Source organism: Apteryx mantelli, chromosome 8 (genome assembly GCF_036417845.1).
Source record: "Apteryx mantelli isolate bAptMan1 chromosome 8, bAptMan1.hap1, whole genome shotgun sequence".
Taxonomy (NCBI): domain Eukaryota; kingdom Metazoa; phylum Chordata; class Aves; order Apterygiformes; family Apterygidae; genus Apteryx; species Apteryx mantelli.
Window position 1 is genome coordinate 8880462 of NC_089985.1, and position 1106220 is coordinate 9986681.

Genomic DNA, 1106220 nt, shown 5'->3' on the forward strand with positions numbered 1-1106220 from the left:
TTTGATCAGCCTCGAGCACTGTGTTCAAGCCTGGAAGAGTTTTCAGATCCTGACCTTTAACATGGTGTGCATTCAGCTACATGGGTGACACCACCCTGGATCAATTAACCCCGGAAGTGTTGACCCAGTCATACCTACCTCCACTTGAACCTACTAGCAGAGGCTGGTCCTTCCTCATGAAGATGCAAGGACTTCAAGATCCTCTTACTAGTCTAGGATTTGTTCTAGTAGCCTCTGGTATTGCGGCAGTCAGTTTTCTCGCTGCAGAAAAAAAAAGTTTACAATAGGATGTTTTTGTGGAAAAACCTCTTCTCAAAAACTGGGGGCAAGAAGATAAGTATTCAGCAAAGGAAACTGGTAGGTAGCATGAGCCTTTCTACAGTATTAAAACAAAGGGACTCTGTAAACTACAAAGCCTTTAACTCGGTATCAGTATTCCTGCCAGAAACCCTTAAGATTTACCTTTAATAAATATTTATAATATGGGTAATGATGAGTTTATTCTGTTATGTAACTGAAGAGATATAAAGGAGAGACTAGCTTTGGAAACTTCTCAGAAGTGTATTTATTAGTCAGGAGCAATCTGTCTCAAAAGTGTGACCCATGTAATACTTTAAATGGCATTTTATTTCTGTGCATCTGCACAAACCTCCATTCTCCTCTGTGAACAGATGCTTGATATGCAGAAGTGAGACTTTATCGCACTACTTATTTACATGCATAAGTTCCTGGATTTGTTTAAGTTTGAGGACAGCAGTTCAAGAAAAGTCTATTTGTCTTAATCATTTGAAAAGCTTCTTTCTTTTCTTTCTCCACTGTTTATTGTCTATGTCTTCAGTATCGTCAGGAGGATCTGGCATTACAAAGCCATCAGTCATTTTATAGTAGACTACTGTGGAATCCGACTCAACTATGGCCAGCGTAACTGACTGTGGGGTGTCAGGTTTGTCTTGTGGGAGAGATGCTTTCTGCATGATTTCTCTTATCCTAGAAGAGAAAAATAAAATTAGTTAGAAATCAGTCCATAATCATGTACTCATGGCACAAAGCTAGAAGCACCATTGCTTATTTTTTGTAGATTTTGATACTGATAACATGCAAAACAGAAAACTGACTTTTTCTTACTGTCAGGTAGATTCTCTAATTTCAGAGATGTTTCTACAAAGTAGAAACAGGTTGGTTTTATTTTCTGATCTTTAATACTGTCCCTGTAGAAGAATACTTTTGCCCTAGAAAGCAAAAGGCAATTTCTGAAAAGCTTGGGAGGATGGAGGAATAGTAGAAGCTCATGTTTGAGCCTTTTAACTGGGCTTTAACACAACTGCTATTTAAAAAGCTGGAGGAGGGAAAGATTACCCAATAAAAAGTCAATTTTTATTCTGCAAATTTGTCTTCACTGAAGAATGGATAACTGTTCTGGTAAGAATCAAAAGCCCCATAAACCAGTTTCAACATGATGCTGAATAACTTCTGGAGCAACAAATACAATTTCTTAAATAACAAAGGACCTTGCTTTTACTTTAAAATATACTCAGTTGCATAAATCTCTGCTGGAAATGGCTCAGTGCGTGCTTCCAAGCTTTCCTTAGGCATACTAGTGTACGTGCCTCAACCACCCTTCCACTACCATAATCATAGTATGGTAATCTCCAACACCCTTGTTTTCATTAGATTAAAAAAGAAATTATCTTATGCGTATATGGTGTTTACTTAGACAATACAACAACTAAGACTTACTCTGTTTGTAGAGATGAGTCTTTCAGTCTCTGCATGACAGTTCTACTTAGCTAAGGTCACTCTGCAAATTTGTGGAGGACCCAAGAACTAGATCCAGCTTTCTCTACCTCCCTATCCAGACTAGAAGCCAAAAGACTAGTGACTTGACGGAAGTAAGCACAAATTATGTCTCTCCTAAAAATTCAAGACAAAGTTACGCCATTTTTTCCCCACTCTTTTTTTTTTTTTTTTTTAAGAATAATATGCCAGTTACTTTCTAGATCAGAGCTGAGGACAGCATTGTTTCCTGGAGTCCTTGTATTACAGTTCCGACGGGGGGACAAGTACTGAAGGAGTGTCATAGGTGCACAGCCTAGGGACAGAGCAGTAACACTCCCTATAGCAGGCGTTACCACAGAGAGCTTTCTCCTTCACCAAAAGGTCTGCTGCAATAGGGTTCATTTGGGATAGCTGGGACAGGTTACACCCTGGGGAGAGGTCAGCTCTGCAGTGGGAAAAATCTCCCCCTCACTTCATGTGCCCATTTCTCATGCACTAGAAAATGTGTATTTTTCAAGCTGGTCATTGTAGCTGAAAATTAGGCTCTTTCTAAACGCATCAGTTTTCAGACTTCAAACATCATCTTCCCTTCCAAACCTCTTTGATCCCTTAATAAAAGCCAAATAGGAAGTGGCAAAGAATAAGCGGCAGCCTGGAAAGCCTATGCTGTTAAACCCATGACTCTCTTAAGTATCCATCTGTGTTCCGAACTGTTCATAATTCAACTTGGCTAAATTCAGGAGTGTCTTCTCGCTTGCTTTCACTACTGGCCCACACATAATGCAATGCAAAACAATACAGTGCAGTGTTAGTCATTTCATGTAACAGAGATATTAAGGCTTTACGTAAAGAGCACAAAGATATGTCTTTGCTTCAGGATGATCTGCTAACACTTCCATCCTTGGGGCCCAACACTGTCCACCACAATTGGAGTATCAGCTGCTATCGCCTTAAAAAAATTAAAATCATAAATGCAAGATTCTCCTCTTTGCCCTTTTCTTAACACAGGCAGCACCAAAAGAAGAGTTCTCATACGTGTGTGCCACAGCTAGCCATAATGCAATGCAGCACATCTGCAGATTAGTGGGAGGGTATCTTTTAAAAGAATAAGCTTTGGAATTCAGGAAGTCTGTATCAGATGCCTGCATTTCCTCTCTTCTCCCTCAAGGCATCATTGTTAGCCTCTACATACAGCACGTTCCCAAAGTTTCTTTACAGCAATGGACATTTCAAAAAAGGAGTCAGAAGAACATCTGGCTTTGTGCTGATTTCACTACACTTGCTATCTGCCATGAATAGAAAAATGAAATGTTTCTGGAAAGGTGTGGGGTATTTTTAATCCTTTTGATGCATCTAACACATTCTATATGAAAAAAAGGAAGAACTATTCTTGGCCTTCTGAAGGAATGCATTTGTTTGACCTCCTAAACAAGGCCAAAAGCCTTTATCTCAACAGATACAGCCCTCTACACTACCCAGCTCACACAACAGCCTCAGTGATTGAAATGAAGTCTTAAACAAAAGCCTATATGTAACACTTCCCCCCTAGAGAACTAACTGACCAATTAAGAGGATTAATTGACTAAGTTCACGCTATCAGGCAAATGACTCTAATGACTGGTGAATCTGCTAGTACATACACATGATTTCAGTTATAAAAGATGGCTTTTGCTTAAGTGTATTTAATACTTCTGAAACTGTCAAATATTAGAAATATTTGGAAAAGAGGAGCTCAGTACATCCAGTGCTCTGGCATACTCCATCAATAGTCCCAGTATCTTCTGTTCATCAGCATCCTAACTAGCCTTGTCTTCTTCACCAGTCCCAACTTTGTTAGACACACTCTGCAAACCTCATTCCCAGTGATACCAAAGGGGCTGCAATCACTCCGTCCTTGGTGCACAAGCCTTTACAGGCCATGTTCTAACAGCCTGCACTCCATGTAAGTCCTGGTGTCAAGCAGTTGGCATGGACTGGCTCCAGCTGGCTCTTCCTTTTCAACAAGCATTCAAGTACGATGTTGTAATTCCACTCCACTGACTAGACATCAAGTCTTAAGCAGAATTTAGAGACTCACCATGGGAAAAAGGTGCAGCTGAGAAACTGTTACAACTGTGTCTGAAACAGTTAATACTATTCTCTAGTGTCCGAATAAAATCTTAGCATGTCTTGAAAACAGTCTCAAGTAAAGCCCATGCTTGAAGAATGCAACATTTTACCTTGTCATATCCAGAGGGACACTGTACAACAAAATACTCCATCACCTGTGTACTTGGGTCCCAGAATAGCCTTGTTCATCCACAGGTTCAGCCTGACTAGGAAGAACCTACACATGCTACCTTCATAGGATTTATGTCAATGACTGTCCAGTGAAAACTAAAAAGCAGCTAGAGCTCCAAGAGAGCTCACAGAACAATCAAGCATGTGTGCTGCTGCATGCACAGTGGAAGTCTACAGAGCTAAAATATCCTGCAACCACCCCTCTCCCTTCTCTCCCCTCCCTCTCCCCATGAAGAAAAGCCACTGAATGTTAAAAGAGACAATCCTGAGGTTTTAGGTTTCACAGAAAGTATGTCTTGAACAAAGGTGCTGTGAAAGGAAAATAACATAGGTAAGCTGAGGGAATGCAGGCACCACAAGGAGCACTGGAAAGTTTGCCTTTCACCAGCACGATAAAAAATGAAGTCCCACAAATAGAGTAAGACTAAATATATTCCGAAAATAATAATTTTCCTCTGTTGTAGATCCTACAGTGCAGTTTTCAAAATAGCTTAGAAATCCATTTAAAACTGGTGGATTTTGTATGTTCACTGTTATAAACCTGCATACTGTTATATCAAATTAAAGAGCTGGCATTTCTAAAGCCCTCTGCATCAGAGAACCTTAGAAGGGCTTTCCAAGCACCTGCAAACTACATCCAACAGGAGTTGCTTCTTTTCTACCAGTCAGTCATACAAGCAAATTTAACTTAACATTGTGCAAAGACAACTGCAGCTCAGGTAGTAGCACCATGAGTCTTATTCTGCATCTGCCCTTACTGCTGCATTCAAACTAAAAGGCCACTGGGAACTTATCTGTTCTTCAATTATTGTTGCAAGTAATAGCTTAAAAAAAACAAAATCCAACAAGAACAAAATCAACCTGCCCCCCCAAAAAAGTTTTTTTTTTTAAACCTTTCCCCCATTTTAATTTTTATGAACAAGAGTCTTTTGTATCAGGTTTTTTTTTAACCTTTCCCTCATTTTAATTTTTATGAACAAGAGTCTTTTTTATCAGGTAGGCCTTCAATGTACATCAGAAATTCATAACACATATAATGATTTGCTCCTAACAAAGTGATGCTGTTCTTTTCTGTCGGGGGCGGGGGGGGGGGAAGGGAAGGTATAAGACCGGTGAACTTTAGGTTTTAGACAGTAACTTGAGGTTTCAAATGACTGTCCAAAAACTAAAGAGAACAGAATAATCATAAAGGAAAGCTATCATAAGCAGCAAACTATGTGACAAACAAAAGTGTATTTCAATGGTATAAGCCATACAAGTACCTCTGAGAAGCAAAGGAAACACTGAAAGCTCAGAGTAGTTTTATGGAAGTCGTATAGTGCTCCATTTAGCTTAAATGGAACTACTGCCTTCCTTACCATAAAACCCAAAAGGGTTTCAATCTGCCCTTTATACCTGGATGAATAATTCATTGCAGGCTTTGCCAGCCTGAACAGCCTCCTTCCCCTTCATGCAAGGCAGGGCTGGAGAACTGATACAAGTTGGTCTCTGTACCGCTATATCAGAAACCATTACTTTATGCATTGGAGTGTACCATTGCACCAGATTTGTTCAGATAGGTTCCATAATGGAGAGGACCAAAGCAGAGGCAACCTCCTATAGCACAATACCTTGAATTTAGCCAGCATTTCAAAAACAGCACAGCATATCCTCTAGGCTCACCATCAGGAAAACAAATACTGCTCCAGGCATTGCTGCCTGCCCCAAAGTTTGGATTGTGCCTTGAAATATATGGGAAGAAGCAGAGCTGGGGGTGGGGGAAGGGAAATGGACACACCCTGTTGCTTGGGATTTGTTTCTAAACTACAGCAACATGGGATGCTAGAAGAAACTCAAGATTTTGTTATTAACAAAAAACAAAACAAAACACGCACAACGAAGAAAATACCACATGCCTCACTGGTCAGGAAAAGGAAAGTCACTTCTAAATGACTGCTAAACAGTTTGTATTTAGAAACCATTAATTATATTTTCCTTGAGTGATTTACTATACGACTAAATTCAAATAATGCTAACAGCAGAAAGAGCTACTGACAAAACTGTGAAGGGGAGGCAAGATAAGAGCATGTCACACTTCCAGTGCATTTAAGTACTACCTACAAGTAAAACCACTTCAGATTAGAGGAAGATTCATTTCACAAACTACGTATTTAGAAGAGGATAAATCACTTCCAACCCTCAGACTTGTTTCTAAGGATGCTTATTAGCTTTAAAATGAAACATTTACGTATTTTTTTCCAAAATTAAGTTACTATTTTAACAAAAAAACCCTTTTCCTCCTAGGCTGAAACAAACCTTACAGTCTTCATAACCTGGCATCACTAACTTCACCAACCTTCAGCTCCCACACTAACATACAAGAAATAAACGGAACTGTGAAATATCAATTAACCTGAGGGTTTATTAGCAATGGACATTTTGCTTAGACAATGTTATTTGTCTAGAACAGGCACTGCCTAATTCCATTAGGACTGAAAAAAACCAAGGCTTTTAACACTATCTAGAAAATTCAGATGTCAACATTACAAACTCTCATATACTTGCCGAGTTTGGTTTATGCAAATAATTTCTGCCAGCTTTGAAACAGGACCACCTGTATTTAACTGCTTTATCCCATGCAGGGAACTGCAGTTCTGGGATGTACTGACCATTAGCTACTCAGCGCGCACTGAGGCTCTGTCTGCAGTAATGAACAGCAAACAGCTCACAGTCAGTGGACCCATGGATTGCTCTTGCAGATTCACAAACAAGTATGAATTACTGTTCAATACAACAGAGTACAAAAAATAGGTTCTCTGAACCTTAACCAGCTATGTATGTTTGAGAGAGTGGTCCAAGACAGAAAGAAGCTGCATTTTATTTTCCAGGTCTTTACTGACAGAAGATTCAGCAACCTTCACTTTAAGTGCACATACGCACAGCATGAAATCACTTTTCAGACTGTGTAAGACTATTATTTGCATTGGCAGTCACTTGCTCCAGACCCCGTAATTTTAGGATTCACCGAAAGGAGTGCTGAATTACTGCGCATTACACTGGCAGGGCAGGATGATTAGTTTCCATCTAGTTGTTTGTAGAAGTGGGCACTGTGCTTGTAAGCAGAACAGCTTTTGCCTTAAACAGTTAATTGTCATACATGAATTGGAAAAGATGAAATCTTCGAACAGGCTAAAAAACCCCCCAAAAAACCCAACAACAATGTTGAGCAGCTATGGGTTTTGGTTTTGCTATTTTAAAGGACACTCACATTTACCATTTGCTTAGGTATCTTGCTGGTGATTTCCACAGCAACTTTACTATGGTCTTTAAGGACACATTCCTCTGCTGTCTGAGTGTCAGCCAAAGAGAAATCTTCATGAGACACCTGGGAAGGCAGAGTTTGGCAGGTCCTTGCTGAAGCAGCTCAGAGAAGAAAAGCACCCCAGCATCCCCTACCCAGGCCTTATTGGTTAAGCAGGGAAACGCTGCCAATAAACGCTGCCAATTGCTAGCTGCTTTTGCAGTTAGCACAGAATTTCCAGATCCAGCAGTGGGGACAGAACATTTCCAGCTTCCCGACCCCTTCTGATGGCTTAAGTTTCGATGTTAAAAGTGAGCTGCATTTATTTGTACTCATACCTTTTCCTCTACCTTATAGAAGAAAGTAACACAAAAACCAAAACATTGTTTTCAACAAAACAGCAAAGTGGCTAAGTACAAAAGCCTTCCTGACCACCTATAACTTGGGAAATTAAGTGAGAAATTTGACTTTTAGATGTTTAAGACATCAGATACCTCCAAGACTCCTGCTATCAACAATCACAACAACAAAACATCCATCACTGTCAGAGTAAAGAGGCAGCAATATTGTAATGTACTGTGCTTCCAACTCCCTCTGTAGGATGCATTTTTAATGTCGTTACTCTGAGCTGCAGTTACTCTGAGCTGCAGTTACTCTGAGCTGCAGTTACTGTCCGTAGCCCCTTTTTTGTCCCCTGTTCCAACAAAGGAGCTGAGGAGTTGGTGCTGTCCAGTCTCTATGATGACAGACCAAGCCTGGTCGGATCAGCAGTGGCCTGCTAATGAAATTCCAAGTGTGTGTATGCATGTGCATACACACGGTTCAAAATGGACTCCTAGAGTTACACAGGACTCCAGTCAAAGTCATTGTATTATTTTACTACTGACGCTTAAAACACCAGTTCCTGAGCCCTGAAGAACACCACGTTCAATAACACAGATACAAGCATATATTACCTTCCTGCCTGACAACAGTCAAGGGTATCGAGCACATACAAGGCTCTAAAGCACCCATCTGGCAATATAGCACTGTATTCAGTTCATTTTAGTGACAACATACTCTATGTATTTGCTCTATAGCAAAACCTAGTCACAAACTGTACTTTTAATCAATGTGACGCATTCACTCTTTGCTTCTCTAACACACATCCTTCCAGTAATGGATTCCATCCACACTGGTGCCAGAAACAGAGCAAACAGTATCACCGCAGTACAAACAAGTTCAGAGGCTCCAAATGAAAAGCCCCAATGAAACAGTAAAAGATAGGACGTACATGCAGCGCAATATCTCCCTGTCATTAAAAACCAATTAGAACATACTTGCTGGCATTAACTCAATGCCAGGAATCAAAGTTTCCAACCAAGGTGGAAATTTACTACATTAAACAAGCACAACAACTTAGCACACAGGAGTAATTTCTCAAAAACCCCGTACCCTACCTTGCTGCCTTCTTTCCCCACCCAAAACCCAGTTCAAATCCCAACACTGTGAATTATGTATGGATGTATGTTCCTTTCACACATATGCAGTGGTCTACTTCTTACAGGGAGGCTGAATGACACTCAGTATTTCACCCTGCAGGTCCTCTCTCAGCAGCTTTGCTCCTGTTGCAGAGATCATGCCATATTTCTCTGTAAAACCAAGCCCACAAGAATGATTGACCACTATTTGCAAATGAAAGATTTTTCAGTAACTAACAGTACTTGAATCCATCAGTATCTAGTAAGGTATTTTTTTCCTCCCTCAAAAATGAATCGCTTCTGAAGATAAACTTTCAGGAGAACACATGGCAGAATTAAGATGGAAACCTATTTGTAAGAGACAAACCTGTCATTTCTAAAACCTAAGAAAAAGCAAAAAAGCCATAGCATGTCTAAAATATCATTCCCAGAGCGCGCGCACACACACAAAAGTCTGCTAAGTGCAATTAATTAGCTATCTACCACTGTTCCAGGCTGCTGCCAACAGAGAAAGAGGATACAGCAAACGCGAGCAAGATGTTCTCAAGGCTGGCTTTACACATGTTCTGAGTGAGAGTAAGAACACAAGAAATCAAAAAATTCACTACCACATGATGTAGCTGAAATAGTTCAAATCTTTAGAGGTATCATAGGAAGGAATGGCAGATACCAGTAACAGAGAAGGCAGATGTAGTCAGAGAATAAATCATACTGCATATTTGAGGCTACTCCAACAGCCAGATAAAATATTCTGTAAAAACACTGGAACAGAATTTCTCTAAGCCGAAAATATTTACAACATCAGAAAGCCATAGCTATGTTTCTCTCCACTTGAGAATTATTTGGTCTTGCATGTGCCACCAGGAAAGTAAGTACCTAAAAGGCATTTTTGAACAGATACAAGTCAAAATCATAGCTCGGGAGACAGTTACACATTAGATTCTGGGTAAATAAGAGGAATTTCCGGTTGAAAGTAGCCAGATTATACTTCAAAAGCAAAAAGCAAAACAGACCAAACACACCAGGCTTATTCTTGAGATTCAACAATAAGAAAAAAAAATGTTTATTCTTAGACAAGTCTGAGGGGACTTTTTTTGTTTTCTTTTTCCTTTTAGGTACTTTAAAGCCCACAGACATAAGTATTACCAGATTTCCCAGACAACAAAAATTCAGCACAAGAACGTTCAAAGCATAAGCTGTGAAGGTCTTGTATTCTAACCTTGTCTCTCAAACACCTACTTTGATATCCATTGTTATCTCTGAGAGCACATGCTACTTTTAAACAATATGAAGTGTTTATCAACAAAAAGAGGCAGTTGCTGTGGGAAACTTACTTCAAAGGATTACCACTTCCAGGGAGGAGGCAAAGAAACTGATGCAGCTCAGAAAATTAAAGAAACATCAACTTCACATATATGTTCACAATACCCAGAATAACTCTGCTCACAGGTTGAAATACAGCTTCTCTCTGATATTTCTTCCTTGTTTCCCTCCCCAGCTCCCAACCAAGTTATCAGCAGCCTGTTAAATATGTCTATTCTTTGTTTTATCTTACTGGTAATTCAGTCCAAACACTGATCACATCCTCACCTCTCATGACTTAATGATATGTGCACAGGTACTGGCACCACCACTTGTTGACTGTCCACTTCTCTTTCACGTGCATGTAAACATATGAGCTGCAGGTCTGCTAATCCCACGTATTTGACTTCATGCCAGTTTCTTCCTAGATGGACCAGAACACAAAACACAAGTTTTATCATTCATACACCAAGCTTGGAATTTAATTTAACATTTTAGGTTCTGTTTTCCCTCCATGAGAGACAATTACCCCAATCAATTCCTGAGTTCTCCTTCGGAGACACAATCCTGTTAAGGAAACCTAAGGGATCAGTAGTAGTCTGACTCCAAAGCTACAGACTGATGATAGATGGGGATCTGACCCACAAATCTTTGTTTCACATAGGGAAAAAAGATGACAGACAGTGTTTATCTTGTTTTGAAGTCTGTACCATAAAACTGTAATCCAATTTTGAAATTTATCATTATCTAAGCTGTGAAGGAACAGGTGCTAAAAGCATGATAACTAATGCTACATAATTTTTCCCTTCTGCTTGAAGGGAGGAGGCTAAAAAATTTTTCCGTCCAACTACAGGAGTCTTCTCTTAAGGCTTATTAAACCATTTTCTGCGGAGGTGTAACAATAATGATAATAGATACAGTGCTTTCTGGTCTGCAAAATTCCTCCTTTCCTGACCTTGAGGAGCACCAGCCTCCGAGAGAAACTGCAGTTGTTTTATTATGCTGGCTGCCTGCCTATGTACAGTCGCTTCTCAATAAAGCCCATTTGGGAGAATTGCAGACAGAGATTTAGGCATCACATAACTCTCTTTATTCCACTATTGTAAGACACCAGAATACTACACTAAGTTTGTGATAATTGTTGCCACCAAATTTCAAAATTGTCTTCTTTCCTACAGGAATACTTCCCCTTTCAAGAAAATGGCATCCTAATTAGGCTGGCACACATCAGCCATTTGCTAAGTGGGAATCCTAGTAACTTAAACATTAATCTAGAAACAAGGATTCTATTACCAGCACAACTACGGATTTAATAAATTCCCCTTTCCGCATCCTCCTTCCTTCCCTTACTCCTCTTTTGCTGGAACACTTACATCTCTAACTGTGATTGCTGGCTGAAATGGGCCCCAATCTTCGTAAAGGCTCTAGGCAGGCACATGATGGAAGTCTTCAGTGACAAAATACCACCCATTTCTTAGGTAACCATCACTACGTTAAGTTTCAAAAAGAATGCCAAAGTCTCTTCTAGGATAGATCTTGCTGGTACACAAACTTTAATACCCTAACACCTAAGATTACCAATACATTTCCTGAGATGTCTATTCAGTCACTTCATTGAATTACCTTCTAAGAGGTCCAGGTAAACTAGGAATGCAGCATAGATTTGAGCACTGTCAGATATATCAAGGGACATCATCTCTGTGAACTGAAACCCAAAACATAGCAGTCAAAGAAAGCTTAAGTTGTATTAAAAGTCCACAGACCAAGCCAAGAAACCAGTTTAAAGGGCTAACAGGTGATTTTGTTTTCTAACAATATCTTAAAAGGTCTCTTTTCAACATTCCCCTTATCTTGGTCTACAGAAAGAAAGCTAAAAAAAAAAAGGAATCACAACAGTTTCCGGAACAGAGCTGGCTTTGTGGAGGTCTACCTATTTTTGCTGCAGTACATCAACATAAGAGGACAGCCAAATTAAATAGCTCCATGTTTTCAGCATACTAAAAATTAATACGAATTGAAAGTTTAAGATATTCGCCCTTTTCCCGCTGCAATTTCAGCATTTACAACCTCCCCCCCCCCCCCAATAAAGCCGGTATTCCCCGGCAACCCCACCAGCCTCACCGGCTGTAAGACGAGCCCCCTCAGCAGGCCCAAACTCCAAGCGGCACGTTATATTAACATGGTTGTATTAGCACGGCCGCCCCCCTCCTGCCCCCCCCCGGCAGCGCGCGCCGGCCCCTAACGGCCGCCCCCCCCCCACCGTCAGCGCGCGCCGGCCCCTAACGGCCGCCCCCCCCCCCACCGTCAGCGCGCGCCGGCCCCTAACGGCCGCCCCCCCCCCGTCAGCGCGCGCCGGCCCCTAACCGCCGCCCCCTCCCCTCAGCGCGCGCCGGCCCCTAACGGCCGCCGCCGCCCCTCCGCTGCGAGCCGGCCATTACCGGCCGCAGAGCTCCGCCGCCCCCGAGGCGCGCACAGGCCTACCGTGGGGTGAGCCACCATCCAGTTGCCGCCAGCGCCCCCCGCCCAGCCCCCTTCTCCTCTCGCATCCTGCCCGCCCGCGGAGGCGCCACCCTCCGGGCCGCTGCCCCCGGCCACCGGGGCGGCCTCCGGCTCCATGCGCTCCCCGGTGCAACACGACTTCGCTCCGGGCAGCGCCTGGCGGCTCAGCGGTCCCCCTCCGACTGCCGCGCCGCTCCAGTTCCGCCTCCACCCCGTTCCCCTCGGAGCCGAAACTCTGCCCCCGCGGCCAGAAGCGCTGTGTTAAACACTGTTTGCTGCCAGGAAGATATATCTGATCACGGTCGGTCCTTTTGTAGCCCGTTTTCTACTGCAAGATCTTATTTCACAAGGAAACTAGAGGATTTAAAATAAATACCACGAGCAGCAGGAGGAGCAGCCTAGAAACCGGGACTAGACGCTGCCCTGTCTGGTGTCCTGACCCAGCAGGAGAGGAGGCTGCAGAGGAGACCTGGTGCTGGCAGAAGGGAAGTTTTAGGGACACAAGGCACAGATTTCAGCCTGTCTCGATTTGTGAAACCCAAAGGATTTCCTACTGAAGACAGGGAGTGCCTCAGAAGTACCTCCTCTGTGGGTTTCTGTAGGGCACCTCCACACTTGCTTTCCTTCTCTACGCCTCACAGATGCCGTGTAGACACCGAGGGACTGTCAGGAGTCCCCTCCCGCCACAGCTGGATGCATGTGGCTCTGCCACCCGTGTGGGGCCATAGCCAGCAAGGCCATCCTGAGAAAGGCAGGTGCTGCAGAGCTGTGAGACGGGACGGAAACACGTCGAAGCTGGGGTAAATGGGTGAGACGGAGGGAATGAGGGGAAAACAGCGATGTCCACATCACTCAAAGGCATCCATGTTAAAGAACGAATACTTTAATCCCCGGGGAAGAGAAGGAAAAATAATCATGGGGAGAATAAGTTGCAGATGCACATAACAAAATCTAGTCTGACTGAAAGTCCCTCTGGAATTGTTTGGAGAAAAAGTATAAAGGGAGAAAAAGAGTAAAAACAGAAACAAAAGCAAAGAACATATATTCTTGATGTATGGTATTCAGAGTACGAGTATGATGTGCCTAATGCAAAGTGTCTCAGGTCTGTCTTTCCGGAGTTCACCAGCTCCATCTGTCTTGGCACCTCTTTTGACTCATTTCAAACACTGGCTTAAATCAAGTCAGGCCTGTCTCTGATGGCATTTTGAATAGTTTCAAGCTGGTGTTCATGCACAAAAAAGCTACATGCTGTTTTTAACAGAACTAAAGAGCAAACTGTAACATCAAATGAAAGACTGTAAAGCCCTGGCTAGTGCACTGTGCTTGTTCTTGATCAGGCTACACCAAGAAAAATCTGGCAGAGATTGAAAACAGCCAGACAGCTACACTGATGAGAAGAAACAAAACTCTGATCTTGAGATGATCAAACTGGCACAGGGCATAGTGAAAAATGAACAATGTTGTCTTTAATCCATCTTATTATATAATAGTCATATAATAGTCATCAGCCTATAAACAAAGCATAAATGAAAATTAATCTGTACTTACTGAGTATGCAAATTGGTGTGTGGTTCACACCAGCTGCAGGAAGTCATCATATTAGGACCAATCTTCTTGTTCTCATTCAAGCAATTTTGAGGAGGCTGGCCTGTTTAAAAAGCATGGTTTTAGCAGACACTTTGATTGCCTCTGCACAAAAGCAAGTCCTGATTTAGGAAAAAAAAACTTTCCAGTCTCTGAGACTTGCAGGGAAGAGTTGGCATTGGTGGTTTACTTGGCTGGGAAAAGGACTGGACAGATTTGGGCCCTCAGAGAAGAAGAAACAAATGAAAGAAAATAGATGCTTCTAGGTCCATGTATATGATATACTTTATCAGAAAGATGGATCCTCTGTATTTTCTGCTGATGCAGAAAGCAGAAATTCTAATTAGAAGAGAGCTGCCTCTGAGAGAATTTGTTACCTGCCTAACCTAGGGAGTATGTTCCTGCCAGAGAGATAGTTCTCACAGTTGGAATGTTTCTGTTTGGTTTGGATGTTTAGCATAAGATAAAACAAGTGGCCTAAATTTATTTCTGTGTGACTTAATCTACAAAAAAGCTGTTTCTTCCCCAGAGCCAGAATATTTCTACTGCAGGCAATTAATTGTCCCATCACAGCAGAACTGGGGTCTGGTTAAAAAAAAAAAAGCGGAATATTATTTTGGCCACTAATAAAGAAGATAAGAATTGATATAGATGTGTGTGTATAGGGGTGTGTGTGTGTGTATGTATAGATATGTATACATGTGCATATATATTCATTGATGCATATGTGTATGCATATATATATATATGCATATACACACTTGCATCTGTAAGAATTATATAAATTGTAACTGTTGACTCCTTCTTTTAATAGAAGTCAGACATTTCCAAACTTTCAACTGTGCTACATGGCTCTGGGATTAAGAAATAAAGCTGAGTTGATTCCTTTCTCTTATGCATGGAGAAACACATCTCATGTTTCTGTCATCTACTGATCCTTCTCCAGGTAAGGACAAATTTTCTTTTGTATACCAACATGATGCAGCCAGCAAAGCAAATTGTGTGTGTAAGAAGAAAGTCACTTTGAAGAGGAAATTACTGGTTGTTGGATACTGCTGGGGGCATTGCAGTTGAAGAGATTGTTATGATTCTGATGCTGCTCACAGAACAAAAAGAAGCAGCCTGAAAACTGTGGAAGCCCCTTTAGATTTCATTGAAGACAGCAGGAGTTAGGCAGGCCAAAGTGCATGCTTAACCTTCAGCAAACATACTGACCACAATAATGCCTAACTGGATTGTCTCTTTACACTTTGCTTTGCATGTAGGATAAAGCCATAGCTTTGCAGGCTCTTCCTCCTCCATCTTCCCTTGTTCCTTGGAGGAAATAATCTGTGCTTGGCCCTGACCTTGAACTAACGCAGCCAGGCTGGCGCTGGGTTATGGGGGCATGGCTGACCTTGCATTCCCTCACCTGAGTAAGGGAGCACTTGCTGTGCAGCCTGTGTTGTTCCACCTGCAACTACAGAGGAGGTATAGCAGAGTGGAGTTACAGGAGGTTCATATTCCCCTGAAGCTGCTGCATAGCCTCTCAAAAGCTGGGTTGTGACTCAGCTTGAACATACGTGAGTCAGTAGACTGAAAAAAGCTGGCTGCCAGCCCTCCATGTCAAGCATAGTTTAGTAGCATTAGTCCCCATCCTCCAAGTGTGAGTGGTCCCGTGGGCTACAGTGGTATTATTTGTGTGTGGAGTAGGCTGGCTCCTGTGAAACCCTAATCATTTCATACAGACTACAAAGCTGTTCCTTCTATTTGGTTAATGAATCCAAGCATAAAAGCAACATGTGGCAAACTAACCATGAAAGAAAAGCCTCATTAATGTATTGTTCTAGAAGGACAATTATAAAGGTGTCATAAGGGCAAACAGGAGGAATATATCCTCATTAATTGTTTAGGAAGATGCTTGCAAATTACAGAACTTTCTTGAATTTCAGTGCAGCTGATTTGACTCTGGAGATTCTTTATTGAAGTTTAATGTTTTCTTAGGATGTTCTTTTTCATTTTATTTTTTGAGGGAGTCATCTGATCAGGAAATTGAGACAATATAATTTGGTGTTGGTGATAAATTATGTTCTCTAAACAAAGAACAGCAAACAATTCACAGAGTATGAATGTTTACAGATTATTTGGTTGCTAAATGTTTACTTTTATTTGAATCTTGCAAGCACATGGGCAGCAACTCCAGCAACTAGCATGACTCGCTTTAAGTGGATCTGTTCAGTTCGGAGGGACTACCTACCCACAGTAAAAAACAGATACACAGTGATAGGATCCTTAGAGTTAATTAGGAATTTGATCTTGAAAAGGGTTTAACATACCCAAATCCTATTAACTTCTAAGGGAGTTGTGATTGCTATGCCCTCTTTAAGATCATGACCCAATAATTTTAATTGCTATAACATGGTTTAATTTATTTCGTTGTTAAACTGTCATCTGTTCCTTAATGTCAATATTTCATGTCCATTCATGGGAACGTTGCTGGACAGGGTGACTCAATGAAACACACAGATTATTTCCATCCTCCAGCCAAATTCAAGCTTGGATAATTGTACGCTGCTTATCCTTCCTGCAGTTTCAGCTGGGTGCTGTGTATGAGTCTGCTTCACATGGGCATCCCAAGGATGTTTGCAAAACATTTTTTGATATAAAAGCACTAAATCAGTTTCATTCCCTAATGGATGGGATGGATGAGTGTGAAATCTTCATGTAAGTAGCAAACCAAAAGATCTCTTTGTGTTTGTTTCAGTATTCGAAGAGAAGCCTATAACAGGATTTGCAAAAGGTCTCTTTCCAAAATGCAAACGTTAAATGCATTTTTTTTTTATTGTTACTTTTGCGTTTACGGGGTCCAAACCCTGCAAAGTGCTTACGCAGGTGCGTAAAGGCTGCGCTAAACAGGGCCTTGCATAGGATGCGCTAACCCTCGCCTGCCTGCCCGCCCACCTGGCCGGGCCCGGTTAGCGCCGCGCACCCCCCGCCACACTCGGCCCCGGGGTCGCGTCCTCGCCCGGCAGCCTGCTGGGGGGAGGGCCGCGCCGCGCCGCGCCGCGCCGTGCCGGGGGAGGTGCAGCGAGCCGCGCTGCCCACGAAGGCCGGGTTTGGGGGCGCTGGGCCGGGCGGGCGGCGGCGCTGCTGCTCCTCCTCCCCGCGGCGCCGGGCGCGCTGCAGCGGCCGCCCCGCACTGCCGGCGCGGCTCCCCGCGGCCGCCGGGCGCCCATCATGGCTGCGTGCGCCGGGCCCCGCGCCCCCCGTCCCCTCCTCCTCCTCCTCCTCCTGCTGCTGCTGGGCGGCTGCGGGGCCAGCTTGCCCCCGGAGCCGCCGCCGCCACCGCCGCCGCCGCCGAGCCCCCAGCCCCTGCCCGAGTCGGCTCTGCAGAAGCCCACCGTGTTCCTGGCCATCATCGCCCGCAACGCGGCGCACACGCTGCCCCACTTCCTCGGCTGCATCGAGAGGCTGCACTACCCCAAGAGCAGGATCGCCCTCTGGTAAGGGCGGCGGGGAGCCCCGCGGCGGCGGCGGCTCGCAGCTCCCTCCGCCCCCGGGGCGCAAGCGGCGCCGCGGCTGCCCGCGCTTCTCGCGTTGCCGGGCTGCTCGTGCGCGGGGGGCTCGCGGTCCCGGCGGGAGCGGGGGTTTGGAGGGAGCCGACAGCGTGGCCGTGCCCGGGACGGCGGAGAGGGGATGCCCGCGCTCCTCTAGCCCTCCGGCCGCCCCTTCCTCCTCCCCGCTTCCCTGCGGCAGCACAGGTAGCCGCGGCTCGGCGCCTGCCCGGGCCGGGCGAGGGCAGCGGCGCGCAGGGAAAGAAGCCGCCAAACCAGGGCGCAGCTCCCACCGCCGGAGCCGGCGAGCGGGAGTCGGGCTTTTGCCGCGTTGCTGGAAAGCCACGAAAGCGGCGAAGGAGCTCGCCCACCTGGCCGTGGGGCCCCGGGGAGGCGGCCCCCGACCCGCGTGGCCGGGGAAGCCGGCCCGGCGGCGCCCGGAGCAGCGAGACGGCTCCGCGGTGGGGAGCGCGGCAGCTGCTGCGCGCGTTGCGGTACGGAGGCGAGTTTTCGAGCGAAGCTGGCCTGAAGCCTGCGAGTATTCGCCCTCCTAGCATTTGTGCGAATGCACAGACGTGAAGTGGTTGTAGCTCAGTAAGGAGAGCTGTGTTGGGAGAGTGGTGTTTTGCTTCCTGGCTTGTAAATACGAGGCTTTGTGGGGAGATTGTCAGGGTTTGCCAGGGCTGAAGAGTAGACGTGCTGAGTAGGTGCTGATGGACATTGAAAAGGAGCATTGTTGCAGGGCTGTAGTCTGAAAGATGCATTCAGAAATCACAGCATGTGGGCAGCTGTGGCAATCAAGTGCGTGTCGGCTGGAGGAATTAGACCAGTTTGGGGGTTGGTCACTCTGCCCTTATCTGTAAGGGGGGAAAAAATCTTTTCTTCTCAACTTGACATAAATGTTTGGAGCAACAGGAACTGCCTGAAACGATTCAAAAATAATGTGTGGGAGTGGTGTAAAATAAGAAATGGTGATGTAGGACCTGATCCAAAATTCACTAAAGTCAATGGGAAGTTTTCTGTTGACTGCAGAAGTCGATAAAGTCAAGTCCTTTGGTTGAAGGGATTTGAGGACCTTCCCCCCCCCATCATATCACTGATACTAAAACATCATTAAACAAACAGGGTTAGATATTTCTGTAAATACTTCAGGAATGTGTTTGTCACTTGTCTTGAAGTACTCTACAGGTCTTAATAGAAAACTAGTGGCTTGGTTTAATCGGTTTGTAGCCTTTTCTTTTTTAAATTTAGAGTGCACAAAACAAATTATGATATTAGCAAAAATGTGGTGTTCTTCACAAATGAACTGGTTATGGAATTACAATCTGATGTATAACAGTGGATCAGTGTCAAACACATTTGTGTGTGTAGGTACCTGGTCCTGCTTTCATTTGCATCAGTAAGAATTTTGCTGTTTTAGCTAAAAAGCAAGATTATAGAAAAGTTTTTGGGTTTTGTTTCATCAAATGTATATAACAGTAGATATTATCAGACCCTAGATATTGACTGTGATTCAGCAAAGTGTGTTTGCATGGTGTTTACAAAATTTATTGTAATGGAAGTTGTAAGTGCAGATCTGATTGCAAAAGCAGGGCAGATCCTCAAATACATCTTGTAGAAGTACAAAATAAGCTTGTTTTGAAGCCCTGTTAGTCACTGACTGTATCTAAAATTTCTTTTGTGGATTCTCTGCACTATGTGTACTTTTACTTAAAGTCTTTGCAGTGTTGTGTAAACGTATTTGTGGCAACTGTTCATGAAATTAGAGTGCAAAATAATTAAAAAGTATGCCGAGATGGTTATAAAAGTGAAGTGGTATTCTCAGAAGGACTGTGCACAGATACAAACCTTGGTTAAATAGTAAAAGTTTAACCATTTCCCATGGTTAAACCGGAAAATGCCTCACTCGAAATTTTAAAAAGAAAAGGACTAAAAAGTCACTGAAAATGAAGTTTTGTAGACTCTGAGTTGCCACAGAGAGCAAGCAGTACCTGTAGTGTGGCAGTGATTCCTTGGAGGGGTTTAGTCCTGTTACTTGAGCACCCCAATAGCTTGAGCTTTTTCAGAGGTGGGGATGTTCAGGACACAATTTACTCACTAAGAAGAGGCTAACAGATAATATCTGTCAAGTCTTTTGGAAACAAATAGAACAATGAAATCCATTTCTGGAAGTAGATTGCATTTCAGATTCTTTGTGCCTGACAGTGTTCTTTCAAGAGAGAAATTCCAGGACTTACCTTTTTCCCTGTGTTGTTGTGTTACTGGAATTGTTGGTTTTAATGGCAGTGAAGTGGTGGTTGAAGTTGGTGAGTTGCATTCTTTCACCACCACTTGTGTTCTACTTCAAAATTTCTTGAGTAAGTCAGTGTTTTAAAATGTCTAAATGTAGGTCTTGAGAATGAAAATTAAAAACATATATCATCTTTTAAACTTTTACATGTTCTTTGTATTGCCCAGGGCTTAAATTCAATGATGGATTCCTCAGACAAATTTCTAGGGTGGAAGATGTGTGACTGACACCAAAGAAGGATTAAAAGACAATGAATGAGTTTGAACAGATGTTGATAATTTTCCATTCTTATCCTATGTTACTTAATAGTGGTGCTCCATCTTTGTTAGCCTAATACAGAACAAATGATGTGCTCTGGACAGTCTTATACTTTCTTCTTCCCTTTGCCCTGAATTCTTCGGTTTCTGTGATTGTGAGCACCCTTGGAAGGACTTGCTGACTACGTGCATCCTAATGAATCAAGCGGACTCTTCGGTCTGAGGCCAGCTGGCATGATGTGACCTGTGTCCTTTCAGTTAAATGCTTCCTTCCTTCTCCCTCCAAAAACAGGAAGCTGCATCCAAGCTGCCTATTGGGATTGGTCCCTGGCCCATATTAACCCCAGTCATTGTTGTCTGGGAGAGCACTAGTTGGCACAGGCTGGATCATTCCAGGATTGTATTAATGACTTAATAGTGGGGATTTCTGTGCAACGGTGCTCAGGCTTTTGTCCTGGTCCCGTTTAGTTTACTAGGGTAGACTTGGCCATAGGCGATCTGTCTGAGAGCCACAAGGCAGTGGCCAGCATCGATGGTAGCTCCTGCTTGACAACAGAAAATGATTACTTCTTGCAGGGTTGGTTTCGTTGACTAAATGCAAGCCCGTACTGCAGGGGTGGCATGCTAAGCCAGCATGCCTCCATCGCTGTCCCTCGGAGAAGGCCGTTGTGTCCCAGAGTTCCCGAGGAAAAGAGTCCCATGTCCTCTGGAGGTGGGAACAGCAAAGATTTCACACCTTGGCGGCAGACCCCAACCTCCCACCTTACCTTTCTGACAAGCTGGTGCCTGTGGAGTTGTCAAAGAATAATGCCGAAGATGGCAGTTGCGGCTTCTTGCAAAGGAGGAGTGATGGGAGTAAGGGGCTGGAGCCCTCCCCTTGGATGCCTGTAGAAAGACTAGACAACCTTTGGGTTAAAAACCACGTAGTGCTGTGAGAAACTAGCTAGTGCCCAGCAACAGCAGAGAGGCTTGAGAAAACAAGGGTATTGGATTCCCGATCCTGACTGGATCTACATGTTGAAGAATATTAATGGCCATTCTCTTTTAATGCTGTTTTTCTTTTCTAGCTAGGGAGTGTTCTTCTAATAGACTCCTTGTGTATTGGCAAGTCTACTGGGGTGGGCTGAGCTTCTCAGGGCTGTGAATCCAGCCTAGCTGAGTTAGAAAATTTGGGTGTGTTAAGAAGACTTTTTGCATTTTTTTTGCATTAGTGTCAGAAGAGACTCCAGAAAAGGTGGAAAATTGGTTGTCTTTATCTTTGACAAAAATGACCCAGAAGTTATGTAGTTAGTGTGTCCCAACCCCTCTTTGGGGTGGTTTGGAGTTGTTTTTCTTGTTTTGAACAGTAACAATGCTGAGTTTTGGCTTTCCTAGCTAATTCCGGAACCTCTCTGGTAACCAACACCCTGAGAAGGGTGTTGTAGCTCTCCCAAATGCTGAAGTGTTCCATTTAAAAGTAGTTTCCAGATTGTGTTAATTAGCTGCATAATAGACATTTGCTTAAACTTCAAATTAGAAAAAGTGGGCTTGATTCAAATCTCACTGTTTTTGCATCAGCAGCATTTCAGTAGCATTAGTTGCCACTGAAGTCTGAGAGGAGATGAAGATTCTTTTGAGATCCACTCAGTTATAGATATAGAGCATTAATTTGTCAGACAGGTTCATCTTGGTTGCAGTAAACACTTGCAAAGTGGAGGTGCGTGTGTTCATCAGAATTAGAATGAGAATTGAGTCAGTGCTGGTTGGACCCTGCATTCAGGGGAAGTCTTTCATTCCTTTCCAAAGTGTTTTTCAGTTGTTTATCACACTGGCTCACACATTTCCTGTCCTTGTATTAGGTGATGGTACAGCCAAGAAAGTTGTCCATAATTTCATTTTTAAATATCTGTTCTTAGCTGCAGGCTGTGCCTTATTGCTTTCTCATCTTTTACTAACCTGGGGAATTAAGTATCTGCATAAATGAGTTGAAGCTTTGGAGGTAATAATTAGGCTCTCTTGTGCTTGAAAATGTATACCTGTGGCGTATATTAGTGCATGTGTATACTTTGGAAATGATAACATGTACCGTATGTGAGATTGTTAGAAAGTTGGAATAAATCCCAGATGATAGCTTACTGTAACGCTGGCTCTAGTGACTGAATGGTTAAACTTAAATGAACTAGTTGTAGCTGAAAATATTAGCTGATGAGAGCAGTGTAATAATGATAACCTCCATAATGATATATTTTTAGCCTACAACTAGCTAATGATAGTATATCTGAGTATTTTCTTTTTCTGCAACAGTTTACTTTCAAATGTGAAAAGTCTTACGTAGATGGCAATTTCCACTAAGATGCAGAGAATATTTGAAACCTTAATGGGTATTATTACTCACTGGGAAGTGTTGGCTTTCTAGTGTGCTGTGTTTTCTGTGCTGGTTTCCATTAGTGAAACAAGGTCGCTTTAATCTTCGTGGTCAATATTAATCACTTAGGAATGCTGAAGTTCCATTCTGCTGCTTTTGTGTGTGTTGCTTCTGTCCACTGGTGTTTTATATCTATTTAAAAATTGCTCACCTGCTATGGTTTGCATATCAAATATTAAAACTGAAGTTTTAAAAATTAAATTGACTTTTCACTTGCTTGTCTTTTAAAACTAACCTTGTTGAGTTTAGTTCCCTTTCATATTTGTAGATGGATTTTCATGTTCTTTTTTTTAGTCTACAACTATGTTATTAAAGCTATCTAAATAGGGCTAAGAGTAAGACAGGACCTGTAGCACCTTGGAGTTACAATTAAGGTGATGATCCTGTTGTGCAAGGTGTGGCATAGAGTCTTTCTTTCAAAGAGCTTGCATCTAGATAACAGCACCAAAGGAAAGAACGGGTCTGAAATACTTCCGTTTTCTAGCAGGGGAAGTTGGGGCAGAAAGGTTAATTAACCAACATTATATTTGAATTTATTAGGGTCAGAGATAGTAGTCATAATTGATGTTTCTTGATTCTTCTTTCTTATTGAGGTAACTTTTAAATTTCCTGTGCTGTAAGCTATTTATATTTGAAATGGAAAACCAGGGAAGACAAGCTATTAAAAAAACAAAAATGAAACTTTATGCTGAAGAAATGACCCCATGCTCAAAGAGTATCTTGCCCTACCTTTTATGTTAGGGTCTATTAGATATGAGTATGAATATTGGGACCTTTCAAGAAATGAATAATGAAGCTCCCCGGGGCAGGAGGTTATACCACCAAAAATGAGATGCTGAAATGTGCAACAATTCTATGAGACACTTGCTAGTGAATATAATACGCTATGTCTTTTTGGTCTGAATCCCTCATGCTTTGTATCTTTGGAAATGCACCCATTTATTTAGGCTGCTATCTTTTGGCAATCATATTTTGAGACAGATAAATGTAAAACGGGGTAGACCTATCTTTGTGTAATTGTCTACCAAGTCTTTTGTAATGCATGTGTTGTGTTTGGAGGCTAGACACCAATAAAATACTGTGTTGTGACAGTGAAACCGTGGGGGAGAGAGTTCCATATCAGAGGTTGTTGTTCATTATAAGCCTTTGTATGCTTTCAAAGGTCAGAGAGAATTAAGGGTCATCTTGTTCGTTCCTGCCCAAGGCAGGATCCCACACCTCCCTGAGATGTTTGTCTAGCTGGCTCTGAAATTCCTTGGGGCCGGGATTCCACACATAGTCAAGGCTGCAAACGGTCAAGGTTGTGTGGTGTCATGTCTTCTGAAGCCTGTTCAAGTGTGGGGGAAGAGGTAGGCAGATGTGTCAGTGTCTTGAAGAACCAGCTGCAACCAAAGTTGGCTGTGAAGTGCCAGGATTAATTGCTCCTTTAAAAATGGCAATTCCACTTGTACGTTCTTGGTATACAGGCTATTTCAGCTCCTTAACTTCTTGTGGCTCTGGAAGCAGGGTCAGTTAGATATGATCTAGATAAGGCCTGCACAATTCCTGCTGCCATTCTCCTACCTGCAAACACTCTTTCCCTCCTGTAATGCTCTTCCAACTGGGATATCCCTACGCTAATGCATGGATCTCGCAGAGCAGTTAAGGTTGGAAGGTGTCTCTGGAGAGAGGTTCTGGCCTGGCCTCCATAATCCCAAAGTATTTCTCCTTTTATTCTCTGAGTCCATTTTCCTTTTGTTCTTTTTGACTGCTCCTGCCAGTACTTACTAATTTCCTGGTCTGCTGCCTTGGATTTATGTCTTTCTACCACCAAGCTTTCTGTGTGTCCTTGAGTATCTCCCAACTTAACTCCCTCTAAAGATCTGAAAGGTTGGTGTCATCCTATATGCTTATTGTTGTTCTCAGAGAATTTTCTTCTTCCTATATTATATAGGGAGATGGGAGCAAGGGGATTCTCTTTAACTTCTCCCATCACTTCATGATGGATGTTTCTAGTTGAGTGAGTTATTAAATTTCAGTGAGCCAACATTGTCTCTGCTGTGGGTGAAAACACAGCCCTTCTTTATGACACACAAAAGCTTCTTTTTGTAATGTGTCTCCTGCAGACACCAGATTAGTGTTAAAAAAAAAAAAAAAAAAAGGCATGCCTCAGACAACATGCTTGTTTTTTTCCAAGTTTGTATCTGTGGATTCACAGAAGTTCTGCCATCCATATAAACCTTCTCAGTCCCTCCTAAGTTATGAAGTGGATGGTTTGACTCAGTGTGAGGCACACTGTTCCTGATAAGTCTTGGTGTTGTTGGCTTGTGTTTCTTGAGCCTCACCTCAGTCCCTGGAAAGGTTATGGAGAAAATCCTTCAAGGCCATTTCCAGCCACATGATGGACAGACTGTGAACAGGCAGTGTGGATTTGCAAAGGGCATATTGTGCTTTATTAATCTGGTAACCTTCTAAGATGAGATGGCTGGCTCAGCAGATGAGGGGAGAGGACTGGATGTTTTATGCCTTGGCTTTAGCAAGGTCTTTGATGTGGATTCCTATAGTATCTTATAGTCGAATTGGTGAGATGTGGACTATAGAGTGGGTGGGAAATTGGGGTGACCGCAAGAGCTCAAGAGAGTGATCAGCAGTATATAGTCCAGTGATGTTGATACTGGGACCGATACCATTTAGTGTCTTTACTAACGACTTAGATGATGGAAAGCAGCCTCAGCAAGCTTGAGGTGATACCAAACTGGGCGGTGGGGAAGTGTTTGATAGCAGGGGTCAGGACTGTCATTGCCCTTTTATCGTACCAATCGTTGACGTTGGAGTAGAGCAATTAAATGATTACGTTGGCTAGCGAAGCACAACCTTAAGGACGATCCTGAGAAACTGAATTGCTGCTGAAGTTGTTGGGAGGTGAAAGTTCTTTTTGAGTCTGTCTTTATTCTAGATAAAAAATTTTAATACATATAAGCTTTAGGCTGCTTAGCAAAAGAGAAAATTAAATAATATGGCTAGAAAGTTAAAGATATAAAGTAGGGAGGAAAATTAGTATGTTAATTTTATAACTAAGCAAGGATTTGAACACAAATTAACATCAGGTCTGTGACCTCACTAAACTTGCTCTAACTTGCATTGACAGAAGATCACTCTGTGTGAGTGACAAATTTGGAGTTACTGTGATAATTCAAATACTGTATACCAGTCTAGTTACTTGAATGGTTAGTGCATGAATACATTAGGTTAAATTGATAGAGGACTGTCTGCATCAGCTAGCAGGAAGGAAAAGAATGGCTTTGTGCAAACTCTCAAGAGCTGTTAATGCGCAGCACGGGAGCTATTAGGTGTGACATTTTGCCTCTTCTATAGCCAAACAAAGCTGTATTTAATGTATGTATGTATTTAATGCTGTTGCTACATTTGTAATTTTCTTAGAATTCTGTTTAAAAAAAAAAAAAAGGGGCAGCCAAAAGATAGACTTAATCCTTTGTACAGAAGAGAGCAGGTAGATATTCTTTGGCCTTGATTGATTCAGACAAGCTAGATCCCTTGAACGTAGAAGGAACAGTTGCAGTGTAGGTTGTTATTAAAAATGTGAGAAACTGTTTGGGGAATCAGGCTGAGATAGCTTCTGCTAAAAGGAGTTTCTTGGAAGTTTGTATCAGCTGATGGTGAGTCTAGCAGGATGATAAACCTTTTGGCGAAAGACAAACTTGCATGCAGACTGTTGTTCTAAAAGCCCTCTTCCCCTCCCCCCCTCCTTTTTTCATTCACTTTTGCTTGTTTTACTCTTAAATTAAGCATGTGTTCTTTTCAGAAAATTGCCTGATCACTGCTAGTCAGTCTCTTGAAGAAGAGACCCCAGGTGTCTGAGCACAGCTGGAGCTGTGGGTACGAATGGTTGGTTCCTGGGAGGTACGGGCCAGGGCCTGCCTTAGGAGAGGGAAACATGGAGAGAGGGAGCTTTGGCCTGAGGGACCAGAGAGGCCATAGCAGGGCAGCTAGCTCTGCTGCAGGATAGGCAGAGTATGGTCAGGATAGGCACTGAACCATAGATTGAAGGGCATTTTTGATGCCTTACATAAAGTATTACAACAACTGCAATTATTTATCCAAGCCCCCTGAGACTGAATGTCTTCACGTACTGGGTCAGGATTCTCTAAAAAATAGGTCACGGATGCACATGGTGTGCAGAACGTTGGGAGCTGTCTATCTCTAATGTGGTCTGGCATTTTTGGTGCTGTGGGACTCCCTGAAAGACCATATGGGCTACAGGGTAGAGAGAGGACCAAGATGAGTGCAGGGTGCTGTGCCTGGCTGAACTTGGAATTTCCTTCCTGTGGGATGATGTCTGAGACCTAATGTTATTTCAACCTATTTATGTGCTTTTCATTTCCTTTAATTTAATGAAGTATAGCTTACACCAATGACATTTTTATCCTCATCTTCAGAGGTAGATTACAGCTAAATGGGGCCCACATGCATCGAAGTTTCAGGCTAAACAAGGCAGGAATAAGAAACTTGTTAGTGTTCTCTCCAAGATGAATTTTTGACTATATTCTGCCAAGATGCCCAGCTCCTTCTAACAGGCACATGGCACTCACTGCTAATAAGCTTGTCAGTAAAGAAAAAGGATAGATTTTTTTTTTCTAATGAAAGTGCACAGAGATTTCCCTTACTCAGATAAACAACTTCATTCAGTGCCTGAGTTCAGTTTTTAACAGTGAAATGATTGTTTTCTGTGTGCGTGTATGTATGTGTGTATGTGTATATGTGTGTGTATATATATATTTAAAGTTCTCAAGCTTCAAGTAATGTGGTGTTCTTGGACCAGAGCACCTTTTATTACTGTAGAATTCCTCCAGTTTTCTTCCTGGAAAGTTAACAGGAGGCCTAATATGTGGTGATTTAAACTTCTGCCAGCTAACTGTGAAACTGATATACGCTTTCAAATGTGGTAGAGTTCAATCACCAAAGCCTTCTGAGAATCAGTTTGGTTGTCATATGTTTTGTAACATAATATATTGATGCTGTTCTGGACAGATGTGATTTTGCTAAATAAGTGGTTTAATGTTGTATCAGATACTGAATAAGGAGTTTCACTGTAGAGGGCTTAAATGATGTTCATGCAGTATATCTTATGTTTCTTTGAGAGGTGTTTTGTTTAAAAAATGATCACCTCTTCCAAATTGCCCTAAGGCATGCAGGGAAAGAAGAGACATCCTTATTCAGGAATGAAGGCTGGTATATCTTCTGCTTTAATTCTGACCAGTGATTTATAAAGTCAATACGTCTTCCTCGCTCACTAATGTACAACTATAACATCAGGTAAAACAGCATGAAAAGCTAGAATGTTGTTTTGGGAAGGGAGTATGTTTTTGCCAAAGTCTGTCCGTGTTTCTTTTCCAGGGCAGCTTCAAAAACTGGCACTGCTGAAGATGTCAGCTTCTATGTTATCCCTGATGCCCGTGTGGTTGTCATAAAGTAAACACTCCTCTAACTCTTTTTCATTGTCACTATACACTGATAGAAATAACACATCTCTTTCTAGATGTAAATAATCTTTATCTGGACCAGAAAATGAATTAAATTTGAGGCTGTTGCACCTGGCTGTGGGGCTGATAAGAATCCCAATTCATGCTAAAGCAGAAAGTAGGGGGAACACACATACACTAAAATGCCACGGTAGGCCTCTCATAAGACCTTCCACATTAGTTTTGAAATGATCTGGCTTCAACAGGGCTAGATATGTCTTTTTTTTTTTTTTTTTTTTTTTTTTTTTTTTTTGGAGACAGGGTACAGGCTTTTCATTCTAAAAAGATTGTTTGCTTATTTTTGCTCTTTGATCCCTCTGAAGAGGAAGGTTATGCGTGGCTGCAATCTAGTTTGAATCTTGCCCAGTGGCAAAAACTAAGTTGTATTAACTGTTAAGTGTTAGCTTGCATCTTGAAGCTGATAGCAGGTGGTTATCTCTTCTGTTAGCAGATCAGAATCTTGTTTTTGCTGCTTGCTCAACAGCTGCTCTTAAAACAGATACTGCATTGTACTTTGGGGAGTGAATTTTTTTTAAGGCTGTAGTTTGAGTTATTTCCTTAGCACTTTGAATCATTCGTGTCCTTAGAAGCACTTAGTAAATTAGTGGAAAAGGCTATGTTTTCTAGCACTTACACTTTGAATGGCTAATTCTGACATGAAAGTTAAATTTTAAACTCTGCCAAATGCAAACACTTTGATTTCCTCCCCCCCACACACTGGTTGGTTTGAATCAATGAGTTATTTCCCACTAGACTTCAGCCAAGTAAGCTTGAGCAAATTCCCATAATCAGCTGATAAACATGCTTTGTCATTAAATAATCAAAAGCTGTCTTGCAGCAAGTCTCAGAAGGAGGACAGCTAGGAAGCATGAGCTTTAGACATCTAGAAGAAGGTGTGAGAAACTTTTCTTTTTTTTCCCTATTGTTTATGCCTAGGAGGCAAAGAGGAACACTGAATATTAGCCTTTGCTGATAATGTTACTGACTTGTGAGCAAGGCTTTTATCTCTCCTTTAATCACCTTTCCCTGCATCCTCACGTAACTTGATATTTTGTCATCCTTGCATCAAAAAAAGTAAGATTAAAAAGTCATTGGAGAGGAGCCACTGTGGTTCCTGACTGCTGCAGAGGGGAGCACAGGTGCAGAGTGTTGGCCTCAGCTGCCCTGACTCAGGCTGTCATGGATAGTTGAACATTTTCCCTGATGAGTACTGAGTGTGGTCCCTGGCTTCTTCATCTTGCAGCTTGCCAACAGGGAAGTGACTTTTTGGGGTTGTTATGTCTCCCAGCTGCAGCTCTGGGCAAGAAGATAAATAAATGCTGCAACAGTAACATTAACAGCCCTTGGAGGGGAAAGCTAAGGGCACAGTCTGGCATACTGATCTTGTAATCTCCCAGGGTACTTGTCTTCAAGGACCTTCCTGTCCTAGGTGTGAATCTCCAGGATCCTGAGACTGAGCTTCGGATTTGCTACTCAGGGGAGTTTCGGTGTTGGGGTACATATTAGTGCTATCAATGCCCCTTGACCTTTATTGAGAGATGTGATTTTTTTTTTCTTTTGGAAATTCCCCTTAAAGGAATAATTTCAGTTCTTCTAGACTGACCAGAATTGGTAATTAACACTAGAACCCATAATGACAATGAAAAAAAAAATCTAAAGATAAGTGAAAAGCATAGCAATTACATATCCAAGTCACTGTATTAGGATAGCAAGAATGCTAACAAAAGGAGCATACTGAAGGATGAGAAATAAATGTGGGAAGTGTATGGCTAGGGGTAAGGCTTATGTTTTTGTTTCAGAAGACAACAGAACCCATGTTATTTCTCATTTCTGGGAACTGAGGGGTTAAAAAGAGTGCTGGTGTCTTAAGGAGTTGATGGCCTGTGCTCTATTTTTCCTTAATTGTCTAGAATTAAGGCTAGACTTAGTGATTGGGAAAAGGAGGATTGACATGCCTGGTTTATTACTGGATACTCCAAGATTTTGTTTTAGGATTGTTGTAGCAATAGTGTAGTATTACATTGGCGGTGGCCTCACTTGTGGGAGGTGTGCTGTTTTTGAGGTGCTGAGTAGCCAGGAGAGAGCTGTGGGAGGAGATGAGCAGACTGCACCATTGGGGGGGATGAATGGAAGGGAAACACGGTCTTCACAGAGACCCTTCAGGGCAAAGAACCCAAACCTCATGTTGCAAGGAGGGAGGAACGTAGACTAGCAAAAAGGGGGAGGCTGGAAACTTGGCACTTCTGGCAACACAGCAAAGGCTTCTTTGTCTGTGGTTCTGCAATTACAGAACAGGTATAGGCCTCTGCAAACAGGTGAGGAAGAGGTTGTCCCATTAGAAGCACTATCAAAGCCAGCTGAGTCTCAGACAAGTGTTTGCATGAAGGAAAAAAGGTGGGTAATAGTTATCAGAGGCTATCTGCTATGGGGAATGTCAGTATCCATCTGCCAGCCTGCCTTACGTTTTGGGAGGTTTGCTGCTTGGATTTGGGATGTTGCAGAGAGATTGCCAAAGCTTCTTTGGTTTTCTGCCTATGCTGCTCATCCATGTGGTCATCAGTGCTCCTGCCAGGAGTGACCCTGAGCATAACAGGAGTAAGTACTGCACTCTGGGGCTCAAGTGGTATTTTCCTCAGTAAGGAAAGAGGCAATGAGGGGGAGAGGCTCTTTTTATTTATTTTTTTTATTACCCCAGCCCCCTCGCCCCAACCTATGATTCTATGATGTTGACTAGAATCAAGGTTAGATCACTGGTCAGGGCTAAAGTTTGGGGATTTAAGTAACCCACTTTATTTCCAGATTCTGTGGGACCTGTGGGATTATGAAGAGGGTTGGTGCAGGAAAAGAACCATTATTTTTGATTTTAGTGTTGGGTTCAGTCAGCTCAGTACCATTAGGATCTGGGGCAAGATGGCTTGAAGAATCATGCTTGTTATGATTCTGGATCAACCACAATGATCAGGAGATATTAGAACTGGGATTGCAGTTAGTGTTTGGAAGAAAGATTTGACAAACCATACTTATTACAGGTTTTTAAGTAGCTTGAGGTTAGATGAGAAATGCTCTTGTTGGTAAGAACCAATGTATTTGTCTTAATGTAATATTGGTTTCCTGGGCACAGTTTTGATCAGAGTTAAGGTTTGGGCTGGGGGCAAGGTGTAAAGTGTCTGCATTACTGTTGTGGTTTGTACTAGCTGTAGGAATAGGAAAGGTGTTGGTGTCCACAGAGGTCAATGCTGTACTGGTTCGTCCCCAGCTATGACTAAGATCAGTCCCTAGGAATAGGTTAGGTTTAAGGTTTAGGGAAAAAAGGATTGGAAAGCCAAACATAATCAGTTTGCCTTGCTGGGGAACTAACAGTTTAGGGCCATTAACTGTGGTAAGGTTAGGGTTTATGTTTGGGGGAAATGTCATTCTGGATCAATGTATTCTGTTTGCTTTTATTGTGGAAGTCATCTTGTGGGAATTCACTGAATTTGGGGTTGGCTTCAGGGGTTAGAAAAAGAAGACTTGAAAAGCCACAAAAAGTAGAAGGGGTGAAGTTCAGATTTTCTGTAGAAATTTCTGTTGCTAGAGGCTGGAGCCTTGAGTTCTGGGTTACTGTAAAAAGTGCAGGTGTAATTGGAAATGTGGCTAGTGTTTGAAAATCTAACGCCTCAGACGCTGTGTTTATTGCTGAACTGTGCAGAGTCCACAGGTTTAGGAAGGAGACTTACTGTTTGTGGGTGATGCCTTATGTTCTATTTTACTTTAGGGATTGATCTCCTGGGTTGCAAGTAGGATTATGGATAGGTCTAGGGATTAGGTTTATGACTGGAGAATGTAGTATTTCAAGACTGTTGAATTCAATAAGGCCTGCAAGCTTGCAGAGAAGTCTATGGTCAGTAGGAGGGCAACACCTTATATTCTGTTTTATGGTACAGTTTATCCATTACTTGTAATCATGGCTAGGAAATCTAAAGGTTCAGGAGCTTGGGTCACTGCTGGTTTCTGCAGCTCCTGCAGACTTCAGAGGTCTGTGGTCAAGGGGAGACCAAGGCCTTATGCTTTCTTTTACAGTTTGGAGAGGTCTTCCAGTATCTAGAACTAGGATTTGTTCATAGCTTGTAGTAAAAGTCTTGCTGCTGGATTCTACAAGCAATAGTTTGCTTTCTACTTTTTTAGCTCTATATTTGTCAGCACCATATGGTTTTTTTTTTGTGTGTTTTGAAAGGGTCTACTAGTTGTAATTGGGGTTAGCACTGAGATTAGTGTTTGAGACAATTACAGATCCCACAAAACCCAGCAATAAGAGATAGGAAGAGGGCTGGTGTCAGTGGGTAGCAGTATATTCTGGTCTGATGTAGACAGGGGACCGCTGTGTACCACAGTTGAAATAGCTTGGAGGTTAGCATGCAGGTTTGGGAAACTAAATATTCAAGAGCCTGTTTTACTGATGGATTGTGCAGGCTCAAAAGGTCAGGAGAAGGACATATAACAGCAGGAGCCAATGTCCGATGATCTCTTTTATTGTGCGAAATAATCCCTCAGTTGGTTAATGTTAGAGTTAAGTTTATTTCTTGGGAATAGAAGAATTTGAGAGTTCTGTTTACTTCTGGCCTGTGCAGAACCTACAAATGTAGAGAGGGGGCTTATGTTGATGGAGGATGTGTGCTGCATTCATATGTTATAGATTGATCCCCCTGATTCAGCTAGGGTTTATTTTGGGTTTGTTGTTAGGGTTAAGACTTGGATCTGAATTTACCCCTGGATTCTGTGTGGCCAGCGAAATTAAGAGGGTTGGTGTCAACTGGGTGCATTCCCTCTTCTCTGTTACTGAACATATGGAGTCTTTAGTAATACTTTTACTTGGGTTAAGGTCTGGAATTTTATAGCTTCTATGATTTGACTTATTTCTCTGTTCTTCAATGCCTTCAGACTGAAGGTGGGACGTTGGTAGAGGTGAATTCTTTGTTCTCTTTTGCTTTATGGAAAGACATGCATCCACTGCTGTATGGATATTCTAGTTACGGTTTGGGTTAGACTTAGGCTTTGGGGATTTCAAGGTCCTGTAATCTGAGATGCGAGCAGGTTGTTCAGGTCCCACAGGTTTAGAAAGAGGCCTGTTGCTGATAGGCAGTAATTGCTGCATGTTCTTTTGGGCTGGGTATGGGTCTCCTGTTTGCAGTCTGCATTAGGGTCAAGGCTGGGGCATTTAAAGGTTCCAGGCCCCAAAGTGTTCTGTAGAGCTGATGAAACTAGGAAAAGGCCAGGGGCTGGTACGGGTTTATGCCTGATGTCGTCTTCACAAGTAAAAGGCTTGGAATTTCCTTGGGCCTGAAATGAAACAAGCAGTCCTAGTAGCTGTTGGGAAGAGGCACCAGCACAACCAGTTCTTGTAACTAAGCAAGGAACAGTGGAGGAGTAGACAAGCACTATGCTCATTTTTCCCAGTCTTATGCCATTAAACTTGCTTGACTCACTCACATAAATCAGTTTCTGGACACTGTGAGTGTTTGCACCAAATGATACATGCTTTTTCAGTAGGAAGTTCTGGATGAAGTTTTCACTCAATTTTCTCCTAGATGATTGTCTTCAGGGTTCTGGAGGAGCCTAGTCGGATTCTTTTGAGTAGGTTGGTAGAGAATAATAATTGCTTTGGGGTCTTTTGCCTCCTCAAATATTTTTTTCCTCCTACTCTGGCTGTTTATGAGGCTTTGGTTACACTCATTTTTCAAAATACTAATCTGAAATGAATTCAGAGTGTGTGACTGAAATATGAAAATGTTGCTGCTGCTAAATACCTCCTCTTGGTTTATAATTTCTTACTTAAAGCAGGACTTATATGCAAACTGTCATTGTTAAGCTGTGGAGTGGGCTCCTGATATGTTTATTCCATTTCGCACTCTCGTTCACTCTCTCTCATTTCTCATACAAACAAGTTAGTTGCTGCTTCCACAAAAAGTCTTGTCAACGAGTTGTTATTTCAGGCTAGTGAGCTCATAACTGTCTGCTGGCAGAACTCCGCTCTGACTTCTTCATACAAAATAATACTGTTGCCAGGATTTTTTGCCTAATACCTGAACCTTGGAGGAAGTTCTGTTTCACAGAAGAAGAGTGAAACTGTTATCAGGGGCATTTCCTGCTCTTTTGACTACAAAGTTCACACTTGTCTTTTTTGGCCAGACTGTCTTTATATATGATACAGGTTTTAAGTGTCAGAAATGTGTTCAGAGCTAGACCAGGGCTAAGAAAAGCAGTCATTTCTTTAGTACACACAACAAATTGCAAAGCCAGTGCAGTTGTGTTGGTTCAGTTGTGCTGGCTGAGATGGTATTTGATCCTACTGCCTATGGCAAGCTTTGAACGCCTTCAGGTTTGCCATGTTGTCAGCAACAAGGTGTGTGCTGTGTGGAATATCATCCTTTGTTGCACTCGCATTATAAACTGCATCTTTTTTTGAATGCAGGCTGCCCAACCACTGCAGAGCAGTTGTATCTAAACGGCAAATGATAGCAAGTGTAAACTCAGTGTACCACAGAGGAGACTTGCTGAGAGGAAATGTTTCAAGTCTCAATTATGTTTCCCTCTATCAGAGTGAGAACTCTAAGGGAAAGGAAGCATGTATGACATCTACCATCAGTAATCACCTGCCTGACAAAACTGACCAGCTTCTGTTGCAGCTGCAGAGTGTGTGGGCCAAGCTGCTTACTACACATACACTTTTGGAACAGCCCACCGATTAAAAACATCTGATTATAACAATTTGGGCTCAGAACTGGACCAAAGCTCAAGCCTTTTCTGCTCTGGAAGATGTATTTCTTCCAGATCTACTGAACTGACGAGATGCATTTCTTCCAAGGTCTCCTGAACCAACAACACAGTTGGAGCTATAAAACAGTGTTAACTCTGGCGTGGAAGTATGCATATACTTGGAAGAAACTAGTTAAGGAGCCAAACAAACTGAGATCTAAGCTCATTAGATTCTTTATCAGTGATCTGAATGGCTTAATCAAATATTTCAAAACAAAAGACCTGCCCAGCTGACTGTTACAGGGCAGAAGTAGTTTATGCTGAAATGGACTTGTAAGGTGTGTGCTATCTCCCTTTGGTGGTAAGTTTGGAGCCTGAAAAACAAGCACCGCTAACAAAACATCCTCAGCAGACCTGATTGCTGGGAAACCCTTTGTTATCTGCTCTTCCAGTTCTCCCAGGCAGTGACTGAGAGAAGCTGGCACATATTTAGGGGAGAGCAAAATGATTTTTCAACTGAGGCAAAGTTTTCCCCTTGCAGTCAGCTAGTCTCCTCACAGAAAAAGCATCTATTTCATTTATTTAGCAAATCCCTCTAGTGGCTAGTTGTTTATATGACACATTGATTGCAGCTGATAAGACACATTAGTTGTGCTTATTGTATGGATTTCAAATGAAACTCTTGCTGGTTTATTTGAAAAGTGCTGCTTCAGAAAAAGAGCCTCTACCAGTTTCAGATGAAACCAGTAAAAATGACATGACTTCTGAGTGGTGAGCAGGTGATGCTAAAATCCTTATATTACTTATGGAGGCATTAAGCAATGCTTTGTTGCCTGTGGTATGTAGTAGGTCACACTAAATGATCTGTTGGACACCTCTGAACATTGCTTTGCTGAAGCGATCAAGTTTCTTAGAAGTTAAGTGAAATAAGGAATTAGGTTTCAGTTTATCTCACAACTGTGTTGCTATGTAAAAACCCAAAGTCTCTGAAGAAGAATCTATGTCATTTTATACATAAAAGTTGTCACGTATCATCTGCCATTTTGCGCTGGAGCACTAGAATCACAGTTAGGATGGCGTTTATCACTGCATTCTCAAAGGGAGAGCTTGAGATCAGGTTCCTCCAAGCTCAATAGGATCAATTTTCTCAGCCTTTGAAACTCCTGCCTTGGAGCCCAGGGGAACCCCAATGTCCAGGCAGTGGGGACACTGCTGGACAAGTAGTATGATGCATGCAAGGGCTATTTGGGTCAGAGCATGTCCCTGTTGGAACAATCAGATCTAAGGCCTGCAGATATACATGAGAGTCTTTCCACTGATGTTAGAAAGCTTTGGCCCAGGCCTTGTCTTTCAGCACTTTATCCCTTGGCAGTGGCTATATCTAGGCTGTGAATTCCTCCCATTGGAGATAGCATGGATGGAAACCATGTTCTGCAGAATAAAGGCAAATAAATATTTTATTGGGCTTGCTTTATCCAGTAATTTTAGAAGGAAGTAGCTACTGAGATTTAGTAAGTGTCCAGTTCCATTCTCTGTTTACATCCGTGCAGTGAAGGGAAAAAATCAGCTATCCTCAAACTTTATTTGTGGTCAGGATTAAACCTTAAGAAGTTAAAATGAATCAGGCATTTGCATTCTTTTCCACATGCGTTTACCACATTGCTGATGCAATCTTCAGTGCTCTGCTCTCCCTGAAATTTCACATCTCTGATGATGTTTCCTAGAAACTTGCACAAAAAGAACAAACTGTCGGAGTAGGGTCCTGTAGTATAATTGGAACAAATCCCATCCAAATCCTTACTTTGTTTAAATGTTGCTTCACTGGATCCTTTTTCCTTAGTTGGGGATAAGGAATGCACAGCACTTCCTAATTGCTTTGCACTCAGTTTACAAGGTTAGGGAACTGTTGAGAAGTTGACATTTGTGTTTTTCTCTCTTCCCTCTGGAGTTAAGTTAGTTGTCAGCATAGCACCAGTTTTTGATGATTTTGAGTGTGAAGGCAGTCCTTTCCTGGAGAAAATATATTCTAAATCAGGAATTCATAGTATGTCACACACATTGACTGAACAGTAGCCATGTGTCATGCACGTGTGTACCCATGCCTCCCTCCGTAGGGAGGCCATGTGGATTCCTGTATGTGTGAGTGCAACATGAGATCACAGATGAAAGGGATTCAGACTCAGAAATTTTAGCTAGTATTTGTAATTTAAAAGTGGAAATGCTTTGCTTATACATAGCTCTGGTGAATTATGAGATGGTTATTTTTATGGTATCAATCTGGAGAACCTACACTTACTGCATGTTATTCTGTGCTGCTTTCTCTTTCTGAAGAAAGAAAAAATCTGTTTCACCACCTGAGTGCTGAGAAAAATGGAATTGAGCTGCCCAGTTTGACAGCTTGCTTTAGAAGCAAGACCTTCAAAGTGCAAAAAGATGAAAGGCAGTTAATAAACCAACTCAGAATCTCAGCCCTCTGTTATCCCCACCCCTTCTGAATTTGTGGCTGGAGCTAGGGACAGATCTTGAGGTCAGCAAAGGGAGCACATACTCAGTAAGCTCAGCAGATCTGGGCTAAATTTGGGGACCTTAAAACAGCAGTAAGCTGTGGTTAGCATTGTGGAGGCTGGGGTCTGGGACTGAGCTCTTGAGTAGAATTCATCTACTTTTAATTCTTGCAAATGTGTGCAAAGTATGCCTAATCCTGGAGATGTGTCTTTTCTCAAGTACAAGTGCTTTACTGCTTTAAAAAATAAATCTAGAACCACATCTCCTGAAACCCAGGGCTCTTTTCAGTGACAGAGGCAAAATATTTGGATAGGAAGAAAAATTTTACTTCAGAGTTTCTTAAAAGCAACATGGAGAAAATGTTGTTCTGAAGTTTGCCTTGGCCATAAATTTACCACTAGACTGACAAATACTCTATGAATGTGTTAAGTAAATAGCTCTACAAAAGCTGAATGTTCATAATTTATTTTGAGGGAGATTCTGTTCTGCCATGTCTAATGAGAGGAGTATAGGACTAGCATGTTATTTGCAGCCCTGACACTCGCTCCTCTTCTGCGATTTGTGAAAAATCCATTAATCTCTTTGCTTTTATTTCCCTCCCTGCAAAGTAGAGGCTGTAATGCTGCCTCAATGCCATGCTCAGGGACCTTAATGAGACCTTTGCCATGGATTTCAGGGGCCTCTGGGCATTCCCTCTAACCTGTCTGATTCGTACAGCCTAATTCCCAGAGACAGCTTGAAGATCGAAGCAAGAACACTGTGTAAAGTCAGTCTCCCGCTGAAAGTCAGAAGACTTTGACTTGATAGGTTGACTATTTCATGCTTGCAAAGTGTCTTTTTTCCATATTCAGAACTATCTTGGCGTATGAAATGTTGTCACCTTTCCAGCTGTTTCTACATCTGTGGAACGTGATGGACAAAATTACAAGTGACATCCAGCAAAACACTCCACTTCATAAATGAAGGCTGAATACTTCTTTTTCCTGCTTGACTGAGCTGTGTGTGTGGTGTGGTTTTTTTGGTGTTGTGTGTCATCCCCCCCCACCCCCAGCCTTACCTGATTTGCATATAAAACATTTTCAGTTGTTTGCCAGCAAATATGACATAATCCATTTATCTTGAAGCACTGTACCATGCCATGCAGTTCAAGTAACCTCCATTTTACGGTGTAAGTGGCTACTTGGGAAAGGTTAGGCCGAAACTGAAGTCTCAAGTTCCTAACTGGCTTCAGCAAAGTACAACTCTGTAATAACTTACTCATGACTGTGAGCTTTAGCTTGATGTCAATGGAAAGCAGAACTTGGCGCAAAGAAGTTTATACCAAATGAAACCTGTGTCAGTGAGAGGGTAATGAAACCCACTATGTTTTAGTTTGCTGAGAATTTGCAATAGAGCAAGAAATGCGTAGTCTGGTGCCATTACATGCTGTGTACAATTAACTTCATGTTGTGGATTCACAGGGATTGTACATTGCTTGTGCTATTAAACTGTTAAGTATTTTTTTTTTTGGCAGGGAGGGGGGTAATATCTCCAGCATTAACACTTTGGTTGCTGATTCCTTGACCTTGGAATACAGGCAATTAAATGACTTGATTTTTGGCTGTGTTTCTTTTCAAGGGTTCTTTCTGAAGCTCTGATAATCCCTTGAAAGGTGTAACCTTCAATTCCAGACCCTGTGACTAACTTAGGTGGTTTGGCCTCTGGTTGTTCTGAATTGCCTTGGCTACGCCAGTCTGAGGAGTATTAATGGAACAAACCGTGTTGTGATCATAGCCCTGGCTGGTATAACCTCCATGTTGTTGGGTAGTAGTGGAGACAGAAGTTTAGGGCAGGTGATGAAGAGGAGGGCTGCTAACCATCTGGGAAATGAACACAGAGGGAAGAGTTGGGCTCTGAATGTCCAACTTACCTTAACAGCACAATGAAGGCATGATATAGCAAAAGCTTCCTGGAGCCAGCAAGTCTTTGGAAATGGACAGACTGAATTAATAAAGTCCATGATGATGTCATGACTAAGTCTCTAAAGTCTGGATGGTGAGTACAGTATGATGTAAGATGTAGGTTTACCCGCATTAGTTGTAGGTACTGAAGAGCAGCTAAAGAGAGAACCTGACATCCCAACCTTCTCCTCCTGTAGTTAACCTTGCTGATTGGGTAAACCTTTTCCCTGCCACACAGATGAAAACTCTATAGCTGTTTACCATTTTAACATTTGGAGACAGTATCTAGCTAGTTAGAGCTATGTCAAAGGTTTGACATTTTTAATTTTCTTCAGTTACCTTTTCTGCATGATTTTTCATAATTGGCCTTATAGTACATTATAAATACATGTACATGCCCTGCTTTGAAGACAGATTGCCCTGGCCTGCACCTATCGTGTCCTTTCATTTCCTTACCATATGGCAGGCAGCAACATCTTATGAACAGCTGCCCAAAAGCAGCTGTACATTCTGTGATCATCCTCTTAGCTGTTTTCAGCCTCCTGCATGTGGCTCCAATCATCAGCAGCTGTTGTGGACACTTTGCGTATCTTTGGAAGAAACCAGAGAGATTGCTGGGTGGATTTCATGCCTAATTCCTCAGTTTCCCCTGCCAAGGGGCATCCAGTACACAGCTGTGGTTTTATTTATTTGAGGTTGTATTTTTGAAATTTGTTTGCTTTTTTTTGATGCTGTAGGTCCGATTTGTACCTTTGGTAAAAAGTGGAATTTTTTTTTTTCTCAAGACAGACAGACTAGTGCCGTGAGTTCTTGGATGTGTGTGAGATTTCCCATCAGACCTGCACCTGAGTGGCTTAGAACATGCCTCAGCCCGTGGTGACATTAAATGCTTCTCTATGATGGGAAAAATAACACAAAGCCCACGAGATGGCATTCAAAGCTCTTGTCTTGGCTTTGGAGCTGTACTGTCTCCAGTATTAATCAAGTAATGTGGGCTCTTGGGTCTCTGTGCCAGACTTTCTCCTGGCAGTTTCCACCTATGCTTTCTTGTTTGTGCTCTTGGTTTACAGGCTGGCTTAGATGTGCCCAGCGCTTGCTGGGGTTTGTTGTGAGAAGGTGAGCTGGTGATCTGCCAGGCACAGGCTGACGATGAGGCAGTCGTCATCCCATTCCTCACCCTGCCTCATCCTGTGCTGTCTAGTTCTGGACAAGGCCTTTAACTGATGTCTTCTGTCTGTAAAAATGATGATAACATTTCCCTGCCCCAAAGGCTGAAAAGCATCAGAATTTTTTGCTCTCTAGTTGCTCTCAGGTCCAAGACTCAAAGTGCTTTGTGGTCTGTGGAGGAGGAAGTGCTTTGGCAGCAGAGAGAGACCTGCTTGCTTGCTTGCTTGCTGTTTTATCTGTGATCGTCCCTGGTTGGGACAATGCATAGAGAAGTTTTGCTAAGCCTGTGCCTGGTCCTTTTTGAAGTACAAGACAAAACACCTGGCAACTCTTCTCTCCAAGTTGTTTGTTGTAGGTCCCTGGTTGATTTTTACTTGCTGCATCTCCTGGCATTACTTTAAAAGCAAATTTTCTATTAACACTTTCCATCCCAAAGGATGCTGACCTGTTCAGTACAGGGGCTATGAAAGGACAAGGTAAGAAACTCATTTCTGTCTTTATTCATCCATGTCTGTACTAAATGTTATAAGCACCTGGGGTTTTATTTTCCTTATGCTTGTCCAATTTGCTAGTAGGCACCCAGTAATCCACAGCCCTCCCAGGAAAGCAAGTGTTTATTATGCACCCATGCCAATCTTGATCCCATCAACTTGCACTGTAAGGATAATTTGAAGTTATTGTTACGGTGTTGAAAGTTATAAGAGTTTCTACATGCCCAGATTGCCTGTCTAATATACTGCTTGCTAATACTGTATCAGGAGAACATCTGATAAAGTTTTAGATGAGGGTATTAACGCTGATGAGGGTATTGATATTGATTCTGTTACAAGTGAAAGGGGAATGGTATTTTGTGGGCTGAGTGCAAGTCCAATACATTTTACCTGTGGGATTGGAGACTCTTGCATAACAAATTTTGACTTGTTTACACTAGGCTTACTTTCCTTAATTACCTTTCACAAACTTATTAGAAATAGTCCACGGATGGCTGACCACAACTTGAAAACCACTGCTCTGAAAACCAACTGAAGTTGCATTCCTTTGAAAAAAATCTTGGTAACTTTGACTGCTTCTGTAAGTCAGATACCTGGTACCATTCAACCCATATACTTCAGATTGATCAGCTCTAGGAATTGGGAAGGAATTAGCCTTCCTGACTGAATTTAGGTTTGTCTCTATATTCCGTATCATCCATTCTTGGTGGCAACATTGTTGATTGAGAGCGGACAGAAATTACCGTGCTACGATTCCTCAAACAGGTTCATAAACAATGAAGGAAAACGTGTCTTAATTATACTGTTGCCTGTGCAGGGCAAGTCTGGAGCTCTATCTCATTCTCTAAACCTTTAAATTTGGCAAAATTCTCCATGTGAGAATGTGGCAGAGGGGGCTTTGCATTGGACAGCAATATTTCCTGCGTTTTGACAATAGTGCTAGGATTTCTCAACGTGTCTCTGATCTGTTCAGCTTGTACATACTCTTGTCACAGCTTTCTCCATCCTAAACAGTGAGTCCTTTCACAAAGGAGAAATGCAGAGTCATATTTCTGAGAGCAAATAGGCCAGGGGATTTATTTATAGTGTAGGTTCTGCCAGGCTCACTTCTCTTAACTGCTGCACCACAAGTTATTTGCACAGGCCTTGGAAAGGTGAGGAGTAAGCAGGCACCAGTGTGCACATTGCCAGCAGACAGAGGAACCGAGGGCTGGTCCTCATCTGTTGAAGGGCAGGTTGTGCAAAGGGCCAAGTGTTTTCCTGCCAGATGCTGAGCACTCGCCACTTTGTCCCTCTGTCTTTCAAGAACAGGCCATTCCATAGGATGCTGCAACAGAAATATAATACTTTGCTTTGGGTTCGTCAGCCCACATGCCCCAGGGGTGTTAAGAAGAATCCCAGTCTTCTAGGACTTGGCAGGATGCTTTTTACGATTGCTAGCGCACCCAGGCACTCCTTAACTTGGGCTGGTGACTGAGTCCAAACTTTCTTCTTGCCTTTAACATCCCCTTTCCAAGCCTTTGTGGACAAAGCCAATCTGTTGCTTCTGGTGGAATGGATATGTATCTGTGGGGCATGTATATGTCTCAGCTTTTTCTAACTCTGTGCAGCTGTTAGTCGAGGAAGCCTTCTCTAGAGGTAGGGACTAGGGTTGCAGGACAGCATGAGCTCCATTAAGTGGTGTAAGTATAGTACAGAGCACTGTAATACGACTGCTCTCCAAAAGTCTAAAGATGTGATATTCTGCTAGCTATTGCACAAGTGAGTAGCTGAACCCTTAAACTCCTTCAGACCTACTGAACTGGAAGATTTCTCCTGACATTTGTGCCATGCTTTTCAGAAATCGCTGCACATGCACAGAATGGTTTACTGTTGAGGTCTCCGTGCACCTGAGTATGCAGGCAGGTAGCAACCTGTTGGAGGGTAGGTCTGGAGGGCTCCGTGCTGTTTTCCTATTGATAGTCCTCTTCAGCCTGCAGCAACATCAAAGATTTCCTCAGCCTGTCAGAAGGGTAAAGGATCTGGCTGGAAATCTGCTTTGATTCCAGAGCTAACTTCAAATAGATAGTTTGGTTGATGGTTGCTGTTGCCTGCTTGCCGCAGGGATTTTGTTGCAAGACAACTAACACAAAGTAATTGCTTTGCTGTAAAGCAGGCCTTGTTTGTTTTTAAACCAGCTGGAGGTGACCAAGGTGGCAGGTGAGGTATGTCCCTTCAGTTCAGGAACATTAGGGACTTTCGTTATGGTGTTTGCTTAACAACTGTTGGTTTGTTTCATTCACTTTTGCTTGTTCCTTGCCCTCCCAACTGACTGCAGTTTTCTTTTGAAAGAAGCCTGCACATCACTCGCATCTGCAGGGTGCTGAGGGCACTGAGGACCCGTTACAGCTGCACAACTTGCCTTGGTCAAACGTGCAAGTCCTGATTCAATGGCTGATGGAAGTCCCAGTGGTTTGATTACATTGTGACTGTACCTGTGCTCTCAATAGGAGAAAGTCTGATTTGAAAATGAACATAGGCCAGGGTCTTTGTGTAAGAGTGACTTGTCTTTATTACTGATGCTCCATGTGCATAGCTGCTTCAAGGGAAAGCTTTCAGTTTGAAAAGACAGATAAAAATCATAAATTGCTGAACAGAATGAACGAGATCCGTCTTTCCTCAAATATCAGAAGGCTGGTGAGCTGTGGTCTGAAGCTCAGTGGAGATGAAAGAAATCTTCTGTGCATTTGTGAGCTTTGCATCAGGCTACGTATAGAGTTTGGAAGTTCAGGGGGACTCCTGCTGTTGTGAAAATATTAAATGCCATTGCTTTTCAGTGATTATTAACTTTGAGCATCTCTTGCCCTTCGAAACATGTTTTACTTTCTTTTTCCAGAGGCAAAATCTTTCTCAATAGCTAAGCTTCCTTTGCCACTTTGCCGGTAGGAAGAACAGTTTATAGCCTGCTCTTACACTACTTACAATTCTTTCCTACTTTGAAGCAGATTTCTCCTTCAAGTGCTAAATTTGAGGTTGTCTCTGAGAACACTGTTACTATCTGTCTTGTTCTGGTTTGAGATGGAAATCATTTTGCTCCATGTTGCCATAAGGCTATGGGAAGTGTAAAACTGGGCTGAAAACCTTTGGGAAGAATGTCTTTATTGTTATGTATCAACAGAGTTTCCACGTGAAAGCATCAATTATTGTGTAAACCCCACTGTAGTGTTACCAAGTATCCTGCCAGTTTCCAGGTCACAGAGCAGATCCTTGGTTGGTAAAAACTAAATTTGCCCCTGCTCCAGAACTGGCCTGGTATGTTTTAAAACAAATAACTTTCTTATTGTTGTTCTAACTCCTTCCAATTAGTAAATCAGACTTACAATATTCTGTTTCAGTTTCCTGTTTTCTTGCATCATTTCTGTCAGCCTATGATTAACAAATGACTAAAAATCACTTTTATAGCCATTTAATTCTACAGTATTTGCATTACATGAAAAAGTACTTCTGTGTGTTAAAGTGACTTTAATTGATTAAGTCTTGTAGGGTATGATTAGAATTAAAATGCAGTCATAATGGAAAGAAAGTCATATTTTATATCTTAAGTTAAGAGTTCCTAAGAATGTCTTGTCTGAAAGGGTACATTCTTAAAAACTCTTCAGTGGAAGAGCTGAGTGTACCTGTCTCAACCATATAACTTAATTATGTTCAGCTAATACTGTTCTCTTCAGACTGGCATAATTCTGAAATAGATATTCAGTTATTCTTTGCCTGTCTCGAAGAAGAAATGCCTGTTGATTAGGATTAGTACAGCATGGACAAAGGCTTTATCCTGGTGTGAGGAACAGGAAAAGGTTCTGGTTTGCAGTAATAACAGAAAGCTTTTGGCCCTTAGTGTAAGCTTGGAAGGAAGGTGAGGTTCAGGGAAAGCAGGAAGATAAAGGAAGATGGAGAGGGGTATTTGATTGTGTGTGTGCTTGTTTTTTTCCTGCTGTGTTGTAAAACCTACCTTTATATTCTGAACACGTAAATATTGCATATATAGAGCTGTAAAGAGTAACGTGTACCTCCAGAGGAAAGCTCTCATGTGGGGTTGGGGAGGCGGACATTGTGTGCTTGCTGATATTTGTAGGGCAAGGTTACAGCTCTGGGGAAGAGAAATGAAATGAAAAAAAGTAAACCACTGAGCAGAATAACTTGGATCTACCCTTCCCTCCAATACTAGTTGCCTGGTGATCCATAGTCTTAGGCTTACTGGAGTCAAGGCAGTCTGTGGGAGCCTTGCACTCATTCCTCATCAAGCTTAGTACATAAAGACTGAAAGCTTTTTCAGATGTTTCTGTTTTGGAGGAACCTTGGTAATGTGTTATGGGAAGTTTCTGTTGAAAATCGGTGGTATGGGGCACCTGAATACGAGCATATTCTGCCCTTTCAAACCTATCTGTCTTTTGCTACTGGAGCCAAAAATCGTTCTAAATATTCATATTCCTTCTCAGTGGCTTGCACGCTTTAATTTGAACAGCTGCATTAGCTGGTGTCTCAATTAGTATTGGTGGGAACAAGCTTTCCTTTCAGCTAACCCTTCAGAAATTAGGGAACTGTTGCAATTAATTCCTTGGATGAGCAAATTGATTTTGGAGGCCAGCAAAAGCCCTAATCATGTGCACGAGAGATTTGCCGTGCTTTGTGGGAATTGTTCCAGTGAAGCCAAGTGTGCTTGGAAGTATTTGCAAGGCCAGATGCTGATGTTTTTTCCTGTTTGTTTTAAAGATCTGTTGGGGGGGGGGGGTACAGGGGAGGAGCAACATAAGGGGGCCATGGGCAGAACTAGAGCAAGAAGAGCAGGGAGCTGGAGTTGAAGTGGCATGAGCCTCCTGCATGCTGCGTGGGAATTCCTCTTACCTGTAGGAAGCCAGAGAAGCCATGAAATGCTGGTTTCTGACTATCAGTGTGAGGCTGCCACAGGTAGCCCTAGTCTGATGGCTTTTCTGGTGAGATGCTGATGCCCTTGTGTTTACTAGAGGCTGTTGTCTGCACCCACTGGGCTTAAGCGCATATCTGTCCTGGTGCTGTACTATTAGAGACAGCCTGAGGCTCCTGAGGAGTGAGGCACTGCTACTATATCCAGCAGTGCCTTTACTGTGAAAGGGAAGCTGCCCTAGATCAGTCTCTAGGTACTTAATCTCTTCTTTCTATATGTGCTAAACCCAGCCGTAGAGCTGTGTTCTGCTTCCTCACAGTTGCATTACTCTTTGAGTTGAGAGCCAAGAATGGCTGAGAGATTCCTTGTGGCAGTGTGAAAAGAGCAAGGGTCCTGGTGCCTTGCTGTATGTATGCATTTATACATGCCTGTGAATCATTCTCACTTGTGCTTGGAAGACCATCGAAGGTTCTTAAATTGCTGCTGCCGCCGGCAAAATCCATTATCCACAAGCTGCTGAAGGGTACAGAGAATGAGGAAGAGACGTACTCGTTGCATTCCTGTACTGTGAGGTCCTGTTCTTGTACAGCTGCCCAGCCTGGAGGGTGTCGCTCTTGTCACTCGCTCCACACTCCCACACAATTCCCTGCCACTGGTCTGAGCTCAGACTGCCTCTCCCCTGGGAAGTGACACCTTAGGGACTTAACAAAAATAAAAAGCAAGCTACTCCCAAGTGTGCCCTTAATTAAGGAAAACTCTGGAACAATTGGCAAGTCCTTGTGAAGCCAAAAGGTCGTAAGCACAAGGCCTACATTTTAGCAACTTGCTTAAATGCTTAAAAAAAGTTTTCTGAATTTGGTCCTGGGTGTTGAGGCCTTACTAATGAAGTCTGTGAACATAATTGAGCTAAAATAAGTGGCAGCAGGAAAAGCTTATCTGTTCCTAGACACTGAACTGCAAGTGCTAGCTTGGTTGAGTCCCACAATGTGTTATCCTCTGATCCCATTGATATCCGTGGGACTTGGGGTGTCTGATGTTGCAGGCCAATGGATTCAAGCTAGGGCTGGCAGTCCAGGGAGCAGCGCACGTTTCTACAAAGCAACAGAGTGTTTCTAAAGAAAATAAAATTGTTTAGTAGCTGAGTCACCTCAGTGCTGGGTGGACAAGAGTCACATCTGCCTGTTGGTGGAGCAGTGCTTGGAAGGTATGGTGCATCCTGTTTGGTTTGCTGTGTTGCCGTGAAGATCCTGAACAGGAGAATGTAGAATAGTCAGTAACAACTCCATTTACTCTTTTGTGATAAGGATGTCTTCGCAGTTGAATGAAACATTAGAATTTGGGAAGGTGGGGTATACTGCTGTAACTGGGTAGATGTTGAACACCACTTTCCCTTCACAGCAAGCCATACAGGAGGGAGTGGAAGTCAGTTGTTTTGGAGTAGTGTGCTGTGGTCCTCAGTGGAAGGCGATACAGCTGCACCTACCAAAAGTTTTGTCTCAGGCTGTTGTAATAGTGCAGCTGCTTCCTGTTAGTTCTCTACTCTCTTGGAAGACTCCTTCTCACTGGGTTTCAGAAGTGTTTTGCCTCAGTCTTGTTTTGGTTTCCCCGCCCCTTTGGGATCCGCACCTTCTCTTCCAGTCTCCTCCTGCCGCACTGTTTCCTAGTCAAGCTAATTCATTTCTGGTTCACAGTGGAAACTGCCAGTTTGGTGGTTTTTGTATTTTCGAGTTGGTTTTCTAAGTCTGGCAGCATTCAAACAAAAAGGCAGGGAGAAATGACTCGTCTGTTACTTTATTTACCACTTGTTTTGGGAAATCTAAACCCAAATTTGTATTTAACTTATATTAGGACTCCATTGCTGGATTTTATTTTTTCAGTTATTTTTGACAAGGCTGAACTCACACCAGAAATAAATACAATCATCAATCAGCATAGCCTGTTTGCCACTGAGCTTAATTCTCGACTCAGACTGGGGAGCTCTTTCTGAGCTGCCCAAAGTGATCGAAAGCCAAAGTGGCTTCTGGTACAGGATCCAAACACTTTTGCAGGCCTTTAACAAGTTTTATAAAGCTGGAAGTACCTTGCTGTCTTCCTTACATCTGCTCTCTCTTTAGTTTAACCTCAGCTGTTAAAATTCATATACCACAGACCAATAAACGATTATCTTCTAGATGACTAAATAAAACAATATTCTCCTTTCTGCCTTCTTGCCATCTGTGCTCTTCAGAGTATTGGACACTTTATTCTGGCTCTTCAGAAAGGTCAGGCCAGTTGGTTTGTGTAATTCATGAGTCCAGCCTTGTGTGACCTAATGGTCTTAAGTGGACTTCAGCTGTGTAAACCTCTGGGCTCTGCTAGATCTGAAGTCCATGGCTGGTTTTGGTGCAGTGGGTTTTGGAGTGGGCACGTCACCGACTCTGTGCTGTTCTTGCATGTAATTACTGCTATGGTAAGCAACGTTGGACTGTGTAGCAACTTGTTAGGAATGACCAGCGCTGAATGAAGTAGCGTGATCTTTCTAGTGCTCCAGGGTGTGAAATCCCTGCTGTTTCCCCAGAGCAGCAGGGGAACATCCTGTACAGTGCACCGCTCTTCTCTAGCTCGGGCACAGAAGGTTGTCACAGACATGCTGAGTTCTGCTTTAAGGGCTGAGCTCTCTCTAAGCCTCATGGGGCCACTTCACCTCTAGTCTCTTTATAGAGGATGCAGCTCTGTTGGCTCTAAGGCTGAGCCTTTTGGTGAAAGCACTTTTCTGTCTCCATGGCTTCCCCAGAGTCCAGACTAGCTAGATTCCTGATGAGGGCTTATACTTGTGGAAGTAATTCTGTTACTCCTAACTGTGGAATTCAGCGTTTCTTAATAGGCTGTAAGGTGGCAGGTTAAGTGGCCATGCCAAACTTGAGTCCAAACCAATAAGAGGACAAGCCTGATTTGCAATGTTTCCCATGAGTCTATATAGTCTCTGAGCAATAAAACTGAGGAGGAAGGGAGACCACAGCTGAACAGCTCCTCATTCTGCCTTATTATCTCAGGTGTGTGAGGATATGGAGGAATTCCAGGTCCAACCTGAATGACTTGGGCACTTCTGCTAGCACAAGTTGGGGAACACAATATACAAAAATATACTTTAGATAGATGGATATGCAATTGTCTGCGGCTAACAGAAAGAAACCTCCATCACTGTTTTGAGAGGTAAACTTCCTTTTGAATGCTTTATCACTAGCTCTCTTCTGTGCAAGATGGCTGAGGTGAGCTACTGGTATTTTGTCACCAGTTTCTATGCTACAGTTGGTAGAGGTGACCTACTAACAAGCTTTCCACTGACTTTGGATGAGGCCCTGTGGGTTTAGGGTGTTCAGCCAACCTACGACTCTTGATTCAGTGAAACTCTATGTTGGGCTAAATCCTGTAGCAGGCCCTGTAAACTGAGTCACTGGCTGCAAGAGGAAAGGAACCAAGAGAGGCAGCTGAAACAGGTGTCTCGGGGTTTTCCTGGGATTCGGTTACATGTCCAACTCAGTCCTGTTTCACACAGAAGCAGCAGGAGCCCTGGAAAGCAATGGCCGCCCCCTTCATGTGAGTCATTCTCAGTGCAGCCCCAACCATCTGTTCCCTGACCGTCGTCGTCCAAGGTATGTGCTTGGTGTAGGGTGACGAGAATGGGCCACCTTAACCTGGGTGTCTCGGTTCGACTCCCGTTGGAGTAAATGATTTGGGACCCATTGACTTAAATGATGGAGATCCAATCTCCATGTAAGTCTTTCTGCTCTATTTCTTTGCAGTGGTAGAGAAAAGAAAACCAATACCCTCCTCAAGTCTTAGTTTTCAAAGCACTGCTAGGAAGGAAAAGGATATTCCTCATAGGTTCAGTTTTTGAAGACCAGCTACCTTCAGTTCTGACCCTGCTTTGCAGAATATGGTTTTTGAACATGAAGTACTTACCACTGTCAGAAGCCCTGTCTCCCTACCTATCTGCCAAAGTGAAGAGTTGGTAAGTGCTAAGCTCCATAGGAAAATTACTGCCAGCCCCTGGCTGTAGAAATTCCCACAACATGTTGCAATGTGAGGCATACTCTGACAAGCCAGAGGCACACAGCGTTCTTGTCCTGCAGTACTTTTCCTGTAGAGACGGTGAAGATGAATATTTTCTCCTCTGACCCAGTGCCTGAGGTAAATAAACTGTAAATAGCTCGGGAGGGCAGGCTGGGATGTGAAGAAGTAAAAGGTGGTGTGTGGTGAATTTTGTTGTTGTTGTTGTTTGTTTGTTTTTGAGGGGGGGAGAAGAGGAGGATTGTCAAAGCCTGAATTAGCTCCCTCTTGCAAATACAGAGTTTGAGGAGACGTTATCAAGCTAAAAATATGAGCAGTCTGTAAAAGAAGCAGTTTTCCTAGTCTGTTGCTACTCACATGTTACTTAATTAAAATGGTAGGCACTTACTGTTGCGCTTACTTTTCCACCATTCATGGTAGTCGAGTTTTTTGGGGAAGAATACTTTGCTGAGCCTGGACAATGAGGGCTTGTATCTATGGTAAGACTACTGATAAATGCCAAAGTAAATATTGAAGTGGTTATAGTTATGCAGACATAAGCCCCTATATGAACACCCCTACTCAAAATTTTTTTAAATTTAACTTCTGTTCATTGGAAATGGGCCTAAATCTGAGCAGAAAAAGCTGCCATTTTATTGGAATAGGTGTGTCTGTTTGGAGGTCTGTTTCAGTTTAATCAATTAAACTTTCTTGCCTTGAACAAGCCTGAAGAGCGTGGCAGGAGTTTGATTCTTTTCCTTGCTATGTCACACAGGCTTTGGGTTGTAAATCCTGCAGGAGACTTTTTTTCTTTAATCAAATTCTAGACATTGTTAATCAGCTCTTGAATGTGAAGTTGCCTCCTTTTTTTATTTTTTTATTTTTTTTAATGCAAAGGTCATCAGTGTAACCTGCCCCTTTTGAAAGAAACTCACTGTTTAAATCTTCTACCCCAATTAATAGTTGCAGGCAGTGTGTGTTGGCTTTGAATGGGAAGAGTTGTCCACAGAGAATCTCTTGAAATTCAGCAAGGACAGACGTGCAGTCCTGCGCATGGGAAGGAAGAACCTTTTGTAATGATACAGGCTGGGGAGCAGCTCTGCTGAAAAGGCCTCGGGGATCCTGGAGGCCCGGGTGGACAGCAAGCTGAACTCTAGCCAGCGGTGTTTCCCAGTCATGATTGCATCAAATAGTTTTAAAACACTAGGGTCTGACGCAAAGCCCAGAGGCATCCGTAAGGGAAGAGGAAAATATGGTAGTTGTTGTGTCCCCCCACCCCCCTGTTTGTTCTAGATCTGCTCTTTTTATCCTGAATCTTGTTGTATTTCATGTTTGATTTCAGTTTCTGACTTTGGACTCAATTAATTATGTGAAGGTGATGTTTGCAATTTTGATGGCTAGAAACTAATCAACTTACTATGTCAGATATCCAAGGGGAGGACAGAAATACCTTTAAAATATGAACTCATAGTTTCATGAAGGTACTCTTTGGGATGTAGGTGTGGGATGTAGCCTGCAGCAGCTTTCCTGGCCAGCACAGTATAGGCTGTATAGGTAAAGGGGACAGCTTGTCCTGGGAAGTGTAGGTCTGTCTGACCCCCAACTTTGCTCTATGGGTGATGGTGGCCAGGGATAACACTGGTGAACTTACTTAGGTTCTTTAGTCATCCCTATGCTCTATTTTATTTATCAGTTTTCTCAAATTGACGCAACTTAGGTGCAGTCCTCTGGCTTCTGTAACTTGCTTCAACATGGTGTGAAGGCAGCTGGATGCTGTCTGCTGTGGAGTCAGGATTTTGGGGACAAGAGTACTTCAGCCTGTTTGCACTCCTCCTTGCCAGCCAGCAAGCCACCTCACCGGTCTTCCTGTAACCTTGCACTTAATGCATCTGCTCATAGTTCCTGCTTGGTCCCCAATGCACTGATGTTTCAAACTGATCTATCATTCAAGAAACTACTGGAACCTGAGGTCAGGCCAAGAATAACACTGATAGATGATAGTACTACGTTCACCTGCTCTTTTCAAAAGTGTAACAAATTTCTGGGTACTAGCTTAGTCTAAGGGCCATGTGGACTGCTAAGCTGTGTTCTTGGTGAGCTAAGTGGAGCCCGGGTTAAAGTAGCCCACTATCCTCACCCTACCAAGCACATGCAGTGGACCGGTAAGGATCAAATGACAGAGCAAAGACTCCTCTTTGAGTGAGTAAGTGAGGAGGGGTGATAACACCTCTTATGTGGTGTGTTCTTACCATCAAACTCGCTCATGCGACTCTGAGAAGTGTTGGCCTGTGCTGCCCCTGTCCACTAGCGCTGTCGCAGGAGGAGTTCAGGCAGACTAAAGCAGCTTTTTTGCAAGTATTTGACAGGCAGCTTTACCGCCCCTGCTGTGTAGGTCTTTTCCAAGAAAATTCAGCCCAGGACACTTCCTTTCTTGTATGTGATACTTTCTAATCCTCAGTTTATAACTTGTGAACAGTCTCATTCCATTGCCCAGCGTCACTGTACCAGGCACAGAACATGCGAGGGCTGTTCTGTCTGTGCAGCTCAAACCTTCCTGACTGGTGTCATCACCCAGAGAAAGGAGTTAGTTTTCCAGGCCTGGGGAGGGGTGTACCACTGGCAGCAGATTAGTGGTGGTGGTTTGATTTGCAGCGGGGATGGTCATGCTATCTTGAAACTGGATTAAAAACCAACAGGGTCCTGTTGGTCCAACTGTCTGAGTTAGCACTGAAGTTTTAACTGTAATACTCAGCCTCTTCAAATCCTACAGATTGTCCATGAGAGAGAAACGTGGTTTATAGTGGAATATCTTGGTGTGCCTCTCATGGCTTGAGGAGCTGTTGCTGCCAGTAGGAACTCAACTCATATTTTCATTTGCCTGTTTTCCTTAGCAGTGGTAGTCACTTAAAATGACAGTACTAGCCTGTTTTTCCATACAGTGGTATTACAAGCATCATAGTTGCTACTTTTTCCTGGGGGAATAAATGGACTGCAATGGTTCAGATATTACAATAGGAGCAAGCATTGATTTCCTCTGATGTGGTTAAAAGTGAATTGTTTTGAAACTAAGAGTGATAATTGCTTTTGAGAATGGCTTGATTGTTGAAACTTAGCTGGAATTTTTTTTTTTTGCCAAATTGCTAGTCATAGGGCAGATTTCATCCAAGGCATGACGAACTTTATTGCCTTTGAGAAATTTGGGCTTGGAAATGCCGCTGAGTGGATAGTCCTGGAGACAGCAGCCCTTTATTTATGCCAGAGCTTTGTCTCATCAATGTCTTCATAAAATTCCATGGGGGTGTGAATTTACCTACTACATGACAATACTGTTGCAGCTTGGGCAGCAAAATGCCATTTTTCTTCTAGCAGCTTCCTCAGGGGTAGATTTGGAGATTTATCCAGGTTCCTATTCATGTGTCTCACTTCTGTCTGGAGGCTGTTAGCTGTCAGGGTCTTTTGGGATGAGGCTTTTTGAGGGAGCACCACTCTATGAGGAACAGGATGTTGAACCCCTGCTATGTTTAGCATAAACTGCTCTTCATGCAGCTTACATGTGTTAGGAAAGGCCCTCCCTAGGCAGCCCCTAATGCAGGGCAAGATCAGTTAGTAGCAACCTTGGTTAGAGCTTTCAGTGTGCTGTGCCCCTCTCTCAGGATGCTGGCGGGCCTGTGCAGCAAAATTTCATGGATCTGGGTCATCTGGCCCCACAGGAATTGGAGGCCACAGCATGCTTCAGTCACCTTGCCTTGCCTGGGGAAGTAATGAAAGGCTAGCTATTGAGGGGAGCTAGCTTTTGAGGGCAGACCTGTGGTATAAATGTCACCCACTGTCCTTCAACCTTAAGGTTTCTTCTGCTAGTCAATGTTTTGGGCTCGGTGAAGCAAAACTCTGAGTCACTGGGAAACAGCTCTGTCTTGTTAATCATTTTCTCTGAGGCTGCGTGACCCGAGATTTTTTGCTTTCTTTGTCAATGAAACTACCTTTCAGTCGTGAACTCAGGGGTTCTCCTGCTCTTCTTCCCTGCAAATAGCTCCCTTGCTAATACAATTTGGGCGCATGTGTGTGCGCACGTGTGTGTGCACGTGCGCGCAAAGCTGAGTGGAGAAAAATCTCCTGCCTGAGGTAAGGGAGGAGCTAGCGTAACACTGGGCCTAACTTGACAACAGAGCTGAGGCTTCCCCTCTCCCTCCCCAGACTGTAGCAAACCCTGACACATCCCGCCATCGATCTCCTGTGAAGTAGAAGCATCGGGACGGGATTTGCCAAGGGAAGTGGGCATGTGCCTGTCCTAGCTCTGTGGGAGTTGCGTGCTTACTTTGGAGGCTGCAGTATTCTCAAGACTAGCCTGGCCCAGGCAAGCAGTATGGTAAGATGGACTCCGATGGTGGATACTGTCATCTGTGCTTGGTTTGTGTGATGCCTAATTGCAGTGCGGTCCCCCTGTATGTTGTATAACAAGAACATGCAGCTCCAGTGATGACCAGAAACACGGAGCCACTTTCACAACTCTCTGTGATATTTTAAGAACTTTAAGGTTGTCGCTCATTGACTGTGCAGCCCAGGTGTAGGAAGAAAGGAGACCATGACTACTGAAATGGCCTATAGACCTAGCTGTGGAAGGCCCACGCAAGTGCCCTGAAACAGGGATTTGGGTGGATGATCTGAAATCCATAAAATGCATGGAGCAAACTTGACTTGGCACAGTCTATTATACCAAGTCAGCAACAGAGCAGTTACTAGCTGCAAGAAGACAACCTCCATTCACTTGCTAAATGGTCACTTTTTCATTTTTTATTTTAATAAACAGAAATGTTTCACAAATAAATATCCTGTCCTTAAGTGATCCCATTCTTCTAATTATAAATAAACTTAAAATCTGATTTCTCGGTTCTCTTTTGATTTAAAGCAGGTTAAACCCCATGGGATTGATACCTTCCAGTTGCAGGAACTGGAAGGGGTTCATTCATGCGCTAATTCTGAATTGTAGGAGCATATACTGATTTGGGGCTGAGGTTTTTTTTCTGAAATAGCTTGAGCTGTGGGAAGTGCCTTTGGGTCTTTGGAGCTGGAGGGCAGCAGTGAAGAAAGCCACAGTGAATGGGGGCACCCTTCCTTTTGGGATATGTTAAGTGGATTCGCATTTCACACAGTCCTTACTGTGTTTCTGCCAGGCCTCCTGGTGATATTTAATAAAGGGAGTGTAAGTTCTCACTGGAACTTGCTGAGGGGTGGTTACACAGGCTGTGTCCCATGATGGGGCTGTCCCCACGGGTCTCAGTACCCTGCCTTCCTGGCAGGAGAAATGAGCAGCCCTTTAGATCAAGGGCATTTGCCATGGGATTTGCCATGACCTTATGAGCTGCCAGGTCTTTAGTGTGCAAACACCTAGTCCCAGGGAACTGGAGGCTGGAAAGGAGCAGCTGGGAAGTGACTCAGTTTGCTTGCTCTATAACCTGTACGTCTGAGGCTCCCAGGCAGAGATGAGCTTGTGGCCCCTTCGGGAGCATTTTCCACACGACTACTGCCAGAGACATGTGTCTATGCATTGTGTGTGAGTTTGCAAAACTCTACTGCCCAACTCCTAGAAAAAAACGCTCTTGAGATGCTGCTGCCTGGGATCATGGCAGAGACTATAGCTGAAGTGGGTAGCTTTCTTCTTCCCCAAGGTCTGAGCCTAAGTGTTGGCTGTTTTAGTAGAATACAGCATCTGCACATGGCTCCTCAGTAGCCTTTGTGTCAAGAAACAGCAAGAAAGCAAGTTGCCTCCCTCCGAGTTTCGGGCTTGCTGGCTAAAGCAGGGGTGTGAAGGAGGCACCAGTCCTGGCACATGTTATGCATTCCTGCCTTCCCCTGCCACCTCTGCGCTTGACTAGCCCATACAGAGAGCAGTTGTGAGGGTCCACGCTAATTGCAGGTTGCAAATTGGAGGTGAGCGGCTCCCTAGACCCTGGCTATAATTATCCATGCTGTAGAGCGAGCTGCCAGTGCAGTGTTCCTGCCCTCCCCCTAGCTGTGCGTTAGCGGGGGCTCCTTTCAGTGTCGCTGTGGAGCCCCCCATCCTGGCGTGTGTGATTCCCAGGCCATAGGGTATGGTATGAGCGCTCGGAGGCGGGCTGTGCAGCACTAGCAGTGGACTTGCAGAACAGAACATCAAACAGAACAAACTCCTCATGCTTCTAGATATACAGCCTTTGTGGCTAACTTACCCTGGGCTGCTCATCCCATGTGATGCTCCATCCCATTCTTTCTACAGGATGAACTGATCATATTTGAAGGGATGCGATTCTGAGAGTCAGCAAGGAGAATTTACCATGAGAGCATCAAGAGCAGGATTCAGTCTCGTGTCCGCTTCAGGTCCATGACAAAGCTGCCATGATTCCTATGTGGCAGGATCAGGTTGCTAAAGCAGGGAGTGGTGTGCAGCGTTGCCTAAGCTCAGGGAGTAGTTTGTCTTTGTGAAGTAGTGGGGCTCTGCTGGACACCTGAACAAGGACTTGCATATCTGTGGAGTTGCACTGAGTTCTGCCAAAAGTTGGATGTGCTTTCAAGAAACAGGTTCTGCCTGTTTGAGTCATTTACCAGCTGGAAAAAGGCAAAGAAAGTCAGGAACACAACTTCTCCAGTACCATCAGAGGTCTTGTAGGTGAGGGCAAATGGGCAAACCCTGAGGGAGTTAATGTGTTCATCTCATGCTTGCTCCTTGCATCTAAATCTTGTGTTAATAGGGTTCTTTGTGCTCTCATTTTTCCAGGGCAGCCACTGACCACAATGTTGATAACACCACAGCAATCCTTAGAGAGTGGCTGAAGAACGTGCAGAACCTCTATCACTATGTGGAGTGGAGGCCGATGGAGGACCCCCAGTGAGTACTGCAGTGGGGGCAGACTGAAGCTATTAGGAGTGTATGTCAAACTTTCTAGGTTTTCTGGTTTCAAACCAGGGCATGTATTAAACGTCCAACCATTAAAACACAGTTTTTGCAGGGTCTGTCCCATTAGGACTCTGGTAGAGCATGTAGAAGGGTCTCTGACTTCCATGAAACAACTCGCGCAGAACTTCAGAGCAGAAAGTTTCCATTCATTTGTTTAGCATCTGCAGCTGCTCTGTTTGCATAGTAAACAGATCACATCAAAAGCTTCAGGGGATAAAAATTGTCATTCTTTATTTGCAAGGGAGCAGAGAATCATAGCCCATTCCCATAGTTTATATGAAAACTATGTCCCTGGCATCAAATATTCAATAAGTTCTGAGCCAGAGAACCAGATTTAATTCAGCATAGCCTTATGCCCTTGCATGACTTGCAGGATCATTACTTTGAAACATGCTGTTAGATTTAAAGAGAATCCTCTGTTAAGGAATGAAGGATGACTCCTATTTATGTGCAGAATTTCAAAGTGGAAGAATGGTGTTTGCTGTTTTTTTTAATCATCATTGCTATTTAAGATCAGCTGTTCCTTCTTTTGTTCTGTTTTCTGTTTCTCTGATCAGGGAAAAGTATATCAGTTTCCCCTTTGTTTGGGCTTGCTTGCACTTTCAAGGTCCTTAGTGCAGTGGTGGGGTATTTGTGCTGCAAACCGACAGGAAATGCTTGCTTAACTGAATTGTTTTTTAAATCCTTCCATTGGAATTCTGTTTTCTTAATGTTGTTGAACTTGGCTTTTTTACTTTTTGTAAAAAGTTTTTGAAATTTTTAGCTCCTTTGCTGACTTATGCTGGCACTGTTTCAAAGCCCTGAACGTTTATCTCATGTAAGGATCTGTCCCTAAATTTTCTTCCATCTCTTGTTATGAAAATTTTGCTTTTAGACTTGATTCTGAAAACAGTGATATGCATGTAACTTTGCTTACGTGATTGGGCCCCTGGGGTTGGGTGTTGGGTGTTTTGTAGATTTAAAAGCTGATATCAGGATATCTTAACAGTTATTAATAATGCCCAAATCCTGAGGGAATCCAAACTGCTGTTCATTCTTCACATCCCCAGCTGTGTTGATTCTGCTGGGCTTAAAGAAGCCTTATTTGTAATCCTAAACTTAAAGCCTACCAGAAGACGGCGGGTCAGATGAGGTAAATCAGCTTCAGTTCATTCCAGTGGGGTAACCCCTGCTTACGTCTTGTGGGGGCCTGGCCTGCTGCAGAAGAAGCTGCTGTTTTTTTAGTGCTATTTTGCATGTGGCCACTTGGCAGGAAATGCTGCTGTGTTGCTTCTTCTCCAGTGCCCTGTGTACATCAGTGCCCTGTGTACATATGCCAGCACGAAGGTTGGAATCTGTTTCTCTCAGAACCTGCCTTTCATTTTTTGCTCTCCTGGGTTGCCTGAGGTGACTCTAACTCTGTTTTGCTTTTGCCCTGAGGGCAGCAAGGGAACATGATGACTCTTTTTGACTACATTAATAGGAACCAGACATGGGTGTAGTCACTGGTTCCTTTTTTTTCTTTGCTAGGTCTTACCCAGAAGAAATTGGACCAAAACATTGGCCAAGCACCCGATTTACCCATGTCATGAAACTCCGACAGGCTGCCCTTCGTGCTGCACAAGAGAAGTGGTCAGACTATGTCTTGGTAGGTTTGAGGGAAATAAATCAAGGTTTGATTTATTAACTCTCCCCAGGCAAAAGCTTCTTAGGTAGTCACTCTGGTACTGGGGCTGTTTCCTCTCCATCTATAGAAAAAGCACTCTGTTTGCAGTGAGCTGCAATGGCCTTGTGCCATTTCTTGGTCTGATGAGCGAGATTCTTCTTGGAGCTGTGGGTAAGTCCCTGAGTTTCTCCACAGGCTTTCTCCTTAGAGTTTGGGGCTCAGGCTTGGGATCTGTGTTTGTCAGGACTGAATATAGTCCTGGTGGTGGGTAAGTGCCCTGCAAAGAGTCCCACAGACTGAAACCCAACCTGTTATTGATAAAACTTGAGGGAAGTATTCAGCAGATGTGGGAAGATGTGTGCCTTTGGTCACTACAGCAGCAGTTAATGGTGGTGTTCTCAGCTTCTGAACAAGATGGGGCTGTGAGGCCTGTTTTTTTAATAGCTCCTCTTAATTGTCTTCCCAGAATGAACCTGTCCTAAATTTTGGGCAACGTAATTTTCCCTTACAACTCCCTTGCCCCAGTTTTGGAGTAACATTCTGTGGAGTCAGAGGGAAGCTCTGCATCTTTTCCAGTCTTACAGCTGTGCTGCTGGGGCTGCCACTCCTGGGTTTACCTGTAAGAGGCATTTGCCCTGTGATAACAAAACCCCCAGCTCAGTGGGTTTTGCCAACATCTCATGTCTCTGGCCACCTTGTTCCCAAGAAAGCGTATTGTTTTGTCTAATGACGAATTTCTTTTTCTCTTTCCCTCTTCCTTCTCTAGTTCATTGATGCAGATAATTTACTGACCAACCCACAAACCCTGAACCTGATGATAGCAGAAAACAAAACGTTGGTAGCGCCGATGCTTGAGTCTCGCTCTCTCTATTCTAACTTCTGGTGTGGCATCACCCCCCAGGCAAGTGACCTTGTGAACGGTGCTGGGCAGCTGCACGAGCTGTATGTTTTCAAAGGCCTTCTTGCCTGCGTCTGTGAAGTGGTGGACGTGTGTTCTGTTTTGTGGTCTCTCCCAGCTGCTTTTGTAGTATGGTCTGCTCCCTTTTCTGAAACGAAGCTGCTCTACTTCTGAGGCATGCAGAGGTAGTATCACGTAGCAATGATAGTGGTGTCACGCACTTGCCTAAGCTTGTGCCTCCCTCAGAAGCGGGATCCCGCATCTTGTGCAAGCATGTTTGGGAAAGAACCATATGTTTTTAGGGAATCTGGGAATAAGGGACAAGAGAAAAGTGCTGTCTGTGAATGTTTGTTTTTCAGGCTTTGTGTTCTAATGGTATGGTTCTAGGTATGAGCAAAGCTGTACATGTTCTGCATTGGGTTTGCAGGCACGTTACTGAAATTTGCTTCCTCATCTAAGATTCTTCACTTGAAAAACCTGAATCTGGAGGAAGCTGAGCTTGCTTGAGTGATGCTGTTCCTAACCAGAAGTCCTGAAAAATGATACAATCCCACTAAATACTTAAGAAAATACCAATATGCCCACAGTCACATCAGTATTTATTTGAGGTGGTTCCATATGCTTGTGTAATCTGAATGGGGTTAAAGCGCCTGGTACATATTTTTAGACTGACTTTCTTGTATACTGACTCTAATCTGTGAAGAATTTGCTTTTCCTTGTGCAGGTCTCCACACACAAACCAGGTTTATTGTAGTGGGGTAACACCCTTTGCCTGGAAGAGCATGTGTGTGTGCTGGGGTACTTGTGTGAAGGGTACTGGTGTAAAGGACAGAAGAGCTGAGCTTAGAAAGTAGAATTGCATATTGTCTTTTCAAACCCCAATACCATGGGAAGTATAAGCTACGAAAATGTTGTGCATAGTAGAAACAGCATTATTTTTAGAGCCAGAGTGATGCTGAGCTATCACTTTACAAGCTAATCTACATCATCTTGTCTATAAAAGGATTTTAATATGAGAATCAGTTATATAGATTGGCATGTCTTTTTCCACAAGTCATTTTTTGCCTTTTTTCACTGTTTTTCTTTGAAATGTCATTGACTAAGCCCTAGATGGCCTTTCCAAGACCTTCTAGCTGGGACAGGGACTCTAGATAATGCTTTTTTCTCCCAGCCCACAGGTAAACCTCAGTAAGAGATCAGTAATTTTTTGATCTGTTCTTCGATCTGCTGCCATCATATATTTTGTTGTCCTTTGGGAGGCAAGATCCTAAACTATACATCTCCTAGGATAGCAAGAGTGTTTTATTCTCTTGGAAATTCACCCTTTGCTGCCCACGTTTGCCTTAGAAAGCTTCAGGATCTCCATTTTCCTTCCTTCCCAGATTGTTGTCTTTCCTTCTTCTTAAAGACAAGCATGCTCTACTGCGTACGCAAATGTGTTTAAGCCTGAGCTGCACATACAGCTATGAGCTTCCCTGGGGCGTGCACATATGAGTACTTTAGAGTGGTTCAACAGTCCTGCCCTTCCCTACACTCAAGCTGTATTCCAGAGACCTAACCACATTACTAATTGTTCATTTTGTAATTAATCCGGGAGTGAAACAAGGAGCAAACTCTGCTCCTCCCTTCTTCTATTTACCTGCTTTAAAATGTCACTCTCCTCAGTATTGCGAAGGGCATAAGTAGGACTGCAGGTGGAGTAAAAATGTAACGACTGTACCGAGTCAGGCCAAAGGTCTGTCTGATAGCAGTGATTTCTAGCAGATGCATAGGGAATAGTAGAAAAACACAGCAAACGTAAGCGAATGATACTTCCCCAAAATATTTTTCCATCATCCAGCAATCTCCTTCTCTGGAACTTCTTGAGGTAGATCTTTATGTTTAAAGCTCTAAGTGAAGTTTTCTTTCATAGAAACCACTATTTGGGCTCTTTTTTGGCACCCACACCATCTTGTGGCATGAAGTTCCTTAGCTCAGACTAATTACCTGAGTAAAAATAGCAGGAAAATATCTAGAACTTTCCAAACTCTTGGGAGTTAAATATATAGAAAAGAAAAGGTGGTAGTGGTGGGTGAGGATTGTTTGCTTGTTTCAGTTTTTGTTTTAGAATGGAGACATAAACTTCATAGTGAAGGCATTTTTCTTTGTGTTTTTAAGGTTAAATACTGAAACAGCCAGGTTCTCCACTGATATAAATCAGGATTGCTCCACAGACTGTGGTGGATCTCTGCCTGTGTGCACCAGCCTCAGCCCTGGCCCCTAGGATTAACTTCTCCAGTAATAGGTTTCCATCATTACCAATATTAGCTGAGTAAAGGAAAAAAAAAAAACTAGGAGCAAATGCATCTTGCAGACTTTTGGGGCTGCTCAAACGAAAAAAAAAAAGTTCCTGCTTTGTTTTTATTTTTTCTTTTCTTTTAGTTGCTGGAGCTTCTTTCCATGCTCTCACTCTCACAGTTTCAAGCTGCTTCCAGCCTTGCTCTCCCTGGGGGTTTGGGGAGGGAATAACAGCTGGAGCATGCCCTGAAACAAAGTCTCCGGTGCTGAGCAACAACAAGCCAAACCCAGCTCCAGACAGCTTGACATTTAGATGTCACGAAGCTAACCTTAGCAAAGCATGGCAGCAGTGTTGACAAGTTGGCATCTTTCCTGATTACACATGATTATGTACAGCAAAAAGCCCAAAACTCCAGTAGTGAGCGGCTGGAGGAGGAAAGTCAAGTTTCCAGCATCGTTCACCTTTGGGCATTCTTGGATGTTTATTAAAGGTTGAATGTCTTAACCCTTCTGTCAGTTGGAAACCTAATATGATGTCTGTCTGCTCGCTTCTTTTCATTAAAGTCAGACTGGCTGTGTTTGAGACATCTAGTCCTCACAGTATGTTCAGAAGGTATTTGAAGGCGAGAGGGAGGATCAGCAGATGCACAGACAGATGCGCTGTATGTTTGCATGCACCACACTTGAAGAGAACCAAGCAAAAGTGGTTCTGCAGAGATTAGCTCAGCTATTGTTGCTAGGATACTCATGGGAAATGTATAATTTATTATTTTAACTTATTTTAGTGACTCATCATTTCTGTAAAGACCAGAATTTGCTCTGGATTCAACCGTCAGCCGTGTTCAGGTGTCTAATTGGTGCATTAGGACTTCATATCTGGAGTAATTCAGTGTCTTTATTTCCCAAATGGATAACTTTAGATGCATTGCACCTGCAAAACCAGCTGTGAGCAGCACAACGTGGGTGATGCACCCACAGTGCTGGGAGGCTAAAAAGCCTGTGGTTACAGTGAAATAAGCTGACTGAAGTGCCTCCCTCAGACACACTCTGTGGGGAGAGCTCAGGAGTGGGTATTAAAGCTGCCTGCCCATGGGACGAAACTTCCAGCTAGTCCCTGGGGTGAAGGAAGCAGCAACTCTCACACTGTTGATGAAGGCTGGCATGTTGCCTTCACTGCAGTGAAGCAAATGCTTTCTAAAATGATGGTCAGCCTTAATTTACAGGTCCTATTCTGTGAGACACTGTGTCCGTCGTGCCTGTTGAACATGGCGGATGTCACTTGTGCTCAGCGCCTTCCAGCATCAGACCTGAGAGTCTGTGTGCAGAGAAAGGTTTTTCATGAGTCAGGAGAAATTAGTCCCAGGTTTGAAGCTTTATTGCAAGGGATTTTTGCAGAGGAAAGATTTGGGTTTCTAAGGGCTGCTAAAAAGACAGAGGGTCAAGCTGTAACTTCTGGGACAGTGATTTTTTTCTAAGCACTTGCTTCAGTCCTTTCCAAACACTTCAAAATCTGAGAACTGGGCACTGACCCCTCTTTGCTCTGGAGGGCTGAGGACAAGAGCTTTTGCTAGGGAAAACCTGTGGAACAGAAATCTCTTGTAACAAGCGACCCCCCATTGTGTTTGCAGGGCTATTACAAAAGGACCCTGGATTATCCCCTGGTTCGGGAATGGAAGAGGACAGGCTGTTTTGCTGTCCCGATGGTTCATTCCACATTCCTCATTGACCTGAGGAAAGAGGCCTCCACCAAACTGATGTTCTACCCACCCCACCAGGACTACACCTGGAGCTTTGATGATATCATTGTCTTTGCCTTCTCCAGTCGCCAAGCAGGTATGTCCGTTGCCTTCCCCAGGGAGGATTCACCAACAGAGACATGCAGATCTTCATTTCGAGTTCACAGGTCAAAGGCCACGTGTGGACTTCAGCCCTGAGTTTATACGCTGTTCCCTTTCCTTTTTCTAGTCCCATCAGGGATAACCAGCAGCAAGCAAACGATTGGCCATGTAGTTTTGAATTGCAGCTAGCTTTAAAGGACTTGGGGACTATTCTTGGGATGGGGGCAGTGTTTCAGAGAGAAAATATCTGGTTCTGTTCATCCACCCTTAATTTGTACCTAGACAAGAAAATTGTGAGCGCAGGTGAACGCTGTGAGATTGAAAGGCATTCTGAAGACTGTAGGGAATGCATCTAAAATTGCCGCTTCCAGGAGACTCCATTAAGAGGTGGGGAAGAGCAAGAAACTCTTTTCAGGTGTGGTAGCCCTCATGGAGAACAAAAAACAAGTTGCTTACATAGCACTGATGAGGCCTTGGTCACGGTATCTCAGCAAAAAATGTCTGCAAGTTTTTTTTTTTGCAAGCAAAATCAGTGTAACTTTCAGATGAATGATGTGAAGTCAGGCTGGACGGGCTGTGCTGAGAGGAAGTCTCTGCGAGGCCAGGGTGCATTAGAGCTGGTGCGTGAGGGGTAAAATCGCTGCATACTTGACATTGCATCATGTGTGCTTTTGGAGAGCTGGTCAAGCATGACCCTTGGGGCACAGCAGAGGGGAAATGTGTACTGCTCTGGCTGATAGTAGGATCACTGCTGTGTGGTGGGAGGATTTCAGTTAGATCTGAAATATGGAAGTCAGGGTCTTTTGGGGCTAAGTCACAAACTCGGTGTCCTCTTTCCTTGTCTGGAAAGGTTGTTTGTGGGTCCTGTGAGTGATGTACAGCTCATGCTATCCATCTTCATTTTGCAAAAGAGGCAAAGTTAAGGTGGGAAGGAAGGGGGACAGACAGGTGGAGAGAAACTGAGGCAAAATGGTGTAGCTCGTCACTGGCAGTCGCTTCTGGAGAAGAGACAGGCTGAGCAGACTGCCTTTCCCGTTTCCAGACCAACACAGCAGCCACCAGCTGTTTGCAGCTTTGCTTTTAGTGATCTTTCTGGTTTAAAGCTCCTGGCAACACTGCAAAAGACAGTGTTGCCTTGGCAGACTAAGCAGGTCTTTTTAAAACTCAACTAAAACAGGGTGAGGGGACATAAAGTGAGAAAGGCAAATCATAGTCAGAGGAGAGGCAGCAAGAGCTGAAATTATAGCCCCCAGGAGGCAGAGGAAGGTAGAGGAGGTGAGATATGAACTTGCAAGGCCTTTAGGGTCTGAGTGACTTTCAGAGTCAGGACGTTGGTATGTTGGCTCCAGACGAGAACAGAGGTGGAAGTTTGGATAGCACAGCAAGTTCCTTCAACTCCATCTGCCATGCTTGTTCCTTCTGACAGCTCTCCCAGAAACATAGCACCCAACAAGTGCTGTAGCTGCATTGCATTAACTCCAGCTGCTTAAGAAATATTTCAGGGATTCGAATCCATCTTTTTTTCCTTGTATCCTAGCATTCTAGCTTTCCCTGATGCTGACCCATGGCATGAACAGCTTTGTTTCAGCAGTCCAGCCCATTGGTCTCAGTTTGCTGACTTGTGTCCTGGGCTTGGTTTTGTCACTCTGGATAAAAGGATGACATACAAGTTCAGAAATGTGAAAAATGGTTGGATTTAGAGGTAAACTTCTCTTTAGAGTAATTTCACTTACTTCCCTGAAGTCACAATAGTGTTGGCTTTTGTCCAGGCCAAATACCACACTTACCGTCTCAGATCAAACCATCAGTCTTCAACAGTGAATCCTGCTGCTTGAACCAACTGTTAGAGGATGCTCCAGAGAGACTGTCCCGCAGCTGCTCGGAGGACACAGACGCTCCCTTAGTGGGAGTACTGACTTTGAGTGAAACTCGATGCGTTTTGTTGAGTAAAGGGCCTAGATACTGAAGTGAGCTTTCTCCTTGTCTTCCTTCCGTCTCCCTGAGAAGGTGTTAGAGGCACAGCTGAGAGCAGAGGAAGGTGTACAAGCCCCTTGCGCTTGCAAGGTAGCATTCAGCTCCTGAGCTTCCTATTGACCTGAGACTGAAGACCTAGAGCCAGCCAGCAGGAAGCTGCAATCATGGGAATGTGGGGGACATTTATGTTACCTAAGTGTGGCTGTGGGGTTCTGGTATATGGTTGTCAATCCTGACCTTACAAAGACTGGTAATAATACAAATATCTATAGTTTTTCTGTCCCTTCTTCTGGCAGTAGTTGTTTTTATTGTAAAAACTGCGAGCTGGAGAGCGAATCCCTTTCCCCACAAAACTTTACCATTTTAAGGTAGCTTTTATTCCAGAAGGAACAGAAGTATTGGCATGAATCTGCACAGATTAAGTGTGTTTAAGCCAGCGGAAGATAAGAGAGATCAGTGAGCCAGATAAGATTAGTTGATTAGATCAGTGCCAAATCCATTAATGTCAGCAGGTAGTATTTTTTATTCTGTCATTTACCTTAATTACTGCTGACAGCTGAATGTGGTTTGGCAAGTAGTGTAGCCAACAATTTACTTGCAGAACTTAAAATGGCAGAAACAACAGGGTCATTAACACAGACAATTCTGCCCTGCTAAAAATACCAGGGATTAGGGGAACTAATGCATGAAAGCACTGACACGCCAGGTAGTGTCTGCTTTTCATTTATTTTCTGAGAGGAGGGAGGTGGTTGAGCTTGTTTCTTTAAAACAAACAAACGAACAAAAAAACCTTCCAGGTTTTGGAGTTGTTTGGTTTTGTTTGGTTTTGTTTTTTAATTGGCACTGTGAGTTTTATGGGTTCTAGTAGCTTTCAGATTGTGGCTAATGAACCAAGGACCTTACCAGAGCTCAATGAAAACAACTTTTCTCCCTTGGCTTCCCTGGAAGTAGTTTCTGAGCCTGTTACGTGATGTGACACCAGGTCCAGTGCTGATCCTGTTTTCGCTGATAACAAAAGCAAACTCTTGGCCAGTCCAGCAGTTGCTGACCACAGGTTGCTGGGATGTCCCCAATGAATGACCTGAGCAGTGAGCTGGCCTCCCCCTGGCACAGGGACCTGCTCCGAGAAGAGGCTTTGTGTTTTCTCTTCATGCCATTGCACTCTTCTCTTTTGAGCCTTCAGATTCAGCTCCTTGAGCAAACAGTTTGCAAAAGCCTTTGAGCAGAAGGAAGTCATGTTATCACTTCTACCTGAAAGCAGCTTTTCTCATTGCTGGTATCTCTCTAGGATTTTCCTCTTATCTCCAGGACACTGTAAAAACTAGTCCTGGAGAGGAAAGGACCCCATTTGGTAGTAGACATAGCACTTCCGAAGTGGTTATCATACATGTTCCTCAAAACTCTTTGCTAACACAGGTGAAAATATCTTGTCTTTATTTTCCAGCCTAAGTGAATAGAAGCAGGAAGATGCTTGACTGTAAAAGTTGGAGTGTATCCCTTGCTAGGCTAGTAACAGAGCTTGTAGCTATATTGATGCCCTGGGCTTTGCGACAACCTCCTGCATGATCCCAGGAGAGCTGAACTGCCTGGGCCCACGTTTGGCCAACCATGTGCTATTGAAAACAGGCGATCAGACTTGGCTCTTCCAACGTGGTAGAGTCATTCCATATTTATCCTCAGGTGACAGAGAAGCCCTGGCAGGGCTTGGACAAAAGCCTCCATCACCTCTAGCCGCACTGGGTTTGTTTGAATTTCTTCCTCTCTGAGGTTGCCTGTTCTGATAGATGTCTGCACCCCTCTTTGTCCAGCATACAGGACCCAGTCCGGGCCTCCTCTTCCTGCAGAGGAACAGGGTATCTGGTAGGACTGCTTCCCTTTCACCTGAACCGCTTCACCCCTTGCAGGTTCATAACAAATGCAGCCTTCCTGTGTTGTGAGGGAGAGTGCTGCCCACTCATGAGCGGAAATGCCTGCACCCTTCTCCCTGAGCTCTGAAACCTGCATGTTTCTCCCACCTTTGGGTCCCATTTCCCTCCACCCTCTGGTTTGGAGGCTGTTGCTGAGCCCTGGGTCTGTGCGGGGAGAGAGGCTCCAGGCCACAGGATCGCTGCTGTCTCTCCTTCAGCACAGCTGCAGATGGAAGCCCTTTTTGCTCCTGTGCCTGCTGTTTCATTGCTTGAGGCTGGCTCACTCAGAGAAAACCTGTAAGGATCATTCCCTACTTTTGGCTCTGGATTTGTGGGGGGATCATGTCAGGTGAGGTGCCAGGTCTGAGCAGTGCAGGTGGGATTTTGGGGGTTGGGGATTTCTGTGGTTCTCTAGTTATCTGCACCAGTCCTACTGTGTGTGCCAGATGCTGCTTTTGGTAAAGGCTAGTTCTGCCCTCTGCTGTAGGATTGTTTTTATAGCGTGAGATTTCAGAAGGTGGAAAGCAAAGGCTGAAAAAGACCTTTCTCTGGACTAAGAGATGTGCCTTTCCTAGGAAAAAAACGATTGCAGTTAGAAAATACCTGCTGTTAGGGAGCAAGTAGAAACTGGTTTCATAGGAGAGGCCAGGTGCTGCCAGCCAGATAAAACAGAAAATGGCACTGTGACGTTTCTGAAGTGCTTGCTTATGAAGCAGTACCTCCTGGGAGTGAGGTCCTGGTACAAGTTTGATTGTGACTGTGTAACAGCAAAGCAGTAAAACCCCCTGCTAAGAGACCTCACTTCTGTTTTTACTTGATCCCCAGGAATTCAGATGTTCATCTGCAACCGTGAACACTATGGTTTCCTTCCCATGCCTCTGAAATCGCACCAGACCCTGCAAGAAGAGACTGAGAACTTTGTGCACACACTAATTGAGGCCATGAGTAAGTCGCTGTGCCCTGCTGCAATGGAACCCCCTTACTAATGTTTGTAGAGCTCTCTTCTGCCAGCAGCACAGCCTGTTCCCAGTGGGAGTCCGGGATAGTTTATAACCTGATCTGACTGGTGTCGTACTGTTTTGATATGCAGGTTTTTTATTTTCCACCACTTTTCTCCCTAGGGGTGTAATCACGTCAAGAACAGATCAACCCCATTCAGAAAGCCCCTCAACTTCTCCAAATCAAATTCAAAAAAGCATCTGTAGTGTGTAAAGGATGCTGCAGAACCTTGTCTTTATCATGAGGTCTCTCTTGTGCGTATGGCTGCTGGCTTCTGCTTCGCTGTGTTGATGCTTTCTGGTACCTCCACTACTGCACTGACATCACATCCCAGCTCCCTGTCACTTCAGGCCCAGTGATGAAAACATGAATGGATGTGTTACTGTAATGCAAGATGTGTTCGTGAAGGTGATGCTTGGGATCTCTCATCTCTTTCAGTTGATCGTCCTCCCATTGAACCCTCTCAGTATGTCTCTGTTCCCCCGAAGCACCCTGACAAGATGGGATTTGATGAAGTAAGAAACTGCTTTTGCTGTTATTGTCTTCCATCACTTAGAGGACCTGGGTTCCCCCTGCAGTATAGTATAGTATCTTTTCATGTAGTTAGCTGTTTCCCAACCATGCATCATTTGGACTGGAACTTTTTGCAGGGAGAAAATAGCCGTCTTTATTTGGGGAGAACTTCTGCTGAGCTCAGGGGAGTGGGAGGGGAAGGGCTCAGGGCACACTCTTTCCCCTCAGGCATTTGCTTCTGGGACCTGAGGCCAGTCAAGTCTGTGAGTGCTTAGCACTCTTTCCTGGTGCAAGAGCTCTGATTAGAAGTGTTGGTTTGTGTGCAAGGGCAGTGTCCAGCAAAACTTTGGTTTTTTTGTCTGTTGGTGGTGCGGATGGTTTAATCCAGCCTGGAGGGGATGGCAGAGCTGAGATTGTTTAACTTGTGCTGTTTCCCCTAAATCTGACTCTATAGGGCAACTTTGCAGTCCTTCTGTTCTGCAACAAGAGCCGAGACAGCCACTGGAGAGCCAGGGGCAGCTGGGGTAGCCAGGACCTGAGCTGAGCTCTAGCCCAAGCTGCCTGTGTCCATGTGTGCTGTCTCCTTGCTGTGGCAGCTCTCCCCTCCTCCTGTTTGGTTGCCATGTTTTTCTGTTATGGCTTTAAGTGAAAATGAACTAGGAAGATGGTTGTTGACACTGGTAGTGCTCCAAGACACTGAAGAAATTCCTCTCTCAAATTCTGCCTTATGTTGTGGAGAGCAGGCATTGAGAGGAGAAGATTGGAGCGGGATGTGCTGTGCTTTAATGTTTTGCTCACAGCCAGAAACCCCTGTGTGTGCAGCTGCCAGGGTGGCCGTGGCACAATGACTGAGGGAATTTTGGTGACTAGGGAACTTTGTTTTTTTGGCATATTCTGCTGTATCTGTTATATGGCTTGTATAGTAAAGTCTGAACCTGTTTTGGCTATGGGTGTCCGTGTTTAGAACACAGCTGGTGTGGGTTTTTTCCATGTTGTCCTTTGTGGCTGCACTTTATTTATCCAATTTATTATTTTTGCATTTGTATTGAGCTGGAATTTTATCCACTTCTTACTGGGATGAGGTTTTGCTCCACGGGTTACAAGGCTGCACTTGTCTTTCTGGGACTGAAAGCAGATCCCTGACCCTCTGCGCTTTACCTGCAACTGAGAGCTTCATTCCTCTGCCCTCCAGCCAAGGAGTCTGTCTTCTCAAGGCTGGACTGAGCCCTGCCCAAACCTGTCTGTTCCAGGCCTTGGCTCTGTACTAGGCCTTTTACTCTGGCAGGGGTAGCAGTAGATTTTCAGCGCCTGCAGTAATTACAAAAATTCTCTTTACTGTGTCCTTATAGTTAGATGATGGCCCCACTGATAATCCTAAATAACAGGCAGTTGCAGCCCTGTGAAGAGACAGGTGCTGGTCAGTGCCCCTCTGGGACCGGAGATGGAGATGGCCATTTACCCTGTTTGGTAAAAGTCAAAACTTCCTAAATCTTTGGAAAATGTGGACTCGGCTGTAACTGGTTCCCTCTCAGCTTTCTCCATCCTTGAAGAGCAACTTTCCCCCATGAGCATCCATAAAATAGAGTTGTTAGACTGAGAATAAGCCTGCAACCTTTCAACTCAAAGCCAATCCCAATTTTTTTGACAAATTCTAAGCAATCTGGAATGAAAACACACCTGATATTTTAATAAAATCTGCACTTCTTATGGGGCTGCTGGAGAAGAATGGATCAAGACCCCTTTTTCTCCCTCCCTCCCAGATCAGAAGGCTGATATCTTTTTCTTCAACCCAGATTTTCATGATCAACTTGAAGCGGCGGAAAGACAGGCGGGATCGGATGCTGCGGACTCTCTATGAACAGGAGATTGCAGTCAAGATAGTGGAGGCTGTGGATGGAAAGTGAGTTTCAGCTGGGATTGCTAATATTTCCAAAGAGTGGGTTGTGCTTAGCTGCACCGTTTCCTAGGACACCTTGACCTCCTTTCTGGTGGGGAAAGGTGGGCTGAGGGGAAAGGTGAATATCGCTTTTATTTTCCCATGTAATGCTCTGTTTGGGGCAGTTTTGTTCCATTTTTTTTCTACTTTTGAAATTGTGAGAGATCCATGGGCATCGCAGTTCAGGTTAAGACGAAAGTCTGGTTAAAATCATACCGATTTCCGTGAACAGTAACACTTGCACACAGTTAAAAGGGGTCAGCAGTGAAAGCATTTGAGAACAATTATCTCCTGGCAAGATCTTCCATCCAAGTGCTATAATGCTGTTGATTTACAGTGTTAATCCTGATACAGACCCTTCTCAAGCATACCCTACTCTGAGGTGTGTTAAGACTCTTCTATAATGAGAAATCAAGGCACAAAAATTTAGGCCTGGGAGTTGCAAAGAGGCCTGAGGGAGTTAGAAACCCAAATACCATCTGATGGTCTGTAGAACTTGGGTACCCGTCAAGACCTCTTAGAAAAAAGTTTTAGGCCAAGCAGCTGACCAGCTGATGGTCCCACAAGAAGTTGTTAGCAGAGTTAAAGATATGATTTGTCTGTGTTCATATCGTGCTCTGCCTTGTAGGTTTCTCTAATGCAGTGTATTAGAAACAGTCTGCAAGCAGCAGTGGTAGTGACTGATGTGATTTCTGCTTCAACGCTAGTTGTTCCAAAGCAGTCAGAATCTCAAGTGACAGAAAGCACGGGTGACACCGTTTCACTGGGGTGAACATCTTGGTGGTGTTAAGCGTGCATGGAGGTGAATGATGCTGGAAGGCTGCAGCCTTCTGTAGGTGTTAATCCTCAGTCATCTCCAGTGTTCAGCTTGATTTAGAAATGTAGATCAAGAAATTAAATTTTCTCCAGGTTTTTGAGCAAAACAAGTGCAAGAATTTCTTGAGATGTGTCTTTTCTCTGAAAGTCAGCAGCATTTCCCTTTTTGCTTCTGTGTCTGACTTGAAATTTGCCTTTTCTTTTTTAATGGTGAGAGTTATTCTCTGTTTCTCAGAGCACTGAACACGAGTCAGCTCAAAGCTCTCAGCATTGATATGCTTCCTGGTTACCGGGACCCATATTCCTCCAGGCCACTAACCAGGGGAGAGATCGGCTGCTTCCTTAGTCACTATTACATCTGGAAGGAGGTAAGGAGTTTGTGGGTGCTCAGGGGTTCCTGAAAGAGGGTGCTGTGGGCAAATGCATCAAACAGGTATACAGTCAGTCTTAGGGCAGAGCATCAAATACAATACAGGTTTTCAAAAGTGTTTTATATAACTGTTTTCCTCAGTTTGTAGGGGATCCACACGTAGGTTTTTTTCTTGAACACAGTGTTCAGCTTTTTCTTTGCTTTTCATTTGAAAACAGCTTTGAATGATCTCATCAAAATATCTTATGACTGCTTTTATTGCAAACCATCTGATAGCCTGCTTAGGACAAGTTTGCTTAGAAAAAAGGCAGGAAGGTTTTGAAGAACAAATGGTGTTACAGACTCCTGATCTCTCCCCCCTCCCCCCCCCGGCATCTACATCTATGATGATGCAAGTTCCAGTGACTCTACTGATCAGCTTTTTAAAGTTGGCATATTGTAAATATTCTTGTTAAGAGCAGGGGCCACCATTACTTGAGCTAAGAGATCTTGGTTGGGTGGTCAAAATCCATAGTTTCTGTGTGTCCCTGGTCACCGCTGGAGAGTGATACTTGAGAGGATCTGGGCTGTGCTGGTCAGAGATGGTGGAGTTGTACAGCCCTACGTCAACAGGAGGGGCTGTTTCAAGCGAGGTGTGGTGTAGGCAAGGAGTAAGACTTGGTACTAAAAGAAGACTGGGTAGTGGCAGTGGTTGCCTAGATGTGACAGTGAGGATTGAAGCCACCCTGTATAGATGTGTAAGGAGACAGCCTCTCCCTGTGGAGGTTTTAGTTTTAGCACCTCTCAGCAGAGCAGGGCATTAATACAAACAGCCCAAAGCCAGCAGGAGTGACTTCAGTCATGAGAAGTCAGACTAGGCTTTTGGGCTTGAAATTTTTAAGCACCAAAAGTCAGGTGCTAACATGGGAACTTGTATGCAGGGTGTGTTGTGCATGTACATTCTTTAAGTAGTCAGGGCCAGACTTCAGATACAATGGCTTGTCCTCCTTCCCAGACTCCAGGGACACACTTTCTTCCAACAAAGAGGCTTTTCTGGATAGCAGCCTTGGTATCAAAGGCTGCTGCACGCTCCTTGGAGGAGGTGGCTGCAGTGGTCATGCTGAATGGCAGCTCATGGGTTCTAGATGGTGCAACATCAGGTGGAGGGCTTCTCTAGGTGACACGACACCGTATTGCGGATGCTCAACCCTCAGGGTATTTTCATGTCTGTTCTCACTGGCTCTTGCAGTCTGTCCCAGCTGAGATGTGAATTGGGGAGTGATTCTCCTGCTGCACTATCTGTGTGGTTCAGAAGGCAGTGCCAGATCAGGGTGACCTGCAGGCTACGCTACAGGCTGGCAAAGGGAGTCCGTGTGCTTCGTGGTCAGTGGATCACAAAAGATCAGCTGCAGTTACCAGACAAGAAGTTCCCCAGAGGTTGATTCTCTGCCCACCTAGTTATGGATGGTCCACAGTAGATGGCATTGTGTTGAATGCCTCGCTGCCCCAGCAGTTTCTGGGTGCAGAGAGTGGCCCAGGTGGGCCACTGTTATCACTTTTGAACACTCTTGTTTCAGGTGGTGAATAGAGAACTGGAGAAGACACTTGTTATTGAGGACGATGTTCGCTTTGAACACCAGTTTAAAAGGAAGCTCATGAAGCTGATGGATGACATTGAGCAAGCCCAGCTAGACTGGGAGCTTATGTAAGTAACTGTGGCCCCTTGGCCACCTGGGAACTCCTGGGCCTGCAGGGGAGTTCAACAGTACTTATTGTGTCAGGATAGAGATGCAGGGTTAGTGTTGGAGTGCAAGGAAAGGTGGCAGAGACGTCTCGGTGGGCTTGACCTCTCGGGACAAATCTGCCTTTGACACTGGAATGACCAAGCTGTAAGTGGTACCCACTGGATTTGGGAGGAGAGCCTTTGTGGGCAGCTTTGCTTGATTTTGATAGTGTCCAGAGATGCTGCTGTGACCGAGGAACTGACACAGCCCAGTGCTGAGGTTTGGGCTGTGGCATCTTAGCTCCCTTATGAAGTATTTCGCAGCTGTACACCACCCACAGAGTTAAGACATGGGTGTCTCAGAGTGGTGCAGGACAGAAATCCGTGAGCTGGGTCATGGATTACTTCTTGGATTGCACCCTTTGCCCTTCCTCTGGTCAAAACTGTTTTGTGGTCCTAATCACTGCAGATTCGCTTTGGTTCCAATTTCCATGGTCTTTTCACCCTTTCAGCTACATTGGCCGGAAAAGGATGCAGGTGCAGCAACCTGAGAAAGCAGTTCCCAATGTCATGAACCTGGTGGAAGCTGATTACTCCTACTGGACCCTGGGGTATGCGATCTCTTTTCAAGGGGCTCAGAAACTCATTGGAGCTGAGCCTTTCAGCAAGATGCTGCCTGTAGATGAATTTCTGCCAGTCATGTACAACAAGCACCCTGTGTAAGTAGAATGCCTTCGTTGCTCAGGTTGGCACAAGCTAGGTCTTGCTGAATGATCTTCAATCAGATGATGTTGGTGTGTCTCACTTCCGTAGCCCAGCTGGAGGGGGAAACAGAGCTGCTCCTTGGTTGTCTGCAGCAGAGCTCCTGATACAGGTCAAGTGAGGTGACAGGCCTACTGCTGAGGGGTTGTCCTGCCTACCTGATACAGGGCTTGTGAGCTGATTTTGAGACACTTGGCTATTTCTGGATAACAGAGGCTATGGTTGTGTAGGTTGCGTATGGTTGTATGGTTGTAAGGCACATGGTTATGGTTGTATAGGGTCAGATCTGCTTTAGAGCCACCTCCTCACTTAGGTCACATCTCAACCTACCTGTATTTTCTCAATGGACTGGCTCATAACCCAGAGCAAAACCGGTGGCACAGATGCGCAGTCACTCTGTTACTGACGGTTTTTCTCCTCTCTTTAGAGCGAAGTACATGGAGTACTACGAGTCCAGAGACTTGAAAGCCTTTTCAGCAGAACCCTTGCTTGTTTATCCCACCCACTACACAGGGCAGCCAGGCTACCTCAGTGACACAGAGACCTCTACAATCTGGGATAATGAGACTGTGTCAACTGACTGGGACAGAACACACTCGTGGAAATCCCGGCAGCAGGGCAAGATCCACAGCGATGCCCAGAACAAGGATGCCCTGCCTCCCCAGTCATCTCTCAATGCACCGTCCTCCAGGGATGAACTATGACTGCCCACTTCCCTTGGGACTCTGTCAACAGCTGAACCTGCCTCACACTTTAGCTTTTCACCCTAGAAGCTTGTAGAGTTGTTCATGTGGTCTCCTTCCCGCTACTTGAAAGGCAAAGCAGGGTGGTTGGACCCGTTTGTGTTGCAACTAACCAGGTGCTTTTCCAGGACTGGGGAGAGGTGAAGGAGGAAGAACAAGTGTTCCAGTCTGGCAGAAAAAAGGGGAGCGATCTGAACAAAAGCTCTTGCAAGTTTTTGTTTAAAAAAAACAAAACAGAAAAACCCGAGTGACGTCTTTCTACAGTTCCTTGTGTAGAATACTGTATTTATAAAGATTAATATATAGAGGAACTCTGAGGTGTACAAGTATTGATACCTTTCTGGATAGCTGTCAGTGAGCTGCTGTGTAACCGTTACTCATTGTAGATTTGTAGGGTCTTATAATCCCGTTTACTGAGAGAAACTGCAGGCAAGTGTTTGGGTTATTTGGTTTTGTTTTTTGAAAGGATCCCTGTCAAAATGGTTTCCAGAAACGTTCAATGCACTGGAGCAGTGCTCCTCTCCTTTATTGCAGTGCTGTAGAAAACTATTTCTGGCATCCCCTCCATGAATTTCAAAACCTCCTAGAGCCTGTCTAAACAGGTCTGCCAATCCAGAACTGATGTCTTGGCATATCTAAGATTTTGAAAACTAACAAGAGAAAATGGTGGTCACTGTTTTGTTTTGTGTGTTCCCTTCTGACAGTGCAGGGAGGCAGAGTTAGTCCATGTCTGTCCTGCTTCACTCTGCCTCAAATTATTCCCCAGAAAAACAAAGCAAGCCAGTCTTTTCCCAGGCCTGTTTAATTAAGCCACAAAAATCAGGTGTAGGACTTCTAGGAACTTTCATTTCTACAAGCCTGGTTATGAACTGCTTGACATTATTCCTATAAAAACAAAACAACCTACAGAAACATTAGTGGTGTCAACTGTACTCAGCAGCCTCAGAATTGTGTGTTTTAGGACGGAAAGGCAACTTGTCTTTTGATATTTTTTCGTGTGAGGAACAAACTCGTCTTTTTTTCATGAGTTCTCATGTATTTGTTATTGGGTAACATGTCAGCAGAATATGCTGTTTATTTGTTTGAAATGGTTTCCCGGAGGCCAATGGACTCCACTGCTTCGGTTTAGCTGACACAGATCTCAAGCTGCAGGCTGTTGTGCCGAGGGGGAGGATGCCCTCCTGGACTAGCAGCCTAAAGAGACTGTTGCCTGCTGGCTGATCTGTATAGTTGGGTATGCGTGGTGGTTTTTTTACACATTTGGTTTTGTTTGTTTTTAATAATTGCTGATCAGTGTTGTGCTTTCTGCTAAAGAAGTCATGTTATTATCTGTCAGCGGGTCTGATAATACATAGAACCTGGTGCAAGATAAGCAGCTGCGTGTCCTTTTTCTTGGGTGGGAGCAGGTCGTGGTGGGGAAGGCCAGCTCTCTGCTTCTGGCAGCTCGGCCCTGTTGCTGGCTCAGGCTCAGCACTGCTGAAAAAAAAATGGCATTTTTGAAAAAGAAGTACACATCCAAGGATTGGAGCCTGCCCTGGCCCTGGGATGACAGTGAAGTCCAAACTAAGGAAGTTGAGAGCTTTGTCAGCCATATCACCCCACCACAGAGCTGCTGCCCATAAATGTGTCTGTTCTGCAGCTACTGCCTGGAAGCCACGCTGCTTCCGCTCTCGAGGACGGAGCGGGCGCCTGTGAGACACAGGGAGTACAGAGAGCAGGTCGGCAAGGGCCGCCAGGCACGGCCTGAGGCGTTCCTCTTTGCAAACTCTCCCGCCTCCTCCCGGTCAGGTCTCACCTTACCAGCAGCAAGTGTGACGCCTGTCTCAAGCACTGTTGGCCATGGGGATCCCACAGACATTGGTAAGAAGCTTGACGTGGCCTTTGGAAGCAGGAGATTTGGGGCCTGCTGAGTGTCCAGCATATTGTATTCTTGTTCTTTAATTTTTATTATTTTATGTGGTTGAGTGTAAAATGTTATGGTAGATAAACAAAAGATAAGTCACAGTGAGGGATTACTTGCTGTCACACTCACAGTGGGAATGAGTACTGTGTTATGAAGTTCTTTCATGTCTTGCTTCCCGTGGGACTAGGACTGATTTTGCAGCATAGTGTGCAGACATGCTGTTTCTGCAGGTCTTTGGCAATGCTGTGTAACGGCTGGTCAGCTGCCGGAGCCATGGTGGGAAGGGTGCATCGGAAGAACAGACCACTGGCCTGGCACAGCACCAGCGCGGCCTTCCAGCTCCGCTGCCGTGCGTGCACATCGGAGTCTCACAGAGTAGCAGGGATGAACCAGCACAGATGGGTGAGTGCCTTTGGCCTGGTGCAGTTTCTGTAATCTAATCTTGTGGTTCTGTAATCAAATATTGTCTCTATGCAAAGACTTGTTATGGTTACACTGTGTTCATATACAGGCATACCTCGTTTTATTGCGCGTTGCTTTATTGCGCTTTGCAGATACTGCCTTTTTTACAAATTGAAGGTTTGTGGCAACCCTGTGTCGAGCAAGTCTATCAGCACCATTTTTCCAACAGCATGTGCTCACTTCGTGTCTCTTGTCACATTTTGGAAGTTCTTGCAATATTTCTAATTTTTTCAGTATTATTGTATCTGTTATGATGGTCTGTGATCAGTGATCTTTGACGTTACTCTTGTAATTGTTTTGGGGTGCCACAAACTGCGCCCATATAAGATGATAAATGTGATAAATTAATCGATAAATGTGTGTGTTCTGACTGCTCCACCGACTGGCTGTTCTCCCGTCTCTCTCCCTCTCCTCGGGCCTCCCTATTCCCTGAGACACAACAGTATTGAAATTAGGGCAATTAATAACCCTACAATGGCCTCTCAGTGTTCAAGTGAAAGGAAGATTCGCACGTCACTCACTTTAAATCACAAGCTAGAAATGACGAAGCTTAGTGAGGAAGGCATGTCGAAAGCCGAGAGAGGCCGAAAGCTTGGCCTCTTGCGCCAAGCAGTTAGCCAAGCTGTGAAGGCAAAAGAAAAGGTCTTGAAGGAAATTCAAAGTGCTACTCCAGTGAACACACGAATGAGAAGAAAGTGGAACAGCCTTGTTGCTGATGTGCAGAAAGTTTTCGTGGTCTGGATAGAAGCTCAAACCAGCCACAACAGTCCCTTAAGACAAAGCCTAATCCAGAGCAAGGCCCTAACTCTCTTCAATTCTGTGAAGGCTGAGAAAGGTGAGGAAGCTGCAGAAAAAAAGCTTGAAGCTAGCAGAGGTTGGTTCATGAGGTTTAAGGAAAGAAGCCGTCTCCATAACATAAAAGCGCAAGGTGAAGCAGCAAGTGCTGAGGTAGAAGCTGCAGCAAGTTATCCAAAAGATCTAGCTAAAATCACTGATGAAGGTGGCTACACTCAACAACAGATTGTCAATGTAGATGAAACAGCCTTCTATTGGAAGAAGATGCCATCTAGGACTTTCATAGCTAGAGGAGAAGTCAATGCCTGGCTTCAAAGCTTCAAAGGACAGGCTGACAGCAAGAGAACTAGACTTAGAAGTGGAGCCTGAAGATGCGACTGACTTGCTGCAATCTCATGATACAACTTTAACGGATGAGGAGGTGCTTCTTATGGGTGAGCAAAGAAAGTGGTTTCTTGAGATGGACTCCACTCCTGGTGAAGATGCTGTGAACATTGTTGAAATGACAACAAAGCATTTAGAATATGACATAAACTTAGTTGGTAAAGCAGCAGCAGTGTTTGGGAGGATTGACTCCACTTTGGAAAGAAGATCTATTGTGGGTAAAATGCTATTAAACAGCATCACATGCTACAGAGAAATCCTTCGTGAAAGGAAGAGTCAGTCGATGCAGCAAACTTCACTGCTGTCTTATTTTAAGAAATTGCCACAGCCACCCCAACCTTCAGCAACCACCACCCTGATCAGTCAGCAGCCATCAACATCGAGGCAAGACTCTCCATCAGCAAAAAGATTACGACTCGCTGAAGGCTCAGATGATGGTTAGCATTTTTTAGCAGTAAAGTATTTTTTAATTAAGGTATTTACATTTTTTTTAGACATAATGCTATTGCACACTTAATAGACTACAGTATAGTGTAAACATAATTTATATGCACTGAGAAACCAAAAAATTCATGTGACTCACTTTATTGCGATATTCACTTTATTGCAGTGGTCTGGAACCGAACCCGCAGTATCTCCGAGGTATGCCTGTCCATTGCTTATCACTTCCACCCTCATGCACTTTTTGTTTTGTGGTAACTCCACGTCTGTGTCCAGGAGAGAGGCTCCTCTTCCCCTAACATGGAGTGGTTTACCTCTGTCAGCCTGAGCTGTGTTTTTTCTGCTCCCCCTTCCTCCTCTGGCTTCATGATCTCATTGAAGCAGTTCTTGCACAAACATCTCCTTGGCTAAAATCGCCACGTGGTGCTCTCCATTTAGCGGTGGGGGCTAGAGAGAGCGGGGACTGACATGTTGGCGGTGAGCGTGGCACCCCACTTCCGAACCTGCTCGCGCTCTGGCTGTGCTGGGGGTCTGCCCGGCTCGAGGATGTGGTTGAGGGCAGAGCCTCGCGGCTGCCCCTCCCCGGGAGGAGGCAGCTGGGGCTTGATCCTCTAGCTCTTAATGAGGGGGAGTTTGTCTGAGTAAGGTCTGTGTGATCGGGCTGTTAATAAAGCCATCACTGTGTCGGCCATGCAGGAAATAAGTTGTGGATTAAAAAAAAAGGTGTTTGGGGTCCCCTCTTTTTTTTTTTTTTTTTTTCCCCCCCCTCACCTTACTGTAACTCATTCAAATGTTAAAAAGAAAAAAAACTCTCTGCATCACCTGTCCAGCCCTTCACACTGGAGCAACTGGGCTACCTCTGCTTCACAGCAAACCCAGCAGACCTGCCAAGAGACGGAGCATAAGCCTGGATGAGGCTGGCGCTGACCAGCAGGTAAAGTTGTTGTACGGGTGTGTGAGCCAGTCCGTGTCTCACGGCACTGAGCTGGCTAACATGTTGCTGTCTGAAAATTATGCTGTGTCAGCTGGGCTGGTTTGCATGCTCAGGGAGGCTTATTTTTAATTTCTCTTTGACTTCCTTAAGTAAGTAGAGCAGTAGCAGTTCATGAAAACTGTTCTGTTTTTTTTGTTTGTTTCTTTCTTTTTATAATTGACTTTGGAAGTGAAGGGTGCAAAGAGTTTGATCGCAGTTTTGGGGCGGAGGAAAATAAGGATAAAAATTTAATAAATAAATGAATGCCTCCATTTCAGAGCAGACAGGGTCTCAATAATTAGATCTAGCTGATTTCTATTTTATCTATATGTATGTATACACACACACACACACACACACATATATGCAGATAGATAGATACACACACATGCAGTATTCTATCTATCTGTTTATATATGAAAGAGTTGGTAGATGGCCAGTGGTTCTACCTGCCATGACAAATGCTGTTTTTTTTCCCCTTCTCTGTTTTCAGTTCTTTGGCAGATGTTTCTCAGGCTTTGCCCTACTCTGAATTAATTATGTTTTGGAAAAGTAGATGCCAGTTAGTTAGAAAACTTCTGATATTTTTCCGCTTTCCATGTACTTATTTTTCTTGACTCAGCTGATGATGATGGGCTTCGGAACAGAGTGCAGGAAGGGACTCCAGCTTGACCTGGCCTTCGGACCCTTGCTGAGACCGCTGTTCGTTCGCCCCATGAGTGCAGGTGCTGCTGCCTGCGGGGTGTTTGTTTGTACCGCGCGGAGGAGGCAGGTGCTGGCCCTGTGCTTGGCCACCCTGCCTCAGTAGGGGCAGCGCCGGCGAGCAAGGGTGGCCCTACCAGATGGCTTGCGGGATTAGCACCTGCAGCCCAAACGTGGAGGTGCCTTGAAGGGTGTGCATGCAGCTGGAAAAGGGGACTGTGAGGGATTGGGGGGGGGGGGGCACGTTTGCTGCTTTTGGTGTTTTTGTTTGGTTCATTTGGTTTGGTAGTCAGAGATGGTCTGATGCGAAGCTGCAGGGTGAGAAAGGAGCAGCCCAGACCTGCCCGTACGCCCAGTTTTTACAGCACCGGGGTAGCCCTGGGGTCCTGCACCATGTCCACAGCTCCCCAAAAAATGGGGGTCCCTGGGCCTGGGGAGGGGGCAGCTGTCTTGGTGAGAGCAGGGGCTGAGGCAGCATGCGCACATGTGGGTGGTTCACACCACCTACATGTCGGGGGGGGGCAAAAAACCCACAGAGACATGCAGCTTGAAAGTGAGTTTGTTAGCAGGTAATTAATTGTAAGAATTTGCCAGACAGCTTAATGAACCAAGGAGTGCTTTGGGGGTTTTTTTGGTGGTGGTGGTGGTGGGTTTTTTTGTTGTTTTTTTTTTTTTTGCTTTGCCGTAGCCCATCTGTGCTAAGCTCCAGGGTGCTCCTGTGTATCCCAGGCCCCGGTGGATGAAAACACACCAGTCAGTGCCAATCATGGCGAGTCTGGGGACAGATTTATGGAATCTAGAAGCAAGTTTGACACAGAATAAGCAGCAAGATAGTTGAAGAAAAAAAATCTTTTTCACAAGAAATGTCATGAAGACAGTCCCTAAAAATGATTAACTAACTGCAATAAGACTGTTTGTTTATAATCATCAAATGACTTTGCTTTTAAGAAAGGAGAAATGCTATTTAGTATAAATAAATATGGCAATATGAATTCATATCTCACAAACATATTGTATTTATCCTAAAGAGCTTTTTTTTCTTCCCTAAGTAAGTACTTTTTAACTAACAAAAGGGAGGTGGAGGGGAGAGGTTTTGTCTAATTCAGAGTCCTCTTGTAACATGTGAGGCCCCTTAGTGACAAAGGAAACTCCTGCGGTAGTTCAGACAATCCCAGTGTGACTTCTGGCAGTTTTATTCTCCCCAGATGTTCAAGTGAATTGTGAAATGGCAGGTCCTCTGCATGGCAGGGGAGGGGGAGACAAGGGGCAAGTGGAAAAGAGAATGTACCAAACAGGTAAGGAGCAGCTATCATGCAAACTTCAAACTTTTGGTACTTTGTGCAGGAAAAAAAGCTTAGCAGTTGGGAGGCCAGGAGGAACCATAACATGATGGAGGCAAAGGGGTGTAGATGGAAACACTCAAAACGGAAGCTTTTGTGTGTTAACTCACTGAAGAAATCATTTAGTGACCCAAAGGAGACTGCTTTCACGAAGAACAACGAGTTGTAGAATTTGTACATAATCCAAGTTACCCAGTTACACAGGAACTCAATTAAGAAATAGCACAAAATATTGCACAGCAAGTAAGTAACAGGTTGGTGGGTATGAATGCTGCAATGGGATGGTTTTTTGCTCTGCCAGCATTTACCTTCAGCCCTCACCAGTGAGCTCACCGCATTCCAGCAGCGTGTGACTGGACTGCCCAAGGAGCATGATTACCTGCTGCCACTAGATGGGTAAAGTAGATGAGACACCAGTTTACTTTGACAGGCCTTCGAGCTACGCTGCTGAAGAAACAGACACAGAATCTGTCAGCCTAAAAACTTTGACAAATGAAGACATGCATTACGGTAATGTTGGCACTATTAACAACCAGTGTAAAATTGCTACTGTATGTGATGCTGAAGGGTTAAACAATGCTGAAGGAAGAGTACGGTGTAGCTGAAGGGTTTAAGAAATGCTGTATTTCAGGTTCTGTGAATGTGAGTTATGGGAGCTGGAAGACACTAAAAGTGCTGAATTTGAAAAGCGTAACAGAGCTCAAAATGAAGAGGTATGAGGTGTAAAAACCAAAAGGTAGTAGTAATAAGGCCTAAGAGAAGAAAATAGACTAACTTCAGGCAAACGTTTGTGAAAAAGTTTGTATTATACTGATTGATTTTATAATGATTACAGGTAAGCAATAAGAAAACCTTTTTGTATATAACCTTTTCTGAGGGTGGGTCATCTTAAAAAATCAAGATTGTCTTCCTTTTGGGTTAATACAGTATTGCACGCTGACAGGTTGCATATCTGTACTTTACAAATGACTGTATAGACATCAATGCATGCTTTCACTGAAATACAAAGAGAACTGAACTTCTACTGTAATCTTGTCCTAACTAAGGGCAGATTTTAAGGCTCAGTTATAAACTCAACATCTTTACCCTCTCACCAAAAGTCCACTTTGTGTTTTTAAACATTCAGAGTATAGTATGCATGGTGCTATTTGTAAATGGCGATGATAAATCTTTAAATAATAATGTAAAACATCATATGACCCAACATTGTTTTTGCATCATGAGTTTATCACTGACTGTTAACATAATCTGAGCCCAGCTTTGAAATTTACTGCTATAGACCTGATTTAAAAAAAAAAAGTCCCAGACATGGATAAAATTCAGTATTTAAGTTTATTTTAACTAATACTAATGTATCCCAAAGACAGTCTGTTCAGTAAGGGTTGTTTACAATCCATTGTCTCATTTATGGCTTTTTAAAATAAAACCCCTGTGTCCTTTCAAGGAAGCCTGTATTCTGGCAAGAGACATAGAAATATGTTATTTAAAGTTTCATAGAGAACATATGATTAAATTCTTTATTCCAGGTGAAAGGATGTACCATGTCTGGAAATTCATTTAATAGATGTATATAAAGAGCAAGGGAGGTGGTTGGAAGTTATGCATAATAATGCTACAAGTATATAAAAATCTCTGGTTGTTTTGGGCAATACAGTAAACCTGGCTGTCTCCTCTCAATACCCACTTTTAAAACAAAAGGTGATGTAGTTGCTTCTCATGGAATGAAAATGTATATTAATGCAGGCAAAAGTTTTGCTCCTGAAGAGTGATTGCACATTACAAAGAGGTACATCAGTCATTTTGGAGTACATGCAAAAGGCATCGACTTCTGTTCAATAGGTTAGCAAAGCGTAAGGAAAACCACAATGTAGTGGCATTAAGACAAGAACAAAATCCAGATAAGTAGTGTTTGAGTTTGCCTTGTTCATTAACAAATCATGACATTCATCCAAAAGCAAGTGCAGTCCATTCTTTTAATGTTCTTTGGAAAAAAAATCCAAAATATGCATTTTTCTGGCTTTGAACAAGTGCAAAAAAAAAAAAATTGCCAGCTGTGTGAAAGCAATACACACAACTGTAGTTTCTTCTTTTGTCTCCAGAGAGAGTGTTTTGGGGACATACATACCCACCCTGCCTTTTCATGAATGCAAATGCCTCCTGGAGGCAGCAACTGTTAGTAGCTCTCAGCTCACCCACACCTTCTGCAGCCCAGTGCTCTCAGTCAGCTGGAGGCTGGCTGCGACCTCCTCCTTGGTTCAGGCAGAATTTTATTGTGACTTTTCTTCTCCAGTTTTATAAAAATAAATTTAGATGTTCTGTGTAATACTGGCACAAAGGAAAATGTGGTGTTCTTAAGACAACCAGTCCCGTTTTCCCCTGTAAATGGGGCCCTAACCTTCCTAGGCTAATGTGCAAAAGAAAAAATTCCTAGTCCAGGCTGTCCCATAAATCCATGTCTGTCTGTCTATCTCCAGATGCAGAGGAGGAGAGAGACACCTCTGGCTGTAGGTCTAGCAAATGCTTGTTTTGCATTTCAGTCTCAAATATTTTCAAAGTCAAATACTGACACATTCATCCGCTGTGACTCTGTAATACTGGATGGTAGCAAAGATACTTTTCTCAACCAGTTCACCTGTATGTGGACTTCTCCCCTTCAAAGTGTAATTTTGCTGTGCCTGTTACTCCAGCACCCCCTTTTGGCAGTTCTGGGGAGTGTCAAACTCGATCGGCTCCTCATTTTCACCTGCCCATCAACCGAAGCTTTTTTCCGCAGGATGAAATCGAAGTTCACCTGGCTGTTCATGGCGTAGAACACATTAGCGCTGTCTGGGATCACCAGCTCTGCAAAGAGGGAACAGAAGAAGAGTTAACAGTAAGAGTTTACAGGATTGTGTATAGCAGAATTAAAGCAAGGAAAAAAAACAGGAAACTGATGAACAGACTGAGAATAAACAGCCAGGCAGGGCTCCCACTAGGCCAGTTTGATGTTTGTCACGGATTATATACAGTGGTTTCTTATCCCTTCCTTAGTGAAAAGAAACGCTGTTAGACCTAAAGGATCACTGTACAGGTTACAAAGATAAGCACTAAAAAGCAAAGTCTTGCCCTTGTCACAGTTGGCTGCGTAGCCAGGCTTCGGCTTTGCTGTGCGTTTATCCAGGACAAGAGAGCAGCTTCTGTGCCAAACCAGCCCAGGATCATGTCCTTCAAGGCAGCAGTAAGTTCCCAACAGCTTCATTAATGCCACAGCGTCACTTACTGACCAGATTCTTCAACACACCGCCGCGCTTGTTGCAAGGTTGTTAAACTTCAGTAAGAACACAGAGACATCTGTGTTGCGTAGCACTGTGCTGGCCCTTTTCCTTTTTCTGTTGTGCCTCTAATGCTACAGCTGCAGCAGCTGGCAACCATGGGAAGTTGTTCCACAAAAGCAAGGGTTGTGGAGGCCAAGAGACGGAGACCAAACCCAGCCCAAGCCCAGCCTGGCATAGGCTCAGAAAGCCACTCCAAGACAAGGCTGTTACACGTGCTGAAAGCTCTGCTTTTGCACAGCTGAAGAATTGGGGGCCTGCTGTAATCTTTGGGTGGGCACTAGACCCCTTTCATAAACTACTTTTCAGGGAAATCAAGCAGCTGCTCTTCAGAAGACAGCTCTACAGTCGCAGTGTACCTATGGAGGTCTACCTGAAAACCCACGTGTGAACTGTACTCCTATGAAGCAATATGCTGACAGGCCACGGTAAGTCAGCGGTTTATTCTCACTAGCACATACAATAACAAGACCTGTGGCAGTTCTAAAGTTGCTTCATATTTTACTCCTTCCTTCAAACTCTAGCAGAAGTTTTTAAGCAGCAGAAAAGCTCTGCATCCTTACCTTTGTCCTCAGAGATGACCTGTACAAGCTCATAATTCTCAGCAGCGTCAGATTCAAGGTTGTGCTTTGACATAGCTCTCTGGATGACAGCAGGAGTTTTGTCTTGGCTAGTTAGCTGAAAAGACAAATGTGCAATGAGAGATTCTGCTTATTCACGTTATATAATAATTATGATTTAATAACTGGTAAAGGTCTACTTTCAGTTCACCGCTGGGTCTTGGAAAAGATTTCAGAAAACTGAGAAATTACGCTGGGTCAGTAATGAAATAATAGATACTGCTAGATACTAAATCATGGTATTTGTAACATTTGCTGTTTTTTAATTCAAGACGACAGAGACTCTACTACCAGAGACAGCAGTAAATCACACAGTGTCTACTCCTCTGAGCAAACACTTCTGAGAGATGAGATGTTGCTCTCACTAGCCATAAGCTTCCACATAAATAACTGCCCCATCTGTTGTTTGCTGACATCAATTAATCTGGAGTCTCACGTGCTGAATACTGTCTTTGACATCTTGCAAAGACTTCTGGCCTTGGAACCTAGTTTACTGTCTGCCACGGAAGTGCTGCCCGTCTGGAGCAGACACAGAGATCTCTCCAGAGCCTAATGAAATCAAAAGGAAGATCTGTCTCACCGGTGGCAGAATTTATCAGATCCTGAGGGAACTGCTCTTTGCAACTGGGGGGGGGGTCAGTTCCTTTAAAATCATAAAATTACTGAATGTGCTAAGACCTACCCATGTTTGTTTGTCCCCTGCCCTCCAGCACGAGCGCTGCCCACACAGCCCTGCGTGCCCTGGGCTATCGACCCAGCACTCTCCAAATCCCTCGCTGGAACCGGCGTCAAGGGTAAAACCTGAGAGTCGGTTTATTTCCTACCTACAAGCTGCAGCCTTTCAGCCAGCTCTCAGCAGCTAGACCCAGCACTGCCTCCCCTTCGCAACGGGCGGGAACGAGAGCGTTAGCGGGAGCACGCTGAGCAGCCTGGGCCCCAAAGGGCTGCGCTGTGGGCGGCAGCACAGCAGCGGCTGTGCCGCTGGACCCTCTCCCATTAAACAGAGCTCAAACCCTGATGCTGATCTCGGAGCAGTGGGAGCACGGAGGACTCCACAAAGCAGGCGGCAGAGTCCGCTGCTAACGAATGGCAACCTTCACCACCGAGAGAAGCTGCGTAATTAAAGAGCTCGCCGGCCTCCTGGGGTACCGCTCCTTGTTTGCAGGGCCTAACTCCTGGGGAAGGCTTCTCCAGGCAGAACCTCGTGCAGCATCTTGGGGCAAAACTAACACTTAAATTCCAAACTGGAGAAGAAGCAACCAGCCCTAGAGCAGAGGGATGGGAGCAGCAAATACTTGACTTGATGAGAATGTTTCATTTAGAAGTTTTGATAAAATACAAACTTCAGTTTCAAGACTAGAAACATTCACAAAGATACTCTGCTATTTTCATACTTGTCATTCATATCACGCTCCACATATTTTGAATTTTAAGGGTGTACTTGTCATTTTCACTTTCAAGACAGTTTTAATTAATTGGCTTAATAAATCAGTATTTTCAAAACTAAAATCATTTTGCAAACAGTCTTTAAAACAGAAAATGATTTTGTTTCCCCAAAAACAGTAATTTCACATGTATTCTAATGTGTAAGGTCTGAGGCAAATATTAAAATAAAAACAGGTCAGTGTCATAAACTCCTGAAGTCATCTTTTAAAACTGTCTCACAGCTAACCAGTGTGAATAAACATAAATAAAAAATCTACAAAGAACAAACAGTGGTTGTGTCCTGGGCCCTCCAGGTGTTTGGCAAAGCCTGCAGAACGCAACATGCTTCCAGCTGCATTGCCCAGCAATTCAGGATGAGTGATGAACAGCGTGTAGCTGAAATACCAGGGGGTATTTCAGAAGTTGGAACATACTGTAAATACTAGATTGTCAATGCAAGTTGCATGAAAGAATCAAGGGCACAACCTATCTGTAGTTATTCCAAATCTAAGCTACTCTTACGCCAAGGCTGAGACCTTGGGTTTTAGCAGTCACCCCGAATGAAAACATATCACCAATGATAAGAGTGTTTTGCTGTTCCACGCCACTTACCATGATGCTCTTGTACATATTGCCGTTGTTGTCTTCTACGCTGATTCGAATGATGCACGTATCTTCATTCTGCTGGTTGTAAACAGGAGGCAGTACTGTTGAGGTAATGGATGTCACGGAGATAGAGCGCTTGTGGATCTTGGGATTGGAGGACAAGAAGGGAGGGGATGAGATTACGTTGGTTAAGGATGACACCCCTGAGGAAGACGTGTCCATGGAATGGATGGATGAACAGGAGGAGGAGGATTCAGAGAGCTACATAACAGAAAGAAAAAAAAAAAAAAAGCAGTCATAAACTTGACACTGTTTTTTTTGGTCTTTCTGGAGGAGGAACCTGAGGAAGCATAAGGCACATATAAAACCTCAGTTATCTGTACTTTGTCCAGGGGGCTGGCAGTGGTGTTCTTTGCCTCTGCAAAAAGTGAACTTGACTTGGTAATTTCATCATCTTAATGAAAACTTACTTTCAATTCTCTGTGCTAGACACTGTGCTGCTTGCTCTTGCCCATCTCCTGCCACTCTTAAAAAGAACAGGCCAGGAGGTGGCAGCAGATACAACGAACAAAATGAAGTTGTGGGCTTCCAGCTGAGGACTGAGACTATTTTGGAAAGAAAGCAGAGCGCCCAGCAGGCCCCTCCTGGCCTGCGTCAAGTTGGAGCCTTTACACAGGGTGCTGGACTTGTAACAGATGTGAAAAAACACACACGTGCCTCCCTGTCTCCCACATCTCCTTGAATGTTCTTTCCCCTCACTGGAAACTGCCTCCTTCCCTTCCCCTACTGCTCAGGGTCTTGTCTTTCTCTTCATCTGCCCGTTCAAAAACTGCTGGGAGAGTGTCCCTCTCCAACTTGCTCGCTCAAAGCACTGTAACAACTGTTCTACCTAAACAATTTAAACAATGCAGTTACATAGGTGCCAGCATCTGGGACCACACACTTCATCTGGGCTTAAGAACATTTAGTGCAACTTAATTTAAAATACCCATAAGCTAAACCCCAATATATCACTCTTCAGCAAAACATCCCTAAAAAGCTCTTCACAGCACAATTAATACAACTTTTGTCAAAAGGGAAGAGTCTGCCTATACAAAAGACCTCCCTGTGGATCCCCCTATCAGATCCCTTCTGCTGGTCTCCTGTCTTACTAGCTTGTCTCCCGAAGGTCACAGAACATGCCTGGCACTTCCACTGTCGGCATGAACACCCACAGCTTTATCTTTATGCTCATTTTGCTGCGAGACATCCCAGCTGCCAGTGTGCAGGCTTTGCCTTCATAGCCAAAAACAGGATTTACTGGCATGCTGTTAAAAGTGTCTTTGTGCAGGACCCTTGCTGCGCATGCTAAGAGTGCCCACAGAAAGCTGGTGGTGACCAAGGAGGCGTGGCAGCTGCCTTCGTACCACACACTAGCTTTCCCCAGTGGGATTAAGCCTGAACACCTGAGTCAAGGCAAGACACTCATCTACGCATGAGGGAGCTACAGCGAGGTCATACCTGTGAGGCTGGCAAGCACTCACCTACCTACCTACCTATCATGTGGTCAACTACAGCTGCGCTGCCTTCCCCAGGAGTTCACAGTGGTGTCACCAATATACACCAGCTTTCATGCCTAGAAAAAAGACCTTTGCTGGAGTGAAGTCACAGCTTAATGCAGCTGGGCTGTCCTTAGCGAGCATATGGTTGCTGAAGCAAGGCTTCCTTTTTCCAGCTACAGCTGCTTCCAGTGATTCAGCATGATGAACATGGCAGCAGACTGCTAACAGCAAATTAACTCATGGAACCTGAGATATTCTAAGAGGAAATGACTAGCTTTTGATCTTTCACATCTTCAAATGACTCTTCTCCCATTTCATTTGTTTTTGTTTACAGGAGCATATAAATCCTCTTGTCCATGTCACTACCGTGTGCTGGGGAGAAGCACCAATATCTGCAGGCGAGCTGCTCAGACTGCTCACCCCACTTCCCACAGTCTCTAAGGGGAAAGTGCCATTAGTCTGCCCCATCCCTCTCAAAAAAGGATGATCAGGGACTGAAAGAAAAATGAGCCTTATGCTCATACAGAGCCTCATCTGAAACCAAAAACCCTGGCAGATACCACAAGAAAATCTGGTTTCAGGGAAGGAAAACTAATCTGCCTTGTATCTTGGCAACACAAAAGGGATCATGCAGAAAGAAAGCCTAACTGGATTGCTTCCATTTTTGTACATTTATTTTTAGAGACTCTCCATTCCACTAAAAGCAATGCTCCAGTCAAGACTAACAATGGGCTTGAGCAAACATCTAGATCCTGCCTGCAAGTATCGACAGTCTCTCATAGGGTGTTTGTGCTGGCAACGAGTCCCCGACTGTACCTTTTTCTGAGGCTCATCAGGAGTGTCTATGGGAGTGATGCAGACTTCTTCAGATTCAGAATGATTAGACTCGCACGACGAAACACTGACAGAGTCCATGCTTTCACCAGAGCTCCCACCTGGAGTAGATTTGGGTTGCTCTTTGGTGGGTGTGCTATTGGTGATCACCTCTGATCCGAGGAACAGTCTAGTATAGAAAACAAACCATAACAGCCAGTAAGTGAAAGCAGAATAGTGCTGGGTTGAGCAAAGCTGTCACTTGGTTCAAAAATCTTACTTTTTTTTCTGCTTTGTTTTCCTATCTTGAGTGGCCTATTGTTTTCATTTCCTCTATAGTGTTTATATGATTTGTCAAGAGAATTTGTTAAACACTAACAAACACTAACAAATACAATACCTTCTTGACCTAGTATACATACCAGCTGCAAGGCCAAAATCAGAGCTAATACATAAGTGGTATATACTAGACTCCCTTTCCGTCTTTTAAATTCTCTTAGACTTGCTTGCCAGGGAATGATTGACTTGATGTGTTTACAAACCAAGGGAAGAGGTGCAAGTTAGAGGCTTGGCAGCTGGCTCCACCTTATGCACTCCTACACACTGCTGTCACGTCCTGGTCCCACCGAAACGGCATCTCAATCACCAAGAGTAAGTGGAATAGTGCATGAAAGGTAATGCATGACCATCTACCGGGCAAAGGCCTGGTAGCAAACTCACCCCTGCTGCAAATTCTTTCACTCAGTAAAGTTGCCCCAGATACCAGTTTTTCTCTAAGAGTTTAAATGTGCATGTACGCAATGAGGAGATCACAAGAAAGCGTAAATTATAGGCGCGCTCTCGCTCTCTCTCCGAGACTCATTTTTAATGCAGGTCAAGTAAATTTAAAGGAGTGTCAAAGGAAACAAACTTGTATAATACATAAGGTAGAGAAACAAGGTGAATTAGATGTTATGTCAGTATCCAGTTAATGATTTAAAACAACTTGAGAGAGGTGTCACTCACCGTTTCCAGGAAGAATTATGACAGTCTCTTCTACACTATTAATTTGCAACATGTATTCAGAGTGTGCATAAAACAATTCTTTAGACAAATACAGCACAGTGCAAACAAAGATGATGCTATGGTAAATTACAATACCACAGCGCTGAAAGGTAGTCAGAAAGGAGAGAATAAAGCCAGTGCTCAGCAGTGACGATCCTTACGCACGGCTTAGGCACGAGCAAGGAGATGCAAAGGAGAGGCAACTGAGTTCAGACACCTTCATCTTCAAAGTGCAGGTCCTTCTAACTTTTCACAACCAACTCAGACGGACTAATCAAAACACTTTCCAAACAGCTACCCTGATTTTTTGCATATCAGATCTCAGATCCCTTGACTGAAAAGTCCCTTCTTAGACCCTAACCTGAAATACTGCTGATGTGAAATGAATGTCTACCAGCTGTTCTGAAGAAACTAGGTGAAAGAACCAAGCAGGAAAGAACAGTTAAGAGCTGACAGTGCTATTAAATTCACTAATTTTCCCCTCGTCTTGATCACGCCACTGGTATTTGAGAGTCCCTTCCTACCTCCTACCTTCTCACATCAGGTTCAAATTCCTCACCTTTAAGATACTTTTACTTTGGCCCCTTGATCTCTGCTTTCGTTCCCTGCTGCTTTCCCTGGATTCCTGCTAGTCTATTGTTTCCCTTGTCTCCTTAGCTACATGCCATTGTTCTTCATCCACCTCCTGACTGAATCTTTAAGGTATTAGACTAAATTAGACCATGACCTATGATTATTTTACTTCTCTAACTTGAAGGCTGTTAGGAAGATTATTTCTATTACCTGATGCCATTTTACTAGCCTTTTCATATTAAAATCCTGCAAGAAATTTTTGCGTGTGTATAGTAAATTAGACTAATAATAGGCCAGACTTTATCTTCATTGACTCTGTTTTGCATTCAGGAAAGTTATTACACAATACCATACTGAATTTATAATTCAGCACTAAAATTGTTCCTTTTTCCGACACCTTAAGAAGGCTTGTTGTTTCTAATCTCTTTCATCATTAGTAATCTTCATGATTACTTATAACAATAGAAAGGGGCCGTTTCAGACAGAAGTATGAACTTCTAGCTGACAGTGTCTCTTTAAAGTAATACAATGGTCTGGATTCCCAGCCAAGTTTCTCAGCTGGTGAAATGAGTATTTCTTGTTTGATTTATTCAGGCTCATATTAACACACCAAATGCCACCAGCCCCTCTGTCGTACTCACAGGCTGAGCCTCTTCACCATGCTTTTCCGAGGTTTCGGTGATGTGGTGCTAGTGTCAGCAGCTGCTTCAATCTCGCATGAAAGGCTGTAACTGCATAACAGAAACAACTGGCATAAATTTTAAAGACAACGCTCTTAGCTAGATATCTCTAAGTCACAATATTCCAGAGAGACAGAGAAATCTTCAGTTATTCCCACTTCAATAGAAGATTGTAACTGTATGAAGAGGAACTGTCCACATTTCACCAAGGTGAAGGGGACATTTCGTTCCTTTAAAATAATTTTAAAGACTAAAACTGTCCAGTATCTAGTAGATACTAAAACGTGCCTTAAACAAGTTGTTTTGGGTTGGGCTAGCAGTGTGTGCAGCAGCGTAGAACTCAGCAAGGGCTGCAAAAACCCACCGCAAACGCCAGGGATGTATTTATCTGGTCAGCACTCAGTGAGCTCTGCGTTGCTTTGGCTATGCTGCTGGCAGCATCCGCCAGCCAATCGCTCAGTGACTGCATCTTGATGTGCCTTGGGGTTGTCTTCTGAGCACGCGTGGCCGGGTGCACGGACAGGCGAGACACAGCAGACTATCATATTTCAGTCAGAAACCTCTTTTCCAGTCTCAAAACTAAATCTTGCTAAGTGTTAAACAGTTTTTTTTACAGCTGTTTAGTAGAAGGCATATGTATTTTCATTCTCCTTGACCAGCAGTATATGTAAGTTCCTGTAAGAAGTTATCTAAAGCTCACAGAGCTCATTCAGATGGGTGCGGGATGAGAAAAGTCTGCTTCACCAACTGGATCGATAGCCTTACCTCTCCTCCTCAGTTAAAAGCTGCTGTCTCCTGAACCACTGGATGAATTTTTGGTCTGGTGTCATGCAATAGCTGTTACATGCAGATTGCAAGAGCTTAATTTGGGCAATTACTTCAAATTCCTAAGAAAATAAATAATCAAATAGGAATTTTAATTAGAAAACAAGATGAAGTCTAACAGAGACTCATTCATGTACTAAACACATTCAACGACAGAGCCAGACAAACTTAGTGGGACCTTAGGTTCAGTTTCAACTGAGTAACGGGCTGTTTCAAGAGCCACAAAGCAGTTTTTCAAACAACAAAATCTGTCCTTTTTTGGACAATCCTTAATGTGCATTGAAACGTGCACATTTTATCAAAGATACACAAATTAGAAGATAAACATCTTTGAGCACCAGGAACTGTACCACACCACAGAGCTTTCCCCAGGTTCTAATCAAAGAGCGATGCCAGTGCAAAATGACTGAACGGCAGCATTGCAGGTTGAAATCCTCTAGGAACAAGGGTGGCAAAGGGTCACGAGTTCTTCAGATTGTCCTACCCGCTCGCCTCATCCCTGAGCGGGACAGACCAGCTCTGAGCAATGCTCTGTACTCTGCACTCTCATGCTCTGTACTTAGGTGGTTCTCAGACAGCGAATGAGGAATAATTAGGGCTGCCTGTGCTGAAAGCAGAGTCTGATTCTCTACTGTACTTTGTGCCCTCACACTTGCACAAAATGAGGATAAAATGATACCCTTGGTTTGAGTGAATGGAATGTGCTACTCTTATATAACTCCACTTATGTACACACTTTGCCAAAATAATTTTTTAAACCCCCTAGTGTTAGAAGAGTTTATAGAATCAGGATGCAGGAACTGATCTGAGTACTCAGCACGGTTCAGAGGGCAGCTTTGCTGCTGCTTTGTATGAAGCTGGACTGATGACCAAGGAGGAGAAGCTTGTGTTTCTCATTATTAATACCCTGAGCCATGCAGCTGTAAATAAAAGGCAAGTTCAAGAAGTGGTTTATAGAACTGGGAATCAGTTAAAGGAAGGAAATGGCTCCGTCACAACCAAATCAAAGTCTGCTTTGAGACTCCACAACAGAGATTTGGCATGATTTTCTTCAGACAGATGTGACCTTAGTACTTTGCCTCCTGCATAGCATTACTTCTCTCTTTAACCAACAAGGATCAGGCTCAAAGGAAAGATTCACAGCATTTATTTCTCAGTCGCAGGTACCTAGCTCCCTCTTCTCTGCAGCCTTTTATCTACACAGCAGTTTATTGCAGCAGAAGGAAGCAGCTCACAAACTGTATTTTCTGAAAAGCAAAGTTCACATGCCCCCAGGTCTGATCCACCCTTGACCCACAGGACATAGACGTGTAACTCTCCCATGAACATCCAATCGAGGAGATGACGCGTATGTGCCGCAGATGTACATTTCATGGAACTAAGTGGCCTGCGGTTCCTCTTCCCCTATTGTACCCAGCTGAAAACGCGGCGCTCTTCCTGTGCCACGCTTTGCAGTTCAGCATGGGCTCACAGCCTTTCAGAGGTCTGTTCTTCTTTCCTCGTGTACAAATAACTTGCATTAAAATTAGCAGCTGTTGTAATGCCTGGGGAAAGTCAAAAACCTCTCCAACCTCTCTAGAAGTCTCAGTAAATTAAACATCGCAGAACATTCAACTTACCCTTCGCCTCTTCTCAAAATTTATCAGGCCACCCTGTTGAAAGCAAAGAAAAAGGATCAGAGTAGAAGACCACATGTTTAGTTGGATTTAATCACAAACAGGATGATGAACTAGCAATGCTAACGTAAAGCACAGTCCTGCCTTGAGCAAGGACCTTCTAAAAATATCTGTTTTCAGATCTGGTAAAAACCATAGTGCTCCTATACAAGTCTCCAAAGAATATCTGTCCTCATGGCCTAAATAGCAATCTGCCCAAGAAGAAAAGCCCAATACAGGAATGTTCCTAAAAGGTGCGCAGAGATCAAGTTTGAAGAATGCTAGCACAATTTTTCATGCAAGAAACCAATTAGGCTTTTGCCTACACTGTGCCTCCAGCAGTGTTCCCTCTGAGTTTTATAAACACCAACTGAACCAACAGCACAGACAAATGGGAAACTGCAAAAAAGAAAATGGATATGTATCAACCTTAGGCATGCTCACTTCAGTGCAGTTTCACAGAAGTACCAGCAACTGTTACCAGCCCAGACAGAAGTGGTTTTGCACTTTCTCATCATAAACATCAGCACCAGCATAATTGAGCTTGAGTGCCTGAAGCATGGCTCCTGAAGCATCTGCATTAATGGGGCCAATTTTCAAAGGTATCGAGTACCTACAATTCACAACAGCTTCAGTATGAACAGAAGGTGGTTTAAGATGTCTGAAAATCTAGTCATTTTTTATTTAACTGCTTAAATACAGATTTAAGTGCCTAACTTCAGATGTCCAGGTTTGTACCTGCTGATCTAATACAGAACCCATTTCCGCCCAAAACTGTACATTCTCCCATCCTATATATTTCTTGTTTCTCCCTAATCACACATTTCGCTATAATCCCTCAAATTCACTTAGTTCTCCTCATTGTTCTTCGCACTGTTCAGACTCTTTAACCTTTGGGGAAGCTCTTTTCCCATCCTTGGTCTCTGTTAAATGGCCAGGCTCTCTCGCCTTCTCTTCCTTCCCTTCCTATGCTAGACTGGTTTCCCCTGCTTGTTCAGCTGAAGAGAAAAGGGAAATAAAGCCTATCCATTTGAGGGCTCAAATGCTTCTGAGTTGAGATAATACAGAAGAACTTTAGTGATCTGTCTGATGAGCTGAATTTGTGATTCTGTGTACTCTCCCAATTATTCACAGCATCTTTACACCTAAATGCTGTTCTCAGACAAATAGAAATAAAACAGAATAATGGGAAGCCTTCTACTTTCATCAAGTTTCTAACTAAAAATAATGACCAAATACAATGCTGAGCATGTCCTTTTAAACAAACTACATTCTTAAATTCACACAAGATTCTTGTTACTAATAAAACTGCATGTTCCCTCCGTTTATTGAAACCAAATTCCTCCATTTGTCAGAACAGCATGAGAACCCAGTGAAAGATAGAGGAACGCATGTACCCCATGCTGGGCAGGCAGACAGAATGTGCAAGATTCCAAAATTGCCCCAAATTACCTCGATATAGTCCTGAAGAGCTGTGTCAAGCATGGTCAGATCAGTGAGGAAGGTACCAAGATACGGTACTGTGCCCTGCATTACTCCCTGCAAATGATCACAGCAATGTTGGATTAATTGGCTGAGAAACAGTAATAATGCGCCAGCTACAATATTGCTGCATAAAATATGATACAAAAGTAGTCTGCTCAGCAAAATAGTGATCTTATAAATGACATGGTTTCTCTCATCAGTGTTCCATCACATTATCCTCAGTATCTAATCTAGTACTTAAATCAAATTCTAATGAGAGCAGGATGCTATCACAGATATTAAGGAGTAGTTATATATTTCAACACTGGTTCCATATACTGATTTCTAACAGCAGGTCCCTAGGGAACTCCGCCTTTGGAAGGAGCATATGAGCACCAGTGAAAGGGTCCCACAGATACCTGCTACAACAGAAAGACCTGGGGAATGGTCCTGGCTAGCTTGTGTAAACAGTTTCTCTCTCTGGCTCATTCTTGCGGATTTTTACTTAATGATGTTATCAGATCATGCAATTGCAGTCACAATTTTTTTCCTTCAAGAAGTGCACATCTTCCCCAGCCAGTTACTGCGTTTTAATTAATTTAGGATTCAAATTTTAAACTTTTGGACTGTCTATACATTTGTGAAGGAAATCCTTGTGTTTCTGCCATATACACCAAAGGATTTGTATTTTTTCCAGTCAAACTAAAAGACAAACAAAACCCATATTCATCAGTTTTGCCTCCCTATCCCAGCTTTCTCTTCCCCTGTTCTTTTTTGTTTGCCAACTTTGAGACAAAAGCTATTTTCACCAGCAAATTGGAAAGCAGAGACATTTTACAAAGCAATCTCCATAAAACTCTGTGCAATTTTCATGCTAATGTGTCAGAAGCTTTATGAGCTTGTTTAAAAGTAAATGAGATTCCTGCTGTGGCCAGAGCTGATTTTCTGTATCACAAGAATTCTAGTATTTACATTACATATTTCACTAACTGAAAGCTGTGTGGTTTCCCCCTGTATTTCAGTCTAAAGCGTTACAGTAGTTAATAGAGTTCTTTCCTGTAGGACAGAATACAGGACAGTTGAAAGCAATGAATTATGTGTTTATATTCATCAGTCAGTCATTACTCTTTCATATGACAGGTTTACTAAATTTCTGTAAGACGTGAAACTAAGGCCAAACTCTTGGCTCAGCGTCCATGCCGAACAGCTGCTTTGGATGTGAAGCAAATGCAAGGGGGGACAGGAGCAGCAGTCCCATGCGCCCATTTATCCCCTCGCAGGGAACAAGGGGAGACGGCACCAGGGAACGCTGTGGAGCCCCTGCTTATGTCCACCGAATCCCGAAGTCTCTGACCGTTCTCAGCACGAGCTCCCTGAACGCACTGGATGTGCTGATGTTTTGTATAACCATTTTCCCTAGCACCTTGGTGAACAGAGGGGCATTACTGGAGGAAAAGGACAGTTGCCTTGTCCTAAAAACTGTGATAGCTGTTGCAGCTTGACAGCTCAGCATAGCTCATACAGCATGTGCTGGTTGCAACAGTATAGCACAAATCCCATTTTGTAACTGCTTATATATACAGATATATACTCACACACCATATACGCATAGTCTTAACTGCTTATCATCAACCACAGCATAAAGGAAATACAGCCTGAGGCAGATATTTACAGGGACAAGCATTTTGGCTTCATGCACAATCTAAACTTTTCGGTTCACTTGCTTTGTATTGGATAATCAATAGCACTGATGTATCAGTGATATTTTTGTATGACAAAAGCCATATTTAAGTGCCCTGCCTACTGCACACTCACTTTGTTAAATACCTTTCTAGATTTTGCTTCACATATAATTCACTAATGATGGGGTTAATCACATTATCTGTTCAGAAAGGGGAGGAAAGGGAGACAAGACATACCATATCCTTCTGGAGTTGAAGACGCCTCTGTGTTCTTTTCTGGTTTTCTTTCACGCTACTGTCCAGATTTGCAAATTTGGATGTGCCTTCCTGTGAGGGAATGAAAGAATGAAAAGGCAATTAATGGAGGAGATAAGGGTAAGCTGGCAACTACATTTGTGTAAAATAATTGGAAATACACCTAATGAGTCAAGCTAGGTCAGCAAAAATATTTGCTGCACAGGTACACGTGTGCATATGTGCACATGCTAATTTTCTGAGGCTTCTGCACTGCCTGTGAATTTTGGCAAAATGCCACAAAATGACTATTAAGGGAATTTGTCTGCAAAATAGTTCTAGTCCAGCCAAAGCTAAGTGGTATTTCAAATCTCCTGAGATTTTAAATCAGAGAAACTTAAATATACTTCATGCGTCCAGATGCTTCTCTTAACTCTATCCTGATGCTCTTGACCTTAAGATCTCTGTTTAATTTCCTAACCAGGACTGCTACAAGTAAACATCTCCCTCTTATGTAATGCTTTGTTGTTTTTCTTATGCCGCAAAATAGAGATCCAGCAACTAACCTCTGTGGCTTATTAACTAATCCAAAAACATGCAGTAAATGGAAGTAATAGGTTTTGATCTCCACAGTTCAAGCTTTCCTGTGAATGGATGCTCTATTTCACAATAGATCTCTGGCCTTTTTTACCCTGGATCCATAAGGGATGCTGGGAGTTACTGTTATTTTTCCAGTGACCAGATAGATGTGGCATGAATCATTATCAGTGTCTTTTTAAGAGGCACAGAACAACAGCCTGCGCTTGTAAAGATCCTCTTGTTACGACTTTTACTTCTCTCAGTCACAGTGAAATGAGCAGGTCACTCAAACTCGTTGTATTTCTTTCCCTGGTTGTAAAATAGGAGCAAATAAAAAAGGAGTGCTGTAGTCTCAATTTCTTCAAGATAGTGAAAGGTAAACTTCAGATTCTCTAACAGCAGCTGTCAGGCAGAAAGAGAAGCTAAAACTGCAGCCTCGCAACACAGCCGCTGTTGGGGGAGGAGAGAACACGGTGCTCCCTCTCCTCGCCGCCAGCCTGTTTTATACAGCGTTTTGTCTACTCTACACGTAGAAGTTTCACAGGATGGATAGGCAAGGTCAAACACAGCTTCCCTGGAGTTTAGTGAAGGAAAACAAAGACTTTAACAAGGATTCAGTGGACACTAATCCTCCAATCCAAACTGGTCCAAGATGAACACTAGAAGAGAAGATCTAGCTATTCTGCAGAACTTTTTTCCACTCACTGCTTTCAAAATGTTTTGCAAATCTACTTGCAGCAGCTGGAGAGAGCCAAAAGGTCTGGGGTCAGATTGGGTTGTTGTTTTGTCTTTTTAATATTTCATTAACCAAGTTGTTCTAAACACACACTCATAGTTTTCCTCTATATTTATTATTGTCTCACCTGCTTTAAAATTAAACTATATGTGTTGATAAATGGATGATAAGCAACAACAGGCTGACAGGTTTGAATGTGCTCACCCATCATTCCTGAGCAAAATATGATGTTTAGAGATCAAGGCAATGTGATAAGATAACAAATGCCAGACAGACCGGATAGAAACTGCCAAAAAGTAAACTGGTTAGACAATTTATAGCAAATTTTTATGTAAACAGAAAAATTTACCATCGAAACTTCTTTTAGTTTCTGTATGATATAACCTTTCCCTGCTGTTCTTTCTCAACTCCTTTCAAGTTCCTGAGTTTGTTGGGGTTCACCCAGGAGAGCGTAAAAGTCAAACTATGTCGAACAGAGCCTGCTTTGTTGTCCATCTGGCCACACACACGGCAGGAAGCCTGTTCCATCAAAACTCCCAGCCCTGTTTTCTAGTTCCAAGAAAGGTACGGGATAGTTGGAACATATTGGTCTAATCCCTCAGCTGAAGCTAAATGGCGCTGTTCCAGGGAAGTCAAAGGCGCTGCAGTGGCACAGTGTGCAGTAGTTCAAGGAAAGATGAGTTTTGGCAACTGGTTAGAAAAAAGGCTAACCTCAGCACTGATCAAGGTTACAAGCCTTGCACTCAGGCTAACTCTCACCTTCATTAGCAGCTCTCTACTTGTCAAATAATTGTCATGATCCGAGAAGATATCAGACAGCTCTTCGAACATCAGCATTCTGTCCCTGTACAGGAAAAGATTTGAATAATTTCGGTTATTAGTAAGCAGTCTAAATTAGATTACATTCCTATTCAGCTTTTTTTCTGATGAATGGATAACGGTCAAGCATATAAAAAGATAACAGGATGCATCTGATGGGATTCTGCACATCTTCTAGGAACCCTCCTGAGACTCTCTGATACTCCCGGGACAGCCAGGCCTTATTTTACAGCATCACAAAGAAATGCTGCTATCAGTACTCGGACTTGAGCAGAGTTTTCAATCACACCGCGGCATGACATTCTTCCAGGAAAGGGGATAGATAAGAAGGAACAGAATGATAACAGTGAGAGGTGTCATAAGGACTTCATTTTTGCTCTGTTCCAAGCCCTCTGAAAAGCTGTAAGCATTTGACCGGACGAGTGCTTTTCTATTGCCCAACACTGTAAATAGAGATGGCAGTATTTTGAACAGGAATACAGGTGACTGGAAGGGGAAATGCAGAATTATACTGCATGGCAGGATTGCGTTTTTAGGTTAGCAGAAACATTTTTCTTTGCTTATCAAAGGCAAAGGAGATAAATCTATTCCTCCTAAAACAAATGAGCAAAACACCATCTTTCCTGCGCAGAAACTTCTGGTGTCTGCTGCATGCAGTAAACATGCCTGGTGCACAAAAAGCTATTGCCCTGTAAGAAACTGTCTTCAATGCAAATCTGAGTTTTGTAGTTTAGGGAAGTTTTCTAAGGAAATCTCAGAAATAAGAGAGGATTGGTGAGGATCTGTAGGATCCTACACCTCCTTCAATCTCACATGAGAGAAGACAGCAGTCAACCATTTTGATGCCATTTTGTGGACCTTCTGAGAGTGGTGTGCACAAGCTGGGTAACTATTTCTGTATTCTTCCAAAATAGGGGGCGGAAGATCTGATATGCTAGAAAGGACAGAAGAATCTCAAGGTCACTAAGGGCAGGCCTTCCCCTCAATATCAAAGAGAAGCTCACAGCAGTCAGACCCTAACGAAGGTTTTGAGCCTCACTGCAATGAGAGGTTCCTCCGAGAACAGGAACACAAGTCCACGGAGGAGCTGAATGGAAGGCCCCAAAGGACACGATGAACAACACTGAGTTTTTCATTTTTGTTTGGAGCTAGCTGCAGGGGCAGAGAGCAAGGGGAGAGGGGGAGGCTTACTTTGGAACAGAAGCCCAGGTCTTCTTTAGTCGATAGATGGAGTTGGACTGCAGTGCTGAAACGATGGCCCTCAAGGAGGAAAAATTCTTCAGGATCCGACATTCCTGTGAAAGGAGCGGTTAGAAATGGAGGAGTATTAAATGTCAGCATTACAAGCAGGTTAGCGCTCTTCTGTTTGACTGGTGTCATGCCTGCTGCACATTTGCACTGCTAAACAGGCAGCTGTACAAATATTGAGCATCAAAAAAAAATCATTCCCCTCTCCCTCTCCAGCCACCAAAACACTTCGTGGGCTTTGGCACTTATATCTTGTTTTCCTCACTTTCACGTATTTGTGGTGATGTTGCAGTGTTACAGCTTCCAGTTCTCCTAGTACAAATAAAAGTGGAACTGAGGCCATGAAGCCAGGCTAAAGAGCACGAATGTTTCACTTCTAAAAAAGCCCTTTATAGTTACCAATCCCTTTTTCCCCTTTAGGGGAAAAAATCAGGCTTTGCCTCTTTGTATGTGGTATTTAAAATGTTAACCCTCAAACATCTAAGTGTCAATTAAAAATAAAAAGACATGCAAAGGAATAACCTGTTATACAAGTACGTGCACTGTTTAAGAGAAAACCTTTCAAACTTCTCCAGAGCTGGGATCAAATCCTAACAGAGAGATTGGTTCATAGACGTTTCTCATGCAACTTCTCTGTGACAAAAGCTTCTGTGGAAAAAGTATACTGAAAAATGCTATCTTGCAAAGAACAGCTTAGATTCCTGCTAAAGCAGATGAAAGCAAGGAGGGGGAAAAACATGGCCTGTGATCAATTGCCTCTGCAGGGAACTCCTGTAAATCTGTTGGTGGCTCATGAATCAAGCACGGGATTTAAGCCAGATTTAAGACAACTCTTGCCTATACAAGCCCTCACAAACAGGTATGTGTACATGCAAATTAAGCAGACAAAACACACCAATTTGACCGTTGCATATAAATGAGAACATATTCAAACTACAATTCTGATCCTGCAAATTTTTATGGGCCCGATTATTATACTAAGGTAACTCTGCATAATGCTGATTATGCAGAGGATCCTTACAGTGAAAATAAATACAATTTATTTCCTTTGTAGCATCTCTGCATAGGACTGAAGAAATGTAAAGTGAGCTTAGTATAAATAAACATCAGCCCTTAATATACTAGTAATTCTGCTCATATGAGTTGCATTAGAATTGATTGAACAACTCAAGGAAGTACATTTACTCCCATATATTTATCTCAAATATCTTTGTGCAACGTAGGAGGCTTCGTTTAACAAAATGTGGCTTAAAAGACTGACAAGGCAGAGAGCTCTTAGAGTAGGTTGGCAGTTAGGGTGGATCAAGACCATTGCTTGAGTTCAAGGTCATGGGGTAGGACACCCAAGACCTGTAAGCTCTTCTGGCATGATTTGGGGCCAAGGAAGTCGCACAACAGCTCTCCTTAAGAGACTGACACAGCAACATTTGAGAACAAAACCCTTATGTTCAACTTGGAACTCAGGCTGGGGAGAATATGAATTTAGAGACACAAGTCCTTAACATCTTGTTTTCTCGGAGTTTGGACTGGAAGCTCCAGTCTGGAACCATTTTGACTTAATTGCGCGTTGTATAATTATTAACATGTTAGGAGTTAAATATTGAATTTTGTGTTCCCAAAGATTTAACTGACTACAGACAAAATTTTAGCAAACTCATCTGTATGTAGGAAAAAATTAACTGCTTTGAACAGCTTTGTTTCATGTTGTGTCCTTCAGAAGGGGGAAACCAGAAAGAATCATGGGCATATTGCTCAGAAACAACTTTGATTAAAAAAATTAAGCATAACAGGATATTAATGATTTCATTTCTACTTTTTATTTTTTAAGAAAATATTCTGTGCATAAAATTGGCTGCTCTTGCTCAGGAACTTTAGATCTAGGTGGAGCTGAAAGGGCTGGCAGTTAGAAAAAGTATTCAGTTTATCTTGTAATCTAAGAGACTGGATCAGAAAGTCATGAACAGATAACAGATGTGGAACTTCATGCTGCTAAGTTACAGAGTTAGTTGTCAGTGAATAACTGCACTTTAATGAGTGGATTATTTTCTAATTCAGGCCTCTAACTATTCAGACACTCATTTGCATGCACAAAGCAAGCAACTTCCTTCAGAAGTGGGCAGCTAAGTATATATGCAACTAGCTGTTCTACATGTGCAATTATTTTGTAGAGCGTGCACATGCATTTTTCATGTGCTTAGCTAAGACTGGAGTATTTAATTATGTGTATGAATTAAGTAAAGGGAGAAGTACTGGATGAACAGAGGTGGAGAACAAAGTTCTCCATCCAAAAAACAAGATTATGAGAGTGGTGACTGTCCCAGCTTCCCCAGACCTTCCTGCTGCCCCCCATGATGGGCAGGCAGCTGCACAGATCTTGTTCTCAGATTTGAGCCAAGGGTGCCCTGTAAAGGCCCATTTAGCTGGTACCCTCCGTGACCCGGAGGCCTGCACACAGAAAATAGGAATGAAACTTCCTAATCCATTCACATGGGCTATAAAGCAGCCATCAGATGATAACAAAAGCGAGTCGACGTAAGTGCCAAAATAGAGGCGAAAGACTATTTCCCCATACCAGTTTCCTGAACCATGCAGTTGCATGAGTTTAGGAGCCAGGACTAACAATACCGTCTCTGGAAGCATAGAAGTGCATTGTCAAGGTTGGAAGGCCCTGTTTGCCTTGAGCTTTTTATGACTGCTTATTTTGTACAGCTTTGAAAGAATCCGTGTGATTCTTAAAACAAAGTCAACACACATCCATACTAAAGTGCTTTAATGTTCTTTTAAAAAAGAGATCTAGTTTAGTGCCAACAGCCCAGTGCTCTGAAGGAGAGCTGAGGAAGGTTACAGTAAAATAAAAGAGAAAATCTAAGAAATTAGCAAACTACAGTTACATAAAGAAGCTAAGCAAAACCATTTCATGCAAAGATGAAGAAACACATAGAATCTGCTTCAATTCCTTTGTCCTGTAGCAAAGAGTAAAAATGTGTTAAATGGAAATGTAAGATGACAAAGCAAAAAGGTAAGAGGAAGATAAAACAACAGACAAGGTTCTTGAGCCAGGTACCATATTGTAACCCTACTTTTTTTTTACCTTTTTTTTTCCCCCCCAATAGTATCAGCTGGTTTGTATACCCAATGCAAACAGTAAATAATTCAGTAAGCAAACACCCTTGAGCTTCAAGGATTTTTCAAAACAAAAGACTATGAACAATAATTTCATTTTTTCCATGTTAGAAAGGCTACACTACTTCTTAGAAGTAAATGAGCTTTGTCTGTAATCACTTACCTAAGACTTAGTACTTACTTTACCTTCATATATATATAAACACAAACAGTTTGCGCTATGTCTTCCACCATATCTGACTTCAAGTCTTAACGGTGTTCATAGATGCAGGAGAGGGCATGTGACAGTCACTGACTGAACAGTAACACCCAAAGGCTGGCAAGCGCAAAGCTTACTCTGACAGTGCCCACTCTGCCTACACAAGTGCCAGTTCTGCTCCGCTCCTGTTAGCCCTTCGCCTGAAATCAAGACTACCCTTAGGGTGACAGCAGCGTACATTCACTACCTTCACTGTGATGAGCAGTATTTTCTTCTTAGGGAACTGGACTGGTTGAATTTATTCTTATCTTACCACAAATGTTACGTTACCAAGTACTGTGCTCTTCCTGTCTGCAAGGCAGAGCATCTCCCTCATCCATTAATTAGCGCTCCGACCCTGCGAAGAGGCAAGCATTAACCGCATTTCCACAGTGGGGAACTAGGGAGAGGAGAGGCAGTGCCTGACCTGATACCACCAAGAAAGTTAGTGCCAATAAAAATAACTAAGATGGCCAGGGACCAAAGCTTACAACTCCTTCCTCCCCTCCCACCAGCTCCGTCACTCAAAGGCCCCTGCACAAGGAACGTTAAACAGTCGAGAATAAATGCTTTACGTGTGCAATATGAATCCACTTCTCAATGATCTTGGCTCTCTGCTGTGTTTTGAGTTCCTTGCTCTTCAGGATAGTGCTGACAACACATTTGGTAACTGCATTGAATTGAGAGATGGTGGCTCTGATGGTAGGTGCCAGGTGCTTGTTCTCTTTCTTATCCCTTCGAGACCAGATGCATCCCAAACAGTGGTGGGGTACAACTTTCTTAAAGAGCTTCTAGAGTGAAACAGAGATGCAAGTCAGTCAGCAGGACTCTTCTAGATCTCTGCTCTCCATAAAAGAAATGTACATTTACAGTCCAATGGATTTAGTCCAAGATGGTATTAAAAGATAAATATTTATTTTCTCTTAGATTAAAATATACTTTAGCATATTCTTTATAGGCTTGATGGCAGAAAAGAACTGTCAGCTAAATAGCCCTGGAAAATAAGATACATCTGTGTACCAATTGCTTAACCAAGGGGAAAATTTTTATATAATGGTATTTTGAAAGAGACTGATACATACAAACCAAATCAGAGAAGGACGATTAGAGCACCTATGCCTCTTTAGGCCACGTAATGATACAATCAAACAGGGATATTTCTCAGGTGTCAAATGTTAAATTTGACCTCTGTAAAAAAGGCTATACAGTATACATACCCACTTTTTAAAAGACTTCAGAATACCTGAAGGAAACAGCTCAATGAATGAAGTAGGTTTGGATAACCAAGCAGAATTGTGCTCTGCAGCCCAAGAACAGGCCTGTTTTGGAATGCTATACTTTGAGCTTTTAAAAATCTTTTAAAAGGATTTTAGAAGCCCATCACTATTACCCCTGGCATTTCAAGTAGTATATATGCTCTACATACTGCATCCATGTAGGTCAACTGCTCCGCCACGAGGTCTTCTCGGAAAAAAGAGAATTCTTCTGGACCACTAATCTCCATTTCCTCTTCATCATCTAGATTACACGGGGAAGTGCTATGGAACCCATCTGTCCAGGATGGAAAATATGACTCAGTAAATTCTCACAACAAACAGTGATTCAAAGGAATTTTTTTTTTTTTAATCGTACTATATGTATCATAGCAGAGTCCCCAAAGGGTCCTATCTCAGGTAACGGCCCCACTGTGCTACAAATTTTAGTGGGAAAAAACTATGAGCAGAAAATAATTTGGACAAACAAAAGGTGGAAGAAAAAAATAGTTATAACTGATCTATTCAGGGTCTCTCAGCTGAAGAGTGGCTCAACCCATCCACTCACCATTCCTCTGAAAGAACAGCTTTTTTTTCCCCCAAGAACAAAAATTTCTTATTAGTATTACAACTTTGTTAATCTACTTTTCAGTATTTACGTATTTTATAATCTGAAAAAAATCAAACTGCAAAAGGACTAGACCGCAGTTATACCCCAAATTATTGCATTAGAAATACTCTTATATTCAGATTTTCTCTCTCCTGTGTGGAAAGAAAAGGAGATACTAGATTCTCTTGGCATCATTCTCACCTTCACAGGGCTACACAGACTATATTGAAGAGAGGCCATTCCAATACTGCTCACCTTCCTCCTCCGGGAAGTCTTCCCAGAAAAGGGAATATAGTGAGCGTCTACAGTATTCAGCTGAATGCTTCTTCTAAATTTGCACTGAGCGGCAGTAGGGAGGTGAGAGGAGAGCGCTCCTCACCGAGGGACCAGAACCAGTGCAGAAGAGAAGGGATTTCACAGATGCTCTGTGCCACCTTTGGGCTCTCAAAGGTTTGGAGCAAAGCCACATTAAAAGACAAAGAAATATGTCCTTATTTTCCATAGTAAAGGAGAAAGTCAAACAGAAAATCCCTGAAAATAAATTCTCTCCTTAATCCCTTTTACTGTAGGAAAACCAAAAGAATGAAAAAAGAAATAGATTGTTTTTTCCCACTTGTTGAAGACTAACAGCAAAAGTACTGGGTTTACTACTAGTGAGATTTCATTAATAAAAACAAGCAGTACATTTCAGAGTATGTTGTGAAATACTTCATATCCGATTAAAGCAGAACAAACATTCAAGTTACAAGAGTAGATAATGTGATACTTCATGGTTGTTTTTCGAAATACTTGTTTTTCCTTTCTTCAGTAATTTGCAAAACCTAGTTATCAACGTAAACTGCTACAGTTTTGATGTAACAAATTATAGCTATTGGCTGTATCTAGATTTCCATCTGTACATTCCAATTGCACAATTTATTGACAGAGCTAAATGAGATAAATGGAGACCTCCACTCCAGCCGTATTCTTCTGTGGCGCATTTATAATAATTGTAATCAAATGGACTTTTATTGAACTGTTACAAGAGTCAAACTTTTTTCTCTCTCTTTCTGGCCGTATAACTCCTCGTTTTCCTTTCAGCGCATTAAATTCAGCTCAAAATCCTCATCACTGAGTTGCAATCCTACTTGAAAACTCACAGTTCCCTTTAAATCACCTCCTTGAGTGTTATGCAAGCTTTTCCTTTCCCCTGCCCCTTTTTCTCTCTTCTCTCTCATCTTCATAATGTGTAACCAGCGTGCCCTCTACTCCCCAAAAAGCTGGAATCCTCTTATACTAAGAGTACCTCATCGTCTTCAAATAACCCTGCTCCACCAAGCCCTCTAAAAGCCCCATCGCCCTCCTGACTCCACTGATAGCAACCACATGCCCCTCTGAATTGCAGCCTCTTGCTCGCCTTGACCCGTATTCTCCGCGCTGCAGCCTCTTTGAGGCAGGGAGCACGTCTTATCTACGCACCTGATACTGCAATCTAATCTGTGCTGGCCTGCACAATGGCAGCATTGTATGGAGCTCTCACTACACAAATCAGACTGGAGGATTGGGACCTAAATTTGCAAATTTACAGCACAATATAAATGCTTTAGAAGAACAATCATCAGCAAGTCTTCAAATCTAATTGTAAACAACACATTAGGAGTTTTGAACGAAATCTCTGAAACAGCATAGATGAAGTTAGGATAAAAAATAAGTGACTACCCTAAAACTCTTCTCCGTAGACCCTTCATATTAATTGCATTCTCCTCCTCGTATTTTATTTTAACTAACAACCTCTACTCTGCCACAATTTGGGAAATGTTATAATTCAAATGACCTGTCTGTAACTCAGAAAAGAACCTTTTCAAATGTTACTTCAGGAAACAAATGCAGAAGCAGAGCTGCTGGGAACTTCTGCTCACTTTGAGCAACAGCTGGATCTAAATATAGCCCTTCCGAACCTTCTTTGCTTGACCTGTGAGAACCAAAGCCAGGGAAGAAGATCAACAGGCACGTATTAGCAACGCTGTTCACTTACCTGTGTTCAGAAAGGAAAGCATTTGGGCTTTGTACAGTACTCCTTTTTACGTACATGTCAATAACGGAGTTAATTTGGCACTTCACCACATTATGCATTGACATGGTATTTCTGGAACATCCGGCAGGTATGATTTTATGGGATGAAATGTTTCTTTTCTGTCATTTCCTTTCTCCTTTATTTCATGAATTACTCCCCCTTGCCCCTCTGCCAAAGCTGGAAGTTGATTCTAGTTCTCATTCACACACCGCGTGTGCTCCAACAGCTTTTCAGCTTATGCCACAGGAAACTTTCTAACCAGGGTAAGGGCTATGTGTCAGGCTTGACGCTGCACACAGCAGATTTGTGTTACTACAGTTCACTATTGTTTCAGTGGATTGTGACCCCCAATAACGTAAGTTTTTCCTCTGTCCTTGGATACTAGCAGCCAGCCGCTCAAATAGGAAAAAACAGCCACAGACACTTCCTTTGACATGATGGTAACTAGGAAGAAAAGCTTCATGACAACACGGCCTGTGACTCAAGCTGCATTTTGTCACAGCCCAGCAAGATGAGCTTTTTATTTGGGGTTTGGGGTTTTTTTGGTTTTTCATTTTTGAAATGAGAAAACCAACTGAAGAGCAGCTGTGAGTTTTAACTCAATGACACGAGGATTCAATTAACCACTTAGCTGCTGCAGCGATCTCAAGGCTTTGGCTGAATATCAGAAGTGCTAGAGCTCCCAATTCTCCCTCAAATGAACAGGCAAAGGAGCCTATGCTCCACGACCACCCCCCCACCCCCAACCTGCATCCTCGTTCACAAGCCTCTGGTGAACCTGACTGCATTAGAGGTATCCAGATATTGTCAGTCAGCAGGAGAGTCAATGGAACAAACTCCAGACAGTCCCCTGGGGTGCCATACAGGCTGGGAGGGCAGAGAGGAAGAAGGAAGCTGCGAGCGAGCTTACTGTCATTTTCCACTTCTTGCTTCTGGAACTGCTCCAGGAGGTTCTGCGCCCTCCTCTCCGGGTCAGAGCCGGGCATGCTCCTCTTAAGGTAATCCAGCAATTTCAGCAAACATGGGTAGTTGGGCGGCTCTCTGAAATCCTCAGAACACTGGTCAAGCCAGGCTCTTAAGATCGATGCTATCGCACTGAAATCAAATACACGGACAACACACTGTTTGTATACAATATATAACTGTACAATAGTATGTATGTGTACCTAATACAATAATAAAACAACACTCAGACATTCATACCCTATGAAGACACTATGAAGACATTTCTGAGCAAAGAATTTTGGTTGTTCTTTATACGCACGAGGTCTTATTAAAATCTCACTCAGATTTTGCCAGGGACTTCAGTGAAGTTGCTCCTGATTTGCACTACTGCAAGTGGATCCAATTATAGCTCAAAATGCAAAGTAATGAAGAATCAAATCCATTTTTTAAGCTATACTGAGACCATAAATTCAGGATATCAAATAATGATTGATAAAACAATTCATATAATAATAATATAAATAACCCTTTCCCAAGCATACAAAGCTACCATCTCAAATGAAACCGGATCATTTTACATTACTGGCATTCCTTATATCTTGCTTCCCTGTATTGCACTGTCAAGTTAGCAAAACCAGACTTGCAAATTACCTCAGAGTTAAGTTTTGTTTAAGCAGATGAAGATTTTTGCTTAGCTGTACCGTGACCATGTTTGAATAACTACCAGATGTTATGCACACCATCAAAAGCATAACATAATTCCTTAATAACTCTAGGTTCAATTCACTCCTGTGCCAGCAGGAAAAGCTGTGCCCCAGAGAAGCTGCAGTGTTTGCACAGCCACCGTTCCCCGGGATGTTGCGGAAAAATACAGGGGAGGAAACAAGGTTTTCATGGCTCCTTCAGGGTTCCTCTGGCAGCAGCTGCCCAGTGGAAGCGCTAAGGCAAACGCTTCCTTTGGTGCCCTTCCTCTCATCAATCACCACTGCCCAGTTTCGTGATTTATCTTATGATAAAATGCATAATGTAAAAATGTCTGGGCAGAATTTGGATTTCAAGGGCAACATTTAGCCTCAGCCTGAAGGCAAGGAGGGGCAGTCAAACAACACCATCCAAGGAGGTCTCTCAATCATGCTGTTGGTGCAGGAAAAGGATGCTTAAGAGTTACGGGGGCTGTGGTTCTCATTCAGGAAGGTTATCTGGGACCTTCTTACACACGCAGGGATTAGGAAGCTAAAATAAGGCACCAACTACAGGGAACCGTCCACAGCCAATGTTTCTGCTGACAGAGAGATGGGGACAAACCAGTGCCACTGAACCAACAGGGCTTCCACTCTACCTGAAATGGAAGAAAAGTTTCAGTGATCTATTCATCTGCTTTTCCTGGCTTATGTAGGTTTTCATCCACACCCACCTACTACTGTAGTATTTGAAAACTACACAAACGTATGTATAGGTGAATTTCTTTCAATCCCGCCTTTGCAAGGGTTTTCATTTTTTCAACCTGATGTTATCCTATGGTTTTCCAGGAATAACTTACAATGTTGTTGACAATTTTCAAACAAGCTTGAAAAACTGGAAAAAGTCTGAAAAAATAACTGAGTTCTTCTAAGTTTTAAGAAAATTTATGTCTGGATAGAGAAAAACAAACAACTTTTTTTTCTGCCGAAGGAAAGACTGGGAGATCTCAGATTAAGAGCAATCTGCTGGTATATCAGCATGTGTATTTTAGTGTAGCAGTCAGCACTGGCCATAGCACATTTTACAGGTGTCACAGATGACACACCCAAATACTGCTTAAAGAGAATTTTGTTTACCTGAGCTAACAGGGGGATTGGAGAAAATGACCTTTGTGTACAGTCACATAATACAACGTACGGGCCAGGGCCACTGTCTCCTGATCACCTACCACAGTGCTGAGAACAGGACATAATATGATAGGGGAAAAGCCCTCTGTTCCAGAAGAAAATAAAACACCAAAACTTCCTGAGAAGAGAAAGTCCTGAAGATTTCCTCTGGGACACTGAAGCCACCCCTATATTGCCAAGTAGTCATAAAGACTGTGGCAAGGCAGGGAGGTGAGCTGGAGTTATTGTTTTAAAGGAAAGGAGGGGAGGCGTTCAGGAGAGAAAAAACACAATTCCACAGGGAAGCGGATCTCATGAGCTCCACCACCGCCAGAACAGCCAAGGTGATCTAAGGGACGACAGTCCTGGCGTGCAGCAGGTCATATGTGATTATGCGAATGCCTAGGGTTGTGCTTGTGCTGTGTGGTTAGATCCAGAACTTAGTCCCTCAGCAATGACATTTTTCACATCTCCAGAAAACGTCCCACCAGTGGCACCTATTGAACTTTCTAAAAATCCTGTTTCACAATTCCCTCATGTGATAAGAGGGTACCGTGTTCCCAGTTACGCTACATGAAAGGGAGAAGGGCTATGTTTTCAATAAAAGCCTCTAATCACAGGCATCCAGTTTGAGACACTGATGCATCAGTTCAATGAGCATGAGCGCTCTGTGCTCAGGACAGTCAGGCACTGAGCTTTCAAAGCACGAACACTCAAAAACATAGTACGCATAAGGAGAGGCTCTGGGTCTATCATATTAATGCCTGCAAAATGGAAAGGGATAGGGCAAGCCTGCCACAGGAGACATCTCTCACCTCAATTTATGAGGCTATAAGAAGAGTTCAAGTAGGAATGCAGCTTTCCCTTTTAGATCTCCGTACAACAAAGAACCCGAAAAACAACCCAGTAAGCTTTCAGAGCAAAGCTGCAAACAGCTACTGGCAGATTTGTTCTACAAGTGGGAAACCACAGCAACAGTTAGTTAACTCAGCTGCCCAAAATAAATCAACAGTTAAGAACAGGTAAAGACAGCATCTCCCACTTTTCTAGTCACACCTTTACCACACACTATTTTTCCTCAAATAACCCAACTAACTTTTGATCCCATACAGATGTGATATTTCACAAGTTGCATCCATTTTAGTCTATTGTTTCTTCTGCTTACTTCTCTGATATCGTGGCAACGTCAAACCTCTAACTAGCAAGTCTACTTGGAAAGCTGACAGTAATACTATTTGGTTAGGCTTGCTGACAGGAGAAACTCCAAATTACAATTCTAGAGCTACAAAAAGTATTCACAACCAAAAACGAAGACATGTAAACACCTTCTGGGTTTCAGGTTTCATTAAGAACATGAGACGCAGATCTTGCAGCTCTGGAGACGTCTTCAAGCATGAAAACTGTTTTGGACCAAAATTTCATAATCCTACTCAGACAAGTTTCCACTGCACATGCAACAAGTCAGGTTTCAAGCCAACAGTGGCAAAACATTTTGTCTGGAGCTCCAAGGCTGCTTTTCTCACTCAGTGCAGGTATCACACCTCAGCCACCGCTACGCTACCATGGTGAAGCCAACGGTGCCCAGCCTAGCTCCACATCCCAGGGCGCGAGCAAGGCCATGACAGGCACACTTTTAATGCTCCCCTGCTGCCCTGCGTACACCCAGAACACAGCACCACAGCAACACTTATCTTCACAAACCCCACCGTCCTATGACCACAGCCTTTTCCTTTCTTTTCCACCCTGGGCAGGGGAGCACCACACTTAGTCCCATCCCCATATCACCTCTTTTCCCCAGGCCTTTGCCCACCGACATGAACTCACCACCCTCCCCACTGGCTCCGCTGCCAGCTTTCTCCACAGCCTTTCCTTTGCATCCCACCTGAGGTCACCTTCTGTGACTCACTCTAAGCAGAGGGTAGGTCAAAAGATACTTCTTGTTATTAATACAGGTGTTCTGGCTTCTGCATCTGCATCCTAACAGTGTTTTCATATTAATGGTACCAAAAGGCTGAATCCAGTTTCACAACAACAATCGAGTCAAATTTCAGGCAAAAAAAGGAGGTTAGGCATTCTATTCTTATGAGCATTTACCACTTCAGCAACGATTTGGAAAAAGGAGCTGCTCCATGGGATGCTTTTTTGTACCGATATTATTCATACACTCCTTATACTAAGCTCAGTTTCCAGAGGCTTGGTTGATAGCCACTTTCATAAACTGAAAAATAAACACACTTTAACACAGACCCAGTCTCCCAGAGCAGGGTGAAAAGTTCACAGCAGTTACACAGACACTGATTTTGCCAGCAAAATAATTTCAGTCAAGAGCAGATAAAGGAAAGGAAAAAGGTACACTGTGGCCTACTGACCTCCTATCGCCTGACTTTAAGTGGTATGTCAGGAAGGGAAGCTTTCTGAAAATGGCCTGGAGAAGAGTCTGTATCTTGCAGTAGCTTTACGTTTGATGCCCTTGAAAAGAAACTGCCTGTACTTGATAGACCCAGAGTCTGATAGGAACGGGAGCCTTCCAAGAGCTTGGACAGGAAAGAAACATCACAGGCTACATTTTTCAGGGGATGATTATGAGCTATAAATTTTTCCTTTCCTACGTTTGTAGGCTGTAAGAAAACACTTTTTAATGTCCCTGTCCTGACAACAGCAAATTCTAGGCTCTGTTCAAGTTCATGCTTTCAAGTTTTGCAGCTATTAGAAAGTCTTCTGATTTTTCTTAGCAAAATTTGCTCGAAACCCATCTCTGGATGTGCCAGACATTAAAATCTTCTACCTACTGATTAGTGGAAGAAGCATATCTGATTCTGTCACTTGACAAGCTGGGTAAATAGAAATGACTCATCCCCGCACGCTTGCCCACAAGCTGCCATGGAACATGGGGAGACTGTGGCAGCTCCAAGTCTCACGTGTCTACTGAGCCGACCTGGTAGGGCACAGGGGGAATGGGAAACTTCACATGCCATAGCTACGAGTGATTCAACAGGCTACATGGAAATGCTGCATAGTTGTCCTTAACTGGGAAGACAGCTTAACACTGGTCCTGAAGAGACCACTTCTTGCCAAAAAGGCAAAACCAGTGTTTTCTTTCCTGCCACAACTATTTCTAAAGAATGAGTACAAGGGAATCTCAATGACTAAGGAGAATAATCTCAGGAGAGGTCATGTTTGCAAGAGATGATCAGCTTCTTACAAAGTTGGTTAGATAGGGACACAGACACAACTTTCTGAGCTTCCCCAAACCCATGATTAAGATCATCAATGGAATCATCTTTATAGAAGGCTATTTTCTCTCCTTCACTTTCCATGCAATGACTTTCAATCTTGCTCACGTAAATTAAATTAAGCCAGCTGTATTTTCTCAGTTTTGCTTGTTACATAACATGGGGAGCTTTGCTGTTTGTGTTCTTCAAACCTAACTCTTAGCTTTATATCAGGGCAAAATGAATGTAAACTGCAAGCGCAGGTTGATGGAATGGTAGCTCCTGACCCCCAGCCCCTTTCTAAGTAACACGTTGGTGATTTGTAGCATATGCTCTGCTCCTCTCTTGACTTGGGAAAGACTGTTGGAATAGGGTGTGGGGATGTCTTTCTCCAGGACATGTGAAGTCACCAGGGGAACATGCTCTTCCAATTACTCTTTTTGCTTGATTCTAGTTGTTTTCTTAACTCTCCCTCTTCTATTGCTTATACTGCCCTGTATTCGACTCTGCTTCTAATGTAACCACACTGGTTTTTGCTGTTCTTTTAGCTTAATTGGCTTTACCGGAATAAATGCTGATTGCTGCTTTCCCAAATGAATCTTAAATGCTTCCCGCCATGGATTTCCCAGGCACCAGAAAATTCCAGCCTGTTTGCTTTCATTTGTCTCACATTCCTTTGGTGTCTGTTCTCCTGAAGTACAATGTTTTGGGCCTATTATTATTTATGCAGTATTGCAACTACAGACATTGCTTTCCAACAGGAATATTAACCTCAACAGGAAACAAAAGGCAAGTTCTCCATCAGGAAGGTCTAAATGCATGCAAATGTCTGGGACAACGTTTGAAAGTACCACAGGATTTAGAGTTTGTTACGGTGACAAACATTGTCCCAGACATTTGCATGCATTTAGACCTTCCTGATGGAGAACCAAAGTGGTACATTGAAAGTTTCGGTGTTTTTTTTTTATTTTAATGCAGAAGAGGAGGAGTAAGCAGGCAAAACGTGTCACGTGGTAACTAAGTAGTTCCTTAATTGTCTTTATTTGAACAGTTTTACCCAATTGCTGTGGAATGAAACAAGGAGATTGCAGTTCAGCTCTGAGTTGCTTTGTCTGCGGTTTCCAGTCATGCGCCACACTCCAAGTTTCAACAACAAATAAATTCCACATTTTGATAATAAAGCAGATGCAACTAGGGCCTGACATGCAAGGCAACAAAAAACCCAAGCCTTCTGCTTCATTTCCGTGACCTGTCATTTAGCTGAACCCACTCCAAATCTGCAAGCTGAAGGCAGTAGCAGAAGAAAACCAGAGCCTCATACTCCAAGAGGAGGCCCAAAAGGACTTTTAGCTGCTGCTCTAGCTCATTTGGGACGTAAAGCTCAGGACTCTGCTGTGTTGGTGCCTGGGACTGTGGAAGAGGAGAGTTTGAGGGCGTAAAGCTCTTTTACTCTTTGCTCTACATAAACTATTTCTGTTTCCTAGTCAGTTGACTGGACTCCGGTAAGAATCCTCCTTTTTACAGCACTGGGGATGAGTGTACAAGGTAGCAAGGGGAAAAAAAGTTAAAATAAAGAAAATTAAAATCCCATTTACACACTACAACCAGCATACCGTTTTCCAGCTCTACCATTTTCTCTTTAGTATTCTTGAGAAATGTAACCTTAACTGGGATTTATAAAAGCTCTTAAACATTATTTTGTTTCATAAAAAGCAGGACTGTAAAAAAAATGCATCAAAACCTGGCTCATTCCATTTACTGCACAACGTTTCCCTGTTATCTCCTCTGTACCCTCTCTGTGGAGTTTCTTACCGAAGTAACCTGCCTGGCTATAGATGCAAGAGGTATTTCTATGCATAGGTGAAGACATAAGATTGAACGCTCCGAACACATTCTTTTTACCTCTCCACACCAGATTTAGTGAAATGCCTAACGGGTATCTTTAAAAAATATGGAATAATATTAGACCTCTGAAAAAAATGGTCCAGGTCACGACCAATGCTGCAACATTATCTACCTCTTTTAAAAACCCCTCTCCAGCAGGTAGTTTCCTCAGGTACCTACCACCAGCTCTAAAAGTGAGGTGCTGAAGTAATTAGACTCTGTTAACATTAAACTACTTTCCCTGGATGCAACCACTGCAGGCAAACCCGGGCTGCTGGACTAGCCATTTTTGAGCTGCACTACACAGGACCGAATCACCTCTTCCGAGAGCTTTACTGGCAGAAATCTTTCCATCTCATGGCAACACGTTCAGTGCATTTCACCCATGAAGCGCTCTCCTGGTCTCGTAGCCTAAACAGCATCATGGGGACATGGCCTCAGCACTGGCTTGGACCCCCGCAACTAGTCAGAGGCTTCCCAATATCCAGGTAAGCTACTGACTTGCAACAGGTACGAGCAGATAGGGTATTTTATCCTTCAAATGCTGCACAGTTCTCTCTCTCTCCTCAGCAAGCTCCAGCCAGGTCGTTAGTGCTTATCTTACAGGAAAGAAGAGTTGAGGTCCTTTAATACATTGCCTCTTTAAAAGCACGAGCCTGTGCTTTTGGTACAGCTGTCTGCCAGCGCCGCATCTGCCCAGAAAGCAAACTTGAAACCATCTTAAAGGAGCAGGGGCGAAACGGGGCACAAGTTGTATCACAGATCATTTTGCATAGAAAATTCAACCTTTTAACAGGGAGTTAAAAGTTAACTGAGAAATTCTACTCTGTGAACGGAGATCACAGTGATCAAGTCATATTACTAAAAGCATTGTTTCTACCTTATATGCGATACACAATTTCCCAAAACAGCAATAGCTGCCTGGCTAGTTGATCCCCTTCCCAGAATATGTAAGAGACTTGAGATCTCTTTTTCATTACTATCTCATTCAAATTTCCCATGACTACTGCCCATGAGGCGCAGAGTGTCCTTGCATCAGACATGAGCTGGAAAAGTACTTTGTTTCTTCTTGCTCTACTTTCTTTCTTCAATTACTTTTTTATTGGGTGACATGTACCAAACCACACATTTGAACTATACAACCTCTCTCTCTCAAAAAAAACCCCCAAAAAACAACAAAAAAAAAACAAAACCAAAACACACAAAACACAAAAAAAACAAAACCCAACTGAATTACAGTATTACAGTACAAGCATCTCTACAGTTTCTATAACATATACTATCATACAGACCCATCTTTAACTAGTAAGTTTTTCTTAAAGCTACTCATCATGCTGATAATTTTCATTTATATTCGCACAAGGTATGGTTTTATTTTGGACCGTCACGTGTTTTGTTGTGGTGTATCTGTTATTTACTTTCTGAAAGTCAACAGATTTCCAGTAAAAGATGTCTAATGAGCATAAAGAAGTCCAAAGACTAGGACCATATCACTAAGATGAGGAGGGAACTCTGTCGCACCTCGATGCAAACGCATGCAGAACCGAGAATCTGTTTATATGATGCAAGGAAGAAGAGTGAAAAGCATCACTTAAAACAAGGGTCAAATAAGTTACTCCTTACAACGCTCTTATCAGACAATTAAGAGAGGCACGGCATCAGACTTCTGGGAACACGGGCTAAAGTCCGTGAAACTCAGACATTTGACCAGTATATCTGACCCTTTCTGGACTTCGTGCTCCTGCTACTAGCTTTCGCATTGCAATCATGAAAGACGTTGTGTATTAGACACAAGTCAGTCAGATCCCCATCAAAAAATCAACCCCCCTAACTTTTTGACCACGCCAGTGGTCCAAAAGGATAAGGATGACACTTAAACAAACAGCAGAAAACCCCCTTGGCAGAAAGGATCCTTAGAAGGCATGTTTCCGAACAGAGCTGAAATCATCTTGGGTCAGTAACAACTATATGTCACTGCAGCAAGTGTGAGAAGCAGCTACTGGCTCAACCCCAGAGTCTGGAAACTCAAGGACAGGTTTATAGCTCCCACCAGGCTCTTGAACAATACTTCACCACGAGTGCGCTCAAGCGCTAGGATATGACCTCCAAGTTCAGAGCTAGGTGAACACTGGGTGGAATGCTAAAATTATGTTAGAAGATTACATGCACCTGACATTTTCCTTTTCAAAATACATCACAGCTCCATACCACAAGCACAAAAAGCGCAGACACCTGCAACACAGAACCAGTGGGCTTACAGGGCAACACACAGGACATAATATTCCTCCCACGCACAAGATTTTGCAGAAAACCCTGTTTTCTGAAAAGTTCCAAGAGATGTTTAAAAAGCCATAAATTCTTCTCCTGAAGTTGTTTCTAACTACCTAACGTTTCTGGGTTTTTTTTCTTTTTTTTTCTTTTTTCTTTTTAAATAAAACCAGTGGAAATGCTTTAAATTTCATGGCTGTTTCTAACACCCCAAGTGAAATTTTAAACTTCAGAATTGTCACAACAGGAGTCTGATAAAACAAACACAGAATATCGCTGCTCTCAGACTAGGCAATTCCCAGTGGGGTATCCTTCCTCTGAGAAATAGAGTTAATGACAAGAAGTAACATGGCTCTAGCACTACTTCCTCTTATTTCTCCAAGTCGTATAAAATAGAGCACAACTGCATCACATTTCTATTCTATGAGAGAAGAGGGTAAATGCAATTATACTGGAATTATCCCCAGACAAGAGAAAACCTGAACTACTAGAACTACATGTTTCACAACAGGCCTACAAAGTCAACCTCTTTTCCAGATTCCATTAATCATATCTAAGAGACAAGTAGCAAGAGCAACTGAGAGGTAATGGAAATTTTTAGGGCAGGAAAGTGAATTTACATTTATACCTAATCTGTTAAAACACACGTACATGACATGTGCATTACTTTGTCAACTTCATTATTGAACTTTCTGCAAATAAATAGTTGGGTAACAGGTTTCAAATTCAGATGGAAAAGGTATCATCTCACGAAGGCCAAAGGATCAAACTCGGCTGTGCTGAATACATTCATGACAGTTATATATTAGACAGACTCATCCAAAGTAGGGCTGCCCCAGGAACACAGACTCCATCAGTTTGTCATTCACTGCCTGTGCAAAGGACTTGCAGGCCAGTTACATGCCGAGAGGGAAGACAGCGTGGATGCAGTAGGAAGCAACTGGGCAGAGGGTATATTATAAACTGTGTATGTTAGTAGAAAAACAACTCTGCCTTAAAAAAGAACAAATATGCTCCTACTAAATGCTATTTTCTCTTGCACCCTTACCTCCAGATATAACACAAAATTCATACGTTTTGCCCACACCTTGAGTGACACATAACATCAAGATTACTTTCAGCCCTTTTCTCTCCAGCTCACAGTGAAGCTGGAACTCGATTCCTGTCTTTGAGTGTAAGAAAAAGGCAGGGAAGGGATCAGTCTCAACATGACATTATCCTGGTGAAAGTATCTTCCACATCCTCCATACAAATCCTTTATCTATTTTGCAGGAGGGTTACTGCTTTTGTTCAAATTTTATGCCTGGGCTGACTGAGATTTGGGGAGGTCAAATGGTTGCCTGAAGTTGCTCGTTTTGGATGGGAGCCTAGGATTCTGCTGGTTCCCTGTTGTTGTCTCTACTCACTACATAATATTGCCTTCTTGGTGCTTGTGACCAAGTTCAAACCATCATCTGTTCTTCAATGAGTCCTTCACGGCAAAATGAGAGGAAAATGCAGGTAGTTCTCCTTTATGCCAACCAGTAAAGAATCAGAGAATTGAGCTCTCACATGGAATCTCAAGCGGCAAGAAGAACATCCCAAACCACTAGAGCTTGTAGCTTTCTGTCCTTGCTAAGCATTAAAAAAAATTAACAAGGAATAATGTTTTGTTTCTAAATAGAGCCTTTTTTGAGAATCCTATAACATTTACAGACCTTAATTAAGCTCTACATTTCTTCTGCAATCAAGCAAGCATAATTATTTCTGTTTTCACAGAAAGCTATTGAAATTCCCGTTGACAAGGAGCCTTTACCAATTGATCTGCGGTGGTTAAACAAAACAATGTCAGAATGGATGACATAAGGCAAAGCAACTGTCTAACCATTCAGTTCACACGATGAAGGGCAGGAAGACATCCGGTATATTAATGGCACACTTCTGGATCAGGGATATTTGGACCATTTTAAGCCAGATTCAAATCCCCCTATGCCAGCACATCCGCCATCATACAGGTGAGCGGTGTGAAGAACAGGCCCAATATTGTAGAACACAATATGATTTGAATAAACATGCAATGTTCTTATCACATTAATCTGCCTGAAACCTAGGAATGAAAAATACGCTGCAGTAGTTTTCTCATATTTCCTGGTTGGACTGTATATTTTATGTGATGGAAGAAAAAAGTTGGATTTTTTTTTCTATTTTAAAACAAATGGAAGCTAAGTTGCAAGGCCTCTTCCATCACACCTTTGACAAATCAGTGCATTGGTAACAGATTTTATTTAAGGTTTTCTTAACTAATGGAAGCTGTGACAGAATTACAGGAAAACTCACAATCCTGAGTGATGCTGACAAGAATCAGGCATCTCCACACACTGTAATCAGATATAACCACTCAGCTACTTTTTATTGCCACAGTGCATGCAAACCACAGATCATACAGACGTCAAAGTACAAATGCTGACTACCTAAGGTTCCTTTTACACCCGATGTCCAAAGATAAAACACGATACTAATGATGCATGATACTAATAAGATAACTAAACAACTTTTTTCATTTAAGCAACATTTTTAAACAGCTTTGCAATTTTTCTTGCAACACAGGATGGCATCAGAATTTAAACTTCACTTTAAAAGCAACATTGTAAATCACGTGGGACACTGAGGGAGCACATACATGTATAGGCACAACGCCTGAAACAGCCTTAGCTTTGGTCTGCAGACACTGTTGTAATACACAATAAAATCAGTCAAAAGCAATAACCATTTACTGCTGCAGATAAGTAAAGCAAGGGAAACAAACACTCCTTGCATGTTTAACCAACAAAACATTGACCTAGCCGAGTTCATCACATTCACCTCTGACAATTTCCCTGCCTGAAGGATTCGTGGGTTGTATTACAGATACGTTACAGATGGTTGATACTGGACCTTTTAAACAGCAAGCAAAGAGCGACATGTATTTTCCAAGGGAAACAACAGCTACTCTCCCCACATCCTCCTCCAACACCGAGTCTGACTGGGGCTCGCAGCACAGTGAAAAGCCACACTTACTTCCTGAGTACTGTTTTGGACCCGGAGGAATTCTGGCTCCCGTCATCTTCACAGCTTGAGCTCTCCAGGTTTCCATACCTAAGGAATGAGATGGGTGTTTAGAGCAACCTCTACTGAATAAGAATAAAGCCCAAATAACCTAAGTCTTATGCAATTATCACAAACAATTAAAAAGTGGTTTTGGCTCAAACTACAAATGTGTAATCTCACAGTTAGGCAAGGAACTTGAAGATTTCATTTAGGAGGAAAAAAATTACTAAAGAGAGAGGCAGCATCTTCAAACCTAACCTGTTTATTTATATGAAACACGCAGAGTCCTCTTCGCCTGCACACAGGAAGAACCAGGAGAGTTTCTCTGCTCATAGCTCCAAGACACTGTCAGTTTTCACTCCATCCTTTCCCAGAGCGATTTTCCAGTATGCAATGAGGCTGAACAAATTCCCTTTCTCCTCCTTAGTTTGTTTTGCTGGAATTTGTCATTCCTTCTGACTCCAGGTGTTATTTCAGACAAACCTATGTAGGTGGCAAACGCCTACTTTTGCCAACACTACTGACACAGTTGACATGAGTGGGAATGGTCCGCGGCAGTGTGAAAATGCCATTGGGAAAGAGGCAACCATAGGCACAACTCCAACAACACAGAGAAAACTCTCTTACCTACGTATGCAACGCATGTGCCTCGAAGGCAGGTTTATGCACTCGTGTTTTGGATGGGGGCGCCCATTGTTTCACCCACAGCTCCATAAAGAATCAATGGTTCTTTACAGCCAGCTTTAGTGAAGGAGGACAACTACTCCCAGTCCCGAATAAGACAAGCTGATGTAACGCATTTCTCTGTGCTTGACTAATTTTGTTCGTCAGGCACCTGCAGTTAATTAGAATGCAGTGAACATGGCAAGTGCATATACTGGGTCTTTAAGTGTTTGTGCTACGTTTGAGCAGGATAAGAAAGAAAATAATCATGGGCTGTTGGTTTGTATACAGAAGTTTCATGGCAGAACCATAACAAATTCATCCAAAACATTTCAAAGGACAGAAGTAAGAGGTGGTAGTTTTATGCTCCTCTAAGGTATCAGCCTACAACTTTATATAAGAATCACAGATCTGTAAAGAAAGTTAACTAGTGTAATTGAATTCAATCTCACTCTCCCCAGAAGATCTGCCAGATAAGTAACATGTTTTAGCATTGCAATCCACAACCTTCATATTAACATTTTGCCCTATCACAACTCACTTCATCTCACAACTTCACAGTACTTCAAAAAAATAACTTTTATGTTTCGACAACCTTCCAACAGGGGTTTAAAGGTGGACTATTCCTCTATGGATGGAGAAATGGAGGCACAGAGAGATGAGTGGTTTGCATTACCGTGGAGTCAGCGGTGTATACAAAGCAAACCCAAACGAAGCTAGCAATCCACCCGACAGAAGTAGCGTAGCCACAGTTGTAAGGAGTCAGTTCGGGCTTATTTAACCTTGAGAATACTATGGTAAGACCACTTGCATTATCTGAGACAGCTCATCGAAAACTAGGTCTGGCACCTCTATGTTGCACAGAGACATAACAAAAATGATAGCTTGTTACCACAAGTCTGTCGCCAAGCTGAGAACAAAATCACGCCTGCCTGACCAGCACACTGCTGCAACTCAGTGAGAGTTCCTGTGTCAGGGGTGAAGATTTCCAAAATCTCAGCATTTTCTCAGTATTCTCAGTCCAGAAAAAAGAGAGGCACAAGACATGGATAAAATCCTGCAGACTCTTACATTTTTAAAGGGATGAAATTTTTCTCAGTTAGACTAAAATGATACTGCTGGCACTAGAGGACTACAGAAGTATGAGAACAGAAATTAAGGAGTCCTTAAAATTGAAAGGCTCTTTAGATATTGAGGTACAAACAGGATAACCAATTTCACAGAGCTAATGCAAATATATAAAGAAAAACATGTCTACTTAAACTGACAATGGGGTAAAAATCTAGTTCTAAACACATTGAATAACACCTTAATCTCTCAGTGGTCGCCCTGAATCAGCAGGAGTGTTCACAGAGTGAGTTGTTACTTGGTACAAGAATGGCTGTCAATCTTGCTCTGAAATTTTTTAGTGCAATGGCATCCGTGCTTTCTCCTATATTCTCCCAAGCAGTTTCACACCCTACCCAAGCTCCTTTCATTGAGATCAGCATTACTGAAGCTGCAAAACTGAATAGATACCTGCTTTCCAACTCTCTGCTATGCCTGAATCCACCACTTATTCCTATCTGGCCTCTCTCAGCTCAGCCATACCCTCAACACTTATTTCTGGTATTTGCAATTCAAAATGAATACAATTAACTATTTGAGGTCATTCCTACTGCTTTATTACAAGGATAAAATAAATTGGTGAAGCCTTAAGAACAGGCATACTTCCAAACACCTCAGGGAACTCCATCATGTTGCTAAGCTGATGTGCAAAATTCAACCTGTTTTCATTTATTTTAAATGTATTGGTTTCAATAGCTGCACTTGCTTTTACGAGGCCTATATATTGTCCTGAATCTCCCAGATAGGGTAATGCTTGGTAACATATAACATCATCTTAACAAAAGATACAAAAAGAGCAAAGAGAAAGTTTTACGTAGTATGCTGACACCTTCCCCGTGGTGATCTCCCAGGACAGAATTAAGACATGCTGCCGATAAAATGTACACCGTGCACACGATGATGGCTGCTCCTCTCCTCTGGCTAAAGGGAGAGGATTTCGCTCTCCACCGCCATCTGCTAGGTAACCCGACCAAAATACATTTTAATCAATATGAAAGACATTTTTCCCCCTACTGAGAGAGATATGCAAGGAAAGCTTCCATTTTGAATAATAATTAATTTTTATATTCCTTTTTCATAGCTTGCCATTAGTTCTTACAGCAAGATTTATTGAGATGACTCATGGTATCATTGTTCCAGTATTCTGTGAAACAGAAGATAGATATTTGCAGAATGCTAGGTATTTGCATTTAAATCCCACTAGAGATATACATGCTCATTTTTGTGATATAAATCAATAAAACAGCAATAAAAGCAGGCAGCTTTCTGTACCAAAGCTGAGGAGTATGCAACACTTCACTATATTGCCAAACCTCAGCCCATCTCTCTCCAAGCGAGCCTCGCATGAGCAACAGGACATTAAATACGGGTTGGGAGGAGTTAACGATACATCTGATGTAAAGAACAGCATTACTGCAGGCTTCCACTGTTCTGTTCTCAGCAGAGCCCGGACAAAGAGCCATTCACCCAGCGGCCTGGTATGAACGAACGCTTTGCATACAAAAAGAGACAGGCGAAACAAAAGGATCCTGTAGCCCACAGGACTTTTCAGTCCTGCTTGGCGTTTGGGAAGTTACGGTCTCCAATCAAAGGAACTCACTAAGCAAATGAGAGCAGAATGTAATGGGCAGCCCTGAATATTTAAATACTGGAAAACAGAGTAGAAAATGCACCCCTGCATTTCTGCCAAGGGAAGGGAAGAAGAGGGAAGAAAGTGCCCTTTAAATTAGTAGGAAATAATAAGGAAAGGTGGTTCCCTGCCTAAGTCCCAAACAAAACCCTTATTTAGGGTTTGACAGCCTGCAAGTGTCAAAACAAGCAGTAAATAACTGGAAGAACAGAAAACCAGTAAGAACCATAAGGTGTTTTGAATTATAAACACATAGCCTCACCGAAATGAAATCACGACTGAGGCCGAGACAACAAATTAGCTCGTATACAGGAAAACAACAGAGGAAAGAAGAGATGCTACAGCAACAGAAGTGGGCAAAATGCCATACAAAGTTATGGTCCTAAAATCTGTGACTCTGCTGCTGAGGACCCATTCTTGAGTGCCTCCTAAAACCTGAAGATTCCTGCCCAGGGAAGAAGCTCTAGAAATCACCAGAGACTGCTGAACTGGGGAAAGGGATAAAATGGAGAGCTGCTCGGAGCATTCCTCATGCGAATGGTGCAGGAGAAACGGCACATACACTCTGGAGAACACTGGATACAGTGGACCTCCTCACCCTAACTTTCACCATGGGTTGGCTGAGTACAAACTGTGGAAAGAAACCACAGACTTCAGACCAAGTAAAAACAGAAATAGCAAAAGCAGATGCTTTGGGACATGGAGATTTTTCTTCATTCTTTTTCACAGACTTGACTGATCTTTTCCCCCCCCTCGCACAAAACGGCACAAATATTATAAGACTCTTTCCAGCTTTTGCAGAGCCTTCAGCTTCTGCTTGCCCCCTTATTCTTTCCTACCCTGCCCATTTCCCACTCAGGCCCATCCCTTAGATATTCCCTTTCCTTTTACTTTTCTCTTCATTTACCCTCTATCGAGCAATCCTCCAGCAATAGAAAATAACTGAAAATGTAGAACTAACTTCTTTTCTGTCATCATACTGTTTCAGCTTTTCCAGCTGTAGCTCTTCCTTCAAACGGTATCAATTCCCTTCTCTGCGGCCTCCTTGAGATAGGGACTGGTTGCTACTTCATGTGCTACTGTGCCAAGCACAGTGCGGCCCCCCTCTTGATTTGCCTTTAGGCACTATTGTAAGAAACATGACTACTACAACTAAATATAATATACAAGAGAGGAAACTGGTTTGTTTCTGCTCTCATCCGGAGAGCTAAATATCTTTAGCTTCCCTTAAACTTGTGAGCATTTAATTCCACAGCACACCCAGTAACGCTGGGGATACCAAAGGATCTCTAAGGAGGCTTCATGCAAGGGCAACTGTCTGCCCTGCTATATTCATAAATTCAGGGCAAGGAAGTGCTCGCCTCCTTCTAGCTTTGCCTCTCAGGCCCCATTTCCTCTCTCCAAGAGCTTCTATCTAACATTTCTACATCAAAATGCTGAAATAAACTTTTTTTCTTTTGATTTCCCTATGCACTTCTCCCAAACAAACAGAAAATATCAGAATTTATAGTGTTAAACACTTGGCAGATTTTCAAAGCTGTCTAGTGCATTTAAATGCCAAACTTCCATGAATACTAAAGGGATGTGAATGTCCAATTACCCTTAAATAGCTTTGAAAATACAAGCTTTTTTCTTCTCTTCACTTTTCAACTTACTAGCCTAAGCCCAAGACCGCGTTTATTTTGACTTCTAAGCCTTAGCCCAAGATTGTGTTTAGTTTCACTTCTACTCTATGTTAAAAGAAAATCTGTATACAACCAAAATAATAAATAGGGCTCCAGGCTCAGATTTAATAGAGAGCAAAACCTTAATTTGAATTCACTAAAAAAAAAAAAAAAAAAACCGAACAGATCTATTTGCAATCTCCAAGAAATGTTAAAAGTTGCTCTGAGAGCAAGTAACACAATCTCAGTATATTAAAGACAGAAATATTAAAGACAGTATAGTAAAGAAATTTACCTTAACAATTTACACCTTTTCATCTGCCTTGACACATTCTGCAACTCCACGCACTGCAGCGGATGTAATGCAGGGCACAATCCGCCTTTAGAGGTTCTTCTCCTTGCCCAGCTGCTTTGTGCATTTCTGTGATGACAGTACCAGCACAGGATGTGGGAGTTAAAAACACCGCAAGTACCAGCACCATGCAACTGTGTGATTCCTGCTGGGAAATAACTGAATCCATGTGTGTTTAGCTTTGGGAGGACGTCCTCCTGCTCTCCTATGTAATGTGAAGAGGATTAAAGGCAGCACAAGGAACACGCATGTCCCCTTAGCCCTACCAGATGGGGGGGGGGGGGGGGGGGAGAAAACCACCAACTCCGCTACAGCCTCACAAGAAATGAGAATCACAGCGTACAGCCTCAAAAGGCCTCCCCTGAACTGCCGACGGCTGTGAAACCTCACACAGTGCAGGGTACAACATCACTGCTTATTTTATCGGAGTAAAGGCCCAAGCTAGGGAAATGGTTTCCCCGCAGAAGATTTCACAAAACCTTACCACAATGCAGACTCATTTAATGAAAGTACACATTATTCCGAATTATTCACATCTATAAAAAGTTTCTTTTTTTTTCCCCTGACCTAATAAGTCAGTCTCTCTTAAGCATGGCATCTGCTTTTTCATTTGTCTCTGCCACTCAGGCAAAAGCATCTCACCTTTCTTGGCCAGAAAGAATGTTTCATGCTCAAAATGCAGCTGATGCTCGCACTACATGGCACAGGATACTACGCAGACCACACTTAACAACAAGCGTGCCCCCATGCTTAGGGCACAAAGCATCCCGATTTCCCAGGATATGCTCTTTTTGCGTGATCAGAATTTGCGTGCATCTAACGCATATACGTAGACAATTCGGCGGTGCTCCACAGCGAGGGGCATATCCACAGCAAATCCAACACATCCAGAATGCACCAGACTCGAGGGCTACCCAGCTTGCACTTACGCATTTCTGTCTGGAAAATTCTGACAACACGCACATTCCCACAAGTAAAACTAATAGCAAAATCTTGTTTGCTGTTTTAAGATGTAGCCCTTTACATCACTTTTTACTTCACTGGAAAACAAAATACAAGTCTTTATAAGACAGAGATTATGCACTGACACCCTCTTTAGTCCCTGCAGTATTACTATTAGTAAGTCTTATTAAGAAGGAAGTTGCAAAAACGTAGACTTTTCCCTAGTTATTGTACTCTAATGTAGAGATGTAAACTGAGCAGGTCAAAACTCAGTTACTGGCCTTTTCTCTATCTGTTTTTTCATTATAGTGCCCACTTTTCTTCTCAAGTCCATATTCCACAGCTGCACATAAATCATTCCAACTTCTTAAGTTTAAGTTTCATCTATACTTTGTCCCAAGCCATAAAATTCTGGATTATCCATGATACTTGAAAAGCCAAGAGAAACATCCATGAATTCTTAAATGTTACACTCCCAAGATTTGTGAGGGAGGAAGGAAGTAGTGACGTCCTAGGATTTCCTGGGTATTCTATCATTTATTATAAAAAGCTGGGGATAATGTTGACAAGGTCAGGCCGCCTACATGCCCTTCTTCTAAAGGATACAGTATAACGTGCTCCGAGAGGTACATAAGCCAGAGAGATCAGAACTGAGCTCAGAAAAGTAAACTGTCTTCTAGGAGACTTTCCCTTACATTACCTTGCCCTTTTTGGCTATTTCCATCTCTTCAAAGCAGTATGTGAGGAGGAGGGCAGGGCCAATTCCCTTACAGTTGGGCACACTCCTGACTTGCTGCTACTCTGAACGACCTGACAACCTGAACTTCCCCGAGACATCGCTATAAGATCATTTAGCGCATTCGTTTGGATCAAAATTCCAGCATCTGAATTTCCCTTATTCTCCTTTCCTTCCCCCTCAAAGCCCATCACGAGAGGACCTCCACTCTTAAAGCAGAGCTTCTATAGTGCTAGTGTGCTACAAAAACCCCCAATGGGGCAGGAACTCAATCTTTTCAGGCCCGGAAGACTGCAAGAACACACAGCAGTGCACAAGGCTGGGTCTTTCCTGGATCCTGCCCCTCAACCAACAACCAACACAGCTGTGAGTAACAAGGGCCTCCTTTTTCAGAAGAGGATATCAATTTTCCTGTTATCTGTCTGACCACTCAAACAAGATCCATCACAAAACACCTGTGCACAAATTTCAAAGGCAACTGAGAAGCAAGTCCTGTCTGCTCAGTTTTTCCAGTTAATGCCTTCTCCTGTTTTTATTCCTCTGATGCACGCCTGGGAAAATTTAGGGAAGATTGGATCAGACTCAGAAATTAGACTTGCCATTTCTTTTGTGCTGCAATCTAAATTATGACGTTACAGATCTAATTCCTAGATATGAAAATATTAAAAACTTAATTGCAGAGTTAACTGAGCTAAATTGCACCAAGTGTACAGTTTACAGCTACCTTTACTGCATTAAGCTGGGATTTTCGCAGGAGCCCAAAGAGCTTAGGTGTCTCGTGATCAATGATTCTCAGAGTCTGAATAATTACTTTCTTCGGGCAGTTTTAAAAATCCCATTGTTAATGCCTACATTTAAAAAGCAATATACAAGTAGAAACTGCAGCATATGATGTGTAAACTTCACAATGATCTTGAGGTTCTTCCCCTCCCGATTTCCTCATCTTTAAGTATCTGATTTTATAACCTCAGTGTTCTACTGATCTTGCAGGTTTCAATTTTCAGTTTTCTATTATACTTTTTCCTAGGGGAAGGTACAGGAAGGAAACAGAACCATCATCAGAACTTTAGTGAAGAAGCAAGATTCCCAAAACACTTTTTCATCATCCTTGTAGCAGTGCAGCCTGTTTGAACATTTTAATGGCTAGCGAGGAAACACAACAAAACCACCAAAACTATTAGTAGGCTAAACGGCTGTAGGATGGACTGCTGTTACAAGAGATTACCCCTTTGACCCCAACCGTGAGTTTAAAATTCTTCAATCCTCAATTGCATGGAAATTATTTAATTATTTCAGTATTCATTAAAGAGCTGAACTGACAGTTCTGGAGACTGATCCTCCCTATTAAATGACAAAGCAGGAAAAGCACGAGCGGTTAGAGCCCAGCTCTGGAGCCGACAGCCACCCAGCGTGCCGCGGTTCAGTCAGACCTCCGGCAGTGTTCAGCGCTCAGCTGCTTGGCCACTACTGCCCGGGGTGCCCATCAAACCCAGTCGCATGATGTGACTGAGACAGGGCCACACGCCTGCGCGTGAAATAATCATCTGGCCTGTACAAGGGTTAAACACACCGTCAGAGTCCCCTGCACAGGAGCACACAGGAGGACAAAACCGGGCCAGCAGATCAGTAGCTGTGAGAGCCCTTTCCTAACCCTTTCCAGGAGCTCGGCACTGACCAAAGAGGCCTTCCATTAAGGACCTGCGGTAGCCTCCTAGGACCAGGATTTCTTTTTCCCCCCAAACCATTACATGCTCAGCCTGCAACCCAGGTTAATAGATTTGATAAGAGATTCGAGACTTGCCTGTCAGATATATGGGAACTTCTACAATTATGTAAATTACATAAGTGCAGTATATAAATTGCTCTTTTATCTCCCGAGGACAGCAAAAAACACATGTAAAACCCAGATCAAACTCCAAGTCACTGTGAGCCAAGACCCTTATTCTCTCTTTGCCTCGGTACACTCCTGAAATTCTGCACAATAGTCTATTCCTCTCATGCTTTGTCCATATTACCTCTTAACAGTAGAGGGTCTTCAGGGTGGGGGCTCTTGCAAACACTTTTAAACATGTCTGTAACATGACTTGCAAAATGAGGTCACAGTCTCAGTTGTGGCATTCAAATTGAAGTACCTCAGTAACAACAAGAGAAATAAGAATGGACACTCCTAAAACCAGAACTCTGCTGGACAGTGCAGGAAACGCACATAAAAGACACCTTCTGAAACAAAATAAAAGGTCACCTGAGACTTACACAAGAGCCTTTAATTGAAAGGATGGGTCTGCGTCATCAAGTTTAGAGCCATCTTTGACCAATTTGGATTATCTGAGCCACTCTCAAGCTCGTTGACTACGGAAAGAAAATTCAGGAGAATCAAAAAGACATGGAAGAGTAGTCTGGGAACCCACAGACACAAAGCAACAAAACTGCTTTGTTAGGAAAATAATAGTTAAAATACCCATTCTGGCCAAAAGCATCATTGGAAAGACTATTATTGCTTTTATTTATGCAAACCTTTTTTGTAAAGTTCCTTCTGCAAAATATCTATCTTTACAGGAAGTAATTAAAATACATCATACAGAATCATTAGTGGCTGAAAGTGACAATGTACATGCAAACTGCTGATTTCTGTGAATTTGCAGCTCTTTGGCAATTCGCATGCTTATGGAGCAAAAGTTTCTCGAGAAATGCTGTCACTTTGAGAGTCATCTTGGCTTTAAGTTGCTGTAATCAACATCAACTTGGTGCCCTTTCTTATTTTCTCTAGAAAGATACATATGTTGAAAACAAAGAATCAAAATAAAATAAAATAAAATAAATCGGGCTTTCAGAAAGAATTACTCGTTCAAAAAATAATTCCTCAGCATTTTTAGTTCTCTGTAAATACGCATTGTCAATCAGAGTTGGCATGGAGTGAGAGGTAATGTTCACAGGGGTAAATCTAACTGTACAGTCTGCTCCCCAGGACGGCTTCTCTTTCCTCATCTGACATCTTACCTGGCTGTGAAGTTCTCACAGTTACTCCACTTGAGCAACCACAGCTGTTATTACAATCACAGCAGGCCCGGCAGCCAAGCATTTCAACATCGTTATTAATTGAGCCGCATAACATTCCTATGAGGCCAGTAGTATTATACTCCTTTTCAGATATGAAAGAGAAGCACAGACAGCTTAAACATGCCTTGTTCCATATCTACCTAGCGGGAGAGCCAAAATTAAAACTAGGATTTCTAATGCTAGCCCTCTACTTTAAGTACTATACACCAGAGTAACTATTTCTGTACATCACTTCATTTTGAAAATGCAATAGATAGTAGTAAGATCACCAAATAAGATCACCTTGGACCTAGCTATGTCTCAGTTAGAATTCAAGGTCAGCAAACTACCATTGCATCTTCTAAGCATTTATGCAGATAGAGCAGATGCAATTTAATAGTCTTACCATAAAAGCTGTTCTTACAACATTAAGCAGTTCTTATGCCGTCTGTAAAAATTTATGACTGCATATTCATGTGAAGTAATAGTAGGAGATGGTGTGGTTTTGCTTAGGTTTGTGCAGTCCCTAGTCAAATCAGCAGATCCCAAATAGGAGAATTAGGTCCAAAAATACTAGTACCCAGCAACATATAGGAATACTGGTAGCCTGAAAACTACGTTAGGTATGACTTTGCAGCACATGCATTCCATTTTGGGGGGGAAACAGCTACATTAATTTCCTTGTGCTGGTCCCAGTTTGGTTTCTCAGCAGGCAGATGCAACCCACTTTTCCAGTCTGGCAACCATGTTTTAATAAGAGTTGAGATGTGAGCAGAAGGCATCTATTGACTTTATACTTATGCTGAAACCACATTTTCCAGAATTCTTGATATCTGTCTGTTGGGTTATTAAGGCCATGTCCATTGAAACTAATGGAAGAAATTCCTGATAATCCCCTGCCCCATCAAGTAAAAAAGGCTCAGTTTCCACTATCTACTGACTCTTACCTGTCAAGGAGAAGTTCCAGTACTTCCTTAGTGGAAGCAAAGCCCCTGTATGTTGACAGAAAGATGCTGATGTAGGTAAAATCGTTATCTCCAAAAGCTGTCAGAAGGTTCTCCACAAGTTTCTCCAAAGTTCCAGCTTTTATCGTCCTGATCTTACATGTTTCATATTGGCTGACAGTATGTCCTGGAGGTAACTGGTCCCCTTCAACCTACAAAGTTAAAACAGAAACACAAAATCATGAGGAAGCCAGACCCCTCATGCAGCTGTCACACTGAAACATAGATTAAATTCTGTCTTTTCACAGGGTTCTTTTCTAGTTCACAGTCCCTCTTTACTTACTAAACTATTTTGTTGATTTTGTCTCTCCAAAAGCAAATGCTGTATCAAACAATGGAGGTTTTTTAGTAAGTTTACCTTTCTTTAAAATATTTCTCTGACATGCTCCATAAAATATTTTAGATTCTGACTGCTATCAAGTCATCATATAATCCCACAATATGTTATTATCTAAAAGAAAGTTCATTATCCCACAAAGAATTAGGTTGCTAGAGGAAACAATATTGGTGATTCACTGTCTCATTTAATTTCTGAATAAATACTAAGATTGATTATAGCTTTAGTGTCAGAACACTTGCGATTCCTGTGGTGAAGATGCCAACCTTGGGTTGACGTACAAAATCTAACGACATGAGCACCTCTGGTCATGAAACATTTCATAATGTTTTTTTGCAAGGAAGCTGTCACAGATAGATTGCAAACCTGCCATTGTAACCTTTCAGTTTCCCTTTAGCCCTCTCTCAATTTCCATGTGGGCATAATATTTGCTGACAGATCTCAGGTTTGGTAGGGAAGGGAGGGAAGATGGTGTTTTTTTCCTCCCCAGCATTTGGTTTTACTGCTTACAGGCTGTTTCAAGTCAACTGAAATAACTAGAAACATTATCTTAAATTACATCACTGTTTAGAGCACAATTCAGAAAATAATGTTTGTGACTACTTTAAATACCTGATTTCCTAAGTGCGCGTGATAAAAAGCCTTAAAAAAGTGAATATAAAGAAAAACATCAACAGCAATCTAACAGGAAAATTCTCTTTACCTTTTCAGTTGCCTATCTGTGGGGAAAAAAAAATGGTCAAGACCACTAGTGTAAAAATGGCCGGTATTGTGGTTAGCAGGGACCAAACTGACTGATGTATCGCACCTTCAGCTTGAGGAAAATAGGCTTGATCACTGTTTAACACATGCAACACTAACACTAATAAACTTCCAAGAACAGAAAAAGAAGCCATTTTCCTTAAGAGAAAGAGAAGGTTTGAGCCTGCCTGAGTGTGTGCACCCACAAGAGGAAAGAAAAAGCCTGTTAAAAATCCCCAGCAGGCATCACTATGCGAGTTATGTACGTAAACCCTCGGAAGATTATCTGAATGAATGAAATAGCTTTTCAAAGTATAAAGTTACTTTTATTCACACGCATTGGGTTCAGAAAGTGCTTTAAGGCAGGCCTTGTATATATCTAGAATTAACAGGATTATGCAAAGGAAAAGTTAGGCCATCATGAAATATTCCTCAAGAGTTTTCCTAAAACTTTTCCTAAAGCTTTTAAAGCTAGACTGAATATATCAGTAGAAAAATACTGCAGGAAATAAACTTGTCCTGGCCAAGAACAGACAACACAGTCTAGTCTAGTCTTTGCATCATCAATTCTCCTGCAATCTCGAAATAAAACTGGAGTTCATCCCATTTCCATTGCAGCATTATTCCACAGCAGAGTTCCTCCTGCACACACGTGCTCACAGCAAACTTTCAACTGTGTTGATGCTCTTTCTGAATCACAACCTTCCCTTCCTGGGGAAGAGCTTCTGGTGTCTCATGATAATAGTAATGGGATATCATTAGGTCAGATTTCCCACATAAGCCTCACAGTAATAATTTACGATTTAACAACTCTTCTGGCTTTTGAATTTTGAGTCAGTATTCACAGAGGTGCTGGACTATCAACACTAGATTCAGACACTCCTTAAGCAAGTAACAATACAGTCCATATTTTGGGTTTCTCCATGGTTTCTTGACCACATGTCTCAAACTCATCTGAAGAAATACCTCCAGGAGTGAATGTTGAGTTCAGTCACAAGGCCCATCTGATCAAAGGTTTACTCCAGAAATTGCCTAATAATGTACGAGTTAGAAATAACAAGGCTAATAATATTCCAAATGTTAACATCTTGGTACTAGACTGAGGTCATGAAGAAAAAATATTAATGACTTTTTTTTAGTCACTACACTGGCTATACTGGCAATACACAAAGAAAAAAAAAATCTAATTCATGAATTAAGAACTGATAACCCATCCACTTCACACTTGTATCACTACCTTCTATTGTTTTAAAATCATTTATAATAGAAATCCTTTCTTCCCTTAGAGAATGTAAACATCTTTAACATTAGTCTAAAGCTCTGTAATTCTTGCACAAGGACACTTTGTTTCCTAATTTAACAATGTCCAACAAACTCAGGTGTAACATTAAAATACCACTTGCTGTTTGCATAAAAAACAGACCAGGCAGGGAAAGAAAGAGTGTCAAGTAATAGTTTCAACATCTCTAAAGATCATGGCAAATTATTATTTATTTCTAGCAGTGCCCCACAATGGTCTGGACTTTCCAGCTAGAAATGAGGCCAGGCACTGTTTTTTTTTGGTAGAAAAGTAGCCTTTGTGTCTGTAGGAAGCCCTGGAACAGCCAGGAGCATCTCGAAGGATCAAGATGCAGGGAACCCTCAACAGATCGTAAAGAATATAGACCCAGTAGGCAAGCAGAGGCACAAGGAAACCTATAGCCAAATCTCAACTGTAAAATGACACCATTTCATACTGAGTTTAACGAGGCACTGAAAGGCGCTTTCATGCGGCTACACAATGTCCTGGACTGGAAAAGCAGCGTGGCTGAAACTGAGCCCTTCGCTTCGCTTGCGGAGGTCTGGTTGAAGCCAGGTGGGTTCCCCGGTCTAGCTCACCACCCGGCCAGCACAGTGAGGGGAGAAGAGAAGCTGGGGCACGAGCAGGAAGGCGATTGCTGGAAGCACTGCAACTTGATGTCAGTTCAAACCGACTGTGAAGTTACAGACTGGGTAACTTTATCTCGTGCCATGAACCGATTAGTGTATTTTTATAAATAGACCAGGCAATGCACATATATTGCACCAAAACCTGCTGTTACAAACACCAGTACAATCCCACTGGAATTAACGATGTTACACTAAAGTAACTTGCAAAGTTTTGTCCTGCAGACATTATGGCTGTTTTAAAGGTATATAATTTGTTACATACCCAATTTAAAGATGTACCTACAATAATATATAATAAAACCACTATAGAAATCTCCATACAAACTTTTTACTAGGCAAAACTTGGAAAAAACAGAGAAAATTGTATTGAAAGGGGTTATGTTATATAACTGGTTATTTTCAAAAGTTTATTTTAATCATAAACATGAAAAGTCAGCAATAAAATTCAGAGAAGAAAAATCTGCATCACTGTATTTAACAATATGATTTTCTGCACAGCCAATTCCCTCCCCTCCTCCTGTCCCGACACACTAAATTAAGGCCATATTCTATTTTCACTGTGTGTAAAAACTCTCATTCTCTGATATGATGTGCCAGACAAGGGAAGAATATGCTTCTGAGATTAATACATGCACAAAATTTTCCTTTAATTGCAATTTCATCAAGACATCACATTGGGAGAATGTTTAAAAATAATTAAAACAAAACAAAAAAAAAATCCAAAACCCAGAAAAACTAAAACTGAGTTTGTCAGCAAAACATTAAACTGCTAGAAATCATTTTAAGAGACTTTTAGAGACTGTTTGTATTTGTATTATTTTTGCAATTCTGCCTGTAAGTTTAAAAGGAAAAGGATTTGGCAGACAAGTTCAATAACAGACTTTCAGAATAAAGACATTGTGGGCCGAGCCTGCATGCTAACAGGAAACTGCTCAATCTGGATTTAATCAAGAGGCCATCTCTTCACTGACACAACCAGGCTAACCAAAGGCAAACGTTTTCATGTGTGCTTTTGTGTCGACTGTCTGCTAACAGGAATACTGCATGCACTGCTATTAAAAGATGCTCCTAAAGCTCTTTGGCAAGTTTTGACAGCGCTACACAGTGATCACTTATGTGGTGCCAATTAAAGCCACCACAAGTTACGCACTGTTTTGTGCACTAGTAATAATAAAGTCTATAAAATGCCAGTCTCTCCTTGACTTATTTCAGGCAAAGAATTGTGTCCTTGATATCCGTGAGCACAACCGGCGAGCAAATAGCTTCCTACAAGATAGACAGCGTCTTTCAAAAGCAAAAGTGGAAAGAATAGACTGAGGTATATTCTTTCAGCTCATTTTTTAGGCTGTGCAGGTACTGATCCAGTGTAATTTTGACATCTTTACTAATCCCCTGAAATGCGGTACATTCAGAGGAGCCCACTCTTTTTTAAGGCTATCGTCTTACAGCACAAAGCTGTACTCAGGTAAAAAGTTCTTGCTGAACCAGGAGAACTCCATATAGAGTAAAAGCCATTAAGTTAAAAATGTCCTTCAAACACAAACTGACTCCAAAACCAGCTGCAAATGCCCTCAAAGATGCCTGGTACTGAAGGATCTATAATTTGGTTCCAAGATGGTTACAGTTAAGGGCCTGACCTTGTAATCACCATCGCAGAGGCTGGCTCATGAACCCGCAGAGAACCTCACTGACTCACCAAGGCTTTGTGAAAGTAAAAAATATCCATGTGCACAATTGCAGGATGAGGAAAAGATACAAGTAACAGCATAACATCCAATAGACGTCTTCTTTCTGCAATAGCCACTAATACAGGGCTTGAGTAAGCAGATCTTAAGTTATAAGCATCGTGCTACTGGTGCAGTTTGTTGCTAGGTGTGTAAAAAGCAACAGCCCTTTATGAATCTGGTGACGCACCACATGCAACCTTTGATACCACAATCCCATCTCCCTACCTACCCTTCTTTGCAAGGGCTAGCCAAGGTGTACCGATTCCTTGCTATTTTGTCTACCGATGGATGGAAAAAAAAAGCAGCTCCTCCCCGTGCCCCAAAGTTGCCAGGTATTTCACTCAGTTAAACAGCCAAAAGGCACCTCTTGATTCCACAGGCTCGTGAGCCAAAGGCACTAGTGCTATCTGTTAACCTGTAATGGCATTAGAGATGACGCTCTTCCACCACTTCCTTAGTTAATAATACATCTTAGCAAGACAGACCATCAAGACTCTGAGACACAAATTAGTTCAAAATCTGAACAGACTGCTACCCCAAAAAAAGACACAGAACGGTAGTCATTATTTCAGAAATATCACCGGAAACAATCTCGTTGAATCAAAAAGCACTGATCTGCAGTTTTTTTCCAACCTAAATACTACTGTTCAGTGTCTGGAAGTGAAAATCATGCAATGACATTGATTAAACTACTTTTCATTAGGCAGACTGAGAAAAATATTGAAAGAAAACAAATGGGATGAGCAATGATAAGTAAATCAGATTTCAAATATTCTTCAGGCTTAGTCATTTAAAACATTACTGATTTAGTAAAGACTTATTCAGAAATTCTGCAAAATGATTTTCAAGAGCACCTAAATAACTACTGTCTCTTAAATCCCATTTTAGCTACCTTGACAGTTATATTTTTTAATGCTTTTGACTTTCATTGACACGTTTTCCACTCTTGCTATTCCTAACTTACTGGACAGATCCTTTTATGCTCAAATAAAATTGCCTACGTTTGGAATAACTGTTAAGTAAAAGTAACTAAAAATAAGGCACTCTTTAACCAAGAATGACTGTTCCATTTCACTCTTTGCCTAAATATCAATCCCTACCAATACCATGCTCACCTTTAAAAGAAAAAAAAAAAAAAAGGTAAGAATAACAAATCATGGAATGGTTAAGCCTCAAAAGCCCCACATTGAGACATGCAAATAGCCACAACACTTGTCTGAGAGAAGAAAAAACTAAGATATCCTTCATTTTAACAAGCAGTCGTACATCACTTAAGGAAGCCTACATGGATACAGTCCGTTTCGTAAAGAAAGCATCAAGAGAGATGAGACACGAGAATGTGTGAAGACGAAACAAATTCCATGGCAAAAAGCAAACTTAAGCAGTAACAAGACTTTACGATGCTGTATAAAACTCCTACTCGCTTTGGTCAAGCACTTTTGTGAAGAATCACTTCAAAGATATTAACAACTAATTTGACATAACATTGTCTTCCAACAACCATCTTAATGAATAATTTGCATATTGAGTCTGCTCCCCTGAAAGGAAGAGAACAAGATTGTCCCATATGTAGATGAACAGATAAAATGCCAGTCTGCAGCAGCTGACAATCACGCTGGACTGACTTAAACTCGCACAGATTACGATGACTCCTGCCCTCCACACACACACACAGAGCCACTAAAAACAGCCCTCTGAAAAGCTGCAGTTTTGCACTAACAGTACCACACAACAGCATACATTGGGAAGAGCAGTGAAGGTACTAAGCCGATCAGGTCAAGTCACAAGTATTTCAAGTGTTGTTAGGACAGGCCCCTTGGTGTACGCATCCACTCTTCCTCTTGCAATCAGTTCTGCAACAATGGCAGTATTTAAGAGCCTCGCATTTCCCACTCTCCTCTCTGTCCTCGTCCCCTACGCTGAAAAGCTGACAGCCCGCAGAACAGCTCCCATGAGACTCTGAATTTGAAGCAGACTGTGGGAAACTGTGGCTTGGAAGCAGGATTTTGGGGACCAGAGGTAGCATCTTGGGCAGCCTGCAGGCTCCAAGCAGCACAGACGCTTTCCTTTGCAAGGGCAGCTGTTTCTACCATATAATGCATTTGGAAACAGAGCGAAGGCAGACTTCTCTGTAGCGCTTTCTCCACTTCACTAACTCCCATCTCTTCAATTGGGATGCAGCTGAAAATCAGAATTCTGTGTGTTGACTGAATGAAAATTACAGCCAAAATAACTTTATGAGCCCTTTCCTATGATCCGACAGCTAGGGGTATTCCTGGATTTCCAAAGCTCCACCCTTCTCCTTTCCTCTCTTACCACATAAACAACCTTTCTTGGCAGCAACCCAGAGTTTCCAGGACCAATTAATCCCATGATCGTTATACAAAAGGCATTCTCGTTTTCTTGCATCCTTAGAGCTCACAGGCTGCCTCATATCTGTCTGAAGAGCTGGCAAATGGTAACAAAAGCTGTGGGTCTGATTCAGAAGTAAAAAAAAAAGCCTCTTACACAAGTGCTGTTGCTCAGTTAGAACCCTTTCACTCAGGCACCTTGCAGCTACTTAAACCCACTCAAGGGAAAATCAGAAACAACATGCATACTGGGGCCCTGAGCAGTGCATTCTCGCACCTTCTGAAGTTATGCAAATTTAGACTCATTTGGGTATCAGTGAAATATGTGGAATGAAGCAAAACACCAGTAAAGAAGCCTAATTTACACATCACCTCTTGCTGCACGCATCTGAAGGAGTTTAACCAAGTGCATAAAGCAGTTGAATCTTCAAAGAGGTCTACATGAAAATGGCATTGTCAAACTCTTAAAAATGGTGTAGAAAATCTCAGCCAAGAGAGCACATAAATTCCTCCTCTCAATTTGGCCCACTTCTTAGAAGCGTCCGTGCAGCAAAGGAATGTAGGCTGTATTATTCAGTAAGAATGAAGTCCTCTGAGAGCAGAGAGGTTAACTTATGCAGTATACAAGCTTTTTCAAGAGACCAACAACTGCACCGACAGCTTAGCCCCAAGCTTCATCTCTAGCTATGTCGTATGCTTTACACACTTACCTTCTCTTTGCTTCCTACCTACAAAAATACCTTCTTATTCTGAACTCTCCCCTGCCTTGCTAGAAGAACCTCTAAGAAAAATCAGGAAAAGCCTTCTCGCCCTTCTCCCTTATCTGACTGCCTCCTTTGAGTTAACTGAACCTGAAACATCAGAATAGTTTAACTCTCTTCATTTTTGTTTTACACGTTTCACAACTCTACTGTTCACCACAATTTTGTTCTTGCACAAGCATGCCAGGGACATATTATTTTCATAAATGACATACAGATATTCCTTGTGGTGGTTTTGATCAGGGACTGAAGTTTAGCAAATTCCTAATCTGAAAAAGACCACCAAGAAAATGAAACCAGTAAGTCAGGTAAGACTCTTAGTCATGTCTACTTTACATTGTTTGAGGAACAGCTGCCATCAAACAACATTTACTAGAAATATTCTTCTACGCCAGCAAACCAACCTGGTTCATATTAAGTATCTTTCCAAAGCCCTTCCGTACTAGAGAAGAATTATTTCTACAGAACTCCACATCCTCCTCTCTTCAGTGCATAGGAACACCAAAATGAGCAATTGATAGTAAATAAATCCTCAAAATAATAGGTAGCTAAATGAGTAGGGCACCAGAACAAGAGCTAGGAGAGGGTTTTTACTGGCCGTTTTGCCAGTAATAATCAGCCCAATCTGTAAAATATTTCGACTCCTGTAGATGAAAGAAGTTTTATATAGTATGAGGTAAGAGCTCCATAGAGAGTCTTTGGACTTGCATAAAACTGTCAGTGATTAACTGTCAAAACTAACAGAAGCGTTCACAGGTATGGATTATAGAGGGTTCCTATGAGATGCGCATACAGTACCCTTCACCTGACGACTATTCAGCAGTTAAAGCTCACAATACAGCAAATATAATATTGACATACAAAATGCAAGCCTCTGATATGACTGTCTGAAAACACAGCCTAATCAAACAGGAAGTTCCCCACTCTAGAAGTTAATATCATCTGTGTCTATAAAATGTTAACTTAATCAGATTACACAGCCAAATAAGTGTCTGATGGCCATCACTGAGCTTAGCCAAAACTACTATAGGGAGTGCAACTATTTTCTCGGCTCACCGATTTTAACTCTTTTCAAAAACACCAGCTCTACAAAGCAGAATGTCTGCTAGTTGCAGATGGTGGGAAGTCTGGCTCTTCAGATCACTCTTGCAAGACGAACAGTTCCTCCTAGGAGGTATTAAAAAGTATGTCAGGAAAGTCTTAGCACTCTGGAAATTCACCTCTGCGCGCCTCAGCTTCTCCAGCTATGGAAGGGCCAGATTAATATTGACCTCCTCGATAAAGTACTTCAGAGTCTATAATGACAAGCACTCTGCAGAACCACGTACTGTTATTTCTACATTGAGTTAGTGCAACAGATACAGAAAATCATCAATATGATCTCTACATTGCATTTTATTTCAATAAGCAGAGGACAGAAGTCAGGAATGGCAACTGAATTGCAGAATACCATCACAGGCCAGTAGCTAAGGACACAAGAAGTACAGAACAATACAAACTCAGTTATGAACACACACTTTGAGAAAATAACACTTAAAGAGATTGTGGTATTCTTGTAAAACTATATGACACACTGATATGCATCATAAGCTGCCAGGCTGAATACACACTCTATCATGTGCTAATGGAATTCAATTATTAGTGGCTAAATCTCCCACAGAACAGTTAATAAACTCTGAAAATGTTGCATAAATGGCTAAGGCCATGTCAGTTGCCCAACTTTAAAAGCATTTCTAATGAACATGCATAGGTAATAACCTACCTTCCTTACTTTAATGAGTTAAGCAGCTTAGGCTAAATTACTGACCTAAAAGCACCTGTTAGCCTCTGTTAGTCCTTCTGGGACTTCCTTTGTATGCAAATGTTAAGAACTTTATACATGGCAGACTGTATAAACTAGTACCAATTAGGTTACTTGATCCAAGGATATGTCACAACAGCACTGCCTCTATAGAAAATATTTTCTGGTATTTTAAACTAATCTAGATTTAAAAGGCCTATGCATTGGACCTTCCTTCCTGTCTGAGACACCTACATCAGCATCACCCTAGATATAAGAAAAAAAAAAAAATACAGCTGCTAAATCATCTTCCAAGCCCATAAGCAGTTCATACGCCAGCTTGAAATGGAAAGCTTAGTCCTTCAAGTCTTTGCATGCAACCCTGTCCCTACCAGGCTTAAGTCCTAGTCTCCTCATCCAGGGATGAGTAACAGAGGTACCGCAAAGCCAAGGTAGTATAGGGTAGACAAGACGAAACAATACTGTGGTGTCTAAAGTACAAGTGAATAACTGACACCACTCGCTACAGCTATAGTACCAGCACGACTACAATCACTACCGCGTGCAAGTTGAAAAGTCTACATTATCCCCATATTTCTAAGCTGCCGTGATGTTAAAGATGACAAAGATTCTACGTCTACACAAAGAAATATGAGAAAACTGTCATATAAATTTTGTTTGTGAAACATTGGTCTGTGAAACTATTTGCAATGATCCTTCCATGAAAAATACTAAAGCAAAATATGTTGCATTTTGTATTTTATGCTGTAAAGACAAGGATTGTTTAATATTACCACTAACGCACAGATTTAATATGGCAAGAGCCATGCCATTTTATGAAAATACAAGGTCAACATGAAAAAATTGGATTTTGACCATTAAAAAAACCTGTAAAGATCATTTTTCACCAGTGCTTATACTGTTGGTAGTCAAAAACAGTAAATTTTTTCTGTGAGAAGTCACAGTATTTTTTCTCCCCTTCCAAGAATGTAATTTAATTTAATTGTGAAGCTTATCATCACTTTCTGCTCAGTCAGTAGAAACAAAGAAAGTCCTGTATGAGACAGCAGGCAACACTGCTGAACTCAAAATGGATTTAAAGATGCCACAAGTAATAATTCCGTTGCATAATAGCAACATGAATACACGTTACATAAGCCAATATGGCTTTATTCATCCCGACTGGATCATTGGCTTTCCTCACAAATTATAAAGCTTACTCAAATAGTACACAGAAATTAAAATTATAGAGACTCAGGGAAATTAATGTAAACTGCTTCTGCATTCAATGCAAACAACAAGGCAGGAGTGATAGGTTTTAACTGTATGGAGAGCTGTGAAATAGAACTGTAGTTGCAGGGAGATGAAATGCATTCTGACAGAGAAGAAAATATTTAGCAAAAGGTTCTGATTCCGATTTTAAAATAAACTGAACTGGAATTGTAAGGTATTTAATGGGAAAAAAAAAATCAAGGAAATGTTGTTACATGTTTCATAGTAATTACTGTGAGCAATGAGCAATCTCTATTGCCAAGAGCTTTTTTAGCCTTTAAGAAAAGAAATAGGTCAGCATTAAACAATTTTTACGACCATAGCATGAACACATACCTAAACTCTTCATTTCAATGGCTGTGCTTTTTACTATCCTTTATTTTGAAACTAAGGGCTCTCTCTAGGGCGAGGCTTGAGTGGAGAAAGCAGTAATAGTAAGATAATGTTACTTAATATTAAAAGTTTCCAGCTTGAACATTTATTTAAGCACTAGAAGAGTCCAAAAATATTAGTTCAATCATTCCTTTAGGCCAAACTGCATTTTTACTACGTTATCTAGAAGTCACAGGGGATCTGATTATGGAGACTCCTAGGATTCTTCTCCCTCGTGCACACACACACATACACACATTCTTTCTCTCTAAATATATGCTGAATACATGCATGTGTGTATGTACCATATGTGCGATGGTAACATCCTTGGGCCAATTCTATAGGTATATTCTCTATGACAAATTCTGTATTTTGTATGAAAAACTGCATAAGCATATGACAAATAAATATATTACATACCTATACAAACTACCGCATTCGTATAACTACAGCACCTGGCCATTAATCCATCTCTTCTAACATAACAGAAAGTAGCACCGATTACCTGAGCTAGTGCTGAATCCTCTGTGGACGTTTGCATTTCAGTTTAAGAATGCAATGTTTGAGATAAATCCCTCAGGCAAAACACACAAACCAAAACACACACTTAATTACATGAAAGTATTGAGTCAGATATGCAAAAGAAGTATAGCTTGCAAGTCAAGGGGGAAAGAAATAAAGAGCAAAAAACCTTTAGGTTATGAGATAAAACAGAAGTCCTCCACGTTATTGTTCTTTCCTCCTTTTTTGAGGGTGTGTGTGGGGGGGGAGGGGTGTTGTAGTTTAATTACACAGCAGGGTTTAACATACCTCTGTTCTTCTCTGTCCTGCTCCAACTCTTTGGCCACCCGATGTTTTCCTAACAAGAAGATTGTTTTTTTGCACTAAGAAGACTGCAAGCCTCACGGTTCAAGTAAGCGTGCAAGAGTTCGTTCACATGTTGTACACGAAACGGAGCCAGCAAATTGAAAGCACAGCCAGCATCAATCTGAAGCACTCAATGGGAGCAATGTAAAAGTGTAAGATCTGACTTCCAAGTGAAGTACGTTATTGTTATGTATGAAACATTTCCAACAGCAGCACAATGGCTGCCATGTCAAATATAAGATACCATCCCTACCCTGAAGGGTTTCTACTCTAAAAAGACAAACTGCACAGCAGGCAGGGCCAGAGTTTACTATAAACCAAGCAAGCAGACAAATGGATGCGTAGGCATATCTTCATAATCATTTTCTTGTTGTATGTGCATGTAATATTTAAACTGACTTCCAAATGCACCTCAGGAGCATTTAGTTAACTAATTTCTTTTGCACTGAGGAAAACGGTTAATCCTGAAAGGTGTACCGAGCTGTCATTTGCATCCCAACACAAAGGGAAGCTCTGAAGTGTTACCACCTCCTCTAGCAAGTTCCATCCACATGAATACTACAAACACTTGATTTGAGTCAAAACAGTAATTCAATACGATTCAGTAGAAATGTGGCGCATAAACTATATCCCCCAAAATCTAGAGGGAAATAAAACTCTAGAGAGCTCTTTAACACGGGATGGTCTATTTCCACGTCAGGCTATACTGATACTCACCAGTTTTTAAGGTCAGAAGGAACCACTGAGATCACAAAGTCTAAGCTGCAGTACAAGATATATCACAAGCCTCCAGTCCGAAGCCCAGCAGCTGTGATAATTATAACATATCTCAAATCATTCAGCTGTTTCACATTGTTTAACCATTCTGAGATCTTTGAATAGAGAACACCACTTTATTATAAAAATATGTTGTTACACTTGCACAAAGAACTCATGAATTTCCAAGAAAGGAAGAAACAGCTATTGACTGGAAAAAAGTCTGAAACTTTATAAGGCAGCTGTAAAAAGCAACTGAGGTGGTAGGAGGGGAAAAGAAAATAATCTTTTAGAGTTAAACTGCTTCCAGAATTAAAAGGTGGGAAGAATGTAAGAGGAAAATAGAAAGAACAGAATCTAATAACAGGATCACTCAGAGAAAGCAGTTTAAATGCCTACACCTTATTAGTGTCACTGTGGCTCAGTGGTTGCATTGCTAGGTGTAGTCCATAGGCTGCGGCTTCAAGAACCAAGCCAGCACTTGGAGTCACCCCAAGTGCTGAGACAGCAGCTCACTGCCCGGGAGAGACACTCCTCTGCATGGTGCTCGGCGCACTGTGGGGCTATAGCTGGAAGGTTTTAGAAAGAGGGAAAAACTGGTGTCTCGGTCAATAATCTTGCTCTTCACAAAAGAGACTGGAAGAGTCAAGCTTGCACCTGTATGAGGCAGAGTGTATTTCTCTCCAAAATTTCAAAAGAAAAGAATGTACAACAGAGTCCAGGGCATATCAGGAGGATCGTTGCTCTGGTGCAGAACTTTTCTCAAGTCTCCAGCACAGTATAACAGCTTTCTCTCTCATAGGTTTGAATACTATACAGTGATAATAAAGCACAGTAGTTTGCCTCTGCACTAGACAGGATCATCAGATCTGAAAATGAATAAGTATATTACAGGGGAGAAAATTAAAACCCCAAGAGATAAATTAGTCAGTTCAAATTACAGTGAGAGTCATTAGCAAATGAAAACTGAGCGCAGGACTCCTGACTTGCAGTAGCTTTCTAAATACAGTATCAGGATTGTCCTTAAATTGATACGACAGGGCTTACATATATAATACATAACTAATTCATGTGCTCAGTATAATATGCAGCAATCAGTTTATCCTTAGTGAAGATTTCACTTTAAGTCATGGGAGGGAAGTGGAGAAGTGGCAGTTATGGGTACACAACTGTAAACTGCACTTGTGTCTGAAGCATGCAATGACTTCTGCACTGGTGTAGGGCTGAGCTACACAGAGATGATGGCAAACACCTGGATATAAATTGATATTGGTGCAAACAAACAAGCAAAAACACCCAAAACTCCATCAGACTGTAACCCTGTAGCCTGATAGAGCAAGAGGTGGATGACTGCTACCATACAAAATGGCAGAAAGCTTCACACCTAAGGTGGAGGCTGCCAAAGTTTCATTTTGGTTGCCAAAGCTGTCAAAGGCAAAGGGCACCTATGTTCCGATGGGCAACAGATGGCTTATGCAACCAAACGGAGAGAAATGTAAGAGGCTAGCAAAAAAGTCTGTTGAAAGTACTACCCTCAAAGGTCACACTGTGGCACACAGATCAGAGAAAAGATCTGAAGGGATAGAGTAGGCAGAACATTAAATCTTTCAGCACAACGCTTAGAAGCGGCAACAAAAAGCAAACAATTCTGCAAAGTATAAATAAAGGGTACTGAACAGAGTCAAAGGACATTATTCTTTCACTGCATAAAAGCTCTGATGAGACCACATGTAGAGTACTATATTCTGTTCTGGCTGCCTTATTTTTAAGAAGGCTATTATGAAGTTGAATGGGGTAAAGCAAAGGGCAACCCACACGATTCCTATATTCAGAGTCTAAAACAGCATGGACGCAGACTTTTGTTTAACACACACACACACACAAAAAAGCAGTATCTGAGCACCCAAAATTCTCCTTGACCAGAATGAAGTTGCAGAACAGCCAAAAAACAGGCCCACAACAAACCCCTAGATTATGTCGCAATATGGCCCTGACATCTTCTGGACATTATAGCTCTCATGATCCTTTTCATGACTGCCTGGATCCAATTTTATTCTGCTTCATTAAATATTTGTTGCAAACAAACTGAAAACAGAACTTCCTAAGAAGCAACCCATAATAATAGTCATTTTAGACTAAACTAGAGGTTTTTCCCTCTGACAACAGCCAGATGCTACACAGGAAGGTGAAGACATTTCCAGAACAGACAGAATAACCAGTCTACAGGAAAAGACTCTTAACTGCAGGAAGTCTGTGTTGCACCTAAATCACAAATGTTACATGCCATGTATTTTAAATCTCACATAGTATTAATGTGGTTATTCTCATTATTTATATAAATGTCTAATCTTTTCTATATTCTTCTAAGCTCAACTACCCAACTACTTGTAGCAGTGAGTCCTTTAGGTTAATTACGTGCAATATAAAACACATTTCTTTTTTCCCCTCACTAAGTGCACTGCTTTTCAGTACCACTGAACACTCCCTGGAGACAAAGCATCTCTACTCCACTCACTGCTTTAAATACCACTGCTATTCCCTCCCATTCATTGCCAGTATCAAGCCGCAATCCTTTAAAGATTTAACAAATGTGCTTATCGTTAAAGCTGCATCAGCCCTCGCTGCATCAAGACCTAGATTTCACAATCATCATCTTTTCAGCGTCTCCTAACGCCTGCAAATCCTTCCCATTCATGGAGCCCTTTTCTAGTCCCCCCCCCCCTTTTTTTTTTTTTTTTTTGAGATGAGGGAACAAGAATCAAGAAGTGAGGTGCTACTGCAACCTCTTCAATAGTATTTTCTAAGCTTCGCTCCATTCCTCCCATGACCACTATAACAGTCGAGATCGTCTTCACAACTGCTGTTGCACAGAGAGCAAGTATTTCCACAGGAGACTGAACTCGCACAAGTCCAGAACTTCTCCCCAGGTGGTTCCAGTTAATTCACTTCCTGTCCTGAACTGTTTCAGTGTGTTGCCGTGCCTTGTTAACCAGCTGCTCCTTTCTGCATATATGCCACATGTGGAGAAGATATCCATGTGATAACACTACGAAGCCACAAAATAAATACCATCATGCACCTTTCACAGCTAATCCATCTTCTCCACAACTTTTTCCAACACTTTAAACTCTCCAGCAACCTCAAAAAAATAACTGTTTTAAAGTCTTATTGTCCTAGAAATATTTGTCTCCTCTTTTTCCCACCTCCCAAAGTGGAACTATTCCAAACCCCAGGTTATAACACTGCTGCCAAGTTATGAGCCCCACCCAAATGCATGCTTATAAAACATTTGTACTACCTTACACTACAACATACTTCACACAGCCTGTCTGGTGAAAACCTGTGGCCATGCTTCGAAAGCCATTTGGATGAAAGATGCTGGTCAGAATGCAAGATCACTATCATTTCAATTGGACATGTTTTTACTTTCCTTCAGTCCCTAAATTATTGGTGGCAGAGTGCTGAACCGAGCTACAAAGCAGCTGTATTCAGTCACTAATGTGAATTCATTCTGGTCCAAAGTAGAGTGATTTCCATAAACAGTAAATTGTCTTCTTTGTCCAAAACAGAATTTCTCACTGAATGTCTTCTAAAACTTTACAGACTTTACTAAACTCTCACACACTGCAGTAAAAGTCTTATTCCAAAAGGTGTAAAAATGGACCACAGACTTTATAGTTCGACCCTAAATATAATCCTACATGCAGGTACAGCACCTACGAAAATCTGTTAAGTCACCTCTCAAGAGCTTGTATGGTTACTGAACATGAAAAGAGACTGCATTTTTTGAGAGCCAGGGGCAAAAGAAGTTCTGGGAGACTGCAGGGGCAAACGATGGCAACAAGTCCCTGGAGGTAACTACTGCTCAACTGCTCAGCCCTTTAGGAGCTCGAGATGTATATGTGCTAAAATACTATGAGATATAGAAAAGTCTGCAAATAAAACCTATCCAAATACTATTCCAGTGTTTTAAAAATGGTCTATCAGCCTGGTCTACTTTCACCAGACAAGAGGAGCAGTGCTGCTGACTGAACGATCCCCAAAGGATACAGTGTTTCAAACGCAAGTGGGACATTCCGTTTTTCTGGTATTAAAAAAAATAAATAAATAAAGTATGTCTTGTGCATAAAGACAATGTTCTACAAACTCTGATACTATCTTACCAGGGGTGATAAGACATCAGGCATAATTTTTCTCTGGTTTGCAAGATACTACATACTGGCCACAAAAAGAAAAGTGAGAATGTGATTTACACCGAGTTAGCATTCATTTACTCCTTCCACGCAAGGCAGCTTACCCCGTTTTCTTCAAGGGGCTAGGCCACCAGCTGCTTGTTCTGTGACAATTTCTTCACCCAGCTGTACCCTTACAATGCTGTTACAGGAAGCTATATATTTAGAAAATAGATTTCCACAGGAATAGTAAAAGATACAAGTTCAAAGCGTGCATTTACACACTGTCACTAAACATATTTTTAATTAGCTTTACCAAGGCTAAATTTAAATTAAAGCGTGACTAACACGCTTGCAATGCTTCAGCCTGTTTCTTAAATGAAAACATCAAAACCAAAACTGTAAAACTAATGGTTTCTCCAGTGCTATTCTCTTTACAGCATCTCAGTCCAGCTCGTACGCTGTTTCTCCCAGGCTTTCCGATGACACATAGCCACATTCCTTGCCAACACTTCTTTAACCCAACAAGTGACCTAGATCTTATAGCATTTAGAAAGAAAATGCCACTTTCTTTTATAGTAAGCCAATTTATTGTTACTCCTGTCATTCCTTCTTGAAAAAACAAGCAAGATAAAATTCTATGATGTCAGCAACAAGACAGTTAATATAATTAAGGGAGAAGCATCATTTAGATAGACTGGCACACTGGCTATCAGACAAATTCCCAGTGGAGATCAATTATAGTACAGGGTGTTGTTATATTCCTACAGGTCACAGGTTAACTGAAAGTATGCCAAAATAAGTTTTCCTAAGTAGTCTGGCTGTAAGATTTCCAAACTGCAGTCACATGCAATCAGTGCAAAAACTGGATAATTTAAAAGCATACTAACAGCGCAGTCCAGAGCAACATTTTCTATTCTGAGGCCTCCCTTCCTTCTTGCTATTCTACACAACACAATGATCATTAGCAGGAGATGCCTCTGCACAGTCCTACAGGAAGGGAGGCTTCCTACATCTCTCTCCCGAGTTCTGCGTGGCCTCACAGGAGTATCCTATGGCCTCACTCAGCGTTAATAACACTGCAAGATTAAAGCACTGCAATCCTGCCAGGCTTTGACAGTTTGGAATGCAAGATTTTAAGCTCAAATGAGGCATGATACTGTGCTATAAAGCTAGCTACCCTTCTAATTATGCACTTTGTAGCTGGGACTGGGAAAGTAAAGACAGTAATTTTTGAGGCTTCCATTTTAAAACTCATACCAAACTCAGGTTTCATTTTTAAGTGTCTATCCCATACACAGCCTGTATTACCAAGCTTATAACTGCATGTAGGAGTGCTACTTGGAAGACCCCTGGAGCAGAGATGTGTGCCTGAACTGGAAAGAAGAAAAATATACCCCAAAAAGTTATTACTAAGGGCCATGGTACAATGATGGCCACAACTGAAGGAAAAGGCAAGGAGAAAGAGCCTACCCACAACAGCAATTCAAGCTCAATGATATTCCAAGACTTTCTTTTGATCACTATATACCTGTCCATAGGAAAAACTGTTCAGTTTTCTCTGAAATGTCCTATATAACTTTTCCGTGGGTCTTCAATGGTTAAGAGGCATCTTCCACTACGCAAAATCAATGGCAGCACAGTCTTCCCCATCTTCTTTTCTTCTCCAAGATAGTTCCTCAGAGAAGAGTACATAGGGGAAATATTTTCCTTAGTAGACAGTGGTGCAACCAGGTTGCTGTAAGGATATTGCCTATCAGTTCCTTGGGATCCATTTTTCTGCCTTTGCCAAACATACACCCTGCCTTGGTCTGGGCAGCAAGGACAAGCTGCAGAAATCTGATTTCAGAGGGTCTTATTTAGCCAAAAGGGATGAACATACAGTATAAATCAGAGACAAAACAGCAAGCTGCAACAAGGACAAAGATCAGCAAAGTCCTTGCCTCCTGACTGCATGGGAAGCTACACCTGACAAGAACATCCGAATAAGAAAAACACAGAGCTGGCTCAGAAAGGCACATGGGAGAACAGGAGCACAGTTCAGAGAAAATCTGAGACTCTGGACGTTCCTGTTGATGGTTCCAGGCACCATTTAAATCTCAACCCATATTTAGCAGGCCACTGCTGGAAAGAAAAAATTTAACTAAAAAGAAAAACTTACTTTCTGAGATTTCTGAGATTTTTTTCAAGTCACCAAAGAAGTTATACCCTAAAACGGGACATGGATTAGTTAGACTGAAGTTTCTATAGTGCTTTTTCTGACTGAACTCTCCAGCACAAGCTTTCTGCCAATGTATGTGACTGCACAAGCGTTTAGAAGCCAAACATGTGGTCATACTCATCTTGTAGTGCAAGACAATTATTCCCAATTCAGTTTTGAAACAACACACAGGATTCTCAGAAAATGTAATCAAATACTATCAGTGTTTAAAAAAAAAATCTGAAAGGGGCAAAACTGAAAGGCACCATATCTATCATTAAAGTATCTTTTACAGCAACTCATTAACATGTTACAGTTTCCAAGGAGCGTGTTCAGCTATATGCCCAATGTCATAGCATCAAAGATACCTTGAGACAAATAATATTTTGAACCAACCTCTGACAGAGCAAATGCAAGGGCCAAAAGTTTAGCTGGGGCCAAAAACAAAGCAAAAAAAAAAACAAACATGTGTTTAAAATTTGCTCTACAAATGTAACAATGGCTAACTGAGTCAGACAGCACTGGCCATGAGGGAGCAGATTATTTCACTGTTATCTGGATATCTAAGACACAAAGAGCAACCATCCATCTGTAGAGCAAGAAACTTGAGACTTGATGACTCTCCCAAAGCTTAGCTATCATTTAAGATGTGGAGATACAGGCTTTATATGGCTATTCCACTGTATAGAGGCTTAGGAGCACTCCCATTCCTGGCTGCACTTCCTATAACCTGCCCTGATAAAAGCTTTCCGTTCGGAGGCAGAGCGCGGGTCTCTTCCTCACTCCTCGCAGGGTAAGGCCAAGTATTCTGTTAGGAGAGGTATTTGCAAGCCCTAGGGAGCCTCTCCAGTCTCAAAGACTCATTCCTTCCTGCTTCCCCTCAGATTCCTCGAGTGCTGGACACCACTCACCCACCCCTCCCTAACCCCTGGAAGGGTGAGATAAAGCACTCTGGCTGGCTAAGGGGGAGGTCCACAAAGCAACTTCACAGCGTTTCGAAAACTCTGCTTGCTTTTCACTCTGTAATCTTCTTGTGCATCTGCCCAAACCTCACCCATGCCTTTCACCACTTTTTTTGCAGCAGTATATCTTTTCTTTTTACATCATTGTTCCCCCTTCTCCAAGTCCACACTATTATAGTCTAACACCTCTCTCTACTACTCTTCTGCATCCACTTCTCCACATTGCTCTTACCAATGCAAAGTCAAACATTCAACCAAACAAGGTACACACTCCATCCACCCTCTGTCCTCACTGCTGTCACCTCCTACCCTCCCCACCATGTCAATAAGAAGCCCCTCACTCCCACCTGCCCATCTTTCACTGGCTCTAGAAGATCTACTTTAAACCTAAATTCACATGAGTCATCAGCAACCTTCTCTTCACATTGCTGTCTCTCCAGCACCAGGCTCTGAGACCTGTCCACCTTTAATTAAGCCCTGTGGCTACACCTCTTCTTCACCAGCCTGGATAAGACCAAGAGCAACTTTTAACACAAAGCTGCTTCTTCCAAATTTTCCCACTCGGCACTCTCTCTTCTCTGAGTGGACTCCCCTCTCGTCTTCATCTCTATCTTTACATATCTAACACACAACCAGCTCTTCACAATCAGCTTGCCTCTCTAACTATACAGCTGGTTCTTTTTCCCTTGTCACAAACTCCCACACTTTTCCCTCCAAAAATGCAATTTCCATATTGATGACCTACCCCAACCTTCTCCTTAGCTGAGCACTTTCCTGCTCTTACATTTCCATTTGACTTAGAAACATACAACTGGAAGATGCTGCAGTCTGCTACCAAAGGAAATTACTTTACAATCCTTTTCACCAACTGAAGCACCTCCACTGTTGATGCTGTCAGGTTCTTTGCTTCCTTCACTCTTGCTGAAGTGCCACTCCACTATCTCATTGCTCTGATCATTTGACACTTTCTTCTAATTTATGACGATTTATACCCGTTCTTTTAGCATGAACGGTTCTTTCGCCTTCCTTGTGCTTACTTCATGATTTTTTTTTATAGGAATTAATCATATACTCCCTAAGTCTTCATTTTGCTAAGCTAATCAAGCTATAGTCTTCAGACTATTATCAGGCATGTTCATCATTTTCTTGACGATCCTAGAAGTCCTCTTCTGACACCCTTCCAGTTTAAATCAACCTTCTTGAAATGACTGACCAGAACTACACACTGTAATCCACTGTATGGTGGGATTCATGCTTCCCATCTGTACCAGCAATAATCTAAAACATTTGAGCATCACATTTGCCTTTTTCACTTCACATCATGCTGGTGGCTCACATATCCTATGATTGATTAACACACCCAAAGCTGGAAGGGACAAGAAAGGTCAAAAATATCAGCCAACAGCAGAAATTATTTTCATTAATTTACAAACGTGTCTTTGCATTCTGTGCTACTTAATTTCATCCCATTTCTGTTATACCAATTCTGAATGTTGACCGTAGGATATGTCCATCCTCCAGATACTCCCTTCCTCCACCAGATCATCAGATTTTGTCAGCAAACTCCTGTTTTTATGTTAATGACCTTAATAACATATGACAGCAGTTTAGCCTCAGGAGCAACCCATGTAGAATTACAGCAGGCACCTGTCTTTAGCCCAGCAGTTTCTCTTTCAGCTTGAGTGGCAACAGCTCTTCTTCAACAGGTCCTTTACCTACCTTTTAAGTCCTCAGTCTCTCCAGAGACTGATTTTTTTCAAGAGACTTCAATAGTAAATTTTAAAAGAAACCTAAAGAGGTGAAACCCACCGCCTTTTTAGAATCCAGAAAAATCAGTTATCTTATTAGTGAGACTAATACCTTCAACCTACCTGGATCACACCTCCCTATCACAACACCTCCCTCTCCTCCCCTAAAACAGGGACCATATTTGCCATCCTCCAGTCATACGTCATTTCTGACTTGGCAGATGTACTAGAACTCCTTGCCACTGGACTGTCATTTCATACACCAGCTCTTCGGTAGCTCAGGGGTGGAAACTATCCAGCTCCCAGTCTGGGCACATCAAGCTATTAAGCAAAGATAAAACTCAAAGATGTGTCAAAGCCTCATGTGTCATCATTACCATCAACCTCCACATGAACCTTTGTCATCCTTACAGAAAACAAAATTTACAGAAAAAAAATAATTTTTTGCTTATATCTGGACTAACTTTAATCCCTATCTCACTCTGTGAAGCTGCCCTTTCTATTTTGCTGTTGTTCTTATATGGCTGACAAACCTTTGACTGTTTGCTTTCATTTGCTTTGCAAGGCTTGACTTCTGGCAACTCTTATTTTAACCCTTAAGATAAAGCTTTCTCTACTCACAACAGCTTTTCTCTATTTCTCAAAATCTAATTCCTAAACAGAAAGAAAAGAAAAGAAAATTCCCCCCTCCTTCTCCAAAAGTTTTCTCCCCTCCCAGCTTAAACTAAAAGTCAAGGTAGTGCTTGCAATTTTGAGACTCAAACTTCCAAACTCTCATATTCAACTGCTTGAACTTCCTACTTTACATGACTTCAACTATTTCCCTTAGTTTCTAAGTGCACCATTGTAAAAAATAATCAACTTGCAGCCCTACTTTATTTACCTTTCTGTTCAATTGAATCATCTTCCGAAAACTCATTTAAGGTAAACCTCACTAGACAGCATCTCTTATCTGGATATTGGAACTGAATGATCCAATCTCTCATTGGATCAGTCAGTTACTTGATGAAGGAATCATCTGGCAATAATACCTACCACCTAGGTTCAATTCTGCCAGCTGCCAAAAACGTTCATCAGTCAAGGTGGTCGTAAACTACTCTGTCTCTTCTTTCTTTGCTATTTATGTAGTCATTCATTTTATTTCTGGCATACTGCCCTACACCCTTAATTTTTTTTTCCTCTTTCAGTCACTACAAGTTCCATTCTGTTAACCCCTAGCCCTGGTGCATCTTCACTACATGCATGCACTTGATCCATGGGGAATCTGGCAGAAACCCAACAACCAAGCCAATTTACCTTTATGAGAAATGTTGGGGGGGGGGGGGTTCCTTCCCCTCTTCCTTCAATTTTACCCACTCCACAGTTAAACAATTCCAGTGTTTTAATTAATCTTATTCCACAACTTCAAACCCAGCTCCTCAAAATCTCCATTTTTCCAGGCTTCATTCCTCTCTCTGCAAAGGACCTCTTGTACAATTCTCTTGTTCCTATCTTATGACAATCACAGAAGTTTCTTGCCTTTGCTCTTCTTCTTGATCCCTTCACTTGCTTAATAGATTCCATTCCACTTCCTAACATCTCTCTTATCTCTTTCTCTTACACCTTTTATATTTCCACTCTCCCCTCCCAGTAAAAATACCTTTTGGTCTCTCCTCTTTTAAAAATTCCACCTATCTCACCACTTACCTCTCCACCTGCTTCATTTTCTTTCCTCTTTCAGTTTACTGAACGATCAGTCGCCAACTGGAGTTCATCTCTTCCAATTCCATTCATACACAGTTGGCATAATGCTGACAGAAATTCAGGCACTCAGTGGCTAATCTACTTTCACAGACACTGTTTGATGGTTCTTATCTACCTCTGGCTACAGTAAGGCTCAGCCTGTTTCTCAGCCTCATTTCATGGATAGCCAGCTGTCAGTTCAAGAAGAAAAAACACCACAGAACTTTTAAACTTTTCACCGGCTTCTTCTACTTTGTTGCCTTTTCTTCATGGACAATCACACCATCCTATTTGGCACATGGGGTGCCAGCTTCCCTACAGGTTCTCCTTACATCCTCAGAGGTAAGCTGCATCGCATTTTTCAGGTTCTTTCTGTATAATAGTTTCAAAATACAACCTTCCCTTTCTAGCCACATCATTAAAATTCTTTGCTGCATTCTCACAACTTCTACTCCACCTACTGATGTGTCTTTTACTCTAGCCTGATGCAACCCTATTCAAAATGCTGCTGCAGAAAGTATCTCTTATCCTCTGCTTTGACCATGCCATCCATCTGTTCAAGTCTCTCCTTCCCATCCTTCTCTATCACAACAGAGATCGGCCACATAGCTCAGTTTCCATGGCCTTCACAGCTTGTTCTCAGGCTCCTTGCCATCTCTCTCAAGATCCTGCCTCCCACCATTGAATGGTCTATCCTAGAGATGTCAATGCCCACTCACGTTTTCAAACGTGAAGGCGTTGTCAAATAAACAGCTTCATGTTTTCTCTTGTTGAACCTGTCACGCTTGGGAGGGATTCTCTCCAATTATCTCCAGAAGTAACATTTGGCTTTGAAAATTTTCCTAAAACTCTCCATTTCCTTGATGCTTACAAATAGCTTGAGAAAAGTCAACTTGAGAGTTAGCTTCTGCTAAACTGATACCACTGCCTCCAATGTCAGCCCTCAGAAGAGGCAACACATGCATATAGACAAGTCTCATTTGATGTTCAGTCTGTAAGTACTTTCTGGTCAGGACAGTGCTTTTGTGCAGCATCTATCACAGCAACAGGCTGCTACTAAGGCTTTTAATCTTCTGTAACACTGTAGGGCCTAAAGTCTTAAGCTTCACTATATATTTAAAACCAAGTTTAACAGACAAAAACAGTCACTAGGCATCCTTTCACGTCTAATGTTAAATTTAAAGCAGAGAAATTTGGTGCTTATACACAACCTTCACACTTTTGAAAGGTCTGAAACTCCTGATGATTGCTTAAGTCATAGCCTGTTTGTTTGTTTTTTTAATTATAGAAGTTTGAAACACAACAACTATATTTCCATATTTAAATAGGCCAGTTTTTACAGTGCTTAAACTGTAATCCTATGATTGGCTTTTAAACAGACCACTCTCTCATAACACAGCCTATCCTTCAGGAACCCTCACTGCTTTGTTAGGGTGGAGAACTTTCTTTAAAAAAAAGTTTATGAGACTTCTTGAAACATAGAAAATCTAAGTTCATTTACTTACAGGTACCCTCACCACACAAGAATTTAATTTTGCAAGACTTCAAACTTTTCAGTAGTTAAATGAATTTGTAATAAATCCCAACATACTTGAAATAAATAAATATATTCCCTTTAACACAAGTTGTAGGAAATTTTCAGTTAAATCTGCAGCTCTCAGACACATCAAATTTACAATCTAATGCTTTTTAACTGAAAAGTTTGCAAAGTAATTTACACATGCAGCACCACTAAAAACTATCCATTCTGAGATCACCAGATCAAACCACCACTGCTGAAAAATGCCACACAATATTTAATATCCACACACAACATCAAGGCTTTTTGTTTTAAAAGGACTTCAGCTTTTCAAGTCACAAGGAACTTGACCTGCTGCAATAAACCATGAGAAACTCAACTCCTCTAAGAAGGTCATACTGCTAACTGCACCTTTATAGGATACAAACTGACAGTTCTCAAACATCCAGATATTGAAAGCCTTTTTTTTTTTTTTTTAAGAGAGTAAATTACAAATGTAATCAGTAACAGAGTTACTATATTTGTTTAAATTAAGGCTCAATATCTGCTGGTATAAATGCATTATTCTCATACTCTTAATTTGATCTTGAATCTTCAATCCAAGCATGACTTAGAGCAGCATCAAGAAAAAAAGCAAGACCAACACTGATTAAATCCAACATTTTTTTAATGCAGCACTATGAATTTCAAAGCATTCAAAAACATTAACACCATAAAACCCTATCAGTTCCAGACTTAAAAAAAAAAAAAGAAGAAGAAGAAGAAGAAAAAAAAAAGAACAGAAGTCACCTGAGGACAATTATGAGACACACAATTCTGCTTTTCAGGGCAAAACTGCTGGTGGGGTGCCTATTCATAAATAATGTTCTGGATTACAGGCTATTTATTGACTTTAGAACCACAGTAAAGCCATTAATAAAACAAGACCACAAAAAGAGCTTAAAATATTTTATGTTCTGAAGTGCTTAAGAGGACCAAAAAGCCTATAGGTTTACAAATATTTTTAAGTAACATGCATGAGATTATTGCTCATGAAAGACGCCAGCCTGGAAGCTGAAGCCACCAATTTATGCACAGAACAGGTGCACACTTCTGACACACAGACTCCTTCCCCACAAATACAGCTTGATTCTGACCTGGAAAAGCTACTGCTAGCCATAAAAAAAGCCAAAAGTCATGTCCAGGACCTCACAATCCTTTATCCTTGTTAAGATCAGCACTATCAGCTGTGGTGATGATCTCAGGAACACACACAAACTCTTCCCTTCAGAACATGATCAAGACCTAGCAAACTCATTCTACAAACAAGGAACAACCACAGCTGAAACAGGAAAAAATTCCACTTTTTCTAAACTATATTTATAGGAAACAGGCTCATTCAAAATGATCTCCACCTCTTACAAAAACCACCATCTGGGAAATTTACAGGAGCTCAAAAATACATTCTAATATTTTTCCCCCAATCCTGCTATAAACAGGAGGCAGAGATGGGAAATCTGCCACTCATCAAAGGAAGCAGATTTGAAATTATCTGTTCTGATTAGAACTCTGTGTACTTCTTGGAAATATGGAAAGGGGAAATTCTAAGCACTATCTGTAAGCAGGACAAAATTTGCTTATCTTTCTTGACTGTGGTTTCAGCACTGCTGTACCGCTTTATGTCATGGAACTTAACAAGAAATCTATTTGATATAAATCTCAGGGTAGTTCTAAGGGTCTTTAAAATACTGACCTGGATACTGCATTAAACCAAGCTCTCCTATTGTTGCCTTTGATCCTGAAGAAAATTTATAAACATAACAAAATAACACCAAAGCTATAGCCACCTCCTGAAGATATGGCTCAAACTGCCACAGCTCCACTGATTTCAGTGAAGTGAGGACTTTTTATATCAGCTGCGGACCTAGCCTGACAAAGGTGAAGGCACTTAGCAGCATGCCAAATTAAGTGCATGTGTGTTAAAGCTTACTGCATTCACCACTAAAGCATTCATGCTTTGAAAAACAGCATTCAGCAACACTTCTTGCAGAAGTGCAGGCAATTAAAAGGGAAGACAAACGCCACATCTGGCTGAGAAAGCAATAAGGAGATAAGGCCCAAATCTATATTTGCTTAAGTTTTGAGGAATTTTCCACTAACTTTGGAGAAATCCTCATTAGGCAAAATACCATGACTGTTTTTTTGAGCCGCCTGAGACAGATTCCTAGCAGCAGAGATGAGCCGCAGCCCGATCTGAAATAACTGGTAAATACTCAACTTTTGGATCAGGTCACAAATCTAAGATCCTTATTTCTGCATTAAGTATCACCACAATCAGTCAAATCCTTGCTATGCCTATCAGCAAAAGAGGAAGAGTTAACACAAGAAGAGAGTTCTTTCACATGACACAGGCAAATTCAGTTTTTTTCTTTTTAATGGTGAAACCAGTCAGTGCTAAAAGTTAATATCATAACTATTCCTGTGGAATTCAGCTCCCCAGAGCAGGCTCCAAAGTCCAGGAGCAGTCTTCCAAAATGCCGCTGTGCCAGCTTTACTTACCCCTAGCCATCTTGCTCCTTTGTTGGCAGCCTGCTGAATCTGCACTCTTTTAAGGGTGACATGGTAAACAGCTCCCTCTTCTACCTCTTCACCCCAGTCCTGAATTGAGCTCTGCCAGGGAATGAAGAAAAAAAAAAAAGAGAGAAAAAGGAACTTTTTCCCCTCTTCTGCTAACCACAATCTATACCAGGTGCACTACTGCTTCATGCAGAGCACAGCGCAGAAGATGGGCTGCACAAAGTAAACACAACAATCAAAGCGATACTTTTAGATTGAGGGAACTCTGGAGATACTCTTGGCAAGCCAGCCTTTCCTGTGGTATCAAGATACCCTGACTTTCCATTTAGCTATTTTTCCTAGACAAGCACATATTTTAAATAGTTGTATAAAGTCTTTTCTAAGGAAATAGTTTGGTTTTGATTAGCAGTCTGTCTTCCCTCTCCCTCCCCCTCCCCTTTTTTCTAAAGCAATTAATCTCTTTGGCCTTTCATTTATGGAAGGAATTGCACTTTTAAAACTGTTGAATTACTTAGGCAGACAGTCTTTCAACTTTGAAGGTAGCAAGCGTTTAAAATACAGCAACTCTTCGTTTCTTTTGACAGGAGGGATCTAAAGAACTTGTGGTTTGCTTTTTCAAAGTCTATTATTTCTAGCTACAAAAACTTTGCACAGAGTCGAGGCTATAAAACTTGCAAATATTAAACAGGGGAGGAAAAAAGCGCAGCATCTTCCAAACTATAACTGAACATGTGCCGAAATGACTCCTCGCTCCCCAAGTTATTATTCTTAACCGTACAAAAGCAGGCAAGCCGCTGCAACCGAGTCAGAAAACATAAATCGGAATTTATCCGGAGGGACTCGGCTAACTTCCTCCTCCGAAGCGCCTTCTTCATCTTCCCCACGCCGCTCGCTCGCACCCTGCCCCAGGCACACTCCCACGCGCAACTCGGGCATCGTTCAGAAGCAAAGAAGAGCGCGGGGCCGGCAGCCCGCAACCGCTTCCAGAGAGGCGCCCGGCGCGCAGCCCCGCCTGACCCCGGCGCCCCGGCGGGAAGGGGGCCCCGTTACCATTTTAGCTTTCCACAGCAATTTCATTCTCAGCTCCGTGCCGGGCGCCTCGACGGGGCATGCCGCTGCCGCTGGGCGCCACCGCCGGCCGCGCCGCGCCGCGCTGCTCCGCTCCGCCCTGTCAGCGGCCGCCGCCGCCGCGGGCCGGGCCGAGGCGAGGCGAGCCGTGCGGCCCCTCGGCTCCGCGGCGCGGGAGGGCGGGCGGCCGCGCCAGGCCCCGCCTCAGCCCGGCCCCGGCCCCGCCGAGGGGCTTCCTGTTTATCGCTGCCCGCCCCGGCCCGCAAAGTTATCGCGGAGGAAGGGCGGCGTGTCCGCGCCCGCTGCAGCGGCCCGCGGCGCGGCGCGGCCCCGAGAGGCGGCGGGCAGCCCGGGAAGGGGGCTCGCGCCCAGCGGGCGGGGGAGCGGCGCGCTCGGCAGTTAAGGGCTGCGGACTGCAGAAGCCTCCTCGCGCGCCTCCTCCCCGGGAAGCCCCCGGCTCGGGAAGCACGCAGCGCCTTCGCACAACGCGCGGAGAAGTGAAGCGCCTCTCAGAACATCCGCGCTCCCTCTCAGAGCCGCGGCAGGCACCGAAAGCCCCAGGGACGACAGCGCAGTAAAAGCCACCTCTCAGGCTGCCTGGCCGCTGCTGTCACCTGCGAAGGGGCAACTTGTGCCCAGGACCCAGTAAAGATTTCTACCACATTAGTGTCGGGCAAAATAGGTATAAACATAATACAGCTTTCAAATCAAAACGTTACAAAATGATTCACAAATAGAGGTTAAAAAGGAGGATTTGGATTTTAAACTGCAAAACAGCACAGTAATAGTTATAAATGTATAACAGTCAAATAACCAGAACTGTTGAGCTGTGCTAGTTAAAACAAATACAAGGCAGGAATTTCAAGCCAAGCTTAATTTTAAACCCTATCTCTACAAGTTTGAAAGTAAAGAAATTCGACATTATAGCAATCCACACTACCGTTACTAGAGGCAGTACGTTACGCTGTAGCACTGCTGCTCTGCAGACACTGCAGCAAGCCTGCCCGAGCAACTCATAGAGCTCACCAAAGCACAAAACAGCACGCGAATGGCGCCAGGAGCGTGCCGAGGGCCTTCCTCCTCCTCCTCCTCCCCATGCCAACCTGCCTGCGCCAGGGCAGCCGCAGGTCCACACGGTCCTCAGCGAGCCCATCCTCTGACTCACACCCTGTCCCGTGAGATACGTATGTTGGTACGTTTGTCATCCTACTGCACGTAACAGACTTTTACCCAAAAACAGTTCTTGCAATTCATCTCCTATGAGCCACCTGGCAGCTATCCAACAAAAAACCAAAGTTTTTTACACTGATTCTGTAACTGATATAGTCCATCACATTTCCCACTACCCTCTTTATACAGGCTGAGGCACAATATCCTTATTTTTCATTTCTGTGGGAGTCCCTTGCTCACATACAAGCCTACATGTACCACGAGCATCTTTGCTGCACAAACACTAACTGCAGACATCAGCATGCTCATACAAGGATCTCAAAACACCTTACAAACACTAATTAAGTTGCCTCGAGTTGGCCTTACAGTTACCTGACTTTTTGGACTTAAAAATGAAAGTTGAGTGCACAGATTATTGTACAAGTCAGTGAAAGAGCTAAGAATTGAAGCAAATGGTTCAGATTTCCCATATCTCAGCTCTAACACCGAGAATATTTACACATTTATACACAAGTGTTACTATCAACTATCTCAGGAGCAGTACTAGTTTGGAGAGACTATTATCACTTGCAGGTGTTGACATGAGGAAGTATACAATAGCAAGGAACATTATTTTAAGCTGTGATTGAGCTGTGTTGTCATGGATCAACTGATCTGATTATTTTCCAGGCTGCATGTTTAGTTTATCTGTGTAATATAGAAATGACCCAGACTAAACTGTAGCAGATAGAGTCTTCAATAATCTGACTAAAAATTACTGTAGCATACAAATCAAGATCTAGATTTTCCAAGGGCCCTTGGCTTCTCCTTTAAAACTACACACAGGGTTTTGAAAACTTTAGATTTTGCAAACAGTTTTTTCCCATCATAACTTTTAGGTGCAAAGAACTACATTTGCATGGAATTCATGCAGCTAGCCCAGCAGGCTTGCAAGCAGTTGCACATCAAATTGCTGTTGAATAGGACAAATGTATGTTAGCATATGAAAATGGATACTCAGCTACAGGGAATAAAACACCAAATCCAAATAATTATTCTGTATTGAAATAAAAGCTTTATAAAGGTAAGATGTTCTAGTGCCACAATGAGTGCATTAGTGCCACTACCATTATTTTGGATGGCAGTCACAAAAAAGACAGCTATTTCTAACTATTTCTTTAACAGTTAGAAAATGGCAGTGAGTTAGTACAGGGGGAAGAAAGAGCCCATATTTGACCCAGTTTTGCTTCTACTGAATTGCAAATTTCAGTTTAGGTCTTTAGTGAATACCTGATTATTGACAGACAAGCTCAGCACTTTTCACTCAAGGTAGGGCTTAAGCCCTTTTATGGATGATGTTTATGACTCCTCTTGGCCCACCTCTCCTGGTGAGAGGTTTTTTTCAGGAAGGAGTGCCAGACAAACCCTTCCAGTTTGGCGAGCAGCAAAAAGCCACCCTTTTTATTGACTACATTTGTCACTAGCTACAGTTTTCTACGGTCCAAAACGCTCCTGAAAATGGTGGACTGTTGTTATCCTGGTCTTTCCAGTATCATCCATCTTTTGCTGTCATAGGCACTAAATTCACTCATAAAGATAGATATATTTAAGAGGCAGGTATTCACAACTCACATTTGTAAGCGAGCCTTGAAGATGATAAGTTTGCAGTTAAAATGTGGTATGCAATAGGATATTTGGTATACTTGCTCTATAGTGTCCTCAGTCAGCTAATCTGGGGGAAAGTATCAGGATTAGCCTGAAGGAAGAATTCATATTCTGTGCTGAGAATTATTGCTCTATAAGGAAGAGGCAGGGAAAAAACAAACAAACAAACAAACAACCCCTCCAATACTAAAACAGTATGTCCTTCGTGGAAAACATCAGTATTTACTTGATTGAAATCTGAATCTAGTTTACTTAGCCCCTTAAATCAGTTTACATGAGAAAGCTTCTAAAAACTGTTTCCTTTAACTAGTATAGTTGTCAAGGGAAAACTGCAAACAAGATGGCCAGGACAACCCACAGCACAACGTAGTCTGGCTAATTTGTTTAATCTTATTTTTGTCCCTACTTGGCATGCCAGTTCAGAAAAGCATGTAAACACTAGCTTTACTTTAGCATAAGCTTAGAACACATTCACATCAAAAGGATTTATATTTGTAAGATCTTTGATGAATTGGAGCTTAGATCCTGAAATTGAAGAGAACTGCGGGTTCAGCCCTCCATGGGACTGAGTCATCTTCTAACAATTCCATCAAATGCTGTACTGAAAAGAGCCCAGCACAGTCACATTTTCAACAGATTTTTAGTGAAAATTTGATTATCCGAATCCTCTGTCAGCTCTAATATTTGCAGTTTTCTGGTTTCTTGGAAGTCTGGATTCTACCGATAACTCTCACACTCAGTACAAAGGATATTTGTAGGTCCGGGTGGTATCTTCATTAAACCAGCTGACAGGGGAGGGGACAGTGTCTTCCAACACAGTGAGCCTTTCTTAGGCCACAATATTTGCTTGCTTTCCAGCTAGACGAGGAGGTCAATTTAAATACATTGCCTCCTTCTGCTAACCTGACCATATTTATATCATCAGACCCCACAGCTACAACAATGCCATTACAGGAAACACAAGAAACTTCTCTCAGACTCGTAGAATCTTTCCCAGTGGATAAAACAATATACTATGCTGACTTCAGATTTAACAGAAGAGCCCATCTTAACTTCATACTCTAGGAAGTTCTTACTAGCGTCTACCAGAATATACATGTGTGTCTGTGTATGTATGTATATATTTGTGTGTGTACATGTACACACACACACACATATTTTGGACTCGTAGAAACTAAGGAATATGTTCAGTATAGGGCCCTAAAAAATCTACCTTGTATCCAAACACTGGTTATTTAATGCTGGAAAGGCATATGTAATATTTTACTTCCATTTAGTTACCTTCTAAGACTATCACTGTAGTATTTGAGACCAGAAGACAGGATCAGAATGCACAGACATAATGTGAAGACAAAGCAGGTTCTGAATAATCTAGAAGATGTTCCATAAAGATTGCAAGGACAGAAGGAAGCATTAAAAAGAATAAGTGCAGTCTGCAACTCGTTTTACTAGAATTGCTGTTTTGAAGTTTCAACACACTTTAATCATGAAATTGATATATACCAATGAACCACACTCATGGTCAATGTTGTGTTAAATATTTGATTCTTTCCAAATCATGTGACATGCAACTAACTACATTCCTGTCATAATCAAGCCCTGCTTCTGCTCTTTCTACTGAATCAGAATCATTTCTCTATTACATCAGAGCGTGCACTCCCTCCTCCTTGCAACAAGAAAGAAATACAAATCCACTTGTGGATGCAATCTTACACTTCTCATAGTGAAATGTTATATACAAAAATACTTCTGGGTGTGGAAAGTTCTCAAACCGCAGATCACTGACCACTTACAGCCCGGCAAGAACTTGCTGACTGTCCACAGAGAAGCTAGCTAGACACAGAGTGACGATTTTTCCTTTTATAGCTGTTGCTACAGCTGGCTCCCAGGCATTTCCATTAAAAGACAAAGCAAAAGACCTATAAACCAGTTGGAACTAAAGAGCAGCTGGTCCTACTGCCTCAGCTAAGGGGCTAACAGAAAGAGAAAAGGAAACAGAAGTCAGAAACACCCAAATACGGAAAATATTCAGGGAAGCAAAGGAAAAGGACAAAGTGACCAGGTGATGCAAGAACTGTCCTAGACACCTTCTCCATGAGGGAAAGGCATCACACAGCCTAAAAGGAAAGAAGGCAGGTAACAGAAATCCACAGGCAAATGAGCTTCAGTGGGAAATGATCATCAGTGGGAGATGGTTAAGGAAAAACACCCCACAACTCTGTTGTTATTTTTTTCCAAAAAAGGAAAAATACTTCTTGCATTACGAAAACAGAAGTTAGGCCATGGTTTCAAGACATTCCTTTCGATGGCAGTGCCCACTCAAGCAGTTCCCGCTCCCTGGTGCCTGATTGTGCCAGGGGCTAGAGCTGTTTACATGTTAGACATGCTAGACATTTCCTAATAACCATGTCTTTGCATTGAACCTTGTTCTAATATTACCGCCCTCCCTCGATTTTTTATTTTTTATTTTTTTTAAGAAGCAGTGGCTACTGCCTCAAAGATGCTAACAAACATATACAATTGCTAATTGGAAGAGAAAATTCCACAAGACAATCTTTCTGTTCATCCTACCACAGAAAATACGAGAGTTTATGATCTAGAATAAAGCACGTACAAGAGACACCCCTGAGACGGATGGTGTATTAGAAGTGCATATCTACAAAAGGAAACAAATACTGTTTCTATTAAGCTTCTCTATCAGTATCTCATTAATTATTATTGTTTTGGTTTCCTTGTAACCGCATTTAATACTTGCTTTCCCTTTATGGCATATGCCCTCAATCTGATAACTAACATATGCTGCATAGTACAGTCCTTGAGGTTGAAACTACTTAAAAAGTTAAGAAAATTCACACCCAGGTGAGACAATGCAGCTACAGAATGCACAGACTATAGAAATGCAAACACAAACAAGTTTTATATTGCGTTTTAATGACTATGGACTCTGACCTGTAGCTTGGTTACACAGAGCCCTTTGCTACAGTTATCATATGAAAATCTTCTACTAATATTCCTTTACACTGCACACACTTGAGATGGTGCTTTTCAGTTAATTACACAGCTAGTTAGTCAGGTAGCGCTTAACGTTCAGTGCACTACAGTCTCCCCTACGCTAAAGGTCCTTTACATCACAAAGCACCTCACCACCATGTGCCTAATGCAGTCGTTTCCACCAGCACATTAGCAGTGCTTTGCACATACTGCGCGCTGATGTAGAGGATGACAGAGGTGAGTTAGGTCCTAAGTCCTCCTCATTTGAAAATAAACTAACTTGGATATGTTTATTCTTTAAATGAATGAGATGCACTGTCACTATGTGTCAGCCAGGAAGAAGAACTGTTGTGATGAAAAATTAAATTTAAATTTCAAACCACTAACTAATCAAAGCAAGTTTTGGTGAGAAAGGACAGATCTCAGCATCTTTGTCCCTGAAAGGAAAATTATACCACACACAGTATGTCTGATCTACTGCCCGTAACCTTTGCAATCTTTATCCCTGTGCAGAAAGGGAAAAACAATGTTCCACATTCACTCTGGGCTCAGTGTTGAAAGATGTGACAATACAGTAGCAACTCAGTAAAGAACCAGATATACAAGTTCATCATACTCTGTCTTTGTTGACACTAGGAATTAAATATAGGCCTTCAAGTAATTTGAAAAAGTAACCAGCCTCACTGTAAAATGCCAGAGGAAATGCAGCAGAGCTCCCATACATAAAACTAAATTAATGATTCATAAGGTTGCATAATTAACCTAATGGAAGTCAGAAAAAATACGTAGTTAAGGACACACATCCAGCCTTCCCTTGACCTCTCATTTCACATGTGATTGCAATTAGATAAGCACGCACTGTTTCACAGACCATGCTGTCCAATAGGATGTGGTTGGTTTTTTTTTGTATAATCTTAAAACAGATCTAGGCAGCCTATCTATTTCATTCAAGAACAGCAAGTGCATACAGAGTTTCACTTGTTAAGACTTCAAAGCAATGCTGCTTGCAAAACCATGGTCACATCACTGGTAAACTGCACCATCTGCACCATCATATGGAGAATAACAGCACATTTTATTTCAAATCCCCTGAACCTTTTGATCCAGAAGGACTGTCAGAGTGTAAGTACTGAAAATGTATCTCAAAGTCTTGTTCTAAAACCTGCCCTTCACTAAGTCTGCAGAAATCTCTCTCTGATTCTCTCTCTGCTCTTTAGGAGCAGAGACAGCAGATCCTAGGCACTTTAGTCTCAATCATGAATTCTACAAAACACACAGAAACTTTTCTTCAGGCCATAAGCACTTTACAAGGTTTTCTATTCCTTCCCCAGTCTCACATTTCCCTTCTGTTTCAAAGCAGTACATTTCATTATTTTTTACTATATAGCTACTCAGGTGTTCATTCACAGCAAATCCTCTCTTGACTGCACCCTTTACAAGCTTTGCAGGAAAAAAAAAAAAAACAAAATAAATCTTGAACTGCATGCTCAGTATGTGATTTTCTAAGGCTCATAATTCAGTCAAATCAAAGCCAAAACTCTAAAACACTTCACAGTTAGGACTATTTCAATGCCAAATTTTAGTATACAGGCCTCAGCCAGTCACGCTGCAGAGCTGTTCAAAAGAAGGCAGCGACAAGTCTTATGGAGGGGGAAAATAGTTTTCCACTCTCCTCATACTCACACATGGATGAAATGTTTTTTGCTCAAACTTTCCAAAAAATTCACCTTTGAGCAGAGTCCAAGGGCCTCATTTGAACAATTTTAAAACTTTCTGCAAAGAATAAACACTTAAATCATATAAAAAGGCATTGCTCAATTACAAATTTGACTCTGGGTAATTCTCCTGACGTCAATTCCATTTCTCCCAATTTACACCCTTGTGAGACCAGAACCAACCCCAGTGCCTACAAAGAACTCTAATAGAGATTATTAGTCTCTCCTCCAAAAAAAAGTTACGGAAGACTGAAAACAGGAAGCCAATATATCCCCAAAACATTATATACCTGTAAATACAGTGACCAAAGTAACAGCATCATAAAAGAGCAGACCAAATTTCCAACTGTATAAGCTTCACACCAAAATCTTTCTTTACTCAAGTGTCACAAGTTATGTGAGGAAGGGGGAAAAGGAAGAAGCCCAGAAGTGTTTGAGGTTGAAAAGGGCAGTGGCTCCACATTAGTCCTCCCTGGCCATGGCAGGAATGGGCTGGCCTTGGCACACAGCTGAGCTCCAAGACAACCTTGTCAGCCGATAGTTTAGGCACAGGAATTATATGTGAACTGTATGTGAGCTGCATGAGTTGACTATCCTTTCAAAATGATACAATTTATATATTTTTATTTATTTTTGTATATATATGATTTGATCATTTCATGAAATGATTATAAAATACAAGATTACATATATATATATACACACATATACATATATACACACACACACTCACAAAATATTGTCACATGGTAAGATGTTTCACTCAGTAATTTCTTTCCAAAGAAGATAGTACAAAGCAGGCAGAAGAGGTCATGGGTTTAGCCCTGAAGAGGTCGTAAGCAGAGAATTTTGATACTGCACAATGCTCAAAACACAAGGCTATTTGGAGGGATAGGAAAGATATTAATGAACTGGAAGTTGCCTATGCTGTTGAGAGTGCTCTGTTTGTGAGCAATGGGACCACATTCCTTTATTTTATTATCGGTTCAAACAGGAATAGGCAAGTGTATATATAAAGGAGAAGACAAGGAGAGGGAGCTCATTGATTTCTTTTCTTCATTTTTCAGGGAAAGGACTGGTTCTCTGGTCTTTTACACACACACACACATGCACACACACTCACTCTTCCATCACCAGTATCGTAAATTCTGAGTTTTCTGCCACCGCTCTGAGAAAGTGTCATAAATCGAGTACATCAAATATGAGCAAAAATCTTACCAAAATTGTGATACAAATGGGCCATTTTGCTTGCATCCACTGAATTAAGAAAAAAGAACCTTTTCTGATTTATGAATCAAACAGGTCTCTCACAAAAGTGTCACTCAGAAGACAACATTCTCTGGGTCTCGGTTCTTTTTTCACACCCTAATAAGGTTTAAAAATTCAATTGGTCAAGGCACAAACAAATACATGATTGATTTTGCAAAATTCTTATTTTCCTTAATTGCTCTCTCATCACCATAAATGGTCTGATTCTCCAAAAGAAGCTTCTTATTTTCAATACATGTACGAATTTGTTATTTACCACCATTGGCTACTTGGTACTCAATCTTCCTCCCCATTCCCAAATTACATGCCACACTTCATGCTCTTTTCTAACAGGCTTCAGTTTCCAGAACCAGAAATTTAACTATTTGATTAAATGATCTCTCAGAAGTTCCCATTTACAATCATAACTTTTTTTCTCCTTGCCTTCTGCTTCTGTTTCATTTTGCTTTGGTTAGAGATACACTGCACGTATGCCTTTTACGGCCCTGTTACAGTATACCTAAACAGTATAAACCTATGCTTACTATGAGGATTTCCAACTCCTTAATTTTTAGTCTCGTGTCTTTTTCACTTTTCCTCTTAAAAGGAAATATTTCCTCCTCTGAAAGTCAGCATCACTGTGGTATCCTTTAATCCAAGCACTCCCCAGAGGACAGTGGACTTAATTATTATATTTTAATGTCTATATTTAGGATGCTGGGAGTACTTCCTGCTCTGTCTGGGGCCTCCCATTCCTCCAAACGGAGCTTTGCCAGTTAGCTCTGCATTTATATCTAACTAGTTCAAAGTGCAAGGACTTTGTCCCTCCCAGCCACTCAGTTATAATCAGATAGCATGTCTTAAATTTGACTCATTCACGTTATACATACGTAGTTTCCAGAAAGAGTAAATGAAGAGTTTCACTTTAAATTCTCTTCCTACAGCAATTACTGTCCTAATAATCATGTTTTAAAAGGCATTATATATGTTAGAGATCACAGTTTAAACCTCCAAAAGCAACTCCTTACCTTAGGCTTAAAATATGAGGAAAACCAGAATAAAACATCTTGTGAATTGTGAACCCCAAAGCAAAGCTCAGCATTTCTGAAAGTTATACACAAACACAACACTCATCCTCTAACAGGTCATTAAAATAATAGGGATAAATTAATCATAAATCTCTGTATTACTATCATAGCTAATTTATCTTATTTTGATTGAAATAACCCATATTAAACTTTAAAAACTTTGTTGTGGGACATATTTTAAAATACTCAGATTCCCAGACACCACTTTAAGAAGCCTGCTGAATAACAGACACATAAGAGCGGTTTCTGCATGTTGAAGACTATTGAATTGAACATCATGGACAGATTTCTCAACTAGATCCAAAACAAATTCTTGCAGGCTTTCACTTAAGATGGGCACTCTGCAATTCTCTGATCTCAGATCACAGTGGTGTTAATTCAAGGCGGCAAAGGATTCCCATTAGCATAACAGAAAGCAGAATATAAGCTTTGATTCAACTCAAAGTGCAGACATGAAAAAGAATCTCATTTTCAGTTGGCCTGGGCTACTAAACCTAACTTCTTCCCAGTGCTCAAATAACAGTAAGTTATCTTACTGTTACGGAGTTGTCATCTTTTTTCTTCTTTTCATTGGATTAGAGGAAATAATTGAAGTGAAGCAAGAATTCAGCTCATTTGTGGGTCCCTTGTTTTCTTTTATGCTATATTCATTCTACCTGATTTCAAAAATTTTATGAGGATTTTATTGCCCTCTTATAGCTCTGCTGCAGAGTCAAGTAGGCACCATTAAATCCGCCTCCTACTCCATACAGTTTTCTTTTCAGCACCCTTTAGATTTTCAGGGAGGAGCAAAGAACAAGAATTATAAGTAAATATGTAACAATTAACTTTTGAAATATGCATACTGCTCCCTCTGCAACCTGGTAATGTTTTCTCATCATACATACCACTTCTGAACAATTCAATTTTCAGAGCTTTATCAACTGCCATAGTCCTCAACACAGAAATCGCTAAATAAGAAAGCAAATCTGTAGTGCAGCACAATAAAATCCAGGCTTTGGAGAGTTGGGGTTTGTTTTGTTTTTTTTACCTCCTCCATCTCTAAAATATCGCATAGTCAGGTGCTACAGCCCATACACCAGTGACTTGCCCTCAGCAGACTCTGTGGACCCCAGATCTTGCTCAAATGGTTGCTGTTATACTGTCTTCTACTAACGCTGTGAAGAACCAGGTACTCGAAGGAGGAATTCTGTGCCTATTTGAAAAGAATAACGGAAAGGCAGTTTTGAAATGCAGCTAGTAATACATTTGCTTTAATGTTCACATCACTGCACACATAAGGAGGATGCTCAGTCATGTTATTAGATGCAATGCCAGTCACTCAGAATGAACAGCATCATTACATACACCCAAATCTCTGCTTTCTCTACGTTAAAGAGCAAGCACCGCTATTGTAGTGGCCTAATCGAGCAACCTACATGGCACGTCTACTTCTCCCTCTTCATTGTCCTACACGTGTAAAGTGCAGTGCTAAGACTTTGTTGATCAGGATATATCTAGATTAAGAAAATGGGTACTAAAGATATTTCTCAAAGTGACCTATTTTGCTAGGGGAGACAAAATTGCTTTTACCAGCAGGTCTCAGCTCCAACCTTTTTCCTTTTGTGTTATGACTTGTCTTCCACCTATTGCAAATTCTGAACTTTCCAAAGACCATATTCCTCTCTACCAGACCATTCAAAATGCAAGTTTCTTCCCCACTGTTTCAGACATTTAATTCCTTGGAATCCCTGTGGCAGCTCCCACTTTCTACTGCACCAAATGCAGTTATTTAATATTTACTTTTAAGATCCCTCGGAAACTCCGCTGTCTTTCTGACTCTCCCTTTGTCTCTCACCTCCGCTGATGATTTTTCTCACAGATCAATGCCTGCCACAAGCTCCCAATGGAAAAGCTCCCTTCCAGGATTCTTCTTTTGTATGCTACCAATATACACCCAAGTAACACTTTCAAAATGATAAAATCACCTTTGAGATTAACCTTTATTTTGATGTCAAAAATGCATATCGATAGTGGTCTATAAATACTTGCTCTTGTTGGTATTTACCTTTGTACCTTGTCCTATATCCTTCCTATTGTGGGCTGCCTTTTGCTTTTCATTACATTCTTGAGACAGATTCTACCCACTTCCAAAGTTTCCAGGACAAGAGTATTTAAATCCTAGCTGAGACCTTTAGGCACAACTATAATGCATAAATAGATGATAACGTGGATCCACAAGGTCAAATATCCAGCATAGTTGATGCAATTTGATGCCATTCTGATGTAGATTAATAGAATACTACCCCTTCAATGCATTTAGACCAGTTTGATGTAACTTTAAAACCATCAAGCACGCCTAGCTAAAGAATTCTGTGAACTTTTGGGAAGAGTATGCTCCAGCATCCTCACTAAAGAGAAATTCCTCTTATTACTTGTGCTCTTGCTACTTGGCTGCTGCCGCAGCGAAGTGTATATATCACTTCCTTGAAGAACTGCTCCTAGCGACTTCAGTGGCTTTACTTGCAAGGGAAAAGTGACAGGATTAGAACTATAGACTGTACACAGTCTAGTATCCTCTGGGATTAAGTTGTTTTATTATTATTGGCACATTGTGCTCAGACAGTAAAGACATTCACTTAAGGATACTAGTTTCTATTTCCAGCTCTATTACATCTATTTTTATTTGAACTTATTTAAAGACAATATTATCATCCCAGAAACAAAAGACAGGAAGGAGATCGAAGTCCACAATGCTTGAGGCGCTAGACAATGTCAGGAAATGGCTCGTATTTTGAAAGTTCCCCCAATTCTCTAACAGCTGATCTTTACTGAAGAATTAGACAAAGTCCAAAAAGCAAAACAAAAACATAAACAAAATTCTGTGAAGGGAAATCCTCCTGTATTCAGATACCAGCAGAGTGGAAAATTTTAGAGAGAATCCAAGTTTAGAAGAATACATGAGATAAATTTTATCTATATAAAAGCACAAATGAAACAGCGTGCATGACAGTAAAAAGACATGCAATGAAAACAAACAATTCAATGGTCTGCTTAAAGAAGTAATCCCATTGTCTGCCTCCAAGTAAAATTATAGACCAAAAAAGCCCCGTTTAGTGTGTATTACGATGTGTATAATAAAAGGATACTTTCAAAGTACCCACGGCAGTGACAGCTGAACATAGTACCTGAACATTTTAGGTATATAAAGCCTCAAATCCAGTTTGTTTCCAAGTTCTTCAAAAGATCTGACAAATCAGACAAATAAAAGTCCTTCAGATTATATATGCCTACCTAAAAATCAATACATGAACATAAAAAAACAGTTATATTAGAGAAAAGTTAAGAAAACCTACCAACCAGCAATAGAGACTGTAGATTGCTGTTTTGTATTTCTGAACAAGCATTCAGCCTGCTTGCATCAAGGCATTACTTGGCAAACTCAAACCCTATCCTTTGCATCGGAATGACATCCTAACCAGACAAGACGACGTTCTGAAGTTTTTACATAGACAAGGCTCTAGCTGAAGTCAAACTCACTTTTTCCTCAGTAAGAACTGAGTAGGAATTTAAAACCTGGCCAAGGCTGAATACTATAGCACAAAAGTTCAAGCAGAAGCCTGCTGTTTTTTTCCCCCAAGCATCAGTTGCAAACACACCACTAAACAGGATGGAAGATATTCATTTAAAGAGAGTATTATAAACAACAAATTAATTGTGCAATATGTTACTGTGCTCAGAGAGATGAACTGGACAGGAAAATAAAAACCTAGAACCGACAATTAATAACTCTGCAGTTATATTAGAGAACACTAAAACTAAAAAACGTCAAAGGAATATTAAACACTTCCACCTCGGGTTACAAACTGAACAGAGACAGGATTCACAGAGGAACTTTTCCTGTAAAAAGTTACTGCATAGTTGTCCACAACTGACCTGTCAGGAGCCACGCTAGCCCTAGAAGGGTGATCTATCAGTCTTGGTATAGGCACAGCTGCCTTCCACATTAAAGAATTCTGCAAGAGGGATTCTGTAGCATCCTCCAAGTATGACCTAAAACATACAGTCTTTGATCCACAAGGACATTCTTACCTGAACCTGCCTTGCTAGAGGGAACTATTCTAACTGCAAGGCAATTCTCTAGTAATACTGCCAACAAGAATACCAGAAAGTGTCAAATACAATGGAGGAGTTTGTAAAGTGGTCACCAGTGCACTGAGGACTGGGAGAAACCACCAGAGGCATTTCCCATCCAACACCAGGCAGCATCAAGTGGCACTGTTTCAGTCATTACAGATTTATCTTGGATTAAACCTAGCAAGCAGGGGGTGAAATGGCTCTGTAACTTCCTCTTCCCCCCAAAACGTGTCAGGTATTCTTTATGGCTTGTTTTCTTAACCTTTCTTTCGCACAGCAAATGGAAAGCAAAGAAGTTATTGCTCTTTTTTGTTTATTTATTTATTTAAAGAGAACTTAAGCTCACTGCGAGCCATGACCAGACATGCATTTGTCACCATTATGTGGCATGATGTGTCAGTTGATAATTTGGCGCCCACTTAAGAGAAGGAATTCTGCTTATTTTTTGTTCCACTAGCTAGTCCAAAACCAAGTGCAAAGTTGCACAATCCCTCCAACTTAGTTGGAGAAGCAATAGTCAGAACCAAGATTCACAGGAGACAAAAAAAAAAAAAACAGTTCTCTTTTCTGGCTATGTGGTTATATGTTAAAAAGCAAGACTTCAGCAGAGAAAAACATTGCTCCTTTGCTTTCTCAGGCAGGTTTCTCGTTCTTTCAAGTAGACTCCAGACTTCATGTATTTCCTTCACTCCCTCCCTCCCCTTGCCCTTGATGATAGTATTTGGCAGGAACTTTTAATTAAAAAAAAATCCAGGCTGCCTTTGTGCTACCCCAGCAAACCCCTCTTGGGAAACGATGTTCTTTGCTCAGCAATTCCTGTTCAGCACTGAGTGCCAACGCAAGGAAAACAGCTGGAATGACTTCCTATTCTCCATTCAGGCCTAGCGGCCTAGGAACAAATCTTTACAAAAAGAAACAGAGGCAAAACCAAAAGAATCATTGACAAAAACACATGATGACTTTCGTAAGACATTATTTTCAGCTCATTTTTTAAATAAACACATTCAATCTCTCATGATAAAACGCATCTGATGAACAATCTGATCCAATTACCACCAAAGCTGTGGAAAAGCTTCGTATCAAGTAGCAACCAGACCAGCAACTTTAATAAGGAAAGCTGATCTATTATAAAGACTGTGCAAGAACGGCCTGCGTAATGTGATTTAGCAGCACTTGCTACAACAGCCTGAACGCTCTAGCACTAACAAACAGCAATAGCAATGCAAAGCAACAGATATACACTCTATATTATCATCAGATTGTTAATGTGCTGAGGCTTGAGTATAAATTTTCTAGATCAGTCATGTGTCCTAATACAGGCAGCAATTCTGACATATGTCGTGATTTTACCCCATCCACTGTTTCCCCTGGAAAACCTCCTGTTAATCCCTGAAAACTCTTGCCTTTCATTTACAAACAAACAAGATTCTCTTTTCCAACAACTGAATATGCTCCCCCAATAAATCCTTTGCCACCTAAGAAATTAAGATAATGCAAACATTATTAATTTTTAAATGTTTATGTCACCCTTATTTTAGGGGGTAGGGGAAAGCCTGCCAGATGGGATTGATAATTCTGTGGCTATAATCCCAACAGCTGTTGTTCAGACACATAAGGATAAAGTCCAGTTTAATCCAAACACCAAGAGATTTACTTTAAATCCCTTTCTACTCTGGGGGAGAGCCATACTGGCTATGCAACTATCACCACCTGAATTTTAGGACATCTCCCCAAGCTTCTAGATTATTTTGATAGTTTGTTCCCCCCCCCCCCCGAGAACTACAATTTCCATTTATGTAGTGGGTTAGTCTAACACAAACTGGCTAACATGACTCAAAAAATCCTTCCTTCCATAAAGGACAGGGAAAACATGCAAGAACTCAGTTAGCAACATCTGTGTTTAAACACGTTTGTACCATACATATTGATGTGTTGTTTTCATCCCAATGCAGAGAAAGCCAACATTTAATCCACAGATTACAGCCTTGATGTACTGCTATTCTAAATCAGACTGCTCCTCAGGCTTTAATTTGAAAATCTGTATATTACTTGTTAACTTCCTTACATTTAAATCTCGAAATGCAAAGCACCTGAGATCATAGCTGAGTTCTGGAAGAGACCCAACAGTTAAATCTCTGGGGAAGTCAAGCAAGGCTGAAAATTGGGTTCAGACAAGGATATATATTTGTTTTTTACTACACTGATACTGGATAACACTCCAGCCTTCCATTTTCCCCATTTTTCCAGCTTTGACCCTTTCTTCCTTTCAAGGAAAGGTGACCTTTTTAATTGCCTCTCATCACTAATCACATCTAGATAATACTAACTAATCCTTTTTACAATAGTGTAGGCAAGTAATGGTTTGGTGAGGGGGGAAGAGAAGAGAGATAGCAGTGCCATACCTCTAAGGCAATCGACTTTGTATTTTGAAGGCTTGTCCTTTTCCCAAGGCTGTATCATCACAACACTCCCACTGCTTGCCTCTGAATGACAGGATGGGTCCATTTCCTTCACTCCCCACCTCCTTCTCTTAAATTACACATGGATTTCCCTCACTGTAACCTTGTTGCCAGCTCTCAGCCCACTCAGTGCACAAATCGCAAATTCCGGTTCAGGCCGCAGATGGGGGTAAGGACAGCAGTTCCTCTGACAGTATTTAGAGGAGGAGAATGGAAACAAATACTCCAAAGTAATATTCAACTGACTATGTAAAATGTAGATTAATGTAAAACATTAAAACAAACTGCACACATATAACACATGGGACATATAACTTGCCTGTTCCTGCATTTTTAATCAGAAAGCTTAAGGAAAAAAGCCATGACACATATTGCATTCAAATGATGTCTAGTTTCAGGATCAAAATACACCGCTATCCATCTCCCATAACAGCCACATGGCAACAGATCTTTCACCTGCGCTAACAGGTCTGTCCTCCATAAGGTTTATTGGTCTCCAGTGCTTGTACAAGAATGGAGTACAACACCTAGATCAAATGCAGATATTAAACAGGCATGTTAAAAAAGAGAATCCACAGCAAAACTTAACTGGTCTCTCTGGGAGACAGTCACCAGGGTGGGACTATGGAGTCCCCCTTCACAACTATAATATGGTTATTGTGCTTGTTAGAAAGTTTCTTATCTAGGTCACTGTTTTACCTTTTCTGCTCAATTATTTGAAGAATCCCTTTACAGCCTCCTTTGATTTAGGCATTCAGGTCAGCAACAATACAGTGTAGAGGGGGGTAAATGGCATATTAAACAATATTAATCAAAGACCATAGAGGAATTTTTTCAGTTTATCACACTTCCACTGCAAAGAAGGGTACCATTAAAACAGAGAGAGCATCTACAGAGCAGTAGCTCAAGAAGGCCCCCAACGTGTGCAGATACTGACCTGCCTGAGCCTTCCCTGAGATGTAGCAATCAGTGTTTGTTGTCACAGATAATTTGCCCCAAAACCTTAAGTTTACTGAACAAGGAATTAAGAGGGTGCGACAACTGCAGACTGATTATTCATTAGACCTGAAGCTACAGAGGTATTATGTACATGCTGAAGAAGAAACTAAGTCCAGAATATTTTCGCAGGTTTGTAAGTTAATAGGGAGACATAAAACTCATAACCACAGTGGCTAGAACCTGATGAGATGGTGGGAAGATCAACCTTTCTCTGAGGGCTCAGCTGGCTAACTCTGCAATACAGCACTGAAGGAATGAGATCAGTTTACTCTTTTTCTTTCTAGCCTGATTTCCCTTGTGTTCCGGCAATCATACTGACTGCCACCCTCCCCCTTAACTAGTGGATTCAAGCCAGATTTAACAGAAATTTAAACTGCAATATGGTTCATGGCAATCTACAGCTGGAAAGAAGAGAAAGACCCTTTTAGCACCCCACTGATATAAAGTGCCCCAAACCTTGTGAAACACTTCCTTCTGAGCACACATCTTTTGTAGAATCCAGAATCAATCACAGAACGCAAATTAGTAAAAAAAACAGGTTTCATTAGTACTGGTGTCCATGGGTGAGTGTAAAAACGCATACTAGGGCATAATCTACAGACCTCAGCAAATCTCATATGTGGAGTTTTGGAAGAGACACACAGAGACCTGGAGACTTGGATTATCTTGAAACCCCATAATCCAGAGCTGAAACAAACTGGTTTTGTGAGCAGAAGAATAAATGAAGCCTAGCTTCCCCTCGATTTGTGTCCCAAGTCCTTGCATCCATTCCTCTACATAACCAAATTGCCTTACATACACCCTAATGCTACCCTCCTTCCCACACAGCCCAGGCAAAAGAAAACATATGTTGTGGTGGGTCCCTGCCACTGGCAGTTACTGTGCAACCAGTGTGTCCACGCTGACTGGCCTGCTGGAGGAAAGCAGAAGAGAAAACTTTTGGAGCTCCAGCTGCAAGGCTTTCTCACAGTGGGGGGCACTGAAGTAATTCTCTTATCTATCCAAATGCTGATCTTTATGATACCTCTTAGGTGTGAAAGGGATTTTATACAGTATTGACCAAAATAAACAAAGGCAATATACAGCTGATTCTGAAGACAACCAAAAGTTGAAATAAAGATCTTCGCAAAGCTTTTACAGAACTGAAAAACAGGCTTCCCTGAAAGAACAGGGCTGCAGACTTTGGGATGGGAGGATCTGTAGCCATTTACAGCCCCATATTAACACGCACCCTGTTGGTGATTTCCATTTAAACTAACATAGTGGACTGTAAGTTTTGATAGCTCAAAAATGGATACATATCCTGTTCACTTATTTTTACTACAGGGGCAATAAGCTTCAACAGAAGAGCATGCAAGACAGCTAAGCATCGGGCATCTCAGATAAATTTACTTGCCACTCTAAGTGGAAATTCTGTCTTTTAACTTGGGTTTTAATACAAAGGGCATTACATATCCCTTGATTGATTTATATGAGGACAAGAACAATAAGAAACATGGTAGCAGACAGATACCATGTAAGCTGCGCAATGACTGAGAGGAAACTGTCAGAGGGTGGGAAAAGTGTTACCTGGAAAGAAGCTGGAAACTGAAGGAAAAAAACCTCCCCTGCAGTTTGAATCCTCTTGTATAAAAAGTTGTTTCTTTGAATACATATTTTATAAACAAGCAGAATTGAGTTTAGAAAATTGTCTGACTCCAATGAATATTTCTTCCTAATGAGAAAAATCTGTAAGAACCCAAGGTAAAGGCTAGCTGGTTAGGTCAAAAGGGGGTCAGTACAACAGAAAGGTAATACAATCAATTACTGAAGACTGGGAGCCAGGGCTTTGGCACTGCCTGGCATAATTTTCAGAAACTTGAATGATTTTAGGAAGTTTCCTGGGTTTACCTATATTTAAAACATGGATAACACTTAGAACAGGTCCAAAATTTTTCAGATGCAAAAGCTTTTAATCAGAAAATGGGTCATCTGTTAAGCCCACTGTAGTTCATTAGAAATATCTTGGGTTCAAAACATCTTTCACCAAAACAGAGACAGCTTCCAGGAGCATTCCTCCTAGAGTCCCACCATGTCTGCCCCCAGCCAGAGGCTCACTGCTAGTGCTGGGGGCTCCGGAAGCCGTAAACTGCTGGAATACATTTGTGTTAATAGAATTAACAAGAACGTGAATGGCAGTTTCAAAAACAAAAACAAAAATACCTGCAGGATCCAGAGGACTTCTCATTTGCATGAAGTCAAACACAAAAAACAAGTTTGTTTGAATCAAAATCAAATTTTGAATAAAAACTAAATCTTTCTGATTTTCAGACACCTCGTTCTTACCTCACACAGGAAAGTATGAAACTTCAGTTACTTCACAACAGAGTATGGTCCTTCATCCACCATCTCTTCCTTCTTCCAAACCAAACAAAATAAATACGTTATCCCAAAGATCCTTTTGTCTACAGATGGTAACTGTTCAAGTTGTGGCCATCTCCCCACAAAGGAAGGAATCTCTTTAAGGGTTTCCCATTCTTGCCCACCAAGATTGAAAAATATTCTCATTTCTCACACATATTATGATGGAATCCTCTGAGTCAGACACTTTACAAATAAATACAGCTACACTCTTCCTGCCCCAAAGAGTTTAGTTCTACTTCTGTAGAGTACTTTGAAGTCATCGGACTGAAGGTTCTACAGAGATATTCAATTATTATTACAAAAAGCAACTAAAACAGCAGATCTTCTTCCATGTAAAGGAATTATGCTTTATAAAGAATAACACTATTGCTATCAGAACACAACCACACGTTGGGTGGAAATCTAGCTTTTCCATGACTCAGAATATGATACCTGATCCAAAAGAGAAGAGAGCTGCAAGTCTCCCATGCTGAGTTCTATTTATTTTCTATTCACATTTTGAAAAAAACTTTATTGTCATGTATTTTTACTTTCATCAGACATTTTGTTTAACCAGGCCATTTTAATTTGCATTATGTCTTTGTAGTAAAAAAAAAAAAAATAGAGATATTCAGAGTGCCCAATCCCCTTTCAAATTCAGATGAGGATGGGGGAGAATCACCCTAGGGAAGAGGAAATTGCCACCTGTTCAGTCTTGCAAAGCATGTGAGTTAAAAAAAAAGCCTCTCTCAAAGAGCTTAGAGATGGATTGGAAAACAGACGAACTAAGCAAAAATTTTTAATGGCTCTAATCTGTATTCTAGGCACTAGTAGGAACTATGATCATAGAAACTGAAACAATGAGGTACAGTACTACAGAGCAAAAAAACCCCTGTGTCCTGTGCATTGCAAGTGATATAACAAATTGCCCAGGCTGGGAAACTCAGAGGCGGCAAAATATTTCATCTAGTGCATTCCAGAGTGGTATCAAAATGGAGACACCACATTGTATAAATTCAATTATCAAGTATTTGCATATTAAAAAATTGGGAGTTAGGAGAGGTCAATTAAATAGCAGCCATAGCTGTCAAAACTTTAACTCTTAACTCTTAACCTCAAAAAAATATATAATCAAGAATCAAAACACCAACACCTAAACACACAAACGCCATTCTGCATTGCCTTTGAAAGTGCTATTATGAATTACCCAAGGTATTCTTAAGAACTGATGAGAAATCCAGACACAGTCCTGTTAAAGCATTTGAAATCCTAAAGAAAAAGAAAATTCCAGTTCTTTAAGCGTTTCCTATATCACAGTAAGATTCTTCTCCCACTCTGGGATGTAAAAGCCTGAGTTCCTTTGCAAAAGACATGACTATACCAGATGTACATCTTTCTCAATCAAATCTGCTTTAATTTTTCTTTTAGAAGGATATGGTTTTACACTACATCCTTCATACTGAATGCATCAAAGGATCGTAGAAAACAATGAATTACCTTCAATTATGTTCTGACTTTGCAGGCAAACCATATGAGCACAAAGGACCCTCTGTTAACTCCAGCATAGTTTGGGACATTACAACTTGTTTTTCTAATGTTTAGCACTTTTGTTACATCCTTTATCAGGTCTCCTCACATTTCGCAAACTTTTACTGAATTAAATATCCCACAATCCTCTAAGAAGCAAGGATGAAATGTTACAAGGTTGACTGTTACAGAGCAGGAACTGAAACACTAGTAATTAAAATCCTAGGAGGGTCTCAGTGGAAGACCAGGAGTAAATCCTGAAAATGTTGACTCTCAGTTCTTTGCTCTAGCCAGTAGGTTCACTTGACACTCCTCTCCTCCTGCAAGATAATTATACTACCACCTGAACAGCAATTAGGAGCTAAATGTTGAAGAAAAGTTAATTTGAAAATTTATTTTTAAGGTTCCTGCTCCATGTACATTATGCAGTGCAGTGTCGGGGGAGGTCTAAACCCAAATGCTAACTTGGGACCTGAATTTATGCCTTCTAAAGAAGAGGCCAGAGTGCTCCACCCTGAGAATTTTAAAACCACTTTGCTAATATAGCGGCCAAATGCAGCAAGGAAGGAAGGAAAGACCAGAGCATTCTTTGCAACAGAGCATGAATCCCAAAAGCAGAGTGCAGATACAATCAGGAGAGCACTCTGGTGTCCCTTAAAAAGGAAAAAGCATGCAGACCTTCCCCTCAGCTAGCATTTGCAGAAAACGATCACACACGAAGAAATGGGGTCCTAGGGCACATTCCCAAAAGACCATGTCCTTTGAGACTGTGGTGAATGGACTAAGAAATCAGCAACCCTCCTCTCCAAGCTCGCTCAGTATCATACTGAGATCCAGCCCTCCTGTTTACGCTGGGTGAGGGGTAGGGTATTCTACACCACATTGACTGCTCTTGCACTACACATTCAGCAACCAACCATACACAGCTCTTTTTAACAACAAAGACAGCAATTTCTCTGCATCATCATGCAGGGCACTGTAAACATGCTCTCAAAAGTCAGCAGAGCAGTATCTGGAAGGCATTAGGCTGTTATTTTGCACACAAGTAGCAAAACAAAACAGAAAAACCAAAGCATACAAATATAAATCAAGTGTGTGAAGAAACATACTCATTAAATGCAAATACACAAAGAAGCATATATAGAAAAAAAATCTTGCTTTTGTCATGAGGTCCCTGGTAACACTTTCACCTGTACAGTCTGATTCCATTCAAAGCCAAAGCTGCAGCAAGCAGGACCACTAAGCTTCAAACAAGAATTAGACATTGATATAAACAGGAATCACATCTGCAGTACACTGATAGAACAAAAGTTAGACGGGCTATCAAACCCTCAGCTTCTGGGCAGGACCTGCCCACCTGAAGAAATGGTGCTGTGTAATTCAACGAATTACAGGAGAGTCTGGGATTCTCCAAAGCATCTGACATTGGTCTTTTTTTGCAGATGTGATGCTGATCTAGACAGAGTTCTTTGGTCTGTTGTGGTATACCTGTACCTAAAAGGCCATAGCTGGGGTATGCAGGAAGTCTACCAAGAAGGTTTACCTCTGGCTCATGTTATACCACATCTGGCCTGTAACGGTAACAGCTGGCACACACAAGCACAAGCAGCACTGGAAGAAACTGCTGTCTGAGGAGGTTAGTCTTGCTGCTGACATAAAGCTGGAAGTCAGAAAAATCTGCATTCCCATCCTGGCTCATTCAATAACTCACCTGAAAAATACTTAAATCTATCTGTACCTCAGTTTCTCCTTCTGTACAATGAACATAAAGGGCTCTCAGTTACACTAAATACTACTGGCACTACTGCTTCATAGTCATAGCTGGCTCAGAATAATGCGTAATCTAATTCATCAGTATTTATAAAAGTATTTTAGAAGTCCTGAAACAAAAGTCGTATAGCAGAACAGAACATTGATAAAGAATCTTTACTCACGTTCAGATAAGAAAAATAACAAAGATAACAAAAAACAACAAGATATTCCTCACCCACAACTTTGTCCATCTAAAATACTAGCAAGCACTAAACCTCCTGGAGCGTCTGAAATATTTGGACAGAAATATCAAAACAGAGGTGTTAAGGTATTTTCACCACAACCAGAAGCAGGAAGGACCAGACTGCAGACCCATGAGGTTTAATTTGAATAGATAACTTCACTGCTTATCTGATCTGCATCCGCAATCTGAACCTTTTGAGGTTCGCCCACCAACACTAAACATGACACGAAGCTGAGAAAACAGGAAGCCTCGACAGATTTAGTCAAGAAATCACGCAGGCAACAAAATGAGGTCATGCAATTCTTGCAGTTTAACACTGGCAAAAGGGAGAAGCGGGTATAAGAAGGAGAGAAAGGAAGTCTATTATTCCATAAATGCAAGTTATTCCACAGCCACTGATGTTCCCACTTTTCTGTTTGTGTTCATCTACTTTACTCTTCTACCTTTTTCCCCAAACACAAGCTAATCAACAGTGTAAATAACATGAAACCCAACCTTCTCATCGTCTTAATACCATCAGTTATACCAGGAAATGCCTAGTTCTCTCCTAAATGATTCTGATAAAAAACAACTTACTTAAATTGCACAATGCACACATCTAGAAACAGGATATTGAGTTTATTTCTTGTTGGAATTTTTACTGGGCCTTCAAGTGACTAACAGAATTTAGGTAGTTTACACGAGTTTTAATGAGCCCAAATAAGAGATTCCAGTGTTGTACATAAAAATAGCTTCCCCTGTTCAGTCTGTGGACATGTAGAGCTGCCCTGCACATATCAAAGGAGACTGAGCGGCTTCACATCATCCATACCGAAGGCAACACTTTATCCAACCATGACAAGAAAGAAGAAAAAAGCTAGCTTTGTCCTCATCAAAAAGAAAATAGCAATGCCCTGAAATCACATGTCTTCTGGGCAGCTTCCCAAGCACACTTTGTTTTCATTGACTAAAATAATGCTTAACAATAGATATTGAAAGCAGATTTTCCTACACTTTAAAAAGTCTCATTCTATTAGAGACCAGCAGATCTTGAATTGTGTTATTTAGCTAACACTCATCCTTGCATAGTGAAAGAACATAGGTCATCTAAATAGAGAAAAATTAATCACTCTTTCTTCACTCTTTTCTTCTTCCACTGTTATAATGAATAGATTAGAGATGGAACTGGCCTGAAACAACATGCTGAGCCCACCAAACCATCTGAAATGTGTGCTGCATAGTCCTATTTATTGGTTCTCTGATGACCACTCTTGAAAATAATGGCAAAAGTCACAGGAGCAGCAGTGGCTGATTGCCCAGGCTCAAATGCTATGGTTAAAACGCCCCTGGGCATCTCTCTGGGTATTCCCAAAGAACACCTAATTCTAGCCTCTTTCTTCTTGATGAAATACCACCAGCATTTATCACTGTCACAGTGCCTGTTTGTTCTGAATAGCTAGGGATTGGAAGGGGGATTCAGGGGGATTTCTGGTTTGGAAGGGGGAGCTGCTAGGTGTAATCATCTTTCATGGCTTTAGTGCATTTTGATTTGCCTGACTTATGTCATTAACAGAGCAGAGTCAGATCTCAAACTGGTTTTATGCCAGTGCAACACTACTTATTTCACAGGAAGAGGTCCTAATGTAGACAAGTGGAAGCAAAATCATAATTGGGTTGAATACTGGTGCAATTTATAAACATACACAGAGCCCGCTTAAGAGTTTACATAAAACTACATATGAACATTTCTGCCTGTCTTACGACACTTATGCAAGTAGCTGGTAAGACTTTCTCTGGCCCTATGATTCTGGAAACTGGCCTAGATCTACTGATTTTCACTGAAGCAAATCTGTATACATGTTAATCATTTGACCTTAAATCTCAAATTATTTTCTGAACTGATTTTTTTTCTAAGAATGAAATATGGCTCATTGAGTTTTTGAGTCCAAAGACCATCTCCATTGTAAAGGAAAAGAAAAAGGAAATGAAGTGCCATAGTACTAGCAGTCACATCACACAGTAGCTGTTTTCAGATAGTTTTTGTTAGTTCTTTTCCCTTCTTGTTCCATGTGAATGGCAGCCAGGTCTGCATATTTACTTCATTTTCACTCCTGTTAAAAACATAGCAAAAAGAACCAACATGAGAACTATCATTCTACCTTAAATAAAGACAACGACCCTTTTCTTTCCATCCTGAAACTTACATTTTGGTCTTTCATATTTTCTGTCTACAGACACAGGCTCTCACCTAGTTCACTGGCTTTTTCATAAGTTAAGAGGAAATCTGTCCAATTCATTGATGAACAAAGAGTACTAATAACAGTTTATAAAGAATTATGGAACAATTTCTCAAAGTAGCATCCATACTGTGACCACACTCAACAGAATAGGAACTTCCTTCCTCGCCTTTTTTTTTTTTTTTAAATAATCAAAAAGCAAGCAAAATCCTAGGTTACTTCATCTGTACTTTTTCCTTGTACTTCCTACTGCCCTCAGGTTTAAACTGGTTACCCTGCCTATGACACTTAAGCATCTCTCATTCGTCATTAATCTTACTGATTGCTTGCTGCTACAGGACAAGTCTGCATTTCAGCGCAGGAGGTTGAGGCATGAGGGACATACTGCAAATATGACTTAGGAGGAGACTGCCCAATTTTACAGCATAATGGGAACAATACCCAGTCTACAAGCCCTCAGGAAGAGACACTCAGATTTCTGGAAGAAGTGATTAGAGTATAGGAAGATTGCTGAAACAAGTCTTGCAGACACAGGTGTCTGGAAGAGGAAGAACATGATTCAGTAATTTACCCAAATGGATGCAACGGTGTTTCTCTCAAAGATCATGAAATACGAAGGAAGACTACTGGCCTTTTGCTGCTCTATGGCACTTACAGCTTGACTCAACAGTTTCCTGCTTTATCCAAGATGAACTGTATTCTGAAGTCAGCAGGCATTTGTCTCTCGTTTTCTCTGGTTTTACCTCTGCCCAATCCAGACAATTATGATCTTTTTAAAAAATAACATTCTTGCCATTCTTCAATACTGATTGGAAACAATCTGTCAGATGGAGTTTCTGCTAACAATGGAGTCTATTTTTGTCATTTGTATGATGTACTTCACTACACTTTTTAAGCCTGTGAATAAACCAGAACAGGGCCAAATTTTTCCCATGTGTAAGCACAGAAGTAACCTACTATAACACAAAGATTTTATATGAAAAATGGCAAACCACTAAGTGAACTTTTAACAGTTCATCCTTAAGCAACAGCCAGGGCGGGGACCACCAATCTCTGTCCACTGAAATTTGTAATTTCATACTCTTTTCATAATACTGACTGCAAGGCCAGAAATCAGGACACTGATAACATTTCAAATTTCCACTCTGCCTTCTGTGCCAATAGCACATATTATTCAGCAACCTCCAGTTAAAGAACCATGCACAAATTCACAAAAACCACTGCATGGTTTCAACTGCCATGATTTCATTTTATTTTGCCTAGAAGAATGTATACTTAAGGACAGTATTTTTCTAGTGCAAAACAAAAAGACATACATATGTTCTGAGCTTCACAAACCAAAGGCATGACAGCCTCTATGGAGATTATTATACATGAAAAGAAACCACATCATTCTGATTTACTGTACCACATAGTTCACTGAAACATGAATGTGTGATTCTGGTCATTCACCTGTGTCACAGTATGTAAACCATACACCAGCCAGGAAAGGAGGAGCACAATTGAGGAAATTTGTATCACTATTACTTGCTTCCAGGCAGAGTCAAGAGAATAAAAATCAGCCAACATATAGGTATGGATGACGACTCCTTTCCAGTGAGTTGGAAGAAGTCATGAGCAAGAAAAGCTTGACTGAATCCTGAAGAAGGGGACAAGAAAGGCCCCAGGCCTTGCAGACCTGGCAAAAGGAGCAGAAGGTCAAGGAGAAACTAGCTCAGCCTCTGAATGGAAGAGAGCCACTAACATTTCATACGAGGTTTTGAGCACTGCTGCCAGATTCCAAGAAGAAACTGCAAGTATAATTTCTCTGAAAAGAGGAATAATGAAAGACAAGTCAGGAGACAACGACAGGATATTGTGAGTCAGTGTATTTTGGAAAATGGCTTGTTTCTTTTGAGAGTTAAAGGACTCTGAGAGCCTGGGAGAGGTGGAAATGAGCATAATCTGGCCAGGAACACAAAGTTATAAGAGAAAGGGACGACTCGAAAACCCAGAGCAGCAGGTGGCACATGAAAAGCCTGTAATAACGAGCTTCACACTGCATGATCTACACGCAAATCTTCTGACAGTGACAACATCTCTCTTCCCGATTTATGTCAGCATGAACATAAGAAACAGCAGGTTCAGCATCCTCAGTGTTATGAAATAAACTGTTCCTTTTTTCCAACAGGAAACTGATACCAACAGTTACTTTCATGAGCTAGGCTTCAACCAAATCCATTCAAAATTGCATATTTCTTAGAGGCAATGCTGTGTAGCAAATTATGCCTAGTGCTGTAGAGTAGCAGATTCTTTGCACTGCTACAGATGAAGCCATAATAAAAGGGAAAAAGTGGTGGCAAAATGCCATCAGTGCTGTGGAAGAGGAAATGTATATGCCACCCAAGCAAAGAACAACTGTTGCAAAATTACCTTGAACACCTTAATGTTCTCACATCATGGATAAGGTGCAAAAAACTTTGCCCTATCTGAAAGAGAGATACATGAACATATACAAAGTATTGACAGCTCTCACTTTTGGATAGCAAAGTTTGGATTTAGCCCTTCAGATAAGCATCCAGCTGACAGAATCAGATTACCATCAAAGAACATCAGCGCTTTACTTTTTCAGATTTCCATCCCATAATGCTGCAAAGGCAAGTTCGAAAGATTTTCATATAGGAAGGCAGATAAGCCCTTTAAAAAAAAAATGATTCAACTTTCAAGCTAGTCTCATGGAGTGCTTAGGGTTGGTAATGGTGCCAGTGCAAATCTTGGATCTTAATTTATCTGGTGAGTATAAAAAGAAATATGGTATTTGGAGCTGCCACTTAACATATCTTTTTTTCTAGCCTCTATTTACATTTTTTCATCCAACCACAAATTGACCCAAATTCATATCTGTGAGAATAACAGCAGGTATCAATTTGACTAGTTTCCTACGTTAACAACTATCATTCTCAGCAGCCAATGTTCTCCCTCATACAATAAATAAATCATCTTTGGCAGCTGTTACTGTTTTAGTTCCATACCCTGCCAAGATTTATACATCTGCTTAACTTTATGCATGTAAACAGTCCCGGTAACTTTAGCAGGAGCCCTTGCATTTGTTAAGTTACACATGTGTAGAATTAATAGGATCAGGACATTGCCTAGAATTCTCACAAGCAAAGAAAATCTGAGTTTCAAATAAATACGATTATCATTTCCTCACTTCATGTTTTCAGGTTCCCATTTTTCATTATGCCTTTGCAAGTGGTCTTAGATTCAAATATGTCTCCAAGTCCAGAAAGTCTTTCAAGGGCTCTTTCAAACATCTGCTCTTTTAACAAGGAGTGAAAACCAGCAGAAAGAACAGCATGATTCTTTGAAAAGAAAACACTTAAATATCAGTTACAGCCATTTGTCCCAATGGTTTTATAAGCATGCTGAATAGTAATCTACACAGACTATTTTGAGTAAACTAAATGAACCAGAAGGTAAGTGCCTCATGGGTCAATCTAGTATACTGCAAACCCGGTTTTGCTAATCTTGGCATAAATTAACAGCAAAATTCTGTTAAAGGACCGCATCCAGGTCACCAGCATCTACCTCATGAAAAAACAGTAATGAACCAACATTATTAGCACAATGGACTCTGGAGAGAACAAACACTGAAGTACATGAAGGGCTAGAGATGTCTTCCTGATTCAAGATCATGCAGTCTCTACTCATAACTCTTCTCTCTGGCCATTTTTGCTACTGCCTATTGTAGCTGCTACTACTAATAGAATATGAGCTCAAAGATCACCCTCCCTTTGTTGCAGTCTGCAGGATTCAACAACATGCAAAGGACCTTCCCCTGCTGAATGCCAAGGTGAAGTGGCCTAATTCTCATTTCACTTAATACAGTAAAAATAGGAGTAACATAGCTAAGATGAGTAAAGTGCCATTTAATGGCACTTTATAGTCCCAGCCCATTACACCTACATGCATATGCTATATAGTTCTCACACTGGCTTACATTTTCAAATGCTTTCAATTTATCCACAGCATAAAGCTTATCTTGTCTAATGTCCATGTATACAGCAGGTGACTTTCTGCTATAACGAACAATTTTGTAGTGAATGGATATGTGCAGTGCTATACTACCCAAACAATCAACACCACCTTCAACAAGAAGCAGGAAAAAAAGTTACCATTATGTTTATGTTATCAACCTTCTTAAGTGCTTCAAGCAATTTTTGCTGAGGCTGTCTGACTAAACTGACATAAAATAAACATTTCTCTCTCCTCTTTTTTTGCTGCCTCTGTGGGGTCATTAACCTAATATCCTACAGAAATGAGGCTTATGCAATTAGGCTGTCTTTCTGACCTATTCCCACCCCATCCGGTGTGATTTCTGAACTTACTGGCTCACCTGAACCCACTGAACACAGCTGACAAATGAGCAGAGGTCACTGACATGCTCCTACTAATTCCTACTAGCTAACAGAAAATCAGCAGACAAATAGATACCAAAGAAAGTACCTCCACTAAAGAAAACTTTTCGGTATAGTTCATCTGCTACCTGCTTGGCTAGCTGGCCATCAGGTGATCAGGACCTGCGTGGTTTGAAACTAGCTGCAGCCAGCACCTTTCCGTGACGGGCTCCTGGAGCTGAGAGATCACTACAGGGAGGAATGGTTCATGGAAGGTACTAGGGGTGAGATTATAAGCGATGCAGGATAAATCAAAAGTAATTTGGGGGCAAGAAGGTGGGGATAAACATGACAAGCCTAAGACATAAGTCCCTAAAGTACCTTACAGACTTCATGAGGCTTGGAGCCCATCAAACAACTTGCTTTTCATATTGAGTCCTCCAGGATTACTGACAAATTTGGATATTGCAGAATGCTCCATTTGTCCAGTAAGTTCTTAGTTTTCATGGTCACCCTTAGCTGATTTACATATCAATGTAGTGAAAATGAGAGGCGAGCTGCTGTTCATTATCAGCAACATCATTAAGTTCATCAGTGGATGACAGATTTTAGAAGCAGCAAAACTTTGCGTTTTTAAATTCCACTCAATACATAGACAAGGGAAAAATACTTATTTTTAGATGTAAAGACAGAGATAGGAAAACCAAAAAAAAGAAAAAAGAAAAAGAAAAAGAAATGGGGCTCTGGAAAAATCTACAGAAGTGAGCTGACAATTTAAATCATTTTGAGGTTGGATGAGACAGGTGAGGAAAGGCTGGTGGAACAGTTTTGTAAAGCTAAGCTTTGGGTCCGACTTTCACATAAACTCAAGTAGGAAACATTCCAAACTCAGGACCTGAATCCTCGCTAATCTTTATAGCCTTATGGCAATATGTAAAATACCAGGACTCCACTCTGGAGCTGTAAGCCAGCATTCCTGCAATGCTAGATTTCAGTCCCTGAAACTCAAGTGCTAAATGAACTTGATATTGTTGAGCGTGAAGGCAAATTACCCTACAGTATTCTTTACAGCTCAGGTTTAAACTGTCCATGTAGACGTGTTTAATAGCAGGTTTGGACAGCATTCTATTTCTTCCCTCACTTCCTTTGCTTCGTATTTTTAAAATCCTACGACTGCACAAGAACGTCAAGTCTCTGGCTGTTTAAGGACCATGTGACTCTTCTGTACTTTGAACTCAGATAAACTTCTTACTGAATGAAGTCATGTGTAAAATGCTTTCCAACAGAGATTATTTTGAACCAGGCCATACTAAGAAATGCAACAGAATTTCAACACTCATATTTCAGCAGTGAAAAAAAAGAACCATTCCTGTACAGAGTGCAGTACTTTGTGGGGCCGGGGCGGGGGGGGGGGAACCACCAGATCCCCTCACATAAACCAAACTACGCTTGTACTAGATTGTGAAAGTAGATAATTTTCAGTTAATTAATGGAAGAAAAAAAAATTTTCATCCTATTTCTTTATAATCAAACATCAGAAGAAAAACAAGTCTTGCCTAATACTACATCGGTCTTTAATGCATGCATGCATCTTTGCTCACAAAAGACATCTTCATAAATCACAGAATCCCAAGTTTAAATCAGCAGAACCAGAATCGGGTCATGGAATTCCACCTTGAGATGGATCAGAATCTCTGTATGTTTTTTTGCCTGAAGAGATACCAGGTTTAGCTAATATTTGGATAAAAAAAATGCATGACCCTGATCATTTTGCTTTTTTTCCCCAGGAGCAGAACATATGGCCTATATCCTGGCTAACTTCCAACAGGAGTAATTACATTCTGACCACATAAGTTTCCCCTGTGGTTTAGCTGGGTACAGCATTTCTCTTCAGTTCCTCCTGTGAACATTTATACCTTGTTGTGGAGCACTATTAAATGGCTACTGCCCTCTGCCCCAAAGATGACTGCATTTCAGTAATAAGTGAAACAATTTTTATGAATGTAAAATTATATCCTGGGGTTTTGCGGGGGGAGGGAGGGGAGGAGAACAGTGTCTGTGTCGTTTCTTAAACATGTGTTTTGAGTTCCTAATCATATTCAATAGACACGATCTTTTGTATCAGGAAGATGCTTTCACGCAGTGAAATTGATAGATGAAGATGAACAAGGTATTTTCCCTTAACAACTTTTAACGTTGACAATGCCTGTTAAAGGATCTTCTACCCTTAGGTCCATGCAGCACCTCTAAAATCATGCATTTCTTCTGAGGATGGGGAGCAGCCTACAGACTCATGGAGGGCTGTGTGTTGAGAACAAAGATTAATATCGGAGAAGACACTGGACACGCTCTCAGCTGAAAAAAGGGGGGAAAACCAGGCAAAGCAAAAGAAGAATTTCGCTATCTTTTATTTTTATGCTGGGACATTGACTGTTCATATTGTTGTGTTTTGTTTAAAGGATAGAGAGAATGCAACGTAACAGATATACAACACCATACAATGCCAGAGTCCACCATGTAGTCGGAAGATCTCAAAGCACTTTATAAGTAAATAGTGCCTATGCAAGGTTCTGGAGACAAACATTACAAGAGCTATCTTAGAAAGAACTACAGGACAAAATTCTATGTACCTGATCAGGTAAAATTCTTTTTTCCCCTAAAAATAAGGATTGTAAACACTGAAATCAAGACCAAAATTACCAAAAGGGAGAAGTCATTCTGAGTACTTCCACTTTTGATTTTCCAACCTGAAGCCATCTGAAATCCAAATTTCAGACATATATCTATTAACTTTTGCTAAAGTCTGCAGTATTTATTACCTCTACAAAAGCATCAGAATCACTGTGACAAATTAGGCACCCTGAAATTCAGAAGCCAGTTTAACAATTTCCCCTGCATAGGATCCAAGTGTCATTAAGCAGCAGAAATACCAGAAAGAGAATCATTTAGACCAGTCCATGTTTTAACCATGTGGCAAGATTTATGAACTACTTTGAAGATGACAAATGTTACAGAGCTGTTCAGTGTTACTAAACAAAATTGTGCATGGGAACAGGATTCTTTCTGCAAGAAACCTGAATGAAGAGCTCCTATTACCTGCTTAATCCATGTGTTTGTATACATACACACAAATCCATACCTATGTGTACATATACATCAGTTAAAAATAACTTATATAATACATTTGCACTTGATTTTGTTTTGTTTTCTACTTTAAAAGAAATCAGGCACAAAAAAGACAAAACAACTTTGCGCCTTCTCATAAACCAGAAGTGGGAACTGCTCTGAGAATGTGATGAGTGGTCAGCTTTCTTCCATTTTGCTCGACTTATATTTTTTTTTAAACATCCTTCCTCTTCAGAGCCACAGTGATCTGTTACGGGACTGGTGTACGTGGCAAATGAGAAGCCTCTCCTGTTGTATTCACAAAGTCATTGGGATTCTGCTCCCCTGCCACCTCTGTTCTTCAGAGCTGGCACAGGATTCAAACTGATGAGGAGGCTCCAGCCTGAAGAAGCAGAGCGAGGAACCCTGTCAATGTACGCCCAGCAGGCTCACAGCGACAGGGCTGGCAAATGAGCCAAAGGCTGCTGCAGCTCACACAGAAGTGCACTCCCAGGTTGTGTGAACGCTGTTCCAATTAACCCAGAAAACTGGGTAGCTTCCCGATTTGACTGCCAGCTCTTCTGTTAGGATGCAGCACTGTTAGTTGAAAAGACCAGGAAGTTTGGGATCAGGCCAAACCACAAGAAAAAAAAAGCACCCAAGTTTTAGAGGGAGATGTAAAATTTAAGGTCTGTGTGGTGGCATCCCTTTAAATATACTGAAACGGAGTGCAAGCCGTTGCCCCAACCCACAAGCATAAAATGTGATACGTCTCTGGTGTGCAACATTGCCATCATGTGGCCATTCCAGCTGTGCAAAAATATCAGCAGGGACAGAATATATCAGAACATTGCCCCAGATTTGTAGCTTTTTAAATTGTCTTTAATATTATTAGCAAACCACAGGAGAACTGGAGAGGTGGTGATAACTCCCTCCACAAAGAAAAACATTACTATCTTCAAACCTGCTCCTTTTTTGTTAGGTACCAAATGCATTTCTCATTTTCTAAGACACACTCATCAAGTCCATGCCATAATTATACTGCAATGCACAGTGCAGAATAAAACTGAACATCAAAAATGTAAAGAAACAGCAAAATGACAAATGCAGAGTTCCTGATGTCAAGAAACCAATCTTTAGATGTCATCTGAACAAGAACAGCACAATGGCCTCAATTAGGGAAGAGTTCCAACACAGGAAAATACACGGAAGTTGGCATAGAGTCAGGAGAGGAAAACAAAGCAAATGAATCAAGTTAGTAATTTAAACAGAAAATGAAGTACTGACAGGCATAGGACAAAACAACATGGAATGCAGAAGAAAGCTGTAATAAATAAAATACGCACATAGGAGAGGAAAAGTTGTACATAGTCAGAAAAGTAGTAACAGAATTGAACCTAATCCAGGGAAGAAGAGTGATTCAGTTCAAGTGACAGTGAAGAAAAATAATCACCTACCTCAGCACTTGAGTCAGAAGTTGTTCACCTATGCAGAACTTTTATATGCAGTAATCTGGAACCCTGCCCAAGCAAAGCAAGCACGATTTAGCACAATCGCTAAACGGCCCACTGCTTGCTTGTTTTACAGCTTCAATGAGAGATGCACATAAACTTATTAAGAAGGGACAACTTTGTTGCCTGTGCATGAGACCAAGTACAACAGGAGTTTTCTGCCCAGCTGGCACTACAAGAAATAACAATGACCTGAAATCAAATTTAGTAACATATCCATTAGAATAGTATGTACAAAAATCTTCTATCAAAACACCAGTAAAGAAGCAACAAAAGCTTAGTAACTTAAGACAGGAAACAGAAATATTGGCAGGCAGAGTACAGAAGCTTAAACTCCGCAGACAGTTTGAGATACAAAACAAAGAGTCCTATTTATATTCGCGTCTCCTAGCATTTGGCACCTGTAAACATCAAAACGTGCCTGCCCACCATCGCCATTAGAACTGGAGTAAAGTAACCACACTTGAGAAAGATTCTTCTACAGCTGCACTTCTAAAATCAGGGCAAGAAATAGCAATTTTCTTCTTCACCAAGCAAGTAATTTTGAAAACAAAGCTTGCAATATTCACTTAAGTGGGAACTCAGAACCAATCTTAAAAAGCTAAAAAGGAAATCAGCTGCATATTTACTATTACCCTGACCTGGAGCTGCTGAGATGGTAATTATACCTTTTTTGTTGGTTTTATTTGATTGTTTTGCCAGATTGCATAAAGCTTATCTACTAACCAATTTGTGAAAAGTTTAGTGTTTTTATAATACAGTTTCCCCCATTCAGGGTAAGAGGGCAAAAGCCAGAGAAATATTTTTTACTAATGTTTCAAACAAAAAGGTTAGTCTGCAGAAACTGAAAAAACTCCTAGGCTGCAAGAGGATCTTGATCCCTCTGTGTCATCAATCAAGTTTCTGTACCCTGGTATAGGATTCAATGTATTTTTGAAGAGACTATCCACTGTTATTTTTGCAGTGTAAGTGCAGAACAAACTGAAGGGTTAAATTAAGATACTGTTTTCCTGTTTTCTTCCCCAGGACTGCCAGCCAAATAGCACATGAACAGGGAGATTTTTCAACAGACTATGAGCCCAGAAGAGAAAACAATTTTCCAAGAATATTTGACAAAGCAGGGGACTGTAGTAAAGCCCTATTACTGGCAGACACCGAACCCAAACTGTGCTAAGTGCCCCTATCACATACGGACAGGTGAAGAAGCTAGAGTCCCTTATGCAGAATTTCACAGGGCCTTTGGATTCCCACACAGGTCAACAAGCCTCCAAAACAAACATCTTCTGTTCTATGAATTGAAGCTTTTCTCTGGCACATTAGTCCAAAAAGGCCATGCCACCAACTGTACTGACCAAGACAACCATCCAGAATCTATGTTATTTGAGGCGGGCGGTTATCTGGACTCGGTTACTCATACCTATGAAAACATTGGCTACATAATCCTCTATTCAAACCACTCTCCTTGTAATGAGGCTGAGCACTGCTGCATAAGTAAAATCTACAATTTCTTGATAAAGTATCCAGAAGTCACCCTCTGCATCTATTTCTCTCAGCTTTATCACACAGAGGACAGTTTCCCCACAGCTACGTGGAACCGAGAAGCTTTACGAAGCCTTTCCAGCTTATGGCCTCATGTGACTCTATACCCACTGTCTGGGGGAATGTGGCATTACCTCCTCTGCAATTTTGTGTATGGTATCCCAGCGTCAACCCTTTATCATCCAGCTTTGTCATCAAGAACCTTACCAGATCAACCAAATCCACATCAAATTAACAACTTAATAGGAATGAAACCATATTTTAAGAAAGCATTTCCACAAGCAATGCAGGGAAAGCCTGCTCTGCAGCAAAATTTAAAGACCTTTTCTTCTTTTTCTAAACTGGCCTCCCAACAGCCGTTACAACTGATGAAAGGCAGTCTGCCATCTCTGATGCCTCAAAGCCACTTGGTGCTTTTCCCAGGCATGTTTCTACCCTTTCGGAAGGAACATCTGTACTCCAAACCTAAAAATATTGTAAGACATTTAAAAATGCCAAAGGAATTACTAAATGAAACTCATAATTCTGAAATGTTTCCAAAAGGTAGACACCTATTTTGAAAATGATACAAATCAAACAACTTTCAAGCTGTAAAACTGAGATTGCAAATGGCAAAAAAACACTGAAGTCACCACAGAGGAACTGTGGAACTCAGATGACTGATTATGAAGATAATAAACTTTTACTTTAGTCCTGTACCTTTCAAATATAAACCTATATCAGCAGTAACAAAAACTCAGTATCTTATTTCCTGTGATAAATGAATTTGTTGTTGTCAAGCCAATTTTTACCGGAAAAACACAAGCAGTATACAAGCTAAAAGCACAACTACAACCTCTGACTGTAGCTTCAAATGAAGCAACTTTGGTGAAATGCATGAAGCAGCCCAAATTCCTCCTCCATCAATGTGGTTCTACAGGAAAGCAGGTAAAATGCAATATGCATATATTTAGGTATAAACATAATAAAGATGGAAATGCTCTAGAATATACCAGATACCTTGCTTTTATAGTATTTAAAAGCTTTTTTAAGAAAAACTTTCCTGAAATAGGTTATATTAATCCTGCATAGGTTATTAGTACCTTCGAGTTAACACTCTTGAATCGCAGGGAGCAGTCTGCACTGTAATGCTGGGCAATTCATTTCTCATTGGGTATATAAAGTCAATCTTATTTTCTTATCTAGTAGTAGCACAGTGCTGTTTGGCCTTCCAGTATCAAGTTCAGAGCCTAAAACCGTATTTTAGGCGTGACAGAAACGGGGTATTTGCATTACGCTGCCTAAACCCCTCTTTGTACCCTCCACCCTCGTACCCGCCTGCAAAGAGGCAGAAGGCTGGTCTTGCCGGGCTTCAAGTACCACCTCCGGGCGTCTCCGGGGCCGGCAGAGGGCTGGCTGGCTGCCGGCGCTCGCCCTTCTCCTCAGGGGCGCCGAGCCCGCCTGGCTGCGGGGTAACGGTCGCCGCGCGAGCGCCCCCGGCCGGGAGGGAGGGGGGCTAACGGCCGCGCCGCGAGAGGGCAGCCCGCGCGCCCCGTTACCATGGTGACCAGCCAGCGCCCGCCCCTCCGCTCCCCCTCGCAGCGCGCGGCCGCACGTGACTCCCAACCGGCCAATGGCAGCAGCTCACCTGCCGCTCCGCTCCGCGGCCGCGGCGCTCCCTCGGCACGCGTGCGCAGAGTGCGCCCCGGCCGGCGCGTGCGCCTCCGCGCCGGCGGGCGGGGGCTCGGCGGCGGGCGTGGTGCGCGTGCGCGGGCGGGGCGGCGGCGCCGGGTGGGGGCCGGGGCGGCGGCGAGCGAGGCGAGGGGAGGCGGTGGTGGCCCCGTGGCCATGGCGAAGCACACGGTGTCGTCGGCGCGCTTCCGCCGGGTGGACGTGGACGAGTACGACGAGAACAAGTTCGTGGACGAGGAGGACGGAGGCGACGGCCAAGCGGGGCCCGACGAGGGCGAGGTGGATTCCTGCCTGCGGCAATATCCTTCCGCCACCGGCAGCGAAGAAGTCCCGGCACCAACGGTCGTTGGGGGGGGGGAGGGGGGCGGCGCGCGCGCGGGCGGCGGGAGGCGGGAGCGGCCGGGCCGGGGCGGCGGCGGCGGCGCGGCCGTTTGTGGCCCCGTCGGTTTGGCCGGGGCGGCGGTGCCTCCGTCCCCGCCTTTGCTGTCTGGCCCTTGACTGCCTCTCACAGGGAACATGATGGCTGCGCTGCAGGCAGCCCTGAAGAACCCCCCGATCAACACAAAGAACCAGGCGGTGAAGGTGAAGTCCCAAATAACTTACTCCTTGGGCTGCTCCTTAGAAATCCCTTTCCCTTCCTGTAACCCCCACCCCTAGGTGTGCTTTGGGGAAGGCGGGAGGTCTGTCTTAGGGTATTCACTGGTGTTGAAACATCATGGTCTCTGTTGTCTTGGTCGCGATCAAAAAATTGTGGCACCCGTGCGCACGCCTCTGACTTGGTGCTTGCTCCGCGCTGGTGCAGGTTTCTCAGCCTGTGTGAATTCTGGGCCGTTTGCCCCAGCTAACTCAACACGATATCGCGCGCCCCGTCTGATCCAGGCCAAGCCCGTATCTGCTGGAGCTGGCAGCACGGAGGTGCAGTGCTTCGCGATTCAGGAACCACGGCTTTGGTAGTCATCGCTGACAAATGCTACCACGGCCAGGCTGTACACCTACAAAAAAGGAAGAAACGATAGCTATTGCATCCAATCAAAATTAAGCCGTCAAAAGCGTAGAAAACGCAGGCACTCCCCCTGTGACAGAACTGGGCGCGTACTGTATGCGTGTACTTCCGAATAGCCCCCAAATGAACCTCGAATAGATTGTGGTTCAGCAGCGAGAGGAACAGGCGGATAACAGTAGGAACTGCCCAGCTCGTGAGCAGCTGCAGAGGCCTGTTCTTGCTGCTGGAAGAGAATCCCACAGGCACGTTTCTGTGCTTCTCTGGTACCACGCTATCCTCACAAGGCTGCCCGTGAAGACTTTTCACTGAGCCCTGTGCTATTATACAGGGCTCTGAGAACCAGCTGGTATTTATACAATACTGGTATACAGATATCACCATTTAAAGGACTGAACAGTTTTGTCTTTGCGTTAATGACTTTTCCCCATTAGATCTGTATTGTTGTAATTGAGAATAGAGTGTGGGGTTGCTAAGGGTATAGCAATGGATTTTTAATGTGTTTGGCTTCAGTTTTAGTTGATCTTGTAGAGATTATTTTGTGTTTTCGTTTACACTTCTTCATATGAGAAGTCTCATTAACCCAAGTGGCTAGGGGATATTAAATCAAACAAGAAAACTACCGTTCATAATTTTTGTAGGAGGGAGTTGCGTGAAATATTTGGGATAATGGGATTGTTCAAAAGTCTAACAAACCTGAGATCTTTTTTCTTTTATTTTCCCTCAAATAGTGATGAATGAGAAAGAGGAGATCTTTTTTTGCTGATTACATGGCTAATCTGCAGCTGTAATCATGCCACACAAATTCCTGGGCCTGAAAAGACATCCACATGAACTTGCAAATGGTTATCAATGCAAAACATTGTTAATGCTGCCTCCTGTTTGCCTCCTATGTGGATGGGATGGAAGTTGACTGTTTTTGAAATGCATGGCTTTCAGGAGTCACCTTATCTAGGTTGACCAATACTATTTCCATGGAATAGAGTAATTTTATCTCATTAAACAGTACAAAAAGCATGGAAAAGGCTTTGGTGACGAGGCAGGCCAGCAGCCAGGTACTTAATTCTCACAACTTCTCTGGAGCTTCCCAGACACTGAGTTTTGCTAAGAAAATTGAGTAGTATTTAGCCCTGACTTCGTATAATGGGTGGAAACCTACAAACAGAAGCAGAGAGGCAGAAAACCTAGAAGAGAACAAACTTGTTAAACTCTTTTTTCACTGTTTGTGTTGGGACTGGCTTTCTGATTAAGTATTAGCTTTCCTTATAGCTAATTTGTAGGCTGAACTTAAATAACTTGAATTAAATAAAAAATTCCAATTACTTATCTCCAGATCTAGAATTGTAGGTATCTGGCAAAGTTAATTAGACCATACTCCTGTTGGGAGAAGGTCTCTCTTATACATTGCAAGTACAAGCTTGGTGTACAAACTACATTTTTTCCAAAAAGTGTTTTAGAACTGTTAAAGAGAAAAAATAAGTTCTACTTCCTCAAGAGATGACTAATATTTGGATGCACCGTATATGAGAATGAATGGGTCCCTGCCTTTCTTGCTTCTTCACAGGATCGTGCAGAAAGCATTGTCCTGAAGGTCCTCATCTCTTTCAAAGCCAATGATATTGAGAAAGCAGTGCAGTCACTGGATAAGAATGGCGTTGACCTGCTAATGAAGTACATCTACAAGGGCTTTGAGAGCCCTTCTGACAACAGCAGTGCTGTGTTGCTGCAGTGGCATGAGAAGGTGTGTTTATAGGACATGCATTCTCTCGACTGGGTTATTCTTAGTAGCAGATTCTTGGGAGCAGGACACACTCATCGAGCCTGGTTAGAATGATCTTTCTGTTTGGTAAAGCTGAAATGCTGTATTTCACACAGTGGGAAGGGTATGGTCCTGCAGGCTCACTGTTGAATTATATCATATCCCTTATTCTTTTGATTCCTTGGGTAAAGATTGTACACTTAAATTTTGTTTTTTTATTAAACTGAGATAAATGAAGTAGCTTGCTCTAGTGATTAAAGCGGATGGAAGTAGAACTTCCTTCCTAGAGGGAACCAAAATTTGCAACTTAGTTACGCAGGGAAATAGAAGCCTGTTAAACAGTTATCTTTAAAGTGAATGTGGTTATACTTCCCTAGCACCCTGGGTGCTGGTTTTGCACTTTATGTAAAGTGCTGGGAGATGCTAATTTGAAATATAGTCTGGAATCTGGAAGTCCCTACTGTCAAGCAGTTGTTTCAGCCTGTAGTTACCTTGACTTTGTGTTAATTGCCATGTTTCTCTTCTCAGGCCCTGGCTGCTGGAGGAGTAGGGTCCATTGTCCGTGTTTTGACTGCCAGAAAAACGGTTTAAGTCCAGCAACAAATGGTTGTCTGCCACCCATGGCTGTGGGAAACGCTGGTACAAAAACCAAACAACCAAATGCCATTGCTGCCCTGTGGGCAGCTTCTGTCTCTCAGCTTGCCTTCTCGCTGCTTCTTTCATATCTGACAAATAATGCATATCTTGATCTCTTTTTGTTGAACTCTGGAAAATTATGAAGGTGCAATTTTATTTCTAACAGGAATATTTGGTACTCAAGAGCATTTCAGTGACATGTATAGCTACATATACAACTTCATGTTTAGGACGATTTGCATTTGTGTATAATTATGGCAGATTTGGACCTGAGTTTCCAAGCAAATGCTGAGGGACGTAGGGCAATGTCTTAATTCTTTTTGCTAGCCAAGCAGTGTTCTGATGTAAGATATATATTTGAGAAGTGGGGCAGCTATTAATATAGGTAACTGGACCATGTTTCTCTTGGTCAGCCTCTGAACCTACAGCAGTGAATAGGCCAGAAGGCAAAAGCTCCCCTCCAAACCTGATTATCATTCCAGAAAGCTGAGTATTTTTTTTTCTTAATCTCGCATCTCATGGCCTAGTCTGGTTTCTTGTGATCAGTCAAATGCTGAGTCCACTGTTGGAAAGTCACAACAGGATGAAATTGTCTGTTGTGCAAATTGGATGGCAGAATTTAAAAGGCTGACGGGCCGTTTACACTAGAGCCTGGTCCAGTGAACTCTTTGTTTTGGGGAGCAAAGATCCTGATGAGGAGAAGAAAAAGGAGCTTTCACACAGCAAATCACCTTTCAGCAACTTGAAAGTGATTTGATTTTGTCAAGCACAACATAATGGCTGCCTGTGGTAATCTAAGAAATTCATACTGGTATCTGCACCATCCTTTGCAAAGCTCCCCTATTTTATTTTCCAGATATACAGGGTCTTAAAGGATCCCAAAAAGTTTACATTCCTGTTGTATTTTACCACAGTGTGTTAGCTAGTGGGCAAATTAAGTCCCAGCATAGAGAGGAGTATTTTAAAAAGAATTAAGCAAGCCTAGGGCATCCCAGACCACAGATCGCCTTTGAATGTTTAGGGCCAGGGCTTAAATACACTTGTTTTACATTCACCATTTTACAGCAATTCAGTTGTGTAAAACTGTTGGGAAACTTGTGAAATCTTTGCTGTTTTTTGATATCTGCTTTTTTTGTAATAATAATAAAGACCAGACAATAAATCGTCACTGAATATTTACTTGGTGTCTGAAATGCCTGAATGGTTGGAATAACCATTATTTCTTTAGTCCAGCATGGTGCTTTGCAAGGACTGAGAAAAGTAAAAAAGCAGTCCCTAAAATCCTGTTTTCCCCTCAGCTATTTTTCTTGATAACTGCTCCGAAGAAGGCTTATTTGTACCTATAAGTAATGGTGATACTTGCGCAGCTAAATCCAGCTAGAAAATTTGAGATTATTTCAGTAAAATATTTAAACAACAGATTCCTCTGCTTACACTAAAATTTTAGCGAGAGGGTGAGATCCCAACAGACATCTATGTTACATGCTTTGTCAAAACAGGGACAAAAAGGACAATGGTAATGGGGCTAGCAGGGCTGTCATGTGGAGCTAAGCTCCTGATTTTGTGGCTGGGATTTTGTTTGCATCTTTGCCTGCCCCAACTCCAAGTGATGAAACATTTAATTGTTGTTTGTACTGTAATTTAAGTGCTGATACAGCCCTGGGCTTGGCCTGTAGGTAGGATGACTGTGTGTGTACGTCACTAACGATGACACGTACTCAGCTTGAGCTTCTGAAGGGACTGAGCATACAGAAACCTGGTGCTGAGCACTCTGACGTCTGAAGGCTGTTTCATAGTAGTAACTTAAATCATCACTTTAAAAAACAAGAGCTAGTGCCTTCAGAAGGTTCAAGCCAAAGTTTTCCCCATGTGTGCCACGTTCACTTAGGGACGAGTGAGAAGCCAGCTTTAGTAATCGTAGCAAGTCGGATAATTTGCAGGCAGTTTTCCTCATTGACAAGTTTTTCTTCTTCCATCCTACCTCTCTCTTGCTCTCTGTGTTCCTGTCGCAGTCTGAGACCAAGGCCCTAGCGGCCGTGTAGGCAGGCAGAGGCAAGCAGGCACGGGCGGCGCAGCACTGCCTTGCTGCTGAGCAGCCAGCTGTGCATCACTGCTGGAGCAGCCCTTGCTTTTCCAGGAGGTCCAAAGACCACAGAAAATGTCCAGGTTTCAAACATAGATATAGGAGCAGCCTTGGCCCGGCCCTGCGCAGCAACGGCTCTGTCCTTACAGCTCTGCCAGAGAATGTCAAGTGTTCACTCTTACTTTGTATGCTTCAATTGGTCCAAATTTGGTTAAGACACCAATCAATTCTCATTTTTAAAAAAGAAATGGTGCAATCCCCGCTGCTCGAAAAACATTTTCTGAATCATCCGATTTCAAAGCAGGTCAGCTACCTCTAGGTGGCATTAGATAAACAAAAGCTAGGAGCAGACTGTCTCCAGCTTCCCCTCAGAGTAGGATATAAAGTATTTAGAGACATTTATAGCAAATGTGTGTCCTCTGCATGTAAGTTCAGGGATGTGTTAAAAGACAGGATAGCTCTGGACATGCAACAACGTGGGGGTAATAAATAGTGCAAGATTTGCAGGAAGGCATGTCTTATTTTATTAAACTGATTGATAGGGTGGTAAAATTAAATCTAATAAAAAGATGACCTCTTTCCTACAAATCCTGCCTTGCTAATATTCTTGGGCACATAAATACCACAACATGAAGCAAGCAATGAATGATCCTAACAGCAATCTGTGCTTGAACACTACATTTTCCTTACGTAGGGTTCAGAAAGCCCACATATATTCAGTATTTTGTAGTAAGATATTCCTGGCCCCAAAAACACACTGCAAGCCCAGCAGAATAGATTCAACTTTGGGAAAGGAAGAGCCTGGCAGAAGCCAATGGCAAAAATAAAGTTTTCATCCTTTGAGAAACTCAAGATTAATGCCACCTGCAACAAAAAAGTTCCCACTGCGAAAGCAGCAGGAATGGCTTATTAATAAGCATGTTCTGTCCATCACGCTTACATCACTTGTGAAGTGATTCACACTTACTTGCTTCATCCACCGCCATCGGACAGCGGCCAGAAGAGTCAAGAGCAGTGTTACTATACTTAGTCACAAACTGAAGCACAAGGCACGCGTTCCCACCGCCCTGCTGCTAACTCCAGTGTAGTACCTGTGAAACCAGGGCAGCTTCCTCCTGCTCCACAGGCTGCTGCTTTGGTGGGGATGGTGCTACTGTCAGTTTTGCTGTTTCTCTCGTAGCGTGAAAGACGAACCTTACCGGGACATCTCTGAACTGCTTTGGACTGTCAGGCCCTCAGCAGGCTCGAACCCTCTTTCAGATTCGGCAACGAGGATTTCTCAGCTTGAAGAGTCCCGAGCTGCTTTATGCCCACGCATCCCTGGAGACGGAGGGTGCAGGACAGGTGAAGGAACATTTAGTTGCAGACAGCCCCGTAGCAGCTGTCCTGGGGAACCAGAGGGCACAAGCCTCAGGCTGCAGAAATGGGGAAGATGGAGGAGCCAATATACACTTGGCCGAGAGCATCAAGTGCTTCCAGTACGGCCAAAATCTACCATCATCACATTAACACAACCTCGAGCAGTGCAGTCCGTGGACAGGTCCAGCCCGTGCTATGGAAGGAGTTCGCCTAGGAAGTCACCACCAACTATCGACCGTCTCCGGGCAGCTGGGGCTGGAGGAGGCCATCGTCGGCCTGTGGAGCCAGACTGCGCTCCTGCTGCGCTCGCTCCCGCAGAGCGGGAGTTCGCAGCACCCAGGCAGGAGGGATGCCCAGCGCCCCTTGCGCCCTGCCTCCTATGGACACAGGGGATGGGGGCTCCCTGCTGGGCGCCTTTGAAAAGCACCGACGTCCCTGAACCACAGCAAGACGCACGCTTGGCAAGTGTCACACGCCGCACACACCGCACAGCGTTTGCCTACCACAGGCGTGCGCGAGGGCTCCAGGGCTGTCCCTGGTCCTGAGCCGAGCGCGCACGGCTCGGCTACGTCAGCCACAGCGCTCGCAGCACAGGGTGCTCACGGCAAGGGAAACTGATACCAAGAGAAAGCAACAGGACAGGGAGGGAGGGAGGGAGAGAGAGCGAGCGAAAGAGCAAGCAGAGGGCAAGAGCAAGCGAAAGAGTGAAACCCAAACCAGAGTAGACGAGCACAAGGACCATCCCTATGCAGCTGACTGAGGGCACCCAGGAGAGAGGCAGCGGCAGCAGCAGAAAGAGGTGACACATTTCTAAGAGGAGTAACATAAAGAGTAAGTAATGCAGAAAGATGGGCAGGGAAGAAAAGAAAACAAACATTTTTCATTTTGCAAAAGACATTTCCCTTCCTCTTACTAAAAGGAAACCTTCAAGGAAAAATACTCTATAGACAGTTCAGACCTACTCCAGGGCAGATGGCATTTGTAGGTCTCTTCTAGGAAGGCTCAGTGCTTCTGAACCTAATTTGCAAAGCTTCTCACTGCTGCTTTTAGGTTTGGCCTAAGCGTGTCGTAACAGCAACCTTATTAGTCACTTCCCAGTTTCATAATAGCTAAACACATTACAAGAGAAACTGCTGTCCTCCCACCACTAAGAGATAACGTCCGGCCTCTCCAGCCCCCTCCAAGTCCCGGGCTTTGACTCATCCATCATTTGGCCAGATGGTTACTGTGGTCTTGCCCTCTGCCACCGTTTAGGGAGTGACACAGCAAATAAGGTCCTGCGCACACAGAGAGCTTAGCTGCAGCCCCGGCGGAGACCTGCCTCCCAGGGAAGGAGCTGCGCGCAGATCGGCTCCTCTGTTCCTCCTGCGTTAAAACTCCATGAGCTCATTTCCCTCAGTCTTTCCTCAGAAGTAACGTTTTCGAGTGCCCTGATCATTCTTTTTTTGGTCTCCTTTCCGGACTCTCTCCAGAAATTATGATAAATTCTTGCACATTGTTACTGTACAAACTTAAAAGCAACTTGTGCATTCTGGCTGGATCTCTATGCATTTCTTATCTCTGAGATCTCTCTTTGTGCAAGATTCCAAGAATCTCACATGGGAAGTGTTACCATCTATATTACTTACTTCCTCTTGGAAATGAACATAGAAGAAAAAACTTTGCCTAATGAATAAAGTTGGTAAGAGAAAGGGGAACAGAGACTCACTTGTTACTAGAAGAGATGTGTTTATCACAACTTTGAGATTGTTTGAACATTGTTTGTATGTTATGTTAAAAAAAAACCTAGCAGAAGGATGACTGTCATTATGTGCGTTTGCTGTGCCTGCGTCTTTCAGAGGCCATCTCCTTTCTGTGCAATGCAAGAAAAACACGCTCATTTGGTTAAAGTTACAGAATTAGAATGTCAGTGTCTGCAGCTTCCCTTCTCATTTGAATAATGGTTATTAGTCATATATATTATAAGGCAGAGCATTTAGGGGCTCTGATTGAGACGGAGCCCAGGGAGGTAGAGTTACTTTTTATGTTATCTGTGTGCCAATCTAACGGTCAGCTGTTGCCAACAGGGTGATCTCGCATCCTCCTCCTTGCACCAGTGTTGGGATCTACCAGTGAGATGATTTGGATAATTAAATCAGCACAAAATCATCCCTAGAATAAAGTGAATATTTTTCTGCTAGATGAGCTCTCCATGGGACTAATGGGATGGCAGAAAGACTGACCCGCACAGCAGCCGTGAGATCAGCTTAACGAGACCCCAGAAGCTCACCCCTAGCTGGGGCCAGTCTCTGCCCTGAAGAGCTTAACAGCTGACTAGATGCAACAGGCCAGCATTACATTGGGAAATGGAGATGGAGGAGGGAGAAGTGACATGCAGCAGGTCATACGGCCAGGAAAAGAGTCCCAGTGCGGTACCCTTTGGGTGCTGTAATTCAATGCAAACCCTTCGGCTACAGAAGTAATCATCTGCCTGGCACCTAAAGCCTGGAGGGTGAACAGTTTGCTGCTTCTGAGCATTGAAATATCCCTTTGGAACAAGAAATGTCCTTGGCTTCTAAGTGAGTCTCAGTCAAAGGAGTAAGAAAAGGCTTCTCAGAGGGGTGTTTTCACACTCACAGATTTGGCATTCCCATCCCTCTCCTTCAGTGTCACTCAGGCAGGTTGCATTTCCCTTGGCTTTTCTGGAGTCGCAGCAGCCGCGTCTCCTCCGTGTTGCCCACCGTTGCTGCAGAAAGCCGGCTGGGCACAGAGGGAGCTGAGGGGCATGCTCAGCTCGCAACCTGGGAACCAAAGAGAGAGCCCAAGGTTCAGGGATGTGCCCCATCATACTGCTAATTAAAAGTGAGCCCCTGTTGTTGGGCACCTCTGGTTTCTTCCCGCTCTCCGAGCAGAAGGCAAACAAAAGTCTCCTCCAGGATCTCCCTCCTGTTGTTGGTGTTATCTAATTTGATGGGGAAGTTAAGGTAACCATGCAAGGGCTAAGTCTTGCTGACATATTTCAAGTTTTTGCAAAATATGTTGCACATCACTGTTAGATGAGAAGGAGGGAAGGCACTTCCAGAGAAGTGCCAGAAATAGGAACTGGGAGTAGGGCACCTGACTGCAAAAACCGACACAAAAGACATAAGTTGGAAGATGCATCTGGATTTTCTAGGCCAGCCCGTGGGCTGTTTCACAGGCTGGACTTCACCTTCTCCCTTGGGAAGGCAGGATCACACCTGCCAGGCTGCAGGCAGCCGTGCCAGCAGAGAGATGCCTTCAGAAACTGTTTAAGCCATTTACCGACTTCCTTCATTACAGGCCACGCTTCGAGGAGCCCAGCTGGGCCTGGCCTCCTCTCCCCAGCCCAGGCACAGCCCTCGGGCAGGAGCAGCCCGGCAAGCCCAAATCAGACCCGAAAAACCACCCAGCCGACAAACTCCCTGGCTTTCCATCAAAAGCCCTGAGAAGCAAAACCTGAAGCGCATGACCGCCAGCGTTTGCTCCACTTCCCCATCGCGGGGGCCGCGTTTCACCGCCCCCGAGTGAGGCCACTTCCTGCAGGGTTTGCGACATGGGCGCCAGCACCCGCGGCGAATGCAGAAGTGCCGCCAGAAGGCAGCAGGGCAGAAGCCAAGCAGCAGCGCAAGGGAGCCGGGGCGCCGCGGGGAAGGACAGGCGGAGGGGCGAGACCCCCGAGGCGGCCGGCCATCCCGCGTCCCGCTCCCATCATGTCGCTGGTGGAGACGATCCGGCTCTGGAATGAGGGGGTGTGCGCCGCCGACCAGAGGGAGTGGAGGGCAGCCCTGGCCGCCTTCACGTCCGTCCACAACCCCCCTTCCAAACTCTGCTTTAACATTGGCTGCATCCACCTCATTTTGGGGAACCTGGCCGAGGCAGAGGAGGTAGGTAACGGCTCTTGGGCACCTGCAGTCGCTAGTGCCTTTTGCAGGCGAGTCAGAGCGATGCAACACGGAGTTTACGTGCAGACCTGCTAGGCAGACTGATGGGTGGAAATGGGAGGAATAAAGGACAACAGTCCAAGGTAAGGATCTGGGGCTTTTTAAAGCTCGGCTGAAGCGTGACACCCCTGGGGCATTCCTGCTGAACTCTTTCCATCAGTGAAGCACAGATGAGAAGCAGGAGATGCGCGGCTTTCTGTTCACGCTCGCTCCTCCCTCCTGCAGAGGAATGCAGAGGCACAAAGTTGCCAAGTTGACTGGTGACACCTGGTTGTGGCTCCAGGAAGTCAGGAGCCTGGTCCCAGGATGGGCAGAGTGCAGATAAAGCAGAAGGGCAGACAGGACAGGTATTTCTGTTCTACATCCTCACCTTTTCTTAAAGCACTTGCCTTCTTACCCCTTTTTCTCCATTCCTTCCACCTCCTTTCAGGCATTCACGCAGAGCATCAGCTGTGACAAGCACCTGGCGGTGGCCTATTTTCAACGGGGGACAGTGTTTTACAAGCGAAAGAAGTGAGTGGTGGGCGCTGGATGGGTTGAAGGTTTCATTTTCTGCCACTTACAGAGACACTAGCCTGAAACCTGGAAAGCCAGGGAATACCTCTAGTCCCAGTGGGAGGTCTGAAAACACGCCAAAGAAATTGGAGAGGCCCAGATAAATTTAACTGATTTTTGTAAAGACTCAATGGCGAGGAGGTCTACACCTCACACCAAGACACCCTCTGAAGTGATTCACACTTGCTTCTGGATTGGAACTTCTCAGAACAACCGTAGGTAGATACCACAAGCAGTAATATAAGGCGCGCTGACTCCAGCTTTAACAGGAGAGGGGAGGTAGGTACCAGGACCAGAGGTGCCAGGGCTAGGTAGGCCTGGTGAACACAGGTTCCCACTACAGAGAAGAAACGCTGGAAGAGCCAGGGGTCTTCAAGGCAAGGACACCTGTGATTAAAAACCCCAGAAAGACAAGGCCTTAGGTAAAAGGCCTCTGGTGTCCTCCAGACAGGCAATGACTCAGTGCTCGGTGAGGTGCCCTTGAGGGGCACCAGGCAGCCCGAGTGCCACTGCGTGGTGGTGAAGCCCTCCTAAGTTACTGTTTTCCTTTGCTTCACAGTCATGAAATGGCCATCAAGGATTTTAAAGAGGCGTTGGCCCAACTGCGAGGCAACCAGCTCATAGACTACAAGATCCTGGGGCTGCGGTACAGGCTGTTTGCTTGCGAGGTGAGAAAAAGACTGGTATTTTGGTCCTAATGGGTACAGACCTTACCATGGGTGGCCGGGGCACTCTCTGCTGCCAGTGCAGCGTGAGGAAGTACGAACTCCCGAGCCATTATGGGGATGCTGACGTTGTACAGTGGGCCCAGAAATGCCCAAACGACAGGCACGCAGAGACCTGAACAAACCATGCCAGAGGACATCGCAGGCAGGAGCCTTCTGCACCCATGCTGCTGGGTGCTGCACAAAGCACCCCACCAAGCACGTTCCCATGCCGCTCTGTGAACTCTCTGGCAGGCCCAGACCAAGAAGAGCCTGAGCCCGCCTTGCACTAAATGGATCCCTCAGTGAGACCCACCCCACGGATAAGCAGCTGCTATTTCTTCACCGTAGACCCTTTTCTCTCTTCGGTGACCAAAAGTGGACCTCCCACATAGGGAGCAAGGTTGCTTGTCCTATGGCACTTAGGCTTTGGGAGGACAGATCCACTTAAAAAAAAAAAAAAAAAAGTAGTCTTCCTTCAGCCTCCACACCTTGGCAAGTTCAACCTCACCTACCCATATGGAAACAGCATTTGGCCTATATAGAAAGAGCTATTCACTAGCTCAGAAAAAAATCCAGGGGAAAAAAAAAGTGTCTGTTTGTGTCCAAACCCTAACAAAAAAGTAAGCACGTTGGCACAGGGATGGGGAGCTAGTATTACCACGGAAAGTTATTAGTGTGGCAAAGAGTCTCAGCAGCATGTGAGAAGCTTTGCAAAGGGAAGTGAGATGATGATCTCAAATTACCTTGCTTTATAGTCTCTAAAAGGGACTTTGCTAGTCACTCTGCTTCGGCCAGGGAGGACAGACAAATCCTGTCGCAGCAGTCAGAAGCACACGCTCTGTGCAGTGCCATCCGCTCTGCTCTTGCGGTGGCTTCTCCCCTACGGTGCTCCTGGCAAGGGTCCAGCTTTTCAAATAACTGGTTTCCTTGTTCCCACCCCTCCTGCAGATACTTTATAACATAGCACTTGTGCACGCCACGATGCAGGACTGGAAGAAAGCTGAGGAGCATCTGACACTGGCAATGAGCATGAAAAGCGAGCCCCAGCACAACAAGATTGACAAGGCAATGGAAGCTATCCTGGTAAGACATAGGAGGTCTTGGCATGGTGTTTGTCCATGGCAGTCCCACAGGAGGGAGAAAGGAAATCCCAGGGACAGAGAAACCATCCCTTAGCAAGGGCTTTAGCAGAGCAGCAGAGAACTGAAGATGGCTATACAAAACATGGGTGTCAAACTGAGGGTAGGATTTGCGGGAAGAGTTTTCAGGGCACTCTGGAGGCAGTGATGGAAAGACTGGACTAAGCAGACCATGTCAGGGCTGGGATCAGATTGCCAAGGTGGTGGGTTGACTTTACAGAGTGAGACCTTAACCAGAGAGGTAGAAGGAAGGTAAAAACCCACCTCTGCTATCACCTCTGATGAGCACTATGGTTTGTGTGTGCTACAGAAGCAGAAGCTCTATGAGCTGGTGGCAATTCCCATGGGAAAGCTGTTTCGGCCAAATGAAAAGCAAGTTGCTCAGCTGGAGAAGAAGGACTACCTGGGAAAGGCTACGGTAAGACAGAAATACCTTGTCTATTCAAGCCAAGCCTGTGGGCTGAAGAGAGCCACTGACCTCCCTTTGCCTAAGAGCCACCACTCGCTGATCCGTTACCTGCTGCCTGGTGAGCAGGGCAGAGATATGGGGGATCCCCGCAGGGATGGAGGGAGGGATGACGTGTGGGAATCTCACAGGGAGTTGGGACTCTGCAGGAACAGAAGAGCTAAAAGTGTTTTTCTGCAGAACCTTATCTGCACAGCTCAGCATGGCCTATTTCAGTTTCTCTCCTTGGTCAAACATGAGGCACAGTCATTCAGCAATGAGCTGGAAAGGTCTCACTGGAGCTTGAACTTGAGCCAAGACTCTGTTCAGGGGCAGGGGAAGAGGGGGAATTCAAGTTATTTAAAATTTGATACCCACAAATGACTTCCAGTTTTCCCCCTGCTCAGTTTGAAACAGGCTTTTCAGCTTAAATAATCAAGCAAGTGCATCCAAAATCCAAGCCCTGGGACACCATCCTTGGATGCAGGTCCTAGGAGGCAGAATGACCACCCCTGTTGTCAGTGTTCCCACAGAAAGCAAACCACAGGCCTACGGGTACTGGGCCACCAGACGAGCGACAGCTAAATAGCTCCCCTGAAGTCAAGGGTTCCCCTGTAACACATGCACAAACATTTATGGACTTTGTTAACAGTGTTTGAAATGGCCTACAGGAGGCAAGGGCTCCCTTAACTCCCTTGCACATTCCCAATTAAAAAATAAAGGGAAATCTCTAGTTTATAACAACTCTAAATGCAGCAGTGGTGAGGCTAAGAGCTTACCGCAGCTGTGAGGCAAGCTTTGGAGCCCTGAAGCACCAAGCCTATAGTCAAAGACGTTTAGCTGAAATCATAGCCTGCCTTGAACCTGGAGCATCCATACCTGAGGAGCTGGGCTTGCACAACACCAAAGGAAGGGCGGACATCAGACAACTGGAGGTCTAAGAGAGGCTACGAGCACCAAGTCACTACATGTCTTTCTTTGGCTCTAGGTGGTGGCATCTGTGGTAGACAAGGACAGCTTTTCAGGATTTGCTCCACTTCAGCCCCAGGTAAAGCACCACTGATTGACAATGTCCTCAGCGCTGCAGCCAGCGCAGCATGAGCGTTTAGGTGTACGCAGGGACTGGTATCGTCCAGCATCTTGCTGAGGGCTCTGGCTCGTGTTGGTGAGCAGGCAGCAGCATCGCTGCCGTGAACTTTCTGCTCCTGCCCCAGGGGTAGAGGGAGGCATGCGCCCACAGCTCGGCTGCTCTGCTCATCATCCGGCACTGCAGCCCAAACCCACCTACGTTTGTGGTTCAAGCTAAACTGGCCCCTGACCGGGAAGCAGAGGCCCGGTCACGCATCCTGTTCCTCTGCCTCTGCTGCAGGGTTGCAGCTTGCAGCGCAGGGGAGGAGATCTTAAACTCTCCCTGTAAGATCTGTTCGGATTCCTCTGCCTACGTTTGAATCACTAGAGGAGCAAGAGGGCTTCTGCTTTCGTTCACCACCTTTCTGTTTTTTCTGCCTGCCCCAGTTCATAGACCTCAGTTCATTTTCATCGATGTTTTATTGATGAAGTATAAACATCTGTTCCAGTCCTAAAGGCACCGGAGAGTTTTTATTAGTCTTTTGAGAGGGTACAGGGAACTGGGGCTGCTGCAGGCCTATAATTCTGTTATGCAAGATTAAATACACACTTCTCAACGCAGTAAAGCGTAACACCTTGCTCTAGGAGTCAGGACTGCCATCCCACTTCAGTACAAAAGTAACTTATTTAGAGAGGTGATAAAATCCACCAGAGACCTCAGATTACTTAGGCAGGAGAGAATGTGAAGCACCATGATGGCAGCTGGAGTTTTATAAGCATAATAACAGGAACATGCATAGAAATACAAAACTACTACTGTTTAAAGCAGGTGTTCCCAAATTCACGATCTCAACCCTTTGTGAATGCATGAAACCAAAAGCGCAGGTGCAAATGGCATTGTGACTCCGAAAATCGCAAGCGAAAGTGTTTAGAAACTGCTTCTTTGGAGGAACAGAACCAGTGATATTCTTAACGGCACAAAAGACAGCTGCTGCACGCATCCGAGCGGCAGCGAGCCAAACACATACACTGACAGTCTGTAAAGCAGCAAAGGGCCCTCCCTTAGGTTTGAATCGACTGACCTGAAAAACAGCACGGGAGGAAGGAACCATGTAGAGATGATGTCAGGCACAGTAGAAGGCTGCAGGACTTCTCTGCAAAGCAACTGAAATCCTCCAGATTACAGACAATTTTCTTTGCCTTTTTGCTCACAGACCCCTGGTCCTCCACCCAGGCCCAAGACACCAGAAATCCTCAGGTAAGCCGGGTGAAACGTGGATACATGCAGCCAGGTCCAGCCTTGTCCTGCCCAGTCACAGGCTGAGTCCAGCCAGCACTCAGGACTAAGGGGGGAAAGGGAACGGATCAGGGAAACAACAAAACAAAGGTCTGAGTTCCCAGTGGAAAGTGAAGAAAAGGCACCACCTCCCTTCCTGAAACAACCACTGCTTCCACACCTAGGGCCCTTGAAGGGCAACCGCACCGTGTCCTGTACGAGTTCATCCCCGAGACCTCGGAGGAGCTGCAGGTCCTGCCAGGAAACATTGTCTTTGTCCTGAAGAAAGAGAAGGACAACTGGGCTACTGTGATATTCAATGGAAAGGTACCAGGGACATGTCTGGTACAAGGGGGTGGATGACATGGCTGACACTTCGTCAGAGCTGTGAGGTTCTGCAGATGACTAGCAGGGCACAGCCACGCTATCGCTAACTAAACGAGCTTCTGCCTTAGCTCCACTGTGTCCCCTGTTCAAATGTGAAGGCAGATGTCTTTGGGCTTGTTAGAGGCAATCCCTACTCCTTGGGAGAACTGGCACAGTAACGGACCAGGAAAGCCCAGCTCCTCGCGTCCTGCTCCTGGCATTTCTACCAGACAGAGGACTCAGGTGCCATTCTCAAAAGATGCTGTCTTGTTTCTCACAATCTGCCCCAAATTGCCCTTCCTGTCGCAGGAGCTTCTTACGCAGTGAGATCCACTGTATTCCTGACAGACTGGAGAAGGGGAAACTGAGACCATACAAAAAAATAAGCAACTCACCCAAGGGCACCATAGGCAAGGGGCTGAGTCAGGAAAGAGGGCAGCAGATGGCAGGCCCCCAATCTTGACCCTGCTTCTCAGAGAGCTGGTTATTCACCACTCATCCCGCAGTGATCAATAAGGGGCAGCTAAGACAGCCAGGTGTCCTCCTGCCAAGCAATCCCCACTCATCTCTGTTTCCCCACAGAAAGGGATTGTCCCCTGCAACTACCTCGAGCCTGTGGAGCTCCAGAACAGGCTGCAGGTCCAGGTAAGGTGACGCAGGAGGAGGAGATGGCGTCCTGGGGAGGGCAGATCCCCACGCAAATCACCCACCACCTATTCTGTGCCTTCCAACATGACCGGCACGCAGGGGTTTCTTTACCAGCACCTGCAACTCCCTCTCCCTTGAAACTCCAGAGGCATCTCTCCTGGTTTGTAGTCATCTTAACTGGAGTTCACAAACCTGCCAAAACTGGGCAGATGTAGTGCTGATGGCCCCTTGGGTGGTAGTTGGTAACGTTGGGGAGAGGAAGGGGTAGTGAATTCTCCCTCCCCAGTTCAAGACCCCAAACGGACTTTGGGGAAACAGCCAGGAACACGCTCAGCACACACTGACCCCCACAAGGTAAGGGTCTCCCTTGCTGGGGCTAAAACTACGCGGTGCCACCCCTGAACGATGGGTCACAGGGATGCCATGCTCAGTCCCCCCACCTCACCGAGATCCTGCCTCGGTGGGCTGGAAGGGAAGCTCGCAGGGCAGCAGTGCCCCACTCCCTCGGCAGGGACCGATTGACAACGCTACTCTCTTCCCATCCTGCCCAGGAAGAAATCCCTCCCGAACCCGAGATCCCAAAGCCGCCCAGCTCCAGCGCTCCAGAAAAACCTCGGCGGCCAGCACCAGGTCAGTGATGGGGAACTGAGGAGACAGAAGTACCTTGTGGGCAACACCCCCAGGGGCAGCTTCGAGACAGTCTCCTCACTGCTGCATCCTTATGCTTTTCTCCTTCTGCCGAGATGAGGGCTGGGATCCATCTCCCTCTAGCTTCTGGCCCCTCTGGACCCATTTGCTGTCAAAGATGGAGAGGCATTAAAGCAGGAGGCACAACCTGCAACTGCAGCGCTGAGGACGGAGTAAAATAGAGGGCCGGGATCCCAGGGGAAAGCAGGCTCCTTTGCGCTTTTAACTAGCACAGCAGCTAATGGGAAAAAAGGGCCCGGGGACAGGAATAGGGCAAGCGACCCAGCTCGTGCAAGTCCCAGAGCAGAAAGTTCATTACGAGCTTCTCCTCAAAGCAGGGCACCTGGGATTATTTTAGTGCCGCTGTGTGTTGTGCCAGTTTTGAAGGAGCTGCGATTGCCTGGGGAAGGGGGTTCCTGGCTGGTTTCTCTAAGAGCTGCTGAGTGTCCCGAGGTCTGGGCCGTTCCCGCAGGCCTGGCCAGCACCAGGGACACCAGCACCAAAGCCACCAAACTGCCCAAAGTGCAGGCAGGTATGGAGCAGCTATGGGAACCTTTAATCCTGTCCAAAGCCACAAACTTCTCCCCTGCTTGCAGGGAAGCTACAATTCCTATAATATAACTGCAGAGGATGGAAAATATCACCATGCACAGAGCTTGCTGCACAGACATTACCCAGCTGCAGTGTGCTGCAGCTATTGAAAGCCAACCTGCCAATAAAAATAGGATTATGTGAACAACCTAACCCCCCACCACCACCACCACCCTGAGCCAGTCTGCGACGGTGAAAAGTGATGGACTGATGGCTCAAAGACCAAGAGACTAATAAGGCCAGGCAGTTTCAGACAAGCTTACCTGGAGGGCAGGGACTGGACTTGTGTCACCAGCAGAGCAGTCTCATATGGAGTCTAGTAATAAAGTTGATACAGAAGGTGGCTGTGGCTCAAGGTGATTGGAAATAACTAAATTTCCACTTTCTTTAGTGGCAGACAGAGCACTCGCTGTAACTCGCCATGAGGCGGAGCCCTGGCCAGACAAACTTCCTAACACCTCCCAAACTGGGGGGCCAAAGCACTTGCAGCAAAGAGGAAATGGAAGAACTGACAAAAATTTCATTAAGGGAGAGGAAAAAAGGATAAGAAAAGGCCTTGCCTTCCCCACAAGTAAAAATTTAGTTTTAAGAGAGATTTGTTTTTTCAACAGATTTTTCAGCTAATAGAATACCTAAAAAATTTCAATCCAAACAGTGACTCTTCAAAAGTTTGAATGTCTAATTCCCACCTCGCTCTCCTCTAAGTGTAAGCAACCATAATAACCCTGCGGACTAAGCTGCCAATTGCTAAAATTTAGCCTTTAAGAGCAAACATCTCAGGGACCCAGCAATCTCAAAAAGCATCTTTATGGCACCAAAAGCCATCATAGATCTAGCAGTGGGACTGTATTAAACAGCAGAGCTCTGTCTCTTCCCTTAACAAGCACTGTAATGTCAAACCATTGACAAACCTTAGAGCAGATCCTTGTCAACTGACTGCAACGAACCTGTATTGATTTGCCTTAGCTGAAGGCCTGAATTTGTAACCACTGTGAAAGACAAGGGCTGCCTCCAGTTTTCGGTATGGACCTGGAGGGATCAGAATAGCAAAGGTACTGAAAACTACAGCTTTGCCTTCAATGGTAAAGCACTTTCAGAACAAGCTGAATTCACGCAGGGTTACTGACGTTCAGCACCTCAAAAGTCACCTTCCTTTCTCAAGGCCATATAATAAGCTTAAGGAGCATGGGATTCCTGGTCCAAACCCAGCTACTTATCTCCTGGCCCCAAGCTCAGGACCGAGAGGGTAAGCAGCACATGAGACCTCAGCCTGCTCTCATCGCAGGGAGCGGGGCTCGTCTTTCACCCCAAACACCCGTCCCCAAGTCCCCAGACAACTGACCACTGGCTCTCGACTGCCATCAGTGCTGGGATTTACACTAGTCTTTGCAGACTCCCAGCACTTCAGAGAGACAATTCGGAGAGTTACAGCACAAAAAGCTCCTATTTTGTCCACATGGTCCAACATTTAAGGTTATTCATCTGCAAAAATCACGTATGGCAGAGCATAAGATACTTAGTTATTTATGCCTGCAAATATTTTTATATTTAAAAAAGTTCACCCGGGAACAACCCAACCCTAAAGCTCCTGTCTCTATAGATGCAAAACAGGCTTTACAATTTGAAAACCAGCATAGTAAAGTTCTGAAACAAGGCAGCTCCCAAGAGGGAAGGCACAGGGCCCAAACCTCCTCTTGGTGGTTACCCCTAAACCCTACAGATGAATCTCACTGCAGCTGATGCCGCATCCATTTGAGCAACCAGAGCTGGCTCCAGTGTTGGTTGTTGTTGCTGCAGATAACGATGGGTGTCAAAAAGGAGGGTTGCAGGACTTCTGAGCATATATTCATGTACCAAGTGGTAATGCTTACCCCATTCCACTCACTGAGCCACCTATTTCTTCTTCCTCAGACTTTGTTCCAGTTACTGCAACGCAGCCAAGAGAAGAAGGGAAGGTAACCACCTTGCATTGCTGTGGGAATCACAGGGAGGCAGATGCCTACAGTCCGTATTACAAACCAGCATTTATTACATATCGAAAGGGAGTTGTCGTGCCTTACAAGCACCATAGCCTGGGAGCATTTCAATTTTTTGTTATTCATCAGCTTCTCCAAAGCCTAACACCAGAGCTAGGGGCCAGCAGGCATCAGGCCCAAGATGGGCAACACAGGCCCGGCAGTCTGCCCTGGCCACTAGGGCTGTTTTTTGGGAGGTCTCCCAAAAAGGTCCAGGTCCCCACCCCGCTGCATCTAGGACTGTTGGCAGAGCCCCCATACTAGTTGTCTCAGCACATCTTGACTGACCTGCACACTCAGAATGGGAGAAGCAGGAGAGAGCTCAGCCATAACTCTCATGCTTCTGATCAAGGTTGGCACATCAGCAGGACGCACGGGGGAGAGAGATGGGGAGAATACAACAATCCCAACTGGAAACAAGAGAGAATGGGGTGGGAGAGGGACACCTTGAATTTGGTCACCTAGAAAGCTGCAATATAGCCCAACCCATTGCTGCATTCTCTCCTGGGACAAACCCAGGACAGTTAACCAGCCACACGTGCAACGATAGCTTGGTGGCATCAACACTGACCTGCCTAGAAGAAAGTATTATCGACTACCAACAGAGATGGCTAACAGAGATGGCTCCTGACCAGCAGGCAGCTGTTTTCGCTTCCTGATGCCCCACAGATGAGATTTTACTCAGATGACAACAGCTTCCATGTTGCAGTCACACAGGCCCCCTCTACCTGTCCTTGACAAGCCGCCCTTGCCCAGGGGGCTGTAAGCATGGCCAGCCTAGCAGGAGAGCCTCTCACATCCCATTTACTACCCGCAGGAGGCCAAAGCTGCTGGCTCTGGACCCTACATTCTCAAGGCACATTACAAATTCACAGTTGCTATGCCAGTCAAGCCAGACCTCTCCTACAATGAACTCCTGAACTTGGTCTGCGAGAAACTGGAGCTCCAGCCAGAGCACACAGAGCTGAGGTGAGCCACTGCCTGCTGCCAGCAGCAGGAACCTTATTTTCAGAAGGTCCTATTCTTACTCTGTGTCCTCTGTGTGCCCAGGTACAAGCCTGCAGATAGCGAGGTGCTGGAGACTTTGAGCGCCGAGAACGTGGAGGCGGCTTGGAGTCATACCAAGGACAAGTGTCTGACAGTGTGGTGTGACAGCACAGAGGTCAGTGACAGTGGTTGCAGCCACCTCTTCCGCTCGTTTCCAGCAAGGATCTTCCTGGTAAAGGCTGAAGCCTAAGCAGGAGTTACCCTTGCTCTCCTGGCCACAGGGAAAAAGCCTTAGGGCTTTCAAACAAAACTGGCAGCTCCTTGAAAGGGCAGATGAGTGAAGGGGGGTGAAGAAGAGAAGCAGAGCTTGTCTTTCATATTGAGGTATAAAAGGAAAAAGCGAAGAGGCGTCATAACAACTTACTTCCTGCCCTAGGGCAAGGGATCTCTACCAGAAAGCAAACCAGAGGAGGAGGCCCAGAAGGCAACGCCAGAAGAGATGGGACCAACCCAAGTTGTAGCACAGTACAATTATGAAGCCACCCAGCCTGAAGACCTGGAGTTTCAGGCAGGAGATGTCATACTCATTTTATCCAAAGGTAACTGTGCTCCTGTGGTGAAAGGGGAAGGACCTTCCAGCTCTGGAGAAAGCATGGGCATGAGATGCCAAGCACCTTCAGCACACCCTATTAAGTTCAACAGCAGCTGTAGGTCCCTAGCATCTGTCAGTCAGGCCAAAAACTCTCAGGTATTTGGTCAGACAACCGACACATACCAGTAGCACTTTAGCCAGTTTTTCAGTGGAGCCTACCAGCTTCAATAGGGGCTTTGATCTCCTCCCCCCAAATCTCTGCTTCTCCACAGCAAGGATAACCTAACATATACAGGAGTCGCTTTCCTTCACATCTTTCTGGTTTCCAGATTCAGAGGTACCAATCTGCTCCATCCCCATGAAAGCTTAGAGTCCAACATACTGAGGTGGAAACAGTTTCAGCTTTGCATACTACTGTACGAACAGGGTTTTCAGCTTACCAGCTCATTCTCTGGAGCCACAAGACAAGCAAGGCTTAAAGCCTGTAGGACTGCTTTCTAGAAGTGCTTTCTTCCACCCATTGCTCTTTGCGCTTTAATGCATGCATAGCTCTTCCAGCTCTGCCAGCGTTCCCATTCAAATCTCAATGTCATGCATGCCTCTTCCAACACACTTTCATCACACCCCTACTTTTGCTGCCCCCTTCCCCAAACAATTTCAAGATTGGAGGATTTTGCTTGAGCCATTTTAAGTTTACTGATCAGTGCGTTTATTTTTAAAGGAGGTGCCTCATTTTGGCCACCCCAGCATGCCTCACGTTAGAAACAAAGGGATAGTTATATTCCAGAACACTATTACTCAAATTCCTGTCAACTCACACCTTTTTCTGGCTTTTCTTCTTTTTGAGGGTACACTCTTGCATTAGTCTCAATCCTCCTGAATATTAGATATTAGTGCTTTTGTGAGATTTCAAGCTTAAATACAGGCTAGGACTCACAGTAAGATGTAGCACATGACTTTGGCTCGATCCTTTCAAGTCTGCACAGAACTTGGTGAAGAATTAGGTAGCAACCCTGCACAGGTTGCTGTTTCCCTCCTTGCTCAAGCCCGAGTGGAACCAAGATATCAGAAGTGGTTTTAAATGCAAAAAGTCAACTATGATACTTTGCTATATTCAGCATTACACCTAACTTGTGTGTACAGCATTAGGTAGCTGTACACAAGCCATCTTAATTCCTCCTCTACCGCTGTACGGATGAGTTTTTGCACCGTACAGCATTCTTGACACCTCCCTCCAAGATCCTACTCTCCCCTTCGTCGCTGAGCTACATATCTTGCATTAAAAAGCTGGTTCTCTTTTCATTTGGTAAAAGCTTTCAGAGCTCAGTGCTTTACTCATCCTACAGTAGCAGGGATTTTTTTTTGGGGGGGTGGGGGGGTGGATAACAAGGAACAGCAGATGAAACTGCACCTTAGTTCATCTCCATACCTTGGAGATGGTAGTCCAGAATCTCTAATCCTCTAATCACTTTTTGCTTTCCCCATTCACTGGTTTATATTCAAGGCAGCTACTGGGCCCAGAATTGGGCCTGGGCAAGTAACTGCTGTAAGACCCCAATTCTCAAACTCTCAGCAGAAATAAGACTGCCTGCTACTGATGACAATTTTAGATTAAAGGCTGGACTTTGTGGAGTATTTTAGGAAATAAAACCAATGCACACTTTATTGTGGCCTTGATTTACATGAAAGCAGTCAGACACTGAGGAAAGACAGTGGTATGAAGCCCTTAATACTTATAGGTTCATTTGCCTGTATAAATTACATTGTGTTTCTAACCAAACCTTTGTTCCTTTTGCCCCCCCCCCTTTTTTTTTTTTAAGTTGCTTTCTGTAAAACAAGAAAACTTATGTGAAGTTTTCAGGCATAGTTTGTTCTTTTAACAAACTCGCCTGATATATCTAAAAAACGACAGCCCTGGTCTCTACTTTGATCTTCCCTTCCCTTAGTTTGGCAGCGTAGTCTTTCTTACCTTAACAACTTTGCTGTCTACCTCATTCCTCCTTGGTCTTTCTGACTCCCATCTCCTCAGTCACCTCTCTACCAGGCTTTAGCATAGCTATTTAGGTACCGGAATATCTTAAAATGGTAATCGCAGGCACATCTGTAGCATATGAAGGTCTGAAGGCACATCTGATGCATGCTCCTGTATGTCCCTAGGGTAACAAAAATTGTGTAAATTTTATCTTTCAGTGAATGAAGACTGGTTAGAAGGCCAGTGCAACGGGAAGATAGGCATCTTCCCATCTGCTTTCGTTCAGAAATGCAACACTAAAGACCCAGAAATCTAATTTCAGAAGAGCTTAAGAAGTCTTGGACATGGAAAGAAGTTAAGGATTTCAACTGTCGCGATTAAGATATTTCTATATTAATCACTGCATCTGAAAAGGGACCTAAAATATTATTGCTACGTGTATTAAAAGCTTTATCTTTTGTTTTACCTTTTGCATCATTCTTTAAAACAGGTACTCATTCATAAAAGAGTTGCCAAGTATCTTCCTATTGGGAAAACATTCAGTCCTAAAAACCATACTTACCAAGAGACTTCCTAGCAAGAGCTCTGTCCCACCTACCTCATCCTTAACAAAACTTTTACACAGACAAGTCAGTCACGGGGAGAACTCACAGGAAAGGTAACACAACTTGCATTTATGGCGCTGCCAACAGATACAGAAGAGGAACAGGCATTCAGGAGGCTCAAGACCAGGAAAGGCTGAACTTCCAACAGAATTTACTTTCTCAAAATTTTGCTGCTGACCCCAAGAATTTAAACAAAAGGCCTAGAGCAGCCTCCCCCTGCTCCAACTGACAAGTAATTTCAAAACCACCATGACTTTAAACCCCTCCCCTGCAATAAATTCCCCGGGGCCATACCTCAAAACGTTTTCCCAGCAGTCACAAGAGGCAGTAAGTTAAAGAGACTGCCTCAAATCACGGCTAGGTATAGTTACAGTAGCTGAGTCCAAGGAGAGCACCAAACACAAGGGAAATTGTTCCTATGCAAGAGCCTACATAACCTTAATTCCCTTGTTCTCTTCCATATCCAATGGTTTTTTCCCCTCTGCCACTGAGGGCAGTGGCACTTTTCCCATGGTATTTCACCTTCACTGACTGCTGACAGCTGGTCCTTCTGGTCTTTTAAGAATACCTACACCGTCCCTTCCTCAACATGAGTGCTGTAAACAGCCACTATGCCTGTGCTAGATACCTGTACCATCGGGAGCTCTATGCTTTGAAGAGGCTAAGGGCAGTGTTTTCCCCACTTCTGGTCATAGCATGCAGGTTCTGGAGAACCCCACCTTCCCCAGTAGCCTAAATACTAACATATATTTTAAAAGGCGCTTCCTTTGAAGAGTTGTCTGGATAAAATAAACCGACATTTCAAAAGCAGGATATCTCTATAGTTTCCTTAACGTGCCTTTGACAAAATGTGGAGTATGCTGTTTGGGAACTGGCTGTGAAGAGCCAACAAGTGGAAGGGCCATCCTGATTTACATGCAAGTCAACAGCAGAAGGATCTGCAGCCTCCAGCCCCCAAAGACTGCGCTCTACCAGTTTCAAGTAATCCACCCTGCAGCTGAAAAACAGCTTTGCAAGCTACTCTTATCCCAGATTTTTGGTTCAGTACATAAGCCACATACGCAGGCAGCAGAAAACCACAGTCCAATTATCTGCACTGAATCTCTGCAATTTATTTAGTTCTATTTCAAACAGAAATCAGTTTCAAACCTTGTTCTGACTTCTCCAGAAAAATAATGTGTTTTTTAAAAACGTGAAGTTGAGTTACACAGGAAATAAAGGCTACACAGACCTGGATGGAGAGAACATGGTTTAATTAAAGGCAAAGCTGATTTCAGCAGCTGCAGTTCTTGCACAGACAGACAAAAAACACAAAAAAAGCTTACGACACAAACCAGTTTCTGTTGGGGGCCCCCTGCCTCGCTACCCCAGGCGTCGGAGGGCGGGAGGGGAGTCCCGGCCGGGAGTCAGACGCATTCCTAACACCGGATGCTCATGCACAAGTGGGACGGTGCGGCTGGGACCCTGGCACTGCCGGGAGTGAGATGGCTGAACCTGGTTAGCTCGTGTAGGGTGCAAGAGTCAGTGACAGTTCAAACACTGGAATGTCGCAGCTGCCTGGGTGCACAGCTCAAATACACAAACTGGGAGGGCTGGAGAGAAGTACAGAGGGGCTTGGTTCATATTACCACTGGGTGGGAACTTCACTGTTTGGACTTTTTAAAAGGAAATACGTCTTAGAAATGCAACAAAGAACAGTGATGTTGCTAGGGTGGAGAACGTGGGGGAGTTGCTCATATCCTAGAAAGGGTATTAAGTCTCAGTCTTCCCTTTTTAGATTCTTTGGGGGTGCCCCGACTCCAGTGTCACTTAGGCTCCTGCATGTGCTTTGCTCTGCAGCCGATTTCCAGCTCAGAGCTCCTGAATCATCACACAAACCCCTACTGCTAAACACAGCAAATGGACATTGAGATTGTTTCCATAACTTCCCTGGGAAACCTAACAGAAATGCTGTCCTTTTAATGAAGCTTCCAGTCTTCCTTCCCCCTAATAAATAGCAAATAAAATGTTTCATTTTCCCTTCTGCACCTTTTCATGTACGAACAGCACTATGCTTTCTTCCGTGCGTGGGTTACACACGTGTGTCCATGGTGCTCTGAGTTTCGTTCTGGAACTGAAAGTTGGGGGCTGCAGCTGCGTGTGTGTTGGGGGGGGGGTCTGCAGAGCTGACGCGTGCCTTTGGGGGGTTGTATGCTCCACACTGTCCAGGCTGACTGTCGTCTTTACCCAGTCCTGCTGGACCCCTGATTACTTTCTGCGAGGTGTTGCACATAAAACTACTAGCGCCCAGCAAAGATGGGAGGATGGGGAGAGAAAGAAAAAAACAAAAACCATTGAAAGCTTTCTACCTACCTATTAAAATGAGTCAGGCTGTGAATGCACAGACTAGCCTGCCCTTTGTGGGGCTAGCCACTATGCTACAGTAAAATGTACAGGAATCAAACATTAATTTAAAACCCCATAGCAGTTAACTTGCTTGTCCAGCAGAGTGCTGCAATGCCCCATGTCACCAATTATAGCTCAAACACCTACTGAGAGGAGGGCATTTCACGCTGGAGTCTCTAACCCACGCAGGGGCTGGCCAAAGCCTTTGAGTGAAAGGTGAAGTGGTGTCAGGTGCCAGATTCTCCTTCATGAAGCTCCTTCACTAGCCCAGGAGATAGAGCCCCACCTTGCCACCACCTACCTCTGACCAGAGCAGCAACTGGGGCTTTCATTGCTACACACTGACTACAAAGCACGTCTGTGTACGGAAGAATTCAGTGTGATCTTACTACTGAGATAGTAATAATAAAGATGTTTAGGAGTAATTTCAACTACATTCTCAGTCAGCAAAGCAATCATTAATGGATTCCTATTTTATCTCCCCAAAGAGAGGAAAAGGATTGAGAAGTTCTCATTGGCTTCTCCCATCTGCCCTTCATTCTCAGCTTTTACTTCCCATGTGGCTGGGGACATGCACGATGGAGAAGGTGAGAGGCGGTGATATCGGGTTACTGAGTGAGACAAACAGCAGTTCCTCTCTCCCTCCAGAGGGCCCAGGGGTGGGAGAGTTCCTGATGTTGCTTTCTCGCGCTGCAGACATTTTGTGCACACTCAGTGGGTTGGTGGAGCACTTACGCCCTCCTGACAGCAAGGAACAGAAGAGAGGGCTGCCACCTGCACAGGACTGTGTGGGCCAGTCCTGCAAACCCAACATGCCATGGTTTATGGAGCCTTCGTTTGCAAGGGTTGCCACCTCATTCTCAATGCGGCGGGTTCATGGTGCCTTGTCCACGCTGCTGCTTCTGCTTCTGCTGCATTAACAGCTGCTCCAGGGCTGAAGGGCCAGGATGCATCATGGAACTGGACCAGATGGACTAAAAACAAACAGTCAACACTAGCACCTTCTTGCTCAAGACAGCTACCTTCTTACAGATGAGAAAGTAGAGACTGTTTTTTCCCCTCTTCCCTTCAATACTCACACCTTGCTTATCATAAAAGCTATCCAGACATCAAAGGCCTTCTAAAGAAAGGCTCCCCTTTAAGAAATTCATTCTCCTCCAAAATCCTCATTACCATAAAAATGCATCCCACATTAGCAATAACTAATTTTAGAACAGTCAAAGCAAAGGTTTAATTTCTTCCAGTTCTGCCAACCTAATCCTGTTCCACAAAACATTCAAGAGCAGCAAGAACAGAAAAACTGACGTCTTCCAGCGCTGATCACACCTCCCACATTGCCTACGTAAGTGTATCTACAGGAAAAACCTTCAATTTCTGACACTGAACTTTCATGCGTGGAACACAGTGACGAACTCTGCCTAAAGCCCATCACTCCATCTTCCAGCCCCACAGATCAGCACCCATTTCCGAGCACAGCTTCCAGTTAAATATACCTTCAGGCTCTCCATAAGCACAGCTGAGGAGTCCTCCATAGGGGGACCCTGGGCTGCCCAGGTGCCACTGGGAGTGCTGGACTGGTGCCAGCTGCTCTCTGAAGATGACGATGTTGCTGGGAGATAGTCCAGACCAAATCCTCCCATTGCTAAAACAGGAAAGAGAGATAAGTTAAAGTGAACTTAGCAAAACCTTTGCAAAACAAATGCCAACAGCTGGCTTCATGCAAACCTGGAATCCAGCACTTGCCTGGCTTATCTGTTTTCCAGCGGTCTGCGATTCTCCTGTCTCTGTTGTCTGGAGTCCCAATAGGTCCGAAGTTGGAGAAGGGAACAGAATTGTGGTTATGGGTTGGAGGGGAGCTTGGCAAGCTGCTGGGGTTGGAGGAGTGAGGAGACTGGCTGGCTGGTGTCGAATGATCTAGTGGTTACAAGGCAAGAGCAAAAAGGTCAAGAGAAACGGTAGAACCCTCTTCATTTTGCATTTTTTTGTGCTGCTGCAAATTCTGCCATCACCCAGTTTTGAGTTTTCTCAGTACTCAAGGTCAGTTTTTACGCCCTCCATTACATGAGCATAATGTAAACTCCTAAATTCTGAGTGAAAAGTATTTTGTATCTACAAGAACAGAATGACTGTGTGTAATGCATACATGTGTTTACCAGAACAAAATGCCTCCAGGAAACCCCAAGGCTGGCTAGCCAACAAAGTGAGCTTTCCCCACATTTCGGCCCTGAATGGCTTTTCTCAAACTAAAAAAATAAAGTAAAAAATTTGTCTCCCAGCTTGACAAGCCTATAAAAATGACTTCAGTCATCAAGGAGTTTGCAAGTTTAAAACATGTGTTCACAGGCTGAACAGTCTGAGTTGTAGACTTCAAAGTCTGAAAGCAGTTCAGACCGGTACCAAATATTGAGCAAAGGAGGGGAGCAAGCATGGAAAAGCTTATCCACAGGCAGGACAGAACAACGCCTAAAGAAAATACAGCGTGGCAGGACGCTACATGGTCTTAAACAAGGAGCTGAAGTGAAAGAAAGCTGAAAGCATTTAGTGCCATATATTCTACCAGAACAGAAGTACTTTGCAGCACCTTCCATTTCACCCACCATGATTACCTCTGGTTGGTGGCACAAATCTCACTATGGCCAAGAAACTCACCATAGCAGATGTTATTTTAAACACACTCATTTCTTAGTTTCAGCTAATTCTTTCCCTCCCCTCACTCTTCTGTACTTACGGTTAGCATAAAAGCATGACATAACTACAATATGCTTTATATCTTTAAAGAAAATTAGTAACGGAAAAGCTGTTTTGCTTTGTGACCTGCCTTAGAGGAAAAAGGCTTTGAGATTTTCCTCAACACACTCTAGTCATCCAGTTTTTTTCCTCTTTGAAAAAGCCACATCATGAAATCCAGCCTTTCCTGCTTTGACTGAGCAAGACTGAAAGTGTAGGGATTTGAGTGATCAAAGCTCTACTCCCAAATGCTTGTCGGGAATCCAAGCTAAAGAGATTTCAGGATTTAACACCTCCTAAAACTTTTATCCTGCTCAGCTACTTAAATCACTATTTAGATTCTTACCCTATAATAATTACAGAAGCCCCTCATATTTTTGAGGATAGATAAAGAAAAACAGAGTCCTTTATACTTTGTTAAGCAGATATTTTTTAATTTCCAATTACATTTAACTTGCAGTATGTTCAGAATTAACTCAAATCCTCTTAAGTCACTGCACACAAGAGAAATCATACCAAGATTACCTGAGCTGGCTGGAAGGGATGGAGACCACGGAGTCCCTTCAAAGAGAGAATAGAGTGAAGTCTCCTGATGGGCGACTGAAGGGGTGACTTCTGTTTTTGTGCTGGTATTCATGTTTTTCCCATATACCTCATTGAACATGCTGTTATTTGGGTATCTTTCCTGCCAAAAATGAATTTAAGAGAGTTTAAGTATCAGATTTATTTGAAACACTAACACTGTACAGAGGAAAAAGAAGTATGAATCAAAATGCCTCACTGACTCCCTTTTTACTCCCCAGCTGCTCCTCCTTCTTTGAAGATTTTATTTCATCTAAAGTCCGTCACATTCTGCATCAGGACAAACTTCTCCTAGCTGGACTGCAAAGCCTTCACAAGACCTTCAAATTCACAATGCCCACAAGAGCTGGGTCAAGACTGTGCTCAGCTCTTTGGAAGAGAATGAGTATTCCATTGCTCAGGAAAAAAAAAATTAAAATAAAATAGAGAACCTACACCAAACATAACTTTGAGAAGTACCTAAGAGAAAGCAGCCCATGAACTCAACAAGATTCAACAGTATTTCTGTAGAATTATAGCATGGGATGAAATTGGGGAAAAGAAAAAAAAGAACTAATTTTCAGAAAAGGTAAGAGGCAAAGACACATCCTGCTGATATGAATTGAAATTAGGAGCATGGATTTCTTTCAAGTTTACCATTAATTTGAACTAAAGGATATGCCCAGATCTCTAACACTCAACCTAGTTTAATGGCAAGAGCAAAAGGCTGCAGATTTTGGTCCTTACGTACCTGATTAAGGGAAAAGCCACTGAGGGACAGGAAAGAAGATGACTGAGACATCAATTCTGATGGTTTTTCCAGCAAGGACTTCTTCAAAAACCCAAAAGGTAAAAAGAGCAGTTAGCATTCAGCGTAATGAACAGGAAAAAAGCATGCTACGAAAAACTGCCTGGTTGTTCTTTGTAACATTAACAACAAGATGGGGAGGGAGAAAAAAAACAACACCCCCCAACCACCACCAAAAAACAAGCTTTCCCGTATTTTTAGCTCAAGTATCTTGAAAGATTGGGGAACAAGCTAACAAGTGAAGAAAATCATTAATCTCCCTACTAACTGTAATTAATATCTTTAAAAAAAGAAATACAGCTGTCTCCAAACTGCACTGACAGAACAGCATTTCAGCTCTTAAGTGCGATACTCTGCCTTTGACTGCTGCCACTGTCCGATACACTTAGAGGAGACGTGCTTACCAACAAAAAGCAAAACAAGATAAAAACCCGCCCAGCCCTATGGCTGTGCAAAACCTTCTACCAACAAGGCAGGAGCCTTCCCTGGGCTCAGAGGAACCTCACACCTGATCAGATCCTGGTAACAGAGGGTCCAAAACTCTCCCCAGCTGCCACAGTGAAAGAGATTATAGAGCACGACCATTTCAATCCGCTAAACCTCCTCTCATACGGCTGCTATTTCCAGCATAATATTTCTCAATTCTCTCTTCAGTTCTCAGCAGGATTAAGGAGTGAGAAATACCGTATCTGAAACAAGTCTACTTAGGGAAGAAATAAGCTCAGCTGCCGTTGAAACAAACCACAACAAAATAAAAAAGCTGGGCTGGTGGACCACAAATACCAAGGAATTTAGTCACAGAATTAGTGACACCCAAGTAAAATTGCATGACCCAAAATTAAGGCTGTAGTCTTGTTCCAAAAAAAGCCCTTCTTACATTCGTACCAGCTCAGCAAGTCAGATCTTTCTAAATTTGTTGATCAAATAACAAAAGCCTGAACTAGAGTCCTTTTCTTTAGCACGGTCTTAATGCCGAGCATATCTCTGCTTTGATGCTGCAGGCCTAAGACAAATAGCCTCGTTTGCTCGGTAAGTAGCTCCCAGCTCATTAGCTCTGCACCGAAGGGACAACGCTCTACTCTGAGAGCACGTTTTAAAAGACACACAAAGTTCACACTGCATATCCGCACGGCTTGCGCAGAGCAGTATTTCCTTCCATCTGCGGCTGCAAGAGCGCCAAAGGAAGCTGCTGGGAAGCAGATACTAGTTTCCTAGCACAGGTCCCTAGTGAGGCAGGACTGGGTGTCCGTAATGCCACTGGCCACCTGGAATTACATGCAAAATAACTGAAGAATAGACTTATTAACCAGAGATCAAGTACAGTCACAAGTAACTCTGCCTTTTTACTGCTACAAATCTGAAATACTAATATTTAATGAACATGCTTGTAGCCATACTAGAAAGGTACACTGCATTTTTAGAAGTAATTTATAAATTCAGCAGCTCAAAGGCCCTCTGGTTAGTGAGCTAGGAAGGTTTTAATCCATAAAAAGAAATATTTCTCAGCCTGTCAAAATTCACTGTATTTCTACAAAAGCTGCTGATTATTTGGGCAATCACTTGCAATCTTCTAAGAATCATTCCGTTTTTTTGCAACCTCTTCTTCATTCAGAAGGGTAGTTTCCTGCCACCTTTATACAATTCTTCTGGGCAGATTAAAAAAAAAGCGCACTGTTCTAGTCTGATACCTGCCACACCTGAATCTTCCACCACGCACACCCTCACCCTTGTTCCCAAGCCCATACAACTGCAGAAGACCAAGTCCGGTGAATGAAGCAGCACTGGCTTCCCTGGGGACTGTATGTGCAAAACAACTGTTCTGATTTCTGAACACACAGGCCTGGATTCGGCCCAAAAGCCAAACGCTTTTGCACGCCAGAGGCAAAGTCACCTCTCCAGCTGCCCCAAGCCTTCGGCTTGTCTGACCTCACTCTCCCACGGAGACTAGCTCAACGGTGGCGAGCGAGAAGTGGAGAGGAGGGATGGGGAGGAGAAAGGAATGTCACATTTCTTACAAATTTCACAGACAAAAGATGCCGGTTAGAGTGAGAAGCAGCAGTATTAAGTCAAATACATACAAAGAGGCTTCGTCCAGGAAGAGAGGCGAGAGGCCCCAGCAGAGCTGGGTAAAGATCAGGAGGATTAGAGAAAATCAGCTCTTCCTCCTCCTCCAAGGCAGCCAGACTCTTTAACAGGTCCGGAGGAAGCAGAGGGGAGCTCTTGGGGTCCTAGTGACAGAAATGAGCACCGTGAGACAACAGAAGGCAGAGAGGGGAAGAGCAAGAACAGGCGGGAGCGAGACCAAGCCCAAGCAGGGCAGGAGAAGACAGCAGGAGAAAGGCAGGCTATTGCAGCAACGTAAGAGGGCAGCATGCAAAAGCGGGAGGTGAGAAAGCAGAGCAACGGAAATGAGGGGAGGTACATGGAGAGAAAACGCTGAGCGGAAAAGCAATCTAGCCACACAGCCTAACGCGTTTTGGGAGGAACGCTGCATCCTTCTGTCAAGTAAATGGTACTGTCAAAATGACTGGCAACTAGCTGTAATTAATGGAGCACGTTTCCCATTGCACCAATGCCAAAAGCTGGATCTGTTTTCACGTTAAAGGTAAGGACAACAAACGTGAATTTATCTGACAAAAAAAAAAAAAGCTTAAATTATTCTCCCATAGCTGAATTGTGAGTGATTTACCTTACAACTGAAACCACGTTTGCATTTTCCCTCCTCTTCTGTGGAGTTTAAAATCTATAAGATTCATTTCTACTGCTAGGGGCCCCTAGGTCTATGGTCCAACTGACCAGACCACTGGGCAAAAAAAAGCCCTGCCATACCTTGGTACAGGCTGGTCAAGCTTGCCGACTTGTGCGCTGCGGGAAATGCCTAGGACAGAAGTGTCGTGGGCACAGCCTCCGTCTGTGCTTGCCACAAGGTAAGACTTCCATTTTAGGCATGAGAACAGGATTGTGACCCCGTCCCCATCTAAAAACCACAGCTTGACATCAGGGTAGAGGCAGTCTCCTGTATATTGGCTGGCTTTTCTCCCTGAAGGATAAGCTGAGTGAGCTCAGCTGACCTTTAAAAAATCCTGAGTGCATACACAGAGGCATAGCTGACCAAGGATTTTAAAAGGCCTCGGTTTAACTTTCCTTATAAATATCACCAAAAGCACTCCCAGGCAACTCCAGGACCGTTAATAAATAACAGCTTGCAGGTTTTGTAAACAGCAACATGAAGCATAACTGCATGAACAGAAGCAAAGAGCACCATTAGTGCAGCCAAGAGCTAAGGAAGCAAGTCAGGCAGGTTCTGCGGCTGCTCGGGGGGATTTGCAAGAAAGAAAATGAAGAAAAGAGGACAAGGCTCTTCCTACCATCCTCGATTTCTAGCTTCAGTCTGACTATTGCAGCCTCAGTCATTCAACACACAAGATATTATACAGGCACTAAGAGTTTAAAAGGGTAAAGGCTAACGGGTAATAACTAAATTGCAGTTATTTAGATAGCTTTTTTGGTTTTCACCAGTTGCTAGATAAGAATTTTCACTAACGCTGTCAACTGCCATGCTGTTCCACCTGCCAGGGTATCTTCCACTAGAGGAGAGAGACTTGCTACACACTGATGTGAATTTTCGGACTTTCACAAGGTTCTTCACAGTAGACCAGTGTCACATCTATGCTGCATAAGACTTACACCTACTTGAAACCAAGTTTTCTGGAGCCCAATCACACAAATAAATCAACTGAAGTAGCAAGTCCAGTACTGGAGTTGCTGGAATCTCATTTACTGGTTTCCAGAGAGCAGTCTAATACCCAATTCCCTAGTAAATAAAATGCCAGAAGGTGGCTCGCATTGACCCACTTCAAGCTACAGGGCATTCCTGAACTGGGGAAACTACTAAGCTGTCAGAAATATTGGAGCCTCACTGATTTCCATCATTTGTAACATGGATCTTTACCTCAAAGGTCATCCTGGAGACAGCATCCTGTTCTGGGCGGAAGACTCCTTGCCGTTTTCCCCTGCGGTCCATGCTAGACTGCTGTGCCATCACTCTGTTATCAGCCATGCCATAGGAAGAGTCCCAGTAATATTCTGGCACCTTGACTTCTGAGGGGTTCTGGTTATATGGCTCCATTGGAAAAGGCTTCATTTTTTTCTCCAGAGGCTGCTGTTGCATCACAGGAGGCTGTAATGACTGTTCAAATAATTTTAGAGGGTCCTGGGCCTGAAGGTAATAGGACTGCTTTACAGGCATGATCTTCCCCAGCGAGCCTTGGACTTGAGGAGGGTTCCAGAGCTGCTTTGATGAGTCTGTCTGGGGGTACTGAAGCAGAGATGCATGCTTTCATCAGGAGGTAGGAACAATTAACGTTAACTGAATGCCGAACTTCATTCAAACTGGTATTCTGGCTGACCAGTTATAGATGCTCTGATTTGCTAGGTTATTTATTAAAATTCACAGTCTTGATGGGCACATAATACTCCCTACTCAAGTTCTATGCCAATGCTTGAGCATTGTCCTCACCCTAATCTACCTTTACTAAGGTACTGAACCAATATTTGCTATGCCAAACAGGTGGGTCTCACCATCTCCCTTCTGATCATTCTCAGAAGGGAGATTTTCTCAAGCATGAAACTAAGAGGTGTGAGGGTGAGGGAACCAATAGAGTAACCCAAAGAGTTAGCCAAAAAGAAAGGAGAAGTGTGGGTGAAGATTCAGACTCAATCCTCATTACTCAAACAGGAAATCATACCTAGAAAGCCGTAAGACAGAAATACCTGATCAGAAACATCATCTTCATACCTTGCCTACAAACGGAAACATGCAGAAAGCAGAAACCACCTCCCGTTCTAGTAGGTACCTTCCTCCTAGTTACAGAATCATAAGTTCATACCCACCAAACTCCAGCTCTTTTTCAAATCTGCCCTAAAGTTCACAGATCAAAATTCCATAGTAAGATATATAATGAGAGGGGTTTTTTAAAAGGTAATTTCAGGAACATAAGTCTCGAATGTTGTGATGCATTTTTAATAAACTTCAGCACACCACGTTCTTCAAGCTTACCTGCTGGAATCCAGAGTGGTGCGGTGGGCTCTTCCCCAGGCCCTGCACAGCTTTTGTAGGGGACTGTTGCTGCTGCTGCTGGGCCAGCGCTTGCACCTGTAACTGGCTCGCAGACTGTGCTGTTGCCTGAGCTGGTAACGATGAGAGGGGTTGCTGGGAGGGAGGTGGTGTTTGCTGAGGTCCCTGGGTCATGGGCCCTGGTCCAGAGGGCCGTTGCTGGCTATAAGGAATGTGGGACTGCTTCCCAGCTTGCACCTGGTTTCCTGCAGGCGAGTGAGCTGTGGGCTGGAGGAAGGTTCCTGGGACGGAAACGCCGCCTGGGAAGGTGTACCCCGTGCTCATGGAGAAAGCCACAGGTGGGGGGACAACGTACGTCGGAGGTGGGAATCCTTGAAAAGATAAAAACATACCTTTAACCACAATTTATGCCTCAAACGGCTCCTTAGACAAAACATTCAGTGTTTTTTCCCCTCCATTTTTCACTTTTAAAACACGAGGACAGAAAATACTAAGTACAGTTTGAATACATGCAAGATGTTGTTTTTCACCTTTGCAAGTACATGGCTGTGATCACAGGGGTATTCAGAGTTTGGTCATGAGTTTTCTTGCAATATTCCAGTCACTGATAACAGTGAGCCAGATCAGTATCTCAGAAATTCTCCCCTCCCTACTTTATCACCACCTTTCCCCTTCATCATTCCGGGATTTTTGATGCAGTACCCCCAAAGTTCCCACCCCCTCAAACATACATTTTCAGACACTAAATTTCTGCAGTGCTGGACAGAGAAGCAATCAATAAGTCTACTGCCTCTTCCCGGAGGATCACCAGTCTTAGGATTAATTTAAATAAAGAGACAGATGGCAAGCAAACAAATCCTCATATCTGCAAGATCAATTCCGTTCCTGTAGTTCACATTGTAAAGCCAGGTGTGGAAGGCAAGCTCTAATACTTTTTCCGCAGGCCAGATTTTATTTTGAGCTTGGGACAGGGAAGAGGTCCTCTCTCTTATATTGAGGGTTCATACATAGCAGCTGCAGTGACTCTTAGGGAAGATCCAGCTTCCAGCTATTCAGTGCGCAAAGACGGCGAGCGAGGTATGACAGGAACACTTCATAACAAAGTGGGAACACTCAGTGGAACAACAACAGCCAACACCACCACACAAATTACAGCTTAAAACATGAGCACCGCTACAAAAGAAACTGAGCTTTAAAGAAGAAAGCGGCATGACTGATCTTTTATTATAGAGTACCACATAGAGAGAATGCTTACTCCTGAGCTAGCAGAAGAGTTTGTCATGTTTGGAAGAGCTACAAAAGCAGCCTACTGGGAAGCTCCTTGATCTTGTACCCACCGTTTGAGAAGCACAGTGGCAGACTTCATGACAAACCTTGATTCCAAAGTACTAGGAATCTTACTTGTCTTGTTTCAGTTCAGCTATGCCCCTTCTTTACTCCACGGCAAGATACTTAACATGGGAACGCGTGTTCATTAAAACAGCTACTGCCTTGAGAGAGCGCAATAACTTCCATCACAGAATTTTCTTTGCAGTCAACAGGAAAGTCACACTTCAGAAGAACTCAACAAAATACCTGGCCGGCTTGGCAGGGGAGGGAAGGCTCCTGGGTGATGAATGGGGATGAACTGGGAACTGCTGGCCTGACTTGGAGTCTGAGTTACAGGTGTTTTCCTGGCTTCAGACACTGGAGTCTTCCTCATCTCGGTCTGGGATTTCACCTAATCCAAAAGAAAGCGACATGAACTCAGATAATTTTTTCTGCAATTATCCACAGCACATCTCAAGCCAAAAAATGAACTTTCAAAGTGCTTGAGAGATTGTTTTCTTCGCCCTAAGTAGCTGGAGGAGGTCTGGAACACACAAATTCAGTTCCTTACTCTCTAACCTCAGGCAAGTTACTCTGCGTTGGCTCAGGTGTGCTTTGTCTCACAAAAGCACTATAAGGATAGCTACTGAGAAGACTGCAAGAGACTCCTCTTCTAGCAAGAGAGAGAAAAGCAGACATATGAATTTCCTCAGACCATATGAAGAACTTTTGCTACTTACCATGCTGCTCGCCTGCAGTGCTTTAAAAACAAAACAAAAATCCAAATGCTATTACACCTTTCCTAGGGCACTGCTTCAACCTAATTCATGCTACTTACCTGCAGCACCTTAAAAAAAAACAACCAAGTTCTTCCCAGGGAACTTTTTCAACCTAATCTCAGTGGTGCGGTATAGGCACAACCCTCTGCACATTATGAAATTCTTTCAACCAAGAACACATACGACAAAAAGCAGAAGTGCTTAACCTGTTGCAGTTTACCGTGTAACTCCTGTACGTTCTATTAAAGGAGCTGCACCAGTTAAAGGCAGAGAGAAGAATGTAATGTAATGTTTACCTGATTCTGCTGCAGTCTGGGTCTTCCTGGAGAGGAAGACAGAGGGGAAGACTACTTTCCCTTTCTGTTCAGCTCGGCAGAACTGCCTGGAACGCAAGATGAAGCAGGCAGGAAAAAGACAGCAAGCAAGGAACCTGGGCAATACAGAAAGGACCCAGGGAGCAGACCTGAAGCCAAGCCTCAAAGGTGATTGAAAGAAAGGGATTTTATCAGGGATCAAAAAACATTTAAAAAGACTGTGCAGGGTTTATTTCAACATTTAAAGCTACTGGATTGAAAGGACTTAGAGGGCAGGTCCTTTCTTGCAAAGCACAGTGGTAAAGGGGTAGATGCATTCAAACTTTTTCTTTAGTCTTTCTCGAATAATTCTGAATTCCCCCATTTAGAAATTACGGAAGTGTCATTTACTTTTTGTGTTTCATTAAAAAAGTAGGTTGTCAGACTGGGAGTTTTGGGTGTATTTTTGATCTCCCGCTAGGAAAAGGCGAGAGGAAATTCCATCTGCAGGCTCTGGCTGATGCCAGGTACCATGAACGATGCAGCAGCCCCTGCTTCCCCTCTCGTGCCAGTTCTCTTCTATTCACTGTCCACCTTTCCCCTCCATCACATTCTGTATAGTCAACTTGTGTCATCCCTTTTTACTCCACAACGAGCCAAACATTTTTTATAACACATACTGAGAGAGTTACGCATTGTTTTACAGAAGTGTCATTGAATTCAAAGACACTCTTCTCACAAGGGGACTTTGAAACATGGAGAGTCTAGTCCATTATAAACTTAAAGTTGCAATAAAACATTTCCAAAGGACGCTTCCAAAAGACCTTCTACATGATTCACAGTTAATTTTTAAAAACTAAATAATTAAAATTGATTAATCCAAGCTAACCTAATTTAAATTGCTTGCCCTGTCTCTGCTTGACCTCACCTCAAAAGTATCAGTATCACCAAAGCCCTACTTTCTCCAGTCTTTGTTAGAGAGCTTGGAAAATAAGTTAACTGGAACTATTAGCCCTCCTCTATCCATCATCAGGCAGCATAAGCTGAAAAGGAAGAAGTGGTCTGAGACTAAGTTTCAGAATACCACTGGCCTTTACTATATTGTAAATGTGTTATCAGGACATGAAGTTACCAATCAAAACGTTGCCATCTCGTCATTACATCTGCACTGCAAAAACATTCTGTGAAACACAGTCAGAACATCTGAACGACAAAGTCTGGAGGAAATTTCAAATGTTACAGTTGCACAGACCCTTTAACCTGCACCCCCAGTTGAGGAATCAGCTGCCTGAAAGGATTGTGATCTTGAGGGTTCCCATCCGGCACCGGGGAAGAACAGCATTTCACCACGGTGGCCTCTTAAAGGTACTTTATCTTAAGCAACTTTGCATTTCACCTTTCGTTGCACCTAAGATATTGCGCCTAGAGAGCAGAGAATCAATTTATGCCAAACTTTTATGATCCTGTCCGAGTGGGCAAGTATTCCACTTATCTGTGAAAAAGGACTAATCATTTTTGTCTAACATTCTTAACATTTTTGTTTTAAACAAGTAGGAGCTGTAACATTTTTAGTGTTTAGAACATTCAAGGTGATGAGCTATGGAGTAGATAAAGTTTGAAATGTCTAGGAAGGCCAAAGCAGAGCACTAACAGACTAGCTGTACAAAACATACACTGGCTTCTCCTAACAGGGTGGGAAGCAGGATCTGGAGCAGGTCTGGGGAAATAAGTCCCGTGAACTATGTAAAACAAAAGGAATTTCTTTGTGCCAGTTACCATGACAAAAAACAGCTGATGGAACTAAAAAGTCAGAATTAGTTTCTATTCAACAAGAGAAGAGTGACCAACCAAGTCAGAACAGGATATGCTGCAGTCAGGTTTGAAATAAGACCTACAAACCCAGGAAAAACTTAAGACTAAGATAAGCAAATTTCTGATAAATCAGTTGTGTTAAAGTTAAAATATTTTTCCTATTAAAAAAAAAAAAACCCCACACACTCAAACATACACTTCTCAGAAGATTCACTGTTTTTTTTTCAAGCCCAGGTCCGTAGGCAATTTTGCAAGATAGGGGCTCTAACGCTGAAATCAGGAATTATGCTCAGGCTTGTAACCGCACGCCAGATGTAAATAAAGAACCTACTATCTTAACTCACCTAAGAGAGGGGTATCTGAAAACCAGCTTGTTCTGTGACTCATGAATGATCACCACATGGCTTCTGTTGGCTACTTCTCTTCCCCTTGGTAACACCCATGCAAAACCACAGTCGCCTATCAGTCAGATCACACAGTCAGTTCAGACCTTCCATTTCATAATGATGATGTTTAACAGGAAATAATCAGGAGCAGAACAATAAGAAAGATCCAAGGGTCTAAACAACACAAGCCAGAAAGACTGACAGAGCTGGTTTGTCCAGCCTGGCGTAAACAAGATCACAACACCACAGGCCTTCAAAGCAGTGACGAAGAGGAAGAGTTAAGTTATTCAGCCGACCTGCTGTGGGAAGTAGCAATAGGCTTATATGGTGGCAAGGGAGAGGAAGAGCATTAGGAAGCAATTTCTACTTGCAAGAATGGTGAAGAACTGAGTTTCTCTAGGGAAATACTAGCATTTCCATCACTATAATTAGAAGTCTCCAGATGTTACCTGGGAATGGTTGAGATATAGCTAAATTAGCTGGGTACAGATCAGAGGAACTCTGAAGTTCTCTACCCTTATTTACTGTGACTCTGTGGAAGCCAGAACAGTAAATTCACTTTCTATGTAATGCTCATGGAAGGGGGGGGGAGGGGGGGAAAGCAAGTCTCTAAAGAGATGACAAAAACAGTTGATCTGAACCATAATTTTGAACAAGTGTCAATACAGAATTATGGTTTAATAACAGCAGTCAGCTTTCCTTACTTCCTCAGAGGGCCACCTGACTGCACGCGCAGTACAGAGGATCCTACTCCCTGCATACAATTGATGCTTTGAGACACATTCAACTTATTGAATACACACAAGTCCGCTGAACCGAGAATGCAAAGTACCTAGTTCCTTCACAACAGACCCCAGCATGGGTAAGAACACGACTAAGAACTGACCACGTGAGCTGTGTTAGTAGCCTGGATTATCTCTGGAACAAAAGCTGGAAGTCTTTGCTTTAAAATGTTGAAATAGCAACAAAGTCACCTTCATGACTCCCTACCTGTTCTCTCCCAAATAACCTGAGATAACATCAAGGAAAAGGGCAGAGACCACAAGATCACTAATACTTGGTCTTTGGGATAGACGTGCTTCCATTTTTTCCTGTATGTTACATGTACTGCAGGAATACCCAAGGGCCCACAGTGAGAACTCAGCTGGCCCTGACACAGACATCATAGTGCCTAGGATGCAGTATCCCTTCGATCTAATGGCTTACCTGAACTGCCACGTTCTGCTTTCCTGCTTCCTGCATCTTATCCAAGCTGCACTTCTTGGTCTCGTTCTTTCTTTTATTGTTATCCTTCTTTCCATCATTCTTATTGGCTACTATTCCTTTGCTATAGTCCCTTCTTTCCCTACCCACATCTTTAGGTGGATAGATTCGTCCTTGCTCTCTGTTTACTTCCCGGGGCTTAATGTTCTCTTTGAATGTGACCATTGGTTTTTCTCCTGCATCACAGTTGTTGTTTAGACTTCTGCCAGTGGACAGAACCGATTTGAGTCCAGGGCTCCCATCTGTGGATAGTGGCTCTGCAATTGATGTTTCCTGCAAGGCGAGACTCTCTTTGGCTTCACTAGGGTCCTCTAGTAATAATTCCGGGATTTCCGTCAAAAACAACAGCTTTCCTACCTCATTTTCACACTGAATCAACCTGAAAAAGACAAAAAGGAATTGAACAGCAAATAGGAATAGTTTTTCAGAGTGACCCATCTCCCCAAGTTACAAAAGCAGAAAGTCAACATATTTAACATGCATCTCAACCCTGGTGATAACAAGATGTTACATTTCTGAGCTGAGGGCATTCTCTAGCATGGTATAAACACCCATGATAGCACCCTTGCTAGCCCTTCAACTTCTGCTTCCACTTATCTCATTTGTGCTGCAGTATCACTAAAAGGGCCTTATTAAATACAATGCTTTACTCCAAATATAGTCCCTGCTGTAATTAGATTGCAAAACAACTGCGTGCTGACCACAGAATGTGTTATATTAGCACCATCAGCATCTTGCATTCACATCGTATCTAAATGTTTTGTAAACTAATGAGAAAGAGTTTGTCTCTGGCACCTGCAATACCCAAACTTACAGCTGCAACTAAAACACACAAAAGCTAGTACTACAGATGTGCAATTACCTTGGCTGGTTATCAGCAATCCATTTGCCTGTGAAGATCAGACGCTGTTGCCGTATCCTACGTTGTTGCCCTTCCTTATCTCCTGTAATTGCCTGGTGGCCTTTTGAAAAATCCAAGTTCCTAGTATTGACACATGAGAGAATAATGTTAATTATACAGTTACCATCTCCAAAAATCAGGTAAAGAAACACAATTGGTCACCATTACTCCATTGTAAGTTGTGCATTTTCAACAGATTCTACTCAAAACATGACAGTTATGGATGTCCAAATTACAGACTCACTTCTCTTCCGGTAAGATATGTCTATACTAGAGAGGCTCTTTTTTCCCCTCTCTTCCCCTTCGTGGTTTTTGTTTGTTTGTTTTTTTAAAGAAAAAGCAAAAAGCTTTTATATACACTGCATGCTGACCAAAAGCAAAAAATTGAGTGAACACATCTAGTATTTAGTCAACATCTGTGCATATGCATCTTCTAGTTACTCCTATGGTTAATGGGCAATAACATTGGTACTCCATTAACACGGAAACAATGGAACTTACTAACTGATGTTAGGCACAAAGAGGGACACAGATAAAAATAGTAGAAAGCAAAGTAAACACACTTATCAAGCAGTTTTCATCTAAAAATACTCATTTCTTAAATTTTTCTCTTTCAGTTTACTAGCCTGAAGACTACAGAAGAAGTAAAAAGAGTCATAAGCAATGTTACAAGCTTTAGTTTAGTCCTCTTTTCTTCAGAATTTTATTGGACTGGCGTAGTCTCCATTTTGAAGAGGAAAATAGGTTCTGAAGTCCTACACTGTTCATTAGAGCTGTTTTGCAGAGATACCTACATCAATTCATACAGCAGTAAGTATTCGTAAATAAGATACTGTAGGGAACAGGTCGAGGTCTATCAAAGTAGTCACAACAGCAAGAGTACAGCTTCCTTCACCCACCTGAACGAGGGTCTCAGAGCCAAGAATCCTTGCAACTCAAATTCTTCTGGAAGGGGGGTTGCTGGTGAATAGATAGCAAACAGCATAAGGAAAGCATCAAGCACAGTATCATAAGTAGATACCTGAGTAAAGTCATCAAACATAGCAAAGCCTTCTATTAACATGGTCTGCTGTACTGGCCCACACTGAAATCTGAGGAGCTCAAGAGCAACAAAATAGAGCAAAGTCCGCTCAGCGCTAGAAAGCATCATTTGCAAAGTGTTCATATGCATTAATATTAGAAGATGATATGTTTCATTTTTGCTCTTCAACTGCAATTCCCCACATCAGCTAAAAACATCATTCCCACCTCTTTACAGCACAGACTAGAGGTCCTTACCGTTACTATTGGAGAGATCTTCTTCATGGGGCTGGAAGCTGTTTAGAAGAGAAATCAGCCAGGGCCATATGCTACAAATCACAAGACAAAAGTACTGTAAGTGAAAACTATGAAACATGAGATGTACTCACCTTACCAAGTAAACACTGAACTCCTATTACACAGTCACAGCTTCCATTAATCCTCTGATTCCCAATAAAGGTAATGCTTCTCTCAAGTGTCAGGGAAAAGATCACTTTCTTGAAGAATTTAATATTTTTAAAAAGTCAGCCTAAGTTACCATGGAAGCCAGATTTTTGCAGCATAGTGTTCAGTATCCAGCAAGTCAGAAAGCATGCTACAAATTTAACTAGACAAAAATATTACATGAGAAGTTCAGAGCACCTGCTTGCAATTCATGTTTTCCAATCCAAAGCTGACTGTTCTCAAAGACAGAAAAAATGAATCTGTTTGGAAGCAAAACAATTTAATCGAGATACAGCTGTGCTAAAGTACTTTTGTTCTGCTAAAATTAACAGAGTATCATAATACAAAAACGGCTGCCAGAGAGGTAAGAAGGTCTAAGTAATAGTTGCAGTCAGCAAGATGATTAAACTAGAGATTAACTGGCAGTCACGCTGTTTGGCACTGGTAATACCAGTGCAAGAAATGACTGGAAATTCTTTCCAAAGGCCCTGAAGCAATTAATTAAAATAAATAAAAAGACTGCTGCATAGTTGGTTAACATTTAACCACCACCAACAGGCTTCACAGTCACTTCAAAAAGAAGCCCCAAACGAAAATCCTAGGCATCTTGCTGCAGCTTTGGTGATGGGCAACAAGTCTGTGAAAGCAACAGAAACTATTTTAAGAAGGTGCCCGCTGTGCTCAGTGCTAGTGAAATGAATCTTTGTCCTTCCTCAGCAAGCCCGTCAGCCATCAGCTAGCACGTGGACCGAAGTACATATCACGCATCCAAAGGTCCAAGGGCAGCCGCTTTCCTGCATGGCTGTGGGGACTGGAAACACTATATTTATATGTTGATTCTGTAAGCTAAACCAAGCGATAACTCCTTCCTGTGACTGGCAAGGAACAAAAGAGGGGGGGAAAAAATGAATGTATTTGTTGCAATCTACACCAACTTCCCATCTTTCTGTATAACACCTGAAATAATGAGATTCCACAATAAGAGATCTCTAAAATAGAGTTATGCAGTACCCATGTAAAAATCTAGACCTGATGTGGCTTCCACAGGGCAGTTTGGGAAAACTCATTTCCAAAGAGCACACACTAATACTGATATAGTTATATCCATTTCTACCCTCGGGTCTTGCCTTCAGGTCCATCTGCTTTTCTGGGTAAACAAATTTGTTTCCTGTTTCAGATACTTGTTCAGTTTGGGTTATGATTCATTCTCCACAAGAAAAGGCTAAACCTAGATAGCTTCTGTATCTTCCAGGATTGGGACAACTAAAAATTTAAAAAAGAATAAGGATTCTCTCTCCAACTTGGAGCACAATTAAGTTTGAATTCAGAATAAGAAGGACTTTCCAAGTGATATTAAACAGGGATTATTTTATTCATTAATAAAGGTGTGTGGGTGTGTAGCCCAGAGTCAAAGAATGCCTTTCATTAGAATCTTCCAATATGAATAAAAAAACAAAACTCAACTTTGATTTTTACCAGTAATGTGCAATACAGTCATTTTGACTTTTTAAAACCAACGAACGTAATATGACTAGCAACTATGACCCATTTTGACAGATCTTAGCAGTATTTGACTTTCTTTTCAATTTCAGCTGTGCACTTTCAGCTGCTTGCTGCCGGCTTCACCATTCCTTGCTATGATCAGTACCTAACATCGTGTTCTCTAGCAGTGCTACCACACTACAGATTTAAAAAACAAGAATATTCTTCAAACAGGGCCCAATCACTTTAGGGGCATAAGGATCAACTCTGGCTAACCCGTAATACCCATCTACAACTAGAGATTCAATTTAATACTCCATAAAAATACTACCTGCATCTTCTCTCTGAAAGTACTACTTTATATCAAATGTTCTTGATTAAAATTCCCTATCAAAATACCAGGATAAAGCCTGGAGTTGAAGTTCCCGAAGCTCTGGGGCTTTATACGAGTGAGCCTTTCCCCTCAATCAGCACTTTGGCAAACTGAGGTTATAGGGACTCCTGCCCTCCCCAAGTCACAGAGTAAGTGCATGGGGAAGCCATGGCTAGAATCACATTTTTGCAGCGCATGCTGCTTTGGGAGAGTTGAAACCACCGCGGCACAAGCACCAGATAAGCTAAGCAAGCTGGTTTCCCACCCTACTTTCCAACTGTGACAGTAAAAGTCACTCCAGTCTGAAGAAATGTCTAACAGGTCAGAATCACTTTATTTAGTTGCCACTATTCAAGAAAAGTTAATGGGCTATTAAAAAAGTTAGCTAGGTTTAGATTGTTTAGTCTAAACTTACGACGTTACAGACAGAGGTGAAGAGTCAGAGCAATACACCAGAACAGCAACGCCTGCGATGAAATTTCAAGACCTTTTCTACCAAAATTCAAATCGCTTCCTGGATCATGAGCGACAAAAACTCTGGATTTTAGCGTTGCCCAAGCTGCTGACTTACTGAATGAACCTAAGACAAGCATTTTCTTGCCTCCTACCTCAATAAAACTGAGAAACCAATTACAAAAGGCTAGAATAAGGGGACCTTCAATAGTAATGTTGAAGTCAGACCCCCTGAAAATGGATCCCTCTGATCTTAAAAATAATAAATAAAAATTACAAGTGAACCTAAAGCCAATTAAGACAGTGAACTGGCTCACATAGCACCCAAAAGGCTCATGTTTTGTTTCATAAACTTTTTAGCGCATTACATTCCCTACCATTTTGATGTCTAATGAAGAGCTAAAGGATCAGTTTTCCCATTACTATTTGCATATCAGTCATTTTTACCTTATGCAATTAAATGTATCAAAAGAAAGATTAACACTCACTACCGTCTTTCATCAACTACTGCCTCCTGGAAAACACTGGGTCTAAGTTTCAGCCAGTCCATTGAAACCTTCACAGCTGGAAGAGGATATGCAGCCCCAGAGTCCTCCTGGTAGTCGTTTTGTAAAGGACACTTGCACAGAACTCCAAGAAAGGACACTAGAAACAGACAGAAGAGGGGAGAGGGAAAAAATATATATATATTTTATAAATAAATAAATATATAAATCGATGGGGAAATGGCATGTTAAAACTGACCAAATAACCTAATAAAATACATTCCACCCATAAAACATTATTTTTAAGAGCTAGTTGTTTAGAACAAAGCAGCACAATAACTTTATCCTAGAGACTCCACTGGAAGATCAGAACATCTTTTCTCCCCCCCCCCCCCCCCCAATACATAGTTTGCTACCATGAAGCAGTTGGTGGGGGGGGGGGGGGGTTGGCTCTTCAGTTTTTTTTTTGAAGACAAACAAAAATAGAGTCTTGGCAAATCATTTTGAAAAGTTAAGGCAACAAAACCAGACCAAAGAGATATTTATTTATCCATGTTTTAGAAATAGTCAGCTCAACTCTCTATCTGCACGTTATCCATTTTCCCAGGTTGTCAGGCAGGCTCTGCAGGAGGGCACCCAGCTCAGATCCGTTAGGGCACACAAGCTGAGCAACAGCGCCAAGTACAAGTGTGACTTTGGTGCTTTCAGAACAAACTCCCCGCTGGCATCTGGAGAAACTCAGTTATTCAGAAATTTAGGTATTTATGAATATGGCCAAGCTGCTTATGGACAGGATTAGGTTAAGCAATTCAGCATTATGCCACTAGAGACTAAAATGCTCTGCGCTCCTACTTATCTCCTAGTTGAGATCAGCAAGACCACAGAAGCAGCTGAGGTCCAGAGTCTACCAGCACTCGCTCAACTTCAGCCCTGTTAAATCAGAAGCGGCTCCCTCCAGAGCAACTCGGACCTCATTGCATCTAACTGTAGAGCAGTAACTCTGAGCCTGGTCTCATCCACAGCCAAGTCAGGTCCAACTTGGCACCCAAGTTGAAAAGTTCCTTCAGAACCAGGAAAAAGATTGAGTTCTGTGAGGCTTCAAATGGGATAGTCCAGGGCACGTAAATCCAGCATTACGTAGCACTGCTAAACCTGCGCTGATGCTGCACAGCCGTCTTTCCTCGCTTTCCCCCGTAGTGCCCACTCTCATCAGTTCTCACATGTCCATTACGCTAGATGCTGACAGCACATTACTAATGTATTTAATGGACTGTGTATAAAAAAAGAGAGAAATACAAAAACCAATTAGATTTTATACGTACTGAAGAGCGCCAGTAACTGCGTCCAGCAGAGCTGCTCATCCTGGCTGTAACTGTGCTGCTCCGTTTCGTTGCTGAAGTCTCGCAGGTGATGCAGTTGGAACAGGTTGATAACAGTAATATGTACTAACTGCTGAGAATTGAAGGCCTTTTGGAATAACAACCTCTGTAACAAAGACATGGGTAGTACAAAGCATGTGCTTTTATACGACAAAGCACACTTGAAAAGATTAGTAGTTATTACTGCACTGCTTGTTCCAGTCCTTAAGGCAGCACTCAATCTAGATTTTTTTCAGACCATCCCTAATAACACAGCACTGGGCTTCCCGGGAGGACACACGAGGTTACCCACTGCTAAGCCCAAGGATTTTGTTTGCATACCAGCTCGTACACACAGCGGAACGATACCCTTTGGAACAGCGCTTCTTCAGGCAAAGCGCAACTCGAATGTCCAACTACAGCATTCCAGCATGACTACGAGAACTGCACGGACATGGTTCCCCACTAGTTTTCAGTCTTTCCCAGAAATGGCAGATACAGGGTGACTGGTTTAACAAAAAAGATTCCAGGAAAATTTAGCTACTGTATGGCTATGCATTAAAGAAATTCCACATCCAATTTCATGGGTCACAGAATGCCACGGTTGATAAAAATAGCACAGGCTGTTTACAAATGCATTTCACTAACAGTGCTGTGAAAGACAGCTGATCTTTTAGAATGGAAAAGAAACTTTAATACTTATTTTGGAGCACTATGAAAAAAAAAGAACTTAAGTCACAATCAGCTTATTATTCAGACACAATAGGCAGGCAGGCAAGTGGATTAACCACTCTAAGCATCAGAAAAAGGTTTGATTTTTTTGTTAAAGGCATAAAGCACTCTAAATCCAACAACTTGAACTGCCAGGGCCGTTAACAGCAGAATTGAGGACCTGGCTGAACACTCCTAACTCTACGACTGTTCTCCTTATTCAAAGTTAAAATCAGCCATAACGCTGTTAAAGTGATTATCCACCATACAGTCAACTTCACATCGACATTCAATCCATCTAAGTCAGAAGAACTGCTATCTAATAAATCGAGCCTTATGTTTCGTAATATATACAAAAAAGTAATCTAAGCAACAAAACAGGGTGTAATTAGCTCAATTTTAACAACCAGTATCACTCCAAAGATAAGGCTGTTTCCCACATGCCTGAGCAAGCATATCATTACTGATTATAAGCGTTCTGGAAAAAGCAGCACTTACTCAACAGCAAATATCAGGGAAAAAAAAACCCCAACAACCCATCAGTGATACAATCACTTAATTTTGAAAAATTCACTTTAACTCCCCATGTTCAAGCAGCTCGCATCCAAAGCTCTTACAAAAGCAGAGCTACTTGTGAATTGTATTTCCAGGACTGTTTGGACCTACTTTTAGCAGACCAATTCAATGCAAAAATGTAAACAAATTCTGTAAAGGACATTTCTAATTCTTTACATTGCTAAGATCCCCTTCCCTTTCTCAATTTGGAAAAGCATCTACTAAAAGCTAAATTTGCTCTGCTGAACCTATCTATTGTACCTGCTCATTTTCCACAAACAAGCTTGCTGAAGCAGAGCAGTTTTCAAAAGACATGTAACAGTTAATATAGTGCTCACTCTGAAACCATACACCTTGTATAAACATCTTTAAAAATCCTCTCTGTTTAAATCCTTGCTACATTGTCTAACTTAATGAGCTGGCTACATAATTAATAGGTAGTCCTGGATTTTCCAGAGGAAACATTTGTTCTGAATAGTTCCAGTCCACACACAAATTAAGGCTATACTAGAACACTGCTTTTAAAAGCAGACCACACACAGGAGAGGCAAGCTGTCTGAGGAAAATTAAAAGCAGCCTTAATAACCAGTGGGAGTGAATGAAAACCATCCAAAAGTGAAGCTCTCAAAATTCTTCAGGCAACTTAGCCAAGACTTCTCCCAGATGAAGCAAGCGTTTTTCCATGGGTATCCAAGAATCATCCAGGTTAAAGAGCAGAGAACCAAGTGTGGTTACAGAGTCCTCCTACATCTCCCGCAACACTAAATCACATGTCAAATGGAAAAAATCCTATCATCTGCAGAAGTCAACAGAAACCCATTATTAGTTGCCATGCAAACCTCCCAGAGCTGGCTACTTGAGCTAGCTCACTACATTTTAGCATGCGAGAAAGTTGTTATCGGTCTGCAATTTCAGAACTGTGCTGCTAAAAATATTCTCTGCAGCATATTAATTAATACATCATTAGAACTAACCTTGAACTGTTCTTCCAGCTTTTCTCGAAGAGGGCTCAGCTTCTCCAAGCTCTTACTCAGGTACACATGACCATGGAATTTAATAAATGCCTTGATGAAGTCAGACACACTCCATCGAGTCTTCACCTCATCACGACTACATTCAGAACAGAAATACCAGACTTCGGTCTTTGGAACTAGACACAGCTGCACATAACATTACAAATGTTTTCCACGAAGTTCAAGGAGGGAGGAATGTCCACTCCAGGCTGCTTTTCATGTTGGCACGATATGCTTATTGCTAATATACACTATTCACGCTCAAGAGTGTCACAGACACAAACCATTCTTTGTTCCATACATGCATAAGGATGCTGTGACTGGAAGGGGGTCAAGGAACTTCTACTTTGTTCCCAATACCAAACGTGAATGCTTCTGGCAAGGGAGGTAAATTTGGAGGAAGTCTGTTCCATCTTATCTGAACAAAAATAAATCATACTTAGTCTTACCTCTCCAGTGCTTTAGAAAGTGCTTTTTGTAGGTTAGTGGAGGCAGCTGGGAAAGGAAACTTCACAGCAATGCTTCTGCAGTAGTAGAAAATTGTGGTCAAGTGGTCTCCTTTGGAGGAAGCTAGAATAGCCAACTGATTATAAGGCTGACCTAGGGGAGAAAAAAAAGACAACTTGCTATGGAGTGAAGCATGTTAGATTTCTGCCTGAGTCTGGGCATTTTAAAAGGGAGCAAAAACTCCTAAGATCTTTAACAGACAGGATTCCAATTCATTTGCTGACTCCTTTACTTGAGTCTCATTTCAGTACCACTCAAATTCAGAAGCTTCCAGGTTTTTTTTTTCTTTTTAATTCACAAATCCTTTAAAATTAGAAAACAAATATGGCTTAAAATTTTGTCTAAATAAGATGACAGTCAAAACCAAGCCTTTGCCACCAACACATTTATCAGTATCTATCTGGACAAAATCTAACTAACCCAGTTTTGCCTCATGATCTGCCATAACACAGAAAAGACTAAACAGCATCCATTTATCTTTTTTTGCCTATAGAAAATAAATTTTGCTATCTAGAATGTGGAAAAATTCTTATTTAAAATGTAGCTACCTAAAGCTGAATTACTGATTTCATCAGCCTGGCTTGTAAGCGATTTATCCTCGTCACCACCCCTACTATTTGGGCCACTGTAGCCCAATAGCTAAAAGCTAGGTACCTGAACAAAACAAGGTCTAAAACTGCATGAGCAACTTGAAAAGCCCAGTACTAGCTACTGAACTTTAGAAATTGGCACACGAACAAACAACAAAAGAAAAAAAGGCAACTTGCCCACCAGCTGCAATTAACTGTACTTAAGAATGCATAACGTAGCATATTGTAGCACTAGTAAAGCCTTAGACTAAAGTTGCACTTTAACTTTTTTTTTTTTAAGCCTTTACAAAATGAGACAAGTGATATAGATCAGGCAAGCAGCTACTATCCAAATAATTGACTAATGGATTAGACTTTGTTGCAAGGTTGTTTTTATTTTTTTATTTTTTTTTAAGGGTTGGGGGAGGCTGAAAGAAAATCCCAAGTTTCCAACTGTCACACAAGAAAAGCAAATACCTCAAGTCTTCCTTTGTAATTATGAACTGAAAAGGTATCCCAGACTCACCATTGGAAGGGACAAGCTGAGCTGCATGTCTGTAGTAAGACTCTGCCTGGCTGGTCTGATTCCTGTAGCGAGCTAAGAGAACACAAAAAAAAGTTTAGACAAAAATAAATAAATAAATCAGTTTTCCTGCACCTATTTTTAATACAACTCAGCTTACCTGAAGAGCATTTTACTATTATTTTAGAAATAAGCATTAGAAGAACATATAATTATATCAAGCACTATGAGTTTTAAGGTGGTTGTTTTCTGTTCAGGTCCTATTGTCACAGCTTACCACTTCTCACTTAAAGACACTTTTCCAATAGCATTGCATCCAAAGAGCTACAAATTCTTTTCAGACCTCTCTGCACAATCAGCAACTAGATCTACTTTTAAGTTATTACAATAGCAGCTGCAGATTCCTGTAAAAAAATAGAACTTTTGACAAGACGTACCTCTAATCTAATCAAGATGCAAAGAAATAAACCTATTGAGCTTAATGTAAAATAGAAACCTCACTTATGAAAGGCTGATTTCTAACCTTCTCTTTTGTATATAACAGATTTAAAAGTAACATTCTTAAAGGGGGAAGTATGCTAGCCTGCTGCAACAAGTCCTTGTAAGAGTCTCCAGTTTCAACATTTTGCTATGCCTTCTAGCTATAACATGACTACGTGAGAAGTATGCTAGAAGAAAGCAATTCTAGCAAATCACTAGAAAGTTATCCTTAACTGCCTCTCTGCTTTAATATGCAACACACCAGAAGAGCCTAACAGCATTGCTTTCCAGGCCTTTCCACCTGCAACAACCGCAAAACATGCAGTCAGCCACTAATCGTGGGAGACCACTTGGTCTAGCAGTTGCCCGTATACAGATTTCTGTTAGTGAAGGTGGAATACAGAGGGAGAACTCAACGTCCCACCTCTTTTTGCTTCAAAAACTCACCGATATCTCCAAGGTGGACAAGGCAGTGCTGGCAGATGTAAGAGCAGGAGCTAGATTGCGGCTTCACAATGGCGCTGGTGTGCGTCTGTTTATTGCTAATGATTCCCAGCTGGGAAGACTTCACACGACATGGCAAGTCTACATTAAAAACTGTGCACAATTCCTGTAATAACTAGAAAAATAGGTCTAGTTTAATAGCAGTTAGGAACAACAATCAGAAAAGCAATGAAACAACATACAACAGTAACACACGCCATCACCCAAAGAGGCATGGATTGACACTGATTAGCTAAACAAATTTTAATCTAACAAGCGTAGGTTCCTGAAAGTGTGAATCTGAGTTACATTCTTCATACAGAAGTCATGTAGCTTCACACTGCATTATTTTTCCCAGAATTATAAAGAGAAGTTTTACTGGAGCTGTGCATCCCAATCCAGTGAGCATTTCAATTCCCACAGTATTCAAGTTACCAAGCATGCAACAGTGGAGATGGATAATCAGGGGTCTAAACGTTTTTTGGGAAAAAAAATTAAATAGGTCATTTTTAAATGGAAAAAACAGTGCTTTTTATACCTAAATGAAGTGACACCATGGGGGGGGGGGGGGGGAGAAAGGAACACCATTCATCCCCCAAGGAAGTTTGTTCCGTCATGAGGAAAAGCACTACTCTGACTTATGGTTCAGAGAGAAGCTCGAACCAAACCAAGTTCGCAGGCAACGCGAGGCAAAAGCAGCCAGCAGTTCAGCGGCTGAGCTGTCCCACTGCACGGGTTGCCCAGCCAGCAAATATTTGTGCTAAGCTCAGTCAGGCTCGTTCAAGGAACGAGACAGCAGCTACTTAATCAAATATTTCAAAAGCTGATCCAAGGAAAGTCTGGACTTTACCATTCTAATTAGTGCTGTTGAAGTTTTTCCCTGTGGACTCCAGCAAATAGCCTGGAACCAGAATTACTTTGTATGACCAGTTAACAAAAGTAACTGTCACTATATGACAATAAAAAAAATACACATATAAATAATTCAGCTGTGTTCCAAGGTTAAAAACTTAAGACAAAATTGACAGACTTCCCCCAGCTGTGAACATACTCAGTCTCCAAATAAAAGAGACCTAGGGTAGAGCTCCCCTTCCAGATAAAGGCACACGGAAAGCCCCGGGCTGATGGAGAGATTGGTGCACTCTTCATGTGCTTGGTTGTAACAACTTGAAGATCACAGCAAGATCTAGCAGGTAAAAAGTAAAGTTCCCTAAACTCTGCTGAGCTGGAGGTGTCACAGGTCACCCAAGAGCTTTCTGCCAACTGCTTAAAGGGCAACGCGGCACTCTTGCTCGCTGCAGGGAAAGGCTTGCTACGCTTCTTCCCTCTCTTGCTCTGTCTTTTATCCAGGGGAGGGAAGATAAAATCCCCAAAGTAGAAGACATCTCACAGATGAAAGCTGGATAAAAGAGAGAAACTTGACATCTTCCAACATGCCGAAATGTAAAAATTCGTGCTCTCCTTCAGAGACGTCATTTACACAGGCCTAGCCGTTGGATGGCAGGCATCCAGCCCGAGCTAAAAATGCAACCATTAACGTCACAGCAAGCACAGAAAGACACCCCAGGCTCTGGCGTTGTACACAGGAATAGCAAAGCTTCTGGATACGCTGCAGAGAAGAAAAATGCCTACACGAGACAGAAGGTGCAAATGCTAGAAAACCCTCAGCAGCCATGCCGTGGCCTGCCAAGGCGGCTCCTCCAGCAAGGAGCATTCCCAAAAAACCTAACGCCCAAGGAAAAGACACTTGTCAGCCCATATCTAAAGTGGGTAACGCGGTGCAGCCTGAAACAAGACTCCTCTCCCTTGAGCTTAAACTTCACACCGATTTTGGAAAAACCTGCGGCTGCCTTGCATGTGTTCAGAGTCAAACCCCGAACTGACGCAAGGACTGGGAGCTGCTGGGCGTGTTGTAGCCTGAAGCGACTGCAAGCCGAGACAGAAAGCTCGGTCAGAGAACTGCTTAGGAAGTAGGTTTCAGCAGCGGCAACAGTTATGGAAGCACATATCCAACAGGAGGAAAAATAAATAAAAATAAAAAATAAAAAGGAAGTCAACTTTAAAGCCATTAGCATACAGAGGCTCTTATACTCCACAATCCACCAACTGAGATCTAACATACAAATGACAGCACAGGCAAGGATCTGGCAGTATGAATACATACACGAACTGGAATCGCACCCCTACAAGTAGCCCTATAGTATCATGCATTCACAGTTCCACATTACCTATTAAAAACAATTAAAACCCAACAACAGCAAAACAAAAGCACCCCACAATAAAACCTCTTAAATGAAAATCTGACGCTATAGCCAAGTTGGAAGTTAAAAATCACTTTTTCCTGCACAGGTCTTTCACAATTAACCAAAAACTCGCAGTATACTTAACTCAAAACTCATCAATACAGCTTTGTTCAAGCAGAAGAAAAGTTCATGCAACTGAAGTTTGCAATTTCAAACAAATTTTGACAAATATGTAGTATTAAGACTGAAGATATGCTTGTAAGCCTGGGAGACCTGATCACAAAACAGCCAGTGAATTACGTTATTAAACGCATAACAATACTTTGGGGGACAACCCCCCACCTTACTTGTAAGTGCAACTGTGGTGGGCAGTAAGGTATTACCATATAGAAAAAAAAAGCTGTGCTTATTGTAGACAGCGCTTGGAAAAATATTAGCTCAACACTCAGCAACAGCATTAGGAATTATGAGGAAGAAACACAGAACAAAGCACAAAATGTTATGCCACTGTGTACCCACAGCTTGAATTCTGCACATAGCTCCAGTCATTCCAGAGCAGAATTAAGAACAATACTGAATATCTTTGTTTATCTTTGCTAACAGGAGAAATGGCTTCATATAGCGAAAGCCTCACATTTTCCAAAATGAAAAGGAATTATGGCAATGGCCCAGAAAATCATGAATAGTAATGAGAAGTAATGAGAAGGGAATTTTTAGAGAAACAGCAAACAGAAGAACCAAGAAGAATACAGAAGTCATTAGTTAACCTTTTTTTTTTAGATGACATAATGGAAACAGAATTTTTCACAGAATTCTTGTTGCAGAGACCAGGGTAGATGGATTCAAGTCAAATGGACTAGACAGTCAATGAAGCAGAGGTCTCCTGGTAGCTAGAAAGCATGATGATCCAGGTACAAACTAGCTCAAGAAGCTCCCAAGCAACCTTACAGACAGAATGCAAAAGACCATAGCAGGAAAGTATCATTCTGCATTTTCCTGTTTCTTCTGCTCTCTCCTTGAGCGGTCACATCAGACTACTGTCAAGAGACAGAATATAAGGCTAAACGGACCCAAAGTGGTAGTTTCTTTGGCTTTGAAGCAGGTGCTACAGAAGGGAACTTAAATGGTTTCCATGTTTCTATGGAGTACCAAGACAACTACCAGATTCACAGAAGTCTAAGATCAAGTAGAGGCTTCAGCTGATCAAAAGCACATCACCAGCTTCTTAGATGCATTCTACTGAGAGTGCCTGTGTTATCAAGATACACTGGTTGAGCCATAGCAGTAATAGCTTCACATGCTAAGAGAAAAGATCAGATTTTATCTGCCTAGTAAATTGATTCTCCTGTCCTTCCCCAGATTAGTACTACAGTTCTTCATGTCCACACAGCACAGGAGCTCACCTCTCATGAAGCATTAAACATAACCAGTTGCTGGAGCAGCACAGAAGATCTGACAGAGGACAGCAGAAGCTTTATAAAGCGCCTGCACCCATGCAGTACAAGGCAGGAGCACGTTCCCTTCCAGACTATGCAAATATACTACAAGCAATGCACATTTTGAGACTCACCTGTGTGTAGAAGCCACTAGCTGCCTCTAAGAACAGAGAAAGGTTCGCCTGAACTTCACTCCGATTTGGATTTGCTCTATTTTTCGCTTGACCCTGTAGTGTAGTGATCTGATTTTTAAAGGCATGATTCCAACTGAAAACAAAAGAAGTGTTTTCCTTTTATTTTGGAAATGTCTCATCATGCAGATAGCAATCCCTGCCCCGGCAACAGGAAAGAACTGCTTAATTACAAAGCATTAGATATTAAGATGAAGTGTATTCAAATTCAGACAACATTCAGATTAAAAGTATAATGTTAAATAAGGAAGAACCACCTTTCCCCATCTCTCAGAGCCAGACAAATTGATCCTGATACTGGACAGCTAATACTATAACAGCATAGATATTTGCTCTGTTAACTGCTTAGATCTAGGCATCATAGCTCTCTCCTCTCAAAATGGGGCACAGAGTATGGAAATCAGAGTTAGAAGTCATTCAGCTTCTGGAGGCAGAGAGAGGGCAACTCCGACAGCCTGCTGATCCCGCTTCCCTCACAGTGCTGAAAGAATCACACGCTCCTCTTGACTAAGCCTGTTACAACACACGTCCGCATCTTCAGTAACAAGGGCTGGACTCACCGCATGGAGAAACTCTGTACGAGCTTCCCCCGACTCTGAAGGCGCCTGTCACGAGTGCCCTGGTACAGCGCTCTCTTGCTCTTCCTCCCTCTGCCCAACCCGAGCTCAGAGAGTTTTACGCCAAGGTCTTGACAGCTGCTCTTCTCTACCCTGACACCTTGCTCAAAGCTCCAGGCTGGTGCGTTAGGCAAACCTCCTCCTTTCTGCTCCCACCCTTCTCTGAGGGCAAAGACGACAGCTGTTTCTTTCCTCTCTCCTTTCTATCTTGCTCACCAAAAACCACTCCTGCATGAAACGGCTGCTGCTAGCTGCCAGAGGTAAAAAACTAACCTACTGAATTCTCTTAATCTGTTCTCTAGTTACATTCTCGTGTTTCACCCACAACACAGCTTTCATTTTAAAGGAAACAAGACCACCATTTCATGGGATACAATCACTATTCTGTAAGTGTTGAGGGTTTCCAGCTAATCAGCACATATTATACACACATATGTTTACCAAAGTACTTACAGGTCTTGCTCCACCTTTTTATCTAAAGCATATTCCAAATCAGTCACTAGCATTTTCTGATACAAGTCCTGCAGAGCCTGTCTGGACGTCCAGACTTCTGCTGGACCCAGCTTCGAATCTGGGCAAAAAAAAAAGCAAAAACAAAAGACAACTGTTTTTGTAGTGTACAAATTTACAGAGTTATTCCAGTTGATTTTTCACTCACCTACAAAGTGAAAGAATATAGCACAGTATAAGGTGCCCAATGCCAAACACAGATTCATTAAAACTTTGAAGTACAACTACAGAGCCTGCACACCATCTTGAGCAGAAATGAGAGAGTTTAGGTCAGCCCAGATGGCTCAGGGAACAGGGTGCCAGGTTTGGAATTCCAAGTTCATAGTTCTAGTACTTGGGGAAACATGGGAATTTTCTGACTTCTGCTTTTGAGATGCTGCAGACACCCTGTCAAGGCTATCTGAGATCTTTAAAACTGGAAACAGCAGGGTAGGAAAGAGCAGGGATTAACAGATCACTGTCTCCTACAATACTAAAAGTGGAGGTTAGCAAAGTCAGCAGCTGGCAAGCTCAAAACAGACAAAAGAGGGGTCGTTGTCCACACATTAAGCTGCAGAACTTTTTGCTATTGGATGAATTTTAGGAAGATTCCAGTTGAAACTGAAAAAGTCGATGGAAAAGAAATCCATCAAGGATTTCTACTACTACTACTAAATAGGGCAGACCCTGAGGCAAAGCTGCTGGCGTCGAGGAGAACGCTCTGGGGCAGTTCTGCTGCACGCTTGCCACTTTCTAACTCTTCGCTAGCCACCTGCTTTTCATCGCTGAGGGTGAGGGCAAACCCTGTTCCCCTGCTGCCACAAGCTGCACAGCCAAGCTTCCCACGCCTTGTGGGGTCACCTACGTAGGTGCTGCTGGAGCGCAAGGCATGAGCCCCATCCCAGGGAAACCCTTCTGCTGATGGTGTAGCCACTCGTGCCGGGCCAGGTGGGTCGAGCCAGTTAAAAGTCCCTACATGTACTAGCCAAGCTGCTACACGCCCTATACCAACCCGCTACAACGTAGACGGCTGAGCATATGTTCCTTATGCAAGCTGCTTGTATCGCGTGGTTTATACATCAATACAGACTATTTTCAATTTACAGAAATACACGCAGTTTAAAACAGTTTGTAGCGTTTTGTAGCGTCTGCAGGCTGCATTTTCATAACACACATGGTAGTGTTCAGATCAACATTTCCATCACCCAGACTTCTTAAAACCAGCAAGATCCTTTTCCCACTGCTTATCTCAGATAAACTAGCTCCTGTGACAGTCTGGATACGGGTCTCTCTCATTCCAAGAGGGAGAGCACAGTGGGAGAGGAGTAGGGGCATAACCTATATCTCCACATGCTTTAATACATCCAAATTCAAAAGCAAATTCAAAAATTTAAAAGCATGTATTTTGGATCCAGAAAAGAGGGCCACAGTAGTCATAATTCTATTTATTCACATATGGAGGACAAGCCTTTAACATAATGCACACGCTTTTCATAGGATTCTTCGGAATGGCAAGCCTAAGAAACACACAGAAGAAACAACGGGAATCGATATTAGCAGCTCCACCAGTCATGCAATAGAGGCGGTTACCTGTCATGTCAGCCTTCAGGACTTCAGCCTGCCTGTAAGAAAGCAATAAAACAAGGAATTAGAAACTGATCAAAGTAATCATTCACGCTACAGCAAATTCATGCAACAGGGAGTACAGAAAGCGGGGCCAGCTCCTTACAGGCTGCCTACAGCCTAACCTGGTACTTCTCCCCCCCGCCATGAAGCGTGAATCTGAGCTACTGTTGTTTAACAGTATGCCTTCCTCGGCTATCATATCACGATAAAAGTCAATAGCTCCCCTGTCTGAATTAGCTCTGAGCAGTCGCACGTGGAAGGTCCTAGCCAGCACAGCCCCGAGGGGAGCAAACGCCCAACGGCACCGGCCAGCACGGTCCTGCAGACCTGCTCCTGCGCGCTGCCCTCGCTTTCCCTAAGGAGAGGCGACGAAAAGACCACGGCTTCCGCAGCTACCTCTCTTCCTTGCACTGCCTCCCTGAAGTCACAACTTGATTACGTTTTCAAGAAAAAGAGGTGGCAAGGAGCATACAGAAAGCAGCTGCCGTCCCTTCGCTGAGCAGCCTCTGCAAAGCCCCACCGGCGGCACAGGCCGGCAAAGAGCTCCTCAAGCAGAGCGACACTGGAGGAGAGGCCTGATTAAATAAACATTTACGAATGGTCTATATGGAGCAGGCAAGCGAGATGCTACTTTGCGCTGAAAATCTAACGAAGCAATTTTGTGATACTACGATTTCAAAGCCCGAACGCGATTGCTCAGAAGAAAGTTTACTCTGCCAGGTACTTTAAACACCTGCCAGTTTTGCCATCTTTTCTTTGAGCTGAGAAGGCAACCTGTGCTGCCAAAGCCACGATTCCTAGGGAGCTGCTTCGTTTGGGTAGGACAGCGTGCTGCTGCAAACAGCACATGAGTAACATGAGTCAGTAATCATGTAAACAGCAAACGTGAGTCAGAAATCCTCCTCCGGGCAAAAGGCCTTTGCCCTTTGAAAGCCAAGAACTGCTCCTCTGAAAACCGCGTGTGTAGAAGTACCCTCTACTGTTTTAAGTCCTAAACTTTTGAAAGGGGACCACAAATAACACTATTACAAAGGATTTCTTTTTGTGAAGTTTTGACCAGCTGCCACCTAGAGAATTTAGATAAAAATAGTCTCAGGCCTTAAAGCAGCGCTGCTGTAGACAGATGCTCTGTAAATGCCCAGAGCTAACATTATGGCTCGAGGTGGTCCTGGTCAAACTGTGAATGAAGGTACTTATAGCTGCACCTGTATTTTCTTCAATATTTCTGCTCTACTCCTGAACGACTCAGTCTCAGAATTACTAGTTCACATCTAGTTACTCTATAGCATCTTGACAGAAAAGATGCATTGCTTATGCCTTCAAGGCACTTCACTGAAGAGTCGTTGCTGGTGTTGAGAGACTCCTAGTGGACAGAAACTGGAGCTCGCTGGAAGGGCATCCTTCATTTCTTACAAACACTGTCAGGCAACCATTAGCAAGTCTTTTGTCCGTACATCTTCTTGAAGCGTCATATTGAATTTGCACTACACTGACTCACGCCGATGTTCTGGCTGCCAGCAAACTTGGTGCAACTTGCTTACACACTTTATCATTTCAAGAAAGTTTTCTCAAATAACTCACTGGCCAGTTTGCCTCAGCAGTTCAGAGTCTTGAGGTCAAGTTTCCTAAAGACCTGTTTGGTGGTCCAAAGCCAAAGAGCACAAACAGTAGTTTATTCAAATTAACATTCCCAGCATCTTCATTAAAATGTACAGTATGGTATATCACGATAGCTATTCTTTAACATAAATCCAGCCTAGGGCTTTAGCTTAACTTGAAGTGCAATTATAAAACCCTTCAATTCAGTTCATTAAAATAGTTCAACAGCTAAAGGAATTCTCATTTTATTCAAATACTTGAAAAGCTGCAAAACTTTCAAACAGAACGCTCAGAACTAAAACAAAAGGTCTAAAGGCTTAATATGTATTAAAATTTACATACCCACAGAGGGCAAAAGCAGCTTTCCTGCCCCTAGCAGGTTGGCAGTATACGAAGTCCTGTTTTCCCGTAACTCAGTGCAACACAGACCTGAAGTTTAGCCTGGAACCAACCACCTGAGTTAGCACAGAAAAACAGGACAGACGCATTCTGCTTTTCCATTTTCAAGGTTCACCATTCTCGATCAATCAAATTTTCCATAAGCAGAAAGGGAAAACAAGTTGTTCCCCTCAACCTGATAAACGCTACAGAAACCCAACGCCACCAATAGAGGGATGTCTTTCCCACGCACATTTTAGGCTGAAGGGTACATTTAAAAAAAAATAAATCACCTATTCCTACTTGTACCTTTACACTAGGGACAAAGTTTCCTTCACTCACTTTTAAAATCCCCCCCAAAAGACGACCATGCAACCTCCCTATGTAACTATTTTATTGCTTAGTGACGGTTAGGAAGCTTTCTCTGAATCACCAGCCCACGGCATCCCTGCTGCAAACAGAGCCGTCCTTGCAGCACATCCTAGTGACACAGGGACTCCCGACTGCTGCCTTCCTTCGTAGAACGGCCACTTAAACACCAAAACCCTAAAGCCGTACTCTGAACCACCAGGTCCCTCTCGCACACTGAACTGTCAATCTGCATAAATTCAGTTTTCTAATCCTCTTACTGCCACTCTGCCTTGGACTCCAGTATATCTGGACTTCGAGTGTCGCTAAATGAATGAATCTGCTCTACTGTTGCCACAAAAAGGGCTCATTCAAAGCATGCAAAATAAAGAATATCAGTGATTGATATTATATATATAGACACACATATGCACACACATATATACATAAAAAAGTTACATCCCTAAGAGGAGTGTATCAATTGTACAGAAGTATTCCTCTGTTAACAAGTGCACGAAAGCAAAAAATAAAAAAAAAAGTAAGACCAAATTTTCAAAGCAGCAGCCTCCGCGTTACCCCGCTAACCAAGACAGGACTTCTGCACGTCCGACGGGACAAAGTCAAGCTCGCTCACTCCACGCTCCTCTCAGTTACCCGCAGAGCACGAGCCGTGCGAGATCTGCTAGGGCACGACAAGCCCTGCGAAGGCTTCTCAGTAGGAAAATGGGAGATTAGTCCAGGCAGCTAGCCATATAAAAGCAGTTGGAGCCCAATCGCTTGTTTGGTGAATACTGTACACGCTATATTAAATGGTCAGGGTAGTTTCACTCCAAGCATGAGTCTGTATTTCTGCACTTCTCTTCCCCAGAGGTGCCTGCAGAAATTGTACGGTAATGAAAAGTGACCCTAGTCTACCAAGCCTTAACAGGAGCTAAGTGACCAGTCTGAAGTCCTGTTGAAGGAGAGGATCACAGAGAACAACTGGCCAAATTCAGGCATTGCCAGAAGTATCTCCTTCTTCCAAAAGGGAAGAAGGAAGTAAAGGTAGGGAATCCTTTCTTTGGAGGAGAAAAGGTAATTTTTCCATGATAACATACTATTTTTTAAAATCATTCCAATCGGTGATAAGGCTGACACCCAAAAGGAACTCCAAAGTAATACCCAGCAACTACTATTCTAGATTACTTTCATAAAAAATATGAATAGCTCTTAAAAAAAAAAAGTCAGGGATTAAGTTTTATTCCTGCTGATTCAGAGCAAGGAAAAGCAGTAGGAAACATTAACAGCACAGGCAGTGAACAACGTTATAAAGCAGAATTACAGGAGAATGGGGTTGTTCATGAACACCTAAACATTTTACCTAAGACAGCATTCGCACCTGGAGTTCAGCACTGAGCAAAAATTACTGTCCGGTATAAACGGCTGACAGCTTTATGCGAAACAAGTGCACTCTCTTCAATTCCTAAGAGTAAGCACTAATATTTGACAAAACATAAAGCCTTATTAGCAATTTTTAGAAACTGCCTGGGCACTAATCCGTAACAGCTGGTGAGCTTTGCTCAGGGTTGGATTTTGAAAGATGATACAGGAAGAACCGAGACTTTCCTGGACTATTTTGTAGACAGTGTGTGTCGACCACAATTTGTCAAAGACAAGGTTTGTGTGGGTTTGTTTTTTTTCCCCCTCCACAATTTTAGGATTGGGTACAAATCCAGGACTGGTACAGCTGAAGAACAGCACCAGGGTACTTAAGAAAAACAAACAAACAGAAAACACCTCCCCACACCACAAACAACTTTCTGGGAAGTTTTCTTTACCCATTCACTCAACTTCACCTACCTAAACACAGGCCGTCAGAGCGCAGCTCCACTTAGCAGCTCACCAAGCCTTTGCCTGGCAGGGTAACTGGATGGAGCCAGGATTTCACCATGATACCGGGAGTCTGAAGCAAGTCTAGACTCTGCTTATTTATTTGTGCATCACATACGCACTGTTCAACAACTCTTTTTAGGCAGCTTTAATTGAACAAGTTCTTAATGCTACAAACTTGCAAGTGTTGCCATTTAATTTAAACGACCATCGTTTTCACAAGGCACTGAAACCACTTGCTCCGCGCACAGGGAGGTTTTACTGCTGCCAGCTATTACTGACACAGCAAGAGACGCTCAGGCTGTGAGTCACCAAGCTAAATGCTCCGCACGGCTAACCTTTTACACTCAAAGGACAGTCTTCACACATTTGGCAGTGATTTTCCTTGGAAAAACATCTTCAACAGTAGCCAGCTTATTATTTTTACATGCAATAAATTTAACACTTTTTACTGTTACAAGCAGCTGAAGTCAGGGCAGAACCAATTCTAGGCTAAGGGCCTAAGTGTCCTCACAGCCTGCTTTATTCAAACCCATTTTTTCCCCTCCGGTTGTCCGAAGATGGGAAATAGAGGTGTTCCCAATAGGTAAACCCACCCCAACCAAAGTTTATATATGCTTGCTCTCCTGTTTAGTCTATGGGGAAGGAACGGAGCGTCCTGCCCTGCTCGAGTTTCTAGCGCTCGACCGTCTCCACCGAACACCGCGGTCTCTGCTCTCTCATTCCAGCCTAGAGACGACGTCAATCACAGGAGCCAGTGTGATCCTCGGCCGCAAACGTGAGTTAAATGCCTTAGAAACGGTACCCGGGCTACAGAGAGCTGTTCAGCAACAGCAGTACGCCCGGGGCTGTTCTGCAGAGCTTTTAAAGCCAAAGTCAGGAGAGCAATCTGCAAACTAGACACACAACAACCTGGGCTTGTGGATTCAAACAAGAATAGGGATATCGGGCCAGTACTAAGACTAGCTCGAAAAAGCTCAGCTGAGTCTTCCACAAATTCTAGCCATTGGTTTGTAAAAATATTCTTAAAATATTGAGTAATACACTGTTCTTTAACTTTCCATCTTGACCTATTAGTTGTCTGGAATACTATTTTCCTGGAGCCATCGGGGAGAAATCTAATCTCTCGAAAGATGCTGCCCAGGGTTAAGGCAGAGAAAGTCAGTCACAAAAACTCTATTCACGTTTTCCTTCCCTTCCATAGGAGCTGACCGTGTAGCTCCTCATGTAACCCTGACAATGTTTTAGGTATAGAAAAATTAAGAGCAAATTACTGAAGGAATAAAAACAGTTTAATAACCATAAGAAAAGGTATGTTCATAACTAATGAAAGAACAGAGCTTTTAATGTTTGTGACCCTTGAAGACAAGGGTAATTTTTCTTAAGGAACACCTTCAAATGAAAGTTTTTAATAGAGAACAGTCTCCAAAAATGAATACCTTTATGGAATTATCCTATCTATTTATCAGCATCCACAGAGTAATACTACACTATACATACAGTGATACCGACTTGAGCGGGAGGTCAACAGCTTGTCTGCACTGGCTGAAAGCAGGTCAGTTTTGCTGTTTACTTGAGAACAAGTCAACAGCAAAACAATTAACCTTAGAACATATAATCTGTCTCCTTAAACTTGCTAGTTTTCATTGGAAAAGCTTGCTTTTGTTCTGAAGAGCTATCTTAAATGTGTGATGGCATAAATAAAAAAAACCTTGAAGAGTGCCTTGTAATCCACTCTGCTATTTACAGCCTGCTTCCCAAAAACGTGTGGATTTCGGAAAGAAAATCAAGCAGCTCTGCTTGCTCACGTACCCACATTAAGGAGCTTTCTCTCAGCACACAGCAGTACTGGCAGTTCTTACTACCAGGGTAGTGAGGGAGATGCGAGAGGTTTACACCTGAACTAGTTACTTTCCAGGATAATTTTGCAAGGTTTAGAACCGCACAAGGAATCACTTTCTGAACAGAAAGCAGATTATGCCCTCCGACACCCCTATCTCTGGCTCTCTCAAATCCATCCTGATCAGACTGCATACAGCTTCAGGTTTTGCTTGTGATAAATACATAGATACATAGATGGATAACAAGAAACTTTGCAAGGCCAGTACTCATCTGTTACATTACAATTACTGACTTGGTAGTATCTTCACATCTGCATTAAGGGCTGGAAAATGCTGACAAAACTAAAAAAAAGTCTAATAATTGAACATTAGCTTTAATTTCTTTAATAGCTTTTGCATTATGAAAATCATGTCCAGAATTAATCCAGAAAGAACACAGAAATCAGACAGCATCAGGCATCTATCAGCTACGCTTAGGCTGACAGGATCAAACCATTTCCAAAAACCACGCTCTTTCTGCGAGCCGCGCGGAGGGCTAGAGCAGGTTCAGTTAGAGAGCAGATCGCCAGCCTCCTTGAGCATTTTAAGAAATCTCACGGGCAAGCATTACAGGGCATTCGATTCAATGGCTGGTAATTACATAGTCAATTTAATGCTGTTTTCTGGCTACCCAGATGAAATACGCCGTCTCATCAGCCCGTGGAGCTGCAGAGCAGAGCACCTGCTACGAGGCACTAGCCACACGAATGAAACAGGCTTCCCAGGGGGAAACCTACCTCGCTTGGCATGAACAGGGCAACAGGTGGCATTTTCTCTAAATCCTGACTTTCAGCTGTGGCGGTTCTACCACCGTCTGTAGCCTCCACTAATACCTCCAGAGATAAAACTGAGAAATCTTGCCTCTCTTCGGTGTCGGTCGTTATTCTCCTTGCTCTCAGTCCACCCTCAAACTACCCCTTGCCCAGCAGCCCAAGTTGATTCGGCTGCAGCTCGGTAAAGCTGCGAACAACTTGCACAGACACAAGGGGGAACCGCTAAAGGGGACTCCAAACCACGGGCAGTCGAGATACTAAGAATAACTTCCTTGCTAAGCAGCAGGTGGAGAAAGCGCAAATATATTAGATATCTAGGTATCACCACCAGAGTTGGAGGAGGGAAAAAAAAAAGGGGGGGAGTAATCCCATAATCCCTAGTCCCGTGCTTGCAATGAATTGACTAGAATAGATACGGTGGAGAAAGCTATCCTGCAGTTGCTCTGTACATGGAGACTGTTCTGAAATAAGTCATTTTAGAAGTATAAAAACCTGGAATAAAGTAAAATAAACATTCAATAAATCAGTACCACTCATTCAGGTGAGAAGGATAAAAGACCAAGTAGGCCCCAAAAGCAAATAAAACAGAAAATGTTCTTATTAAACACTGAGATTTAGTTGGGGCTTGGAAAGTCTTCAGCATTTTGAACACGTGCTTTCTACGCACTGATACTGAGACGTATGCCCAGACAACTAGTCGAGACCTTCAAAAAACCACAAAGCCTAAACCAAAATTATCGATGTTTCGATTATTCACTGTAGTGATTTGACAACAGTACGGAGCAGGTTTTTGCCCAACCATGCTCATTTTAATTCACAACTAGGTAAATATCATACAAATAAAACATATATCCAGAATTTGACAAATGACACAACCAGAAGTTTTTAAATGGCTTTTCGTAAGAATTAAGAGACTTTTCAATGTGAAAGGACACTGCATAGTTTACACAAGCTATTACAATTAATGTTCAGATTACATCTGAGCATGATTCTAATTGTAAATTAAATCTTAGAAATTATTTTCAATTCTCCATTTTGAGACAAAATGCAACCCTCAAAGCACAGAAATGGAATTAAGACTGACCACCAGTCAGGGAGAATTTTATCATCCATTTATATTAATTAAATGGGTACTAACTGTATTAGTGTCCAGAGTTTATAGGGGCCTCACAAGCAGCTCCCCATTCTCATTCGGAAACACACAGGCAACACTGTTTTGAAACACACTTTTAAGCTAGAGACATCTGCAAAATGATTTTTCCAAAAAAGGAACTATGGAAAAAGAAGAGGCCGAGTCCTCTACCATCACAGGATTAATGCAGCCCTATCCCATAGGGTAAGTTCAGATGAAAGACGAGGATGCATGGCCACTACGCTCTCAGACCACACAACCAGCAACGTTTGCTACGTATTTCAACAGAAGCACAAACGCGACACACAGTATCAAGGATATGTGTTTGAGCTGCAAGGAGCTAAGGAAAGCGCCGTTACCGGATCCCAAATTCATCTTCCGGTTAGCAGCATCCGGCTGTGCCTGGATTCCTCTGCTGCTGTTTTTCCCACGTTCAGGAGAGGGGCAGCATATCATTTCGCTCGCTAAGGACACGGCACGTACCAGTAATGGAGCACACCTCTGAAGTTTTTCCAAAGGATATAGAATAACTTGTCTAGAGAGCAACCTGTCATCATCTAATATTCACAGGTGCATGTCTTTAACACTAAACTCCATCCCCATACTATATTTTCACATTCAAGACTATTCTCCCCATCCCGATGGGCTGTCCGCTACGAAACCTGAAAGTCTACCAGCAAAACACACACATTCCTAGAATGCATAAAAGCTGCTCTCTTGCCTGTATTCAGCTGAGACCTACGCCCAATCCAGCCAGCTCAGATCCAGCAAACGTCATTAGCTCAGACACAGCGAAGCAGCATGGGCACGCTACTAGGAAGAGGGCAGCGTAAAGCTTTCAAGCCCTCTAAAACACAAAGGGGTTCTAGGGAAAACCAATTTGGGTATCGCTCGCCCATTCCCCTCCGCTCTTGCCATAACAGGTCCCAGCCGCCCCCGAACGGAGCTGCTGCCTCTGCAGTCATTCCCCAGCAGAGCTCTCTTAGTTATTCGCCGGTTAACCGATAACTTAACCTTCCCTGTTTTAAGAATTAATGAATTGGTTAGGAATGCTCCTGAGCAAATTTATAACTTCCAAGCTTAACCAGGTTTTTGGGGATTAAGCATTTTTTAAGAAGATCATTTTAGTTCAAGTTTAAACTCAACACTTTAGATATAAAACTAGCAAGGACTTTGTCTCAAAGAAATTAGCGCTATGTTCAGTCAACTGCTATCAGTGCCTGCTTTGGGAATAAAGTATGGAAAAGTTTTTGGTTTTAGCTGATGTTCACCAAATATAAGCTCTGCAGAAAAACAAAATAGAATCCAGTTCTCAGCACTCCCAGGACTGCAGACTCCCTTTCAACAGTTAGGCCAGACCTGTTCGCTATATTCATTTTACACTCTGCACCAGTTAAGGAAAAGGCTCTGCAGCATTGGATTATCACATCCAGCCTGAGGCACAAACAAATCTTATGCCTGGAAAGGACCTTGAAAGGTTACATGGTCCATTCCCTTGCCCTGATGCTATTCCTGACAAACATTTGTCTAACTTATTTTTGAAGTTCCCCAGGGGCAGAGACCTCAAGATCCCACAGCAGCCGGTTCCGGTGATCTTGCTAGCTCATTCCCGCAAGGCATTAGGTCTTGCCTTCAAGAAGCCCGGCACACCTCAGGTTCCCCTGCAGTCCAGCTGCACCACAAGGGCCCCAGGCTCCCTCCTTCCACCAAAGTCCCTCAGCAAGTGCCACTGGCCTCCCTCAACCTATTGCCACTTTAATAAAGTGGTGAAAAAGGCAGTGACTTGTCCTTATTCGGTTAGGCTGAGAACACATTTTGTGAATCTTTGCCGCAAATGAAGCAAGAAGGGACCACGTGGGGAAAAGATTCAGCACGTGACTACACATGTAATGGTTATTAACTCAACCTGTGTGTATATCCAAGTTGCACAGGCAAACTCAACTCTGCCACTTCACTTTGCAACCACAATAAGCTGGAGCTGTTTTGTACAGTATTCTAGCATACTCAAAACAAGTTTAAAACCAGAATAATTTTGGCAGCATATTTCAGCATTTGACAATAAAGCACAGGAACTACATGAATCATGCCGGTCTAACCTCAAAATCTGAAATTTGTATGTTCAATGGCATTTTCAAGCAAACAGATAAGATTTTCTGCACCTTTGTCTTTAAAGGCTCAAAAATCTTCATGACTTTCCTACCTGTCGCTCCTAAAGACAAGATACTCTGGGACCACATCTGAAAACTTAACACTCCAGCACAGCAGTTCCTATGTTTTGCAGTCCTCAAAGGATTATTTCACGAATTAAAGGAAATATAACATAATATATATATATAAAATATATTATATAGTTTATATTACATATATATTTAAAAAAATCAATGTAAAGTGTACAGAATTTTACCTGTCTGATTTTGAGAGAGTATCCCAAAAGTCTGAGAACAACACAATGTTGCTATAGGCATTCCTCACTTTCTTTCATGCTCACTTCTGCCTAGCAATCTACAATAGGAGCTGCCAAAATAGTCATTAGTTGCCTGAACAACATCAGCAAGCATTTGATATCTTCATTAGGAACATATTGAAAAATCTTTCAGGTTAGTTTCAAGCTTTACATGTTATTTCAGTCTTTGATATCAAAAATAGGAAGATGAGCATTTTAGCTAAGGTTTGACTACAAACACTGCAAGCCAACCACCTCTTATTACTGTCTTCATCCCAAGCCCTGTAACTCCTACAGTTTACTTCAAAAAAAGAAAAAAACTCCGAAATCTCTAAAATGAAACAGTATGGGTACGTATAAATGGAGAAAAAAACTGCTAGAAGTTCATGACCTAACATACACATGACATGCTCCTAAATTAAGGTCTTCTGTATTAATTCAAATTAACGTCGTCAAAATACGTTAGGCAGTTTATCACTTTTCTGGTTAAAGATTTTACATATATACTCATCTTTACACATATCGATGAAACTAAGACAAACTAAAAAACCTTTTAGAGCTTTATTACAAGCTTACTTTGAATCTTTTGGTCATTTTATTAATGATCAGCCTTCCTTGAACCACACAGAGATTTTTCTCCACATTGAAATAACATTTCCTCGAGTTTACAGTAGCATCTGCTGCTAGTTATTAAAGCTTTAGGAGCTGCTACAGTTTTAAGTTTTTCTATACTTTTTTTTTTTTTTTAAAAGTGATTTAAATTCTTCAGAGATCATTCTTATTGCTAATCATAAGGACCTGCCAAAAAAAATGGCTTTTTCCGAGGCAGAGCTGGCTAGATCAAGCCGCTCTGCTCAGAAGTTTTGTCACCACATTGCCCTCTACAAGGAAATACACTACTTGAAGACTGACAACTAGCATCTATTCAATAGCCAAAAGAAGTCTCGCCCATCCTACTTTCTCCCCCTCTTCACAGGTATAAGTAGTTAGCATTTCTATTTTTAGTTATGAAACTACCCCAGAGACCCTTCAACTGTTACTACCATTTCAAGCGTATCTCAAATAAAGAGCACAAATACTCAAAGATACTGTCAAAACCAAAAGAAGAACTGAAGCTGGAGTCTGCCAAAGGTTCCTCGCAGGCTGCAGGAAATCCTGGTTTAATCACAACTGTTTGAGACATAGCAATATCCACATGCTTTCTTCCAAACCATGGTGAGACCAAGACAGGACACAGCAAAGCAAGTATCAGGAGCTTTAATGCCAACAGAAAACACAGTAACAGAATATATAGGCTTATCAGGAAAGGAAGGAAAAAGATACCGTCTTTCCAACTGATTTATCACCAATTCATTCCCTTCTATTCCTGACACATTACCTAAGAAGTCAAACTGTTGTCGATAACAGTACAGATCATACTGGAGTTCAGAGGACCCTAGAACCAGCTGGCCCAGAACAAACCGCCCTTTGCTGTATCCTGATTGAATAGGAACAACTAACAAGGCCTCATTAAATCAAGGCACCAAGAAACACCAGAGCAGGTCTTGAATAAAATCTCTTGATGCCCCAAAGGTATATTTTGTTGGGCCAAAGAGAGTCTAACCTCTTTAAGGTTCTGTAAAGTAACATGAGAAACTTTTCCCCAAGTTCATTTGAGAGAATCAATCAGGTGACACCGGAAATGCATTCAGAGTGAATTTCTCACTTCCTAAAAGCTAGACAGCAGCTTTCTGAGATACTTTAGTGGGGGCAGCAGACTGGAAACAGAGAACACATCAGAAGGGAGGGGGAAGGGAGGGGAAAAAAAAGGGAGAAAGAAAATCAACTTATGCATACCAATTAGATGAAGCAAAAAATTGTCCAAAAGAGCTGAGCACTAGAAGATACTTTCAACAACACAGACAATGAAATTAAAATATGAAAAATTGACTGCTGATGTATTAGAGACAAGTATTTTCAGAAAATGACATGATACTTTTTGCCCTAAAGGTGGAAGAGAGAATTAACTCTAGCAGGACTCCTAAGTACCTCAAGGGTATCTCTGATTTGAGTCCCATCAGTGAAATTCAGTCTGTCGCCCACGGCAGTGTAACAATCCCAAGAGACTCCTCAGCCTTCTGGTTCCTTATGACAATCCCTTGAGTGCAGAAGCCAGTGTGAATAATCCGAGAAAAGTCCTACTGGAATACAGAAAGAAAAGAAAGCAGGCCTAAGGTTACTCAAAAAGTTCTTATTCCATCTCAGCTCACAGCATTATATCGATCTGAAGAGGCAACTGCTGAGGTAACTCAGCACGATTGAAATGCACAATATCAAAACACTGCTTAAATCATTTCCCCCTCATTTGGTTGTCTCGCAAGTCCCCAAGCTCATGATCAGAACCACCTCTCCAGCTCTTCTTAAATTCAAATGGGAAGAAAAGCTGTGGTCAGACGAGTCTAGAAACATGGCCTCAGGACAATACTCAGAGCGCAGCTGACAACGTGGAACCCGGTGACGAAACCCGTACAACTGTAAAACTACAGTCAACGAGGTACGGCAGGCAACACCACGAGTATCCGAGAGGCACATACGATACAGCCACCAATCCTGCCATACACAACAGTGAGAAACTACAGCCCAGGAGTCACATTCACGATTCCTTATTTCCTTCCACAACGAAAGTTAAGCCAGTCTTCCCTTCTTTTCACTGGGATAAAACGGAGATCTAAAATTAAGATGCTACTCTCCTGACCCCTCCCCACACAAAGGAAAGCCCATGTTTTACTGAACACCGCAAAACCTACCATCTACATTAAAAAAAATACAGCACCAAAGTATGCAATTCTAGTAAAGATTTTGAGATAACAAATCTGTGTTTTTATCCCCCCCGCTTGACAGCAGCTGTGAAGTTTTCAAGTGAGATGAGGACAGATCTCAAGTTCAAAGAAACAACAGCAAAGATAAATAACCAATGTCCTCTCACACATCCTCCTTAGACATTATAGATATATTCCTAAACTGCTCTTCCACCATTCCTCATCCTGAGGACTGTGCTCCTAACTAGGGAAATCTCTGCCGCTGTTGAGAGGCTCTAACAGCAGTAACGAAAGGTCCTTAAAAGCCTACAACGCCCAGCAGCGCCTCACCCAGTGAAACCAGGCAAATGACAGCTCACGCTGTGCTACAGCGAGGGGTCCCCTCCGCCCTCCCAGCCACACGCACGCGAGCTGCAGCGACGGCCTCCTCCACTACTGACTTTTGCCCGTCTGCAGTTACTCCCTCTTCCACTACTGCTTTTGCTGGCTGAGCCAAGCAGCAAAGCAGCCAAGGCGTCTTCCCATCAAGTCACTGTCTTCTGCCATCGACCTAAGTGATCCTGAGCAGCGACTGCAGCTTGCCTCTGCTTCTCGAGCGGGGAGCACCGCAAAATCTGAAAATGCGTGCAGGAACCAAGATAGCAAATTGAAAAGCAGGGCAGCTTCCCATTCCATATAGAATGATTAAAAGAAAGCTTTAAGTTGCTTGAGGTAAGTTAGTGATACAATTCAATGCCTAGACCAGCTTATTCAGAGGCAAAAAAAAAATCATTTGAGCAGGCTATTTGTTGTATGGAAGATACTCTGGACAGAGGGAATAGATTTTTCAAGTAGCTTGAATATCGTGCTATACTTCATACTGAATGCTTAAATAAAATAGCTTGGCATCCAGCAAGCAAACAGTAACCAGCAAATGTACCTTCTACCATGCACTGAAATGAAGAAGCTTCAAGAAAAACTCCAAAACCCTGTATTCAAGGAAGGAGGCCGTCTTCTGAAAATGGTTTGCTGCTGTTGAAGTGCCCCATCAAAGTTTCAAATGGGCATCACCTGGTTTCACTGCCACTACAGAACTTTCTCTTCTTCAGCAAAGACCAAATTACACAGGAATATGCAGGTTAGAACAAGAACTAATTACTACAAGAAGCATCCCTAAAAAAAAAAAGCTGTAGCTTCACTTACACTAACTGGCACTTCTAGGTCACTGGAACATTGTTTTGCAAGTAGCCTCAAGCCTAACAGAAAAAAGTGCAGTAGCAGCATCCATGATAAGCTGCATCTGCAGCAAGAAGAAAAAAAAGGGCTCCTTCCTCTTTCCCAGCCCAAACTGAACACAGGGACGCTATCTGTGTGTGATAGCGATACAGCTATGTGAGGGCATTCAAGGGCTTGTATATTCTAGGAAACAAGGCATTATCTGTTTACTAGTGTTAAGGTTCAGTGAGCGCTTTAATGGTAATGAGCACTATCATTAGAAGGAGCAGTCCAGCCCTTCCCTCACCATTAGGGCTTCATTCCTGTTCCACACAACCTCAATCCTTTTGTCAGCACGCGTGTCTGGTTACATGATGAGTGGAACCAGGCAACAAACTCATGCCAAACAGTGTGGGTAAAAAAAAAAAAAAAAAAAAAAAAAAAACAGTTTTAACCTAGACTAGTTCCCCAGTCCAGTTTACTGAAGACCTAGCCAAAAGTTTATGCTGTCAAGTCAGGGCTGAGGTAAGTGAACGGAAGAGTGCGATGGGGTTCAAGAGGTAAAGCAGGAGCAGTTCAAGCGTAAAGCATGCTCTTCCATCCATACGGCCAAACTCTTGCCAAGCACTAACCAAAAAGGGTCAAGTTCTCTGATTACCGCAGCCCTCTTCCCTCCAGCACGCATTTATATATAGATAAAGAAAGTCACCCTCTTGACAGACACTCTAGCCGAAACGTGCTCGCCACTTGCTCCCATTGCTCTGCCAAACCGCACACACGCATTCGAACCTTCGCTAGTCAGCCCTCATGTGATTTAGGCCCAGTTTCCCTGGTCTGTCAAGAGCGGATACTCCTAACGTGCTGCACCGACCATACTCGCACTCTGTACACAAAACATTACAGCTAATCTGAAGCTACAGGTGCTAATTTACAACAGCTGGCCAGCCAAAACGTGTATGGCTGAGTTCTGCCTGCTCTTCTCTCAAGGACAGCACTAATCTGGATTTCTCTTCTAACCAGGTAAGAACTTTCACAGTCAATAGCAATAATGAACTTGGAAACTTCTTTCCCTCTGTATGGTTAAAATTTGTCAAAATCATTCAAGAAAGGGAAGCAACAACTTAAGCTGTACATTCACACAAGGAATGCTCAGCCTTGTTGCCTCAGGTGTTAAAAAAGAAAAAAAAGTGCAAGAGCTATGATGAAGCACACCTGGCCAACTTGCGACTCTACACATCAAGGGCAGCTCTCCCTCGTACTGCTGTTAGCCCAGAGCGGCAGAAGGGCGCTAAACAACCCAGCTCCCCCCTGTAGGACAAGGGGAGCAAGTAAGAGCTGCTGAGGCTGCCAATGCCTGACTGACCCTGATACAAAGAGTATCATTAGCTGGAACTCAAGGGGAACTGCCCTAAGTATGACACACGTCCTAGGGCTCTCGGCAAGATGAAATTTTTCTTGGACATTGCTCAGAGAGAAGCCACTTAACTGCTGAATACTTTTTTTTCCCCCCCTGCTTTTCTTCACAGGTAAAAAGCACAGGAACAAAAGCTTGTACATCAGTAGTAAGCAGTAGTCACCATTAATCTTATTTGCCTTTTCAACCCACTGCCCTCACCCTCCAGAAGGTATCAGAAGTGTTGTTCATACTAAATACTGGCAGCAATTCTAGTTATCAAATGCTAGAAGCACCTTGTAGGAAGAGTCCTGGGCATGACAGGAGAAAAAAGGAGACAAAGTAAGACAGGACACTTTCCCCTCTCCTCTCCCAAAGAGCACCATGCTAAGAGAGGCCTCCTGAAGAGTCAAAACAGGTTTTTTGACCTATCCACTATTTCTCCTCTGTTTAAAATCCAAGAGTAAATAGTGTATTAAAGTACCATAAATGATTTTAGTACTTAAAAAAGCTGGAGGGAATAATTTCTGTCATTGATTGGTCTTGTTCAGATATCAAGAGAAATCAAGAAAGACGTGGATCAAGTGGAACGAGTTGAGCGGCAGCCCCCGAGGTGGTCGGGGCTGGAGCACGTTCCCTGCGAGGAGAGGCCGAGGAGCAGGGCTCGCTCAGCCCGGGGCAGGGAAGGCTTCGGGGGGGGGGGGGGGGGGACGGCTGCCAGCCCCTGCCCGCAGGGAGGGCGGCAAGAAGACGGAGCTGATTCTACCCATCTCATGGGGATTCATTCTGGATTTCGTATAGTATTCTTGTTCGTGTCTTTCAGGCATTGACTGAAGTCAACTCCACATCATCTTCATCAGGGACCCATACCAGAATATGCTCACACACAAAAGATCGCAGCACTGAATTACCTCAGCTCTACCCTCCTCCATCAAAAATGGAGAAATATTGCAAGAGGTGTGTCACAGACTGGCAGACAGCAAAGGAGCAACCACAAGGAGAACTTCTGCATCTGCTGTGTAATGGAGCTACTGATGAGTCTTTGAAAAGAGAGCCACAATTTAAATTATTAAACAAGTCAAACCTTTAATGAAGTTGGTTATAGCCTCATCATAAGACTACAGGAAACTACCTACTGGTTTGTCAGCACTAGAATTTCTAAGCAGTATTCAAGCCCTGTAATTCAAGTGCTTTTTATTCTGTATTTAGCCACAATCTACCAGGGTAATGCTAGATTTAACTAGTAACTAGAGTTCACATCTTTTTAAAATACTGTTGAGACAGTTGCATCTCAATCTGCCAAACTTCTGAAGCAATATTAGCCGTATATTTAACATGAGTATATAAAATCACCAGTGAAGAACATTTCCTTAAAGGAAACACAAGTGGACTTAAGCTCAACCATGTCTTAAAAGGGATGTGTTTGAAAGTTTCTGTGGCATTACATTAGAAATCCTACTGGTAGTTGATATTTCGCTTCTAAGTGTCTCCTTCTGTACCCAGAGGATGTGTGAAATATTACTGTAAGAAGACTGTCCCACAAGACTAATTTCATGTGTGGAGAGTACCTAAAGATTCCCAAAGCAGAACAAAAGATACAAAAATTTTTTTAGCCAAGTCAGACTCAGCAGGCCTAGAACACATTTGCCTGAGCAGAGAAACCTGTGAACTGCGCCTTTTTCCTAAGAGCTCTTTGAGAGAACTTTCCGAAACCTCCATTACAACCAGGCATTTACCTCTCAAATTTCTACTCACCTGACCAGATCTAATGCAAATCCTTGAGAAGTGACTCAAACCAGGACCAGAGAGACGTACCTAGGAGACCTACCTCAGACAGGACAGAATGCAATTCACTACTCTTAAAAGGTGACCTTGGAAAAGATATTAAGAGTGAGAAAGCCAAAACCCCAATGCTACCTTACGACATATGAAGATGACCTAAAATAGGTCACCTCTCTCCTCCTGCCACTTTAGAAGTACTTGGGGCATTAAGTCTGACCTTTGTTTCTCCTGGAAGACTTCTGCAGGAGCCCCAGGTGTTTGTCAGTTCTTGCATTTTCATCGAAGAGGCACAGTCTTCTAAGGACCAGATTTCAAGTTTAAATTAACTCACTCATATATTCATATAGCAAGAAAGAGACTGGTAGTGGAAGAGTTAAGGCAGTCTGGCTAAAAATCCCTCTCTTTCCTGGTAGCTCTTTCAGTCTCTCTTGATTCTTGCAGAGTCATTATTTCACTATTCAACCACTAAGTGGTTACACCTAAGAAATTCAGGTCTCTTTTATCTTAACTTCAAATATGCAGAGCAACATTTTTCACAGAAACTTTTCTGCCCCTCCTTAGCTATAAAAAGACAAAAACCAGCAGAGACTAATCACCCAACGTCTTCATTTGGTAGAATGTTTTGTTTAGCTACCCTTTTCTATCATTATACTTTTGTCTCCATATTCCTTCATCGTTACATTCTGATTGAACTTTTAGTGCTACTGGAAGACGGATATCCTCCTCCATAAAGCAAAGGACCAAGAGGACTGGCTCCGAGAGTCTGAGGCTCTGTTCCCTGTTCTCTTTCCTTATGAACTTGCACCCTGGTACATCTCAGTACCTCATTTTCTACCATACGCAAGTTAAACAATTAAATATACATAGTATTACAGCTGCGGATGTAAAAATCATTTCATGGCTTTTAGGGACATTCTCTCTCCCCAAACTTACCCTCTAACACAGAGGAACAAAAACGAATGTTGTTTAGAGGGGGGAATGTGAAGATTCCTGATTACAAACTGCTTGAAGAGTTTGAGGCGCTGCTTTTTTTTTTTTTTTTTAAAGGAGGAGATAAGATTCTTGGTGACAAAGATAAGAATCATTATTTGTAACACATTAGTGCCTAGGTGCTTCAGCCCTGTTGTATTAAGAACTATATAAACATAAAGCAATCAGAAAAAGCGATAAGGTTTCAGATGAACGAAGTTAGCAAAAAGAGGTGCTTATTGCCTACATGCTCGCAGGCAAGGCGAATCCTGAGGTTGGCGCAGAAGGATACAAAACGATAGCAAGAAGCCTGGCAGTGAGGGATGGTGACTTGGGCAGGACAAGCGTGACTTCAGAAGTACTGCCTGGCAGAGGCTGGAGGGCAGCAAAAGAGTTCCTAAACACTGGGGGCCAAAAAGCAAGAGACTGTTGTGTTAGTAACAAAAAAACCCACGAGCAATACAAAAGACAAACCTTTTACTGGTAGAGAAGAACTGAGAAGAAGACACATTTTTGAGCTATTATTCACAAAGTGAGAAGAAAGAAACAGAGATTCTAAGGCAGCATAGGTTAGAGGCCTAGAAGAGAGTAAGATTTGTAGACTGTTGCTATTAGAGAAAAGATAATATTAATTTTATTTTATTTTTTTGAAAGATGAGCTTGAGACAAGATCTGGACTACCAGAAGGAGGCAGAGGCAGACAGAGATACAAGAGAGGATGGGGAGGAAGAGGAGGATCGGGCGAACCGGTAAGAGGAGAGAGCCGAAGTGTTTTCAGAACCCTGGAGAGAAAGCGTTTCGGATGTGCAGGACGCACCTTGACCCCACTCTTCAGAAACCCTTCCCCAGGCCCTTGCCCGTCAGAAAGAAGGGGCATGCCCTTTTGGGGTGCTCAGGGATACAAACTCCCCCTCTTCGCGAGGTGCTCTAGAAGGGCTGGGGGGGGGGGAGGTGCTATTTAGCATTTTTAAGCCCTGAAAAGCCACTCACACCTTGCAGGGCGCTGTTCAAAGCCCCCAGGAGGACACCGCTTCACAGCCCGAGCTCACCCGACGCCTGCCAAAGCTCAGCTCGCGTCAACGCGCGGCACCGGCGCCCCGGGCTGCGGGGGGCCCAGAGCGTCTCCGTTCCGCGAACGGTCTCGTGGGAGCCCCGAGCTCCCGGACGGGCTTCTCCCGCCGGCGCTCGGCCGGCCGGGCCCAAAGGCGACCCGCCGCGCGGGGCTTCGCGCAGGCCCGAGGGAGCACGGCGAGACCCCGAGCGCCACCCGCCTCCCTCCCCTCCCGAGAGCCGCCCGGGCACCGACTTCGCCCCGCCACCGGGGACGGACCCGCCGCGGCTCAGGGGCCCGGCGGGCACCCGCAGCACCCACGCGGGAGCCCGGTAACCCCCGCCCACCCCCGGCGGCGGCTTGACCTTGCTGCTGCCGCCGCCGCTCAGCCGCGCCGGGGCCGGCGGGGCCCCGAGGCGGCCGCGGGCACCCCCGGGCGGCCCCCAGCCTCCCGCCGCCGCCGGCCTCGCCTCGCCTCAGCGCAGGCGGCCGCCCGCCCCGCCGCCGCCGCCGCCGCCGCTCACCGGAGGTACTGCGCGCACAGCAGGCTCATCCTCCGCCGCTCGCTGCCCCGGCCCGCCGCTCCCTCCGCGGGCCTCACAGCCCCGGCCGGCCCGCCGCCGCCGAGCCGCCGCCGCCGCCTCCGGCCGCCGCCGCCATCTTCCCGTGCTGGGCCCCGCCGCCGCCGCGGGGGAGGGGCGCGCAGGAAGGAAGGGGCGGGGGTGTCCCCGCTCTAGGGCTCCGGCCGGGCAGAGGGCGCCCGCCGCTCCCGCCGCCGCCGCCGCGCGCTCCCGCCGGCCCCGGGCCGCCGCCGCCGCCGCTCGCGCCGCTGCCGCCACGCGTCGCCGCCGCCTCCCCGCCGCGCCGCGCCGCCGGGCGCCCTCCCCCTCCCGCCGCGCCGGCCGCGCTTCCGGGCGCGGCCCCGCCCCCTCACCCGCACTTCCTGCCGGCGCCACCGCCAAACGCTTCCGCCGCGCCGCGCCGCGCGACTCCCCCTCCCGCCACCGCCTTCCCCCGCGGCGGCGGCCGCCCATTGGCCCGCCCGCTGCCGTGGCAACCGAGGGGGCCGCGGGGTGTCGCCATGGCAACCGCGGCGCTTTCCCGCCGCGGCGGCAGCGGCGGCAGCGGCGGCGGCAGCTGAGGGCCCGGCGCCTGCCGGTGACCCCGGCCCTGCGCGGCCGCGAGCGCGTGGCGCCGCCTGGCCACGGCGCAGGCTGCCGGGAGGAGGCCGGCCACGAAGCCCTGGGCCCTAGGCCGCGCTGGGGAGGCCTCGGCCTCGGCCTTGCCCTGAGCCGCTGCACTGCCGGAGCCGCCCCTCCCCTGGGGACCCCTCCGCCAGGCTCCCCTCTCCCACCGCACCGCACCGCACCGCACCGCACGGCGGTGACCGCGCTCTGCCGTTTTGTCGGCCGCGGGGCTTCGGAAGGGGCAAGGCAGGGCAGCGGCCTCCCGAGCCCCGCCAACGCCAGCGTGCTCCGGCTCTGCCGGCGACGCACGGCACCGCGTCGGGCATGACGCCACCGAGCGTGGCCGCTCCGCTCTCCGGAGGGACAGTCCCATAATCCCGGAGGCGAACCTGCGCGGCATCCTTCCGCAGCCACCGTTACGTAGGAGCTCAGCATTTCGCAGACCTTTGACGCATTCATCCTTGGAGCACTGCTGCGAGATGAGGGAAGAGCCGTCATCCCCATTTAACGGAGTCAGAGGGACAGAGCAGATTTCCTCAAGGTTGTCCAGGTCTTCAAATCGGAGTCCAATCCCATCCTTCTTCATTAATGCCAACGCCGTTAATTTTCCAGGAACGTCCTGTGAACATCGTGGGGTCCAAAGTCTCCCTTCGGCGTGCGTAAACTCTCCCCCTGCTGTCATGTCTAGACGTAGCCACCATCCATCCCTCGTGTCAGTGGGAAACATTGACTTTTCGATCTTTGAGACATCACACCTTTCTGCTGTTCTGGGCAAAACCCTAGGACTAAGGAAGGTTGAGAGTATAGATCAATAACTGAATGGCAAAACCCCAGATCCTCTGCACGTTCCATCGTTATTTCCATATAAAGCGCTACAAATGCAGGAAACTAGCACTTGAAAACAACTGAAGATCCTGAAGGAAGAAACAAAGTATTACGGCACCTAAATAATCTTAATTTTGCTCTGCATTGGTCCCACTCAGTAATTATGTTGCTGTGATTAAAATGTATTTGTTGTCATCCCAGATTAGATTACATGGATTTTTAACTGTTAGTGGCAAAAGCCTAATCTTATCCTAATTATAACCTCATTTCTCCAAATATAACCTATGCACAAAACTTCAGGGAATTTTAACTGTAGGAAAGTTTGTAAAGTCACCATTATTTCCTTGCAAACATCCTTCAAGACAAGGAATGAATTGTAAAAGATGCTGCTTTTCTGAAAGAAATCCCCTTTAATTCCTTATAATACATAGGGAGTAACTAAGGGATTTACTTTTAATCCTCAGAGAGTAAATGCTGCGCATTTTGGAAAGGGGTGCTCTTTCTCACTAAATGAAAGTGAAATCCCTCTTTGAAGAGCAAGAGAAACCCGCCGTTCCTGCAGAGCCGCACCGCGTGCCTCCATGCTATTGCCTCTCGCACCCCTGTCCTGCCTAACCCTGCTCAGACGGTGACTGCGGAGCTCCATCTCCCTCGTACGGCTGAGCTGCAACCTCGGGCAGAATTAGAGACGTTAAAATGCCTGAAGAGATGACTGCATCTGTGGCCAGCACTGAGCTGCTGGACACAGGCGAGAGAGAAAGCTGTTACCGAGTTGACCTTCCGGAGGAGATATCCTGAAAAGTCAGTCGGATGTCCTACAAGTGCTGCACCTGGGGACAATTCACAGGGATCACCACACCAGGCTGGGCACAGTCCTGACGTGTCCCCTCGATCCCAAGCACTGTAGGCCTTTGGCAGTGCTTTCCAGGACAGGACAAACCACGCTGTGAGCAAAAGCTCTTGAAGGGGAAGAGATGGTCACTGGTTGATCCCTGGCCATGTTCTCTGAGCTACTCATGAATTTTCAGACCTCTGTTGTAAATCACCTCTTTCACTGGCTGAAGAGCCCCAGCCTGCTCACTTCTTCCTGGTTTGGATGTCTTCTCATAGCTTGGGTCATCAGAAATGGAAGATTTCTCCCTTTAGGCCAGGCTGTCCCATTGCCCTTGGCCTCAGACCCTGGTCATGTCCGATCCGGGGGCTCCCTGCGGCTGTACCGGGCTCACGTGGTGGCAGCTGCCGCCCGAGCCCTGCCCTGGTGTGATCCCAAGCTGTTATGCCATGGCATTTGTCCAACCTCAACTGGTTCAGCTGGCACAATCTGCCAGTCTGCTCTGGCCTCCTTATACTTGCCAAACCCTTTCCTTCCCAGAGGCTGGTTTGCAGGCCTTAGTTTTGTTTAGGTACATTCAGATTGTATCTCTGCATGCAGATTATATCTCAAAAATTGTGAAAAACATGCTTTTGTTGGAGCCACGGGATTTATTCCAACTGTGTCATAGAGTGACTCCTTAATTCGAGGAGATCTTTTGCTCCTTTATTCTCAGGGAAATAGCATTTTTTTAAAACGTGGGTTGTTGCATTACCAAAATTCCTAGGGTTACAGGGCTGCCTTTCAGGGACGAGAGCTTCACGGAAAATCCCTTGTTCAGCTCCAGACAGCAAGACTCTGAAAGGTGCAGGGGGTGATTCTTCACGACTAGTTTAAGCCCCTCTAACTCCTTGGGCTGGACCTAGCAATCACGCGGCAGTGGGGTAACCAGGCAAAAGGACTAGATCACCGTTTTCTGGTTGTTAGCGCCAGCAGCAGCGAGAGGGAAGGGAAGGAAGGAGGGGGGTCAGCGAGCAGATGCCAGTGCTCAGGGCTGGCTGCTGGGATCAGTTGGGATCAGCCTGAGGGAAAGGAGCCGGGAGAGAGACGTGAGGAGCCTCCTCAGAGGCCTCCACCCTTCACCCTGGAGACAGGTTTCAGCTGGGCTCCCTGCTCGCCTGCCCTCGCGGAGAAGCCTGCTCTCCCGGCCCCAACAGGAATCGCCCTTTTCTGCAACCATCTGAATTTGGGTTCCTTTAAAGAGACCACAGAGCTGTCAGGTCAAAAGCTTTAAGCCAGAAGGTTTCCCTTGCTCCTCCTGAGCCCAACGGGAGCAACAACGAGGAGGAACAAGGAGGTCCCATCCCTCGCTGCGGCGCGCACCAGCCCAGACCGTGGCCTGCCGCTGCAGCCCCACGCACTCACCAGGCCTGGCTTTGGGGACGAGGAAGGGCAGGACAGAGCCGCATGCGGAAATGCCCTCGCTGTGAATCACAGGTGCTGTTTCAGGCCTAACTTCACGCCCAACTGGAAGTCTGAGGGTAGCAATTTGGCAGTGCTGCTACAAACCCCAAATCATCTGGGAGTCTCTGGGCCCTCTCGCAGCACAAAAGATCACAGCTCGGGCCGGCAGGGAGCGAGGATGGTGCTTTGGTGAGTGTTTGCTCATCGGACCTGCACAGCTGGGGCTGTCCCTCCTTCATTGCAGCCCTGCGGTTTTGTTCACAGGTGTGAAATCTGCACCTACGAGCTTTTCGGTGCCTGTCCCTGCGGGTCATGCCTGGGCCTCGCTGATCCATCATGCTGATCCGCCTCGCTGATCCTCACACGTGTCGTTCCAGCGCCAAAACTTGCTTCACCTCGCTCAGCACCACTCGGGTCTCTCCATCTCTACTTTGTTCTGCAGTGGTGGCACCTGATGCTCCTATGGCTGCAGGTAGCCCAACCTACGGAAAGCAAAAGGAAAAACACCCTCCCCTGCATGAGTGTTTTCCATGCAAAATTAGTGGGGAACGGGATTAGGTCAAAAAGTATTTTTCAAGTGTCTGGCCTGAACTTCGGTCTCTTTTCTTTAAAAGGAGTCAGTGAAGGAGTCTCTTAGTAAAGGGCAAAATCCCACATTTCATATCAGATCTCTTAACACAAAGCAGCATTGCTACATGTCTCCAGCCTTCATATCAGCATCTGCCTTTCCTGCCAGCGTGGAAGAGTCAGTCAAAGCCAGCTGCAGGTAAAACAGGGCTTTAGCTCAGCTGTGGGAACTCTTGCTGTCATCATGCCAGTGAGCCTTGAAACTGTAACACAAGCTCTTTGCACTGGGACCCTCTGCAACAGCAACACTTTCTGAGACAGTGTCCAAAATGTAGGTAGCTGAAAAACAAATGTAGCGTTCAAGAAAATTGGCAATATCCCACGCTTCACTAGCTCCAGCTTCTCCTTTCGTTGCCGTCTCTGCTCACTTGTGCTCCTCCTGCCTCCTTGCCCTTCACGCAGCCAGCACGCGGCTCTGCTCAGGCTCCCTGCCTTGCCTGTGATGAGCTGAGCTGCACCTCTGCAGGGTCCAGGCTCTGTGGTTAGAAGACGCACAGCTATGTTCTCATATGACAAGGGCTGCAGTGGTTGGAAGGACAACGGTTGCTACCTCAGCTAGAGACACTAGAGTGTTCCTGTTAAAGGAAGAAAACATTGATGTGTTATTAAATCAGTCTGGGGGGAGAAAACACTAAAACAAGCCCCCAACCTTTCATCAGTGCTCCAGTGCAGAAAAGATTATCAGCACTGCATTTTTTTAAGCGCAGGGAGGTCTACATGCCATTTCTTAGCCTGATTTCCTACAGAAAAGAGGTTAATGCAGTCATGCGTTCTGTCCCGCAGGCTGTGTATTAGTCTTCACAGGCAGCTTTCGAACTTGTTGGCCAATTTTTAGCAAAATTGGTGAACAAGTTTTGTGAAAATAGAGAGAAGAGACACACACACAGAGGACCAGCCAGCACACACGTGTGATCAAGGCAAGGCATGTGCTGCCCCTTGCCGCAGCATATGTAGGGCACATGGGAGGGCCCCAGTGACCTGCAGCGTTTTGGGGGGAAGGAGAACAAGCCAAGGAGGAGTGAGGTCCTGGGGTACCCAGTGAGAAACAGCAGCCATCGCCGTGGGGCTGCGTGGACACGGGACGCGGCGCCAGAAAGAAGCAGCCCCAGGAGAGTCTCTGCTCACTCTGCAGCACCACCGAAGCTTCCCAGCCCTGCAGCGCCGCGGCCAGGGCTACCACCAAAGAGACAAATTGTCTGATTATTCACATTTTTCCGGCTGTGCCAATTTATGGCAGACCAGACTTTAAGCTCTTCAGCTCTGCCACAGCAAGAGCAGGAGGCAGAGCCCGGCCCCTGATTTCCCAAGGAGCGCAGTGCCTGCACGCACAGCGTACCCATCTCATCAGCCAGGCACTGCACAAGCCCTGGGTGATACCCTCACGTATCTCTGGGCGATGCCCTCACATGTCTCTGGGTGATGGCCTCATGTATCTCTGGGCGATGCCCTCACATGTCTCTGGGTGATGCCCTCACATATCTTCAGATGATGCCTTCATGGATGTCTTGGTGTATGGTTTCTGAGAAAGCAGAAGGGATCAGTGAGGGAAGGAGTGCTGTATCCCTGCAAACCTGGTGTGTAATCTTTTGGGAACCTTGTGCTCCCTGTGTTTTAGAGGGTTTTTCATGAAGGCATTTTAGAGAGTGCACAGCTCTCCCCCGTTGGGAGAGTTAGAGACCTGGACCTCGGCTGAGTGTGTCCATCGCTATAGTCTGGGGGCCCTGACCCAGCTCCCAGCACCCTCCTCTCTGCTGCCCATATTCCCGCTCCTCCTACACACTCCCAATGTTATTCCCATGATCCCGTACAAGAGATACGTAGACCTCAGTCTCACAAGCTGCTCCTCACAAGTGGGCCGCTCACTCACAGGCCCCAGCTTGTGGGATCAGGGCAGATGTGGCAAACACGACATGTGCTATTAATGCGTGAGCAGCTCCAGGGACTGAGCCTAGCTTCTGCCTAGCTGACACACGGTGACCGATCCAAGCTGGACGCATGGCCGCGACACCCAGGGCTGCCCGCGCCTCCCTACTTCCCGCACACAGCAAATGGCCTCGGCCGAGATGCTTTGCTGGCCCTGGGAGCGGGGGAAGCAGCAGACTTTAATAATCACAGCCTCTACGTGCTACTTCAGGTAATATAGAGAGGCTTAAAGAACGTCCTCCTTTCCTGATGTCATCCTGAGGCTTCTAAAAGATAATTAAAGTCTGTGGATTTAAAGGCAGGGTTAGACCGAACGCCGCGCTAGTATCAAACTGCAGAGCCGCAACTCCTCCTACAGCAGCAAATCTCTACCCTGGGGCGTTAGCTGGGAGGAACAGCACAAAACCCCCTCACAGAAAACCCCAGATCCCATCCCGTATTTTGAGACATCGAGTGTCCTTACATAGCCAGTAAGAAGGTGTAGGGAGAAAACACAAAAACGTGTCATACCTTTCCCGACTTGGCCGTGTTTGTTTATTTATTACCACCCTCCTCGCACGGACAACGGAAACGGGCCCCTGCGGCGCTGGCGCACGTACCCACCGCGGCAGGGCTGCGAGCGGGGCTCCCCAGCAGGGACCCTGGCACAGCCGTAGCGTCTACGCGCCTGTTGTCATGGGTTTCGCTCGGCTTTGAGAAAAATGCTGAGAGCGAACCTCTAAGAATCCGGAGAGTTTTGTGTTTGCAGCAGCAAGCTCCCCCTCCAGGCTCCCACCAGTGATCAAATAGGATCCTTTTAAGGGTTTTTGCTGGTGGTAACGGACATTTACACCCTTAACATCATTTTTTTCCTCCTTCCTGAGGATATTTTTTCCTGTCTGTAAGAACTTCTGGCTAAGCCATGCAAGCTGCCGTCTCCTCCCCGCGCTGCGCGTAGAGCAGGGCTGGCTGCTAACGCTTTGTTCCGTTCCGGGCAGCTCAGCCGGCCGCCCTCGCCACCCCGCCGCCTCTCCGCAGCCCGCGGCCTGCACAGCCCCTCCGAGGGGGCCGCGCGCCAGGCCGCGCCGGCGGGTGCGGGACGGACGCGTGGAGCGCCCGGACGCCCCGCAGGGCCCGGCTGGGCCGCGGAGCCGTAGGGAGGGCGGATGGGAGGGCGACGAGGGGCAGCGCGACGCGGGACGGCGAACGTTCGCCCCGGCGGGAAGGCGGCTACGCGATGGCGCCCGGCCGGCTCCCGGGGGAAGAGGGGGCCGCGCGGGGCCTTCAGCGGGGGGAATCGCGAAGGGGGCGGCGGCGGCGGGAGGACGGGGCTCCCCGCCGGCAAGGAAGGGCTCAGCTCGGGGCCGGCGGGAAGCGGCGGGCGGGCGGGCGGGCGGGGGGGGGGGACGCGCAAAGCGGGCGGCCCCCGCGCGTGTGCGCGCTGCGCCGCCTCTCCCAGCCCTGCGGCGCCCCGGCGCGCGGGCACGTGCAGGCGCGCGCCCGGCGGGGCGGGGCGGGGCGGGGCGGGGCGGCCGGGGCCGCGCTCCCGCAGCCGCGGCGCCGCCTCCCTCCCTCCCTCCCTCCCTCCCTCCCTCCTTCCTTCCCTCCCTCGCTCGCTCGTTCGCTCGCTCCCGCCGCAGCCGCACCGAGACACAAAAAGCGGCCGGGCCGGGCCGGGGCCGGGGCTGGGACCGGGGCCGGGGCCGGGGCCGGAGCCGGAGCCGGGGCTGGGGCCGAGCGGGGGCCGGGGCAGGGCCATGACGGAGACCACCAAGACGCACGTTATCCTGCTGGCCTGCGGCAGCTTCAACCCCATCACCAAGGGCCACATCCAGATGTTCGGTGAGTGCCGCGGCCCCGGGGCGGAGCGGCACCGGGCGCGGGGGGGGGGGGGGGGGGGACGCGCGGCGGTCCCGGCTCCGGCTGCCGCAGCGCCGCCGCTGTCCGCGGTGCTGAAGCGCGGAGGGCGGCGGCGCGGCGCGGCGCGGCGGGGGGAGCCGCGGCCTCCGCAGCCCCCGCGCGGCGGCGGCGGCAGGGCCGAGGGCAGGGCAGCTCCCCGCCGCCTTTCCGGCAACGCCAGGGGGGCGGCAAGCGCTCACCGGGGGAGACCGGGGTCGCTGGGCGCCCGCGCGGCGATCGGGGCCGCTGCGGCGCTGCCCGCAGGCAGCTCGGGCGGGACGAGAGGGGCGGCCGGCGGGGAGGGCACGCCGCCGGCATGTCGTCAACGCTGGTGGCTCGTCGCAGGCCTAGAGACCCGCGTGCCAACAACAGCTTACCTGGCGGGGCCTGCGGGGGCAAAGCGTCGCTACTGACGGCCAAACAGCATGGCAGGAGAAGGGCCAGCTCCCGTAGCATCTCTTCCAAAGCACAGCGCGAGGAACCATCCGCGAGCCCGATGGGAAACGTCAGTCTGGGGAGCGGATGCCGAAGGTCTCGTGCTACAGCTGGAGAAGCATCCCTGGGATTTCTAGAAGTTGTAGATAAGTTCCTAAATGAAAAAAAAAAAAAATTGCTATCAGTGTGAGGTATTTCTGTGTCAGACCGTATTTTCGTAGCTCGTAATGAGTTGGTCACCCGGCTGAAAAATGATGGTTTTCTAGATGCAGATGATTGCATTGCAATTTCATTTCATGAGAGCAAGCAAAATGTGGTTCTGGACAACAATATACCTGCAACTTCAAAAAAGCCCTATTCCCTAAGCTAAAAACAGCTGTGAGCAAAAAAGAATGAGAGGAATTATTTAAAAATTAAAAAGTAATTAAATGAAATTACAGGCTTGGTTGATGGAGGTAACTATTGATAAAACAGATTCCTATAATTCACATTATTTAGAGTCATTCTGATTAAGAAAAGTAGCACTCTAAAAAAATCAATGCAGCCCATATTCAATGGACTAAACCCCAGTAACAACACATATTTTAGAAAATAATGATCAGTGAGGTATTGGTATGCAGCGGGTGTTTTGGGTAGACTCTCGATGAGGCTTGGTTTTGGCTCGGTGCTGTTCAGTACCTTTATCAATGACCTGGAAGAAAATACAGAATCACTGCTGGTAAAACGTGCCAGTGACCCCAAAGCAGGTAGAACAGCAGTTAATGATGGCAACCAGTCAGTTGTACCGGCCGTCTTGGCTTGTTTGATTGAAAAGGTCTTGTTCAAACAGTCAGGTGAGAAATCACGTCCAGCAGCAGAGCAGGCATGTCACACAGAGCAGACAGGCAAATGCCTTCTGCAGAGCAGCGACTGTGGAAAGGGCCGAAGAGCAATGGTGCGTGGCCCACCGAATACAACCCCCGGTGCGACGCTGTAAATAAAGCGGCAAACGCAATCCTTTGTGTGCGAGCAGGGAGTGTCAAGCGGAAGAAGAAAGGCTGCATTATTTTTATACCTAGCATTAGCAAAACCCTTCCTGGAATAACAGGAACAAGAATTACATTAGCGCCGGAAACCAGGCTTTTACAGCGAGAGGTGAAGGGAGCTTAGTCTGGATCCACAAAAGACGTTCAGTAGCGACTTGGTCCTGGCCTACGAGTATCTGCGTGGGGGAGGGACGTGTGAGAGAAGGGGGCTCTTTTACCCCCTAGAGGAAGGGAGAAGGAGGTCGCACGAGCAGATCGGGATCCCACGCAGCTTCAGGCTAGGAAGGGGCTGTGTTTCTGAGTGAAGCTAATCAACTAGGAAAACAAGGTACTTCGGTACCTGCTGGATTCCCCATCACCTGAAGACTTTAAATCAAGACTCAGACATCAGAAAATCATGTTTTAACTTAAAGAGGACAGCCTGATGCAGAAATTATCCACCCATATATCCTGCAGAGATCCTGGAATACATAAGTCTTGAGATATCTGATAGGGACAAATGATTTTTCTGCAAGGAAAGGATACAGAATTTAGCTTTTAAATCCCTGTTCATTTCTATTTAAGGAAGCCCCCCCTCACCCCACCCCAAAGGCTAAAAGCCTAACCGCATGAGGACAGGAGAATTCGGACCAAAACGTGCGATGTTGCTTCAGCTCTGTGCTGTGTGAGTCCAGTCAAAACAGGGCTCTTTCCTGTAAACACAGTATTTCAAAGAGCGGAACGTGTGCAGAGGTACTGCCTTTATCTCTCCGACAAATACGTGGGCTTCATAAGCCTGAGAGGAGGAATTTTTGCTTTAATATAAAGAGATGCCATTCACCGATTTAACCCATGACCCTAGTTAAGCAGAAGAGGAGGTACAGGGCAGTAGCACTAGGACGCCATCGCCGCCGTAGCGCTGTACGCCCCTGGTGGGTTTTCTCAGTGTGGATCTCGGCATATTTTATTCAGGCCAAATCCCAACCTACACCCACAGGAGCTTTGCGTGACACGAACTAGATTATGACTTGGAAGTCTTTTCTAATGGACGGAAGGTTTCTGCTGGGTTATTTTTTTCACCAGTCATGTGAATTTAAGACTCGGTATCAGGATTACTCTTGGGTTTCCAGAAAGCTGGGGTTTGTCGCAAGCCCAGACCCCAGATTCCCCCTGCGCCCTTGCATCCATGTGCAGTCCCACCTGCTCCATCCATCGCTCACGACAAGCCCGGGGCACTAATGCTCGCCAAAGGAGTCCAATTCATGTCTCTGTGTATAGATAATACATATAAAATATTAATTAATATATAAAAATACATAATAGAAAGGCAGGTGGGATAATGTGCTATACAGCCATCCACACTAAGAGGTGGAGACAACATCTGCACAGCCCTGAAAACACCATCCTAGTTAGCTGTAGTGTCAGACGGGCTCCAAGATGCACGCTTGTTTCGAGTCAAAACATTGTGTTTTCTATATTTATATGGCTACCAGGAACTCCAGTTTAGCATGTTGATGCGGGGGGAAGAAGGGAGGAGGAAAAAAGAGGGTAGAGATGGTTTTACAGAACTCGGATGAATTCGCTCTAATTTCACGCTGATGCTGGGGCGAGCACGGGGGATAGGCTGGAAACCAGGGGGACGGAGCCAAACGGGGCTCACCCCGGTGCTGGTGTCAAGGGTCCCGGCGAGGGGGGACGGCCGCGGGGCAAAGCCCAGCGCCCCGACCGGCCCATCACCGCTGGGATTTGCTGGCCAAAAGGTCTTCACCTCTGTCCTGGCCTCCCTGCGCTTCGCCCGCTGCCTCCTCCTCATTCAAGCAATGCCACCCAAGGGACAAAACCCAATGTCAAAAGCAAAATCCTATCCGCACGGCTCTGCTAACGCGGCGCAGCCCGTGCTGGCGCTCTTCCAGCCCGCGTTTCCTTGGGCAATTCGATCCTTTCCCCGCCTTGCCCCGGCCCCGGGAGCCCAGCACAACGGCGGCCTCCTGCTGCAGGGCGACCAAGCAAAGGGCAGCCCTGCCGCTAAGGCGTAAAGCGCGTTTTAAACCAGAGAGAACGTGAAAACACGGCTCGCTTTGACGGCCGTTTTGGGCATGACGCCGGGCTTGAAGGTGTCGCTGTGCAAGGTCAGAGGCTCCACGGTTTGCGTGGTCGCCTCGCCCGGGGTTTCGTTATCCGAGAGCGAGGGAACGAACTGCCGGAGCTCGGGAAGGAGGTTTTGCTGAGCGAGCTTCTCCGTAGCTCTGCCCGGGGAAGGCTCTGTCCCGTCCCACAAATACGCGCGCTTCGGAGCGTTGTTCTGACGGTTTCTGCAAACTGAAACGTGAGGCATTCGGTGGCGGAGGGGGGATGGTGTCAGGTCAGTCTGAATGCGGTGTTTCAATATTGATCTTTTTTCTGTTTTCTTTTTGGTTATTTATTCTTCTTAACTCACAGAACGAAAGGTCGTTCTGCAACTGCCAATGGTCCCTGTTTCGGCAATTTAGACATTTTTCCCCTGGCTTTTTTAAAATGGTGAAATTTGTCCCAACCAGCCCTTTCCCATGCAAAGTTCTGGCCTCCAGAAAACGGCGTTTCCCACCCACCGCAGTTTTGCTGCTGTGTTTCCGTGCAGCCCTCACGGCAGCCTGGCCGTGGCTTCGACTTTAGGGTCTTGGCTCGCCTCTCGGGCCTGACCCCTGCGCTGCAGCTGCCGGGAAGCTGGGGGCGCCTGGATGTTCGGGGCTGGTGGCAGCCCCGGTCTTGCAGGACCTGGCAGGTATCCAGAGGGAGCAATTGGGGCAAAACTCAGGGAAAGGACGGGGATGCTCTTACCTCACTCTCGGAGGCATCTGGCTTTTTTTAATGACTTTTTTTGTGTGTGTGTGTGCTGTTGAGCTTTTAATAACCAGCAGGTGATTTTAATCAAGTCTGTAATGTCTATATGCCCCCAGACTTTCTCCTCTCTTGCGTGTTGGTGCATTGAGCGACGGGTTGCTTCGGTCCTGTTCATGCAGACGGATCGAGTGTGTGTAATGCTGTTCAGGTGTGGCCTTTGCTTAAGGAGCCTCAGAAAGTTAGATGCTTAAAACCACAGATGCTCCCATCTACTTCGTTTTAAACAAATGCTGATTCTTGGACAATGAGCAGGACAACACAGTTTATAGACAGGGTGAACCCAATTCCTGAAATTCAGCAAACCACCGCCATCTTCCCTGCCTGCCCCTGACTTTCTGCCTGATTCGAATTGAATTTTGCCTGTATCCTACATGCGTCCCTTATTGAGGAGGATTTCTATCCCAGCTGATGGATGGGAGAAAAATATTTCCAATCCAAAGCGATGCAAAAGACTGTGCCACCAAAAGCAAACTCTCCGTCGCATTGCTTCTTCAGACAACCCGAGCAGTTAAAGCCCCGGCAGGCCGCTCGTTCATTAGTCAAAGCAGCCCTTCTAAAAGACGGCCCCGAAGCCCCGGACGCGGTGCGAATGAACAGCCTTTCGCCCAGCGGCGCGGAGTCTTGCAAGCACAGAGGGAGCCAGAGGCAGCAGCTGAGGCTTTTGTTTCTATTGTGCTGTTTTAATATCCTGAATTTCCCCAATCGGGTTTTCTTAGTTGCCGAGATGACCGGACTGCGGAACAGCTCGATGAGACACTTGCTTGCTGGCACGCGGTTGGGGGACGTGCGTGAGCAGAACGACGGGGCGACATTCCCCATTTCGCTTCAAGACGAGCACATCTGCGAAGGCGCAGAAGCGAAGTCCCCGGCCCAGCAAGGCTGGCTGCAGCAGGGAGAGCTGAGGCCCCGCTAAGGCCGGCTCCTCTCGCCGTTCCGTCTCCGCTCCGCAATCCGGATGCGCGAGCAGCTCGAGCGCCCGAGGGGCAAAGGCAGGCGGGGAGCGGGGAGCGCAGGGCAGGAGCCGGGGCCGGACGCCCCGCGGGGTCCGAGGGCAGCGGCATGGCAAGGATCACGCCCCGGGCAGCGGCAGGACAGACTGTGGTTATCGTACGCGTGTTTTAGACATCCGCGGTTGCGGCAGACCCTTCTCCCTCCTGGGTTTTTGTCGCGTTTCCCCCGCCGTCTCTGTTTTCCCAGGCCTTTAGGGCTGGCTGCAGCTCCTCGCATCTCCTTTACGACCTGCGGGGAGGAGGAGTTTTCCCAAGCACCAGCTTCTACTCCATCAATAACGGCTCAAAGAGCCTTTTAAAGTATTTATAAGCGCTCCAATATTTAGCAGGGCTCACGACGGGCTGGGGGACGCTACGTTGTCCCTACAGCAGCGCAACCTCGTGAAACACGGCGCGTCCCTTCGCCGGCTTCGACCAAGCGCACAGCAACGGAGCGCGGTGAAGGGCGGCCTGCCGGCGCAGCCTGCGCCCGGGGCAGCTCCGCGGGCCTCCACCTCGCTCCGCGCGCCGCCAGCGCAGGCGAGCAGGGAAACCCGGAGGCGTCGGCGGGATCTCGCAAGCCGGGGCGGCGCTGGGTCTTGGAGGAGCAGCTTCGCTCCCAGCCGCTTTGCTCTGCGCGAGGACGTCGCCGCTGCCCCTTTGGGAGGGGGCTTGGGGACGGATCTGCAGAGAAAGAGGTTTTTCACCGAAACGCACGGTCCAAAGAGACGGGGCTGCGCAGTTTGCTCTGCCAGCAAAGCCCACTTGGGTGGCAGGGTCGCAACGCGGCCAACGCGCCGGCTCCGAAAGGAAACAAACGGAGCGCTTGCAAAGGGAAACCAGGGCAGCAGAAAGCAAGCGAGGGAATTTGTTCTTTTTTCCATGTTTTTTTTTTTAAAAGAACGAACTTAGCGACACCGATTCGCGAGGCTGCGCCCAGCTGAGGCGGGGACGGGACCTCCCCGGGGACGAGCAGCGAGGTGCCCGGCCTATTTCCGCCGTGCCTTTGCAGTCCTGGTGCAAGCAAGATAGGAGCATTTGCGAGGCAGGATGACGAAAATATTTGCCCTGAGCCTTTGGCTGCTAAGCCTGTCCTATTTGACGATATCGGTGGGCCCAAGGCAATAAACACCACTTCGAAAGCGAGCAGTTGGGAATAGCGGGAACACAGTCGTCTTTGTTTGCCAAACAGTTTATTTTTGTCGCTGATATTTAGAGCATAATTGAAGCGGAATACAGACATATAATATAAACTCCGGGCCGGATTCTCAGCGCGCCTGGGTGTAGCTCTATTGCAGGCAGCACGTTTGCATCGGTTTACGCCAGCTGGGGATCTGTTAATCTCTAAAAACTGTATAGAGACATACCGCAACCCATAGGCGACAGGACTGGCTCCACGCGACTCATCGCGGCTTCTGTTTCCGCGCGCCGGACGCGGCTGCTCTCGCAGCCCGTGCGAACGGGAGCGTTTCGATGCGGCATCACAGATTTTTCATCCCAGAAACAGCCCAGCTGCTGCCGCCTCCCAAAACTCCCCTTGGGAGCAGGGGTCGGAGGTGGATTTCTGCCATCTCGGCAAAACGAGACCGCTCTCTCCAGGCGACACCTTTCTTTCTCCCCCCTTCCTGCCTGGAAATTGCCAGCGCTATTCCCTGCTCCGGATCAGCTCCCCCGTGGTGTTTTTGACCACCTCGGGCTGCTGAGAACTGCAGCGATTTTCAGTCTTTTTTTTTTTTCAAACATCTAATTTTGCTTCTCTGTGGCGGAGCCATCGGTGGTCAACAGATGGTGAGAGCGCGGCTCCCGTTAGTCATCACTCCGGCAAGTCTCCCAGCTGGGGCTGGGCTCTGGCGGGGGCCGGGGGCTGCTCGCAGCCGGGAAATTCAGGGCCTCTAACAGCCTTTCCCTGGAGCTTTCCGTAGCCTCATCCCCTGCCACCAGTTTCAGGGTGTTTGTTGGCCGTTTCTTCTTTGCGGCCACGAAAAGCCATTAAAACGAATTTGCAGGAACGACTCGAGCCACTTAGCGCGAAAGTCCCTTCCAAGTTTCTTCTTTGCACGACGGCTGGCTGCGCCTGTGGGCGAACAGGGGAAGAAAAAGCGCAGCAGAGCAATCAGCTCGGAGAGGAGAATCATTACGCCTTAGGGGGAGGTTTCATGGCCTGGTTCTTCCGACCAGGATTCCTCGGGAACCTGGACGAGATCCCCCAGCGACGCCGAAGCAGCCGGGCCTCCCGGCGACCAGCAGCGTGGCCGGGGCCGCCTCCGCACGCGGGTGAGACGGGGGGTCTCCACGCCGGGCTGACGAGCCCGCGACGGCGCCCTGAACCACCGGGCAGGGGGGCTTGGGCCTTCCAGCCCCCCAAAACCTGCAAACCGCCAAGAGGTCCTGCAAACCACCGCTCCGGGTAATTTCGCTGCACATCAGGCCAGCCTGAAGACCCAGCCGGAGTCAATGCGCTAGCAGCACCGTGGCCACGGACACGTCTCTGATTTGGCATTCGGAGATCTATATCTATATATCTATATCTATCTGCCACTCGGTTAGGCTGAGAATAACTCCTGGCTCTTCGCCCAGGTCAGGCCCGAGGTAGGAAGCAACATCTAGGCCCTGAAAGAGCTGCTAGCTAGAGACTAAACCAGAGGGTGCTCCGCATCCGGGTCGCCCTTCTCCGCAGGAGAACGTATCCCAAGGAGTGGGAAAGCGCCCGGCTTGCCCTCGGCACCATCCTGCCTCACACGGGAGGAAAGCAGAGGCCAAATTGCTTGAAACGCAAACGAGGCACCTGGGAAACGTGTTTGCTCGTGGATACGGAGCAAACGGAGACGTGTCCTAGAAAGGGCCGGCATTCCTCTTAGCTGCCTCTAACGGCCCCTGCCCTTGCTCTGAGGGCAGAGCAGCTGAGACCGGGCAAAACTTCCCGCGTGCTGCAATCCAACAGCAATGCGAAATATCCGTGCGGAGATATACATCTCCCTGTCCGGCTCACGACAAAATTGGGAGAGAATTTGGCTTGGGAGGTGGCTAGTTCTCAAAGCTCGGAGCAACGTGACCCGAGAGCCAGGGAAAACTCAGCTAAGAGCTAATCACGAAGCCGAGAGCTTGGTTAAAAAAAGAAAAGAAAAGAAAAGAAAAGAAAAGAAAAGAAAAGAAAAGAAAAGGAAGTGTTAGGGGTGCAGGTGGATCAGGTACAAAGGCAAAGCAAATATTTGAAATCACACCTTGAAAAATTAAACACAAGACATGCTTGATTTCATTAATGGCAATTTAGGCAATGGAGCAGTGCCAGAGGAGCTGAAGTGTTGCCGATTAAATATACTCAGCGAGAACTGCCAAAACGAAACGTCTTTTAAACAAGCAGTGATTCCCCACTGGGGTGGGGAGCAGCACGCTCATTTTGCTGCAACCTGGGTAAAATAATCATTTCTAATTTTCGCAGCCCTGGAGCACACCCTGTGATTAGCCTTTCCTCACCACGATCTTGCAGGAAATCCGGAGATGCCAAAAATATATCAAGCGTCCCTTTGCAGCGGAGGAAAGGAAAGCTGAGCGGGAGCAATACGGTCGTGGGCGAGATTTTCCTTGCAAGTCAAGAAGACGGAGCGCGAGCCGTACCTGGGGCCTCCTCCTTCCTCGGGGGATCTCCACGGCTCCAGCCACCACCCGCCAGGCACCGGTTTGGGTTAAAACCTCCGGATTGCCTAACCGGCCACCGACCCGCGAGCTTTGCCGAAGGGCAACTCATCCTTTCGGGGGGGATCGGCCGCTAGTCTCCCTACGGGATGCCCCCAAGGCCTTGCTCGCCTCCCGAAGGCACCGGGGCTAAATCTGGCCGGCGGCCGCGGCGAGCGGGGCCACGCGGGAGCCGTGGGCGGCCGCGGCGGGAAGCTCCTGCCACCAGGCTAATGCACGTCTTGGCAGGGGCTGTGGCTGGTGGTTTATTTATGTCAGCGCCGTTTAAAAATGATGCAAGACCGTCTGGAGCATTAAGAACAATTTACGCTGGGAAAAAGAAGAAAAGGAAGGGAGCGCGGGGACTTGGGAGGGCCATGGCGCTGGCAGCACGGGGCTGGAGCTGCAGCTTCAGCTGCGCCTGGTTTCCTCAGTGAAAAACCACCTCGTTTTGGGCCAGTCTAGTTGGGGCAAGCCAGCCCGAAGCAAGCGAAGCCCCGCAAGAACAGCTTGGCAAACCCACGGCCAGGCTGAGACTACGACAACAGGCAAGAAAAGGGACAAACCGGCAGAGAAGTGGGACCTGGCCTACCGAGACCAAGGGCTTTCCGGTCAAAATCTGTTGTTTTTTTTCCCCCAGGCAAAAATCTTTTTGCAAGCAGGGAAGTAAGGTTGGGATGTGAACAGGCAGCTGACCATAAGGAACAAAGATGAGAAGAGGAAAGCAAAGCTATTCCACTACCTTCGATGAAGGGCTAAGGAGAGGGTGAGACATATAAGTGACCCAACTCCAGGCAATGGCGGAAAGCACCGAAATGGATGAGCTGCCACCAGGAAAGGAGTCGAACTTCAGATGGCAAAGCCGAATCAGCCTGGGAGGTGTTTTCCTACCTCCGGTGCAGGATTTCGAGCCGTTGAGTCCTCTTGCGTTACTGCCGCGTCGGGAGGCCCCCGCTGGAGGGAAGCCAGCCGCTGACAGCCCCGGCGTCTCTTAAAAAGCAATTTTGTCTCGCCATACGCACAGGGCGATACTCAAAGCTCGATAAACTAATGTGTTTGGACAGGCTTGGCCAAGGCTGCCTGTAACCTTGTTTATTTATACGTGGAGGAGCAGCTCATCCCGGGCAAACTCAGCCTGGAAGAAAGGAAGCCTTAAATACAGCAAAGTAGAGCGGATGCACCTGGGCGCCCCAGCCTAGGACCGCCGCTTGCCGCGGTAGGCAGGCGCACCGTGCGCACCCCGGCTTCAGTGAGGTCGCTTTGAAGGTCTGGCTTAGACGGTGGCTGGGAATCTTGCCTAGATTTACTAGCCAATAAATATATGTTTTCCCATGTATATTTATGTTCTCCGTTTGGTGTTTCGGAGGCAGCCTGCAAGCTCTTGGAAGTGCAGACCCCGACTTTTACATCTCGGTGTTAAGAGCAACATAATTTTTATCGGTTTCTCTAAAGAGTAATGTGCAGTTTAGGAAGCAAATGAACAATTTTTACGGTGACGCATAAAGCAACAGCGCAGAGGCCTGCGCAACGGCACGCCGCTCCACGAGCGCTGCAAGGGCAGCTGCACATTAGCAGCTGATTGGATTTGTCCTCCTGAAGCTATTAGACTCGCTGTATAAATAGGCCAGCACTTTCTCTGGCTGCGGTTAAAAGAACCATAAGGGTTTTCTTGGGTTTCTATACATTGCTGATGCTTCGCTTGTATATATTCATAAGCGAGGCAGAGGTGTTTTGTGAAGAAGAGGATTTTTTTCAAGCAGGCTGGGGTTGTGGGTGGGGACTCAGCTCCGAACTGTCTTGAGATCTGAAATTCAGAAAATTTGGCGCAGTTGGGAAACAAATCCCTTGAGGGTACAGACTCGGTTCTGGGCTATTTAAAGCTCAGACAGACATCAAGACATTGATAGCCTTGAGAAATGACTGGCTTTTGCTGTCAAAAACTCAAGGCAAACTAAACCATTAGGCACCTTCGCAAGCATGAAGCACAGCTTGTGTATAAGCAGTTCAGCTTTCCTTAACAGTTAATGATATATTAGTGCATTTATAAACACGCTATATGTGAACAAGGAGGCTTAGAGATAAGAGATTAATATTTCTAATCTTTTGGCAATGAAAATGAAGATGGGGCAAAGCAGGAAATAACAAGAGGATGCATTAATTTAAAACTTGACATTTTTGTTAAGGAATTTCCTTTTTTCTTTTTTTGGTACTTTAAAAACTGCATTGCAATATAAGCGTAGATGCTGCCTCACCTACCTCAGCTCCCCAGCACACGTAAAGCATCTACATCTCCCACTTTCCAACCGAGGCGCCGTTTTGGCCTCTCTCAAAATCAGAGCCTGTATTTTGCCCTTATTTGGTGGCAACTGGGTCTAAAAATGGCAGTTTTCTTTTTGGATATGCTTTCAGCTCTGTTGACTGGGCGGAGGGAGCCGAGCGCAGCCAGCCGCGCTCGCCTGCCGGCATCGGCAAGGAGCCGAGCCTGCCGCCTCTGCGGCTTGCAAGGCGCCGATGGGCAAGTCGTTAACGCCAATAACGGCAAATCCGGAGCATTTGGGAGGGAAAAGCAGCCGTGGGTTCCCTATGGTTCCTCTTTATAAAATAAAAAAGCAGAATGAAAACAAACAAACAAACAAACAGGACGATTTTTTCAAGCGTACCTTTGGCTTTCTGGGTGAGCAGTTATTGGTGGCCCGTTACGGCGGCCCTGTAAAGGGAATCCAGCAGCTGAAGGAGGTCCCCTTTAAAAGAAAAAGCATCAAAAATACAGAGTTTATCATGAAAAAGGCTTGAATCTCAAAACTCCCTATTAAGCAGAAGTTTTGCACTTTAATTTCTGTTTCTCTCTGCTCCACCACCCAGGGCTTAAGTGGAGAGACAGGGATGACTGGAAACGCTGCCAATTAGGCTGACTTTCTGCTCACATGCAGGCTGCATAAGGATGCACGAAAACAAGCAGCATTGCGTGCAGCTGCTTAGACCGAGCACCTCACCGCACACGCGTGAACACAGACAATATTGCTTCTTCCCATTGCATTCCCAACGCCTTTTGGCAAATGCATTGAACAGGGTTTCTAGGACCTTTACTGGTCCCTGGTAAGGACAGGCAGTGTGATCGCTGGGAAGCCACCACATCCCTCCTGTCGCCCCAGCTGCTGAGCCGTAAAACGGGGCCAAAGCACCTTTTCTCCAAGGCTTTGCCCACTGGAAATCGCTGCAGCGGGTTCAGAGCAGGTTTTTAGGCTTTCTGGCTTAGGGACTGCCCCAGCGCGTCCTGAGCGCACCAAGGGGATCGCAAGCTTTTGCAGGTGCTCCTCCATAGGTTTTTCCATATCCAATTTATACCGTACATTCGGGCAACCAACTTTTACTCGCTGTTCTGCTATGCAGATCCAACTATTTACCTCCATTTTTGTGTCTCCAGAAGCCGGCTCGCGTAGGGCAGAAGCGCTGGGCAGAAAGCCAGGGGAAGGACTTAGCGGGAGTCCAAAGAAGAGGTGTATCAAGGCTGACAAATCTCCCAGAGGCTATCGCAGAGCACTGGAGCGGCTCAGAGCGCTAGGGGAAAAAGGAAAAAAAAAAATACAAGGCAATTATATTTCTTTTCCTGACTCCTACCTGGCGCAATAGCTGTTTCTGTGCACAACATCGGGAGCGCCCATCCTCGGTCGTCATAAATCAGCGCAGCAGCTCTAGTGCCAAAAGAGACACGTCAAAATGCCCCCGCGTGCTCTCTTCCCTCTCTGTGCCCATCGCCGCTGATTTTCTCCACCTGCGTTTGGCAAACGCGGGCCCGCGCAGCGGTGCCCCGGCGCTGCCGTCCCTCCTCCGCAGCCGCTGCCGCCCCGCGCCGCTCGCGGGCACGCAGCCTTGGTACGGGGCAAAACCCGCTTGGAAGCGGCTCCTGCGCTTCCTCTGGCCGCAGCTGTGTTTTATATATAGGCACAGCGGTCCCTGGGGACGAGGCAGCATGATTGCAAACGTGCGCAGCGGGGGAGCCCGCGTGAAGGATTTGTGTGCAATACAAGCGTCAAGGCTTTGGCATCCTTGGGGACGGGAGCAGCGCTCACAGAAGGCATTACTGCTGCCTTATTAAAAAATGAGATTCTCAGCCTGCATGTGGAGAAAGCATAGAAAAGTGCTATTTCACCAGAATCAGCGATAGCACATGAGCCCCCTTTATTTCTCTGGGTGTGTCCTCAGGAAAGCAGAAAGCAATAGATTTGTGTCTCTTTTTTGTTCTGGAGAAATACAAGTTAGACTTCCCAAAGGAGCCCACGGGAACCGAATGAATTTTCACTAGTGTTTTTACTCTTAAATGTTGCCTCTCAAATAACCCAGCTAGCCTGCAGCAAAGCAGCCGATACGGTGCAGCACGGGCAATACGTTACGGTTGGGGAGCGGTGCAGGAGCTGGGAGGCTGGCGAGGACCCGAGTATGAGGGGAGGCTGCTGCCGGCGGGGACCCGTCGCGGGGGGCTGCCGGCCGGATCCCTCCAGGACGAGTTTCGGAACGAGCCTAGGGGAAACAGGAATAAATAACGTCGGGCCTAAAAGGAGGAATATGCTAATGCAATTTGCTGATGAGGCAACGTTGAAAGGCACTGTCACTACGGATGAGCATCCGACCGCCGCCAAGCTGGGTGACCTTGAGGGTGGAAGCAATAGAAATGGGATGAAATCTAATAGCGGGTGTCAGGATTAGCGGAAAGACTTGGAGAGAGAAATGAGTGACGGAGAAGGATGCAGGTGCATTAGCCGATAAGGGCATCGCTGCAGACCGCTTGCACGGCGCCGACGTGCCCTCGGGTAAATATTCCCTCCCGTGCACCCGGGCTCTGACCCGGCTGCCGTCGGTGCTGGGGCAGCACCAGCTGGTTTGCTAACAGACCCGCAGCAGATGCAGCTTATGGCAGTCGCAGGAGCCTTATTTAGGGAGAGAAGGGGGAAAAAAAAGGGATCTCGACCATTCAGGTGGTGCCGCCGCTGGGAGCGGGGGACCCTGCTCACCTCCGCGGCGCCGCGGCGTTTTTCGGGGGCCACGAGCAGCGGAGACGAGGGCGGTGCTCCTCGCGGGACCCCGCCGGCACTTCCGCAGCAAGAAGGCAGGCGGCCCGGCTCTCGCTCGGGGAGTAGGGGGGCACCCACCCCGCGTGGCGGCCGCGCGCCCGGCCGCAGGCTGGTCGGAGTGAGGGCAGGGGCTGGGTCCCTGCGGCAGCTCGAGCACTGTGGTATTTTCTCCCCCAAGAGCTGGGTAGCAGAGGCCCGTTGGAGCTGGAAAACCTTACTTCCACCCCAAAACCGGTGCAGGTAACGTAAAAGGGGTCCTTGAACGCTTCCATGTCTAAGAAGTAGCAGGCACAAACTGCTGTCTTCAAAAATCCCAAAACTGGTAATCCAAACCCTCCGATGGATGGTCTTCTCCAGGGAAAGCAAGGCTGTGCTGGAGACATGAGATACCGTCCCATAAAAATGGCTCCTGAAATCCCAGTTGACTCTCAAAATTGCCTCCAGCAGGCACGGCTTCCCGCCGGCGCTGCATCCCTCCTGGCACCCCGCTCAGCCTTTGCTCGGCGCGCCCGGCCAGGCTGGAGGACCTGGCCATGGCATTGCATCCCCCAGCCCCTCACCTCCACCCCAAACCCGGCTGCTAGGCTTTTGGCAGGCTCCAAATGCAAAGCAATAGGTAATTCATCCCTGTCATCCCTTATCTGAGCTTCTTTGCAGTAAGGGTGGGGGTCAGGACCCCAAAGAGGCCTGTCCCCACACCACGGCAGTTTGCTCAGCACCTGGTGGCCTCTTCTGGGCCTCTTCCTGGTGGCACCACCAAGCCGGTGGTGGTGAAAGCATGGAAGAGCAAAATCCAGCTCGTCACATCCCCTCCATGGCAGGAGCAGCCTGGAGCAAACTGCATTCGCCTGCTGGGCCCAACAGGAGAAGCAGAAGGGCTGAAGGATCTCCCACCAGTGTCTACCTGTAGCTTGCTCCCCCCTCCATACCCTACGGCCATCACTCAACCACGGTGCAGGGCTAAAAGCCACTTGGGATCAGACCTAGAGCCTAAAGAGGCCCAGGGGCAAGCAAGGAGAGGCAGTGGAGACCAATGGTTGTGGTGGACAGCCATAGGGATACAGATGCCCAAAGGAAAGCTCACGTCAGCCTCAAGCAGGAGACCCGACGGGATTTACTGCTGCTCGCTTGAGCAGAATAAGGCCCCAGCGAGCGAGGGATGAAGTTGGCCTTTTCCTTCCCAGGATGCTAGAAAGCAAAGCAGGGCTCTGGCTCCCAGCTCTCCTGGATTTGGCTGCGTGGTCGGAGAGGTTAAAGCAGCGGGGCAATCCTCAGGCTGTGCTTCCTTCTGGGCAGCCCCGATCCCTGGCAGGGTGACGCGCTCGCCCCCATCCAGCACAGCCAGCTCGCCCCGGGGCTGCTATCGTTTAACCAGGGAAGCAAAGCAAGGCCGAAAGACCAAGCGACTTGCCGAAGGTCAGGCAGCGGCTGGGATGAGGCCAGCGCGGTCCGAGTCCTTGCTTTCTATGCTCAACGCATCAGGGATGAACACCGCTGCTGAGAAACGGGACGGAAAACGCAGAAAGAGGGGCTTTTTCTTGGTCTTGCCCTCTCTCGACGAGCAATTCCTAGCTGTCCCGGAGGCCCAGCAAAACCTGTCCCCCGCCGTGAAGCAGAGACAAATCCCTGACAAGGAGAGACAGGGACACGGACCTGGATGCTATCCATGTGCGGGTGATCCCGCAGGCCCCGAGGCTCTCCCCTGCGCTCACACACGCCGGGCAGGTCTGAACCCCAAATCCACGCTCGCGTGAGATGACCCCAGAGCAGTCTGCTCTGCTCTGCTCCGCCTGCTCCGCGGACACGGGCCGGAAGCAGCGCGCAGCCGAGGCTGGGGGATGAAAGAGCTCTCGCGGGGCACCCAGCTTTGTCGGCTTCATTTGCCGTGTAATCGCACATTCACGCATGCCCAAAACGTTTACCTGAAACGTTGTTCCAAACCCGCCGCTTGCGCAGAGTTTCAGGTTTTACTAGGGATAATAAACTCTTCAAAATCGCAGCTTGTAAAAAAAACGCCGAGATCGCCTTCATTTGCAGCGTGCTCTGCTATAACCCGACGCCGTCCCTGCAGCTTGCACAGCGGCACGACGTGTTCCAACGCTTCGCTACAGGCTCCTGAAATCCCAGTGATCGTCGTGACCTGCCCCATGCGTTTGAACGGCTCCAAATCTGGCAGCTGCTCTTCCCGTCGCGTTTGTTTTGGGGACGGTAGTTCTGACCGAAGCTGTCGCAGGGTAGCACGTCTCCCTGCAGGGAGTCAGAGGCAGAAAACTTCCTGCGCAAGGGCGACGCACACCTCCGCCGACGGCCGCGGCGACGCGAGCTGCAAACGGCTCCTCCGCCCGTACCGATGCCGAGCTCTCTCTGCAGCCTGGCAGCGACGGAAAGCACCGATTTGGGGTATTTTCTCTTTCTTCATCTTGCCCACCTCCACGGGCCCCTTGTCAGAAGTGACACTTGAGGCCTGCAGAGACATCAGTCGTTTTCCAGCTGCTAAGAAAGCTCCCGCCTGGCAGTCAGCGGCCACCCGGACCAGCCGGAAAGGGAGAAGTAACGGGGAGAAAACCAAGCGAGTGCCCGCAGCCTTGCTCTTCCTCACCCGAGGCCGGTGCCTTCCTTTGGAGGTGACCGTGCTGGGCCGGCCTCAGGCGCACTCGCAGGCATTTTGGCACTGCTTGCGTCCCGAAAGGCGCTGGGTTTTGGTCCCCTCGCAGGTCCCCACGTCCTCCAAGAGCAGGGCATTGCTCTGCTGTTGAGGCGAGCCGTTTTCATCTAGGGCATCAAGGCCAGGCCTTGGCACGGGACGAGCGGGCAGCTGTCCGAGGCGGCAGGCTGAGGCAGGGGATGTCCGAGGCGGACAGCAAAATCACCGGAGCCTGGCAAAGCCAAGCTGCTCAGGGAAGGGGTGACCACCTCAGCCATGCACTGCCACCTTCATCTCTTCCTCTTCCCCACCCAGCGCTGCCTCTTGTCCCCCCAAATGCTCTTTCCCCCTTCTCTTTGGCAAGAGGGCTTCACCCCAGTCCTGCCCCCTCACCATTTGGGATGGAGACGCATGCACGTTTGCCCTGCAGAGCTACACTTCAGCCATTGGGGCTGAGGTTTTTTGTTTTCAAAATATTTTTATAGGCCTGTTTTTTGACCAGTGAATCGGCCCTTGGCACCGCACGCAGAGGTCCTCTGCTGAGCGGAGCTGTGCCTGCGCCGGTGGGGATGGCTGGTTGGTCTCCCGAAACAGCCCCAGGGGAATTTGGCGCTTCGCAACGCAGAGCCGAGGGTGAACTGCTCAGAGGGAGTTTGGCCAAGCTGGTCTGAGGCAGCCGGTGTCTGGGGGCCTTCGTAACTCCGATTTAGGTACTGATTCCCTTTGCGCTCTTTTCTATGTGCTTCCTCCTTCAGAGAGAGCCCGGGACTACCTGCACAAGACCGGGCGGTTCATCGTCATCGGTGGGATTGTCTCGCCCGTACATGACTCCTACGGCAAGACGGTGCGTTGTCCCCTTTTCCCGTTCTCACGTACACACGTGATGTTGTTTGAGACCCGAGGTGAGCCGAGGTGAATGCTGCGCGGCTCTGCTCATCTCTGTGATCTTGTCGCAACCCTTGCAGCGAGCCCTCCTCTCCACGGCACAGCTCCGGGGGCCCTTGACTGTGGGAAAATCTCCAAGACGAAGGAGAGCATAAAAACACTTGTACTCCCATTTCTTATCCTGCAGTGAGACCCTATAAGCAGCCAAATTACTAGAAAGCAAAGAGAAATGATCTCCAAAGTGATGGTGCTTAGTTTTGTGGGTTTTTTGGTTAAATCCCATGATTTTAAAGCCAGATTTGATTCTAGGGATGGCCACAATACAGACGCAGACCTTTAAAAGCACATTTTAGAGAATGAAATGCGAAGCTGGAGAGAGATTCCTCATCTTCTGAGAAATGCATCAAGAAATGACCATCTCTGGCCTGGTTTTGTAACCAAAATCCAGGCAAGGCAGGGACCCCTCTCCCCCTCCCAGGCAAGGGGAGCCCTCTCCCCTTGGATACCTTAAATAGCCCTTTGCAGGCAGGAACGAATTCCCAGAGCCCGTCTCATTTTATTGAGCCCAATCCTCTGCCTCAAGAAAGCTGCGATAGCTTTTTGCGCGGGGGATCGGCTCAGACGGGGAAGGGGACCGGGCAGGGTACAAGGCTCGCCTCCGCGCTACCGTCCCGTCTCTGCTCTCTCGCAGGGCCTCGTCTCGAGCCGCCACCGCCTGACCATGTGCCAGCTGGCCGTGCAGGCCTCTGACTGGATCAGGTGAGCGCCAGCCCGCGCGCCGCCGGCGGGTCGGGGAGCCGCGCGGGGCCCACGGGCCGGGGGGGACCCCTGCGCCAAGCAGCAGCTGGGGCACAACGCCTCCGCCCAAGCAAAATGCCCTTCAGGCTCCCCGGTCAGCTAAGCAGGCAGGGTGCAATTAAAGCAAGCCCCTAGCAATTACGTTAATTATGCATCGGCAGAGTTATAATTTGCATGGGGAGGAGGAGCCGGAGTCACAGCTCTGTTGCTGGGGAGGAGGGAGCGGGCGCATCTGGGCAAAAGCAAAAGTCCTTGCAGGCTTTGCAGGTCACGGCAAAACGCTCCTCCGCTCAGGAGAGGGTAACGCCGAAAGGGCGGAAACAAGCTCACGCCGGCAGCGGAGGAGCGAAGGGGGCGCGGAGGAGAGCAGAGCCGAGGACAAGGCGCAGGGAGGGACTGCCAGAGCGTCGGAGGGAGAGGGAAGGAAGGACGGAGGAGGAAGGACAGGAGGAGAAGGGAGAGCCCCATCCCGAGCCTGCGGGGTTCGGCAGCACCGCTTTCCGCACGCACGCTGCCCCACCGCCAGCAAGGCCGCTCGGCCGAGGGCGTAGGACACGCCAAGTTGGGCCACCGCAGCGGACAGGCAGCACCTTGCCAGTCACCGTGCTGTGACCGGCTGCCTGAGCTCTTGGATGAGCTTTATCCTCTGCAAGCCAAAGAGTAATTAAAAAACCAGTGCGTTCCTCTTCTAGTTGAGCAGAAAATCAATGATGGGCATCAGATCGTCCTTTAATGCAGTCCTGCTCCCTTCCAGAGGAAGCACGAGATCCTGTCTCCTGCTTCTCTGCTTGATCCCATCTGACTTGCTTCTCGGCTCCCTGTTTTCTCCTGCTCTTTTTGAGAGTGCAGATGGCAGCGGGGCCCTGAGCTGCTTCCCAGCCTTGGCGTTTGCCAGATCCACTCTCGGAGTGCCGGTCAGGCCTAAGAGCACAAGTGGGGCTGGTGACAAGCAGGGCTGTCTCCAAAAAGCTCCTGCTCCACCAGACCTGGCAGAGACCTTTGCCAAAGAGGCCTAGTGGAAGAGCCATGGTGTTTTAAAGATCATCGGTCGGAATAGCCAACACTTGGCTGCATTCGCTTTCTCTTTGGAGGGTTTTGCAAGCCCTCCCGCAGCCCTGCTGAGCTGGGGGTATTCTGGTGAACACCAAATTTGCTCAGCCAGCTCCAGGCTCACGCTGTGAGACCTTTCCTTTATACGTGTGCAGCACCAGGCCACAGGCTGTCCCCTTCCAGAGCTGCCACGCAGTATTTGACTTTGAGGAGGGACCAGAAACGCATCTAGACTGCGTTCGGGAAGCAGGTTCATACCAAGCATAGAGACGCCCAAGCCAAACGCGCTGGGAAGTGCATCTCCGACAGACCCAGTCGTTGCCTGCGCAGGGACGAAGCCATTGGGAAGAGCTGGGGGGATGGTTGGAGGGAGGACATGGCACCTGGTAGAGTCAGCGTGGCTGCTCCGAGCAGCGGGGGAGATCGCGAGGCGAGGAGGTCGGAGCCATAGCCGCCAGCCGACGCTGTTGCCTTGCTGTGCTCCTCCGCAGGGTGGACCCCTGGGAGTGCTACCAGGACACCTGGCAGACCACCTGCAGCGTGCTGGAGCACCACCGCGACCTGATGAAAGTGAGTCAGATGCCGCCGGTGTCCCCCGGGGAGGGCGGCCGCAGAGGGGAACGTGGGTGGCATGGGCAAACAGCCTCCCAGACCAAGGGATCACGTTTCGGAGCCAGCACTGGTCAGCACAAATATCATCCAACACCACTGAGCTGGTGTTCTTGCACTGACACGTGGACATGCAAAGACCGGTCTATGGCTGGGGTGGACCGACACAAAAGTTGCAGAATCACACCTGAAATTCCCAGCTGGAAGGAGTGCACAAAATACCTTATGCCACCTGTTTTGTGCTCCTCCTTCCCTCATGGGAAAAGCAAAACAGGCCTTTTGCATTAGGTCCTCATGTCATCCCCAGTAAGCAGGAAAGAATCAAGTTTTTGCTCCATATAAAGGAGCAGCAGACTGCCAGGGACTAGGCAAATACATCATTTAAAGCAGAACTTCATTGCTTTCCAAAAACTGCTTGAAGAGAGGATCACCAAAACATTCACCTATGCTAACGAGGCAAAGAGGGAGGTATGGCTCTGATCCCACAGCAACTCAAACGAGTATCACCTCCAGCCAGAGATAGCAAATGTCTGAGTCCCCTGCAGAGCACAAGCAAAAACAGGGTGTCAGGGGTTAGCTGTAAGCTAAATCATTAATCTTGACAACTCGCTCAATCCCAAGGGGAAAGAGGAGATAGAAAAGAGTCCCTACTTATCAGCTGAACAGCTCAGCAGATCCAAAATTGTTGCATTAACCAGTAGGAGTGACTCAGCAAGCCAGCAAATTCAAGGGCTGGAAAATCCCCAGAGAGCACAGATCTCAGGAGAAGTCCCTCGAAATGCCCAGGCAGCCCCGAGAGCCAGGAGGCAGCAAGACTCCTTTTGGGGTAACCACCGGGGCAGGGAGAGGTGCGAAGAGTGCTGCCAATGTTTAGATAAAGTGAACAAACCAAGGGTGAGTGAAAAAAACAATAAATTATAGCGCAATACAAACTCACAGGCAGCCTACCCAGAGCCAAAGAGAAGGGACTGGAAAAAGCAGAAGGTGGCAGCTTGCAGGGATGGGAGGCGACGCAGCAGGCAAGCACCACAGGCTTGAAGAAGACAGCAAGTAGGCAGCTGGGCAAGGCAGAGCGTAGGTGTGTGTGCAGTAAGCGGCTGGAGGCGATGCACGGCAGAGCGGCTGCTCCCTGTCGTAGGATCGGGGATGCTGGCTGCGCTGAGCAGCACTGAGGGATCTTCCCACAAGGAGCTGCCAAGCTGTGCACGTAGGCGTGGGACTCCTCGCTGCAGCATGCTGGAAGTTCACACGGCTTCAAGAAGCAACGGGACAACTTCAGGGGGAAAAATATCCAAAGACACCGTGCCTCCATGCAGCTATGGGCAAACGCAGAGCGACTCACAGTTCTCATTTGAGTTTTATTTCTAAATAACATCAGCTGACCTAGCAGGATGCCTGTGACCGCTGGAGAACTTGGTGTAGGAGCCAGGGGGCCTCTGAACTGCGTGCTGCCTGGGACACCTGCGGTTCCTTGTGCAACCCCAGGGACCGCAGAGGAGTCGGGAGAAAAGGCCAGATTTACTCCTGGGGTAACATGTAAACCAATGGATTTACACTTCTCTCCCTCGTTGCAGAGAGTGACGGGCTGCATCCTCTCCAATGTGAACACCCCCTCCATGACCCCGGTGATCGGACAGCCCCAGAACGAGTCTCCACAGCCCATCTACCAGAACAACAACACCGTTTCCAACAAGCCCACCGCAGGTAGGTCTCGCAGGCTAAGGGAGAGGAGGCGACAGCTGCCTACTCCTGCCCTTCCCATCTGAAACTGCCAAACTCACGCTCATTTGGGTTGAGTCCTCTTGTTAGCTCCTGCGAGGTCTTCCTTCTATTCCCCTTCTCACTGCCGATGGTGAAGCACGTCTTCCCCTTTTGCCAAACACACCGGTTTCCCTCATCCTTTTTTTCAGTCTTTCAGAGCATCTGCACCACTGGAAATGGAGAAGAGTGAGGCACTTTCATGCTTCACAAGCCCAGGGTCTCTGAGCTCAACCAGAGACACTTCCCCACCCCTCACAACTCACGTTTAGTTTTGGATGAGGCTAAATATTCCCACATTATAAATAAAAGATTTCTATGCCTCTAGAATTATGTTAAGTTGACCTGTGCCCATGATCCTAGTGAAAACTAGTCTAGTTCCTTCTGCTCTCCCGACTACGTGTTTCTGCTCTTCCCCTCTGCATTCGTGTGGCCACACAGCGAGTCAGAGCAGGCAACTGCTCCAGCTGAAAAATAATCATTTTAATTTTGAGGTTACCTGGGCCAGGTCTCTTATCAGACTCATTGCATGAGTCCCGGGGCAGGGCACACGAGGCCAGGAGGGAGCAGGAATTACCATCTAGGACAGCAACGGGAACTCAGAATGGCTTTAAATGGTTGTGAAGTTGCACCTGACTTTAATTTGATGAAGTCTAATCAGCTAGAGCAATGAAGAGAAAGGATATTTGGTTCTTATGGTGTGCCTGCAGAGGGAATGGTTAGCAGGAGAGGTGACAAAGTTGTATCCACAGTGAGAGAGAGGGATGTGGGACATGGAAGTATTAGCTAGAGAGAAGGGGTGGGAAAGGACATTACTTAAATCCCATAAGAACTAAACATCTGGGGATTTTTAGTGATTTTAGCTGTCTAGCATGTCCCTTAAAGGCATGGTGAAGCTCTCCCATGAGAATTAAGACTAAGCTGCAAAGGGGATGGGAGTGGTGAGAGAGGTTCCCGTGCATGGGAGTATCTCGCAGGATTAGTATGGCCAGCAGCACTTTGGGCTGGTAGGTCAGCCACGGAGCAGTCTTTCTCCAATTTAATTTTCTTCTTTGTCTCTAGCAAAGATCTTAGGGAAGGTGGGAGAAAGCCTGAGTCGGATTTGCTGCGTTCGCCCGCCAATGGAGCGCTTCACCTTTGTGGGTAGGTATGGGAAACACCCAGCATCATCCCTGCTTCTGCTTCAGACCCTAGTCTTCCTCCCCCGTCCCACCTTGCAGCGAGGACCTGGATCCCACGCGCTCCCTTGAGGCCCAGAGTTGCACCAAAGTCTTGCAGTGCTGAAATTCAGCTGTGGTCAGGCGACGTGAGCCTTCCTGCGGCTCGCCAGCGCCGGGGCCCAATCCAGCCCTTGGCTCAGCCACCATCGCCCAGCGAGCCTGATGCTCAGCGCAGCCACGCGGTGCCCGGCCGTACAGACACGGGGTGGTCGCTGTACTTCTTTGATACAGTTCGAGCAGAACCAGGCGCAGGCAGGACAGGGGTGCACGTAAGAGGGGTTCGGTCCCTTTTTTGACTGCTCCAAGGGGCTGACCCGACACCCCATGTGACAGCTAACGAGCCATCCCGGCGCCCCGACAGACTTTGGACACTAGCACCTCTTTTTCTTTCTTCCCAGATGAAAACGCGAACTTGGGGACAGTGATGAGATACGAGGAGATTGGTGAGTACCCACCCCTTCCACATTTGGTGTGTCGCTCCAGCTCCTCGGGCCCAAAGCCACATACGAAATTAGGTGGCGAATGAAGGATGCTGGACCGTCACCTCCCCCTGGTGCCGGCCATCTGGGCTCAGGGCTGGAGCAGGAGCAGCGCAAAACTGTCCTGAGCCAATTCCTGCCTCAGAGAAGCTGCATAAAATCAGGGACCAAGTAGCAGGGGACCCAATTCCCAGCTCCAGCACTGATTTGCCATGATGCCAATCTCATTAAGGCCGAGAGCCCTAAAAGTCAACTCGAGCACTGTGAAACCTACTTTCAAGCTTCCAGTACAAGACATGACACGTTCCTCAAAAGGTTTATTTCACCCCCTTTACGGCATGCACCCGGGCCCATGATGAGGGAACCCAGCACCCTGCCAGACCCCAACGAGGCTGCGACACTAGCAGAGAGACAGACGCAGACCCCCAAGAGGTCCCAAAGAAGACCTGGGCCAGCGCTGCTGGGCACCGGTGCCGAATGACCAACATCCTCACGTTTCTCACTGCCCTGCAGAGCTTTGCCTGCAGCAGCTGGAGCGGTTTTCCCTGCCTTCAGCCCAGCAGAGGCTGTCTGGCCCCAAGGAGCCCCAGGGCCTCTTTCATCTGGCCTTTTAAAACCGATTCATTGTGCTGCAATATCCTTTGCACCTCTGTCAATCACGCTGGGCTCTGCGAGCAGAGACTGGCCCACCGGCAGCTTGCTAGCATTTCTAAGACCCGTTTCATCGGTTAGCGCTTTTCCCTTCAAATAAGCAGCCGGGAAGCTTTCAGAACACAGATACCTCTTAATGATGGCACCATAGGAAGCCCAAAGGCTTTGGCTGCTTAGAAGTGCTAAACCAGGGAAGGCATCTTCATGTGCAGGGTGGGCAGTCCATGCTAGCAGTGACCTCTTCTCACTTCTCCTTACCTGAGCGGTTTTGTGGCTTTCCACTGGTGGTTGGTCAAATAAATCGATCGTAGCACATGTGCTGGGTCCCTCCAGAGCTGAAGAGTCCTTCGGGGTGTCTGCTCAGCCCTGCATGCGAGGGAGCAAATCGGCTCCCACCTCTGAGCTTTTCTGTTTCTTTTCTTCAGAGCTTCGCATCTTACTGCTGTGCGGCAGCGACCTGCTGGAGTCCTTCTGCATCCCCGGTCTCTGGAACGAGGCTGACGTGAGTGGCTGCTGGGCGCCCCTCTCTGCTCCCCTTCTCCCAGCCTTCGTTCCTCCTTCTCTGCTTTCACCTGTCATGACCTTCCTTAAAACACAGCTTTCCTGGGCGCCTGCTCAGCTCCTTTGGAAACCAGGAGCTGGGCACTGCCATCCCCACAGCTCCCTGAACCCTACCCTAACCTGAACCGAAACCCTTCCCTCCCCTGACACACGGGCCAGCCTGAGTGACAGGGGGTTTCCATGTCCAGTGCACACAACCTGCTCGATCTCCTGTGTCACTTTAGATCTAAATCCTGTTTCCATTCACACCTGCTTCTCTCACCACCTTCACCCAGAGGACGGACAGAGTTCCCTGGGGTTGCAGCTGCCGCAGGGTAAACCTCTCCCAAGGGATTTTGAAAGGATGTGCTCCCACACATTTTCTCTTGTGAGCAGACGGCATTAAATAGATTTAAGTCTTAAGAGTGGAGTGTGGAGGTAGGAAATTAGAGGTTTACAAAAGTCATCGTAAGAGGGGTTATCCTGACATTAGAAGTTAAAGACATTTAAAACCAACTTGAAATAATGTTCACTTAATCAGAGACCTTTCCTGCAGTGCTAGGTACCCAAATACCCATCTTTATGGAGACCAAAAAGTGAAAAAACCTGACTTATTTCACAAGCGCAAGCTGAGTGATGTACTATTTTTGCAGCATCTATAGGGAGCAAATTAATATAATAATTAATACCTTTGGAGCAGAAAGCAGAATCAATGCTGGGAACTTTGAATAAGGAATTTGAAACCAGTACAGATGGCATTAAAAAAATTGTGTGGTCGCTAGAAAGAGGGTGTTAGGATCACAGCAGCTACTGCAGAAGATGATGGTCTCACTGAGCACATTTGACTGACCATCAGAAGAGACTGGTAGAGAGGAGAAATAAAAACTTACAGGAAAGGGGCAGCCACTGCCAGGGGCAAGGCTGGTGCACACACACACACCAGCATCCATGGGAAGGCAAATCTTTTCAGCTTTGTCTCAAACCCTCATCCGGATGATCCCCAACATCAGCCATTCCATAGGTGAGCCCCAAGGAAACCAACTACACTTGCAGCTACAGTGAGATCAACAGGGAGAACCTGCAACCGCATCCAAATCTCAGGAATGAGCTCCCTATTCTCCTGCTGTCTCAGGATAAACAACAGCAAAGGCACTGCAAAACCGCCCCCTCTGGAAGGTATCTTCCCCCTCCCTTGCAAAGGGGGATCAACCTGCAGGCAACAAAGCAACCACCTCTGGCAACGCAAACACCTCCATGAAGGTGCCTAGCTCTATGTTTTGTTGCTCAGGTTGGCACTTACACTCCCAAAACATTAGGATTTAGGCATAATTAAACGCCCTGAGACACCACCAAACTTGGCCACTGAGATCCCATCTCAAGATGTTCACTGCCACAACTTATACAGAGTAAAAACGCTGCCTACCACTCCGTACTCCCACCCTGGCAATTCCCGTCAAGTGTGTGGATGACTAAGGCAGTAACAGGGTCAGCTCACTCCAGATACTGCTGTCCCTGTTTAAAAGAGTAGTATTTTCACAGGAGGAAACTAGTCTTAAAGAGAAGGGTTGGTTTACTGACTCATTCATTCCCTACAGTGCTCTAGAATTATAGCAGGGAACTGCTGGAAATGAAAAATGCTTCAGCCAGCTGGACAAGATGCTTCTTCCACATGCCAGTGGAAGCATATTGCTCACAGCAGTCAAAATGGTGCTGAGCTGTGGGATCTGATCTGGCTCTTCACTAAAATTAGACAGTCATAGGAGTGTCTGTTACCAGGGGGGAAAAAGAAAACAAAAAAGCCCCATCTCGAGGTGCGGAGAGCTGTCCTCCTTTCTTCTCAGCTAAGGACTTGGCCAGACCAATCCATATGGCTCCAGGTTGCTAGGAAACACCATCCTCCCCGTTCTGGTGAGGACCTCATCGTAGGGATCCATACATCACCTCCAGGTTGCTAAGAAACCTCTTTCCTTCCAGCCTGATGAAAACCTGGTCCACAGAGCATCATCTCAGGGATAGTAATAAATACATAAATAAAAAAATGCATAAATAAATAAATCTAGGGCTGAGTGGATGTCAAGACAACATGCCTGGCTCAGCTGTACAGCTGCCTGCCTCCTCCATGGCTCAGAAAGCTCCCTAACCTTAGCATCCTTAACCTAAGCATCCTTAAACTTCTCTACCATTTCTAACATCAGCTGCCATTGCCTTAATCCTAATTGCTTAAACAATTCGCTGGCAGATACCTCCTCTGAAAGGCTGCAAAATCTGAGACAAAACAGGACTTGAAGCCCAGGGCAAAGGATGCAAAAGTTGGATGTCGAAGCGTGTGTAGAGACAGCATCCAACTCCAGGGCTACCTCATGGGCTCCTGTTGTCTGAATTTGCTGAACCAGAGCTATTTTGGATGAGTCTGTTTTGTCCAAAGACTGGTGAGAGCAGCGGTAGTTGCCTGCGCACAGGGGGAACATGGGCAGATCAGGGCCCATCACCTCCCCGGAAACCCCTTCCTCAGCAGCCTTGATGCAAAACCAAAGCAGGAACAGCTCTCCTAAACCTGTCAGGAACAACATGTCCATCCTGTTCCTTAATCCTTCCAGTGGGGCAGATTTTATGCCCTCCTCAGGCAACCTCTTCTAGTGCTACACTGCTTTTATCATGACAAATTCTTCCTAAAGTCTAGTCCTAAAGTCTAAACCTGAATTTCCAGTGGTAGGACTTAATTCCGTTCCTTTTTATTCTGCCTACCACAAGCCATTGAGAACGTGTCACCAATATCACCCCTTAATAAATCCATGTTTCTGCCAGAGGCTGTCCAGAAAGAAGGTAAATTAGAGACTAGCTCCATTCAAATCACTGCTAACATTTCACTGAGTCCACAGCTTGGTTCAGGGGTGTTTCGGCAGACAGTTGCTGTGTATGCCTTGCTTTGCACTGGGAGGTTATGAAAAAAGTCTCCTCTGTTTGCATCGGTCCTAGATGGAGGTGATTGTTGGGGAGTTCGGGATCGTGGTGGTGCCGCGGGACGGAGCAGACCCTGACCGGATCATGAACCATTCCTCAATACTCCGCAAGTACAAAGTAAGTGGATTTGCGCAAGCCGGGACCCTGCCCGTAGCTGGGGAAGGCCACAAGGGGATCCTTGGCCTCTCCGTACCCGGGCAGGCGGTTTGGCTGTGGGGTAGCCCTTTGCTGCCCCACTTTCACACGGCAAAACCTTCTTGAGACAGAACGGGAGCACCTAAGTGCCACCCAGCCCAGCAGCTGGGGACACGGCACACGGGGCATCAGACCAGGCTGCTCTCAAAGCCTGCTGGCTTCACCCCAGTCTTCAACTGGGATTAGCACTGGGGCTACCAAGTTGCAGCCCCTGCCTGGCTGCCCGAGGCCAGCCCGGGGCACCAGGCTGTCCCTTGGGCAGAGCTGTGCCTGGTGGGGCACGCACCTGCTACGAGGAGTTTCCCTTTGCTCCTCTTTCTTCTTCTTCCACAGAACAATATCCTGGTGGTGAAAGATGACTCCAACCACCCCATGTCGGTCGTCAGCTCGACCAAAAGCAGGTGAGTGACGCAGAGGGGCTCCTGCTTTGGGGGGAGAGGGGTGCCACCAGCCCAGCCCAGCCTCCCCGCAACTCCCAGTCAGCAACACCTAATGCCGGGAGGGCCACCCCATGGGCAAATGAAGGTCTGGAGCACTGAGCGCCCCACATCCTACACCTGTGCCCCAAATGGTCACTTCTGGTACCTGCTTGCTTTCCCCGCAGGGTCATCCAGCCCAACAGCTCCCCAGCGAAACATTAAGTGCATTTACGTGAACATGCACAGCCAGGGCAGCAAAGTGCTTGCAGAACCGCTGGACATGGGGTAACGGGCTCCCCCGGAGCCCGCCAGGGTAGCTGGGGGGCTGTGTGGTGCCAGACCTGCCTCCCACATGGGTCCCCACCCCGGCGAGCTCTGACTCCTTCTCCTCTCTTGCCTCCCCTACTTCCCCAGACTGGCCCTGCAGCACGGGGACGGACACGTCGTGGATTACCTATGTCAGCCCGTCATCGACTACATCCTCAAGAGCCAGCTCTACATCAACGCCTCCGGTTAAGAGCCAGGGGCCTCGCAGCGAGACAGCCCTGTTGTCCCACTTCCCTACAGCTCTCCATCACATTTCTCTCTCTCTCTTTCTCTCTGTGTCTCTCTCTCTTTCTCACGGCCTCCTGCCCGTGTCTGCCTCTCACTCCCAGCGCCAACGCTCCATAGTGCAGGAATGTCCAGGGAACCGCGGCACAGCCTGAACGGGAACGGTTTGGTCTCTTCTTTGGGGTACTGCCCTCCCCCTCGTACATGGGGAGGGAGGGGACCAGTAAGATAGGGATGTACTCAGCATGCCTCAGGGGAGGCAGCTCCAGCATCCACCCTCCCAGCGTGCCACTGGGAAATGGTCCCCTGCTCCATCCTCCCAGCATGCTCGAGCGCAGAGGCTTCCTCTTTTGCATCATCTTATGGCACATCAGCTCAGTAAGTCTAGGTGGACCTTTTTACTAATAGTTTTAGCGTGAGCCCCTTTGGCCTCTCTCGATTTGATGACCCACCTCTCAACGAACTGCGTTTGATAGTGGGCAGGTCTAACCCGATTCACTCAGTGCCCCCACGGCAGGCAGGTCTTCTCAGGCCAGCAGCGGGACAACCTTGCTACTGAAATCCTTCTCCTGGCCCCAAAAAAATCACTGAGATTGTGTTTCTGGAGGGGAACAGAGACCTTAGAAAGTTTTTCTGCCAAAGACAGGTATTTTGTGGGGCAGAAACATCATGTCTCATCTTTCTTTGGCTGCAGATAAACCCACCTCACCCCAAGATGTCCCCTAGGCAAGCAGAGCTGGGGTGATGCTCTAATTCCAGCTCTCCCATCAGAGGGGCAGCCCACAACACCTAGAAAGGGACCTGCCATTAACTAGGCCAAGAAGCGAGAGAGGAAGAAAAGGGAGTAAGCAACCGGTGACCCAAAGCCACTGCCCAGAATTGCCTCTGAGCCTGACTATAAGTTTTGTAGGGGCTGGGTCCATCCTGTAGGATCGCCCCGCGGCAAGGGATGCTGCAGGGACAGGAGATGCTGATGGCTCTGGCACATCTGTGCTGAACTTCAGTAAGTCAGCGCATTTTGCTTCTGCACTGCAGGCTGTTCCAGCCTGGGATGTGGACACCTATCCCTAGGATGTGACTGGGGGAAAGGGAGGCAGATTACAGTGACAGCTCAGTTGTGACTGAGGAAGTCACGGGGCTATGGATGCAGCTGGAGCTTACTGAACATGCTGCCCTCTGAGCACTGGCCAGGTAGAGTACGGAGCTCAGGAGAAGACCAGGCAGTTCAGGGATCTCATCAGCTGCTCCAAAAGACACAAGATGCTCCTCTCTAATCCCATCCCAGGAAAGATCCCCTAGCACCTTCCTTCTTCTAGTTTCCAGTTCTTCATTTTATCTGTAAACTTCCCCCTTTTCCCTTCATTCCTCCCATCTTCCTGTCCTTGAAGAATTTATTAAATTCATGATATTTTCCTCCTCCCAAATTGGCTTTGGATACTTCGGACCTCCCTTAGGACAAACCAATCTCCTGCTTTCCTGTCTCTAACCCACGGGGCAAAATGCCAGGAAAGGAGCCTAGTGGAGAAGTTTGCATGAAAACCAGGGCAGGTAATATGGAGCAGTAAAAAAGTGTTCAAGTCCTGCACAGACAAGCGTTACTGAAGTGGGCTGTTGTCCTTGCTGCCTATCTCTAGAGCGCAAGGACCTACAGTCCCTGCTTATCCTGACAACACAGCCTCTTGGAAAGATCACGGCTGAAAGGAGGAAGGTACAGTCCTGCTTTACTCTTCACCTTTTCCTATCCCTTTGCTCCTTCTAACCTTTCATCACTTTGGAATTAGCCCCGGTGTCTATAGCTCCTTGATATCTGCCCATTCCCCATAAACTTGGACTAACTAGGCTTAGGGTAGCCCCATCACAGCCCCGTCCCAAAGCATGATTGCTGTCTGTGTTGGCTTTGTGGCTTTCCCAGTGAAACGCTGCCACTGGCCAGTGGGCCCCAGCAAGAGACAGTGCTGCGCTCGCACACCTGAAGGCCGAGTGTCCTCCAAGGTGTTTCAGGAGAAGACTTGAAATTATGTTAGATTTTTTTCTTTTTTCCCCTAAAGTCTAGAAAGGGTCACGAACTGCTCTAACGGAAGCTTCAAAGACAAGACATTGCACTATACTTGATGACCTGCTGAATGCAGCAGCCCTGTGCGCTGTGAATTTGTTACAGCCCACTCCAGCAAAGGCAGCTAGCATCTCTAACGGCAAGCACGACTTCAGGCAAGACAACCTAGCCTGCACACATAAACTCCTTGCAGTGCACAGGGCTTTACAAGCAGTAGCTAACGGCTCCTCAGAGGAGGGTACTGCCACTTCCCAGAAGGGAAAGTGCAAGACACAGCACAGAGTGGATTTGCCCAAAGCAAAGCATTTGACTTGCTGCAAAGCAGAGCATTCACCCATTGCTGCCCAATAGGGAAAGGCCAGGGCTTTTCCCGGCTACTGCCCACAGCCTTTCCTTGCCAGGGATTTCCCTCCACATGGAGAGGCTAGTTCAGAAACTGTTGTGGTCATTTCACAAATGGCAAATTTGGTAGCTTGCCCAAACCAAGCTGAATCCTGCAGCTCCTGCTCTGGTATCTCCCAGCAGTTGCGTATATATATCCAGAGGGGCGAGGAAATACAGAGACACCAAACCAGTCAGGGTGGGGAGAGTGTGCAGGAATCTGTGTGCAAGGACGCCTCTTCTCCAGCGATGTCTTCAGTGAGTTCAAGCTGCTAACTAACACCCCACTGAGCTCCCTTAGCTAACACAGTGGGCAGGTGCCCACAGCAGGACAGCATCTCTCATCTGTACGACACTCAACATATATAAGCCAGTAGCTAGACTCCTCTAAATCAGTTGTTCTTACTGTCCTGTGTGTTCAGTTTTTCGGTCTTTCCTCTCCATCTCAACACAGAAGTTATCTCAGACAACAGCCTCATCTCCTTGCCAGAAGTCACCCATGTTTCTTAGCTCCAAGCTGGAGGAGAGAAAGCAATGTTAGAAACCAACCTCCAACACACACAAAGGGATTTTAACCTCACGGAGGAGTGAATCATCTTTGAAGAGGGAGGAAGGAGAGTGGATTTTAACTGAGAAAAAGACAAAAAAGAAAAAAGATACTAAAAAGGAATGAAGGCAGCATGTCTAAGAATTTGAAAGAGCTCAGACCCCCCTCTCCCTCCCTGCCTCCCTCAGGTAAACGAGATGGGACATATGGGAAGCCAGCTGGCTTTCAATCTCATCATGTTTAGGACGGCATGCCTTAGAGACATAGCGTTGTGATATGGATGATGAATATATTCTGTCTTATTAGTCTTATCTACACCTTCATATATCTGCTCAGTAAAACTCACCGTACAGGGCGAGGATGGGGAGGGAGGGGGGTTTGTAACAGACTGGTGAACTCTGGGGCTGGTTTGGAAAGGGTCTTTGGGTGGGTATGAAAAATCATCCCTCAAGATCCATGCAACCTATGGGTAGATGAGGAATGGGGTTTCCAGTGTATGGGTGGGGGTGGGAAGAAGCTCTTGGGTTTTGGTTTCTGAACTTGTGATTTTAAACAGTGCAATTTGCTGAAAGAGAAATGAACTTCAAACACCTTTTGAAAAAAAGGGGGGAGGGAAAAGGGTTGAAGTTGTCATGTCACCGATTCCACTTTTGTGAAAGGTTTTGGAGCCTGATTTTTTTTTCTTCTGTTGCTGTATAAAAAATGGTCATTGACAAAAAAAACTTTATCAGCAAAATGTTTAAATTATGTAATAAACAAAACAAAAAAAGAGATATGTTACTGGTGTTGCCTTTTGCTGCTGCTGTGTCAGGCAGGGAAGCCTCCCAGCTCCTCTTCATGGCAGCTCCCTGCTCCTCTCTTCCACCGGGTGGGATGAGGACAACCCACTGCACTCGCTTTACAGCCTCCTCATGAAATGCAACTCTGAGCTCCTCTCGGGGCTTTGCGACCACATCAAACTGGCTCCTCCTGGTACTGAACTCTTGTCTGCTACAAAAAGGAGCCAAGCAAAAGCTCCTGGAAGAAGGCTGGACTAAGCTACCCCACTCGCTGTTGTTACCTAAGGAAGAAGAAAGTTAAGAGTGCTTCTTTCTCGACGTGAACAGCAAGAATTTGCATGGGAGAGCTGGACAGCGATGCTGAGAGGAGAGGTGTCTGGGCTCACGCGCTCCGCTTAGGCGCCGTCCGCCCCACAACAGCTTGAGGTCTGCGACGCAGACATTGCAATGCAGGACACAGAATCAATTCCCTGGAGGGTTCGTTTGTTTGACCTCAGATCTCCCCAAATAGATCCCTTAATGTGTGGAGCATTTCCAAACAGTCCCAAGATTGAGCCAGCACAGAGGACGTGAACTGCTGTATTGCTGGAATAATTGACAGCTGCACGCACCCATGCTGCCTTCCTTGTCTCATTCTGCTTCCCTCCAGACCACTCCAAAACACACAGCTAGAGAAAACAGACGAGCAAGCAAGATCCAGCCAAAAATATTCATTATTTATTGACTTCCTCCCCTTGAAAAAACCCAACTCAAGGGAAAATAAAGTCACATCCACAATACCTATCCTATACTGCACAATGGGAGAAGGAAAACACGCCAAAGGCAAAAATATATATCACTTAAATAAAAGCACGACACAGGCAATTACTCAGTATATCCTTATCAAGCGAAAGCATTGGCACTGCTTTGTCAGAGAACCAGAGCTAACAAGGGATAAGTTCATCCCCCCAGAATGTCCTCCTCCTTTAGTCTCAGAGTCCTCCTTTAGTCCGGTCCTCTTTCATCACCACCCAGGTCAGGGCTCTTCAGCAGAGTTCAGTCTCAGCATCTGCTAAGTCCAGGCTCTAACCCCTGAAGTTGTGTCAAAAGGAAGCCTTGAAATGGTGTCAAAATGGAGCCGAACTCACAAGAAAACAGAAGATGGGTGAAAGGAACGTCATAGTGTCTCCAAGCTCTCATCAGGAGAGATTTACAATAGAAAACAAACAAATAAAAAGCCGCATACAATTAACTTTAGCGCTAGAGTTTTCTCTGTGAAACATCCAACACCACACATGAGGGAGGGGAAGGAATGGGCAGCACCAAACCAGAGGTGGAGACACATTTAAGACATTTTTCAAATTTTTTAAACACATCAAATTAGGTTGCTGGCAATCCACCAGGCTGGGCCCAAACTCTCAAACACCAGTACTTTTGGCTGTGATCCCTGGAAGAAAGCCCCTGCTCTTGTGACAAGTGCTAATGGATCTCTGGTGCTTGTGCGGAAGAGACAGGAACTTGCTTTTCATGGGCTCAGGGACACCCAGGAGGCTGCCTGGTACCAAACTGACTGGCCTGGGAGGGAAGGGTTGCGCCTGTGTGCACACGTGTGAGCGTGTATAAGGGGATGCTAGGGAGATTTGCTGTTGCAAAAAAGTAGCTTTGACAAGAAAGCCATCCTTCAAGGGCTGTCAGTCAACATGCGCAAAAAGAAACGCAGGAGAAAGAAGAAGGGGTGCCCTTTCTTGCAGGGTAAAGGAAGCGGGTGGAGCAGGAAGAACTTCCCATTTGAGGAACCTTAGCAATTCTCTACCCCTCCAGTAACCTGCTAGTGTCAGATCCCCCTCTTTCCTCCATCTAGCACATCACCCTGAGCGCAAAACCAACCAGCATCATCATCTTCCTCTAGCAAAACAGTAACCACCTTACTGAGAAGCACTGTGGAAGACCTGCAGCTTTATGAAAAGGGTCACAGTGGCATCTGACGCTGACTAGTCTAAGCCACAAAAAAACCTGCTCCAGCACCACTGGCACTGAGGTCAGAACTGGACCTGCTGGGAAACCACATGAATTATCACCAGCTCCATGGCTCAAAACTCACCTGAACTCCCACTTCACACTCTGCTCATTCCCTACCTACTGAGTTACAAAAGGCAAGAAAGACCCTGTGGGAGAACATGAGGAGGAATAGGTCATGCAAGTACGAACAGCAAGGAAAGAGACTCAGTCCCTCTCTCTGTGCTAGACCAGGAGAGGGAATCCACAGGGGGTGGAGAGCCTGCAAACTCAAGATTGGCACCAAGCAGCCCCCATCTACGCCCTGGAGGAGCTGTTGTAGGAATGGGCTATTCTTCAGTCAGTAGCACCTTTATGCAACCAGGCATCTCCTTCCTCCTGTAACCAAGTTTTGAAAATCAGGGACTCTCTGGGACCAGTGTGATGATGTGAACTTCAGCTGTCATGTTGAACTCAAGTGTAAGGTTAAATTCAACAGAATCAAATGCAGCTGGTCCTGCCAGGTTTGGGCGACTGGGTCGAGTGACTGGGTCAGGTTCTCCTGTCTTCAGCCTGTCACACGCTGCAGTCTTTCCAGAGCTCACTCAAGGTAGCTCGATGGCTTTTGTATTGTAACAGCCAGGAGGAAGACTTCTCTGAATATCCTCCAGGTTCTTAATATCTGCCAGGATGTTCTCAATGCTCCTCTCCAGTGTCTGCATCCGGAGCTTCTGCAGTGCGGCTGTTTGCTCCAGCCCCAACATCTGTTCCTTCAACTGGTTCCTCTTGGTCTTTGCTTTACCAAGAGTCAATTCGAGGTGGTTCAGGTCTTTGTCATCCACAGCATCAGGCTGGTCTGTTGCACAGGAGGAAAACAAGGAAGAGGGAACCATGGATGGAAGCCGAGAACTAGATCTTTCTAGATACTTCAACTCCATCCTGCTGCCCAGCCCTCAGTCTCCAAGTTACTGCTATTGAGGCAACCTCCTGCAAAATACTTGGGATTTGGCTGCTTGGCTCGTGTTAGATACCTGACTACCTTTATAACAGGACACAGCATTTCTGGGGAGTGGAACTGACCTTACACTGTGAAGTTCCACCAAGCTAATGGTGCAGGTAAGAGGGAGTGGGCATCTGCATTCAACATCAACCTCTTGCCATGAGGCCCAGTCAGGCAGGGAAAAGAGGGTTGGCCTGGAGGTAAGGCCCTGAGACTCCAGCAGTCGGAGCTTAATCCTCAGCCTCTGTGAGAGGCCAGGTACATAGGCCTCTCTGCCTAAAAGGGAGGTACAGGACTCCCTGCACATCTCAGCAGTCTCACCTGGTCAGACTCACACAAAGCAGAAAGGATCTCTCAGCAGCCCCTGCCTAGAGCCCAATAGCGGCCCAACTTCAGCTACACGCTATGGCAATGCAGCAAAACTTACCCATCAGACGCAGCAGCTCTTCCAGGGCGCTCAGCGTCTCCTGCACAGCCACCCCTGCCTGGCCAGACTCGGCGTGGGTGCTCTGAGCCTCTTGAGCTGTCTGAAAAAAGCAAGGCGGCAGCTGTAAGGTGGGGTGTCATCCAAACATCAACAGGGAAGGGGCAGGAGTGGGAGACAGGGACCCACCTCCTGTATCATAGTGGCATCCGCTTCAACCTCTGACGCCTTCCTTTCAAATTCACCATCCACCTCTTTGGCCTCACGCTGCAAGGTGGCCACTGCCTTCTCCAGGGCTAGGACTCCATCAGCCGTCCTGTTGGTTTCCACCTTCAGCCGTGCAATCTCCTAGGGAAGGCAAGGCATTTTCAGAGGGGCCAAACGCTGCTGAAATCAAGGCTGGGTGCACTGGGGCACAGAGCTGGTGAAAACTGGTTCCTTTGACAGGCCCCTGGGACCAGAATATCCCAGACTTGCTCATGTCCTTCATGTGCTTCCCCTCGCTACTGGTGCTGAGAATTGCCTCTATGATCATGGCCACCTCTCCAGCACGCATCAGTGAGTCCTTGCAGAATTACAACATGCAGTTTGGGAGTTGGACTCCACCAGCACCAGATCAGGGCTCTCGTTAACCTGCCAGCTACCTCTGGTACCCAAACTGTGGAAACGACAGGCAGAGGCACTTATGTGAAACCCCCCTGGATAACAGAGAGATGGCTGCAGTGAGATGCCACAGAGATTCCTAAAGGACAATTTTGCCTGCAGAGATTCCCGTGCTCCCATGGCCTAGGCTAACTCATTTACAGGTAACTCAGGTATCTCTGCAGGAACCATTACAGACAAACTCAACAAAAAGTCAAGGGATCAGGCCCACCACAACTTCTGGAGTCTCCAGCCATGTCCTCTTTTTCTTTGTGTTTTTTCTTTCCAAACCCTTTTCTGCCAGCAACAGCACCAGGGCCTGCCCTTACCTGCTGAATCCCACTGGTGATTTCCTTTGCTTCTGCTGCAATGCTGCTGGCTGTCTTTGATTCGGAAGCAGCATTGCCCAGGACTGCTTCAGCTCGGTCAGTCTTGTCCTTGGCACTTGCGACCATGTTGCTGATAATTGGTAGCCTCTTCATAGCATCTTCAGCTTCCCTTCTCTTGTCATCTGCTTGCACATTAAACCCTGAAAGCAATGCATGCAAAAACAAAGCATTTGTAAGCTTCGTAAGATACCACACAGCAGGGAAAAAAGTTTTTCCTCAGTCATGGCTTGGGTTAGACATACCTATTCTCCCTCCCACATGAAAGTCTGGCTATCATGAGAACAGCACAGGGAAAAAAAGGGGGAGATGGGCAATTGCCAGAGAGAGAAATTCCTACAGGTGTTTGCTCCTGCTCATAAGAGCTGTTGAACTGGTTGGGGTGTGCCTGAAATGACCACTGGGCCCTGTGGAAGTCTTCCTGATCACAGACACAATTCAAAGAAACGTGCTGCCCACTACCCTGGCACTCGAGCATGACTCCGGAAAAGGCAATTTGGAGCCTGTTGAGTGAGTTTAGTTTTAACATAAAACTTTGACATAAGCAATAGATCAGAACCAAGAAAATTACCTCTGAGGCTCTTCAGAATCTGTTCAACTTCATAAAAAGTGGCGTTGCCAGCACTCACGGCTTCCTGGGCTATGCTCCTGGCAAGGTTGGCTCGGGACAGCAGCTGAGTCAGTGTCTGCGACGGGCCAGAGGGGATGCAAAGAAAGAGCAGCTCAAGTTTACAGTACAAGAGCATCCGACTGGTCCTCGAGCTCACAGGGACTGTGTCACTAGCACACACGCAGTGTGTAGGAGGCCATGCTTTGTGAGAAGAATGATGTCCATCAGTCTGTTCCCAAAGCCTGCTTTTGTCCCCCCCCACTCAAGGTTACCAAAGCCCCTGGTTTGTCAGCACAGGCTTGTGTGCATGTCCCTTAACTAATTCCAGACATCAGGAGTCATCTTAGCTCAAACTTTTTCAGGAGAAGCTCTTTAACCTGCCTCTCACAGAGGGAACATGTTAGTGAGAACCTGCACAAGCAGCTCTGAGCACATGGGGACATCTTCAACTGGCTCCAGTGGAGCCAGAAGAGGATGGGACCACCCGAACTGGCTCCACTTCTGAGGAAAGGTGCCATTCTGCAGCAGAGCGAGCGAGCTACATCCCCTTTGAAGAACAGGCTGGGACAGCACATAACAACTGCAGTCCGAGGAGACTGACCTGCCTGTGGCTTCAGCTCAAGCTAAAGATGACTCAAGTTGCAGACCACAGCACAAGAATAATTGCAGCAACACAGTCAATGTCTTACCGCTCTCTCGCCTTCTCCTCTCTGCAACAGCTGCTTGATTTCTTCTTCCCAGCGGCCTGTACGGCTTTGCAGCTGCCTGTACTCTGCCATATATGTGTCCACCATGCTCATGAGAGTGTTTGCTTCTTGCTTCAGCTGGGTTGCCTCCCCCTGAAATGCAAAGACATGATTGCTGTCTTGGAGGCCCAGCATCTCCCTGTTGCTCCCTGGGGAGCAATGGATGTTTGCATGTGGTACCTATGCCACAGTGAGCTGCAAAGGTAAAAGGGTGAGAACATGCATAACCAACGCCTCTCCAACCAGGACGAAGAGATGTAGCACTGGAAAGGGCTGAGCTACTTTATCCTGCTAAGTGGATGGAAAGGGGGGCAGGAGTAGTAACGAGGGCTTGGGGGAGGATGAAAGGGGATTTCTTGGTCCCACATGCACAGGCACAAGGTTCTCACCTCAAAGGACCCAGCGTCAGTCTTCATCAAGCGGGACAGGGAGTTGAGGAGCATCAGGCTGCCCTGATAAGCCTTGTCTGCCTCAGAGGCCGTTCTGTCAGCTTCAGCCTCCAGGCCTCCCGCCAGTGATTTCATCTCCTCGTATCTGCACAGATAGAGGATAACAGCCAAACGGCCAAACTCTTGCCACAGCATTAACGCAGTCTCCTACATTTACTTATTTGATGGGCATGTGAGTGCTTCCTGAGCTCTTTCCAAGGCCCAACAGACAGAAGCACCCCCCTGCTTTTAACCCCTCAGCCAAGAGGTGCTCACACTTCAGAAACCAAAGGTATTTCAGATCAGGGCTCACCTCACCAGCTTTCAAGTTACCTGTGATCTGTTTTGCTAACACATCAGACCTTAAAGGGGGCTGGTTTCTCAGCCTTTGGGTAGGGCAGCTTTGTATAACCAAACACTCAGGCTCTGCAGCAGCTTTGCTAATCCCTGATGTACTGCTGCAGTTTTTTTTCTTGTACATCCCCATTCAGGTCCTTAACTTTGTACAAAGTATCACATTAGTGCCACAAAGGCCCAGCACTATGGTGGGCTCTGGACAGGCACAGGGCAAAGCCGTCAGTCCTTCCCAGAGAGCTTACACCCACTTTCCCTCTTCTGCCCAGCTCAGTTGCTGCCACCAGGCTAATCTGCCCAGATAACATGGGGCCAAGTCCACCCTTGGGATAAATCCAGCGCAGATCTGCAACAGGGCTGTGCTGGCCCTCAAAGTCAGCCTGCACTGTGCTTAGAAGTCATCTCCCAGGAGCCTGCTCAGCCTGTTCACACACATATGGTGTTAAATCACTTCCCACAGCTGTGGTCAGGTCAACAGGGGCCATTGTGGTCTGCGGGGTGGGAAGCAGATGTTCTGCAGAGCTGCTTACACTAAATCTTGGCTGCTGAGGCATGCAAACAAGTCCTCAAACCAAGCAGTCCCCTTCTGTCCTAGTGTCCTTCTCCATCTGCATTTTTCTGATACTTAACAGGGGAGACATGGAACAGGTCATGGACACTTTGCTACCCCTCTCCTCACCCCCACATCCTCCTTTTCCCCCCCGAGACACGCATGTGAGTACGTTGTGAACTTACTTCCTGAGCAGCCCTTGCAGGGAGCTTGACATGACTGCCCCTCCATTCGCAGCTGAGCGCACCAGTTCCAGCGCCTGCTGCGAGTCATCCTGTGCCGCCTTTGCTGCTTGCTCAATCGTGTTGGCTGCTTGCATGTGGCTGAAAAGCAATAAATACTTGCTTTGTAATAAAAAGCTTCCCACAGCCACCTGAGTTTCTTCCACCAAGTTTCTTTGCCATTTTGTTCAGCAATGCTGGAACAGATCTTCCCAGGAAATGCAATGTGTTTGAGAAGGGGACCCGCATCTGTGGTCATGTACGCTGCCTGTCCTTCCTGCCTTTCTCAAGGGTAGAGGAGCACTAGGGGAAGAGACAGCAGCCTGTTCCAATTAGATGCCCATAGGTCAAACTCTGGCCAGAAAGATGCTTCCAAAATATGCCACCCAACACCACTCTCAAAGGAAACAGGGAACAGCTTTTTAGGTCAGCAAAGGCGACCCAGCAGATGCATGTTCCCCTGCACCAGGATTAGCACAGAGTTCATGGAAGCTGCAGCCTCAGGGCTAGGTAAGGCCCCTAAACAGGGACCCTCTGGGTCCCCAGAAGGGTCTGGTCTCAGTCCCCTTGGCCTTTTCTCTTGGTTTGGCCAATACAAAGACTAACTCACCTGTTGGCTAATCTCAGAGCCTCCTGGGCCAGGATCAGGAACTTATTTGAGCCTCCAGGAAAGTCTGAAACTGGAATAGTCTGAAGAGAGAGGAAGAGAGGTGTGAATGCTCTTCCTTGTCCTCACTTCTGATTTAGCAAAGAAAAAAGTGACTGCAGCGTGTTAAACCTCTAAAGCTCTCCAAAGACCCTTGCCAGCAGCTCCTCATAAAAACAGAGGTTCCCAGTCCTACAGCAAGGGGCCAGTAACATTCACCAGAATTGCTCCTCTCCTTCCAAATGAATGTTATAATCGGAATAAGTTAAATTCTGACATCTCCACAGGCTTTTTCAACCTGGCTGGGCTGGACTAAGGTGTATCACATGAGGATGCTCTTACCACTCTACTCAGAGTGACTCCATTTCGGTCTAGGTCCACCCTGGCCCTTTCCAGCAGCCGCCGGGTATCCTGCACCTGCTTCTCATACTGGTTCCCAAGAAACTTCAGTCTCTCCACTGTTGCCCTGATGTCATCCAAGCGGCTCTGGTAACTGGACTCTTGCCCCTTCATCCTGGTTATGCGACTTTCCAGAGATTTGTCAGAGGCTGGCAAGATGGTGAAAGAGAGGCAGTGATTGGATAAACACCCATTTCTTAGCAAAAAGGCACAGGCAGCTCACTGAAGCAAAAACCCACTCTGGTATGACAGATTCCCCCCTCCCTGCCACATGAACACACGCGTGCTTGTCAGTCCCTTGCTGTGCATGTGCTCAGGGAAGGACACACAACGGCCCCAGCAGGTCATCTCTTTGAACACATCTCTCAGGAGTCCAATCTCTTCCCCTCCTCTCTACTGAAGCACCCCAAGAAGTTGCCCGTCTCCCCTCCTGTTCCTCCAGCCCCATCCAAGGAGAGCAGTTGGGTGGTACCTTGTAGGCTCAAGGCTTCTCTGAGGATGGCTCGCAGCGTCTCCTCAGCCAGCTGCATCTTTGCCTCCAGCTCCTCGCTCCCAACCCCACCACCAGCCTGCACCTCTGAGAAAAGCAGCTCCAGCTCCTGCAGCTGCTGCAAGTACAGGTCCACCTATGACCAAAGCAGATCAAGCCATCAGTGAACAGGACACTGAACCCAAGGTGTAAAGGCCAGGGCATGAGCCAAATCTATAGTCTAGCAGGGGACAGGGAACGGAGAACAGAGTGAGGCCTCGTATTTGGGGTGAATAGGGCTTGCTATGGGGCACATCAGGCCAGCAGCCCTAGAAGGCCATTGTTCTGCCAGCTGAATCAACGGTACAAACACAAACTTCACGCACAGCCTGCAAGATCCGTTTTCACTCTCACAGGGACAGGATGCTAGAAGGTAACTGTGTTTCTGCTCCCCTTTCTGTGCAGTCACTGCCTTGTTGCTCACAGCCACCGATCAAGCTACCACTTAAGAGCCGGCAGGAGCACAGCATCAGAGACTTGCCTACTGGCAGCCAGACGTCAGAGACTAACCATTTCTGGGCTCTGCAGATCTGGGCTGGCTGCGATTGCAGTGCCTAACTTTTCAGTATACAGCAAGAAAGATTTAGCTCTAACAGAAGCAAGCTAAGCACTTCTGAATAAATTTCCACATTGTGCTTTGGAGGAAGAAAGAGGAAAACCCAGGAAGGAAGAAGAATCTCCCCTCCTGTTTTTTAGCCCAGTGCTGAGTTCAAACACTGAATGAACATCTCCCAGGTTGAAAGATCTCTGTCCAGAGCGGAGCCGACAGGCAGACAACAGCTACAAACACAGAGCCCACATCTGCCCCACACTGTTTGTGAGCAACATGCCAGGTCTTGTCTGAGCTCTCCTGGGGAGGGCAGCTAATCTGCCTCATTTCTGAAAGAGAGAATTTGCTGGGTCCCGTTTCTATGTAACCTCTTTGCAACCTCTAGGTTTGATCAAAAGCACCAGCAGAGCTCTCTCTAGAGACCTAGAATTTGTAGCGCAGATGCTGAGGCTGACAAACACACGTACTCACCTGTGCTTTCACCTGGCTGTAGCAGGCCGGACACTCAGTGTGTTCGCAGTTGGGGCCCTCAAAGCCAGGCTTGCAAATGCAGCTCCCGTCGCTTCGGCACTTCAGGGGCTCGGCACCAACGGAGTTGCAGTTGCAGGCTGCAAGGCACAACAGCAGGCTGAAGGCAGCATAGACTCAGAGGAGAATTCTTCCACTTCAGTCCTGGCGCATCTCTCCACCCATTACCCTCCTCTGATTTCCTCCAGTCGTGTTTCCCCACCTTTTATCCACAGGTACAGCTTCCACCCCTCCAGCCGTACCCACCTCCAATGTGCTCCTGTCACCTCTGGCACCTTCAGTGCTTCTCTCCTCCAAATCTTTTGGCTGTTTGCTTTTAGAAGAAGTTTTAGCCTGCCCAGTGCCTTACCAGGATGCACTGGCAGAAGCTAACAGAGCTGCTATGGGCACCTTACAGTGCTCCTGCCTCTGGCTGGAACCAACACCACGCAGGGTGACTGTGGCAGGGGCACAGCGCTGCTGTAGATGCTGTGCTTAGGTAAGCTGAGACTGTAATCATTAAAATCCTGTGACTGCTTTTTAGAGTCCTTTTTCAGCCTAGGAACCCCCTCTGTAAACGAATCCTTCCCATGCTCTGGTTCCTGCCTTCGATTTCCACCTTCCATCATCACTAGCAGCTTTTGTAGCAGCCACCTTCCCTAGGCCTTTGCGAGGCTGACGTACACATAGCGCTCAAATCCTACTTAATCTTCCTCCCCTCAGGAATGTACACCTCCTTCCCACACTGCTGGCGCTTAACAGAAACATTAGCTGGCTTGGAAAACACTGGAAGCATTCAGTGTCCCTTGGCTCCGCTCTAGTAAGCGCTCCGAGTACAAACACCAGCCGGCACCTCTGCGAAGGGCCCAAGCCTTTGTTCAAAGCACAGAGCAAACAAGAAAAGCCGCAAGGCCAAAGTGCAAACGCACAGTCCCTTTGCAGTCAACCTTCCTGCGTGCTAGCAAGGATTTCCCTCCCGCCCCCGGTTCCTTTAGTCACAGAGGCACCTCCTCGAGCACAGGTTTGTTCCTATAGGGCAAGAGGGGGCTCCAGGACGCTTCCGTATGTCCCTCAGGTTTTGCAGTGCCTCAGGAGCCATGCATGGGACCACACGGCTTTGGGCTTCAGCTGGTGGGAAGAAACCTCCTGTACCGAGTACAGCCCCACAACACAACACACCCGCCCCAAGCCCACACGCACGCTCTGCACAGGGCATTTGTACCTCTGCACTTGTCTGCGGGGTTGGGGGCCAAGGCGTTCCCAAAGAAGCCATCTTTGCAGCGGTCACAGTAGAAGCCAGCCGTGTTGTAGATGCATTTCAGGCATTCGCCGGTCTGGCGGTTACAGTTGCCCACGGCATTGAGCTCAATGTTATTGTTACACTGGCAAGGCTGGCACGGCCTGGAAGCTGAGGGGTCTCCGAAATAGCCATCGGCACAGTACTCGCAGTTGGCACCTGAGAAAGGAGAGACAAAGCAACGGTCACGCTCTAGAATGAAACTGAAAGGCCAAACAACTCCCTCTGCCCCGTGGAGGCGCAGGCATTCGGCCTTGCCGTGCCCTGCGATGCCAGGGCCCACACGAGTATCTTCACTCTCTTTGAGAGGAACCTGCTCTTCCCGTGCAGTGAAGGGCAGATTCATGGCTTCCAGAAATCCAAGGAGCCAACCTCTCCCAAGAGACCCCTCGCCTCCTACCTCTGCTGAGGAGAGAGAAGGGAACAAGGGCTGGGGAACAGAATTTCGGCAGGAGTGTGTTTGCAGGCTGCCAGGTCTGATACACAAAGCACCGGACAGACTCTGGAAAGCTGGGTGTAATGACTTACCTTGGGCAAGTCACTTCCTATTTTTTGTATCTCCATTTCTCCCTCTCCTCCTTCCCCTCCCCACCGATCCTCTTCTCCCTCCATGTTCAGACTACAACTTCTTCAGGGCTCACATATTTACACATGATGGATCCTGGTGCCTTGCTGAAACACTGAGATACAGACCAAATGGTGCTCAAGTGGGGAAGCCAGGCTGAGAAGACACGACGACCCACCTGACACAGAGCAACAGTGGACCACAAACACCTGTATCTCACCCTGAGGCAGAGTAAAGCTCAGCCCTGCTCTGGGGACAGGCTAACATCAGGGCCAGCTGAAGGAACATCGTCTTTCATCCTGCCCCTTTGCAGCACCACCAGGCTCTGGAGAAAGGCTGATCAGAAACAAGCTAAACAAGGACATTACCAGTGGCTCCGAGAGGGCAGCGATCACAGACAACTTCTTCTCTGCCTGGTGTCACAGAGCAGCTCTGGCCATTTTCGCACGGGCATGGCCTACAGCTGTGAGGATAGCGCGGGTCTCTGTAGGAGCCAAAGGGGCAGCTGACACTATGGCCCACGTTTTCATCTCCAGAGTAACATTCACCTGAGGGAGGAAGGGAAGGGCTTGTGACAGTCAGCTTGCTCTCACCCCTTCTGCTCCTCAGTAGGACACCTTCGACAACTCCCCTCCTTGTGATCCCTCACTGGCAGTCACGCTGCAGGACTTGCTGCTGTCTCCTGCCACCCAATGCACCACAAGCGCCTGTGGCTCCCCTGGAGCGCTGCAATCTCCCTGGCCTGTCCACATACCCAGACACACTCCTCTTCTCCATTGCTCAGTCCTTCACGCTGTGGGAGCGCTCACCGCTCCCGCGGCAGGACAGGCTCGGAGCAGCATAGTGAATCTCCACTTTTCTGCCAGTGACTGGGGCGAGCAGCTGAGCTGTGACTGCTTAGAGATGTGGCTGCAGCGGCTGGGACCACACAAGGCCTTGAGGTCACAACACTCATGATAAGGATGGGTGGATCTTTCGTGGTTGGTACAACTCCTTAGGAACTGCAAATTCCCTTCTTTACCTCCTGTTCAGTAGTTTTACACTTGACACTCCCAGCAAGAAAACAGGACTTGCTATCTCGTGGAAAATGCTAACAGTTTAACTTCAACGTTTCACTTTGAATCAGAACAGAGGAGGGGACATGTAGCATCCACAGAGGGAGATTTTGAAGGGGGGGATGATTTAGGAGACACCAAATCATGTCATTTTTACCTGGTAAAAAGTGCATTACTTTGACTTTACATTGCAATACTGTGGGCTATTCTGAGAAGACAGGTAGTAAAACTTTTTCACATTACTTACTCATGATATCTATTTGCCCAATGCTTATTTTTAGGTCAGAAAAAAAGATTTTAATGCTATTCAGAGAGTGGGAGATGTTTCTCTCTTTGCAACCAGCACAGTCTAAACGAGCTTTGATTCCAGTGCTGTATATTTGGCAGCAGCTTTTCTAGGTTTTGGGGAGTTTTATTCACGACATTTCCTGCACTCCAGCCCACATCCCCAGAGCCAAGTATCTGTCCCCGCTCAGCGCTACCCCATGCTCCCCTCTGTACTCTCAGGACACAGCACTTGTCCTGCAGTCCCATATGCCCTAATACAGTATGGCTGTGGCTCTCCTTACCAGTGTCTGGATCACAAATTCCTCCCCCCTGGCAGTTGCACAGCACACAGATGCCAAAAGGTCCCACGTTGGAAGCATCTCTCTTGTACCCAGGAGCACAGCGCTCGCAGAACTGCCCCTGGTACCCTGCAGGACAGTTGCAGCGCTCCACCCAGGGAGCGGGGACTCCGGGCGCGGGTTGCGCTGACACCAAGGTGATGTTATCGATGTAGCCTGTGCCTGAAGGGAGATGCAGCAGGTTACCCGCAGCACCAGCGGCTCCAGTCCAAACTCGTAGCTTGGTCTGCCACTTCCCCACGCCTACACCTGTGATCCGTACAGGTTACACATTTAACTACAACACATATGGGCAGACTGACTGGAGCCAAGGCTCTTCTATTCCCGCTCCTTGGCTGTAGGCATCTTTTTTAATCTCTTCACAATTCAACTTTGCCCAGTTTAGGACAAACTTTTTTCTTTTTTTAAGCTTTCTTCCAAAGCTAAATACTTGGTGTCTCCAGCAATGAAGAGACCTAAGCCTTGCGCTATCCCCTTACAGCTCTCTCCCCACTTACTGTACTCTCCAAACGTGGCTCGGATCCAGAGTGCTGTCAGGTTTCCCAGCAGCCTGCGATATTCAAAGAAATTCAGCCTTGGGCTCCACTTGCTGCTCGGGTGCTCATCCAACCTGCACATGGGAACAGACAGAAACAGAAACGTTCAAGAAAATGAAAACGAGATTTCCTGGCTGTTCTTTCCCATCTCCCTCCTGGACCCGACGCTTTGGGGGACAACCTCTATTTGCACGTGACTGATGCTGAGCAAAGCATCCACCCCAGCCTCAAGACAGATCATCTACCACCCTACTCACAACATAATCTTGCCATTCCAGAAGAGAAGTACATGAACTGCATCCAACCCAAGCTAGGCAACTATTTAAGCCCCCTCCTTCCCACCCCAAACACCAGGAGTGAGAATCCCAAAGCTTCAGCCTTTTACCTGAATGTATATGTCTCGCTGACACCGCAGGGCAGGATCTTCCCTTGAGGCAAGAAGGGGGCAGTGACTCTCAGGCCATCTCCTTCCAGGACCACATCATGCGGAGAAGGTTGACGTCCCCCTCGATCCAGACGATAATCAAAGGAGAGGGTCTGGCCATAGCTCAGCTGCTGGTTCCCAAGGAATTTTGCTGGCAAGGGAGAGAGCAAGCAAGAGATCAGAGGGAAGAAATTAAAGGCTTAAGATCTTGCCCTCCTCCTGAAGACTCGGTTAATGGGGTCAAACCAAGCAAAGGGGACAGGCAATGCCACCTCTGCCATCTGCCACCATCCTCACCTGTTTCAGGAGATGAACGCAGACACTTTGCTTCCCCAGGGCAAGCCTTTTGGTCTGTCCGTTCCCATACTAGGGCCCCCAGGCCCAGGAAAGCACATCCACAACTCCTTTTTCCCTGGACAGCAGCCAGCACCATGCCAGCTTCCCCTGACCACTAGAGAGAGCTGTCTGTCCAGAACCCCATGTTCTCCCTTTGAAATCAGGCTCTACCACAGCCCCAAACTCCCTTCTCCCACCCCACCCCCAAAACTGACTCTAGCGGTACCACTACAAAAAGGGCAATTCCTTCCTGCCAGCTGGTATATGCCAAGGGCCGGCCAGCAGAGCCAGGCTGAACAGCTCTTTGGACCTTATTGGGTGAATCTTTGGTTGAGCTTCTCGAGACCTTGCAGGGTAGCAGTGCATTAGCCTAGAGAAGCAGGTCTGGGCTCAAGCCGATTTCCCTGTATGATGCTCTCCCCTTCACCTGTTCCCCTGCACACACCCAACACACCCACACCTACCAGGTGCCATGAAGTATATAGGTTCTGACGTCCTCGCTGCGATAAACACGTCCTGATGGCGTGGAGACCACTGGAGCTGGGCTGGGGACCCACTTTCACGGACACCTCTCCAGCCTTCAGGGCCTAGAAGCAAACAAGGAGAAACCCACTTGTGATCAGCAGAGATAGGCAAGGGCACTGCCAGGATTGCAAGGGCAGTGGCTTTCTCAAGCTGCATCTAACCAAAACTCGTGGCCCCCTATCCCTTGTCCACTGAGAGGGCAGCACTACTCCCTCTCCCTGGTTGTACAGACATATCTAACCATGATCAGTTATGGTCTTCACAGTCAACTAGCCTCTTATTCTAGATATCCCAGGATGGGCGCAGGGCTATCCCGCCAAAAAGCGGAAAAGACATAACGAAGCAAGCCTGCACTCTCCCTGCCCTCGCACCCTGTTTCTGCCTATGATCAGCAAATCGTCCCACAAACAACTACTGTCAAAGAACAGGGACTCCTCTGAACAGGGCTACCAACCAGATGGTTCTCTAAGTCAAAGACAACGTACAACTGGATTAAAACCCCCTTCAGCTCTGTTTCGCCTGTGGTCTCGTAAATGCTCTCACTGAGCCCAACACAGAGCTGGCAGAACACAGCAGCAAGCCCACTGACCGCATGCTCTCACTCGCTAGTCCACATCTCCCACAGCGCGCATATCTGAAAGGTGGCAATGGCAAGTGCATGGAAAAGCTGAATATTTGGCAGTGTCTTAAGCACCAAGGGAAGTGTTCCCCAAATATTTCCAAAAAATGCACACAGTGCAAGGAGGAAAAGTATGTCAAGTGCCTCATGAGGCAGAGCACACTCCAGCTGCAGTGGAGGGATCATTTGCAACAGAGACACTACGCAACGGCTGGCTCTGTTACGCTCTTGCATGACAGTTTTCAATATCTCTGTCCCTTTCTCAGGGGAATTTGAAGGGATTGCAAACAGCTCCTGGTTTTGTGCATGAAGAGGTATGTGGATGTTCTGCTTGGCCTTTACCTTGCTGGAAGGTGGAGGTGATTTTATAGACGCTGTAATTCTCAGAACTGACGCACGCAGCTGAGTGCCCATAGCAAAAGCACGGGGAACATCCGGTGGGATTTCTTGCATCCAAGTTATAGAAGTTTTGCTTGCACCTGAAGAAAAGATTGCTATGTTTAGTGCTCGTTTTCTCCTCTTCTTCCAGTGCTCAGTGCCACACAAACCTATGTACAACACACCAAACCCAGACAGCTGTGCACACAGCTGTTGCCACATTTTGGGTTACTACTGGACTGGGGTAGCAAGACAGGCCCGCAGGCACTGAGCTGTGGTGAGGGGGGGTTTCGTCTCCCAGCAACTACCTGCGAAAGGTGCAGATGCCCCAGCGGGTGCTGGGCCCTCTAGCTCTCCTCTAGGAGAGCCAGTCTGCTTCATGTCATGCAGCTCTGCTCCCAGAAAGGATTAATAGTAGCTTTCTGCTAGGTGTACGTGGGGTGCTAGGGCTAAATTGCAGAAACAAGTCCTGGAGACCCTTCCTTCACGTCAGTAGCAAGCCAGGGGAATGTTTCTTAGTCTCTTCCCTGTGTAGGCAAGCCCCATAGTCCGTGTGTGGCAGAAGGTAACTGTCAGGCACGAGGAGGCTCCCTGGGGCCAGAGCTGGCAGCCACTGAAGGGAAAGACAGAGCTGAGGTGGGAATGGTGGAAAGCCTTGGGGTTGCTGGCAGCCCTTGAAAGCAAAGAGTCTGGCACACTGCACTTCAGACACGTAGGGGAGACGCATCTGGGGCCTCTGGGGAACAGAATGGGCTAACAGGCCACGTGAAATGCTTTGGGGCCAACTGCCAGGGAGAGGGAGGACAAACCACGGAGTAATCAGACTCCTACCTGTCGCATCGCTCTCCAGTCACGCTTGCCTTGCAGACGCAGCGACCCGAGATGCAATCCCCGGTGCTCCCAGCCGGGTCACACTCACATTGCAGACTCCTGCAACAGGGACAGCAGGAAGCTCCAGGTGATTTCTGGTTGGGCCTGGGAGCTCAACACACCCCACACACTGATGGTACAAGACATAGGAGAACCCCAGTGGAGTGGCCAGCTACCAGTCCCGTACTACAGGGGGGAAAATCATCTGAGATATCTCCTTTAGTAATATACTTGCAGTAGTACGGGTGCCAGGTTGAGATGGTGCCCAACATCTGATGCTACGGCCCCAGGACACCCCAGAGCACTAGTTCGCAACCATCAGTGCATTTCTTTAGCAAGACCCACCTACAAGAGCACAATGAAGCTCTGCTGAGCTTATTAAACCTTGGCTGTGCTCCAAAGCCAGCTGTGCCCTGGGGAAGAGGCAGAAGGCTCGGGAGAAGGCAAGGCACAACAGCACAGCTTCTGGAAGACGCCCTTTGCCTGCAGTCATCCTGCGCCTGCTACCCAGCAGCACCGTGGGTTCCCCAGGTGGGGGTGGGGAGGGCAAGGGGCACCCAGGAGCAGAGGGACGTCAGGGTCTGAAAAAGCTAGGGCGGGGTGAAGCGAGGAGAAAGAGGACATGGCTCCCGGGAGGCTGAACTAAAAACGGTTTTAAAGGTAAAAGAAGCTCCATTTAAACAAAGAAAGAGGTTCTGGTACGGACTCTTCTTAATACCTGCATCCAAGAACACAATTTTTATACGCATGTGTTTGCACCAGGACAGTACTTACAAATGACGCTAATGCTGCGCAGGCACGCATGTGCAGCCAGGTTTTATTTTACATGGTCTAGCCCATCTGTTGCCTGTTTGTATTATCCAGCTAATAAACCAGCCACTCTGGCGCACTGTTAAGCTCTTATTTTGATGATCTCCTGTGGCAGGGAGCTCTGCAGGCTGCAAAGGAGGTCCAGTTTCTGCCTCAGCCTCATCACTCCCAGAATGGCAATGCGGTTAGGCTCACGGTTATCAGTGGATTTGACAAGCGAAGCTGGAAAATCAGCTGCCTCTGCACCGCTCTTTATAGCCCCTGGGAGAGGTCTGGAGATCAGCCCCAGAGAACTGGCTTTCCACGCTGCAGCAGGACGACGCGGACGGTCGCCAGCACTTACTGCCCGTTTCTCCGGCACCCGGCCTCGGAGAGGGAGTGGAAGCCCGGCTGGCACTGGTCACACTTCTTGCCCATCACTCCGGGTTTGCAGCTGCATCGGCCGTCGCTGTCGCACCGCGGGCTCAGGGCACCTACGGGGACAGGGCAAGGAAGACTCAGAGAGGCCCCGTCCTGGCCACCCTGCGCCAGTGGCAATCCCTGCAGGACACGGGAGCAAACGCAGCGCTCCACCACGGCCCTCTGGGCAACCGATGAAAAACTCAACGCTAGTTTTCGCACAGCTGATCTACTCAGTTTGGGCGCTGACCTACGCATAACGAGGCGGCTCTGGGTGGCTGTCAGCTGGGAAGGGTTAACGCGCCGAGCGCCACCCTGCTCGGACAGCAAACACCTCCGTTTCAAGGGCTTCTCAGCCCCAGCTTCTAGTCCTCCCCCCTCCGCCCCGCGGTCACAGCGTGGCTCTAAGACACCAGGTCTTCCTGCTAAAACTCACTCGGCCTCCCAGGCAGCCGCCGGAGCCTTTGAGGTGATAAACGCAGCAGGAATTGACTGCGTGCCCAGGGCAGGGATCCTCTGCCCTGCTATAAAGCCAGGGTCTCTCCAAAGGACAAGGCAGACCCCAGGGAATGTAAAGCAAGCGGGAAGTTATCTTTTCATTGCCAGATCTACTGCTGGCGTACGCTGTATGACTTGATTTCAGTGCCGCTACAAGGATTTAAACATTATGTGGCTGAGGGCCGTGGCATTAAACAGTGTTTTCCCACGTGACGCCAGTGTTATACCCTTCTCCTGACCTGGCAGGCTCCTTCTCTTCCGACCTACTGCTGCGCAGACACAGGCACCAAGGGAGGAGGATGCCAATGCCAAGGGCGCTGTCCCCACCCCTTCTGCACCCAAGCACGGGGGACATTCAAAGCGATATTCTCCCTCCAAGAACTCAAAGCAACAGGAGCCTATTGCTCTGCGTTTCTTGTCGCCCACTTCTTGTGTTGGCAGGTGGTTCCAGCGATCTGCTTTCTGCAGTGACAGAGAAACTTGAACATCTACAGCGTCTCGGTGCAGGAGTTACGAGCTATCTACTTGCACAGCAAGCTGAGATCTGACGAGCGTGAAGCAGCTCCCTCTACGGCAGTCACGTCTCACCACAAGAACCAGGGAAAACACCTCAAAGCTATGAATCCCGCCTCTTATCACTGCAGCCTGTTGCGTACACTCCAGGCATTATTTCCTCTTAAAATGGCAGCAAAGCAGGCAGCAGCCAGCAGAGCTCGGGAGGCTGAAGCTTTTTCGTCTATCCCAGAGCGTAGCAGCACTCTGCATTACCTTGTGCCCTGCGGCGTGACACTAAACTCAGGAATTACCCTTTCACTTTTATGATGCAATTAATAGCCTTCGAGGAGCCCGCCGAGCACTGCAGCACGGAAGCCGTGGGCCTGACTCATGAAGCCGGGTGAAAGCCTTAGCTCCCTTCATCAGGGTTTGGCTATCATCCGCTGAGATAAGGATACAAGCAGGGAGACTAGTAACGCCCTGCAGGGCAGCTCTCGGCTCGTGTCAGCTCCGATCATGGCAACGCACTGCACCAGGCCTTGGACAGAGAGGAGCAGGTCCGTCCTGGAAAGGCAGGTGGCACGGGGTAGAGGCATAGCGAACAGTTTGGGGGCAGGTGGATTTGAAACCCTGGTTACAGTCTGCAGCTGCTCAGAGGTCTGAAATGCTCAGCACCATGGACCAGGAAAGATGGAGAGAGGGCAGAGCACCAAGGTGCAGCGGACCACCGCTAGAAGTCACCTCCGCGCCCACGTGGCCCTCGAGCTCCGAGCAGCTCCAAGGGCAGCTGGCTTCAGCACACGCAGCAGCTGAGATGGGATGGCAGCAGGCACCGGGACGTGCGGTACATCACACCAGCGCATGTCAAACCGGCCAACGCAAATACAAGTCAGACAGGGATTTCTCGATTGCTGTAATTCAGTTTCAGACTTGGCCTCTTTAGCGCGGTGCTGCTTAAAAATAATCTGCTGCCCCTTGAAAAGAAGCAGGAATGGCAAAACGCAGTGCGTCTGCCCCAAACCACCAGAGAGACTTGTCAAACGCCACGCTGGTCCCTAAACTGCGCCCAAAGCCTCGTCCGGGCTCTGAGCTCTTCAGGAAGCACCCAGGGGGTGACGAATGCCTATGACTATGGCAGCAACACAATTCGGGGCCTCCATAAGTAATCCCTCCTGGGGCTGAGCTGGTCTCAGCACACGATGCTGTGCAGAACCGGGGGTGACAGACCACCGCAGCCAGTACGTGAAGGCCACAGCACAGCTCCCCTAGGCCATCCTTCCTCTCTTGAATCCCACCTGCATGCCCCCTCTCCGGAGAAGAATAGCAATGGAGGGGTTACACCAGCGCAGCCCCGCATAGCTGAGCCCCTCACAGCACTGCCGGGCCGGCACCCGGCAGAGCGACTGTCCCAGACGCGCCTGGGGATCACACACCATAGCCGGTGGCGTGAGGAGTACGGCTCGGGGGCCCTTTGCTTGGAGGTACCAGAGTTAAGCAGGAACCCCAGCACGCACATGTTTTTACACTGACCCAATCCCTCGCCTTCCCCACGGCCCACGTACCTTGGGGGTGGCAGTGGCAGGGCAGGCAGCAATCCTCCTGCCGCTGGCGGAAGTAGCCCTCCTTGCACCTCTCGCAGCGGGCGCCCTCCGTGTGGCCCAGGCAGTTGAGGCAGCGGTACCCGTTGCCCGTTTCCCTCAGAAGGTGCCAGTCAAAGACGCACTGCCTGGACATCCCGTTGCAGTCGCACACCGCGAGGACGGACGGCGACTGCCCTGGTTAAACACAGGCAACGTTTAGACAGAAAGGTACCTGCCCGAGAAGCCAAAGCCCTCCAGTTATCCAGGGAACAAGCACAGGCAACGCAAACCTCCCCTTCTCGCTCTGCTGTAATGAGCCCCGTCCCGTACCTGAATTCACCACCTTCCCCTCCAGGCCCCAGAGCACCTCCACGCTTGCCAAGCAGTCAGCTGCGCTGGCTCCTCCAAGCACGCACGTTGCTGAGGACGGCACCGAGACTGCCCCAGAGAGATTTTTTCCAAGCCAAACGCTGAGGCTAGAGCTCGGCCAAGATGCACCAGATGGTTATTCCTAGCACTTTGCTCCCAATTATTTCCAGGACAAATGTGAGAGGGAAGGGCAGGGTAAACGCAGGTCTTAAGCATGCTTTATGTTTGTTCTGTACTTTAAAGATGAGACTGAAATAAGGGAGCAGATGGAAGAGAAACCAGGTTAGAGGAAAGCTGCCACATGGAGCACAACCTGCTGGATTGCTCGAAATGCTGCGCGGAGCCAGGAAACACAGCTGGGCCATCAGGCTGGAAGGGCTGCCCAGCCCTCCGAGCTGGGGATGCTCCCGCGGGAGCCGGATGGCACTGAGGACCAGCCGTGTGCATGTATCAGCGAGGGCTGGATAGCAAGGAGGAAAAGCCGCAGGAGAGGCACATCCCACCTTGCAATCCAAGCCGCGAGCGGCGCGCTCAGAGATCACTGCCCCTTCCGCCCGCCCTCGGCGAGCTCAGCCAGCTTTGCCCTTCGAGCACCTCTGCCGTCAGCTAAGAGCTGCGGAGATCTCGGGAGCCCTCGGCAGGGAAAGGCGCTGCGGGTAGGCACGGGCTGGCTGCCAGGCGGTATGTCAGGTTCGGGCACGATGCTTTGCATTCCAAGCCTGGAAAACAGCCCCGCGGATGAGGAGGATGCTTACGCTGCCGAGCCAACCCGCGCCGGGCTGATCTCGCCCTCTCCGCTGGGCCCAGCGGCACCGGGGGTTGAATCACGGCTCCGCACAGGTCTGGCGGCCCGGAGGCAGCCTGGGAGCGCTCCTGTCCCCCCCCCGATCCCCAGCGCCTCGCCGGCAGCAGCTTTCGCCCTAGCCGCAGCTCAGGGCCCGCGGCGGTGGCGGCTTGCGGCGGCTCCTGAGAAAGCAGGGCCCACCCGCGCGCGACAAGAAAGGTGGGGAGAGGCCGGCCTCCCCCAAAAGTCAGCCCCGCATGCCCTTCTGCTGAGCGCGACTTATCGGGGACAAGCCTGCCGAGAAGCCGAGCCGGGCCGTCTCCCCGGGCCGCTGCGCCCCTGCCCGGGGGGGCCTCCCCGGGGCACGTTCACGAGACACAAGCCCTCTCCTTACGACCGGGCAGAGGGGACTGCGTGAGTGCAATGAGCACGCGCACCCAGGAGAAACTCCCGCACGTTAGCGAGAACAAATTTCTCTGCCATTACTGCGGTTTTACCCCTTTGCAGACCGCAAGTTCATGCCAGCCACCTCCTTGCAGCCCTCCCTCGCGCCCTTGCACTCGTCTCTGCAGGCGTTTGCTCCCAGTGGGGTCCCTGCCCTTCCTGAACCACTGACACGCCAGCTGCGCCCGCCTACCTGCAGGCACACGCTACAGCTGGACATTGCGTCCCACATACGCGCACTGCACGTTACTTCCACGCACTTTGGAACAACGTCTCCTTTTGTTATTTACGCATCTCAAGACAGACACACACTCTGAGCTAAGCTGCCTTGCTCCAGAGCACGGTACAGTCATGGATTGGGAAGCCCTTCTCCTGCCTTTTCATTTCAGAGGCCTTTAAACACAACGCGATCTTTGAATAAGCAGAGAGGGTAAAGCCTTGGTCTGATAAGGCACCAGGAACTTTACTGTTGACTTTAGGGAAAATGGGAAGATGCCCACTGCTCTGTACCCCGCTCACTGGTACACGCACACCTCCGGAGCGTCACAGGGATCCTCATCCTGAGCATCAAGCAAGGCAGCAGTCAGGAAATGCTTTATATCATTAATGTAATGCTGCAAATGTAGCTCCTCAGCAATTTTGCAGACTAAAGCCCTTAAGAAATCTCCTCCTAGTTCAAATACGGAAACCCCTTCCGCTGGAGGCAGAGGGCAAACATCCTATCACCATGCGGAGCAGCTCCCCTCGCCCGATCAGTCACGAGCTCCCTTAAAGAAGGGGTGACAGACATCTGCAGCCCTACCTGATTTCTTACATGATTTTATATTTTGTATCCCACTGCTCCTGACTGTCTCCTTGCCCCAAGACACTTCCACAGTATGATTCCAGACCTTAAGAAGCTGTGCACTTTTTTAAAATGACCATCTCCTCAGAACCTGGCTGGGACACACAGGCTGCCCAGGCTGCGCAACCCCTTTGCACACTGCTACAACACAGCAACCGCCCAGAGTAACTTGTACCCTCTCCTAGACACCCGGACCTGGAGCCATCCAGGCTGTATGGCTCTACCGGCAGCCTCTGAGCAGAGCTGAATTCTCTCCTGACCGCTCCTGGTCGCTTGCTGGCTCTAAAACTTTCACCACCGTCTATGACCAGAAGTGAACTAAGAAGCAAAACCTCAATAAACATTCACCAGGTGTTTTCATCCAGGTCTACAGTGCAGCCTTCCATCCCGTCGAGCTAGGAGCTTGGGGGGGATGAGGAGTGACCTGCGATCAACAGAGCTCTACCTATGTATACTGATTAACAGGTAGGTAAAAAGTTTTGCTAGTATTTAACGGATAATTCCCTCCCCAGAAGAAAGGCTACGTCTGCAACATCAGTCATGTCTTTGTCTTTGCTGGCAGCAGACACGGATACTTTGCACCCCATTAAGGCCAGGACGGACCAGACCTTTGGAGAGCAGCGGGGCAAAGATCTCACCAGGGATGCTGCTCTAAGCCCTTCTCTCTGCTGCACTGCCCAGGTCTTCTCTCAAAGCCACCCTGGCAACTCTCATCTACTTGCCAAGCCCGCAGTTTGCAGGGCTATGCTGTTCAAGAACAAAGAGCTTTGTTTTCAGACAAGACTTGCGGTTCTTCAGCTTCACTGGGGAAAGCAGACGTGGTCAAGGGAACAGTTGGGAAAGACAGGCAGGAGGAAGAAACAAGCTGAGGAGAAAAGCAGGATCTTCAAGTTTAGGAGGGAGCAGAGCTTGCTGAAGAACAAACCACTCTGAAGCTGTTTGGAAAGGACCGTCTCAAACCAGCTTCTAGCATGCGTGAGCCTCCATCTCAGAGAACCTCTGTTCACCGTCAGCCTTCTCAGGCCCCCAAGGACAGGCCTGAGCTGCCTAGCCCCTGGCTGAGGTCCTCTCCAACAGCAGGGGGAGGTGGATGACACTCAAGAGCAAGCAGATATCTGTAGCACGGATGTGGATGGCGACTTATACCTCATATGTGAGAAGACTCCTCCTTCCCAGCACTCCTGGGGCACAGCTCAGCTCTGGGAAAAAAGCCCCGTCCTCTCCATTTGTGATCCTCGGGACCATGCTAAGCCTTCTGCTCTCACTTCTCAAATATGCAACACCCTGCGCTCACACGTGTGCACAGATACCCTCACACACACCCATTAACAAACACATACCAGACGAACACATTCAGCAAGCAACAGCCAAGAGAAAAGATGACCTCATATGCCAGCAAACAGGGATGGAGATCTTCCAGCTTCAGCAAACATATTTCCCTGCAGCCTTGCTACCAGGAGACTGATCCAACTGCAGAAGTTGTTCTTCCATCCCAGCCTGCTGGAAAGAGGAGATCTGCAGGTGCAGAAATCCTGCCTCTTATGAAAAAAAGGGGGGGGGGGAAAGGAAAAGGAGACAAAAGCCTAGAACCTCAGTGAACAGCACTATTGACTGAAGTGCAGAGAGAATAAAACAATTGCCCAGAAGAAGCAGCACAGAACTCTCCCAAGGTATTTCAACTCGCCTTTAAGTTTGACATTCCCCCAACCCCCCCCTTAACGCTCTTTAATTCCACCCACGCATCATCTGATGGCTCTGCATAATCTGGAGGGTTTTACTGGGTTACTAAATTACAGGCATGATTATAACCCCCCAGGGTTATAATCATGCCTGTCTTTTTTCGGGTGTTGCTTTAAGGCTGAAGCATGTTAAGAGCCAACTCTCCAGCCTTGGCGTGGATTCAGGTCTCGCTAATATGTAGCCATTTAAGATGCTATTGCAGATTAGTGCTACAGCCTCACCTACACAAGTCGCTCCTGTAGCTGGTCTTCTCTTGGAAACCTGAGAGCTAAAGCAGCCTAATCTTAAAAAGGGTTAAGTGCTAGAGTTACTAATGAGATGGAGCATTTGGGAGCTGCAGGGAGAGGAAGGCTGATTGAGGAAAGGATCCTTTTTCCAGGCAGGTACCCTGAGGCCCTACCTTGGGATAATTCAGTTCTCCAGCTGTCATGAAGAACAGACTCCAGAGGGGAAACTTTGCAGCTGGAATCCTTCAGTGCTAGGTCAGGATGAAGGAGGTCCAAGGCTCACATCCAGCAAGACATCATTCTCCAAATTTCCACCCAACAAAATAAAGCGTGAAAAACATTTGCTCGCTGTGCCGATACAAACTCTAGCAACAGGAAGACAGCGAGAAGGGGACCGGCAGCTCCTGACCTCGATTACGATCTTCTGAAATTCTCAAAAATAGGAAACGAGGCTGGCCCTAGGTCTGAGAGGAACAGATTTGACAGCCCTACGCACATAAGCCAGTCTGCAACGACCCCTTCTTTCAACAAGAAATCAACACCAGTTTGCACGCAGCGAAGGCTCCGTGACAGCGCAAGCTGTGCCCCGCTCTGAAAGTCTCCAGCCAGTCTCCTCCCGCAAGATGAACAAAGCCGACGGGCAGGCAGCCCTGCTGACTTTGCACCGGACGGCACTTTCGGGGCAGTGACCCGAAAGGCTGTTTATCATCTGCTGGTGCAAATCTTGGGTTTTCCCATCGCAGGACTCCGCAGGTTTCTTGCTCCACAAAGGCCTGCCTGGGTCTCCTGAGGCCCCAGCAGTATCATTTGCTCACTCGGCAGGGAGAGACCATCTTGTTTGCTCCCGTGATGAATGGGCTATGTCTGGCCCTAGCCATTAACAGCACCACAATTTCTCTCCCCCACATTGGGAGCTGAAAACCACTGCTTTTTGTCTTATTCTTTCCTTTTTCTTGTACAGTGCAGCCAACAGCAGCCCTGGGAGAGCGTGGCAGGGACAGCAGTTCGCTGGGGATCTGGCCGTCTTCTAAGCAGCTCTGCTGTCTGGTAGATTTTCCCCAGATTGGTACATGCCAAGGATTTCAGCTTGGTGCCTCAAAGCTTTTCTGGAAAGCTCATTCCTTTCCCCTGTGTCCAGGAGCCATTTCCTACGTCCCCAGTGAGTGTAGGCAGACATCGCTATCAAGGGGACAAGAGCAGAATGAGGAAGAAAGGGGAGTTTTTGGCAGGCTCTGACTTCCATTTCTATACCCACAGTGTGTCCCTGCAGATAGGGCCATTAGACGCGTGCTTCTTGGGACCCTGTTTTTGCACATATTTGTCACCACAGCCATTTTCAGCTCAGCATGGACAGTTAGTCATAGGCTTAGCCTTCAAAACCAACCGTTCCCATCCAAACGCACCGCTCAGCTTCAGGAACATCTCCCCCAGCCCCACTTACCGCAGCCCATTTCTTTTCAGGCAAGCAAACACCTCTTTTCCTTCTATTCTTTCCCACTTATGAGGGTTTGGAAAGCTGGGAGCCCCCCCCCAACATCCCAATTCGTATCAGAATCCCCTAAGCCAAGTCACCTAGACCCACCAGGAGACCCCAGCACCAGAGCCAAGCGCCCCCGACAACCCCCCCGCGTTATGCCGCACAGCTCGACACGCCCAGGGCACGTATGCCGTGGCCAAGCCGGCGAGCACACGAGCAATCACCAGCAAACATGCACATTTACTAGGAAGAGGCTTTCTGAGCAGTTCACGGTACAAGCGCCCTTCTCTCTGCAACTAAATGAGAGCAAATTGTTAGGTAATTTGATTGAAGCAGTTCAACTGCAAGCAAAGGCGGCTTAAGTGTGTTAATTGCAAGCACACATCTAGTTTGGAGAACTAAGGAATAATAACATTAAAGACTCGCTATTTCCACATAGCCAATGCAGAAAGTTTGCTACAGATTAGAAGCGGGTGCATCAGTATGATTTGTTATTGATTGTCACTTTTATACAATCACAGAAACAGGTTCAAGAGGCTACAGAACAGGAACAGTTGCCTATATACTAGTTTTGTGCTGCCAGGAAGGGGGAAGAATAAACTACATCAGTATGTTAAAACTTCCATGCAATTAAGGCTGCTATGATGATTATCCAATTAGCATGTAAACCAAATCAGATCTGCTTAAAGAAACACATTCATCCAGCACTTATTTTTTCCTATTCTGTTCCACTGCACTTAGATGGAAACTGATGTAAAGGACCTACTTCAAACCCAGCTAACACAGTGAGCGTATTTCAACTTGCAGCACACACAGCCACATACTACAAAGCAGCAATATTACACACCAAACTGAAGTTGCTCAGTACATATGAAATACCCACGAAGATCTGATTTTGGTCAAATATACTCTTTTGCAGACTATCTGCAAATATGACTGGGACACAAAGACTGAATTATCACTCAGCTGAATGTATATATACATATAACTGTACTGTGCTTTCTCCGACAATCTGTCAGCCAAGCACACGTGCGTGGTGTACACTGAAGTATCTTCCCGATTTTAAAAAAATGCCCTTGGCCTATCTACCAAGAGTTAATCGCCATCTCCCACGTACACGCGCGCAGAGGGCTGCAGGAGCTCAGGTGCAAGGCGGGGACGACCCAGCCCGCCAGCCCCACAGATTTTCACAGAACAGGAGCTCCCATACGCGTTGCTAACGACGAACTGAATGCTGGCTGCTTCCAGTTCTTATTCTGGTTTAAGCAAACACTTGGGTTATAAGCAGTGCAAATAAATCTCTCCCAGTGCAATTCTCATGTTCACACCCAAATCCCACCCAAGCAGCAAGGCTTTAAACAGAAAGCAATCAAGCAAATATACTTAAAACAAGTTATTTAAAGGGGATTCCAGTAAAACCTGAACCATAAATGCTTATGAGATATTCAACTCCAGAGAAAATCTGAGGAGAAGCATCGAAAGGTCCCATTTTAATCCCGAACCCAGGAGGGGAGCGAGCTGCCTAGGACAGTGCCGCAGGACCCAGAAGGCTCAGGGTCTCCTGGACTCCCCTGCGCCAGAGCAGAGTTGAAAGAAAGCTGCCTGCAGAATCGGTTTTCCACACTAAAGCAGAAATATTTAAGCTTTTAAAGCCTCACCTTCTCTCCTGTTGGTGCTCAGGGCTGCAGGCAGGAGAAGAGACGCACTGAGGCAGCTCAGAGTTACGAACCAGCACGGAGCCATTTGCGGGGCCCCAGGACCTGCCCGTGCGGCGCTCAAAGGCACGAAGCGCCAGGTCCGGGGTGCGGGAGGCCTGCAGGGGGGCTCGCCACTCGCTTCGCTTTCTTTATTCCGCTGGTTTTATCAGCTCCTCCACCTGAGTCACTCCCAACAGGAAGAGCGCGTGTGCCTTGCTCTGACTCACCTGGTGAATAAGGAGAGCCCAGCCCATAGAAAGCAGACAGGCGCGCGCGCACACACACCACACACCACACACACACCCCCCGCGGCAGCACCCAGCGCCCTCCTGGGCCATCAGAAATCGCTGCTCACCCAAGAGAGGCATCGCCAGCCACGAGACGCAGCACCTGGGATCTCCTCCCGGCACCGGCCTGCGGGTGCTGGCTCAGTAAGCGGCTGCCCCAAAATCCAAAGGAAGCCACCGTGCAAAGCCTTCCTCCCGCCCGCCCGCCCCGGTCGCTGAACTCTAGCTCATCTGATGTCACGTCTTCCAAGGGCAGGGCACGGAGCTGCCGGTGCTCCCTGGGGAAGGCAGCGCTGGGGAACGGCGCTGCCCCGGCACGCAGACAGCTTACCTGGATGAAGTCATGAGCAGGCTGAGGAGGGTGGAGAGGGACCGACTGATCACAGTCTCTTTAGAAACAAAAGTCAGAGGCCATCCAACTAACTTAACAAGCGAGGAGAGGTGCTCTTTATGCAGCTGGACACAAACCAGCGGGACTCTGGGGATGCAAAAAAGCCTTGGAGGACAGACTGAACACGTACTGGGAAGAGAGACCTAACAGGATTTACGAGAGAAATTCACCAGGTTCAGGAAATCCCCAAATCTGAAAATAGGGTGGAGGTTTGCAATTATCAAGGGAGGTATTGCACACATTTGTCTCTTTTTACTTCTCTGAAGGCAATCAAGAGAAAAAAATTGCTTTAGACAGGCCCTTGGCCTGACCTGGTACTACTGTTCCAATGCTAGAAAAAGGATGCGGAATAGAGACAGCGAGGGGAAAGGACTTGCTTGAGGTTGCTGACTGTGCCAGGATTAGGATCCCAGGCTCAGAGCACCAGGTCCCTTAGCATTTGGCCTCAAGGGAGGCAAACGAGACACCTGAGACCAAGAGGGCAATTCCATTTTGCTCCTCACCTTCGCCTTGGAGGAGCTGTGACAACTTCCGCAAGCAAAGAGACAGATCTGGAGACGTGGGTCCTCCTGGCCCTGCGTGCAGCCAAACATACAGAGTTAGTGAGATGCTGGCACTTCCACGCGACCTGCAAAGCAGACCACAGACTGATTGCAGGAAAGGATGGGCCCAGGTGCTACCTCACTTCATCTCCCCTCAATACCGTCAGGAGATGCAGACCGTCAAAAGGGAAACCCAGTGGTCCACAAACCCCAACACCTTCAGATGAAATAAAAAAGTCTAACAAATTTACCCCAAATCGAACACCGGTTACCTTTCGGACAGAACTGTGCTGATGTGCTGCTTGTTTCTGGATTAACAGACTCACCGATCTGGCTGGCTGGGGTAATCAACATTTAGGTCCCCTTCTGAATCTCTTAAGCTGTTGGGTACAACAGTCTCCCCACAGTCCTATACCTTGAGCTGACTCACATGGCTTTACTCTGCAGCTCCTTGCCGGGAGCAGTGCCGTGGTGATTTCATGGGTGAACCAGCCTGAATTCACCACATTTTTGCAACTCCCTTTGCCAAGTTTACCTCCCTCTGCTGATTGATTCGGCTATCTTTTATAAACAGATTCTTTCCTTTTAATTACACACACTGGATCTTAATATAGCTCACAACAAGGAAACCAGCTTCTCTAACGTGCTGATGGCATGTTGATTTTTGGCAGCCAAGATTATCTTATCTGATATTTTTTTTCTTCTCTCAAGTGAGACAAAAAATACAGTGTTCCCACTGGTTTGGCACAGTTCTTATGAGTCTGCTCGTTCCTCTGACAAAACACATTTGATCTACTCTGCTGTACAGAAACTTCTATATATCATTCACATCAAACACCTCTGCTGCTTCCTTCCTACTTGATGACCCACAGGAAACTTTTCTCCTTCCACTTGTCAGCAGTGCTGTCATTACAGCCGTTCTCCAGGACCTTACCCAGCCTTCCTCTGAACAACTCAAGTTCTTCAATGATTTCTTCCTCAGAAGACCAGCTCTCACCGTCAGGAAGGTTTTCCCAAGAGCTGCCATTTTCCCTTCTCTGGCTCCTCCACGTTATTCCTCCTGCCTCGCTACTACCACCCCACTTCTCACTTCACTTCTGCAAACAAGGCACTGACACATCCCTCCCCTCTAGTCATTTCTGCCTATTTACTTTGCTTAGTCTTTCTTCATCATTCTCAAGGTCACCTCTGAAAGCTGCATTTGTGCATGCATGACACTATCCAAATTTATTTTTCCAGGCCCAGACTTTCTAGACAGTCTAGATCCAGAACAAACTGATGCCTGCCACCTCCCACAGAACAAATATTGCCCATCATGACCCATCGTTGTGGTAGCACTGTTCAGAAATGGACTGAAAAATACGAGTGACTGAAATGTTATCTTTCAGACTAAGGGAAAGAGTAGGAAATGGTCGGTACATGAAGGCATAACAGTGGCATTCATCAGATATTATAATGAAACAGCATTATTTCAGTGGAGAACCTGGGTCTGCCCTTCCCCTTTAATCTGCAGCATGAAGGGTGTCCTTCTGAGAGTGTCCTACACTTATTCTTTATAATGGGGCTACAAAAACTAAAATTGCTGCTGCAGGGAGACCACAGCAGAGGCTGAAATGTTTAAAGCTTGTGGACATGGTCATGACTGAATTAAGCATTCCAAAGATAGCCTGAATCCATAAAATAATCTGCATTTAGCTGATGCTTGCCAGCAGCAATTGATAGATGTCTGAAGGTGCCAAGGTGTAGCACTGCCTTCAGCTGATGTGATGAGGATAGAAAACCATTTTAGGTGCTCATGATAGACAAGTGATGCCAGGATAAAGGCAAGAACTATCCAGCAGTAAACAAGGCAAATTCAAGCTTTCTGTCTGTCTGCAGTGGGTCTTCATACCTCAGCTTGCCCCTTGCAGCCCCCCAAGCCTCTCCAAACCTTTTTCCTTGAGGGACTTTCTAAACTGCAACATCCTCTTAAAACGCTGGTCCCTGGGCTACTTCTGTTGGTGGCCTTGTTTCTCCTTCAGTGTTTACTGAGAAGTGGCTTGAGTTATTTTGTTTGCTTGCTTTCCTTCCAGCCACTGTTGCACTACGAGTACATGTTTGTGTGCATGTGTGCGCATAACGAATAAGAAAATAAGGAATTTTCTTCTAGTCTGGCAACAGAACTTTATCCTATCATCTTGGACTTCCTCAATACGGAAAACTAGGGATCCTGTCCTGCTGCTATTGCAGAACAGAGAGCCTAGTGATAAAGCACGGACTTCAGTCTCTGCTTTGCCTTTGCTTCAGATATCTCAAAGCAGGTTTAGGGCCAGCATGTAGAACCATCTTTACCAGGTCAGTTTGGAGATATTACCCCAATAAAGCATTATCCCAAGATGAGTCAGATACTTGCCCTATAAAGAATCTATTTTACAGTACTGTTGCGTGCTTTATTGTAAGTTCATCCTTTAAAATCTCCCTGCTCAGGGACACATGATCTTCCTTCACGAAACATTGTCCTTTAGCACTTGCAGTGCTTTTACATTCATTTTTGATATCCAGTTATATCATGGTTGAACAGCTGCGGGGTAGAGAAAACACGCCCGATTCTCTGAGTGTTTTAATGCTGGACCTTGTTTAGGAGCGGAGAAATCCCTCACCTCGCCCAAGGCCAAACAAAGCAATCAGACACCGAGGTAATTAAGCCACAGACTTTGCGAGGCCCCCAGGACCTCGTTCTCGCTCACCAGAGCAGGCTGCCTCACCGCTCCCATAGGACAGAAACAGTCAGAAGAACAAGCACAGAATAGTACTAAAACTAAGTATTTTGCCAGCAGTGTTTATAACACAGTAAGCAAGGTCCCAGCGCCTCCAGCTTGTTGTATCCAGCAGGCATGAAAATCTTGCTGCTAAGTTAGCAGCTGCAGCAGCTGGGTTCTCCTGCCCTCCCATATCCCTCACCTCAGGAAAGCAGCAACGCAGCCTGCAAGAACCAACCTGTGACCCTTTGCTAAAAATTCCCCGTGAATTACAGGGCAGGGAAATGGGCAGGCTCCGATTAAAACGCCCTCTTAAACGAGCGAGACAGTGACTGCGTCCCTGCTAAGATCAACAGCCGCAGGGCTGCCTCTCTGCAGGCTCAGGATCAAGCTAGATTCCCTCGCCTTGGGGCTGCGGCAGATTGCTGGGAGCGCTGCCCTTCCCGGGTAACTCCGGTGAGCAAGCGAGGCAGGCCTGTCTGACTAGGCTGCGGCTGAGGTGGCAGCAGAGCAAGGAAGTACAGTCATGTCTGGCCTTGCCTCACCTATGCCCTGCCTGGAGGGGCGAGGGAGAGAGAAAAGGAGCCGCACGCACACACACCGCACGGGGAGATAAGGCAGGACCGCGCTTCCTTTCCGCTGCATTCCTCCCTCCGCCGCTGCATCCTGCCGCGGCGGCTGCTGGGCTCTGGGGGGATGTTGATGAGATTTTTGCGCAGCATTCCTGACGTTTCACAGGACAGAGGCATGCTGAGGATGAGCTATCAGTCCAGCAGCTAACTAGAAACACATGGACCCAGCATGCCGCGGCTGCACAGGGGGAGCACAGGACACTGCCAGCTCAGCGCTCTGCAACGTCTCTGCCCTGTCCTCAGGTACACCCAACCATACCAAACCTGTCTCCTTCAGGCAGTCACCTGCATCAATGACAAACTCCTGCTGATACCTTATGCTCCCCAAAAGTCACAGAGAACCCAGCTCGTGAGCCCCAGGAGACCAGGTGCTCTGAACATCAGCCCCTTCAGGCAGCCCTTGAAGCCCCTAAACTCCCTTCCTCAAGCAGCTCTCCCCACTTTGCTGCGATGAGCACCCCAGCATAACCAACCATGTTTACCTCAGCTGCAAAGACCCTGGCCAGTAACTGATGCCTCTCTGTTCACTTCACTTCCTTGCTATTGCCAACTGCTTTCTGGAACCCCCTTTCCTGCTGTGAGTCTCCTCAGCTCTCCAGAGAGCACATGGAAAGTGATGGAGGTTTAACTTGGACAGCAAGAAAAGCCACTAGAAACAAGAGGAGAAAAAAGCCACCTTAAATAAAGCACACTCATAAGCAATTGTAATTGTCACTAATGCATCCCCAGGTCTTAACTGGACCAGGACGTAAAGAAGCGGTGTTACTGTATTGTGGTCTTACAGCCTCACATTGGTGAGGTTTAGTCTTTTAAATGTGAACTGTGTCTACAATTGAAGCTAGACAAACTCTAATTAAAAAAAAACAGAACAAAAATGAGAACAACAATTAAAAAGGGATTAGCTATGATGCAAGTTAGCAAGATACGTGCATTCTCCTCTGCTGAGGAAAATAAATTCAGTCTGCAACTGTAAGACATCAGCTTGATTTCAGAACTACATAGTCTGCCAGCACAATAATCTGTCTTGACATTAAAAACTTGCTCAACTGAGAAACTTGCTCTGGCAGAAGGGACAAAAGGAACAGTCTCCAGAAACATGGAATGTTTTATTAGAAAAAAATTAAGCTTCTTCACTTAGGGTTTTTTTTTTTTTTTTCTTCCCCTTTCAGAAATAGGCAGTCCTTTCACCTCAGGGGCCCCTTGCTTTTCAGTATGTTCAACTGAAAAAGAGACAAGATTTTTACCCTTACAATGTAACAAAACACACCTCCGATCCTCCAGTTCTTTTGAGGACAGCTCAGCTCCAATAGCATCAGTAGTAACAACATATTCTCTTATTTCTTAAGCACTAGAAAAAACAGCAGCATAAAATTAATTGGATTAGCAGCCACGGAAGGATGTGGAGAGAAATCGTAATTACTATGACCGTTTGTAACCAGTTGCATGAATTTGCAAATCACTTTTCTCCTCCCTTCTCCCACTCATCCCTCAGTTTCTTCCAGACAAGGGAAGGAATGATTTGGGCCAGGTGGATACCAAAGCCATGTGGAGGAAGGTCCCCATCCTCCCCCGTCCCTCCCAAACCCCAGCAGGGAACAAAAGTCCAAATTTTGAAGGGTTACCTTGAGCAGAGGGGGCTCCCGCTCCAGTCAGGAAAGTGACAGAGTCATGAGCAAGCATATGATCAGACAAAACGGGGAACACGGCAACTACAGGAACGAGCACTTAGTGCCCAAACAAGGCAATGAGCCATTTGCCATTATCGCTGCTCTCAGAGAGGCCAAAGTTAGCTGCTTCTCTCCGCTTCCAAAACACACAAGGAGATAATTAACTTTAGATTTTCTTCCTAAAAGGTGGCCACTAAAATAGCTCCAGAAGAACAGGAGAGCTGCATCCAAGCCCCTGGGATTAATCGAACAAGAGGCAAATCTTACAACTGAGACAGACCCACAGCAGTTTCGACTTCCACAGAAAACAAGACTCCAAAGAATCCCAAGGTGTAAGGGGTTACAAATATTCAGACTTTATTATAAATAAGAAATACTGTTTTATACATAAAAACTGCAAGTGTTGCATTTTGTTCACCGCCCCAGACAGCAAGACCACAGATTAAGGCAAAAAGCTGAAGTGAAGGCACATACTGAGGGGGCCACAGTCAAGAATAAAGTGATGAAGGAACTGTCACACGTTCTCTGTGACATCCAGCACTCCATCAGCAGCTGTCTCATCATCACATTACGTAAAGAAATAACTGGACTTATACAATGAATAATGGCTGTAATGCAGTAGTGATTAAGAGATTGCTTATAAAGTTTTTTTTTTTATTTAAAAATAAAATTCTGTTAAAAACAGCTTAAGAAGACAAAAAATGGGGGGAAAAAAAGCAGGAAACCTTAGGCCTGAGGTCAGCCAGGGCATGCGTGCATCTTCGCGTCTGCTCTTCCCACAGCCTTGGCAGAGAGGTGACATGGTTAGGAGACAGCCATGTGACCAGAGCAGCCAGCCAGGAAATACTGATGTGAAAGCCCCACGAGCGTGGGTGAGCACAGGTAAACTCTCCTCCAAGGGGGGTACTAAGCGTGGTCACAGGCAGGGGGAAGTCCCAAGTCAGGTTTTGGTAAACTGTAAGAAACTCTAGGAAAACAGGCACAAAAGAGATGCAGGTTTGCTGGAAACGCTCCCCTGCCTCTGTGCAGCAGCACTGTTTCTGAGGCTGCCTTAGGCTCCCACTAAGTTCTCATTCCTTGCACAGTGGTATTAAGAAGATCCCAAATTTGATTCTCAAATCGCCTGAACACTGGGTCTGTCCTCTAAATACGGCTCCTCACAGTCCAGCTGCAAACCTGCAGCCATTCCCCCGCTCCCAATACACCAGCGTAACGGCACTTCCGTACCGGAGACGCAAAGAGCCGGTTCCCACGAGCTCCGGGCTTCAGGGTCCGCCAGGCCTCCGGGGCCGGCTCTGGAAGGAAGGCCACGACGCGTCCCATCGCTCGACTGCGTAAACAGGCAAACTGGTTATTGCTAATACCACACAATACCGATACTGAGAACACGGGGGAGGAAAGGGAGCGGGAGCCCAGGCGGGGGAATACCTGGCTCTAAGGAATAACAGAGAGAAGCAATCTATGCTGCACGTGCTGGGATGCTTTCAGGGGAGAGCACGCAGAGGAGGACAGGCTGTGCCACTCTGGAAATATGGCTGAGTATATTTACACACACATACACGCACACAAAAGAGACTTCCTCACTCTATAATCATGATAAAAAAACAAAACAAAAAAAATCACATTCACACAAAAAATATAAATTTGAAATAATTAATAGCACCAGTGTGTGTCAGATAATAATTTCTTCCCCGCTACGCAAACGTACAAAGTTGCATAGTGTTTAAGTATAGATATATATTGGATCTCAAAGAGGAGAGAGATGGGGATGTCCGGCTGGAACTAATGAGGAAACTGCAGAGGACGCTCCCTTCTCAGATGAGGGTTAAAGGGAGGAGTGAAAGCTTCCCCACCACTCCATCCCAACAAGACAGATTAAGTAGCTGGGAACGGAAGACACTAACTGGAGAGGAACTCTACAGGGGAGGCAGTAGTAGCGAGGTGAAGTACTGTGAGTGCAGAATTGCCCCCAGAGCGAGGCCTGAACTCTCTGTGCTGCAGTATTTTAAGATGACCAAGTGATCTGCAGGTAAAAAGAAAGGAGGGCACTAGTAAACTTTGGCTCTTTCCATCAGGTTAAAAATGGACAAAAGGCAAGATGAATATCAAAATATAAAAATGCTACTATCCTCCTCCAGGAAGAAGATGGGGAGAAAGACCTCTTCATTTACATCTTCAAACCCTCTTTTTCCCACCCAAAGACATTCAACTTAAAGTTCAGACCAGCTGTCAGAGCTCTCTGGGTGGCAGCTTTCTCTTTTTTTTTTTAAGCAAGACTTTTGCTGCTAAAAAAAAAAAAAAAAAAAAGAATTAAAAGGAAAAAAAAATCTGTCAATTAGACATTTCTATCCTAAAAAGATCCTCTGGTAATTCCATAGCAACATCTACAGATGGGAACTCAGCTGATCACTTCCAGACTCCTCAGCCTGGGCTACCTGACAGGTAGCTGCTTACAGACTGGATACAACGCTTCTGCTCCACAGGCCAAGAGTGGTGCTGGCAAGTCCTATCACTCCACTGTTATCCCATCTTCCCAAAACGCTCCTCTCAGAGGCCGTGTTTTTCTCAGAGCAATGCACCATTATAGAAAGCATTTCAGAAAGAGGCTTAGAACAGCTTGCAAAAGGCTACCAATGCTTTTGATTGGCCACTAGTTAACAAAAAAAATTCACAGGGTTAGAAGTTGGGGAAAGGGATCTGAATGAGTGCAGCTATACTGGCCATTACAGTAATACTTTGGTAGCCAACCCCCTTCCTTCACAGAAACAGAGAGCTCTGGGACCAAGGATTTTACAGTTGAGGGGAGAAGAGAGGAGAGAAAGTAGAGTTAGTTTTGCCTTGCTGTATACAGCTCACATGGTTATTTCTGAACTATAGTATAAAGAGTCCAGAAGATCTTTCATCTTTGTGCTAATCAAAGGGAAACTGTGTCTGAGAAAGGGGCAAAGGCGGAGTGCTCAGGAAGACAATTTATATAAAAAAACCCTTTGATGCCCAAAGACGGATATTTAATTTGCTTCTCTTAAAACTTTTCAACTTATCCTGATTTGGAAAGAAAACAGCGACTGCGAGCAGCAAAGAGTTGGGGGTCTGAAGAAGGTAATGTGTGTGTTAAGGCACTCCATAGCCAAACAATTGCTCCACCAGTCACTGGGGGAATCCCCCCCACCCCCAGTGCACCCTTAGGGTTTCTCAATGGACGGGGTGTTAAAACAGCCAGACGGCAAGGTCTTCTTGATGTCTTCCAGGTTGCTAATGTCTTTCAGGATTTCCTCAATGTCCCTGTTGTAGGCCTGTATGGCATCATCTTGCTTCCTGGCTTCTCCCTCAAGGAAAGACACTTTCTGGTCCAGGTCGCTATCTTTCATCTGATCTTTGGCACTGTTCAGGGTACCCTCAATCTCATTCAGTTTGTTCAAGTCCACTGTCTCCAGTTGCCCTGAGAAGACAGAATTAAAAAGCGAAGTCCATTAAAAAGTCTTTGACACACTGTTTTCAGGTGTTTATACAGAGCCCAAATTATGGACAAGTGAGCTGAGATCTTCAATAGACCATCCTTGCATTAAAAACCAGGACCAATTGAATGGGTGATACCTTCAGTACCTCAACAACGGTCTTAAAGCTCGCTGTGCAATGTGCAATCTGATTCCTAGCACAACAACTGCAGGGAAGCAATCATGCTAAGCCAGTTGCAGCCACTTTCATGTCAAGCAGCAAGAAAATACTCCAAGGCATGGGTATTCAGAAACTAAGTAAGGGCAGGAGTGCAGCAGCCTTACCTAGCTGATCCAGAAGGTCGTTAATGACAGCAAGCAAGCTATTTACAGAGTTCTTTGCTTTTCTTGCATTGTCTTCTGCCTCCTGGGCAGCCTGCGAGGCCTAAAAGGTAAAAAATATTGACAGCATGATAAACGCAGTAGGGATTATGAAAGCCTTGCCCCTCCTCTTCACATATCTGCCAAATCAGTGACATCTCATACATCCCTGGTTCCTCTCTATGATAATACTCCTGCGCTGAGATCTCTGTCACAGGTCTGGTGAAGACAGACAACTTGCAAATAATGAGTTTTCTATAAGGAGAAATGTGATTCCATGATAGCTGGGCAGGATTTTGCAGAATATCAAGACAGAATCACTGCAGCTACAATCAAGTTTTGGTTCAGAGAAGAGGAAAGTGTTAAGAAAACTGGCTCTCAAAGGCCAGCAGTGAACCTATGCTAACGCTATTAGAGGAACTCCTTTTCTAGTCTCATGCTTTCCATCCCACTTAAAACCTGGAAGAGACAGAATGGTCACTGGAACCAGTGTTGTCTTTGCAAGAGGGCAGCAGGAAGTAAAAAAACTTCATCTTCAGGATGGTAGGGAGACAGCACCTTCTCACTGCTGCAGTCAGCTGCCAGGATCACGTACCATGCCTGCCATCATCATATCCTGATCAGCATCATCCTGTTTCCTCTTCAGCTCTTTTTCTGCATCTTGCAGTTGCTTCATCATGTCATCCACTTCTCTGGCCAGTCCCGTCACATCAGAGAAAGTCTTGTCGGCTTCAGCTTTGGTAGCAGCAGCATTCTACAGCCAACACAGAGGAGAGGATCAAAGAGGGTGGAGAAGGTGCAGAACATGCTTCAACCCTTTTCATCATAATGCATCAATTTCTTATCACGCCACATTTTGCATTCCCTGATGGGATATAAAGTTCAAACACAATGCAACAACAGTAGGCTTCACAACAGCTCAGCAGGAAGAATGTATATGCGCGCACCAGGAATAGAGGAATTTGCCCAATTAAATGCCAACACCTCAGGAGGGCTGATTCCAGAGCTGCAAGTGACTCACCTTCTGAACAGAGCTGGCGATTTTTTCAGCATCACCTGCTTTAACCTTGGCTTCTCGGGCATCAGCAGCAGCATTGCCCAGTGCCAGCTCTGCCTGGCGTGTCTTATTGTTGGCTTCAGCAATGGTCTGGGTAATGGCAGGAATCTTCTTCAGTGCCTCCTCAGCTGCTGTTTTGTTATCGTTCACACGTTTATCAAAATCTGGAAAAGGGCAAAACAATTTCACCACTTGCTTCAGAAGAGGCTTGGGATGCTTCTCTGACAAAGCTACCCAGGCTATGCTACCCTGAAATTAGAGTGAAGGAAAGCAAACTAGGATATGGGAGTGCTGTTACATTTGTTATCTTAATAATTGTCAAGGTAGGATTAATGTCAGCATATATGGAAAGTTCACCATGCAGTAAAGGCAATGATCACGCATGGCATCCTGCAAAAAACCAGCAGCAGTAGCTGCTGAACAGGAAGGCTTGCAGCTCTCCCTATTACATGTCCTCCAATGCTAAATATGGAAGTTGCACAAAAAGTATATTTCTGGTCACTGAAAGGATTTCTGCTTTTTTCTTAAAAAAATTTATATATATATATATATATATATATATATATATATATATATATAAAAATATAAAAAACCAAAAAACCAAAACCAAACCCACACACATAACCTTCCGCACCCTACCCCCAAAAAAAGACACACAAGAAGAAACCATCCAACACTTAACTATTGGCAATAGCATGAGCCATTAGTCAAAATGCCCTACTGGAAAGTGACCTGTCAAACAAACTCAAGGATTCACTGCAAGCGCTTTCCCTTTACCTTTCAGGTTGCTGAGAATGGTATTGGCCTCCTCTAACGTGCCGTTTCCCTTCCGAGCAGCTTCTTCAGCCAGAGCTTTTGCTGCATCAGCTCGAGCCAGGAGCTGATCTGCAGTCTAGAAAGAAGTGACATACATCAACATATTCTTATCCTCTAAGGAATGACCATCTAGGCATATCAAAATGCATCACCTGAACAGCCTGAAACACCAATGCAATACAGAACAGTGCTCATCCTCAAGTTGGTGGCAATACTTCCTCTGAAACCATGCAAGTTTGGCTCCTTTAGGAACACTGCCCTGAATACAAACAAGACAGCACACCTAGCAAACATCCCCAACTCCATAACACAGCCTCAATGCCACTGTTTTTACCAGCTTTTCGCATCTCCTTTCCAGGACCTACTTTTCAATATTCTCATAAGTAATAAGCGGTGCTAAGACTGGATAAGACCGAATCTTTTGTATCTGATCGGTTACTTGCTTTCCTTTGTTTTTTCCAGGGAACAAAAGCCTGCACACAACACAACTGACCTGCTGTTCTGTCTTCCCTTTCTCCAAGAGGTTCTTTACTTCCAGCTCCTTTCCTTTCATGTCTTCTCTCAAGTCCTCATAATCCTTTAGCTTCCTTGCAATTAGCTGATCCAACTCCTCCGCTTCCTTCTTGATCTTATTTGCTTCATTCTGCATATGGAGATCAGAAACAAAGGCAGATTTTCTGAACATTAAGAACATTAAAGAATTTCTGAACAGGTGGCAAACCACTGTGTAGTTTCTCACATTCAAAACAGGCAGCAGCTATTTTAAGTTCCCTTCTCTTATGCCTAGAATAGCAACCCTGCATCATGGATGCCTTCAAAGCCCTGAATACCACCTGGGTCAGTAAAAGGATGGAGGATGGAAGCATCTTGCCATTACAGAGACATGGTGGGATAGCTCGCATGACTGGAGTGCTGTCATGGATGGCTACGTACTTTTTAGGAAAGACAGGCCAGGAAAGCGAGGTGGTGGAGTTGCTCTTTATGTGAGAGAGCAACTGGAATGTATTGAGCTGTGCCTAGGGGTGGATGAAGAGCGAGTCGAGAGCTTATGGGTAAGGATCAAAGGGCAGGCTAATAGAGGTGACACTGTTGTGGGTGTTTACTACAGGCCACCTGATCAGGATGAGGAAGTGGATGAGGCCTTCTACAGACAGCTGGAAGTAGCCTCACAATCCCAGGCCCTGGTTCTCATGGGGGACTTCAACCACCCCGATATCTGCTGGAAAGACAACACAGCTAGGCACAAACAGTCCTGGAGATTCCTGCAGAGCATTGGTGACAACTTCTTGACCCAGGTGGTGGAGGAGCCAACAAGGAGAGGTGTGCTGCTGGACCTCGTACTAACAAACAAAGAAGGACTGGTGGAAGATGTGAAGGTTGGGGGCTGCCTTGGCTGCAGTGACCATGAGATGGTGGAGTTCAGGATCCTGCGAGGAGGAGGCAGGGCACCAAGTAGGATCGCAACCCTGGACTTCAGGAGAGCAAACTTTGTCCTCTTCAGGGACCTACTTGGAGGAATCCCATGGGTGAGGGCCCTGGAAGGAAGGAGTGTTCAAGAGAGTTGGTTAATATTCAAACATCACTTCCTCCAGGCTCAAGAGCGGTGCATCCCTATGAGTAAGAAGTCAAGCAAAGGAGGCAGGAGACCTGCATGGATGAGCAAGGAGCTCCTGGCAAAACTCAACCAGAAGAAGGAAGTATACAGAAAGTGGAAAGGGGGACAGGCCACTTGGGAGGAATATAGGAATGTTGTCAGAGTATGCAGGGATGCGACGAGGAAGGCTAAGGCCCGTTTGGAATTAAATCTGGCTAGAGATGTCAAGGACAACAAGAAGGGCTTCTTCAAATACATCAGCAGCAAGAGGAAGACTAGGGAAAACGTGGGCCCTTTGCTGAATGGGGTGGGTGCCCTGGTGACGAAGGATGCAGAGAAGGCAGAGTTACTGAATGCCTTCTTTGCTTCAGTCTTTACTGCTCAGGCCAGCCCTCAGGAGCCCCAGACCCTGGAGGCAAGAGAGAAAGTCTGGAGAGAGGAAGACTTTCCCTTGGTGGAGGAGGAGTGGGTTAGAGATCATTTAAGCAAACTTGACACCCACAAATCCATGGGCCCTGATGGGATGCACCCACGAGTGCTGAGGGAGCTGGCGGACGTTATTGCTAAGCCACTCTCCATCATCTTTGAAAGGTCATGGAGAACAGGAGAGGTGCCCGAGGACTGGAAGAAAGCCAATGTCACCCCAGTCTTTAAAAAGGGCAAGAAGGAGGACCCAGGGAACTACAGGCCAGTCAGCCTCACCTCCATCCCTGGAAAGGTGATGGAGCAGCTCATCCTGGAAGCCATCTCCACGCATGTGGAGGAAAAGAAGGTGATCAGGAGTAGTCAGCATGGCTTCACCAAGGGGAAATCATGCCTAACCAATCTGATAGCCTTCTATGATGGAATGACTGGCTGGGTAGATGAGGGGAGAGCAGTGGATGTTGTCTACCTAGACTTCAGCAAGGCTTTTGACACTGTCTCCCATAACATCCTCATAGATAAGCTCAGGAAGTGTGGGTTAGATGAGTGGACAGTGAGGTGGATTGAGAACTGGCTGAATGGCAGAGCTCAGAGAGTTGTGCTCAGTGGCACAGAGTCTAGTTGGAGGCCTGTAGCTAGCGGTGTCCCCCAGGGGTCAGTTCTGGGTCCAGTCTTGTTCAACTTCTTCATCAATGACCTGGATGAAGGCACAGAGTGCACCCTCAGCAAGTTTGCTGACGATACAAAACTGGGAGGAGTGGCTGATACGCCAGAGGGCTGTGCTGCCATTCAAAGAGACTTGGACAGGCTGGAGAGGTGGGCAGAGAGGAACCTCATGAAATTCAACAAAGGGAAGTGCAGGGTCCTGCACCTGGGGAGGAATAACCCCATGCAGCAGTACAGGTTGGGGGCTGACCTGCTGGAAAGCAGCTCTGCTGAGAAGGACCTGGGAGTGCTGGTGGACACCAAGTTAAGTATGAGGCAGCAATGTGCCCTTGTGGCCAAGAAGGCCAATGGTATCCTGGGCTGCATCAGAAAGAGTGTTGCCAGCAGGTCGAGGGAAGTGATTCTCCCCCTCTACTCAGCCCTGGTGAGGCCACATCTGGAGTACTGCGTCCAGTTCTGGGCTCCCCAGTACAAGAGGGATGTGGCACTACTGGAGCAAGTCCAGCGAAGGGCCACAAAGATGATTAGGGGACTGGAGCATCTCTCTTATGAGGAAAGGCTGAGAGAGCTTGGCCTGTTTAGCTTGGAGAAGAGAAGGCTGAGAGGAGATCTTATCAATGTGTATAAGTATCTGAAGGGAGGGTGTCGAGAGGATGGGGCCAGACTCTTTTCAGTGGTGCCGAGCGACAGGACGCGAGGCAATGGGCACAAACTGAAACACAGACACTTCCATCTTAACATGAGGAAAAACTTTTTCACTGTGAGGGTGACAGAGCACTGGAACAGGTTGCCCCGAGAGGTGGTGGAGTCTCCTTCTCTGGAGATATTCAAAAGCCGCCTGGATGCAATCCTGTGCAATGTGCTCTAGGTGACCCTGCTTGAGCAGGGGGGTTGGACTAGATGATCTCCAGAGGTCCCTTCCAACCTCAGTGATTCTGTGATTCTGTGATCTTTGTGCATATGAAAATCTACTCTACTGTTGTGAGTAAAGGAGTGGGAACAAATCTGCAGTCTTTAGACGGAACTGAAATTCTTGCACTTCTCAGTTCCAGCCAAGATGTTTGATAAATAACATCTGACTTTGTTTTCCCTCCTTCAGAGACTGGGGGGTGGGTAGGTAGGTAAAAGCTGAAGGACAAAAGCGTGTGTTGTGTGTATACTGACAAAAGTTCCCCAGATGATTCTTAAGCAGAGAAACATTAGCAAAGTACAGACAACATTGTCAGTGACTTAATGCTTGCCATCACTATCTTTGGGACATGCTATGCATCATGCTTCACTCAATTACCTCTAGCCCTGTGGAATCCACAGTAGGCAGACTGGTGAGATTAGCGTAGATCTGCAAGGCCTTGTTCCCAGCTTCCTCTGCTTCTGCAAGCACTTTGTTTGCCTGTTTCTCTAGATCGCGAGAAATGTTTCTTGCTTGATTATACCTAAAAAAAAGAAAAAAGGGGAAAAAAATAAACAAACCACTGATTCTTTTTCTGTAGAACTAAACATACTAACTAGGTAAAGAGGCTAAAACACTGAAAGACAACTCTCATGAAAACCAAAGCATTAATGTTACAAAAGACATCTCAACTCTCTCCTCTATTCTAAACTCTGGAAATAAAACCTGTTTTCTGTTACTGACTCACTTCTGGTTGAGCTCATCAATGTCATTTGCAGTTTGGTTCTCTCCAGCCAGGGTCTTCAACAGCAGTTGATACGCTTCTGTGGAAGTATCATTTGCTGCCTTGGCTATGCGCACAATCTCATCAGCTTCTTGTTTGTGCCTGGTAAACATCACAAAAGAAAAATAATCCCATTAAAATTATCAACTAGCAGTTTCTATTCTCAATTCCAAGATTTTGTTTTCTCCTACTTTTTCCTTTCTTTACCCAGATTTTTGCAGCTAAAATATTTACAACGAGAGATGTTATTTGAGACAGTCTCTGCAACCAAGGACATCACTACTCCAGCAGTGCCCACAGTATCGGCAAGGCACTGCTATGGTTTTACACATCTCTAGTTCAGAGGTCTAGTGTTTGCCCTAATTCTTACTGATGTACAGCTGCACACCCCAGGCCACTACACCTCCTCTACAGCAATGGAATGTCATTAGAAATAATGCCAAAGTTTCCTATTCATCCAAAGAAAATGTGTTTCATATCAAGCAAATCAAATTGCACTTCCCTTTTCCAGGGAAAAACAGGGCCTTAATGTGGGCTATGAATATCACATCTTGCCACAGCCTACCGTTCAGCCAGTTTACGGGCCTCTTCTGCCAGAAGAGTCATGTTGTTAGGGTCACCACTTGATTCCGGCGGTGTAATGGACTGGACGGAAAACAAACAAAAAACCACACCAAGACATTTCTTAACACTGCTCTTTCATCTTTTATTCATCAACAATTTAAATATTCATTGTCATAATCTAAATGTTTAGAGAGGTATCTAACATACTTTTCACTTCTCCATACAATTTGTCTTAGGCCCATGTAGTTGCCACCAGTTACCCCTTACAACCAAATATTTGCTATCTATTTAGGGTTTTTTAACTAGATTTCTTTGAGCAGTGGCTAAGATTAAAAAAAAAGAAAAAAGAAAAAGACCATGCAACCATCTGTCCTCCTCAAACTAATCCTCCATGATCTTGGGTGGGAGAAAACATATTTCCACAGCAAACTTGTTTCAAGAGAGAGCGCACACACATAAACACAAGGAAGCATATGCAGGGAGCACAGAAAACAGGTTTTCTCCCAGAAAGGGAAGACACTATGCTATTGCGTCAGACGTCCCCACCACACTCACCACGTTGTCAGCTGCCATCTTTGCCTTCTCAAGCAGAGTGGAAGCTAATCCGATCAGGTCCTCCGTGTCCTCCACCCGCTGCCGGGCTTGCTCCGCCAGGCTCTCCGTCTCCCGCACCGTGTTCTGGATGTTCTGCAGCCTGCTGAGCTGACTCACTAGTGTGCTGTTGATGTCTTTGAGACGGTCCATGAGGCCCTGATCTACATCTGAAACATATGACAGAAAATGGAGGAAGCAGAGTTGATTACAGCAGGAAGAGAAGTTACAGCAGCAGCTTACCACTGCAGGCAACATGTTGGTAGGTTAATCCCCTATTGAAAGGGGACTAGCAAAATCATTTAATAAGTTGGTCAGCTAGCTTGAGATCAAAGTCATCATCAGAATGTGCACAAAACATAAGAAATGAAAAGTCATTAACTACTAAGAGGACAATCTTGATGGGTGTTTTAACGGACATCAAGACGCTGATGGGGGATTTTGTGCGCAGAATCATGTTTTGCCTCTATCACTAATTAAAAAAAAAAAAAAAAAAAAAAGGCAGAGCTCTCAAGAGGTGTGAGACATCTCCTTTCCTAATTCTCTTTAGCTCTACTCCTACGGGGTAAGCAGAGATGAGAAACAGCAGGCTGTATGTTACCCTCCCCTTTGGGCTACTCCCTCGAGCCACCCACTGCTTCCACAGGCTGCATATAGAGCAGCTACTAGATCTATATAACAGCGAACTTACCACCAACGCCTCCCCAAACCAAAGGGATGAGAAAAGCTGGCAAAATAGAGGACCCAGCCTTGGTTCTTCAGTCTGTAGGACATCTGAGCTGTCAAACTTCCCAAAATTCTAGACCACCAGGTAACTCCCCATAACATTGCCTTAATAATGGAGCCATAAAGCATGAGTCTTATAACCAGAGCAGAAGTACTATTTTTTTTAAGTGTGAAAATTATTAACAGCTGATATACAAGCAGAAGTCTGCATGCCCCCAAAATTAAGATTTTCACAAGCATGATGTCTTGACTTTGCAGCACATCCTATGTGTTGAATGTGAACATTTAACACATTTAAAAAAAACACATTAAAACTACATATCAACTAGGAAAACAAACAGATGCTCCAGGTGCACACAGCTTCCCATTAGTGTAGTTTTTGCATTTAACTTGCCTTTTATTCAGCAAAAAGGTGAAGATTAAAAAATAAAAATAAAAAACAAAAAACCCACCCACAAAATCTGATCCATTCCCTCACCTTTCTACCAATACTACCCTCCTACCCACTATATAAGATATTCTCTAAGCATGGGTGCCAAGCAGGCAGCATAAAGCTACCCTAGCTAAAACTGAGAATTTCCCGAATCATTCACATCAGCGGAAATCTTCCCAAGCAAGTATCTGATGGGCATGAGACCCGGGTGGATGCTAAACGCATGCTTTGTGCTGGCTCAGCCTGTCACCCCGAACTACTCCATACAGCCCTGGCACTCTGAAGCCCCGAACCCACGCAGGGTGAGAGGTACACAGGAGCATGCACCGGCTCTTCAGACACCAAATCCAATCACCCATGACCGATCTGTTCAGCCTCCACTAGTACATGCGGCTGATGCATTTATCCCGTCTGCTCGCCTAGGAGATGAAGTCCTACTCCGGCACACCTGCTTATATTTACATACAGCTTGATCAGCTCCAGCAGTACAGTATAAGCAGGCATGAAGCCATCTGTCCTTCCAAAATACCTGCTAGCAGCAAACCCTACAGTTCAGCTTCCCTGGAAACATGAGCAGCAAGGGCAGGTCAGACCTGATCTCTCTTCCCTACGCCGACCTCCCACAAAGAAGAGTCAGGCTCTCGTTACCACAGTGCTCCACGAGCGGGGATCAGGTTAGCACTAGGATGTAGACCGTGGCTCTGTTCCTCGGGGGACAGCAGAGCTTTTTCCCCGTTTCCCGCAAAGGGGACGGGTTTTTCCGAAGTGGTGTCAAATCAGTGAACAAACTCCCAGAGGAGCAGTGAGCGACCACCTTTTACTGCAAAACCAAAGGAGTCGTCTTCAACTCGCTCTTCTCCAGAACACTTACACATTGAAAAGAAAAAAAAAAAAACCCAAACCCTAACTACAAAACACTTCACGCTACTTAATGCCCTGTTCAGACATCCTATGGTAAAAGGTGACAGCAGAAGAATCTCTCTGAAGCAGTTTAACAAGAAAAATCACTCGTCTTTGCGCTATGATCAGCGGCTGAAATGGATAGCCACAAGGCACCACAATAGCACTTTTCAGAACATTACAAATTATATGGTGGGATAATTAAGCTTGCCAGCAGGTTTTTGAAGTTTTCATTCTGATCACTGATTATATCCCAACAAGAAACGCTTTATCCCAAGATTTCTGAAAAAGTTCATAAGCAGCTTAAGCTGCATTTGTTACTGGTCAAAGCTGCAAAAGCACACAGAGACACATCTGTCTGTGTACTATAAAAGTCTTCAGCTTGCTTATACAATGGTTATACAGAGAATTAGTAAAAAAAAAAACTCCTTTGCATCTGGAGAAGAGGATAACAAAAACCACTGTCCTCTCCATACAGAGATAGAGGCAGATCTTTAGTTTGCTTATATTAGAGACCACTGAGGAGAACATCAAGGGAAAAACACAACCATCATTGTTTCGATAATAATGTGTAATGTCTCAGTGGTATTTGAGATATCTGTCTGTCCTGATGCACAGTACAGGCTTGAAGTAAAAAGCTCTGCATCCTGAGGGAGCAGGAACATCAAGTAAAGAGCTAATTTCATGTCATTCCACATCTGATCGCTTCAACTTACCTTTGCTCTTTTGTGCTTCTTGGAGCAATTCCATAACATCTCTTTCTGCCTGCTTTAATCTCGCTTCAAAGGCCTCATCAGTTACAGTTTCTTCTCCTGTACCAAGATTTGCTATAAGATTTTCTAGCTCCTGCAGCCTCTCTCGCTGTTCTGCCACCTATGTGAGAAGGATGGAGAACAGATATGGGGCAAAGTGCATTAAAGCTTTCTGCTTGCAGCAGGTGTCACTCAGACACTACGAAAAAGTCCCTGTATGAGCAGGTATAGCGTGGACCCACCTCTTACCAGAGTCTGATATCAACAGCGAGAAGTATCAGAATCACATGCTGCTGTTTTCCATCGACTGCGGTGGTAACAGCAGGAGACAAACAAATGCTCGCATTCATGGTCTTACCTTGTCTTTCACTAGTCTGTAACACGCAGGACATTCTTGACAGCCTGGCCATGACCGATTGTAGAAATAGTTCTCTTCACACTGGTCACAGCGGTTCCCCACAAAGCCTTCCTTACACTCGCAGCGACCGTTCTCCCTGCACTGCAGGGAGTGCGAACCTTCAGGATCACAGTCACACGCTGCAGGAGAGTTAAACTTCAGTCAAACCAGAGGAGCTGCAGAAATACCCTAACCTGCAGGTCATTCTGTGTAAAAGCACTGGGACACCGACACAAAGCTGCAGTCTTACTCCTGATCCGCCTGCTTCCACACACAGCGGCACATGCTTTCTAGTTAGACAGGATATTCGTTTCATGTTAGACAGCATTAGCAGTCTTGCTGTTGCCTTTCTATCCATTTAATTGTAACAAGCTGCAATGAATTTTTCTGCTCTTTGAGGGCAATGATATCAGAAATAAGATTTGGACAACATTGGTTTTGTATCACGTTTACAAGCTATTACTCCTCAAGACTGAGTCTCTAAATTAAGGCCATTTCCAGAGTAAACATATAGAAATTTAAGAGCAGAAAACAGGACTGTTCCGGGACAAGATTCAGAGCAAATATTTACACCAAAGAGAAGCAGATACCTAATAAGTCAACGCAATCAGAGTTCTTCCCATCTCTAATTAAAAAAAAACAGAAACAAAAAACTTGTGAATTAACCAAAAGGATAAGCTATTGCACAGAGACCGTACTTCACTGTTCAGGGTGCGGATACAGAAACGCTAACTTGTGTTGCGATGAACAGAGGGGTAGGGAAGCAAGAAAGTACTTTCTCAGAAACAGAGGAAAGGAAAGGCTGGTTGTGCAAAGTCCCTCTCGGCTGCCTCGTTCCAGCACCTCAGACTTACGTTTACAGCCTTCGTGGCCGAATCCAAAGTGGTTGACCTCGCATCTGTCGCAGCGCTGGCCCGTGATGCCGGGCTGGCACTCGCACTGCCCTGTTCGTATGTCACACTGGCCATCGGTGGAACCCAGCGCGTGGCAGTCGCACCTAGGGAAGGGAGCCACACGTCACAGGGCAACGCACGCAGGAGGCAGGTGTGCAGCACCGCTCAAAGAGCCCTCGTGAGCAAAGCCAAAATTTTCCATGCAAAGCAAGCGTCACTCTCCTTGCTCTACTGATGCAGAAGGCAAGGCACAGAGCCTCTGAACTGCACAAGGTCACTTGGTGTCTGAACTAAAAATGGAATCCAAGAGCCCCTGCTACCAACCATCAAGCAATCACATGATACTTTTCTATTTAAAACCCAGATTTAAAGCTATTTATATATTAGGCTTTTTGTACATCCATCATAGCTGTTCCTTAACTCCTGTTCTTCCCCACCCTGAGCAGCATCCATGAGGAGTACCACTAACTTAAGACAAACACTTGTGCAAAAGCATTAAGAGGAAAACATTTCCTGCATCTGCTGAGGGCAGATCCTCCAAACCACGCTCTTTGCCCCAAGCCGAGGCGGACATTACCTCTCACAGCCCCGTCCGCTCTGGAGGTTATAAAAGCCAGGCTCGCAGGCGCTGCAGTCCCTCTCCGTGACGTGCGAGAGGCACTCACACTGCCCAGTCACTTGATTGCAACTTGTCTGCTGATTCACCGTGCCGTAGGGGTTACAATGGCAAGCTGCGAGAAAAGCGATGGGGAAACGCACATAAAATTAGAAGCCCCTTGTGTTGTTAGCACTTGACTAACCAGAATCCCCTAAACAGGCCTCAGAGTATGTGAATCCAAACCCAACTGCAGCCCAGCCCCTACATCGCAATATTTTCGTTTTGATGGCAATAAGTATGCTACAACCACAAGCATTTTAGCCATCTATAACCGCCAAACCGTAACAAACCATTCGTTGTTCCTGATGCACCTGAACACAGCAACAAAACACGACCTTTTTCCTAACACATCGTCGCAAAAAAGCGGCTCTGTGGGACAAAAACAATTCTTAGACTTGAGAGGAAATGGCTCTTACCTCTGCACTTGTCTGCGGGGTTGGGGGCCAAGGGGTTCCCAAAGAAGCCATCTTTGCAGCGGTCACAGTAGAAGCCAGCTGTGTTGTAGATGCACTTCAGGCATTCACCCGTGTGGCGGTTACAGTTGCCCACGGCATTGGGATCGATGTTATCATTGCACTGGCAGAGACGACAAGGCCTCACAGCACCATTTTCACCCAGCGGGTCTCCGAAATAGGCATCATCGCACAATTCGCATCTTTTACCTGAGATATGACAAAGACACATGTTACAGCATAAAGCCCTTTGCGACAGTCTCTCTTGACTCCCTTTACAGCCCTTTCTGAACAGGGAAACTCTTGGGCATATTTCTGTTTTAGCTTTGTGATGGGAACAGAAAGGTGCACAGGACTACAGACGAATTCCTCCCAATATTTAGAGCTGAGACTGCTTTTGCATCGTCAGACTGTGAACTGGAACTTTGGCCATTATGAAATACTTCAGCTCCTCCTTTCCCTCCCTCCCAAGCCTTCCAACCATCCAGAGCAAATCCTATCTGTTGCAATTTGTTGTTAATTTAAAAGTCAAAGCAGGCAGACAGAACTCCACGAGGCGTTACAGCTACTGAAGCCATATTGCTGACAAGATAGCCAAACAATCCCATATGGGAGCCTGACGACCTGCCAAATCCTCCTTGGGCAGGCACCAAAGCATTTAGTTCAGCAGTTTTCTAACTCTGTGCCTCTCCATAATAACTGGTGACCTTCACCCATTCCACCTCTTAAGAGCCTTTTACGGGAGAAGTACGGAAAGCTTATTGAAGATATGACCTTCGCAGGCAAGTTCCCAGGACTCGGCTTTGGTTCACAAAGCAACTGCACACAAGGAAGTTCCCACAAGCTGCTCTGGGGATGACACGCTTTTGTGCCTGATGCAGGACTTGTCCTAAGCACTTAAAGCATTTACAGGTATTCTGTACTTTGGACTCCTTCATGCCAAGCATAAATCCAGCAGAAAAGCCTGGAAGCTGCCAAGCATTTTAAGTCTTATTTGCTGGTTGCAGGCAAAACAAAAGGCTCTTTTTAACAATTCGGGCATTTGCCCAGACTGCATAGTTTATCATTAAGAAAAAAGATCATTCAGTACCTGTTCACACACTTTTCTATGAAACTGTTGCGAGTATGAATTTGGTCTTGTATTTTCTGATCAGTATTCATGAGGCACCGCAGCCTTCTTCCTTTTTCTAGGGAGGACGTTGGCCCTCCCACAGCAAGCACTCCGCAATGCCTGTCAGCCTGGCAAAGGGGAGGCGCATCTTCTATTTTTATTTCAGTCTGAGCCGCCCTCCTAGCTGTTTCAGATATATCCTATTTTCTGTCCTACCCCACCCAGCACCAGACAATGAACAGAGCTGTATTAGAAGTTATCGTGGTTCACATACATAGCACAGAAATTTTCAGACTATGCAAAGAACAAAAAACTTTGTTACCCTTTCCTCCTTGAGAGCAGAGCATAAAGAACACAAGTAACCCTGAGCCTCACACGTGCTAGAAAAATCAGGCTGGGAAAGGGAGAAGCGAGTGGGACTTGAATCAGAAGACACAGCAGCTTTCAGGACCACTCACAGCAGTTCAGAGAAGCAGAACTGGTAGAAGCAGCATTTCCACAGGCCGGAGGGATGTAGAAAAAAGCCCTTCTGAATAAGGAACGCACCTGTAGTACCGGCCGGGCAGTTGGTGCACACAACCTCCCTTGTGCGGGGCACGATGGCACAGCTCGAGCTGCCTGGACACGGACAGGGCTGGCAATCCGAGGCAGTGCCTGCCGTTGCATCTCCGTAATATCCATCGCTGCACTTCTCGCAGTGAGAGCCTGCTGTGTTATCCCTGCAATTGCATGCACCTAGAATAGAGAGGTACAGTCACTGTCTTCATCCAACACGGAGCGGGAAGCAGCCCTGTCATTCCCCGTTCTGCCAACCCTTCTTACCTGTCTCTGGCTCACAGGTCTCACTGTGGCCATTGCAGGTACAAGGCACGCAGGGACTGTACGGCCCGAGGCCGGGCGTCTCTCTCCGGTAACCAGAGGAGCAGCGCTCACAAAACTGCCCCTCATATCCTGCTGGACAGGTGCAGCTCTCCACCCAGGCTGCAGGCGAGCCGGGCCCCGGGCGCGCGCTCGTGATAGTAACATCGTCCAGGTGGCCAGCACCTGGAAGGGATGGAGGCAGGAAATGCTTTGTAACCACACAGGCCCTCATCGCTGTTTCACCTAACACAGCTGAACTGTGTAAGAGACAAACATGTTTGCAGTTGATATGGAAGATCAAGAAGCAAAATTCTCCAAGAAAGTTTAGACAGATAAGAAAAGATGCAATATAGCTTACAAAGGGTAAGGACAGGGCAAGAAAGAACAACAATTCCTTCGCACAAGGGAAGACAGCAAGCAGAGAGAGCAGCTTACCAAAGATGCTCCATAAAATACAGAGGAGGAGGCTGAGAACAGAACGTGTGAGAGTAAGTATTGTCAGTTAAAATGCATTACATTTTGCATGCATACGTTTTCTATTTCCAAATGAAACGCCAAAAATAATGCATGTTTTTTCTAGGGAAGACAGGCTAACTCTCCTGCAATTTTATTACATTTTCTCTGATATAGCTTCTGTACACCGTGCCTCAAGGCAAACTCTTCAGGCCCTTCCCCCCCCCCCAAATGTCCCTTTCTTTGGCATTGCACAGCTACCCTTCCTCCTCCCAGCCCTTCCCCTCGAGCAGAATTGTGTCTGGATGCAAAATAGCTGGTGTTTACATTACCGGAGGATGTTTGTGTCAGTGCAGTTGCTCTAGAGCACCGAACAGAACCTCAGCTCTGCATATTGGTGGCAGCTGCAACACTCAGGAGACAGCTTGCTCCACACACTTCTTCCCCATTTCCTAACCCTACATTCCTCTCCTATAAACAAACTCCACTTAAAATACTCGTAGCTTCCCCGTCTTCCTTAGGTGCAAATTCATTCTTTTGTGTCTACTTATTTTGTTCAGAAAATCCTTCTTCACACAATGTCCATGGACACAGATACTTCTGCCCCTCTTTAGTGCCCGATTTTCATAAATCCTCATTATAGGACAACTTTCAATGAAGTTCTGCACATGCAGTGCTTTCAGGACCTGGTCCTTCCCAATTGTAATGTCAAGAGGCAACAGAGGGGAGACAGCTGTTCCATGTGCAGCAGAAATAGAGATCAAATGTTTTGAAGATTCCCTACATCTCTCCTACCATTTCCTTCAGAACTCTAGATTCTGCATTTCTACGGATCTGGAAGTGACTGGCTATGGAACACAGCAAAGAATCATATCTGCTCCAAAGAGAATTATCAGTAGGTGATGAAAGCTTAGCTGCAAGATTCTCAAAGGTAGCAAATTTTTCCACTCCTCCTCCCCAAAAGGCCCAGAAGAAGTTGTTAGGCAGGAAGGCCAGGTGAAAAGCAACTGGCATGGACTTGGTCAAACAATTTGCTATAGCTATTTATGACCAGGTCCAACAATAAAACAACTCTGAAGCACTGGACAGACAGGTCTCCTCCTCTCCTCTCTCCATAGGTTTGCGATGCTCTACTCAGCAACTTACTTCTCTCACTGTATGTCCCACGAATCTTGATAGAGGTCAAATTGTGAAGCAGCTTCTGGAACTCAAATGCAGTAAGAGTAGGCCTCCACGGGTAATCTGTGGCCTCATGGAGCCTATGGAGAAGAGCCATGCATTATTTTCAAAGCTTTCACCTGCTAACAGCTGTGCCCATTGAAAACAACGGTATGCTATTACAACATACTTTGCATGTGATTATGCAATGCTACTAAATAGCAAGCTTCAAATTAATCTGATAAGACTGCTCTTTTGAGCTAAAATTAATGCTACTTGTTTTCTTAAGAGCTTGGAGGCCAGGGTGTATCACAGGCTAGATTCCAGCTGCTGCAATTCTTCCCTTTCTATCACAGTGCTTGGAAAGTCCTCTCACCTGAAAGCATACGTCAGCATGTTCTCACTGGGGTAGGAGTTGCCCTGAGCAATGAGAGGCACTGACACTCTCAGCCCAGCTCCTTCCAGCACCAGGTCCTCTGCAGAGAGACGAGTGTCCCGTCTGTCAACCCGAAAGGAAAAGGTCAGGTTTTGACCATAACTCAGAACTTGGTTGCCCAAGAACTTGCCTGAAACAGAAGCAAACCCTTGCAATTAGGAGACAGAACTGAAGGGTTACAAACAACAACATTAAAAATCTCACTTCTTGAATGACCTACGTGGTGCAACAAAATACATGGGGAAATAGCTGTCTGAGATAACAGAGATATCCTGGGTCTCTGCACTCCACTGGAGCAAGACTTCCGAGCCATCGCGTTGCTCAGCATGCCACTCATCGTCTCCTGAAAAATCAAACATGCAAAAATCACCACTCTTGGAACATGCATCTTTGCACAGACTACTCACGTCATACTGCACACTGCTTATATAAAACGAATCTGTTTTATACACTGGCACTGACTTTAGAGAGCTTGTACCGCAACTGTGCAAAAGAGCAAGGACAGCAAACATCAACTGTCCAATTTAAGCACATAACTGGAGTGCTCATTTGAACCCTATAAATTTTAAAGACTGTAACAACTACTCTCTTGGAATTTTGATTTCTGCTCTTCTGGAGTTTTGATTTCTAAAGAGCTTAAAAAGGGATGGTAAAACCAGAAAACACCTAGGACTTGATGAAGTTTCTCAACCCTTAGTCGAGAAGTTTCAGCCTTCATAAAAACTGCTTTCCAGCGGAATTTTATTTAAACAGATTTCTTTTCAAGCTACACAGAATTGAAGCATTCTTACATAAGAAAACATAAAACTGACTGCATGGAAAAGAGAATTTTGCTCAGTTTGCAGATCCAGAAATAACTGATGTTTTTATCCAGAGCCATGTAACTCAAAATCTAAAACAATTATAATCCTTCTCAATCATAAATTCCTGATTTGGTTCTAAAATTGAGGAAATGTCCCCTTCCCAGCACTTTTTTTTTTTTCTTAAAGGGTTTACAGCTGCAATACCCCCTTGCAACTGTACTATGTAGACACAATGTGCAATGGATGCCTGAGGTCAAACCCGTGAACTCAATCTTCCCTAAGTGGATAAATATGCTGAAGACCGGGAAGCTCCTCTTAATTTCAATAACTCCTCAGCACTTCTGAAAAAGACATCCTGTACCTGGCTACTCAAAGTTTGAAGTGCTACACAAGGAGAAAGGAACAGAAGGCTTTTGCTTATAACATGAGTCTACAGCCCAGTTTAAGATACAAAGGAAGGCTCAATTTTACCAAACTGGAAGTTGGAAGTGATGCTGTAGATACTGTAGCCAATGGCATTGGTGCAGACGGAAGAGTGTCCAAAACAGAAGCAGGGAGTACAGCCTCTTGGATTTGACGGATCCAGATTGAAAAATCCAGGTTTGCATCTGGAGATGTAAAGGAAAAAAGTTCATTTCCAGGCTGCTGCCTGCATGTTTCTCAGTCTTCAAACAAAGCCATAGGAAGAGAAACTCACCTCTCACAGTTGAATCCTTCAACATTGTCCTTGCAAGTACATCGTCCTGTTTCAATGTTGCAGTCATCTGTGCTGCCGGCAGGATTGCAAGAACAGGGCCTGAAAAAGACAGGAGAAAAGACAATTCATTAAGAACCACACAGAAAACTTACAGGAAGAAAGTTTCTCCTTTAGAGCCTAGTTTCTTTGTCCCAGAGCAGCAGTCCCTCTTACCTGCACCCGGCCTCAGAGAGGGAGTGAAATCCTGGCTGGCACCGGTCACATTTATCACCCATCACTCCAGGCTTGCAGCTGCATCGGCCGTAGCCATCACACTGCGTGCTGAGGGAGCCTGTGGGGAAAGGAAGAACAGGCACCTTAACAGAGCCACGGGACTCTACTAGCCTGTCATTTTTCAGCTTTATGAAAAGGGCAAGGCACGCAGGAAGAGAAAGTCTGAAATGTAGCTTCAAGGTTACAAATAACCACTTACCTAAAGACTATTCTATTTCACATAAAGCCCTGTAGATATTTTCCCCTAACAGTTCTGGAGAGATGAATCATATCACAGGATGGTTGAGGCTGGAAGGGACCTTTACAGATCACCCAGTCCAACCCCCCTGCTCAAGCAGGGTCACCTGGAGCAGGCTGCCTAGGACCATGTCCAGACAGCTTTTGAATATATCCAAGGATGGAGACTCCACAAGCTCTCTGGGAAGCCTGTTCATGTCTAGTCTTCCACGGTGAAATTATTTAGTTTTAAGTATTCTTACCAACTACCCTTTTTATATATAAATAGAACTTTAACTTTTAATTGCATTCTCTTCCTTATTCCTGTTTTGTTCTATTACCTTTGCATGTCTTCTAGTTCCCCCCCCAACATACCCTTTCTGAGACCATCTTCTGTAGGTCCCTTGTGTTCTCCATACTCACCGTCTCCCATTTGCCAGTGGGTATTCTGATCCCTCCCTTTCATACTCCAATTTTCTCCCTTGATTTCCATGTTGGATTTAAAGACTAAACAGTCTCCTCTGAGGGAGAGGCTGTGTGTTCCGCTATTAATCCTAATAAGCTCTATGGCAAAACTCTAATTTTTGGCAGGGCATTTTCCTCTAAAGTAGTATTCTATTCAAGTGGACTTGCACAAAAAAAAAAAAAAAAGAAAAAAAAGAAAAAAAGAAAAGAAAAGAAAAGAAGCAAGTTTATTTAATCCATGGCAGATAGAATGTTTTCTCCCAGGCACTGATTCAGCTAGCAGCCCAGAAATTGGCAGCACTGCAAGAGTTAATTACCAAGAGAAAAGCATATTAAAATACAGGAATAGGTTTTTTTTTTCCACTTCAGTCCACTTAAAAGATTACAGCAAAGTGAAAAGTTATAAGAGGATTAGGGCAGACAGTATTATTATGACAGAAGAACTCACAAAACCTTTACCATATACAGACAAAGTTCAAATCCCCTTTGCTGTCCAACTTATGATTATTTAGGAAAAAACAGTACTCCGATAAAAATATCAACTTAAACCAACCCATGAGCTTCAAATACACACTGGATACCAGTGTGCCACAGGTTACAAGCTGATGTTTAAGTTATAAAGCCCTTTGAAATTTGCCCCTAAATACCTGAGAAATCTTCTCTCCTCCTTTGCCTCTTCCCACCCACTTTCCTGACCGCCTCAGCTGACACCAACAGTCAGCACAAATGCATCTTAAAATAAGGTCCAACGAGAGAATCCGGGAAAGTGGACAGAGGAAGAAAGAGGCCTTTCTTGGTCAAAAACTTCACAACTGTAGAACTCCCTTCCCAAATTAGATAGGAGATATATTATGCCAGACCTCTCAGTGGCTGCTTTTAGGGCATGCTGCAAGCAATTATTTATTCCAGTTACTCTATTTTGGAAACTCACATCATATCTTACTGTTACCCTTTTGCATGCTTCATTCTTATTTGTTGCGAGACTGATGTAGTTATGGGATCACTCTATACAAGTCAAGTGCTTCCCTTGACTACAAAAGACTTGTTCTAATGCCAGATTTTTTAAAGGAATTTAAGCTACACATTCTGACTTGACTTTGGTTCCCCCCTCCCTTCTCTTTTAAAGTTTCACTGGTTTATATTTATGTTCTTAGATACAAAGTAGGAAAGACTGATGCTGCTGTAGTTCACTACAGTTCTTTAGTACAAACCATTTCCAGAAACATGCACTCATGTCATCTCGTTTACTGAGAGTTTAAATAAGATCTCCAGTGTTGCGTGTGTCTGGGTAACAGATACGCAGGGTGAAAAACCTATTCCAGAACACATCTGAAGTAGTAAATGCTGCAGAGGTAAACTATCTGCCTCATGAACTTCATTTTACTCACCCGCAGCAGACTTTGGGATAACTATAACCAAAATACAATCCAATAAACGTTTCGGGGGGGGGGGGGTCCTACACCGTAGTTTCAAGTCAGTTGCATAACAGAGAAGGGCTATTTTTTGTGCATGGAAGTTTAAAAGCAGAAAATTTTGCTATTACTGCTTACCCACTGGATTGCAATTACACGGCAGACATCCCTCCTCACTTCCAACGCGATAGAAGTTTTCCCTGCACCTTTCACAGTTGGCCCCGTCAGTGTTATGCAGGCAGCCTACGCAGTGACCACCGTGGCCTGTTGAGCGGTACAGCTCAGGGTCGAAGTAACACTCCTGCGACCTCCCATTGCAGTTACAGGCTGTGGGGAGGGAAAAAAACATACACAGCTACTGTCAGTTTACAGCATATGAAGTTCTCCTACCCCTGACAATCACAAAACCTATTAGACAAACTTCAGCCATAAGTTGTACAGGACTTGGCATAAGAACATCTGACTATTCTGAGAGTGACACCCAGAACCCCTTAAGGCATCTGTGCAAGGAGGGAAAAGGGAAAAGACACATGGCTTCACGGTGGTTGGATGTGAAGAGGAGGGAGCACTTCCAATGATGAGATAGGCTCGAACAACGAAGCCAGTCTACATAACCTCCTCCTGCCGTGCCGATCAGCAGCACAGCTTCAAGCGTTTCAACTCCTTTCCTCCACAAGGCAAGGGGAGCAAGCCTGGTGACACCAGTTTTCCTGGAGACCACCGACAGGTACGTCAGGAAGAAAACCAGCATTTTCTGCTCTGCTCCTCTGCCAGTGGGGGTGTGGTTTCCAGCCTTCCCACCGCCCTCCCACACAGTAACGCTCATCTCGGTCATGCAAACACGTATGAGAAGATAACGGTGAGAGGTGCCTCCCTGCCGCATGTTGTGAGAAAAGTCTCTCCTCTGAACACAGACAGACTACAAATTCCTGCTGTCTAGGAAGCAGGAGAGAACAAGACACAGGTTTCACTGGTCTGTCAAGTGAAGCCACGGGCCTTGACCAGACAGCTGGGACCTATCAGTACACATAAAGGTCAGACAGGAAGAAAACTCTGTCTGAAAAAGCTTCCCTGTAAAGTAAACTACCAGGAGTTGTGGTCTGTAACACAAGATCAAGCAAAAAAACCTGGCGTTCAGTTGTAGATATATGCATTCAAAGCCCAGAACTGTTGCAATAGTCTCAAAATTACATGAAATAATTGTAAAAAGCAATAATCTCAAGTGCAAGAGGAAGTCTCTGGATACTGGATCAGCTTTTTAAAAGAACAATCATACCACAGCATATCAAATTCAATTTTTTTTCCTATGGGTCCTATAAAGGACAAGTCCATATATTTCTATTGCACATCTCTTTCCTAAGGCTTGCTCCCTTCCTTCTCTAGGAAGGAGACACCCCTACTTAGAGGTCTATGAAAAAGCTCCATCAGGAGAGGAACGGAATTACTAGCAACCCCATGAAATATCTTTGCTGATAAGCACCAGAACTTGTGCTTCGGTTTTATCTTTTGCCTAGGTCTCCAGTTTGCCACCTTATAACCTGTAGCAAGTTGAGTGCGTGTGCTCTGGACGCCCTATGACATACTTGTATGAAACTGCAGAGGTCTGAGTGCATTACCCACGTGGTATGTTCCAGCCCCACATTTATAGATCTAACGTTACGTTTCCAGGAATCAGGCTACCCTTTGCCTTCAGCAGAAGTCAACAGTCCGTATCATTTATTAAGAATTAAAGGCACCTTTTCCCTGGTCTTCCTAGAAGATAGCGCATAAGTCTGTTAGCACAGACATCATGGTGAACCGTTAAGAGCGTCACACACCTTCCAAGCGTCTACAGACCAGAACCCCCATGACAAACCCAAAACAATACTCCTAGAAATATCTGGATGTGCTCAGAACAGCAAATAATGAAATGGACTTTACTCTCTTTTCACATCAGATTATACTCTGAGGCAAAAACCTGAGTTCATTGAGAGTGCCTTATTTGTGCAGTTCCCTCAGGAGGATCTGTATGCCTCCCATTACGCAGTAACAGAAACAGCCTATCTGCAATCACTAGCTTCATCACCGAACAAGACACACACACTATTCAAATGACAGATAAAATATACCATCTGGTTATTTCAGTTATAGCTCTGCCTCAAAGGAAGACTTTTGTCCTCTTCCTCTGACAGTGTGGACAGATCTTTGATAGAAATTATTACGTTATTCAAACTCATACTTAAGGCATTCCATAACTTGACATGTGTCCAGATGCTGTGAGGGGGTTTAAAGGAGTCTTCGTGACTTGGGAGCACAAATCCTACAGTTGGTCTATTGAATATGTACTCCCAAGTCACTGGGAAAATTGCATTCAACACACTTAACACTTGCTAACTGCAGCTGAGACTTAAAACAATGCAGGGTTGGCTTTTGGATGTCAGAGGCAGGGGAACAAATCCGTGAGAGATTTTCCTGTCAAACGTGGTCACGTACGCAAACACTCATTGGCGCTCTCTGCTGTTGCTCTCCTCCATGGACGATCATTGAAGAAAGGAAGACACTTTTCACAGTCCTCCCCAAACGTGTTGTGTTTGCAGTTGCACGCCAGCTTCCCAAACTCATTCCTCACGCACTCACTTGCGTGACCGTTACATTTGCATCTGTTTAACAGAAGAAAGGAAGAGTCGTTTAAACTCCAGAGATCCAGGTCATTCGCAGAGCAATCCAGAAAAGAAGAAAGCTCAGACCTGAAGATACGACACATGGAAACAAAGCAAATTTGAAGGTAAAAAATGATAATGCAACCGCTATGAAACCAATAGGTTTAACATGATGAAGGCAGGCCTCTGAAAGTGCAAGAAGGTTAATCCCCAACTCCTCTAGAGTTAAGTGTCACTATAACAGCAGAGTAAGCCGAGCACGAGAAGCAAAAATTTTGTTGGCTTTAGACTAGCATATTCTCCACAGCTTATCTCTCATGAGAGTCCAGGAAAAGATACACATGTTGGCTTTGTGCTGCTGTCATAAGAAATTAAATAGCCCAGTTAAATCCTCCCTCCCCTGGCAAAACAGGTAAGGGCCACAACCCATTTCAAAGCACGAGTCACACTGGGAAAACCAAAGGGGTCGAGATAGATAAGTATGGGCACTGGACCACCACAGACTGGTAGTGCACAAAATGCAAAGCCTCAAATTGTCGAATCCCCGTCTCAGGGCCAATCTCTCCAAACAGTCTGAAACACTGCATCGGTCTCAACTTTGTTTATAAAAACAATTTATTGCCAAACAAATTAAGATTAAAAAAATTCTACGAGATACTTTGGCAAAAGGAACGGAGAAGAGAGAACCACAGTATTGCACAATACTTCAGATCTTCATAGGAGATACTTGCCAAAATACAAGTAAAGCAGGGAATCTGAGGTTTTCAACTATTATTCTAGGCTACGGATATAGGTAGGGAACAATTGTTAACAATATGTTAAATGCATACCAAAAAAAAAAAACAACCCACACAAGATGTTGGTTATAAAAAAGTTGGGTTTTTTTGGTTTGCTTTGTATTCTTGTCACTCACCCCCATCTTTTAGTGTTTGATACAATCAAGGAAAAAATATTCAGTCTCTGCCTACCCTACAATTTATAGCCCCAAGAGGTTATACACAATAAAGAGTATTTACAAGCTTCATAAGAAGCAGAACAGTATCTAGGACAATCACTAAGGACCACAGCCTAATAGTACCACATCAGTATAATCAAAATCTTTAAAGCGTCACAGTAATCCTGACTGAAATGTTTAAATACAGAGGTTTATTGTTTACTCACCTACCACCCACAGCAAAATCAGAAATCGCATAGTAGTAGGACTTGAGAACTTTTGGGTCATTGAAAACTTCATCTCCAAATGTGTTCAAACGATTGAGGCTCACTCTAATATCAGTAGCTGTCACCCATTCCTAAAGTAGATAGAAATCCCATCAGATTAAACATCAGAAATACCCCTCAAGTACACATTAGTATTATATGTGAATACAACTGCCAGTTAAGTTATGCCAGTAGCTATTCAATCAACAAGTTCCTAGCTAATAATTTTCACCTCTGTACCCTGATCTCGCACATCCTGCCCCAAGAAGCCTCACATCTTATCCCCTTGGTTCAGCTGTGTCTTCCAGCCTCAACACCTCTCTCTGCACACTCTCACCAATGCCTCTTCAGGCCCTGACTGCTCTCAGCTGAGAAGCAGCGGGTAATGTCTCCAGCAAAGAGCGAGGTACAGGTAATTCCACAAGGTGGCTAATTTCACCTATCTAATTAACTGCAGTTCCCTTGCAAAGCTGTACAACGAGAATGGAAAAAGCTTTAGGGTACACTCAACCTTGGACACACACCTCCAGACACAAAGACCTAGACAGACAGATGGATGAAGGTGGGAGAGGCTGAGGAAGAAAAACAGACAGGCAGACCCGACTCACGACACAAGAGCTTTTCACAATATTTACATAGTATCTTCACCACAGTATCCTATCCTTCTCCAACAACAGCCAACAAATGCAGCCTGTTCCCATCCACTGATTGCCATTAGCATCTCCTTGTTAGCATTACAGTCTTTGCAACACAATTTTCTTTCAAATTCCATAAAGAAGGATATGGGAAAAATGTCCACATATGTACCACTGCACTGCAACTGTGTCACTCCTTCACTTGTGTAATAAGAATATTTGTTCAATTACAGACATTGGCATAAATGTATGGAAATGCTGAGAAAAAAAAAAATGTTTACTTAATTTCTGAAAAGGAATGCCAGATGTTCATACATCTATCAGGCAAACTAGTGGTCAGGTCTTAATTCCTTACACAGGGAAGTTAATCACAAAATTATTCACCATATCACTAACTTAAAATCTTCCCACTCATCTTAATGACCAGATCCTGTTCTCTGCAAGGTCTAGCTACAGGAACAAGGTTGCCAAACTGGTTCTTTTTCATTTCAAGATTCTTCTCTTTCCCATTCCTCTTAATTTTCGTTCGTGTAACCAATCCTCAGATTTTGCTTTTCTGCCTACTGGCTGACAATCACAGAGACAGACAATCCCAAAACCTTTTGGGTGTTCACACCTCAGTGGGCTCTATACTACTTTAAGACAAAAAGGAAGAGAGGCTGATGTGAGGGTATGCTGACTGCAGTTCCCAAAGGAAGGAGGTGAGCTTGACGGAGAAAATTCCACTATTTTAGTTCTTTGTTACAGTAAAATCTGGAGAAGTCATCAAGCAGCATAGAGAAAATGGTGAGCAAACTGGATACACTGCTGCTCCTGCTACGCTCCATACCACCACCCAACTAGCACTGTGAATGTTAACAAACAAAAAACAAACAGAAAAAAAAAAGCCCCAACCCCATCCCCAAACCACTAGTAAAAGAAACTAAATAGATAAAAAAACAAGACCTGCCCCTCATATAAAAGTGCAAGTCAAAGTTTCAAATAACCTTTGATTTGTTTAGAAGAATCTCACATTTCTTAAACTTTTGTGCTAAAAACACACACACAGATACATCAAATATCCATTTGATGTAGGCTTTCTCTTCCCCTGCCCTTATGTCTGAAACAATAATAAAAGGCCCACAGCTCTCTTCTAAGCTGACAGAGGCAGGCATCCATTTTCTAAAGATTTCCACGGTACATACTGACAAGTCATCCTTGCTGCCACTGATTTTGTTTTGTACAGTAAGTTTACTTACAACAGAGTAAAGAGTACAACTCTTCCTTCAAAAGCACTTCTTTGGCTTGCCCATACCGACTTACCTGCACAACGGCCGTTCAGTACGTGTTAAGGGCTACAGAACAGCCCGCAGTGAGCACAAGGCTCCTATCCACAATGACCGAGTACAAAGATTCAACTGGGACCATCTACTTAACTTAGTCCTATTCACATACCTGTAACACAGGGCTGTTGTCAAAGTTATAGGCACTGGGACGTCCCTCCAGCGTCGAGAAAGCCACATTGCCCCCAGTGAGGGGAGAGATGTCACTGAACTCATCCGTGCAGAGGGCCTGCTGCTCATCCTCCCCAGTCCGAATAAAACCCCGATTGACTTTGTGATACGTGTTCTCACAGGACCCGCTGTAATACTGGTAGGGCACCCACGGACCATCTTCCCTGGTGCGTTTGTAGATTGCAAAGCTCTCTGGCCGACTGGTGTGAAACTTCAGACGTACGTACGTGATGTCAAATGCCTTTCCTGCAAGTAAGAGAATAAATCCATAAGAAAAACTCAAACAACTTAAAACAGAAAGAACGGAGAGCTGCAATGTAGCTCATGTCTCTTTTAAGGAGAGAAGTACCTCCTCTAGTCCCATCAGTAGGACTAGAAGCATCTCTTCCAGGCTTACCAGACAGATCAAACACAATGCATGCATTGTATCTTCCAGCAAAGACAGGGCCAAAGAACCAAAGGCAGAACTCAAAGGCAGGTGGAGTAGAATCCAACCCCACCTCCAAAAATCCAGCAGGTTTACTAATAGAGCTGCCTAAAGAAAAAATAGAGCTACTGATTTCTGTACAACTATACGTAAAACCCGCTGGCTCTAATTCTCATACCAACAGGATGACAGCTCAGATCAGACACACCAATAGTTTGGGTGTATCTAAGGCCAGTCCAAGTTAATCACTCTACTGTGAATTGATAATATTTCTTCTAGGTATGGGAGAAACTGTATTAACCAAAGACACAGAAGTCACACTGAAGAGTCTGTTTTGTATCTCTGATTCCTTCATAATTAGACAACAGCCAAAACTCTTTCTACTCATGAAGTCTTTTCCCCAATACAGTCACTGCTGTTACAACTAATGAGTAAATAATCTTCTACTTATTTCCCAGGAAAGACAAAACAAGGTTGAGGTTTCCTGGCTCATATGATTAAAGTTTCCCAGACACTTTTCAGATCAACAAACTGTAAAGATTTACAAGTTAAACACGTTCTCCCTCTCCCATGAGAATTAATGTAAACCCACCTTTCTGCCCTCCATTTATCTCCTAACAGGTTTGTGGCAATCAGCAGATCATCCTCCCTACTGGATTCTCTCCAGCAACTTGAACATCCACCCCCGTACACACAAACTAACCACCCGGGGGATTCACACCCCCCAAGAAAATATTTAACTTCTCCTTTCTGTTACATTCTTTTGGGTCGGTTGACAGCATTCCTGCACCAAAAGCTGAAATGCAGATGTTTCACTGGATGCCATTAGCATGCAATACTCCAGACTGAGAAATACCGCCTGCATTAAGAGCTGTGGCCTGTGGAGGTGGCAGAACAGAACAGCGAGTGCCCAGCCCTGGCTCGCCCCGTGCCAAGACATGGAATTTGGCTGAAACCTCCTACGTGGCCTGGAGCGATGAGAAAACTTTTCCAAAAAAATTAGAAGTGTGTTCAGACCCTGAGCTGTTCAGATACGCAAGTACTTCTGTTGTGGCAGTTTAAGAAATTTCAGCCGAGACTTCTGAAGTGACTGCCGCTGCTGTCCTCTCATGTCATGACAGTCCTTGTTTGGGTTTTTCACAAGTCAGCATGCATTTGGCAGGTGCTGCCCCAGACAAGGTGAAGATAAAGGAGGAGGATCGTTTCCCTGCTCCTCAGTCGCTGAAGAGCTCCCTGCAGCTAGGCTCATTTGCAGCTGCGCCTTGAAGCGTCACCAGGAAGGGCAGTACCATGAACCCGCGTACCACGGACAACAGCTAACACCACACCAACAAAAGGTTACGCTTCACTACTCTGAACAGTTAAAACCATTAAGGGAAAAGGGCCATAAAACGCTTCAGTCACCTTCCTTCACCGGACTAGCTGGCTGCGAGGCAAGTTCCCAGGCTGAGGTGTACAGCTGCATGCCAGCTGTTATTGTTCCACCTCGGCGCCCAGGCTGTGCGCAGACGATCAAGAAATCCCGGAGCTAAGTAACTGCTGGATTTTGAAGTAACTGGAGACAGACAACTGCCATATAGAAAACCTAAAGGTACATCCACTAGCACACAAAGGGAGCTTGCAAAAACGGCATTAGATTTATTTTGAACAAACCCTTGGGGGTGCAGTCTCTGTCGCACTATTTTACTACCACCTCCATGAGAAATACTGTTCTAAGCAGAGGTTGGAGCAGCCACCGATTGCTTCATTTAGAACACCAAAAAAAAAAAACCACTGCTGGAAGTGTTTCAATTGATTGAGAAACAGAGTTTCTCTGTCTGTAGAGGCCACGCAGATTCAACTTCGGTTTTTAAAATGGATTAACTACACTGCGTTAAGTGTTAACACAAGGCTTTGCACCTGCTAAACAGTGGTTTATTCCACAAAGTAAAGCAAACTAGACAGTATAAGTCAACAAGAACAGCACGTCTCTCAAAGCACACAGCCAGAAATGTGATTGCAATGAAAATCCAGCTTCTATTTAAGTCTTTTTCTTAATTATTAAAAGGCACAGATTAGATCAGTTTGACTGTATGCAAACGAGGCTTAGAACTGAAGTTACTCAGTGACTCCACAAACCCTCCTCCCCCCGGGGGAAGTGCTGACTTGGGGGCGCGCGCCCCCCAGCCCCTGCTACTCGCTTCTTGGGGGCTGCTCTGCTGACCGAGGCGGGGGCTCACTCCTCAGCAGGTACCTGCCAGGGCCAGAGTCAGCAGGGGCGGCTCGAATATTTGCTCTGCTGCAGCTCACGTGGAGAGCCAGCCCTGATGGGTGAAGGCTCCCCGAGATGTGTGCTCTACATCTGAAGCGCACCAACAGCCTAAGGAAGCTCTCCAGGGAAGACAACCACCAGGTTACAGATGTGAGCTGAAGCTGGAGAAAAGGGGATGGAGGGCAAAAGACTGCCTTTCCCCGCAACCAAGTATGTTCACTGTAAACACCAGCTGCTTTGGGTTTTGTTCAACAAGGCATCAAACGCAAATAGAAAAACAACACCGTAACAAGATGGTAGCTCATTCAGGGGCAGAGGTTCAAGCCCTGACCCAGACTTAAAGCTGGGTGAAGTGGGCAAGGCCTTCAGAAAGCAGCATGCATGTGGTGGTCAGGCCAGGGGCTCCAAGTGCTTGGGTGCAGGTCAGGAACCGCGTTTCTCCCTTGTGACACCGGTTACACCAAGGCTGGCCCGCGCGAGCCGCACCACCCCCAACGCCTGGCTCCTGTGAGAGGGGAACTGTTATTCTTTTTGACTGCTGAGAACAGAACTAGCAAGAAAAGCATAGTACCGAGTCCAGGATTCAACAGATCAGAAAAAGCCTAGATACAGACACCTGAAAATTTATATTTGCATATTCCAAGGGAAAACAAAGTGTTTAAAGCCAAAGAAATCTACCAATAGTCCATTCTACAACAAGAAATATTTACGTGTGACATACAAGACCATTGGGACATTGTACAGACACAGATCCCCCAGTACTTCCCATAAAATAGCCTTTGCTATTTAGGGAAGACATGAGGTTACAGGCAATCCAAGTGCGAAACTGGAAGCCAGACACTCACAATCTGTGGTTCTTGCTCAATACTAGCTCGCTCTTGGTCTGTGGTCCAGTTCATAACGCGATCTTCTTGCATACAGAAGACAACTGAGAAGCAATCCTGATATTAATGTCAAACTGATCCCACAAAGGCTAGAAACTCCAAAGTATCAACACTTAAGATTTTAATGCAACTTGACTCATTCTCCTCTTGCTGCCAAATACAAGTATAGATAATTAATCCTGTTTCCATTTATTTGATGTTCTATTTAACAGAAAAAACACCCTACTGCAAGGCATTTATCTAACAACACTAAAAGGATTAGCTATAACCACACGGATCGGCTAACCTTTTTCAGAAATAAAAATTGCAGTTATGGATCTCTATCTTAGAAAGCACATAACAGAATACATAATAAATGAGAAAAATCTTTTGTATGAGTCTCTACGCAAAGCAAGGAAGAAGGTGAAGGAAGGAAGAAGCATACATTAGATGCATAAAATCAGTCTCTCCCAGGTTTCCTATTTCTCCTGCTACATGGCCTCTTTTCAAGAAGAGCCCCTCACTGAAGGGAAAGTCTGCTTCAAGAGCGAAGAGTCTGCATATGCGGAAACTCAAGGCAAGTACACCAGACACGAGCCAGTAGGCCAGATGTGCACAGATAGTTTTTCAGACCCAAGGAAACAAATCCAAGGTGCACTCCCCATTCTTCCCAAGTAAAGGCAAAGGAACCACAGAAGCAAATGCTTCCTCACTCTTCTGTAGGAAGACCCTAGGATAACAGTGTCAGCCTGTAACTTGCCGACCTACCTGTGAACTTCACTGACCGCTTGGATGAACGGCAACTGAAAAACAAATCTATTATCATTGTTTCACAGCTAATAAAACTGTAAGCATCAGCTCCATGGGAAAGTGTTTTGGTTTTTTTTTTTTTTTTTTTTTTTTTTTTTAGAGCTCACACTGCAGTAAACAGGAGGCTGAAAGTCACTGGCCTGGTGGGATTTCTCTGGACAATTTTCGCAACAAATGAAAACAGTGAAGAACATCAGACAAGAGCAGCCATCCCATGAGTCATAAGGGAAAAAAAGCCACAGCCAACAAAACGAAGACCATTCCATTAAATTAACTGCCTAAGTGGAACTGTCAACAATACCTCGCTACTTTGACTTGGGGAGGGTTAGTTTTCTTCTACTGCTATTGCATTCCTCTCCCATAAAGGCAAAAAACCCATGTTCAGGCTTCATCAAGATGACTTCAGGGAGGAAATGTTTTGAAAGAATTCTGAGAATGAAGAGGAGAACTGTGTTTGTGCTTATATTCTACACACGTGAAGTGTCAAGCAGTGAGACCGGTTGACAGCCCGCATGTCCCAAAGAAGAAACAGCTTGCAAACAACCCACTATTTTTTCTCTCCACCATTATCTGTTCCCTGAAGGTGTCCTGAAGTTCTTTGCAGAAAGCCCAGCTAAGTTAAGTTACAAAACATGCATATTGCACTCTGGGCATCACTAAGATATTTTCCAGAGAAATCTGTTGTGCTGAATGCAAAGAACTTTCCTTCTCATCTTCACTTTTATACCATCAGCCAAAGAAAATGCATTCAAAACCCTTCTGACTGAACAGACCAGGTGAAAAGCCATTTATTTCAGCAGGCGGTGTAACTACTCGAGAAGTCCTATTAATGGTATTAAATAGGAACGCAGTGGGTGCATACAGAGAGGCTGTGTTCGAACACTGTATCAGCTTGACGGGGTAAATAGTGCTGAAACAACAGAGTTTACCCAAGACCCGCTGACACAGGGTTGAAACACATCTTCTCCCTGTTTATACTGAATGTAAAAGCTGTGCTTAGCAGCTTGGTAGCTAACAGGGCTCTTCAAGGTTACAGTCGTCTTCTAGTAAAGATAAGCCTTCTGGGTTGCTTTCAAGTCTTCCAGGGCTCAGTAAGTTTATAATACACTATTACACTGAGAGATGGCAACAGCAGTAACCAGGTGAAATGCAGTTTTAAATGCTTAACTTAGATGACAAAAAAAAGGTCATTGTTCTTCTGTTCCTATAAATTGATAATTATTTTAATCTTAGTCTGGCCTAAAATCATCTGACAGTGTTAAGTATCAGATGTATTTCCTGCTGTCTCCTTAGAAGCGGCAGTTCTGTCCTGCAGCAAGAACTCCAGGTGTTGGTTACAGAAGTTCATTAGGGGAGAGAAGATGGGTGGTAAGGAGTGATCATGAGCTCAGCACTTTGGGAGTGCAACCTGAAATGCTCTTGACGCATCCGGAGCCCAAAATCATGAGTCCCACCTTTTAAAAGCGCGCCCTTCCTGAAACATGAAGCTGTTCACCAGCAAGTGACACAGTGACAAAATAACCAGCCCTTTTTGATAATTTAGGCTGATGTAGAGAACAGTGTATTAACCTTCCCTAAAGAAAGTAAGCACAAGAATATACGTATTGCAACTACAGATTAAAATCCTCATGCTTATTTGTGCTTAAAAACAGGAGAGGATAGGTAAGAGTGGTATGTGCTGTCTAAAAACTTGAACAGGGCTTATTCTCGCTGCCATCACATGCTAATACCCAAGAACACATTCCGGGTTTTGAAGTCTTCAAGGGTGCTGACGCCAAGCTCAGAACATTTTCCCCTGCTGTGCAGAGATGCTCACCGCTGCCCTGTGAAACAAGCTACACGACTGCACGCATCGCAGGGAGTAAGATTTGGGCCAGGTAAGCTATTCTCAATAACATTAAACTGAAGAGACCAGCCATACTTTAAACCAAATCAAAGGAAAGAAGAAATGACTTATTTTAAAACTCCATCCAAAATAACCTTTCCTCTTTTGGGACATGTGAATGAGGCAAGAAGAAGAGAGGCGGATAAAAAAAAGCAGCATTAATTTCACAAGGAAATCTTTAAAAAAAACTGAAAAACTACTTTAACTAGCAAATAGGAATATTAAATAAAATATGCCCTGAGAAGAGAGCAAGAGAATGCCACAAACCAGAGCCTGGAAACTTTAAATCATCTTAAATAGAACAGGAAAGGACTTATGTCAACTCAGCAAGCGAAGGAGTTCAGGCGCTTGGAAATGAGGCAATGCAATAGAAATATTTAACTATATTCTACGCAGGGGACACTTGCCCCAACCACACGATAGCGTTGTCAAGCCGTCCACTGCAGCGCACCACCAACTGCCAGGTACACTGATGAACATCATCAGCAAGCAAAGCCTTTTTCCCAGCAGGTTCGTCACCTCTGCTGTATCCCAAGGTCTACTGGGAAATGCAACATTAACACCGCTGAATATATAGAATGGAAAAATGTAAGTAGATGCTATTTAGATCTTTAAGAGAAACTCTTCCCTTTCTCCCCAAGTTAGGAATTCATCCATACAGACAAAAGGCCTCCTTGTACTCAAGACTCTTCAGAACGGATGGATAATTTACATCATGAAAACATGCCGCCAGCTGGCACTCTGACTACAAGTACTGAATTGTGAACAGATGCCTCTCTGAGATAAGCAGAGGCTAACACTTCCCTCCTTCATTATCGGTCCACTCACATTCACAACGCTATTTAGGAAAAGTCGCATTTCCTCCTCTTTATTCTGCGATTCATCAGTGCATCCTCCTAAAAAGTAAGCTTTAAGATAGGGGTGCTACGTTTTACTGTGAGAAAAAGTTCATCTGAGAAGCATGTATCAGATTAAAACAAACCAACCTTTGCAGATTTATTTTCAGCAAAATCCTATGACTAGTAATGGAACAGCCAAACTTGTTCTGAATGTTCCTCTGTTGATTAGCAGCTAGAGCTCCTGTTTTAAGGCAGCCTTTTTCATAGAGGTACCTGCTGAAAATGTGTTTCTAAGTGACGATTAGAAGTGTTGAAAACAAAACAGGGAAAAGAATACCAGCTTACTTATTCCTTTGAGTGGTGTAAGTCTATCAGATTTCATATCCTTTTCACAGTGACAAGACCAAGTAAGAAGCAACTACTGCTAGCATTTCCTTTTGCTTTCTTTTGACCTGTTTCTCATTCTCAGGAAAGGGCAATTTTTTCCATTTCTCACTCTTACCTCATTTTTGCCCTTCTTAAACTGTCTTTCTCCACCACTATTAATGAGTGTAATTCCAAGGCAGCTGTAAGAAGGCAGACTATAAATACTTACTCTGCTACTTAAAACAAAGACTTACAGGCAGAGGAACGCCCCTCTGCTCCTCTCTCACAAATTCTTTCTTAGAAGAACTGCAGACAACAGCAGGGAGGCAATACCTTTCACTCATACGCTATCGCGATGTGCAAAGGATAGTTTAGACACTGCAAGCTCAGATGAGCAGAGAACTGCAAGGAATGGAAACGTCAATGGTAGCAGACAGAGGCTAGCAAGTTAGCAACGTCTTGTTCGACACTGATCGCTGCCTCCCGAGACAGTCAAACTCCCAAGTTCTCACCTACCGCAGTAACTCGTTCAGCCTCCCATGGTAGGAAGCCTCATGGGAGCCTTCCCCCTCCTGGATTACAGGAATTGTGGATGAGAGGAGAGTATTTCAGGAGAATGAGTTATCCTGTTCTGTGGCATGTAAAGGGGTTTTCCAGCATACAGATGAGCAGTGAAAACAGAACAGTAATTATAAGGAGCGGAGAACGAGAAACATATCCCGACCAATATGCTCTCTTGGAATAAAAAGGCTGTATTAAACAACAGCGCCTCAAGATACCTAACTGGTGAGTTGTGGCTTGCATCACATTCACATATAATAGCCCAATTTATGACTATAAGCAAGAAATGACTATAGTTCTAGAGCAAATTATAGCTACATCCCAGTTTTGCTGGGAAAAATCTGTGGAGGAGAAAAAAAAGAGAGAACACTGGCATTACAAATACTAATGTACACCAAATGCACCAGTCTTGGGCGGGGGGGGGGGGACATACACGCAGGATTTGCATTTTCTGATGATCTTCACTTCCTTTGGAAAATAACAACATGCAAGAACAAGAATTATAGCACACTCAAATTCTAAGTGGAGGCCTGTATGGGAAAACCCATACCGGGAAAATTGCTAACAATAAAACTTAGGTTTATTGCTCTCACCTAAAGAGCCTAGAGATTCAGCCATATCTGGCATGAACAAGAAATGCTCAAAGGATGCTAACAGCCTCATTACAAACCATGCTTCACCCCAGCAAAGGTCTCGGCACGCAGAGCTCCCCTAGAGACAGGCGACTGCCTTTCAAGTAGAAAGCCCCACAGAGAAAAAGAGCCTGCGCTTTCTGGGCGTTTGTGCTACACCAGGGAAGGAAAGGCACTTCGGACCCTCTGGGAATCAGCGCAGCCTTTAACACGCTGGAACTAAAGCGAACTCCCACCGCCCTGTTAGGTCATGCATTCTTCCAAGCAGCCCCGAACAAAGGCACCATTGACTTGTGCATGTGGGCGGCTCGGGACGGCGAAAGGCTGCATAGTAAATTATTGCCTGATGATCCAACATCGATAAGTCATCAAGGCTGCTTGTTCTAGTCATGGTTCCAGAAGGGCAGGAGGGGAAATTGATTCCCCTTACACAGGCTTAAGACAGCCTAACAGGGAAAGCATTTTCCATCTGATCAATTTTAAGTCGTCAGTGCAGTGTACAAGTCAGAAAACTAGGTCTAATAATTCAGTAAGGCTTGATAACCTGTTTGCACAGCTTTAAAGCAAAGATGTTAAGTCCGTTCCCAAAAAAGCCAGCTGTGTTTATTCACTAGGGACTGGAAAGATGCTATGTACAACACAAGTCCTATCTGCACAGGAAACCTCAACGTCCTTTTTCAGTGTGAAGGATAAATTGCTTATTTTAAAAAGGCACTTTATGCTTGGCAGGCACAGCCAGATCACAGATGATCAAGGACTTTGCATTCCATTTTCCAAAGGGCTCCATTCCATTCACATATCTGGACTGCAAAGCTACCTCCTGCCACCGCCATTATCACCAAGATGGGTGGTACCAGGGTTATAGGGGATCAGGATTCTTACAAAGTTCATCGATTTGGATCAAACGGCCAGGAACTGTCCTGTGGCCCTTCGGCACACTCGAACCTACAAGCATGGGTCAATCCTAGTTACACCCCAAATAAGAAGTGTAGAAAGGTGGGGCTTTGCATCCCTCTTCCCCAAGAGGGGCATCTTTTAACCAAGGCGGGGGGGGACACGATATTGCCCTGAAATTTGACTAGTCCAGAAACAGGGGGGGGGAAAAAATTGTCTTTTGCTCTATATTCTCAGTAGGAGAATGCATGGCAAATGCAAAGAAACGTAAATCATTTCATCACTGGTGTTCTATAAAGACAACACCATCACTTACTTCCATAATAAGAACCCTTTAAACGTAGCAGTTTCCACCCATTCCAAGTCGTAACGGGATCTTGGCCTCAGAGAATGGTTAAGTTCTCCCAAGAGTTTCCTTATATAGGAGATAGCTATCATTAAGCAATAACCGAAGCAAGCACGCACCACCACACCCCACGGAAGATCCCAACTGGTGGCATCAGCAAGCCGGAGGAGAGTCATGAGAGAGAGTTTGGTAATACGGCAAGACAATGCTTAGGAACGTTTCTTGCTCAAAAGAGCATCTCCAAAGGAATCATGACAAAATAACAACTCTTACCAGCTTGCAAGTCTTTCTTATAGCATTCAAGTTAGAATTACATAAAGCGGTGACTAACCAAACAGGGCAAATCACACTACATTTTATTAATCTCCAAGATATTTTAATTTGAGAGTAGGAGCTGTGGGGGAGAACATTCTTGATGCTCAATTCCAGCCGCATCTTTTCAGAGATGGAGAGGTGGAGATGGAATAATGACTGAAAAATAACTAAAAATCACTTTCAAACTCCAAATCAAAGGTTTAAGTAGCTAAAAAAAATGAAGTTGTAGCTTCTTTAAATGCAATATTTGGCTACTTGGCAAATATAAACTTATTAAAAAAAAGTAGTGTATTGGCTTCTGTTGCAAGCAGTAAATTCAAAACATGAGGTAATTTGGTGAGAATTGCAAAACTGTTTACTTAAAGGACGACTAGAATAATTCACTTGGGGGAAAAAGAAAATCAAACAAAAAGCATTTTGCAGCTGGGGAAGATAATGCAGAAGAGTTAACTGGCTTTCCTGATGCCTGTTTTCCTTCTGAACCTGAGACAGCGAGAGCTCTCCCAGCAGCCTCCTACTCTCGACAGCTAGAGGCTGTTCCCCTGCTCCTAATGCGCAGACTTTCAGCTAGCACAACTGCACATGCAGTGCTTCTGTTCAAGTTTCGCAAACCCAAACGACAGGAGCCCAAACCGTGCCAGCCACAAGCAGCATAACAGCTATCTCGGCTTCGGTCTGCGCGGGCAGGGGAGAAGCCGACCGCTCGTCGCCCCTTGCCCCGTGCCCGCTGCCACGAGGGAAGGTACCGCGGCCCCTCCGCGAGGGCCGTCTCTGGACATGGTTCAATGGCTCAGTCGTTCTAACGATCTGCTAGTTTCTATTAAATGATATTTTGGAGCCTTCTCCCTCACCTGTTGAAAGGCACGTTCTCCCCACTTGCCCTCCTCCTCATGCGTTCATAACCCACAACAGCCCTAAAGCCTGGCTTTGCTCCTATCTGAACCGGATATCAAAAAAAGAGAGACAATTAACATTGCTGAGCCTAATTAAGAACAAATTACATCATATGACTATACTCGAGAGCTCCGAGCAGCAGCAAGTCCAGCAGAATTGGCTGCAGCAGGAGCAACATGACCTTCCAAAGGAGCTAGCACCTCGCCGTCTCTACAACCACGAAGAGGCCAGAAATTCTCCTTATGCAAAACATTGAACTAGTTGGAACTTTGATCGTTTATCTCCCTCCCGCCCCTGCCCTGCCACCTCCCACTCAACATACAAAGATTTTTCAGGCACAGCCCACAATTAACATTGAAACTATTCGGAAATAATATTGTTGCTGTTAGCATCTACCACTTGGCTCCGGGCAGAAAAGCAAGCTTACTTTTGTCTAGTCTTTAAGAAGTTTTGCATTCATCAATAAACAGTTAAGAAAACGTATTTCTAGCACGTTTGCTTCTCATCACTTAATATGCTACAGAGTTTCCATGTTTTCTCTCTCTCCATCTCTCCACTGAGAAATCTCTACCTAAAAAATCTACCCAAGCTCCCCTTCCCGACCCAGCTCTGCTGTGGATTTTAAGTAGCAGTTCATGTGCCTTCACACCATCTTTTAATACATTTTGTATCAATTACAGGCTTATGTACAAGCTAGTACTATTTATTAAACACAAAAGACACTAATTACAGCAATATCCATAAGGACCATTTTCAATCAACTACCCACACAATAGTTTTACTTTCTCAGTCTATTAAGCTGAGGAAGAAACTGGGATAAACAGACTTGACAAATCTATTGCTGGAGGGAGGCCATTTCTAAAACAAAGCTTGCCACTGAGTTATGTTTCAAAATATATTTTGGAAAGTCAGAAACAAAGCTTCTTCCAAATTGTTATTTGCTTATTGAAGCAGGGAGAGAATTGCACTTCAGCTCTGAACTCCCAAGTAACAGCTAGCATTTGCCTTCAGCTCTGTGTTTGGAGAATAAAATGTGGAAACTGAAAATATTCTTGGAAGTTAAAGGTGTATTCAAAACACAATCCTGCAAGTTCATGTTCATCTGCACACTATTCTTTCTGGAGACAAATAAAGCACAAATAACTCCCAGATGCAACGAGTGCTTCTAAGAACAGAGAGAAATTTAGCGAAAACAAAAACATACATAAACAAGGAGGAAGCAAGGCTTAGCAAGATCATGCTTCCCACACTCAGGCAACTCAGTAGGATTATTTTGGAACACCAGGAACAAAGAAAATGAAACAGGATGCTCTCTCCTGACACTTCAAAGCGAATGCTAATTCCAGGCTTCTCAAGACATCCAGCTGCAAAATTTAAAGTCCTTCAGTTGAATTCAAAGAAAGACTAGAATGGAACCAAGGCTGCTTTGTATCAGGCTCCAAAGCACCTCAATTTGTCTGTGGCAAACCTACATTTGGAAAGCTATCTGGAGATCACAATTCCTTCCAGGCAGGCCATAGACTGCCCGGCTCAGCACAAGAGAAAAGTCTGAAGAAAGCAAAACGGATCAGGTAGGTACACACTCCGGTACTGCCATTTTGTGCAGGAAGGAGATTCACTGACTGGAAGGGCATTTCTTTGCTCCTTTTTAAGGAAAGAAAGGATCTAAAAGAAGCGACTGACCTAACCATTGCAATGGGACCAAACACCACCTGGACATCTCTGAGGCAGTATAACATCAAACAAGTTTCCAACAAATTCTGCTTTCTTCCAGCTGCCCCAGTGGTAACCAAATGTTAAATGTTAGCACGTTAGAAGATCTTTCACAGGGACGCCTATTTTGTTGGGCCTATCTAATGGTCTTGAGACGCAGGCCGTAGAGCCACTTGATATCAAGCTGGATGTTAGTGACTGGGTCCCAGTGACAGGAGTGCAACTGAACCCTAATATTTCCAGTGTGTAATCAATTCATCTTGTTAATAGTACAGCAGCAAGGCACTTGTGTTGGGAAGAACGGACTGAGCAGTCTGGTAGAAGCCACACAAAGAAATACATTTTATTCCCAAACAGTTAGAGGTCATGGTGCTTAAGGACTCAGACCTGCATTTAAATAAAAAAGTGTGGATTAGGAACAGCTGCAGAAACACTTACAGAACAAACTCCAGACAACATGATATAAAACCCACTCACTTCACACAAGGTAGGTTTGTCAGCCCCTTGGATTATTTTACAGAACATTTCCAGTGAGGTCACTGTAGGAGAGGACCCCTATGATCAGTCTTCCAACAAATGCCTAAGAAGCATCTTATATGTCAAAAGATAAACCTCTCGTCTCTGGGCAGTAAGTTCAGAGGCACGTGTTACAACTTGTTAGATCACTCCACATCCTCCTCATTTTCATAAAGGTCTTCCAGCAGCGTTAAGAATAGTTCAAGATCTCCATAAGTAACAGCACTCCCTAAAAGAGGGTGACTGCACAAAAAACACAGTTTAAACATTTACACTGAATGCCAGGCTGTAAGATTGTATCAGGCACACTACCCTGCTGCGAAGCCTAAGTGAACTCTACCGTAAGATTTTTTCCTTGGGAGAGAGACTATTTTAAATAAATAAATAAATAAAAGAAAAATAGAAACCACACAATTCATTTTCTGATTAGTACTGTTAAAGCAATACATGCAGTTGTAACATTGCTTTAAAACCGTTAAATACTTAATTCACAAGAAAGCCTACTCTGAAGTTCGATAACAATTCTCATTACTTACTGCACATTAAAACTTGAAGTCATTTGTTGACTTCAAGTGGCAGCCCACGAAGTAGCGTGGAGATGCTTCCTCCTCCCTCCAGAATAGGGATCCTTACTATGTATACAGGCTCCTTCGACAGTATTTTTTTTGTTGTTTTTGAAAGAAGAAGAAACTGTCACTTAAACCTATCTGTAAGGCTGCTGCTGCCTTTCCTAAGGTGAAGTCCCAAGACACACAACACCCGACCCTTTGTTTTCACTAAATCCTTACCTTAAAATTGGCTTGGGTTTGATTATCACTAATCTGTGGTTCCTTCCTGAACCACAAGAATCTTTGAACCTTGAATCAAAGGGTTTTCCTTCTCAAAAAAGCTGAGATTTTCAAGACTCTATAGAATCCACATTTCTGTCATCTAGATAAGATCATAAGGTCAAGGGAAACTACCCACCACACTCGACCACAAATGTGGAACCTCACAGATTCTGCCATTACCAAAACATCAGGGTGCCTGTAAAAGATCAAAATTTGCACGAAACACAGACAGCTTAAGGAAAGCCAAAGCTACTTTGGTTGAAAAACAGAATCATTTAAAAAACCCTAGCTAAAATTTCATCTGCGTTTTCCACAAGAGGTATGCATCTTCATCAAAACATTACAAAGCCCTCAAATTCTGTTCAACCTCTCTTAGTCATCCATGCTTGGTGAAACATTTCTATCTGAAGACATGCTTCTCACCTCTGTTCTCTTAAAAACTGTCATAAACAAGGATCTAGATAAGGCAACCCATACATTTATGACTTCAAGATGGTTAGTATAACTCAGTTTGAAAGAAATGAGAAGACAAAAAATTCCAAGTGGCACAAATTCTAGACACTTGCTTCCTTGAGGGACTGATCAGGTAATTATTAAAAAATTAAGTATACTCTTTTTCAATAAGCTTCTAGTATCAAATGAAGGCATTGGTCCTTCTCTTCAAAGCAATTAATAGATCTAGTCACAGGCCAACCCCCACCTCGACCACAAAAAAACCACCACTCTGATTGTAAGCCATCAATAGCAGCACACGTTAGCACTAGTGACAGCAGCTGGCTTCTTCCAGAACAACGCACATATGCTGGATCTCCACTTTAAGAACATAAAATTTAGGGACAAAACATTTTAGTGAAGGAGACTGATCAGTAGAACAGCCTCTGAAAGAAGGAAGTAAGTTAAATCCAGGATCTGTTCATCTTGAAAACACTGCAAAGGCATTTCATGCAGTGGGGAAAGCACTTTCAGTTACCAGAAACACATGCAACACCGACACTCTGTTCTACCTTCAAAACCACTAGTGTTCTCTCTTAAAGATCTTCAGATCAAAAACACCAGAATAAGGGTTTTCACTTTTACTTTAGTGTGAAAATAAGAGTGGCTACGAAATTCAAAGTTTACCAAGGACTTCACTGCTGGTCTTAAATGCAAGGCTTTGTGGTACCAAAGCATAGCAGCTGAGGAACACCAGACAGGCAGAAAGACAACCAACGGCTCTCAAGATGTGCTCAGGTGCAGTGAGACATTCAAAGCAACTTCACCCAAAATCCCCCAGAATTCCTGAAACTCATAAAAAGGAAGGGTGGGCAGGAAGCAGCCTTGTACTAAGAGAGAAGGGCTGGCAGTGCCTTCAACCAAATTTGCCAGAATATGAAACAAGCAGTCACTGATGGTCATTCAAACAGAGAAGTATTTAACCAATATGGCCAAGCTCTCAGAAATAATTTCAGACTCCCCCAAAAACCCAAAACTTGAACTATTTTAAATATGTGGACAAGCTGGCAAGCACAGTTAAATTTCCTTTCACCAAATTCTGACAATCCTATATCTCACTGTTGAAGTAGATTACTTGCACGAATATAACACACTTGTTTTCTTCCAAAAACCCTTTTATTTCAAACACATGTTCTATTTCCTTACCTGCAAGAAAAAGTCATTTCCACACTGTAAATACTCAACATTTCCACTACATCTGCCAACTAGAGATATATACTGAATTTTCTTAAATTGAAACAAAATTCTAAGTGCACACAATACAACTTTTCAGGTCTCCTCACCCAAACCGAGGCAAAGAAAAGCCCTGCTATCAGCCCCGGGTTCTGTGAACCAGATTCTACACAGATGGAAATGGGAGAGCCTTAAATCACTACTGACAAGAACATAACCACTCCCAGACTGCACTTGCTTACCTCTGCACGAAGCTATTTGAACTTATCTGAACTGCTCTTTCCAAAGCTAAGGATAATAGGAAAAAAAGTTCATTTTCAGGTGATAAAGAAGTGGCAATATACATGTGTGGTTTTTTTTCCTTTAATAGGTGTATAAAGAAATCCAGATCTGCGCCACTGACTTCAGAAATGCAGTGACATTGGTCAAGGTGGAAAAGAGGCACAGCCCTGGACAAGAAGCTCACAGCGCTGACAGCTTGTGGGGGGAGAGGGGAGTTTTCCTGGAAAAGCTGAGGATAAGGTAGCAGCTTTCCCTATACTTCAAAGTGCAGTGTTGTTCTACCGGTAAAGTACTTCTAAAGCAAGCAGAGACTTTAACCGCTTGCTCTGGAAAACAACTGGGAATGTTATGGTAAGTGTTCCCCGACTCTGCTTGAAGACCTTCAGGAGGCTTTAAAACGTATTCCTGCTTGAACTTCTACCTCTTACTTCAGGTAGAGCAGGGCAACTTCCTCCCTCCTCCCAATCTTCCTTTATCTAGAAACCCTATGTACTGAAGTTAAGTAAGTATATTTAAGTAGAAAAACAAGTCAATCAATGTTGAGAGTTCAACTAAAAATTAATACCTGCCATAGTAGTTTTTACCCGAATAGAGGTCACTGCTGTAGAACTAAACACAGAAATCAAGTCACTGCACTGAGCACATAGTGAACACATTCATTTTCCCAAGTGCTACTGAGTTAATCACCTAACTAGATCTGGTTACTTTTTATTTGACCTTATGCCTTATCTGAACTTACACTGTAGGAGAAGAGGGCTTTCGGATAAGTTTACTTTTTAGGAGCATTTCAATCTCCCAAGAACATTAAATACACACATTATTCACTGCTTCATTAACAAAGCGACCGGATAGTAACAGCCTTCAAATTTAAACCACACTAACGTAACCTTACCCTCCCCCAGACTCACTGTTTTCACCCAACTCATTTCCCACAACTCATCACATGGGAAAACAGTTCCAGGCTGTTCCCAGCCCCTTCATGGCCACACCAATAAGCCCTGGAAGTAAGATGACCTTCAGAGGGTAAAGCTGTGAACACAAGGAAGATGCCAAAGAAGAAAATGCAGGCTAGTTGCATTCAAATATTACGTTGCAATTCAGAAAACATCTTTTTCGGTTCTTCTCAAGAGTCTGCTGCTTCCCTCAAGGCAGAGCTTTCTGAAATATTTCAAGGTCCCTCTGACACAAAAACACATTTTTAGTCCAGAAAAGAAGGTGGATTTACTCACATATTTGCTAAGCAAAGTTTCCTTAAAGAGCTGTATTTTAACACCAAACAAACACGAAGCTATGCCAACCGTATTTGTATAGGATGGTCTCAACTTGGGGCTTAAAGGAGCACGCAAGTGAAGAACAACAGTACTTGCTGCTCACAAGATCCTCGAGCTTATACTCCAGCCCTAGATGGACACTCACTGCCAACACACAAAGCACTTGCACCTTTCCCTTTTCCCACACCACTTTTAAACACCTTTAAGCAGCTAACTCACCCAATCCTCACCTCCTTGTCTAACAGAGTGATACAACAGCTCCTGGGATAGTATCTTGATGGATAATATCCATCATTTACTGTTAAACCTAAATCATAACTGCCGTCAAGCAAAACATCATTAAAAATAAATACACACACTTTCAACCCTATATAAAACAAAATTATGAAACTCTGAAAGCTCAGTAACAAACTGGTAGGCAAAGAGTTGTTTTAATCCTTGCTCTAATCTGTTTCTTTTTCTAAGCAGAAAAAGAATTAGACATCTCCTTGCTAAAGTCAGATCAACAGATTCTTCAAGGAATCCCCCTCTCTTCAGCAATTTCGGATATGTGTGATCTTCAACAGCACAGCTACTACCTCCTTGTTCAATTCCAACTTGAAATTAAACTCCACATTTGTCTTCCAAAATAAGACATCAACACACCCTCTACAACATGTTTTCTGAGACTTCTCTTCCCTCCCTCACAGGCTGCATGACATACCTGTATCAAAAATACCATGACTGTGGACTTCAGTATCAGCATTATCTCAAATAACTGCCCAAATACTCCAAAAGAGAAAAAAGTACTGCTACTTGCACTAAAACCAAAGTCTTTCAGTACCCTATAAACTGGAAGAAGGCTGATCATCTGTACATTGGTACCTGCACAACTCGAGAAAGCTGGGGTGAATTTTTTGCAACACGCATTTATCCTTACAAAATCCGTTCAGATAACTCACAACTGTTGCTCAAAATAACTATCATTCTTCCTCTCTCAAGAGGAAAGCATTAAGAAAAGAAGAAGATACTAATAAAATTGATGTCTACAGGGAAGTCTAAAGGGGAAAGCATGTAACATCCTGCACCCAGCTGAGCGCACAGACCTAGGGAAGGGCTGTGTTCCATGAAGCCGAGTGCCAAATCCACGAAAACCAGATATGCCCCATCTGTTCCATTGTGCTCGCTTTGTGTCTGGACAGCCCAATCAAGCACAAGCTGTACCATATTTTTGTTTTTCCTCCTGTTTATTATTTAAGCTTGCAGCTGCAGTGAGAAGCCTCTCTTTCTCATCACAGAAACCCCACTGGGCCAGGGGTTGCAGAACACCATGTAAAATAAATCTGCCTCTTCCACCCCCGTGCAGTGCACATCCACATGAACAAGTTCCAAACTGTTAGCTAACCCCACCCCACCGAGCTGCTAAGTCAAAAGCCTAAGATGTAAGGTTCCAGCAATCATTTTGGCAAAACAGAAACAACATTTCACATGCCAACTGTCAACTGTAATCAGAAGCAGATGAATTACCTGTGCTTCAAAAGAGCATATTCCACGAGTAAGTGAAACAGATGTTAACGCAAGCCATGTGCCCCCTCCCTTTCCTGCCATGAAAAGCACCTGCTTTTCTCTTCCTGTTGCTCAAGCTTGCAGATTCTCACCAAACAAGCAGAGAACCACAACCAGTTCAGCCTTGGGAGCAAGGGAAAGAAAACAGCACAGTTGCTTTGGCTACTACCACAGTCCACGAAGCACACTCGGTTCGCAGTTTCACACACTCCCCAGCTCCTCAGCAGGACGGCCAGAGAGAAGCTTCTGTCCTTGCCCATAGCAATTAACGGGCAGCGTACTTGATGGATAAGGGCTTGTCTGGGGTGGTGGGATTAACAAGAAATATAAATTGAACAGAAATTCCTGTGTTCATTTGAGCACTTAATATTTTTAAATTTATTAGGGGCTTTAACCCGTAACAAACTGAAGTCCTGAGTTGCTAGTTGTAATAGTTAGAATTCGTAAGTGTTTTAATTCAAGTTTTGCTCCTCTTACTATCAAGGTTATCCCCACCACCACCGATTTTGGAAAAGTAATATTTTTGTAAGTAATATTTTTGAGAAAGCATAGTCACAAGTTCTCTCAAAAATCAGTCCAAAGAGCTTTAATGGATATTCCAGCTGCAGGGATGCAGTAATATGCAACATCACTACGATATTCCCCAAACAACTCCATGACTACATCCTGTGGTGGCACTATCTATATTATTGTATGGACAGCATAAGATGTCTTAATTATAATCAACTTTTTAATCTTAAGCCTTTCTAGCTCTAAAAAACTTTTCCTCCCCTTCTCCAGTGTTGACTCGGATTCCTAAATTCTTAACATGAAATCCATGCTGCCAGCCCTCCTCATTTCTCTAATACCAGTAGAGAGGAGAAGAAATCGCAAGAATCATTAGGTGCACACAAGTTCTGTGAAGGATGCAGCTAGACAGAAAAGAGGCAAATCAAACACGCGAAGGTTGTACATGGGCAGCACTGCCGCTCAGCGCACGCAAGGCCCAGCAGCAGTCAGAAATACTGCGCCCTGCTCCCAGAAAAGGGCACAGGGAGGCCCTTGGGTGTGTTTTGGGTGTGGCGAGAGGACGGCCTGAGGCACGCTGCAGAGGAGGGAAATGACCTTGGAAATATATTGCAAGGGGTGGAGCAGGGGAGAAGAGAAGAGGTGAGAAACCAGTCTGAGTTTCACTGCTCAAGGAGGAAAATCTTGTTATTTTTTCTCCTCTCAATCTGTCCTTTTTCTACTGAACCCGTAAGAAAATCAAATGTAAAACTTCCTAAGGCAGATACCACTTTAAATTTCAGGTAATTATCACTTTGTAACACCAGCACTGATAAAAACTGAGTATATATTCAGCAAACGTTTTCTTTCACCTGCCTTCAGTGAAGATATCAAAAGAGATTTAGTACCCATTTCTAAAGCCCAGTGGACATTCCAGTTCTTGCTGGGTTATACCTGCTGTTATTTAAACTACAGCCAAGATGCAGTTAATCCTGTCAGCGTAGATGCAGCTAATAATGCATGGCTAAGTGTCTTCTCCAAAGCAGTTACAGTTAATTCCGAGCTCATCACTATAAGTGAACAGCTCAAACATTTCCCTTCAACATGCAATACTCCACACATACGTGGAGCATTTTATCTGCTGCAGCATTACTGAGTAACTTAACCTTGCTACAGTCTTTTGAAATTCCTGAGAAACCACCTAGCCAACTTCATTAGCACTAACTTCAGTAGCTGTGTCACCTGAAAATATTACCTTTTCACATTTTAAAGAGATTAAAAACAACAGATGCTTACAGAGGTTCTTGAGAAATCCTGTTGCTAACCTCTGAGGAAAACTGACTGCACTGTGTTTCTTCTCTCCCCACAAGCAAATCCTGAAGTGTAAAAGCTTTTCAAGCCTACTTCACGTTCTCACAAGTGCCCTTGTCCTTTCTTTTTTAATCCCAGGAATGTACTTTCGACAATTTCTTCTTGGTTTGGTTTACTGAAAAAGAGTATGTTGAGTTTAAGAAACAATCACTACTGTACTAATTTGTCCTATATTCTGCTCCCAGTCCAGTTGCCAGCCACAGGGCATCTTTCCTCCCTTTCTTCCAGAAAATCTACTACATCATCAAAATTCCTTCTCAACGGCAGATGAGGAGTACTAGAATAGTTTTTCTTTCCATTTTAAAAGACCTTAAGACCTCCACAATGACAACTTCAGAGCTTGAAGTATTTACTAGTAGCTCAGACACCTCATGGCTAAGTGCCTGTACTAAACATTACCTTCACCTAACTCAGAGGAAATGCTGATATTTTCTTTGGAACACAGCGGTCCTGGGATGGGTTGCTCCATTCAAACCCTGTCCGCTAAAATCACTACAGGAAATGCAAAGAAAATGACAGCCCTTCCTTGACAACGCTGGGATCTGGCAGAATTTACCAACTTAATCTCAACAATTAGGGCAGAAAACACTTCTGTGTCACCAACACTATGATGTTCAAGCATCCAATGTGGTGGTCATAACAGATGTTTGGCACAGGCACAAATGGAGACAGCCTGGAGTCCGTTTTCCCTGAGCACCACTAATTCTACTCTGAAAACAGACGCAGATGTCACAGAGCTTTTTTATTAAAATAAAAAAAAAATAAAATAAACACAGGAAAAAACACCCAATCAACATCACTGCCATGTCCAGCAGGGCTATTTGAAATGCTGCTAGCGTATCGTAGTGGAGACCAATTTAACTGATAACATCAATCCTTTATGAGTTCAAAATAGCCAGCTATAAACAAAGTATCAGCAGAAATGAGGACACTGCCCTTGAAAGGAAGAGTAGGAAATGGTGAGCCTGTTCCGAGGATATAAGTACCCAGAAGAGATCAGGATTCATCCACATCCCAACATAACAGGCCATGGGTGTCTTGAACCAACCCTGCAAAAATACAGAAACAGCAACAGCAAAGTGTTCAGGGAAAGCAGCAGCAAATTTAGTTCCAAGCTCTGTCCAAAAAAGGCAGACGCACTTTAGACCTCACAGCCAAGCAGCCTTCCAGAAACTCTCCTAAATGTTAGGGTGATCCTGCTCTCTGGAATGAGGAATGTCACAACAGCTCTAAGTTGTGCTCCTACTTTCCCTGCTCTGGAAGATGTTTACTTTACCAAAGATAAAGAGCAATCCTCACTTGAGCTCGTTCTCCCACCCCTCCTCTCTACCCAGAGGCAGGAATCAAGTTTTGTAAATAACTATTCTCAAATACGCAAAACCAAACAGATCAAACGTATGTTTATATATATTTACACATTCTGTTTACAGAAGTCTCTGGAATTAATAAGACAAATCATTTAATCTGACCAGAGGATGGGGGGAGGAGAACATTGTAAATTTAGAAATAAGAACCATCTGTTCCTCCTGTCGACTCTTGCCACCCCTTCAGCTTGGACGAATTCTTTGAACTAGGCTGCAACAGAGCAGAGCAGAGCTGCCTTCTGGAATCGCCCCAATCTTCACACATTTACAGAAAATAATGGCTCATACAGCCAATAACCCATTCATGATGCACAAAGTATGGGAATGAAAGCACCATTCAAATCCAGTCTGCAGATGTAAATGGAAAGATCTGACATATGCATTCAGCTGTCTTATTTCCAGTCCTAAATGCATCTCATTTATGAAGTCGAAGGTGTTGTGATCTTTGCACAGTTCTTCCACATACCACCTGGGCAACTGCTCTTAATGATTACTCCTTGCAACAAAGCCAGTTGGTTTTAAGTTTTCTATATTGCTTAAACTGATACAGAACTGGGTGCACTGAATGGGGAAACAATTATTACTATACTCAGAAATATCAAAGTGCATCATGTTTGTCCATGGCAATATTGCTACCAATCCAACGCTCAGGCTGTTCTGCCACAAGCAAGTCTTGAGCTGCATTTTTCAGACACAACCTGTCACACAAACTGAAGTGCTCATTTTCTTCCCTATCCTCTCTCTCAACATAAACTGACTTGTTCCCTAAACGTGCAACTCTATTCCATCTTCAATTCCCTTCCCTTAAGAATTATTGGCAAATCACGGCAATTTATTTTCCTGCCTCAGCCTCTATCTCTGACCTTTACCTCCTTCTCAACACTAGGCAGAGAAAACAGGCTGAAGACCTCAAAGGGAGCTCAAGCTGTGACTAGTCACCCAGTAACTAGATGTGAATGAATAAACAGTCTCACTCCCCTCTCTCAAAAGCAGGTGAGCACAGCAGAGACGTAAAGCGTAGCCACAAGGAACAAACAGATCAGAAGATGGAAGCGAGGTGCCCCAGGCAGGAGAACCGAGTGATGGACTTTCCTACACTTTTCACTCTGGAGAAGGACAGTGCAAGATCTGAGGAGAGTTGGGTTTGGGTGGTCTTTTTTCCCCCTCTTTAGCGGGTAGGGGAGTGTTGATAATAGACCGTCAGCTGTCATATTTATAAAGACCATATATGAATTCAGTGTGTTTGCCATCTTACCTACAACACTTTGCTCATTCACAAAGAGCTGCTGTAATGCATGGATTTGTATGCATTTTCATCTGGCTAGCCAGCGACAACCTGGTTATATTTTTTGCTGTAGCAGGAGCTGTAACTATATATTTACTAGGCTGGTAAACACAATGCAATTGCAAACTATGGCTCAGCTGTACTATTAGTGGCATTAGATTAGTTTTAGCAGTTTTAGTTGTGTTAAGCAACTGTGCCAAAACAAATACAGAAACACTTTGAATTTACTGTAGTCAAGATGGACTTCCATTGAATAGTGAAAAAAACTAAAAGCTGTCCAAGTATTCCTGCAACGTGTGTTCTTCCCCTAAAAAAAATTTTAAAGCTTCGGTTATAACAGGATTTATAAAAACTTCAGTTGCATGTTAGAACATATTCTTACAGTTTGCAATACGTTGAAAACCTGAAATATGAAAGAGTAAAACAAATCTAGCCATCTTCAGATTATGAATATAATCAAAAACTAGATCAGTAGGGAGACAAGAGACACAGTTATGCCACTTCATATAAGATTCCCCACACACCTGGAACAGACATGTAACCACTCCAGATTACTCTTCTTTAGATGCATTTCTATCACAATTTCTGCTTTACAAAACAGGAGAAAACCCCAACTCAGAGATCATCAGCTTGCTACTCACAGTAGTATAAAAATAAATCTGAATAAGATATGGAGGGAAAAGGGGCTTCACAATTGTCTAAGAGGAAATTCCATTTGAGATTCTTCCTATCTCCTTTTACTTTCAACCACTGTAATTAAAACTTTAAAGCTATAAACAAGCATAACTGGGAAGTAAGACTTTTCAGGCAATACAGGACATCTCAGGACTAGTGCTTTGCCCCAATCAGTCTGAGTTCCTTTAGCAGCAGAAGATAGCCATTTGACCAAATTAACTTACAAGAGGAGCTTATTTTATATATTCTTAATGCTCAGTTATGAGAAACAGTCATCTTGCTAGTTGTTTCTACCACATGTCAGAAATAGTCGCTTGTGCTAGGGCAGAAACATCACTGATAACTCTCAGATTTCAGGTTTAAAAAACAGGCCAATTCACCCCTTTCAGTGATGGCTGCAGTTACCACAGCTGAGGTTTGCAGACCACCTAAATAAATGGATACTGGTCTTATTCCTAAAGTTGCTTTGTAATTTTGTCAGCCAGGTGCTTGCCTTTTGGAAAGCATGAAGTTCTGTGGAATATATAAATTACAAGAAATTCTGTGTGTAGAGAAGCATCAAGTCCATAGACTGTAAACGCAAGCACACCCTACCAAAAGCAACAGTAAAAGCAGCTAGCAATCTCTCAATCCTACACAGCAGTCTTTTATCATAACCATCGAGTCAGATGTTCCCGAGTTGCCAGAGAGCCAGCAGACAGCTTGCCGATTTACGGTGGTGCTTCTTTCTCTTCTTTTCAGTTCCTTTTTTTCTTAAGGCAGTATCTCCACGTTAAATGGATGTAGAGCACCCAAAACAATATACTTTGAGAAGTTACTTTACAAGTGATGCTTAACAACCAGGGACTCAGCATTTCTTTTTGCGATTATAGGGAAAGGGGAAGAAAAAAAAAAAAAAAAAAAAACAGAAAAAGCAATCAAGAACATGAACACTTTCCAAGGGGGAATTTGGATCTCTTCCTCAGAAGTCACCGATTATGGATAATTTGCCATTTATTCAATAGATAAGAGGTTTACCTGCATGTTCCTCCTCCCCCCTTTTAAAGGAAAACCTTGTAAATCAGGGCACAAAATAGTACACAACAGGTATGCCCGGCTCAAAAGAACTACGTGCGGCTAAGCAGCATGACAACACGTTTCTGTGGGAGAAGAAACTACTGCAAAGGCTATTAAACACAAAGGTACAACCTTCAGCACAAGAAGCCCCTGACCCACATATTGGTGGGTGCTGAAAAAGCATCCAAGGGAAGTGTATCACCACAGACCACTGGCATTTTTACATTCTTCCCTAGACATCTGCTGCTGGACACTACCAGGGAGGATACGTGGCTAGATGAAAAACCAGCAAAGCCATTCCTAAATTACACCCTGAGCAGGTACCCCAGCACAGCAGGAAATTACGAAAGGCAGCTTATACATACAAGACAAGAGAATTATCAAGACTATTTGCACTTCGCAATTCAGTGTTTGGATCCACACTTTAGGAACCAGATCTCTCATCACAGCACTCTTCTACTATGCCTGTGCTCCAGATTGCTATCAGGAAAATTAAGATGGCCATGAGCCAAAAAGCATACAAATCCTGACAGGCACAACTGCGCAGGCAGAAGTCCTCAAGAAAAACACAATTATAGCAACAAAACAACATCTTTATTTGGGTAACTGCATCAGCAATGGGAATGCTTTGCCCAAACAGTGCACTAATATTTTTGCTCCCATAAAGCATTTCAAACGCAGAGTTATGAAAGGGGCTAGTTACATCAGGAAATACCCTACACTCTGTAAAGGTATGAAAGTCAGCAAATAAAGCCAGAAGTGTGATTATTTCCTCTTTTCAGCTCCCTCCAACTGGCACGTCCCACCCCAACGCAGTGACTCACTAGAGCACTGCATGAAGTAACACCACAGAAAGGTCTCGGAGGTTTTCAAAACCAGACTGGACAAAGCCCTGAGCCAGCCTGGTCAGAATTCAACACTGATGCCGCTCTCAGCAGGCGTTTGGACTAGCTGACCTCCTGAGGTCCCTTCCAACTTGAATTATTCTATGAGAAGAAACAGAATGGGGTTAAGGTCCAGACTATAAACAACTAAATTTTGACACCTAAATACAGGTGACTGACCCCCCATCATAGTCAAGGAGTCCTAGTGAAAGCAGGGAGGGGAATCTGGAGAGCGATTCAGCTCACGCTGGCAGGTGAAGCGCTCTCCAGAATGCACTGATCAAGATGAGGAGGCTGAGCTCCACAGAGACCTACCATCTGGAGGGGAATCCAACGCCAGTGTAAAATACACAAGGAATACTACAGCTACAGTTAAAACAAAGAACAGGAACAAGCTCTCAACATTTTTTTAAAGTGATTTTGAAACCTTATTTCAAATCCCTTTTACAAACCCCATGTTCTCTGCTGTTTCAACCTTCAGCACAGAAAGCTGACTATCAGTACATACGAGGTCCTAAGCAGCTTAGAAGCACACAAAGAGGTTTTCTCAATTCTACTATTTTCCTTTGTAGCATAGATTTTTTTTCAAGACTGATTTTACACAAATTATCCAAAATGAATAAGACTACTGCCTGGATAACACAGATGGAAACAGATGTTGTAATTCTCTGTGTTGGCATCAAGTGTCTCAGTTAAATCCTTCTGTACAAAAACGCACCTGCAGAAGGATCGCGCATAGCACGCATAGCACAGGCAAAAGTAGCAAGAACTAACCTCAGGCCTTTCAGGGAATCAGCATGGGAATGTCTCTAATACATGTTTATGTCTGCAAAGAGCATCAAGTTTTCCTTAGGAAAGTTACCAAAAAATTAGAAACTCAACTCTTAAGAAAGAAAAGGAAACTGTGGAAGCCACAGAAAAGTGATATATGGAATAGAGTTATTTTCTAAAATACTTATATTTTCTAAAAGCTTTGAAGGATTAAAAAGAAATTAAAAACATTTTCCTCTGCCTGCACAAGACAGGAGCAGAAAACAACTCATTTTGTACAAAGAGAACAGAACAGGCAAACAGTATACATACATATTAGTAATACTTCCTTTGAGTTAACAACACAACAGCTAACTATTCCCTGAAGACCACACTTGAGCATATTCTTGAATTCTGTTTGAAACAGTATCTGTTTAAAAAAACACCAAATGAATCTACAGTCAAAGGAAAGTTTTGTCAAAACAGAAAAGACATACCTATCAAACATACATATCTTTGTATGCCAAAGAGCAGTAGCAAGGGAACTCGGCAAGTACTGTATTTAAACACTTATTAATAGAGCCAACGGGAAGACAGTTCTGTTTCATAGCAACCTCCAAGGTTTTGAAGTTTGTTTCTGTTCTTTCTTGGGAGAGAAACAAAATGTCCCTGACATTTTTCCAGAGCAAAACTGTAACGAGTTATCAAACTTGGAGATCATCATCTTGCCTAGCTGACAGGCTAGCATGCCACCATCGGTATAACCTGGTGACTAGGGCAGGGATACAAAAGATTTCACATTCAATAACAATTTGGCATCTTCTCTACCACTTCGCTTTGGATCAAGGACTTGAAACTCAGTCTCCACAATCCAGGCCTGTGCTTTAAACGTCAAGCTACAGAGTCCAGATCAACTTCTCCTCCCAAAGCTTTGAAGCCAAAAGTGATCCTGGCGACACTGTTTTCAGCAAGAAGGTGTACTTTGGCAAAATACCATTTAGTTGAAAGTATTCTGGCCTGCTCTTCTTGCTAGGTTGGGAAGGAAGCATCTAGCTCCCAACTATGTCTCTGTTCACAAAAGAAAAAAAAAAGAAAAAAAAAGAAAAAACCCATCCACCTTCAGAGCAAACAGTTCTGCAAATGCAACTAGCTTCATACGATGCACCATCTTCAGAGAAGCAGCTTCATTCGAAGCAGGGGCTATCTCAGCACAGAGGAATGTCAACCATACCTAGAGGTAGCACCTTCTGGGACACCCCTAAGGGCATGCTGCTCTACTGCAGAAAGATTGAGGCTCTTTTTTTTTTTGCCTAAGACAAAACTATCTGGCACTCCCAGCTCCACAAGAATACCGTGACTAAATTCCTTTTTCACCAAAACAGACTGAGCATTTCAGAACATAAAATGCCATTTTGATATCAAATTACTACACAGTCCTAAAGGCAATCATTTTGTCAGCTTCTGCCGCAGTCTAAAAGGAAAACCTAGAAAAATTCAATCTCATCCTGAGAAACCTGTAGGGATAGAGAGAATTTTTTCCAACAATTCATACACACAATAATGTCTTCATGTTGTAAAGAGCAACCAAGGAAGGAGGAAAGAAGCAGCCCACTAAGGATCTGAGACACTCTGGAAAGACCAGACAGAAATTACCACCACCTCTGCTTTCCTGTGGAGCCCAGAATCCAAGTGGGATTTCCACTTCCTCAGGTCAGAGGAAAATCTGGTAACTGTCTGCAAGGAAGGGTTCTCCCAGTGCTTTCAAAAATCTAGTTTAAAGGTTAGTGGAAAAAAAGGCCACCAAGAAAAAAATTTTTTAATAGAATTGACTGAAAGCGTTCTATTCCTCTAGCGCCACCCAGTTAACCCATACGTTTTTCCCTCGGTTCTTTCTTCTTGGTTCAAAGACATATAATCAGCACAATCAAAAGCAAGCTCAAAGGCTCTGTTAACCTATATAATACAAGCCCAACAGAATCTCCGCTCCTCCAACAAGGTTCAACTACTTTTGTATTATATATGTATTATAACCTAGGCAACTGCTTTCTCAGTCTCAAGCAATCCCAAGTAAGTACCATCCATTTTCCCCTTGCCCACCCCTGCTGATCTCAGCTAGAAAAGCAAAGTATGACAAATCTCTCAGTACTAGGTCTACGTCACAGACTTGTGCTGGATTAGCTATAACAACCTGTAGCAAGGCTCAACGGCACTGGCGTGTCCTCTGTTGTGGGTACTGCTACGCGTTAATGAGACGGAGCTTGTCTGAAGAGGTGGGAAGGCAAGACCAGCCATTCTATCACATTAATAGGAAAGACGGCTCCTTCTGTACTTTCACCATTACCCACGTAAAACAATCTCCAAATCCTTCTATGCAGGAAGGTTTAATGGAAAGTTTAAATCCAGATGAAGTTAAATGTTAGACATGTGTATAGATAGTTGCTTTCAGACTTAAACATGGTATCCATTTCCAAAAAAAAGTACATTAAACTTGATGAAAACCATTTTAAGTTTGAATGAGAAGGTCTGAAGCAGGGGCTTCAGGCACTTAGACTAGTCTACTTCAAAGGCTAATTCAGGCTAACGCTTCTGAAATATCGAACACCCACTCGCCGAACAGCACTGGCAGCCTCGAACAAAGGCAGGGATTGTTACAGCCGTAGCTGCCGGGCACAGTCACCCTCGTAGAGGCTCCCGTCTGCACTTCCAGGGCTTAGAGTGGGAGCCTGTTACTGCGCAAGGCAGCGAAACCTCGTTCTCCTGTTTAAAGCATTATAAGGGAGGGGTACATAAAAGCACTCCTGCATCCATTCACTTCATCAGATCACAACCAACACATTTATCAATTTAATGGCCCGACAAAAAAGTAGAAGATTAAACTGCTTTATAGCAGCAAGACAGGCAATGAATCTGTAGGTCAATTTCTTTTATATACGTATAAAAATAAGACTGACTTATTTAAATAGTTAGAGTGGTTTGTAGACTATTGCGGATATTCTGTTCACTCTCATGCAGCCTTCAGTTGTGTCACATTAAAACAGCAGGCAGGATTGTCTAGATTGATTACTGCTTATTAATATCATAATTAATAAGCATTAATATCATAGCTTTATAATTTACAGAATTTTGAACCATTTTCACTCATCTGGAAGGCAGCAATTATCAGTCTGAAGGGGGAGACGAACTAATCAGCTTTTGGCAATTTCTATTTCTGAAAGCCCTCATTTCAAGAGGCTGCACTGCACTTCGGATATAAACACTTGGAAAAAAATGAAGAAAAAGGAACCGAAAAAAATTTGTTTTCAGTTTTTACGGGCTGTTGGCCAAGGGAGAAGGAAATTCACCAGTGCTTTATTTTTGCATGCTCAAAGATAGGGGAAGGGAGGTTTTCGTTTGATACTTACAATTTGAGGTGAATATTTTCAAAAACAGGAGACAATTCAAAAACTGCATGGAGAGAGACATGTAAGAATTCTGGAAATCAGTGCAAAATAACTTCATTTGTAAGGAGAGGGACAAATATTTGAAAGCCAGGCCGAGTAAACAGGAAAGTTGGAGTCTCAGAAGACAACAGGTCATCCAGATTACTCTGGTTTTTTACCACCAATTGTTTCCCTGTATTTTTGGAAAGACTGAAGAAATTCAATGTATATATGCTTAAGAAATCTTCTTGAAACAGTACGATAAAGCCAGGTTGAAAAGCAGACCCTTGGACTACCCACCCTACAAGCCAAGCTCGCGAGTTCTCCGTGCCATAATCCACCAGCTAACACAAGCAAGACAAACAGGGACGTTCCACAAAGACTAGCTCAGACACAGGTATACCAGCAAGCACGAGCCACTGCCAGCAGATCTTGCTTCACTACAAGTAAAATAAACTTAGTACAGGGGGTTGAGTGCTTTTGTCACAGCGCTGATGCAGTCGCACAAGAGTACAGCAGAATGGCAGTAGCAGGTAAGAGCAGAGCATCTGCTCCACTGAGCATCATGACGCTGAAAGCGACCAAAGGACGACATGGTGGGAAAGTCCAAGAACAGGCAAAAGGTTCAATGAAATTTTTGCAGCATGATTTCTTAACTTCCAACAACATTTAACTCAACAATTTCCAGAGCCAGAGATGGTAGTTCTCTGCCCATCAGCATACCACTTCTGGCATGGATCTGCCTTGAGATTTGACTATTCAGGTACCATTTCCATCTTTTCTGTGCATCTGTGACAAATTAATGTAAATGTCCTTGAAAAGATCTTGTACTCAAGCACTCCACTCTGCTCAGATGTGTACAGCGCGCTGCCTCCAGTAAGTCTCAGCTGAAACCACTAATCTCTGCTCATTGCCAACTGCTACAAATACTGTATAAACAGTATCTGAAGAAATAACTTAAATTGCTAAAACCTAAGAGACATGCTAACTAAAAAAAGCAAATCTAGTTGATTTTCTAGTTGTAAGCGGCACTTGGAAAACATCTTTTATTCAATCTTTTGTATTATTTAGGCTTCAGAAAACTCATGAGAGGTTTATTTAACAGATGCAGGGAACGGGGAAAAAAGTACTGGAAGTGGTCTGAACTCTCAGCAATCTGTAGCTTCATCATGTTGAGCAACTCCCTCTAATTAGCAGCATTTGATTTTTGGAAAAATCCCATCAGTAAACAAAAAAGGAAGGCATGAAGAATGACTTTTACTTTTCCTACTGTTACTGCAACAGAAGCCACCCCAGTTACGGGTAAGGCGGACTTGTGACAAGGTAGTCAAAACTTCAGAGCATGCGCGCCAGGCACAAGAAGCACATGGGTAATCTGCCACGTTCAAGACTACTAATCTCTGGTCTTTTTTTTACTAAAAAGTTTGACTAGCTATAAAATGATAGGGAAAAAAAATGAAGTCCTTCTATTCTATAAAATAATCATAAGCAAAATGCTTGGGAAAAACACAGAAAAACCTTGGAAATCTTGGACTGACAGATTTTCATCACGTTCTACAATTTTACACCCAGCATAGCTGTGTATATATTGCTCCTCAAATGCAATGAAGACGGTGTAGAGATTCCCATGCTGGTATGATGCTGCATGCTGGAAGCAGCACAGAAATACAGGGATTTGCCAGAAAACAACAAAATAACCACAAAGAGGAAATGAGGTCTCACACACCAGAGGCAACACAAACACGAAATTGAAAACCAAGTTGCTGCCACAGCTCAACCCCGTCCAGGCTCAATTTCTTCCATTACAGTGGAAAAGTCCATGGAGAATACAAAACAAATGGAAGGAAAAAGAACCAAACCAAAGACCTAACCTTTGCAGCAGCTGAGATCTGGAGCTTTCTGTACTAACCTTGCAGGAAAGTTCTCAGTGAAAAAGCGAGCTGCCAACTACATTCCCAAATTTAGCACAGAAATACTGTGACCTATGACAGTGAACATTTCATGAGTTACAATCACAGGCATTAATACAAGCTCTTAAAAAAAGTTTATAGAAGCATGCTATTCATTTGAACTCCAAGAAAAGGGGTATAACAGTCCGTCTGTGTCCCCCCCTGCCCCCCCGGAAAATCTATAGCACCCCCCCATTTTTTTTTTTAAAGGAAGTTTAAAACCATTACTATTCTTCAAGAAAGAATTTAAAACCTCTGAAAAAATTAAAATAATCTGCCAAGATTTATAACTATTTTTGAAGACCTCATGTGTTCAATGATCCAAAATCAGCAACTCCAAATACATTTTAGCTATGCATCTCGTTAAGTTAGGATGCAGCAATTCCCACCATACTCCAGCATCAATAGCACTGCACAGTCATGCACCTATCGAGTCCCAGAAAATCAGAGACCGTCTTCGTACATTTGGAACGCAAGTACACCCTGTAAGTGACATAAACTGGCCCAGTTGTTTAAACTTCTTTTTATGAAGTTTCTCTTTATATACACTTATTACAATCTCTTCACGTTACTATCATCAACTGCTTACAAAGTTTAGAAGGCATCTCTGTTCTCGAGATGCATCTATTTCTTCAAACAATATCCAAAGCTTCACATCTTTTGATTTTTGTTCCTGGTCATTCTAAGCTGAGTATTTGGCCTTAAAAAGACCTCAGTAAGCATGGTGCCCTGTTGAACACCCAGTTCCCCAAAGTGACGATCAGGTTTGCCACATATCTGAAACTTCAACCTTTCCTTGCATCTGTGTTGTGGCTACCACAGCAGTCACCTTCAAATGCCACCCACCCCATCAAAGAGAAGATTTTGCGTTTCCCACATTGGGGTGTGAGCTTCTGGTTCCGTACTGTCTACCTAACTACACGCAAGCTATTGAAAAATCATTTATTACTTCTCTTACACCTTCAAACTACAGTAGACAAGTTAAGATCTAGTTTCTGGAGGAAATAAGAGCCATGCAAGTCACATCTCTAATGCACAGACACCCAGAAAGGGCTTCACTGGGAAAGAGCCAGCCGAGCTCTGCTAGCAGCCCTCTGCGCAGGACTGCGGAGCAAGGGACAGCGGAGGACATGGGGACACCAAGTAACCCAGGAAACAGCAGCTGTGCCTACAGGCAACAGGGCTTTGTTAGTTCTGCCGCTCACGGGCAGACATGTGCTCACTTCCTACAGCCGCGCTCACCTGCGCGGAGGTATTTCCAACCACTGAGACCGGGGGGCTGCATTTTCAAGCTCCTTCACAGCTTTCCACCACAGGAAAGGTGGAATTCCCAGCTGGGTTTTCCCACTGAGAGTGCGGAGGGATTCCCTTGAGGCAGTTTATGGTTTTAGGCACACCAGCGTGTGCCCAGCAAAGCTTAGTTTTAGCCAGCAACACCTTCCTTTTAACCATATAAAATCAGTAGGTCAACCAAGAAATGTTTTACCCTGCTTACCCAGTGGTCAATCCTACCTGATAAGTAAAGTAGGCTTCAGATACTGATTAATCTGTATCAATACAAATAAGTCACACCACTACTGATGAGTCACATGAAAATGAAAATTCTTCTAACACCATATAAATAGATTTTAGATTATTCTAAGTTTGGGATGAGGAAGCAATATTAACTGCTCCTTATTGAAATACGCATTATCCTGCTGGAGTGGGTCTTGAAAGTTAGAAGATCTTATTTAACAAGATTAACCATTTATGGCAAGTTAAAAACTATGTATTTATAGCTTTTTACTTTTTCCTTATATTTGTCCTAAAGAGAGTTCACAATTTCATGCAGAACTATAGTTCCATATGAGTTACAGAAGATTTTCACAGCCATATAAGAGACAGTTGGATACAGAATAATACCTGGCAAGTGTGGTGTAATCTTGAGAAAGCCTTTATATCTGCTAAAATAATCATCAATAATACAGTAAAGTTTGCTGGTCACTGTTAGATTTCAGTGATGACAAAATGCAGATACCAACAACTGACTGCTACTAAAAAGTTCATTTCAGACTGCAAGTTCAGGAAATGTAACTACCTCATTTCATACACTATTTACATTTGGAAGGTCATCTTCGCAATCCTGACAGCTAAAGAGAGGCTAGCTGTGTTTTACATTTATATTTGGGGACACGGTTCCATAGTTACAGAATCCTACCCGAGTAAAGGTCCCTGCATACCTCTTCCTTCTCTTCAGAGAAACCTGCAGTCAGTTTGGGGCAGCCTCTTCAAAGTTAGGGTCCTAAAAGAGCCATTCAGTTTTTAGAGTGGTTAAAAAATAATAATCAAAATATCACAGAAGGGAACTTATCTATTTGCTCCATGGTATAGTTAGGAACTAATCTTACTATCTCTCTTAACTAAATGACATTTTCAAGTCAAATTTTTATTCAGTTCTGTTCTGGAATGGACGCAAGACACGACCCAAACCTCAGTTCAAACCTCTGAAGCTGTTTTTATTAGGAAGACAGAGTAGGTTGGGAGGTCTAGCATCAAGGTTTTGCCACATCCTTGGATAACTAGAAACATATCCACAGTGACACTGTGACTCCAACAGCACCGTTGCATGACAACAGCTCAAAAAGCCTGTTCAAAACTGACAGATTATTAGCTAGAGACAGGAAAGTACAGAGTTTCTCTGGAAATCAGCCAGTGTATAAAACTGACACATGATTTCACAACAGCACCTGCATATTTAATCAGTTTATTTCATCTGTATCACCAAATGTGCTGTATTCCATTTTTATATATACACACGCATATATTTATATACATGCGTGTGCACATATACACACACATATATATATACACATGTAGCTTTTCCACACAGTGATGGAACAAAGAAGAGATTTTCAGTAGCGGAAAAAGCTGGGAAAAGCACCACAAACACTGAACAGTCGGACTATTAGATATTACTTCAAGCTTTCATTGACTAAACTTCCAGTTGACGTGCTCTCAGTTACAAAACACAACAATTCTTCAGAAGCCCTGAACTGAACCTACTATTTGAAGACTTTCACTACATAACGACTGGCAGGACATGAAGGATCTGATTTACCAAAAGGCGGTCTCTTCTTAATTTGAGGTTCCTCAGTTCAGGTTGATGAACAAGTCAGAGAGCAACCTCTTCCCAAACCTGGCACTTCTTAAAATACAAGAAGTGTTTCAACTTCCACTGAACCTGTCAACACCAAAACAATAGCACTGCCTTGAAGACTTCTATTTTTACATTTTCCATCTGTGCAAAGGACAACTATTAAGTAAACCTAAAGGAAGCGTAACTAAAAAGAGAGCTGAATAAAACTTTTTTCATAGCCAGCCAATTAACATGAAGACAAGCCATAATCTTAAGCAGTCCAAATGCACTTCAGGTATTACTAAATTAACAAAGTATAGCAGCCTCAGAGATATGAGATGCTGAAAACTAATGTCTAACCACCTGGCTACACAACAACACATGACAGAGTTGAAACTAATGCAAAGGTCAATGCATAACATTTACTCCTTCACACAAGTGTGTTATCTGCTCTGGTTGCTGCAGAGAACAGGTGATATAAAGGAGAAAGTTAATCTTAAATAGTTTGCTGTTCGTTAGATGCGTCCCCTAGATCTGGGGGGTCGGGGGGAAGGGAGATGCCTAGGATCCCACTGTAAATCTGCACGCTTAAAGTGCACCGTAAAAACCCTGGGGGGTATTTACACATGCACACACTACCTTCAGCTAACAAGCCTTTGCTTGTCTTGCTGGCAGAATTCTGCTCATGTTCAGACTTAAGACACCCTGCTCAAACAGTCACAAACTCGCTGCACTGGAACAAAACCATGTATTTGACATCAAAAATAAAATTATACAGAGATTTTAATCTCTCCCCTCCCCCAGCAGGAAGGAAATGTTGAGAGCACTTCAAAACTCCCAGCAGGAACACAGCATTGACTGTATTGCTTAAATACCCCAAGGACTTAAAGCTCCATTTGAAATCAAGCCCGTTTTGGACAGCTTTCAAGCTTTATTTGGGGGACAAGGGAAAAGGGAGTTGCCAATTCACCACCTCTTCCACAAACGGGAGCAAAAAAAGGATGAAGCTGCACTACAAAATGCTGTCTGAAATTGCAAACATGCTTTCAATGATTTTAAGAAAGAGCATTTGTTCCTGCCCTCTGCTTTCAGGCATCATTATGTATGCATCTCAAAAGGGAAAAAGAAAATCACCTCCACATATACCCTGCCCAGCCACTCCCACCACTCTTCCCCTCCCAAGCTGGAAACTCTACTTAAGGTACATACTGTACCTGTTTCATGCACATTTGAGGCAGCCGCAGTCACGTAACCAATCCCAGGCGGTCAGAAACGCTGCTCAGTGAAGTGCTGGATTCCTTCACAAATAGTCACCAGGGCAGGAATTCCTACCATGCTGCATACTCGCACAAAAACGCATAGCTCTAGGGGTTTTCTTGTTCATCTTTATCTCTATGTGGGTAGGACACGTATTAAAGGGAGAACTCTGAAAGAAAAGCCCTCAGGTATGCTAAACTCATTTTCCATTCCTCCAGGCAGTCATGGATCAAGCAAGTAGGTGAAAGATGCATTAAAAATATTCTCCTTAGGACTAATGAAAAACAGGGTTCCTTTGCTGTATTGAAGAGGAAGCACTCTTCTCCAGAAACAGAGGGCATAAACATTTTTACACCTATAGTTCTACAAAGATGTATTCCTATTTGTTGGTCGCCTTTGTTCGCTGGAAGAGCGGCCCTACTGCTTTGTAAGGTGGCAGACGACTTGCAGGAAAATTTCCTCCTAGAATATGCACACGCCAACTTTTCATCTGTTGGGAAGCTTTTCAATAAAAGAAATGCTGACGCCACACTAGCATGGCCAACCTGACACGTTCAGAACAATAGTTCTGCAGGAGCTGTTCTAGCAGTTAACTGAAAGCGCTGAGACACCAGGCATCCTCAGCCTCCATCTCTCGTTCCTTTGTCCGTATGTTTAACTCTTGCGGAGAGGCAGCAAATGCCTGCCAACAACACAGGATTCTTTTATAAGCTCGAGCTCAGCCGTCACTATGGGAATTCCAAGCTCACAAAAAGAAGAGCTAGTCATTGTGGTATTATTAATTGATTTTTTTAATTATTCTTTATGATGAACAGCTTTAAGAGGTGAACAAGTGAGCTGTTTATCAAGAGATTTTCCACTGTAAATCAATTCACTGTATTTGAATCTGCTTCCAGGCTAAGTCAAACAGCTGCATAAATATCACAGTTTGCCCCCTTAGTTTAATGGATTATTAGTTCTTAAAATATCATTACTACTGCTTATGCAAAGTCAACTAAAACAAGCTCAGACAGCTGGATCTTGATACAAATGAAAATGTTTTGCATAAAGTAAAACTGTACAAGAATTCTGCGTTTAAGTTAAAACAAATAAATGAATATGGCTCATCTTAAAAAAAATAAAAAAATCCCTCCCCCAGAAATGCTGTAATATATTTCCCTTAATCTTTTTCTCAGATTTGTTACTTCAACTAGAAGAGCTACATCCATGTGCGGGGCACAAAAACAGACCTTCAACTTGTTCATCTCCTTTCTTTTACCAAAGTGCTCTGTAGGCTTTAAAAGCTGAGAATAGCTTCACATAATCCAAAGTGCCCGTTTCTGAATATTCTTACTACCAGAGGTCTGAAAACACCACTGAACTTTTCTAGAGTCGGCTGAAACTGATGCAAGATTGCACAGTGGCAGCAAGAAAGAAACTCTTCCACCCTTCCCTGCTGCCAACTGTGCCGTCTCACTACTTCCTTCTCATCAAGCAGCACTTAAATGGCCTCAGGCAAGTTGAATCAATTTGCCAATCTGACTACAACCAAATCCACCAAAAGGTTATCTTTCCATGAAATCAGCTGACATGACTGAATCGCAGGAGCTGATATGGCCAGCCTAGGGCCGCATGATTCCTCATTTCCCAGCTCCAGTGAACCAGGCATGACTGATAGCAGCTAGCCTGGCTTAAGGAGATAGGGAAACTACACCTTCGTTTTTTGCTTCCAAAACATTAAGTATACAGTTTAGCTACAGAATATAGGATAGCTGCTCTGCAAGAACACACATGTGACTCATACACACAAAGCATTTCTGCTTTGCAGTCAAGGTAACTGAACACAAAACACTTAAAGCAAGAGTCAGTACAACAGCCTCGGGGCTGGGGGAAGAAGGAGGAGAAAGGAGGGAGGAAGTAGATGGGTAAGAAGAAAACAGTATAGAGATGGGGCAAATATTTGAGCACCTCGTGCCAAGCCCAGGACTGAAAACCCAAACCTCCTAGAGCTCATTCTTGCTCTACCAGATCGCCGCTTACAGAAATTTTGGAGAAGTTCAATGATGATGTGTTTGTTTTACCTTGGAAACATTCTTCAAAGAAACAAAATGCTATTTGTCCTTTAGGTTTGGCAGATGGACTATTCATCCAGAATTCCTCAGCAGCTTTTTACTAATTGCTTTTTAACTGCTGATTCAGAATGATATGCAACTTTTTCCAGTTGCTTAAGAATCATCCTCCTCTTCAAAATCTAAAACATACCCTTCTCAGGGAGAGAAGGAAAGCGTATTGACCTAGGAGTTGCATGTTCTTTCAACTACAAATACTTGTTTTATATTTTGAAGCAACAATCACTGCTACTAGAACTTAATTGACCATCAACTCTAGGACAGAAAAGTACAACGTCCTACTCTACAATATGCAAAACACGATCGCTCATCCTGGAGGCTCTTGTCTTTCCCATCTCATTTTATCTCACCTCAGAAGGCTAAAGAAGTGGTCTTAATACCTACCTCAAGGAGTAAGATAGTCAGAAAAGCTACCACGGGTGGTTTTGGGCAGAGGTTGTTTTGTTTGTTTTTTAATACATAGCGAGGATGTCATTCTTTCAGACCCAAGACACCTTGTAATATCATTTGAAGCAACTGCCATTACTTTCCCATGGGTAGCCAAACACCATGTCACTTTGTGAGTAACTGCTACATTTGTACCACCCTTCAAAGTCACCATGCCTACTTTCCAACCAAAACCTTTTAGCAACCTTATCTTTTCTGCTGAATTCCCTGTGCTGAAAATTGGCTTTAAAACCTCACCAAGAGAAAAACAAAAGCTGATAAGTTTCAGGGTGTTTTAAGATAAGCTTACCTTGTAGTTCTTTGAGCAGCTAGCTAAAAAGCTATCTTAAAAAAAAAAAAAAAAAAAAAAGCATTTCTGCAGACTACATACTGCTATACAACCACATGCTTAGTTTGCATTTTTGGGACTATTACTCACAAATTTTTTGAGCAAGTCTGGACATGCATCACTGGGGGGAGGGGAAGAGATAAAGAAAGTTTTCTTATGTTACACTAATTACGCACAGAGAATGGGGATGTGAAATGAACAGTCAACTTCCTCCCATGCTCACTTTCACATCCATGTCCTTTACTGGTCCAATGGCAACACGGACTCATTTTCTTGAGGTTTCTTCAAGCCGGTCTCTTGTGGTTTCCCCAAAACCATGAATGGCTTTCTGTGGTGGGAACTGAGGAAGCAATCGGGCTGTTGAACACACAAGGATGCCTGGACAGAACAGCTGTGTGTTTGCAAGAAGGACAAAAGCCAGTGGGGCTGCCAGCACTGCTGTGAATTTCAAAGACTCGTGCTATTTAGTCAGGCACAGTTTAAACTTTCTGGTACACAGTGCTAATGACACAGATTAACAACTCAAAACTCTATTCATTTTGCTGAATAACCTCTCTTCCCACAAACCCTTTCTATACCCTGTATAAGCACTCAATACCACTCCCACCCATGGGATAACCCTTTCAAAACACATTTAATTCCCTCCCACTGTTTTCAAGTTAATGTAGACTTGGGGGGGGGGGGAGGGAGAGGAGGGGGGAACAGAAAAAGCTGGATTTGTGTGACAGAAAAACTGGAAGACAGGGTCCCTCCCATTTGCCAGAGCAGCATGTTAATTTTCTACCACACATTTCACAAAAGAACATACCAAAGGCCTTGCAGTTGCAAAACAGTCCATTTGGATGACATGAAAACAGTGATTAATTTGCAGACAAATTAACGAGGTGACATGTTTGATATGATGTTTTGCAATAGGAGGAATTAAGCTTCCTATAAACATTTTTAGCTCTCCCATCTGATAGCTAGTGACACTGGGGATACAATCAGAGAGCAGTATCAGTAGCCCAGAAGATACAGAGCACCAGAATCCTTTCTGCTACTAAACATTAATTTGGTTAATTGGAAAGCACTAAGAGACCAGAGCCAACTACTTCAAGTGCACCAGAAAACCAGCACCAATTCCTTCCTTGCCATGCGTAAAGAGCTTTATGAGGGCTGTAAACAAAGCTTTCAACCTCTAACGACTGCAGGACCAATGAACAGCTAGTGCTGCAGCTGCATCACAGCTGCTCCAAACACTGTCAGGTACCATTGTGAGGTGCTAGGAATTGGTAGTATTACATGATTTGTCATCAGAAGGCAACGGTTTGAAACACTGCAGCAGGTCTTTAACACAGAAATAATCCCAGACTTCCAACTTTAAAACATCATGGTTTTCCCCCTCTGTTTTTGCTTGAATTGGCAAAAAAAAACACAGCATAGAAACTTAAATTTGATTTTCAGAATCTTCTGATATTCTTTCCCAAAGCTATCTACACACTTGTAGAGTCACAAACGCATTTTCCTAGAGGTTTCTAAATATATCAGTGGATACCAAATTGAAGGTAGTTTAACAGTGCTTCTCAAATAATATTTCATGAAATGTTGTGCTCTATGCCCAGAAAAACAAACCATGGCAGTCTCCCAGAGAATACAGAGAACTAGCTTGGGCTGACAGGGAGGGTATCCTAAGTTTAGGATTTAAAGCCTGCATCAGCAGCTTCAGCACCTTCCAAACTGTTACGAACGTATCCTCGCAAAGCTCCCACATCTTACAAAGAATGAAAGTATGGGGGGGGGGGTCTACTAATAAACCTGTGGCAGAGAAACCAACTGACTAAAATCCACTTGTGCCTTAACCACTATTTATTATTGCTGGCCTTCTGCTGCTGGGGATGGATGAAGAGCATAACTTCATCCTGAAGGCTTGCAGCTAGATGTTCACAGTTGGCACACAGCTCAGAGCAGTGTGAATATGGAGACCTGTGGTGACTTACAGTGACAAGTACTTGTCCATCAATCCATTAAAACGGAAGGTGCAAATAAAATGAAATGCAAGGCCAAAAAACGTTTCTTTGAAACTCATCATCTACTTAGGCCACATCCAGCAACTTTTTCTTCATCCAGTAGCCCGAAATGTCCAATTTATATTAAAAAAAACCCAACAACCTTCTGGGGAAGTAAGAAGGCATTGTTTCTTCCTGCCTTTCTAATCTATCAACAGACAAGAATTAAGGTTGCTTGCAACAGAACTGTAGTTTCAGATCTGTAGTTCTGCAATTCATTTAACTGTTTCCTAAAGGCATTTACATTTGAAACATTAATCCTTCACAAAAACCATAAGCTTCCACTCCTAACCAGGAATCAGGGATCCAGGCACTGCAATAATCTATTTCCAGTGTTTTCAGATAGGCAAATTACCAAAAATAAAAGGAGAGCACTAAATATGAACGCTTTCTGGTAACAGTTACATTTAAAAACAAACAATTCTGTTCCATTTCCCAAAAGTGCTATGAAGCTCTAGAAAAAGCTCATCTCTGTCCGGCTACTTACAAAACAATCTGTACTTTGTTCCCTAAGGAACTCTGGCTTAGTTTCCCCTGTCGTGGAGCTCCAAGGGAACATCTGGCTCACCTCCCATGAGAAGTACCTCCTGCAAATGGGAGCTAAGCACGAGAGGGAGAAAAGCCATTAGGGGTGAGAAAGTGGCAGTGTGTACGTACAAATGTACGTATAATCACTCTGCTTAGAAAGCACAGGAGCAGTGACTCGTGTAATGCCAGTAATTTAATCAGTTAACTCATGCCTGCAGAGCCCTGATGGAGGGGGAAGAGAGAGGGATTGAACAACAATCCCACAGTCCTGAGCTGCTCTTCCCAGCCCAGCCAGAGCTCCTAAGAGAAAAGGAGCTGGGGAGCAGGTGAAGTAGGGAGAAAATCAGATGTCATTAAATAGATACCGCAAGATGATCACAAAACTCAGGGTTTTGTTTTGTTTTAGAATTCACATTTCTTCAAAGAACGTATACCTTCAGGTTTTGTATTGTACAAATAAATATTGAAACAACACCTCCCCCCCACCCACTGTAGCTTTGGGCAGCTTTTTAGCCCTCCAGCTAAACACCGACACAGCGTTTCTTTCTTTTCTATCACGATGGTTATTTTTCAGGGGAGAAGGTGAAGCAGAATACATCGAAGACTGATAACAGGCAGAATCTTACTAAATTGTCTTCTTGCGAGTGAGCCTGGAAAGGGACTAGACAGCACCTTTAGAAAACCTACAGCTCTTACTAACCCAAGAGGTTGCAAGTATTTGAAACTTAAAAGCAAAGGCCAAGAGATACTGTGCATATAGCAGCGTAATATGGAAAAGAGCCCATACAAACACTTGCTTCTTTTCCATCTTGGTCCCAACCTACCAGCTGCAAGGCAGAATTCAGTATCTTCTACCGGTCTTCCCAATTCCCTGCACGAAATAGTTTAGTGAAGTTGAACTGGCTCCTAACCCGTAGGCTCAGGACCTCCTCTACAAGAAAGGACTTTCTAACATTTCAAATTTTAAGGACTTTTTTGGGGTGCAGCCTGATGAGCGCTTGGGCAGCAGCACTGACCTTCACAACAGCCGCTCCATCCCTGGCCTGGCCTGCTGCAGTTCTGCCAAACCAACCTGTATGGTGGTGGCAGCACCGGCTTGGGCAGTTTGCTTCCTGCTGCTCATTCCCCCTTCTGTTCCTTCTCAGTTGTGCCAGTACAGGTGTTTGTGCAACCATGCACTGAACCAGAAGAAATGCTTGCTAGCTCACTGCTCAGTCATTTCACAAGGCTGCCAAGCTGAGCGAGCGCCTGGAATATCCACCAGAACAGCAATAATTAAGTGGGCAAAATTCTTACCCTTCCTGCTGATTTGAAAAAATCTCTGAGAAACTAAAAGCACCAAGTTTGTTTACACCATATTCTTGAACATTTCTTCAAAACCTGACATGTATGCTGGGAATGGGGGGAGGGGGGGAAAGACTTATGACAAGAAATAGCTTCAACTCAGGAAAACTTCTCAGTCCCCCCACACATACACCAACATGTACAAGAAGGGAAACTGCAGAATAATATTATGGCATTTAATAATTCTGGATTTACACTGCACCTTTCATCTGGGAATCTCAGAAGTCTGAACAAAATGAAAGTCACCACCAGAAGTTTGTTTTCCTTCCACCTACAGAACAGCTGAGTACCTTCTGAGTATCTGCAGACTGCTGGCCAATGGCACAGTATGGACTCCTCCTCCTTCTCTTGATTTTCATAGTTTCTACAGACTCTTGACTGAAGACAGATCTACAGAGCAGCTAAAGCAACCACAGCGCAAGAGCAGAAGCAGAGGCGATGCTACCCATGCAGGTTCTGGGACCGAAGCGCCCGGAGATTCGAGCAGAACCAGCACATCCAAGGATATGGCAGGGGAACCACCATGAACTACACAGCCCACAGAAGTCACTACCAGGAAAATGAGAGCAGGGCAGAGGAGAAACCTAGACAGCTTGCAAGAGGTCGAGGAAAGAATCAGAAAGCCAGGGGGAGGTACAGGAAAGGGGCCAGAAAACATGACAGTAAAGCAAATGGGAGGACAGTAAGTAGATTAGAGCAATCACACTTGACTTAAGCATTAGATTCCTAACAAATTCATCAAACAGCTGATTCAGTGTTGAGAAACTTGAAGTACTATATTACTCAAACTAGGATAACAGTATCCAGGAGATCCATAAAGGAACACAGTGAAAGTTCAGAACTACAGAAGCAGCAAAAGCAGCAGCTAGAAGGCGTTATCTGCTGTAACAAAACACAATTATGTACCTGGACCAGATAAAATTAGATAACTGCACACTGATTCTCCCAGCCAGGAGGCAGTACTGGATAAAGTAGATGCAGATAGACAGAATTCCACATAGAAAACACATTCAAATGCTTCAGGGCAAGGAAGAGCACGCAGCTTCTCTACATGAACACTACAGTCCCCATGGACTGGTTCCACAACACAACCCACCTCTTGGGAATTGCTGGGAAGAATATCCCAGAGCAAAATCCCACAGGATGTGAACATTTAACAGATTGCAGATGAAAGAACTATAAATAATCAACATCATCAGAAATGGACCACAGAATTCCTAGGAGGAAAGGAAGGCATTTTCTTTTTAATTAGTCAGGCAATCCTACTTAACACTGAAATGACAAGAGGTATCTAAATGCTCATTTTTCCAGAATGGACTGATTTTTCCTTCCATCAAGCTCAACAAGAGATACTCTGAAAGATGAAGTTTGGTGCAGTTGGGTGTATTTCACATGCGCTTCACAGCCTTTACCCCATTTAAGTATGTCATTAGAAAGTATCAAGAAAAGAGCTTATCCTGAGAGATCCAAAAGAGAGGCTTATCCTTCTTGAAGAAGTTCAGTGAAGCCATCTGCTTAAAGACTCCAGGAGAGACATCTTTTTTTTTTTAATTTGAACAAGTTCAGAAAGATTCACTTTCCAAAAATATGGATGATGCAGGAAAATATATTTTCCCTTTCACAGAGGAGGAAAACAAAATCTCTAAACCCCGATTTCCACCCACCCCAAAATAAACCAATACATGCTCCATGTGCTGTACAAACAGAAGCTCACTGAGGTAGGGATTAAGTCTTGTTCTCATGCTGACTAGGTTGAACTGTAAAGCAGATTTTGAAAAATAAATCACAACATGAAAGCCATTTGCTTAGAACTGGCCCAGCGACAACTCGAAACTTCAGAGTTCACTCGGTCTTGGAGCACGCAAAGAAATGAGCATTTCAGACAATCCACACACAAGCCAAAAACTGTCGGGCACAGACAGTCATTGTCCACTTAAAGACAAACGTGCCAAGGAAGAACAACAACTCACTAAAGAGCTTCCCTGTTAGTGTCAGCCATCAGTCTTCCCTCCCCTAGTAGCTTAATAGGCTTTATACCATTGACAGTTACCAAGCAGTTTTTGTTGTTCTGTGGTTTTTTTCTCCCCCCACCCTTAAGAGTTTTCCCAGATGTAGCTTGACCTTTCAATTACAAAGAGTTTCAAGAGCAAGGAAAGGGCCAAGTCTTCAACATTTCCAATTCACCCCCTTCATTTTAGCCAGCTGCCACACCTAAAGCCATTTACAATTCTGCACCCGGAACTTCTCCCAAGAGCATCTCAAACTCTTGAGGATGAATTCGAGGATTACTTCACTGCTGCAGAGTTAGTTCCCTCACTTCAAACATGGGAGCCACTAACAAAGCAAAGGCAGAGAAGCAAATTGTCCAAACACACAGGAAGTCTGCAACAGAGACGCACCGAAAATGGATCTGAGAATTCACAAATACTGGGTCTTTGCAAGACTTCAGTATACCAACTCTACAAAAACCTTAAAAATACTATTCTTCCCACTCCCCAAAAATATCAATTCCCAAAACTTAATGTACAAATAAAACCTAAAGCTATCTGAAATTCTATAGCTAATTCTATCTATACAAGATAGTACTAGCTTACCCAAAATAAATAAAATAAAATAAAAATCCAATGATAGTTTTTGGATACTCTTTCTAAAGGAAATTTTGAAATTCTTCAGTACTGAACACAGCTGTGTTGTCTCAGAACTGCAGGCATCATTACTACTAGAAACATCTCTTTGATGACTATCACATCGTAATATCTAAAACAAGTAGTAGCATGGAAAAAATAAATGCTTTACCACCCAGTTTCAAAACAAAATGGTGAAAACCCCTGAATAATACAAAAGGAGGTCAGGTTTCCCCCTCCCCCCCCTTTCTTTTTTTATTAATGATCTCTCAGGTAGGCTGGACCAGTAGAAGAGATCAGAGATAGAGGCTGACTATTTATTTATACTGAAACGACAAGGTAATTTTAATTCTGTTTACAATTCATGAGTTTTCACCACTTTCCAAGCTTCTACAGAAACATTCTGGGAAGTCCATTATGTTTTACCTCAAAAATACCTACGGCACCATACAGAGCTTAACTGTGTCATACTAGCTTGCACCTGCAAGATGGCATACTATAAAAAACAACTTCTCATCTCAATATTCCTGTTGTTTTCCTTTGACAGCTGGCCATTTCTGCTAATAGTAGCTCTCTAATCTCACAGCACAATTGTTTAGTTTAGCAGCTGTCCTGTGCCTTTCAGCAAAGCTGATGTGACACCAAACGTCACCACCTTACAAGAACACTGCTAAAAAGAAATCAATATGACTGCAGTAAAATAGGGAAGGAGGTCCCTCTTACCCCCATGAGCCTGAAGTGTGCAAAGAATAGTCTTTTACATTCGAAGACATGACAATTCATCTTTTATAAAAGTCTTTTTTTAAATAGGAATTCCTATTTGAAATATTTGCAATCCAGCATTCAGCTTCAATAAAATCTCTCTTGCACTAGAGTTCCCAAGTAGGTGACCCTGGCTGCAACATGGCCATGAAGTCCCTGCTGCTCACATGGCCACGCAGCGCTACATTTGAAGCTCAGCTTGCAACTGCAGCGGTAGCCAATTCCATAGCAAACTCCGCAGAAGCTTCCAAATCCTCTCATTTTGGCTACCAGCTACCCTACACACCCTCACTTCTTCAAAATGAAAAGTTTCAGAGCATGGTCCTCTTCCTTTCCTCACCAAGGTTTTATTCGTCTTCCTGTAAAAATTCAAAGATAAGAATTCTGACAGTGAAAGTATTCTGATTACACAATAAATAAAATTATCATTTTCTATTTTCACAATCTAATTTTCTTCATATGCTTAAAAAAAAACAACACACAACAAAAAAACCTTTCAAATCTATGTTACTCAAAGGATGCTACAGACCTTCAGAACAATCCTGGGCAAATCCTTTGAAAATGGTTTCATGTTGAAAAGTTGTCCTAATATTACAACGAACTCGTAATTCCACAAGTCCTCAACACAAGCACACAGATTTATCCTGCACTTCAAAGTCTGTAAGCCTTAATTTGACAGACAATTTGCCAGGAAGTCATGAAACTCATTTTCTGAACAGACACTAAAACTTACTGTGATAGCCACTGATAAGAAGCTTTTCACTAATAGGAGAGATGTGTAAAAACAAAACGAAATGATTCTTCTCCCACAGAACCTTATAGTGGGGGGTAGCACAGGCATAACGAACCACAGTCCTGGGTGAAGCTTCTGAAGGCTGTTACAATTCAAAGACAGTGACATTAGACATAACTAGCTCAGTTTAACACGCCAGACTGTGGATTCCAACTAAGCCCCAGGTAGAAAACAGAACCGGACACTGTGCCTGTATAAAATTACTCAGCACAGTGTTATCTGTGACAGCAATTGAAGAATTAGGACCTCAAGGACACAAGTGCTATTAACATCACAGATATTAATCAGACAAGAGTTATATGGTTAAGGACAACATGCATAGTTCTGCAATCTTATGCTGCAATTTAAGAATTATGATGAACTAGGGATCTGAGTTTTCCATCCCATCCATCTGCACTGAAAATTATTTTCTTTAGATGTTGTTTGCAGAACAATCACATTTTTTTTTAACATCTCCACAAAGAGGAAAGAATCTTAACACAGCAGTAAGTTTTAGAAGCAGCAGCCTGAGATTTCTACTTGCAGACTATCAGAGTCTGAGAGAGATTTCAAAAGCTTTGGGCTATAAAAGAAATGCTACTGATCACTCTATTAAATCAGTATTTTTTCAGCAAGCTAGAAATTCTGAACAGCAAACAATAGTTTTCAAGTATTAAAACTACAAAAGCAACTATATGACTGTGTCAAAACTGGTGATTAATCCTTCTAGCAATTCATAGCAAGCACCACAAATAGCAGCTATTTTTGCAGCAAAATACCATACAATCCCAACTCTCTCCATCCCCTAAAATAAATGCTCTGCCATGTATAGTATTCCCAAATGCCTCATGTAGCGGCATCAGCGTCCCAAGAAAGATGCAGGACTAAGGAATCAGAGAAAACTTGAGAATTAAAGGGTATGTGGGAAGTGATAAAGAGCTTTAAAGCTACTTTATATAACTGCACTGAACAACTGCTGGCCATTAAAAAACTGATCTCTTAACTACTCATGTTGAAACCTGCAAATGTAAATCAAGCCTTTGTAAGACTAACTAAAATAGAGTCCCCTCAGGGCTCCACGAATACCACAGTGAAGTCACTCAAGTACTCAGCAAGCCATTCCCAGGCCTCGATTTAACAAAGTCTCCAAAGGATTTCCTCACAAATTGCACAGTCAGAGTCACTGCTCTCAGCTGAGCGAATTCTTCCAGATTAAATAATCCTTACTTCTCAGACAATAAAAAGACTTTATTAAAGAAAGATTACAGACCCAGTATAAGCCTGCTAAAGAAGGAAACTCACATTAAGAAGCTAAAGTTATTCAGACTGCCCCCTCTAAACTCAGCTCTTTGAGAATAACATACAGCTACACAGGAACAACTCGATTATGGAAAAGGAATGAATTACATTTTCTCACTAGGGCAGCAAGAGATTCCCTTAAAAGCATTGATTTGAAAATTAAAGTTATTAACTGAGAAAGAGCATAAATTAAAGACACACTGCAATTACGCACACAATACACACACGCACCCTCCCCTTAACACCAATGTAAGTGCTAGAAATGCTCTCCCAATGTATTAATTATGGTTTCCCAAATTGCAAGTTTTTAAATTGCACTTCTCTATGCAGAATTTCACAAGCATACTAATTGTTTGCATTTAGTTTTGTGGTTATTTCGTAGGAAGACAACGATCAGCAGCCTAGTAGAGTTTTAACAGAGTAACCATCAAACTAACAATTTCATTCTGTGCTATCTTTAGCTGTGCTAAAGCAAAACTGATTACATCATAGTTGCATAAATTAAATATTTGAATTAAGCCACATTATATAGCCCTTCCTTAAAAAAAGCTGCTTTTCTGTATTAAAAAAAAAAAAACTTCTCTGCTGCAAACAACTGGCAAATCAAACTGAGGCTGAACATAAAAACCGGCATCTTGCCCGCGTTTCCTTATAAATGCCTTCAAATGGCAATCATACCCCAAACTGCATTTTGTGGACAGAGTCTATATAACCAAGCATCATCACTCTCCTCAAAGCCAAAGAAAGGACTGAGTAGTTTGGAAAGAGGAAAGTGGGGGAGACATGCAACCTCTTTCTCCTAACAACCAGGCGCTTTTACAAGTTTTTCATTATTTAGCCTGTACAAGACCCCACCTGTCTTGGTGCAACACATCTGTAAGCTAGGCTCTACAGTCTACAGTACGGATTTCAAAAGAATCTGTGAGCAGCAACATTCAGCTCTAGCCACGATCTGTCTACAAACACAGCTGACAAGTTTGTAACTGTGGCAGCCAGCAATTTTGCTTTTTCTTGAAAGGCAGGCTAACAGAGGGCTGCTTTCCAGCACCTTGTGCTGGCTCCTTTTCCAGGGAAAAGGGAAGAGGGGTGGGAGTCGGGCAGAGACTCCTGTAACACCCAGCCGGCAAGGCCAGGCCTCTGCCCCGGATCCTTGGGCTCGGCAGGGCAGCCCTCAGCACACAGCTGAGGCACCGGGGTCATTAGTCAAGCAGGTCTCCTGGGCACCCTCCCTGCCGAGCCACAGAGGGCCAGTTACCTCGATCCCTCCTGAATGCCCTCGGAAACACAGACCAGCTTGTTCTTAGACTGCAAGCGGCTTATAGAAGCTTGCCTGTACTTAATGGAGACGGGGCCACCCTATTGCCATTAACAGCAACCAGTGTGCTGCGGATGCTGCCTCTTTGTCAGAGGAACAACACACTGGGATCATTATAGTTAAAATCGAGATGATCTGGGCAGAGAATAAAAATGTCTGGTGGGAAGAAAGGAAAGAGATGACACTAGTAGGACTAATTGGGAAGGAAACAGGGAGGCACACATAGAAATCCATGGAAAGATGGATAAAAAGCTGTGCAGGAACAGTAGCAGCAGCAACAAGAAGTACACAGAAATTAGAGCTGCAGGAAGGAGAAATGAGCATTTGCTCTGAAAAAAGAGGTATGAAAAAAAGGTATGAAATCTGACAAAATACAAGCCATTGTCCAGCAACGTATATTAAAAAAAAAGGGGCGGGGGAAAAAAAGAGATCCACCTCCATTCTTTTCCTTTCCCCTTCTCTCAATGTTTGAAGGAAGATCTTTAACACATGGCTTTGCTTTGGCATGTTACAGACCTAAGTAGCAAAGCTGTAACTAAAACGTATGCATATGAAATGCTGGTGAGATGCCAGAACTACACCAATGCTCCAAGCATTAGTTTCACAATGAGTGCCGTTCTCTTATGTGACACTCTTGCTTCAAAAAAGCTAAGACAAAAGTAACTACATATTGTAATTTTTTAGCATCCATGTTCTGCTTAAAACTGTCACCACTACACCAAAGTCCTTTATTTTTGGAATACATGTGGGCATTGGGAGGATGAGGGGGGAAATTTGTTGAGTTCTTTCTAATTTAGACTTGACCCCATCTGATGAACTGCAAAAATAGGGGAAATAGAGGGATGCTTTTAAGAAAAGGTGAAGAAAAGAAAAGGATATAGCAGTAGTCTCCCACTACCCTGAGATGTCGGTTCAAATCCCCCTTCCCCAAATTCAAAGGTGCAACTTAAACTCAGGTCTCCTGAATTCTTGGGGGAGGAATCCTACTTAGAGGGTTTTTATACCTTCTCATACAAAGAGAAGCAGCTTTTATAATTCTGGATATTCCTTGTAAAGGGACTGGGAATTTCCCAATTCCCATCTCCTCAGTGATATCCTAACTACTGGACAGAGAGATCTGCTTTTCAAACGTTCCCGGGATCCAAGTCTTTAGCTGTACTTAGTAACAATGATCTGCACTGTATTTTTCAGTAACAAGCTGTTTGCTAGCATCTAGACCCCAAAATAAAGTTTTTCAAACTTGTTTTGAACTGTGAATTCTAAGAAGTTTCAAAGAAGTTACAAATCTCTACAGTCAATTTTCACATACTGACGCCTGACCTGCTTTTCTGATTTACCTTTTGCAGACTCTTCAGAAATGTAACATTGATCTATATGGATTGAATATCATTGCACATTAATCTGAACATCCCAAACTGCCAAAAACTCAGGATCCTTCGATACAGGTCAGCATTTGCATGCTGGAAGCCCAGAGTGGATATTATCACTCCAGAATGGGTTCAAAGTTGTGCTAAATATTCTGGCTACCAGTGCTTTTAAGACTAAAGGCAAATGTGATATCAAACAAGGATACCAGTTTCAACGTACAGTCTAACCCTTAAGGATCATGCAGAACTAACTTCATAAAAGGGCCTTGTATCCTAAAATGCATTTATGTCCTACAGAGCACACAAATACTTGTCAAGCCCTTTGCTTCCTCTGTTATCAGTTTCAGTAATTAAGTGTCTTGCAGACTGTGGTGCTCTGTGGGGAACGCAGCCCGCAGGCACGTAACATCCAAGTGTAGCATGCAATAGCTCATTCAAACAAAGATGTTTGAAGAATCCACGAGAACCGGAACAGAGTAATGCTGCGGAGAAGCTTTGAGCATTCAAGACTGAAAGGGCATTTTTGGTACTCTGTACTTCTTCAGTAAGCAACTCAACAACGCATACAAAAATGTTCAAGAGTATTTACTGCTAGCATAGCACGTGAACAAACTGCTTGACACTTTACTATTACTGTTTTTAAACCTTACTCCACCGCCACCATATCCATAACCAGGATCCTACTCTTGAACGGTTTTACATTACAAACACACCATCTGAAAATCTAACTGGGAAAAAATAAACAAAAGCATGCTCAAACATCTCAAAGTCAGCCAGACAGATTTTTCATAAAAGTAGTATTCTAATCTAAAAATATACAAGTTCATGAAGTTACAATAGTCTGGAAACAAACCTGAAATTAAGACTGTCAACGATCATGTTGTAATGCTATAATATTACTTCATCAGTAATATGTTCTGAAAATGTAATTGTCTTCATTAACAAAATGCACACATTTCTTCAGAGTCCAGGATTATGAACATATTGCTTTTCAAAGAACATGCATTATATAGAGGTGCACAGATTCAAATGTAACAGTAACACCAAAGTAACATGAAGTATTATGAAGTGCCCACAAAATAATTTTTGTACTGATAATAAAGGATTAGTACAATGAACTATAAAAAAGGAGAGAAAAGGTGAAATCAGATCTCAGGTTCCTGCCTTAAAAAACAACACCGTCCTGTATAAAAATCCCCAGGGTACAAAAGATAAAGGAAGAGAGGCCTTAAAAACTACCTCCCCTTATCTGAAGAATTATGTAAGCTTACACATGGCATATTTGTTCTGAAGCTCCTAACATACAGAAACACTTCAGGAAACTGAAATTTTATTGGCTGCTGAGACAGATGAATGCAGTTAGCAGGTGATCCCCAGTAAAGGATTTAGCATAATCATCTCCATCTCCCTGAAAGCCTGAGCTTTGAAACACCACATTCATCACAAGTTCTGGAACCCAAGGCATCTTTGCACATCTTTTTTTCCAAGTTTACCCCCCCCCCCCAAAAAAAAACTGAGAAACACATTATGCATGTTAAAACTACAGCTAGTTTAAGGTTCAACACTGACTGTTAAATATAAGTTTTTTAATTTTGCTTTGTTTAATTACATAAACAGCAATGAGTATCTAAACTCTGGTTTTAATTTTCTGTTGGCTGGTTTGTTTCCCAGTTCTAAACAATTACCTTTCCTCCATATTGAGATAGCTTAAATAGCTGAATGAATAGAGCAGGGGGAAAAAATAATCTTGTTTGCAAGCCAAAGTGAAGGCTAAGATACTTTATTCCTAAGAAAATTCTGAGAATGCTAATTAATTAGAAAACTCATTTTCTCCTTTTACATGACTAAATTCCATGGCTTCTGTTAGAAATACCAACTACTGCACATACTGACAGATCATCCAGTACTCTTCCCAACCATAATACTGTAAAGACTACACCATCTCAGAATAACAGAATACTGATGTGCTCTTGCATATATCTACACACACATCTTTCTACAGTGTTTATCACTTTTCCATTTTTTCAGATCAGCCTTATTCTCCATGAATTCCAAGTTTGTTGTCAGAAAAGTCTACAATCTCAACTTTCCACTGCATTAGATAAGACATGCTTACTGCAGAACACAAGTGCAAACTACACTGCTTAAAGTTTGTGTTTTGTGAATTGACAGCATAACTAGCAAGCACTTAGCTTGCAGGCTTCAATTAAGCAATTCCTTAAAACTTTCAATGTCCCTTTTTCTCCATGGACTACTGTTTCACAAGTATAATCATTCTTCAGGGAAAAAAAAAAAGTCTGCCGCTTAGGAGTGAAAAGGTTATGTCCAATATGGAGCAAACCCTCTAGTAAAAGGATCCCATTCATATCAAGAAACTTTGCAGTAAACATTTGCTTGAAACAAAGCAAAGAAAGCGAGAATTTAGTGAGGTCGGCTTGTTTACATACAGCAAAAATCTGTTTCAGCAATTTATTACCACTTGGAGCAGACACATTTCTCATTGTTTTGTGGGCAACGGGATTAGCTATAGAAGAGCTTTGTGGCCTTTAATTAAGTTTCAACACAACAAAGCAGCAATTTAACCCTTGAGCAGGAAGAAGAATTTCAAAATATAGCTCAGCATTTCCACAAACAATGATATTCAGTCTCTGTTTCCTCTCTCCCCCAGAAGGTTTTTTTCATTTTTGTCTTACATTTATTCTGTTTTATTTTTACTATGATTTTTCCGTATGGTGGAGAATAAGGAAGACCCGCATGACAAATCAGACCCTAAGTCTTCACCTTTGTATTAAGGTAACAACTGGTCTTCACACGTTACTCTCTCACCAAAGATTTTGCTCCTGTCCTTATTAGAGGGCAAGAATGAAGAGCAAGACGACGGTGCAAAGCTTCTGACAGGCAGGAATGAGACTATTAGTTTAGAAGGAGGGGGCAAAGAGAGAGGAAACAAAGTCCTTGTTTGGGAAAAGAAGCATTCCTGCAACTCTAATTTAAGTGGGAGGAGCTCCTGTGAGCTTAAGGCAAGCATCCGTTAAGGACAGGACAGCCAGATTTCATTTCAGAAATTAGGTGCAGAGTTTGGACCACGCATTTAGAAGAAACACCACTAGTGTGGGGCATTCTAGGGAATGGAGTAACAAAGCCCCTTCTATGGGAGAAAAGAGGAAAACAAAGCTGTCTTTTCCAATTTATGACTAGGTATGACGAGCACATATAAAACGGCTAAAGATGCAGTAAACGGTGCAAGTTATTAAATAGCAAGCGTTCAGCGTTACACCACAGCAGACAGAAAATAGGGGAAAAGGGAGGCATATGCGTTCTGTAAACTTATTCTCACAACGCTGGCACCACAGGCACCAGGAGCCACTGCATACAGTATCAAGCTGATGGTGAGAAATCTGAAAGGGAAATTAGCTCTGCTCTTCTCAGCTCAGCATGATGGAGGTCCATGGCCTTTCCTGCCCTAGAGTTGCCCATGTTATCTATCACTCGAGTTACTTTGCCACCACGCTCGATACAGAAACCGATCATTCGCAGCTACGCTCTGCGAGAGCAACAGCTGCATACGGCCACGATTTCCAGGAGAGCAGGCGCTCGCTAAAGCGGGGACAGAGCGGTTATCAGGCGAGTCCACACGATGCCTCGACGCAGAAAGAGGGACCAAGGGTGCCCGAGGGGGAGCCGCCCGCCCGCTCCCCTCCCGAGGCAGCGAGGAGGAGGAGGAGGGGGGCGGGCGGCCCCCGAGCCCCCCGTGCACCGCCGCGGGGCTTACCCAGGTGCAGCGTGAGGTTGACGGTGTTGGGGTGCTGCACGCCGGCCAGCATGGTCTGGCTCTGCCACCAGGTGGTGTCGGCCTGGTTGTTGTAGTCGGTGAGGAAGGCGGCGCCGTGCCGCAGGTGGGGCTGGGCGGCGTCGCACAGGTGGCAGGACTTGGTGACCCCGGTCACGCCGGTCTGCACGCAGTACTCCTCGGCGGGGGAGCCGCACGTGTTCGTGGCCACCACGGTCACGTTGAAGGCGGCGTTCACGAACTCGGGCATGCAGCGCTGCGGCCGCCCGCTCCGCTCCTCCACGCACTCGTCCATGGCGGCGCCGCAGCGGCCGGCCAGCGCCGCCAGCGCCAGCGGCAGCAGCCAGCGCGGCAGCGCCCGCGCCCGCGCCCGCCCGGCGGCAGCGGCCGGCGCCGCGCGCTCGCCGCCGCCCATCGCGCCGGCCGGCAGCGGCGGCGGCGGGGCTGGCGCTGGGGGCGGCTGGCGGCGGAGGGGCCCGGCGCGGGCCGGCGGCGCGGGTGCCGGGGCGGCTCCCGGCTCGCTCCTCGCTCCCTCGCTCGCTCGCTCCCTCGGCGCCGCTCCGCTCCGCGCCTGGCTCGGGCTGGGCGGGCGGCGGCGGCGGCCGGGCGGGCGGGCGGGGCAGGATCCGGGCGGGGGTGGGGGCTGCGGCGCGGGGCACGCCGGGAGACGAGTCCCGCCGCCGGGGCTCGGGCTCGGGCTCGAGCCCGCCAGCGGCCCGGCGCCGCCGCCGCGCGCCCCCTTCCCCCGGAATGCTCCGCGGGGGGGCGCGCGCCGCCCCCTTAAAGGGGCGATGGCGCCGGTGGGACCCGCGGCCCCTTCCCTTCCCTTCCCTCCCGCGGCGGCAGCCTTACCTGCGGCCGGGGGCTCCGCGCCCGCCCGCCCGCCGCTGCGGAGCAAACGGCAGCTGAGATGACTTCGTACGAACAGGAATTCCTCACGTACACGCTAAGAAAAAAAAAAAAAAGAAAAGAAAAAACCCACAGAGGGGCTGCCTGGCAGCGGCAGCAGGTAGCAGAAACCCGCTCGGTGGCGCGGGGAAGGCGACACCGCAGGGTCCCTCCCGGTGAGCCCTCGGGTCGCTGCAAGGACAACGCGGCACCTGGCTAAAGGTGCCTCCGCCTGGGGAAGGTCTCAGCGCTGAACTTGCACCTGAAGGTGCAATCAGTACACGAGCGGCTACAGGGTTACGTGCGGAAGCTCAGTATGAGCTGCGCACCTGCCTTTGCCAGGCTCTCTCTTGGTCCTAACAGCTCAACAGCTTTGCAGCAACAAGGATTTGATTTTTCCTCCCTGCATTTTTCTGTGAGGTGATCTGCTGTATTTCAATATACTGCTTGCCCCCTCTGGCACCCTCAGGAGCTTCATGGGAACCTGACACCAGAGTAACTAATATAAACTAGCGTACCTCAACTGACTTAGAAACCATTGCACTCACCCCAGGGAGAAACTCTGAATAAGGCCGCTTGCATCTGCTAGGCAGTACTTAAAGAGAAGCTCCTAACGTGGCCCATGTTTCTTGGGCAAGATCAGAGCAGGATTTGTTTGCACAGCTTTGCTGCTCCACCTCTGCCTTCCGAGATCAAGTATTTGTTGCCCTTAGCTGAATGCTAGCTAGTAAAATGCAGCAGCAGCCTGGGAAGGCAAATTTCCTCTCTGAATGCTAAGTGAAATGACTTTCCAACGCTGTCAGGGGAGGATTTAAGGCAATTTCAATAAGCTCTAATAGTCACGGAGAGTCAAGGGCCCCAGAAGCCATAAGTCTTTAACTGTTTTAAAATGCATTTGAGGTATTTCCTGTCACTAAGCTTCTCTGCACTTTAGTCTTTTGGGGTGGGTCGGGGGGGGGGTATATGGGAGGAAGTAGCCGCTGGGAATGAAGTACATGGAATACCCTTGGGTACGTGTAACTAACTGAAAATTTAGCCAAAGTGACTGTTTACTTTTCAATTCTTTGCAACTTTTCTTTTAACTTCACATTATCTGCATTCCAGCTTCCTGCTGAATCACAGATTTCAGTGTGACTCATTTGATAGCCTTCAGGAAAGACTTGGGAGGTGGGAGAAAGGAAGCTGATTTTCCAAACTGGGATTTGGACATAGTTGTATCAACACTAGGATTTTCCCCCTAATATTTTCCACTGCTGCTTTTATCAGTGCAGTTCCCAGTGGTGTTTTACTGCCAAGCTGCCACTGTTCAAAACAGGTTTAAACACAATGACTGAATGCCAGTGCCTTGACTGCATTAAAGTTGCAAACTAGTTTATCATTAGGCTATAAACCAAAGCAATTTAAGATACACTATTTTATATTTTATATTAAATGTATGGCATTCAATATCTAATTATGGCATTAAATAATATAGTCTTTTACCTTGAAAGATCTCAAACCCACTCAAGTATATGGAGCTCAGGTAGGCTACTTCAAAAGGCCCCTATTAAAATGCCTAGGCATTTTAAAAGAAATGAACAAAGCTGCCCCCTTCCTTACATCTTTCATAATTTGGCGATTGAGATACTGTTCATGTTTTAATCACTTCAAAACTTACACATCAGTTGCTTTCTACCAGGGCAAGCCTCTTCCATTCATAATATGCAAAACAGATTCTCCTTTTCTCATCTCAGAAAAAGATTAACTTTTTTATCCTGAAATTTAAGGCTAACAGATGATTCTGTTGATCTACAGGAACCCATTTTCAGGGTATTGACGCATTATTATGCAAATGATGTAGATTTTTTGGCATAGGTTGCCAGTAAAAAGATGTTCGATATTTGTTAATCATTTTATGTTTTAAACTAGATTTACTGTTCTTGCAGTATTTATCAACTTCAGAATAAGTTTTTCAAACATTAGCTTTTATGCACAAAACATGCACGAAGCGGAAGCTGTAAGGACATTTTACTAACCTGTTCTCAAAGGACAGTAGAGTAGTGGCCATCACACACTGTTTGTACTGGAGAATGAACAGGAACGTAAGTTAGGGAAGGGGAAGCAGCTAAGGACTCCCTAGAGAATGGAAAGAGGAGTTATCACTATCCATTTTCAAAAACATGGGAGAAACATACATTCTACAATCAATCCCATTTTTTGCAAATTTTACTGATCCATAATTAACTGTCTCTTGCAGGAGCCAATATTAAACATTCCACATACTACCATCATCCCATATGACTGAATGAGTTAGTCATTCTGCTAGGGAGGGGCAGATGAGGGCTAGTTTATAATATCTTAAAAAGCATTATTTTAAAAGCTTTTCATAGAAAAAATAATTCAAGTTTCCCAGGAAATGTGAGAAAATGAATTGCTCTTTGCCAGTAAAACCATTCTAAAGCATAGAGATGGTTTATCTTGTGTTAAAGGGCTTGGGCCTTAAAAATAAAGTCAGACTTAGAGGACCCACGTTGCAAGCTTTTCTGTCTGTAAAAATAAATCTTCATACTACTTTTGTGAGGTAGACAAGAATTTCCCTTGTTTTATGAATTGGGAAAACTCCAGAATTTTTAGTTAAAAAATTCAAACAGGACAAATCAAGAACACACTCCAACCAAAAAGCTTGGGAGAATTAGGTACTTACTCATCAGACTGGTACTTTCCCATTCCTAATTTTAATTTTTAAGTGAACTTCTCCTAGCTATTTTCCTATCTAAATCCAGATCTCTGTACTGCTTAGAGGCATCAGCTCTGTCAAATATGGTCAAAGACTAAGTTCTGATTTACTGCCAGTGATAAGAAGATAGTTATCACCAAAAGATATCCTGGTATCTTTTCAGGTTCAGGAATGCTCATAAAGGTACGCTTGCTCTTGTGTAAAGCCAAATCTGCTTTTATGGTAGAAGTGTCTCCAGAAGTATGCTTAGGAAACAGGAAACTCTACTCAATTAGATAGAAATTGATACGAGAATCAAAGGAAGACTTTGACATCCTAGTATTAATTATATTCTGAGAAAGCTGGAATACAGCATGTGGCTAAAAGATCAGTGAAAGATGACCACAAGTTGATAGGTCTCTTGTAGTAATGATATGTCAGCACAGCTAACTCTCCTGCAGCAAGAGTGTGCTTGAAGTAGTACCACATATATTTCTGACTGGAGTTATTGTGTTATTTAAAAAAGAAAGAGCTGATGATACTACACACTGCTTTGGTCTGATACAATATGAATGGTTAACCAAGGTCCAGATATCAATACGACTTTCATTTTGTCATGCCACAAGGAATGCAGAGAACAATTTCTCCAAAGTTAAGAGCATCGCTGCCAGCAAACCTAAGCAATTCTCAATCCCCTTCTGTCAGCAGGTTGTTGCTAGGAAGGACTTTGGGGGACAGGGGAAGAGAGCAAAATTATGTCATGCTGGGCCATACCCAAAGCACATTGAAACCGCAGCACAGGAAACTGGGTAACATAAGGAGATCCGTTTATACCCTGACAGTCTAAGAGGGGAAGAGACCGAGACTGTCCTGAACATGACTTCTGACCCCTCCAGCTGGTTTCCTTGTGATTTAGACGGTGCCACCAGAGCTTTACCTGCTTATACTGGAGTAGGACATACAATGCTTATCCGGCTATAAGTAATGGAACAATCTTCTGGGAAGTAATTCTTGGTTCTGAACACACTTGTATGACTCCATTCTCCAGCAACAAGGTGGCCCACTTGTTACGAAAATGAGCATGAAGCAAACCTCAGTTTACTTTCATCTAGTCAGCATTACAGCTAATAATCAATCCCTCATCCTGTTATCTGGAAGGAAAACTTGTGTATATAGACACAAAAGGTCATCTTTTGTACTGTAGACAGATGTCTTGCTCTTTATCCTCTCTCTCTGAAACTAACACATTCTGAGGCACCGCTGCAAGAAGACAAAAGGCCAAAATAGTTCATTAAAATACAGGATGTTATGACAGGTTAATAATAACATTAAACAGAAAGATTTAATTATACCTCAATAAGCAAGTATCATATCAATCATACAGAAGAGTCTACAGCTATAGCTCACTAATATAGCAACTTAAAGTCAACAGTAAATACACTGTTATAGCATAACAATTCTCTACTAAGCAAAATACAAACCTAGTTGAGAAAAGATACAACCCATTCTACAAAGATATATTTTCTTGTTTTGAAGTAAATGTACATATTGTATTAAAAAACAAACAAAAACAAACAAACAAAAAAAACTTTTGTCTCCATATTAAGAGTACACACCAGACTATTTACATGGTGTGCACAGCACATACTCTTATGCAGGCTTGGAAATTATCCTATTGCTGGTATATTTTGCTACATTTGATGCTATGTACTCATGCATCTTTTCTATTTTCTTCTCTAAAAGAGTATTAATGTTTTAATGATGAAATAGGCTCAGTGCTGAGAGTCATCTGGACATTCCAAAGACGAGCACAAAGAATATGGGTATATTACAAAGTCACTGCTGCCTCTCTCTTGTTAAGGATAGAGTTACATTTCCAATGGAAAGTTTGATTGCCACTGCTCTCCCCTTTTCTTCAGTTTCTGGAGAAGAAGAAGAAGAAAAAAAGTGATGCTGAGCTGATGCCGTTATGGCAGAATCTCAGGAAACAGTGGGTCACAGAAGTTGCTCGGGTTCAAGAATAGCCTACCTGATCTCTGCATTTGAGAGAAGAGCGGACACAGCAGAGCAAACAGGAAATAAGGAAGCAGGAAGCCATATGGAGCAGATAGGAGTTTGGGAGGGGGAGAGAAGGATTAGAATAGGCGTGAGAAGGGGGTAAGGATCCTGAAGAGAAATGGGTAGGAATAGAGGATATTGCCACAAGTCCCACTTAGTGGAGCAATGGGCTTATACATCCAAATGTGGGAGGCTCACGTGAATAATGGAAAAACCCTCACACAGAGAAAAACAATCAGTTTAATCTTAAAGTTATTGGTTTTAAAGATACTGATTTTTAATACCTAAAAAGCTCTAGCAAATTATTATTTCTTAACTAATGATTCTGCAACATTTTAAAGTATGTATGTAGGACCTTCCTTAACGGCTTATATGAAGGCTTTTCCCCTGCGCCTCAGGTCGTCATTTCCAAGCTATTAATTCTAATAAAGAGATCCTCAAATAGAAATACCTGCTAGGGAGAATTCAAAATCCACTTGATGCTCTTGACTGAGATTTCATCTTTGACATATATATTTGTAATACTTTGACAGATAAGAGTGAAACAGTCAGATTTCATTCAGTGAACTTGCACTGATCTAACTAAGACCAGAATTAAATCTTGTATCTCTGTAAATACATGACCTGTGCTTTCTTTTTCATCTCTTCATCTGCTGAAATCCTTGAGCCTATCAAGGCATTGCAGCATATTCCCTGTAAATACATTTCATTTCCAACACAGAAAAGAGTATTCTTATGTGAGATGGAGTAAGATAACCATGTCTTTAAAAGCACCATTTGAAAAAAAACATTAATATGCTCTTTTCGCTTAGGTGTTTAAGCTCATACAAAGAGAGCAGATTTTAAGTGAAGTTACTAAAGTATGAAAATTCACAATACCATTTTACAGAATTGTGTGGTTCCATGTTCTCAGGACTTACAACTAATATCTATTTAATTTAGAAGTCAGGAAAACCTTTGTCACTGCCAGCTTTGAATCCAACCTGGAATCTGAGAGAGGTTGCATTCTTTTGTGCTTTACAAGTAATAATTCTGGAGTCAATATTTAATACCAACTGAGCTGAAGCAGAATCCAGATAACTTCTCTAACTTTGCAATACTTACAGGAGTCAATAGTAGTAAAAATACCTCGGTCAATAAACTCTTATGACTGGAAACTCCCACGAAGCACAGAGTGAGTCATCTGGTACAGAAGGAGTGGCCTGAAATGGAGAAAGGACTGTTTAGTAGATAGGACTTTAATCTGGGTGAAACAACTAAACTCTCACGTAACTGTTCATAAAATAAGAATCATATTTTTCAGCCTCTTACATGGATGAAGTACCTGGCTGTGCTGTGCTCAGATAACATGGGGATAATGAAATGATGATCAGAAGATGATGTGGGTGCTTCTTCAGAAGCAAGTGCAAGTCTTCAAGCACTTATTGCTCTAAATTGCACTAACCACAATGACATCAAGTTTCAAGAGAACAGGGTTTCTATTTAATCAAGAGGTGGTTAGGGAAGAACATTACATATATAAAGTTAACCGTAAAAATTGGCACTTTATTACTTCAATTCTTTTTTGAAGTATGTCAGTCAGATTACATGAATGAGAACAAGTGGGGAGAGAGTAAGAACAAAGAGAATAAATATCAGATGTGAAAAGCAACATAAAAACCTGAAACAGTCTTTTGTATAATAGCAAGTGTCACAGCAAATTCTATCAGCTTTCCAAAACCAGAAATTTCCAAGGCTTGCAATATCATTTTGAATAGACTTCTCTTGGAAAAAAGGGATATTTTCTTCCTTTTGATTAACAAGAAAAGTTGAATTATTGTGGTTGGCACCCATCAGCAATTTGAAATTACAAATGAAAAGTACAGTTAATCTCAATTCTTCCACAAAACAGCAGCGCAAATCAAACATTAACATACATTAAACCTTTTTACTTTTCTTCACGGACCAAGTGAAACACGTTTGTCTTGCAGAATTAAATTAAAGTAAATACATTTGAGCCATATGGGGCTTACAGAGACCAGGATGTTTTTATTAAGAGTCATAGGGCAACAGGCATTTTAAGTTTCAGAGTCTTCCTGTATTGATTTAGAATCGTCTGTTTGTACACAAAATTTGAATACACATGCTATGGAAATATGCTCAAAGATTTTAGAATTTGACAGCTGGGCTTGCATCCCTGTGAGCCTGTTTCTGTATCTGTCACCAACTTCCTAGGCAAGTTGCTTCACTTTTTTTGTCTCAATTATTAAAACAGATTGATAAAAGTTACCTCCCCCCAAAAAACTACAGGCATTTACTAATAGATGTAAATAAATAGCTTTAGGATCCCCATTAGAAAACTGCAATACACCTAAACATTTTGTTAAGAGTATATAGATGTCAGTTTACACTAAAAAGAGAATGACAGAAAGGACCTTTGCTTGTAGTCTGATCAGCCTTACAGAGTTACCAGTCGCTGGAGAAGGCACCCAAACAATCTTACTAAATGTCACTTGTGATAATCTGCTTGTTTGGGGAAATGTAAAAAGAAGTTTCCAGCAGCTGAGTTCAAACAATTTGCTTCTCTGGCTGGCACAGTCAACAGAGGAAGCGTGTGCAGCGATGGGAGATGAAGCACACTTGGCTATGCCTTGCCATGACCTCCATCACGCAGAGGCTTCCCAGAGGCCCGTCTATTTTCCTCAGTGGACACAATCAAAACAACAGTAATTGCAGCAGACATTCCCTCCCAAACTACCAAATAAATAAAAATACTTAAAGGAAAGCAAGCAAGCCAGCCATTAGATGTACCTTTAGGAATTCTCGAAACAATCGGTGCAAAAGGATAAAAATTCAGACTGGGTGACAAAATTCACATGTTTTCACACGTATACCTGAAAAGAAACCATACTATGGTCTCCAGTATTATATGAGGAAATGCAGAAAAACCTGATCTGAACAGTTTCTTTTTATTAAGCTAGAAGCCTAGCTTTAGGCATACTTGGTTTTCTATCTTAGTTAAAACCTTTATTTTATAAAGTTGAATTAAATATTCTGACTCACAGTTTCAGCTGGCATAGTCAATTCCACTGATGCATATAAGCTACTACAAATTTTATTCAACCGATCTCTCCCTTATTTCTAGTGCCTGATGTTAAGTTATCAAAGTAACTGCATGCTGTGCAACGTATGATTTCAATTCCATTCTTACAAATTGGGTGTTGCTTCAGGTCTTATTGTCAAATGCAACGATGAGAAAACTTGATTTCTCCAGGCAATGATCTATAAGATCATCTAAAATAGGAGAAAAAAAGCTGTAAAGGTGTATCACATTTTACTTCAACAGGGATGGCAGAAACTTTAGATGAATAAAGTAGTTTAAGGATCTAAAGATCTGTTCCCATATGCAATGCAAAAAATCTAAATTAGAACTAACATTATAAGTGCATAAGAAATGTACTTCTTTATTAAAATTAAAATATGGTTTAAAGCCATCCTGTTTACAGAAGTCCTTCTGGAGTCAAGGATAGGTCTGCAGAGAATGCGAATTTGTTCAATAAATTCTTGTGTCTGCGATTTCAGGATGATCTTTGTCCGCTATCAGGAGCGGTAAGTGTAAATAACAAATCAGAGAACCATGTTAATTAAGAAATATTCACATTTATCATGATTTTATGGAAGCAGAACGCTATTGTAATCTTATCAATAAAACTGAAAAAGAGAATTGGTAGCTGAGAAAGCAGATGATGTTTCATAAAATGGTTTGTTTAAGTTTAACTTCCTCAGAGACTCTTTTGCAGATTATCCTGAGAAATCCTGTACAGCAACTACTTGTAAGTGAATAAAAAATATCTCTGAATCTGTTAATGAGAGGTAATCTGCTTCTTACAAGTCTCTGCAAACCCAGGAGAAATGGAGACATAAGCTGATTATTTTCTCTTTTATGGAGTGTCTGGGATGTATCCTAATTTTCTCTTTTTAAGATTCTAATAGTGGGAGGAAATAAGTTAAAGCGAAAATAAAACATGAAAGGACTGTGCAGCTTTTCATCTTCAGACCGTAGATGCAAATACAGCCCATCCTTTTAACCAAAAACTGTTCTGCTTAATGGATGTCTGGTGATGTATATGAAATTAATTGGTAGTCTCAAACTTCTAGTAGATTAGGATCTCCCTCACAGAAAGCACCACTGCAATTTACTGGACTATTTGGCACTTTTATTGGCAATCTCAGCAGAGATGCCAGTGCCTGAATGAGCTTGGAGACTACTTGTATGCCAATTTATCTACTGCTAAACACTATACATTTCTACTTTTGGCTTACATTTCAATTAAATGTTGAGCTCTACAGTCACAGAGTAGCCACAGTCTATTATTTATCTCTTTGGGAAATAGGAAGAACATTTCAAAACCTTTAGACCCAGGTTGTGTCCCATGGTATATGGGAAGGAGCCTAACCAGAAAAGTTAACTAAATGATTTTTAGCTGTCCTTATCCCCCTCTTTTTATTCTGTGGTGTAATATTGTGCTAAATTTTAGCAGTTGTATCTTGCAGCCTGCTTTAGGTAACATCAATAGGACCCAGGACAGCCCTAACAATACTTCCTTCCCCTGTCCAAGACCTCCATCCACCCATCCCAGACCACAAGGAAATACTGCCTGCGTAAGGCCCACCGGGGACAGAAATGGGAAAGGGGCATGCACAGAGCGGATGGATTCAGATTTGAAACACCCAGCAAGCTTCCTGGAGCCGAGACATCCCTCAACGCTCCTATCCTTCCAGCACGCCCAATCCCAATCAATAGACAGTGCAGTGCAAGGATGAATTTGTGTGAGAGGAACTGATCACATTTATCTCTACATGGTATTACACCCATAATGTATAGATGCTAAGTTCACTGAGAATAGTCTTGGGCTCAGTGCCACCTTTGTCCTTGCTCTACACTAGCTCTTTCTGGCCTAGGGGAGTAAATAACAATGTTTCTGCTCTGAGGGATTTTCACGATACCAATGCATGAGGATGATTTTTCCAGAAGGGTCCGCTGATGTATGCTCTGCCACCAAAAAATTCCAATGATGCTTTGATTTCCATCACACTGATGAAGTTTTCTCTGTAAAGAGCAGCAACTGTTTACCCAGATACATTTGGATAATGCCTAAGTCCTGTTCTTCACTGACTTGCATAGCTATGCAAATCCTTCACACGCATGAGCTGAAATTGTTGATAAAGGATTGATAACTCATTCTGTTTATACTAACTGTAAAACATTCCCTGTAGAACTATCTTCCAAGGCTGATAACATGCTATCTCACAAAACAGCGTATGCATTACGGGTATCTCGCCATGAAGGGTATTGACCTGCGTGACAACAATAAAGCTGTTTAACAAATACACTTCTCGAACTTTTAGCAGAATTCCTACTGATCTTTTCAACATGAAGTTGGATAACTTTCTTTGCCCAGTGTCAACAGGGCTGAATTTTTCCCTTCCATTAATTCTTAACTATTGTTTATGGTCATAACCTCTTTTTTCATAATACGGTCTGCCAATCAGTCTTCTCATGATCATTATTTTATTAATAGTAATTTATGTTGCTGTTTTATCATTTGTAATATTCAGAGCTTGCAATTGTATGTTTAATGTTCTTTAAGCATAGTTTTTATGGACTTTCCTATGCTTTTAAAGAACAAACCAAAAAAACCCCAGGCTCCAGGAAACTTCATCTTCTTTCAAAATCTTTCTTTTTCCTGTCAAACACTGTACATACTGATGTACATTTTAAACCTAAGACCTCTCTCGGCCATAGCGGACTCATGTTTTAAAAGACATGCAGGAAAATACAATGTGTAATTAGAGATGTAGTGTAGGTATCATTTGTATATGGTCATACATAAAAGAGGAAACTAATGATTTTTGCTTTCGGTTTGGCTCTACAGTTTGATTACTATAGATTATGCTAGCCGTATTTTAGACATTTCTAGCCATAACAACCAAAACTAGATTGGTTAGATGCAGAAAATAACTGGAAAGAATTCAAGAGGGAGACCAGCTGATTAGCCCATGAGCCTCACCATGCAATGGAGAGGGTTATTCAAAAAAAAAAAAAAAAAAAAAAAAAAGTGCGGACAAAAATCCTAACAGACTCAGATTCACTTAGACTGATGCAAGAAGATGCTACCCCATCACAGGAAATCTCTGATCCGCACTCACCCAAAGACAGGTTAACTGAGGGAAGAAAGAAGGCTAGTTTTTTGGATGACTGTGATTTTGCACGTGCAGAGCTCATGCCTCTTCTCCTAAATAGTTTGTCTTAAATAGCAAGCTGCAGTTTGATTCATCCTTAAGCCAAAGAGTTAAACCCGGATTTCCAGTTGGAGCATGGTAACACTAGCACGTACTCCCTAGATTTGGGGAGCCACTGATCTTTCCTCACTGCTTGTTTCTCCCCTTAAAGTTCCTCAGCAACGTGTCTCTGCTCCCACATGGGATGGAATTGAAGCCGAGCCACTTCCCCTTTGTGCAACCTGGAATGTGAGCTGGGAGGAGCGGCCAGGAGTCCTGCCCAGCAAAGCTGCCTTTGGGATATGCACCCACTTCTGCTCTCGGCCCTCCGCTGGCATGCCCCCGTCGCTAACCCATCTCCCTACAGTCTCCTCCGCATTGCTGGGGTGTCAGTTGGCGGTCAGCTGATGATCAGTTGAGGAGACAGAGTGGACACTCTCTTTACTCTAAGCCCCCCTACAACAAGAGACGAAGTAGTCAAAATAACAATTCAGGGGAAATCCGTTCAGCCCCTGTAGCCAAGGAGCAAAAAAATACTTGGAATGAACAGAATCTTCTGGAAGTACAGCTATACAAAGTTGCTACAATTTGCAGAGGTTTTTAACTCAGCCATCTTTAAGTACACTTTTGCAAGAACACTAAAAGCTAATTTTTGACATCAAGACCATTCCCCTCTCAAACATCAACCACTTGATCTAAAGTGCAGAAAGAACAGAGTGACACAGTGAAAGACATACAGTGGCTTTGATACGTTAGACATTGTAGTATTTTCTAATATTTTTGTCTCATCCAAATCACTCAGCCAAAAATTAAAATAAAAATTTAATAACCATAATAATAACATAATTTGAGATACATACCACAAACAATTTCTGTGGGGGAAAAAAGAGTATGTTTTACAAAATTGCAAACACTTAAAAAGTCAAGGTCAAAAACGTGAAATGTTTGACAACGCTACCAATTTTGTTTACAGTAAAATAAGGAACACTAATTTTGGCTTAACAGAGAAAGGAGGCATGGTTTAGCAGTTTGACCTTCCTCCCAATAACATAACTGTAACACCCCACTTCTTTCCTGTTCTTCGGGGGAACGATTAAACATTGTATCCTCATTCTCTCTCAACTATAAAACAGTGTCTAATACCTACCCATTAGTACAAAGCTATGCCTGCCGTGTGATCTTGGGCAAATCAAATCAAACTTGTCTTCCACTGTGGTCTGTTGTATCTATTTAGACTGAACTTTCTAGGACTTCTTTCCCTCTGTTCCACAGTAAGCAGCCAGAAGAAGCACCATCTTGGTGGGATGTCACATTACCATTAGTGACTTAATATTCCCTTCCTTTATGTTTCCTCTTTTTCTTTCTCTGACTCTAAGACTGTCAGGATTGATAACTTTCTGTACCTTGGACAACTGCTAAGCCTGCTGCTGGCACTTAATAAATAAATAACAGGTAGTGATATGAGTTAGATGGTCTCCTCAGCTTCTGAAGAGCACCCACAATTGGTGCTGCAGAGAGCCGAGCAAAATGCCAGCACACTGATATCATACCCTTCCTTCCCTTTGCTTTAGCTCCAGAAAAGATTCCCACTTGACTGGGAAAAGAAGATACAATCTAGTGGGAAAGATGATACAATCTGTGGAGGTTGGAGGCTGTAGCCAAGACTGTGTCTGCTCTCCAGGGTTATCAAGTCTTATTCATCCTTCAGCTAAAGAAGAGGGCAAGTCACAGTTTCTTGAGAGTGTAAGTCTTATAATGCTGCAGTGCTGAGAGCAACTGGGAACAATATAAATGTGCAGGACCGTTCCCGGGATAGTTCTGACACCCATTGGTGTCACAGAACTGGAAGATACCCCAATTCTGCAGGGACTAGAAATTAATCCTGCTCCATGAAGTGTGTTGGAAACTCACTCTTTGGGAGTAAGTGGATTCCTTTTTTTAATAGTAAGAGAATTTATCTTCTTAGTTTTAAGCATGGAAAACGCTATGTAAACACTCACATCACCAATTACAGATTATCGAGCAAGGAGAAAAATTAACTTCTGTCAAGTGGATGAGGGTAAGATTGTTAGGGAAGGAAGTGACATTTTTAAACTCCTAAGCGGATACCATAAACAATGGGGGAGGGGGAAAGCCTAAAATGCCTTACAAATAGACTGTTTCCTGTGAAATGGCTTTTTTTTTTTTTTTGCTTTTGAAGAACCTGTAGCAAGTTACCTAAGGAGAAGGAGGAGATTATAAAATGTATAAAAATAAGCCGTAAGCAAGAAAAAAAATATTTTTCATAGTTGTAAGCTGCTTTTTGTTTTATGGGAACCTCAACATACTGCTCATGTTTTCATCTCTGCCACTCAGTTCAGCATGGAAATATCAGAAAGACAAATTTAAGTCTTCAGAAAAATACAATGATTGAGAGGGGATAAGAGATTGTAAAACCTATATCCTGCTCTTTTATTTGTCTGTTCTTTAGAGACTGGCCAATCTTCAGTCTCCTCAACTGTTAGTAATTTCTTTTATGGTGGAGCTCAAGAAAATTATTATGTTTAAGAAGTTAATTGAGTTAAAAGTTTTAATCTGAGGAGATCAATTGCAGTATTCATCAGATTATTCATTTCATATAGGTCAGTTTATCTTTAGTTATTACCATGTTATTTTAAAATCATATGAAGAAGTTAAAATCAAGATTTAATAAACACTGAGTTGTAATCATTTGTGACGGGGTTAACTCATAATGAGCACGAGGACAGGGCACAGAGGTATCTTTATATGCTAGTAATGCCAACTCCTCCTGCTCCCATTTTCTGACAAAGTTCATCTCAGATGCTTGTCAATTAAAGATTTCCTGTAGTTCAATTAACATTGAAATAACATGAGAAATCTAGATACCAGAATATGCTTCTCAGAGTTATTTTTTATATGATTTTAAACCATACTATTTAGAATAGTGCTCATTGTGACTTCCCAGTGGGTTTTTTGGGGGCACCTCAAATTCATTTTTTTTTGTTGGTCCACTCTTTGGCCTAAGTCAGCCTCAAAACTTGTTTCACACTTCCCCATCAGCTACTGGCTTGCAGCAACTGGGTTTTGCTACTCAAACTGTTTAACTTCAAAGTTTAAGAAAACAAGAAGGCTCCAGAACATCAACGTATCCCTATCTAGTAATACATACCTAGTGTACCACTTTCATCAACACTTCAAAGCAGCTCCTAAATCTCTAAAATAGTATCTGAAATTTTGACAGGAATGTTCACTCCCACATTTTCACACAATTAAAACTAATAAGTTTCCTTGAACATGTATATTAGTAGGGAAGACTGTCTTACTGAATATTATTGATTTATCAAACATCAGCCAAATACTATTTTTATGAATTTCCTACACTCGTCTGAAGGCTATACAAGCGTATTGACAGTCCTTCTATAGTTACACTAATGATTTGTCTCTAACAAATAATGAAATTTATTCACACTTTGGATATTAGTTTGGTCCTTTTCCTGGTTTATCACCTTCAGTCTTATAATTTACTTCATGATTTATTTGGTCAATATTATCCAGATACCAAGGACTTTGCTATTTCTAACTTTCTCTACTCACCATTCCAATATCATCCCTTATTAAATTTCCTCTACCTTTCCTGTATTTTTTCTATATTATGAATTCAATTTTAATTGCTTACCACCAGACATCCTGAGATGTACCTTAGGAGGTTTGCAGCAGCTCCCATACAATTGCAAAGAAGTTGCTGGCATTAGAGGTATAATTTATGGGTACTTACGGCATTTGAGCCAGTACAGTTGACAGTGGCTGAACTAACCTGTATTCCTCCCCACTCCCCCACAAAAAAGCCCAAAATAGAGATGCAGAATAAAAAGGGAAAAGGGACAGGGGAAAAAAAAAAAGAAAAAGAAAAACCAAATAGAAGACAAAGAAAACACTGAAAACTAGATAAAACATTATCAAAATAAAAGAAATATTTACAATAATTTCAAGATAATGGTACTCCTTCTATAAGGTAATTCAGGCAATAGTAGCAAAGAACTCAGAACAATCTCACTGCCTGACCTAAGGAAAATAATCTGAAAGCACCAATCCAAAATCATGAGAAACATATAACTCATTTTGGCCTGAAAATGCTTGCAGGGTGCATTGCATTTTCAATTTATTTCTGAGAATACATTTCCCCTTAATTTATACATATAATTGACAACTTTTAGATACCTCTCTCGGCATTGTTTTTTCCCTTCATTTCTTCCCATACTGCAAAAGGAATTCTCAGCTAGATATTGAAAAATATAAGCCAACAAAACAAGCAACAAAAAATCCAGACAAAACAACCATATTCAGCATCTTTTTCACTTTACAGAACCACCTTTGTTTCTTCTCACAATGAAGTTGGTTGCATAATGGGTAAATTGGATTTAATGAGTTTTGCCAAATGGGTATCTCTCTAGGGTATTCCCTTCCGATTCATTTAAGCAAACATAAAAATAATTTCTCGTACAACTTTCCAGATAATCATTCAGAGTTCTTTTTAGCTTGCCCTAATTTGGGAAAATAATTGTTTTTTTTTCTTGCACCTCACTTTTTTTTTTTTTTTTAATGTCTTCCAGTCATCTCTTGTCCTTCCTTGATCTGAGACTGAAAGACCCAGAAGAGCCAAACTGGAGGTTTGTTAACCTGCAGAATTAATCAGATTTGAAAGCTTTCACTATTATTCATTTGAAGTACAGGAGCCCACAGATTTAACAAACAAATTCCATTTTTCAGGGCAAGGGAAAACAACAAGTGTTAGCCACTGGAATCCACATGGCCAGGTTTCACTTTAGCAACATCTGGATTTTCAAACAGAGAAAAAAGAATGAGTAAAACTGCACAAATAGATGACAGATAATTTAATTAGTCCCCCGAAGTATACAACAGGCAGTTAACATTTTTCTCATACTGAACTCCAGCACTCACAGTCAAGTTGCCTTCCAGGTCACAGTTGGGACAGCAGATGTTCTCCCAGTATGTTACTTGCCTCACGTTGTGCTGCCGGGGTTGCCAACTTCTTCAAGTTCAAGAGTGTAAACAGGAGTTAGCGCAATGTGGCAATTGCTCATCTCACTATAAAATTATGTAAGATAATTCTGCAGGCTTCTCTTGAATTACTGCTTCAGGCAAGGCTACAATCTGAAACGACGATCAAAACCTTGACGGCTCTGAAACGAGACTGGACAAAACACGGGCCCTACATGGCTCAAATGCAAAGGCCAAGCTGCCCCCAAACCGCCGTTCTGTTTCGGCAGCAACGCGGGAAGGGCTCAGGCAGCAGAAACCAGCCCGCCAGAGCAGCAGCGCAGAGAGGGGCGAAGCAGCCCGCAGCCGCGGCCCGTCAGGGCGCTTCCCGCCTCGTTCTTCCAGCGACGCGGAGCATCCCCCATCCCCCCCCCCGCCTGCGCCGCCTCAGCCCGGGAAAAGGCGGGAAGCGCCGGCCGCCGCGTGACCCGCACGCGCCCAACGGCCGCTGCGCGCCAGCCGAGCCCCCATTGGCTGGCCGGGCCGCGGCCGGTAGCGGCCGTTGGGCGTGTGGCGGCCGGCGCGCGGCATGGCGTCGTGTGCGGTGGCGGCGGCGGAGGAGGAGGAGGAGGAGGAGGGCAGCGCCGCAGGGGAAGAAGGCGACGGGGCTCAGCCGGCTGGGCCCTCCCGGGAGGCGCGGCTGTGCTGGCCGCCGCCTCTGCTTTCCAGCGTGAGTGAGGAGCCCGGGGAAGCCGCCCCGTTGCCGCAGCAGTACCCGTCCCGCCTGGGCGCCATGACCAAGGGGGACATGGTGGAGCTGTACTGCGACGCGCTGCTGCGGGGCTGCGAGGTGAGCGGCGGCGGGGGCGCCGTGGCGGCGGGCGAGGCGCCGCGGGGACGGGGGCGGCCCGGCCTGGCGGCACGGTAAGGCCGGGAGGAGACTGGGGGAGGGACTAACGATGCCTGGAGGAAGAAGGGGTGAGTAAAGGACAGCGAGAGCTGAAAAGTGAGCAAAGGAATGAAGGGGCAAAGGAGAACGAGCTATGATGTTAATGCATTAAATAACACCCTTCAGGATGGCTTATAAGTTACACAGAGAAGGGTCATTGCCTGTGGTTCAGAGTCAACGCAAGATGCTTATGTGCACTGTCTGCCACAATAAATTGTCTGCTATTTTGAAAAGTTCCGTGTGTTAAAAATGACCTCGTATCCTGAATCACACTTTTCTCATCATGTGTCACATCTCCAGCTTACTTTGGAAAGGGGAGAGCCCTTCTGTACGCTTGCAGATGATGACAAACTTGCCGAGAGGAGGACTGTTCAGCCCATTTCTGCCGCAGTCAATCACACTGCTTTCCAGGGGCTGGAGGAACAGTGCTTGGGCAGGGTTTGGCACACTAGAAAGTACCTGCAGTTCTAAAGAAACTGCTCTTTTGGCTGACAGTTGGGTGGCCCTGCTTAGAACCTGGAGATGGATTTAATCGGTGCTTCCCAGCTGCTCTGTTTGGAGAAACTAATTGTTTCCCTTCTTTGGGATTTATTCTAGAATGGGATTCTTGGATAATCTTTGTAACCTGTACGGTATCTTTGTTCAAATTGTTGCTTCCGGTAGTACAGACTGATGTTTCCACATCAGGGAAATGCATTTAGAACATAGGATCCTGCGTGGGGCTCATCCGAAGCCCTCAACACAAAATGAGCGAGTGGAAGCCTTGCTGGGGCCATGCTAGCAAGGGCGGCAGGACTTAAACGGTTAGCTCAGTGGTGAGGGAGGTATCTCCCATCATTGCTGATGGCACAGGAAAAGGAATCTATGTATGAAGATCAGGTGGCACCTAGCAAGAGTTAGCTTGCAGTAACTCCCTGTAAGGATGCTTCTGGATGTTCTGCATGGCTGGAAGGGCACAGCCACTGACATTGGAAATACCATTTCATACTCCTTGTTAAGTCATTAATGTGCCATTAATGTTTTTTTGCTATGTGTTTTGGGCATTTAGGGAATCATTAATGCTAGTTCTTTGTAAACTGATTTGTATGATCAACAACAGCAGGCAGATTTAACGTTCTTTGGTAGATAAGACACGCAGATAAAGGTTTATTCTGAGAATTTTTACTAAACAATTTTGCAAGGGTCATAATAAAAACAAGAAAAAACTTGATGAAGTATACTGGTAACAGCTACTATTGTTCGCCTGAATTTCTTGAGCATTTGAAACTCAGTTTGTATCATAGAACAAGAGAACATAGCACCTAAGAAGAAAAAGGGAAATGAGCTAATAGGCTCTTTCAAAGATATTGCTGCTGTTTTGAACCAGACAGGAAGATTTCCACTCGTCACAACATGGACAGGTAACCAGCAGTCTATTTTGGTGTTGTGCCAATCTGAATTGGAACATCCTTCCAAATTGTGGCACTGCATAGTGTCATAATCATTATTCCCGGTATGTTATCACTTCTGTATTTGTACATCATAACTTCCTGCACTTTCTCACATTTCCTGGAGCTTGTGGAGTTTGAAATGTTCAGTAAATGGCAGTTTTGAAGAATTAATTAGTAGGAATGGCACAAAAATACATGAGCATGCTTGTTAGGAATGTTTAGTTCTGGAGCAGTCAAGAGGCAGAACCCGGTCTTGAAACGGTGAGAAAACATCTCGTTAATAAAACAACAGATCAAAAGAAAAAAAAAATATATATATATCTAGCAGACAAGCTAATAAGTAGTCTGAGAAGGCAGCTAGTGAAGTAACTAGGTACTCTAAGCTACAGAAATGACCATACAACTATTATGAGATATAATTTAGGTATGATTCCAGGAGAGTAAACACTGGAACTGTTTTCATGTTGCATGAATGTGATGATATATATCATCTGGATACAGCCTTTTTTTTTTAACTTTGTCTATTAACTTTTCTTAGGTAACATAGAGGTAATATAGATCTTTCATCCTTAATTCTTAAAATAGGCAGAGAATGCTGGTGATGCAATGAGCAAATACCTTTTGGAAAAACTGAAGATGAAAGAAAACAACTGGCTTGGAATCTGGAAGGCTAATCCAGAGCTCTTCTTCGTCAGTTCAGAAGATTTAATTATACCTTCTATTGGAATACTTGTTGAGGTAACTTTTCTGGCTGTCTCTTATCTTGAGCTCTGATACACCTGATGATTCATGCAAACTAATTTTAGAATCAGTAAGCTAATGACCTATATACTGTATTTAAATAACAGAATTTCACCCAGGGTCTCTTGCAGTGAATGAAGTTATCTTTCCATGGGACAGAATGAGCATTACTAAGCAGAGCATGTTGTGATTAAAGTAGATTTTTTTTCTTTCTTTCTTTCTTTTTATAAAGAAAACTAATCTTCTCTTTTAAGACTTCTGTTATGTAAATACTTTCAGCTCAAGATCAAATTCTCAGTCTTCTCTTAGATAAGCTAAATTGGCTGAAGTCTTTTCATTAGACATATTTCAGCTTTGAATATTTTGTGATCTCACTGAACATTCTCCAAATTTTTAACACTATAAAAATGATGGACATGAGAATTGGATGTATTTAAGAAGCAAGCTTTCCATTACCATATGCAGAAGTAATATAAATATTTTTATACGTATTGTGTCTTTGCAGCCACCATATGTTCAGCTCTTTTTGTTCACTTACTTATCTACACTGATTCTTAAGTCGTCCTTACAGATGGCTTTCTACATAGTCAGCTGTATAGCTCTGGCTTTACTATGCTTCCAACTAAACTTTGCTAAACTTTTCTGAGCAGGATCATTTACTTGGAGCATCTTTTGAAAAAACAAAACAAACCTCAGTCCATATTTAATTTTACAGTAACTCTTCCTGCTTTGGTTTGTTTCTGAGAATTTCCATTCAGACTTTTTTGAAGATCACCTTCATAGAGACTGCACCTGGAAAGTTTCAGTCTGAAAATGAAGCTTCATCAAAGTTGGAAGCAACTAAGACAAGTTATTTAGTGTGGAAAAGCTAAATAAGTACTTGCATTGTTTACGCAACTTGAATACATGTTTACGCAACTTTGAATACATGAGTCACAAGCATCACTTTAAAATATAAATTCAGAAACTAGCATTTGGGACAGCTTAAATATGCTTTTGTTACCTACTTGTAGATACCGGTTACTATAGCTGCCTGATGTAGCCATTATTTTTAATGTATGCTGTACATAGCCTGCAAATGACTCATATATATTCTGCTGGGAAAGAATTACAAGAAGATAAGATGCTATTTGCACAAATACTGACTTTTAGTTTAATATTGTAGACCATTTTTGTATGTGAAACTTTCAGGAATTGTTTTAAAAAAAAACCTTTGTGAGTTAAATTGCAAGATCATACAAATACTCCTATTTCTATTGTTCTTTTTATGTATATGATGATACTAATGTAAAGAGATACTGACATATGTAGCCTTTTGTCTAAATTAGGTTACTTGGAAACCACCTCAGAGTTCATCATCTCAGCTCAAAGCCTCTGTATCTGTTGCTGAACCATTTTCTTCTAATATTGCGAATATACCAAGAGAATTGGTTGATAATATTTTGGAGGACTTGGACCATTGCGTACCTTTGCTGGAAGTCTACCCTGTAGAGGGACAGGACAGTGCTGTGTTTGAAATTGCTCAGGCTTTGGAAGTTGTGAGGTATTTAGCATATTTTGCACTATTTTATCATTCACAGCTGATAAAACATTAACTAAGGAGCTGTATCCATAGCAGAAATATTGGAAAGGTTACTTCATTTTGGTAATAGTGTAAGAGGAATCACAAAGAAAACTTGGATCTGAGGTGTGGTAAAACTGAAAACGTATTGCGAGAAAATCCATGTCACATGTCTAGGAAACTTATTTCACTGATTGACCCAGCCTAGAAGTGTCAAACAGGTTCTCATTCCCACATCCTTGGCTCTACATAAATCTCTAGCATTTAGTCTCATCACTCAAGCAGCTCCCCCCTACCTTTTTCCTTTTACTTCAAAATTGCTCCTTTTTGCTTTATTGCTTTAAGTGCATGGCCTTTTTAAGGCTATAGCCATCTGTCTTGAGAGTTGACGTGACATTTTTGAACTTTTTTTTGGTTAAAAAATGTCAGCTAAGCAATATTGGTATGGATTCTGATGACTGAGAACCACTTGGGGAGAAAAAGGGAATTGCAAAGTTGACTTTGTTCCCAGTGTTACTTTTAAAGTGACACTTCTAAGTCAATGATTTTTTGGTTTAGAAATCTACGTTCTTCTCAAAGATTTGGGGGGGGGGAGATTTTTAATATTGGTTTGTTTAAAAAATTCATAAAGCAAACAGCCTAGAAGACTAAAAGAAATAACTCTTGTTCTGAGTTTTGAAAAATTTAGCTTTTGGCTTTGTCCTGAGGTTAGGGAATAAAAAGAAACCATAATCTCAACTCTTAAGAGTTTGAAAACATGAAAATATTTTCTCATTTATATGTTGATTTGTTTTGCTTCATTTTTGGTGCCTCAGTTACGCTTCAAATAAAGATTACAAAACAGCAGTCTGTAATTACTAAGAAGTCTTTTCTCATAATGGTGTGACTTTGTTTTTTTCCACTTTATGTAAGACTAGCTACTTGAAAAAACTGCAGAGACTGTTAAATGCAGATTAGGTATTTGCAGTAACGCTGAGGGCCATATAAGCATGTCATTAGATGAACTTAGTGAATATGTGACTCCCAGCAGAGAATGGTAACTCACTTGCGCAGTGTATTTTATTTCTGTTAAAGTCTTTCTTAATAGTGTAGAAAGTACTATGTATGTAAATAGTCTTCAGAATGTTAAAAGATTATGTTATTGTCAAAAGTGAGCATGCAGGATCTCTTTACAAAAAAATTCACTCAAACCAACATAACATCACCTTTTTCAGCTTTGTTAGTAAGCTTAGTGCTGGTGGGTTGGTTGCTGCTGTGTAGGGGGCTGTTCCCTCTGAGAGGTGGGAACAAACAGGTATTAAAGCTGGAACTTAGCTCTGATTCTTCCACTGATTTGATGATGATGGCAATACTTTTTTAGCAGTCATTTGCATATGCAGATTAATATCTTTCTGCATGATTTGTCCTAATTTGCATAAAACAAGAACATTGTGTTGCTCATTCAACTTCTATTCATTTCTTCCTGTGGGTGCCAGATGCTTTGTGATCTGTTACCACTGTGGGCTTGTGAACACAAACTCCTACGAAAAACAAGAAAAGCCCTTCTGAAGCTGACTTTTGTAACAGCTATGCTTCACAGTGAAGTACCATCGCATTAGAAATTTCTCACAAGGTTGATTGCCTCTCGAATGCCAGTGCCTCGCGTTGGTTGAAAGAGTTGGAAGTTTTGTAGTGACCTCTTTGACGGGCACTTTTTCTGCTGGGTTTGCTTCTGCTCTTTTCTTTGGTGCCACCAGGTAGGACTGAAATTATTTTAGAGTACAAAGGAAATCAGTGTCACTTCATAAAAACATCCTTTCCAGGAAATAGCACAGAAATGATTAATATTAAATATAGGAGATTTGAACCAGATTCTACATCAAAGGAACCTTGCCATGAAGATAACAGTCAGTTTAAGCCCCTCTAACTGAGGCTGTTATTGAACAGCACAGTTCTGCCTTGTTCCAACCATATATTCCCATTGCTTCTGTTGAGTTTGCAGCCTTATACTGAGGTGGATCAGTGAGCTGATCTAACTGAAAACCCACCAAAACAGTATTAGCAGAAAAGTGGGGCCAGAGTTCTCGGGATATTCAGGAGCAGCAGCAATGGGCACGCTTGGGCTTAAACTGACCATATAGCTACATCTATTTCGGAACTTACCTGCTTTCTCCTCTGTCACATATGTCTTCATATAATGTAGGAGCCAATATTCCCTACTTCTTACTCAGGAAAAGCTAGTGAAAGTAGAAGTAGGTCAGCAGAGTTTCCTGCTCCACATTCCTGCCTCATGGTCTCCCTGCTGTATTCCCCTAGGTCCCTCAGCAAGATACCGCTGTAGCCGATGTGCTTCATTTCGCACTGCTTTCTCTCACTTGTGGGAGGGGTGTTATGTGTGCAGGGTGTAGATGCTAGCCTCTTACTGCTAGGACACTGGTGTCTATTTTCTGTCTGTTCTTTTTGGTCAGTGCGGCATAACCGAGTCTGCTTTTTCATAGCGCTTGCTCATTTTCTTCTTTATCGGTGTAGTAGAGCAGCCCAACTTCAACTGGCACAGGCAGGCTAATAAAAGTGCACCACTCTTACTGGGCTGCACTGGAATAACTGGCCTCCACAGACAGAGGTGCGACTTTCCCCCTCTTCCACCCCTTCCTCTTCTTTTGTGGTAGACTGCTGCCCTGCCAAATGATGAACTAAACGCAATTCCATTTCAGAAGTATCGCTGAGTTTCTGGCTGTTTGTGCAAGCAGCCTGCCAGCTCCCCTAGCCAATCTAAACGTCTGTATTAGCACTAAGGAATTTTATTGCAGCTGCAAAAGGTCATAAACACCGGTGCTACTGCTCATCTGTTTTTCCAACGTCATTTGTCCCAAATGATCCAAACAGTTTGTGTGTGTGTGGTGTGCATATGTATGGGCAGGTGTTTTAAAGCTCTCTCCTCTCTCTTGAAGATTCAGGTTACAAACTGGAGAATCACAAATATTAGTTCATTAATTTGGGGTTGTTCTATCTGTTTTGAGACTGTTAGCTCAAATGAGATAGACAGGTCTCAGACCTATGGCACTTGAAAACCTTAGTCTTGAAATACACATTTTGCCCTTCATGAATAAATCTACACATGGTCTGGGATTTTTTGTTTGTTTGCTTTCTTTTATTTTTGTTTTTTAAAGGTAGGAGGCATTCCAAGAAATTCTGATTAAATCCTCATGGAACTGTTGGATAACTAAAAATCTAATGTTTCACAGTCAGAGATCTACTAAAAATCTTTTAATTCATCTTCTAAGAACAGAATCAAACTGTTTTGGTTATTATGATTAGCTTTCATGTTACAAGCTTAGCAACCATTTCCTTCTGCTTCCATCGTTGCTTTTGCAATGTCTTAATGTTTTCTAATTCCTTTAAGCATCATCTCTGTGAGGATGGTATCAGGTGACTACCTGAAACATCTTATCACCCTCCTAATCTCAAAATCTTTTTGTAAGAAAGTTGTGCTTATTTGGCAAGTTATCTGTTACATTCTGCAGAAAACCAGGTAAGTTTTATTGTCCTCGAGTGCTTCCTACTCTTCCCTTCTCCCACCACCACCATAAATGATAGTCAAGCCAGAATTTTATCTCACCTGTACATTATTTGCAGTCCTTCCCATATTAGGACAATTGTTTTAGAATTTCTAGCTTTTTTTAACCCCCCTAAAAGGATCAACATAGGCATTATCAGCCCCAAAACAGCTCCATTATGTTCTTCCCCTCCTTATAATAGCTCAGCTAGTCAAGAATGGGGTTGTGTCCTGTCCAGAACAGTATTTTTCACTGGATAATTTCATGATTGCAGAGCCTTACTGAATGCCTTTCTTGCTTTAAATCAGATGCATTATATTTCTCTAAGGAATTCTTTTGAAGACAAAAGATCTTGAAATTGTCTTTCTTCTCTTTTTCTTTCTTTTCCATTTCTCCTGCTATGAGGAGTCTTTTAGTTAAAGAAAAGTGAACCTAGCCTTGCAAAAAAGCCAGTTTCTCCTTGGTCTGCTGCTTCTGCTGTGTTTAAGTTTCAAGATTCCTGTATGGAAATGTGGTATAGCATCAGGTGTTTGCGAAGAGAAAACCGTCGTTGTGGGACTTCTGCAGGAAGACAAAGAATTTTGAGATTGCCCAGCAGATCTTGTTCTCCTGTCAGCAGTATTTTCATGTGCTATATAATACGTGAATATGTAAAATAAAACTATCCTCCTAGAGTTGTCTAACCTTCACGTGGAGCAGAATTTATCTTTTGTTATCTCATTTTGCGAGATTGTCTGGGGAGTTAGAGTTCTCCAAATAGGTTAAATTCACGGCAATATGTTTCAAAGCTAGTGGGAAAGCATTTGGGGGTTGTATTTCTTTCCGTGTATCTTCCCCACATACCTCACTCCACCCCAAAGCTGTCTCTGGTATTGGAAGGTGAGTAATAATACAGTGGAAATGTGTTACGAACTACATGCCCATTTCCATGAAGAACAGTTTGGTTAGTACTCTTACCCTTCTGGACAGCCATATAAATCTGCTAATATGCCATGGAAACTTTCTAGGTACTTTAAGTAGGCAAAAGAAACAGAGATGTAGAATTAAGCAGGTTTATCTTGCAGGAAACTAGATTGCAGTGTTGTATTGAGTCCTGGGTTTTGTGGTTTGAGACTATTTCAGTGGAAAGTTATGACTAGTTTGTCAGGGGAGAAAAAAAAACCTCCTGCTCTCTACTGCTGCTGTATCCACTTACGTATTGTCATGTGAATATATCCTACAGATTCTTCTATGATTTCATTTGGAGGGACTGGGATGCTGGTGAAAGCTGTGAGACATATTCGGCTCTGGTAGAAGAGAGAATTAACCTGTAAGTATCTTACCAAAAGAAAAAAAAATGTACAGAGTTCTTTTTACAAAGAGTTCTTCCTTTTTACTTCTTGCTTTTAAAAGTTGGTGTGATATTCAGAATGGAACTATTCCTGCTCCAGTGGGTCACCGTTTCAAAAAACATCTGGAGAAGTATAAAATCTTGCGTTTGGAATTGATTCAGTATCAAAGTAACATTGAAGAAGAACCCACAGAAGAAGAAGTTGTAGAGTGCTGGAAAAAGTACTATGAACTAGTAATGCTGTGTGGGTTGCTGAAGATATGGGAGGACCTACGCCTCAGGTAACCCTTCTGTTATCAGCTACCTGAAAATTCCAATCAAAATCTGTTCCAAGGAGTGGTTGTTGCTTGTTATCTTCAAAAAGTTATTTTTTGTTAATAAGTGCTGTGGTTATAATTTTAGAAGTTTCATACTTGCTGTTTGTATAATTTTTAATGGCATTATTACACAGAAGTAAAGTGTGATATTACCCTTTCTTGTACAGCTACTGAATAGGTAAAATTTAAATCTCTAGCACGCCCCTTGCTTTTCTTGTTCGAGTAAGGACTGGAGTATTCTGATTAACTGGCAGTTTCAGAACTACTACATTTCAGGAGAGTGTGTGTGTGGATTCACACTACAAAAATATGCAAAATTAAATTAGGTTAAGACTGCACGCTCAACCGTTTAGAAACTAAAAATGTCACAGTGCTAGGGATGCCTGTGCAAGTGCCATATTGCATTGCAGTGGTCTTGATCAGGCATGATCACATGCCATTTTTGAGCCTCCTCCTAAGGAAGTGACTCCTGGGACTGTCCGTCCATCACTCTTCTTCATATGCTACTGAAATTGATGTCAGATTTCAGTAAAATTTGCTCAAGGGCTGAGCTTCCCAGGGAAGTTTCCAAGAGGTTAAGTAGTGAAAACAGGCAGATAACTAGACATCGTGAGCTTGCATACTTTAACGGTGTGAAGTTCAGTACATCTCAAAATGCAGTTCCAGAGCAACCGTGTTTCATTGGTTCTGGTGTCCGTAAAACAGTGACATTTTTTAATTGGACCTCTGCTTTTTGAATGCAGAGGCTGAGTGGTGGTCACTGTATGCACAGCTGATTTATTAATAAATGCTCATTTAATCCATCTTATTATAAATAAATGTATACACTCCATCACTAAGTATATTTAACCTTTTAGCATGGTCTTTTAATAGTGTTCTGATGAAAGTATGTTGGTTTATTATGAATGAATTATTCCAACACTTCTAGGGAGCAGAGTGCTATTGTAACCATTTTGTAAGTAAGGATTAAAGTCAAATTTGTTTGGTGGGAAGAGGAAAAAAAAAAGATTGCTTTGGGCTGTATATTTGAGAAGCCTGGAGCTTGTTTTCCAGGTTATTTAGCAATTTGTAACTACTTTGGAACTGTAGTTTTCATTGCCTGCATATCCACAGGCTAATCTGGAGATGCCTTAAACATAATGCACAGAATATAAAGGGCGTACAATTAATATGTGAAACTGGATTAAATCTTCTGTCTAGAATTATGTAGAAAATCTGGCAGAGTCAGGGAGAAAATTCTTTTTCTCATGTAGCATATAAATCCCTTAATTATGACTTGAGTGATTATGTACCACAAGCACTCCTGACCAGAAATATTTTATATCTTAAGAGGAGTGGTGGGGCAGAAGCATATTGAGCAAAAAAATTCTCTTTGGTATCAGGCACAGTATAATAAAGAGTAAATATTTTTGCTTTTTATCATAATGTGTCCTTGTATTTTTAGATAACTTACTCTATTTTAATTCTAACTTTTATATCCATGGTCCTTGGTTGTCCTCAGACTATTGAGCTCTGATCAGCGCCTGGTATTTACCGATTCTTTCTTTCTCCCATTTCTTAAATTTATCTTCAGATAATCTTCTGTTGGATTAGCAGAACTTTTAATGTCGCATTCTATCCTTCCACCCACCACAGATACTGATGTTGTGCTAGCAAAGTTCATACTTCAGACACTGCCAGATTTTCTGAGTCACTGAAAGATTAAAAAAAAAAGTTTGTCACACTGCCTTGGAAAATATTACATCACTGGGACTTTCTCCCAGAAGTTTTCTGCGCTAAGAGTATCCTACAGGTCGTGCTCATACAGTTCCCACATTGGGAGGTTGGATGATACTAAATCCTCAAATTCTTTCTCACCACAAAGTCCCAGAATTGGTCAGGCCTGCAAAGGGAAGGGATGAAAGGTGGAGGATAAGCATAAATATATGTAGAAAACACCGTCAGAAATGCCACTTATTGGAAGCTTTGTCCACACAATGAATGAAGCAGCATTCCTATGTAAAAAGCATATAATTAAAATTATCATAAATCCACCTCCCTGTTTGTCTGCAGTAACTTCAGACTCCATGGCTCAATTGCACATGGGTCCCTGGGCTGACAGCACCTCTTAGCAGTGGAACAGCTGTGTACTGGCCTGCTGCTAGATGTGACGGAAAGACAGAAGGTTGTTTGACTTCGCAGCTGCTCTCTAGAGTGCAGTGTGCTACAACTTGGGAATAACTGATTTGGTTGCAAGGTCTCAAAGGGAGACTAACCCAGTGACTGAAGATCAGTGTCTTGAAGTGCATTAATGAACACTCATCTCAGCACAGTAAATAGATTATGCAGTCAAGGAAGCCTGAAATGCTGCTTGAAGGTAGATGATGCTTAAACTTCATCAAAGCAGTTTTGGCCCTGTCTGTATTAGTCTGTCTAACAAATGTTATAAAAGTGGCTACATGAGAATAAACAGCACTGTTTAGAATTCAGCATTTGTTTCCAAATGTGAGTCAAAGCCCAGAACCTTAACATTTAACTAATCCAAAGTTTATTGAGGATTGGGGTGCGTCACATAGGTGGTTTTGAGTGGTAAATGATTCTGGCCTAAACAAGATGGAAATACTGAAGATGGTGCTTTTGAACCTTTTTTTTTTTTTTTTTTTAATCCTCAGTGCTGTGAGGTTTTTGTGAAGCTGAACGTTCCTGGTATCTTTGTCATCGAGGATATTGCACTTAAAATGCACACCCCTGTTCAATGCAATAATAGATTTAGCATAACTTTAAGTCATTGTTCATAGGCATCGGAAATGTTTTGCTTAAAATTTAACTGTAGTACATAGATTTCGTCTCAATTTCAGAGCCCACGGACCTCTGACCCCAAGGATACTAAGGCGCAGGAAAGGGTACAGAGATGATGGGAAAACTGTAACTCATACTGTAGCTAAAACAATGACAGCTGAAATGGTAAGGAAAGCTTTTTCCTTGTTCAAACTGTGTATGAATCAGAAAAACTATGCTAAACAAAGCCAAGATCAGTTGACACAGGAGACGTGACATTGTTTTGTTTTGAATTTGCTCAGACCTAGGAAGTGGTGCTCTCTCCTTCCTGTACAGGTTAAGGGGTTTTCTGTGGACACTCCACTTCAGCATCATGAGAATCTGAACGTGGCTTTAGAAAACTGTTATAGTGGAGACACCGTGGTGGTTTTTCCAGGAGAATATAAGGCTGTAAACTTATCCATGTTAACTGAAGACATTATTATTAAAGGTTAGTATTGTGTTCTTCTTAATTTACCTCTGTCTTTATGAACTGTAGCTCTAAAGCAGTCTTGATTATTGACTCTTAAATAAAGGTCAGGGAAAAATATGCCTACCAAAGCTTTTAACTGGATTAAAAACTTCCAGTGTGAAAATAAATGGCAGAGTGTAATTTGTTCGTTACTACCAGAAGAAAAATACTGTGCAACTTGAATACAGTAAAACAGGAATTCAGTGGAAAAATCCATTCAGTAAAACTTTTAATAGCTAACAAGCCAGTAATCTTATTGATAAAGGATAGGTTCTCCTCATCCCCACTGATAGGTGGACACAGAAAATTTGCATGCATTGTTTTGTTTTTCGTGGCAGAAGAGATAGATAATTTGGTTGTTTTTAAGCAGCATAAATTAAATACAAATAATAGCACCTCTAAAATAGGCAGGCCGTTGTCCCTGATGTCTCTTGAAAGAAGGGGGTTTTTCTGTTTGTTTGTTTCTAATAAGAATGTCGATGTCAATGCTGCGTTTAACCCTACTATAAGGTGATGGGCTTAATTAGAAATTAGCACCAACACACTTTGCAGTCATGGTCAGTAAATCACACCTTACAAATATAAAGCCTGCATGCACTGATTATTTAAAAACATACACTCGCATACATTTCCTTTTTCAGGCTGAGGCCTACATCATCTCATGATCTTGCATCTTACAAAGTATGGCATCAGGTTCTGAGTTTATTTTATACTTTATCATTTTTTTTCTGCCTTTTAGTTTCATGAAAAATGATGCAACAAATGCTCCTTCAGTTGTCCTTCAGTTCTGGTGTGACTTTTCTTTGTGTGCATTACTTCCAGGTGATAATGTTTACTAAAATACTCGTTAAAGCTGGCCATTCTGTGACATGATGGTTTGTGCTACCTGGTACAACAAAGTTCCCAGCAATGGTACAGACAAACTGAAGCCACTTCTTGCATCTCAGTGATTTACTTACGCACACAGACACACCCACACACACACCCCCACTTTCAATGCATGCTCTTCACTGAGGCCAATGCAAATACCAAGGCACTATCTGTTCCTTCTTACTACATGACTTCCACGTCCTTCTGGGACCAACCTGCACAGGTATGACTTGGAAAAACAGGGCCTCATGCAAAGCTGCTGGTGGGGATTTTTATTCAGTGCCTGCTTATTTCAAGGCTGCTTTAGTGCAGCTTTCTGTTATTGCTCAGAACAAGGTAATGTTGAAAATTTTTCAGGGCTCCTGTCAGTGTCAGGAAAAAATCACCAGGAGGTTAGGGAGCAGGCAGTGAAGTGTCCTTCTGACGTTCATTGCTTAGAACTTCCTTTAATTTGCTTATTTTCCCATTCCTGGAACTCCTGGGGGGGCTTCTTTTCTTCTCCCAGTTCTCCAGCTTTGGTTTGTTGCAATTACCTGAATGTAAACTGTTTGTGTTTGTAAATACACACTTTTTTTCCTTCAAGGGAGACTTTGAAAGAGGCAGCAGAAAACGTAAGCGAAGCTGGGGCCCTGGTGCGCCTATGAAGCGTGCCTTCCTGCTGCCCGCAGCAGGGCCATACGCTGCGTTGACAGATGTTTCAGAACTAGAAGTGCTCTTTCTCATTCTGTTGAGAAAGTGCTTTTAGGCAGCTATTTCAGATCCCTTCGCTTGTCAATGCTCAGGGTGAGCAGACACGTTACAGATTAGCAGTGTTCCCCTCTTCATCTTTTTTGTAGTTTTTAAACTCTTACTGCACCTCTTTTTCAGAGAGAGGTAAGACATCACTACCCTGCATATTAAGGCACTCACCTTGATTAAATCATACCTGTGACAGTAGGTTTCCCTGAGTATTCCTCACCGCATTTTTAATTTGGAGGCAGAAAAGAGATCGCTTAACTAACTGCAATGCTAATTTGGTCAGTTCTCTCAGGAACAAATCATTCAAAATATTATGTGCACACTTTTAACGCTTGCTCTGCAGATCAAGAACAAATACTTGTACATAATTCTGTAGGAAGACTCTTTCTGTACAGATACTGCTTATGAGAAAAGACTTTTTTTCAAGAGAAAACGTTGGGGGTAGCTGTGACGTGTCTTGGAGATGGCTGTCTTGAGATCAGCGGGATACCATTAATGCTGACACTACAAATGACCTCTTAGCGTTCTTCTAACCGTTCTTTAAGTAGGGATCCTAGAGTAGTTTGGTTGAATTCCTCTCCACTGGTGGGAAGCTGCCTACATCTAAAGAAGTTTTTTCACTTCTCATACTGGGCTACATTATGTGAAGTGCCGCCTGAGTAATCTCCTGCAAATTTACTGTAACAGCACAGTAAAAGGCAGACTCTCAGATGTCTTGTGTGACCGATTCCAACAGGCTGCTCACAACAGACAGGCCACTGTATATTACCTCAAAGACAACAGTTAACATGTTGTATTTTCTCTTTAGTGCTGAGATACTCACATCCACGCCCTTTTGCTGTGTGTTCCGATTGTCAGGCTTTTGAAACTACAGTTTACGTGAACAGCATTAGTGCTTTCTATTTAATGCAGCGTGGTGCATACAATCAGGCATGCAAGCATGGGGGCCAGTTGAAGAAATTAAGCTTTAAAGTACTTGGTTTCACTGCAATTTGTAATTTGTTGGTAGCATTTTTAATAGTTACATTAGAAGTTTTAAAACAAGCAAGATACACTTGTCAGTTTGTTTCTTAAATTTTTATCCGTCATATAATTGTTTTGATACTGCTATACTCTTCTCCTTTTCCATCAGGAACTGGAAAACCAGAAGAAACGATGATTGTTTCAGAACCAACTCATGATAGTTTTGTGGTATCCAAAGCCCAAGATATAAAGCTAATGCACCTTACGCTGGTACAGCAGGGGACAGTCGATGGTATCATGGTTGTTGAATCTGGCCACCTGACTTTAGCAAACTGTGTATTAAGGTGCGAAGGAACTGGAGTCTGTGTGCTCACTGGGGCTTCTCTGACTGTCACAGACAGTGAGATTACTGGAGCTCAGGTACTTCATTCTTGAATTTCAAATAATTAAGTTTATTGTACAAGAAATGTGAATGTTCTAACCAGCTGGCTTTTTGAAACAAAGGACAGATCAATTTACTGACAGAGTAAACTCATCCCAAGCTCAGATTTTACTGTGAAAACGTACATGTCATTTCAAGTTAATTTTCAGTTCCCTGTAGCCAGACTGTTTAAGCTCTTCATTAGCACATCAATCCTTGTTTAGACTGCTGTATTCATTTCTAGCAGAGGAAGTGTTGGCAAAGATTATTGCTTTCCCACTTAACTTGCCCTGAGGGATTACATATTAAAAAACAGACTGAATATTGTTAAGCACTATTTTAATGCTTGACACTTTATCTATGCACTGGAGTTTTACATATTAAAATATCTCCTGAACTGTAGTTTTTAGATGCTAAATAGTCAATGATGTCACCTTTTCCCTCCGCAGCCTGCAATCTGAGCAGTTCTCAGAACTGTGCCCTTAAAAGTTCTGTTTCTCAACATCAACTTGCAATGTAAGAATATGACCTACAGAATTTCAGAACGCTATTACACTTAACTGTACTCTGAGTGACAGATTATTTTTTTAAACAGTCCTTACAAGCAACATTAAATTGGATTTAATCTCTTTGTTTAATGAACAGGGTGCTGGTGTTGAGCTGTACCCAGGGAGCACAGCTATCTTAGAAGGTAACAAAATTCATCACTGCAATAATATCAGAACTAGTGAGACCTCGCATCGTAGCCTGGGTGGCATTAATATTAAGGTAACAATTTATGGTCTTTTTCTAGTAATAGTAGATTATAGCTTTACAGTTACAATTCAGAATCATTTTTGTAAATTGACCTGAAAAACATGGAGTTTACTCTAAAAAGGGTATTTCTTTAGCTAGGACTTAATGTTCAAGTACCCCAGTAAAACTGTTTTCAGCCAGTATCATAGAACTTTGTACACACGCTTGAAAATCCCTGGTATCTTACTCTGCCTCCTAAAACCTACTAAATTAAAAGCAGGGAAAAGCAAATGATAGTTATGTAGTTGAAAGCAAACGGCCCTACTACACATGACAACAAAACCTTAACTGGAATAGCAGGACGTAATCCCGAGCTGCTGTCTGACAGGAGGCCGACTTGCTAGGGTACATCTGCATTTTTCCCCGTATCCCCGGTTGTGTTCTGCACAAGTCAAGCCTGAGGACTTGACCCTGAGCTTGCATGCAGCCAGGAAATGGGCTGTTCTGCTTGTCAGCACCAGAGGGGCAGTCTAAGAAGTGTTTTCAGGGTATCACTGACATGCTGTAGCTGCAGAGTTCCTCAAAATTAATTAATCTTTACTTTTTTGCCAGGCTGTGAAAGAGCTCCTCTGTTGCCCTTGTATAAAACAGCCTGCTGCTTCAGGGCCCTCCCTTAAGCTCTGTTCTCTTCTGTGCTCGCCTTGCACCCATCTCCTACTTCCTACTGAAATGCTGTCTTCCCTTGAAGACTAGCAACAACTAGAAGGTGAAATTGGAGAGCTTTAACAGATGTTAGATCATATTTAAGAGCTGTAGGCTTAATATTGAAACCACTAAGTGTATTCTCTTTAAAACCACTGGACATTGCATGGTTCCAGCTTTGCATCAGTAATGTTACTGGGCTAACACGAAGTTTGAGGTGCAAAGCAAGTGAGGTCCAGATGTAATAAATAGATACGGAAAGAGAACACAGCTAATACTGCACTGTATCTTTCAATGTCCATCCCTTTTGATCCCCCTACAGGTTGTTCCCGTCCCCAAACTGAAGATGAAAAATAATCACATTTTTAGTAACAGTGGCCACGGAGTCACCATTCTTCAGCCTACGGAGACACCTACAGCAGCAGAAGGGATTGTGGAATTTACTGCATCAGGTGATGCAGAAGAAGATGCACTTTCCAAATTAATCCAGGATTTACGTTTGGAGATGAATACTAATACACTTGATGACATCAAAGATATTGCTGTAATTCATAGCTAGACATCTAAGGGTCAAGTGGCATTTAGCTTTAACAATTTCAATTAAAGAAAGAGTGTTTCACTTTCACTTTTTCTTTTTTAAGAACCTTTCATTAGAAATATACAAAATTTTGGACATGCTTTAAACTTTACTCAAACACCAAAGCTCCCTCCTCCCCCCGGTAAGCGGAGCTCATTTAATCCTATTGACTCCAGTGGGATAAGTACTCCAGGCAGATTAGTGGGGGGGCTCTTTGTTTTTAACCTCCTCAGGCTTGGTAACATAACTGTTAAATGGTTTGGTTTTTGTACAGAGCTGTGCCCACAGCCATCTTACCGTGTTCTCCTTGTGATGCTGAGGCCTTGTAACACCAAGTGTGGGCGCAGAGGCAGGACCTCCCAGCTGCTTTGGTGGCCATGCTATCAAATGGCAGGGCAGCCAGTCCAGTTTTGGTCTAGTTTGGTTATCTTTCACACGTATTTGGAAGAATGAAACGTGAGTATGTTGGAGTAGCAATGTAAATGAATACAGACTTTGATGAATGGCACAGTTCCTACCTTGGAGGTCACTTCAGATTCTGCAGACATTAGCTGCATCGCCTCAGTCTTGGAAAAAGGTAGTCGAGGTTCCTGTGTTAGCTCTACCAGAGAAGGAGCTAGCTCCTCAGCCCCTGGGCCACAGCGTGTTACGCAGCGCGCACTAGGCCAGCGGCTGGCTGTGAAGGAACCAAACGTTGCCTGCCATAAACAGAGAACTACTGCAGCAAGGCCTACTTGCACAGTTTATTAGAGAACAACAATGAAAAATCCCCACTGAGTTCACATTCTGCAATCTAAACCCCTTCTTTGCCAAACAAATTTCAGATTATGAAGAGGTTTCTTCAGAATGCCTCCTGCTGCCTACAACCAAACCTACTCTTACAATAGATGGGTTTAAAATCTAAATCCAAATACATTTTATACCCTGTATAACCCAAATGCAAATATAGTATATAAATCTTAAAAACCAAACACTTTATTAAGAACAAAATAATACAAGTTGCGGTAAATTCTCTAACAAGGGGACGATATTTTACAGAGCTGCACTAGTTCTAAGCAACTGAAACGGCAAGCAGACTCATAACAGCAAGGAAGGAAATGAGGAGACACATGTGCTTCTGTTGGAGCGGGAAGACTTCACTGAACTTCCACAACTACCATCCCCCCCTCCCCGTGTCCCCATAGCCCCCTCTGTACCCGCCGCCTGCTCCTCGATACCCTCCTCCGCGATATCCCCCGCCACTGCCACCGCCTCCCCCCAGGCCCCCTGGGTACCCTCTTCCCCCCGAGCCCCAGCGGTAGGAGCTGGAGCCACCGTACCCTCCACCTCTGTAGCCGGAGCCGCGCTGGTGCCCTCCCCAGCCGCTGCAGCCGCCTCCGTTGTTGTAGCGAGCCATTTTCGGGGGGCGAGGACCATCTCCAAATCTGGCAACGAGAAGCATCATATATTTGACCCAATTTAACAGATTCCATTCTTTTTTAAAATCCCAGGAATAATGAGTTTCCAAGAGGCTCAGTTAATACGCCCCTTTTCTGTTTACTCAATTGCACTTGAAGGTTGCACTTTTGCACCCTTTCACTTCAGTAAAGAATAGCCAGGAACAGCCTGAAGTGCCGCATGAGCAGATCCTCTCAGCCAGGTCTACACCTGGGATAGCAAGTTTTCCCCTCACTCCAGCTTCCCCAGCTCACAGGCACGAGTAGGGAGCCCAGTTCCTATCTACAGGAGCACAGTGATCTTTATTTTGCTCCTCACGCATCAGTGAAGTACATATCTAAGCTGCATCTTTGTTTTGGTCCTTTTACTAACAGCTCACAGATGTGTTCATTTTTCTTTGCCTCAGAAATAAAACACGAAAATAAGCCTGTAAAGGGCTATGGAGGGGTGCAAGGGGGAAACGAAGCAGCCAAATATTTACTTTTATTCCCCGGGACAGAGATGACTAGGCTCGCCCAGAATAAATTTGGATCATCTTTTCTTTGAAAGTCCCTGTGTTTTGGAACAAGTGATGAAACGTGTCAGGAAGTAGCACTTTCATTACGGAGTGCCTTCTGTCCTTCCCATGGAAACAGCCAGTGATTTGTCTGCATCAGACTCTGCACGTGACAGGTTTACATATGCTCAGACTATAGACTTCTGCAGCAAAAGTCTAACGGTCCTGGCCACACCGGACAGGCCTCTGGGCTGCCGCAGCCCCTGTGCGATGTGAGCAGGGGCCGCACGCTCAAAGCTGCTCTGTTCCGGCTCTCAGCATTCCCATGGGGACGCAGCACGTGCCCTTCCCCGGGGCTCCAGCTGCACGAGCGAACAGAGCCGAGCTAACCTGGTGTTGGCAGCCATGAGGTTGATGCCTGCGGCTGAAGGCCTGGAGATCTGACGGATCACGTTCAACATTCGCTCGTTTACTGGGTCCAGCTGCCTAATGATCTCGAGATCTTTAGTTACTTGCACAACCAGAGCCTCCATCGCAGCACGCAAAGCAGTGATGCAGGCAGCTACAGTATGGGACATCTTCAGTTTGATCCTAGAGCGGAAAGAGAGTTATGTTAGATGCATCACTGCTTCCAGGAGAGAAACTGTTCAAAAATAGTTTCCATCAAGGAGTTTTCCTTTGAGCACTACATACACTGAGCCAGAAATCTACATTCTCACCTTTGAAACTCAAATCTGCTAATGAAGGGAAGTAAAATTCAGGAGGCAAATTTGCCAGACCTCCAAAACTTGACACTGTTAAAACATCTACTGTCCTTCTGTTTAATTTTGCTCTTTAGATGTGGAACATTTGAGTAATACCAATACATAACCCTTGGTCTGAAAACACAGGCTATTTTTTGGAGTATTTGTACAAAAATACAAAGTAATCCAAAAAGCCTCAAGATTTTGAAGGCTATAGGGCAGCCTCACAAATATTGCTTAAGCAATTATTCACCTTCACTTTACTGCCTGGAAAAGAGAGTGATCCAGATGATATTTTGTCAAGGCCATTTCTCTCCTCAAGCTGCATTTCTGAGACTTAAAAACAAGGTTCCCTTAGCCTCTCTCTGAAGGGGACATCCAAAATGCATATTACCTCTTATTCAGGTTCCAGTTAAAGAGGGGAAAAAAACAGTAGTTTTCATGGAAATTGCCTGGTGTCATGTTTTTAATTTAAGTAGATAATCTACACAGAACAGTGCTGAGGAAATGAACCCCTCCCTTCCTCATACAAAACAAAGGTAATGCCCTCGCAGTCATCCGTCCTGCATGCCTTGCTCTAGGATCCCTGCTCTAAAGATACTCGGGTCTGTGTTAGCAGCTGTTTCCCCTCAGTCCATGTTCTTCCATAGACCTCAACGTCCATTAGCACCACGCGAGGCCGTACCAGTCGTCCACCAGAATGAGCTCCCCATCAGACAGGACTTTCTTGGAGGCGAACAGGAGCAGCTGCAGCGGGCTCACCAAGGTCATCGCTTTGGCAGAGATGGCTCGTGTTCGGATCTGCAGACGGAAGAGGAACACAACTCTTGAAATGGAAGACGGATCGCTATACCTCCCAATGGCCACTGAAACCAGGGAATTTTGAAAATCAACACCACATGCCAATATCTAGGTATAGTGTTAGGAACTTACAAGGGCACATGCGTGCAAATGGAGTGCTGGGCAGACGTTTACAGCGATTCAGCACTGGCTGGTAAAACAAAACACCACGCTTCTCCATGACTGCATGTCTGCACTTATGCAGTTGTTACTTTGCAAGAGCCATCTCAGGTTCTGTCAATCTAAAAATGACCAACGCATAGCTGAAGTATCTTCCCACCCTCCGCATTGCTGGGGCTGCAATGAAAAGCTCACACTGCTTCTTCAGCAGGGTCCTACGTATGCAAAATTTCTGAGTCGCTACATGGCTGTGCTAGCACGCCTACGTTGTCATTTTATAGAAACGAGACCTTAAGCTTGTACTTGAAGTGAGCGCTTTGAAAACAACGAGCCATCTGACATGAACCAAGCGCTGACTATACAGGCAACTGCCATTGATTTTAAGGAGGAATCGAAGAGCGCTACTTTGGATTTCAGCCTCCCACATCAAAAGCTGCATCTCTCCTCCTTTCGGACATGAGGGCGATGGGCAGAACCCATTTTACTTGTTTGTCCTCAGGGAGGAGGCTTGCTCTTACCCTGGGAGCCACTAGACATGCTCAAAACGGAGAAGTTTCCAAAATGGAAGTTGGGCCAGAAAAATAGCTACAGCAGGGAAACAGACAACCAAGCCTCAAACAAACTTTCTTTTTCCAGGTACATATTTGGTAGGAAGAGCTGCAGATAAATCCTTCCCTCACCACAGTTTTACCCAGTCACTCTCAATTTTGTCTAAGTATTTTGGTGTAGTTTTTCTGCTGATTTTATTTATTCTAATAAAACACAGCTTTCTGAGTTCAAAAGTCTTTTGGTCCTTTTAGGGGAGCTCACTTTACAGAGACAGCCTAGGCAGACCAAAGCTCTGTCCCAGTTAGGATCCTGTCACACAGGGTGAAGAAGAGGTGAAGCCTCACCACAGCTCTGAACTGTGTAGGTAAAAATCCCAAGTACCAAGCCAAGCCCCAAGCCAGGGCCCAAAGAAGCCAAAAGTCCATTTATTACCAATGAAGTACTTTATCTATCATTAGTAAAGCAGGTCATATGTCAGCAAAAAGAGAGGATATAAAAATCAGCATAAAAAAGGAATTCAGAACTAATCCGTGTAGGCAGGGTGACGAAAAGAAATACGTCTACAACATCGCTTCTGTTACGAGGCCTCAGGATGCTCCCTTCACAGCAAGACACTTCACTGACTTGAGGCTCACTCTGAAAAACTTCTTTACAGCCCTTCCCAGACAGAGGCCTGTCGGGAGCTCAGACTCCAGTGGTGCGCGCAGCTAGTTTCAACAGCCGGAGACCGCACATCAGGGCCTCTGCCCTCGCTCTGCTGGGGGTACCATGCACAGACAGCACAACCAGCCTGCTCGCAGCCCGCAGACTGTTCCCCAGCTACGTCCCGTACAGAGGCACGGCCTCCACTTACTCCTTGAGAGAAGGGTGAGCAGGAGCAGTTGCATTCACATGCTCCAGCGATGGCAACCAAAGAGCAAACAGGGGCTTAATTGTACATGTACAATACGTGCTATGTGTGCGAAACTAACGGCATGGAGGAAAAGGTCATGGGGACCCTGGGAAAAGTAATAGGTGGTTGTTCCAGAGTATTCCCTGAATTCAGTTTTTTTCTGAGGGGCTTGAAAAAACAGGAATTGCCCTGGTGGGATGACAAACTACTTAGATGCCAGAAAGTGAACAGCCCACTGCTGTGGGCACATTTTCCTGTTTTTCCTCTGGATTCTTAAGTCGCAAAGTGATAAGGACAGAAAGTCTCTAGTGCCTAATAGTATGGTAGAGCTCCCGCAGCAGTCTCTTAAGGAAGATGCTGATAATATATTTTTCTCTATGACCTGGCTGTTTTGACAAAACTCACAGGAACTTTCTATGCATCCAAGATCTCTACTTCTGTTGAACTTGACTGGTTGAAAGTTGCTGTGAGGACTGAATGGCATAAGGTTCCCTTTCTGAAAAACACAAGCTAAACATTACCCAGTGTCTAAGAGGTTCTTTTCAGAAAAGAAGCCATAAGAAACAAGATACAACTTGGCTGCACGTGATCAGGAAAAAATTCAAAGTCTTTACCTTTTCTCCAAAAACAAAAAAAGGCGATGGATACTTCATGTCCTGGCTGCTGAAAGGGCAGTTGACCGACGACTTGTGGATAAGTGCGTTGCGCCCCTCAGTGGTAAGAATCTTCCTCTTCTCCTTGTGGTAGCAGACGTTGGGGTAGACCCCAAAAGCGAGCAAGGAGATTACAACATCCAAATTATTATCTGGTCCAGTGTTGTTGAATGCTTGAGTCATCAAACATTCTGTTGACAGAGAACAGAAGACTGGCTAGCATCCACGGGTCATGCAGGACACGTAGCACAGCAAAGCTGTTTAGGATCCTGGATCCAATCATCTACTGATTCAATCAAACTGGCAGTCAAGCAGCTGTTCTCAAAGGACCTTTGCACTCAAAGCATTTCAATACTACATTTGATTTTCAATTATGGAGAGCAAAAAGCTCAAAAATAAAACTAGAAAGAGATGTTTCAATCCCCTCCCCACACGCACACACACACCAGCAGCTCTTCAAAAACAAGGGGAGAGAGGTTTGCCCAGAATTTGCTGTACCACAGTGTGTTTCCTGTCATCTGTTTTGGAGAGGTCTTTTGGGGGAGGTCAGAATGGATGTTTTTATTCATGTTGTTTGTTACAAGCCTCCCTGGAGTTTCTGGTGGCTTGTTTTTAGGTCATCTTGCCCAGAAATAAAGTTAAGGATAGATGCAGCAATGATCCTAACAGCATGGGGGGATTAAAGGAGTATCAAAAACAGAAAAGGGAGCTGAACACGTGCTGAATCCAACCAGCCATTTAACAGAACAAGCCTCTCGGGGACATTAGGCAAATTCAGAACCTGACCATCTTGAAGAAATACTTTAAAAAGGCCTTTCTAGAAAGCTGAACATTTGTTGCACTGCCGCAGATCCCTCCCGCTGCACAAACCCCGAAAAGCACAGGGCACAGAGCACGCTGTTTAGATCACACAGAGAGGCAGCACTGAGTGACTGACTCCCTTAGGCTAACGGCAGAACTGGTGCGCAAATGCTGTATCAGCATGAAAAGAGGGGGAAAGGCAGCACTTATAGAGCACAGTTAGGGGATGCAACAAACAAAGAAAGAAAACCAGGAAGGTAACTCTCTAAGGACAACTGCTCGATAGATTTTTAATTATGCAACCCTAACCTCAGCTTCCAAAGTCTCCCTATATTGCACTGCAGCCATCACAATTTCTCTGGTTTAGACAAGGAAAGACTGAGACAACACTAAAATTTCACCCGAATGCAGCCGTAAAAGAAGAATAGCATTATGGGAAACCCACTCATCTCAGAATGAAAAATGCAACCATTACATCACTACGTCCAAGCAGAATCACCTTCTGGGAAGCCACAATTAATAAGTATATCTTTCAGTTGGACTTTTGCTTCCCAAGTCATTCTAAGAGTAGACATGCTGAGTCTTTTGTGTTCACAAAATCTCATTTCTGCTTCTTCACCGCCCATTCTAAAACAGAAACGGATTAAATTAGACGTCTGTCCAAGCAAAGGAGAGGTATGACAGTCTAGCCGTTCAAAGCAGCCACTGACTGTCTAGGCAGGTCACAAAATCGCGCACCCCGCGTTACCCACCACTTCTCATCAAATGTTGTGGCAAGACAACATACCTTGCATCATCCCAGGCTTGGAAGACTGAGAGCAGAGCAACGTGATCTGAAAACCTGTTCCCAGCAAAATTCCTGTGGACATAACCCAGCCGTTTGCCCTCACTGATGAAAGGCTCAGGGAAGCAGGTGGCTGCGGAGATGGTACAAACAGCATCTCCCACACTGAAACAGAAACCACAAAAGGAATCAGGATGGGGTTTGTTCACAGTATTGCTGCCAGCAGCTGCTACCGCCTGTTGCTATGAGTAAAAACTTCCCGCTGGAGGTTAGAGACCTTAGTAATTTGGCCCCTGTCTACTAGACTTCTTCATAGAATCACTTCCCAGAAAGTGGATGTTAAATTAGTTCAGATTCCAGTAGCTAACCTTCCCCCAACAGCAAGTGTTCACAAGTCCTTTGTCCTCCTTCTTTCCCCTTCCCCCACCCACCCACAGTTCTTTTCACCATCTTCTTCCGAGTAAAAAGACGCTACAGCCATCACAATTGCAAACAACGGTTCTCTGCTTCTATTGAAGCAAAATCTTTGAATTCATTTTTCTTTTTATCTAGGTCTAAAATACCACATTCCTGCTACACTGAAGTATTTAGAGTCCCACTCTTACTTCATAAATATTCAGTCTCTACTGGTCCCTTTCAGCTCCTCTGCATTTCATGAATATTTTATTCCCTATCCTAAAAGTTATTTATCCTCTACTTTCATGAATATTCAGTTTCCCATCCCCAGCAGCGGCACTCATTGCTCATCTGGATGCATTGTTTTTTCTCTTGTAGAGTGCATGCCTAGAGGCTCAGGAATTCAGAGAAACAGCAAAGAGGCCGCTGAGACTTCCAAACTTACTAAAAAATACAGCCCATTATCATCATCTTGCCAAGACGAGGTTCAATGGGAAGTTTGGCTAGGATTCTTCCAAGAGGTGTCAACTCGTCATTGGAATCCAGGGCATCAAGCTCTGAAAGAAAGTCTCGTATTATCAAAGATGGTTGTCTAATCCAATCAACCCTTAGATAAGAAATTCAGATTTTAATAATTGTGTTTATATAGAATACCACCTATATTTAAGTTTAATCTTGTTTACAATACTGCCATCCTGATTTTCAAAACCAGGGTTTTAACTAGGGTTAAACAAACACATTTTATTTTTATCTTTACAGATGTTTTACTACCTTCTCCACAATTAGAATAATTAATATCTAATTCATGTACATATTTCTCCATTTCTTTTAAAGTTTAGTTTGCTTCTGTACAAACCATTTAATGACAGTGAGTTCTACATGGGACAAAAGACAGACAAAGGCCAGAAAAGCTGAAGACGCTATTCCACTTTAAAGTCTCTAAAATTGATCTAATCTTATCTGATTTCTGCCTCACCAAAAAAAAAAAAAAAAAAAAGCAGGCTTGTCACAGCCAACTGTAAAGTCCTCATTGCAATTCCCAAATCACAGAGCCCCCAATTCATCAAAAAGAGAATACTATCACTCTTCCATAAGGCTTTGCTATTCAGAGGATTTGCTTGAGTTTCTCTCCTTCCCCTACACAAGCATTACCACCCGAGCTCATCCCCTAAGCTGTTAAACCACGGCCAATAATAAAGCCAAGTGAGTGTCTGTTGCTATCTGCTTTATAGACTGAAGGGTCTCATGAGTCACCTTAACTTTCTAGCCATTTGGTCATAACCATTAAACTTCATTTCATAAAATTCAGTAGGTTTTTTTTTCAGTTTGCATAACAAACAAAAATGATACAAATGTGATTTTTTTTTAAATATCCTAAGATATAAATGAAAAATGCAAATTTATACTTCACATACTCCATTTACAGGCTTAGGCATCATCTACTCTGGAAATCTTTAACATAACTAGAGCTTTACTGTTGGAAAAAACAAGTTTTAGTGCCTCGGCAATAAAACGGGAAAGTGAATAAATAAATCTTTAGCTATTGAATCCATTTTTGTTAGCGTCTACTGAACTCAAATGCCCAAGGAATATTTTGAGTGAGATGTTTCAACATCCTAAAAACTTAATACTAGTTATATACAAACACTGAAAAATCACAGGTCATCTAGGAAATGGAGACACCCGTAGAAATGTCAATTTGTTGTTAATGCTTTTCCCTTTGCTTTTCATTTCTTATCAACTGTGTAAAAAAGCGCTAAGTTTTCAGATCATAATGTCATTAAACTTGAATATGTATCCCTATGTTTTTAATTCTGGTCTCCTCTATATATGAACAACACAGTCTCTTTACAGAAGTTCTTCATAACATCAACAATTAAATAAATATTTCACTTGTTACAAATGTTAAAAAATGCTTATCTAGTGACATTTGCAAAGCATGCTGAGGTTGTAGATAACTGCTTTAAACCCAGAGCATAAATTTAGGGTTCTTCCCTGTTTCATTCTATTCATACTCTAGCTAGTTCCTTGAAGAAACTGGGGAGACTGCTTAACCCCTTCTCAATTTCTCCTGTATTATGAGGATATTTATGGTTGTATATTAAGATATTGGGAGGCTAAACTGCTTTATAAAATACTGAGATCTTGGGCTAGCAAATTGTAGAAAGCGGTAATTATATCAGAAACTACTAACCCCTCTTTTTCAGTAGTTCTGTAAATGCTTTAGGCACTGGACTGAGTCTTCATCATACAGAAGCGTTACAGTTGGAAAACAGGAAGCTGAAAGCTAGTGTAGGTTGCTGGGAAAATAACAGGCCTAAAGTTTGAAAGCCCAAGTTTGTTAAAGGAAAGACATTTCGTTTGGGAATTCAAACATTTCTTCAGCTGCAAGAAGACACTACGCAATGCGCCCAGGAAACACCTTGCTTCTACTCGAACAAACAATCTGAAGGGAGATGTTAAACCAGCTTGTAAGTGACCATTATACAGGGGGAGTCACTTCGAGCCCACTTCATTAACACACAGTCCTGTGGACAAACAGTGGTACCTCTTAGTGTGTGCTCTGCTTCAATCACTGCATCCAAAGGTGGCGGCTCTATTGCTTTGGCCAAAAATTGACCAATCCCTCCCAGGCGCAATAATTTGATGCTCAAAGCAATTTCATGAAGCGGTGTACGAAACATTTCAGGCGTCATATGAGTTTCAAGTCTGGAATGAGAAGAAAACAAAAGAGCCCACATTTTTCTGAACATAAGCTTCGATCAGCATCATAGATCATTCCATCAGTGTAAACCATCAACTTCCAAAGCAGAGATACTGTCTGCCAGCCAATCCATTCACTGCGCTCCTGTAACTTAGGCACCTCTGACAGCATTTATCTTCCATTCTTCTAAATTCTCTTCCCAGGGTAAATGTGCAACAGAAACGCACAGCACGTACGGCCCTCACATTACCAGTAACCAGTGCGGTTTGTAGCTTGAGCTGAACAGAGAGCTTGCGTGGTTGCAGCCCCCAGATCCGCAGCACGGCTGTGTCCAGCCCCTTTCTTGCCTCTTTACAACCATCTCCTATGCTGCTAAGGCAAGTCTTCCACTCGTGAGACAGACAACCTGCTTTCAGCCTGCCTCACATTATCACTTCCCTACTTGTTACTCTGTCACCTCTACACCACTCAACTCCACCTGCGGGTTCCACCTGGGTCTCTGAGAAGAGTAAGTATTTTTGACATGTTTTCCAAAAGTGTTTTTCTGGAAGCAAAAAGACCTGATGGAATGAGATAGAGCACCTGCATCTATCTCTGGGGAAGTATTTTCAGTGATCGTTTAGCTCACTGGTTGAAACATGAACTCCTAGGATATCTCCGCTGTTAAGTAACAACTGGAGAAAGTTTCAAAACACCTTGAACAGATTTCCATTTAGTTGATATCTCCCCGTGCACAAGTCCACAATAGAAATCCTCTTTCCCTTCTAGGCACTATGGATCTAGGACATTTTGTTTCCATATTCTTTGCAAGAAGCTGAACACAAGATCATTAAGTTCCACAACTACTTCAGTAGCCTAAAATCAGTTCACTGTCAAACATTCTTAATTAAAAATCACTACCTCATACTACACTGCAAATCTAAATAACAAATTTTAGCAAATTTAAGGAAAGTTTTTGATCAACTGATGCTTCCAGAGGCAACAAAAAGTTGAACACTGAAACACAGCTACGCTGTAGCTGCTATCTAAAAAAGGTGCACTGAATGTTTCCTGAGGGAGATGAAATACTGAATGTAACAGCTGTGTAGGCTCCTACAACTGGCAAGAGGATTTCCATGGCTCTAGCTATCGAGAAACAGTTTGGCAGATAGAAGAGGTCAAAGTTTCAGCAGCAGGGAGGTTGCTAGAGCAGCAGTTGGGCAGCAAGAACAGGCTTCTTGGCCACAGAAGTGATGGAGGGAAAAGTAACATTTGTCTTCCCTGCTTCAGATAGGTGACAGAATTGCCTGTATGGGAAGATGCCAGCTGCCTGCAATTTCTCAAGGCATGATACTAGAGCCTTAGCCTCATTCCAGAGCCCTTTTCTGCCTTGCTTCAATTCCCAAGCAGTATTATTTTCTTCCTAGAGGTTCTACAGTTTGCAGTAAAGCTCCTAATAATCATATCATGAACTATTTGTCCACCTTCTACTATGGGTAAAAGCATATAAACATATGTATTTATTTTTTTTTAAGCAAAAAAAAAAGGGGGGGGGAGGGGGTGGATACCCAAGAACCACAGTGTGAACTTGTGAACTGATTTCATGCATTTCTTCTCTGTGCTTCCTCAATTTATTTCCCACTTCATCAGAAGTAGCATACAATTGTTCTGGGAGGACTCAAAGGTTATTTTCTTTCAGAAAGGGCACGGTCTCACCTTTCAAAGCGAGCTCTACTGCACAAATGGAAACAAAATCCAGCACGCACACGGCCTGCTCTCCCTTTCCGCTGCTCCAAATTAGTTTTGGATGCCCAGACTGTGGCATAGTTTGTCATGTTATTGTGAGCAGTGAACAGCTTCACTTTTTGTCTGTTACAGAAAAAAATACAAGATCAGATATTCTTCATCTTCAGTCCTGACAAATCAGTTCTCTTATTTCAGTCCTTGCAGCCACACTGCTATTTAGAACACACCACCCCTGTTTGACTAACCAACCGTTGGCTAGTTAGTCATCTATCTGGAAGCTAAACCATCAGATTCTTCTTTATGAAGCAATGTCCCTAGCTAAATGCAGAATTAAGTTTTCAAAAATGTCTCAAAAGCTTAACATTTTCATGCAATTAGTGAGATTCCTATGTGCAATCTGGTCATAGAACATACACAGCAAGACAGGATCCATAACAGACTCCAAGAATTTTTGTATTTTCCTTCCAGCTATACATCATTTGTAATATTCACTGGGCAGACTGCGTATTTCAAACATGCACTGAGACCCCGTGACACCTCACATGAATATTAGCAGTGTGAATGCAGCTGACCAAAAACAGCCTACTGAAATGCCAGTGTGGTTTGTAACTGTGTTAAACAGCTAAAGACAATGCAAATTTGTCTTGAGTTAAGAGTACTCAAATTCAGCTCTGTGACTATGGGAACACAAGGCAGTTCTGTCCATTCAAAAAAAACCAAAACCCTTTTCTGCATTCCAAAGAACAGGATTTACAAAACAAAAAGCTACTTCATGAACTCACTTGCAAGAGTCTATAACATAGACCACATCGTTGATGGTAATGCTAGTCTCAGCAATGTTGGTAGATAAAATAACCTATGAAAACAGGAAATGCATATTTAAATATATTTGTTCTGAAAAAGTTAAGACTGGACTGCAAGATAAAATACATTGCTTTCTGCAGGACAAAGTACATAACCTCTACAAAAAAAGTCAGCAACACACTCCATAAAAGCACAACAGGGCAAAGTATGTTACACTCCAGACAGAAAAGACTCTCATACTTTGGTTATTCCAGGAGGCACAGGGTCAAACACTCGACGCTGTTCCTCACGAGGAATTTGTGAATGAAGAGGTAAAATTCTATACTGGTGGCCTCCTACAACATGAATACAAGAAGGTCAGTAACTGCTACTGTGTAATTCTCCTTTCTTCCTTGCACAACATGACCATTTCCACCCATTCATTCTCATGTATCTATACAAATCAATCACAGCTCTCTAAACCACTCATCCAACTCCCATTTTTACGCACAAGTCAGCACTTCTTTTGAAAAAGTAGATGAAATAGAATACAGTTGCTTGTACCAAAATGTGGATTCATTTCTAGATGCTTCTGCATTGTATATATCAAGTTCCAGCCAGGCAGAAAAACAAGCACAGCTCCTGGGACGTTCAGAGTCTCAATATACATTAGCAGGGCCTCAATGAGTTCAAAAGGAGTTTCCTTCTCATTCAGCTGAGCCATGGAGTGTTTTGTTTCTGGGCCATATTCATCACTACAAATAAGGTTGCAATTTGCCTACAAAGAAAAGAAAAAAAGCAACAACAGATGAATTTACTCCATCTCTGGACACCGGCTGGCCTGGCAAATAGGAAAATGAGATGGGTGGATGAGGAAGATCATCTCAGGCACAGCTCACAGAACGGTTCCCAATAAGCTGGTGGTCCTACTTCCCAGCGTTCTAGTACAAGGCGGCAATTGTAACGCAAAACAATTTAGCAGTGGGAAACTACCGAACTAATTTAACTTCTGTTTTTTCACCTCTAGAAGCATTTCAGTTCTATTTTTAAAGAGAAGTGGGATGACAAAACATGAGAATTTTAGCTTCAACAAAAAAGAAACTTTTCAGTTTACACGGGCATTCAGAAATTTCAATTCTGTTTCTGAAGTTAACAGCAATTTCAGATATTAAGCATTTTTAGCAACTTTCAAATTTCTATGTTCAACAATATTGAACAGACAACACAGTACTTTACCTGCTACTCCATTATTGGAGCAATGTATTTCCTCCTTTGTATCACTCAGCAACATCCCCAATAAATTTCTGCTTATTAATAAAGTTGATCAATTAGTCCTTATCACAGTGATCCTTGTTAAACAATGCTTTTTCAAAAACACTTTTTGATCTTGTGTGATTAGAGGAAAAAAAAAGGTACAACTACATGTGCCTTACACTAGAGCTACAGCCCTAACGAGCACTTGTTTAATTTTTAATATTGAAAAGTCAAACATACATCATCATCTTCACCACCTTCTTCATCCTTCTCTTTCTTCTTCTTATCCTTTGACGGAGGAATGAATTGAGTCATTTGAATGCAATCTTCCAGAAAATATTCTGCAAGGACAGACAAGTCATTGGTTGTCAAGGGTGACCACTATAAGGCTAAATAAAGGAACACAACTCTTTTTACCATCCCTTGAGATCATTCCTAGACATGACCACAATATTTCAGAACACTAGTTTTAGAGCATGAAGCCAAGACTGGAGAAAATTCTTTGACCGTCAGCTTGGATATGAGAATCTTTTCTACCCTACCCCTCTATTCAATATACTTCCATGTAACTTTTACTGCTTTTTTTTAAAAAATACTGGCTCATTTAAAGCTACTTCCCTAGTTCCTAATAATACAGACAACTGATCTGAAACATCACTACCTGGCTATCACTATTCTCACCCTCCAAGGGAAAACATCCCAAATGGTGGCAGATTTTGTTTTGTTTTAAATTAAATAGTGTTGTGAAATCGTTTACTGTTATTGTCTACTCTGCCAGTCAGGTGTAAACTATATCTGTGAGACACAAGGCAATCTAAATAAGGTGTACATCTTGCTGTCCACATACGCCTGCATATGACTTAATAAAAATAAAAGCACTTATAAAAATAATTATTAAAAAAAAAAAGAAGCTCGGTGATTTACCTTGAACAGGGAAGGTTCTACCAAAGACCTCAATAATAGGACAGTTGAAGAAGTATTCACAGAACATACTAGTATCGATGGTGGCAGACATGAGGACAACCCTGATTTCAGGATATGCCTGAACTACATCTCTCAGCACCACCAAAAGAAAGTCAGTCTGTGTAAAAAGAGAATAAGAGCATCATTAATTTCCTACCTGCAAAAAGAAAGCTTCCAAAAAGACCAGAAAGAACTACATGGATGTGCAAACTTATTAAGCAGCAGCTTTGCTGGACGAGAGAAGTAAAAATTGTCACAAAAATATCCCATAACCAGTTGCCAGTGTTTTATCTTGCAATGTTGCAATTCTTGGGATAAGAGAATTTTAAGATTTCCAATGCACAGAGGAGTTTATTCTTTATCAGAATTGAAGGAACTCAAGAAAACCCTTTAAAAATAACTATCCTTGTTTCTAACAAAACACTACAACCTAAGGTCTTTCTAAATTTTGTTTATATATAAAGTAGTTATAGTTCGAAAATAAGTAGGAATGACTTGGTGCAATTGTATGCAAAGCTCTGCAGTTCTGTTTAAACATGACATTTATTTAGTTTTGTCCTCCAGTTAGGTAGGCCCTTATTTCAAGGGATAAAATTCCATCCTCATACAAAATTTGAAAATTTATACAATCCATCATTAATATAGTCTTAATAGATGAAGAGATGGATCAGAAAAATCTGAATTGCGATTCCATTTAAATGAGTCCCCAGATTCTGTCAAAGCAAGCCTAAGCTTCTTGGCAGGATTTAATGGTTTCTCTCACTCTTGGTGTGGCAAAGCTGAAAGTTATTTGGAAGAATCAAGGGGACTGCAGCTGTCTTCAATTTCTTAAATTAAATGCAATCTCCCCAATTCCGTTTTCACCTTGTTGCAGTTCTGTTTGTGTCAAAACCAAATTCATTTAAGGACATCACCGTCTAGATGGCACCTTCTGTAAATACTACTGCTGTACCATTAAAATAATACAAAACTGTCAGCAGAAAAAGTGAAAACACATCCATAATTATTTGTTCCCTGAACCAATCTTGACTCTTACATTCAGTGATGTCCCACTTTTGAACAAAAAGTACTAGTACAATGCTGTTCTATTTTCCAGAAAGTATCAGGACATAGGAGATCCTAATGGGCAAAAGAGATAGGATAGCAAGAAAGCCTAAGTTCTTGATCTTCTGATGAGGTGAGAAGTAATTAAGAGACAAATTTTTTAAATCTCATTACAGATAGAAGACTTGCATATATGGCATTCAGTAAAATGCACTATTTCCTGTTACACGTGTACAATTGCACAGGAACACATACAAAAGTTAAACAGCACAGAAGCATAAAGAGAAATATGATCCAAATCACCAGGTAACTCACATTAATATCTCTCTCATGAATCTCATCAACAATAACATGACTAATGCCACGAATCCCAGCCTCCAGCTTTCTCAGAAGAACACCTTAAGCAGATATAATAATCATACGTTAACGTAGGTAACAGCTCAATTTTTTAATTTCAGATAAAACATCATCAAGAACAGTTGCATTGGTCAAAAAAACAAAACAAAAAAGAAAAAACTAAGAAATATGCCAACTGTCCAACGTATTTTACTACCCACTGCCCCATCTCTATCTCCCATGCTTTCATCTGTACATGCAACGGAAGGGTACAAAGTGTTACTACTAGAGAGAGTCGTTCTTCTTTCCCCCCCATTACCGCTTCCCTTTCTGTCTTCTTCTAAGAGCAAACAACATACAGCAATTTCATTTCCTTAGGTGATTATTAGAGTCTTATTAGATCTGTATTTATTATCAAACTTCCAGTGAGCTGAAAACCAAACTGAACTATCTTCATCCTTCCTTGCCAGGACAGCGCATTAGAAAACTTCTTCTAACCCCCCAAAATTTTACATCTTTTATACAGATTTTCTGAAAAAATTTAATCTAATCGTGTTTCCACTTTTGCTGCTAGCTCAAAGACTTCAGACTCATAAATAACAAGCTCCATACAGAAACAAAACAATACAGACCTACAGTGCAGAACATCACGCTGGCATGTGGCCGAGGAAGCATGGATTCAAATCGTACGCTGTACCCACAGCTTTGCCCAGGTTGTTCTCCTCGCTCATACGACACACGTTCTGCTACAGAAACTGCACTGATTCTCCGAGGCTGTGGGATGAAACAGTTTTTCCACAACTTAATGATGAGGTTTTATTAGCTTACTAGAACACCACCACAAACACAAAAATAAACTATAAAAATTACAGGTGTCCTAAGATTTCTTTACACAATAGTCATTACAACTGTAATATCTATAACAGCAAGTTTTTTCTTCTGAAATGGTTGATTATGCACATACAATTACAGAGGAGGGATATAAGGATATATGGAAACTACCACCTGGCATTTGCTGAATCCTTTCCCCTCAAACAGCCAATAATTTTTCACGTGGGCAAGGTACCAGTCAGAGTACCTTATCCTATCCAGAGCATGTGAAAAATAACACTTCAAATGAAGATGTATATGATGCTGAGGTTTCTCATATGTATTGTTCTCCCCAGTCCTATCTGATAATGAAACAACATAAACCATTAGAAAGTAATACAGGGAGCAATAGCACTAATGTCATGGTGAAGTAAAACTCCCGACTCCTACATGTAGCACTGAGAAGGAAGCTTCTTCAAGCTTTTGTGAATGATGCTCGTGATGATGATTAATTTCTCAGCACATCCTAATAGATCACTTCTAGTATCCAGCCATGAAACTTAAGCAGTTGCATTTGTAACGTACTCCTTACCTGTGTCACTACTATATTGCATTCTGCAGCTCGGTTGTTTTTGATATATTCATCCAGTATGTATTGTGGAACTTGTGTGGTTTTGCCACAACCAGTGGCACCACGAACTACAACCACAGAATTGTGACGGATTGCATCCAGAATTTCATTTTCAAAATTCTTCACAGGTAGAGTCTCCCTCTCTCGTAGTATCTGGGGAGGGCGGAGAAAATCACATTTCCAGTCACGTCCAACCATCAGCCTGTTCTGCTCCGCATGCTTACTTCCTCTCACTCCTCTACACAGATTTCACTTACTCAAAGGAAAAACTTATCATACAAGCTATAGGTTACTCTAACTAGACGCTAAAACAGCAGCAACACATTTCCCACACCCATCCCAGCTTTTACTTAACCCACAGTAGCATCCAGTACTTCTGAAAACTTGGCATATATTACTACCGAAATCCACAATACTCTGCACTGTGTGTGTTACATTCAACCTCTTTTGGAAGAGAACAAGACTAGCACAAGCATGCCAGGAAGAGCACCTACTCTTTGTAATTCTTGATCTTGCTCCAAACGGTATACGAAATCACTTTTCAAATCCATGCTTATTTGCTCTGGAGTGACCTGCAAAGCAAACACATTGTTTGGAGACTTGTTCATGCTCTATTTAATTGTATCAAAACTTCATAATAAAAATCAGTCACACCAATGTAACAATTCCAAATATCAATATAGGATCATGTCCTGTATAACTCCCTGAAATGAGTTATGCAGATGAGCTGTCCTATCCCGTTCATTCGTGTGTTGAAATTAAATGGCCATCCCTGGAAGTTTTTCGGAAAGACCCCACAAACTGAAAAAGCCAGTGAGATACTCAGGTGACCACTGCAATAGCAGGGTTTTTTTATGTAAGGAATAAGATAATGTAAGCTCAGGAGCAAGTTTGAGGTAAAGAGCATTCAAAAGTTCCAGAAGCAAGAAAACAAAAGCAAGTCAATTGTTTGAGCTGTCTTACATTAGCCAGAGGACCCTCATCAATATTGCAGCTGGTCCAAGGGTTCCAGTTGGACTGAGGTGGTGACCATGGAACAACTCCCATTTGACTTTGTCTCTGGGATGGTTCAAAATGCGCCAGCTTTCCAATGTTAATCAGAACTGGATTCCTGGGATCTTCAGGCTATACATGCAAAAGGAAGGTGGGCAGAGCAAGTTGAATGCATTAAACAAGCAGGCCTGGTGTTGCATACTGGAGTGAAGTATCTGAACCACACACTCACCCATGGCACAATCTCCAGAGACAGCTCCCGTACAATGTTTTGCAGCTGATTTTCTAAGTCAGAAGAGAGCGACACTTCATAGGGTTCCACCTATTAAGTGGAATATTATTAAATATTTAAAAACTACCTGTAGATATACACAAAAATACAAACAATGGAAGCAAGAACTGCAGACTACTAGAGAGTATATGGAACCAGCAAATAGTTCCTAGCGCAACAAGGCAAAAAGATCATCATCAGTTCAAAACTCACATTCTTGAAACATTTTGCCAACTTTTGGTCCAACGAGAATCTGTAGAATACTTTTAAATGTCTGAGTTTAATTGAATAGGAAGATACTGCCATATTTGTAACCAAATACCAAAAAACCGCTAAATGTACCAGAGAACTGTATGTAGCATGAACAGAACTCTTTTTTTAAGCTTCCAGAAAATTTACACTGATAGGAGCACTTGTTGCAAGTCCTATTTAATTTAACATGCTATCAAATTCCTTTACTGATCCATTCACATACACACTAAGTTGTATTTCTGATGCAAATCACTGATCAGACCAAAAATGGGTCACTTGTCCAAAGAATCAAAATGATTTATTAACTTCTATTCTGTTAAATATCGAGCGCAAACACTAACTCACTCCCTCGTCCTTCTAAGAGGGTGCTTGTATGTCACTAAAACAAAAGCAACAATTTCTGGTCCTTCTACCAGACTCACCGATTCTCCTTCCTTCTTCTTTGTCTGTCCAGAATAAGGTTCTATGACACCGAGATGGTAGAGTTGTCTAACTAAGGAAAGGGCACAGGACTGTGCTGCCAGCTTTTTGTTTGATCCATGCTCACGACCGAAGATCCCTGCAGCACACAAAGCTTAGAGTGGCAGTGGCTGACGATGCAAACAGCTTCCACAGAGATATTACTGAGATGAGCTTTGTGATTGTGCACACAAGCCAGGTTTCATGGAAAGAGGCTCAACTCTCGATAAATCCAGAGTTCCAATATAAGATTCAACAAGGTCTGTTTATCAGCTGACTCACACTAGCTACATAATGTTATTTACTGACCTTCTAAGGAACTCCTGTAGTTAATAAAGGATACCTTAAGGTCTTTTCTACCTTCAATACCTAAGGAAGTATGATTATCCTATACCAACCAACAACATCATATAAGCTTTACTGCAATCTCTACATAAACAGATATTATGGAAAGCATACCTACTGCCTAGGAACACATTAGACACCTGCATTTCTAAGACAGGCGAAGGACAAGTTACCAAGACAAACAAAACCTACCATAACTCCTAGGCACTTCTCTGCGCTCAGAAGAAAGATTAGTGGAAGCACGTAGTAGACAAGGAGTAGAATGCAACAAGCAAAGCACACAGAAAAAAAGATTTCACATCAGGAAACAAACATGGACCTTCACCTTTGGAAGTGGCTCCAACATGTAACTACGAAAATCCGTACTCAAGGGTTCTACCTAGTTCTCTGCACCGACACCAATCGTTTGCTAAGACCAAAAAAAATAGAGAGGAACACTTACTTCTGCCCAGCTGCTTCACATAAATGTTCATTTCTGCAATAAAACTCCTGTAAAAGAAAAAGAACATGAGGGCTACAATTACAAAGAATAGCTGAAATCGACCCTGCCAAAATAGCCACTCTTTCCAGTTTTTTTAGGCAAAGCTCAAAACTCAGCAATATATTCTTACTTAATCCTTAAAAAAATAATGTTTTTTATCATTTTAAGTGTGTTTTGTTTTTCTCTGAATAGTATTTGAGAAATGAAAACTCAACCAAAGACCTCCTCTTGTGTACTCAGTCAGAGACTCTCAATTCATCAATGACCAGGGTAAAATACTAGTGCTTTTAATCCCTTTAACCTCAAGTTAGAAGGTGACAAACTTGCTATCAATATAATCAGTAGATCCGTTAAGAAGAATCCTGTAAATAGTACTGTTCAGCATTGAAATTTAAAGCCACATATTAGGAAATATGCTCCAAACTGTCTGAGACAATTACAAAGCACACAGCATGTTAACGTAACATGGGCCAAAGCTGATAAATCCCACTAGGAGCCTGGGTTTATTAACTTGGATGCAACACTTACTATATCTACTCTTTTTCTACATTGCAGTTGCCACATATTTGGCCTGCTCAGAGCACAGACAAAACTAAATCAGGCCATTTTGTCGAAGACACTGTTGGAAGTATCTGCATAGAAGGAGATACAATATCTGCATACCTGAATTTTCTTGAAGCCCTTAGTTCCATACTCTGGGAACTTAGTCAAAAGTAACTGCGTGCAGCAGAAGTAACAGTTTGCCTAGTAGCCCTGTAGCAAATTCTTTTAACGGTCTACTGGTACATTAATTAGGCTTAAAGGAGTTAGAAAGCCATATGTCAATAGTGGATGATGGAAAATAGATCCATGTTTTTAAAGGCACAAACCTAAGTGCATACTTCTACAAATTAAAAATTAAAGCCAAGTTCTTGTAAGATTGGATTTAAACTTGCAAATATGATTCAAGATGTATGACTGGACTTTATCAGATGTAGCTCCTCTGAGAACTATGCCTCTGGTACTTCCACAGCTGCAGGCAGAACCTTGCAGCTGGGTCCTTGATTTCTTGCTGTAAATAGAAAAAAAGGTTAGGTGTTAGAACTCCTTCCTGTACTACTAGTGAACTGACCTTCACGCACAGTGGCTTCACGGGTGAAAGGCCACTGGCTTTCAGGGACACAACAGCCAATTAAGGCACCGATGCCAGTATGTTTCTCAGCCAGGCCTATAGTCAGCATTCAATCTCATTCTCCTCCACCTAAGGGGAGAACAGCGACACCAAAATCAGTTTACAATAGACTCCCATGAGATTGCTTAGTACAGTCTAAGCAGCCCATGTATGAATAAGCACAGATCTCTGGTGTCGCCCACTGCTACCATCTTCAACATGAACAGAAGGAGGCAAAGGCATCCCACACCACTAAAGGAATCCCAAAAGAGAAAAGCCACATTCCATCCCTTAATATTTAGTTCATAGTTTATATTAGGAGAGACATATTCACACATACAATGATACCCTCCTCTCAAAACTGAAACAACCTTTCCAATTCCAAATTTTACTACTACCAAATTCTGATACCTACTGACTATGATCCATTGAAAACAAAAAAAAAAATTTCTCCTTTAAAAATCTGAGATCAAGACTGACACTTTTCTTATAAAAACTATTACTATAAAAAAAAAATCACACTGGCAATATGCATGAGAACTGGTATTTCTAAAAAAAATATATATATATATATATATATATATATATATAAAAATAAAAACAAAAAACTCTCCTCAAAACTCCCAAAACATCTGAAATCATTCCTCTCTTGTTATATGTACCAAAAGGATTAAATCTGGTAGAAAAGTTATTACCTTTTGCCCTCTGCCAAAGAAATGCTAGGACACATTAAGATTGTTTTCTACCTATCTGATTAGCTGCAGGAGAGTTTTACAGTTCCTCCTTCTGTCATTCCTTCAAGAGCAATTCACATGAGCTTTCCTGGGTGTAATAACTACTACACCCTGAAATGCTCTACAGAAGAACAGTAAATGGGCTGAGAAACATACTGTCACCAACGGCCACCTCATTCTGCTTAAGCATATGCATATTAAATATATGGATTTTAACGCTTTTACTTGCAGAAAACCTATCAAAATGAACTACAATCTGCAAAATATAGAATAAAAGAAGTGTTCAAGCACAACACCTGGAACAAACATGTATTAAGTTCCTAGTACTGTACAAGCTATTTTTTGTATTGTTCATTCAAGGGGGAGAAATGCCCTTGCTTGAAAACAGAAATGGAGATGAAGTGACTCGAAGATAAGTTTTAAATGAGAATTCAGAACTTTGTCACCAATATACATATTTTAAATGCCTTAAATGTTTATAAGACTCAACCACAAAAGAATACCAGAGGTCTGGTATATATTCCAAGCAAGTCTCTCATGGAAGACTGTAATGAGAAGACTTACTTGTCTTTCTAAAAAATAACTCTCATAGAAAACAAATTTATATAAAACTAAAAAAAAAAAAAAAAAATCCAGCAGCAGCATGCCATTATTTCTGACCACAGCACATAATTATTTCACAAGAATTAACACAATGCCCCAAAGTGTTGATTTTTAAAGACTATTCCAAATGGGAGTAAAAGTTCAAAAACATCAATTCTTTATGCACAATCTGCTATGCATTATTTTCATTTGGGAGAAGAACATGCAAGTTTTCAGTTCACTTACACCCTGTTGATGGAACAGGAAGAAAGTCAAAAAGGACTCAACCGGTTTCAACTGAAATTTAACACCCTCAAAACTCCTGCAGGAGGATCACTTTGATTCTGCCAAACTCATGTTTTCCAGTAGAAGATTCTGCTGAAAAACGTTAACCATAATAGAAATAAGATGTCCCTGAAGCACATTTCTAGCTAAGCAAATGTAAGCATACTTAAGATTTACTCAAATTGTACAAAAGAAACTGCAGTTATACAAACAATCACTGCAAGCAATTCAGCACTCCCTCCATTCAAACTGATGTCAGTTGTTAGCTAGGTCACAGCAATCGTCGTAAAAGCCACACATCCATGAAAAACATCAGATAAAAATTTCTTCAGAGTTACTCAAATCTCAGCACCAATGCTCATCACTCCCATTTCAAGATTTAGGGATGTTACAATTCTGAAACTGGATTAAACAGTCTACAAAGCAAGTCAAAGGCACTGAAATGAAGACAGAAGGAAAAAAACTATGAAAATGAATGTGGTTACCCCTTTCTCTTATCAAGGACTTTGATTACTATCTTTCAAACTCTGTTGGCCCTGGTAAAGAATACCATTTTCTCACATAGAACTGCAGAGCACTACAAATAAGTGTGACCAGACACTATCACCAAAAATATTTCTAACCCTTAATATATAGAAGGTGACTGAAACTACCAGACCTGTTGTGATCAGGTCCCACTTGGGTGTATTTATATTCTCCCTGAATCTTCTCCTTTTGGAAAAACTGGTTCAGACGTGCCTTAGCATTTTCCAAAGTCCAATTCCCATGAAGACCAGCATTTAAGTCCACTTCTTCTGACTCCAAGGTCTAACATTAGAAGAAACATTTCATTTATTGGTTTCTGTTAGATTTCAATTTTAAACATTCTTATAACAAGTCTTTGAAATAACTTGTCTAGATACTGTAAAATAGTTAAGACTTCTTTACAGAAAATGCTGAAAAGTCTTCAGTATTTCCTGATTTTTGCAACAAAATGTCTATACAAATAATCTGATATTCACAGCACCCAGAATGATTTATTTTGTTTTTAGCTTAAGTAAATTAGCTTTGTTAAAAGTCAGCAGGTATATCTTCAACTGAAGTTAAAACCAAGAGCAAAATATCAAATGAAAATTGCAAGCCTGATTATAAATGCTAATAACAAATTAAAGGAGTGAAAGACACCTATTTAAGAACTAAAGTAAAGGACAACAGAATAGAATAAAACTGAATAGAATGACTTACTGCCTGCACTTCTTGTTCCTCTTTCCTTGAATAGTAATCTTTCAAATTTGCTCCCCGATCCCACTGAGATCCACCATAGCCAGAGCTTCCAGGTGCTGCACCTGGGCCATTATCTACCAGGGGAAAAAACAAAAACTGTGGTTCCCCCAAATCACATTCTCAGCAACGGAGAAGCATTGCCTGGCGATCTCAACAGGACATGAATGCTCCCTCAGAGCTCATGCAGTCATTCACACCTCTGCCTCAAAACTACAATGACTTCTAACTGTCTTCTGTGTGCAGAATTATACTATGTGAAAAAAAAAAAAAATCTATATACATGTACTACACCCACATACATCTAAATTCCAGTTTTCACAGTCTTACCTATCTCAGCCTTTAGAATCAAATGTGGAGGAAGAGGTCCACCCAAAGTAGAACTGGAACCAGTAACATCTCTAGCTGCACCATGCATCAGTCCATCAGGGGTATCACCACCTGCTGGCTATAGAAGAAAATGAAGGGAAATACCAGCACCTTTGCACAGAATAAGTCTTTTTAGTATTTAGCTAGAAAACCTTAGGCAGCATAAAGAGCTCATGCATCATTATGCAATAGTAATAGCCAAAGCTCCTTTTTAAATATGAAAGGAATGCAATTGCTGAATATTTGGCTTTTTGTGGGTGTTCTTTAATTAGATTTTCAACCAACAAGTAGCTCTGACATAAAGTTCAGCAATTACAAAACCAATTGTGTGAGCATCTGGGAAAAATAACAGATATGGTCCATATCTTATATCCAAGATAACTCAAATAGACATTATAAACATACAAAAAAACCCTGTAAGAAAACATGTAAACAACAAAATTACAGTTATCTATACAGTTTAAATTCTTCCCTTTTTGAAATGCGTATATTTAACTAACTGATCACAAGGCACAGAACACTATCCCCATTTAGGATCTAGCTAGGCAGCACAATTCATCGCCATGAAACTAACTGGTACAACAGACACGATATAGGTCTTGTTACCATAGGGCTCCACCTTGGCTTAGGAGACAAGGAAGCACTGCTCTAACATGGGTAACTCCTTCGACTATTCAGACTAACTACTCAATGTTATACAGATATACTTTTAATGAGACACTGGAAAAAAAAGTATTCCCTTCCCTCTCGACATTTAACATGTAGCTCCATGCTTTATTTACTGTACACTACAACTGTTGTAAAGATAGAATTATCTTCCTCCTCAGCTTGTATGTGATACTCATTGCTGTGACACTTGCATGGCTCATAAAACATCACAAAAAGCAATGATCCTATTTCACACAAGAGCAGCTAAGGTATAAAGTGCTTAAAGTTAAAAAATATTCAAATTTTCAATGTCTGCTTTGAAGCGCCTTTGGGTTTTTTGTTTTGTTTTTTTTTAGTACACAGCATTATATATCATACCATGCACTTAACACAAAACTCCCAGAGTCAGGTGGGAGTACTCAGCACTTTTATCATCAGGATGCAGCACCTCACAGGAACTCTGAATTCTATCCCAGCCTCATCAACTATGCAGACTAACACGTATATATTTCAGCTTTCCAACACTGCAGGCAGAAGTCCTACAGATTCAGTCTTCTTCACTGCATGGGGGTGCCAAACTGAACTCCAGGGAATAGAGCACACCCAGATAACCCAGATGCATTACAATCAAAGATCAGTCGTTGGTGTAGAGAAAGGAGCAGCTTACCCCAAAAGTAGGAATTTCTTCACTCTTCATTTCATTCACTCGAACCAAATAATTGACAAAGTCTCGAGCAGCATTGCTCTGCGCATCTTTCTTGTTAGTGGAATTGCCCATGCCAATGTAGTTAAAGCCTTCTACTCGAACCTGCAAATTAAAATACAGATCTGTGGTAAGTTCAAGTGAAAGTGTCTTGAAAAGGCAACGCTTTTTTTCCTACAGCTCTTCAAGGTATAACTTGGGTCCAGAAAATATTTTATACCTATTGAAGAAAACGTCAACAGTCCATTCTTAAGAGAATGAGTATTTACCAAAACCTTGACAAAGAAAATGAATCAGTGTAGAAAGGGACCCTTCCAGCAAGCAGCAGCAAACTCTCCCCAGGTTCCCTTTCCTCAGCCTTCATCCCAGTCTGTCTCAAACAACAAGGACAGAAGAGAGCTTGTGTGTCCTCTACTGTAGTTCCATGTTATTACAGCATGCAAGTCATTATGTATTTCATAAACTTAGAGCAACAATTTAAAGCAGCATCTTGCTATCCTGCTAGTTTATCTGAGAAACTGCTACAAAATGAGTACACAACAGAAACCTTTTTCAAATTTCAAACTAACCAGACATTTTACAGCTATTTTTCTGCAACCACTGCCCTTCATCTTCAACAGTTATTTTCCATCCTTATATATTTATACTCAGCCTCATTACTAATTTTGCAAAACTTTCAGATTTTTATTACAGAAGTGCACTGCAAATTCAGATTTGTGGAGTAAAATACTCTTTCTGCATGAAACAGAAATCCGTACATACATGTTATGAGAAAAGAAGAGCACCTACATGTAAGAGGAAGGAGAATACAAAGATCCTCACTCTGATAGCAAGCAGTATATATTCAAAGGTGGGGAAATAAAAGGACATAATCATTAGCCTGTATAGCAGGTTCTGCCAGAAAAATGGAGAAGTCCAACAAATTTGGAAGTGCTCAGACACTCTTAGAGATACTTTTAAAGACACCACACAACTACTGATAATGGGTGACAACAGGGATGCCCAGCAATAATCATTTCCATATGGCACCTGTTCATTTGGAGTCACAGCATTCCCTCAAATCCAGACATGCTGTTCAACCTCAATTACAATACCGTTAGTCTAATATTACTGTGCTGCTCAGTTTTGCTATGGGGTTTTCCAGGATCAATGCGAGGGGGAAGGAAGGGTATAATGACAAATTCAATGTGTTTAGTCCAAATATTTTTATTTATAACTAACCCACTCTCCAAGTGGCCTTGGACTTAACATTAGCTCCTTCTTGAAGACAATCTGAATTTTAAATTCTCTGGTGGAACATTCAGGACTTCAACAGCGAAGCAGAGAGCAATATTGTAACAGCACACAGACTACAAGCCAACACAACAGGACTTTCTTTTAATACATTTCAACACAAGTTCAGCAGATGATCAAAATTCTTTGGGGTCACATGTGTGGATGGTTAATGCACACATTCGCCTTAAAACAATGATTCTTTTTTATTGTAAGAACTTTTACCAGGCTACTTTACATTCACAAACCAATTCAGCACTTTTTAAACCTACACATGAGAAATTTGAATTTGCACTCACCCATTTGAGCTTTAAATTTGCAATTACCTTGAAACACTGCATGAGGTAAGGGAACAGGTGCCTGCATATGCTAACTTTAAAACATTCAAGCTTTCATGCATCAGGGTCTTCTTTAAATTTTCGCTAAACACTTAGCTTCCAGCAGCCCTTGCTATACACCAAGGAACACTGTAGATTTGTATAGGGCCTTTATACACACACGCAAACAGCCTCTGGCCACCTATTCGCTACCAGCGGTAACGTTCTCTCAAGACAACCCATTCACTGAAAGACCCCATCCACCCCGGCGCTGCTGAGAAGCCCTGGGCTCAGCGCGCTACGGCGAGGCCCCTCTGAGAGGAGCGCGGCAGCGCCGCGGGCTGCGGGAGGGGCCCCGCACGGGCCCCCCGGGGACCCCCCCCCCGGCCCGGCGCGGCGCCGCACCTCGCACAGGAACTTCTGCCGGTTCTTGGTGCCCGCCGCGCGGATCTCGTAGGCCGGCGTCACCTTCCTCTTGCCGCACCAGGCGTACAGGAAGTTCTTCACGTCGCCCATGGCGCGCGCTGCGCCCGGCGGCAGCCGTTAACGGCCCTCAGGAGGCAGCCAGGGTGTGTGTGTGGGGGGGGGGGGCACGGAGCGGCCGCTCCCCCCGCGCGCACGCTCGCGCAGGGGCGGGACTAACGGCCGCCGGGCGCAGGCGCGTGCCGCCCCAGGCCGGCGCCCGCTCCCGCCCTGCGCATGCGCGCCCGCCGCTACCGGCAACCGGCCGACGGGGCCGCCTTCTCACTGCCCCCTCCCCCCCCACCCCAGCCGCAGCCTCCCGCGAGCAGCGGTACGGAGCCGCGGGCGCCGCCGCCGCCGCCGCCCGCTTCCCTTCTGTGCCCCGGCACCGGCCTGCCGAGGGCGGGGAGCAGGCACGTCTCCCCCGCCCCGCACTTCAAGAGGGCAGGCGCGCACGCGCGCCGACGGGGGCCGCTGCGGGACAAAAAGAGGCGCCGGACGGGCGGGCGGGCGAGCGGCGGCGCGGGGGGCCTGCGCTGGCACTGACGCCACGTCACGTGTGTTCAGCACCGCTGCGGGTTCCGACGTGGGTCGCTCCATCCCCAAACCATGCATTTATTCCACTGGGTCCTCCAATGAAAAGGGGGGGGGGCGGGGGGGATGCATAGTCTGTTGTAATCTGAAGGGGACCCAATTAAATGAAGAAAATTATGAATCTTTAAATAGGAAGTCATGGAGAAAAGGAGGTACCTAAATTAAAAAGAAAACAAAAGGGGGGGGGAGAGTGGTACAGAATAACTAGTTGCCAGGACAAGTCAACAGAAGGACCAGCAACAGCTGACAAGGTAAATCTGTGCCAGATACACACGTCACCATACTCCTGCTGCTCTGCAGGCTGCTTCCGAGATCGAGGAAAGGCAGATTTTCTTGCACGCTGAAGAGCTAGATACCAAAAACACCTCTAGGACCTATGCGGAAGCTCCAGTCACCTTATGGAGCCAACAGACAAAAGCACAACCAGCACAGCAGAACTCAAAGGCGGTCACTGCAAAGCGATGCGGAGCTTAACGGAAACTTGGAATATTCAGGGAAGGCTAGGCTGAACAGCCTGGGGAGCAAAAGAGGTCGTCAAAACCTTCCTCACTCCAACCTCTAAAAAGATTTTACTTTCTGCTGTTCCTAGTACACATGTTTACATGTTATTCAACCATGAAGTCCTGCTGACTTCTACAAAACAGCCCACGTGGCTAAAGTTCAGCAGGAACTTTATGCTGACAGGGTCTAATTTTAAAAGAATCTCCTTGCAGGAACACAAGAAAAAAAAAATGATTACCAAACCCTGAGAAAGCCGCCCACACACCTCCTCCCCTACTGCCTCACCGACAGCATTTTTCCAAAAGAGAGAAAGGAAACAGCAATATAAGTATTTAAAATAATGTTTTATAATCAATACTGAATACAGAAGTGAGTCAAAATATGACTAAAAGGTTTCATGATTTGACAGAGACAGACACAAGTATAAAAATTATTGAACCAAAATAATTTGGATCTGTTAGAAAACAATCATTTAAAGATGCCTTATCTAGGTGCCATTTACTTCTACGTGCCACATACTAAAACAGTCAGTAAACTGCAGCACTGGAATTACAATAAAGATATTTAGTTTCCATTAGAGAAGAGCCTAACAATCAGTTCTTGTTTCATGTTCATGGTTGTGCTTTTTTCCTATGCTTCTCCCTTGCAGGCCCCATCTACTTTTGTAGAGTTCCGAGTAACAGTTACACAGTGAACTACCAAAGATGTGCAGCACCCATGGCTGATTTAGCTCTCTCCCCATGTCTGAGCAGTGAGAAAAGCTTCTCTAAATTTCTTATAAATCTGGAGGGGGAGGGGGGAAACAAAGGAAACCTTTACTAGTCTGTATTTCTTGTTAAGTAATTACAAAGTAAAAGGAAATTAGTAGAGTATTTCACACCCTGGGTTATGAAAAGTTTAGAACTAATCTCCACGTTTCCCTATCTCTTCTCCTCCCCTTCCAAATATCCTTGTACACTGTGCAATCATTTTTGCATGCGAGAAAGCTGTCAGAACTTACAGCCGTAGCAGTAGAGGGCACGGGATCTTACATTTGCAGAATACAAATACTCTCAGAAGGGAAGGGTTAAGACCAGGGGAGAGGGACAGGTCCAGGGTGCAAAAGCAGACCTCTTAATCTGATCATAGATGACCTCCTAATACTGCAATACAGTATATTTTCCATTACATTTGCATACAGAGACTTACAGTTCAATTCCAGCTTCAGTTTTCTTGCAAGGAGAAAGATGGAGAAACATCCATTCATTAGTAAGCCAAAAGCTCTTAGTTACAAAAGTTTTTTAAATTTTGCATTAAGTGAAGGTGTACAGAGACAATGAGAAAGGATAAAAACAGGATTTTACATGAATAGGCAGTGCCCCAACCTAACAGATTCCTTACTTATTGCTGATAATGGACTAGGACTTCATGACAAACAGTAAAATACCAGTCTGAGCAACCAGACAGTGTCATGCCAGTGTGTAAAAACATACTGCAGTGCTGGAGATGCTGGTGAAGGTGGAGGACAAAGCATGGTCCAGCTGGAGGGAGCAGCGGAGGGTAGAGATAGATCTTCTTGTTTTCTGTACAAACAGAGTCAGGACCCTTCTACTGGGGAAAATGTGCTTATTTTAAAGATAACAGCTCATCCTGGGATGTGCAGGAATCCAGGGCAGCTGGGTAACGTTAAATTAAAAGGCGGCTAGATGTGTGCCAACAAGACCAGCCCTAACAGGAAGGGGCTCAGGCACCCTGCAGATTCCCTGAAAGAAGTCACAGCCAAATCAGCCTGTCACATGGGGAGCGTGCCAAGTGGTAGTGAAACCCAGAAAAGGGATTCACTATCCATGTGGAAAATCCACATGGAAATGAAATCAGTTGGTAGGCCAGACAATGCTATCCAGCTTGGCTTTGGCCTTGGCGATGAACTCCTCTGAGGCCTTAACAAGCGGAAGCCGTGGAGGTCCCATGGGAATGCCAGAAACAAAAGTCATTACAGCTTTAGTCTGAGCAACACCAAAACCTGGGCAGACAAAAGAATAATCAGGTAATTTACAGATCATTTCACTTTAAAAAGTCTCTATACAGGTGTCCAAAAAAGCAATAGCATACAGTTCCGGTGTAATCCTACATAAACCAGGGCTTAAGCACTTCCCAGAAGTGAGAACAGTGCAAGACATGATTGTGCTTGCAGACAGGAAAGACATTACAGTAAAAAATATATCTACTTACTACACTTATTTAAGATATAATATTTATTTGCCTCTTTACCTACAAGATTCTAAATGATAATGGATTTCCTCTGACTTTTAACCCTGGAAATACAACCAAGAACTAAAGCTCAGCCAGATTCTTTGGGGCTTACATACAGTATATATAGCAAAAGCACAGTTAACACGGTGTGAAAACCATGAAGCATCTAACTCAGTCTCCCTACAATACTCCAGCTTTGTTGTTCTTAATGCTTTTTATATTAAAATTTGGTTTTGTTTCTATAAAATCATTCTATTTTAAAGTGTTTTGTCCTTATTCTCATTGTACAGCCTTGAGCAGAGTTATTCTTAAATTATAGCAAGACAGGAGAGACGAGTATCAGAGCTGCTTTTTCCTATTGGGGCACCATCATTTGAGGTCAATGACTCTCAAAGAAAAGAAGCCAGAAACGGGCTTTTGAAGACATAATAATAAAAATAAACACACACAGGAAGAGTCACGATAAGAAAAAGGTAAAAAGATAAATCACAGAAAGACTATTTTAAAGCTGTAAAACTTCACAGTAGAAAGAAGGAAGGAAGGAAGGGAGAGTGGAATCTTTTGGGGAGGCTTGGTCCCCTCCCTTTGTTGAAATTCCAGCTGCTACTAACTCAGGAAACACCACGTGCAACATTTTCTTGTGAAATCTTTCAGGAAGGAAATTCAGCAACATGAGGGTTTCTGGAGCGCTGAGTCTGCTTTTTAAGATATAACAAGAGACAGGGGCAATGTAGGACTTACCTAGTTTGATGACAAAGTTAAGAAATTCACCAGTGAGAAACTAGAAAAGACAGACAGCAGATTACTCATTCTGTCATATTTGTAAGACGTACAAACATCTAGAGGTATTATGGTATTCAGATTTTATGCAACTGTGGCATAGCTTTGGGAAAAGCTGTTGGACACCTGGCCAGTCTATGTGAAATATTAATTCTACTCCACTAGAATTGGGGAGGGAGGGAAGGATATAAGAAAACCATCACTCCTCTCAGTCTATCACTCATGTTCAACCTACCCCTGCAGCAAGCTGTCTGAGAACACTGCTAAGTCCCATATCAGGCTGTAAAGGTTAACAAATCTGAATTTCCACTGTCTGGTAAAGAGATTTCCAGAGCACAATCCTTTATTATTATAGCTTCATCCTGCAGTCACTTCTCTTTTAAGACAAAAGGGGGATGTCTTAAATGTCCCAGTGGAAGATGCAGATATTGCGTATAGTTTGTATACTGACTGCTCAGAACTCCTCACAGATCATCCAGCAGGCCAAGACAAAAAAGGGTCAGGCCAGAACTGACTTGCAACAACTTTCTGCATCTCATCATGTCAGGTAACACCAGCATATTCCTAGCCACGGGGCCTGGCCACTGTGGGCCTGTTCAAGGAAAAAGGCCAGGGCATTGCTCATGCTGCATAGGTGAAATTAGAGGTTTGAAGAGTAGGGCTGGTCTTGGTTAAAAATAAATTAGCAAGGACAGGTATATACTGGTCAAAAAGGTGAGAAGATATGAATAATAAGCAAGGGGTTGGAGCCGAAAGAAGGTCACTTTAATACAGCTATCTCAGGGTATGAACGTAATCCCAGTGAAGTAAGAGGAGAGGAAAAAGAAGGCTGCTCCCAGTAGTAACAGTGAAGATACTGTACCTGATACTTCCGTGCTAATGCGAGGTCGTGCTGTGCAAAAGCTTGCAACATCATATTGGTTTTTTGGCCCAAGTAGTTGTATGTACTGCCAAAAAAAAAAAAAAAAAGATTGGCAAGTGCAAGGGAGGCTTAGATGAACCACTGAAACAGAAAAAGTAGCCCACAGGCCTTCTGTCTTGACATTACCAGAATGCAGTGTGATAGAGATTCATGCAGTCTGTGCATGTGTTTATAGTGTCAGGCATCGTAAGTATGCCAAGCTCTAAGGAAGAGTTTAGAGCTCGGATTTCTCTCCCCAGTTCTTTCCAAATGGAACTGCTTTTCAAAATTAAAAAGAAACAATTAGGCAATACTGAAGGGCAATCACTTAACTTTCTAGTTTTCTGTTCATTTAATGGATTGCCTACACAAGAGCAGAAATAGCATACAATAATTCATCTAAGCAGCCCAGCATGAGGGGGAAAAGATGAATTAGAAGTTAAACTCAGAAAACACTGTTCCAGAGCCCTTTTTCACACAGACTTCTTGAGTGAACAAAGGCAAAGATTTAACTTTTCTGGGCTTTGGTTCCTTACCCATACAATGAAGATAAAGAAATTCCCTGCCTCAGAAAGGTGCTGTGAGGATAAAGGAATACGTTAGAACCCTTGGGTCAGCTTACAGACTGCAGCAATAATCACCCAAACCAATATACTCCGAGGTCCAGGTTACACAACTGTCCCATTGCTAGCACTAGAGCTAGCTCATCAGTCTGCTTTGTACTGGGCAGCCTTATCCTGCAAAGTCCTCCACCATTACGATAGAAGATAACTAGACCAATCCTATGCAGATAGTGGCAGATACAACAAAAAAGTGTTTGCGGGAGGGGGAAAGGAGTCCAAGACATACTGACCTTCCAACTGCTCCATTTGCCCCTATTGCCAGCGCACTCAGCAGTTGCTAGTTTGGGATGGGAGAGGGGGGGAAAGAATATTTTTACTTCAGATAACAAACATCAAAAAAAAAATAAAATAAAATAAAAGGAACAGCAAAACTACCTGGCACTCAATGTCCAGCATTATTTTTATTCCAGGCTGAAGCAAGAGAATGCCTCAGAAAAAAAAACATTTTTAAGAGAAGCCTCTTACCTCATCCACCCCATAAAGAAAGACAAACTCTTCTCTGCCATTCTTGTTTATACACTGTGCAAGGTCCAAGAGGTCTGTGTCGCTGAACTTCACGCCCTGGAAGGTGGGGATCTGCTCTTTTATCCCATCCAGCAACTCTTCAACACGAACTGTGCAGAAGAGCAATCCCGCATGAAGAAACACATCCCTGTCCTGTGAGACTTCCCTGCCTCTTCCCCAAGAGGGAGAGAGAGACTTAGTACTTTTACAAGTTATTCCCCTTTGGCATAAGCCTGGTAAACTATATAAAGCAACCAGTAAAACAACTTCAGTGTCATTATGTCCCAAAGTTACATCACAGCTATCTTTCCATCCTCTCTGAAGCATTCCTTTTCCCAGATCAGAGGGGAAAAAAAAACAGAGAAGTTTGGGAATGAACTGGCAACAACTTATTTAAGAATAAATACAGATTCATACATCCCAAAACAGCACATAACCTGATGTCTAGAGTAAATAACTAAGATACGTATTCTATCCCTTATTCCTCTGCTAAATTTAAGTCTTGAAAAACTCAGCCATTGGGTTTATTCAGGTTGCTAAGAGCCTACTGGCTCAGGAAGAGCCGAGTAAGCAGTACTTACTCTTTACACCCGTCAGAGGAGGAATGTGATAGTAATAAAATGGAATAGCAGGGGCTTCAGATGCAACTTCCCGTAAGAAAGCAAGCAGCTCATCTGGAAGAAAGCAACCAAGTAACCCCATAAGAGAAGGACATTATCCACAGTGAAAGGAGATTATCCATAGTGAAATGCAGTTCAGATTCACAGCAGCCACAGTCTGTGGAGATGTCATTTTTCTGACTTTTACATTTCAGCAACACAGTGCACAGGAGTCACAGAAAAGAAACTTCTAAATAGTCTCACTGCATGTGTTTCCATACAGAACAGCAGCACATACATGCATCTACAGCTTGCATACCATACACAGCTCATAAATATAAAATCCTACATATATCATAAAACTCAGTGGAAGACTGTATTGAAGGCAAATACGGTATTTATTTTAAACTAAACTGGTTTCAGACACTCACACTCATTCTCTTATAACTCACACATTCTCTCACACTTGTAAACTCCAAGATGTACATGCCAAAGTGGTCTCCCCAGGATCGCTTGTGTGCAACACAGAGGACAAGAGATCAAGTTCACATCACCTCCCTTGGGTTCTGCTTGATTGGTGATGATAAACAGGTTTTTGGACAGCTTTTCTTGTACCATTTTAGGAAGGAAAGAGTTATTATGGTGTGATCTTCTTCCTCAGAATCTTGTTCACTTCATCCTCCATAAATCTTAGGCAGTGGTCTATATTCCTGCTGGCATAGCAGGAAGAGGAATGGCAAAAACAACATGTTGAAACCTTTCTGCCATTCTACTGTCATCACAGCAAAGGTCTTCTGCTCACCTTTGTGCTGTTCCTCAGTGTTTACCAGTCTGATTGCTGTTTATTGTGTCCTGGGCTATCAGTACCGGCCATTTTTGCAATGCATTCTCTCCTGTTTCTTCAGGTGCTTTCATATGTACGTTGCCATTCATAATTAATTCAGACCAATCTTATAACGTTTCTGTTACAATGCTGCACATCATGTGGTTCCTTCGTATTACGTTTATTATGTTAAAAGCAAAATACCCAACACTGGAGGTTTTGAGGTAACCTGAGATGCACAGAACCAAGGGATGCTAACCCTCCTAGGGCCTGGGGTATGCCGCCAAGCCACGAGCATAACCTCCTCAATAACAAGATGCACGCCTGTGCATCAAGAGTTTATCAACTTGATCAGTGTTCACCTATGGTCAGCATGGAACCAACTCTTTTCAAGTGTGACCCAGACCAAGTGTCAACTCCGTACTATTTATGCAGAAGACAAACTAGTTAATTATACCTTCAATAAAAACCTCTTCCCTTTACAACAACCTAACAAGATAAACCTCAAAAGACACCCCTTCTGCTTTTTCCTCTGAGACTTCTGACACTTCCCAGATTTAAAAACTCCTTATACGTTTTGCTTTTGAATGGTACCAAACATCATAGGTATGCAAACATTATCACCAGAATATTTTCCAAATAAAGTAAAGTAAATGGCACATAAGAGATCTACGATAAGTGATTGATGCTCTAGCTCAAATGCTTGCCCTTTCAGAACATCCTTCACATTTTCAGAGTCAGGAGAGAAATCTTGCAAGCAGCTGAAAAACAGCTCTGACTCCCAAAGGAAAGCAACACTTGCTCCACAAGGAGCAGTATTACCATCACTGGTCCTCAGAGCACAAGAGCTCTCTTTTGCCAGAAAATACCGCTAATGGCTTGACCAGGTCCAACAATCACATCTACTCACCTTTGCTTGTGGGTTTGAAGAAGAAGGGGGCTATTACAGCAATACCACTAGCGCCTATGGCTGCTGCATGTCTTGCCTATAAAAGAGAGAATGGAAGATACTTGAAGGTACATCTGCTTTATATTTATTACACACATAGTGAAAAGGAATTATATCATATACACACCAGCTCTTGGGACCCCGGTAGACTTAGTGCTCCCACATGAATGATCACGTGATCCAATCTGCATAAGAACAAAACCAGAAGATTTGGGGAGGCTTCACCGACGGTGAAAAATACCAGACTGCCAAAATGAATCCATTCAGACCAGGAGCCACAGAACAAGAACTTCACTGGGCTAAATTAATACTAAAAGGGATTTGAACCTGTGCTGACTTGAAGAGCAGACACATGGGGAAAATGTCTACACTGGCAAGCAGTTGGTGGTGAGAAAAAATGCACACTGGCAAAATAAATCATGTATGACTGTTTCCCGTCATATTTGCAAGGCCATCAGGAGTGAAAAATCTTAGTATTTTATTAGGAAGTTAAAATTAAGTTGTTCAGATTTAATGGGGAGCTGGGAAGGGGAAAGGATATCAAAGCATATGTTTGCTTTCTAAAGCCATTGCTTTGCAGAATTACTAGAGGAGTACAGCTTCACAGCAGCATCTTTAACTGTTTGCCTACTCCAGTCAATGTGATTTCCCAAGTTCCAGTTAATCAGTTCCATTTCTGTGTTTCTCCTTTACATCCACACAGACTGTAAGTCTTCACATCAGTTTATTTTCTCTCACTGTCCCTCCCACCCCAAAACACCTCCTCCTCTCCAAGAGAAAGCAGGGCTGAGTAATACAGGACTATGACAGGTGTGTGTGGGGGGAAAGAATAGACCTGTATTTAGATATACAGCTAGAGTCTCAGAAAACCTGGGTTGAATTCCTCCCTCTGCCGTGGATTCTGCATCTTTAGGGAAGCACTTAAACACTTTACACCTCAGCTTCCCCCATACCAAATCATTCAGTGAATGTATTAAAAGGTTCTGAAATGCTCAGAGGGCTTTAAATGGGCAGATCTCTCCTTCCTTTCATTTCTTCTCAAGAATAAGGGGACAGCCCAGAGCCTTTTTTTTTCCCCAGCCCCACAGTGTACCAAGAGGGGAGGACTCTTACAATCTTCTAAGCAGTAGAAATGGATACCAGCTACCTGGTGGTGACAAAGACACATTCTTCTAAAAAGGACCTGGGGAACAAACCCCAACAACAAAACACGCAAAGAAAAGCCATCAGCAGATGTGGCTTTGCAATCAGGGACGCCTGTATCATAACACGAGGTCTGGAATCTCCTGTTCCCTCTCAGCTACTCACTTGTCTTTTCCTTGGCGCACCCATTCTTCTGCCAGCTGCTTCCTCTCCTGGATGCTAAGGGCCAGGCCTTCTCCTGTTGTGCCATTCACTGTTTCAATACAACACAACACATTTGCTGAGACCTGCCCTACGCACACTGGTTTTACTGAAGACAGTTATTGGCATTTTTATGATACTAAACAGAAATATTTTTCCCCCAAATCGTTTTAAGGTAACAGTGTTCCATATCAGTGTCTACGTGGAGCTTACAGTGTTATCAGCACTAAACACTTGTGTCTGAGGCCCAGGTGTTTCAGCATCAGCAGCTGTGGGAGGAAGAACATGGAATCAGCTGCCAAAACTAGAAAACTGTGACAAGAGCATGAAGGGACACTCAGCTAGCCAGGTAGTGTGACTACTTGAATAACAATCTGTCCTCCACTCCAAGGAAAAAGTCTGAGATTAAATTTGGTGTCTCCATCCTGAATGGAACCAGTTATCCTAGGCTAAAACACCCCTAGAAAACAATGAAATGTGAATGTGTTCAGTCACAAGCAGGCACAGATTAAACTGGCATAGCTGAAGTCACTGCCACACTCTGCTTTTCCTCTTGCCACTCTTTTGACTGAAATTTTGAGCTGAAATCTCAGCACTGACTTCAGCTTACTTAAATATGCCAGGCTGTGAACCAAGGTGGTTTAGCAGATGCTGTATTTTCTATCCAGCCATCCCTGCTGCCACAGCAGAAGCCCTCAAGACAGAGGCAGAGCAGACAGATGGGAGCAGTGAGCACTGAGGTATCACCCAGTACACCACAGGTCCCTCCAGGAAGCCCATTTGGGGTTCATGAGTTCATTGGATGCTCTGGGCTCCTGAGATGATGTTTTTCTATCAGATGATTGCATCTTGCTCAGGCAAAGGAGAGAATCATTCAAGTGCTGCCAACCCAGCATTATCCATTTGTCTCTGGGAACGTCTCTGTATAAAGGCAACACTTTTATTTTATTCTGCATACTAATGAGGTGTGGGCAAAAGCAGATCCCTGAAATATTGCTAACATTCCCTCTACTGTGAATACAAACAGCTATTATGATCCCACATCAACATTTCCCATTACAGCTCTTATCAGGCAAGATATCACAGGACTGGTATCCAAGGCATAACACAGTTTCTGCCAAAAAACTTACCAAAAATGTTCTTCACATTCTGCTTGCTTACCAAATAATCCACATATTGACGAATCACCGAAAGGTTAATTTGTCTGAAAGGAAAGGAAGCTTAGGAACCTCAGCTACTGTAAGTCTCTACCCACAGAAATCTTAGGTATTTTTGAAGCCTTGCATTTATACATACATGGACATGGATATCTCTGAGATATGATACCCTCAGCATGAGTTTAACAATTCAGGTAACGGTTCAGTTCTGAATGTCATGTTCTTGCCTCCAGTTCCTATTCCTCCTGACAAGTCGTTTGCTGTTCCAATATGTTATTTCACCTGGTAATTACTGAAGGCTTGTCATAGCAAAGGACATTTTTGGGGAGAGATGGGAGAACAAGAGGCACTCAAACCTTTTGGACTATTGAGGGAAACAAGAGTGCTCTTGAGAGCACAAAGGCATTTGTGCAAGTGCTGGCAAAGAGCTAAGCTATCCTTTTAACTGCAGGACACAGACTGCGAAACGGTATCTGGTGGATGCGACTTTGACCTCTCTCTCTTGTTAAAGGATGAGGAAAGGAACAGACTTCCCTGACAAACAGGGAAAACAGAATTCTAGGTTTATTTTCTCTCCAGAGCAAACTTATTTTGTTTATCAATGATTAATACTTCGTTGTTGTTCTAACTTGTCAAACATGCAGACCAACCCTGCGGTCTGGAAGTCAGTTCTGGGACCTTTATTGGGTTCACACACCACCCAGAATTTCATAGCTGCTCTTGCAGGATCTATCATACCAGGGCTATGTATTTCCCAGCAGAGGGCCCAGATTATTCTCCAAATGCCATGTTGCAATAAGGTCAAGTAGTAATAAAAAAAGAAATAAGTTTCCTTTAAAACACAAAACTAAGCAGTGACTGTAATGCAAATGAGTTCCCCGACTGATGCAGTACCATGCTTTACAATACTTTTCAGAAGTAAAGGCTCACTCTTAAAGGACCACATTAGCAAATCGCCACCATCTCCCTCAAAAACCTGTTCAGCTCTTGGCTCATCTCTTAACAGAGTATTTCAGGATCATTTGCTAACTCCAAATAACTCAGTCTTGCAACATCAAAATGCAGTAGGGAGGAAATCTTTTTATCAACATTTCCCTGAGGAAGGCTGAATTCCAACTTTTGATTTGCTTGCCATCACTTTCAGAACTTGCAGGTCTTGCAATGTTTTCTTCTGGTTTAAACTGGTCCTGTGCACACATATATACACATGAAAATGTGCATGACTTAGCTAGGGGCAAGAAAAGTGTAACTGGACATCAGAATTAGACAACTGTTTCCTAGTTCTCAAGAGCTCTTTTTACTTTGTGATTTGTGATTTTACTTTGCAATTAGACTGTGACATGTATTAGAAAGCTTGAAAATATTACAATACTCATATAACCTTACCATGGTTTAATTTGCACCTAGAAAAGTAGTAGAAAAAGAGATACAAGACTGATCCAACACTTCTCATCCCAAATCTACAGCACTTGCTGGGAGACAGGAGGATGCAGAGGTGAAGGGAACCCACTAGTGCTAGTGGGACTGACCTGGAAGTTTCTCATCCTACTTATCCCTTCTCCTAAGGGCAAGCCTGGATGGTTTGGTTACAAAATTAACCTCATCCTTTTATGACTATAAGGAAGGGGATTAGCCTTTATAAACCTTTGTTGCAAAAGTACACTCTAAGCTCTATATTATCCACCAAAACTGCAATAGTAAATTCATCAGAGATCTGATTTAAAAATCAAACCAAACAACCATCAGTTCTGGATAAGGAAGCAGGAAAATAAGATTTTAGGGTAACAGCTGGCAGTGCAACTTTACAATGCAAAGACTGTGATGCAAGCTAATACTTACCCATCAGGAGTCATTGGCGTGACCGTAGCTGCTACAAGACCCTGTAACTTCTTTCTGGGTGCCATTGAGCTGCTTGGAAAACAAAGAAAGAGATAAAAATGATTCCCATCTTGTACTGTTTCAACTGACCTCTGTTAACAAGAAAACTCGAGAGGCAAAGTCCAGAAGAAGTGAACTTTGCAAGGGTTTTTGTTGCGGAAAGCAGAACCTAGGGAGAATTACTCGATTTTCATTGACCGAGAAGCTTATTGCAATCAGCCCCATCCGAGGACAGGGATGGGAACACCAGATGTAGCTAAGCTTCAAGACGTTTTCTGTTTACTGTTCCTTCTTCTCGTACAGGCTGTGGCCCAACACATGCACAGTAATACCCGGCTGCTTGAGAGACAGAACACTTCTGCAGGGAATCTGGCTCAAACCCCTTCATCCATGTTTGAGGAAGGGGAAGAGAGCCGGGAGACGCACGTCGCGCTGGCCAGAAAGGGGAAGAGCGAATCCCAAGCCCTCCTTACCCAAGAGAGCTAAAAGCCCCTGGCTGTGGAGGGCCGACCCGGCCACAGCCGTCCTTCAAGGCAGCCCTGCCGGCAGCTGCTCCTCCCGCCCGAGGCGAGGCGAGGCGAGGTGAGGCGAGGGGCGGCCCGGCGCGGCCCGGCAGGCTGCCCGCGCTGAGGCCGCCGCGCTCAGCGCACCCGCGGGCTGCCCGGCAGCCGGGACCCGCCCCGCAGCGCCCGGCACCCCCAGCCGCCCCGTGCCGCCGTCCCCGTCCCCGTCCCCGTCCCCGCCGTCTCCGGCGCCGCCGCCGCCGCCGCGTCCCCTCACCTCGCCGCCGGCCGCGCCGCCTCCGCCGGCTGCTCGGGGGCGGGCTCGGCCCAGCGGGCGTCGCCGGCCGCCCCGCTCCGCTCCGCCCCCACCGCCGGGGCCGGCTCTGCGGCGACCGTTGGGACCGTTGGGGCCGTTAGGCCGAGCTCGCCTCAGGGGCCTTTGGGCGAGCCCGCTGCCTCACGCCAAGCGCGCTTTAGCCCAGGGGGAGCGTTTCATCCCCTGGCCGGGCCCGCACCACCAAGGGCAAGAAACCGCCTTCGGGTCTTTCGGGAGCGCTTCCAGGCGGCCTGGCGGGGAGGCAAGCGGAGGGCAGCAGCAGGCGGCAACCGGGTTCCTGCTGCCGTCGGACCGCTCCGACCATCTGCATCACGAACGTCTCTTAAATCGGGGTGCTTCTCATCAAAATGATTTCAACAGCTTTTTGGTAGATTTCCCAGACCCCGGGCCTCACCAGGATAGCCGTGCCAAAAATTAAAATCCAAACGACCGGCAGGACACAAAGCCCAAATGATTCCCATTAGCAAAAAATACTCTTCTGCAGTTTGTTTAATAGCACATTGATAAACACGATAAGAGGCCGCTTTCATTTTAAAGAGGAAAAGGGGTTTGACAACGAAAATCCCAGGCTGTCACATGAGCCTGGCCTGGTTTTAGCGTTTTGCTGAATTGCTGAACTTCTGAGAACCCTGCCAGTGTCATTACATTCTAAAAGCAGTTTGCACCGATCATAAACTTACCAGTTACCAGTGGTGAAAGACAGTCTAGATGCAGGGCAATTTAAATACTCTTTATTTACAATGTTACAGCTTAAAAAGAAAAACTGAAAAGACAGGGATTGCTACTTGCCTGAAGGACAGACAGGAAGTCGGTGTCATCTGACATTCGTCTAAAGAAAGACTTCTCTTCATGACCTCCTTCCTTTTCCATTAGCTTCCTTTTTTGCCCCGACTCTTAGAGGACCCATTAGAACGGCTGCAGTCTCTATAATCTTCTGTAATCTAAAAGTAATGTTTGTAAAGGCTTGTTTGAGTTATTAATCACCTCTCCCAAACTTTTAAAAATAAATAATGCAAACACACCACCAAGAGATGAGAGAGCTGCCTGGATTTTAGGGGGAACACTGATGAACTTCATTGCACGCTTTGCAGGAGGGGTGAGATGTTCCAGCAAAACTTAGCGCTCACTGTAGCCGAGGCAGACGGCAGCACTGTAGAGTATCAGGGCAGGAGAAGATTTCAAGGGGGGGTTAGAAAACAGTTCTGTGAATTTCCGCAGGGATTTCTTCCCAGCCATAAGTCACTGTATGAAAAACAGGAAAATATTCTGCTTATGGAGCTAGGGACGGCTGAAGACAGTGAAGGAAGCCTGGCTGCAAACTAAGAATGTGTTTGTTTTGCGGTCTGCAGGTTAGCGTAGAGTGGCTTGGGCAAACTCAGCTATGTTAAATTGCCTAACCCTGCACTTTGGAGCTCTGTGCAAGAAATATGTTTATGCTGTGCTGCGTTTGGCAGTGTCAGAGCACTCTCATGGAGTCGTCTGCTGGAGATCCACACATCCGCTGTGCAGTGCAATCAAAAAAAAAGGAATTCTGCCATTCTGCACCATTGAACAAGAGGAGTTTCAAGAGGCTGAGCTTAGTAAATGAGCCAAACCTAGACTGATTTGTCAAAAAACAATCACTAGAGGGCCTGTCTCTGTAGACCAGCCAACTCAAATGCTTGCTAAGGGTTAGTTAGGATCTGTGACGAAGAGCATCACTGATTAAAAGATGCTTATCCTGAACAATTACAATTAGTCGTGTTAGTCAGATTTCAACTTTTGTCTAATCCCAGACAAAATAAGATTGTTCAGCTGGAGATCAAACTTAAAACTACACATCAGTAATTTAAGGGTCAGCATCAGAATGTTATTATAGTAAAAGAAAATCTTATATGCCCCCCCTCAAAATTCAGTATTTAAGAAAATCTTATATGCCCCCCCAAAAATTCAGTATTTAGACTCATCTTACATCTCTGAATTTCCTTGAAGTGACCAATGTGCCCATTTCACCACCTGAGCCTAAAATCTGTCCTGAGCATGAGATTTATAAGTTATGGCATTAAAACAAACAAATAAATAAACAAACCATTAATCCCTGTGCCTTAATTTCTCATTTGTAAAATAGAGGTCATATTTAGCTCTCGTGCTCCTTGTCATGGTTCTCTAGTCTGCCAGCTCTTCAGATAATAACGATCTCTGGTGGATGCCTGCTAGGGTGGGGACCTCCTGTTAATCTGTGCCTCTCATTTGCAGTTCTTTTACAAATGACCCTTATGAGCATAAGAGAAACCAAAAAACATATAAAAATACAAAAGTTTAAATATAAAAAGTATGACATAAACCAAAAGCCACAAGATGCACATAAATGAGAAATGAAGGGGAAGGTCTGGTTCATTTTGGACCCTTTCCCATCACGTCCACCACCACAACCTGGGTGTAGAGCCGAGAGGGGCTAGCTCACGTTGCTGGGGCTATGTGACAGCATGGGGACCTCACTCGGAAAGGTTTTGGCTCCCCATTTCCTCATCGCCTGCCCCTCCTTCAGCCCGTCTCTTGATCCACTGCGGTGCTGGAGCGCTCCCAGGCCCAGCGCAGTGCGCACGCTCTGGGGCACGCGGAGTGGCGAGCTGAGAGGATCCATGCTGCGGTGCGAGGAAGGCAAATGGGGGTCAGGCTATGGCAAGCGAGCAGAAAGCAGTGACTCCCTGCATGCAGTCCGTATGGCTTTTGTTCTCTTCCCGCACATGTGGTTTTACCACAGATGCGTACCACATGCAGTGCACAGTCTGGATCCCGTGAGAAATACAGCTGCGCTCAGCACAGTCCCCCTCCATCCCACAGAAACCGCAGCGGGTCCTGAATTCGAATCTTCTCAGCAGATCTGGCAACTGGGCTGTCACCACCTATTAAAATGATGTATGAGTGTCCTTTTAATGCCCTGCATAGATTTATGACTGACATTTAACAGCCTCAGAAGAAAAGGAGCTGTAAAAGGTCACACAAAGTGCATATGGACTGATCACCAAAAAAGACATGAATCAGTCTTTCTTGAGTATGTACCAATGTCTGCAGGTTGCAGCTCTGCTGTGGGGCTTGCTTTGCTGGCTGAGGAAAATCATTTTGCTTTTCAACACCTCTTTCCCATCCATAAAACAGGTGCAGTAAAACACTCTACCTTCAGTACTCCCTTTCAGATCTTACATTAGAGCGCGTTTTGAGAGTACGCAGCGTCTACAGCAAAGCGAACAATCCCCTCTTGTTCTGGGCTCTGGGAGCACATTTTTCACGTAGTCACATAATAATCTCAGGAGTTTGGGTTTGTGGTATTCCTCCTCCACTCCAAAATATGCTCACTGTGGGCTATTCACACTCAGCTATCATTCTCTCTGGGGCTTGGCTTTATTAACAAAACATGTGTTTTTCTTTTATTTGATGCTCATCTCTTTCTTCCTGAAATCCTCTCTTCTCTATGCTCTTCCAGCCATATGGGTAATTTCTCTTTCTCCAGGATGAGCAATCCCAGCTCTTGCAGCCTCTCCTCATATGACAGATTCTCCAGTCCCTTAAACATCTTCGTGGTCCGTCACCAGACATGCTTCAGTACATCCATGCCCTTCTTGTACTGGGGAGCCCAGCACTGGACCCAGCACCCCAGATGTGGCCTCACCAGGGCTGATAGGAGGGGAGAGATCACCTCTCTTGTCCTGCTGGCAGCCTAATGCAGCCCAGGATGCCGTTGGCCTTCTTTGCCGCACAGGTACTTTGCTGTTTAGAGGAGTTTTAAAGGAGTTTTAGACTATTTAGAGGAGTTCTAGAGCAGTTGCCAGCAGTTGCAAGGAGGTTGGGAAATGTTTGAGAGCTATTTTGAGGCAGTTTAGCGCTGCTTAGAGCAGTGTAGAGGAATTTTAGATAAGATTAGAGTTGTTCAGAGGGTTTTCAGAGAGGTAGAGGTTTTAAAGGAGTTTACAGTTGCTCACAGTTTTATATGGCTGATTAGAAGAGTTTTACAGCTGTTTAGATATGTTGTAGAACAGTTTAGTGCATTTCAGAGGTATTTTAGAGCTGCTTAAAGAAGTACAGACAGGTTTAGAGTCATTGTAGGGTATTTTAGAATCATTTAAATGCTTTTAAAAGATTGTTTGGAGCAGCATAATAGAGCTCTTCAAGAGTTCTTTAGAGGTGTTTGGAGCTGTCTAGTGAGGTTTTAGAGTGATGCTTAGAGAATCTTCAAGGAGTCTTAGAAGTCTAAAGGAAATTCAGAGGTCTTCAGACCAGTAAAAGGAGTTCTAGATTAGTTCAGAGGAATTTGAGAGCTGCCTAGAGGAGTTTTAGAGATGCTTAGTGCTGCTCAGAACTGTTTAGGATAGCTTAGAGGATTTCTAGAGCTGCTGAGAGCTGCTTGGAGGAGGTTTAGAGGAATGTTAGTGCAGTTTAGAGGACTTTAGCACTCTTTAAAGGAATATTATAGCTGCTCAGAACTACTCAGAACTGCCTAGAGTGCTTTTGAGGAGTTTTGGAGGAATTTTGGCGGAGTTTTAGGGCTCTTCAGAACTGTTTACAGGAAGCTTAAAGGCATTTTAAAGGTGATTATAAGTCTTCAGAGATGTTTAGAGCTATTTAGTTGCAGTTTGGGACTGACTATAAGAGTTTTAAAGTGGTTTAGAGACCGCTCAGAGTTGTGTAAAGGCAAATTAGAGCTGTTCTGAGGCAATATAGAGATTCTTACAGCTCTTCAGAGCTGATTAGAGGACTTTTAGAGCAGTTTAGAAGAGATATACAGTGGTTTAGAGTTGCCTAGAGCAGTTTAGGGCTGTTTAGAGTTTTAGAGTACTTTAGAGGTGGTTTAGAGGCATTTAGAGCCATTCTGAGAAATTTTAGAGTTGCTTAGAGCAGCTTAGCACTGTTCTCAGTGGTTTACAGGTGCAATAGGACTGTTTAGAGGAAATTTTGAACAGTTTAGAAGGCTTTTGTAATATTTAGAGGTGTTTTAGAAATGTCCATAGGCATTTTGGAGTTGTTTAGGGCACTGCAGCATGTCAGTAATCCTGGCCTGGGAAGTGCAGAGGTGCTATCGCCCACTGGCCCTTGGCGGCAGGGACCCGCCAGGGCCGTCTTGCGCTGGCACCAGGAGACCGGCTCCTCTGCGGGCTCCCAGGCCTCCCTCTGCCCCAGCCCTGCACCTTCTCCAGGCATTGCCTGCAACCCCCAGGCTGGGAGGTAGGGAGGCCTCGCACCTCGGCCCTGGGGTTTCTCCCAGCTCATCACCTCCCCAGTACAGGGCTGGTTCAGGGTTGGGACTGTCTCCCACATCTTCTTTCGAAGCCATGAACAATGTCTCTGACTCCCCTTGCTGCCTCTGCCCCTCTCCCCCAGTCCCCGGGTGAGGGGTTGGTGTTTCAAGGCAGTCTTTGCTTACCTCAGAAAGAATGAAATGAGGAAAGTGATGGTAAAGTTTGTAAGGATCTCGGATATTTACAGTGATAAGGGCCATGTAATTACCAGGCAAAAAGAACTTGCTTTAGCCAAAATCAATATGAAAGTTATTCCACAGTGTTTGGAGGTCAGCATAAGTTCAATTCAGCAGTACTATTTAATAAAACAGATAGTTACTAACCCTCTTCATCCCTCCTCTAGTGATCAGCAAATGACTGCCTGCACAGAACAAGAATTCTCCCTGAACAGTGCAAGAGAGCCTCATTAGGCTGAAACCCATCCTTTACTTTCCTTCATTTAGAAAAATTCTGCCATCTTGATGCACCAGTTCAGGGTCCACTGCAGAGTTACTGCTTCCCCTTAAGCCCACATTCGGTGCGCAATCAGCAGTGCCAATGATGTGTATGTGAATACAGGATCTTAAGGATGATGCTTCCCCCGAGAGAAAAAAGAAATGAGTCTACTGTGGCCATTTAAAATACCTCATTACTCTCCTTTATACTCACTTAAGTGCATGTCTAATGCCCAATGTATCTCTCCAATGGACAAACACATTTAGAAAAGCTTAAATGGCTGTGGGAATTTATATTCAGGAGAATATGAAAATGTGAATTCATATTCAGGAGAGAATCCAAAACCTGCACTGTAGATTCTAGGCAAGGCAGAAGTGGTGTTTAGGCTGTCTGCAGTTCTGTAAAGCTGCAGCATGCTGTGCAATGACTGGAAAAGTGTCTTTCCACTTACCACAGAAATAAGCAGTAAAGTGTCACCGGTGCCAAAGCTCAGAGGATGGCAAGGAAACCACTGAAAACAACATCAACAAAAAACAATTATAGGAATAAAAACGTGGTTTTATAGTTTTAAGCAATTTTTCCATAAGGAAAAGAAATGAACATTAATCTTAAAAGCTTATATAATTTACAGCAGAAGCTAACTTCAAACAGGAAAATTATAAACACTTAAGAAACAGATTTTTGTGGCAAAAGGCTAAACTGCAAGCAGGCTGCCATGCGTGAACATAATGGATTGACCTATCTATTAAGAACTTGCTCCATTATTTGAGTAACTGATTTGCTGAGGCTGCTTAATTACTAAAGCCAAAGGCCCTGCAACTTTCCTCCAAGGTCTGTTAAGGTTACTTTTTTTTTTATTGCTATTGTAACACTTCCAACAATTTCTACACTGACTACAATTTACCGTCCTTGTCCTCTACTTCGACTTTCCCAACCCTTCCCTGGACCCGTCACAGTCTTGACAGTACCATCTGGATTTTCCCATCTTTCAAGCTGTGATGTGTGCAGATCTCTTTGGGCATAATTAAACCATAGCTTTGCTTCTGTTTCTCTCTGCATTAAATAAATGTATACAGATATAATCTTCTCTTAAAGACAATACACAGGTTAAAGACTATTTTTGGACCAAATATTAAGCACCCAAGCCAAAATGAGGGCAGAAGACAATACTTGTGAAAATGAAGAAATTCTGCTAAATACCAACTTGGCTGGTTGGTACTCAGAAGCTGATGAGATGCTCTCATATGTAGAGCATCTACTTCATTGTATCTGCTCTAAACCTGAAGGTGCAAAAGTCAAGAGAAATACAGAGCTCTCAGAACTTAAACTAAACTATTACACTGGCTGTCAATACTGCCTGGAAGCTCCCTAGTCTAGCTCTTCTAGAATTGAGCATAACCTGGAGGATTTTCTTGACTTAAGGCATGAGGAACTAGACACAGATATCCAGATTTCTGTCTGAAGCATATAAGATGTTTAACACACCAAGATGTTAAATTTTTAGCTTTCAAGATGTTTAAATGTTTAACATTCGCAGTAACAGTTCACTAATAGGTACTAGAGTATATTCAGATGTAAGGTTTTAGAAGTAGAAAGAACTATCACTGTATATGGATCCATTAAGTGAGCTAAGATGACTCTTTTCTTGGCAACCAAGACAATTTGAAGGAATTTTGTATTTAAGTGAAACTAACCTCCAAACACAAACAATGGCTTGTGCCATCTGCTGCAGAACACAGCATCCACTCATCTCGAGAAAGAAGAGAGAGAGAGAGAGACCAGATTCTTAAAGAATCCATCTCTGTAGGGCTTACCTGCATAATCTAAATGACAAAAATGCTCACCAAAACCCCACACCCACCGCTAAAACCCCAATGCTTAACATATGGGAAAAGTTCTGGCACAATCCCTATTCACGCTATGAAGAGGCAGTACATCAGGGAAAAGTTTAGGAGACAAACCCTCAGCTATGGTAACTTGACACAAGTCCATTGGTTTTGGCTGAGCTCTGAAAGTGGCTCTTAGGACATGGCGGCCCAGTTCTGCAGTGCTAACGCTCGGTAATACTCCCTCCCACTGTGTAATTTCAGCTAAACAGGCCAGTCCTCAGAACAGGCTCCTGGATAAAAATGCCACACACCTACATCATTCATCTCTGCGAGCAGATTTTAAGGCAACCTTATTCATATTCAGGGGTGGGATTGTTTTGGGAGCACCCACAGCATTAGAGCTCTCTTGAGACAGTATGGAAGGACACTATGCAGCCCCCAGCCAGCCCAACGACTTTTCCGTGACGATGCCTCATTAACAAAGAGGATCCAGAGGTCTTCAAGAAGGGCCCCGAAATTGCCTGCTTACGGACAGATTGCATTTGTAGAGAGCAAGGGCTGCCTAGCTGGGACAGCAGATCCCAGGTCTTTGGAGTCTGGGATTTGGCAGTGATTCTTGAAGTGCTTTATAAAGTACTTATAAACATGGGGTTTATTAGTTACACTGCAGAAGTCAGCAGCTTAAGGCTCAAACCTATAGCATGGGCTATAAAGGAGAATCACCTCATAGCCTTTTGTGCTGATGTGGCTAATTGGATCAACAGGCCAGAAAGAGAAAACCTTCCTACAGCCATGCATCACGAATGCCCGCACACCAACACACACATTCACAATTCGGTTGTAAGCGCTTTTGAATGGGATCCTCATTCGGCCCCGTGTTACATAATATGTACCATGGTGGTCCTCAATCTGTATCGCTGAAGTGGTATCAGAACAAAAACATCCCTAGCAAAGAGACCACCATTTTTTCAGTTATCTCTGCATGTTCTTTTAGAGAACGTGTTCCTGCCTACAAGAGCAAGCCACAAGGCATTTACCTGAAGGAGTGCTGGAAGATGCAGATGGAAAAATGATTCCTGCTGGCACTGATACTGAACTCCTGCCTTCTTCTGGAGAGCCCATCTGGCAGGTGAGACGTAAGAGGCGCAGGGCTGCTACAAAGGTTGCTAACTACTTCTTTCTTCTTGTTGCTTGAGAGCATTATTGTGTGGACTGTTGGTGACTTCAAACACTGGACTATCCTGTCGATAAGAAAGAGTCAGTAAGTGGCTGGTCTTCTTAAGGTTGTTTTTTCAGTTCTCTCTACAAGTAAAGTTCCCAGACAATTAACAGCGGAAATGCCTGGCTCTTTCCTCTCTTCAGATTGTAAGACACCAGAGCTGTGTTTGCAAAGGAGAATTTATATTCTCCCTCATCTTAGGCTATAGCTGTAACAATTATACTTGTTAAATACTATTAAAAAAAACCAAAAAACAATACAGCAGACTTATGTTATGGCTTTTTTTCTAGACAAACACTGTTACCTATGTAACCTCCTTCTCGTTTCCCTGAATGAGCTGTTCTTATCTTATGGATAAAATCTCACCTTTGTTTCATCATCTTTATTCTGAGTGGAAGCTGTCAATAACAGAATGAAGATAAATTTGTAGCGGGAAGCTGAATTCACTTCATTTCTTTAGAGCACTTAGACGGAACCGCAGTCTGTGGTGTTAGGTGAGACACTAGCTTGAGTATTAATGCTGGCTTAAGAAGTTTGCTGACACAACTGCTTGTGGGGTTCAGCTGATAGCCAGATCGATAAACAGATCTATGTTAAAAATAACCCTCGTTTTGGAAAGAGGCCAAACGCAGAAAGCAGTATGTAAACCTGAGAAACAGCCCAGAGACTGGAAGCTATGGACAGAAGAGAAGAAGGTTTAGAAAGGTTTTTCATGATGGCTGGAAGAAAGGATTAGTCTAGGATTAATTCTCCAAACCATGCTCAGTGGTGTTGGAAGTAGGAAGCTTTTTATTTGGATAAGACCAGTAAATTCCATGCAACCTCTGATGATGTGAGCTGCTAGCCAAGAGTCACATACTTGGAAAGATTTTTAGATAACGTTCCCACAGACCAGCTGTTGTCTCATTCACAAAAGCTATCTTGATGTTGTTATTGTGAAAAACTGATACTGATTCTAAAGCATGTACTAGAACTTGCTTTCTCACTCAAGTCAGCCATTCAAGGAAGGAGGGAGATGCAATAGTTTCACGTAACCTTTGTGACAAATTAGCTGGCATCAGGCAAAAAGCATGCAGACGGCATCCACATACGCAGTTCCAGAAAGCAAATGGTCTTCAGCCCAAGGCCAAATCAGTAGAAATGGCAACAAATTGGGGCATAGACATAAAATGTGTAGGTTAGAGCATCAGGTCTAAACACCACCTCATTACAGTTAGCACAGGTTTTATTTCCTCAATTTGCAAGGGAGAATACGGAGTCCACTCAGAACAACACTGCAGTATATTCAACTGCTTCTTTAGAAGATGGCAGACCCATGTTGCTTTGATTTCTTTGCTGGAAGTGAGAATAAGAAATATTATGGAATTTGCTAGGTTTTCTGTTTCTTTAGAGCAAAAACATCGGAGGCTCCTTCGGGAAAACAAATTTGCAGAAAACCACAGTTCTTCTAAGAACATATAAAGAAATCTTTGCTGCCCCAGATTATTATTTGTAGTAACTATAAACATCACATGCTCAACTTCTCTGTTGGGAAGTAAGGGCTTCTGCATCATCTCCTAAGTAAGCGTTTGCAAAAGCAAAGGCCATTTATATCTGAAGAGTCTCGGTTCTTTTAAATCAGAATCATTATCAAGTGCAAGGGTAACTGATGCTCTGCAAAGCTCAGGCAGAAATGCAAAACTGCTGGGAATGTTTAGGTTGAGACCACTTGTTAGAAGGTGTGAGCAGAGACGCCCACATCCCTCTCTGACCCTCACAGGCTATTTTCTCTTACGTTTGTTTACCCCATGTTATGCTAAAGACTTGTCACAGTTATGAGTATGTGATTCAAAGCTACCGTTAACCATGCTTTAAGAATACTACAAAACACTTCCATTGAGCTCCTCCAATCCTGACACATTAGATCAATGGCAAAGATTCATCCAGGACCTGTGGAAGCAATCTGTGCGTGGCAACTTGCAATACATTTGCATGAATTTGCCAGTGGCTATAGTAATGTTGCAACAGAGCAGACGTAAGTGCTTTTATTTTAGAGCATATTGCTTAAGGTCCTGTCTGGGCTTGTTAGGGATAAGTGTAGATAGAGTCTACGGAGAAAAAAATGGAAATCACGGGTGACCATATCACAGGTTTGACCTTAATTGGATAGAAGCTACTCACCTGGAAAACCATTGCTTAAGTACAAGTTCATTACAATGATCTGCACAGAAATATTTGCTGAAAATAGTAAGGCTATGGCACAGCCACGAACTGCAAGCTTTCATAGTGCCTGTGAGCTTATACTCTTATTTCTACTCCTTGACCTTGAGGCAACAGTACAGAAAAACATTGCTTTGTCAGCTATTCTACAAAATACCAGCCGAGTCCCAGATACATATATGAGACATTAAACAAAGATGTCATAGGCTACCTTTTAGATTTAATTACTGTTTAATTAGTACATTTACGGCTCCTCTGTGGGTAACTACTCTTTAACTGATCATTTCCTTAGGGGGTGATAGTGGCCAAGGAGAGGTTGGTATTCATATAAGCAGGCTGAACCTTTATTACTGCCTTTATTTTCCCCACGCAGTAGAGACACCCAGGCAAACTAGCAGTGCCCGTATGCTAAACTTTCTTATTTTATGTGTTCAGAAAACTACTGGGACCCCAAACTGCTTAAGTGGTTCTTTAATGTTGTTTTCTGTGTAAAGGGCAAGGGGTACAGAGTTAGTGTACCCAGATTTCCGCCTATTTGGAGGTATCAGTGAGGCTGTGTGTCAGCTTCTGCCATAATTGACCCCTGCCCAGCCCCCTAATTGTATATGGTATGGGTGCATATATAGCTACGTACAGAACACATGTCTCCATGCCTGCCCTGCTGTCTCCCCCAGCTGTTGACATGTCCTCTCAATGCATACGTGAAAAACAAAAGAGCGATGGAAAACAACCTCTTGGGGAAAACACTGATGATTGTTCTCCAACCTCAGGCTACTCCACCAGGAACAGTTAGCTCTTTGTTGGGGACAGAAACATCAGCTGGACACATACATACTCACTGGAGATTGTTCTGGGTCTCTCTGCTTCAGAAACAAAACACACAATTCACACAAGCCCACAAAACAGTGGGCTTGTGTTTATCTACAAATTAATCACTCCCCTTTCAAGGCAATACTTCTCTGTGCACGTGATCAAGACAACTGTTGAGGCGGACCAAAGTGTGGTGGTTGAGTGTAGGTGGCTCTCCCTGTTCTGAGAAAATAATTACTAGCATGCATTTGGCGTGGACGTTAGGGTGACAGAGGACTAACTTCACACAAACACATACAAAGCCTTGGCATGCCTTTAGCCCCTAAGTAAAGACCATGAAGTAACAGCTTCTGCTTCTACAAAATGCCTTGCTGATTTTCTCCTGTTTGACCTAAGCAGAACACCAGGCAAGTTCAGAGACAGTTCACTCCATAAAATAACAGTACTGAACCCACAGAGAACTGGCTCTGCGTTTCAGGCTTTAGCGTGTTCTAATAGGCTTGATTAGCAAACCCCTCTCGTTAAGAGCCACTTTTGTGACATTAGAGAGAAGTCTGCAATTACAATTTGGCATCTTTTCCCTCCACCCCATCCTGAATAGGAGTGTATCACACAGCGTGCTGGTGGAGTTCTCTGCCAGCAAAGTGTGGCTTCTGCTAAGTCATTCCCAGCTATTGATCTCAAATGTCCCAGCAAACTTGGGTGAATTTGCACAAACCATCCCAAACACAGGAGGTGTTCTCAGAACTCAAATGATATTTAATCCGTCTTATTGTGCTGGCACCTAAATATATCTGGAGCTGAAGCTGGTTACATGAAGAGTCCAGCTTCACTTTGTTTATTACAAACACAACAGGATTTCACAACAGCTTTGTATAACCCCTTTGTGCAGACAGCCAAGGGCTAAGGGGGCTGATTACTCTCAAACACTGTGCAAAACAGACAGCCCATTATAGGAGAACACTATCTTTCCTAACACGTCAGCAAAAACTTTGTAAAGATGGTGTTAGCTGTTTGCAGCCAGATTTGTACCCACCGTTTTGCCCTGGCGCAAAAAGGGAAAGCTATTGCTCTGTACCATCACTCTCATGGAGTCGGGGCAGGGGTGGGGGGAATGGATGGATGGACGGAGGGACGTTATTTATGTATTTATGTAATATTTGTCCTGGAGAGCAGAGAACCAAGTGCCGACTCTGACATAAGCAGGCACGGTGCCAATGAAGCCAGTGGAAGTTACACAAGGATGCAAACAGTTTATGCAGGCAGATCACATACTAGACCCAGCGCTGCCTCGTGGGCAGTAGGTGGGACTTTTGGCACTCATGTGGGAGATCTCCAGTGAGACCCGGAGGAGGAGAAGGCTACGAGGTCCTGGTTTTCGTAACAGCATCTCCCACCAGTAGGGATGTGGCATGGGTGGAGTTCGATGAAACTAAAATAAACGCTGACATGCAGCGTGTAGTGAATGTGAGCAACCTCAGAAGGACAGACTGCAATAGCTAGAAGGATAAGGAGAGCTTATTTTCCAAAACGTAAGTACGTCTACTTTCTCCACTTTCTTTATACAACTAGCTGACTTGTGGAACAGCATGTTTTGGCTACGCTTGCTCACCGCTGTCAGCGTAAGAAACCTGTGAAGATGCCTGCTGCGTCTTCTGTCCCTTTGGCCCATGTGTTAGCAGCAGCAGAAAAAGCCCAGACAGATTACAGTTATATAAACATGAACAGTTGCAAATCCCAAACTTAAGCCTTACTATAGATCTAAGAATGAATTCAACTGTAAATGGAGGATTGTTCTAGGTTTGTTTGTCTTTACCTTTTTTTTTTGTTATTCCAAAAGTATTGTTTTACATAATTCAAAAATGTTCCTTAAGTGCAGTTGCCAACAGTTGTGGCCACAAAGTTGCAGCAGGCAAAGCTCTATGACAGATCTATTCAGCACTTAAAACTAGGTGAGCCAGGGAGGCATTGGGAAATACAGAGCAAGCCTGCAGCTAGTACACCAGCATGTGTTGCAATGAAGGAACATTTACTTCTCTAAGATGAAGGTATTGCTTTACATGCAAAACAGGAGGAATGTATTTTCTATCAAGGTGTAGCAAGGAGAAACAGAGAGAGAGAAATGACTGCAAAGAAATATCATCTTTGACTTAGAATTGACAACGGATAAAATATATTTACCATAGGAATTTTCAGTATAGACTGCTCACATTTGCTTCTAATAAAACTACTGCGTTCCTGCTTTCTTGTTACGTCTCACTGATTTATTGCAATGTTAAAGTACTATTGACAAAAAGCATTTGGATAAACTAGTAAAGCTCAGTGCCGTGTAGCGGTTCCTGGTGACCAGTCCTTCTGGTAAACGCACTGAACTTGAGCAACCATGCTACAACTTCAAGCTGGGGCAGGGAGGAGGAGAGTGCCTGCTTTTAACTGCTGGCATCACTAGCCTGCTGTGTGGTTCTCTGATGTTCCCTTGCTCTATGGTGACAACTGGAGGAGCTGCTGGAAAAAGCTTTTCAACATATGAGTGCTCTCTGCACTGCAGATTTTAACGGTTATAAGTGAAACCAGTTCCAGCAATTTCACTTTTTTGGTAAAAGCTTTTCACCCTGATAGATTCCAAAGTGAAAAGCATTGGCCGCGTCTAAACCAGGGTACAGCAGGGGATTAACAGTGTTCAACAATAGTCTACAGCAGGATATGTCTGCAAGTGTTAATAAATACTGTCTTCACGTGAAGCTCTCAGAGGGCCCTAAGAAAGGGGAAATGGACAAGAAAGTAATTGGCCAGCACAAGGCAGTTCTTGATTTTTGCAAAAAAAGCCATGTTCTCACATTCACAAACTGTCACATTAAAGATGGGGGCAGAGGAATGAAAAATAACCTCAAAATGTGTTTTGCCACCCAAGAAACATGCAATTAAATCATATTCCAGAAAGACAATGTACTATCAAGCCCTGACCTAAGAATCAAGATAACCGCTGAATCAACAACATGCTGTCTTTGCTATGCACAAATCATGCTAAGGAGAGTTTGCAACAGAAAGCAGAAACTTCTTCAGAATGCATTACTGTTTGCTTGGTATTGACAAATATCATAAACTGACCCTTCTAAAATCTCAAGATTTAACCAGATATGACTATACAAATATTGATTTTGATTTTTTTTTGCTTGCTTTGTTTTGGGGCAGTGAGGGGGAGTTTTCATGTTTTCAGTCTTTTCCTTTCTAGAATGAAGGCTAGGAAAGTAGATATGTACTCATAAATGCACAAAATCTTATTTAGTCACAGGACCACAGGGGCTAAGGCTTTAAGAAAGACATCAGCTATTATTAGATGCCCCAATCAAATTATGGGCACCATCAGTACTAGAATACCCATCAATATCAGTACCTTTTCATCCAGGAGCAAAGTGCTTGAACATCTCAAGTCCATTTTACTTACGGAGTCGCACAAAACTGCCACTTGCAGAATCTCAAGCTTGTTTGGCAGCCAGGAAATGCCCTCACTTCACAGAGGAGCGAAGGCAGCATATTCTGAAAGATGAATGCTCCCACATCAGTCTTCTGGTGGTTTCATTGTCTTGGTTCTCTGTTGGTTTCTCCAGGGCTAACAGGATTTCAGCTCTTTTCGTTTTTGTTAAATCATTGGGAACAAGCAGTAGAAGTCAGGCCTTTCACAGTTTCAGAGACAACTGCCTTTTGGAAAGCTCCTGTCTCCTGCCTGAATTCTTCCAGTCACTTCTCATTGCAGCAGGTATTACCGAAAGGTTGGAGACTAGAGACTGAGGAAAATGCTTCCATGATCAGGCACAAAAGCCTCCGTGCTTTGTTCTGTCCTATTTATAACATGTTGATCAGAAAGAGGCCAATGAACTGTGTCTGCATTTCAGCTCCGGCAAGATGATCAAATCCTTCAAGCAAACATTTCTGTCCCTGGATCTGCAGTCCCCTCGGTGGAGCTCAGCAGAGACTGTGGTAATGGCTAAGGGCTAGGGGTGCAAACAAAGTTCTCTGCAGCCAGGGTGCTGCAGAGCTAAGGTGCATTTGGTGTTCTCCATCTGAGCATGGAGAAGCTTGGAAGCGTTACTACAAAAGCTGGTCACTCCTAATTGGGAGAGGGACGCCAGGGTAGGGTGGGGAGGAATGAGCTGGGACAAATGCCACAGAGGTACCCTATAAAGGGTTAATTAGGACACAGTAATTGTGCAGAAAGGAAATGAAGTATTTAAAAGCTCTGAGGAGCTCAGGCAGCACTGCATGGTTTTCCAAAGGACACATCAGTTTGATGTTGGAAATACACCTGGAATCTGCAGCTAATTGGCAGCCCACAGTTACCTGATCACAATACTACTTTCATGCCGATTTGGGAGGAGCAGCTGTTCATTTGCCATCTTCTGAATTCACCCTCATGGTTACTGTCATTTTTGCTACTTTTCAGGCAAGGGATTACGAACTGCGTCAGTACGAGACAGCCAAGTGGGTTAGCACTGTCATTAGGGGAGAGACCCAGAAGGAGGCGATGCGCCAGGGCTTCTGGAAACTCTTCCACTATATCCAAGGGAAGAATGAGAAAGGTATGATGCCATGCTGGTTTGGAACTGCAAGAGGTATAAATGGGAGATGAAGCTGAGTAGCACACGGCATTAGAGGAGCTGGGCCACACAGCAGGTTCCCTTTCCTCATCTAACACCCATTTGTCTCCTTTAGGCCATTATGTCCTCTCTCCGGAGTCTCCCAGGGCCATGCTACCTGGCATAAACATGAGCAACGAGTGCAAAGCTTAAAAGGACTGCATAGGATGAGAGCAGCTGCAGCCTGAACAGGGGCCCAGTCAGTATGAAAAGGACTAGGGAGTTATGGAGAGATGAAAACAGAAGGGTGGGCAGTAGTGCCTTCCCTTCATGAATTCGTAGAAAGGCTGTTCAGCAGCAGTGCTGTGAGGCTGCTTTGGCATCTGCCCTTACAGCAGCATTCAGCCAGTCTCTACTTGCACCTGAACAGATTCTTTATTTTCCTCTAGAAATGAAGATTGATATGACTGTCCCAGTGACATGTCTGATAAAGTCTGGCTGTGCAGACTTCAAGGTCTCTTTCTTTTTGCCATTTGAACATCAGGACTCCCCACCACAGCCCACTGACTCAGATGTGTTTGTTGAAGAGCGAAAGGGAATGGACATCTTTGTCAGGTGAGCAGCATCAGCACACCTCAGATGAGGGTAGCTACTGAAAGGGGTCTATCTATAAAGTGTGGAATATTCTTACTCACAGCTGATTTCCTACTCCGAGTAATGCACAGACCCTGCTGGTTAGAGCCTGAAGCTTAGACTGGCAAAGCTAGGGTATTTGGAAATTGTTCTCTTCTACCTTTGGTATGGGTATACAAAGTCCCCTTGGGGTCCTGCTGAGAACAAAGAACTGGCTGTAAGCTTTAAGACACTCCTTTTTCCTCAGAGTCCCAAATTCTCTGTTGAGGGGGTTTTATACAAGTGTAGCCTACAGAATCCTTGCTTTGGGCACATTCCCTGTGCTACAAAAGAGCTAAATCCCTTTTCAGCCAACCCTTACTTGTAGTCTCAATCCCATGAAAACCACAGGGCAGGTGGTTATAGAAAAGCACCTTAAAAAGTTACATCTGCCCTCTCTGTATGTGTTAAAGCCAGAGCCAGTCTGTGTCAGCTCATGCTCTTGGAATTGCCAGCAACCTAGATAGTATTTTTGATAACCTAACCTTTCAAATTAGCATAGATAGCCATACACTCCCTGACCAGTTCTGCATAGCTTAACCAGTTTGCAGAGGAACAGCTCAGACACTACGTGTTTCGGAAGCCTGATGTTTCTCTTCTGCAGAAACAAAGCAGGGAACACACTTTGGACTCTAGCTTGAACTCCTACAGAGCTGACAAAACCCCTCCCCTCTCACTTCCTCCAGGTCCTTTGGTGGTTTTGCCTCACCAGAGAAATATGCAGAGGAAGCCGAAGTATTGGCCAGAATCCTGAGAAACAGAGGCCAACTATTCCATGAAGACTTCTTCTACACTGCAGGCTATGACAGTCCCTTCAAGCTCTTCAACAGGCACAATGAAGTGTGGTATTTTAAGAAGTAATACAAGGGAAAAATAGTAAGAAGCTACTAATCAGTTCTGGATGAGAACAGGCCTCACTATCAGCTCTTGCTTTAGTGCAGAAGAGACTAAATTTGCACATGGACACAGAAGCATCTCTAATGCTTTTTATCTAGGATGGAAGACTACTCTGGCTAAAAAGATCTCAGCTCTCCTTTTTACAAGATGAAACTTAAATTCAGGTAGCTCATACCAGTTGGGGGAGTTGGATGGAGATGATTCAATTCCATTCCTTCCACTGAAAAATTCTGGGAAAATCTTGTGATCTGAAAACATTCCTACAGTACAGTTTAGATATCTAGTTCTACTTCTCATTAGAAGTGCTACACCTGTATTGTTCAAGTGTTATGGAGAGCAAGCTCTTCAGAGCTGACTTCCCATATTGATCTCACTCTTGGGACAACACAGGGGGCACATTAAAGCACTTTTCAGAGAAGAAACCTGGCATTAATGAGTTTTGGAAAGCAGCAACGTCATAGCAGGCTCTATTGCCTCCTAAGTATTAGTACTACTTTTTTTTTTAAACAGGGTTATCAAAATCCCCAATCTTTCTGCTCATACTTTTCTTCCTAGTAGAGGCTGCATGCAGTCCTATCCTGGACTAATGCCAGTGACCAGATGAGACTGAGAAGCCAGGGGAGAAAGGCTAAGCGTCCAAGCTGTATGCTTTCTTTGTGCACCTCTACTGTAGGTTCATAAGCGACTCCTTGCCTTTATGGTACTTTCATAGTTTGTTTTTGAAATATACCTGTTTTATAGGTGAAAGAGCTCAACATTAAGCGCTACTTCAATTACTTAGCTTTGCCCAAATCTATGCATGATTCAAGCCAACTGCTCTGCCTTAACACTAGCAATAACAGAATGTCTGACACCCTGCAAGTTGGAAGACACTTGCAGAACTCCTGCTTCCTTGCATTAATTTACTCTGCCCTAAATCAAGCTTTTGAAGCTTTCATAAAATAGCCTGGAGCTTCAACAGCAAGCTATTCAAGACAGAAAGCAGTTCACAACAACAGGCAGAGTTTACAAGATTTTTTTTATTGGCTTCAATCAGTATCAGATATTACCACCACAAAGCCTTGGCTTTTTTACTGCTGTTCATGGAGCATAACCCTTTGTTCTGCAATCTTCCACCTATTAAGACAGACATGAGAACTGTTATAGGGCACCAAACTGACAAGAAGCTTGCTGGGAACAACTCAGACCTTAGATTTTCATCTCTGTTCAGAGAGAGAGTTCAAGCTAAGGTTGTAATCATCACGTGTTCCAGCAAAGAAATTTCAGTATTACTGTAGTCAGGTATACTCACCTTTTTTGTTCCTCATATAGCAGTTTCAAAGCTGCCTCCCAACCTAAATCAAGAAAACAGGCTTAACATGTGCAGTAGCACAACTGCAAAAAGCTTCTTTCAGAAGCTGTGTAACCTCAGAAAGAATGGAACGGAAATGGGTGATATCACAGTAATTCATCTGGCAGAATCAAATTTCATCACTGGCTACAAATATTCCCCAAAGTTCTTTAGGAAAAAATTAATCTGTTGTGTGATCTTACCTAATGAAGCTGCAGACAGAACAGTCCTTTCCTGAGGAAGAACGGAATTGTTTTAGAACAGCAAACATCACTATATGCAAGCTTAATTATACATCTATGAAATTGTATTTACCAAACTAATTACAGCTTAAAGGAGGTTACATTTCAGCTGACAACAGCTTCCAATTATAGCATTTAAGCATGGATTTATAAAGCTTACAAATCCTAGATGAATTTGAAATACAGAATTACTAACATTAGAAGACTAACATTAGAAGAATCAGGATAAAGCACATAGCTACTAGTTTGTGATACTGCCCCTCCCCAAAGTTTTATTCAATTACAATGAGTTTTGATACCTAAAATACAAGTTCCATAGAACTCCTATCTTGAAAACCTATCCTCAAAAGTGAAAGCCAGTCTACAGAAGGAAACAAGTTTTTATAGTAATCAGCTAGAACTCGAACTTAATCCTAAATTTGTTTACAACCAACATAACCAAGATGATCACTATTCAAGTAATAATTTTTGCCAGCTACAGGATACGGGTTTGTTTTTTTAATTGAAGGGCAGCAGTGTTGCACTGCCAGTCCACAGAATAGCCAGATACATCAGACAGGAGTGATGTGTTTGTTACCGTGCATTCTGCTGAACTATGTTACCAATGTTGTATTGGCTGAAATGGCCTCATCACTGATTCAGTTTCTTTATTACTTCCACTGGGTGAAGACATCAAGCAATAAAAGCCTTTTTTTAGTCACCAAGGCCACATCTTTTGTTCACACAAACAGAACTCTACATGAAGTTCACCAGTGCTTACAGTTCAGGGACTGGGAAAGTACCAAGTCTGCCCTGAAAGAGCCCTTCCTATTAAAGTCTAATTCAGAGCTACACAGCAGCTAATTCTTGCTTGGTGGATATCGGGTTTATCCCCACAGTAAGTACAAGTGGAAGGTTGATGATAAAGGCATACAAATCAGACCCATTATAGTATTATCTTCAGGCACTACTAGCTAGGCATTCACCCTAAAGGCAGTATTTCACCAGTTATCAAACCCCACAGTCTGCATAATTGTGCTCTACTCTTACCTCAGGCAGAAGCTAGTCTTGCTTCACACACATTTCCCATGGGCGTCACCCTGTAACAAGTGAATTTTTATTAACGCTCTCCTTGGCAACATTTCAGGAGTTAGTTTGAGCGTATGTACTGTTTCAGTGTAAGAGTCCTCCTCAGCCTCTTTCAGAGAGATTCCCATTGCTTAGAACTAATCATCATGAACAGTACACGCTTAGAGGAGCTTCACGTTCTGTTGCTTTTGTTTCTCCTTACTGGAGGAGCTGATCTCAGCATTTCAGACCTTACCACTAACTGCATCTTCACTCACATCACGCAACAGCTTTAATCCAGCCATTCAGATAAACAATTTACCCGATTACTCCAACTATTTAAGGTCAATGCTACTCTTTACAAAGGCCCACTGTATAATTTAACTAAGCGGTGTTTTGGGTCATCAGTAGAGTCCTGATGCTAGCTTTGCACAGTCAGGTTATCACACACTATCTTTCTCATCAACTAGAAATTCAAGCAGTGCACAGCAGTTGCATATTGCAGCTGGTCCACACTGTCTTTTCAGTTATGGAAAGCAACTGACATTCCTAAGTACTAAAAAAGTTTATGGCAAATGCAAAACAAGCAGCTTACCATGTACAAGCATACTGCTATGAAGTGTCTGGCAGTTCTTCCATTATCAAATCTAAGATATACACATAAGAAAATAAAATTTCAGTACAATGTTCATGTTACTTTAGAACCTCCATGTTAAGATTCTCAGAAACCCCTTTGTCCACTACTGTTAGTCATCACTGTCTCTTATCACAGTCTTTGTTGGTTCTAGACATGGATTGAAGCAACCGGTGTTCATGAATGTATACAGCAGACTAACATATGTTCTGATGGCAGCCAGAAGCGGCACTCATGTTCCACCAGCTCTGCTCCAGTAAAAGGAAAGCAGGTTACCTCTCACATGCTCTCCTCTATAGGAAGAGCAGACAGAAGAACTTAATCAGTATCATTCTTTATTCCCACTACAGATCAAATAATGTTTCTGTTGTCTATGCTTCCTGTGCAGACTGACAACTTTATCATAGCTTGACACACCAGTAAAGCCAAATGCCAAGCACTTCCAAAAGCTAGCTTGAAGGGCAAAACATGGATCTTTCAGTAAGCAGCATACAAGCAGTTTTCTACTATTTGGATACGGTACATTTGATCTGTACTGCCGGACAAGTGTTTCTAAGTGTTTCTTATCCCTCATTGTAACATTAAAATGTCACTTGGCATACTTTGAGATCTAGAACTCTTTCCACACCATACTGAAGTTATGTAACTGAAAGTCACATCCAAGTAATAAGGAAAAAAATTGAGTAATGAGGACAGCTGGTTAACCTGAAGGAGTTTAGAATTTAAACACAGGCACTGTTCAAGACACTTTTTCCCATTAGAAGCCCTAAAGACAGTAATTTTGCATCTCTAAGATAAGTGACAGACCATCACCTAGGAACCAATGTTCATCAGTCCGAGAGTAAAAGCATTCTTACCCAGAGATTGTCAACCAACCCCACAAAACCTCAAAGGGTTGTTCCCCCTTATCCACAGCCACACAGGTTTCCCTCCCATTTCAAACAGTCTATTACTATATTGCCACCACATTTACAGCTACTGCCACTTACAGGGTCTTTCAGTAAAGAATAGTCCACATTACTGCTTTCAGGTCAGACATTTGACAACATCATTATAACCCTGTAAGACACCCGCCTACAGAATTTCCACATTCTTAGCAGAGTACTCAAAACACTGAGTCCCAAAATATGAGACTGAGCCCACAACACTTTGGGTAAGTGAACCCTGCAGGCCAACCTGTATCCGTTGGTAGAAGTAAAAAGCAAGAAAGTCCACAAGGAACTTCCTGCAGCTGCAAAATGGGATTACAATCACATCAAGTAGTTATGACCCAGTACGACCAGTCTGCTGGCAACTTACATTTGCTGGTAACGCTACCAACTGCATGGCTTAACAGCTCCACATTAGTCCTGCAACAAAATGAAGAGTCAGGACAACCCACAAACCACCACAGAAAAACAAGATCTAGTCAGATGCCTGAAGTCAGATAGAGCTAATTGCAGACCTCCATGATTGAAGTCAGTTTATTCACATCTCATCACACAGGCAGCCTTCACTGTCAGTCACGGGACAGCTATCTACTTTAGGCTAAAGTTGGTACGGGGAAGAGGGCAAATACCCAAATAGCGTTATCACAGCAACTTAATGAGCTCACAGGCACACAGTGAAGTAGTAGTTTAGCACAAACTACTCTGCCAAGGTAGGGCCTTATCCAGCAGTTCTCCCCTTAGGCATCCTATTTTTAACCGAGATGCAAGCAGCAGCCAACATCAGCTCCCCTTAGCTTACACATAGCTTAAGAGTTCATTTCACAGGCATATTCTAGGCATATTTTTACCCTAGTACTTGCAAAGTTAGAAGTACTTACATCGTGACCAGAAACACTTTGAAAGCCTGTAAAGGAAGAGTTACTGTTAGACAGGCTCCAGTAGAAAGTTCTAGCATAAGAACAACAGTTCTAGTAAAAGACTGTATCAGTGTTTAGTCAAGTTTTATCCTCATTGGGATCAGAGACCTGATTCAACATCATTTACAGCAGTTTGTTACACTCCCCATCCCCAAGGAAATCTCATAAGCTATCTCCCAGTACTCTCCAACATCTTTGAAAAGTTCTCAACTCCAGAGACTGCTAAAATTGCAGAAACGAGAGAACTTCTAAATTGCAGAGTTCAGTGATATGAACTTTGTGCAAACACTGAAGCTGGTATAACCCAGGAAAAGCATTTCAGATAGATTGATAGTATTGTTGCATTCACCATTCAAGGCATTTAGTCTTGTCAGAAATATTCTAAAATTCTTTAGAACTCCACAAAACAATTACTTAATGCTTTTACTGCAAAGCACAGAAAATCTGTCCTCAAAAGCACATTTAGACAGGGTATTGGTATCTCTGCTTTGGATTCTCCAGAACCACAATGTAGACCCTCATATCTCCATATCTCAGCTCTCAAGCTCAAATTAACAGCAGCACTGTAGCAGATTACACAAATGCAGCACAGTCAAACGTAGTACCCATCCTAAAATATGTTCTACAATTACCTTCAGTTAGGAAGGCCTTGTCTTCACCAACAGCAGTTGAAAATTTCTTGCGCTAGACACAGGCATCCTACATCCTTCTGTCCAGAGCAGCCTGCAAAGCAACAGTACTTATAGCACTTGGAGCACTAATATCTGATGAACCAAAATTTTAAGTTACCGAAATAGTTAGCAAATTGATTCCACTGTGTTTGTGGTTAATTTCACAAGAACAACATATTCTTACATTCTATTTATCTGACTAATTTTTTTAATGATTAGCCCATTTCCTGATGTTTTGAGACAAATTTAAGATATTCACAGGCAAAGGAAAGTAGTATTTCATTCTCAGCTCCCTATATTAACTCTCCACCAAACTTAGCCTAAGATACAGGAGGCTGCATCAGATAGGAGCGAAAGACAATAACAGCGTGATCATCACAGGTCATCTGTTGAACTATGTTGTCATCATATGCAGCCTTCACAGATCAGGGATATACATTTTTTTTAATAGATTTAAGCAATACAGTACTTACCTTGCACAGCTTAAGGCTTCATCTTCCAGTGCCTGCAAAAAAAAGGAAAATGAGATTTCCTTAGCCTTCTTGGCATGAGCTAGATCTCCTAGGAAGATATCACAACAGCTAGATACATCAGATAGGAGCGAAAGACAAAACTCTGTTCATCACAGGATATTCTGCTGAACTATGTTATCATCACTGTATCTGCTTTGGAATAATTGTTCCAAACTACCATTTCTTGTGATAACTTTGAGCAAAATAGAAGTCATCTGAATAAAACATGTCAAGAAATATTCAAGAGTCTTTTGAATATTGGCAAATATTAATCATTTCCTGTGTATTAGTGGAATTAATCCCAAAGCACTTCCATTTTACACATCCAAACCTTTTCGCTACATTTTTTCAGCAGCTCCACAGAAAAAGATCCATGGATTTTTATGAAGTTTCTTACCAGTTAACGTTTCTTTCATAAGTCTTCCAAGTGCATGAATCAAATCCTGGAAAAGAAAAAACAGCTTGTGAAATCTATGTTCAGGAGCCAAAACATCAGGGAGGATTCTTGGCTGTCGTGCCCCTCAGATGGAAATGATGGTGGTAGAAGTTCTCATCATTCTCTTGGTCAAGAGTAGCAAATAAATGTCATCATTGTGGCACCAGAAGGAGAACTTAACTCAGGGGATAAAGTTTGCCTACTGATGTTAGTAAAAAATTAGAAATTTTATCTACATGAACCAGAAGTCCTCCAATCCCATTTCACGCTCAATTTTCAAAAAGATTTTTACCTGTGAAGTAGCAGCAAGTCTCCATCTTTGGTGGCAGATCTGGAAGAGATGCAAGAGATTCAAACACCAGAAAAACTAAGCAAGGTATTTTTGGTAGTGACACTAACAGAAAAAGCCTCAGGATGGAGTTTTCAGAAATCACTTCTGTCCACTACTCTTAAAATGAAAACATCACAGGCTCTCCAATTTAGTGAGTTAACATCAATTCATATAGTTGCAGGCACTTTTGGGGATAGACATCTGACACTTTTTTCCAAATAACAAGCCACCCATGCTATGGATGGTGAAATAGCAGTAATGGAAAAAAGAATGAGTATTTACTCGTTTATTCTTGCATCTAGTTAGAGACTTTTCCTAGAGGAAGAATGAAGACTGCCTGAAAGGACATCACAAGCAGTTACTAAATTATCAATTTCCTGAAATACCAGAGTACTCCAGCCTAGTTGCTAAAAGTGTACCTACACAGTAGGCACAGTGTTTTGCAATTTAAATCCCACATTTCAGAAGCATTGCCTACCTGTTTTGAGCCACAGGAGAGGAAAGAGTTTACTTGCAGCATCTTATCTGGAAAGAAAAGAGTATCCATTAGTTTTTTCTTCAAAGACTGGAGATACTATGGTCACAGAAAGAAATATTCACAACACTAAACTAAAATGTATATTCTCTTTTCAAAAATACAAGTAAAATTCCAACTCTTCTGAGATAAGGCTACAAAAATAATTGCTGGTCCCTGTTTTTAAGCACTGAAATCTAGCCAACAGGAGCAGGACAAAAACGACTAAACTGGATTTTCCACAGCTTTAATTCTAGTGTCTAAGCATCTAGTCAGCCCTGCAGCCATTAACTTGGTTTGGCTGCTCAGAAAGGACCACGTGGGGTTTCGGCCATGCCAGATACACCACTACACAGTATTCCATGGCCAGCTCAGATATGTTGGCATTCATCAGCTTCTCAGATGTCCCTACCAACACAGTTTTCATCATGTGCAGGCACATGGAAGGCAAGTCAGTGACCTATGATACTACTTTGTTAACATGGAAGTTTGATGCCTGTAACACTTAAAAGCCCGTTATCCAGAGCAAGTGACATGAGAAAAAGTGACTCTGCATTTACAAGTGGACTGTGCTGCAGCACACTGCCTCCACTTTCCCCATCAGTAAAGGGCTCTCCCCAGCCTGGCATCAGCTTCTGATTAATAACTTATGGATAGCAACACAACCCTTAATCCTACCACAAAACCACTATTACACTTTGCACAGCATTTTCCACGTACTGGTCAAAAGCATTTCCCTGAAAGCCTCTTGCACAGCAAAAAAAGGGTGAGCATTTCCCATTTAAAAAATTGCTCCCAAATCACACCTCACAACTGCAGGCAACACGCTGCTTCTGACCACACATCCCAGAGCTGTTACCACAGCCCAGCCTTGAGCAAGAACCCCAGAAGCACTGCTGCCCCCAGACCAGTATAAACTGGGGGTTTTGCCCACAAAAAGACACATACATACAGCCCAGACCGCAAGCTCTGCCACCCCACAGCGCCACATAGTCCCCCCTACAGCACTGCATGGCAGGGGGTGCGTGTGTGTGTCCACGATGGGCCTCCAAGCAGGGACTCCATGGGGTGCCCCCATCTCCACGCAGGCCCCACCGCTCCCTCCCACTCACCCCGTGGGACACACGTGTGGGACCTAAACGGAGTGCCAACTCACACACCCCCGTCGCGGGTCCTCCACAGGCCACCCCGCACACACACTTCCCCTCACGGATGAGACCTGCACACGCCACCACTGCACGCACACCTCCCCTCGCGGGGGGGCCCACGTACCCCCCTCCCCGTGGAGGACTCCACGGGGGAGCCCTTCCACAACCCCTCCATGGGGCCTCCACAGGGAGCTCCCCCAAGCACAACCCCTCCCTCGTGGGGCCTGTGCTTCCCCCCCCCCACTTCCCTCGTGGGGCCTCTGCCCTCCCCCATACACACAACCCTCCTCGCAGGGCTCTGCCGCCTGTCCCCGCCCCCCCCCCGGGCCAGGCCTCAGGCCGCGCGGGAGCGCCCAATCCCCCTCCATCCTCCTCCATCCGCGCCCGCCGAGGGGCGGCGGCGGCCGCCCGCAGCGCCTCACCAGGCCCCAGCGGCCCCGCGGGGCCGCGCCGGGGCCGAGGCGAACCGGGCCGCGCCGCACTTACAAACGAGCGCACCTCGCTCCGCGCCGCCGCGCGCCGAAAGGAAGTGGCTGCTTCCGCGAGCCCCTTATATGGGCTGGCGCCGGAAGGCGGCGCCGCGCGCGCGCAGCGGCCATGGCGCTCCCCGCGCAACAGCGCCCCCGCCGCCTGGGTTCCCGCCCGCGGCCGGGGGGCGGCGGCGGCGGCGGCGAGGGGCGGGGCGGCGGGGGGAGCGATGCGAGCCGCGCGAGCGGGCGGGCGGGCGTTTTCTTCCGGGGTGCGGCCCGCTCGGGGGGGTTTCGCTTCCGGGACGGCGCTCGGGGCCGTTCCCACCCCCGGGAGGTAGGTAGCGGCCGCGGCGCCGCGGGCAGGGCCGCGCCGCGCCGGGCCGGGCCGCGCCGGGCGGGGCGGGGAGGGAGGGGAGAGGCCTGGGCCTGGGCCCGCCCCGCCCGGGAGCCGCCGTCACGCCCGCGGCGCCGGCGCAGGGGGCCGCCGGCAGGGGCCGCGCCCGCCGCCGCCGCCCCCTCGGGCCGCCCCGGCCCGGCCGCCGGAGGCCTCCGCGGCCCCGGCCCCGGCGGCGCTTCCCGGCCCTGCGCGGGCGGCGGCGGCGGCGGCGGCGGGCCGGGGTCCCCTCCCTCCCCCCCTCCCTCCCTCCTTCCCCGGCGACGCGGCGGGGCGGGGGCCGCCGCAGCGCGGAAAGTTACCCGCGGCCGGTTCTCCTTTTTTTGTTTTTCTCTTTTTTTCCCCCCCTTCCCCCCCCCCCTTTTCCTCCCCCGGCGGCGGCGCGGGGCCGGTTGCGCGCGTCGCGGCGGGTGCCCGGGCTCGGCGCTGCTCTCCCGGTATACGTGGTGGCCGCGCCGCTGCTCTCTGTCTGCGCCGGCCGCGGCGGCTCCCGGGGGCGGCGGGGGGCGGCGGGCAGGGCCGCAGCCCGCCCGGAGGGGAGCGGCGGGGCTCGCGGGCCGCCCTCGCTCGGGGCGCCGCTCCGCGGGGGTCGGAGGTGCCGCCGGTGCCCCCTCCCCGAGCCGCCCTTGACAGCTGCCCGAGCCCCCGGAAAGCTGGCCCGGGAGAGCAGTAAACCGCAGCCGGGTTCGCGGAGTTGCTTTTCCGCAGCGGGGCTGCCTGAGCTGCCGCACGGTGAGATCGGGTGAGCATCCGTGCTGGCGCGGCGAGGCGGGGGCGAGGGGAGAGCCGGAGGGGCCGCGACCGCCGGGCTCAGCTCGGACTGGGGCCGGGCGGCACCCTCGGGAGCAGTGCTACGGCAGGAGAGCACGAGAACAGAGAACGTTGCTGGTTTAATGTAAGTTGTCAGAGGCCCGGCACAAGCTGCGAGCCCCGGGACACCTAAGGCGTAGGGCTGAACCGCCCTGCTGCTTGCTGGAGGGGCGGCTGCGGGGCGAGGGTGAGGAGGGAGAAGGCCTCCCCGGGGGCCAACGCGCTGGAAACACCCGCTGGTCCCGTCAGCCCCGTCTCACGCTCGGGTTCTAGCAGGCAGCGCTAGTTATCCGCTGCTTGTTTTGTCACCTTCTCCTGGTAGGAATCGCTGCAGCAAAGTGCATTTACGCGTTCAAAGGAAGCCGAACCCCCGTGTGCTGTCAGTAGCGTAGAGTTCTGGCACACGAGAAGAGTCACTCGTGTGTTGTCGGTCCCGCAGATGGAAGGGTTTCTGGTTGGTTTATTTTTCGGAGATGGTCGCTTTGAGTGGATGCTGGATTTCTGTTCGTCGTGTTCGTGCACCTTGTTCATGTTGTCAGGCTTTTTTCTGCAGCTCTAAGGGCTAAAAACTAGCTCAGGTCACCTCGTTCCACTAGTGAAGACCTTGAGTCATCACTTATTAGCAGTTTAGGGGGAAAAAAACAAGCACTGTTAAATTTGCTCTGTTAGCGGAGGTGGGGAAAGGAGTAGATGGATTAGAAAGGCAACATCTCTCATTTCAATTTGGAATGGATTTTTTTTTTTTTAATTAAGATCCTTAATTTGAAAGTAGTCAAGTTGAACAGCAGCAGTGAACCTTCCCAGCCCCAAATACTAAGAATTTTCAGTTCGGTTCACTCCTTCCTATAAAAAACTCCCAAGCTTGACTGCTTCCTGATGAAGGGTGTGTTCAGAGCGAACATCATCTGCTGCAGATCGTCTGTCCCAGCTTTGCATGAGGGCCTGGTGGTTCAAGAATTTCTGCTGGTTGCAGTACTTGCAGTTACCTCATAGGGTGAAAGGCATTTTCTGAGATAAGGAAGTCCAAGTCTTTGCTGCTGACACTTTAAATTTTATTAAAAATAGGTAAGTGTCTCGATACGCTCTCTGCAAAGAGCATTGCTCAGCAGGAGATCCCGGTTATCCTTCAGGTGGAGACTGAGGCTGCGAACATACAGTCCAGCACCAGCAAACAGAGCAATCGAGATCTCATTGCGGTGCCAGCTGAGGCGTGTAAGCTTGTTACCCCCTACCTGGGAGGACAGAATTTATTTCCTGACAAGAGGCGTTCAAAGCGAAAAGGAAGATTACCCGCTTGCCAGCGTCTAATTTCGGCTATCCCCAAACCACATCATAAAATGCCCTTTCTTCGGTACGGAGGTAAACAAAGCTTCGCAGGTCCTTTCCTCCCGCCGTTAGAGGCAGACTGATTTCCCCTGCCTTCAGAGCAGAAGCAGGCAAGCTCACAAATAGGTTTTTGGGCTCCCTCGAGAGTAGCTGACTTGTGACCGTGGCCGCATACCGCTGGTGTCAGTAGCTCGCGCTGGATTTTTTTCTTTTTTTTCCCCCCTTCTGTGTGTCCTGGGCTGACTTCCCGAGAACCTGCTGAGCGGGAAGGTCTGCCTGCGAGCTGCCCGGGAGCCGCCGCCGCCGCCGCTTCCTGGCTCGGCCCGCCGGGGCGCAGCGAGACGGGGCTCGCCGCCTTCGCGGGGGTGTTCCCCGTGCAAGGAATGCCTGGGCCCTTTCTGTTTGTTTGCCTTTGTTCAGAGAGCGCTGCGGATCTTATCGCTTTAGGAACGGGCGGTTGGGAAGATCGTGAGATTATAGGCCCTCGTCCTGTAAACATGAGCACATACTTGACATGATTTCGGCCGTGTGAGTGGTCCTACTGATACCGTAAAATGGCTCACATGGGTAAAACTATGCGTGTGTTTAAATGCCTGCAGGGTTAGGGCCAGAGATACCAGCCACATAACAGAGGAAATAAGTTATTCAAACTGTTTGTGCTTCCATTTTGACCATCCATATAATAAAAACACTGAGCAGACAGTTGGGAAAGATCGCTTTGATAAGATTCGGTATTTCTTTGCCTCTGTGGTTAGGGGTGGGACGGCGTGTAATAGATAGCTAATCCTGCTAATAGTGCTGCATCCTGCAGCAAAATGAGGAGTGACAGAACTTGGCATTCTCGATCGTGTTGGGGAGAACCCTGTTCCTCTCTGCTACTTTTTTTTCTTTTCTTTCTTTCCAAAGGGGAAGGGGGCAAAAAGTTTTAAGATCTTCTTACTCCATCAAAAGAAAAAAGGAAGACAAAAGGATACCAACCCCATTCCCCCCCTTTGCATGTTACCGTTAACACTACAGGTGAGACATCAGATTTTCTGTTTCATTGTGTTTTGTGTGTTTGAAGTTCTGCTCGTAATGTTGTGTTGACACAGACTTGTGTGCTATGGTTGCTTCTGTGTTTTTTGTGTTTTTTTTTTTCCTAGTCGCTCCCTTTTAAAGGTAGGGGAAGGGGAGAAGTCTTAAGATGTGGCGTGGTGAAGCTGTGCCTCGTGAAGTTTCGTGCAGCGCCTAGATTCTCATCTCGCCTGCGCCATCGATGTGCAGCCAGCGTACCATTTAGTAATCTTTTTGCACAACTTCTTAAGATTGACAGGCTGCTCTGCAGCTTCAGGTTTAGTAACATATTTTGCCAAGTTTGCACCAAGTCTGCTCTGGCATATAAACATGCACTATCCTGCAGCAGTCATTAAAAAAAAAAAAATGCAGACGCTATAGGCCTCTGTCCTGCCAAGGCACATACGCTAACTTTAAGCGTGTGCTAGTCCCGTTGGTTCTGACTTTTCTCAGGGCAGACACAATATGAGCCCGTGTATTCCTGGACTGCCTGAAATTGTTTTGATGTCTGCAGCACTCTGCCTAATCGACACTTCAGATGCCACCCAACTTGGAAGTTGCTCATGCCACAAGTGATCTTTAATGAATATATTTCTTTTTTCTTTTTCTTTTTCTTTTTCTTTTTCTTTTCTTTTCTTTTCTTTGTGAGTTTACATCTAATTTTGGATCATTCCGAATTTTTACCATATATGGTCAGGGCTCCTTTTCAGACTTTGCCAAAATGAAACGTGAGGATTATAAAAAAAAAAAAAAAGAATTATGGAAGGGAAACTAAGCAAGTTTCTTTGTGAATCCCTATTTTTCATAAGTCACATTTTGCTGTATGCAGAATCTCAAACTATACAGATGTTTGCTTCTGTTTTCATGGAGTCATTTGTGCCCAGTGGATGGTCTGAGGAGCTGGTGTTGAGAACTGGATTCTTTCATTGGGCTGTTTCATATTTTCTGCCATGTGTCAGAAGTGCCCCAAATGATGAATACCTTGGTTTAAATGATGTGCTTAGGATATCTCAAGTTCAAATGTGTGCCGGCCAGATTCTGAAGTCTCCGAGGAATATTTAGGCCTCAATGTCTCCTTCTTGATTCCTGCCCTATAAAGGAGGGATAACAATATTACATCCCTCTTTTAAAGCGCTTAGAAGGTGCAAGTGCTAAGTATTTTAATCTATTATGCAATCAGTTGCCTATTTTTAGAATCTGAGCCATTTTTAATGGTCCCTTTACAATGAAAATATGCTTTTACTGAGGCTCACAAACTGAACTGTTTAGAGCACTTAAGCCATAGGGAGTGGGGACCTATCAGGGGTGTTTTAATTTAATTTTTGTAAAGGGCGATGTACAGAACATCAAGATCAGAGAACTGCTGCAAGCCTCTTGCAAATTAAACAGTGAAATAGCTCGCAGTATTTCATACTGAATGAAAGTAGATGAAAGCTGTCTTAAGTGCAGACGGTGAACTAGCTCGGTGAATGATGGGGTTTGTTTCGTTTCCCTTTCAGTAGGGTTGTACGCCTGCAACTGGGACAACCATGGAGAAGAGTGGGAACATTCAGCTGGAGATTCCTGACTTCAGCAACTCTGTCCTGAGCCACCTGAATCAGCTGCGCATGCAGGGCCGCCTGTGTGACATCGTGGTCAACGTGCAGGGGCAAGCTTTCCGCGCTCACAAGGTGGTGCTGGCCGCCAGCTCGCCCTACTTCCGCGACCACATGTCCTTGAACGAAATGAGCACCGTTTCCATTTCTGTCATCAAGAACCCTTCTGTTTTTGAGCAGCTCCTTTCCTTTTGTTACACCGGTAGGATTTGTCTGCAGCTGGCTGACATCATTAGTTACCTAACGGCTGCCAGTTTCTTGCAGATGCAGCACATCATAGACAAATGCACGCAGATTCTTGAGGGAATTCACTTCAAAATTAACGTGGCAGAGGTGGAAGCAGAACTGAGCCAGACCAGGACAAAGCATCAGGAGAGACCTCCAGAGTCTCACCGGGTGACGCCAAATCTGAACCGTTCTCTGAGCCCCCGTCACAACACCCCGAAAGGGAGTCGCCTGGGCCAGGTGAGCACCGTGTTGGACATCCGGGAGCTCAGCCCTCCGGAGGAGTCCACCAGCCCCCAGATAATTGAGCAGAGCTCAGACGTGGAAAGCAGGGAGCCCATACTACGGATTAACAGAGCGGGACAGTGGTATGTTGAGACAGGCGTGGGAGACCGCGGGGGACGGAACGACGACGACGTCCGGGTTCTGGGAGGAGTGCGCATTAAAACGGAGAACCTGGAGGAGTGGCTGGCGGCAGAGAATCAGCCGTCGGGAGAAGATGGGAGCAGTGCTGAGGAGGTCACCGCTATGGTGATTGACACCACGGGTCACGGATCAATGGGCCAAGAGACTTACACATTAGGGTCCTCAGGGGCCAAAGTGGTCAGGCCAACCAGCAGTGAGATTGACAGGTAAGTTTTCTTATTTACTGAGCTTGGCTGTAAGAGCAGATTGTGAAAGATTTTTACTTAGCTGGGTTGGCCTTTTCTCATCATATTCCCTTTGTATTTCATGTGACTCTCTTAAGCATAAGCGCTGAAGGAATTTCTTTGCGGTGCTGGAAAGTAGACCTGTTTCTGGTTCTACTGTACTGGCTAGGTAGTGATCAGACCCAGATCTCCAGGCACAGCTCAGCTTGGGAAACGAACTGTTAGTACCTGCCAATGCATAGCTCGGAATTTCTGCCTCTGTCTTTCAGCTGAGGTGGGATTTTTGTCTGAAAAAGATGTTGCAGCTCAGCCACTGTAGATACTGTGCTCAGCATTGGTATTAATTAGGTCATATACAGTACGCGTTGTGCAAAGTGTCATTGTAATGATGCCTTCTGGCCTGAAAATCTGGGGATTGTTCTGCTTTAGAAGCAAGCTGGCCACCAGCTGTTAGGTCAAGAGGAAATTTTCTTCCCAGTGGTTCAGGACAGCAGTGGCTCATGGGTTTACATCTTCTGAAGTGATTGAAGTGGGGAGCCTATCGGCCTCTGCTGTTGTCTTGGTTTACACAAAAGAGCAGAAAGCCTTTGTTTATAATAGGTGATGAAATCTGTGTACTGATTCTCCATCCATCTGCTTCCCCTCCACCCCAGCATTTGTTTTCTTGCCCTTAGCTCAGACCAAAGAACGGATCTGATAAAGGCCAGATCTTCTGTGTTTGTGGGGTTTTGTGTTTGTGGGGTTTCCCTTCACATCTGCCTCTCTTTTCTTCTAGCTCAATCCCTCTGGTCCCATGGGGGAACAGCAACCTGGAAGCAGTGGATATTCCATCACTTGTTGCTTGATAAATCCATGCGTGATCTGTACTATTGGGAATGATCTTGAGCTGGCCCTTGGGACAGCAATCCTTTCCTAATTTCTTAATTTTTTTCCTTGGATCAGTTAGCTTTGGGCATGGTTTTGTCCACTGCACTCAATATCCACTGTTTCCTACCTGGAGCCCGTCACATCACTGCTGTGATGCCTCGGTTTCACTCTTGCGAGGGGGAGGAGGGCGAGGGTGGTGGAGGAGAGGTGCCCTTAGAGAAGCGGTGTCTTCTGCTGTTGTACAGTTCCTGAGTCACTGGGCCCATATCAGGGTACTTGCTTGCAATAGCAACCGAAAAGCTCTCTGTTACTGAACTAGAAGCCAAATGACTCAGTTTTATTTTTCAGATGTTAAGCCTGAAACCACAGACCAGTATGACTTGGTTTTTCCTTTATACTTGCACTGTTCCGCGTTCCGCCTCCTGTGTGTTAGCTGGTGAGGATGAAGAGATGCTATACAGGTGCCTCTATTGCTCACCCATTGTTCTAAGCACCAGAGTGACCTGATGCCCATTAAAAACTCCGTTTACACTCTTCCCCCACCCCACAGATTTAGCCCTTCTGGCAGCATGGTTGCTGTGACTGAGCGGTACAGATCAAAAAGCGAGTCTCCCGGGCGGATGGATGAGCCCAAGCAGCCCAGTTCCCAGGTAGGCAGCTCAAGAAGTTTGCGAGTAAACGTTGGCGTTCAAGGTTAAGCTGACTGTCTTGTGATGTAGTAGATAAATTTGTATTTGCCAGCAAAACCATCTGCGAAATAAGGACCTTTTATTGTTGCAAAGTGTTTAGTTGCTCACACTCAGAATGTATGCTGTCAGGTTATGGTTTAAAACTGCTTTTGTCTGTCATTTGGGATTTCAGCCAGATACCTGGAAAGCGTGAGGAGTTTCTCTTGTTGTCCGAGGGCACAAAATAGCAACCTTCATTCTGGGCAGGCCACCAGCTCCCGAGGAGAAACCCCATTCACCTGCAGAGTTGGATCTGCCCTAAAAACACTTGACAGCAAAGGCCTGAGCTAAAGGAAGAGCTGTTAGCTGCCTTCTGTAGACGACTGAGGGGCGACAAAATCTGAATCTCTCCATACTAGTACCAAAAACGTTCCCCAAACCCTCCCAGTACTGCAGCAGTGAGCTCTCTGGATAAAGCGTCGCCAGAGTGCTAGAGGGTTGTGGGTTTGAGCAGGGGTCTCTGTTTCGCCCCCAAGGGACTGTGCTGCGTAGCAGCGTTTTCAGCATAAAGTGGCTCTGACTTGTTCCTTTGCTTTCCTGGGGTAGGGCACAGTTTTGGGGTAGGAGGGAGAGAGGCGCAGAAATGCGGTCGGGCAGTGGGGTGTAGAACGCAGCTGAATGGTGGTATGGAAAGCGGGGCACGGCGGCAATATCTGTGCTTAGTCATTTTGGCATCATCTCGTTCTTGCATACGGTCAGTATTGTCGTGCCACTGCGGTGTAAATGTATCGCCCACCACAGCTGTAGAATGACCCTGTGTCCTGACACGTTAGGAAATAATGTGTCCGTTCTTAATCAAATGGCTTTGTTGGGAGCAGGTGAGGAGTTACCAGGCAGCTTTGGCTTTGGATAAGACCAAGTAAATTGAGGAGAAAAAAAACACAATTTCTGTCTTCTTTGTAATCACTTCAATTAAAAAGAAAGAAAAGATATCTTTTTCTTCACACATTGCTGAAGCTTTATTTTGTGTCCTCAAAATGCATCTAGAAAATTTCAGGTCAAACTAATCCTCCAGGGCAAATGCAACATGCAAAGCAATTTTAGCTTTAAGTATGGAAAAGCTGCTGTTATTTCTCCATGGTGAGATGGCCTCAAGCTTAGAACTGTAGGTTTCCACTTAGGTGGGGAAGTGTCATCGCCTTCCACTCTCCTGGTGTTGCCATGTTTATGCTATAAATAGAGCCTGCCTGTAATCCCTGCCTAGTGGCAGTGCTACAATGGAAAGTACCATAGCTTTGCTCATCACATTTAGCCCTAAGCAGCTTACCATTCCTTGTACAATCAGATTTCATGGCACCTGGCACAGTCACGCTGTTGCTCATGCGTGCACAGCCCTGTTGCCGCCGGAGAAGCCCTCCTGCGCTTACACCGGTTGCTTATCTGCATTTGGCATCATCAGGAATGGTGTAAGACTTGGACTACGAGTACTGCATCCTCCAGCACGGAGGCGTTTAGGAGACCATCCAGGAGCGAGGCCATTCAGGAGACCGTCTATTTGCATTACTTCTGAATATGATATCTGGCTACAAAGAACGGTGCATATGGCTGTCGCAGAGCCTGAGCCTGTGGTTGGAGGGTTGTTTTTCCTTCTGGCTTCAGAAGATGAGGAGGAGCCTGCTAGTCCTTGCTGTGTGACTTGGACGAGTCATTTTTGTTGTCTGTGCTGCAGGTTCTCCCCTGCAGTACGGTGGAGGTGGTATTGATTTCATAACCATTTAGTCAAACATGATTCACTGTGAAACACCTGAAGGGTTTCAGATGTAAATTGTAGTTTATTCTGCTTTCATTTTATTGGGAGCTTGTCAATCGGCATTGAAAAAAATCTTTAGTATGTAAAACAGAACAGAACCGTATTTTAATCAAATTTGCCCAAGATTTTTTTTTAAAAAATAGAAATGTGCATTGATGCGTTTGATGCACAACTCAATCAGTGGCTAAGTGCCCTTTTGCCAAGGGTTATGTTTTCTTTCCCAGATGTAGTGAGTGGCTTGGCAGAAGGGGCAGCCGTAGCAGAGGTTTCTAGTTGATTGCTCGTTTGTCTCCAGCCCCAAGGCTCCAATTAAGCACTTAAATGTGTGCTTGAGGTTGAGGACATTAGCGTTGCTGATTTCTAGGTTTGGCACAGGCTTCAGTGCTTGACTGGGTTGGGGCCTAGCGGAGGAAGAAACAGATCTTCTTTCCTGGAATATTTTTTAAGCTGCCTGATCTTTAAGTCTCTGCCGTTTCCTTCACAGGGGGAGGAATCGGCCATGATTGGAGTGAGTGGCTACGTGGAATATCTCCGGGAACAGGAAGTTTCGGAGCGTTGGTTCCGGTACAACCCACGGCTCACTTGTATTTACTGCGCCAAATCCTTCAACCAGAAAGGCAGCCTGGACCGGCACATGCGTCTCCACATGGGCATCACGCCTTTTGTGTGCCGCATGTGCGGGAAGAAGTACACCCGCAAGGATCAGCTGGAGTACCACATCCGCAAGCACACGGGCAACAAGCCCTTCCACTGCCACGTCTGCGGCAAAAGCTTCCCCTTCCAGGCCATCCTCAACCAGCACTTTCGCAAGAACCACCCTGGCTGTATGCCTCTGGAGGGGCCTCACAGCATCTCCCCCGAGACCACCGTCACGTCGCGGGGGCAGGCGGAGGAGGAATCTCCTCCGCAGGAGGAAGCCGTTGCTGTGGGGGAGACGGCGCAGGGGTCTGTGTCCACTACTGGGCCAGACTGAAGTACGGCTGGAGAGTCTGGGGAGAAAGGACCATCTTCCCGTTTGGCTCTAAAGAGTGTCAGCACCAACCTGGCAGGCTGGTACTGTAATTAGTGCAATGCCACCACCGGACAGAAAGAAGCTCCCAAGATGTTGCCAAAATAGAAAAATCTTTTCTCTCTCTTTCTCTCTCTCTCTCACACACACCCGCACACACACATAGAGTGTTAAAAGTTTTTCTCCCTTATTCCTCATCCTCTTGGGGAAAAACAAAGCAACTGTGTCAATCAACTTCTGATTCAGGGATCGACAGGATTTTAAATTTTTTTAATATTCGGTAGTGATCCAGGACAAGCAGTCGTTTTTATTTCTCAGCAGCGTTTTGGCCCGGCAGCTGGGCCCCGCTGGTGGTGCTGGCTCGTAGCCGTGCCGATCCAGGGAGCCTCGTGCGCAGGGCTGTCCTCGCCGTATCTGCTGGCCCGCCTCGAGGGGAGAGCAGGGGCAAGATGCAGTTGCCTTTCACCTTTTCCCAGGTAGTTGCCACGTTAAAGAAAAACAAAAAGACTGTCCTGGTGGAACCTGCCTCGCCTGAGCGTATTTATCCCTGTCCTTTTTTTTTTTTTTTTTCCGGTGTGTCTCTTTTTACATTTTTACTTAAACCATTATTTTAGGGCTTTTGGCTTGCCCTTTCCAGGCGTGTGGCCTCATGCCCCTTGCTAAAAGTGGGCACGGCTATAAAGCAGTATTCTAGAGTTCAGCAAAATTTGAAGCGCTTAGGCTACTGAAAGTGAAATTTAGCAGCTGTGAGGTTTGTGTTAGACTCTAACGTGTTGGGGGACAGGTTTTTTGGAGGGGGGATGTGCTTTGTCGTTGCTGATCTGGATAGCACAGAGCATTCTGGCTTCCTGACCGGCGCGCTGCCACGCTTCAAACGTTGCCAAGCGTTAGGAAGAGGTCTCTGGACTGGCTGAATTGAGGAGTTAGAGGCTGGCTACCAAAGTCGTCCCTCACCCCTGCTCCCGCCTCTACGCGCACTTATCTTTTATAACAGCAATATGGTATACTGAAATACTATAATCCCAGCGAAGCAATCATGGGTGGTTGCTTTTAACCGTGTTTCTACAAACTAGTTTGATAACTTTTTTATCAATGAAATGCAAAAAGAAAAGAAAACCCAACTTTATTTCCTCATAATGGTTCAGGAAACTTAAAGTTAATGGTTCCTAGAGCAATCACAACTCTTCCCTTGCATGGACTTAAACTTTTATATTCTAAGCCGCTCTGATGTTTAGAGCAAGTTTAGCAAACACAGGAGAGACATGCCTGCATTGTGTATCGTGGGTGTTTGCACGTGCTTACGTGTTTCATAACCGGAAACGCATGGGACAGGTAGAGAAGTGCAAATATCTTGACATCTTTTGAAGAAGTCTTTTAAAAAATATGCAATATTTTAAGAGTTTTCTTTGTTTCTGATGCTGGGTTGTTTGTAATGGAGGGGGGAAGCGGACCCCAGGTTGTGCAGATTGGAACTGGGAGAGGATGTTTGGTTGAAGGAGTTCTCTCGAGGCTGTGTAACGCGTCTGATCAGGAGGGATGAAGTTCTGATCCTTAAGTTGATGGGAGGAGCAATGAGACGTTAGAGAAGTGCATTTCATCTTGCTTCGGCAAAGAAAGCTGGGCAAGCGGTTGGAGCGGGGGCTTGGCAGGCAGCAGACGTGCTACGTGAAAACGAAGCTTGTCCTGCTGCCTGGCTGCACAATTTGGGGCATGGGGAAATTCTCCAGGCCTCGCTTTCCCCCACCTGCAAATTGGGAAAAATGATCGTTTTCCTGCCCCTTGGATGGGAGAAGTCAGAGAAGGGCGAAGTGCTCTTACCTCGCTCCCGCTTCGTGCGAGCGAGGGGTCTCGCTGCTCCTCCCACCTCTCGCAGACGTGGCTCTGGCGGCCGCTCGCGCGGGGCAGGGAGGGAGGGCTCGGCGCCGGGACCGGGCGCGACGGGGACGCGCTCTTCCGAGAGGAACCTTTGCAGGCGTCCGAGCAGGATCCCCGCAAAGTACAGTTTTGTTGACCGTTTCAAACGGGAAAGCTGATCTCTCACCTTCGTTTTCCTTGTGTCCTTTCTCCTCTCCTGTCAAGTGCATTGTCGCGCGGTGACCGGTATTGTGAGCGGCCGCCCGAGGGACCAGCCACGTTCAGTTCCCTATCGAAGGGCAAACAGAGTTGTGCTGAAGCAGTAAGGTTGCCCGAGAGCGGTCGCGGAAGGTGAGGTGAGAGGGTGGCTACGGTGGGTTTCGTTGCAATCGAGGCGTGGGGAGGAGAGGAGGGCTGCAGAGTATGCTGCTTTAGTCATAGCTTTTGAAGTTACCAAAAATCCAAAAGGAAAAAAGTTAAAAACTTTGGAATCCTATCCTGTTCACACTAGAGAGCGTCAAAAGTTACTTTAGTTACTTAAAAGATTTTTAAGTGTTTTAAAATAGAACTTTTAAAAGAATACTACCAAACTATAAAAACATAAAATTATTTATATACATATATTATATATAAATATAGTGGGAAAGTTTCCCTGCTAAGCTTGCTGTGAAGAGAAGGGTGAAGGTGCAGTAACTGCTATACAAGCAAAATATTTCTGAAACAGATGGCAACCGATCCATCAAGGCTTAGTGATGAAGGGCTGACATAAAATGGTGAATGCCTTATTTGTATGGCGTGGCTGTGAGTTTCTTGAACAGGTTCTTGTTTTTGTTTTACTGTATTGATACTGTGAACGGAGGAGCATCCTAGCAGTCCAGGATGAGATCAGCACGTTCTTCCCTGCTGACTCACTACTTCTAATTGGCCTGGTGAAAACCATGAAATTGTTCCTTCATATTGTTCTAGGCTAGTCTGAAAACAAAAAAGCTTGTGAAAGGTTTTTATTTTTTCTATTTTTTTTGGTGCAGAGGTTGCCACTGTATAAATGATCATTTCTGATTGCATGCAGAAGAGCCAATATTCTTGCCCAGGCCTCACTGAGGTGAAGTTTATAGCTTGTAGCTAGAGTCAGTATAAGGTATGGTAGTGGGAATCATTTTAATATTATTTCTGTACATTTAACGGATGCGTATGTGTATGTATGTATGTGTGGAAATCATGGTGTCTCTACCATTTTCTTGAACAGCGCTGAAAACAGTTTAGGCTCATCTACACTAGAAGGTGGAACCAGTGCAGAAGGAATCGTTGATCAAACTTTTCTTTCAGTGATGGACTTTCTTAGTGCAGATAAGGCCAAGGGGGAAAACGGGGTTGGGGGTTGTCTACAGTATGGGAAAAATCCATAGTGATTTTCCAGCATTGGTGTAGCTACTCGGAGCTGCTTCTCGTAACAGAATGAGAACATCTTTAGTTGCGTCTGCGTTGGCAAACCGTATCGGTCTTTACAGTAGCACCGAAGCTGTGGAGAAACAGACGCCAACTTCCCTAACAGGAACGCTTCTGCGGTGGGTTGAGGCATGGCTTTGCTGCTCCCCGTCTCACCGCAGCTTTTCCCCCTTTGCCAAAGCTGCAATTTCAACTGTGATTAAAGGAGGGTGGGAGGAGAACTCTATCGTTTTTTAATACCTCTCTACGTAACATTTCTGCCAGATTCAGAGTTAGGGCTTCCTAACCAATTTGTTTGCTTGCCTCAGGCAAGAGGGGAAACGTAATCCGTTTCGGCAGTTTCCTTTAGTGGAGGGGGAACGCGTTTCTTCGTCCTTTGCTGTCGCAAAGAAACCTTCCAAATGTGAAGCGCTGCGGTTATCTCCTCGAGCCTGCGGAAAGCCCCGGTGCTGGGGCGTGGCGGAGGGAAGGCAGCGTTTCCCCGCTGCTGCCCGGCTCCCCGTGAATAGCTGTGAAAATACCAAGAACCATGTTAATACTGTGCTGCTGCTGGGGGGCAAAGCCGGCTCTCCTCCTCGCGGGAGGACGGCTGGTGTGAAGCTGGGGGAGGGAGAAAGCAGAAAGTCCTTCTGCTCTCTTGCAGTGGGCGTATGCGAAAGCAAAAAGTGCTGCTTATTTCCAGCAGCTAGGTAGGAAAGGATGAATGAGGCGGGTTTATGAAGCGTGCGCCTGTAACAGGAGCCCAAGACCATGCTTAGAGGCTCCTAATAAGACCCAGGGTTATCAGCCTGGTGAGAAGCAGAGCAGCCAACACGGGTGAGCAGCGCTGTCTCGCTTTTGTACCATCCCCCTGCCACTTGTCATGGCTGGATTCCCTTGCGGAGCTTCTTACCAGGTCGTTGCCCTGGAAGTTCTTTGCTGAGCACCCCTTGCTTGTCCCTCCTAGCATCAGGTTCGGTCCTTTGACTTAACCCGGATCTTTGCTGACATGTTTTCAAGCTGTGATCTGTACAATTTAACTTTCAGAAGCTTGGGTGGCTGAACGGCAGGAAAAAGAAAAAGCGTTTTGTGTCTCTGTTGCTGTTTTAAATCTGGCCGAGGTTGGTAGTGGTGGACTCTGTTGCCAGCTGACGGCTGTTCAGAGCTGGGGTCACATTTGGAGCAAGGCGCAGTCTCGCTGAAAAGCGTAGCAGAGACGGGCCTGATTGGGAAGGCACGGAGCCAGGGTTTCAGCCCTCTTCTGCGTCTCGAGGGGGAATACATGACGAGACAGATCTCGCTGCTTGTCCTGCTCTTGTTTTGTGACAGCCAGGTGACTTTGTTTTCCAGGGCAGTCAGTCCCATGCCTCTACGCAGTACTAATTTCACTTAAAAATTTGATGCCCAGTTCTGTGAATAATTCTAAGCAGTCTGATCCTCGAGCAGAGTCCTTCTGCCTTCTTTGGGTAATTCAACCCTAACCATCCTCTTGGAAGAGCAGAGTTGTAGCTTTTACTTGCTGCTGACTTCGTCTTTCCTGCAGAAGCTAATGTATAAAAAAAAGAAAAAGACAACTGAAAAGATGCAGATTATTTGAGTGGAATGTAGCTTGCAAGATAGACTGAGTCATGCGTTTAACACCAACAAAAATTAGCACCCCTTAAACCTATTATTTAAACTTTTTTAAAACCTGCTGTTTGACGCATGACATGCCTGCTAATTTAACTGTACAGTTTAAGCATCCAGTGATTCTTCAGATTAGTGACGCCAAATGCTTTTCCTGCTCTGCCGGAAATATTTTGGGGGTGGGAGAAGTCAGGGAGCTGTGATTCATGGCACTTCTGACTGTGTCAAGGTTTGGGCTCCGAGTTTCCCATGGAAGGGTGACCCAGGAGCCCGGAACCGGGATTTGAAGTCGGGAGACCCAGATGCTTTCAGCGGAGCTGCCGCTGCTTGCCAGCGAGCTGGTCTGCTGTTCGGTAAAACGGCGATAACAGTACTGAGATGTGTATTCCTCGTAGCGTGGGATCGGATCCGTGCGCGGGGATTGCCATCTTCAGGGGAAGGTCCTGCAGATGAGCTAAGAACCTTTATTTTAATCATTGGCATTCAAAAGATATTTTAATACACGAAACACACATACATATATATATATATGTATGTATGTACACTGAGAGAGAGAAAGATATATATATATATACACACACATATATATATATATTCATAACCAAATAAAAGCTAGAACTATGCAAATACTACTGGCTGCTCTTTGACAGTAATGCCTGCTAGAGCATTTTGGAATACTTTGGAGTAGATTTGCAGCTTTTTAGGAAAATAAAAGTGCAGCAGGCCAGAGTTTTACTGCAGTTAGTCTAACTAGAAACCCAGATTATTCCTAATCTGGAACTCACTCATAGTAAGTAGGTTATAAAATTACCTGAAGAGTCCTACTATCTCTAAAATATTTCCAGCTGCCTTGGTATTATTGCTGAAAGTTTTCTTTTGAGAAACATAGGAAAATACAGAGGCTGGGACTAGGGGAGGTTGGACTGCGATGTTTGGGATGCTAGTTAAAAGAGAAGTAGAATCAAGAATTTAGGTGTTTGAAGAAGAAGTTGACTGGGAGCATGGTGGTTTTGGACCTAGGATTGAGTTGGCTTCAAGGAATCTTCCTGCTTGTGAAAGTCCCTGTCACTGTGACGGAGGCTGAGATGGAAGCGTCACTGGGCTGAATACTGGTCCCAGTGGAGTTACTGGGAATCTTCCCGCTGAATCTGATGGTACTAGAGCTTAGCGCGCTGGGAGAAGTTTGGTGTGGTTTCTACCATTTCTTTGTGTCAGATCTGATCTTTTCTTTTAGGTTTAACTAAAATATATCCAACTGTAATCTTCAGTTACCCGTTTGACTTTTTATTCCTGGGGACTGTAGAAAATTCAGGTTTCCTATAACGTTATCCTCATGCCAACTGTGAACAAGTTACTACTGCTTCTTATAATTTATTGTCTTTCTGTTCCTAGAAGTCTGTGTGATCCAGCTGTTTACCAGTGCCACCTTCCAGTGCTTCATTAGCTTTTATGCACAGGGAATTGTTGCAATGGATATGTTTAACCTGCTAGTTGGAAGAGTAGAAGCCTTTCGGGGAATGACTTTTGCTTCCTCTAGCTGTCATTAGGGAGTGCACACACACATACCTGTATATACATATATATGTATACATATATAAAATCTTTCAATATAAACTCATTTAGCATTATTCTTATTTAATTTATATTTTAATCCAGTTGTAAACCAAAGTATTACAGCTTGAGAAATGTTGTGTCTTGGAAATAGAAGGAACCTTTTTAGACAGGAGTTCTGAAAGATCTTAGTTGACAAAAATATAGATACAAATAAGACCTAAGCACTTGTGCGGTGAATCTTAGAGATTTGCAACCTTGGAAGGATTTAAGACTCGGTAGGTAAAGTTTGATTGTGGGGGAACAGTGTGGGTTACCATTTTAAAACACTGTTTTTCATTTTTCTCATCCAATATAACTTGGTATTGCAGAAATTGCTAAAAGGGCAGTACAGCTGGGCATCTGACGGAGATGAGGTGCCTCACCTGGGACTGCTTGAGAGATGGTTAAAGCTAACCGGGTGATGCTAGGTAGCGCCGTTTGCTCCTGTGGTCATCTGTACTGCCTTTATTCGCCGCTCTTCGCTCTGGTGCTGCGCTGTGGTGTGCTAAATTCAGCTCCGGGCGTATCAGTAGTGGCTGCCGAGCGACCCTGCAGGGACCTGGCTCGTTGATGGCTTGAATAAGTACTTTAAAAGCGCGTCTTAGCAGCGTCTTTGCTGCTCGACTTTTCCCAGAGAATCGCTTCGGATTCTCTGCCGCGTCCCTCTTGGCCTGCTCTGTTTTTGCCTGTGGTATCTCATCGGGGTTGGAGCTGAGAGGTCCTTGTTGAGTAGAGCTGCCGCTGGACCGGGTACTGCTGGGCTTTGGTTGGTCCGTGCTGTCGGAGTGATTAAAGCAATCCCTAAGGGAGTTTTCAGGGCCTTCTCTAGGCTTTTAAATGTCCTTGAGGTATATAAAAATGACCTTTGTTATGTGGAATAAAGGCTTGAAAATTGCAACATACTTCAGGGTACTTAACTGTAAGAAACCAAGTCTGTTCTGACAAACCTTCTAAAAATAAAAAGGGAGAACACAGCAATCAGACTGTAGTCTGGCAGACCTGGGACCTAGAGAGAGGAGGCCACAAGAAGTGTTGCTAATATATTTAGTGTCTGATTTACGCTTTCGGAAGACAGCCCTTTGCTATTTATTGATGCCTAGAGGTGTATTTTTTATTTTAGCAACCTGTGTAGAGGTGCATGTTCTGCTGTCACAGCTGGAAAGAGGAAATGGGCTCCAAGATAAAATCTTGCTGATTTTTTCTCTCCAGGGGAGTAAGCTGCCTTTCCAAGGACTTAACAAATGCTGTGAACAAATTCACCTCAATCCACCTCCTGCAGGCTTGGCAGCAGCTGTGCTTCTTGCTCTGCTGCTCAGCCCACACTCTAGAGGCTCTTTTTATAGAAAGCCCCCCTGTGTCCCTGATATTCAGCAGAGTGAGCATCCACCTGCCTTTGCTGATTAAATAGGTTCATTTACTGCTCGCCAGCAGCAGTGCTGTGTGCTGTACAGATCTATAGGAAAGTCATCCCTTCCCAAAGGATCATCCATCATAGCCTTGGTGAAACTTGGGTTCGGTGAGGAAAGGAACTCCTCTTGATGGAGACCTTGCCTGCTAACTAATTGGGCAGAAAAGAGTTAGCTGGCTGAAAAAGTAGCGTGTATGTGCAATTTCTTTCATTTCTGTTCAAATATCTTTTAATAATATGCTTTTTTTTTTTTTAAACAAAAAGGTAGCCGATATCATGTAAAATGGGCCAAATTGATTTTTTTAAGTAACCCTAGATTCCTATATACCCTATATACAGTGACTCTTCGGTGTTTAGTGGGTTGGTGAAGACACCCAAGCAAGAAGCTTTGGGTGACGGGTTTGTAATGCATGGTTATGGCTCTTTCCTTATAACCATTTTGATGACTTTGGAGCGCTGACCAAAAATGTTTCTTTTTGTTTTAAAGCTTTAATTCTTTTCATAAAAATGCTGAAAAAATCTTAATTTCCCCCCCGCCACACACACAAACACAGTTATTTTAAAGGGCTGTTTAGTTAACTTTTCATCCAGCAGAACAGTTGGCAGTCTGTGATCCAAGAGCAATTTTAAGGCACCTGTGGAAGGTAGCTCAGCTTGTTGTCAAGACTTGCATTTGCTCTTCAGGCATCTGCTTAGCTCTTTCTGGAGTCGTTTTGGTGTGAGGATTTCAAAGGCTGCCGGGGTGGTTGGGGAAAGAGGTCTAATGCTGCTGTAGTTGCAGGTGCGGTGGAGCTGCGTCAGGATGCAGATGCCTGCATGCCGTCAGCGATGAGGCTGCGTATAGGGGGCCTATAGGGGACCCTTGCTAGGGGAGTCGTGCATCTTCAGAACCAAAAAGTATTTGTACTTGTCAAAGGCTTTTGCAAAGGAGGAACACAGTCTGCTTTTGGCAGGATGGTGGAGTAGGCCTGGAGATGTTGGCTGTTAACACATATTTGGATGCTTGTTTTTGCAGGGTGAGATGGGTCGTTTCAGAAATCCGGGCAAGGAATAACGCTAGCGTTTGAGCATCGTGCCGACCCCTCTGTTCTCATTTCAGGTTTCCACCAAGAGCAGCAGCAGGTATGGCCATGGTATGGACGGGATGGCAGGGGAGCTGTGCCGCGTTGTGTTGGTGGCTAGGAGCGCGCGTGTGTTGCAGCAGGTAGCGCGGGGTGGGGGAGACGTAGTCCTGCTCCAGGGGTCTTCTCCGTGAAGAAAGAGCTGGTGTCTGGCTGCTGTCTGGCAAGCTCAGAGCTTTCTGGCGCGTTGGTGAGTAGCGTGGCGAGAGGAAGGGGACACGTCTCACCGTAAGCTCCTTAAGACCGTGTTTCCGCTAAGCTGCAGGTGTAGGGTGTGCCGCCCTGCCTGAGCCCCCTCCCTGCCCCTTCCCTGCTGCTGCGGGTGACGTCAGTGGAGGTGGCCAAGCTGAAACCTTCTGGCCACAAGTCAAGGGTGCAGAAAACAGCCTGAGACGGGAGGGAGAGCGAGCTGTGGGATTTGCCCCCCAGCTAGAGCCCAGATCTTTTAACCTTGGGGATGGAGGGTAGAAGACCTGTCGCTTGGCGGTGGATGTGAAGGAGCTTAGGTGGTGGTTTCTTCCTTGTCGGAGGGAAGCTGTCGTGTCTGCTGGGAAGGGAAAGGCAGCGGGTGTTAACCCAGGTCCCGAGGCTGTGCCAAAATGAAGCGACGGGCCTGGGGTCCTGCTTTTACAGGCTGGAGGGAGGCGGTGTGACCGTCTGGCAAACCAGGACGGCCCGGAGTCCAGTGGAGAGGGGGCTGTGTTACAGCCTCTCCTGGCCCCTCCGCGCTGCCTGTTTGCCCCGTTTCCGGTGTGGAGCTCCGTGAAGGACTGAGCCCGCGGAGTGCCGGAGAGCGGCCGCAGCTGAGGCGTGCAGGCGTTGCACCGGCGCTAGCGGGAGTTCCTTTCGAGAGCCCGGGACACGCCGTCTGCTGCTTCCCGGCTCGGGCCGTCCGCGCTGCCGGGGGATCTGCAGAGTGCGGCCAGGACTGGCGAGGGAAGCGGGCCGGCCGCCTTGAGCAGCCGGGTGGCGGCGGCGAGGAGGCGAGGGGGGCGCGCGCCGCCTGGAACAAGAAGGGGCTCGTCCGCTTTCGGTCCGGCGGGTTCGGCAGGTCCCTCGGGGGAGCTCAGTGCTGCGCCGCAGGCGGCGGGAAGGGGCCGGGCCCCTCCCGAGGGCCGTGCTGACGCTATTCCCACCAGGAATAACGTTATCCCCGCTGCCAGGCGGGCAGCGCGCAGGTGCTGCAGGCCGTGCATCGATCTGCAGCGCGGGCTCGGGCCCGAGGGCCTCCCCGTGCTTGCGGCCGCCGTCGCTCTGCGCGCCTCTGGCACGCCGGGGCGAAATGAAATACTGCCCGGGCGCGTTGCTGTCCTGCACTAGGTGGACGCGGGCTAGAGAGTCTTATCCTACCGGGGGGGTTTCAGTTACGGTTGTTTATTTTAATTTCTTGGTGGTTGATCCATGGAATAGCATCTTGTCTGCAAAGGTCTGCGGAGAAGCCGAACTGCTCCCCAGCCGGGAGCGCGGCTGCCATCTCCCCGTTTCGATTAGACTAAACCAAGCTGTATTTTTGTTAGAGTTTCTTAGAATTATCATGTAAAACCGGGCAGCTTTAATGGGCTTCCTAGTTCATATCAGTTAAGCTTTTGAAACATATTCAGGTATCTTTTTAATACTGCTGTGTAACTTCCGTGTTTAATCTGACATAGTCTGACTTGATATATTATTTTTCTGCATGTCTAAGGCAGTACTTTAAAAAAAAAAAAAGTCAGTGCATTAATTTTTTTGCAGAGTGTCAGTTATGTTAAGCCTCCAGCTTTACTTAGTTTTTGTAAATGTACTTAACCCTCTCCCCCTCCGACCTATGGGTAAATGTCGTCGTTATTTTTATGTTGCAGTGAAGCTTATTTATTTAAACCTTCCCGTTATGTTTGCAGTCAGACCCGATACCATTGGCTATGGCCCAAGAAACTGTGAAACTAATTAGAAACTAAAAATGAAGCTACATTGGTTAGTTTTACTACTGGTTGTGAAATACCGAAAGTAGCGGCGTAAAAGGAGAAAAACACAGTTGAAATTACTGAAGGCAGGCAGCGGAGGGGCGGGGAGGAATCGTGAACCGATGGATGAGGAACTGCTGGGGAAGGAGTTTTAACCCGACGGCGTTGCTTCGCCGGTGCCCGCCCGCCCACGCTGGGAAGACGGGGCCGGAGCCCGAGAGGTTCGCGTGGCGTCCCCCGTTTATCGACGCGTCCCGGGCGCCGGTGCGGCACGGGAGCCGGCGCTCCCGGGATGCTCCTTCTTTTCTCGGAGTTTACGTGTCTGAAGAAACTCTACAGATTACTGTGAAGCTTTTGTTCTCGCTGCGCGTGAATCGGTAACCGGAGCCGCCCGTGGGCCTCGCCTCGCGGGGGCAGAGAGGAAGGCGGCTGGGGGCCGTGCTGCCCGCCGACGAAATGGCAGTGCCGCTCGCCCCGGCGCGTCCCCTCGGGCTTCTCGTTTCTTGCCGGGGCAGCGCGGCGGCTGGCGGAGGCCCCGGGGCCAAGCGCCGGCGAGGAGGGCGCCCGTTTCTTCTGCGCTCGCGCCCGCGAAATAGCCGGCGGGCAGCGCGGGCTGAGCACATGGGCCGGGCCACGGTGGCGGAGCGGGGCTCGCGGGATAAGCGCTCCGGAGAGCGGGGCTCGGCGGCCGTGCCGTGCCTCTCGCTGCGCGCCCTGCGCTTGCAGGAGCAGAGCGCGGCACAGGGCGGCTCCCGGCAGCGGGCAGCGAACACGTGCCGCTTCCTCCCAAGCCTCCACTCCCTTAAATACTAACCGAAGCTCTCGCGAGCTCGGCCCCTTCCCCAGCTTCACCCCCGGTTTTCCTGTACGACACTGTGAATACGACACCAGTAGCGCTTTTTTTTTCCTTTCCTTTCTTTCTTTCTTAACATTTCCATTGAAATCGCTCGGAGCGTGCAATGCTGTCCAGGACGGCCGCGTGGCGATGCCACGAAGCGCAGCGGCGCCGGGAGCGCGGCTGGGCCGGCGGATGAGCCCGTGCCGCCCGCGCGCGCTCCCTCGCGGAGCGCGGGGAGAGACGAGTGTTGTAACCGGCGTTAACAACCCACTGGCTTCGTATGGCAAGTTGCTAATCAAATCTGATTTCGTAAGAAACTAAACTGACAATCAATTTCTAAAATATAAAAGCCTCTTAGAGGGAATAGTTGAGTACGGCTTCGACGGACAGATTTAACTGGGATAACTTTTTTTAATAGAGCACAGGATTTTTCCGTTCTTTTTTGAGCGCTCGCTCCAGACAGCGAGCCGCAGGAAGCAGCAGCGGCGTCGCAGGACAGTAACTACCTCCCTCTCCCGGAGTGCTGGGGTTGCCGTGCTGCGCGCTCCAGCGGCAACGCTTCCGCGTAAAGCAGGTCTGTTTTCCTTACCTCCGTGTCTGAGAAGCGCAGGTCTGCTTTGCCAGGCGGCTCTATGGAAAAGGCGTCCGGTGGGAGCGGGGCGATCCTGGCTGAGCCAGCGCCCCGCTTCCTTCGCCGTTTCTCGCCGCGGCCCGCGCGGGCAACCTGGCGGCTTGACGGGGGTCGGTTCTTCCACGCGTTCCGCTTCGCGGCGAACCGTCCTGCGGGCCGCGATCGGGGCTGCGGAGGGCTGACCCTCCCGCCGTGGGAATTTAGGAAGCGGTTTGGGAGGGCAGGAGGAGACGCCAGCTCCCTCCTGCCTCCAAGGGAGCAGGCAGCGGTGGAAAGCAATAACAAAACAAAAAAATTTGTATGTCATTAGTCAGCAGATCTGACTCTGAATACACACATATATATGTATATATTTATATAAATGTATAAATATATATATATATACACGCACACATACATACAGGGAACAGATCTGTCTTGTGAAACGGTGCCATTTTTTTTTTTTTGTAAACGGAGTCCCTTTCCAAGCTAGAACAGCACTTTAAATAGGTTCCTCTAAAAAAAAAAACAAAAAAAAACACAAAAAAAAACCCCTTTACTGAAGAAATGCACTTTAAATCACAAGATGAGTATGGCTGTCGCTGGCTTTCGAGACGGCCGTACCCCCGGGTGGCTTGTCGGGAGACGGCGCCGAGGAGGGAGCGACGGTGCCAGGCCCTCGGCTGCCGGCACCGCCTTCCGCAGCCCGGAGAACGAGGGCAGCTCTACCTGCGCCTGGGGCGGCCCCCCTACACTACGCCCGGCAGTGGCCGCCATGGCTGCGGGCCCGCGCGTGGCGCAGCGCTACCGGCGCCGGCGTGTACGGACCCGCTGGAAGAGCTGTGTCGCCCCGCGCGCGAGCGACGGGCCAGCGGTTGCACCCGGCTGCAGCGCGGCAGGCGCTGCCGTTCGCCCGCCCCGCGCTGAGCAGAGCCGCTGCGCCCTCGTTGCTGCGTCGTGGGTTTTCCCAGCGGTGGCTATGGAGCCCTAGTCAGTTCAGTATTTAAAAAAAATTTTTTTTTTTAATTAAAAAAATCCAAGGTTTTCTCTGTCCCATACTGATTCTGCTCTGGGCTGGTTTACAGAGTAACCATATGTAACGAAAGTTGTGCTGTCACCTTCTACTGTTGACTTACAAATCAAGCTCTTTAGGACGCATGTCCTAACACTCAAGACTTATTTTCACAGTTGAGAAATTTCCTGCTGTACTAATTTCTTTTCTCTCTCTTTTTTTTTTTAATTTTATTTTTGGTTGCGATCCTCATTTCCAAAAAGAAAAAAAACAAAAAAGAAGACAAAGTCAGTGTTCACACTTAGTCTGCAGTAGGCTGAAGTGTGATCCTGCTGGGTGTAACTTGTGGATCTCAGACTGTTCTTAAATGGTTTTTTACAAGCTGTTCCCAAGCTGTTCCTCTAGCATTTCTTCCCTTTTCCTCTTCCAGTGAGCTGGCAGGCACAGGCTCGTAGGAAGGCCACGGTTTTGGGGCTGGTTGCATACAGTGACGGCCAGCGGTGCTGGAGGAGGAGCAGGGAACGGTGGTAAGAGAAGCAGCACTGGGGAAGGGGGAAGAAAACAAAGGTAGAGGGGACTGTACAATTGCATTTAAAGCAGTTTAGCAAAAAGCGCTCTCGTTGGACAGCTTTAAGAACAATGTGAATGAAAACTTAGCAACTTGGTTAGGAATCTTTGAAAATTCTATAAATGTATACTTGAAATTCTGTTTGTATTAAAAACAAATCGCATTTTCTTCTTTCTTTTAACACTGTGTAAAAGAGCATTATGCATGTGAGTGGTTTGAGAATTAAATGGTTTAATACTCAGCTCCTTGTCCGCCTCTTGTCGCCGACGGGTCCTTTCTGACGGTGCAGCGGCTTTGAACGGCTCTGGCGGTGCAGCCAGGCCGGGGTCCTGCGCAGGCGAGGGCAGCCGCCGTGGGGAAGCCTGGTCCCTCCTCTGCGCAACGCTTCACTGCCCTGAGCTGAAAACATGGGAGAGGCTCGGCTGCCTCGGGCTGCTTTCTCTGTCATCTTAGATGACTTTCCTTCTTCTTCTATGAGCTTTGCCCCACCATTCCTGCAGGAGCAGCCCCCTCCAGCCTCGTCGGGTGGAGAAACCTCCATCCCCTTGCTGCAGGCCAAGCTCCCAATTCCTGCTGCAGCAGCAGGGTTGTCCCAGCTGCTGATGGCAGATGAAGCATTGTGGTTCACTGTGCTCCTGCCTAGGGAGATCCTGGCACTTCCTCAACCTTCCTCTTTTACCATCCTCAGCCTGTCTCCACACACCATGGAGTGTGGAGTAGAGCTGAGAAGATAGATAGGTGTTACAGGAGGAGCTGATGCATTTCTGGAGCTGCAAAATGAGGTAAGCAGGCAGAAAATATTATCCTGCAAGACAAGCAGCAGCAGCAGCAGAGGTGAGTGACAGAGTAGGACGGGGAGAGGAAGAGCTGCTTTCTCAAGCCTTAATCATTTCCAAAACGTCTCCCCACCACCTTCTTCCAGGGCCTCATCTTCTATAGTGAAGTAGCTACACGCACAGCTTCCTTCAGAGGTGTTACTCCAGGCCAGCGTGGCAGCAGAAGCGGCACTTAAGAGCCTTGCCTTCATAACCGTAAGAACGTCACAGGTCTCTCGTGTTGAGGGGAGCGAGTACAACAGAGGCGGTAACTCGCCGTGTCCAAAGCGTGGCCCGCTTGCAGCACCGCCAGCTGCTCAGCCCTTCCTGCTGGAGAGCAGAGGAAGGACAGACAGCGCCGCACAACCTCGGCCTGCCCCGAAACCCCCGACAGCAGTGATGGGCCCGGGCCTGACCAAAGATTTCATGCTAGTTCTTCCAGCGACTGGCACTTCTCATTGGGCCGCCTCAGCACTCGGCTTGCTGTGTAGTTGCTGCCTAGAAGAAGGGTGGTTTGTGGATGCGTGTGTGTTTTTTAAATAAGGACATGTTTTACTGGTCCTGTGAAAGCTGGAGAGTAAATCGCACCTTGGTGAGTGCCATCAACCAGCATTGTAGCACCTGTCTGCGCACAGCACGTCTGTAACGTGTGCCACTAACAACGGGACAGGACTGTGCCTTCAGGGTTGTTTTTTCTTTTTTTTCTTTTTTTTAGCAGCTGCCCTAAATGCAGAAGTCTCAGAGGAAAGCTCACCACTTTTTACTTCTGCATCCTGAAGGCAGCCCTGTCGGAGGTCCTTCCTACAGCAGGGTAGCTGCCCCGCTGGAACAGAGGTCAGAGCACACGCATGGAGGGGCAGCAGGCCAGGGGGCTCCAGCTCTAGGAGTAAGTGTGCAGGTGAAATAACAAATTTTTAAGTATAGTCTTCATTCACCTACAGGACAGCAGAGTGACTTTGTGGAGCAGTTGGGACAGCGTTACAGCTGTTGGTTGCATTACCTTAGTTGTGCATTGCCATGGCCCAGAGATACCCCCACTTGCAGTAATTTTACCCTGAACCTAGCCTGAAGATCGCCACTCAGAGAGATGCACAGCCTTGGCCAAGAGGTGCTTTTGCTAGTGACTGCTCAGCACTTGGACACGTCAGACACGTCAGCGCTGTTGGCAAGGAGGACTAGGACGTTTGGCAGCTCTTCCACCTCCCAGCTGCTCAGTGCAGAACCGCGTGAAGGTGTTTTTCAGCAGAGCTGGCAGGTGCCACCTGACGGTCGCTATTCCACCGACCCCTGCAGCGCAGGGCTGAGCAACGTAATCGTTGTGCTGGGGCTGGGGAGCGCAGAGAAGGGCCCCTTCACCCAAAAAGGGACGTGTTACGAGGCCCGGGAAATGGCTTAGCGAGGAGAAAACTGTCCATGCAGAGATTGGTTCGTTACATACAGATCTATAGGCTTTAATGTACCAGGTGAGCAGTGTTACAGTTTGAGGCCTGAAGGGGAGGAGAGGTTGGATACAAGAACGATGGCAATGCTGGGCTCAGGTTTGGGTGCCGCAAAAATACCGGTGCCGGGGAGCACCCAGCTTCCTTTGAGCAAAGGCCGGGGCAGGGGAGCTGCCTGCGACGCCTCCCTGCCCCGGCGAGGACGGCAGCAACAGGCCGCCTGGGCACAGTCACCCCGGCAGCTTGCACCAAACGGCGAGCCCAGCCGCCCCAGGCACCGGCTGGGCGGTGTGACAGCACCCTACCACCACTTTCCAGAGGCAGCGAAAGGAGGAGCAGGGCCCCGATGGCTTAGGAGCAAGGATCGGTTATTCGGCCCATGAAGATGATGGTGTTGAGGGCGGCTTCCCGGATGAAGAGCAGGAAGGGCCTGTTGGCGTTGAAGATCACTCTGTTCATGGGGAAGGACCTGCCGGAGATGGTGACAGCGGTAGCAGCTGCTGCCTCACTGCCTTCTTCGTTCACCTGCCAACCAAAGAAGAAGAGTAGACTGAAACACCGGCATTGTGCATTGCCTGTTCCTGCAGCCCGGGCAGGTTTGAGGTGCGCTGTTTTAGAGGACTCTCCTTCCTTCCCCACCAAGCTGAAGCACGACAAGAGCAGCAACATCATGGCTCCAGCACCAGTCATAGCAGTCTTCTGTGCTGTCTTATTCCAGATTTTAGGGGATATCCTTAACTGCCCTGGATGCACAAGCATGATTTGCAATTGTATGTGCGTCCTGTACCACCCCAAAGCGGCTGTACCCGCGGGAAAGTCAGGGCTGCGTTGCTTACTGCTATCATCGACGTGCCAGCAGCCAGGACAGGCCTAGAGGCTTGACGTGGTTGTGGCACCAGGCTTCCACCTCCCCGCAGAGCCCCAAGTCGTAGAAGCGGTGAATACTGCAGGTTTGGGGCTATTTTTTTCTTGTTACCCTTCATGTTTTTAAAATGAAAGTTAGGAGGAAAACATGTCCTGGGACAAAACAAAGCTTACCTCAAGGAAGGCTTTGTGGAAAGCATCAGACACGTAGAGGTCTGTACGGCCCTCTGCAATAATACCTAAAACCCAGAATAACAAAATGGAGAAACTTTTAGATATGTTTTGAGACGACAGCTCGAGAGGCAAAACATCCCCATCCCTCATAGCCTGACATCAAAGCAGAAGGCGCGCCTGCCCTAAAACACGGCTATCTACCTCCAGTTGCAGTAGATTCCCGACGCCCACAGCCATAGCGCTGAGCAGGCCGCGTTGCTGTGACGGGGACCGAGCCCCCAGGCCGTCTGCGACCGTAGCGGCACTTGACTGCCTTCGCTTTCCCCCCGCACGCTGTGGCACTCACTGTCCGGGCGCCTATGGAGGAACGATCGCCCCCCGCCTGCCCCCGCACCGCCCCCTCTCCACGTTTGACCTGGGAGCCTGGCGTTTTCTGGGCTGAAGAGATCTTCCAGCCCCATTTTTCTCAGCTGCTCCTTGACGCTGAAACTGTCCTCGATGCGGAAGCGAGGGAGGAAGACGGAGAGCGAGATCTCCGACAAGGAGCGTATCCAGCCCTGCAGCTTCTCCGACGTCAAGTCTTGCTCCACGGCCAGCAGCGGGATCCCGGCATCAGGCAGGACCAGCACCATCGTGATATCATCCCCTTTGTAAGGCAGCTCCAGCACCTGCACTTTGTCCTGGCGGGCGAAGGCATGGCGGAACCTGGACTCTTGGTACATAACCGGGACCCTGCAGGTCTCATCGTTGGCTTTATGAAACAAATCCAGTTTTGTGTTTGAAGCTGGGAACTGCGATTTCCAGTGTCCCTAGAGGGAGAGAGGGAGGACGGACAGACAGACAGACAGACATCAGCATCATCACTCACCCCAAGGAAACAGGCTGCTCTCCGGGTTTTGTTAGCCGTACCTTGAAATAAATGGCGTTGACCAGGACCAGGATGGTGAGATCTCCAATACCTCCTTCCGGGATCACTTCTGTAATGCGCCCCTCTGTCTTGTTAGCCACCCACTCGTTAATTATCCTCCTGGAGAGCTCTGGCTTTTCCTGAAGAAAGAGACCAAAATACCTAAGTCAAGGGTTTTAAACACCTCTGTGTGTCCCCCCCCCATAGGGGACAGAATAACCAAACGGGTTCCCAGGGAGGACACTGCTTCCAGTTGCAGCCTTTAGAAATGAGAAGCCCGAAGGTGACCGTGCTTAAGGCGAGCTGGGGCAGAAGGAGCCGCGTCCCACGCTCCCGCTCCTGCCCCACGGCCCAGCCTACAGCACGCCCTGCGGGCAAGCGGTGGGGAGGCAGCAAAAGCAGAAGGAGGCGGAGAAGAGGGAGAAAGCCCGAGCAGTTCAGACTCACTTTGAAGTTCAAGGGCCAGAGTTTGGCTCCATAAACTATTTCACTAATGTTCTGGTAAGTGTCGTTAAAGACCAAAGATTTCTCCCCAAAGAGGCGGTTGGCTGATACCAGCTCTGAGGATTTGTTGGCTTTCTTGTAAAGCCGGCAGTTCAGCTTGGCAAAGAAGAAGTGGATCTGATCAGATGTCTTCTCCGAGATGGTGTCGAATCGGAAGACCTAGAGGACCAGAACAGTGGGAAGGACTCCATGAGCAGGCTCCCGTGGTCCTGCAGCCCCAGACCGAGGTCTGAACCTGCACATTCGTTACCAACGTGCCAGACTGCTCACCCGGAGTCCGCAGCAAGTGTAGCTACAGCCCTTTGCCCTCTGCCCACCAGCACAGACCACGGAGCGAGAAATCTGCAGGCCCTGGGCTTCATCTATCAACTTTACCAAAGCTACATAAAAGCAGCACGTCACCAGCCTGCGACCCAGTTTCGGGGAGTCCGAAATGAAGAATTAAATGCTGCCCGACACGCAGAGGTGCTGCCCGTTGAGAGCCTCGCACCGTGCGCGCATCTCGCTGCAGGGGCGGGAAGCGGCTCTCGGGCTGCCGCAGGTCGCAGCAGGACCTTGCGCTGAACTCGTCTGTGACGCTCCCGCGGGCTCTTCCTTCCCGTGAGCCGGCCTGTCGAGTAACTCGGGCACACGTTATCTCCGTTTGCAAGGAATGAGGATACGTAGCAACCGTTTTGAGGCCAGACTTCTGCAGCACAGGGAGGTTTCTGTAATCCCTTCCTACCCGCCGGCCGGCCGGCCGGTTACGATTTGTCAGCTAGCATCCATCCAGCCCCTGAGCTTTAGGCACAGAAGAGCCCTCAGCACGTTGCTCCACGCAAACGTCTGGGATCTCCGGCACGATTTCCTGCAAGGCAAAGGGGGTGTTATCGGCCCCTTCGTAGGAGCCAGTCCACGTTTCCATGTCCCCGGATGACTCCGTGTCAGTGGGAAGGACTAGCCTGAAGGGGAGGGAGGGGGAGAAGAATTTGGGAGACGTGGTTCGCTGCTCTGTGCTGCCCCAGACCGTGGACGACCTCAGCTGACACCGATGTTACTTCCTTTGGAGGCAGGAGCTGCCGGAAGAACGGCAGTGGGAGCACCCGGAGCAGATCCCGTTCCCACTTGCCCTCTCCCAGGGGAAGGCCCCTCCGGGCTGTAGTTTCCCGTCTGCGAGGGCAGGAGCCAGCAGGGCTCCCGTGGGGGACGAGCGCACGGGTGGGAAGGGCTGTTGGACCGGCAGGGAGCCGACTTCCCTTCGGAGGAGACCGATCCCACAGAACGGAGGCCGTGGAGGCCACGTGAACGGGAGGGGGCTGGTGCCCTTTTGGCTGGTAACTGTATGAGGGGAACCCCGACTAATCCAGCGGTTTTGAGAGTAAAACCAAGTGCAGTCGAGTCTTTCCAAAGGGAACCAGTCCCAGCCCTGGAAGCCAAAACCTCCTTTAGCCCCAAGCCAGGAAGGAGAAGGGAGAGCTCTTCCCACCAACACGTCCCAGTTTTGGTGGAGGGGACGGGCTGTAATTCGGTACCGCCAGGCAACAGGGTCCCTACACCATCTGCAGCAGATGCTTTCGCTGCCGCTTGCAAGGCGCTTGCGGCAGCGGAGGCGCAGCGTGCTGCGGGGTCTCGCCCGCGGAGACCTGGCCGCTCGCTCCTGGGGCTCTCGGCTTGTGCTCCAAGCACGGACCCCACCAGCACGGGAGCAACGTCAGCCCACACTGCAGCGCTGCCACTCAAATTTCATCAGCCCGGACAAATCCCACACCTTGTCCGGGGGAGAAGGAGGGATGTGAACGCAATCCAGTGGGATTTAAGGCGTGACTTTTCCTGCTTTTTGCGCAAGAAAAGCCCTAACCACCCTCTCAGCTACTGCTGGCCAGGCCTGCGAGAAACAAGTTGTTCCTCTTCCCTTCTCTCCAGGATGGGTTTCCTTTCCTCCAGGCGGAAAGGAACTTGTCAAACCCAGGGAAACCCACCCTGAATGCTGCGTCTAAGTAGGGACCCAGAGGAAGGAACTGGGACTCAAAAAATTCGGAGCCGAACAGCCTGGCGCATCCTACGCGGGGGCTCGTTCCAATACAGGTCTCCCTTCCCGAGCTGGGGACCCGTCTCGAGCCAGGGAGCCCCGCAGCAGCGCTCGGCCACTGCCAGCTCTGCTGTCTCTCAGGCTCCGGTGACAGCTACTGAAAAGGGCTGAGGAATTGCCACCAACCTCCATGAGCTGCTGGAGGGTGTCACCGCAGGCGCCCAGCTTGGTCATGGCGAAGGCTGTGGAGATGCTGAGAGGCGACATGAAGATGTTTTCCCTGTTGTCCTTGGAGCTGGCCAGGTACTTGTAGAAGACCACGGCGAAGCGCGAGTTGGCCCTCGACAGCTCCCACACACGGGGGTTGGTGAACCCGGGGATCTTGTCTTTCTCTGCCTCTTGCCCCTCGCCATCCTGCGGCTTCTTCTCCGGGTTGCGATAGATGCAGATGGGATTCACCGGGACGTCGCGCGGCTTCGCGGTGCAGATGTCCTCCACGACGTAGTGCTGAGGGGCGGCCAGAGCCCAGGCACCAAGGAGACACGCCACAAAGAGATGCATGGCCTGGGAGCGGAAAGAGAGAGCTTACTACGCGCTCGGCCACCGAGCAGAAGCAGCCCTCGCCGGCACCAGCGAGCCCACCGCTTTCGGAAGCGACGCGCTCCGACCGGGCTTTCCAAGAGCCCTGCGTCCCGCGCCTGCCTACGGCGGGATCTTGCCCAGCAGCTGCCGAAAGCGCCCGGCTGCCCCGCTCCGCGGGCGCGTTGCACTTGTGCTTCTGCACGACTTCTACCGACCTTCGTCGCAGGGGGCCCCCGCCGCCCCCAGCCCCACGGACCAGCCAGCCACGGTCCCCATGTTCTCAGCTCGTTTCCCTCCCCGTTTCCGGGGGGAATCTCCTGCTTTCAGAGCGGAGCTCTGGGAGTCCCTGTTCTCCCCTGCCACGGGCTCCTCCGGCCCTCGTCCGTGCTCACTGCAGCTTTGCGCTATTTAAGACACCGGTGCGGGAACCGCTGGAGCAGAGCGGAGCGGAGCGGTGAGGGGGAAGAGGCTTCCGCGCGGCCGGTCCCGCCGAGCACGGAGCGTCTCTGCTCCCCAGAAAGCGCCTTGCTGGAGCGCGCGCTGCAGCCGGGGCCTCCCAGCTGCTCCCGGCTGGGTTTCACACCTCCTCGATGCGAATCCACGGCCCCCGTTCCCCGAGGAGAGCAGGCTGCCGCTAACCACTGCGCTCTGGCAAGGCCAAGGGCCGGCTCCGACAAGCTCCCCGCGAGGCTCGGCTTATTTGTACTTCCACCGGCGCTAAAGCGGGACTTGCACATCCCGTTGGCCGCAACGGCAAGGCCGGAGCAGCCATCCCGGGGCCGGCAACGCGGCAGGCGGGACCGTCTGCTTCCCGGCTCTGCGACGCCCCATCCGTGACACCGCACGGGGCTCGTCCGCACGTCCCACAGGAGGAAGCTCACGGAGACCCACCTCCGCACCGGCTCGGGAAACGCGGATGGCAGAGGGCTGGCAGCTCGCCCGAGACTTGCCGCCATGGAAAGCTTCCTCAGGGATGTGTCCGGCTCAGGTCTCCCCGGCCCTGCCGCGCTCGTCGCCACCGCAGCCAAGCGCTGCCACGGGAAGCAAGTGTCAGCCCGAGCTCCCGGCCGCCGTTCCCGCTCAGGCTCCGTCAGCTCGGAGGAGGCGCGGGCTTCGCCACCCGAACCCCTGAGGCTTGGCGCTGAGGCCCAGAAGCCCCCGTCGCCGCTTCGCCGTCAGGCGGCGGCGCTCGGGTGCTCCTTTCCCCACTCCGGGGCCGGCACGAGCCTGGGCGCCGAGCGCTTCCCTCCTGGAAGGGCCCCAGGAGCACTGCAGCATCGCCACCGCCCCCGGAGGGTCACCGGCGGGGAAGAAAGCAAGAACCGGGAAGGGTGGTTTCTTCCGCTTTACCCACGTAAGCGGACTAGAAAGCCAAGAAACAAGTTGCCGATTCGGCTCAAAGCCGGACGGCTCCAGGGAAGCACGGAGAAACGCCGCCGTCCTCCCCGCCGGCGCGGGCGCTTCCCAGCCCGCCTCGCCCCGTCACCGCTCGCGACGGGGGGGCAGCGCTGCCTCAGCGGGCTGCCAAAAAGCCCGGCAAGCGCCGACTCGCTCGAGCCATCCCGAGCTCGACTGGGGCTCCCGGGAAGAAAAGCTTTCTCCTCGCAGCCCCAAAGCAGGCCGGCAAGGCCGACCCTGCCCTTCCGCGGCCAGGCACGCGAGCCACCATCGCTCGGGACGGCCCGGCCTGGGCCCCGTGGTGCAGCGATGCGCCACGAAGCGTCGCTGCGGCTGGGGGACCCGCGAGGCACGTAAGCGCTTCGGCAGCGGCTAAAATCCACGGGGTCCTGCAGAGGGAAGTGAACCCGTGACAAGGCATCAGGGCGGGAAATATTAGTGGAAACGGCTTCTCTTACCTGCCCCCGCGGCTCAAATCCGCTTTTAGGACGGAAAGGCAAGCTGTTAGAGGACCGGCGGTCTCGCTTTAGGTCCGCGCGCGCCCAAGCCGGCTCCGCCGCCGAAGTGCCGGGCTCGCGCAGCGCTCGGACGAAAGCAAGGCAGGGTGGGAGGGCTGCGGGGCGCCGAGGTCGAAGGCTGACGACCGGCTGCAGCAGGTTAAGCAAAGAGCAGAGCAATGTTTGGTTTGAAAGAGGTTTTAAAGTTCAATCTGACAAGGGAAAGTTTGGCCACCTACCCCATGCAAGCGCCAGGCGCCTTCGTTTCTTGCCACGAAAAAATTAAGCAGCCCTACTATGAAAAACCAAAGCAACCCCCCAAAACTTTCAAGCGTTCAGATAAAACCTGAGATTTGCCAACACCTTACGTCCCCACGCTTTGGTATAGCTCAAGAAAACGCCATCAGCACCACCTCTTCTGGCCTCAGCGCCCGCGCCAGCGAGGGCTAGAGTTAAAAGCGAACGGAGAGCGTGGAAGGGGATGAACGGGCAAGGCGGAGGGCGACGTGCCCTGCTGCCCAGCTCGGCTCTCGCGGGAGCCGCTCCGGAGCCACGAGTGCCTCCGCCCAAGAGAAGCATCATTCTGGCCCCCATCACGCATCCCTTTGATAGCTGGCGCTATCTTCATCGAAAGCGAGCATAACCCCCCCGCGTCCCCCAGAATCACACGTAAGCGCCTGCGCCATAGGTTTGCTTCCTGCAAAGCACCCGTCAGGCCGGACCCGCAGCACGAGGCCGGTGCACGCTCTGCGCGTTCGCGCTTTAAATGCCTCCGCAGGAGGTAAAACACGTCCCACGAGAGAGGACTTCGCGCACATCATTACCTGTTGGGGGGGGGGGGGGGGCTCCAGGCGGCTGCCACCTTAATCTTCCAAGGCAGTAGGCAGCCCTGCGGGTCCCGGCGCCTCCAGGGGGAGCGAGGGCTTCCCGCGGAGAGAAGCGGGCAGGCGCCCAAGCCCAGGCTGCCAGCCCCCAGGGTTCAGAGAAAGCTAAACGCAGCGCAGAAGAGCAAACACCTCTTATTCTGCACATCCCCAATATCTGAACCTAACGTGAATAAACTCTTAGCGGCGTGACAAAGTACATTGGCATCGCAATTGCATACTCACTTTCCCTATAACAAAGGCCAACTGCCTAATTAATGGCAATTAACACAGCGAGTTTAATTCCAGAATCCAGACTGCAGGCAAGCTCTCCCCCCGCTCCCTTTTCCCTCCCTCTAAATATTCCAAAAATTCAATGTAGGGCTGAAGGGATCTGTAAACTGCCCAAACCAGAGCCTGACACATACTGCACTCAGAAACGATGCACGTGGCAATTCGTGGCACAGCACTCCCGCCTGGGCAGATCTGCACCGAAGGAAGCATCCAAAATGACAAGTGCGGTAATGAAAAGTATGAGCTGCCTTGCTTGCTTTCGTGGGGCGACCGCTCTTCTCCCAGAGCTGCTTTCGCAGACTCCAAGGGGCAGATGGGTCTGTGCTCTGAACCGGTACCTGCTGCTGCTGCTCGAAGCCTTCAAGTGCCAAAGCTCGGCACCCGGCAGCTTCGGGCAGGAGGAATGAGCCATCACGCTTCATTTTTATCATCATGCTTGCAAGGCCTCCAGAATTGCCTCTTTTCTGGAGTAGCCGGGAAGAAAGCAGCACTTAGGAGCTGTAAGAGGCTATCTTGGTATCTATACCCCGTCGGTCCTGCAGCTACCATCTGTTTGAACCCAGCCTCCCGTCCATCCCATTAAAAAAGAATAATAATGAAAATCTAAGGTTCCTGACGGTTCTCATAGTTCAGAACAGCCGCTGCTCCCTTCCAAGGAGATCAGAGTCTCCACAACACTAAGATTTTCTTTGAAAGCCAAACACTTGACAGAAATGCTGCGTTTTTTCCTCCAGGAGAGTACCTGAGCGCCCTGGGGCCCTCAGGCTGGTGGGTAAAACAGGAAAAAACCCATCACCAACAAAAAAATTCAGTTTTCTGCCGCACTTCTCTTTAAATGCAGTTCTCTGCGTAAGAGCCGAATGCTCCAAGGCTCCCAGCGGGAGAGGACAGCTGGTGGAAGCGCGAGGGCCCAACGGCCATCCCGACAAAACGGGCATCAGGATCGGCTCCCCAGGCCGAGGCTGCTCCTGCGCCGGCATGGGAAGAGCTACGGCGCTTGGAGAAGGAGCAGCTTATTCCTTATCGGAAGCTGTTTGACCAGCCCCGTATTCGTAGCCACCTGAGGACTTGCTAAAGCCCACGCGAGGGGGGACCAGCCTTCACGCGGCTTCTCCGCGGAGACACTTGGCATCTCGGCGACTCCAGCACGTGCACCCTGGTCTCCGCTCGAGAGACTCTCCTCACGCAAGATTTAGAAGAATGCGCATTCAGCCCAGACAGCAAATGAGAGATATTTCAACGTGTTCTCCATTAATTTATCATTTAATACAAATGCTGACAGAAAAGCAGGTAAGACCTTGCAGACACTTCCATCTATTTACAAACCAAGTAGTGAATCGCTTCCTTTCTACTCATTATTTTTTTTGTTTAACCTGCACCTCAGAGGACCCTTAGACGCAATGTGGAAGCCAGGTGAGACCAAGGCAGCTTCAAGAGGGAGAAAAGCAAGGTGAAGTGGAAACAGCATTTCAACATATGGCTTTTCCTATATAACCACCATGCATGCACAACAGCTCTTCACTTTGTTGCTCTTTAAGACAAAAGCGACGCTTTTGGCTCTGTAGCTCTAAAAAGGAAATAAGAAGAGGGACACTGACTTTCCGATCCCAGGATTCTCCTGTCTTTTGCATCCTTCAATCTTCTTCCCACTTCTGCACAACATCTACAAGGCTTCTCTTTTAAAATGTATATCGGAGGAGTAAAACCACAGGGAGTTGGATATAGTGAACTCTTGTCTTCTCCTTTTTGTCTCCTCTTCCAAAAGGCAGTGAAGCACCCGAGCTCTCAGGGAGAGATACCTCAGCGCCTCGTGTGCCTCCCCCTGCGCGTCCAGGACCTCCCTACTCCCCTGGCCTTGCAAAGACTGCCGTTTAGGGAACTCTTTTCACACGCTGTCTTTAATCTCTACGCCTATTAAAAATGTTGTGCTAGTTATAGACCGTAACTATCCCCAGGATCAACCCAATGCAGAGCCAGCCCTCCCCGTGAGGCTCGAGATTTTTTTTTTTTTTTTGATGGGCAGAGAAGCAGGAAAGGAAGAAACCGAAGGAAGGAGAAGAAAAGCAAGAGACAAACTAGTTCCGCAAACAAAGAGAAACAATGACATTTTGTTTAGCACTGATTTATGAGAACACCAGACAAGGAATTTCACTTACCCAAAATCCTAAATAAGTTCAAGAAATAGTTCATAACCTGACTCAACAAATCTCATGGTCTCCTTTATTAACCTAGACTATCCTTTTTTTATTTTATTTTATTTTTTTGTTAAATATACCTCTGCAGGGCACAATCACATACAATCAATACGATTGGAAAAATTACATGAGCTCTATCCCAAGCATATATGCACCAATGTTAAAAAGTTATTAAAAAAAACAAACCAAAACAAATAAAATAAACTCCACCCAAAAAGGTGATAATGACTGCAGAATGTCTCGGGGAGACTTGTATGACACTAACAAGATCAAAGTAAACTAGGCTTACAAAAACAGGGGAAAAAAACCATCTATAGAGAAATCCCACAACTGGAAGTAGGTGATTTCAAAGGGGGGTGGGGGGTGGGAGCGGTCACACAGAAAATCCCACAGAAGTCTTTCTCCCTCCTCCCGCACATGCCTTGCCTCTCCTCTTCCTCCCCATAGCAATGAATACGATGGGGAAAGAGCTCTTGACACTGAGCTACCAGCTACAGAAAATCCGGAAAAATAACTCGAGCTACAGCACAGTCGCTAAGCCGACGTCAAGGAAAGCTCCTCTTAGCAGAGAGGCTGCTGCGACAGCGAGCAGAGGCCAAAGGGGTAACGGGGACTCCTTAAAGCCAGAAGAACAGTCGTGTGCTGCGTTACGTTTGCCCGTGTTAGAGCCGCTCCGCTCAGGAGAGGCTGCAGGTTAAAGGTACCAGTTGCGAACGGGGCAGCAGCTGTGATCATGAGGGGGTTTCTTCTGCCTCACGTTGCTTTATACGTGTATAAAATGCTGCTGCCAAATCTCATTAAAAAAGCTAGAAATAAAGAGGTCAGTGCACACGTCCAGTTGTGGGATCCATGCAGTACACAATCTGGTTTGGATGCCAAAGACTTGTGAGTACTGTCTGCCACAGAATTATTAATAAAGCCATTTAACATTACAAAGAAGCAAGCAATTTCTTAAACATCAAATACTCCACAAGATTTGCTTTTTTTCCTTACAGATATATTTTTGCCCTACACGTTTCATATGTAATTCCATCATACCTAATGCTTATTTTCACAGATACCGCCTCACCCGTTGTGGCATCTTCCCCAGGATCATACTTTTAAACTGAAGTTGTATTGCGTTTTCCTAAGATTTTCAGATGCAATAATCAGTTGTTTCCCAGAATATGAGAACATCCAACCACGTATATCCACAGATACTCACTTTGCTGGATGAAGCAAGACTCTCCAAATTTCCCAAATGCTGAACATTTGGCAATTTGCACTAAAATCATACACAAACTCACTGGAATTGCAAAGACTGTGCCTCTCAAAGACCAGCTAATTAAAGTTACTAAGCTACAGGCATCTAAATGTGATTATTATAGTCACATATTTTAAGCTTCAAAGAACTGGGATGCTCCTGAGGCAGCAAGGATAAAGATGAAGCCAAATTCCCACACGCTCCTTTTATTGGGAAATTTCAGAAAAAGCTGCACCCTTCCTTACCATAGCGTTCAGAGGGTTTCCATGGCATGATGTTACACTTGCCATTGAGACGAAGGAGAAAAAAAAAATAATAATAATAAAAAAGTTTTAAACTACATTTGCTCTCCTTTCCTTTCCCAGGCTGTATCAGCATTTCCAAGGCTGCGTCTGTATCACAAGAACTGCCTCCAAGACTGCGACAACACTAGGCAGTTCTGCTTCTCCTGCACAAGAGTAAAGACCAAAGGCAAATATTGCCCGCGCAAGGAGACCGTGCTGGGATAACGTCTCCCCCAACAGCTGACCTGCACTGAGCAACCTGGACTTGCTGACCCATCTTCGGCCTCTTTCTCCTTCCTGACGTTTCAGCAAAAAGCAAGCTTGTGCTAACAGTGCAATACGGAAAAAAAGACTCCCCAGTTAAGTTCCCACATTTCAGGTACTTGATCTGAGAACAAATCCGTTAGCGCCACACAGTCTCTACGCTCCCATGCTGCAGGTGACAGCCATCGGTTTTTTTTTTTTTTTTTTTTTTAAATTAGCACCAATGCTACATCCAAAAGGTGGCTCAGAACAGCTGTCTCACTTTCCTCAAAAGTTCAGAGTTTACATTTATTCAAGGAAGGCAAACATTTCTCCAGTTCCATGTCTAAATTACAACTTTAAAAGACACAAGTACTTTGCTTCCTTTTTTTCCTTGTCCAAGGAAACCACTTCACTGTGTTACAAAAAAATTACACTGCTGACCCACTTTTTTTTTTTTTTTTTTTTAAATCAGTGCTACCGACATTAGATGGGATAGGATGGAAAGTGTGTGTTTTGGAGATGGGAACCATGAGGACAAAATCTGAACACGAAGGTGAAATCATGCCACAGGCAGTCTTGCTCTGCGTTCATTCTGACTACTCTAGGACTATAAATACTGCAGCATACGCACACAAACCCACACACTGCTTTTACGGTACCAATTTTTTCCCCTTTATTGAGCAGAGAAAATGAGTTGGCGGTCCTGCTGTTGAGCCTCCTGATTTTTAGCACTGAATTTCTTGGACCATACAAGTGGTCTGAAATGGCTACTCAACTAAATATACCTTTTGTTGGGGTTCTGCAGAAAACTGTCCTGTAGTCTGGGTCATTATTGTTTAGACTTATAAATAAACGGAAATGCCAAAAAGCTGAGGGTTTATGTTACTTTTGCAGATTTCTCTGAACCTTAAAATAATATTCTGCAAGAGTTTAAGTTAGATCAAGGATGGGAAATGTAAGCAATTTTGTTGTATTGTCAATGCAAAGCCTCACTCCTAGTCCTTTCCAATATAGGATTTGCCCCACTTTACTCGATTCTTGCTCTCAGACGATGTCATCATACAAGTGTGCTTCTTCCACATCTAATTTAATGTAAAGCCACAGTTTGACAAGTCTTTTCAGTTCCAATGGGCTTAAAAGTCAAAAGAGTCACATTTGCAACACAGATTTATCTTTTACTATAACTGAAGAAGTTTTAAATCAGTATTCAAGTCAATTTAGATTGAAACACTTACACACAAGGCTTCTTTGATTATATAAATTTCTAAGTTTCTTCTCCCTCTCTAAATGAGCTGCTTCATCAGCCGGGAGAGCGCACGAGAGAACGAAAACATGTTAGCATACTCCAGATACATCTCAATACATTGCAAGTTTTATGACTCAACAGAATGATTTTCCACCATTCAATGCACGGATAAGGCTTGACAATCATTAACTTCCGTAAGTTTCTATCAGGATAATACAGTCAACTCACAAAACCCTACAAAGATTTGACAATTGAAACGGCTACACCAGGAAAAAAAAAAAAGTGTAAAGCACAAGTCTTTGGCTCTCCTTTAAAGAAAAACAGCAGTTTACCATGTTTATACAGATCCCCCGTTTGCCTACCAGTAGGGGCAATATCACATTTGTGCATCACTGAGTAATAACACCATTAGAAAAGGCAACTTCACAGAAGTTATTGGCTAAGCGAATTCATTTGAATGCTCTGTTTTGAGGCAGCAAGCTGTCACTGTTACACAACCAGGGAGGGCGAGTGGGCAAGCCACAGAAGGAGAGAAAGGAAGGTATGGACAAACGGGAGGGAATAAAGCTCCGAAGAAACCAGACAGAAGAGAAACTGAGAAGAAAGGGGATAGATAACAGTGCTGCAAGTCTGAAAGGTGCTCAGAGCTAAAAGCAAAGTCCTACTCTACAATGCGACAGGATATGATAGTATAAGAAAAGGGTGGAAGAAAAAGCATAGATTTCTTCTATCGAGAAAGACAACGAGGTCACAGGAAAGGAAGAAGGGGGATGTCTACAGAGGAAGAAGGAAAACAACACAGCAGAACTAAATGTTATTTCTACACCAACTGAACCACTGTTTGACTTTCTAAAGCCTAGCCTACTACTTGAAGCTTCCCATTTTTAGGGTTTTGTCCGTTGCTGGGGCTGAAACCCTGCCATCAGTAAGTGTTCAAAGATGTCCACGGCATTAAGAAACCGAACCTACCTACTGAATGATGCAGCAGTGCCCTGATGCCATTGCAATACTGTCTCTGCTTGCCTGAGTAGAGGGAAGGGACCAGCCAATTTTTAGCTGGGACCAATTTCACTGAAGTGGATGCTATTCCTGTACAACCGGGGCAATGACAGGATATAGGAATGAATGTAGCAGTATACAGAGTTGCTCCAGAAAGTTTCATTCTCCGGTAACCTGCTATAGCCATCAGTGCTTCCACTATTTGTGGAGCTATCTGTTCTCTGACTTCTGCTAGCATGGTTTTCCACAAAAAGTGGAAATTTTAGGTGCAACTTCCATACAGACTTAAAAGCATGCATCGTAGTTTGTTATTTGGATTTGTTTAATCAACTAAACTTCTCTAAAGATATAGGGAAAGGGCAAAAGGGGGGGGGGGGAACAAAGCCAAAAATCAATATTGTCCGTAGATATTAAACAAAAACTATTTAACAAGCCAAACTACAATACTGTGCAAACAGGACATTCACCTGGACACACTGATCACAACAAGGACACTACGCACAAAGTACAGCATGGAGAAAGCTGGACAAAGGAGAAAAAAAACACATTGGTAAGGTCTCCTTTTTAATCCACAGCTTTTGGAAGCATTCACCATACGTAGGCCAGCAAAGGAAATCTGAATAGCTCTTAATGTAGAATTCCTCCCAGAAGGAAAAGCTGGCAGGGGGGAGTAATTTCAGATCTGGAAAGGAAATTAGCTGACAGAAGTAATAACAGGTACAATCTTTTGCCCCTCCAGATTTTCTTTCTAGTGCTGAAAAATAAATCTAGAGTTTCAGACCTACCATAACCGTCTCTGAAAATTTAATTTACCCGAAGAAAGGCAAGAACATCTACATTCTGGGATTGTCCTCCTAAATTAGAATATTGCACTAATTATCTCAACTAAAATGAGCTTCCTGTGTTAAGACAGACACAGCAGGAAGACGTAAACTAAGTAAAAACCATGAAGAGAAGGCTGACCTGATGGTGGTGCTCTGCACTTAAGGAAGGGAGAACACAGCACGGGGTCCTGGGTCAGTTCACTTGTGAGCATGCTGCCGGGGAACACGCTAAAAACCATCATGCCCTACGTGGAGAAGGGAGGAACAGACCTGACAGGCTCTAAACTGCATCAGCCTAGTTCTTCTCAGCTCGAAGGAGAGCAGCTGTAATGCTAGGTCTCAAGTAGGAGATATGGATGGATGGGGGTGGGGCGGAGATGAAGCTACTCTAGCGCAAAGATGACTCTCTGCCAAAAATTAAGAGGAAAAGAAAATAAATAAGCTTCAAAACTACTTCTCTTGGCAGTTCAGAGGCCAAAGTTGGACTAAGAGTGAAATAAACCTGCGTGAGGACGTATGGAGGATGCGGGTGCGTGCTGAAAAATGCCTTTATCTTCATTCAGTGCTTCTACCTCCCAGACATTTGATCACAACAGCTGCGCTCATGCGAAAAAATTCTTAAAACATACCCAATATATATACAGATATAACTATGTATATATGTATATATATATTTATATATAAATTTTTATTTAAATAAAAAAGAAAGCTCGAATCCCAAGCCAATATGTGTATCAAATCCTTGACCAGCCAGGTCTGTAGGGCATAATCAAATTCAATGTGAAATATTATATAAACGCGGTGCCTTGACTGGGCAAATTAAATAATTGCTACTCAAAAGAGTCTTCTGTTTGGACTCTCCTACTGGTAGGCAATAGTGGGACTGTATCCCCTCCCACCCCCCATTTTGTTTTATTTAACAGTATGATGAATGCAAAGCTTAGCCCAAGGTTGCTATGACCTCAGCAGGAGTTAAGGTTAAGGAAAAAACTAAAAACCAAGAAAAATTATTAACTCTTGCTTTACCCAACCAAAGCAATGCAGTAATTTATTACATAACCAGTGCTTTCTGATTTAGTAGTCTAATCCAGAAAGAAAAATGAGAATGGGCCAAGAAGGTGTAGAGAGAGCAGCACTTAAAAAAAAAAAAAAAAAATCTCCACAGAATTCTTCATTTAGAGGGCCTCACCCCAGTGCACGTAGAAACAGTCCAAAAAGTGTGCAGCAAGAACAAAATCTTTTTCACTTTAACTTTTTAAGAAAAGAGATCTAGAGAGACTTACAGCTTCCATAACTTTTGCTTACAAAGCCTCTACTTGGAGAAGCAGCACATTAGATTTATCAAGCAAAATTTGGCTTTCAGTACTTCTGACCACTTCTGCCAGGATCAGTGCTGTGACTTAAGTGGTGGTTTTGATGCAACTTTCCTCCCATGAAACAGAATCACTGGCTTCGGGAAGGATTCAGTGCGGCGGGGACAGACACGCTGCAAGAGCGGCGGTTTGCTTCTGAGGCAGCCAATTCTGACAAACACACACCTTGAACAGTGCCGCCTTTCAGAAAGGAAACTTTTCCTCTATTTCCTCACTTTCTCCTCTGGTTTTGTCAGATTACCTCTGTTGATGCACACAAATCAAAGGTGCTTGTTTCCTTCAGAAAAAGGCCTTCAATAGCATCACAATTAAATAACTATCAATCAGTGAACAAGAAGTAAGAAGGAAAAAAAAATCAGCTTATAGCAGAAATTATGATGGTTTTAATAACAATATAACAGCAATGAAGAAAAAAACAAATGGCAAGAGCTGCTGAGAGGAAGGCACACATGAAAGAACTGTTTCAAAAGGCAGAGAGCTTAGTAAGTCCCATTGCATCGACTTAATTGTATGGACTTTGCATAAGGTTGTTTTAAAGGCATGGCAAGGAAAAAAAAAAAACCCCAACACTGGACAAACTAACATGGTTCAGCAAGCTCATCTACAGTTAATGTCCAGCAACTGCATGTGCTTGGGGTCTCTCTACTTTGTTTCTAGAGAGCCTGCCTTGGTCATGCTGCACAGTCTTTGCTAGTTAGCTAAGCCTCTCCACCATAAGCTCCAGCTCACCAGCTTCAGAAACACCCATGTTTGGACTACCATTAGTCTGCACTCTGCCAGCTTCTTTAGTCCCAGCAGAAAATAGGTCAGCAACTTTCAAATAAAATAACATACACGTGTTGGACAATTTTTTTGTTATCCATTTTAATCACACGTGCTGTGCTGGGGCATATACTATGCACTGTACCTGTTGCACTAAAAAAGATTCTGCCACTTGCAGTGTAAGCTTAAATTATTTAAGCAAAAAGATGTCGTATACAAGTTACAGTTCAGTTCTTAGCCACAAAGGGAGGAACTGTTTTAAGAATGAAATTTGCTGCACATCTTTTGACACTACAGTTCATAGCTACTCTCCAACCCTCCTTCCTTGTTCCCTTTTGAATCATACAAGGAAGCAGCCAGGTTGCTTTAATTTTTGAGAAATGAAGGTGATTTAAAAAAAAAAAAATTATGCACTGGGTATGTAATAATACCAAAATAAAAGAAAAAACCTACTTCATTAAGATCATACAATTAATCAAACAGAGTATATATATATAATATCTTTTTTTTTTAAGCCCTGGGATCCAAGGCGTCCAAAGTTATTAAAATAAAGTTCATTCACAGAACAAAAACAAATTTAATTTGAATCGCTTGCAGATACTGCTAATTTTCATTTTTTTAATTAAAAAATGCGTTAATGTGAACTATGTGCAGGATTTGTTTCTAGTAGTTGTGTTTGTGCACATTGCCTCTGGACCTGCTGCTCTGCTACTGCTGTTGCTCCTGGGTTTCTCCAATCACCCCTGGAAAAAAACGCGATGGAAGCTAACACCACCCCAGCAAAAGAAACTCTGGGGTATGCTGGCCTCACTTCAAGGAGCAGACGTGGGTGTAACTCCCGCTCTTTGGGAGTCGTGGTTGTCTCCTCCGCCCTCCGGGTCCTCCGACAGGCTCAGAGATGCTGTCTTGTTCGACAGGAGGCCGATGTTCTCTTGTGTCAAGGGTGATCCGTTTGGAACATCACTGCTGAAAGACAGTTGTCAGGACAAGAGGTGGGGGGGGGGGGGAAGAGAAGTGATTACTGAGATTTCTCTGTTATTCTTATTTTTCATTATTTTCATTACATGAACAACATGGACTTGAGTATTTGTTGTTGTAGTGTCTCAAACAGTTGTGAATACACACAAACAGGTAAAGACATGCCTTGTACAAAGAACAGGTTTAGTATACTGCAGACGCTTACCAGAAAGAGAAGAAATAAGACAAGGAGAATCAAAACCAAACAAGATTTAAGAATGCTTTAGGGTTTTATATAAATTATGTTTTACTGAATATTTCAGTATATTCCATAAAAATCTACAGTACAATGCACGCACTCCAGAATATTTAAAATATCCAGATCATTTTTCTTAAAAAGATTTTTTAGAAACACTTGTTTATTTCATTACTTCTGGAGTTTCATATGGAAATTGCGAATGCACTGGTTTCTCCTCCAGAGGCCTTGGTCTAATGGCACAGAATGGAACTCATGGATTGGTTATAAAAAGAAAGTAAAGACTTCCTAAGCAGCTAAGAGGAATATATTTTCTAACTGACTTTCTCTGACTAAATATCCAAATTCAAAACCACTCCAATGAAGTTATCTTTCACTAAGCCAAGTTTACATCTGCAGCATTTGAGCTGTCCTGTCACAATATTAACCTGAGTATTGGCAGATGCTTGTAGGCATCCTACAATGGATGCGGTGCAGACTTCCAACATTCCCAGCCAACAGCTTATTTCAGTTTGCTTTCTCAAATGCAAGTTTAAACCCATCCCAACATCTACAGGACGAAAAGCCATTGCCTACAAATAAAAGTGAACTTTGTTCCAAAGCTCCATACCCTCCCAGGCAACATCCACATCAGTCATTAGCAGGGTGGAATCATTTTCCTCTCACATTTGAAACGTTACTTTTCTTTGAAACTACAACAGCAGACAACAATCTCTCTTCTGTTTGTTGTATTTCTTCTGTTCTTCCCTACTATCTAGCCAATGCTGGATGCTTAGACTTTTGGTCTGGCAACTATGACAGTTCTTCTGTTCCATTAATTAATGCACAGCCTCATTCCACTCCCCCACTCATCAACTGGATTTTATCCCTAATTCATGCTTGCACTATAAAAACTTGCTTTATGTAATCTTTTCCTAATAGATGCTTCCACAGAAGAAAATCTGAAGCAAGGGGTATCTTCTTTCCACAGATGAAAATGTGAAGCAGGGGGTATTGCTCATATGCCAGAGAGCCACCCTGATTTAATTATTCTTCAGTATGTGAAACAAGAAGGGAAGAACCATGAGGAACTCCTCAATGTTACCTGAATGTCAGTGCGAGGTCCTCAGCTGGAACCTTGCTTTGCGGTTCTAATTGTCCATTTTCTGTCTGTTTAGTGGTGCCCAGTTTGTTTTTTATATCCAGTGAAGACTGGCTCTCCTGTAGAGAAAAGGAAAGAAGAAAAATTCTTAGTACAGTGTTGAAGAATTTGGGACTTTGTTCTTTGAGACCAATGATGAAGGCCTGTAAATTGGAGTTACACAACATAGCCCACAAAAGCCATGAGACAAGAAAAGAGACTCAGTAAGATATGCTCATCCTCTCAGGATACAACATTTCCCAAAAGGAAGTTAAGCCAATGGTTCTTGTAACAACAAGCAGAGACCATAGACTGTAACAACACAGACTACTGAACACTGCCCCCAGAGAAAATGTTTTCTGCGTTAAAGCAATTTACACAATTCATGGCACAGTGACCTAGGAGACGACTCAGTTTTCAACAAACTCAGCATCACCTTTATTTTTAAAGGGCTATAAAATAACAGCAGAGTATTTTATAGTGGCTAGAATTCAAATTCTTCCTACAGAAGAATCAAGAAACTTCTCTGGAGGTTTTGATGAATAAAGCGGTGAAGAGGGAAACGGATGACCAGCTGTGGTCATCCAGCAGAGCGCCTTTTTGCCAGGGCGAGACGGCTGCAGCCAGCTACACAGCTCTCCACTCCACCTCTCTGCCTCCCAGCCCCATGGCACTCACCATGCTCAGCTCACGGGTTCTCTTCCCAATTTCCCTTTCCACCTGGTGTAGCTCCAAGCTCAGTTGTTCACTTGAGATCATCCCAGGCCACTTGGGAGGTGGGGGTGGGGGCTGTGGTTGGCCTGCCAGGGTAGTCGCCTCCCTCTGCAACAGCAGCCTGTTACTAACAGCCTAAATGCATAAAGCCAAGCACATACACAACTGAGCACACAACACCAAGCACAGAAAGGGCACTAAGCCATAAGTCTGGAGTATTGCCGATTTGCAAAACCAAGGCCTTCTCCCTCTTTGCTTAACAAGGTCCCAAATGAAATCATTTCCAATGCAACTGCAAATGTTTCTTTTGCATGCAACCAAAAGTCTTTTTAAATAATCAGTGTTAAATACCTTTTACTGTAACAAATTTGCATGGGTTTTCCCCATAGACCTCTCCCTTCTCAAAATTAAGGCAAAGTACATCAAAAACAACATTTTTTTTTGTGAGCTATTTGTTGAACAAAAGTTAATGGCAGATAAGCAAATCCACTGCCTGGAAATTAGAAAGAAAGAGTTTTACAGTAATAGAACTTATCAGATCTCTACAATACAGTTCAGTATCATTACAAATTGTAAGAGAGATGTGGACATCAATATGCAGCTCTCCACTGACCCAGATCAGGAAGCACAGGAACAGAGAGGCTCAAGTGACTACAGTTGCTTGCAAGTTGCCAAAGTTTGAGCATTAACCCTCAAACACGGATGGATTAAATTGGGCTTGCTGACAAGCTTATGGCTCTTTCTATCTGTCCCAAATGCTCTGTGAGATTATGGCCCCTGCAGCAGAGGTAAGAAGTCAGCTCAGCTCCTGACCTCATTCAGTTTACACATTTGGCATATTAAAGCAAACTAACATGAATTTAAGTTCATCAAAATACAGAAGGCTGTAACCCATGGCAGTTTAGGAACTCAATGTGTGAGTGCTTCAACCGTCTGTTATGGGAGCAGCAAACTTTGAGAGGGGCTGTGGTAATCACATCAGCCACTCCAGAAATCTGGTAATGTCTAGGAATTAGTCCCGTAAGTAAGAATAGGTAAGTTGTGCATCTAAACGCAGAGTGCACACTATCTGCTACTCCCCGCAGACAGAATGTCTGGCTGGTCTGCAAGTACCAATGCTTATTTGGTTGAGAAGAAACAAAAGAATATAATTCTTTATGCTCAAACTTTGGCTTATGCAATCACAACATCGTAAGAGCTAAATGAACAAAGCCTCCTGGATTTCAAGTATTTAGCTCTGGCTTTGAACACAAGAGCTAAATTCAAAGCTGCTGTTATTCAAAATAGCTGCTTAGCTTTAAGAGATCCAAATTATGCTTAATCAAGGTTCCAAACTCAGCTACGTGGGGTTTAACACTGACAACAATCACAGTGATAATAAGTAGGAGAGGCGGCCACTTTAGGGTTTTGAAACTTTCCAATACTCCTCCATTATGGCAAAGGCAGACATGCAAAATTTAAAACACAGTTTCTCCTCTTGTTCCCAAACAAGAACACAAGTTATGCTTCAAGTAACTATGAATGCATACTACTTGCAATTGCCGTTGCCATTTAAGAATTGTGAGCTCTTACGACAAATCTGCAATAACCCCTCCTTTATAACACAGGTTCTCAGGTAACCACAGCTTCAGTAGAAGCTGCTATTCACTATTTATAGCTATTCTTTCCGGGAAAACATTAATCTGAATAGTTGCCGAGGTAGTCAAGCTAAATATCTTTAATATCTACTTGCTTTATTCTTGTGGCTTGTGCTATTTAGGAAGAATGGGTACAACAACAAAGCCAAACATAACACAGATGAAGGCCTTAGCTTTGTGAACACAATATCAGACATTTTCAGAGGCAGTAAAGGCAAGATGAACAGATTTTATCTACCCCAAGAAAGTTTGCCTCTGAGTTTGTGGGTGAAAAGAGAGAGAGAGAGAGAGAGAGAGCAAGCAAGCAAGTACGAATGAGCACACAGTACAGATACAACCATGATGTTGGTTTGTTTAACTTGAAGTGCAGGGAAGTTTCTGCTGCTAAATACAGAGGTTTACACCTGTGCCATAGTCCTGATGCCCGGCATCACAGAATTAAGAGTTGTTACTGAATTTCATTACAATCATAGAAGAATCACCACCACATGAAAGGCGGCTTTGCTAGCTTCATCTCTCTCCCTACTATCTTTCACCACTCTTCCAAGACATTTGTACCAACCTCTAGTCCTCGCATTTGTGTCTGCTGGCTAATCTGATGGTCTACTTGCTGCAGCTCCATCCGCAGCTGCTGCTCCCGCTCAGCTGAGGGTAACTGTTTCCCATGACCAGCCACATCTGACATGGACAGTCTCTCCCTTTGGGATCAGAAAAGCAATCACGAGTAAAGACATTCCCCCAAAAGGTTTTGCTCAGTTTGGCAAAGAAGGAACTAGACAAGAAGAAAATCTAGAGAAAGGAAAAAAAAAAAAAAAAAAACACCTACAAACATTCCTACCTGTCATTGAAACGTCCCTGAGAAGGTATATTTTGATGAGGCGAGTATGGAGAGCCTCCCCAGCCACCATGAGTTCCATAAGGACTGTAGTCTGCCAGTGAACAGAGAGAAAATGATGTTGCAATGCTACAGAACTATCCTTTAAGTAATTCAAGCAACACACAGAACTGGACACACATTAAAGAGTAACCAGAAGGATCAGTTCTCTCCAGGAGTAAGGAAGTCTAGTGTTTCTTCTGCTGAAATGAAGAACACAAAAATACTACCTGCACGGGCAGTCTTATATACAGAATGCACAACTCTTCCTGCATGTACAAGAAGATTTGCTAGAGCATTACTCAGGGAAGAAAAAACAAACAAAAAAACGCAACCCCCAAAACAACAACAAAACAACCCACACAGCAGTGTCAGCATTTCCATAGTCAGTGAGTCTGTGAAGGAATCCAGGTATTCGGGTCAGTAGGGAAAAAATTCCAACCAGTATGAGAAAATAGCAATTATATTTATTACTTAGGACCCGAAAAGACTTGAGAATTGATTCATCAGTCTTCAAGGTAGCTAGTTAACCCCAATTTGAAGATTAAGCTCTCAGGGGAGACAGAATTCTTAAGGCCTAGAAAGCTGATGCCTGAATTAACCAAGACAGTGTTTGTTTTGTTTCCAACAATTAACTCCTGAAAAATCTAAGCAGTAGTTTTGAGGAATATAATTAGGTCTTTTCTTGAGAACCACAGAATCACAGAACAGTTGAGGTTGGAAGGGACCTCTGGAGATCATCTAGTCCAACCCCCCTGCACAAATAGTCATCTACAGCAGGTTGCCCAGGACCATGCCTGGTCGCGTTTTGAATATGCCCAAGGATGGAGACTCCACAACCTCTCCAGGCAACTGTTCCAATATTCAACCACCTTCACAGTTAAAAAAAAAAAAAAAAAAAAAAAAGTGTTTTCTTGTGTTCAGATGGAATTTCCTGTTGTTTCAGGTTGCATCCATCACCTTTCATCCTGTCACTGGGCACCACTGAGAAGAGTTTGGCTCTGTCTTCCTTACATCTTCCCATGAGATACTTATTGATAATGATAAGATCCCCCTGGAGCCTTCTCTTCTCCAGGCTAAATAGTCCCAGCTCTCTCAGCCTCTTGACATGACAGATGCTCCAAGCCCTTAATCATTTTTGTCAAAAATCTTAGTACAGACAAGGTAAACAACATCCATTACTCTCCACTCATCCACCAAGTCAGTCATCTCATTGTAGAAGGCTATGAGGTTGGTTAAGCATGATTTCCCCTTTGTAAATCCACGCTTACTATTCCTGTTCACCTTCTTGTCCTTCATGTGTCTGGAAATTGTTTCCAGGATTAGTTGCTCCATCACCTTCCCAGGGATTGAGGTGAGGCTAACTAGCTTGCAGGTCCTTGGATCCTTCTTCTTACCCTTCTCAAAGATAGGGGTGACATTTGCTTACTTCCAGTCCTCAGCAACCTCTCCCAATTGACATGCCCTTTCAAAAGATAATCAAGAGTGGCTTCACAGTGACATCAGCCAGTTCCCTAGGCACTTGCAGGGGCATCCCATCAGGGCCCACAGTCTTGCGTATGTCCAGTTTGTTTAAGTGTTCCCTGCCCTGATCATCCTCCTCCATTGAGGATGAGTCTTCATTGCTCCAGACTTTCCCTGTGGTCTCAGGGGCTTGGGATTCCTGGAGAATGATCCTACCAGTAAAGACTGAGGCGAAAAAGGCATCGAGTACCTTGACCTTTTCCATGTCCTTTGCCACCAGAACCTTGCTCCATTTAGCAGCAGACCCACATGTTCCCTAACCTCCTTTCTGTTGTTTATGTGCTTGTAGAAGCCTTTCTTGTTGACCTTCATGTCCCTCGCAGATTCAAATTCCAAGTAGGCTTTGGCTTTCCTAACCCTATCCCTGCATGCTTAGACAGTGTCTCTATATTCCTTCTGAGTCTTCTGTCCCTGTTTCCACCTCTTTGTATCCTTCCTTCTTATGTTTGAGTTTAGTCAGGAGCTCCTTGATCCACACAAGCCTCCTGCTGCCTTTGCTTGATTTCCTGCTTGTCAGGATGAACCATTCTTGAGCTCAGGGATGATCTTGAGTATCAATCAGCTTATTCAATACACCTCAAGAAAGAGACCAGCTTTTGGAATTAGATGCGCAGCCATACTACAGATGTGACTACTGTAGAAGATATTTCCAATAATTTCAAATTTATTGGCTTTGCTTGACAACAAACAAAACAATGGCTGCAATAAAACTGCAGGAACAACTACTTATAAACTATGAGTGCAGTACAGTACTTTCTGTTACAATTTTCTGCTATTTTATAGTTGAAAAAGCAGTAATTCTCTGGATTTTACTACAGTAAATTTAACAGAAGCCTTATCTCAGAGGGACTAGCAGAACAAACTTTTCCAGAGCAAAAAAAAATTAGCATCAACACATGCACAATATGAGCACAAACCTGTCTTTGGAACAGGAAGCAGTGGCAGCCCTTTTCTTGGGGCTTCTCAATCTCCCACAAGCCTACTTAAGAGTCATTTTGGTGGCATAGCATACATCTCATCTATATTTTTGATACAAGAAACAACTTTTTGCAGGGGCTTGCGCTATAATACTAAAGAAAACAACAACAACAACAACAACAACCTGCAACACCCAGGAACATGCATCATACCTGAAATGATAGATTTGGTGGAAGCTCCCTGAACTGCCATGGCCTGCATGGGACCAGAATTCTGGTACATCGCTTTGGAAGTACGAGAAATAGCCCCAAATCTTGACACAGTTGGTCGGTCTCCAAACGGAATGAGATCATCATCGCCAGTCTCTGCTGCTCTTCTCTGCATGTCTAATCGCTGGTCACGCATAGCTTTACTATCTACGTTCTAGACAAGAGAGGGAAAAGGCAATCAAGAGCTAAGTCAGGAGAGAGCAAAAACACACTTTTAGGATAAGCTGGTACCAATATAGATAGGTCTTTCTCGTGTGCCCTATTCCCTGCATCCTTCAACTAGTCTTCCTGCTCTGTAGTTCGTAAGTAACTCCACTGTTAGAGCCGAGTCTCTTTAATGGTCCACCTTAGTGAGATGGCTGCTGCTAGCACCACTGTGAAATAACACATGATTAACTGCTACCACACCAAGAGAAGGGAGCAGCAACTAAAAAGAAATTAGGACACAGAAATGTTAATGAAATAGAAGGGGAAAAGGAAAAAGGAAAGGAAAAAGGAAAAACTCTGGAATAAAGTCAAAGAGGAGATCAGTAGGCATCACTGAGGAACACATCCTCCTTCCAAAGTCCAAAGGCAATTCCTCTGAAACCTAGAAGTTAAGGCCCATATCATCTAACAGGCTGCAGATGACTCGCACGGGAAGTATTTAGTATAGCACTTAAGTTTAACATATCTAGTACATCTTTCCACAGTCAGATTTTTCTTTAAGCAGTAGTATAATTCATCCTGGTTTCCAGCTCAGCCTCAAACTCAGAAAGCTTAGAGAGTCAGCATATAAGCAGATGAGATGTTATCTCTCTGCTTCAAGAATCCTAAAACTGTAACTTATTGAGTTATAGTTATTACATTTTGCCACGAAGTCATAAAAGAAAAGAGGTGCACAGGAAACAAGCTTGAGTTAGCAAGCATAAGTCAATTTGGTTTAACTTACTTAGAAGAAACAGATTGTCATAGAGATTTTCATCTTAAAAGAGGAAAAAAAAAAAGGCTTTGTTAAAGTTAGGGAAGTCACTGCAGAAGTCATCTGGATTGAGGAACTTCAAAGTAGGAGTCAAATGGTTGTTCCCATGAATTAAAAAAAGAAATGCTTCCCCAAAAAGAAAAAGAAAAATCATAGAAAACGTTTCAGACAGAAATATAGGAATGATCATTATATACACACAAACACACAGGGTCTAGAAATAAACAGTGTCAATAACAAATGGCTACTGGCAACCAGTAACAAATTAATCAAATAGGAAAGCTATCTTATCCTTATTTGTCTGTCAGCAAATGTAACACTAAGAATTGCCAAAACTGAGTTACACTTTGCTAAAAGTCAAATAGTAGCAGAGAGTAAGGCATGACAAAAGAGAACAAGTGGGGCTACTACATAAAGAGCACTGGCTAAAGTTTTAAAAATAACTTGTGTATAGTCCAAATTAAAATAAAACTGTGCAAGTTTTCAGTAAGGATAATAATTGCTGGCAACAGAAGCAAGCTAAACAGGAATATAAGGAGGTGAAAATAGAAGTCACAGTTGAGCTGGAACCTAAACTCAAGAAATTTAACATGCTGAAGTTGAGACACACTGGAGAACATCTGCTTTGGAATTCTTAAAAAAGACAATGAAATTCACTGAGTGGCAGAGACAAAGTACAAAAATTGCAGTGTCGTTTGCATGAACATCAGGGTTATGCACTCTCAAATGATACTACTCTTATCCATAAGAAAAGGAATCTCACATGAACAATAGAAAGGATGAATGAATTCATTTGCCATCTGTGAAGAACGTCTCACGAGAATTTTTTCCTGGGAGGAGACAAAAACTGAATAACAGAGTTTTTGGTTTTTTTTTAAATCTGAAATATAGCTCTGGGGCAGAAGAATGCTTTGTTTAGCAATGAAAAAGGAGTTTTTTTTCTCCAGCTCCAAGGAAGGCATCTTCTGGGTACCGTATTACCTCTCCTAATTGAGTACCAGTTTCTTTTTACAGTTTTGTAGCAGCACGGAAGAAACACTTAAGACTTGTCTGTTGGTTCCCTAAATTCCTGGAGGTGCCACTTGGACAGCAATAGCCAATTCCATGTATAACCTCAACACTTTCTCAGGTTGGATGTGGCAGTGTTATTACTCAAGGCAAACACATTGTGTAGGACAGAGAGCAAATGGATAAATAAAACTGAACCACTTTCTAAAGCTGCAGATGAAATGCTTTTTCAGTCTTTTCTTGCTCTGCTTTTTCTGGGAAGAAGACTCCTTTTTGCTGCTATTTCATGCAGCTCCTTTGAGATTTGAAAGGAAAGTCATTTAGTGGACAGAAATCAATTGCATCCAATTCCAAAAAACAGAGGGGGGAAATGGGGAAGCCTGCCTGTGTGCAAAGAGGAGGAGAAGCTGGACAGAAAAATCCTGTGATTTAGTTAAGTGGTTGCAACAGGTGAGCACCTGTCCTAGTGGAAGAAGCAGAGTATGGAAGAATGAGAAGAATGAGTATGGAAGAACGAGAAAAGAAATCCACCTACACTCCCTCCGGCCCCCCCTCCGGGCTCTTTTCCTTTGCCAAAGAGATCACCATGACAGAGACAATGAAAAAAGAAAGCAGATAATACACTTCTGTGGATGGAAAGTGAAGGAGAAAAATAGAAGCATCTCCATAAAATCGTCCCTCACACAAAACAAAAGTTTCTCTAGAAGACTTTCATGCTCTTCTTCACGTTCTGAAAGAGCAAATAGAATAGTGGTGGTATTTCATAAGCATATTTATTTCTTTTACCTACATTTATGACTCCCAATAGCAATACCCTAGCAATCTCCTCTTTTTGTAAAATTGACCTAGCAAAAATGCAGCAGCATGAAATAAGAGCACTTCCAGACACTAAAAAGGAGTGCAGAAAGAAGAATCAGTCTAAGTATCATGTTACTGGGCACCTGTTATCATGCTTTTCTCAAAAGTTTCATGCAAGCTTTGAGTATTCTCATGATCATAAATTAAAAAAAAAAAACAAAAAAAAAAACCCCCTTCACATAAAAGCTAATCATGAAACACTTAACAGCAGTCACAATCACCATGAAAGTTAATCGCACAAACTTAAGCCAGTAATGGCATCTACCTCTGACAGGAGAAACTCCCCCCCACCCTCACACTGGAAGCAATAGATGGACATGTCTAATTAACAAGTTGCCAGTACAGAGTCATTTTTGGATTTCAAGTCTAAAGAAAATCATGGCAAAGTGTATCTTGCTGTCCATGGCTTTAGAGCAGAGTGGTTAGCATGCATCTATATCCAGAATTAAAAAAAAAGGCCACACAGATGTAGGAGTATTAGTAAGTTTGAAAGCAGAGCATTCTGTACACTTGCAAATGCCCCCCTTTGAGTGCAACACACTTTTGGGCTTAAATACAAGCACTACTGTCATCCTGGAGAGCAAATGAGAGTCCTTCCCAATCCCCACAAATATAAACTTTTCTTCTTTGCTCCCCTAATCCCTACGTACCGCCATCTCCACACTCCTTGCTGCCACAACATCTTTGGGTTTTGCATCTTTGGTTCCAATGTAGGAGCCGATGGTGTCACACGACCAGGGAGAGTACTGGCTATAGTCATTTCCTTTGTATTTCCCAGCTACCTTCAGGTCTTCGTCCAAGTACTGTACAAAAACAAAAATCTGGTTCTGTAAGTGAGGGGAAGAAGCAACTTTACAGCTACTATTTCTTAGTTCAACAGCAGCTAACTTGAAGAAAAACACCACCAGGATTTTTTTTTTTTTTTTTTAATTGGATACACCACCATCTGGAGTTGGGCCACAGCAAGCATAAAATGTGTGAAATTCTGATCACCTGGCTATACTCCCAGTGCTGACTGTTCACTTGGCCAGTATGAAAGTGATATTTCGACCTTGGTTGAAGAACTAAACCTCTATCAAGCTGTTACTTAATTCTAACCATATCAGGAGTAAATGAAGCAAAGTCCAGTGACTGAAAAGACTGAATATTTCCATTAATGGCTCAAACTAGCACTTAGTTGCACCAAAGCCAGATAACTTAAGACCAGCGGCAGATCAGAGAACCAACAGCCACTTGAGAGACTGCAGACTGCACTATAAGGGGCTTCCCCTGTAAGGGAGCACAAAATTTCCCTGAAGAATTGCCATCACTGCATGCTGTTCTAACTTTGTCACCTTCACCTATCAACACGTGCAAACTCTATTTTCTAACCACGCTAGCCAGTCAAAACTCTGTCAAAATATGCTTACCTCCTCTGAATGGAAAGGATGAGGCAAGGTTGGTGAAGGTGCAAAAGGAGGTGGAGAAATCACCTTCCTCTCCTCTAGCTGGGCCATGATCTCTTTTCTTCGACGGTGAAGTTCATCCAGGCTGGCATGAGGCTGAGATGAAGACAGCAATGTGTTACAAAGCCCCTGAAGTTAAAATCAATCAGTTTCATAGAGAAACTGCTCATATTCCTACACTGTCCAAAGGGTCAGTTCAAGAACTCCCCAAAGGCATGGAACATAATTTGCCCAAAATTGATTAGATACCCAACTAACCCAGTGTTTCTAACTTAAAAAACATTAGTTTTTTAACTCACAGGTAGCTTAACATGACTACATGTTCCAGCATGGCAAGTCCTCGTACCAGTCACACGAGGGCAATGGGGGTAGAACTCTACTGATCACAACCCAGTCTCAGTTAGTTTGAATATATTTCACCATATAATTAAACCTGTCACAAATATGTTAAACTCAAAACTGATGAGGTTATAAGCTAAATTAAAGAAATTAATTAAAAAAGCAAGCTTCCTAGGACTCAGCAATTTGATTCAAAGCCTTTAATCTGAACACCAGCTGTGTAAGTCTAACTATGCTACAGCACCCACTTCCAGCTGGTGATTTACTGAAGCAAATTTGGACTCTTCCATTATGACGACTCTCCAGTTGGCAATCTCAAAGTACAGAAAATTTGGAAGAGCAGAACTTCTTGTCCCTTTATCAAGGAATGCATATTGAAAAAAATATATGTATATATACACACACACACACATTTAGGTGCAGAGATGGTCAGTCAAGGATGGGCCACACAAGAATGCGCGTATTACCATTTGCACACACTATTTAATCTGCACTAGGAAGAGAATGGCCTTCTCCAGCAGTGGATGGTCTACTGTTGTTTGGAGAAGCCTGGGCCACGGAGACTTCTGAAGTGAATTATCACATTTCTCTACTTCGAGCAGTAGAGCTTGCTCTTTTACTAGCTAATGTCATTACAAATGCTGAGTTCACCAATAACTAAATTGCTTTCCAGTTTTTGATCAGCTCTGTCAAATGTACCTCTTCTTAAAGTTCATACCGTCAATTGCTCACAAAAACATCACCACCTTACTGCAGAAACATTCAATCTCCTCAAGTAATTTATATTTTCTCTCTCAAGAACAACTACAAAAGTACAATATGAAAACCGTACTCTGTGGCATGAAGGCCTGATCTGACTGAGATGTGGAGCCACCGGGCAATAACCCTCCATTTGCTGGTATCTGTCCCTGGATTCAGGTACGTAGGAGGGTACAGCTGCCTGCGGAATTTCGATAGGTACTGGGTTTCCTCGGACAATCTCCTCTTGCTGATATGGCTGGATGGGGGGATATACACGACGGCTGTCATAGTGTGGTGGGTATATGGGCTGTCCCATAGGAGGATACTGCTGCGGCTGCGTGTACTGCGGGCTCACCACACGATCCTGAAGGTAAGCTGGGTAATGGTCTAAATAAGGTGGACCAGGTTCAGGAGCTGACGGAGGAGGTCGGACAAAGCGAGACATGCACTGTGAAGACTGAGTAGGATAGTAAACTCCTGAAATTAAGCAAGAGTAAAAACAATAAACAAGATGCAGAAAGTGATTATGACAACTGTTCACAAGAGCGTGTTGTTTCAAGTATTCCAGTCTACAGGTATCATGAAAAGTTATCAATTACTTCACATTTATGGTTTGCCCTCATTGTCTAACTGATATTTCTACTGAAAAATTAACCAAAGCAAATCTTGAAGAAGCAGGAGGTGGATCTAAAGCCCAAGGAACACTGTTTAATTAACTAAACCAGATACTAAAAAGGAGCAAAGATTAGAATAGCTGGAGGACAAGAGGCAAGACTGAGCCTGCCACAAGTGCCAGAGAAGTACTGCTTTACTCTATTTCACTGGGATCATGCACAGGCCAAAGAGAATGACTATTTGGCCTATTTGCTATAGGCCAAAAGAGACAGACTTGCTAGCATACCATATGGGGGGGGGGGGGGGGGAAGGAAACAAACACCACACTAGGATGTCCCTTCAGATTGACACGAATGCTTTTGTCCAGACAAGACCTAAAAGAATAGGCAAGATTAGCCTATACATCTTTGTCCACGCAATTAAAACTCAGTTTTCCCCATTATACCAGGGCCACTGCCTGCATAAAGAAATGCGGATTCACGACAATCTATAGTTATCTAAAGATTTGTTCTACCTCTTGAACAGTAAAAAGAAGTTTCAGTACTGTGAAGCATCAAAGATTTCTAGAACCACACCTCCGAGGTACCTGGAGGTTTCAGTAATTTATCTATGATTTTTGGATAATCTGAAAACATGCATGGACATGTGCGCATTAGTAAGCGCATCAAATTTTGTGGATAACTCAGATCATCTTTTGCATACAAAAAAAAAAAAAAAAAAACAAATAAGAGGGTTTTTTTCTTCAGAATGTTTCAAAAAGTTTTTCTTCTCTAGAAGATTTTCTTCTCCTTTCCACTTCTTTCCCTTTCGCGTTAATTTCATTTTATTTCAGTTCTCTCCCCCATGTTATGCCACACGATATGAAGCATTCCCAATCTTTAAAGTCATACTTTTTCCTTTTAATCCCCCCTCAATATTTTCTCTCATTTGATCTCTTCTAACTTTTTCCCTTATTTCAGTTTTTATGCTGTTTTTTTCGTGCCCAACCCTTCTGTTTTAATCGTCTCTACCCATCACATACATGTGCAGACATTGCTGAAATACTCATACACTTCTCATTAAGGACATTAAGTACTTTTATCCCTCAAGCATAAACCCCTCTGCTGGTTAAGCATTATTTCCATTCTGAGTCAAATTGAATTAAGGGTTACCATTTACAATCTCCGATCTAGCCCACTTCTTGAAAGAATTAAAGAAGAAGGATTTACTACACTGGATGGGTACAAACCTCTAACACAAGTGAAAACAGAGTCCTCAGTCAAGACATAAAAAACCTGCCAGCAGGCAGCTCACAGTATCTGGCAGTAAGTGCACTGCATTATGGGCTAAAGCGTATCTGCCCAACATCCTGACATGCCAGTTTCCCATTTTATTACACAATCACCCCGTTAATGCCCATAGTCCAAGCGGTATGCAAGAAAACACCAATGTAAGGGCCTAAGTAAACACCAAGGTGGGAAGAAGGAACGTAACCACTGTGAGAACAAAGACAATACAGAGAGCTTGGCCTCAAACCTACCTTGCTGATAGGGTGCTGGCTCAAACGGTGTGGCAGCTCCTCTAGGATCTTGATAAAACATATCTGCTTGCGGAGTATTATACAACTGAGAACCTCGTGGTACCACTGGCAACTGCTTGGTGACAGACACTGAAGTCAGATCTGTTGGTGCCCGAGGGGGCACAGGATGAGGGTTCACTGGTAAGGCAGAAATAGAGCTCTTGGGGACAGAGTCCAGCCTAAAAAGTAGAAAGACAGCATTGCCTAATAAGACATGATGTAGTTGACTATAATTTTAAACACTGTTTTTTGTCTACATTCCACTTTTTGAAGACTTGCCTTCTCCAATTAAATAAACAAACCAGGAAGTCAAGCAGCTTAGCTTTAGTTTTCTATTCCACCATTTAATCACTACGAAACAAAAAACCCTGTTCCGTTTTCTTTCTAGAGTTTTATGTTTTAAAGTTTTTCTAGAGTTCTAGGTTTACTTCGTTTCTACTGCACATTTACACATGTGACACTATGAACGACAGTTAGGAAGACCCGTACAAGTCAGGAGGGGATCCAGGGGCACTGCTGCTCAGATGATCCATCTTCCCCGGCTTTAGAGCGGTTTCATAGCTGGAGTCAGTCCCTCGGGAAATAAGCTGCGTCACGGTGCTGCCAGTTGACACAATTCCATTTGGCAGAGCAGAGGTTTTCCTGCTGGGCAAGTCCACTCCCCCTTCATCCGAGAGGATAGCTCCTGAAGGCAGGCCCACCTCGTTCAGCTGGCCCAAGGAGGCACTCAGCGGTCTTCGGGGAACAAGACGCTTGTTCATTTTACGAAATCTTCAGAAAAAGAAATCATACACCAAAAATTGAAATAAAAAACTAAAAGAATTTTCATGATTTTTTTTAAACACAGATGCTACTGAAAGCTTCAAGCTTTAATTCAAGTTTCCTATAGATTTGTGAGAAATTTTTTGCTAATATTTGAATTGCTGATAAATGTTTCAATTAGAAGAACAAATATTTGTCACACTAAGGACGACTGTTAATGACAAAATACACCAAGAGGTCAGAGCTAAGCTTCCCACAGTAAATTTAAACCCTTATTTCCTGTACACATATGCACAACGGCTATAGGGAAGAAAAAACAAAACAAAAACGAAACACCAAAAAGAATCACAAACTGTACAACTCTATTTTATTCACAGACTAGACTAATGGCAGAAAAACTAAAAGGAGAGAAAAGAAGATGAACAGATTCCCTTTTGCACTACTAGTCCAATAATAAGCCATGTTTTTTGCACCATGCGATATCATCTTTTAAAACACAGGTTGTTGAGATTTAAGTACACATACCAATATGCACCTTATGCTATTTGCATTGTTTGATAAATTAAGTGATTTCAGAGATAAAAACTCCAAATACACTGTAGTCCCAGAAAAATCTAACCACCTCTGATAAAAGTCTGAGCAAACATGAGCCTCCTAACGTTCCACAAAAATCAGCTGACTGATGGTGTTGGACCAATGAAGAGAGCAAATTCCAGAGTTGAAGGTCCTCCACTAAACACCCTGCTGTTAGCCGAGATATCAAGACACAAGTGGGAGGGTGTATGCGTTAGTCTGAGTGCTCCCACTGTTTATATTGCAGATCGAGAGGCCGTTTCCTACGCAAGAGGACTTCTAAAGGGTTGAAGCCAACACTCCTAATCATACCGAATAAGCAAAGTGAGATGTTAACACAGAGGAGGAGGGTATACACATTATTGTAGGAAAAGAAAACGGGGTAGTTACACTATTACTACCACAATGTAGGGGCAAAAGGTTGTTCTTTTAAAGAAGTACAAGACTAATAGTCAGACAAATAAGTGTAATCTTGCTATACAGACCTGGGTTGTTCATCCTTAAGATGAACAGCACTGGAACAGGTTGCCCAGAGGGGTTGTGGAGTCTCCATCCTTGGAGATATTCAAAAGCTGTCTGGACAGGGTCCTGGGCAACCTGCTCCAAGTGACCCTGCTTGAGCAGGGAGCTTGGACTAGATGATCTCCAGAGGTGCCTTCTAACCTCAACTGTTCTGTGAAGAGTTTGTAGGTGAGAAGGATCAACCATCTTCCTTGAGCTATATTCCTAGCTTTTCATCAACACACCAATTTCCTACCTGGATTAAACTTCAGTCAAATAAACAAACTATAAATTCAAGCTACATAACGTTGAGAATGGACATCACTAGGAATGCTTTAATAGGGAGTAAACAAGAAGGGGTATTACCACAGCAGAAGCACTTCAGTAGGGACAGTCTACGGCTTTTGGAGTATGCCGCTCAGAAGTCGCTTTGGCACCTTGCAACAGCCACACGAGTCACAGATGTGCTTAGGGGGGACACAGGCTGCCAAGTGAAACACTTGGCTGCGAGCAGAAGGGGGCCCAAGAGCAGCTCCCAAAGGCTGAACTTTTGGTTCACTTTGGAATCTCACCAGTGCCCAAACCAGCCCGGTTTCTCCCTGCAAAGCAGCAGTAGGACACTGAGAAACCACTGCCACATTTTGCCTGCCAATTACTTCTGAACATCTCCCTCCCATCAGGTCTCTTAGGGTTGCAGTACCCGATGGCTACTGACCCTATGAGGACTTGCCCACAACCGGCAGGATGAGGAGGGCTGGCCATTCCTGCCTATTCATGTAGGACACAACAGTGTGCCCAAGAGACACACACACACACAAACACACATTCGACCAAAGGTGACAGAGTTAATATAGCATTCTTCACGGTAAAACGCTTAGAAAGAACAAAAGGTGCACAGTGCTACCCTCTGAATTCTTCTGAATAGCTTCATGAATGTTTGTGGCAGTCTCCAAGGGAGCAAAACAAAAATAATCTGAAAACCATAGTACTCATCCATGCACACTGGGTCTTTGTCCCTTACCAGGGGTGGAATTATCTACTATTTAAGCAAGTCTAAATTATAATTTGAAATCTAAGGCTATACCACATACTTGCCTATAACCTTCCTCACAAGCTTAAAGCTATATATAGGAACTAGAGTAGCAACAGCAATTTTCTGCAGAAGAAAAACTTCACTTAATATAGGCTAGCATGCATATTATTCATATTAAACACTTAAAAGGAGAACAACTAATGCAATATCTATTCAATTAAGCAGAGACAAAAGGTCCAGGGAAGAATCCGAACTCCAAAAGTTCTCCAACCGCCTACAGAAAGTGCTGCAACAGAGCAAACAGTCACCTCACTTCACCCCAAGACAAAGCCATTCCTAAGGCAGACAAACCAGTCTGGATAAAATAGGGCTCTTCCCCCAGCAAAGCTGATGAACAGTCCTCCTTGATACATACAGCTAGTTCAGAGGAGACATAACACTCCCCTTGCCAACCACCCAAAGCAGCACCACCAACCTGAATTTCAACAGCATGATGGGGGGGGGGGGAACCCACACCACACAACCCCGTTTCCACACAACACTAGTATCACAGTCCTATTCTCTGTCAGTGTCAATAGCTGCCTTTGTCATTCTAATACCACGTGCTCTGGTTTTTTTCTTCCCGTTTTTCCATACGGCTGAAGAACGGCCATATTTTTCCTTCAAGCTTTTAGATTTTTAAGGTGGCGGGGGGGGGGGGGGGGGGGAACGGGACGGGACTGCATGCCATTTCCAAATCTCTGGAGTTTTCCTCTGACTTAAACAAAGCCTCTTCCTTGGGAACAGTGAATAATTTTAGCCCAAACACAAGTTCACAAGTTATAAACTGTGTAAAATAAACTACATTAAAAAAAAAAAAAAACCACACTCTTAAATAATCCATTTTACTTTTTTGTAAAGCAAACCAACATTCAGAGTTGCAGAGTCTTGCTCTCCAGTAACCAGGTAGTGTCTCCAAATTTGTAGTATCTCTTGCTTATTTACTGCAGACTTCATACGACTGCCATTTTGTTACTCTGACAACAGCTTTAACTGCTTGTGAACTACTGCATGCATGACGGGCTGAACAGTTCCAAAGGCCAAACGTTGCAGAAAGAAAATCTGTTCTGCTCCAGTTTCTCGCTCTCCGGACAGTACAAGCAACACAGAAGACAAAGAGAACCCATAGACTTGGAAAGCTGCCAGCATCAGCCTCCTTCGCACATCTGACTACAAAGTCAAGACACGAAACCTGAATAAACGACCATAAATGGATGCAATCTAGCAGCACGTTTAACCCCACTTCGGAAATCAGAAACCCCCCTCGCCCTCAAAATCAAGTAACGCTTGTTGTGCAAATGTCAGACTCCCATAGCTGCATTACTGCTGGATAAAGCCAAGCTTATGCTGTCTACTCAAGAATGAACAGCTCCAAAACTTAGAAGATTGCTATTAAAAGTTTTTTTCATATTATTTCTTGCTAGTTTAAGAGCTGAGTCAGATATGTGCCTCCTCTCCCCATTCCTAGACATAGCTCACTCCTAAGGATAAGGTGCAGCAAAGATTGGACTGATTTCTCTCGTAAGAGGTGCACTTACTTTTCCAGCTCCTCCTGTGAATGTGCAAAGGTGCAGCTGGCCCCGCGGGGGCACCCTCCTCTCTGCTTCATGTCTCGGCACATGTATGTCTTGTACTTGCTGTGCTGAGGAGGCTGACAAGGTTAAAGAAACAAAGAAAGATACCTGAGAACAAGCGCACTTAACCAAGAACTGAATGTATCCTCTTACTAAAGGACTGATGCGTGACTGTTCAATATTCCTTCAATGTACCCATCCCAAGAGTACCTACGGTTGAACTGAATGACGGGAACAGCATTCACATTTGGGCCTTCAACAGAACTGAAAGATTCAGGAGTAGGTATTTTGACAACTAAGTCACTATCAGATTTTTAAAATACTTTTATTCTAATTTAATTCTACCGGAGCTTGACTGGAACACAGTCGTATGCTTCAAGAAACAGTAAAGCAGACAAAATTAATTTAGTCTGAAAGATCACCACGCTTACTCAAAAGACATAAGTATGCCATGCCAAAACGCCAAACACTGATCAGGCTTTTTGCATTGGATTTAAAGTTGAATTTGGTGAGTTACTTTTCCCATGCTTTCTGTCAGCTCAAAATGGCACTTCAGCATCCCTTTGGTCTTCATGTACAGCTAAATGTCATTGAGTTCCCTTGTACCCTCCTTGGATTAAAAACCTCTTAACTATGATAATTATTTTTGTCAAAAGGTGAGAATGTAACCTTGCTCCTACGTGGGTCAGCAGGGTATGGGCTGGCTTCTGCCTTGTTCTGAGCTTGGTCTCCAAAGAAACTGTGACTTAATGCAATCTTGCCACCTGTATGTACACCCATTTGCTAATTACCTTAGATAAATTTTGACAGAAGGACAGAGGTGGTCTCAAAGATATTAAGTTCCTACAGGTTTCATAGCAAGATTAAATCAGTCAGAGAGGGAAACACCCTATCAGAGTTCCCACCACGGAAAGGTCTGGAAAAATAAACCTTTGCTTTCTAAATCCAAAATGGAACTTGGCTAGAAGATACAAATCTATTAGAAGCCAATCTGCAAGCTATGATTTTTTTGCCCCCTACAGCAGTGAAAAAGGATTTAGGTGGGGTGTATGCGAGCTCCACAGCCCTCTGCTGGCCACAGCCGCCAGCCAGCGAAGCCCGATGCTGCGGGGAGGATGCGCGCTTTGCTTTCCGCGGCGGGAGGCTGCGCGCTCCCTCCCAAGCTAGGCACTGCGTGCCAGGCAGGGCTGGGTGATGCTCTCCCCAGGACCAGGGCTACAGCAAGCACCCTCACGAGCCTCCTCACCCCGCTTTCCCTTGTGTTCTCCCTCTGCTTTTCCTTTGGCCAGTGATGGGGCACATTAGGCATCGCGATGAATCAGAGAGTGCTAAAAAGGTAAACCAGCAAAGAAATATTCACTCTGATGTTATTTGGGGCTTTACTTGTTTGTGGATTTCCCCCCCCCCCCCGCAAGAGAATCTCAGCAGCAGCTAGCATCTACGTCAGCTGCGCTATACAGTGAAATGAGATCAAAGGAACATGCGGCGAGACAACTGTGCGATACGCTAATACATGTCTGGCAACAGCATTTGGTTTCAGAAACTCAGGATGGTACCTTTCATGTAAAGTTTTCCCAAATCTTTACAGCCTCCCAGAGCATTAAACACAGGTATAAGAATCATTTCCTTAACACAGAGCCATCTGACTGAAATGTTTCACGTTAAAGGCAAAACAAGAAAACTCCCACAGATCCCAGTGGTAGCACCCTGGCCTTCTCCTCTCAGCCTCTAATCAGGAGGGCTGCTTATTCATTTCCCTAAACTGGCAGCTGGATCAGATAATTTTCTTTTTATCCTAGTGAGCTGTGCAAATTAATGCAATAGGATTTTTTTTTTTTTTTAAACAAACATGGGACTGCAGGGACATCCTCAAACCTTCTCCTTGTGAAACCAAATCTCTCCAGATGACATTTGCAAACCTGCACTACTAGACCCAGCCAATAAAACTTTGGGGCAAGCATTTCCTTAATTTTTAAGTTCTATGAAAAGTTTTAGCTTTTACCTGTTGCTGGTCTGTTCCTTTCTTGCTGTGATTCTGAATATAATCAACTAAGCCATGAACCACAGTCCTCACGGCAACTAGCCCGTTTTCCAGTTGTTCCCATGTTGGAGGTGGAGCATCTATAACACCGACAGGAAACAGAGTATTATTAAAAAACACACACGCGCAGAAAAGGAAGAATTTTCCACAATCAGGTAATGAAGAAATTCTAGAGTATCACAAAACTTTATTAGACCACCAAGCAGTCTTATCGGAAACAAATGTCATTAAATAAAAAACCTTCAGCACCTTAATTCAGGAATACTTATCACTTAAAGAATAAAGCTTCTTACAGACTCAAGATGGAACTGCACAAAACAGCAAATGAGCCAGCAAGCCAGTTATTAGCATGTCAAACTATCTCCTACCAAAACTTTCATATCCCACCGAACTCCAGAGCAAATGCATTTAACAAACTCTGCACGTGATGCAAGGTCCGGCTGAAAATGCCACCTCGCACTCTGACTCCTTTAGGCAAAAATCATTCTGTGCAAGTGCCATCACCACTGGTCTAGGTCACGCAGCCAGTGGCACTGAACAGTAGCAGAAATTACTGCATCTCTGTTGGGGACGGGGGAAGAAAGGGAATCGCAAGGCAAATCCATGTATCAAACCACCATCTTGCATACAGCACTGCGAAAAAATTATGTAGTCTTAATCCAACAGGGGCTCTTGCTCTTCCTAGCTGACCAATTTACCTTGCTGCTCCATCTGTCCCAGCAGATGGTACTTCCCCTGCGCGCCTACGCATTCTGCCACAATACCTGGGACCTCGATGTGCTTTACCAAGTGCCTTTCAAGATCTTTAGCACAACTACCTTCTACGCTGTTCACAAGGACTCGATGCTGCTGGGAGGACTACAGTGTGCCTACAGGACAGCAGGGGAGCAACTCAACAGCGCAGCAGAGAAATGACATCAGCATCGGACTCACCCACCAAAATTTCAAGTGGGGCTACTAGTGCTCCTCTTTCCACATCAATCTTTGGCTAAAAAGTATGCAGTGCACTCAAAGTTTTATCCTTGACTAGTTACAGTACAAGAGATTGGGTAGGAAAGCACTGCATTGTCTTTAGCTGTAAAGTGCACCTGGTCTTCACTTGGAAGTAGAGCTTGTTTAAGCAAACTGAAACCAACAACTGCTACTTTTATCTCCTGAAGTCACAGTTTAGGCCTTCACACTCAACTTTGACATTAACCTTGGTTTTACAAATACGTAACAGGCATAAAATAAAACCTCAGCCACAGAGGTGTCTGCTGCCCCTCCTTGCTCCCTCAGCCAGTCTATCCTCACAGTGCTACTAACTTCCAACAATTTCCACCTCCTTCTCCCCATCACCAGCTTAGATTTTGTTCCTCATTTATGTTCTTTCCAGCTCACTTCCCCTTCCCAGTTTGTCTTTCCACACATTTGCAGAATGACAGATTAAAAAGAAAAATAGTAAATTCCCTAGAATAGTGCATCTGTCTTGTCTAGAATGATTTTTGCCTAGCTTCTGTCATTTCAGTCTATCAGGCTTGTATTTTGGAATCCTAAATAGTTTACATGCAAGATGCCTTATGATTTTAAGCTGCCTCCAAGAGATACTTCTGAGTGCAAAGTCTGCAGCCTAGAGAACTTGAATCAAAAACTAACATGCAGAATTTCTAGAACAAAGCCATGCAATTTTTAGGTAAGAAGATAATGGAAGTCCTTAATCTGACAATTGTTTTCTTAGACACTTCCCCCAGTTTACAAATGGATCACCTGCTCCACTAAAGAACTGGAGAGAGAGAAATATCTCAGAGTGACAGCTAAGACCTTGCATTAACACAGTGGTTCTACCAGTCTTACTGAAACCAGATTTGCAAAGCAACAGGAAGTGGCATGTTTACTAAACAGGTAAGAGGAAGAAACTAAGACTGTTGCAAGTCCCCTCGGTTGACATTACCCTGTATGAAGTACACACCATGTAACCTCACAGGATTACATGCGTTTAACATCCTCAGTCACCTTACCCGGTGCTTTCAAACAAGGAAGCCATCCTCAGAGAGGTGGTGAAATTATTCCAGTAATTTTTTTGGCTCCACCTTTGTTTCAAAATAGTTTAGTTCTTCACACAAGTTACTGCTGTTGCCAGGTTGGTTTTCAGTATCATTCAAGAATCTTAAGTTTATCAGTTACAGAGGATGTTTTCTTCCCCTTGAGGAAAAGCTTTCAATTCCCTAACACTGTTAAATTTCTCCTGATAAACTAGAAGTTATACGGCTTTACAAAATACCTAGACTTACCTGGACTGGGATCAATATTTGCCAGGAGTTCTAGGTGGGGTCGAAGACGATTCAGGTTAGCTGGATCTCCAGTCCTCTGGAGGGCAATAGTCAATTCCTGAACACTCTGTGCAAATGAGGCTGGGGTCTGCAACTTAAAAAAATTATAATAATTAACTTTCTACAGGCAAAGCAACCCTCGTGGTTTCTGAAGGCTGCTCCATCAGATCACAGAGCTGTCTTCCAAAACTGAAGCAGAACTTTTTTCCACACAGGCTGGTTTCAGCACCCTGTATTAAATACCTCCTTCAGCCTTGAGAACACACCCTTTCTTGGGCATTCTAAGTTAAAATATAGCTCCAAACAGACAAAACAAAGGCTGGCATTACTTCCAGCAGTGAAACCTGTTTCTTTTCTGCATTGTGCTGGCACTCAGAAAAAATGCAAAATATCTGAGACTCATTTAATTAAGATTTCTGAAGAATCTCATATATCCAATCCCTGAATGAACAGATTTGCATCCTGCTTTACACCAAGTACAGCAAGACAGTGGAAGGACAAAGATAGCTAACAATGTTCCACTTACTAACACCACACAACCTCAGTATTTAAAATCCTGTTTTAACTCTGCATAGATCCCTCAGGAGAGATCTGTCAGGACACCTGAAAATCAGGTCAAATACATGGATGTCTACCAGTTTATTCTTGAAGCTAATCCTCCTGCATGGAAGCCAAAGCAATTGTTTCACAGCTTTTGTAACCACCCACCAAGACAGTAAGGCTCAGTTTTTCCCACCTAATTTAGATACTTATATGAGTTCCCTAATTTAAGAGCCCATTTGTCCTACACGCTCTCTATAAAGAGCGGAGATCCAGGCATTTTCAGAGGTCAAGTCATTTTATCTAAGAAACATGTTGACATCTCTCTGACTTCATTTAGGTACAGACTGGGGGACTGATTTTCTTTCAACTTATGGACTAGCTTCCCATCTGGAAACAAACTATTAAACAGTTTTACTACATTGGTAGTAATCACCTGTTTAGAAGGGACACATCCTGGCTGTGCAATTAGACTCTGGTTTCCTACCTACCGAAAGAGGTAAAGTAGAAAGAACAGGATGGGACTGGGAGCAGAATTTATTAAGTTCTAAATCTATATTCTCATTATTTAGGCCAAAAAGGTTTTTGAAATAACAGCACAAGTGATCAATGGGTAAGATGAGTACATCTGAACACCACTTTTCATTCAAGTTACAAGCTTATACATCTACAAACAGTTACAGACAAGATAGACTGGGCTGACTGTAGGTGGCTTTACCTTGTCAATGATAGACTGCATGTGGGATTTGTGAGATTGGTCTCCGTATAACAGTGAGGACCACTGATCCGGTGCAATGCGTAAACCTGCTTCCATAGCAATTTGAACTATCTGGGAATCGTGTTCCCTTCTCAGAGCTTCATAAGTCCGGAATTCCTCTTTCAGTTGCATCAGGGAGGAATCCTCATCACGCTTTGTCACCTAGTGGGGAGAAACCAGCCGAGTACAACTAAGCAGGATAAGCCAGAGACGATGTAAAGCCCAAGCCCGTCAGCAACCAAGTTCTTCCTCCCAAAACAAGCTGAACTGCTGTCATGACACTATGCAAGGAACACCACCATTATTTTCTACTAAAATAACAAGCTCTTCATAAACTGTGGTTACTATGAAATGGGTATCAAATATAATTTACTCAGAATCGGACTCAGATATTACTAGAGATGTCACACTTTCTAAATGCTTGTACCGGTAACTACAGCATCTATACCTTAACTCCCCCAAGCGTGAGATTTTGTTTGTATTGCAGAATTTTGTTTTAGATTTAATTAGCAGCAACAAAGCATTTTCCTCCTCATTCAGTGAAATGACATTTAAGGTGAGCACATAGCAATGGACCTAAATAGTGTGAAGTACCATTAACAGCTTAAGTTTTCCTTATACAACTCCACTAGTAAACCTCATTCTGATATTACAGTGCCTCATGTTTCTTTGTTTCTAACCACAACACCGCTCAGCTAACAGAACTGGGGCTCTTCCAGCTTTAAGCCTCTTTTAAGGAGATAAGTTACAATGACTTACATATGGCTTTTGTTACTGTGCATCCATTAAACCTGGACAGACTCCAAGCTTAGATTTACTGCTTAAAATTGCAATTTCAGCCTACATTGCCTTCACAGATGTAGGACAAAACTCTCCGAACACATACGGGACTTAGTGAGGAATACTTTCTATAACTATATGTATTTTTTAGATACATTTAATGGTATGGTACAATGAAAATTGAAAATGAAAAACAAAAGATGTTTTTTAGAAGTTGTGAATGTGTGTTAAAACTCATTTTAAATTGGAGTATCTTTTGGCTATATGAAGAAGTATTTTTCTGTGTTATGAAACCTCTGAGCAAAATCTTCATACCTTGAAGCATGAGGCTCTGTAAAGAAGCTGGACAACATGCCCAATGCTAGTTTTAGAAGCCTGAGGGAATCGCGGCTCCAGCCTCTGAACCACAAAGAGAACCAAGACCTTCCGTGACAAAGCAGATCCATCTTCCAGGGCCAGCAGAACCAGCTTTAAAGCCTCCTCTTGCATTGCTGGGGAAAAAATGCAAAGAAAAGGGAATAAGATGAGAAAAGAACAACAAAGATTCCTGCATTTTTCTTGTGTTTCCTTCCCCACAAATAAACATGGGAGATCAGCTACAAGCTATATACACATGAAAAAAAGACGTTATGAAAAGGTAAGTGTAAGCATATAGATGGGAAAGGGAGCCTAGTGAGAAGGGAGGGGAAGCAGGGAAGGAGTACCACCCAGACTGTGACTGGGGAAATAGATAACACACTTTGCTCCTGTCTATACATCTCTCTTGACTATCAGTATAAGAGTTTTCAAAGAAGACTTATCATCTGATACCCAAAAGATAACAAGACAAAAGAAAAAAAATAAAAAAATCTAAGCTCCACACCCTATCCCAGCAGAGAAAGCTGACACACTGTGGAAGGGCAAGGCTGGTAGTTCCCAAGCAGGTAAAAGAGCAATCAAATAAGTAAGGTGCTGTAGCACCAAATATTTTCCACTGCTAGAAAACAAGCCTCTCCTGTCCTTCTCAGTGGCGCAAAAGTTGGCATGCACTGGGCCCTAGTCCTAGTCTTCCTTCATTCGCTTCAGTGGAAGAAAACTCCTATTTTAAGGAACCGACTTCAAGTTTCAAGATATTTTTTGTTGCTGCTCAACAAGTGAGTTCTGCAAGTTCAGTACCTGGACACCATTACGTTTTTAGGAAAATGAATTGTTTCAGCATTCTATGAAAAAGAATTCCAATTTAAGATTACGCCACTGTTTAAACATATACCTTCCTGATTGCTAAGCATGTAACTTTTCAAAAATACATACATACACAAATATGTAACAAATCTCCCCCCTGGAACTGTTTTCTATGTTTATTTCTCTAGCAAGGGGGATTAAAAAAAAAGAAGTCATGTCCAGTCACTTCCAGTATCTTACTTTTTCCAGAAGGGTTTTGCTTCCTTGGGGAAGGAGCAAGAGGCAAGCTACTTTCAATTTTAGCTTCTCACAATAACAAAAGGCCAACGATTATTCTGAGTTTTATGGAAGACTTGCAAAAGCAGTAAAAATGTGAGAAAGTCCATGACAGCAGCCCAACAGATGTATCATTAATTCTGAAGACCTACTGTAAGAAGTTAAGCCACTGCCCAATAAAATCACTCAGGCAATTTCAGTGACAAGGATGCCCATTTCTCAGCCCTCCTCAATCCGAAATTGCTTCTAATATAGCAGCAGTATTGATTTGGATGTTACCTACCTGGCCCAAGGAACTGGCACCCTCTGGCTCTCACCGCAGCCCAGAGGTTGGAAGAGAGCTGCTGAGGGTTTTGATGCTGAAGAATGAGCTCGGTAACTGTTCTTTCACCAAGTGACCGTGCTGCACGCATGGCTCGGATCCGTCCCTCCTCCTCTACTAGTTGGCAATGAACTAACGTCACGAGTTTCCTTTGCATGGGACGACTTAGCACGCTCTGAGTAGTACTGTTAAGACCCACACCTTCAAAACAAAACAAAGCAAAAAACACGCTACTTCACATCCTTTGGCACCAACCTGCAGCTGCTGCACTGGAAAATTGCAAAGCCAGTTCTCCCGATGTCGACTTTGTTAAACAGAATGCAACAGCCATGGCATATCAAAAATTCATTTTTATCAGTTTGTTTTACTCAGCACTAAAAGCAAACAGTTCTGTGGAGTCGGCTTTCCCACAGATTCATACCTTCTGATTGATTTGACTCTCTAAGAAGGTACAACCTCTGGCGAATTCTCTCCCCCTGTTTGGGGTCTCTCCTGCAGCCTCCCATATGGATTTCCAGCTGCCTAACCTCACATAAACTCATATTGCAGACTTTTCCTTATTTTTGAGGCTTGCAGGGATCATGTTGTTCTCTAACCACCTGTCTATTTTCGCAAAACATTCAATATCTTACCTATATTTGAAATCTCTATTGCTTTGGCCCAGCCAAACCAAACTGATGCAAGTTCAGAAGTGTTTGGTTGCGGTGAATGAATACATTCACAAATATGCTGGGATCCACTGAAACCAGGATAAAACCCAGAAATGACTGGCTAGACAGACAGCTACAGTATTGCTGTCATTCAGAGATTTACCTGGAGTTTGTTAATGCGGCCGCTAAATTCTCAGAGCCGTGCTGGCATCACACTGCACTATTTGCAAAAGCTTGAGACAACTTACTTTTTGTAAAAAATCCATTTTTGGAAAGCAGATGCCCATGACGTTCACCTGTATTGCTTCATTTGCTTCTATGTCTAGGAAGGGTTGATTGATTTTTCCAAACCCAGCATACGTAACATATATGCACACACTATATACACTTGAACTCAGTGAAGTTTTGCTAAATTAACATTATTCAAATGGACCCAGTTGTTGTGTAAGGTCTCATATAAACAGAGGGTAACTTATTTCTCTTGTATGCCCTACATCTAACACATTACTTCCTTCAATTTATTCCTCCACCACAACAAAGCTGCATTACTACCAGTTATCTAAGTAAAGCAGAACTCAGGAAATAGCAGAGTTTTTACTTTTACTTAGTTAGCAGAGGTCAATCCAACTTAGTAAGTTTATCTCAATTTACTATACTGAATCCAAATACCTCTGCCTTTTCTCAGTATTATTTTGACATAATGCCTTTAAAGATGTTCTCCCCAAGTGAAAACATAACCTTAATGCTCAGAAAGGTGATTCCAATTTGATAGTTTTAAACTAGGTCTAGGTCAATTTCTCCAACAGACTCCACCTGTAATCATTTGGAGAGTTTGTTATGCATTTTATTTGTTTCCAGCTTTCATTTCAAAGGAAACAACACAGGAATTACCTCTCGCGCTGCTGAGTGGTTTGAGGTACAATGCTAATTCTTCCACACATTTCTTGCCCTCCTCATAATGCTTGGTGTCTTCAGCTCCACTACACAACGTGATGGGCTGCTGCTCTGGAACCTGAAGAGGCGACATGGACGTCTGTGATGAATATGCATGAACAAGCAGCAGTCGTGCTTACACGCACACGGCACACCGAGCTTACTGATATCAAGCATTTCCTGTTTTGTTCCCCTTCTCTACAGCTTTTCGCGTTAGTAAGCAATATGCGATTATTCATTTTAATGAACAAACAGCTCCCACCTCTCTCTGAAAAAATCAGTTGAAGTAAACTGCTTTTTTTTTTTTTTTTAAATCTTCACTTTATGAGCCACGGTATCAGACTTTTTATTTAGTGGCTGATCTGAAATAAAACCAGAATGCTTATTCCATGACAGCAAATATTAGCACAAGAAACATAACATTTCTTATAATTATAAATTTTTGCTGAAGCAGCAACCATTCCGAGACATGGCCAAAGCTGGCCAGCCAAAAATCAGAATTCCTCAGATAACTCTGGTTTGCAAGAAGGTGCAGATTCATATCTGGGACCTGGCAGCTCTAAATTACCTAGGGATAAGTGTTCTGAGCTATTTGGATGGGGGGGGGGGGGGAGGGAGTTAGCAGCAAATATATTACAGCATATTCTGAAGAGACCCAATTAATCAAGCTGCAAGACGACATTATCCTACACAGTGCATACGCTCACATACGCGAGCATTAATGTGGTATCGCAGGCTAGTGAGTTTTGTTTTTATAATATTTTGGCTGCAGCATTTATTTCTTCATCCAGACATTCACCAAAAACCAAGATCTTTCAAAGAGATGCTGGACTTTTCTCCAAGTTTTAATTTTGCTCTTCTGTTTTTCCCCCAGTTAAATTCTTAATGCACTAAACACATTTGGGGTTCCAGTACAGCGCTGTACTAACGTCCATAGACATCACTGCTTAGTAATCAACTCAAAAAATACACAACAGTGAAGAGAACGGGAGTTTCTCAGGAGACTAAATACGAGTGCTTTCCGCATGTTCTCCCGAAGTGAAAACCGATCTCAGACTGCGACTTCTGTATTTCCCAATCAACCACCACCCCAGTGGCAACAGCGTCGTGCCGGTCCCGCGGAGCTGCTTACAGGGAGCCACCACGGGCCGCGGCCTTCTTACGAGCGCAGGCCTTCAACGCCGGAGCCGGACACCTGGGAACCTGCTCCCCTTTCCACGGGACCCAGCCAGGTAAAGGGGGAACTTCACGATTGCATCAATGAATAAAAGACAGACAGACGGATAGACAGATGGATATTTTTTGCCATGTTCTACGCATTCAGTCATAGTCCTGAGAAGTGGGAAACTGCTGAAAAGGATGTTAAAATAAAAGCGTCCTTGCTGCAGTCTGGTGACATCATTTTCATTAAAGCCTCAGCTTAGTATTTTTAAATGGGATCTACTACACTGCAGTCCCTCCTGCTTGTTTCATCCTCAGAGGGCATTTTAAAGCAAGGCACAAGAAAGGAATACCATTTTATATCCAGACTTCAACATTTTCCTGAAGGTTTTTTTTTTTTTCCCCCCAGCCTCCTAAAAAAAGCAGGAGTTTTCACACAAGTTACTTAAAACATCTGCAATTACTGAAAAGTGTACATACTCCAAAATTCAGTTAGGCTTTCAGTATTTATGCTCATTTTCACTTTATCCTTTTTCAGCCTGGACAAATAAAAGCAGAGCTGGAACACCTTCTCCTTCAGAGACGCTTTGCCCTCTGCTTTATTGCCTGCTGCGTCTGATAGAAAAGAACATAGTGCGTAATACGTGTTTGATGAAACCCAGTAATTACTATTTTATAAGATGCTCCAATTTAGTAAATAAACAAAAAGTAAATAAATAGGGAGTTTATATAATCAGTCCCTTAATACAACTCTAACCTCAAAAACATGTGGAGGATGGAGCACGAAGAGAAAAAACCTTTGCAACTGAGCACAACAGCCCTTCTGAAACTCTGGCGCAAAACAAGAAAGGAAGATCGAGCGCGCAGAGCTACGTTACGGGAACTCTGTTAGCGGAGTTTTGGACACGACACCCAATACGTTCAATGCGATGCCTGCGAGAGCAGCATGCACAGCAAGGCATGAAAATACGACTGCCCGAGATTCAACAGATCTGTGCAGCCAGCACGCTTGTAGTCGTACCAGGAGCAGCTCCAGTCATAACCACAACTCGTTTCTCCTAACTCCTGTACATCTGTGTTGCCACCAGCATTTTCCATGAATAATTCTGGCCAAGTACATATGGTAAGCTTTTACATTACCATATTGAGGAAATACCAAACACACATTCACGGGCAGAAGAGAGAACCCAGCCCTGCTACACAGTGCGCACACGTATACAACAGGGCAAAATGCTCGTCCCACCGACGGGGGCAGGAGCTTTCCTACCGTTTTGGATAAGTCATCTGTGTTTTAATTATACCATCCTGCTTTCCCTACAGCCTCGGCTAACTGAGTGTGCGCTCAGGGCTTCTCTACTGCAGAATAAAAAGTTACCAGCTGTGTAGCTCTTGCTTTCAAACTTGGTGACCAAAACAAAGTCTTCAGGTCTGAAATATAAAATGCAACAATTAAGAGCTGATACTACCCAAAAGTAGCAAATTCAAGACTGTCTGGATCAGACACCTCCTCTCTTACTCCTTTTAAAAGGAAAAAAAAATAAAATAAAAATAATTCTCTCAAGACAGCAGGGTTAGCCTGGATGCCTTCCTTGGACTATTATTTCTACACTTAATTTGTAAGTTTTTTTGCTGCCTCTAAGCAAGAAAGCTTTGAGCAAAAGGAGATTCGGCAATTTTATCTCACAGAGGCCGCAGCCATAACTGTTTCAAGAGCAGCAGCCTCAGCTGGCCGGGTTTCCCAGGACTTGGGCAGCAGAAACACGAACACCTCCAACACCCGCTTTCACACGAGCGGAAAGCTCCATCCCCGTTTCAACGCCGCTGCCCTGTTAGCAGCCTGCGCAGCTGAGCCGGCCGCGGATCGGACAAGACGCACGGCACGCGTGCGCGCTGGGGCAGGCACCGCTCGCTCTGCCCTCCGCACTGCTCTCATACGGTCTGGGCACGCTGCTGTTTGCTCCCGCAGCACTCAAGCCTAGCAGCCACCCCAACCTGAAAAACAACTCGAGCGTTGCACCGTTCGGCAAAGACTGCTTGGAATAGATGGGGGACAGGAAACGGCATTCAGCACCGGATTTCTACCTTGAATTAAGGCAGATTTAGCATACAGTCGCGCCAGCGCGCTGGAACGCCATACGCAGCTCAACTCGACCAGCGAGAGATGGGGACTGTCTGGGCAACTCGGAGAGCTTCCCCCTCCGCCAGAAAAACTCGCAAGGGCTAATCAAGCTATTCAACAGACCTCGCCGAGTCCAACACCGCCTGTCTGCACATCGTTCCCATCGCCTCTCTTTGCAAAGGAAACCTCAGGATAAAAGCGAAAAGGCTTGCACCCTGTACTTCTTGTAGAGCAAGGGCTGGGCGAGATTGGAGTTTAGCCTTCCTCTTCAGCTGGAGCAGGTGTAGGGTGGAAGGATAAAGCCAAAGATGGTCATTTTGTGGTTTTCAGGAATCCTTGGGACAAGCAAACGCACTTCTCCACGCACACACCATACAACAGCAGATGCAGTGCATCTCTCAGCAAACCGTACAAATAACTTGTCCTCCTGCTGGCACCTTCACACGTGGTTCCAAAACGTTTCACCATCTTAGAATTAGAATAGTCAAAAGAACAGCATTTACCAAGAGGGGAAAAACGGTCAACACATGACTCAGAAGTCACAGGAGATGTGGATTTTTGTTTTGGCTCTGTCAAGGAATTGCTTTAGGACCACAGAGAGATCATTCAAGCCCAAAGCATTTTGACTTCCCCATTGCAAAATATCCTTTTGGGAGCGTGAGGGACCCTATGGTCACTACTGCTGACAACGCCTCTCGCGAATCACAAAATTGCTGCCCTGCCGAACAAGTTCATTCTTTTCATCCTCATTCAATGTGCCATCTTCTCAGACACCCCACCCTTCTCGGTTTGCAGTGCAAACTACGCTTACATGATATAATAAATATCTCCCAAGGGAGACCAGAACAAGAAGAGCAGAGCAATCTCAGACGTTCTGCTGGTTTAAATTTGGGTTAACTTTGCATGCCTCTGCCCTGGCGTCAAGGCTGGGTGCCAGGCACAGGAACGCTGTCCTTCAGTACGACTCTCGTGGCTGCGGGAAGAGGCAGGTCGTGACGGCACGAGGAGGGGGGGACCGGAAAAGAACACTAAAGCAGCACCTCACACTAGGCCAAGCTTCTGAATGAGCGATTTAAGTGCAATTCGACGAAGGATGCCAGCTTGAGTCGCCGCTAATTAGCATTAGACATTTAACTGGGCAGGACAGAAACACATTAAGCAGAGCAAACCCCTTTCTGTCTAGTTTGAGACCTGTCCCCCCCCCCCTCCATTTTTCCCCCCTACAAACAGACGTTTTGCTTCCTGACAAAAAAACCTCAATGCCTATAGTCTTCCTCAAAAGCTTGTCGAACGTTTCTTGGCAGAGAATCCCTCCTGTGCGGCCCCTCATTTCATTAAAGCTACAATACAGCACTGGCAAACGCACCAGGAAGGTGAGCTCTGCCACAGTCACCTTCCCCTTCTGCAAGCACCGGGAGCTAGCTGGCCTCCCCTGCCCTCTCGTCACCCACGAGTCCCTCCTCCAATGCCTCCAACTGCATTCACCACGTCCAGCAGGACAGACAGATGGAATTTAAAGCTACCACAGGAATTCCTGGCGCTTGAGGTCACCTGCTAGGAACGTGCACACTGCTGTTTTGCACGCTGCGGAAAACAGGAGGGAAGAGATTAGATGACAAATCCATGACTGGGCACCTTCAAAACACAGGCCTGGCGAATGTTTAAAATAGTTACATATAACAAGTGATACGTGGCAGCTCGACTAGCTGAAATTCAAGAGCTCATTCCCTTAGAAACTGGCTTAAGGGATTACTTCTGTACCTAAACGTTTTCAAAAGCAAGGTATTCTATGAACGCTGTATCTAATAAAGCCTTTGGACTTGTGCTCACTGCCCTGTTACGTGGCTGAACGCACTGAACGGCGCAGCCGCTGCCTCCCGCAACGGATCCTGCTTGCGCTGGTGATGTGTATCAGACTATAGCAGGGCAGCAGAGATTCGAGTCTCTGCGCTCACTTAACTTTGCATGGGAAGTTTGGCTATAAGCTGGGCAAGAGGTTTCGTTTTTGTAAAGGGATGGGGAGGGGGAAAAACTGAGAAACAGACTGTAACTAAAGTAAGGAACCAATTCTCTTCACCGTTAAAGTAACAAGATCTACATACAGACATAATGCTATTGGAGAAATGGGTTACTGCTTCCTCTGGTGCCTGCGTGACCAGTTTATTGTATCTTCCCCAAAGCACAGCCCTGCTCATTTCACCCGCTGCGCCTGTGCTTAAAGCCACCCAGCACGGCTTGCCAGGGAAGCCCAACGTTGCTGCTAGCGACTCTGGAAGAGATTTGTTTCTTCAAAATGTCTGCTTCTCCTCCCCTGCCTCCAGCAAAAAAAAGAAGTGCACCAGATTTGTGAGTGTGTGAACTTCTCGGAAACCTCCCCAAAGGGAAAAGAACAAACCGTTCTTTTTCCCCCAGATAAAAGCTTTAATTGTGTTGTACTGCTTACCTTCCAGAAGGAAACCTGTTTTTTGGAATTCATCATTTACAAAACACATTAAAGGTCTTCACGGACTAAGGTGTACGGAGGTTTGCAGAAGATTAGAGGTGGTTAACGTCATGTACACCCCTCCTGAAACTAAACCAAGGAGCGGAACAAGAAGAGGGCTTTGTGTGACTGTGAAGCTTGATAATACTACCCATGCTCCATAAGCTGGCTCGCTGCTCATAGATCATTTCTGTTGATTTGTAGTAGAGAAAGCACACCTTCTTCATGAGACGGAGCTCAAAGCTACTGCAGTTCCTGTAAACTACTCTTTTGTCCTTATCCGAGCCCTTTTCTATAAACGATGTCAAGAAAGGCTTTTTGGAGAAAGAGATAGGCCAGTGGAAAATAGCAGCTGTTTTTCCTGCCCTTCCCAAAGTGGCATAATTATTTTATAACCATGGCCTGGGAAACAGCACTGGAGGTGCCAGGAGGGAAGAAGAGGCAGGAGGGTGCAGGATGTGGAATACTGGTCTCACTCGCAGCCCTGGGCCTTGCTCCTCGGCACGGGGAGAGCTAGGAGGGAAACGCAAACCGCTCTCAAGAGGAAAGCGTGAGCAGTAAGCAAAACCGGCTAAGATCACTGGTGACTGCTCAGGCAACATGCACACGGTGCAGCGCCACAGCTTCGTGATCCCTTCCAACCAGACCGTGGCTGCAACTGCTCTGCTGTTCTCCCACCACCACCACCTTCTGGAAGGCGGTGCAAGCACTTGTGCAGCTAACCATCAGCTAGATCAGGCAGCCAGATAAAATAAAATGGTTAAAAAAAATAATTAACAAAGAAAAGTTCAATTCCCCTATCCAGTTCACTACCCAGCTGTACAAAGGCAGGATACAAGCAGGGACGAGGAGCAAGAAAGGGGAAAAGGGAACACTGTCCCTTTTGATGGCAGAGGTGGCTTGAAGTGACCACGAAACAAGGGTGTAAGAATCTGGATCACAAAATACAGAAAGGAAGCGTTCTTCCCCATAGGCAAGGAACCTATGATACACGGAAATTAGGTCGTTAATCCAAAATCTGAACCCAGAGTTCAGAGGGCTCTTAAGACAAATGTAATACTATTGTAAAGGCACTCTTCCTTCGCACATACCTCATACGCATGGAATACAGACAAGGAAACTCTTGCTGGCTAACTAGCAAAGCTAGAATAAAATCCTCAATTACCGGTAACAGGGCAGGGTGGCTTTTCATCTCCTTGCAGAGGATCTTGTTTTTGTGGAAATTTGAGTTTAGGCAAAGACCAAATTAAAGCTATGGCAGAGCTTCTTACGAAGTATAACAAAAGCACACCAAATAAAAAACCCTCAGAAGGACAGACGTTTATCCACATCATAAATGTGGACATTTGGATACAGCTGGAACTAGTCTAGAAATGCCAGAGAGGAAGGAAGAAGATACAATGGAACAAGGGAGAAAGGAGAGAATTACAACATTTATTTATAGTGTCACCCACAAACTTCACATTGCTTGGAAACCCTTCAAAGATGGCAGCATACGTGTTAGAGACATGGAAGCAGACAATTTAATTACCTTCTCCTGCAAAGCAGGATGAATCACTAGTGCAGTCAGGAACAAAACTTAATTTTTAATCTTCTGATACAACTTCTAGACCAATGCATAGCAAGAGAACAATAACAAGCCACATCTGGTTTGAAAAAGTGGCAGAAACACACTTGACTCTCTAAATCACAGTATCTAATCAAAAAGATAAAAACAGCTTTCTCGTCGCCTTTTATAGCTTCTCCACAACATAGCTCAAAACCGAAATATGTATCTTACTGAATTTTCTGCTGCCTCTTCAACTCAGCTGAGCCCAGACAGGGAAGCAAGAAATGGGAAAACAATAACCCCTCTAAGATACTTGCATCCCTCCTGCAGTTTTACTTCTCACCCGTAAATGAGCCATGGTCTTCCCTCCTCTCCCCAACTCCCGGATGCACGATCCTGTCCAGCCTTGACAGGTACAGCTCACAGGAAACCACCAGTGACCTAACCGGGTGGTTTCACGATAAGCTTACGCCAGCTTAAGTCTGTGCTGCCGCTGAACAGGGTGATCCTGCTTTCTGCTGGCCACACATTCCTGTCCCTTTCCTCGGGCTGCTGCCCCTGCAGTAGTCACCCAAATCAGATCACTGATTCAGCTGACCTGAGGCAGGCTCTCCCCTTTCAGCTGTATGGGCTTAAATTAACGTAGGTCACCTCATCAAATTACCCTTCCAGGACACAGTTTCAAATTAGACATAAGGTAGCACAAAGGCTGCTACCAGAGGGGTCTGTCCCACCTCCCTTCCCCTCCCTCCTGCTTCCCTGGCACCGTGTCCGTAAGCTGAATCAGACAAAGCAAGTGATCTACCACACCAGAAGGACAGCTTTCCACGAGATAACTGATCCAGTCCATCCTCTGGGCCTAATATGGCTAGATACAACTTGCAGAGGAATGAAGGGAACAGAATCACCCTGTTCTGGTGGTAGCCCACAGTTACACTGGATTAGGTGCAACGCAAACATCAGTCAAAGGTAGAAGCAAGACTGATTTAACTGCTGTTTCAGGCAGCTCTGTAACAGCACGTCATAGGTCTAAAACCTGTAACTTGGAAAGTTTGTCTACAGAAAGGCAGACATCTGCTCTACAGCCCATTTACGCAGAGCCACATTCTTTATTCATGAAATTGTCCCCCTAAATGAAAGAAAAACGACATAGAAACAGTAAAAACAAACAAACAAACAAGCAAGCACCGCTACCTGAGCGCCCACGAGCTGCAGCAAGGCTGAATTCACAGGAAGGAGTTCAATGTCTGTATTGATAGTGGTCTGGTCAAAAGGGCATGCCTTACGGTGGAGCTTGTTGAGGCACATCTTGCAGACAGTGTGGCCGCAACCCAAGCTGATGGGCTTCCGGATCGTTTCATCGAACGTCTGTGTGCAAATCGGGCAGGAGAGAAAATCCGTCCATTGTGGAGCTTGTACAGGCATTGCTTCAGGAGTTAATTGACAGGACAAAAATCTAAAGCACAGATTCCACTGGAATCAAAATCTTTGAAAAAAAAAAGTCTGTTTGTTTTTAAATATCTTCTGTAAGTACAGACAGTCAGCACATAGTGTGAAACATAACCTAAAAGAAAACAGAAACATGAAGTTAGCATTCTCCATCGGAAAAGTCATTTGAAATCCCTTCTGCTATGTAAATATCAGTGGTATAGCCGAAGGAGGAGTGCCGTTCCGAGATTAAAATAGAGGACTGAGTCACGACTTGTTTTAATTCCAGCTATTCTCTGGCACTGGAAAAGCCACTTAAAACTCCTTTTCTGTTGTTACGCAGCTTTAAAAAATTTTTTTGAGATAACTATCTATCTTCCTGAAGTTACAGGACAAGATTAATTAGCTTTTGGGTTTTATGTTCTCTTATTTCTTTACAAATGAGCCAATTAACATAAAACTTTTTTTTGATTCATGTCTAGTTTAAAAATGCTGTTGTGCCAATGCCACTAAAACAATTTTTACAGCATTCATTAATAGATTAATTTTGCACAGAAGCACTACAACAGAAAAGGACCTGGAAGGATTTATTACTTGTCACTTTTTAATCATTTTGAATCAAACTGAAAAAGAGAAACGTGTTACTAATTCTAAGGGAGTGGAAGTACCCCTTGGGGCCAAAAAAAAAGGTCAAATAACACCAGAACTGCATCACGTATGTGACGAGAAATATAAGAGAGTAAACATGATGGAGAGGTGAAATGATTTGAAAAGAATCATTATCAGAAGGAAATTCAATAGTGAAAAGCCTCTGATTGCCTGGCTTATTTGCTATCACCAGTGAAGCTAGCAAAAAGTTGCACTGGTTGTACAGATTTACTCCCAAGCAGATTTTTCTAAATCAAGAAGCAAAATATATTTGAAAAGTCAAATACATTAGTTTCACTCTCTCTTTGGCTTAACCAAAGGGTGGACACTTGCTTGCTATCATCTGTTCAAACAGACAGAAAGTTATTCTATATGCAAAACAGCATCCTTTTATCAAATCTTAGTTTAAAACAATCCAAACAATAAAATCTCACTTCTAAGTAGTGGCAAAAAGAAAAACTTCAGGTTAAAACTTGTGCAATTCACAATCAAAGTATTTTCAAACAACAACAAAAACCTGACACTAAAGCAGACTCCGAAGAGCCTCAGGCTTTTGTTCCAGCATTTCGCGCAACTGCTCTTCGCAGTTACATCATTTTGCCAAGGCAAACAGTGGCGAGTTACTAGTTAAGCTTTTAGCCGTGTTTTATCAACAAGGCACTTAAAGCTTAGTTCTAAAGCTAATAATAAGTTATTTCTCCCCTCTTCAAAAGACACCTCTGTACAACCCTATACAGCCACTGTCTACCAGGCAATAAGGAGTCCATAAGAAACCCATACTACCGGGAACTCGAGGAGGAGGAAGCACCGTGTTTAACTCTAACGCTACCAGCACACAACTACAAGATCTGCCGAGTTTGTTCTTTTTTTTTTTTGGTGACATCTCTAAGAGCAAACTGATTTTTTTTCTTCCCCATCTTGTTAGCAGACAGCCAAATCATTCCGATTACTACCATATCAGTGTATCTCAAAGGAAAAACATTTATACGTGTGAGTTATTCGACTGAGCTAACTGCATAAACCATTCAGAAATTTATTTCCAAGCCTTTTTTTTTTTTTTAAATACACACTTTGGTATCAAGAATCCCATCTACACTCACCCTCTGTAAACCAAACCTGTTGTAGGAATTATCTTGTTACTCTACAAAAATCTTTTTGCAAAGAGCAGCTCCCAGCTTAAAAAATCTACTGAATGTATTATTCTGCTATGAAATACCATTTGCGATTAAAAAATTAAGTACTCGATCATTCTGCTTCCTTTCCACCACAGCAGAACTAAAATATCCCCTGCCAGTTTCCCAGCTTCAGCTGCAGCTCAGGAACAATCTGAACAACCTATCTGAAACACTGACTATCAACCGCTGTGTTAAACTAAGCGTAACAGGAGCAGTTTGTTACTAATAGAGCAAGTCTAAAGAGAGAAGCTAACATGGAGCTCTGCCTACCCAAAACTAGGTGTGGACATAGAGACTCTGCCATCCCAGGCCCCGGACTGGGAAGGAGGAGTTGAACAGACTTTACACATGAGAGTTAACTAATTAAAATAAACGTAGACATGCTCATACCCCTACATCTGACCCCTTAAGACCATAGTTCATATAGTTCATATTTATTTACAGCGCAGCCAGCACAGAGAGAAGTTCTCCAGCCTGGGGAGGGAGGGAGGGAGGGAGGGAGGGAGGGAGGGGGCAGCCAGCGGGATCGCTGACCCCTCATCCAGGCCGAACTCAAGGGGTTTGGGAGCAAAAGCAGTGGAGCTTACACTAAAGCAAAACTCTCGAAACAGCCTAGTCAGCCCAAGTCGGAGGGCACCGCACCGCCAGGGCGGCACACGGCGGGCGGACAGGCGCGACGGACGGGAGGAAGACCTGCAGCCGCGGGCAGGAACTGCCACGCTGCCGAAACAGGCGGCCAGCCGGCTCGGCCCAGCCAGCCCTCGAGGCCCCAAGGAGAAGAGAAGAGCTGTTCGAGCAACCAGCGCCGCTAATAAATCTCCCGAAGGGTTCGGCACAGAGCCGGGGCCTTCCTCCGGTCCCCCGCAAGGCAGGCACGGCTTTGCAGGAGCAGGCTCGCGAGCCGAACGCGGCCAGGCTGGCGCAGGACCGCACGTCGCTGCCGTCGCAGCCTCCCACGGTCACGGCTGCAGCCTTCCTGCTCCGTCTTCGGTCGTCAGGCACGGAAGCGGCATCACGCGCCGACGTACAACGGGCACAAAGCATAGGGATGGGGTTTATAGGCAAGAAATTAAGGTGGGAGAGATAGGCACCTTTTCGCACGGTTTGTGACTCGCTACAGCCCTGGAAATAACAGGAAGCAAGTATGCCGTAATGCCAAAGAACTACTAAAAACACATGAGAGAGGATAAGCCGCAATGAAGTGACGGAAACAAGACAGATTCATTACTACGGACAGCTACTGAAACTACCATCACTGGCGGAGGAGCACACTTCCTTGTAGAGATAAGAGAAAAAGCATAAGCCTACTTTCACGGTAGAATACTTAAAATATATATATATAAATATACTTCTCCAGCATGAGGCCAGAGATATGAAATCTTATGAGCAAAACACAAAGAATTCAAAAGACATTTATAAAGACTTACCTGTTAAAAAAAAAATCCCCGTCCCATAATATTAATTTTATGACTTTTTAACCCCACCCTCTCTAACAAGTATGAAAGATTTTGAGACTAGTTTCCAATACTTTGAATATGTGCTCCTTTGCACACAACTGAGAAAAAGATATGCCAGAAATTAGACCAGAAAATACAAACACTATCAAATACAAGAATTTGGCGTGTAAAAAGGCCAGGCACACTGTTATTTTTAATCACTAACATTTTAAATAGGGATTCCTGTTTGCTCAATTAATAGGTGACAGACCTCAGGCCAAAGAACAGGCAGCTCTGGACTTACTGCGGAAGCAAATTTTATCATTAGCAAGGAAAGGACACCTTTCTGCTACCTACCTGGAAATCAATTATTTTTTATTTCAGTTGCTAATATTGCTTTAAACTTCAGCAGGCACCTTTGCTGCGCTACATTAAGGGTAAAAACCTCTCCTTTTGCATGCACGTTTTACTACCTCCGCCTGGTTCATTTTAAGACTCCTACTCACAGCTCCTGCTAATAGGATTGAGGAAAAAAAACAGAACACACAAATCCAAACACATCCACAGGACAAAACTCAGAAGACAAAGAATTTGTAATTAAGAATTAAGAAGTCCAGGGCATACACCTTGGATAGTACACTGGAACCAGAGACAGTTTGATTTCTGAGCTTGAACATGTGACATACCTCTATGCAAGTCTCCTCCTCCTGCTTAGCCCTGCATAAAGTGGGATTTCTTCCAGTTAGAAGAAGAGCTGGAAAAAATTCTCCTCTCTTCTGGGTCCTTTCTTCCCCCGCCCCGTTAAATGCCGCAACTCCCGCCTGCGGAGCCCCGCTGGAGGTGTCCTGCTGCAGCCGGAGCAGCGACGCCTGCGCGCTGGGGCCTGCCAGCGCTTCGGAGAAAGGCCGAGCGGCCCTGCACGCGCCGGGGCGGCCGCTCAGGGGCTGGGCACGTCCTGACCCCGCCAGCCCAGGGCGCAGCGGGGCAACGCGCTCCTCCAGCTGGGCTGCCTGACGCCTGGCATGGTCACGGGCAGCTAGAAAGCTTCGCAGATCTATCCCCGAGAGTAAAATGCATTTTTAAAACTCGGAATACTTTGTGCCAATATCTACCGGCATGGAGTTTCACGCACTAACGACACCGGGGAAACCTCCCTCCCGCTCGCGGTTAAAATTCAGCTCCCTTTAAACTAACAGCGCTCCCCACGGCCTTCGGCAGAGGCGCCGAGGATCGACCGCCTTTCCTCGCAAAGGCGCCGCGCACGCGAGCAAGCAGAGAGGTATCACGCGCCGCTGTGTCACAGGCAGGCTCCCGCCCCGACGCGGGCGCCCCGGGTCGCGTCGCAGCGCAGAGCGGGTGACTCGGCTCCGTGCCGCTGCCGCCGGGCGCCCTCCGCCCTCTCGCGGGGTCCGCGGCTGCCAGGAGCGCTACCCGCTCCAGTACCCTCGCCTGCCTCTTCAGGGCATCTTACGACGCTTTCCTTATCCAAGCAACGTCCTCCTTTTGACATCTGAAGATCAAAACTGAGAATAAGAGTCATTTTCATTGCCCGTTTTTATTTCAGTCCTGAGGTTGTTTCACTTTTGCCACGTCTCACTCAGAAATAAAGCGACCAAGAGCTCCTGCAGCAGTTAACAGTGACCATACAGCGAAGCCTTCTTTAACGCTAAAGCAGCTCCCCGCCGCCAAGACAAACTCAGGCTCGCCAACCGATCCGCTCACGCAAACGCAGCTCTCGGCCATTCTGCAATTTCATCTAATAAAGATAATACCGTTTCATTAATTCTTTTAAAGACTCTTACTCCTTTATAGTAACCAAGCTTGCTGGAAAAGACGCACCTGGCCAGAGACGCGATTCTCTCCCATGTGGGGTCGGCTCTGCGACACGCTTGTTACTTTAAAACTTCTCTCAGGCTTAAGATTATAAAAATAAATCAACAGCCTAGGTGAAACGAACAGCAGATCGTAAACCAGCTCTTAATTAATCAGCACTGCCGGACGCACAGGGTGCAACCCGGACACGGGGCCGGTGGCCGCAGCACCCCCAGCACCCCGCTACGGCCGCCCAGCCGCCCCCAGCTCTCCCCCCAGCTGCGCCGCAGCTCCCGAAGGCGGCAAGCCTGCCGCTGCGGCGCGCTCTGTGACAAGTAACACTTCTGAGAGCACTCGAGCAGGTTTTTCCCTCTTTTCCGAGAGGAAGTGGAGGGCTTAACATACTTTAGAGAGTCCTGAATTTCATTTTAGGGAAAGCCGGACATGCTAAGCTATGGGAAATCCTCACCGGCCAGGAGGAACGGGTTGTTTATACGGGCTCGGTGCTTCGCTCTCCAAAGGCACGCTGAAGCCACACGCAAAACACCCCGTGCCGCCAGCCTCGCAGAGCGCCAAACGGGAAAAAAAAATCACACTAACCAGTGCCTTCCACAGCTAGTTCCACAGAAAAGCCTCTTTAAAAAAAAAAAAAAAAAAAAAACGCCTGATCAGAGAAGAGTAGGTAGAAGGAAAAGCTTCTCACCTCTGCCTGGGGAGCTCCATGAACAGCACTAACATGCTAAAGCACAGAATAGTATTTCCAACGTATTCTGCGATTTATTATCTTTTCCCCCTCCTGGCTGCTGTCGGGAAGCTGGCTGTGGGCAGGCGAGCGGCAGCGAGGGCTTGGCTCACTTCCTCATTCCTGGGTGCCGTGGTGTGCACGCATGCACGCGCGCCCGCCCCCGGCTGCACATCCCCGGCGGCAGCCGCGCGCTTGCCTCCGACACGGAGCAAACCTCCTCCCCGCACCGAGTCCTCCACCTCGGCATGTAACACACACTTCCCTCCCCCCCCCCCCCCGAGGGCTTCACTGGCCCTTTCCTAGGTCACTTTAAAAAGAAGAAAAATTCATGAACGCCACCCAAATTCTGTCCCCAACCTCCCTGAAGCTCAGCTAAATCAAATCAAAGATACGCTTTCATTTATGCTCAGTAATGTGCTTTAATCGTAAAAGAAAAGGAAAAAATTGATTCGCTTTGACGTGAAAGTCTCTTATTTGGCAGTGAGTAAGACACTTGAGCAAAATGGGTTCAGTTAAGGACAAGACGTTATCCCTCACTTGAAACTTCCTGGCTTCGAAAAGCACCAGGAAGAAAAGGAAAGTCACGGCCCTAGTACAGGCCTTCCCCTGAGGGGTGCAGAAGAGCGGCCGGGAGGCAAGGATTTAAGCCTCGCACCATCCCGGTGGCATGAGCCAGGGCCTCGCTGCACCCCGGAAACCTGCTGACTACAGGTAGCAAGTGACGTACCCGACGTTTCACAGCAGAGTTGGAACGACACCTCATTTTTCTTCTTCCTGACCTCTTATTCTCGCGCAACATTCAATCCCTAGTCTTACACCATTCGGGTCAAGAACATGAAAAGCCAACGTGTATGTAAAGCTTAAACACACACCCCAAAAAGCAAGCAAACAAACCAAAAAAGCACACACACAAACCTGCACATAGCTCTAATAGTAAGTTTGCAGGGAAGATACACATGACTGCCTTCCTAATTCCCATTCGATACGATATATCCTCTATGGTTTATTTAAAAGAAAAGGGAAGTGACCAACAGTAAAAGGCTGCAAGGTCTATTACCTAGAAAAAAAACCTTCCGCTCGCGAGGACTCCAAGCCCACAGCAGTTTACATCTCGGGCGGCAGCAGCGATGCCCAGAGCGCTCCTCGCGTTCCTCGTGCGGAGCGCTTGCAGTCGTCAGTAAAAACCAGTCGCTGAATCGTCAGCAAAATCAGGGCAGAACCAAACAGATCGACAGAAGAAAGGCAGAAGGGACCTACAACATCCACATCAGGTTTCGGAAGAGCGACTATAATCTGGCATTAGCGAGTCCCAGGCAGCCCCGACCGCGGACCTGCTGACGCGACCCTCTTCCACACACCTTTCAGAGACCTGAGTTATCAAGGGCGACGCAGCAACAGCGAGCTTGTCATCTCCTATGGAAAGGGCTTCCAAAGTCAACGATTTTTAGCCATATGTCTGAAAGATCAAAACTGCTAGGGCCAGTAGCATGGTCTTCTTCACGAGGGAATAATTCTAGTCCTAGTCAGGTAACTGCAGATCAAGTGCTCCATAGCGGAAAAGAAAATTTCGGAAAAAGCAAAAAAAGATCTTGTTGCCACTGCAATGCCTTTATTGTTTATTAGACGGATGTAAGTAGAGGAGAATCATTTCCTTAAAACCCAGCTTAACTCCCTGAGACAGTAAGCATAAAACCAAGCTAAAAATAAAACAAAATTAGAAAGTGTTGCTTGCCACCCCCTCTCCACTAAAAATTTCTCTCCCAGCTTGATTCAGCAGCTATAATTCTGCTTTGACGTCAGGGTGGCACTATGGCTGTAATAACGCTATCATTATTTCAATATGAGACAACAAGAGAGAATGAAAGTCTGGCTACAAATGCTTGTCAAAAACTGTCAAAAAAAAAGCCTCGAAACCATAATGCATCTTTTAATATTGCCCCCTCCCTGCCTCCCAGCAAACTTTTGCCAAACTTGGATTTTTGGGGTGCTTCTTGGGTTTAAGTTTTATTGAGAAAACATTACTGAAATCATTCCTGTGATGGGCTTAGAAGGCCAGAATCAAGTAACACGATCTGAACTTCCTTCCTCCCCAAGCAGATATGTGAAGGAACTTGATAACTTTTGCTCCTATTCTACTTAGGTATGCTCACTTCAAGAGTTAGCATTATGCTATTCACTCTTAAAAAAAATAAAAAAAATGTTTTGGTTGTTTACAAACTACCTACTAGATATTTTTAAAAACCCCAGATGGTCAAAATCTCAGGTGTAACAGTAAGGAAATGCTGAAATGTACGGTAAAAGCAGTATTAAGTGAATAGATCTGCTACTCCTAAGCATGGGAAGGGAGAGGTTTCCATTTCAGAGAGTCTCTGAAAATGTAAATGCAAAACCCCATTTTACCTAGAACATTACAGGATTCAGAAAACATAAAGAACAAGTAACGAATATGTTAAGTGTTTGTCCGTTTGAAAGCTTTGGCTCAGAAGATCCTCTTTAGCAGTTTTCTTTATTTGATTTGGAGTTGGTTTGTTTTTCAGGACAAAGAGGAGATCCATCACTTTTCTTGTCAGTAAAGGCTACCCCCATTTTAAAAATAAACGTCAGCAGCCTCGTGTTAATAACTGTTTACGTAACAGTAGTCTTTAATAAAGCTGCACTTTATTCAGTATATGCAATTTATTTTGAAGACAGCACTTAAACATCAAAAGAGGACCTTAATAAAAGCACAAAGTTATCCACAAGCAGTGAAAACAACTAATGAACTTTTAAACAACAGAAAAGTATCAGTGTATTGCTTATCTGCTTGTTTTTTAGCTCCTGAGTTTATTTTAAAGACAATATGACCACAAGAAGGGATCTCATGTATTGTATACAAAACAGTCTCCAGATTACTGTGATGCTATTTCAAAAGGCAGCTAGTTTGCTGGTACATACATTACATCATAGCAGGAGTTCATAATGGAAAAGGTATTTTTTGCCCCGAGTCTGATATCTCTTAAATGTTTTGGGACTGAATTATTAAACTACATTGGCCTCAGGAACTCAGTTACTCTATTTAAGGCACCTCTCCAACCAAGCATGTCATTTTGTCTGCATTAGAGAGTGTACGGCACCCTCAACTTGGGAGAAAAGATGCATGTTTGAAAGCGGCTGTCAGAAACACCCTTCTGCTTCCTACAACAGCGCAATCCTTGGCAGCAGTCTTCAAGAAGCCGAGGGAGGCAGACTGAGGGGATGATAGTGGAAGACAACCTAGGTTTTCAGCTTACTTCTCGCAGAGCGCAGTTTAAGCCTAGCTGGACTTGTCCCGACCAGAACTGAAAAGAGTATTGTTAAAAATTGTTCAGCAAAACTACCCAAGCTGTGAGCCAAGAGCAAACCTTAGCCACTACCTACAAGTGATGCATCGGACAAGATTTAAGAGCGCAGCAACACCAAGCCCGTCTAAGCAATTATCTGTGCTTCAAAAAGCAATGCTTCACAGCTAAATTCAATCAGTGTTTCTCTGCAGTGCAAGTCACGCAAATACATTCTAAACCATCATTTCAGCTCAACAAGGTTATAGCACCGAGCAAAGCGCTATCTGAAGAAGAAAGAACGCTGTAGTAGTCCATAACTCATGTTTTCTTACTGCTCCTAAAGCCACCAGAGTTGTAGAAGCAATAACGTAAATGCTACAGTAGCTGATACCAAAATAGCTCGCAGAGACCAGTCTAAGGCAGATATTCCCCTACGGCTACTCCTGTAGTAGCTTCACTGGTAATAATAAGAGGGAATATTAAGCTAAAGAGTGGAAGTTTCACAGATGATTGTTCTGCTTATTTCCATGATACAGCCTTAAGCAACACCATCATCGGTCTTTTTGGGGAACATGTCTGGTGTGATATTTCAGGCTGCAATTGCTTCAATAACGTAACCTAGCCGCCACGAAAGCCCTGGAGTCACCCAAGGTTAAGATGCACTTGTGGAAATGGCACTGAGCCTGCACAGTTTCAGCTCTGTCCTAACTGTTGCATTAAAAAAAGTCAACATACCATTCAAGATTTTCTCCACGCCTCTGAGCATAGTTTTGCTGTAAAAATTCATACTATGCAGCATGGACAAACCTGCTCATCACTTGTAAGTAGTATTAAATTACCATTCACACAGGGCTCAGTCTTAATATCAGTAGGAGAGGTCACACAACTGTTGCTGAAAAGCAGGTTAATTCAGGTACTTCTGACTCAGAATGTAATTGAGCTTCATTCACTGTAAATGCTACTGGCACCTGGTGATTCAATTTGTAGCAGTGCTAAAAAGAGCAACTCCAGAGGCCAGAAATAGCCTGGGGTGAGGCACTCACTTAGAACGAGATTTTTCATGTAACCTTCAATTATAAGGGGGAAAAAATTTTAAAAAAATTTTGGTGTTTTGGTGTTAGTCTCACTTACCTTCTAGATTTATAAATAGTGTCTTTTTTTTTTTTTTTTTTTTTTTTTTTTACAGCTTTGTGTGATCATTAAAAACAGTACTCATGTGGTTTTAGCTAGTGGAAACAAAAGGCTCAAGTCTCAAGGTTTCCATTCACCACCTACTCTTATCCAATAACAGACATTTCAGAGCTTAACCACAAAAAAAGAATGCTGCTTCAAGTTTCTGGATTTTTTTAATACAGAACAATGTGAGACAGTCCCGTATAAAAGCCACACAGAAATCCAAACTCAGACATCCCATGGATCTTCTTATCAGTAAGGGATAAGAGCTATAATTATCTTGGGCAAGAGTGTGAATTCAAAAAGGAAAAAGAACATCTTCAGCCTCTCAATAAAGGTTTTGAATTATAAACCTAGTTTTAAGAGTTTAAGTTACATAACTTGAATATCATCCAAGCCAATGAGTAAAATATAATCCCAGGAAGTTACCTATTAAAAGTGCACTACCAGATTGATGAATTAGCTAAATCCTTTGCTATTCATACTTCAGTCTTTTAAAAACAGTTCCATTAAAGATGCATTATTTTGTCATTTAGAAGACAAGCTCTTGTATTTACTGCTTAGTCAGCATGAAACTGTTTTCACAGAATCACAGAATCTTAAGAATCACTGAATTTTAAGTGGAACAGTCCATGAAGAATGACTTTCTCATTCCCAGTTCGTAATGAGAAGTATTAAAAGATTTATTAAACTCTGAAAAACTATTACAACTATATTTTAGCAGTATCAGCTACTGGAATGGTGTAAAATAATAATAAAAAAACACATAGGGTGCTTAATCTCACACTGTGTGCCAAAGTTCGATGAGTAAAAAGTATATAATTCTTCAAGGCATCTGAACTAGTCTATCTTTTTTAAAGCAAAGAATAAACTACTGTTAGTGAACTTTATTCACAGAAGATTAGACCTCGCTTATGAAAACTATGGACTGGAAGACACTTAAAAGAAAATAGAGTAGTTCTGTAGTCGGGCATCTTTGTATTCCCCTTGGCTGTTTTAACTGCCATTAAGGATCTTTCTTGAGGCGGTCGCTGCCCGCCAAGAGCTTTTGAAGGGGACACCATCGCAGGCTGCGAAGAGACTGCAAGCGGCGGGCCCTTCATATACTCCGACCGCAACACTACACATTTCAGTGCCTCGAGAACAAACCTTACACGTACTGTGCAGTTACTGCCCACATGGGCTACACAGAAAGCTACCTGTAGTCTGTAGTGATAAATCTCCTCCTTTTAGGTCAAAAGAGAATGAGCGTGCTTAGCTGCCAATCGTACTTCCACTGCTGCAGACAACAAGCCAGCATAAGTGATAAGGAAGCCTGTTAGAGTCAATATTTACATGACTCCATCACTTAAATTCCCTCCGTCTTGTATGGTATAAATCCCTGATTAAATAGCAGGTATCTAAATTGACTACGGCATAAGGGGGGAAAATTAGGCATTGAAACCATCTTACCACCCCCACAGTCAACACCCCTTTACAGGTTCCTGTACTTAGCCACTCACTCCTTTGGCACCGAAAGCAACTAAAGGAAAGGAAAACTGAACAACAATCCCTTCAAAAGAGGAAATTTTCAAAATCTGTAAGCCAAAGCCCCATGTAACACATCACTTCCCAAGCCTGTATAGTTGGATTGAGAATTATTTTTGCATACAAAGCCCAACAGGAACAAAGCATTTAAATACATATGTCAGCATACTGCAGTCATTTCATTTTTCACAGGCTTACTGTCAATTTTCATTCTGTAATGAGAGCTCACATGCCAGCTTCTGACACCAACATGACCGATTTTATTCTCGCTTCCTGAAAGCTACACTAGTTCATTAGCGTAGTTTCAGAACTTATCAGGCGCGTTGGAAAGAAAGGATCGCTGTCACTCCTTTCCGCTTCCCCAGAACTGCCGGTCGCTATCACACCACCACCTGGACGAACCCGCCGGAGGGATTTCTGAGGGGTCCTTCTTGCCTGTCCTGGCGTGGGAGGAGAGGACTACTGCCATTTTCATTTAGCAGGTGAATTCATGTATTACTCACAGGAAGAAACAGTGGAATGTTTTTTTTTTCTTCAGGTTTTACATAAGAGAAACTGTGCCTGTGATCGTTTTAATGCCTCGTGAGTAATACCGGCACCACACCCTGTTCTCACCACGCAGCGCCTTCCGCGATAGCCTCATCGTGACCTGCTTAGATAGCACCAGTGCCCTCTACCCTACCGATACCACGTAGGTCTGGTGGCATCCCTTCTGCCTGGCATGTCCCCAGATCATCCCCATCGTGCCCAAGCTTCAGCGTGACACAGATTGCACTATTCTAGTCTAAACCGGTGGAGCGAAACTGAAAAAACCCACATAAAAATGGCTGCAATCATATAATTCCTCTCCGGCAACACACCCACAGACATCCCCACCCCGTCCTCGTGGGCAGCTTCGTTACGAGCGCTCGACCGAGAAGTTCCACCGAAAGAGGAGCGACCAGAAAAGCTAACTACAGCTCCCGCTCGCCGGAGCTGCGCGAATGCTTAGCCTCGGAAAAACAGGAGGAGAATATTTCATTGTTATCAACTACAATGCAGAAACTTTGACGCTTAATGTAAAATAAGCGAACCGATTTTTTCTGATACACCTGGCACAGGAAGACATGCTAAAAAAATTATTAAAAGCTGCTTGCCACAATTTTTTATGTAATCTGAATAGTCCTATTTTTGTTACTTCCTTTTCGCAAGTGCTACAGAAATGAGAAAGAACATCACACATTAAGAAGAAATTAAAATTTTGGCAAGCAAGTTTGTTTTCTCAGGAACTTGTTTTGCAAAAAACTACAGCGCTGAGTGAGACGTCATCTTAACTCTGGTAATAATTAAGAGAGGGACAAATTCTCCATTAGTATAACTTACGAAATTTTTTTTTGCTTTGCAGCAAGTCTCTTACCAGAGTTCTCTTGCTTTAACCAGACATCAGCCTTTCTCTCCTCCATCTTCAGTCCTCAAAACATGAGGCTTAGATGGAAACACTATTCACAAAATCCAGACAGGCAATCAAAGGTAACTTATTACAATCTAGGTCCCTCGTGTGAAATTTCTATGTGGTACCTATGGGTATAGTCTAATTCATGTAAACAGCAATTCTGTGCAAGAAGTACACCAATTGGAACCGTGCCTCTTCTGCATTCTGGTGCAGCGGTTAGAACAGCATTATCCACAGTCTTTTATAATTAAAATAATAGAAATTATCTTGCACTTCAACAGACCTTTTAAGTCCAGAGTCACTAGTAAAATGTGAAACAGCATCACTGAAGGGAAAACCGAAATGCTACATCTTTTACCCAAAGCGTTCTGACACTAGTCAAAACAAGGCTATACCCAGTACTCCCAGTTGCCCACTGTCATTGGTAAACGGCCACTTACCACTAGGAAAAAAGCTGAACGATGGATGAGTTAAAGGAATTCCAAACGCACCATCAACCCGTACTTTCTGATTTAGCATGCAAAGAAGGCGTTCAATGATCTACACAAAACAAGTCATTCATCTCCCTGCAGATCCTTAATACAAATATGCCCTCCAACATGACAAATTGAATAGCAGTTTCAGAAGAGGAAAACAGAGGGAAGCAAGCTATCTTCTCAAGTCAGGAAAAGGCCTTGCACAGAAAACAGCAGTTAAACAGCACAGAAAAGGCATCATGGGGGCGATGTCTTCAGATAGCAGTCACAGCGTGATTTATTTTAATGCAGAATGCAAATACAGGAGGCTAGCAACGTGCAAAAGCATTAGCAAGTTCAGAAGACATCCCTGATGGCTTGCATCTTTTCTGTAGAATCCAACAGTTGGCAACACAACAGTCACATTCGAAATAGTCTGTATTATTCCAAAGAACCACCGTTTAACTAACTCTTGCTTTTCTGAATAATGCTTTCTTTCTACTCATCATCCGCACTGAAGACATCGCGTCCAAACTTCAACCTCTACAACCTCAGAAGTTAAGCAAGGAAGACTAAAGTTAAAATTCTCCATTTCAAGAAGAAAAATCTAACCTACAAAGTTTTTGCAGCACTACTAACTCCTCTCTCTTAATTAATTCTACAGGAGGCCTTTTCACGCAATTAAACAGGAGAGCGACTCATAAACAGGAAGGACAGCCCGAGTCGTAGCCTCTGGTTTAACTTACCAGTCCATTCCAGCAAGCCAGTTTAACCTAACTTATTTTTATCTTTCCCTCTCCAAATTGACAGCAACAGCCAAAGTAGTCACGAGGGAGCGCGCCATGAACAATACTCCCCGGCTTCTCACTGCTTCCAGAGGAAGCGGTGACATTTTGATAGTCCACAGCAAAGTCCAAGAACAAAGAGTCCCACGGTTGCTCCATTATCCAAACAGCCCATCCTGAAAGTCTAAATCGTCAAAGTAATGCAATTAATAGGCAACGTGCCAGCTCTGCTACCTGCATTAGCTAGCCCAGTTGTATACTGGTTCACAACAAAACAAAGTTAAAAGAAAATCAGCTAGAAGGAAAGCAGCAAATACCAGGGAGAGAAAGATCATTAGAGAGAACAAGAGAGGCAAAGACATTAATGGACCAGCAAAAAAACACCCCACAAGGAAACAGAGCCTTTTAGCAAGCAACCAAATAACGCCTGACAGGAAAGTTGTACAAGTCTGGAAAGAGAAATGGGAGGGTGATGCTTTCTTTCTAATTGCTTTAGTCACTTGTGGAACTTTTCCCTCTTCTGATTTATTTTTGAAACAACATCTGCATTCTCTTTGCAATGAGAATAAAACAAAGAATTACTGTTCTTCTTGAGCTGATAAATAAAAACTAGTCATTTCCCAGCTTTGAAAGAAACCTGAATTTTAAGCAGGTGACCAATAACACTTGGCCATATTATAATAGCCAACTATTTATTATGATTCTTTTGAATTTGATTAATTGGCTCCATTGTTTATAATAAGGTAATCTGTCAATTTGATACATCACTTGTGAACACCTGAGCTCCTCAGACAGCAGCTCTGAAAGCAATTATCCGAGTACCAGGTAAAACAAGACTTTTTACTCCAGAAGAGCTCAAGAAATACCTATTCACCAAACCCTAAGCAAGCTAGAAAACATAGCACAGGTAGCGTGAGGTGGTTTTTTTGTTGTTTATTCTTTTTCTTTTTTGGGGGGGAGGAGGTCTGAGACTTGCTTACTGTATGCACACACTCCTACTCTTTCTTCTACACCTCCTATCTGAAGGAGGACAGCATTCTGCCTTTTTTATATCTCTTCAAAACACTTAGAACACTTGACTGTGGCACAAAACCCAGGCTTGATTTGGTAAAATGGACGGAAATAGGAATTTTAATCATGGAACATGGTGAACAGAGATGAGCACATCACTGGACTCACAAGCATGAATAGAGTTTGCAAGACTTCATTAGCACAATGTTCACTTGTAAAGGCAGGAGAAAAAATTCCTCCTAGAAAACAGCTTATACCCAGAAACATAAGATTTAATTATCATTAGCCTGCATAACTGCCAGCATTATTAATGGTCATAAAATAATGTTTCTATAGCATTTCACAAGTTCAGAGTGCCATGTAAGCTAATCAAATTCATCTGTTTCAAATCAAGCCACAGCATTTAGGTATGACCTTATACAGGAGTAAATTCCATATTCTGACGGCACACCACTGAGTAGCATTCTCTACTCTTTCTTCTAAGTGTAGTGGCTGATAATTTCAAGGTCTTTCCTTTGGTTTTTGCATCTTGGCACAGAAGTAACAAAAATAAATAAATAAAGGGCACAGAACACTTCAGTCTCGCTCTACTGCAACTACCAGATTCAATAGATATAAACACTGGATAAGGAAGGCTTAACACTTTCATTTGTTTGTACAGCTCCTAACATCAAATAGCACCTGAAGGACTGCTGTTCCAAACTGATAACAAAAAGAAGAAGAAAACCACCACCCAAGCTGGAAGAGTGTGACTTACAAGAAAAGCAATAGCCAACAGTAAGGGCTCTATTGCACTCTCACTTTTGAGGAGGAGAAGGAGGTGTTTACATTACATAATCACTGCAGCAAGGCACACCAGAGTTACTGATTCATGTACAACTGCTACAAAAAAAAAGTGGAGAGAGTGAAAGAGAGTGAATGTCAGCATGAATAATATTTACTTTAAAAACAAAGCATAGCGAAAGTTAAGTGCTACCAAACACTGGGAGTGTTCTAAAGAAACTGGTTTATTAGTAAGCAGGTAATTAAAAACACCCCCCTCGGCATACATTTCAATTCCCTCCCTTTGTTAAACCTCCCCTGAACCTTACTCCTTCTGCCTCAAAAGACAGCTCTTAACCCTGAGTTGGAGACCAACGCTGCCTGACACAATTTATCAAAAATAATTAGCTTGCAGGTCCCTAAAGATCTTCGATATATAATAAAGAGATGAGTTTCCTTTCAAACCAAAAAGGAAGACAAAAGTTGGAAGTGACAGACCTTCCAACGTGCTCCCCATTTTAACTGAAATCATTGCTATAAACGATTTCAAGAGGAGGTTCTGCAGGTCTTCTCAGAACTCGGCTAAAAGCACTGTTGTTCCATCAGCTGATCAACCAGAAGTTTGCAAGGAACAACAGATTCAAAACCAATCTTACCCCAGCCTTCAAAGCATATCCTCATAGGGTCTGATAAACAGGAAAACATCCTGAAAAATAATGACCTTTGGAAAGCCTGGATTTTGTATGTTAATCTTAACATACTATGTTTTAGAGAGTAGTGAAAAATCATCATTTTAGAAATACCTATTAAACTGGCATAACAAAGGATGAAAAGAACCAGATTTTCTTTGTTTACTTCTGTTTCAAAAAAGAAAAAAAGAGAGAGAGAGAGAGAGCGCACAAGCGAACCATCTGCAAGACCAAGATTCTCCAACATTAGCATATATATAGGTTACTGGAGCTACAAGACTACCAAAGAAACAAAGCACATGGAATAGCTTAAGCACAATCATACATCTTATGTTAGTATGAGACTTTCGTAGTATTCCCCCACACACAATTCCAAGCATTTTTGTGATTGGGAAATAATGTTTTATGAGAGAGAGAAAAAAAAACAAACAAACAAACTAATTTTGCAACATTTTTTGCAGGAAATTGGTGGGGGGGAGGGGCCCATACCCCAAGCAGAACACATGTCACTTTATAGCTGTTTTAGGGGCTTCAAAATTGAAATGAATAATCGTCAATGAACTCTCCAGTTTTCCAAATGCTGAATTCGAGACTTGTCAGTGCACCTTACCACAATATGACCCATCTTTGACACAAATGCTCTTTTCTGTGCTCTTTGTCTCAAATTACACAGCAACCTACGCCACAATCTGCGAGAATCAAATGAAAGATTATTTCCTTTTTTCAGCTACAACCACATTACTTTTCAGTTTAACTGCATAGCCCTCCATTTTTTGTGTTGCAAGACAGGAAAATTTGAATTCTTCCGTCTGCCAAGAGAATTCTCCATTTTCTTGCCTCCTCTCTCACGTGAAGATTTTTCTCTGTGATTCTAGAAAGTCCTGTTTTTTTAACCAGTGCAGCTAACATTGCATAAAATACTGTATCACTCGATCGTGCGCCTTTACCTACAAAGGCATTTTCTGTATCATTCCACATGTGGCCCTTATGCTTCCTGAGATCTTGTTTTCTTTTTGAAAAAGAGCATGCTGAGCAGAACTTTTCAGGTGAGAAATTTGTAAAGGATGTCCAGGTCCTTCCTCCATGTGAATTAATGTTAAAATCCTTAGATCTTTCAGCTGTCAGTGGCTAGAGCTCAGGAGATGCTGCTAATCAGGTGATGGGCCCTACTTTTCATCTGCGTAAGGCAACAGTTTCTTACTCGCACCAAGTTCAAGGTTGAGCCAGAGCCAAGAGCTGCTTTCTCAAAGGTAACAGAAATCCCAGCTCTTGGTATTCTGCCAGCCTTACCTCAAACTACTGAAAGTCCGCCTGCATAACATTTCTGCAAGATGTTGCAGTTGGGCGCAATAAGCCACCTCTGCCTGCCAGAAGTTGCCCTAAACCCCGTGTCCTCACTTTCTTTCTCAGTGCACTGGAAAGGAGCCTCCAGACAAACACTTGTATGAAACACGCTCCTCCACAATTTCCAACATCCAGCCCTGTGCGACCAGTACTGTTTCTGATTACATCACTCTGCAACAAGTTATCTGCAAATCTTGATAGATCAAGCATGAAAACGAGTTCCTGCGTTAGCTGGTACCAGACAGTGAGTTACTGCCGTGCAGTAGCAAGAAAGCTACTCCCTCTAACCAGATCGTCTTATGTCAGAAAACACACGCACGACAACAAGCTGATAGGGCCAGTATCTCTGCACCTTCCCCTCAATTACGCATTTCCACAAATAAAAAAAAACTTCATCAGAAATCAGTTACCCCTTTGAAAACTAATGCCGTTTCAACTTTTGGCACACCGGTAACCACGAAAATGAAACCGATGCAAAAGATAGCATCGTCGTAAGCACTTCTTGAGAAAAGCAAGTGGCCAAACTAACAGCTATAGGAACTGCACCGAATTCAGTCCGCACTGTGGAATAGTTATACACAGAAAGGAAAGTAACATAACATGAGTAAATATTTGTGGTTTTCTTTCCCAGTTATCATGACTATATAGACTTCAGACTGTATTACTGTAACATAGCCCACAGTGAACTAACCTCGAAGGTCACACTGAAGTTTCAACTGGTGCAAAATGTTTATATACTGACCTTCCATGATAGAAGCACATTATATCTTCACTCCTATATGGTAACGGCTTCGTATTCATTACCGGATACAATCCGAGACATTAACTTCAAACTACAATTTCCCCTATGGCTTATCTCTCAGGTACTTTGAGTCAGATTTTTTCTTTTTGCCTAAGAGTCAGTATTATTTGGGATGCTCCAGCAAACCACCATCTGATTTACTGGGGGAAGAAAAACCACAAAACCACACTCACTTTCATCTGCAAAATCATTTAGTGAATCCAGTGGGGAAAATTAAACAGTGAATAGGCCTTGCAAAAAAATTAACACAACCCAAGTTCTCATGAAGGATTGTCTGCTTAAAAGGTACCTTAGAGTGGCTTCTGCGTGGCTATTTGAAAAGCTGGGGACATTTGTTTGGAAGGCTAAGTGCAAATGCATTCTTTTAATTCAGTTTTATATTTCATATTATTTGAAAGCTGCAGTTCTACTCGCGCTTTCAGAGGGATGACACATTTGTTCCAGATATCCAACACTTAAACCATATGTTTCTCAGGTAAAGAACAAAAAAGCAACCAAACAAAAAAGGTAATTACATTTCATATTATTATACATTACAGAACAGGAAAAGTTAATTCCCCATTTTTCAATATCATGAAACACCCCTTTACAGCACTGGTTAGTTATGAGATATAGACCCTAAAAAAAGCAGTCTGTCAGTCTCTGCCACCATCAGATTCTACCCAAGACCTCCAAACCACATAAAGTATTGAATTACTCTCTTCACAATATACATTTGTTAAATTTAGCCTTGCAGAAGCTGAGATTCATTGAGATTGACAGCAATCCGGATGGAAACCGGCGTCAATCACTGGCAACATGGCAGAGGTCTCTGAAAGCCAACCTACTAATTTCTGTTCAAGTCTGCTTGAGCATGACCACTTATAATAACATACATGTCCTAAGATGCCCTTAATTTAAGTTCAGCTGTGATATATTAACATAATAGTCGCCAAGTTCATACATTCACCTGTTCATCGGAACATGAACTCAACCTATCAATTCATTCTGAAAGACTCACATAGATACCAGATTTGAAAAGTCACTATCAGCCTACAACAACCTCACTATAACTTTGTAACATATTTTGCTTTAAACTAAGCTAGTTTGGATACAAAGCTCCCCCCCCAAAAGAAAAAAAAAAAGAAAACATGCAAATAACTTCCCACTCCTCTCCATTAATGTTAATCCTGCTCGAAAGTGATTGACAAGCGCACCACTCAAACCACTGCTTGTCAAAACAGACAGTACTTGTGTTTCTGAATCCCCCCAAACCAACCTGGCAAGTTGTCTGCTTTGACAGAACCTTTTCTAGGACAGGCAAGCAGAGCTGTAGCGATTGCAGGGAAAAGAAAGAGTGCCTAGCTAATAAAGTCTGTTTCTATTTATGTTGGCAGAAACCATAATTTCACATCAACACCACATATTAATGGACTAAAGAAAGCCGTGGTTTACGGTTCTATTGGTGGAGCTACCTTAGAAGCCGTCAATAAAGCACGCGCTCCTCCTACGAACACTTGGTTATTTATATAACTATGAAATACAGAAATTTATGGTCAGTAGACTGCAAACTAAACTTGCCCCAAAACCCTATAAGCCTGAAGGGGAAAAAAAGGTAAATTTAGGAAGACATTAATTTCCCTGTTTCATAGCATTGCTGTGCTAGATAATAACTCTCTAGGGCTAACTGACACAAATACGGTATAAATGTGGAAGTTAACAACTACGTTTCTCCGCTAAGCAGAGTCACTAGAAGATAAAACCAGTCACAGTGGATAAAGCAGCGTCACTACTGTCCGGGTTACCTTGGCTCTTTTAATCCTTTTTTTTTTTCTTCCTTGTTTTTTTTTGGGGGGGGGGGGGGTCAGCCATTTGCAATCTAAAAAAGACACACTAAAACCAGTAACCACCACCTGGGAGGCGAGAAAAGGTTTTTCACTGATACTTAACTGAAGAAAAAAAAAAGCTACTATTAGAAAGAGATATGCATGCATGTGGAAAAAATTATATATTCCCAGATCCCAGAAAAAAAATAGTTTTTAGGTAAAAAAATAAAATAATAGAAAAAAATTAGCTGCCTTTTTTAGAATGACCTCACTCCACGGCTTTTGGGGCCAAGCCCCGGCTGAGCCGGCAGCAGCGCGCCCGCACCTGACCGGCCCCGGGGAAGCTCGGCCCGGACAAAGGGTGCCGCCCCCCCCCGACTTCGTTGTGTTTTTAATTATTATTATTTTTATTATTAATATTCCCCCCCCCGCCCCGCCGAGCCCCCAGAGGAGCCTCTCGCCCCCCCGGGCACGCCGGGCCCCCGAGGCGCAGCGGCCGGCGCAGGCCGCACGCACAAAAGCCGCCTGTCGCTGCCCCGCCGCAGGCCGAGACCGAGACCGAGGCCGAGGCCGAGGCCGAGGCCGCGCCACCCCCCCCCCGCGGCCTCGCTCGCTCCCTCGCCGCTGCCGCAGGGGCGCTCGGAAACGGAGCCCGGCAGAAGCCTGCGGCCTAGCGAGCCCGGCGCGGCGCCCCCCGCGCGGCGCCCCCGCCCCGCCCGCCCGCCGGGGGAGGCCATTGTTCCCCGCGCCCCGCCGGCGGCCGCGCACTCACCACACGGGCCGGGCTCCCCGCAGCGGCCTCGGGCCCCCTCAGCTGCGGCTCGCGGGGGCGGCGGCCGCCGCGCCCTGCGCCTCCCGCACCCGCCGGCCCCGGCGCCCGCCGGCCGCCCGCCGCCCCGCCGCCGCCACTGCCGCTGCTGCCGCCGCAGCAGGGGCCATCTTGTGCGTCGGCCGCCTCCCCCCGCCGCGCCGCGCCGCCTCCCTGCCGGCGCCGCCTCGCCTCGCCTCGCCGCTCCCGCCCGCCCCTTCCTGCTCGCGCCTCTCTCCCCCTTCCCCGCGCGGGCGGCGAGAAACAGCCGAGTCACGGGCGGGGCCGCCGCGCCGCCGCCCCGCGCCGCCGCCTCCCTCCCGCCCTGCGCCGCCGCCCCGCGCCGCCGCCCCGGGGCGCGCGCGAAATGTCGCCGCTCGGGCCACGGCCCGCCATCTTGCCGCCGCCGCCGCCGCGGGGCGCCCCTGCCTTGCCTTGCCTTGCCTTGCCTCCACCCCCGCTCCCTCCACCCCCGCTTGTGGCTTTTCTGTTCTTTCTCCCTAAAATAGACGAGTAAATTCCCCCCCCGCCCCCCCCCCAGCCAGGCCCACCTGCAGGGCCGCGCCGAGGGGGCAGGAAAGGGCCCTGGCAGGCTTTTCCCTTCTGGCGGCGGCCTGCCCTCTAGCTCCCTTCGGCAGCCAGAGAGAAGGTAAGGGGTCTGGGGGCCCAGCCAGCGCTCCTGCGTCACCTGCTAGCTGGAACTGCAGAGTTTCGTTTTCTAAAGTGAATTTTTAAAACGTTTTGCAAGCGTGGACGACCTCGCGCTGCGTTTAGGTGACGTGTATTGACTGCTGTAGGCCTTTAAAGTGCCTGGAGAACTAAATATTGACCATCAGGGTATTTCAAGGTGATATCAGCTTGATTCGCGTTTTATGAAAACGTGAACTGAGATGTAAAATATTAAGCCCTTTGTCCAAAGTTATTTACAAACTTGACAACCAAAAGAGTGGGTTCAGTGGTCCCGTGCTATTCCCCAGTTATTTAATCATTTATGTGCCCAGCTAGAGGCATCAATAGCTGTGATAGCTATGTGGGATCAGTGCCCACGTGAGGACACATCGGACTCAGCACATGATTTGTTTTGTACAGCTTCTTTACACCTTAGTACTTCCAAAGTTCAGTGCTTTAAAAAGCACTAATAGCTCTTTTTTAATTTTTTTCTGCCTATAAAGTGTTACAGAATTATATGCTAATTTTTTTTTTCTTATTATTCCCCAATGTGAGAGGCTTAGAAGTATTAACCCTTCCAGTGAAGGCCTGTGCAGGATGCTGGATATGGAATCACTGCATTTCTAAACACTTTACAGTACTTATAATACTGAAATGAACAGCCACTGTGTTATCAGTTCACCATCCAAACAGCAGAGGACTGCGTGACCTTGATATACCATTGAAACAGCGCAGTGTAAGGTCAGAAATATCCAGGTCCAGAGCCAGGGGCTTGAGATGGCAGCCTGCAAAAGGAAGCTGGGTCATGACATGCAGACAGAAACCCAGAGGTGAAAAGCAGAGCTAAACCCCTAGGCAAAAGGGAAAGTTTACAATGGGGAAGTTTAATCTTCAGCTGTTATTTCTGACTCATGTATTGGTTGTGGGCTGTTTTGATTTTCATGTTAACTTTAGAAACAATGGAGTCACAGTAGGCAAACTTTTTATTTCTATCACTTTTGCTAAAGAAATGTCTCTATTATTTAGGCTTCTCCACTGAAACAACACAGCTTAATGCTTGTCCAGAATCAGTGCTTCAATAAAACAGTATTAAAAAAAGCTATTAAATTAATTTCTGACACCAGGGTTTTCTGACCATATTCACAGGCAGCTGGGATCTTACCAACACCCCAGACTTCAAGCAAGATCTTTACAAAGGCCACCTTTAACTTTGGGAGGCTCATTTCTAAATGAAATTGCCACCTAGGGCCTAAATTCGGTGCTCTAAATTACCTATTAGCCGTCTCTTGGTCTCTCCTTCTCTGTTGACTAGAGAATCAAGGGAGACAAACCTTTGTGAATAGCTCCCGTCCCTCAGCAATAACAAGTCTTACTGTGAGTTACAAAAGAAGTGCAAATGGGAAAGTTTAACATGGAAGTGTGAATCTTAAGCATTAGGGCTGTTTTATTGTTATTTTAAAGACATTAAAAGACAAGATTTAAGTCTGCTTTACAGAGAACAGAAATCTAACACAATCCATGTTTGTAAGCATCAGAAGCATCAGAACCATCATTACACAATTAAATACGATATCTGAAGAAGTGATTTAATCAGAAGTATCAAAGTCAGACAGATTCAGTAGTCAGACGATCACATTTTAGTACTTTCTTTTTTTATCATTATATTGGCATCCTAGGACTTCCTACAATGCCCCAATGAAACATTAAGACCACTAGTTCTTAAAGACTGTACAAATATGTATGATTCTTTGTCCTGAAGCACAATCTTTCATATAACCAACTGGCAAATTGCAGGATAGTTTATTTAAAAAAAATTTGAATCACTATACTATCTAATTATCCCTTCTTCTTGGAAGTGAACTACTAAGCAGTATCTCCTCATATTATCCTGGATCAGTTGAAATAAGACCCTCATCATATTACTTTAATTAAAAAATGTACATACCACAGAAAATTTCCTATTGACACGCGCCATCTTTTCAAGGTTCCTCTCCTGAATGTTATTCTAGGAACATGAACCTTATTGGAGTTCCTAGTCCTTTCCAGTGCAAAAGCCTGCACTTGGAGCTAAAATGGTAGGTGTCCCCAGCAGCCTTTGTTAAAAGTCACAGGAACTAGAAATGGCCAGGGCTTGAGGACATCTGATTTCTTCCTAGTCTGTCAGATGGTTGTACACAGTACGTCGTTCCGGGCTTTTGTTCAGTCTGGTTTTAAACATTCCAGTCTGGAGACTTCAACCACTTCCTATACCTGTTACTATTGAAAGGTTTTCAGTTTCAGGTAGCTTATGCTTTCCCTCGGCATTTAATTCTTCATCTCCATCTCCAGTATTCTATTACCATCTCCAGTCAATCTCCAGTATTTACTTCTTAACACAACTTTTTAGTATTACAACAGAGTTTACCACAGTACTGCATTGTTCAGAGAAGTGGGATCTGGAATGAGCCATGCTTCTTACTAAGTAGCATGGCTGGGATGGATACTCTAAATGTCAAAACCCATTTTAGACCTCCATCAGACCTATGCTTCCCAAGTCATTATTCTTTATTCTGGATTTTAAATGTTCAGAAGCTTGTAGATGAGCTTGTTCCCTCTTTTCTCAAGAACTGATCCCACTAGACTCCTAGATTATTTGTAATGTCTACTTTCTCCAGTCATCCAACACAGAAAGGTAGCGGAAATGGCCAAAATTCAAAGAGGAAACAGCCATGTTTTCCTGCATGATAGACTGCTTTGGCATATGAAGCACAAAAAGCCTTTGCTGTTTTCAGTTTGGGGCTGCTATTTTCCTATCTCATTTCAGCTTATTATTACATCTGCTGTCATTTATCTCCAGCTATTTGCATGGTTCTTTCTTGTATGTCCTTAAAGCCCATAGTAGTTAGTTTTGATTCTACAACATGATGTCTCAGTTTCCATTCCTTTCTTTCTTTTTCCCTTCCAAAAGGGGCTAATGTAGGCACAGTCCATATCTGTGGCCAACCTACTGATGTTTTTCAAATTATACGTTAGAAAATAATCTCTATATTAGCCTGTATGACTGAGAGAATTAGGTAAAGTATCAGTGTAATTGTACAATCATATCATTTGATGATACAATTTTTATATTACTTTTTGCCAGCTAAATGTTAGTTTGGTAACAAAATAGCCTCCTTCAGAAAGATTTTTAATGCATTGGCAACCTTACAGTTTACTATTTCAGTTATCTTCATGACCTGTAAGGCTGATGATAATGGAAAACTTTTCATTTTGAAACCTATGCTATCAGAATGAAAGGCAAGAACTAAATATTTTTCCAACTGGCTGCACGCATTTTATAAAATGTCCTCATTATTTCACACAACCAAGATTCTTGCATGTATCATAAGAAATAAAGGATAGCAAAAAAGAAAATCAAGACCCTATCTTGTTCGCACTTCTGTATGCTTGTCCATACACATCAACAAGACCTAAAGTTCCTGCACTTTTTATAAAATTCAACAGACAAAAGATTAAAGCATATCCACCCAATGTAATCATTGCAAAAGAAACCAATATTCATTAAAGAGTATGTTGAATATCATCAAAGCCCATTTAATTCAGATGCAACTTTCAGAGCTAGTTATATGCTTATTCTGAAATAGTAAGAGGATGATAGCAATAAAGCTGTTCACTGTGGAAAGGCATGTTCAATACTTCAGTCTCAAAATACCGGACTTAGGTTTCATTTATACAAGAGAAGCTTGAATGACATGAATGAATGTAAAGGGCACAACTGTAAATTAATATTACTCCAGGAATGTTTCTCTCTAAACCATTCAGTTTACACAAGGTAGATAATACTATATAACTCACCAAATCCTATCAATTTGTTCAAAATTTTGTAAAACTTTTTGTAGTTCTCTGATGCTATGCATAACAGATGTGCAGAGTATCACTGCAGTTACTAACATTTGTGTTTTCAGGCTAGGAATTAAAAGCTATATAAACATACCCTGTGGCTTCAGTTGCTGTGAGAAAGGAAGGAAGGGCAGGGAAGAAAAAAACCCTTCCTCTGATAGTTCCTCATTAGAAGTGTCACTTTGCTGTCCCATCTTTTTATCCTCCTTGTCCCACTGACTGACATCTTCCAGGGATGCTGTATCCTTAGTACTCTGCGCCACGGATTCTCACAGTACTCCTTAGTGCATTCTGCTTATACAGCAACTGCTTGGTTTGCTTTAATCCTAGAGCTGCCAGTGTCACTCAGCAACATCTTCATTCTAAACATGACAAAAAAATAGAAGCGCTATAAAACAGAAGAAGTCCCTGCATGACAAGAACGCAGACCCACTTCTAGGCTATGGGGATATCAAGAGTTTTAATATTCCCTGCGTAGAGCAAGTCAAAGTCACTACAACATACTTCTGTTGTTTTGGTGCCCTCTGCTGAAATAACCATCTATGCAGCTCCTGAACCCCCGGAGAGGGACAACACCCTATGCCAACTGCCACATGCTGCCACCTGTTTATCTTGCCATTTAGTTCCTTGATTTATTTCCTTTTTTTATTCTATCTCAGCAGAAAGCAGAAGTACAAGCCTTTATTTTTTTTCCCTTCCTCCAGTGTTTTTTTGATGGAATTTGTTCTCTTCTCTTTCTCCATAAAATAGTTGCATCACATTTATAACAGCTTTTCATTTAGCCTAGGAAAAGAATATGAGTTGTGATGATAAAGGAAGATTAGAAATTTTTAATTTTACAAAGGTTTCTAGGAATCCAGTTCCTATATGGGTACAATAACAAGAACCAACTAAATTAGCAACATAATTTTTGTTCCTTCCTGGCAGATTCCTCATGCTCTGTAAAACTGAGGGAAAAAGAGAGATGGGCAGGATGGTACAATCAACACAGATGGATTTTCTATTTCAGGTAACAGCAAGTCAATACCTTGGTTTAGCTGCATGTAAAACCACAGCCTTATTCTTTCTTTGCAGATAGGGAAGCTAAAGCATAGAGGTTAATCTATGCAGTGACAAGATGAGGAATGAAACCCAGCTCTCATGGCTTGGTCTCTTTTTCCAACCACTAGACGACACTGCATCCTCCACACTTGTGTAAGTTACAGCAACTACAGTATGACTAAACTGCTATCTGGGTAATTTTTCCAATCAAATTTCCAACTTACTCTTAGTAGAATTAAAAAATCTCTTTTGACACGTCACATTTTTACAGTAAAAGAAGACATGCTGACTATTTCCAGGAGTTTTTCTTGCTTCGTATCACCAGTAAAGACTCAGGTTTACTAGTTTAGTTTGAGAACATCTGATGCAAGCCATTCCAAATGCATCTTCCAGCAAACACAACTATCAGTTCTCTCACAAAAATAAAAATAAAGGACCAAGTAAGGCTGAGCTAATCCCAAAGCAAGAATGATTGCATAAAGCAATTTTTTTTATATTAGTGTGGATATCTAATATCTGTAATAGCTTCTTATTCAGATCTCAATTCTAGCAATTTTTTAAAGTATATTGTTTAAGTAATTGCAGAGCCATTTTTGAAATTTCACCCCTCGATGGTTTTTGAGAAGAAACCTATAAAAGAAAATAAATTTAATAACATATAGCTGTGGTACATGCTTGATTTACAGTTTACAAAAAGATTATTTTCAATGTGAACATGTCAAATTTGTTTAGGTAGTCTGAGAGGATTTTTCTGAGGTCACAACTATATGGTAACTTCCTTAATTCTTTTATCAGATTCTACATACCATGTCCACTTTCATAGACAAATTCTATCACACACAGAAACTGATCTGTTTGCTAAGCATTTCCTGCCCCAGTTTAAAATTTCTTTTCAACACAGTATTATTCTCAGTTTCCTATCTCACATTAGTGTACTGGTAAAAAGCTGTCACACAGCAAGCCAACATTTCAATTTCAGCAGGAAACAGAGAAATGCAAATATACAGCATAGTTTGTTCCTATTGTGTACATTCATCTATTTTTGGTAAACTGTCATTTTTAGGTATTTTACCACTACAGGGTTTGGTTATTTGTTACTGAAAATTACATCATTTCACATCCAGAGGCTACTCCTAACCTTGAAGATTTTTTTTTAAACTTAGCATTCTAACTATTAAGTGTATTAAACTATTGAATTTATTTTTAACTAGCAATCAGGAAGTTCAGTGAAAAACAATAACTAAATAGTGGAATTAGCTCTCATTACCAGACAGGAAAAAATATTATTTGTGGTTTGCCTAGTTAACTCTACTTTAGGTGCTATTTTTCTACATAAACTACTGCTCTAATTGCTAAAGAAACAACTGTGAAAGGATAAGAAAATACTCTGCAGCATTGCAAATGTGAGTACAGATGCAGCCTACATTTTAAATACAGTTTTAAGACATTCAAACAATTTAATTCTATTGAGAAACATCAGCTTCTTAGATTTTAATTGGTATTTATCACATACTCATTGAGACACAGGGGAGATACAGGATGGGCAAAACTTTTAGCCTGTTAACAAAGGCAAAATATTTTGAGAAGCAGTGTAAACATGGCATAGCTCCTAAAGTCAAGCATCAGAAATCAAATGCAACCGTATTATTTTCCCATTCACGTTAATTCTGCCAAGGTGCACCAAGGAGAAATTTAACCACTGTTACTGTATTTTATACTGGATTACGCACACCCTTTCCATTACTGATGGAGAATTTTCTCATACATAAGGCTGCAGCATCTCCAATCTATTTGTCTCCAATGCTTGATGTTCTGGAGCCTCTGACAGGCAGACACATGCTACCTGTGCGTGAAAATAACAGGAGTCAGAAAGGAGAGTTATTCATCCTGCACTGCTGTCCCAACTCTTTTCAGCTTGACTACAGCTGAATTTCAGTTCAGAAGTGCGGTATCAGAAGGTTGTTTATGTTGCAGTTTATCACTGCCTCTCGCAGGCAGCAGCTTTTCTTATCAGTGTTTCCATTAGTGCGTAGGGCTCTGCAAAAAAGGAGTGTCCTCTATTTTCATATACAAAAGACCCCTCGCCTTAGGTTGCCTTTCACAGGAAGCACACATGCATAAATGAACTTACTTATCTGCATATTAAATAGACAAGATAAAACTGTCTCTACCCCACATAGGTGAGACAAACATTGAAAAACAGTTGGGAGGAGACATATTCATTCATTAATTTTTCAGGTGTTACAGCCACAACTCACAAGTGTCAGGAAGAAGAGATTGAAACACACTGGCTTTGTTCCACGTTTCTCTAGCTCACAAATCTAAAGGAGAAGCCTGGGAATGCAATATAAAATTTCTAAAAATCTAACCTTTCAATGTTACCTTTCAGTATTAGCTGCTAACACAACAAAAACAGAGATACAAACTATATGATTACTAAATATGGAGCGGCAGCACAGCGTAGTAAATTATTCCTTCTCGAGTTTTTGAAAGCTTTCTGACAAAGGAACCTGTTACTTCCTCAGACTGGAACAGCTGGGCTGCTCTTCTTTTTTCAGCTTTTCTCTGGAGCTTGAAGGAGTTCAGCGCTCTGTTAACCTTGAGTTCTTTGACCGTGTCTGCTCCGCTTTCTGTTTGGGCATCAGAGTCTTATCAACAGCCGACTGATGGCTACTTTCTCAGAAAACCCCAATATTCTTATTCTTAAGAACTCTTCATTCCAGATGAAGGGGTTGCTTTGAAGGTTGGGGATTCCCATAGCAATAGGTGCACCCACTTTGGGGTAGAGCCATGCTGACAATATGGAAGACTTGTTTTGTTTTGTTTTTTTCCACTGCATTTTGCACTGTGTAAAGGGAGACTTCCTTTCTTAGCCCTTACCCCTTTGTAGGGTTTCCCTAGTGGAAGCTAGCAATTGCAATTAAAAAAAAAAAGACCTTAAGTTATATAAAGCATGCTAATGTTAAGATTAAGAAGCACTGGTTCAAGGTAACTTTTAGGCATGTCTTGCATTTTCTAAGGAGGGCAACACATTTGGATTTATGGAAATAAAACACTTGGTTTTAAAGTCAAAAGAATATACATGCAGTAAAGAACAGTTCTAGATATTTAGATCAAAGAATAATGGCTTTGCAATACACATAGTGTGTATGTGGGTATGGGTGTGTGTTTATATATATTTGAAAAAAATCTATATACACACACACACTTGGTGTATGTATATAAACACCAAGACACTTGGTGATGCAATGGAAGCATTTTCTGTTGCACATCTTTGTGCTTATCTAATTTTGTTTATCTTTAAAACCTGATAAGGATCTTACAGCTCAGCAGCATGAAATGTAAGTATTTGAACTATGTAAGCACTAGGAAAAAAATACTAGTGATTGTTATAGGTAAACGTGACAAATTGACAACCACTCGGGCCGGGTTGCATAAATTCCAATTTAATAATTGAGCAAGTCACAAGTAAGCAAAACAGCGCTGGGCGGCCGGGGGGGAGTCTCCTGCTCCACCAGCAACGGCGCGCACAACCCCCCCTCACAGTCTCCTTATATGCGATTCCAGTTCCGGGTATACGGGGCACCTCCTGTAACTTCTGCGGTTGCGCCGGCTGTTGCTAGGGGGTCTTCTTCAGCCCTCTGGTGGTCGTGGGGATGAAGGCTGGAGTCTTCCTCTGCATTGTGTGCCATATTAGGCTATCTAAACTAACATTGCCGCTTCGCTAGCTCAGCTCAATTTTCTCAGGCGGGGTACATGCCCCCCACCACAGGCTGTAGGATGTTCCCACAGATGTTCCCAAGGCTGTTTCTCGCTGATGTAACAAATTAGTACATACCACAATACAAGATGTTCCCAAGGCTGTTTCTCACTTTGATGCAACAAATTAGCACATATCACAATCCCCCCTTTTTGTTTTTGTCCCTTCTAATTTGTTCATCAAATCGAGCAACAGCCTCCTGTGCCAGGGAGAGCATAGGGTTATGCTTACTTTCATCTTCATTTAGTTGTTTATATTGACTTTTTATCAATGGTAGGTGGGCAGCTTCGAGTCTGCTTTTTGCTAAGTTAATAATTTTGTTTACTATACACGGCCCAAAGGTCAACACAAGTACTAGTAAAGCTAATGGACCCGCTATTGCAGACAATAAGGTTGTTAGCCAGGGAGAACGACTGAACCATGATTCATACCACCCTTGCTGGGCTTCTCTTTCCTTTTTACGTTTTTCAAGGCCTTCTCTCAATTTCGCCATAGTATCCCTGACAACTCCTGTATGATCCGCGTAAAAGCAACATTCTTCTCCTAGGGCTGCACACAATCCTCCCTGTTGCAAAAATAAGAGGTCCATCCCTCTTCTGTTCTGTAACACCACTTCTGATAGTGATGTTAATGACTTTTCTAAGGAGGTGATGGATTTTTCTACCATTTAAAGGGTTGGTGTACGTTATGTTCCCCTTTGATTCGTCTTCCTAATAAGCCCAGCACAATCATCTTCCAGAGGAGTAGTGGACCCATGGCTTGGTTAACAGATACTTTACAAACCCTTAATGCCTTGGAGGGGCGATCCGTGATGCCAGGTGTCTCTGGGACTTTAAAGAGTCTGGATCTTATAACTTTAGGTATTCCTGCTTAGGAGGTGGCTTGTCGGCCTCAATCCCCACAGTTTCTATACGTCTCTGTCTCCTCTGCCTACTCTTTTGCTCAGAGCAGCAGGGTGTACCTGTCTTCTCGACAGCAGCCGTATTCTTCAGGGGAACCTCCTTTATGTGCCTTTCTGATTTGAAAGGCTTCCCAGTTTTTTTGAGAGGGACACCCAACATACGGCACAGTCCACCTACAATTGGTGTTTTTAATTTTAGCCTTATGTGATCAGGGTGGTTGGCATGGGTACAACCTTTCTCAGGTTGTACTCCTTTAACAAAGGCTTCCCACCATTCTACCGATCTTTTCTTATGATCTTTTAATGTCCAATAAGTCAATTTTGTCGTAACAAAGGCGGTAGATGCCGCTAGGGAGATACCCGTACTAACAATGAGTCCACTACTTCCCTTTACAAACCCTACATGCATAACACACAAAGGGATAACAAATACAATGTGGGGTTATAACAAATACTATGTTAGGTTTTACAAAATGTGGTCTCACTTATCGAGGATTCCAGGTTTCTTCTTAAAGGTTACTTTTAAATTGTCCGGATTTCCAAAGGCTTCCCACAACGATTCTGAAATCGGTCCTTTAATTCTGCTAGCGTGTGTCCATCCTCGCTCTGCGGTACGAATAGCAGTGTCTGTGGTAAGTGAGACAAGAAAAGATCCCTCCCAGCGGGGAGTCAAGGACGAGTCTTTCCAGGTTTTTAATTAAAACCTTGTCTCCAGGGTTAACTCGGTGAATGGCTACATCTAGTGGAGGTCTCTGTTTGGCAGAGCTGAGGTGGGGCCCCGTCTCCAAGCACCAGACTAAAGCAGAGGAAGACAGCGAGCCGCCTCGGCGCACGGAGCAGCACAGGCGGTGCTGGTCTGGGGGAGGCACCGTCACCCCACTACCTGCCTGCTGGGGGGGGCCTGGGGCTGCTCCCACCGCCGGCCAGGGCAGCAGCGTCTCCAGCGGGGAGAAGGGGGAAGCCTGCACCCCACTTCTCGCAGCGCCTGCTGGGACCCCAAGCAGGGTGCTCAGCCCAGGAGCAGCCGGGGTCTCATCCTGCCTTCCCGGGGCGGTGTAGGGGCTGATGCGGGAAGGGGGCTCCTTGCCAGGGCGGGGGCTGTCTCATCGCTCTGTGCCTGGAGCTGCACATGGGGCAGACAGGCTCTTCAGCCAACACACGGAGTATGGGGTGGGGGTATTATGGGGAGACATACAAGGCTCCAGTAACCTTTGATTTATTAGCCTCTGGATTACTGGTCGGAGTCCTTGCCTCCCTTCCTGTGACACTGGATATTGCTTGTCTCTAACAGGGATTTCTGGATTTCGTATACTCACTTCAAAGGGAGCAATATCTAGCCTTCCTACTGATTCTGGGGTATACCAAACTTCAGGGTTGATTTTGGCCTCATCTTCAATAGTAAGGGTGCATAATTTTATAACTAATTCTTGATTCTCTACTTCTAAATTGACTCCTAATTCAACCATCGTATCTCGGCCCAGTAAATTATATTCAGCTTCGGGAACTAATAAAAAGGATCCAACACTTAGTCGAGAGTCTGATTCTATTTCCACATTTTTAATTACTGGGACCTTAAAGGGCTCTCCCTTAGCTCCTATCACTTGTAATTTCTCTGGGGATGGTTTACACCCCCAGGGTACCGTTTGGACAGTAGATCTTTCTGCCCCAGAATCCACAAGGAATTCTACTTCTTGTCGCTGGGGACCCAATTTCAGTTTTATCAAGGGCTCGGTTCCTTTATGAGTCCCCAGCAGATAGAGCCCCTGACCCCCCTACTCTTCTTGGAACATTTGCTCATCCTGCATTTGTTTCCTGCAATTTCTCTTCAGATGCCCTTTCTTCTGGCAATAAAAACACTCAACCTGCCTCAAGTCCCTCGTCACAACTTCCCTGGGTTGTCCTTCTTGGTGAGGTGGCTTCCTTTTAGGTCTGTTATATGACCTAGAGGGTTGTGCCTGGATTCCTCTCTGTCCTTCTCGGACTCCTGCCACCAGGATCTTTGCCTGCCGGCGATGGGTTTCCTCTTCCCTCCGCACATGCACTTTCTGAGCTTCCCTCAGCAATTCATCCAGTCCTCTATCTTGCCAATCATCTAACTTCTCTAGCTTCCTTCTAATATCTGGAAAGGCCTTTGCTACAAACTGTTTTCAATAGAGCCTGTCCCACAGGGGTACTGGGGTCTAACCTGGAATAAAGTTGCAGATTTTTCCTAAGTCTCTCGAGCCATTCTGTTGGTGTTTCGTCCTTCTTCTGTTGTTCCATGAAGGCCTTATTAATATTTTGCCCCCTGGGAACAGATTCCCTGATTCCCTGAACCATTATGGTCCTTAGATCAGACATATGCGTCCAATGCTCGGCATTCTGAGCCGGAGCTGAGGGAATATGGGGGGGGGAGGAAAAACGGGAAGTTCCTCCAGCATTTTATTTTTCTTCCTCGGACCTTTCTCTTTCAGGGTAAATATCATGGTCCGAGTATCTGGTCTTATCCATAAACTAGCATACTCACTTTCTTCTAAACTAAAGGGCTCTTTTGATTTCACATATATATAGAGAGCCTGACATCCAATTTTCAAAAGACCCGTATACTTGCCAATAAAGGTGGTCTCTTCTAATCTGCTTCCCACCCCATACTTGCATACAGTAATATACCTTTTTTTCTTTTTCTTTTTTTTTTTCGGCTTTTGCCTTTTCTGGAGGGCCAATCGTTCCAATACTTAATCATTAATCCTAAAGGGCTATCGGGCGGTATATCCGGTAACCGTACCGTAAAGCCCTCTATGGGATCAGAAGACTTGCTCTTTTTCTGTCCCATCTTCCGGAGCACCCACCTCAGTCACTTTCTTTTACAACTCTCTTTCTCTCCGCAGGGGACCACACTCACACCACCCGAGTCTCTACTGCTAGGACGGTTGTCCCTTCGCGGAGGGCGGCCCAGTCGGCTGTCGGGTGCCCCTTTTCGGTCCCCCGCTACACAAGGACCCCCTCTCCTGGAGGGTCCGCACTCACACCGTCCCCGGTTACACAAGGACCCCCTCTCCTGGAGGGTCCGCGCTAAGGACCCCCTCTCCTGGAGGATCCGCGCTCACTCCGTTCCCTGGGGACTTCTCACGTGCTCCGGGTATCCCACCCCAACCGAACGGAACCGCATACATATACTCACTCAGTCCTGAGTCTTCGTTCGGATCTTCGTGCACAAAGTTTACGGGATACTGCAGTTCTTTTGCTTACTTGTCCTGATTTAGGGTTCGGAAATACAGGTTATGGTAGGGGAACCACCCACTCAGGGGCCATCCGAAAACGGGATGGGGCGCCCCCCCCGAGTCAGAGTCCCGAAACCAGGGAAGCCTGCATCCGAGTCACGGCACCAAATTGTTATAGGTAAACGTGACAAATTGACAACCACTCGGGCCGGGTTGCATAAATTCCAATTTAATAATTGAGCAAGTCACAAGTAAGCAAAACAGCGCTGGGCGGCCGGGGGGGAGTCTCCTGCTCCACCAGCAACGGCGCGCACAACCCCCCCTCACAGTCTCCTTATATGCGATTCCAGTTCCGGGTATACGGGGCACCTCCTGTAACTTCTGCGGTTGCGCCGGCTGTTGCTAGGGGGTCTTCTTCAGCCCTCTGGTGGTCGTGGGGATGAAGGCTGGAGTCTTCCTCTGCATTGTGTGCCATATTAGGCTATCTAAACTAACATTGCCGCTTCGCTAGCTCAGCTCAATTTTCTCAGGCGGGGTACATGCCCCCCACCACAGGCTGTAGGATGTTCCCACAGATGTTCCCAAGGCTGTTTCTCGCTGATGTAACAAATTAGTACATACCACAATACAAGATGTTCCCAAGGCTGTTTCTCACTTTGATGCAACAAATTAGCACATATCACAGTGATTCTGTAAAAGATTTCACTTTATCTTTTCATATTGAGCTATCCTCACTGAGCAACTCAGGCAAAGCGCAGCTATAGTCTACATTTAATTGAGACATAATGACCAGCTATGCTGTGGCTACAACACACAGAGTGATGTTAAGTTGTACACTATGCATAATGCATACAACAGTTATGCATAAGGAAAACAGACCCAGCTTCCCCACGCTCTGTTTAATGGTTTGGTAACTTTGATACAAATTTATATTCTGTTGTTGCTTTTTCATAATGCCATAAACAAGAAAGAGAGAGAAAGATTAACAGTCATGATGGTAAGGCCTCTGTAAATCATAGATATAGAGTGACTTTATATTACATACTTAAAGAAGTCACAGCTTACATGACCCAGCATTATCTCCACTTCTAGGTCCTGCTGGCCTTCAGAAGATCAATATATTCCTTATCATCTTTTTCATCAAGGTGACCTAGTTTTCCCACTCCATTTCACATAAAAATTTTACCCTGAGATATTTAAAGTGTAAAAATGACCCCTTCTCTCAGACTCTTCCACCAAATCTGAACTCAATGCTAATTAAAATATCACATCTACTTTTCCCAGAAGGAGGGAGCTTCCCTGATACCTATTCTGTTCCAAGAAAAAGGTGAAAGCTTTCTCCCGTCATCCTACCAACCAGTCACTGAGCTGAGCAGCCCCATTTAGCAATGCCATTTGAAGCCTGACTTTGGCTTCAGGTGTCACAGGACAGGGCCAAGAACACCCCTAACGGCCCAGTCACTCTCCTGACGCACAGAAAGGACCCACGCAACGCCTTCGCGTATTTGCAGTTCTATAGACAGTCATATAATTGGCAGAGAGACAGCAAAAAATGTATTTTGTTGTGAGAAATTTAGAAGTAAAGGGAAACCTTATTCAAATCAGGAAACTAATAGCTAGAAAAGTCTTTTGCTCAGCACAGAGAAGAGGCGGGGACATTGCTTCTCATCAGGCAGGCACAGGCCACGTTTAGAATCGCAGCAGAAAGGATTCTGCACTTGTAATTTAAGTTGTGTTACAGGGTTATGCATATATATACCACAGGAGTCCTTCCAGACTTAGTTTTCAAGTGGTTTTCAACTCCTGAATTGTGTATAATTCACAAAACTGTAATAACACCCTTACTATTCAAGCTGGTTTTCATCATGATCTCCTTCCCCTCTATTCCTTCTCTGGATGCATATTTTAGTAACGTTACCAAAGTCTTTTCTTTTGTCCATAATTTGCCATAGGCCATTTTATTTCTGTTACAGTATGATATCTAGCTCTAAAAAGTATTAAAACTCTAAGAAGTAACTGCATTGCTAATGGATCATACAAAAGGAGCATGGAAATTAAATCCTGCATTTGTAAATCTGCATCATGCAAAAAAGAAAATCATATCAAGTCCCATTAAAATACAGCACTAATATGTAAGAATAGCAGATAATTGTTTGATTTCTACAAAAAGAATGCTGTTAATTTTTCAAATCTCAGCAGAGATTATTTCATACTTTTAATTAAAATTGTATTACATGGTTATGTATTTATACACTATATCCCATTAAAATCTCAAAAAAATCGATAATTGTACATTAGAAATCCAGGACTGAATTTCATTCAGTTTCAGTTCTGAGTGACTGGGGGTAGTTTATATCTCAACTGATTGTAAAATAGAATAATACTGTTTTGGGAGATAGCTAGAAGTGAAAGACTGGAAATAGTCTGTAGCTGTAACTGTTAACACAAAGGCCACATCTTTATCTTAAAGAACGTTAGCAGCAATAATATTATCTCTGTGTTTTCTCCCACTTACTAATTACTGCTGAAAATAAGCTATTGCTTCAGCTGCAACCACTGTTAGGTTCATATTGATTTGCTCTGTCAGAAATAACTTGTAAACTCATTTCAGTACTATTGAACCACCCAGATATGGGAACCCAACAACCACATTATAAAATAGATTATCTATATTCTGTTCTTGAATATTTGGACATAATTCAGTGGTACGTTTATTTATGGCTGTGCCACCATTCAGTTAGAAGATTTTAAATGTGCTGGCTGCCTTTAATGCACGCAACTAAGTTTCTCCGTATTTTTTATCTAGAAGGTCTCAACAAATACTCAAAATGTGATATACCTCCCATAAAGTATAAGCATTAATTAATTGCCTATTGGAAGAGAATTCGACTCACTTTTACCTCTAGCATATAATGTTTGGCACCAACCAGATGATTTTAAGCTTATCAAACCTCCCTAGAGAAAAGTCACAGCATGAGCTATTCCTAAGTATCCTAGCACTATTAGTTCTATATAAGAAGGCACTTGCTTTTTTTGCTTTTAAAACTTATTCTAGCAGTAGAAGATCAGTACATTAGGCTGGTGTGCTCAAGCATACTGTAAAGGCCTGAAGCAAGGCTCCCATGATAAAGCTAGTGCCTAAGCTGCAGAAGAAAAAGATCACAGCAGGATCACTTATAAGCACTCCCTGAAGTTTCATATTTATTTCAGAAACTCTGATTTAACAAGAATCAGCCAAACATACAAAAGGTTGCTGGGCTTATTCCTTCCATAAAAGTTACACACTAGTATATTCTAAAATATGTGCCTAAACATGTTTTCACAGCATTCCTGCCCCAAACAAATTTGATGGTTTTATTGCTAAGCAATTTCCTCCTTTTTTAAGGTGATAAGCTTATTTACCTCCAAAATAGGAATGCTTCTTCCAGCCCATTTTCAGGTCCTTTGAGGCAATAAACCCCAATACTTCCCTGGTTTCAGATTCAGATAGGTCTCTAGCACTGGCAGAAGGATGGGATGTGCCTCCCTGGGCACGTGCTGGATGACCTTGCCTTCCCATTATCATCCTTCAGATAAGGTTAAATGGAATTCCCCTCTATCAAGACAAATGTTTATATGTGAACCCTGTAGAGGTCAGGTTCTGGGAATTAATATACACTAGACTGCATTCCTTTATCACCATCTGTCCAGCAATGTTACCCTTCAGCTCCCCGTAGTGGATAATGCAGGAGAAGACTAGCATTGAATTTTTTCTTAGTGGATTTTAAATTAAGAAGTATTTTTTTCCCAGAGTATGGATGCTATACAGCCCCAGGATTTTTATCACATCTCACAGGATGTTTATCTAAACAATGGTGGACTTACGGCCCTGAGGATTTGGGTATACTAAAAAAAAAGTAGTCTCATTAGTACATTAACTATTTTAGCTTGAGAGTTCATGACACAGCAAAAAATAATTTCCTTTGCCAGAGTACCTAATAATTTGGGCTTATGTGTGTATTCACTTTTCTCATATATGGACTGCTTTTTTGTCAAATTCTCAATTTTTTCTAGGCCATACATTAATTTGCTGACTTTTCAGATGCTGAGAAAACAATGATTATTTAATAAACAAGGCTTCAACGTTGTAAGAAGGTGAAAGTGGATATTGCAAGTCCTTCAGTTACAGAATTAAAGAGATGCTCAGTCTATAGGGACTTACAGTTGCTCCCATGAAGTACCAATCAGGTTAACTTCTGAAAAAATGAAGTTCACCTTTTTGATGTCTAGATCTTTCTATTACCACTGTGCAGGTCAGGTCTTCTTCACAACCATACAAGACAGATCTTCAGGAGACCTCAACAGATCATCCTCTGAGCCTGAAAGGAAGTTCAATATATCTAAATCATTTCTGAGATACATTCATCTCACCATTTCTAAAAATTCTCCAGTAGGGAGCCAATAACCATGTAGGAATTTTTGCTTAACATCTTGCCTAAGTCTCCTTCGATTAGGTTTCATCTCACTCCCCTGACTTGATCCCCAGTACTCCTGGAGAAAAATAAATACCATTTCCTTTTGTGGAAGCCTTTAACATATGCAATCATTAGCTTCAAGAAACTTCTCCATTTTTTCTTTTCTGGAGTACACAGCTACAGTTCTTTCAGTCATTCTTCATAGGTCGAGTTCTCTAGACTTCTGATAATTCTTCACATTATCCACAGAGCTCTGATTGAAAGGAGGTGCCCAAAACTGAGAGGAGTTCTTCAGCAAAAGCCTTTTTGAACCCTGTAGAGTGTAGAATTACTTTGCTTGGCTTGTGTTTGGCAGTTGTCTTCTACGTTTCAGTAAAGCTGTCACATTTTTTACAACAGCAAAACACTATTGACTCATTTTCTATTTGTGAACTGCTATGACCCAAGACAACTTCTTGTAGAGCAACTGCTTAGCCAGTTTGTCTCCAACTTACATTTTTGTAGTCAATTATTCCCCGCTATTCATAACACTTTCTCGCCATATTGAATTATATCCTATTTGCTTCAGATCTGTGTTTCAACTCATCATGATTTGTTCAATTCTAATTGTCTTTCAAAACGATTGCAGCTCTCCCCTGAACAGGATATCCTCCACAAATATAATAAAAATATTCTCTATCCTAGTCCATCAAAAAATTAAAATTAAGCAGTACAGGATTCAGGATTAAGTGTCTGGAGACCTCGCTTGCTACTACCATCTGATTTGATTGTGAATCACCGATTACTTTTGAGTGCTGTTTTCACATGGCCTATGTTTCCCTAGCCTGCTTATGAGAATATTAGATGATGTGGCGTCAAAAGCCTTGCTGAAGTCAGGATTTGGTTTTGGTATGTTATTGTTGGTTGTTATTAATCTTATCATCCCAGTCCTTACAAATAAATTGCTTAATAATTCGTTCCAGTGTTTTTCCAGATACAACATCAAGCTGTCTGGCCTATAATTCCCATTCTCTTTTTTCTTTTTTATAATACCCATTCTCTTTTTTCTTGTTTCCTTTTTACTGATCTCGTGGAACCTCAGCTATCTTTTATTAGTTCTTGAAAGTGATTGCTAGTAGCTTGGAAATTGCTTAGACATTTAAATATGTAGGATGAAATTTATCTGGCGCAGGATTTTGGAAATATCTTCTTTGAGTATATTCTTACTGTTTCTTTCCTTAGTTTAGCTTGAACATTTGTTTTTGTGTTGCTAATGTTAATTGTGTAAGTCATCTGATTACAGTTGACATTTTTGAGAAGAACAAAGCAACAAAATTCGTTAAGGTCTTCAGCCTTCCTCATGTCACTTGCTAATAGCTTTCTCACCCATCTGAGAGCAGATCAGTTCTTTCAGATCATCTTTAACATTAACTTTTTGTTGTTATGCTCTACGGCTCTTTGATAGTTTTAGCTCATTTTGTGTGTCAGCCTTCCTGGATTTTTCCCTACTTACTACAACAATCCTTCTGTAGTCAGTCTTGATAATTTAACCAAGCTGCTGCTTCCGTGTATCTCTTTCAAGAGGTACAAGCCACTGAAATGGTTTATATTAAGCCATCTCTTCTCTTGCCAGCTTTCCTTTTCATTGGGATAGTCTGTTTTGCAGCCCTAGTATTGATTCTTTTGGAAACTGCCAACTTTCCTGAGTGTAATTTTTCTTAGATTTGTGGCTGTGGGGTTTTGCACACAAACTTTGAGTTCACTGAAGCTTATTTTCTTCGAGTTAAGTGGTAGTCAGCATCTCTCACTTTCACCAGTTCCTATGCTTTGGATGATTTTATTCAAATAAAGCACCATGCACTTGATCTTCTTGGTCTGCTGGTCACTAACAGGTCTCTGCTGCGACACTGTTCTTTTCCTTTCCTTCTTCTTCTTGTTATCCAAATACTTTCGGCACCTCTGTGGCTCACTATGTTCCTTTTCTCCTACCTATGCTTCCTGAACAGACTCTACTCTTCTGTAACAATAACCAGTTATGACAATTAACTAATTAATTTTTATTATGAAATATGACTTTCAGTTCAGTTCCTTCTATTATCTGTATTTATGCATAAATCTGCAGCACCTAAGTTCAGTGGCAGAGTAACTTTTTTTCATGTTATTCCTCTGATAATGCTAATATTCATTATAATCTTCCACCTCCTCTCCCTTAATTTTTCTTATTTCTACAGGCTCTTCTGGTTTACTGGAGCCCTATGGTCCGATAAAAATAATCGGAATATTTGTGACAAGAAATTTGTGACAAGGCCAGTGACAAGAAAATAACGTACAGAGGGAGTGCCAGTACGGGGAATCCTGCTGTCCCAGGTTAACCGGGCACAGCCACTGTCATTCACGCAGGGAAATAGTTATTTTACACCATGGTCTGACATTTCTTAACGTTTTGCTGATCCACACCTGAACTGGAAATAGCACAGGCAAGCTGTATAAATTATGTGGTTAATTTAAATGTAATTTGTTTCACACACAAGGGAAAAAAGAGAAACCGACAGGACAACCTTCCACTATTTAAACATAAACAGTGCTGAGATTTGTTTATTTAAACATACACATTTATTTACTATTTAAATATTAAATATTTATTTAGCCACACATAAACACTGTTGATAAACAAATACAATCGAAAGCTAAGTGAGACGGGGTTCCACATTAAAAGGCAAACTAAAAAAAAAAATTAATCTTTTTAAAGATCACTATGATTTGTAGGTAACTTTCATTATTGTCCTAGTGAAGATTTTCTACATGTTTACGAGTCAGCATTTCTGCGAGCTGGATCATTTCTAAGGGGCTGAAAAGAAACATTTTCTAAATTTTTTTTTTTTTTTTGGAATAAACGCGCACGAGGCTAAGCCGAACTTGGATAGTCACGAACTGCCTTCGTGCCTCGACGGAAAGCCAACCAAATCGGGACAGCCCCGCTCCCGGCGCGGGCCGGCTCCGCGGCGGCCTAACCCCGGCAGCGCGGCCTCCCCGCCGCCGCCAGCACGGCCGCGGCCTCGGGCGCCGCGCGACCGGGGGGGGCGGGCGCGAGCTAACGGCCGCCGCGCTCGCGCCCCGCGGCCGGGGGGGGGGGGGAAAGGGGGGGGGCGCGCGGGTTAACGGCCGCCGCGCTCGCGCCGCGCGCTCCCTAACGGCCACCGCGCTCGCGCCGCGCGCTCCCCAACGGCCGCCGCGGCAGCGAGGCGGGGGGGGGGGAGGGGGGCGGTGCGCGCGCGCGCCCCCGCCCGCGCCGCCATCCGCCGCCGCCGGAATGTGGACGGCGCTCGCCCGGCCCTGAGGCGGCTGCGCGGCCGCGCCGCTCTCGCCCGGCCTCCCCTGCCCTCGGAGCTGCTGGCGGAGCCGCGCTGGGACGCGCCGGAAGGGAGCCGAGGACGGCCGGGCTGCCGCCGGTGAGAGGGGCGCTGCTGCCGCCTTCGGGCCTCCCGCGCTCGGGGCCGAGGGGTCTCGTGAGGGGCCGGGCGGGAGGCGCCGCCGCTCCCGCAGGAGGCCGCGGTGGGGGGGAGCCGCCCCGCGTCCCTGCGCCGTGTCACGGGCTGACAGCTCCCGGGGACCTGCGGCGGCTCCCCGTCGCGGGCCCGGCCGGCGGCGGCGGCGGCTGCGGGGCCCCGGGAGCCGCCGGCTGCCGCCGCGGCCCCTCGCGCCGGGGGGCTCGAGGTGCGGGGCCGTTGGGGGGCTGTTGCCGTGTGTGTGTGTGTGAGACGGGGGGAGTTCCCTGTATGCGGCTGGGCGCTGGGGCAGTGCCGCTGCGGGAGGAGCGGGGCGGGAGGAAAGTGGGGTATTTAAAAAAATAAAGTTGTTTTCGCGTTGAGGGAAGAGTCGGGGTTGTGGAAGGGTTCCCCTGCCTTCCTCCTCCCCCTTAGGAAAAGTGAAGTCACTTCCCAAAAGCCCAAACTAGCAAACTCGTGGCCTAAATCGGTGCCGTTTACATGGCTGAGACTCCTCCACTTTTTTTTTCTTTTTTTTTTTTTTAAACTCCCCTCCACAGTTAGGCCCTCCGTTGCAGCAACCTAGTACAAAAATCCTTGTTTTCGGGAAAGGGTACTTCAAAACCTGCTGAAACCATCTGAAGCAGGTATGGCACTCTGAATGAAACGGACTTGGCGAGTCTGCTTGTTTGTGTTTCTGAAGTGTGGCATGTACTTTGCTCTTATTGTAGCTCTCACAAAGCTGTGTTGCTAAGATTGCTTGTTTTTGGTTACCTTATAAATTAATCATAACTTACCACGTTTCTTAGTCTGGGATTTTGCATGCGTCTGTTCTTTTGTTTAGAGAGGAAAAAAAGATTTAAAGCATCAACTCTTTAAAACAAGCAAACCTAGCAAAAAATAAAAAGTAGTTCACCTAGGTAAACAGCTTCTATCTTTCACTTCAAGCTGTAGTCTCACAGTCACGTTGGTGACTTTTCAAATAAAACTTTGGTAAAGGGCAGCTGTATTTCCTGTCTCCTAGAAGAGTTCTTGTTGGTGTTATAGGCAACATGTTCTCCCTGTAAATCCATGCAAGGTAGTGTGGCCTTGCCTGACTGAATCCCTTTGATGGAGGCTACATCCTGAGTGTCCCTCAGCTTGTCTACTGCTCCAAATTGTGTGTAGAGTTGCTGGGTGTATAAAATTGGTTCTGCAGATTAAGCATGTGTCTAGGTTTAAAGTAGGACTGTAGCCAATATTTGTGTATATGGATTATATGATACTAATGATACTAAGAAGAGGTTAGTTTGCACTTTAAACTTCAATGTACTGCAAATATAGTTATGTATTGTAAGCACAAATTAGTTCCAGTGTTGTAAGAACTGAAGCTAGATCTGAGAATTGTCTGCAGTGTTTTCTTTAAGATAGTTACAGCGAAATGGAATAATGCTTGGTTAAAAAATAGCATCTACTCCTTTAAACAATGAGTCGCAGGATAAGATTTAGTGATGTTAAGAAGAGGATTGCAAAAGGATCCAGGGCATAATGTGGGTTTCTGTGGAACCCAACCTCCTGGTGTGCACTGCAGGTGCTGTTGAAGCCAGTCTGAGTTGTAGCTGCTCCTTCCCTTGTGTCATCAACACAACTACGCAGTCAGGAAGTGAGATTCTTAAGAGAACTAATCTGGTCAAAAAGTGGTACTCTTTATTTCTTTTTTCCCCACCCCGAGTTACTTTTCAGTTAGAACAACTTCCTGAACTGGTTTACTTGCCTGGTCACACGGTATCAATCTGCAGGAGGAAGAAGTGTGTTGGTGGAGAGGAGGGCTTAACTGTAGTCCTGCTATAGTCACGCAAACTACGATGGGTGATGTGCTTATCTGGGACATGGTTTTATGATCAGTGTAACTTAATGTGAGACAGCCTTACTGCTAAAAACTACCCTGTATATTTGATTAGCTCATGCCACTTGTGAAGGGAGCAAATGATAGTGATGGTGGTAGAAGCTCTTCTTTTGCTGTCAGTACTGGCTTACGTTGATTGTAGAGCCATGGTATCCTTTGTCTCTTTTTCTGTTTTCACCAACATTAAATGGGCTACTACTTTCTTATAGGGCCACCACTATTTCTGTTCCCCCCCTTCCCCCCCGTTTGTCCATGGTAGTATCTTTAGTTTAGTCTTACTCTTGCCTTTGCATATTCTTCTCTTCTTCTCTGTAGACTTTGAGTCATTAATTGTGAGGAACCGTCTGGGCATTTTGTTATATAGAAGCTTTTGTAAATTTATTGAGCTCTACTTTACACAGAATCAGCTGTAATTTTTATCACCATTGCTATAACTGGAAGGCTGTTCCAAACTTGATTAAGCTTAATTATAAAACCTTCCTCTGATTTCCAGTCTACATTAATTTGTCATTAGATTATACCCATTTTATGTACTCAAAGGACTGATATGCTGTATTGACTTTTTTGAACTTGGTATAGCAGCACTCTTAAACAAATAATAGGTACAAAATTCTGTCAAATCACAACAGTAAACCCTTCATTTCTCTTTTGACTACCAGGTATACTCATCTTTCCTGTAATAGCTCTCAGTTTCTCTCCATGAATTTTAATCTTGGCCTTCTTATTACAGCTGCTAAGTGGAAATTAAAATGTACATTTCAAATATTGACATTAAGGTTCATGGAGTTATCCTTTTAATGGAGATTAAGATGTTCTCAGGTATGTTTTCCTAAGATGTGGTTTTTGAAACTCATGCTTTTTGACCGTTCCTGCCTTCATCTTACTCTGTTTGTTGTACTGGTACAACTATTAAAGGAGCCATTACTGTAACCTGGATCACTGACGTAACTCTCTCTTCTTTGACAGGGTCATGGTTCATAAACAAAGCCTAAAGTGTTTTGAAAAGAGTTTGAAATTTATTTGTTCACATTTTTATGTATTCTTAATTTAAAAATGAAACAGAACATTTGTGTAGATTATTAGAAAATACCTCTATGAATTTTTAAGGCATTTACTTAATTTCATGTCAGAAGTGTCCCAAGAGGGAACATTGTGACATTGAGAGAGAAAAAGTATTTTTTTTTTTTTAAGGGGGTGTGCATGTGTGAACATTTATAAGTGATATATGAATAAATAAAATCAGTTTCCAAAGCCTGCTTAGTTAAATTGATTACTATGAAAGATGAGTAAGGCCCTTGTGGGAAAACTCTATGTATTGTTCCTTTGGCAGGTCTTTTCCTGTTCTTTGGAAAGAACAGCAAGGACAGATGTCTTTCTAATGTTTTGAAGTAGACAGGGGAAATGTTAAAATTTTTGCCACAAAGTAAGATGGGTCACTGCCCTCTACATTCCTGATCTTATCCTCCCTCAGACATGAATCAGGATATCAAAGAAGGTATGTTTTTTAGACCAAATGAGCTTAAAAGTACAAAACTGTTCTGGTGTTGAAAACGTATGTTCCCTAGTTACGGGGGACTTATTGGAAGCAAAACAGTACAAAGAAAAGAAGTTCTAATGACAAGTGGATAAGGGATGTTTACATTGTGTACCCTATTGGATGCATGCTTACTATAAGCATAGGACAACTAAAGTCTCCTATATGGATAAGAAGTAATAGATGATACAAGAATTGCTGAATGAAATGTTATGAAATAGAATGCTAGGATAATGTAGGTTGAAAGGGACTCCTGAAGGTCATCTAATCCAGCCCCCCGCTTAAAGCAAAGTTTTACTTAAAGCAAAACTGACTTCGATAAGGTTGCTCTGGACCTTGCCATCTCTCTGGGCAACCTGTTTCAGTGTTTGACCACCCTCACAGTGAATTTTATTGTGTAAGCTCATCCGAATTTCCTTTCCAGCTTGTGTCTGTTGCCTCTTGTAACAGTGCACCATCCAGGAGAGTCCAGCTCTGTCTTTTCTGCACTCTTCCATTAGATAGTTGACAGCAATAAAGTCTCTTCTGAGCCTTCTCTTTTCCAGGCTGAACAAACCCACTTCCCTCAGCCTCACATTGTGCATCATGTGCTCCAGCCCTCTGACCAGCTTGCTGGCCTCCGCTGGACTTGCTCTAGCACATCAATGCACTGGGGAGCCCAAACCTGGACACAGGACCCCAAATGCAGTCTCACCAGTGCTGAATAGAGGGGAAGTATCATTTCCCTGGACCTGCTGGCTAGACTCCTGCTGAAACAGCCCAGGATGTGCTTGGCCATCTTTGCCGCAAGGGCACACTGCTGACTCATTTTCAACTTTTCTGTCCACTGGGACCTCCAGGTATTTTTCTGTAAAAGATGCTTAATATCTGGTTAGTGTCCAGCCTCTATTGTCCCATGGGCTTATTCTGTCCCAGGTACAGGACTCTGCACTTGTCTTTGTGAACTTCCTGGGGTTCCTGCCAGTGCATTCCTCCAGCCTGTGCAGGACCTTCTGAATAGTAGCCTTGCCTTCCAGTATATTGACCACTCTGCCCAGTTTGGTGGTGTTAGCAGACTTGCCAAGAGTGCGCTTTGTCCCATCATCCCAGTCATTAATAACTGCTTTAAACACTACTGGCCCCAGTGTTGATGCCTGAGAGATACTATTGTAACTGGCTGCCAGTTGGACTTGATACTGCTGATAGGTATCCTTTGAGCCCAGCAGTCCAGCCAGTTTTCCAAACACCTTCTTGTCCCTTAGTCCCTGTCTCACTAGTTTGGCTACAGAAAGACTATGAGAGACTATGTTGAAGACCTTGCTAAAATCAAGGTAAACAGTGTCCACCGCTCTTCCATCATCCACTGAGCCACTCATCTCATTGCAGAAAGCTGTTGCGTTGATCAGACATGATTTGTCATTGGTAAATCCAAGCTGCCTGTTCCCAGACAACTTCTTGTTCCTCTTGGGCATAGAAATAGCTTCCAGGAGGATTTGCTCCTTAATCCTCTCATGCATTGAGGTTATGCTGACTGGCCTGTAGTTACCTGGATCCTTCTTCTTGCCCTGCTTGAATGTGGGTGTTCACCTGTTTTCCAGTCATAAGGAATCTCCCCCAGTCTCATGAATTTTAAAAAAGTGAAAGGGAGTAGCCTTTCAGTGACATTGGCTAGCTCCCTCGGGGCTGTCAGGTGCACCCCTTCTGGTCCAATGGACTTGTGTACCTCCAGGTTGTTGAAGTGCTCCTGAACTCCATCTTCCTCTTTTGTAGGTAATCCTTCACTCCTGCAGAGTCCGCTACTAGGCTTAGGGGCTTGGGAGGCTTGAGGGCGGTCTTTACCAGGGAAAACTGGGGCAAAAGAGGCATTGAGTTTTCAGTTTCCTTTGTCACTAGGTCTCCTGCCCCATTGAGCAGAAGGGCTGACTTTTTCCTTAGCTTTCCTACTGCTACTGGTAGAGGAGCCCTTTCCTCTTGCCCTTCATCCCTTGTTAGTTTTAGCTCCAGCTGAGTGTTGGTTTTCCTAATGCCATTCCTGCATGCGCAGGCTGTGTCTCTGTATTCCTCTTGGGTAGCCTGTCCTTGCTTCCACCTTTTGGGTGCTTCTGAAGCAGAGATCAGGACTGTTTTATTTTACCCTTTCATATCTAGAAATGTATAAAACTTCAAAAAGAATTTTTTTTTGGCTGTTGGTTAAAAATGATTCTAACCTCAGCATAAAACGTTTGAATGAAAGATGTCAGTTCTTTTTAGGAGCAAGCAGTAAGCATTATCAGGCTCTTGTGATGAGGGAGCAAGTCCTGTCTAAAATGTATAGCGCAACTTGTACTGTGGTGCAGACAAGACACAACAATGAGAAATATGAGCCACACCTTAAATATTTTTCACATAATTAATTCCAGGTAGAAATTTACAGTTTCAGTGTATGCCCTTCCCTTTTTTTTGTGCATTGTAAATAAAAATGAGATATTGATACTTAGCAGCAAGATGATTGAGTTAACATTTAACTTAATGCAATCAGTATGTTAGTGCTTTAAATTGGGATTAATTTCATGTTTTTTTTGTTGATGCATAAATCCATTTTAGAAATTGCTGGAATAAAACGATTTTGGAAACTGGACCATTTTAAATGTGTGTAGGGGGTAGATTTGTTTCATGTATTCATTCAGTGTCTCAGCTGTTATCTTTTATGTTTTTCAGTTATTTGAGAAAAGTGAGTTAGTTGCGAGAGTTGGTGAGTTATATTCTTTGCAAGCAATTTGAAACAAGGTTCTTGGTTTAAACTCTCTGCATGTGTTTAAGATTGTCTGCAGTTTCTTAACTTGTATAACTATTTTTGATTTGTGTTGATATACTTTTATTGACCTAATAGTACCAAAGTAAAGCCATGGTTGTAAACTCAGGTAAGTTAGTTACTGGTTTAGCTTCTAGTGTTTGAATAGGTCTTTTGTGTACAGTTGGTCTAGAAATACGTTTTTTTCCACGTTTGGGAGATCTGCCTTAATTTCTAATGTACACAAATAGTGGAAGGGTATTCAAGTGGAGTTATGCTTCCATACAAAAATACCCTCAGTAAACCCTATAGTTAATGGTAAAATTGCAGTCTTTGTATTAGCCTTTTGAATGTGATCTTTCATTTCATGTTAGTCTGCTGGTAAACTCATATAGTGGAGTTTGTTGCTAATGCTGGTGGACAACTCCATGACTTCACTGCTCAAAATCTTGTTAGTATCTCCCACATGTTTTCTAAATAGGAAAAAAAAAACAAAACAAAAAAACCAAAAGCCAAAGGGCAGAGAAAGGGTAGTAGAAAGGTATTTTTTTAAGAACCAGTAAATGATCAGTTGCAATAGGAATATAGTCAGTGAATGAATCTAAGAACAGATGTTGAAGGGTATTTACTAAGAAGCTGAGTTTGATTTCTGTGTTACTAGTGGGCTAAGGGGAAAAGAAGGGTGAAGTGACTTGCTCAGCATCATATATTAGGTGAGAGACATGGGTGAAGAATGGAAGGGAGATGAATATAATAGACAACAAAATCCTTTCTCAGTACTTGCTATAAAACTTCTGCAGTAGTAGTCCTTCTAATGTAAGGAATCAGTTTTGAGTAACTTACTGTTCATGAGCTACCAGGTCTTTTTTGGCAGGCAAGTACAACTGTCAGAATGTCTCTTATGTTATATGCTTTTACTCCTCCTTTACCATGACTTCTATATGGCTGGTATTGTATTGCAGTGTGCAACTGTATGATAGAAGTTTCCAGGAAGGAATACTGCTGAGTGCACTTATTTAGTAGTTTTGGAATAGTCTTGAAGTTACACTTCTCCTTGTTTTTTCTCTTGGCCAGCTTTTCAGATAATCACCAACTTGTCCTGCATACCATTAGTTCTGCACTGTGCTTTCTCTCTCTTTTTTTTTTTTTTTCTCTCTGAGAGAAGATGTCCTGTATCTAAAATCTTCTGTTAAGAACACCTGTTGATATCCTGATAATTCTTGACATGGACAACATAATAATGCTTTTGTGGCATACTAGCATGTGTTGGACCTTTCTGGATTTCTTTGGTGTCTCCTCTTTCATTGCAGCTTAATTATGCGATCACAATCATCTTGAAATCCTAGTAAGTGTGCTGTTACATTCTTTAAAAGAATAAATAAACATTATAGACTTCCTTGAAGAGAGTCATAAACAGATCTTCATACAGAGTATTTTAATGTTATTGTAATGAGAAACATGAAAACAGTGAAAGTAGAAATGCCTTGAGTTCTTAAAAGATTCCAAATATAGTTTGATTACTTTTAACAGGTCGAAAGATATATTTGTCTTTTGTTGTTAAGTAGTAATTGGAGACAATTATTTTGTATATTTAAGGCTTTTCTGAATGATCACATTTCCCATGATTAGTATCAGTGATAAGCGATTCTTAAGCCTCTGTGTTTTCAGGGTGCTGAAATGAGTTAAGTAGCTGTACTTTTAATTCAGGTATAGCTGAACTTTCTGTTTAGGTCATGTCAGTTTTGTGTACCTTTTAAGACATACAGTCAAATTTTTCTTGGGTAGGAAGCATATTCCAAACATGTTCTGTTTGCAGTCTGTTGCAGTCATCCATGCATGTGATAGGCTAAAATTCTTATTCTCCTTTTGGAGAGAAAAAGGTTAAGGGTTAAGGTTGTGTGTGAAAATTGTATTTTAAGGATTGACTTTTAATGTGAACTAATTGCTTAGTTAATTTTGATAATCTTCACTACTTTTTTGGGATATGGCACTTTCTTTTATTATAAATTGGTTTATATTTTAACTAGAAATACAAGAAACCCCACAGCAATAATTTGTTTTAAAAGTAGTTACATTGAAATGCACTGCTTTTCTGTTTAGTACAATTATTCATTTAGCATTATTGCCTTACAGAAGAGTAATATTAGCATGTCTCCAAGTATTTTTGAATATTTTGATTTTAATTTTTATAGCCATCTTTACCTTTTGAAATTTCTTCAGGGGAAAACAATTCAAAGTAATTCAGATTAGACATTTTTGACTTGATTATTGCACTTTGCATAGGTCTGAAATCTCTGCAATCTGGAATCCTGTTATCTACTGTTTCTGCATAATAACTAAGATAGTTTTTTTTTTTTCCTGCAATGTATGTAAAATATTGTGGCTTTCTTTTGAAATGTGATTAGATAAAATGATTTTGCTGAGGTCCACAGATTTGCCACAATATTTTTTCTGACAAATATGTTGCAATTTAAAAACGTGTGTCTGTGTGTTAGTCTTCTCTCTTCCCTGTCCAACACTCTACTCCTTTCCCAAAATTTTAACTTTAGGATGAAGACTCTCCTATACTTTTTCTGCTCTCAGGCCTTTGCATGCAAATCAGCATCAGGATAAAAAGCTATCTAGTAATCCCTAGCTGAGGCACTGTCTTTGTGTGTACATTTATTTAAAAAAATAAAATCCAGAATTTTAAAAATTTAGAACTAAGCAGAACAATTTAATAACTAGCTAAACTTTTAAAATAAGCTCTCAAAAACAATATGGAATGTTTTTCTTTGTACTTAGTAGCATACTGCTATATTTTCCTCTACTATGAGTGTTTGAACATTTCATTACTTTTTCATAGTAACCTGATTTTTGGTCTTACCTCATGTCTAGATTTTAGTCTTTGATTATGTGATTTAGGCTGAGCCATTTGAAGTGCCCGTGGCAGAGGAAGGAATTCTACCCCCTCACCCTTTGTTTTATTTTGTTCCCCTGACATATACTTGCATTATTTCCTGTTACTTTGAAGTGAAGTCTCATATGTAATTTATTGGTGGCAGTGCTGCATAAGTCACCTACTGCCAGCTACCTATTTCTGTGTCTGTTCATTTATTGCGCTGACATGGGTGCTTGTGTCATCGAGTGGTGGACTAACTAAAGAAATGCCCTTTTCCCCAGGGTTGTCTGTCAGTCACTTCAGTTGTCCCCTCTCTTCCAGTGTGCGACTTGTGCGATTGTAGCAGAGAAAGTGCAAAGAGTGTCAGTGGCTTTAGGCAGTTCTGCTGTTTAACACCTGATTACAGATTGAGTTACTATATTCAAAAAAGGTACGTTCTACTGTCTAACGAGTAACCATGCTGTCAGAATGACTACATTTACTCAGCGATTGGATGATCACTGAATCACAGAAACTGATGGGTTGTTGTAACTTCACTTCCTGTATTTTTGAGGTCTTACTATTTCTAGCATATAAGTATCAACATTTCCAGCTTAAATCTAGGTGTAAGTGAGCATCTGAGTACAAAACAGCACTAGAGGTGAATGAGAGCTTTTTATGCATGCCAGCAGTTGGACTGGGAGTAAAACTCGATCAGGCAGTGCCGTGAAGACAAGTCCTTGGAGATACTAATCCTTTCTGTTCACATACTCAGAAGTTGTTTGCTCATACGCATACATATGCACATCCACTTCCACCATGAAAAGGTATTCTCCCTATTATCCTTGATCCTCATTGCTAATACTTTAATAATTAGTGTTTGCAGTATAAACCACAAGAAATTGAGAGCTGTTAGCTAGAATTCTTCTTGGAGATAACTGTTTAATGATTTTGAGGAAACAGGACTAAGGAATGGAGGTGACTAAGGGCACAGTAGAAAATTCGAGAAATATTTCACATTGTTTTGGATAATTGTTACTGTTTCTTGCAATAGGTATGTATAAGAATTGTAGGGGGAAAGAGTTGATCAAAATATCCAAGAAAATACTTTGCCAGTCCCCAAAAGGCAAACATGAAGTTTGAAGCTTCCCATGTGATTAGAAGCTTCTCTTAGGTTTCCTGGGCTTGTTGTTCTGACTCTTTGACCCTTACAACTTCCCTTTTCTGATTATTCTTTTATTTCATCATACTGGCACATCTCAAAGTGAGGCTGACTGTAATGGGTCAGACTGAAATGTTAACTGATATCTGGTTTTTGACAGGAGCCTAAGCACTCTTAGAGTGCATAGATGAAGAGTATAATAAGACAAATGTAAGTGACCCTTTTTCCAATCTACCCTCCCAGTTTCTCTTCTTGGCCTCTTTGATTACGCCTTTTGTTCTTTCTGGTAGTAAGTAAACTCCAGCAGTCTCATTGTGAATTGGAGCATGGAAAAAGTATTATTTTGTGTTATTTTGTATATTTTCCACAAATAACTTCATGTGAAGTTCCATAATAAGATTTCTTTCTTATACTGTGTTGATGGGCAGTTAATACCAGCTGTTTTGCTGGGGCTTCTGAACACCTGAATTTTGATTTTTGCATTAGTAGGGTTTGGATACTTTGTTGGGTTTGTTGAAGACTGAGCTTTGATGTGGATGTATGACAGAATGCTGATGCTCATCTAGGTTGTACTTCGTATTTTGCGTATGGATTCCCTGTACAGTATTGAAAATGGTTTACTTGTTCCATGGGTTAATGGCTTTTGTGAGCTTGGAAAGACATGAGTAGATACTTATGAATATCTTACACCATATCTTGCCAAAAGAGGTTTATGGAGATCAGAATAGTTATTGTCCTTCTCCTTTCGTTGTGTAGTTGAATCAAAGGTGTAAAAGGTGGTTATGTTGGGATTATAGACAAACACATTGCTGATATGCATTTAAGAGGTTATACCTCTGGTATAACCAATTAAAAAAAAGTCTGTGTGTCCTGGCACCTCTTTAATTTTACCTTTGTAATTATCAGAAGTAAAGCATGACTTATAAATGAAAGCGTTAATTTGGGGTATAAATATTGTATCAGCATCAACATAAATGAAATACCGGTTAGGTATATCTTGTTTTCCTCTTTGCTCTGCCTTTTCCCTGGTGGTGTCAGCTTTACCCATTCTAAAACTTCGGCTCTGAATTTGCTTGGGATAGCCCACCTTTGCTAGCTGCTGCAGCCTTACAGTCTCGCAACTGTGTGTTTGCCGTTTCATTAACATGTACTGTGTTTAGGAATTTCATAGCTTAAAACTTCCCCTAAATGGAGACCAAGTAGGATGTTGAAAATACTGGTATGGGAAATGTGTGATTATATATAATTTAATGGAGCATGACCTTTCATACTTCTTCAAACAGCTGTGAATTTTATGTGTTAGATTAGTTGCCCTTAACTTCCTCCATTTGCTTCCAGAAGTGAAAAGGTTTAATGGGGGCTATATTTAGTCTGTAAATATTGATAGTAAGCTTTTACATCTGCATTTCGTTATAACCAGGTATCAGTTGTGCTGAAACCCATAGTACTGTATGCTTATATTTGGGAAACTATCTTAGACTTTGAGAGATGGAGACTTTTTTTTTTTTTTTTTAAAGGTATAGCAATTAGAGATTCAGCTTTTTGGCTCCTCAAAATTTTTTCTTTTCTGCAGGCATGAGAATCTTTTCAGTATAGCACTAAAAATTTCAACAGGCAAATACGGTTTTTGTTCATGGTTGTTGGGGGAATGTTAGACAGGACATTTGCATCATGAAAACTAACAAAAGTCATGTAACAGATTTTTTTGCAAGATTTTTCTTGTTGTAGTTGGTAGTGGTGTGAACAACTGTACTGTTATTTAAGACATCTTTTCCCTCTTTCCGTCTTATTCTATTATGTTATAGACTTGTCTAGCTTAGCCAGAGACTTGCACCAAACATAATCCATGAGAATCATTAAATTGAATAAGTACAATGCATAAGATCTAGATAATTAAAGGCAATCTGCCTGAGAATCTGAGTTTATTTATACAGAAATGTTTTGAAATATTTTTCTTTGAGCCCAATAATGGTTAGTTTCACTATAAGAAAGATGTAAGAAGTCTTTTTGTCCTGAGATCTTTCACATAAAATTTACCCAGTAAAGCATATCTGCTTATCAGATTTGATTTCTGGAAAAAAGCTGCAAAAAATAAAAACAACTCTTTGGCAGCCCCAGATTAATTTACCCACTGGGAATCTTTCTTGCTTGTGATCACTGGTTAAAAGTGCCTTTTTATGAAAGTCTTCTGTGTGATATCATGAGATGTACTTATTAGCTATTTAAAGGAATTTTTAAAACAAAAATGTAAAATAATGTTTAAAAGATCATTTCTGTCTTTTGATTGCTTGAGTTTTAATCTTTTTTGAAGTCAATGTTTTCTTTAGTCCTTTAGGAGGGAAATAAATCCTGATTATTATGTGTTTCTGAGATGAAATAAGAAAAATTGTGCCTTGGAAAAAGGGCATGCATGTATATTCCCTTTCTCACTCCTCTGTACAGATAGTCTGTGGAAGAAATACTGAGCAATACTTGAGCTTTCTAGAGCTTGGGATGAAAAATATTTTGGAAGGGAACCTTATGAATAGCATCCTCTGAAAATCCAGCTCATACAGGAGCAGAACAGACGTTCTCTGATAGAAGCCCTCCGTCAGTACACGTTATATATATGTGACAGATTTGGACACTTCAAGGTTTGACCATTCTTAGATTAGAATTTGAAGATAACTTCAGGTGGTACAATAGAAACATTTTTTTTAATGTGATTTTTCAGATGCAGGATCATATGACTTTAAAGCATTCTTCCTTTATATCTTTTTTTTTTTGGTCACAATTATATTCTTCTCATTTTGTTAGCTATGAATGAATGGGCTTTTGTATAGGGATTAGCCAGTTTTCACATTGCCTTTCCAAGCAGCTGTTCTGCCTTGAATTATAGAATGAATTTGGAATGATTTGGTTAGTTTAATTCATCACACACATAAATCTTCCTGAAGAATTCATTGCCATAAAAAATTAATATTTCATTTTAATTAAGGAAAGTATTCATTATTCCTTGGTATCTACCTTTCAGAAACTTTCATATCCACATCTCATACCAATTCCTAGAAGTGTTTGGGTACTTCGAAACGCATTAATGCTGATCTGCATGTTGAGGGGAAACCTCATTTTTCTCATATTGATTGATGGTGTAAGCAAATTGTATTGATTCCTCAGACTTAACATGGAAAAATCATAAAGTGAAGAATTCTTAATTTTTTTATATTCTAATGTGAGTAGGTAGATATAGCAATGTATATTACCAGGTATATCTGATTACCTACTTACTATCTTGTTCTTACAAGTGGAAGATCATTTTTTATGAAGGAAAGAATTTTATTTTCTTTTATGAATTTCCATTCTCTGGTGTGAGTGGGGTTTTTTTTTTTTTTTAGTCCTATTAAGACCTTTGGAATTAGCAGAAGAACTGCATCTCAGAATATTTTTATAAATAATTTGCTCTATGAATGTGCAATGCCAGCAGATTACTTCCCGCGTGCAGAGGAAGTTAAGAATTTACTGTTCAAATGAAAATAAGAATGTTATTTACAGCCCGACACTTGATCATACCTGGGGGTAGGACAGGCAGTAGTTGACAAGAGGGCCATTTCCTGTTGTTTTCTGTTGTCATGTATACCTTTATATAGTCCAAGTTTCTGAATTTCAAGCAGTCATTGTTACTTTAAGGAGGTTTCGCTTCCAGTTAAGCTGTCTTTAAAATAACCATGATTTCTCACTTCATCTTTCCAGATTATATTTGAATATTTAAATTTGCAGGTAACAATTTAAGATCTTAGTTTGGATTGTAAAGGATTTAAGGTGCAAAGTTCTATGGAAATATTTATTTGTTTTTAGTGAGAAGCTTAGTTTTGTTTTCTATTGTAAAGGATGTTTTTCTTCCTTATGAATTCTTGGGTGCACCATTCAAATTAGATGATTTTGGTACAAAAGCAGTAGTAGTCTAGATGGCTGCCAAATCAAAACTCATAGTTTTTGCAGTTTTGGAAGATTTGTGACTGAATAATACAAGTAAATGTCTGGTGTGGCTATTAATTTACAACCCTCACGATTACATTTGACAATGGTTAGAATGAAAGAAGTAAGATGTAAGAAAAATAACTAAAGAAAGTACAAGAGGTCATGAAACAATCATCTAGTCTATCCCACTGTGCAGTGCTGGGTTAACTACACTTTAACTGTTTTTGAGAAATGTTAAGAGAAATAGCGACTATGTTGTCTGTGGTTAGATGGTATAAAGGTAGCTTCTGTGGTTAAGAGCAAAACATTGCAAGTTAAATCTGCCAAACCTCATATTCCCCAAATGCAAGTTGCAAATCTCAAGAGACCAGTTGTCATAGCTTACAATTCTGACTCTGGGAGGAATAAAGATTGTACTAACACTGAAGGCAGTCAGTGCCAGACAAGGAGACAAGATTTCTCTTGTGTTTCAGTGATGTTGGAAGTGACTCTTTAAAAGCACTGGGTTGGAAAGGAGAAAGATTGGTGTCCAGGATCACTACTGCATTGTATCATACTGCTTCTCCATATGGTCTCTTTTGCATTGTGTCATGTAACTTTTATTGGAAATAATAGCTCGTGGAGAAAATACCCGGTTGAAACATTCAATCTCTTTAACAGAGAGGTTGTTAAATAGGCAAAATTAGGCTGACACTGTTATTCTTCCTATTAATGATTAAAACATGAAATAATCTCTTTAAAACAAACAATTCTCCTATGCCATTGCTTTCCTCTGGAATAAAATATATTCTTCAGTAAAATCAGCTAACACTCAGATTGAATTTGAGTGCTGCCTGTGTAAGCATCATATAGCAGTGAACAATATAAGAAACCTAAGTTCTGCCTTGTCAAACTTCAGCTGAGAAAAATTAGATATTTTTTGCCGCTACCTCATGTTTTCCAAAGTTAAAAATGAATCACTGGCTGACCAGACTAAATGGCAGTGCTTAGGTGGTGACAGGGAAGCAGTGTGAAGGCTTGCTACAGGGTTACTTTATTTGCCCTGTTTGCTTTGTTTTAGCCTTGAGGCAGAATGAGCTACTCTTCTTAAACTAGTTGTGTGAAATCCTTGTAGCCTATCTAGTAAGCTCATTTGCCGGAACTTGACATATATATGTGCCACTTTGTTAGTAAGATATGCATAAGCACGAGTAACATCTTTAGAGGAGGGAAAGCCCTCTTATTTACACCTTTTTTAAAGGTGTAGTTTGTGGAAGGGGATGGGGGAGGAGAAAGTTTTTTTTTTTTTTTTTTTAATTCAGTTGGCAGAAGAAATGAATGGATTTTCTTAAATTGATTGAACACTTTAATTGGATTAGCTTGCATAGATTAAACTTATAAGCAATATGGATTAAATTAATGTGTCAGTAGGAGGCATATATGCTAGTGTAATAATTCTGTTCTTCCACTGGTGTTTCTCACGTCTTTGTAACTTTTGTGTGTGAGCAAATTTTAGGCCTGAATAATTGTTTGTTTCTTTATAAAAACAAAACCCTCAAATCTTATTTTAAGTCTGTTTTGTCTAGGGTGTAGCTTGTCCTGAATGGTGTGGGTTTTTTTTGTTTTGTTCTGTTTTTTTAAGTGTTGGAGTTTGAGAAAAAGAAAGTACCCGTGTTGAGTGGGGGCTACCTTTGTAATTAGCAACTTACTGTGATGTTTCTTCTAGTGTTCGTGGTGGCCCCCTCAGCCTATGAATTTTAGGAGTTCAGATTTGTGGATTTGTTTTGTTTTTAAATTTGCCTCTCTTCCCTTGCCTTTGTCTTGCAGTGATTGAGAATCTCTGCTGAAGAGAAGGTTAGTGGCATGGGGCTTCTTTGGCTGTAAATGTCAGGTGCTTCCTTGCCTGAGTCTTACTGCAGTACCACGTGCCTTCCCTTCCTCTAGAAGGGCTCTTCACCCTAACGATCTTAGAGTTAAGATGAATAAGAACAGTATTTTTCCCTGAATGACTCCCAACTATACATCTTTGTAATTTTTAGGTGGTTCACTGACTTGTACATAATCTAAAGCTTCAAGTCAGGAAAGCTTTTTCTCTCGTTTGTGAATGCTAAGGTGTTTGTTGTAATGTGGCCTGGTAAAAAGTGCTGGTTAGCGTTCTTTTAATGTGAGAGGGATGTAGTATGTTTTTGAGGGAGAATAAACATTTTCTTGCTAATGTAGTTTTCTCTTGATTCTATTTTTCTTAAATTGTTATTCCTTGGGCATAAGACTGACGTGTAAAAACAGTCTGCAGAGTCTCTGTATCTAGGCACCCAGTACAACAACTAAACAGTCTGCTGTCCACAAACGGACCAATTATTTGTTGTTGCCATACATGGTAGAAGTTTGCTTTCACAGAGGTGACAGTGTTGCCAAAGTAAGCTATGTGATTACTTTTTAATTGTACGGTGTTTTCTTTTCTTTTCTTTTCTTTTCTTTTCTTTTCTTTTCTTTTCTTTTCTTTTCTTTTCTTTTTTTAAGGTTTGGCTCTTAACATTGCTTTCATGGAAACCAGAAGAATTAAGATTTTTATTTTTTAAAGTAAACTGATAAAGCAGTCATCTCTTCATATTAGATTTATTTTCTTTCAGAAAACAATACTGGTAAGCTAAGTAAATGCTTACCCCCCCCCCCCCATGTGTGCTTGACATAAGCTTTTACTGCCAGAGATAAGACACTGGAAAGATTTCATGGATAATAAATCAGTAGTTAGTGCAAACAATAGATACTTAGCTTCTTCGTTAAAGATTACACTAAAGAGAAATTGAGATTAAGGGTGAAATTCTGGTGCTCTTGATGTCAGTGAGATTAAACAAAATGTATGAAATTTAGGATTTGCTTCTGCATGTGTGTCCGCCCAATCAATAGAAAAGAAAAGGGTTTTTGGAATATGATTAGCTGTGCTGCTTCAACATATACTCTACAACATACATACAATAAAGAAATTTATAAGGTCATTTAGTCTTTGAGTCAAAAAGCATTGAAAAGCTAAAGCTTTGTGTATTTGAAGCATTGATTAGCTTTCTGGAGGAACTATGCCTCTCTTACTAGTGTTTGCAAGCTCATGGGGATGAGAAATATGCTAATACATAGTTTTGACACATTTTTCTGGAAAAAAAAAAAAAACCCAAAAAACCACCTAGTGATCAAGACGCTCAGTTACTTCTGCATGTGTATAACTGTCAGCGTGTGTTCAGCTTCTGGTTTCCGAAGCCGTAAGTCAGCATGTGATGCAAATCACTTCAGTAAACTAGATATCTGAGTAGGACAGTATACAAATACAGTAAGATATCATCTGAGATTTCAGGCTAGCTTAACGCTCTTTTTGCTCTCACCTCTTATGCGCTGTCTTCTGTGGATCAAAGAAGGGAACAGAGACTATGGTCTTCAATGTAAATTTGCCCATTGAACATAGCTGTATTGGACCCTCACCTCAGAAAGTTCCCAGAGATTCCCTTGAAGAATCTTAGGAAAATAGAACTTATTTACCAATACCCTATTTGGGCTTTGTGATCATCAGGCAAACTGTATAGCTTTGCAAGCTCATCTTTAATGCACGACCTGCTTTTGTTTGTATCATTAAAAAAAAAAAAAAAAGTATGCATTAGCTGCTCTTGGTTGCCCTGAAAGAACACAGGAAGCTTTCTTTCAAAACAAGTTTATTGTTGCTTACTAAAAATTGACATATCAACACTAATCTTAATTAGTTAATCTTTTTATTGTCTTTTTCTGTTTACTTCATAGCTCTATGTTTTATGAAAACTTTTTGTTTGTCTTAGGGTATAGTACTGAAACAAAATTAAAAGAAAAAAATCATGTTTTTCTGAACCAAAAGTGAACTTGAGCAGTAACTTTGAAAAATGTATTTAGCACAAACTGGAACTAAACCAAAAAATGTCTGGTGACTGCCTCAGAAGGATGGTTTGTGTAAAAACTGACACTTACTATTGGGGTCCTGTTTGATGGGGAAGTTTTTGCGTCTTACCAGGTCTGCAGAGCAACTTGCGACTGGAAAGCAGTTGGTCCTTCCTCTGGTTCTTTTGGTTCGCTTTCTCTTGTGACAGTGACTGTGTAGCCAGTAGTGGCCTGTCTTGAGCTTCCCTGCCCAGAAATCCTGCGTGTGTATGTTGCTGTGGAGGTGTACACTTTTCTGTGCGTGTGGTATGTGTTTGGATTCACTATGAAATGCATGGAAGAGTTAGGGAGAGGAGGAGTAAAAGCATTTCCCTCCTGTTTCCCATAATCTGATGCAGTGCTGACTCTACACGCGTCCTCTGAAATTGCTGTTCTTCAACTTCCACCACTGTTGTTACTTTAGGAATTGCAGTGAACCTGTGGTGCGTTGCTGGACAGTACATGGAGCAGCTGCTAGGTGGGCCGAAGTCCTTGCTGTGGAAGATGCTTTCTTATATTGGCCATTCTTGTTTTATTCATCATTTTCCCCCTATTCCCCTCTCAGTGTGAACTAGTTAGGGGCTACCAAGCTTATCAAGAAACTGTTTTAGTTTGAACTAGAACAGCTTTGGTCACAGCTAAACTCAAATCAGAACTTAATTGAAAAATATATTCATTTGCGCAAATCATGTTTGGGCCTTCTATTGCTAAGCCCCTTACGTATGTATAGTAAGGTCCAGTCTCTGCCCCCAAAAGGCCTGTATTCAAAGTAGAAATGGCTTAGTTCACATTTATACAGAATTTTGTATAAGCAGAACATAGGGAATTCAAGTACAGAAAGATGAAGTGACTTCTCCAAAACTACGCAATAAAGCTTGCAGAGAAAAGCAACAACTTTCCTTCAGTCATTGTAGTATCAGTACAACTTAAGATATTTTTCAGAGGAAGTGTTTCTTTTTTTTTTTTTCCTCCCTATTTTAAAGCTAGGTCAGTCTGATTAATTACTTTGTATCCCCAGGATCCCTTACTCTGAAAAATCTGTTTGTCAGAAAGTTTTTTTTCAAAGTTTTTATTTTATTTTTTCATATTACTCCTTTTATCATATAGTTGGCTTTATTTAGTTGGTTTTGGGAAAACTTCCTCATGTGTATCTATTCCTGGGTTTCTGAGTTTTTGTCTGTCTGGGATAGATGATTGAAGTGTGGAGGAAAAATAAGCTTTACTACAAGGAAGAGTGACTGTTCAAGATGCTTCTTTTGTAAATAAGACTTTTTTGTGGCAGTAGTGCATTCTTCCAGTATTTCTTATTGTAAAGCAAACTTTAAAAGTGCAAAGCAAATTTTGTTGTCGTCTTCCTGAAGGTGTTGGAAGGGCCCCTCTGACTCTTGGCTCTCGTGGTTTAGGACTAACGTTACCATCTGGTGCGAGGTTGTTATCCTGGGAGCGGTGCTGGCAGAACAGAACATGTATTCGCAGCCATGGTCATTCATTTGAAACTCAGCTGCCCAAGCAGCTTGAGCTAAGCCACCGCACTTTATGCAAAAGTGGCTGAGGTGGATTATGTTTACTGACTGTTGTGTCCCTGACTGCCTCTCTGATGGTTACTGCCCTGCCAATAACTTTTTAAACTAATAAAGCAAAATTTGCTAGGCCTGTTTCATCTGTATTCTGAGACTGCCTGCAGCTCTAGGATAGTCTGCTGCTAACTTAAGAAAATAAACTTAACATGACTTCCGTCTCTTCAACTGTCTAGTATGTTCTGACCAAAGCAATCAAGAATATATTCTTACACTCTTAATTTTCAGCTCTTTTTCTGAAAGGATGATCTAAAAATGAAGCTTGTTTAATAATAGGGGTCTGTTCTTTGATTTTGCTCCAGTCTATTTGGTGACACCTGTCATTTGTTCTTTATCTTTTGTAAGAAAAAGGGGAGTTTAAATTTACAAGTCATTGCTGAGTAATGAGTGAAAAAGGAGTATGTCCTCAACAGGAATAAAGCTAAAGATGAAAGGGAACTATCATAACCATTAGTTTACTGACTAGAGGTGACTGGAAAGTCCAGAATGCACTTGCTTTTTTCTTGTTAATAAAGGATAAAACTCCCCTTCAGATGTTCAACTCCTTCTCTTCCCCAAATAACCTTAATGTATGATTCATTCAAAAGAGGGTTTTAGTCTCTCTTTACTGCTTTTCTCTGCAAGTGCTTAGTTGAAGTATTCAAGCTTAAATATTTATAACGTAGTAAAATGGAAACTTTTTTTCCTGTAAGTAGCTTACTTCTTAATACGGTACGAATCATAATAATCTTGAAACGCCTTGAAACTCCCAGTTATATTCCTGAGCTCTGACATTAGCCTTACTCAAGCTGTTGAATTTAAAATATGTCTTGATTGTGATCTTTGAAATTGAGTTTGTCTATGGCATTTAAAAACTGCTTTTGATCAAAGCCTGGTCATACTGCATTGTATGTATAGCTTTTGCTTTCTAAATAGCATGTGACTAGAATGGGGAAGGAAATGAAGAGTATATTCACTCTGAGACTTTCATCTTTATAATACACGTTTTTTCCATGAGCAGTCTAGAGTACTGCTTTTAATTTTCATATGGCGAGTTCTCTGAGGTTGATGTCAAGAGGTTGTCTTAGCAGAAGACAAGGCGTGTTTTTAGACTTGTTCTTCTAACTGTACCTGTGTGACCAACAAATACAGAGTGTTACTCTTCTGGTTGAAGAGTTTACTTTCTGAATGTCTGACCTGTTTGTGTGCATGTTTTCTAACTCATCCCAACTAAAGTAAAATTGACTACTAAATGGAAACTAATGCAGTTTGTTTTGATTGAAATGGAACAGGGAGTATTCGCATGAATAACTCTGATGGCAGGTTGGAGTAGGCAGTAATGAAAAATGGAGTTAACTGGTCTGGGGTCGATTAATTTATTCAGCTAGCGTAATTATGGCTGAAAAACGTGTGTGTCTGCACCTGTTGTGGTAGTTAAGCAGATCTTAAAGACAAGCTCGAAGTACACTGTTAGAGACACTGAAGGCATTGCAACTCAAATGTAATCACAAGAAGTTGTATGGTGTGCTTTTAAGTGCCTGAACTGAATGAGAAACTCCTTGCAGTCGGCTAGTGTTTATAAGATTTTCTTAGTCCTTCTGATTAAAACTTACGAAATAGGACTTCTCTTAAGCTGCCTTAATGCACGTAGGGCAAGAACAGGTATTTTGGAGTTCAGCATGTTTCTCTAGTTCTGTTATCTTTTTCTCAGATTTAAAAAATGTATATTTTCCCTGATTTTTACTGTTAAAATACTGCTACAGAAACTTTTCCTAGTTCACAGTGTGCCTGTCAGTCCTCATTTTGATGCAGAAAGAACTAGTGATATGCTAATGTAAGCAGTTTGCCTTTCTCTTTTAATCATTCTCCCACAGGTATGTGCAAAAAAGTCACTGAATGAAACTTAGACTGAGACAAAACTATGTCAAAATAGCATTTCTTGTGATCCCTCCTTTCTGCAAATATGCTAGAAGGAGTTGTGAGGGCTGTTCTTCGTCGTCTTCACAAAGTCCAGCGATAGGTCTAGGGGTGGGAGGGGAGGAGGCTTCTGAAAAACTAGGTCTTTGCTTCTGCTGTGGCCAGCAGGACTGACTGTTATTCTTTGCTGTTTTCTCCACTGGTGGTGTAAATTTGCAGAGGTAATGGTTACTCAGGGTATGCTGTATTTGGGCAGCATCATTTTATGTTCTTTCTTTGCCTTCCAAGAGTTCCATAACAGTGGACCTTCACTTTTGTATTGAGGATTTACTTTGAAATTAATATTCATTTCAAACTTGACTGTCCGTATATTGCAAATAATGTGTAAGCTCTTGTGTAACGTTCCACAACGTGGCATTTGTTCAAAATACCTGGAGTTAATAAACTGTGTTTGTAACATCTAAAATATGGTATATTAAGACTTTTTTTTTTCCCCCGTCTGGAAAGACCTTTAAAGGAAAGATGCTTAAAAACACCGAAACAAAACTTATTTTAGCAGTGAATCCATAACCTAGGCTTGGGTGGAGCTCACATTACATCATCTGTCTGAAAAATATTCATGCTTGTGAGACTTTAGTCTGGAGATGTGATCAGAGCTAAACTGCTGATCCAAATTTATAATCTCTAAATATTGTAGCTGTAGTTCAGTGGCTTTTTTTCTAATGTCAGCCTTCTAACAAGACTTGCATTATGTACAAGTCAGTTACCTGAAGAATCTGAGTTTTTTAGTTGCTCTAGCATTTCTGTGTATAATGCCTTCACTGGATTAACAGGTAAAATTGTGGCTAGGATAGGGAGACTTTTTGTAGACTTGCATGTATAAATGTTTATAACAGCCCAAATCTTTGAAAGAGCAAAAACATATTGACTGTGGTTACAAAAATGCTACAAAATATTTTTGTATTGAAAGCAATCTATTTCCCAGACTCATTTTTCAGTCCAAAGCTACCAGACAATTGCCTCTGGTGACTTGCAGGTTTAAATAATGCCCATTCAGAATGGCGGAGGACTTGCAAGTCTTTTATATTTTCTGTTAAGAGTGCTGGTTTTTTGTTCTCTGTAGGTAGATATAAATTTGTATTTTTTTCTTGATCACTTACTATTTTACAGCTTTAACTGAGAAGCAGGCATAGCTTTTTTTCTGCCATGGCACTACTGTGAAAGGCAATGTGAAGCTAAGCCTGTCCTTGTTCACTGGTCACGATAGGAGTTTGGTTGAGCTCCCGCTCTTTGGACACTTTCCAGGTGACTGTGCTGAACTGATACTCTGCATCTGGTGAGTGTTAAGTAAGGGCCTGAACAGTGTTTTGGGTCTCTTGTGCCCAGCTTCGAGGTGAAGGTGATGTGTTCAGCTTTGCAAAGAAGGCACTAGGGTGTGCAGCTCGTTTCCCTCTCCCTTATGTGACCCTCCAGAACTCTGTGGCTTAAGCACACTAACTCCCAGCCCTCAGTTAGGCTGATATTTCTCAGGAAACTGAGCTATGGAAGTATACCATATCTAGAAGTGCGTGCTACTTATCAAGAGCGTCTGAAAATACATTTTCTCTCTTTTTTTTTTTTTTAGCATACAAAACAGAAGAACACAGATCAATTTAAAAAGCAGTATCCAGCATACAATGTTCTTCATTCTAATTCATTATTCCACAGGGAATCAATGAAAATGTTCTGAATTAATGTAGGTGATAGTCTTTATTTAGTGGATTCCTACAGTAGCTGGTATTGTTTTGAAGTGCTAGGAATGGTACTGGTTTTGTATTTCTTATGAACTTGGTATGTATAGACTTATCAATATTTTGACTTGTTTGTTTGAGTATAATATTCTTTAGCATCTGTGCAGACAAGAGAAAACTTGTTGTTCTGGATTTCCACAATATCTATAGCCTACTTTTTTTGAATTAGTGTGATTAACTCTGCTGTAGATGATTTGAGAGAAACTTGCTAAGGAGCATGTTTTTGTGGTTTAGTATCACCTCTGCTGACTTCATTCACATGCAGAGAAAAAATAATAATAAAAAAACCCCTCTTTTACATACTCCATTGCTAACTGTATTTTCATATATATAGTATGCACTTTGATATGCAGTTCTTGGAAAATTAGTCTTCGTATAATCTGCTTCTTCACACTACATGGATCACAGTGTAGTTACAAAATATATCTGTACAGGCAGGAACTAGAGTGGTAGAGGGAGCAGGCTCTGGAGGATCAAAAACAAAGGAAGTGGAAGCTCTGAAATAGACTTCCCCTTGTATGATAATTTACTGAGAAGTACTCAAATATAGCAGTCTGCTGTTAAATCACAGGATTTTTAAATAGATATTATAAAAATCATACTTGCTATTTAAAAAAATATTCTTACACCAATGAAATCAAGGTTTGAGAAATGTAATTAAATATTATATATTCATATAATGTTAAGTATTACTTGACATTAACTTCATATTTCACCTTTTAACATATTTATAGTTTCAAAACTTGTTCTTTAATATTTTTTCTTCTTTGTTAGGTTGATGTGGCAGGACGAGACTACAGACCTGATATGGAAGTCAAAACTTCATTTAGCAAAGCTGGTAGAGTTCCTGAAACTGTATCCACAATAATTAATGAAGAATTTGTCCTGGTTCATCAGCAGTCAGAGGAGTCTTCTGGAAAAGATGAAAAACCTCAGCTAAAGGTTTACTACTACTTTATTTTAAATGCATGTTAAGATTCCTCTTGAGCAAAAGGTTGCAACTTCTTTTGCATATTTAATTAAAGATACTTGTGCGTGCTTGAAAAGACTCTTGGACAGTAATTTTTGTCATTGCTCATTACCAGTGAAATTAACAGCTCAGACTAAGCAAATCTGTTTGACCAAAAGTGGCAGTTCAGTTGTTCTTACAGTAACTTCTTCAGGAGTCAACTTTGTTAGTATTCTGTGAATTTATGCATTTAAAAAGGGATTTAAAAATTCTATTTGAAGGATCAACTTCAGATTAAAGCTTAAGAAGTATTCTTTAATTTGGGTTCAGAGACTCTGAATGTTGTTTTCATAAAAGAATGTAACAGGTTGCATAGGTATAGACCACACTGAGTCTTGCTTTTCTATGTGTTTTAATTTAGTTTTCTTTCATTAGTGCTATTTTAGATGCGACTAAGACTTTCTGAAAGTCTTCTACCTCCAAATGCCAAAATATTTTAACATTTAGGTAACAGCTGACTGGTTCATTAGACATCTCTATTTCAGTTGCAGTGGCTGATTTATTGGAACAATAGGAATTTGCACCCCTTGAAATGACAATTAGCACTTTGTCTTTAAATAATTGCTGAACATTTATGCAAACTGATGATTTCTGTTTGCATGTAAACACTAGCTGCTGCTTTAGTAATCCTATCTGGAAAGAGGTGTGTGAGTTGAAGGTAGAATCCATGATGCAACTTTGTATTGGCCATTCCATTTTTTTGTCTGAAATACTAGTACTTGTAGAAGGCTGTATATTTTCTAGGGAACATGTCTGACCATTTCCTTGCCCTTTCCTGACACTTGTTCCCCTCCTACTTGTGGGAGGGTAGGTGAAACAACTGAAATGTATTGGATATGGCTAAGAAAGTAGAATTTTCTATAAGACAAAGCTGTTGCTCTCTTGGTTTTGAATGGAGGACCTGAAGAGACAAATCTGAGATTTTAAGGGAGGTCTGTAGTTTTTAGGTGGATGGTTATTGGGCTGACAGTGAGAATGTGTATTATATGTACTGGGATGAGACTATGGATTATATTTGACTGAATTTTGTTGATTCTCGGATCTTGGGCTCCGGTGTACTTCTGTGCTAAGCTTTGAGGTATATGTTAGCATCCTCTTTATCACGGGAAAATTGCTGTCAATGTTGACTAGTGGGAAGGGCAGCAGACTGGCATGTGAAACTAGAATGCAAATGTCTGGCTCGACTATTGTCATATTATGTGACTCAGGAGGAAGAACACAGCTGTGGCCAGGTTACTTGTCCTCTCTGTGCCTCAGTTTATCCATTGGGAATATTAAGATAATCAATCACTTGTGATACTCTGGTTCTACAGATGGAGAACTATGTAAGAAATAGATAAGTCTATAAAGCTAATGTCCCTTTGATTTGTCAGAAATGCGTCATTCTGTTGCCTGTCATTTTCTGTTAGCACTTAGAGATCAGCGAGCTGAACTTCAGGAGATGTGAGGATTAGGCACAGAGGCATGAGCTGGTTGAAATACTGAATTGCCAAGGGAAACAAAACTCAATTCTGACCATCTTTTCAAAAAGATCTGACTTCTTGGAGAATGCTGTGTTTCTCTTATTCCCAATTAATCTTAGAAAAAAACCCATAACTACCTCACTAGTGCACAGATGCCTGTATTTTTTAAATTATATATTTAAGTATATATGTGTATACAAATATATACATACTGTATATTATTGATTTATTTACTTATTAAAGTATTCTTACTTGTAGCTATTTTTATTTTGGTCATTGTCATTTAAACTACCCAAGCATAGCACAACTTTTTTGTTTGTGTTGAGGTTATTTTTTAATGCTGCATACCTGAAAAGTTGACATCAAAGTAAGCGTTATTTTTTTTGTTGCCATTTTGAATTTAATAAGTAATTTAAAAAAATATACAATTTTCTTACTCGTTGTTGCTTACTAACATAGCAACTTCTTTTCTAATTTTAGTAGTATTACATAGTTACATAGGAAGAGATAATGAGTCACGGTCTGCAAATGTTCAATGAATCTTGGAGGCCTTGTGCGGTCAGTTCCATTTAATAATATGGACATATTTTGGTTGTATTATAATACAATCTTATAGCTACTTAGTGTGTTCTCTTGTTTAGCAGAATTTCTGAACTTTTACAATGAGTAAGACTGTGTGTTTGAAAAATAATATTCATATAAGTAGTTTTTAAAAATGTCATCTCTGTCATCTTACAGGTGTTTTCAAATGGTGATGAACAGCTGGAGAAGGCAATGGAAGAGATACTGAGGGATTCTGAAAAAGAGCAGAACAACTGTGCTGCTGACCAGGAAGGTTGCGGTGATGCCTTCAGCCAGGCGGCTGGAGATGTGTCAGCAAGTCAAAATCAGCCATCCCTGCACCTTGTTTTAGACCCTTCTACTTCAGGTACTGGTAAAGGGCCCCCTCCCTCCCAAAAGTGGTAGCTTTTCCCTTTATGCAATTTCAAATTAATCTTAAAATGAATATAAGGCTTTCTGGGACTCCATTTCGAAACTGTACTGAAGATACCCTGGGGCCTCCTCTCCTTTTCAGATCGGGATAGGATTACTGACAGGAATAGGTTGTTATCACATTGATATCCTGTGCTCTTCTGTTGTTTTGGTCAAGATAATATTCATTGTGTCTCAAGCCCTAGGTGAGACTAAGTTTCAGGTAGCTTGCTGAACTGCACTATAGATGAGCTTTGAGACAAGATATTTCAGTGGTGCTTTCCTGGAGCGTTTTTAATAACGCTGAGACATGGTATAAAAAAGGAATAATTTACCAAAGAGTTTGGGTCTTTTCAGTCACCTTTTGACAGCCAAACATGAGAATGGAAAATTCTTATTGTTACTTTTTTCTTTTTTAATATTAAAATACAAGGCTGTGGGCCTTAATTAGATTTCTTTTTCCCTCAGTAGTATGCAGAGCAGTTCCATGGTATCATATCAGATATTTCCCATAGCGTTTATTTGTGAAGTCAAAAAGTAGTTTTCCATTTTAGAATGAGCTGCATAGCTTACTAATCATGGAAACATCCTTCTTTTAATTACATGTATGCTGTATTTTAGAATGATCTGAGAACTTACCTTACTGGCTTCTTGTTTGATGTGGTTTTTACAGACTGATGTGCTTAAAACAGAATATTACTCTTAGCATGAATGAACAAAGGAATGTTTGTAAGAACATTTTTTTTCCTGCTCTCTAATAAAAATTTGGCAACTTTTACAAATGGAGTATTATGTAAATATTAGCTATAGTCATAGGAAATAGAAATAATAGGCAGATTGCTCAGAGAGATTTGGAATATCCTTCTTCAGAGATACTTGAAACACATCTGGTCAGGGCCCTGAGCAACCTGATCCAGCTATGAAACTTGTCCAAATCTAACCTGATCTGGCTTTCATCAGGAGTTTTAAGCCAGATGACCTCCAAAGGTCCCTTTCAACCTAAATTACTCTGTGATTCCATACTTTAGAGTTTTTCATAACTTCCACCTCTCCTCCCACTTCTCAAAATGTCAGGATGCCTTTAAAAAACAGAAGAAAACATGTCCCCTGCCCCCAGATCACCCCTGTCCATATTAGTGTGGTAGCGGAGAAAGAATGTTTCTCTTCTGCTGAGCAGAGGAGCAAACAGATACCCCTTTTATTTTTTATAGCTCACTGATGATTTCATGCATTTAATGTAGCTATCACAGAAAAGTGAACCATATGTAGTAATTCTACGGAAGCTACAAAGGCATTGGAGAGAAGAGAATTAAAAAGGCATCATTGTGCAAACTGATTAATATGAATTTGAAGTAGATACAAGCAAACCAAAATAAAGAACATCTGGAGAACTGAATTTCAGGAAAATCTATTCTAGCACTGCTAAAAAAAAAAAATAAAGTCAAAAGGCAGTTTGCCCCTATGCAATACATGGAAACATGCATTAGAATAGACTTCATATTAATATTAAGGTGCTGAGTGTGTGGCTTTTTTTTTTTTCTTCACTGTTGGAGCTGGACTGTTATTGACTTTTTACCCCTATGTCTATCCTCAAGAGAAGTTCAGTTCAGTGCTAAGGAAAAGTAGATGACTTTGCTATTGAATTCATTCAGAAAATAATGTGTAAAAGAAAGAAGAATGGTTAAATAAATGGTTTCTTCATTTTCAGAAATCTCTGCGCCAAGGCCCTCTTCCCCTACTGAACCCCCGGAAGAGGACAGCGTATTGTTTAACAAACTGACTTATTTAGGTTGCATGAAGGTGTCTGCACCTCGAAATGAACCAGAAGCGTTACGTGCAATGGCAGCTATGAAGTCCTCAAGCCAAGCCCCTTTATCTGTGACACTTTATGTTCCAAATATTCCAGAAGGCTCTGTAAGGTAACATATAAACAATTTTTTTGTTGTTATTTGCACAGACACACAAAGGTCAAATTCTGACTTTGTTCTCCCACAATGAAATGAAATAGTTGGATTTGCACCTAAAGTTCTTGCTGAAGGCAGTTAATTTTAAGAAATTCCTGTGAAGCAACAAAAAGCATGCTCAAGTTAACATATTGCAGTGTATAGTTGGTGGGAGTGGTTGTCATACAACGTCAATAAAAGCATATCTTTCTACTTGCTTCTTCATTCAAATGTGATAACAGATGCCTGTTTGTCTAGGGAGCTCATTCAAGTGAGTTGAGATCTCCCTGCAGTTCTGAGGTACCTGCAGGTCTAGGTGTCAGTCTCCTGGAGCTCAAAGCAGAGAGAAATGTTATCAGACCTTCTGTCTGCATGTTCAGGTCATTGCTTATGGATAAGGATACAGAACATGGTAGTAATACTACTTCTCAAAAAAAGTGAAATAGAGTGAAGTACAGTGAAGCAGTTTGCCTTTTACAGGGAAGCGGTTGATCTGTGGAAGTGCTGTATCAGCCATCATGTCCACGTGTTTGTGGTTACCCACTTGAAGCCCTTAAATGCTGAAGCATGATTTGAGCCATTTCAAACTGATGTATCCTGAAAATGAGGCATGAGGCTCAAAGTCATCTTTTGGGTGTGGGGCTACTCTAAGGATCAGTTTCTCTGTATTGAATATCAGCAAGAGCCTGTTTGCTGGCTTTAGGGCCATGTGTTCTCACGGATCTTGTCGGGTCCTTTCTGATATCCTGGAAAGGGAGGGCTGATGTATCTTTTCTCCCATAAGAGAGTCTGTAATCACTTACAAGGTAAATAAGTTGAGACAGTAGCGATCCAGCTGGACTTGAGTTAGGTGAGGGAGTTTCACTTTTAGGCACCCTCCCATTCTTGCTGAGGGCTTGAGATGCCAGTCTCTATTTCCAGACATTCCTATGGTAAACCCAAGTCTCCCCTGTGCCTACCTCATGATGCATATGCTGATCGTCTCTAGATACTACAGAACATTTACGTGTCCCCTTTGAGAAGGGGCTCTTAATTAGTGATGAGAGAGTCCAGGGATCTTAATCAGGGTGCACTAATGGTGCACCTGGCAGCAGTCTTGCATCCAGAAGTAGAGAGTATCTCAGTATTCCAGATTCTTTCACTCTAGCACTGAGATTTCTGAAGGACCTGATTAGGTTTCCTCCCTTTCCTATGATATTTTGGTGAGAGATCTGGATTGTCAGCCTAGTTTAAATCTTGTCCTTAGTTTCTTGATGAATCAGCCATTTGAACTTCGAAGATATTCCTTGTCTTTTTTCAGCAATGGCCTTTGTGATGACTGTCATCTTGCCCAGAAAGACAGAATGAACTTCCTTCAAGCACATATATTATTTTCCTTTTGCTCTTTGAACCCAGTTTAGGATTTCATTTGAGGTTATGACAATATTTCATTTGAATTTGGAAGTTACACTGCATGTCTTTAGGATGGCAACTGTCATGCGTGTTAGGTGTGCTGTATCTATTTACAGAGACAACGTAGCCATTCAAGAAAGTTGTTTTCTTGCAAATGAAACTGTGCAAGTCCCTTTGGTCTTTAATTGTGTAGTGAATCATTAAGCGAAGGACTGCAAGAATCTGCATGGAACTGTAAAGGTGAATTCACCTGTGAGGTAATAGGCTCTATCAAAGCTCAAGGGACATCAGTGTCATCTTTGAGGAATGCTTGCTTTCCTGACATCTGGAGAGTTGCCACCTGGGGTTCCGTTTGACATGTCCCACCAACATTACAGTACGCTGAAGCCTTTCGGGGGCTTGCTGGATTCTATTCCAAATAACTGGGGCTTAGTCACACTTGGTGTGAATGTGGCCAAAAGGCAGAGGTGAATTGCACAGCTGTAACTGTTCTTTGAAATTCATTGTCTGGATCTGTGTAGATGGCATTTAGGTGGGAAGGACCTGGGTAACTACTCTGCCAGGGTCACTGAGACAAAAGTGATCTAGTTTGAGTGGTTGAGTACAGATGCACCCACAGCGTGGTGCAGAGCATGACCTTATATGCAGGCAATACATTGGTAACCCTGAGCGTTATGTAGCTGGTGGGGCATTTTTTTCCTTAATGTAGCAATTACATCTTGATAGAACTCTACACAGATTGTTGTCTCTATGATCTTTTCTTATCACTGTTGCTTCTAGGTTTATTTTTTAATTGTTAATACAGTTTTCTTGTAGCGTGTTTCTTAAAGAAACATAAATACAATTTTCATTATTTAGGTTGATTGTGCACACTCTTCAGTGCTAGGGTTTTCCAGCATGGTTAAATGTTTTTCAGAATTTGATTAAAGAACAGACAAAAGTATGTGGCACCTGAGGAGTTTCAAGGGAGTTAATATATTCGATATAGACATGTGGGTCTTTAAAATTTTGCAAGATTAGAAAGATGATTTAGGGAACCAGGAAATATCTTCAAATATCTTTGAGCACAAATCCATTTGAAAAGGTAGATATAATTTTCTGTATTACTTTCCATAACATAGCTTAAAATAAAAGATAGGGCAAAATAAATCAATACTTCAGAAGTTGACTGCAGACTGGATTTTACGTCTTTTGTACTTTCAACAAAGCTGTTATGGTTAATATTTACCTTAATGTGTTAGCAAGTCGTTATTAAGCTATATAGTGCTTTAAATCCTAGATAAATAATGCTTTCTTAAACAGGGATTTTAATCCTTTTATAATGTTGAATTTTCTTCTTTGTATGGAAATTGCATTTTTCACAGTTGTTGTGGTTTCTACATTCCTACTGTTGTTTCTCGTGAAAGATTGCAGAGCAATGATGTTCAGTGTTATTGTATGAAATAGATGGAGGTACTATATTCTTCCTATGGAATATAAAAAAAAAATTAGGACAGTGTTGCAACCAAAAATATTCACATCTTAAGTTTGGAAAGCCCTGCCTGTCTGTCCCTACTGCCCCTCTTGTATACTTGAATTTAGTAGCAGTTAGAGTTTTAGATACTTGATTATCTAATTTAGATACTAGTTCATCTAAATGCAGAAAGATCTTTTAGGTAGGTCTGTTTATTTTGACTGCCTTTTTGTGCTGTTCTTTCCCTCGACAGGATAATAGATCAGTCGAGCAATGTGGAGTTAGCCTCTTTTCCAATCTACAAGGTATTGTTTTGTGTGCGTGGACGAAATGGGAGTTCAGAGAGCGACTGTTTTGCATTTACTGAAAGCAGCTGCGGAACAGAAGAGTTCCAGATTCATGTTTTCTCCTGTGAGATTAAAGAGGCAGTAAGTCTGAAATGTTATATTCTGATGACTTGTCGAAAAGGATAGAAGGGGTGTTTATAAAAAAAAAGTTATTCCAGATGTGTAAATGGTATATATTACCTTGAAAGATTAAATTGACACATATATATAATGGATTTTACAGATGTGCAGCTAGTCATATATGAATATTAATGTAATTAAACCTAAAAATTTCGTTTAGTATCTCAATTAAATACCAAAATACTCTGTAAAGGAAAAATTCAGGAACCTAAGTTTAAGACAAATAATTTGTTTTTTGGTTCTCATTTGGGTGGGATTCAGACTAACGTTGCAGGGCAGACCTTGAGACTTGCATAGGATCATTTTACATTTACTCAGATTGCCCTAGATATTTAAGGAAGAACTAAATGGTATTTAGAGAGAAAAGGATTTTGTAGGGTGGACAAATAGAGGCTGAAAAAGGGGAAACCTTGGTTGTCAACATGTGCCAGAACAAACTGTAAGTTGTATTATTAAATATACAACTTGAAAAATGCGTTATTTAGGTTCTCTAATGATTTGCATTGCCATTTTGTAATAAGTATTAACTTACTAAGCATTACATCAGAAGTGAATGTAACTTGAATGAATATAGGAGGTATTATTGAACTTACCTGGTTATAAACCTGACCTGAATGCTTTGGGTTATTTAAAAAAAAACAACAACCAAACAAAAAAAACAAGTGATTTTTTTTCTGCAGAAAAGTGAAGTGATAACCTGACCTTCAAAAAATTTCATATACTTGAGACTTTATTCCTGAAGATAATACATCACAATTGCTACAAAAAAATACATATATTTATGATGATAATACTATTCTTTTGCTTTTCTGCAGGTGAGCAGAATTTTATATAGTTTCTCAACAGCATTCAAACGTTCTTCCAAACAAGCATCTGATCATGTTAAGGACTTTGTTCTTCCTACTCCAGATAGTGATGTGTACACTTTCAGTGTTTCCTTAGAAGTCAAAGAAGATGATGGAAAAGGAAATTTTAGGTAATCTGAATGGAGAGCGAAAAGTAGAAATCTTTTTGAAACAGCATGTATCTACTTGCAGAATGCACAACTAACTGGTGGTGAAACTGATTTGGCTTTTCTTTAGTTGACTTTTATAAACAGGAAGCTATTGCTTTGCTTTTTCTTCAATTGTTTTCTCTTTGTATATTTTCAGTAAAAAGACTAAAAACAAGCATCCCTTTTCCAAATTAACTTTTTTTAAACATATTTTTGATAAGGATAGTCAAGGTAGGCCTGTGTAAATGAAAAGGTAATCAGAAGTCAGTTACAAGCTTTTATCAAACCAGTTTTGCTGAATAAATACACTTAATTCTCTTATTATTATTATTATTATTATTATTATTTTTTAGCTACAAATTCCAAATTTACTAACATTTTAGAAAACTATAAACTTCTCCAAGCTTTAGAGAGGACAGAGAAACAAAATCTTCTTACTTGGAAGATAGCCTTTGCTTAACTGTTAATTACAAGATTTTTGGAGTGGAAGAAAGAGTTAATAATAAGAGTTAATTCAGTGAAAGTGTTGTTTTTATTTTTTGCTTCATATCTAGCATATCTTTTATTTTCTGTCATTTCAAAATCAGTATTATAAACTAGAGGAGATAACTTTGTGAATGCAAATATTTTTAAAAAAACAACAACAAAAAAAATAAAACTTGCACTTTGGATATGTGCGCCAGATAAATCCCCCATACATTTAGGGTACTAAGTATGAGCTTATAGTCTTTTTTTCATCAGTGCCAGCTTATTAACTTGGTGTGAATAAAGGGTGAGAAGGGCTCTAAAATGAGCTGAGACATAGAGAGTTTAAGCAGATTACTGCTGTATCTTCTGTATTTAGCAGCTAATCATCTGTACCTATGCTAAGGAAAGTTGTTTGTTTATTCTTTTAGCCCTGTGCCAAAGGATAGAGAGAAATTTTATTTCAAACTTAAACAGGGAATTGAGAAGAAAGTGGTAATTACAGTCCAGCAACTCTCAAACAAAGAACTGGCCATTGAGAGGTAAGATTCATATCAAAATAATGGAGGTTAAGTTTTGGAGAGAACAGTATTTAATGTACTCTTTCCCAGCTTTGCAAGTTATGTGACACAAAGGAACATAGGGAGCAAGTCTGAAAACAACAAGTTGCTGGAAAAAAGTGATTGCTTGAACCAAGAAGTATTTGCAGCTTGGTTCTCAAAATCAACAGAAAGAAAATATTTGCTCCCTCTGACCCAAAGCATATTGTTTGTAAAAGCTGTGTTGTATTCTAGGTCAGTGTGGGGGCTGCCTTTTGCTAGAGAGATTGAGTATCAATCGAATTCAGATTTACCAAGGATGTCAGCAGGAGTTTCTCATAGATAAACCTTTTATCTACCAAGAATCTGGAGATTAATATGTCCTGCACAGAGTTGGGAGAACTTGTTCATCTTCAAGTTTGGACCCTGTGGGGTTTTTTTTTTTTTCTTCTGTGAGGCTTATTTACAAATAACGTATTTAGGACTTTGGTATGGAAGACATTTCTGACTTCATTTTGGAGTGTTCACATTTCAGACGTTGTCATACAGAATTGCAGTTGTGCATTATGAAGTAGTCGGATCACTTCCACTTTTTTTAGAAGCCATATGATTCTGCCTTGGTATAGCCATCACTGAATCATGCCTTAGTACTGTTCTTCAGATGTTCAGAACGAAGTAGCTGGTAACACCAACCAACAGCTCTGACCATCAGAGAAGTGTTCAGTTGTGATTTCTGTGTTTCAGAGCATCTTTCATAAAGGGGGCTGGGTTTGTTGTGCTTCTCCAGAGAGCCTCCCCTTAGGTGCCTTCTGGATTCTTTTGACGAAGCGACTTACGTATGTGTTTTACTCTCCTCATAATAAAACTCCTTAAGAAAGGTGCAGTACCAAGCTGCTGTTTGGGCTTGGGTAGCTATGTTGCTTGGATCCAGTGAAACTTCCCTATTTTTTTTTTTTCCCCTAAGTGCAGCTCCTAATTGCTTTGCTTGTTCTGACATGGTCTAAGTAATAGTATTCTGTAATTTGACTTACCATTGTTACTTCTGGTATCCTGGATGCAGGCTGGGTGATGTCCCCAGAAGAAGCTGCTCTGCAGGAGTTCAGAACATCCTGTATCAAAGCAGGAAAGATGTCCCTTCTTTGTAGTAGCTACAACAATGCATAAAGGGATAGAGGAGTCTCAGGCTGGTTGCTTGTGCTTATACAGTTCTTTCTGGTCCCAGTCCACGTTTGTTTATAAAGATGTATTGTAATTCCATTATGAGCTATTGTATGAATTTTTGAGGGCTCTTTCTCAAAGCCTCATATGATCCTGAAAGGAAAGCTGCAATTCATGCATTTGATGTACTGTGGACTTCCGAAATTCCTGAGCAGAACAAAGTTGCTCAGTGTCATGCTTGGATTGCTTGGAGCCTTAGCTGATAGGAGATAGCTCGTATTCTCCTGATGTTATCCAGATGGGTCCCTAGCTGTGTAAGAATGTGCCACAAAGTAACCAAATTAGCTATGTTAAACCTTGGAGAATATTTATCTATTAGATCATTGTACTGGAATAGTTCAAATTTGGATTCAGCCTGTTGGTTAGAACAAGCTGTCTTTTGGTCAAGTCTTCAAGACCAGTAGGATTGTCTTGTGATTTTTTTTTTTAATTTTTTTTTTATAATATGATTCTAATGTTCATCTTCAAATGATGGTGTGATGGTGGAGAGTTCAGGAATGGTTAGTGAACTATTTTGTTTGTTTGTTTTCTGGAAATTAAATGAGGGGGAATCCTGCTGGACAGAATAATATGCGCACAAGAAGCGGACCACACACTTGAATAACAGTTAATGTGTTCATTAATAATAGACCCTTTGTTACCACAGTAGTAGTAGATACCTTATTAGTTTAAATTAGAAAATTCCCTCTCAGTAGCTGAATTTTTAAAATAGAAAACACCACCAGATGGCAATCTTATCAAAAGAATAGCAATGAGATTCCAGTTTTAGTGAACAGAGAACTCAGGATAACAGGAGAATCAAAAATCCAAACTAAGATTTATCTCTTCCCTTGCTTTCAAGATCTTCTTTCAAAAATGAAAGTAAAATTTCAGATGAGGAATATAAATACAGTAAAGTTTAATTTATCAAAATGATTTTGATTTGTAAAATTGCCTTTTTGCTGTTCATTAACTTTAAAAAACAATATTCAATCTGTTTTTAGTTAAAAAATAATTTTGGCTTGAAAATTCAGTCCATGAATGATAAGATCTGTGTGTGTTAAGCATTTCTGAATAGTGTTAAATTATATAACAAAACTCAATGTTGATTGTTATACATCATTTTCCCTGTGGGGGACCTGGGAAAGTATGATAGCCTGTTTTTGTCCATAAGTAAAACTGCCTTCATTAGAAATTAGCTTTTATTTTAATGCTATTTAGGGTGATTCAATTTGGATGTTATTTTTATCACTGCAAGCTGTGTTGATTAAAGTTACTTAATTGATATGACATGCACGGGCTTGTAAGTCATTTTATGTACTTACACAGCATAATATTATAATCTAAAAAATGGAATAAAAGATCAATTTAGGTTACATCAGGTAGCCATTTTCTAAGCTATATAATGCATCTTCAAAAATAATTCTGAGTGAAATTCTAATGAAAAAAAAGTTGCTAGAGGACCTTCAAGGGGATTTAGTCTTTAGTCTGAAGAGCTGCAGAATCTTTATTGATGGTCTGAGAAAAGTAAACCTGGTATCCCTTGAAAAACTTGTGAACACCTCCACTGCCCCGTGTTCAGGTAGGAACTGTGGCTGGGACGGGCTGACAGAGTAGGTTCCCCCCAGCTGAGTTACTGTGGCCCTTCCTACCTTGTGGTCTTTTTGACCTGGGGCTTGTCTATTTTTGTCTGGGTTAAAGCAGGTAAAGAAAGCATGTTTTTTCGTTGTCTCCTGGGTTTGAGTCATGTTTGGGTTGGTATAGGTTCAGCCCTGCACTGTGGCTTATCAAGTCTCTGCTGTTTGCAGAGTTTAAGAAGAAAATTCTGGCAGGCCAGAGTAACGAAGGCTGGATAATTTTTTTTTTGCCTTCTCCTAATGTTGATAAAAATAAAATCTGTAAACGTCTCAGGCTATAAAATACCCATTCACAGCTTAGCAGTGCTTCTTGTGATGGTATCTCAAGTTGTTGAATGACTAACGCCCAGTTCTTGGAATGAAAACCATGACGGTGTGCTCCCACACATGAAGTTGTCTAAGGGCCAGCTTTGCAGCAGCAAGTACTGGGTGGGCAGACTTTGAAATATGGGGAAAGGGAGCTGACATCTTTGCTTCTGCACAGACCAAGTCTATTCCCTTTTAACTCGGTGTGCTTTTGGATTGGGCTAAGGACTTGGTATTCTTCTCTCTTCCCTTAATAAGAATTTAAAGTAGAGCCCTGTATTCATGTGCTCTAATAAAAATTATGCCTAGCTGTGGGTTTGTGTGAATGTTTATATTCAGGATTGATAAAGGTACAGCATGCTGTTCAATCTGTAGTGTCTGTGTATATGTGAACCTATATGTTTGAGTCATTTGGGAAAAGGGTGTGTAATTGGACAGGTCTGCAGAATACTTTTGGTTGCTTGATCAACGCATATTCTAACAAAGATTTAGTAAAGCCTTTCATCTGTGAATAAAGCATAGATCGCATTTCCAGGATAGGGAATCTTTGTGGAACGCAGTGATTTAGGGGAGTTAACAGTGGGAGTTAACAGAGTATAATACTATTCGCACAAATTTATACCAACTTATGTAGTATATCTTAAAGTCTAGACTGGTTGAAGTCTAGTCCTTGGAACTGATGTATAGAATATTGATTACTGGAAACTCTTAAAGATCATGTGAACTTAACACCACTGGCCTTATCCATGTGTAACATTTGTATTTATATAAATGGAAATACATATTAGTGAAGTACATTTCCAATTTGCTTTTTTACAGGTTTAGAAACTAACTTGTTGCATTTGAATAGAGTAATGCACCTATGGTGCACTTGGTAGCCAGCTGTAAGTGCGGACAAGCCAACACATAAGAAATAGCAAGACTGAGGCCCACAGTCTAAGCAGATCATTCTGAATCCTGGGTGTGTGGTGGGGGTTGGCATTCTTCTGAAGGTAACATTCATGGCTGTTTTTACTGCTCAAATTAGGGGTTGAACATGTTAACGACTGGCTGTATCGTATTCAAGTCCTTTGCAACCCAGGGTGAACTCATTTGAACTTCTTTTGTGCTTTTGAACTTAGTGGGAATAGAAGTCCTAACTCTTACGGTAGCAAGGTGCTGCCAATCATTGTAAATATCTATTTTGCGAGAGGCAGGGGCTACTTGTTCCTGATTCCTATTTTTTGGAAGCCTACTGCTCAAAGATTTTGGCTGGCATACATCAGAACTTGTGTACATCTGAGACAAACACAGCAAGAGCTAGGATCCTGTGGGCTGTTGTCTTTGAGAAGCACAGATGATTTTGCCTGCCGCTGAACCTTGGCCTTGGAGTTTTCTTTAGTTCTGGTTTAAATATACCAGAAGTTGGTCAACTCTCTACTATTATTAATTATAGCCCATTCAATTTGCTGTAATGGTCTGCCAGATCTAATTAGTCTTACGGAGACACTTACTCTTGTGCTTAAGTATAAGCCCTAGCATCCTGGCTACCTTGGTTGTTTTACATGGCGCTGTGTTATGCTGTATAGCTAAATCTCAATTGTTGTCTGCTTTGCTTTTTAAGACTCTGTAGTACTGAGAGACTGTAAAGATAATGTGTTATGGGGAAAGAAAAGTACAGTTCTGGATGTAAGTTACTATTTGTCTTAAGTATAACGAGGAGGAAAAAGAAAATCATATGCCCAAATGTAATAGGGACAAACTTGCTATGCAGTGTAGTAATTGCTTATGTTAAGACTGTGTTCGACAGTTAATATAACATTATTCAAATAATAGTTGTCATTACATCTGTGTCCGTGATACGCTGTGCTTTCCTGAAAGCTGTGAAACTGCTCTGTCTTCATTGCTGTCCTGTGAATGTTCGAATAATGTCTTACAATCTCTGTTTGCTGAGAAATACAAATTTTCATCTGGATAACTGGGTTGCCCTGATGACTGAACTGGTTTTCTTCACACTTAGGGAAGGTGGGAATGGGGTCTCTTATTGTTGCCTAATTGCTGCTAATGGGAGGGTGTAAAGAAGATGGAGCCAGACTCTTCTTGGAGTTGCAGAGTGATAGGATTATAACCAATTTTGTCCCTGCGAGGGGAGTTGAGCATTGGAAAAAGTTGCCCAGAAAGGTTGTGGGATCTGCTCTTGGAGACCCACATGACTTGACGAGGCCCTGAACAGTATGACTCAAGTTGGTCCTCCTCTGAGTGGAGGGTTGGGCCAGATCACCTACGGAAATCCCTCCCAGTTTATATTGGTCTGTGAGTCGGTGATAAATAGTGCTACGTCTGGTTATGAGACCTGAGCTGTATGGAAGGAAAATGCTCTCAACAGCAAACCCCCTGATATGTGGCCCCGAGTTTTGAGATAAAATTCTTTCAAGTTCTTTTCTCATTTGAGATCTAATGTTTTAAAAAGTCTGTGAATAATGGCTTACGACTTATGTTATAAATACATATTTTTGTTCAGTATTTTTTACTCATACTGGAGTGTGCTCGCAGGAGAGAAAGATGAAGGTGGTTTGCAGAAACTTCAGAACTGGATTTGTGCCTTCAGTATTTAGAGAGTCTGAAAGTCTTGCTTAAGAATGTTTTGGGCTTTTTTGTTTATTTTCTTTTAAAAATAACAGGAAAATCTTTTTGTTAAGTGACTGGAATCTGAGCGCCTAGCTTGGTTACCATCTCTGTGGCAAACTAATCTCACAGTGTTGTTAAATGGGCATAAAACTTCCTTTGCCTTTCTGTTGAGGTTGCAAGCTCTTTGAGGCAGAAGCTGTTGTATGCTGTTTTATACATGAGCATTTTAAATTGTGGGGAATAGTAGGGATTCCTATTGGAATGTCTAATTTGTAATTTGAGTATATTTTTGCGATCTTGCATTCCTTAATAGAATGAGAGCAATAAAGCACTATAGAGGGCTATAATTTCCATTACATGATCAGTAAGTCTAAACAAACACACAGGCTGAGATAACTTCTGATTGTCAAAATGTTGTTAAAACCTAAGCAGAAAGCATGACCTGGGTCTAAAGAGAAGACGAGTGATCTTTGGTCTTGTGGAAGGGGTGCAAGGAAGGTGTGGAGCCTGCTTATTGTGGCTTATCACCTCACCTCTTGGTGTACACTGAAAATAAGGGAGGTGGTACAGAATCTGTCTGGGCAAAATTAAACCTGAGAGTTTATACTGGATTAGCACTCTGCATCGTGGGGCAGTGGCATTTTTGATCTGGTTCTAGGTATGCTAAACTTATGTTTACTGTCTCACAGATCCACAATGCAACTTGCTCAGTCATGGAGATCCTTGTGTCCGTAAAATACAGAAATACGTACAATACTTCCTTGTCAATCTTAAAATCAGTTTTTAATCTTTTGACTTTTTTTTTTTAACAGATGGTATTTTTAAGGACTATTGACATTATGGGGGATACAATGTATGAAAATTGTAACTTTTCATATAATTGTATAAAAACAATTTTTAAAAATAGACTGAGAGAGTGAATTTCTTCTTGCCAGTTTCTCACACTAATGTGTAAGAGTTGGTATTTTTCAACTTAATATTTTAAGTAATCTTTAAGAATATTTGATTGCTCACAGCTGAGATTTGTCATCTTTATTCTGGAAAATAATTTCATTGTCACTTCTATAATATATATGGTGAGGTTTCCTGATTGTGTATGATAGAACAGTAACAAAAATTTAGGAAAGGTTTCCTCTAAAAGCAGTGGGAAGCTGTGCTATTATGTTAAAGAAAATATTTTTGTATTTTGAAAAGTAATATTTTTAATTTTTTTAAAAAAACAGATGCTTTGGGATGCTACTAAGCCCTGGACGAAATGTGAAGAACAGTGACATGTATTTACTGGACATGGTAATATTGAGTTCTAATAATCCATTTAGTAAGATAGATGTGATGGGAAGACTCTTATCTTTGCTGTTTTTTAAATGTTATGTTTTAAAACTAGAAACAGATTTGTTAGATATAATGGGCAAAACATGTTCATAATGTCAAAAACCGTGGCATCTAGTTTGTGTTGAATGAGTGAAGACAGTGATTAGGTCAGCTGACGGTTAGTTGTTACAAATAAATAAGTTATCTGTATTGTGTTAAGCATGTTGCCTAACATTTTTAAAGTAGATAATTGTTTTTATATTTGAACATCAGGGTAGCGGCCTTATTTTTCTAAGATGCTGAAAATTTTGCAATTATTTGCTTTGTTTGAATTGAAACTGTTGCTGAAAGCTTGAAGTAGTCCTTGCTTTTTTTTAATCTTAATTCCTTGCAATGAGTTGCATGTAAGAGAACTACAAGAGAATTTGATACTTCCTGTGATAATATCAGTTTACTTTCATGCTGTGGACAAGAATAAAAGCATTTTCAAGTCGAGAAGTGCTTGACTTAAGCCAGTTGTAGCTGTACAGTTATCTAAATTTGGCCTAGTCTGTTTCTTTATTCATGTTAATGTTTCTAGCTATCATTATTCAGTTATTTTGTCAGATGTAGGATATGCAAATACTGGTATATTTGTATGTATAAAGTAGCTTATTTTGATCCGTTTTTATTTGTTGACATGACTTCTGATTTTCCAGTTTTATTATTTGATCAGAAAATGAGAATAAATTATAGTGAGTTACAGAGCACAGTGAATTGGCTTCTGCAATAGGAATAAATAGGAATAAATACTTTTTTATTGTATATGCTGCATATTCAAATCTGTGTCTTTAAGTCTGTACATTTAGCTACTGGATGTTTTAGCTGATTAGTTCATTTCTTGGCTATAGCATATACATTTAAATGTGCATTTTCCTTTCACATCCTCCTCCCCATTTCAATTTGGAGCACTCAGTCACTAATATTTAAATATATTATAAACTGTAGAGGAGGAACATCAGCCTCTCTTATCTATGAAGAGGCTACTATACAGGCCTGTTGGATCCATAGGAACTCTCCTAGAAAAGTCCAGGAAATGTATACTTGGCTCATACTAGTAATAGTCCATATATGTAAGTTACATTCTCTGATTGTTCCTAGCAGGTATGTAAGAAAGATCTGTAGAAATAAGAGATGTATAGTGTAGCATTATTTTAATCAAATCTAGACACATTGGTGTTATTAACTTTATCATCTGTGGCTCTTTTGACTTTGTTTGCATATTGTCCTGAAATCTGGCTCTTAAATCGCAGGTTCCTACTGACTTAGGAACTTCTATTCCGGTCCATAAGAATACTTACAAATGTAGATCTGTGCATGAGCAACTAGGGGGGAAAAGTCTGGCAGATGTATAATTTCAGAGTAAAAAAAAAAATCAGCCTGATCTTTGCGTTGGAGTTGTTAAGGTTTTATTCTGTTAAGGTTTTATTCTGGACCCTTTTTGTTTATACATCATGGCTAGTTTAATTTTATCAGGCAAGTCTCTTGTAACTTATCCTCTCTGCTAACAACCATTTCAGATGCTCATAAAGTAAAAAATAGAATGACCGACATCCCCCCAAAGACCTCCAGTATAATAAGCTTTGAAAGAAAGCATGTTAATGCTATCTTGTCTTCAGCTCCTTACATACTGTAGCCCTTTTCTTTTTCTTTCCTTCCCCTATATCCTTTCTCAATCCATCTGTTCAGGTTGTGTTCTCTATAGAGTGAACACAATCTTACTTTGAAGTTCTTAGCCTCCCAGCACTCAATGTTTTTGGTCTCTAACCGTGACTAATAAAATCCAAAATGTTCTTATTTTTAGGAATCCATGGGAAAGAGTTCTGATGGGAAAGCTTATGTCATTACTGGAATGTGGAATCCTAACGCGCCAACATTTGTAGTACTTAATGAGGAAACTCCTAAAGGTAACTTAATCTAATTTGTAAATTTGTTTTACTTGGCATAGATTTGATGGATGTATGTTCTCCTGGGGATCATGGTGTGTATGTCTGAGTACATATACCATGATGTCCCAAGAGTCTGTGGCTAGGATCGGAACTTTTCTGTATAAACATATGCAATGTAAAAGTGTGAATAATTGTTCACTGAGCTATGTGTTGCTGATTTGGTGCCAGTAGATTAGTGTTTGGGGTTTACACGTGTGCTCCTCGGTTATCAACATTTTTGGTCCTAAGCATGCAGAAAGTGTTTTCCACCTTTTATATTCAGCAAAGCAGTATAAATCCTGGGCATTGCTGTTCTCTTTCTTTCAGCTTTGAGGTGAGTTGTTTACAAATAGCACTTCCATCTGCCCCAAATTGAAGGGGATGAAGTGATGCATTGAAGTGCTTGAGTATATACCAGTAGTTGGGATGTAAAGCTGGAGTTGGTTTCCTAGCCCAAGGCAGAGACTACTTAAAGGCATATCCAAGTACATATAGTCACTGTCACTGCTTTTGCTGCTGAATTTTCAAATCTCTTCATTCCTTGTAGCATGTAGGCAAAACTCTCGCTGTGCAGCTTGACCCAGTTTACATTAAGGATATGGCTTTGTGTTTTTGTGTGTATCTTTTTCTTTCAATGCCCGTTTGCCTCTTTGGTCTGATCAGGCAAGAGAGCTTGGGGATCCCTGATGCCTGTTTCTAAATGTTTAGTTTAAAAAGCTGTGCTTCCTGCAAGAAAGATATCAATTGTGATACAAAATGCTGGTTACTACTTCTCTCACTGGTGAGTGCTTCTGGAAGCAGCGATCCTTTTCTGGCACTGTAAACTTGCAAGATACTCTTGGACTATTTGAGTGGGATCTTCTGATCAGTCGATTCTGCATTCTGCATTACTCAAAAATTTGAGTTATGCCTCGATGTCAGAAAGATGAAGCTATTATAGATGAGGATTACGGATCCATGCTTTACTTTAAAAAATAGCATTATGTACTGCTCTGATGAGGACTGTCTGACCCAGAGTGTGGGACTGGGAGGGTTAAAGAGGTTTTGAGTCCTTGTAACTGGCAGAGTATGGACATGAACATTAAAAATGGTCCAAAGTGTTTCTTAGTGTTTTGAGAGGATTTAGGACAGGCAGTGATGTGGGAGATCCTTTGTACTGATTTGCTGTACGTATCTATTTCCTCAAATGTAAGATTTATGCCTTTAAATGTAGCCTTATCCTGTGCATTTTCCTTTGGTGTGATAAGAATCATGTCTCTTAATGCTGTTTTATGTATGTGACATCTTGCTTCTGTTTCTACAGATTCTCTGTTTTAGAAAGTTATCAGAGTTGCTTGGTATATTGGTTAATGCATACTCTTATCTTTGCAAGCACTTAAAATATAGAACTCAGGCAAGTAAAATGAGTGCAAGAGAATCAATAATTTAATAGGTTTCAGTTTCAACAAAAGTTTACTTCTATCATTTCTGTTTATCATTTTGAGAAATTTGTTCTTTGACTACTTTTTCTGTACATGCCTTATTTTTGTGTTTTAGATAAACGTGTATTCATGACTGTTGCAGTGGATATTGTTGTTACTGAAGTCGTAGAGCCAGTCCGGTTTTTGCTGGAGACTCTTGTGCGTGTGTATCCTGCTAACGAACGTTTCTGGTATTTCAGCAGAAAAACCTTCACAGAAACTTTTTACATGAAGCTAAAACAGGTATTGTGGGTTGTTTTGTTTGCTTTTTTTTATTTTTTATTTTTTAATTGATGCTGGGAATGCTAGGTTTGTCTATCTTAATTTGGCTCCGTAAAAGTTAACAAGAACCCTGAGCATCAGTAGGGTTTTTTTGTTGTTTTTTTAAACCAATTATCTCTGTAATGTTTCAATACATAGTGTCTAAGTAGCGTATATAAAACATTCAGTGCCTCTGTAAACTGTGAATTAGAATGAGCTGTAACCATTTGTCTCTATAAGCCAATTTTGTCTGTATGTACTGATTGAAGACTTTATAATTTCATGCAATCTAACTTGTGTGCAGACATCTAAAACAAGTATATTTGACTGGTAAAATCAGGAATTGGCTCTTTCATTGTTCACTGCAAAACCAGCTTATATCTAACAAAAGGAAATCCTGGCTACTGAGGTTCAAAGTCATAGAAATTTGAGAATAGGTGGCTGGAAGGATGTAATCAATTAAAAGCAAAGAAGCCTTTTGCAATCGTTTAAGAGTCAGGCTATCACTATTGTTGTTTCAAAGTATCTGAGAAGATAGATTTCTTAATGCTTTCAGAAAGAGAAATTTGGAAGAGATACTTTATCTGAAAAAGTAAGTTCTGATGCATGGATAAATTTGTCACATTTCCATGCTGGTGGTTGCTGATGGTAAATTCTTGCCCTGCTTTATTTAATCTGTTTTCCTTCACTGCCCTAGGTCTTTGTGGAAAGGTGATGCTAAGGGAATTACTGTTGCAATTATTTACTAAATTAGCACTGTTTGTGTAATTTCATGTCAGTAATCATAACCTTATGAAATATTCTAATACCAGTAAAGACACAAGTATTTTTAGCAAATTATTTCCCCTGAAATATTCCGGATTATCAGTCCCTTAGAGTTTAACTTAGAAGTTGAGTTATACAAATAATGCTTGATTCTGCACAGGGGAGGTGCAGTTAAGATGAAGCTTAATGCATAGTGGTGTATTCTCTCTCTGCTAGCTTTCCCAGTCCTGCGTTTGTATGATTAGCATGCATTTATTTCTTCCTCAAGCCCTGGAAGATAATATATTTGTCTCATTTGGTAATGTTTATTGAATAGTTATCTATTGAATGCAATGCTAAAGACTCTTTTGGTTTTGGTCTTGGGTGAGGTGCATAAAGTATGTGCGTCTTCCTCTTATCACTCTGGAATGATGTGCAATTGCCCCCTCACGCAGGAAGTGTTGACCTACTTTCTGCAAAGACTTATCTTGTGGTATCGGTTCAAAAAATGAACGGTAGAGGCTGACTTGGAATACAGTGAGCTATCCTCTTTGCCTAATGAAACCAAAGAAGAGTGATTTTTATTTTACTGAGCCTAAAGTAAATATTTTAATTGTCATCTTCCTGTGGGGTACATTATTGGGCCTGAAAAAAAACAAACTATGTTCATGATACATGGCAAAAGTGCAGTTATGTTTAACATTTAAATGAGTAAATAAATCTCATGCAATGTTGTTTCTGTAGTTCTAGAGATTAACATAGTAACTTGGAATTTGAGAAAATCTGAGAAAACCCACTGTTATCATATGCAGATGTAGAGAATAGCTACACTTGTAAATTTAAAGAAAGTACTTTTGAACAGATTATATTCTCAGCTGTTTGATGCTTAATTCAATTAAGCTTTCCTTTAAATTACTTACAACTATGCCATTTTTAATTTTAGATAATACGGATGCTTTCTTTTTTCTTTTTCATCCTTTATAACATGACAACTGACAGGCATGCACCTCCCCTCCCCAAAGAAACGCCTGCAAGCACTCCTTCCTGCTGTAAAATTACCAGGAGCTGTTCTGCAGGTATTTAGGAAAGGAACACTTAATCATTGTGATTTTTCTATGAGATTAGGCCCTGATTATGGATGGGAGGATGTCTCTGTAGGTCTCTCTGTAGATGTGTAACAGGTCTTTGTTCAGCCAGTTATCAGCTGGACGATTAGTACCGCAATAGATGTTCCTGCGGCTACCTCTGAAAGAGGCTGTGTCTCAGGACACTCTTACTCCTTGGACAGTAACTCTGCAGATGACATTGGGATCAGCCGCTTAGGAACCTTTTGGGAAAGCAGTTGAGTTAAGTGGCTTCTAGGGACCTGAAAGTAAATTGATATCAATTATCAATTAATCAATTATCAATTAATTATAAGTCTCAGCTTCAAAGATAGATGGCTTCTCTGCACAGGACAAAGGATCTTGTGCTGTAGTTTGCCTGACGATGCAAAATTGTGATGATAATGTTTGCAGTCATTATGCAAATGTAGCATGCTGGAGTGTGGGTGAGAAATTAATGCATGCATTTGGCCCGATTCCAGTTTCTAACATGCAGTGTCCTGGGCAGGATATTTTTGATCTGGGCTATCTGAGCAAGATCCCGCTTCCAGTAAAGAAGCATCCGTTACTGATGCTGAAAAAGGAAGGAGGCAATAAAATGGTATTTTCTGGCAAGGGGTGCAGGGGACATTCCCTTATTGGCAGAGAAAATTGAGAATTGTGCTGAGGAAAGATTCGTATAGATTGAATAGTCTGAACCCCGGCTGGTGAGGCACAGTCAGATGTGAGGAATGACATAAATGCAGCTTGCCATGTGATTTTTAGGATTCTTATGCATATATCACCCTGTTACTTGTAAACATCTTCATGGTGAGAACATGATCCTGATAAAGGTGGATTCTTGTAGACAGCCAACTTGGGCTTTGATAAGTTTGGTTATTTGCACTCGATAAAGATGGATGTTGACCAGAAGGTGCCTGAGGAATTGAAGACTTTGTAATTCTTGCAAGTTGCAGGAAAATCCATAGTAGCTCATGCCTTTTTCCCCTCAAAAACAAATGCTACAGATAGTGATGATTAATATTAGTGACATCAACATTTGATTGATTTAGTCAAGAACTTTGTAATTACTTGATAATGGTGTTCTGTGAGAATAAAACAGATAATGGCTCTAACATCATCCTGCTGCATGTTACAAAAGGCAGGGGATTTATACCTACCTCCTGAAGTTCATTAAGCACTCCAGAAGTTCAGGCAGCAAAACTGGCTGCTGATTGGAGACCCATGACTGTCTTCTCCCATGGAGTATCAGCTTTAAGGGAAGCAGACCTGAATGATTAGTCTCTTTAAAATACAATAGAAAGAACTGCTCAGTGTAAAATGATTTAGACTGAGTTAGTTCAAGCAGTCCCTATTTAAACTACCCATCTGAATAATTTCAACAGCTTGTTGAAATTGCGAGTGGAAGTTTATGTACCTCTCCAGCAAAAGGTGTCTTCCAACAGAAAGAACATTGTGGGTTTTTTGTTTGTTTCTTTTTTGACACACATTGCTATCAAACTTTTACTACTTCTTTTGTAAACTTTCTTTTAAACTTCTTCCTTTTTGGGGGATATTTCTCTTTCATAGTTTTGCTTTTCAAAAAAAGTGAACATACCCTAACTAAAACTGTTTTCTTTTTCTTTTTCTTAGTTAATTTGATGTTCTTAATATGCTCTAAAAATTGCCTTATTTTAATTATTTAGGCAAAATGTACAAAGGACAAAGTAGCCCAAAGTTTTGGACTGGTTCTAGTTAATTTAGTACAATTATTAGTTTGCAATTTTATACAATTCTGTACAAGTATATTAATCACAGCAGTTCACTGAATTATAGTTTTGAGCTCAGAACTGTAAATCAGAGGAAGAACAAATACTTGGTTTGCTTTAAAACTTGCAACAGTGTGTCCAATGATTCAAATATGGTAACTAACTTCTTTTTTATATGAAAGGCCAAGTAGATTCATTGAACATGAAAGACCTAGATTAAACTCTCAGCTGTTACAGGCTGAAGTAAAAACAATACAAAGCAAACAACTCCCCCACCCTCAACTTTTGAGGTAGTTGGCCCTGAACATTATCGAAATTCTGTATAGATGGATCTGAGAGAAAAGCTACTTTCGCAGACCAAAGTGCTTTCCACTGAAAATGTTCTGGGCTCAAATATATATAATTACAGATACCACACTCAAATTTCCAAGCTAATTCAACCGCTAGATTGACATATATATATGTTAGGCTCGAAACAGTTATGGATTTTATAGCTAGGTACAGCCAGTTGATTTCCCCATTGAAAAGGAATATATTGCATATTACGCTCTCTGTAACAAAGATGAGTTTTTCTGTTCTTTTATAAATAAACCACTATAAGGAGCTTTTCACAGTTTCTGGCTTTCAAAAGGTGTGAGGTTTTGTTTCGCCTTGAGTCTTTTCTTTTGCTGCAATTTCTCTTTGGCCTCATCTCATTATAGCTATGTTTAAGTAGGAAAGCTTTTTTTTTTTAAATCATAGTTCGGAACCATATTTAAGATGGTGGTTAAGAGGCAGCTTTGGAAATAGTGCACTTTTGTTTGCATTTTCTCAATATAAAACTTCAAGAGAAGCAGAGTTGTATACTGCTGCCAGTCTACATATGTTATTGCAAAGAAATCTGAGGGAGTCTTACCCAAACTATTGTTTAGTCCTTGATGTGCGATCTGTGTATATTTTGTTTTGGTTCTGGCATACTGTTAGAACTCTGTCCCTCGATGAGGGGACCTAATACATATATACATATTTTGTTTTAGTCTGAAGGGAAAAGCCACACAAGCACTGGAGATGCGATTTATGAAGTTGTCAGTCTACAAAGAGAGTCTGCCAGAGAGGAAGAACTGGCCAGCCCAACAAGTGGAGGAGGACCAGTATCATCCCAGGAGGATGAGGCAGAAGAGGGTAAGAATAAATAAACAAATAAATAAATTCAGTTGATGGTGGGGACTGTTGCTGTTCATAGCTCCACAGTATTTGCCTGCCCCTTCCAAAGTGAACAGTTCCTCAACCTCTTTCCCATTGTTTTTTGAAGGCTTTGGCCTCCTGTAATCTCTTTGCTTTGAAGGTTAGCCCGTAGCCTTCAGAATGCACTTTCTACATGCCAAGTTTGATCTGGATGTCTGACCTACCAAAGCTGTGACAGTTTTACAAAGTTATCCTTCAGATTTTTTGCTCTGTTCTGTCAGTACTATAAAAAACAAACTAACAAAACAAAACCCATAAAACTTGCTGATTACAGCAGAAAAATTCCTTGATTCCTACCTATAGGTAAGTAGCTAGATAATAGTTTGTGCAATACGAATTCAGGTCCTTTGATTAGCACAGTCAGAAGTAGATATGTGTGGTTACGCTCTTCCAGTTGCAAATAAAAATAACTGAATCCCAGGTGACACCAGGATCTATAAAACTCATAGCCAGGTCGTCTTTGCCAAACTGGAAACCTTCCGCTGATTCTTGGGATGGAGCAGGAAGGGGTTGGCTACCACTGTCATCCTTCCCTTGCATCCAGTGTCACTTATGAATAGTAAAAATGCTATTTTCTCTAAAGGGAGCTTTAATATTAAATTGATATATGGGAATACTTTACTGTTTATAGTAATAATTATTTCAGATCTGACCTCTTGGTTTTGTGGTTAAGTTTTCTGTAGTTCAGACATCTGTGGGTATTCTTTTCCGTGCTGGATATTTGAGTTGCATAGTAGGAAGGTGTTTTGTAGCTTGTTTGATAGAACAAGGTTAAGTAATTACTTATATACTATTTCATATTGCTTCTTACTGAGAAGAGTAAAGCACTGCTCCAGAATTTAATGAATGTGGCACAATTAGTAATATGTGGATATTGTCCTCTTGGTACTATTGTAAAACAGCCTTATTTTATTATAGCATAGAAGTATTCCACTGAGGTATGAACTTAAGTTTAACTCTTAGCTTGCTAATGTAGTTTCCTTATTTTAAATGTAGACTGCTTTCTAAGAGAAGACATTAAAAATATCATGATGTTACTCTGTTCTCATGGAAACTACATTAAGAGTTCTCTGCCTAGAAGTTCTCTATCCTAGTGGATCTGGAGGTTAAATGAGTCACTGCCAGTTGTTCTAAAAAAATCTCTCTCCTTTTTTTTTCCTCTTCCTTTTTTTTTCAGGGTACTAATTTTATGATCATGGGGGGGTGACCTTGAGTTCAGAGTCTTGTCTTAGCCTTGGAAGAAGGCTTTCTTTTTTCTTTAGTGTTAGGGATGGTAGCTACCTGGCCATATAGTTTCTTCTGCTTTCTACCGTACTTGGGCAGATTGCATTATAAGGACTTTCCTATTTCATAGGCTAGAGGTTAGTGTTCTCATTTACAGGTATTGAGGATTATCATCTGTTCTCTTTATTTTTTTCTATATTGTCAGATATAGTCTACATCCCTATAGAATATTACTTAATTTACTTCAAAAGCACTATATAATGCAATTTGATTTGTGTAATACTGTAGGAATGCATGTCTCACTTTCACCTTAGCCTGATTTTTGTGTGCTTTGTATATAACGTGCATGTGTGTCTGTATATATGCACACACCTCAGTGACCTGTCTTATGTAATGAGTGTGTGAATAAAGATGTTTGCCATAAGAAAGAAAATTGAGTTCCTGTTTTCCCTAAATATATTTGTCGCTTTTAGGTTTTTTCTTTTTTTCATTTTATCTTTTCTTTTTCATTTTATTTTTTCACCTGGACAGCTATATAAAAGACAAAGATCTTTGCAAAGATTGTGCATAGCTACTTATGGATCATTCAGATCAACCTCAAATCTTTTTTAAAATTATTAACGTTGTAGTAGTTATTTCTGGCAACCCGGTCATTTAAGGTTCCCTGCCTTGGAGATAATATTTTTAAAAATATAATTAATACTAATGATTTCTTGTCAAACCTAACATTTAAAGTACGCTCCTTGATAAGAAACTTTCTCTTAAATTCAGGCTATAATTTAAAAACAGATTCAAATATATAATGAGGAAGTTCTTACCCTTCCTGGAAAGCTTTCAAATAAAATGGATTTAAGTATCAATTTCCAGCAATAAGGAGAAAAGTACACTTAATTATGAGTAAAAACTTGTACAAGGTGTAGAGCACTATTGGTTGAACTAGAGATTATTTGCTTGTTGCATTATTCAAACAATAAAAATTGCACAGAGCTTTTTCACTGTAGTGTGATGCTATGGAAGGGGTGAAGCGTCTGGTTGTATACGTGTGTCTAAGGACTGGAGAAAACTGCTTTACAGCAGCAGCATTCACAAGGAGTTTATAGATGTAGATAACAGTGACAAATGAGAAGGGGAAGAATAGCTTGGCTTCTTTTAGCAGCAGAGCTTGCTTAGAGCATATGTGAAACTGTCCTTTCTTTGACTGTTTATATATTTTAACTTTTTTATAATCCAGCATTTCAAGAGACTACTTTATAAGTCTATTTGATTTTTCTTCTGAATCAGAAAACAGTTAGGAGGTTAAGGATCATTGTAAATAGGAGCAATTCTGCTTAAAAACGTGAAATACTGCCTCTGCTTCCATAGTCTTCAAGCTGATTGTAAATTAGTTTGTTTTTTGCTGAAGTTTTATATCGTCCCAAGTGTCTGCTTACTAGTTCTTGTTCCAAGTCATTACATACAGATTAAATGTGGTTTGTTTAGCAGATATTCTAAACCCAGGTAATTCATAATAGGAGAAAATGCTTAGAAAAAAAGAAAAACAGTTTATTAACATATTGCAAAGGAAGACAATTTTTAATTGCACTAGCTTACTAAATAAATGTTTATATTTTTGAAAATGTTTGTTCCAGTACCTTTTTTTTTAAATTAAATTGTAAGCAAAAGAATGTGTTTACCAAGTCTCCAAAAAAGTTCTGAACATGAGTTGTACAATGCAACTAGAACACTCAAATGTCTTCCAAGAATGCAGTGCTGTCTGGGTTTGTGCCTTTATTTTGCTAAAACCATAGATTTCTTGATGATAATGAGGCACTACTTTTCTGACAGGGATCCAGCTGGCAGCATAGCAGATACTGATCTGTAAGCAGTGGACTTAAACCAAAAGAATCCTATTGAAATGTGTTGGGTGCTTAGTTGCTGGCTTCCAATAAGCAGAAATGCTATATAAATATTAAACTGCAGGAGGAAGAAAGGTCAGCAGAAGAAATAAGATATAACAAACATTAAGAGGGTAAAGGTTTCTGTCTGGGTTTCCTCTAGCTGTTTTAACTCTCCAAGAACAAATAGAAAGAGGTACTATGTATTAGAAAAATTAATGCATGAGCTATTGAAATTCAGTGTGGAAATGGTGAAATTTTACAATGGAAATGCAGTTGAAAGGATGGAGGACCCTGAAGGCGTCAGAGAGCTCTGAGAGCGCGCTGGATTGGACAGCACACAAAGTCTGGGTGGGCAGAGCAGGCGCGGAGTGGGCAATACTCAGTGAGCAGAGCTGATCAGGATGCTGGGTCAAACGTGAGTGGGTAGAGGCTGTTCTCAGGAATGGAAGAGCAAAGGCAGGCAGGAGTAGAGGAGGTGGCATTTGGGGAGTCAATAATAGCTATTAAGAGTATTCTGTGATAAAATAGGGGAATTTTGTGAATAAATGAGATGACTGAGTGAGAAGAATGACATTAGTAGTATGGAAATAGTCAACTCTGCATTTTTATCCAGATTAAAAATAGCTTTATGTAGTTCATAGGAACTGTTTATTTGTCAAAACGCAAAACAGAGTAACGTTGCTGCGTCCTATATCCTACTAAACAAAATCAATTAAAACTGTATGGGAGTACTTTTGTTATTGCCACGACAATGAACTAAAACCTAATAGATTCTAAATTCATGAGGGCTTGCTGCTAGCAGCTACCTTGTGCTATCTTTAGGCAGAAACCTTTGTTGCAGTTCTGTAGGAGATGTTGGTTTAAAATACAAGTACTTCTGAAGAACGCAGATGCATAGCCTTCAAATGAAAAGAAAATACTCTCGATGAGTCTCCGTTCTCTAATGCCATATTATTTTCATACCTTACAAGCTAACCTTTGTTATTGAAAATGCACTCAGTTGGCTTCTGCAGCTAATATTGTGCTGCCAGAAAGAATATGATCCCTTCCTTAGTATTATAAAAAATGGAGTGCAGAATATTATGTATCTTTTTTTTAATTTGCCCTGGATGATGGACCTTCTGTTGATATTTACAGCTACGTTTAAAATTGTTCATGCAAACATGGCCTTTCTCTTTAAAAAGGCAAATGTTTTGAATGTTTCCAGTTTGAAGCACTTCTATGGGTTGCAAATCCAGTGTGAATCATAATGAAATTACAAGGAATTGGAGAATTTTAAGATTGTTTTCAGCCTTACTCTATAAGGGAAATACAGAGAAGGACACCTGATAGGGGCTCAGATTCTTTCCTGTCATGTAAGCCAGGTCTCAGCGTCCGCTTGTGGTGTAGGCTTGCGGGCTGGCCCCCAAGAGACGAGCGGGACTTGCTCTGCGCCGTTATACTCCTCTCTCCCCCTCTCTCTCCGACATCCCCGGGACACTTCTGCGAGATGTGTCTCTTTGTGAACACAGCATATGTATGGCTTCTTTCTTTGATGAAATTTGTTGCTGATGGTGACTTTCTGACGTTCGAGGCAACACATAATTCCATGTAAATGATTCTGCTCTGTGGCTCGTGAATAGTCCATGGAAGTCTGTGGGCTCTTTAGTTTCATTCTTGTGGCTGCTGCTCCTGCAGAATGAGGGGAGAAGACTACTTTCAAATCAGGGAGTTTTCAGTTCCTTGAGTGCACTGCAGTTTGTGGTGCAAAATAGACATTTTTCTGTAATAAATGAGAATAAATTGGTGTTTGCATCTTGTCCAGAAGCATGTTACTGATTATTTTGAATGGTTTGGATACTTTATTTTTGTAACTGCCTTTTCTTCCTTGTCCACCTATGAACAGTGCACTGGTTTGAAAATAATTTGGAAAAGGATTTGCCATCCTGTTGGCTTATTAGGAATTAGAAGTTCCTATTGCTAGAGGATCTTCTTGGGTTTCAGTCATGAGAGCCAGGGTTTTGATGTAGTGTGCGCCTTAGGGTGCCACTATTACGTTCACATAATTTCACGTTTCACATGAGTTTAAAAAATAAGCTTATTTAAACACTTTCATAGAAAGGTGATTAAAAATACTTTTCTCAACAATTTCCCCCAATTTTCTATTAATACTTGTTGACCTCAGAGTGAGATTCTTGTCTTGTTGATTTTGGTAATTGACTTTCTAGTATTTTGTCCAATCTTAATGTATTTTATAACTGAAGTGTCTTGAACGCAGCCTTGGCACTTTAAGTAAATACTAGGCAATACACAATTCTAATGTGTCTATAATGTTGATTTTTGTATTTGGTTATATCAAATATGGCAATAAAAATTAATCTGCAAATTTATAAATTAGTAATATGGAATAAAGAATTGCATTGTCTTAGAGTTGTGACAGCATCTCAAATTTGATTTTCTTGCGTGTTCTCAAAGATGTCAGTTTTCAGACAGCACAGTGCATGTGGAAGATGTTTATATTTACAAGAATACCTCCACTGTGCAGCATTTAGTTGGCTTTGTCATCCGTGTGGGAGCAAAACTACTGAACTGAAGCAATAATTTCCTCCACTCCTTTACTCAGCTTTAAGCACTTGTACACCAAATTTGGATATGTCATGGCGGCCCCCCAATATGTTCATTGCAAGAGGGGTAGATTCATCTCTTTGTGCATGTTTCTACAGGCAGATTTGGATACACAGTTAAAGTTTATTTTTGTGATTTTTCTTTAATTAATCTTGTTTAATGTGGTAATAATGCAGGGCCAGTGTAGAAACTATATGACGTAGGACTAAGATGAATTCTAAATTCAGAAATCTTTATTGTATTAAAAAGGAAGAAAAAGTCAGTTTGGCTAACCACTTCCAACTTGCCCAACAAGATTGTTTCAATATCCCGTGTGTTTTCTAGTGGACGTGTAGATTCTCTGAGAAATTTTGCACATGGACTTCTTTATAACATTTGCAGAAGCCATTATTGTATGTAGTGTGAACGTGACCAGGAGTGAAAGACAGACATCATCTAATCCCATGCTATTCCACCCTCTTTCGGTGGTGTCAAATATACAGTTTTTTGGGATCAAGGTAATTAAATTTGCAAATAATTTGAAAGGTAATCACAATTTTGGAATTTGTCAGCATTAGTTTTTGTTAGAATAATTTTAAGTGATGCATGTGTACCTTTTACAATTCATAAAAAGAAATAAGAACAAAACCACTGTTTTTTTCTAATACTAATTTACTTTGTTTAGCGAAGATCTTAGGCATCTCTTTTTTGTTTTTACTGTCTTTATATGTGTTTCAGTAGCTGTTGAATTAATTATTTTTCTTCAGGTTAAATGTGTAACTTATAATCAAGTTTCTTGTGAGCAGAATTCAATGGAAGTTTTCTTTGTTCACATTCATAAAGCCATAATTTTCTACACCTGATTATTGCTTTTCCCTCTAAATTAAAAAAAAATACTGTAGTTACATAGTTTCCTGTTGCAAACTTTACTGAGGACCATAATTTCATAAATATCATTTGAAATGCATTTTGAATTTTTTTTGTCTTCATCAAAATATTTTGTAGTTCATAGAAAAGTTGGACCTTACTGAAACTCTACATCATTTAACACTAGAATTAATTTCATGACTTAAACTTTGCTTCTCTCTTGTCTTTCCTGCCAAAACTTTAGTTCATGCTCTATAATTTCCTGTTACCTTATAAATGGAAACTTGCTTTTTTGTGGCCTTTCTCACGATCCCCTTTCATCTAGTGTGTATGGAATGATTCCATGTCAGTGACATCTATATCTTGTTGCTCTGATAATATGCTGCCAACTTCAGCTCCCCCTTGATTTTTCTTCTTCTCCTACTTAAAAATCAAACTTCTCATTTCTGAAATATTCCAATTCTATTCCCACCTACCTTCATGACCTAATTTCCTTCTCCTACAGGCATTGCTGCCCTGCTCAGGCTGCTCCAACTGTATTATTTTTCAGTTCCACCTACTCTTTATTTCACTTGTAACAGCTCCTCAATTGAAACTCATTAAAAATCCTTTTTTTTTCTCCTTCACATCAGTGCTCAAACTCCACGTGTTCATTTTTTTCTGCTATAATATTCATGCATTTCCACTCATTTTAGTATCTACTTCACTTATTTACTTTTATGTTTGAACTCTTTGAATCAACAGTATAGTTCTCTGTTTTATTTGCCTTTTTCGTTAACTCATAAATTAATTTGACTTCTAAGATATTGTTATAATTGAGTCACACTTCAGTTAATCTAGTGTATTTCTTTAAGGGCAACTGAAGCTATTGGAAAAGTAGTGTGTGTGTACATATATATATATACAATTGGTGTTAAATGTGGATGAGAGGAGTAATGTTTAAAGGTACTTCTAAGTAAAAAGCAACAGAAGGCCCATGCCAACCCCCTCCCCCTCTATAAAAGCAGTGAGATCCAAAACATTCAAACATTTTTAATATCTGTTTATATTGATGTGATTGACATTTCTTAACCGGAATCTGCTTTATGAAGTACAGAATGGAAAATACCAATAAACCTAGTTGGTTACTTTTGTTCCAAAGACTCTGTCAGGTACCTGATCAGTGAGGAAATTCTGTGCTGTCCGAGTTTTTCCTCGGTTGTTCTCTCAAAGTATTTTGTTAATAGTCTTTGCACAACATGTTAGTGCTGCTGTGAATGCTGGAGAGTATCAGCTAAGACTGTTCCATGCTCTGTATTCATGGGGTCAAAAGCCTTATGTTATCAAAATAAATGAGGGGTAAGAAAAGGTCAAGACTGTGTGTACACACGCGCACACACACACACTGTGTGTATTTATAGCTGTTTGTCTATATCTATACACACATAGATATCTATACAGACACACATGTATGTATATGCGTGTGTGTTTCATTCCTGTGGGGTGTTTGTTTATAATAGTTATGGTCTGCATAATCTTTCTTCACCGTTTTGAATACCTGATGCCTCAGTGTTTTGTCTGAGCATCATTCTTCTGGAAAAATATAGACTAGTTGGAGGGGACTAGAGGAAAAATCAGAAATGATTAAAAGTCTGGAGAATATGTCCTTTGAGAAAAGAAACAGAGTTCTTTTGGAGAAGAAAGGATAGAGACAAAGATTCTTCTGAAAAATGAGATGTGCTAAAACTGTTTTCTGTGACTACTTTGTTTAGGAGAAAAAAAGTAATTGACATAAGTTGCGGGAAGGAAGAATTAGATTAGAACTGGGAGATGTATTCCAAAAGTAACAGTAATGAAGTCCTTGGAATAAATTGCCTAGGGAGGTAACTGGAGGTTTGTGAGACAAATTAGACAAATATGTGTAGGATGGACTGATGACCAAGACCTATGTTCTGTGTAGTCAAGCTCAGAAAGTAAGAACTTGAATAACCTGCTGGAGCTTGTCTTAATCAGTCTGCAGCTTTTTGGGGGAGATAGTTGAGGTCTGTCTTAGTTTTGCAGTGCTCCAAATGTGTATACCCGTTTTACTGCATAGAATGGTCTTGTGTGGCTCTTCACGTATTATGAATGTCTTATGATAAAAACAAATGAAAACCCCTTTATTCTTTGATATCAAAGATAAGTATAGTAATTCTGAGAGTTCTGTTTGTTTTCCATTAAAAATAGTCTTTCAGGCTATTCTGTATCACGCTAAATCCAAAGAGGTGCCTCTGTTATGTGGAAGATAGGTCACATCAGGAAACATTTCACAAATTATTGGTTACCAAGAATAATGAGCCGAAGTTTATTTTTCACAGAGATGGTAGAGGTCTTTCTTGCCAACAATCGTAATCCTACGAGATGAGTTCTGGTTTTTAAAAGGGAAAAAAAGTTATAATTGAGCCTAGTCAATAGAGTTTTGCAACATAATAAATGTTAGTGCTAAGCCACTTAAAATACAATTCTTTGTGCTCTATTCAGAATAGTCTGCTCATATAATGAATAATTTATATAATGAGCGTTTCTAAATGGAGTAGGCACAAAATTATATATATCTAATAGGCTGCCAATCTTCTTTTCACTTAGATTCATGCTTTTTTAGTTTGTTCTTGAATTTCCCTACAGATTTTTGAAAAAGACTAGGTTTTTTGCACATTTATGTTTGTCTGTAGGTATATTAACACAACAGATGACCTGTATGTAAACACTGTCATATGGAGATCCTCCCTCCCTCCCTCCCAGTGGTGTATCTACAGGCTGATTTAAAGCTCTCTTCTCTATATTTATCACATGCAAATGGAAAATGTTTAAAAAAAAAAAAAAAAAGCAAGTCACACCCATCTTCAAGATGGACCAGAAGGAAGATCCAGGTAACTTACAGGCCCATCAGTCTAACCTCAGTCCATAGGAAGGTGATGGAGCAAATCCTCCTGAAAGCCATTTCTAAATACATGAAGGACAAGAATGTGACTGAGAACAGCCAGTGTGGATTTAAAATGTCACTAACCTGGTAGTCTTCTAAAATGAGATGGCTGCCTCAGTGGTCAAGAGGAGAATAGTGGATGTTGTGTACTTTGACTTTAGCAAGACCTCCAACACAGTGTCCCATAGTCTCCTCATCCCTAAATTGATGAGATATGGGTTGGGTACAGTAAGGTGATTGGAAAGTTGGCTGGACTACTGGCCTGAAAGGATAGTGATCAGTGGTGCAAAGTCCAGCTGGTGGCCAGTAACTAATGACATCCTTCAGGGATCAGTACTGGGACCAGTACTGTTTACTGTCCTTATTAATGATCTGGGTGATAGGAGGGGAGTGCACTCTCAGTAAGCTTGGTAACACCACCAAACTGGGCAGAGTGGTCTATATGCTGGAGGGCAGGGCTGCTATTCAGAGGGTCTGGACAGGCTGGAGAAGTTCACTGACTCACTGAGTTTGATAAAGGCAAGTGCAAAGTCCTGTATCTAGGATAGAATAACCCCATGGGACAATACAGGGTGTGGGCGACTGTCTGGGGACCAGCTCTGCAGAAAAATACCTGGAGGTCCCAGTGGACAGAAAAGTTGAAAATGAGTCAGCAGTGTGCCCTTGCGGCAAAGATGGCCAAGCACATCCTGGGCTGTTTCAGCAGGAGTCTAGCCAGCAGGTCCAGGGAAATGATACTTCCCCTCTATTCAGCACTGGTGAGACTGCATTTGGGGTCCTGTGTCCAGGTTTGGGCTCCCCAGTGCATTGATGTGCTAGAGCAAGTCCAGCGGAGGCCAGCAAGCTGGTCAGAGGGCTGGAGCACATGATGCACAATGTGAGGCTGAGGGAAGTGGGTTTGTTCAGCCTGGAAAAGAGAAGGCTCAGAAGAGACCTTATCACTGTCGTCTTCTGGGTTTTTTTGTTTTGTTCTGTTTGGTGGTGGTGGTGTTTTGTTTTTGTTTTGTTTTGTTTTTTACAGCAAGCATGGTCGACAGCAGGTTGTCCAGAGAGGTTCTGGAATCTCCATTTTGGTGGTGTTCAAGACTCAGCTGAGCAAGTGCCTGAGCAACCTGATCTGATTAGACCTGCTTGGAGGAGGAGGTTGGACTAGCCGATCTCCAAAGATCTCTTCCAACCTGAATTATTCTATGTTTCAATGCTAAAGACAGAGTGATTCTGTCTATGGAAGTGCAGTCCTTCAGGAGCTCTTTAAAGAGAGACTCTGAGCTTAGGGAGTGGTTTTATGGGGCACTCCCTGTGTCCGTCCCCAAAGTGAGTGTGCAGATGGCAATGCAATGAGAAAGACTGACAGGCTACTTTGTAAGTATTCTTAAGAGCCATTTCTGTGTACGCACATTCACAGCCCGGACTCTTGAGTTCGCTCCCTTGCCTGTTCCCCTGCCGTTCTGACGAGGAGTAAGTTTTGCCCTCTAGTTGAGGGGCTCTGAGAGTGCAGGTCATGTGTAAAGGAGGAAGGGAGAAACCCACAGTACGTTTAGAGGAAGGGATTTGTGGCATCCCTTGCAGTATCTGGCAGGATAAAATCATTCTCTGGCTAACAGTGCTGGCATATAGATCCTGTAGAGTGTGGAAAAAATATGTAACAACGCACCTCAAAGGAGAACATGAGTTAAATATCCCTCCCACTACTTTTCTTTTTCTTAATTAATTAATTTATACTAAAGTGCTTACACACTTGCATTAAAAAATGTACATAGTCTTTATAATGGAAACAAAGTAGAGATTTTAAAATTTGTTTGTTCTCTACCCTTTGCCCTGTTCTATTTTGAAGTTTGACGTTAATGCCTTTTGAAAGGGAGCATATGGCATTTCTAATTAAGGCTTGTAATCTTCTGACATATAACTGAATAATACATTCTAAATACTGCTAAGCCTTACAGATGAAAGAATCTTCAGGGCTGAAGTGCTGCAGCTTTGTGATATATCTTCCTGGAATACATATGCTATGTAACACTGATCTCCTTAAGAACTTCGAAGAATTTTGTGTAGATTGCCACTGTAGTGAGAAAAGAGGGATTTTGCTTTTATTTTGTCTGATGTTAGTATTCCTTGGCAAGCTAAAGTTTGGATCAGGTAACCAGTGTGCTTTGTTCCTGAAAGTACCCAGTGTAGCTTCATTATTAATTACTTTGATCTGGCTGGAATATGTTTTATTGATCTTCATCTGATTTTGCTTCAAATAGCAAGATTTGTTTGTGTGTACTTTCACCACTAATTCATGTAGAGATGCACTTAACTATTCAGTCTCTCCAAAGTCTCTCTCCAGTTTAAATATCTCCTTTCAGGATTTTGTGCCAGTTTGTCTTGCTTTACTTTGAATGTGTGAAACCTTTCTGAAATTGTGATTTTATGATAACTTTTGGGTGCGAGTCAGGTTTATTGAGATTCATAATGTGTACCATATATTCACCTTGTGTCTCTGAATGGCCAACAGATTCTTAAAATATAGGGAGGGTTTCCTCCAAAAAATTTTTTTCCCTTGTTTTTCAAGGGGAGTAAGGTGGCTGCATTTTTAATTGATCTCTTAGATACAGTTGGAGAAATCAGGAAAAGAGGGAATTCTAAAAATGCAATGCATTTAAATGTTTAACTTCACTTTTCTTTTTTTAGTTATTACTAGGACTGAGTGGTAAATAAGAAGATTTTCCTTTACTTTCATTTTGAAATTACTCAAAATATTGTAAAGTTGGGTCATCAAATACATTTGTTCCACTGGAACTTAATGGATTCCTTTGGTTACTGGGAATCCTTTTACAGTGATACTGAATTTTAGTTAAAATATGATACTTTTTTTTTTTTTTTTTTTTGGATCTTATTTCCACCTCTAGACCTAGTGAATGTATGCAAAAGATGGGGAACTCAAACGCTTGATAGGGAATCAAGCATCTTCATGTAGATTTATTTTTCAAAATTATATAGTTAAACTAAATCTTCTTTTTTTTTTAATTATAAGGAGACTTATTTAAATGCAGGTCTTCCTTGTATTTTGGAGCCTGTTAAACTATGCAAACAGGTTCCAAGCTAAAAATTTCACTAATCTGATGTTCAATTTGAATTATAAAGACATTTCTGATATGCTTCCTTCTCCTCCCAGAGCAGCATTTCTGCTGTGTTAATTGTCCTTGAAATACAGTATGTGTGTTATCTATGTCCTCATGTTTTGTTGTCAAATTCAAAGACTGATTGTATATTTTTATTAAGGACGTGTATATGGCAGTTGCTGAGATTATGAATTAGAAACATGTAATTGGAGTCAGAATGACAGTGATGAAGACTTTGAGAGTAATTGTACAAGGTACTGAAGCAGATCCTGCTCCACCTGAACTACTGTTGTCTACAGAAAATTGGACATGAAAACTTTGAAGTACCTGAAGAAGTAAAGGTATTAGGTCAGCATCAAAATGTGACTGAGCTGGGCTGAGGAGAGTGCCTAAGGGATTCTGGGAGCAGAGGTGACTCTGATCCCCTCTTTTTGTTTTATATTAGCTTCTTGAGATAGCTTGGCTCATAGGAAAGAGCAATCTCAGAAATGATTTGAGATATAAACTGTCCATAGCCTCAGAAACCACTGTTAGTGTCTTTTGGGGTTCTGATCCTTGGTAAAGGAGACGAGAACTGAAGCACTGTTAAGGTTCAGTGTTGTCTAAATAGCACTTATGTTTAATTTTTAGCAGTACTTCATTCAGATAAACCTGGAAAAGGCCCAGAATAACTGCAAAAGCATGTTCACATGAAAAGCTGTTGTAGAAAGTTAGGCTGTTCAGCTTGCTAGGGACAGCTGCATAGACTCATAAGACATTCTGAAATTGGGCGGTTAGTCCTCATTTGAGCATACTGTTCTAGATTCTCATTATCCCTTCTAGTTTTTTGTATATTAGTCATTTGTAATGACATATATCCCTGTAAGTCATTTATTCTTAATACTCATGAGGATTCTTTTCTATTTGAAGCATTCTTTTCTCCTCCATGTAGTATGACCTTTAATGTCATAGTGTCATTTTTCTGCTCTTCCATGAACTTGGTTCAGTAAAAAATTATTGCATGGTTCTGAAGTGTGAGTAGCTTTCTTGAGATCAGAGTGATACATGAGAGCAGAATGGCACATAAATGATACACTTTAAAGAAGTTATGTAATGTACTATGCTTTATAGGAGAGTTTGTTTTTATGTGAAACCTGGAGTGGATGTGGCTTATAAGTTATAATGCATTGTGATATCTCATTAAATGGGTAGTTACCTGCCTTAAATCTCTTTTCTCATAATGTTTTGCTAGATCCCAGCCCTTTTTCCTCTGTTGGTGCTGTGAATTCTTGCCTCACCTGCTTACCTTAATCTTTACGATGATTTTTTTACTACACTTGTTTAATGAAGTTTACCAAGCATTCCTTACAGTTCCACTAGTATTTTCTATCGATTTTGCAGTTTTAAAACCAGTATGTCAAAAGAATTTGTCTGGTACTTGTATGTTATATGTATGCCTCTTTAATATCTGTTCTCCTTGATAAATCTGTGCATGCTTTTGTTTTTTCCTCTGTATGTCTTTTTTATTTTTTCTCCAGAGAGTGATAATGAACTCTCCAGTGGCACTGGTGATGTGTCTAAGGATTGTCCGGAGAAGATCTTGTATTCCTGGGGAGAATTACTGGGGAGATGGTAATGTTTCATTTTCTTATTTAGATTTTAAATTGTAACTGTTTTCTTTGTTTTCTAAGAGGATGTGATCTTGTGAAGGAGGTTTGAAGTTCTTCAGGTTATACATTTTATTTAAAAACTAAAATATGAGACATATGAAAGGTGTTTTTAAACCTAGATTATAAGGGGCTGGTAACTTCTCTTATTTTTAACTTGCAGTTATTTGGCAAATTTCTCCCACAGCTTCTCCAAAGGTCTTGTTTCTTTCCTTCTTTGAGCATATGTCCACATATGTCTATGCTTGCTCATGCTGTATGGGTGAGCCTTCAAATGCAGAATTTTCTGGCCACCAGTGGTCTTTTGGGTTGGATGTTAAGCCCTCATGAATCTCAGTGCCTCTTAGTGCTACAATGTAAATGCCAGAGCAACTCCAGTCTGCCCAGTCTAAGCCATTTGTGCTAGCCAAAGTCTATTTTTAATTGATTGATTTGTTTAGAAGCACTCTTCTCCTCTTTAATATGCTACAGGTTAGCACTTAAAAACCAGTTCCTGAAAGGTTATGATCCTCACTTAAACTGTTTCTGTTTGAGAGTAAGATGAAGAATGTTTGTAAGCCTAGAGTATGTTCTCAGCAGTGTTATTTCTGTGATTTAATTGCTTCAGTAACAGTGTATACTTTGCTGAGAGAGGAAAAGTCTGTGTATTTATTAGCTCTAAGAGACCTTATACTGTTAGCAAATGCCAGAACCGCTTCTTCAGCTTTCTCTGTGTAAGTAATAGCTCCTGCTGCCTGAGACTAAAATAATCAGAGGTCCTTAGTCTGGAATTGGCAGTTTTTCCCAACGCCACATAAAAAGAGAACTGAGAAACATTTTAAGGATATATTTAGGCAATTCTCCCTTTATCTGGCCACTTGTAGCTTTGGAGAAAAACAGCCCTTTGCCACAGACCTCATGTTTTATGGAGAGCTAATGCAAAGGTTATGTCAGCTCTGACATTGCAAGATTTTGTGGAGCTTGACAGAACCCTTCCCTCCTGCCGTATCCTTAACTATTTTGTGATACAAGTTTCTAGCTTTAATGAAAGAGCTATTTGGGGAAGCACAAATATTTCATGAGATGATCATACAACTATTCTGGCTGTGGGCCCTCTGAATAAGAAAATACTGAGGAAAAGTGTGGAAGTCAGTTGATCCCTATACACAGATCCTTTTCCCTCATGCGAAAAGGCTGAGATTATTGTAGACGTATCTGCTCTGGGGCGATTTAGAAGTTTCCGAGGCCTGTTCTAAAGGACATCCCAAGAGAGAGTTTATGAATTGTTTGAAATTTTACATCTGGCACCTCGAGGTCAATCAGTGAAGCCATTCTGAGTCCTTTAAAGACCTGTGGCAGATCTTTTCCAATCTCCATTGCATTTGCGTTGGAAGATACAACTTTTTATTCTCCTGTCAGTTGATTCCTTTAGTTTTGACTTTGGTCCTGGGGAGACAGCTGAACTAATGTGAAAAGGATCCAGAAATAAAGAACTTGTTGATTGCCTACAGCTTTGCTTCATAAGTTTTACATAACCAACTATTTCTTCATGTTGGTTAAGCACATTGTTCAATGAAACAAAAACAAAAAAAAAGACTTTTTGAGGAAGCTGTTCAGAAGTCCCAAGAAAAATTTAGACACTTAACTCAGAGTATCAGTTAGTAGATAAAACATCCCAGTCAAAGCAATGAGAAAAAAAAAAAGAAGATCCCTGCCAGCTTGAAGACTAGCAGTGGCAAACCTATTTTCTTTAGGAGTGTCTCACACAGTATTATCTTTTGAGATAAATTTAAGTAAATAAAATACCTGAATTCTTGAATAGTGTTTTTTCACATTTTAGGAACAAAACCTGGAAAAATTAACAGATGAAAAATGTAACAATTTGAAAACTAAAAATGGATTAAAATTAACTTTTCTAGTGTGCTGAACACTACAGCATATGCTGAAAGAAGATATGTGCACTTGTTAAAAATAAATAAATAAAATTAACATTTCTACTTGGAGACTGGTGTGCTGATTTGTGTCTGAGATGAAAAATTTCCTGCATTTTAATCGCTTCCTGTCATTTAATTAAAATGTCACTGTAAGCTAATGGACTGACTCAGCAGAAACATTGCTCTAAGAGTCTCCTTCAAAGGATAACATATAAGCAGGAATCAGAACAGGATAGTTTACCCAAAAGATACAGTAAACGCATGGAAAGTAATGGAATACCTTTTAATTTATTTAACAAGGTGTACTCTTTAGCGCATCGTCAGAATTAAATTCATTCTTGCGAGTTGAGCTAGTTTAGCTAAATATTTAACAATAACTGTTTCTGATGTGTTTAAAAAAAGTAATGGTCAATAGCAGTGGCTGATCAGAAATATTTGTTTGTCAAATCAGAACATATTCTATGCATTAGTGTTTCGTATCCTTGCTCTTTGACCTTTTAAAATGTTTTTGAAGTTTACTCAGAATTACTGCACTTTATAACAAATAAAAGATGTCAGCATCCATGAATGACTGATTTCTTCCCAAGAGCCAACTTTGTATGTGCTGAGACAAGCTTTTATTTTAAGCTTGTTTTTGTTGCAGTCTGGCTAAGCAGGCATCAGACAGTTATCCAGGAATGTAAGGTGCTTGGGCCTCTACAGTAGGGGAAAAAGCATGCATTTTTGTTCATTATTACAGAATATAGAGCAAGGATTATTAATAATTGAACTGTTTCCCAGACAGACACTCAGAAACTGAGGAGTTGCTTATTAAAAGGTACAGAATTATGCTTTACTGCATGGACTAATGTTGCTAAAGTGTTACCTCTTCTGTAAAGCTGTTTCAATATATGACAGATCCAGTAAAATCTTGTGCACTGTAGCATGCTTAATTCTCAGTTGTGAATATGTTTGGAAATAAGGATGATATCACAACATGGAATATGCATCTCTGTTAGCTGTTGCCATAAGCTATTTGTATTGTTTTCTTGGTGGCACTGAAAAATTTTGTGTCGTGTTTATATGGAAACTTACCTTTTTAGCTGTTCATTTTATTTTATCCACTTGCTGAGCCCTTAGAGAAGACATTCTGCCTTTCACATATAATACCTATGACCAAATCCATTTAGTAATCAAACTAATCTGATTTGAAATGGATTATGAATAGTTCATAGTCACACAACTTGTGCTTTAAATTTCTGGTGTATTTTTTTTCATTTATCCCTAATTGTACATTTCATCATTTTATAACTGTTTAGAGTGTCTAGTCCTTCAAATATTTCTGTTGGATATTGCTTTTTTTTTTTTTTTTCGTAACTTCTTCCCATCACAAGACCATTAGTTAAATGTGACCTACCATAAAATATACTGGAAAAGAGAACTGGGACTGGCAGGCTTTTAATTTGGCTGACTGAATGATAAATTTTGAACTGGCTTGTGTCGCACTACATGTTTAAAATTTAAAATAATTTTTATGCTTAAAAGAATAAGGGCGTTATGTAATCCTCCGCTCTTTTTAACTCCCAATCATTTGGGGCAGTGGGGATACCCTCCTCTAACTGAGTATAGGAAGGGGAGGGTCCTTTAGAGCATCTTTTAAGTTTGAACAGTAGCAGAAAGCTATTCCCATTTTAATGACCTGTTTCAAAGAGTAAGTACTCTAAACATTTGCATAAAATCGAGAGTCAAATGACAGGTTATTTAATGTTATGGCAGCTTGCTAGTATTTGACTAAACTGCCATTCTCACTGGTCTCGTACCACTAGAGTCCAATAACATAGCAGTGGTCAAAACAGTAACGAGCCAAGCCAACGTGCTTGCAAGCACTTGCTGCATTATAAAGAATAAAGAATCAATTCAAACGTTCTTCCTGCTGCATTGGTCACGAAAATTGCCATAATAAATCAAAGCGACGTTTAACGTAGATCAGTAAACAGTTTAGATTCTCAGACAGGATTTTTAAGCTTCTGTTACTGAAAGCTCTGCATTAGTGAGTATGTGCAGTAATTTTATCTTAAGCCGGTGACTGGCTTATTTTTGAAAGATAACCTGTCTTCAATATTTAACCTATGTGGATGTTACCCTTCCACAGTTCTTATAGCGAACTTTTGTAGGACTAATTTTTATGTTATTAAAAAAAGTCATCTTGCATATATCTTCCTGCATTTCTTGGTATGTAGCAAAGAAGTATTAAAATGCTAGCTCAAACTAATTAGCAGATTTATTTGGGAAGCTTGGATATTTCCAAGTTGAGTGCAAGTGTTACTACTTTGTGGAACTTGCAACATACCCTTAATACAGCAGGGTTGAATACCTGTCTTATATGGAAAACTAAATTTGACATTGAGTGTAAAACTGGAACTTCAATCTTCATGTTAGTACTGTAAAACACTTTCTGTTTTCCAAAACTTCTTTCTCTGTACAACTTATTTTTCATTTGCTTTTTTTCATCTACGCTGAATATTTAAATTGAACTGCCTGCACAAGTGACACCGTTTTCTCTTTAATAGTTTATTTTCGACTCACCTTAGCCCCAAGAACAGTTCAAATTGATCTGTACTTTATAGTATCTCTTGCACTTGTCAGTAGCTTTTTTTTATTATGTTGTTTTCTATTAACCAGTTTTGTTCAATTTCTGCAATTGTTTATTCTTTTCATTTTCATTAATATCTCTAATCCTAGCTGAAATAACTTTGGATATCAGTGTATTTTGCCACTGTTTCTTACTGTGAATTCTTGCAGCATTTTATCTTTCCATGTGACAAATACTAATTTGTGTAACTTGTGCAAGAAATGTTTATGCTGTCAGTTAGTGACTCTACTTTTCAGAATAACATTGGAAAGCTGGAAAACTTTTTATATGTTTTATCTCGTATTCTGCTCCCGTAGTTGAGATATAATAGGCAAATGATTGTCTTTTTTCTCAGGCATAATAATCTTGTTGTGAGACCGAAAGGATTATCTACGCTGGTGAAGAGCGGTGTTCCAGAAGCGCTGAGGGCAGAGGTTTGGCAGCTGCTGGCAGGATGCCATGACAACCAGGCGATGCTGGATAAATATAGACTTCTCATCACAATGGTAAGGGTTTTTTTGTTTGGTTTTGTTACAGTGAATTAGACTGAGCAGCCGTTCTACACAGCTGCAAAGTAGCAAAAGAGTGGAACAGTTTGACTTGTTTTAAGCAACTGAAATTGTGATTAGGTGACTTTACCTCCTGCCATGAGTACCTGCTGAATGGCATTAACAATAGAAATTGCTGACCTATATCTGTAGCAATGCTTGACATTTAGCTTTCTCTTCACTTGCTGTGATGATAATAAGCACATCAGCTTGTTGTTCAGGTGTTGGGTTTTGTTGTTTTACTTAAATTCGTCACTTTGTGGTTTTTTTTCAACAGTTTCTGTTCTCTGTTTGCCTTAATTTTGTGGGTTTTAGTTAAAAAAAAAAAAAAAAAAGCTGTTGTTTTTTAAACAAAAACATTTAAAACATGTCTACCTAGCTGGAGACCAGTTGTCTTGCTGTATACACTATTAGAGAAGAGAATTGTGTCAGGAATCTTTTCCCATTCTGCATCCTAATATCTTCAGTACGGTCAGTAAACGTGACCAGAAGCTGTCTCTGTAGACTTTCCAGGCTGCTTATAGCCACAGTTTAAAGACTGAGAATCACTGAGTTGTAGTGGCAACATCTCCGTGCAGTGTCAGGATGTGCACTTGCCATTGTGCTTCTAAAATGCTTCCCACAGCAGGGAGGTTCAGCACTTGGAGATCAGCAGCGGTCTTAAAAATGATCATAAGGGCAGAAACTGATGAACATAATTTTATATGTTGGTCACAGAAAATGCTGGATTTATTGGCTAAAGAATGAATCATCTGTCTATACAAAAGCTTCTGGGGTAGACATTGTTAGTAAAAGCTTCCTCTCATAATGTAGTCATATGTTGTTGTTGCTTGCCCTCTCAATCTAACCTACCAGCTATATTTTAAAAGGTGTCCCCAGAGTGAGGTCTTCTGTCCTCATAGCATATTTTTCCTTTACTAATAGAGCAAGTTGTTTTGGTAGTGTAAATTTTTTTTCGACTTTGTAGTTGGGACTATTTTCCTTCGAAACCATTCGCAGGACACCTGTGAGCTGTATGCAGCATCAAAACCACTCTCCATCATTTTGCCTTTGCATTCCAGTAGCAGGGGAGATGTTTGCTTCATGGCAGAGGAGAGAGTTAAAAACTTTCTCTGTACAAGCCTGATCTTGATGCTAGGGCCTCGTGCCTTTCAAAATACCTTGTTACATTTGGCCTTTTCACAATAGAAATATTTCAGTGACCTATATTTTGGAGGATGGTTGATGTAGTATTTCAGGTGAAATATTATACTGCTATAGATTAGAAAATTATATCCTATTATGAACTGAAACATTTTTGCAAACTCAACTTTTTTTTTTTTTTAAGATAAATCACATTTTTCTGAAACCATGAACTTTCTTCTATAGTTATAAACTATTGGTGTTCACATCATTTGGTGTACACTGCATAAACGGATTCATAAAAAGAAATGAATAGGAGAAGTTGTATGTCAAACCAAAGCTAAGGTCCATTTTTAGCAATAGTTAGTATTGGATGCTCCAGGAAAACTTGTCAGCCTTTTTTTATGAATTGTCATGTAGTAATATACCTGTGAGCAGAAATTCTTTCAGTTTCATTTCCGTTTGCGTGACTTTGGTAATGTAAATTAAACTATCTTATTTTTACATTTTACATATATGTGCACATATGTATGTATGTGTTTGTGTAAGTATCTTACGTCTATCAGTGATGAGGTGATTGTTAAAGATCAGATTTGTTTGAGCGTTATTGATTGTCCACTTCTTTCTGCTGTATGAAAAATCAGAATTAATTCTTCTGCATTGTTTATATGCAACCATCCCAATGCACCATCAACATGTACTTTTTTTCCCCCTTAGTTAGCTATTTTTTCCATCAAATGCATAGCTTTCATCTTGTTTCCTTCAGTTTATGCATACATTTAGACAAATACATTGTCTCCTTGTATTTTTGTGGCTCTGCTTAATGTCTCTCTGTTTAGGCTCACTTCTGGAATCTGGATATTTTGGGGGGTGTCTCTTATTTTCTGTAAGCACGCGACTGTGTTTTTGACACATCTAGACATTCCTAGGTGGTAAGAGGTGGCAGTGTTGTGCACTTGGAGTCCTGAGAAGAAAGCGTGTTGAGATGCAAGAAGCAGGAGAAGGTAGTAGCATCCGGGAGCTTGACCCACTGCCTCCTTTTCTCCCCACACAACTCCCCATGACTGCCCAGTTCCCTTGAAGCTTTGTAACGCTCTGTCCCCTGCTGCTGGAGCTCCCCAGCTTTTCATAACAGCGCCGTCCATTGCAAAGGCAAGAGCCTGCCATCGCAATGCACCGGCCTCTTTCTCCGTTCTTGTGACCCAGCCTTAGTTGCACTGTTCTGCTAAACTGGCAATTGCATTGCCTCTGTGAGAAAGAGAGTGCCTGGAAATCATTGGAAAAATCTTTGCGTCTGGGGATTCGTAAGAAAGTTAGCTTATATAGGTGCACTTAGAGATTTCTGTCCTATGATCAAAATGACATGGCTGCGCTGTTTAACACACTAGATCTGTGGCAAAATGCTGTAACGTAGTGTAGTCATCAATATAGCGTTAGCCATTGCTTACTAGCGAGGTAAGGAGTGTTGGCCAAGTTGTTTTGAATGAGGCTTTGCTTAAAAACAAAAACTTTGACATCTGATTTCTTTTGTTATATGAGATCTTACTATTAAAGAGACCTTTAGAGGCCTAATTTAAAGAGCAGATCTTGAAATCTGTCATTTTAGTATCTTAGGTTAGAAGGAGAACCTGATAGCTGGAATTATTAGTACGGACTACGTGATCTCTAGTTTGCAACCCCATCTGATGGGGAGCAGAGAATTATGTAAAAAAACAAAATGGAGCTTTAAAACTCCAGAGTGGCTGGTTAGCTCCTGATGTAACTGTGCTTGATAATGGAGGAAGAGAATAACGTTGTTGGCAGACAAAAAACGTGTTCCTTGTGATGAACTGAAGGATAGCAGAGTCTTATCATTTTAATTGACTTTAGAGAGTGTGATATAGACACATTTGTTATTTTATGCCAGTTGCGTGCAGTTTGTAGGGAAGTAGTATGTTAGATTGGCCAACGATCATTCACGTCACTTCGCAAAAATGGTATGCATGTTACAGTGTGTGTGTGTGTGTATATATATATATCCATATATATATATATCCATCTGCATGCAGAGTTTTGAAATCTACTGCAGTATTTTGTTGTTAGAGGAGTGTTTTGGTGAAGGTGTTCTGTAGCAGGCAGTAATTCGGGGCTTATTTTAGTGTTTTAATTTAGCACAGAAAGAACGATAAAATCTCTGTCTTTAGAAAACTCAGTGCCATACTTATATTCTACAGAGAACATGTCCTCTGTGCTCGAGGGCACGAGTCTGCCAAGAACGATGAGGTGACCTGTGTTTCCCTTCCCGTGTTAGAGCCGTCCCGTGCCGATACGCTCCCCACCTCAAGCCGAGGTTGGAGTCCTAGGAGGGAAGGGAGCTGCTGCCGCTGCTCTCAGAAATATTTTCTTGTTGATGGGCAGTGTCTTGCGTCCCTTGCTGAGCTCCGGCTTGCTGAGACTCCTTGGCCTGCCTCCCGGAAATTTTGGCTAGAGTATCACAGCGGGTCTTCACACGATTTTAGAGAGTAGGAGTCAGGATTTGGCAGCTGCTTCCTCTCTCACAGATACATGTATCTGCACTGTGTGACAGTCCAAACCTGCCTCAGTTACCTTTTCAGCCTGAGTGCCGTCGGCTTTTGACCCTGGTGCATGTGGCATGGTACAGAAAGGGGAAAATCAAGCATACGTCAGGAGAGATAAATATGTATTTTTATATGTATTTTTAAGGAAAAGACAAAGGCAAATCAGAGTGAGAAAATTCTGCTTGTGTGAGGGAAAAAGAAGGGGTAACACTGGTGCTTGTGTAGAACTTTTGTAAGAGAGTGTCAGATCCATTTGTTAAAAGAAGGTAAATGGAAAGACATACGCACAAGTGAGGGTCCCTTCACTGATACAGGTTTTCTCCTGCCTGCTTGGCATTATTTCATGTTGAGCTTCTCAGGTTTCTCTCAAGCAGCCGAGGTGAATCTTGCCCATGACAAGGAACGTGTTGAACTCGGATAAACTGGCTAGTGGCGAGTCACAGTTTATCCCGTTTACACCTGAGGTGACTGGTAATCGTCTTCAGCTAGAGTTATGCTCCCCCTTGCTCCGCTCTGCTGCTCTGCTGTCCCTTTCAGAATAGCACTCAAGCCAAGCCAAGCCAAGCCCTGCAGCCGTGCAGATTGTTAGAAATCTGCTATCACTTGAAAACAGTAAGAAGCGGTTTACTGCAGAACGCTTGTTGCATGTGAAATGGAACAGATTTTGTTTGTTTGTTTCTCATCTTTTATGCTACCCGTTATAACATTTTGCTTTTGGGTTTTAGCTGGTTTCGTTCTTGTATGTGTTCTCACTGTTGAACTTGTAGATGAGACTTCTTTCCATCTCTTTAAGTGTGATGGACTGGTTGCCTGTTTTTAGCACTGTTACAGGTTATTCTTGAAATTCACTTAACTTCAAGTCCCTTCTCCTAAGTTTGGAGAGCAACACCTCTCAGGGTTTCATGTAGTTGCGTAAGGAAAATATTGAAGCCCCCCGAGAAGAAGGCAGCCTTCTACGTTCTGCGAACTAACTAACTGTGGTTTGAAAACCTTTGGGTCAACCATTATGAGCTAAGATTTGTAACTTCTTAAAGTTCTCATCATTCCTTTATGAGACACTTTAAGTTTAAATCTGATTTCCATTCAGAAATGAACTGTACATATATTGTTCATCTAAAACATATTCAGCAGATTTTTAAATGATACTGCTGCTCTGGAGTAAGAAAACAGAACCAAAACCTGTTTAAATTGATTTCTCTATAGTTTCATCAGAAAAAAAGAAAGCTGCTTTCACATAAAGTAGATTTTGGTAGTAGTATGTTACTTAAAAGCGTTTAAAGTTCACCCATAAATGTGAACGCCCATTTTTGAAATGGCTGGTGACTTTGAGTGGAAGGTGTTAAAGAAAGACTTAATGACTGTCCTTTCAAATGTCTTCTAAGAGAACCCAAAATAAGATTATTTGTTTACTGTCATAATTTCCTTTGGCAATATGAGCATGTGCCCGGAACAATTAGAGATAATAACTAACTAAAGGGTTAGGCGTGAGAAGAGTTGGCCAAAAAATAGCTTGGTTTGCTGCCTGTATAACATTGTTTTGTGTCTGGGCCAGTAACATTTCAAGCCATTCAACAGAAGAGTGAGAATTCTTCCAAAGTTTAAAGTAAACTAGGAGAGGCATTGATTGAGGGATTAGATATTGCCAAATTGAGAAAAAAAATTATCTCATTAATTTAATAATTTGAAATTGGCACTAAACACGCAGAGGAATAATTCTCCTGCAGTAGGGACCAGTTACATGAAAGTACAGGCCATTGCTGCAGAAGAGTTAGGAGTAAATGGATTGGGTTTTGACCTAGATGAAATATAACTGATTTAGAGTTAACATATGTAGTTTATTCTTACTGTTTTGACCAGTATTATAATTTCTGGTTCCTACAAGAAATATCCTCTTAATTTAAAGGGAAAAGAAAAAACACAGAGTTAAGGGTTCACATTTTTTTAGACCTTTTAGGTTAAGAAGCTTGCAGGCTCAGATATAAAATTGAACTTTGTCACTTGTTCTCTGGAAAGAATTAATACGCAGTTAATATGGCAAATAGAAGCAGTCTTCATATAATGATGGCATTACACTTAGGTCTCCCAGGAAAATGAGAAGGAAATTATTCTACAATATTTAACTCCTCCTTTAGAATTCTGACTTTATACGTCTGGGACACAAGCTATTTTCTTTCACTGTTGAAAGCTGTAGGTGGTTGAGATTTTATTCACGACAGTTCTGATTTGTTTTTCCTAGTGGTAAAATTTTGGAATTTCCTTCATCATTTATATCTTGCCGTGAGGTCAAAACAGTATATACACTTGTTTAGCTTACCAGTATAGGTCGTGCAGGATAACAGTTCCACTTAAATTGTCTAAGCTAAGAAAATTGCATGAAAAGAATTATGGGATCAGTTCATCTGTTCAAATTGAGAAATTAAATAGAGGTTGTTGAAATTAGGAAATCAATGTAACCAAACTGAGTGCTAGATCTTACTGGAGGGGAAGGAGGTATTTATTTTAAAACTATTTTCACACTAATTTGTCTCTTGGTTGGTGGCAATAAACATTTTTTTTGACAAGGTTTTGTACTTTTAAGGAGTCAAACAGTGAATACGGTGTAATCTTTTCCCTCAGAATGGTGCTTATTTCAGCCTCAGAACCTTAGCAGCCACCGCCGCTGCCGCCGGTCGGTTGTTTGCTCGGCGTGGGTGGTTTTGCTGTGGGCAGGCTGTCGCCTGTTGGCGGAGGTGACGTGCTGTAGCCTTGCTGCGGCCTTGTCGGAGCGCGGGCCCGCCGCTCGAGAGGCAGCAAGAGGCTCTTGCGCTTTCCCCGTTTGGCTTCTGTCAGTCGTGCCCTCCCCAGTATGTGTATCGGTACGCGCCGCTCCCGCGAGCCCTTCGCGTGGGGGTTCTTCCGACGCTTTTGCGGGCGGGCGCTTCCATTCATGCTTCGTTCAGGTCAGTCATCCTGCTTCGGTTACAAGTCTCTCCCAAAGGAAGAACTACGACAGAGGAAGTCTTTGCGGTTCTTTACCAACCCTGTTTCATTATTAAAAGCACCTGCTCAGAGCGGAAACTTTTTCCCAGTGGCAGGGTTATAAGGAATAGATATCTGTATCTTCTCTTCTCCCAGTGGTAGAATAGTAGTCTCTTGTCCAAAATTAAGAGTTAAAAATACCATGCTCCAAACCCCAAAGGAGTCTAGGTTATAAATCATAACAGGCCAAATTCTTTTTCTGATTTATTTCCTTAAATGTTGGCTTTTTTTTTTTTTGAGTATTGCTTATGAAGTTTCTTCATCTGCTTAAGCACCACCTACCATGGGTTGAATCAACTTTAACAAACCGTTTTCCTTAATGTATCTCTCTCCAAACTGATCTCAAAGGATGGAAGTGAAGATCAACTTTCATGCAAACTTAATGCAGAAAAATACTTACAGAATCACATATTTTTTAGGCTACCAGAACTGCTCAAACTATGAAAGGTATTTGCGTCATACTTAATATTTGCTTAGTTTCTTTTCTGTTGTTGTTTTTAGGCAATTTTGCTAGCATGGATAGAAAAAAGTGGAAGAGGTTACAAATGAGCTGGTGTCTATGCAAATGCGATTAAATACAGTTGACTTTGAAAGTGGTGTGTTTATGTCTTCTTTTATTTTTTAATTTGTGCGAAAACTGGGTTGAAACAGTTCAGCTGTGGATCGAAAGGATTACTTTTATAGAAAGGCTATTTTGGTGTGAGTAGGAAACTAATCCAGCTTGTTATTTGCAGCCCTACCAGCGGTTACGAAGTTAGCTCCAGGAGAAGGGGGATCTTCTGTCCCCGTGGCACTGTGCGGGCTCCCACTGCTTGGTGTTCTGAGGCTAATTAATCAATAAGGGAGTCTAATTAAGAAGATGACTGTTCACCAGCTGCTGCAGCAGGTTGGTTAATGGGCTGAAACATTAGAGTATTTTTGTAGCAAATACTTGTGTTCAGAAGGCTGCATCTGTTTGTCCGAATGGAAAATGGGTGAGTTTATGCTTCTCCGCAGGGTGGAGTAACTTCTTTTTCTGTCCACTACATTACGCAGCGTCCCAGGTCATCAGAGGTCTGTCCGTTAAGATGGGTGGTCACTAATAATGTGAGCGTATCAAGAGTAGCATGTAACATGTTGCTTTCTTACTTTTTTTAACTGCTGAATTATCTATGAAGTGAAGCATTCCCATAATTTCTAAATAGGCTAGTTTTGTTTCTTACGACACATATGCTTATGGCAAATAGCCACACATAAAGTTAAAGAAAATTATTAATGTCCTTCCTTTTGCAAAAATATCTTGGAATCTTTGAAGATTGTAGCTGGCCCAAGCTGTGCCTACAAGTCTCGGAAGCGGAGCATGCCTGCCTCCATGTTGTCTGTCTCACTCGTACTGCTGGGGAGTTTGTTCAGTGCTAATTCTTGGGGAATCCCGGATCTGGTATGGTTTTATTGTTGGCTTGAGGGAGGGTGGGTTTTTTTTGTTTGTTTGTTTTCATCTGTTTGTCTTCTGTACTAAGTAGGCCTGGTCACCCTTGACTTTTAGAGTGACTTCATATCAAGAATGGTATGGCTATACTTCATCAATTATTTAAAAAAATCATATTATAAAGATAAAATTTATAATTTTCTCAACTGACAAAAAAGAGAAATAAAAAAAATACTTGGCTTATCCCTTTTTGCATGAGATACCTAGGTATTAATTAAAATAGTTCTAGAGGGACAGATCACAGAGATCTATGGGCAGCTTGTACAGCTCCATGTTTGTTTTAAATTCATCTTATTCAATATCTGTAGGCAGATTTCTCAGTTTTACTTTTCTCTGCTGTTTCTTCCTGTAAGGGTAAGGATAGGATGACTTGACCTAACTGTTTTCTTAAACTTAGATTGTTCATTCCATGGCAAGCAGATTCTTGGTGTTTGTATAATTTGATATAGTTGTGCAGAAAGATCAGATCATTTGCCGGGTTGGACTGATAGGATGCCTCATTTTTGGTTAAGATGTTAGTGTTGGCAGTTAGTGTCTTCCATTTGTTGTTTGAATTATTTTAGGGGCGTTGCATATTGCGGAATAATAAACAATATGAACTGAAAGTATATTTAGAAATCAATGAGAAAATATTGCCTCTGAACAGCAGAAGCTGACAAAAGTTGTAATTGCTTAAATAGCTTCGATAAAATCAGACTTCAGATAAAAGGTTTAGTTTATTATCAAAGTATCAAGGCACCTAGTTTCATAATAAATGTTAATATTTCTGTTTCAAATTCAAGAATAAAATGCCATTAAGGTGAATTTAATTTGCCAAGTTGTGATTCATTTGGAGCTCATCTGGAGGAGATCTTTCAATTCTGCGTGCACAAAGGGGAGAACTTTGTGCTCAGCCCTCATCTTCAGAGAGATTCCTCAGTGTAATGTCAGCTCTTTTCAGAACCAAAGGAATAGCATCCATTAGTAATTTTTATTTTTGTTGTCTTAATGCTAACTTTTAAATATGATACTTGAGTTATAAAATAATGCCAAGAATAATTATTTCAGAGCCTGCCTAAATCTTTTCCATACATAATCACTTGTGATAGCACTAAAATAATACTCAGTACAATTCCTGGCTCTTGGAGCACTGCACGGCCTACCAGCTCTAAAAATCACACAAACTGGTGCATTTCTTCTGAAGGGTAGATTAGAAATGAGATTGTTTTTTGTTCTTTTGGAGATCTCGTTCTGTTTTGGTCTGTGTGAGTTTATAATCAGCTACCGGCGAGCGTAGATGCCCATTGCTTGAAACAGAGTGATGAAGCCTTGGGGAGTAACAGTGTTGTCGTCTGAGCGGGTATAAATGCTGGTTCCTGGAAGAACTGGTATTAAAATCGATGGTCTCACAGGCTTCAGATATGTACCTGCTGATGCAGGTAGAAAGTGCTTTGCTGGGTAGGCTGGCCGGGGGGATGTGTCCCTGCCTGGCTAGGGCTTTCCAACAGAGTTTGCAGTAAGAGCTGGTGGCTCTGGTGAATGCTTGGTACCTCACAGCTCGTTTTAAAAATCCGTCATACTCCTACCTAGGTAAAACACGATTAGGTATCCTGGTTTAGTTTGTATATTGGCTTGTTACTAGGTGTTCAGACGTCCTGTAACAGCGCCGCGTTGCTGCTGAGACAGGAGCCAGGGCAGAAGCCATTTGCAGTGGTGGTATTCTGCACCGCTGAGCAAACGGGATCAGCTCGGAAGTCCTCTGCAGCGTGTGCTGCCTGTCTGTAAAGCAAACTCACCGTGTCTGTCTGCGCACACAGGGCACTGCTTAGATTCAGCAAACTGTTATGTATGTGGACTGTTGAGAGAGATCTGTAATGCCCCAGAACATAAGATGCGTTTACAGAAAGTCAGCCTTCTCTCCGCATTACTCGCTCATCTAAAATTCATTGTGCGCTGATTCCTCCCAACTTCCCTGCTCTCAAACAAAGGTTGCGTAATTGGCATGCAGGCTGCGTTACTCGAGGGCTGGAGCGGTTTGAAGGTGAGAGGAAGAGACAAAACACTCTTCTTTGTGGGTTACAGTAATGGAGCAGTTAGTAGGAGACTTGCACCTTGAAGGAGTTTCGTGATATCAGCCATATAGCAGATTATGAAAAAGAAATCCAGAAATTGGAAGTCTGCACTGAAAAAAAGGAGTAATTGAATTTAAAGCATCTTGTTTATTAGGCTAATTAATTTCTGTTCTTGCAAATATAAATAGTGGTAACATAAGCCTTCAGCAGAAATCCCCCTCAGCCTCAAGCTGACTATTAAAGAGGAAGGGCATCTGCGCACGCCAGTTGGCTGCTCAAGCGCCCCATAGGTATGTGCCAGTGACTCTTATCTAAAAATGACTGTCTCTTGAAAATCAAATTTACTAGGTGTCGTTTGTACGTTAGATCTTATTTCCAACCTGTATCCCTTATCAAAATTTTTTTCCCTTTATGTTTTTTCCCTTTGAGTTACTCATACCAATTAAGAGCAATTTCCCTATTCATAAGCAAATCTGCAGCTGCTGAGGTGAAGTAACCACAAGGAGATCAATCGCAGTGAGCTAGCGCTTTTACACTTTCTAATAATCTTTTATATAGGTTTCTGTGGACATATCCAAATATTTTGGCAGCTAAGACTTTTTTTCTGGTTGTGAATTTTAATCAGTTGTTTTTTAAACTGACAGCTAAATATTAGTGATATAGACCTTCAGTTTTTTTTTAACCGTATACTGTGTACAAGAAAACCCTGTTGATATGGCCATTTTGTTTCAAGAATAGTTCAGTTTAAAAGTCAAATCTTTTCTTGACTAGGTAATACGGTATACAGCCTGAATCTAAAACTAACTTGTCTCATATGGTGGTGCAGTTTCAAGCTGCACCTTACCCAGGCTGCGTGCTCTTGCTCAAAGAGCTTCCCGAGATGCGAGTCCTGCTCCTCTCGTATGCTGTAGCTGGCAATTGCGAGGCTCTGGCATCCCAGCAGCTCATAGATCCCTGTTTGGCAAAGTCCTTCCCCGCGGGTCTCGGTTGTGTCGGTGAGTTTGTGTGTCCCTGTCGTTATCCCTAGGCCTGGTGTAAGGGATGAGATGAGAAGTGGGGCCCCTTTGCCCTGGCAGCCTGCAGATGGCCTTCGTTAGGTTAATGTAAAATTGTGGGCTCATTACGTATGCTTCTTGTTACTTGTATCGCAGAGGAATTGGCCAGTTTGGAATGACTGCTCCGTAACTCCACTGTACGGTCCTGAATCGGTAAATGTTGTTACAAAACACGCCTTTGGTCTTCGTCCTCCAGGCTGCCACTATTCCCTTTGCCTTTCTATGAAAATGCTTGCTCTCAAATCCTTCTTTCATGGTAAATTATGAATATAGAAACACATATTAGGAATTAAATGTGCCTGCAAATATTAGGATAAATATTCCTTTGGGATGCTTTTGATTATACAGTGCAGAATGACTGTGCCTGCACACTTACAAAGAGGAGCGTGACCACTGGGTGCTAAATAGGAACAATGATTTATAAAACTGTCAGTTAAGGGGAGTGATATCTGCACTGCTACGTACTCTCTTTGAACTTGAAAAGATGCACTTAAGGCAACCATACACTTGATTATGTTCAGAATATTATATAATGAGGAAACTAATTTCCTAGAAAACTCATGTTAAAACAGCATGTCTTTGTCTTCAGTAGCTGTTTGAGTCGGCAACAAACCTTGGAAATAGGCAACCTGGTTCCTTTATCTTAAGTATTACACAGATTTCTCAAACTTTGAAATTAATATGTCTAAGATTTATCCTGATTGAAAATTTATACCTGGTGACTGCTGTACATGGAGTTTCCTTTGTGGAAGCTCTTGACTTCGTCACAGGTTCATTAGTTAACATATTTTCCTACATTCTTATTTGCATCTCGAGAAATACCAATGGCTTTGTGTGATGCTGAAGAGGAAAGGAGTTAACTAGCCTCATGGATTAATACTGAGGGTGGAGAAGCAAAACTACCAGGACGTGCTTAAGTTTCTGCAGCGTTACTCTTGCTGCACTCCCTTGGGTGATGGTTTGATTTCCATCCCGGGATTTTTGTGCTGCAATCAGGAGTTGATCTGATTCTTTCCCTTTAGCACCAGTGAGAGAGGAACGTGGCTTTGCTCTGTACTCTTCGCCAGGCTGCCAACCACAAGTTGAAAGCTCTCGTGGACTGGGCTAAGAGACTTTCTCATACTGGTCAGAAAGGAGTTATGAGTAACACTAGTAAGAACCTTGAGTCACTGCAGTGAAGGCAACGTGCAAGGCACGTACTGTGTTAAAATGCTGGCCTACGTTAGAAAGCGAGCGGATGTCTTCTACGTGGTTCCAGTCAAAATATTTCCAGTGCAAGTTACTGCTTTTAGTCATAATTCTCTGAAGTATCCTTTAAGTATTTTGCTTAACGTTAATTAAGGCTTAGTGGAGTTTGGGGCTTGCAAAGTCTCACAGTGCAAAGATCTATTAATTTTTTATAGAAGTCGCAATTTTAACATCTGTCATGTGTTGGCTGGGAGGGAGGGAATTCTCTAAGATTGTATCAGTGGGTATGCTTATGTAGCTAGGAGCCCTAAAATGATGATCTAGCTTGTATCAGAAATTTAAATATATTATGTTCTTGTCATTATAGTCTTATTTGTAATGCCATGCATATAAAGGGCAGAACTCTGCGTGTTCAGACAGATGAACTTTGGTATCCCATAACTTTTCACTACACTAAGTAACCTTTAGTTATATACCATCTAGGTAGCACTGTGATGACTATCATAAATGCTGTCTTTTTGCTGTTTTTAGTAAGAAGCTGCTATGTTTCCTGGATCTAGGTAAGGTTGCCAGGACATTAATTAAGTAGCATAAAGTCTGGATTTCTTCCCTCTGACCATGAGAACTCTGGGTGACTAATTTTCTATTCACCTTTATTTCCTCCCTTTCTGTTACGGAGTTCGCTGAAACTTGAACTAATTGTGGTCTCCAAAGGAGAATCAAAAAAAGAACGCTACTTGTCTCTCAAGCTCTTTCTGAAAATTGAGTCATAGATGTTACATTTTAAGCCAGCAGAATGTTTGATTATTCTACTTTTGACTGCCTTTAAAATTCTAGTTGCCATAACAACTTTATTTCTTTATTTTTAGCACATCAGTTGCCATAACAATAAAATATAGCTTTTTGAATGTAGCCATTTTTTTTTTCCTCACTTTCTTGCTTTGTTTTACAAAGGACCTTTTTTGGGAGGAGAGGAAATATAGCTAAGCTTTTCCGCTATGAGCACTTTGATTAGAACATAAGTTGAAAAATAAATTCTTTCATCCACTCTTACTCCGTTTCTACGAGAGATTTTTGACTACTAAGTATTTTCATAACTTGTGCACAAAAGTGAATGCAGATCACTGTATTAAGCCTTTCCTTTGTAGAAAACTACTCTTGGAATTCCATTTTATATGCAGTATATTTAATATGTTAGAATATTTTAACTGTTAAGTAGTCACTTCCGATATTTTTGTTTCATTATAACAAATGGCTGTAAACAAGGTATAGGCAACTGCTACTGCTACAGGAAGCATATTTTTTTCTTTGCGCTATTGAAAGCTGTCGCTCTTTGTTGTTTTTTCTTCCTGCAAGATTGCTTTAAAGATTACTGTTGAAGTTTTGCAGCCAATAACTCCATTTCTGTCATGTCATTCTTTATCTTATCTTTCGTTAAAAGTACGGGAACAAATTATGCTCAGTTTGTTCTGCAGCAAACATTAGCAACCTGCTGGGGAGAAGGATGTTCCACAAATGCTGTGTGCCTTTTCAAGCCAAATGACTTCCAGCGGCCGTATGAAAAGCTGGCCGCTAGCAGACTGTGCGATTACCGCAGGTAGAACGCGGTGCTTCCTTTGCTTCCCGTATGGCATTTCTTCCTGCCATAACATCAAGTAGGTAGAGGTCGTTATTTCACTCAGTGTGTTTATATGCCAAGTGTTGGGCAGTTATATGGGATGTTTCATCAAAATATATGAAGTGATTTGCACTTAGCTTCAAACCATAATTTTGAGCAGAGGGGAGAGGTTTAAGTGTGAATTTAATATTGATGAAAGAAGACTTGAACTTAATTTATAGACTTGACCTCTATATTCCGTGATAGTGTCCTTTCCAAAATGGCTTGCATTTTCTCTCAAAAATGCTGTCTTTTGCCTGGGATTTAGCAATACACAACATGATTTGCCCAATAAATGAGTGTTATAGGGCGTGCAGGTATTTGGGATGTCTCAGAGCTAGCGTTTTATACAAGTAGATGCATCGCAGAATTAAAAACTAAGTGAATATAAAGTAATTGGTGTTTGCTTACAGCAATTATACCAAATTTTTCAGGATGCATGGAAGCAAAACTTATCTGTCTTTTGGGGTTTTCTTTGATTTTTCTCTAGAGACCTTATCAGACCAACTTTGACCTCAAACGTTTGCAGTGTTTTTGCAAGACCTAAAATCAAGTTATAGAACAGATACTTAAAAAAAAAAAAAAAGTATATTCAGTCGTAGGTTTTCTGGGACAATGTGATAAAATATACTTGCAGAATCTTGAAAGCAGAATAAATGCACAAAAAAGGAGGGTCCTTAGTTTGTCTCTGCTTGGACATCATAAAAAAAAAGAATAGAGGTAATAGACTGTAAAAGTTGAAAATTCAGTTCTTCAGTTCTGTTACTTTTTTATTAAAGAGGTATTTAACCTGTTTTCAGTACTGACAAAATATATATTTAATTTCATTTTTTTCTTGGAGAGCTGGGAAATATGTCAGTTTTTTTATTCAAAAAAGAAATATCAAGACTCTTTTCTCAAATCACATAACATTTTACATGTGCCAATTTCTAGCTATAAAAATAAATGCGCTCATTATGTAATACAATCAAACTAATTTAAGATGAAATTCTCTAATTATTGGAGGTTGAATGTATTTAGATGTTACTAAGCTTGAAACATAGTTATCGGATGTTAGATGATTTTTAGAAATTCTAATTAGCTAGCCTAACTCTGGGAAAAAATGGGTATTTTTTTCAGCAGCATTTTAAGTACCTCATGTCATATAGCCCGGTTCCATTTCCGTGGGTTTCCAAGACGTGTGCCTGAGTGGCTGTTTGCTCAATTCTCCCTCTGGGCTCCTTGCAGGAGCCGGCTGTTCGGGGCCTCTTCCCTAGGGCTCTTGCAGGAGGCCGTGGCGAGGCTCCTCCGGCACAGAGTCGGTCTGCAGGAGCGCTTCCGCAGCTCCGGCTGCCAGGAAAACGGGGGAGAAAGGAAGCCGAGCTTAAAATCCATAAAAAGAAATTGGGCCACACTTCAGTTTATAAATAGTTTTCGTGCCCCATCCTTTGCTAGTCCTCTCTTTTCCACCTCTTCACAAAAGTGGTAAATGCGTAATACTGAGTAACACATTGCTTAAAGATAGTCTTCCCAAATTCACAGGTTTGCTTGGGTGGTTTTCAGCTCTATTGTTCTCGAGAGATAGTGGATTGGTGTTACTAGTTCAAGTTTGGTGTCAATACCGCATGTTCCTCGGTAGCATTTGCACTAAACCAGTAACGAAATGTTAGTTCTCAACTGACTGTCTGCACCAGCGGTGACGGCTACGGCCTTTTCTCCTGGATGGTGCCAGTTGTTCAGGGTGTATCTGAGCCCGGGGCCCCTCTTGTCTCCTTGAGGAAGTGTTATTTTGAAAACTCTAGTAAAGGAAAAGTTTGGAGGGCAACATGTCACTTCTAAGCAAATGGAAACGGAAGCCTCCCTGCGAGCAGGCAGGAGTTTGCAGCCCGCGCGCCTTCCACGGGCTGCTCTGGGGGAACGTGCCGGCGCCAGCTCCCCGGAGCCGCCTCTCTTGCCAGGGGACCTGAATCCATGTGAGGTGCATCCGTGCGCTTGTCATTTCATGTAGCTGCCAGTAACGATTTTTAGTAGAATAGAAGTGGATAACTCTGAAAGGTTTTAAACTATTTTTGAGGAAAAAGATAAAATTATGCGGGCAGATACTGTCTGCCTGTGTTGTAGCTTTCCGAACAGCTTCCTAGTAGTCGTGACCAGCACGTTAATTCAGAAGTATTTTCTGCCATTAGTCTACCCTGTGTACTGTGTGAATGCCTATTTTGATTAAAAGTAAGTAGACAAAGGTTGCAGTGGGGAATTTTTATCATATTGAGATAGAAAAGGATTTGGAAGTGTGTGTGGAGCTGGTCATACAGTGGTTTGTGCAAGCATGGCCTCTAGGCAGTGACTTCTCAGGTATATTTTAAGAATGAAGTAGAGGTGATGCTTTTGGGAGAACTTAAATAACATTGGGCACAAATATATATATATATTTTTAAAAAAAGGTAATGCAGAAGAAATAAAGTTATATTTGTATGTACTTCAACTTTATTCTTTAGTGCATCCAGACTTGTGGTACTGAAAGACTGACGGATGCATATGGTTAGAGCATACTGCCAGTAACATCAGGTTTTGATCCTTGTGCTGGTGTCTCAGGAGTTGCTGTTGTGCAAGCCTAGGAACTTCACTTCCTACTCAAGGCTACGACAGATTATTCATCATTTGAACTCACGAAATCAGAATTGGTTATCTTTCAAAATGTCATGCTGTGGTTCACGATAACTCCTTGGCTTGCAGTATTTGAAAAGTCAAAGTAGGTGATCATAACTTTTTTCTTTTTCTTAGAAGCCTTAAAATTTGTTATTCAAGCTATGCTGAAATGGAATTACTTTTAATACTGACTGAGCTTTATGCTTCTGCCAAGGTAGTTGGACTCCTCTGGAACATATGCTTTCTAGGTCCTGCTGTGCCTTTAGAATACCAATTTAAACACACCTATGAAATGTTGTCCTGGCCTGGTGTAGACAAAAGTATTAGTGAGATACAACGATGTCAAAATGTGTCTCTAAAACATGTGGTATTAAAATCACCTTTTAAGTATTATTTTAAAATCTGGGGAATGATTCCTGCAGGAAAAGAAAGGGTAATACCACCTGTGCTGTTCAGACTATTCTTTAGGCTTCAGAATGCTGTCATTTATGGTCTCTTAATTGCTATTTTTTGTCTTGTGACTTATTTAACAGGTAAAAATGTTAATTGTCTCCTGAAAGCAGTGCAATGTAATTAATAGCTAATTCGTTTCAGTGCACCCTAGTGTACTGCCGCGCATGGAGGCAATGTATTACAGTAGGATAGCTGCACGGTACGTGGCTTCGTTACGGCACTTGAAATGCAGAGGGGCAATTTTGAATGAAGTGCGTGCTCTTCAGACTGTAAGGAGGCTTTCACAAACCATTAGCTAAACATTAGACATGTAACCAGAAGCAGAGGTTAAAGGGAAAAGCAGTACAAATAACAGTGCCCTTCATCAGGATGCCTGGAGCAGTGGTAATTAATAACCCTGTATTGTTTTGCCAGTACATTTTTTTTAATCTACTGTTAGTTTAAGGACAGTTGGACTAGTTTTAGCGGCAGCCACATGACCCTGCCTGAGGACATGTCTGTCTTTTCTTTTTTTTTTTTTTTGCTTTTCACACCATCCTAAGACAAATCCTCCTCTATTTTTGTCATTTTCTGCTTTCTTCTAAGTTGTCAATTTTCATTCATTTTTGTGCTTTTCTTATCATATATGCTTAGTTAGTAAATAGCATGCTTACATAGTGTTAGTCCTAAGTGCTGCTTTTTCAAGCAAATACTATGTTTAATTCCTGAAGAATGCTAATTATCACCATTCATTGGACTTCACCACAGCATTTCCCTCAAGTAAATTCACTTTGTGATAGTTTATTGTTGGGTGTTTTGTTTTGATTGCTTTGAGGGGCAGAAGTTTGGTGGTATATGGAGCTCTGCCCAGAGCTCGTAAAGTGAATTTCATTTGTCACAGGGAGAATCATTATAAATAATCTCGAGGGAACCTCCTCCCAGCGAAAAGGGGGGAAAGTCACGGTGAGTGTGGTGAAACATTGGAACAGGGACCCGGAGAAGCTGCGAAAACTCCACGCTTGGAGATGTTCACAACTCAGCTGGATATGCCCTGAGCAACCTGATCTAAATCCGAAGTGGGGTCTGACTTTGAAGGCAGCCCTGCTCTGAGTAGGGGACTGAACCAGGTGACATGAGGAGGTGCCTTCCAACCTAAATTATCGGATGAGTCTGATTGCCTTGAGAGGAAAGAATGCTTGGGAAGCAGCTTAACATCCCAAATAACAAATAAAACTGACTTCAGGCTTAAATACAGCACCCATCTGACTTCAGGGAGCAACTTTGAACTCCAGTCTCTGATATAAACACACACACACACACACACACACACACACACCCCAGTCCACTTCTTAAGGCGACTACTGATATCCCTTCCTCCCCTCTCTTTTTAAGCTGTGCAAGCTTTATAGAACACAATTTTTTGCAGGCATTAAAAACAAAACCAGGGTGTCTCTATGATGTGCTGGCCACATAAATGCCAGAGGCTTAAGATCAAAATAAAGAAAGCTGAAGAAACAGCTTTGTTCTGTAGGCTGAGAAGAAAGTGGGAGAAAGAAAACAATAAAAAACAGAGTTGGGAAGAAGATAGGGGATTGGCAGACTGCTGTTTATACCTATTGTCATTCAGGTCTACATCTAAATAAATAACTATTATTATGTTCCTATCTCTCGTTCTCAGCTGCATCTCCCTGTGCTAATCAATGTCTTTTTTTTTAAGATTTTAGAGGAAATACTGTTGTGCATTTGGTCCAGCTGACCAGCCAATCTTCTAACAAAGAGAGCCCTGAAAGACTCCAAACTAGCTGTGAGTGGTGCGGATGAGATATTTGTTTGTGTGCGTTGCAGGAATTGCTTGTATCAGCCCTATTTCCTTACAAAAAAGGAGTTAGGAGTTAGTAACTCCTAAATTAGGAGTTAGGTCCTTTTCCTTGCTGAATGAAAGAACTGGCTAACAGACCGTTCCCTTGCTCAGAGCTGCCAAGTCTACCTCTGCTCTGACGTGGTCTGTGGGCAAAGCTGTGCCGTGCCTCCTGCCGGGGTCACGCACCCTGCTCCTGCTCTCGCGGGCCAGCTTTCCTAGGTGAAGCTCCTGCCCTGTCACCCCTCTTTACAGCAGCATCAGATGGTGAGTCTTCTCTTCTGGATGGTAACTTCTGTTTCTAGATCATGTAATTCCTAAAGAAAGGACTTAATTGCTCCTTCCGTTCAGCTTGGGAGTGTTCAGTCCTTGTATTGGGCATAACCAGCTCTGGCTTTTATTCTACGGGTGAAATATTGGCTTGGTGGCAGCCATTAAGTTCTTCCAATATAACACTTTTCTCTTTCTCACTTTCTTTTCTTTATATGCAAATAATGAAATCCTGAAGTACGTTTTGTTTAAAACTGAGTCTAAGGCTTAAATGTCCCTGTTCTACAGACAACTGTTTCCATGTAGCTTTTTAATATGCTGCCTCTGAAACAAAGTTTGAGTATTGCCACATCTTGTAAAATTCTGTCTGGAACTGCATAGTTCTGTTAGGACTAGCTGATTTCTGCTTTAATTTTCACTTGCCTCCAAATGTGCGTCAAATACAGCCTAAGTTAGCGCAGTCAGTCTGCCGCAGCTCGCACGGCTTCCTTCCTAGAAAATGCCACGGTGAGGTGGGATCCGGGGGGAGCCAAGGGGCTGCACCAAGTCCCTGGCAGCTTGCAGCAGGGCTTTTTTGCAGGAAGGGGAGGCTGCTTCTATTTCCGCAAAGAAAGCAATCAAACTCCCTCCCTTTTGAGTCAGTTTGTCACTTTAATTATAAACCGTGGAATAAAAGCGTTTTACCTGCCTGGAAACCAACCGGCAGAGGTTGCCATTGATATCTCTGTTCTCCCTTACCTGCTCTTACCTTAGCAGCGTTCCGGTTCCTTGTGCGAGCCCCGAAATGCCTGGGTGACACGAGTGCTTGTTACCAGAGTTCGGCACACTGCGTGCACGGTAACAGGCACCGAGGTTGCATAAACCAGCTGCGTCCGACCTGGGAGCAGGGTGACACAGTTGCGGTGGTAGCTCTAACAATATTCAAATCTGTACCAAGGAAAATATGCTTAGATTGTAGTTCTCTGGTCCACTGAGTTTTAGGCTTGGCCATGGCTTGTCTGAGTTGCCTCGCGTCTTTGTGGCTTTCTGACGTTCGTTTTGAGATGTTTCAGCCCTGTGTTTCGCCGGTGCCAGCCGTGAGGTGGCCTGGGAGGGCAGGGGGGGTCCCACTCGCTCCCGTTCCTTTGCACACGCTTGTGTGCTCCTCTTCCTCCCCTCGGGAGGAGTGCGAAGAGGAGGAATAAAAATCGCCTCCTCTTGCGCTGCCTGCAGCACGCAGAGACCGCTTTGAGCGGTACCCACGGGCGCTGCTCCGTCCTTAAACTTGCTGAAGCCATTTGCAGTTCGGAGGTGCGGGAGCGAGCAAATACTTTTATTTTTCCTTCAGTCCTTTGAGGGAAGAATGTGGGATTATGACCGCGCCGTTGCTGCAAACCGCTTGCACCCTGCTGCGTTTTCTGCCGCTTGGGCTGGGTGCTCCGTGCTGATTGCCGGAGCTGTCAGTCAGCCTTCCTCTGCTCCGGGCCGTGCTCGCAGTACAGGCTGCTCACCCCGGAGCAGCTTCGTGAAATTTTGCCTGTGCTTTGCCGGAGAACTGAAAGAATTGCAATCCCTGTAGTTTTTAATGACTGACTTTGTTAAGCCCTCTGATACCATTCTTGACGGATGTGTTTTGCTTATCTATAGCCCAAAAAACTGTTCAGTGGTTGGTGTTTTCATATCTCAATACGCTGCTTCTCCCTTGTCTGAGAACTAATGGGGTGTATATGCGAGATAACTTTGTGATTGTACTTCTGCTGCTTGTTTTATTTTTAGGAGCTATGAAGTAAACAAAAGTGCTGTGTCCTTAACCAGTGAATGGCAGCATCAGTTTATGCAAATGGAGAAATTTGTTAATTGGGTTAAAAAGTACGCCTTTGAAGAATAGCATGTTACTCGTACGTGTCTGTATTTAAAGATGTTTGCAGTCTGCTGAAACAATTGAAATGTGCTACACGGCTGGAACTGGTCACAGATGGTTTTTTTTAAAAAACAAAACTCGAATATGAAAATAGCTAATTTTCAGAGGGCCTTAATTTTGTCTTTTAAGCAATTTTAAAGACAATTTGTTTCCCCTTAGGGCAAATATTTGATCAAGTTAAATATTCGCAGCCAACCTACGGACCACTCGTGGGGAGTTAGTGCCCTGCCAGTAGGTTTTCCTAAACGCTCCCGGCGGGGGGGTGACGCTGGTGTCCGCAGCGAGGAGCCGCCCCGCGAGGATCGGGGGGGGGGAGAGGCCGGTGCAGGCGCTGGGCTCGCGGGCCTTGCGGCGGCTTCTGCGCGCGCTTTGCTCTGCGCTCGGGCTCTTTGGCGGCTCGTGTCGTGTCGCCTCGTGTCGTGTCCGCGTCCGCCGGCGGGGCGCGGGGCGCGGGGCCGGCGCCGTCACCTAGCGACAGCGGCGGGGCCGCCACCTCGGCGGCGGGCGCAGGTGCGCGGCCGCCTCTCGCGGCGGAGGGGGAGGGCGAGGGCGGCGCGGCGGCGGCGGCGGCGGCGCGGCGGCGGCTCCGCGGCGGCTGATAAGGATGCGCGCGGGGCGGAGCGGCCGCTGTGCCGCCGAGGGGAGGCGGCGGCGGCGGCGGCGCTGCCGGCAGGCGGAGGGAGGCAGCGGCGGGGCCGCGCGGCGGGGCCGCGGAGCGCGGCGGACTTTGCGCAGAGCCGGCTGAGGCGCGCGGCGATGAGCGCCCCGGCGAGCGCTCCCCGGCAGGCGGCCGCCGCCGGCTCGGAGGGACGCTGCCCCTTGCAGCCTGCGCCGTTCCTGCTGCCGGCACGGGAGATCCCGCTACTTTTGGAGGGACCCGAAGAGGAGCCGGCGCAATACTGAATGACCTTGGAAATCGTTGTGCGTGGATAGATTCGTTCTCGCCGCCCGCCTCCGAGTCTCAGGAACTCTGCGATTGAAGCTGGTTTTAACATTTTAGGGGGCCTTTCCAAACCAAGATTGTGTACACTTACTAACCTGCCTAATGATTCCTGAACTAATGAAGCATTCGCCTAAAACTGAGCACGGAAGATGTTTTCTTTTAACGTATGCTTGCTCCGTAACTGCAAATAAAATGAGCAAGGTAATGTCCTGCTTTTAGAAGAACTTTTTTTTTTTTTAAACAATCATTTATTATGCTGATCGTCTGGTAAAACCAGAAAGCCCCCAACTCGCTGGAAGACGGAGCCGAACACCGGAATATCGGCGTAGTAAACAATGGCAGCTTTGCTAGGCAAACCAGCATGTCATTAGCTTCGCAGCAGAATGCGGATGGAAGTTTCTGCCCCCCTTGTCTGGGGGGCTGTGAAATGATTGAGGTGTTGCTACAGAGGTGAGCAATATCGTGGATATACCTATGAACTTCGGTGTACTCATCTGCTGTAGCAGATCTGGCATAGTTTCCAAAGATAATTATTTTAAATTACCATTGCTGAAAATTTAAATTCAAGAGGATTTGTTTTGTCTCTGGGGACCTTGAATTATGCTTCTGGCATTAATAATTGTAATGGACTATAACTGTTGAAAGGAATTGTGAATATTGACATAAATCTCCAAATTTTATTCTTAAGTTATTTTCATTTTTAAATGAATAGATACGATCTTCCTCATTGTATGCGAGATGTATGTTTTCTTTCCTGGGAGTCAGAGGACAAATCTGCCTTCTCCCCCACCTGTCTCCCTCCAAATAAAATTCATTATTCATACCCAAACAGTGGTGAGTCTATTGGAATTAACCTTGACAAAAATGTTTTCCTTACCTTTCTAATCAAATAGCACGGATAAGACAGAATATCATCTCCTGACCAGAGCCAGAAAAGACAGCATGATACAATGAACTTTTCCCTTTACTCTCCAGTCGTTCTATGATTTAAATCGAGACGTTAGAAGGATTATCTCCACCAACTGCTGGTGCAGGAAACCCGAGTTGTGCTGAGATTACTCCCTCCCCCCCTCCCTCCCTCCACCTCGCCCCGTTATATTCCAAAGTAACTGACTTTCTCAGGAAAATAGACAGTCACAGATTTCCCCCTTCCTTCCCTGGGAAATGAATGTGTCTCTTCAGTATTTATTTCCGTGTCTCACAGTACCTGTTTGTTTTAGAAGTGCCTTGTGTTTACTAAAGATTGGTCGAGAGCACTGGAGAAGCTGATCAGTGGCCTTTCTCTTTCTGGCTTTTTTTTTTTTCTTTCTTTTTCTTTCTTTCTTTCTTTCCTTAAAGCTAAGGTGTGCCAGAGTGATGCACTGATGCTGAGGAGGCATCAACAGCTATGGGACTGTAACCCTGTCAAATGTAAGCACTGGCAGTGTCTACAAAGAGAGATCGTGAGACGCTGAAGCAGAGTTTAGCTGCTGTTAAGCAGGTCATCTGCTCCCTAAAGCTCAGATTGCAGTGTTCCCTAATCATAAAACATGAACCAGTCCAGATGGATTGAATGGAGGACTCTGAATGTGAGCAGTAGTATTATGAACATATCTGAGCATCTCTCCTGCCCTCTTGGATTTGGTCACTACAATGCAGTTGACATCTGTATCCTTGAGACAGTTGTTATTGTCTTGCTAACGTTTTTAATTATTGCGGGTAACTTAACTGTTATATTTGTTTTCCACTGTGCTCCACTTCTGCATCATTATACCACCAGCTATTTTATTCAGACCATGGCCTATGCTGATCTTTTTGTTGGAGTTAGCTGCTTGGTTCCTACTTTGTCACTGCTTCACTATTCGACAGGTGTCCACGAGTCCTTGACATGTCAAGTTTTTGGATATATCATCTCTGTGCTCAAAAGCGTATCTATGGCATGTCTTGCTTGCATCAGTGTGGATCGCTATCTCGCTATAACAAAGCCTCTCTCCTATAATCAACTGGTCACACCTTGTCGCTTGAGACTCTGCATCATTTTGATCTGGATATACTCTTGTCTGATCTTCTTGCCTTCCTTTTTTGGTTGGGGAAAACCTGGTTACCACGGAGATATTTTCGAATGGTGTGCTACCTCCTGGCTAACTAACGCCTATTTCACTGGCTTTATTGTGTGCTTACTCTATGCTCCTGCTGCCTTTGTCATCTGCTTCACCTATTTCCACATCTTTAAAATTTGCCGGCAGCACACCAAAGAGATAAATGATCGGAGAGCTCGATTTCCTAGCCACGAAGTGGATGCTGCTGGGGAGACTGGGCACAGCCCTGACCGCCGCTATGCCATGGTTTTGTTTCGGATAACCAGTGTGTTCTACGTGCTGTGGCTCCCTTATATCATATACTTCCTGCTGGAGAGCTCTAGGGTGTTGGAAAACCCAGCACTTTCCTTCTTGACAACATGGCTTGCTATAAGCAATAGTTTCTGCAACTGTGTGATATATAGCCTCTCCAACAGTGTTTTCAGGCTGGGACTCCGGAGACTGTCAGAGACAATATGTTCATCTTGTATGTGTTTAAAAGACAGGGATGTACGGGACCCGAAACCGAGAAAACGGGCTAATTCCTGCTCTATTTAAAGAGAACTGGCGCATGTAATCAATCATGGAGTTTTGATAGTATTTGATATATCTGGAAACTTGCCAGAACAGAAATATTTACTTGAATAGTTTGCTATGATCTTAGAGATGATTTTAAAAGGGATTTCAGAAAAGGAAAAGGCAGCTATAAGAGGGGTCACTGAACTTAAATATAGCTCTTGTGAAATTGCGAGGAGACAAATTCGGCAGAGAAGATGAAGAAAGTCAGAACTCAAATCTTCCAAAGGGCGTGAAATAACTAGCACATCAAAGGAGGTTCCCCGTAAAATCAGTTAGTTAGTTACTACCTTATATTTTCCCCCTTGTAGAAAGGTTGTCTTATTATCTTTGTGTCAGAATATACTGTAGCCTTCTGAACTTAAATATATTTAAGAGGAAACAATCAACAACACAGTAAGTGGCTATCCATAAATTATATTCCTGAGGACTTACAGTAGATGTTGCAGATTATTAATCAGCTCTCTCTCTGCTCACATCTTGTACAATTTTCAGTTGTACAAATAATCCGCAATGCATAAAACGTGCACCGGGCATGATGCTTCTGGATAAAATTGCACATTTTGATACTATTTTCACAGAACCGCTCCCTCTCATTTCCATTTTTCCCATACTGTACGTCCCTCGGTTCCATTATGCAGAAGTGGCTTAGTTTGAGGGTGCTACAAGGCCAACTGAGTCTCAAATCACGCTTCCTGCAGAAAGAAATAGCCCTTCCTGACTAGCTGAGTAAGCACAGTCGCCCATGTTCAATGACTTCTTCAATCTTTCATTCCCTTGATCCTGTTAAATTAGCACACAGTATTGATGTAGTGTCCTTTAGGGTGTACTAAAGCTTTTCCTTTATCGGCTACACAGATAATCCTAACGCAAATATGATAATGGCACACAGCAGTGTGCATCACTGCTTAGAAAATTAAAAATAAATAAGAAAACCTTTTCTTTGGGAGGTCTAAATAGCTTACTGTTGTAGCTGCCAGTCCTTTGTGTGAACCTAGCTTGCACATACTGTATTTTTATTTATTTTTATTTTTAAGAGAAAATGTAACTTGTGGTCTGTGCCTAATGTTTTCATAGCACATGAAATAGGTCAGTGCTACAGGATAAAAAAATATATACTTGCTTTAAGAGAAATACTTTCTGTGCAGTTGTTGAATAGATATTTGTTAGACAAGTGTTCTTGGAGGAGGTAAGCAAGACAGTTTAGTATTAAATACAGGCAAAAAGCTTCAGTATTTCCTTTTGTAATGAACTGACTTTCAGGTCCACTGATTAAATATTTTTGTTTTGCAAGGGTGCGTATTAGGTTTGTGTGATAAATTGCCAGGGGTTCAGATGCATGCCAATAAATGAAATATTTAAATTATTATTTTTGAACCAAATGTGATTTTCTTAGATGGTTATTGGCTTTTAAGAAAGGCCCAATTATTGATCATTGGTGCCTTTTAACACTGCACTATTATTCCTTTTCTTACCAAAATGCGTGTGTAAAGATTGTGCCTATTACTTTTTGTAAAGGAAGCTGACCACATCTGCGCACTTGTGGTTTGAGTCTCGATCTCCCTGGGGTATGTGCTCTTTGTTCTGCTGAGGTGGTTCTGAACCCCTGTACGTTTTTAAAGCTGTAAGAAAGCTGAAACAATGGAATAAAGTAGTATTATGTATATCAAAACCAGCCTTGGCTTTAGTTCCCTGATGTTATGCTCCGTTCTCTGGGGAAGCTCTTTTGGGTTAGAACTTAAGGATGAACTCTCTAAAATCCCAAACTCAAAGCTGCTTACTTGCCGTCTTTCGTGACTTGTGCCGGTTTCTAACATTGTGCGATCTTTAAAGCAGGTTGAAATACGACTTGAAACGTTCCTCCAGCCAAGCTGAACTGTTGCTGACAGTTATCCCTGACAGGTATTACCAAAACTGAGTGTTATTCTCTGCACGTACCTCGTCCTGCTTCGCATCTCCGGGAAGGTGTCTGTTGCCTTCTTCTGAAAAGTTACTGTTCATTTCAGAAGGCTCTCGAGGGCTCCATGCCCAGCTCCTCTTACAGAGAGACTCGGACCTCGTTTAGCCCTGTCGTTACATTTAGTTTCCTGTTTAGGAGGTCTTCAGCGCGCGAGAATTAGTCAAGGAGCAATGAAATATCTAATTTCTCACAACTCACTGGGCTGGTTTCACACCAGTGAGGTAGCTCTGTACCTACACTGGTTTCATACCACTGAACTAGCTCTGTACCTACGCTCTGCGCTCGGACTCTTCCCTGCTTCTGGCGACATTCCTGGTGACAAGTTTCTATGCGACCTCCTGACATTCAAGTGAAGTTCTAGAAAATACCCGTGGTTTTACAAGCCTTTTATTAAAAACAAGGAACCCAACCTGAAGGTAGTAGATCTATTACTAGCGTGGTACTGTGACTACAAATATATCCAAGCACACAAGCTAGCTCATTTGTATTCGTAGTGCCTTAGTTGAAGCCTGCTTGTATAACCTCAGCAAACGGAGTTGATGTACCGCGACTTGAAGCTTTGCTGCCTGCAAACGGGAGCTCGGAAAGGGAGCTTCACATTGAAGAGGCTGCAGCAGAAGGTACGCGTGGCAGCCCACCTGCTCGCTGCCCTCGGGGCCAGCATTAGCAGCACTCTTCTCTGCCATCGTGCTGAGCTTGTGGAGCTGTCAGATGGGACTGAAGAGTTCCTTTTCCCTCAGGCTGTAGCTGGATGGAGAGACTAGAGTAGAAATCCACTACCCTGCAAACAAATGATAGCTTCCCTTTACTACTGCCCTTTTTCTTTTTTCTTCTTCTTTTCCCTGCAAACTCTTCATGTAAGAACTTTTCTTTTTTCCTTTGGCCATACGTGTGGTAGCTTACGTGAATGTAAGAATGCTAATTTGCTTATCTGGACCCTCAATTGCCATTGCTGGAAAATCACACTGTTCTCTGTAAGTCTGAGTCTCCTGGAATCCGTCCAATTAAACATCCCCACCACCGTTAAATGCTGCCTTTCTTATTGCTCTTTTCAAGGACAGAATTTGACCTATAATAGTAGCCAGTCACGTGAATGTTTAATAAGTGGGTTTCATTTTTCAAAGTATTTTCTAGAAACATTATGTTATATTTTGTTCAAGGAAGGTTTGTTATTGTTTTATTAATGCTGTCTGAAGGTTCCAGCTGGTGCTACAGAAAACTGCAGGGCTGGACACTTTGATGGATAAAGAAATTTCTGTCACCCAGTTCATCACTTAGGATTTTCATTCTGTCATTTATATAGTCTCATGACCTTGTATGAAAATCAGGGTAAGGAATGAGACTTTTAAAGCTTGCGTCTCTTGCCCAAAAATATTGTAAGAGTAATACCTTGCTTTCATGTACCTAAAGGCTTTATGTATTGTAAAGTACCTAGTAAATAGGAGACCTGCCACTAACCAAAGAAACGGACATGCGCAACTCATTCCGCAAGCCAGAGCTGATAATTACTTGTAATAATCAAGTCTCTCAATGTACTGATACTTTGAGGGAGTCACTAGAAACTCCTGGTTCTTTAAAACAATATCCAGTCATGTGAAAAATCAGCTTTTTATAGGTAAAATGTTGAATAAAAAGGTTAAATTGAAGAGGTATGCCTCATAGATAAGCAAAGCAAGTATGTAGAAGGCTCCTTGGTGCAGGTAGGTTGTTGTGCCATTATATTTCTCTTGAAAACTTGTGTAACAGAGGTTATGTAAAGATCGATCCTATAAATGTTTTGAAACCTCATGTCTTCAACCTAAGGAAAAGGCAAAAAAAAGTTTATGTAGTGGCAGCTAAACTGCTACCAGAAAAGTAGTTTTTTCCTTATCAAAATGTGCTTCCTTAATTTCTGGAATTGCTAGGTTGAATTTCTCTTTATTATTCTGTAAAGGGAAAGAAAACTAGTAATGAAAAGCGCAGTGCTGTATTTTAAATGTTTACCTATTGGTTGTCTAATAGTAAGATTTTTTTCATTTTTGCTTACAAAGCCATTTTGTAATTGTATTTGGAGAAGCATGAGGTATCATGCTAAGTTGGTTTTTGTGCAAAATCTTTGTGCTTCCTCTAGTGAAAAGTTTGGAGTAGTTTGCTCTGTTGAGGTTACCTTTCATAGATACAGTTTGTGAAGATCTTTTATACATAGCATTTATATTGTTTTCACAAATATTTTTAATTCATTCATGTTTGCCAACTGAATATCTGTAATCACATTTAGATTTCACACTCAGAAAAACAAATTTTATATATATATATATATATTTGTAAAGTAGCTTACCAGTCACTATCAGAAATTGGCTATTGAGAAGAGCATGTCAGTGTAACGATTAGCTATGTCGTTAGCTTGTTATCTAGCCTATGACAAATGAGTTGAAATAGAAGCAGAAGTTGTTGCAACAGTATATCGAGCTGATGGGACGTGCACCAGCTTTTATACTGCCGCACAGTTGTTTCTCAACATGAAATTATTTTATCTTTCCACATTAGGGTTTGCAGCCAAGCAAATAAATACATGGATCTTTTTAATGCGGCTGTTTGAACGGTGAGGACGCTGTGTCTCTGCATCGGAGCCTGGCTCGCTGGGGGCTTGGCCCTCCGGGGAGTCTCAGAGCTGAGGTGCAGCGTGCCCGGCACCGCGGCGGTCCTGGACGGAGCTCGCTCGCCGAGGGAGAGCGCCAGGGCTTCCCCGGCCACCACGGCCGGCCGGCCGCGGGGGCACAGCGTCAGCGAAGGTGGCCGTGGCCTCCCCACCGGCCTCCAGGAGCAGCTGGTTTTCACATCTTTCTGTTTCGCTGTCACTGCCACCTAAAGGAGAAGTTTAAGCCTTTGCCTTTACTCACCCCTTTACCCCTCTCCTTTTCCATAGGCTGTTTTATGGGAGGAGTGGTGCATCATTTTCCTAATGAGCTGAATTACGGTTATTTTGCCTTTTTTTTTTTCTTTTTCATAAAATACTTTTATGTATATTGTTTGAATGGCAAAACAGACCTGACTTTGTTAACTAGCTGCTGGTTAACTTTTAGGGCTTTTCGGAAAAGGAAGCATCACCGAGGTTGTTTTCTTGTCACTTACAGTATTTTCCTGCAACTTAAAGATAGTATTCTTCAAAGACTACATGGTTTTTGTCCGTACCAAATATGGCGTTTAAGTAAAATCAGGTTTTTTATATTTGAAATATATGTATTTAAATTTTTTTTTTTTACTATATACTGAATTATACATAAATCTTTGCAGTCATTAAGCTTTTTAAATTGTGAACAAAAGACTATGTCATTCCTACAGATTAGTGGGGTGAAAACAATTTGTGAGGCTTTTTAAAATAACTTCCTACTCAGATTTTTCCAGTCAATCTTAAATGACATAGTTCCTTTCTTCCATCTGATATTAGGAAAATCCTTCCAGAAATACGACCTGAGCTGCATGCGTTTCAGGTGCTCCAGGAGCAGTTTCTGAATGGAGGAAAAGCTGTAAATGGCTCTGTTCTGACATACCTGTAGGAAAATAGTAGCAAAAACTAATCTCCCTTTAACATCCTTAATTTCTGTGGATTTTTCCTTTATCAAAGTACTGTGAAGGATAGGGTGAATATAAGGAAACGCTAGTGCTTTCAGCCATGTTGACAGGAGGCTAGGAAAAGCAATTTCAGGCCGTAAAAATGCCTGAAGATCTTTGGGATTTTATCACAGTCTTATGCCAACTGCTACCAGACTTAACCCTCTTGAGAAGAACGTGACGGAAATGCTGAAGCCTCTTCTATTTACTCTTAATCACCAGGTGACTTGATTTGAACCAAAAAAGGTGATTCTGCTCACAGGTAACTTTTATAAGTGCAATGATTACCAGGGAAAAAGGTTTTATTTTTTGTATGCAGCATTCGTGCCACCTTAAAGCTTGTGATCTAAGTTTACCACCAGCGGCACTAGAAAAAGTGGCCAAAGGTGAAATTTGAGAAGAGGAAGCCCAGGCCCGTCGGCGTTAGTCACGCGAGGGCACCTCTGCATCTTGCTCACGGTATTGCTCTTTGTTTCTTTGTTTTTTTAAAACAAAATATGTATGCTTATTGACTTTCTTCTTCTATATGTTATTGAAATAACCACAAATTCTTTTCCTCATGGAAGTAGTCAATTTTAGGAGGGATTAAAGTGAAAAATAGGATAGTGGGAAAGTATAATGGTGTGTTCCCTGGGGGAAAACACAGTATGTTAGTTGCAGAGCCTGTAAGTATTTTGAATTTCATACACTTTAGGTGGGAAGATCTTCAAGTATTTGTACCCAGTGGAGGTTTCTAGTATGTGTATGATCTCTCATACACATACTCTTTATGTGTGTGCATGTATTATTTAGAAGTTCTCCTTGTCTGATATCAAGATTTAGAATTGTAAATGGACAAATGATATTTTCAGTGATCAGGAAAAGCTGTTCAGACCCATGAAAGACATCCGCTGTATCCACAGGGTTTTCAGTGTTTGTTAACTGATTATAACGCTCAGATTCTCGTTTGCTGCTTTATTGTGGGAGAACAAGTATAGGAACTGTGTATCGAGGGAAAAGAGCTGGCAGCTCCTCAGGTGAACTGCTCCGAGTGGCTTGCCTGCAGTCCTCGCCGCAAATGCACGCGGTCACGTTGTGTCTTTGGGTGGACATACCCCAAGACAGGGTGACTCGTTCTTTTCCTGAAGCAGGTTATGGAGTGAATACCGTTACGTTGCTGTGTCTCTGTGTTCACATCCTTGTTAAAATGATGCGTTTGTCAAATACAGACGGTGCCGTTTTGGACTGCATATAGTTTGCTATTTCTGACTGAAATTCCTGCAGATCTTTTCTGTACGGCATGCCATTGCAAGCCTAGTGCAAGCCCCTTTCCTGGTGGGGAGGGCTGTACAACCGGCAGTGCCCTGACGTGCCTGAGGCATGTGGGCTTGCTTTTGATATTTTTACTATGTGACGTTAATCTTCTGCAGAAGGAATGGCAAAGACAGCTGAAGGCAGCAATGTCTTAAACTGCTTCAGCCAGGTTTTTGCAGAGCTTGTTGATTAGGGGTTTTAATGGCAAGGAAATTCCTAGTGATTTCAAAAAGGAGACCTGTACACTGGGAGTAATGACTTGTTATTAGGTCAAGAACAGATTAATCCCTTTCTCATCCATGTCCTCAGTAGATGAACAGGATCTTCAGAAGAAAATCGTACTATAATCAGATTGATTTGGGCACTCCAGTTTTTATGATGAGTTTTAATGCAACTGGACATACTTAAGGGTTGAGAACAGTCATATAATGGCAAGGTTTCAGTGGTGGTTTTTTCTTCATTTCAAGGGCTTTGGGGACCGCTTTGCGGCTAGAGTCAGATAAGCACTAAGTGTGTACTAAAACAACCAAAGCAGCAAACACAGGCTATAAATGAAAGCCCCTTATCCAAACCTACTTTCCCTGTAGTGTTGGCTACTTAACATTGCCCAGGTAATTACCCATGTTGGCTCATGAAGATGGCATAAAACGTCATGAAATCTGATAAATATAAACCTGGTTACATGCTATCATAATTAAATTATTCTTTACATTTTTAATTTTAGTTGCAAATGACCTTTTTTCAATTCAGGCAAGGTTCTTTGGGAGACCATATTCTTCTGTGGTTTAGTATCTTGGGAACTTGCAACCAATTAATTGTTTTCCTTTGCTGCTTGGACATTTCTAGCTGTGCTTTACTTGATCTCTGGTAGTTTTGTTTTGGTTGAGGGGTGTGTGTGTGTGTGTGTGTGTGTTTTTTTCCTTTTTTAAACTAATCTCCATTCTGCAGATGTTTAAATGTGTTCTTTACTTGACTCATGTAAAAGCCTTTATGAGACTATTAGGAAGGGCATGCCCTTCAAGGGAAATACATCTATTCTTAAATCTACTTAGGCTACGTTCCACTGTGTTTAAAAGAAATTGCTTGTTGGTGTACCTTGTTTAGTAGATTTTGGGTGTCCTGGCCTCCTCAAGGTTGCAAAAATGGTTTCTGCAGATGTTTGTCATCTGAGCATATTAAATAGGAAAAAAACACAAACCTCTTCTATTGGGCTAAAATATTATTTATTACTGATTTTATCTGTAAATGTTACTAACTAAAGCAACTCTTTGTCGGTCATGAATCAGCATTTTGGTTGCGATTTATGGAGGTACTTTATGTTGCTATAGCTATTCTCAGTATTTCCACTGACTTTAATGAAAGTGCAGGACGGTCACTGCTTAAGTGCAGCTGAAAGTTTTCTCCATTTTATCCCTATACATTTGCAACTCCTTTCTGCTGGTTTACCCGGCTTGGGAAGCTTTTGAGAGCAAAAATATGTCTGTGACAGTTGGTGGCTGTGATACAATTGTGCTTTGGTCATCTTATATTAGGAATTTCACTTCATTAATAATGCCTGTATTTTACCTATTGCCAAAATAAAAACGGTGGCAAAGTATTCTTGTAATAATGGTATTCTGTTTGTAGTAAAAAACAAAAACAAAAAGCAGAAAGTTTCTACTTTGGTAAAAAGAGGTTTGAAATGTGATGCAGGTGAGGAATACCTGTTTGATACTTTAGTTTGGGAAAGGTTCCAAGTTCAGATGGTAGATGAAATTCAAGGAACAAATGTAAATATTGGTCCTGAAGAAAAGCAGCCCTTACTTTACATGTTCATTAATGGAATGAGTTTTATCTGTTCCTTGTCAGGAAGATTTTTTTTTTCCAATTTAAAATGTTCACTTAATATGCAGTCACTGACCAAAGAAAGCATTGAGATACTAGTAATTATAAAAATAATAAAGAGAAGTATTAGAAAGCATCACCCCCATCACCATGGTGTGTCTGGATCTTGAATATTGTGTGTAATTCTGGTCCATGGTAGTACAAGTAAAAAGAGTTGTGAGGACTGGCAAAGGTCTTCAAGATAAGGAGCTCTTCTTCTCTGAAGACAAATTAAAGTGACTGAGATTTTTCAGCCTAGAAAAGGATAAGGTATGGGGGAGTATGAGAGCTCTGCAGAGTCGTGAATGTCACGGGGAAGAGCAGCTGGCCAGAGTTGCTCATTGTCTCTCTTCCAGTGTAAAAAGTTTAAATTGAGGTTGCAGTCTGAAAACAAACAAAACTACCTTTCTACACCACGCATAGTCACATTGTGGAACTCACTGGCAGAAGACACTGTGGATGCCAAAAGCTGGCACGGGTTAAAAAGTGATTCAGAGAAATGCAAGGAGGAATAACGTTTAATGTGCTGTCATCGCACGTCTGGCTTGGGAGCCCATATGCTGCGAATCACCGGCGGCTGGGAGACTCGAATGGGGGAATTGTCACTCTCTGTTTGTCCTATTCTTACACTCTTCCTTAGACATCTGTTACTAGCTACTGCTGCAGACGGTGCTAAAGCTAGAGCGACTATGGGTGGACCTAAAATGTCTGCTCTTATCTTCCTGCTGCTGCCTTGCTACGTGCTTACTACTCTCCCAGTACTAACCTTGGATACTTATTTTCGTATTCTGTCTGTCAGGAAAAGAATGCACAAACAACTGTTTTTTTATGAATAAAATGGAGTGAAAAATAAACATCCGCGACCGTACATCTTTGTGTGTACGCGTGTGGCCGGTGGCCGGGAGAACAGAAGTGTCAGTGTGCGCAGACATCCCCATCTTTTCTGGCTACCGAAGCAAAAAGCCAGCTGGACGGGCACAGCCACAGCAGGGCTCTAGGGGACTGTGTTGCGAGTTTTCATACCAAGTATTAGGGGAAAAACTTTACTTTTTTTTTTTTGAATAATTATAATAGTTAAGAGCAGTTTTTTTAAGGGCTTCTTAACCCCATCTAAGTAACATGAAAGCTTTTTTCTGCCTGCAAAACGAGAGTGCAAAAGGAGGGTTGCCTGTGCGTGGCTATGTTGCATTTTCCTTCAAAGTGCCAGCTGGTTTAGCAAAGGTCCAACGTGTCAGCTCCACTTCATCGTGGTGTTAGAAAACTCGTTGTGTCCAGCTGCTACGATAAATGACGTGGAGGTCACTAACAATGCAGTGTTGTTCCACTGGTGATCAGCAGCGTGTCATTTATATCCTGAAATCTGGCCATTCAGAAATGAAAGCAGAATTCAAACTAGGCCTGGGGTAGATGTACCCATGGAGCCGGACGCAGTGGATAGTTTGCTCTGCCTGTCGGCTTATCTCCATGACTGTATGTCCTGGCCGGAGGTTGGAGGAGAGAACGGTTTCCTCCTCCTCCTTTCGTTTTGCAGTTAGATCAGTTAACATGGGCTTGCCCCAAATAACATCGCATTTTCTTTTAAAAGCGGTACTAGTAGTGCTGTCCTGTGAATAAGATGTAATATTTAGGAGGCATTCAAGGATGTATTTGGTCCTTTCATCCCTAAGTGCTTTGTATAAACTCTAGTGCCTTGTCTTTAACTGGCTAAGTCATAAAGTTGATTCTCTGTGCTCAATTTTGATTTCCGGTGTTGCGGTTCAGCACTACTGGACCTGCAGGCTAGCTTGAGTTTTCCTCTTGTTTATTAACTCAGGAGGCCGAAAGAATGGGAAAAATGTTAGACAGAATTGTAGCTTGCAGTGTCAGTGTTTAAATTATTTCATGACTGAAGATGTCTTGTTCATGTTCTCGTAGAAGGATGTAAGTGAGCATGCAGCAACCAGCAAGACCCTGGGAGTTTTTATTTTCCTTCCTTACAAATTAATTTTGGGACCAAAGAGTATGTGCTTTCTATTTGGAAAAGAATGTTCTTATGCAACAGATTTTGAAATTTCAGGGGTATATTTGGTTCATATTGTTCTATTCTATTGTCTTTCTGGAAACATTAGTCATGTTACTGGTAATTTAAAATACTGAAGGTTGGAGGCATAGCCACCAACAAACGTTTCATACCTCCTAGCACTGTTTACATTGATATACACAGAGAAATTTCAGTTTAAGAGTCAGGAAGCTGCAATATTTTCATCAAAAAGCATTTTTGCAGCTTTTTAAGTGTGATAGCTTATTATTTTTAATTATATATTATATCCATATATATACCCCTTCATCCCTTCTGCAACCAGAATTCCTATTGACTTCAGGGAAATCTTGGAATTTTAAGGAACTTTGGCTCAGTTTTCTATATTCGGTCTATCAAGGATACGGAAAGCCACAGGTCTTCTGATTTTTAGGCAGGTGCAGCACATTACTCATGCCTAGTTCCATTGCAGTAGAAGAGAAAGCATTAGAAGCATTGCTAATAAGGATATAATTGCCACAAGAAAAAAGTGTGCATCTGTGTGTTTGTGTGCTCGACTGAAGACAATATGTTAACATATGTTCAAAAAATCATGTTCCTCATCTCTGTTAATAAAAGCTGCTAAAATGCATGGAACATCAAAGAAAAAAAGGAGAGTATGTGTTAGCTCCAGTTTGCTACGTTGCATTTCATCTTTTCAAAGCATTTTCAAAGTAAGTAGATTGACCAGAAGGATTTAAAGACAATAGTAATTTTTCCATTTAAGAAATTGTAAGACTATTAGGCTATATTATTTTACAAGATTATTAGAGACTTTAAATACAGATTGTTATGGTAAACACAAGACAATTTAAAAGGCATAACTCTAGAACATTGTGTCTGAATTCCAGCAAGCTTGGCTCAACTTGCAGTTGCAGCCTCGCTTTGCGACCCCCCCTGCTCCTCTACAAAAACTGCCTCGCGTTGCAGTTTAACAGGGTAGTGAGCATTTTCCCTTGAAGTGAAATACGGCCGCATGAAAATATAAGGCTTGGGATATCCTGTAACAAATGTATTCCGGCAAGATTAAACCTAGTTTTTCTTTACTGTCAGCTGATGCAGTCCAGTTTGCCCGACAATATTTGAACATTTGAAGTTGGAGTTGAAAGCTCAAGGAAACGTGAAATATTTTTTATGGGAAGCACACTGTTCTATGTACGTGAGACCAGAATGTTCAAAACATGCAAGTTGTTGCTTAACTATGTGCTGCTGTGGAGGCTTTTTGGTAGCTGGTTGCCGAGCTTCCTTGGGCCCTGCGGAAGGAGGCCTTCTGGCATCCTCCGAGGATCTTCTGCAGAACAAAAGATTATGTTGGTCACGCTTCCGTTTCCTATTCATGCCTTATTTATTGTTGACAACAAAATAATCCCATGCATACGAATCAAGCTCTGGTTGTGTGTCATGCTGTTAGAACTGGGCAAAATGTTTATCTCGGTTCTGAGGGAAATTTCCTATGAGTTCGGTCTCTTCCCTTCTTTCTGGTTCTTTGCAGCAGCATCTCTAGCTATATGTGAGTGGGCCTGCTTTCCCTTTAATCACTTTCCATCAAAATTAGGGCAATATTAGCATACATTAAGTGGTTACATTTATGTTCCGTTGTTCTTGGAGTTTCCTGCATTCACAGCTCCATTTAGAATGTGAATTTAATATTTTGGGACAATGCGAGCAGTGTTTTTCAATTGCTAGAGCCTGTCTACTTGTGCGTTTGCATCCAGCTTGCTAACCGTGAGAAACTCATAGAAGTAGAAGATTGCTAGCAAAATCTCGACTCTGAACCCTACTTAAAAGGCATATTTATAATAATTTTAATATTAATACTAGGAGTTAAAAAAATAATTTGAACATTAAATTTAGATCCATTTTTTTACTTCTCATAATATATTAGTAGTTTGATAATCAGTTTGGTTCTGAGCTCACTTTCAACAGTTACCAGAAAAGATTTTGTTGTTACTGTTTTTGTTTTTTGGTCTCCTAGTTTTAAAGGCTCAGATCTGGATTATGTAGATAGTTACAGGTCGCAAAATGGGCAACCTTCACTTGGCTGTCATTTCATCGCTAATACAGTTATTCAGAGAAGGTGAAGTGACGCGTAGGAGTAGATGCGAGTCCATACTGAAGTCTTTTAGACCTGACGTTCTGCGGTTTGGGTTTTAAAGCTTTCAAATCTAAATTTCATGCAGAGCTCACAAAAGTAACGCTGAAGCCACGGCCTTTTTGGACCCTGCATGCTTACGAGTTAAAAACCCTTGAAGAGCGGTTGAGTATTTGATCCCATACGCTAAATTTCATAGCGTGCAAGACAGAAGCTGCGTGATGTTCCAGACACATTTTAGCGGTCGTATATGTAATTTTAAATAGGCCTCGCTGCTCTCTCTGTGGGCTAGAAGTGGCGTGATGACCCCGTAATTCTGCTGCAACTTTGGTTGTGCGAACGAAGGCTTCTGTGGCGGGTTACGGCTGGGGCTTGTGTGACGGGAGCTGCCGCCCAGGCGAGGCCCGCGGAGCGTGTCCTTCCTCGCCGCGCTTGCCCGCGGAGCCGCCGTCGGGGCCTGCGGCAGGAGCTCCAGATGGGCCTCAGCAGCGAGCCAGCCGCCTTACCGAAACCTTGAAGCAAGCGGAGCAAAGCGCAAGCAAAGGAAGCCGTTCGCCCGCGGGGATGCGCTCAATGACATAGCGGTTCTTGGCTGCGCGCGATGCCACAAAGCCTTCCTTGCCGAAAGTCGGTCGGGGAAGCTTTGGACACGTCTACGTTTTGAGCGTTTTAAGAATGTTTTGGCTGAAATCTTACGCCTTATTTTTGAGTCTGTTTTTTCCTGTGTTATTGTCAAATACTGGCTTCTGGAACAGTGCTCTTTCTGTGCTTGGGGGCAGTTAATTTCTTTCTCCCGGTAGGACTGCATGTGAAAGAACAGAGAAGCTTATACAGCCATCCTTACCTTTCCTAGTTTTAACTTCTAACCTTAGGGTAGTTCCATTTCTAGAAAAAATCATTCTCTTAGATCTGTATATTGGAAGATTACTTAGAAAAGCCAGAACCATTTTCCTTTTAGTTTTTTGAATTTTTTTAAAATTACTTTTTTTTCCTGTTTTTTTTTTAATTAAAAAAAAATCTGTAGATTCAAATTTTATCTATTTTGGTGCCTTTTCAGACTCTTAGCTTGTTCTGTTCATATTCTCTAGACTTTAAGTAACGTTATTTCACTCCTGACTTCAGGTATAAATTACCTATCCGGTAAGTCTGCAAAATGTCACGTGTTCTGGTAGGAGGAAGGTAATCTTAGTGTTCAGATTTGAGCAAGAACTGATCAGACAGGTTCACACTAATTTTCCCCTTTTAGATTGTCATCATTTATCTTTCTCTCTCTCTCTCTCTCTCTCTCTGTCTTTTCTCTCTCTTTTTTTCTCTCCTTTTCTCTCCCCCCCTTCTCTGGTGGATCAGTAACCTCATTCCTCTATTTCTAATGTGCTGTGTCCGTAGCTGATTCGGATCTTTAGTTAAGATCTTTCTTTAAGCTTAAAAGGATTTAATCTGCTCTGAAAAGTCCCAGGAACAAGCCATGGCATTTTGAATGGGAATTCTCCGGACTCCCATTCAGGCACAAATCAGTCAGTGTTGCTTTGTCGCCTGCTCCATTTTTCAGGCCTCGGTATTATAGGGCAGCTATCCGCAGGACATTTAAATTTAAAGGTCATTCTCAAATGGCTTCCAGAGGGGCACTAAATAATCAAGAAAGGCAGGACTTTTTGAGGCAGAAATTACATCAGACGGCTGCGCAAGCTTTTGCAAATAACGATCTTCTTGAAGATATAACAGAGAGGTAGAACAGCCTTTCAAACCTGGGGGTCTAAAGCTGAGTTCCCGAGTACCCGTTTGGGGCTCCTGATCTGACCTGAGGTGATTTTTCAGGGTTGCTGAGAAAGCCCAAATCCCAGTCAAGTCATTCAGCAATCGTGAATTTGTTACTGAAACAAGTAAAGAAACCCCACAGATAAAAGCCTATAAACTTCGGGAGATTTGAAATTTGATCATTTTCTTCCAACTTTTCTTCGATTGTTTGTGTCTTCAGCCAAGCTGGGGATTTGGATATTTCGCATAGCTGCTCTTTATTTGTGATTGCCGAGCTGGCTTCCTGCAGCTGAAGGTTACGCCGCTGCCATAAGCACTCCAGTGAAGTAAACTTCATGGGTGCCTCGGCAGAGTGGCTTCTGTTCCCGTTCCTCATTTTTTCATCCATTTATATTGTTCTCACTGCATCTATTTGGTCAGTCTTCTCTCTTCCAGTTCTCCTTTTCCTTGTAGTTGCGGTCAAATGTTTGCAGTCTTTTCTAACAAACTGTATGTGCTTGGAAAATATTCTCTATTGTATTGTGCTAAGGGCATCCCGAATGGAAGCAGCGTCATGGGAGAAGAGGAGGAAAATTTGTGAGAAGAGGGGACTGAAAGGAACCAGACAGTTTGAATCCTTTTCAAAACCACGTTTAGAAAAGAAAAGTTAAGCAACCTTTCTGAATATGGATTAAAGCTACGGTATTGGGATAAAATACCACTTTTTCTGAGGTTAAATGGGGAACTGGAAGTTTCCAGGGCACAAGCAATTAATACCTAACAGAGAGCAGTTGCAAAAGAGGTAAGCTGTGTTCCTCAAAACAGATATCCAAGATTCAGCATTGCCTTCCAAAAGGAAGCGTCTTAACTGGGGGGGCGTAGGAGCCGCCGGTGAGAGGTTGAACCATACGCCGGAAAATGCAATAAAATGAAGCAAACCGAACGGTGACTTGCTTCGGTCTGCTTTCCCTTCCTTTGGCAAAGGGCCGTTTGCGAATCTGTTGCATGCTTAATGGGTAGCTTGGTCTTGCCACGTTTTAGTGAGATTTAATTTTGAGGTGTGCTGCACTTTTAGCAAGCTAGCTCGACTGTCATACTTCTCTCCAGTTTCCAGGATGTGTGGTAGAATGAGGTCACTTGTACCATTCTTCAGCTAATATAAGAGGCGTTGTTTTTAAATGCTGCTAGGTGGGTGGCAGGTGGATAAGAATAAATCCCATTTCTTCTCTGTTGGAATCAACAGCATTTGTTTTTCTATCTCCTTACATCATTGAGCAGAGGATTTTTTTTAACTCTGTGTTAATGCCAAGAAGCAGACAACCTCCATTCCTTCGCTGTGTTCCTTCCCCTTCCAAGGTTTCTGCAACAAAAGAATTAGATTAGTAGTAAAATGTTTCCTAGCAGTTGCACTCTTACATCTGTATACACTGTCTCCATATGAGCATTGGGTAAGAGTTAAACAGTATTGGAAAAGTTATTGTAACTGCCCTGCGCCCTACCAATTTTTAAAGCTTGTATAACTTTTAAGGGGCGCTGGGCAAAGCAGGGCTGTGCTAGAAACGGTATCGCTTTACTTTTAAAGATCTGGGAAATGTTCCTAGCCTGCAGTGAGCTGAAACTGAGGCCTTATTGAGGGTTTTTACAGGGAAGCTCTAAGTCCAGTTGTGAGGATAATTTCCAGCTCAGGACTGTTTCCGGAGCTTGGGAATTTCCTGATTCAAGTGTGATCAGAAAACTCTAGTTTTGCTGAGGCTGCATTTTCTAGAAAACAAAACCAAAAACCCTCAAGTATACTCTACAAAGAGAACAGTAAGAAAAACCTTATACTGGCATTGATAAATTTCTTTGGCACAAAATATTTAAAGAGTCAGAAGTGACTATTTTAGGAAAGTTTATCCTGGGAAGTCAGCACACTCCAGAATGTGCCTCTGCGATTTTTGTATAATCTTTTTAAAAAAAATTTAGAAATTACTTCTATTACAGCCACTATTTGTTATCGTTATGTAATAAATATTGCACAGGGAGAAATTAATGACTTTTTAAATACAAACCTTTTCACACATCTCCTGCTTCCAAGTAAAGTTAGTCATTCATGCTTACAGTAGTCCTAGGTGGACAAGAAGATATGATTAATACTCAAGCCATGTTAAAATAAATTGTTAAAATTCTAATGAAAGTAAGAGTCTAGGTTGTTAGTGCAGCAAACCCCGTGTATAGGAAATAATGGTTCTCCACTATATTTGGTTTTCTAAAACCTGTATAAAATAGCAGGGTAATTCTAATACTTACAGCTAGTATATGGAGTCTTAAATCACTAGCTTATACAGTTGTGGTAGCATTACGTATGGGAAGGTTATGCAAGTGATAAACTGTCCTGATAGCACTTGCTCTCCTCCGTGCACTTATGGGTAGTGTGCTTGCAGATGAATCTTTAACTAAGCGTAAAGAAATGTACTATTTCAGAGTGCTGCTGTCTGTACTGTAAATCTTAATTCAAAATAGGCAGCTTAAAAAAGACAGATCTAATTCCTATGGATCGGTATTTCTTCAAGTACCACTGTGGTGTTCCTCAAGCTGTCCTTCGTTTGCAGATGACCCTGGTTATGGCGGTTGTCAGATGCTTCCTGTTCTCCTCTGTCCGTGTAGAAACAAAGCTTTCAATCCTCCTACCCTCCCCAAAAGAACAAGTAAATGTTTGATGACATTAAGGAAGTAGCTGAATAGATTTGCTTCAGAAATGAATAGGAAGGCAGCTGACCTCTGAAAGTAAAGAAAAAGTGTAGATCTGGGGACAGGCAAGTAAGTTAGTGTGAGAAAGTATTTCTGTGAAATTGCGGTCCCCTTTGGGGAAGAAATTGAGGTGTTCTGTATGAGATTAACTAATTTAATGTTAGAAAATAACATACTTTTTCAAAAAATGAGCAACCTAAAAAAATTGGATGTGAGGACAACTTGTCCAGAGTTGCAGAGATTTGGTTTGGAATTTGGTGTCAGGATGGCGAAGAATGTTCTGGCCAACCTTTAAACCAGCAAAGAGAGATTTTGCGAAGGATGTTAACCTTTCCACCTTTTCCTACTTAAGCCCTCAAAGAAAGAATTTCAAATGTAATGCTTCAGGTTTTAAGAAATATGGAGGTCGTATTCATACATAGTTTTGTTAAATAACTAGCTCGTTATTCACAGATAGAACAAATTAATGCCTTTACAAATCTGTCCTGCCCAACAGTAATTGCAGAGGCAAGGAAGACCATGATTTAGTGAAAATACTGGTTTTGAAGTCGTCATTTTTTGTTTCTGCACTAATGGTCATATACAGCTTGTCTGCAAATAATAAGCTGGCTAACAATTAAAAATTGCAAGCAACTTTGCTGTACACGTCAGCGAGAAACCCTCCACCCTCCTCCCCACGGATGGATGTCGGAAGGAAATACAAATTGAGGGAAGGCAGGAACCCACTGAGCGGTTGCGAAGATTCATTTCCATAAGAAATGAGGCTAAAAATACGTTTTCATGCAACACTAATAGTGATGTATTGGTGGGAACAAGCTTAATGAAGAGCTGTCTTATGCGCTTACAGGATAACATTGTTCCCGTAATTGGGTGCTGAAAGCAGGCCTCGTTATTTGTTGCAGCAAATCCCATAGGAATGAGAAGATAAAGAAGCTAGGGTCACAGAATGATGATGAAGCTTTTGAAAAAGATTTAAAATAGAAACAATAAACATGAACACGTCTAATGACAAGATGGTGTATGGACGATACCAGTGCCAATGTTTAGGCAGCAGTATTAATGTTACGGAAACAGAACATGTTTTCAGGATGCCAACAACATTTTATAAAGCCTGTTCAACCAATTCAGCAAAGTAACGCTTGAGAAAATAACGGGAATATTTATTAAATATATTAAAAGTGGAGTGTACAATAAACAGACTGCTTTTGTCTGAAGCAATGTTGGAGGATTTTCGTGCCATCTGGACAGCAGTTTCTTAACCTTGGAGATGGTAGTTTTCAGTAAACTGGCTGGAAAGTCAGATTATATTCTTGTTTCAGTGCTTCCCTGACCTTCCTGTGGGTGGGATGATTGTGATGGTGGTGGTGATAGATGGCTGTTGCTGTTCTGAGGGTGGCGATATAGCTTGGACAAGAAGCTGCAGATCCAAGGACTTGGTTGCAGAAGGGGTGCCACTCGGCATGGGTGCCACGCAGGTTAGCAGTAAGAAGCTAAAGGGAAATAGTTTGGGGCTGTGCTACTGCTGAAACAAAAGGAGATTGCTTTATTGAAGTACGTTGAATAGTGTTCATGGTAAAATATTAAGCTTTGTTATAATTTTCTTAAGGGGGAAGAAGAAAAATATAATATCTCTTAATTTTATGACTCTACATCAGTAATTATTTAAAATAACACCATTTTCTTTCTGAAATTGGTTTACAGTTTACTTTGTAAGAGTATCAGTAGACTCTGAAACGTCTCTTGTCTTCGTTCCCGGTTGCAGTCTGCGCTGCCCTTGTACTGTGCGGCAGCAGCATTTCTCTGCCCCTGTAATTTTCAACGGCTGAGATGCTGGTAGGCAAAAGCCAATTAGAGAAAATTACTCCTTAGGAATGCCACTGTCTCAAAGAATAGCGTTCTCGCTAACATTGGCCATATATAATGCGTTTTACTTATTGCAAAGAGATTGACACCTGCTTTAAGAAAGGTTTTAGCATAAAATGTTCAAAACCTAGTGACAATATATTATTTTCTATATGCTAAACGAATATGTAGTACAGTCATTTGCCTTAACTATAATAAGTCATTTTCTTCTTAGAAGTGAAATACTAATATAGTTTGTGTTTTATTTTTATGCTGCACAGACCCCTTTTAGTGTATAAGACATTATATGTATGCGTACAATTTAAACTAGACCTTGCAGCTTTTCCAGGTGTTTTAATAATTAATCATATTTCTCATGTTAAAAACATTTGATTTTAACATATGTTCATTGATTTGCCTGTCTCATTGTATAATATATAGTTTTTTTTAAAGTTTGGTTTCCCACCATGCTAACAACCAGGCAAAATATTTTGTGATACTGTATGTGTGAAAAACCACAGGATTACTTCTTAGCAAAGTAATGTATTGTGCTTTGTGTGAAAATCAAAGCTAAAAGTTAAAACCAAGAGCAGTGATGATGTAGAGTACGGCTGAATGGGATTTTGCTGGGAACACGAGAGTGCGGGGGCCTTACCAGTGTTTATGAATGCCGTTTGGGGTGATCGTAACAGTCCTGCAGTTCACTGTTATCAGCCTACAGATAAGGATATAATCACGCAGATATGGATTTAATCCGAAGCTCTGCAAGGTCGATGGAGGAATTCACAGCTCTCCAGGTATTAGGAAGCGATACTGGGACTGTAGTTATTACCGCTAAACTTTGGAGTTACGGAGCTGTTTCTCACGTGCAGCCAGATAAGCGAGGTAGAAAACACCGCACTGGAGCCAGCGCTTGGATGGCCGCGGGTCCTAGCTGAGTTTTGACTGAATTTGCGTTATTCGGTGGGGAATGGTGTTTTCCAATGTACATTCTAGTATGGGTGGTTAAGAGTGTTCAGTGACAGAGCTCCCGTATACCCTGGGAAAACAAATACTCTGCTCATGCATCTGACTGTAATTTTAGCAGTTTCATCTGTGATAATTAAGAAAAAAGTCCGGGTTTTCAGAGAAGCCGGAGAGAGGCATGGCGTATGGTTCCTGCCGCCTCTCACTGGGGCAAGTGGCTCCTTCCCTTGGGCAAGTATAAATATTGGAAGTGCTTCTCTTCTGCAGCTCTGTAATAACATTAGTTAATTAAAAAAAAAAAAAGTTAAACTAAGTTAAACTATAATGTCAGAGTAGTTAAAAATGCACAAGTATGTACAATCAATTATAATACTTAGGGAAGATAAAATTTTCCATAATTATAGTAGTTTATTTACACAATGGTTTACATATGCGTTTAGTGCTTTTTCACAAACAAATATAGGGATAAGATATGTAAACTTATTGATATTTGTGTGGAACAATCCCATTTGGAGCTTGTTTTGCAACCTGTTTTAAAATTTGGATTTTTTTACATGTAATCAGTATTACTGCGTTGTTAGGAGTGTAAATGACACTTACTGAGTGGGGTTGTCTGTTCCTGATGGGTAGTGGCTGCTCAAAGAGAGAGGCTCAAGGCACGGGAGCGGGAGAGACAGGGAGTAGGAAAAGGTGCAGTTGGAGCTCCTTGAACGTATTTAGTACCAATAACATTAACTGCTCTGAGAAAGCAGCAGCCAAAACTTGGAGATTTAGTCTTGACTGTTTCAGTTCTTCATCTGTAAAATAGATGCAATATTTCACGGGACTGTTAGGAATTTGTTCACTAATATTTATATAGAACTTCCCTAGCGTAGCGCTGAAGGCCGAGTGAAAAATAATAATGAATAATTTTCTGTCTAGAGCATGTTTTGGATTCTGTGTGATAAGGCTTTGGTTGCCTGCTGGACAATAATTAATTAGAATTTGTGAATTAATTGCTTAGTGACTGAGAATTAATTCTTTGTACTGAAGCAGGAAAAGTGTAATGGAAAATATGTGAATGAGGGACTGCTTATACAGCAAATCCTGTTTTTTTTCTTTTTTTTTTCTTTCCTTAATCTTTGTTTACTTAATGTTGTATATGTGTTAGTAGTGCAAGAAAGAGGAGATGAAGATGGTAATTACTGATGTTGGAATCCTTTTATTACTGACATTTAGATAGCACTTTTCTCAAACAGAAGGGGGACATTCAGGTGTGCCTGCCTGCTCTGCAAGGAGGAGGCTTCCTTGGGCAGCCAAGCGGGGCTCTGAGCGCTGCTCTCAGCGCAACGGGAGGTTTTCCAGTAGTCGCATATATAAACAGGCAAATATGTTACCGTGTTGTACAGGAGGTTAAAAAATGGTGCCTTTGCTCCTATTTAAGGTAAGGGATCTCTTAAACCTTCACAGAAGTCTCTACAGAAGGATAGATGCGTGAAACGGAGGTGAGTGTACCAAGAGCTCCTACTCCGAAGAATTTCCCACGGCTAGTTTGGCAGGTCCCTGAACGTCGGCCCCCCGTCGCTGTTGGTTAACCTGCTCGGTGACCGTCCCCATCGCGGGCCGTGGCAGCGCCATGGTGGCTCGCGCGTGCACGCTCGGGCTCGACCGCTGGTTACCCTTCTCCGTGAAGGATACCTGGGGTTAGGCCTGCACGAGTCCCTGCGTGCTCAGCCTCTGCTGGTTGGGTGTGGATAGCGTGGGGCCCCGACCGTACGGCTGCTAATAAAAGTAGTTAATTTACTCGTGCGACTTCCTTATCCAGACCCTCCTTACCTTATTCCTATTCCTGTATTTGGGATTTACATTTTCTTACTTATAATATAAAGTGGGTGGCGCTTGCAGGTGAGAGTTCAGATGAGTAACAAAGAAACCTTGGTTTTATTCCTTTGACCTTTTAAGAATACTTTTCTCCTTCTCCCACCATCACGAAAAATGAAACCCACTTGGCTGCCCCATCTGCGGTGTGAGGGGGGAAGCGTGTGTCCCGCCGGGCTTTCCTGGCGCTCGGTCGCTGCCAGCCCTGCTGCGGACCTGCCGCTTGCTCTTCCTGCTCCTAGGTGTGTCGGTAGAGATCCTGTTTTGATTTGCAGGACTTGGAAAGAAGCATTGTCCCCTCTGAAAAAAATTGGGGAAAAAAGATAAAATTACCTGCCTATCTATTTAAATATATAAAAGCTGATTCTGATCATGTTTTTTTCTACATCTGTATGGAAGATTGATTGTGGAAGTAGTTATAGTTTGAATCCATAAAGACGCGACATTAGGAATACTTTTATTTATAAGGCCTTTATAACATTTGTATTTCTGGAGTTAAATTAAAATGACTAGTTATTTGATTTTCTTGAACACATCTGCATCAGATAAACAGGATGAAGCATTTAGTGATGGAGAACCTTGCTCATAGCAACAGGGAGGCTTACTCGTTCAGGAGGAATAATCAGCCACTATTTTCCTCTCTTTAATTGTAACAATTTTTGAATAATTGTTGAAAAATAGCAGAAGAACTTTAGGTAAACTTTTCAGTAAGCCCTTTCATTTCACAAAATCCATTCTTAACTAAAAAGCAGGGTAAAAATATAAACCGCTTATCTACTGTCTGCACTTTATTTGTGTCTGCTGGCTCTCTGTTAATGTCAAAGAGATGTATGTTGTGGTATTAGCAGGTCTGACATGGATTACTTTCAGATTCACTCTGTTCTTTCTGATTCCCATCTCCTGGGCCGGAGCAGTGATATAATTACTGCAGTTTCTCCTTGAGCAAAAAGAACCTTGAAGGAAAGGAGCCTGCAATCTTGTTATTGTACAGCCTCGATTTCTGTCTAGATTCTGTTCTTTTCTTAGGTTGCAATGTGATTTAGAAATACAATTCTTTTTTGCCATTTATATTTCACTTCTTTCTTTTAAAAATGAAATGTTATTTGTATGTTCAATACATATAATTTCTTTAAGGTTTTTCTCTGTTAAATCTGCAGATATTGATTTATATTTATCTAAATTTAGGGTTGAAATGCAAAGTATTGTATGTGCCATTGTCTTTTAATTGTAGGGAGTGCTGAACAGTTCCTGGCTCTTACAAAATCAGGTTCTTTTTCTTGAAATGTGACCAACTAGCTAATACAATTCGTTGTGGGTGTGGGTTTGCCTGGAAAACGGCAGAGCAAGCGCTGATGTGTAATCTCTCTTTTGAGGAATATGTACTGTATTTCTGAAATACCCTGTGACAATAGCTGCCAAAATTAGTAGAACATTGAGATTAGGAATGTTTTAAAAATAAGAACCTGAAATCCTGCTTGCTACAGATTTGTAAATGACTATCAATTAATATCCTAATATTGTGAACACAATCATGAATATTCATTTTTCCCATTTGTATGATTGTATTTATTGTAGTTTTATATCCCATATAAACAGGATGTTGTAGTAACATTTTAGAGGGTTGTATTCACTCTGAAATTTTATTTAATTGAAGAGTTCATTTCTAAAACATAAAAAATAAAAGGCTGATGTTTTCTCATCCTGCCTTTGAAAGCCTTTTCAATGTGAATAATTGCAGTACGAACGCTGCAACATTTTCTCAATGTAAGGAGCTCCTTTTTGTGGAAGGGGACCGTAGATACTGGTAGCCGTAGAGGCAGTTTGGAAGAAGGATGCGTGTGGCGCTGCTGATGCGTTATGCTTCGCCGTGGGTTCAAATGACAATTCCGCTCTGTTCTGATTAAAAGTTGCAACATTGCTTCCTCTGCCACAGTTCCTTCTCTCATAAAATTAAAATACAGTTTTCCATCAGCAGCTCCGTAACGATGCCTCAAGCCAGTGTGGCCGACGAGTGGCAGGGCTCGACCTCCTGTCTAGTCCTCCCTCTCAGTTTTCCCTCGTCTTTCACACCTGCAAGTCAGGTTGTGTTTTCTGGTATGAAATTCAAACTATGGTCGTTGTTTAAATAGTGTGTTAGAAACTAAAAGCGGCGCAAATACAAGGAAAAGCCTTTAGAATGCAATCGCACCTAGCTGTTACCTACTAAACGCTGTTCAGCAGTGTGTGTCGTGAGCCTCTGCTTGCAGAAGGTAGAAGGTTGGTGCTTGTGATTTCCCAGATGATTGAAGGCATTCAAAGCTCTTCAAGGCCATGCCGCTTCTCAACTCTCCTCCTACCTCTGTTTGTTCATTCTCCTTTGGTCGCCTGGGTGTGTGAGTCAGGGAGAGATGAAAAGAAAAATTATCAAAGCAGAAGGACGTAGAGTGAACAAACTAGATATTTTAAAAAATATTGACAGTTTCTGAGCTATACCTGGCAGTCCCTTAATGTTCCAGAGCAATGGGGCTTTGCATTATATTTTGAGTTAATGCATATTTTCAAGTTACCCAGCACCAAGGGTATTCCTGAAGAACACTTATTGGTCCAGCTGAAAATGTGTAGAAGAGAGAAGCTTTGCAAATCAAACAGCATGAATTTTTTATGTTTTGGGATCTTTGCTCCTTCTTTCTATTCTCAACCTTTTAAACTTGTGTTAATGAACTCTCTAACAGGATTTTGATTTATGACATACGGTTTTCATGTTAATATATCAATTATTTTTCTCCTGTTAGAGGGGAGCTCCGTACTTTGTCAGTCATTTGACCCCTCTTGTGATGATAGTCTGCTTGCTCTGAATGTTTGAGAAAGAGCTTATAGAGACTCTCCCCCTCCCCGCTTGCTCACTGCTCAGGACATGGAAGATTTTGATTAAATCCTGTCCTTGGTTTAAGGAGGATATAGATACATATTTCTCACATCTCAAGGTCCTAACCTGGAGGTAAACAGCTGATGTGAGATGGGTGTGCTCTGCCTCTCATGCTGACACAGCATAGGCAGCAATAAAAGAGACTGTGTCAGTTTGTATTTCCACCGCATAAGAACAAATCTTTTAATGACAACTTGCCTCTGCTACTACAGGATTCTCTAGTGCTGAATCATTTTGGTACATCACTTCTGTTTTCCTTTTATAATTTTTGTATGTGTTTGACAACTTTAACGCAGAATTGTTTCTGAGAGTTGCTGTTTTCAGGTTGATTGGTGTGCAAATAACACAAGGAACATTCTGCACAAACATATTAAGGTTTTTTTAGTATAGAGCTTTATAAGTAGGGAGGAATAAAATCTATTTGGAGTTAGTGTAATTGCAGAATCAGTGGAGGGATTTAAAAATAGCTAGTCTCAGATGGTACTTGATAAAGGTAATTAAAGCATGAGGAGTAATGATAAAAACCTTTTGTTCTGCTGCTCTCCTGTAGTGCTTCAGGTTTAATGTTTTACAATCAAAACAGTAGTTTCTGGCCTTGAAACCTCACTGTGATGGAAACTTCTTGTCTGCTGCAGAAATGGAAAAAAAAAATTTAGTCTTGTTTAAATATATACATCTATAAATAAATATACCTTTTTGAAAAGGTGTTAATTTGTAAGCTTGATATATTTTTAACCATTCATAATAATGTTGTTTTTTTGGAAGAAGTGCCATCTAGATAAAATGGCATGTTAATAAAAAGTGACCTTCTGTTAATTTCTCATGTCTATAGTATTTAATATTTGGTCACAAATAAATTTGAAAGGGATATGATACTGGTTACATAGCTGTCCAGATGGATATTCTCATGTGAAAACATTGGTAACCAGCTGCTGCCATAAATGTCTACAAGTCGTACTATAAGCAGATGCAGTTCACAGTCTACTGTGAATAGAGTCTATGCCACTTGGATATGGTCCCAGTAGTTCCTCTACCTGCAGTGTGATTTTACTGATAAATGCACCTAACAAGCTGATGCTTTTTTTTGCCAAAGATAGACTTTTTCCAAAGATAGTTTCCTTTACAAGGCTGCATTTTCTGACAGATATAGTTTTTGTACCACATGAATTAACAGTAATTATACTATATTTTTTCTATGTAAGAATTGGGAACCTAGTTGCCTGACATCTATTTAGAGGGATCTCGACAGGCTGGAGAAATGGGCAGAGAGGAACCCATGAAGTCTGACAGAGAGGGAAGTGCGAAGTCCCGCACCTGGGGAGGAATAACCCCAGGCACCAGGACAGGCTGGGGGCTGACCAGCTGGAGAGCAGCTTGGCAGCTGTGTTGTCCTGGTGCACAACACGTTGACCATGAGCCAGAAAAGTGGCCTTGAAGCAAAGACGACCAGCGGCACCCTGGGCTGCATTAGGCAGAGCATTGCGAGCAGGTCGCGGGAGGTGATCCTTCCCCTCCATCAGCCCTGGCGAGGCCACTCCTGGAGTGCTGGGTCCAGTGCTGGGCTCCCCAGTACAAGAAGGGCATGAACGTAAAGGAGCAAGTCAGGACAAAGTTAGGACCTTGAGACATGAAAAATATGTATGTATATCCTCCTTAAACCAAAGACGAAATTTAATCCAAATCTTCCATATCCTAACCAGTGAGCATTCAAAGGGGGCTCTCTATAAGCTCTTTCTCAAACTTTCAAAGAAAGTAGACTATCATCATGAGGGCTACAAAGATGGGCCGCAAAGATGGTTAAGGGCTTGGAGTGTCTGATGTGTGAGGTGCAGGTGAGAGAGCTGGGACTGTTTTAGCCTGGGGAAGAGAAAGCTCGGAGGGATCTTACTGACGTGTAGAAATATGGGAGAGAGGGAGGGGTTGTAAAGAAGATGGTGCAAGAGTCTTCTCAGTGGTGCCAGTGACAGGACTAGAGGCAGTGGGCACAAACTGAAATACAGGAAATTCTGTTTAAACATGAGAAAACACTGTTTTACTGTGAGGGTGGTTGAACACTGGAACAGGTCGCCCAGAGAGGTTGTGGCGTCTCCATCCTTGGAGATACTCAAATCCTGACTGGACACGGTCCTGAGCAACCTGCTGTAGCTGCCCCTGCTCATGCAGAGGATTGGACTAGATGATCTCCAGAGGTCCCTTCCAACCTCAGCTCTCCTGTAACTCTATAATATTAGGAGAAAAACTTTAAAATTGCTGGAATTTGACAGTATATTTCTGTACTGATAAGTTTTCTAGCTATGTTGTTTATACCAAAAGTTTTCCATGTTTTTTTTGTTTTGCTGTGCTTAGAAGAAACCTCTTCTGTGCCTTTTTGCTTGTTCAGGCAGATGAATTTATCTTTTCGGGGATGAAAGTTTTACAAAGGATATGTTTTACCCAACTTTGCAATGTGAACATATAATTGAAAAAAAAAAAAAGTCAGTGATAGAATCATTTATGGAAACTAAAATTCTGTCGTTTACCTGGGAAGTGGGAATGTTCCTTTTTCGCTGGCTCCGCTGCTGAGGTGAATTCTCATATGAAGCCAAGTGGATATTTAAAGTCTCAAGATTGCATACAGTTAACAGCAGTATGTGGGTTAAAGTACATTAAAAATCACCTTGTCAGAAAGATTACCTTGTAGAAAGTAAATGTGAATTTTTTGCGATCTCCTCCTACTAACTTGCTCTGTAGATAATAAAGTGACTGCTACTCTCTAGGTAGCTCACTCCCCTTTCAAACTAAGCTGCTTTGCATGGAGTCGGCTTTGTGTACTCTAGCACAAAGGAGATAGGAAAGCTTTGGAAGACCCTAGTTGCTATCGGGGAAAAAAATTTTAATCACGATAGCACCGTTCAGAGCTGGACAGCTGCGCTGGGACAAATGAAAGTTTGCAGCAGGCGACTTCTGTCCCGAACCAGGAGCCTGCTTCTGCAGGAGGGTCTTCAGTTACCACCTCAAAATTTCTTGTTCCCTTCTCCCTGTCTTTTCCCTTTCCCACAGATTTATCAGGCTTGTTCAATATGAGATTGTTTTGCTACATTCTGGTTTTGTCTGGAAGAGGAGCACAGTCTGGACAATTTCAGCTTTTAAATTTTTTACCCTGTGCCAGTGTTGTGTTTTGGACTACTTACTGAGGTCATCTAAATTGCAGAAGTCCAGGCATATTGCTCTGTTGATGCTTTTTTTTTTTTCCTGAGTGATTAACACTTACAAATGCTATTTGTTGCCTAAATCCAATATCCTTTCTCCTTGATTTTATTGATCACCTAGCAGTGGTGTTCCATCTCCTGTGCATGGAATATGTTGAATCAGCCCATGTTTTGAATAGTGGAAAATGCTGCTTTTCAATTTTTGTTATTTTCTACTAACTACTACGTTAGTGGTACATTGCAAGAGCCAGGTAATTTGTCCGTCTGGCTCCAAATCCGTCTCATTCTGCTTCCTCAAGTTTGTAGTCTGGGAGGGTTTAATGGAAGATTTTCTTCTGAACAGGACCTGTTCCTCAGTTGCATGCAAGTTTTTCCTTATTTGATGGATTAAGCTTTTGAATCAAAATTAATTTTTGTTCATTTAATCACAGTCCTCCTAATTAGTCCTAAAGAAAGTCCTCCTAATTAGTGCTACCTCACTGAAACCCGAAGGAGACATTCTAAGCCTCGCAGAAGACATCCTGAACAGAAGCAGAGACGGGGTGAAGACGAGGTCCATCTAGGAGGCGGGGAAGGGGTGTTTAGAGATCACCTTGCCCAGCCTGTCTCTCAAAGCAGGACTGTCGCTATCACTCAGTCAAGTTAGCTGCAGCTTTGTCTAGCAAAGTGTTACGAACCTCCAAGGATGGAGATTTCGAAACCTGAGTAACCTGTTCCAATATGCGCTACCTTCCTGGTGTCCAGGCTGAATCCATAGTGTGAGCGTGCATGGACAGAACACATCTCAAAGAAAAATAATTAGAGGTAGGTAAGCTTTTGTGATTTTTGTCTCTTCCATCAAGATTAGTGGCAGTCCTGTTAGTGCCACCTTGACCAAGCAGTTGCTGTACAGAGTAGCTAGTGTGCTATCAATTCACTGCGGCTTACTGGCATTTAATTCTCAGTGTAGACTGCTCTGAAGATCCAATTCCCAATAACATTCTGCATCTGTTAGGTTTTATAGAGAGTGGAAATGCATGTTTTCTTTAGTACTAGAGGGATTCCAGAAAGCTAGAAGTTTGCAGGCTAAGTCAAGCTTATAGCGCACTATTATAACGTGATACTTTAGCATTTTTAGGAAAACTTTAGGAACAATTCTGCTTCATTTAATGTTTAAACACTTAAAAAGTAGGTTTGAGTGATTCAGGAGACACTTATAGACAGGCTATGAAATTACTTAATTCTTCAAAGATCTTGTTACAGTAAACAAAACAAAGTTATCACTTTTTTTTAATGAAAAGTCTGAAGAAGTTACAGTTTAGATGTAAAACAACTTTTTTGTAAAAATGATTTTAAAAAAAGTAAGTTTTTTCACATTAAAGGAAATCCCAGCAAACAACCCAAAGTTGGGCTGGGAAAAAGTTTTCAACCTAATTGTCTTTGAGATTTTAAAACTATACAGAATCACAGAAAAATGTAGGCTGCGGGGGACCTGTGGAGGGCTCAAAGCAGGGCTAGCTGCAAAGTTAAACCCTGTTGCTCAAGGCCTTTTTCAATCAAATTTTGAAAATCTGCAGGGATTCCAGGACCTCACTGGGCAACCTCTTCCGATGCTGCACTACTCTCTTTGTGAAGAGCTTTTTCCTTATGTTCAGCCAAAATTTCCTCTGTTGCAACTTGTAACCATTGCTTTTAATCACTTCCCTTGGTCTCCTCTATTAAATGTATACATAGAAAAGTAGAAAAATGAGGGCTCCATTTTCACAGAATTAAGAATGTTGGGGGACCAAATATGTGGAGTATGATAAATTTCCTCAAAGAAAATCTAGTGTGTTTCAAAACAAAGCCATCAATTCTGTCTGCTGACAACTCCACAAAGCATAGATTTATACATATTTGAAAGACGTTGCTGAGTTTTATGTAATTTTTGAATAGTGATGTCAGAATCATTATACAAACGTAGCTTTTACTTTCGAACCTTAAAGCCACAGTTCTGCCCCGTCAGTAGGACTTCTGCTTTTGACTGCGTTGAAAGCAGAGTCAAGTCCTGAAATACCTGATTGAGAAAGAGAGGAGGAAAGAAAAGCAAATACCTGATCTTCTTTCCCAAATTAGTTACATTATTTGGCAGTGCCAGACAGTAATTTCGCTGTCAGCGTCACTGCGATTTATTTTACAGTGCGATCACCTGTTCAGCAGCCACTTTGAGAACGGGCGCTCGGGGTGGCCATGGGGTTCTGCGCGGCGGACAGCGCGTGGAAGGTTTTCAGCTACAGGCTTAGCGCAGGAATTTGGGTTTCGTTTACTTCTGCACGTCCGAATCGTCTGAATTATACGGAAAGCAAGCATCCTCCTTGTCGTTTTTCTGTCTTGAAACGACAGTAACCGAATGTGTCGCCGGTGGGTGTGTAAGGGTGCGGTAACGACGGACCGAACTGGAGCTGGGGGAGGCGAGCGCAAAACCTTCTCTCTTAACTCGCTCAAAATTCTCGGTGCTGACTCATTCAGAAAGTTGGATTTGGCTCCCTAACTGGATTATTTCCAGCTACCGCAGTTGATATTTGAGGTTTATTTTTATCTATTACTAATTTCTACGAAACTGAAAGCAAGAACGGTGTCATCGTGAAGAATTGTGTTTGAATGTTATGGTGAGGAAATTGCCTGCAGAAGATGCACAGTCTTATTAATTACACTTTTAAGCTGCTCTCTGCATTCATCTGAATTCTTTATAGTAATGAATATCAAAACAGCAGTTAATTACAGCGATACCATTTTTGTTCCTCACCTCATTATCTCTGTCTTGCGCTTGTGTTTTGTGTCGCTGTCGGCTGTGCGGCACCAGGCCTGGCAGGGGGAAGTGCGAGCGCAGCGCCGGCAGCACAGGAATAGACTGGCAGATGGCAGGAGCGGCTATTTATAGCTTCAGCCAATCTGCCTGAGGTGAACGCTGCCGAAATAGTCTGCCACGATTGTTTTCAGCTATTAGGGGGCTGAGAAGAAAATGGGAGGAAAAAGTCAGAATTCGCGTTCTTCAGAAGCTACCCTGGAAGTGAAAGTATCAGTCAGTAGTGATTTATGCGTTTTAGAAACGGTGGAAGCTGCTGCTTTTCCCTCTTGGTTTCTGCTCCAGCAGTCCCCCCGCAAACCTTCCAAACCCAGGCGGCGTTGCAGCTTTGTAGCACTATCCGTGCCGGAGCTTGAAGAATTTATTGTTCTGGGGAAGTTCTGCTGCCATGGCAACTCGGGCACACTGAATTTTAATCACAAGGCACAATATATGTTTATGAAGATAATTAATGAAAAATGCTAACAGGGATGTTTCTATTACGTTACTAATATCTGTTCTGCTGTGTTTCTCACTCTTGCTATCCTGCCCAAAAGGAATGCAGAAGGGCAGGATTTTTAAAATGATTAATGTTACTGTTTTCATCATAAGCAATTTTGTTTTCCAAAACTGAATCAGGTGAAACATTATTTTCTCAGTGTTGAACCTGGGCACGTCCAGGTGAAGTCTGGTTTTGTAGCCATGAGCATGCAAAGCCTCGTAAACCACCATGTGCACCAGAGGAGTTAAACTTGGGCAAGGAGCAGCATGTCGTCCTGAAAACCCAGGCTTGGGGCTGACAGCAGGTGCGCGCGGAGGAAGAGCGATGGAGAGAGCGTTCTAAGTTTCGCGTTAGCCGAAGGTACGCCTTCCCGTGGCCGCTGCCTTTCTCTGTTTCCTGCAGGTGTTCGTCGGGCGCTGGGTGCCCTGCCGTGGGCCGCGGCTGTGCCGGCGCCGGGTGCGGGAGCCTGCCGCCGCTGCCCTGCGCGCGGTGCAGGACGGCCCTGCCAGGCCGGGATGGGAGCCGCCAGAGGGGCCGGGGTGCTGGGGCCTCGAAGCGGAGGCCCAGGGCCCTGCGTCTTGGCAGTGCCGGGGGGGAATTTGCTTAATCTCGTCCAGTTTGACGCTTGAAGCCTGTCGTATGCTTCTGTTGTTGCTTTTTAGTTTGACTGCAAGCCGGGCGCTAATTCTGGCTTCCTGTGAGTAGTTAACATGGTTTGTCGTGAGACAGTTTGTATTTTTAAAAGAATTAAAGGCAAACCAACAAAAAGGCACACTTTTAGTTTTGAACTGAGCGGAGCACCGACCTAGTGGTTCTGACATGGTAAGTCTGTTTAATTATTCCCCATGTTTTCCTCATTTCTCTCTGACCCTCAAGCATGAAGATTTTAATGCTGTAGCTGCTAGTGAAGTGAAATGTCATCTATCTCATTACCATGATTTTTTGCTGGGTATGTACGACATGTGAATTTAAATGCTAATGAGTGGATTTTTTTTTTTTTTAAGTGTGTTGACTTGTGAAGTTTCTTTTCAAATAACAACCCAGAGCAAGAGTTCTTCTTTCGAACATGAGTAGTATGTGATAACAATTAAACTTTATTTTGGGACAGGAAAGCCGCCTGCAATTCAATTGAAAATGTCTGTGTCATTATTTGCTACTAGCTTTCTCAGGTGTTCACAAAATACTACCTCTGTTACGATACGCCGTGCGTTTAATGTGCTGCCTTAATGGTTTCATTGCTGTGTGATAGCTTTCAACGGGCTGGGAAAACCGAGATTCATTCTGCTCATTAAAGGGTTGTGTATCAAGTTCAACTTCATTAGTTTTGATTGGGACTGAGTTGGTGCCATCTGTGCTGTCAGTATTGTACGTCTTTCATAGAAAAGATGTGAGATCTGAAATCCAATTCTGTCGTGGTGTATTGCCCTCTTACTTTGTGTGGTTTCATACAAAATTAACTTGGCTAGGTTCCATTTCTTTGTAGCTGAGCTTTTTATTTTTGGCTTCAGTTAGCTTGCAGTGGAGTCTTTGGGCCAAGTTTTGATCTTATGTGCCTGAATGGTTAGCATTTACTTTTTTTTTTTTTTTAAGCCTCAAGTTTGTTGGTTTCAGTGTATTTTCAAAATTGAGAAGTACAGCAGTATGATACCACTACGTTTCTAGAGCAGTTAAAAAAAAATCTGAGCGATTCTGTGTCAAATTCAGTAATAAATGACCAGGTTCTGCCTGAATCCTCATTTGAGGACGTGGGTTCTCTTGATTTGAGTGTTCCTTCTAGTCCTCTCAGTTGGAAAAGATCTGTAAACTTTGTCCTAAAGGAAATGTGTTGTGGCCCAAAATTGCTTCTTTTACTTTGCAAACAGCTACATAGGCTGTTCCTTGGTAGCTTAAGCCGCCCCGAACTGGGACAGCCCCAGCCGTTCCTGCCTCCCCGCGTTTCCGCGGGGGCGGGAGAGATCGGGCAGCTGACCCGGGTGCCAGGTAATGCCGCCTTTTCCTCGGCGCTAGCACCCTGCCGTCAGGTGGGTGCTGGCGCCGGCTCGCTCACGGGAGAGCGCGCGTGCAGGCGGCCGGAGGGCGGAGAGGTGCGGTGCGGTGGCGGCCGTAAGCCGCGCGCTCCACGGTCGCACGCGCTCCACGTCATCTTTGTGAAGTTCAAGTCATCTTCAGTGACTCGAATTCGTGCCTTGCGTTTGTGCTGTAGTGTTATGAACTTAAAACAGTACACGCGGTTGGGTCTTCCAGTACGGTCTCTGAGTTTTATTCCTTGATTCAGAGAACGCGTCCGCTGTTGATTCCATTTCATTTTGGCTTGCTGGAATAAGGCCCTTGCTTGGCCGCTTCCCTTTCTCTTTGAAGCGATGGGTGGTACGTGCCGGGCAGGCTCAGGTGGGCAGGCTCTTCTCGGGGCCGCCTCTTTCGCAGGAGGTGCTCGCCTCCTCTCTCCAGGAGCTAGTTATACGGTAAATAATGAGCGTAACAAAGCGTGAAGGAGTATTGGCCTATAAATTAACAATTAAGTGCTTTAATTTTATTTTTTGCAAAGATTCAGGAATACTCATGTGTCTCTCTTCCCCCCCCCCCCCCAAAAAAAAAGAACATGTCCACCACATCATCGATGTATTTCTAAGTAATCCAACAGAAATGCAGTGTGAAAACCATCTATGATGAAAAACACATTTAGTTTGCAAATGCTGTGAGAAGAGCGCGCTTCAGTCTGAATTTAAACTATGTATTTAGTGTACTTCAAATGTAACATTTTTGTGTCCGTTATCAGAGTTTTGTGTTGTTTCATGAATATGGTCCTTTATGGTCCATAAACAGTGCGTCTGGTTTACTGCTTTACTACTGTGCTCATTGCAGTGTCAGGGATCACTGGAATGTTATTCTGACCCGTAATATTGTAGGTTGTGAGCGTTTCCTTCCCTAGTGTTCTTCAGAGCTCTCCATACTGCTTTTTCTCTCGAAAGTTTCCTCCTGTCGTTCTGTCAATTATTGATGAGGTCTGCGCTGGGAGCGTTTGTTCATAATGAATAATTTCAAAGACAAATGAAAGACCTTGCTGCAAATTTAATGTATTGCCCTTTTGTAGTGGTTTATATTGCTTTCTTAGAATGGTGCACTGGGAAAAACAATCCAAAGCAAAAGCAGTTTGTTTGAAGTTTTATGCATTATGTATATTCTTTCTCTGAATCTGTAATACATGACATATCTAGGATGACTAAGAATGATATGCTATTGTGTGATTTGCAAATGGAAAGACAAATATGCCTTCTAAATTAGTATTTTGTATGTTAGTATTTTGTTTTCATACATTAAAGGACATACGCTTAGCAGGGGGAGGTAGATCAGAAATAATTACAAGATGTTCTGTGTTTCGAACTAAAAAAGTCTGTTTTAATAAATACTCTATCCCATGAAAAGGAAATAGTTTGTTAGGATAATATCCCCTCTGACTTTTTCAGTGATGATTGGCTTATTTATTGTCATTGCAAAGAATAATAGTGTGTCCTTACAAATATAATTACAATCTAAAATGTGGATTACTTAATTTTGTGATGGGCCTGAGTGTTAGGGACAATCAAAACTCATTTATAAGAAAAAGGCATATAATTTGATAAAGGTTTGATTCATAGCTGTATCATGGTGGGTTCTTTTTCCCTCTTTGTCGCCCTACCCAAAATGTGCTTGATGGAGGAAGGGATGTCATTAGGACAGCTGGGAAACGTGCTGAATTCACATGTCTCCTGGACATTTTGAACCTGCAATGTCTGTGTACGGCATCAGCCGCAACCTAATACCTGCCGCCTTCGTCATCGCCCAGAGGGAAGGTGGAAACACCGCCTGCCCTGTTGTGGGTTGGAGTCATCCCTGAGGCTGAAATCAGTTGTCCGAAATGCCTGGTGTGGCCTTTCCTTCCCTTTCTTCCCACCACCTGGCACTGCTTGTGATGAACTGCTCAGACTGCAGAATATGCAAAGCATCATAAGGTAGATTAAAATTTTTGATCAGCTTAGTGTAACATTAGATCGACAGATCCCTGGGGTTTTAAACCTGGAGCCCTACCTACCCCACACTTTTTTTTCAATGTCATTTAATTTTCATTTTTTAAATTTGTAATTGACTCTGGCTCTCAGATTGGCCAGAGTGTTCATGTCATTTTGTCACTGCTTTCTTTGGGAACCACAAATTTTGCCAGAGGAAAGCAGTAAAAGTGATTTTAAAATCTGTCTTCAGGCTGAACTTCTGTGATTTGTCCTTTTTCCAATGGAAAAAACAAGGCTGAACTAAAAATACTGGGCTATGAACTTTAATGTAGTTCACTGTTGATTAAGCCACTGTCACACTATATATTTTCAAGATAAACAGTGTGAAGAGAGACTTAATGGGGTTTAAAAGCTAGATAAAAGCTTTTTCAGTATTAAAGCTAGCATTATCTATTAAGTAAATAGCTCCCTATCTTAGTCTGAGATATCTACTGTTTTGCAATTTGTTTATTTAAATTTTCATTATTTATGGGTTACCCTAGTTTTCTAATAGTTTTGCAAGAAATTAGGATTAAAGTGGAATATGTTTGCAAACCCTGTAGGTAAAATATCTTCCCATTTAGAGAGAACCTGGAAAAATGGCAGTTGTCACGTAGAAGAGTACTATGAAGAACCAAAGAATGAGAGACACCAGGTGTTTCCTGGACACACGTTTTTGCTTTGCCTATAAATAGCAATCTGTGTTTACAGTTACTGATTCTTTGCAGAAAAACCTGCTGATACTTAATGGAAAACTTTGTACCATATTCTGTTTAGAATGAGGTCTGGTTTTATATAATATTTCTGGTGTTTTCCATCTTTTATATTGTGGCTTGACAGACATTTATATAGACAGATGTTAATCTCTTTTCTCTGCTTAGTCTCTCCCTGAGAACCTGCAACCCACTTTCCTGTAACAGCAAATTTAGCTTTCAGTCTTGATCTTGAGAATGTGAAGGTGCTGGTAAGACTCAACGTGGTGAGTGCCCCACTACTAAACTGGTCAACACTTGTTCCGCCAATTAAGACAATATTTTTTGTGTGTGAGAATACGGTCCCTTAGGTGGCTTGGTAGATCAGGTAGGCTTGCCTTTTGGATCATAGAAATAAAGCAGTTTGGGGAGGTTTTTCAATGCAAAAATCCATATCAAGGACGTACCCTATAATGTGTCCCAAAAGCACATGAAGATTTCAAAAAGCCAGTAGAAAATGTGGGTCTCCTGCAGAGAGGAGAGAGCATCTTCCACCCCTGAACTAACCTGCTCGGCCCATTGGGTGTGACGTGAAGTGAAGGCACTTGCTGCATAACGTTTAGCCGTTCTGCAGTGAGCTGGGTTAGAAGACTCCAGATTTTACAAATATGGTACATTAACTTGCTTGGAGTTGTTTGCCTTTTGTGTGTATGTTTAATTGCACATCCTATTTAAGGGGAGGATGTCAGCTATCCTATTTGTTGGTACTTCTTTTTTGATGTTATTAACTTGTTTACATTTGTCAGCAGTAAGAATAACTTTTTAAAAATAGTTTTGTCCCTACTTTGCAGTTGGGAAAAGGAGGAGGAAAAAAAAAAAAAGTACCATTCAATGTTCTTTGGGACTTACTTAATTCTCTGAACACGTTCTGTGCTCCTTGGAAGCAGTGATACAGTCATTCTTGTAAAACTATATGGTATTTTGTTTTAAAACAGAACTGAAAATTGCTTTTGACCTTCTGGATTCCAACTTGAACAATCCAAAACTTGGTTGGATCTCATCTTCATGAGCCAAGTGATCTGAAGTAACGTAGGCTATTAATCTGTAAACCCATCGATACCTAGAAGGCTTCTAAGTATTCCAGAAGAAACACCCTCTGAAAATAGAAAAAATAGGAATATTGTGTGATGACATAGAAATAGGAGTGTTATGTATATATGGATGGAAATGGATGTACAAATGGATGTGTGATGTTACAGAAAGGTAGATTCAGAATTAGTAAGAGGATGTCTATCTTTATTTGCAGTATTCTCTGATACACTGTTGTACATTTTTAAATAGATTTTTCAATTAATAATATTTCAGTCAATTTGCAACTTAATGATAGTTCACGGTGGTAAAAGTGCCAAATACACTATTAAAACACCATAAACTAAGCGTAGGTGAACTACGGTCAAATAGGTAGGGAATTGCTCGTTGTAACCGAATGAGATCTGAAAGGGGCTGGTAAGAAATGCAGCGGTGAAGCAGAATACAAGGTACAGTAACGCTGGGCAGAACGGACACGGTGAGGAAAACAAGGCTGAGCATTTTTAATCTGCTTTCTTCTTTCAGTAATACCTGTAATTATCCAGATTAAAGAGTATTGCAGTGTATGCAGTGTTTTTTTCAGTCTCGCTTGCTGTGATAATTAAGTGCAAGAAATGAGCAGTCGTATCCAAAGAAGCAATATCCACTTAAATTAGCCCAAAGCAGATAAGCAACTTTGAGAGGCTTAAATGTAATCTACATCAACCGTATATTGTAGGAGTTCAAGAACTGCTGAAACAGTAGGATTGTTTTGAATACTCTTGTATATATTTATAGTACTCAAAAGGGAAAAGACCTTTTTGTTTATCTGATAGCTATAACTGGATTTTGTGGAACGCTGTAGCCTGGATGGTATGAAACTAATTTGGATTGTCTTTCGCGTTGATTTTCATTGATGTAAATGAATGTAAGATATTTGATTTACAGCTTCCTTTTATGAGTCAATCAGGACTAAATATAATCAATCTGGTGCTTCTCTTTTATCTCCCATCGTTTATCTTGTCTTATTTCCCACTGTGTCTTCTCGGTCCTCACTATTTCACCATCTCTTCTTGCCTTCCCTTCTGTTCCTTTGCTCTTACTCTCTTCCTTCTCCCGCGTGTTAGCTTTGCTCCTTCCTGTGTTTCAGCCCGCTGCAGCGACTCCGGCCCGGCAAGAGCCCACGAGGATTTTTCCCTGTTTTGTTACTGAGCAGTCTGTCATAATCCTATTTGCGAAGCAGTCGAGGTCAACGCTTAGCCACAGCTTGGAACCTTTTCCTCACCTCAGGCAAACATACATATAATGAAGTAGCAAATCTGACGTGAACTATTTTGTCTGGAAAGGCAAGGGGGGGGGGAAAAAAAGGAAGAAAAACTAAACCGAGGTTACCCCGTCGCTGTAACCTTGTCTCCGAGTGCTCCCCTCCATTACGCAACAGAAGTGTGCTGGCACTTCCGCAGCTCTGCGGGTGCCTTTGCACCTAGCGGTTTTGCTTAATCTTTCCTGATTTATGAGGAGTCGTTTTTGCTGGCAGTTTTGGGGCAGCTGCAGGGTTCCCAGAGCTGCTGCTGTGCCGCTGGCCCTGCCGAGCCCCGCGCGCGGGAGCCCGCGCCTTCTCCCGCTGCTGGCGTACCCGCTTACGGGAAGCCTGCTTGGTACTTCTTCTGCCTACCGCCAAATATATATACACATATGTATTTTTTTAAAGATGCTCTTGGAGGTGAAAAGGATATGGCAATAGGGAAGTTGCTAAATCAATTTAATTTTCTGGTTTTCCATTTCCATTTTTCCATTTGCTATGAAACAGTTTGTTTGTACTTGTCCTTGCCTGTGCGGGGAGGACAGCAAGGCTTTCGGCTCACGCAGCCCTCTCAGCCGCCCTGCAAGCCGCGGGCAGGGGTCCAAGGCCTTCCTGTAGGCTGAGGAATTAAAACGGGAGGTTTGGCATGTAATGAGGCTCTGACAGGTGGCTTTCGTGTTTTGACAGGCCTTGGAGTAGGACTCTGTGCATGACAATTAATGCGTGTGTATAAACAACCTTATTTATAAAAATGCAAAATGATTTTCTTTGTGTCAGCTATAGCAACTGGGTAACACTGTAAACAAAACCCCCCAATTGTAAAATTATTAATTGATGGTGACCCTTGAAACGTATTTTAAGAAAATACATTTGACTTCAGTCCAACTGGTTTTTGTTTGTTTGTTTGTTTGTTTTTAAACTGCTTATTAATTTAGCTGTACTTAAATGTTACATAGCTTCTGACTTTTAATATAGACATTAACATAGCAGTAACCTTCTGAGCCATGAGTTTAAATGCATGGAGCATGCTTCTGTAGCTTTAAAAGCAAGTGCTGTCTCATGGCATTTTTTCAGTAACATCCTTTTTATGAAGGGATTAACACTTTTTTGCGTCTTATTATTATTTTATCATTATAATTTTTTTTGTTGTTGTTCTTCCATGCCAGAGGGCTTGTATTGAACTGGGTTTACTGCCATCTTGTACTGATGAAAGTAGCTGCTTTCATGTGTCTCATGGTTATTCCTTGCTGCTGATGGGAGGGGAAAGCAGCAGTTTTCTGTTTGAACTGCTGCCTGGCATAAATGTCAGAGGTGCCAAGAAAGGCAGTGTTGGTTCACTTATGATTTGCATATTTAAACGGCTTCTAATTTTGTTTTGTCATGCCAAATGTACACAGAGAGTCAGAGATTTTGTTTGTGTTGCTTTTGAAAATAATGATTCAGTACGAGGTTGTTGTGAAGTGGCAGCATTATCTGTGTACTCAAATAACCTCCCCACCATAATCAGAATAATTACAATAAATGAAACAGATTCGCAAATAAGAGATGGGTATAAGCTCCTGGGTTTCCTTCCAAGGAGAGAAAACAACTGAAGCATCCCTGATATCTGTTTGTTCCTATACAGTGCCTATATAATGTGCTGAAGAAGTGTTGGTATATAAGAAACTGATACAATTTGAAACTAAGTTCAGATTATTTTTTGTGCTCTATGCTGTCTTTGCACTGTCTGGTTGTTATTTTTATGACCCCTATGTGACCAGGTTAATATGTTCTAGTGCCAGTACTGTATTGATCTGAATCTTAGGTGACACTGAATCTGAAGTGAATTTCAGTTTTCAAGCAATAGGAATAAAACAAGCCAAAATGTAAAGGAAACAACTAAGCCTCTTGATGATTTACTCCCAACCCCATAGATCCCAATTACATGCCGAGCTCTAGAGCATGGTCCTTCCTTTGCTGTATGCAACAGTTACTCTGCTGTCTCGACTGTTAATGGAGGGATTTAAGGGACTTCAGGGCTTATGTTGAAACAGGGAATCCATGTAGCCTGAAAATGCTCGTTTTGCTTGAGAATTAGATATATCGTTAGAATGAGCTAGTGCTAGTTTCTCTCCCTTTCATTCTTTTTCCCCATTAGTTTGTCTACGATTATATTAAAGACTTCTGCTCATAAGCTCAGGTATTGAAAACTCATTATCACCCTAGCTAGCACCTGCTTAAAACTGCTTTTAGCTACACGTAGCATTGATAGGAGGCCACAGCTCCTTGCGCTGCATTCCCTCTCTTTGTAATGGGGAGGAGATTTGAGGAAAGGATTAAAGAACTATAGCCTCCCATCACAGCCTCTCTAAATTGCTCATGGCTAGGATGCGTCTTGCAGCAAATTCCAGAGCTGCGTTCCCAGGACCTGCTGCCGGTGCTGACAGGGCTCGCGCAGCAGGGACCTGGATGACTGCTGTTTTGGTGGCTGTCTGCAGTTGTCTGATAGACTGCAAAAGGTCTGGGGAGGAAATATTCACCAAGTGTTGTCCAAATTGTAGACGAACAGTTTTTCATAAATTTCTCTTAAAAAACAGCAACAAACAGAATAGAATAAAATCTTATGTGCAATGATATACAAGCATTATGTAACTTTTATTATCAGTACAATGCTCTACCACCTCCACAATGATTTCAATTTTAGGAATAAAAATGCTTAACATACATTAATTGCTTATTTGTGGATGTTACCACCTGAGGCTTACCAGTGAGGGACTTGATACCCAGACATTAATATGCCCTATTGCGTATATGCAGAAATCAAACAGGGTCTGACAGAGCCAGGGATGAAAACCATGTGCTCGTATTCCTGTCCTTTCCCCTAACCATTTGAGTGACCTGCATCTTTCGCAGTGCGCTGTCTCCTGAGAGTGGAGTGAAGACTTTAAGATCAAGTTGAAAAATGATCTTGATGTTATGCTCCCAACAACTGGAGGAGCCAGAGTCTTCAGTCTTCTAGTCCGATGTCAATGCTGAGTGATGTGTAGGGCTGTCAAGTCAACACAGCCACCGGTCAGTGGGTTCCTTGCATAAAGAATGGAGAAGACTGACTCTGAATCATTGCTCCCTTTGTGTAATTTTTTTCATGTCTTCTATTCCTGTCATTGCATCGTCTTTGTAATTTGCTGATCCTTTTCTAATCTACAACGGAGTTGTTGATCTTAATGGATCTGGAAGATGAGTGGTTCAAAAAGTACATGCTTCAGAACAGCAGGGCACCTTCCCAGTAAAGGAAATGTAAAAGCGATGTTATCACAGCAAATACTGATACAATGCATTGAAGATATCAAACGATGGCTTGAATTATGTAGCTGCCATCTGGGAGAGGATCTGGGCGTAACTGAATGGGTGCTTTTACTTATTGGAAACATTACAGTTGACCGGAGATCTTGCTGAAGTATTTCTGTCTGCGTTATTGGAAGAATGCCGTAGTTCAAGAAAATTCAGGACAGATGTTTCCTTTTTCAAGAAATAATAGGCACGCTTCAACAACTACAAGCTTAAGAAACATTTTAAAATAAATGTTCTGGCAAATTGTAATCTGTGTAGTGCTTCAAGACACCTCTTCCTTGTTAGCACTCAGAAACAGTGAAGACACAGACCAGATAAACTTACTTGATATTACAGCATTTTCTTTCTATATTAATATTTTGCTGGCAGCAAGCAATACAGATGCTAATGGTAAAGATACATTAGGAGGCATCTATGTAGTGATGAATTTTGTTAGGATTGTTTCGTAGAGCTGGAGTTACCCAGCTTGTAAATGAAAAATCAACCAACTCTCTGGAGGGCAACACTTTCTTGAAATCTTAAATAGAGCAGTTACAATGATTGTCTCATCTTTTGATTTCCAAAAGTAGGCTTATTTTCAGAATTTGTAAAAGCATGACGAAGAGACACTGACTAGATAGACAGCTAGTTGATTGGTGACAGTGCAGTAAACTAATATTTTAAGTTCTACTTTTATTTACAAAGTTTACTTTAAAAATAAAGATGTCTTTTTAAGCAGTAACTGTGTGTGGGGGGGGGTTGTGCTTCTCATGATGAAGATTTCGAGGCATTTGATAACAATTGAGTTATGTTTTGTAGCACCATCAATTAAAGTAGATACATCGGAGTCAAGGAATCAAATATGCTACCTTTGCCATTTTCTGCAGTTTCACATTAGTTTTTCACATCTGTCTGATAATAATGAAGTTAAGTATTGTTTGTTAGAAGCAGGCCTAATGTGCTTGCAGAATTTACGCAATGAGTTGGTGATAGAGTCAGAAATATTTGAATTTCCAGTTATGGTTTAACCACAAGAGGTTTTTTAATCCTTTACAAATACATACGTGTATCTAACAGAGGAGACGTGATCAAATACCGTTTCTAAAAGCTAGCAAACCAGGAGGAGCTTGGAAAGAATTAACTTGCTAAATGGATAAATATGAATTATATTTTTCCTTGTCTCATTAAGTAGTGCCTATACTAATTTCTGCAAAAAAAATGGAGTGTTGGTGAATAAATTGGATAACATGCCTTTTACTTGGTCTACAGTATTTTCATGACCTCTACAGAGGCTAAGCTTTCAAAGTAATAGCTATTAGAGACGACAAGAACAAACCTAAGGCAAAATCCATTGCTACCAAAATTCTCTTCAATCCTCAGTAAAAGAAAGTTAGATATCCTATTTGCTAAAGCCTGTGTGACCCAACTAAAGCCCAAAATACAATAAAATTGAAATTGAAATGCTGTTATATCTACAAATAGATGTACATGTCTCTTCATGCAAACCATACATCATATGCAAGAAACAGAATCATCTGCTGGTGTACAGTGCTCCTTATCTCTCGTGGGAAATTGGGGAGCTTTCAAAATAAGTGTTTAAGGGTAACTCTGATTTCACAGCATACCGTGCCAATGGCAGAAAATTGAGCCAGTGCATTCAAAGGTTGTCCATCTTGCCCAGTAGCACCGGCAGCATTTTTCTTTTGAGAACAACTTTTGGAAAGAGTAGGACAAAGGAAGGGCAATAAATTATGTATCAATAGTATACAAGAGAAGGAGGATGTGCAGAGAAGGAGAAGAAAAATAAAACACAGAGATAGGTCATAGGTGTTCTTTGTTTTTGAGAATGAGAGAGTATATACAGAATTCATTGTTTCGTATCTGATCCAATATTGATGTGAATTTTTACAGAAAAATGTCTTCTGGTCTGTTGTTGATTGATGGCTCAATTCTGTTAAGATCTGAGCTCTTTCCGCCTTTCCTGTGTGAATGCTACAATATCGCTTCCTTTTTTATGGCCACATATAGAATAATATTTATACCAGTAACTCTCTTATTGTAGTATTACCTTTCTATTCTGTGCAGTCTTTAAGAATCTAGGAGTTGTTCTGTTCTGCAGGTCCAAGTCTATCTTGTCCAGTGTCTCATAACTAAAAATTATCAGCACCAGATTTTGGGAAGGTTAAGAACCTCATGCTGGATGCCTGATCAGTTTGACCTCATCAGGTCGTCTCCTGCTCCCAAGTGGTTTTAAAATTGATTTAAACATTGCAAGAAATACAGTGGTAGTCTTTCAGAATTAACCTCATTCCAGATATCCTTGAGAATCATATAAATAGTAATAGTAATCATAGACTATATAATACCTACCTCACCAATCCAATTCCAGTTGTAGTGTGTCTAAAAGGATTAGTGTTCCTGCCTGCAAGCTGCTCGATAATTAGAGAACTAGGTATTTAGAAGTGATGGATAATTTTGTGTTGGCATGGATTTCAACTGTAGTAGATGCTTTCCTGAGGATCTTGTCTTGGGAATTCCTCAAAATCTGGGGCACGAAGAGCTGCCCGCCATGAGTCAAAAACAAACTGAGAAGAATGGGAGCTCCTGTGGTTAGAGATGATGTCTAGTTCCTTGTGCAGAGCTCTATTAGTAGTCCAGAGTATTATGCTGCTAAGAGAGGAGTGACTCTGACCCTAGATTTAGATCTAGGCTCCACCTGCCAGCCGCACAGCACTGCTCAGATCTGAGCTATTGGTTTGGCCCCACGTCCAACAAAACTGCTGTATCCTCCTGGCTGGAGAAACCAGTTTTCCCCAAGCAGCAATAAACACAGTGATGATGAGGCAGAATTTACAAAGTTCAGTTCATCAGTGTATTTAGTGAACTAACCAACACTATTTTCACTTTAAATGTCTTGATATGTAACTGCTAAAACAAACAGACAAAAAAGAACTCCTCTCAAGAGTAATCCTCTCTTTTTTGTTTCTGTTTTTCTGTTAATTAGTACTCTTTGGGTATTATATGCTCTCAGCTGAATAAAAGCTGATGATGATTGAGAGGAAAGCTATTTATAGAAAAGAGCTGAACCAAACTACAAGGTATGTATTACAAAAATGCTGCAGAAGAACTGAGCATGGGCCAAGCAGTTTTTATTCAAGACTTGTAAAAGGAAGAGCTATTGATTTTATTTCAAATACTGGCTGGTAGGGATCCTGGGATATTGTATTGGATCACACAGCTACTGTGAGGGTTATAATGTGTATGGAAAGCGATGAGAGGAAAGGGGTTGATGATGGGCGAGTACATCCGCCGGCACAACGTGGCGGCAGGTTTCATGGGAGGCATGAGTTTGGGAGGACCATGGTGATAGCCGGGGCTGGGCTACTTGCCCGTTCTGCCTGACCTCATCTATTTTGTGTATTTTGTGTTCACCACCTGTTTGTAATTGCCTTCTAGAGAATTTAAGGTTGTTATTACTTGTATTTCCATTTCAGTAAAGCTACATGTCTTAGTTGTATGCATGGAGCTATATAGGACCACAGAGAACTTCAAGGAACAAAATAAGGAAAACCTTAAAGAAATTCCTTCAGGAAACTGCTTAGCATCCTAAAACAATGTCATAATATCTAGTAATGTTCACTTGAGAAGCCAATATTTAAATTTGCAGCCTTTTCAGGATTAAGAAGCATAGATTTATTGAGGGTACCTCTAGCTCCCACCATCAGCAGCCGGTGCTTTTCCACGCCATAGGAGAGACCGTGGCTGCGCAGCCCGTCTGCTCAGACTGGCCAGACAGACCAACCTGCCTGTGTCCGTCTCGGTCTGAAGGGAAGTGGTGAACACCTGTGGTGGCCCGGCAGCTTGCTTTCTATAGAATATATAGAAAAGTTGCAATATCTAATCCTAAAGGGACATGACACACTAGATTTCTAGTGCATGGCATTTTTAGGTGCTGAAAACTGCTTTTGATTTTATTTATTTATTTTCCCCCCCCCCCCTTTCCCTGGGAATCTGAAATCAGGTATTTTTTTGGTGGTGAAGAGAGGAAGCACAGGTGGGGCAATTTGATGAAAAAATCAGCTGTTTGAACCTCAGCAGACATACAGACCATTTAAGTGCGTCCAGTCAGATAGATCGGTACTAACTGGCAGGCATATACAACTCATGTTTTTGCTTTTGCTTGTAACATATATATGGAAAAGCCAAACTTGAAAGAACTTTAATAAGATTGCCAAGATAAGCCTTGGGAAGTTAAGAAGTTCAGTATGAAACCTGCCTACCCATATGCATAATGATATAGTCTTAATGACACAGTCCTGGGGTTTTGGTTTCTTCTTCACGACATCCCTGCCTTGCTGTGGACAGAATGGGTAGTGGTTATCTAACGACTAGGGTTTTGTTTTTCCTTATTATTTTTCACTGTGTGGCCTCATGCCTTACTCTGTACCATTCAGACCAGGATTTGAGGATGAAGTTATTATTTTCCTCTTTGGCATTTCTGCAGGACTCATCACTGCAGTATTTCAGTGCTTCAGATGTTAATTGATTTTCATAACGCCCTACTGAGAAGAGGAATTATTATTAACCAGGGAAATGGAGCACAAGGAGATTGAGGTCAGAAGTACTGCTAAGTTTGAGTGCCAAGTTTGAAACACCTGTGACCTGATTTATTTATTTATTTATTTTTAGCAGTATTCACTTAAAACTTCCAAAGCTAAACTCCAGCTTCCTTTAATTGCATCTGTAAGGAATTCTGCATTTCTCCATATTAAGTGCAAGGTTGCAATACAGGCAGCTATATAGTAAAAGACACTTAGCTGACCACTTAGGAAATTTTTTATTTAAGAGACTTGCCTGTGTTAACATGGGAACTTCTGGGCAGAGGCAAGGAGAGGATCTGTATCTTAAGGGACAGCACTGAGATGTTGTGGCTCATGAGATTTTCTTTTCTTCTGCTGCACTCTTCTGCTTCATACCTTGCTTCTCTTCCAATTCTTGCAGCAAAGGAAGCAAGGCACTACCTGCAGGAGTCTCTTCTGCTGCGTAGCCCTAATTCATCTCCAGAGCGTGTGCGTTCAGGACAATAAATGAGCAGAGGTCTTTTCTGGAGTGTGTGTGAAATGTTCTTAATTAAAAAATAGTTCATGATGTGCACACGCAAAGGTTTCTCTATAATTCTTGAGTGCCTGCATAGCCCTAATTTCCTTTAACATTTCTTTTAACATAGTTTTCTGTATTTGAAAACCCAAGAGAGTCCGTCTTCTGACACCATATGCCCACATCCTAGCCAGGTTGTGACTACATCCTTTGGTTGTCTTTTTTCATTAACAATTAACTAATCATGACTTTTAGCAGAATAAAAATCTTCTGAAAACTTGTATTTGAATAACCGTAACCTGATCTGATGTGATGCTCCTGGGAACAGGGCTATAAACAAGTTGTATTTGGAAAAAGGTAGCAACTTAACCAAAACATTTTTCATATATTTTACAATGTGCTGTACACCGATTTTTACTCTAGACTCATTTATTGTTTCTGTTAGAGCATGGGTTTATAGTATTTCAGATGAATGTCATCTTCCCAGAATAAGTTCATTCTCATACCTTTTAGCCTTGTTTTTATTGTGGGATCATTTAATTGCTTTTCTCTAGTTTTTTAGAAACATCTATTCTTCATAATGCTGAAAGAACAGTTCACTTCTGACTCCTTTTAACTTAGAAAAAGTGAATTTGCCTTTAGACCTTTACACAGAAATATGTTTTGGTCTTGCCTTGGACATCTACATTGTAAACTTTTGTGCACTCAATTATATGCTGTACTCACAGGTTAAAAAAAAAAAAAAGACAGAAAAGACATAACCTCTCTTCTTGATAGAAAAAAACATCTATGCCCTGGACATGGTGGCCTTTCTAGACTTTCTTTAAAATGTTTAGTTCTTTTCAAGTTTGTGCTGAAGAATTAATAGGAAAAATGGTAATACTGATTTGGGAAAATCTGACTTAGGGAAAGATGAAAGGTACGGGAAAACGAGTTGTGTGCTGAATGTAAGAAAAAGGAGAAGGTCTGGAAACAAAATACTGATTATTTCTCACTCGCATTTTTTTTGAGAGGTTTCACTGGAGTCTTTATTCACTATTTACACTTCAGAGCTTAAATGTTTCAGGTATTTTTTAGAGCCACTTAAAATTAGAGAAAGAAAAGGTTTTGTAACAGCATTCTTGAGATTAAATCAAGGTTGTAACACTTGAACAAGGGTATTTTGGACAGTGTATTACAAATACATTGTAGGGTTCAACATCACAATGCAGTTTTGAAAGTCTGTACTCAAAAAAAAATTTTTTTTTGGCTTGTTTGTATTTAAATTTGTCAGAGTATATGCTCTGGAGTGAGTTAATACTACCTGAATCCTCTCCTAGGAATTGGCTCACATTGCTTGGTGGAGAACATGCATGGAATAGGATATTCCGTCTCCCAAGGAAGTTTTAAAGGGTAACTAGAAATCTTTATATGAGAGTCCTTGACTCTCTTCACAAGTCTAGTCCAAGCACTTTGTGATATAATTGGTGGCTCTTCTACAAAGTATTTCAGATTAATGGGAGGGAGGAAAGACTTTTAAGCTCCTTTCTTTCTAATACTTCCCATACCAGCCGGTCTGGCGCGTGCCTCTGCAGCACGCACTGCAGTCGTGAGCGCATAGCCCTCTCATTCAGACTGGGACGGACTTTCCCGGATAACAGTTCCTGTTTTTCCCAGCTAAGGAGCAAACACAAGAGCAATGCACTCTGATGCCTGCTACTTTTATTAAAAGGAAAGTTTAATTATTACTAGGAGTTATGCCTTGCTGTTTTTCCTGAGTTCTTCTTCAGTACCAATAGGAGGAAACCTGTAAATCCTTGCATATTCTTCCAACATTGTCTCTCTGCGTGTGTGCTAATAGTTCTCCTGAGGTTTTACAGTGATCTTGTAGAAGTCAAGGGTTTAGAGCAGTGTAAAATGTGTCTGTGACAGAAGTATTTCTAACATAGTTCTGTTTTCAGGCTGCATTTTTGGAGTGCTGACTTGAGGTCACTAAATTGTAGCCTGCAATGTGAGTCCAGAAGTTTGAGAGCTACAGTCAGTGCTGAGCTGAATTCCTACTTGACCAGGTTATATCAATTGGTGTCAGAAACTTAACAGATTTTTAAATGGACTCAGTAACTGTATTCTACCCCTAGATCTTAAATTGCATTTAAGGCATTTCATAATATTTCACAAAATTGGTAGATCAATCTAAGAGAGGAATACTGCAGTTATTTAGCTTCCCGTGTGTTTGAAAGCCATGTAAATGAAAATGCTCATTAAAGCAGTCTGGGTGGCAAACTGCTCATTATTTAGATTTTTATTCTTTGTTTTGTTGCATGCTGTTTAGACTGCGTGGTTAGTTTCTGTTGTTAGTAGTTACATGATGCTTAGCTATCCTGCAAATTGTGATGGGAACCTGACGAAAGGTTCAGCACAAAAGCGTGTTTATTTTCTCCATTAGTGCCAGGTAGTCTGATTTAAAAAATAAAAATAAAAAAAGATCACTCTCTTTGTAAGCTTTCCTTTCCTTAGCAAAGGCAAAGCAACTGGAAATTAGGACACCATTAATGGAACATTCATGGTAAAGTTTCATAGCAAACATGAACAAGAAACCACCTAAACCAGGGAGATTCCCTGGTAGCTGACTCCAGCGTGTTCAAAGATTTTTTTGTGGATGGTCCTGGATTATGAACTCTGCGGTCTGAGGGTTTAGGAGCTTCTATATAACAAATACATACACTTTGTTTTCAAGGCAAAAGTACTGATAACGGATTTATTTTCTGTTTTAAGTCAGATGTGAGAATTTTGTTGTTTTTTTCCTTTAGGATTACAAAAGTAATAGAGAAAAGCAGTGTTTGACATTTACCAACCTAAAGATACTATCTCACCCTGAGAGTAATTGTAACCTAAAGATAATTGAGTTGTCTTTGTAGATGTAACCCTGACAGTTTGTTACCACTTCTCGTACACAGAGGAGAATTTCCCAGGTCTGACTGCAACCATTTCCAGTCTTTTCATAAAAATACAGTATTCTAAGCAATTTCTTCCTTATGTACAGAGCTAGGTATGTCTAGGGAACAATTCAGTTGCCCAAACATTGGCATCTAGTGTCATTTTAAATGTCTTTGGATATGCAGATTGTCCACATGGAGCTTGCAGAGATGATGCAGCACTTACAGGAGACTTGAATCCTTCTGCAGTAGCAGCTGCTTGCCAGGCAAGGGTACCTCAGCGCTGCTAAGATGGCTTTCAGCACCCCTATTTAGGCTCCTGAACTTATCTCTGATTGCTTGTCAATGTGAAAACATAATTGAGTTGGAGATGTTCTGGTAGCAAAGAAATACATGGGATTTCTCTGACAGCATAACACTTTTTTCTTTTTTTCTATTTTTGTTCTTTTAAGGACCTCTCAGTGGTAAACTTTGAATGTTTCCAAGTAATAGTTCTAATTTGTAATCAACAGTTTTTCTGGTAGATTGATATATGTTGAAAATTGGTACATCTGAGGTTACGAGAAAGGTGGTAAAGTCTAATTTTCTTTTTTTTACTTCCAGAGAAATACAGTAAGCATATGTTCTGTAGGAAAAAAGCAACTGCGATTAAATAGCTACTCATTTCCTATGAGCTTTAAAGTTGGACTGTGAGCCTGAAGGACAGAAAACATGCCACGTTGCTCTTGTTAAGCAGTCACATTATTACTGCAGTTGAGACTAGAGGTTTTTCAGTTTCTTCTCAAATGCATTTTTGGAGGATGAGTCAGTAAAGCAGTTATCTAATGTATCCATGTTGACTGCACGCAGAATTTTGTATTCTATGTGTTTAATTATACTGTTTCCGGGCTAATACTTCGGGATTTTTTTCTTCTTTTTACAGGATTCTGCTCAAGAGAGTGTCATTACCCGAGATATTCATCGTACGTTTCCAGCACATGATTATTTCAAAGATACAGAAGGAGACGGTCAGGAATCTCTATACAAAATCTGTAAGGTACAGTCAGTGCTCTGAATTTTAAAGTGTTCCATATTTTTCTATGACTGTATTTTTCCCCGGTAAACCTGTTCTGATCCAAAACACTACTCAGTAGGATTTTTAAGCTTTATTTAGATTGTACGTGAAGACTGTAGTGTTTCTGCAGTACTAAATATACTGAAGTAGTTTTTGCAACTTCCCATTTTTTCCTATCTCCTAAGATGCATATCGGAAGCGTGAGGCTCACGCTAGCTTTACTCACGGGGGATTTGATGTCAAAGGGCTGTTTCAGTAGGTGTGGGGAGCCGCTGAACTCGCTTTGCAGCTTCTTCTCTGAACCTTCTACTAGCAGAGCAAAGCAACTCTGCCATGAGGTTAAGACAGACCCTCCATGAGATAGTTACCTAGAGAACAGATTAGCTGATCTTTTCACAGTATGTATGTATAAGTTTCCAAGCATAGCTCTCAAATCACCTCCGATGAAGGAGTATCTATAATTTTTTCCAATTTGCAGATGGGGAAGGTGAGGTATTAAGGGAGCAGATTTGGCTGGGTTATACAGACAGGCGTGTTGCTAAGGAGAGAGCCGGAGGGAATGTCGCAGCTAGAGGCTCCACTCTTGTCAGTTGTAGATTTTGTTTGTGGTTTTGGCCATCATCCTCTTTCTTTTTTTTTCTTTTTTTTCTTTGTTAAACATGTAGAATAAATGAGTGCCTTAGACAAAGCCATTTCCACTTCTCTTCTTTTTCCTTATTGTTCTCTTTCCTCCTCCAACTGATGAACACACAGATGTCTGTGAGAGGGAATTGTCAATAACAAGCAGGAAAGCCAGAAGAGTTTGGTAAACAGTGTCCTGCCTTTGGGGCATGATGATGCATCCTCCTATTCTCCAGATATGTGCTGTGGTGTTACAGTCTCCTGTTCAAACAATAATTGGGCAACTGTTAAATATAGCTGCTTTGGTTAGATATGTTCGAATTCATTGTCCTAGGTAATTCACATTAAAAAAAAAAATAAAGGAGCAGAAAGGACTTTGGACCAATTATATTGATTTCACACTCATCTTGGAACACTAAAGGTGTTCTCGAGGGCTATGAGAAAACCATTCTTGTGTCAATCTTTAACAAGAATAACTAGGACAATGCAGGTAATTGTTGGCTTGTCAGTTTGATATCAGTTAAGTGAAAAATGATGGAATGGCATTCAGCTCTATCGAGGATTAAATGTGAAAAATATAATGAATGCCTATGGGTTTATTGAAAATAGATTTTGACAAGCTAATTTAAAAAAAAAGAAAATAGAGGTTTGGTTGGTGAAAGTAATTTTATCAAAATTCTGTAGATCATTTAGTCTGATGCCACACAAAGATTGTAAATGCTAGACAAGTTAGAACATGAACAAGCTACGCATTAAAGAATTAAAAGGTGGCTAGCCGGAAGATCTCTAATTATCAGCATTGAATAAATGTATTTCAAACACAAGTGTCATGAAGCTCACTTGTTTATTTGATACACTTATATTAGTCACTTAAAAGAAAACAAAAAAATTAATTTTTGGTAGAGATTTGTATGTGACACAGAGAAGAGGGAATGGTAAATAATAAAAAGGGCAAGAGGATGTGTAAATAGATGAATCTGATGTAGGAACAGAATGACTTGAGTACCTCAGTGTTTTACAGCAGCTGCTCTTGATTTTGATTACTGTGTCCAGAATTAAAGATGATGATTTCTGACTTGGAAAGAATTTGTAGAAGTTCCATGACAAGGATTCAACGATTTGAGAGCATACTTTAGAGTGAGAAACTCGAGCAGCTCAGTCTATTTTGTGTAATAAAGAAAAGAAGATAAAGAGATGAATCTGATTTACTAGAAGTGACTTGGAGGAATTTTCTCTCTAGCAGGCAGCCTGAGAGAGGCAGAGATTTCAGTTCTTCCTGAGTTTTCTGTAGTAAAGGTGAAGTATTTCATTTGTTTCCCAAAGCTGGGAGCTCTCCCCACTCTCAGGGCCCCTCCTTCTGCAGAGAGAGGACCTGCAGATCTCGGGCCTCTCATCCTCACGTTCCTTGAAGGGTCTAGATCACAGCTTACCAGTATGTATCACAAGTTTAAGACTGCTTTTCCCTCAAAGTATTTTATATTTACCAGCAGTTGAATCACCTCTGCCATTTTGCCACTTTCTCTTGATAAGAAAAGGTCCCGCATAACATCTTTGCAGTCAGCTTTTGATTTGCTACTCTGAACAGCTTTGCATCATGAGCAAACTTTATTACCTTGCTATTTTTGTATGCTTTGTGCAGGATCTGTGAATATTTTCAACAGTACCAGCCCCAGCATGTCTTTCTGTAAGATTCTGGGAGCCGCCTCACCCTCATTTTGTGGATGAAAACTGTTTATTCCTACTTTTTGTTTCCTCTCCTTTAATAAATTATTTGAATGCATAAGAGGACCTTCTCCTATGGTGGCTTAGTTTCCTTAAAAGTCTTTGTGCAGGGATCTTGTTGACGGTTTTCTAAAAATCTGAGTAGACTGTATGGACCGGATCATTTTTCTTAGGTGCTCCTTCAAAGAAGGGTTTGTGAAGCATTGCTTCCTTGTGCAACAGCCACACTGAATCTCCCCTATGGTATTATTCAGGAGTTTACTGATTTTATTCTTGATGGTTTCTACCTACTTGCCAGGTTGGAGATCAGACTTAACTTTTGTGTAGCTTCCTAGGTAGCCCCTTTTCCTCCATCCGTGCCCTGTTTTCCCAAATGGCCACGGCTATGGTCTGCAAATGATCTGTCTGTGGCCAACTGGGCCTTGAGTTTGTGAGGGACTTGGGGAGTTTTAAAGAAAGATTATTAAAAACCGGTTAATTTGTTTATAAGCTTGTTGTTTCATTGGAAAAAAATCTGTGTTGAAAGTAACGTTGTGACAGCTTTCTATTAGCAGCATAGCTTTTGGCAGAGGTACCGGGTGATGGTGCGCTTCTTCTAACAGGAAAACGAGATATTTGAAGAGTGCGATTATTGAATAAGGCTAGAAAAAGTCTGTCCTAAAGTAGGAGGGTAAAAAGCTGGAGAGCAGTTTCTCCACGGCCTGCTGCAATGCGAGGTGATCTGAGCTGTCAGATAAAAAGGAAACCGTTGAAAGCTCACTGCCGCACTTCAGCGGCTCTGTCACTTTTAGTTCCTTCTCTTCATCTCCCCTGCAGAACAGTAGGAAACCAGCAAAGCTTGAAACTTTTTCTGTTGCAGAACATTTGTGTGACAAAGTATCTAAAAATAAACTTTTAAGGATGACAATGGTGATGAGCAATGAAAGGAAAGAGCTAGCAGCTCCGGCTTCTAGATCTGCGATTTCACCTGAGGACATCAGATGAGCCAGATTTGTACGGAGCAGACATCTTTGGAAAATACTTCTGTTTCTTGGGCCCTTTCTGTTTAAATGCTATGAAAATTCTAGGTGTATTTGAAAGGTTCCTTCTCCGTGTTGCGATGAATAATAGAATAATACTCTTGACCTACTTCCATGCTTACATATGTAGTTAACAGCTCTATGCTTCAGGAAATCAAAGCACTTGGCAGAAATAGTCCTCTCAACTGCTTGGAGTGTCTGCAGTGCACAATTTAACGTGACGTGTTTTCTCTAATTTTCTGATTAAAGTAACTCCTATTTGACAAACAACCACTGTGACTTTAATAAGAGAAATGGAATATGTTGCAGAGAAATCAATCAGTTTCACTAGGTTAGTAATCTTATTGGGCAAACTACAGAAATAGAAGTTTTTGTGAAAATAGTTGAATTTTATCTCAGCGATTCAAAGCTGGTCTTAGTGTTTTTGCTGTGAAAAAGGCACTATGGAAGGATATGAATCATCTGTATTATGAGGCACTTGGTTACTGAATACTTGTCTCCTTGGTTTAGCAAATACGTAGTTTATTGCTAATCCCAGCCATACTTGCCTGAAAGTTTTATGGGCAGGCTCGGTACGGTAGCTGGTTTACTGGGGCACCAACACTTTGTTTTAGTAGCTGTCCCGGGGTCCGTTTGTTTGTTGGTATCCAGATGTGTAGAGGGAATGATGAACTGTTTTTCTAGCCAAGCTAATACTGAATGGCATCCACCACTGGTCTTTGGCTTTCGCAGCTGTAGATGATGTGATTGAAATGTGAACCATGTCTTGTCGAGCTGCTCTTTTTTGGCCAGTGGCTTTTATGCCATGATAAGCGAGGTCTGATGGGTTGCTCTTGGGCTCATCCTTCAGCGTGGCCGAACTGCTGCTTAAAGCTGCCCTGTAGATTGTTTGTCTGTCGTCGTCTTTTTCAATTTCACTTCCTTGCAGCGTCTTTTTTTGTTTTTTCTCAATGCACATATTCTACATTTCTCAGACTTTTCTTAGTATCTTCTAAAATTTCCTGATAGGAAGTTGCAGCATTTGTCCACCTTGGCTTAGCTGTTTGTCAAAGGGCAGCTCTGTTGCTTTCCTACAGCAGCCTGACATCAGTTGTAGTATAAGCAAGGGCCATAAACAGAATCAGTTAAGAATGATTTTTCATCTATTTTTAGTTGTTTATTTTCTGCACTCCTGCACTGAAGAGCAATTTTAGTAAATATTGTTGTCTTGTTTCATGCAAAGGATTTTTAATGTTATCTTGTCTTCTTCAATTTACATATTAATAAGGCTCCTTCTCTGTGCATCTGTGCTCAGCAAGGAAGCAGTAGGACTGTTCCTGCATATGGATTTTCTGCTGAGCCTGTACTAGTGAAAAGGTCAGGATTGTGAATCTTGAGTGCTGGAAAGAGAACAAAAGCTTTATTACATTAGGAGGCCTGTCTGAAACGACCGTGGCGATTTCTTCGTTCCCTGGGCCCTTATTGTGCGGACAGTTCTGCAGGAGGCCTGTTGGGTAAAATATAGCTGCCTCTCTCTGATACTCCATAAATGAGTAAATAATTTCTAAAAATACAGTTTCAGTTAACACAGAATGTTTTGTAGGATGTGATACATCCAAAATGCTGCAGTCATAGGAATAGCATTGCTCTTAGCCTGTTAGCCTTACCCTGAATTTAGGTATGGAGTTTTAAATAATGCTATCACTGCAATTATCCAGAGACTAAGCATATCATAAAATACCTTGTTGCATGAGAAGTCCACATCAGAGCCTGGGTGTCCTCTTGACACAGACACACTGAGGACTGAAGAAACTCAAGTATTTATTATATGAGAAACCACCTGGCCCACAGAAAATAGAAAATTAACTTAGAATCAGCTCGCAGAACGATGGTGCTGTTCAGATACAATGGAAGGCTTTTAACTCTACTAAAATGAACTTTAGCATATAGTAGAGCGGTTTCTGTATCAAACGTTGAGTATATTCCCTCAATCATATCAAATCATTACGGTGGTCACAAAAAAAAAAAGTAATGAGAGCAAACTGGGTTTGTAATAATCCTAAAAATTACATTTGATTCCTACTATATTTTCCTTTTTTCTGGGACACGGTTGCTGGATAGCTAGCGTACCTGTTAATAAGCGTCTTGCCAGTACGCCTGTCGCTCTTGCAGAGCAGGGAGAGCTTCCTGTGCCAGAAAACGTTATTCCAGACAAGAGCGAGACTGTTATTGCAGCTGAGAGATTGAGATCTGTAGAGACTCTGCCCGTACCTTTTCCTCTGCATTGCTGCGAAACCCGAGGGGAAGGGGAAGCTGTGGCAAACGAGAGAAAGCCCTTTTCACAAGGCAGATGCTGTCGCAGTGTTCTTTGAGCTCTGTTTCAGTTTGTAATGTAATTGTAATTAATGTAATTGTATTTGTAATTGTAAATTACTGATATTTGCAGTTAGTGTTTTGCTTTTTGCCATTTCAAGTACATTTGAACCTTCAGCAAGCACAGGCAATGATTTTTCATGCACTTGAGGATGCAAAAAAATGCAAAACAGTTTGTTTTGGAATTTGAGGTGTACTCCTTACTCTTCATTTTTTAAAATTAGTAGGGCCTCATACATAGTTGTTGCAGAAATCCCACACCTGAGATTTTAAACTCAAGTCAGCAACCTTTCTATTCATCCTTTCAATGGTACCTATTTGGATCTCGTATCTACAGAAGATTATAATCTCAGTTGATTTTCCTCCAGTAATTCTTTAAAGAAGAATTTCTCCTCGTCTCTGGATTCTCATTGACTTTTTCCAAGAACCTTGGATACCATTAGCTCGATACCATTAGCTTTTTCTGAGGAGACTGTTGCTTCTGGAGTATTCGCTTTCTGGTGATGTTGTACTAATGAGTGCACAGTACTTCATCTCTTCCAGCAGACAGAGAGCTATTAAAAAGAGTCTTTAATTCTGTAGATGAATTTGTCATTTAGTTAAAATGAGTTAAAGTAGGTTTTAAGTAAGAATGCTCAGTAAGTCCTATTTATGAGAGAGAATATTTAAAATCTTATTTATTTGGAGCATTGTAATTGGAGATTCCCAAGGCACATTAAAAAAATAATGATTTGAAAGTTTGCAACGTTGTCGCGGGTTGTCCTGGGAAAACCCCCCTCTCTCGAAATTAAAAAGTAAAGGCACATTGACTTCATTGGAATTAGGGGATTTGGGATTTTGTTTTGTTTGCCTATTTCAAAGTATGGAAAAACAAAATTAGTGCTCCTAAAGCCCTTAGTAGGATAAATCTTGAATTATTCATCTCAGATCTTATGTTGCTGATATCCAATTATGGTGGTATAGGCAGCATCCTTATTTTTGAGGGTATTTTGGTTAATTAAATTGTATATTCAGCATTATCAAGTACCATAGGTTACTTAAAACTAAAAAAGTATAATTGGAAATGTAGCATACATAAAGCTTCAAAAGTCTGTTTGCTTTGGGCAAGTACATTGAAATTATATAGATTCTGAAGACTTCATTTAAAAAAGTCTTTAGTTGCCAAGATTATGATGCTTGGACTTAACAGCAGCGGATTTTTCAGTTTGATTTAATTCTCATGCTGAAATGAAGTTAGTGTCTAAGTATCTGATAAGGGCTGCTGGTGAAGATTAGATTTTGGGGAGAGAACTAGCGGAAATTATTGTAAAAATCAAAATAGATCAAATGAGTTGTTTGGTTTTTTTTCCTAGGTATTGGTTTCTTCCAAGGTTTGTTAATGAGGCTTTTTTCTCTCATATATCTTATGTATCTCTGTGTCCGCTAATGTGTTTGTTTTTTCTTGTTTTTGTTTTTGTTTTCTACGAATTTATCCAGTACTTACGGATTCGCAGTTCCATGGATCACCTCTTTTCAAAAAGCAGTGTCACATTTCTCATCTCTTCTTCTAGTTTAACCGACCCTTTAGTGCTTTGCCGGTTTGTAGTTATTTTCCTTTCAGGCATTTGGTGCAAGTACGGTCTCTCCTTAATAAACTTTTAGCGTTTGCTTTCCTCATTTTAAGTCGTAGTGTCTTGCTCTGCCTTCAAGCCGAGGCAGCTCCTTCACCGCCCTCCTTGTCGGCCAGCGGCCCGGCGGGAGGGAAACCCGCCGCGTTGCTCCGCCGTGGAGCAGCGTGTTTTGCCCTCGTGCGGCTCTTCCGCTCTGGCCTGCGGACGCGCTGCGCCTGAAGCGGGGGCTCCGCAAGCGGAGACGCGGGCTTGCTGCGCTGGGCGGCTTTGCGAGGAGGTTCGTTACTCGCCTTAATGCGTTGGGGGAGTTACTCGGGAGAGCAGCGCTTGGTCTGCCTTGATGTTTCCGTGTTGAACCTGCAGAGTTTGGGTTGTGGTGGTGGTTCTTTTTTCCCTTGTTTTCCTCCTTTGGCCACAGTTGCAGCCGGTTCCACAATTTCAGAAGGAATATCTTTCTGCTTCCTTTATCTTCCTTTCTTTATCTTTCTGCTTATCCATGCCTGGTTTGGAGGAAATTTGTTTGCTCCAATGTGCTGATTTTTAAACACTTATTTTAAAACATGTTTGATTAATTCGCTGTTGTTGTTAGCAAATTATTAGCTATTGTGTTAATAATGTTTCTCAGAACAGCGAGAACCCACGCACAGGTTGATCATTTCCTGTTAATTTTACAACTTTTTTTTTTAAGAAAAATGAAAGTGTTTTTATATAGTATAAAAAAATCAGTGAAATTTGTTACTTGTTATTTTGCATATCTGTTTCTAAATGGAGCTAGCCTTGCAAAAGCAGAAATGAAACATCTTTTTGGAATACTAAAGAAATAAAATATTAGGCATCTGTATACCTGTAGATTTCTGGACACACAGAAAAATATTCTTCCTTAACTGATTCTGGTTTTTTTCTTTTTTCAGTTCTATTATTATTATTATTATTATTATTATTAACAACAACCAGTGGTGGTACTAATTAGACATATGCAATATTAATTTAAAAGCTGAAAGTATATTTCTGTTAATTCAATGCAGAAAAGGAGAGCAATTTTAAATACTCTTTTTTTCAAGACAGCATCGGTTTTTTGGAGTCAAAGTTTTGAGCCTGCTATTACACCCTTATGGAGTTCTTCTGTGTATTTACATCTGTGGCTGGCACTGGTTAGACAAGTGGATTGAAAATTGCTTCCTTTTTTTTTCCCCCCCCAATAATGTGTGAGACTAGTTGTCTTACATTTACTTGACCAATGAAAATAAAACATATTCGTGGCCTATTGTCACCTTTGTTCTAATTAATCCCATCTACCACACTTGGAGAGAATAGTCGGCCGTATCGACCAACGGCCAGTACCTGTAAGTCATCGTTTAGCTTCTTACCGAGCTCCACATGTATTAGGAAGGATGTGCTTATAAGCAATGCCCTTTAAAGGAGTATTCGCTTTCTGGACTTTATAGAGCTCGAATCGTTGCAGAATTCTTCAGAAACTTTTCTTTCCTGGTTTCTGCCAATCCGATTGAAAGCGGAACCGGTGGGTTGAAGACTTCCCGTGCATTCTGGTCTCACGTCAGCGTTTCTGCCGGACCGTACTGGCAGTTGCGTTCACCCCGCTGGCTGGAAAGGAGTCGCGTGTCCTGTGAGGCGAAGTTCTTATCTTCTGAAGGCAGAGCTGAGCCTCCTTCTGAAACCCTGCATGATGGGCACGCGTGGTTTTGAGTTCACGGGCGGGAAGCGACAACGAAAGGCCATGAATGAGACCGAAGCGTTTTCTTACGGTTAATATTTAAAGCAGTAATTTTTTTCTCATGTAGCTGGGTTGCTTCCGACAGCATAAAGAGATACGATACATTTTTTCAGCGCATACTATTATTTTAAGAACGCCGCATGGTCCAGAGGTGCGACAGCAGCACCGTGCTGGGCATGGTACGTGCAGCGCAGTCGTGCGGCGGCCGTGGCCGCCTCTGCCGCCCCTGCTGTCAGTCCTGCTGCTGCTTGCGCTTTCTCAAGTTCCCTCCTAAATTGCTGACTGCCTCTGACATCTCTTTAAAAACAGGATCAATTTTCTTGTCCCCGAAGAGTGAGGGGAAAGGAAGGTTTGGTTATTTTCGTTTTGGGTCTTGGTTTTTAATAGTAAGAAAGAGGTAGCCTTAGCAGGGAATTCCGAGTTACCATTAGCGGTGTCATCCTCACTCTTTTCAAAAAAATGTTGACCCCTGATATTGACATAATAAATTTAGACCTTCATTTTGAAACTGGGGTAGTGGTGTAATAGGTTACGAAGCAATTTTTGCGTTCACAAGATGTGGCCTCGTGAGAGCAGGAAACGAGGCAGAGGGACGGTATCAAGCCCTTTCAGCAGAACCTGGGTGCAGAGGTGTGGTCAGGGACTTCGTGGGCACATCGCGAGAACTCTGCAGTTTGCAGAGCGAGTTTATTGTCTGTCCCCCATATTTCATCTTTCAGAAGGTCGTTCTAATAAAGACGTAATGTATTACAGTTAGGGCACAGTAGGAATGCTGAAGATGGGTATTAGTTTTAGTGCTTTTAATTTTTTCTACGGATGCAGTAATGAAACCACAGCACTTGTGATATACTCAAGACAGGTTGGGATGTGGATACTACAGAAATATTAGTGTTATTTGTTATAAATTGTTCCTTCTGAAAAGTAAGGCAACGTGAAATGTCCATCATCGCGTTACATGCGGTACATCGTTGTTAATGTACAGAATTTTTTCAGATTTGGACCATGCCGCATCCTCTCTGCAGAAGGACTCAGCCTATGGCTGGCCTCAGCAAATAGGACGTTTCTACTATTAATAATGACCATAAGGTCACTTAAAAGCTGATGTGAATAAGGTCTGCGTGACAGAAAAATGGAGAGTCTTTCTCCGTCGTTCTCCAGTTGAGCTGAATAACAAATACAGCCATAATAGAAAAGGGCTACCTCCTTATAGCCTTTATCTGTTATAATTTTGGAAAAATTATCTGTCAGTGACGTGGGGTAACTCCTGTGCTGTCTCTCTGAGGCGCTAACCCTTTATTTTAGTGAGCGCCAGCGATAATGCTTTTAATGTCAAAACTGTGAACTGCTTCTCAGTTTCTTAAAACATTTAAGAAAGAAAAGAATCACTCTAGGGCCTCAGGAGAAAAAAAATCAGTTTCAATTGTAAAATATTATTAAATGTTTTAAAGTACAAAAGATGTTTGAAAGGTGCATGGTTAAATTTATTCTCCTGAACTCAGTGTTCAGAAGCTTGGCAAAGCTTTTTTCCTCAGTGAGGATTCGTGGTAGTATGGCAATCTTACCATAGCAAAAGGAGTCTCACTCATTTTTCAGCATAGTAAGGACATGGAAAAGTTGCATCTGCTGAAGTTTTCAGCCTGGAATAATCCTCAGTGGCTTCCTAACCAACATCCTCAGGTCCTCTGCTGAACTCATGGAAGAGTTTGTTTTTCCAAAACAAATGAACAAGCGCTCTCCCCATAACACAAACCAGCCTAGTCCTTAGCTCCTACTTGTTATATTATTATCATTATATCAGTACTGACTTCAGCAGAATTATCCCTGGTTTAAGTGAAGGGAAATTGCATCCAAATCTTTCCATGATTTAAAAAAAAAAAAAAAATTACAAATATTGTGTGTGTGTAAGACTGAGGATGAACTGTGCGTGTTTTCAATGTATTGAAAGCCTGTTCAAGCATGGTTAGAATTTCCTTCCCGTTATCTTTTTAGCCTCCATAATATTACATATTCTGAATATCTCATTGATTAAAATACATTTTGGTAATGCATACATAGATTTGAAATGTTTGGTCACTTTTGTTTTTTCTAGGCGTATTCTGTCTATGATGAAGACATTGGCTATTGTCAGGGACAGTCTTTCCTTGCAGCTGTGCTACTTCTTCATGTGAGTTCATTGCAAAATGAAAGCTTTAAAGCAGCTTTAAAAACAGTAGTACTGTAACATACTGTTTGACAGGTATTAACTGTTGTTTATTTGTCTATATTCATTATCCTTTTATTGCTTGTTGGCAAATAGTGTACAAATGGTTTCTATCTTTATGAATGTGTATTTCATCTATCTAGGTGAAATCCATTAATTCAAGATTAATTAGGGGTTTTAGTAGATGAAAGTAATGTATCTTGTAGCATTTTAACTTTTGACAATAGAGGTTATCTTTCTTAAAATTATCAAGTACTTTTATACCAAAACCTGAAATTCATTTGTTATATATTAATATTTTCTTGTAATCTGATTCTCATCTAGGTAAACTCCCATTGCATTTATGAGGAATTCAACTTTGGGAGGTGTTCTCAGGGCAGCTAACCGGAGCAAAGTCCCATTAATTTTCAATGAGACTTTTTCTCCTAAGGACATTTTATAAAATCTTTTGAATGAAAACTGAATTTGAACCATGATATTTTAGCCTGTAACCAAAAACTGTAAAACCTTTGATCTTTCACTTCATATATATATGTGTGTGTGTGTAGATAGATAAATGTACAATTTTTATATTTGCAATCTGCTTAAATTCCACGATATATCAGAGGATAAGCAGTGGATTTAAGTTGTATGAGTATTGTAAAGAACATGGGGGTGGGGTGGGGGAATACAAATCCCAACCACTGTTATTTATGCTGTTGCCTGCTTTCTCTGTCAAGCTTTAATTAATAAATTATTAATCATGATTAGAATCATTTCATAGTGTGGTTCTGTATGGGGCTGTTGGGGATATATATATATATATATTACATACACAGTTCCCAAGAAATCAAATTCAGATTATTTTAACTATAAGTCATAATTCCTAAAGAGATCTGTGACTCCTTTCAGATTTAAGGAGCATGTTGCCCAATAAAAGTGTTACAGAGAAGCTTTAGATTCTTCAAGATAAATGTGAAATTAGTCACACTGCAATCCCACATATAGTGAAAATGAGCTTATCTATGCCTTTTTTGCAATTAAAAATTTACCTAAAGAAGGATTTTTAATTTCCACTTGAAAAATAATCCATTTTCAAAATTGCTTAGAAATGAATGACATTCTTAACATTTGATTGATACTTTGGCTCCTGTGATTTAGTCATATGCTATCATTACTATAGAGGATCACCTTCATTTCTAGTGTTTCTGGAGTTAGAAAAAATTGCCCTGTACAGAAGGAATACCAAATGGCAATTACACTCATTTTAATACACCATTTATAACATTTCCTTTTCTAATAGGTTTTAAAAAAAAATTGCATTCATCTTGTTATAGAGCAGATTCAAGCTTTTTGGTCAGCATAAAGCTATTTCTTCCCTTAACTTTGTCTGCAGCCTTTATCTGCTGTCAGTGGGGATCGTTCTATCTAGCTAAAATTGTGGTGAAGAGATCTGAAATTCATAACAGCTTGTTCTAGGTGAATTTAGCCCGTTCAGGTCGCTAGCAGTGGATCTGGCATTTCTTGATGTTAACTAGTTACTGTCACATACGCTGTCTGAAAATGAAAGCGTCTGCTTCAACTGGGGCCCTGGAGACAGAGCATAATCATAGTCTAAACCATAAAAGATGAAACCCTGGAGGTGAATATCAAGAGACTAAAATTCTCTTTGAAGAAAATACGGAGCTTTTATCTATTGCTGGTATTTGCTGAGGGGCTGGCAAGAGGGTGAATGAAGGGATATACTAAAAGGTCGAGAATTGTCACTCTTGGTTCTCGATAATTGTTTTCAGTTGTAACAATCTGGTGCCTGCAAAAGGAAGATTTTTTTTTAAGTGATTGATGACCTGATTTGGGGTCTGCAGTGACTCTGCTTACGCATATCTTACTCTTATGTTCCCTGAAGGCAGGGGGAATGGGGGAGATGTCCCACCAGTGGAAGTTTGATGGCACAAGCGTTCACGCAAACGCAGCTTTCAATGGGCTCAAGCCAACGAACATAATTTTAGACTGGCTCACATAGTTTGTCCCGTAGTACTGCTTGCTATAATTCTGTTGGATAAGGAGTTTTGGTCAAGATGAAATATGGAGTTTATAGAGATAAGGCTCCTGAAAAGGCCGTGATGTTAACGGATGGAATCAGCCCTCCTGGTCTCACGATGAGGTTCTGAAGGCAACTTGGTTATTTCCACATCCATCTTGGGAAGCCTGCCTTCAGAGCATTTGACATCCTGGGGTTTGGGTGAAAGTAAATAAGCATTATTTTCAGTAAGGGTTGGTTATCCCTTAGTGTCCTCAGACATTTTTCCCAGTTAACCAAGTCTCTCTCAGTACAAATCACTGTCTCGGGTTGCTGTTTTTCTTTCTCTTTTTTTTAACTGTTGTTCTGTAGAAGGGAATTGTGTACTGGCTGGTCTCTTATGTATTGGTAGAAAGAATACCAGTCGTGCCCAGACAGTCGTGCAGTTGTAGCCAGGTCTGCTTCTATGAATCTATGATCTGATCCCACATTTTCTTCAAAGAAACTTTTACAGAGCCAGATCAAGGTCCTCATCAAGGAGAATAGTTCCCTTGAGATTGTAGTTGCTTAATTCTAAATACAGAGTGCTGTAATGAAAATTTTAATATATCCCTGGTTTAGAATCCATCATGCATAAATGATTTAAGTGTGGATGTATGTGTGTGTTTTTGTGTAAGGAATTTCCAACCTCAGCTCTGTTTTTATTTTTGTGTATTTTTCCAAACAGATGCCAGAGGAGCAAGCATTCTGTGTATTGGTGAAAATAATGTATGACTACGGCTTGAGGGACCTCTACAGAAATAACTTTGAAGATCTCCATTGTAAATTTTTCCAGCTGGAGAAGTTAATGCAGGTGGGGCCAGGGTAAAAAATTCTTGTACTTTCATAAATTGAAATACTGGCGTGAGGAGGAGGCTAATGCTTTTCTTCCATAACTTACTGGACAATAAAAAGCCTCTCCTTTTAGAGGTGGAGTTGAACCAAAACTTGGATACATCAGCCCTGTATGCAGGGAAGTGTAATATCTAAATCCAAACATTGTGAGTCAGTTTTATTTCTGTTTTCTTTTGGCTTTCATATACAAAATCTTACTGCTAATCTTTGTATCCAAGTAGAGTGGGTTTGTTTGTTTTTTCTTTTTCCTGTCTCTGTTTGCTTACTTTCTCTCGTCCCTATTTTGTGATGTCACATAAAGAGAATTTCTGTGGTTTGTTAAGGCCAGGGAATCTTTTGGACTGCCACCATCAGTGTTCTACTTTCTGGGACTTGTGGTGGTGGTGGTCTGGCAAATCAGGACATGCTGGTGATGATGAAATACGATTCGAGTGTTGGGTCATTTTGTAGATCCTACTGTGATTTGAATACCTTGCTCCTTTTTCTCAGATGTAATTATTTCATGTCCAGAGCAACTTAACATAAATGAACAGTTACAAGTTGTTGTGCTGACTAATAAGCAGTTATTAACAGTAAGCTTTGCCCTGTGCTTCTCTTACCGTAGTGAAAGCTAGCTGTTTGGGTCAGCTGCCCAGAGCAGAAAGGGGATCATGTTTCCTTCTGTGAGATGTATTAAAAACAAACAAAACAGTTCACAGACCACAGCTGTTGATTTATGCATATTTTCTGCATAGCAAATATGTAATTCATTTGATATTTTACTTTGGTATATAGTCTTTTCAGTATTTACATTACATACCTTAACAAAAATTTTTATTTAGTAACTGAAGATGCATAATGTTATTAATGTACACTAGAATTATCAGCACTTCTTTTACGTTGCTCATATATGCTGCCTAGCTAGAGAAATTGTCCCATGCGGTTGTGAAAGTTATAATGTGCTTTGTTGTTTTATGGTCTGCAGGCTGAACTCCTTGTTCCAGTATCTTTTTTTTCTTTTTTTTTCTTTTTTTTTAGCAGAAACATTTATAACAAGGCGCATTTAAGGAATAACTTTTAAAAATATACACCATGCATGGCATACGTTTCACAACTACTCTGCCTTTTCTCTGTTTAAGATTTTGTAATTTCTTATTATAATCTTGCAGTACCTTCTCTAAAACAGAATCTATAGTGGGTATCTCACTAAAAAAAACATAATCATGGACACTGAAATTCATGAAGAAACATACTTCTATTGCTCAGAAGTAGCCAGGGTTTCATTTTGTTCTGTTCTTCAGTGTTTAGCAACCTGGTACTTACAGACAATGTTTATCATGAAATCAGAAGATTAATGAGAGGTATTGAAGCGTCTGTTTTTTCCTTTACTCTAGGAGCAGTTGCCTGACTTGTATAGCCATTTCTCAGACCTGAATTTGGAAGCTCATATGTATGCATCCCAGTGGTTTCTCACTCTTTTTACTGCCAAGTTTCCGCTCTGCATGGTCTTCCACATCATTGACTTACTGCTCTGTGAGGTAAAATGTCACAAACCTGAATCAGAAAAACCTAAGAACTTGTGCTAAGAACTTTTTTTCTTTTGATTTCATTTTATTGGAGTCATTTATTGTTTGATTTCAAACAGTGTATAACTAAATTCTTCAGAACTGGTGGATACATTGAAGAGATGTTCAGTGAAACACTGGTTTGGTTTTAAAATTAGTGTTCTGGACTGCCTCATTGTTTGCTAGGGGGTCTAAATAGAAATTTCTGATGCACACATCTGTTCTTCATTTAATTTGTTAAATAATTGATTCAAAATTAAGGATTCTAATTTTTTGAAGATACCTCATACTCTGTCAAGAGTAGGCTCTTGGTGGGAAAGCTCTAAACTGATTTCCCAATTCAGAATGTCCAAAGATGGTAAGGGTATTGCAAGTTGCTTTGATAACCTAATATTAATTAGTAAGAATTGCTGAAGAGCACAATTGGATGAAGCTTTGTTTTTTTTCTTTTTTTCCTATTGTTTCAGCCAAAATATGCATACGTTCCAGACACAGAATGTTATGTTTCTGTATTGCAGACATATCTGCACTTCCTTTTAAAAAAGATAGAATAGATTGATAGTCTGGAATACTTCTTTTGGTAAAATGTTAGTACTTCCTTTTGTCAGTGAGAAGTTAGGGCATCAGTAAAATTAAACCTGTTCTTGAATCTGCCACTGATTTACTCTCTGACTTTAGATGAATCACAGACATTACTCTTGGCCTCCTTGTTTGTAACATAGAGATGGTCATATCCTGTTTGCTCTTTTTTATATACAAATAAATAAAACAATTGAGGTTCTCAAATGGAAAATGCTTCATAAATATGACATGCTGTTGGTTATCGTTTAGTGTGAAGTATTTTACTTGGGGGTTTTCAGGCTTGCTGCACACACATTGATAGCATTCATTATAAATTAAACAAATAACATACCGCTCATAACTCAGTATTTCTTTCCTTAAGAGTATTGCTTCTTATGTATATTGGTGCTCAGGTATCAAAAAGAGCTAGGTAAATATTTCCAGGTACCCAGTAAGCGTGAAAGGGAGTAAAGGAGAAATGCTCTCACTTTTCCACGTAAACATGTTTCACTTTGGACATATCTGAGCTCTGTTTCTTTCACAAAGTCTTATTATTTTAAGGCAGCAAATAGAGAAGAAAAAAGAGGAGCTCTGCTAGTTCTCCTGCCCTTGTCCTCCTCTTTGCAGAGGTAGTCAAGCAGTGGATGAACACAATACCTTGATCGCTTGGGAATTGTTAGTGAGTTTATTTTCGGGAGGGGATTGGGATGTAGATTTGATACTTTGCTGTCAGTTCAGTATATTTCTTCATTCTGTTCCTGAGGTACAGCTGCTTTCAGAAATGACCTTTGTAAGCAACTGCTTTCAAAAAGTAAAAAATATCATTTCATAGTGGTGATTATTGTGCTAGCAGTATAGTTGCATCCTGTGTGAAGCTCTTGTGCTTTCTATTATATTAAGCTTGATGATAAGATATGCTGAAGAAATCTTTTAGTCGTGGTTAATATAGCTTTAGTATTTAGAATGAAAAAAGCAACAACTCTTAAAACATTTGTATTCATGTCACATCTGTCAGTGTTTATCTCAGCATGCCTGAAGGAATTACTCTGGAAAAAAGGTGAAAGAACCTGAGGAGAAAGTGAGAGCAAAAGGAGAATTTGCTAGAGAAAGGGAAACTTGCTGGCATTTGGGGAGGGTAATCCCGTAACGCTAAAGGAGCCTCTTTTACAGCAGCTAAAAATAAATCAGAAATGGTAAGAAAATTGGTTTTAAGTGAGAAGATGCATGCAGACCTCTTGAGAAACAGTGGGGCAATGTGTAGATGACGTAGTGGGGCGACAGCGTAGACTCTCAGAAAACCATTCTTAATTTTCAGGAATCAGCTAGTCTGAAATAACACGCAGCTCTGAGAACTTGTCTGAGGAGCATAGATTAAAATCGTATTAAAATAAAAACCTAGCTGACCCTCATCCTAGAAGGAAGATGAAATCTGAAGGCATATGGCATAGCCAGGATAAGAAAGAAGTAATTCTTTAATGGTGGCCTGAAATCATCCTGTGAAACTGCCTGCCCAGTCAGCCTCCAGCAGGAGCAAGGGAGCAGGCACAAATATTTTGTGTCTGCATTCAATTGCTCTTTATCGCTGACAAAACAGCATGCCTGTAGTTCCAGCAACTGGAAGGAGAAAAAAACAGTTGCAGCTGTTAACAGTGGAATGTATTCTTCTAAAAAAAAAAAAAAAAAAAAAAAATCTCAAAAAACCAAAAAGCCTTCGAAGTGAGCTGCATTGTATTTTTTTTAAATCAAGCTTCCAGCCTTTTCGTTAATTTGTCATAAATACAGATGATTTTTAAAGAGCCTTTAACTTCCTTCCTGACTGTGCGTTCTCCCTATCCCTGTCTGGCCTGTAGTTGACAAAATGTTTACATCCTAAGCAACTCTTTTATGAAAGAAAAAAGTTGGGGGGAGAAAAAACAGTTTTAAAAAACCCCAAGCTGAACGGGCGCTGCAAGCTGGGCGTTCCTAGGGAGATTCTCCGGTCCCCGGGAAACTGCTCGAACTGTGGGTTGACGTTTTGTGTCACCTGGGAATTTCTGACCGGGATTTGTCTCTCTAGTTCTTACCTGTGGCTGGGAGAGATAATCGATGTCGTTATGGGGAATAATCACGTGCATGATGAGGGATAATCCCTGGAGTCCGAGTGCGGCACTTGGCGTGGCCGGCCCTCCAGCCGGATGTGCAGGAGGTCTTGTTAGCAGGCAGAAGAAGGCAGGCGGTGGGTCGGCCAGTGACAGGGTGAAGGTTTGGGAGGAATGGGGGATTGATGGGAACAGGGCGAGATTTAATGTAGCTTGGGGGTGAAATTATTGTTACTTTTTTTTTTTTTTTTAAAGAAAAATAGTTTCTAGAATGTTAGATTCTAGTAGGGGGAGGAGGAAGGCAAATGCAGAAGATAGAGAGAGACCAGAGTGTGGCAGTGTGTATGTGCCTGTGTGTGAGGATGGATTTGCAAAATGTTACGGAAAGGGAGAAGGGAGACTTGTTAAATAGGCAATACCAAAACTTGGGAGAAAAATTGCAAGAAAGGAAATTTAAGTAGCTGATTTTGCAATGTGAGAATTTATTTTTGTTGAGAAATTTTAAAAATTTCATTAAAATAGTTAGTGCATGCTCTTATGATCAAGGTCTTTTCATCATTCTCACATTAAACTTTACTTGATAGAACAATTTTGTTTAAATTCATACTAATTTGGAAGTTGCCTCTGGAACTGGAATGTCCTCTACATTTTCAAGTCCTAATATCCTAGTGTCTTCCTCTGACCTTCCTTTCTATTTTTTTCCCCATGTCCAGCTACTGAGGATGTGATTCAACCCCCAAATTTCCAGTGGCCTTAGAATATTGCCTCAGAAAAATGCCTCTGTAGTTGGAGGACAGAATCTGTCAGCCACCCTCATCTAGGGCAGGAAATGTTCTGGTGATCGTCATTTTTCCTATGACAAAACCTCGAAGACAATCTTGGGCTCTCAGAGATATTCCATGGTAGCATGTTCCATATAAGGCTTAATTTGTGTCTGACTGCTTGTAATACAAACAAAGCAACCAACCCCTTCATCCAGTTGAAAGTTCTCCAGTGATTACAGCAAACTGGGTGCTCCTGAGCCTGGCGAAGTAGATGAATTTTAACACGTCAGCATCATGGGGAGATCTTTCTGCAAGGCTCCCTTCAGCTGCCTGCTTCGACTGCTTCATTAATCTCCTCTTCTTTTGCTATTTCTGTTTGCATTAAGGAAGAACTTTGTTGATGAGATTCAGAGTTGTATTTGGACTTGTCAGTCTTGTCTATCAACATGACGTTGTTGTTGAATTCTTTGAGAGCCTGCTCTGCTTTGCCATTTCTTTTTACCAGTTTTTAAATTATTTGTTTAAAGTCCCCCTCAAAAATAGTGACTTACCTAGACAACGTGCATGTGATTTAGACAGAGCTGTGCCCAGTGTCAGAGTTGCCCCTGGATAACGATACATAAGATCATGGAGTTGCCATTTAACTTTGGTTTGCATTTTAAAATTTACAATTTAAAATTAAAATTTAAATATATATATTTAAAAAGCAACGAGTTAGTGTTCTTAAATAGGCATTTAGAGAGAAAATCAGTTGACAGACAAACTGTAAGCATTTTATGATTTTTCATTAAATTTTCTGCTTAGAAAAAAACCCGCTTAAAACAGTATAGGCAATATTGCCAAAACGCAGGAAGTTCAAAGCTCAGGCTGTCATCCCGTTATTAACCTAGAATTTTGAGACTTCGTTGGGAACCTGCCTTTTAAGTTTGTACGGCTGTTTTTGCATACAGTTCTTGGGGATATAAAATACGTAAGGATTATGTTTCTCCCCTTTTAAGGAGTGTATATAAAACACTACTACATGCTGCCTTTTCTGGGCTGGTACAGATATTTCTATATTTTAGTGTCAGTAATCACATAGTCTTGTTACAAAAATTAATAGTTTGACTACTGAGGTGCCATTTTATGATCAAGACTGAATAGAAGGAGATGCAACTGGTTATCTATCACTTTTGAATAATAATTTAATATTTGCTAATTTATCTAATAACGGAGAAGTGAAGCTACCTTTCCCTGGGCCACACAGCAGAACAGTGGAAGAACTGCAAATTGAAACCTAGATACGGCCATTCCTTGGCCTTTGTTTATGAAGTGTCGCACACAAAATTCTGTATAAAATAACCTTCATAGTCAGTATTGAGAAGCTGTCAGTGATAGTGGAGACTGATGGGTGTTTTTAAAAACCTTGCAAGACATGACTCGGTGCTAGGAAATAGGCTCCCCTGGAGAGTTAAAATGTGCAACTGTGGCGGTTAAACGTGGTCGCTGGGAGCACTGCTGCATAATGAAATAATGGAAATGTTACAAGAATGATAATTATTGGCACTGAAGAGTCGATGCCTGTCTTATGTACGTCTTGCTGAAAAATGGATGTGGCAGGAAACACTGAGCCGTATGGGATCACTCAGACGATGTGCCGGGCTGTCGCTGCACGTTAGTACTAACTCAGGAGCAGCTATCACAAAAGCCTGTTATTTTTTTATCCGTCACTGTCAAATACCTCTGTGATTGCATCAGGGGAGTTCAGCTGAGAAAGAACAGATTAACATTTTAATTTGTTAAACTTCCTCTGGAATTGTCAGGAACAAACCCACTTCCTCTGCAAGTCTACACTCAGATGAAATGTGAATTAAATCAAATGTTGTGTACAGTTTTTTGTCGTCTGTAGATCTATAGGGGAAGCAAATTTGAACTTTTTGGAATTGACTATCGTCTGTCACATTGTCTGCATTTGTTAGCCCTTCATTGATGCGTGTTTTAATAAATGCTTATACAGCGGGAGACTGGGCTTGCTAAAAATAAAACCTATTTTAGAACAGTAACAGCATATATTTACAAGCTGGACTTAAATTATAAGTAGATACGGATCTATACTGAAACTTCCTGCAGTATTTAATAATATTTACAAAACTAAAGTCAATGTCATACTTGTGAGTTGGAAAAGCCTGATCTTTTTTTTCCTTTTTATGCATATAGACACTCAGACTTTGGCATTTAGATTGTCTCTTTTTAGCCTGTCCACAGCGCCTCGCCATACGTCTGCTAGAGAGCTACCTCTGCTTTCCAAAGCCTTTATCGGCCACCGCCATTTCATGGAGCGAGACTGGAGAGGTTTTCTTCCCGAGACTACTGCGAGTGGCTTTGAATTGATTTAAGAAGGCCCTTGACAGGGAAAGAGAATAGGTCGCCTCCATGCTGCTCTGACGCCAGGGGGAGAGGCCGGGATTTGAACACATATGTCCAGCTGAGTGATGCGGGTTGCTAGAGTCAGGATTTGCTGGTCGGAAGGAAAAAGTGCAAGTGAGCTAGTTTGTCTGAGAGCAGGTGAAATGTTTTGCCTCTCTTGCTGCATACTAATGCACAAGTTGCTATTATCAAAACCTGTATGTATGTATGTATGCAGTAGATGACACTGTTCTCAGTTAACATAGTCATGTTTATAAGGCAACAGATAGTATGAGTAGCGCAGAAGAAGAGGGCTTCTAGCTGAAATGTCGCTACAAAGCTTCTCCCAGCATTACTTTTATTAAAAAAACCTGCTACAGACGTGCTGTGTGATTAAAAATTAAAATGTATGCATATACTATGTGTAGTCTCTCACCTCATTAAATAGATGTGACTTTAAATGTTGCTAGGCAAAACAAAGCAAGACGATTAATGTGATGCATACCCTATAGAAATACATGCATATGTAGATAATTTTGAGAATAGGAGTTAGCTTTATGCATGAAAAAGCATCTGCTGACATGTCAGCTATTATCATCTTTTTCATTGCAAAAAAACCTGAGGTCTGCAGTGGGGATAGCTCAGCTCTTCTGACCCTGAATTTTATGCTTTTATGTATTTAGATGAGTTTTTTAAGGCCATGCTAAAAGTAATTTTAGCTTAATTTGTCTCATGACTACAGCTCTATTCCACTGTGGATTTTTCAGTACTGGACCGAAATTAAACTAAAAAGGAAAGGAGATGTCATATTTGATTGCGTACTTTGTGGATGAGGAACTTTTAATAGTGTTTGTAGGTGTTTGTTTAAATGATTTGGATTACAATGATAAAGAATTTTAAGTCATTTTCAAACAAAGTCATAAGAAGTATTAGGGGTTTGAATATGAAATTTCAATCAGCAGCAGAAATATTGGAGGTACGTAATACAACGTTCTGAATTGCCGCGGGGACAGGGGAACACAAAATGTTCAGTTCACTTTTAAAGCTGTACAGAATCTAAAAGAACTCAAGTCTGGGTTGAGGGAAAGAGTATTTTAATAGAGTACGTCCAAGAGGCTCTCTGAGAGCCACGAGTTTAACGTACCCCTCCGCACTGTGTTGTGCGGCTGTTCCCGTGAGCACCCATAATTTGTGTGTCTTTCATTCATAGTTGCAGCTTGTTTATCCCCCAAATAACTTGGGCATTTTTAGGACAAGGCTGGCGATAAATGCTCTGCATGAACAGAGGAAAAACTGTCTTGCAGCAATCTGCAATTCAAGATAACTTCTGTGAACAGAAGGTAGCTTTTTGGTGATGCTGATAAATGTTGTGGTCGTAAGATGCTGTGGCTGCTTCTGTTTCAGAAAATATTTTTAAGATACAGGTGCAAAGTTAGCCAAGATGAGGGACCTAAGTGAACAGCCTGGTCTGGGCCGTAGAGGAGAGAGACATCCAGTCCGATGTCCCAATATGTCTCTGAATTAGTTTCTCCGTTGCTGCTGAAATACTTTAGCCGCGTACTAGTTGATGTTCACTTGGTTGATTTTTCTAGGAATGCAGTAAATTTCCGTAATGCTCACTTAACTCTAGTGCCATCTGCCGTATGCGAATAGCAGTGTACTCGAGGCAGTCTTGGCAGGACCCAAAACCGCTGCAGAAGTGGCCGAAGGAAAGGGTTGCACGTGGGAAGGTGGCACTGCGCGGGCAGATCCAGGAAGCTACGCCAGTTTGGGGAGCGTCTTTAAAAAAGAGGATGGCGCAGTCTGCCTCTGCCAAAACACTCCCCCTTACTTTGCAATTGGCCTCCGAGGCCATAGTGTGTTTTCTCGTAAAGTATTGAAAATCAGCAAGTGCCCTTCCCATTCGGACGACTGCTGGAAAGGGAAAACGAGCTGAGAGGTGAAGGCAGAGAGAGACACGGCCATTGCCTCTTTCCACACGTGAGCTGGAAGCCTTGACTTTCTGCAGAGATTTGAGGCTTCTCTTTCTATCCTCTTCATATAAATACACACACACATATACATGCACACACATATATATGTATATATAAGAGGCCTGCTAAGGCCCTTGATGCACAGTGTGCTTTCAGGCCCCTTTCTTTGTCCCCATATTAATCAGGTTTGGCAGAGGGAGAGGAGTGTCTGAACCCCCCCGCTTTATACCTCTGAAAACCAGAAATGCCAGGAGCTGATGTTAATGTATGGCTTGGTCAAGCAGACGAAGAAAGCGTGCTGCCATCCCATACCCGGCTGCCTGTGAGTTAAGAACGTACCACTGCAGAAATACCAGATGCCCGGGAGCAATTTTATATGTGAAAATGACTTATTCCATGGTTGTAATTATTATTGTCACAGAAGCTGAAGAGAAAAAAGTATTAATCTCAAAGCAGTCTGCCTTCGCCTATCCATAGCAACGTCTCAGCAGCAAGTTATGTGAAAATCACCTGAAACATCTAAATATTGCCTTATACTCCCAAATCATTTTCATTTCTGTTAAAAAAACAAACAATTTCATGCCAAACTTACTGATAGAGGATGGGGGTTGCCTGGTAGTATTTATCTTGTGCCTTTCCATAGTATCAAATACAGAAGGTGACACAGTAAATGCTGAATTCCCTGGCGCCCCTTTTACCATCTCCCTGCTATCTGCTTGTCTAATAATTCAGCCAACTGGTTTTAATTTGGGTTTGTATATTATTCATATCATCGTAGTATCAGGATGGCGATTTCTCTATTTTCTTTTCTTCTTTCTGGTGGTGGTGTGTTTCATGGTGTGAGTTACCATAGTAGGTGATTTATACTGACTCACCGGAGGAAGCCTGGTTTGAGAAGCTGCCTCGTTCCTTGGCAGTAAGGTCTCTTTGCAATGTTATCATCTCTCTCTCTCTCTCCAAGATAACTGTTTATTTAGAAAGCTATATCTGTTGCTTATACAAACCTTGCTATATTATACAATAATGAGATCATGATTTTCTAGTTTTTAGTTCTATGGAGTCAACCTAGAATGTGAAAATTAAATTTCTTTCAGCCTACTACAACAAGAATTATAAAGGACTTTTCCAGTGGAATTTAAAATTTCTTTTGGTGACGTGTGAGCCAAAACAGGATCTCTATCTGTCCGTCTCTCTCACTCCTCCCTTGAGTTGTGCATGTTCTGCTGGGTTAGCAAGAGCTAGTAATTCAAACAGTGTTTCAGTAACTAAAGCAAGTAAGTTACTTGCATGACTTGGAACACCCATGCACGTGCCTGCACACACTGTGCACGAGCACAGCAAATCTTTGTCATCAGAAACGTCTTTTTTACATTTTGCTTTATTTGAAACTTTTCCTTAGTTGTCTTGTCATTAAACTAGAATGCGTGTACATACTATAAAAATGATATCAGAGTAAAAAATACTAAATAATATGCATATCCCTGCAGAATGTGCTCCAAGTCTGCATTACTTACAAAGAGACATTTGAGCTTCAGACCTTGTATTTATGGTGTCAGCAGCATAAATGTATTTGTGATATTCTTAAAGTTTATTGTGTGTTCTCAACATACTCTAGTTGCCAAACAAATATTTTGCTGGAAGCAATCCAAAACATAAATAGAATTTTAATTCTTCTTTTGAGTTTGTAACCCCAATTACCCTTTACTGCTCCTTTGAAAAATGTGCAAGTGAACACATAATTATGAAACAGTTTCAAATTAACTTCAGTTGAATAGCTAATCTGTCTTTAAAAAAAGAAACATTCAGTTATTAGAAAATCAGAACAGGTTAAGTGGTTCTTTTGATGGCATGTCATGTGAGTCTTGAAGCTTTTCAGACCTTAAAGAGGTGCTTGGTTGACTCTCGCATTTATCTTCGCTACCTGATGCCGAGCTGTAGAGAATGTTGTATCGATATTGTCACTGTTTCCTCCTACAGGTCATGCATATCTAGGAACAAAGCCACAGATAAGAAACACTAATATTACTTGAATTTCCGATATATTTTTTGAAGAGATTTGCTCCCTTTTGTTTGTGGAAATGATGCAGAGGGTACTGCTGTAAAACCATAGAAAAATCCAGATGGTCTGGATTGGAGAGGGAGAGGTGGCAGTCTCTCCCTCCAGCGCTGGTATTGTAGCCTACCTTCTCACAAGGCTTCCGCCATCTGAGAAAAGCTTTAAAATGGGAGAGAAATTCCAAAGAAGCCCCCTGTGCAAGTGCTGTCCAGGTGATACATTACTAAAGTGTTTGGCTTAACTCTTCAGGCAACTCGTTAGTTGAGCAGCACGTAGTAGTTGGCTGCCCCCTTACCTCCCTTTTATCTGCCCCTTGGTAGGCTTGCTAGGCCAAACGGATAAATACACCTCCTCTCATCTAAAGGAATCTTTCCCGTTATGGAGATGTCATTATTTACAAATCTTTTAATGGGGTCATTGCCATCTCTGCTTGTTCCTCTTTGTTTCTGTCTTCCTTTAAGGGATTTTCCAAAGTCATCTCTTGTCTCAAAGAGCAGAGGGACTCAAACTGAGGGCTTCTGAAAAAGTGCTGCTGTCTGCAGGAGGAATCTTGGCTGCAGAGGGAGTTTAAGCATCTGCAAGAATCTCTCTCTAGAAGATAGTTAACGTGATAAGGTTTCCAATTATTTTAAGCCAGCCTTAATTTCAGTGCACATGCGTATCATTTGCAGTTGAGGTGTTACATTTTTACAGCCTTGTGAGATATGGTTTCACTGCTTTGCCCATGCGAACGTTAGCTACAATCTGTGTTGGAGAGTAAGATCTTTTGCCATATAAATTAAAATAAAGGTATGCTTCTATGAAGTGAAATCTGAATGGGAAAATGGTGAGCTACTGGATGATGAATGTTCACATAGCATTATCATGCCAGTAGGTATGAAGGGTTCTGTTGCGAGTGTGCTGTTTCTGTTTGAATATATGTAACTCTCTCTCTCTCTCTTTCTTTCTCTGTAACTCAAAAGTCTTTGTAAAGTCGAGAGCAGGCAGGGTGCAGTCAGTCGGAGCCGTAAGCAGGTTCTGACGAGCAGCTGTCAGATGGCACAAACTCTGCATTTTTCCCTTTGCTGGCCCATTCTGGCTGCAGGATAGTCAAGAGTTGTCTGCTTTGAGACGGGCTTGTTCATTCTCCGAAGTTCCTGAGCTTAATGAGATCTGTTAAAATGCTCTAGGCTTCTACACAAGCTTACGAGGGTTCTTAAATGACACCTGTCTGAAGAAAGAAGATACTGTGCAGATGCTTAGCTAGGCAGCTAGCCCCCTAGGCAGGGTGTCACAGGAACCGCTGAGCCCTCTGCAGGCAGCTAGCGCCTTGGGGAAATGTATCCGCATGCCTCGTTTCTGGGATCTGGCACCGTGGACTTAATGTCTGAGAGCTGGGCAGATCGCATACTCCCCCTTCGTTTGCTCGCTAGCGGCAAAGCCTCTCAGGTTGAAAGCCAGGAGACTGGCTGCATGATCGAGGAGCAACAGGACACGAGGACAAGCCCCTAACCGTGCCTGTGCTCTAAGTGTAGCTCTTGTTGAATAATACTCTAGATTTTTAATTTTGGCTGTTGTATATTAAGCAAGCAAGTCTTTGGGTAATTATTTATAACTTTCATATGTGCAAGGGGTTTTTTAATATTTTATTAAGATGAGATCTGCATCATATGAAAGTGTTTATTTCAAAATACCTAGTTAAACATGTGAGCTTTGGTTTTGAAAAGTAATTGTTTAAAGCTTATTTAGTATGGGCGCTCTCCTTTTTCCCAGCTGTGAATGATTTGTATGTACTTTCATATTTCCATTATAAAATTGCTGGAGGGATATTGCTAGCAATGATTTATTTGTCTGGTACACATTGGTATTTTTGGTACTTCTGCTTCTAAAATAGATGGAGAAGTGTAAGCTGAGTCTTATAAATCTGTGTGTTGTAAATGAAGTAGGATTTTAAATAAGAGATTGTGAAAAAATGAGCTGAGCTAGCCTCCTTTTTCATAATCGCAATCGTTACACAAGCTTGGCTATGTCAGGGTAGTCTTCTGAGCACTGGAAAAAACAATTCGAGCAGTATGTGGACCAGTGCTTATAAAATGAGTTGTGAGAATGGGTGGGTGAGGCACCACATTTGAAATCTAAAGCATCTTGCTGTACGTCCAAAGCCAGGAGCGGCAGCCTTTCCTGCGGGCGCCCCCTCCGACCCGCGCTGCTGGCAAGGGCTGCGAGTCTCTGGGCTCAGAAAGGCCACGCCGGGCAGTGTGAAATTGCCGTTGCCTGCAAAATTGCTGCCTCGCAGGTCTAAAATATCCCCTCGGTTTGAGAATCGCCCTTCCCTTGGAAGAGTCCTTGCGGAGATCCCGACTGCAGGGCGCTTGCACGGTGCCCTGGTTGTCTGGTGTGCCGTTGGGGAGCCCGCGACCTGCCCCTCGCCCGCAGGGCCGCCGCAGCCCCCAGGGAAGCGCGAGGCGGGAGCAGCCTGCCTGTGCTGCGGTCGCGCCCCAGGGAAACCACCGCATCTACCTGGTCCTGCTGCTGGCGGCTCTTGGGGTTAAAAGTGCTCGGTTCATTCTTATTACTGAAAAGGGTTTTTGGAATATAACCAGGAGATGCTGGTACGGAGGTACTGCGAGCTTACCTTGCTGCTGCTGGTGCTCTGGTTTGATCAACCTCATGAGCGGAATTCACAGTCAAACACTTTTCTATTAAAATGAAGTATAGAAACTAAAGTAGTTTCTGTTGTGTTTGAAATATTTATTACCACCTTTGGGAAAAGGGTTTCCCATTATTGCTTCTTTGATTCAGCCCTGCTACAATTGTGACCTCTAGTGGAAAAAGTCGGTTTGTTATCATAATGATTATGCATAGAGTTACCAATTAATTTGTGCAGTGTTGCAATATTCATTACGTCTCATGTAGTCTTAACTCCAAGACTCATTAATGGATAAAATCCCTTCGAGGCACCATACTATCCATATGAAAAAAATAAAATTTCTGCCTAAGAATGCCCCTGAAGAGTTTCTGCAGGTTTTTGTAAAGGCTGATTTTCTTGGCATGTGTAAACCTCTGCAGCTTTTCTGTTTTGTTTTGTTTTGTTTTAAATATGATCTCTGATTTTCAGGAACAGGCTTGGAAAATTACTCAGTTGTAGAAGCAGAAACGTCTTGAAGTGGGAGGCTGCTGCTGTCTGTCCCAACCTGTAATATTTTTTAAGGGGACCCACTGGGTCTTCCCACAGCTTTCCCTGTAGCAGCGGCAGATCATTGCCCAGCTTCTCTCTCTCTTGAGTTTTGTGACTTTGGGCTTTCCTAGCAGAGGCAAGTCCTAACTCATGGAACGTTCCTGCTCGCTCCCAAACACGCGGCCAGTTTTCTCCCTTTTGCGAGGTGCTTTCTCATGCCGCTCTATGGAAGCTTTTAGTAGTGGGATATTGGTGGTAACATGTGATAGAGGTAATTTTTAAAGTGCTGCTAAAACTTTCAGATTTGGTGCAAAGGCAACAAGATTCAGAAGTTGCCATCTTGCCAAATCAGTTTATCCACTTATTTTAAGAATATGTGAGATTCTTACAGACACTCAGTTGTAGGAGTTTGTTGAAACAATTTGTGGTGCAGCATTAGCAAGAAATTAATTGAAATCTTGTTGCAGGGTAGTGGAGGGTTCCCATATAAAAAGTCCTGTTGTTACCCCATACTGATACGTATTATAGTGACAGTATTATTTGTGTGCAGTTCTGTTGGGGACACTTAGATATCAGCTCTCAAAGACATTTATAAGAAGAGGTTTATCTTGATATTAAACAAACAGGCAAGAAGATTTGTAAAAAGTAATCTAGGAATACAGCAGTTTGAACACATAAGGCAACAAATGAGAATTGTATATGGTATTTTTCATATTTGGGCAGTCACAAAGCTATTTAGAAAGTTAAATATTCAAGATACATAGGCAAAGCTGGTAGAGACAAGAGAGTCTCTTCCATCAGCAGCGGAAACGTGTGTCCTGCCTGCCTGGCTGTCCATGCTGTTTGGCTGAGCTGCGCTTGGCTGGTTTCGCAAGCATGACCCCAAGTGTGTTTTCAGTTAGACTGATGTAAAGGGGCCTCATTCATTTATTCCCCTTTCCCCAGAGAAAATCTCAAGGTCTTGCTCGCCAAAATAAAAAGATGTTAAATACAAGCAAGGGTGTGGTATTTCATATTTTTATATAAAACATAAAGTGGAAATGCAGTCGTTTTCACCACTGTGTTGCCAGTAAGTGGAGTAATTGTCTACTTTCTTAGATTTTTAAATAATTGGACATTGCCATTTCATTATTTACTGAATGGATTTGTGTGCATATTTTTCCAACTTTTGCAAATCGGAAAGAATATTTAATACAGATATCAATTTGCTTAACTTTGAAACAATCTTGCTTTTTGACTGATATCAGAACAAAAGATATTTGTTCTTGGAGTTTTTTATAGTTTCAGCATAAAAAATTGTACATGGCTAATCACAGCTTTCAGTGAACAGGCACAAATCCTATCGACTAAAATATGTATCCCATTTCCTTGATGGCCCACTCGTTGCAGTGTTTTGCGCTGCTCATGAAAGACCAGGACTGGCAGGTCCTGAAAGGATGGTGGGATGTCCTGTGCCATGCGTAGCACCTGGTTAACTGGAAAGAGAGATTCCAAAGAGCCTTCCTCCTCCCCAGCCAGGAGTTTGGAAACTGTACCTTGGGGCTTTAATGCTGAACTTCGAAGTGTAGCACGGAAAAGAGAGGCGGGCTGTAGAGGTTTGCAGCATCTAGTTACGGTACTTAATGGTGACAACTAATAGAGAAAAGAGATTTGTATGCTGGCACTGACTGAAGTCTTTTTCTTCTTATTCTCAGGGTCTGAACATTATCTTTCATGTAGCCTTGGCTCTCTTAAAGGTAAGTCATTGATTAGAAGCTTTTTCTAATAGAAAAAAAATAGTATGGAATATGTTCTTAGTTGAATTTGTCATATCAAAGGGAACAATAATAGTGGGACTTCTGGGGGAAGCAGGGGAAGAGAAATATATGTTTGGGTAGGGATGTCTTCAAAACTATACTTATGGTAGGTCTGTTTTTATTAAAATTAACAATGTAATAAGGTTCTTGGAACAAAAGGTACGGTATAGGGATTTAAATGTCTTGTGTAACTGCTATTAAGAAAACGGTTCTGATTCATTTCACGACTTATTTATTTTGTGCCTAGGTTCTTTTGTATAGTCAAGAAACATATGATTGGATATCATTAGATACCAAATGCATTTGTAATATTAAGAGAGGAATTAGAAGTATTTTGTTTTGTGGGTAACTTCCATCTTAGGCTTAGATAGAGGGCAGTTCACCTAAACCAGGGGTAAACCCTAGGCCTCTTTGATGCCAATGGCATAGCTTGAAGTTCACTTACATTGTCCTTCACAAGTTGGCACTAATTCAGATCCAGTCTACATACAGACACGTGGCATGGGATTTGAAATTCTGCCTTCAAATTCAAGGGATATTTCCGTCAAATGATGTAGGCAAAAGCTCAGGGTAGTGCAGCCTGTCCCTGCTGGCACTGTAACGTCTGTAATGTGGGCATCCACGAGTCACCTTTGGCTGTTACCAGTGCTGCGGTGTGTTTTCCCAGTGCCTCACCGTTTTCTAGGAAGGGCAGGCAGCTGGTGGTGGAGCTGCGCCCTGAGGAGCACTTCAAGAGAGCCTCAACTTCCGCAGCAGAGTCCGGCAGCGGAAGTCTTGGCGCTCTGCCCTGGTGAATGTGCGTGGTGCTGCTGTGAGCAGAGCGGCTGGAAAGCCCAAAGCGCCTACCTGTTCACTCGAGGTAGGGTGACCTGGCTGAAGTACCCCAGTGCGGCTGTAGGATCGGTGTGTAGCATTACGGTAAGGAAGTGTCCAAAATAACGTAACACAGAACAGCTAGTGTTTCAAGCTGTCACTTTCTGCATCAGCAGCTGTGTTAAAGGAACTAGCCGAGGAGCAGGAGACTGGTTTAATGTGTGTTTCCAGGGCCGTGCTCCTACGCAAAGCTGGGTCTGTAAAAGGGGGGAAAGAAAGGGTGTGCTCTTTTCTGCCTGTTTTGTACTTTGTTTGCAGCTACGGGGACTTGGTCATCTTCTGGTTTTTAAGGCCAATATGGCTAATGGGAAATCCAGCAGGTTATGGCACGATGGAGAGTGCTGCCACAGTAGTAAGAACTGGTTCTGGAGGCAGGTGGAAGTACCGGCTTATGGCTCTTAAAACTGAGGCAAAAGAAAGAAGAGGGAGGAGTACGTGCACGGTGCTGAAAGTGGCTGGCAAGGTTTTTAGGAGAGGGGCCTGCGACAGCCTTGCCCTGAGTTTAGTTACCGAGCATGGCTCTTGGACCATGGGGATGCGCCCAGCCGGCGTGTTCCTGAGGCTTCCCACTGCCGCTAGCGGCAACGGTGGAACTGAGCTTAGCAAGAGGAGCAACTTTAAAAACATGTGATAAGGGTTGGAAAGAACTATATTCCTTAACTCAGAGATGTCATATTGCAAGTAAGGACATCTTTTTATGTTGAATCATCAGCCCAAGTTTCTTTTAATAGAAAGTTTTTTGCTTTTTTTTTTTTTCATTTTATATATATATTTCACAACATACTGCTTTTCTAATTGAGCGTTTCTCTTTGGCTGTTCCAGAAGAGGAAAATTCAAGAAAGTACTTTGTCACTATTTTCTTATAAGTTCAAGAGTTTTAAGAATTGTTTTTAATTCTGCTAATAGCATTTCTTCTTATGCTTATACAGTATGATGCATCTGTATGATTTGGCAGTAATAGGCCCTAAATGGTAAGGGAGGTGTCATCTTCAGAAAATATTTCTGTATTATAGGCAAAAGCAAGTGCAAAGGAAATACAGCTCAATCAGACGAGATGCTGAGTCAGAGCCACCGGTGAGTGGTGCTCTGTAGCTCCGTGGTTCGCGGTCGGCAGACTTGCTGTGGCATCAGGGAGGAAGACAGTCTTGTGCTCTGGGGCCTGCGATAAAGTTTTGCTATTCAGATGTGTTCATAATCTCTTTTAATCATTAGAAACAAAGTGATTTTAGTTTATTAGTCTCTTTAAATTACAGGAACCGAATGTGACTGCTTCAGAACAACAACTTTAAAACCTGTTTGGGAGGACTTCATTTCTCTCTGATCCTGAAGCTAGTGAGAACAATCCCTAAGGATTAAAATGGAGCTAGTGGTTTTTTTATCCGCAGCCTTCTGGATTATTTTTAATATGGAGGGGGAATCATTCATCACTAGAATATTTGAGTCTTTACTGTGTAAATGCCACTTTTCCTCCCTTCCTGGGGAAGTCTGTGCCTCGCAATCCCTTGCTAAATAGCAACAGAATTGAAGCTTTTTTATTGAGCTCCCTTTTCGCTCTCTGCAGTTTCTCACTGGTGCAACCAGGGGCTTACATTCAAACTGAACGGTTCTCAGTTTTGAAATGCCAGGGCTACTTCTGTGACCAAATTACCCAAGGCATCTTGATGTAGTACCCTTCGGAAAATAAAAACCTATCTAAGAGACCAGGGAGGTCCTTTCCGTTTCCATCTCCCAGGTTTGGAATATGTTTGTAACAATGAACAGCTCGTTGATTAAAGTCCTTTGTCTATGGAGACTATCGGACGTAATAGGGCATTAGTCTGATTTCTTACTGCAGGATTGCATTTTAAGGAAAAATACAGTCTTTTTTTCTATAGTATCCGAATATTATGCTTGCTTAGACATGCCCTTCAGCAGTCATTGCTTTTGTATACTCCACAGTGTGCACGTCTGTCATTTTGTCCGGCTGGTGGCAGTATTTGCCAATGTGACATTAATCATTTAGGTATGTGGTGTGGACACAGCCCCTGAATTAGCGTTGGGTGAGCTGAGCGGGTAGGCTAAGGCCTCCTCCCTTTCCTTCTCCGCGCAGCCGAGAACATAGGGCAGCGCTGGAGCGGAAGGTGAATCCTCGTGGTGAAGAGGCAGCTGCTCTTAGAAAGCTCAGCTTCAGGAGGCACGCGCCAAGCGGCGCTGCCCTGATACCTGTAAAAGACTCCCCTATTAGGCCTGTTAATTCCGAGTGATGGGAAGTGTACCGTTTCAGCGCCGGGGTGCTTTCGGATCCCTTCTGTCACAAGCTAGCTAGTTTCTTTGTTGAAAATTACAAAGTAAAGGTGAAAATCTTTGCATGTGGTAAGAAAAAGTTAACGATAACAGCAAGCTTTGTTTCATTTTTGGACATTTCAATAATTACTGCCCTAAACTTCTGCTTCTGATCTTGCTGCCTTAGAAAGAAAAATTAAATGCAAACTTTATTTTAGAATTAGCAAAAGTATTAAAGTGTGAGAGTGTGCAGAAATAAGGCTCGAGATTAAGTTACTGTAAAGGAAGAAAAGAATTAATAGAAATGTAAGAATTTACCATGAGTTTTTAAAATAGGTCCAAACCAAGCTTTCTTTATGGAGATAATCTACTCACAGATAATGATTCATAACAACCTTTGATATCTAGGCTGCTGAAACAGCATTTTCACCCAGTAACCATTGAAAACATGTTGTTTAATGCCAGAGAAAAGCCAGTGTTTTGATAAGCAAAGTATGTGATATTCAAATTGAAATGGGTAGAAAATTGTGAGAAATAGTAAAGCGTGTTGTTACTGCTTCTATTTCCCAATTAATGCATACTGTTATTATCTTGCAGAGATTCACTTCAGTACATGCATTTTCTGAAAAACAGTACCGCTGCCCATTCCTCCTTGAGCTTAGACTAATGCGAGCAGCGTTTCTAACGGTGCCTGTGAATTCTAAAAGTCCTTCTCACCGCATGTTATCAAGTGATAACGGTACATTAAGCAAACAAGACAGTTATTTATCTTAGTTATTTCTGTTGTCACCTTTCAGTCTCAAGCCTGTTTGTGTCAGTGTGTGTTCAACAGACTAGAGAGAATACCAGTTGCAATGGCAGGCATGGCAGATGGTCCTGTTAATTTAAGTAGCTGATACAGAAGCTTCTTAGTTTTTTAAAAAAAGTCAAAATTACCATGTATTAGAAGCATTATTTGATATCGTTATTTCATTTGGTACATGGACTAAAAAAGGACCTCCTGGGCTAGAGAAATGCTTCTCCTTTGCTATTGCATGCCACTGTGTGACGTGGCATCCATTTTATAAGCTAATAGCAGCAGCAATATTGCTGTGGGAAGGCTCTTTCTCTTATTCCATCCTAAATTTGTTAATGATCATTTTACACTCCCCTGCTCTTACATCAGCGTTGTCTTTTAGCTTAAATAGTCCCCTTCCAGACACACTCACAGTGGTGTTTATCATTGTGAAGTATTTATAGATACCAATGTTTCTTTACTAAATAAACCAATATTCTTGGGTTCTTGATCATCTTAGTAGTTTTCTTCTGCATCTCCTCAAATCTATATTAATCTTGTAAGGTGTAATGATGGGATCTTTGAGAGGTCCCAAAATGTCTTCTGTATTGATACTGTTTTTTCTTATTTCTCGAAAATCTGCTTTATCTGATAACAATGAGCACTGCGTTTGTCTCTTCCGTTTGTATGGAGTGATATTCATGGCTAACCAGAGGCTCTGCAACTGCTATTTCACCACTTCAGGTACAGACTTTTGTAAGGGTAGAAGTTTTGAATAAAATTGTGCTATGCTTCTGTATACATTTACATTTCACTTCTCAATGAATGTGTTACAAATTGTTGAATTTTTTTTTCCGCAAGATGCTGTCTTCTTTGGATAGACATTTGACCTGATCTGTCTCAGAGCCCGTTCATCTTTTATCTCCTGAATTGCCGCTTGCACCAGCCCAGTACTTTAAAATCGGATGTGAAATTTTGTTCTGTGTTGAAGGCATAGCTCAAAAATTTATGCTCATGAGAAGCAGGCAAGCACAAAGATAGCCAGAGCAGTAATGCATACGTGTGTGTCTCAGCTACTGTTGTTCATGAGTAAGCTGTGCCTGTTTCTTCAGGGAGCTGTGTGGCTTGTAGCGTAAACCAAAATGACACCCCTTAAGATCATGCCTCCTTTTATCACCCAACACATACCCTCTGCTGAAATTATCACTTGCCACTTTCTTGCCTGGGGCACTGGTGTTTAAAAAGTAGTGTTTGAAGAAAACGAACAAAAAATCCACCTACTTCAAACCTGTTTGAACATTACAGCCTCTTACTTGTCAAGGAAGAAGCCGAAGGGTGCAAGTCATAACAACTTACTGAATAAATTGTATCAGTCCTGTGAAAGCAAGCAGCAAAAGAGGAACAGAGAAGTTGTGCAACAGAGATCTTCCATATCTTCTTGAAATAAGATACTGATATTTTGTATAATCTCACCAGCTAAACTTCTGAGAATATCAACGAAGACTAGACAGGTGCTTATTTTAGGTAAAACTTGCACCTTGCCAGCACAGATAATTTAAAAAATGTGAATTGTCTTTCAGGCAGGGATGAAATTCTGATAATTACTGTAACTATTTGAGAGCTATTGGAAAGTGATTCATATTACATCAAAAATGCATTCAGTGTGTAGGCAACTGGGCTGGGGCCTTGTGTTCAAGAGATAAAATAGCTATTTCGTTCTAGTTCTGCATATGCTCTTACTTTGCATGTGCAATGCCATGAGGAGCCTGAAATTTTGAAATTAGCACTGCTTTAAGCAGAAGGTTGGATGAAATGTCATACGGAATTCCTTGACAACCTAAATTTTTTTTTGATTTTAAGGTAATCTGGTTTAGTCCACTTTGTAAGTGCACTAAGATAAATCTCCAAGAGGCTGCTCTTAAAATAAAACAGAAGTGTCCACATTAGAAGCTAGGTTAAAATAGCTGTTGCCCTTTATATTCATGCTAAGTTCACTTTAGCTTCTCTAGGTAGATGGTCCCACAGGATCAGTGCTGAAGCTTCTGGTACAGAAGTGGATCCTAACTCTTTGTTGCTAGTGATCGGTGTCAACTGTTCTGTTTTCAAGGTCCTCTCCATTAGGCAGAGGACAAGAAATTCACTTTTTAAGAAGCTGACAGATCTTTCTTCTAGTATTTGTATTGAGCCAACATTGCCAACGATAGATAGGGAAGACTATAAGAACAGAGCAATAATACTGTTTTTGTCTGCAACAGTGTGTGTCTCATTATCTGAGAAAGAAGTGGTGCCTTTTCTGTTTAATAACCCCTGATGGATTGTTCTTCCATGAGTTTGTCCAGTGCCTTTTTAACACATGTAAGCTTTAGCAACCACAGCGATTTTCTCAGCTTAATTCTGGATTGTGTGAAGACTCACCTCAGTTTGTTTGCTTTGAAACCTGCTAGTTTCATATGAGACTCCTCATTCTTCTGTTGAAAGGGATTTTGAACAGTTGATATCTTTTCATTTTCTCCAGACCATTCATAATTTTATACATCTACCATATCCTTCATCAACTGTTATTTTTCAGATTTAATACTCTTAGTTTGTTTATTTTTTGTCCTCATTTGGAAGCCTCTGCTGAACCTTGTCGTCTCTCTCTGTACCTCTTCTATCTCTATTATTTCCTTTTTGAGATGGAACGACCATCTCAATATTCAAGATAGTGCATAATATTCAATATACTGTAGAATAATGGCCTTTTCTGTTTAGTTCTGTATTCCTTTCCTGTTAATTCCCAACGTTTGATTTATTTTGTTGACCTCTGCTGAGCACTGAGCTGACGTTTTCATAGGACTGTCCTTGATAACTCCCAAGATTCATTCCTGTATAGTAATTGTCAGCTCAGAGTCTATCATTTATATGTAAAATTGAGATTGTTTTTTCCCCATATGCATAAATTTATATTTATCTACATTGACTTTCATTTACCATACTATTGCCCAGTCTTCAGTCTCTTACAGTCCTTCTGCGGTTCTTTACTGTCAGCTCTTGTCTTTAAAACCCTGAACAATTTAGTAGTATGTGCAAACATTGTCACCCCAGCATTCATCTGCGTTTCTAAGCCACTTAAGAGCAGGTTTGCTAGCATGGACCCCAGCACAGATCCCTGATGGAATCCACTGGGAAAATTAATTGTTTTGTCGTGCTCTCTCTAATAACGTTAAAGACGTAAACTTAACTAAATTCAGATCACACAGTTGTGATTAGACCTGAAGAACAGTAAGAGCAAAGTAATTTCTGATAAGGTAAGAGGTGATGCTCTTGTGTGAGCATGATATCATTCGTATGGATTTTCCCTGCAAGACTAGCGATGGTTTTGCAGGAAAGACTGGAGCAGAGGGGAGACAGGGAAGGCTTACACTGCTTGCGCAGGGAGAAAGTGGGTAAGCAAAGGAAGGAGAAAGGGAGAAAGAAATCTGTGGTGCTCACATAGGGTCGTAATTTTAAAATTACACAGCGTGGGCAAGGTGCCAGCTTTTACAGCAAATTGTCATGCCTTGTTAAATATGCAAGTGGGAACACTGCTACCTGAGAACTAATCCAGTGTGAACACCTAAAACATAACACAGTTTTCTTCAGGCATTTTGCATTCTTGGCAAAATATTAAAGATAGAAGCTGCAATGATCATGGTGGCACATAATTTTTCCCCATAGAAAACAGTCCAAGAAGCACAAAGCTCCCACTTCAACTGTCATAAAATACTAATTACCTCAGATAGAAACCCATAATTTTCCTTGGAATCCCCTGAGCCCTCCCCAGATATTTTCTCCGTGTTTATATATTTATATTCCATAAAAAGGGAGTCACATCTCCTTTGACATATTTTAAAATACAAAGATTTGTAAACAGCTCAGCATAAAGATCCTTGGTATCTTGCTAGCGAGTTCAGAAAATATAGGCAGTCTCAGGTCAGAGTCTATATGGTTTGAATTGAGTAGCGAACGTTTTGCCAGTAGCCACTTCTTCTGAGTCCAGTGGACCGCAGCTGCGTATGTCTTTGGTGACCTTGACTGTGGCAGTGCAACATGAGTGAAGAAGCAGTTTTGTGGATGGGAAGGCCCAAAGCCAGAAATAAAGAATTTAACTGTACTTGAAAAACAGGTAGTCTGTAACATGGAAAACGGGCACTAGTGCAATGCGTTTTATGTGTTTACCCATTCTACCGAGTGTGCAAATTATTGCCTTCTAGACCATTTTGAGTTTTGAGCTGACTTGAGTCAGGCCTTTTTGAAGAATACAGGACAATAATCTAATGCTGGTAAAGGTGTGGGTAAGAGCAGTGAAGTCTACATGATAGAAAAATCGTAATTCCTGATGAGACATGAATAAAAATAAGATATAGTATTCAATTACAATGTACAAGTGCCTAAGAATGGTAGGGAGTGTAAAAAGTCTCAAACTGCAGATCTGAGTGACAGTTAACTGTCATGCTCCGTGTGAAGAATTGGCATAATATTTGCGATGTACTGCTAGTTTTTCTCTATTCTTCCCCGTTCTAGTCTCCCCCAAAGAAGAAACTCACCAAAAAAAAAAAAAAAGACCCCAAAGTTTTTGTGAAATGAAAAGTGAGACGCGACCATTGTGATAGGATCTCATAGGAGCTCCTGCAAACCACAGAGCGCTGGATTTTGGTTCATACTGAGGTTCTCTCATCAAGCCTCAGAACGTTTCAGGTTTTAGAGGACCTCTTTTTAAACGAGAAGTCCAGGCCTGATGTAAAAATTGTCATATGGCATTAGATCACCTCTCTTGGGAAGCCAGTCCTGTAGTTAATTTTCCTCTTTCCTAAAAACTTGCACCTTATTTCTAGCCTGAATTTGTTCAGTTTTAGCTTCTAACTATTGGATCCTATTATAACTTTCTAGAGTTAAAGACTTTAGTAAATAATTATTCCATTTCTTTTTTCGTAACCTTATCCAAAGTGAAAGAAACCCTACATTTCTGTAAGTAAAAGTTAGCTATTCACTTATTGAAGTTTGATATATGCAAGAAAAAATTTAAAGTCTTTTTAAATGAACAGTCTTCTGAATTATCTGTCCTCTTTCCTGTTTGTTTACCCACAAGCTGTGACTGTGTTGAAGTCACCAGTGACTCTTCCTCTTCACCTCTATGCTTCCAGTCAGCCCTATGACTTTCTTGCTGCCCAATACACACAGTATAATGCTCTCATTCCTCTCTTTTCAATATTTTGAGTAATATTTTCATTTGCATGTTGACAAGAGAACCTAATGTTTCTAGAATATCATGCTTACCGGCATTTGTGTTGGATGTAAACACTATAAAAATTCAGAAAAAATATGAAGAAGTACTGTTTCTTTAACCCCTTCTCCCTACAACCATACTTTTTGGCAAGCTGATGATTTAATCTGTGATGAAGAACTGATCGGCATTATGGTGTTTGCCTGGACACTGCATGGACGGGAGTGTCTGGAGCTGCGCGTTGAGGCCCCCAGCTCGCTGCAGCAGCGTTGCCTATTTCTGCTTTGTCCTCAAGCAGGTCAAGGCTGCTTCATAAAGAGCAGTACTGTCATAAGCGAATGCATCTACTAATTTTCCCTGCCTTGTTTGAGCCCTGACTCTTTTTGCAGTGCAATTTTAATGTTGTAGCTGGTCTGAAATCATGCGCAGGAACATTCATGACACTGGGGAGTTCAAGAAGTACAGGAGCATTCCCATCACAGTCTTCACTATGGTCTTAATCCAGAATGAGAAATGTGATGGCTGTGGTTTATTTTTTTCATTAAAAAAAAAACAAAAAACAACCCCCCCCCCACAAAACTCATGCATAATTTCTCTTTAAAAGGATCTCAGTAAATATTCCTAAACTCAGCCTAGACAGAAATGCCCCTGCCTCCACCTCTTCACAATCCTGCTCCCCAGGCCGGTGCTTATGGAAGATTTTTCCTCTGCAAAATACTTTTTCACAGTCTGAGATGCATCAACTTTTAGAAGACCACTTGTATTAAATAGCTTTTTCATACTGCACAAAATGTACAGGTGCTTTAGTTGTCTGAAATCCCCTGTCACCACAGTATAAATTGCTAAGGGCTCGTTGGCGTCATCTGTCATCTCTGACCTATGACTTCTGCTATTTCTGTTTTAATCATTTTCCCACCTGCTTCATGTGTCACTGTGAGCCAAGGTGACCTGTGGGGATGGGGCTCTTTTTGCTAATAATTTCCATCTAAATTTCTTTTCCCATCCAATAAAACTTATTTATATTTAAAAAGAGTCCAGTATGAATAGTGTATCAGACTGGATGAAATTAACCTTTTTTATTTTTCTCCTCTTTTTGCAGTATTAATCTAGGCTTGCTCACTGTAAGTTAAAATTATTTTTGTGTTTTGACTGCTCGTGTGTTTATTATTTCAGCTTAATGACCCTGGGCTACTGATTTTCACTTTACATCAGTATCATTTTAACTAAATATGATCATCTTTGACGTTAGACAAGTAATTTTTATTGGTAAATCTGCATTTGCAGAAACGTTTGCAATTAATATGTTGTAGATCTGTAGCGACCCTCATAATATTTCAGATTATTACCTTTCTGCATGTTAGATATCTATGGAATATCACTGTCTGATTTGCTGGAAACACTATTTTAGTTTCCAAACCAACATGTATTGTTCTGTTGTAGAGCCCATTTTATAATTAGGCAGTTCAAAAGCAGAGAAGCATAAGAAAAAGATGCTTCTAAAACACAGACCTACAAAATGAAGTAAAACCTACTACGTTATCTTTAACCAGATGGCAGAGGCCCCCTGGCCTGCGCCTTGCTCAGGAGAAGGGCAAGGCAATTTCACATGTGACCTCAGAGCATTTTCCTTACAAATTTGCAGTTAATTCCTCGAATCAATTTGAAGGTATGTGCCTGAAATCCTTCCCTCCCTGCTTCTCGTCTCTGGGTTTAGAAATGCCTCCTGAGAACGCAGTGCTGGAAATGATCATGATTTCAATTATTTAATTCAACCCTGCACAAGCCGCGCAAAGGCGGGCTGCATCCTTGCAGCTTTTGGGGAGCGGGCTGCCGCTCTCGCCGCGGTGGCAGCCGCCGCCGTGCCCTTGCGCCTCTCGCCGCGGCGCGGTGCGGTGCGGGAGGGCTGCGGGGCGCCTGCCCTCCCAGCGCGCCTCTGGCCTGGGCCCGGGCCCCGCGTGCGTGTGCGGGGTTTCGCTGAACGGGAGTCGCTATAGCGCTTGGCAGGCTGCTTCCTTCCCAAGCATCAGGCGTTAGCGGATGCAGTTCGTCTACATCTGTAAGCTCGGGATGCAACAGCAAAAGCTGTCACGGCTGAATTGATGGCAGGTAGCCGGGGAGGGGGAGCGCGTCTGTCCAGCCACTCACTATTGGCTTCTTATTACGGCATTCTCCCCCGAGACGAGCGGAGCCGGGCTCTGCATGCTCATCCCCCTCCTCCCAGCCCCTCATTACTGATGCGCGGCGAGCGGCAGCGGCGGCCGCCACGCTTGTCACGGAGCGCAGCTTGCAATGAGCTCATCCTTTCTCCTTGCGGCTTCCGAGCTGCCCCGGCTTTATTGCTCTTACTGCTGCTGCTGGCTGCTCGCACACGCATCCGCAGGCACGCCGGGCCCTGCAGCGCTCCATTGCTTTTCTCCCATCAGAGCTTCCCTGCGCTCCTTTCCTGCCATTTTCCTGCTTTTTAGATACATTTGAGATCCATGTTTTCTTCGGTTTGTTTTTTCAATCTACTTTGGACTCTGGCGGAGCCAGCACGGTGGATCATATTTTTCCTCGATTCTTAGCAAAGATGCTCTTCTCTTTCTGAGAAGGTCATCTGCTGCTGTAGCAGCCGTCTGAGCCTGTTTCAGAGATCCGAGGCTGGCTCTGCTAACATTGCACTTTTTGAAATTGTGGTGAAAAGCCTGTTCTTCTCACTCTGGATACTTATTATTTACTGCTCATGGAAGAAGGGGTACCTTGCAAAACCCCAGCGGCCAAGCTTGCACCACCTGTCAAAAAGTCCCAGGACATGCATGACGAGAGAAGCAAGCTGGTGAATGAGTATGCATGCCGGGTGCTGGAACTTCTGGGAATGGGGCATCGCCTGTTCGTGCCTCGGCTGCTCGCGGTGAGATCACATTTTCTTGAGATTAATTCATTTGCCATCGCCCCTCCCAAACCTGCTTCCCCCCGCGATTCTTTACATTGAAGGAGAGGTCTCCTGGTTTTTCCCTTGGCTTCACCCAACCCATCTTCTAAGCCCTGGGTCTGTCTCTCTCCTGTTAGCCCGGGAGGGCCGGGGGCAAGTGCCGCTGATGGGGCTCAGTGCCACTCCTTAACTAGCCTGAAGGGCCACGGCGAGGGCTGCAGTATAAAAAAGTCTTTTTCTAAAGCCGTGAATGCTTTTGTTCTCCCTTCTGTAATGATTCCAAGTCAGCAGCGTGCCCTGTCTGCTTCTAGATGCTGATGGAAAGTGAATTCATGCTCACGCTTCCGATTTTATGGTTGCAACATCAAAGGTTTTAAACATTCGTAAAAATTCAGGCTATGTTGATGTATTTTTGTTTTTTTACTGGTTTTGTGTTTGACTTTGAAAAGCCAGCTGACACTATGTAAAAAAAGTTTAAAGTATGCATATAAAAATCATCTGAGAAATAAATTGCTAAAGGTGTTTTTAGCCCTCATAACAAATGATGTGCGTATATGTGAAATGGCCTGAAATCGGCGTGGCATGTGCTGATACAGAGAGTCTGACCTGTATTGCTGTGCAAAACAGACCCAAGCCCACGAAACGGGGGGGCCGGGCCGGGCCGGGGCTGCTCTGTGGTCCTGTAACTGAAGCTAGCTGCAGCTGGAGGCACGCGTGGCCCCGGCGTTGTGCGCAGGAGGTCCTCTGCTCCGCTGCGCCCGGCAAGGGAGTTCTTTTCCTGCTGCCGTACCGTTTCCTAGCGGGACGGTGCCTTTCCCTTGTTTGCGCAGTACGTGGTAGAGTGCCCCGGCTCGCGTTTTTATTGTGCTGCTGAAACGCGGCCCCGTGTTCTGCAGGATGCTCGAGCGAGCGAATGTGCTCTGGGTGATGAGGGTGGTCAGCGCAACACCAGCGAGTAGCTGCGCCGGCGTGCCCCCTGCTTTGTGAGACGGCCCACGGAAAACGCTCACCGTCTGATCGCTAGCAAAGCGAAGACGAGTTTGGCTCCCTCCAGGCACTCGTAGCAGCGGTACAGCGCCTGTCACGGGGGCTAGCAGTGTGTGACTGAACCCGCTGCGTGTGCGAGCGCGACCCGAGCCCCCCTCAGCGTCCCTGCGTGCTCCTGCAGCCCGGGCTGCTGCCTCAGCGCTGCCCGTCTCCTGGGCAGGGGCTGCCAAAGCGTGCCGAAGGCTTTCCCGATGAGCTCCGAGGGAAGCCGGGACAAAACCACTGAGGTCGTCTTCACGCGGCATAATCAGGCTTTGTATCTGGCTCTCCAGATAGAGAATACCGGGAAATTTAGCATACTTCATCACCCTGTCATCCTTGCTTTACTGAATGACATAATTGTATCTGTTTAAAAAAAAAAAAAAAAAGGCAAAGGAATAAACCTAATGCTTGTGTTACTAAGGAGTCGTCATCTGTGGAATCAGCGTGGTTTCCTGTCGGGTTTTATTACCTAGATATATCCCTTTTGACATGCATCCCTTTCATAGATAAGGAGCGACTGTGTTTCTAATGATTTTTAAAAGATGAGAAATCTCTGAGGACCAAGAATTTGTACTTTAATCAGAACTAAAGATACTACAAGAGTAAACTGTTTTTCCATTTTGTAAAGCTAAGGTCTAGATTCTTTAGTAAATGCATAAGCTTATTCCTTTGCTGTGCTACTGTGAATAAATGCCTCGGATAGGCAGAATATATGCCGGCATAGTATTATGTGAAAAATGTAACGTATAACATTTATGCCAGCTTTAGGAGAACATTTATGGCAGCTTTAGGAGAATTCGGATCGCCTGCTCGCTGGCATCAGCTAACCGTGACGGTGGGCAGGTGCGACGGCGCTGGCCTGGCGTGGCTTTCCCCCCGTTGGAACGGCTGTGGCTTGCTGCAGCTGGTAGATTTTGTGTTTGGGCTTGCACGCGTTCATTAGTACTTTGCGTGGCAGAATTACCGTTCCCTTTCGTGAGTCTGCACTTGCCCATAGCTGCGCGGGGACGGCTGAGCAGAGGTGCGCTACAGGCGTACGCACGGAGCGCGCACAAGGCCCTCAGTGCCTTCAGGGATGCCAAGTCATTGCACGCGGAGCTGGAGCTACGCCTTCCCCAAACTTTTGCCTGGGTAGCGATGCTGTGTTTTTTCCGTGGCGTTTCTATATTGAGCAGTGTTTTAGGGTGAGCACAGCTTTTGTCTAGAAAGAATGTTTTTGCCAGCGTCATCTTTGCATTAGGGAAAAGGATATAAGCTATGCCAGTAAGAGGATAGGCGTGCTAGTATATATCTTGGTGTATATATGTGTACATATATGTTGGTGTACGTGTGTCAGACGCGTGTGTCGGCATACCTGTGGCAGTGTCGCCTTACCAGTCCAACTGTGCAGCCCTTGATGGCGAGCGCATCCTCCCTCGCGCTCCCCGGACGCGCCATAGGTCAGCGCTCTCCTCCGGGAGGGGGTTAACGGATGTCGGATCTGGGGCTCGTGTTTAAGGGCAGCAGAGTGAAAACTCGTGCAACCCGCAGCATTGCAGGCTGTTGCTGCCAATGCACAGGCAGCTACCAGGTTAGAGAAAACGGCGCGCATACCTTGATTTTTACACTGCGTATCTCCTTGCATTTTCTGAAAGAACTTAAACCCACATCTGTTTATGTTGCAGAGTAAATACGTTCTGAAAAATTAGTGTACGGATGCTTGTAAGCTTTTTGAATTTACCAGTAGCAAATTAAATAGTGGTGTAGAGTTTGGCCAGATTCTTTTCTGCCCTTTACTGTGTCTTGTTCCTGACACCTGTTCATTAGAGTGTAAAATACTGTTTTTTGATTTAGTAACAATTTATGGTTACTGACATTCTAGAGAAATTCTCAATATATATTCTGTATAGAGAGAATCCTACAGAAATTACTGTAGTTTTTTTTTATCTACAGGAGGAAGAATTAAGTGAAGAAAATATAATATAGTTGATCCTGAATTTCTTCTAATTTATTAGTTCCCAGGTGGGAATAAGAGACTTAGCTGATATAGTCAGTAATGAATGAGACTGCAGAATTAATAATTGAAGATAGTAAAATTAAATTAAAGAAAAAAGCCAAGTCTTGGTCCTTTGTCTTAATCACATTTCCCTAAATATTTTAGGGGAAGTTAGTTAGAACATTGTTAGCATTATTTACTTAAAAAAATTCAAAGTTCACTTAGTATAATTTATAATTCTCTGAAAAAAAGTTGATATTATCTTTTCCTATTTTTCAAGAATTTGTGGTTTCCCAGAATGTTACCTTTAGGTCTGAAAGTTTCTGTATACCTATTCAAAAGTGCTTTTCCTTATTTTCAGCTAGTCCATATAAGATAATTTTATGAATGTTTAATACTTAAGTCGCATGGGAAGGAGTTTCTAGGGAGCATATATTCAGCCAAACCTTAAAAGGCAAGCTGAGACCTTAAAAGTTGTTAACTCTGACTTGTTATGGTCATAGTTCTCAGTGAGGTCTCCTCTTTTCACCTGGTTTAAAAGAAAACATTTTATCCAAAAGTATGATTATTTGAAAAGTAACTCTTGAACATTAGAAGATGCTCGGAAGTCCTTAGGTGCACAAAAATACAATGCACCTGGCAAACCTGAATAATTGATTCATTAAACTTCCGGATGTTTTAGTGAAGTTGTTCCTGAGTTCCGCAGCCTGCAGAGCCGAAAACAAACCAATTTACAAATCTTTGCCTGTCAGACAGCTGCCAACAGGTTCCTGAAATGCCTTTACAGTTTCTTGATTAAAATTACAAAATGACAAGATATGTGCATTGTAGGATACCAACAATGCTATATATATTTTGCTCCCCATATATATTCTGGTTATTTGTTGCTTTTCTTGTTTTTAATCTGTAGAGTTTTGTTTGTGTAATATCTACAACAAAGCATAAAATATACGGAATTTGCAACCCAATGAATGTTGCTCTCAAAATGTTAATTTGATTTTTTGCAATTTTAACTGTGAATCTCTGTTTTGATCAACAATTTTAATGAAACTAAAATACACAGCAGAGTAGAAAGAGCCAAAGAGGATGGGCTCTACCCTCACTTTATCAGGCTGTACGATTTGATGGTTTATATTTTTCCATAATTGTAATCTTGGTCCAGCAAAGTCTGTGACAGAAGTCCTTATTGCCGCGAATCACCATTTCTCTCGCCGTTTTTTCATTGAGTAGAGGTTTTCCAGGGTTGGGCCCTGGAAGTTCTCAGTGGTTACAGCGTTGAATGAATAATTTCCTTTGGAGCTGTTAAAAGCATTACTATACCAGTGATTCAAGCAGAAGCATAAGAGTATTAAAGCTACCTTTAAGTGTTTTGCATATAAATGCCGTCGTTCTGACATATTTCCCTGTCTCTTTTTTTTGTATTTATTTTTTAATGGAGTGATATGGATATAAAGGCTAGGTGCATCTGCTGGCTTAAAGTTTGGCAGGGTAATTTAATTGTTACTAACTTCTTTTAGCTTTTTACCCCTCTGATTTCTAAACAAACAACAACAAAAAAGTCTAAAACTCTTAGTGCATTATATTAATTTAAGAAAAGTAAAATGAAATACAAAATTCTAATAAAAATGTCCAGTCAGGACCTTTCGTAAGAGTAGTTATTAAAATCGGGCTGGCTGAGCTCCTAATGACATGGTAGCAGCGTGGTTGGTGTTTGTTTGGGGGGGGGGGAGAGCTGTCCAGAAGCCTTGATGCCAGCGGCCCCCCCTCCGCCGCGGAGGCCCTGCCATCCCGCCTGGGTGGCGAGCGCCTGCCCGGAGCGAGCGCCGCCTCGGTGACCTCGGCGGCGGCAGCAGCAGCACGCGTGGCACGGAGCAGCTGGCGTCCCGCCACGGCGGCAGCGGTATTCAGCCGGGGGCTGGGGTTCTGCAGGAAGGGGGGAGATGGTGCACGCGTGAGGAAGAGGAGGCAATCGGGACGGCGGTCGCGCAGAGCTTGTCCCCCAGAAGGTACCTCTGCGACGTGGTGGGGCAGTCCGTTTGAAAGGCATCGCGGTCACAGCCCTCGGTGCCACTGAGAGCGGAGGAGAGAAGTGGCTCTCGAGGGAGCTGGTTATCAAACCGTTCGCCGCTGCTCGGTCACCGTTGTCCCCCGACCTTTACCCAGAAGCCGCTTGGTCACCAGTGCGGGTTTTGGCATGCGGCTGCTGTGCACTGTCTCAGTTAGGCTGCTAAATGGGCCACCACCACGGTCTACAGCTTGCCAATAATCCCAAATATAGCCCTTTGGGGGACGTGAAACTGCTCTAGTCCCAGGTGGCAAAGCCAGCCTTAATAAAACTTTTGCCCGGGAGAAATAGTTGCAGACGTGACATTACGAAGCGGGAACGGGCGCGTTGGCCATAGCTGCAGCCCCGAGCGGGTGTGATTCAGTAGCTGCCTGCCTGCCCCAGCTTTCTGCCGGCACCCCGTCAGTCCGGTCGGACTGGGTCTCCGCCAAATAACCCTCCTGCCAGTTTTCCGTGGATGGAATCAGACGCGATTTGTAAGCTGTTTTATAAAGCTGAGCATTTCTCATCAGCATCCTAACGGCAGCTTTTCTGGTGTCCCGTCGGTGAGGACCCAGCAGCTCCCTTTGCTGTGAGTGGAGGGAGGATCCAATGGAGCTGGAGAACTGTCAGCGTTTTGGAGGTAGGAAGTTGCCCGTCTTAAAGCTTTCTGCTGCGACCGCAGGGAACCAGACCGCTGAAGCTGTGTCTGGCGGTGTCTCGCTCCTACCTGGTGATCAAGGTAGCAAAACCAATCACGTGCCCAGCGTGGGTGTACAGTATTATAATCTCCCAAAATACCCAGGGGATCAGTAAATGGGCACAACGGAGATTTTGTCTTTATATGGTCTTGATGGAGGAAATGAGAGGATGTTGTGCAATGCCGGTTCCCAAAGCAAAAGACTGGACCCAGAGCAATGAAGATTAGCAGCGCCTGGGTGACAAGTTGGTCTCATGTCGACCTCTGCTCCCCATGGCCACCAAGGCTGGCTGACCCCGAAAACACCCTCTTGGCTTCTGTCGCTATTCCAAGCTCAGGGAATAGTTTAAAATCCCTTCAAAAACCTTTCTCCCTTTCCCCCTCCAAATAAATTGTTTCTCTCATTTTGAATAGTGTTTCCTAGGAGAAATTAGAGGCCAAATGAAAACACCTTTTCAATCTTACAAGATTTCAAAAAAAAAAAAAAAAAAATCCTCTTAGCAGTTTAGTTAAATTGCTATTTTCGAGAGACCCTCTGGGTAGGCTGCTGTAGCGTTTTCAGCAGGACTGGGGAATATGTCGAGCTGTGTTTGAATATTACTGTTAAGTTGGTCCAATATCTGCGGTACTACATTAGAGTGTAATTTGTTTTGGAAAACAATATGTTGTACTTTTTAAAAAGGCTTTACACAGCAGATTTAATTATTTTCATGTAAGTGAGCTAGAGATGCTAGTTTATTGGGTGGGTAGTGATGATTCATAAACAAAACACATGAGTGTAATTTCCTCTGTGATGTACCAAGAATTAGATTTATTTATTTAAAACAAATTTAGTAGCCAAGGGAACTAGTTGTATCATCTAGTCTCATCTCTTGTCTGTCACGGGCTGTACTGTTTCTCCCGGTTTTCCCTGTGTAGAGCCAAATCTCTTGCGTTTGGCTGAAGTGCGTTTTTTGGAAAGACAATGTCTGAAATTGGAGATGGCAAAGGAGTTTGAACAGATGTGAACATAGTCAGGAGTCCAGCTGATTCCCTCTGAGGCTGGGTGCATGTGCGAACCTGCGTATAACAAGACTAAAACCGACGGAGCGCCTTGCTCATGAGAAAGGAGAGTCTGCGCGGGTGAAAACACTGGCAATGGCCACTTGGGTTCTCCTTCCGCAGTTAACCTGAGCCAAAGGGAGCTACGTTGCTCCTGAATTATACGCAATAGTACTATTACACTCAGTTCCAGGCTCCATGGTACTAGTCTATAAGTGGCTGCATTTTTTTTCACTGTTTCTTGTTTAAAGACCTTGGAATTCACATTTTGAGATAGCATCCTAAACGTCTTGTCTGGACATACAGTCTTTGTGAACCTTTTAAATGAGCTATTTAAAGACCTGGTATGGTACGGCTGTAAAATGTCTTGGTGCAGCTCTTAGTAAATCCAGAGATGAATATATTTGTCCCTGTCCTGTCAAGCATATTACTCTATCAGTAGCAGAACTGAATTAATGTTGAAACTGTAACATTTTCTAACCTGTTATGATTATGGCTTGTTACCACGGTGAGAGATACAATATTATAAAAGATACAGAAATAAACATGTAAGACTTTTTCTGGCACAGTGTTCTTTGAGAAATTGTGTCACAGACTTCTGCACGTTGACTTGCTGATGCCTCTTATGAGTCATAGGCATTTCTGCTTCTGCTGTTCATGTCTGCAACCATGTATATCTATATATACGTTGTCTTTCAGGACAGCATTATAAAAATCAGCGGTGCTCTGAAACACAAACTTTCTGAAAAATAGCATAAATTTTCATTGATCTTTGTTGTTTGGTTGGTTTGCGTTTTTCTTCTCGCTGAATTGCATCTTGACAGGCTTTGCCAGATTCCCTTTCTTACCTGGTAGGTGTAGAAGAATAAAGTACATTAGTGGGTTACAGCTCGCCGATCGCAGGGCTCTGCCTGGGATTCCTTGAACGTGTTCTGACTTCTGTTTCGTTTTATGAGATATAGGTTAGAGAACTATTTCCATAGAGGGTGTTTTTGAGCTAATGTGGTTTGGAATACGTTCAGTAAATGACAAATCCAGTAAAAGAGCATGACTACATGTTCTCAGTGTTTACAGTCGTTCTCTGTGTTTAATTGCAGACCTCAAAAGAGGACCTTCTACAAGCTGATTTTGAAGGAGCTTTAAAATTCTTCAGGGTGCAGTTGCCCAAGAGGTACAGAGCTGAGGAGAACGCTCGAAGACTGATGGAGCAAGCTTGCAACATTAAGGTAAGAGCCATCTTCATTTCCTCTCATTCACACAGACTTTATGCAGAGAAAATAAGGTGGGATGCTAAGAATGGCAGTAGGATGCGGGCAGCACTGTACTGAAATCATTCATTAATTACTTTATGTATATGTGTGTATGAGATTTTTACATTTAAAGGAAGTAAAGCACTGAGCTTTTCCCTCTTGTCTGCTTTGGCTCAAGCTAATAATTAAAATATAAAACTGATGCATAATCAAAAAAATTCAATCGTCAGTGCCCCCAAATGCATTAACTATTTTATAGTCATAACACTAAAACAAGGAACCAGATATCATGTAATCGTGTAATGATATGTGAAATATTATTTGTTTTACTTTGAGGCTGTTTATTTGCAGACTGCTGCTTTATCATATAATTATATTGGAGTAGAAAGTTAGTTTCTTTTGTGTATGAAGCTTGCCAAGACAAAACATCTTTTTATGTTGTACCCTGCTGAAGACTTTGCTGTCAAAAGGCAGATTTCTTTGAAGGTCTGGAGCACAAGTATTGATCGTTTAATGAATGATGGCAAGTTACAGGATCCTGACTGTAAGCTTTTGTGACTGGAAATATTTTACTAAAAATGACTGCAGAAATTCATAAAGCTGTCTTTCAGCAGATCTGGGATTTTTTTCTGGCGTTTTCTGTTGGAGTAGGTATAGCAATGGATGGGCTTAACATTTGATCTTGAGAAAAAATGTGGTTTTGTTATTTCTTGGAGCTTGAGCAGTGGTGGGAAATGCATGTTTGGCGTAGCCCAGCAATGGGCTGAGAACATACCATTGGAAAGTACTCTTCTCTAACACCCATGTTTATTTATATCTCTATATATCTGTATTCATTTACTTTTGTATTGCTTGATTTAGTAGTTTATTGAGCAAGGGCTTTTTCCATACTCATTAAAACACTGATCTTGTGGAAGGGGGGGCTTTGCAGTACTGATGTTTGTTCCAGCCAGAAAAAGGAAGTTCTGTGCAGAGTTGTGTTGTTTTTTTTTAAATTGGACTTGAGATTTGAACTCTGCTGCTGAAAGATGAGAGTATTTGAGAGTGGAAGACTACAATTCAATTTTATGTGTTTAGTCCTTTAGACTATAAGCTCAATTCTTGAAAATAAGTAATTTAGAGACTTACCAAGTACAATAAAAATATCGTTATGCTGTTTATTCAGTGTGCGATTTTCTGATGCAAGGTTAAAATAGAAGTCCTCATGGTACTTCTTGAAAGAGATATTTATGCATTTTCTTGGACCTCTCTCATTTTTTTCTCCAGCAATGTGTTGTGTGCCACATGATGATATTTTTTTATTAACTTTTCGAATTGTCTCTGATATGTGTTTATATGCTGTGTTTTGTTTGGAAAGTATTTTGAAATCCGTTTGAGGCAGATGGTCAGTGTATAGTACCTTATATGGTTTGAGCACATGGGGCCATGCGAATCTAAAGACAAGAAATGTAAACTTACTTTGCCATGGATGGGAAGGCAGCTGAACGGCTTGATGGTGAATCCACTGGGTGTGCAGAGTTTTGCACGTTCTGGCCACGGATGCAGAGAGGAGAGTTCGGCAGAGACGGAGGCAAAGTGCTCCCCTGCGTGTTACGCAAGTCCGTGAGGACAAGGAGGAATTATTGGCATGGAAGGAGAATTCAGGGTCTGGAACGATGCCAGGGTTATTGGGGTGGGAGAAAGTGGAAGATTCGCATTATCGTCCCCCGTCTGTGTTAGGCGGTAACACGCCACCCTTGTAAGACGCCTAACTGGCTCTGCTGGCTCACTAGGCACGCGGCGCGTTACTGCGTGCAGGTACCAGGGGCACGAGGGGATCTCAGCTGCCTACTGGGCAGTTTTGCAGAGTTAAGCTAAGAACAGCTAAGCCCATGAAGAGGAGCAAACTGAAATTCTAGCCTAGGTAAGGTTGTTGTCAGGATTAACGGGATAGGCAGGAAAGTTGATCTAAACTAGTGAAAACACTGTAGACATGGTGGAGTATTTAAAACAGTCAATGCAATGTAGGTACTTTTGTTAAGAACGGTGGTGGTCTGAAATAGGCTTGTCTTAGCTCGGTGAATGAACCTTTGGTTAGAGCAGCTCTGTGCTTTACTGAGTCACCAGCCTGTGGTGGTGGGGTTATTCCAGGCTTCTTTCTGTGGAATACGGCAGAAAATGTGAAAGACTTAGAGGAACTCAATGTAGCAAAACTCGGTGCAAGATTTTATTGGAAGTGTAGGTGATATTTATTTTAAATCTGATTTCACTCGCACTCCTTCTGGCATAGGTTTGAGTCAGTCTCACACCCGCAGACTCGAAGGCAGCAAGACGTATGTCTGGCCAGGATCGCTTGTGTGTGACGAGGGCGAGGCACAGCAGCCATTTAGTCCTCCCTACGTCTCTTGGGTTCCTCTTGATTGCTGAGAATAAACAGGTTTTTAGACAAGTCTTTTGTATTCTTTAGGAGTCAGTTACTATGGTGTGATCTTTTGCCACAGAGTCTTGCTTACTTCAGCCTCTGTAAATGGTGGACAACGTTGCTACCCGTTGTCTTCAGTTCCTCATGGTGGGTGATTCAGCAGTGACATGCTGTAACCTTGCTGCAGGTCTTCTACTGACTGGTCCTTTGTGTTATGGCCTTGTAGCTGATCTAGCCGTGACAAGATGTTTCTTTTGTCTACCGCTTTGATTGCTGTCAGTCATGTCCTTGCTTATCGATACACACCGTTCTTGTAACCCTTCTCTATATTGTTTCTTCTGATACCTCTGCATGCAGACATTTCTGTTCATATTTCATTCAAACCAATCATTCGAACCAATTCAAAACCAAACGTTTTGTTATAGATCTCTGTGGAGCGATTGTATGGTGCCTTGAATGTGTTGACTCAGTGTTCCACATTAAATTAAAGCACCCAAAGGTTGAATTGACTTCAAGTTCACAGGTTTTGCTTCTTTGGACCAACTTTTCTCCGTTTTGCCAACTGAAATGAGAACCAAATCTGAGTCACAGGAAGGTAACCTTTGACTGTAGGTGGCATGTTAACTATTTGATAGGCAAAAAAGAAAATCAGCAGCTCATAAGGAAGAAGGTGATAGGGAGTAGTCAGTACGGATTTAGAAAGGGGGAATCTTGCTTAATGAACCTCCTACAATGAGATGACTGGTTTGGTGGATGAGGGGGAGAGCAGTGGATGTTGTTCCTTTTGACTTTAGCAGGGCTTTTGACACTGTCTCCTGTAACATCCTCATAGACAAACTGATTAAGTACAAACGAGGTAAGTAGGCAGTGAGGTGGAATAAAAACTGGCTGAACTGTCAGGCTTAAAGGGTTGTGATGAGCAGCACAAAGTCCAGCTGAAGGCCAGTCACTAGTGGTGTACCCCAGAGTTTGATACTCAGGCCAGTGCTGTTTAACATCTTTTTAATGCTCTGGATGATGGGACCAAGTGCACCTTCAGCAAGTTTGCACATGATACAAAGCTGGGAGGAGTGGCTGAGGCACCAGATGGTGCACTGCCATTCAGAGGGACCTTGACAAGCTGCAGAAACGGGCAGAGAAGAACCTCATGAAGTTCAACAGAGGGAAATGCCAAGTCCCGCACCTGGGGAGGAATAACCCCAGGCACCAGGACAGGCTGGGGGCTGAGCTGCTGGAGAGCACCTTGGCAGCTGTGTTGTTCTGGTGGACAACGAGTTGAGCATGAGCCAGAAAAGTGCCCTTGTTGCAAAGGTGGCCAACGGCATCTTGGGCTGCATTAGGCAGAGCATTGCCAGTAGGTCGAGGGGGAGGTGATTCTTCCCCTCCATCAGCCCTGGTGAGACACATCTGGAGTGCTGGGTCCAGCGCGGGACTCCCCAGTACAGGACCCTGCTTGAGTAGGGGCCTTGGACTAGGTGATCTCCATAGGTGCCTTCCAACCTCAGCTCCTTTATGATTGTATAATTAGATATTAGAATTATGGTGTTTATTTACAAACAGGAGCTAATAATTACAAGAGTTGACATGTTCAAATAGGAAATTATAGTCTTGATAATTATCATTAGACGAGGTCCCAGGGAATGCAGAGGTTGTATGAAGTAGTTTTCTGTCTTGTTGGTGGGGCAAAACTTGTTCTGTTCAGAAAACAAACAAAACCCTTGAACGTGTTTTTTTCTGCTGTGAGTGAGGTACTGTGCTGCTTCTCACTTCTGTATTGATATGTGTAGACTAAACCTCAGATTGTTTTTAGAAAAAGTACCACACAACAAGTGTTGGGGAGTATTTTCACTGTGTTTCTAAACTAATGATTGAGACACAAAAACTTGAAAGCAGAATCATGGTGTAGCCAGGTATCATACTTTTGCTATACTGTTTTCAGTGTTCAGAACAGGAGTTTTAACATGTGATAATCCAGCTGCTCTTGCTCTCTCTTTTAATTTTTTTAGCTCTACCTGTCTTGGCTTTAGAGAAGGCAAATGGAGAAAGTGCTTCAGACTTTTTCCCTTTAATTTCACAGCTTCTAAGTTTAGGTCATGATTGCAGGATCTAACCCATGGATTTTGAAGATGTTGTATTGGTAATGTTAGTTTTATAATGCTATTTTTAAAACAAATTAAAGAATATAGCATCAGTCTGTCCCTTGAGAACAGTTCTGCAAATGCAAAAAAAAAGCTTCTTTTAATTTAAAATTGTATATAAAATGTGGTAGAGAATATCTCATTCAATTTAGAAATATTCTTGGTAATTACTCACCAGGTCTGAATTTGGATCTTTTACCAGTGAGGAAAGCACTGCGATCAAAGTCAGTGGAATTAGAAATAGTGGTGTTATTTTCCTGCAAGCAATCATTGGAGTAGTCTGTGTTTTGGGGGGACTGTTTTGTAGTAATTCATACTATGCAATAATACTGCCTAAGAAACTTTCTGTTGTTTTTGGCATGTACATGTTGCATAGTTGTAAAGTTAGGATACTGCTAATGCCTGGCTAATGTATTTTATCCCACATTTGCAGAATACAAGACATATATGCAGCTGTAAAAGATTGAATTTATGAAGTTATATGCCAAGACTCTTAGGGTAGACAGAGCCCAATATCATACAAATTTCTCTTTCCCACCTCTGAAATAGTCAGAGCAGAAAGACATTAATTCTCTGAGCAGGAGGTCAAGATGTTAATTTAAGGGTTAATAAAAAGTTAATGAAGGATGAAAATTTAGAGTTAATGAATAGGAGATTTTTACTTCTCTGTTTCCAGTTATTTTTCTAGTCTGTAGTTGTTAAATGACCATACCTTTCATTTTGCAATGGCCTGTGCAGTGAGAAGGGGATGTTCCTCCTAGTGTATCAGTGTGAGGTGAAAATGGGTTTGGGGGTGAGAATTTTCCAGCTGATCGGAGCAGGCTGTGTATTATGTCTGTAGAATAAGGAATTACCCTAATTTCCTACATCCTAGAATGATTGACAGTACTTTTTGTACTCATGCTTTTTATATTTTGGCTTTTTTTTTTTTTTTTGCACATTCTTCCTGTGATGAAGGATTACAAAGGTTTTTCTATGTCTCTGGAAGCCCTGCTTAAGGAATGAATGAAGAAAGAAAGAGCCTCTTCTAGGTTAATGAAAGTTAAACTTAATGTACTACTTTATTGAAACAACTAACACGTTCTGTATCCTCGTTCAATCTGCCTCAGCTGTCTCTTGCATCTCTCAGTGCAATATCTCATGTCAAGATCTGTACAGGTCCTAAGAAAAGGGTGATGTTTTTGATTTTAATTTAGGAAGCCTACAGCTTTATTCTTCCATTTGACTTTAGTCAGTTGAATTGTAGAAAGTGAGAAGTCACATTCTGAGATTTTCTCCATACGAATATGCTGGTTTGACAGTTTTCAGATAAAGAAGGGAGTTCTGCCCATTTCTGCCTTGACCATCCTGTGATCTTGTGAAACTGAGCAGATACAACATTGAAAACTGGTTACCCTGCAGACACAGAAATGCTGTGAAGTCGAGCGTAGCGGCCTGGTAAGTGGGGAAATACCAGGAAGCTGATGGCAGCTTCTCCCCTCGCCTGCCCGGTGAAGGCCAGAGGAACGCACTGGAGGGGCTGCGCCGCAACCGGATAAAGGAACCTGCAAAAAAAGGGTTGGGGTAACAGGACAGCAGCTCTAAGGATACCTTCTTTTACATGGCTCATGAATTGCATTGAGTCTTTTTCTATTCTGTCATCATCATCACTGGGAGGAAAAGACTTGGTGTATTGAAGTTCTTATAAGAAAAGCCTCTTCTTAACTGGGTAAATCTCTCCCCTCTTTGGAGCCCAGGAAGAGCAAATAAGGCTCCTCAGCAGACCCAGCAGCGTTAAAGCACTGCTGCTCTCAACACCTTAGGGGAGAGAAGCAAATGACCTTGAAAAAAATGGTGGCTTTTTCAATACAAAGCAAACATGCAAATTCTTGTCACTGCCGAGTACACTGCCAAGGTTATCGGGCCTTCCTGGCACACCCGCGCTTGTGCCAAGGCCATCGCGTGGTTCATGGTAACAGCTTCCCCTGCTGAGTCGAGAAGAAAAAGCTAAGTGAGCAGGAGCTATGCTAAACTTTTTCTCAATCAAAAATGGTTCTTTATATGGTTTTAAAATGGAATTACTTAATGATGTTGCTATTTAAATGTTTTGAATTCAAACACGTATCTTGAAGCTAACACCGTACCGAGGTGGGCAAATTACTTTATCCACACGTCTGTTGCTGTTTTATCTGGAAGCAATTTTTTTGCAGGCACGGTTTAGCAAGAAATTATATATTGATTTATGTGAGTTTCAGTGGAACGTAATAAAAATAGCTCGCTTGTTCTCTGCTTTTCACTCTTTAGCATGTTCTCCCTCTTTGTGTTTATATGTATATATGTGTATCTATCTAGATATTTGGGGGCTTTTGCTATTGTGAGAGGTGGTAAAATAACACAAATGCAGCAGAAAAATCAAAGGAGATAACTGTAGAAAGGCTCTGAAATTGCACAAGCTTTTTATTCCTTTGGTTCTACCAGTGATGTATCTAATTAATCTTCTAATGTAACGGACAGGAAAAAAAATTGCTCATTTATCAGCTTCTAAAGAAAAAGGCCATACCAAATTGAGGAGAATTGCATTTAGATCTATAGAAAACACTGCTGTGCCTGTATGCGACTTCTTATTAAAAGCCAATGATCAATTCCCCTTGCTATGTCTGCGCTGTTATCTCTGAAGCGCAGAGCCCTGTTGTCATTAGAAGGAGGGTCATGTTTTTTAATGCCTGCTCTGTGTTCAACTTCAGCTTCTTGCTTTCCGTTTGGCTTTGTCGTGTTACACAGTGCAATGAACTGACATCCAAAAATCAGATTGGAGTGTCTACAGCGCAACCTGACCTTTAATATTATTGTCATCTTGGTGATCAGTGGTAACGACCCAGCGGCACACAGTTAAAAAGATCAGCTTTTGCTATGAATTACTGATATGAGTCCTGCATATCTGGTTTCCTAACGTACAGGTTTCTTGGATGAATAACATGGCTTTTCTTAGACATCTCACATGATACACATTTGTGATCATTTCTCTGTGAACCTGCACCGTTAGCCTTCATATATGAGGAGGACATTGTGTAGGCTCAGATGGATAGCACAAAATTGTAAGCATTTATATGTAATGATTTCCTCTGCTTTCCCAGATAATCTTAAATTGTCTCACCTTAATTCAGAATGACTGAGTATGTCAAATAGAACATAACAACAATATTTAATTAAATATTGTATTTGCCAAAAAGCTCGTTTGAATCAACCAAAATTGTTATGATTTTAGGTGGAATCATTGATTGTTTTTGCTAGGCGTAACTCCAGATTTTAATTTTGGAAAAAACAGCATTTTATCTTCCATGTTCTTAGTGAAGGGGATTCTGGAAGCGATGCAGAGAACAACATAGTAAGTTCATAATAAGATGCTTTCCTTTATGAAGACACTTCTGTGATGCAGGACAGGCTGTAGAGAAAAATAAATGTATCCCAAGATCAATACTTACAGCTATAATGGAAAACAAACAAGACCCCAGGCTTTCACACTTTGTGGCAGAAGACATGTAAGTAAAGTATAGATGTAGCAATGCCTAGGAAGATCTCTGTGCCCCATATTTATGGTGGCCAGGAAGAGGTGCTCAGTATACTTTGTTGTCTTCAGCATTAACAAAAGAATTCAGGCTCAAATGGAGAAATTGTTTTGGAGGTGAAAATTCATATATGCTTCTCTTTAACTCTTTCAAGCAGTCAGATCTAAGGAAACTGATAGAAGCTGAGCAGTAAGTAGCAAAGCAGTAATTCGTAAGAAATCTATTTTCAGATACCAGAGACCTTGGTGCCAAGAGGCTGAGACCCTTGCTAGCCTAAGTCTTTGTATTGCCTGTGAGAACTCGCTTTTGGACTGTAGGACACTGAATATTCTATATATTTTTTTAAACCCAATTCATGTGACCAAAGAAACTCTCTGTTCTTCTTTCTGAACAATACAGGAAGAAACTCCTTTGTCTACTAGCAGTTCAGTGCCAACAAAGCAAATTTCTTTTATTTCTATTCCTAGAAATCTCAGCAGACTTGCATTTGGAAGAGATTATATTTGGGCAAAAATTTCAAGCAGCCTGGTGTCATATTTGATCAGCCTTTTTGATGAATGTCTTTCTCGCAAATACTGTAAGCACTCTGCATCATCGTTTATGCTTATTTTATTTCTGTAGGTGTTACAAGACTTCAGGTTGTTGTAACCATAAGTCATGGCTTGTTGCACAAAGCTCAGGTAAAGCAGAGGCAATGGCTATTGCATGCAGTAGCTTTGGGGAAAAAAACCCAGTGACTGTTTCACTCTCAGAATAGTGCAGAGAACAGTTGGGTCCAGACTGTGCTTTTGACAAATGAAATGAAGCAGCAACTTATGAAGCACTGTGGTATACTAACACCTAAAGCTCAACTTTTTTTCTTTTTCTTTTCTTTTTTTTTTAAGGACAAAGGCTAACGATATTCCTCTTTTTTTATCAAAGCTTTTGCTAATGAACAAAGATAAGACATTGGGGACAGTGTCTTTCTGCATTTTTTCTGGTGTTTGGTTTCTCAAGCACCTGCAATTGAATTTCTCTCCTTCAAAAAACAAGTGAGCAAACAAAACTAAGTATAGAACGACGGCAGTAGGCATTTTTTAAGTGCAGAGGTCTGCAGTGACAGTAGAATTCAGAACTTCAGTCCTCATTAATAATTTTCCATTGCAAACCCCAGAGATTATTTTTGCCATTATTGATGCTGTTCTAAGTTAAGTCCAGTGAGTGGTTACTTGACTGTTACTTAAGCTATTTGAGCAGAAGTTTGGCGGAGTGCTTTGTAGTGGTAATATTCACATTTTTAAGACCCCCTCATCTCTTCAGAAATCACTTCAGATTTCTCTGGTTTCCTGTTGTTAGTTTGCTTTTGTATTTACTGTATTACAACATTGTTTCTTTTCTGGAGAGTAAGTAGTGTAGTAAGCATCGAGTTAAGTTGTCGATGATGTTTAATTTGTTTGTGTTTAGGCATAAATAACTTAGATCAGGCTGGTAACTGGAGGGGCTGGAGATAGCAGGCTTTGGAGGATCTGGTTGAAAAGCTATATCGAAATGTCGTAGTATGTTTATCTCCTTCTATTGAGGTGTTTCCTTCTAAGTAAGGATGACAATGTAAGGTTTTACTCGTTCACTCGTTGCCTAAGCCTGAAGTAACGTCCGGTGCAATGAGGAGGTCTCCTGCAGTACCGTGGCCACCGAGGCAGGGAGCTGCTGCAAATGTGCAGGTGTGCTGAGGAGCTGTGGAAGCCTGGTGGGTTTTGTGGGGAGGTTGTTTTGTCTTTTTGCGTGAAAGCTTTTAGTCATTGACTGGGGATGGCCAGTGGCTCAGAAAGGTACTGAAAGGGGATCCTTTATAGACAAATAAAGGTGTAAGTTTAGAGGGAGCTAGAGCTTCACCCTAAAGATTGAAGGCTGCCAAAAGCGAGCTCCGTACAGCATTCACATGCCACTTTCCTGCTCCTCCTAGCCCAGGCTGCCCAACATCCCTTATTTCTGCAACAAAAGTTGTAAGGATAGGAAGAAGTGGAAAGCAAAGCATTGCTGTGGGTCCGTGTATTGGGAAACCCTGACCACATATCAGCGTTTTTCTATTCCGTTGTTGAAGCAGCAGATGAGGATTGAGTCCTCCTTATGTTATCAGATCTGTGTATTAGTCTTTCAACTTCCTTTTTTTAATTAATGCAATTTCCTGGACAATAATTCTTAAGTAAAATCTGATTATGCAAGTGAAGTTAGTCGAAAGCCACGCAGAAAACATAAAATCCCATCACAGGGAAGAGCTTCAGAAAAAACCCTGTACAGTCCAGGTGGAAAGAAGTTAATCTGTAGAATAAACATACTCTGAAATTGGGAAGTATAGGCACAAATTCATCGTGCGTGCATAGCTTGGGTTCAGAAACTGCATGTCACATGGAGTCACCCAGTTACTGTGACAACAGACCTGCAAATGGTTTCGCTTTAACAAACCTCCAGAGCAGCTACATTTCACTAACCTTGAGGGGATTCTTCAGCATTTTCCCAAATAGGAGGTATAGATGTGCGGTCACTAACATAAATGCAACGCAGCTTACATAGTTTGGAGGCTTAGAGGTTAAGGCCTTGACCGCTGAAAAAAATAAAACTAGAGCTAAAGTTCTTAGCAGAGTCAAGTGACTGAACTGTTCTTTGTTAATCTCAGAAATCCCCTTGTTAATCCATAGTTTAGGGCACGAGATCAAGGACCTTATCATACATCCCCATGAGGAACAGTTTTATAACAGTCGGGGTGAGCCACCTGGTCGTGCCACGTGGGACGTCCCGTCTTGACACAGTCAGGAATATTGATTGCATTTCATTTGGTCATGAGTAGTGGAAGAAATCTGAAGCGGATCAAGGCTTTGATCCCGCGTGCCCGGCGAGGATGCTCTGCCCTGCTCTGCTCACTCCCCCTCATGCTCCTCCTCTCCCCAAAGGCAGCCTGGTGCAAACTGCTGTTAAACAGTGTCTGCACCTTCTGCTAAACTATTTTCCTGACTTTGGGCTCTTTTCTTTTTCAACCCTTAGTGATCCAAAAAAAAAAAAAAAAAAGTCAGGCTATAAGTTTTCATGAGTTTGCAATCTAGCTGACCTGGCAGAAACAGAAAAAAAAAATTCTTCACCTTATCGCTGCCCACAATGTTTTAAAATTTTAACAGGTCCTGAGAATGGTAAATGTGATTTCTTTATTTCTGAGGTAGAAGTGAAAGCGGTCTCTTGTGGTGAAAGGAACTGCAGTTGAGTGACTGTGGAATATAGATCCCAGCAAACTTACTGTAAACAAAAGCTGGGATAATGGAAATAATAGGTTACAGGGTTGATTCTGCACTGCTGGATCAAGCTGCTGCTTGAAAGCAATGGTGCTAGTTTTCTTCCTTGCTGAAGCTCTTCTGGACATTGTCATCTTCCCATGGGCCCATATAGACCCAAACCCCGTTGTTTTTCATACCAGCAGGAAACTCAGAGGCAAAGTGGGCGTTATTTCTCTTGTAATATAAAGTGAAATATAAGTTTGTGTGGTAGTGAACTTCCTCCAAGTGTACTTAGTTTTTTCCTTTTTGAAGCATAGTTTGGAGCAGGGTGTATCTGCCTCTCTGAAGAGGAGAGGCGTAACGTAAGAAACCAGCATCTTCCATTAAGGACAAAGCCTGGGACAGTTTGCGTGTCTCAGAGCAGGGTGGTTGGATGTGTTCTTGCAAAGGCAGCAACCATCTAGTCCTGGCTTAGAAACACACATTTGCTGTATTCCGAGATGAGCCAGAGCCATCTTCCCCAGCTGATGGGACAAACCCAAGCGCTTCAGGACTCGACAGAAATTCCTAGTCGCGGCCTGGGGAAGTGACCCTAGGAAGGTGTGAATGGGAAGGAGGTGCTGCCTGGACTTGGTAACCCTCAAAATCCCCCTCCTCTTGTTCTCCGACACCAGAAAACCTCCGGCTCTGAAGCCAAAGGGTTCATCACGGTCACAACTGAATTGTGAGTGAGTTAGGAGTGAGGGAGGGTGGTGGTGGGCAGCGCCACAAGTGCCTCTCATGCTCTGCCTGCTCTCACAAATCGCTCTCCATTAGGCAGCTTCTCCTGAGGAAGCACAGCGAGGCCCTAATGGCCTCGGCAAGCAGGAAACAAGCAGCGTATTTACAGATTCAGCACTGGGCTGAAAGCTCGCGTAGATGCTTCTTAGGAATGCTGGCTCTGCTGGGAACAGTGAAGAGTCCCTCTTTATTTTCCTCCCAGCCTTCCTTATTGCCACAGCCACAGGAGGTCAGGAGGAGTAATGCTGTACAGGCTTTTGTTGCAAGCAGTGTTTATAGAACCTCTGTTTAAGCAGGTGAACTGTTTACCTATACGCCTTACAGATTTTCAACCTTTGATCCATCGTTTATTTTACAAGATTATGTATCATCACTGGAATTTGGGGGGTGAGGGGATTGAAAAATGTTGAAAATCACTGATATAAGGGATTCCTAAGGTCTTTAGGGAATGATGAAGGCATGTGTAGAACAGCCAGATGTCGTATGGTCATATGTGTCTGGGTTTCATATTTCTTTCCTTTTTTGTTGCTTTTATGATGAAGATGAGTTATAACAATTAGCAGGAGGATATATAAGTACACACTCAGGGAGGCTTCTCGGAAATAGCAGTAATGATGGCTCTGAACTTCTTAATGTGCCTTACACTATGCTAATGGATGTAAACCACCATTTTATTCTAAAGGAAAATTTGCTGATATCAGAAGAGGAGGCTTTGCTGCTGCAGAAGTGTAAAGAACACACAGTAGACCATAATATAGGAAGGTATTAAGCTTTTATTTTTGTGACCTTGTCCAAATAGTAAGTAGTTACAATGTAATTCAATCTGAAAGTCTGGAAACCATGACAATTGTCAGAAAATGATATTTCAAGACATTTCATGTGTTTTTAGCCTATCTTCTCTTCTAAACTCCTAAGCTTTGTTGATGCTATTTGCTCTTCCACTTGCACTTCTTTTACACTCCTAATACGCATTCAGAACCCAAGACTCAGGTTTGTCTGTACTTTCGCGTACTAAATCACTTCTCCCCACGACTTTCCACTGCCCGGAATTTCCCTGGCTCCACGTCTGTACTCAGGTCCTTACTGACTTCCTGCCATGACTGATGGCCCCTCTGTCCATCCTGCCAAGGAAGGGAAGCCCATCTGTGCTTGTACTTCTGTAACTTCCCTTTTCTGGCCTCTGCTGATGGTAAGAAGGTTCCTGACAGTATCAGGAAAAGGGTGAATGGAGCCCGTCTATATTATGCTGAGCCTTAGCCCTGCATATACTATTGGGCCAGCTTCAACAGGCAATGAAGGCAGCTGCTATCCCTGCAAGCCATACTGCTTCCCTATAAATGGGGCTAAGCACTGGAAAATGAGCAATATTGGGTCATGGCTAAGACTGGGGAAGTACATCTGCAAAGATTCATTTATGAAAGTGGAGAAAAACCTCCCTTTTGAGTTTTGATATAGTCTTTGGTTCTTGAGACCTAAAATAAGAGCATCTTCTTCCAGTCATTCACTTTGCTCAAGTTGAGGGAGCCAGCAGTTTCACCAGACACTTGACTCTCCAAATATCCTGGAGACGAATGTATCACAGCAACTCAGTGAAGCAGAACTTTGTCATCTCCCATTCAGAGGAGGGGAAGCTGAAGCAGATGGTGGAAACTGCATGCTCAGTCACACCTAACACAGCAGCAGCACAAAAAGGAAAATGTCCAGGTATAGTCATTGATGTGCTTCTCTAGCAACTGCCTCATATTGTTCCCAATTAACTACTGTAGCCTGTAGCTCATTTTCTTGTATATGTGTACTAGGAATCTCTCAGGACAATCTGTTGTCTCTATCTCCATTTCTTTCCTCTGAGACTAGTCGGTTATCTTTGATAGATTCTCTTAATTGGCTCATTAAGGAAATGGAGGGCATCTGTCCTTACTGTCTCCCATGTCAGTGAGCCTCGGTTGCCCTCCTTTCAGCCCCAGACAAACTGAAACACAAAATAGCGCCAAAGGTGTCTCTTGAGTGCGTAGCCCCCCAGGACCCAGAAATCGTAATTATGAGGATTGAAAACGGCCAATGTGCTGATTCTTCAGAATCCGTAGTTTGCTGCCTGGGAAGCAGATAATGGCTTGTACACACTTCATCCCATTCACGGGAATGTGTTGTTTTGGGGCATTGGGTAGAGTCAAATGTAGGTGAAGAGTTTCCCTGCTCTTACAACTAAAGAGCAAATTTGGCTCACGTGCCCAAGTGTTACCAAAAGGCCGATTTTGGTGACACAAGGAGGGCAAAGAGTAGGTCTTACTCTATTTCTAAAGCACTACATAAATACAAGGCACTTGGTAAGGGAGGCCTAGAATAAGTTATCACTGCTCCTTTAGAGGAAGGGAAAAGGCCACTGTTTCCCCTCTTCTGTTCCATGGAGAGCACAGACAAGCCACGTAACACTGCCCTCCTGTCCTGACAGCCTTCCCGCACCACTTCCAGTGGGTCTCGGGGTGTATGGATCCATGCTTGTGCCTTGCCGAGAGAGAACAGCTCACACACATTTGACAGGGGAAAATGATTAACTGTTACAATCTGGCCCCAAATTCAGTAACCCAGAAAAATCTTTCATTCAAAACTCCTGTTTAAGTCTTCCATGAAACGCATACACGTGGTGGTGTTCTTGCTGCTCTCGTTGGTCAGTTCTCTTTTAACTGGTACTGCCCATATAATGATTGCTCAGCATTCACATGGGACTGGCTCCAGGAGGTGCGAGAAAGAATATGATTTAGAAGAATTATTTGGCCATAACAAGGGCATCTATGAAGTCGAGATTTGGTCACTCTAAGGGTTCTTAGGGAGCAAATTCCTTTGGTGAATGCAGAGGTGGCATCAAGATAACATGGAGCTGAAATGGTGGGAAATACATTAGAGAACCCCGTAGCTGCAAACGTGCCGTATAGTCAGCTGTCACTAATGTAGCAAGGGTGGTCTGATATGATCGGGTTTGAGCCATTTCAGATCGTTAATAAGTAATTAACCCATGAGGTGACTGTAAAGGACGTCATTTTAATCAAGATTGAATTATTACCTGGCCAGGCGTGCTCTGGAACGTATGGGTACACATGCAGAGCAAAGCCCCTTTGCCCCGTTAATTAAAGATCCTGCGCACTCTGGAAACGCCCTTTAAAGATGCCCACCATATCTGATTAACAAGTTAATGCTGCTCTCCTTTCTGCCATTCAAAGGACACCTCCCCAGCTTCACATTCAATTTGTCTTTTTCTGAAAAGCTGCTAATTTCATGCTGCTTTAGCCCTGCAGCAGAGAGCCAGTTGCTAAGCAACATCCCAAATAATGAATGGGCCACAATCGAGCTGCTTTTCTGCAGCCGGCCTTTATTTAGTTTTTTTTTTTTTTAATTATTATTATTTATTTAGCTAAACAGATTTCTTTCGTAACTTGGAAGCAAAGCTGTAAGCCTCTGAGTTGCAGCGTTGTGACTTTATTTGGACATCTGTTTGTCTTTTTTTCTAACAGCGTTCACTACCATATTTTTCTGTTTTTCCTGTTCATCAGCTCAACAGACTCCCCATGATATCTGTTGAGCAGGAGCGGCATCTATGAGTTTGCAGACAGTGTCTTTTAGAGGCATGGCTGGCCGCAGACCGCTGTCTTCGGTGCGAGATAGCAGCTGTGAACCTATTTGGTCCCAGCGGTTGATGGAAGAAGAGGAGGAACAGAACAAAGATGGCTTTAAGCCATTTTTATGCTTACTTAATTTCTGGCTGCTTTAACTTCAGCTGTGTCCACACTCCAGCCTTCCCTGAGCCTAGCTAGAGCGGTGAAGACTGCGAGGAGGACAGTTATCCTTAACCCCCAAGGCTGTGCTGGGAAAAGCCCTAGCACAGAAGCGGTGCTACAGGATCCACTGCATTTTTGTGGGGTGGGGCTGGGCCAGGGGCCAGGGCACAGATTTGCCTTTAGTTGTATCAGCTGGAGGAGCAGGTTACTGATACGCTGTTTGTTGTGCAGACTCGCTGCCAGGGAGTTTGTGGTGTGGAGATGACCTTGTCGTCAGCTGCCCACGGACAGACGAGGGTAGCTGAGGGTAACCGAGCTGTTAGCCTACCAGCTTCTCTAGTCGTGCTCCCCAAATTTATTAGAACAACAAAATTTATTTAGAACAACAGGTACCAAACTGTTTTTTCCTTCTTTCCCTTTATATTTTTTCCCCTTTTTTGTTTGGCATGCAGACCCAATATTCATGAGCTGATTCTCTGCACTGTGCTTCTCCCACAGCTGTTGCCTTTTGGTCCTCTGCTTATGGCCTTTGGCTGCGAACTGCCTGACAGTTTCTTTGTCTGTCTGTTGGAGTTTTCATCATGGGCTTCTTCTTGGTAGAAAAACATTTTCCTGCTTCGATGGTGCATCCGTTCCTTGGAGCAGCACAAAGAGGAGCCCATAAATGCTTGATTTTGTACATGCAGTCCTGCGGAACAGGGGCTGCGCACGAGGCCGAGTGTAATTTTTTTACATCAGAGGAAGATGAGGAAAGAGAGGTTTTAAGTCCAAATTGAATTTTCCCCTTATTTACTTTGAGCGTTCAATTACCATTTTGGAGAACACAGATATTTCTGAGAGGGTGGTTTGGCTCGTTCATTCTTAGCTAGCTGTACTCTGGATTTTTCAGAATGAACTCTTGGTTTTGTTGTCATTTATGATGTAGATCTATCACTTGGATGTCCATATTTCACGTGCACCCAGAGGAATGTTGATTCCAAAACCTTAGCTGATCTGTTACCCTCCGTGCTTTTTTTTTTTTTTTTTTTTTAATATGGTTGAGATTTCACAAGCCAAGTTGTGCTGTTTGTGTTAGTGCGTGCATTTTGGTGCTGTTATTCACATGGCGCTCAGAAATGTGCTGGGTGCTCCAGCAAGTATTTAAGTTATTTCAGGTATTCTCTGAGCTAAGTCCTGAAGAAAACAAAGGAGCCTTAGAATGATCCGAAATGCCCAAGGATAACTAGTACTGCCCTGAGAAGTTGTTTCAGGAGCTTTCAGCAAGACTGAGTCAACAGATCTTACTTTCATTAATCAAAGAAAGAAAAGGATCTTTCGTATGGGAAGATGTCAGATATTTTAGGGGGCTGAAGATCGTTCTTAACACCTTGAATTGCACCCAGAAACAGGCAGGGGGCTGGTGCAGATGGGGATTTCCACATTTCTTGCCGGGGCTTTTCTCGTCTGATGTCCTGGGCTTTTGCTCCGTACATGCACAGGTGCCAAATCTGCATAGGAATGCAAACAAGACTGACACAGGCAGCACAGATCATATGTTCCCAATAGAAGAATAAAGAAGGTGAAATTAAAAATACAGTATTGTCCAAAAAATGACCTGAATGTTTTGCAATGTACCAATAACAGATGGCCAAAAGCACTGAGATCCCAAGTAAGGACACTGGATCATTAGCTCACAGTAAGCTTTTTCTCTTGCTGCTGTTATCCTCTGTTATGAGAGATAAGAAGACTCTGACTTAAACGTTTCTGGCCTTTCTCTATTTCATAGTCCTAAATAACGTTGAGAAAACCATCCTGTTGTTTTTATTTTTTCCCCCAAGATGGTTCAGTAGGGACACCAGCAGTCTCAGTAATGCCAGTACCGCGCAACATAAGGAACAGGCTGTGTCCAAGAACTGCCAGCATGAGTCACTCATTTCACTCACCTTAAAACTCGGGGCAGGGGGCACTCGTTAATGCACTGCTAAATCAATTGCCAGTCCCTGGGCAACTCTTCCAGCCCCGGGAGCGTTGCTACGTCTGTCTGTAGGCCTCCAGGTTATTATGAAGTTCCCCAGCAAGACATATCTACAGAGCAAAACAGCTGCGTAGTGTTCCGGTAAAACCACCGCCATCTGGTTGAGAAAGGGGATCCAGTCCTTCCCCAGTTTTACCGAGTAATTAGAAACGGAGTCGCTCCCCCACAAATGCAGCAGGAAAGGGCATCTGTAACCTGTCAAAACATTACATATGCCATTTGGATTTACATTGCGTATAGAATCCATATGGAGACCGCAGCATAGCTTTTCCTTTTCCTGTTAATTATTAATTAGTTTATTAGTTTATTTTCCTTCTTTTTCAGGTGGTATCATGTTTACACCATTAGTTTAAATGGTGCAGTTTACTGTTGTTGCAGACGAAAGAACCCTCAGGGTTTATTTTTGCAGTCTGCAAAAGAGTGTTTTGTGAACAAATGCAGGCACAGCCTGATTTTCCTCCCTATTAGCTTCAGCTGTAAACACAGAGCAGGTCTTTCCAAATAGGAATGGAAGGGAGGCTGCACCTGCGGCCTTGTCATTCATAAGCAACATTAAAAAGAGAGAAAGCAAAAGAAAGTTCTCTTCTTGGGGAGGCAGAAATAGGATGTGGAAATACCTCCGGTCTCTGATGTCTGGATGAAGAAATGCCTCATTACCGTGTAGAGAACGTTCCAGCCGCTTGTGTAGGAACCTGCCTGCTCTCCCCTCCGTACAGACTGTCTGAGCTCGGAAAATAAGCTTATTAGGAATCAAGACAAGTTAATCTTTAAATCATATGTAAATACAGAAGCTTTTCTCATTGTGGTATATTGAAGCATTAAATGGAGATGCAAATTTTCCCAGCAGGAGACTAGATCAGCACAGTTAAGCACTGAAACAGTTTGTCTCCCAAATCATCTTCTGCGAGCAGAATTCCCCTTTCACTGTGCTGTGTGGTGCTGAATAGGGGCTTAGTGGGAAAGGATTATGCGAACCTCAGATTAGCGGGTGCCGCTGGTAGCTGAGCCGCTTGCACAGCCCTGATCTCCTTTCCTCGTCTGAACCTAACCTGTACAAATTCCTCCACCTTTGCTTGTCCAAGGGAGCACGAAGACTTAGCTGACTTCCGTCCGCTCCGGCAAATGGATCTCTTCTCGGATGCTTTCTTTATCAGATCCCTGTCCTTTATCTTTGCTGTAGATATGTACTATGAGTTCTGTTTTCTGTACTTTTTTGGCTACATTTTGTACTTTGACCTCCAAGTTAGTGCTTTAATTTTTAACTGCAGCCTTGTGAGACAATGTTGTATCAATAGTTTATACTTTTAATGCATAATGCATGAAATAGTATCATTTCAGAGTCTTCAAGCATTCCTCAGTCTAGACTGCTTCTCACAGTCAAACTGTCTCACTTTTATACCTCAGCCACCCAGGTGCTTGGACTAGTCTGTCCGGTTTGGTGCAGTTTATCTAATACCATGTGCCATTTCCTGCTCACCCACATCATTTCGGCCTTAATTATTCTTATCTTTATCTCGTCTTCCGGGTAATCATCCTGCTGATTTATTTTTCATGTTTTGGGATGTGCCATTATTATCGTGCTATTTCACATGGAAAGGTCTCTTCTTTTCCATTAGGCTTCTCTCCAGAGTCCAGCTGGGGCATCGGGGGGCAGAGTCCTCTCCAGGGCTTTGCCGTGGGGCTTTACACGGGGCTCAGGGCTGCCCTCGCAGCCCTGCCTCCTCATCGCCCCGGGGGCTGCAAGACAGCGGGTTTGTGCCTGGCGGCATAACGATACCTATCGTTTTGCATTTGCCAGGCATTTTACCGTTCTTCATCTTCTCAGTCCCACTGTGAGGGAGGTGGGAACTGTTAATCCCTATTTGGGGAGGGAAAGGTAAATTTATAGAGTTTTAGCCACCTTGAGAAACAGAGTCAGATGCGGGTTTAGTTTTAGAAGCCAGGAGTCCTGAACCCCAATCCGAGTCTCTTCATGTGACAAAGGCCACTTTTTAATGTGCTACCTGATGTTAATTAATATCTTTTTGATTAATGATCTCATTCGCTCAATTAAAAGCCAGTAGACCACGGTTGAAGATAGTGATAGTTATATGTTTATTGTATGGTTATTGTTAATGTGAAGATGATGTTCCTCTAATGGAGCTTTTTCTCAATAAAATCTACTTGTTCTAGCTTGTCAGATATTTGAATATTCAGATCCTCAGATCTCTGAATCAAGCTATACTGAAGTCAGTCCAGGAACCCATATAAATAATTCTGAGTGCAAAGCAGTACTACTACAATAATTCTCTTGAAAAATATATTTGACCCCAGTTTTTTTCTTTTAAATATCAGTTGATGTGATTAAGTGCTACAGTTTTAAAATAAATCTCACAGTAAGGACTGTGTGGGATCAGTTGATTGCGGAGCTTAGTTCTCACTGGCATTTGCATGGTCAAAATGCCACACGGATGTTGTTCGGCTCTTGCGTTGGGAGCCCCAGGGAATGTATATCCCAGGCGCTTACTGTGGCAAGCAGACCGCTCCTGCTTGTCCCTTCGGCAGCCGGATGGGCCTGGCTGCATTGATCTGGCGCTGAGGGCAGAGGCTGGAGACAGCGGCCGCGGCCCTGAGGCTTGGTTGGGGCGCTCTGGCGCTTGCCTGGGCTCCCTCCCCCGGCTGCGGTGCTGCGTGTTTGTGGGGGTCTGCTGTCACTGAACGGGGATCGAAACGAATCCCCTGGCGAGAAGGGGCGAAGCACGACGCGGGCCTGCTGCTTGGCCCGGAGCTGGGCTCTGAGCTGCTGTGGGAGCCTGCCTGGGCCTTGCGGATGGCTTCCGTGGGCACGCCTGGCACGCAGACCCGCGTCTCCCCATCCGGGCGCCGTACCCGTACCTAGGCTCGCTGTCGCTCGTCATGCTCGCTACCTAAATCCTCCAAAATCCTCCATTTTGCTGAAGGAAAGAGACGGCTATGGAAGAAATAGGCTCAGCTGTGTTTTAAGCAGGTTATGTGAGATTCTGCATCCAATGTATGCCCTGAATGTGATGCAACATCTGTTTTTTCAAAAGGCAAAGGTTAGGGCTTCCCAAAATCTCAGACGAAGAGTTGACAGACCTTTTAGTTGCTAGCAGTACCGTTTCAGAGATGTCTGCCGCCTTCCGTGCTCCTCTGCCCCGCTGCCTCCGTCCCATGTGCCACCGTGGCTGCTCGGGGGGCCGTGCGCTCCACCGCCTCGCTGGAAGGACCCCGGCGCCCTGCAAAAGCACGCAAGCAAAGAGGCACCCCGAATCTGCACCCGCTTCCAGCAGGCGAGGAGGAACTTCACGAAGGGGGATATTTCTGTCTGACAGTTGACATCCGCAGAAAACTTAGTTCAAGAGAGGAAATAAGTGCTAGTGCCCTTAGAAAGTGCAAGGGGCAGTATGGGAAAGAGATATGAAAACATAAATTAAAAATGTGAGTGTAATTAATTAGAAAGTGAGAGAGAGTTAATTTGAAAGGCTGTAAAATAATCTGGAACAGACCGAGCTGAATCCTAATGGCGCTGTACCTGTCGGCTGGCATTCCAGCTGCGCTGCTTTTCCATCTTCTTCAGGTTCATGTCGTTTTTAGAAATCAGAATGGGTGGATTTGTTTTGGCCAGCTTCACACTCCTGCGATTTACTCGTAGTTTCAAGTAAATGTAAAACCTGAAACGCAATGCAAGCTTGACACGGACCCTTTTAAACTGCATGCATTAATAACCTTCTCCTTGAGAAACAGCAAGCACGCAGACCAGAATTAATAGAGAATACGCTTTTAAAAATATGGGGAGCAAGCGACCTTCAGAAGCTTGGGGAGCTATCGGCTGGCCTGGTATCCCACCATTCACAGTGCTCGTGGTGAGGCTAATAAATAGTTTTGCTTTTTTTCCATGAGCTTTAAAGATCATCTCGGAGCTAGGTGGAGGGGGGAGCGCATTCCAGCGCGCCGGCTTGCTGGCAAAGCCTCCGCTGGGGGCTCGCGGGCGCCCTGACCCCTGCTCCCGTGGCACGAGGGACGTGCGCTCTCCCGAGCAGAATGCCTGCCCCGGCTGCAGTCTGCAAAAACGACTCCACAATTTTGCCTGCTTGCAAACCGCAGGAATGCGGCACAGCTGCACATTCGGAGGAGTTCCTCGTGTAAGTATGTACGCTCAGGCGCGTAAAGGCCTGATCCGTCCACGCGTTCTGAGGATTGTTTGGGGAGCAGCACAGGAGCGTACACCCATTTATTAAAAAAAAAAAAAAAAAAAAAAAAAAAGCCTGTTATTTGACATTTTAAATAAAACTTGGAGAAGCAATTGGTGAATGTGCAGATTAACCAGAGCCTGCCAGCTGCTTTCATCGAGGGCATTCGTCATGAGCAATCGCTTGGTATTCAGTGCTTGCTTTGAATCAAAAAAAAGTCTAAAGATACTTACTTCCTGCTGTTTAAAACTGGAGCAGAGTTAGGAATAAAACTGTCGCTTTCGCAAAGGCTGTATCAGCACGGTAGTAAATGATTTGCTCATTAATTCCCCAGGCTAAAGACGTTTGTGACGGGCAGGCAGACACTCCCCAGCCTTTGGTTCTCTTAGCAAAGCTTCTCATCTGGGTTCGGCACGGCAGGTCGGCTTCCAGAGGACGGCAATCCTGGTATCCTGGGGTGCTTCAGGAAACTTAGGGTGCAAACTAAATATTTGGGATATTTCTTGTTCTCTGATTGTCAGCGGCCCTTTTTGGGCGAGGAGAGGATGTAACTTTATTTTGCCATTCACCATATTTAACCTGTAACTGCGTGTTTTTCACTGATGGTTGTAGTCACAGACAAACGCATTTGAGACGCGCCGTGGCGGGGTGGACGGGTAGCAGAGACCGCCTGGAGCGGCCGTAGGCGCCGCCGCACGGTCTCTGCAGCCCCCCTGCCCTCCTGCCGCCTTCCCAGCTGCTTGCGGGAATTACTGCCGTACAAATCACGGCTCTGGAGGGGCGCTCTCGAGGATGTGTCACGGGGGGACCTGCTCTCCCGGGCCTTGAGGAAGGCTGCTGCAAGGCAGACCTGGTGTTATACGCAGAAGCGCTGTTTGAGGCCAAGAAATAGGACGCAGCCCTGCATGTTTTCTGTGGTTTTTGGTTGATAGCTCATCCGTTCAGTACTGGGAAACATTTGCTGGGGGGAAGGCTGTATTTAAGTTGGGGTAGCGTGTGTGGTCCAGCCCGGTGAGGTGGCCGAGCGTGGCCCTGTGCGTGCCTTTGCCTCTCCGGTTTCCCTGCTAGGACTGTGTCTGGACAGACTTGCATCCTTCAAGCGGTTTAATTCAAGCTGAAAAACATCTTTTTTAAAGTAAGGATACACATTAGTCAGCATCCAGATCAGTAGTTACGCTTCTTGCGATTGCTAGTTAGAACATGCCAAAATTACCAGCCCGCAGTTAAGAATACGTATGAGAAGAAAGATCCAGCCAATAACACAACGCTGAAATGTAGGTTTGGTGGTGTTAAATCATTGGACCCTGTCTGCTTAAGGGAAAAAAAGGGAGCATAGATTCTGGTCTGTAATTTCTTATAAATAAAAGTCCCTGGAGCCTGTACGGAGGGAGGGAGCCGAGGCGCTGCAGCTGCCGACGGCCTGCGTTCGCCCCCTCCTGCCCTCGTTGCAGGGCTCAGTGGGGCTCTCGTAGCCCGGCGGTGCTCGTGGGCATGCTGCGCGCTCAGCTCGCTCCCTGCACGCGTGACGATTCAAGGGGAATTTCGGCCCCGGCGCGGTCGCCAGCGCGGTGGCGTGGGAAGCCGCTCGCCATCCCTCTGGCGGCAGGTGTCCGTGTGTCCGTGCGTGCGGGGAGCCCAGCCCGCTGCAGCCCTGCGCGCCAAGGACGAGCGGCTTCTAGCATTAGGCTTTTAATTTTTGCTCGAAGGAAAACCCCTTCCCCACCCCCCCGCAAAACGAAACCGTGAAACTGAAGAGGAAGCGATCCTTGGAAGCACCCCTGAAGATCTGAGCCCGTTGGGGCGCAGCGAGTATGAGCTCGTCACCGGGCTGGGAAGAGCAGCCTGTGAGCTGGAGATCGCTTCTGCAGCCCATCCGGACTCTCCCTCCTGCGTGACGTATTTGCAACAGCTTTGCAAGCCGGTGTCTTTGAAGAAAAACAGGAATTTGTAGTAAAAAGAAATGCATTTTAGGTGTATTTCAAGTCAAAAATACCTTTCTTCCTCCTGCAAGGGTTAAGCATGATCAGAAGCTGCTTTGGTCTCAAGGATTGTACCTTAAGTGCTGCATTTTTGTTTGCCATAAGCCTATTAGAAGGCTGTTTCCTAGCAATCACATGTAAATTCCCCCCCCCCCCCTAGTTAAGTGAAGGAGATGTTGAGTTTTAATCCTGAACACTACAGCTGTTGCTCAAGTTTCCTATTGAAATGCAAATAGCACCTGGTGCTGTTTAGATAGCCGGGCAGGCTTTGATAAAGATACTTCAGAAGCGCAGGAAAAGAGAAAAGCAAGGTTGCTCTTATCCTGTTTGCTCTGGAAAGCGAGAGTGGAACCAGATGCTGCGGACAGTCGGGCTGGGCATTTCTGCAAGGGTTGCAGCAGCCAGCCCATACTCTTATCGGGGGCAAACGCACAGCTGAAGTGATTTATATCGCTTGCGCAGGTAGGATTTTTCCCCAGAAGAACACGCCTCTACCAGCGAGAGTGAAACTGTAGTGGATGAGTCTGAAGAGAAGTGCTAGCTTGGTGAGATGTTTTTTCTTGCTGAAATACAGTTTTGAGAATTTTGATTTTTAATAATCTTTCCCAACTTTTTCCCTTGCGCTGGCTTTTCCTCTGCATCAGGTAGGTGTTAGGATTAATGACTTGGCAAGCCAGAAGTGGTTTGGAAAGCTGCTACGCTGTTCAGGACTCGTAGGCAAGAGATACCGTATCTCTTTGCAATTAAAAGCAAACCAGTCCTAGATTCATATTAAAGACCCTCAGCCCTGGAAGCGATCAGTTGGATAAACTGGTTTTATTTCACTTGGAGAGGCACAAGCTGAACAACTTAGAGTTTGCAGAGCGTCTGAGGACTGTTGTACCCTGTGTTACAAATGGAAACGAAAGGGTTTTCGGGGGGGGTGAGGTTGTGACTTAATACCGTCATCTTCCTGCTAAAACCTAAAGGTCTCTGACTGCTACAAGATGCAATTCAGATCTGTGTAAAAGAAAACGTGAGCGCTTTTCGGGGGTTTCTAAAGGAAGATTTGGAAACTCGTGGAAAATTCCAAGAACGCCTGAAAGAAATCATCATTACACTGTTCTCTGCGAATCTACAAAATAAGCCAAAAGAAATAATTCATTGGGAAGGAAGACTCTGCTAACAGGAATATCAGCTTTCTGATATAAACCGGATACAAAGAAAAACCTATCGCAAAAAAAGCTGGAGGCGAACAGAAATAACTCCGCTCCTGCCGTCAGGCACTGACGGACATTTGTTTGCTTAATAATAATCCGCTTTGGCTACTGCGTCTTCGCCTGCGGCCTCGTGCTGGAATCCAGCCTCCTTCCCAGGATTTCTTCAAGCCGCAGCAGGTGCCGCGGCGGCGGCGCCTGTCGAGAACGAGAGCAGGTGTTTCGTGCGCGCAGGATCCCCGGAAGGCTCCGAGGCAGCCCGGCGAGGGAAATACCTGCGGGAGCTGATTTGCTGGGTCACGCTTTCCCGTGACGCTCCTTCCTCGTTAGCGGCTGCAGGTGGGTGGGAGCCACCGCGGCAAAGCGAGGTGAGGCTCGGCTCCGCTCGGCTCGCCAGCGCCCTGCGCACCCGCGCTGGCTGCTAACGGCCGTCCGCTCCCAAAATGATGGAAGAAATCTCCATAATGGTGGCTTACGACGCGCACGTCTTTAGCCAGCTGTACGATGAAGACTTTCTGGCCAATCTGGTGGCGGTCAGCAAACCCAAGTCTGTGGTAGGTGGTCCTGTTGCTCCTTTGCCTATAATGCCTAGGGTTATACTCTTCCAGTAGTTCAGGCCTTCTGCTGAAAGCGAGGTAGTAATTATTTTCTCTTTTTACTATATTTTTCAGAAATTAACAATTTATTCTAACGGAGGTAAAATTATTGAAATAATACTTTTCTGAGCTACGGACGTTAGAAGAGAATGACTTGCTCTGTAGGAAAAAAACAAATATTATTTTTGAAATAGTATTGACATAATTGAAATAAAATAAACAAGAGAATGATTGAATTTTTCTAGCAGTGGAAGCAATACGAAGTGATGTAAACACTTTCCGTAGCTTAGCATGTCAATTAAAGATTCAGGCCGGATGCTCAGGAGACAGCCAGGGTCTGCAGTGTAGGTCACTGTTGTTCATGAAATCTGGGCAGAGAATCCGGCCTTTATGTGAGAACAGTGATTTAACACTTTTATACCATATTATATTTTGAAATCCGCATAAGCATCTGTAAAAAAAATTTTTTTAGTTCAACTACCAATTCCTTTTTTCATAAATAGTATATATGCATGTATAATATAGACAGGGAGATTCCAGCACTTCCATGGAGCTAGCTGTGTTGAAGTCACTGTTTTCCACTCTAAACTTAGGTACCAGAATTCATCTTTGGCCTCAGATTCTGCAGATGACCCCAAGTGCGAGCCAGCCCACCTTGAATCAGTCAAAAGAAGTCTTTGAAAATAAAAATGAATGCATGGGTGTTGAGCTTAACTGGAAGGCAGATGCAGATCAATATTCAGTACAAATACAGATCAGGTTAATTATTCAGGAGTCCAGCTAAGCATTCCTGTTTGCACAGTTTGATTTGTGTATGTATTTGTATCCATGCACTGCGTAACTCTTAGATATAGCTGAGGTAGCTCATCTAACTGTGACAAATCAAATTTTCTTGGAAAAAAATTGCTTTGTGTTATAAAACCTCTCTGCACATACTTGCTGTTTGTTTTCTTCTGCCCTTCCCTGCTCGGGAAATCCCGGGTGCATGAACTCGCCTCTCCTGCATCTCCCCTAGACCTCTACCTCTGAAGCAGAGTTTTGCCCAGTCCCCATTTGTTATGACGCCTTTTTTTGTCTCTGGCTTCATCTAAGCTAGACTTTAAAAGGTATATTAGCATAGTTAGCTAATAAATATGGAAATCCAGTGTAGAGAAAAATGTGCTTTAATATGCTTCACCTGACCTGGTTAGAGACAGAGCTCCAAGTACGCTTCAACCTAACCAGCATGTTAGGCATGGCATCCTTTTCTACCCTGGATTTTCTAAATATGTAATAACCCTTTAATTCCTTGTCTGGATGAAGCCTTGTCGGTCGTAGGTGATTGCTCGGGCAGCATTTGTTATTCTGAGCAGAAGCCCAGAATAGTGTCGTCTCTCCAGCCGGGCACCCGTGCTGCGATCCGATCGGGAGGAGCCAGGCAACGCGGGCTCCGTGCCGAGCGTCCCCGAGCTCGCGGCGGCCCTAGCGGGGCTCCCGGCGCAGCGGCTGCCTTGCGTCGCCCGCTGCCGCCACGGCTGCGGTTGTTTAGAGGGAAACCGTCGTGCTACAAAACCGTTTCACGGGTGGCTTACGCTATCACTCGGAAAGGCCTGCTTAAGTGGATGCGGTGCTCGCCCCCAGGTTTTGCACGGTTTGGGGGCACACGTGAAGGAGAGCGCGTGGTGCCTCTCCCTTTCTGTGTGTGTTTTTCCCCAAATCGGCTGCGCGGAGGGGAGGCGGGAGGAGCTGGGGTCAGGAACGCCGCGTTACCGCCCGGGCTCATTTTGGAAATATGATGAAAGAGCGTATTTAAAAATTATTTCTCTGTGAAGTAACACCTTATCTCCCAGTAAACAGAGATAGTTGGGCGGAACAACTGTAGAAGGGAAAAATATCACTATTACTGCTTTTGATAAGATATGAATGATTAACTTCAGAGTAACTGTGTGTTCTTACCAGCGCTGCGGCACTTCGTTCTGAATCAAAGAGTATTAACGTGTTTCAGTACGTTATGTTACCAGCGAATAGGTTAAGATTTTTTTTTTAAACAGGATTTACATAGAAAACACGTAATCGCTCTTTAAGTCGGTTTTGAAGTATTTTAAATAAGCAAATAGTAGGGCAAACAACCTGTAGGCTTAAGGTGCCACAATTAGACAGAATTAGGTTTGGATTAATTGGTGTGTGGGAGCCTGTGCTCCTCAGGGATGGGACTGGGTGACTCCAAGTGCCTTCCAGCTCTCTGCTGCCGCGTTTGATAGTGGAGTTTGCTGCAAATCCTATTGACTCTGTTCTGGTCATTTTACCGCTTTGCACAAGGTGGGCTGCTTTACATCAAGTAAGATTTTTGCAGAAGGAACTTGCAAGGATTTTGTCTCCCAAATGGTTGGTTGTTGGTTTGTTTTCTTTTTAAAATGCTCAATGAATTTAAGACCGGTATTAAATCCTACTGTTGTCAGAAGTAGCTGAATACCTATTTTATAGGGAGCTGATTGTACCAAAGGCTTGACTGAGCTCTGCTCCCCGCCAGGTTTCTGGTCCTCAGTGCTGCCATGCAAGTGCTACAAGAAGTTTTCTTTCCCTGCCAGTCTCACATTTGGCCTGAGAGCTGAAAAATATTAGACTTCAACTGTCTAGTGCTCTCTAGTATGAATTGTCATGAGACAGTGTTTAATGATAATTTTTTTTAGCCATGTCAAGCTTTTCTTTATTTTGAGAGTTTGTGTTAATATCACAGATATGTTTTGCAATCTGGGATTCATCTGTTTAGTTGCAAAATTAAGGTTTCGTTTATTCTTAAAGACATTCCTAGCATGTTTCTCTGATTGCAGAGAAAAGCTTAAAAATGTTCTTTAATGAATAGTCCAGTGATAACTTAAGCCAGGCTCCTGGTTTTGGATGCCAGGATGGCTTTGTTGTGGATCAGGAAATCTTGCAACTAGTAAAGAAACACAGATTCTGTAACAAGCCAGGACGCAGAGTGGTCTCTTGCAGAGATAAGGTAGCCATGTGTTGCGATGCAAAGTTGCAGAGGGTTAATACGGAAAGCAAAGCAGGCACAGATTATAAGCCCTCCGTCTCGCTGCTGCGTAAGGGAGGAGCCGCAGAAAAATGGTAAGACCGCAGGAGAAGCCAGCCCTGCTTAACCCAAGACGTACAGCTCTGGTGGCTCCATAGGTGAGGAACTCGCACGAGGAAAATGAGCCCTGAGTTTTTGCTGTTTCCCAGTTCACGTCAATTCTAGTTGTATTTTTCAGTGGAAAATGTAAAATTTTCAGTGGAAAATCTGGCAGTGTTTTTGCAGCGTTCCTTTGATCCACATAAATACCACAGCATTAAACAAGAATATTTTCCTCAATAAGATATCCTGCACAACAGCAACAAGTTTCTTGCTGTATCTTTGAAGGACAATTAAATGTGTGGTGATATTAATTCTATTAAACAATTTTGGGCAACTAGTAAAAATAATAATCTAAAGCACAAGATGCCAAAAAGATAGATGATCTGAGACGGGATTTTGTTAAGTATGCTCCAAAGCAAGACTGTATGAGAGCAATCCTCTAACATATATTTTTATTCTAAAAATTAGTCATATTGCAGTGTGACCATGACACATGGTTGTTTTGCTGTGTAGTCAATATAAAAGAAATTTATAGATATGTTCCTCTGTTGGTTTCTGTCTTAGGTAATCACTTTTATGTGTGCAAAATGAGTTTAATTTGCTACCATTAGGACCGGTTAGATTTTACATGTATTTTGCAGCGGGGTAACTGCCTATAGTGAAGGCATAGAGCATCAGATACGTAAATTGAAAGACTGAAATAGTTTCAGAAAGCGTCACTGTATCACGTAGGGAGAAAACCTGTTACTCTGACGGGCTTCCTAGTCTGCGCCTGGGAGCGAAGGTTGAGGGAGAGAGGTGCAACATGCGGGAGGCGAGGATCAGGCTAGCGATGGGCACCTGGGGGCACCTGGGACCCAGCCGGGTGCGTCCAAGGGCAGCGCGGGGGACGGCTGAGGCTCCTGTGGGGCCATCATCTCTGGAAGGATCGGGCGGGCAGCGGAGGTCACTGATGATGGGGGAAAAACACAAATATTATGCCCATCTTCAGAACAGGCACGGAGGAGGGTCTGGGGAACCTACAGGCCAGTCAGCCTAACCTCAGTTTGTGGGGACAGTATGAAAGAAGTCCTCGTGGAAGCCATTTTCAGGCATACGAAGGGCAAGAAGGTGATTGGGAACAGCCAGCGTGGGCAAATCAGGCCTGACGACCCCGATAGCTCTCTGTGAAGAAGTGACTGACTGTGTGCCCGAGGGAAGAGCGGTGGGTGGTGTTTGACGGTGGCAAGGCTTTCAGCACAACTTCCCAGAGAATGCCGATAGCCAAACTGAAGAGGTGCAAAGTGGGTGAAAAACTGGCTGGACTGGCAGCCTGAGAGAGTAGAGACTGGTGGTTCGAGGTCTACCTGGCAGCTGGCTAAAAGTTGTTCTTCTGGGTTGATAGAGGGGCTGATGCTGTTTAACATCTTCAGCAGTGGGCAGAGAGGAGTTAATCTCAGCAATGGATAAGTCCCTGCTACTGCTAGAAAAGCTTAATTAGGGAGCAGACACTCGGCTGCTAAAACTCCCAGCGTGGCTGTGTAACGCGCACAAGTTTAGCTCCAACCATGGAACTTGCAAACAGTGAAGAAGTGTGTTTTACATTACGGTAATGAGGAGCTGGCCTGTAATTTGACCTTTGTTCCTGCTTATTTAACCTTCCTCACTCACTTATTATTAAATATGGGAAAGAATAAGCAGTACAACATTCCTTGGGCTATTTATTTTCCTATGGCATCCCCTTTGCTTTCTGCCATCCTAAAAACTCAAAGTACAGCAGATTTTTGCTGCTGTGTGTGTTTAATGCATAACAGAAACTGTCAAAGGTGAAGCCGTAGCCTTTAGTGCGTGGGCGGAAGAAGGTTGGCCCCCGGGAGGGCTGGCGAGGCGATTCCTCCTTGCGTCCAAAGGTGAGAGCCGCTGCTCAGCTGCGCCCTGCCCTCGTCCGTGTCGCTGGCTCCGGCACCAGAGCCTAATGGTTTCCCTGTTCCTGTTAAACGCTCCGTGGTGCGATACCTATCCGACAGGGTCGTTGTCTAGCCCGTGTTTGGCAGCCGGGTTAAACTGCATGGAAGTAAGCGGGGTGGTTAGTCCTGCCCACGGATTCACAGAGGCTGAGGCTAGACAGCTCTTCATCTTTAGATCCTCTAGACTTCATCCATTTGATTCAACTTCATCCCAGTAGCGTTTTTTGAAAATTAAAACCTGTTTTGAGTGAAGTGCCTCTTCTGGTAAAGCGTCCAGCTCCGATTTGAATGTAACAGGAGGTGCTGGGCAAAGTATCATTCTCCATGGTAATCTATTAATCTTTCACTATTCAAAATACGTTTCTAACTTCTCATTTAGATTCATTCTGGTTTCAGCTTCCAGTCTTGGTTCTTGAGTGCGTTTTTGTTTTGGGCTCTTAAACCTCTTACTAGGAGGTGTTTGTACAGTGCACAAACCATTTTGGTGGCTCTGCTCTGCGTTCTCTTCATGGTTTTCCCCAAGTTATCCCAAAACTGGATGCAGTATTCCAGTATTGGTCCCGCTGGTGATCCAGGGTTAATGCATCTTCCCTGTTCATCTTGTTTTGTCTTGTTCTTACCATGCCAGGGCTCCCATTAGCTCTTCTGCCCCAGCCTGGCTCTGAAGGCATGGTTTCGGTTCTCTGGTTGCAAAGCTGCTTTATCGTGACCTGCCCTTCCCCTGCGCCCGTTTCTGTTCCCAGCCGCACGCCACAAGTTATTGCTTCCTCGGTTGTGCCAGTGCACACCCAGACTGGGCGATAACTGGGATTATTAGAATTCTCTAAATTAAAATAATAATAATAATAATAATCATCTTTCTGAAGGGTGATTTTCATCACCTTGTTGCTGCGCAGAGGGACAGGAGGGCGCTGGGGAGGAAAAGCTAGGGGTTGTCCCGCCGGCGGTAGGCTGCTGCTTTTGCCGAGAGCCTCAGCTGGGGCCTCTCGTTGCCCGTCCCTCACTGGTTTCAGAGAGAAGAAAACCGGGCAGAGCGACGCAGCCCAAATGGCACTTTCTGGGGGCTCCCCGGGGCATTCGGCCCCAGCCGGAGCTCTGCCGCCCCAGGCCGTAGTTCAGCCCTGCACGCGTGTGGTCCGGGCTCGGCCCAGCGGTGTGTTTTGTTTGAGTGGGCTCTTTACCAGCAATTCGAATGAATCCGTGCAGTTTTCTGGTCTTTCCTTCTCATTATTTCCTGGTCAATTTATCTTTGTCTCATCTGCACGTTTTATTAAAAGGATTTTATCTTTTATGTCCAGGTCACTGATGTGACGTTTAGTAGTGCTGGATCTTATATGAGCCCTAGAAGGACCCCTTTAGAACGTCATTAACTAAAAGTGCAAAATGTCATTGAATAATGATTCCCTTGGACAATGGCTTTGAGCCATTAACCAGTTCCTCAGCTTTTAATTCACCCTTTTATTGTATGCTCTTGTTTTTATTTATTTATTTTTAAGACTACCATGTGGTAGTGAATCCAGTGCTAGAAAAGACTCTCAGAGCTGCAGAGTTACTTTTATCAGTCAAACCCGTCGATAAAGAATAGGGGATCTAGGGGATTTGATCTGCCGTTTTGGAACATTGGTAAGGCATGATTTTCTTCGAGTCTCCTACCGTGTTCGGAAAGACGTACTGAACGTGAGCATCGGCGGTTAGCAAGATCTCATCTGCCGTCCTCGTTGGGCAGCAGGCGCGGAGCCGTCGCCCGGCCGCTCGGCTCCCTGCGCCCTCCTTAGCTCCGTGCCGCCTCTCGCTGTTCCTGCGCCTCCACAGTATCCAGGGAGCCTCTTGGCTCTGATGCGCTCCGAGACAAATTCCCTGTTGTTCTTCATCAGGCCGAAGCCAAAACTTCTGCCTTCAGCGTCTAGCTTTTGTTATCGGTTTCTGTGGTCCTAATCAGTAAGCTTTACTGCCTTCTGTTTATTTATGCTTTTCCTCCTTTTTGTGTACTTTTCTTCTTGTTGCCCTTGAATACAAGGGCATTCGTCATTGACTCAAGAAGGACTTATTTAAGTAATGTCGCAAATGTACATTTTTGAAATAAAAGTGGAATATTTGCCATTAAACATGCGGAAGTGGGCCATTTGAATATTTTGGAGCTTTCGCATTTCCTTCTTAAAAGGAACTTCAGTGAAACTGATGCATTTTTTTCTAGATACAACAGAAACTCTGCTCCTGTTTCCACCCTTGTTACAAGCCCGTCTGCAGGGAGAATTTGGAACTAAGTTTCTAGACATTATTGATTCCTTGGGTCTTTAGTTGCAATGACCATGAACATGCTTGGTGTCAGTATGGGCCTTGCAACTACAGAACAGGTGGTGAATTACTCGGTTGCATTAGGCCATATCTCTGTGGTTAAATGCAGAACAGGTTCAAACAGAGTAATGGCTTTTCAGAAGTCACATGTAAGGCAGTATTTAACTTAAGTAAACTTAATTTTTAACTGGGAAAGTGAGGTTGGTCAAATGGCAGATTCTAAGCCTGACTCGTTCAGTTTTCCTGCCTCGTTTTCCTTATTTGTAAATTCCCGGTAATTTAATACATATTGCTTTATAATACATTGCACCTTAATAAGGCTATATGCAAAAACCAAAGCTTTTTGTGTTGCCATTACAAATGCAAAGTTCGTATATTTATCCATATTCTGTGAATGTCACTATAGTCCACATTGAAAGGGATGCTAAAACTACATGAAAAGGCCATAAATCTCTTTATAGAAGCCCAATTTCTTAGTTATTGGTAGACAGAATACAGAGCTCCCTCAGGTGAATGTGTTAGTTAATATTGTCTTCATCGTCTACGACTATTTTCACTCTTTTTGAACTCAGGTCTCATGGAAACTTGGTATTTTTAAATTCACTGCAGAGGGTGGGAAGTGTATTTCACTATTTTGTGTCCTGTTCAGTTTGTGCTTTCTTGGTACACTGTGTGCGATATACACTTTTTTTTTTAACTGCTTCCTGCTAGCTGTGTCAACATTAACTCAGAGAAAAAGCAAGTTGTACTACATTGACGGGATTGCTGGTTCTGCTGGCTGCGGATGTTTTAAAGCTCTAGGCTTGTCTTTTCTGCTCGGAAAACCCCAGAGGGTTTGACCTCAGGGTAGGATATTAACTATGCCAAGACAAAGCTCAGGTTAAATACAAAGCACTATAGTTTTACTACCACGTAGAGTCACCAGAGTGACCCCAGATGTAGGTGTCATGGTATTTGCTCATCCTTTGGAGATCCTAGAAGCTGAGTGTGGGCAGGAAGCAGCTTGCAGAGGTTGACCAGAGTCAGGCTGAACTTGCACAGCAGTTCAGGCAACACCAAATTTGTTATCCCAAAACGCAGGTCGTGAGCCAGGTCGTTCTTTCCCTGGTGAGAGGAGCAGGAGACAGAACAGGTTGGTGCCTGGGATGGAGAGCTGAGAAGGAAAACGGGGCTTGCTGCTTCTCTGCTGCCGAGGTGGGGAGGCACCAGAGAAGGGATGTGGTGGGGGCTACATGTTGCTGCTCCCATTAGCTGCCCTCCTTTTCCCTGGAAAGCCTGGACTCTCAAACTGTCGCCCTTTCTCCAGTGGTGGCAGCCAGCTCGGCTTTCCAGCTGGAGGTGGCAGCGGGAGCAGCTTTCCGCTTCCACCTTCAGCCCCTCCTACCTTAGGCAAACTTCTGGCTTTTGTCAGTGTTTAAGATGCTCTTTGGATTTTCCTTGCTGGATTTAACCTGACGGAGCCTCAACTAGATGCCGCTGATGAGCGCAGGGCTCCGGGCTGTAGGACTGGTGTTGCTGGGGGAACCGCAGACGTGTCAGTGAAACAGCAGAAGGTTTCAAAACCCCCAAAGCAGCCTTGGATATACAAGTTTGCAAATGTGTAAGGCCGCGTTGTATCTCTGCCTGTTGCTTCAAAACTCCCGGCATCTCTCCTGGCCTGCACGTCCTCCAGCTCCATGCCAAAACGTTTCACAGGCACCGGAGAGAGCGGTAGGTGCAAATACAGCAAAACCTGAAGCCTCGTTAAAGGTGTTGAATTGACCTGAGGAAAACCTTCTCAGCAGGTGAAGGGTTGTAGAGAGAACAGAGGGTTCATTATTGTGTTAAAATGCTGTGCTTTGCTTCAGTGAGGGTTTCTGATACCTTGGGAGTTGTCCAAGGTTTAAAAAAATTTTTTTATTTTAAGGCTTTTAGCAGCAGTGTTTATGGAGTTGGGCAAATAGAAAGAAGGCAAGGCATTTTGAGGAGTTAAAAGTTTTGTTAGTTACTTTAACATAGATGTAAGTATTTGATATAACAGAATTGACTATGGAGCCTTGAACCTAAGTGTATAATGGTTTAGCTTTAATACAGAAAAGGTATGTGTTTCCTGCTAGTAGAGTGATGCACTAAAAGTAATTGCTCTTAATAACTTGTGGGTTTGAAATATTCGTGGAAGTAATGACAGATGTATTAGCATCGAGGGCCCTCACTGTGCATGAGAGAAGCCTGGCTGAGCTTTTAAAGATACTTGCAGAATTAAAGTTTGACGGCATTACAATTTTATTGATACTATGGTGCAGCATTGATACCAAAGACTATTAACAAACTGAATATGTATTCAGAGAATACCGGGATGCTCTTTACTGATGACTGTCGCTTACTCAGGCTTACGGTTCCAAGCCGAGATCTGCGAGGCATCCTCCGCGGCAGGAGCTGGAATTGGTTCTGGTGACGAGGCATGGCCTGGGCGATTCGGCCGGGGCAGCGTCTAGCCCTGCAAGCCGACGGTTGCACCCGTCTCGTGGCAGGCTTCGAAGGCGCCCTCAGCTGAGGGCTCCCTAGCTTGAGGTTGTTGGCTCTGCGTGCTAAATACGTTTAGCGTGACGGGTTTTACAGCCTTGCTAATAGCAGTATTTCAAACCTGGTTACTTGTCGGTTGCTAGCCTCGGGTTGGCGATGTTCCCGTCTGTACGAACGTAAGAGATATTTGTGGTGGGTTCAGCATCCTACAGGTAAGGCTGGAGAGCGAGCCCTACCGCAGCGCAGCCACGTCCCTAGTGGTGCAGAGGAGGTTTCTTCGCCCAGTGACGCAAGGAAAGCGGTGGGGACTCTTCCCTGACCGAGTCTCTTGTCCCAGGGACAGCGATGAAGGCTTCACTTCTCTGCCTGCTTGTCCTTCCATCTTATTGCTGTGATGTGTCAAGGAATACAACCAAATTCCTAAAATCTTAAATGCTGTAAATTAAGCCAAATGAGGTTGGCTCAGTAGGCCACGTTCTGTCACTTATGCTAGTTGGTCCTACTTGCACGGCCTGTGCAGTCCCTCCAGGCATACCTGACTCCCCAGGAGGTCTGCTGCGGCGTGGGCGAGGGCTTGGCCTGCGCCCTGCTTGGTGGCGTGAGTCACGCGGTAAACACGTGGGGCCGAGGGACAAGCAGAGCAGCGTGACTGCTTGGGAGGGAAAGGGGTAATTCGGACAGCTTCATGGCTATCTCCAACCCATGGAAATAGATTTTATTTGTCCCAGGTGTTACGACACGCTCTCTGCCATGCACCCACAGACTCTGTAGCTCTCCTTTCCCGGGCCGTCACCCACTGATGGTGGTGTGTTGCAGTGAAAGCGGAAAACAGTCTGAGAATTGCTGCCTAGGGTATATTTTCACTCCTTCTCTTTCAGAAAAATTGGTGGGTCCACGCAGAGAGCTAATAGTAATGTTTTCCAGATGAACTGGAGTCTTAAGATTTTTAGCTCAGCAACATGTGAAAAAATCAGCTTGAGCCTGGGGGAGAGCACTAGGCAGCGTGTCGAGTCATGGCTCGCGCAGGACTTGCCTTGCAGAGGGACCTCCGGTCACTGGATCTGCCCTGTCGGTGGGACTTACTGACCGTGCCATCTTGGCATCACCGTGAAAAGAGCCGTCCTCAAGGAGCGCTTTTGGCCGTGTCTCCATGGCATCCCTGCCACCCGAAGTACAACAATAATTTCACCTTTTTCTGAATTTAACTCTTTTTCCCTGCACTGAGGCAGGACAGGATCTCTTTAAACTGCTGTAGCTGCACGTAGCGTAATGTAACCTTCCTCTTTTCTTCTCATTGCTGGGAACGTGGGCTAGGAGGGAATGGAGATGAACGACACACCTCTAAGCGGGTGGGAGCTGAGGGTTTGATTTTGCACAGTCACCGAGGATGTGTAACACCGTTATCACCAAATGCTCTACACCCAGAGGTGTATGTATATAGGACTCCTAAAATCACCGTTTCTGTAATGTAAATGGAACCGTTTCTGTAATGAGGTAGAAACCAATGAATAAATTCTGCTGCCACTATTCATAATAACCGTGTTATCCAGAACGGGACCTTGTCCCACATCTGGTCAGAGTGAAAATTCCCCCAGTTTTCTTCTCAGTCTGTGTCCTCAGGATATCTAGATAGTTTCATTTAGACTATATAGTCTTGTGGCAAAGATCTCATTGTTCAGGCATTCCTTAAATTATGCCTGCTACTAAAAATGAGTTATATACAGGTATTTTCCCATCTAGAATGCTTGGAATGTTTTTATCCGTAGCTGTATTATTGCTGTTGACCAGAGCCAATTTAAATGCAAAGGAGATGCTTGCTGACAAAGTGGATATAGCAGTTTGTTTTCACAGTGTGCATGTCGGTACTAAAGCCCTTATCTGTATGGGAGTGGAAGCACGTTTTATCTGCGTGAGCTGCTAGGCATCAGCTGCCAGTATACAAAATAATAAGCTATTTCTAAGCGCTGCTTTTAAGCCACTCGGGCTGCATCCTTTTGGCTAAAACAAATGGAGTTGAAGTGGATAATAGGCTCACAGTATCTTAAAGTGAAAATGAATTTTGAGTGGGGAAAACTAACCTGGGGATCTGAAGGTGGATATTTTGAAGAATCTCTGCTATAGGCCAGAAAATGCTTTCCTCGAGCATTTTTTTTAATGCAGATTCCCCTGCAGTCAATATGTGTGCACAGTGCAGACCGTGGAAGAAGTGCACCGCGGTGGTTAGAGCTGCAGCTCCAGGAGCCTGAGTTTCTGCTGCTCTTCCTTGCGTTGCCGCTGGATTGCTTTGTAGTGGGGCTGATTGAATCTCTCCCGGTCTCGGTTTGCTCTTTTAGCTTGGTTTACTATACGGCTAAGTGAGCCTACCTAAGCAGATCTTTAAATAGCAGGATTATAGAAGAATAACATGTTATGCCAGGTTCAGCAGGTTGAGGTGCATGGGAATACCTTACGGAGATTAAGGTCTGACAAAAGGGCCTGGTATTGGAAGTCATCCAGCGTCCTTGACTCTGGCTGCTGCCACCTGGAATCGCAGGAATTCGGAAGAATTTGCAACTTGCCTTTTCTCTCTTTTTGTAAATTCCTGTGGGTCCTGCAGCTGCAGCTGAGATTTTGATTGTGGGCTGATGATGCCGTAGAATAAAACACAAATAAAAATTCACACCAAGGCAGGTTTCCTCTGCCTCCAGCTAGCATTCAGATTGGATTTGTGTTACCCTGAAGCCCCTCGTCAGGAAGCCTTACGCCGACAGAGCTGACAACGAGGTGACTTACGGGAAGAGCGCTCTCCCCGTTGGATGAAGGAAGGGGTAGGTGTGCTGGCGGTTGAGCTCGCCTTGCATAACGTCATGCGTGACATCCCACCCGTGCCCTTTGAAGCCCGACCCAAGAGAGGAGTCTGTTGTGTCTTGGCAACGTGTTACAGCGGGGCTGTTTTTTCTTTTTCATTACCAAAAGAAAAATAAATTGCTTATCTGCCTCTGAATCTCACTCCCTGTGGCGGATACTGCAGGGCACTTCCTCATCCCCTTGGCAGTCGCGTTTGAAGGAAGGGACAGTGCAGGGATCTACTGCACAGAAGAGCAGAGCGTAAGTCCTTCTTGGCCCTAAGTGCAAGATGGGTGCGGGGCTGCGCGGCGGCAGCAGTGGGAAGGGATGGCCTGGGGCGGTCGCTGGGATTTCGGCCTGAGGTGCGCGACGGATGGAGAGCCGCGAGGTCGGGCCACGACCAGTGCCTGCGGTGGCCGCCGGGGCCCGCGCGGCATAGCCCTGCCGCTCGGAGGGTGCAAGTCGCCCTCCTCCGGCGCGAGACACCGAGCAAACCCTTGGGCAGCGAGAGGCAAAACTGACTGCTGCTGCCAAGGAAGGGAGAGGGGAGCACGGAGCGTTTTGGTCACTGGCTGGGGTTTTGAGTTGGGTGGGTTTTTTTCACGCCGAGGTGTGAACTAGAGAGGAAGAACGTTGCGAGCGCAGAGGTGCTGCCGGCGCGGCGTTGCCCGAGGGGTGAACTCGCGGCTGCTGCGGGCCCTCGCAGGCTGCGCTGCACCGTGCCGGCTGGCCGCGGTGCTGCCCGTCCCCCCGGGGCCTGCTGCGCTTTCGGGGAGCCGCTGCGCTCGGGCGTTCGGCAGGAGCGGCTGCACGGCCTGGTCCGGCGCCCCGCTGGCTGTGGCACCATTTTGCGCTTGAACACAGTGATGAAACAGGAGGAGTCGGGAAGAGGAGACAGCGAGGCAAACAGATGAGCGATGTTTATAAACCCTCGGAGTCTCCGAAATATGATAACCAGCAGTTGTAGCCAATGTAGCCCATGCTGCTAAAGAAGGAAGAAATCGATAGTGCAGCAGCTTTTACAGAAAATGCATGAGCACACTTTGTTCAGGAGCAGCCCGTGACGACTGAAGCGCAGCCACCCATATGCGCTTCCTTATGAAAGGGCTTGGAGAGAAGTCACCTGTTGAATTTGCAAGCTGTTTAAAGAAATTAAGTTGGGGAATATGGAAACGGGTATTTTATTTTATTTATCTTATTTTATTTAGTTTACTGGTGATTCCCAGAAGAAGAAAGTGTTGTAATAAATTCGCAAGCTCCTTTGAAGAGTCCGGAGTAGTGAAGCTCAGTCCCTGCACAAGTTGCTGAGCTATACCTGCTCCAGTTTTTATTTAGGGGATTAGCGGATTAGTATGAACTGTTTTTCTCATAGGAATTTCCCCCCAGACCCAATCCTTAAGATAGAATTTCACTGTATTTAAGCACCGTTTTCCAGTTAAGGTTGTCGCATAAGCAGATATTACCATGCTTAAGTCGGGATATCTTACAACGAGCCCGGAAGCCTTTTCTAACAGAGGGCATCATCCTACCTGCAGCTATAAATTAAAATTTAAGGCAGTAAAAGAGCTTATAAATAAAAGCAGTTGGTGGGAAGAGTTATCAAGTGTTAAGGAATGATCGGGAGCTGTCGGCGAGTGGAAACGGGGACTGTGAAGAAAGCAGAGAAGCAGCTCAGCGGGTTCAGAGTAATTGTGTGTGTTTTCGAGGCAGGTGATTAAGTGCCAAAGAAAATCTGCAGGAGTTAAATTCTGCCTCTTCTGCATCGAGAATAATACATTATGCCCGAGAAACAAGGCTGCTCTCGGGCAGCTTAAAAACCGAACATTTAAAACGTTGGCGAGCAGAGCTGCACGGGGCTGGCTGCCGGCGCAAGCTTTGCTAGCAGGGGTCTGGCAGCCCCCTGCTTCGGCCACGGGCGGCAGCCGCGGCGCGGCGCAGCGCAGCGCTCGGGAGCCTTTGCTTCCCGCCGGTGCGCCAGACCCAAGCCGGCTGGCCGGGCAGCAGCGGTTGCTTACCCGGGCCGTTGTCTCTGCACTGCGTTTTGCCAAGATCTCCTGGATTAGAGAGAGGATGAGGATCCCGGTCCGCAAGCAGGTGAAGCAGAGCTGACGGTTAAGGCCCAAAGGGCGATCGTGGCGCAGCGCGAAGCCGCCGCCGTCATCAGCGCGTCGCCGCAGGGGCCGTGTCGTGCCAGTTCCTTCCGCCATCGGGGCTGGCCTCCAGCGGCGGGCGCAAGGAAAAGGCACTAGATACCAAGAGCTGCCAGCGCGCCTGCCCTGCTGCTGCCGCGTATCGCTCACTCGTAAGACGCTGATGTCCATCCGTCGTCTTTTAAAGCTAGGTTTAAGCCCTCCAAATAGCTCTCACTCTGCGAAGTGTGGCTTGTTTTTTGAGTGTGCCTTAACGGCTTGATGCAGTCTTAATTAAAAGCATTAAGAACAGGAAAATTGTTTGATTAAAGAGATCTTCTCCTAAGTTACTCCCGTGTTTGCCTTTTTGCAGTACCACTCCCCAATGTCTTTACCTTGTCAGTAATAAAAGATTTCCAGCCGTGTCCAAAAGAGTTGTGCTGGGCTGGAAGGCAGCATTTCCCCGTGCAGGGGCAGCCGCTCGCAGCTCCTCGGCCTGGCCGGGGCGCTCAGTCAGCGCATGCTGTGTCTCCCCCCTCTTCCTCTCTCCTCCTCGTGAGCTGGGAGCGTACAGGGGCGTAAAACAGCGCTGTAACACAAGAGGAGTTGTGGAAGGTGTCCTGGTAACACATCGGTCCGGGCACCTTGATCGTTGGCTCTGAAAAAGGTCCAGGTGACCATCGTGGAGTCGCAGCAAGGAGGGACGAGCTCAGGCTTTCCACGTGCAGCTGGTTCGCTTCAGTTAATGCACTGCTTTGAAATTCTTGGGCGTTAAGGAGCCTCAACAGTTTTAAGCTGCAGCTAAGACCAAATGCTCTGGTTTTGCATCTTGAGTTTTGCTCTGTTAAAGCATAAAACAGCACCGCTGATCAAATCATTTAAATTTCATTGTGTTTTGAGTTATTCGGAGTCATCAAAGTGAAATTCCCTTGTGTGGTTGTCCAAAATGATGAATGTTTTTGTTTCCCCTCGTCTCTTTGCTGTGTTTTAGGGGGTTTAGTTTAAAATTTCGTCTCTAAGTGTGGGCTTTAGTGCTGCCTTTTTGTGCTCTCCGCTTCTCCAGCGGCGCTCCCTGTGCAACGCAGGAGCTCCCTGGGCGCTTTGCTTGGCGAATCATGGGTTTCGGGTTTCCTACCTGGAGCTCCCGTCGTCCCCTCCACAGCAACACTGAGCACGTGCTCGGTCCCTTCCTGTATCGCAGAGGAAGGAGGTATCCAATGGAAAAATCAGTAAAGGCAAAGCGGCACCAAAACTACACGTAAACACGTGCCTGCTCCCTGGGGTGGCAGCGGCGTGGAGCAGCGCTGCCGGCAGCTCCGCTGCTGCTGCCTCGCCCCCCTCGTGCCAGCCCGAAGCCCGGGTCCGGGGTTTGTGAAGCGGTGAACGGTGTCGGAAGTCGGCTGGACGGGATCAGTAGACGTTAGAGGATCGGATCCAGAAAGAGCGTACGCGTTGACAAGTCGCGATGGTGCGTGGGGTTAGCGATCCCTCCTGGTGCCAGCGTGCGGTCCAGCGGCGAACGGGGCGGCTGCTTGTTTGTCCGGCCGGGACACAGTAACGCCGTTAAAGCTCTCCTGAGAGAGAGGCCTGGGACCGCTCGTATTGCACAGCCCGGCCGGTTAAAAGGGGGAAATAAAGCAGAGGTTCCCCGTGCTTTGGGGAAAAAAATGCAAGCGCTCAGCGTATACCTGGTTTTAGTTCAAAGCCGTGTTTTCGTAGAAGTGAAGCTGCATAGGCTTGACCTTGCTGCCTGGTTGTTGACCGAATTTGCTTGTGCTTGCGTGTGGGATATGTCGTTGCCTCGCCGCTTCCTTGCTGCGGCTGGAAGTGACCCCGCAGCGTTGCCCCCCTTCCCAACCGGGAGCCTGATGCCAGGCTTCCCGTAGGCATCGGTCACAAGCTTGTCAGTGCTAGCAAATTAGAGTTTCAAACTCTTTCAGCAATAAAAGCCATTACTCTAATTCTCCCCCAGTGAATTGCCCAGGGCTTTTGCGTGCGCACTCCTTTCCTCTAATTTCACTTTGGACAGCTTTTTTGCCGTGACTGCTTCAGCGAACGATACGCACCAAAGAATGTTTTCCTCCTCGCTGCCCTCTCGTTCCTTTTGCTCATGCTTTTTTTCTTCTCGTTTCTCCTAATAAAATGCCTCAACTTCACTGCTGTTTTCCTTTAAGCATTTGAAGAATTAACAGCAGTAGGCGCAGAAGGATTTCTGTCGCTGTGAACTGTCCTGGTGAGTGTTTGACATGGCTCGCTGTCAACACCAGTAGAGGAGGGGGGCACTGGGGAGCTGTTTTATTCAGCAGGGGCTCTCCAGCACTTCCTTGGCTTCCTGTTTGTAAGCAGAGCTCTCAGGCAGTTTTTCCGGTGTTTCTCTAATCTTTAAATGCATGTTTTCTGAATGTATTCCGCAGGTGCCAACAAAAAAGCTGAAGAAATACGAGCGAGAGTACCAAACAATGCGAGAGAGCCAGCTGCAACAGGAAGATCCGATGGACAGATACAAGGTACGGGAGCTGGTCCTGGGGCACCTCTGCCACTGGCTAGGTTACGTGGGAAGCGATCCGGTTCCAGCAGTGTGGCGGAGGTGGGGGTGCCGCGCTCGCCTCCCCCGGGATCTGCTGATAGAGCTCACAGGGAGTTAAAGTGGCAGGTGAAACTCAGCCCAGTTCTTGAATGCTCATTTTGAATTCTTGGGCTTAGTGTTTGTCCAGGAATGTTTCAATCACGATTTGTAACTCTTGAGACATCTTCAAGTAGCCACATATAATATTTTTCTTCTTTCAGTTTATATGTTTGTAGGTAACTCTCCTGCCGTTGCACTTTTACGGGAGATCTTCATGAGACGCAGAGACAAAGGGTGATTCTCAGCTACTGACACAAAAAGGAGAAAATACACATTGTTCTAGCAAAAGCCGTGTGCAGTCACATCCACAAAGACTTTTGGAAGATGAACTCTTCCTTGACTGACATAAGATCCTTTTTATTCATCTCTGTTTATAGCAAACATAGTAATTTTTTGTTAATATAGTGCCTAGTACACTGGGACCCAGAGCTCTTCTGGGATCCTAAGATACTACTGCAATAGAAATAATAGTAATAATTATCCTGCTTTAAAGGAGCAGAAAAGTAAAGCTTCAGTTATTCATATGATAGCTTGATAGCTCACCAAAAAGGAATAGCGCTTTAATTATGGATCAGCATTGCTTATCTTTCCTATGTATTTGCTTTTATTGTCACTGCTACATTTTGTTGCCATAGATTTTTGTGCGATAGAGGCTCTGTCTTTAGGTATATACCTAGTATTGAGGATTCATTTCCTACTTAGCCTTTTTCAAAAAAAAAGGTCAGTTTTCCTTAGGTGAAGCTGCCAGAGTTGAAGCACTTTACTGCCCAGTTTAGGTGGGAACTGACATTGCTTACAGCTACCTGTATTGTTTACCTGCTGTTTTTCATTGTGCCTTAATATGGTAAGTCCATTGCCATTGGTACAGAGTCTGTCTGGAATATGGAGTAGTAACTAATATACAGGATGCAACAGATTTACATGATATGTAAACTTACGGAAAGCGCACCATGTTCAGAAGACCACCGTGTGAAAACATGTAGTGCAAGACTATGCCATAATTCATAAACATGCTGAGATAGAGTTAATGTTATAGAGAAAGTAAAACTGACTTTTTTTTTTTAGTGTTTACCTGTGAAAAATACTATGTTTTGACTGTAGTTCTTTTTATGTCAAAAGGTGTAGATTATTTTTTTATGTGAGAACTGGGACTGCATTAGCAGTCAGGAAGCTGTTTGTCAATATACCTATTTAGAAAGAAAACAGTATTTGCTGCTGATGAACTTCTAAGTGTTCTTTCAGTGATTTGCTTATGCTACCACAGAACTGAAATAAGACTTAGAAAATACAGAAGGCATCTTTAAAACTCTGTGGAAGCATATTAAATAGTTAATCCTGGACGATGAGCAGTGAGGAATATCATCCCTAGACTGCAAGTCAGGATATAGAAGTGACTCTGGCCATGACCAATACGACTCACTGTCAGTCAAGATCCCAGCGCAGGGTTTTGGCTTGCACTTTTGCAACTCGCTGTGTGATTTTTATGAAGCTGGATTGGGTCTGAGCCCTCTTACTGATGCTGTGATTAGAGCGAGTCCCCCTAACTGGTTAGAACAACATTAAGTTCAAAGTTTGGATGCATTCTGCAGCCGGTAGGTGTCACGGAAAAATGCTCCTAAGTGCTCTCTGGCCCTCGTCTTGCGTGTTCGATTTTATTAACGTGTCAATCGGAGGTTGGTGGGAGCCTTCGTTTAAAGACTGTGCTTCTAAGGGGCAGCAAACAACGTGAGATCCACGCAGGCAGAAAGCCAGAGGCAGCTTCACGTGGGCCGTCAGCGTTAGCGCTGCTGCCCGCGGGTTTAGAAACGCGTCTTGTGTTGGCATCAGCGGCAGGCGCTGCCCGGCTGGGCTTTGTTTGGAGAAGGACTGGGTGCTTCTTGGACGGGATCTTGGGAGTGGAGATCCGTGCAGAAAAGTCCTCTTACAGGTCAAGAATGAAAACTGTTTTCAGTTTGTTAATAGGTTTTAGCTATAGTTGTTACAGTTTTTACTATCCGTTTGCAGTGTTACAGGTTCTTGTTGCCAGTGCAGGTTTGCCGTGACCGGAGGGACGCCCCTCCGCAGGCTGCGGCACCAGCCCTTGCTGGAGCGCAGCGATGAGGAGCTGAGGCTGCCTTGCGTAGGGCGCTTTCCGGCCAACTGGCCTCCCGCAGCAGGGGCGCAGGGGGCTGCTGGGTGAAAGCGTAGGAAGCGGGCGGCGCGCCATGGTCTCGCCGAGGGCCCTTCTCCTGCTGCCTCGGTCGCCTCGGCAGCCCCGGCCCGGCAGCGAGGCGCGCGGAGCAGGCGGGAGCCGCGCAGGTCTCGCGCGGGGTAGCCACAGTCGGGGTGGCACCTAGAGGAGAGCGAGAGACGAGTGGCACAGCCCGCTCTGCCCCCTCGGCGCTGCCCGCCCGGAGGACGCTGCTGGGCGGGGGAACGGAGCGGCTGGCGGAGCAGCCGTCCTAAAGAGCCCGCGTGCCGCGCCAGAGGAGACGTCTTCGTGCCCGGTGCGGCTGGTGGGCCCAAGCACGGGGCAGAGCGCTCCCGCAAGCTCGCCGACCCCAGCTCCCCGTATATGCCAGAAAAGGGCTGTTTTCGCAGCGTCTGACCTACCGCTAATCAGTCACGTTCCCTCGACAGGTTGAAGTCACGTGTTACAATAAGCTGTATGTGCCTTAGGAGTTCCTGCCCAGCCCTATATCTTAACGTGTGGATTGTGAGAGATTTTATTTGCCAAAGAAAACAATATTAAAGAGTGCCATAAATTCCTTTTTGGGTTTATTTCCTTCTGTATTTACAAATATTTGGGAAAACTGGATTGTTTATGGATGCCTTTACAGTGGAGTAATTTTATTATCTATTGTTTATAACAAAGTATCACCCAACATTTTTGTCAGCTTTTTCAAATATGCAAAAGTAAACACGTTCTAAATTATTGCCTGGCACCACATTTCATGACTTTGGGTTAAAATAAATTACAGATTGCCTATAAAAGCAAGTCAAGAAAAAGATCTGTATGTGCAGCAAAAATAGCAAAGTAGTTCAGAAGAATATTTTTCTATATACTGTGGATGGGTTTTTTTCTGTGTCTGGGAACACCTCATATGTAAAAGGCTGGGACTGACTTGATGAAAAATTGTTGGAGTTTGAGTTGGGAGTTTTTTATTTAAAATAAAAAGGATATAACAATATAAAGACAGGCTAGAGACCTGCAAACAGCCCCTGTTTGTGCACTGAGTTCTGTTCTGACTGTAGAAACACCTTTACCTCTATGGACCTTGTTGTGCAAAGGAGAAGTTGTCAATCTGAATAAATATGTAATTTTGACATAATACCCTTGTGTGTTTGAAGTACAAGCAAAAATTAATACACCAGTCATTTTTATTTTGAGTTATGGTAACTGAATAACCCTAACAAGGAAAAACATTAGATAACTCAGTGTGGATTTTTTGTTTGTTGTTTAAAAAAATATTCTAGGACAATTTTAGGAAAGTTTCTTTTGAGTTAGAGTCAACAAACAAAACACCAACCTTCCTCCAGAAGCCTCTGTGTTGCTTCACTTGAGGCTTTTCCTGGACAGTTTGCTTTTTAGATGGCTGTTTCTCAGTTTTTGGCCTTCAGAATTGCCTTTGCAATTAAGAGCTCTTTCCAGTTGGCTCACGAAGACTTCAGGTTGCTCACATCCAGGAATGTGAATTTTAATCAGTCTTTTCATTTCACCACTGGGGACCTGTTCCCCTTCAAAGATCTGGGTGGGGTGTGGGGTGTCAGTCCTCAGAAAATGTGACAACTGGGTTGCTTAACAGGGTTGGTGACAAGAGGATGCATCGTCACTGCTAATCCCGCCATGTATTCCTCCTTCCTGCGAGCTGGGAGGTAGCGGAGGGAGGAGTTCAGCCTTCGCAGTCTGCCTGAGTTGAGGCTTGCCTACTGGTTTCCAATTTGCCTTCTTTCAGTCAAGCGTGTGGTGGACGCTGGAGTATATCCTCCTTAAAAATCCGAACCAAAACCCCACTGAAGAATCAGCAACATTTTCTTAGGTTTTTGGCTGTTTTTGTTGGTATTAAAATTTTATTTTATATCCTGTTTTCACTGTCTTTACACCAATGGTTGAAAGCAGTATTTGGTCTGTGACTTTGCAGGAGGTAAGTTTGTTTGTGTTTGTACGTGACAGCAGTGTTTGTCCCTTTTGGAAATGCAGTATCCTCCTTTTAAAAGCGGGCCAGAATTCACCAGCTGCCCTTTGTAGCAAAAGGGAGGAGGCTCTCTGGGAAAGAGGAGTCTCGTATTTTACTGACTGTAGAAACTGAACGATACCAAAGAGAAGGAAATGCTGTAGTTGCTAAATTGTTAGTGTCATGCCGAGAAAGGGCAGGAAGCTGTTTGTTTACAGCGAGGACAACCAGCAGGTCTGACTAGTTGGCTCATGCCAGGTTACAAAATACTGTCTCTGATGTGAGTCTGCCTGTAACTAACAACCTCCATCTACTGAACTTTATTTTTTCCCATTGCAAATGATACTTTTTTAAGCCCTGTAAATGTTTTGGAGCCATCAGAAATAGTTTGCTCCATACAAGTAGTATTGCTTAGTATTTTTGTCTTTGTCTTGTGTAATGCTAGGTTTTATTTGGATTTAAGCAGATTAAGAATTTCCTCCCAAGGAAAGAGGCAGTTTTTCACTGCTAGATCTGGGGGAGGAGCTGGAAAAGACAAACCATGTCTAATCACACATACTGCCTTGTTTGGAGGAAGAGTAAAGGTGGCCCAATAAGAGATTTTCAGCTAGAAATTAAAAATACGGAGAACAAGATTAAAATCGCTGATAGCTACTGACTGGATGCCCGAGGTAAGAGAGATTTAACTTACTAAAAACGTGCCGTGTGAGTTCCAGTTTAAGAGGAGGATAGCGCATTTCCAACCACGAAGCTTGCTTATCCACTTGTCTGTGAATGCAGAGCAGGAACTTCAAACTTCACATTGTGCAGCTCGCTTTGCAGACACTGAAGCTTTTGGCAAAAGCATAGCAAAAAATGTTAAAGCAAATGTCTTTTGGGGTTATTTTGTGGAAGTCTAAAACTTTGCTGCTTTCTTCCTCTAAACAACATTCCTATAGAGAGGTATTGGTGCTGCAGCAGCTGTCAGTATTATCCGTTTATTATCATCTCCATCTCCAAACTAGTCTGAGTTTCTTTGTGAACTTTAGTCACTTTCTGATAACTGCTCACTGGCAGAGCTGTGTCCTATAAAATAACGGTCTCAGATTATCTGAAAAAAATAAGAAATAAAGATACATCAGAGCTTTTTTTTTAATTAAAGACTGCAATTTAGTTTCACACTTTATATATTATCCTTATGGAAGAATTTTACTTTTAACAATTCGTTGTCTCAGAGTACAGTGCAATTAAAATCAAAAGTTATGCATCTTGTAGCAATGGTTATTTTAACTGTGCTAAATCAAAAAAAGTATTTTACTTATGGTTTCTGTAACAAAACAGTTATTTAAAGTATGATCTTTTGAAGAGGAAACAAACTTACTTTCCGGCCCAGAGCAGCGTACAGTTTAAGGCGCTCAGTTGCACAATCAGGTCACATTAAGGAGAAGGCATTTGTGAAGGGGTTCTGCTTCCTGCCATGGAGGAAGCTAACGACACAGAAGGGATTTGCTTTTTTTAACATTTTCTTGGAGCAGTAGTTGTCCCTTTTTGTTCAAGACAAGCATGCAAAATCTTCTTGCAACAGAAATGAAAACAGGGCTGCTTCACCGTGTTGAGTTTTGAAAAGAAAAAATACTTGAGTGTAGCTGCAGGAGACAGTTAAGGAAGATGAATAATGTGTTTATGTAATGAAATCACATGTTGTAGGATGGTATTAGCTGAATGACTTTTGGAAACTTTTTTGCTGTCCTAAATGATGATATACATACTTCCTTTTACTGTTTTTCCTTGGAGAACATAACTTACCTTTTAAGTGAACGCAGGGTATTTTTGAAGTCTCAGCGTGTAGATTATTGTTCCTCCATCAGTGAGTTTCCACATGAACTTGCAATTTTTCCTGGAGTTTCCATAGCGCACTGATTGCTCCGCAGTCTGTTCTGTACAGAAGATGCATGGGCACCGTGTGAATGATGGCCAGCTAATTCTTTGCCCTCTTCAAACCCGTTTGAGGAGGGTACCTCTATCTGGCCCACTTGGCTGCTTTCTTCTGAAGCCACGTGTTTGATGTGGACTCCTGGAAGTCCACTGACCCAGAGACATCTTTTAAATATGATTCTGCCTGTCAGCCCTAGCAGAACAGCCACTCCAACTGATTTTGTAAGAAACACGGATTACTACTTTTCATTCTTCTCCAGTATACTTACCTTCACTAGTTAGTGCTGTACGTAGTCATTTATGCCACTGCAAAGTGGCAGTGAGTGCAGTGCAGGGGAGAACCAGGGCTCGCAGTCTTGACGTTCTGCATTTTGTGGTGTCGGGCTTCGCCTGCAAAGCACAGTCCTGGAACGCTGCCTGCCGCTCAGAAAGCGAGAGCCGCTCTCCATCTGGCACTTAGGCTCAGCAGGTGTCCTTTAGAATGAGCACTGTTGTCGCTTGTGCAAATTATGGAGGAAGCGCACAAATGGAGATATATGAGCTGCAGAGAAGTTCCCAGCTAAGTGCTGTTCTTTACTGGTCCAGCAGAGGATGGGTGGTTGTCACTACAGCATTTACAAAATGGACTATTTTTATGGTTACCTGCAGGCAAAATTATGCAAAATGGAGCAGGACAGATTTCTACTTCTGTTTGGAAATACTATTATCTCTTTAAAAGGTCCTCTTCACTGATGCTGGGTGGGATTTTATCTGCCTAATTTCTTTCCATGATGACCAAGCAGAAATGAAGTGCTTTTGAGGAGAGGACTGCGTTTACTTTTGACAGAGAAGCCTTACAATCAGTGCGGCACTTAGGCGTCTCAAACATAGCCATTGGGATGTGAAGGGAATCGCTGCATTTGCACTGCTGGCTTAATTCACTGTTGTTTCCCAGAGCAGCAGTCCTGTCTTAATGTGCACTCTTGCCTTCTCAGTGTTTTATACACACAATATACTCACATACCTTTCTTTAACATTGACAAGAATTAACTCCTTTTTCTGGTTGTTCCTTTCTTCCTGCAGAGGGAGAACCGCAGGCTCCAAGAGGCTAGCATGAGGCTGGAACAGGAGAACGATGACCTTGCACATGAACTCGTAACAAGCAAAATTGCCTTACGGAATGACTTGGACCAGGTGAGTCCATCACCAGCAGCGATGAGTCCAAGCTTAGACCGGGCAGCGCCAACTGTAGGAGCCCTGTTTTACATTCAGCTGAAAGCATGAGTACAAAATTAAAAGCACTATTATTTGTGCCTTTATTTTCCTGACAGCCTAGTTTCTCATTCAGTCAGAAAATTAGATTTCCAAATGCATGCCGGTGTAGGCATACACAGTGGTGTCCTAAAGACATGGACACTGACTCGTCTTGTTGGGGTCAGTATTAGAAAAGATAGGCCATAATCTTTTAGGCAGATATTAAAGGATGAACATAACTTGAAAAAGGTATCACATACTCCTTGAAAGACTGCTTTCAAGGAAGTTGCCTTGCAGAATGTCTGCTACCTTTTCTGGATCTATTTTCCACAGTAGTTCCCAGTACAGCTAACAAAATTCAGAGATAATGAAGTAGCTTGGCACCAAAAATTAACAGGGTTCCTGGGTGACCTTTGATAACTGTTTTTATTTCCTATGAAGCCAGGAGTGTGGAGGACAACAGCTTTCAGAGCCATTTATCCTAGAACTGGCTTTCAGAGAATTACATGTTCCAACCTCCTCTTTGCTTTAGTGTTTTATATAATACTGATAAATTCCTTAGCAGCTGTTATTAACGTATTGAATACAGGAGGGCCATATTCCACCGTCCTTGGTGATTAGCACCTTCCTCAGTGAAGACAGTAGTACTTCTTGTAATGTAAAATCTATTCCTGTATGGGTCTCTCGATTTGATTTTCAGGAGTTTCAGACTTTCTTTATCTAACTTGGAAATTGTTAACATGTCATTGACCACAGTAGCTGCAATTTGTATTTCTATTTAGTGAAATCCTTGAGAATTAGACGCTGCTATTTTGGATCTATGTGATTCTAAAAATCTGAGCCATCCTGGTGAGCAAGAGCAGCCAGAGATGCATGGTGGAGTGGGGTCTTTTCATGTAAAGGCCAAAAATAATGTGTTGAGATGCTCTGTCTTCCCCAGGAATAGTTATATATAGAACAAGCTTAACGTTTGCTCCTCCCCATGTTGCTTTCTGAAGTATCAGGACACAGCTGTCAAGCAAGTACCCTTTGCCAGTCTTAGGTTTTAAACAGGTATTTTATCATAAATGTCCTTGCTATCCTGTACTTCTTTTGTCCTAAGATGTCAACCTTATCCCTCTTCCTTTCTTTTACTGATCTCTATCCCTTTCTTCTATACAGCCATTTGCAGACTAAGCAATGCAGGACTCCTCAGTCCATCTCTTTGGTTGTGGCCTTAATGGAACTGCTTCTGCTATCACCAGTAACACCCTCATTAATAATTAACACTGTGGCAGATAGATAAGCTAATATCCCCAGTAACGGTAGAAAAACAAAGTGTAATTCAGCGACAAGTTCTGTACTGTTATCCATTGTTTTACAGTGCCATTTGCCCTCTTGCATTTTCAACAAATTATGTGTTATTTGACCACAACCACTGCTTCTTCTAGCACCCAGTTATTGAACAGAATGAGTGGTGCGACGCAGTGTTTATCTCCCAGTTGAGGGGAGAGGTAGTCAGCAAAATATAATCAGACATTGACTAAATGTTTCTTTCCTAGTGATCAGTAAGGATAGTTATCATGAAACCAAAGCATTCCCCAGTACGTTTCACCATATTCTTGGCCCTTCACAGAAAGGAGAAAGTTGATGTTCTCCAGTACACACAGAGTATCTGGCTCCTCCTGGAAGTATTTATTTTGCATTGTTAACAAAACCTTTTTACCTGACAGTCCTGTTTGTCTCCTTTATACTCGTCTAAACCCTGACACTTTGTTAGGTACAGTGTAAGCACCTAACCTTTTCTGCAATATCTGTTTTTCCCCATTTACAGGTGTAAAAAATGGAATGAGTTAACTAAGATTACACAAGAGCTAAATCATGCTGCCCTCATTTGGATTAATATTGTTCCCAACAAAAATATTCTATGTATCATTGTTTGTATTAGGTTTGCATAAAGACATATGATCCGTGATCCTTGCTAACCTGTAATCTGAGCATGGATAGGATTTGGCAAAAGGGTCCTTTTGCTCAGTTGTTGAACCACAATGAAATAGCTTAGAAAATAGCTACCTGAAAAGGGTATTTCCTTTAAAAATAGGTCAGGTGAGCCATTTGAGGGCGAGAAAAGGCACCTCTAGAACCTAAATCTATAATATATGTGAGATATATACATGAATATGTTTCTATTGGAACAGATAACACCTAGATTACACTGGCTTTTCTAATTCTAGGCTGAAGACAAAGCAGATGTTCTGAACAAGGAACTTCTCCTGACCAAACAGAAGCTAGTGGAGACTGAGGAAGAGAAACGGAAGCAGGAAGAGGAAACTGCTCAGGTAAGACATATTCCAACTTTTTCCATTTAGCTGAACACAAGCAAAAGGATATGTAGAAAAGCATGTTGCAGTTATGGAAAGGATTCTGTCTCCAAACTGTAGTGGCAATAAAAAATTAGCATCACCACGGTAAATGTTTTTAAGAGTGATACATTTGCTAGTGTCTTCCTTTACTTAAGCTCTGAATGTCCAATGTATAAGAGGTCATTCTGGATTCAGCTGTTGGGCTCTTGAAATAAAGCTATTAATGTTCTTATCCTAAGCTAGAACCAACAGCACAATAGAGTTGAAGGTTTGGGGGTATTTTTGCTAACTAGACCTGGCCTCATTCTGCCTCATCTGCAAAATGTTCAATCTTATTTTTTAAGTTTACATATCTATAGGCTGAACAATGACGTATGTTTAAGTACGTTTCAGAAATGATACTCTGATTTCTATTTTTATTTTTGCCATTTGACAACAGTGACTGTAACAACCGAACAGTAATTTTTTCTCTCTCTCTAAAATGGAGGTTGCCAAAATCTGTTTGCTCTATGCTCTAAGGCCGTAGAGGCCTTTTCCCTACTGAAAGGGCTCTCAAAGCTTAATGGTTCTGAATGGTAAGGAAAGGAGTTAGCTGTATTTTATTGCAGTGCCACAGACGAAACCAGAATTGTTTCTCCTGTTAGGGAGATGAAAGTATGATAATGCTGGAGTGATTTTTCTCCCTGTTTAGTCTCAGAACAAACAAACAGGTAACCCATCCCCCCAAGCCTCCCCAAACCTGTTGTATAGTGTACAGAGGAAAAAAAACAAACAAAATGAAAAATTAAGATCGTCTGTAATGGTCTTGTTTTGTATTCTTTGGACCATGATACACCATTTAACAGAGAGAGAGAGAAAATTACTATATAGGAGAATGCTCTAAGCAGGGATACACTGTATCCCAATGTAGACTGGAGAGATTTTTGGGCTATAACTGAATATAATGTATATAATTTGTACATTGAGTAAACCAGACTTTTGTCTGAAGAACTGTGAATTGGTAAGAAAAAGCTGTAGTATTGCTATAAACACAGCAAAGCTTTGAGAACAATTTGATCACCCATACTGAAAACTTCTTTCAGCATACTGTGTAACTTCTCTCCTTGAATTCCTAGTTGAAGGAGGTCTTCAGGAAGCAGCTAGAGAAGGCAGAATCTGAGATTAAGAAAACCACAGCCATTATTGCCGAGTATAAACAGGTAATGTTCCATAGAAACTCTCTCATATTTACTTGTAAACTTTTTCAGCCTGAGAGCTGAATTTTCAGAGTTGTAGACCTCATCCTTTAAATAAGATGCATTACATTGCAAGCTTTTGGAGAGCAAGCATTATAGTCTATTATAATTCTTTATGTGGTTTTCCTAGTAGGCTGCTAATTTAGGGAACCAAGAATAACCTATCCTTTAGATATTCTTAGTATTGTAGGGTAAATGCTTCTTTCTTCTGTGACACAATGCAGTGTAAATGATATAAACCAATTTGTCCATAAAATGTTCCAGTTTCCATGTTAAGGTTTGATATTGAACACTGCCTTTTTCGGTCTTGTTATCACCAGCAGTGGATTTGTTAAGGGAAATGCATATCTGAGTGAGGCAGAGCTTAAGACATAGCTCTAACAAACATCACTGTTCAAAAGTACTTGTTAAATTTTAGTAAAGTAAACTTTATCTAAGGTATTGCTTTCTGTCCTGCAGATTTGTTCCCAGCTGAGTACCAGGCTGGAAAAACAGCAGGCAGCCAGTAAAGATGAGCTGGAAGTTGTGAAGGTGAGAATGATGCCTCTAAATATGAGATGTTTCTAACTCAAGTATTCCTAAATGCCAGTGATACAGATCAAAATATGAATGAAGTTAACTATAACAACAGTGGCATCCGTCAAGCTGCACTGATAGCCCCGCACTCATTTTTCATGGGATGTAAATAATTAAAGGCTGTTTCCTTTCACAGTTGTTTTCCGTCTGCTGTATCTTCTATGTTTTTCCTTAGTTCTCAAGCTGAACCTTTGTTGCTTTCTGGTAGCAAATTTTTATCTCCTATTTATCACAAAAATAAATACAAGGATTGATGTTCCTATAATTTGCTGAAATAGTTCAATAGCTTGTTTTTGTTTGGATGAGGCCAGGCCAGCTGTGCTACATCTTCAGCCATGAGTGGTTCACCTCTTCAGGCAGCCTAAGAACTTTACTGTTGTGCATCAGATGCTGCTGACAAAAAGGGCTATTCTGTAAGATGCTTAAACTCCACTGCCAACAAGACAATACTGACCACTGCAGCCAAAACAGGGTGCTTGCTTCTGGGAAATATGGAAAAGCTACCTGCGTTTCTTTAAAATATCAAAAACTGTATTAACCTCAGCATTTGGTCAAGTGCTTTTATGCAAGACAAAAAGTCCCTAGAGTACAATTTTCTCTTCTGCGGTCTGCTGCCATTAATACTGCAAAATATTACAATGCCTTGATTACAAAAAGGTTTGTGTAATTCTACTCTAAAAGCAAAGTCTCTGTGCATAAACAGAATGTGCTAGGTAGTTTTAGGGATTCTTTTACTGTTCAGTATACCCTGTAAGTTCATGAACTTCTCAAATTCTTTACTGAAAACTTCAGCACTATACCATTCAACCATTATTAACAGAAAGCCAGTCTAATATAAAAATGTTTTTTTCCAGAAAACAGCAACTCCTGTAACATGGATTAAAAACAAGCTTTCTGCCTCTTTCAGGGTAAAGTGATGGCGTGCAAACACTGCAGTGAGATTTTCAGTAAGGAGGGGGCACTGAAGGTGCCTGCTGTAAGCAGGGAGAATCAAGGAATAGAAACGGATGATGAGAAGGATGCACTCACAAAGCAGCTGAGAGAGATGGAGCTGGAACTTGCACAGACCAAACTGCAGCTGGTGGAAGCCAAGTGCAAAATTCAGGTACATGGAATCCGACTACAGTGTGGTGGTCTCCATAACCTCGTTGCACTCTGTACATGGTAATTCTGAATCATGCAGAAAAATTGTTCCTAAAGGGAGCATATACCTTTACCAATGTATACTGGTGAACTTCCAGAATCTTACTTTCCTCTGTCTTTAAAAACAAAAAGAAATGTCTTCATATGTAGAAATACCTCCATAGCTTCAGCTGTTTGCTTGGTTTCAGTTTGTCCTCCTCTAGTGCCCTGGGAGGTTGGACGGAAAGTGTTTGATTGCAGGGATTGAGTCTGAAGATGCTCTTTTGTTAACTGTTATTTTTGATCAATTCTGACTATTCTGCTTTCTTAGGAGCTGGAGCACCAGAGAGGAGCCCTTATGAATGAAATCCAAGCTGCCAAAAACTCTTGGTTTAGCAAAACCCTGAACTCTATCAAAACCGCCACAGGCACACAGCCACCACAGCAGCCTCAGCCGCCTCTGCCACCCAAAGAGAGCAGTACATAGTTCCAGCCAGACCCCCGATACAAGAGCACAAAGAACAACATAACTCAGACAAACCCTGGAGGATTCTTCCAGTGGTCTCTCCTCTTGGGGAAAGGACAAAGGGCAGGAGTGCAGGCTTGAAGTGAAATTCTTCGGTGTTTTTCATTCATTCTGATGTGACCCTTTTCAAAGGGAAATAAAAAAGAAAATTGTGTTTTATGTTGAATTCCTATTTCCCAACTGCCTTGCTGAAAGCCACGTTCTGATACCTTCATACTTTTACAATTTATTTTATATGACTAGATGTTAAAATGAATAAACAATTCAAAACTAGGTCTTTAATACATGACTAATTATTCAAAATTATTTTTATCTTGCATAAAAGGTTTTTTCTTCTTCTGGAGGAGGAGGAGAGAGAATGGAGAATGTAAAGTACTGAAGCATAATCTCTTCACAGAAAGCACAGTGTAATAAGTACTAGTGTGTGTGCGGGTGTCAAGAATAACTCATGCCCTAGGACCATCTCAGAATTTTATTGCTGTGACTGTGTCCTGCAGAGAAGCACTTTTTGTAAAGCTTAGGCCATAGCAAAGATAGTCTTGTGCTCTCTTGGCACAATTGTTTGCGCTTCCCTGATAATTTCAGTTTCGATTGTTTTTTCTTCAGAAATGCAAGTAGTGCAATTCTTTGTAGCACTAAGTAGCACTGCTGTTTAAATGTTATTTACAGCTGAACTGGAATTTAACATAAAATTATTCCCTTTTTCTATTTCATTTTATACAAATTCCAAGATATAATTCCTTCCACTGGGAGAAAGGGAAAACTATTCAACATTTATTTGATTTTTTTTTTTTTTGCCAAGAAGCAGAGTGCAGACCTTGCATACGTTTGACTTTTTGTGAATCCTGTGCAATAAAGGGTAGGTTTTATGAATACAATTAATGACAAAATTTCCCTGGGTCTATATTCAGATTTTGAATTTGACACAGAAATGAGGCATTAAATTAAAAAAAAAAAGGTTTTTGCTGCACTGGTGAATAAAGCATCACAGAAACAAGATCTGTTTGCTGTAAGTGTTTGGTTAGGAAATGTTACGTTGGTGTGTTACTTATTTTTATAAATACAAAAATTTTCAAATGGAATACAACATCTAGACTTTTCCCATGGGATAGACTTCTCTGATGATTCCCAAATCTATCTGGTTGTTTTGTATCTCTAAAGGAAGAAAATTCAAAGGCATTTGTTTTGACTTAACGTAAAGTGTTTATAGAAATACTTATTTCATGGAAAATTAAACTATTGCTTGAACTGATGGGAATATTTTTTTAATTATATCCGACACATCTATAAGAAGGTCTTGCAGGTAAATACCATTGCTGGACAAAAGGTTGCGCATTAATTTTTCCATTTACAAAATTGTTCCAGGGACATTAGTTCTGTTTTGATTATTATTTTTTTTAATTCTAAGGAATGCCATATCTTGTCAGTTTTGTACAATAAAATTTAATGATACTCATCTTGTGCTTTATTGTCAAGCATAATTGTGAATTATTTTAAACAGGGTAGTACAAATTTAATGTTTGTGTGTGCCAAATGGATCATTCTGAAAGGCAGTCAGCTGTTTGAAGTAGAGATCAAAATATAATCACTGTTCTGACACAACTATTCTGCAACTTGACAATGCAGATTCTATCTTCTAAGAGTAAGGAGTTAAAATTTTTAGTCTTTATAGTTTATAAACTTACTTGCAAGAACAGTGATTATGTGGAAAAAGCAGAAGGATTTTGTTTTGCCAGTAAAACAAAGATCTTTTTCTTTCCCAAGTCACTTTCTTGCTAGTAATATTTGCATAAATGTTTCCATTATGTGGAAGGTCTAACCCTTGCATTATTATTTCATTTATCAGTACCATTTCACACTTGAAATAAACTATGTAATAAAGTGGAAGTGACATTTAAGAATACCTGGTCAACCTTTGATTGTTATATTTGAGAGTACTGTGTTGATGAGTGACACTGATGGTTTGACGAGTGTCCAGATTTCTCATTTCATTTAACTTAAATCATACTCACAAGTGGATTTAAAACCTTGATTGGAAAAATGCAGTAATAATTAATGATTAAGACTATGATTCCCTGAGCAGCAGAGCTAAGGTAACAACTCACTGCTGCTGAAAGATCTTACTTCTTCTGCTCCCTGTTGTACAGTCATGTCCTTCCCTTGTTCTGGCCCATACTGGAGATGATTAAAAAAAAATGTGGGTGGATTTTTGGTTTTTTTTTTGGCTAATAAGCTTTTTTTCAAGTTATTGAGTTAACTAATCTCAAAGGGCCCAATGAGTGCAAGAGAATGAGGGGAAAATGGGAGCAGGACTTCCCCAGTTCATCAGAAAAGAGCTGTTAAGTAAGCCCACCATGTCTCATGGAATCGTAGTTTTGACATGACATCTTCTTTCTCAGTGTAGCAGCTCTCTGACTTTAGAAGTTTCTGTGACAAAAACATGTTTGCTCCCTGCTAGCCATGATGAGTCCGAACACCTGTAGGAGTGGAAGCTAGCTTTCCCTGTGCCTCACACATCAGCAAAATGTTCAGAAGGCAATGGCTGAATTCTCTCTCTTGGCAATAACAAAGGCAGTAAATAATTTTCACCTTTCATCTGTAGCTGCCAGGTAGTGTTTGTAGCAGAGGCATTTGGAAAAGTAATATTTATATTTGGAAACTGAGTCGTCGTAAAATTACTGAAAGAAGCAGCAAAATAACTCTATGGCATTTCTAAAGTAATTTTCTAGATGAGTAAGAATAGTTCAGAAACTCAGAAAGTAGCAAGACTGCAGGATTAAAACAGGCAAGCTAAAGTTCTACCTTAAATTCTACCTGTTGACTGTACGTACTATTATGATACTAAGTTTCCTATGAGATAAATATTTGGGTTTTAATTAGCCCTCTCAGCTGTGGCTGACAATGCTAAGTACCTTCTGGAAATATACACATACCCGAAGTGACTGACCTCTCTGGGATAGCAGATTCTGCATTTGTTTAGATTTTCAGTAGGAAACTTCATTAAATCAAAGTCTAACTAAAACTGCTATGTTCATGTGGCACTGGAATAACTAACATAGCTCTCAAGCATAGAGTGATTAAAAAATGTTTTTATCAGAGTCAGTATCAAACTATGTGTCCACATCAAACATATTAGAAGTAATTTGATTATATAAACTAATATATAATTTATATAATAATCTATATATTAGTTTATATTAATATAAATCTTAACTAAATCTTGTTTTTTACTTTTATTGAGAACGCAAACTTTTGAAATAAGGCCTTTACTTTGATTAGGTGCAAACTTCCAAAGAATATTTTTAGTACAACTGTTGATTTTGTTGGATTCTAATCTGTTCCTGAGATGCCCAATATGGAAAGAATCTTTTTTTCCATTTTCAGAAGAAGTTGTTTTTACTTTGACTGTAACACTTTACAGGATAAATAAAGCAAGGTTGATTTAGTTACGTGGTGGATCTGTGAACTAGTCTCATATTATCTTTGTGAATCAAACATGATACTCTAAAATAATAGTGCTTACTTCACTTAATTTAACAAATTATAAATTTATCCAGACAGAATTAAAACCAACAAAATAAAAAATATCGCTGCCTGGCTTTAATCCAAGAAACTGTAAATTCCCTGAGGTTCATATGCATTAATGTCTAGTGAAACCAGTATCTGGAAAGGTGGTCAGCCACGTAATCAGTACTGCCAGCTGACAAACATATCCTTGCCCTGCCCATTAATTAGTTTATTCTCTAATTTGCTACAGCTAAGTTACATATTAGATGAGCATTTTTTTTCCTGTTAGAAGTCTGAAAGGGCTTTTTGGTTGGCCCTTGAAATTTCTTTTCAGGTAGATACTTTTCACCCACGCCATTGTGTTAAAAACAGAACAAAGTAAAAACAGATGTTTACAAAGGGAGAGGGAGATGGGAAAAAAGCTGGTAGGTTTCTTCTTTCATTAGGAAAAGAAAGTCAAGCACAGCAAAAATTCAGACACCTTGACAAAGCATAAGGTATCCCATTGACTTCAGAGTCAGGATGCCACTCAATAACTAAATGGGGCAATTATGTTAGGAGTAAGTAATAATCTAACTTTACTGAAACTAAAGTATCAAGACTTAAAACTACGTAAGAAAGTCATGCTTTTCCACAGTCCTCCACAGGAAACTGGTACGGCTGAGTTCCCTTCCTTATACTAAGTAGTTGCATTGAAGTCCATGAAACTACTCTCATATGTGGGAGAACTATACCTCTTATTTTGATTATTAAACTGTTAGACTCAGGGATATTTGGCACACTTCTGCATAATCTAATAAGCCTAAAAACCTTTGGCATTGAAAACAGGAACTCTCTTGTCTTACATAATGCGGGTTTTTTTCCAACTGCTAGAGAGAAAATTTTAGTGCATGTCATTTTCAGAATGTGAAGATCAGGGCAGAGATTTTTGTGAAGACTAAATGACTGTTCTGGTTGACAAGCAACCATCCATTAGAGCTACCCTGCTAAATGGGCTGTTGTACAAGCAGCTGGCTTCATGAGACATGTAACACTGTGTATATCCAGGGCCGTGAGTATACACAGAACCAGACATCGCTTTGTTCTGGCAAACACAAAGGTGTGAACTAAATTCTTTTACTGTCTATTATGCTAATATCCTACTGGGAGCTGTCCCATTACCTCCTTCCAAATAATACTAAACGGAGACACAATGAAGCACTGATTTTTGGACCTTTGAGTTAGAACAGATATACATCACAACACCCTTTAAAACTGAGCTAATTCGCAGATGGCATTTAGAGAAATTCAAAGAATTTGGAACTGGATCACTAACTCTCAGCATTGACCAAGAACCTATCTTTCCCAGCTCAGAAGTCTACATAATTTATTTCAGGATCATGACTTAACACATACAGGTTTTTCCTCCAGGAATACAGGGCTCTCCGTTTCTTCTGCATTTCCACTGCTTTGCTACTGAATGTATTTCATGCTGTTTTTACCTTAAAAAGAAAAGGTAGAAAGTTAGAACATTACTTCCTCTTATTTTCTTATTCAGTGGGACTCGCTTTTATTTAACCTGTAAAGGAATATATATGTATCTTTGGAAAACTATATCTTATATATAGAATAATATATAGGAAACTGAGTAACAAGGGGATAAATACATCAAAAGGATTTGGTATCATAAGTTTCATTTGTGATTTGATACCATGAGAATCCTGGGCTGTACTAATTTCCTTTCAGTTTCTCTTATTTTTGTATTTTATATAATACATGGATGCTACTACCAATGCAAACAAGAGCAGATGTTCTCAGATTTTTGTTCAGATCCCAATTCCCTCCTTCTAGTAATTCCCAGGGCTGCCTTGGTACAGCTACCATTTTCAGAAGCTGTACCAGGAGTTGCTGTTGGTTTCTCACATAAGACGACTCTTTATGGCTTGTTCAAACAGCAAAAAGATGGTAAGTGAAAGCAGAAACAGATCTAAGCAGATACAATATGGAGTCAGATCCCTCCCTTTCTGTAATTCAAGGTTGATTCACTTCACAACACTGAAAATAAAGACCAGCTTCAAAGCTGTGATCCACAATGACATTTTCCAGATTTGGGGTTACTCAGGCAAAGTTTGTTATCTGGGCGTGTCCCTAGTTCATAAAAATACACTTTGCTAAAGGGTTAGGAAAAAGGAGAATCATTGTGGTGTAAGACCTTTAACTGAGAACAACCCAATACTGCCAGTTCTTGTGCAACAAATCCCTGTATTATATAAAGTATAATATGGACATATAAGTGTAATGCTTGTTATTAAAAGTGCAATTTAATGTACATGGTCACAAAAAATGTTTACTTTTTTAATTGTTACAGAATTGTTTGGATCAGTACCTTGTTATCATTGTGTGAATGATGCCTTGTAAAATAAATGGAAATGCAAACAAAACGGGAATAAGGTGCTTATTTTCATAAGCCACTTGCTTAAGAAACAGTTTAAATGTGTCTGTAGTAATAAATAACTACTGTATCAGGTCTTCATACATAGTTTACTCAAGCTGGTTATTTTCAAGCAGCACTACTGTACTAAAACACAGTGATTTAGCAGCCAAGCCATCCAAAATGTGAGTGTTACATAGCTAATTTCAAACTGTTGGTATAATGTCCTTGTTCACAAGAAGCAACCTGTTCCACAAGAATCTGACAGGCACTATGTTGGAGAGCTAACAGGTCATGTGGGGCCTCTTTTCCAAATGTTAGTCTGAAGTTTACAACACAGAGAATATCCTGATCAATATGCTTTTCCTGAAGGTTGTTGATATAAAAGATGGGGAAATAAGAGCTGTTCTTAAGGACTTGATGCTTCACTGGAAGTACACAAGAGAAACAGGCAAGTGAGCCATGACACGTCTAGAGGAGGAGAAGGATCAGGGAGCAGAAGGTACCAGCAAGAAACAGAAAACCTATTTATAACAGAGAAGCATGGCCAGGCAAGAACAGGACAGAATAAAAGTTATAGTACTCATTAAAGTTAGCAATTAGAAGTATTCAAATGCTTTATAAAACCGTTTTTTCCATGTGAACAATCGATCTAGTTTTTACAAGGATTTTTTTTTTCCTATTTAGATGAACAGCCACTGCTGCCTGCATAACTGGAAAAGCACACAGCACTTGAGAGGAAGATAACAAGGCATAAGGGTAGAAAAACTGAAGATAAATATTTGTAATTAATTAGTTCACCAGACAAGACATTGCTTTTGATTAACGTCCACATCACTATCCAAAGACTGTTTGCCATCAGTTTTGATCAGTACCTACACACAGAAGGAAGGGCTACTACAGGCTAGCTAAGGAGGTCACATCCTTTAGAAGCTCTTCCAGATGTTGTTTTTCTGTCCCTAGAGCCGATGATCATTGAAAAACAATGTATTGCACAGTGTTTTGTCATCCAGAGAGTAGATTGGGGTCTAGCTGAGTTTGAATATTCCCACCAATCCTTATCTAGCTCCTTTTCCCCTTCCTGACTCAGGGACTGTTCGGATTCTTCTCTCTTTCGAGAGTGCCTGCCGCTTGGCGACTTGGAAAAACGTGCACAGAAAACTGGGCTTTGTCAGGCTTTCTTTTCTTTCCAACCGGGGGGGATGCAGCATCCAGATGCTACTGCGGCTTCATGCAAAGAGCTGTGTGGAACATATTTTTACATTAGAAAAGAGATAAACTCTTCCACTTGTAAGCTGTCACTCTATGGCAGTGTCACGGGCACCAGAAGGCTCCTGATTTAAGCATACAAAATAAGCACTGGTTTTCAAAATGTCTAGCGAACGACTGAATTACAGGCTCACTTACACATGCATTTATGTATTAGTGAAACACATCATGTTTTCTCCTCTATCCAGAAATTAAATTATAAAGCAACACCAATTTAAATTCTAAAGCTATGAGAACGTCTTAACGCAAGACCACAACTGGGAGTGGAGAAACTCAAAGATTAGTAGTTAAGGAAATATCACAGGAAAGTTTCCTCTTGTCTCAGTGGCTGCTCAGCAGAAAGATCATAAGGAAACAATTCCTGAATATGCAACTGCTGTCAACAAATTAAATAACCATGCCACAGAAGTAAATTCCAGTTGACCATACTGTAATTTCCAGATAAAAATCAACTAGCCCAGCTTCAAATGCTATTGCTAAAGATCTACAGGATGAAGCTCAGTTCTATGAAAATTAAACGTAACTACAGAGTTAGTTATGCAGATTTTTCCTGACAGTTTCTCAGCTGCAGATCCTGAAACACTGGACCAGAGGGGTATGAGCAAGATTTCGGTAAATGCTATTAAAACTGCATTGTGCAACACAGCCTCGCAAGTTCTTGGCTTCAGATTTTCTATGAATCTGTTACCTTAATCTGATCTAATATCCTCCCTCACCCTCACCAATTCCCCTGCAAAAAACTCTCTTTAAAGATTATTTATGTTCACTTTAGAAGCAGGGAGAGAAAAAGAACTAAGCCCATAAATTGGAGAGTGAGCTGGCATTCCTCAACTCAGTAAATTAAATGCTATAATTGGCAACCTATCTTATAGAGAAATCTACTTTTTCAACACCGAGTGGCTGTATACTCCTTTGTGTTCCAATCTTTATGAGGACATTTGGAGGCAAAAGTTGACTCTTCCACTTATCTACTTACAGAAAGATTCCATCAGCTTTTTTTTTTTCTGGGAAATTTTAATGCTTACTGGGACCTGGGAATACAGCAGCTTTTTTTTTTTTTTTTTTCCTAGCTGATTTAGTAAAGGTGGTGAGAAACACCTTGCAATACTCTCTCCATGGAGCAATTGCAACTGAGGTTGTAATACCCAGGAAGGTCATTTCAACTCTTCTCTAAAGGCATAATGATTGACTTCTATATTGCAATTGAAGTGGTTTCCAATTTGTGGCTGCCTCTTAATCAGAACAAAAATCACTAATCCTCACCAAAAAATTTATGGCTTCCAACTACTACTTCCCAGGGCAAGTGGACAGCTTGTGTCTCACTGATAATTTTTGAATCTATAAACTCAAGATGAATTTAAGTAGATTTTTATAATGAATCTAAAATCAGAAAAGAACTCATGGTTGGTGATTTCTGCTTTGAAAACCCTTAACATAAAGTTGCAGAGTATTTCCAGAAGAAAGGCTTAACTACTTAAGAAAAAAAAAAATTCAGTTCCAGACTCAGTTTATGTCAGCGCTGTACTCCTAAACATGTGCACAAAACAACTGCCATTTACAAGAACATGCAAGTTTTCCAACCTTGGTGCACTGTAAATTGATGAAAGTCACTTATTACAAAGGCTGCTTTCTTTCCAGAGTACCCTATTGTCAAGCGTTGGCCTGATTTGGGATAAGGCGAAGAGAGATGAGCAGATGCTGTTGCCATCATGCTGGCATTGAGCTGATCTGTCTGGTGATGCTTTTTAGCTTTATGCAAACAGCGCTCTGGGGCTCAGCTTAACTGGACTGATCCCTTTATATGCCCACAGCTAATACAGCCCAGCTATCAAATAGTGCACTGGTGTTTAACAAAAAATTTGCGTTTAATAAAAAAGCTCACCAACTTGAATTAGAGCCCAGCAAGCACTTCAGGCAGCATGAAAGCTTTACTGACACTTAAGAGATTCTGGCACACCAGCATATGCGGCAATTTTCTGTACATGAAAGATTTCTTTACCTATAGCAGGGTTACTAGAAAGATTTCAATATTCAGAAAAAGCGTATTTAGGCAGGTTATGGTCCTGTTTCCAAATTACAGTAATCATAGACGGAAGGGAGAAACCCTGGTGTCAAGACACAGACTCGTACCCAACGCGTACGCAGCTCGCGGGGGCACACGAAGGACCGCCGTGCCCTCTGGCTCCAGCCTCCTCAGAGACCGCCTGGGGCCGGAGCAAATGCGCCCGGTGGCCTGCGGCCGCGGCTGCCGTCGGACCGTCCGCCTCCTCCCCGCCCGGCTGCAGGGCGCCCGACCCGGGGCCGCAGCGCCAGGCGGCGCCGCCTCAGCTTGGCGGGCGGGAGCGCTGAACCCCCACCAAAGCAGCGCGCCCTCACCCGGCCGCCAACGGCCCCCTAACGGTCGCGCCAGCGCCGCCCCTCCCCCGCACGGCGCGCACGCGCGGCCCCGCCCCGCCGCCTGACGCGGCTGCGTGCCTCCATGGCAACGCCCGCCGGCGACTGACAGGCGCCAGGGGAGCCGCGCCTCTCTCCTTCCGGCGAGCAGGCGGAAGGGGCGGGGCTGGTGGCGCCACTTCCGACGCGTGAGCGCGGCGCGGGGGGAGGGGGCGTGTCGCGGCGCAGCGCGAGGCCGGGAAGGTTCCAGAGGGGCCGCTGGGAGCCGCCGCGGGGGCAGCGCCGGGCACGCGCCGCGCCACCATGGCCGCCACGCGCGAGGAGGTGAGGGGCAGGGGCGGCGGCGGGGCGGGGGGCGGCCTGCCGGGCCGAGCCGGGCCGGGCCGAGCCGAGCCGGGCCGCAGCGCTGCTAGCTCGGGGGAAGGGGGGGGGTCCTTTAGCGGCCCTGTGCGCAAGCCGCTTGGGTTCTTTAGGCGTCTGCCGGGTGGGTTCCCCTTGCCTCTGTCCTGAGATTGAGCCGACAGTACCCCTGCAGCGTTAATCCGAACGCTTTCCAGATACAGAAATACAAGAAGTTTCAAACGTGGAAAACATATTTCCGTACTGGTCAGGTTACTAGTTGTAATATTCCTCTATCGTAAGCAAAGCTAGTATTTCGGGATTCTCTAAAGAGCAAACATTTATCATGTGGAGTATCCCCCCCCCCCCCGAATCATACAATTCTACAATAAATCACCTAAAACGGAAGCACAACCTCTTAGCGTCTCCCCTCATTTATAGCTTGAGTGGTTTTGATCCTATTGTTTTGCATTTGTTAGATCTTAGAATAAGGAACCTTATTTTGAGGGAGAAAGTAGGTTAATAATGTACAGTGAGATGTTGCTTTTGATTTATGCAGCTGACAGACGTACACGGCAGCAGTAGCTAAATAGCTTGTAATCTGGGGCATAAGAGACATTTACCCGCATTTGACTTTCTTTTTCTGAGTCTTCAGTCTGAATATTTGCTGATTGCTCTAGGTCACTTTTCCTGAGATTGTGCAATACGTTTTTTAGCATAATCCAAAACCTTTTGAGAAGGTGTTCCAAATGTTAAACTTTTATCAGTTTCCATTTTTTTTAGCTGATCAAAGCTTGAAGATTGATATTGAGAAGTTAAAACCTTAGTGGCCGTGGAGTAAGGGACAGATGGATGGCTTCACGCTGAAGAGGGTATAGAGGGAAGTGTACCTTGACTTGCTGAGTCTGAATCCAAAACTGACAGAAGTGAAAGAGCCCAGCGGTGTGAACCCTGAGTAAAAAGAGCTGTATCTAATTTAATTTGTGCATGATCTTTTATTCTTAAATCAGTTACAGAAAGATTTGGAAGAGGTTAAAGAATTGCTTACGAAAGCCACAAGGAAGCGACTTCGTGATGTCCTCACGACTGAAAAACACAAGCTAGAGATAGAAATGAAGAATCAGCCTCCACCAAAGCTGAAAGGAGATGCAGGAGAAGAAGAAAAGTCATTGCTCGGAGGGTATACAGTGAAAATAAACAACTATGGTAGGATTGCTCTTCTACACAAATAATAGAGCTCAGTCTTCTGCTTTGACTAGAATACAGGGTGGTATTAGTGTGAGTTTTAGTTGCCATTTAGTGTTATAGAGAAGCATTCTCAAATGTTTATACCACACCACAGACTGCGCTAAAAAGCTACTACATGCTTACTGCTCTGTCCCAGCCACAGTGTGTATTAGGTGTAGCCTTTCTTTACTGGGGGCACACATTAGTTAGTGATCCCTGATGCGCCTACTAGTATTTTTCCATTGCCTACGGCTTAGCGAGAATGGAAGGTTGAGCTTTGGCTGCTCTGCTCGCCAGGTAGGTAAAAGGAGAAGGAGTTGCTTAAGATACTTGTCATGTGGAGAGCATAAGAAAAAGTGGGTCAAGGGAAGTGCAGGAAAACCAGGCATCTGCTTCTGGCTCCCCCTGCCCAGACGGAGCTGCTGTCCTTTTACTTGAGCTGCTATATGGCTTTTTGTTTCCTCAGGCTTTCCAGGAGTTAGAACAGAGCTCCATGCTAGGACCTTCTTTTTTTATCAAGTTATTCTTGAATAATTAATGTTATCCCTCTGAAGATGGTTTCAGTAAGGCACAGTTCATGGCCATGATCATTGCTAGGGAATGCCTTTTTTTATTTATTTTTTAATGGAATGCATAAAGTTTTTGAGGTAAGCTAGAACTCAGTCTCTTTCTCACTTGCAGGTTGGGATCAGTCAGATAAGTTTATTAAGATTTACATCTCTTTAAATGGAGTCCAGAAGCTCCCAGCTGAGAATGTGCAGGTGAATTTCACAGAGAGGTGAGTTCATATTGTTGCACCATGCCAGGAAGGAGAGCGTGGGTGTAGAACATTATCTGAAATACAGGAATGTGTTGTGTTGAATTTTGTTCTGGGTCTTTTTTCTTTTTTTTTTTTTTTTACTTTATTAAAAGTATTAACTCATTAATTAATTACTTATTAAAAGTATTAACTTTTAACAGTACTTTAGCACATACCCTGCTGAATAGCTCTCCTTAGTGGGTGTCAGAGTATTTTAATTTTACAAATGCTCATTATGCCTCATCATGCTTGATAGCATATGTAATGTTAGACCTATTTTTTTTGATGATGATAGAACTGAAATGTAGATTAAGTGAACCCCCCTCCTTTCCAAGGTCATAGGAGCTCAGTGAGGTAGACGTTAGAAAGAACGCTAAAGATCTTGATTTGTTGTGAACCCTGGATGAGTCTTTTTAAGTGCTCAGTATTAAATCCAACTGAAGATTTGAAAGCCTGCTGGCTTGCTTTCCCAAGAAATATGCCTGCTTAACGGTCTTCAGACCCTGTATTTGATGACAGGGCTGAATAGTCTTACACTGCTTGGAACTTTTGTTGGTACCCTTCCTCCCCTTACCTTCTGGTTCTAGGTCATTTGATCTGCTAGTGAAGAATCTGAATGGGAAGAACTACACCATGACCTTCAACAACCTTCTGAAACCCATCTCGGTGGAAGGCAGCTCTAGAAAGGTCAGTGTACCTCTTCTCTGTAGGTACTGAATATCTCTCTGTTCACAGCCTGACTCCAGTTCACGAGACTGAGCATTAACCTTCAGTCCCTCCCTTTTGTCTGTAAAGTCTCTTCAGTATAAACATGACTCTCGTTGATCTGTAGTTGTAATAATTGTAGAAATATTTTCTGGAATCCTTGGGCTTCTATTTCAAAAGATGATGGCCAGATACTGAAGATTTTTTTTTTATAGCTCTCCGACAGAATTTCAGAAATTGGTGACAATTATGCAAAAAATTCCACTAAGCATCTGTTTGCATGCTTGTGCTTTTAAACATCTTCAAAAAATTGTTTGCAACTACAAGGGCTAGAGACTTGACTGCAGTTTTAAATCATGGATAGTGTATATAGGCATAATGCCATAGCTTGTCCGTGGTCCAAAACCTCCTCTGTCTTCACTAGGGTGTGTTGCTCCAGAATTAAATACCAGGAACATTTTATTGCTGATGATTGCAACTTGTAATAATGTCCTTACTTTACTGCTTCTAGCACATTTCCAAGTCTAGGGATATGTCAAATATCTTGTGCAGCTGTAAATATTTGCTGTTTCTACTTTGTGGCATCTAATGTAAAGAAACAATGGTTCAATTCCAAATTCTGCTGTGCCCTGAAAAGTAGGACAGTGTAAATAAAACAGCTGAGATAATAAGGGCGATGATCTGGTAGTTTTTAGCAGAATATGAAAGCAAACAGTGGTCGTGTATTTACTGAATTATGCTGAAGCTCCAGCAGAATCTTGGCTGCTGTGGCATGCAGGAAAATTTAGGTCAGGGTTGCAATCAGTTAACCAGGCTTTGCGATGTGTTTGCAAATTACAAGCAAAGGTTAAGCAATGGTCTAAAACTAGTTTCTTATCCCTGGAGAAATAAACTGGGAGGGTCTCCACCTGAACTTAGTGGGTATCCTTACAGAACTCTTAAACCATTGTCTTCTGAATAGCAGAAGTGAAGGCAGCAGTGCAGCTCAGACTTAGAAGTGGGTTGGGGGATTGGAGCTGGAAGAACAGTTTAAGGGTGTAAGTTGACTCGCACAAGTAATATTTAATGCTCTTTTTTGAAAATGTGAACTCATAAATTCTTTGTGAGCAAAATGTGCAGCAAAATGAAGGTACGGTTCAGAATGCTGTGTTACTAGTATTGCTGGGACAAGTGAACACCAGCAATATCTACTAAAGGTCAGTTTCGGAATAGGCAAGAGGTCCTGGAGATCAGAATAAAAATGTCTCGAGCAGATCAGTGCTTTTGCATGACAGTTTAAGGTGCATACTTATCTTACTTCCCCAGATTTCTACTGGTATATGAAATTTCTCTCCTTTTTAATACACTTTTTATTGGGCCTTAAAATGATAGTTTTCCAGTTCTTTTGAAAGGTAAATATAGCCACCCTTTAGGGGCAGTTGTAGGTGGTTTTAGTATCCTAAGAATCACTGAATGGTCTGTTTCTGCAGTGCTGTATATTCTTCTGTTTTAACACAGACTAGTATTATACATAATTGTGCCATTTTAATTATCCACAGTGAGGTTAATACTTGGTACCCTGAAGCTAAGTACATATTAACTTCTATATACTACATAAATCAATAGCTGAGATAAATGTTTCAAGGAATTGTGAATGTAGAAAGAGATTTATATAATAAGCTAATCTCATTCATTGTGGCTGTGACTAGCATCCTTCTTTGGAGTATTCTAAGTCCATGTCTTGGTGTTCTCCATACAGATAAAGACAGACACGGTCCTCGTGATGTGTAGGAAGAAGCGTGAAGAAAAATGGGACTGTCTCACTCAAGTGGAAAAAGAAAGCAAAGAGAAAGAGTAAGTGCCTTTCCCCCGCTTAACCTTCCGTTTCTTGTTATACTGGAATTGTATTAGGATCACCAAGAGAGCAGATATGTGCTGTACTGACTATGCAATTTAACCGTAAGAATTGCTCATTTTGGAGACAAGCCTTTAAGCTATTTGAGAATTATTAGGCTGGGATTCTTTTGGTACTAATATGACTGGCAGTGGAAGAAATACACTTCAAGCTACTAAGTTTGCACTCTTCTGCTGTTTTATTGCTAATGATGAAGGCTGTATCATAGGAAATAAATAGATAGAACCCTGCATGGAGAGTGCTAAAGGTAATTAACCAATTAAGGATTCATTTATATCTTGACAGCTGCATTCCAGGCAGGCACTGCTCTAACAAGGTTTACTTTTCTTAGGCTAAGTGTATGCATACATACTTTCTATAAAAATACACACGTTTTCCCTGCAGCTATGCTGGTTGAAATAATTACTGTTTTGTCATATCTGTGTGTGAAGTACTTGCACAAAAGTCCCAGCATTCTTCTGGCAAAAATAGGCCTCTGGTTGTTATGGATCATTATATAAATATCAAGCTGATTTAGGTCACTTTGCTTAAAGTGGTAGAGAGCAATTGTACAGTAGAGTGTAGAGACTGGATATGAAAGGGTGGTAAACGTTGCCAATGTTTTCACTGCTTCCTGCTGTCAGGAGTCTGCATCCAAAAGAGAATATGTGCACCCACACTGAAGCCTGGAAGCACTCACTTTTCTGTGGTTCTGTCCTGCAACTTTCTGAAGAGGAAAACAGAAGCACCCTACCAATGATTATTTTGCATATGCTTGTAGGATGATTTGCTAAAACTGATCAATCCTGTATAACCAGAGCTGAATCCAGAGCAAAACTACCTTCCCCTCTCAAGCTGTATCTTTGGAGATCAGGAGGAAGTGACTTGACTACTAGTGCATGTTGCTAGAGTGATGGGGTCGCTTGGTTAAACCTCCATCTTGTGCAAAGAAGTACTCTACACTGGCTAGCCCAATCATAATTAGTATTGCACCCTTATTCAAAATGTTGAGGATTTATAGTATGGCAGGTTAGGGTCACTACAGAAATACATCCTCCAGATTCTGCGTGCTCAGCTCTTGGAGACTGACTGTTAGCCCCATACTTGGGGAACTTGCTCCCTCTGCTGATCTATTTAGATCTGCATGCTTTTCAGGTAGCCTTCAGCTACCCTAGTAGCACCTAGGAGGATTTAGAAAATGGCCTAAAGAGGCAATTTTGACAAAGATGGCAATATACACTTCTGGTAATGTGGGACATGTTTTACCCAGATGCTTATGATGTGCGTATCAAGTGGGTATCACCACGTGGGTGACAGCGTTTGTCAGCTGGCTTCGTAAGTTGAGAAAACTACTTTGAAAGACAGTTGTTAAAATCAGTGACTTGACCTCTGGAGATAATCTAAAAAATGTTAAGCAGAAAATGCTTTTTAGGTTGCAAATATTCTGATACGGTCACTTCAAGAGGCTGAGAGTGTGGTCATTTTTCTGTTCTTGTTAAACTTAACTGCAGAGACAGATGTTAGCACTCTCTAGATCTATTATATTCAGCTTCTGCTTCCTAAGATTAATTTTGGGTAGTGCTTCAAGGATCATGTTTCCTGCAAAATGCTTCCTATCATCCTTGATGGGACAGCTTCAAATATATTACTTTTCATAGACTTGCATTTTTACTAAATGTACCCTTTAGGTTTTCCCCCTACTTAGAAGCCAAGTCAGGTGTGACTAAAGATTTCCATAGTCTAAAGACTTTGCCAAAGCAAAATTCTTACTGTTACCAGGGTATTTCTAACAAATACTAGTATTTAGATTTTTGCAGAGAATTGTTAGATATGCCAGGCCTTTTCATGTGCATCTGTCTTGCAGGAAGGCTGCCTATGACACCTCAGACCCCAGTGAAGGGCTTATGAACCTTTTGAAAAAGATGTATGCAGAAGGGGATGATGAAATGAAGCGCACCATCAACAAGGCTTGGGTTGAAAGCAGAGAAAAACAGTCCAAAGGGGACATACCAATGGATATTTGAAAGTACTCTAAGGGCCGCCTTAATACTGATCTTCCATGTGAGACTTCCTGTGCTGCAAAAATCATTGTTTACACAACCTTCTTCCAAGCAAAGACAGCCATTTTCCATTTCAGGTTGGAGAAAATATTTAAATAAAATAGCTTATAAAGCATTTCCTTCAGTCAAGTGGCTCACCATTTCCTGAAGAGTGGAACATAGGTATATCCTTACCCCTCCTTCAAAAAAACATTTAAGACTTTTGTGAACCTGAGAAAGAATGTAAAAAAGGAATCCTAAACTAAGATGGGTTGAGGCTGCTTTGTTGCAGGTGACAGCTGTACCCACCTAGGGCTAATGGATTATGTCAGTCTACATGGGTGTGTGTTTTATTACAGGTGGGATAGCATGTTGAGCTGTAAGACATGTAACGAAGGGAGAAATGCTGAAGAAAGCAGAACTGCTATCTCAGGACAGTGCACTTGCTCATTGAACAGAAACATTATGGTCTTTATGCTGTGATATTAAACCTTATTACTCTCCAAAATGAATTATTGGCTGTTTAAACCCTTATGGCTTTTGACAATGAAAACAACTCTTTAACCCCTATGCTAATTGTGACCTCCTTGGGGTGTCTTTGATGTAGTGGCAGTCACAGGAGAGCACTGAGCTGCTGATACAGAATATTGAGTTCTCCCTGGCTCTAGCAGTATATGAGGAAAAGAGAGATGACCTCCATTATCCCGTCAAACTTTCAAGGGTTTTAAGGTAATAGAGCAAGAAGTATGTTGAGGTAACTTATACTCCAAAATCTGACTAAATTGGGGGTGGTGGGCTACTGTCAAATTGCTGCCTCTGCATCTTCCATCTGACAGTTTACTTGGCCTGTTTATTGCAGCCTCTGAACCATACTGGTGGGGACAGAGTAGCCGTTTCCCCAAGAACAGATTTATTTGAATTTGTATCTACTGAATTAAGCAAGCCATTATTCTCCTATTGTGGCCTGGACTAGGACTTGTTTGCTACCTTGTTCCTAAAACAATGGACCAAGGTAGGCGCAACAAGCAGGAGAGGAATATTAACACACCAAGAGGTTCTTTATCCACTCTTTGCCTACTTGTTAATATATATTGTTTGCATTGCAAGAGTATCTAAACTTGAGGCCATATCTTATTTTCAATTCATTCTCATCCTTGTTCATAGAGTATTTCTTTGCTCACTTGTGTAATTTTATTTATGCTTTTATCCAAATCACCATGGTGAACTTACTGTGTTGTGCCAAACAAACTGCTTGAATGAGCCTTGTGCTGTATGTCTTTATTTTTCATGTTGTCCTTATTACAATCCTCAGCATAGTTCTGCAACAATCAGGTAGTGATTGTCTCAAAATAAACCTGCCTCTAACACAGACTGGCCTAGTGCAGTTATGCTTTTTCCCCCCATCAGTTGGCTGTTACCAATCACAATCCAGTAAGTGAATCTTATGAATGAGCATGGCTTCTCTTCCTCCCCATTAGTGTGATACTTATACTGGACTCTTAGACAGGACAGCCTTGCTTTAGTTGAACACACAAACTGAGCCCGTTGGTGTGTTTTGGCTGAACATGCATCTGTGCAGTGATCTACCACATAGCTCTCTGTATCCCAGACATTTGAGCATGGTCAGCAAAATGGCGGAAAACAATTCTGCTAAGCCTCCAACGCCGCTTCACCCCTCGAGGCCGGGATGTCAGGACACATCTATTTCGGATCCTCACCGGGCAGCTGTCCCGGGGCAAGGCAGCAATCTCTTTATCAGCCACTTCCTAAAACAGAAGATCACAGCACAGAGTTCAGGTATGTTCCCCAGAATTTTGAGAGGGTGTATTTCCAGACCTCAAAACCTAGCTGTAGGACAGTTATCACCACAAGCTTCCCTTACTAATTGAGTATCATTTACTGTTTGATAAGGAATGTGTTCATGTCCTCCTCACTTCATCCTTTCTTTCTGGGCATCCTAACAGCGGATGCAAAATGCTCCGCTTGAACACTGAAAATCTGACCTTACTACACATGGAACAATCGTAGCCCAATAACAGTTAGTTCAAATCTGCTTGGCTTTGTCCACGTTGCAGGGTGGGCTAGCCCTTTAAGATGAGCTGAACTTACTTCCATATGTTCCCTGTTAACTGCTTTCCCAGGTAATACTACACTTTGATGCCAATAAAAGGGATTTTATATAGGTCACTTTGGAAGGAGCTATCAGGAGAGGAGAACAAGACAAAATCTCTCTCTTCTAATGAGAAGGCTTAAGAATGGTCTATGTACATGTTTTCAGGAAACACCAGGTAGCAGCAACTGGAATGTCAGAAGAGTAAGCTCAGTAAGACCAAAGAAAATGCAGACTAAAGGAAGACACTTGAGCTTAGGTAAGAGTCCCAAACTGCTGTAGTCTTAATATGCCCTACTCTAAAGGACGGAAGGGCTCAAAGGATCCTGGGTTCAGTCACATTAGGAAGTCCCAGAAAGACAAGTGAAGGTAAAACAAAATCTGATGCTGGGTTACACAAACTCCCATTATGCTGCATGAAAAGTGCTGAATAATAGTTTTTCAACACTTCCAACAAACTTTAAACAAAAGTGCTGAAAAGCAATAACATATTTGAAAGGGATTCTCACTTTTAAAGAATACCAGATCAAGACAGCCACCACATGACTTTCAACTTTTTTTAACAAGGTCAGTAGGACTACTTGTCTTAAGACCATATTTCAATTATTGTTTTTGTACTGTTATATATCTTATTTCTGTATATACCTGTGTGTGTATATATATATATATATATATAGTCTATCTCGTACAGCCACACACCTGCAGAACTCTTTTTGACCTACAGAATTGTTCAGATTTTATAAAGAAAGCAGCCTGTGCTTTCAGAGAAGATCTGTAGCCTAAGTATCTTTTAAAACTTTGAATTCAGAGTTCAAGCAACATTTTGTAAGGGAGGAAAATATTATTTTTCTTGTGTCTTTCCTTCATTCTAACTGCTGCTAGAACTCTGACTTCAAAAGTTGACAAAAGCAGCAGAGGAACAGCAAAAGAACCAGTGGCAATCCCTTTTTTTTCCATAAGAACATCCGACAAAAATTATTTACCGAGAGAATCATAAAGCCAGGACATAAAAGCAGATTCACACTCTTTCTCTCCCAGGAAGTTAAGGGTGAAAGGATCTCTCCACAACCAGGCGTGGTCGGTTCTAATGCATTCAGGAATATTAGAGGAATACTCCTGATACTTGCAACTACTCCTAATACTTACTAAGGCAGGCTGAGAACAGGGCAGTGAATGTGCATGCTTTTAAGCAGAGATCTAACTCCCGCATCCGATGCGGCTTTTACATGCCTGTAGCTCATGCAAGAAGCGAAATTAAATACTTCAAACTAAGTAAGTGGTTTTGGCAGGATCAGACTTCCAGGTTTTTAAATGAATAGGGGAGGAAAAATATTTAGTTTGTTTAGGAAACTATAAAAGTGACCATAAAAACATTGATACATTTAAAAAAACCATTCTCCTTTAGGGTATGTGATATTTAAAGTAGCTCCTGCAGCCCGGGGCACGTCAGGGCAGCACCGGCCTTGCGAAGGCTCGCGTCCTGCCCCTGCAGGGCCCCGGCGCAGAAGCGCGGCGACGGGCAGCTTGGCTTTACCTGCAGCTCTTTGGGCAAGATGGTGTTCTTCCGGATGGCGTTGATCCGCAGCCGCTCGTCCGCGTACTCGTACGCCAGCTTCCTTCTCTTGACGTCCCGCAGCATCCTCCAGTCCACGTAGTAGCCCCGCGCTTGCAGCGTGCATGGTGTGGGGAGAATCTAGTTCAAAAACATGACAGGTGAGAATAGGAAGCAGTCGCGTGTACCATTCACCCCATGCAAACACGAATTACTCCCCTAAGCTTGTGCCTGCCGGTTATTTTCCTCCAGTGCCGCTATTTAAGAAATTCAGCATGCAATCCAGCTGAGGAGGCGCATCGGTTTAGTTTGCGGTACAAAAGCCAAGAGAGAATTTACCTTACAGGAGATACAAATGCCCTTAAAATCATCCAGGCTTTATGAACCCTCCCCCCCACCACCACCCGGTTACTCAAAGGCTTCGCGGCGCCCCGGCCCTCAGGCGCAGCCGGGGAGACGCTTCCCCCCGCGGCCGCCCTCCTCAGCGCCGGGCCAGGGGCGGCCGCGGCGGTGGCGGGCAGGGAGGGAGGCAGTTTGCCGGGCCGGGTCTGACCTGCCTAGCGGCCCGCAGCGCCCAGCGCAGCGCGGCCGCCGCCATCTTGTCGCTGCGCGGCGCCGTCGGCCCGGCGCGGCGGGGAGGGGCGGGGCGCGGGCGGCCATGTCGGGCTGGGGGCGGCCATGTCGCGGCGTGTCGCCGCCGCTGCCGCCGGGCGGGGCTGAAAGCGCTTCCAGCGGCACGGATAACTCCCTCGGGCTGTGCTCGCCCGGCACTTCCCTTCACTGAAAAGCCCCGAACCCGTGGCACTATGTGTCACCAGGCTCCGTGGTGCTTCGGGAGTTTCAGGGGGGAAGGAAGGTAAAAGTGTGAGGTTTCAAGCTTAAAAAAAAGAAAAAAAAGGAGTTGCAGGCTCCAGGAGTTGAGAGCACTGGCAGTGCTAGAGCTGATCTCTGAGAGCTCTGAGCAGTGCTTCCAGAAGATGGCCTGCTGCTCTCAGGACCGAGTGGTAGCGAGGCGGCGTTACCCTCTTCAGACCCAGCTCTCTGCCCCCAGACGTGGTTTTCCGCTACCTTCTTGCTGCCTGAAGCAGCTTGTAAGGGAGGAGGTGGCAAAATAAAACCACGAGCCTTGTACGAACCCCTTCTTCACGTGCACGTTGGTGCTAGTTGGCAGCGCTGCGTGGCTATAGGAGAGAAAATCCGCTGTGTTGGGAGACAGAAACCTCCGGTGTGGGATATTAGGGCAACTGTTCCCAGAAACGGGGCACACGACTGGAGGGGACTGGGCCCCCCAGCTGTGCCCTGCTGTGAGCGCACAGACAGGCGGCAGGACATCCCTTGCTCTGTTGCCTGCCCCGCTGGGCTCTGGCCGCGGGCATCAGCTGCTCCTGAGGGCTCTCCTTTTTTGGTAAAACTTCATTTCTCCTGCTTTTGTGGGTGGAGAAAAGGTGCCAAACCACTCTGGAGGGCTGTGTCTCAGTGCCGATGTCAGTCGGTAATACCTCCTTCATCAGAGCGAACGGGCAGCTTCCGCAGAAACCTCAGGATCAGTTTTGAGTGGACTATGTGGATCAGAGGTTGGAAGAGGAAAGTTTGTGAAAATGACAGGGGAAAGAGCTCCATCAGGAAAATATGACGAAGTGGCCTTGAGGGATACACCACATTATGGGGTCATTTTTCACAAAACCATGTCTAGCCCGCATGCCAATCACTGCTGTGTGTTAGCAGGAACTTCTGTCTGAACCTGAGGAAAAACTTCTTCACCGTGAGGGTGACTGAGCACTGGAACAGGTTGCCCAGGGAGGTTGTGGAGTCTCCTTCCTTGGAGATATTCAAAAGCCGTCTAGACATGGTCCTGGGCAACGTGCTCTAGGTGACCCTGCTTGAGCAGGGGGGTTGGACTAGATGGTCTCCAGAGGTCCCTTCCAACCTCAACTGTTCTGTGATACTAGGTTTATCTGTCAATTGCTTTCCATAACATTTTTTTTTCTAAGTGTTTCTTCATCTGCTTGCCTAACTCCTAGGTTTATTCCTAGATTTATGATAGCAGTGTTTTGCATTTTTTTTTCAATTCATGAATTTTGCTTAAGTACCAGCATTTTGCAGACATTATTGAACAATCATAACCCTGAGCAGTGAAAAGTGTCTGGGAAATTTTGCTTTGTTTGTTCTTCTTAACCGCTCTATTGTTTCATGAGAGCAACTGTCCCGTTTTACTGAGTGGGACTTTACTTAGACAGTATTTCAAATAACTGTGTCCTGATTTCAGGTAGAACACCCATTAGGTTTTCAATGTTGAATTCATCATTTTGCTTAAATTTTCAATTCATATCAGCTTGTTGAACACATCAAAAAAGTCATACCTTTGAAAAGGGATTCTCTTACAATTTGTAATGCTGTGTGCCAGGCATTTTCCTTAGATGCCTGTTGCATCACAGTTGGTTCATGGTTCCTTTCCATATGTAGTTCCAATCTGGAAAAAAAGGCTAATACGGTCAAATTTTATTTTTCACACCACCCCCAGCAGCAACAGGTTGCACAGTTACTTACCACTTGGATGGTACAGGTGATGGTGATCAGTGAAAAGAGGCCAATTTTAGAGTTGATGAGTAGTTAATTCTCCACAGCCTGCTTAGTTTCTGGCCTTCTTGTCAATCAAGGTGCTAACTGCCTTGAGGGTTTTTGTTTTGTGGGTGTTTGCCATTAGGAACTGAATCAAGACTGCTAACTGCTGTTATGCTAGGCCTTAAACCAGTAAAAACGGATACCTAGCTATTCTTGCTTCTTCCTGCTTTAGGTGGGTCTGATGAGCCATGGAGAGGTGAGGTGCTTGGGGCTGGTCTCATATCTCATCTCTTTGCATCCCCTTCGTATGCAGAGAAGCCAGAAGGCTGCCGTGTGGTTGCTCTTGCATGTGTGTGAGGTCCTGGCTATGGAGGGAAGCTCTAGCAGCAGAAAACACTCAGCCTGCAAAGCCCTTGGGCTGTGAGCCTCTTGTGAGCATCTAGTCCTCCAAACTGAGGCTGTTTGTGACTGTGCTTCTCATGCGTGAGTAGTTGGGGAGTAGATTTCTGGTGCTTGTAGGGAGAGAATGTCAGGATTTGTTCCCTGATGTTATTGTCTATAACTTGCTATTTCTGCAGCTTTCCAGCTGGTAAAAACATTTTGTAGAGCATCAACAGAACAAATAAGGCAAGGAGCCATATGTGATCAAAGGGAACTTGCACATTAGATTGTGCATTCATTTAGTCAGTATTTTGTTCTACTTTTTGCCTTGGTCTCTGCGTTTGTTTAGATGGCCTGGACATCTAAACAAGAAAGGAACAGATGAATGTGGGGAGGTGACCTATTTCTTGAGCCAGGGCTATAGTCCTGTCTTGCTCGATAGCATCTCCCTGTGCAGTTTGCATGTCCCTAGCTGTGGAGGTGGCAGAGTGTATGGGTGTGTGTGTTTTCCGCTTTACAGTGCTATCTTTCCCTCTCTGTAAAAGGGTTGCCTGGTGAGTGCATCTTCAGATAGTAAATGTCAAATTATAATCCCCCCCCCCCCCCATCAAAACTCCATGGTGACCAGGCATTCCCAAATCTCTTGTAAATGTGGCTGAATTAAAAACATCTCGGGTAACAGAGTTCCTAGAAAGAATCTTTTTTTTTCCTTTTTCAGAGTTCAGCCAAGGAGGGGTTTGTCTTAACCCACAAGTTCACGTGCACCAGCTTCATCTGAAGGCGTTTGCAGCTCAGTGTGATAAGCATGCTGAATTTCAGCTCATCCCCCTCCCAGCGACTGAGAATGGCAAAGGCAAGTGATGCATGTTAATGGCCCTTAGCCTGTTAAAATCTTCAGCTCCCTCAAGACAGCTTCTGGTTACAGTAAAGTAAAACAGCTGGTCAGTCTGTGAAAGCTAAAGGTTGGGCTCAATGCACATGCTTAAAATAGTCATGTGGGTGGCTTAACAGTGCCAATAACTCATAATTTGCTTGCTTTTAAGTTCCTGAGGGGTGTGGTTTTTTTTTTTTCTTGGTTTAGTGTTGTGCCAGGTGAGTGCAGTGTTGTGTTCAACTACTGGTGATTTTAAAAGGTTTTTTACTTCTGCCTTCTCTGTTGACTATCTGAATTTCAGATAATTAATACTTTGAAAGTGCTTGTCTCAATATGTGGGTCTCAGCAAAAATTCTGAGCTCTTTGCTGCCACATTTACAGAGCTGGAAAGACTTTCTGGCTTTTGACCAGAAGTCAAGCATAAAATGAATAGGAAATGGTTCTTCCTACTGGTTTGAGAGGCCAGTACGCAGCGGGGGTTTTCTCCCAAACCTGCTTTTTCCCTGGGAGGGAAACACCCAGAGGCCTCTATTGGTTCCTTTCATCTGGTCTGTGGGGACTTAAATTCATAGCAGGGACTGGTGGTGTTTGCAGCTGGACTGGGAAGAGGAGAAGCCTTGGTAACCTTTCAGGTTGCTCAAGTTGCCTTTGCGAGTGGCAGCTGAAGCTGAAGGGCTCTGAACTAGACAGCTCAAAGTCCTTGAAAGGTAGGAGAAGTATTTTTAATTCTTTTGAGATACTTCTTGTTCTGAATGAAAAGCTCATCCAGTCTTTCTTTGACTTCTGTAGTATGTGTCCGCTAAAGCTTTGAAAACCTTACACAAACACCAATAATTCTGTGTTATGCAAATGTATTATTACTGCAAAACATGTAGTGTACTGTGTAGTATTTAACATCACTCCAGTTTGAAGGAAGTAAGCTTTCTCAAGATGTTGTCTCTGAAGAATCAAATATCTAGGATGAAACCGCATAGCTGCTCAAGTAAGCAGGAGTTTTGCCATTGGGTTTAATGGAACTAGGGTTTAGCCTACAAATTAGTTATTTTAGAATGCTTGTTCCTGATAACTTCTATTTTAGGCTCTGACTTTTTTTGTGTGTGTGTGTGTGTGTGTGCCATTGGCTATTTTAAAAGCCTTTCCTGTTGTCATGAGATCATGCTGGAATTTGATCACACTTATATATTATAATTGCAACAAAAGCTTGTAATAATAGTTCAGTATTTTCTCACCCAAGAGCTCTTTCTATGACTTTCAGTGCATCTTCTCACACACTTGGTGATGGAAGTCAGTAGAAGTTCTTTACCATGTAACATGAAATATATTACTAATTTCATAATAAAACTAATGATCATACTAGTGCTAATACAAAGGACATTCAGCAGATAAATAAATTGATCAAATATAGATACTACAAAACTTGTGAGCAGGTGTTCTGTATATAGGCAACAGCGAAGGCTGGCTCTAGGAAAGACTGGCTTAATAGAACTGAAAACCAGTGGTTTAACAGCAGAGAACTAGGTAATTTACTACAAAATGCATATGTATATTAACAAACAAATGTGAAAATCCTAGCAAGCATCTCTTCTTCTTTTAATGAGTGTGTTGGATTTAGGAAGCAGTCTCTCATTCACTTATGAATGGTCAGTACACCTTGCTTACCAGACTTTGTAGAAGAATTAGCATGAAAGAAAAGGTAAATCAAATAAATGCTGTGCTTCTAGATTCATCCTTATATTTGGCTGATTTTTTTTAATTCAAATTTTCTATTCATTATTTCAAATCAACCCAAACTTCTTTAGTGTTAGGTAAGGTTCGGTCAGTCGGGGGGGGGGGGGGGGGAAGGCACTTGCAGAAGGAACAATCTTGCTAAATTAATGGTTAAAGATTGCATTACACTGAAAGCAGAATGCTGGCTAGCTTATATTGCAATGACAGCAAATGACTTTGGAAGCCCCTAGATGTATTTTGTATGCCACCAATACCAGAGTTAGATTTAAACACACTTACACATATCACAGGAAAAAGGAAATCCAATGTGCAGCTTTCTTAAAGCAAATGACTTTAGAAACAGCAGTATAGTTTCACTAGGGAGAATAAAGACAAATAATCCAATCGGTTAAATACAGCTTATGGAAAGTCTAACATTTGTAGCTAGTCTCAACTGAATGCCTCACTGATAAAAATATGCAAGCAGGAGGAATAGGCAGGAAGATTGGCTAGACTGCTCAGCGACTGAATAGGCGTGACAACATTTTGTGTACATCTTTTGACCCTCAGTTTATTATTATTTTTTTTTTGCAGACAAAAATTGTAGCCCCTAGGAATGAGTTCTGCTCTTCAGTGTTACTGACTTCTGTCATCCTTTATTGCTAAAAGGAATGCTGCAGTGTTGCAAGACGTAAGGAGCCCGACTGCATTCCCTGTTAACTCTGGGATGAGCTGGTTCATCAATGTCTGTGCTGCTACATCTGCTTCAGCAGCTAAGAACGTGACTTTGCCATGTGCCTTTGCAGATGCATTTGTTTCTCTCTGCAGGCTGGTACTGTGCACTTGCCTGTTCCCACACTGTAGATCTCCATGCTTAAAACAGCATGTCATTCTACAGCCAACAGCTGTGTGATGGATGTGAGGGTAGAGTGCATGATGAATATTCACCACTGGTAATGCTTGTGTCTCCTGAATCTAAACACTCCCTTTCTAGGGTTGGTCAGACAGGTCTCCTACTGCTTTTCTCAAGAGTTAAATAAGTAACAGTTTGGATATCAGCACCAGTTCTGTGAACTTGCTAAGGACTTTCTGGCATGTTTTGCAGTATCTATTATTCCTCTTGTCTTCCTCAAGAAACCTTCTTTGGCTTTAGGATGGCGTGCTCAAAAATGCTTTGCTCAAAAAATATTCTCTCCCTTTGTATTGGGAAAGCTCAGGTCTCGGCCCATGGCTCCTTTCACTGCACCTCCCTTTCTTCTGGCTATTTACCTTCAGCTTTAATTTGTGTTGCTTCTAGCGTTGCTCTGTATAACTCTCGCTGCCTGGATATGTACATATTCTACTCTGCTGACTACCTAGGCATACTTATCCCATTGTATTGGTTTAATTTCTCCGTGATAGTCATCCTTTTGGGAGAGGTAGCTGCCTCTAGCATAGTGACAGTTAGCTCCCCCATTTCTCTCTTAATTTTTGATCTTCTAATTCTCTCTCTCAGCTCTGCAACCATGGAGCTGTCCTAGACCTGCATTTCCTTCCTCTGACTGTAAGTCCCCCTTCCTCTGCTCAGTCACACTTCCATATCACCTGGGTGACACTCCTGCTAATATCCACACCTATGTCTTTATCAGCTTTTGTCTTGACTGAAGCAGCTTCCCATCACGCATCTCCTCGCTCACTAAGTGCTAGTAGCTGTTGCCCAGAAGACCATGCTGTGGAGGTCTGTACCCCAAATCCTCAAGCACTGACCTTTAGAATGTAAAAAGACTAATAGAATTAGATCATTGGAGATCTAGGTTATTCGATCATCAGAATTAGATCACTGAAGTCTTCCCATGAAAATCCTGTAGGTTCTCTGTGGTTTGGATTATCCTGTGCTTTCCTCTGTGAAGGTTAAAAAGCTGTAAGCAGGGCTTCTTCCATTACTTTTCTTGGGAGAATATTCTGTAATCTAACAGATCTGACTGTTAGGAATTTTTTCCTAAATTGTTCCTTTCCTTAATTTCCTATTATTGCCAGTTATAGGTATGACATGATATTCTCCATGAAGAATCAGTTAAACCCAGTCTTTTTGAACAGCAGGGAAAAATCTCTTTATTACACGATGATGAGCCAGAAACGCTGTGCTTCTCTTTCATTATGCTTGACAGAAGTGCTTATGTTCATTCAAGAGGAAAAACCCCTGATCTCCAGGCCCAGGAAAATCTGAGATCAATTTGTGGTACCCAAGAAACCCTAATTTGTAATGACATCATATTACAGCCCAGACTGGCATGCAGTGCCGAGAGAAGGGGTTTTATGTGTGTGCATGTGTTTGGCGGGGGAGGGAATGGCTTAGGGGACTTATCCCAGGGATTTGGAAATAAACCCCACAAATCAAGGCCTTTGGGTTTTTCTACTGTGGTTTATGGTGAGACTCTGTAGATCTTAGGCATTAAATTTGTTCAGAGCTTTGAAGCAATCTCTTAGGACTTCATTTGTTTCAGAAGTCTGCACAACAGAAGAAGAAAGGGATAGTTGATTTCTGCGGTTCTTTGATGGAGAGGAGGCCTGGAAAACAGAATAGCAGCTGGCTGGAGATGGGAAAACTGCACCTTTGGTGGCAAACGGGTGGCTGCAAAACTTCAGGAGAAGGATGTAGCAGAACAGCATGCAGAAAGGAAAAGGGAAGGGGGGGGGGAGTAAGATAACTGCAGTAGGTAGGTGCTGAAAGTAAAAAATGCTGCTTGGGAATGAACAGCAGAGTTAATTATCATATGTTATTTAATTCATATATGATAAAGAATTATAGACAGAATCTGAAATTCATACCCTATTTCGTTTGATGCCAGCAATGATTTTGCCTGAAGAGAGATGAACTAGCACCCAGAATTTGGGCTGTCTGCAATATAGGTATGAGTGGGCATAATATGTTTATCAGTTGATTTTAGGAACCAAAGCCTCATGCTTCTGAGCATGAAGGAGACCTTCTTGTACCTGTGTTGCCAATGATGGGGCATGAACCTAATGGTAGGGATTTTTCCAGAGTTATGAAAGTCATTCAGGAGATGGTGGATATAGGGATATTTCACAGAAACAGATTATTTATTACCATCATATCCAGGGTTGTATGACTTTCAGAAACATTTGATAACCATTGAAATAGCTGAGGAGCTGAAAACTTAGTCTTTCGTATAATTTTTTTTTAGGACTGGAGTCCTTTGTTACCTCGAGCATTATCTGGGCCAGCACTATTATCTGGGTTCAGATGGGCTGTTACTATGGATACATATTAGCCAAGTGGTTTCTAGTTATCAGGTTACCTAATTTAGCACTTAAGTAATTTTTTTTTTTCCTGCTTGTGCAGTGAATAACATGACTGCTTGGTAAGTCACATATGGTGGCATTTTGTATTTACATCCTGTGATAGAGAATTATAAGTATGTAACCAAGTATATATCACCTCCTGTTCAGATTGACATCTACCATTAATGCCAAGATTCAGTTTGTAACGCTGAATAAGCCAACCAATAAATTTAGGTTTCTAACTTTATATTTTATTCTTCCACTTGTGTTTATTCAGTTCCTTCATTCCTGTTGCTCTTATCTAAGAGGTGTTCCTTTCTTAAATCCAAATTTTACAGCAAACAGTTTTGTTTCTGTTAAATACTTAAAACCTTTAAACCAAATTCTTTGTACTTGAGTTTAGATTTACAAATACCAATGCAGTTACATCAAACAACAATTTATTTTTTTAGCCTTCAGTTCCGTGACTTAATCAGCCTGGAAATGAGCTCTTCCTATCTATGCCTGCAGGGTAGGAAAGAAGGAATACTTCTGAAATAAAAGTACAGGAAAACAAATGAGGTTACAACTCATTCTCTCACTCCATGTGTGAACAGTAAGATTTGCTTTAGTAGCTTCTAAGTGAACCTTGCCAATGCTGAGAGAAATCAGATATTGAGTCAGAGCAAAATAAACTTGAAATCCCTCAAGATATTTCAGTGTTCAGGCACACAAAATGCCAATACATTAGTTTCATATTGAGGAAATGTTTTAATTATCCCCTGTCCAGGTAACAGTGTAGACTATGCACTATCTTAGAGGAGAAGGATGGTTTTAATTTTATGTAGCAATTGAGTCCCATGGCTAACAACTGATGATTTAAACCTAAAAGGCCTTTTTGAAGTGATGGACTGAATCAATAGTCATTGGCATGAGGCCTGAACCAGAAGGTAGCTGGTTCAGATCTCTCTCAGGACAGTTGTACCCAAAGTGAGCATCTTTATGAGACTTAATGACCCATGTGAAGTGAGGTGAAAGTCTCAGTCCTGCCTCTAAGGAGCAGGTATCCTCATCTCCACAGAAACCCCTCCACCATCTTCAGTGGGCAGAGGCAGAGATAGGGACTCTTAAGGCCAGGGCTAATGCTTTGTCAGGTCAGCATGTGATACGTGCGGTCAGGCCCTGCACTGAACCTGGTACGTTTATAGATTGACAGGAAAAAAAAAAGTATATTTCAGCAGTGCACTGTAGAAGGATCCTGAATTGTTTTCCAGCTGTAAGCAGACATACAAGCTGTATCCCAGTGAAACCTGTTCTGCCTTCCACTTTGTTTAGCCAGTCTCTCTCCTTGAAATAATGCCATATGCCACTGCCTGTGTAGAAGCTGACTCTTGTCATCCCCTTGAATACCTTCCTGAAAATATTTCCATCTGTGCCTGAAATGCAACTGTCCTGGGAATGATCTTCTGTGGCATGATGCACACACTGTAAAGTGTGTAAAACTGCTATCTCCCAAACTTCCTGTACTTAAAGATGACTGTCAGCTCTGTGAATTTTTGATGGACACAACATGGACAGTTATCAGCCTGCTAGTTGAAAACCCCGCAAGCTGAGATACTGCTGCAGATCAATTACTGTGGCCGAAAGGACCACCAACAATCTGGATCACAGCTGAGAAACAGGTGAAATGTCTATTGTAACTGCAGGGAACAAGAAATGCCCCATGACAATAATCACAATGCACCGTGATGCTAAGTCTCATCTGAAAGCTGCAAGCCTAAATCTTCCAGATCAGTGGGTTTGGAAGCTCTCTAGTCTCTAACTCATCTGGTGTGACCCTTTTTTCAGGTGCTGACCAGCCTACTACTGAACCAGGGCAAAACAGAGGACATGTCTTTTTAAAAAACCTTTTTAAAAAGCTGAAAAACAGTTTCGTGATCATACTTCTCCCTTTTTGTTTTTCTTGAAACCAGCTGTGCTGTTTGAGGGATCAGCATTTCTCTGAAGACTTGCCAGATGGATTTCCAGAGCTGGTGTGCCTTCTCTCTGGGGGTATTGCTGTGCTGTGCTCTTCAGACGTCTGCCATTCAACTGCCTACATCTCACAACTGCACCAGCAATGGCCAAAAAATATCCTTCAGCCACTCGTACAAGATTGATGTGCCCACGTCTTCCCAGATCAAGGTGGAGGCAGATCCATTACAGCAGGAAGACAGTAGTGAGGTGCAGCTGGATCCTGGGGAGGCCGAGGAAAATGAAGAGCAGAATATCATCTTTAGGCACAATATCCACTTGCACACCCCCAAAGGGAACTGTGAAACTTTGGACCACATTAAGGGCCTGCTTGAGAGGATGGAAAAGTTGGAGAAAGAAGTGGCAGAGCTGAGAGAACTCTGCAGCCCTCAGACATGCTGTGGGGGAAGCAAAGGTATGTAGTAATTGCAGTATCTGTTTTTATATCCCCCACATAACCTGTTTTCTTCAGAAATTTAGGGGCTGGAATCCATGTCCCAAAGTGATGGGGCTTCTCCATGAGTGAAATGTTAGAGTCCTGCAGATGGAACAGTGTTCAGATTACTGTGTTGTGAATGGAAATCTGGAGGTCCCAAAATGTGGTAGTACCACAGCAGTATCTGGAATGGGTGCAGGGGAAATCTCCCCAGGCATCTCCCAGAAGTAGAGGGGAAAAGTTCCTGAATTTCACATAGATGGGCAGCTCAGTGAAGGAGTTTCTGGGGGAGGGGAAGAGCGGAGGACGGGGGAAGCACTTATTATTGTCTTTTTCCCTTTTTGTTTCTGCTTCTAGAATCTTGTAGTTGTTGAGAATGTCTCTTTACTTCGTGCTAGATAACTGACTAAAGAGCAGTTTCTGATGTTGTTTTGTAGGTAGAGCCAGTGGCTGCTATGGTCAAAGGTTTACACAACATGACCTCTAAGAAAAGATTTAACAAACTGGTGTTGTCTGGGGAATGGAGACAGAGGGAGAAGTGCTAAGTCTTCTGTTACATGAAAAACACAGCCCTATAGAGGACAGGAATAATCTCTCTAGCTCTTTAATAACTGCGATGAGAAGTGATGAGCTTAAATTACAGCCAGGAAGGTTCAGGTTAGAGGCTATGAAAAGCTGGATTGTCTGGGGTGGTTATGGATGCTGCATTCCTGGTAGACAAATGTGTTAGGAGAGGCAAGGGTGGTGCTGAGGCTTCCTTGAAGCAGAGGCAGGTGGACAAGTTCTTGAGGTCTTTTCCAGCCTATGTTTTCCAGTGATAGTTATGCTTTCCCTTTAATGAGCTTGAACAGATATTTCCATACCTATCCATTGCGCTATTCCTAATATACATGTTTCTCCCTCCCCACCTTGTCTGTGTGTCACGTGCTGTTGTACATTCTGGTGCTGCTCTGGCCAGGTGTCTCGCATTGCAGCAGCCATGGGACATTCCTCTATGAGACTTGTAGCTGTAAATGTGCTGAGGGCTGGGAAGGCAGCGACTGCTCCCACCCCACCTGCCCCAACCACTGCAGCAGCCATGGGCACTGTGATGGTAGAAGATGCATCTGTGATGAGCCTTACTTTGGTGAGGACTGCAGCCAGCGGCTCTGCCCCGAGAACTGCAGCAGCAACGGGATCTGTGACACGGCCAAAGGGGTCTGCCAGTGCTATGAGGAGTTCACTGGAGAGGACTGCAATGAGAAACGATGTCCGGGGGACTGCAGCGGCAATGGGTTCTGCGACACAGGAGAGTGCTACTGCCATGATGGCTTCTTCGGCCTTGACTGTTCCCAGGGTAAGACACTTGTGTATTATTTCTCTCCTTTCTTTCATCCTGAGTTTTCCTCTTTAACTTCCTGAGAAGTGTTTGGCTCATTCTGTAGGTAAGCCAAACCAGGGGTTACCATGTTCCTCTCTGAGTTCCTACTGGGCTAGGGGATGCTATGTGGTCCATGTCTTCAAGACCTGAGTGGAAAGCACTTCTGAACTGGGGAGAGGAGGAGACACAGGTTAGGCAGCACTAGCACGAGTCTGTGTGTAGCAGCTGAAGGAGAGAGCCAAGGTGGGTGTGGAGCCTGTAATCGAAGAGGGAACCAGAAGCTATCTTTTAACATAAAAGTGAGGCAATAAAGATAAAATCATGCTTGCTGCAGTGGGCACTGCTTGCAAATAAGGTAGTTGATTTGATAAATCATCTGAGGTGAAAGATACATAAAGCCTTTAAATAATTTCCCTTTGAAATTAAGACTTTGGGAAACTCTCTTACCCTACTGTGTTGCAAGGCAATAGGATCTGACTGAGAAGGCCTGACTGAGCTGACCTTGAAGTATGTCCAGCAGTTTCTACTTAATGCTGGATGGTTTGGTGCGTATTTTGAAAAACCTATAATCTTCCTATAACTGCAGATCTATACTCCAGGCCTCAGCACTCAACCTTTTCTCCTAAAAGCTGCCTTTCCTTCTCAGCACATCACTGCTTAGCTTAATCTTTTACAACTCCTCAGGAAGAAGTGGATAACAGCCACACACTGAGCACCAGCTATTGCTCAGGTAGGCATTTGCAGTGACTTTACTGACAGCTCCTTTCTGCTCTGTATCAGCTCTCACTTCTCAGACTTGATCTGTCTGATCTGCCATTCACCTATTTAAATATTACTATCTCAAATTCTTTCTCCAAACAAGAGCTCTGCATGAGCTCTGCATGAACACTTCACCTCTTCTACCACTTTTCCCTCTATTCAGAGTTTTTTCTCTGAGGCTCCTGCACTGTTCTCTCCTTTCAGTAGACGGGTGTTTGCTGCTGAGGAGGCAGCACCCTTACAAAGGTGGAAAATAGGATTGTTTCTGGCTTCCCGAGAACCAGGTACTTCCGCAAGGGTGTGGAGGTGAGAGGCTGGGTGGGTCTAGCCTTGGATCCTCTTCCTTACGAGACATCCGCAGCTCCTCCACAGGCTGTGAAAGTGGGCTTTGGTCTCTGATTATGTAAGCACTACAGAGTTAACATGTATTGCACAACCCATTTTGCTGCTGTTTCTGAGCGCTATATCTCCACTCCTGCTTAAAACCTGTTTTAATTCCAAAGTCAAATTGTTCCCTTTTTGGCATCTGTAGCCAAGTGCTCCTCTCCTTTAGCTGTCAAATGGTCTTTTCTGTTCCAATTTGAAGTAGATTTCTGTATCCTGGGAGATTTACACTGAGCACTTTTTTTTTAAGCTGTTTCTTTAAGTTCTTTTTTATAAATATATCTCTGATCATGAAATGACATATTTTGTTGTTTATTGCTATGGTAACTGGCATGTCTGAATATATAAAAGTTACTCTCAGGCACGCAACAGTATAATTAATCTCTTACAATTCCTTGCTAAGGAGAAATAGAGGACAAACACGCGTCGAACACCAGGTATTGACCTGTGCTTTTCCTAGGCCTTGTTTACTGACTACTCCAAAATAGCACTGTTGGATATTTGATGATGAATAAAACATCAATTTAAAACCAAGGTATCTTATAACATGCTGTTTGGTGTCTCAGCACAGTAAGAGTTGAACCAGGGCGTCTGTATTTTGATGCTGTAATCAGCAAAGCTGGGAGGAAAATAAAGAGGGACTCTTCACTGTTCCCAGCAGAGCCAGCATTCCTAAGAAGCATCTACGCGAGCTTTCAGCCCAGTGCTGAATCTGTAAATACGCTGCTTGTTTCCTGCTTGCCGAGGCCATTAGGGCCTCGCTGTGCTTCCTCAGGAGAAGCTGCCTAATGGAGAGCGATTTGTGAGAGCAGGCAGAGCATGAGAGGCACTTGTGGCGCTGCCCACCACCACCCTCCCTCACTCCTAACTCGCTCACAATTCAGTTGTGACTGTGATGAACCCTTTGGCTTCAGAGCCGGAGGTTTTCTGGTGTCGGAGAACAAGAGGAGGGGGATTTTGAGGGTTACCAAGTCCAGGCAGCACCTCCTTCCCATTCACACCTTCCTAGGGTCACTTCCCCAGGCCGCGACTAGGAATTTCTGTCGAGTCCTGAAGCGCTTGGGTTTGTCCCATCAGCTGGGGAAGATGGCTCTGGCTCATCTCGGAATACAGCAAATGTGTGTTTCTAAGCCAGGACTAGATGGTTGCTGCCTTTGCAAGAACACATCCAACCACCCTGCTCTGAGACACGCAAACTGTCCCAGGCTTTGTCCTTAATGGAAGATGCTGGTTTCTTACGTTACGCCTCTCCTCTTCAGAGAGGCAGATACACCCTGCTCCAAACTATGCTTAGACATAAGGGTAAACCATATGATAGGCATTTGGGTTCTTTATTGCTTTACTGCAAAGTAGACTCAAGTCCAGCTGTTATATCACAAGGGGAGGAAGGACAAATCTCACATTTTTGTACAAGTTTTTCATCAAAAACAATGGTATGCATATCTTAACGATGGAATTTGGTGAGAGCTGTGAATTATACAAGGGAATGAACACTGTTTTCAAGTGAAAAGAATGTAATGATGGTATCTGCCATAAAAATGAGGATTTGTTATTACATGTACCTTTTTTCCAGGTACTAACAATCTGTTGTTTGCTATCAGTTGGTGTCTTAATGAAATTCAGCTGGTGGGCACATCAGCTCAGTAGTTGAGCTTGATCAGTTTATGATGTGGTTGCTTCTAATTAAAATCAGATGAGCTTGTTGATGAATGTCCTCTCTGGTCCTACATGAGTACTTTCAAGGGACATTCCTTCCCCATTGGACCAGGTTGCCAAACTATCACATTCAGTTTTCCCAGAACTGCTGAGCTGCATATCTTGTGGTCAAAAGGTTAAAGCACTGTTGGCATCCTGAGATCTATTATGGGCAACAGATTTGCCAAGAGCTCTCTTCTTCAGGCACCGAGTTTAATTTTCCATCAGTACAAAAGCTATTTTCTACCCTTGCTGTGAATAAGCTGTTTTCCAGAGTTTTGGGGACCAGCTGACCTTTTGAAGCAACTCAGGCAGTGATATGAAAAGAAAGTTTGGGTTGTTTTTTTTTTTTCCTTCCTGGAATCATCAGAAGGGTCAGCTTTATGAGAGACTTTTCCTCAAGCCAGTGTGGGTTTAGAAGCTGGAAAAGAAAAAAGTCCAGGAAATTATTGTATTTGTTACTGCCTGCAGTATTCACTTATAGTTAATGAAGTGCTGTTGGGCAGAAATGGGCCAATCCAAGATGATCATGGATTATTGAGAATTCCAGTTCTTGGTTCTCCCTGTATTCAGAACAGGTTTAAAAATGGTTCTTGTTTGGCCATGTAGAACAGACAGAACTTTTACAGCATCTTAATCCAATCATAAATAAAACATAATAATGAAGCTTTGCCTAGATGATGTGCACATCAGAAGACTGAAAGGATAGGAAAGATTTATGTACCTGTGTGGGAAGAAGAAGAAGAAGAAGAATCAGTCCAGTTAGGATTAGTGATAGTGAAACTCTGCAGCTTTGGAAATCCTGTTTGTGACTGGAATTTCAGATAATGTTTTTCTGACAATAACCACCCTTGTTCATGGAAATGAGGGGGGATCATCTTAGTGGGTTTTCACTATTTCCTAGTTTTGCCAAAGTACAGAATACTCCAAGAACATAATTGGTCATAATTTTTGCATTTAATTTTAGATAAAATCAGAAAGTGCCGAAGTGACTGAAATACATAATAACCCTGCATTTTTTTTGGTGTCTGAAAAATCAGTGCAAGTTTGGTTTGAGTTTTGAGAGCTGGTCAGGCAGAGAGACAGCATTCAGTTTGAAATTACAATGTACAACATATTAGCTACGTCAGGATGGGACCCCTCGAGAGTGTCAACATATTTTATTGCCAGCTGCCACTCTAAGCGTAGTGGAAGCAAATGCCTCAGTGTTTGAACTGTGTGTCTTGAGCAGGTTGGAACCCACTTCCCTTTGGATGTGACAGGAGTGAGCTGAGGGCCATGCCCTGGTTTTGTGGGTTGTATCGGAGCACAAGCAGCATTTCTGCAGAGCCTGGTGATGTGCAGAACATGTGTGCCCCAGGGCAGGCAATTCTTTAGTTGCAAGGGGATCAGTGCTGCACCAAACACTGAAATAAAAATAAATAAATAACCCCCCCCCCAAAACCTGTCAATCTAGAGAAGAGGGGTCTGTCTATCTTTGTCTGTCTCTCTCATGACTTGTGATAGTATGCTGTACTTACTATATGTGCATTGCAGTCTGGCACACTCATTTTTTTTTCTCTCTCCCTTCTGTATAAATATTCCTCCTTTCATACCTCCTCTCAGCTTATCTTCCCAGTGTGCAGTTAATTCCTGCAGACACTGTCTTTCACTGTCTGAGACAGCTACCACCAGCCCCAGGGACTGGCCCCCTTTTCTGCCTTTAGCACTGTTGTACTGCAGCTGCATGGAGGTCACCAGATTTTGTGTCAAGAACTATGGTTTCAGCTGCTAACGGATGACTGACCCAGTGTTGAGAGGGAGACCACTGCTATGCTCCTTTTTAAGTTCTGCACTCCTGCCTCTAGTGCAGTGGCAAGTATTGAGGCCTGTCTTCTCCGCAGAGGTAGCTGAACTTTGTGGTGTTAAGCGATGACACTAAAATTATACAAACTGGCTCAAGACAGTGGTGAGCTGGCTTTGGAGGACAGCCTGCTTTGTGGTGGTGTCAGCACTGAGCACCTGACGTTCCCCCAGTCCTGCTCATTGTAGACTCACAGTCACGCCTCCAGATTTACAGAACAGCTTTAACCCTCCTTAATCCATACTGTGTCCTAGCAGCTCCTTTGGCCAGGGCCCTCCCTCTCTTCTGGACTTTGTAGTGTCAGCCTAGAATTACTTTCCATTCCAGAAAAGGAATAATGAAATAGTGACTTTTTCATTCAGGCAGGCAAGGAGGTGAATATCTGCTGTACAAATGGACTCTGAGCATGCCTGGCTCTCTGCATAGCCAGGTGTTCTCATTTCCACTTGTTGCTGGTACTGTAGTTGTCTGTGAATATTCAGAGGACTTCAGTGGGGTGACCCAGTCCTTTTCATCACGGAGCAATCGATTGTCCTCTGCTGAAGCCTACTGAAATCCCAGTGACTTCACTGAGCTCTGGACCAGATCCCAAGACAAGACATCATCCTTATTGCTACTGTGTTTCTCTTCTAGTGCTTGCTCCTCAGAACCTGCAGCTGCTGAACTCCACCGAGTACTCCCTGGCAGTCAGCTGGGATCAAATGATTGATGTGGATAATTACCTCATTAGCTATTATCCTCTGGGATACGAGACCTTGGTGAAACAAGTCCAAGTGCCCAAAGAGCAGCTCAGCTATGAGATTGTGGGTCTTCGTCCCAGCACTGTATACAATGTCACACTTCGTCATGTGAAGAAGAGGATTGCCAGTGAACCTGAGTTTCTAGAAGCAAGTACAGGTAGGAGTAGACAGACTACTTCTTCCGTCAGGACTTGTCAGTCATTAAAGTTAGATTCAAGCAAGTGGAACAAACTGTTTCGCTTTGCGAGTTTGCAACATCTGTCTGAACTCTGGAGAGCATTTTCTCTCCCTGGTCTCAGTCACAGTTTCTGCTGTTGTTCTTTTCTGAAGAATCTATTTCTGGATATGTATAGTTGGGGCTGAATGTATTGTAGGTTTCCCATCTCTTCCTTTATCTTGTCCAAATCCTATTCCTGTTGTTTGACACCCCTAAATTCCAGGGATTCCATAGTGCTGCCCACTGCAAGAAGCAGGAATGAAAGCATGCAAGGTAAAGCCAGCACATTATTGAGAATAGTGCACTGTTCAACTAGGTGCAGAAGGGACTTCAAAGTAGGCAGGATGTCATTCCAGGTATTAATTTGCCAAACAAACCTGCAGCAGCTGGTTTTCCTCACAGTCTCTTCTCAAGACTGAAAGAGCCTGACACTGCTGAGAATATGAGATAGGATGGCTGTACAGTGAGGAGTGGAAAGATGCGTATTTGAAGCAGGCTGTCTAGAAATGAAATGCCATTTTGTTAGCAGCTGATAGCATGCTGTCCGCCTGCACTTGGAAAAAGCAGTGAAAAGTTAGGTTATTTTGACATTTTCTCTTATTTCTGGCACAACAGGTGGGAGTTGAAAGCCAGAAAACTCTCTGAGTTGGAGTGTTACCATGGATAAAACTAAGCATGTTAAAACAATGATTGGGCTTTGCTTGCTTAACCCTTCAGTTTGAGGAAAATGTCTCAGGTCTTGGAGCAGGCAAGTGGTGAGGGAGGGGGGACAGTTTAGTATCTTCCTATCTTATATTCACAACTTTGTTGCTTGTGCTGCTTTCTCTGGCCCTCTGTTCTGTCCTTCCCAGTCCTGTCCGCACTCAGTGACATATGGGTCACGGAGGAGATGGAGAACTCCCTGGAAGTGGAGTGGGAGAACCCCTCTGCAGATGTGGATTATTACAAGCTGAAATTCAGATCCCTGGTGGAGCTGGATGAGAAGCAGGTCATGGTGCCCAAAAGCAATGACCCCAAGAGCAGACACATCATCACTGGTGAGTACTTGCATGTATCCCAAACTGGGCAGAGGCAGGGACGAGTAGCAGGAACAATTGATTGTCAGACCATAGACCTGAGAAGATTCTTCTCTTGTGTGTGGATGGCCAGTTCTCCTTCACTTCGTGTCTGCTCTAGGCCAGGGTGAGATCTAGTGGGATTTCCCCCATTTCATAATGATATGTCTTAAACCGTTAACTTTGTGGTATATACATAAAGCTAGACTGAATAATCCATTGGACAAATGAGAAAGATGTAGCAGTGTTTTTTTCCCTGACATCATCTATTGTTATCTTTTCCAGTTCTCGATCAAGCCACAGTCCTGTCTAGAGCATCTCTTAGCAGGTGTTGTGTGCTTAGTAACATTGTTTACTTGAGTTCTTCTGTTTTTTAGACTCCTGTTCCTTCTGGCAGAAGAACTGTGCAGGGAGTTGGTGGTGAGGACAGGACCCTGACTGAGGGTCCTTCTCTCTCAGTTGAAATTATGGGAGTGTCAAGAGACTTTTCTGACTGACCTGAACACTTTGTTTTTAGTGGTATTCATTCATATTAGGAGTCTTGAACATGAGGTGGAGCATGGATAGTTTCAAGGCACATTCATTCAGCTTTAATTCCACCCTTGTTAGGAATAAAGCATATTCTTTTATTTCAGAGCTCATAACACTGATGATACGGAAATCCCCACATATTATATTCAATGCATGCCCTAATGGCAAGCTTGAACCCAAAGTCCTACCAAGATGTTCCCAAGGGAAAAGGAAGTTCAGATCAAAATCCCACAATTTAAGTTTCTCTCTACTACAAAGCTAGAACTGGGTAGAATAAACAAAATAACGTTCTTTAAGAAAAAGTGCTGTCTTTTCTAATTGTTGGTAGTGTTTCCTTTTGCTTTTTGTAGGCCTGAAACCTGGCACTGAGTACAAGATTACTGTCATACCTGTGAAAGATGATACAGAGGGGAAACCATCCTCAGTGAGTGGCAGGACTGGTATGTGGATAGTTTCTGTTACGACAATGATGTTACTACAGGGCTCAGAGACAGGTCTGTCAAGATTGCAGTGTGGAAGGTACACAGTTGGCTTTCTTCTCATGCTTGCTTGCAGGCAGGCCTGCAGTATGCTTGTATAAGTATAGTAGCAGTGTAGCATTAAACTACGCCAAACCTTTTGCCTTAGGTTTAAACCTACGGTAACTTTGCCTTTATAACTCAACTAACGGCTCTAGCCAGACATGGGAATAAAGACAGCTAGCTGGCCGCTATGGGTAGTAACCCATACTGGGTTTTGTCCCAGCCCACTGTGCTATCTGATACACCAGCCCCCACAGAGATGAGACTTTGCTTGTGCTGTGCGCTGCACAGTGACGCAGCCCTGGCCTTTTGTGCTAGCTTGAGACTTTCTGCCTTTTGCACCTGAAATGACTGAAGAGGCTTCAGCTACTTGCTGGCCCTTAGAGGTCAGATGGAGAAGCTTTGGACTGCTTTTCTATAACAGAGCTGGAGTCAAACTTAGTCTTTTCCAGCACGAGGAGAGAGCAAAAGCATCTTTAAGCTTACTTCTGCTCAGACTATGCACTCAGTACAGCTCAGATGGCCTGGAGGATGCTACTATTATTTGACTAATATTTTTCCTATGACTGGCAGCCCAGCCAAACCCTATTGGTTCATTGGTGTTTCAAGTTCTCCAAAAATATGGCAGAATATTTTTGAGCTATTGTATTGCAGAAGGGACCTTGAAAAATTTGAGCTCTCATTCTACCTGTAAGATTCTGGAAACTCTGAAAATCGTCTCTCTTATGCAACGGTGGGGTTGCAGCATCCAAGAATGAAAAATCCCAAATCAGGCCTGACCTTCCTGAGGTTGTCTTTCAAATTATTCCATTAAAAGAAAATTGATTAAAACCAACAAAACCTACAACCTCCACCCTGTCATTTTAAGGCTGCTCTTTCCTATGTAGATTCTAATTATTTGGAATACCCTTGGCTCCTGTTTTCAGTCTGTTCTTTGCAAACATGGGAGCTGGAAAACTTCTTGAAGAGAAGAAAAAAACCTACAATGAGTAATCCTGCTCAGATTCTTAGAAGAGCCCTGGAGCTTAGGAGCTGTGACTGAGATAAATACCAGCTACTGTGAGAGCTAGCACTAAATTCTGATTCATCATCTAAAATAGCAGTAGCCTGGGGGAGTCTGAGGGACAGGACTGCAGGGTAGGCAGAGGATAAGGAGCAACAAGTGGCTGACACTGGAGACAGAGAGAGGAGGGGGCTTATACCTGGGTGCTGTGAGGAGGGCAGGCACAAAAGTGTTTTTCAAGTCATTACCCTTCGGAGGTGGGGCTGGTAGCCTGCAAGATCTTTCTGCAGAAAATAATGGAAAGTTTCATCTAAATGATAGGACAATCCTGCTTTCCTCCCACTCTGACCGTGCTGATTTCTCATGGATGCCTGCTTTTCTCTAGTGACTGTAGGGAAGACCTAGGTCACTCTGTGTTTTAGCCAGCTAAAACACAAGACAAAGTGAAGCAAATGTGCACATGCTGTGATGGGTATTGTAGCAGTTTAATTCAGCTGGAGTTTCCTAATCCTGCACTTTCGAATATTCTCTTAGGAATTGATAGCCCAACCAATCTGGTGACTGTCCGAGTGACAGAGGATACAGCCACTCTCTCCTGGGATAAAGTTCAGGCTCCCATAGACAGATACATGGTGAGATACACCTCAGTTGATGGGGACATCAAGGAAATAGAGGTGGGGAATGAAAACAACAACTTCACCTTACTGGATCTGAAACCAGGCATGGAATATGTCATCCACATCTGGGCAGAGAAGGGATCCCAGCAGAGCAAGAAGATAAGCACCGGAGCTGTGACAGGTAAGTTGTAGCAGCAGTAGCAAGACGGAGTGGGGTTTGGATTTCAAGTTCCTTTGCCAATTGCACTTGTTTCAGTGAAGCTTCCCCTACTCTACACAGATTTTAGAGAAGCAAAAAATTCATGCCATTCTTACTAGTGAGGCTGAACAGGTCTTCAGCCTAGGAATGAAACCTCTTAATTTTGAGTCGTGCTATGGACAGGCCTTATTGTTAGACACCATTTACTATCAGTAACAGTGAAACACAGCTAAAGCCTCATGGCTGGAACGTGGCATTAAACATGCCATAAACAACCTCCAAGCTCTTCTTTGGGTGACTGTTGTGACCTTCCCCAATAGTACAGTGGGCTTATTTATGTGCAATTTGATCACTTCTGCAGCAGGAATCACTTAGGGAAGTCTTGAACACTCCACCCAGGATGCTGACTGACACATTTAGGCATACAAGTAGGACTAGACGGGACAGGAGCGGTCTCGGGGAATTTCTAGAACTGACTGAAATTCCCACCCAGGGGGGTCCTGTAAGAATCAGTCTAATGCTTAATGTGAAGTTCAGTCAATCGCTTCATTTCAAGTTGGTCCATTTTCTAAAGCCAGTCCCCATTCAGTCATATACATCAGTGAGAAAATGGAGTTTCTGGACCAGCCAGGGAACTAATGAGCTAAATGCACTGGGGGTGCATACAGGCACAGCCCATACCCAGCTGCCACACAGTTATAACTAACTTAGAACTAAGGAATAAACTTGATATTTCATACTTGCAGCTCGCTTATATCTTAAGTCCCATGGCTGTTGCTGCACACAAGCCCCTTATACTGTTTGCTAGTTGAGCTGTGGTTATTTTGAGTACATGTGTTCCCAGCCTGCCCCACTCTGGGGTGACACAAGCCGGCTTCAGCATCTTTCATTCCAATGTGAAGTAATGTGGTGTTATCTCACAACAGAGGTGAGTTAAGAGCATCCAAGTGGCAAATCACCAGTTCTTGCCATGGCTCAGCTGATGTGTGGTAAATCACAGTGCAGCTCAGCTGGTGTGTATAAATTATAATGTGGCTGTAAGATGGTTGTGCATTTGTACCCTGAACTTCAGCACCTGGGGCAGAATCAACAGAATGAAAAATGCTGCTCTCAGGCTGCTGAGATATATTTATCAGTTCAGAGGAAAAAAAGATGTTCTCTGTAGAGGTCATGGGCTGTTGGGCAGTCCTTGAAAGGCTGCATTTCTGCAGGCTACTTTGTGTTAGTGACTTAACACTTAAAATCTAGCATCATGTTTCTGTTTGTGAAAAGGGCAGGGGAAGGATTGTGGTAATTGGAAAAGACTGAAAAGGGCTTTTTTCTGGTGGAGAATTTGAACGTAGTCCTCACTAGTGTTGTCACCTGGTTCTTTACCTTCAAACTTTCTCCTAAGAAATTGATAGCCTAGTATCAACCTACTGGCCAGCTGGCTTGCAGAAGACGCAGTCACCATCTCCTGAGGATAGGGTTTGGGCTCTGATTGACAGGTACTTGGTGAGATGCATCTCAGCTGATGGGGACACAAAGGAGATGGAGGTGGGGAAGGATAAGAGCATCTGAGAGGACTGAAGCCAGGCAAGAAGCATGTCCTCTATCTCTGGACATAGAGGGAGCTCAGCAGAGCAAGAAAGCAGACACCAAAGCTGTGACAGGTAGGAGGGAGAGGAGTTTTAAGTTAAGATAGAGTTTTGCCTTAATATGAACTGGCCTTGTTCTGAGACAGCTGCATTTCAGACAGAGGTTTTTAATTAGTGATTCAGTTTTTGAGTTATTGCAATGAGCAAAGCAGATAATAGGTTATGATCTTCAGAAAATGAGAGACAGTAATATCTGTCTTTGCCAGAGCATTCCTCTCTGCCCCTTTGGAACTGGCTGTGCTTTTGTTGCTCCCCAACAAAGAGCCCTGCTGTTGCAGCTGTAAGGAGTAGAGTTAGACCCCAGCCGAAATGCGTCAGAATTGGACACCTCTAGCTTTGTAGTTCAGGCCCATCCTTGATAGGAAATAGGAATTGAGAAGGCAAAGACTGGCCCTGCCCCAGCTCAGCTACCTCAGCACTAACAGTACAAGAGTGTTTACCAGTGAGCAAAGAACAGTAGGACTTGCAGGCAGCAGCTCTGTTATTATCTCCACCTCATGCCATATCTCAGAGTACAGAATGATTTGGGGCCACAAATAGTGATGTCCAAGGAGACTTGCTTAAGCATCAGTCATTTGCACTGCATGATCAAAACATGGTTTGTAGCTAAAGATAAAACTTCCATTCGATGTACCAGTTTGAGCTAGAGAAAACAAGCAAGCTTTTGGACACACGAGCCCCTTTTAGGTCTTTGGGCACAGAAACATGTTCCAAAGCTTGTCTCTTTTTCCACAGATATTAAGTGGTGTAATAAAACATCTATTTATATATAAACATCTATAAAACATCTATCTACCTCTGCCTATAAGACTTTATTGTCTATGTGTATAGACCATTGTGATTACCACAGTACTACACTAAAGCATCTAATAATTATAACTTTCACTTACAGAAATTGACAGTCCAACTAAGCTGTTAATTGACCGAGTGACAGAGGATGCAATTATTGTTTCCTGGAACAAAGTCCGGGCTCCAATTGACAGATACAGAGTGAACTACTCCTCAGCTGATGGGGATACAGAGGAGATAGAGGTGGAGAAAGACAGAAATGTCACTACGTTGGCAGGACTGAAGCCAGGCATGAAATATATCATTTACATCTGGGCAGAAAAAGGAGAGCAACAGAGCAAGAAGGCCAGCACTGAGGCTGTGACAGGTAAGAGGGCAGCAGGTTGAATTGAGAGTACAGGTCACAACACATGTTTGCCCTGACATTGAATGAGTCTGTCCCAGGACAGTTTCACAGCAGAGGGAGATTCAGGCTTGACAGGTACAAACTTCAGGTTAGTGCATCTTGCTGTGAAACCCATTCAACATCATCACAAAGAGATTCTAATTCCTATAAATAGGCTGTGTTGTGATTACTAATATGGATTGGTGGTCTTCACCTGTGAAAAGGATGCCTTTCTAGCAGTGTGGCTTGGATATTTGTATAGTCATGCTTTTAATTCAGTCAGTTGATTAGTTTATCCTTCACCCAGAGGTGAAGCTTAGTTCCTTTTTGCAGATGAAGAAATTGAAGCTCGCGGAGATCAACAGAATAGAGGATGTCTTTTCTTGTGGTAGGATGATTAATCCTGGTTCCTCAGTTGTTCTTACCAGGGTCTTTCCTTCACCTGTGTAGCCAGCCCCGCTTTAAGGAGATATAGCGATTTGTCCAGTGTGAGGGTTGCTAGTTTAGAATAACATTGTAAAGCTGGATGTCTGAATTCATTGCAAGCAGTCATGAGAATTTACAAGACAATCTGGATTCTGACTCATGTTCTGGGTCAGGGACTTGCTGAAGGAAGGCAGATTACAGTGTACCTGGATCATCCTCATCTCTTAACAGGAGAGCTTTGCATATTCTCTCACTTCCCAGACAGATGACATGTATGTGAGCCTCAGAGGCTTGTGACTGTGAGAAAAACAAAGTGGCAATATCTTGCTTTATAAGGGCCCTCTTCTTTCTGTGTCAGGACCAGCTGTGCTGTTCCCTAAGAAAGCTGCTACAGGGATTAAAGGCAGACCATTATTATCTCCACCTCATGCCATATCTCAGAGTACAGAATGATTTGGGGCCACAAATAGTGATATCCAAGGAGACTTGCTTAAGCATCAGTTATTTGCACTGCATGATCAAAACGTGGTTTGTAGCTAAAGATAAAACTTCCATTCAATGTACCAGTTTGAGCTAGAGAAAACAAGCAAGCTTTTGGACACACGAGCCCCTTTTAGATCTTTGGGCGCAGAAACATGTTCCAAAGCTTGTCTCTTTTTCCATAGATATTCAATGGTGTAATAAAACATACTACCTTTGCCTATGAAACTTTTATTGTCTCTTAGTGACCCACACTCTCTTCCCTAGAAATGGATAGCCCAAAGAATCTGATGACTGACCGAGTGACAGAGGATACAGCCACCATCTCCTGGGATAGCATCCAAGCTCCCATAGACAGGTATATGGTGAGCTACACTTCTGCTGATGGGGACACCAAGGAAATAGAAGTGGGGAAGGGCGAGAGCATCACCACACTAACAGGACTGAAGCCAGGCACGAAGTATGTCATCTACCTCTGGGCAGAGCTGGGAAGCAAGGAGAGCAAGAGAGCAAGCACTGACATGCTGACAGGTAATTGTGGGCAGGAGGGAGGAGAAGCAGGATAAGGGGACCCTACTCCTTTGTTATTTTAGATTTCATAATCTCTCTTTGCATCACTGGGTAATGAAGATCCACAGTGGTAAATCCTTTCTGGAGATAAGTGCATGATTATAGACTACTAGAAGAGGCAGATGTGATAATACAAGAGTGATGACAGCTTGTGGTATCCAGCTTATTTCACTAGTCCCTAATCAAAAGCATGCAGTGCTTCTTGTGCTGCTCTCAATCACAACAATAGAGACTTAACAACCACAGTTAAACCGTGCTGGAATTAGGGATGATTAAAAATAATGGTCTGCCCTTTGCCTCGTGACCTTAGACCTTAGGATGGTCCTAGGAAACTGCAGACTTAAATCTGTTCTATTCAGTCAGCTGTAAGGATTATGGGTATGCTGGGAACATTTCATGGCCAGTCTATAACCATTGGCCTTGCTAATGTACTTAGTTTCTGAATCAAACTGGTGTGAAGAATAGTTTAAGTCTGGATTTAGGGCAAGATACTAAAACAGTTCCCAGTGCCTACAGAGATCGGGGGCAGCAGAGGAGGACAAATTAAGTTCTCATGAGGTCAGAGATCTGAACCTGTCTGGAATTAGAAACACACAGAGAATTTCAGTAAATTGAAACGTTCTCTTTTGAATTGGTGTGAAAACATAGAAACACAGAAATTTCCCATGAAGTGAAACTGTTGGGAGAGGGACTGTACTTAGCATTAGTTGGTATTTTAAAAAATGTCTACAAAAAAGACTAGTTTTTCCTTGGTGGTGTTACTTTCCAAAAATGACACAGCTGGTAAAATGATCCAATTTCTGACAAAATACATTTTTTAACTGAAGGTAGCGGCTACTTATTCCCTAGTGTTAAAACAGGCTGTGGCAGGGACTTGTTCTGTAGTAGTCTCCTGCACCTGTGGAAACTGCTGGCTCACCTTTAAGAGCAGTGCTGTGAAATCCTAGGTACTGTCTCTGCTAAGGCTGCCCTCCCCGTCACTTCTCTCTTACGGATGGATCTGGTACCTTTTAGCTCCCTCTTCTGTTCAACGGGAGATACATGAGTAATGAGCTACTGCAGGAAGATTTCTGGGTGGATTATTTAAAACAATCGTTTAGTGGTCTCCCAAATAAAGCACGAGTTGGGTAACACTTAACTCGGGAGTGAATGGTGGTTTTCAGTTATCATGAATAGCTGGTGTTTGAAACAGCTTGCTGCGTGAACTTTGTTCCCATCTCTGCTGCTCTCCGTATACTGGATGATTTGGTTTCTTCTCTATCTTTGTCTGTTTTAAGCAGTAATCCTGCACGCAAGAAGCGCCGTGCTTCTTGGGAGAAGCCATACTACTCCACTCTTCTTGTTACATCTTCCTCTGTGGCCCTTTCACGACTGTAATATTTCATTGTTACTTTATAATCGTTGTTGTGATTATCCTTATAACACTCTTCAGAGTTTGGGAAGTGTTGTTGACTTGTTTATATGGAGGAAGGACTGAATCAATGGATGAGTTAAATGACACATCTATCATCACCCGGGAAAATCTGTGGCAGAGCAGGGAATTGAGCTGAATTATTCAGTTATAGTTTGTCATAAGTTAAGGTGTACTTCAGGGCTGGAGTACTCTTCTCAAAAGGCTAGCACTGCCCACCAACTGCTTTCTCTCTAAAACTTGGAAGGCTAGAGCAGGTGAGACAAACCTGTTCCTTAGAATGTTTTCCTTAAGTTGTTCCCAGAATGCTAGAGTATAGCAAGCATAAGATGAAAATTAGGAGAAGGTTGCTTCCATTGCTGTTACTTCAAAGTGAGCGTTAAATGCTTTTATCATGAGGAAAGCACTGGAGCCCTCTTGTGGGTACATGATAAGGTGGAGGCTTTTTGACATTTGATGTGAACTGGCATTGCTTAAAGATAATTCTGTGCCTCTCCTCATGCTGAGCTTGGGCAGTCTCATTGCACGGGAAAAGTCTGGCTAAGCCTTTGCTGTCAGTGTAGGAGGTGATGTCCCAGACACAGCATAGACCAAACTGTAAAGCTGCGGGTTTCTTTGTATCACTGTGTTTATTAAAGAAGGCTGAAGCATGACAACAATAAAATGTTTCCAAAGCCTGTGCAGTTGTTCTCCACCTGCGCTAGAGGTCCAAGGGGGTGGGGACTTGGGGGCAAAAGGCAGTACATGCTAGGGCTATGCTCCAGGATTGGGTCCTATAGCCCAAAGCTGATCCGTCTGTGAATGCTCCTCAAAGGTGAGGCTGCTGAGGCAGATGTGTCAGAAGCCCCCAGGCCCTGGGAGTGCCCATACATCTGAGCAAATTGCAGGGCACACAAAATATCCCAAACCAGATCTATAACAGTCCTTGCCATGTTTGTTCTGCTTGTGCTGCTGATTGTTAGCTGTGGAAGTCACTGAATACCAGTTAACAGGATCAGGCATTGAAAGCTCAGCCCAAGCCCTGCGCAGGAGTTGCCATCTTTCATTTATACAATGGGACTTGCATTTTCTTTTCTTTTTCAATAGAGATTGATCCTCCCAAGAACCTCCGTGTATCAGATGTGACTCAGTCTGCTGGTACAGTTACTTGGACTCCTCCAGCAGCACAGATTGATGGCTATACTTTGACCTACCAGGACCTAGGTGGCAGCAACAAGGTACAGTGAGTTCCTTAGCCCCGCAAACCCCATTGAAATCATCCCTATGGCCATGGGCTCTGCCAGTTGGACCCTTTGGGTACATGGACCACAGGAGAACAATCCTGAGGAAGAATCTCTGCCATCCATGGCTGGGGGAGGCAGAGCCTAAGGAAGGAAATGTGCTACTGTCATGAGTAGAAGCTGTGGAGGGGCTTTGTGGCAGTGGAATGCTTCTTTCCAGCAGATCTTCAGGGTACAGAGAACAAATTTGCTTCTCACTTTGCTTTTCTAATATATTACTACATGGAAGAGCAGCCCTCCCCAGGAATACAGGATACAGTGTCCTAACAGTGTTTCCTGAGACCCTGCCCCAAATCTTCCTTCTGAGGAGATGGACTCCTCAAGGATATATAGCCAATGTGTGCCTGTCTGAGCTCTACAAGAAAAGCCCATAAATGCATAGTGTGAAGGCGCTGTGGTCCAGAAAAGCTAAATGCTATTCAGAGTAGGGCTGATCTTTGGTCTGTTTGTTTGGCAGGAAGTGCAGCTGGGACCTAGTGACCAAAGGTTTGTGCTGGAAGGACTGGAGCAAGGAGTGAGGTATACCATCTCTGTGGTGGCCTATAAGGGAGATCGCCAGAGCAGAAAGGCAGGCGATACCTTCTCAACAGGTAGGGTTTTGGCCTTTGGTGTTGTGCTCTTCCCTGTGCTTTGCAGCCGGTGCGCTTTATGGATAGAGGACAGTGATGGAGTTCCTGTTTTACAGACACCCAGGGAAACTGTGATCATAAGCCAGTTACCTAGTGAGTCAGTGACGTTGTCTTCTGGCTGGGTATCCATTCTTAGCCACACCATCTGGAGGCTTGGAAACACGAAGGGATAGCGTGAGTGGAGACTGCCCATACTGGTCAGTGCTGTTGGCAAACCTCGCTAACCAAGCGCAGGATGCAACCTCCTGGTGAGCTGCCAGCGGGCAGGAGAGAAGATGATACATTATGGATCTTTTTGCACCATCCTAGTAATGGTAGGGCACAGCTGTGTAAACAATGGTGTGGCATTGGGGAGCTGCTCAGATTATTTTCAGAGATCAGGAAATGTACACCAGAATGGAAGCAAATCAAACAAAATCTCAGGCTGGCTTGGTGTGGGCGCCTCTCTTACTGGGCCAGTCCCTTGGTCATGGACAAGTTGTGGGATGTGGAGAAAATAAACTCTGTTTACTGGCACTCCCACCTTCACAAACAAGGGCTTCTCTTCCTGCTTTCACTGTGACCCAGGATTGCACCTGCTGCAGTCTCTGGTGACCCCGTCTGTGAGCCAGGTCTGAAGCAGCAGGGAAGGTTGCTGACTGCAGTCTTGTGATGTGCCTGCGCACTGCTGAGTGCACAGTGGGGCTGCTGCTGTTTCTTTACTCCTGTTCTGGTAGCATTGTCCTTAGGAGACTCGTAAGGGTGTGAAACGCCTCCTACAGCTTTATGATCTGCTTTGCTGACTTGAAGTTTTGCCCTCTCTCTTCCTGCAGTTAGATTCCTCTACCCATATCCAGCAGACTGCAGCCAGACACAGCGGAATGGGAATGCCTCCAGTGGCGTGTACACCATTTACCTGAATGGAGATGGTAGCAGGCCAATGCAGGTGTACTGTGACATGACCACTGATGGAGGCGGATGGATAGTGAGTGATTCTGTGCTTCTCCTAGTCTGTGTGTGGTTTTTTTGTTTGGTTTTTTTTTTTTTTTTTTTTTAACAGAAGTAATTCAGTGAACCTGGTTCTGGTGTTAATTGATGCTTCATTTGCTTTATTGCTCCACTGTGTTTCAGCTCTTGCCCTGGTGGAGTAACATATTTTAGGTAGAAGGGAGGTGGATGCTGATAAACTCCTTCAGCCTGTCAGTGGGAGGGTGGTGGGGGGCTGAATGGGTCAAAGGTTTGACAGTAGGATGCTTGGTCCTGTGTGTGACTTGGGTTATATTATTGCTGATGCAGGGCAATGAGTGAGTTATGACAGCTTAACGTATTACCTCTTGCCTGTTGGGCCATGGGAGTTGTCTAAGAGGAGGCACTCAGCCCCATTGCAAGACAAGGCAGTACAATTTAGCTTAACTGTCTTTTGTAATGGGTTAACTAAGCTGCATTATCTTGTCTTGACTACAGGATAAGGTTGTATGTATGGATAGTTCTTGCAGTTCAGCTGATGCCTGGTAATATTTTAAATGACAGTATTGTGAGCATGCATCTGGACTCTGACCCACAGTAGTTGTTGAATGCCTCAAGAGAATCTGAAGGTGGAAACAGAAGGAAGGAAATTCAAGGTGGTTTGAGGGAACCGACAGTCTTGAGTTCTGTCCCTGATGAGTTGCTGGCCCTATAACGTAGGCTGTGAGGCAGGGAATTTTGTATGAGGGCGAAGGAATGAATCTGAGATTGTCTGAGAGCAGTCTCCCTAAGCGGCCAAATAAAAGTGTCCGTATTCCCTTTTTCACCTTTTGTGTTCTGTGATAAGTGTTTTTCTCCACTGAAACAAATTGTTGTGTGTTACTGCCCAACTCCTGCTGATTTTGGTGGTGTTTAGAAACCGAGGTATGTCTGTGGATCCTGTCCCTAATCCTGGCATGTCCAGATGTTTAGATTCTGCTTAGATTTGTGCTGCCCGCAGCTGTTTGTGGAAAGTAAACTGTAAAGTTTGCACAGGTAAGTATTCACCCCCAAGCTTCCTGTGCAGGAAAATGGAAATGAATTCCTGTGTGTACCCTGCTCTGCTGCAGTTTACCATCAGCTAGAGATGTCTGTTCCTGAGCGCCTCACCTTTTGGCCTGGATTTGAATCAGGATGAGGGGATGGGGAGAATTGCAGGCTGCTGGTGGTCAAAGAGGGAAATCTCCCATTTCTCACACCCATCCTCCTTGTCTCTCCTCAGCCTGTCATGAACTCTCACTCAGCAATCAATCCTTGCTTTGCAGGTGTTTCAGAGGCGGAGCACTGGTGAGCTGGATTTCTACAAACGCTGGAGGGATTATGTAGAAGGCTTTGGAGATCCAACTGGTGAATTTTGGCTTGGTAAGGTATCAAGTTGTGACCAGTGAAGGGTGAAGAGCTAAAGAATAGCTTTGCAGAAGCATCTGAGTGCTGAAATATCCATCTCCCCTGAGCCTGCTGTCTGGAAGTGTCGGCTTTTCTGCTCTTTGCTAGAAGTGTCAATGAAGTATTTAAGACCTCCAGAGGCCCACTGAAGTCTTTCCACTGACATCTGTGGGCTGTGGAGCAGCCCCAGAGCAAGCCAGACTCTTCCAAACCCCTGAAAAGGTTTATTTCAGGCTTATGTGTTCCTATGAGAGGTGAAATAATTTGCCTTCACGAAAATGTGAAATCCAGGACGTTATATAAAATGTAACGTACTCTGTCATTTTCTGTCTTTCCTGTTATATTAGCTAACTCTGCTTGGATCAGAGAATCCAGCTTTAAATGGGTCCAAGTCTTTGGAGCAAGAGTCTTTAGATGGGCTTAGAAAGTAATGTTCCACTACAGTCTGTCTTGTGCTGGTTTAGGCTCTTTGGTCTTTCTGACACTGCTGTCTCTTGCCAGGAAATGGGACAGGATAGTATAGACTTGACAAAATGTCATGACAGCATCAAGCAGAGGAAGGAAGGAGGCAGGAAATAGCTCATATAACCAAAATGGCAGCAAGGTGAGATTTTAGGACTGCAATGGTGAACAGGCTTTTCCCTTTTAAGAGTAATTCTTTTTTCTTGTAGGTCTTGACAAGCTGCACAATCTCACAAGCAGCAGCCCCATCCATTATGAGCTCCGGGTGGATTTGCGGACATCCAATGAATCTGCCTATGCTGTCTATGACTTCTTCCAGGTTGCCTCAAGCAAGGAAAGATACAGGCTGTCGGTGGGGAATTACAGAGGCAATGCTGGTGAGAAATGCCTGGTGCTTTCGTTGTTTCTGCTTTGCACAGGGAAGCAAATGCTGGGACCTGTGTTTGTTTTGCCAGTAGCATGTGGGCTCATCAGGTCAGGTTAGATGGATGCAGTTCTCTCTGAGGTAGCGTGTGCCCACAAGCCTGTCTCCTGCTGGGTAGAGGAGAAAGAGTTCCCCTTTCATGGGGAGGAGAAGAGCTCTGTGACCTGACAAAACACCAGCTGATTCCCAGCAGATTGGGAAGCATTTCCAGGAGGTAGCCTGCATGAGGGAGTGACCGCTGGGCTTCCCTGGCTGAGAAGAGCGAAGAATCTAGCAAGTTTACCCAACAACAGTAGCCATCCTGGTACTGGCTTCTGCTGCTGGTAAATCCTTACCAGTGCCTCCGCTTAACCCCTTTATCTCTTACTGCCATACATTTAGATCTTCAGCCTTGGGGGATCCAGCCTTTTGACACGACCTCTTAAGCAGCCTTTTAGAAATTGTTCTCCAGACCCATGCTGTGCTGCTGCTTTTCTCCTGACAGGCCTGCTCTGTTTAGCCTGAAGGGTGTATAAACCCTCAGGCTGAGCAACTGTGGTCTCTTGACTTCTGTTCATGCCTTTAATCCCTTCCTTTAGGGGATGCAATGACCTACCACCATGGCTGGAAGTTCACAACGTGGGACAGAGACAATGATGTGGCTCTCAGCAACTGTGCTCTGACACACCGTGGTGCATGGTGGTACAAGAACTGCCACTTGGCCAACCTCAATGGGAAATACGGGGAGAGCAAGCACAGTGAGGTGAGCGGCAAAGCTGTGTGTAGTGGGCAGCTGTTCTCCCTTAACCTTGGGAAAATGCATGGGAGTGGGGTTGCAGCAGGAGGGGTTGCCCAGGCTATCCTAATTCATTTAATTTGAAAGGAAAATGATCCATAAGGAAACTCCCAGCCGTTACTCTGCAATCCTGCAGATGTTGTTGAGCTCATGGCCTCCTGATTCTTGCGATAGGTAGAGATACTTGAGGTGGAGCTGTCTTGATTTCAGTGGGGAACAGAAAAGAGCACTCGCTAAGAGGCACGCCAGGACGCAGGCTCGCTGCCCCATGTAGCATATACCTTGGTTTCAGTGCATGCCTTGGTTTGCATCTCATCATACAGGCTTGTTTTGTGCTTGAAGAGAGCTCTGTTTCTGTTGAGTCCCTAACTGGATGGAGATTTAACTTGTGTTAGAAATGTCTGGAAGACTGATCATAATTACAGTCAAAATCTGGTAGACAATAACATCTCTGTTTACTGGGAGGGTTAAATAGTATTAGAGGGGGCAGTGGTAGATTCCTGTCCCCTGATCTGGGTGCTTTAATAAAAGAAGTTCCTTGGTCTTTTCACAGGGGGTTAACTGGGAGCCGTGGAAGGGCCATGAGTTCTCCATCCCTTTTACTGAGATGAAGATCCGTCCTCAATCTTCTAGTAATGAGCCAATCCTGGGCAGGAAGAAGAGGTCTCTAGCAGGAAAAAGGAAGAAGATCAGGGCTTAAACTGACCTTTGTGCAGGACAGTGCTAAAAGAGGATGATTTGGTATTTCTTAACAAAGATAAGGTTTGGACAGCTTTCTCCAATACATTGGAGGCAATCATTGACCAACTTGCACCCAGAGATCTCTGGATCTGCAGTCCAGCCTGCTTCCAGTCTTTGGAGCTCCAGAGACTGGGAGGGGGCGGATGGGGAACATTCAGCTTGTAGCTCCCCTGGTTGGCTGAGCTGGACAAGGATCTGCCTGATTCAATATATGCAACTTGCCTTTATGAACTCTTCATAAAATGAGCTTTAACACATTCTGTTGCTTCTCAGAAACCAGCCTGATGACTCCTCTTAATTCTGTCCTTCTCTGTCACCGTTCACTGAAGCTTCAGGCTTCAGAAAATGAAGTTTGATCACACTGAAAAATAAAAATTCCCTAATTTAGATTGGGGAGAGCTTTCTTGGATTGTTAAAAGCAATATTTTTAAAGCTATAGTTTGATGTGGTTTTCTCTCTGCCTTTCTGATTTAAGCTTCCATTTTCAGAAGATGGAAGGAGACCACTGAGTTTTAGTCTGTTCAGAAATGGCTTTGGGACGCCTCTTCGCAGCTTGTACAGGGCTTTGGGTGTTGGTTTGCAGCTGCTAAGGCAGGAGGCTTGAATGCCCCTTCCATTTAAAAATCTGATAAACATTTAACAACTTGAGAACTTGAATATTTCTCTTTAGGTTGGTTTTTCATATGAGCTTTTCTTTTTTATTAAACCTCGCATTTTCCACCTCTGATGAAGAGGCACAGTTACCTGCTTAAGAAAGAAAAGTCTGAGGTCTTTGGTTGTTTAACTCACCCCCACAGCTCCTCTGAAAAACACCTTATGACGCAGAGAGCTCTTCTAGAGCCAACCCCTTTAGTCTTGTAAAAAGCCGCAGTCCCCAGATAACGCTCCCTTCGTTGACCTGATCTTGGCTTTAACAGGAGGGGTGACTCTGGCTCTGCCTGGCTCTGTAGAAAAAGGTGGTGGCATTGAGTCAGGAGGAGATGCAGGCAGTGCAGCTACCATCATGTCCCCTGTGGAATCAGTGCCTATGTCTTCTGGGAAGAATTTGCTTTTGAACTTCAAAGATTACCCAGCCCCTCTGCCTCATTTTCTCTCTGGAAAAAGTGGAGATGATAATATTCACCTGCTTTGCAAGGAGGTGTTGAGAATTAATAAGCAAATGACTGTCAGAGCACCTTACAGCAGTAAGTGCCTGATTTATTGTTCATTCTCAACAGGGCCGTAACTGTTGCTGGGAGGAAATGTCTTTCATCATCCCCTCTCCCTCTCTCAATCTGTGGTCATCTTTTCCTTTCCCCTCGTCAGTTGAGACATAGATTTCACTACTTTTCCTCCAGTCAAAGAGCTGGGTTTTGGGAAATGTTGTCAGGCTGCTGGTAAGGCTCATTAACCCGGGCTAAGTCTGGGGTCCTCAACCTCCAGTATTACATCTCTCCAGGTTAAAATCCTGCTCTATATTTTGCTTTTTTTCCTCTTGTCTGCCAGCCAAAAGAAATGCCTGAGGAGACATGCAATGAATTAATGTTCACGGGCCCAGGCAAGGCCCAGAACAGGGTGAGTGTAAGGCTATATTCCTTCAAGCTCTGCTCACCATCCAAAACCTGCCCCTACATAGAGCTTGCTTACAAGGCCACGTACAGACCATGAAGAGAACTCTCTATTTGATTGTCCCGCTGCCTTCTGCTTTTTCATTAGCAGTGTTGTAGCTAGTGATGCTGAAATGATATTGCTTGTCATCCAGCCCTAAACTGAGCATCTTAGAATAAATGAGTCCTGCGCACTCTCCCTCAGGCTTTTATTTCAGGCTGTCTGCAGATTTAGGTGGGTTCCAGTGCATAGTTTCACATTTAGCTGCTTTCTTCCTCACAGTCATAAAGGTGAGTTTTACTTCCCTTCCATGAGAAGAAATTTAACTTTTGGACCACGAGCCACAGCCAGGGAGGCAGTACAAGCTCACCAAATGATGCTTGCTGAAAGGCTTCCTTGTCTGAGCAGATTGGAACATGATTGTCCTATGTCTTAATGGCTTTTTCTAGCCCCCGTGCTAAACTGAATAATGCATTTTACAGAATCCTTCCCACGCTTTGGGGAAGCAGTAAAATTAGAAATATTTTAAGACTTCCTCTATTTCTGTCTTCCTCGTTTTGGGTGGGTCTAAGAAATGATAGAATAGTTTTTTAAACTAAACCCCCTTTACAGGGAAGAGGCAATACCCAGGCCCATTAACATTGCCAGAGCAATGGGGAAAGGCTGGGACTGTGGGAATTTGGTCTCTGGAGTCTGCTTCAAAATGGGGATAGGGACTATGCCGTCTCCTCATGACTTAATACCCCAAAGCAGTGAACTGATCTGTGGCTGCTAGGACCTGGCTGAGGACAGCTAGCAAGTGAGTCATCTCTCAAAGCTGGGTATTAAAATCTTCATAGTGCTTTCAGTGCTTTGCCATTTGTGGCTGTGGGCAGGCAGATTTAGCTGTGTTGGGATATCCAGGTCCAGGGAAGGAGGAGAGTAATGGAGGGAGGTGAGAGGAGGAAAACTGCACTTGAAGCGTTTTGCAGGCTCTCAGCAAAGAGCATGGGAGAAGGACGTAGGAAAATGCTGGGAAGTCTTTGCTGTGGTGTTGTGGTTTCTCCCCGCTGCCTGGTGGCCTGCCAGTGAGGACAGGTTTCACTGTTTCATCCAGTTAAAGGGCACAGTGTAGACATGAGGAAGGTGACCGAGGGGACCAGAGGACTAGCTTCACACACGGCCACTCAGTATATCCTCTCTAAAGCAGCAGGCTTGGCTGTTCCCAGCAGCTCTTTCCTGTGCAAATCTCAGAGGCAAAGTGTAATCTCCTTCCAAAGATGAATCTTACTAGGGAGTAGGGAATATTCTCTTAAGAGTGCTGGGCTTTGTATTTCAGGTCCCTTTCTCCTAAATAGCAGAGATATGAGATAGATGTAAATGAGATGTTTTGATGTTTTATTTGCAGAGGAGGGTTTATTTGTCCCTCCTAATTATCAGCCCCTCTCTTTCACTAGGGAGGGCAGAGTCAGCTCCTGGAAAACCTGTGTGGGAAGTCAGTATTTCCAAACAGCCACAGGATGGCAACATCTATTCATGCTAGTTTAGGACGAACTGTCTCGTATCCAGCTGACCTCCATGGAAAAGCCTTTTTGGAGTTAACCAGGGTCTGTAGCATAGCTTTAGACTCTAGGACTTCTCATGTAACACAGTTGTTTTGCTCTGCCTTCAGGAACGGGCTGTTCTGGCTGGGGCCGGTTGGGGTAGTCCCACAAGAATCTCACATCCTCTTGCTGCTCTCATTTTCTTGCTGTACCCAGCCCTGTAACGGGGATGTAGATACAAAACTGCAGTGGGTGTCTTAGGGCCAAAATAGAGGTTCTCACAGCCTCTGCCTTGTCCTGTGGTCACTTAAATTTTGTAGACAATGAAGTTTGCTCTGTGCCCTGGGGCCGAGAAGGATCCTCTGCCTTGGCATCACTGAGTTGATGCTGACTGTTTCATTGCTGGGCCCCACAAACCGCGACCTGTCCGCTGTGTTACATCTGGGACTCAGCACGGCCACTGCTGTTGTTGGGTACCCAGCAGGCTGGACTCTGCAGGGGAGAGGTTATGGGTGCTGTACCCATTGCCCCACCATCCCAGCAGCTCTCCAGGAGGAGGGAGGAAAAGGCATGCCTCTGCCCAAAGCCGTTGCACTCTGAATGGAGTAACTGAGTGTTTGCTGGGCTGAGGAGAGAAGACTGAAGTGTCTCGGAGCATCAGGGACCCCCTTGGAAAGTGGCAGTTACTTCTGGTCCCTGCTCCAGGCTTTGTTGACTAAATAAATAAAGGAACGGTCAGCGAAGGTTGGTAAGTAAGGTCCAGCTCTCCCCTCCTGGTGGGGCTTCAGGGGCCTGTAAGGACAAAGAACTTCATGCACTCCCTTGGTCCCTGGCCTGCTCCAGTTTGGGGGACTTTCACCTTGACCTCAACCCCAGCCTACTTTTAGCCTAAGACCCATGAACTTTCTTCCCGTTCTCCAGCTAGCCCCTGCCCTTGGTCCTTCTTCCCCTTCCCTCCTTGGCCAGCTCATCCCCCGATGCTTCTCAGCTATCGGGATTGGAGGGAGGAAAGGGCCAAGCAGAGGAAGGAAAAGGATGGCAGCTAACCCCATCTCTTCTGCTGTGGGCAGAGCAGATGTGCTGTGGCAGGGAGCGCAAGCCCTTTCCTGCCTGCCCTCCCTCCCCTCCACCAGCCCACCTGCATCCTCTCTACACTGCTGGGCCTGAAGATGGGGGAAGATGTTTGGGTTGAAACCCCCACAGGCGGAGGCAGGACCTGCTGCTGGGCTGCCTGTAGTCTGGCTGTGGATGGAAAAGGAGAGAGGTTAAGGCCTCTTCTCCAACCATGGTTTAAAACAGTGTGTCTCCCTCCTTAATTAAGGAAAAAGCAAGAGCACCTGGCCCCAAGAAGGGCATGCAGGGCTGCCATCCCAAGAGGAGCCAAGTGCTGCACGCTCTCGCCCTTCTTCCCTCCCTGTGAGGTGCATCTTGGCTATTTCTAGCCATTCGTTGCTACAGCCCTGCACAGCTCCTGCTATCAGTCTCCTCCAGAGCTTCAGCTCTGTGGGCAAGGTGCTGTGGAAAGGTGCTTGGTGCTGTGGCAGCATCCAGGCGAGAGGCAGCTTTTCCTCTTTGTGCTCGGCAGTGCAGACGCCCGCCTGAGGCACTGCGCAGTTTGGAAAGGCTCTGCTCAGCAGAAGTGTGCGCCTGGTCCTCATGCAAACGGCCGCGGGAGGCTGGAGGTGGCCTTGAAACACTTCTGTGATCAAAACTCACCGGGATTAACTAGCCTGGGCTGCCGACACTCCGCAAGGAAAAAGCGCTCTGTGCAGCCTGCCGCCTGCAGAGCAGAAACGCCGCTTTTCTTCTTCCCACTGCTCTTTTCCCTGGGGGAGAGGAGCTCGACTGTGCTCGTTAATAAGGCAAGGCCATTAAACATGATTAAACTAAACTGTCTCTTTAAGAAAACGTCTTTGAGCTGTGCAGCTGGCTGCAGGCAGCGACTGCACAGCGTTTCTGCCCACCGAGAGCTCAGAGTGTCTCATCTAGGGCCAGAACACAGATACAAGAAAGATTTCCCCATGAAAATAAACACATGAATGAGAACTAGAAAGCCGGGATTTTTTTTTTTTTGTAGTTTTAGTTATTTATTTTTTGTAAAAAAAATTATTGCAAAAGAATTTTTTTTTCCCCACTGTTGCATGAACTGTTTAGGAAAATAAAGGCTGACCCTGGAAGGCAGCTGCGGGGAGGCAGTGCGGAGGTGCCCGAGGAGCGGGGACCCGCGCAGCGGTGTTTCTGTACCGTGCTTCTCCTGCTTCCTCGTTAGTGTGGGTGCTGCGAGGCTCCTGCCGCCCAGCCCACGTGGAGGTGATGGGCTCTGGGGCACCTCAGGCTGGCGCTGGTCTTCTGCTTGTGTCTCAGCTGGTTTAGTCCCCAAAAAAAAGGGGGGGGGGGCTCCCTGCGCTTCCTGGGGCGCAGAGGCTATGCTGGGCCTCCGCGTGGCCCAGCGCCGGTCGGGCAGATGCGGGTTAGGTTGCTTCCTTCCCTGTCCCCTTCCTGCCCAGTTCAGCTTGCTGCAGAGGTGGGTTTGGCTCTTGAAATTCTGACCTGCATTTGAACACTGGGAAGCCTCAATGGGCGATGTTGTTTGCTAGGGGGACACGGATGTTTCCCTGATATTTTTCTGGTTCTTGTAGGAATTGGTTGCCCTCACCAAAACTGTGCTCACTAAGGCTTTCGGAGGAGGACCCTTTTCAGGGCGCATTGCAAAGCACTGCAGCTGCGCGCCGGGTACGCTGTGCTCTCCCAGTGCTGGCTGCCTCCCCAGCCCTGCTTGCTCGGTAAGCCTCTGGCCTCCCGTCTCGTTTTCCTTAGCTTCCTCCGGATAGCAACACCCTTTCTCTGGGGCTTTTGGTGCCTCTGGATTGCAGCAGAAGCACCTGTGCGGGCAGCTCTCCTGCCCGCGGGGAGAGGGGGGGCAGCTGCTTTGCCCACCTGGGGGGCTGCTGGGGCAGGAGGGCTGGGGAAAGGCACCTGGACATGGGAAGGAGTGAATAATCTGAGCGCAGCGCTGGTTCTCCAAGATCCTGGTAGGACTGAGGGTTTGGGATGGAGACCAGAGCTATGTTTCCCTCTACGGCTAGGTGTGGCAAATCCTAATGATTTCAACGTTACATGTCGCTTCCTGTTTTGGAGGAGAGGAGAGTCACTTTTTTCAGTGGTAACAAAGTAGATTGGAAAATAAGGCACATATGGGGTCAATTTAAAGGCCTGGGTGATGCGGAGTCTGGCCTCAAGGCTGCTACCAACACAGCCAAAGGGAGGCCAAGCCCTGCGATGTGGTGTTGACATCGCCGCCCCGTCAGAGTCGGGCGAAACAGGCTGCACCGGGACCATACGGCAGGAGCGACTGCTTCGAAACGACAGCCTTCCCTCGCTGCCGCCTGCGCTGGTGTACGCCCCGGGAACCGGAGGAGGTGCCGTTGCCCTCTCCGGGGCTGGAAGCGGTTGCGTCCGGCAGGCTCCCTCCAGGCTCGTCCGGGTGGGCTTGGCTGCTTGTCCCCCAGACGTCTGGCTGGCATCTTCAGTCCACTTCAGCGGCTTAGAAAGCGGAAGCAAGCGGGAGGAAAACATCTAGCGTACAGACGCGGTGCAAAAACCCGATGCGACGCATCTTCTGATCATACTCCTTGCCTGGCGGTGTGGACAGCGGGGGGGCAGAGGAGACCCCTGGCTCCGCGGGCGGTGGGCTAGGCATGTAGGTGTTGGGGGAGCAGAGCCAAAAGCAGCAGGGGGGAGAGCTGCGGGTCGTGCACCTAGCTGCTGGGCCGGGCTGAGCTGCTGCACGTCGGAGGAAGATGAGGACGGAGATGGAGCTGGGTGCAGGGTCCAGCTGGGCAGGAGGGATGTGATGTGTACGTGGGTAAAGGATGACTGTGGGCACGAACCTTACTCCCCCTGCTCCGACAGCACGTCCCAAACCCCAGAGCCAGCTGTCTCGGCAGGAACGCCCTCCGCAGAAGCGCTCTGCGGACGAGCTGCCCACGGGGCATCGGTTGGCAGCGGCACGTGCTCTCGGGCCCGCGTGCGCGTCCGGGACGGCGCACAAGGGCTGCGAGGAGAGGGCACGGCTGCGTGTGCAGGGAAGGTGGGTCCGCTGCCGTAATACTGAACCAGTTCCTAGCCCCGTGTCACAGGGGGCTTTGGTCCTACCCTTCTTTAGTAGTCATTCAATAAATAACTCTAATGTCCATAGCTAAGCGTTTACACAGCTGCAGCTTGCGTTTCCGCTCTTGCAGTAGCACAGAGGCGATGCAGCGTTTGCTGCAGCATGGCGGGCTTATTTAAAGGCAAATCTGTTTAAAACAGTCTTTCGAGGAGCTTTTCAGTGCTTTTGCAAAGGGGCTGGTCTTGCAGCCTTGTCTCTCCTTTCCGACTCTAGTCTGGGTGGCAGCACGTCCTTCTGCTTTGCTGCCTTAAGACGATCTCTTGAGGTCGCTAAGGTTGGGATAGGTGTTGGGGTGCCTCTGTCTTCAGAAGCTCTTATTGCCTTTGGGTTGGGGGGGGGTGGGGAGACAGCACAGCTTTGAGCTGTGATGTAGTTTTGCACTCAGCTTTCTCCAGGATGGTCTGGATTTGGACGGAGCTTAGACAGTCAAGTCATGCTACCTCCGTGGCAGGGCACGTGAACGAGGAGTGTGTGTGTGTGTGCTCGCTTTGCACGCGGGTGTCCGTGTTTGTGCAGAGGGTGGGCATGGACAGCTTAGTCATTAAGTGCACACGGTCCTGGGCACACTTGTCTGTGCTACAGCGGCCACGCTCACACGCACGAGTGCAAACGGAAAGGCTCACATCGAGTTTGCTGAGCGCCAGCTCAATAAGAGTGCGTTGTGCTTGTGGCGGGAGGCGCATCTCTAGGCGAGGGTGCGTATGGCCTGCTGGCAGGTCACTCACGTGCTCAGCAGCGCGTGTGTCTGCGTGCGTGCGTGTCCTTTTGCATAGGTTTCTGCCCTCGGGCACGCTGCTGTGGTGGGGAAAAGGGGCTGGCGTGAACATGAGCCCAGCTGCCTGGCCTTCAACGCTCTGGTTGGCTTTGGAGTTCATCCTCTTTTGAAAGTCACTGGAAAGGGGGCAGCAGCTGCGGCATCTCCTCGCCCCTCATAGTGCACGGCTGAAAGGACTGGCGGGGTCTCTGCGGGGAGGGCCTGGACCCCCTCCTCTCTGCTATATTGGTAACGACGGCCTCTTGTCCAGCAGGAGCAGCTTGGGCTGAGCCGAGATCCACAGGTCCTCTTCATCCCTCTTCTTCTTCTTCTTCTTCTTCTTGTTCCTCTCGGCGTGGAGCTGCCCGTTGCTGCTGGCGCCGCCTTTCTTGCTGCTTGCTCCCCTCCGGCTGCAGAAGCAGCAGTGGCAGCAGATGAAGACGAACGCGACGAGGACGACGAAGGGCAGGCCCATCAGCACAGCAAGGCAGACGGTGTTGAAGACGCCTTCCTCGTGCTTGGTACGGATGAGCTCCAAGATGGAATTAAAGAAAGAGCTGATCTTCTGCTCCATGTCAGCTCCCTGGCTGGCTGCCTGCGTGGCTCCCTGTGTCTGGCACGCTCCTTCTGCTTTAAGGCCTCTTGGGATGTGTTCGGCTCCCGTAAACAGCTAATGGGCTCCAGAAGCGTCTCTGGACGGTGCCTGCGGAGACAGGAGATCACACGGGTCAGGTGGCTGCGCCCTCAGTGGGTTTTTTTCCCCTCCGCGGAGCCGCCAGCCCAGCCAAAGCCTCGGCAGGGCGAGAGGGCTGCTGCCGCGGAGGGATGCGGCCGCGGGCCCCTTGCGCCGAGCGCGCGTGCAGGACGCCCCGCGGCGGAGCGGGGGCTGGCGGCGCGGCTGGCGGCTCCCGCGCATCCGCCGGGTTTGCACCGCGAGCCGCCCCTGCGCGGCTGGGGCCGACCGTGGCGGGAGCCGGAGCCGCGCCGGATCGCCCTCCCTGACTCACCTGGGAACGGCTCCAAGGGCTGGGCAGCGCCCAGGAGCATTTCTGCGGCGTGACATAAGGTTTTCCCCTCCCTCGGGGAGGCAGAGGTGCTTGCCGACGTGCAAGGGTTTCATCCCCCCCCCGCCGCCGCCCCGCGAAAAATAGCCTGCATGCTGCTAACCTAGGCTTCTGCCTGCAAGAGAGCGTAGCGCTGAGCTGGCCGCAGTTACCTGGCGGTTCCTCTTTTGAATGCGTATGTGGGAAACGCGATGAAAATAGACGTATAAGTTTCCATGGGAGACCTCCCGGGAAACCTCAGCTGAGTCAGCCAGTGAAACGCAAGGCTGGGGGGGGTAGCTTCAATCTCGGATAGATGAGGACGCTGGGGATCTAATATTTTTATTGCTGATTTTTGTCCAGTGTGCTGCGCCTTCCAGCTTCTGCTCACTAGATGGGAATTTTCAAAAGCATGGTTTTTTTTGGAGGGAGACGAGCGGTGGCGCTGGGGTGGCAGCGGCCGGGCAGGCGCTCCTGCTCCCCGTGCCAGGACGGCGCTATGGGCGGCGGGAGGTCCCTTCCCACCCTGGGGGAACCGGCTGCTCCCGGCGTCGCCTCATCCCCGCTCCTGGAAGAGGTCTGGCCCCCCCGCGCCTCCTATTTAAAACGCTGAGTGTCCCGACTTTCATCCTCTCGGAGGCTTTTCTCCAGTCCAGGTATAGCAAAGGTTAAACGGCAACACAAACAAGCAGCGAAGCTTTTCCTTGGCCCGGACAGCCTGTGCGAAGCAAGTTTGCCGTTTATCCATAAATATCCTGACAGCTCATTATCCAGGCAGGAACACTGGACTCCTATGATACACTTCACTCCAAAAAAGAAAAACAACCCAACCAAACCCCTTAATTTGAGACCAAACAGGATGTACAATTTTATTCCTGCACTGAGATGCTTTATGTTTATTGCCTCTAACGGTCTGGGCAGGGAAGGAGGGCTGGAACTTCCTTTGCAACTGCTCATTAATTGTTTGCAGCAAAAAAACCCAGAGCCCTTTGAAATGCTTCCACTTTAAACCGGAGCCGCTGGCTCCTGTGAAGCGCCCGGCCCGGCCCGGAGGGGCCTTCCCGGCTTTGGGCAGCCTCCGGCCGGGCCGGACCGGACCGTTTGCAGGGAGACCCCGAAGCCGCGGCCCGGCGTGGGGAAGGCGGAGGCACCTGCCGCTGCCGCAGCCCGACGGCCACCTTCTCGCAGCCGCTTTCCCAAAGCCTTTTCCCTCCGGCGCGCGCGTCGCCCTTTGTTCGGCGCCTGAAGCGATGCCTGTGCGCCGAATAAAGGGGCTGTTCAGCTAAAAATAAAGGGGGGGGGGGGAAAGCAGCAGAACTGGTGCCTTCGGAGCCAGCGGCGCCGGTGGCGGAGGGGTCACCCCAGGCCGCCCGGCGGGCTACCGACGGCCGCCTCGGCTGCCGCGCTCGTGCGGGGCCGCGCGGGCCCACGCGACGGCCGGGGCCGGCAGCGAGCCCCCCGCCCGGCTCAGCCCCAAGGCGAAGGCTGCCGGACTGCGCGTCGCAAAGCGAAACAGAAAGGTCGCCCTGGCAGCGCTCGCAGGCCCGCATCCGGCGAGCTGGAGCAGCCGCAGCCGGCTGGGGATGAAGGTGAAGCTGCAGCGAAGTTACAGCACGCCTTGAGAAGGGAGCGGAGCCGAGAGCTGCACGCGGTCCCCGGGGCAGAGCGGAGGGAGCTGGAAACGTTTCAGGGCCCGATTTTGCAAGCTGGTCCCGGCAGGATCAGCTCCCGGCGGGCTCTCGCGTCTCTGAAGTCCTCCCCAGCTTAAAAAAGCTCAGCTGGCTCCTCCTGGTCAGCTGGAAGTTTAACTTGGGACAGGCCTTGGGAGGACTTGCCTTGCAACCACGGCCTCGCGGAGAGGAGACCGAGGAGCCCTCGCGCCCCTTCGGCATGTTTGACGTCCTTGGGGGGGGGGGGGCAAAAATAGCAGCCTGAAAACCCCTAGTGCTGCGGCTCAGCGACTGCTCGCGGCGGAGGCGATACGGAAGTGCCTGACTCGCATCCACGCGCATTTTCTTAATGCGGAGGAGACCCAGCTTCTGGGACTGACTTAATGCAATTGCTGATACTTGGCGCAAAGCGGTAACCGCAGTGCCAGACCTGACCGTCTTCCTCTGTTATCGGCTGCATCCTGGCTTTATACCCACCTCCACCGGCAGCAACAGCCGTGGGTCACGCTAGGGCAAGGAAACTTCTCTCTCCCAGCCCAGAGCCCTTTGGTACAACTAGCACAGACAGGGCTAAGCGCACACACGCACGAATGACATCTATTTTCCCGTTTGCACCTGCAGGCCCAAAGGAAAACTGGATGAAATTTGACGCTGAGCGCGAGCAGTTTGCTTAGCTGTGGTTACGTATTACTGTTTCGGAAATGCTGAATAATAACAGTTTTGCTATTGTTCTCCCAGAGTCCCACAGCAGGTTCAAGAAGTCTCTCTCAAATGTTTTTTCTTAAAAAAAAAAAAAGCACTAAAAACCAGCAGGCAGAAAACAGAAGCAGCTAAAGCTTCTTCTTATTCCCACTGCCCTCAAACCTTCCAGACAGAAGCTGCGCGCAGCTACTTCCATCCCCTAAAGGGAGCAATTTGGAAAACTACTGATACGAAGGCTGGATAACAGGGTTAAAGTGAAACTATTTTGCAAGCTCAACCCCGCCGCCGCCGCCGCCCGGAATCCGCTCCAAGATCGGCATCTGCGCGCAGGCGGCCGCGACCAGCGCCGGGGCCTCAGCTCGGAACCGCCACGAAAGAAGTGACCGACGGAACTGGGTTTGGGGTTTTTTTTGGTCTTTAAAGAAGCGGCAGCTTCACCCCCGGCGGCAGCAGCCCCTGGAGCCGGCGCCTCGCTCGGCCGCCGCAGCCCGGGCGGCTTCTGCGCGGAGGCGGCGCCGCGGCTGCCGCTCCCCGACGGCGCCGGGCCGGGCCGGGCCGAGCCGAACCGAGCCGAGCCGAACCGAGCTGGGCCGAACCGAGCCGAGCCGGGCCGAGCCGAGCCGAACCGCGCCGCGGTCTGACCTACCTGCGGGCCGGCGCCGCGGCCGCTGCTCCGCGCCGCCCCGGGGCGAGTGTCCGGCGAGACGGGGCGGCGGCGGCGCTGCCTCCGCCCCCGGGGCCCGGCGGGGCGGACCCGGTGCCCGGGCTGGGCTGGGCCGGGCCGGATCCGGCGCCGCCTCCCCTCCGCTCCCCTCCGCTCCGCGGCCCCCCCCGTCCCGCCGCGGCTTCGTGGGCGCTTTGCAGGTTCCCGGCGGCGCCCCGCGCCCTTACGGGCTCCGCGCCGCGGCGCAGGCGGTGGGAAAGTCGGGAAATCGGGAAGCTGCTGCCGGCCAGACGCTCCTTAATTTGGGAGCGTGAAGCTGCCCCTCGCCGCCGCGGTCAAGCGCCGCGCTCGGGGCGGCAGAAGCGCCCGAGACACCGGCGCGACGCCGCATCGCGGCGCCTCGCGTGTTTTCGGCCACCCGGACGGGGCGGCCCCCTCGGTGCCCCTCAAAACGCGCGCGGGCCGGAGGAAGCTCTGACTCAGAGGCGGTGAATCACGCCCGCTCCGGATAATGCCCTTTATTTAATTTTTTCCCCTTCCTCCCCGCGCCCCCCCAGCGCTGCCCGGCCCATTGAGCCCCTCTAAGACCGGCCGGTGCCGCCGGAGGGGAATTTGGGGCGTCTCGAAGCCCGGCGCCGTACCGAGGGGCTGCAGCCCGCCGTGTTTCCGAGCGAGGCCCTCGGCGGCGGCTCGCAGCCAGCGGCCTGGTTTTCCCAAGGCCGGACGGTCCCTGGGGACTGTTTGTTTTTCCAGCCGGGAGGAGACGGTTCCTGCTTGTTCCTGCTGCCCTGGGAGGGAGCCGCTCCAAACCCAGGCCTGCGGCGGCGGGGACGTTGCCGCCTCCTGCCCTGCCGACGGGGGTTTTACTGGTCCTGCAGAGCCGTTCTGGAGGCCAGATGGGGACCGAACCAGGGCAGTGTTAGGGCTCAAAGAAGGGCGATTGCCTAGCAGAGACCTGCTCTAAGTGTGTGTGTGTGTGTGGGGGGCAACGCTGCTCAATCAGCTCTTGCAGCTGCTAAAATGAGCTTCACCTGCTTCATCGGCCAGTTGGACCCTTTTGCCGAGGGTGCAGCACCCGGGATGCGCTGGGGAGCTGCAGTGGGAGGGCACCTCTCTCCTGGCCACCCACCCGCCGGCCGCTGCGGTTCCCACTTGCGTGCCCGGGGCTGAGGCTAAAGTAAGCGATGGAAAATGCCGCCGCCGGGGAAGCGTTCCTCTCCGGTCCCCCCCGCGATCTTCCCGCCCTCCCGTGGAAAAGCCGGCCGCTCAAACGCTAAAAATACAGCGTGCCCGGGCTGCGTAAAAACAGCAGCCTCCTCTATTTACTTTAAGAGCAGGAATAGCCGCTCTTAAGTCGCTCTTTCCGGCTCCGGAGCACAGCTCGGGAGGCGGGATGGGGCCGCGCCGGCCTGGGGAGGGCGAGGGATAGATCCCGGGTGGCCTCGGCGCCCCGGGCTCTACTCGCTCGCCGACCTTTGACTCTTTGACCACGGGTTTTTCGAGTTCAGCATCTGCCTGCTCCCCGGGGAGGCTGCAGCTGGGGCGGGGGAAGAAGCGGGGAGCGCGATGCAAAGCGAGCGAGGCGAAAGAGGAAAAGAGAGGGCGGCCGGGGGGGGCCTTTCCCCTGCGGCCGCTGGCGGGAGCGGGGTCCCTCGTGGGGCGAGAGGGGGTGGTCGGTCCGGGGCGAGGGAGTGCAAACGCCGGCCATGAGGCTGTAAGGGCAGGAGGGTGGGTGACCCCACTGTAAGACAGGGAATAAGAGCAGGATGAGGGGAGAAATTCCCATTTTTTTTCCCTATTTCTATCCTGGGACTGGGATTCCTTATTCCCTTCTCTGGAAGGCGGCCAGGTCTGCTGCGTGCCATGAGCACGGAGGATGGGGAGACGCTTTCCTTGCACCGCACGGCCGCGGTCCGCGATGGGCCCCGGCGCTCTCAGAATAACAGCATTTGTGTGGATGTAGGAACGGGAAAATAACATGCAATGAGTTGTGCTCGTGCATAGGCAGGAACGTGGCTGCGTGCGGCAAGGCTTGGAGGCCGGGGAGCCCCAAGGGATAAACCTGCGTGACCGGGAGCAGCAAAGCGCCGGGCAAAACTACTCGTTCCTGCAGGGACGCTGCGGGTGCGGGAACAGGCAGCGGCAGCTCGGGGCTGCAGCTTCCCGAGGTCCAGTCTCGGGCCCGACATGCAACACTTTAGTTAAGGACCTTTGGCCAAAAAATAGGCCCTGACGTTTGCTGCTGGACCAAAGTTCACGAGCATCGTCCGTGCCGCCGGGGACTTTGGTAACGGGGCCGTGATGCAATGCGCTGGCGCGGAGCGCGGTGCCGCGAGGGGCCGCTGGGCCCCGAGCGCCCGAAAAGCGAGCGCCAGCTTTCCCGCCCACGGAGAACCCCGGTCGCTCTGGGGGCTCGCGGCCCCGCGGGTCTGGGGCTGTGTTGTTTCCGTGCCGCCGCTCTCTGGGGCCCGGCGGGTCTCGTAGGTGCGCCCGAAGCAGGGGGAGCCCCGGCGCGCAGAAGTTTCTTTTCCTTCCAAGTTGGAGCAAGAAAGAGAAGTTTCTAAACTGCCGCAAAGCAAATTTCCCCTGTTTTGTCTCTCCGAAATTATATTTAGAAAATATTGCAACTGTCTGGCTGAAGATCTTCTTTCGGGCTTTCTCATTTTGGCTGCGCGTCAGATATTAAAATTGAAGGCGAGGCGGGCTAAATGAAGCCTGTGTGCTGAGAGAAAGACGGCTTTCCGCGCGCTCTGAAATCTGTCCTTGTCGCAGAACTTGCTAAATCAATGTTTTTCCCTAGGAGCGTATTCTGTTGAAAGTATGTTTTACCACTGCAAATTCCCTGGCTGAAATCCCGGTCCCTTGGAAATCAGTCGTGGCTGTCCCGGAGCTCTGGGCTGGGATTCTCTCCGTTTTTGTTTTATTTTGGGTTTTTTTGAGTTTTTTTTTAGCCTCTGCGCTCACGTAAGCCGTGCGACCCAGCGCCCAGCGGCCCCTCTAGGCACCGGTTAGAGGCTGCCAAGGGCTTAAACCCCTTGGGGGAAATGGATGCGTGGTTACGAAGGACGAACCGGTGGTTGTTTTTTTTTTATTTTTTATTTTATAGTTTTCTGCCTTCTCTTCAAAGCTGTTCCGCTTACACCCTCCCAAATCACTTGCAAATTCGTTGCTCTTGTAATGCACCGGTGCTTCGCTGGGAATTAAGACCTCTGTTGTTTCGTAAGCTCTAAAAGAGGAAGCTGCTTCGGCGCTGGCTTAACCCGCGGGGTTTGGTTTCTCTGGGCGCAAGCTGCGGCGCCGAGGGCCTCTGGGTCCGGTGGGAGCAGCCGGATTTGTTCACAAAACGGGTTACGGCGAGCGAGCGCCGGCAGGGCGCTGCCCTCCCGGCTCTTCCCTGCCCGTCTCCGCTCCGGCCGCGCCGGCCTGCCCTTGCGGCCACTGTGTTTTTTCTTTATTTTTAACAGGATCCCGGGATGACTCAGGCCGGGGAGGAGCGGGCTGCTGCTGCCCGCCCGGCTCCGGCTCCGGGGGGCTCCCCGCTCCCCCCCTTCAGGCCCTCCGCCCTGCATCGCCGCCTCCCTCCTGACTCGCGCCCCTTCGCCTGCTTCGGAAGCCGGGCGTTTCTCCACGGCTTCCCCGCGGCCGCTTCCTCCGGCTCCTCCCCGCCGCGTCAGGCACCAGGCACGCCGGGCGCTCCTTCGGATTCTTTTATTAATGTATAGAAAATGCATTAAAAAAAGGAACTATACATAGCCTAAGAGCGGTCAGGACTAAAAATACTAGTTAACAATGGTTAACAAGCGTCGATCCCATTCTCCAAGCTACGTTTTCGTTACAGGGTGGGGAGGGTTGTTTAATATATTATTTATTTATATTATTTATTTTATTTCTTTATGCATTTATTTCTTTATTTATCTTTACTCTCCCCCGCCCCCAGTTTGGCTGCACTGATTTCTGTTTTAGCTTGTCAGAATCCGTCCAAGGGATTTCGTTGCCTCCATCCTTCCTTTTTGTTTGTGGGGTTGTCGGATTTTTGAAGCAATAAACGGCGGGTTTGCCTGCCAGGGCCGCACGCCACGGGGGGCCTGGGTTTCGCTGCCTCCCGGGCAGGGGTGTCCTCGCGCTTCCCCTCGCCTTTCCCTTGCCCAAAGCCCTTTCCCTTCGGAGGAGCAGGCAGCAGCCACCACCCTCCCGGCCACGTCCGCTCCCAGCCCGGATGGGCGTCTCGCAGCCCTCGGATGGGCGGACGGGACCCGGTGTCGTGGGAGTCAGTGGGCGTAAGTGGGAATTAAAGGGGTTTTTGGGGCGCGAGCTTGCTGCTGGGCCTCTTCCCTTCACCAGCCTATTCGTCTGTAAATGCCTCGTTAAGGCGGCTCTACTAAAAGCAGCTCTTCCCGTCCAGCCTTCTTTGGTTACTTCTTAAAGAGGTGAGCAGAGGTGGGCTTGGAGATCGAGCAGGATCGGAAACAGGGGAGTCAAACTTGGGGGAAGAGGCGTGAAAGTCCCCTGGCGTTCCCGTGTGTCTAATATTCCCGTCTCCGTGTGTCAGCAGGTGGGACTGCGGACAGAGATGCTGAAGTTACTGGAGGCGAGGTGTTGTGTCAACGAGCTCCTGGCTGCGGTGGCGCTTCCTAGTGCCGGTAAGCGCGATGCCTGCCCCGGCCTGCCTGGGAGCTGCCGGCCGCTCAGACGAGCTCGGCAGCAGCCTCCCACCTCCCGTTTCCTCGCTTGTGCGTTGGGAAAGCAGCTGAGCATCAAAATGCTCCTCACCGAGCTGAACGCTGCCGGTTGGTTTTAGTGGGCTTTGCTGGCGATGGAGTAAGATAGCTCCTAGGCTCTAATGCTTCCTTCGGTTGCTAAAGCAGGAGGGTCTCCCGTCCTCAGGGACAAGAAGGCTTTGGGTTAGAAAGCAGAGGTGGCTTTGGAGGCCACGGGGGTCCAGGGCACGTGCCGTGCTCTGCTGGGGGAAAGACCAGATGTGCTGCTCCCTGTTGACGCTATGGGATTTGACATCTTGCATGTGGCAGTGCAGTTTGGGTGGTGGCTTCTGGTTCGTTTTGGGGCTCAGTCCAACCTGGGGGCCTGGCCTTGCAAGCTGGATGGGCAGAAGAGCCACCGGGGAGTTCGGAGATGATTCAAGTGCAGGAGCTAAGGTCTCTGGAGATGAACATGGCACAGGAGCCAGCTTTGTCTTCGGTGGCTTTCTAGCCTGTTGCCAAGATCTCATTCAGTTTGACAGCTAAGCTAATGAGGGACAAAGACACATTTATTCTGGTTGGAGAATTAGGGGCTTGCCCAACCAGTGATGGAGTGTAAAAAGAGACTGTATTTAATCACTTGGCCATTCTGCAGCATCAACATTAAGCCCAAATATGCTTGAAATTAGCGGCAGGAGCTTTATCCAAAAAACGTTTATCAGGCAATGCTGAAAAACAAATTTCTGGAAAATTTCATCTTGTTTATGAGCCATGTGAATGAGGCACAATGACCAAAATGACTATGTTGTTCTTGCTAATTGTTTGCCTAGGCTTTGCTTACGTTATCACCATGAGAGCAAAACCACAGTGTGCAGGCATCTTCCCTTAAAGCATTTTAGAAACTGCGTTTCGCCAAGGTAACGAATGCAACACCCTGGTGCTCTCAGTGTGAGATCAGGGATGCAGCAACAGTGTTGTCCAGGTAAAGGTGGCCCCTGACTCCTCAGGAAGGTGATGCTGGATGCCTATGGAAGGAAGCAGAGCAAGGAGAACTGGAAGAAGAATCAGGAAAGAGCCAGGGCTTCTTGCTGGTAACTTCCCTATTTGTTTTTCTGGAAGGACCTGTCTCAGCCTATAACAAGACTAAAAGGTCAGACATTATCTCCAAGTGTGTCCTTCTGCCTCGATGATGGAGTTCTGGCAACTGGACGCTCTCATCTTGGTTACAAGACTTATAAAAGGGATGAGAGACATCCGCAGGGATGGAGGAACATAGGACAGGAAATCTATTTAAAGAATAATCAGCCTTTTTTGAAGATCTTCTTTTGAACCTCCTGGAAAAACGAGGCTGAAAGAAAGCTCCTTCTGGGTTCTGATGTGGATATATGAGGTTGTGATTTGGTCAAGCGCATTTTTTGATTTTCTGTTTGTTTGTTTTATACTTATGAAAAAGAGAGAGGTTTCTTCCCTTAAGCTTGACAGTGAATGTTAAGTTCCCATATTTCCACTGGGTAGATAAGCAAACCATATTGCTCACCCATGCTGAACCTTTCTAAAACAGGAAATGAATACCATCAACTGTCAGTCTCTGGTCCTAGTTATAACCACTGGACTACAAGGCTTTTGTTAGCACGCTTCTTACCTATAAACTCTCGGTCATATTGGGAAAATATTACTGTGCAGATCTACTAGGAGGCATCTTATGTTTTGATCAGTTCTGCCTGTTGCTTCTTGTTGGCTTTTGGGGCCTAAAATGAGGCAGGCTGCTCAGCAAGCATGAGATGCTACCATCTGTGACACTGGCTGTACCCTATGAGAGATCCCATTTTCTTCGTCCTCTTTGACCCATTCCTCAACCAGATGATTTGCTTGATGCCTGATTTGACACCGACGGGCTGTAAGAAGAGATGCCTGAGCTACAGCATCCTTCCTCCAGGTCAGACTGTCCATGTCAGCTTGCCCACTCGATGGGTTCAGCCCTGTATCTAATCCTGACCTTTGGGTTACCTATGTTTTTGTGTGCCAGGGCATGGCATGGATAAGGAGGCTGCATTTCCTGCTTAATGTCCTTCAGCTCCACATCAGTGGTGAGTAACATCAGAAAATCTAGGAGCGTGACTATGAAAGAGACACTGGCCTGAATTATAAGCTATTGCAAAGATGCCTTTTGTTGCCTTTTGGAAGTGCTCCTTAAGACAAAGCAGCTTCAGTGTGATAAAATCGAAAAGCAGTGTTTTGCATTTGTAATGCTCCCTTGGCTGTGAACCCAGATACAAGCTGCATTGTACTTGCGCATAAGAATCAGAAGTGGGGACAAGTCCTTTCTCCTAGACCAGCCCAACTACAATGCACAACATTGATCAGAGCCCTCAGCAGAGAGGACTAAATCCAGTGTGATGTGTGTGTGTGATAAGTGGAAGCGGTGCCAATGACAACAGAGCAGAGAGGGAGCTCTCCGAAGGGTCTATCTTCTTTAAGAAAGGAGAAGTAAAGGACAGGAAGAGCAAACTCTTCGGTTCTTTCCAGGGTCTCAAAGTGCTGTACAAATCTTAATGGACTAGGCCTTCCTTCAAGGAAGGGAAACAGTTGAATTTCCCATTAGAGAGATGATGATACCAAGGCACTGAGAATTTCTGTCCCTCTTGCGATCACAGCGAACAGAGGTGGTGTAGGAGCAGGAAGGGAATAGGCATTTCTCAGCTTGCACTTCTCTTCCCTCGGCTGCATCATCACCATTCCCCCTGCATGCACAGAGGTCCGTGAGCGTGGCTCCTGGGCCATGCTGATGACTGCCACATACTCTGCTGGCTTCCAGCTGGACTGTAGCCGTCTGGTAACTCCTTTGGTTGCTGGTCTTTCTCTGACACTCTTTGGTTTGGGACCAGATACCTCCGTGGGAGACAATGTGGTGGCATATAAAAATAGTAGAAGAAATGGGTCCTAATTAGACTTAAAGACTGCAGGAAATGTTTTTTTCTCCCAAGACGTCTGATTTGTCTCCTTTCCTCTCCCTCAAGCTAAACATAACCCAGATAAATATCATGCACCATAAGCGTGATGAGGTCAGCTCACAGAGGAGAGGAGTGGTTGATGCAGCTTTCAAATGCTCCTGGCTGGTAGAACAGCTCTCAGTCTATACTGTCTGCTCCTCTACGCCCCATCTACAAGAGGATGACTTTGGTTGTGATGGACTATGTGCTGGTGGGGTTAACGCATGAACCGTGGGCTCTCTAGAATTTGTCTGCATGTGCAAATGTTCTCCATGCCCTCCCGGTGAGATCTACACTAGTCAAAACTTTGTACATGATGCCTTGCGGTCTCGTCCTCACTTTGTCTGCGCCCGTACGGTGCCTACGCTTAGGTAGAGGGATAACCAGGCTGTGCACCCTTGGCCAAAGGGAGAGACAGGCTTCCCACCCACTGGAAGAGTTGGTGTTCGTGGGGTGATGGGAAGCTCAGGACCTGCCGGCGGAGAGGAGAGAGGGAGGCAGGAAGAGGACTGGTGTCCCTGGCCACTCTTACGGGGTGGAAACGGCCACATCAAGATCTTGGGGGTGAAGGTTTCTGCCACCTGGCCTGAGAGTCTGACAGGTCCCAGGCTGCAGGGAGGTGGCCTGTCCAAAGAGAGGGTCTGCCTGCACTGTGGCCAGGCCTTTCCCCATCAGGGTCGCTGGTGAACAGGGTCCACTCTGAGAACAGCAGAGACGGTGGTGGTAGGGCAAGCGAAATGCTTCTGACAGGTTGTTGGGGGTTTCTAAGTCTTTTAAAAAAATATCAAAAATCTGTCTCTCTTTCTCTCTTTCTTTTCATGTTAAGGGCAAGAGTTTTGGGGTGGGGAGACTGGAAATTTGGTATTTCTCTGGGACTGATGCAAAACAATGAGGTCTTTCCTTTCCCACAGCCATTACTTGTGCCGTGGTTCCCTCCAGGACTCGTGAGGGGCAGGTTGCTATCTCAGAGGAGTAGTAATTTTTTTATCCCTTTTCATATTATAAAATACAAACAAATGACAGAAAAGGTCAGGTGGTGGGAAGTGGGAGAGGGGTCCTGCTGGCTCAGAGCTGTAGGGACCGTCGCTTCCTCCCAGAGATGTTACGGTGGTTGTAGGGTCGCATCTTCATTTCCACAAAGGGTATGGAGAACTCGTGGCCTTTCCAATGGTACCAGTTAATTCCCTGGCAGGAGGGAGAAAAAGGTACAGGATGAAGAAAGAACCTAACACGAAACAAGAGTGGGAGAGGAAGGAAACAAACGTGAACTCTGCGGAGGTGCCAGAAGGAAGAAAAGAATTTGTTAGGCTGGGAGCAAGAAATTCTTATGCTGCTCTGGCTTGTTTGGTCATTTCCACCTCTCAAAGGCTCCTGATCAAATTTGATCCTTTTTTTTTTTTTTTTTTCCAAACGTGACTTAGCAAGCTGCCATGGTAAATGACCGTGGCAGCCAATATGAGGTACAAAGCATCAGCCTAAATGGCTCAAAGGTGGCTCCTTCAGCTGATGAGGGATAACTCCTGAAGTGCTCCTGACTCCTGAGCACTGACCACAGCCGCAGCCCCAGCCTATGTTTGCTCTCTTGCTGAGGAGGGAGGAGGCACCACTTCTGCCTCAAAAAAAAAAATAAAAAAAAATCAATGAACAGAACCTGGCAGGCAATGAGAAAATGGGGAAGGGACCAAGAACACAGGGTGGCGAGTCGCACCGTTGCAAGAAATGCTATACGATTTCAGCCCAGCTTTGCTCTTACCTGACTGTGCCGGGCCTCTCCGTACTTGCCATTGAGGTTGGTCCGGTGGCAGTTCTTGTACCACCAGGCCCCTTTGTATGACATGGCGCAGTTGGTCACAGCGACGTCGTTGTCCCTGTCCTTGGTGGAGAAGGGGCGGCCTTGGTGGTAGGTGAGAGAATCGCCTGTGGAAAGAGGTGCTGTTAAGGGTGACTGACAGACAAGGTTGCTCTTGGGTTGTGCACCTTGGTGCTCAAGCAGTCTGGCCTTTTCACTAGGAAATTATGGCACATTAATGTTCAGTCTGGTAGCCTGTCGATCACCAGCTCAAACAGCTGCGGACCACGTGGGAATAATGTTAGCTGGAATTGCTAGCAATTGGTTCATCTGAGATCCTCTGCTGTTGGTTTAGGATCAATACAGACTCAGTTAAATCCTAGAGTCTATTTAGGTTTGGTAGCTATAGTGGCAATCTGCAATCTGGGTCCAAATCTAAATTTCAGTGCTTCAGAAGGGAATTAAATCCTAGGTTTGGGCATCCCTGATTTCTGGAAACTTGAATCTGGATCATAAGAGCTATGTGACTTTAGGACTTTTCCATCCTCCTCCCCTCCCATTGGCCAAAGGAAACTATTGCTCCAAAAGGTGAATAAGCATTCATCTCTTGAGCCAAGATGTTTGGCCCTCTTTTATCCCCTGTGGGTAAGGGAAAGAACTTTCTGGAGGGCATGTGATGTCTTATCCCACTACAAACACCTGGCCTGCTCTCCCCTCCTTGTGAAGGAACAAGAAACCTGCCTTTGGGTGAGAGAAGAGCCAACATGAAAAATTGTTGCTTCCTGTAAATATTGGTTGCCTCCAACTCAAACCCTCAGAACTATAAAATAGAAAGAAAGCAAGCAAGCAGTGAATGTGTGCTCCTTCAGGGGTGGGAGGCGGGGGGAATTGCTATAAAGCTCAGGACTGTGTATTGAACTCATTTTAAGCACACGTGAGCTGTGCAGTTTGGACCCTAGACCTGATTTTCTTAAGGCTTGGAAGAGTAACTCAGACTGGCCTTTTGGAGTTAAAACTAAATTCTTTTTTCTTGCTGTCATGATTCCTAAGTGGATTACAAAACCACAGAGCTGCTGACCTCCTGGACCAGCTGCGCTCAGGACCACATTCAGAGAGTTTACTGTAGGAGACCAGCACAGCCATCAGTAGTGCCTCTTTCTCTGGGTTTGTCAGGGAGCTGAGAGTTGGCACGCTAGTGGATAGGCAACTGGAAATGCCATTCATTCCCTTGAATTTAAAACAATAAATACGTGATGGTCATTACTACAGTCAAGTGATGTGCTTACTGGAGACATTTTGAATATGCTCTTTGGGGTCCCCCAAAAAATATGAAGTGGACCTATATTAGCTGTGTACAGTCCTGACAGTGAACAGACGCTGAGAGACTCTCTAGAAAACTTCTCAGCAATGAACAACTTGGCAAGTCCTTTGTTCTCTTTTCTTAAGGCGCAGCTGAAGTTTTTTGATCTGGCTGTTGGAGTAAGAGTTGGATTGGGGAAGAGGTGGGTGTTGTTTCTGAAGGATTGTCACTGGCATTTTGGCAATAGGTTGAGTCCTGATCCTATGTGGCAATAGGCTCGCGTCCTGTGATGTAAGATCAGAGCGAGTGCTGTGCTGCGTTCCCTATCTTTACTTTCCCCGTGGCAAGTAGCAGGTATTGTATGGGAAAATTCCTGTGTCTGAGATATGGTGTGGGGTTCCTTGCTAATGGTATAGAAGTGAAGTTTTGCCTGGTCCGTGGAGGTTTACAGTCATTAGAGATTTCTATCCTAGCTAGAATAATTGCAGCTGTACCCATTCTCCTACTTCTTGTCTGTGCCCTCCCTCTGCCATCCTGCAGCCCAGGGTGCTTCAGCGTGAGGCTGTACTCAGGGAGCTCTCCGATGGGTAAAGCCCAGCACTGCTGTGTCAACCAAGCAAGCAGGTTTAACAGCGTTCTTGCAAAACTGGCTAGTGTTTGGCCCCTATATGATGAAACTATGCAGAGGATTGCAGATTTTCCATTGCTGTGGGAGGGTAATAAATTCACCCTCCAGCATGGCATGGCATTAATAGAGTGAGCTGCAATTACTGTTGAGTGAGATGACACCTCTGACTATTGACCTGATTATTTGAACAGCAAGGGCTACTATATTAAATGTCTAATCCCCAATGGAAGATTCTCTATGTCTTTAACGGGATCTATCCATCTAGTTTACATGATGAACTATGGGAAGGCAGAAAGAGCTATGGGTTAGTGCTTTGCTGCTCCAGAAAAGTGAGAAACAGCTTTGAGTTGGGATTTCCTTTACAGTTTCAGACCCATCGGTCCCAGGAGTTTCCTACAACACATTAGGTGCTGGCTAGCCCTGAGTTTGTACCGGAGGTGCCGTTGTAGTCTCCTATTCGGAGCTTGTACAGACTCCTGGAGTCACTGACGGAGAACTTGTCGTAGTAGGCGTACGCTGCTTCCTGGCCGTCTCTCATGTCTATTCGCAACTCGTAGCGCCCCTGGGCGGTGATCTTGTGGATGTTGTCCAAGCCTGGCAAGACAAGCAGCAAGACACCCGGTGAGACCCAGTGCCTCGATATGCTCTACAAGCAAACTGAAAAAGCTCTAGGCGAACAAAATAGCTCTGGAAAATGAAAGCGAGGAGAGAAACCACAGAGCAACAGTGCTTCTGGTTAGGTTTTTCTCTCTCCTGGCACTGGCCGTGTTGTCCCAAATCTAATTCAGATAACAGCCGGGTCTGAACTCTCTGTCCCCCCTTTTTAGCACCGCTGAATCTGGGGGCAATCAACTGTGGAGCCCTGGTGCTTGTCCTGTTACAAATCTGCCTTTGGCTTTGGGTGATAAACTCCCTTAAAAGCCAGAGTGTGTTTACACTGTAGAGCTGGTCTTGGTCATGCCCATTTTTTATGGGAGAGCGCTCCATTTCAAAGCTGTGCTGAGTCTCCCGCTTACCCTTTTCCTATTTTTTTGGGGCAATTGTCTTGCTCCCTGAAGCAAGGGGAGGCCTATGAGCCATAGATGCCACCGATACAAATTCTAGTTATCCAAGGAAAATACCAAATTTTGGCCCACAAAGTCCCCCAGTGTACATCCTTCTCAGTTGGGGCCTCTCTTCGGAGGGATCTATGGAGTGATTCAGTTGTACAGGACATTCATGAGGCAAACAGAAACAGTCCAAGGAATTGGATAAAACAGTCCAGTGCTGGGATTTTGCTGACATGAGGTTTAACCAGAGTCAGAATGAAAGGCTAGTATATTAACTTCACAAACTAGGGACCTGCTGGCCTTTGTAACTCACTTTTATGTTGTGTATCCATGTATGACTGCTCTAATCCTAAGGGCAGGGAATGAACAACGGAAGAAAAATGGTATTGAAGGAGAGGGAGAGCAAAGAGAAGTCTGGTAAAAAGCAAGGAGCTGGCAGCTGAGCTACCAATTGAACGAGGCAGGGAAAGGAATTAAGCAGGCAGAGGTGAACTGTATGAGTCACTGTTTGCCGCGATCTCGACTTTGACAGTGCCAATGAAAGACAAAATGGTGAAGGTGTTACCCAGCCAAAATTCATCTTCCAGGTTTCCGAAGCCGACCCGGTAATCTGCCCACTTCCGAAAGAAATCTGTCAGCCCGTTCTGCCTCCTCTGGAATACCTGCAGGGGGTAGAAAATGGAAGGGTGACAGCCTAGCTAGACCTTGGGCTACAAAAAATTAAGAGAATACTTTGCTCTCCTGTAGTGCCTTTCAGGGGAGAAAATTGCAATGCCCTTTCGGTTAATGTTAATCGCAGCCATGTGCAGCTAAGGATAGTCAATGTGCAGATGGATAAACTGAAAAGATGTTAAATGATGTCTGCAGCAAATTGGTGTTATAATTGGACTAGAGTCAAGGAATAAGCCTTCAAACTTTTTGCTTGCCCCCAGACACAGTGATTCTAGTTTTCTAGCATGTGATACTGCATTTAGCTGGTTCCTTCTGTAAGCCCTTCGGTGTGATATCCGAGGGGATGCTTTGAAGCAGAGTGAGATGGAGGTAAATTTGTTGGCTAAAAAGATCTGTGCTAGAAATCAGCTTTTGAAGGATCTCCCCCCCCCCCTTTTTTTTTTTCTCCTTTTGACTGCACATCTACTGGAACTTTGTGTAATACATGTAAGTGAGTGTTTGTGACACAAGTAAAATCAAAGTGCCAGAGCATTCTTTACTTAAGTTGCCAATCCATCCAAGTCAAGTCGAGCCGTGATTTTGCAATTCAACAGCAAAATGGGCATTTGCCTCTAAAATGCGCCTGTGCAGATCCAGTCCAGCTGACGCTGACACCTTTCTATTGCAGGCAGTAAATATGAATCATCCACTTTGAAAGATATTAGCCATTAATTTCATTTATAGAACAATAAATCAATTTCAGCTTCACTCTCAGATTTTGCTCCCCAAAAGCACGGCAAACATGTCAAAGCATGGCAAACATGTCAAATAAATCAAAGGGCATTTCTCCAAGTGTAACTGCTAGTGCTGGAGCATGGGCTGTTCCCTATGGCATGGAAAATGAAGTGTGCAGTACTAAGCCTGTTCTGATCCCGCCTGGTGTGGTGCTTTGTTCTGCCTGGCAGCTTTGCTGGATGGGGCAGCCTGCTGCCTTCATTCACCGTGGGCATACTCGATGCCTTCACTGGGCTCGTGGCCAGGCGTCTCACTGCTGGGTTGTCCTCATAACTCTCCAGTTAAGCAGGATGGGGCTTGCTCTGTCCTTGGTGGGGACGAGGTTTAGGAAAACCATGTTGCTGCAGGAGGGAGCATTGGTTATTAAGGAACCACCTCTGGTCCCACTGCACTGGTGCCTCTGAGATAAAGCTGGGGCCATCGTGCTGTTTGATGTAGTGTCTATTACATGAGCCATGGACTGGACCATGTTTTCTGTTGCTTTTCATGTGGAAGGCAGCACAGAGGTGTGGTGGGCAACCGTGGCCATGATGCTGGGGAGCAGCCAGGAGCCAGGGCTGAGGGTGGGCAAATGGGACATGCTCTGCAGACCAGCTTGGGTGAGCACAAAGCTACCCTGCCTCTCTAGGCACAAGGACGACTTGTGCCCCCAGGAAAGATGTTGCTCGAATGATCAGAAGAGAGACTGAGGATTGAGAGGGTAGCCAATATGCAAGGAAAAGGCAGGTTTGGTAACTTCTCCTTCCTTTTGTGCTCCTGCTCCTAAGCCAGCCACGGCATGAAGCAAAGTCAGAAGGGTGAAGTGATGCCTGGTATCCCAGATGTTTTGCCCTTCCTGGTTGCTGTTGCTGCTTCTTGCCTTAAAATCATTGCAACCTGCAGGTGAATGGTTGCTGCATGATCCTGCCTCTCCTGCCATCCCCCTGGAGTGGTGGCATTGCCTTTGCGAAGGAAGGGACCTTGGCATGATTTCTAAATCCCAGCAGGGAGGGAAGAAAGGTGCAAGGGAAAGGCCCCATTTGGGTTATAGCTCCACGCAGCTACTTACGATCCACCCGCCTCCATCCGTGGTCATGTCACAGTACACCTGCACCCTCTGGCCGAGGTCACCGTTGATGGAGATGGTGTAGACTCCACTCAGCGTGTCGCCGTTCATCAGGTGCTGGGCGCAGTCCTGAGGATTAGCAAAGACACGACCACCTGCGAAATTAAAGAAGCAAAGCTTAGGCAGGGGGACCCCCTTTCCATGTGCCGCAGAGGCCAGCCTCAGCCCCAGCTGGTTACAATCCAGGAAGGGTCTGACTTGACTTCTGCGTCCTGAGCTATTCTGGGAGGCAGTGGTAACTTTAAATCTTGATCAAAGGCATCAGAGAATTTAATGAAGTAAACGTGTTGCATATATTTAATTAATCTCTCACGTGTCCCTTATCGGAAAGGTGCATGATAATATCACTGTGAATGATGAGAAATGTCACTTCTTGGAAAATCTTTTTGCACAGCCTCTGAAACCCTGGGGTTTAAGCTGTCATCAGCATATTTGGACAGCTGTGGAGTAACAAAATCTGTTTTCCTCTCGGTATTGCTAATTCTACATAAGTACGTGACTTCACTGACTCCAGAGGAATTCTCCTGATCCATGCCCTTGTAAATGATGGCAGGCTTGTACTGGGCTGATTGCCGCTTGCAAGTTGAGCAGGAATTAGGCCCCTGTGGTAGTGAACGTAAGAGACCTGTTAGATACAGGTAGCCTGGGCTTCGTGGCCACATTCCAGTTTCCTTCTAATAAAGACACGTTCTCATTTGGGGTTCTGAACTGCAGTGAGTCTTAACCACAAGATCTCAGCACATTTCAGCAGTACTGAGAATCTGACTCTGGCTTCATTTGCTTTCTCATTTAGTGCAAAAGGGAGATTTGCATCTTTTTGTCACTGCTGGTGCATCTGGATGGTGGGTAAATGAGTGTCATTTTGAGCAACCTCTGATCACGATCTACAAGGGTGGTTGCAATTGCACCTTCAGAGGGTGTGAATGGCAAGCTGTGGGCATGCATCACAAATGCGAGACACCCGGTAGGATGGGAGGGCAAGGGTTCAGCCCATGTGTTATTTTCCATTTGGGTATATTCCCTGCCACTCTCCAAATCCTTGTGACGTGAAGACTCAATGGCTGTCACTTTGTCCAAAGATTGAAGAGCCTCCCCTTTTTTTTCCTGTCTCCGTGGTCTGTAATGCAAGGTCTAGTGAGACGGTGTTTGCATTTTCTAGTGTTAAACAATGAAAACTGCTTCAAAGACAGCCACTTCAGACTCCCCTGAGCTCTGCAGAGATTACTTGTTTCTTAATTTATATTCATATCTTTAAAAGCCAAGCAGACCTTGAAAGACATTTCCACCGCTATAAATTATAAATACTGTATCTATTTCTTCCTTTTGTCCCATCTGTATACAGTTCCCCAAGAATCTTATGCAAACATGAAACAAAGAGGCAGAGCTATTGATATGTCAGAAAGAATGAAAGAACTGCAGGATGTGTACTGTGAACATAAGGAAGCAAAGCATTTTAAATTAAGCCTGGCTTTTTTCCTCCTCAAACACTGCTCCTCGTTCTCCTGCAAAGTGCCCAAATATGCTGTCAGAGTTAATTGAATCTGAGACCCTGTTTTCTACCTAAGGGATTCTGGCTGTGGATTGCTTTGCCTTAGTGGTCGTTCCTGGATGCTTCTGTTTCATAGATATATGGGGCAGATGGGGAGAAACTGGTTTCCTGCTAATGTCCATCTTCACCTTCGAAGCAAATTAAACTTGTGTTCAGATGATGCGTCAGCTGGCAATAGCATCTTGAACACTGTCAAGGTCCAAAATTTTTGTTTAATGGAAACAGTGCTCTCATTGCCTGCCATCAGTGAGTTTTTGCTGTTTTATACTAGCTGAGAATCCAACCCTGTGCAATTTCATCCCTGACTCCAGAGCAACCTCAAAGATTACACGCATTTTTCCATCACCTGCCTGAATTATACTAGCTTTATGTGCCCAAATAAGAGGTGAGAACAACAGGAAAGCCTGATCTATAGAAATATTAGAAAAGAGTCTTTTCCTTTTTGTTGACATAAATAGTTTCTATTATCTCTTAAAAGGAGGTGAAAAGACCCTTGCATGTAACCAGAATGGAGAAGTGTGTCCACAGCAGTTCTGAACTGAACTCTGAGCACAGAGGGGAGGAATTTCAGTGCAGGGGAATGGACATCATCTTCAGGCTTCTTAGCGCTTTTGAAGTCTAGGAGAAATGTAATTGGATTTGGCCCTGAACAAAATGCAGTCTGTCTAAGTGCCTGGTCTTGCAAGGCTTTTCAAAGAGGGTTGGGACTATATGCTTTCCACGGTTTCTAATGTGAATGATTGCAAAGAATGGGGCAATAATGACATTTTCATGCAACCTTCACTCTTGGTAGCTAACTGCTCTCTCTGTAAGGGTTACAGTGGCTGTGGATACCAACCATTCGATTCGTAAGGGAAACCATCTTCTTTGCCTTAACAGATCATGACTTCTCCACACTTGGCGGAGGGGGGGAATATTGCAATCAGATAGTCATAAAATCAGTGGCACCACAGTCATGAGGTCATGCTGACTCTGTTTTGCTGTGACTCCGCTGATGTTGATGGAAATGCATCTGCTTCATAGTTGGGAGAGATCAGACCTTGTCTACAAAGTGGGGAAACCAGCTGGGTTGCTCCCCACTCAATACAAGAGCATTCCTGTTGGTAGCAGTGGTTTGTGCTGCCAGCAGCACAGCCAGGCCTGCCTGGCTGAGCGGAGGTGACACGAGTGCTCACCTGTGGTGAAGGTGGTGGAGGTGAAGCCACTCCGCACGGCGTTTTGGGCAGCCTGCAGGCGCACAGTGTACTCTGTCGTCTCTGAAAGCCCCTCCAGGCGGATCCAGGTGTCTTCGGCATCCACAATCAGCTCCTGTGCATGGGTCCCAGAAGGAGGTAGATACCAAGAGCAACAGATGAGAAAAGTGATGCGGAGCCTAAGGAGCAAGCAAGGAGGGAAGGGAGCCAAAAACTACTACCGCCCTTAGTGTCTGACTGAGGACGCTTACATACACCTGCAAACTAAGCCCTCAACCTTCCTCTTTGCAGATAGATCTCATCACCCCCATTTTACCAGTGGTTCAGTGAGGGTGAGGGACTGGGATCACATTCTTTAAACATCAGCCGGAGGGAGGGCTGATGTGATGAGGCCAGGGAATATGGAGAGCTGAGTCATTTGACAGTAGTCCTGGGCCTTCATAGAATGTGATATGATGTTGAAAAGGCCCAAATTACTTAAGATGGACTTCAGACCAGTGCAGAAAGCCAGCATGAGCTCCGTGAACATATTTAGTCTTTTTGGGGTGGTTTGGATGAGACAAAGATAGTTGGTTTGAACACAAGGCTGAATTCTCTTTCCTAAAGATAAAAATGTTTGCAGTCACTGTGTTTTATTTACTGACTCTTTTGGGATCTAAATGCCCTCAATACAGGGCATGACAGATTGCCCAAGCATTGTAAGGAGCAGAGCTGGCCAAACCTGGTTATCGGCCAGTTTCGGCCCTGTTAATTCCTGTCACGTTAATTTTTCTGGTTTTCAGCCAATGCCACATAGCATTATATTGAACCCTTTATGCAAAGCTGTTATCCTTTGGCCACTGTGAGCCAGTCATGCTGGCAAAGGAAAAGAGACAATTTGCAGTGAGGTATTTCTAATAGTCTGGAGCAGTTCTTCCAGACAGGCAAGTACAGGCGGACTCATTAAATAATCAAATATATTGTATCGCAGGATTAATTAGCTGTCTCTATCTATCTTCCTATTTGCAAGAAGGCCAAATAGCATTTCTAGCTGTTCTGTTTGCTGGATAATTTTCTCCTGCCTCCTCTTGCTTCTGTTTTCAAAGGATCTGAATTTCCCCTGTTCTTTCAAACTTTCCAGGTATACCCTCTTTGTCCAGACTTGCAAGTGTGCATAAGAAATTTGCCCTAGGCATTCTCTTCGTGCTTTTTCAATTGTTTGTCTGAAGTAAATATTGCTTATGGAGAAAGTAGTGTCTGCTCTTCTGGTCTCCCTGGCTTAAGAAGCATTGCTCTTCTGCTTTTTTGGATTTTCCCTACTCACTTCTCCCACGGTCATGTTTTTGCCTAACTTGATGAGCCTCATTCCTTGAGAGGACTCACCTTACGGCTTCCATCGGTCGTTCTGTAGGTCATGATGTAGTTCTCAATCTCTCCCATTGGAGGCATCCAGGACAGAAGGGCGCTCCGTCGGGTGACTTCACTTGCAGTCAGATTTGTCGGAGGGTCCAAAACTGCAAGGGTGGATAGGCACCGAGGGGAGTGCAAGTTCACACACACACACACGCACACACACACACACACTACCACCCCAGTCTGATATAAGCAGCTCCCCAACTCAGTGAACTGGGATTCAGCCTCACAACTCTGTGCTACAGCCAAAAGTTTGTCCTTGCCCTCAGTATCCAGACCAAATCACCCATCCCCAGCTTGGAACAGAGCTCTGCAAACCCTCTAAATGTGCTCCTCTACCTGCACTCTCTCTGAAGGGTAATGGCTCTGAAATGCGTGTAGTACAGGGTCTGTCAAGCTTCTTGGAAGCTAAATGGGTTCTAATGCTCTTCTGGATATGGCTCTAGGCAAGAAAAAGACCTGGTCAAGGGTCTTCTCTTCTTAGGAAACCACATCTAGGGGAAATCAAAGAAAAGGATGGATGGATATTGAAAGAACATTTCCTATGAAAATGATGGCTTATACTTGTTGTCATTATAATTCAGTTCTTGTGCCATGCACAAACCATGCTATTTGGGTGTCCTTTTGGTACATGGCTACATCTACATCCACATGTATGTAATGAGCTTTGGTGGCTCAGCCTTTCTGGCTTCTTTTCCTTGGATGGACAAATGACTAAGGGCATGTAATAGTTGGGAGTGGAGGAGGTTATTGTACGTACGAGTTGTAAAGTTGGTACTGATGGTCTGGCTGGTGAAAGGCCCATTGGTAGCATACATGCTGACTGTGTAGGTGGTACTGGGTAGAAGGTTGGTCAGCTGGTACTCCTGGTTGACTCCATCCACGAGAATTGTTTCACCTGCAACTGAAAGCCGAAGAAGATGGGTTAGGGTAGGTGTTTTGGCTTGTTCTCTGAAGTGTGTTGAAGGATATCATCTTATGAGCAAAAGCAATTACATTGCTGATACATCATGAGCTGCTGCTTGGCAGCTGAGCTGTGGTGATGGTGTCTGGTCTGAAGCACGGTCTTGTTTCTTGTTTCTGATGGAAGTAAGCTGAAATAAAGTCCCTGGCAAATCTCACAGCTTGCTGGCACAGATAAACACAGAGATTTCTGTATACCTGTGTAGTGGGTGAGGACGATGACGTAGTTCTCCACATCTGATAGTGGTGGGTTCCACTGCAGCAGGGCCTCGGTGGGGGTGACGTTGGTGGCAGTGACACCCAAGGGGGCATCCATGGCTGCACAGGAAAGAGAGATTAGGCAAGTCAGAGGCGTGAAGAGCATCTGGAATCTGAATTATGAACTCCATTCTGGAAGGACTTCTTGTGGCTGTTCCCAGGTTGTCTTCTGATCTGGCCCTGGCTCACGCTGATCAGGCACATATGTAATAATGGAGGGTTTATTTCTGGCCTGGCTGAATACCAGAAGTGTCAGTAGTTTGCACTGCTCTGTTATCTGGGCTGGGCTTTTCCAGGGTTTTCCTGACATGCAACCTAGGATGTTAGCATTTTTTTAGGTTCTAAAGAGCCTTTTTATGAGGATGTTGACGACAGTCTGGGGATAGGAGAGGTTTAATTCTTGCAGAGGTTTAAGTCTCTGTTTATCTCAGGGCTCTGACACAGCCTTTCCCCAGGGATTATTTATGGAAGTCTGTACTTCCTTTAGGAAAGGTCGTTACGGCTCCCGTTACCCAATATCATGTCTCTGGCCTCCCCGTGCCTAGCACCTAGTAGATTTATCGTTCCCCTCTGTGACAAGCCATGCATATATGGGAAAGGCTTTACTTGGATGTATTTCAGAAGTCCACACTGGGCCCCCATGAGCCTAACTCATCATTTAGATGAGCTGTTTGTGGGATTATAGTTTAATGGAACTGTGGCTGCAAAGACACCCAGCCGGTGGGGCTGGGTGTCCTTTGCACCTCGCAGATGGTGCCAATGTGACTGTGCAGTTTCCAGGACCAGCCTGGGGCTGGCCATGGTGGTGTTATATCATTGTCTCCCTGCCGGGGAGCTCCTTCCCACCTGTGTGCGCGGTGAGGGAGGCCAGCTCGCTCTCCTCCCGGCCCCGCATGCTCTTCACGGTGATCTCATACTCCGTAGCAGGCTGCAGGCGGTGGAGGGCGTATTCGGTAGCATCTCTGGGAATTGCAGTGGTGTCCGTCCTCCCTGCAGAGGCAGAGCAAAGAGATTTGGCATCGCGGCACGGCTCACCCTGTCCCTTCCTGGGGCTGCAGGGGATGCTTGGGAGGGGAGGGAAAGGCCAGGCATCCCTTGGAGGCTGGTGCCAGGTGGCCTAAGTGAGTTTTGTGCCTGCAGGTGCACGCCTGCGTAGGGATGCTGGGAGGCTCCCTCTGGTTAGGGAGACCTAGTGGCTTGTTTCCAAACCGGGCCGGAGGCAGCCCAGGAGGGGTCTGCAGCAGTGTAGCTCAGAGCACAAGCAAGAGCTGGCTGTGCTGTTACCTTCAGCAGCCCGGTAGGATATTCTGTAGTGGTCAAAAGTGGCGATGGGAGGGCTCCAGTAGATGATCATGGAGTCCTGGGTCACGTTGCCCGCCCTGAGGTCCTTTGGAGCGTCGATCCCTGGGCAAGACAGAGCAGGACACAAAGGTGTCAGAGGCAGGCACACTCCCACCAGACTGCCTTTCCTGGTGCAGATAACTGCCCTCGGCTTGGTGCTTGGGCCGCCAACACTGCGCAAGGGGGCAAAGGGCCAGGGTCTGCCCATTCCAGCTTTAGCGGCCAGGCTGGGCTGCAGGACTGGCACAGCTGTGTGTGTACTTGCTCCAAAACCAGCACCTAATGGGGAAAACTGTGCTCTAATCGCTGGCCTACGCCGCGGTTTGGAAGAGCAAAGCAGGCCTGCCACCTTTTTGGGGGCGAGATGGCTTGAACTGCCTGTGGGATGATTCTAGTGCTGATGGGGGTCCCTGGCCGTTGGTGCGGCTGCCCCCTGCTTCCCTGCCTGGCTCAGGTCCCAGCCCCAATGCCAGCCCTGCTGTGCGTGGTTGCGACTGCTGTAGCTAAGCAAGGGAGATGATACTAGTTTTAAGGGGATTTTGGAGCACAAATTAAAAGCAAATGTGTTTTTTGGCTGAGGTGGAGATTCTGGGATTATGGGAGGACAAAATGCTTAATCCGCTGGCATTGTTTTAGATTCTGTTGCCGTGTCAAAGAAGAGCCTAAGACAAAAGTGAGATGAAATAGTATATGGGCTCAGTATCTAGGGAAGCCTGAGGCAGGAGATGTGGTCATGCAGCTTGTGAAATAGGATTTCAACCTACAATAACTCCCAGAAAATGATTCCTAAGTCTGACCGCTTCTTCTGCAAGAAAACAAAGTGCCTTGTCAACTCCAACTTCGGCTGCTGGCTTCAAGCCAAACATCTCCCTCAAGCCCTTCTTTGAACCGAGCCAAAGAGCTCTCAGCCCTGTGTGGGGGTGGCTGTGTTACCTGTAGTTATAGAGCCCACGATGGGCTCTGAGCTGACTGTGCCGTGCACGGCCACCAGCGACACCTGGTACTCGGTGGCTGGCCACAGCCCTGTCAGGCTGGCGTGTCTCCTGGTGCCATCCAGTGTGAGCTGCTGCGCCTCCTCTTTGCCCCGTGGACTGTAGTGGAGGATGAGCCGATCAGCTGGCGGTGATGGGTCGCTCCAGGTGATGTTCACGCTGGAGGACGTCAGGTGGGAGAAGTGCAGCTGTGTGATGGGCCGGACCCCTGCAAGCCGGAGAGGGGGAGATGCAAACCTGCTACTGTGAGGTGGCTGTGGCTGGGATTTGCCAGGGAATATGTGCCCAACCAAGAATCATATTGATCAGGAGGTCAGACCCTGGTGGTGTCAGAGCACGACTATCTGCAGCATGATCATCTGCAGATCCTGGCCTCTGGGTCATACTGAATACTCAAACCATAGTACCCTGGTTCTAGTCCAGGAAATGTTGAACAGATGTAGCAAAACACCAGTTCTGGGGGCTCTCCATTGATCCAAAACTATGTTGAGATCAAGAGGCATAACTGGGAGTGAAAAAATGTTACTTTTCTCGGCTCTGCCCACAAAGCAGCTCCCTCCCCAGCGCTGTGTGGTGGATGATGGGGCTCTGTGTTGGCTTTTCATGCTGAGAGGCTTGTGAGGCCCCTCAAGGCCTGGTTTCTCCTTGTTATGGGCAAACAGACCGCCCTGACCACAGAGAAGGACAGCGCAGGTTGGTGATTCCCTCCTCCCCTGCCTCTTCCTTACGGGAGCCACCAACAAAGCAGGTGTGTTGAATGCTGATGGCAAGGGCTATGAGAGCCTGCTGGGCTCCTAGGCTGTCCTACTTCTCAGGTCCAGGGACCTGCTCTTGTGTGGATGAACTGCCACCTTACCACCTCTCTCATCCCCTTCGCCATCCTGACAGTTCCTGTGCTAGGGATGTGGCCCCCGGCAGAGGTGCCAGCATGGTGGACCATGCCATGCTTGGCCCCATGCAGTTTGCCCTTCTGTACCTGTGAATGCATCCACAGTGGACTCCAGGCTCTGCTGGCGTCCCCGCTCGGCAATGATTGAGATGGTGTACTCCGTTCCGGGCTCCAGGTCCGAGAGGGTGAGCTGCGACCTGTCCCGGGGCACCGTCACTTCGGAGGCCATCCCCGAGGCCGGGGTGAAGGTGATGCGGTAGTGGTCGATGGGCCCCTTGGCCTTGGTCCAGGCCAGGGAGATGGACGTCTCTGTGGAGGCCGTCACCAGGAGGTCCCGGGGGCTGTCAAGCTCTGTGGGGGAGGCACGTAAGGGTTGGGTTGCAGGGTTTGGGGAGGCTGTGGTGGGAGCTGGGTGATGTGGACGCATATACCCAGGTGCAAGCCATGCTGAGTGGATGTCTGATACCCTGTGGGGAGAGTGGTGAGGACAGCCAGTGCCTTGCCATGAGGGAGTGATGCTCCGAATGCAAGATTCGGCATGCTTGGGGTGAGGGGGAAGCATTTGCTCTCTCTGTATTGGCCCGTGGTTTGACATAATGCAGAAAACTCACCTGTCCTGGCGTTCATGGTGGCTGGCACACTCTGCTGGTTGTCCATGACGGCTGATATCCCAATGCCGTACTCGGTCCCTGGCACCAGATCTGCCAGGAGGCGCAAAGGAGACAGAGGGAGAGCAGTGAGAGCAGTGCGCAGCTGTGCTGCTGCTGAGCTGTGAGCTCCCCGGCCTCCCCGCGCCCCCTTCGTTAGCAAGCATGTTGTGAGAGCTCCATCGAATCATCTCTGAACAGCAGAAGAGATGCTCTGAAGAGCATCAGGCAATGCTTTCAGAGATGGCTTGAAAGCAACAGTTTCAGTGCCCGGGGGACCTAAATGCTGGCTGCCAGAAACCGTCCCTGCCACTGAGATGGGAAAGGGCTTTGGAGAAGGCTTTGGAGGTGTGGGTGGTTAGTTGATCCTGGAAAAATGCAGCGACTGCCGTGAGCAGAAAGCACTCGAGTGGGAGCACGTGTGCAAACACCTCTGTCACCTTGGCCATGGGGCCATAACATTTCGGCATCCCTCTGCTCCGTTTGCCACTGTCGCACCTTTGGGGTTGTGTTTGCAGGTGCACATTGCAGCCATTGCCGAGACCCTGCTAAGGTAGTGAAATTGCCGGTAGAAGAGGCGAGTTGTGTTCCTAGTGACTGGCAAGTCTCTGTGCGGGTTGTGTCTTGGTTTGAGCGAGAAGGCCTGGCCCTCTTTTAAAAGCCCCGTGTATGCCTTTGGCCAGGGAAATTGGATTATTCTAACTCAGGAAAAAAAAGCAATTTTTTAAAGTCGTTGCTGAGATCTGCTGTAATTGCCTGCACTGAGACAGAAATTGTGTGTGAGCGAGAGCAAGCTGAGATAGGAATGATGAAGTAACTGTATTTGTTTCCAAAGTGATTCAACATCAAATATTGTCACAGGGTTGGTTTCTTGAAAAAAATAAATTATGCGGAGTAAATGAAATGCACATTAATTAATAAAGGCACAGTCTTTCTGGGAGCTGAATCAAACATGTTCTTTGTGGTTGACATATTCTGCAATTCCCGTCTCAAGGGAGATGGAAATCTAGCTAATCTAGCTAATTTCCTGAGCACCTATTGCTGATCATTATTTTATCTTAGCGGAGTATCTCCTGGGTTTGTCTGTCACTTCTGTTTGACTCCTGATGGCTTTATTTCTCTCCCGCCTGCACATTATTGATCTCTCCCATCGGGTTAGAAAAAGCTATAAAAACCCACCGGCAGAGCAAAGCTCGTTTCCACCGAGGTGGCCCTGCCGTAATGCAACACAGCCCAGCGCAGGAACCTCACCCTGCGACAGTCTCTTCCTCCCGCCTTGCACGGTGCACAGAAAACACACGCGCCTTATGGCGTGAGATTTTCTCTCGTTGGCTGGTGCTGGAAGGATAACGGATTTTTTTCCTGGCGCAGGAGAACAGGAGGATGGTAGTTGGGCATGGGATCGCCTGCGGAAAGCCCTACCCCCAGCAAATCTGTGTTTCCAGCTCAGCCTCAACCCTTGAGGCAGCATCTCCCTGCAAACCCAAGCACTGATTTTAAGGCTAGCTGAGTGCCAGGCTTGTGTCTATGCAGGAGGACAAGCAGCGGAGGCTGCCGGCTTCCCACCAAAGGCCTGGGCAAAACAAGCACTGAAAATAAATCCCCCTCCAGGGCGGAACATCCTCGCAAATGGAGTCGGAGGCAACGAGCCTCAGGCTCCTCTGCAGTGCAGTTGGGAGATTAGCACGCGCTGGCTCCCGCCGCCTCCGCACCTTCCCCGGGAAGGGATGACGAGGGCGAGGGAAGCCTTCATCTGCTGCTCTGTCCCTGTCGCTAAGGCGTGCTCACCAGCCCGGCGGTGCTGCAGGCCAGGAGGAGGGCTTGGAGCAGGGACTCGGCTCCTGGGCACCTCGGCAGGCCCTTTTCTTTCCGTAGCTTTGAAAAAGGCTGGTGGTTTCACGTACTTGAAATACTGAGTTTTGTCCTTTGTTCCTACCCTCTAAGTAATAAAAGTCTCCTGGAAAGGAGGAAAAGAGTCTGAGGAAAAGGAATTGGTTCGGTGTGGGAGAAAAAAACAAGCAGGAAAATATAAAATGACGTCTTTTCTCCCCCAGCTGTTTCGGGTGGGGAAAGATTGCTGCGAGCGTGGGCTGGGAGGGATGAAGGCGGGGTGGGGAAGACCCCCGGCAGGGTCTGCCGGCCGGTGCTGACCGCGGGCAGCTGCTGTGGTTTGGCTTGCAAAACTCCAGCCCTGCTTTTGCAGCTCTGCGAAGCGAGGAGAGGTTTGCATCTTCGGAGATCCACCCAGCGCCCCCCCCCCGGAGCTCAGCACCACCGACGGTGCTCCGACCGCGCTGCCCTGCGTCTGCTGCCGGCTCTCCTCCCCGCCACCCTTCCCCGGCCTCCCTTCGTCCCAGGCCTGGGGTGCAATGAGTTGTGGGTGCCCTCAGGGCACCGGGCTCAGAGGAGGAGTCGCGCTGCCGCTGCTCTCCACCTCCGTGCCGGCGGGCTGCTGTAGAGCTGCTAAACAGCTGCTAGTGCCAGCGGCGGAAAAAGGGAGGCCTTCAAGTCAAATTTAAGTGATTTCTCTTTTAGCAGGGCTCTATTTCTCTGCTGTAATTAGAATTTCTTTTGTTTGTTTATTATACAGTACCCTGGGAGCAAGAAGCAATGCACTTAGATGATGATGATGATGATGGAAAACAAGCACTATATAAAAATCAGTTACGGCTACCGATTAAGCCTCCATGTCTCTGGAGCTGAGGCATGTAATGGAAGAGCAGCTAAATACCGAGGGGAATAGAGTCATTACAGAGAGCACTAAAGGACAGCGCTATCTACGAACATGTTGTTAACACGGTCCAGCGGGATTTTGCTTAACACTGTCTGAGACTGGCAGCGGCAGGGAAGCGTCTGGAGCACGGTGTGTAATTCCAGCCTCCGCAGCGCCTAAACGTCGCCGATAACAGGGCATGCACTGTCCACACCCTGGCAGCTCTTTCTTTTATAGCCTTCACTCAGACTTGTTTCTACAGACCCATACGGCTGAAGCGTGGGGAGATTCCCAACGAACCCAGTGGTTGGGCCCTTTTCAGGCTGGGAAGGTGCCAGGAGGGCAAAGAGAAACCGGGAAATGCTGCTGTGTAGCATTGAAAAATGTGGTGGTGCGCGCTACAGAACTAGGTGAGTGTAAAGCTGAATGACTGGGGTTTTTTTACGTGTGCGTAAATCATTTCTTTGCCCCAAAATGCCACTGGAAGTGCAGATCTGGCAGGCAAATAGTTGTAGTTGGGAAAAAAATACAGATTGCGTGTTGTTTTTCTCAGTGTTTCTGAAAAGGGTGTTTGTGACTTTCCTGGCAACGCTCAGAGTGGGCGGTATTTGCAAACCGCAGGTGGCATCCATGTGCTACCCTAGGGGACCTGGGGAAAAATGGGATCCCCCCCATTCAAACGGCTTTGTGCCTGATTTGGAAAAGGGTAACGAACTCGGGGATCCTGGCTTCCTAACAGCTAGATATGGGATACCTGGGTTTGGGGCTCTTTCCCACTGAAGTGACTTTCAAATTTCTTCTGTGCTTATGTAGACAGTGCTTTGGGATGTGCAACAGTGTACTTCCAGGGCAAGTGTGCCTGGCCCACAAAAATGCTACTTTTTTTGGGGGGGGGCGGGGAAGAGAGGGAAATAATATTGTTTGCGGATCAACCTAAAACACCTTCCTTCCTCCATTTCTCCCTTTGCTCCCTGGCAGCTCTAGCTGGGATGCCGCAGGCACTCGGACGGGACCCGCTGGAGATGCTGCGCTGGGCTCCTACCACCCAAATCCGACCTCTGCAGGAGGAGGGAGCCTACCTGCGAGGGTGGCCCTGGTCGTCGGGCCGCTGTCGCGGGGCACCAGCACTTCGTGGTACTGCTCCCCGGCCAGGGTGCTGTAGACCACGCGGTAGCCGTGCACCTCGGCCTCGCTGTTGTCCCAGGCGAGCTCGAGGCTGGCTGCCGTCCGGGCGCCCACGCGCAGGTTCTTGGGGGCGTCGATCTCTGCGCGACACAAGGGACAGAGGGACCGGCTCAGCGTGGCTGCGGCTGAGCCCGGCTCCCGTGGCGAGGAGCCGCCAAGGGCTTCATCAGGGTTGATGCGACGCCGGTGCAGTCACAGCATCCCTCAGTGAGTTGCTCCTGGAGCTAACGGCGTGTTATTTATAGAAGAAAAGCATTATTTCTTCCTGTTTTGCAGTGAGGGAAACTGAGGCACTGTGTGTAAGAGGGAAAAAAGGGCTCTGCAGCAGTCAAGCATTGAACGGAGCTGCTGTGAATTTTGATGGGGTAGCTTGGGAGACCTTGAGCTTCTTTATGGACTCATTCGTGTTCAGAGGTTGCTCAGACTGACGCTGCGCTGTGTTTATCAGTGCTGCTAAGGCTGTGTACCGAATCTGCTCGGATTTGCACAACGCATCTCTCCTGCGAGCTGCAGGTCTGTGTAGGCATCGCTACAAGACAGGATCTGGCTGTTGTTGAATGCTAGGAGGCAGGAGTAGTTACTGTTCTTTTCTGGATCAGATTTTTATGGGGGAATTTTTTATGTTGTCTTCTAGAAATAAAGCAAGGAAGGCCAACTCAGCAAATCAATTGCAGTGAAATTCACGTTGTAAATATATATCTATATAGAGATATATATGTACACACACAATTCATGCAGTACAGTTACTGTAATGGAAGCCTAGTATCCACCAGTAATATACATGATAGGTAATTTATATACCATAAAATAGCATTGAAATATGCTCTCTACCTCCTCCTTTACGGCATGGTAAATTAAACCTGGTAGCTATCTGCAGGCTTAACATTAATTAAAGTTTTACTGACCAGTTAGAGTATTCATATAAGATATAAAATAAGATAACCACATTTTTAACTGTGTTGCTTTCAGGCGCTTGACTGCAGATTTCTCAGGCAATGCATCTGCCTCGGCTCCGGCAGCTGAGCAGGAAATGGAGCGACCATCTTTTTAAAATCAGGCCTCTCATGCCTGAAGAAGGTCCCTGATTTCTCTCAAAGTACTGCATTTCTTGCAGTTTTGGTGCGTTTGAAAATTGCACGCTCATCTACAGGTGTTATTAAGGGCATAACTTCTGGCTTCTGGTTTTTAAAGCATGGCCATGGGCTCCAACCTAGTTGAGGGGCTCAATGTGCTTTGAAGCTGGTGGGAGGATGGGCTCAACATGCTGCTGGCTGGAGCCTTGTCCCCGTGGGAACCCGCAGGCAGCTCGATGCTGCGGTAGGAGGTGGCCAAGCTGGGACTCACCCTCAGACCGACACCTCAGTTTAGGTATTTGAGCCAGTCACCTAAACACTGGCATCTGGAGTCTTCTGAGATGCCCAGGGCAATGTGAGAGATCCCTGCAGGGCACAGGACGTAGTGGGGACCGTGGCACTAGAGGTTTAGCTCTGGTTTAGGTAGCTGAACAGGAGTTTAGCAAGTAGTGGGTGATGGACGAGGACACTTCAGCTGACAAGCTGGCAGCTTTCTGTTTTAGAGTGAGCTGGATCTCTCATTTGCTCTCTTGACTTGCTTTATAATGGGATCTGAGGCACCTTAATTTGGACCTGAATCTTAACCTCGATGTTTTCCTTGTGCTACTGCCTCCTTCATTTATATCAGATGAAACCTCAGCTCATTTGTGTTAGGGGAGAAAGGATCTCGCTAAAGTGCAGGCAGATATGAACACCTCTCAGTCTGGCGCAACCTTGATTTGGATCCAGCTATGCAAACGCACGCCCTCGTTAAAGGCCAACCCATCTGCAGCTTGCAGCAGCGCGTCTCCGCCTTGCCGAGGTGCGCTCGCGCAGCGGCGAGCCCCGCGGGGTAGCGCTGGCTCGGCTCCACCGATCGCTAGAGGTGTGGTCCCACTTACACCCATGGACACTCTGACTTGTGCTGCAGCGTTTATGTTCTGCAGAGCTGGGATGAGTTTTTAATCCTCACAAACAGATGGCAATTAGAACAGACAAACAAATGCTTGCAGATAGGAAGGCACTGGCTGGGGTTGAACCTTTTAAATGTTGATAATTGCTGCTGTACTGCAGGCAAAAACGTACAGGCGGCTATCGCACAAGTCCGCTAAAGAGGAAAAATCCTTAGCCCGAGCAGTATTTACCCTGGAGTTGGGCAGAAGCAGCGCTCACGCAGTGACTCACCGTGCAGCGGACCTATTTCAAGGGATGTCACAAGACAGGGTCTTGTGGAGGTCGGGGACGTTTGCTCAAGGGCAAAGCTGGGTGGCAGTGGGGAAGAGCTGCATCGCCTTCCCCACACCTGGGTTTGGTCAGGCTCCAAGCAAGCCGGCCGAGGGGCTCCCCGCTCCCTTTCCAGGGGGACGAAGGGTAGTTAGACTCTGGGTTTGAAAACCAGCGAGTTGGTCCGCGGCCGGCTACCTGTGGTGAAGTGGGTGAGGGCGGCGTCACTCTCGTTGGTGCCTCGCAGGCCGCTGACGGCCACCTCGTAGCGGGAGCCCGGGCGCAGGGCCTGCAGGGAGTACTGGCTCAGCGGGGGCTGCAGGCGGAAGGTGGTCTTCCCTCCCTCCCCGTTCACCAGCCCGTACTTCAGCAGGATGGCGTCCACCTTGGCGCGCGGCGGCGTCCACTCCACGAAGGCCACGGTGTCGGAGACGTCCCGCACCAAGATCTGGGTTGGACCGTCAATTACTGGGGGAGAGACGCGGACGGTGATCAGGAAGGGGGACGTGGGGAGGGCAGCGGCAGCCCAATGTCATAGGGCTGGCCAGCTGGGCCTTGCCAAGCTGCCCAGGGGGTTGGCTCCTGGTGGGCTTCCCAGTCCTTTGACCCAACCTCACAGCTCTTCTCTGAGCCCTCTCTGCTTTATCTACATCTCTCTTGAGCTGCGGATACTGGACCTCTCCCATCAATTCCTGCTACAGCTATAATACAACTTATGCCCTTGTCTTGAGCTGTTCATTGGCAGCAAGTCCTCCCTGGCTTTTTCAGGCAGCATCTCCCAGGACAAAACCTCTAAATCTGACTGTGATCCGTGTTCTTTGTTCCTAGATGAATGCTCACAGTTTGGGATGTGTTAAAATACACATAGTTTTCGCATGTCCAGCTTTTCAAGCCATTTAAACTGTTCTTTATTGATGACTCCCTTCCACTTGACTTACTCCTTCCCTAGCCTTTCTATCATTGACAAAATTTATCAGCAATGATTTTCTGTCTTTTGAAAGGCATTGACAATGTGTTAAATACTGTGGGGCTGAGAACTGATCCAAATGATCAAGAAGTGAGGAACGTCTCTAGAAATGTTCCAGCTCTGGTGCCAATTCCTGGTTTGTAGCTGAGCTACGAGATCGGAGAGCTAGCCAGCTCTTAATAACGTGACAGTTTTTGAAGTGTTAGCATGGAGAAGAGGAGAAAATGGCAGTTGCTTTTGTGGCTATTTAGAATGAGCTGGGAATGACAATACATTGGGTGTTGACCACACCTCTTTAAAAAAAGGGATTTTTAGCTAAAGTGCTCATGCTGGGCATCTCCTGAGAGATGCTCCTTCCCTTTCTGTCTTCACTTCTTTCTCCTTGGCCTCAAACTCTCATGAGACTATTATGACATTTCAGCTTTCTTTTTTAGAGAAGTGGTGTCTTCCCTGCTCTGCATCCCCCAAAACTAAGCCTCTGAAAAATGTGGGCTCAAAGTTGGTCGAGTGATGCTTTGAGTCCAACAGCATCTCAAGGTCTTAACTGTTTTAATGACCGAAAGGGGGCAAATGCTTGGCTATTGCTCAGGTACCCTGTACATTAACATGCACAGCCTGCTGGGCGGTCAGTTTTATGACTTACTTTCTATCCAGGCATTTGCAGTCTATTTTCCACATTTTCATTGTATGGTGGTTTCTTGCACTTGTGACAGCTTATATGATGACAAGGTGGGGAAAAAACACACTGGTCTTGTAATTCAGGTTATTCTGAATGCAAGTACAGCTCATATATATATTAAAAATGTCATTTCATAATAAGTATGTGCTGCATCTCAGGGTGGGAAGATCCCGGGGGTGAAGTGCCTGAGTAGGTAAGAGAGAGGTTTAGGAAATAAGTGTGGGGAAATTGGGAGCAGTAGATGTGAAGTCAGAGAAAGAAACTGCAGTGGAAAAGTAAGGAGTATTGGAAAGCAACGTATTTGGGGGACAAAGCGATGGGGTAGGAGCCGGGTCTCCAACACAGCCAGGGCCAGATTCCACTTGAATCTCCAGTTCCAGTCACTGAGATGGTGCTGGAGAGCATAAAGGGCTACTAACAAGTTGTTGGCAAGTTGTGCGGCATGAAACCGTTCCTTCCCTGCTTGATCCCATCACCCAGCACAAGGTGCTGAGAGAAAAGAAGAATGCTGGGGCAAACCTATGGCAGATAGGATAGTGCTGGATGCCTTCTGGAGTGAAGAGCTAGGATGCTGCCCGACTAGCTGCACTTCTTTACAAAGGTAAATCACTCAGCTTAAGGTATTAGCTTTTTTTTTTTTTTTTTTTTTTTTTCGGGAAAAGGAAAGGAAGATTTTGCTTGACCAGGAGATGTCTCTGTTAAGCCACGCGGAGCTGAGCACAGAGGCAAAGCAGTAGGACAGGACTGTGTCAAGGAAGCTAAAATCTGCAGAGAGCTGCCAAGGGCTGCTGCTGGTGGCTAAACCCTCCCCTTCGCTCTGGTATGCTCTCTGTGGGCTTGGAGACAGCCCCTGCCTCTAGTAAGCCTCAAATTAGCAGCCTGAAGAGAACACCACCTCGTTATAACCTTCCAGGAGCTATTTAAATGCTGTTTCTGTTTGCAACAGCGTGGATGGAGGTAGATGTCTGCCTGGCTGCCAAGTCAGATTGCAGCAGATTTGGCATGGAGAGCCTCTTCTGCATGGTGGCTATGTGTTGTGCCCATCACCAGATTTCCTCCAGCAGGGAAAAGACCCAGTTCATTTGCACTTGCTGAATTTCATCTAGTCAATGGGGCGGACAAGTGACCGGCCAAATAAATAGGTTAGGAGGGGATGCGATGCTCTTTCTGGCTCTGTGCCCCACTGCCTGATTTGACTGAATTGGTGGGAGTAGAGGGCATTTAGCAGCACAAAAGCAGGTGGGAATTTTAATCTCTCTGTTATTTGAGTAGGCAGTATCTTTATAGAGATGCTTCTTGGGGGTGTCCAGCCTCTGAAATGTGCCTCATGTGAGATTATGGGAGAAAAGGAATTTATCTGGATATGTAATAATAGCTGACCAGTGCCTTCACTCACAACCCCATTAACCTCACCACGGTTTCTTCTGTGCCAGCGGTAATTTGTGAGGGAACGTGACAAAATACTACATGAAAAAGCTGTTGCTGCGATGCACCTCTGGCATTTGGGCTGTTTGACTAAGCCCCCCAAATTCGGGCTCTTTGACTGAAGGAAACCACCTTTCTGCATTTGATGCTCTGACTGCCTGGCGCTGGCAGGTTTTGTGGCCCCAGCCCGCCTCGCTAGCAGGTTTTGTGCTTGGAGCTCAGTTCAATATAGGAGGGCTGTGATTTCTGGGATTATTACGTGCTTGGGCAGAGCGCTGCTGGCTCGCCTGACCGTGGCGTGGGGCAGAGGACACACCTCAGGGGCTACTTGCATCGGTCTAGTAAAGGTAGTATTGCCAATCGCTGCCGGTAGAGAGGGCGCTTGGGGAGGTGATCAAAACACTCATTTCAAGCCTTCACAGAACCCCAAACCAGTGTCTTTTCAGGGATTAAAAAAATATCTCTGCTTAAGGTGAGTTTCACTAGTTTTACCCCTGCTGGAGTAATGCCGGACATGAGGGTTGCTTTTGCAACTGGGGGACATAACCAGGCTCTTATTTTGGGGAGCTGGGCATGCAGGGGACAGGGTCACTCACAGGTGGAGACGCTGTCGGATGCAGGGGGGCTCCTGGCTTGCTCCTTGAGGGCCACCACGGTGACTGTATACTCCTCACCTGGCTTCAGGCCTGTCTGGTTGAAGGTGGTGACGCTGCTGGGGAGCTGCGCGATCACGCCGCCTTCGTTGTTCTGCCGGGGGAACAAATGAGCATTGGCAATTAGCAACGCCTAATGGAGGCACAAGAGTGGGAGAGGTTTTTGGGGCACCACTGACATGCACGCGCGGGGACCCAGTGGGGCTCGGGAGCACCCCGTTGTGAGGACGGGCTCCTGCCACATCTTTTTTTGCTACGCAGCTTTTAGCCGGCCCTGTGGCTCACTTCTCCCAGGGCCGGCACAGCTCTGCGCCCCAAATCTGCTCCCCACCAAAGGAGGAACGGGCTCCTCTGCCCTGACCCCAGCGCCTGGCACTTCCCACCTTGGCTCACAGACTCACACAGATCTGGCACCCATGAAGCACTGAGCACCCAGGTTTTTGGCCTAAGGAATCCTCCCCTGTCCCTGCTTTTTCCCCCTGCGCAGTATTTTGCTGTCTATGTGTACGTCGCCAGCTGGTTGCCTCCAGAAGAAACAAGGTAATAAAATCAGAGCTTAGGCTAGACTCCCTTTGCCTCTGCAGCTGCTCTTCCGGTGCCAGGAGCTTTCTGTGGTTTGTATATTGGTAAGAAACTGTAAGGTCTTTATTTTGGCATACACTGCTTTTTAAGTATCTTTATTAAATTCATTATACTTCATGTTTTGCTCTGAAAAACATAAGTCTTTAAGCAATTGCAAATGTCACCTTTCCTGCCAATGTTTGGACAATGGATCTTTTCTCTCTGCTGTCTTCACTAATAATATACTAAACAAATCTTTGCACATAGCTTTCAATTCATATTCATCTCTGGTCTCATTAAACAAGAAGTCTTCCATTTTACCCCTAAATTGCCATTTTACCTTCCTTAATTTTCTTTCCTAAGTCTTTCACTGCTTCATCCTTTCACCCTGAGCTCTACTGTCGCACAGAGCCGTTCTCATTGCCGCAAAGCTCTTTGTGTTGTTTTTTTTTTTGTTCTCCCTTTCCCTTTTGGGCCCACGAGCAAACACGCAATCGCTGCTTGACACGGCTCTCATGGCCCGTGAGCGAGGTGGGAGTGCAGCAGTGGGATTCCCCCGCAGCATGTTGGTGCACGAACCCTCCCCGTGGCGGCAGGGACCGCAATAGCCAGCCTCTCGCCCAATTTTCGGAAAGGTAGAGTGCACCCGCTTTTGCAAGCCCATGGCTTAGATGTGAGTTGCGATATTAATGTTACGGCATGCACCTGGTCTTTCCGGCTGCCCACTCTCAGACTACCTTTTGCTTTTATTTGGGGTGCAGCAATGAAAAGAGGCAGCTCAGGTTTAGCGTCTGCTGGAGCGAGCTTTGCTTCCAGGGAGGTAGGAAGACAGCACTCTCTGCCTTATTTTAGGAGGAAAGGCGGTGTGATACAGGGCAATTGCAGCAGCGGGCGTGCAGGCGTCTGAGCGCAATTGGGCCTTGCAACGATGCACTTCACCGATGGATACCAACAGACTCAAACGCCCCACGAGCTACATCCCTTTGCTCCTCCTGAAATCCTGCAGTCTCAGAACAGCTATCCTTTTGCACTTTATTTACTTGTTTAAATCCTGAAATGCTTTGGTTGGTTTGAGAGTTTAAGAGGACCTTTTCCCATCATTTAAAGTTTGGACAAATTTGTCCCGAAAAAATTGATTTGAGATAGGCTGAAACGTTCAAGACCACGGAAAGGAAAGCTATTATGAAGCCAAAAGGGTGGGGAGAAAGCACCTATGCTTTTATTTTGCTTTTCTTGGGGGGGACCTGGTCCCTGGGGCCCCGACGGTGGGGTCCGCGCAGCCGCCTGAGGGTGGAGATCGGCTTTAACAAAGAAACAGCCCAGGACAGAAGCTTGCTTCCGCCATGGCGATATCTTAAAATGCCTGTATAACCACTTATCTGCTTCACGGGCACCCTGTAAAGATTAATTCATGAGTATCGGTGAAACATTTTAACGATATGCTAGTTTTTGCTACTAAACCGAAAGTGACCTTTCCATTACATGGGCTTATTGTTTAGTATTTTATCCTGACGGTGAATGAAAATTACCTCTGGGTTTATAACGGCAACGCATGAACTTCGACTTTGGAGAAAATTTTCTGTGTGGGTCTAAAATTACAGTGAGATCCTTCCAGCCTTTTTGGAAAGCAAAGTGGGGAACGAGTTATTTAAAGCGATTGGGCCCTTGTTTTGTAGTGTTTCTAATTGTACTTTTACAGTTAAGAGCTTTTAAAACTTTAGGGCCAAGTTCTGCCGTTCTCTGCTGCCCAGAGCTGCCTTTTACTCCAGTGAGGATATTGTACAAGTGAAAATGGCATAATTGAGCCCTTAATCAGCATTTCTTTTACTGCTGGGGATTGAATGCTCTTGTAAAGAGGCTCCATATACAATTGAAGCTATACTTATGGATAAATGGTGTAGAAATTATGAATATAGATGAAATACTTGATGTACAATTTTTGTTATCATGCATAGAAAATATGCGATATTTAGGGCAACATTTTTGTCCTTTCATCTTTTCTGGCACAAATTCTACCTGTTCATCACTGTGATTAAAATTCTGTGGCAGAAATTATCTGTCTGTGTGACTGTAGGTTGCAGAAGGTTGTTGTCTGCGAGCTAATGGTTGTTGAGTTAAATCTAGGCTTCCTAAAGTAGCTTAATGTGCAGGAAGAAGGGGTGAGAGAGAGAGGAGGAGGAGGAAGGGACGTGCCTTTGGGGTGGCCCGCGTCAAAGCTAGCTGCGGAGCAGCACCGCCGGCGGCGGCGGCGGCCGGCGATGCCGGCGTTACCTTGGGGATGAAGCTGATCTCCCAGCCGTCAAAAGGGAAGGAGAAGGGCTCCCACTGCACCTCGGCGGTCGTCTCGGTGATGGTCTTGAACTTCAGCCCCTGCGGCATGGCGAGGCCTGGAAGGGAGCGTGGTGCGGTGAGTGGCGTGGCCTCCCGGCCTCCCAGCCCCCACCCCGCTCCCGGCCCAGCTGCCGGGATGAACCTTTGGCTTTGCTTTTAGGGAATATATCGCCCGAGAAACAGCACTGCAGCGGCCTGCTCGGTATCACCCCGCGTGAACGGAGCGGAGGGTGGGTTTGCAAGCAGGGTGCCTGCACGCTCTCCGTGCCCTCCCTTTCCTCCGCGTTTCAGAGGACCCTTTCTGGACGTCACCGTGACAGCTCCATATTCCCATTTCCCTCCCTGCGTCGCGGCCCAGCCGGGGCAGCAGCGCTTTCCCTGCGTACCGGGCATTTTGGGCCGCGCTCCGGGGGCTTCGCGCGGACGCCGCGAGCGACAGCTCCGCGCGCAGGGCCGGGCGTGGGGCTCGGCGAGCCCGCGGGGCCGCTGCCACGCGCCCGCACTTACTGGTGGTCGCCCTGGCGGTGGCGGGGGCGCTGAGGACGTTTCCGACGACGGCGTAGACGCTGAGGTCGTAGGCCAGGCCCGGCTCCAGCGGCCGGACGGTGACGGCGCTCCAGTCGCCGGGCACCCGCTGCTGCAGCCGGCCGCCCCCGGGCCCGGCCGCCTCGTAGGAGACCACGAACTCGGCCGCCGCCGCCGGGCCGTCCCACGCCAGCTCCACGCTGTCGTCGCCCACGCCGGCCACGCGCAGGTTTTCCGGCGGCGCCACTGGCGGGGAAGGCCGGAGTGAGGGGCAGGCGCCGGGCGCCACGCGAAATGGCGGCCGCGGCGGGGGAGAAGGGGTCCGCGAGGCCTCCCCGGCGCGCCGGCTCGCCCAGGAGATGCCCGAGGGCCTCCGGGGCCGCCTCGAGGGTGGCCAGGCGGGCCGGGCCCCTACCTGCCGAGCAGTCGGGCCCCGCGTAGCCGTCCTCGCAGGCGCAGAGCCCCTCGCGGCAGGCGCCGCGGCCGCTGCAGGCGCGGGGGCAGCGGGGCTGCCCGCAGTCGTCGCCGGCGAAGCCCTCCTCGCAGAGGCAGGTGCCGTTGGCGCAGCGGCCCCGGCCCGAGCAGTCGCGGGGGCAGCGGGGCTGCCCGCAGTCGTCACCGGCGAAGCCCTCCTCGCAGAGGCAGGCGCCGTCCACGCAGAGGCCCCGGGCGCTGCAGTCGGCGGGGCAGCGGCGCTCGGAGCAGTCGTCGCCGCTGTAGTCGCCGTCGCAGACGCACTGGCCCTCGACGCAGGCGCCGCGGCGCGAGCAGCCCCGCGGGCAGCGCGGCTCCGAGCAGTTGCTGCCCGCCCAGCCCTCGTCGCAGACGCAGCCGCACGCCGCCAGGCTGAAGTTGCCGTGCCCGCTGCAGGGCGGCAGGAAATCCAGCTGCCCTGGGACAACGCAGAGCCCCGCGTCAGGCGCCGGCCGCCCCCCATCCCCGCTGGGGCGCCGAAAAACGCCCCAGCGCAGCCCACCGCCCCAGGGCCGGCCACGGGGTGGAGGCTGGGAGAAACCAGGCGAGCGGAAGGCGGCCTCCCCCCGGTTTAGCTCCCGAGCAGGGAAAAAGCCTTCCCTAACCGTGGGAATGGTGAGGAGATTTTTTCTTCAGGTCTCAGCCTCTAGTTAAGTTATCAAAAGAGGAGAGCGGATGCTTGTGGGCTTGCTGGAATAGAGAGGCTTTCCCTGGGGAAATGTTTCAGGCTGCGGGGTAGGGATCCTGATCTTATTTGCAGTGCAGTGAATTGAAAGCAACTTCGGGAAAATGAATGAAATTACTCCAGATTTGCTTCAGCGTGCATCTGCAATTGGAGGGGAGGCTCCATCGAGTGATAAATGTTTAATGGGACCCTCTACATATGTTGCAAGCAGCCCAGATAGGCCTATCAGAGCTTCAATGAGCTCCTCTAAAACACGTTCTTCCCATTGCATTTCCTACTTGATTTTAACCCCTGCTTTACAGCACACCAACGGCATACTTGGGGGGGGTTCCATTTTTCTTCTGCTTGACGCAGCTGATGACTATGTCAGGCAGAGACAAGGGCCGAGTTCATTGCTGGGATTGCACTGACGTCCCCACCTCCGTGCACGCGCGGGTTCCCGTTTTCTCCCTCCCCAACCCTTGCTCTAACTCTCCCGCCCCTCGCGCCGTTGACCTGAGTCATGCCGGTTTTATTTTAATGTGTCATTAACAGAGGAGCTTGCCTGAAGGCCACTGCCTGAAAATCACACTAATAGCTGCAAAACTTAAAGAAAGGCAGCAGGCCCTGGGGAGGAAAGGCTTGTTTTTGATTTTTCCTTCACCCTGTTGGCATGTTGTGCCTGAAGAGCAGTTTCCCTGCTGGGCAATGGGCCTTGCATGCCTGGCCTTGCTCGGCTGTTCCTCCCTGCGAGGAGCCCGCAGCCGTTTCGTTAGAGCATCCGCTCCTGCCGAGACCTGGGCAGGGGCTGGGTTGACTGAGGGGGCAAGCAGATGCTCTGTGTGAAACATCGCTCTTATGAAGCTCTCTGAGATGCATGGAAAATCATCTGTGTGCTAGCTCCCACGCTATTGAAATTCAGTCTGTAAACCAAACCTTTCATAACCCATCTCATTATAACAACACACTATTTCCCTGGCTCTGAAGAACAGCCTTGTGGAAAAGAGGAACTGAACTGTGTCTTTTGAAAGAGTAACCCTAATGGAGGACTCACAGAAAGCTTCATAAAGCTTACGTATTATTATTCAGTTGAAGTATCCTGTTGATAGTTTTGTGCCTGCATTATAGGTTTTGTTTATGTCTTTCATGGCAACAGAAGTTATTCCCTGTATTTTTTTTTTTTTTAGCTCTGATTTTCATATCTATTCACTCTTCCTACAGAGAAGAAGTTGTTTATTGCTGCCTCCCGCGGTGCTGCCTTCAGCTCAGGGACGCCTTAGGAAATCAGGAGATGTCTCGCTCCTCCCTGTCCTGTGAGAAGTTATGGATCTCTAATCAGGATTGCTAAGGAATGGAGGGTTGGGAAGGTCACCCGCTGCTCCCCGCCAGTATGGGTGCATGAGTTACCAGATCCCTCCCCTGGGAGCTTTCCTGCCTCGGAGAACCTAAGCTAGGCTTCTTCCTAATGAATTTAGGCCAGGAAGTGGCGTGGCCTTAGCAAAGGTGTGGCCACGGCACTATGGGTGAACATAGGTTTTCCTCCATGGCTACCAGGTGGCATCACCAGCCTGAATTCATTCCTCCTTTCCTTTGCTTGAGCCCTTAGTCCCCAGCAAGATCTAACAGGATCGCATTACTACCTGTGGCTGCATTTTCTTGGCAGCAATTGGAGTTGCATTGGTCCCGGAGAATGGAGACCTCCCTCTCCAGCATCTCAATCCTGCTCAGCAGATCCTGAATGGACGGGAAGGAGGTGGAGCACTTGCAGGCCTGCTTGGGGAAGTTTATCCTGTGGGTGAAGGTGACCTGGCTCTCGCTGTCTGAGGTCTGCTCTGCGTACTCCGCCATCCTGTCATCTTCCAAACTCACCTCCTCAGCTGAAGACTTGAGCATTGACGAACAACAGCTGTCCAGGGGGATGTTAATGTTGTAGATGTGGTGGAAGACCATGGGCTGCTCTTTGATGGGTGGGCTGCAGTTGGCAACGCTGCCCTCCTCATCCACCACTGGCCTCTTGGCTGCCTCTGTTGTCACTTCTAGTCGGCACTCAAAAGGCTTGAGGATGGCGCCTAGCAATAGCAAGTTGAAGCTGATAAGCACGTTCCTCAGGACTGGGTTATCACTGTCAGTCCCCATTTTCTTGGGAAAGGAAAGAGCCTTCTAAGCCAGCCTTGGTCAGCCAAGCTCTGTGAGGACCTGGGGACACAGAAGAGAAAGAACATGTGTGGTGTTAGCCTTGAAATAGGGGGGCTGTGCTCACGTTAGAGAGGGGAGTTCTTCTGGGTGAGATGTCCAGAGAGATGTTCAGGGCAGACTCGACCCAAGAATGGTCTTGCTCTCTTTGGTGTAAGCGAGGAGGCTAAATTGGCCCCAGGCAGAGCCCGCTGCTGCCCAGGGAACAGCTGTGCCTTTTTGGGTGCTGACATCCTGGCCCTTTGCATCCTAACCCAAGGAGCCTCGTATAGCTGCGCAGGAGGTAAATCAGAAAACATCTTGCAGCATGTGAGGCCGGCTCAGCTCCTCCAGTCCCAGCTGTTGGAACACCAGTCCTGCCTCCCCCAACAACTAGATTTGACATTCCTGTGGGCACGGGGTGCTTTTCGGTTGCCGTTGGGCTTTAGACCCCACCGGCGCGTGGGCCAGCACCCGTGGGAGGTGCCTGCACGGGCCCTTGCTCTTAACCTGCATCTTGCCAGGATTTGGCTCTCAAGCAGTGAAACAGGCTGGTTCTTACCATTATTACTTTTTTAAAGGAAAACAGGTCATTTGGTAATAAGACAGCATCAAATGCCTGCATTTTCAGCAGAAACACCCCTTGTGGGATCTGCTTTCAGCACAATGGCAGTACGGTGCATGAGGGTAAGACGGGTTAATGCATGGGTGATGATGACACATCCTCACGCTCTCCTTAGGTTATCTCAGGCAGCAATTCTGTGCCCCAGAAACTGAGCGCTAGGTTGCTAAGCTTCCTTCAGTAGCTATAGGAACAGCAGCTTCAGTGTTAAACACCATTAAATTATACCATGCAGTCTTAAGCTTGTTTAGGTTTATGCTCTGAGCAGACAAATCTTTCTTGCTAAAATGGTTTCACCCCCTACCTGCACTCTGGATTATGGGTTAAAGTTGTCTTGATTTGGAACAAAACAACTTTTCATTTCATTATCGATTTGGAGCCTCCAGGTGGTAATCCAGACTCCGAGGGCCACATTTATCTCCAGCCTAAAATCACTGGTGTCAGTACAGTTCCACTAGGGATGGATTTGGCCCCATTACTCTTGTTGGGACTATTGTGTGCTGACCAATAGTTAATGCCAACCAGCTCGCTATGAAGAATTGCCGCCTTATCTATCAGAGAGGATAAAGCTAATAGACAGGCGAGGCTGTGTCTGCGAGCCAGAGGACTTTCATTATTCCCAGCACAGCAGAGACAGAAAGAGATTGAATGGCTCGCCAGCCGCTTACCGGCACCCAATCAGTTTGCTTTGTATTTGCTTTGCATTGGATAGTTAAGTTGTAGTTGAAGTGGGGTTGCTAAAGCGCGGCTGCTCGGAGGCTAGGCAAGAGATGCAGGGGCCAGGAGAGCCAGGGCTGCTGCCCTTGCTCTGAGCTGAGCTCCGGCACTGCTGCAGGATAGGGGCAGCTAATTAAATGATTCCAGCTAATAACTGGAAATGTATGATTGGATTTCCCACTGCTTGTTATTAGGGGATGTAAATCATGGTGTTTGTGGCTCTCTACCTGCACCGGGTTTGTAAGACTTGGATTAATGAACGCTGGAGCGTGCTTTGCGGTTCTTTGTTAGCCAACACAATGGAAATGCAAAGCACCTGTGTATTTTTAGCACTGTCTGCTGCAAGAGCAACCAGAGTCAGTGGACTTACGGGCGATCATTTGGAGGTCAGTGCTTCCCAGTACTGTGGACAATCAAGTGGAGTTTTACAGCATCTCGTTTTCACTGGAGTGACTTAGGTGCCTTAGTATCCCTGGACCAGAGGACCAGACCTAGGCGTGGGCTTCTCCAGGCTGCACCCTTCTGCCTCCCCAACACCATCAAAGCAAAAGAAGCATTAGATACACTACATATGGTTAACAGGCTCTTTAAAGTACCAGTAAGAAGATGAAAAGAATCAAAGAACTGAAGATCTCCTAACTGCATCACCCCGAATTTTACCCATACTCCTCAAAGTTGTGTTTTTAGGTATACACATCCAAAGACAGAATATGGTTGTTCCTGGATTGTCCAGCCTTAATTCATGAATGGCTTTAATAACTCTGCATTTGGACTATAAGAGGTTTCAACCATCAATACAGGCTAAAGACTATAAAGAAGTGCATGGGACTACACGGGTCAAGAAGAACATAAAAACTTGAACCAGTCTCTGTCAGGATGATCCATTAGGATGGGGCCTTCCTTGAAGGGCCAATATGTGTGCAGTTATAGCTGCCAGTTACAGCTGTCTCCTTCTTCTGGGACATTTGGTTGCAGACTCTTGAAGAGATGGGATCTAACCCAGGTCTGATCCGAGGGGCATCCTGTGGCCTATCATTGTAGCTTTTGCATGCTATAAATAGGAAACGGAGGCACAAAGGAATAGCAGGTCAAACATTTCCAACAAGCTGACCAAAGGTGAATCTCCCAAGCTGTATTTAGTGTAGGTCTTAACACCAGGTCTGTGCTAGGAAATGTTGACCACTGACCTGCATCTTGCCAAGCCAGCCGAGGGCCTGGGAGCCAGTTTTTCCCTGCCCCTATCAGGGTGTCCGTGCTGCGGATATCACATTCCCAGCAGTTCTGCATTTGGGGGTGGAGAAGATACAGCATGTTCCTCAGCTGCAATTCGCCTGCTGATTCACACTCCAGGCTGCTCTCAAGTTCTGACTTTGTTGGGACCTGCCAGTGCCATAATCTTGGGAAATTGCCCCTTATTATTTCTAATCACTCGCCCTGCGCTGTACCTTCTCTCCGCTTCCCTGGGGAATGGAAGTACATCCCCACCCCTCCTTTCCCTGCTGCTAAACGAAAATATTTGTTTACTGGTCTCTCTTCTACAATACCATGGCACTCCAGAAAATAAAACTATTCAGCCGCCTCTCAGCATTTACAGGGTTATTATCCTATATTACTGCAATGTTTCTGCTGCACTTTTCTTCCCAGCTCCATGCTTAATGCCTGCTTCTTGTGAGCAGGCACCTGGGCTCCTTTGGTAGGCTCTCTCTTTTTCTTCACGTTTTGAAGAAAAACAAGAAAAATGGAAAGGCTTCCACAGTGGGGTAGCCTCCTCCTTCCCCTCCACTCCCTGCAGGGGCTCTGGTTGTATTCACGGAGGAAGGAAAGCAGGAGGGTGCCCCAAAAGGGCAAGGGGAGGCAGCACTGGAGGTGGGATCCACTCTCCTTAGGTGACCCTGGGGGGCTAACCGGCCTCAGCTGTGGGCAACTTAGCACTGATGTGCACTAAATGCTAATATGAAGCCAAGTCTCTTGCATCACTTTAGTGGTCTCTGTCCACAGGAAAGGAGCCTGGTTTGCTTGTTGCTGTCCTAAGCTTGTTTTCTGTGGGATCTTGCTGAAATTGGAGAAGAAGAAAAAAAGCATGAGGAGGAGGTAGGTGCCTAGTGGGAGGGTAACTCAGTCCCTCTCCCCTTCCCAGCACTTGTGGTGCCAGGAAAGGCTGTGTAATCCCACTGATCCCTCCCTTGGGAGGGATGCCCTGGCCTTGTGGGGTCTGTCCCCAGGGCTTTGCTGCCTCCACCAGCCCCCAGAGCTCCCCCCCAGGCTCCTGGCAGTGCCTTGTGGAGTAAATCACTGCTGCTGACTTGACACCAGTGCCGCAAGCATGGCTTGCAGGGGGGCTGCATTTGGAGACCTCCCCCCAAAAGCCTCATCTGCCTTTTGGGGTCTCCAGCAGCTCCTGTGTGGCCCCACTTGACCTGAGAAGAAACATCTTGTCCCTGTGCCTCCCCCTTCACAGCTGCCAGCCATTGCCTGGGGATTAATTAGCTCTTGCTGCCTTTGATTGACTGGTATCCATTAGAGGCTAACTACGGGCTCTTTGGCCTCTCTCCCTGCTGTCCTGTGTTAGGAGGGGAAGTAACTGTGGCTCTAAGCCAGCGGCACAGAGCCAGGCCAGTGCTTTAAAGCAAACCTCCTTGCAGGATTACAGCAGCAGCTTGGACACGTGGAAACAAAATCCACCCCCCTCCCTGCTCTTCTCTTTGGAGTGAAACTCAGCCCGGCTCTGCAGAAACACAAGAGCCTGTTTATGAGCACAAACAGAGCCGCATGGCTGAGGAAATGAGGGAGAAGGAATCCAGGTAGAGAAAAGGCTGATCTAGAAAGGGGAAGAGCGACGGTACAAGGGACAGGAGACGGGTAGGTAGATAAAATAGAGAGAACAGATGCGTGACGGAGCCTTCTTGCTAATGGCTGGAAGCAGGTGGGGTAGTTAGCAGCCATCTAACTGATTGGGGGGGGGGGGAGACATTCATTTGATGGTAGAAACTGCCAGGCCTATCGATGTGAATCTCGTTATCAGTATGTTCATTGTAGCAGGCACCAGCAGACCACAGGATGCCAAGCAAGACTGGCTGGTGCCCCCGAGGAGGAGAGCAGCCCAGGGGCTGCTGCCGTTTGCACAGAGGCACCATCCCGGACCGGGTGCTGCAGCTCCCTGGCCGGCTCAGCTGCATCCCGCTGCTGGCGGGCAAAGGGGCTGGTGCCAGCTGGTTGCTTTCTAAGTGATGGATTTTGGAGGAAATGTCATTCCCAGACACTTCCTTTCTTTTTTTTTTCATTATTATAAACAGGATTATGGAAGGAAAACAAAGAAAGCAAGTCTTCCTCTGTTGATCTGGGTGCTCTGTCTGGCTTAATGTTCCTGGCAGTTGCTGAGGACTGGGCGTAATGTGATGATGTGGGCCTCGTTATGGCAGGAGAGAGACTTCCACCAGAAATTTGGCACTCTCCTCCCCTTCCCCTGCAGCAAACAGCCTCTGCGAGGCTTGCTGCGGTTCAGGGAGAGCCCGGGGGAAGGAAATTCCTTGCAGAAAAGCCTCAGCTGAGGAATTAAACTGTGCTGGAAACCATCTAATAAAGGTGCAAGAGGCACTAAACAGTTTGGAGGGAGCTGCCCCTTCCTGGCTTCCCTTCCCTCCTTCTTCCTACTCCGGCACCTAAATCCCAGATCCGGGTGATGACTTTGCTGTGCTCGAAGGGCACAGCCTTGTCGGGACCTGAAGGAAGCTCAACCCGACTGACTCTGGGAGTTCAGTGGTGATGCTCATTGGAGGACAACGCAGAAATCGGTGAACCAGATGATAAGAAGGAAGTAACTTTCATTACCAAAAAACCCTCCAGAAAAGGCGCACGTGGAAAAATTGCTGGATAACGTATGAGGTTGTTGGGGAATGTGACAAGGTGAAAACCCCGGGAAGGTCCTGGCTTTTGAATCCTGCGTCAGCACTGGCTGCACGGGGAAGATCGCGAGGCCCAGGCGATACCCCCAACTTCACCTCCCTGATTGCTAGTAACTTTTTTTTTTTGACAAGGTGCTGGCCGAGTGGCAAGCAAACCTCGGTGCCGGGCGTGAGAGAAGAGGGGAACCAGCAGGTGAACCACGGCATGCCGGCTGCTGTAGCTGGAGTGGCTGGATGCTGCTCGATGGGCAGGACCAAGTCCAGTTTTGGAGGGGGAAAAAAAAAAATCACGCCTGACTTGCAGCACAGGCCTGAGCAGTGCAGGGATGCTGCTTGGTTTCCTATAATCCGCAGTGGATGGTTTGGGCCATAAATCCCTATTAATCCCTGACTTCTTTGCAGTGACTGCGGCTGGGCGAGCTGGAGGCTCGGACTGCTGGCTCCACAACCTGCCAGCTTTCCTGATGCATTACTGCGGTCCGTCCTCTTCATTCCCGTCTGGTCCCGTGTGGGCCGAAGCTCTTCGTCTCATGCTCCCAGTGTGAATAATTTGCTTTTTCCTGAGGGACTCTGCTCCCCATCCCTTTGGGAAGGATGGGTCATGGCGTGGCCGGCCCACTCCCCCCTGGAGTGGCAGCACTGTGATTTCCTGTCTGGGCACTGGCTTTCCTTGCCCGGGTGACGCCGGGAATGGCTCGTCTGCCAGTGGCAAAATCATTCAGGAAGGATATATATATATATTTTTTTCTTTCTCTCTAGGAAATGGCTCTGTGTGAGGGTGGGGGAAACAAAGCAAATTTCTGGGGCTATTTCATGGATAAGAGCAGAGGGATTTAAACCATAAACTGTGGTTTCCTGGGTCCTGCACGGAGCCTGTCATTGCCTTTCTTTCCCCTTGCACTGCCTCTTCTCTCCCTTCCTTTAGACCAGAGCAGAGAATCTTTTATTTTTTTAAACCTGAATTTGCTTGCTGGCAAAGCTCAGGCTCCAGGCTGCTGCGTTATTTTTAATTTTATTCCCCAGCCGCGTGTGGATGCTAGGTAGGACTTGCACTTGGAGAGAACCAGCACTCTTTGCAAAGCACAGCTTTCCATTTGCTTAGAGAAACATTGCTGCTTTTTCTTGTTTTGCTTTGTTTTTTCCTGTGAGCCCCTAGAAATGTGGGTATTTGAATTAAAGTTCAAATTAAAGTTTGGCAGGAGCTAAACTCGCAGATCTGAGCCACTTCAGCTTTGGGGAATCTGTGAAATAATCGATCTGCTGCGCTTAATTTGCAAAGTACTCGATAAAAGGGCACGTGATACAAAACCGAGAGAGACGTTTGAGTGCTTTTTGCCAAACACAACACAGCAAAGCTCTCCCCCTCCTTGATGGCCTCTCTCTGTCCCGGATTTGTTTTATGGGCCAGTGAAGGAAGAAATAGAAAAGCCCTGGTAAATCATGCGGCACATCCACCTTAATTACATATTTTTCTGCTATTTTTACTTTTTGCTTACGGGTGGTATTTGTGAGCAGTTTGGTGTCGGGAGGGCGGACGGGGAGGAAACCTGTGCTGAGCGATGCCACAAGCAGCTGCACTGGGAGATGCAGTCGCTCCGCGGCACCAGCAGCAGCTTATTGTGGTCCTGCAGGCTTTATTTTATTTAATTGCCTGTAAATATGAATGCGCTAAACATAAGCTGTGCCCATGGCAGAAGCCAGTGCAGGGGAGCAGGCGATGCTCCCTGTCCCCAAAATGGGGTGACGACAGCTGTTTTTGGTAGGGTGTTTTGCTGGAACGAATATGGCGTTGGGACCATCCGGCATCTGGGATAAGCCAGGGGCAAGAAGCCCCAATTTCAGTTAGGACTAGCACTGAGGAGACTGAGGGTGATCTCTCTTGCGTGCTCACAAATATAGATTTGAGGCCATTAAAACGCACAAACATGGAACTGTGTGTGTGTGTGTGCGCGCCAGCTTTGGCAAATTGCTTTAGTTTAAAAACAAAACAGAGCTGCCTCGAAATGCGCTTGAAAAATTAAAGCATCTGTTTTTCCAGTCAGATGTGATGTATTAAAATGTTTTCAAAGCTGATAAAAATGTGAAAACTAAGTGAATGTTTAGTTTCTGGCAAAAGCCATCTTACCCAGAATGCGTATTTGTGTGTGCATATATATATTTTTTTTGTGTGTGTGTGTATATATTACTTTGTTTTCTGAACTTATGCATCCATTGCTTTCTCTTTTCCTGAACATAACCAAAATGCCCATTTTGGGTAAACTGCAACCACTGTGTGTGTGTGTGTCCGTTTCTTTTGTTTGTTTGTTTTTCGGTGCAGATGGCAAACTGGAAAACAAAATAGATTTGGAGCTGGAACGAGGACTTGTCCTTAACGCCAAGCAACAGCCTAGCGAGGAGCAGAGCTCGCAGGATGCAGCAGCAGCAAACGGGTATTAGCTCGCACCCGGAGGTCTCCGACCTGATTTTAAGGCCGTCTGGTTTGAGCTACAGCTTGTCCTGCCTCGTGTTTCATTAGCTGCCTCAGTCATGGGGCTGCTTTTGGGAGCTGTCGCGCTGACGGATTTGCCAAAAAAAGCCCTCAGCGCGGGTGGGCGGTGGGTCTGTGGGTGTCTTGACGGAGACGCTGGTGCTCTGCCTGGTCTTCTGGTGTCTCCAAGGTTTGGAGACACCAGAACGCACGGATGTTGCCCACGTTATATTATGGCAAGACTTGGCCGGTGCAAGCTTTCCTCCCGGCCGCCTGGCTCCCAGCGGGTGAAGCTTGGCTCCGTGGTACGTCCCATCCGCTCCCTGGCGGGGACAACAGGGTGCGGGACAATAGGGCCCGAGACAATGGGGCTCGGGGTGGATGAGGCCAGAGAGCCGCCGCCGTTTGTGCCCTGCTCGGCACACCAAAGCGGCAGGGGCTCGTTTTGCTCTGAGCACGTATAGCCAATTTATCGCTGATTTAAAACCGGGTGGACTGCGGGGGAATCGGGGACAGCGCGCAAAAAAGGCATGTAAATCTCGATGGGGAGCGCCGGGAAGGCGTGCGCGTGGGAAGGGGAGCGCTGCCGCCTGATCTTCTAGTCACAAACTTGACCGGCGCCCGCAAGGCAGCCGAGGCACAGAAGCGCGCCCGAGAGGAGGGACGGGGCGGGGGGGAAGCATGAGGAATGGCTTTTTGTTGGCAGCCTAGGTAGAAGATGTGTGTTTTCCTGCAGGTGAAAAACGGGCTTTCCTTCGGAAGGCTGTAAGGGGTGTGCAACGACGTGTGCAGCCCTGCATATTTATGCAAGCATTTGTAGGTGGCCTGTAGAGCTAGTAAGTGAAATAACATGATTTTTTTTAAGAAAAGATCAAGTTGTATGCATTAGTAAAAGCAATTTAGCTGCTTAAGGTATGCTCGGTGAGGCTGTCGCGCACTATGTGAACAACCATAATGCCATTTTCCGTCTGTAAGGCAGTCCCCAGTAAAATGATGCCTCTTGGCTGAGCGTGGGAACCTTGCTGCCGTGTCCAGGGGCACATTTTGAACGATGTCCTAATAGTGTGCGAGGCTAAAGCAAATGGAGAGCCAGGAAGATGAGATGGATTGAAACCAGGGTTGGGGTCTCGGGCTTTTTTAGGCCTCCGAAGAGAAGCTGTAGTGCTGGCTGCTTTAAAGTAACCCACATGCCTGCTCCCCTGCCCAAATATATGGTGGTGACTGAGAGGCGCTAACTCCAGCGGCGAGAAGAAAGCGAGGTCCCTGATCTCTGTGCTCACCATCCTATGAGCTAACGGACATCACTGACTTTAAGTTGCAGTTGCTCTTAGGCGATATAGTCCTATAGAAACTAGAAGTCGGGAGGAGAACCTCTCGCGCTCGCTTCCCTTAGCGATCCCACCCCTCGCAACTGGGCCAGCTCCTCGGCAGCTTCGGGCTGCTGCGGCTCCGGCGGTAGGAGGCCGGTTCGCCCCGGCCCCCCCGGGCAGAGCAGGTGCCGCAGCGCGTTGTGCGGGTGAGCTCCCTCCCTCCTGCAGCCTGGCAGGGGGAAGAGCGCTGGCCTGGTTAGTCCCAGCCTAACGCCCTCGCGGCCCCTTTCCCCGGGTGCCGGGGCCCAAGCTCGGGCTGTGGACAGCTGGGTGTTGTGGCATGGGTACCTGTCCTGGAGAAACCAGACTGACCCATTTCATACCTGCCACTGAGCAGCCCTCAGTTAATGATTTTGGTCTTCCCGACTAACTTCATATTTAAGGATGAAATACTTTGATGCCTTTGTATATAGTTAGAGAACACTGTTAGAGGAAGAAATCTATAGTTCCCTGGACTGACTGTAAATTCTGCAGGCTTAATAATTCATGTGTGCCTTTGTGATTGCAGCCTACATTATATCTTTCTTTCATTATATATTCTTTTATTGAATTGTTATGGCATATATCAATAGCCTCTATAAGCTCCCACAGGAAAGAAGCCAGCAGCTTAATTTGAAGGTTCTGGATGATATCACTTCATTTACACATTAACAGGTAAAGAGCGAATCCCACGCGTTTGACTTCAGAACTTCTTGCAAAGATATTTGGAAGGGGTTGTTGGATCACTGCCTAGTGCTTGTTCCCGTGCAAAGCCCGGAGAAGTGTTGCTGTACTCTCGGGTAGGAATTTGAGCCCTCCCCTCCTTTCTCTGCGATATTGCTTTTTCATTTTTTTTGCAAAGGTGCCAGGTCTGATCTGAATCCATCCTGGCGTTTTGCTAGCTCGGTACTGAATGAAGCATTGCTTTGACCGTCTTCATCTACGTACATTCACAGGCAGCATCCTTTGCGTTAGGTAGCTCCCTCTTTAAAGCGTTTGTGTTCAGCTGTGCATCATGGAAACCCGCTTGCTCTGTTTTCCCTGCAAAACTCACTTGGGGGAGGCTTAATGCAGCCTGGCCTGCAAAGATGGACACCTAATCTAATAATTAAAGCACTGTGCCTGGCCATTAATTTCTGAAATACCGGATTCCTCTTAGCTGTTACTTGGTGACGAGCACTGTGTGGGACAGACCCACAGGTGCGCTCGCTCCTGCAGATTTGCCTTGAAGCGGAGATTTTCCTGGAGAAACCAGCTCCCTTCTGGGTCCGTATGCACGTACCCCGGTACCTTACAGATCCCGATGGCACTTGTTGCCTGCTTAAAAGCTGAGCTGTTACATGCCTATGTACGAGGCTGGAAATGCAGTCTCCGTTGTGGCGGTGAAGTATCTGGTAACCTGTCCTTCTGCGTGTTAATACCTGATTTATGTTGGAAAGGGCTCTGGCTGCCGCGTGGCGAAAGCCTTGCTCCTAGGCTAACCCCGGCGCGCGGGACTGCCGGCCCTGCTGGGCCAGGGTCATCGCAGCTTGTGTTTCGGACAGTGTATTTGTTCAGATGTATTTAAGAAGTAAATCCCCCTGGCTCTCGCTAGGTCTAGACATTGTCGGAGGGTTTATTTTGTCCTTATGCATTAAAGAAGTTTTATCAAGCAAGCTTTCCCGTGCAGAGATGGAGACGCCTGCTCCCAGGCAGCTCTCCTACCTGCCCTTTCTCTTGATTTATTCCTAAAGCTCTGAAATATTCTTGAAACGTGCTTTCCTGGCAGGTCACGGCGAGTCTATCAACACCCTCGCCAGGATTTGAGAAAGTGGTGGGGGTCGGAAGCACCACAGGCGCGATGCAGGGAGGCCGGATTTGGGACAGCCGGCAGCGAGGTGCGCCGGGGACCAGCACGGCTGCAGCACGGCTTGCGGATTTGGTGCCTCTTGGGTTAGGAAGCTCTCTGCTGCTGCTTGAGGTGCCACAGTCCCCTGGTGTAAACCAGGCAGAAAACGTGGAGCCTTTCCGCACCAGGCAGCCAATTCCAGGGTATCGTGCTGAGAAATCCACGCTCTGGACTGCTGTGGATTTTGCAGAACTGCCCCACTTTTTTCCCCGGGAATCTCCAGCTTCGCGGCTCTGGTGCCTGTGCACACTCTGGAAGCACAGCGAAGTCGCTTTACGACTTTGAGATGCCACCTTTAGTGTCAAAGCCGTAAGCTGCGTTTCTAACCTCCGAAACATCAGCTCCTGGCCCCTGAGGACGTCGCCGTCCTGGTCTGAAGGATCGACAGCTTGTTCAGGGATAGAGGATCCTGTGCCCTGGGCCGGAGCGTAGCCAAGTCGGAAATAGGCTGAAGCATCGAGGAAGAATTAACAGCAATTACGCTGAGTCGTGGGGTTAAATACCCTCTAAATCCCCTTTAATTGCATGGCGGTACTTAATTACACGGCAACTAAAATGTAAGCACAAAAATAAATATGATTTTCTTTTTATCTTTGGTCCAGGCACCATGCTTGTGGTTATTAATTGTGGCGGGGAAGGTCCGGCGCGGTTAAAGGCAACACTAAACCCTTCCTTGCCTCCCTCCGCCCTGCGGTGGCGTCTCGGCCGCGTGCGTTATTGATTTTTATTTTATTGTTTTCCTTTTTCTCCCCCCCCTTCTCTCGTTAGTCAGCTCGGGTGATGGCGGCCAGGCCTCGTGCCCGTGTACTTAACGCTTGGCTGTCATGTCTCATTAGCGTGTCCCAGTCTCAGCCCTGCTCGGGCTGTGTTCCCAGCAGGCACGAACTGCTCTGCTTGGGATGCTCCTGTCCAGCCGCCGGCAAAATGCCGCTGTCCATTGCCCTGTGCATGGCATGAGTGTGCGACTTCATCAAAAGACAGAAGAACAAGACAAAAGTTACACTGCGGATGCGGGGAAATCGGAGAGTGCAAGAAGAGATGGGAAAGGCCGGGTGTATTTTGGGCTGAGCGCTGTTGGACCACAGAGGTATATCCCGCCGCTACCTCTCTCCCACGCATGACCTCTGCTTAACCTACAATCGCCGCTTGCAGCCGACACAACAATATTTAAATGGATAATAGTGAACCAGGTAAGGAAAAAGAGCTGTTTTTGCTGTGGTCATTAGCATAATTATTGGATTGCAGCAGGCCCCGAATGGGAATCTCGAGCAGGAGGTGGGTCCCAGCGACTTTGCTTAAATCTTGAAGCTTTTGTAAAAGCAAAACCTCCTCCTGAAGCCAAATGAGCAGACTTTTTTTCCTTTAAACTTGCCTTTTGGTTTGCCTATTCACTTACACCCTGGCACAAAGGATTTACAAGTGTCGTCACCTGTGCAGATGGAAAAGAAAAGCTCATCTGGCGCATTTTTGCATTCGCCTGCCCAGCGATGAAGCAGGCCTGACGTGACTGGCGGGTGGCACGCGCTGTGGGCTCCACAAGCTGTTTTATAGTGCCCCCCATCTGGGAAAAATCCTCATTTTTTCTCGCCTTAATGTACTGCTAAAGCAAAAATGCCCATTAAGGCTGATTTGTATGCGCGTGCATCCTGGCAGGTAGCAGCAGGGATCAGATGGGCTGAACCCTCCAGGCCTCGTGTTTGAGACTCGGCATTAATCTTCCCCGTGCACCTCTTGCCAGGTTTCCCCTGGCCGTGGGGAACGGCAGCAGACGCTGGCGACACGAGCCTTTACTCCTCTGCGTGAAGAGCCCGGCCTCCCACCGCACAGGTGAGGGGCTCAAGTCCTGCGGGGGACTGCGTTTTTGCACGAATCGAGCTTTTGCAGCCCTTCATCACCTCTCCCATCCCCAAACACCCCGCGTCTATTGAAGACGACAGAGGTGCTTGGCTGCAGCGTTACAAAAAGCCCCCTTCCAGCAGGAAAAAAAACCCAGTGTGGGTTCAGGAGCTACTGAAATGCTAAGCATTGCCTCCCTGGGGGAAAACCTCCCTGCCAGCCGGCTCCTCCTTCTCCAGCCGTCCTTCCCTCGCCTGGTACCCGCTGGCCGCATCCTGGGCTGCCGCGGGAGCCCCTGCCTTGCCGCCGGCTCCCGCTCCAACCACCGGCCCGGCTGTCGGAGTCTGCAAACGGCTTCTTTCATCTCCTCTTGAAACGCCAGCGAGAGAGGGGGGAGGAAAAAGAATTGCAGTCCTGCTGCAGAGACTTCATTTGATAAATAATGTATACGGAGTTTGCAGTGATAACTGCCTTTCTCCCATGCAGCCGGCTAGGCTGGGTTCCGACACATCCTGGGTGCGTTCCTTACCGGCAGTGAATGGAGTGACCGGCGCTTGCTTCTGCGTTATGAAAGGAAAAGCAGGCTGTTAACGGTCCCTGTTGTGTCAGACGGGTTAATCTGTGTGCTTCTTTTTTTTCTTTTTCTTTTTCCCCTCTCCTCGCTTCAGACAAGCCTGCGTGTGCAGAGGGAGGAGAAGCACCGGCGGGAAGGCAGAGCCGCTCTGGGGGCGCGGGGCTAAGCACTCGGGAAAGCTCCCGAGGTTAACGCGTGCCGCCAGCGCCGGGCCAGGAGGAGAAGCGCGGAAGATGGGACCTTGGCAATCACCAGCTGAATTACCCCTGTTTTACTCCTGCGCAGCACCGAGAGCGAAGATTTTGCTTTGTGAGCCCGTGCTGATGTTATAATAATGTGAATCAAGGGCCATCACGTCTGGGGACTCCCCCCCCCCCCCCCAATTTTCTGTTCCTTTGGCTCTGAGCAGCAGACGTCGTGGTGGGGGCCCACCACAAAGGCACCTGGTCCTTTCTTCTCCCTCTTCTGACATCTCAGACTACGAAGGTGGGAAAACGGGATCTGCGTGGGTGAGAGTGGATCTCTTTACCTGTACCTACTCCCGTGTCAAGTTTCGTTAAAATCGTTCTGTTTAAATGTTTCATGGCAAAGCGCTCAAGCATCTGGGGACCACAGCTCCAGGAGAAGGTGTCACAGTAAAGCCGCTTGGGCCGCCCAGCCTTGTGGCGAGGTGGGGTGCGAGGGCTGGGCTGGGAGCTTTCACGGACATGCAGAGACAGCGGATAGGAAAGCTGGCGCTTCCTGACTTTTGCATGCTTAATGTGCAGCTTCAAAGATACAAATTTAAGGTAGCTTTTGCTAAAATTTCCTAGGGTTAGAAAATGGAAATAAAAGAAAAAAAACTTGGTGAGGTAGAAACATAGAGGCCATCCTTTGCACCAAGGGAGGTTCAGCATCTTGTGCCTTCAGCCACCCTTGGGTTTTCAGCAGTGAGAACCTCTTGGTGTGCTTTAGGAAGCCAAAAAAAAAAAGGGGGGGGGATGGGGTGGGGAGAGAGAAACTTCTGTTGGGAACTTGGTGCTCTCTTGCTGTACCCTTCTCCCAGTGACTCTCATATGATGTTTCTGCAGCCCACCTCCGCTCAACTGCAAGGACATTCGTGCAAGGAAGAGCACGGATTGATCCCAAAACCCGTGCTGGGCCATAAGAACACCGTTACCTGTGTGTCTGAGCACCTTTACACCCTGTACCCTGCCCAGCGTGGCATGCGGAGCTGCCGGGAGCCACCTCCTCAGGGCGACATCAGGGAAACTGCATGCCACCCCATCTGCATTGGAGGCTGGATGTGACACCTGGCTCTCTGTGCTGATGAGCTTAAAAACTATTTTCACATAAAATGGAGGGGAAAAAAAATTCCTGTTAAAGGGAGAATGAGTCAAGACTCCAGATCCTTGAACATTTCAGGGGGTTATTGCTGCACTCCAGAAGAACAGAAAGGAAGATGAGGAAGCTGAGAGAAAAAGGTGGCTTCACAGACCTTTGTGTGCTCTGACCCTTGAAGGCCACTTTGATTCAGGACTACCCTAATCTGCAGGCTGCTGCCCAGCCTCCAGACACTGATGGGGGCTAGGAAAGGGATGAGGATGGTTTTGGCAGTACAAAGGTGCAATAGGTCATGCTAAGGTGGGTTTTCAAACTTCCAGATTACCTCTGGTCCCACCTGCTGGGAAGTCTGTCACTGGTGCGTTTGTGACTGGGTGACTGCAAAGTCAGGGTTTGATGGGCTGAAATTCAATGCTGTCTTTCAGTACAGGAAGAAAAGAGAAGAAAAGATCTCCTTCATGTCATTGAACATGTATAAAATGGCTTTAGTCAAGGTATGCTAAAAATGCTCTTTAATCATTTTTATGGCGGGTTACGAAACTTTATAATGGAACTTCTCTTGGAATTTGGAGGGAAACTTGGGCCACTATATCACTGAGATTGAGTGGGAAAACCAATGCATCCTTCTAAATTTTACATCACTGTGTAAGAACTGGAAGTAACCTCAGCGCTTTTATTGCAGAGAAAAACAAGATCCTCGGCGAGCGAAAATAGCTCTAGTCAGCTGGTGCAAATCCACATCATTCCACTGAAGATCTGAGTCAGGTTGAGGTTTTATTGCCTTATAATAGGTAAGTATGTCATTAAGGAGTGAATATAAATGCATAACATCATTTCACTGAGCCTGGAGCTGGTATGGGGAGCAGGAGCTTGGAAGTAAGCCTATTGTTGTGTTATTTTTTTAAGCCGAAGGTTGCTTTTGCTTGCTTAAATTCTCCCACTAGTATTGAGTGTTGCAGTTAGTGCACAAGTGAACACTTAAAACCATTTCTAATGTCACTTCTTTTATGCTGAAGAACTCCATGGGAATGTAAGATTCAGGATGAAAATGATTCCTTTGGTCCTGTCACAGACACGGATGTGATATAACCCCTTCTGTGAATTGGTCAAGATCCATCTTCATGTTAACTGGGTCCCCTCCTCCCTCGTTTCTCAATGTCTGTCCGCACATATGCACAGTCGCTGTTTAGTGCTATGAGGATGCCGGTTCAGAACCTCGTGTTTCGAAGAGTTGGAGAATCTTAATTTCTAGGCTAAAATTAATCACAGTCAGTTAAAACACACTTTCTTGCCTGTCTTTGCTGCCCTTCTTCTCTTTTGATCTAACGGAGAGATAAATAATGGTAAATAACATGCTGTGGCCTTCCGAGTAGGGTTTGCTGAACTGAAAAATGAGATCACTGGGACAGCAATTGCAGCACTGTGGGAAAATGGGGAAATAGCCAAAAATATTTGCAGAGTCAGAGTGCAGTAATTTGAAAGCCAGGGATTAATGATTCCATCTTATTCCTGCAGAAACTGGTGAGCAAACACCCCTTGATTTCAGCTGGGAGCAGGACAGGCCTATTAAATTAGGCAGACTCAAGGCACCGGCTGAGCTGGACATTGATCCTTCTCATGCACCCTCAATACTGCAAAAATGACAGTGCTCAGAATAGGAGAGATATTTTGGTATGTGGCTGCACCCTGACTTCTTCCACCTACAGCCAACCCGTAACAGTCCGTGCCGCGAGTGCAATTCAATTGCTGCTTTTCCTGGAAAACCAAAAGCATTGGACACTTGTGGTGCCTTTGCTACCTGTAGCGGCTGAGGGTAGCAAGGGGGAAGGCAATGCAGCAGAAAAGGCTCTTTTGGCCGCTGCAGGGGAAAATATTTTGGCCACTGTACCTGGAAGGTGGGAGTCCCGGGACAGTCCCTGGTGAGGATGCTAGCAGGTAGGGCTGGAAATGCATTACGGAGGGACTGAGCAGACCTTCGTGACAGAAGAAAGAGGCTGGGGCTGAGGCCTCCAAGACATTTGTGGGTGAGCTCTTCAACTAGCGAGACGTGTTCCCACCTTTCCCTCTCATGCAGGGCTAAAGATTTTATTTTTTGAAAGTATTGAGTATGCACTCCGTGAAAAGCAAGCCCCCTTCCAGTGCCTGAAGCAGAGGGGGCCAAATCTGGGATTGTTTTCAAGCATTTAGGTCTGGGAAGGCAGGCGTGTGCTGAACCTCTTAAACTGCATTTCCTGCTGGATGTACGCTCAGCCTGTAAAAACTGGAAGAAAAATGCCATAGATTGGGCCTGCAAGACGAGCCCTGAGAACAAGAACACCACTGCTCTTAAGACTCTCTGGTCTGCTCAGGCCTGAGGGAGTGTGGTGAGAGCAGGGCATCTCTGCCACAGCCGTGGTGGTTTGTTGCTGTGAAGGACAGATCTACCAGCATTTCAGAGCAACCTGCTGGTCCTTGAGAGGATAATGATGAAAAGGTAACACCCCATGCACTCCCCACACATGTATATGCTGTCCATGGTTGGGCTTCACTCAAGGGTTGGTGACCCTCCAGGAGTAGGTCACTGTGAAGCTTTCAGGCAGGCAACGTTCCCACAGCTAATTCAATTTTCAAATGATTATTTTATTTCCGACCTAGCCCTTCGAGATGTAATTCATCTATTTGGTGTGTCTGAGTGAACAGAGGATGGGAGTGGACAGCAGTAGTCAAGCATTTAACTACCATCTCGACCCCAGCCCTTGCTGTCTCATCTTGGATCCCTCCTCTTGCTGTCATTGCCCCTTTGAAAAATGGGGATAATATAGGGCTATCTCCCTATAAAATGCTGCAATTTATGGATGACAACATAATGAATGATCTGGTAGAAATTCACTTCTGTGCAGAGGTACCAGTCTAATTTTCCACTTTACATGGATATTTAATAACCTGACATCCCTTTGCTCCAGGTGTGATTATGGAGTACTTCTGGATACAAGTTCAAAATGCTCTACTAATGTACATATGAGAAATGAAAACAGAAAGCCTTCTAATAGACCCTCTTAGACACCTAGGCAGGCAACAGGAAGGACTGTTGCCAAACTACTGAAAAAGTTTCATTTTACAGTCTGGTCTGAAATCTGGGTGGGTTCTCCTCCCATCTCAACCAGCCTTGCCCAACTCGAATATGTTGTTTAGCTGGTCTCCAGGAGATAAAACTGAATGATGGTGTCCCTGATACTGCTGCTGCTTTTATATGTGAAGCAGGGTAAGTGGGAGAACATTCTTTTAATGCAGAAGTTTTCTGGAAGATCAATAGCAGCTTAACAGGTATTTTTGTCTAATATTTAGTTTTGTAGGGCTTTGTCCATGTGCCACACGAAAAGTAACATTTTTTTGATGTGACAAGCTCTGCTGCTGGGTTCTGGGCTTTTATCACAAATTGCCTCCCCCAGCTGGTGCTACTGGAGGCACAACCATGTGGCTGGGGGCAGGGAGCGAGCCAGGATTGCTGTTAGTCATCTCAGACCTTCTCCCACAGCTGCAAAGCACCACTCGGATGAACAGGAGAAATGAGTGCATATATTTCTCAGATATGGTTGCAGAGTTTGGGAGGGAGACTAGAAAGGAGGGTTGATGTACTGGAGGAGGGCTCATCCTCGGATGAGCCCTGGAGCTGGGGGGCCACTTGGAGAGGGACGAGGGTCCCAGGAAAATGCTGGAGAAGAGCACAAGACCCCCCAGGTGGCAAGGCATGTGGAGATGGGTGTTTTGTGCATCCATGAGACCATTTCAGCTGTATCTGGGGCAGAGGCTTGTTTTTGCCCCCCTCTCATAGGCTTCAGATGGAGACCTGGGAGAAGCTCCCTGGAAATGCTCTGCCCGTTGCATGGACACCCTAAAATCAGGGCACAGCTAGAAGAACTGGTGTTCAGCCTGCCTGTTCCCAGCCTCTGGCCACGCCGAGGTGCCTGCAGCGTGCCTTGCTGAGGCACTGTCACTCACTGCTGCTTGCAGGTCCTCTGATAGGAGGTTTTCTGAGTGCAAAGTATTATAATCACTTTAATATAAGATTATGCTCCTGGCAGGAGATCTAGTCTCCTAGATATACTCCTGCCTCGGCTATTATGGAGAAACGGAAGGAATGACAGGCATTGCTGATAATTGTTTTGAAATTCAGCCTTCTCCCTGTGCTTTTCCTTTCCTTTCCAGTGCTGCTGTGGCTCTCTCAGGTGCTACAGCTAATTATGCAGGGTAGTAGCCATCATAAATAATTAGGCCAGTTCATCAACTCCTTTAAGTCAATGTGGCTCTGCTGATCCCTGCTCTCATTTATGTCAGCTGAGGTCAGGAGCAGAGCATCTTTGGCAAAGGTGGGTGCATGTAGTGGTTGTGTTGGGGGGAGAATGAGCATTAATGCTGGGCAGATGGAGAAACAGGTAAGAGGGAGAAGGAGAGAGATTTATGTTTTCATGTGGCCTGTGCTTCCAGAAGGAGCATCTGCAGAGATCCAGCTTGGTGTGGTGGCCATGGGAACGTTGCCTTGGACCCGTGCTAAGCTCTGCTGGGAGTGTGCCTCTCCAGGAGCAATGCTGGGCCACAGAAACGCAGGTGGACCTTGCAGTAATATTTCTGTCTTGTTCCAGCATGTTTTTAAGCATGCTAGGTGGCCTGGTGGCCTCTGGGAAGAGCAAACATGGTCTGGCTGGGAGCCTCAGAGGAGAAAATGCATCGATCTGCTGTGACCTAGGTCCAGGGCTCTGAAGTTCAGGTATGCTTGTCTCGTTTTTCTGCTGTGCCTCCTCCTTTATAATGCTGTGCCTTGTGTGGCTGGCTGCATTATATATAGGCATAGATATATGTGTGTATGTATTTATATAGACATATAATTTTCTTAATGTCTGGTGGACACTGGTGACTCTGTGCAAAGCTGGGATGGTGAACAGATGCAACAGTCAGCCTTAAGGAAACCCATCTAACCCATGTGTTTGGAAGGGATTCAAGTATTTGTGTGTCTCTTCTTTTTTTATCTTCCTACCCTGAGAAGAAGAACATTAAAAACAAAATCCGATCTTAGGCTCCTCAGAGGTGGCTGTCAATGATGGAAATGGAGGAAATAGGATGGGAAGGTCTCATTTCACCTGTCTTGCTGTCCCAGCTGGGGCCACCTGGGGTACCGTGTTTCCTGTTGGTGGCTTCAAGGGGTGCTTACAAAAACGTGATGAGTTTGAGTGCCTGGATGAGACTCCTTTTCTCAGCGCTGCTTTGGTATCTCCTCTGTGTCGCTCCTGCAGCTCCTAATGTACCGGGTGCCTTCTGCAGGCTTTCCTGGAGGTGCCGGGTGAGTCCTGCTGGTTCCCCCAGACATGGGCACTTCTGCGAATCCAGGCTTTGAAATGAGGTAAATGAGAAACTTAAACATTTGAATCAAGCAAGATGCTCTTCGCTTGCCAAAGCCAGGAGGCGCAGCTTGTTTATTACATATATATGTATGTATGTATACGTATAAATAAAACAAACGCAAAGATTTGTCCTTGCTCTGAGAGTATAGTGGTAAACCAGTGATTTCCAAAGTCATGAGAACATGCTGTTCGGAGCTGGCACGACTGCAGCTGGGATTATCCAGCGAGTTGAAGGATTTTATAACAGCCTCCTGAGGGCTGTTTGTTTTGTTGTTGCGTCTTCTTTTTTCCTTCTTTTAGACATAAAGCTGCTCTGTTGTTTGTTTGCTGTTTTTGGCTGAAAACTCCTCCTGTGCTCCGTAAATAAGAGCCGGTTGGGAAGCGAGGAGGGGAGCCCCTCCAAACAGCCTCTCCAGGTGCAGCTGTGCCCGCGGGAATCGCCGCGGGGGCGGCGGGGTGCCCGCTGGCGGTGGCGAGTTGGTCGGTGCTCTGCTCCAAGGGCAAGGGGCTTTCCCCAGCTGGGGTATCGGAGGCGCTGGACCCTTCTCCCTGAGCAAATTAGGCAAGCCTATTCCGCACGTATCCTCGGGTTCCTGGGTGCTTTTGCTGGATAATTGCGCTGGAAAGCTCCGAGCGTGGCCGCTAATGTTGGGAAAAGGTGCCTGGTTCCAGCCGAACGCGGAGCGCTGGGGCAGGGAGGAGCGGTGGCCGCGCGGGGAGCTGGGGGCCGGAGCCTGCCTGCGAACGCTGCCCGCCTTTGCGTTAACTTTGAACTCCGTCAGCGCCGCAACGCTCCCCTTTCCCTTGCTGGGCATCGTGGTTTGCGTTTCTGCTGTACGTAAGCCACGGGGCAATGCTGCTTGACGTGGTTATGAAGCTGACGGAGTCCACGCGGAAGAAGTACCCGCGTTTCAGAGGAGCTTAAGTAATATTTTCCTAAAAGCGCTTCGGTAACCTCTGAATTCCCACAAAGCACCTGAGCGCACACAGCCCGAGACGTCAGTGTTATGAATGCCCTTCTGGAAAAGCCTGGAAATTGATATTTTTTAATTTATTTTTATTTTTGGGGGCTGTGTGAGTCATATCCAGGCTTCAGAGATGCAGCACAGAAGGGGACTTGTTACCGGCCTCTGGAAATGCCGCTGGAGGGACCCAGAGCCAGGAGGGAGAGCCGGTCCTTGCAGCCGGGCGAGCATCCCTCGGTTTCCCTGCCCACAACCAGAACAGAACGGGGCTTAAGAAACCAAAAGCAGGTTTCTTTTCCCACTCTTGCTTATTAGTGTGTGGTTTTCTTTTTTTTCTTTTCTTTTCTTTTTTTTTTTTTTTAAATCTCTGGCTATGGTAGCGCACACGGTACTTCACACAATGAAATGGGTTTTGGAGCACATAAAGAAAAGCAGTTTTGTGTTGAACTGGCTTAGGAAAGCCCTAAATACTTTAGTAACAACTGCTGGAATTGGTGGGATCCACTTCAGACCCACAGGTCTCTAATTATATTCTTGTTAGCATGGATTTTTTTTTCTTTTTTTAGGGGGATAGGTGATGGAAACTCGCCTACATTTCACGTCAGCCTTTCTTGGCACATTAAAAAAACATTTCTTTCATCAAAGCTTAAATACCTATAAAAAGCCATTGGTCACAGCAGTCCTGCACCTTCTGCAGCCGGGAGAGATTAAAACAATTGGCAAACCTGTATCAAATTTACTTAAATACTTAAAAAAAAAATTCTTAAGGAAGTCTCTCAGGCCATATCCTGGAATAATTTCTTTTCCAAGCGACCTGTGTTTTCCGAACGGCGGAGGTGGGAACAAGGAGGGAAGCGCCCAGCCGCGTTCCCGTGTCTTGCTGCCAGGCTCAGCCGGAGACTCGATGCTAGAGAAGCAGCGCGACCTTTGCCGCAAGCCGTCTGCCGCCGCCCGGCTGAGCTCCCGGGCGAGAATGAATTGCAAAAATATTCCGCTCCCGTGAGCGCGGCGGAGCCGGCGCGGGAGGCGGCAGGTGACGGGAGAGCGGAGGCTCGCGGGGCACAGGTGAGGATTTCCAGCCGCGCGGGCGCAGCCCGGCGCCTTGGGCTGCCGGGGTCGGCGTGGCCTCGCGGACCCGTCTGTGCTAAGCACCCCTCTCCGCGCGCACCGGCTCTTAGCCCGGCCTTGCCGGGCAGGTCCCACGTGTGCGAGTGAGCCGCGAATCAGGCCGAGGAATTGCACTTTGGTATTTTAGACATGCGGCTTGAGCGGAAATTTTTGCATGGGATTTTCTCTCTTTTATTCCTTCCCTTTTATTTATTTTTTTTCCCTCCATTTAATCGCAGTCACTTCCTATGCTGGAGCTGGCGGAGGGGGCCGCGAGCCCTGCTGCGGGAGCGAGCGCGCACGTGCCCCTGCACGGAAAGCTTGCGGTTTCGGCAAGGATGCCTGTAGCTTTTGCCCCTTGCTCTTTGCTTCCTTCCTGACAGCACCGGCGAGGCTCGCTCGCTCGCTGCTCGGGTACTCTGGCAATGGCTCGGAGCCGTGAAAACACCCCGCCACTAGCTTGTCTGAGAAACCCCCGCCTGAAACATGTACGTTTTGGGTTCAGGCCAGACTCGGATCCCAGTAAGACTGGAACTGCGCTAGGCTGAGACCTGTGGGAACTCTTGCTTTTTGGGTGTGACACACCTGAATTTTATTCCAAACGAAACGACCGAGGATGCCAAGCGGTGCGGAGTCCAGCTCATACGACTTAAACTTCCGTAAAAAGAAGCTGTAACTTTGGGGAAATAACTTTGGTTATGCTGCTTAAAAAGCAGCTGGTTATGCCGCTTTTCTCTTTTTCCCTTCCCTTGAAAGTAATACAGAGCTTAATGGAAAATAACTTTCTTGCAGGTTTTTTGTGGATCGTGCTCTAAAAAGTGAGAGAATTATTGTCCCCACCATAAAAATGTATTGGATAGTTAAAAACACTATTAGAAAGAGCACCCTGAGCTATTAAATTCTACAGGCTTTCAGGGGAACCCTGCTGGCTGTATTGCTATTAAATTCTGTAAGATTTTCCCATAGGGTGTAGTTTCTCGGGAAACTTAAACCTCGTACACAGATATTTTGGCATCTACAAGAGCCAAAATAACGCTGTCTCCTCTCTTACATACCAGAGACTGTATCTCTCTTTTTATTTATTTTTTTTCTTCCTTCTCTCTCCAGCTATTTCAAAAACATCCTAAGGTTATGGCCGGATGCTGACGGCTTCGCAGGCTCACGCAGAAGGGAAACACCGGCGAGGTTCACGAGCACGTGCGTGCTGCCTGGGCGGCTGGTTTTGTACGGGGCAAGGCTGCTTTCTGCACGTGGGGCACTCGAAACAAGCGTACGTGTCTGGAAAAGTTAAAAATGAAAAAAAATTTTTTTTCTTCTTTCTTTTCCCCCGTCCTAACGTGACCGGGGTGGCCGTGCCTCCCTGACCTATTGGGCAGGAGGTCCTTGATTGTTGCTGTGTCCCCATTAAGGCCACCGTTGGGGTCATCGGAGCATCTCGTTGGAGACCGTCCAGCACGGATCCCTCCAGGAGGAGGTGCAGGGCCGATAATCCAAGCTGCGGTACTGGGTTTTTTTTTTAATCTCACTTTCCCAAGGAAACGGCATCGTGGCCCCTCGTGGCGGGGGAGCCTGCCGGCCAGTTTGGGTTAGACCTGGCTGCTGTAGCCAGGGGCTCTGAAGATACCAAACCGAGCGAAAGCTGGGTGGAAGCGAGAAAAAGGAGAGCTGGAGCCTCGCTCTGCAGGGATCCCTTTAAATAGCAAGGGAAGTGCCGCGTCGAGTCTGCCTCAGTCAGGCAGTGCCGGATCGCTTGCTTTTCTTCTTTTTTTATTCTTTCCCCCGCAGTTTTTGCTTTTGTTCCTTCTCCGCACCCTGCCGGCCCCGAAGCGGGAGCCGGCGGCTCCTCCGCAAGCCCCTCGCCACCGGCCCGGGGCGTTCAGCAGTGCGGATAACGCTGCAGCAGCACTTAAAGCCGCGGAGCTCTGCGGGAAAGTCGCCTCCGGAGAGGTTAAATTCGGGATGTGAAGCGCGGCAGGGCAAGGCATGGGTTATGCTGCGCGCGGTCCCGCGGCGGCGGCTGAAGCCAGGGAGCAACCAGGATGGGGTGAGTACGGGCTGCTGCGGGGGGAAGCGGGGTGGGATCCTGGCTCTGAAACTGAGCCACGTTTCTTCTCCCTCCTATCCTTCTGCCTTGGTCCCTGTTTTCCCTCTGGGAGACCCCTTGTAGTGTGTGTTTTTTTTTTTTTCCTTCGTACAGCAAAGTTTTATTTGGTGCCCAGCCAAGGAAAGAGATAAAAAAAAAAAGAAAGAAAAGGAAAGAAAGAAAGGAAAAAAAAAAGCCTTCTAATTGCTTTGTCCTTCGGTGTGTTAGGTGATTTTTGACTTCACTCTTTTTCTGTTGGGAAACTGATTTAAAAAAAAAAAGTCCCATCTGTGACTGAAAATGGATTTTTTTTTGGTGATAAAGAATGTTCCTAGGTTATCTCGGAGGGAGGTGTAGTCTCCTGCGTGCTTGTCTTTCCAGGTTTTTGTCATTTCCTTGAATTTTTTTTTTTTGCTGTGGTTAGCTCTTTCATTTATTTTGCAGGAGCTTGAGCCACTTAAAGGACAATTTATTTTTTTCCCCCCCCTCCTTTTCAGGCATGTGCAGATGGCACTTTAAACCCACGTGCACTGAGATCCTGGTCCCCAGCAAGAGGGGCAGGCTTGCGAGGGCGCGAGCTCGGAGCGCCGCCGGCCGGCCGGGAGCTCGCCCACCTTGCTCGGGCGCGTGGGGCTGCGCCGATGCCGTCGGCGCCGTGCGCTGGCTTTCGAGCCCGTCCCTTTCCGCTGTCCGCGAGAAAGCAGATAACGCAGCATCCCGCAAAGGCGTCCCTCCGCGAAACGGTGACGTAGAAGCCTTAGCGCCTTGTTCAAACTACGGCTTAAGCAGCGTTACGGGGACCCGGTGGGCTAAACGGCGACCTGGGATGTTTGCAGAACCCGGCAGAGCTTGCTCAAGAGGAGGAGGCAGGGATGAAGGGCAGGTAGCGCACCAAGGAAGGTCCGTGCCTCCCCTGAGGCTTGGCGGGAGGTTCCTTGAACGCGGGTAACCTGAGGCGAAACCCTGACGGAGCACAGCTGTACGAGCCCGGAGGAGGAGGAGGAGGTGGGGGAGTGTGAGGGGCTCTTCAAGCGAAGGACGTCTCCACACCGTGCAATCCGGCGGTGACGGGCTTTAAATTGCACCCGCGTCTGTTGGGAAGGTAATGCGGCAGGACACAGAGACGTGTTAGGGCAGCGTTTTATTTCCAGTGATGGAGGAAGTTAGCGGAGAAGCAGCTCTTTTGGATTTGATGCTGGCTAATAGAACAGAACTGGCTTGAAAAAAGCAGAAGGCAATTTTGGGAAATAAGTCGCAAAATAGTGGAGGCCGCAGCGCTAAGAAAAAGAGGGAGTGAGAACAGCAAAGTAAGGATAATGAGCTTCAAAAAACGCCGGGAGCTGGTAGGTGAGGCCTCCAGGGAAGATTATCTAAGGGATAAAGAGTGCAGGAAAGCTGGCAATTACTTAAAGTGACTGCATTAGAGGCACCACAACAAGCTATCCTGATGCGGAGGAACACTAGGAAGTTGGCTAGGAGACCCGATGGAGCCGAGACTCAAAAAAGAGTTGTACAAAAGGGGGAAACAAGGATGGATACCGGGTGATGAGGATAATGGAAGAGCAAACGTACATCTGGATATAAAGGCAGAGCCGCCAAGGTACAGAACGAGCTCCAACTGGCCACAAAAGGAAATGTAACATGAAAAGCTTTTGTAAATACTTTGGAGAACTAAGAGAAGTCCAAGTGCATTACTTCAGCTGGGGAGGAGAGCTGATAGCTGCAATACAGAGATTCAGTGTTGTCTTTGCTTCAGTCCTCCCCCCCGCCAGCTAATTATTATGATTATGATGGATATTTATGGATTATTATGAATTAATAATAATTAGCCCTAATGATCACCAGCAAATTGAATTGATCTCATCAATGGGACAGGAACCTGAACCAGACAGGGGCAGAACACCTTCTAGAGGATTTAGCTCAGCCAGGTGCTTTCATAGTGCTGGGGCCTGACGAAGTACCCCCTCGCATGCCTGCAGAGCTGAGGCAACCTCTGAAATGTTAAGGATTTCTTTGCCCTCCTCCAGCTCTCTAAGACTTCCCTTGTACTCCGGAAGCACTCAAAGGTGGCCCCCCTTCAGCAGGGCAACCTGAGGAACTACAGACCATCAGCCTCCCTTCAAAACAGGGAGAGATACTGGAAGAAATTATTAAAGAATCAATTTGTAAGAACCCAGAGAATAATAAGGCTATAAAATAACAACCAACAGGGTTTGTCAAGAACAAATCATGTGAAACCAATCTAATTTTCTCCTTTGACAGGATAACTGGTCCAGTGCGTAAGGGAGAAGTGGCAGATGTGATGTATCTTGGCTTTAGTGAGGTTTTTGGTATTGTTCTGCACGACATTCTCATAAGCAGGCTGAGGAAATATGCTCTAAAGTGAATCACCGCACGGAGACAGAAAAACTAGTCGAAACACCCCACTTAGTTGTTATCAAGGGTTTGTGGTCAGGCAGAGAGAATTCAAAGAGGTCTCCTAGCGGTGTGCTCCGGCCTCGTTCCCTTCAAGGCGCTCATCAGCGCCTCCGATGAAGGCGTTTGTGAGTGACCTCGCGGGGAGAGCGAGCGGAGTCGCAAATCGCAGCGAGCTTGACAAATTGCATAAGTAGTCCGGAAGCAATGAGCTGGAATCGTATGAGGCTGAGTGTATACTTAGCACTTATGCAGGAGAAATCTAATACAGCAATTCAAAAATGGGGATTAACTGGCTGAGCAACCATAGCACAGGGACACGCAGCTTCCAGGTGGCAACGGCAACCTCCTCCAGGACAGGCGCAGCCTTTCTCTTGGGCATGGTGTGCTAGCCAGCTGGTGACAAGCAACCGTGCAACCGGCTGTACCTGCTATGCTGGTCTCAGAGTCTTGGCATCTGCTAAAACTCTACTGCAATCAGCCTTACAGCGCCTAGGAAGCCTAGGGCATTGCACATGTGAGGGGGACCTTCTAGAAGGAAAGCAAGGAACAGAAGGAAGGGTTTGAGACCTTGCCCTTAACTTCAAGGGGAGATCAAAAGCTTATGTGTTGAAGCCCACCATGTGCCTGGCATTAGCAGCTTCTCCCCAGGTCCTTGTCTGCCAGGTCTGAGGCTCTGAAAGGCAGCCCTGGCCTGAAGCAAACCTCACAGGACTTCCTCAGATCATTTGCCACTGTCCTTTTTGTATGTCCTTTGCCTTGTAGCTTCTGCTGCAGGACTGCATCCCTCTGCTCCCCTGGGACCTGGATCTTCCTGCTGTGTTTTCAGTGCTGAGCTCATTGCAAGTCCACATTTGTCTTAACAGTTGATCCCCCCTCAGTTATTATTAGCCTCATAGTCACCTCCACCACCAACTGTCATGACGAATCAGAAATATAGTCCTCCTTGCATCATAGTCCTCATTAAACCAACCATCCCGTATACTTGCTGCAGTAGTCACCTCATTATAACTCCATTACCTTTAACAACAACTCCATTACTGTCCATTATCTTTCTTATCTCCTTTACAAGGCTGTTATCTGCACCTCCTCCTTTCCAGCCATCCCCTCCTCAATTATGATTCCATTATCTTTATTACCACCCCATTACAGTCATAATTATTCCCATTACAATTTTGATATCTGTCTCTCCATCCAGACAATTCCACGGCCCCGTTACCACCACCAGCCGCACACCGTTATGACTCAGTGATCCTCATTGCCTCCATCAGGTAATGCAGTTATCATCGCCTTTCCTGTCTTCATAATTATCCCCACGCTGATGTTCATCTTTTAATTATTTTTCATTACAGCTTTATTGTCTTTTGCCATTATTACCTCTTTACCAGCCATTCTCCCTTCCCTGAAGTGTTGTAGGTTGGATTGGTACCTGGGTACAACCTGACGCTCGAGTCAATGATATTACATGGATGTGCACCAGCTGAAGATCTGAGCAGGTATCTTCACCCATATCGCCATAATACGTACATTCCCCCCTCAGTTCGCTGTTACTGGCGTTATCAGCACCACCTTCATTGTAATCCCAGCATTTTCATCTCTATTGCAGTCCTAATTATTGAAATTAACTTTCTGGTGCCCTCCAGCTGATCTCCACTCAACTTTCCCAGCTGGCATGACCACCTCCTCCAGCCATCGGTGCCCCCATAACACTTCCAGGTCCTTCTCCTCCTGCACGGGCAGAGGAGCGTCACCTACGCCATCTGATCTACCATACCTGGTACTAGCAACGGGTCCATTCAGTTTATTCTTTTTGTTATCTCTGATTTTACAGGAAGAAGAGTTTTGGTTGCAAAGGTACTGCAGTTCTGCTGCCTGTGCTTTCCAAAGGACATTGAGGAATGACAGTGGTTACAGAGAGAGTCACAAAATGACCAAAGGATGGGAAAACTGCCTCACTGTAAGAAATTTAGAGAGCTGAGCCTGTTTAGTTTATCAAGAAGATGGAGAGGTGACTTCATTACTATGTACAAGGACTGTCAAGGAAAGAAAATACCAGAGAGCTCTTTAACACCGCAGAGAAAGGCGTATGAGAGTCAACGGCTGGGAGCGAAGGCAGGCGAATCCAGATGACTGATACGCACGTGCTGTTTTAAAGCAAGGGTGATGCATGCTTGCAGCAAGGTATGCCAGAAGACCATTTGAAATGGTGAAATATAACAGCCTGTGAACCGCTGAAGAGCTGATGCAATATTTCCTTGTAGCCCTAAACCCTATCAGCCCGTGAGCAATACGCAGTGGCCATTAATGTGGCTAATGAATACATTCGGCTGGTATGATGTGGCTACAGCCAGGGATGTGAAACATCTGGAGATGGCCCAGAACGGACAAAATACACTGTTACTGCCCCCAGTCAAAGACATGAATGCAGTACAGCAAAAAAAAAATCTGTTACTTGCTCCCCTTCCCTCCTGGTATTTGGCGGTGCCAAGGAAGAGCCCATTCTGCACGCGATACGTGGCTCCAGCCTCTTCATCTGCTGGGCGGCAGGCCTCGAGTGCTCCCGACAGCTTGCAGGTAATTAACAGCCCTGCTATAAGATGTGATTTAGGTCATGTTCAAATGCCCCTGGGTTACTTCCCACAATCAATACGCTTCATAAATAATGTATCCCACAGGGGGAAAATACTACCTTGCGCTTATCAGACTTCTGTCCTCTGTTTAGATTAGCAAAGCTAATAGGGAATACAGCTCAGAGCAAAAGGGTGGGGGGGGGGAAGCCCCAAAAGGGTGAGGGAGGTGCGGAGGTATCCTGAGCATCCCATTGCTGGGAGAGCTGACCTGCTGGTCCTGGATGGTCCCAGCTGCTCAACCTCTGCTCCCGCGAGCTGCCGGCACGGCATTTCCACATGGGAAAGAGACTTCCCGAAGCAGCTGCTTCCCCGTGAGCACCAACAGCCCTTGGCTTTTGTCAGCCGGGGAAGATGGATCTTACGAGCGCCAGGAGGGGGAAAGCCCCTTAAAAACAAATGCAGGAACAAGTGACCGAAAAGCAAACTGCAAGCCAGGCAGTGTCACGGACAAGGGAGATAAAAGTCCACAGTCAACAGCTCCGCGCTGTAACTCAGCTGCGGCCCCTTTGGGAGGCTCTGCTAATTCCAATTTCGTTAAACCAAACAAAAGAAAGGGAGATAAAGCAGTTAGTCTCTTGTTATTGCTTTGTGCTGCAACTGCCTGCAGAGCCACTGGACAGACTTTGGCTTCCCCTGTGCCGCCCCAGGTGCGAAATGGAGACGGTTGCCTTTCCCGGGGGCTAGGGGCACCAGTTCTAGCCTAGAAACATCGTTTCTTTTCTTAAATAAAAACAAGGAACTAGCAGAAAACAGGTGGAGTGGCGGCAAGCGCCTTAGAGAATAAAATAACACACCCAGCAACTCCTTTGCAGCAGTTTTGTGCTGCCTAGGCTGCTTATCGTGCCCCTGCTGAACTTCTGGAGAGGGAACATCTGCAAGTTTTTTCAAATTAAAAGGAACTGAAGGGTTTCCTGCCATAAAATGAAGAATTATGATGAGCAAGTAAGATGTGCTTTTTTTATGGGCTGTGCAGCACTGGAAATTCTTGAGGTTAGTAAATAATTTTGAAAAACGATCTCCAGCTGACCCAGCCCCAACCCCACACCCCCATCCTCGCTGCCCGGACCCCATTTCCCTCAGCTCATTGCCAAAATGCCTGTTGGTCCCAGGGCACCAAGTCCCGTGGCCGCTTTGGCTCCCGGCACCTGCCCCTCATGGGACATGTGCTTTACTCCCTGCGACAAGGCGAAAACAAAAGCGAGCCTGGCATCTGCATCCGGCTTTCCGGCGGGCCGAGGGATGCTGTGCTCGCGCCCCGTGTCCCCGCGGAGGGGACGGGGCCGTGCCCAGGGAGGGATGCAGCTCCGGCGCATCCTGCTCCTGTGGCGCCGCGGACGGAAGCGGGAGCAGCAACCATCCCGCTGTTGCAACCTGGCCCAGCGGGACTTTGCTGGGGAGCAAGGACCCCCTGTGCTCCCGCGGCCCCTCTCGTCCCCGAGGAGCAGGAGCATTTAAATCGCCCTTGGCCACCCCAAATCTGGTCTCCAGATGGCTGGAATAGCTTGATCCCACCTCCGAGACCATCGCTCCTGGATGGTCTGGCAGTCCTGAATTTGCGACAAATGACAAAAATAAATAAAATCTCTCTGCATTAAATGCCGGGAAGGCCATTAAGAGGCTGTGTACACAATGAAAGCAAATATATGATTAAATAACCTCTCTAACAGTATTTCTATAAAATGCCTCTCTAAATAACACAGGGAAAGGCTTGTTCAGTACTGATTAACCTCTGTTCGGGAAGACTGTTTATATCGAATCATTACAGTCAGCTGATTAAAAATGAATTAAATCTAACAGAAAACAATTCCCAAACATCATCTCTCCCCACCAGTTCGATGCCAAAGTAAAAATAATAATAATCTCTGTAATGCTGAAAAGCAAACACAGCCCTAAATCACCCGAAGGACGAAGCGGAGCTCGGAGCCTGGGATCAGCCAACGGGCTGCCGAAATTGGGTTTGAGTAAGGTCACCCCTGAAAAGGGTTAAGTAAAATAACCCCAAAGAGCCATTTTTTTCCCAGGGGTTGAGTCAGTTCAGGTCACCTTCCCGATGGCTCTATCTTTCTTCTCCTTCCCCTGAGTGCAAATCCCAGACACGTCTGCTGTCTCCCGCCTGCCTCCAGCCCTGGCGCGGCCGGTGAATCCTCCTTGCCGGCGGAGAACCGGGAGCCGAAGCGGGTCTGGCTGCCAGGCACGGTTTTAAAACAGCCCTCCCTTTAAGTGACTTCTTATTTTTTTTTAAGCCGCCGGTTTAAAAGCGAAAATAACAGGGAAGAACTACATATAATTTAACAGCCTTTGTCTGCTTCGGTGAGCATCGGGTAAATGTTTGAAGGATCGTTGGCTCTGATCTCGGCTCTCTGGATAGCTTACGTGACTGTGCGGCGGCGGCGGCGCGCTGTATCTAGGAGACCTCCGGGGCGTCGGGCGCCGCTGCTCGGCCTCACGACTGCCGGAACGCCGGCGGCCGGACTGATCCTGCACCAGCCTTTAATTGCTGCGGTCTGCCTTAATCCACAGACCCGCACGTTTGCCCCAGGCAAGTGGGGAGTCCTCGGATGGAAAGTCCTTTCTCACGCTGTTTTTTTTTTCGTGGTTTGCATTTTCTCAGCTCTTTTCCTCGGTGGCTGTGTTGCAGGCGTGAACGAGGAGCAGCTGCCCGTCAGGACCTCTGGGTGCCCCATGAGTTGAGGGGCTCCAAGGTGCAGGTTGGCTGGGACGTGACACCGCGTTGGGGAAGACCGATGCAAGTTTGGGCTGCGATGACTAAAATGGGGCCGTGGGGAGGATTTGAACAAGAGGCTTCCTAGGGATGGGCTGTTGGATTGGGAAGAGGAAGGAGAAAAGCCCCCAAAATTGGGGGTCCTCTGCTGAAGCCGGTGCCCCTGCAGCGATGTCCCTGTGGGTCCCCTGCGAGAACCGGCCTGAGGGTCCAGGTCTCATGGTGCCGAAGGGAGTTTGGACCTGGTGCCACGCGCCTGCAGGCAAAATCTGTCGTGCCCATGTGCCTTCAGCACAGATCTGCAGTGTTATAAAGGCGATCCCAATTACTAAAGCTAATTACGAAGGGATGTAAATCACCTAGAGGTTTTTTTCTGCCTTAGGAGAGCGTCTTAAATATCATAAAAAAGAATAATTAACAATCAAAGGGAAGCTGCCGTCCTGACACTTTAACGACAGCCTATTTTGAGACATCGAAAGTGCAACTCAGCAGTTGCGTGAACATCACGGAGTCATAAAAGTTGCTCCAATGAAGCTCCTTGGTGCTGTCGCTGGTTCCTCCACTTTCTTTGCCCAAACCCCAAACTTTAGGAGATGCGTAAGTCCACGGCGAAGAGACAAAGTGCTTCTGCAACCTCCAGCACCAAACTCAACACGGGTTTTGGTATCCGGCGCATGGCAGATAGTCCTGCCGGGTCCCTCCCTGGGAGAAGCTGGGTTTGGATCTGGGCTTTTTAATTTGTTTTCCCTCTCCATCTTCTGCCTTAGCCCAGGCGAAGCGGTAGCTCGCCCCGGGGGAGAGGCAGCTCCTGCGTGGCCTCTCCTGCCTGTGTCCGTCTGCCCGGCTTGCTCATCCTGCCGTAACTCTTATCGCCCCAGGTGATGCTCTCCCTCTGTCCTGCTGTTTATTTATCCATCTTGCTTTCCTCTTGATTCACCCATCGCTTTCATATTCGACGTTTATCTAGCCCTCTGGCTATTCAGCCCTTTTATTTTATTCACGGTCTATCCTGCCTCTCTGCTACCTCCGGCTCCTGTTTGGAGTTTGGCCTCTTTATATGCTTAACCTTTGCCTCCCTTTCCTCCCTCTCTTTAATCCGTGTATCAATCTTGTTTATGGCCCCCTCGCTCTGTTCGTCTCGCATACGTTACCGGCGAGTTAATACGACCCATTCCCCCCCCCCCCCCCATCTCCATGCCCGGCTATTACTCGTGCCAGCCGGGCAGTCCATCAAAGGCAAAGTCCATCCTTCCCCGAGCAGTTTTTGGCTGTGTTTACTCCATGCAGCAAAAGCCCGGAGCGGCGTGGGAGCAGAAGCTTGTCAACGAACTGCATGGGAATGCTTTCCCTCCCTGACACTCTTTTCTCGCCGTTTTGGGGTTATTTTTAGAGGGTTTCCCCTGCTAGCGATGCACGAAAAAGAAAGGACAAGGAACAAACTGGACCCAGACTGAAATGGGGCTCCTCAGCCAAAATCCCGCTCGCCAAGGGCTCCTGCAGGGACTATTCGGGCAGTGTGGACCGGCTCTTTTATTGCTCTATAAGCTTTCCAGGCCACGGAGGTCTCGGAGGGGAAATATATGGAGCGTTAAAGCTGCTGGTATCCATCCTGGACCCCCTCTCCGACATCCTTGGGGGTTTGTGAGGCTCCCGGCTGGGGCGTGCGAAGCCTCCCTGCAAATCGAGCAGCTCCCGTGGGTGCCGCAAGAGCCGCCGGCCCCCGGGGAGCGCGGGAGAGGCTCTTCCTTCCTCATTCGCAAGTTTTTTTTTTTCTTGTGAAAACCTGCGATATCGAGGCGGGGCTGCCCCCCCCCTGCCGCGATCTGACGGCAGCTCGGCCGCGCCGCTCACCTCGCGCTCCCGCCGAGAGCGAATATCGGGCGCCGCGCGGTTTCTGCTCTTGCCTCTGAGACAGCGTGGGAGAAGGGAGGAGACTTGCTCCCGGCCCGAAGCGGCTGATTGAAGCCATCCCCGAGGCTCCCTGGCCATTTATTTTGTACCTTGGGCGGTGGAGAAGGGTTTTCTAGCTAGAGAAAGGGCCGCGTTGGCTCTTGCAGTCGGACGAGGGGCGCGGGGGCCCTCGCGGCTTTGTCCGCAGCCCTTCGCTCTTTCAGCAGGTCTCTCCTGCATCCCGGCATCCCGGCAGGCGCCACTGACCCACCGGCCGCGGCTCGTGTCTGCTCAACTTGCAAGGGAAAACAAAAGAAATCGGATTTTCTCACTTCCCCCCCTGCCCAGAAGTTCAGTCCTGGCATTGGGAAGGGGAAAAAAAGGCAAAAAATCGCAACTGCCTCGTGCCCGCTCAGTGTCTTGGCCCCTGTGGCAGCGCTGCCCGCGGCCGGTGGTCACAAGCCAGCATGGTTTTAGTTACGTCTTCTAGACCGCGGTGCAAATTGCAGGGAAATGGGGATTTTGGGGGGATTCAGCTCCGCGCGCCATCAGCCCCCAGCGGCCCCGGGAGCTCACGGAGGGAGCCGGAGATGCCAATTAATCGCGTTTGCGCCTCCGATCTCATTTGGAGCCGGGTGCCCGAGCGCCTTGCTTTTATCAAGGTCAAGCAGCCAGGAATGTATTTCTCTATCTAGCTGCAGGACTCGGGAGGAAACAAAAGAAAGCTCATTTTCTCTCCAATTTAATTTTAGCCCGTCGAGGATGCCTGATGGTATCGGGGCCGGAGCGTAATGGCGCAGCTGGAGCAGATCCTATCGGCTTTCCGACAGTGCCGCTGCGCCGGGCGGCGAGGAGGGCAGCACGCCCGGCTTTCGCCCCTGGGGGCCGCGATGCCGGCGGGAGCGCTCGGCTCCGGCGGGAGCGCTCGGCTCCGGCATGCCTTAGCAGGACAAGCTGTGAATATCTTGACCCTCCTCTAGGTATATTATCTCCAGACAGATATCGGAGTCCGGGCACATCCGCAACAGAAGCTTAGCGGTATTCGGGGAAGGATTAGACACTGAAAGGGATAATAAGAAGAGCCTCAGTTACGTTGGAGAGGATAAAAGCTTAGGAGGGATAAAAGCCCCGGTGCTGCAGGGCGTGAGGCCAATGCTAATTGTCCCGGCTTCGGGAGCAGGTCCCTTCTGGGAAGGTGATTTATCACATCCGCACGTGGCAGGCTGGTTTTGCCTGCCGCGTTTCGGCTGGTTGGGACCAGCGTCTGCAGCTGGGTTTCCCTGCGCTGACCGTCACCATTCGTCCCTTTTTTCCTTCCTTCTGCATCGCCCAAGCTATTTCTCTGCCCGCCTTGGATGATCCGGGCGAGGGCGCCTCGCTGCTCGGGGCTCCTGCGCACGCCAGCTGGGTCAGTGCACCCAGCGCCGGGCCCTGGGCCGGCCTCTGCCAACAGGGAAGCAAACACGCAAATCCCAGAAAAAAGTCTACTGCACAGCAGCAATGTCTCCCCCAAACCCTGGCCAGAGAAACCCAAGTCGCCAGCAGACCCCGCTGCAGCATTTCCCTTATATGCCCCGGGAGATTTTGTTTTGAAAATGGACTTTTTAGCATCCTTAATGTCAAACGGGCTTTGCCAAAGAGCAATGCAGTTAAGCGTGTACTCAGACATAGGGCAAAACTGTGATCTAGAATAACTGCAGAGCGTTTTCAAATGTTTTTTGGCATGCAAGCCAGTGGGGTGATATTCAGCAGTCAAAGCCAGCGGATTCCCTATTCATTGCTATACCTGAGCTTTCAAACCACAGGGATTGGTAATTTGCATGTACTCCCATTCAAAAGCCCTGGGATAAAAAAAATAATTAAGGAAAATGGCCTGTAAAAATGGTGGTGGAGATAAAAGAAGGAAGTAAAGCAGAGATTTTGACCCATTTGGGTAGAAAGGCGCAGATATTCCTATGCAAAAAATATTTGTAAGTGAAAACAAGTTTGGAAAAAACCTCCTGTGCCTGGAAAAAACCTCCTGTGCCCGGCATTAGCTGTAATGACAGCTGTAGCCGGTCACAAGATAGATGGGCAGTTAATATAGTTCCCGATTCCCCTGGCCCATTTGTATGGACAATCAGGCTTTCGGAAGGATTTATAAATATAGGCGCATCGGAGTGTAATGACTCCGTGCAAGGCCAGGGGCCATCTACTCCCATATTCTGTCTCCAGCAATGAGCCTTTCCAGGTGCTTTATTAGGAAAGGGAGAGAAACCACAGAGTGGGCTATTAGGGATAAACTGCCCAGAAGAGCCATTTATTCCCAGCCACAGGTAGTTAATCGTTCCATTTACGCCACAAAGCACGAAGACTTATATCTATTCTAATTCCTTTTGCGTCCTGTTTAATACATCTTTGAGCGTTGTCATTGATCGTGTGAATTATGGATCCTGCTGGGTGCTGCTCCTGGCTCCCGTTGGAGCCTGTGGCAGGGGGTTCCCCAGGTTCACTGGGTACTTCTGGAGGTGTTCAAAGAAAGGGAAATTGTTCCTTGTAGATCTAGATTTATGTTTACCACTTTGGGGCATTATGGTTATTACCATCATCCTCGTGCTATTGATACTGGTGGAAAGGGGCATCTTCTTTGCCCCCTCCTCGTGCTGTGGCCCTTTCTCGTGTTGGTGCCCCAGGGAGCAGCGCTGAACTTTGCGGTCTCTCATGCTGAAATCTGTCCATGGCTCTAATCATGTAATCAGCTGTTGCTGGAGCCTCCATTTGTGCTAAGCACTCTAAACAGAGCTCGGTAGGCCTTGAGGAGCTGTATCATCAGTATATAATGGCCTTCTAATACCTTAAGTACTATTTGCTCTCCCATTCTTCTGTGCATGCCAACAGTGCTTTGCAAATGTTAGTGAATTTAGTCTCCCGGTGCTTCTCCGATCATAAATACTCTTATTCTACAAGGAGGGAAACTGATGTCGGGTTGAGAATGTGACTAAATCTCACCAAAGCCTCCTGCTCTGCTGCCCCGTTCCCCAGGGCACACATGGATTCGGGGTCCTCCTCATGCGCGAGTCAGGTGGTGGGAGTGTTTGTGGATGGCAGGGCAGTGCAGCACTGCGTGCGCTGTCCATCTAGGGGCTTTGGAGATCCAACTTTGACAACCCCCGTCAGAAATGATTTGGGTAGAGCCGATGAGCCTGGAAGCAGAAGAATGGATTTGCTGACCTCCTCTCCCTTTGCTTCCTATGAGTTGGGGACCACTTGGAGCAGAGGCAGGATTGGGGAAGGTAATTTAAACTAGAGTGAAAGATCCCAGAGACTGTATATTTTCTGTGGGTCCTCCTTCTCCCATCCCATCTTGGCTCTTTATGCCATGGGTGGGAACCAACGTTGCAAGAGTCGAGAATCCCGCAGAGACCTGGCCATCACCCTCTGAAATCTGCATTTTACTCTTGAGATTTAGGCAGAACAGTGCCTTTAGGGACCCCTCCTATAAGCAGCTCTTTCTGTCCCCCTCCCCCAGGAGAAAAACAAGTTCACACTGACAATGGGGACCTCCTGGCCCCAATGACTCACCAACCCCAGTCAATCCTGTATTGTTTGGCCAACATAGAGAATGGATTATGCAGGCATCAATAGCGCAGCACAACCAAGCACAATCTCCTCGACAGGTCGGGGGAGGCTCTGACTCATGCCAGCGATGTGGGAAGGCGCACGCCTGGTGTCAACGGGTGCTGGGGAATGAATTCCCCTTGAGGGCCTGGGAAGAAACCCAGCCTGTTGTCCTTGCCACAGGGACAAGAACTGAAGGAGGCTGAAGTCACAGTGGCCAGCAGTGATTTGTGCCTGGAAGTGCCCAGGTTCTTGGGCATCGCTGGTGGTGGCTGCGGTCACACGGGGACAATAAATGAGTTGGGCTCTCTGCTGGCTTTTCCCAGCTTGGTGTGTGGGAGAACTGAATTGAGCAGGTGGGTGGTGTGGACAAGACACCCCCAAGCGTTGAGAGGTCTGTGTGCTTGGTTCAGCTGCGACGTGAGTCTCTTTGGAAACCAAACGCCCAGAAAACAGGAGGCACCGGTGCCAACCTGCTCTGCTCAGCGAACTCTGCATCAGACAAGTGCTTATTAAAAAGCCATCAGGGCCCACGCTGACTCAGGCCATATGCTAGCAGAGGACAGAGCACACGCTATGACTGGAGCGAGACGGGACAGATGTCTAGCTGTGCACGATGTGGGAGGACAAGGACACGGCTGGCCCCTTTGCGCGGCACACTCGCTCTCCTGCATGTCACCCCAGCCGCCTGGATCGAACACCTCTCCCAGGTGGGCAGCATGTGGGGACACCACACGGGGTCACCCTGAGAGCGGCTGCTTCAGAGCAACTCCCGGGGGTGTGGAAATGACTCTCCTGGGCTGTCAGCTGCGATATGAAGACAAATCCTTGGCTGGGCTGAATTGCCACAAGTGTCTTCAACTTGCATTGCCCCTTACTCAACATGAAGGTTACACCGTGACCCTCATATCCGGGTAAATTTGGGACAAGAGCGTTTCTCTGGTGCTGGAATGGGCTTTGCATGCAAGAGGATCGCAAGAGCCTGCTCCGGCTTCATTGTGTTGTGCTGCCGCCTTGCATGGGAAAACGCAGTTACATCAAATGCAAAGATCAGAAATCCCTCAAATTGCAGCAGTCTGAGCCTGCTGTGAGCTCTGTGCCTCAACTGTCATTCTCTTTAATGAGACCTTTAATGAGGAATCTGGCCCTCTGCTCGTCAGATGGCTCAAAGCTTGCAGATGGCCCAGGCCTGCCTCCAGCTGCAGACTTGGGCTCTGGGCGCAGCAAACGGCGCTCCCACGGGGCTGTCTCTTGCAGACTGATGCCAGAGAAGGAGATGGGAGAGCATTTTTGCGGAGCCTGGCCATGCGTCCGTCCCCCTTGACCTGGCTGCAAACCCCAGCAGCATAGCCTCAGAGAGCTGCCTTGCAGCAGCGCATTGACTTTGCGCTGGACACTGCTCGTTGGGTGATGGATTAATCACCTGCAGTTAGCTGGCTCCATCCCGAAAGTCCCAGCAAGCCGCACCAGAGTTTATAGACTATGCTGTGTGAGACGAATTTCGGCTAACCAGGCATCTGGGCTGCAGACAGACTGGTCCTCCCAAATGCCACTGCGCCGTCTTATCAGTCACGTCCTTCCCTTTCTGTCCTACAGTGCTTCGTTCCTTCCTCACCGCGTTGCTCTGAGCTGCTATTCTCCAAGGATGACGTTTCGTCGTGTGCCAGGGAGACCTCAGAAATACTGCAAGGCTAGCGGGGAAATGGTGCAGCGACTGCAGTGACTCGATTTCTATTACTCTCTGTGCCCAAAGCAAAGGCAGCGGCTGGGGCTGCACCTCGTCCCTGAACTGCTGCTCCTGCCCAGGGCGATGCGGTCCTGCTGGTCCGGCAGCTCACGCCAGGGACTCTGCTGAGATTAACAACAAGCGGCCCTTGCCAAGACAATCATTGTGGATATTCGTCCATTAGGAGCCAGACTTCTCTTCACACGAGCTGCCGAATGGAGTCATAAATTTCCCCTGTGACTCGCCAGCTTGCTTGGCCAGACCACGTTGAAGGACCTGGGTAAAGCCAGTCTGCAAACAGCGCAGCAGTGCCCAAGATGCAGCAACACCGCACAGACACTTCCGCTCCAGACGTGTTTAAAATCAAGCAAAGCTAATGTCTTATTCTTTTCTGCAGCGCAATCAGGTGAATTTCTGCTCCGCTTCACCCACCCTAGGACAAATGCGCTGAGAAAAAGGTTTCCTCCCTGATGCAGGTGATGAGTTCCCCAGCTCTTGGGAGAAGCCTATCAGGGAAGGGGCAATTAGTTAGGAGGGAGAGGCAACAACTGCCCCGTCCACGGCAGTGCCATCAGCCCGGAGAGCCATAAGGACGAGTGCTTCCCAGCCCCGGCTCCTCCAGCACAGCCTTTCCTTGTCATTCATCAGACAAGGGGAGGAAATAAAATCAGGGGCATATTGCAGGTTTCTGGAGCTCATCAGCTAGATCAGCTAGAGGTATTGTGTGAGCGGGGCCCAGCGCTGGGCAATCAGTGGCAGGAAGACCGGAGCAGAGCACAGGAAAACGGCAGCGGGAAGGAGCGTGGGAGCCAGCCCTGGGTTCAACGGCCTTGCTGAGCTGGACAGCCCGCTTTGCACGTCCAAAGAGGCCAGGAATCGTTGTGAAGGGAGAAAAGCTGCAAAGTTTGGTTTCAAACCCATCTTGGGAGGTCCCTCTCAGGGCCTCGCACCGGGCTCGGTGCAAACACACAGTGACCTTCCCAAATGTGCTCTTTGAGGAAGAGCCTTTTCAGCAGCAAAGTGTCTTAAGACCACATCTGGGGCAGCTGGCCCTGCTGGGCACCCTGCAGGGACCACGGCTGGGTGGTGGGAAGGGAAGTTCACCAACGGCAGAGCTCGGGACATGTTCACCAATGCCGCAAGGAACCGTGCTGCTTAGGTGGTAGCTGTTTCAACCCACAGACTTTGCCCGCTCCAGCACCCTGAGCCAGTGCCCCTGGTACCAGCAAGTGGGAGGAGCCTTGCCATCCTCAATGTTCCACTAAAATCCAGGAAAGCTCAGCTTTCGCCTGGGATTTAATGCACATTTTTGAGATCAGATGTAAAACCGAGGTCCTCACTATTTACACTGATTAAATGTCCCCTGGTCTGTTCTGCAAAGGGTAGGCATATTAACCCAGTGAACTGGCTGCGCTCCACTAACCGCATCCTCATCACATGAATTCCCTTGGCATTTTAAACCGCTCGAGTGCTCTTTTTCCAGAACTACTGCGTACTCTTGCTTTGCTCTCTTAAAAAGTGACAGAGGTGGCTGCATGTCGAGGTTGGGCATTTGCAGCTTCCCTTACTTCTTGGAGATCCTATAGCACAAGTGATGTTACACACAAAGAAGAAAAGGCCCATTACCAAAGTCTCAGGCATAAGCACATCTCTATCATAAAGAGATAATTTCTTTTTGTCCCAATTAATATCCTAAAAATGTACAACTAGAAAAGAAAGATCACTTGAGCATGAATCCCCTGATGCTCCCAACCCAGGCCAGCCAGGTAGTAGAACAACATCAAAGTGGACATTAGCCCATCAGATCTTGCAGCAGAGAGCTGATTAAAGTCTCTAATCAAGGCCTCTTTAATACAGTGGTTTTGTGCTTTCCTCTGCTTTGGTAGGGCTCTGATAAGTCATGAGAAGAAAGAGACCAGGCAAACTAACTAGAGAAAAGTTCAGTGGAGGGAGCGAGAAAAACTGTGAACCAGCAACACAAGTGGCTGAAAAATAGTGCTTGGTGGTTTTGCCATTAGCTTTGGCAGGGATGGGTTTGTTCCATTTTTTCCTGGGAGGATGTGTTTTTCCCCAAGGATGTGTTCTTCCCATCTTCTAAAAATTGTGCCTCACTGTGGAGGAAGGAGGATCTTCTATCTGGGGGCCAATTTTCATGAAAGCTGTGGGTATTTAAGATCTTTGGAACCTTCACCCTGTTGCCTGAATGGGTTCAAATTCAGAAGTTGTCAAGGGGGACAGATGGATGCATGTGCCTATGCAGAAGATGTGATTGCATAAGCCTCATTTTATAAGAAACTAGAATAAAAATGAGCTCATGAGAAATACTGAATGGAGGATCAGAGCAGGAGATGCTGACCTCCTAGAGATGATGTGAGGGAGATGATAGGACTCAGCTTGCACCCTGTCCAAGGACAGGCACCAGCAGAAATGTGAGTACCATGAACAGTAAGTCAAAACCAAACCGACCAAACTGCCTTATCCACATGAGGAACCCTGCCCCAACAGGGAAGAAAAGACCTCCTGGTGCCTTGCTCATGCATTCAGGTGGGCAGTAAAGGACTAAAGGATAGGAGTAGGTCCATAGCTACGAGGCCTTGTCACCCCCCCCCCCCCCCCAGCAGAGCATCACCCCTGTGAAGCATCTCCTGAGCATGGCTCCCTGTTTTCTCCCCATCCTCCCGCCTTCGTACCCACCTCTCTCCTTCCTTCTTGTAGCTCCCACTTCCATAGAAACCTGCCCTCCTTGCTCTTTCCTTCTACCCTACAGCTTGTCTCCTTCTGATGCATGCACTTATGCTAATTTGAGGAAAACAGTTGTGTTTGGCTCAACAAACGGCCTTTTTTCCCCTGAAGAGTTCCCTACTTTGGACAATTTAAATGAAATGGGAAGAGGCATACATTTGGCTGCTTGCCAAGGATGGGCTTGCCCTGGCTGAAGATGTTTCTCTTCGGCCTGCTGGGACCTGGGAGCTGGTGTGCATTGCAAATGTGAAGTAAAAGGGGGCTGTTCACCTACGTCTTCATGAGTGTCGGCTCGCAGCATCGCTGTGGACCACAGTGGAGGCTGCTCGAGCCTTGCTGCCACCATCTGTGCATGCTTGCCAGGGTCCCCCATGCTGAGACACCCCTTACTCCTTCCCTGTGGGCCCGATGAACCCTACACTGGATGCCTTCACCCTGACACCACTGCCGGCTAAGGCTAGCTCGTGTTTTATGTCGCCTCTGAAGGCCTTCCCCTCCCTTCTCCCATTACCTGTCTCTCTCCCTTTTCCTCTTATCTCCTCACTGTCACTCTCTCTCTCTCACCTGGGTCCCACTAGCAATAACAACAGCCCTTCCCCAGCACTCCTTCAAGCACTTTGCAACTCATTCCCTTCTTTCACTCTCCTTATCTCTTCCCCTTTCATCTCCTCTTTTCCGCTCCTATTCTTTTGTGTTGCTGTCTTTCTCCACTCAGGTCCCTTCTTATCTCTTCCTCCCTCTATCCCTCTCTCCTCTCTCTCTCCAGCTTTGTTTACACCACTAAAACACTTGTCCAGGTCAAACACGTTTGCCTGATAAACACATTTCCATTGATTGCTTGAAAGAATATCCTCCAGAGCAGCAGATTCTTTGCTCTGGGGATCAATAACACCTCGAAATCTCTTTTATCCCCCTCCCTCCATCCTGGTGACTCAGAGCTTGGGCCTGGTGGGACTCGTAGGCAAATATCTTTTGGAGACCCCCCCCCCCCCCCCCCAGAGAGGGCGGAGGAGTGAGGGGGCACGGAGCAGAGTGAGGAGCAGGGATTGCTGCACCTGGGCAGCAGGAAGGGCTCGGTCCCACGGGTGCCACGTCCCTCACCGGCGGGGCCCTACCAAACCCAACAGAAGGTGCTCAGTGCACCTGGGACTTGTCTGAGCAGAAAACTACCAGCTGGGGAAGATGCAATACACCCCAACCAGATAACCTCCAAAGCAGCTTGGAGCAGATACGTGATCTATGCGCACATAAACCCACCTGGGAGACTGACAGCGGCTGATGGGGCCTGAAGCACCGAACAGCCCCCGGGCCTTGGTCTCCCACCGAGCCTTGCCCTGGGAGGTGACAACCTGGTTCCCAGGAGCCCTGATGTGGCCATGCCTGCGCTGGTGCCTGTGTCTGTGCATGAGGGGAGTGCAGCCCGTTTCACCCTGCTTGCCCGGTGCTAAACCCGCCCCACTGGGCCTACCCGAGCACTCCTGTTTAATGCTGCAAACGGAAGAAGTGCAGTCGCCAGGCCATGCCTGACTCAGGGAGGCTGCGCTAAGCCACGCCATGCAGCCTCAGATTGCCTCAGCCCCGTGCTAAGCCCCGCGTGCGAAAGGCCTCCAATACCGTGAGAAGCCCCTGTGCAATGCCCTGCGAGAGACGGACTCCCTCAGCCTGCTAATGCACTTGGAATAAGAAAGCTAATGCATTTCTGTAGCGAGTGATTTAGCTGTAAATCCGCAATCAATAAAGAGAAATTTAAGGGGATTAAGCTTGCTGCCTCTGCTGCAAATGGGATGCTCCCCATTGGGTTCTCCTTTCCAGAAGCCATTCGGCAGCACATAATTGAGCCCTTCACTGCTGCAGGATCTCAAGGCCTCCTCCACTGCTATGGGGTTACGAAATAACAGTGAACTCTCACGCTCTAGGGAAAGTCCCAGAGCCTTTGGCTAGAGCAAAGACTTCTAGCCTTGTGAATAGAGCTGGGATCGCCTTCTTGCTATGGCCTGCCACTGCCCAGGTCGGGAAAGCTGTCCTCCAGGTGGTAGGAGAAGAGTCTTTACTCCCACCTGCTTGGAAAACATAAGCCCATTGGTGAATGGTAGGTGAGAAGTGTGGCTGCAAGTACCAGCCCAGGGTTTTGGCATGCCCCTGGAGTCCTTACTGATGATGACTGTTCATCAGAAGTACCCGTAAGGAACCCCTTCCACCATGTCCTGCTGGACATGAGCTGCTGTTACATCTGTGGAGCTTTCTCTTCTCTGTGTTGGACAAAACGAGACCCTCAATGCTGAGGAAACACCTAAAATTGCAGCATGAAGTCGTGTGTCCCTTCAGGAGCACGAGGCAACCATGGGCACGCTATTCCTGTTCTCCATGCCCCGTGCGGGCCCTGGGAAGCAGCAAGGTAAATGCAGAATTCAGCAACCTGCTTCCATGCTCACGTGCGAGTGTTGAGGGATCACAGATGAAGGGCATCACTGCATGAGCTCCCAGCGAAGGGAAAGACACTTCCAAAGAGCTAATCCAAAGGATGATAGAGAGATACTTGGGCGAAACAGCCCCGTGTCCGTGCCACCCAGCACTCATACTGTGGCATCGCTGGCATAGGTAGCACGGCTGCAGTCTGATTCCTCAGGAATAAAAACAGGGTCCCCTCTCCCCACCGCTTCTGACAGGGAGGACAGAGTCTCCTCACCCGGAAAGTCCCCGGAGAGCAGCACTGCCTGTGCACATCCCAACCCGGGGCCACGGCAGCGGGGCTGCCCTAAGCTTGTCTCTGCGGGTGCTGGCTTTTTGCAGAGCCGAGCGATAGCTGTCATTCAGTGTCTAAGCGCTAACTTCATAACAGTGCAAGTAATGGGTCTCCAGGGGCAGCTGGAAAGCTCATGTCTCGGCTGCAACAGGGGACGTGACGCAGCCCTTCTGGCCTGCAGCACGGCCGCCGTTTAAAAGCTCCCAGAAACGTCTTGCTGCACAAGAGCAGGGCAGGAGGGCAGGGAGGATGCCGTGTCCGTTGAAACCTCCTGGGTAACTGGAGGGGTGTCTTGACATCCACAGGTTTAGCCTACAGAGCTAGCAACACGATAGTTGCACCACTTTTAGGAAATCCTCTTGAGATGCTTGATTTCCCGAAGTGGCAAAATATCTAGTTTTAGGTCCTAACAGTGAGGCACATTTTATCCCTGAGAGGGGTTGTGCAGGATTACAGCATCGTCTGCCCGAGAACTGGGACACGGGCTTGGCGCTGAGTGAATGACCTTTGATTTTTTCCAAGCAAGTGCTGTCAGAAAAGGCAGCACTATCTCCGTTGCTCTCGGTGAGAAGGATGTAACTTGCCAGAAGCAGCCCAAATTCGCTCGAGAGAATTTTTTGCACTGAAGATGCTGAGGCGCTAGAACAACATATAACCTATTGTTAAAATCAATGTCTAGACCGCAGACCCGGCGAGTGGTTTACCTCTTCTTCAATAAAGCACAAAGGGGGATCCTGGGAATTACAGCCAATCAAATCTTGCAATTTGTTGTGGAAAAAAAAATTAGAATAATAAAGAGCTAGGAAGAAAACCAGCCCAAGCGCTCTAAAAGGCAAGGCTGCCCGTGTAAACTCTTGGAGTCCTGAACCGAGGGAGTCAGCAAAGCACTGTGTGATGGAACATAAGTAGCTGTAATGAATTCAGGGTTTCCGCGAGGCTTTAATAAAGTCTTTCCGCAGAGGCTATTAAGAAACCCAAGATGAGAGGTAGATTCTGTCACGGATCAGAAACCGCCTAGAAGGCTGTGAGAAAGGCAAGGACTGATGGTCAAGTGTCGCGGTGGAAGTACATTAACAGAGAGGCATCCCAATGAGCCATGTAAGACACAACATTATTTAGGGTAGTGCTGGCTGGAGGAGCTTCGGGAGAACATAATGCGGACGCTGGGTGAGACGGCGCAGATGGAAATCAGTGCAAGCAAGTGGAAGGTAGGGAATAACCTGAGCGGCTCCTGCACACACTGATGACTTCTAAATTAGCTGTTAACCGCTCCGGAAAAAGGGATGTGCAGCAACCGTGGGCCTCGTGTTGAACCCTGCTAGGAAAAAGGAGTGGTGTGGGGGATGAGCGATGATGAAAATTGTTATGGCCTCCTATAACTCAGTGGCATGCTGCTAGCTCGAATGGTGCGGGCCGGTCGGGTTGTCTCCTGCCGCAGAAGGAGAACAGAAATAGCCACGATCTGGGAAACAGCAAGGAAAATCATTCAAGGCATGGAAAAAATGCTCCGCGGCAGGAGGATATAAATACCAGCACCCAGAAGAGGAGGCGGCTGGGTGATGCTGGGGTGCAGGTGCCCACCAGCACGAGCAGGGTGGTGGGGCTCGGCCGGGAGCCGCGTGGGAAGCTGTGCACGGCATGGCATGCCCTATCGCCAAACTCGCCGCCACGGCGTGCTGCAAAGCCCGGGTATCGTGCCAAAACTTTTCCGCTGTTCCGGGGGGCTCTTACGGGGCCCTCCGTTGCCCCCAGAGACTGCCAGAGAGCGGGTGCTGCCCGGCTGGAGCACCGGAGGGGTTCAAGAGCCCAAGCAGGTGAGACATGCCGGTCCACAGGAGCTTGTCTGGTTTTACAGCGAAAGCTGAACCTCGTCCATTCCCAGCGCGGGCTGGAACTCAAAACTCCAGCAGCCGCCACGTGATGCCGTTTCCCGCTCTACGGCAAGCGGACGCCTCGGCACTTTGCCGTCTCCTTGCGAAGAGCTTTCCGGCGACCCCCCAATCTGCAGCCTGGAGGAAGGGCCGGGACGGACCCAGGGTCCTGAGCTCAGCGCCCAGCACTGCTGACCTTCTCCGACGGCAGCAAGAGGCGCGGGGGCTTCCCGGGAACGGAGGGGGGACGTGCCCCGCGGGCCCCGCGACGCCCCGTTCCCGGCCGGCGCGCGGGCTGCAAGCGCGAGGCATCAATCTGCCGCGGCTCGCAAAACCTGCCCTGCCGAGATGGATTTTTTAATTGGATTGTGACAAACATTTAATACCTAATAGAGCTCGCGCCGGCACAGTTAATTAAGAATGTGACTAATCCAATTCGCTCGTGGGAGCTCAGGAGGAGACGAGGGCGGGCGCGCATGTGTGTGTGTGTGTGTGTTTGCATGTGGGGCAAAAGGGAGCAGAGGAGGGAGACGGGCGGGGAGAAATCAGCTGCCGTCACTCGGCTGATCGTGCGTGCGTGCACGGACATGATGAAGAAGGTCTTTTCTCTCCCGGTTTCTCTTCCCCTCGTGGGGGGCCTTCCCGCCGCCAGCTTTAAAGGGATTCGGTAGCTCCACCACTATCCCGCAGCAGGTGCCTATTTCACAGCAAGGAGCCCCCAAAAAGCGACGGCAGATGGAAAAAGAGAGTGAAAAGCCGAGAGCGAGGGAAGACGATCGCACGAGATGCGATAGCTGTTTGCAAAGCTGAAAGCTAACGTTTATGCTGGGCATCCACGAAGGCTTTTGCTGCTCCGTTTTGCCGGGCTGATCTGCGAGACGGGGATGGGGCGCTGGGGCTTTATTTTCCAAAGGGACTGAACCCCCTCTTCCTTTTCCTTGACGACCTACGGAAAGCTGCCACATTTTTCCTTTGCAGCAGTCCTTGCCTGGCCGCGGCTGTGGCTGTGGCTGTGGCTGTGGCTGCACCACGGGGTGGGAGGCGCCGGGGCGGATTTCCATCCTTCCCCCTCAATCCGAGGCGGCGAGCGCCGTACCGAACCTGACGAATCTGGATGGGGGAACTGCGGGCCTGAAGTGGCCTCAGCTCTCCGCTTAGTGCAAAGGGGCAGGACGATGCTAATTGCAATCAGTGGATAACAATATTCAGCCCGATCCTGGATAATTGCCATTATTGAATAATTCATGGGTGGGATGAGATATCTGGTGCTTCTCAAGCGGACCGTGCTGCTCGGAGGTTTTCCGAGCCCTGGAAAAGCCCGGCAGCGACCTCGCGGCGCCGCCAACCTCGGGCAGCCCCTCTGCCCCCAGCTGCGGCACGCGGGGCCGGCGGAGCCAGCTGTGGCAACATCTGTATGCCGCTCACTGCCGGGCGCCCCGAGTTTATAAATGCAACAAGCGGGTCTATTTTGGCCGGGGAGCCGGGGCCGTGCCGGGAGGCACAGAGCCGCGCTGTGTGCGGCGCGCCGCATTGTCCGCCCTCGCCGGAGAACAGGGCGCGGATTGAGCGCGGTGCCCATCTGCGGCCGCCCGGGGCAGGGACAAATAGCGCTTTTCAGCCGAGCCCAGGGGGAACAAAAGCCCGGAGCGGGCGACCGGCGAGGCCCCGGGGGAGCCCGCGGGGAGGAGGAGAGGAGCGCCGGGGAGGTGACACCCCCCCCCGGAGGTCCCAGCCCAGAAGCCGCAGGTGTCCGAGCGCGGAGGGGCTTTCCTGGCTGCACGAGCGCCGCCGACCCCGGGCTTCGCGCCGTGCCCCGGCTCTCCTGACCCCGCAGCCGGGCTCGGCAAGAAACCACCGGCGTCCGGGAAATAAAACACCCCCGAGCTTGCATCCTCGGCGAGACCTCGCTCCCCATCCCTGCCTCGCTCGCAGGCTGCCGGCTGCCCGCTCGGCCCGAGACGCTGCGCCCGGCGGAAGCTCCCGCGCGGCCGCCAAGCCGTTCAACGCCCGCCAAGGGCAGCGGGAGCAGGGCGGCCGCGGGGCTCGCGTAAATCACCGCGTGTTCTGCTGCTCCCGGCTCGCCTGCCGCCTCCCCGGGACAGCAGCCCCCCAGCAGCGGTCCGTGAACGGCGGCTGGCACGCCGCCGGGGGCTGAGCCGCAGCTCCGCGTTAAGCGCTGTTTGCTGTTAAAAGCCGGGAAAGGGGACGTGGGGAGGGAGCGGCGCAGCCCCCCGCACGCCGCAGCGAGGAGTGGGAGGTAAAAGGGGGAAAACCCCAAAATGATGGGAAACGGGTCCAGCCCGGCCCCTCCTTTGCACTCCCGTCCCCTCAGGCAAAGCGAGCACCGTGTTGCTCCGACAAAGCCATTAATCAGGAATTAGGCGGAGGGCTCGCACTGTGGCCAGGAATGAAGAGTCCCCCGCAGCACTGCCGCCGCCATGTCCCCCTTTCAGGAAATAATTACCAAAGTTGAAATTATTTACTAAATGAAGCAATTCTTTGAGTGCTATCTCAGGGCCGCTCGAGCCGCTCGCCTAGTTTACTTTGGTACTAGTGTTACACAATAAATTAACTGTGTAATTAAAGATAAGTTTAACGCTAGTGCTTTGCAAAGGGATTTTTGTCTGGCGTCTCGGTGCGAGCAAAAGCTTTTGAAAACGCGCAGGTAACGCCGTGCACGGCCGGCCCCCGGCAGCGACAGGGGCGAGCGCCCTGCCGAGATCTCAGCCCCCGCCCGGCCGAGCAAAGCGCAAAGCTTCCCTAGTGTTTTGGGGTCCCTTCTTGGAATTTTCGTCTTGTTTCAAAGCTCCACCGCTTCCGAATCCCCCACGACGGCCACGGGCGCGGGCCGGCCGGGCCATCTGCACGGATGCGGCTGGGCTGCGGAGCCCGGCTTCCTTAAAGCTCGGCTGCCGGCGGCCAGAAAGCCAAGAAGAGCCATTGAGGGGCAACTCGCCTCCGGCATAGACGGCGCATTCTCCGCGTTTCTGTTCCCTCGCTGTTCGCCGGGGACATCTGCCTGCTTCATGAACGGGCTCTTTATTTCCGTCTGAAACGAGGCGCTGGCAGCAGCGCGGCAGGAAGGACGGGGCTGGGCGCGACGTGACTTCGCCCCGTGGGGACGGCCGCGCGCGGGGGGCGAAGTGCCGGGCGCTGCCCCTCTCCCCGCGTGCATCCGCATCGACTCGGCAATCGATTTCCAAACGCCGGGCCCACGGAGGGCAAGCGCGTCGCCCAGGCCTACGCCCCGGCTCACGCACACGGAGCGGCCCTCCCCGCAGAAACCCCCTCGGCGGCGCTGCCTGGCGCCCCAATCCCTTCCTCGGGACGGAGGACTCCCAAACGGAGAAACCGCGGGGCGAAACGGCGCGTGCCAGCCCGGGGGCGGAGGCCGCCAGCCCGTCTCATCAGCCACGGCGTTTCGGCGAAGGGCCGGAGCCCTGCTCCAGGCTTGCCTTTGCAAGCCGCCGGCTCTCTCCGGACCGTGGTTTTCCATAGGGAGGATGGCGCCGCTGAGCCCCCTTGCATCGTCCGCGCTCATCCCAGCAAGCGCGCACGAAAGACGGAGGGTGCCTGCAGTGTGCATAAATCCCCGTTACTGCGCTCTCCAGCACCTTTCCATGAAGCCTCCTTGCATCCTTATTAACAACTAGGCACGTTTCCTACGCAGGGAGCCGAGGCAGAGCGCGGCTAAAGGACGGGCTTTCAGGGCGGCCCTGGCTTGCTTTCAGTGCACTTTCCTTCGATGCACTTTCTCTCCATGTGGCACAGCATCATAACGGGCTTAAATGCGCTCGCACGCGAGCCCGGGCGCGCAAGCTGCTGAGCCAAGGGAAAAGCCCGGGGGGCAACCGCGCGGTGGCCTTCCCCGTCCTGCGGCCTTTGGAGGGCCAGAGCGATCCCCCGCGGCTGCCAAGCTGTGGAAGTGCACGTGGCAATGCTGGACGTCGCGGCCCAGGGCTGCGGACGGTGGCGGGTCTCAAAGCGAGGCAAATCACTGCATTTTTGTGCAAAGCTGCCCTTGAAGACAGAAGCCTGGGGTAGTTCCTTCCCCCCGCGACGCCCTCTGAAGGGCATGCATGAAGCCCATGTGGAGTCTCTGATGTCTCATAGTGTGGTTGTGTCCACACAGCGTCTTTTCTGTTGGGGGAGCCCCGACCGCTTTCCTGCAGCGCAGCATCTCCCCCCATCCCCAGTTGCCCAAAAGAAGTGCAGGAATTTGGCATCTTTGTGATTTCTCCCTCACCATCGAATCCGGCGGCTGCTGGCCACGGGGTGTAAGAATGATGGCTGAGCAACGACCGGTGCGTGCACGCACAGAGACAAGGCCCCAAAAACCCGACTGAAGACCGATAACATTTTCATAACGCTCCTAGCGGGTCTTAGCAAGAGCCCCAACTTGGCCGCAGCACCGTGCAGCCACCCCCAAGCAGAGGATGGGGACACGGCCGCAGGGCCGGACCCAAACGCAGATCCCACCAATGGCAGGTTGATCTCCTGCCGCAGGAACAGGGACCTGGGGAGTCTTGGCTTTCTTCTTTTAACAAGACTTTCAACAGTATTAAACTTCATTTATACATCTATAAATATATATGGCTTTGAGCAGGAGGCTTTGCTGGGGCGTTTATAAGCTCCAGCTCTCTCGGGGGAAGAAGTTTGGCAGCAGGGGCAGCTCTTCCACGGACTGCCTGCGCCAGCGTCCCCTAAACACCTGCGCTGCCTCCCCACCGGTGGGGTCTGCACCCCAGGGGGGTCCCCGGCCTCTGCTGACCTTGATGCTCGCGTGCCGGCAGGACGGTGAGTGCAAAGGTGAGAAGGCGAGGGGTAATCGTAAAGGTGAAGCAAAGGATTTCGAAATCGAGACTGAGCGTTATGAGACGGGGAAGAGGAAGGATGCAGAAGGCAAGTGGAGCCCGGCTCAGCTGCGGGCTGGGGCGCAGCAGTGGCCCTGGCGGCGAGGCCGCTCGCGCGGACGACCTGGCGCGCGGGAGGAAACACCGCTGCCGCTAAGCCCCGAAGGAGGCTGGAAGCCCTCGCTGACGGCAGGGCCAGCGCAGCTCGGGGCGGCGGCTCCCGGCTCCGGCCCGGCCTCCTGCCAGAGATCCCCGACCTGGAGACGACACAGCCGCCTGGGCCGCTCAGCACGGCAGGGGAAGTTAAAACTCGGTGCTGGGCTGTTCTGATCAGCAGAGCTGCGTGGCGAGCGGAGGAGCCCTCCCCGCCGGGTGGGCAGGGACCTCCCAAGCAGGGGCCTCAACACCTCCTGCTCCACCGAGCTGCGCCTGAGGTGCCTTTACGGATGTATGGAGATTGCAGCACGACTTGGAGAAAAAGCTAACCCAGTCCAGAAGCCTTTTTCCCCCCCCTCGCTCAAGATCAAGACCACAGGGACACCCCCTGCACCGAGCCGTGCAGGGACATTTTCTGTCCCACGGGCATGTCTGTGAGCTCAAAAGCATCATGTCGAGATCTTCCACCAGCGAGCCAGGCGGCCACGTGCCCTATACCAGCCACTGGGGTGGGGGACATGTTTTGGAGGTTTTGGCAAATAAGGATTTTCCCCCCCAACTGTGTTTTGCCCGAAGACTCTCTGGGCAGGTCAAACCACTAGGAGGCTGCTGGCAGGAGCATGGTTGCCTTGTTGCTCCGAATTTGGAGGCTAAGCAAGCTGTGGCAGGGGGTGGTGGCCACCAGGATGCCACACGTTCCCCATAGGCGTGCTGACAGAGGTGCTGAGGTTTGGCCATGTCTCGGCCTGGGTGCACATGCTCCCCCGAGTCACCAGGAGCAGACACCTGTGTTTTCTACAGCAGCTTCTGGTGTCACAACGTGGGAGCAGGGAGCCCCACCTGGAGATGGGCAGTGAGCCGCCCTCTGCGCCCCTGCCGATCCCTCGCCCTCTGCGCCCCCGTCCCGACTGCCCCAGTCCCGGGCGCCCTAATGACCCCCCTCATCCAGCTCCCATGCTAAGGGAGGAGAGGTGGGCCTGAGCACGGCCGCGCTCAGGTCTGGACTTAGTCAACCAGAAATCAAGCTGCCTGGCTCGAGAGCCAAGGCACTTGTCCAGGAACGACAAGAGCGGCTGCAACACAGGAAACACGAGTGCCGGTGCTTCATAGATCGATTCAAATGGAGTAGTTTCTGTCTGGGAAGCCACCTCTTAGCTCGCGTTACTCATGTCCCACTGGCAACGGCCTGGAGCACGAGCTCCCTGGGCAGCTGTAAATACGCCGCCCTGACAGGCAGTGCTAAGCCAGCTGCAGCTCCAGCCGCCGATTACCGATTTATCATCACATGAGCAGGGCTGCCGCATGAAGGCCAGGGCTCCCGGGCAGCTGCGCGGTGTGTGGTGCTCAAACGCCCTTCCACGCACACAGACCACGTGCACCGCACAGCCCTTGCCCACGCTCGTGGGACTGGTCTCACCCAACGCTACGTGCTGCGAGTTCATGGCTCAACACTGAGCAGGTTGTCTAGGGTGATGGAGAAGGGACCAGCACTCCCACCGGGGAAGTCAGCCCAGCTAGCATGGACACCAAGCTTGGTGATGGTGAAAGTGGGTCAAATTAGTCCAATTACTCAAAACTTCAGTCCTCCATCAGAGAGCTTCCTTGCGCTGAACAACCATCCTTCAGGCCAAAGAGCCCTCCAGTATGAACTTTCATATCACAAACCCTTGGCAACACTGATCCATTTGGTCCATGCAACCCAGCCCATGGTTAGACAGAGGTATGACAGTGCTGACTTTCCTGAGCTGGTGTTAAAACAGCCATTTCTGGTACAGGCAGTAGGCGAGTTCACACTGCTGGGACTCCGGCATGGACACAGCATGACTCCACCTCTGCAGTGTGGATGGGATTTGCTCTTCTTTGCTACGGCCCCCTTAGCTTGGCTTGGAACGAGGCAGTGAAGGACGGGGAGGAAAGGTCCTTTCAATTCTCATGAAACCCAATTTAAGCAGCTACCCTTGAGAGCAGCAAGAACTTAGTCATCTGATAGGGACAATCTTTAACTAAAGGTCAACTGAAATTGTATTGGACTCCACAGGATTCATTTCAAATGGTTTGTTAAGAAAGGCTCAGCCTGCCTTGCAAGAGACGCCATGCAAGAGTGCGTGCCGGAAAAAAAAACGATTTCTGAACAACAGATGCACAAACAGCACACGACAAACCAGCAAAACCAAGCGATGCTGGAGAAGAGCTGGCGAGGATAGCTGGATCCCATGGTCCTGGGAGGGATCTGCAATCACTTCGGGTCTTCAGAGAGGCCGGGATGCATGCAACGAACTATAGTTCCCCCCGACACACACTTGTTCCTCTGTCTCTCATCCTAACCCACCCCTTCTTAGGAGAAAGGGTTGTAGCAGACTGTCTCCTCGAGTCAGTTAAAGCCTTTGAGGTATTTACGCAGTGAGGGCGACGCAAGACCAAGAGCAGTGACATGGTTTAGGGGAGGCAGGGAACTAGCCGTGCTGTCAAGCAGGTTCCCTTGGAGACCTGCTCCAACGACTCCCTCACCTTTACATCCTTAAGGCTGCCAAATTATCACCTGCCTCTGGCTCACTCCAGCCAGCAAACTGGGCACGGTTACAGGCCAGTCGTCGAGGGCTGGGAGGGACTGACTAGCCCCGGACTTTGCCCTCGCTGTGATTTTAATCTGGGTCTTGCTGCAGGGGTTTGGATGCCCTGGTTGGGGCAATCACACGTGGCCGGCTCGCGTGGCCAAGCCCCGGCGGATCGTGGCTCCTGCGGTTGCAGGGTCAGGAGCGCAGCCAGACCTGGCGGTGCAAGCGGCAGCACCCTGGCCATCTGCGGGGTGGCTCACACCCCTCGCACGCCGTGCTGGCGTTGCGGGAGGGCACAGGGTGGAGGACAGCCAAATCTAATGACATTGACATTTCCTTTCTCATTACAGACTCAATTAAAAAGGAAGAGGATTATGTACGAAAGCCACCTTGCGTCACAGCGCCCCAGCCACTGTGTGTGGGGTTTATCTCTTCCGCTTGGGCAGTTCCATCAATGAATTGACTTCTTCCGCCATCTAATTTATGACTGCTTTATGTTTGTTTATATAATGTGTTTAAACATCTACTTTACACCCTGCGCGCTTGTACTTGCTAATCAGTATTTTCGACTTTCATTGCATTCACTATGCACTCAAAAAAAGGTTAACGCAGGCACACAGGAGGGCTGGGGGCTCGGGCTGGACACCCTAGCTGCCCTGGGAGGGGGTGGGAAGGGCGGCCCCAGCCTGCAGCACCGTGCGTGGGCATGGCATCGAGGTGGGCTTTAGGTGCACCTCCCCTTCGCCCAGGGCCAGGGATGCTTAAGATGCGGCCGTGCCCATCCAGGCTCCTCCGCCCGCAGGCTGCTTGGGAGCAGCTCCCTGCCGGCGGGACAGGAGGCTCCTCACAAGGCAGCCCAGCAGCTCAGGGAGGGGAAGGGCTGAGCGCATACTGGGGGAAGACCCTTACAATGATCATCCTCGAGAGCGGGGCCTCCCCCAGGATTTACTTTTGCCTCCTAACTTGGCGCTTGAGTTGCTTCAGGGGTGATTTCCAAGGAAGCTGGAGCTGGCTTTTACTGCAAGGAGTCTTTAGCATCACGCTCAGGTTAGTGGAAAGAGATGTGCACGTCTCTCCCCATGGCTGCTCTGATGAACTGGCCTGCGCTGAGGTGCTCCTGCGAGCGTTACACTGAGCTGGGGGCTCAGCGAACGCCTGCTCTCCTGCGGTGCCGCTGCCACCGCCTGTCCCCTTGCAGCGTGTCCATGCCTGCCTGTCAGGAGCTGAGCCCAGGACAACCGCAGCCCGCGGCCCTGGCGCTGCCCCCGTGGAGACGGTAATGCTGGGACCTGTCCCAGGCAGAGCCTTTTCCTCTTCCGACACCAAAGTTGATGTTTCCCTTGCCTGCCCGCCCTGCCTCCTCCTCCTCCTGCCGGTTCCCGGTGCTGCAGTTTCCCTGCCTGCGGACACAAGTCCCCCAGGGGCTTCCCTCGCGACGAGGGGGAAAGCTGCAGGGACGTGGCCAGCAGCAAGCTTTCCAAAAATCTCTTGCAGCGCAGACTTCCCCGCCTGCCACCAGCCCCCAAAGGCAGGAGAAGGCTGCACTGGTGGGTCTGGAGCACCCCCAAGGGAACAAGGCTTTCCGGAGCTGCACGGCACAGCCCCTGGGAGCACGGATGTGCAGTCTCGGGTTTGAAACCCCCAAAGCAGATGCAGGAGGGCACAGTTAATCCCGGTTTAGTTCCCTAAGCTCGATTCACCCGGCAAACACACACAGCGAGGAGCTCCCTGTTTCCAGGCGGTAAGGCAGGACAGGCAGGAATCCCGCCTCTCCCTGGGCTGCACAGGACCTTGGCAACCCCCCCCCATCCCTCCAGGAAGCATTTCTCCCCCAGGCTCAGCCTCCTCCTCTCAGGACAGATGGCTTCTGCCAGGAGCTGTAACAGGTAACTGCTAACAGAGCGTGCCTAATTAATCCGTGCCTTGGAAACACCCTCACCTTCCCCTTCTCCAGATGCTTTGCCACCCCCTCCGTTTACCAGTAACCTTGCAACACGAGCACTTGGGTCCCCGGCTGAGAAGTCACAGCTCAGCTACTGCTCGGGAAGTATCTGTCAGCTGAAAGCTTGCAGATTGCCCCTTCCAGAGCAGCCCAGAGGGTTGACTGTCTTGGAGAAAGCCACCATTGAGGAACAGGGAGAAGGAGGAGTGAAAGGCCTACAAAATTTGCCATGCAATGCTAGAACTGCTGTTTCCTCCGTTTTGTTTCCCCAGCCTGGCACTTAGCGCTCCACTTCAACCCACGCGCTCTCCGAAACGATGGATCCATTGTTTCAGCCCTCTGGATTTTGGCTTAGAAGGACATGAAGTCTGACCCAAACCTAGCTTTTACCCCAAAAAGCAGCTGCGTTGGGGTGGCTCCAGGTAGCTGCCTAAAAGGTATCCCTGAGCAGCCAGGAGAGGAGGCAAAAATCACATTCAAACTTTGAGTGGAGAATTCAACCAGAAAGCTGGGATTAACATTGATCCTCTTGCTCAGCAGAGAGCCTGGGTGGTCTTCGTGGTTGCTAACAGCGTCTTTGGGAAGGCGACAGCTGTGCATGTGAGGGGATCGCTGCGCCGTGGTGTTTCCACCCTACTTGGAGTTACAGATGCCACCTCCTGAACGGCTCCCTGCTCAGCCACCCCGGGCTGGGGGGCATGGTGGTATCCAGGCATGTGCAGAGGAGAAACTGGGCTGAGCTCAGCCCATAGCAAAGGGGAAACACAGGAGTGAGGAATGGGGGTGAAAAGAAACAAGCACGAAGGGATACCGGGCTTGATGGGGACAGAGAGTATGTATATGTGGCTCCCCAACACTTCCCCTTAATATGCAGTAGGATGCAGCCCCCCCCCCCCCCATTCTATCTCTCTCTCCACGACACAGGTGCCAGAAGCCAAATTTCTTTAACCTCATTCAAACAACAGAAGGAACTTAAAAAAAAAAAAAAAGTGCAGGGATCTTGTGCCCCCCCGCCCCAAACACACACACCTTCACCCGCGCAGTCCCCCGCGGCGAAGCAGCACGGAGCGAGCTCACCCCTGCGCCTGCCGACCCCGAGCCGCCGAGGGCCGAGCGAGCCCCGCTCCCCGGAGACCCCAAGCCGCCCCGTCCCCGCCACGGCCTCCGCGGCCACCTCCGCCTGCTGCCAACTCCGCGCCTTCGGGGGGGGGGGAGGGAGGGGAGCCCCGGACCCCCCGGAGCCCCCCCGAGCCCTCCGAGCCCCCGGAGCCGCTGGAGCCGCCGGGGCCGCGGCGCCCCGCAGCCGCTGGAGCCCCCCCCAAGTCCCCGGAGCCCCCGGAGCCCCGGAGTCCCCCGAGCCCCTGGAGCCCCCCGAGCCCCCCGAGCTCTCCGAGCCCCCGGAGCCGCCGGAGCCCCGGAGCCGCCGGAGCCGCCGGAGCCCCTGGAGCCCCCCGAGCCCCGGAGCCGCCGGAGCCGCCGGAGCCGCCGGAGCCCCCCCGAGCCCCCGGAGCCCCCCGATCCCCGGCGCCCCCGGAGCCCCCGGAGCGGCCGTGGCCGCGGCGCCCCGGGGCGCGGGCGCGGGCGCGGCGCTGTCCGCGGTGCTGAGGGCGCGGGCGCGGGCGCGGACACTCACCGGGCTGCGGCGCCGCGGCGGGTCGGCGCCTCCTGCCGCCGCCGGGGACGGAGAAGCCGGGACGAAAGTCGGGCGGCCCCGCTCCAGCGGGGGCAAATCCCCCCGGGCTCGGCCTGGGCGCCCTGCCTGGCGCCGGCCGCCCCGCTGCCTGCTGCGACGGAGAGCAGCGAGCCTCGGGTGGCTTCGCTGCCGCTCCCTCCCCTGCTTAAATTTCAGCAGCTTGGGTGGGTTTTTTGTGTTTTTTTTTTTTCCTCCTCTCCCCTCTTTTCCCTTCCCTCCCCGCTCCGGGCTCTCCCAGCTCCCTGCAAGCAGCCACCTAGTGGGCAGAGGCGGCAGGAAAATCCCGCCCGAAAACCCACACAGCACTGCTGCATCACCTCCCACCGAAGCCTCTTGCAGGGCAAGGGGGCCGGCCTGGCCCCCCGGGGCTGCCGGCCCCCCACTGCCCCTCCGGGCTTCCAGCACGGCTCTGCCGGCGCTGAAAGGCGTCAGGAAGCGGGTCGCAAAGCAACGGCTCGAAAATTAATAAAGCAACTGGAAAACAGACAGGCAAGAGGGCAAAGCAGCAAAATGGGAGGGGGCGGGAAACAGAAGACGCTGTAAAGGAACGGAGCAAGTTTGGCCTTGTTGCTACTGGTTGTGAATGTAAACCAGTGTGTATGCTGGTTTGAATGTAAGCTTCCCCACGGGAAGGTTTAGTCTCCCCCCCTCCCCCCAAAGGTTAACAGCAGAGGACATATTGCCACTATTCGAGGGATTTCCTACCCTGCTGGATACTGCTCACCGCCCCACCTGGGTGGCAGGGGAGTCAAATCTGCGCACTGCCTGCCAAAGTCACTCTCCAGGCAAGGAAAGGGAGCTGCTCATGGAGGAGAGGGTGGCAGCAACGAGGGGAGCTGAGCACCTCCCTCGCTCACGCACCTCCGACAGTCACTCCCGACTCCCTTTGCAAGCAGGGATGGAGCCAGAGAACCACATCTGTGTTACAGGCTGCCTCAAACCAGCTCCAGGACATGGGAAAGTGGCGGGATAGACATTCAATCCTGGCACAAGGTATTTTTACACCTGGCCTTACTTAACTTGGTTAATAAGACCCGAGTTCAGCACTCCCTGTTGTTGCTGCATAGCCATACAGTGGCATCGCCTGGACGATATGAAAAAAGTCTTTGCCTCTGGCAGCCACCACCTCAAATACATCCAAGAGAATTTTCAGTTGAATTCTCTCTTTGCAGGTTTAGAGCCACTGAAGCTATTTATGAACTCCTGACAAATTCAGCCAATTACCATCACTCAGCCAAAATAATGCAGGAAAGATTCAGAAAAGGTTGTAATGTTGTATTTTAACATATTCAGAGTGTTCCGATTCCTTTTGACTTCAGAATTTATCTGAATATTCAAAGTAATAAGCCTTCAAAAGCTTTTTGCTCAACACGAAACAGCATTGTTGTTGGTGGAGGGTTTTTTCCAGCTGAGCTGGTGAACCGAAGTTTAAAAGAGCAATTCAATCTAATTACGCATACAACTTTAGGCATAGTTTCCACAGGTGGCTCACATTTTCCTGGCAAGCTGATCCTTCAGCTAATCCTCACTCATCTCCTGAGGAGTTAAACAAGACCTCCCTTAGTCACAGTAAAAAGATGGCCCTAAAAGTATCTGTGGCTCTGGAGATAGGATTTCATTTCCTGATTTCCTCATGTCACTCTGGGCAAATTGTCTAATCTACCTCCTACCTCGGTAAAATGGAAGTGCATTGTGAGACGTGAAGTCCATTAATAACTCCGAGGTGCTCCAGCTCTGCAGATGAGTGCTCACTTAGACATAGCCGGAGTCAAGCGCACGCACCTACACAGCCACCAATGCAGAGCGACAGCCCACAGCTCCAAGGGAGGAGGCAGCGATCTTTGAAGGCATCAGAAACCAGAGGTCATTAAACCGGGCTGACATCCTCTTGACCGGGAACGAGGGACATGGTGACAACTTGTCACCGGTGACAACCTCGCTGACTTGGTTTGTGACGCAGCTTTGCCGTCAGCGAAAGGGCCGGGGTTACAAAAACCCTCTCCCTGGCGGGGAAGGAGGATTGTCAGGGAAAAGGCAGAACTGGGCAAACCTCCCCTCCCCGCCCAAGACTTGTAACTCCAAAGTGTTTCCCCAGCAGCGTCGAGCAAAATAGCATCCACAAGCATTCTGTTTCATCTTTTGCGAGGGAAGCGTATTGATTCCAAGCAAAGCCCCTTTCAGAAGCCATCCATTGGGTTTAGACTTTGCCCTCGTTGCAATGCAAAAGCCTGGGTTTGAAGGGAAGTGTTCAGTCTGAAAGAAAACTCCCTCTTTGGTTTTGCAAAACAAAACAAAACAAATCCGTTACACGGCCCATTCTAATGAAAAAGTGCCATATTCAAGCGATCTATTGCAACAGCGGATCAGTCCACCCTGGCTTTCCCCGAGGCTCCCCGCCCTCCCAGAAGGGGATCCTTGCGTGGGCAAAGGCTCCAGCTAGACCCCGTTTGCAGAGGGGGCCCCCACGGCACCCAGCAGCTTTCACCTCTCCTCCCGTTGCAAACACTACGGACGGCGGCGCCCGGGGGACGCGCTCTCCCAGACCTGCGCGCGCGAGGCAGGAACGCCTCGTGCCGGCGGTGGTCGTTACGTGCGCGCAGAAGAACGAGCCGGGGCTCCCAGACTGAATTAGCACAAAATTAAACGCATGTCTCCATTCACCAAGGTAAAGAATTATACGTTGATCTGCTCCGATTCAGTCTATTTCCATTACGGGCAAGGGCACAAGCTGCCTCTCGCATGCCGAAATCCTGTCCAGGCACCGCACGTCACCAGCCTGCCGGGGAAGGTTAAATAACCCAGGAAAGGCTCCTCCCGGGGGGGTTTCTCCTGGCTGCACTCCGCTGCGTCCCTTGGGATGGCAACATGAGCCGCTCGCAGGCTGCAGCCAGCGCGGGGCGGGAGAAAACGCGGTGGAGAGCGCGGGCCGGGCCGTGCTGCGCGCCGGGGCCCGAACGCGGAGCGGGGCTGGCACCGCGCTGAGCCGCGGCCCCCGGAGCCGGCTAATAAGACCGAGAGCGCCGTGAAGCTGGAGTGATATTAAGAAGGTTTGACTGTAATCGCGAAAGCAATAAACCCAAGTCTTTAAATCCGTCTAATACCCTGCAATCAAAAATCAAATTATCTGCTATCCTGCAAGAGCTGAAGGCAGGCGAACGCTGCCAGGTGGGCAGGGAAAGGCAGCGCCTGGGAGGAGCGCAAGCAAGCAAACTGCGGCTCTGGGAACCCCAAGGAGCCAGAAAACCTGGCCTGGAAAAGCAGAAGTGAGCGTTAGAGCTGGCTCCCGCGAGGCAGCGGCGGCGCTCGAGCCATCGGTAGCACCCGGACCTCGGCCGCCCCGGCGGTGTCCGGAGGAAGCCGTGCCGGAGCGACGCCCTCCGGCAGAGCTGGCGGCTGCGGGGTGGCGCTGGCAGCCCGCCGTGCCCGCGCGGGTCACCGCGTCGCCGCGAGCACGCAGCCGCCTGCGATGCAACGTAACGCAACGCAATGCAACGCAACGCAACGCAATGCCCGCGGGAGGTGGCTTTTTTCTTTTTTTTTTGGTGACACGTGCGGTTTGTCTAACATTTTATATGCAAGCAATAAATATTAATATTATTGTACGGCATCCCCGTGCATTCCAACTGCTCCAGCAAGCAGCTCGCAGTAGATATCGCCGTATATAAAATGCTTATTAGGAGAGGATAGCTGTCTGAAGACATCCAGTATAGCTGTGCCTATGGATCACGGGGAGCACACGAGCAGCCGAATGGATTTTTCATTTCGCGTTCTAAGCGATGACACAGCTCTGCCGCCGAGAGCACGGAGACCTGTTGCTCGCGGCGAGAGACGGCTTTGCAGGTGCCGCTTCCCGAAGCGCCTTGCTTCCATCTGAAAGTGCGCAGCGGCTGCCGGCCCCCGGCGGGGGGACCTGGACAAAAAACCCTGCAGCCCCGGGAGGTGCGAGGGCTGAAAGTCGCCCGCCGGCAGTGCGGCGAGCTGCTTCCGCCGCTGCTTTGCTGACCCGCAGCGCGGCGCTTGCTCCAGCTTGTTCCCCGGGACGGCGTTCCCGCTCCAGCAGCCCCAAGCGGGCCGCTGCTGGCCCCGTGCCGCCTGGGATCCCGGCGCCGCTTCCTCCCGCAGCCGCTGCGGGGGCCGCGGGCGATGCCGCCTCGAGGGGCCGGGGCAGGGACTTGGCGGGTTCATTCTCTTTGCCGTTTACTTGGGAGGGGAAGGGGAGAAAAGGAAAAAAAAAAAGCAGCTAAATTTAGCAGATGGAAGGGAACGTTTTCCGCAGGGAGTCGTCGTCCTTTGCGGCGGCGCTGACTCAGCCTGGATTTTTACCCGGAGGTGACGGCGGGGAGACGCGGGGCATCGCGCGGGGGACAGGGGGGTTTCAGGCCCGAGCCCCCCGGGAGCGCTGAGCTGCCGGGTCGGCCCTGGGGCAGCGGCTCGGGTCCCCCCCGCAGGCTGCCCACCTCCGCGGGGGCAGGACAGAGCCCGGCGGCATCCCGGCTCCTGCAGCCCCCCGCAGCCCTGAGGAGCTCCGGGAGCGCCTGGTTTCCAGCTCCGGAGGCAGAGCCTCGCCGCGGCCCTCCGGCTGCGCGGGTTGATCCGGATGGTGGAAGGAGGTGGCGTCTCAGTGAGCCCCCGGCAGAGCCGCTTTCCCCGTTGCAGCTGGAGCTGCTGCCTGGTTTTTCTCCCCCCTCGCACGGCCCCGGTTTGGCTTTTCTCCCTCTCGCAGCCCCTCGCTTTCACGCTATCCCAGCTAAGCAATGCCAACGTTAACACTTCGTCATCATTAAAATGTCATCGCCGTGACGGGCCCCGTGCTTCCTCATCCGTCAGCGGCAGCATCCGCACGGAGAGCGTCTTCGTTGCAGGAATAAATAGCCCTTAAAAGCGGAGGCAAGAGGCAAGCGGCCTCCGGGGCCCGGAGCTTCTGCCCCGAAAGCGGCGATCGCCTCCCGTCCTCAACGCCGCATCCCTCCTCGCTCAGCCCTTCCCCGGCAGGGAGGGCTCCGAAAGTGGTGGAAATGGGCCCATTTTCCGGCACCGGCACTCGTCCTCCGCGAGAGGCACCTCCAGCCTTTGCAGGGACGCGAGCGACAGCGGTCGCCTGCAACGCGAGTCCCTGAGAGCTGCTCCCCTCCGCGCAGCCCCGGGACCCCCCCGCGCCCCCGCAGCGCAGGCAGCGAGCCGCTCGGCGCCCAAACCCCCCTGCCTCGACCAGGGGAATTACGGGGCCGCGGCAGAAGTCCCTGCAGCTTCGGGGCTCGCGGCAGAAAGCGAGCAAAGTGGGATGAAGAAAGCCACGCCGGAGTCTTCCTCGCTCGCTCGAGCCTGCGGGGAGGCGGCGCGCGAAACGCTGCCGCTGCAGCCCGCCCCGAGCCGCCCTTTCTGCTCCGGCACTTTGCAAAACCTCCTCCGACAGCTCTGCGTCGCCGCAACAGCTTTGCGGACCGGCGGACAGACACACCGCTGCGCGAGCGGCTACGGGAGAAACAGTCGCCCAGGGGAGGCTGTTCCCAGGATTGTACTAAACGCAAGGATTTTAAATCCTGAATTTTATTACAAACTAATCTAATACCTTCTCGGCTTGATAGTTAATACAACGGATCTAGTTCCGTAATCGCTCGCTTTTCCAATATCCTCCAAAGCCTCGGAGGGACCCGAGTGCTGGGGAGCTGCTCGTTTTTGCGCACGACGGCCCTGAGCGCCGGAGGTCTGATTTGCAGCGGAGCTCGTGCCGGTGAGCGACAGCACCTGCCTCAGCGGGGCGGGAAAAGGGGGGTCGCTTCAGGCCCCCCCCCCCCCGGGGAAATTGGGGCGGCCCCGTGCAGAAGAGGATGCGAAACCCGGGCTGGCTCCTTCCCTCGTCCGCTCGGCGCTCGGAGCCAGCCGGCAGCACGGTCCCGTCGCTGGAAGACGGTTGGGACACTCACGTGCCCGTGGCCCTGTTCCCGCCTCTGCTGCCGCCGTGTTGCGCAGCCTTGGTCGTGTTCCTTCACCTCCAGAGGCTCCGGCCTCCCCGGTGCCGATGGCACCGCTCACGAGCTTGGATGGCCCCGCGGCTGGGAGACATCCGCTCGCCGGCTGCCCTCGCCGAGCCGGGAAGGGCCGCGGAAACCTCCGCGCTCGTCCCCCTCGGAAAGGCTTTGGCTTCCCTCTCACACGGATTTTCTGCCTCACTCTTTCCTGCTCTTTCCCCCCGGCTTTCTTCTTTGCAATTATTATTAGTAGCAACGTTTGCATGAAAATGAGTTCGGCGCCTTCACAGCCCGCCCTCCGGCTCCGGGCTCTCCCCCTTTCCCGGCCCCAGGCACCGCAGACCGCCCCGTCCCTGCCCTCGCGGGTCCCGCAGCGGCCAGCTCCGACCTCACGCGCCGGAGCGGTGACCTCGCGCGGGAAGACAGCTGGGATGGAGCCGGCAAACTCAGCGCAGGCTGGCAGCAGTCCCCAGGAAAGGGAGACCGAGCCGAGCCGCTCGGCCCGGCTTCCCTCCCCGGCGCCGCCGGGCGGCAGGGCGGACGCCGGCCCATTGCCGCAGCGCTGATTTCTAGCCCCTGCCCGCCGCCCCCAGACTCGGAGCCCGCGGCGGCTCGATGCACCCTGGTTTGACGGGAAGAGGGAAGAAAATCAATAAAACGCTCCATGGAAAAGCCCAGGAGCGAGCAAAGCGGCAGGGCACGTGGCGCCGTTAGCTGCCGGCCGGCCGCGCGGGATGCGGGCGCCCGCCGAGGCCCGACGTCGGTATCCGCACGCTACCCGCTGGGGAGGGGAAAGGGGCAGCGGCAGCAGCCGGGTTCGGGCGGGATTTGCAACGTGCCCGAGACACATCAGCATTCAGCAGGGCCTTCCAAATTCCTGGCGTTTTTAAAATGCAAAATACCCTATAGTGCCGCTATTATCGAGTGCGATTCATTCGGATGTTACAGCATATTAAGGAGTGTATTAACGCAATTAAAGCCTGCGTTCAGACCGCGAATCTGGTATTAAAATTAAGCCGCGGCAGCCCCAGGCGGCGCGGGGAGGAGGGCTCCACGCGGCCGGGAACGGTGCCCTCGGATAAGGCTTTGCCGTCGCACCTTCGCTCGCGCGTTGGCCACGTCCCAGGAGCTACCTGCTAGCCCAGGACGCTGGCGCAGAGCCTCTCTCCTGCAGAAATCCCAAAGCAGCTGGGGTGCGTGCTCGTGTCCGGAAACGCTGAACCCCGTTTTGGAGACGAGCAGAGCTACGTTATGACCCCAGCAGGGACACAACCAGGAAGCCCAAGGCCGGGATCACCGCAGTCACTGGCCTGGGCTCCAGAGATTTATTAGATCGACTGCTCCTGGTTTAAATCAGCCGTGGAGAAGGACGAAGGGTGGCAAACGCACCCAGCCCGTTTCTAACGGGGGCGGCCGCTGCCCTCTGCACCGGTCGGCACACGGCCAGGCTCGCTCAGGTCATCGCTCCCCCACACCTTGGTGCTGCCGCCGGTTTGCTGCCGCTCTGGGGCTGGGGCCCTGCGAGAAGTGCCCCGCTCATCACCTGCAGTGGGGGGAGAGGGGAAGAAACATCGCGCTGGGGAGAGGTTGGGATCAGCGGGCAGAAAGGTGGTGCAGAAACTCCGGCCAGGCCGGCAGCAGGGCTGAGCCTGGGAGGATCTCGGGTTGGAAGAGCTGTCTCCATGCCGTGGCTCCCCATCCTTGCCTGCTCGGTATTTCTAGCTGTCTCACCCACCGCAGCATTTCCCCCCCCGGGTGCGTCTGACCGTGATGGAGAAACCCGAGTCCGAGCTCCAGTCAAAGCAATGACACACCTGGCCCAGAGGAGACAGGAGCCGTGTCCAGAAACGCTGAGCCAAGCATCACGCGGCCGAGGGGACATCAGAAACCTCCTCCACCACCGCCGCGAAGCACAACCTTGTCCGGAGGACTTCCAGCCCGTCGCCCACCCCGGCCGGCGTCCTCGCGGGCGGCCTGGCTCTGGCGCCAGCCGGGGCTGCTCGCTCCTTCCCGGAGCGGGGCTGAGCCAAGGGCGCCGAGGGGCCCTCACTCTGCAAGGGACCGGCGCGGAGGTGCTGGCGCTTTCCATCGCTCGGCTGTGTACAGGTTATTAAGAAAAAAATATGATAAATAAAGATAAATGGCGGAGAGTGGAGCATGCCGGCAACCCTTCTCCATCATTCCTTTTCTTCCCTAAGCAGATCAAATTATGACCTGAAATCACTGAATACATATTTTATTATGTGGATAATTTAAAGGATGAGGGCGAGACAGAGGAATCGTAAGGCGCAGTCACATTAGAAGACAAAGAGTTGCCATTAATCTCTTAAGGAAAAAAAATGAAAAGGAGGAAAGGAAGAGGGTGGGGGGGAAGAGGTTGTAATAGATGGTCCCCACTCCTCCTCCCTGGTCTCTTCGGGCGAGCTCGTAAACAAGGCGCCCTGGCTCCGAGCAGGCCTGATTTGCGTTGCAGATCCCCCTTGGCCGAGCTCTGCTCCCTTCGCCAGCGAGCGATCGGGTAAATAACACGCATTGTTCTCGCTGCTTGTTTATGCAAATGCTTTCAGCATATTTGTTATTCCTGAATAATTTCCAAGCCCGGGCATCACATCGCTGGAGCGCTCCTGCTCGCTTGTTCTCCCTGCGTCGGAGCTAGCCGGGCTTTGGAGCGCGCGCCGTACCACCAGTGAGGACCACAGAGGGGTCCACGTCATCCTCGCCTGCAGGACGGCTTCAGGACAGGTCCCTTTGGCCGTGGAGGGGGAGAGACGGGAACATCGGCTCCTGAGCAGTCGCTACCGTCCTGCGGATGGAGAGCCGTCAGTAGGAAACTGTCCTGGACCGATGGGTTGAAGAGCCTCGTTGGAGACCTTTCCATCGCCACCTTCTGCCGGTCAGTGTCTCTCTGGGAGCAGCGCCACCAGTCCTGCAGGCAACAAGGGGTCTCCTCCGGCCTCGGTGCTCTTCCGCCTCCAGCTTTGGGGAGGTCTGGCTCTGCGGGAGGGAGCCCAGCTGGAGGGTGACGTGCAGCTTGGGGGGCAGTGGGGGTGGCAGGGCCAGGGCTGCTTTGGCTGGCGGTTTGGTTGTCCCTCCCTCCCCCCCCAAGGATGGAATAGATGGTTATATTCCTAGAAAAGAGTCAGGGACTGAGGCTGGGTCCAGAGGTTTGGGTGAGGCCGGGAGAGGTACTGGTGTGCAAGCGGCGTGATGGGCCTAAGGTATAAAGGCACGAAGATGGGGACGGAGGGATATTTAGCCTGTTTGAGATCTGCGGGGCTCACTCATCTCCGGTCCTTGCTGCAGAGTCCCAAAGTCTCTTGGAGTCGCCTTTGCTCATGCATCATCCCGTTGAGCTCTCCTCACCACCGTGGCCAAACACCTCTTCACCTTCAACGTGTGTCTCCTGGCCACATCACCCCAGCGCCAGGTCTGGAGCCGCATGTGCGTGTCCCCCAGGTCTGTAGTGAGGCAAGGTGTTGGTCCATCTCTCCTGCATCTCCAAACGGCAGCCCACACTAGGCATTCTCCTGCTTTCAGCATGCCACCACCCATCGTCTTCATGGCTCACATCTGAAATGATCCCCACCATTCAAGGTGATCCAAGAAGCAATCGGAGCTGGTTTAGGGAAGCGGACTGGTGCTGTACGACTCACCTCACGCGGTCTGCTCCCCACCTCCCTGTCTCAGCGAGCACCAGGAACATGTCATCTCCTGTCACTGTGCTGCTGTAGCTGCCTCCATGCGGGCTCCGAAAATGAGGAAGCTCATCCTGCTCCCACAGGGTCATAAATAACATCGGTTAGAAGGGGCCTTAGGAGTCACCTGGTCCAACCCCCTGTCCAAAGCTGGTTTGACCTCCAAGTCAGCTCACGAAAAGAGGAGGACCATGAGCGACCGATGGGCTGGCTGCGGCCACATCACAGCTTGTCACCTCTGGTGAGGTGGTCCAAGATGTCTTCTCCACTAACAGGTGAACGTAAGCTACTCCTTTGGGTGTAAGCCTCTAAAAGACAGGGGAAAAGGTCATCTTAGCTTCCTGCAAATAAGGTTACTTGTTTGCAGCTAGGTGCAGATGCAGCTTTCTCCCTCATTAGCACTGAGCGATGCGATGGGCTTCCTGCCTCGGAGGCTGCAGCCATGCCGCCTGCTCGGGTGCGCTCGCTTAACCAGCGTCCGGGAGAGCAGCAGCCACGAACCTTCTGCAAAACAGATATTGTGCTCTGAGCTCTTCCCTGCCCCGGCTCTGCGGCCCTTTGCCAGCAACATAAAATCATTATTTCTCATTGCATTTAAATAGCTTGGAAATTGGCTTTTCTCTGCTGCTGCTGCACCGAGCTTGAAGCGAGGGGAATGGGATTAAGAAGAAACGATACCTTATCTGCAGCAGCTGAGCTCCTTTCCTTGGTGCAGGCTGCCCCGTGCCTCCACCCATGGACCTGAGCCATCCAGCAAAGCACCCGACCCCAAAATCCCTCTGTACGACCCTATGGCAGGCACAGGGGGCTAGGAAAGACCAAGGTCCCCAGTGTCCTCCCCAGGAGGGTGCCCAAGAGACGTAAGACCCTGCGGGAGCAGAGGGAGGAGGTAGCGGGGAGCAGCTTCCCCCCGACGTTCAGCCGCACGCGTCCTGGGTTTCCAGCTCTTGCCACGACACGAGAGCCGTCTCGACCCCGTCAGTTCTCCTTGCCGGGGGGCAGCACCGGCGCCGTCTCGGTCCGCTGGGCTTTGGCCCACTTCAGCCCCGGCGCGGCCGCCCCGTCTGGCGGCGGATCGAGCGCGACGCTCTTCTGCCTTGGAGGGGTCGGCCCTGCGCCGCCGCCCTTCTGCCCCGGAGGTCTCCGAGCCCGATTAGTCACGGGCCGCGCTGCAGATCGATGGCAGCTTCGGGATGCTTTCCGTCCGCCCGCCAGTGCCTCCCGGGCGGTCAGAGGACGCGGCGAGCTGGGGTCGGAGGCTGGCGGGTGGGTTAAACACCCAGCAGCGTGTTTGTGCCCACGTAGGGGCCGTGCAGGGCACGATGCGGGTCCCGTATCTCATCTCAAGGTGTCCCATAGACCAACACGTCCCCATCCTCCGCGGGGTGGGAAGGGACGGCTGCCGGGGCGTCCTGCCCGCGCCAGGAGCCCCCGAACGGAGCCCACAGCCGGCGGGGACAAACTGCCCGCTCCGAGGCTGCCCGGGCTGCCGGCGACCGAGTCTCCGCCGGGCTCGGGGAATGAGGAGTTGCTCTGGTTTCACAGAGCGAGGAGGGGACGGAGCAGCTGCCGGGCCGGCGAGCAAGGCCAGCGCCGGCTGCACGTGGCTCCCGGCACTTTTCCCTAGGGAAGAAGGCTACAGGGCCCGTCGGGCCGCGCTGCGCACAGCACTGAGGTGCACGGCGTGCTGAGCGTGCGACCTGCCCCGGGAGGAGGACACCGAGCAGGGTCCCTCTGCCAGCCGGCACCAGAGCCACCCTTCTCCAGAGCCAAGCGACGGCCCCATCACCGTCCCCGGCCCTTCCTCGTCCCCCCGTGCCAAAACAGCTCCTAAACGGCAGCACCGAGTCCGCCCCTGAGGCTGCTGCCGGCTTCCCCCTTGGGATTTCCAAGTGCAGGGGTCCTTGGAGGGGCAAGGAGGGGAAGGGAAAGGGGAGCACCCGGAGTGCCGGGAGGTGGGTCCCTGCCCGCCCCAAGTGCCAAGTTTTGCACGCAGCTGCCGCAGACCCCAGCTGGGTCCTGCCGCCCTCCGAGGGCCCGGCCAGCCGCCGGCTCCGTCCGCACCTCCGGCACGGCGCCCTCGGGAACGACCGTACAAGGAGCCCTGGAGAGCCGCCGGCCGGGGCAGCTCGGAGGGAGGCTGGGGAAGGGACGGACAGACGGAGCCTGCCGCAGGGCAGGATGGAGCCGGGCGGGCAGAGGGAGCGGGGCCCAGGCAGAGCCACCGCTGTTCCAAGAAACGCACATTTAGCGGGTGTTTGTCTAATATCTGTCTTGCCATTCGCATGTTCCAGCTTTTCTCCACACTGCTAGGATTTGGAAACATAACATCTTCTAAAAAGCGGAGGAATGAAGAGAAACCGCTGCTATTGCGCAGCTCAGAAAAAGCTGAGGCAGCGGCACCCGAGCACGAACCGAAAACGCCGATTTTTGCCCGCAGGGGTCTGGGCCCCGCTGCCGGCAGAGCTAGAGCCGTCCGCCTGAAGGGATCTGCCTGTCGGGATAAAAACCCCACAAAGCACAACACGTACGGGTGGCACGTCTGCTCACCCCGCAGTGCTGAGGCAGGTTTTAGGGCTCCCCCTCCTCCTTCTTCTCTCTTTCCGCTCCACGATTTCTAAGCAGGTTTCTCAGGAGGGAAAACCTCCCTTCCAGGCTTTTCCCAGCGCAGCGTGTCGGGAACAAGATGTGCCGCTGTTGCGAGGGCAAAACTCCCTGCTCGCGTGGGGGGGAAGGGGGAGAGACCGTCCCGGCCGGCCCCCGCGAGCCGCCTCCAGCTGGGGGCTGCTTTCCTTCCCAAACGCCTACATCATCTTATGGGGGTTTTGACAAGTCAGGTGAGATGCCGTAATCGGGACAAACTTCTTGTTGGAATAAGGCCCCCGTGGACACACCGGAGCTCCTCAGCTGGCGTTTCCCCCCCACCCCGCGCAGGGGCCGCGCTGCAACAGGGCACGGAGGAGCTGGGGACCCCTTGGGCGACCGTCGGCCAGGCGGCAAGGACCCCCCAGCCGGGCCGCAGCGAGCAGCAGCTACGTAACGACTTACTGCTCCCCTGCCGGAGGCTGCCGTCCTCAGTGCCGGGGCGGGAGCGGGGGATGCACATCCCAGCGCGCGGGCCTGGGCGGCGGTGGAGAAGGGACGGCGACTGCAGCACAGGGCTGGCGACGGCCGCGGCTCCCAGCGGCGCCGATCGGCCCGAGGGGGCCCAGAGCCGAGCCCTTGGCTCTCCGAAGCGAGCAGCCTCCCCAGCCGCGCGGCCCCGAGGCTCCCGCCGGGAGCCTGACGCTGCCGAGGGTGTTATAGCGAGGTAACCTTTGAACGAACGCGCTTAATTTCTGCCAAACCTTTCAGCTCCTCTCTCAATCAGCCTCCGTCTCCCTCCTTTCTGCTGCGGCAAAACAAACGGAAACCATGAGGGGTGGGCCCTCCAAAAGAAAAGGCATGGGCAACTCTAAAACTGGTCATTTTTCTGCTGAAAACCCTTTCCAGCCCGCTTTTGGCTTGCTGTGTCACGCCGGCTGGACTCCACACCCCCTCCCCACCCCGAGTCCCGCCGGCTTTGGATAGCTAAGCCTGGCAGCTATTTGTTAGGCAGACTAAACATTTAGCATTAGGCTAAACCCCATTTCTATGGGGGGAAGCCCCCTACGGCGGCTGAGCGCAGCCCTCTCCCCGTGGGAAAAGGAGCACCCCCCGTTCTCGCGCTGCCCCGGGCCGGTGGGAGCCGGCCCCGCTCCGTGGCCGGGCCCCGGCTGGCCTCACGGGACACGGACTTCGGCAGTTCCCCACGCCTCGGCACTCGCTGGCGGTTCGGGAGGACTCGCCGTCAAGCGGAGCTTTTGCAGTCCGCCAGCCCACTGCCACCTGCAAAACGCCCGGCTACTGCGGCACCCACGCGACAGCGGCCAAGAGCGCAACGCTAACGGGAACGAAACCCTACCCGAGCGAGCCCCCGGGGCGAGGGCCCGCAGGATCGCGTTTCCCGCCGCGGGAGGACGGTGCTCTCCGGGGCGCCTGGCACAGGACTACATTTTCCATTAGACTCTTGCAAACCATGCTTTGCCTTGCCTCAGGTCAGCGCCAGCACAGCTCATCTGCCGGACCCTGATGCCACCCAGCTCCTGCGGCAGTCCGCTCCCTCTGAAGTCCCCTGCGCACCATCGCACATGCCGGGAAGGAAAGCAGCATCTTCGCAAGCCCGGAGAAAAACCCTCCTGGTGGCCAAGCAGGGACCCACCTGCACGCCAGCTTCCTCCCATCGCTCCCACGAGTCCCCAGCTGCTTTCCTTTGCCCTCACGCCCGGCACGTCTCCTGGAGCGGGCGGACAGGAGCACTGTGAAGCCCGGCAGGGCTGTAAGGCACGCAGACGCTTGCTAGCTTTGGATTCACGTTGAGCTTGCACTCCTGGCTTTATTTCAGCTGTCGCTTGCTATTATTCATGCCTCCTAAGGAAGGCCTTTACGTTTTCTGAAAGTCTCCAAATTATTTTCCTTGGCTGCCTGAAAGGATTTTGGAGACCGAAGTGACAGCACACTCCCCAGCCCTCTCCCTGCCAGCGTGGAAAAGCAGCTGATACCAGGCCCCCCCCGAGCGCGACGGTGGGATTTGGGAGGGGGCAGAAGCACAGGAGACATCCCAGGGAGGACGCTGCGGTTCGAGATGCTCGTAGAGCTCTTGCCACCTCTGCTGCTCACGCCGCCCAGCACGGAAGCCTCTGTGGTGAAATACAGTGCCATCCCCACCCCCCCGACGGCGGGAGTCACACTGCAAGAGCATCAGGGTTAATCACATCTCCCAGAACAGACTAGGGAGACAGTAACGCCTTAAAAAAATAAAAAGAAAAAAAAAGAAAAAAAAATCACCAAGGGCAATTACAAAGAAGCTGCTTCACTGACCCTCTTTGAAGAATCCACATCTATGTGTTTCCCCTGTGCAAATTGGAAAAGGAAAAATTAAACTGCCTATCTCCGCCTTTGCTGTTACACGGATCAGAGACTTTGGGCAAGTAGCTATCAGAGAAAAGATTTTTTCTTTCTCCCCTCTTTTATAAGCTATTTTCCACCCGCAGCCTGCTGATCGTAGCACAAAAGCAGCCACTTTGCTCACACTTGCTATTCCAAACAGATTAAAAGCACCGGTTACTCCAGCAGAGCCTCTCCCCCATCCGCCCCAGAGCCGAGGTGGCAGGCGGAGGGGCGGCTGCTGGGCGCGGACAACTCCCGCGCTGAGACACATGCGCAGGAGCCCTCGTTCACCACGAAAGATCGGGGAACTCGTGAAACAAGGAGCCCCGAGAACCACCGCAATTTCGGAAAAGCTGGAATCATCTTCTCCCCAGGGAATGCCCATTTTCCCTGAAGACCAGCCAAGGAAGAAAATTACTACACACGAAGCTTTATCGTGGTTTATTTTTAAGAGATGTCAAAAATTTGTTTTTTTTCTCCCCAGTGATTTTTCCTCCTGCCTGGTTTTACACGACAAATCCTGGCTCTGCCTCTGCTGAGTAATGGTGGCGAACCATCAGTCAGGCCCAATTTTAAGGAGTGAATGAAAATAAAACTAGAAAGATTTAATCTGTTTGAAAGCACCGTTTTTGGCAAAACCTATTTAACTCAAATGGCTTGTTAATATATGCAGTAGAGGAAGTCTTTCTTTTAAACCAGCCAACTACTTTATTTCATTAACAAAGACATTAAAGACTTGGAATAAATACCCCAGTATTGCCTTATAGTTGAACAAAGACAAGGATGAGAAGACGCTCAATGTCCGATTTGTCTGTAGTTAAAGAACAGAACAAAACACCCTCAAAACCCCGTTTATACAACAGTTGCAAAAAGGGGTCCGAGACCCCACCGCAAGAACCCCTCTGCAAGGCGTCCTGAAAGCAAAACTGGCACAAATCGGCCACGTTCACCGCGAGGTTGTGGAGATCAGGGCTACAACTGCCTCTCCAAGAGCAGCGGGAAGAGGTGTGGACTCCGGTTACCGCTGTGGTGGTAACACCAGGCAACGCTGTGGAAGAGGAAAGCGAGAAAAAGATCCTTTCCCATGGTGGAAGTGCGGGGATCTGCAGGAAGCCGAATGCAATTACCTCGGCTGGAAGCGAGCCAGGACACCGGGGTTAACACCACTATGTGCGTAACCGCTCGCGCACGGCCCTTGTGGAAGCTGTCGACACACAAAATGATTTCTCAAGCCAAACACTGTAGTAAATGCTGTGCTTTACCCTCTGATCATTGCAGGCCCTCGCTGGGTATTTCTAGTCTCCAAAAGAGAGTGAGAAAGGCAAGGGCACTTCCGAGCAAGGAAGGAGTTAGATTTGCCTTTCCAATTACCTGCGGCTATCTTTATGACCTTCCATAGTTAAACAAAATTACTCTAAATAAACAAGGATCCTGAACTCAGGTTGAACACTGGCATTAGCAGCCCATCTACGTTCACTGCTGAAGAGCCCTGACATATTGACGTTAGTTTAAACTTCCCCTTGACCATCACTTTTGATTCTCTCCAGCAATGAACTTTTTAGCACTGAAGCATGTTCCTCCTACTCTTCTATTAAATGCTTAAAAATTAATTAAAGAGGCAGGCTTGCTATGTAAGATTTTAAGTTCCCTTTCTCAAAGAAAAAGTCTTATTCACCCAACACCTCTCCCAGGTCCGTGAACGCTGGAGGCAAAACTGTTTTGGGGCAGCTATGAATCATGGCTTTTGTAATCCTGCTCTTTCAAAACAAGAAATTGAGAATAAGAACTGTAAGTGCCCACTATCTGCAATTACTTTTCTCAGAAAGAGCGGTTAAGCACTGGAACAGGTTTCCCAGAGGGGCTAATGAATTTCTATCCTTGTTCAGTCAAGTTTGAACATCTCGAAGCCCCTGAGCAACCTGATCTAGCTTTGAAGTAAGCCCTCCTTCGAGCAGGGGTTTGGACTAGAGACCTCCAGAGGTCCCTCCCAAGCTCCATTATTCTCCGGTTCTGAAAAGGCTGAAAACCTGATTGAGGCTATTAGTTTTGAAGGCAAAAGAAGTTGTGAGAGGCCACAGTATTACTAGAGGAACAGCGTACAGCATCGTTACACCTAGCGTATAAATCGATGAAGGCAACACACGTCAGTCAGCCTGCCCCAAGGGATGCTTCTTCACAAAGTCTAAGAGCTGCGGCCTTCTGCAAGAGAGAAGAGCTTTTGAGGGGTTTTGCAAGAATCATTCTGAAATGGCATAACCATCTCCATTACAGATAACATAACTGGAAGGACACCCCAGGCCTGACCCTGCAACATGGGTCAATTTTTAATATTAACTCTTCTCTAGGCAAACATCAAATATAGGTCAAACCAAAGCTCTTGGGAGAGGAAGGACTATTCCAGCTGCTTCTGGTTCAGAGGACATGACGGGACAATTTTTTAAAAGAAGTTTAACCAAATGTTGTTTAAAAAAAAAAAAAGATTGCAGTAAGTAATGATATGCACCTTACATGTCAGCTGCAAAGAGTTACCTGGAAGAAATAAAATTAAGGGGATTTGAGTAAGGAGCACACCACTTCTGAACAAGACAAAAAAAAGCCATCAACCTGTATTCGTGAGCAACTGTGTTTCTAATTAGAGCCAGACACCAAATTTGCATTTATCTTGATTGAAACAAAATGAAAACTTAAAAAATAAAGGAGGCTGATGTTGTTTTCCCTTTTTAATTCAAGCAGTAACCTTAGAGCATTTATAACAGTATTTTTTTTCCTGTTTCAAAGATCTCAGCTTTGTCGGAGTAATTTCAATCTAAAGTACAGAGGACTTAGACGGGGGTGGAGGAAGAATGAAGTTACCTGTCAAAAAGGGGCTGAGTGGCACAGAGCAGGGAGTACAACGAGAAGGGCTCATGGGCCCCTGTCAAAACAACAGGCACAAATAACAGCCACGATAGCAGCTGCTTGCAAAATAAATCAGTAAAGAGGATGGAAGCTACGAGACAGAGGCTGAGGGAAAGCCCCTTGCAACCGCACCTGAATCCAGGGAAGTGGCAACCATCGCTGGCCACCAACTCCCAAGGACTCCTGCTGGGAAACGCAGGTTCGAGCGGAGACGCGGCGCAGAGCCACCTCCG

General features: G+C 44.5%; 23 protein-coding genes, 3 long non-coding RNA genes and 8 other non-coding genes across 55 annotated transcripts; 12 read left to right on the forward strand and 22 right to left on the reverse strand.

The window, feature by feature from the left end:
* Positions 1-550: 550 nt before the first annotated feature.
* Positions 551-12660, reverse strand: TSEN15 (tRNA splicing endonuclease subunit 15). The gene is made up of 4 exons (XM_067300411.1): positions 12580-12660; positions 11722-11803; positions 10387-10522; positions 551-987 (listed from the first exon to the last, which is right to left on the reverse strand). Exons 1-4 carry the CDS (start codon positions 12595-12597, stop codon positions 783-785), a joined length of 441 nt encoding a protein of 146 aa, XP_067156512.1. The 5' UTR covers positions 12598-12660; the 3' UTR covers positions 551-782.
* A 4737-nt stretch (positions 12661-17397) lies between these two features.
* Positions 17398-76628, forward strand: COLGALT2 (collagen beta(1-O)galactosyltransferase 2). Of its 2 annotated transcripts, none has more exons than XM_067300412.1 (12): positions 17398-17663; positions 56697-56807; positions 58386-58503; positions 59288-59422; positions 63325-63529; positions 68241-68360; positions 68853-68929; positions 70721-70827; positions 71915-72047; positions 73606-73733; positions 74264-74470; positions 74941-76628. In XM_067300412.1, the coding sequence occupies exons 1-12, from the start codon at positions 17398-17400 to the stop codon at positions 75215-75217; spliced, it is 1884 nt and encodes a 627-aa protein (XP_067156513.1). In that variant the 3' UTR covers positions 75218-76628. The 2 variants fall into 2 exon arrangements, with proteins under 2 accessions (XP_067156513.1, XP_013811745.2); XM_013956291.2 differs by lacking the exon at positions 17398-17663 and adding an exon at positions 56553-56588.
* A 6415-nt stretch (positions 76629-83043) lies between these two features.
* Positions 83044-173496, reverse strand: RGL1 (ral guanine nucleotide dissociation stimulator like 1). 2 transcript variants are annotated; one of them, XM_067300547.1, is made up of 18 exons: positions 162567-162685; positions 161499-161609; positions 133688-133896; positions 122581-122658; positions 110299-110483; positions 106899-107023; positions 106048-106263; positions 102055-102158; positions 100804-100888; positions 98733-98822; positions 96802-96888; positions 95314-95346; positions 93635-93756; positions 92831-92920; positions 90576-90762; positions 88225-88479; positions 86131-86245; positions 83044-85097 (listed from the first exon to the last, which is right to left on the reverse strand). In XM_067300547.1, exons 1-18 carry the CDS (start codon positions 162591-162593, stop codon positions 84910-84912), a joined length of 2307 nt encoding a protein of 768 aa, XP_067156648.1. In that variant the 5' UTR covers positions 162594-162685; the 3' UTR covers positions 83044-84909. The 2 variants fall into 2 exon arrangements, with proteins under 2 accessions (XP_067156648.1, XP_067156649.1); XM_067300548.1 differs by lacking the exons at positions 161499-161609; positions 162567-162685 and adding an exon at positions 173471-173496.
* A 24707-nt stretch (positions 173497-198203) lies between these two features.
* On the forward strand, positions 198204-199229 carry APOBEC4 (apolipoprotein B mRNA editing enzyme catalytic polypeptide like 4). The gene has a single exon (XM_013956285.2). The coding sequence runs from the start codon at positions 198204-198206 to the stop codon at positions 199227-199229; it is 1026 nt and encodes a 341-aa protein (XP_013811739.2).
* A 1204-nt stretch (positions 199230-200433) lies between these two features.
* ARPC5 (actin related protein 2/3 complex subunit 5) lies at positions 200434-204914 on the forward strand. The gene is made up of 4 exons (XM_067300549.1): positions 200434-200639; positions 200850-200922; positions 202905-203081; positions 203628-204914. Exons 1-4 carry the CDS (start codon positions 200497-200499, stop codon positions 203688-203690), a joined length of 456 nt encoding a protein of 151 aa, XP_067156650.1. The 5' UTR covers positions 200434-200496; the 3' UTR covers positions 203691-204914.
* Positions 204915-210874: 5960 nt separating this feature from the next.
* Positions 210875-224631, forward strand: NCF2 (neutrophil cytosolic factor 2). Its single transcript, XM_013956294.2, has 15 exons — positions 210875-211061; positions 211549-211631; positions 212233-212341; positions 213329-213463; positions 213830-213937; positions 214953-215012; positions 216247-216290; positions 216494-216635; positions 217257-217319; positions 217874-217952; positions 220512-220555; positions 221433-221584; positions 221666-221777; positions 222039-222201; positions 224385-224631. The coding sequence occupies exons 1-15, from the start codon at positions 210888-210890 to the stop codon at positions 224480-224482; spliced, it is 1566 nt and encodes a 521-aa protein (XP_013811748.2). The 5' UTR covers positions 210875-210887; the 3' UTR covers positions 224483-224631.
* A 1376-nt stretch (positions 224632-226007) lies between these two features.
* On the reverse strand, positions 226008-280363 carry SMG7 (SMG7 nonsense mediated mRNA decay factor). Of its 6 annotated transcripts, none has more exons than XM_067300553.1 (24): positions 280263-280361; positions 272580-272731; positions 260094-260125; positions 258468-258585; positions 257341-257473; positions 253492-253663; positions 252568-252639; positions 251415-251565; positions 250927-251062; positions 248651-248813; positions 247335-247488; positions 244350-244420; positions 243971-244031; positions 243033-243152; positions 242114-242549; positions 237905-238049; positions 236312-236700; positions 235205-235570; positions 233331-233480; positions 231196-231276; positions 230409-230568; positions 228900-229070; positions 228650-228798; positions 226008-228130 (listed from the first exon to the last, which is right to left on the reverse strand). In XM_067300553.1, exons 2-24 carry the CDS (start codon positions 272606-272608, stop codon positions 228017-228019), a joined length of 3573 nt encoding a protein of 1190 aa, XP_067156654.1. In that variant the 5' UTR covers positions 272609-272731; positions 280263-280361; the 3' UTR covers positions 226008-228016. The 6 variants fall into 6 exon arrangements, with proteins under 6 accessions (XP_067156654.1, XP_067156651.1, XP_067156652.1 ...); XM_067300550.1 differs by having other exon boundaries at positions 247332-247488; XM_067300551.1 differs by having other exon boundaries at positions 247332-247488; positions 272580-272728; positions 280263-280355.
* Positions 280364-288300: 7937 nt separating this feature from the next.
* On the forward strand, positions 288301-320167 carry NMNAT2 (nicotinamide nucleotide adenylyltransferase 2). The gene is made up of 11 exons (XM_067300413.1): positions 288301-288396; positions 305902-305990; positions 306723-306790; positions 308371-308449; positions 310063-310192; positions 311309-311389; positions 311865-311909; positions 313022-313098; positions 316113-316214; positions 316626-316693; positions 317126-320167. The coding sequence occupies exons 1-11, from the start codon at positions 288312-288314 to the stop codon at positions 317226-317228; spliced, it is 927 nt and encodes a 308-aa protein (XP_067156514.1). The 5' UTR covers positions 288301-288311; the 3' UTR covers positions 317229-320167.
* A 1557-nt stretch (positions 320168-321724) lies between these two features.
* On the reverse strand, positions 321725-351158 carry LAMC2 (laminin subunit gamma 2). Its single transcript, XM_067300620.1, has 23 exons — positions 351131-351158; positions 341985-342197; positions 339374-339503; positions 338182-338280; positions 337315-337451; positions 336293-336415; positions 335454-335643; positions 335030-335142; positions 334476-334694; positions 333220-333399; positions 332212-332445; positions 330954-331090; positions 329876-330029; positions 329347-329552; positions 328969-329048; positions 328323-328460; positions 327195-327339; positions 326749-326898; positions 326021-326135; positions 325393-325592; positions 324611-324769; positions 324425-324524; positions 321725-323853 (listed from the first exon to the last, which is right to left on the reverse strand). The coding sequence occupies exons 1-23, from the start codon at positions 351156-351158 to the stop codon at positions 323603-323605; spliced, it is 3501 nt and encodes a 1166-aa protein (XP_067156721.1). The 3' UTR covers positions 321725-323602.
* A 6985-nt stretch (positions 351159-358143) lies between these two features.
* Positions 358144-441705, reverse strand: LAMC1 (laminin subunit gamma 1). Its single transcript, XM_067300557.1, has 28 exons — positions 441331-441705; positions 386045-386349; positions 383937-384067; positions 382609-382775; positions 380275-380463; positions 377984-378101; positions 377771-377869; positions 377545-377681; positions 376491-376613; positions 376211-376400; positions 375823-375935; positions 374185-374406; positions 373909-374097; positions 372216-372461; positions 371719-371872; positions 371103-371245; positions 370210-370388; positions 369816-369972; positions 367005-367210; positions 366451-366530; positions 365850-365987; positions 365501-365645; positions 362023-362172; positions 361491-361605; positions 360678-360877; positions 360252-360410; positions 359621-359720; positions 358144-359280 (listed from the first exon to the last, which is right to left on the reverse strand). Exons 1-28 carry the CDS (start codon positions 441641-441643, stop codon positions 359024-359026), a joined length of 4725 nt encoding a protein of 1574 aa, XP_067156658.1. The 5' UTR covers positions 441644-441705; the 3' UTR covers positions 358144-359023.
* Positions 441706-458837: 17132 nt separating this feature from the next.
* SHCBP1L (SHC binding and spindle associated 1 like) lies at positions 458838-476468 on the forward strand. The gene is made up of 10 exons (XM_067300623.1): positions 458838-459098; positions 461213-461365; positions 462697-462911; positions 467688-467774; positions 467858-468076; positions 470950-471055; positions 471206-471359; positions 474121-474371; positions 475018-475140; positions 476132-476468. Exons 1-10 carry the CDS (start codon positions 458838-458840, stop codon positions 476366-476368), a joined length of 1806 nt encoding a protein of 601 aa, XP_067156724.1. The 3' UTR covers positions 476369-476468.
* A 646-nt stretch (positions 476469-477114) lies between these two features.
* On the reverse strand, positions 477115-505008 carry DHX9 (DExH-box helicase 9). The gene is made up of 27 exons (XM_067300558.1): positions 504874-505008; positions 502844-502984; positions 501490-501607; positions 501124-501236; positions 500558-500706; positions 497110-497156; positions 496286-496422; positions 495573-495662; positions 495311-495472; positions 494842-494919; positions 494309-494500; positions 493539-493680; positions 492886-492968; positions 491488-491644; positions 490804-490904; positions 489874-490087; positions 489571-489665; positions 489309-489382; positions 488497-488649; positions 486646-486806; positions 484543-484654; positions 483705-483866; positions 483417-483544; positions 482078-482307; positions 479748-479863; positions 478710-478910; positions 477115-477810 (listed from the first exon to the last, which is right to left on the reverse strand). The coding sequence occupies exons 1-27, from the start codon at positions 504982-504984 to the stop codon at positions 477540-477542; spliced, it is 3738 nt and encodes a 1245-aa protein (XP_067156659.1). The 5' UTR covers positions 504985-505008; the 3' UTR covers positions 477115-477539.
* A 1340-nt stretch (positions 505009-506348) lies between these two features.
* Positions 506349-518660, reverse strand: NPL (N-acetylneuraminate pyruvate lyase). Of its 6 annotated transcripts, none has more exons than XM_067300560.1 (12): positions 518596-518660; positions 517777-517845; positions 515911-515984; positions 514745-514832; positions 513564-513621; positions 513398-513473; positions 511647-511739; positions 511027-511175; positions 510792-510838; positions 509900-509984; positions 508999-509038; positions 506349-508027 (listed from the first exon to the last, which is right to left on the reverse strand). In XM_067300560.1, the coding sequence occupies exons 2-12, from the start codon at positions 517839-517841 to the stop codon at positions 507879-507881; spliced, it is 924 nt and encodes a 307-aa protein (XP_067156661.1). In that variant the 5' UTR covers positions 517842-517845; positions 518596-518660; the 3' UTR covers positions 506349-507878. The 6 variants fall into 6 exon arrangements, with proteins under 6 accessions (XP_067156661.1, XP_067156660.1, XP_013811788.1 ...); XM_067300559.1 differs by having other exon boundaries at positions 517777-517848; positions 518596-518657; XM_013956334.2 differs by lacking the exon at positions 518596-518660 and adding an exon at positions 518289-518362 and having other exon boundaries at positions 517777-517848.
* A 13250-nt stretch (positions 518661-531910) lies between these two features.
* HEBP2 (heme binding protein 2) lies at positions 531911-536624 on the forward strand. The gene is made up of 5 exons (XM_067300414.1): positions 531911-531952; positions 534314-534398; positions 534862-534997; positions 535444-535609; positions 536353-536624. Exons 2-5 carry the CDS (start codon positions 534324-534326, stop codon positions 536525-536527), a joined length of 552 nt encoding a protein of 183 aa, XP_067156515.1. The 5' UTR covers positions 531911-531952; positions 534314-534323; the 3' UTR covers positions 536528-536624.
* A 938-nt stretch (positions 536625-537562) lies between these two features.
* LOC106495779 (uncharacterized) lies at positions 537563-545852 on the reverse strand. 3 transcript variants are annotated; one of them, XR_010884819.1, is made up of 13 exons: positions 545773-545852; positions 544091-544137; positions 543574-543612; positions 543243-543288; positions 542807-542838; positions 542295-542385; positions 541624-541649; positions 541116-541165; positions 539778-539829; positions 539165-539214; positions 538097-538127; positions 537855-537897; positions 537563-537679 (listed from the first exon to the last, which is right to left on the reverse strand). It is a non-coding gene; the product is annotated as an uncharacterized lncRNA (long non-coding RNA). The 3 variants fall into 3 exon arrangements; XR_010884820.1 differs by having other exon boundaries at positions 545761-545796; XR_010884821.1 differs by lacking the exon at positions 541624-541649.
* On the reverse strand, positions 537967-538042 carry LOC136992589 (small nucleolar RNA SNORD47). Its single transcript, XR_010884950.1, has one exon. It is a non-coding gene; the product is annotated as a small nucleolar RNA SNORD47 (small nucleolar RNA).
* Positions 539281-539359, reverse strand: LOC136992581 (small nucleolar RNA SNORD79). The gene has a single exon (XR_010884942.1). It is a non-coding gene; the product is annotated as a small nucleolar RNA SNORD79 (small nucleolar RNA).
* LOC136992595 (small nucleolar RNA SNORD78) lies at positions 540810-540873 on the reverse strand. Its single transcript, XR_010884956.1, has one exon. It is a non-coding gene; the product is annotated as a small nucleolar RNA SNORD78 (small nucleolar RNA).
* LOC136992591 (small nucleolar RNA snR60/Z15/Z230/Z193/J17) lies at positions 542666-542751 on the reverse strand. Its single transcript, XR_010884952.1, has one exon. It is a non-coding gene; the product is annotated as a small nucleolar RNA snR60/Z15/Z230/Z193/J17 (small nucleolar RNA).
* LOC136992592 (small nucleolar RNA snR60/Z15/Z230/Z193/J17) lies at positions 542916-542998 on the reverse strand. Its single transcript, XR_010884953.1, has one exon. It is a non-coding gene; the product is annotated as a small nucleolar RNA snR60/Z15/Z230/Z193/J17 (small nucleolar RNA).
* On the reverse strand, positions 543361-543444 carry LOC136992580 (small nucleolar RNA SNORD24). The gene has a single exon (XR_010884941.1). It is a non-coding gene; the product is annotated as a small nucleolar RNA SNORD24 (small nucleolar RNA).
* LOC136992596 (small nucleolar RNA SNORD75) lies at positions 543687-543753 on the reverse strand. Its single transcript, XR_010884957.1, has one exon. It is a non-coding gene; the product is annotated as a small nucleolar RNA SNORD75 (small nucleolar RNA).
* LOC136992590 (small nucleolar RNA SNORD74) lies at positions 544489-544568 on the reverse strand. Its single transcript, XR_010884951.1, has one exon. It is a non-coding gene; the product is annotated as a small nucleolar RNA SNORD74 (small nucleolar RNA).
* An 880-nt stretch (positions 545853-546732) lies between the features above and the next one.
* Positions 546733-558025, forward strand: ZBTB37 (zinc finger and BTB domain containing 37). Of its 3 annotated transcripts, none has more exons than XM_067300564.1 (6): positions 546733-547033; positions 549181-549291; positions 550827-551779; positions 553000-553125; positions 553215-553314; positions 555627-558025. In XM_067300564.1, the coding sequence occupies exons 3-6, from the start codon at positions 550857-550859 to the stop codon at positions 556113-556115; spliced, it is 1638 nt and encodes a 545-aa protein (XP_067156665.1). In that variant the 5' UTR covers positions 546733-547033; positions 549181-549291; positions 550827-550856; the 3' UTR covers positions 556116-558025. The 3 variants fall into 3 exon arrangements, with proteins under 3 accessions (XP_067156665.1, XP_067156664.1, XP_013811791.1); XM_067300563.1 differs by having other exon boundaries at positions 550830-551779; XM_013956337.2 differs by lacking the exon at positions 553000-553125 and having other exon boundaries at positions 550830-551779.
* A 14376-nt stretch (positions 558026-572401) lies between these two features.
* RC3H1 (ring finger and CCCH-type domains 1) lies at positions 572402-650203 on the reverse strand. The gene is given in 25 exon segments (XM_067300565.1): positions 572402-572925; positions 573439-573503; positions 573854-574247; positions 574348-574485; positions 574793-575008; positions 577044-577421; positions 591948-592076; positions 592675-592845; positions 594910-595045; positions 595186-595276; positions 597876-598086; positions 601410-601580; positions 602169-602300; positions 603376-603761; positions 605419-605636; positions 605947-606228; positions 609904-610016; positions 611942-612060; positions 614251-614383; positions 615548-615748; positions 616682-616857; positions 618087-618326; positions 619667-619787; positions 628214-628583; positions 650120-650203. Coding segments are annotated over 24 exon segments (4626 nt in total). The 5' UTR covers positions 628445-628583; positions 650120-650203; the 3' UTR covers positions 572402-572751.
* Positions 650204-650691: 488 nt separating this feature from the next.
* Positions 650692-924442, forward strand: RABGAP1L (RAB GTPase activating protein 1 like). Of its 5 annotated transcripts, none has more exons than XM_067300568.1 (27): positions 650693-650804; positions 655778-655897; positions 695620-695787; positions 698056-698245; positions 699998-700208; positions 703331-703505; positions 704360-704520; positions 705435-705545; positions 712513-712579; positions 714444-714546; positions 716104-716270; positions 720900-721044; positions 735221-735314; positions 740229-740379; positions 815913-816026; positions 827190-827264; positions 830027-830152; positions 831567-831710; positions 846406-846447; positions 866457-866585; positions 909673-909765; positions 917015-917125; positions 919399-919503; positions 920643-920726; positions 921222-921293; positions 922246-922443; positions 922792-924442. In XM_067300568.1, exons 2-27 carry the CDS (start codon positions 655844-655846, stop codon positions 922945-922947), a joined length of 3246 nt encoding a protein of 1081 aa, XP_067156669.1. In that variant the 5' UTR covers positions 650693-650804; positions 655778-655843; the 3' UTR covers positions 922948-924442. The 5 variants fall into 5 exon arrangements, with proteins under 5 accessions (XP_067156673.1, XP_067156670.1, XP_067156669.1 ...); XM_067300571.1 differs by lacking the exons at positions 650693-650804; positions 655778-655897 and adding exons at positions 671342-671487; positions 672084-672170; XM_067300572.1 differs by lacking the exon at positions 909673-909765 and having other exon boundaries at positions 650692-650804.
* On the reverse strand, positions 652239-658351 carry LOC136992536 (uncharacterized). Its single transcript, XR_010884824.1, has 2 exons — positions 657510-658351; positions 652239-655065 (listed from the first exon to the last, which is right to left on the reverse strand). It is a non-coding gene; the product is annotated as an uncharacterized lncRNA (long non-coding RNA).
* Positions 764096-766862, forward strand: GPR52 (G protein-coupled receptor 52). Its single transcript, XM_013956310.2, has one exon. It carries the CDS (start codon positions 764096-764098, stop codon positions 765179-765181), a length of 1086 nt encoding a protein of 361 aa, XP_013811764.2. The 3' UTR covers positions 765182-766862.
* On the reverse strand, positions 910057-917004 carry LOC136992535 (uncharacterized). Of its 2 annotated transcripts, XR_010884823.1 has the most exons (4): positions 916222-917004; positions 915824-915954; positions 915399-915663; positions 910057-915128 (listed from the first exon to the last, which is right to left on the reverse strand). It is a non-coding gene; the product is annotated as an uncharacterized lncRNA (long non-coding RNA). The 2 variants fall into 2 exon arrangements; XR_010884822.1 differs by having other exon boundaries at positions 915824-917004.
* An 8332-nt stretch (positions 924443-932774) lies between the features above and the next one.
* Positions 932775-940919, forward strand: CACYBP (calcyclin binding protein). Its single transcript, XM_067300573.1, has 6 exons — positions 932775-932890; positions 933916-934111; positions 934814-934910; positions 935519-935618; positions 937375-937469; positions 939374-940919. Exons 1-6 carry the CDS (start codon positions 932870-932872, stop codon positions 939531-939533), a joined length of 669 nt encoding a protein of 222 aa, XP_067156674.1. The 5' UTR covers positions 932775-932869; the 3' UTR covers positions 939534-940919.
* On the reverse strand, positions 940806-943845 carry MRPS14 (mitochondrial ribosomal protein S14). The gene is made up of 3 exons (XM_067300574.1): positions 943764-943845; positions 943193-943351; positions 940806-941314 (listed from the first exon to the last, which is right to left on the reverse strand). The coding sequence occupies exons 1-3, from the start codon at positions 943806-943808 to the stop codon at positions 941132-941134; spliced, it is 387 nt and encodes a 128-aa protein (XP_067156675.1). The 5' UTR covers positions 943809-943845; the 3' UTR covers positions 940806-941131.
* A 10148-nt stretch (positions 943846-953993) lies between these two features.
* Positions 953994-978116, forward strand: TNN (tenascin N). The gene is made up of 15 exons (XM_067300577.1): positions 953994-954423; positions 955403-955780; positions 961119-961382; positions 962294-962479; positions 963379-963468; positions 965087-965350; positions 967898-968161; positions 969353-969616; positions 972153-972283; positions 972804-972936; positions 973788-973939; positions 975225-975321; positions 976017-976184; positions 976810-976973; positions 977560-978116. The coding sequence occupies exons 1-15, from the start codon at positions 954012-954014 to the stop codon at positions 977704-977706; spliced, it is 3114 nt and encodes a 1037-aa protein (XP_067156678.1). The 5' UTR covers positions 953994-954011; the 3' UTR covers positions 977707-978116.
* Positions 978117-986023: 7907 nt separating this feature from the next.
* Positions 986024-986538, reverse strand: KIAA0040 (KIAA0040 ortholog). Its single transcript, XM_013956293.2, has one exon. The coding sequence runs from the start codon at positions 986354-986356 to the stop codon at positions 986024-986026; it is 333 nt and encodes a 110-aa protein (XP_013811747.2). The 5' UTR covers positions 986357-986538.
* A 12075-nt stretch (positions 986539-998613) lies between these two features.
* Positions 998614-1030678, reverse strand: TNR (tenascin R). Its single transcript, XM_067300417.1, has 21 exons — positions 1030183-1030678; positions 1027820-1028296; positions 1027387-1027650; positions 1026820-1026935; positions 1023931-1024081; positions 1020462-1020731; positions 1017882-1018067; positions 1014054-1014143; positions 1013530-1013793; positions 1012495-1012761; positions 1011505-1011624; positions 1011067-1011210; positions 1010161-1010280; positions 1009760-1009903; positions 1008970-1009100; positions 1007590-1007722; positions 1004809-1004960; positions 1002880-1002976; positions 1001698-1001859; positions 999302-999465; positions 998614-998733 (listed from the first exon to the last, which is right to left on the reverse strand). The coding sequence occupies exons 1-21, from the start codon at positions 1030676-1030678 to the stop codon at positions 998614-998616; spliced, it is 4068 nt and encodes a 1355-aa protein (XP_067156518.1).
* Positions 1030679-1106220: the final 75542 nt, after the last annotated feature.

Coding starts and splice junctions, on each gene's coding strand:
- COLGALT2 (XM_067300412.1), top strand. CDS start 17,398: ATGGCTGCGTGCGCCGGGCCCCGCGCCCCCCGTCCCCTCCTCCTCCTC. Junction 63,530..68,240: donor CTTCTCCAGTCGCCAAGCAG/GTATGTCCGTTG, acceptor CTTGATCCCCAG/GAATTCAGATGTTCATCTGC. Junction 72,048..73,605: donor ACTATTACATCTGGAAGGAG/GTAAGGAGTTTG, acceptor CTCTTGTTTCAG/GTGGTGAATAGAGAACTGGA.
- CACYBP (XM_067300573.1), top strand. CDS start 932,870: ATGGCCGCCACGCGCGAGGAG. Junction 932,891..933,915: donor TGGCCGCCACGCGCGAGGAG/GTGAGGGGCAGG, acceptor TTCTTAAATCAG/TTACAGAAAGATTTGGAAGA. Junction 934,911..935,518: donor CAGGTGAATTTCACAGAGAG/GTGAGTTCATAT, acceptor TTCTGGTTCTAG/GTCATTTGATCTGCTAGTGA.
- TNN (XM_067300577.1), top strand. CDS start 954,012: ATGGATTTCCAGAGCTGGTGTGCCTTCTCTCTGGGGGTATTGCTGTGC. Junction 972,284..972,803: donor ACCTAGGTGGCAGCAACAAG/GTACAGTGAGTT, acceptor TTTGTTTGGCAG/GAAGTGCAGCTGGGACCTAG. Junction 975,322..976,016: donor AACTGGTGAATTTTGGCTTG/GTAAGGTATCAA, acceptor TTTTTCTTGTAG/GTCTTGACAAGCTGCACAAT.
- TNR (XM_067300417.1), bottom strand. CDS start 1,030,678: ATGGGGACTGACAGTGATAACCCAGTCCTGAGGAACGTGCTTATCAGC. Junction 1,013,794..1,014,053: donor CACCATGAACGCCAGGACAG/GTGAGTTTTCTG, acceptor CCTCCCCCACAG/AGCTTGACAGCCCCCGGGAC. Junction 1,009,904..1,010,160: donor CGTCCTCACCCACTACACAG/GTATACAGAAAT, acceptor TTCGGCTTTCAG/TTGCAGGTGAAACAATTCTC.
- TSEN15 (XM_067300411.1), bottom strand. Junction 10,523..11,721: donor TTACCTGGACCTCTTAGAAG/GTAATTCAATGA, acceptor TGGTCCATCTAG/GAAGAAACTGGCATGAAGTC. Junction 988..10,386: donor ATATCATTAAGTCATGAGAG/GTGAGGATGTGA, acceptor TTTCTCTTCTAG/GATAAGAGAAATCATGCAGA.
- LAMC1 (XM_067300557.1), bottom strand. CDS start 441,643: ATGGACGAGTGCGTGGAGGAGCGGAGCGGGCGGCCGCAGCGCTGCATG. Junction 378,102..380,274: donor GTGTAATTGCAATCCAGTGG/GTAAGCAGTAAT, acceptor CTTTCCCCACAG/GCTCCCTCAGCACGCAGTGT. Junction 375,936..376,210: donor ATGCTGACGTATGCTTTCAG/GTGAGAGGACTT, acceptor TCTTCTCCATAG/GCTCCATGAGGCCACAGATT.
- SHCBP1L (XM_067300623.1), top strand. CDS start 458,838: ATGGCGTCGTGTGCGGTGGCGGCGGCGGAGGAGGAGGAGGAGGAGGAG. Junction 459,099..461,212: donor CGCTGCTGCGGGGCTGCGAG/GTGAGCGGCGGC, acceptor TTCTTAAAATAG/GCAGAGAATGCTGGTGATGC. Junction 474,372..475,017: donor GTGAGATTACTGGAGCTCAG/GTACTTCATTCT, acceptor TTTAATGAACAG/GGTGCTGGTGTTGAGCTGTA.
- MRPS14 (XM_067300574.1), bottom strand. CDS start 943,808: ATGGCGGCGGCCGCGCTGCGCTGGGCGCTGCGGGCCGCTAGGCAG. Junction 943,352..943,763: donor CGCTGCGGGCCGCTAGGCAG/GTCAGACCCGGC, acceptor TTTTTGAACTAG/ATTCTCCCCACACCATGCAC. Junction 941,315..943,192: donor TCTTGCCCAAAGAGCTGCAG/GTAAAGCCAAGC, acceptor CTTCTGTTTTAG/GAAGTGGCTGATAAAGAGAT.
- HEBP2 (XM_067300414.1), top strand. CDS start 534,324: ATGATCAAATCCTTCAAGCAAACATTTCTGTCCCTGGATCTGCAGTCC. Junction 534,399..534,861: donor GGAGCTCAGCAGAGACTGTG/GTAATGGCTAAG, acceptor GCTACTTTTCAG/GCAAGGGATTACGAACTGCG. Junction 535,610..536,352: donor GGAATGGACATCTTTGTCAG/GTGAGCAGCATC, acceptor CACTTCCTCCAG/GTCCTTTGGTGGTTTTGCCT.
- APOBEC4 (XM_013956285.2), top strand. CDS start 198,204: ATGAGCCCAGAAGAGAAAACAATTTTCCAAGAATATTTGACAAAGCAG.
- KIAA0040 (XM_013956293.2), bottom strand. CDS start 986,356: ATGGAGCAGAAGATCAGCTCTTTCTTTAATTCCATCTTGGAGCTCATC.
- NPL (XM_013956333.2), bottom strand. CDS start 518,040: ATGGGGCTGATTGCAATAAGCTTCTCGGTCAATGAAAATCGAGTAATT. Junction 517,846..517,984: donor AATCGAGTAATTCTCCCTAG/GTTCTGCTTTCC, acceptor TTTTCCAAGCAG/CTCAATGGCACCCAGAAAGA. Junction 511,740..513,397: donor CTTCAAACCCACAAGCAAAG/GTGAGTAGATGT, acceptor GCTTTCTTCCAG/ATGAGCTGCTTGCTTTCTTA.
- RABGAP1L (XM_067300568.1), top strand. CDS start 655,844: ATGGCTTGGTCTCTTTTTCCAACCACTAGACGACACTGCATCCTCCAC. Junction 705,546..712,512: donor AAAGAACTGGCCATTGAGAG/GTAAGATTCATA, acceptor TTAAAAAAACAG/ATGCTTTGGGATGCTACTAA. Junction 922,444..922,791: donor AAGCCAAGTGCAAAATTCAG/GTACATGGAATC, acceptor CTGCTTTCTTAG/GAGCTGGAGCACCAGAGAGG.
- RGL1 (XM_067300547.1), bottom strand. CDS start 162,593: ATGAAATTGCTGTGGAAAGCTAAAATG. Junction 133,897..161,498: donor AAGGAGCAAGATGGCTAGGG/GTAAGTAAAGCT, acceptor TTAACTTTGTAG/GTTGAAGGGGACCAGTTACC. Junction 110,484..122,580: donor TCCAAAACAGTACTCAGGAA/GTAAGTGTGGCT, acceptor ATTTGATTTCAG/TGCGATAGCATCGATCTTAA.
- LAMC2 (XM_067300620.1), bottom strand. CDS start 351,158: ATGTTGATTACCCCAGCCAGCCAGATCG. Junction 335,143..335,453: donor AGCGAGACATATACATTCAG/GTAAAAGGCTGA, acceptor TCCCATGTGCAG/GTTGGATGAGCACCCGAGCA. Junction 334,695..335,029: donor AGCCACGTTTGGAGAGTACA/GTAAGTGGGGAG, acceptor ATCTCCCTTCAG/GCACAGGCTACATCGATAAC.
- GPR52 (XM_013956310.2), top strand. CDS start 764,096: ATGAACCAGTCCAGATGGATTGAATGGAGGACTCTGAATGTGAGCAGT.
- SMG7 (XM_067300552.1), bottom strand. CDS start 280,291: ATGAGCCTGCTGTGCGCGCAGTACCTCCG. Junction 235,571..236,311: donor ACCACTCTGGATTCCAGCAG/GTAAGCTTGAAG, acceptor TCTCTGCTTCAG/TACCCCCAGACAGACTCATC. Junction 233,481..235,204: donor TCTCCAGGATGACCTTTGAG/GTAAAGATCCAT, acceptor TTCTGTCACTAG/GACCCCAAGAGCTCCCCTCT.
- NMNAT2 (XM_067300413.1), top strand. CDS start 288,312: ATGACGGAGACCACCAAGACGCACGTTATCCTGCTGGCCTGCGGCAGC. Junction 308,450..310,062: donor ACCACCGCGACCTGATGAAA/GTGAGTCAGATG, acceptor CCCTCGTTGCAG/AGAGTGACGGGCTGCATCCT. Junction 316,694..317,125: donor GTCAGCTCGACCAAAAGCAG/GTGAGTGACGCA, acceptor CTACTTCCCCAG/ACTGGCCCTGCAGCACGGGG.
- ARPC5 (XM_067300549.1), top strand. CDS start 200,497: ATGGCGAAGCACACGGTGTCGTCGGCGCGCTTCCGCCGGGTGGACGTG. Junction 200,640..200,849: donor GTGGATTCCTGCCTGCGGCA/ATATCCTTCCGC, acceptor ACTGCCTCTCAC/AGGGAACATGATGGCTGCGC. Junction 200,923..202,904: donor CAAAGAACCAGGCGGTGAAG/GTGAAGTCCCAA, acceptor GCTTCTTCACAG/GATCGTGCAGAAAGCATTGT.
- NCF2 (XM_013956294.2), top strand. CDS start 210,888: ATGTCGCTGGTGGAGACGATCCGGCTCTGGAATGAGGGGGTGTGCGCC. Junction 216,636..217,256: donor CTGTGATATTCAATGGAAAG/GTACCAGGGACA, acceptor GTTTCCCCACAG/AAAGGGATTGTCCCCTGCAA. Junction 220,556..221,432: donor AGCCAAGAGAAGAAGGGAAG/GTAACCACCTTG, acceptor TACTACCCGCAG/GAGGCCAAAGCTGCTGGCTC.
- DHX9 (XM_067300558.1), bottom strand. CDS start 504,984: ATGGGCGACGTGAAGAACTTCCTGTACGCCTGGTGCGGCAAGAGGAAG. Junction 496,423..497,109: donor TGTGAAGCAGCTGGGCAGAA/GTAAGTGTTCCT, acceptor TGTGTGCTGCAG/GGATCTTCGGTCGTGAGCAT. Junction 495,663..496,285: donor AGAAGAAGGAAGGAGAATCG/GTGAGTCTGGTA, acceptor TCCACTTAATAG/GTGGAACCCTATGAAGTGTC.
- ZBTB37 (XM_067300563.1), top strand. CDS start 549,271: ATGTTACCGTTAACACTACAG. Junction 551,780..552,999: donor ACCAGCAGTGAGATTGACAG/GTAAGTTTTCTT, acceptor CAAATGACTCAG/TTTTATTTTTCAGATGTTAA. Junction 553,126..553,214: donor GATGAAGAGATGCTATACAG/GTGCCTCTATTG, acceptor CCCACCCCACAG/ATTTAGCCCTTCTGGCAGCA.